Source organism: Mycotypha africana (genome assembly GCF_025528875.1).
Source record: "Mycotypha africana strain NRRL 2978 chromosome Unknown BDF20scaffold_2, whole genome shotgun sequence".
In the NCBI taxonomy this organism is placed as follows: Eukaryota; Fungi; Mucoromycota; class Mucoromycetes; order Mucorales; family Mycotyphaceae; genus Mycotypha; species Mycotypha africana.
The window spans coordinates 1,830,106-2,805,370 of record NW_026515726.1 but is presented as its reverse complement, the minus strand read 5'-3'; the positions used below and the strand labels follow the sequence as shown (position 1 = coordinate 2,805,370).

General features: G+C 38.3%; 366 protein-coding genes and 1 non-coding gene across 367 annotated transcripts; 170 read left to right on the top strand and 197 right to left on the bottom strand.

The window, feature by feature from the left end:
• Positions 1–2,450: 2,450 nt before the first annotated feature.
• BDF20DRAFT_833164 (uncharacterized protein) lies at positions 2,451–4,751 on the top strand (the record flags this gene model as incomplete). The annotated part of the gene is made up of 8 exons (XM_053078613.1): positions 2,451–2,517; positions 2,668–2,753; positions 2,843–2,925; positions 3,005–3,224; positions 3,286–3,476; positions 3,560–4,474; positions 4,540–4,631; positions 4,699–4,751. The coding sequence occupies 8 exons, from the start codon at positions 2,451–2,453 to the stop codon at positions 4,749–4,751; spliced, it is 1,707 nt and encodes a 568-aa protein (XP_052939666.1).
• A 580-nt stretch (positions 4,752–5,331) lies between these two features.
• Positions 5,332–7,535, top strand: BDF20DRAFT_319821 (Metallo-dependent phosphatase-like protein). Its single transcript, XM_053075197.1, has 5 exons — positions 5,332–5,853; positions 6,048–6,284; positions 6,393–6,619; positions 6,678–7,028; positions 7,119–7,535. Exons 1-5 carry the CDS (start codon positions 5,734–5,736, stop codon positions 7,471–7,473), a joined length of 1,290 nt encoding a protein of 429 aa, XP_052939665.1. The 5' UTR covers positions 5,332–5,733; the 3' UTR covers positions 7,474–7,535.
• A 1-nt stretch (position 7,536) lies between these two features.
• BDF20DRAFT_318466 (uncharacterized protein) lies at positions 7,537–8,265 on the top strand. Its single transcript, XM_053075195.1, has 4 exons — positions 7,537–7,811; positions 7,886–7,940; positions 8,026–8,106; positions 8,190–8,265. The coding sequence occupies exons 1-3, from the start codon at positions 7,638–7,640 to the stop codon at positions 8,055–8,057; spliced, it is 261 nt and encodes an 86-aa protein (XP_052939664.1). The 5' UTR covers positions 7,537–7,637; the 3' UTR covers positions 8,058–8,106; positions 8,190–8,265.
• Positions 8,266–9,217: 952 nt separating this feature from the next.
• Positions 9,218–11,404, top strand: BDF20DRAFT_814455 (rab-GTPase-TBC domain-containing protein; the record flags this gene model as incomplete). The annotated part of the gene is made up of 7 exons (XM_053076977.1): positions 9,218–9,431; positions 9,498–9,994; positions 10,062–10,188; positions 10,381–10,512; positions 10,584–10,897; positions 10,984–11,120; positions 11,254–11,404. The coding sequence occupies 7 exons, from the start codon at positions 9,218–9,220 to the stop codon at positions 11,402–11,404; spliced, it is 1,572 nt and encodes a 523-aa protein (XP_052939663.1).
• Positions 11,197–13,137, bottom strand: BDF20DRAFT_854978 (SYF2 splicing factor-domain-containing protein). The gene is made up of 4 exons (XM_053080213.1): positions 12,649–13,137; positions 12,018–12,571; positions 11,804–11,952; positions 11,197–11,721 (listed from the first exon to the last, which is right to left on the bottom strand). Exons 1-4 carry the CDS (start codon positions 12,943–12,945, stop codon positions 11,669–11,671), a joined length of 1,053 nt encoding a protein of 350 aa, XP_052939662.1. The 5' UTR covers positions 12,946–13,137; the 3' UTR covers positions 11,197–11,668.
• A 4,202-nt stretch (positions 13,138–17,339) lies between these two features.
• On the bottom strand, positions 17,340–17,777 carry BDF20DRAFT_813961 (uncharacterized protein; the record flags this gene model as incomplete). The annotated part of the gene is made up of 1 exon (XM_053076930.1): positions 17,340–17,777. A coding segment is annotated over one exon (438 nt), but the record flags the coding sequence as incomplete, so codon positions are not given.
• An 815-nt stretch (positions 17,778–18,592) lies between these two features.
• BDF20DRAFT_833159 (uncharacterized protein) lies at positions 18,593–19,033 on the bottom strand (the record flags this gene model as incomplete). The annotated part of the gene is made up of 2 exons (XM_053078612.1): positions 18,593–18,776; positions 18,852–19,033. 2 exons carry the CDS (start codon positions 19,031–19,033, stop codon positions 18,593–18,595), a joined length of 366 nt encoding a protein of 121 aa, XP_052939660.1.
• Positions 19,034–19,894: 861 nt separating this feature from the next.
• Positions 19,895–22,236, top strand: BDF20DRAFT_814086 (peptidase family M41-domain-containing protein; the record flags this gene model as incomplete). Its single annotated transcript, XM_053076942.1, has 4 exons — positions 19,895–20,023; positions 20,145–20,952; positions 21,032–21,672; positions 21,823–22,236. 4 exons carry the CDS (start codon positions 19,895–19,897, stop codon positions 22,234–22,236), a joined length of 1,992 nt encoding a protein of 663 aa, XP_052939659.1.
• A 421-nt stretch (positions 22,237–22,657) lies between these two features.
• On the top strand, positions 22,658–24,456 carry BDF20DRAFT_317660 (uncharacterized protein). The gene is made up of 6 exons (XM_053075194.1): positions 22,658–22,806; positions 22,879–23,130; positions 23,204–23,287; positions 23,369–23,454; positions 23,532–23,554; positions 23,636–24,456. Exons 2-6 carry the CDS (start codon positions 22,879–22,881, stop codon positions 24,178–24,180), a joined length of 990 nt encoding a protein of 329 aa, XP_052939658.1. The 5' UTR covers positions 22,658–22,806; the 3' UTR covers positions 24,181–24,456.
• On the bottom strand, positions 23,855–24,805 carry BDF20DRAFT_854950 (uncharacterized protein). The gene has a single exon (XM_053080212.1). It carries the CDS (start codon positions 24,358–24,360, stop codon positions 24,187–24,189), a length of 174 nt encoding a protein of 57 aa, XP_052939657.1. The 5' UTR covers positions 24,361–24,805; the 3' UTR covers positions 23,855–24,186.
• BDF20DRAFT_854948 (60S ribosomal protein L38) lies at positions 24,806–25,622 on the top strand. Its single transcript, XM_053080211.1, has 4 exons — positions 24,806–24,831; positions 25,116–25,176; positions 25,255–25,377; positions 25,457–25,622. The coding sequence occupies exons 1-4, from the start codon at positions 24,829–24,831 to the stop codon at positions 25,477–25,479; spliced, it is 210 nt and encodes a 69-aa protein (XP_052939656.1). The 5' UTR covers positions 24,806–24,828; the 3' UTR covers positions 25,480–25,622.
• Positions 25,623–25,825: 203 nt separating this feature from the next.
• On the bottom strand, positions 25,826–26,971 carry BDF20DRAFT_854944 (CTLH/CRA C-terminal to lish motif domain-containing protein). The gene is made up of 5 exons (XM_053080210.1): positions 26,805–26,971; positions 26,693–26,725; positions 26,578–26,610; positions 26,111–26,491; positions 25,826–26,049 (listed from the first exon to the last, which is right to left on the bottom strand). The coding sequence occupies exons 1-5, from the start codon at positions 26,935–26,937 to the stop codon at positions 25,925–25,927; spliced, it is 705 nt and encodes a 234-aa protein (XP_052939655.1). The 5' UTR covers positions 26,938–26,971; the 3' UTR covers positions 25,826–25,924.
• Positions 26,972–27,916: 945 nt separating this feature from the next.
• On the top strand, positions 27,917–29,883 carry BDF20DRAFT_854940 (delta-6-fatty acid desaturase). Its single transcript, XM_053080209.1, has 5 exons — positions 27,917–28,087; positions 28,154–28,321; positions 28,416–28,860; positions 28,950–29,532; positions 29,604–29,883. The coding sequence occupies exons 1-5, from the start codon at positions 28,075–28,077 to the stop codon at positions 29,781–29,783; spliced, it is 1,389 nt and encodes a 462-aa protein (XP_052939654.1). The 5' UTR covers positions 27,917–28,074; the 3' UTR covers positions 29,784–29,883.
• A 237-nt stretch (positions 29,884–30,120) lies between these two features.
• On the top strand, positions 30,121–30,963 carry BDF20DRAFT_854938 (uncharacterized protein). Its single transcript, XM_053080208.1, has one exon. The coding sequence runs from the start codon at positions 30,355–30,357 to the stop codon at positions 30,868–30,870; it is 516 nt and encodes a 171-aa protein (XP_052939653.1). The 5' UTR covers positions 30,121–30,354; the 3' UTR covers positions 30,871–30,963.
• A 2,195-nt stretch (positions 30,964–33,158) lies between these two features.
• On the top strand, positions 33,159–33,947 carry BDF20DRAFT_317540 (uncharacterized protein). Its single transcript, XM_053075193.1, has 2 exons — positions 33,159–33,320; positions 33,410–33,947. Exon 2 carries the CDS (start codon positions 33,436–33,438, stop codon positions 33,862–33,864), a length of 429 nt encoding a protein of 142 aa, XP_052939652.1. The 5' UTR covers positions 33,159–33,320; positions 33,410–33,435; the 3' UTR covers positions 33,865–33,947.
• A 1-nt stretch (position 33,948) lies between these two features.
• Positions 33,949–37,016, top strand: BDF20DRAFT_317481 (uncharacterized protein). The gene is made up of 11 exons (XM_053075192.1): positions 33,949–34,200; positions 34,280–34,406; positions 34,487–34,601; positions 34,667–34,791; positions 34,859–34,920; positions 34,982–35,128; positions 35,208–35,377; positions 35,497–35,751; positions 35,832–36,072; positions 36,144–36,424; positions 36,554–37,016. Exons 1-11 carry the CDS (start codon positions 34,047–34,049, stop codon positions 36,959–36,961), a joined length of 2,085 nt encoding a protein of 694 aa, XP_052939651.1. The 5' UTR covers positions 33,949–34,046; the 3' UTR covers positions 36,962–37,016.
• A 52-nt stretch (positions 37,017–37,068) lies between these two features.
• On the bottom strand, positions 37,069–38,597 carry BDF20DRAFT_854920 (PLC-like phosphodiesterase). Its single transcript, XM_053080207.1, has 4 exons — positions 38,472–38,597; positions 38,284–38,391; positions 37,960–38,192; positions 37,069–37,822 (listed from the first exon to the last, which is right to left on the bottom strand). Exons 1-4 carry the CDS (start codon positions 38,509–38,511, stop codon positions 37,277–37,279), a joined length of 927 nt encoding a protein of 308 aa, XP_052939650.1. The 5' UTR covers positions 38,512–38,597; the 3' UTR covers positions 37,069–37,276.
• Positions 38,598–39,605: 1,008 nt separating this feature from the next.
• On the bottom strand, positions 39,606–41,191 carry BDF20DRAFT_833150 (uncharacterized protein; the record flags this gene model as incomplete). The annotated part of the gene is made up of 3 exons (XM_053078611.1): positions 39,606–40,481; positions 40,556–40,861; positions 41,033–41,191. The coding sequence occupies 3 exons, from the start codon at positions 41,189–41,191 to the stop codon at positions 39,606–39,608; spliced, it is 1,341 nt and encodes a 446-aa protein (XP_052939649.1).
• Positions 41,192–43,200: 2,009 nt separating this feature from the next.
• Positions 43,201–43,517, bottom strand: BDF20DRAFT_854911 (uncharacterized protein). The gene has a single exon (XM_053080206.1). It carries the CDS (start codon positions 43,436–43,438, stop codon positions 43,250–43,252), a length of 189 nt encoding a protein of 62 aa, XP_052939648.1. The 5' UTR covers positions 43,439–43,517; the 3' UTR covers positions 43,201–43,249.
• A 1,366-nt stretch (positions 43,518–44,883) lies between these two features.
• BDF20DRAFT_833149 (peroxisomal biogenesis factor 11-domain-containing protein) lies at positions 44,884–45,864 on the top strand (the record flags this gene model as incomplete). Its single annotated transcript, XM_053078610.1, has 2 exons — positions 44,884–45,673; positions 45,758–45,864. 2 exons carry the CDS (start codon positions 44,884–44,886, stop codon positions 45,862–45,864), a joined length of 897 nt encoding a protein of 298 aa, XP_052939647.1.
• A 287-nt stretch (positions 45,865–46,151) lies between these two features.
• On the bottom strand, positions 46,152–46,748 carry BDF20DRAFT_814866 (uncharacterized protein; the record flags this gene model as incomplete). The annotated part of the gene is made up of 3 exons (XM_053077024.1): positions 46,152–46,375; positions 46,528–46,616; positions 46,675–46,748. 3 exons carry the CDS (start codon positions 46,746–46,748, stop codon positions 46,152–46,154), a joined length of 387 nt encoding a protein of 128 aa, XP_052939646.1.
• Positions 46,749–47,143: 395 nt separating this feature from the next.
• BDF20DRAFT_833147 (uncharacterized protein) lies at positions 47,144–48,162 on the bottom strand (the record flags this gene model as incomplete). Its single annotated transcript, XM_053078609.1, has 3 exons — positions 47,144–47,361; positions 47,561–47,781; positions 48,074–48,162. The coding sequence occupies 3 exons, from the start codon at positions 48,160–48,162 to the stop codon at positions 47,144–47,146; spliced, it is 528 nt and encodes a 175-aa protein (XP_052939645.1).
• Positions 48,163–49,259: 1,097 nt separating this feature from the next.
• On the bottom strand, positions 49,260–50,024 carry BDF20DRAFT_814054 (HSF-type DNA-binding-domain-containing protein; the record flags this gene model as incomplete). The annotated part of the gene is made up of 3 exons (XM_053076939.1): positions 49,260–49,635; positions 49,717–49,869; positions 49,945–50,024. Coding segments are annotated over 3 exons (609 nt in total), but the record flags the coding sequence as incomplete, so codon positions are not given.
• Positions 50,025–51,580: 1,556 nt separating this feature from the next.
• On the top strand, positions 51,581–53,197 carry BDF20DRAFT_813659 (nucleophile aminohydrolase; the record flags this gene model as incomplete). The annotated part of the gene is made up of 7 exons (XM_053076898.1): positions 51,581–51,631; positions 51,719–51,800; positions 51,899–52,136; positions 52,213–52,363; positions 52,458–52,565; positions 52,632–52,818; positions 52,917–53,197. The coding sequence occupies 7 exons, from the start codon at positions 51,581–51,583 to the stop codon at positions 53,195–53,197; spliced, it is 1,098 nt and encodes a 365-aa protein (XP_052939643.1).
• Positions 53,198–53,221: 24 nt separating this feature from the next.
• On the top strand, positions 53,222–55,096 carry BDF20DRAFT_316869 (Anp1-domain-containing protein). Its single transcript, XM_053075191.1, has 2 exons — positions 53,222–54,617; positions 54,700–55,096. The coding sequence occupies exons 1-2, from the start codon at positions 53,501–53,503 to the stop codon at positions 54,741–54,743; spliced, it is 1,161 nt and encodes a 386-aa protein (XP_052939642.1). The 5' UTR covers positions 53,222–53,500; the 3' UTR covers positions 54,744–55,096.
• Positions 55,097–55,550: 454 nt separating this feature from the next.
• BDF20DRAFT_904952 (glycerol-3-phosphate dehydrogenase [NAD+]) lies at positions 55,551–56,588 on the bottom strand (the record flags this gene model as incomplete). The annotated part of the gene is made up of 1 exon (XM_053083100.1): positions 55,551–56,588. One exon carries the CDS (start codon positions 56,586–56,588, stop codon positions 55,551–55,553), a length of 1,038 nt encoding a protein of 345 aa, XP_052939641.1.
• Positions 56,589–58,914: 2,326 nt separating this feature from the next.
• BDF20DRAFT_910792 (uncharacterized protein) lies at positions 58,915–59,289 on the top strand (the record flags this gene model as incomplete). The annotated part of the gene is made up of 1 exon (XM_053083748.1): positions 58,915–59,289. The coding sequence occupies one exon, from the start codon at positions 58,915–58,917 to the stop codon at positions 59,287–59,289; it is 375 nt and encodes a 124-aa protein (XP_052939640.1).
• A 931-nt stretch (positions 59,290–60,220) lies between these two features.
• Positions 60,221–60,679, top strand: BDF20DRAFT_813409 (uncharacterized protein; the record flags this gene model as incomplete). Its single annotated transcript, XM_053076873.1, has 1 exon — positions 60,221–60,679. A coding segment is annotated over one exon (459 nt), but the record flags the coding sequence as incomplete, so codon positions are not given.
• A 197-nt stretch (positions 60,680–60,876) lies between these two features.
• On the top strand, positions 60,877–61,482 carry BDF20DRAFT_854791 (uncharacterized protein). The gene has a single exon (XM_053080205.1). The coding sequence runs from the start codon at positions 60,935–60,937 to the stop codon at positions 61,100–61,102; it is 168 nt and encodes a 55-aa protein (XP_052939638.1). The 5' UTR covers positions 60,877–60,934; the 3' UTR covers positions 61,103–61,482.
• A 209-nt stretch (positions 61,483–61,691) lies between these two features.
• On the bottom strand, positions 61,692–63,512 carry BDF20DRAFT_854780 (uncharacterized protein). Its single transcript, XM_053080204.1, has 7 exons — positions 63,326–63,512; positions 63,168–63,221; positions 63,072–63,077; positions 62,847–62,981; positions 62,422–62,745; positions 62,159–62,347; positions 61,692–62,082 (listed from the first exon to the last, which is right to left on the bottom strand). Exons 1-7 carry the CDS (start codon positions 63,354–63,356, stop codon positions 61,898–61,900), a joined length of 924 nt encoding a protein of 307 aa, XP_052939637.1. The 5' UTR covers positions 63,357–63,512; the 3' UTR covers positions 61,692–61,897.
• Positions 63,513–64,145: 633 nt separating this feature from the next.
• On the top strand, positions 64,146–70,460 carry BDF20DRAFT_910789 (nucleoporin subcomplex protein binding to Pom34-domain-containing protein; the record flags this gene model as incomplete). The annotated part of the gene is made up of 3 exons (XM_053083747.1): positions 64,146–64,180; positions 64,254–69,128; positions 69,200–70,460. 3 exons carry the CDS (start codon positions 64,146–64,148, stop codon positions 70,458–70,460), a joined length of 6,171 nt encoding a protein of 2,056 aa, XP_052939636.1.
• A 1,818-nt stretch (positions 70,461–72,278) lies between these two features.
• Positions 72,279–73,472, bottom strand: BDF20DRAFT_814698 (mitochondrial carrier domain-containing protein; the record flags this gene model as incomplete). The annotated part of the gene is made up of 3 exons (XM_053077008.1): positions 72,279–72,766; positions 72,849–73,170; positions 73,395–73,472. The coding sequence occupies 3 exons, from the start codon at positions 73,470–73,472 to the stop codon at positions 72,279–72,281; spliced, it is 888 nt and encodes a 295-aa protein (XP_052939635.1).
• A 1,077-nt stretch (positions 73,473–74,549) lies between these two features.
• BDF20DRAFT_815473 (Di-sulfide bridge nucleocytoplasmic transport domain-containing protein) lies at positions 74,550–74,971 on the bottom strand (the record flags this gene model as incomplete). Its single annotated transcript, XM_053077083.1, has 2 exons — positions 74,550–74,689; positions 74,770–74,971. 2 exons carry the CDS (start codon positions 74,969–74,971, stop codon positions 74,550–74,552), a joined length of 342 nt encoding a protein of 113 aa, XP_052939634.1.
• Positions 74,972–76,300: 1,329 nt separating this feature from the next.
• On the top strand, positions 76,301–76,621 carry BDF20DRAFT_904948 (uncharacterized protein; the record flags this gene model as incomplete). Its single annotated transcript, XM_053083099.1, has 1 exon — positions 76,301–76,621. The coding sequence occupies one exon, from the start codon at positions 76,301–76,303 to the stop codon at positions 76,619–76,621; it is 321 nt and encodes a 106-aa protein (XP_052939633.1).
• Positions 76,622–76,864: 243 nt separating this feature from the next.
• BDF20DRAFT_910785 (uncharacterized protein) lies at positions 76,865–77,293 on the bottom strand (the record flags this gene model as incomplete). Its single annotated transcript, XM_053083746.1, has 2 exons — positions 76,865–76,939; positions 77,009–77,293. The coding sequence occupies 2 exons, from the start codon at positions 77,291–77,293 to the stop codon at positions 76,865–76,867; spliced, it is 360 nt and encodes a 119-aa protein (XP_052939632.1).
• Positions 77,294–78,081: 788 nt separating this feature from the next.
• Positions 78,082–79,894, bottom strand: BDF20DRAFT_854742 (armadillo-type protein). The gene is made up of 4 exons (XM_053080203.1): positions 79,653–79,894; positions 79,529–79,565; positions 79,297–79,449; positions 78,082–79,208 (listed from the first exon to the last, which is right to left on the bottom strand). Exons 1-4 carry the CDS (start codon positions 79,725–79,727, stop codon positions 78,199–78,201), a joined length of 1,275 nt encoding a protein of 424 aa, XP_052939631.1. The 5' UTR covers positions 79,728–79,894; the 3' UTR covers positions 78,082–78,198.
• Positions 79,880–82,845, top strand: BDF20DRAFT_316113 (FANCI solenoid 2-domain-containing protein). The gene is made up of 12 exons (XM_053075190.1): positions 79,880–80,152; positions 80,231–80,318; positions 80,391–80,466; positions 80,536–80,611; positions 80,681–80,958; positions 81,036–81,176; positions 81,242–81,654; positions 81,739–81,977; positions 82,055–82,197; positions 82,275–82,405; positions 82,461–82,575; positions 82,661–82,845. Exons 1-12 carry the CDS (start codon positions 80,069–80,071, stop codon positions 82,686–82,688), a joined length of 1,812 nt encoding a protein of 603 aa, XP_052939630.1. The 5' UTR covers positions 79,880–80,068; the 3' UTR covers positions 82,689–82,845.
• On the top strand, positions 82,685–85,147 carry BDF20DRAFT_815348 (FANCI solenoid 4-domain-containing protein; the record flags this gene model as incomplete). The annotated part of the gene is made up of 6 exons (XM_053077076.1): positions 82,685–83,008; positions 83,075–83,386; positions 83,453–83,727; positions 83,782–84,272; positions 84,353–84,534; positions 84,605–85,147. 6 exons carry the CDS (start codon positions 82,685–82,687, stop codon positions 85,145–85,147), a joined length of 2,127 nt encoding a protein of 708 aa, XP_052939629.1.
• Positions 85,148–85,961: 814 nt separating this feature from the next.
• On the top strand, positions 85,962–89,324 carry BDF20DRAFT_854728 (uncharacterized protein). Its single transcript, XM_053080202.1, has 4 exons — positions 85,962–86,415; positions 86,503–87,992; positions 88,058–88,320; positions 88,391–89,324. Exons 1-4 carry the CDS (start codon positions 86,134–86,136, stop codon positions 89,131–89,133), a joined length of 2,778 nt encoding a protein of 925 aa, XP_052939628.1. The 5' UTR covers positions 85,962–86,133; the 3' UTR covers positions 89,134–89,324.
• Positions 89,325–93,829: 4,505 nt separating this feature from the next.
• BDF20DRAFT_854722 (uncharacterized protein) lies at positions 93,830–95,287 on the top strand. The gene is made up of 4 exons (XM_053080201.1): positions 93,830–94,230; positions 94,303–94,425; positions 94,501–94,754; positions 94,855–95,287. Exons 1-4 carry the CDS (start codon positions 94,228–94,230, stop codon positions 95,090–95,092), a joined length of 618 nt encoding a protein of 205 aa, XP_052939627.1. The 5' UTR covers positions 93,830–94,227; the 3' UTR covers positions 95,093–95,287.
• Position 95,288: 1 nt separating this feature from the next.
• On the bottom strand, positions 95,289–97,519 carry BDF20DRAFT_854717 (dehydrogenase E1 component-domain-containing protein). The gene is made up of 4 exons (XM_053080200.1): positions 97,392–97,519; positions 96,993–97,226; positions 96,486–96,704; positions 95,289–96,381 (listed from the first exon to the last, which is right to left on the bottom strand). Exons 1-4 carry the CDS (start codon positions 97,452–97,454, stop codon positions 95,719–95,721), a joined length of 1,179 nt encoding a protein of 392 aa, XP_052939626.1. The 5' UTR covers positions 97,455–97,519; the 3' UTR covers positions 95,289–95,718.
• Positions 97,520–97,765: 246 nt separating this feature from the next.
• On the bottom strand, positions 97,766–99,688 carry BDF20DRAFT_815607 (uncharacterized protein; the record flags this gene model as incomplete). Its single annotated transcript, XM_053077095.1, has 2 exons — positions 97,766–99,165; positions 99,247–99,688. 2 exons carry the CDS (start codon positions 99,686–99,688, stop codon positions 97,766–97,768), a joined length of 1,842 nt encoding a protein of 613 aa, XP_052939625.1.
• Positions 99,689–102,457: 2,769 nt separating this feature from the next.
• Positions 102,458–103,931, bottom strand: BDF20DRAFT_315001 (PQ loop repeat-domain-containing protein). Its single transcript, XM_053075188.1, has 2 exons — positions 103,800–103,931; positions 102,458–103,716 (listed from the first exon to the last, which is right to left on the bottom strand). The coding sequence occupies exons 1-2, from the start codon at positions 103,826–103,828 to the stop codon at positions 102,660–102,662; spliced, it is 1,086 nt and encodes a 361-aa protein (XP_052939624.1). The 5' UTR covers positions 103,829–103,931; the 3' UTR covers positions 102,458–102,659.
• Positions 103,932–104,650: 719 nt separating this feature from the next.
• On the bottom strand, positions 104,651–105,269 carry BDF20DRAFT_854708 (nucleoside diphosphate kinase). The gene has a single exon (XM_053080199.1). The coding sequence runs from the start codon at positions 105,117–105,119 to the stop codon at positions 104,709–104,711; it is 411 nt and encodes a 136-aa protein (XP_052939623.1). The 5' UTR covers positions 105,120–105,269; the 3' UTR covers positions 104,651–104,708.
• Positions 105,270–106,570: 1,301 nt separating this feature from the next.
• Positions 106,571–107,676, bottom strand: BDF20DRAFT_854703 (uncharacterized protein). The gene has a single exon (XM_053080198.1). The coding sequence runs from the start codon at positions 107,514–107,516 to the stop codon at positions 107,064–107,066; it is 453 nt and encodes a 150-aa protein (XP_052939621.1). The 5' UTR covers positions 107,517–107,676; the 3' UTR covers positions 106,571–107,063.
• Positions 106,770–107,078, top strand: BDF20DRAFT_815336 (uncharacterized protein; the record flags this gene model as incomplete). The annotated part of the gene is made up of 1 exon (XM_053077073.1): positions 106,770–107,078. A coding segment is annotated over one exon (309 nt), but the record flags the coding sequence as incomplete, so codon positions are not given.
• Positions 107,677–112,108: 4,432 nt separating the features above from the next.
• On the top strand, positions 112,109–112,476 carry BDF20DRAFT_814254 (potentiating neddylation domain-containing protein; the record flags this gene model as incomplete). The annotated part of the gene is made up of 2 exons (XM_053076954.1): positions 112,109–112,168; positions 112,258–112,476. The coding sequence occupies 2 exons, from the start codon at positions 112,109–112,111 to the stop codon at positions 112,474–112,476; spliced, it is 279 nt and encodes a 92-aa protein (XP_052939620.1).
• Positions 112,477–113,477: 1,001 nt separating this feature from the next.
• BDF20DRAFT_854691 (glycogen synthase) lies at positions 113,478–116,292 on the bottom strand. Its single transcript, XM_053080197.1, has 5 exons — positions 116,079–116,292; positions 115,616–116,001; positions 115,079–115,403; positions 114,761–114,979; positions 113,478–114,636 (listed from the first exon to the last, which is right to left on the bottom strand). Exons 1-5 carry the CDS (start codon positions 116,143–116,145, stop codon positions 113,573–113,575), a joined length of 2,061 nt encoding a protein of 686 aa, XP_052939619.1. The 5' UTR covers positions 116,146–116,292; the 3' UTR covers positions 113,478–113,572.
• A 1,102-nt stretch (positions 116,293–117,394) lies between these two features.
• BDF20DRAFT_854689 (Sec61beta family-domain-containing protein) lies at positions 117,395–118,244 on the bottom strand. The gene is made up of 4 exons (XM_053080196.1): positions 118,092–118,244; positions 117,998–118,029; positions 117,650–117,763; positions 117,395–117,560 (listed from the first exon to the last, which is right to left on the bottom strand). The coding sequence occupies exons 1-4, from the start codon at positions 118,092–118,094 to the stop codon at positions 117,476–117,478; spliced, it is 234 nt and encodes a 77-aa protein (XP_052939618.1). The 5' UTR covers positions 118,095–118,244; the 3' UTR covers positions 117,395–117,475.
• A 150-nt stretch (positions 118,245–118,394) lies between these two features.
• On the top strand, positions 118,395–118,477 carry BDF20DRAFT_t33. The gene has a single exon. It is a non-coding gene; the product is annotated as a tRNA-Tyr (tRNA).
• A 1,071-nt stretch (positions 118,478–119,548) lies between these two features.
• BDF20DRAFT_314776 (uncharacterized protein) lies at positions 119,549–121,228 on the bottom strand. The gene is made up of 3 exons (XM_053075187.1): positions 120,629–121,228; positions 120,327–120,573; positions 119,549–120,261 (listed from the first exon to the last, which is right to left on the bottom strand). Exons 1-3 carry the CDS (start codon positions 120,734–120,736, stop codon positions 119,813–119,815), a joined length of 804 nt encoding a protein of 267 aa, XP_052939617.1. The 5' UTR covers positions 120,737–121,228; the 3' UTR covers positions 119,549–119,812.
• Positions 121,229–121,608: 380 nt separating this feature from the next.
• On the top strand, positions 121,609–122,598 carry BDF20DRAFT_833119 (uncharacterized protein; the record flags this gene model as incomplete). Its single annotated transcript, XM_053078608.1, has 1 exon — positions 121,609–122,598. One exon carries the CDS (start codon positions 121,609–121,611, stop codon positions 122,596–122,598), a length of 990 nt encoding a protein of 329 aa, XP_052939616.1.
• A 5,042-nt stretch (positions 122,599–127,640) lies between these two features.
• BDF20DRAFT_904940 (L-serine ammonia-lyase) lies at positions 127,641–129,814 on the bottom strand (the record flags this gene model as incomplete). The annotated part of the gene is made up of 4 exons (XM_053083098.1): positions 127,641–128,005; positions 128,088–129,161; positions 129,472–129,647; positions 129,705–129,814. 4 exons carry the CDS (start codon positions 129,812–129,814, stop codon positions 127,641–127,643), a joined length of 1,725 nt encoding a protein of 574 aa, XP_052939615.1.
• A 722-nt stretch (positions 129,815–130,536) lies between these two features.
• BDF20DRAFT_854650 (HIT-like domain-containing protein) lies at positions 130,537–131,479 on the bottom strand. The gene is made up of 7 exons (XM_053080195.1): positions 131,387–131,479; positions 131,284–131,325; positions 131,163–131,205; positions 131,072–131,087; positions 130,892–131,007; positions 130,789–130,812; positions 130,537–130,706 (listed from the first exon to the last, which is right to left on the bottom strand). Exons 1-7 carry the CDS (start codon positions 131,434–131,436, stop codon positions 130,575–130,577), a joined length of 423 nt encoding a protein of 140 aa, XP_052939614.1. The 5' UTR covers positions 131,437–131,479; the 3' UTR covers positions 130,537–130,574.
• An 854-nt stretch (positions 131,480–132,333) lies between these two features.
• On the top strand, positions 132,334–145,144 carry BDF20DRAFT_910766 (uncharacterized protein; the record flags this gene model as incomplete). Its single annotated transcript, XM_053083745.1, has 11 exons — positions 132,334–132,382; positions 132,458–132,615; positions 132,696–132,977; positions 133,045–133,233; positions 133,302–133,693; positions 133,766–143,324; positions 143,402–143,710; positions 143,800–144,225; positions 144,297–144,389; positions 144,459–144,636; positions 144,708–145,144. The coding sequence occupies 11 exons, from the start codon at positions 132,334–132,336 to the stop codon at positions 145,142–145,144; spliced, it is 12,072 nt and encodes a 4,023-aa protein (XP_052939613.1).
• A 299-nt stretch (positions 145,145–145,443) lies between these two features.
• On the bottom strand, positions 145,444–145,800 carry BDF20DRAFT_910765 (uncharacterized protein; the record flags this gene model as incomplete). Its single annotated transcript, XM_053083744.1, has 2 exons — positions 145,444–145,524; positions 145,636–145,800. The coding sequence occupies 2 exons, from the start codon at positions 145,798–145,800 to the stop codon at positions 145,444–145,446; spliced, it is 246 nt and encodes an 81-aa protein (XP_052939612.1).
• A 2,223-nt stretch (positions 145,801–148,023) lies between these two features.
• Positions 148,024–150,120, top strand: BDF20DRAFT_854644 (acyl-CoA dehydrogenase/oxidase). The gene is made up of 6 exons (XM_053080194.1): positions 148,024–148,163; positions 148,264–148,911; positions 149,092–149,188; positions 149,266–149,359; positions 149,514–149,595; positions 149,671–150,120. The coding sequence occupies exons 1-6, from the start codon at positions 148,125–148,127 to the stop codon at positions 149,983–149,985; spliced, it is 1,275 nt and encodes a 424-aa protein (XP_052939611.1). The 5' UTR covers positions 148,024–148,124; the 3' UTR covers positions 149,986–150,120.
• Positions 150,121–153,640: 3,520 nt separating this feature from the next.
• BDF20DRAFT_314461 (uncharacterized protein) lies at positions 153,641–155,752 on the top strand. Its single transcript, XM_053075186.1, has 2 exons — positions 153,641–154,600; positions 154,682–155,752. The coding sequence occupies exons 1-2, from the start codon at positions 153,784–153,786 to the stop codon at positions 155,524–155,526; spliced, it is 1,662 nt and encodes a 553-aa protein (XP_052939610.1). The 5' UTR covers positions 153,641–153,783; the 3' UTR covers positions 155,527–155,752.
• A 2,155-nt stretch (positions 155,753–157,907) lies between these two features.
• Positions 157,908–160,504, top strand: BDF20DRAFT_854635 (uncharacterized protein). Its single transcript, XM_053080193.1, has 7 exons — positions 157,908–158,271; positions 158,348–158,580; positions 158,653–159,116; positions 159,181–159,297; positions 159,368–159,552; positions 159,619–160,052; positions 160,119–160,504. The coding sequence occupies exons 1-7, from the start codon at positions 158,010–158,012 to the stop codon at positions 160,323–160,325; spliced, it is 1,902 nt and encodes a 633-aa protein (XP_052939609.1). The 5' UTR covers positions 157,908–158,009; the 3' UTR covers positions 160,326–160,504.
• A 704-nt stretch (positions 160,505–161,208) lies between these two features.
• On the top strand, positions 161,209–164,679 carry BDF20DRAFT_814566 (armadillo-type protein; the record flags this gene model as incomplete). The annotated part of the gene is made up of 11 exons (XM_053076991.1): positions 161,209–161,295; positions 161,390–161,721; positions 161,857–161,899; positions 161,968–162,412; positions 162,449–162,492; positions 162,574–162,757; positions 162,815–162,880; positions 162,946–163,225; positions 163,388–164,072; positions 164,152–164,408; positions 164,502–164,679. The coding sequence occupies 11 exons, from the start codon at positions 161,209–161,211 to the stop codon at positions 164,677–164,679; spliced, it is 2,601 nt and encodes an 866-aa protein (XP_052939608.1).
• A 1,354-nt stretch (positions 164,680–166,033) lies between these two features.
• On the bottom strand, positions 166,034–167,208 carry BDF20DRAFT_815161 (uncharacterized protein; the record flags this gene model as incomplete). Its single annotated transcript, XM_053077051.1, has 2 exons — positions 166,034–166,951; positions 167,110–167,208. Coding segments are annotated over 2 exons (1,017 nt in total), but the record flags the coding sequence as incomplete, so codon positions are not given.
• A 602-nt stretch (positions 167,209–167,810) lies between these two features.
• On the top strand, positions 167,811–169,289 carry BDF20DRAFT_910759 (uncharacterized protein; the record flags this gene model as incomplete). Its single annotated transcript, XM_053083743.1, has 1 exon — positions 167,811–169,289. The coding sequence occupies one exon, from the start codon at positions 167,811–167,813 to the stop codon at positions 169,287–169,289; it is 1,479 nt and encodes a 492-aa protein (XP_052939606.1).
• Positions 169,290–170,007: 718 nt separating this feature from the next.
• BDF20DRAFT_813891 (uncharacterized protein) lies at positions 170,008–175,973 on the top strand (the record flags this gene model as incomplete). The annotated part of the gene is made up of 10 exons (XM_053076924.1): positions 170,008–170,062; positions 170,232–170,470; positions 170,572–170,766; positions 170,838–171,306; positions 171,380–171,665; positions 171,730–172,673; positions 172,743–174,793; positions 174,863–174,986; positions 175,071–175,237; positions 175,335–175,973. 10 exons carry the CDS (start codon positions 170,008–170,010, stop codon positions 175,971–175,973), a joined length of 5,169 nt encoding a protein of 1,722 aa, XP_052939605.1.
• Positions 175,974–176,557: 584 nt separating this feature from the next.
• Positions 176,558–176,807, bottom strand: BDF20DRAFT_813758 (small subunit of serine palmitoyltransferase-like protein; the record flags this gene model as incomplete). The annotated part of the gene is made up of 2 exons (XM_053076909.1): positions 176,558–176,640; positions 176,702–176,807. The coding sequence occupies 2 exons, from the start codon at positions 176,805–176,807 to the stop codon at positions 176,558–176,560; spliced, it is 189 nt and encodes a 62-aa protein (XP_052939604.1).
• Positions 176,808–177,190: 383 nt separating this feature from the next.
• Positions 177,191–178,255, bottom strand: BDF20DRAFT_313830 (uncharacterized protein). Its single transcript, XM_053075185.1, has 3 exons — positions 178,095–178,255; positions 177,788–178,031; positions 177,191–177,693 (listed from the first exon to the last, which is right to left on the bottom strand). Exons 1-3 carry the CDS (start codon positions 178,095–178,097, stop codon positions 177,575–177,577), a joined length of 366 nt encoding a protein of 121 aa, XP_052939603.1. The 5' UTR covers positions 178,098–178,255; the 3' UTR covers positions 177,191–177,574.
• On the bottom strand, positions 178,238–180,388 carry BDF20DRAFT_854605 (squalene epoxidase-domain-containing protein). The gene is made up of 8 exons (XM_053080192.1): positions 180,129–180,388; positions 179,862–180,039; positions 179,665–179,779; positions 179,496–179,593; positions 179,209–179,416; positions 178,998–179,133; positions 178,744–178,935; positions 178,238–178,661 (listed from the first exon to the last, which is right to left on the bottom strand). The coding sequence occupies exons 1-8, from the start codon at positions 180,325–180,327 to the stop codon at positions 178,390–178,392; spliced, it is 1,398 nt and encodes a 465-aa protein (XP_052939602.1). The 5' UTR covers positions 180,328–180,388; the 3' UTR covers positions 178,238–178,389.
• Positions 180,389–183,056, bottom strand: BDF20DRAFT_854601 (transmembrane amino acid transporter protein-domain-containing protein). Its single transcript, XM_053080191.1, has 6 exons — positions 182,478–183,056; positions 181,942–182,397; positions 181,595–181,832; positions 181,262–181,486; positions 180,920–181,189; positions 180,389–180,839 (listed from the first exon to the last, which is right to left on the bottom strand). The coding sequence occupies exons 1-6, from the start codon at positions 182,837–182,839 to the stop codon at positions 180,651–180,653; spliced, it is 1,740 nt and encodes a 579-aa protein (XP_052939601.1). The 5' UTR covers positions 182,840–183,056; the 3' UTR covers positions 180,389–180,650.
• A 2,551-nt stretch (positions 183,057–185,607) lies between these two features.
• BDF20DRAFT_854589 (uncharacterized protein) lies at positions 185,608–187,678 on the top strand. The gene is made up of 4 exons (XM_053080190.1): positions 185,608–185,889; positions 186,031–186,066; positions 186,133–186,996; positions 187,061–187,678. Exons 2-4 carry the CDS (start codon positions 186,042–186,044, stop codon positions 187,618–187,620), a joined length of 1,449 nt encoding a protein of 482 aa, XP_052939600.1. The 5' UTR covers positions 185,608–185,889; positions 186,031–186,041; the 3' UTR covers positions 187,621–187,678.
• A 119-nt stretch (positions 187,679–187,797) lies between these two features.
• Positions 187,798–188,882, bottom strand: BDF20DRAFT_953130 (PHD finger-like domain-containing protein 5A). Its single transcript, XM_053084892.1, has 2 exons — positions 188,281–188,882; positions 187,798–188,214 (listed from the first exon to the last, which is right to left on the bottom strand). Exons 1-2 carry the CDS (start codon positions 188,432–188,434, stop codon positions 188,036–188,038), a joined length of 333 nt encoding a protein of 110 aa, XP_052939599.1. The 5' UTR covers positions 188,435–188,882; the 3' UTR covers positions 187,798–188,035.
• Positions 188,623–189,203, bottom strand: BDF20DRAFT_813529 (uncharacterized protein; the record flags this gene model as incomplete). The annotated part of the gene is made up of 3 exons (XM_053076885.1): positions 188,623–188,882; positions 189,001–189,063; positions 189,134–189,203. Coding segments are annotated over 3 exons (393 nt in total), but the record flags the coding sequence as incomplete, so codon positions are not given.
• An 835-nt stretch (positions 189,204–190,038) lies between these two features.
• BDF20DRAFT_953128 (uncharacterized protein) lies at positions 190,039–191,045 on the top strand. Its single transcript, XM_053084891.1, has 2 exons — positions 190,039–190,666; positions 190,737–191,045. Exons 1-2 carry the CDS (start codon positions 190,445–190,447, stop codon positions 190,824–190,826), a joined length of 312 nt encoding a protein of 103 aa, XP_052939597.1. The 5' UTR covers positions 190,039–190,444; the 3' UTR covers positions 190,827–191,045.
• A 1,960-nt stretch (positions 191,046–193,005) lies between these two features.
• Positions 193,006–194,350, top strand: BDF20DRAFT_813222 (ATPase; the record flags this gene model as incomplete). The annotated part of the gene is made up of 2 exons (XM_053076865.1): positions 193,006–193,182; positions 193,265–194,350. 2 exons carry the CDS (start codon positions 193,006–193,008, stop codon positions 194,348–194,350), a joined length of 1,263 nt encoding a protein of 420 aa, XP_052939596.1.
• A 1,073-nt stretch (positions 194,351–195,423) lies between these two features.
• On the bottom strand, positions 195,424–196,710 carry BDF20DRAFT_808349 (uncharacterized protein; the record flags this gene model as incomplete). The annotated part of the gene is made up of 4 exons (XM_053076566.1): positions 195,424–195,557; positions 196,014–196,274; positions 196,329–196,448; positions 196,518–196,710. Coding segments are annotated over 4 exons (708 nt in total), but the record flags the coding sequence as incomplete, so codon positions are not given.
• Positions 196,711–198,657: 1,947 nt separating this feature from the next.
• BDF20DRAFT_854572 (uncharacterized protein) lies at positions 198,658–199,706 on the top strand. The gene is made up of 4 exons (XM_053080189.1): positions 198,658–198,703; positions 198,768–198,867; positions 198,940–199,162; positions 199,229–199,706. The coding sequence occupies exons 1-4, from the start codon at positions 198,681–198,683 to the stop codon at positions 199,663–199,665; spliced, it is 783 nt and encodes a 260-aa protein (XP_052939594.1). The 5' UTR covers positions 198,658–198,680; the 3' UTR covers positions 199,666–199,706.
• Positions 199,707–200,176: 470 nt separating this feature from the next.
• BDF20DRAFT_814364 (tubulin domain-containing protein) lies at positions 200,177–201,556 on the top strand (the record flags this gene model as incomplete). The annotated part of the gene is made up of 3 exons (XM_053076968.1): positions 200,177–200,554; positions 200,637–201,041; positions 201,107–201,556. The coding sequence occupies 3 exons, from the start codon at positions 200,177–200,179 to the stop codon at positions 201,554–201,556; spliced, it is 1,233 nt and encodes a 410-aa protein (XP_052939593.1).
• Positions 201,557–201,564: 8 nt separating this feature from the next.
• Positions 201,565–202,551, bottom strand: BDF20DRAFT_910748 (uncharacterized protein; the record flags this gene model as incomplete). Its single annotated transcript, XM_053083742.1, has 2 exons — positions 201,565–202,332; positions 202,405–202,551. The coding sequence occupies 2 exons, from the start codon at positions 202,549–202,551 to the stop codon at positions 201,565–201,567; spliced, it is 915 nt and encodes a 304-aa protein (XP_052939592.1).
• A 1,517-nt stretch (positions 202,552–204,068) lies between these two features.
• Positions 204,069–206,269, top strand: BDF20DRAFT_833099 (uncharacterized protein; the record flags this gene model as incomplete). The annotated part of the gene is made up of 7 exons (XM_053078607.1): positions 204,069–204,298; positions 204,384–204,465; positions 204,578–204,701; positions 204,760–204,869; positions 204,940–205,596; positions 205,668–206,074; positions 206,182–206,269. 7 exons carry the CDS (start codon positions 204,069–204,071, stop codon positions 206,267–206,269), a joined length of 1,698 nt encoding a protein of 565 aa, XP_052939591.1.
• Positions 206,270–207,218: 949 nt separating this feature from the next.
• Positions 207,219–209,510, top strand: BDF20DRAFT_813883 (uncharacterized protein; the record flags this gene model as incomplete). Its single annotated transcript, XM_053076923.1, has 2 exons — positions 207,219–207,816; positions 207,961–209,510. The coding sequence occupies 2 exons, from the start codon at positions 207,219–207,221 to the stop codon at positions 209,508–209,510; spliced, it is 2,148 nt and encodes a 715-aa protein (XP_052939590.1).
• A 187-nt stretch (positions 209,511–209,697) lies between these two features.
• BDF20DRAFT_312958 (chitin synthase-domain-containing protein) lies at positions 209,698–215,046 on the bottom strand. The gene is made up of 3 exons (XM_053075184.1): positions 214,692–215,046; positions 214,063–214,587; positions 209,698–213,954 (listed from the first exon to the last, which is right to left on the bottom strand). The coding sequence occupies exons 1-3, from the start codon at positions 214,834–214,836 to the stop codon at positions 209,885–209,887; spliced, it is 4,740 nt and encodes a 1,579-aa protein (XP_052939589.1). The 5' UTR covers positions 214,837–215,046; the 3' UTR covers positions 209,698–209,884.
• Positions 215,047–216,860: 1,814 nt separating this feature from the next.
• BDF20DRAFT_953119 (uncharacterized protein) lies at positions 216,861–218,709 on the bottom strand. The gene is made up of 2 exons (XM_053084890.1): positions 218,182–218,709; positions 216,861–218,103 (listed from the first exon to the last, which is right to left on the bottom strand). The coding sequence occupies exons 1-2, from the start codon at positions 218,321–218,323 to the stop codon at positions 217,070–217,072; spliced, it is 1,176 nt and encodes a 391-aa protein (XP_052939588.1). The 5' UTR covers positions 218,324–218,709; the 3' UTR covers positions 216,861–217,069.
• Positions 218,710–220,117: 1,408 nt separating this feature from the next.
• Positions 220,118–221,878, bottom strand: BDF20DRAFT_833095 (uncharacterized protein; the record flags this gene model as incomplete). Its single annotated transcript, XM_053078606.1, has 6 exons — positions 220,118–220,352; positions 220,421–220,655; positions 220,752–220,871; positions 220,957–221,130; positions 221,258–221,626; positions 221,836–221,878. 6 exons carry the CDS (start codon positions 221,876–221,878, stop codon positions 220,118–220,120), a joined length of 1,176 nt encoding a protein of 391 aa, XP_052939587.1.
• A 1,441-nt stretch (positions 221,879–223,319) lies between these two features.
• Positions 223,320–225,501, top strand: BDF20DRAFT_815696 (uncharacterized protein; the record flags this gene model as incomplete). The annotated part of the gene is made up of 6 exons (XM_053077108.1): positions 223,320–223,368; positions 223,459–223,712; positions 223,896–224,080; positions 224,167–224,549; positions 224,768–225,040; positions 225,116–225,501. Coding segments are annotated over 6 exons (1,530 nt in total), but the record flags the coding sequence as incomplete, so codon positions are not given.
• Positions 225,502–226,142: 641 nt separating this feature from the next.
• BDF20DRAFT_854519 (uncharacterized protein) lies at positions 226,143–227,702 on the bottom strand. Its single transcript, XM_053080188.1, has 5 exons — positions 227,398–227,702; positions 227,185–227,287; positions 226,886–227,110; positions 226,624–226,778; positions 226,143–226,543 (listed from the first exon to the last, which is right to left on the bottom strand). Exons 1-5 carry the CDS (start codon positions 227,546–227,548, stop codon positions 226,176–226,178), a joined length of 1,002 nt encoding a protein of 333 aa, XP_052939585.1. The 5' UTR covers positions 227,549–227,702; the 3' UTR covers positions 226,143–226,175.
• Positions 227,703–228,211: 509 nt separating this feature from the next.
• On the bottom strand, positions 228,212–229,029 carry BDF20DRAFT_910740 (ribosomal protein S27a-domain-containing protein; the record flags this gene model as incomplete). Its single annotated transcript, XM_053083741.1, has 3 exons — positions 228,212–228,226; positions 228,314–228,666; positions 228,927–229,029. 3 exons carry the CDS (start codon positions 229,027–229,029, stop codon positions 228,212–228,214), a joined length of 471 nt encoding a protein of 156 aa, XP_052939584.1.
• Positions 229,030–230,728: 1,699 nt separating this feature from the next.
• BDF20DRAFT_854512 (ergosterol biosynthesis ERG4/ERG24) lies at positions 230,729–233,048 on the bottom strand. Its single transcript, XM_053080187.1, has 6 exons — positions 232,490–233,048; positions 232,201–232,415; positions 231,893–232,133; positions 231,591–231,806; positions 231,238–231,510; positions 230,729–231,175 (listed from the first exon to the last, which is right to left on the bottom strand). Exons 1-6 carry the CDS (start codon positions 232,929–232,931, stop codon positions 231,165–231,167), a joined length of 1,398 nt encoding a protein of 465 aa, XP_052939583.1. The 5' UTR covers positions 232,932–233,048; the 3' UTR covers positions 230,729–231,164.
• Positions 233,049–235,185, bottom strand: BDF20DRAFT_854507 (uncharacterized protein). The gene is made up of 6 exons (XM_053080186.1): positions 234,777–235,185; positions 234,541–234,672; positions 233,814–234,461; positions 233,420–233,751; positions 233,223–233,329; positions 233,049–233,146 (listed from the first exon to the last, which is right to left on the bottom strand). The coding sequence occupies exons 1-6, from the start codon at positions 234,957–234,959 to the stop codon at positions 233,106–233,108; spliced, it is 1,443 nt and encodes a 480-aa protein (XP_052939582.1). The 5' UTR covers positions 234,960–235,185; the 3' UTR covers positions 233,049–233,105.
• A 388-nt stretch (positions 235,186–235,573) lies between these two features.
• On the top strand, positions 235,574–237,671 carry BDF20DRAFT_854506 (aldehyde dehydrogenase domain-containing protein). Its single transcript, XM_053080185.1, has 4 exons — positions 235,574–235,738; positions 235,815–235,916; positions 235,992–237,176; positions 237,251–237,671. Exons 1-4 carry the CDS (start codon positions 235,687–235,689, stop codon positions 237,394–237,396), a joined length of 1,485 nt encoding a protein of 494 aa, XP_052939581.1. The 5' UTR covers positions 235,574–235,686; the 3' UTR covers positions 237,397–237,671.
• A 440-nt stretch (positions 237,672–238,111) lies between these two features.
• BDF20DRAFT_311967 (uncharacterized protein) lies at positions 238,112–241,946 on the top strand. The gene is made up of 5 exons (XM_053075183.1): positions 238,112–238,447; positions 238,513–238,807; positions 238,897–239,033; positions 239,252–239,902; positions 239,989–241,946. The coding sequence occupies exons 1-5, from the start codon at positions 238,313–238,315 to the stop codon at positions 241,513–241,515; spliced, it is 2,745 nt and encodes a 914-aa protein (XP_052939580.1). The 5' UTR covers positions 238,112–238,312; the 3' UTR covers positions 241,516–241,946.
• A 174-nt stretch (positions 241,947–242,120) lies between these two features.
• BDF20DRAFT_910735 (uncharacterized protein) lies at positions 242,121–244,091 on the top strand (the record flags this gene model as incomplete). Its single annotated transcript, XM_053083740.1, has 6 exons — positions 242,121–242,177; positions 242,252–242,268; positions 242,355–242,474; positions 242,553–242,634; positions 242,701–243,376; positions 243,454–244,091. The coding sequence occupies 6 exons, from the start codon at positions 242,121–242,123 to the stop codon at positions 244,089–244,091; spliced, it is 1,590 nt and encodes a 529-aa protein (XP_052939579.1).
• Positions 244,092–244,543: 452 nt separating this feature from the next.
• On the bottom strand, positions 244,544–245,581 carry BDF20DRAFT_833085 (uncharacterized protein; the record flags this gene model as incomplete). Its single annotated transcript, XM_053078605.1, has 3 exons — positions 244,544–244,680; positions 244,963–245,186; positions 245,418–245,581. 3 exons carry the CDS (start codon positions 245,579–245,581, stop codon positions 244,544–244,546), a joined length of 525 nt encoding a protein of 174 aa, XP_052939578.1.
• A 998-nt stretch (positions 245,582–246,579) lies between these two features.
• Positions 246,580–247,209, bottom strand: BDF20DRAFT_910734 (uncharacterized protein; the record flags this gene model as incomplete). The annotated part of the gene is made up of 1 exon (XM_053083739.1): positions 246,580–247,209. The coding sequence occupies one exon, from the start codon at positions 247,207–247,209 to the stop codon at positions 246,580–246,582; it is 630 nt and encodes a 209-aa protein (XP_052939577.1).
• A 523-nt stretch (positions 247,210–247,732) lies between these two features.
• BDF20DRAFT_910733 (cytidine deaminase) lies at positions 247,733–248,550 on the top strand (the record flags this gene model as incomplete). The annotated part of the gene is made up of 6 exons (XM_053083738.1): positions 247,733–247,778; positions 247,869–247,949; positions 248,016–248,042; positions 248,124–248,167; positions 248,244–248,323; positions 248,403–248,550. The coding sequence occupies 6 exons, from the start codon at positions 247,733–247,735 to the stop codon at positions 248,548–248,550; spliced, it is 426 nt and encodes a 141-aa protein (XP_052939576.1).
• Positions 248,551–248,950: 400 nt separating this feature from the next.
• BDF20DRAFT_815117 (DnaJ domain-containing protein) lies at positions 248,951–249,586 on the bottom strand (the record flags this gene model as incomplete). The annotated part of the gene is made up of 3 exons (XM_053077049.1): positions 248,951–249,051; positions 249,154–249,423; positions 249,514–249,586. 3 exons carry the CDS (start codon positions 249,584–249,586, stop codon positions 248,951–248,953), a joined length of 444 nt encoding a protein of 147 aa, XP_052939575.1.
• A 1,870-nt stretch (positions 249,587–251,456) lies between these two features.
• On the top strand, positions 251,457–253,521 carry BDF20DRAFT_854456 (UDP-N-acetylglucosamine diphosphorylase). The gene is made up of 2 exons (XM_053080184.1): positions 251,457–252,205; positions 252,450–253,521. The coding sequence occupies exons 1-2, from the start codon at positions 251,573–251,575 to the stop codon at positions 253,254–253,256; spliced, it is 1,440 nt and encodes a 479-aa protein (XP_052939574.1). The 5' UTR covers positions 251,457–251,572; the 3' UTR covers positions 253,257–253,521.
• Positions 253,522–253,709: 188 nt separating this feature from the next.
• Positions 253,710–256,040, bottom strand: BDF20DRAFT_904920 (ketopantoate hydroxymethyltransferase-domain-containing protein; the record flags this gene model as incomplete). Its single annotated transcript, XM_053083097.1, has 5 exons — positions 253,710–253,753; positions 254,745–255,261; positions 255,353–255,496; positions 255,597–255,787; positions 255,908–256,040. 5 exons carry the CDS (start codon positions 256,038–256,040, stop codon positions 253,710–253,712), a joined length of 1,029 nt encoding a protein of 342 aa, XP_052939573.1.
• A 669-nt stretch (positions 256,041–256,709) lies between these two features.
• Positions 256,710–257,893, bottom strand: BDF20DRAFT_814044 (cytokine-induced anti-apoptosis inhibitor 1, Fe-S biogenesis-domain-containing protein; the record flags this gene model as incomplete). Its single annotated transcript, XM_053076938.1, has 3 exons — positions 256,710–257,011; positions 257,087–257,659; positions 257,737–257,893. 3 exons carry the CDS (start codon positions 257,891–257,893, stop codon positions 256,710–256,712), a joined length of 1,032 nt encoding a protein of 343 aa, XP_052939572.1.
• Positions 257,894–258,886: 993 nt separating this feature from the next.
• Positions 258,887–260,352, bottom strand: BDF20DRAFT_814075 (diacylglycerol acyltransferase type 2B; the record flags this gene model as incomplete). The annotated part of the gene is made up of 4 exons (XM_053076941.1): positions 258,887–259,059; positions 259,160–259,204; positions 259,313–259,841; positions 259,963–260,352. The coding sequence occupies 4 exons, from the start codon at positions 260,350–260,352 to the stop codon at positions 258,887–258,889; spliced, it is 1,137 nt and encodes a 378-aa protein (XP_052939571.1).
• Positions 260,353–261,013: 661 nt separating this feature from the next.
• BDF20DRAFT_910726 (protein pelota) lies at positions 261,014–262,602 on the top strand (the record flags this gene model as incomplete). The annotated part of the gene is made up of 7 exons (XM_053083737.1): positions 261,014–261,019; positions 261,071–261,198; positions 261,266–261,416; positions 261,491–261,745; positions 261,816–261,953; positions 262,025–262,409; positions 262,529–262,602. The coding sequence occupies 7 exons, from the start codon at positions 261,014–261,016 to the stop codon at positions 262,600–262,602; spliced, it is 1,137 nt and encodes a 378-aa protein (XP_052939570.1).
• Positions 262,603–262,836: 234 nt separating this feature from the next.
• On the bottom strand, positions 262,837–264,006 carry BDF20DRAFT_854424 (uncharacterized protein). The gene is made up of 2 exons (XM_053080183.1): positions 263,519–264,006; positions 262,837–263,365 (listed from the first exon to the last, which is right to left on the bottom strand). The coding sequence occupies exons 1-2, from the start codon at positions 263,904–263,906 to the stop codon at positions 263,019–263,021; spliced, it is 735 nt and encodes a 244-aa protein (XP_052939569.1). The 5' UTR covers positions 263,907–264,006; the 3' UTR covers positions 262,837–263,018.
• A 2,028-nt stretch (positions 264,007–266,034) lies between these two features.
• On the top strand, positions 266,035–268,110 carry BDF20DRAFT_833075 (uncharacterized protein; the record flags this gene model as incomplete). The annotated part of the gene is made up of 3 exons (XM_053078604.1): positions 266,035–266,372; positions 266,442–267,887; positions 267,975–268,110. 3 exons carry the CDS (start codon positions 266,035–266,037, stop codon positions 268,108–268,110), a joined length of 1,920 nt encoding a protein of 639 aa, XP_052939568.1.
• An 84-nt stretch (positions 268,111–268,194) lies between these two features.
• Positions 268,195–269,250, bottom strand: BDF20DRAFT_910723 (Fructosamine/Ketosamine-3-kinase; the record flags this gene model as incomplete). Its single annotated transcript, XM_053083736.1, has 2 exons — positions 268,195–268,995; positions 269,110–269,250. The coding sequence occupies 2 exons, from the start codon at positions 269,248–269,250 to the stop codon at positions 268,195–268,197; spliced, it is 942 nt and encodes a 313-aa protein (XP_052939567.1).
• Positions 269,251–269,993: 743 nt separating this feature from the next.
• On the top strand, positions 269,994–271,980 carry BDF20DRAFT_910722 (uncharacterized protein; the record flags this gene model as incomplete). The annotated part of the gene is made up of 2 exons (XM_053083735.1): positions 269,994–270,173; positions 270,289–271,980. The coding sequence occupies 2 exons, from the start codon at positions 269,994–269,996 to the stop codon at positions 271,978–271,980; spliced, it is 1,872 nt and encodes a 623-aa protein (XP_052939566.1).
• A 376-nt stretch (positions 271,981–272,356) lies between these two features.
• On the top strand, positions 272,357–274,433 carry BDF20DRAFT_904914 (kinase-like domain-containing protein; the record flags this gene model as incomplete). The annotated part of the gene is made up of 4 exons (XM_053083096.1): positions 272,357–272,408; positions 272,564–272,699; positions 272,763–273,158; positions 273,245–274,433. 4 exons carry the CDS (start codon positions 272,357–272,359, stop codon positions 274,431–274,433), a joined length of 1,773 nt encoding a protein of 590 aa, XP_052939565.1.
• A 192-nt stretch (positions 274,434–274,625) lies between these two features.
• BDF20DRAFT_311207 (peroxisomal membrane protein 4) lies at positions 274,626–276,052 on the bottom strand. Its single transcript, XM_053075182.1, has 4 exons — positions 275,514–276,052; positions 275,220–275,421; positions 275,008–275,133; positions 274,626–274,937 (listed from the first exon to the last, which is right to left on the bottom strand). Exons 1-4 carry the CDS (start codon positions 275,657–275,659, stop codon positions 274,818–274,820), a joined length of 594 nt encoding a protein of 197 aa, XP_052939564.1. The 5' UTR covers positions 275,660–276,052; the 3' UTR covers positions 274,626–274,817.
• Positions 276,053–278,219, bottom strand: BDF20DRAFT_311206 (P-loop containing nucleoside triphosphate hydrolase protein). Its single transcript, XM_053075181.1, has 6 exons — positions 278,050–278,219; positions 277,829–277,954; positions 277,610–277,714; positions 277,142–277,525; positions 276,634–277,066; positions 276,053–276,559 (listed from the first exon to the last, which is right to left on the bottom strand). Exons 1-6 carry the CDS (start codon positions 278,176–278,178, stop codon positions 276,447–276,449), a joined length of 1,290 nt encoding a protein of 429 aa, XP_052939563.1. The 5' UTR covers positions 278,179–278,219; the 3' UTR covers positions 276,053–276,446.
• A 74-nt stretch (positions 278,220–278,293) lies between these two features.
• On the bottom strand, positions 278,294–280,777 carry BDF20DRAFT_970323 (methylenetetrahydrofolate reductase-domain-containing protein). Its single transcript, XM_053085014.1, has 4 exons — positions 280,530–280,777; positions 280,240–280,443; positions 280,003–280,165; positions 278,294–279,927 (listed from the first exon to the last, which is right to left on the bottom strand). The coding sequence occupies exons 1-4, from the start codon at positions 280,614–280,616 to the stop codon at positions 278,582–278,584; spliced, it is 1,800 nt and encodes a 599-aa protein (XP_052939562.1). The 5' UTR covers positions 280,617–280,777; the 3' UTR covers positions 278,294–278,581.
• Positions 280,778–281,422: 645 nt separating this feature from the next.
• Positions 281,423–283,948, bottom strand: BDF20DRAFT_310633 (uncharacterized protein). Its single transcript, XM_053075178.1, has 6 exons — positions 282,980–283,948; positions 282,702–282,884; positions 282,237–282,557; positions 281,882–282,150; positions 281,748–281,810; positions 281,423–281,677 (listed from the first exon to the last, which is right to left on the bottom strand). The coding sequence occupies exons 1-6, from the start codon at positions 283,485–283,487 to the stop codon at positions 281,654–281,656; spliced, it is 1,368 nt and encodes a 455-aa protein (XP_052939561.1). The 5' UTR covers positions 283,488–283,948; the 3' UTR covers positions 281,423–281,653.
• A 271-nt stretch (positions 283,949–284,219) lies between these two features.
• On the top strand, positions 284,220–284,987 carry BDF20DRAFT_904908 (Isochorismatase-like protein; the record flags this gene model as incomplete). The annotated part of the gene is made up of 5 exons (XM_053083095.1): positions 284,220–284,222; positions 284,299–284,356; positions 284,420–284,562; positions 284,625–284,741; positions 284,817–284,987. 5 exons carry the CDS (start codon positions 284,220–284,222, stop codon positions 284,985–284,987), a joined length of 492 nt encoding a protein of 163 aa, XP_052939560.1.
• On the bottom strand, positions 284,861–285,352 carry BDF20DRAFT_854401 (uncharacterized protein). Its single transcript, XM_053080182.1, has 2 exons — positions 284,962–285,352; positions 284,861–284,883 (listed from the first exon to the last, which is right to left on the bottom strand). The coding sequence occupies exon 1, from the start codon at positions 285,315–285,317 to the stop codon at positions 285,120–285,122; it is 198 nt and encodes a 65-aa protein (XP_052939559.1). The 5' UTR covers positions 285,318–285,352; the 3' UTR covers positions 284,861–284,883; positions 284,962–285,119.
• Positions 285,353–285,486: 134 nt separating this feature from the next.
• Positions 285,487–286,072, bottom strand: BDF20DRAFT_310804 (uncharacterized protein). The gene is made up of 3 exons (XM_053075179.1): positions 285,937–286,072; positions 285,801–285,864; positions 285,487–285,729 (listed from the first exon to the last, which is right to left on the bottom strand). Exons 1-3 carry the CDS (start codon positions 285,961–285,963, stop codon positions 285,584–285,586), a joined length of 237 nt encoding a protein of 78 aa, XP_052939558.1. The 5' UTR covers positions 285,964–286,072; the 3' UTR covers positions 285,487–285,583.
• A 176-nt stretch (positions 286,073–286,248) lies between these two features.
• BDF20DRAFT_854381 (phosphoadenosine phosphosulfate reductase) lies at positions 286,249–287,454 on the bottom strand. The gene has a single exon (XM_053080181.1). The coding sequence runs from the start codon at positions 287,272–287,274 to the stop codon at positions 286,438–286,440; it is 837 nt and encodes a 278-aa protein (XP_052939557.1). The 5' UTR covers positions 287,275–287,454; the 3' UTR covers positions 286,249–286,437.
• Positions 287,455–289,409: 1,955 nt separating this feature from the next.
• On the bottom strand, positions 289,410–291,005 carry BDF20DRAFT_910713 (uncharacterized protein; the record flags this gene model as incomplete). The annotated part of the gene is made up of 6 exons (XM_053083734.1): positions 289,410–289,935; positions 290,000–290,253; positions 290,333–290,465; positions 290,533–290,645; positions 290,724–290,801; positions 290,880–291,005. The coding sequence occupies 6 exons, from the start codon at positions 291,003–291,005 to the stop codon at positions 289,410–289,412; spliced, it is 1,230 nt and encodes a 409-aa protein (XP_052939556.1).
• A 335-nt stretch (positions 291,006–291,340) lies between these two features.
• Positions 291,341–293,405, bottom strand: BDF20DRAFT_310852 (uncharacterized protein). Its single transcript, XM_053075180.1, has 3 exons — positions 293,276–293,405; positions 292,989–293,207; positions 291,341–292,919 (listed from the first exon to the last, which is right to left on the bottom strand). Exons 2-3 carry the CDS (start codon positions 293,204–293,206, stop codon positions 291,731–291,733), a joined length of 1,407 nt encoding a protein of 468 aa, XP_052939555.1. The 5' UTR covers position 293,207; positions 293,276–293,405; the 3' UTR covers positions 291,341–291,730.
• Positions 293,406–295,757: 2,352 nt separating this feature from the next.
• BDF20DRAFT_833062 (uncharacterized protein) lies at positions 295,758–304,487 on the bottom strand (the record flags this gene model as incomplete). Its single annotated transcript, XM_053078603.1, has 7 exons — positions 295,758–302,155; positions 302,220–302,709; positions 302,788–303,069; positions 303,822–303,903; positions 304,021–304,199; positions 304,290–304,381; positions 304,466–304,487. 7 exons carry the CDS (start codon positions 304,485–304,487, stop codon positions 295,758–295,760), a joined length of 7,545 nt encoding a protein of 2,514 aa, XP_052939554.1.
• A 346-nt stretch (positions 304,488–304,833) lies between these two features.
• BDF20DRAFT_904903 (uncharacterized protein) lies at positions 304,834–307,185 on the top strand (the record flags this gene model as incomplete). The annotated part of the gene is made up of 6 exons (XM_053083094.1): positions 304,834–305,100; positions 305,191–305,440; positions 305,541–305,955; positions 306,442–306,697; positions 306,830–306,960; positions 307,041–307,185. 6 exons carry the CDS (start codon positions 304,834–304,836, stop codon positions 307,183–307,185), a joined length of 1,464 nt encoding a protein of 487 aa, XP_052939553.1.
• Positions 307,186–309,652: 2,467 nt separating this feature from the next.
• Positions 309,653–310,666, bottom strand: BDF20DRAFT_970304 (acyl-CoA N-acyltransferase; the record flags this gene model as incomplete). Its single annotated transcript, XM_053085013.1, has 2 exons — positions 310,104–310,666; positions 309,653–310,022 (listed from the first exon to the last, which is right to left on the bottom strand). Exons 1-2 carry the CDS (start codon positions 310,277–310,279, stop codon positions 309,653–309,655), a joined length of 546 nt encoding a protein of 181 aa, XP_052939552.1. The 5' UTR covers positions 310,280–310,666.
• On the top strand, positions 310,621–311,152 carry BDF20DRAFT_854338 (uncharacterized protein; the record flags this gene model as incomplete). The annotated part of the gene is made up of 3 exons (XM_053080180.1): positions 310,621–310,798; positions 310,897–310,957; positions 311,026–311,152. Coding segments are annotated over exons 1-3 (175 nt in total), but the record flags the coding sequence as incomplete, so codon positions are not given.
• BDF20DRAFT_310622 (uncharacterized protein) lies at positions 310,995–312,424 on the top strand. The gene is made up of 2 exons (XM_053075177.1): positions 310,995–311,087; positions 311,190–312,424. The coding sequence occupies exon 2, from the start codon at positions 311,362–311,364 to the stop codon at positions 312,340–312,342; it is 981 nt and encodes a 326-aa protein (XP_052939550.1). The 5' UTR covers positions 310,995–311,087; positions 311,190–311,361; the 3' UTR covers positions 312,343–312,424.
• BDF20DRAFT_854334 (transcription factor IIA, alpha/beta subunit) lies at positions 312,418–313,655 on the bottom strand. Its single transcript, XM_053080179.1, has one exon. It carries the CDS (start codon positions 313,464–313,466, stop codon positions 312,507–312,509), a length of 960 nt encoding a protein of 319 aa, XP_052939549.1. The 5' UTR covers positions 313,467–313,655; the 3' UTR covers positions 312,418–312,506.
• A 781-nt stretch (positions 313,656–314,436) lies between these two features.
• On the bottom strand, positions 314,437–315,711 carry BDF20DRAFT_854332 (uncharacterized protein). The gene is made up of 5 exons (XM_053080178.1): positions 315,527–315,711; positions 315,331–315,425; positions 315,125–315,234; positions 314,986–315,039; positions 314,437–314,903 (listed from the first exon to the last, which is right to left on the bottom strand). The coding sequence occupies exons 1-5, from the start codon at positions 315,651–315,653 to the stop codon at positions 314,822–314,824; spliced, it is 468 nt and encodes a 155-aa protein (XP_052939548.1). The 5' UTR covers positions 315,654–315,711; the 3' UTR covers positions 314,437–314,821.
• A 154-nt stretch (positions 315,712–315,865) lies between these two features.
• On the top strand, positions 315,866–316,444 carry BDF20DRAFT_931730 (nuclear transcription factor Y subunit B-3; the record flags this gene model as incomplete). Its single annotated transcript, XM_053084739.1, has 3 exons — positions 315,866–316,003; positions 316,105–316,217; positions 316,293–316,444. The coding sequence occupies exons 1-3, from the start codon at positions 315,942–315,944 to the stop codon at positions 316,442–316,444; spliced, it is 327 nt and encodes a 108-aa protein (XP_052939547.1). The 5' UTR covers positions 315,866–315,941.
• Positions 316,445–316,764: 320 nt separating this feature from the next.
• On the bottom strand, positions 316,765–318,063 carry BDF20DRAFT_833054 (uncharacterized protein; the record flags this gene model as incomplete). The annotated part of the gene is made up of 3 exons (XM_053078602.1): positions 316,765–316,818; positions 316,898–316,966; positions 317,035–318,063. 3 exons carry the CDS (start codon positions 318,061–318,063, stop codon positions 316,765–316,767), a joined length of 1,152 nt encoding a protein of 383 aa, XP_052939546.1.
• Positions 318,064–321,467: 3,404 nt separating this feature from the next.
• BDF20DRAFT_814460 (uncharacterized protein) lies at positions 321,468–322,520 on the bottom strand (the record flags this gene model as incomplete). The annotated part of the gene is made up of 2 exons (XM_053076979.1): positions 321,468–322,166; positions 322,362–322,520. 2 exons carry the CDS (start codon positions 322,518–322,520, stop codon positions 321,468–321,470), a joined length of 858 nt encoding a protein of 285 aa, XP_052939545.1.
• A 1,353-nt stretch (positions 322,521–323,873) lies between these two features.
• BDF20DRAFT_815479 (FAD-linked sulfhydryl oxidase ALR-like protein) lies at positions 323,874–324,525 on the bottom strand (the record flags this gene model as incomplete). Its single annotated transcript, XM_053077084.1, has 2 exons — positions 323,874–324,056; positions 324,184–324,525. 2 exons carry the CDS (start codon positions 324,523–324,525, stop codon positions 323,874–323,876), a joined length of 525 nt encoding a protein of 174 aa, XP_052939544.1.
• Positions 324,526–324,847: 322 nt separating this feature from the next.
• BDF20DRAFT_833051 (uncharacterized protein) lies at positions 324,848–327,472 on the top strand (the record flags this gene model as incomplete). The annotated part of the gene is made up of 3 exons (XM_053078601.1): positions 324,848–324,896; positions 324,967–325,015; positions 325,105–327,472. The coding sequence occupies 3 exons, from the start codon at positions 324,848–324,850 to the stop codon at positions 327,470–327,472; spliced, it is 2,466 nt and encodes an 821-aa protein (XP_052939543.1).
• Positions 327,473–328,596: 1,124 nt separating this feature from the next.
• Positions 328,597–331,507, bottom strand: BDF20DRAFT_970287 (P-loop containing nucleoside triphosphate hydrolase protein). Its single transcript, XM_053085012.1, has 4 exons — positions 331,412–331,507; positions 330,572–331,344; positions 329,049–330,489; positions 328,597–328,960 (listed from the first exon to the last, which is right to left on the bottom strand). Exons 2-4 carry the CDS (start codon positions 331,076–331,078, stop codon positions 328,830–328,832), a joined length of 2,079 nt encoding a protein of 692 aa, XP_052939542.1. The 5' UTR covers positions 331,079–331,344; positions 331,412–331,507; the 3' UTR covers positions 328,597–328,829.
• Positions 331,508–331,728: 221 nt separating this feature from the next.
• BDF20DRAFT_814232 (tRNA synthetases class II core domain (F)-domain-containing protein) lies at positions 331,729–333,657 on the top strand (the record flags this gene model as incomplete). The annotated part of the gene is made up of 6 exons (XM_053076953.1): positions 331,729–331,878; positions 331,952–332,095; positions 332,166–332,371; positions 332,437–332,529; positions 332,627–332,871; positions 332,942–333,657. 6 exons carry the CDS (start codon positions 331,729–331,731, stop codon positions 333,655–333,657), a joined length of 1,554 nt encoding a protein of 517 aa, XP_052939541.1.
• A 325-nt stretch (positions 333,658–333,982) lies between these two features.
• Positions 333,983–334,635, top strand: BDF20DRAFT_814559 (uncharacterized protein; the record flags this gene model as incomplete). The annotated part of the gene is made up of 3 exons (XM_053076990.1): positions 333,983–334,051; positions 334,254–334,480; positions 334,566–334,635. The coding sequence occupies 3 exons, from the start codon at positions 333,983–333,985 to the stop codon at positions 334,633–334,635; spliced, it is 366 nt and encodes a 121-aa protein (XP_052939540.1).
• Positions 334,636–335,518: 883 nt separating this feature from the next.
• BDF20DRAFT_904894 (leucyl-tRNA synthetase) lies at positions 335,519–338,958 on the bottom strand (the record flags this gene model as incomplete). The annotated part of the gene is made up of 3 exons (XM_053083093.1): positions 335,519–338,416; positions 338,563–338,859; positions 338,938–338,958. The coding sequence occupies 3 exons, from the start codon at positions 338,956–338,958 to the stop codon at positions 335,519–335,521; spliced, it is 3,216 nt and encodes a 1,071-aa protein (XP_052939539.1).
• A 1,464-nt stretch (positions 338,959–340,422) lies between these two features.
• Positions 340,423–342,366, top strand: BDF20DRAFT_309979 (uncharacterized protein). The gene is made up of 3 exons (XM_053075174.1): positions 340,423–340,791; positions 340,860–341,913; positions 342,019–342,366. The coding sequence occupies exons 1-3, from the start codon at positions 340,731–340,733 to the stop codon at positions 342,272–342,274; spliced, it is 1,371 nt and encodes a 456-aa protein (XP_052939538.1). The 5' UTR covers positions 340,423–340,730; the 3' UTR covers positions 342,275–342,366.
• Positions 342,367–342,457: 91 nt separating this feature from the next.
• On the bottom strand, positions 342,458–344,279 carry BDF20DRAFT_814875 (uncharacterized protein; the record flags this gene model as incomplete). The annotated part of the gene is made up of 3 exons (XM_053077028.1): positions 342,458–342,897; positions 342,943–343,953; positions 344,033–344,279. 3 exons carry the CDS (start codon positions 344,277–344,279, stop codon positions 342,458–342,460), a joined length of 1,698 nt encoding a protein of 565 aa, XP_052939537.1.
• Positions 344,280–345,726: 1,447 nt separating this feature from the next.
• Positions 345,727–346,776, top strand: BDF20DRAFT_910694 (uncharacterized protein; the record flags this gene model as incomplete). Its single annotated transcript, XM_053083733.1, has 3 exons — positions 345,727–345,950; positions 346,018–346,642; positions 346,711–346,776. 3 exons carry the CDS (start codon positions 345,727–345,729, stop codon positions 346,774–346,776), a joined length of 915 nt encoding a protein of 304 aa, XP_052939536.1.
• A 1,861-nt stretch (positions 346,777–348,637) lies between these two features.
• On the top strand, positions 348,638–350,624 carry BDF20DRAFT_813429 (major facilitator superfamily domain-containing protein; the record flags this gene model as incomplete). Its single annotated transcript, XM_053076876.1, has 6 exons — positions 348,638–348,824; positions 349,224–349,498; positions 349,573–349,712; positions 349,788–350,093; positions 350,161–350,321; positions 350,461–350,624. Coding segments are annotated over 6 exons (1,233 nt in total), but the record flags the coding sequence as incomplete, so codon positions are not given.
• A 1,288-nt stretch (positions 350,625–351,912) lies between these two features.
• BDF20DRAFT_910692 (armadillo-type protein) lies at positions 351,913–356,696 on the bottom strand (the record flags this gene model as incomplete). Its single annotated transcript, XM_053083732.1, has 20 exons — positions 351,913–351,960; positions 352,040–352,117; positions 352,184–352,330; positions 352,405–352,930; positions 353,018–353,226; positions 353,292–353,571; positions 353,630–353,699; positions 353,758–354,037; positions 354,112–354,245; positions 354,308–354,371; positions 354,428–354,620; positions 354,689–354,843; positions 354,902–355,050; positions 355,124–355,218; positions 355,303–355,574; positions 355,642–355,722; positions 355,815–355,941; positions 356,027–356,211; positions 356,290–356,484; positions 356,559–356,696. 20 exons carry the CDS (start codon positions 356,694–356,696, stop codon positions 351,913–351,915), a joined length of 3,426 nt encoding a protein of 1,141 aa, XP_052939534.1.
• Positions 356,697–356,965: 269 nt separating this feature from the next.
• BDF20DRAFT_814284 (uncharacterized protein) lies at positions 356,966–358,225 on the top strand (the record flags this gene model as incomplete). The annotated part of the gene is made up of 2 exons (XM_053076958.1): positions 356,966–357,689; positions 357,750–358,225. The coding sequence occupies 2 exons, from the start codon at positions 356,966–356,968 to the stop codon at positions 358,223–358,225; spliced, it is 1,200 nt and encodes a 399-aa protein (XP_052939533.1).
• Positions 358,226–358,459: 234 nt separating this feature from the next.
• Positions 358,460–362,494, bottom strand: BDF20DRAFT_833040 (uncharacterized protein; the record flags this gene model as incomplete). Its single annotated transcript, XM_053078600.1, has 12 exons — positions 358,460–358,534; positions 358,610–359,928; positions 360,010–360,274; positions 360,351–360,448; positions 360,546–360,758; positions 360,867–361,167; positions 361,298–361,437; positions 361,506–361,701; positions 361,796–362,101; positions 362,178–362,284; positions 362,346–362,394; positions 362,477–362,494. The coding sequence occupies 12 exons, from the start codon at positions 362,492–362,494 to the stop codon at positions 358,460–358,462; spliced, it is 3,087 nt and encodes a 1,028-aa protein (XP_052939532.1).
• Positions 362,495–364,347: 1,853 nt separating this feature from the next.
• BDF20DRAFT_910689 (uncharacterized protein) lies at positions 364,348–366,118 on the bottom strand (the record flags this gene model as incomplete). The annotated part of the gene is made up of 5 exons (XM_053083731.1): positions 364,348–364,571; positions 364,700–364,900; positions 365,058–365,347; positions 365,758–365,900; positions 365,993–366,118. 5 exons carry the CDS (start codon positions 366,116–366,118, stop codon positions 364,348–364,350), a joined length of 984 nt encoding a protein of 327 aa, XP_052939531.1.
• A 1,434-nt stretch (positions 366,119–367,552) lies between these two features.
• Positions 367,553–368,143, bottom strand: BDF20DRAFT_854224 (uncharacterized protein). Its single transcript, XM_053080177.1, has one exon. It carries the CDS (start codon positions 367,809–367,811, stop codon positions 367,626–367,628), a length of 186 nt encoding a protein of 61 aa, XP_052939530.1. The 5' UTR covers positions 367,812–368,143; the 3' UTR covers positions 367,553–367,625.
• Positions 367,553–369,705, bottom strand: BDF20DRAFT_854223 (uncharacterized protein). Its single transcript, XM_053080176.1, has 4 exons — positions 369,333–369,705; positions 369,110–369,250; positions 368,121–369,027; positions 367,553–368,037 (listed from the first exon to the last, which is right to left on the bottom strand). The coding sequence occupies exons 1-4, from the start codon at positions 369,582–369,584 to the stop codon at positions 367,841–367,843; spliced, it is 1,497 nt and encodes a 498-aa protein (XP_052939529.1). The 5' UTR covers positions 369,585–369,705; the 3' UTR covers positions 367,553–367,840.
• Positions 369,706–370,237: 532 nt separating this feature from the next.
• On the bottom strand, positions 370,238–370,882 carry BDF20DRAFT_854214 (uncharacterized protein; the record flags this gene model as incomplete). Its single annotated transcript, XM_053080175.1, has 4 exons — positions 370,855–370,882; positions 370,627–370,772; positions 370,423–370,599; positions 370,238–370,382 (listed from the first exon to the last, which is right to left on the bottom strand). Coding segments are annotated over exons 2-4 (356 nt in total), but the record flags the coding sequence as incomplete, so codon positions are not given.
• Positions 370,883–371,204: 322 nt separating this feature from the next.
• On the bottom strand, positions 371,205–371,888 carry BDF20DRAFT_854207 (uncharacterized protein). Its single transcript, XM_053080174.1, has 2 exons — positions 371,510–371,888; positions 371,205–371,407 (listed from the first exon to the last, which is right to left on the bottom strand). The coding sequence occupies exon 1, from the start codon at positions 371,868–371,870 to the stop codon at positions 371,535–371,537; it is 336 nt and encodes a 111-aa protein (XP_052939527.1). The 5' UTR covers positions 371,871–371,888; the 3' UTR covers positions 371,205–371,407; positions 371,510–371,534.
• Positions 371,889–372,462: 574 nt separating this feature from the next.
• Positions 372,463–375,229, bottom strand: BDF20DRAFT_854187 (uncharacterized protein). The gene is made up of 8 exons (XM_053080173.1): positions 375,047–375,229; positions 374,913–374,979; positions 374,791–374,833; positions 374,663–374,725; positions 374,514–374,594; positions 374,067–374,446; positions 373,434–373,992; positions 372,463–373,364 (listed from the first exon to the last, which is right to left on the bottom strand). The coding sequence occupies exons 1-8, from the start codon at positions 375,087–375,089 to the stop codon at positions 372,510–372,512; spliced, it is 2,091 nt and encodes a 696-aa protein (XP_052939526.1). The 5' UTR covers positions 375,090–375,229; the 3' UTR covers positions 372,463–372,509.
• Positions 375,230–376,661: 1,432 nt separating this feature from the next.
• Positions 376,662–378,141, top strand: BDF20DRAFT_904890 (farnesyl pyrophosphate synthase; the record flags this gene model as incomplete). Its single annotated transcript, XM_053083092.1, has 6 exons — positions 376,662–376,796; positions 376,870–376,894; positions 376,973–377,085; positions 377,186–377,389; positions 377,478–377,566; positions 377,649–378,141. 6 exons carry the CDS (start codon positions 376,662–376,664, stop codon positions 378,139–378,141), a joined length of 1,059 nt encoding a protein of 352 aa, XP_052939525.1.
• A 2,324-nt stretch (positions 378,142–380,465) lies between these two features.
• Positions 380,466–381,743, top strand: BDF20DRAFT_854176 (OSCP/delta subunit of ATPase). The gene is made up of 5 exons (XM_053080172.1): positions 380,466–380,591; positions 380,704–380,745; positions 380,862–381,221; positions 381,338–381,530; positions 381,607–381,743. Exons 1-5 carry the CDS (start codon positions 380,550–380,552, stop codon positions 381,615–381,617), a joined length of 648 nt encoding a protein of 215 aa, XP_052939524.1. The 5' UTR covers positions 380,466–380,549; the 3' UTR covers positions 381,618–381,743.
• Positions 381,744–382,689: 946 nt separating this feature from the next.
• On the top strand, positions 382,690–384,123 carry BDF20DRAFT_854174 (uncharacterized protein). The gene has a single exon (XM_053080171.1). It carries the CDS (start codon positions 382,869–382,871, stop codon positions 384,066–384,068), a length of 1,200 nt encoding a protein of 399 aa, XP_052939523.1. The 5' UTR covers positions 382,690–382,868; the 3' UTR covers positions 384,069–384,123.
• Positions 384,124–384,231: 108 nt separating this feature from the next.
• Positions 384,232–386,225, top strand: BDF20DRAFT_854172 (uncharacterized protein). The gene has a single exon (XM_053080170.1). The coding sequence runs from the start codon at positions 384,295–384,297 to the stop codon at positions 386,155–386,157; it is 1,863 nt and encodes a 620-aa protein (XP_052939522.1). The 5' UTR covers positions 384,232–384,294; the 3' UTR covers positions 386,158–386,225.
• Positions 386,226–386,849: 624 nt separating this feature from the next.
• BDF20DRAFT_854168 (uncharacterized protein) lies at positions 386,850–388,529 on the top strand. The gene is made up of 3 exons (XM_053080169.1): positions 386,850–387,242; positions 387,330–387,695; positions 387,893–388,529. Exons 1-3 carry the CDS (start codon positions 386,961–386,963, stop codon positions 388,043–388,045), a joined length of 801 nt encoding a protein of 266 aa, XP_052939521.1. The 5' UTR covers positions 386,850–386,960; the 3' UTR covers positions 388,046–388,529.
• A 365-nt stretch (positions 388,530–388,894) lies between these two features.
• BDF20DRAFT_308909 (chitin synthase-domain-containing protein) lies at positions 388,895–394,625 on the bottom strand. The gene is made up of 3 exons (XM_053075173.1): positions 392,686–394,625; positions 389,932–392,610; positions 388,895–389,858 (listed from the first exon to the last, which is right to left on the bottom strand). Exons 1-3 carry the CDS (start codon positions 394,138–394,140, stop codon positions 388,968–388,970), a joined length of 5,025 nt encoding a protein of 1,674 aa, XP_052939520.1. The 5' UTR covers positions 394,141–394,625; the 3' UTR covers positions 388,895–388,967.
• Positions 394,626–396,357: 1,732 nt separating this feature from the next.
• Positions 396,358–398,191, bottom strand: BDF20DRAFT_854157 (cysteine desulfurase). The gene is made up of 5 exons (XM_053080168.1): positions 398,003–398,191; positions 397,715–397,917; positions 397,504–397,641; positions 396,956–397,441; positions 396,358–396,880 (listed from the first exon to the last, which is right to left on the bottom strand). Exons 1-5 carry the CDS (start codon positions 398,139–398,141, stop codon positions 396,455–396,457), a joined length of 1,392 nt encoding a protein of 463 aa, XP_052939519.1. The 5' UTR covers positions 398,142–398,191; the 3' UTR covers positions 396,358–396,454.
• Positions 398,192–398,314: 123 nt separating this feature from the next.
• BDF20DRAFT_814481 (SART-1 protein) lies at positions 398,315–400,524 on the bottom strand (the record flags this gene model as incomplete). Its single annotated transcript, XM_053076983.1, has 3 exons — positions 398,315–400,172; positions 400,247–400,405; positions 400,493–400,524. The coding sequence occupies 3 exons, from the start codon at positions 400,522–400,524 to the stop codon at positions 398,315–398,317; spliced, it is 2,049 nt and encodes a 682-aa protein (XP_052939518.1).
• A 142-nt stretch (positions 400,525–400,666) lies between these two features.
• Positions 400,667–403,187, top strand: BDF20DRAFT_854149 (small-subunit processome). The gene has a single exon (XM_053080167.1). The coding sequence runs from the start codon at positions 400,747–400,749 to the stop codon at positions 403,144–403,146; it is 2,400 nt and encodes a 799-aa protein (XP_052939517.1). The 5' UTR covers positions 400,667–400,746; the 3' UTR covers positions 403,147–403,187.
• Positions 403,188–403,893: 706 nt separating this feature from the next.
• Positions 403,894–408,754, bottom strand: BDF20DRAFT_307593 (mono-functional DNA-alkylating methyl methanesulfonate N-term-domain-containing protein). Its single transcript, XM_053075170.1, has 7 exons — positions 408,521–408,754; positions 408,327–408,435; positions 407,847–408,217; positions 407,298–407,763; positions 405,339–407,204; positions 404,657–405,243; positions 403,894–404,570 (listed from the first exon to the last, which is right to left on the bottom strand). Exons 1-7 carry the CDS (start codon positions 408,622–408,624, stop codon positions 404,372–404,374), a joined length of 3,702 nt encoding a protein of 1,233 aa, XP_052939516.1. The 5' UTR covers positions 408,625–408,754; the 3' UTR covers positions 403,894–404,371.
• A 1,462-nt stretch (positions 408,755–410,216) lies between these two features.
• Positions 410,217–410,537, top strand: BDF20DRAFT_809822 (SWIB/MDM2 domain-containing protein; the record flags this gene model as incomplete). The annotated part of the gene is made up of 2 exons (XM_053076589.1): positions 410,217–410,300; positions 410,367–410,537. Coding segments are annotated over 2 exons (255 nt in total), but the record flags the coding sequence as incomplete, so codon positions are not given.
• A 556-nt stretch (positions 410,538–411,093) lies between these two features.
• On the bottom strand, positions 411,094–411,297 carry BDF20DRAFT_808257 (uncharacterized protein; the record flags this gene model as incomplete). Its single annotated transcript, XM_053076562.1, has 1 exon — positions 411,094–411,297. A coding segment is annotated over one exon (204 nt), but the record flags the coding sequence as incomplete, so codon positions are not given.
• A 293-nt stretch (positions 411,298–411,590) lies between these two features.
• BDF20DRAFT_308337 (uncharacterized protein) lies at positions 411,591–413,727 on the top strand. The gene is made up of 4 exons (XM_053075172.1): positions 411,591–411,822; positions 411,916–412,502; positions 412,577–413,540; positions 413,625–413,727. Exons 1-3 carry the CDS (start codon positions 411,750–411,752, stop codon positions 413,291–413,293), a joined length of 1,377 nt encoding a protein of 458 aa, XP_052939513.1. The 5' UTR covers positions 411,591–411,749; the 3' UTR covers positions 413,294–413,540; positions 413,625–413,727.
• Positions 413,728–414,833: 1,106 nt separating this feature from the next.
• Positions 414,834–416,865, top strand: BDF20DRAFT_815316 (major facilitator superfamily domain-containing protein; the record flags this gene model as incomplete). The annotated part of the gene is made up of 7 exons (XM_053077071.1): positions 414,834–415,016; positions 415,104–415,164; positions 415,259–415,549; positions 415,849–416,051; positions 416,115–416,200; positions 416,294–416,723; positions 416,818–416,865. 7 exons carry the CDS (start codon positions 414,834–414,836, stop codon positions 416,863–416,865), a joined length of 1,302 nt encoding a protein of 433 aa, XP_052939512.1.
• A 1,012-nt stretch (positions 416,866–417,877) lies between these two features.
• On the top strand, positions 417,878–418,798 carry BDF20DRAFT_307836 (uncharacterized protein). Its single transcript, XM_053075171.1, has 3 exons — positions 417,878–418,045; positions 418,172–418,582; positions 418,703–418,798. Exons 1-3 carry the CDS (start codon positions 417,988–417,990, stop codon positions 418,756–418,758), a joined length of 525 nt encoding a protein of 174 aa, XP_052939511.1. The 5' UTR covers positions 417,878–417,987; the 3' UTR covers positions 418,759–418,798.
• Positions 418,799–421,425: 2,627 nt separating this feature from the next.
• On the bottom strand, positions 421,426–423,367 carry BDF20DRAFT_970239 (WD40-repeat-containing domain protein; the record flags this gene model as incomplete). Its single annotated transcript, XM_053085011.1, has 5 exons — positions 423,231–423,367; positions 423,016–423,168; positions 422,719–422,935; positions 422,489–422,629; positions 421,426–422,413 (listed from the first exon to the last, which is right to left on the bottom strand). The coding sequence occupies exons 1-5, from the start codon at positions 423,241–423,243 to the stop codon at positions 421,426–421,428; spliced, it is 1,512 nt and encodes a 503-aa protein (XP_052939510.1). The 5' UTR covers positions 423,244–423,367.
• Positions 423,368–424,627: 1,260 nt separating this feature from the next.
• BDF20DRAFT_815669 (uncharacterized protein) lies at positions 424,628–425,458 on the bottom strand (the record flags this gene model as incomplete). The annotated part of the gene is made up of 3 exons (XM_053077103.1): positions 424,628–424,905; positions 424,982–425,164; positions 425,263–425,458. The coding sequence occupies 3 exons, from the start codon at positions 425,456–425,458 to the stop codon at positions 424,628–424,630; spliced, it is 657 nt and encodes a 218-aa protein (XP_052939509.1).
• A 2,004-nt stretch (positions 425,459–427,462) lies between these two features.
• BDF20DRAFT_307138 (uncharacterized protein) lies at positions 427,463–429,876 on the bottom strand. The gene is made up of 5 exons (XM_053075169.1): positions 429,708–429,876; positions 428,826–429,455; positions 428,706–428,753; positions 428,456–428,529; positions 427,463–428,381 (listed from the first exon to the last, which is right to left on the bottom strand). Exons 1-5 carry the CDS (start codon positions 429,799–429,801, stop codon positions 427,593–427,595), a joined length of 1,635 nt encoding a protein of 544 aa, XP_052939508.1. The 5' UTR covers positions 429,802–429,876; the 3' UTR covers positions 427,463–427,592.
• A 1,369-nt stretch (positions 429,877–431,245) lies between these two features.
• On the bottom strand, positions 431,246–431,505 carry BDF20DRAFT_854000 (uncharacterized protein; the record flags this gene model as incomplete). The annotated part of the gene is made up of 2 exons (XM_053080166.1): positions 431,446–431,505; positions 431,246–431,379 (listed from the first exon to the last, which is right to left on the bottom strand). Coding segments are annotated over exons 1-2 (157 nt in total), but the record flags the coding sequence as incomplete, so codon positions are not given.
• A 1,091-nt stretch (positions 431,506–432,596) lies between these two features.
• BDF20DRAFT_833015 (acyl-CoA N-acyltransferase) lies at positions 432,597–434,530 on the top strand (the record flags this gene model as incomplete). Its single annotated transcript, XM_053078599.1, has 7 exons — positions 432,597–432,882; positions 432,968–433,092; positions 433,166–433,257; positions 433,336–433,452; positions 433,530–433,700; positions 433,787–434,282; positions 434,372–434,530. 7 exons carry the CDS (start codon positions 432,597–432,599, stop codon positions 434,528–434,530), a joined length of 1,446 nt encoding a protein of 481 aa, XP_052939506.1.
• Positions 434,531–434,725: 195 nt separating this feature from the next.
• Positions 434,726–435,213, top strand: BDF20DRAFT_833014 (uncharacterized protein; the record flags this gene model as incomplete). Its single annotated transcript, XM_053078598.1, has 2 exons — positions 434,726–434,860; positions 434,941–435,213. The coding sequence occupies 2 exons, from the start codon at positions 434,726–434,728 to the stop codon at positions 435,211–435,213; spliced, it is 408 nt and encodes a 135-aa protein (XP_052939505.1).
• A 575-nt stretch (positions 435,214–435,788) lies between these two features.
• On the bottom strand, positions 435,789–436,007 carry BDF20DRAFT_790357 (uncharacterized protein; the record flags this gene model as incomplete). The annotated part of the gene is made up of 1 exon (XM_053076181.1): positions 435,789–436,007. A coding segment is annotated over one exon (219 nt), but the record flags the coding sequence as incomplete, so codon positions are not given.
• Positions 436,008–437,635: 1,628 nt separating this feature from the next.
• BDF20DRAFT_306910 (uncharacterized protein) lies at positions 437,636–437,975 on the top strand. Its single transcript, XM_053075168.1, has one exon. It carries the CDS (start codon positions 437,686–437,688, stop codon positions 437,854–437,856), a length of 171 nt encoding a protein of 56 aa, XP_052939503.1. The 5' UTR covers positions 437,636–437,685; the 3' UTR covers positions 437,857–437,975.
• On the bottom strand, positions 437,757–438,948 carry BDF20DRAFT_853977 (uncharacterized protein). Its single transcript, XM_053080165.1, has 2 exons — positions 438,580–438,948; positions 437,757–438,499 (listed from the first exon to the last, which is right to left on the bottom strand). Exons 1-2 carry the CDS (start codon positions 438,829–438,831, stop codon positions 438,095–438,097), a joined length of 657 nt encoding a protein of 218 aa, XP_052939502.1. The 5' UTR covers positions 438,832–438,948; the 3' UTR covers positions 437,757–438,094.
• Position 438,949: 1 nt separating this feature from the next.
• BDF20DRAFT_853975 (uncharacterized protein) lies at positions 438,950–440,086 on the bottom strand. Its single transcript, XM_053080164.1, has 2 exons — positions 439,106–440,086; positions 438,950–438,998 (listed from the first exon to the last, which is right to left on the bottom strand). The coding sequence occupies exon 1, from the start codon at positions 440,026–440,028 to the stop codon at positions 439,318–439,320; it is 711 nt and encodes a 236-aa protein (XP_052939501.1). The 5' UTR covers positions 440,029–440,086; the 3' UTR covers positions 438,950–438,998; positions 439,106–439,317.
• Positions 440,087–441,878: 1,792 nt separating this feature from the next.
• BDF20DRAFT_853968 (uncharacterized protein) lies at positions 441,879–442,967 on the bottom strand. Its single transcript, XM_053080163.1, has 3 exons — positions 442,814–442,967; positions 442,582–442,697; positions 441,879–442,485 (listed from the first exon to the last, which is right to left on the bottom strand). The coding sequence occupies exons 1-3, from the start codon at positions 442,882–442,884 to the stop codon at positions 442,370–442,372; spliced, it is 303 nt and encodes a 100-aa protein (XP_052939500.1). The 5' UTR covers positions 442,885–442,967; the 3' UTR covers positions 441,879–442,369.
• A 209-nt stretch (positions 442,968–443,176) lies between these two features.
• On the bottom strand, positions 443,177–445,096 carry BDF20DRAFT_306886 (uncharacterized protein). Its single transcript, XM_053075167.1, has 3 exons — positions 444,870–445,096; positions 444,523–444,787; positions 443,177–444,444 (listed from the first exon to the last, which is right to left on the bottom strand). Exons 2-3 carry the CDS (start codon positions 444,625–444,627, stop codon positions 443,266–443,268), a joined length of 1,284 nt encoding a protein of 427 aa, XP_052939499.1. The 5' UTR covers positions 444,628–444,787; positions 444,870–445,096; the 3' UTR covers positions 443,177–443,265.
• An 851-nt stretch (positions 445,097–445,947) lies between these two features.
• BDF20DRAFT_910662 (Cut8 six-helix bundle-domain-containing protein) lies at positions 445,948–447,187 on the top strand (the record flags this gene model as incomplete). Its single annotated transcript, XM_053083730.1, has 4 exons — positions 445,948–445,954; positions 446,017–446,178; positions 446,271–446,503; positions 446,564–447,187. 4 exons carry the CDS (start codon positions 445,948–445,950, stop codon positions 447,185–447,187), a joined length of 1,026 nt encoding a protein of 341 aa, XP_052939498.1.
• An 812-nt stretch (positions 447,188–447,999) lies between these two features.
• On the top strand, positions 448,000–449,817 carry BDF20DRAFT_815444 (kinase-like domain-containing protein; the record flags this gene model as incomplete). Its single annotated transcript, XM_053077082.1, has 5 exons — positions 448,000–448,477; positions 448,577–448,696; positions 448,781–449,090; positions 449,173–449,272; positions 449,344–449,817. The coding sequence occupies 5 exons, from the start codon at positions 448,000–448,002 to the stop codon at positions 449,815–449,817; spliced, it is 1,482 nt and encodes a 493-aa protein (XP_052939497.1).
• Positions 449,818–450,279: 462 nt separating this feature from the next.
• On the top strand, positions 450,280–453,122 carry BDF20DRAFT_813955 (FAS1 domain-containing protein; the record flags this gene model as incomplete). Its single annotated transcript, XM_053076929.1, has 5 exons — positions 450,280–450,590; positions 450,648–450,813; positions 450,859–450,958; positions 451,042–451,684; positions 451,721–453,122. The coding sequence occupies 5 exons, from the start codon at positions 450,280–450,282 to the stop codon at positions 453,120–453,122; spliced, it is 2,622 nt and encodes an 873-aa protein (XP_052939496.1).
• Positions 453,123–453,881: 759 nt separating this feature from the next.
• BDF20DRAFT_833003 (uncharacterized protein) lies at positions 453,882–454,900 on the top strand (the record flags this gene model as incomplete). Its single annotated transcript, XM_053078597.1, has 6 exons — positions 453,882–453,934; positions 454,038–454,157; positions 454,228–454,299; positions 454,385–454,496; positions 454,670–454,732; positions 454,793–454,900. The coding sequence occupies 6 exons, from the start codon at positions 453,882–453,884 to the stop codon at positions 454,898–454,900; spliced, it is 528 nt and encodes a 175-aa protein (XP_052939495.1).
• A 295-nt stretch (positions 454,901–455,195) lies between these two features.
• Positions 455,196–456,185, top strand: BDF20DRAFT_813483 (glutathione S-transferase; the record flags this gene model as incomplete). Its single annotated transcript, XM_053076882.1, has 4 exons — positions 455,196–455,329; positions 455,410–455,449; positions 455,533–455,968; positions 456,055–456,185. The coding sequence occupies 4 exons, from the start codon at positions 455,196–455,198 to the stop codon at positions 456,183–456,185; spliced, it is 741 nt and encodes a 246-aa protein (XP_052939494.1).
• A 400-nt stretch (positions 456,186–456,585) lies between these two features.
• On the bottom strand, positions 456,586–457,880 carry BDF20DRAFT_306553 (uncharacterized protein). The gene is made up of 3 exons (XM_053075166.1): positions 457,370–457,880; positions 457,045–457,235; positions 456,586–456,859 (listed from the first exon to the last, which is right to left on the bottom strand). Exons 1-3 carry the CDS (start codon positions 457,385–457,387, stop codon positions 456,697–456,699), a joined length of 372 nt encoding a protein of 123 aa, XP_052939493.1. The 5' UTR covers positions 457,388–457,880; the 3' UTR covers positions 456,586–456,696.
• Positions 457,881–458,445: 565 nt separating this feature from the next.
• BDF20DRAFT_815251 (UAA transporter) lies at positions 458,446–459,657 on the top strand (the record flags this gene model as incomplete). Its single annotated transcript, XM_053077064.1, has 2 exons — positions 458,446–459,376; positions 459,497–459,657. The coding sequence occupies 2 exons, from the start codon at positions 458,446–458,448 to the stop codon at positions 459,655–459,657; spliced, it is 1,092 nt and encodes a 363-aa protein (XP_052939492.1).
• Positions 459,658–461,588: 1,931 nt separating this feature from the next.
• Positions 461,589–462,843, bottom strand: BDF20DRAFT_853948 (uncharacterized protein). Its single transcript, XM_053080162.1, has 2 exons — positions 462,446–462,843; positions 461,589–462,367 (listed from the first exon to the last, which is right to left on the bottom strand). The coding sequence occupies exons 1-2, from the start codon at positions 462,752–462,754 to the stop codon at positions 461,828–461,830; spliced, it is 849 nt and encodes a 282-aa protein (XP_052939491.1). The 5' UTR covers positions 462,755–462,843; the 3' UTR covers positions 461,589–461,827.
• A 2,187-nt stretch (positions 462,844–465,030) lies between these two features.
• BDF20DRAFT_853942 (NMDA receptor-regulated protein 1-domain-containing protein) lies at positions 465,031–468,097 on the bottom strand. Its single transcript, XM_053080161.1, has 7 exons — positions 467,993–468,097; positions 467,810–467,888; positions 467,626–467,730; positions 467,348–467,505; positions 467,133–467,273; positions 466,770–467,037; positions 465,031–466,691 (listed from the first exon to the last, which is right to left on the bottom strand). The coding sequence occupies exons 1-7, from the start codon at positions 468,053–468,055 to the stop codon at positions 465,292–465,294; spliced, it is 2,214 nt and encodes a 737-aa protein (XP_052939490.1). The 5' UTR covers positions 468,056–468,097; the 3' UTR covers positions 465,031–465,291.
• A 270-nt stretch (positions 468,098–468,367) lies between these two features.
• Positions 468,368–472,887, top strand: BDF20DRAFT_970210 (uncharacterized protein). The gene is made up of 11 exons (XM_053085010.1): positions 468,368–468,717; positions 468,833–468,909; positions 469,001–469,118; positions 469,233–469,435; positions 469,516–470,835; positions 470,925–470,995; positions 471,068–471,450; positions 471,548–471,804; positions 471,887–472,143; positions 472,229–472,295; positions 472,367–472,887. The coding sequence occupies exons 1-11, from the start codon at positions 468,528–468,530 to the stop codon at positions 472,685–472,687; spliced, it is 3,264 nt and encodes a 1,087-aa protein (XP_052939489.1). The 5' UTR covers positions 468,368–468,527; the 3' UTR covers positions 472,688–472,887.
• A 1-nt stretch (position 472,888) lies between these two features.
• On the bottom strand, positions 472,889–473,655 carry BDF20DRAFT_853926 (uncharacterized protein). Its single transcript, XM_053080160.1, has 2 exons — positions 473,356–473,655; positions 472,889–473,270 (listed from the first exon to the last, which is right to left on the bottom strand). The coding sequence occupies exons 1-2, from the start codon at positions 473,462–473,464 to the stop codon at positions 472,900–472,902; spliced, it is 480 nt and encodes a 159-aa protein (XP_052939488.1). The 5' UTR covers positions 473,465–473,655; the 3' UTR covers positions 472,889–472,899.
• Positions 473,656–477,235: 3,580 nt separating this feature from the next.
• On the top strand, positions 477,236–478,217 carry BDF20DRAFT_807786 (uncharacterized protein; the record flags this gene model as incomplete). The annotated part of the gene is made up of 3 exons (XM_053076554.1): positions 477,236–477,434; positions 477,672–477,896; positions 477,988–478,217. Coding segments are annotated over 3 exons (654 nt in total), but the record flags the coding sequence as incomplete, so codon positions are not given.
• Positions 478,218–479,762: 1,545 nt separating this feature from the next.
• Positions 479,763–481,339, top strand: BDF20DRAFT_832993 (uncharacterized protein; the record flags this gene model as incomplete). The annotated part of the gene is made up of 3 exons (XM_053078596.1): positions 479,763–479,852; positions 480,347–480,671; positions 481,023–481,339. 3 exons carry the CDS (start codon positions 479,763–479,765, stop codon positions 481,337–481,339), a joined length of 732 nt encoding a protein of 243 aa, XP_052939486.1.
• A 395-nt stretch (positions 481,340–481,734) lies between these two features.
• On the bottom strand, positions 481,735–484,654 carry BDF20DRAFT_832992 (uncharacterized protein; the record flags this gene model as incomplete). The annotated part of the gene is made up of 8 exons (XM_053078595.1): positions 481,735–481,814; positions 481,880–482,924; positions 482,988–483,201; positions 483,273–483,325; positions 483,399–483,487; positions 483,565–483,909; positions 484,033–484,462; positions 484,523–484,654. 8 exons carry the CDS (start codon positions 484,652–484,654, stop codon positions 481,735–481,737), a joined length of 2,388 nt encoding a protein of 795 aa, XP_052939485.1.
• Positions 484,655–486,851: 2,197 nt separating this feature from the next.
• Positions 486,852–489,696, top strand: BDF20DRAFT_910651 (SPX domain-containing protein; the record flags this gene model as incomplete). The annotated part of the gene is made up of 4 exons (XM_053083729.1): positions 486,852–486,913; positions 486,999–488,139; positions 488,322–489,386; positions 489,493–489,696. 4 exons carry the CDS (start codon positions 486,852–486,854, stop codon positions 489,694–489,696), a joined length of 2,472 nt encoding a protein of 823 aa, XP_052939484.1.
• A 139-nt stretch (positions 489,697–489,835) lies between these two features.
• BDF20DRAFT_853918 (uncharacterized protein) lies at positions 489,836–490,518 on the bottom strand. Its single transcript, XM_053080159.1, has 3 exons — positions 490,330–490,518; positions 490,151–490,248; positions 489,836–490,042 (listed from the first exon to the last, which is right to left on the bottom strand). Exons 1-3 carry the CDS (start codon positions 490,466–490,468, stop codon positions 490,034–490,036), a joined length of 246 nt encoding a protein of 81 aa, XP_052939483.1. The 5' UTR covers positions 490,469–490,518; the 3' UTR covers positions 489,836–490,033.
• A 2,523-nt stretch (positions 490,519–493,041) lies between these two features.
• Positions 493,042–493,358, bottom strand: BDF20DRAFT_815575 (copper fist DNA binding domain-containing protein; the record flags this gene model as incomplete). The annotated part of the gene is made up of 2 exons (XM_053077091.1): positions 493,042–493,209; positions 493,314–493,358. The coding sequence occupies 2 exons, from the start codon at positions 493,356–493,358 to the stop codon at positions 493,042–493,044; spliced, it is 213 nt and encodes a 70-aa protein (XP_052939482.1).
• Positions 493,359–493,483: 125 nt separating this feature from the next.
• Positions 493,484–494,033, top strand: BDF20DRAFT_853910 (uncharacterized protein). The gene has a single exon (XM_053080158.1). It carries the CDS (start codon positions 493,595–493,597, stop codon positions 493,925–493,927), a length of 333 nt encoding a protein of 110 aa, XP_052939481.1. The 5' UTR covers positions 493,484–493,594; the 3' UTR covers positions 493,928–494,033.
• Positions 494,034–495,054: 1,021 nt separating this feature from the next.
• BDF20DRAFT_998625 (uncharacterized protein) lies at positions 495,055–497,713 on the top strand. Its single transcript, XM_053085470.1, has 4 exons — positions 495,055–495,679; positions 495,764–496,219; positions 496,305–496,361; positions 496,475–497,713. The coding sequence occupies exons 1-4, from the start codon at positions 495,224–495,226 to the stop codon at positions 497,630–497,632; spliced, it is 2,127 nt and encodes a 708-aa protein (XP_052939480.1). The 5' UTR covers positions 495,055–495,223; the 3' UTR covers positions 497,633–497,713.
• Positions 497,714–499,594: 1,881 nt separating this feature from the next.
• On the bottom strand, positions 499,595–502,635 carry BDF20DRAFT_853878 (uncharacterized protein). Its single transcript, XM_053080157.1, has 10 exons — positions 502,247–502,635; positions 501,987–502,175; positions 501,742–501,897; positions 501,452–501,653; positions 501,280–501,367; positions 501,048–501,192; positions 500,475–500,972; positions 500,221–500,336; positions 499,976–500,141; positions 499,595–499,902 (listed from the first exon to the last, which is right to left on the bottom strand). Exons 1-10 carry the CDS (start codon positions 502,595–502,597, stop codon positions 499,741–499,743), a joined length of 2,073 nt encoding a protein of 690 aa, XP_052939479.1. The 5' UTR covers positions 502,598–502,635; the 3' UTR covers positions 499,595–499,740.
• A 1,963-nt stretch (positions 502,636–504,598) lies between these two features.
• BDF20DRAFT_998623 (uncharacterized protein) lies at positions 504,599–505,675 on the top strand. Its single transcript, XM_053085469.1, has one exon. The coding sequence runs from the start codon at positions 504,621–504,623 to the stop codon at positions 505,449–505,451; it is 831 nt and encodes a 276-aa protein (XP_052939478.1). The 5' UTR covers positions 504,599–504,620; the 3' UTR covers positions 505,452–505,675.
• A 1,811-nt stretch (positions 505,676–507,486) lies between these two features.
• BDF20DRAFT_853855 (amino acid/polyamine transporter I) lies at positions 507,487–508,914 on the bottom strand. Its single transcript, XM_053080156.1, has one exon. It carries the CDS (start codon positions 508,609–508,611, stop codon positions 507,796–507,798), a length of 816 nt encoding a protein of 271 aa, XP_052939477.1. The 5' UTR covers positions 508,612–508,914; the 3' UTR covers positions 507,487–507,795.
• Positions 508,619–509,693, bottom strand: BDF20DRAFT_306059 (uncharacterized protein). Its single transcript, XM_053075164.1, has 2 exons — positions 509,664–509,693; positions 508,619–509,565 (listed from the first exon to the last, which is right to left on the bottom strand). Exon 2 carries the CDS (start codon positions 509,214–509,216, stop codon positions 508,659–508,661), a length of 558 nt encoding a protein of 185 aa, XP_052939476.1. The 5' UTR covers positions 509,217–509,565; positions 509,664–509,693; the 3' UTR covers positions 508,619–508,658.
• On the bottom strand, positions 508,842–509,921 carry BDF20DRAFT_306089 (uncharacterized protein). The gene is made up of 3 exons (XM_053075165.1): positions 509,664–509,921; positions 508,982–509,565; positions 508,842–508,881 (listed from the first exon to the last, which is right to left on the bottom strand). Exons 1-2 carry the CDS (start codon positions 509,769–509,771, stop codon positions 509,206–509,208), a joined length of 468 nt encoding a protein of 155 aa, XP_052939475.1. The 5' UTR covers positions 509,772–509,921; the 3' UTR covers positions 508,842–508,881; positions 508,982–509,205.
• Positions 509,922–511,628: 1,707 nt separating this feature from the next.
• BDF20DRAFT_853847 (peptidase S8/S53 domain-containing protein) lies at positions 511,629–513,346 on the bottom strand. Its single transcript, XM_053080155.1, has 2 exons — positions 512,640–513,346; positions 511,629–512,538 (listed from the first exon to the last, which is right to left on the bottom strand). The coding sequence occupies exons 1-2, from the start codon at positions 512,975–512,977 to the stop codon at positions 511,710–511,712; spliced, it is 1,167 nt and encodes a 388-aa protein (XP_052939474.1). The 5' UTR covers positions 512,978–513,346; the 3' UTR covers positions 511,629–511,709.
• A 71-nt stretch (positions 513,347–513,417) lies between these two features.
• On the top strand, positions 513,418–515,213 carry BDF20DRAFT_998620 (uncharacterized protein). The gene is made up of 2 exons (XM_053085468.1): positions 513,418–513,702; positions 513,802–515,213. Exon 2 carries the CDS (start codon positions 513,861–513,863, stop codon positions 514,743–514,745), a length of 885 nt encoding a protein of 294 aa, XP_052939473.1. The 5' UTR covers positions 513,418–513,702; positions 513,802–513,860; the 3' UTR covers positions 514,746–515,213.
• Positions 515,214–515,633: 420 nt separating this feature from the next.
• BDF20DRAFT_998619 (uncharacterized protein) lies at positions 515,634–517,164 on the top strand. The gene is made up of 5 exons (XM_053085467.1): positions 515,634–515,789; positions 515,877–515,943; positions 516,050–516,428; positions 516,524–516,772; positions 516,864–517,164. The coding sequence occupies exons 1-5, from the start codon at positions 515,758–515,760 to the stop codon at positions 516,914–516,916; spliced, it is 780 nt and encodes a 259-aa protein (XP_052939472.1). The 5' UTR covers positions 515,634–515,757; the 3' UTR covers positions 516,917–517,164.
• A 155-nt stretch (positions 517,165–517,319) lies between these two features.
• BDF20DRAFT_306005 (Spb1 C-terminal domain-containing protein) lies at positions 517,320–520,738 on the bottom strand. The gene is made up of 4 exons (XM_053075163.1): positions 520,376–520,738; positions 520,147–520,291; positions 519,890–520,054; positions 517,320–519,809 (listed from the first exon to the last, which is right to left on the bottom strand). Exons 1-4 carry the CDS (start codon positions 520,407–520,409, stop codon positions 517,457–517,459), a joined length of 2,697 nt encoding a protein of 898 aa, XP_052939471.1. The 5' UTR covers positions 520,410–520,738; the 3' UTR covers positions 517,320–517,456.
• A 1,876-nt stretch (positions 520,739–522,614) lies between these two features.
• Positions 522,615–523,923, bottom strand: BDF20DRAFT_813462 (uncharacterized protein; the record flags this gene model as incomplete). The annotated part of the gene is made up of 3 exons (XM_053076879.1): positions 522,615–523,404; positions 523,561–523,715; positions 523,795–523,923. Coding segments are annotated over 3 exons (1,074 nt in total), but the record flags the coding sequence as incomplete, so codon positions are not given.
• Positions 523,924–524,236: 313 nt separating this feature from the next.
• On the bottom strand, positions 524,237–526,306 carry BDF20DRAFT_832981 (uncharacterized protein; the record flags this gene model as incomplete). Its single annotated transcript, XM_053078594.1, has 4 exons — positions 524,237–524,775; positions 524,860–525,047; positions 525,115–525,271; positions 525,352–526,306. 4 exons carry the CDS (start codon positions 526,304–526,306, stop codon positions 524,237–524,239), a joined length of 1,839 nt encoding a protein of 612 aa, XP_052939469.1.
• A 530-nt stretch (positions 526,307–526,836) lies between these two features.
• Positions 526,837–527,566, top strand: BDF20DRAFT_985459 (uncharacterized protein; the record flags this gene model as incomplete). Its single annotated transcript, XM_053085190.1, has 3 exons — positions 526,837–527,275; positions 527,364–527,406; positions 527,512–527,566. A coding segment is annotated over one exon (234 nt), but the record flags the coding sequence as incomplete, so codon positions are not given.
• A 472-nt stretch (positions 527,567–528,038) lies between these two features.
• On the top strand, positions 528,039–530,624 carry BDF20DRAFT_904866 (P-loop containing nucleoside triphosphate hydrolase protein; the record flags this gene model as incomplete). The annotated part of the gene is made up of 1 exon (XM_053083091.1): positions 528,039–530,624. One exon carries the CDS (start codon positions 528,039–528,041, stop codon positions 530,622–530,624), a length of 2,586 nt encoding a protein of 861 aa, XP_052939467.1.
• Positions 530,625–531,051: 427 nt separating this feature from the next.
• Positions 531,052–532,411, bottom strand: BDF20DRAFT_910639 (uncharacterized protein; the record flags this gene model as incomplete). The annotated part of the gene is made up of 3 exons (XM_053083728.1): positions 531,052–531,806; positions 531,894–531,954; positions 532,025–532,411. 3 exons carry the CDS (start codon positions 532,409–532,411, stop codon positions 531,052–531,054), a joined length of 1,203 nt encoding a protein of 400 aa, XP_052939466.1.
• A 1,051-nt stretch (positions 532,412–533,462) lies between these two features.
• On the top strand, positions 533,463–534,978 carry BDF20DRAFT_814441 (integrator complex subunit 2-domain-containing protein; the record flags this gene model as incomplete). Its single annotated transcript, XM_053076975.1, has 6 exons — positions 533,463–533,675; positions 533,793–533,887; positions 534,060–534,154; positions 534,237–534,501; positions 534,568–534,752; positions 534,818–534,978. Coding segments are annotated over 6 exons (1,014 nt in total), but the record flags the coding sequence as incomplete, so codon positions are not given.
• A 788-nt stretch (positions 534,979–535,766) lies between these two features.
• BDF20DRAFT_970173 (Fibrillarin-domain-containing protein) lies at positions 535,767–537,045 on the bottom strand (the record flags this gene model as incomplete). Its single annotated transcript, XM_053085009.1, has 2 exons — positions 536,673–537,045; positions 535,767–536,554 (listed from the first exon to the last, which is right to left on the bottom strand). The coding sequence occupies exons 1-2, from the start codon at positions 536,851–536,853 to the stop codon at positions 535,767–535,769; spliced, it is 969 nt and encodes a 322-aa protein (XP_052939464.1). The 5' UTR covers positions 536,854–537,045.
• A 212-nt stretch (positions 537,046–537,257) lies between these two features.
• On the top strand, positions 537,258–537,688 carry BDF20DRAFT_910636 (uncharacterized protein; the record flags this gene model as incomplete). Its single annotated transcript, XM_053083727.1, has 3 exons — positions 537,258–537,339; positions 537,407–537,462; positions 537,554–537,688. The coding sequence occupies 3 exons, from the start codon at positions 537,258–537,260 to the stop codon at positions 537,686–537,688; spliced, it is 273 nt and encodes a 90-aa protein (XP_052939463.1).
• A 417-nt stretch (positions 537,689–538,105) lies between these two features.
• BDF20DRAFT_832975 (uncharacterized protein) lies at positions 538,106–543,112 on the bottom strand (the record flags this gene model as incomplete). The annotated part of the gene is made up of 5 exons (XM_053078593.1): positions 538,106–538,441; positions 538,529–540,811; positions 540,877–540,930; positions 540,996–542,159; positions 542,240–543,112. The coding sequence occupies 5 exons, from the start codon at positions 543,110–543,112 to the stop codon at positions 538,106–538,108; spliced, it is 4,710 nt and encodes a 1,569-aa protein (XP_052939462.1).
• Positions 543,113–543,374: 262 nt separating this feature from the next.
• On the top strand, positions 543,375–544,914 carry BDF20DRAFT_305550 (uncharacterized protein). The gene is made up of 7 exons (XM_053075162.1): positions 543,375–543,517; positions 543,595–543,659; positions 543,727–543,825; positions 543,925–543,995; positions 544,064–544,582; positions 544,654–544,736; positions 544,838–544,914. Exons 1-7 carry the CDS (start codon positions 543,499–543,501, stop codon positions 544,852–544,854), a joined length of 873 nt encoding a protein of 290 aa, XP_052939461.1. The 5' UTR covers positions 543,375–543,498; the 3' UTR covers positions 544,855–544,914.
• Positions 544,915–546,715: 1,801 nt separating this feature from the next.
• Positions 546,716–548,244, bottom strand: BDF20DRAFT_853792 (chorismate mutase). Its single transcript, XM_053080154.1, has 5 exons — positions 548,028–548,244; positions 547,796–547,924; positions 547,695–547,716; positions 547,378–547,613; positions 546,716–547,292 (listed from the first exon to the last, which is right to left on the bottom strand). Exons 1-5 carry the CDS (start codon positions 548,092–548,094, stop codon positions 546,946–546,948), a joined length of 801 nt encoding a protein of 266 aa, XP_052939460.1. The 5' UTR covers positions 548,095–548,244; the 3' UTR covers positions 546,716–546,945.
• Positions 548,245–548,261: 17 nt separating this feature from the next.
• BDF20DRAFT_952912 (uncharacterized protein) lies at positions 548,262–550,563 on the top strand. The gene is made up of 2 exons (XM_053084889.1): positions 548,262–548,507; positions 550,188–550,563. Exons 1-2 carry the CDS (start codon positions 548,370–548,372, stop codon positions 550,374–550,376), a joined length of 327 nt encoding a protein of 108 aa, XP_052939459.1. The 5' UTR covers positions 548,262–548,369; the 3' UTR covers positions 550,377–550,563.
• A 567-nt stretch (positions 550,564–551,130) lies between these two features.
• On the top strand, positions 551,131–552,924 carry BDF20DRAFT_853777 (Alpha/Beta hydrolase protein). The gene is made up of 5 exons (XM_053080153.1): positions 551,131–551,274; positions 551,343–551,606; positions 551,683–551,901; positions 551,970–552,494; positions 552,568–552,924. Exons 1-5 carry the CDS (start codon positions 551,190–551,192, stop codon positions 552,576–552,578), a joined length of 1,104 nt encoding a protein of 367 aa, XP_052939458.1. The 5' UTR covers positions 551,131–551,189; the 3' UTR covers positions 552,579–552,924.
• An 8,364-nt stretch (positions 552,925–561,288) lies between these two features.
• BDF20DRAFT_814871 (vacuolar protein sorting-associated protein 35) lies at positions 561,289–564,771 on the top strand (the record flags this gene model as incomplete). Its single annotated transcript, XM_053077025.1, has 8 exons — positions 561,289–561,381; positions 561,479–561,575; positions 561,690–561,996; positions 562,087–562,294; positions 562,386–563,003; positions 563,093–563,662; positions 563,728–564,429; positions 564,520–564,771. 8 exons carry the CDS (start codon positions 561,289–561,291, stop codon positions 564,769–564,771), a joined length of 2,847 nt encoding a protein of 948 aa, XP_052939457.1.
• Positions 564,772–565,117: 346 nt separating this feature from the next.
• On the bottom strand, positions 565,118–567,756 carry BDF20DRAFT_305288 (major facilitator superfamily domain-containing protein). Its single transcript, XM_053075160.1, has 10 exons — positions 567,508–567,756; positions 567,361–567,423; positions 567,122–567,295; positions 566,952–567,043; positions 566,709–566,877; positions 566,476–566,609; positions 566,161–566,406; positions 565,910–566,090; positions 565,743–565,831; positions 565,118–565,672 (listed from the first exon to the last, which is right to left on the bottom strand). The coding sequence occupies exons 1-10, from the start codon at positions 567,675–567,677 to the stop codon at positions 565,464–565,466; spliced, it is 1,527 nt and encodes a 508-aa protein (XP_052939456.1). The 5' UTR covers positions 567,678–567,756; the 3' UTR covers positions 565,118–565,463.
• Positions 567,757–569,228: 1,472 nt separating this feature from the next.
• BDF20DRAFT_305244 (uncharacterized protein) lies at positions 569,229–570,266 on the bottom strand. Its single transcript, XM_053075159.1, has 4 exons — positions 570,057–570,266; positions 569,897–569,986; positions 569,504–569,828; positions 569,229–569,335 (listed from the first exon to the last, which is right to left on the bottom strand). The coding sequence occupies exons 1-3, from the start codon at positions 570,124–570,126 to the stop codon at positions 569,548–569,550; spliced, it is 441 nt and encodes a 146-aa protein (XP_052939455.1). The 5' UTR covers positions 570,127–570,266; the 3' UTR covers positions 569,229–569,335; positions 569,504–569,547.
• Positions 570,124–570,332, bottom strand: BDF20DRAFT_853725 (uncharacterized protein; the record flags this gene model as incomplete). Its single annotated transcript, XM_053080152.1, has 1 exon — positions 570,124–570,332. A coding segment is annotated over one exon (155 nt), but the record flags the coding sequence as incomplete, so codon positions are not given.
• Positions 570,333–570,846: 514 nt separating this feature from the next.
• BDF20DRAFT_993340 (Acireductone dioxygenase ARD family) lies at positions 570,847–572,008 on the top strand (the record flags this gene model as incomplete). The annotated part of the gene is made up of 5 exons (XM_053085385.1): positions 570,847–571,062; positions 571,105–571,169; positions 571,252–571,372; positions 571,448–571,544; positions 571,622–572,008. 5 exons carry the CDS (start codon positions 570,847–570,849, stop codon positions 571,690–571,692), a joined length of 570 nt encoding a protein of 189 aa, XP_052939453.1. The 3' UTR covers positions 571,693–572,008.
• On the bottom strand, positions 571,805–572,889 carry BDF20DRAFT_853716 (calmodulin). The gene is made up of 6 exons (XM_053080151.1): positions 572,828–572,889; positions 572,700–572,749; positions 572,519–572,621; positions 572,257–572,324; positions 571,986–572,199; positions 571,805–571,885 (listed from the first exon to the last, which is right to left on the bottom strand). Exons 1-6 carry the CDS (start codon positions 572,828–572,830, stop codon positions 571,874–571,876), a joined length of 450 nt encoding a protein of 149 aa, XP_052939452.1. The 5' UTR covers positions 572,831–572,889; the 3' UTR covers positions 571,805–571,873.
• BDF20DRAFT_853709 (glutathione synthase) lies at positions 572,890–574,947 on the bottom strand. The gene is made up of 5 exons (XM_053080150.1): positions 574,627–574,947; positions 574,443–574,518; positions 573,982–574,343; positions 573,819–573,902; positions 572,890–573,729 (listed from the first exon to the last, which is right to left on the bottom strand). Exons 1-5 carry the CDS (start codon positions 574,914–574,916, stop codon positions 573,072–573,074), a joined length of 1,470 nt encoding a protein of 489 aa, XP_052939451.1. The 5' UTR covers positions 574,917–574,947; the 3' UTR covers positions 572,890–573,071.
• Positions 574,948–575,352: 405 nt separating this feature from the next.
• BDF20DRAFT_853707 (uncharacterized protein) lies at positions 575,353–575,864 on the bottom strand. The gene is made up of 2 exons (XM_053080149.1): positions 575,587–575,864; positions 575,353–575,485 (listed from the first exon to the last, which is right to left on the bottom strand). Exons 1-2 carry the CDS (start codon positions 575,748–575,750, stop codon positions 575,407–575,409), a joined length of 243 nt encoding a protein of 80 aa, XP_052939450.1. The 5' UTR covers positions 575,751–575,864; the 3' UTR covers positions 575,353–575,406.
• A 246-nt stretch (positions 575,865–576,110) lies between these two features.
• On the top strand, positions 576,111–576,985 carry BDF20DRAFT_799593 (uncharacterized protein; the record flags this gene model as incomplete). The annotated part of the gene is made up of 3 exons (XM_053076342.1): positions 576,111–576,232; positions 576,341–576,665; positions 576,740–576,985. Coding segments are annotated over 3 exons (693 nt in total), but the record flags the coding sequence as incomplete, so codon positions are not given.
• A 393-nt stretch (positions 576,986–577,378) lies between these two features.
• Positions 577,379–577,693, top strand: BDF20DRAFT_853702 (uncharacterized protein; the record flags this gene model as incomplete). Its single annotated transcript, XM_053080148.1, has 1 exon — positions 577,379–577,693. A coding segment is annotated over one exon (288 nt), but the record flags the coding sequence as incomplete, so codon positions are not given.
• A 146-nt stretch (positions 577,694–577,839) lies between these two features.
• Positions 577,840–578,635, bottom strand: BDF20DRAFT_305015 (uncharacterized protein). The gene is made up of 2 exons (XM_053075158.1): positions 578,607–578,635; positions 577,840–578,523 (listed from the first exon to the last, which is right to left on the bottom strand). Exon 2 carries the CDS (start codon positions 578,420–578,422, stop codon positions 578,060–578,062), a length of 363 nt encoding a protein of 120 aa, XP_052939447.1. The 5' UTR covers positions 578,423–578,523; positions 578,607–578,635; the 3' UTR covers positions 577,840–578,059.
• Positions 578,636–580,242: 1,607 nt separating this feature from the next.
• BDF20DRAFT_853692 (S-adenosyl-L-methionine-dependent methyltransferase) lies at positions 580,243–582,469 on the bottom strand. Its single transcript, XM_053080147.1, has 5 exons — positions 581,716–582,469; positions 581,551–581,638; positions 581,010–581,459; positions 580,744–580,932; positions 580,243–580,650 (listed from the first exon to the last, which is right to left on the bottom strand). The coding sequence occupies exons 1-5, from the start codon at positions 582,322–582,324 to the stop codon at positions 580,439–580,441; spliced, it is 1,548 nt and encodes a 515-aa protein (XP_052939446.1). The 5' UTR covers positions 582,325–582,469; the 3' UTR covers positions 580,243–580,438.
• A 1,067-nt stretch (positions 582,470–583,536) lies between these two features.
• BDF20DRAFT_910618 (uncharacterized protein) lies at positions 583,537–584,463 on the top strand (the record flags this gene model as incomplete). Its single annotated transcript, XM_053083726.1, has 2 exons — positions 583,537–584,203; positions 584,300–584,463. 2 exons carry the CDS (start codon positions 583,537–583,539, stop codon positions 584,461–584,463), a joined length of 831 nt encoding a protein of 276 aa, XP_052939445.1.
• A 316-nt stretch (positions 584,464–584,779) lies between these two features.
• BDF20DRAFT_904858 (50S ribosomal protein L36e) lies at positions 584,780–585,531 on the bottom strand (the record flags this gene model as incomplete). Its single annotated transcript, XM_053083090.1, has 3 exons — positions 584,780–584,854; positions 584,936–585,070; positions 585,442–585,531. The coding sequence occupies 3 exons, from the start codon at positions 585,529–585,531 to the stop codon at positions 584,780–584,782; spliced, it is 300 nt and encodes a 99-aa protein (XP_052939444.1).
• A 164-nt stretch (positions 585,532–585,695) lies between these two features.
• On the bottom strand, positions 585,696–588,005 carry BDF20DRAFT_304770 (uncharacterized protein). Its single transcript, XM_053075157.1, has 3 exons — positions 587,364–588,005; positions 586,971–587,285; positions 585,696–586,826 (listed from the first exon to the last, which is right to left on the bottom strand). The coding sequence occupies exons 1-3, from the start codon at positions 587,725–587,727 to the stop codon at positions 585,823–585,825; spliced, it is 1,683 nt and encodes a 560-aa protein (XP_052939443.1). The 5' UTR covers positions 587,728–588,005; the 3' UTR covers positions 585,696–585,822.
• A 1,330-nt stretch (positions 588,006–589,335) lies between these two features.
• On the bottom strand, positions 589,336–590,511 carry BDF20DRAFT_832957 (uncharacterized protein; the record flags this gene model as incomplete). The annotated part of the gene is made up of 5 exons (XM_053078592.1): positions 589,336–589,413; positions 589,568–589,652; positions 589,731–589,807; positions 589,947–590,055; positions 590,375–590,511. 5 exons carry the CDS (start codon positions 590,509–590,511, stop codon positions 589,336–589,338), a joined length of 486 nt encoding a protein of 161 aa, XP_052939442.1.
• Positions 590,512–590,711: 200 nt separating this feature from the next.
• Positions 590,712–591,361, top strand: BDF20DRAFT_304726 (Spt4/RpoE2 zinc finger-domain-containing protein). Its single transcript, XM_053075156.1, has 2 exons — positions 590,712–590,835; positions 590,945–591,361. The coding sequence occupies exons 1-2, from the start codon at positions 590,770–590,772 to the stop codon at positions 591,227–591,229; spliced, it is 351 nt and encodes a 116-aa protein (XP_052939441.1). The 5' UTR covers positions 590,712–590,769; the 3' UTR covers positions 591,230–591,361.
• Positions 591,362–591,610: 249 nt separating this feature from the next.
• BDF20DRAFT_853673 (uncharacterized protein) lies at positions 591,611–593,180 on the bottom strand. Its single transcript, XM_053080146.1, has one exon. It carries the CDS (start codon positions 593,141–593,143, stop codon positions 591,752–591,754), a length of 1,392 nt encoding a protein of 463 aa, XP_052939440.1. The 5' UTR covers positions 593,144–593,180; the 3' UTR covers positions 591,611–591,751.
• Positions 593,181–595,180: 2,000 nt separating this feature from the next.
• BDF20DRAFT_970128 (uncharacterized protein) lies at positions 595,181–596,130 on the bottom strand (the record flags this gene model as incomplete). Its single annotated transcript, XM_053085008.1, has 2 exons — positions 596,056–596,130; positions 595,181–595,991 (listed from the first exon to the last, which is right to left on the bottom strand). Exon 2 carries the CDS (start codon positions 595,802–595,804, stop codon positions 595,181–595,183), a length of 624 nt encoding a protein of 207 aa, XP_052939439.1. The 5' UTR covers positions 595,805–595,991; positions 596,056–596,130.
• A 2,508-nt stretch (positions 596,131–598,638) lies between these two features.
• BDF20DRAFT_853664 (TLC domain-containing protein) lies at positions 598,639–600,338 on the bottom strand. The gene is made up of 7 exons (XM_053080145.1): positions 600,077–600,338; positions 599,856–600,013; positions 599,638–599,743; positions 599,489–599,569; positions 599,302–599,416; positions 599,180–599,218; positions 598,639–599,085 (listed from the first exon to the last, which is right to left on the bottom strand). The coding sequence occupies exons 1-7, from the start codon at positions 600,236–600,238 to the stop codon at positions 598,937–598,939; spliced, it is 810 nt and encodes a 269-aa protein (XP_052939438.1). The 5' UTR covers positions 600,239–600,338; the 3' UTR covers positions 598,639–598,936.
• Positions 600,339–601,488: 1,150 nt separating this feature from the next.
• BDF20DRAFT_904856 (ribonuclease HII) lies at positions 601,489–602,605 on the top strand (the record flags this gene model as incomplete). Its single annotated transcript, XM_053083089.1, has 4 exons — positions 601,489–601,555; positions 601,643–601,857; positions 601,927–602,257; positions 602,520–602,605. 4 exons carry the CDS (start codon positions 601,489–601,491, stop codon positions 602,603–602,605), a joined length of 699 nt encoding a protein of 232 aa, XP_052939437.1.
• Positions 602,606–602,975: 370 nt separating this feature from the next.
• On the top strand, positions 602,976–604,142 carry BDF20DRAFT_832951 (spermidine synthase; the record flags this gene model as incomplete). The annotated part of the gene is made up of 4 exons (XM_053078591.1): positions 602,976–603,054; positions 603,149–603,287; positions 603,376–603,430; positions 603,528–604,142. The coding sequence occupies 4 exons, from the start codon at positions 602,976–602,978 to the stop codon at positions 604,140–604,142; spliced, it is 888 nt and encodes a 295-aa protein (XP_052939436.1).
• A 140-nt stretch (positions 604,143–604,282) lies between these two features.
• BDF20DRAFT_304185 (uncharacterized protein) lies at positions 604,283–606,486 on the bottom strand. Its single transcript, XM_053075154.1, has 3 exons — positions 605,791–606,486; positions 605,460–605,558; positions 604,283–605,337 (listed from the first exon to the last, which is right to left on the bottom strand). The coding sequence occupies exons 1-3, from the start codon at positions 606,288–606,290 to the stop codon at positions 604,644–604,646; spliced, it is 1,293 nt and encodes a 430-aa protein (XP_052939435.1). The 5' UTR covers positions 606,291–606,486; the 3' UTR covers positions 604,283–604,643.
• Positions 606,487–606,509: 23 nt separating this feature from the next.
• On the bottom strand, positions 606,510–607,745 carry BDF20DRAFT_910608 (uncharacterized protein; the record flags this gene model as incomplete). The annotated part of the gene is made up of 4 exons (XM_053083725.1): positions 606,510–606,710; positions 606,771–607,192; positions 607,265–607,366; positions 607,439–607,745. 4 exons carry the CDS (start codon positions 607,743–607,745, stop codon positions 606,510–606,512), a joined length of 1,032 nt encoding a protein of 343 aa, XP_052939434.1.
• Positions 607,746–607,863: 118 nt separating this feature from the next.
• On the top strand, positions 607,864–609,087 carry BDF20DRAFT_853643 (methyltransferase TYW3-domain-containing protein). Its single transcript, XM_053080144.1, has 2 exons — positions 607,864–608,389; positions 608,468–609,087. The coding sequence occupies exons 1-2, from the start codon at positions 607,961–607,963 to the stop codon at positions 608,936–608,938; spliced, it is 900 nt and encodes a 299-aa protein (XP_052939433.1). The 5' UTR covers positions 607,864–607,960; the 3' UTR covers positions 608,939–609,087.
• A 147-nt stretch (positions 609,088–609,234) lies between these two features.
• BDF20DRAFT_904850 (GTP-binding nuclear protein GSP1/CNR1) lies at positions 609,235–610,381 on the top strand (the record flags this gene model as incomplete). Its single annotated transcript, XM_053083088.1, has 5 exons — positions 609,235–609,283; positions 609,361–609,435; positions 609,594–609,711; positions 609,805–609,946; positions 610,112–610,381. The coding sequence occupies 5 exons, from the start codon at positions 609,235–609,237 to the stop codon at positions 610,379–610,381; spliced, it is 654 nt and encodes a 217-aa protein (XP_052939432.1).
• Positions 610,382–611,058: 677 nt separating this feature from the next.
• On the bottom strand, positions 611,059–611,641 carry BDF20DRAFT_813442 (ubiquitin-60S ribosomal protein L40; the record flags this gene model as incomplete). Its single annotated transcript, XM_053076877.1, has 3 exons — positions 611,059–611,342; positions 611,437–611,483; positions 611,586–611,641. 3 exons carry the CDS (start codon positions 611,639–611,641, stop codon positions 611,059–611,061), a joined length of 387 nt encoding a protein of 128 aa, XP_052939431.1.
• A 260-nt stretch (positions 611,642–611,901) lies between these two features.
• BDF20DRAFT_853637 (origin recognition complex subunit 5 C-terminus-domain-containing protein) lies at positions 611,902–613,732 on the top strand. Its single transcript, XM_053080143.1, has 3 exons — positions 611,902–612,078; positions 612,156–612,440; positions 612,533–613,732. Exons 1-3 carry the CDS (start codon positions 612,004–612,006, stop codon positions 613,691–613,693), a joined length of 1,521 nt encoding a protein of 506 aa, XP_052939430.1. The 5' UTR covers positions 611,902–612,003; the 3' UTR covers positions 613,694–613,732.
• A 100-nt stretch (positions 613,733–613,832) lies between these two features.
• BDF20DRAFT_998584 (uncharacterized protein) lies at positions 613,833–614,510 on the bottom strand (the record flags this gene model as incomplete). The annotated part of the gene is made up of 4 exons (XM_053085466.1): positions 614,285–614,510; positions 614,127–614,204; positions 613,960–614,046; positions 613,833–613,894 (listed from the first exon to the last, which is right to left on the bottom strand). Exons 1-4 carry the CDS (start codon positions 614,466–614,468, stop codon positions 613,833–613,835), a joined length of 411 nt encoding a protein of 136 aa, XP_052939429.1. The 5' UTR covers positions 614,469–614,510.
• Positions 614,511–616,437: 1,927 nt separating this feature from the next.
• Positions 616,438–616,964, bottom strand: BDF20DRAFT_832944 (uncharacterized protein; the record flags this gene model as incomplete). The annotated part of the gene is made up of 3 exons (XM_053078590.1): positions 616,438–616,574; positions 616,724–616,904; positions 616,962–616,964. 3 exons carry the CDS (start codon positions 616,962–616,964, stop codon positions 616,438–616,440), a joined length of 321 nt encoding a protein of 106 aa, XP_052939428.1.
• Positions 616,965–617,413: 449 nt separating this feature from the next.
• BDF20DRAFT_832943 (lactate permease) lies at positions 617,414–619,831 on the bottom strand (the record flags this gene model as incomplete). Its single annotated transcript, XM_053078589.1, has 8 exons — positions 617,414–618,095; positions 618,190–618,611; positions 618,699–618,769; positions 618,853–619,049; positions 619,135–619,192; positions 619,264–619,394; positions 619,460–619,573; positions 619,641–619,831. The coding sequence occupies 8 exons, from the start codon at positions 619,829–619,831 to the stop codon at positions 617,414–617,416; spliced, it is 1,866 nt and encodes a 621-aa protein (XP_052939427.1).
• Positions 619,832–621,353: 1,522 nt separating this feature from the next.
• BDF20DRAFT_910601 (uncharacterized protein) lies at positions 621,354–623,508 on the bottom strand (the record flags this gene model as incomplete). The annotated part of the gene is made up of 3 exons (XM_053083724.1): positions 621,354–621,427; positions 621,494–622,042; positions 622,131–623,508. The coding sequence occupies 3 exons, from the start codon at positions 623,506–623,508 to the stop codon at positions 621,354–621,356; spliced, it is 2,001 nt and encodes a 666-aa protein (XP_052939426.1).
• Positions 623,509–624,398: 890 nt separating this feature from the next.
• On the top strand, positions 624,399–625,500 carry BDF20DRAFT_303890 (uncharacterized protein). The gene is made up of 4 exons (XM_053075152.1): positions 624,399–624,626; positions 624,714–624,789; positions 624,855–625,021; positions 625,095–625,500. The coding sequence occupies exons 1-4, from the start codon at positions 624,512–624,514 to the stop codon at positions 625,205–625,207; spliced, it is 471 nt and encodes a 156-aa protein (XP_052939425.1). The 5' UTR covers positions 624,399–624,511; the 3' UTR covers positions 625,208–625,500.
• A 24-nt stretch (positions 625,501–625,524) lies between these two features.
• BDF20DRAFT_303911 (uncharacterized protein) lies at positions 625,525–627,784 on the top strand. Its single transcript, XM_053075153.1, has 3 exons — positions 625,525–626,850; positions 626,933–627,417; positions 627,500–627,784. Exons 1-3 carry the CDS (start codon positions 625,794–625,796, stop codon positions 627,512–627,514), a joined length of 1,557 nt encoding a protein of 518 aa, XP_052939424.1. The 5' UTR covers positions 625,525–625,793; the 3' UTR covers positions 627,515–627,784.
• Positions 627,785–628,062: 278 nt separating this feature from the next.
• On the bottom strand, positions 628,063–628,996 carry BDF20DRAFT_799547 (uncharacterized protein; the record flags this gene model as incomplete). Its single annotated transcript, XM_053076341.1, has 2 exons — positions 628,063–628,508; positions 628,582–628,996. Coding segments are annotated over 2 exons (861 nt in total), but the record flags the coding sequence as incomplete, so codon positions are not given.
• An 893-nt stretch (positions 628,997–629,889) lies between these two features.
• Positions 629,890–630,527, bottom strand: BDF20DRAFT_853603 (ribosomal L28e/Mak16). Its single transcript, XM_053080142.1, has 3 exons — positions 630,410–630,527; positions 630,121–630,297; positions 629,890–630,033 (listed from the first exon to the last, which is right to left on the bottom strand). Exons 1-3 carry the CDS (start codon positions 630,452–630,454, stop codon positions 629,935–629,937), a joined length of 321 nt encoding a protein of 106 aa, XP_052939422.1. The 5' UTR covers positions 630,455–630,527; the 3' UTR covers positions 629,890–629,934.
• A 455-nt stretch (positions 630,528–630,982) lies between these two features.
• On the top strand, positions 630,983–632,417 carry BDF20DRAFT_832937 (uncharacterized protein; the record flags this gene model as incomplete). The annotated part of the gene is made up of 4 exons (XM_053078588.1): positions 630,983–631,141; positions 631,355–631,419; positions 631,547–631,691; positions 632,292–632,417. The coding sequence occupies 4 exons, from the start codon at positions 630,983–630,985 to the stop codon at positions 632,415–632,417; spliced, it is 495 nt and encodes a 164-aa protein (XP_052939421.1).
• A 118-nt stretch (positions 632,418–632,535) lies between these two features.
• BDF20DRAFT_853599 (uncharacterized protein) lies at positions 632,536–633,637 on the top strand. Its single transcript, XM_053080141.1, has 4 exons — positions 632,536–632,867; positions 632,944–633,080; positions 633,162–633,355; positions 633,449–633,637. The coding sequence occupies exons 1-4, from the start codon at positions 632,585–632,587 to the stop codon at positions 633,594–633,596; spliced, it is 762 nt and encodes a 253-aa protein (XP_052939420.1). The 5' UTR covers positions 632,536–632,584; the 3' UTR covers positions 633,597–633,637.
• Positions 633,638–633,658: 21 nt separating this feature from the next.
• BDF20DRAFT_853589 (uncharacterized protein) lies at positions 633,659–636,501 on the bottom strand. Its single transcript, XM_053080140.1, has 9 exons — positions 636,261–636,501; positions 636,055–636,164; positions 635,907–635,983; positions 635,739–635,836; positions 635,514–635,668; positions 635,296–635,434; positions 635,081–635,233; positions 634,898–635,014; positions 633,659–634,825 (listed from the first exon to the last, which is right to left on the bottom strand). The coding sequence occupies exons 1-9, from the start codon at positions 636,394–636,396 to the stop codon at positions 633,993–633,995; spliced, it is 1,818 nt and encodes a 605-aa protein (XP_052939419.1). The 5' UTR covers positions 636,397–636,501; the 3' UTR covers positions 633,659–633,992.
• Positions 636,502–637,100: 599 nt separating this feature from the next.
• On the bottom strand, positions 637,101–639,114 carry BDF20DRAFT_832934 (DHS-like NAD/FAD-binding domain-containing protein; the record flags this gene model as incomplete). Its single annotated transcript, XM_053078587.1, has 4 exons — positions 637,101–637,236; positions 637,303–638,465; positions 638,551–638,693; positions 638,760–639,114. 4 exons carry the CDS (start codon positions 639,112–639,114, stop codon positions 637,101–637,103), a joined length of 1,797 nt encoding a protein of 598 aa, XP_052939418.1.
• Positions 639,115–641,424: 2,310 nt separating this feature from the next.
• Positions 641,425–642,619, bottom strand: BDF20DRAFT_814826 (kinase-like domain-containing protein; the record flags this gene model as incomplete). Its single annotated transcript, XM_053077019.1, has 2 exons — positions 641,425–642,153; positions 642,239–642,619. Coding segments are annotated over 2 exons (1,110 nt in total), but the record flags the coding sequence as incomplete, so codon positions are not given.
• Positions 642,620–649,665: 7,046 nt separating this feature from the next.
• Positions 649,666–650,992, top strand: BDF20DRAFT_813677 (kinase-like domain-containing protein; the record flags this gene model as incomplete). Its single annotated transcript, XM_053076901.1, has 2 exons — positions 649,666–650,058; positions 650,132–650,992. The coding sequence occupies 2 exons, from the start codon at positions 649,666–649,668 to the stop codon at positions 650,990–650,992; spliced, it is 1,254 nt and encodes a 417-aa protein (XP_052939416.1).
• Positions 650,993–652,580: 1,588 nt separating this feature from the next.
• On the bottom strand, positions 652,581–655,868 carry BDF20DRAFT_815681 (chitin synthase-domain-containing protein; the record flags this gene model as incomplete). Its single annotated transcript, XM_053077104.1, has 6 exons — positions 652,581–653,195; positions 653,290–653,573; positions 653,635–653,773; positions 653,861–654,708; positions 654,754–655,241; positions 655,330–655,868. The coding sequence occupies 6 exons, from the start codon at positions 655,866–655,868 to the stop codon at positions 652,581–652,583; spliced, it is 2,913 nt and encodes a 970-aa protein (XP_052939415.1).
• Positions 655,869–656,577: 709 nt separating this feature from the next.
• BDF20DRAFT_303086 (glycosyltransferase family 20-domain-containing protein) lies at positions 656,578–659,887 on the bottom strand. Its single transcript, XM_053075150.1, has 7 exons — positions 659,290–659,887; positions 659,066–659,206; positions 658,836–658,961; positions 658,703–658,755; positions 657,881–658,603; positions 657,612–657,794; positions 656,578–657,541 (listed from the first exon to the last, which is right to left on the bottom strand). Exons 1-7 carry the CDS (start codon positions 659,753–659,755, stop codon positions 656,789–656,791), a joined length of 2,445 nt encoding a protein of 814 aa, XP_052939414.1. The 5' UTR covers positions 659,756–659,887; the 3' UTR covers positions 656,578–656,788.
• An 11-nt stretch (positions 659,888–659,898) lies between these two features.
• On the bottom strand, positions 659,899–662,080 carry BDF20DRAFT_303146 (uncharacterized protein). The gene is made up of 5 exons (XM_053075151.1): positions 661,791–662,080; positions 661,300–661,712; positions 660,346–661,181; positions 660,103–660,251; positions 659,899–660,038 (listed from the first exon to the last, which is right to left on the bottom strand). Exons 1-5 carry the CDS (start codon positions 662,001–662,003, stop codon positions 660,021–660,023), a joined length of 1,629 nt encoding a protein of 542 aa, XP_052939413.1. The 5' UTR covers positions 662,004–662,080; the 3' UTR covers positions 659,899–660,020.
• Positions 662,081–663,710: 1,630 nt separating this feature from the next.
• On the bottom strand, positions 663,711–664,297 carry BDF20DRAFT_832929 (uncharacterized protein; the record flags this gene model as incomplete). The annotated part of the gene is made up of 2 exons (XM_053078586.1): positions 663,711–664,116; positions 664,194–664,297. The coding sequence occupies 2 exons, from the start codon at positions 664,295–664,297 to the stop codon at positions 663,711–663,713; spliced, it is 510 nt and encodes a 169-aa protein (XP_052939412.1).
• Positions 664,298–667,039: 2,742 nt separating this feature from the next.
• On the top strand, positions 667,040–667,495 carry BDF20DRAFT_804306 (uncharacterized protein; the record flags this gene model as incomplete). Its single annotated transcript, XM_053076463.1, has 1 exon — positions 667,040–667,495. A coding segment is annotated over one exon (456 nt), but the record flags the coding sequence as incomplete, so codon positions are not given.
• A 246-nt stretch (positions 667,496–667,741) lies between these two features.
• Positions 667,742–668,035, top strand: BDF20DRAFT_815206 (uncharacterized protein; the record flags this gene model as incomplete). Its single annotated transcript, XM_053077056.1, has 1 exon — positions 667,742–668,035. One exon carries the CDS (start codon positions 667,742–667,744, stop codon positions 668,033–668,035), a length of 294 nt encoding a protein of 97 aa, XP_052939410.1.
• A 2,773-nt stretch (positions 668,036–670,808) lies between these two features.
• BDF20DRAFT_970080 (uncharacterized protein) lies at positions 670,809–672,451 on the top strand. The gene is made up of 3 exons (XM_053085007.1): positions 670,809–671,484; positions 671,577–672,064; positions 672,156–672,451. The coding sequence occupies exons 1-3, from the start codon at positions 670,906–670,908 to the stop codon at positions 672,229–672,231; spliced, it is 1,143 nt and encodes a 380-aa protein (XP_052939409.1). The 5' UTR covers positions 670,809–670,905; the 3' UTR covers positions 672,232–672,451.
• A 399-nt stretch (positions 672,452–672,850) lies between these two features.
• BDF20DRAFT_853493 (ribonucleoside-diphosphate reductase small chain) lies at positions 672,851–674,326 on the bottom strand. Its single transcript, XM_053080139.1, has 2 exons — positions 674,037–674,326; positions 672,851–673,943 (listed from the first exon to the last, which is right to left on the bottom strand). Exons 1-2 carry the CDS (start codon positions 674,196–674,198, stop codon positions 673,035–673,037), a joined length of 1,071 nt encoding a protein of 356 aa, XP_052939408.1. The 5' UTR covers positions 674,199–674,326; the 3' UTR covers positions 672,851–673,034.
• A 1,476-nt stretch (positions 674,327–675,802) lies between these two features.
• Positions 675,803–676,733, bottom strand: BDF20DRAFT_985412 (uncharacterized protein; the record flags this gene model as incomplete). The annotated part of the gene is made up of 4 exons (XM_053085189.1): positions 675,803–675,829; positions 676,025–676,420; positions 676,542–676,611; positions 676,724–676,733. 3 exons carry the CDS (start codon positions 676,731–676,733, stop codon positions 676,129–676,131), a joined length of 372 nt encoding a protein of 123 aa, XP_052939407.1. The 3' UTR covers positions 675,803–675,829; positions 676,025–676,128.
• Positions 676,734–677,549: 816 nt separating this feature from the next.
• BDF20DRAFT_904842 (CRAL-TRIO domain-containing protein) lies at positions 677,550–678,696 on the top strand (the record flags this gene model as incomplete). Its single annotated transcript, XM_053083087.1, has 5 exons — positions 677,550–677,791; positions 677,881–678,096; positions 678,196–678,417; positions 678,489–678,557; positions 678,621–678,696. The coding sequence occupies 5 exons, from the start codon at positions 677,550–677,552 to the stop codon at positions 678,694–678,696; spliced, it is 825 nt and encodes a 274-aa protein (XP_052939406.1).
• A 174-nt stretch (positions 678,697–678,870) lies between these two features.
• BDF20DRAFT_814575 (nucleotide-diphospho-sugar transferase) lies at positions 678,871–680,109 on the bottom strand (the record flags this gene model as incomplete). The annotated part of the gene is made up of 3 exons (XM_053076992.1): positions 678,871–678,956; positions 679,028–679,551; positions 679,619–680,109. 3 exons carry the CDS (start codon positions 680,107–680,109, stop codon positions 678,871–678,873), a joined length of 1,101 nt encoding a protein of 366 aa, XP_052939405.1.
• Positions 680,110–683,704: 3,595 nt separating this feature from the next.
• On the bottom strand, positions 683,705–684,821 carry BDF20DRAFT_998565 (uncharacterized protein; the record flags this gene model as incomplete). The annotated part of the gene is made up of 3 exons (XM_053085465.1): positions 683,705–684,003; positions 684,105–684,631; positions 684,743–684,821. The coding sequence occupies 3 exons, from the start codon at positions 684,819–684,821 to the stop codon at positions 683,974–683,976; spliced, it is 636 nt and encodes a 211-aa protein (XP_052939404.1). The 3' UTR covers positions 683,705–683,973.
• Positions 684,822–686,437: 1,616 nt separating this feature from the next.
• BDF20DRAFT_799896 (snare associated Golgi protein-domain-containing protein) lies at positions 686,438–687,157 on the top strand (the record flags this gene model as incomplete). Its single annotated transcript, XM_053076349.1, has 2 exons — positions 686,438–686,695; positions 686,771–687,157. Coding segments are annotated over 2 exons (645 nt in total), but the record flags the coding sequence as incomplete, so codon positions are not given.
• A 296-nt stretch (positions 687,158–687,453) lies between these two features.
• Positions 687,454–688,741, top strand: BDF20DRAFT_302893 (exosome component 4). Its single transcript, XM_053075149.1, has 5 exons — positions 687,454–687,580; positions 687,653–687,820; positions 687,891–687,997; positions 688,057–688,375; positions 688,452–688,741. Exons 1-5 carry the CDS (start codon positions 687,578–687,580, stop codon positions 688,587–688,589), a joined length of 735 nt encoding a protein of 244 aa, XP_052939402.1. The 5' UTR covers positions 687,454–687,577; the 3' UTR covers positions 688,590–688,741.
• A 4-nt stretch (positions 688,742–688,745) lies between these two features.
• BDF20DRAFT_814954 (cortical protein marker for cell polarity-domain-containing protein) lies at positions 688,746–694,834 on the bottom strand (the record flags this gene model as incomplete). The annotated part of the gene is made up of 6 exons (XM_053077033.1): positions 688,746–688,816; positions 688,902–689,514; positions 690,166–693,224; positions 693,297–693,526; positions 693,735–693,937; positions 694,127–694,834. The coding sequence occupies 6 exons, from the start codon at positions 694,832–694,834 to the stop codon at positions 688,746–688,748; spliced, it is 4,884 nt and encodes a 1,627-aa protein (XP_052939401.1).
• Positions 694,835–696,331: 1,497 nt separating this feature from the next.
• Positions 696,332–697,719, bottom strand: BDF20DRAFT_853435 (uncharacterized protein). The gene is made up of 2 exons (XM_053080138.1): positions 696,987–697,719; positions 696,332–696,888 (listed from the first exon to the last, which is right to left on the bottom strand). The coding sequence occupies exons 1-2, from the start codon at positions 697,651–697,653 to the stop codon at positions 696,602–696,604; spliced, it is 954 nt and encodes a 317-aa protein (XP_052939400.1). The 5' UTR covers positions 697,654–697,719; the 3' UTR covers positions 696,332–696,601.
• A 486-nt stretch (positions 697,720–698,205) lies between these two features.
• On the top strand, positions 698,206–700,873 carry BDF20DRAFT_813593 (uncharacterized protein; the record flags this gene model as incomplete). Its single annotated transcript, XM_053076893.1, has 7 exons — positions 698,206–698,265; positions 698,348–698,710; positions 698,777–698,893; positions 698,961–699,181; positions 699,265–699,472; positions 699,532–699,815; positions 699,925–700,873. The coding sequence occupies 7 exons, from the start codon at positions 698,206–698,208 to the stop codon at positions 700,871–700,873; spliced, it is 2,202 nt and encodes a 733-aa protein (XP_052939399.1).
• A 1,056-nt stretch (positions 700,874–701,929) lies between these two features.
• Positions 701,930–702,638, bottom strand: BDF20DRAFT_952800 (uncharacterized protein). The gene has a single exon (XM_053084888.1). The coding sequence runs from the start codon at positions 702,575–702,577 to the stop codon at positions 702,308–702,310; it is 270 nt and encodes an 89-aa protein (XP_052939397.1). The 5' UTR covers positions 702,578–702,638; the 3' UTR covers positions 701,930–702,307.
• On the bottom strand, positions 702,125–702,307 carry BDF20DRAFT_805619 (uncharacterized protein; the record flags this gene model as incomplete). Its single annotated transcript, XM_053076500.1, has 1 exon — positions 702,125–702,307. A coding segment is annotated over one exon (183 nt), but the record flags the coding sequence as incomplete, so codon positions are not given.
• Positions 702,639–703,399: 761 nt separating the features above from the next.
• BDF20DRAFT_910577 (uncharacterized protein) lies at positions 703,400–705,343 on the bottom strand (the record flags this gene model as incomplete). The annotated part of the gene is made up of 7 exons (XM_053083723.1): positions 703,400–703,615; positions 703,893–704,298; positions 704,355–704,467; positions 704,542–704,702; positions 704,829–704,877; positions 704,950–705,180; positions 705,233–705,343. 7 exons carry the CDS (start codon positions 705,341–705,343, stop codon positions 703,400–703,402), a joined length of 1,287 nt encoding a protein of 428 aa, XP_052939396.1.
• A 2,175-nt stretch (positions 705,344–707,518) lies between these two features.
• On the top strand, positions 707,519–709,055 carry BDF20DRAFT_910576 (3',5'-bisphosphate nucleotidase; the record flags this gene model as incomplete). Its single annotated transcript, XM_053083722.1, has 6 exons — positions 707,519–707,624; positions 707,697–707,822; positions 707,960–708,144; positions 708,224–708,472; positions 708,552–708,806; positions 708,876–709,055. 6 exons carry the CDS (start codon positions 707,519–707,521, stop codon positions 709,053–709,055), a joined length of 1,101 nt encoding a protein of 366 aa, XP_052939395.1.
• A 654-nt stretch (positions 709,056–709,709) lies between these two features.
• On the top strand, positions 709,710–710,717 carry BDF20DRAFT_904835 (chaperonin 10-like protein; the record flags this gene model as incomplete). Its single annotated transcript, XM_053083086.1, has 4 exons — positions 709,710–709,863; positions 709,976–710,024; positions 710,166–710,464; positions 710,533–710,717. The coding sequence occupies 4 exons, from the start codon at positions 709,710–709,712 to the stop codon at positions 710,715–710,717; spliced, it is 687 nt and encodes a 228-aa protein (XP_052939394.1).
• Positions 710,718–711,884: 1,167 nt separating this feature from the next.
• BDF20DRAFT_797302 (kinase-like domain-containing protein) lies at positions 711,885–712,958 on the top strand (the record flags this gene model as incomplete). Its single annotated transcript, XM_053076290.1, has 2 exons — positions 711,885–712,137; positions 712,342–712,958. Coding segments are annotated over 2 exons (870 nt in total), but the record flags the coding sequence as incomplete, so codon positions are not given.
• A 482-nt stretch (positions 712,959–713,440) lies between these two features.
• Positions 713,441–715,569, bottom strand: BDF20DRAFT_302002 (kinase-like domain-containing protein). The gene is made up of 5 exons (XM_053075148.1): positions 715,273–715,569; positions 715,035–715,163; positions 714,833–714,935; positions 714,643–714,747; positions 713,441–714,545 (listed from the first exon to the last, which is right to left on the bottom strand). Exons 2-5 carry the CDS (start codon positions 715,160–715,162, stop codon positions 713,709–713,711), a joined length of 1,173 nt encoding a protein of 390 aa, XP_052939392.1. The 5' UTR covers position 715,163; positions 715,273–715,569; the 3' UTR covers positions 713,441–713,708.
• Positions 715,570–716,011: 442 nt separating this feature from the next.
• BDF20DRAFT_904833 (VTC domain-containing protein) lies at positions 716,012–721,656 on the top strand (the record flags this gene model as incomplete). The annotated part of the gene is made up of 10 exons (XM_053083085.1): positions 716,012–716,466; positions 716,561–717,476; positions 717,501–717,656; positions 717,734–718,138; positions 719,015–719,069; positions 719,197–719,525; positions 719,764–719,963; positions 720,030–721,063; positions 721,091–721,528; positions 721,616–721,656. The coding sequence occupies 10 exons, from the start codon at positions 716,012–716,014 to the stop codon at positions 721,654–721,656; spliced, it is 4,029 nt and encodes a 1,342-aa protein (XP_052939391.1).
• Positions 721,657–722,462: 806 nt separating this feature from the next.
• On the bottom strand, positions 722,463–730,899 carry BDF20DRAFT_998552 (uncharacterized protein). The gene is made up of 2 exons (XM_053085464.1): positions 730,696–730,899; positions 722,463–730,625 (listed from the first exon to the last, which is right to left on the bottom strand). Exon 2 carries the CDS (start codon positions 730,607–730,609, stop codon positions 722,627–722,629), a length of 7,983 nt encoding a protein of 2,660 aa, XP_052939390.1. The 5' UTR covers positions 730,610–730,625; positions 730,696–730,899; the 3' UTR covers positions 722,463–722,626.
• Positions 730,900–732,856: 1,957 nt separating this feature from the next.
• BDF20DRAFT_853376 (Alpha/Beta hydrolase protein) lies at positions 732,857–735,453 on the top strand. Its single transcript, XM_053080137.1, has 9 exons — positions 732,857–733,146; positions 733,244–733,398; positions 733,496–733,583; positions 733,667–734,496; positions 734,564–734,656; positions 734,752–734,914; positions 734,974–735,130; positions 735,246–735,319; positions 735,400–735,453. Exons 1-7 carry the CDS (start codon positions 732,934–732,936, stop codon positions 735,040–735,042), a joined length of 1,611 nt encoding a protein of 536 aa, XP_052939389.1. The 5' UTR covers positions 732,857–732,933; the 3' UTR covers positions 735,043–735,130; positions 735,246–735,319; positions 735,400–735,453.
• Positions 735,454–735,536: 83 nt separating this feature from the next.
• BDF20DRAFT_904831 (cysteinyl-tRNA synthetase) lies at positions 735,537–738,268 on the top strand (the record flags this gene model as incomplete). Its single annotated transcript, XM_053083084.1, has 5 exons — positions 735,537–735,650; positions 735,769–736,209; positions 736,310–736,435; positions 736,538–737,686; positions 737,762–738,268. The coding sequence occupies 5 exons, from the start codon at positions 735,537–735,539 to the stop codon at positions 738,266–738,268; spliced, it is 2,337 nt and encodes a 778-aa protein (XP_052939388.1).
• A 392-nt stretch (positions 738,269–738,660) lies between these two features.
• BDF20DRAFT_813763 (ribonucleoside-diphosphate reductase small chain) lies at positions 738,661–739,740 on the bottom strand (the record flags this gene model as incomplete). Its single annotated transcript, XM_053076911.1, has 2 exons — positions 738,661–739,566; positions 739,660–739,740. 2 exons carry the CDS (start codon positions 739,738–739,740, stop codon positions 738,661–738,663), a joined length of 987 nt encoding a protein of 328 aa, XP_052939387.1.
• A 1,891-nt stretch (positions 739,741–741,631) lies between these two features.
• Positions 741,632–742,767, bottom strand: BDF20DRAFT_853372 (uncharacterized protein). The gene is made up of 4 exons (XM_053080136.1): positions 742,572–742,767; positions 742,213–742,513; positions 742,057–742,153; positions 741,632–741,996 (listed from the first exon to the last, which is right to left on the bottom strand). The coding sequence occupies exons 2-4, from the start codon at positions 742,388–742,390 to the stop codon at positions 741,867–741,869; spliced, it is 405 nt and encodes a 134-aa protein (XP_052939386.1). The 5' UTR covers positions 742,391–742,513; positions 742,572–742,767; the 3' UTR covers positions 741,632–741,866.
• A 2,910-nt stretch (positions 742,768–745,677) lies between these two features.
• Positions 745,678–747,150, top strand: BDF20DRAFT_813331 (aspartic peptidase domain-containing protein; the record flags this gene model as incomplete). The annotated part of the gene is made up of 3 exons (XM_053076867.1): positions 745,678–746,200; positions 746,246–746,620; positions 746,660–747,150. The coding sequence occupies 3 exons, from the start codon at positions 745,678–745,680 to the stop codon at positions 747,148–747,150; spliced, it is 1,389 nt and encodes a 462-aa protein (XP_052939385.1).
• A 1,494-nt stretch (positions 747,151–748,644) lies between these two features.
• BDF20DRAFT_910565 (uncharacterized protein) lies at positions 748,645–751,525 on the top strand (the record flags this gene model as incomplete). The annotated part of the gene is made up of 3 exons (XM_053083721.1): positions 748,645–749,215; positions 749,327–749,479; positions 749,622–751,525. 3 exons carry the CDS (start codon positions 748,645–748,647, stop codon positions 751,523–751,525), a joined length of 2,628 nt encoding a protein of 875 aa, XP_052939384.1.
• A 3,119-nt stretch (positions 751,526–754,644) lies between these two features.
• On the top strand, positions 754,645–755,280 carry BDF20DRAFT_853353 (uncharacterized protein; the record flags this gene model as incomplete). The annotated part of the gene is made up of 1 exon (XM_053080135.1): positions 754,645–755,280. A coding segment is annotated over exon 1 (434 nt), but the record flags the coding sequence as incomplete, so codon positions are not given.
• A 776-nt stretch (positions 755,281–756,056) lies between these two features.
• On the top strand, positions 756,057–757,215 carry BDF20DRAFT_853347 (uncharacterized protein). The gene is made up of 4 exons (XM_053080134.1): positions 756,057–756,351; positions 756,409–756,705; positions 756,773–756,872; positions 756,940–757,215. The coding sequence occupies exons 1-4, from the start codon at positions 756,258–756,260 to the stop codon at positions 757,085–757,087; spliced, it is 639 nt and encodes a 212-aa protein (XP_052939382.1). The 5' UTR covers positions 756,057–756,257; the 3' UTR covers positions 757,088–757,215.
• A 3,259-nt stretch (positions 757,216–760,474) lies between these two features.
• On the bottom strand, positions 760,475–762,324 carry BDF20DRAFT_832899 (kinase-like domain-containing protein; the record flags this gene model as incomplete). The annotated part of the gene is made up of 3 exons (XM_053078585.1): positions 760,475–761,799; positions 761,871–761,969; positions 762,090–762,324. The coding sequence occupies 3 exons, from the start codon at positions 762,322–762,324 to the stop codon at positions 760,475–760,477; spliced, it is 1,659 nt and encodes a 552-aa protein (XP_052939381.1).
• A 2,416-nt stretch (positions 762,325–764,740) lies between these two features.
• On the top strand, positions 764,741–765,444 carry BDF20DRAFT_853332 (uncharacterized protein). The gene has a single exon (XM_053080133.1). The coding sequence runs from the start codon at positions 764,947–764,949 to the stop codon at positions 765,262–765,264; it is 318 nt and encodes a 105-aa protein (XP_052939380.1). The 5' UTR covers positions 764,741–764,946; the 3' UTR covers positions 765,265–765,444.
• Positions 765,445–765,546: 102 nt separating this feature from the next.
• On the bottom strand, positions 765,547–768,540 carry BDF20DRAFT_853331 (Sodium/hydrogen exchanger family-domain-containing protein). The gene is made up of 4 exons (XM_053080132.1): positions 768,334–768,540; positions 767,445–768,189; positions 766,844–767,310; positions 765,547–766,713 (listed from the first exon to the last, which is right to left on the bottom strand). Exons 1-4 carry the CDS (start codon positions 768,451–768,453, stop codon positions 765,841–765,843), a joined length of 2,205 nt encoding a protein of 734 aa, XP_052939379.1. The 5' UTR covers positions 768,454–768,540; the 3' UTR covers positions 765,547–765,840.
• Positions 768,541–769,214: 674 nt separating this feature from the next.
• On the top strand, positions 769,215–770,198 carry BDF20DRAFT_813871 (kinase-like domain-containing protein; the record flags this gene model as incomplete). Its single annotated transcript, XM_053076918.1, has 1 exon — positions 769,215–770,198. A coding segment is annotated over one exon (984 nt), but the record flags the coding sequence as incomplete, so codon positions are not given.
• Positions 770,199–772,728: 2,530 nt separating this feature from the next.
• BDF20DRAFT_853323 (glucosyltransferase) lies at positions 772,729–776,354 on the top strand. The gene is made up of 11 exons (XM_053080131.1): positions 772,729–773,270; positions 773,359–773,437; positions 773,517–773,710; positions 773,795–773,948; positions 774,090–774,222; positions 774,329–774,544; positions 774,792–774,931; positions 775,041–775,177; positions 775,252–775,349; positions 775,500–775,575; positions 775,717–776,354. The coding sequence occupies exons 1-11, from the start codon at positions 773,200–773,202 to the stop codon at positions 775,916–775,918; spliced, it is 1,500 nt and encodes a 499-aa protein (XP_052939377.1). The 5' UTR covers positions 772,729–773,199; the 3' UTR covers positions 775,919–776,354.
• Positions 776,355–776,412: 58 nt separating this feature from the next.
• BDF20DRAFT_815573 (major facilitator superfamily domain-containing protein) lies at positions 776,413–777,990 on the top strand (the record flags this gene model as incomplete). Its single annotated transcript, XM_053077090.1, has 2 exons — positions 776,413–776,576; positions 776,664–777,990. The coding sequence occupies 2 exons, from the start codon at positions 776,413–776,415 to the stop codon at positions 777,988–777,990; spliced, it is 1,491 nt and encodes a 496-aa protein (XP_052939376.1).
• Positions 777,991–778,252: 262 nt separating this feature from the next.
• Positions 778,253–780,275, top strand: BDF20DRAFT_300807 (uncharacterized protein). The gene is made up of 5 exons (XM_053075145.1): positions 778,253–778,721; positions 778,906–779,562; positions 779,656–779,803; positions 779,873–780,030; positions 780,165–780,275. Exons 1-4 carry the CDS (start codon positions 778,515–778,517, stop codon positions 779,998–780,000), a joined length of 1,140 nt encoding a protein of 379 aa, XP_052939375.1. The 5' UTR covers positions 778,253–778,514; the 3' UTR covers positions 780,001–780,030; positions 780,165–780,275.
• BDF20DRAFT_970008 (histone H3) lies at positions 780,140–780,758 on the bottom strand (the record flags this gene model as incomplete). The annotated part of the gene is made up of 2 exons (XM_053085006.1): positions 780,140–780,369; positions 780,440–780,758. 2 exons carry the CDS (start codon positions 780,756–780,758, stop codon positions 780,278–780,280), a joined length of 411 nt encoding a protein of 136 aa, XP_052939374.1. The 3' UTR covers positions 780,140–780,277.
• A 330-nt stretch (positions 780,759–781,088) lies between these two features.
• BDF20DRAFT_910555 (histone-fold-containing protein) lies at positions 781,089–781,664 on the top strand (the record flags this gene model as incomplete). Its single annotated transcript, XM_053083720.1, has 3 exons — positions 781,089–781,125; positions 781,213–781,224; positions 781,354–781,664. 3 exons carry the CDS (start codon positions 781,089–781,091, stop codon positions 781,662–781,664), a joined length of 360 nt encoding a protein of 119 aa, XP_052939373.1.
• Positions 781,665–781,845: 181 nt separating this feature from the next.
• BDF20DRAFT_300810 (uncharacterized protein) lies at positions 781,846–783,977 on the bottom strand. Its single transcript, XM_053075146.1, has 7 exons — positions 783,760–783,977; positions 783,455–783,609; positions 783,279–783,372; positions 783,106–783,200; positions 782,816–783,032; positions 782,238–782,729; positions 781,846–782,152 (listed from the first exon to the last, which is right to left on the bottom strand). The coding sequence occupies exons 1-7, from the start codon at positions 783,886–783,888 to the stop codon at positions 781,952–781,954; spliced, it is 1,383 nt and encodes a 460-aa protein (XP_052939372.1). The 5' UTR covers positions 783,889–783,977; the 3' UTR covers positions 781,846–781,951.
• Positions 783,978–785,019: 1,042 nt separating this feature from the next.
• BDF20DRAFT_853300 (Sec23-binding domain of Sec16-domain-containing protein) lies at positions 785,020–788,327 on the bottom strand. Its single transcript, XM_053080130.1, has 5 exons — positions 786,712–788,327; positions 786,146–786,597; positions 785,848–786,058; positions 785,388–785,756; positions 785,020–785,318 (listed from the first exon to the last, which is right to left on the bottom strand). Exons 1-5 carry the CDS (start codon positions 788,169–788,171, stop codon positions 785,153–785,155), a joined length of 2,658 nt encoding a protein of 885 aa, XP_052939371.1. The 5' UTR covers positions 788,172–788,327; the 3' UTR covers positions 785,020–785,152.
• A 722-nt stretch (positions 788,328–789,049) lies between these two features.
• BDF20DRAFT_910552 (adaptin N terminal region-domain-containing protein) lies at positions 789,050–792,096 on the bottom strand (the record flags this gene model as incomplete). The annotated part of the gene is made up of 8 exons (XM_053083719.1): positions 789,050–789,874; positions 789,958–790,178; positions 790,264–790,396; positions 790,467–790,601; positions 790,685–791,035; positions 791,116–791,365; positions 791,446–791,777; positions 791,863–792,096. The coding sequence occupies 8 exons, from the start codon at positions 792,094–792,096 to the stop codon at positions 789,050–789,052; spliced, it is 2,481 nt and encodes an 826-aa protein (XP_052939370.1).
• Positions 792,097–793,297: 1,201 nt separating this feature from the next.
• BDF20DRAFT_832886 (uncharacterized protein) lies at positions 793,298–794,227 on the top strand (the record flags this gene model as incomplete). The annotated part of the gene is made up of 1 exon (XM_053078584.1): positions 793,298–794,227. The coding sequence occupies one exon, from the start codon at positions 793,298–793,300 to the stop codon at positions 794,225–794,227; it is 930 nt and encodes a 309-aa protein (XP_052939369.1).
• A 262-nt stretch (positions 794,228–794,489) lies between these two features.
• Positions 794,490–796,830, bottom strand: BDF20DRAFT_832885 (ribonucleoside-diphosphate reductase large chain; the record flags this gene model as incomplete). The annotated part of the gene is made up of 2 exons (XM_053078583.1): positions 794,490–796,730; positions 796,795–796,830. The coding sequence occupies 2 exons, from the start codon at positions 796,828–796,830 to the stop codon at positions 794,490–794,492; spliced, it is 2,277 nt and encodes a 758-aa protein (XP_052939368.1).
• A 1,933-nt stretch (positions 796,831–798,763) lies between these two features.
• On the bottom strand, positions 798,764–799,915 carry BDF20DRAFT_910549 (uncharacterized protein; the record flags this gene model as incomplete). Its single annotated transcript, XM_053083718.1, has 1 exon — positions 798,764–799,915. One exon carries the CDS (start codon positions 799,913–799,915, stop codon positions 798,764–798,766), a length of 1,152 nt encoding a protein of 383 aa, XP_052939367.1.
• A 573-nt stretch (positions 799,916–800,488) lies between these two features.
• On the top strand, positions 800,489–807,994 carry BDF20DRAFT_910548 (uncharacterized protein; the record flags this gene model as incomplete). The annotated part of the gene is made up of 7 exons (XM_053083717.1): positions 800,489–801,513; positions 801,591–802,488; positions 802,582–802,960; positions 803,036–803,519; positions 803,604–804,162; positions 804,252–804,938; positions 805,016–807,994. The coding sequence occupies 7 exons, from the start codon at positions 800,489–800,491 to the stop codon at positions 807,992–807,994; spliced, it is 7,011 nt and encodes a 2,336-aa protein (XP_052939366.1).
• A 416-nt stretch (positions 807,995–808,410) lies between these two features.
• BDF20DRAFT_853284 (nucleoporin Nup85-like protein) lies at positions 808,411–810,849 on the top strand. The gene is made up of 7 exons (XM_053080129.1): positions 808,411–808,500; positions 808,571–808,611; positions 808,688–808,971; positions 809,067–809,836; positions 809,907–810,014; positions 810,090–810,426; positions 810,514–810,849. Exons 3-7 carry the CDS (start codon positions 808,845–808,847, stop codon positions 810,744–810,746), a joined length of 1,575 nt encoding a protein of 524 aa, XP_052939365.1. The 5' UTR covers positions 808,411–808,500; positions 808,571–808,611; positions 808,688–808,844; the 3' UTR covers positions 810,747–810,849.
• A 215-nt stretch (positions 810,850–811,064) lies between these two features.
• BDF20DRAFT_998531 (uncharacterized protein) lies at positions 811,065–814,849 on the bottom strand (the record flags this gene model as incomplete). The annotated part of the gene is made up of 4 exons (XM_053085463.1): positions 811,065–814,086; positions 814,222–814,249; positions 814,395–814,638; positions 814,707–814,849. 4 exons carry the CDS (start codon positions 814,847–814,849, stop codon positions 811,127–811,129), a joined length of 3,375 nt encoding a protein of 1,124 aa, XP_052939364.1. The 3' UTR covers positions 811,065–811,126.
• A 301-nt stretch (positions 814,850–815,150) lies between these two features.
• On the bottom strand, positions 815,151–816,884 carry BDF20DRAFT_853280 (Translin). The gene is made up of 6 exons (XM_053080128.1): positions 816,646–816,884; positions 816,487–816,577; positions 816,216–816,413; positions 816,044–816,132; positions 815,831–815,958; positions 815,151–815,732 (listed from the first exon to the last, which is right to left on the bottom strand). Exons 1-6 carry the CDS (start codon positions 816,712–816,714, stop codon positions 815,582–815,584), a joined length of 726 nt encoding a protein of 241 aa, XP_052939363.1. The 5' UTR covers positions 816,715–816,884; the 3' UTR covers positions 815,151–815,581.
• A 2,147-nt stretch (positions 816,885–819,031) lies between these two features.
• On the top strand, positions 819,032–819,511 carry BDF20DRAFT_814219 (fork head domain-containing protein; the record flags this gene model as incomplete). The annotated part of the gene is made up of 2 exons (XM_053076952.1): positions 819,032–819,301; positions 819,380–819,511. Coding segments are annotated over 2 exons (402 nt in total), but the record flags the coding sequence as incomplete, so codon positions are not given.
• A 155-nt stretch (positions 819,512–819,666) lies between these two features.
• On the top strand, positions 819,667–820,955 carry BDF20DRAFT_853277 (uncharacterized protein). The gene has a single exon (XM_053080127.1). The coding sequence runs from the start codon at positions 819,719–819,721 to the stop codon at positions 820,907–820,909; it is 1,191 nt and encodes a 396-aa protein (XP_052939361.1). The 5' UTR covers positions 819,667–819,718; the 3' UTR covers positions 820,910–820,955.
• A 60-nt stretch (positions 820,956–821,015) lies between these two features.
• Positions 821,016–822,395, bottom strand: BDF20DRAFT_853276 (uncharacterized protein). Its single transcript, XM_053080126.1, has one exon. It carries the CDS (start codon positions 822,225–822,227, stop codon positions 821,058–821,060), a length of 1,170 nt encoding a protein of 389 aa, XP_052939360.1. The 5' UTR covers positions 822,228–822,395; the 3' UTR covers positions 821,016–821,057.
• A 1,441-nt stretch (positions 822,396–823,836) lies between these two features.
• BDF20DRAFT_993302 (uncharacterized protein) lies at positions 823,837–824,988 on the bottom strand. The gene is made up of 3 exons (XM_053085384.1): positions 824,859–824,988; positions 824,461–824,763; positions 823,837–824,393 (listed from the first exon to the last, which is right to left on the bottom strand). Exons 1-3 carry the CDS (start codon positions 824,968–824,970, stop codon positions 823,984–823,986), a joined length of 825 nt encoding a protein of 274 aa, XP_052939359.1. The 5' UTR covers positions 824,971–824,988; the 3' UTR covers positions 823,837–823,983.
• A 30-nt stretch (positions 824,989–825,018) lies between these two features.
• On the top strand, positions 825,019–827,420 carry BDF20DRAFT_853270 (uncharacterized protein). The gene is made up of 4 exons (XM_053080125.1): positions 825,019–825,475; positions 825,589–825,613; positions 825,722–826,237; positions 826,334–827,420. The coding sequence occupies exons 1-4, from the start codon at positions 825,266–825,268 to the stop codon at positions 827,335–827,337; spliced, it is 1,755 nt and encodes a 584-aa protein (XP_052939358.1). The 5' UTR covers positions 825,019–825,265; the 3' UTR covers positions 827,338–827,420.
• Positions 827,421–827,626: 206 nt separating this feature from the next.
• On the bottom strand, positions 827,627–829,647 carry BDF20DRAFT_853264 (UDP-glucose/GDP-mannose dehydrogenase family, NAD binding domain-containing protein). Its single transcript, XM_053080124.1, has 4 exons — positions 829,470–829,647; positions 829,105–829,378; positions 828,628–828,970; positions 827,627–828,416 (listed from the first exon to the last, which is right to left on the bottom strand). Exons 1-4 carry the CDS (start codon positions 829,525–829,527, stop codon positions 827,670–827,672), a joined length of 1,422 nt encoding a protein of 473 aa, XP_052939357.1. The 5' UTR covers positions 829,528–829,647; the 3' UTR covers positions 827,627–827,669.
• Positions 829,648–830,761: 1,114 nt separating this feature from the next.
• On the bottom strand, positions 830,762–832,060 carry BDF20DRAFT_832874 (uncharacterized protein; the record flags this gene model as incomplete). The annotated part of the gene is made up of 2 exons (XM_053078582.1): positions 830,762–830,880; positions 830,980–832,060. 2 exons carry the CDS (start codon positions 832,058–832,060, stop codon positions 830,762–830,764), a joined length of 1,200 nt encoding a protein of 399 aa, XP_052939356.1.
• Positions 832,061–833,664: 1,604 nt separating this feature from the next.
• Positions 833,665–835,277, bottom strand: BDF20DRAFT_904818 (Alpha/Beta hydrolase protein; the record flags this gene model as incomplete). The annotated part of the gene is made up of 5 exons (XM_053083083.1): positions 833,665–833,709; positions 833,766–834,098; positions 834,228–834,629; positions 834,697–835,162; positions 835,264–835,277. The coding sequence occupies 5 exons, from the start codon at positions 835,275–835,277 to the stop codon at positions 833,665–833,667; spliced, it is 1,260 nt and encodes a 419-aa protein (XP_052939355.1).
• Positions 835,278–836,416: 1,139 nt separating this feature from the next.
• Positions 836,417–837,673, bottom strand: BDF20DRAFT_813877 (B-cell receptor-associated protein 31-like-domain-containing protein; the record flags this gene model as incomplete). The annotated part of the gene is made up of 8 exons (XM_053076920.1): positions 836,417–836,653; positions 836,728–836,803; positions 836,912–837,062; positions 837,136–837,158; positions 837,258–837,295; positions 837,382–837,441; positions 837,529–837,552; positions 837,629–837,673. The coding sequence occupies 8 exons, from the start codon at positions 837,671–837,673 to the stop codon at positions 836,417–836,419; spliced, it is 654 nt and encodes a 217-aa protein (XP_052939354.1).
• Positions 837,674–838,890: 1,217 nt separating this feature from the next.
• Positions 838,891–843,731, top strand: BDF20DRAFT_814307 (glycosyl hydrolases family 15-domain-containing protein; the record flags this gene model as incomplete). The annotated part of the gene is made up of 9 exons (XM_053076961.1): positions 838,891–839,019; positions 839,101–839,132; positions 839,217–839,296; positions 839,407–839,742; positions 839,790–839,947; positions 840,036–840,442; positions 840,542–841,195; positions 841,241–842,520; positions 842,641–843,731. 9 exons carry the CDS (start codon positions 838,891–838,893, stop codon positions 843,729–843,731), a joined length of 4,167 nt encoding a protein of 1,388 aa, XP_052939353.1.
• An 87-nt stretch (positions 843,732–843,818) lies between these two features.
• Positions 843,819–844,752, bottom strand: BDF20DRAFT_299385 (uncharacterized protein). The gene is made up of 3 exons (XM_053075140.1): positions 844,699–844,752; positions 844,570–844,621; positions 843,819–844,500 (listed from the first exon to the last, which is right to left on the bottom strand). The coding sequence occupies exon 3, from the start codon at positions 844,446–844,448 to the stop codon at positions 843,906–843,908; it is 543 nt and encodes a 180-aa protein (XP_052939352.1). The 5' UTR covers positions 844,449–844,500; positions 844,570–844,621; positions 844,699–844,752; the 3' UTR covers positions 843,819–843,905.
• A 264-nt stretch (positions 844,753–845,016) lies between these two features.
• On the top strand, positions 845,017–847,656 carry BDF20DRAFT_853208 (TRAPP trafficking subunit Trs65-domain-containing protein). The gene is made up of 6 exons (XM_053080123.1): positions 845,017–845,199; positions 845,286–845,669; positions 845,749–845,922; positions 845,994–847,160; positions 847,248–847,323; positions 847,386–847,656. Exons 1-6 carry the CDS (start codon positions 845,061–845,063, stop codon positions 847,537–847,539), a joined length of 2,094 nt encoding a protein of 697 aa, XP_052939351.1. The 5' UTR covers positions 845,017–845,060; the 3' UTR covers positions 847,540–847,656.
• Positions 847,620–848,274, top strand: BDF20DRAFT_299928 (uncharacterized protein). The gene is made up of 3 exons (XM_053075141.1): positions 847,620–847,790; positions 847,871–847,952; positions 848,019–848,274. Exons 1-3 carry the CDS (start codon positions 847,700–847,702, stop codon positions 848,179–848,181), a joined length of 336 nt encoding a protein of 111 aa, XP_052939350.1. The 5' UTR covers positions 847,620–847,699; the 3' UTR covers positions 848,182–848,274.
• Positions 848,275–850,374, top strand: BDF20DRAFT_299929 (WD40-repeat-containing domain protein). Its single transcript, XM_053075142.1, has 12 exons — positions 848,275–848,349; positions 848,430–848,571; positions 848,645–848,792; positions 848,875–849,117; positions 849,194–849,259; positions 849,332–849,386; positions 849,456–849,641; positions 849,713–849,797; positions 849,869–849,916; positions 849,976–850,010; positions 850,074–850,137; positions 850,210–850,374. The coding sequence occupies exons 2-12, from the start codon at positions 848,447–848,449 to the stop codon at positions 850,319–850,321; spliced, it is 1,167 nt and encodes a 388-aa protein (XP_052939349.1). The 5' UTR covers positions 848,275–848,349; positions 848,430–848,446; the 3' UTR covers positions 850,322–850,374.
• BDF20DRAFT_299980 (nucleolar protein 12-domain-containing protein) lies at positions 850,091–851,441 on the bottom strand. The gene is made up of 3 exons (XM_053075143.1): positions 851,213–851,441; positions 850,850–851,085; positions 850,091–850,761 (listed from the first exon to the last, which is right to left on the bottom strand). The coding sequence occupies exons 2-3, from the start codon at positions 850,978–850,980 to the stop codon at positions 850,428–850,430; spliced, it is 465 nt and encodes a 154-aa protein (XP_052939348.1). The 5' UTR covers positions 850,981–851,085; positions 851,213–851,441; the 3' UTR covers positions 850,091–850,427.
• BDF20DRAFT_853147 (uncharacterized protein) lies at positions 851,155–852,287 on the top strand. The gene is made up of 4 exons (XM_053080122.1): positions 851,155–851,220; positions 851,312–851,359; positions 851,434–851,473; positions 851,655–852,287. The coding sequence occupies exons 1-4, from the start codon at positions 851,196–851,198 to the stop codon at positions 852,178–852,180; spliced, it is 639 nt and encodes a 212-aa protein (XP_052939347.1). The 5' UTR covers positions 851,155–851,195; the 3' UTR covers positions 852,181–852,287.
• A 1,527-nt stretch (positions 852,288–853,814) lies between these two features.
• BDF20DRAFT_814167 (Per1-like protein) lies at positions 853,815–854,804 on the top strand (the record flags this gene model as incomplete). The annotated part of the gene is made up of 1 exon (XM_053076949.1): positions 853,815–854,804. One exon carries the CDS (start codon positions 853,815–853,817, stop codon positions 854,802–854,804), a length of 990 nt encoding a protein of 329 aa, XP_052939346.1.
• A 2,021-nt stretch (positions 854,805–856,825) lies between these two features.
• Positions 856,826–860,567, top strand: BDF20DRAFT_832865 (uncharacterized protein; the record flags this gene model as incomplete). The annotated part of the gene is made up of 7 exons (XM_053078581.1): positions 856,826–857,680; positions 857,778–858,012; positions 858,102–858,117; positions 858,222–859,542; positions 859,604–859,689; positions 859,769–859,866; positions 860,026–860,567. The coding sequence occupies 7 exons, from the start codon at positions 856,826–856,828 to the stop codon at positions 860,565–860,567; spliced, it is 3,153 nt and encodes a 1,050-aa protein (XP_052939345.1).
• Positions 860,568–863,020: 2,453 nt separating this feature from the next.
• BDF20DRAFT_853130 (uncharacterized protein) lies at positions 863,021–864,724 on the top strand. Its single transcript, XM_053080121.1, has 3 exons — positions 863,021–863,865; positions 863,980–864,035; positions 864,134–864,724. The coding sequence occupies exons 1-3, from the start codon at positions 863,219–863,221 to the stop codon at positions 864,379–864,381; spliced, it is 951 nt and encodes a 316-aa protein (XP_052939344.1). The 5' UTR covers positions 863,021–863,218; the 3' UTR covers positions 864,382–864,724.
• A 738-nt stretch (positions 864,725–865,462) lies between these two features.
• Positions 865,463–866,521, bottom strand: BDF20DRAFT_815225 (uncharacterized protein; the record flags this gene model as incomplete). Its single annotated transcript, XM_053077060.1, has 1 exon — positions 865,463–866,521. One exon carries the CDS (start codon positions 866,519–866,521, stop codon positions 865,463–865,465), a length of 1,059 nt encoding a protein of 352 aa, XP_052939343.1.
• A 300-nt stretch (positions 866,522–866,821) lies between these two features.
• Positions 866,822–868,746, bottom strand: BDF20DRAFT_832861 (uncharacterized protein; the record flags this gene model as incomplete). The annotated part of the gene is made up of 3 exons (XM_053078580.1): positions 866,822–867,231; positions 867,300–867,715; positions 867,794–868,746. 3 exons carry the CDS (start codon positions 868,744–868,746, stop codon positions 866,822–866,824), a joined length of 1,779 nt encoding a protein of 592 aa, XP_052939342.1.
• Positions 868,747–868,968: 222 nt separating this feature from the next.
• On the bottom strand, positions 868,969–869,861 carry BDF20DRAFT_298468 (uncharacterized protein). The gene is made up of 2 exons (XM_053075139.1): positions 869,587–869,861; positions 868,969–869,499 (listed from the first exon to the last, which is right to left on the bottom strand). Exons 1-2 carry the CDS (start codon positions 869,705–869,707, stop codon positions 869,117–869,119), a joined length of 504 nt encoding a protein of 167 aa, XP_052939341.1. The 5' UTR covers positions 869,708–869,861; the 3' UTR covers positions 868,969–869,116.
• A 151-nt stretch (positions 869,862–870,012) lies between these two features.
• BDF20DRAFT_815097 (uncharacterized protein) lies at positions 870,013–870,622 on the bottom strand (the record flags this gene model as incomplete). The annotated part of the gene is made up of 2 exons (XM_053077045.1): positions 870,013–870,354; positions 870,440–870,622. The coding sequence occupies 2 exons, from the start codon at positions 870,620–870,622 to the stop codon at positions 870,013–870,015; spliced, it is 525 nt and encodes a 174-aa protein (XP_052939340.1).
• A 497-nt stretch (positions 870,623–871,119) lies between these two features.
• On the top strand, positions 871,120–873,560 carry BDF20DRAFT_815241 (PPPDE putative peptidase domain-containing protein; the record flags this gene model as incomplete). Its single annotated transcript, XM_053077063.1, has 8 exons — positions 871,120–871,207; positions 871,294–871,477; positions 871,556–871,678; positions 871,755–872,281; positions 872,377–872,607; positions 872,691–872,836; positions 872,891–873,278; positions 873,361–873,560. The coding sequence occupies 8 exons, from the start codon at positions 871,120–871,122 to the stop codon at positions 873,558–873,560; spliced, it is 1,887 nt and encodes a 628-aa protein (XP_052939339.1).
• Positions 873,561–874,228: 668 nt separating this feature from the next.
• Positions 874,229–874,969, bottom strand: BDF20DRAFT_910525 (uncharacterized protein; the record flags this gene model as incomplete). Its single annotated transcript, XM_053083716.1, has 3 exons — positions 874,229–874,640; positions 874,708–874,880; positions 874,940–874,969. 3 exons carry the CDS (start codon positions 874,967–874,969, stop codon positions 874,229–874,231), a joined length of 615 nt encoding a protein of 204 aa, XP_052939338.1.
• Positions 874,970–875,016: 47 nt separating this feature from the next.
• Positions 875,017–876,584, bottom strand: BDF20DRAFT_853066 (S-adenosyl-L-methionine-dependent methyltransferase). Its single transcript, XM_053080120.1, has one exon. The coding sequence runs from the start codon at positions 876,366–876,368 to the stop codon at positions 875,271–875,273; it is 1,098 nt and encodes a 365-aa protein (XP_052939337.1). The 5' UTR covers positions 876,369–876,584; the 3' UTR covers positions 875,017–875,270.
• On the bottom strand, positions 876,585–878,249 carry BDF20DRAFT_853064 (inorganic diphosphatase). Its single transcript, XM_053080119.1, has 6 exons — positions 877,845–878,249; positions 877,655–877,773; positions 877,469–877,588; positions 877,162–877,375; positions 876,954–877,081; positions 876,585–876,881 (listed from the first exon to the last, which is right to left on the bottom strand). The coding sequence occupies exons 1-6, from the start codon at positions 877,969–877,971 to the stop codon at positions 876,648–876,650; spliced, it is 942 nt and encodes a 313-aa protein (XP_052939336.1). The 5' UTR covers positions 877,972–878,249; the 3' UTR covers positions 876,585–876,647.
• Positions 878,250–878,397: 148 nt separating this feature from the next.
• Positions 878,398–880,172, top strand: BDF20DRAFT_853063 (uncharacterized protein). The gene has a single exon (XM_053080118.1). The coding sequence runs from the start codon at positions 878,433–878,435 to the stop codon at positions 880,080–880,082; it is 1,650 nt and encodes a 549-aa protein (XP_052939335.1). The 5' UTR covers positions 878,398–878,432; the 3' UTR covers positions 880,083–880,172.
• A 5-nt stretch (positions 880,173–880,177) lies between these two features.
• Positions 880,178–882,113, bottom strand: BDF20DRAFT_298199 (tubulin beta-1 chain). Its single transcript, XM_053075138.1, has 4 exons — positions 881,996–882,113; positions 881,858–881,874; positions 881,600–881,739; positions 880,178–881,475 (listed from the first exon to the last, which is right to left on the bottom strand). The coding sequence occupies exons 1-4, from the start codon at positions 882,021–882,023 to the stop codon at positions 880,299–880,301; spliced, it is 1,362 nt and encodes a 453-aa protein (XP_052939334.1). The 5' UTR covers positions 882,024–882,113; the 3' UTR covers positions 880,178–880,298.
• A 900-nt stretch (positions 882,114–883,013) lies between these two features.
• On the top strand, positions 883,014–884,207 carry BDF20DRAFT_832853 (uncharacterized protein; the record flags this gene model as incomplete). Its single annotated transcript, XM_053078579.1, has 2 exons — positions 883,014–883,568; positions 883,665–884,207. 2 exons carry the CDS (start codon positions 883,014–883,016, stop codon positions 884,205–884,207), a joined length of 1,098 nt encoding a protein of 365 aa, XP_052939333.1.
• A 1,083-nt stretch (positions 884,208–885,290) lies between these two features.
• BDF20DRAFT_853056 (uncharacterized protein) lies at positions 885,291–886,345 on the bottom strand. The gene has a single exon (XM_053080117.1). The coding sequence runs from the start codon at positions 886,316–886,318 to the stop codon at positions 885,587–885,589; it is 732 nt and encodes a 243-aa protein (XP_052939332.1). The 5' UTR covers positions 886,319–886,345; the 3' UTR covers positions 885,291–885,586.
• Positions 886,346–886,448: 103 nt separating this feature from the next.
• On the top strand, positions 886,449–887,514 carry BDF20DRAFT_832851 (acyl-CoA-binding protein; the record flags this gene model as incomplete). Its single annotated transcript, XM_053078578.1, has 5 exons — positions 886,449–886,556; positions 886,665–886,883; positions 886,959–887,011; positions 887,090–887,310; positions 887,378–887,514. 5 exons carry the CDS (start codon positions 886,449–886,451, stop codon positions 887,512–887,514), a joined length of 738 nt encoding a protein of 245 aa, XP_052939331.1.
• Positions 887,505–890,394, bottom strand: BDF20DRAFT_298094 (WD40-repeat-containing domain protein). Its single transcript, XM_053075137.1, has 5 exons — positions 889,860–890,394; positions 889,461–889,783; positions 888,697–889,393; positions 888,229–888,597; positions 887,505–888,150 (listed from the first exon to the last, which is right to left on the bottom strand). Exons 1-5 carry the CDS (start codon positions 890,217–890,219, stop codon positions 887,611–887,613), a joined length of 2,289 nt encoding a protein of 762 aa, XP_052939330.1. The 5' UTR covers positions 890,220–890,394; the 3' UTR covers positions 887,505–887,610.
• A 1,288-nt stretch (positions 890,395–891,682) lies between these two features.
• BDF20DRAFT_815028 (6-O-methylguanine DNA methyltransferase) lies at positions 891,683–892,054 on the top strand (the record flags this gene model as incomplete). Its single annotated transcript, XM_053077038.1, has 1 exon — positions 891,683–892,054. The coding sequence occupies one exon, from the start codon at positions 891,683–891,685 to the stop codon at positions 892,052–892,054; it is 372 nt and encodes a 123-aa protein (XP_052939329.1).
• A 268-nt stretch (positions 892,055–892,322) lies between these two features.
• Positions 892,323–895,480, bottom strand: BDF20DRAFT_910515 (WD40-repeat-containing domain protein; the record flags this gene model as incomplete). Its single annotated transcript, XM_053083715.1, has 10 exons — positions 892,323–892,831; positions 892,933–893,160; positions 893,233–893,408; positions 893,506–893,619; positions 893,699–893,778; positions 893,908–894,072; positions 894,207–894,762; positions 894,879–894,933; positions 895,049–895,253; positions 895,361–895,480. The coding sequence occupies 10 exons, from the start codon at positions 895,478–895,480 to the stop codon at positions 892,323–892,325; spliced, it is 2,208 nt and encodes a 735-aa protein (XP_052939328.1).
• A 1,371-nt stretch (positions 895,481–896,851) lies between these two features.
• BDF20DRAFT_853024 (inorganic phosphate transporter Pho88) lies at positions 896,852–897,996 on the top strand. The gene is made up of 2 exons (XM_053080116.1): positions 896,852–897,118; positions 897,335–897,996. Exons 1-2 carry the CDS (start codon positions 896,926–896,928, stop codon positions 897,751–897,753), a joined length of 612 nt encoding a protein of 203 aa, XP_052939327.1. The 5' UTR covers positions 896,852–896,925; the 3' UTR covers positions 897,754–897,996.
• BDF20DRAFT_853020 (AMP-dependent synthetase/ligase) lies at positions 897,979–900,923 on the bottom strand. The gene is made up of 10 exons (XM_053080115.1): positions 900,334–900,923; positions 900,242–900,251; positions 900,029–900,163; positions 899,610–899,951; positions 899,486–899,532; positions 899,352–899,384; positions 899,254–899,272; positions 899,104–899,178; positions 898,676–899,026; positions 897,979–898,543 (listed from the first exon to the last, which is right to left on the bottom strand). Exons 1-10 carry the CDS (start codon positions 900,667–900,669, stop codon positions 898,152–898,154), a joined length of 1,740 nt encoding a protein of 579 aa, XP_052939326.1. The 5' UTR covers positions 900,670–900,923; the 3' UTR covers positions 897,979–898,151.
• Positions 900,924–902,442, top strand: BDF20DRAFT_853013 (Anp1-domain-containing protein). The gene is made up of 2 exons (XM_053080114.1): positions 900,924–901,922; positions 902,012–902,442. Exons 1-2 carry the CDS (start codon positions 900,977–900,979, stop codon positions 902,275–902,277), a joined length of 1,212 nt encoding a protein of 403 aa, XP_052939325.1. The 5' UTR covers positions 900,924–900,976; the 3' UTR covers positions 902,278–902,442.
• Positions 902,443–903,652: 1,210 nt separating this feature from the next.
• On the bottom strand, positions 903,653–904,528 carry BDF20DRAFT_853009 (uncharacterized protein). The gene is made up of 2 exons (XM_053080113.1): positions 904,224–904,528; positions 903,653–904,162 (listed from the first exon to the last, which is right to left on the bottom strand). Exons 1-2 carry the CDS (start codon positions 904,450–904,452, stop codon positions 903,861–903,863), a joined length of 531 nt encoding a protein of 176 aa, XP_052939324.1. The 5' UTR covers positions 904,453–904,528; the 3' UTR covers positions 903,653–903,860.
• A 1,761-nt stretch (positions 904,529–906,289) lies between these two features.
• On the top strand, positions 906,290–907,828 carry BDF20DRAFT_814316 (uncharacterized protein; the record flags this gene model as incomplete). Its single annotated transcript, XM_053076962.1, has 4 exons — positions 906,290–906,709; positions 906,884–907,192; positions 907,286–907,646; positions 907,677–907,828. Coding segments are annotated over 4 exons (1,242 nt in total), but the record flags the coding sequence as incomplete, so codon positions are not given.
• A 1,498-nt stretch (positions 907,829–909,326) lies between these two features.
• BDF20DRAFT_297121 (uncharacterized protein) lies at positions 909,327–911,361 on the top strand. The gene is made up of 4 exons (XM_053075136.1): positions 909,327–909,489; positions 909,580–910,573; positions 910,669–910,904; positions 910,990–911,361. The coding sequence occupies exons 1-4, from the start codon at positions 909,364–909,366 to the stop codon at positions 911,179–911,181; spliced, it is 1,548 nt and encodes a 515-aa protein (XP_052939322.1). The 5' UTR covers positions 909,327–909,363; the 3' UTR covers positions 911,182–911,361.
• Positions 911,362–912,213: 852 nt separating this feature from the next.
• On the top strand, positions 912,214–912,833 carry BDF20DRAFT_814095 (MSF1-domain-containing protein; the record flags this gene model as incomplete). The annotated part of the gene is made up of 2 exons (XM_053076943.1): positions 912,214–912,417; positions 912,483–912,833. The coding sequence occupies 2 exons, from the start codon at positions 912,214–912,216 to the stop codon at positions 912,831–912,833; spliced, it is 555 nt and encodes a 184-aa protein (XP_052939321.1).
• A 443-nt stretch (positions 912,834–913,276) lies between these two features.
• BDF20DRAFT_904799 (peroxisome membrane protein) lies at positions 913,277–914,813 on the top strand (the record flags this gene model as incomplete). The annotated part of the gene is made up of 5 exons (XM_053083082.1): positions 913,277–913,376; positions 913,463–913,498; positions 913,604–913,889; positions 913,997–914,403; positions 914,479–914,813. The coding sequence occupies 5 exons, from the start codon at positions 913,277–913,279 to the stop codon at positions 914,811–914,813; spliced, it is 1,164 nt and encodes a 387-aa protein (XP_052939320.1).
• A 242-nt stretch (positions 914,814–915,055) lies between these two features.
• BDF20DRAFT_910508 (glycoside hydrolase) lies at positions 915,056–917,284 on the bottom strand (the record flags this gene model as incomplete). Its single annotated transcript, XM_053083714.1, has 7 exons — positions 915,056–915,351; positions 915,446–915,635; positions 915,736–915,857; positions 915,938–916,036; positions 916,117–916,225; positions 916,314–916,419; positions 916,497–917,284. The coding sequence occupies 7 exons, from the start codon at positions 917,282–917,284 to the stop codon at positions 915,056–915,058; spliced, it is 1,710 nt and encodes a 569-aa protein (XP_052939319.1).
• A 2,127-nt stretch (positions 917,285–919,411) lies between these two features.
• On the top strand, positions 919,412–919,686 carry BDF20DRAFT_910507 (uncharacterized protein; the record flags this gene model as incomplete). Its single annotated transcript, XM_053083713.1, has 2 exons — positions 919,412–919,572; positions 919,644–919,686. 2 exons carry the CDS (start codon positions 919,412–919,414, stop codon positions 919,684–919,686), a joined length of 204 nt encoding a protein of 67 aa, XP_052939318.1.
• A 1,421-nt stretch (positions 919,687–921,107) lies between these two features.
• On the top strand, positions 921,108–922,663 carry BDF20DRAFT_985331 (uncharacterized protein). The gene has a single exon (XM_053085188.1). It carries the CDS (start codon positions 921,294–921,296, stop codon positions 922,320–922,322), a length of 1,029 nt encoding a protein of 342 aa, XP_052939317.1. The 5' UTR covers positions 921,108–921,293; the 3' UTR covers positions 922,323–922,663.
• A 413-nt stretch (positions 922,664–923,076) lies between these two features.
• On the top strand, positions 923,077–924,073 carry BDF20DRAFT_815693 (uncharacterized protein; the record flags this gene model as incomplete). The annotated part of the gene is made up of 2 exons (XM_053077106.1): positions 923,077–923,416; positions 923,514–924,073. The coding sequence occupies 2 exons, from the start codon at positions 923,077–923,079 to the stop codon at positions 924,071–924,073; spliced, it is 900 nt and encodes a 299-aa protein (XP_052939316.1).
• A 296-nt stretch (positions 924,074–924,369) lies between these two features.
• On the bottom strand, positions 924,370–924,842 carry BDF20DRAFT_904796 (GRIM-19; the record flags this gene model as incomplete). The annotated part of the gene is made up of 2 exons (XM_053083081.1): positions 924,370–924,595; positions 924,685–924,842. The coding sequence occupies 2 exons, from the start codon at positions 924,840–924,842 to the stop codon at positions 924,370–924,372; spliced, it is 384 nt and encodes a 127-aa protein (XP_052939315.1).
• A 580-nt stretch (positions 924,843–925,422) lies between these two features.
• BDF20DRAFT_814732 (uncharacterized protein) lies at positions 925,423–927,449 on the top strand (the record flags this gene model as incomplete). Its single annotated transcript, XM_053077009.1, has 8 exons — positions 925,423–925,469; positions 925,537–925,578; positions 925,655–925,856; positions 925,935–926,008; positions 926,094–926,159; positions 926,225–926,976; positions 927,022–927,168; positions 927,295–927,449. The coding sequence occupies 8 exons, from the start codon at positions 925,423–925,425 to the stop codon at positions 927,447–927,449; spliced, it is 1,485 nt and encodes a 494-aa protein (XP_052939314.1).
• Positions 927,450–927,719: 270 nt separating this feature from the next.
• BDF20DRAFT_910502 (uncharacterized protein) lies at positions 927,720–928,422 on the top strand (the record flags this gene model as incomplete). Its single annotated transcript, XM_053083712.1, has 4 exons — positions 927,720–927,949; positions 928,031–928,118; positions 928,197–928,298; positions 928,366–928,422. 4 exons carry the CDS (start codon positions 927,720–927,722, stop codon positions 928,420–928,422), a joined length of 477 nt encoding a protein of 158 aa, XP_052939313.1.
• A 198-nt stretch (positions 928,423–928,620) lies between these two features.
• BDF20DRAFT_832832 (uncharacterized protein) lies at positions 928,621–929,903 on the bottom strand (the record flags this gene model as incomplete). The annotated part of the gene is made up of 3 exons (XM_053078577.1): positions 928,621–929,054; positions 929,148–929,773; positions 929,842–929,903. 3 exons carry the CDS (start codon positions 929,901–929,903, stop codon positions 928,621–928,623), a joined length of 1,122 nt encoding a protein of 373 aa, XP_052939312.1.
• Positions 929,904–930,212: 309 nt separating this feature from the next.
• Positions 930,213–931,652, top strand: BDF20DRAFT_852960 (uncharacterized protein). The gene is made up of 3 exons (XM_053080112.1): positions 930,213–930,367; positions 930,444–930,734; positions 930,826–931,652. Exons 1-3 carry the CDS (start codon positions 930,365–930,367, stop codon positions 931,285–931,287), a joined length of 756 nt encoding a protein of 251 aa, XP_052939311.1. The 5' UTR covers positions 930,213–930,364; the 3' UTR covers positions 931,288–931,652.
• Positions 931,653–932,117: 465 nt separating this feature from the next.
• On the bottom strand, positions 932,118–935,235 carry BDF20DRAFT_998486 (uncharacterized protein). Its single transcript, XM_053085462.1, has 8 exons — positions 934,874–935,235; positions 934,646–934,810; positions 934,466–934,575; positions 934,063–934,391; positions 933,921–933,995; positions 933,712–933,854; positions 932,739–933,644; positions 932,118–932,675 (listed from the first exon to the last, which is right to left on the bottom strand). Exons 1-8 carry the CDS (start codon positions 935,013–935,015, stop codon positions 932,197–932,199), a joined length of 2,349 nt encoding a protein of 782 aa, XP_052939310.1. The 5' UTR covers positions 935,016–935,235; the 3' UTR covers positions 932,118–932,196.
• Positions 935,236–935,759: 524 nt separating this feature from the next.
• Positions 935,760–938,445, top strand: BDF20DRAFT_296503 (major facilitator superfamily domain-containing protein). Its single transcript, XM_053075134.1, has 6 exons — positions 935,760–936,425; positions 936,497–936,580; positions 936,646–936,710; positions 936,788–937,026; positions 937,103–938,101; positions 938,187–938,445. The coding sequence occupies exons 1-6, from the start codon at positions 936,178–936,180 to the stop codon at positions 938,376–938,378; spliced, it is 1,827 nt and encodes a 608-aa protein (XP_052939309.1). The 5' UTR covers positions 935,760–936,177; the 3' UTR covers positions 938,379–938,445.
• Positions 938,353–940,824, bottom strand: BDF20DRAFT_296419 (Carboxylesterase). The gene is made up of 3 exons (XM_053075133.1): positions 939,902–940,824; positions 939,744–939,827; positions 938,353–939,608 (listed from the first exon to the last, which is right to left on the bottom strand). Exons 1-3 carry the CDS (start codon positions 940,584–940,586, stop codon positions 938,512–938,514), a joined length of 1,866 nt encoding a protein of 621 aa, XP_052939308.1. The 5' UTR covers positions 940,587–940,824; the 3' UTR covers positions 938,353–938,511.
• Positions 940,825–940,828: 4 nt separating this feature from the next.
• On the bottom strand, positions 940,829–944,579 carry BDF20DRAFT_852945 (uncharacterized protein). The gene has a single exon (XM_053080111.1). It carries the CDS (start codon positions 944,552–944,554, stop codon positions 940,841–940,843), a length of 3,714 nt encoding a protein of 1,237 aa, XP_052939307.1. The 5' UTR covers positions 944,555–944,579; the 3' UTR covers positions 940,829–940,840.
• BDF20DRAFT_852939 (P-loop containing nucleoside triphosphate hydrolase protein) lies at positions 944,580–950,540 on the bottom strand. Its single transcript, XM_053080110.1, has 12 exons — positions 950,317–950,540; positions 950,044–950,176; positions 949,729–949,966; positions 949,532–949,656; positions 949,360–949,442; positions 949,169–949,285; positions 948,043–949,083; positions 947,698–947,969; positions 945,367–947,606; positions 945,070–945,293; positions 944,834–944,992; positions 944,580–944,772 (listed from the first exon to the last, which is right to left on the bottom strand). The coding sequence occupies exons 1-12, from the start codon at positions 950,485–950,487 to the stop codon at positions 944,680–944,682; spliced, it is 4,896 nt and encodes a 1,631-aa protein (XP_052939306.1). The 5' UTR covers positions 950,488–950,540; the 3' UTR covers positions 944,580–944,679.
• Positions 950,541–951,899: 1,359 nt separating this feature from the next.
• On the bottom strand, positions 951,900–952,826 carry BDF20DRAFT_832826 (uncharacterized protein; the record flags this gene model as incomplete). The annotated part of the gene is made up of 1 exon (XM_053078576.1): positions 951,900–952,826. The coding sequence occupies one exon, from the start codon at positions 952,824–952,826 to the stop codon at positions 951,900–951,902; it is 927 nt and encodes a 308-aa protein (XP_052939305.1).
• Positions 952,827–953,758: 932 nt separating this feature from the next.
• On the bottom strand, positions 953,759–954,618 carry BDF20DRAFT_904789 (Pre-mRNA-splicing factor of RES complex-domain-containing protein; the record flags this gene model as incomplete). Its single annotated transcript, XM_053083080.1, has 3 exons — positions 953,759–953,968; positions 954,066–954,144; positions 954,299–954,618. The coding sequence occupies 3 exons, from the start codon at positions 954,616–954,618 to the stop codon at positions 953,759–953,761; spliced, it is 609 nt and encodes a 202-aa protein (XP_052939304.1).
• A 748-nt stretch (positions 954,619–955,366) lies between these two features.
• BDF20DRAFT_910492 (Sas10 C-terminal domain-containing protein) lies at positions 955,367–957,466 on the top strand (the record flags this gene model as incomplete). The annotated part of the gene is made up of 5 exons (XM_053083711.1): positions 955,367–955,496; positions 955,578–955,727; positions 955,802–956,039; positions 956,115–956,865; positions 956,936–957,466. 5 exons carry the CDS (start codon positions 955,367–955,369, stop codon positions 957,464–957,466), a joined length of 1,800 nt encoding a protein of 599 aa, XP_052939303.1.
• Positions 957,467–957,879: 413 nt separating this feature from the next.
• On the bottom strand, positions 957,880–959,020 carry BDF20DRAFT_852936 (uncharacterized protein). The gene is made up of 2 exons (XM_053080109.1): positions 958,180–959,020; positions 957,880–958,097 (listed from the first exon to the last, which is right to left on the bottom strand). Exons 1-2 carry the CDS (start codon positions 958,539–958,541, stop codon positions 958,070–958,072), a joined length of 390 nt encoding a protein of 129 aa, XP_052939302.1. The 5' UTR covers positions 958,542–959,020; the 3' UTR covers positions 957,880–958,069.
• Positions 959,021–959,172: 152 nt separating this feature from the next.
• Positions 959,173–960,093, bottom strand: BDF20DRAFT_998478 (uncharacterized protein). Its single transcript, XM_053085461.1, has one exon. It carries the CDS (start codon positions 959,979–959,981, stop codon positions 959,439–959,441), a length of 543 nt encoding a protein of 180 aa, XP_052939301.1. The 5' UTR covers positions 959,982–960,093; the 3' UTR covers positions 959,173–959,438.
• Between the last annotated feature and the right edge of the window lie 15,172 nt (positions 960,094–975,265).

Here is a 975,265-nt window from a genome sequence, read left to right as displayed (position 1 = left end):
AGGATTACTGGCCTGAACCAGCTTTATTCAGAGATAAAATTGCTCTGAAAGAGCACAACAGCTTCATTGTGAAGAAGATGAACGGTGGTTGGACTCTAGTCCAATTTGACAGTCGATGTTCGTGGGTACGTGTTTTGCCGGCTTATCAAAATTCAACTGGCGGTTACAAAACAAGGAATTGTTGGTTATGTTGTTGATTGAAATCGATCTTCGCTTTAAGCGAAACATCCAAATGCAAAAACACTATGTTTATATACTTGATTGTCAGTAAGTTATCATAGCAAATGACAGAAAAGGATCTGATATTGAGCTAACGCTCTCCATTAAATAGTGCTTTTTTGCTGACATTCTATATTTGATTATATCTCGGTACGCCATTAATGGCTTACAAAACATCGATCAATTTCCTTGCCGCTCTTCTAGTACATAGACTTAGTTTTTTTTTTTTTTGTTTTGTCTTTTTCCTCTGTGGCAATAAACATGACAGTACAAAGAACGAGAAACGTTTACCTTACCCGATTTGAGAATCTTGTACTTATAGTAATGCCAGTTTAATTCCATTTGTTCATGCAAAAAGCGTGCTAGTGTGCGTAGTTCACTCTAAGCGTTGGTTCGTTGCTTGACTAATGATGTCGTCACAGCGTTTAAATAAAGGTGGAAAAATCAGCGCATTCAGAGGCGCTTGATCGCTTTCGCTTGCCTACTAGCATTTTCTGTTGTACATTTAATATGCTTAACAAATTCTTTGCTGTGAACGCTGGTTTAAACCGGCCAGATCTATGAAAATTTATTATTCTTTCTAACGTACGCATGCGTCGCTTATGCAGTTGTTTATTCCCATGGACCGCAATACTGAGTGTGCTTTCGTTGCTTTGGCAAGATCCAAAGTGTCTAAATGAGTAGCATTGCACTTCTATGAAGATTTCCTTGCCTTTGTTTCCTTCAAGGAGTTGTTAACAGCATCTTTCAATCTAAATCCGACGACGATAGAATTTGTACGCCTACAACCTTTCTAAATGCACTCAGTTGGCTTACAATGCTTCTAGCCAGAATGAGCACCTCCAATACGTAGTGGATTGGCTGAACCGTAGAATACTTGTTATTCCATGCTGAATTTGCATTGAACCGTTCAGATTGATGAAATCGAAGGTGCCTTAATGAGCTATTAATGTTCAATAAGTTCAATTAACTCTTTTGATGGCAATACACACGCATATAATGTGCAAAAAGAACCTCAAAGCATCTTACTTCGCACAATACAAAGCTAGTTTTTTCTACCATTCAAATGTGAAGTTTACCAAGCTTGCTTCTGTAACCATAGTGCACATGTGAAGCTTCCTGATGTCTCAGATTGATTAAAATCCAAGAAAATGAGTTTGAAAGTTCAAGACCTCATCAATCGAAAATGCTTGACAGATGGGACGAAAAAAGAAAAAAAGCAGCAGTTAAGTCCTTTGAATTGGTAATCAATTGATCTGAATAGCTACACTGCCGTTGTTTTCTAAAAATTAAATGAGCTTGACACTTTGACAATGGAAACTTGGTTACATCAGAAGAGCCAGTATTGTCGGGAAAATGAAAGCAGAAAAAAGCTTTGCGTCGATTCCAGCTAGTCAGCGACTTTTAAAAGTAGCATCCAACCGCTTATTTGTTACAGCACAGTTACAAGCAAAGGAAAGTAAATATCAATATTCCATTTGCAAAGGCAGATCTCCACGACAGCTGTAGCCGAAAAAATAAATAAGAAAAGCTTACTGGCAGTTGTTGTGATTGACGAGGTTTCAAAGTTAAAGTTATTCCCTTCTGATAACTTTGGCATATTCATAGTTGTTTTTGAAAGCTGATACGTAATTATTTAGGCTAAAATCAATTGCGAGACCATAGACATGAATAAATTTTCATATCCAAATGGATCCTTTGTTCACGGGACCAAAACTTGCATCTGTGGTAAACTGTAGCAAAGGGGACGTCGATGATTTAAATGCTTGATACTCCTGTGCGGAGAGCAAACGGCTACCAAAAAAACACGGTAAGATTCGTAGAATAGTTTCGGCTAAACTGAACAACTGATCCAAACTTTCGCCTTTTATTTATATCAACATCATAATAAATTGTTTATCAGCTCGACCTGAGTTATTACAGTTGTGCTTCTCATTTGGAATAGACTAAGCAAATGACTTTTGTCAAGAATAGATGCACTTACTCACTGTTTAAACATGCAACAGCGCAATTAAGAAGTCTGAATTGCTATTGATGAGAAATCTTCTGAGGCTGTACCTGATTTAACTTTCACCTTAACCGCGTTAAGTCACACAACACACACCAAAAATTTAGCAGGGCGTGAAAGAAGCGCGTTTTATTGTCTGTCGGCAACCAGAAAAAGAGAAAGTCCCCACTACTGAGAGCAAGTTTTTCCCTCCATTTTTTCTGTCTACTACATATTTAAGCTCATGGTTCGTGCAAAGAAACAAGCTTCACCAGAAGTAGAGAAACTGGTCTCCAAGTTTTTCAAGGAAGGTAGGCTAAAAGAAGACGTTAAATGACACGTCCTCCCTATGTTGAACGAAAAGAACTATCCAAACACATCATGTTCTGATCGTGAAATGAGCAAACAACATCGATTGTTTAATGGCGGATTAACTCATCTCGTCTCATTGCTTTGAAAAGTAGATGACCACAAGAAGAAAAAAGCCGTAAGGAAACCTTTGAAAGACATTTCTATTCCTGTGTGTGTCGAGATTCGTCCCTTGCTGGTAACGATTTGAACAAACTGCAAAATACCCTTATCGAAAGCAACTGCTGAAAGCTTGTTTACCTTTTTTAAACAATTCTTGTAACATAGCAAAAGCTCCGGGAGGTAAAGCAAGTATTCGATGAATATATTGAAGAAGAATATAATGATTACAAGATCGATCTTGCTGAAAAGTACACTATTTATTTGAAGCACTCATTGTCTACAACAAAATAAGAGCAAGCTCTAACTTAATTTTTGTTCATGGTATAGCGAGAAAATTGAAACTGTCCGCAAAGAAAACGTCTTCAGTGAAGAGGTTACGGAGTCTGAAATGGACATTATCCAAAAGCGTGTCGCTTTGCAACAACGCCAATTCAAAGAGTTTGAAAAAAGAGAAAGAGCAAGGAAGACAAGGAAAATCAGAGCTGTATATGATTATTTGACAGATGAAGAAATTGTAGAAATGCTGGAAGACTGTAAGAATGATGAGGTAAAGGACAATTAAAACAAATAGTAAGAATGTTAACAGCTGATCATTTTTCTGGTATTAGGAAGAGGTTATTGTGCGTCTTACTCAGCCTGGATACCTTTACGATATTCGTAAAACAATTGCCACAAAACATGCACCTGAAGTAGAAACAACGGCCAATACAATGAGTGAAGAGCAACAGGCGGCTTATAAGCAACTCTTGAAGAAACGTTCAGAGACTTTGAAAAAAACGACAAATGATTCTGCTAAAAAGTAAGTAGATATGGAAAAAAACTCTCTCCTATAGGAGCTTGTCACTATACTTGAGGTTAACGACTATGACATTTTACAAATAGACAATATCGTATGGGTGGTCGTTTAGGATTGGATGAAGCTCTGGCACAAATACAGGAAAATCGTGTTGATCCCGAAAAAGCATTCGAAGGCTGGTCTCAAGCTCGTATTCGTGCTTATCAAATGATTGATGTTAATCCCAACAGCTACTATTACCGATTTAACGCGCCTGGCGAAGTGCAAAGAAGAGGACAATGGTCTGACGAAGAACGTAAACTATTTTTCAAACGACTTGAGGAAGTGGGGGCTAATGGTCAATGGGGCATTTTTGCTATGAAGATTCCTGGTCGCGTAGGCTACCAATGCTCCAATTTCTATCGTCTCCTGGTAGAGAATAATGAAATTCAAGATCCCAACTATGTATTAGATGAAAAGGGCAAGGCTCATTATCTATTTGAGAAAAAGACAGCTGATGGCTCAACCAAAAAGACTTTCCGTACGCATAGCAAGCATGGAACTGGACGCGGTTCAGGGATTCCTTCTTCTACTGCGCTAGCAGCGGGAAGCAGTGTCGGTAGCAGTAATTCCATCAATAGCATTGGCGGATCTAAAAGAAAGGCGCGAGTAACGTCAGCAGCAGCAGATAAGAAGAGCAAAAAGAAGAGAAGAAGAACAAGAGGATGGGGAAGTAGTGATGATGACGACGATGAAGACGACTTTGAAGACTATAATGATGACTCTGGTACCTTTACGATGAGTTTACGCACAACTCGTAGAACCCGCGCTCTTGCAGAGAATAATAGGAAAAATAGCAATGATACCTCCTCTAATACTGTTAACTATAACGAAGATGACGAAATGGAAGATGAAAGCGAAGAAGAACTAAATTTGGATAATCCCTTACCAGGTTTTATTGATCCAATTACATTAGATGAAGTGGTGAAACCAGCTATTTCAAAATACGGTCATGTTATGGGGTAAGTGGGGCTCCTTTTAACACGTGCTAAATCTTTTAACTCTTACTGACCATATATTTTCACAGATATGATAGCTGGGTACGCTGCTTAACTAATTGGGAAGGGAAGAAGAATATTTGTCCACTAACAAAGAAGCCTTTAACGAAACGTGATTTAGGTTAGTCGATCTTTCATCTGCTTATCAATTGACCGAGGTTTCTCAACTTATCAATCTATTTTTATAGTGATTTTGACGCATGATAACATTGAGGAATACAGAGATAAAATTATTCAATGATTACTTTTAGCTTATATCCAGGTTTGTAAAACCTTCCCGCATACATTTTCTTATTTATCCATGGCAATAAAATTCAACGCATACTGTCTACCGCCATACACGCCTCCGTCTCCTAACTTTAACGCAGATGTACTAACCTAGCAATTGCTCTAATCTAATTAAGGTACACGATAATTTTATTTTTTTCAGTCAGAGATAAAGCTACTTTCCATAATTAAAAAACCACTAACCTGGATATTGACGCTGCCACTTTGAAAAAAGAAACAAAAAAATTTATGTGCATGAATTTGTCAAGGCTAATTGACAGCCTTCCAACAGTAAATAGAAGATGAATTAGTTACAAAATGACTGATTATATGACATTTACATCTGTGAGATACGAATGCAGCCTTATTCCAGAATTTTACTTCTTCTCTATAATTCCCACTCACCTCCTTTAGTCTTTAAGTAGTACTGGTTGACTAACTCTGAATTTTTTCAAATATCACTATCTGCAAGATATTCGATCCTTTTTTCAGGAGAAATCACTGTCTTGCAATTCTAATACTATCCTAAACTTCACAGATATTTCTACTGTTATTGCCTCATTGCTTAACAGACTTTAGATCAAATTAAACTTAGAATGTGGAATGGAATTGAGTAACCGATATGGGATTTAGCTTCTTAATAATCTCCATTTTTTAAAGCAACACAGATTGCTTTTCGGAGACATGTTTTTCTACTACCCATTCTCATCGACGTGTACCACTGCCGAAACTGCATTTATTGCTATAAATTTGCTTAAAATCTCAATTCTAAAGCATTCTAGCTTCAATGTTCGGTTTCAAAATGAAAAGATTGTTCACACTTGCATTATTGCCTTTATCTGCTACATTGTTCAATGCAGTATCATTTTGTAATGCTGAATTTATCATCAATAACAAAACAGTCGTCTCTTTAGGAGGGCCAGGCATTAGAACGGTGCAAGATAGGTATAACCAAGATGGTGATTGGAACAGAACGTACAGTCCATTTGAGCCACAACAAGTTCACGCTTCATGGCTTTCAGATGGTAAAGCTTTCCGAGTCCAATTCTCAACCATGGCGCCAGTTAAAAAGGCAAGTTTAAAGTACTGGATCAATAGCGGACTCTCGCATAAGGAAGAAAAAGAGCAAAAACATAAAAAAAAGAAGCCAACAGGACATATTGAAGATGCGGAACAGGATGCTTACATTGTAGACCAAAGTCATGTAAATCTAGTCTGACAAAGAAAATAGCTATTACGTGTCATAAATATTAAATAGTATATCGTGTAGAGCTGGACATTTGTTGATGGAGGCGAAGCGCAACATACTCAATATATGCACACACTTAGCACTGAAACATTGAAGCCCGCAACAATTTATAGCTATAGAATCATAACTATCGGTGATGACGGTGAGTCGTCCGAAGGAACAGACAACTCTTTCGAATCGAAAGTGTTTGAACTGCATACACCTGCGAAATCTTCCAAAGGCTCATCCTCTTTCAAATTTATTGCAACTGGTGATATTGTAAAGTATTACCTACAATATATGATATAACCTTGGAACCAGGAATTAGCAACTTACAGCCTCTACGTTTTGCGCGGGTTCTTTTTTTTTTTTTGCCTGTTTCCATAGGGTGTCAATAATGCCGTTTCAATGCCACTTTTCAAGCAGTTTGTAACCAGCCATGAGTACGATTTTGTTGCTTTTGTAGGTGATCAGGGTTACAATTTAGACGATTTTAATGGTACCAAAGGTGACGAGTACATGAAGTTTGCAGAGGAACTCTATGCCAACCTTCCTATATTGACGACTACGGGTAACCATGAACAGGCTTACAATTTCTCACATTATAAGAATAGGTATGACAGTCGAGGATTTCATGGGAAAATATACCTCTTTAACATTCCTTCGAAATAGGTTTGACTTGATGCCCTATCGCGAATCTGGTTTTGATAATGCCTTGCAATACTCTATCAATTACAAGAATCTACATCTGGTTTCCTTCGACACGGAAGTATTTTTCGAAGGGTCGGAGGAAGAAGTGCTTACTGCTCTACATTGGTTAGAGGAAGATTTAATTGAAGCAAATAAGCGTCGCTCGAAAGTCCCTTGGATTATTGTATTTGGCCATCGTCCTTTGTATTGTTCCGTAATGTCGAGTAGTGATTGTGTCGAAAAAGCTGAGAAGTTACGATTCGGCGAGCCAGTGGATAAAAACTATGGATTGGAGACTCTTTTATCAAGATACAAAGTTGATCTATATCTTTGGTAAGTCAAAAGAAATACTTTACTTTATAAGGATGTTATGGTGTATTATAAGTCGTTTTACTTATGGTTCTCGTCTATACTGGTCCAAAGCGGTCATAAGCATAATTATGAAAGATCTTACCCTGTCCTTAACAATACACTCGTAACGACTTCGTATCATAACCCACCCTCTTTCTTTCAAGTCATAACTGGCAACGGAGGGAATTATGAGGGCTGTGACAAATTTGATGATATGACAAATACAGCAGCGATACCTAAATGGCTGGGCAACCATTATGAAGGATATGGATTCACGACGGTCGAAGTCTCGCGTAATCGTTTAGATTTACATCACTATGAGGTGCAGGAAGATGGTACTTTAGGCGACTTGCGCGATCAGGTTCGCGTACATAAGACGAAAGGACACGTGAAAAAGCAAGCAAAGCTTGCTGCTGAAGCTGCCTAAAGGACAAGGAAAAGCTCAATTGTATTTTTAATCAGACATACAACGGAAGTTGAAATAAAATTGTAAATCTTCCAAACGCTGTTTTTAGTCCCACTCTTTATCAAAGGCAATTTCGTTTTATCTGCCTATACTGTCTTCTTTTACACTCACGTTGTACTTTTAAAATGGCATTGTTCAACAATGCCCCTGAATTACGACGACATAGTTCAGATAGAACCATTAAGCTTGCTTCCGTCAACTTTGTCGCGTCGTCAAGAGTTACTGAAGCTTTAGCTGTTTCAGGTCACCTGGCTCTATCTGCTCCTTCTCAGATTGTGGGTCAATTTCAGTTCTTGAAGGTATTGCATGCATCTGAGTCATTTTGTCAAAACGTAAAACATTTTCTACACAAGCATACTTATGCTTGCTATAGACCCTTTCTCATCCCAACCTATGTCAATATGTTGAAATTCATCGAGGAAAACACGGTAAAAATCTCAGAGATGCATAAATTGTCAATTCAGCCTTATTGGACAAAACAACTTGTACCAATTCTTCTTCTACTTCAGATAGAATTTTTGTCGTTTCAGAATACCTCGACATAACAATGCAAAAAGCAAGAAATTTAGATTCGAAAACTCCACCGCCTGTGAGGTTAGCAAATATGAAAGACTTATGAAAGATATATGCTGAAAGCTGACATTCCCGAATCACCTCGGTAACTGTAACGTCTTTAGTTTATCAATATTGAAACAGTGGGCATTTGAAATTTGTTCAGCTTTGCAATATTTGAAAGAGAACGGTATAATTCATGCATCTCTGTCACCAAAGAATATAATGCTGGATAAAGAGGTAAGGAGAAATATTCATCAGTTTTTACCACATTACTCCTACAAACTATATAGTAACAGTACACGCAATATAGAATCATATCAAATTGTTCGGATACGGACTATACTATATGACTTGCGAAGGAAAATACGTTGACTTTCCTATAGGCTACCCAACCTATCTGGCACCCGAATGCTTAGAGGAAGACTTCACATATTCAATAATTAATATGAATGATTTGAAGATTGATGAGGAACGCTATAATGGAAGCAGATTTAAAAGCAATGATAAACGAGATATTTGGGCGCTAGGCGTCGTCTTGGTTGAACAGTACACACGAAACTCTTTTTGGACAACGAGTGATGTGGGTTTGATTTTTGATACGTTAATGACGTTGAGAGAATGGAGCGAAGAAGATTCTGAGCAAACTAATATTTGGTGCCATGAGGGTATTGAGACTTTGGATATCAACAAGGCGATCCTAAAATTTTTGCAAACGGAAGAAGATGGAGATAAGACAGAGGAAACAACTGCAACAATAAATCAAAAAGAAGACGAAATTAAAATTGATCAATTACGGTTGAAGAAACAGTTTAGAGAATTTGTATTGAATTGCTTGAAAGTGGTACCCGAAGAAAGACTGAGTATCACAGACGCGCTCAATTCAGACTTTTTTGAAGAGGGCATTACATCATTAGACGCTACAGCATGGGTGGAGGGCCCTATTTTAGCTTCAGATGTGGTAGATCCTGAGACAATCGACTCTGTCAATAGTCAAAGTCAAGAAGATGCACAAGAAGTATTAAAAGGGTTACCCGCATCCCAAATTTACCACTTGTGGAAATTAGCGGGAGGCGACGTCGAATTGGATTTAGTGAAAAGAGGAGTGTTTTTGTCCACACCTGTTATCCATAGATTGCCGAGAGTTTGTTTGATGCCTGATGGGATAGAAATAGGCGAAAAGATTACAGACACAGCACAATTATACTTGGATGCAATCTATGTCCTGAGCTTTAAAGAATTATACCAGCGATTAGAAGAAAGGAACAGCAAAAATGGAGAAACATTTGAGTGGGATACAGATTATTTCAATTTAGTCGAAGAGAACGATGTGAATTTTCTGTTAGAAGACGACGAGAATGAGGGAAGTACATTCATGAATGAGGACAATCATGCCAGTGAAAATGAAGAAGGCTTCAATGACAGAAATGAAGTTGAAGATATTGTCGACGATTTCATGTTTTCAACCTCACCTAACTCTAATTTCAATAACCCTTCACCCACGGCCAATGAAAGTATGTCCTCAGCAACGGCAACAGGTCCTACTATTAGTAAAGTAAATTCGACTTCACGCCTTTCGATTAATGGTAATAAAAACAATTCGATTGTGGGCAGATCGCGATCTACCTCTTCACTTTCAATGAATAGCATTGCCTCAATAAACACCGTTAACGGAGTCAGCGCAACAAATAAATTACCATTATTCTTGAGGGAGCAGGATATTGATTATCAAAATTATCGACAGGCTTTGTTTTCAGAATTACTTAGACAGTACCCAGCCTCCAGACAAGAGATTATACATCATGCCAAAGTGGATATTCCACCAATACTAAGAGGGAAAATATGGGCAGCTATTCTGGGAGTGAGCGGCGATCTACAGTATGAATACGATCAAATCAATAAATACGTAGATATGGGTGCTGATCGACAGGTGATTTTATGTTTCCTCACTAGTTATATTTTTAAAATATAGTTGCTAATTAATAGCCTACGTGTAGATTGAAGTCGATGTACCTCGTTGCCATCAATATAACCAACTGTTAGCTTCTTCAGTCGGGCATGAAAAACTTAGACGGCTTCTGAAGGCTTGGGTGTGTGCTAACAAGAACTTAGTATACTGGCAAGGTAAACTTTTTAAAGTTAAATATTTATAAACTTTGAGAGAAGCAGGATTAAATTTGTTCTTAATAGGTCTTGACTCACTATGTGCGCCATTCTTGACACTTAACTTCAATGATGAGGCGATTGCTTTTGCTTGCTTACAAAAATTTATTCCTCGATTTTTGAACAATTTTTTTTTATCCGACAATGCGCCAGTTCTACAAGAATATTTGGCTATATTCAGACATTTATTAAGTTTCCATGATCCTGAACTCTCCACCCATTTGGATGCGATAGGTTTTATGCCTGACTTGTATGCTATACCATGGTTTTTGACATTATTTACACGTAAAGTATCCTTGAACTCATTATTTTGCAGATGTGATGTAGAATTTGAGAGCACTGACTTTTCTTTTTAGATGTATTCCCGCTTGACAAGATATACCATTTATGGGACAAGTTTTTAGTTGGACCTTCATCCTTACCATTATTCGCAGGGATCGCTATCTTACGCCAGATTCGAGATACTTTACTCTCGTACGAATTCAATGATTGCATCGTCCTCTTTTCAGATAGTTTTCCTAGAGTTGATATTGAAAAGTGCGTGCAAAGTGCATTAAGTATGTGCAAAGTTACCCCGCTCAGCATAGTAGCAAGAATGCATGGACCATCTTCATTAGAAAGTATTGGTAAATCAACACATGATGACGGGGAAGAGAAAAACTCAAAAATAGTAAAGTCTGTTCTGGTAGAGTTATTTATGCACTTACTTGTATCAAACACTGATCAATGACTTCCTTTGATTTGAACTAGAATGAGCCTTCTACGCAACTATGGTGGGAAAAGCCAATTTCCATAGAAATGAAAAAGGTAGAATTAGCACCACGGTTATTTGTTACAGACCTGCTTAAAATTCTAGCGTATTCTTTAATTCTTGATATACGGCCGGAAACAGAGTAAGTAAGACATTCGGCAACTCATCATGAACAAAGATAAAGCAGCATCTCTAATAAATATTTATTTCTGATACAGATTTGTCAGAGGCCATGTACCCTCTTCAATGAACGTACTGACTGAGCAGTTACCTAGTTATGCTAACATTATAAAGAAAGTGAATAGAAAGTACCATATAGTAGTTGCTTCTAGAAGCCAAGAAGGGCCTGAGGTATGTCATCTGATAGCTAAGATGTCTACGAAGTTCAATGTAGTGGATCAATTGAATGTGTTCCTTACCTATTAATACATATAGTATGCCGCTGAATTGGTTAGAAGAAATTTCTCTCGCGTGGCTTTACTTCAAGGTGGAATAGATGCAGCTTCCAGTTCGTTACAGATTTGCAAATGTAGACCACAGAAGCAGACTACCGCCGGATTCAAAGGGAAGGGATCAGAACCGCCATTTGTTATGTGGCGCTGTAAAGCAACACCTCCGACAATAAAAAGTTAGGTGGCTAAACAAATGCATTTATAACTTTTAAGGCACTCATTTTCGTGTCATCAACGTTTAAGATAGCATACATAATGGGTTTGCAGACAGTTGGGTTTCTTTATTGAAAGCTATACAGTTTCATTGAAGTGCGTTAAAAAAAGAAAGTGACTTAAATAATTGATGATAAGCAAGAACACTATAGAGCAGTACCTCTTTCGAGGTTTTCACGAATTTCCTTGGTGTATTTATCATAAAACCTTGCAATTTTTTGGTTGAAGACACGATTCTTTTCGTTGATCCACGAAATATCATCTGTCTTTTCTTTGCGATCACGGGATCGAGTCTCACGCTTCTCAATTCTATTTTGAAAAAAGAGCTACACTTAGTATAAATTTTAATCTGTGGTAATATACATATAACTTACTGTTTCTTAGTTTCCAAAGCTAGCCTGTCAATAGCGTCTTGGGAAGGTTTATCATCGATACTGGCATAATCTATTGAGTTTGCCACCACTGTAACATCTGAGGGATCTTCGCCGTTCCTAATAGCACGCTCAATGCTTCCAAGAATCTTTTGATTATACGTTCTCATATCGGGCTTGAAATCAGACATGAGTCGAACATATTTTTTGTGTGCAGCCTGTGTATGATCTAGAAAGGCATAGACTCTGTATGAGCAACAAAACCAAGTATTTTTATTTTTTTGATTTAATGAGGATTGCTCACCTGAGAAGCCTGTATTTGCCAAACGCTGCTTCTTGGCCATCTTTTTCTCCCAAGCTTCAGCAGATTCGGCAGAGTATTTCCAAAACTGTTTGCGCTCATAATCCTCTCCTTTATCTTCTGCCTCCTGTTTCTCTAATAGTTTCAGTGCTTCTGCTCGTTTTCTTTCATCCCTAATTGCTGCTTTAGGGTTTTCTTTACTACGTTGAAACTCTAAGTTACGATCACGGCGATTTCCTTGTTCCACTTCAGTTGCCTAAATATCACATAATAGCCACGATTAAGAGTTAATAAGGTAGTTAATTCTGAAGATTTGCCAGGAGGAATACTTACTCTTCGTCGTTTTAGTTCTTTTAGTCTAGCTAATCTATCAGAAAAGTTACTGCCGACTGCCGGTGCCGATTCCTTGTTTTCGTCTGTTTTTGTACTGGCTGCGGAAGCATCGTTGTCAGTAACATTTTCATCGGTTGATTCACGTTTACGTTTTGCTGATTGTGTCTCTTCTGCAGCTGTCGATTCTATGGAATCATCGACATTAGCTTCTTTTACTACGTCTTTCTCTATTGTTTTTCCTGATTTATAGCTCTTCTGGGTAGCTTTTCTGCCTGTTGCTTTTCTCTTTGGTGGCATTATAAAAATATATGTTATATTAAGGGAATTATTCAAATGTTGAAAGATAAAAAGAACGGCCAAAAAAAAAGCTCGAGCTCATTTTCTTATCCAAAATTGGCCAATGAATACCAGCGTACAATTTTAATGCGAAAAGGCGAGTCGTCCTGCCATATAAAATCCCTAGGCCCATACGAATAAAAAAAAAAAAAAAATTGGGAATAGTTTTCTCTTGTATTTGATAAACGTATATGAATTTGCAATATCTCCACTGTGAATTTTTCTGCTAAAGAATGCGTCTTGATACAGAGAGATCTCGTTTTTTAATGTTATCATACCTTAACTCTAGCAGCTCAACAATTAGCATAATTTCAAGTACTGTGCTCTGACAAGGAAGAACCTATATCGAAAGTCAAGATAATAGTTAGCATGTATTCAAGTATACTAATGTGGTGACCCAGAAATATCTCATGTAAGTAATTGATTTAAATATGCATCACATAACTTTTTGTTTTCGTAAATACGTTGAGACCTTAGGCTAAAGTTGTAGCATCGTAACCGCTAAGATAATCATCACTCCTAAAGTTTCGGAATTATCGTCCATCGTTAAGTAAGAGTCAGGAAAAAAAAATAGCTATCTGTGTCTGTCATTTGAGGGTAGATATGTACAAATATTAAAGATTATAATTCGCTTTATGAAGGATAAAGATGGATTATATAATATTGCAAACCAGAAATAATTATAAACTACATAAACTCTAATATATGAGTACTGTGGATTAAAGTGTTGTGTTTAGTTGACAGCATCACATGAGATGTGGAGAACTCGTATGTAAATTATACAAGATCCTCACACCTCATTATTGCTGAAATAATATAAAGTAGAATAAGAAACGAATATAGAATAAGTGAAGATTCTTATACGAGATTAGCTACCTCGTATATGGCTGAACAGGTTGTCATTTAGGATATATAGTTTACTTATTTTACTGTAAGACGCTACTATATGACATAGGATATATAGTAGAATGAATATATGGACATGCAGGGTATATTGATTCAACACCAAGGTATAATAGGTTTTAAAGTACTACTCTCTGCCTTCAGCATAAAGAATGATTGCAAGATAATAGGCTGTGATCATCCTTTACAATAACTGTTCGCTCAATTCAAACACCACGCACGAATACCATTTTCCTAATTAATACGATTTTCCTGCAAGCAGTGGTACATAATGGTTAGCACGGGAAAATACGTTAGTTGCTTGATCACTAGATCAAGCCATGGATACGTTTACAAGTCCACCCGCTCCGGGTAGATGCGTAATCTCCTCAAGGGAGAATTCTATTCTTTTACGGTTCAGAAGACGTACGTCTTCTTTGAGTAGAACAACTCAGCAGTAGATATTTTTCTTCTCTCTGAACTTAACTTGATTCAAAATAAAGACCTACTAGTTTGATCTCGTTAAGTTTTTTACTGTTTTTAACTAAGTGATATTTAACTCTACAAGTCGTCAAATACCACAATTTTTTTTGTAATCTCTCATGGTTTTCACTAAAATTAAGAGACGGTATTGTTGAAGTCAGGGTCAGAAAGAGCTGCTTATAACAAACGAGGAAGGCTGTTGTCTTGAACACCAGACAGGACAGGATGTTTCCAAAGCTATATTGTTGGTTGTTTGTAAAAACTGGCTTTTGAAAACACTTACTTTCCCTACTTTCTTTTTCTTTTAACACTAATTTCGAGTTAACATCTTCAAATTTTGGCGGCATACATAAGGTCAAATCTTATAATGCATTAGTGTTAGGAAACACTCTATCCCTCAATTTACTGAAGTAAAAAAGCTCCTGGAATAAAATGCCTTCCTGTTAAAGCCTTGAATAGGTTGCTGACAACTTCGTATGTCAGGGGTTAGCTATTCTCTGCTTCCATTTCTTAATTGGCAGTAACAGCAGCAGTAAAGTCGGTTACAGTCAGTTGTTTTAAACCGAAAAATACAAACCTTTTTTTTTTCTTTTTCTGTAGTACACATTGAACCGTCTCACATTAAAATAGACATCGTTGGAAACAAGCAAGATGGCCCGAAAACTTAAAAAAAAGCGTATCGTGAACGTATCGTATCATAGCATAATACGTATCATAATACGTATCGTAAATAAGTAATTTTTTTTTGCACTATGCTATTTTGCCCCAAACTCTGCCAATTTTACACTATTTACACCAATTGAAAAAATAAACGGGCCACTGACAGAAAATAATTTGGCCCGTGGATAATTTATTGTATGGGACAAAAATGTAAGTGAGCTAAATGTCCCAAATGTCTAGAGGGGTTGGTGCTCCAACACATCAGGAAGCTTTTGGACGGAATACCTGCAGAAACCCTTCATATCAGTTAGAAGAATACTGTTACAGGCATCGCGAACACGTAGTGTCAATGTTTCTTCTTCGAAAAGTGCTTCGCGCTTGAGTTTGATTTTACAAACTGACCAAAACTGTTCTATGGGGTTCAATTCAGGAGAATAAGCTGGGAGATAAACGCATCCATAGCCACGACCTTGTATATAGTTTCTTATGTCGTCATGTGTATGTATAGGTGCATTATTCATTACAAGATAATGACCTTTGAACTCTTTATGCTTGCCCATAATACCTAACGTACTGGCAATGAAATTGAAGTAGTGTCCCATACAGGTACCACCTTGGCCTTTCTCTGTAGCAACTGCTGCTATGCCACCACTACTTGCTACTTTTCTTTTTTTAGATGCTGCCATCACCTTTGCAGCCCTAACTTTGTTACTCACAATTCCATACGTTAACATAGCGCAGATCGTCGTCATCATTGATTTGGTTTTGGGAGTCTTGACAACTGCATGAGTTCCCTTCTGCGACCAAGCAAAGGATCGCTTTAGACTGATATGAAAGCCTGCTTCATCCATAAATACGCAAGTGCTTTCATAGTTCAAATTAGTATTTTCTATCCATCGCTTAACCATCGATATCTTTCTTCAATTTTATCATGGCTATTCCTCTCAATAGAGTGAAAATGGGCTTTTTTAAAGCTGATGCGACACTTTTGCGTCGCGAAATTGTAGAGGGCCGTTTTAGATATACTTAGATCCTTGAATTGATCAGCCTAGCTCTCCATCATTTGATCTAAACGAAGAGCACTGTTATCATCAATGAGATCGACCAGATACTGATGATGGCTCTCAGTCAGAGGTGATGGTCTGCCAACTGGCCGGCCACTACCAGCCTTTCTCATATCGACATACTCATCTGCCGCCTCAAGACACTTTTTATGCCAGCCATATACTGTGCTTTTTGGAATTTTGAGCGCGCTCGCTGCACCGTGAATCGACATTCCTTTTTCAGTAACTAAATAGAAAAATGTTTCCATATCTTTTTTTTTATATTTTCTATAGGTTGTTCTCGACATCTCTTCATTTTTAATCAGCTTTTTATTATTGATTCTTTTTTGATCTCCTTCTTTTCAGATCTTTCAGGAGGTTTGAAGTCATTATACATATCAAAGTCAATAACAGCACCCAAAGGGAAAAAAAAAAGATAAAAGATAACGACTTCACTTCCAAATCCTATCTTTGGATTAAACGTATTTGTTGTAATATAACTTCACGCTAACTCACATTTTATATATAAGCTGATGGTATGATTACTTGTGAACAAAACTAATGGCTCGATTGTTTTGCAAGCTTTGGGGAAAATATTGTGCAATGGGCGGGCTCCCTTAGCGGAAAGGAATGGATATACCTTATTGAAATGGGAAGAATTGTTCACAATTATGAATGGAAACAATTCTTCATTTGACAGGAAATTCATGAGCGTCTAATCTCAGGCAGAATTGTATCTTCCTTTCTTCAACTCGTTTATCAGCAGTCACAGTCAACGAGCATAAAAGTAACTTCTTTTAGGATTGGTTAAGATACGCATTTGTGAACTGCTAAATTGCGTAAAACAAACATTTGATAATGCTACTCAAACATTGGTGCAGTGAGTCAATATGTTGATCTTACAGTTTGAAAAGACGTATTTTTAAGAAGCTACTCGTTTTAACTAAGAAAAGATGAAACTAACATAATCAAAGTAGAGAAGTTCAACCTTGAAAATTCTGGTGCTAACTTTGTTTCATGATACACCCAATAATAGCTTACGTCGGCGAGTTATAAGTTCAATTATTGAAATGCGAGTTAGACTGTGATACTATACTTCATTTTTCATAACAAAAAGCGGGCACGAAACATACAATAACGACTTGCTTTCGATTATTCTTCACAAACCAAGGTTTTATTGATTAAAGATATTATAGTATGTACAATGAAAGGGATATTAACAGGGTCGTTATACATTTGAAATTAGTCAGATTGTGATATTAACTCATCATATGTATTAATGGGGCTTTATTTTTCTTTGATTGTTTGGCCAGCTTCGATAACTTTATCGCCTGCTTTCTGCTGAAGTTCCTGGCCTTTTTGAGATGCCTCCTTCTTGGCATCCTCCGCTTTCGAGGATGCTACAGCCTTTCCCTCTTCGTATTTCTGTTTGACTTCACCAGCCTTCTCATCCACGGCTTGCTTAGCATTATCCTTATTTGCTTCATACTTTTCCTTGGCTTCTCCCTTATATTGGTCATACTTTTCCTTGGCTTCACCCTTATAGTGGTCATATTTTTCCTTGGCTTCACCCTTATATTGGTCATACTTATCTTGGGCGATATCTTTAGCATAATCTTTGTACTGTTCATACTTGCCCTGTGCCTCATCAGCCTTTTCGTTCACGTAGTCTTTTGCATGGTCCTTGCCCTTTTCGTATTGAGCCTTGGCTTCATCTATCTTGTCTTCAGTGGCTCCCTTAGCAGCACGCTTGGTTTCTTCATAGTTTTCAACAGCTTCATCCGCTTTTCCACCAATGGCGTTTTTGATATTGTCCTTGCCGTGTTCATATTTGGCTTTAGCATCATCAAGAGTATGATCAACAGTTTGCTTGACGTCGACCTTGGTCTGTTCATATTTAGCTTTGGCTTCTTGAGCTTTAGCGGCTAGTTGGTCTTTGGTTTGCTCATATTTGGCGTCAACAGCCTTTACTTGATCATTAATGGTTTCACCTACATATAGGCCAAAAGAAATCAATTATATTGCTCGTAACATAATAGTCTGCGTATCGTTGACTTCATTTGTTAGAGCTAAGCAGGGAATAACTTTACCTTTTGACTTATTATACAAGTAATAGCCGACGGCACCTAGACCTATAGCTCCAATCACTAATCCAGAATTACCATTCTTTTGTTGAGCAGGAGTCGAGTAGAAACGCTTGTTTGTAGCAGCAGCAACGTTGCGACGGATGAAAGAGGTTCTTAGAATTCCAGACATTGGTTTAATAGACTTGAGAGTAAGAAAAAATTACGTGTGAACAAAAGAGTAGTAATACAAAATATGTTTCAATAAAACAGAAAAGAAGGGTAAAACGACCTTTGGAAGCTGTATTTATAGTAGGCAGAGAGAAAGAAGATGAGATCATTCTATCAAATATTGTTAGCCCCACCTGGCAAACTCTGATTTTATTACGGTGAGCATCTGTAAATGATAGTGTGAAGTGACGTAAATCTTACACTTGATGTTCTATACGTGTTTTTTCATCTTCCACACAACATCCATCATGTCGTAACTTCATACCAACTCCTACTTTTAATAAATTCGAGTTCAGAAGAAGGTAATACAACGATCACTTTGCATTGTTCATCGACAATCCTTGCCTTTACAAAGATATAATCACCATTGAGCTTGCTCACCTCAATATCTGAGTTGAAATAACGAATAAGAAAAATAGAAGTTTCTCCACTGTGGGGAAAAGAACGAAACAGCAGGAAGTATAATACCTCCGGAGATTCAACAAATCTTTAAACTTGTAGTTACTACAGATAATCAACCATAGAAGGTATAATTCCTTTCGGAAATGATGGCCCCTCACTATGGAGCTTATGGGGTTTAAAGGCATTCCAGTATGGCATCATGGGGAAGATCTCAAGCATCTCCAGTCCTAGTAGGACAAGAGGATGAGTCAAACTAAACGGAGCAAGCATTACAAATACTGGCATTTGATCTGTTCACGTACAAATTGAATTTTGTACAAAGGTTCTATGTTCGATGTTCTATGTCGTTATCAAACGATGAATGATAGGCAGTGGATATTTCTATACAACAATGTTTGGGAGAAAAGGCGCAAAAAAAAAAAAGGGTCATCGCCATTAGTCTTTAATGTAGCCTATCAAATTGCACTTTTTCATTTTTCAGCAACGGAAGTACAGCCCCCATTACTCCTTTTCCTTTTTCATTCATTCATACTTATTGTTACTATTTATTGCGCTTACGCATAACAGGCCTTTTCTTCCTTTTCAATTTTTCCCACTGTTCAAATCTTAATCCATGGCCACTAATGGAGGTTTATCCTTTTCACAAAAGGTATTATAATGGAACATTGCACAACTTAATCATATAGAGTCAAAATGCATCTTTTTCTGTTGTGCCTTTCTCGACTTATATATATTTCACTTTCGATTTCTGTATTCGTATTAAAGCTTGCTACTGTGACTTCAGAAGCGACACGACTTTTCCAGCAATGCAATATTCGCTCGAATGCTACAAGATTTAATAGACATACCCTCTGTAAAGATTACCACCAATGGATTTGTTTGAATAGAAATGCAGTATGGATATTTTCTAGTGAATTCGCGATGGTCACCATACTAAGCATCGCCGGCTAAATCCCTTCTCTTTTTTTCTGACCTTGACAGTTACCGCCATCGATAAAGGGTGCGAATTTCACGCAACTTACTAGAGCAGTACAAAATGCCACTCAAATTTTACGGTCGGATCCAAGCCTTGTCTCTAAATTAGCACGCAGTATGCCGAAAGAATCTGTAAGAAGCATGGAAAACCATTTGATACCCCTAAAAACAATGCAAAGACGTACCTTTTTTTCCGGTGGGAACAGTAGTCGTTTCGCAAATTATCGTCGATTAAATAAGCTGGAACAAGAAGCTAATGCGTCACCAACGGATGCCAGAAAACAGGCTATCATTTATAAGGTATCTTCAAAAAAAAAAAAAAAAGAAAATATGCATAACGATACATCATACATTCTTTCTGACGTACAGCTCGCTACGCTGCTCTTTTGTCTTTTGTAAAATAATGAATTGACAACAACAGGAATGGTTAAAGTCAAATAATCCTCAGTCAGTCATCAATAGATTTGAGCGGGGTAATTTTACGCATAATGAAGAATGTTGGCAGTACTATATTGCAGCCTTAGCACAAACCGGCAAAGCAGAATCCATTTTGCCAAGGATTATACAAAAGATAGAAACCTCAGGAGTCAACGAGGCACTTCTATCAAAAGTAAAAGGGGGCAGCAACGGAAAACTGTATAGTAATGCATTGGCAAACGAGATTATAAAAGAAGTAGCAGCCAAAAATGCAGTATCAGCATCTATACGAAATGGAAGTGCGTTAACAGCAGGAGAACTAGAGGCAGCAATAGCAGGAGGTTCAGGAAACAAAGCCAATCCTATTTATGTTGTTGTGGAAGAAGCGCGTAGAAATCTTGTCTGGAAAGTACTCAAATTCGTGGGTGGTGCTGTAATTTGGAGCTTTTGCATACTGACGGTTCTCTCTATCTTTTTGGAGAGCTCCAATATACTGAAATCTACGAATTCACAATTTGACTATGAACCTGTCACATCTTCTACTGTTAAGTTTGAGGATGTTCAGGGAGTAGATGAAGCTAAGCAAGAGTTGGAAGAAATTGTAGAATTTTTAAAGAACCCTCATCGATTTACGGAACTAGGTGGTAAATTACCCAAAGGTGTGCTGCTAACTGGCCCCCCAGGAACGGGTAAAACGATGCTAGCCAGGGCGGTGGCCGGCGAGGCTGGAGTCCCTTTCTTCTTTATGAGCGGCAGTGAATTTGATGAAATGTACGTTGGCGTAGGTGCAAGAAGAGTTCGTGAATTGTTTGGTAACTGTTTTGTCCAACTCTACATATTCATATAATGTGAAACGTCTACTCTAACCATATAACTTGGACGTTATTCTAGCCGCTGCCAGGGCAAAAGCGCCAAGTATTGTCTTTATTGATGAAATTGACGCTATCGGATCAAGAAGAAATCCTCGAGATCAGTCATACATGAAACAAACACTAAACCAACTACTCGTAGATTTGGATGGATTTTCACAAACGGAAGGTGTTATATTTATTGCAGCCACCAACTTTCCTGAATTGTTGGATAAAGCACTCGTACGCCCGGGAAGATTCGATAGGACTGTCAATGTACCTTTACCAGATGTGCGAGGCAGAATAGCCATCTTAAAGCATCATATGAAAAAGATTCATATTGCTAAGGAGGTGGATGTCAGCGTAGTAGCAAGAGGTACTCCAGGATTTAGTGGAGCCGATCTGGCCAATTTAGTCAACCAAGCTGCTATACAAGCGAGCCGTGAAAACTCAAAAGAAGTGACTATTCGTCATCTTGAATATTCAAAGGATAAAATATTGATGGGTGCAGAACGTAAATCAGCTGTCATCACTGAAGAAAACAAAAGACTTACAGCTTACCATGAAGGTGGTCATGCTCTCGTTGCTTATTATACACCGGGTGCTTTACCTCTGCATAAAGCTACTATCATGCCTAGAGGTAGAGCGTTGGGTATGGTCGTTCAATTACCCGAAATGGATAAGGTAAAGCACAAAATAATATGAAACGAGCGATACAATTTTAAAATGCCAAAAAAAAAAAAGTTTGAATAGCTGTCCTTTCTAGTTCATATCTAAAATATCTCTTATCTAACACCGTATATCCCTCTTTTATACCTTATCTTCTAAATGTAGGATTCTTATACTAAGCAGGAATTCCTTGCAATGATTGATGTAAGTATGGGTGGTAGAGCTGCTGAAGAACTCATTTTTGGTTCAAATAATGTAACTAGCGGTGCTAGCAGTGATATATCTAAAGCAACTGATGTGGCTAAGCGTATGGTTCGCTATTACGGAATGAGTGACAAGGTGGGGCCTGTTACTCATGATGACGACGATATGAAGCTCTTGAGCACGCAAACAAAAGAGTTGATTGAGAGCGAAATATTTCACTTGGTGCAAGAATCAGAGAAAAGGGCAAAGAAGATATTGAATGAACATAGAGAAGAATTAGATAGATTAGCAAATGCTTTGGTTGAGTATGAAACATTAGATTATCAAGAGATCATGGATGTCTTAGCTGGTAAAGCTATCAACAGGCCGAAATAATAAAAACATGTATCCTCATCTCGATTAATGCAAGAAAAGAAAGGAAGGGCGACATTTGCATTCTATTTTTCTTTGTTTAGAACAGAATATTCTGTTACTTATCCAGATTTTGTCTTGTGGATCCCTTTTTTGGGCGGTAAATGAAATACAGGAATCGATTGCATATCATAAACGAACAAAAGAAAAAACGGAAAAAAACCAACAAAAAATGAAACTTTTTCATTTTGTTTGCATGATTGTCATTTCTTAACATTACTTCGTAAATGGACATCTCTCAGTTATGTTCTGATTCGCCGAATCAAACCCCATTGTCCTCCTCTAAGTAAAGAATTTACAACTTTACAAAATATCGTTGTTAGCAATCGCTAAATATCAACTTTTCTGTCTGTGTGCATCCCCATCAGTAAAAATGATTCTTCCTCAGAAGATCAACGAATACAAGCTGTATCCGTAAAACAATCCTGCAGAACTAATATTACGAATAGTCCTGGTATAAATTTCTTACTGTCAGCAACTGAAGAGGACGCGTTAGACAACAAGGAGGAGAATGTTAACGATCCCTCATCCGATGTAAAGCCTTTTTTCTATTTGTCAGTTTACAATGACTGCTGAGTGTCCTTAACCCTACACTTAATTATGTAGATGCTTTCATATTGTAAACAGATATGTGATCAGATTCAACATCTCAAATGTTATAATGCTATTTTATCATTAGAAGATAGAGATATTTTAGTAAACAAACTATCAGATTCGGCCAATAGACTATTTCATGCTTTGCAAACAGTGGATATCAGACATAGAACAAATAAAATTGAGCTGAATAATAATAAACAAGAGTACGAAACTGAAGATGAATGCGAGCATCCTTCCGGAAGTAGCAGTGTATCTACCAATGTAAGCTTTTTTAGAAGGCAGAAGAACAGAGCAAATTGTTGTAGCCTAAACGCCATTTCTTTGTAATGTTTAGAAGGAGCATGCTGAATATGAACTTATCAGACAGGCAAGAAATCTACAAAACACACAGTCAACACCAAAATATAGAAAAAGAAATGTAATTGAGGTTTTCCAGGTGCATGCAAATCGTGTAAATTATGTATGCTAATCGGCATACTCTTTTGTCATTTTTACACAGAGACGCAATATGGTCGGTCAAAAATGTCATTCATGTAATACAACGGAAACACCTGAATGGCGTCGAGGGCCTGATGGCGCTAGAACGTAAGATAAAGTTTATTTGATGTAATAAAATTTATGGAGAAAACTCTAACTTTTTTACGTGTCCCTATCGGTTACAGATTATGCAATGCTTGTGGTTTACGTAAGTTTTAGCAATAGTCAATACCGTGATAGATGCCATTGAACTTCTGACAGTCCTGTTTTCTTGTTCTTATATCAACAGACTATTCAAAGTTATTGAAAAAGGGATCTATTGGCGTGCAAACGCATAACTATCTAAGGAGTTATAACTCTCCAAACCTGCAACCCATTCCTGCATCGGCGTCAAATAGTGGTACTCTTTCGCTACAAAATCAAAATAATATTCATCAACAACAACAGGTTTTCAAAACTAGACCCGATGATACAAACATACAACCAAAATTGAATTTTCCCTTCGTTTTAATAAATCCTAAATATGGTGTTGACAAGTTACCTGAACATGACCAGCCTCTACTGTTCAACAGTTTCCAGCAGCAGCAGCAGCAGCAGCATCAATATTCGCCCTTGAACAATCAACCTCGGACTCATGGTCCTAGTCAGTATTCACCAGCATCAGATCACACATCATATACCCCTCAATTACCTCCAGTATCACCAGCAGCTTTATCTCAAGCAATTTCAAGAACTACTGAAAATCATGATTCTACCTCTTTTACTGAATCGCGGCACCCTGTAAATAATAATAACAGCAATAATAATAATAATAATAATAGACAGACCAAATAGTAATAATCAATATTGACAATAACAATGACATTGATGCATCTTCTCTTGCTCTTTATTCTTTACCTTAATATTGTTAAAACGCTCTTGACTATGATTCAATTCTACGAATTTACAAAAGCAAAGATAGGATACTTTAGCACAATTTTCTTTATTTATCAATAGTATGATAGTTACAATCATTTAACTACAGATACCTCTTGATAATACGGCGTTCAATACATTGCCCCAGCTTTGCACACAGATATGTATATGTCAAGCTATAAACTTGCCAATATTCCTACATTTTAATTTTGTTAGAAATCTTGCTGTGAAGAACCTACAATTGAATACATGTATCACTTAATAATTGATATATGAAGCCTTCTTTAGTATTGTGCTTTGAAGGAAACGGCCGTTCAGATCTGCACAGAGTAATCTGCTTTCTTCCATAAGGCTACTGATGGTTCTCACTGTATGTGCGGAGAATGTACGGTACTTCCCCGACGAATTTTTGGAATATCAATGACCGTCCGGTAAAAAGTTGAGTCGTCGGAAATCGTGAAGGTACACACTATGGGAGCTGGAAAGGGAAACGGGCCAGGAAGTAAAGGCTTGGTAAGAAGGTGGCAAGTGGTCGAATCTTCCTCTTTCATAATATATCGTAGCGAGATGGTAAGCTTAATCTTTCTCAAAAGAAGCCTGACAATATTTTTTATAATGGATGCATGCAAGTGAAGGATGGATAAATAGATAGATTTGCAGTTGCACGTTTCAGCTGTTTGATAAGTTTAGTACATCAGTGAAATTCCGATTTTATTCATCACTCAAACATTCTTGTTACACCTACAATCAAACGATTCAGCTTAATTTCAATTTGTGGAAGATCCATTTCTCACTGTGTGCATCTGATTATGTTAATCACAGTGAATTAATCAAAAATGTATGTTTTCTGATAGCCTCAACAAATTAAGGATATCAAGCAATTCCTCGAAATTGCCCGTAGAAAGGATGCCAAGTGTAAGTATTATTGAAAGATGTACAACGTTTCTATTGCTATGTTTGTATACTTACTTTTCTGCTTTGGTTTTTAATCAGCCGCTCGCATCAAGAAGAACGCTGACTCTGTCAAGTTCAAGGTTAGATGCTCTCGCTACCTTTACACTCTCGTCGTTAAGGACAAGTCCAAGGCTAGCAAGCTTAAGCAATCTCTTCCTCCTTGTAAGCATAATTTTAGATGTATGACTTATTGTAGGCTACTTTTCTCACTATTTATTTTCAATTTTCTCTGTCTCAATAGCTCTCGTTGTCAATGAGATCTAAATTGCATAAACGGACAACAATTTTTCATTGTTACAACTTCGTATTTACTGTACTTCAGTCGGTTCTTTGCAACCGAAGATAGTATTTCACAATATGTTTACGCAAAAAAAAATGTAATAAAGCAACACCCTTTATCAAAGCGATATCAAAAGGAAAGAATATGGTGACGTTGTGTTTAAAAGGAAAAAAAAAAAAACCACACGATTCGGCAGCCCCTTTGTCAGTCAAATCAACCTACGAAGTAGGCATTAAATGCTGGACAAAATATTCTAGATTTATGTGGGCTAATTGATTGAGAACAACTATAAGATAGAAAAGAACGCCTCTTATTACGAGGAATTCATTGTTTTGTATTTTTTTTTTTTTTTTTTTTTTTTTTTTTTTTGTTTTGTCTGTGCGTGTCGGATCTAATGCAGTTTCGATTGCTCAATATTCTGGATGTTGTTTATATTGACATCTTTTCTCTGATATCGATTGATGACTCGTCTTCTTTTGCCAACTCTTCTTCTACCAACAACATTTGTCTGCTCAACCTTTCAATAGAGGTTTGAATAGGAAGATTACAGTGTGCTAGAAGAGCAGGGGAATTGCATAAGATATTGTAAGAGAGCTTCTCTTTTGTATAACATACCTAAAAGAATATGATTCACTTCTGTAGCTAATTGACTCCGTCTATCTTGTGCTAATAAGTGACCCACTTGAGACTGATATGGATCGGTATAAGCGATCAGAGTGGTGACCTCCTCTACTAGTTTTGTTGTGGTTGCGTTTGTCGGTCGAAGATTAACCTGAGCGTAACGAAGTGCTTGCTGAACTGTAGAAGTACGGATAATCTCAATGAATTGTTGGCATTTTAGTTGAAATAGAATATTGTGTATTTTGATGGCTTCATTATCATTGGGTGGAGGGACTCCGTTAGGGATCAGATTATGCACGGCAATAGTTGGAAAAGATTTCTTGATCAAAGCAAAGGCCAGGTTTATATCGCCAGTTTCAATAGCTGCGATAATACCTAATAGGAAAAAGATATTTTTCGATCAACAATGGCTGTATATCATGCGTTAAGTGTTCGTATAAGAAATGCTCTTTTTGACTTGCTTTTTCTTGCATCTAACAAGGTCCATGTATGATCTGAAAGTGAGGTATGTTGAAGTTATGTCAATGGTCATCAATTGAAGTATTTCTGTATTGCTTTGTAGAAGCTGAATATTACCATCATCAATTTCTGTTTTAGCCATAAATTGTACTAAATAACGTATTTGTTGGTTTGGAAATCTGGCAGTTAATATTTCCTCGTTAACTAAACATGCTAATTAGATGCATACTTTTGTTAACATATGACGTTCTAACATGGAAGTTCTCAAGTTCATTTTTTTCTTTGAGCAATGCTCTTGCTGTATTCTTATAGCAGTTATGGATGAGATATTCAAATACCAAAGAATGATATACAGTATCCATCAATGCTGCTGAATCAAAATTTCAAGAAAAGAAGGGAAAGAAAAAGAGGAGTATTTATGGAATAATGTTGTGCGCGATATATCATTGACAGGTTCAAATATTACATCATGTGATTAAATAAGCTCGTTGAATGCAACTAAACGAATGACGAGGAAGTAGAATGTTTCAATGAGCTGCAATAATCAATAATGTCTGAACACTTCACGTTCCAACAGATCATTGTTTGTAACGAGGGCGTACACATTTAAAATGATCGTGTCTGTTTGCTTTAACTTCACTTTCTAGCTCACAGGATGCATGTCATTTAACAACGTTCAAGCTTACACAATTATCAAACATGTTTCGTAAACTTAACCTACTTTTGACATGTTCACATAAAAGCATTTTCTGTATTATTTTGGAGTTTGCATTTTATGATTCGCAACTGTTATATTTTATAGTTTGTAATTCAACAAAAAGATGTACATTGCTTGTACGAGTCATGTATGATAAATCAAAGTTTCAATATGAGTGCTATTCCAGACGAAAAAGGTGTAATTGGCATTTGAAAGGATCAATCAAATTGAGAGTATCTCAATGCTTTTTGTGCGCTAGTATCACAATTCAGTCCATTACTCTAAAACACCCCTTTTGATATAGATACCACCAATTGCCCTAGTTGTTTAGTCAAAAACTCCGATACAACATTTATTTGGTGTTTTTGTCTTTTTTTTTCTTTAAATAAGCGGCTATCAGATGTACGAATGCATTATCAGTTGACAATTGTACAAGATAAGCCTCCTTCATCGAATAGTTGAAGCTGAGAAGCTAAATAAACAGCTATCTCTTTGATTGGTTAAAAATCTATGTATAACGCGAAAAGGTACCTGAACGGCCAAATGAAAAAGCTCTGTCAACCCCGCATTTTCTTATGATGAATCAGAAAAAAAAATTTGTTTTTTTTTTTTTTTTTTTTTTTTTGATCTTTTATATTCCTATTCTACGAGACATCACCTTTCCTCCTTTTTTCTTTCAAAATTTGTTGATTGAAGTTATCTCTCTTTGACTTTCACTACATTTTTTCGTACTGACTTTGCACCTTTTTGTTGCATCCGTTCCCTACTAAAATACTACGAAAGATAGTTTTATTCCCTACAAATGACTACAAAAGGTAACCTATAAAAGTGCAGGCAATGTATTTAAATAATTTTCACAAACTGAATTAAACTCTCTAAAGTCACTAGAAAAGCCATCGAAAAGATGAATCAACGTGTAAAGGACGGTGATCCCGAAGCAAAGAAGTATATTATCATAGACAACAAATTGTACGATGTGACAGAGTTTTTGGTGGATCACCCCGGTGGACAGGATGTTCTACTAACGCACATTGGCAAAGACGCATCAGGTAAATAACAGGAGGATAACCAGGAGTAAACAGCCACTGTAATATTATGATAGTAAACTGATATGTAAACTTTATGCAATATCTGCATCTATAGATGTATTCCATGCTATGCACCCGAATTCAGCCTACGAAACTTTGGCTAATTGCTATGTTGGCGATGTAGAGGAGACGGAGAAGCAAAATGATGAGATGGAAAACGACACTAAAGCAAAAAATTCAGCTAGCTTTGCGGCTGAGATGCGTGAATTGCGAGATAAGCTTCAAAGCGAAGGTTATTTCAAATCCAGCAAAGTGTATTACGCCTACAAAGTCTTATCCACTCTTGCTATTTGTGCTGCTGGCTTGACGCTGTTATATTTGTATGGTCGCACTTCAACGCTGGCAGTGATAGGCTCAGCATTTATCATTGGTATCTTCTGGCAACAATGTGGATGGTTAGCCCATGATTTTGGCCACCATCAATGTTGTGAAGACAGATCAATTAACGATATCATTTTGATTTTCCTCGGAAACTTTTGTCAAGGATTTTCATTATCCTGGTGAGTGTAGAAAATCTACGGCATAGCTAAATCTCGAACAAAATACTTACCAATTTGTATTACCTTTTCAAACATGTTACTATCGAAAGGTGGAAAAACAAACACAACACCCATCATGCCAGCACGAATATTCATGGACAAGATCCAGATATAGACACGGCGCCTGTGCTGTTATGGGATGAATTTGCTTCAGCCGCTTATTACGGATCGTTGGACAGTGAGCCCAATTTTTTGTCGCGTTTTATAGCAGAGAGCGTATTACCATATCAAACACGTTATTATTTCTTCGTGCTTGGATTTGCCCGTCTATCATGGGCTATCCAATCTCTGATTTACTCATTCAACCAAGGTGCACTCAATAAGTCAACCAAATTAAATATGTACGAACGATTCTGCCTAGTCTCTCATTGGATTTTATTCACATATTGCACATATGCATGGATCGGCGGTTTTCACAATATGATCCTATTCTTTTTGATTAGCCAAGCTACAACAGGTTACACCTTAGCGTTGGTTTTTGCCCTTAATCACAATGGCATGCCTGTTATCACAGAGGAGAAGGCAGAAAAGATGGAATTTTTTGAAATCCAAGTTGTAACCGGTCGGGACGTGTCGATGAATACCCTTGGAGATTGGTTTATGGGCGGTTTAAATTACCAGATTGAACACCACGTAAGTCAGCTACTTTTTTCCTTTTTTATGCTCATTGTTTACAGCTACTTACTTTTGCCTTATCTTATTAGCTCTTTCCTGATATGCCACGCCATAATCTCCCTAAGGTCAAGCCGATCGTTAAATCTTTATGTAAGAAGTATGATATTTATTATCATGATACCAGCTTCATAAGAGGAACATTGGAGGTTTTGAAAGCATTAGATATTACAGCAAACTTATCATTACAACTGAGTAAAAAGGCATTTTAGAACCCATACAATGATTATCAATATAGATACTTTTTTTTTCATATCAGCAGTATGCTGGTTCTGTTTTTTGTATAATAAAATAATCATCTCTTCGTTGACGTGATTTTTTTTTTTTTCGAGAAGTGAACCATACTTCTTTTACTAAAAATATGTTAATATCGAATCAGATTCGGAATGAATGAATCCGAGAAACTGATTGTCTTAAAAAGGAGAAGAAGCAATGGATCAGATTTCGTCGACCGACATTCTCGCATCTAGATCCAGCAACAACGCCATATGACCTCACATCAGCACCTGTCAAGTTGCCTGTTATGTAAAAATATATACAAAAAGTCCAAAATATATATAAATACAATAGAAAAATGGAATTCATACTCTTCTCTCGAGGATCAAGCCAACGCAACAATCAATTGTAATTATAGACAGAACCCTTCAACAATAGTCCTTTCCCTTTCATTTTCGCTTCAGAGCTCCACTCCATTCCTTTCTCCACTCCCTTATCTTTCCTTATCTTTCCTTTAATTAAACAACTACAAATATTCTGAAAAGCAACTTGCTCAATACCAACATTATGCTCTTCCAAACACCTCTCATTCGCCAATTCCTGAATAGCTTCGTTTCCAAATTACAGTCTTCCGTCGAGCCACCTGCAGTTGTGCTGGATAGTAATGATTCTATATCTTATTATGAAGATAGTATTTTGAGCACAAGCAGCAGCGAAGAAGAAGAAGAAGAAGAATTTAACTTTTACAGATACGCGCCTTCTTCCATTTATTCCAACGAATCTTTCACTTCATATGACCTCGACTGCTATGAATATCAAATCTATGAAGACAAAAAGAAGAAAAACTCGTCCTTATTTGAAAAGACTTATGTGTCTTTCCCCCAGATTGACTCATTTTCCACGCCCACCTCAAATATTGCTAAGCGAGAGTTTTTTACTATGCCTGAAGTAGTTACTGCGACTGCCACTCCAATTTTTTATACTGAACCTCTTCCTACCAGCCACAATAACAACGAATCTATCTGGAATAGCAGCGTTGTATTCAATAATATACTGACAAATCTATACCATCTTACTTGTTGACTCTCAGCACTTTAAGGTTACTCGCTATAATGCCTTTAACTTTGTAAATATGAATAAATTTATAAATACCTTTTGATAAGGTTCGAAAAAGTCTTCAGAATGGTATACAATCCAGTTCATTCATTGATTTTTCTATGGTTGAATATACATTGAATGGAATGCTGCAAATGAGTGCTGTCTTTACCTGCTAAAGTACGACCTCGTCGATTTTTTTTAAATGAAATAAGCATTACTAAAGAGTAACTATCAATGCTTGTATAATAGCTGGGAACAATATAAACAAGCCTATTGCTACTATGCATCAATGAGCATCATTAACAATCACTCCTAAAATCAGTTTATTTATTTCTAAGTTCGACTCATTATAGACGGCCTCACAAGTTTTGTCTATCTTAGATTGATCAGTAACAATTTATCGAATAGATGATCAGCATATTGTATCAAACTTACGCAGACGCGATGATAGCGCCTCTTCGTTGTAATCTATAAAACCATCTACAATTTTAGCGTTTTTCCCCAATTGCTGTAAGCTGTCATGATTGTAGGTTTTTCTCGGCACCAAAGTTGCAGATGGATTTACCCGTAACAATTCTCTCTTCAGAATTAAAAAACTATAAGCCGAAGGACGGTAGCTCTCCTACTACCTAAAACAATGATGCATGATTAAAGAACCAGTACTAATATTAGGTATGCAACGATGTGAGTATTCGACAGCTTTAGGCTTCTGCTTTGAAATCGACTTGCATGTTAAAAAAGGAACATTTGCTGCTAAAAGGGTCCATGGCTTTTTCTGCAACTGTTCCAGTTAACACTTTTCTCATAGTTTGGTAATAGAAACTGTAAAAAGAAAAAACTTACTGCGAATTTATGTTCATGAACTGTTGATGATAGGAATAACATTATAGATGCCAATAGATGGTAAATCATTCACCCACCAAACTCCATTAAAGTGTTGAAGAGCGCATGTCCAGCAGACGCTATTGTCCATCCGAGCTGATGAAGAAATATTTAATATGTAACTATTATAGAGATTACCTTATACAGCATCAAAGTACTGGTAATACCCATGCTAACAAGCTTATTTTTGATAGAAATAGATTTTTCGCCATGCTCTGCATAAAAAGCATTTCATTTAAACAGAGTCAATTCTGTATCGATGTTGATTTTAGAAAGCGAAAGAGGTGAACTATGAAGGTAACGAAAGTAGGTATGTACACATATTCCAATAAAAAAAATACGGAATCTATCAGTAAAGTTAGGAGTGGTTGCAGCACAGGCCTCAAAATTGCCATCTCAATTACCTTGACTCTGAAAGTACTGTCTACTACCTTGAAACGTATACAATAAAATGAACATTGTTTATCAAACGCTGAAGAAGAACTACACCAGTGGACAATGCAATTCTTGTTCATCCTTGAACAGAAGGTCATTTTCTATATCTGCTGTTCTCATTGTTAATTCACAGGTAACGGGACGGCCTTGGAACTGTAGATCTCAATCTGTCAACGTTGCTAAAGAATATTAATTGATAGTTTGGGAAATAAGGAATGAATTATAGCTAATTTGCGTTCGAATTCTATCGCTGAATAGTTTGTTTTTCTTTTTCTTGTTTTTTGTTGAAAAATCACTTTTTTTAGGCGAATGGTTTTAATATGAGTCTGTTCAGTCATCTAACCAGAAATATTATCTTTTTGTAAATGACCGATCTGCAAACGTGAACAAGCCTATATCTTGGCGAAAAGCCTAAATGGGGTGTAATACCGTAAAGCTTCATCCATTGAAATCGAGCTGTGGTTTTTTTTTTCTGCTTCGACCCGAATAGTAAGGGTGCGTGCTTAGCTTGCGTCGATAAGCTTCATTTCAAACCTTGATTCTACATGTTATCGAGCTTGTCATCGCGTATCAACGCTGTTCTGTATCAAGGACGGTACCTGATACCATGTCGATGCTATATTTTTCAAAGTTTGTTGTGATTTCACCGTGATATAATAATTGATTGAATAACTTGAAACTGATGTAGTACTTGAACCTTTCATAAGCCGGCTGTATAAATTACATCGGCAACAGTTGGAAAGGAGAAGCTGACTAGTGCACGTCATTCAGGCCAAAATAGTGTGGTTTACTCTACTCTTCACACAGTTATTAGTTATGTAATTTTTTCGTTTCCTTCGGTCTGTGCATTTATGTTTTCTGTATACTGTATTGAAACGTTTGTTACAACTAATAACAACATAATTGATCTGGTTTATTTCAAGGCAGATCAATAACCTCATCGAAAAGAACGCTTGGCATATTCATTTATTTATAGACAGTACCATACTGGCGCATCAATAAATGGGGTGGTGTCAATAAGTAATTCAGATAATTCATGAAACTTATTGTCAATGACCTGTTAAAGAGACATCCATGTAAAAAAGCTGGATAAAGATTAAGAGAAAACATTTAGAGAAGTATATAAAGAATACGCCTGTTCAAAAATTCTCCCGTTATTACTCATACTAGGATACTTTCATAATACGTTCTACCCTTCTCTCTAAAGAAATTTCTAACGTCTCCTTTTTAAAGATGAAACTTTCATTTGTTGCCACTACTCTGCTTTCAGCAATTGCCTTGGCCCAAGCTGCTTCCATTAATGCCAAACGTGATGATGGTCTTGTTTTTGGTAAGGGTGGCAGTGCTGTTTTAGGCAAGGATGACTATGTAAAAGGTGATAAAGATGTCGTTGTCAAATACGACGATGGTGTCGTTGTAGGCAAGGATGGCAAGGACGGTAAAAATGGTTCTGCAAAGGATGGCAAGGATGGCAAGGATTGTGAGGATGGTTCTGTGAAGGATGGCAAGGATGGTAAAGATGGTTCTGTAAAGGATGGCAAGGACGGTAAAAATGGTTCTGCAAAGGATGGCAAGGATGGCAAGGATGGTTCTCTAAAGGATGGCAAGGATGGTTCTCTAAAGGATGGCAAGGACGGTTCTGACAAGGATGGTTCAGTATAGACCCTCCAAATGAAATGATTAAGAATTTTTCTCAACCATATTTTAATAAACTGTACAAGCAAAGTGCTGGTCTTCATGTTCCTTTCTTAAGCGAGCGGCATTTTTTCATCCAATTATTAGTTAAGGAACGGCTACATTGATTGTTGATTATCATTATTTTCTCTGTAGCTATAATAATTTAAATGGATGCTATACCGTCGCAGCTTTTCGCTCTATTCATTGAGCAAGGGATAGAAAAAGGACTATTGAAAAAAGTCACTAAAACACTCAATGAGCAACAATATTTGCATTACGAGTACATCGATGACACAATCCTCAAGTTAATAGATTCAGCTGGTAAAACAAGCTGTTCCTACGCCCGAAACATTCGATTGAGCTATGCAGTAATTAGCTCACGAACATCACTTTTCAATAGGAAAAATTACGGTTGAAGAGTTAGCAGAATCTTTACGTTTGGAACACGCAGATGTAGCCGCGTCAATCAAAAGAGCTTCGCCAGATTTGCAACAATGGACTATAATTGAAGATCTCGTGTTCACAAAGTAAATGCTGGACTTTTTTTTTTAAAAAAAAAAGTAAGGCAACTGTTAACACTGCAGCCTAAAACTTTGACCATACTTAGAAAGTATATTGAAAAAATCAAGGAGACAATTATGAAGCAAATTGCTCAGAAAGGATATGTCTCTGTTATAACTCAAGCACAAGAAAATAAGCTTCCATATGCACTGATTAAATCTGTAATTTCAAATTCTCCAGCAGCTAAACTCAACAATCACAGCTACATTGACTGATATTGTTATAGTTAATAGACTCTTTGAATAATGAAAAATACATTCGGTATTCTCAATTGAAAGATATTATGTTTACAAAAGAATTTATTCGATCAATCAAATCGGCCATGATTAATTCTTTGAAGTTGATAGACGAGTAAGTCCAATTTTAAAAACATGTAGTGCGAGGAATAGCCTTCCAACCATTGACTTTTACGAACCAGACCGACACCTGTCAGCCGACTTCAGAAACAGCATCAGACAGCCCCTGAAGATCTCTTTTACTGTAAACATCAAAGATTATTGATTATCTATATTCTGTATTTATTAACAATTGGTATTTGTAGTAATTTTAGAGCAGATTGTTAAAGAGGATGAACCTTCCTTGGGACTATTAAGAGGAAAGAGAAACAGAGCAATATTTGAGCCAGAAGAATACAAAGAAAGGCAGGTGCTGCTCATAAAATCAGTCTTTGATTCGAACGAATGTATCAGTAAGTATTTTAGCATCTGGAAGACAAGTAGAATGAACAATGGGCATCAACCGTATAAAATATTCCTCTCCCTTTGCAGGTTACAAGAGTATTGAGGAACTTTATCCCTTTACTGACCCTATTGATTTCATGAAAGAAAACTACAATGAGAAAGCTTGTATGTTTTTAAACTCATGTGTCGTCAAAACAGAAGTTAAAGACAGAGCCAAAGCTACCATTGAGATTACCGACTCATTCTATGCTGTCAATGTAAATAATGCGAAAACTCATAATGCTGTTTCCTTTTTCTTTTTTTTTCTTTTTTTTTTTACTTAACGATGAACCAAGTTTGCTAAATTTTTTTTTTTTTTTTTTGGGTAATTATGTAGGAGTTGTTTCCTACCGATTTCACCGTAGACGATACCAATAAAATGATCGATATCATAATGGACGAAATAAGAACGAATGATAGTAAAGAAAAGCCATCTGAACTACTGGTTTTGGATAATGGCTATGTTGTAGCTGCAGAGTATGTCGAGAAGCTTGTATCTGAAAGCCGGTCATATTTGCGTGATTTATCGCGTAGTGTTAGGCAAAGGACTCACAAACAACAGAAAGAAGATTCCCGCCTAAAGAATACAGATGTAAATTTTTACTGATCAGAAAGAAAATTGTTAAGAACATTTCAGAAGCTCACGACTTCTTTTTTTACCTTCCCCTTTAGATCGTGAAAGCTTTTGAGAATGCAGGATGCCCGAACTCAGTTGCTAAGGGCTTGATACCTCATACGCAGAAACAAATGGTTAGTTACTATAACGAACTTTTGAAGACACCATACTTCGAAACGAAGGAGATATTATCCAACGACGAGTGGATCAATACTCACAAACGACTCCTAATAAAAAAACTTACCAATATTCGTCAATGCATCTATTATAACTACAAAGCATTATCGTTATTCACAGGTAAAGTGTATTTTAATTTACTCTGATTCATATCGAACTAACAGAGTAATTTTCTCCCGTTGTTATTCCAGACGATGGTTCAGCTCACAAAAGTTTAGAAAAGTATCTCTTGAAAAACCAATGTACCGATTTTCTTTTCCATTTTGTGATTTATTCAGTTGTGTCACAGTCATTTAGCAAAGACGAAGTAGCTGGATCATCTTCACTTTGCATACAGCCAGAAAATATCGAAAACGAAGACATTGTAGATACAAAACAGCAAAAGAATGTTATTTCTCATTTTCTTGAAGCGGACGATCATAAATATGATAAGTCAATGGTTACTGAAATTGAAGGTTTACTAAAAAAGAAAGTAAGTATTTTTTCAGTATGAAACATTATAGAAAGCTTGATAACTTGAAGCTTTTCTCTTTTTCTCCTTTATCTGTTTAAATATTCAAATTGAGCCTACAACTAATATTGACATGTTTGCATACTATAGGATTTAAGCCAGTTTATAACAATTATAATAGGACGAGATGGGCAGCAACTATTCGAAAATAATGATATTTTGGGCTCAGAAGAAGACAAGGCAGGGGCTAATGAGATGATACAAAGTCAGTTACAAAACCAATTGCAGCAAGTATCTACAATATCCCCAAGTACAGCGCCCCAATTGCTACACTTAGTATCTTTAATCATTTTCCAGTATCTGTTCAAAATGCCTCTGTACGTTTCAGGAAAATTTGTACCTGCCATTCTGAAAGTTATAATGGAAAAGAGTTCTCTATCCAACGAAGAGGATGGCCGGTTACTTAACGCAGCTCATACATCAATTATGAATAATGATGTAGCAAATCATATTGAATGCTTTCAAAGATTGAAACAACGTGCAATAACCTATAGGTGATAGTTCGTATTGTATTTTGTTAATTTACAAAATAAACTTTTGTATAACTGCCGGCATATTAATTATCTTGTTAATGATGACCTATTCATGTTGTAATAGTCTGCTAGTTTTTGAGAGCTAGTGCTTTTTATACATTGTTTATTCGTTCGGAAAAGACAACAATAAATGGTGGGAAAGCGGGTATTGATATGGATAATATAAATATGGTTAACAAACGATAAAATATAAATAATGATTATGTTGCAAAAGAGCATAGGTTCAGATAGAGAAACTTCTATCAACGTGAATGAATCCTGACCATCCTGGCATCTTTTTTCAAATACCAATTCTTCTCCAACTTAAAAGACGCATAATTCGTGCCACAATATAGTAGTACAACCGTGTTCGAATGGATAGTAGAAACACATCTGACTTTTTATATTCTTCGTATTCTTGTACAGAAGTAAGCGATTTGGGCTGATTTTGTACAAATTCGAGCAACGTGTTCACGTTATCACCAATCACACCGTCCACACCCCATAGAACGCAAGTTCTCATTTGTAAAGGGTCGTTGATCGTCCAAGTGAAGATACTCTTGCGACGTTCATGAACCTCTTTGATGAAAGTTTGGCCATCTTGATTAGCTAGTGCAGCAAATGGCAAACTGACAAAATCCACATGGTCTATAAAGTGGGAGCGCGCAGCAGCTATTGAGAGACCGATAAAGCATAACCTGAATTTAGGAAAGAGCTCTTTGGCTCTCTTCAAGAAATCAACATTCCATATGCCAATGATCAGTTGATGATATAATTTGGGGTAGTTTTCAATGTAAGGGTCAAGTAAATCATGCAGTACGCTTAGGATTTTGATTGGATTGTCGAACTATATGTTAAGTTATAAACATATACAAATTGTGTAATACAAAACAGTAAAGTTTTTAGTGTCCATTTCTTGACGACTACTATATTCGGCAATTATAATGATAGCTCTTATTGAAATTTTGTGTACATTTTTCTTACCTTAATGTCGATGATCATGTAAAGACCGTCCATTAAGCTGATATCAGGCTTGACCAAGTAATCAAGAACATCCTTAAATCGAGTAATGGGCTGGGCAGGCTCTTTTCTGCTTTTCAAGTGCTCAATATAGCCATACCAATTACAATCATTGACTAATCCTGTGCCAGTAGTGACTCTATCCAATGTTGTATCATGCATCATGATTATTTCGTTATCTTTACTGAGTCGTATATCTAGAAGAGAAAGCAAATTGAAGTGCATATATGCATGTTTATTCTCTGAATAAGTTCGTATAGATTGTTGGCCCGTGTTTTGATTCTTTACCTCCTTCCAAAGCGGTTGTGCCAGCTTTGACAGCATTTTGGTAAGATATAAGTGTGTTTTCAGGATTTTCAGCAGAGAACCCTCTGTGCGCTATCACATCAGGGGGACCTATCAAAGTGGATCAATGCAGAGAGTACAGTGAGCTTCCTGCGGTGGATCCCGCGCAACAGATCAGATAGGATTCGTACGAATACTAAGATGAGTTTCCTTCTCTCTAAATTCTGGCATGTCCTATGATAAGCGTTATATTACTCTGTATGATGTTATATGGAGTAGAAAGGGAAAGCAGAAGAAGAGGCCAACTTAATTTATATGCTGTTGGAAAAAGGGGGAACATTGTTAAAACTCAGCTTTGCGCTATTATGTTTTTTCCGATCCCGAAAGCCGAAACATCCTTTGTCGTCATGTTTATGCTAAAAGTTTAAAAGGCAGAGAGTAGTTTGCAAAAAGAAAAGAAAAGTATGAGATCATTAAAAAATGAATAACTACTATATCAAAGAAACATCTCTTCAGGAAAAGGAAAAAAAGGGAACTTGTTTGATACAAAATTATCCTTTTCTTGCAAGGATCTGCTAAGATTACCAAACGTACTTCGTTACACCCTAATGTTTTTTATTTTAAGGACGTAAGAGAACAAACAAAGCCTGGATCTTTTTTTTCTCTGAAACAAAGAAAGAGACTGGCTCAGCAATTAGTAAGAAATATACCGTTCAAAGTTTATTACAATAGTAAAAAACACGCTTTATGTTTTTGCGGGCATAGAACTCCGCCTTCGCTTTTCTGACCGTTGGTGCTAATGCTGGCCTAGCACAGTAGTAACAGTATCATATTGAAATCAGCAGCAAACTGATCTTTCCGTTTCTGTCAAAAGAAAACCTGTTCTTTAGCAAGGGCAGTAACCTGATCAAAAGGTTTACATGATCAAATCATGGATCACGAATCATAGATCATGTCTCCGGCATGCTTTAGTAGCTTAGAGCGTGATTTTTCTTTACTTTTGTTAGTACAGACAAAACTTAGTCTCTTCCGAATTGCGTACAGCACTTTCAAATGCTTCAAATTATGTTGGGGTTGGGTGAAGGTTACATCCACATTATCTTCCTTACATGCGAAAATTTGCATTGTTACAATACATGAAAATGCAGTAACAATACGGGACAGTAATTTCCGTAATAATGCCAAAATGCATTATTATTCTCATCAAATATAAATGCATTCATTTTGAGATATAGGAGAACGCTTTGCCTGCTATGTAAAACATTATTTATTTTGAAGGTATTCTTCGTATCTTTCTCTATTTTTATTGGCACGGAAGAACAGGTTTAAGGGCGATGATACGATGGTTGGTTATTACTGTACATTGGACTCGTAGTAGTAGTAGGATATTGTTGTTGTGCTATGTAATAAGTTTGAGAAGGGCAGCTATATGTAGAAGGTGGTGGAGACATATACGAGTTGATAGATGGTGGAACCATGTGTTGGTAGGGTGAGTTAACGTTCATATTGCTAGAACCACTGCCCGTTGTTGGTGGATATTGCATAGGTGGTGCTGAAGGTACAATTCCAGAAACACAAGCATCATACAATTGTGAGGAAGGCGGAGGCGGTGGTTGTATGAAAGGAGCGTAGTGTTGTGATATGGCCGGAGGAGGAGGGCTGGATATCATGGCCTGGGTTCCTGGAGGTAAGTAAGGTGCAGAAATAGTTGATAAAGCAGGTGTATCACTAGCGGAATAGGGATGCTGATAATGGAGAGGTGGGAGAGGAGGTGATGTCAAACAAAGAGACGTATCTTGATGCATGTATGGTGAAGCCAAGGATGGTGTATAACTGCGTGCCTGATTGCTGCTGTGAGGCGTCCCATGAGCCGATAAAGATGGTGATGGAAGAGTAGTTGTAATATTATTAGGAATCGGCGTGTTTACATGGTCACCAAGAGGGGAAGAAAATTGATAACTGATGATGGATTCTTTATCCTTTTCCCGAATATCTGTATCGACGATAGTAGGTGCATCTTCATTGTAGCTACTGCTGCTATTCCGTTTTTCATCTATTGCGTCCACCTCACGAGCCGGTTTTGGCTCCGCATGGATCAATTTCTTTTCATGCCACATTAGAACACCGCTGATAACCACAGGTACAGTCGAAATGAAAAATGAAAGCCAGGAGAATGCAGCGGAAGCTCTAGCACAACGACACTGGCAGTAGAGAGGAATCAATGGGCCGTTGAACAAGATAAGAAGAGAATGACAATAATAGTTTCTTTTCATACCTGATTATTCCATGTATCTTCGTAGCTATCGTCCTTCTCTAAAAGATTGGAATCCAAGGCGCAATTCGAGCGCTTTGTGGTATGAGCTGTCATGACAATCATGGCAATAAACCAACAAATAGCCATATAAATACTGAAGATAAGCCTTGAGCGTGGTCGTAAAAAGAATCTTCGTATGGTGGCATAACAGCCTACTTCCACTTTTTTGTTGATTTTTGAAAATGGAAAATAAGTTAAAGCAGCAGCAATCAATATAGTCTGCGCAGTTACGAACAGTGTGAAATTGGGATTGCCTTGGCTGGTGTTCTAAAGTAAACAAATAGAAAAATCAAATGATCAGAATAAGCATAGATGCTAAAGACATCAATTGATGTCATCATTCGCGCGTATTGCTGAATATGCGATATTATTATTTTTTATGGAGCAGAACAGCTAAAAACATAGTGATCAAATGCTTTAGCTAGATAGATGTCTTACGTAGAATTTTCTCTCTGCTACAATAATGGGAACTGTAACGCACAATGTCAAAAATGCAAAGATTATCTGTAATAAATGAGAAATGACTTTATAGATGCCCAAGTTGGGTGCGCTTGGAGGCAAGTCAAAGTCAATTTCGAAACGATCAGCCAGGACCATAAGTATTTTTGATGAAAACAAATATGCAAAAATATGTAATAAAACAAAAAAAGAAAGGAAAGAAAAGGATAGAATTGGAAAAATGATGGCTTAAAAGATCTGCACATTGCTTTCTTCTTTCTGAATGCGTGAGTGTGCGTAATGGCTGAAGAATTTGTAAGGCGCGACAGTTACTAGTACATGTGTGTTTACGCTTATCGACAATGTTTTGATTCAAAAGAGGCAAGTATCCAAATTTGGTAATTGAAATGTTTTGCTTCAGGTCGCTCGGGCCACCTTTTTTCTGGCAGGATCTTACCTGAAGTTCAATTCATATGCTTTGTTCTACTCAATAGAGTGGTATATTCTACGAAGGCTTATAAGTTGATCCTGTGGAAGAAAACTTCAGTAACAAATCAGTGAGACGTAGCATCGTGAAAATTCTCAATCATTTTTATTCTTGAATGAATATAACATTGTATTTCCAATATCCATATTTTTTTGACGAGGGAGGTTTAATCGCTCAGGGAGATTCTCCTCCTTAATTCTGAACATGTGAGGAATCCTATTCGCAATGAAACCTTGCCAGTAGCAAACATGTGTGTGAACCAACAAATGACCCAAAGAGAAGTAATTCTCAGACAAGTGGCTGACGCTATGTTCGCTTTTTATACAACTTTGGCCACGCAGTTTTAGGCGGAGAAGTATAGCCTTTCGGTCAGCCTGAACCGATTGTGGCTGTTTTCGGCGAGCGAATTTGAGCATTCAATGGATAAGCATAAAATATTTTTGTGGAGAAGGCTAACCTTCCCTAAGATGCGGTTTCCCCCCCCCCCTTTCATAAGTTATAAAAGTAATCAGAGAACGACGGATCTTCCTTCTTGATTTTCAACGGCGTTTTGTGAGTGTCCTGTTTTTTTGCCGAGTACTCGTCAATAGGATTGAATATTGGAGTAAAACGAGGCAGTTGAGCATCATCAGGAACTGCTTGGAAGCTTCCGGAACCTACAACTGATACTGCTTTGTAATCTTTTTATATCTTCTGTTGGTACCAGTGAAGAATACTAAAGAAGAATTTGGATTTGGTAAGTTTTTCCTTTTAAAAATATACTTAGTGAAGCGTCCGTTGAAGCAAACATACAGGATCCAGTAAGCGAAAATGCCCGTAGGCTTATAAACCTGCCCATCCCCTAGTAGCCGACCTACCTTGCATCGTTGTATTTGTGAATGGACCCGTAGGCCTAAAAACCTGCCCATCTCCGAGTAACAGATATAGCAATATCTCTCTGCGCAAAATGTCCTTTGCTAATTTTTTTTCTTTTTCTTTTAAAGGATATAGGTTTTGACGCGTTTAATAGTATAACTGTGAATAATTGGCCTTATCAATGTTAGACTAAACGTATTCCTTTATAGAGTATCCCCCTTTCATGTGTATATCCTTTCATTCCATTCCATAAAATAGTAACTTTTGAATTTTTTGCCTTAGAAATCTAATCTATATGAATAAAGCAAAAATAAAGTGAAAACTAATGGTTCGCAGTGTTTAAGGATTTAAAACGAACTCAATCTTTGCTTCGCATTAGCTCATATTTAAGTCTTGCATAATCTTTGAAGTTGTTAAACTGTTCTGCTATCTGAATGCTACTTTATTGTCATAATTGTATGTCAAATATGTGCTTATCTGAACATACTTCACTCTCGAAGTCTAATTCTGTTATCCTATGTAACTGTTTATTAGTCACAGCTAAACAAGGCTTTCTTCACGAACAAAGCACATGGGCTTTGCCCGCTTGTAATTGATTGAAAAACAGATTATATTTAAAAGAATGAATCTACAGGCGTAATTCTGTCTTTTTCGTCTTCGCCCTGCTTTGTCATTGAAGCTGTGCTATGAAAACCTGGCTCTTTTAACAACTTTCTATTAGCAAGCGACGCTCAATTCGGGCCAATACTTCTCCAATACAACTAACATTTATAATAGCATTTAGAACAGCTAGTAACTTTTTTTTGGGGAAGATAAGCATAGTATAGTCAAGATAAGCATTTTTATTGATAGTAGGGACGTAAAGCGAAGAGGGTTTAATATCGAACATGCTGATGATGGTTCTTACGTTTTCGGTTAGCTGTCTCCGTCGTTATTGCTCGCAAAATTGGAGACTTTAATGTTGGTCTAAAGACCTCAGCTTGTTCAAATTGTACAAAGCAATGATATACTGAATATTCGACAATATCCATCAATTTGTCCATAATGCCGAATATCATCGTCATTTCGTGAACTGATGCGGGAAATCGAATATGTTCTATTTGGAACTGTTGTGTTTGTTTATTTAAAATTGGTAACAGTTGTAAGTCGATGACTATGAACTTGAGTGTCTTTATTGTTCTTCAGATGAAGTAGAAGGATTATTTACTCTGTGAGGTTTAATGGGAATTATATTATTTGAGGACGCGTATGCTAATCACTAATTTCAGGTCCAGATGTATTGGAAACAACTGTTCCTATTTCTGTTGCTGATGATGTAGTAGCCTTCAATATGGGGACATTATTGATCCTATCTGTTACGGATTTTTGTATGTTCCATTCTATCCAAAACTTCTTAACTTCATCTACATTTCGTTTCCATTCCTCAAAGCTTTCTTGAAGCGTCTTTTTTTTTTTTTTGATTTGTCTACAATCCACTCGCTTACAATGACATTGTAGCGTCGGACCAACTGTCGCGGAGTAAAATACAGGTTGTGATATGTGGAGCTGTTATTTCTTCTAATGAACGCGACTTGACGTAAACAGAAGGTGATATGGATCACCTTTAGTCTTTATATTATACACTGGAAATGAGAGAGGGGAGCATTCATAGCTAACTGGATGTTTGTATTGACAACAAAAGAAAGAAGGAAAAGAACAGAAACACACATAAAAAAAAAAGGAATTAGTTAAATATTCGTTCTTAACCAGTAGGAATGCAGCATTCTGTATGAGTATGATTTCTCTGTACAGGTATTATGATGCTATGATCATAATAACGTGTCTAGTATTTGAATGTGTGTCTAATTCGTGTTTATATATTATAGGAGGTATGGAAATACCATACAATGGACGCTTCACTAAGTAAATTTCTCAAAAGAAAAAAAAACAAACTTTCCGAGATACGAATTGCTGGTATATTTCTCATTAATCCATCAGATATAAGTAAATATAATACTTTCCACTGGAAAAAAAGACAGCAGGAACTGTAAAAATCAAAGAGAGAGAAGCAAGAAAATCAAAGATATAAAGAAAAACGTAGGTTTTCCTACGTAGCGACATATTTTCCTCAGAAAGCGACTTTGTCAATTAGAGAATTAGAGTCAAATAATTTTTGATTGGCTGTTCAACCATTTGAATTCTATTTCAATTTCACAAAACACCATACAAAGCAAGACGACCTTCATCCTTTGGACATACAAAGCAAAATCTATTTTTAACTGAAGAATAAAGTGAGCTTGAATTTGTCAACTTCATTTTTTGAGTAGTGCTGCACGATTAAACACGAACGAAAAAGACCGCGGAAAGTGTAACTTGATCCGCGGAATATCCCCACATTTTAAAGAACAATAAATACACTAATCAATAACTAATCCACGTACTCTCTTTAACCATCCAACCCCTCTTTTTTCTTCTTTTCTATTTTCATTGTTTATCACAAACTTCATATTATATTTGATTCCAATAAGCTATGACCAACTCAATAGTAGAAAAAATAAATGGACAACAGCAGCAAAATATTGTGATACCATGTTACGCACTGTCAACACCTTCACCGCCACCTGAGCCAGAGCAACTGAAGCCTCAAAAGTTTTACTACACAGACAATCGGCCTCCTACGCCAGAGCCTACTCCACCAATACCACTTAGCTCTAATAAACTCACTACGTTTAGCACTTCACAATTAATTTCACGAATACGAAATACCAAAGGCTACATCACACTATTACAAAAGCTATTAAAAGATCTCGATGGTCGAGATAAACTTATGAAGATTATCCAATATTTCATAAAAATTCTCCTTCATTACCAACTGATTCGAACCGGTAAAAAGGAATGGCCTAGCACATTAGCCAGCCATTTTTCGCTTGTACGTAAAATCCTTCGCTTGGGCACAGGCATTGGGCCACTGAAACAACTTTTAACAGCAGATATCACTAGCGCTATGATAAACAAGAAAACGTCAGCAGTCAATATTGCTATTCACATAAACGAGTTGGTTAACAATGTATCAGATGATATTTATTGCCTTTACAAAATGGGAATTGTAGGCTCTTATTTAGGGGCTAAAACAGAAGTTGTTTCGGCTTATTGCTGGTTTATGGGCATCTTGATCGATTTAAGGGAGAATATAACGAACTTCATCCAATTGAGACAAAAGATACTCGTGAAACAAGACAATTCAACAGAAAATGATTATAAAAAACTATATTTACTACAGGTATCTATTGTCAAATTATTGATGGATGGTATATTTTGTGGTAAAGTACATCGTTTTGCATATGGGTGAGTTGAGTGAAATGTAAAAGTACAAAATTTTTAATACCACACACTCTGTGTTATAGGTTGTGATATCTGGAAGCCAAAATATTCAGCAGGAATGCAAGTCTGGGCAGGCTTCTTTAGTGGTGCTTTATCCGGTTATAAGTTGTGTATCAAATTTTCAGCATAGAAAGGCCATATACCTCAGTCTACATATATATACATATACACTTCATGTTAGCAATCCCATTCTAATATCTTCATGATCCTCATTTTCTGTCATTCTCTTCTCCATGTATATCTCATGAATATATATACCTTTTCACTTTTGTATGGTATGTCTAATTATAATAATGTATTCTGTTCGTCTACTCTTCTACTGGAGAAACTTTTTTGTTCTGTGGAGGTTTTTCTACCATTGACATTCGTAATCTTGCAGCATTATCTAGGTTCTGTAAAGTAAGATGTTGTATTTAATTAACGCGTGTCTCTCAATCGACAAAGGCAACAACAACAACATAATAAAAACTTTACTTGATTGTTGTCATCCTGTTTAGTAGGTGGTCGTTCTAGATCCAAACCTTCTGCGGAATATTCTTTCCAATTCTGCCAATTCTCGTTCGCATGCCTTGGAGTAGGTGCACCTGGAACGAAAGATAGTATAAAGTATATGACTCCGAATGAGAGATTCAAAATGCCTGCTGCAAGCAGGAAAGGATGCTGTATAGAAGAGCCGAGTGTAATACAACCAAGTCTTTCCAATGATTTATCAAAGGAGAGGAAAATTTTAGCTAAGGCAATCAAGTGCTAATTTGTACTATCAATCTAACTTACAATATGAGTAGTAAGCTACGACCTCGATAGAGTGTGAAGATTCTAAAGTAATATATAGGTATATCCATTGATTTGGTTTCCATTGCGATAAGCCACGCCGCTAACAAGCTATGATATCATCATTGTAAGAATTAATTAGCAAATATTGAGGGCAAACAAGACTTACAATGCATAAATACAGGTCAAAATTTGTGACACACTTTGGTGTTCAACGATAGCTTTCATCATGGATGCTGCCATTGATAAGGTGTACAGCATGATGTTGACTAAATTAAAACCAATCCCAAAGATATTTTCTGCTTTTGTTCTGGAAACCATCCTTGCAAAACTATCTATATTGAAACGTGAGGTTATGTGAAAGAAGCTATTTTTGTCGTATCTGTCAATTACAGTGCAAAAAAAAAAAAAAGGAAAAAGAGAGAGAATTGTTGGTAGAATGAGAAAGATTTTCTGTGTCATTCAGAAATGTGGTGGTATGAAATCAAGTTACCAAACTGTATATTTATTTCTCAGCTCAGTTCTTTCAACAACTCAGCCTTTGTTTTCATTTTGCTATTTTTTTACTTTGATCAACAAATCCACCCGCCTCACTTCTTTCTTCCTTCTTTGCATTTGCTATGGCTGAAAAGAGGTATCTAGCATGGATCTCGTAATACTTTCGCTCCTTCAACAAAATAAAGAACAGCAAATAGGTCGAAAGTCAAAAACGGAAGGCAGTGTAAATGATTGGTTTGAGACCGAAATTCAATCTCTAAGCTGTTACGTTTCCGTTCGTTAGAGAGGGAAGAAGCCCTTATATCAAGGCATTCTTCGTCGAATATATGCCTCAGTTGCAGAAATGAGGCCTTTACAGCTTTGTATAGATTTTGACCCAGAGCGATCAAGAAAGCACAGTAAAAGTAGCCAGCAGTATTTGTTGAACAGTACATGATTTATATGATAGATAGAGGCGTTGAAAGCTTTGAAAGCATGTAAAGGCTATTGATTTCATAATGCCATCACTCAAACTGGCTTAGAAAGCAAAAGCTGTTTCAGTATTCACGAAAACATACTTTGAATCGCAGACTTGCATTCATTATAGTTATAACCACATCGATTAGCATCAAAGGTTCCAGGCGGTTTGCTGTACAATATCACGAAAAGGGTTAAAAATATGCATTCTTCTTCTAAGCATATGTTCGACAATCGCGACCTCAATCTGAGATAATCGGAGCTAACCAGAACCGTACAACACAAGACATGAAGAAGTGTCTTTGTGCGTTCAATAAGCAGACTTTATAATGCATGTATTTGACATACAATCATGTATAATCAAGTCTTCCTCGAATGAAATTATGGTAAAGCATTAGATGTAAGCTTCTGCAGATGTTAGTGTAGTTAAAACTGGCACAGAATAAGGGCGTTTAGGCTTCCAGAGACGCCAAGATATGCCTTTCATTGTGGGTAACCAACCAATGCGATTGATTAAGTGCAACGATTTCTTCTCCTTTTTCTTTCCGCTTTATATAATCCCCGCCGAAAATTATGCTTCTTTCTTCCGTAATCATGTGCTTTGTCATTCCTACCTTGCCCTGCTCATCACCAAAATGGCACACACACTTCTAACTGTGACTACGGGAACGATAATTCTGAAAAGAGCACGTTGACACCACATAGCGATCAAAAATAGTTGTCAAAAAGCAGTACTTTTTTTTTTGGCAAATATACCGTACCCCCTATTGTTTAATTAAATTATGCGAGAGGCCGTTTTCCGTTTTGCCTGTTATTATTGTACAATGCTTATAGTTTAAAATGATAAGATTCGTTCTTTTCTGGATTTATTGTGTTATGTTCTTCTTATTGATCCTATCAAGATCTTTTTCAGGCTAAACAAGGAACGTGATTTTAGGACCATTAAAAAAAACACGCAAGATGATTCGCTACTTGATTTACTTAACAAGTGCCAATTAGGAATTTTTAGTCGGATCATAATCAGCAATGTGGCTCTGCCAGTTAGTATGTTTGAATTTATCGTTTGAAATTATGAGCACTGTGCATATTCCTATTTCTGATAAGGTCGTTTCCTATCAAAATTCTCGTTCTGGTGTTGTACACTAGTGAATAAAAGTGACAAGGGAGAAAACAACCGAAATTGAGATTCGGTATTATACAAAGCAGCGCAGATAATAAAAACGGAAAGATCAAGTTTAATGGCAGGGCTAGTTTTTTAGAATGATTTACGAATACAAACTAATGGGATAACGGACTCATTGTAGACATAAAGGAATTACTGTTGTGGTTATGGTTGTCGTTGTTGTTGTTGTTGTTGCTGTTCATAGGATCAGAATGAACAGAAGAACTTGTATGAAGGTGCCTTGGTGTATGTGGCGAGTTAGGAGAATAAAGTGAACTTGAGTTGTCGATATCATCGTCAGATAATAGCATACTAGGGCTGGGACTGGGCGGTAGTTGGTGAGAAGAGTTATTTTGGAAATACGGGCCTAACGGCGACAAGCTTTGAACATTGATGGTATTACTGTTGCTGCTCGTATTACGAGTTGCTGCATCAAAAATATCATCTATAGAAATGTGAGGAGACTGTTGACTCAAACGATGGATGTGCTGCGGTTGCGGTGAATTGGGCTGAAAATGGTTATTGCCGCCATGAGCTGGATCATGGGAAGTTATAAATATAGATGGAGGCTGCTTCTCTGCAGTTAGTAAGGATTTTGTATTATTCAACGAGTCGTATGTATGCCGCAATTCGTTTGGTATCTGTCCATTATTTTGCTGGAGGATATAGTTCATCAATGATCTCATCATTTCAAAGTGGTTCTCTTGTTTTTGTTTGGTGGATTCTAATTCCTTCAGCACGTCTTTGAAATTGTTATATAAATGCTGGATTTGCTGTATCATTTCAGCTTGTGCATTCTGTAAGATTGATAAATGATTCTGCAGCTCTAGTTGATTTTGACTGCTGTTGGTGTCTCGTCGGTTCAGATCAGAGGTTTCCATTGTTTTACGTTTGATTTCGTCTAACAGATCTGGTTTGTTTCTGATGAACTTTGCATGACTGAATTCCCATATCTGATTTTCTGCTAATGTTCGATGACCTCTTGGTGACTTATTCACCTTATGAAAACCATACCTGCAAACAGAGAATGAGCTTAATAGGAGAAATCATTTTTTAAGAGGTAAACGATGTATTAACAAGAGTAGGCAGTCTTACATATTCAATTGACGAACAAAACTACTAAAATTGTTATGCTTGAAATGCTTTGGTAAGACATCACGGGAAAATTCCATTATATTACATACAATGAAAGATGTGCCTGCATAAGCCCATGCAATTAAGTGTTGATAATGGCTGTCAATTACCATGCTATCAATGTACAACGGCTTGGTCAATAAGAATCGTCACGCACAATGTTACAGCAGAATGACAAACTACGCTTACTTGTATAGTTTATGTACAAAGGTATTGGTATGCGTTGGCTTCTGAGTGGTGGCAGGAGGTGGGGGTGGCAAATGAGTCATGCTAAGGCATGGTGAACGAAGAGGCTGCTCTTGGGCCGATAAGTTAATATCGCTAGTGGTAATTCTGACATTATCAAATTGTGCAGTAGTATTATATTGCATTCAAAAATAGAAAATAAAAAGGTTAAAGTAAGTTATGAGAGCGCACAAGTTAAGGAAGGAAAGAAAAAAGAAGTAAGAAAATAGAAAGGAAAAGTTTGATCTAGCACTTAAAAACCAGCTCAGATATGTTTATAACCTCACGCTCACTTATTGACGCAGTACACACAGCACGCATACACTCACACAGGCAGACATTACACTAATGACACAGCTCCAAAAGTTAACAGAGTTATTTCAAAATCAGATAAGAATAGAATTTCAGGAAAAGTTACCTTCGTACGATCATTATCTCTTTCTCCAAAGAAAAGCATCAAAGCGGCCCCGCTATCTCTACCACTTCTTCCCTTAGGTTTCAGATCCAATAAGAAAACAAGATGACGGCAATAAGGTCTCGTTTTTTCATCGGAACGAAATAGCCGATTATTTTCTTCTCATTTCGCTGCATAAGAACGCCCTTCGTTTAGGAGCAGATATAGACCTCCAACAAGTGACACTGATATGAACAGAATATGTTTTCATTTTTAGAAACTCGCTTCAAAGCTTGACAATCTAATAACAGAGAAATCATATAAACTGCAAATTTGCGATTTTCATAAAAGACTCTGAGTAACAAAGAGCAAAGAAACTTGACAAAAACAAAAAAATAATAATAATAACTAACTGGGCTATATATTCACCTACAATGGTTTAGACGTTAAAGTCACGAGAGATAATTCCAGCCAGTTTTGTGGTAGACGAATCACTGAATCTGTTAAGCTGCAAAACTGAAATTCCCTGTTCCAGCCGCTAGAAATTGTTTTGTTCTAGAATTCCAATTAGACCGCGAAACAAGTATACCAGCTCCCTATCCATGTTCTCATTAAAAAACATGGAGTTTTGTTCGAAGAAATTGACCAAGTCTACATAAGTCTACAGGATTACCCTGGCGGTTGGTTATTAAGGGTCTGCTTTTTCGCTTAACGTAAGCCGTTAGCCATTTACATATAGCTGAATAGCTTGCAGCAGAATGTTCTGGTAAGTATGTCTTAGCTATTTTTTAAAGTTAAGGAAGAGCCCCATAGGAGGCATTTCGCTGATAAGCTCTGCAAAATCAACTTAATATGCAAACTGAATAATATTGACAAAGAACCACTTGAGGCTGCATGTGTGTGGAACAACTTACAGTGAGCGGAAAGGGAGTCGTTTCTCATTTTTTGAGGCGTGTCATCTGCATTTCTCCTTATTGTTTTGCAAGCTTCTTACAGTCACTATGTCGCCTTCAAGAGTGCAGATATCGTCAAGGTCATAGCCTCGGCGTCAGGAACCCCGAAAAAAGCTTTATTTCTCAAACCAATCAAAAGCTGTAGTTGTCAAATCTATTGTTATCTTTATGCTTTCCATAAGCAATGCGAGTCTATTTGTGTGCTTTTCCCCCTACTTTGCGATTCCAAAGCTGAAACACTTGTAACGATTCCATGTGTCGATTTCTCTTATATAAAGGAAAACAACCTATATTACTTGCTCATGTAATTATTCAACAGTGTTTGCTCAAGCGGAATGCGTCCATTTTGAGGAACTAAGAATTCTTTATTGACCGATTCAAACCATCGTAGCTGATTACCCGACCGAAACACTCTATAGTCAATCAGGCATTTGATTCTCGATTGCGAATAGACTTAAGAAGACCGTTAAACGGTAATGAATAATTATTTTGCTTTGCATTTGCTTTGAAGTATTCAACGGGACTGAATGCGTTTAATGGGTAACTCATTCTGGACGTTCTATACCAAAAGGCGATGGTTTTGGGGTAGGCTGGTATGATAATTGTAGTAGTAACTGCAACAAAGACAAGCCCAATATAATTGACGGCGAAGATACAATTACACCCTGTATTTTCACTTCAGTAACACCAGCATGGAATAATATCAATTTGACGCGGTTAGCAGAAAAGATAAGAAGTCCCTTAGTGTTTGCACACGTTAGGGCAAGTACATCAGGGGCAGTTTCCGAAACAAACTGTCATCCATGGTCGTAAGAGATCGTCAATATGAGAGCAAGGATACCTTATTTCAATAGTTCCATTAACAGATAATTTTGTATATGTCAGGTACGGTCGTTTGATGTGGATGCATAATGGAGGCATTGCTCAATTCGATAGAATTAAAAGGAAGTTGCAAAGCTCCTTACCAGAACACCTATTTCTGTTTGTACAAGGAAATACCGATTCAGAATGGGCATTCGCGTTATTTTTAAGCTTTGTAAGTGAACTATTCATTTTTCTTGTGAGGAATTACCATTTAGAGAAGTTGGGGACATGAACGGTATAATTAATATCGCAATATATCTTTGCAGCTTGCAAATCCAAATGCAAACTTCTTTGAACACCAAGAATTGAAAGATGCTATGCTCAAGACGATTGCACAATTGAACGTTTGGGCGGAAGAATTTAACATCACAGAGGTAGAAACTGGAATCAAACATGAACTTTTCCAAGTTATCTAATGTCTTTAATTTTTCCTTTTACAGCCATCACTATTGAATTTTGCAGTAACAGATGGAGAATCCGTCGTTTGTGTCAGATATATTAGCAGCAAAACACAAGAAGCTGCTTCACTTTACTTTTCTTCAGGTACACGCTTTGAGTGTTATCGACCCGGTCATTACCGCATGGTAAAAGCGGATAGACGAGAGGACATTGTTGTAGTCGCTAGTGGTAAATTCACAAAAAAAAAAAAAAAAAAAAAATTTTTTTCGACAACCATATGATTTAAATTTCTTACGGATAATTGACACTCTGACATTGTCATATAGAGCCTTTAACATTTGAGAAGGCTGATTGGCTTACGATTCCTACGAACAATATTCTTGTAGTAACCCCGAAAATGAATGTGTTGATACAACCCATCAAAGATAAATTCTATTCCATACCGGCAGAAAGGACAGGAGGCATCATGATTATAGGCGATGAGGAAGCTACTACTACCAGCGATTCAAATACGGCGGCAGCTTTTATACCAGAGCCAAAAGCTCAATTATTTAAGGCTCAAGCTGAAGAGCAAATGCAACAAGATTCACCAGTATTGGTGGGTTGATGAAAATCCTTTCTTCTGCTACAATAAACATTTTCATTACACGTCAAATCACATACAATCGCCTTGAAAATTTTGTTCAAATGGGCAAGACAACAGGGCTTTGTTTCAGATTTTTTTTTTCCTCAGAGCAAAAAGATAAGCACTCAACTCCTTTCTCCTTGGCATCTCCTTTTTTTGTTTCTCTTTCCGTCTTTCCAGTCCTTTCCTTTCATCTTTTCTTGACCTCAGCCCATTACACTCTTTAACATCCTATATCAACTCTGCGCTCCTTCAGAGACTTCAGCCTACTAATAACTCCAATAAATGGAAAAATTCTCCTCAACCTCATCGTCAGTCAGTAGCTTCTCCACTATGCTGAGTTATTTCGCAAAATATAACAATAAACGAACGATGATGGTGGTACTCTGTATTTTCACATTTTTCTCATTGGGACTAATTACATTATCTGGGACACAGCAGCAAGTCTTATGTCGGAGCGGCACCCTTTCTTCATCTTACAGCGACTCTACAACATCAAGTCAAGACAGCTCCATGGCCGCTGGCCGTGTCAAATTTATTGATTTGAATCAATTGGAAGCAACGTCTACTGCCAAAGAGAGAGGAGAGAAAGTATTGATTCTCACTCCTCTGAAAAATGCAGCCAAATACTTGGATCGTTATTTTGAATTGATCGATAAACTGACTTATCCAAAGCACCTCATCAGTATTGCATTTCTGGTGTCTGACACAACAGATGATACTGTGGACATTATACGACGAAAAGCCGATGATATGCTAAATCGATCCGTGAAGAGCAACGAAAATAACGAACGAAATGATAATAGATACACGGAACGCTACGATTCAGTCACTATATTTGAAAAAGATTTTGATTTTGATTTACCGGAAGACAAGCGACATACTTTTGAACTGCAACCTTTAAGACGCTCGTTCATGGCTAGATCACGTAATTATCTACTTTCAGCTGCCTTACGCGATGATCACGCTTGGGTGCTTTGGTTAGATGTGGACCTGGTATATTATCCCGACACAATCATCGAAGATTTACAAAGTGTGGATGTTGATGTCGTTGTGCCAAATTGTTTGAGAGAGACCGACGACGGGTCTTTTTGGGGTTACGACAAGAACAATTGGCAAGAAACAGACAAATCTCTAGCCATTCAATCCAAATTGGATCCAGATCACGTTTTGTTGGAGGGTTATTATGAATTTTTGACTGAAAGGTATCTGATGGTTGATATGCCCACTCATGGAGATCCGTTACGAAAAGTTCCCTTGGATGGCGTCGGTGCGACTTTCACACTGGTTAAATCACACGTGCACAGAGAAGGTGCCAATTTCCCTCCTTATGTGTACAAGCATCAAGTGGAAACAGAAGGCTTTGCAAAGATGGCAAAAGCTATGGGTTTTGGAGTTTATGGTTTGCCAGCTTACAAAATTTGGCACATCCAGAATTCTTAATCGATTTTTTTTTTTTTTTTTTTTTTTTTTGTAAATTATAGTCATCATCCTACTATTTCCTATTACTTTGATTTGCATTTTTTAAACTCATATTATCTTTTCATATCGTAAATGGTTTTACCGTTTTTTGCGTTTTTACTTTGTTTGACAGATACAATAACTTATTCTAGCTTTTTGAACTTCCTTTAATGTAATTATATTTTTCAAAATCATTCCCATCCTCCTGCCCCTCCCCCTTAAATATCTTTTTATGACACGTTATTAGCATAGACTGTATATTAAATATAGACTTTTTCCTATATCAACTTTAGCTTTGCTACAGGAGCCAAACTTTCAATAATATTTTTCTTATTTCTAATCTTGCCATTTGGTATCTGAATTCAACAACCCTCCCAAAATTTCAGCCGCTATTATTGCGCGAAATGCTCGCCGCGTTAAAGTTTGATAGAATTCAGATCAAGGAAAAACAGAACGCAAATCCTTCCAAATGCGAAAAGCTCCGCCATAAAGTATCAGTATCTTCCTTTACAATTGCCTTTTGTGTGTCCGTTTCAAGTAGCAGAAACTGACTTGCAAGAAAAGTATAATATTACATTTATAGCAATACTAGGTCGTTTAGACTATTGATTTCGGGAAAGAGTTCCCATATCATGAAAGCTTCAGTAAACACCACTTTTGCATTTTGATGTGTGAAAACTGTTATGCTCAAAAAATGTAAAATAAACTTTTATAAGAGTTACAGCCAAGTTAGAATGTATTTAAATGGATCTATAGTGAATGCAAATTGTTTCTTGATAAACCCCAAAAAAAGAAAGAAATATTGCAGCAGCAGCATGATAATGGGGGCAGAAAAACGTCTATCTAGTTAAAAGTTCAATGAGTAGCAAGCAGCTCAAATGTCTATAATAATATTTTCAGGTGATAACCCTTCATACGCAATACGATAAACGGTACTAAATAAGGGAAATTCATGTTGCATGTTCCTTGCTGATAAAAATTGATGCACCTCCCGAGCTGTCAATGTACCTTGAAGCTTTTGCCCATTTAATAATTCCTCTTCCAATTGTTCAATAGGTTTCTTAGTCAAGACAAATGCTTCGGCAACCTTACGGTTTCGTCCTCCGTTACAAGTTGTAATTAGATCAGCAGCACCACAAGATTCAAAAAAGGTTTCCGTTTGTACAGCGTCACCAAAGAAAGTTTGACCAAACTTACGCATCTCGAGCAATCCTAATCGAATGATTGCTGCTTTGGTGTTGCTTCCATAACCTAAACCATCCGAAAATCCAGCACCTACAGCCACGACATTCTTCAGAGCACCACATAACTGTACACCGACATGGTCCTGAATGACATTCACCCGAAAGTAAGCAGTATTAAATAAGTTTTTAAAAATGTGACCATCGACTTCAATATCTTGACATCCAATGGTTGATTCGCTAAATTGTTCCAAAGCGACTTCATTCGCAATATTGGCTCCACTGAGAGCAGCACAAGGAATATTCAGAATATGAGAAATCTCCTCTGAGAATAGTCGTGTGCCTTCAGCTGTAATTTCAAGACCCTTAATGAGTGAAATGGCACGGGCTTGCGGCCGTAAATAGCCTTTCATTTTTTCGCAAACACCGTGAATGAATTGATGCGGCAAAACAAAGACGAGCAGCGAAGCGTCCTTACAGGCTTCAACAAGGTCAGACACGGCCACGACATTATGAGGCAACTTCACACCCTTCAAATATTTGATATTCTCGTGTTGCTCATTGATTATATCAGTCAACTTTTTATTGTCCAAAATTTCTTCATAGACCCATTGACGAACTGTGGGCTCAAACAGATCCGTGTGACAAGCTGTGTTTGTACCAACAATCTTGGCAATGGCGGATCCCCAGTTACCAGATCCGATAATAGTAACTTTTTCAAGAGGGTGCATAATGTTACTGTGTAAATAGATTGCTTGAAAAGTAGAAAAAGAGAAGCTTAAGGTGGAAGAAGAGATGCATCTCCTCATCTTTATATGTCTGGTTTTTTTTTTTTTGTCTTCCTTTTTGGTAAGGACAAGATAAGGCTGCGTTGTTATCACTCCGGCCAGTCAGTTCAGTGAAAGCTAGCTTTTCATAAAAGGCGCTAGTGCGTTTTCACGAATACTTTGTACTGAAACTCAGTTTCAACCGATTGATGGCTATAAAATGTGGAGAAATAGGGTCTATAAGTACTTGTACATACATCCAACGAATGCATTAAAACCATTATTCCTTCCCCCCCCCCAAAAAAAAAGTGTAGATCCTTGAATCATTTCTAAATGCACAGTTGCCTCCATATATACCTGACACCTTTAACGTATATTATCATGGGTTTGTCCGTTCGCTATATTTGTTCACTTGTACCACATCACATCATCTGTTGCGGCAGATGAAAATTGTAGTGGTATCCTTTGCTCTTGTTGCAGAGTAGAGCCGTGGAAAGAGAAAAAAGTTTAATAAACTTATTGACATCATAGATACGACCTTATTTGCTATATTAATCTGTTGGTGAATGATTCAACAATAGTGCAGAATTACCTCTATGAATCACAACGTTCGATACTTTTCCAGTCAGCGTTGATGAATGATATAACTGCTATGGTCGATTGAAGCCTAAAAAGCACACTTCTTTCTTTTAAATAATTCACAACATTTCTTTTTACAATAAAATCACGGTTTTCAACCACATCATTGAAAGAATGATGATGCTTATATAACACGACTCAACAAAAGGATGCCCTATTTTAGTCAAAACAATTTCCTGGCCCTAATCTTTAGAGTTGTTCGTGTCACTCAACCTGTCTAGTACGCTAAATGACAGCTATGTATAATGGCAACCATTCTTTTTCTGAACTAAAAGTGTGCACTAGTTTATCTAGTGCAAACTACAGTATTTTCGGTTTTTGATTTAGACGTTTTTCTATCAAAATTGGATTTTTCAATAACCTAATTCAGACAATCCAAGTAATTATTTTCGATGACTTTTTCCAAAATTCGGATACTTTCAGTATATCCACCACCCATTCCTACCTTCGTCTGAACAGTCTCGATTTTTCACCGTCTGCTTTAATATCCATTGGGAAATATGGACATCGTTTTCTCGAATGATATTGTATGCCATTCCGTTTGACACCCCCCGCCAATCCATCCTTAGTAAAGTTCACAATGTTATTTCATTGAGCCTGTCTTCTTCACAGCTCTTGCTGGAAGCGGGTGCCTTAGATTAATTTTCCACCACAGAAATTGTCTTTTTCTTCTCCATGTCTCATCCCTCGGTAATGTGTGAATTTATTATCTTTGAATAAAGAATAATCTACCAAAAAAAAAAAAAAAAAAAAAAAAAAAAAACAAAAAAAAAAACTACTTTCAGTAAACTATCTTAGGCCCTCTTCTTTCTACACGCATCTTCCCTTCAGCATGCCTGATCCAACCCCTAAAATCCTCAAGAATAAACGTTTTTCACGCTTCTACGATATGTGGTGTAAGAGCTTATTGCTGTCTAATGGTGTGCCTTTGGTGTTATATTTATCCTTAGCCTAGCGCTTAACAACTGGTAAATAAAATAGATGAAAAAGCGGGCCAATATCTGCTTTTGATGATGGCATATTTAATAAGTGAGATATGGTCATGGTATCCGTTTCTATCTGTTTTGCTACCATTATAAATTCTTTAAATGTTGGAGACCATACATTGTCAGGAAACTCCTTATTCATAAGCTTCTGAACGATAACGTACTATTGGATTGATATAAGAACAGGCTGTGTCGTCCTACTATGTATCTGATTCAAAACAGACTGTCTTTTCTTTTAAGTAATCATAGTGTGAGCGTCTGGAAATAATTATATATATTTTTTCTAATTGCCATGACAACTAGACGACCAGTTGTGTTCTATGTAAATAACTCATATTTTGGCTTCTCATTGACTATTCGGCATCTCTGTTCATCTAGAACTTTATCACTTTTTTTCCGTTTTCTACAAGAGAAAATTTTCCCATTCTAATATTGTTGACCTCTTTTAAAAGCTTATGTGATTGTGCCTTCTCGAGAAGCTAAGAGATATCTCAAGCGAAAATTAGAAAGAAAGAAAAGAGAAATTTGCTGAAAGTATGTCCCTGCAATCTTATGTCCAGTTACAGAATTCTACAATTTAATACTCCTTACGAATGTAGGAATTTGTAAGAACTGTGGAGAGATTGGTCATATCAACAAAAAAAGTTACAAATGGCAGCTTTACGATGCATGTAAGCCGTGTTATCATTTTCCGATTCGAAGGTAAACAGATCTCTTACCATACCCGTTTTATAGCCAAAAAAAGAAAAGCAGGAGCGAAGGATGATTACGAGACTAAGGCTGCAAAGGCTAGAGGAAAAAAGAAGAAGTTGGAAGACAGCAAGAAACGAGCAGAACAAGACGTTGTTTGTTCCTCTTGCGGTAAAGCAGGCCATAGTAGATCATCTTCACCACTATGCTTGAACTACAAGCCCCCAAAGGATGTCTTGCTCCGCCAGCTGTTCGAAGATGGTCATGAAGTCTACAGCATGAAACTGCTTCTAACCACACTGATAAGACCAGCGTTTGCTCAAGTCGCTACAGAAAACATCATCAAATGAGCAGAATTTACCCGTCAAGTGGTGTATAGAGCCCAACTATTTGTGAACTACTGCATTACTGATAACTACGAAACAACGACTGGTCACCCATACCTTTATGAGCAGAACTTCTGGTACAGCATCTGCAAGCTTATATTAGGGAAGCGGGTCAGAAATCGACAATACATGGACATGTCGGTCACGCTTGCCTTTAATGACTTTAAAAGCAAATTTCCTATAATCGTTTACAGTCTGAAGACACAACCCATGAGAGGATATAGCAATTCTTTGGCAGCGGCCTGCGTGACACTGACCACTACTTATTCAAACATTATAGTGGAGAATTTTGAAGATAGGCTCAAGCACTACGCTCGAACATGTTTGAAGCATCTGTTCCCTGTAAGTCATGATCGCATTCATAACAACTGTAGTAGCAGAGTGTCTCACGAAGTTCTGTTTATTTTATGTTTTAGGAGCATAAGAAGAGAGAAATCGACAGAATTGTCAACGAATACTGCTTCAAAAAGATAATGAAGGGAGACTACCAATGGCCAAACGGGGTGACCGGTTTGGAGCGGTTAGAGGAGGCTAATGCCATATGCAAAGCTGTTGAAGACACACTGCTCAGGGTCCTGAACACAGAAAATCTTACTTCCAACAGGTCAATGTTCCTGCCAGCATTAGGCTTGATGCTGCAGAAAGTGTTATTTATTTCCGAAGCTACTACAGACGACCAAAAAAAGCCACGACTTTTCTATTTATTTCCAACGCCCTCTTTGAAATGGCGCCATATCCATATCAACCACAAAACGCTGTCTATTATAACGAGCCAAAAGTCTGGAAACACCTACAGAGAACAGGTTGAGGTTTTTCATCGCGTTTTTGACTTGTCTACATTTGGATACAGTTCCGTCGATGATATTGTCAACGACTGTGACAAAAGCTAAACTGCACTGCTCAAAGCGACGGACATGCTATCGCACTACAGTTTGTCAGACGAAAGGCTACTTCCGGTGATACAAGAGCACTACTACAACTAGATGACTTCAATCTCGCGGAAATAGGTGAGTATTTCCACCCAATTACTGTTGATCCTGGACGCAATGAAGTATTTACAGCTGCGGTTGGCTTCAGCAATGTTAATCATGATATACGCAGTTGCAGCAAAGGTGAAAGAGCCAACTTTGCCTTTGCGGGCTATACAAGGAGAAGCACTTATTTGAAGAAATCAAAAGAAAGAAAAGGAATAACGTCCATTGAGTCATCGCTGCCTTCACCGAAGATTATGTCCAAAGAGGCCTATATTGTGTACTTGAAATACACATTGCAACATCTGCAGACACTATTTGACTTCTACAGCTTCAAATCGGCCCAGTTAAACTTCACTTTTCATTCCAAAATAATTTCTTGAATTGGTCTGAATTTTAATTGTAAGATAGTCTCAATTTGATAGCCATTTTTCGTGCGAAAATCAAGGCGAAAAAACAGTAAAGACGGGCTCTTCTGGAACCGGCTCCCATCAACCCATGATCCTCGCTCCTTAAACAGAGCTATTCGTGTCTACCGTCAAGAGAATCTCAATAAACTGCGGAATGCGACACAGCATTCAAAACTACTACTGCTCTGCCGCCCCGTTATATCGCTCGACCCCATTCTCTGGCTCCCAATGACCTTTGTTGAACGTGATCGATGTCTACGATGGCGCCTTGGCTGGCTACCCAATAACTACTCAACCAGTTGCCTCTACCATACAACGCGTACACTTACAAAAGCCCACGTCATTGACAGCCTTAAGATACACAAACCGCTTACAGCTTCCCCACACCATATCTGACCCCATCTCTTTTTTTGCTGAATTTGTTACCCACCAGTCCTTCAGGGCAGCACAAAATACGGTGCCACGCTTGGACACTTCGATGGCCCACTCTGCAGCTAATACTATCTGAAGTTGACTACCTCCAACATAATAAAGAGCCTCCAACACCGCCAGAAAACCCAGGACAGCTACTCTTGGATTGGATGTATGCGCCCGCGTTAATTACACCTTGATCGTTCCGTTATTCCTTAGTTTGCCTCTGATCATCTTCCCTTTTTCCTTTGTCCCGTTAAAGGTTTTTTAATTCCCTCACACTTTCCTTGAACCTCCCCGGGCAATTTTGATAGGTATTTATCTGTGTGCTCATTGGGTAAAATTTCATTGTAATAAAATATCTCTTTAAACGTAAAGACGGGCTCAATTTTTGCGTATGGCATTCTCGGTCCCGTAAATATCCTTTCCAATAGTGTGGTTTGAAAGCAGATGATTGTACAGATTCTTAGTGTTTGAACAATATGAGGGAGTGCTGGAGTGCAAATTTGTTTCGTTATTCCTGGCTGATTAATAGTAACTAGGTGGCTGTTATGGCATCCTCTTCCGTATACTTTTTTTTTTTTTTCATGAAATTACTTATTTTATTCTAATACAAGAGTACAATGATGAAAATATAACAAATGATTCGGCTTTTTTGTTTTTGTTTGATTTTTCCGTGAAATCTTTGAGATGCGGCTAATATATCTTCTACAATAATAAAATCTCAAGTCGCTGTGCGAATGACAAGAATTACAGTTCGTTTTGTGCGCTTGATACAGATTAATGTTCACCCTTATCGGCTTCTAACTTTTCTTCAACTTTTTTTAAGACTTTGTCAGTATCCACTGGTCTAGCACCACCGAAAGGATCAGGTTTGGAAGATTTCTGAGCAGTAGTTCCACTTGAGGCAGCATTGTCAACAGTACGAGGCTTCAAATTGAGACGAGGGCGTTCAGCAGGACGATCTATGAGTCAATAGCAAGATATATTAGTATCATTTCTGAGACTTTTAGCATGGCCGTAATATATGAGAGCTCTAACCTCTACTGGCGAAACCACCACGACCACTGCCCCATGAGCTATCGTTACGACGGCCACCAAATCCGCTACGTTCACCACCAAAACCACCAAAACCACCACGACGAGGTGATTCGGGCAGTTCAACAGGGCCTGAACGACGCCATGTATCGACATCTGTACGATCAACTCTACGAGGACGATCTTCACGAGCTAAAGTAACATGTATTCATTAATTTTGATCCTTAAGCACTTTCCCTTTTTAATATTGAACCATTTGTACTTACGAGGCTCAGCAACCATAACACGAATGTTTCTACCCTGAACATTTTCTCCTGATAATTCTAAAGCACTCTTAAGGGAATCAAGGTCTTCAAATTCAACATAACCGAAACCCTTGGGTCTTTCGTCACGATCACGAACGAGTCGAATGTTGGAAACCTTCAGATTGCTGAATAAATTACTCAGATCATCTTCAGACGAATCAAAGGATAAATTGGCAACACGAGCGGTGAAAGGTGCTTCAGTTGGAAGCTCGACAGGAGAACGGGGTGTATAAGGACGCTCGCCACGAGATTCGAACCCACCACGTCCACGTCCACGTCCACGCTCTACACAAAAAGTGAACGTACGAAAAATAACAGCTCTTTAGTACCCTTCTTCTTACTCCCCTAATCTAATCATCATCCCAACAAATCCAAATGACCGTTACCATATCGATCGCTGCCTCTACGGTCGCCACCGAACCCACGATCGTTACTATAACGACGTTCTTCTCCATAGCCACGGTCGTTGCGTTCATCATCAAATCCGCGGGAACTATATCCCTCGGATCTATCTTCTCTAGCTACAGAAAACGAATACCAACAGGTCGTCAAATTTAGTTTTGTAAAACCTTTCAGTTGACGAAAAATCTAATCAAAATTTCAATTATTACCAGCAGCTATATTGGTATAAAAAAAGATGATTAATCCTATATTGTCTCACGAAAACATTATCATTGAAGATGAACAGCAACTTAGTGATAACTTACGTGCAGTAGGAAGGTCAACAACATCATCAGCCCAAGAAGACGATCCGCCAGAGGCTTTAGATTGATTAAAAATATTAGCAAAATTACAAAACCTTTCCTCCCAAAAAGAAAAAAGCTCACTTCTTTTCTGCTCATTCTACGATCTTATAAACACTTACGACCGTCAGCTAAAAAGTCAGACAATGACATCTTCTGTGCTTTCTTTTTTCCAGCTAATTTAAAAAGATAAACCTCGTTTTAGAAAAAAAATACGAAATACCGAGTTCCTGTGAATTAAGTATACTGTACACATGTTGAGCCGATTATAATTTTTAGTCAAGGAATAGAGGAAAAAAAAAACTTGCTGAAAAAAAGATTGAAAGAAGTTTAACTTTTTTTTTTACACTTGTTACCTTATCTCAGTCACAAAATTTTACAGCTTCTGTACTCTGTGAGCATTCACAAGAATAGCAGTGGAAAGTTCCTTACTTCAACCTAATGCAACGCAAAGCACAAAGTTTCAAGATTTTCAATAACTAAAATATAAAGCTAATAAATAGCTTTGTTTTTTCTAACTCTGTGTTAAGAATATAAATTCTCTGCTCTACAAATAGGCTGGTGAGATCTTTTATTTGTGTCCTTATTTCATGTATAAATATGGTTTTGAAGAAAAAAGTAACTACTCTGTTAGATATACGTGAAGGTTTATTGCTTTTGTCTTGTTACCTGTGCATTATAGAATTAGAATATCAATCTTCATCGCGTATACACCGTGGTTTTTAAAACCGCTCAGTACTGGGTGTTCAAGCTGCACACAGCTTTATTCCTTGAGAAGAGTCACAAAGTGACGTTCAGGCAAAACTCCATTTGAACGCGTTTAAATTGAGAGAAACTGAAGTTTTCACATTGCACATATTCCAATAAACTTTTCTACTTCAGACCATTCTGTACTTTGTGATCTCTTCACTAGGAATAGTTTTTGATATTCCTCTCTAAAAAATGGTTCAAACTGATCAAAAAGAGAAGTTTGCTAGGTAAAGCAACAGATGTTTGATTTTCTCTGGGTACATCAAGCAATTAACTTGGTATCTCTTTGCCAATTTCCAGAACATATCGTGAATTGTTCGACACAATTGAAAGAGGGGCGGACCAGTGCTCAACAGACAGACTACAAACCCTTCTGGAAGAAAGACAAGAGCAGTTAAAATCTGGTTTAGACGCTTTTGGCTCAACTTCAGCTCAATCTCGTTCGAAGGTCAATTCTGGTACGAATGTCACAGTTGACGGAAAGACAATCAAACTCGACCAAAGCGAAAAAGAATTCGTACTGAAACTGTCAGAATTAATTGACCTGAATGAGCTTCAGTGCGCTTCATTATGGGATAACTACAGGACCTTCAATAAAGAGGTTATCGCTCGCCTCACCCATGCTGATGATGATCAGAAAACTGTAGCGTTGCATGAAAATATTCAACTACTTCTGAACGTTATTAATCTGCATTATGAAGACCGTATTGCGCTTCTGGAATGCATAGCATCATTAAAGCGTATTGCGATGAACGGCGGTCACCTTTATACCACTATTGCGGATAATTTCATCACAAAGCTTTATACTAACCAGACAACAGGTGCATTTATTGAACGTCTATTTGCGCAATATGTTAAACTTGTCCGTACAAATGTTCCTCATCAAATGTATAGCTATCCTGGATGGGCACTTGTGTGGGCAAAGCAAAACTTGAGAGAGCAAAAGGCTTTATTGGAAATCATCTTTTTATTTACAGTGGTAGAACCAGTGTCGCCAGATTTCACTTTCACGGTGATTCAAGAATTTGAAGCAGATTCCTTTGCATCCCATCAAGCATTTGGTTATATACTCGATGACGAAGGCATAGCCCTACGTGACAAAGTGATGAATTTATGTATATTGTTATCTATCAGCACAGTCATTAGCCCAACCCTAACAACCGAGATTCAACTGGATTCTGCAAAAGCTGGTCAAACATTGATCGACTCCCCAGGCATCATTTCAAAGATAAACCAAATTGCTGTATATCTAGGTGATAAAACAGAGCATTCTGTTTTCTTATTAGCTTGGTCTTTTCTGCTCACTTGTGTGAATGCTGTCAAAGACGCAGAATCAACCTTGCCAGCTGACTACAAAGAAGTCGAAGATATTCTGGCAGGCAAACAAGCAATTACAACAAATTATTTACTCGATAGACCCCCAGTTTCTCGATCCGATGTGGAACGTACCAAGAGAGTCATCTCAATCCAGCAGCTCAGTAATATGGATCGTATTTATATTGGACGCTCTTTAAAACTTGGTGTATTCAATGTCATTTCACAGATTTTATCCAGCGAGACTTGCAGTGAAGAGGATGTGAACAATTTTGGTTACAGAACTGTTATTCAGAGATTGCTCAAATCCTTCTTGTCATTCATGCGTCCTCATTTCATACCGACTGAAAGCTATGAAGATTTAATCAGTTCCTATTGCCTTCTCTATAAGAATCAGCCAGCGCTGTGCAACACATTCTGGAACGAGTACTTTGATGAAAGCAATCCTTTTTCGTTGTTAGCAACGGCTCGTGGAAGGTTTCCAGTACTTTTTGCTGATTTTATACGACTTTTATCTGCTTTATCAGGTGCGCCGGATGAGGAATTGACACAATTTAGTGATATATCAGCACGACGCGTTTTCAACTATGTATGCAACATCCCAACACTTACAGTTCAATTAAAATCTTCTACTAATTTGAGAGAGAACACTGATGATGCCGAAAATACTATTTATTCCAACCAGCCAATCCGGGTTACTTACGAGTCTGACTTGATTGGTGGTTTGGTTATCCCTCAAAATTGCGCTGGAAAGCTTCTCAACAATTCTGACGATGAGCCTATTGTGCAATTTATATACTCTTACTCGGGATGGCATCTTTTGACATCAGTTTTATCAGCTTTTGTAACAGAATACAAACACAACGTTATCGATATTGAAGATGATAACAATTTCATGAGTGGGAAGGATATAGATGTCATTAATAGTATCTTGAGTTTGATCTACAACGTGCTACTGAGTGATTCCTCTTTAGTTTCTGAATTAACACAACATATCGATAAAGTCACTGGCAATACAAACAATGCAACACCCACACTCATCTCCATTTTATGTAATACTCTTACCTTCTGCAGCGGTTTTGACAAATGCCCAATTACGACGATGACTCTGACCTTAAAGTGCTTGACTTTACTGGTACCCTCTTATTCAGATTTTATTTGGGCATATTTGAAATTTGCACCATTATTACCAACCACCAACATCAGCTATCCTGTACAGTACATAACAGCTAATGCAACTACATCAGCACAGATTCAGGGAATTGTTTCTAGATACGAATGTACTATCGGACGTTATTCCCTGTTACTGTCATTCTTGGATTTTGTTCAGAAATTAGTTACTGATATTCAACATAAATGGTGGATCAGTGAAAACATGCAAAACAATTTAGCTAGCAACTCGCAATATAAAGTCGAGATTTTGTATATTTGTCTCCATTACTTAATGTCTGATGTATTCCCATCATACGCTCATTGGCGCTATCAGAAGATTTCAGAGCGTTTCCTCATCGGCACCAAAATATTATCAATCTTCACAGACATTGCAACAAACTTTAAGGATACAACAACAACTGATTCCAAATTATCATTGAGCAGCATCCGTGAAAATATCTTCAACAATTTCTTATACGAAGGAGGAGTATATCATGTTTCGCCCTTAATTGATACCATCTCTGATGGCGCCAAAACCGCTAATACATTATATAAATCGGACCATCCTAAAGAAGCTCAGCGAATTGAAAAGTTGACAGAAATAACTTTCAACTTTGTCAAGATTTTACTGCAATATCGACTCGAACAAATACAATCCGGACAAACGATTGCGGAAAGTACATTAGAAAGATTATTGTTAGAACGCACTTCTGGCAAATCCAGCTCAGATTTCTTGTTGAGAGTTGCTCGTCATATCCATTATAGACACAACATATCATTACCAATTCAAGCTACAAATGTGTTATCCATTCTTTGTCGTACCACAGCCACATGGAAAACATCGCCAAATTTTGTTCAGTATTTAGGAAGTACCGAACAAGTACATTCGATTATACGTACTTATTTGGAAATCGCCAAAGATCCTTCACAAAACAGTGTTTTGTTAGCTTCTATCTGGCAGCTATTAACTGTCTTGCTTGAAACACAACCTAGCCTTGCTATCCTCTTTTTGGATTGTGGTGATTTAATTATGCCAAGTCCTAAATCAGCTGTAAAGCTCCTGTCAGGAGATGTCCAGTCTTCTGCAGCACCCAGCAATGCTACAACAGATTCAGCCATTCGCGCAGCCGTTGATATTTTAAGTCATTGGGAACTTCTTTCGGTTGAGAAACCTGCAGTAATGTCAAACGCACTTCGATTCTTGGCAACTTTCTGGAAAACTGCTTTCGATCATTATGTCTTGGTTGAACGTAATCGTGCTGATAATGCTCTTTGGGACGCCCTGGGTAAAATTCTGCTGAGCCCTACTAGTGATATTGATATAACAGGCAAGCATATCGCTTCGCAAGATTTACTTCAAAAGGATAATGCTGACCGCTTTGATCTGGATATACGTCGCCTTTGCTGTCTCAATTTGAGCAGAGCTTATGCTATGAGAATCATGGCATATGAAATTCACCTTACCGCAAGTAATATACATCGAAGCCCCAATGCCATTGGTGAAAGACTTCCCGCTGGATTAAAAAGCATACTCACCAAAATATGCGACCCTGCCAAGCTTGGCTCAATACGTGACAATTTTGTGAGGAATGATTTCCAGCCTTCTACTGTTCGTGCTTCAGAAACATCAGCAGAGGTCTTACTGCAAACGCTAGGTGTAATTAATCCTTCTGTCTTACTGCGCAAAATACCACGAATTGGTGAAGGTGATGACGTTAGTGCAGGAGAAGCCCGTGAATACGGTGACACATTCTTGTACGATTTCAGATTGGCGACAAACCGTGTTCATTCGCTGATGGAAGACATTGATACAAAGTACGACTTTGACTTGCAGAATGTTATTATTACTCCTGAAGTTCAAGCTGTTCTGGACATCAAACAGTATGCTAACCAGTTCTTGAAGAACGTACTTCTGGTCAATCACAACAGCTCAATCGTTGATTCTCAGGTGATTTTGATGCGCTCATTCAAAACTTTCGTGGAAACGGCCTCTTACCATACTCCCGCTCTAATGTGGCCTGCCAAATCAATGACACCCAGCTCCGATGCTTTGTATACCTTTTTAAAAGATTTATTAGAGAAAGCCCAACAAGAGACTCGTGACGATGGAGTTACCCTAACTTCTTACCATATCTTGATTGAATTCATAAGGAACCTTACCGAAAAATGGATCAGTATCAATGGAAGTGTTGTTGCCGGTGAGGTATCCGCTCAGCAAAAGGATTACAAGCATAAAACGTTTGAGATTTTATTCACTTTGAGTGGTTTACTGGAGCGTGAAAACTATGCATTGTTCAATAGTATTTGTGATCATACTGCTGTACGTTTCCACCAGCCCCTTTTAGAGTCGGTCATGCTTTGTCTTCGAACATTGTCTGGTATCAACAACGCAGCACCTCTTTCAGATGATCGAATGCGATTTGAAACTTGCTTAACAACAATTTTATCAGTAATTTGTTCAAGCTTCCATGTACTCGTTATTAAGGCTAATTCCTTCAGTGCTGAAGGTTCTCCCGTGAGCGAAGCAGTTGTAGAGAATGTGGTGGAGGATATTACGGTTGTAGTATCGCTTTTGCAAGAGTTGATCAGTCCCAAATACAAGCTTGCACAAGATATTTGGATTGAGGTTTTTGAGAAGTCGAATACTGTTCCCTCTTTGATATCATTGTTTGCTGGTGGGATCCAAGTCCTTGTGAAGGAAATCGATAGGTGAGTATAGTCCTATAATTTAAAATTAGGCATGCAACGCTAATACTGACATTTGCTGTCCTCTACTTTAGGCAATATTCTGGTGCGGCAAATGGATTAAATAATATTAAGATAACACCATACGCAGAAACAGCACTATACTTATTACTTTCACTTTCAAATATACCAAAAGCGGCAGATAAACTTATTAAACACAATATCTTTGCAGTGCTTTGCAACAACAGCCTTTCACCTCGTTTACAGCAAGGACAGTTAGATCTATTTATTCGATTCGGAGAACGCAACAAAAATGGACCAGCACACGTTGAACGTAATCCTGCACATGTTTGTTGGGGCCAAATATTAGGTGTGGTGAATAACTTGATGCGTACAATCGGAAATTCAGAAACTGTTTTAAGGGATACTGTCAACTTCTTACAGATGTATGGTCCACAAATTGCTACAGCTTTCAACAACGCCAACGGAGCTAATGATTCTATCTTTGGCCTAACAGCTTCTGAATCACTCTCATCCTGTTTACTGGAAGAAGTCGAACGTATAAATATGATCTTCTTCAACCTGTCAAAATATTCAGAACGTCTCCCAAATATTGCAAATAACCTTTTTATAGCTTTCAAAGACTGTTCTTTATTCTTATTGCAGCGATATCATTATTTCTTCACGCATCCTTCACATATGCAAGCTCAGCTTCATCCTGTAGATAATTTGGAACGCCAACAATTACAAACGTTTGTAGCACCCGATACCAATAGCGAGGACTCATCATCTGCTGCAAAGTCTTCAAGTCCAACTATGATTGACACAAAACCACAAATAAGTCAACTCATGATAAAGATCTTACGGTTAACCATGAACATAACACACTATATGCTTAGTACATTGATTGTCCTGACCAATACAGATGTTATATTGACAATGAAAAATGTGGAATGGCCCTTTGGTAATACAATTATTTCTCCCGGTCTGCGCGTAACAGTTGGTGAATCAGCATCGTTTGGAACCTTAATGGAATGCATGAATATTTGTACTACCATAGTCAATCAATGGCAAGGCATTGCAGAATTCCCTGCACAAATGATGCTCAATGTTGTTCAGGACTGTGCTATTCTGTTGACTACACAGGCAGCACTCTGGGTGGCTAAACCAGGTATTCCGCATGAAAGCAGATTAGCGCTTGCTCAAGAAAATGTGCCCGATATTGCTGAGACTCTTAACAAAACTATGACAGCATTGAATAAGTTGGATGGAGATAAAATTGAAAATGTAGTGTCCAAACTGAAACTGATGCGACTTCTGCAGCAATATATAAGTCAACGCTATTTTGAACATTAAAAAGAAAAAAAAAACCTAAACTATTAAAACTCGATATATCCTACTTTATTGGTATCACCTACAAAAAGGAAAATTCCTTTCCGCTGTTGTGCATGTATTTTAAAAGTAGTATAGTAGTGATCTCATTAATAAAACAAAACGCTTCTCATTTAGATAACTTTAAAGCAACTTTAGACGACACGGCAGCCAGCCGCAGCAATATGGTGCTTTGTGACTCAACAGCAACTGAGCTGGTCTCTAAGCACCAGCTCACGCTTGTTGAACAATATCAAACATATCTTTTGCCATCATAACATTAAACGCTACAAGTTTTACAATAAAAGGACTTTATAAATTCGTTGCCTTGATCAGTATAAGAATTAATTAACTTCTCAAATTGATAAGAGTTGCTAATCTAAATATTACCAAATTTAGTTGATTTGGGTATTTACTTTTGAAAATATAGTCTCAAAATTGCCAATGGTACGCCAGATCTTTTTTTGGAAGCAAGACTATCGATACATATTAGAAAGCAAAGCTCGCTGCTAAACAACAAGCACAGGATAATCAGGAAGAGCGCGATGAATACCGAATCGAAGAAAGTACCTTGGGTAGCAGTTCAATAGTAGCAGCAGGAAAAGGGGGATGGGTGGAAAGTGAGGAATTCCTGATCCACTAGAGAGGCAAATTAACAGAGGATGCTTACTCTACGTATATTAAGCAGGAACGGAAGAAATGTTGATATCGTGTTCAAATTGCATATTTTCAAGGGATCGCTCACTACATTTTAATTCATGATTTGCTTTCATTTTGTTAAAAGGAGATAGAAAAAAGTACTGAGGAGTTACATAATCGAAAGAGGGGATTAAATCCTCAGGAATCATTGATAACAGATAAAGGTTTCATTGAATTGCTAGAGAATCAAGTAACGAGAATAATTTAGATCTAATATACAACTGCCTTCATGCCTATTACTTTTAAGATGAAACACCTGTCTTTGATGATTAAAAAGGCTACTGCGGTAAGATTCAAAAGCAAACACAATGCAAACGTAGGCATGACTGGCTCTACCTAGACCATGCATACGCCTAGGAAATCTCAATAAGACAAAATTACAAGAATTAGTTAGACGAGCGAAGGCTATATTGCTTTACATATAGAACTACTATAAATTCGTAACGAAAAAACTGACGACGCGGATTCATAATTGGAAGTAATCATCTCTATTTTAACATTCAGTTCGAACCTATACAACATGCGAGGTTTTGAACTTAAACTATGTCGCTATATCTATCATTTCTCAACTCTAGTTGCAATAGAATGTTGATCAAAGCAGAAGTTGGAAGAAAACAAATCATAGCGACAACTAAGCATGTTCAATCTGTGTTTTTAGATTGATATACTAGGCATTAGTTATTAAGGCGCAACCGTTAACATATATGAAGAGAAAGAAGGCGTTCATTAGTAAACAGTGTTTCGCAGTAAAACATTAAGAAACATATAAAAACTATATTACATCAGTCTCAATTTATGATTTTTAAGCTGGAATTTCTTCCAAATTCAAAGTAAAATACTGTACGTAAATCGGTAAAAACCAACAGTATTAATATTCTAAATTGTACATAAATTGCTAAAAAGTATATACACACAACATTGAGATTGACAGCTATGGGGTGGTGCATTCTCAAATTTTGTTCGCTATCTATCCACAGTATATCTTTTCCAGCTTGGAATTCATAACTGCCCTGGAATTAAGTTGTAAGTGGGTTGGTTTCCTGCTGATTGTGTCTCAGTTATAATATGAAGTCATATATACAATAAGAAAGTATTGAGATATGGTCATTTGCTTGCTAGAAACCATTTGAAATATTCGTATACACTCCAACTGATGGCTGTACTAGGCATGTTGGTCAGCACACGTGGCTTAAATCCTCTAAAGAATCCTTTCACTCCATGTCTGCTGTAAATAATTGAAACTGCCTCTTTAAACCCGCTGGTGTTTTTGATTTGAGCGTCATTCGAAGACCCTTTTGTTTGTAACAGTGTTTTGACCACATCTAATGGCGTTGTTACTGACGACGCCACCGCGCCTGCAATAGCACCTGCTAACATATGTGCTTTCGGGTTGTATGTTCCTTCTGGATCTAGCAATGTCCTACAATATTCATAGGTAGCAAATTGAACAGATTGAAATGGTATTGACATTGATACTGTTGTTGGGAAACTAATATAGAATGCTTTCAATCCTTCGGTGCGATATACTGTTTTTGCGCACTCGCGCACAGATCGGTATACTGAATCGCGCATTTGCATCCTTTGCTTTATAACTGAAAACCGCAGAACGGGTCAGCAAAGTAGTGAGTGATGGTGATGGTACGGTTTTAGAGTAGTTAACTTTCAGTCTCTTACCATCAAAGGGCGTCATGAGACCATCATGGGCAAAAGTAGCAATAGCGCCTGCAGTTCCTGAAGCCAGCAGTTGTGGAGATATCACAATTGATTTATTGTTGTCACTGGGGCTTTTCAAATTAAGTTGTTGATCGAAAAATCGATTGAACTTTTCTTTACAGAATTCGTAAGTTGCAAAGTGTATCGCATGAGCAGGGCCAGCCCCTACCACCACAGAATATACCCCTTTCCATAAATGACGTTGTTGTCCACGTAAATATTGTTTAGACGCGTTCTTAACCGCAGTATTTAACTCTGCAGCAGAGAGTACTTGCATTCTTGTCTATAAATAAAGAAACCATCTGTCTGTAAGTTTACACAGCTTTGAATTGGATGGAAAAATGCATAAATGTTTGCCGGCGGTAGAATCAAAAAGTGTATATTTCACTTAGCACCTTTAGAAAGTTTGCACCTACATGCAACGTCTCACTACGTTCCAAGCGAACCATACTAGCTCCAAGTTGTAACGACTACCAAAAACCGTTCAAAAAAGGTATACAAACTTACACGTATACTGTCGACAGGATACATGATACAATGCTCACCGATTCCTGCCATCGCTCCAGCGATTGCATTTTGTGTCATAGTCGAGTTGGCTCCCAAAGATTCGTAGTCGTGTTCCTCATTTTCGCTCATCACAGATATATGCGTTTTACCAGTGTTATTTTTGATCAACTATGGTCTTTTTGTTGTTTCACAAAGAATTGAAAGGTTCTGTTGGATAAAGATTAGACAGTTAAAATATTAGTAACTTTGGAAAGAAAGCCTTTTATTGAAATCGAAATAAAGTTAAAAGAGATATGCACAATGCCTCTATAAATACGTTGGTATATGGTATCTATTTCAAGGGTACGTATATAATAATTTTTGACTCCTCAAAGAAGTGCATATAAGAAAGAAGTGAGGTTTCTTTTCCCAATCTTTGTCAAAATGATGTAAGAGGCTTAGTCGTGGTATGAAAGGCTCAACGTCTATTCGGAGGCTTCTATTCTGAGTCCTTTTGCATTCTAGAAAAGGAAAATGCATTCCTCTACAAAAGGCGGAGTAAACTTAAAATGAAAGACCAAGCAACATAAATTCAAAGCTACAATGCTTCATTATTATTTGTTAAAGGTTTTGTTTGATTATTTTTCTTTTTTCCTTTTGTCAATGCAAGTAGCATTTCTAGGCGGTATATTGAATAAACTATATTGAAGCGTTTACAGTGTAAGATCAGAGAAATAAGGAGCAGGGCAAATAATGCAGATTCAGGGTCAGGCACATAGACTCTCCAAGCATATCGTCTCATTGGCTGAAGATTGCTATGTACAAATTGTCTTCTTTATAATTCTATCCACTCAATGTTCTAGAGCGGCTTGAACTGCAGCTGGTTTATGACTTTTTTTAAACACATTAAATGCCATATTTGAAAATGCAATCGCTCCAATGGTGATTATTAGAAAGAATGCCTAAATTATTATCGTGGTTAGAAAAGAAGATCAACTGATAGCACATATCAACTATCTATTACCATTGTTTTAAATGAAATTGGTTCCACAAAACTGTTTAATATCTCAGCAATAACTTCAGCAGATATTTTTGCTCTATCAAATGGACGGAAAGCAACGTCTTCAATTAGTCATGTTGCGAAGAAAGAATGATACAAGAGTAATGATTCTTCGCTTACTGAGCAACAGCAGTATCTCGGTTCATACACGATGCCCACTGATTACACAGATTTTCAATGGCTGGTACTCTATCACTGTCTGCACAGCGATTAGCTATGAAGCTGTTTGTACAGCTCATTCTTTCTTCATGTAATGCTGCACAAATGAGGGAGCAACAATAAGTGATCGTGGGTGGCGAAAGTAGAAAACAGTCATAGAAGCTATCAATTATTTACCATGTATATGTTCTTCGGTTTTTAGTTTGAAATCCTGCTTGATTGATAAAATTATGTTGACAAAGATGTAAAAGATGCAAAATGAGCATATGATATTGAACAGTGTCTGTATGTAAAGGACGATTGTGTATGTGATATCCTGGTGTTTTAGGAATCGAGATTCGTATATCGCTGTTGGTTTTTTTCCGTTATTGCTTGACATTGAAGAAGCTTTCAGCGTCAGAATTTTAGATGTCTTTTGGTTCTCTTCAACGAACTGTTTCGATCGTTGCTGAAAACGCTGTGTTAAAATATTGGAGCTCAACAATCGCGTATCGCTTTTGGTCTCGATATTCACATCAAATAGTTTCTGATCTGGTTTAATCGTTGGTATAAAATTGAAGTTGTGATTTTTAGGCAAAGTTTCCCTCACATCATCAACAGTATTCTGATCATCTAAAAGTGAATGGATCGAGCTAAATTAAGAGAGCATAGAAAAAATCGAACATGTAAACATACCTGCTTCTGCTCGGTTCCTTTTACTCCCAAACATGTAGTTGCCTGAAGAGCTTTGTAAGTGAACAAAAAAATCTCAAGTCAGAAAATGAAAGGTTGCATTTCAATCCAAATTATGCAAGCTGGGGTTTTCCAACATTTGCCGTGACTCTGCAATTGTTATAGTAAAAAGTAGAGTAACTAACCTCGTAGATTTAATCAAAAGGTCATAGATGTTGACACAAGCTACATATACATGGAGGTCGATAGGTTTAGAGTCGTAGTAGGCTCAATATTCAGACTTCTTTTCAAGCAAATCACCATATTTGTTCGGCTTTAACCGGGAAAACAATTGAGCGAATTGATTGCTGAAGTCATACACGTTTTTTGCGCTCGAGAACAATTCAAACGTATGGCCACATAAGTATTATTAAATCATTCAACCTATTCCGATAAGTTCTCCAGCTATTGATTGTGGCTAATGTCATATAGGGTTTGAAACATCACTTATGTTTGTTTTGTGGCAGATATATGCATTAAATAGTTAATGTTCCAAAAGCTGATCGGAATGAGACTTTTATTGGCTACATACTGCCTGCTTTCATAAATATTGAAATGTGCGAAATTATTGGATAGAAATGTAGAACCCACAGACCATCTTACTCAAGTACAAAACTTTCGAAGCAATTATACTCAAGTAGTTGGATTTTCTTATGGTCTATTCCCAGGAAAAAAGAGTGTTCAGAATTTTAACCGCATGACCTTTGCCTAAAAATGAATTTTGCGGCACAAACTTTAGCAAGATGGGAATCATAGCAAAATGGGATATTGTAGGAAATAGGAATCTGGAATTGCAAGTACAAAGGATCTACACAATAAAGTCAGCAAATGAGTGGAAGCATTGTTTTTCCGCCTTCCCGAGCATCAAGACAACTTCTTTGAATAAAAAGAGTTGGGGTCTAACAACGTCTAATCTTCTCATCTCTTTTTCTCCTGTAACTTGCACTCGGTAGTACTTTTCAACAGCACACTTTATATTTAAAGGTTTTCGAGAATAATGGGTTTGATTGATAGGATCAAGAACAGTTACGATTATCACAAAGTTGACAAATATACCAAAAGACGGGTATCCCAATCACAGTTTGGAAGCTATGACCGTCGTTACTATGAGCAAGTTTACAGAAATGGGGATTATCTGCGTCCCGAGGAGATACATTCTACAAATTCGTCATCTCGATCGAGCTCTTCCAACCATTTGTCCTATAAACAATCTCGATGGTCCATTCCAGACTTCTTGAAGAAATCGCACAGAAAGTCACTTACTGTCGCTGCTGCTCAATTGAAAACCTCTGAAACTTATACCTTAGATCGTGTTTAAGTGTGTTTTTTTTTTCTTTTTTGATCGTATTTTTCGTTTCATGTATATAGATTTCATTTTTTTTCTTTCTGTACAGTTAAACTTGTCATATCTCTCGTTCATTTCATTCACAATATAATTTTTTTATAAGTGTAGCTCTAGCTTATCCCGTTTAAGCGATTACTTTATTTTGAAAATAAAATGGCAAATGCTATTTTAATTCTCTGTTTACATGGAGGTTGAAGCTACGGCTGAGCCACCCGCTCAATAGACTGTTGCCACTGTATTTCGCATTTTACGGAGCCTTTCTCTCATTTCTTCTGAACCAAAATTTTCAACCTAAATTTCTTGTTTAACAATTGCACAATTTATGCAAAACTCCCTATTACCTAATAATGAAGTACTTACTCGACGTAGAATAGCAGGATAAAGGTCCCAGGAGAACTGTTCCTGATTTGATCGTCTCTTAACAGAAGATTCATCACTTAGAGACTCTGGTAAATAAAAGCTGTGCTGCTTCTTTTTGCTGCGTGCCAGGGCAATGCATGGAGGTTCTCGTTCGAAGCCGTTAATTAACTGTCGGGCTACAGCTGGATATAAATCGCAATGAGGTGGAAGGGCTGCATACTCGGTGTAGTATGCCACGGGAGTAGCTTCAGATGTCCCAAGTTGAATTGTTTGATGTACAGTCATTCTGGGTGTTGAACCAAGAATTTGATTAAGTGTCTAAAGCTTTGTTCAGTATCAACATAGAAAGAGAGCAAGAAAATATCTACTTTCTGTATTTATATAAGAGCTAAAGGGCAATGTGATCAGAAAAAAAGGCCTTAACTTTAAAGTCCTATTTTGACATTACTCGGCTTTTAAGTCTGACTAACAGGACAGGTGATATCATTCAAAAGTAGCAAAATGCTGATGCACACAGATCTTGATAATAGCACTTTCGGCTTCGTCGTCCAACATAAGATTACTACTATCAACTACGCGAGTTTGATCCAATGGCACTTTTCAGTGTTCCTTCCCAATAAGCCCGATCCCACTCTAATCAGAAATACTCATCAACGAAGGGGTAGACCCTTATCTTTATAGTATTTGATTGTCATTCTATTGCTTGAACCATAAAATTGCAGAATTGTGAATCTTATCATGAGATTTCATCATGTGGATCTCTCACTTTTTCACGTCTAAGCTACAAAAATCCAGCTATCTCAGAATACAACGCGAGCGAAAAAGCAACTGATACCCATGATCTGATAAGCAAACAACACGACTGCATTTACGGCCATTGACGCCCTGCTGAAAAAATTGGGTCTAGCCAAAATAGACAAAAAGATAAACTCAAATAAGGAAGACGAAGTTTGATAGGTTTTTTGACTCCTCCAACCTTCTTCAACTTCGTCATTTGCACGGGATTAGACTGTGAGCATGGTAGATAGATTTGAAATAAAGCCATGCCTATTGCAGCAACAGTAACAAACGAACAGTGCTTTAACCGAATGAACGGATGTAGAAAAGTACACATCATCAGTTTATTTTATGATAAAAGGTGTAATACGATAAGTATAAAATTGTTGAACTAAGTGATAAATGGGTCCTCACTAATCGGAATCCTCGTCACTATCACCATTTTCTCTCAACCAAGTAGCGAAAGGCTCTAATTGTTTCAAGAATACAGATTTGCCTTGGGGCAAGTGAGCCTTATCATTCCAATAAAGAATGGCATTGTCGGACAAGACATCATTCTTGTAAAGTTCTTGAACAATGCGGCGGAAAGATTTGGTAAGCTTGACTTCTTCATAGCAAGTCGTTTGGACTTTTTGAAGCAAAAGAATTTCGGTCTTGGGTGATTTACAGAAATCTGCCAAAATCTGTGTCCATTGATTGACTGCGCGCAAAGCTTGTCCCTCAATTTGATCTGCACGGTTCATAGTATCGATGGTGTTGGCGAGTGATTGCCAAATGATAGGGATGACATCAGCTTCGGTAAGAGCAGCCTCTTTCATATTTGCTCTGATAAACTGAATCACTTCTTTGTCCGAGGATTCTTCACCTTGTACGAGCTCGGACAACTCATTCAAAAGGGTGGTTTTAACGGAATTCTTCTTGGATTTGCGATAATAATCCACTAAACTCTTCATATTTTCAGCTTCAAAATGACGGATAAGGCTATCTTCATCACGCTTGTTGGGAGGGAAAAAATCAACAATGCGCGCATTCAAACCTTCGCTGGTTAGCATACGGCCTAACTGGTCAACATTTTGCTCGGTTATGACAGTTCTGAAAACGCTGGTAACAAAGTTCAACGCCAAAGCTTCTTTGATCAGATAGTCTTGGAAAAGTACCTTTAAGACAGAGATGGGGACGATTTGTTGGCAAACGAAAAAACCGGTTGCTTTAGCCAACTTTGAGTTTTCCTCGGAAGACCATTTGTTACTGAATTGCAGAATGTTCTGAAGAGTCTCTCCAAAAATTCTTTGCAAATATTTATAACGACGGATAAGCTTATTGAACGTATCAACGTACTTTTTAATCACGGAGGCATCATCTTGTGCTGCAAAAATGCAGAAAGGGCTTTGCTCAACATCATTTTTAATGATTCCTCCAGGTTCTTTGAAGTCGATAGAAAAATTTTGTTAGTTTCTTATTACTCTCGAAGCTTGCCATCTCTCTTTTCCTTCATTGGCTACTCTTGTTACCTAAGATGCCACCAGTTATAAGAATTTCGAATAGAGAATCTCCGTATTTGCGATAATCAAGAGTGTTACCGAGATTGTCAAGTTTAGCAGAAACAGCTTCAAAATCACTTTCTTTGATGGGTTTAAGATGGTTGAGAATTTGATCTCTGAAAACTAAAAATTAAAGAATCCGACTTAATGTCAGCCTTCTGAGGAATTCAATAATTTAATCGACACCGCTCATGTTACTTACCTTCTGGTTCGTGTTTAGCGTTTGCTTTTTGGACACCCTGAAAAGCGCAGCAAAAAAAAAATAAAAAATATTAAATTACTGTCTTTTTTTTTTTCAAGGTCTTACTGCGGAATATTGTACTTACTTTTCTTTGTTTAATTTTTACACCATGCAAGACAGGTTTAGGATTATTAGTTGCCTGGGGTTGGGTTGTATTCATGTAAAAGCGTAAGAATGCGATCTTTTTCTATTCTTCTGATTGCCTGGGAGACTTGTAGAGATTTGTACGGTGAACCCTAAAGAATAATGAGCGAGGAAAAGAAGAAAGGAAAATAAGAAAAAAAATCATCTCAAAACTTTTATTTCACGAAATGGGTCAACTGACGGTATGTGATGCTTTTAACTGGTTTAGAAGGATTTTGTCGTTTTTTCTCTAGTCACTTTTTTTGGACTCCACATGGCGGGTATCTGAATGCCAAAAATAAGGGGGGGGGGCAATTAAGAGATCCGCAGGTTCTATTGAATCGCGTTTTTGTACGCGCATTCGGATTTTTATGAACTATGGATATAGACCTCCTCAAGCTTAGCAAGCAAACTAATAAAGAAGCACTCACTGTTTATTTGAATGAACAAACTTTTGATGATGTAACTTTAATAACTCGGGCTTCATAGCTTCTATTAATTGAGAGACGAGTTATAAACTCATTGTATATAATCAACCAGATCCAGGATTTGGTTAGATCTAAACTGAATAATTACCATTCTTCTGATGAAGTCGGCCCCATTTTACTCTTACGTGCAATTATACAAGGTAGAGAACTTTTGTGTCTTAGACATTTTAACAAATTCAATCTAAATGTTTGCTGTCATAATCGTCAAAAAGGTTCACCTGTCGAAGGTGGTGGGAACGGTCAGTGTCTGCATAGACGATTTTTAATATTACAAAATGTCATTGAATGGTAATAATCTCGGCTCTCAAGAAGTTAAACGACATACGTGTGTTCTGAGATTTCTCTTCAACTTCGTAGGCTAGGCAATGAAGAGAACGACACTTCACAAAAAACAAAGCAAGCATCTTCTATTGTCAATCTTCTCTTACCAGAAGTAAAACGACTGTTTTTGCAATTCATCATTTTGTCTTACTTTTTATTCAAAAGCGTTACCTTTTTTTAGATAGAGTTGCTTTCGCCAAGCTACCTAGGAAAAGCTGCTAACATGATCGTCGACATCGTTAAAGCAAACAGACCTATTCAATTGAGGCTGTTGGATATATTTACAAAGATCTGGAATGTACTCTCTACTATCGATGAAGTTAGCACTTTAAATAATATATTCGACGATCTTCTAGAAGCTAAATGGTATCGGCAGTTAGCCGTAGGAATGGCGTCGGCACTAAACGATATGGAGCTCTCCGATAACCAGTTACAATTAGTTGTAAAATATATGATAAGGTATATTATTGGCACTTGTTCTGTTTCAACTGTGGGTTATATCCCTACAATTTGTCCTTCTAATATCCTCGGTTCAGAAAATTGTCAGAGGTGGATTTGGAAGAAGTTCCTCCGTTTATATGGCAGCTGCTGCTTATATCCCGAAAGGGCTATAAATCGTTAGTCTTGAATGGCATTTTAGACTTTTTTAATGTAGTTACGAAAGATAAAGATACAAGGTATGTCTCATAAACAAACCGGATTTTTTCATACACAATACTGATCTTTCTTTCAATTCAAAAAGCCGTGTTGAGGGCACAGTGATGTTGCATATCTCCTTTGCCCTGAAGCAGGATCAGGAACTTGGAAACGAACTTATTAAACTAATGAAAAATGATAAATCTAAACAGCTACAAGTCTTTAATGTTGCTTGTTTGTTGACAGCCGCTAGAATACACCGTCTGCAAGATGCCGTTTTTGACCTCCTCAAATCGTCTATTATTTCAGCATACAAAGATAATGACAAGCTTCACAAGAACCACTGGATCGCAAAATACACCAAAATGGAAGAAGACGCTTTTTGCAAAGTGTTATTAGACGTAACTGATAAATCAGCATCGGCTGGTTGGGATCAAATCATACAGAGCTTGACACAGCTGGCCATCCTACTAATAGATACAGCAACTAGTTTTGGTAGTTTCCTTGCTAGTAAAAATAGTAATGTATCATCTTCAAAAACTATACATAAATATGTTTCAAAGATTACTTATACGCCACTGTTCTTCTTTCTTTAAAATACAGCCGTCATAAAATCAAGAAGCAGCCACACGAAAGAAGATGGCCCCATGGAAAGACTCTCCAAATTTGGTGTCGAGGTTCTTCTACGACTTTTCAAATACCATGATATTGTCAGGGGCGAAATATTTGAGCAAATTACTTCACGGATAATGTCCAAATCGAGCAGTACAATGGAGTTCTTATCTTTGTTAGGGACCATAATGAGAGAATATCCTGACACAGTTGAGAGTCATCTCAATAACGTAGGCTTCCGATCACCTTTATTAATCAAGAGTATAAGTTCTTTGTTCTTTCTCACCATCTTTTACCCTTTTTTCAGATTAAGGATATTCTGGATGTTCTGTCATTTTTGCCACTAAATATAGCAGATAAGTTGCTGCAGGTCGTTCAACCTCTTTCTAAAACGAGTGATCAATTCAGGAATAGCTTGATTCTAGTATTACGAAAAAGTTTGTTCTCAAAGTAAGTGTTCTGTTAAACGACCAGTATTGATTTAAAAGGGCTACGCTTACTAAATACCTTTGGTTTAAATCTTGTAGAGATCTGGATGGACGGTTATTGGCTGTTCGAGGTTTTCTCAGTATATTGGACGAACAAATGTTGGAGGCATCCCAAAACACAGAATCTGATCGAAATTCCAGTTCTCAAGCAGTTGTTTTGGAAATCCTAGGTAATACATTCAGCGTTTTATACATCAATTGTGTCTAATTTGCCTCAATTCAAAGGTCTGCTAAGGCGTTGTTTAAGTCAACAAGCTGAAGTAAGATCGACTGTCTATAGCAGTCTCGGATCCCTGAGTCAAGAATATCCCATTTTTGCTGGTGACATATTTGAATTATTGTATGCTCAGGTACAGTATCTATTCGATAAGTGATAGACCTATTGATATACGCTAACTATTTTGAACGTATCATTGTCTTTGTAGTTCGCAAAAGTACTGGAGAAGGATATGAATATACCCAACGTTATCAAGATCGACGCTTGCATTGAGAATGCAAGTAATGGTGCTTACCCAAGAAAAGTTGAAGATGTCCCCAATTTGATTATCAATCTTGTAAAATCATTAAGGTCAACTTCAGTCCAAGACACAATACCTGCGGTAACAGCAGAAACAATAACTCGATACAAAAGTGATCTCAACACTTTTATTGAAAAGTTAACAAAGGCTGAACTGGAGGATTTTGAACTGGACAAAACATGCAATCTTGATATGGCAACACATCTCGGTTTACGAAATAATATACTGGCGACGTTGTTGATTGATATCTACGAGGTACTATTTGTAAAAGTAAAATCCCTCCTATTGACACCAACTAAATGCTTAATGTCTTATTATTAGGTCTCATTGGAATGTGTATTTCTGACGCACGGTATTACTGTGCAGTCTAGTGAAACGCTATTAACTCTTTTCAAAAAAAGAAGTTCATTGATTACTCGCTTGAAGGATTCTGCTACGAATGAAAAGGGCAAAAAGATTACCAACGTTGCCGAACAAACACATGTCAGCCTAGAATTTACGTCAAATATAATCCAATCCATGTTCATTCCTAGCCAGATAAAAGCGGAATATACCCATTGTATCCGTGATCTCAAAGCAAATATCGATTTTACTCACTTTCTAATTACCAGTACTTCTAATAGCTTAAGAGCTGTAATGATCGCCCTCTATAGAGTATGACTGATTTCGTGAACTAACTTCTGTCTTTTAAAACACTAGGCGATCAATGACCTTTATTGTCAAAGAGATGAACAGCATTTTGAGTATTGTATTATCATTTGCAAAATATATCTGAAGATCCTAACCAATGAAGATTCAGACAGTACCTACGCTAATCAGCTGTCCACGAAAAAGGCTCCGTCTGTTTTGGGTTCCATTGCCAGCTCTCTCTTAACTATTATTGAAATAGTAAGACATGTGTGGCCTGAACAACTGGCTATGCTCCTTAAATCGATCGTGGAGCTTAATGATGATGAAGACGCGCAACAAAATGAGTTAGAAAATTTGTCCGATAATGCCAGTAGTCGCCCTGCCACATATGTGTACAGAACGAAAAATCGTGTCATTATTGACTTTATCATGAATATCAAGGAGATTATTTTCAAATATCTCTCTGGTCGCACACCTATCTACAAGGAAGCCTCTCAAGTTATGCAGCTTGCTTCATTTTTATGTGACAACTTGGAAAAAAAGGATCCCGACTACGTCATTCGATCACGCCATGTCGTCTCATGGCTAGATAACTTGGCCAAGGAACGTCCATTGGAAGAAGTGAGTTTGGCCAGAGACATCATTACTTTACTGATCCAATTGTGCGCCAACATTGGAGAATTTGATGTGATACAAAGTCTTTGTGAAGATATTCATATTTATATGGGTGATATCGAGGTAGTTACAGAAGACACTGATGATATGCAGCAGACAACTAAATATGCGATCATCAATCCAAAAACCTTGCCTGTCATCCTTATGAAAATATTCGAGTTCTTGGACCATTCATTGGACGATCTAACGTGGTGTATAGGCAAACTCAGGCTTTGTGGTGAGATTGCTTTACTCTTTTTATTTGATACAAGGCTTAATGTTCTTATTCATTTTTCCTGCACTTGCAAAAATTAGCCTCAGAATTAAATAATGAAGACACTACCAGATTGTTTGAGAAGGAGCTATGCAAAAGGCTTGTAGCCCTCATAATGATTCTGAGCCAACTGGTGAAGTCTGTCTTAACAGATGTACATGCTGAGAGTTTATTCAAGACGTTAGCAAAAGCTTACAAAACATTCCATACACTTGTAAAATACGTAAGTAGCTTCTATTCTCAGATTGATTGATCGGATTGTTGCCCTTATATTTACGCCTTATATCTTACAGAAATTGGGCAATGTACAAGAAATTTCTCAAGATTTTATCAGCGTTATTAGCAAATCAGGTTCTGAAATAACGACAAGAATGTATAAATTTTTAACAGTTTACGGGCAAACACAAAGCTTTGATCCATCCTTTGTTGATGCTGGCGGTTATAAGAAGAAAGGCAAAGGTAAAAGTAAAGAGGTGAATCTTAAGCGTAGGGCCAAGATCCAGCGGGAGTCAAAAATGATACCCAATTTGATTTTTGCTGTGGAACAGTTTGAACGCCATTTGATTCAATTGAGCAGGAAATCGAAGATCGATTTCATGCAATATATGAAGCGTAGCACTTCCCGTGATTTCAAGATTCAAATAGACTTGGTTATGCAGCAAAACGGCGAATCTAGTGCTGAAGAAGATCAGCTTGACAAGGATGAGAATAATGAAGAAGACGATCCTATTAGTCTTTTTAAAAAGAAAAGGGTCAATAACGAAGAAGAAGAGGATAGTGGTAACGATTATGGAACCGAGGGATCTGCATCGAACAAAAGAGCCAGGATATCATAGTTACCCACCATTACATGCTTGACGAATATTGATCCTAATAAACAGTATAAAAGAATTCGTATTTCCACAGATAGATCTGATTACTTCTGATTTGCTATTTTTTTAGTCATTTTGTAATAATCTTAAACCATATACTTAATATCTGTTGAAGAACCTCTTGACGATTTTAGAAAACTAATACACATTTTCCTGTATCAACAGAGCAATGCGCGTTTTGACGGAGAGCAACGTTAAACCTCACCGGGGACGATATAATAACGTTTTAGAATCTGTTTATGTCAACGATCTATGGTCAAACAACGTCCTTCTATTTTCATTACTACAAAATTACGAAGATTGATCCGACCATCAACTACATAATATGCTACAAACAGTTTATGAGATGATTGGGAATCAAATCAATAGTAGAGGAGGTATATTAGCCAGAGCTCACGAATTGGCATTACTAGGTATTTTTATTTACTATCAACTGTGAAATAACCATCTTATTTTATCTTATTCTTGCTTATACCTTCCTTGACCGCTCTGTCAACTCTTAGAGATTTCTAAAAGCCACCAGTGAATTGATTAATGCTATTTCTTCTAGCCGTTCCCATCACTTCAACTTTACATGGTAAATGTGTCCGAAAGCGTCATGGATCAGCCTATTGTTTAAAGTCAGAGAGCCGTGACAAACAGCGATTAAGGTACGAATTTTAAGCCACTTGAAATTTGTCTTTATTTTGTGATTCAACTGCCAAAAAGAAGCTCTTCTTTTTTCTGTCTTCAGTAACTATACATCTTTTTTATTCCTACATTTACTCTTTTTATATATAGAAACGGAATTAGTTTTTCATTCCGTTCATTCATCGCACGTTTGTAATCATTCCTCAGCTATTCTCAAGAAAAGTGACAACCATAAAGTGACATTGTAATGACGAGGTTGCGTGATACTATCGACCGTACACCAGAATATGTCAACTTTATGAGCGAGTTAAAACAATTCCATGCTGAAAAAGGGTATGTTCATGCATACTATAAGCGATATAAAAATACATATTAGCTATACTCAACTTCACTTTGTATACAGTACAACCCTTCAAGCAGAACCTGTATTAGGAGGAAAGAGATTAGATTTGTACAAGATATACCAGTCTGTAGTTAATGCTGGGGGCTTCGAAGAAGTGACGAAAAATAGAGGTTGGAAGCAGATTGGTGATATATTCAAATTTCCGTCCACTTGTACAAACAGCGCCTATATATTGAAAGGCGTCTACATTCGTAATTTAGTACGTTGGGAATTTCGATCCATAGTCTTTCTAATCTATGATATCAATACTAAATGCATATTGCCCTTTTATTTTATTCTAATATAGCTGGGTTGGGAAGAAGAAAAGCTATGGAAAAGAAAATGGGAACCTCCAAAGGAGTTGCTAGGTCCTAACGCTCACAAACCTTCTAATCTAGCCGGAAAAGCATTCAGATCGGCCATAAAAAAAACAACACCGGCCATAACGAATAATAAACCGACTGCATCAAAATCGAAAACCAAAGCGCAAAAGTCTCTAACTAACGTTAGTGTGGCAGCAGCAGCAGCAACAGCAGCTTTACTTAATCCTCTCAAATCTCTTCAACAAACACTCGACAATCCATTATTATGGAATTTGACAATAAATGATACGATCACTACAGACATTACGTCCGATACTACGACTACATTATTACCACAACAGCAACAGCAGCCAGCACAACTGACACCACTACAGATTGTAGAACAACAGTTGAACAATTTGGTCCCAGACAAGGACCGCATCGTGTTCACCTTGCAATTTGGTCAAAAAAGTGATATTGATGCTGCTTTGAATCAATTAGTAGCAATGTCATTCGATAGTCCAGAGAAACTTGATCTCAACGTCTCGCCACTTCTTTTACAGTCATTAGTATCACTCGCTCAGCCTTGTCTGCTAAACATTGCTGTTACAAATGCTTTACCTACTACTGCACGAGATACTTTGAATAATATGCTGCTAAGTGACAATATGGATGTACATTTAAATAGTCCTGTAACTGCACCCAGTACGGACAATAACGATATATTGTCGTCATCAGCTACCGTCCCAGGCATATTACAATCCGAAAATCTGGGTTCTATCAACATGGCTATTCGTATACTCCATATTTTACGCAATTTCTCTCTTGTTTCCTCTTATGCATTAACACTCGCACAATTCAAACCTGCTGTTGAACTTCTTGTACAAGCTCTTCAAACGGCTATGAGCACGGGCCAAGTAGAATTAGGTAGACATTCGATTGATGCATTAGAAAACATGGCAGCTTATATTGAATTCAGTTCTCCAACTGACCCATGCTTGCAGTGTGTCTATACACTCATTGCCGCTCATGATCGCTATTTGGTAATCGGTGCCATTCGTACTTTAACTTGGTTTACTATGAATAAGAAAAATGCAGCTTTCTTAGCATCAAATTTTAGTCCCGTGATAGCGCGGATTGAACAAATGTTGTTATCAAATGATGAGGAACTTGTAGGCACTTCGTTAGAATATATTTATCAGTATACCAAACTCTCAACGCATTGTCGACTTCAATTCCTCAGCACACCTTATGCAGCTGCCTATATTGGCTTATTTGTGTCTTTATTACTGACGAAGTCAAAATATTTCAACACTCGGTTTATTGAAGAGAATCATCCATCTTCTACAACTACCATCGATACATGTGTATCAGTAACGCATACGGCGCAACAGCAGCAGCAGCAACATAAACAAACTCAACAGGTTGCTGCTTTCCAGATACCTGATCTAACTGTGTACCACAATTTAGACGAACCTTACCGTTGCTTGGGATGGTAACTTATCTATGTAATTGTATATTTGTCAAGAGGCATTTGCTTAACATTTTTATGTTCAATAGGTTGAAGGACAAGTTTGAGTTTGGGGATAAACATAGCGTACTGTCCCTGGATGACATGTATCTACTATACGAAGCTCGATTTGGACTGGAAAAAGCTTTAAAAATGAGAGATTTTTATACAGTAATGAAGATTGCGTTTCCAAAATCATCGTCTGCTGCTGCTGCAGTTAGTCCTTTATTAGGCCCCTCTCGTAGTTCTGTACCGGTGGTAGAAGGATTGAATATCTATGGCCTTCAAATTAAGACGAATATCCTTCAAGATCGTAAGACATTAATATAGCTTAAAAATGTTAAGTAAACAGACACTAATAGGTATTCGCTTCGCTCTTACAGGGCCTCAAGTTGCTTGTAAATGGGCTCAATGCTCTCTACTATTTGACGATACATTCACTCTACAACGACATGTATTACATGATCATATGGTACCCATCGAAATCGATATTATCACCAATAATAATGACAATAAAGATGAGAACAACAAATCAGCAAGCACCACGAAGAAAAACTGCTATGTTTGTAGTTGGTCACATTGTCATTTAACAGAACAACATATTTATTACGAAAGCAAAAACGACTTTATCTCGCATCTGCGTACTCATTTTTACAATCAAGTGGGAGAGAGTTGTTGTAACAGTCCCATACAGAGTCCTGTGCCATCACTCGCTTCATCACCTTCGTCACCCACATCCAATGTATCCTCATCCTCAAGTAATACTACACCAAATGTGTCAGAAAGTAATAGCAGTATTAAGTCCAACAGTATAGAGGCTGATTACTCTGAAATTCAAGGCATTGCACTCGCTGCGGCTCATTTATTGCAATGGCTTTCTGAAGAAACACAAAAGTCGCATTATTTTATTCCCTTTGAAAAGACCTTAAAAGATATTGCTGAGCAAAGGCCCAAGCTGGCTTCTCGTATTCAGGTGATTTGCTCAAATTACAAAAGTACTTCTTCGAAACCTGCAGCAACATCAACAACATCAACTATCGTAGATTGTAACACTAGTAATTTTATCACAGAAGCACCCATACATCATATAAATACTCCCTGTAATAACAATATAAACTCCTCATAACCCGAGACAAAGTCTCTACTTTGCAAATTGTAGATAGTATAGCACAACATCACACTAAATACTTCATTAGTTCATCGTTAATAAATGAAACAGAATCATGTACTTCCTGTTCTTCGAATTGAACCCTTGGGCTGCTACTGTTATTATTCTTATTCAGTCAACTGTACTGTATTTTCTGTCAGTCTTGGCAGGTGTTTCTTTTTTTAAAAGAAAAAATTAACGAAGACCCTACAATTGTATCAATAGACATAATATTATACGACAGAGTTTAAACAGGTAAATGGAGGGTTCCACATTCTTCTTTTAAAAGTCTTCTATTGGTAATCTATCTGACCTGCCTTCGTATACTCATTTTCATTTTATAACAAGATGTAAACTGGACGAATACTATCTTTCAGCTTTTTTCCTCGATGAATTTAGGTTTTGAAAAATCATTAAGAAGGATATAATGAAACTTCTGTATAAGATTTTGGTTGAATTGTAGCACATCGATAACATTTTCATGAAATAAAACTTCCAATTATCTGGCTCTTTAAGTATTCTCTGGCTTAATACACATGATGATACCAATAAACTACAATTATTTCTCTCATCCTGTACGACATTATGTAATTTACTCACTTTTCAAAGTGCTATCTGGAATAATGAATTGATGAAATTATTGCTACAATCTTCAGAACAAGACCGTCGCCGAAAGAGGCATTGTGTTAAAGTACAACGCCCTTACTACAGTACAACCTTATCGCTCTGTTGAGATTATATTCGTTATTGTACAGAAGGCTACACTTGAACAGTAACTATAAATTATTGAAAAGATAGGTGGCTTGCTCTGAAGTACATTGTCAAGCAACTATGTGTTTTCTCATCTGTTCTAGAGGTTGCAGAACCATTCAAGAAAAATCACAATTAAAAATAGGTTGTGTTCAACTTACAAGACTCTACTAACAATAGTTAAACTCTTTGCATTTTTCTTTGATGAAAAATGAATTAGCGATTTTAAGAGATGATTTGACAAAGGACTTGGAGAAGGAATCGTCAATGAGTTCTATCCTTACTTGACACTAAGCCCTACACAAAAGGCTATTTATAACTGAATAGCAAGCGTATATTTGAATTCTCAGTGTCCAGCAAGAATTATCACAAAATTATTTTATTATAACGTGTGTCGATCCAAAGATATACAGAGTGCAAAACTACTTTAAAAAGAGAATTTTATTCTTTTTAAACAATGGAACACGAATGAACTTAAAGGAATAGAGATATAAAGACAGTACGAAAAAGTGGATATGTTAAGTTAAATTTCTACAAGAATGATTGTGCAATCATCATAATCTTGTAGAGTTGAAGCAAAGAATCCATGTGCGCCTTCTCTGTTTGCAAAATATCTTGCAGAATAGACAAGCGTACGCTCCTTTACTTTACGTACTTTAGCCTCTTCTTCTGTAAGAGCACGGTGTAATAATGGTATCCGAGGTAATTCCTCTTCGCTCCTCTCATCTTCAACTTCTTTCTGCTTATCTTCCTCAGTTTTGTTTTTTAACGATGCATCTTCCATATTTGCATCATTGTCCTTCGTATTTGGAGTCTGCTCATTTTGTTCGGGTGTCGACTCGTGGTTATTTTTATGTTCGGTCTCATCTTTCTTTTGATCAGCTTGTTCGTTTTCATTTTCTGCCCTAATCTCTGGTTTCGTAACCTCATTTTTGTTCAATTGTGACTCAACCTTTTTATCCGGCTGTTTTGACGTATTTGAGTTGGTAGGCTCATCAACATCCATGGGGGATTCATTGGTCTCTTTTTCTTCCGTTTTAATGTCATGTTGTGTACCTTGATTCTCAGATTTTGTTTCTTCCTTTGCATTTTGATCATCTCCAGTTTTGAGTTCTGTAGTACCGTCAACGTCCATCGCGTCCTCCTTCCCTTCGTCTTTTCCATGCTCAATTGTTTGACCTTGAATACGCTCTTCTTCTTCCAATAAGTATTGTCCAATTTTTTCACCATCTTCAATCATCGGGCCAATCACCTTAGCAATAGCTCTATTCTGTCTTTCTGCTGTCTCCTCGTACATATAATCAAATGTCCCATCGGTACTCATAAATAAGAAATGGCGACGCTTCTCTCTGTGAGGGCCGTTCAATAATACAGTATGGTCGACATAGGGTTGATCAGAAATTCGTATAAAAGTAATATCAGGTTCGCATGAAATAATTTTACGTTCGGGATCCATTTTGAAATCGAGATCACCACAGGAGCGCGCCACGTTCAGGGACGGGATACGGTCTTCTTTTATACGATGTTTCATTAGAGGCGGCGCTGCTGTTGACTGAGAAGGCGCTAGAGATGATTGCGGCGTATCACTCATATCTTCATCCTTATCTATAACTGTTGTACGAACTGCACTTTGAGCAGCCCAGTTGACAGCAGGTGTAGGTGTATTTGTAGTGGTAGTTGTAGTATTAGCGTTGGTATTAGAGGCGGAATGCATTGCTGATGATGATGACCTATCAAGTCCAGCCTGATAATCCTTAGGTCTGATTCTTGCATTTTTTAAGGCAACACGTTTTGTCTGTCGGTTACCATCTTCTTTCAGTTTATCGAGTTCTACTTTGATGACACGGTTTTGAACAGAGTCTACGAATTCACCTCCATTTTCTAGAATGTGTCGCGCTAAATGCTCCAGGTAGGGTTTATGATCTTGTGAAGCAAATACGACATCCATTTTATAATCGTTGTCCACACTATATGTATTAGCATTTTCAATAGAGGTTGGCGGCGCAGAGGTAGGTTCAGGTGCAGATATCAATACACTTCGTGAATCGCCCACATTGACATTAATTAGCCATTCTCCCAAAAAGATGTTGAGGATAAGTGTACAACCGTCATTGTCTACCTGATCTTCTTCCGATTTCTTCTCGGCAATTTGTTGACGTTTTATGCTCAAATAGTCATCATCCAGCTGCTGTATAACCAATTTAATGTCGCTTTCAAGTTTCTTTTGTATAGTGACATCATTCAATTCTGTTACGACGTATTTTTCACATATTTTTTGAATAGCTAAAGGCGTATTCCTCACAAAGTATTCTGAACAGCCGGGACCACCATGTCCGTCGGCTAAGATAAATAAACGGCCTACTACCTGGTTATCTTTGGATATGTCAGTAACTCTAAATTTGTCCTCGCAGTGGACTTTAGGTATTTTGATCTTTTCGTGAGATCTGAAACGTGGATAAGAATATCCTTTTTGTTGAACAATGGCAAAGTAACTGGCTATAGGGTACTCTGTGAAATTTATAGGATCAATATAGTCGATATCAGTGGTTGGTGGAGTATACAATAGCGAATAGTTTGCAATTGTATCTTCTTCAACGACTTCAGGTTGTGGGGTTTCTTCCTCATTACTTGCTGTATGGAAACTGTTCAAGAAATGGGGAAAATAAGGTGAATTACTGTACGAGCTTTTCAATTTAAGCTTTTTAACATTTACTCAAAATCTTCTTCTGAATCGATCTCAACGTCTGAATTGGAGCCTTCAATCGCATTTTCCTTCTTTTTCGATTTTTGCACTTTTGATCTCTTTCTTTGTTTGGACTTTGCGGTGGCAGGTGTGTACAAAGACGGCGGTCGACGTTGACGTTTACCGTAAACCGAACTATAACTGCTTCCTCCTCCGCTACCGTGATGGACAGGCCGTAATATTATAGGCTCATCAGGGATCTCTTTAATTTCAGGGACTTGAACACCGTTGATGACCTCATCAGCTATGGCATACTTTGCTTGTCGTCCTGTGCCATCCTTATCAATACGAAAGGGGTCAGGCAGCTTCATGTCTCTAGCAATTTTTCTCGATGTCGAAATGATGCCTTGAATGGTACTTTTAGGAGTTTCACCTCTGTGATTGAAAGAAAAAAAGTTGCAAAATGTGTTATGATCAGCTTGTAATTACCAATCTGTGTACTTCTTCCACGAAATAAGGGAATTTAAGTAGTAGCAAAAGATACCTTAGAGGCAACAGTTCTAATGTTCTAACTGCAATTACAAGTTGTGCTGCGTTCATGGCTTGATTACCGTAATGGAATAGCGTTGCCATGACTTTCATAAAAGAAGAATTGGCCCTGAGAGGTCCAGCAATGTTTAAATGAGCCAGTTCAGTATCAACCACAGGCTGTTCAACATCACTTTTGGTATTATTCTCTGCCGCTGGTGAGGGTGGTGATTCCATAATGTATAAGTTGATGGTTATTCCAGAATTGAAATCTCGGCTTTTTTTTAACAGTTTGCCTTCAAACCACTCCTCATGAAAAGACCCAAAGGTTTTTTTTGTCGGAGTCTGTGCTTGCTTACAGTAACCTCAAAGCAGGAGGAGAAGAAGCGGCAGCAACGGCGACAGCGGCGCATTTTGTCTGCGCTATACCACTGCTGTGTGCATAAAGCAACTCTTACTTACAATTGCTTAGCACGTTGATGTTTCGTGTACAATCTATATTTTTGTTTTAATATGTGTAAAATAGAATAAGAAATAAATAATGCTTAAACCTATATTGCGGGTACGGCTTGAACTTTCATGCAGGGAAGTAAAATATGACTGAAGTTCCTTGACGAATTCTAGCGTACTCACCCGTAAGCCCATACTATGAATGGCTCAAGTTTCGTCATGGTTAGATTTTATATTCTTCTAGTGTATGAAATCAATAGAGCTCTGCAGAACAAAGCGCTTGTCTGAAGGATTTACCTTGAGCTTTTTTGCAGTGATGACAACAACTTCTAATTCAACATCCGCCAGCAAGCTCTGCTCTGCTGTTGTTGTACATATTCATTGAGCAGTGTCAATGCCTCCTTCTCGTTCTTCGCACACACAACCGTTGTATCTGTGAAAAGATGAATGACAGCATATCTATCTTGGTAGCAGTTTTTCTTATTCTGATAGTTCTTCGTTGGTTATTCGGTAGTTGTTGTTATTTTTCTTCATTATCATTACTTTTGTTACAGTAATTAACTAATCCTGACTTAGGTGGAAGCCAACGCAATCAGCCACAACAGCAGCAACAACCACAGAGACGTACAGTAGGAAGAAGAGTTCATCGAGTTACGCCTCAAATGGTAAAGAGTTGATATCTCTATTATTTCAATAGCCTGAGCGTTTAGAAGTGATTCTGATTGCTTTACCTACAGATTGAGACCGTGCGTGCCATGTTCCCTGACATATCTGTGGCCGCTATTCAAGCTGATTTACAAAGAACTGGTTCAGTTGAAACGACAGTAGATAATGCACTTCGAAATGGGACTCTTTCATTGGTAACGTGAAGTCCTTTAAGCACTACGTAGAATATACTCCCTCTGTAGATTGTTAATTGCTTACTTTAACAATAGCCACCTTCAGCTAGACCTTCTCCTTCTTTAAGTCGCAATAGCACACCTAATCTGAACGGCAGTCATGCAAGTGGAAGCAGTATCTCCACTGGTCGTAATTCACCTAATCATAGCAACTTGATACAACGATACAAGATCGATGTACAGAATCAAGATGATGCAGTTGAGCCACCAAAGGTGTGGGAAGCGAGTCCAGATAAAAGACAAGAGATATTAAAGAAACGTAAAGAATTTATGGTTCTTCAAGCCAGAAAGTAAGTGACAATCTACCTTGCAGCCAACTGATAATGTGTCTTTTCATTGACGTATCATGTATATCTCTCTCTCTCTTTTATTCATCATCCTCTTTAAAAGGAAATTGATGGAGCAACAGATGAAGAAAAAAGCAGACTTAGAAGAAGCAAGTGCGTCAACTTCCACTGCTACACCAGCTTCAAGTACGGAAACATCAAGCCAGAATGAAAACATGGCGCAGGAAGACTGCACAAACTTTGATAGCATGTCAGTGGAAGAGTTGAACTCACTCACACCGGAGCAAAGAAGGGATCAAATGTTACAAGCTTTACAAAAAAGAACAAATGCCACCGTTTGAAAGTTGTTTCTGAGTGGATTTGCCTTTGTTTAGTTTGTACAGATATACAATTTATTAGAGCGTCTTATAGATATGATAAAGATATTACCTTATTTGCATTGATTACGCTTTTACAGATGATTGAAAAGGATCTGATATTGGGTTGGCTGTAAATTTCAGGAAATGGAAGGTATTGTTGCGTTAGTTAGAAGTGGGTTTAGATTTTCCGTTTTTAAAGCTGAAAGAAATTCAATTTCTGAAAAAAAAAAGTATAATTTGTATAATACATATAAACATATACATGTATACATATTTATTTTCAAGAGAGCAAATAACTATAAAAATAGGAAAGAAAAGAAAAGAGAATACAATAAAGGTAGATTGTAAAAGAGAGGGATTAGATTGAACTTCTCCATGATAGGCGAAAAGAGATATATGCGGCTTTCTTTTTTTTTTTTTTTTTCTTTGCTTTCCTTTTTTTAAAGACTCTATACTATATTATGTAACTGAAGAAAAAAAGAAGACAGATAAGGAGAGGGAGAGGATAGAGAGAGACTAACTCTTGCGGGGATTGGAGAAGTTCGTATATTTAAAATAAAAAGAAACCACGATTGAAGGGCGTATATCAATTGGTACTGAAGGGGAATCTAGTTGTGAATGTAGAATTCATTGGGTTCACGACCACGGACACGAGGAGGTTGGGAGCCTTCAACATAGATATGAGTATAGAAGTTCTTAACATCGGGTTCAGAAGCAGCCTCAGCTCTCTTGGCGGCTTCTTCGACGCTCTTACGGACATCCTTGTCGATATTCTTGAGATCAGCTTCAGAAGCAACACCATTTTCAATCAAGATTTGCTTTAAGCCGGTGATAGGATCTGAAGTAGAACGCATGTGTTGAATTTCTTCACGAGTACGGTAAGTGGTACCGGGATCAGACATGGAGTGACCACCATAACGGTAAGTAGCCATTTCCATGACAAGAGGACCCTTTCCAGAAGTAGTCCATTCCTTAGCGAATTGACAAGCCTTGAAAACAGACAAGACATCCATACCATTGACCTTAAGACCAGGAATATAATCACCACGCTTGAAGTATTCAGTGTTGGCAGCAGCACGAGCAGCAGAGGTACCCATACCGTATTTGTTATTTTCACAGACAAAGACACAAGGAAGATCCCAAAGCTTAGCCATGTTGAAAGCTTCAAAGACTTGACCTTGGTTAGCAGCACCATCACCGTAGAGAGCAAAGGTGACGGAAGGGTTTTCGAGGTACTTTTGAGCAAAGGCGACACCAGCACCAAGAGGAACCTGTTTTGAACATGTACATAGATTGTTTCCATGAGTTCTATGGCTGACTCCTTATAACAGCAGCTTATCAATGATGAAAAATAAACATTGTACATCTACTTTACCTGAGCACCAACAATACCGTTACCACCGTAGAAGGATTCGGCATACATGTGCATGGAACCACCCTTACCCTTGGAGACACCAGTACTCTTACCCATCAATTCAGCCAAGATAGCTTCGACGGATTGACCACGAAGATAGGTGAAACCGTGACATCTGTAAGCAGTAATGATATGATCATTTTTGGTGATAGCAGCTTCCATACCAACCGAGACAGCTTCCTATAGGGTGTAGTCGTTTTGATTTTGATTTTGGATTTCATTAGTATTCATTGTTTGAAGTAAAATTAATTTTCATTCCCCTTCCGCGCCCATATTGAACCAGTGGAAATAAAAAAAATCTGTGACATCAAACGCGGGGTTTTTACCCAGCATCCCCCGCGTTTGCCCGTTGCAACCCATTAAAATTTTACTTATATCGGCTACCCCTCAAAAAAAAGAAAATACATGAAAATAAAAAATAAAAAAAAAACCCTCCCTGTATGCGTTGTATTGGCATAAGTACTTTACCTGGCCGTTACATAAATGACAAAAACCACGAATCTTTTTGGCCTTATAAAGACCATCAGCAGTCATTTCCATACGTCTCATGGTGGTCATCTTAGTGTACATATCCAATAATTCATCTTTGGAAATTTCTAATTCTAAACTGGGCTTTTCCAAGTTGTAAGTCTCGAAAGATGTATCAGGCAATGTGATTGATAATTTTTCTGAGAAGCGAGGTGCACTGGTGGATAAGGCACGCTAATGAGATAGTGGAGAGTTTATTATTCGAGTTAGCTGTCCATGCTTCTTATGATTGCTCTCCAGGATACCCCGCCTTTTTTTAAAAATATAATAACACTTTTTTATAGCCCTTCTTCTGTTCTTATGGTTGCTTTCTTCCTTTCTTTTTATCGATGACGTTACCATAGATGCGAATGCAGTAACATTCTTTGCGCTGAATAAACGAGTAGCAGCTGTTCTAAGCATATTGTTCAAAGAAAAATAAAGAGAAAAGAAAAGAAAGGAAATTGAAAGTAAAAAGGAAAAACAAATAAAAAATTGGAGGTATATTTCTTGCTTTAGCCAGCTTTTTTTTTTTTTTTTTTTTTTTTTTGCTTTTTCCTCAAGTCCCGGGGCGATTTTTTGGGGTATTGGAATTTTTATTGGGCAAAAAAATCAGTAAGGTATTTGATAGTCTAACAGCGAGCATGTCCTTCTTTTGTTTCTATATGTTAATACGCCAAAGGAGAGAGCACGTGAGCAAAATGCCTGCTGTTTCAAGTTGAGCGTTAAAAGGGTTATGCTAGTTTCATTAGTAGATCATCGTCTTCCTCTTCGTCCTCTTCAAAAATCGTTCTCTCATCTACCAAAAATTCAAGCTTTTCAGGATACAGCTTCAAATATAAGCGATGGAGCGTATCCAGATCATGCTCTAAGTCCAGTCGCTCATCATCTTTGTTTGAAACACGTTCGTCTACATTGGGTAGCTGAGCCACGTCGATGGGCTTTGGACCATATTCCAGCGATTCATCTTGGTCTTTTTCCTCTTCTTCTTCTGTATATTCAGTGATATAATTATATTGGATGGGTTGAACAGCCTCTTTCACGAGCACGGGTGGTTTAGGCTTCTTGGGAGAGGAAGGGAATTCTTGAGGTGGATCAGGAGGTCCGTCGACAACACAGAAGAATTCTCGAGGGTCAAAGGTACCAAAGGTTCTTTGACAGGTGGATATGTGTTGATGATACTGACTACCCACTTGTTCCAAGCTATCCATTGTTTGTAATTTGCCCCACAAATCAAGCACAGGCAACTCATCAAAAGAAGGTAAACGTTGCGCTGGTAGTTGCGATAATATCGTATCGCGTTGCATGAGAGGAACCATAAAAGTGCCAATGACAGATTGTCTCTTTTCGGACTTGACATGAGTACCAAACTCAACATGGTTGGTAGAGAACGCTTCAAATCCTTCAAAATTGGGGTAGAGCATGACATAACCGCGTAGATAGACCAACTCAATAAAGTATTTCTTCCATGACTTTTTCCATTTATCAGAACGACTGTTGGGCACACTGATCAGACGTACTTGATGGTCTTTTGGTAAATTGAGATCCTCTAGCCGTCTTACTAGATAGCTATGGAACTCTCGCCAATGTTCCGGAAAATAGACACCACCCCAACTACAGGGCACTTGGCTAGCATAAGGCATATGTTCTGGATGGCCAGCTGGTAGCAACACAGAATTGGGATCAAAAGTAACACGACCCGCTGGAATCAATTCCAAATTACGAGGCGCATATAAGCTAACACCATACATCAGTCGGTGGGCTTCGCGATGACCACTGTATCGATATTTGAGAATAGCGTATTTTGACCAGACGTAGAATAAGGGAGAGACTTCGATGTCGTCTTCGAGTAAAACAGCATATTCATTGTCATGACTTGGATACCAAGACTCTACAATAGCAGGCATGAGTCCGCCTTTACGAATTCGATGGCGAAGAATTTTCTGGCCATACTGCCATTGAAAACTGTTGACAAGCATTCGCGTCACACGATCGGCTGACTGTTCCATATGGATCATCAAGTCCACCGTGTCTCCCAAGTAAATGGATTTAGCGGATGATTGCAATAAGCGCGATAAGGAATGTGGCCTTCTATCCGTTATAACAACCATCTTGATCTCTATTCTATTCCAGTCTAATAAAAAGTTGGCAAATATAGTGTTTTCCGTTAGTCATAGAACACATGGCTTCTTCGTTTTTCATTGAAATACTCTACTTTTTAACGCTTCCAACGAGAGATCGGGTATCCACAATGCGTTTACTATTTCTTTTTCAGGCAGTTTAATGTCTGTTATTCTGTGTGCTTCTGCCATCGTTTGAAGTGCATGGTACATTGGCAACAACACGGAGTTACTACTTGTCGTCGATGGTTTTATCTGAATCATGATACTTGGTTGAATGATTTTGACTAAATACCCTACATGAGTATCTTCATGATGCTCCTTCATATGTGTAAAATCATGCACACGAATATTTGGTAGCGCTGGACAGTCAGAGGATGCTAATGTGTGTTTGACGGCTTCGCCGTCGATATCGTCACCTATAACTACGAGATGCACAGGATAATCGTCCTTGCTGAACCTACAGAGAAGAGGGTGAAGCGAGATGAACTGCCTTGATCCATGAGCGACAAGTAAAACACCTGGCTTTGATGGCATAAAACGATACTGCAGTGCGGTAGGATATCGATTTTTCTTGACGAGGCTTCGCCATCCGTCATTATGTGTCCACATCGTGAGAGCATGATGACATAATTGTTTGTTTTCTGTTGTTGGTGATTGTTGTTGCGGTATATAAATGGTAGGGATGTTCAATTGTTGCTTTAACGTTCGACTGATATAATATCCCAAAGGAAGATGAAGCATTTCTGCTGATGTGTCTATAGTTCGTCTGAGGGAGGGTAGCCATTCTTTACGTAATAGCCATGCGCCTAATAACATGTCTGTCGGCTGAGAGACAGTGACGGGTAGTTTTGTGTTAATGGGTAAGCAAAAGTTATCCACAACAGAATCGTCCTGCTCTACGTCGCCAGGCTGTTTGCTCTCGGAGGGAGGGAATAAGGTATACGCCCTTGTGCCGATAAGGGCATCTTTATAAACGGTTTGCGGAATGCCGTCGCTGCTATCGACAATTTTTTGTTTAGCTTCGAGTAAATAAGGCAGCTCATGTAAAGTGTTTTGCGACAGAGATGTAAATTCGTCTAGAATATATACATAATCCGTGTCGATATCATTGTAATGCTGTATCAATGCTTGAAGCCAAACAGAAGATCCTGCTGTACCTCGTGCGAAGGTTCCTGTTGCACCTGTTGCAGTATTCGCGGTTGTTGAACGATCAATTATTGTTATTTTAATATGCTTATTCTTCTCCTCGTTCTCTGCATCAAGGTTTAATTTATCGTGCAGTAGTGAGAAATATTGACTTGAACAAATGATATGTACTTTTAAATGGACGTTATCTAAAGACCAGCTTTTGATGGTATCTATTTTCGGTAAAGATTCTTTTGTGTAGATAGGTAGAATGACAGTCGTGTTTTGGCTGTGATTTGACGTTGTTGTTGCTGTTGATGGTGATGATAACATAGTCATGATTTGGTCTGCAGAGTGACCCTCTGTGGTATAGGAAGACAGTCGTTCTAAGAAATGAGAAGACGACTTGTAAATGGAATCTTCTATCACCCATGGGTTATTTCCTTTGATATAAAGAAAAAAGCAAATGAATATTTCAATATGATAAGACAGCCCCGTTCTCGCTTTTTTCTTTTACCATTATCCCACGTTGTATTTAAGAAGCTTGATTGTCCAAGCCTATTACGACTGTTTGTATCATCCGTTTCTAACTTGAACTGCCGTTTATTCTCTAAAACTTTGTCAATCTGTACAAGCGAATTATAAGAATTCGGTAATAAAATAAATAATACAAGGCTGATAAAGAATATAATGCCTATGAACTTGAAAAATTTCTTTGGAGTGCTTAATCGAGACATCAATAAACAAAAGCGAAAAAAAAAAAGAAGAAGAAAAAAAAGAATCAAAAGAAAGGAAGAAGCAAGGGGTTAGCATCAAATGTATAAGCTCAATAAGGCTTATCAAATCACCTTTTTCAAGTGTTGTCGCACAAGCAAATTACACAAAATTAAGGAAAAAAAAAGGTACACTTTTCCTTCCAAAAAGACGTTTCCGCTCTTTATAAAGAAGAATGACGCGCTTCAACATCTAATTTGTCGCAAATTCAGTGAACATGCTAGAAAACCCCTTTTTTTTGTGCTTTCTATAATGTTCAAAGGGAAGGCAAAGACACTTTCAAAGTGGTTGTACTGATGCTCACATCTGCCAACCAGATGCTCCATCTTTTGAAATGCATACAAATAATAGAAGCAATTGCAAGAAAACGTACCGGCATGCTGCAAGAAGGGAGCTGTCATTTGCAAGCCTTTCTCCTTTTTTGTTTGGATAATACAGATTGGCAAACAGAATCGCACACTAAAAGGATAAAGTTTTTCTGATCACAACATGAGAAGTGCTATTGTCAGCATCACTTCACTTGTATGACGAAGGTGGCTGTAAGAGATCTATGAGTTGTGTGAGAAGCGAAATTTCTATGTCCCTTTTTCTAAAGTACTTTTTGAGGCTCACATTGACTCGGCTGCGACGATGCTATCAATAAATACAGGCCCATATCATTACTTCTTAGGCTCTGCACAAGAATAGCAATAAGACTTTCAGGAGGGCGGACGGTAGCTCCATGAAGAAAATTCCTTGAGAGAATTTTAACAGAATTTTAGTGACGGTATAAAATGGAACGAAGCCATCAGATTCAGTAGCCATGTAGGCAGATATTATTTAAGGAAGCTTCTGGGATGGCTGGTGGCTTTTTCCAACGTTCTGCTACACAATGAGAAATTGATAATAATAAGGCTTTTGGATTCTGCTGCTTTTTTTAGGACTCGCGACTGTAGGGCTCTATGGATCAAACTTCTACCTGCAACAACTTTCAGAACAATCAATTGCATAAACATAGCATGCGGTTAAAGTCCTTGTTTGTAGTAATGAACGCTGCTAACGTCTTTGTGTGTGTGACAGATTTGCTTGATTCTTCAAGCTGCTACATAGAGGATGTAAGAAACATGGGGGTGCGGATAATCTGGACTTTAGCAAAGATTAGTTGTCCCGCTTTGAGTACATTGATGTTCAAATACAGTGGTTATAAGATAGCCATTATGTAATAAAGAGCACTGTCCAAATATTGCAAAGCTAAAGGATCCCAAGTTCAATTTTTCTCCAACATTAAATTCACTGTTTCTGTTTAGATGCTGATGTCTTGAGCCGTGTTGACTTGATGCGAATCGCCAGTTTTCAAAACCCTATTTCTAGTACATATAGAACCTTGAATTATCTATCCGCTGCATTTGTTAACATTGCCCTTGATTGTTTATTTAGACTATAAAATCTGAATAAAATCAATGAACCCCTATGATATATCCCTTTGTCTAGATCAAAATCATACAAGTCTAATATTAGAAAACTTTATTATTTCAGAGTCAAAGCAGGGAAGAAGTAAGGACCAAGGTTTTTCCGCAAAGAATGAGGTGTCGTGTTGGAACATAATAGAGTAAAAAAAGCATAGATTCTAAACAGCATTTTCATTGATTTGTTTATTTCTAAGTCTATGACTTTCTCTCTTTTTCTTTTGTAGGATATACCATATAAATTGGCAAAAGATGGAGAGATCAAATATAAGTGTACCAACACTACCAATCAGAAAAGGTAGAGCTTCTAATAAGATAGCTGTGGTTTGTTGAGGATGTAATAGAATACTGGAGGCATACGTTAGGTTGCCTAAAGCTGCGAAAATAAATAGAGAAATAGACAGACCTTCGACGGATTGTCTGTAGTAATTTTTCAACAGTTGGGGTATTCGGGACGTCAGGTACAAGCAAGTGCAAGTCCAGGCAATCACCCGACCGATCCAAAGTATGGTGTCTTGATCTACTGCTGATGTAATAGATAGACTATGACTGCTGCTGCTGCTAATAACAGTATCGGTGGTTGTTGTAATGATATTTGACTGGGGAATAAAATAGAATGATGAAAAGAACAATATGGATAGCAATTTGGTAGCATTAGAGTGGTTATGAACAGTAGCCGTTGTTTTGATACTGTTATTCGTGCTGTCAAGATCGCTATCCTTCGTATCCTCTTTGGTGATATTGGCTGGTGTGATCGATAATGTATACCACTTGGAGGGTGAAGCGGAAGATGAAAAGGGGGTTGATTCTGTGGCCGTATAGTTCACAGTGCTTGCTGTATTATTGGGAGAGGGAACATAATGGTAATGGTGAACGGGTATATTCCTATATGCTGGGTGCTGTAATGATAATAATGAGCTGCGGTTGTTGAAGCTATCGGTATAACTGTAATAATCATCTACTGCTACCACTGTAGTTGATGTGGATGAGGGTATAATGACATACTCGTCTTGTTTGTTCTTGTTTTTATAATACATCCATTGTGCCAATAAACATAGATCGATAAACACAAAGTAAGTTCCAAGATATATTTGAAAGGGTAGTTGGTGTGTTAAAAGAGAGCCAACCAGATTAGTAGAGTCGCCTGCTAGCCATATCGCTAAGAAATTCAGGCTTAAGCCTTCGGTTGAACCCGCTTTGTAATTTGTAATGACTTGCCTAAAAAAAATTCAAATAGACCAAATCAATAACGGTTACAGTGAACGTTGACGATAGCAAAAAAAAAGGGGGGGGGAACTTACGGTAACTGGGCATTCAACCAGAATAACATAGAAGCGTAACCCAGTAAGGTACTTATTGCGTCTTGGGACCCGTATACACAATCGCCAAATATGTACTGTTCATAATTTACAATAGATTTGTTGTTGTTAGTTAGGCGCCCGTCAATTGGCAGCAGTAGCCTGAGCTATACAATACTGAAATTTACATTGATCCATTCAATATAAGGTACGCCATCTTGTGTAGGCACGCAAACTGTCATAATATACTGTTTAGGTTGTCGTTGTTATTAAGAAAAGAAAAGAAGGTATTGTGCAGTCTGGTATATTGCTTGAGCAGAAGGGGGTGGAGGGTGGATGGATAATTAGAAGAGGAATACGGGCAAAGAGCGTGAGTCGGTGAAGAAAAGTAAAGAAAAAGAAAAGGCATAGTTTTATTTTCTGATCTGCTTTTGCTTATCACTTTTTTCGTAGATAGAAAACGAATTTAAAAAAAAGGTTTAGGTGAGGGGCTAATGCAATGACTAACAATAAGGAATTTTTAGCTTCAAATTCAGGAACAATCTGATGATAAAGAATTTTTTGTTTACTTATCGTTCTTTTTTGTTCCGATGACCGTCCACTTTGATTATCACAAATTAGGCATTGTCTCCTTAAACCTCATATTAGTCTCATTAATGTAACATTGGCTCAGAAAACGCTATATCTGACACTAATGCTAATGCATACAACATATGTGCAAGTACATAAAACGAGCATTTCTTTTTCAGTTTTTGGATGACTCACGACACGTATTTTAGTACGGGCATTCTCAACTATAACTCCGCTACCCCCTTCCCCGCACACATACACACACACACATGTATTATTCGAAAGCATTTTCAAAAATTGACAGAATTGAGAATGACAAATTTTCTTTTTATTACTTCATTGCTAAGCTAAACGCCTTGTGTTCGATGGACCGCTGGTGGCTACGTCATTACCGAAAAAAACATTGAACTCTCCTTCAGCTGATACCTCAGAGTCACTTGCATGAATTGCATTTTCCTGCATATTCGTACCGTATAACGCTCTGATGGTGGTTGGGAATTTCTCGCGTGCCAAATCTGGATTCGTCGGTCCGATCAATTGACGTAGATAGGGAATCGCACGAATTCTTGATAATTGCAACACGCGTATAGGACTCCTTGTCAAATAGTTCATGAGAGATGGATAGTAGGGCGCTTCAAGTTTATCAAAATACCATTCTGACACTTGCTCTGCTGTCAACTGAAGAGTTTTATCCTGCTTTATCACAAATCCTTTCTTTAAAAGTATGTTCACAATCTCATTTTCGTGAGACATACCGTCAGGTTTAATGACAGCTAGTGTGGTACCGGGGGGTTCACAATGAAAAATTGTCTCTGCTAGTAGGTACTGATGGTGGGGGAAATGGCGTTGCAAACGTATACAGATCTCATCGTGAATATTCTCTTTGGTTAAATGAGCGAAATATGAATTATTGGGTACAAGCAAAAGAAATAGAAAGGGTATGTAAAGTAATAGGAGAGTGATCGATATTTTGAAATACTCAGGCATTCGATTTGAATGGAGAAATCTACCTTTTAACGCAAAGGGTTGGGAGATGAGCAACAACTGCTGACCATCACACTTTTTTGTTTTTGTGTGCGGGAAAAAAAAAAAAAAAAAAAAAAAAAAAAAAAAGTCATTGTTCTGTGGTTGATGCATTCTGGCGTTTTGTGCAATAACAGATCATTTCGCTATTCGCAAAGATCGCACAGTGGCTTCATATGACCAACTTTACTTTAAAACGTGAGTAGAACCATGTGAGCGCTTCTCCCCACCCTTAGGCACTTCACCTATCCACTTGATGTCTGTTTATTTGACATGGTCGAACTTGACTGTAAAAGACCAAGGCCTTGGTATATAATAACGGTCGCTTGCTTCGGTTAAGCTATTGACACAAAAGATGATGCCTGGTGTCAAATATACTATTTCTTTTGGCTATGATTAGGCAGCGATGTATATTAGCTGCTCGATTTATTTGTGTTTAGCAAAGACTGAACAAAAGATGTTTTGTCAATAACTTGACAAACCCCTCAGTATCACAGTTGTCAGCCTAACATAGGAATAAAAGGCAATACAAGAAAAAAACTGCCCACCCTTTAAAGATATAAAACTTGTAAATACCCAAAAGGAGCGTGGTTATGGAACAGTTAGAAAAATGAGTAAATCAATTTGATTTGTACTTTTAGAATACTAGCAAATCTCCAGCTTATACGGTGCACTAGATGGGCTCATAGCAAGACAACATGCATCCAGCCGTTGCTTCTCAATACAGTCAACAATAGGATAACGAAGAAATAAACGAAAGCACAAGCTCGGTTTTTTCTTTTTTTGTAGGTCTTCAATTTGATGTATATTTTATAGTATGGAGGATCAATCAGAACACGTGCTATTCCCGCATTGCCAACATATTACTCTGTTTCTTGGTAAATCATTGATACTAACTTATGCTAGGCAGTTTTATAAAGAAGGGTCATTTTGAGGCTTTCATCAACCTTGCCTGTGGATGCAATATTCATGTCAAACCTACATAATGAAAACTCTCAATGTTTGCCGTCTAGATGGTCTAACTGTAAATGACCAGAAGCAACCATACACTTTTACCATATTGTACTCCTTTTGCCAAAACGATGTCGCAAGAAAAGAAATTAAAGTGTCGCACTTTTACAAAAATCAGAACAGAGTTCAAAGAAATAGTGTAGTGCTTTCAAAAAAAAAAAAAAGAAAAAGGGGATATGTCAGCTATATTGTTTTCTGTGACCAGATCATTTGAGCATACAAAATACTTTATTGAGCCTTTTGATGAAAATCCTTGCCTTGTACTACATGAAGCAAGAATCAAATTAATCGAAAGACATCCAGAAATTGAGAAGATTGCTCTATCGAGCTTATATACGCGCATTAGAGAAAAATGCCGCCTTTCTCTGCAAAAAAGCCAGCAAGTACACTGCGGAAAGGGATGCTCCCAGGACATTAGAGCTTCGCGCGAGCATAATTAAAAAATGGCGAGCGGCTGATGTAAATTTCATGACGAATTGTGTTTTCGTGGACGAAGCCGTGTTTAATTCCCAAATGGTTAGATGTCGAGCGTGGTCGGAAGTAAATGAGCCTGCAAGTGTCAAAATGAAAACACAGCGAGGGATAAATGTCAACATTATCTGTCGTATATGGCCAGAGGGATACATAAATTTCACAAAGGTCAACCCTTTGAAGGCAGACGACCTAGAAATTCTCTAGAAGCAGTAGTATTCTGTTGAACCTAAAACGAAGAAAAGAAAGGCTGCTCAAGTTGTAACTGCTACCCAACCTGTCCCCAAGGGTACATAAGATATATTCGGCTAATGATCTATCTCGTAAGTTGTGAATCATTCTTTCTAAAAGTCTTGTCCTCTTATCTTCGTCTTTCTCACATAGTGACTTTCTAATATAGCCAACTATTTTTACTCCTGATTTCTTTTGCTCCTTCAAGTATCCTTGATACTTCTCATTGTATTGAAGTATGTCTTGAAGTACATTTGCTACAAACAAAAAGTCAATAAGGAAGTCAATAAGGAAGTCAATACAAAACACCTTCACTTTACCATGGTATCTTTCTTTGAGAACATAAAGATGCCATTGTCTTGAATAAGAGCCGGCTACATGTTTTGATCTCTTTTGCGAAGACCCTCCTTCCATGAACTTCACTTTGTTTTTTCCGCAAAATGAACTGAAACTGTTTAGTGTTTTGTTATTGAAATAGTTTGAGCATTGTAGGATATTTGCAAATATTTCAGAGAGAGATACTATTAAAATCAGAGAGGGAAGCGTTCATAGTGAACTGAATGTTTGTATTGACAACAAAAGAAAGAAGGAAAGGAAAGAGTTACAAATAAAAAGGAGCTAAATACTCGTTCTTAACCAGTAGGAATGCAGCATTATGTATGCGTATGTCTTTAGAGTACACGATGACGTGTGCAAGTTATTATGATTCTATGATCATAATAACGAGTCAAATGCTTGAAAGTGTGTCTAATTCGTCTTTATATATTATAGGAGGTATGGAAATACCACAAACACCATGGTTTTCAGCGTAGTTCTACTGTGGCCATACCGTGGCCATACCGTGGTGATACCGTGGTCAACACCATGGTTTTCAGCGTAATTCTACTATGGTCATACCGTGGTCAACACCATCTACGGGAACAGGGTTCATGCCAGTGGTTTTCGAACGACCTCCTAGCCCAACTCTCAAGCCCACCAGGAGGAAAAATCTAATGTTGAGGGGGTGGTGAAATCCGATGTTGGTGACCCGTTACCAGAGTAGTTTCATCACCCGTTGAATTATCCTTCCATGCATAGTGGCACAAGGGAATGGCAGCCAGTGAATTTTCTAAAAGCAGAACCAGAAAACAAAACCCAGAAACTTATTACCCGCTTAAAGTTATACTAGTCTGTTCCCTGCCGAGATACTGTCCGCGTTTACGTTTATCATGACAAGCTATTGGCAGTTCCTTACCATGGACTGGCCAGTGTTGGCAAAGACAAAGTACCATCGCACGGTGGTAAAAGAGATTAAAGACATACAGCATGTCAAGTCATACGTGCTGGAGCACTTGGGTTATATTCCCGTTTTCTTTTTCTTGGTGGTGTTGTTTGCGAACGATGAGTACCCAGGTCCCTACCGGGGGAGTAGAGAAAGGGTTACTGGTACTCTACCAGTTGCTGACGGGAGCATCGATTGCTCACATGGCGAGATTCATCCCTGCCAGTAGTTACCATAGTATCTACCATCGGTTCTACGTTAAGCATGGGAAGAAGCGAGGAAAGATGTTGGACCAGTGTTTGGCAACCATGTTCTCTTTGGCCAAATTTCGTATTATGTGTGCTATGCATTTCAACCCTGAAGACTTTAAGCATGTTACCTTCATGGTGGACGGCCATGATACCAAAGCTACTTACATAAAGCCACCAACCATGCCATCTACTATTCCTATAAGCTCAAGAAATCTGGTTTTCGTACCCAGGTGTGTACCGATATCAACGGTATGGTCTTGTTCGTATCTGACTCTGCACCCTTGTGCTAGTTGCAACGATGGGTCTATGCTGGCAAAGATGAAGCTTAAGGGCAAAGTTAGTAAGTACGATTGTATCGTTCTGGATGGGTGGATATACTCTATTCGTTGATCGTATCTTAGCTAACAACTCTTACCTCGGCAAAGAAAACTTTGTCCTTCCTATTTGTAAGCAACGTAGCAAAGAACTTACCCCCGAAGAAGCAAAGTACAATTCTATTCTTGGTAGTTTCCGTTCTTCGATCGAAGCAACCTTTGGAGCACTGGTTACTCTATTCCAGAAGTTGAACGGCAAGTCCCGTCTTCCGAGTTACCGACATGGAATCGTTTACCCTGCAGTTTAAACTTGCTTGTGTTCTCCATACATAACATGAAAAAGTTTGTAGCCTTGGGTAGTGACGTGTTTGGTGAGATACTAACTACAATACTCGAGTACGTACGACCAGGTAGAGAATACATTCCACCACGGTCTATCTATAGTACGTCCAATATAGGGTTATGTACAAGTTTATAACAAGATGGAGGATTAAAGTATAAGCAATGACACGTGAAGCATCTGAACCTGAAGTGAATGAATAGCAATTCCAGCCAGCTATTCATCTTTCTTCTAGAATAATAAAGACACTTAAATTCATAGCCATCGACTTATAACAGCTATCAATTCTAACTAAGCAAATACCTCACACCCTCTTCTCTTTATAAAATAATCATGGTTTTTACAAGTCGAAACCGAGCACTCTGCATCTTTTACCAATTACAGTTCAATGAAGAAAACAGCGTTCAAGCTTGAAGGAGTTTCCAGCATTGGGCGATAAATGCGAAGTGTGCTATTTGAGTGATCCGGCAGTTCCCGTACGTGTGTTAAGAACAAGATTATACGCCTTGCAAACGCTCTGAGAGTGGAATGACTGTATTTTACAATGTTGAAACTATTTCAACAACAAGACACTAAACAGTTTCAGTTCGTTTTGCGGGAGAAACAAATTAAACTTCATGGAAGGAGGGCTTATCGCAAAAGAGATGAAAGTCCTCCTTCCATGAAGCTGGCTCTTATTCAAGACGATGAAATTTTTATGTTCTCAAAAAACGACCAAGGTAAAGTCAAGTATTTTGTATAGACTTTGTTATCGACTTCCTTATTGATTTTTTATTTGTAGTAAATGTATTTTAAATCATACTTCAATACAATGAGAGATATCAAGGATATTTGAAGGAGTAGACATAGTTGGCTAGCTACCCGTGCCCGCCCGCTGAAAAAACGCATCTCTGCTGCCCGGCCCTTCAGGTCTGCCGAGGCTCAAGGCCCCAAGGGTTTTGACAAAGACCGTTATAAAATTTTCTATCTCCATCTGTAATACATCATCCTTATAGGCAAGCTGTATATAGCATCGTTGTTGATTTGCCGCCTATATAACCACACATTGTCTTTCTTCTTTTCCTCCTATTACTATGATTAGCAAAAGATATTTATTTCCACTGGCCAAGAATGGTGTTCGTCTTTATTTCACTTGAAAATGACCTTCAGGTAACGGATTTTTGTAAAAGTGCGACACTTTCCACTTCTTTTCCTGCGACATCGTTTTGGCAAAAGGGTGTACTATCTTTCTTATTCTAGAATAGGAGGGATGCCTAAAATAACAATCATGCGTTGATTTGACCAGGAAAGATGGAATACTGCAAAATAATTGTCCAAAATTAAAAAAGAACATTGTCTACATAGATGAAAAATGCGTTGAAAATGATAGTTATTCATGTTCAAAAAAAAAGGAGACAATCTGAAATAATCGTTATCCTTCTATAGTTTGCTTTCACTTCACTTGCATTCTCCCTCATTTTTTTGTGAATAGGAGTCAATGAAGGGTTTTTCTATTTGCCCTGGTCAGTGTTGATAGGTGGTCTCTTGGGTATTGAAAAAACACCACCCTTTCATGGATACATCTTTTTGTGAATCAGGAACTTCAATTCAATTTAAACCCCGAACGTGCCTATTGGGTCCTTTTTGTGAATGTCTTCCATTGATTTGTTTTGACACCATCTTTTCAACGAGTACACCACTCAACTACTTGAGGATAAAAGGACTTTTTGTTGCTAGGTCGTCAACGTCATTTGCTGCGTAATCCATTATAGTCAGTAGCAATAAAGACATAGAGTTTTACAGTGGATATCCTGTATTGACCACACAACACTCTACCTATCTATAGACGATATACTTACAAACACCATCTCACCCTCATCTCCACATTGTGTAAAGTCATCAAAGAAGCACAGCCAATCGAACATGGGCGCGAAACAAAGCTCTACAGCAGCTGTACACAATCAGCCTAAGCGAAAAAGAGCGAATACCCAGACGTCTATGCATAACCATGCTCGCGTAGATAATACTGTTAAACGAGATAATCAAGCACTTACTCGCATGAAGACGTCGCCAGCGGCACCCACTATTGTTGTGTAAGCAATTGTCTATTTTATATCATGGCTTTCAAAAAAAAAAAAAAAAAAAAAGTTTGGCCTGGGGAGAATAGATTCGATAATGCTTTCTATTTTTCATACTTTCCCACTGTGATAGACCTAAAGTAAAATTTGCCAGGGGCAGATATGTCATTCCAGCGTTTTGAAAAAGAAGGCGTCTATCTCATTTCAGCCCACTCTTTTTTCTTTTTTTTCTTTGATGGATAGTTTAATGAAGTGGAATGCTTACAATTGTTTCAACGGTATGCCGATGCAGATACACCGGATCTCATATCACCCAGAGGGACGCAACAATTTTTTGAAGACTTGGGGTTGTCTATTGAAGATGTAATGATAAAGAAAAGAGCTCTCAAGGACAAAAAGAAAGCAGAATTAACAGAGAAAATGCTTTTGTAGGTTCTGATATTTGCCATTGCATGGAAAATGCGCAATTCAACGATGGGTAAAAGCAACAACCAGTAGAAGAGTGCAGTGGGGGGGGTCTCTCGCAAGTATCGTTTGCTGATTGATATTGTTACTAGGATATATAACAAAGGATGAATGGATGATTGGCATGAAAGACCTACAGTAAGCATACAGGAGTTTCAAAAACCACCCCGCCCCCTCCTCCTCCTCCTCCAGAAAGCGGAAAGTAGTAGGCTCATGTCTCTGGGTTTTTTTTTACATAGAACGGATTCAGTAGAGAAACTAAGGGAAAAGCGTCCTGAATTCGAAAAAGTATTAAAGGATCCACATCAATTCAAAGAGATGTACAAATACACGTTTAACTATGCAAAGAACCGAGACCAAAAATGCATGGATATCGAAGTAAGCTCATTCCGCTCTGCATGGACTGTCCAGAGAAAGTGCTAGTGACTTAAGAAAAAAAAAAAAAAATGATACCCTCCTTCTATTAGATCGCTTCCGTTTTATGGACCATGCTGCTAGGCTCCAAATACCCTATTGTAGATCCATTTGTACAATTTCTAAAGGAAAGGAAACCGGTCAAAGTGATTAACCGAGATCAATGGCTAAGCTTTTTGGATTTTGTACAGTATGATCTATCCAACTATGATGAAAGTTCAGCATGTAAAGAAAGCCCAGTCAAGATCCTCTTTACAGAGAGCTTTATTTGACTAAATATATCTATTTTTCGTTAGGGCCGGTTTTATTTGATGAGTTTGTCGAATGGAGAAAAGGTCAACATCAGGCTTGTTAGTAAGAAAACAGGAACGAAACAGAAGAAGTATCTTTTTTAAATCAGGGTTTGGCTGAGTTTAGTGATGGCATAAAAAAACGTCGTATTTCGTGTAAAATAAAACAAAAAAATGTTTTGAAAATCCCCTTTGCCAAAAAAAAAAAAAACAATGGTCAAAAGGCGGGAAAAGTCAAACTTTTTCTTGCTGATCATTCTATCATGCTTTCAACTTGAAAATCATATGGTATGATGTTTTCTGATGGCTATTGGTTTTTTTTATGACATGACGAGACATTTGTAATGAGAATATTACTTTGTAACAGCGTATGTCTGTGATGGGTAGGATTAGTTTTCCAATAACGCGTGATGCACAACAGCCATCCATTGGCAAGCCAAACAGCTTCGTTTATTTTCTCTCTAAGCCAATGGAAAATCACTTGCCAAAGTTGGAAACAGCGACTTCCAGGAACAGTGTACCCAAGGGCAGTTCTATCGTATGACTTGGGGAAAAAGAAAAATGGGGAGCTTCTTGTGAGCTTTTTTTTTATATAGACTATTTTTCTTGTATGATCCTTACTAGGATCTCTACGGCAACTTTCGTCTTTTTGTTGGTTTTTTTTTTTAAAATATTTTCAGGGGGGTTGTTCGGTAAAAATGCCTTATTCAGTATACGATGGATTCTATCTTTCGATAGAAATGACATGGATTGAGATGCATCATCCATTATTAAGCTTTTCTTGACTCGTTTCTTTGGAAGCGTCTTCACAGAGAGAAAATAGAGTGATGCTGTAAAATGGAATGGACTTTTATTATCGTTTTAGTATTAGGTTAAAAGAAAATGCATAGGTAAAAATAACAATAGATAGAGGATCAAATAATGAAAGAGCAGGATCATTTAAAAAAAGGAGACGTTTTTTCTTTTGTACACAGTCGATATAGAAACAAAAAAGAAAAAAAAAAAAAAGGGCGAACGTAGTGGAGGAATAGAGAAGCAGAAAGGCATATTGCTCTCATAACAAAAAAACAAAAAGTTTCTACTTGTTTTCAAGCGTTAGCTTATTGAATGCTTCAATATCACCTTCACTTAAAAGCTCTTGTTCTCTTGATTGAACTTGGTTTTTCTTTCGAAGCGCTGGGAATAAAAAGTTCTCTTCTTCTTCGTCATTATCATCAAAAAGGTTGTTTACTTCCATTTTGATACGAGGAGAGGCAGGTGCTGAGAGGGGCTTAGGTATCTTTACAGGAACATCTTGTGAAAAGTCGTCTTCATCGTCCAAAAAGCTATCCGGATAAGCGCGACGGAGAGCCAATGTACGAGCTTTGATGTATTCAAGACCCATGCGCTTCCAGTCAAGGAGATCAGAAAGACGCTCTGTTCTGTTACGTTGGTTGATACGTTGACGACGCGTCTTTTGCACGAATTGATACATTTGATCACACAATTGTTGAAGCGAATCCTCTACTGACTTCATACGACGATCTGTAATGTAGATACCATAATCCTCACAGTTCTCAATATTTTCTTCCATGAAACAGCCGAAACCAGACAGGTTGGTGGTGACGGAAGGAACGCCCATGACAGTACATTCAGCAGGTGTATAGCCCCAAGGTTCATAGTAGGAAGGGAAGACACCCAAATGACAGCCTCGGACAAATTCTTCATAGTCCATACCAAAGAGAGGGTTGTTGGCATTGAGGAATTCAGGATGGAAGACAATTTTGACGCGATCATCTGCATTGTTAAACATGTGAAGACGACGAAGCTGGTTCAAGACAGGGTCTTTACCGTCATCGACAATGTTGTGGGTGACAATAGGAGGAAGGTTCATGCGCTTGAGGGCGAACACGCGGCGTTTCAAAAGCACTTTGTCAGCATCCGAAAGGAAGTTGGCCGGGTTGATGTCCTCCAATCGCAAAGCATTCTCGTAAATAGCTTTTCCTACACGATCCTGAATCTCACTGACAGTTGAGCGAAGTTGACGCGTCACTGCTTGACCCTTCAAGGCTTCCACATTGAATGAATGGGTGGCTGTCGGCATAATAATGAAGGCTACTACTGTCATATTTGAACCGGAGGACTTGAGACGGGCATTTAAACCTAAATATAGTAGATAAAAAAGAAACAGATGTTAAAAAAAAAAAAAAAATTCAAATGGAGATAGGACTTTTCCCCCACCCCTGTGTTGATTCAACATCCTATGTATTTAGCATGAGAAACTTACGTGCGAGGGACTCTACAAACATATCCACGCCTTTATTGCGATATTCATAACGACCCGCTGTGAAAATATAGATGGTGTTATCGAGGTCGAAATCATAGTGACCGTAAAAGTGACCACGGACAAAGTCATGGATCTTTTCCTTGGATAAAGCGTGAAGATTCTGGAATTCATGCATAGCGGAGAATTTCACCACATTCAAACCGTTCGGCAAGACACCATCTAAAATGAAAGTGAGAAAGGAAAAAAAAAAAAAAAAAAAAAATGGCATGAGTAAACGCATCCCACTCGGTAAAATCAAGATGAGAAAAGGACGCTTACCAGGCTTTCGTTTGAGGAGATGTTCTGATTCATAGGCAGTGATATGAGAGACAGTGGTAAAGACATCGGCACAATGAGCAGCACTACGCTCAATACAGTATCTGTGATAAATACCACGCTTGCCTGCCTCTGCATCGACATCAAAGTTGGCGAGATTGTTATAAAAGTCGACAGAACCTGCACAGAGATAACGACCCAAAAGAGTGGCGTGAGTGGTAAAGATGGTGCAAACGTCAAGATGACGCTTCTTGATCAAGGGAACAGCTACACCAGCTAACCATTCATGGAAGTGGCAGATGATCGCAGGATCATTCGGTTGGTTATACTAAAGATGGTTCAAAGTTAAAAAAGTTTTCAGAGTTAGCATCGAACGAACAGTTCTGGGTTTGCCACTCTTTTCTGAAAGAGTGGAAAGAGGTGGGTGTCCCCTCTCTCTCCCCATAGAAAATCAAACTCCACACACACACACACACACACACACACACATAGTGTCTCTTAAAATAAGCATGTTGTTAACCCACTTGGGTTTAAGTTTACCTTGGGTGTCAATTCACCGATGAACCATGTCACCAAGTAGCCGAAAAGGATAGCATCGTTTGTTTCCGTGTCGTTGGGTGGTGAAGGAATACCAGCAGAACGCCAGAGATCACCTTTCCATTCATTGAGTTTGCCTGCTTGACTACCTGTATCGAACAACAAGACATAAGGAGAACCTTCTACCAACCAGCGACCGTAGAGATATTTGACACCATCTGCAGCCATTTTGTCAAGGACTTCCTTCATCTTTTCATTGGCAGGTTCACAAGCTTCCACTTCCATAGGAGCTGTCTTGTAAGAGAGAGGACCGATTAAGGTATAACGGTCTCCGAATTCACGAACGGTAACAGGAACCTTTGTTCTAATGACAGTGTAGATACCACCCACTGTCAAGCAGCAAAAAAAAAAGCAATGAGCATCCTCTGCCTGCCTGTACTTGAGTTTCCTTTCCTGATGAACTTACCTTTGTTGGCGACTTCCCAAGCAATTTCAAAGAGAAGAGGATTGTAAACGTCCCTTTGAACAGTCATTTTTTTATGTTACTTGTTACTTTATTGAAATGATAAAGATGAATGGGAGATGTTATTATGGAAGATGTTTCCTTAGAAGTAAGTTTGTTAGGAAAACGAGGACGTTTAACAGAGAATGACAAGAGATAAAGGAAAAGAAAAGAAAAGAAGAGAAGAGAAAAAAAAAAAAAAAAAAAAAAAAGAGAAATAAAAAACAATGCAACAAGTGAATGCTCTCTATATATACGGGTTTTTTCTTTTTGGTTTTTTTCCTCTCTACAAAAAAAAAAAGCACAGATTATCGTGGCGTGATGGGAAACTTTTCGTCGGTATATCTGTAGAAAGGCTTGTTTTACTGTCTACAACACCCACTTTTCGCATTGTTTCTAGCAAAGTGTGCACTTTTTTTTTTACATTTTTGACCGGCGATTGTTCGTCATTATGCTAGAATGGGACATTATTATTTTAGATAGACTGTGTAATACACTATTTGGCTTTCTTCCCAGATGACAAGCTTTGATCCCCACTTAACTCTTACTAAAACTGAATAGTCTGTTTAGATTTTGGGCCTTCGTGTTACTCTACTTTGCCTTTTTTATAAGCATAAAACGGGAAAAGTGCTAGACCTCTTTTCCTTATGTAAGTTTGTGGGTCTTGTCTTATGCATGAAATCATTTGTTGGTTATTAGACTTTTTAAGTAACATCCATTGCCCAAAACGCAAGGGCCATTCCTCCATTGAGAAATGCTTCCTTTCTTTTCCTTCTTTTTGTGCAGATGAAGAAGGTTTTCCACTCTTCCCTTCTTGACTTTACCTTTCTTTCAAAAAAAAAAAAAAAAAAAAAAAAAAAAAAAAACGGGAAACGACAAGATGTTTCATCGACAGCCCTGAAAAAAGCATATCAAGGGTAACGCATAATAGAGAAAAAAAAAAAAAAATGAATGATTGACTTTCCGAAATCCAGGAGAAATTTTTAAACCCTTATTTTCTGTAAAGAAAAAAAAAAAAAAAAAAAAAAGACACTGTCTGAAACCGGAAGTAAGGCGGAAGAGACCCTCTCTCTTCATGGTGGAGTAAAGCTGTCGTGTTTCTTTTTTTTTTTTTTTAGGCTTTTAGCTTAAACCAAAAAAGGCTTGTCTTAAAGGAATTTATTACAAAAGTATGTACAATAAGTTTATTTGGCGGTTGTTTTTCTCAAAAACAAATATTTATCCTAAAAGAGGTTCCAAATAGGCAATAGATGTATATTCCATGTTTATCCATTCGCGTCAAAGAAAAGAGGGAAAAAAAAAAAAAAAAAAATAAAGAGAGTTGACGTCCCAATAAGATGACCCCATCCTTTTCAAGCTGTTTAAGCTAAAAACTTGCCGACAATATGTAAACCGAAAACAGAGGCAATGAAAGTCAAAGAAAGAACCAACACAACAACAGGATCACTATAAAGGAAGGAATAGATAAAAGTCCACACATGTTGTGAGAAAGTCTGTACTTTTCTGTCTTCTCATGGAGGAGGTGGTAAACTTACACACGGAGACCGGGGGAATCATCAGAGTAAATACGCATCATGCTTGAAGTGCTTCCACCAGGAATGCCGCCACGAGCTCCACTATTAGCATTGCTACGAGAAGTTACACGCTTTCTATAAAATTGAAAAAAAATTCAAACATATTTTTTCGTCAACAACTGTCCAACATTGTCATGGGTCGACCATCTATTCCAATCTTTAAAAGTATTCTTCGACCAGTCTATACACACGGCTGAGGAATGCTCTGTAGGCTGTTGGGTGCGAATGCCAACCCCATGATGACCCCCATATGGATGAAGAAGTCTCACAAAAAGCCAATGAATTGAAAAAAAAAAAAGTTCACTTTACCTAATGGTGCCCTTGGGAGTAGACGAATCAGCCTAAAAAGACAATATCAAGAGAGTCAGTAACCAGCTTCAACTCTATGATGAATAAGAATTACCATTCTAAAGAAATTCTATTGATGGAAATGGGGAAGTGGTAAAAGAAAAGAGATGCTTGGGAGTAAAGTAAAACGTATACTGTGAAAAAACTGTTGGAGGCTTTTCATTGGATGTCAAATACCACACATTTTTATTAAAAATATTTTCGTCATTTTCCTACTTGTATTTTACTCATACGTCCAGATTAGTCCGTGCCCTTATACAAAATACCGCAAATCAGTGCATGTCTGGACCGGAGCGTCATGTGCGTCGTTCTTATTTTTGCTCCTGATATTTTATTTTACAATTCAACAAATGTATCACCGGCCTTAGCTCAGTTGGTAGAGCGGAAGACTGTAGTTTAACCGTCATCTTTAGGTCTCTGGTTCGAATCCGGAAGGCCGGAATAACTTTTTTATTTATCTCTTGTGTGGTGTGTGTAGAAATAGGCAATTTTTTCTTGTAGCAGGATCAACTAACGCTGATTAGGAACGCACGTCGTAAAGTATCAATCTGGTCTTTGGTATTTTTTATGTTAGTCAAAGGTCGAATGGCTACACTATCTTCTCTCCACCGTTCATTAGTGCTATTACTATCTTTCTTGCTCGAAAGTTTGATATATTTTAACGAGTGTAGTAATTTCTAAAGGCGACAATCAACAATAGAAAAGATAGGCATTACAACATTGACACATGTATCGCACCAATGATGAGATTTACCAAGTTGACTAAAAGACTTTTGCTCGAGTTGGCGTTAGAAATACTCTGAACAGATAAGTTACAAAAGATTCATTATAACAGCAATACAAGGTAGAGTTATATAAGAACAGATAAAAGCACTGGTAAACAGGATAGTTCACTTTAGACCGATATTAGACGCGGTTGGCTTGAAGCGTAACCACCGAGATAGATGGTCATGACACGCATTGATGCGTGTGTTTTACGCTCAAGGAATAATACGTTAGCCGAAATTTTCGATGAGCTTGCGGTTGGGCCTTTGTATTTTTGTGAGAGGGAAATATAAGTTTGTACTGATGCAGACGACGAGTGCTGGTCTTTTTGTTTTCTCAATTGTTTTCTTAATTGTTTAGCCAATTTACATTTATCGTCGTCGCTACATCGGGCCCAGACTTGTATTGGTGACAACGTAGTAAAGCTCCGGTTATTATGTTGCATAACTTTCAGTAAAGAAGTTTGCTTTGGCTTAAATGGCATCAAGTTAAAAAGTCAACTATTTTTTTTGCCAGGACGCGGTTTTTTTGATGGAAAAAAAATAAGAACTGTGTATCTTGACAGGAGATCTTGCTGGATGAAAAGGATGGTCAGGTTTTCAGGGAATATACCCTACATGGTAGCGTTTTGTTTGGCTATTCATTGGCGTGATAGTTCCTCGCCGCTTTTATTTTATCTTGGAGAATTTCATAATTGCAGATGATTGATTTTCTTGCAATGAAAAAGTTTATTGGATATATTTAATCACATGTTTGAGATCAAAGTTGTGTAAAGTATATTAAGGTCGAGGAATGGTTCATTGTACAGTTTTTCGACGCCTCCAAGTATTTGCGTGAAAAGGTCCCACTTTGTGGCCTTCTAGAGCGATGTTTTGCTATCTTTTTTACCATACTTTAATTTTCTGGAAGGGCCAGATTGGAAAAGTGAACTTGACCGAGTGGGTCGTTAGCAGCGAATTTGTACAATTTCCAAGCTATGCAATGGCGGTAAAATTGGACTGTTCATTTGGTCTATTGTTTCAACACTTTTCGTAAGTTAGCTAATGTAAAGTTATATAAGCTAAATCTTCGATCAAGTATTGCTTCATTGTAAAGTTTATCAATGCCACCAATGTAAGTGGCAATGATGTCGACTTTTTTTCCTTCTGTGTTAATTTTTGAACATTTGTCTTGCATTTTCTTATTGTTTGGGAACTGTTGTCTGTACAGTTCTGCGTCTGAGTATTCGTATGTTTCTGTTTTTTTGTAAAATTGGTATGCCATGTAATAGCGGCTGAAATGCATACGAAGTTCATTTTTGGCAAATGTATCGTATGCGTCCAGAATTTCCCTCATGGTCATGTTGTTTATTGTTGATTCATTCGGTTTTATTGTTAAGGTGATAGGTGAGGGAGGGCGGTAGGTAAGTTGAGGGGTGGTTTCTTTTAGTTCGTTTAGTTTCCTGACAAATGTCGTAATATCTATTTTGAAGGTTAATTTCAGTGTGTAAGTTGATGCGTTTTTTATGTATGTATTAAAGTATTACCTTGTTGTCTATAAGTTGTTTTGTTTTTTTTCTGTTTTTTTGGAGGTGTGGGTGATGCGTAGGGTGATGCTAGGGTTCGATTTAATCGAAGGGTGCGGTTTTGTCGTGTAGGTGATGGTGGTAATGATTGTTCTTGCGGCGGAGGTGATGGCAGTAATGGTTGTTGCTGTTGGGGAGATAATGGTGGTAATGGTTGTTGTTGTGGTGGACGTGATGATGTTGGTGTGTGGTGGTTGTTTATAGGAAGCTACAAAAAGAGTTTTTATTAGTTCAAGTAAGTGAGAGGTAAGGTGTTTACATACAAAGTCAAAGCACTGGTTGGATTGCATCAAAATTGATTGTTCTCCTGAAATTGTTAGTTCAAAGTTGGTTTCTTGAAGATGTTCTTTGAACGCAATAATCAATTCCATGGCTATTGAAAAGTTGGATTTATTTTTCTTTAAGGTTCAAGACAATGTTGGAATTTGATTAAATTACTGTACGTTTGTCTGCCATAAGAGTTTTAATGTGTTCTTTGAGAATGTTAACATTTGTTTTGGAGTATTGGGTGGACATGGTTGATTAATTTCAAGTGATAGTATGATGAGGAAAATGACTTTTTTTTTTTTTTTTTATTAATTCTAGGGGAAAAGGAGTTTAAAAAATTTGTTTAATTGTCAGAAGATTGCTTTTGCAGATCTTAGTCTTCTATAACTTTCTTCAACTTGTACTGAAGCGTTGACTGTACCCGTTTTAAATGGTTGCTTTCAATGGTCCGACTGCAGATAATGCCAACTATACATACCTATCTATCAATTGAAAAGTTTCATAGGCAGCATCTAATTGATATAAACTATATGTATCAATTAAGGTGAATGTAATAATTTGTCTAAATGGAGGAACTCACTCAATAAATCATGATAGGTGCAAGCTTTATCAGCTAGTCATTCATTATTTGTCATTACGTATTTGATTCTTCATAATTGTTCCTCAAGGAATGAATCGTAGGGCAAAAGTAATCGCTTGAATGTAAAAATCAGAAAGTAATTTTATGAGTATCTCCTGCAAAGGATTATACACCTACAGAGCGCCCTATACTTACACTTTGGTTTTGCCGACTATCCAGCAATGAATCAAAATTACCTCTAATACTCATCTATCACTATATGAGAGATAAGGTACACCATTAATCAAAATCCAAAAAGCATGTGAAGAATACATTGGCCTTAGTTCTTTAAGGTATTGCCACAATTTCCCTTTTTCTTCTCTTACGTGTCCTTAATGCTCTTTGGTGCCATTAAACATGGAACGCAACAACTCACCTTCGAATTTGAAGCAATTACTGCCGTCGCTGCCGAACGAACTATTGGAAAAGATACTTCAGCATGTAGACACTGACAATTTGAAACCTTTCTTATTTCTCAACAAGTTTTCCTTCCGTTTGGTTCAAAAGCAAGTTCATAAAAAGGTGATATTTCCTTCCAAACAAGGCATAACCGAGTCTGACGTTATCGGCTTTTTCGAGAGATATGGAGAATCTGTTCGAACAATAGTGTTCCCAGATGAATTACCTGTCGGAGCAGCGATATACGCGGCCATTGCCCAATATTGTCCTAAGGTTTCTTTTCTCTATTCAACGAACAATGAATCAATAGGTACTCTAAAAAACCTCTGCCATTCGTTCAAAAATGTTAGTTTCATGACGCCATTACAGGATGATGAGCGGGACTATTATTTTCCAAACTTTCGCAAAACGCTCAACTTTTATCAACTATCAGATGGGCGTCACATGGTTTTCTATCGCGCCTTGAAAGAAAAGGTAGTGGTGTTTTCACGTAAAAAACGCTTTTATGCAGGCGCTAATCAACCTTCAAGCGCTCGGATCTCCATCTTGCAACTATTTGAGGGTATCTCTTCGGAATTTAACCATAGAAACACCTTCGATAGTATATTTCTATCAAGAATACAAGTTCTTCACATAAGATGGCCTAAAAATCAAGCTCCTTTGAACTCATCGCAAGCCCAATTACTTAGTCGCTATTGTGCTAATGTAAGGGTTTTGGCGGCTTCTGCAATAAATAAGGGGGCATTACGCTTGATACTGAATGAGTGGCACAGCCTAGCGTCAATAATCATCAGCAGTTTTCTTTCTGATGATATACCACAAAAAATCCATTCAGTCAACAGAGTTGCTATTAATACAATTCGAAACCATAAAAGGGTATGGTATTTGGATGAATCATCATTTAATTACATGCCATATTACTTTATAGGTCTCTATACAAATGTATAAAGTAATACATTATACTTGCTATTCCGATAATATCACTTTCATCACTGGTTGACGTGAATATGAATAATCGAAATTCATCAATACTGCAGTAAAAGAAGTTTGTTTGCAATAAATTTTCACAACAGTTAAAAGCTCTTCAAAAAAATATAAAAAAGGGAATAATTACTGCAAAATATTGATAGACAACATAGCTCCCTTTCCTTTCTTATCTGCTATATAATCGCCTTACTCTACTACAGATATATAAATGCATCTCTCTTTGAGACGCTCAGTTTTCTTTTCATCTATTTTTTTTTTTTTTTTTTTTTTTTTTGTTTTTTTATGTATACTTATTATTGTTAGGCAGTGTTGTGGAATATAACATAGATGTGCTTATTGATAATGCTCGAGGAGCAGCAATGTTTCTGGTACGATCTTGTTGAACAGGTTCGCATACGCAAAGGAAGCTTGTATGCGATCTTGCCTTTATTGAATATAAATTGAGAATATTTTTAATAAGAATGAGATGCAAAAGCATCAATCAGCTTCCATTACTATATATCAATGAATAATTAATTATTCAAACCGTAAATGCTTCAATAGGGAAGTTCGTAGACCGCTCAACTACTCGAGGTAATCATGATCTCCTTCAAATACTTCAACGGGGGAGCGTGCTTTGAGCCAGTGCACTGGCGAGAAAAGTCATAGTTTCATCTCAGTGCTTGAAATGAAAAAGCTCATATTTTTGGCGAAGCACGGTTCGAAAAGTACTTGACCTGTTTAGACAGAAGAGCTTATAGCTTGTATAAAGAGTACTTTTCAGTACTTTTCAACGGATTCCGTATCTTGCTCAAATGCCACTAGCAGCTCTGGATTATAAGCTTTAATAGTGATGCCTTAAAAGCGTCTATTATATATCTGTTAGTCATAAATTGACGCATAAAACTGACAGTGAAGTTATAGGAGGATAACATGTTGTTACGACTGCATTTGCCCTTAATTCCGCTTCAATGATTTAGATGACTTTAACCTCCAGTTGTTAAGCAGAGTAGGTTAAACTGACTTTAACCTCCAGTTAAGCAGAGCAGGTTAAGCTGACTTAAAACCTTCAGTTGTTAAGCAGAGCAGGTTAAACTGACTTTAACCTTCAGTTAAGCAGAGCAGGTTAAACTGACTTTAACCTTCAGTTAAGCAGAGCAGGTTAAACTGACTTTAACCTTCAGTTAAGCAGAGCAGGTTAAACTGACTTTAACCTTCAGTTGTTAAGCAGAGCAGGTTAAACTGACTTTAACCTTCAGTTAAGCAGAGCAGGTTAAACTGACTTTAACCTCCAGTTGTTAAGCAGAGCAGGTTAAACTGACTTTAACCTTTAGTGCGCACTTTGCGCATAAGATATTTAAGCAGATATCACTTTTAAACAAGGATTTTTATTACTGACATTTTTTAAGCCCAATGGACACGAGATATTTAGCTTATCTAAATTGCCCGGGGCAGCTCCAAAGGCTGAAAAGAATCTAAAAACTGTTGTGTGCGTGTAAAGTATAATAATAGAAAGAATAGAAAAACAAAGAGAAAGTCTGTGAAAACTTGTGGTAGGTTTATTAAGAGTCAATTACGACAAAGATAAGACAAAGACTTCTACACTTCAACTTGGGATCATATTTATACTTTCCAGGAACTTTGATCTGAGAATGAGATATGCCTTGCGGAGTTTGCTTGCTTGGAAATTTCTAGGAAATCAGAACAGTAACATGAGACATGTTTAATCATTCGTATCATTGATATCAGTTGATATGACTATGTGGAAGAATACAATTGGATCTTCATAGGCGGATATATATATGTTAAGAGAATATGGAAATTGCTGGAATAGACATGATCTTTCTGGATAATGTCTGGGTCTAACTGATACAAGTGGCGTTGCTGAGCCAGAGATCTTTTATCCGACCTTCAGGTCTCTGCTGCGCCATTCATATCATGAATACCTCAGTCTATTATGTCCATTGGATCTATCTTATTATTATCTGGCTTAGGATAAAATATGTATGGAACATGCTCTAGCATTGGACTCTATTATAGTAATATTATCTCATAATGCACAGACAATAAAGAATATGTAATTTATCCATATGTAATCTCAACAGTGAATGATTAAGTACCAGAAGAGACCAATGTTATATTATGGGATAGTCACATAGCAAGTATTGCAGGATTTATTTGTCTCTGTCAATATCTATATACAGACTTATGCCTCAATATACAACAGCCTTAAACCGTTTGGAGACTTAGTCGACGTAGGCATCGTTACTGAACCTACCACCGGCCTGTTCATGAAATCAGGTTACGCTGTACTGAGCACAAACCCCACCGACTCCACGATAGTTCCATTGGCACACACTGTTATGTGGCAAAACACGGATGAAGTCTTCCATTGTACTTGGAACAACATGCCCACGTGGTGCCGCTATTGTCATGAAACCAGTCACACCAACTTTGAATGTGAAAAATCCAAAGCAAGAATCCGGTGTTACAACTGCCACCAACTCGGCCATCGGGCTTTTGAATACCCTCGTGAGACGATTAATCCGCAAGCTAAGAACAGAAAAGACTACTCCCGTTCCCATAATCGCCGAATCTATTCATGCAGCCAGTACGGAAACCGAATCATCTAGTAAACCAATTGAAGCTGAGAGCCTTCAGGATGAATCAGATACCGATATCGTCAGTGACGCCGACGAAGATATTGATGACATGGAAGTTGAACAATTAGTCGCAGAGAAGGATATACCTCTTAATGAATCGCATATAAACGGAAATTGTTTGACGAAGCTCAACTTGAACATCAAATGGAGAACAACGGGTTAGCCGTGGAAGACTTATCAGCCGAAGATGCAAATGCACTGCGCAGGCTTCATGATGATCTAACTGTTTTAGTAAAGGAAATTAATAGACGTTAGGATGATGCCTCTGCCGAAGAGGCTCATCAATAATACATCACCCTAAACAATATGTATATAATGACAAAACATATCTCTTGTCACTACGCTTCACTGAATGCCAACGGCTTGGTGAAGACCATCACATCCTCAACTTCAACCTCAACCCATAACTATCTACGATATTCTAAACTTCAAAAATTTGACATCCTTTGTCTACAAGAAACGCATACCTCCTCCTCAAACATAATCGATCGCTTATAATTCCAATTACAACCTACCCAAGCCTTTTGGACGGATTATGTAGGCATTATCTCTTTCTCACTAAATTATTAATTGACTTTACTAGATACTTCAGCATAGTATTCATCCCATAAATTTATAGGACACTAATGATGATTATATTGGATTTTATATATAAATGTCCAAAACTTTAAGTTTTGAATCGATTCCAGCTTTGTAAAGTTACCCATCCTCAACAGTTTTTTACACCTTTTTATATACTGAATCTCTATGCACCCGCTTCATCCCCACCGACTCGACGTTCTTTCTTTTCCGACTTGACTAAATTACTACACAGTTTGAATACAACCATCCAATTAGACAGATTGATTATTTCAGGAGACTTTAACTATTCGCATCTCCGTGGAAATGACTTAACCTCTGCCACATCTAACATTTGGGAAGCACTGCTTACCGAATCCTTTTTCAATAGTATGATACTTAACAATATGGACAGCGTACCCATTTTTCAACGGCAACACGGACCGACATCGGTCGTCACATCCGTCATTGATTATATCTATCTGGCGAAAGCCTTAGACACGGTCTTTACGACAACGCTAATATAAGAATTGACCCTCGATGGTCTGACCATTCGATTTTGTCCATCCAGTTACGGGTAGGCAAATCCAAACTAGGTCTTGGATTGCTTCGGGCGAACCCATTCTTATTGAGACAAGATAAATTCGAACAACATCTCACGCATCGATTAGAGCGTCTTGTGGAATCCTTTGACTCACGAATTACGCCTCAAGACCAGTGGGAACAAATAAGGCAAATTACAGAAGAAACAGCCAGAACGTATGGAAGGAAAATCTCTTGTTGGCGACAAAAAACTCTAACTCAACTTGAAAAACAACGCAACCGCCTGTTACGGCCCAAACCACCTGCGTCCGTTCTTGCAGAAAAATTACCTTCGCTGATGGGCAAAATTTATAAACTACAACAGGGGCTCACAGATATAGCAGCTTTAAAATCCGGCGTTCGATGGAGGGAAGAGGGCGAGAAATCAGCCTCATACCTGAAAAGATTACATCAAAAACGAAGTACACAACAATACATGACCGGCATCCGCTGAGAAACAACCATTGAAGCCAATGACGTGATCACAGATCAACAGGTTATAAAGAATACCAAATGATATTGAAAAATTTATAAACCTTTCGTTTCCAGGAGCCAGTAATTCATTCAGCATTTTTGTATTTTTGTAGTTAAGAGCAGAAGAGAATACAGCATAAAGCCGATTGTTATATACGAAAGGGGATTTATCGTATACGCCATAAAATACTGTCTGCCTGAATTTCTAGGAAGAAAAACTACAACAAATTTCAAAGCATAAACTCGGTAAAATATGTTTATTTCATAGTTTACATTATTTGTAATCATTGATTGACTATAACATCTCGAACTCAAAGTTGGGTCTAACAGAGGGGAACTCTGGTCCAAAACCCCTCAAGTAGGGGACCATTTGGCCCAGAGACTTTATAAAGGTTGTAGAGTGAAAGGCCGTAATCATTTGCTGTAGATAATCGCTTAGCATTCAACGATATCAAAGATGGCTGATAGTTAAATGTACTGCAAGAAAATTATACACCCCACTTCTCTCAATCGACTTGTTTTCATAGTTAATCAGCACAAAGTCTTTCCTGAAAAAAAAAATTCTATTAAATAAAACAAACGGAAAAATGAATGGGAAAAGGACAGTTTGATAGTATAAAAATATTATAAAATATGCGGTAATGTATATGATCGTTAATATTAATGCTGTAACATGAGTAGAACATTTGTAATTATTGTTCTGCAGTAACCACAAGGAACAATGACGATAAATCAAATTCTGACAGGTTAGCATAGAGGAACGTTGACAGCTAAACCGCCTTGACTGGTTTCCTTGTATTTAGACATCATATCAGCACCAGTTTGGCGCATAGTCTCAATAACTTGATCTAATGAGACCCGGTGATCACCTTCACCGTTAAGAGCTAATTGAGCAGCTGCGATGGCCTTCACTGCTGCTAAGGCATTACGTTCAATACATGGCACTTGCACAAGGCCAGCAATAGGATCGCAAGTCAAGCCCAAGTTGTGCTCCATACCTATTTCAGCAGCGTTTTCCACTTGCTCGACGGTGCCACCCATAACGGCAGTAAAGCCGGCTGCAGCCATGGAACAGGCAACACCAACTTCACCTTGGCAGCCCACCTCAGCAGCTATAAAATGGATAGAAAACAGTTAGTTTGGTTTAAAAAGAAGAGAAAAGGAAAAAAGAAGTATGTCCGATATCCTCCTTACCTGATATACTAGCACCTCTCTTGAATAGCATACCAATAGCAGAAGTGGTGAGTAAAAATTCCATTACATCTCTTTCAGGGTTATCCGAAATGAATTCAAGATAGTACTTGAGAACTGATGGGATGGTACCAGCAGCACCGTTGGTAGGCGCAGTAACGACACGACCACCGCAAGCATTTTCTTCATTTACAGCAATTGCATACACAGAGAGATAATCAAGGGCAGGCAAGACAAACTTCTTTCTTGGTTTCTTGGGTAGAAAAGAGACGGAAAGGGGATAGTGGGTATTGATTGCTTCGGTAGAGGAAGATTTGGCTTGTATTTGCTCTTCATTGTTGTTGGAGGGTATCTGTGAAAGATTGTACATGCCAGTTTGATTCAAAGGACCACCATAGAGACCCTTTAAAAGCTTGCTGTATAATCGAGGTGCACGACGCTTTACTCGCAAGCTGCCGGGTAAATAATCGTCAGCAGAAGCCAATACACCATTGCGGATGCTTTCATCCATGGTGTTCCAAATTCTTAATAATTTGCTTTTAATTTCTTCGGGTGTGCTCCATCGTAATTCATTTTCAAACACTACTTGAGCAATTGTCATATTTTCACGCTTACAGACTGCAATCAATTCTTCTGAATTGCGGAACGGTAAAGAAACAACTGCAACATCTTGCTCACGACGGTCAGCAACTACAGCTTCGTTTTCATTGTCTTGTTTGTAATACACATTTTCACCGTGATCCAATTGTGTTGCTTCGTTAACAACGAAGCCACCGCCAATACTGAAATATTCGTTGGTAGCAATCATGTTCATGTCTTTGTCGTATGCGCAAAATCGCAGGCCATTGGGATGTTGAGGTAAAGTCTTGAAATAGTTGAAGACCATGTCCTTTTCATAGTCGAATTTGATACGATGTGTTCCGTTCAAATGAATCGAGCTGTTTGTTTGGATATCTTGAACACGAGATTTGATGGTTGTAGTCTCTACTTTGTCAGGACTTTCACCTTCGATACCCATCAGAACAGCTTCAGGAGTACCATGTCCGACACCTGTCAAAGCCAAAGAACCAAACAAATCTGTATTTCAATTAAAGGTAAAAAAAAGGGGGGAGGGAGGGTAAGTTAGTCACCTAATGGCATAGAATTTTGCATGCTCGTAACCAAAACGATCCGTCATCAACAAGCCCCCCTTCCTCACTATATACTGCTCATCCGAAGTAATAAATGCAGCTTCCGCGGGATGAAAGCAACTTTTCTTAACAAACATTATAATTTTCTATATTTAGAAATGTGAAACTGATATACGAAAGAATGGACAGGAATACAGCATGGACTCGGAAAAATAACAAAAATAGACAATAACCCAACAGAATAGATGCTACATTACCTACTCGTAGTTTCGATACTTTATCCAAAACATTATGTTCTGCCAAATCTGATATGAAAATTTTGGCTGCGCGCATCGGGCCTACTGTATGTGAAGAAGAAGGACCAACGCCGATGGAGAATAGATCAAAAGTTGAGACAACAGCATGATGGTCGTTGGTATTCTCTACTGGCTCACTGTTATTGTTAATTTCTTGTGCACTGGCAGATGTTGAATTGAGGCGCTTTATTAACTGAAATTGTGGGACAATTGCTGCTGCACGGCCACGATATAAAGCCTGCTTCAATTGTCGACGAACAATGGGTCGAGTAACAGTAGTAGTAAAGCTCTTCAAAGCAAACATTTGTTGAAAATAGTTTAACTTTGTTAATGAATGGAAAAAAGAAAGAAGAAAGAGTGGGGTAGTTTTCCTTTTTTTTTTTTCCTTGTTAATGTAAGAAAAAAATAGATACAAGCAAATATAGACGAAGAAACAAAACGGAATTCGTTAAGCTTTCCCGTTTTTATACATGATTCAACTCTGATCTGGTATAAAATTCCAATTTTTTTTTTTGTTAAGAGTTGGAACAGTCACTTTACCCACGCTTTTAGCCAATGACAGCCTCTCATTCAAGTAAAAAGTACACGGTGATTCCATTTTCTGTCGAAGTATGGCAATTTCTATGGACTCGGTGAACACTCTTTAAGGTAAATCGTAAAAGTTTCAAACTTTGAGACCTTTTTTTGTATCCTAAAACTACTTTTAGTACACCAATTCTTCAAGTCATCTCAAGATAGCCTTTCTTCCAAGGTCATATAGTCATTTACATCTTCCATACATCAAAATAAAGAAATCATTCATTGCACAACCATTTTGACCATCCCCATATTCGGTCTAGACTTGTACTGCTTATTATTCTCGCTCTAACTCAGCAAGTAGCTGAACTAGTAGCAGGCTTCATCTGAGCAAGCTTACCCCGCTTAAAATGGCTATTCAACAAAACTTGGTGTTCTACTAACTTTGCACCATCTGTATCATGCAACTTCACTTGTCTTATTATCGATCACAGAATGTGAATTCAATACTTTATTCAGTATGCCCATATGAAATCAGCTGTCAATTTTTAATCAATTTTGATGCGGTTGTAAGTCTTTTCAAGGTCTTCCTTAGATACCTTCATCTGAGGCCATCCTATCTTGAGACCCTTTTCGGTATCAGGCTTAGGGATAATATGGAAATGGACATGGAAAACCTCCTACAGATAAAACCAGACATAACAATGCATAAGGTTAATTTTAAGTGTTTCCTCATTGGTTGTTACTCTTTTCAGATAGTACCTGATGTGCCATACGTCCATTATTCTAATATAAAGAATGAACGCAGAGATGAGAATGTGTAGCTCAATAATCAAAGTCAATTCTATGAATAATATTCTCTTACTTGTAGTAAATTATACTGATTGCCTTCTAAACCGATTGCGAGAGCAACCTTCTTGGCAAGAGGAAGCATATCAGCGAGAACATCATCAGGTACTTGATGGAAATACTCTGCATGGTCTAGAAAAACGTGAATTAGCTGTAGGATACTTCACGTTGACGTCTACTTTCTGTTATTGCTCACATTTAGGAATAATAAGCTGAAATAAATTATAGCAACAGTGTAAGTCTAGCGGTCATATTATATTGCACCTTTTAGAAATTAAAAAACTTACAGCGTGACCTTCACTCAAAGGGTTGATATCAAGAAAGGCATAACTATTTTGTTACCATCTTAGTATATATTCTTATTTTCTCTTGAAAGAAAATGACATTTGTTTCACTGCGGGCATGTACCTTTTGTCAGTTTCGGTGATTTTGAATGAAGGAATCTCACCACTAAGAGAAAACGAACGTTAACGAAGTAGTCCAGTAAAGCAAACTTGATAATAGACATTACCGAATAATTTTACAAAAGATACAATCCGCTTGCAAGTGCTCGTGAGACATGCTTAAAGGTCCAAGATTTGAAGTCCAAGAAAGAAATACAAAGAGGGGCGAAAAACGATACAGTCTAGTCGACCTTCCTCTTCTCGAAAAAAATTGTGTTCCGATCACAAACGGAAATACAAACTCCAAAAGAGCATGCGTCAATCAATAGGATTTGCAGAAGGTTCGCGTATTTACTGACTTCCAAGCATACTGTCGTTAGTTTTAGGCCTCTGATAAGACTTGCTTCCGTTTATCATTGAATAATGCCTTGATAGTAACTGTAAAAGCCCTGTTTGGATTGATCTGCAAGCAATTCCTGATGAAAGCGCGTTAAACGATGAAAAGGCATCAAGTCGTTGAAATGACTACACAACTTACATAAAAAGCGTCCTATTCTGTCAATTACGACAGTTGGGACTGAGCATGTAATAGATACACTATGCAACGGTGTTTAATTTCAAAAGTTCAGGTAGGTACAATTGCTAAAATTTCTCGATCCAATTTGGTTCGGATTATGCCCAATGGCAATATATGATGAGGCTTACATAAGAGCGAAGCATTGCTGACGCGTTTCCCTCGGTTATCATTTATGAATACTCATCAATAAAGAGCTAGACCCTCATGGTCAATCTATAAGCATAAAAAATCAAATTATCATAGGCACACTTTTTGACGTGACGGCCGGCGGTATTTACTTTCTCAAATCTGACTTTTCCTTGAACCGCTTTTTTGGATCTTTTTCCTGCTTCTTTGTAAATAACCTATTTATTCCCTTGTCCAACACCATTTCACTATATCGATATACTCTGGCTCAGCACTATATGAATTAGCCAAGATCCTGTCAAACTGCACGACGTTATAATATAAGCTGCTCGACCCACGAAAATAAATTTCACGAAAACAAGGAGATTCAAAATGACAACTTTACAGGTTTATGCTCATAGACTAAGCGATCCCAACTTAGGTATTGAATCAAGGTTATGCTTCTATAATAACACTTGGAATTTCATTACTAAAAAATTAATTTGCTATCTTACAGCTATAAATTTGAAAGTTACAATTGCCAATGAGCTCAGAGATCAAGTTGAAGTATTTCAGACAGCAGAGTATCCAAAGTTCCTCTCAACCCTTATACCAGTCTTTCTCAGTATTCTCCAGAATGAACCACCCGTTTTTTTAAGTAATGCTCCTGAGCAGGTAGCGTTTTCAGCGATAGAGATTGAATGTTTGTTCAGAATGCCTTAATTATTAATCACTTTGTCTATTTGTTAAATTAGAAACTGAGAAACATCATATTAGAATTAATATATCGATTGCCTCAGACAGAAGCTTTGAAAGAATATGCACCAGAATTAATGAAGGCCCTGATGAGCACCTTACGTGTTGAGAATGAAGAGAATGCAGTAGTTTGCGTCAAAATCATTATTGATTTGCATAGATCTTTCAGACAAATTTTAGAAGATCAAGTGCAACCATTTATGGACATTGTTCAGGAATTATTTCGAAATATGGAACAAACTGTCAAAGATTCATTCGACAATGTGGATCAAACAACTACTGTAGGATAGCCATACATATATCATTAAATTGTCTTATCATTAATTAATTTTGTTTTTCATATTTTAGCCTTTTGCAGCAGCTTCTCCAATGTCACCAGCAGCAGAGACACCAGAGGTTCCAACCAAAACATTACAGAAAAGCATGTATAGCTTTAAAGTGCTAACAGAATGCCCAATCATTGTCGTCTTGCTGTTCCAATCTTACAGACGATCTGCTTCTGAAAATATCATGAAGTTTATCCCACTCATATTTCAGGTACAAGAAAATAAACAAAGAGAAACCGAGTAAAAATCGATCGCTCATTTGATTGATTTCTTGTACAGATGTTAAGCTTACAGGCAAAGCCTCAAATGGAGGCAGCTCACGCTGCTTTCGCTCGTGGCGAAGTATTTATTGGTGTCAGTCCCTTGATTAAACAGAGAAGCCTGTATAATGAATTTATTGTTGCTCAAGTCAAAACGATGTCATTCCTGGCATATATTCTGAGAAGCTACACAACACTTTTGCGGCCCTATCAGCATCAAATTCCTGACGTTGTTATTCGATTATTACGCGAGTGTCCAGCTGAATCCTCTTCCACCAGAAAAGAATTACTAGTTGCAACTCGCCATATTTTATCAACAGATTTTCGCGTCTCGTTTGTGCCAAAGATCGATTTATTACTGAACGAGAAAGTATTAATTGGAACAGGCGTAACCGCTTATGACTCATTGAGGTAACCTGAAGAAATGGAGTTTTGTACAAAACGTAATTGTATGTTAACCTACCAGTTTCTACATGGTGATAGACCATTAGCTTATAGTATGCTTGCGGACCTTATACACCACATTCGAGCCGAACTGAACCCATTGCAGCTCTCCCAAACAGTATACATATATTCACGTAATTTACACGACCCAGCACTAGCACCGAGTATTCAGACAATGTGCGGAAAGCTACTCTTAAATCTAATCGACTGTATCATGAAAATTACCGATAAAGCACAAGGAAGAGCATTGCTGATGAGGATATTAGAAGCATTTGCTAGTAAATTTGAAGCTTTAAACATACAATTCCGTTCATGTGTAAAGCAGTATAAGAAAAGAAAACAGACGGCGGAAGAATGTAAAGCTAAACCGACAGATAAAACAGATGATAGTATTGAGTTCGATAGTTTCGATTTTGACAAAGCACGCTCAATACACACAGCTTCATGTATACCAGAACCCACACAGGATGGAATCAAGGATGCAAGATTCCTTTTCAAAAATCTAGCGATCGGTTTAAAACCCTTATTTATTGGGTTGCGACACTGCAACCCACCGCCCCATTCAACACTGCCAGGTGAAGAAATTAATCTGCAACTATACGCTCAATTTGCTCGTGGATTCACACAAGATGATATACATTTGTTCATCAAACTATTCAGAGAAGGATTGAAATGCTTCGAATACTATAACGTTGATAATTACGGACCAGATGGTTCTTTACCAGACTATTCTCCATCGAAAGAAGAACTATCAAAAGATAACTGGACAATAGGCTCAACAGAAACTTGTTTAAAACTCAATATTCAACAAAATGGCGAGAGAGAAGTGCTAGAAACATTTCCTATCGTATTTACTTTACTGGATCCAGCAATATTCCAAGAGATATTTGCTTCAGAAATGGGCTTTCTATATTCACGTATGCTTATCAATACGTCACTTCTCCATCTGTCACAGTACTTCCTCGTTAACGAAGTTACAACACAAGGGTTTGTTGGTATTTTGCTCAAGTTCTTGGTTGGCCGTATAGAGCAGTTGGGTGATGGAAATCTACATAGCTCAGCCATTATGCTTCACCTATTCCGTTTGGCTTTCATGGCAGTGAACCTCTTCCCTGATACGAATGAAGTTCTACTCCAACCATACCTAGCAAATTTGGTCATGTCGTGTTTTAAATTAGCAGCCAAAGCAAAAGAACCAGCCAATTACTTTTTGTTATTAAGAGCTCTTTTCAAAAGTATTGGTGGTGGTCGATTCGAACTCTTATACAAGGAAGTGTCGCCTTTGCTGCAAGTCATACTCGAAAATTTGAATTCCCTTTTGTCGCTTGCTCATAAGCCAGATATGCGCAATCTATTCGTAGAATTATGCCTCGCTGTACCTGTTCGCTTAAGTACGCTCTTACCCTATTTGCCTTATTTAATGCGTCCCCTCGTGATCGCTCTTCAAGCAGATCAGGATCTTGTTTCGCAAGGCTTACGTACTATGGAACTATGTAATGACAATTTAAATCCGGAATTTTTGGATCATATTATGGCACCTGTTATGACTGAATTGATGGATGCATTATGGAAACATTTGAAACCACTACCATATAACCAGCAGCATAGCCATGCTGCCATGCGGATTCTAGGAAAACTTGGCGGCCGCAACCGGCGTATGCTGAAGAGCCCTCCTAAGCTTGGTTTTAATGCACGCATCGAATGCGGGACTGCTGTGGAGGTGATTTTCGAATCAAATTCTGCTCCTCAAACTCTACCACTGGATGAATGCCTTGAAATCGCTGCACATGCAATTAAAACACCAGATACCCACATAGAATATAAAAGACATGCTTATAATTTCCTTAAGTCACAGCTAGCATTGATGCTGGAGGTCGAGGACGGACCTGAAAATTTAGCAGAAACGATATATAGACGAGTCAAAGAGCAAATTGTAAACCGCTCAGCGGATGATAGCATACCTGGAATAGCTGCTGGAGTGGGTACACAAAATGGCGGGCGAAGTAATAAAGATGAAGACAGTTCGGTGGTGGGAAATACATTACATGAGACCGGAATGAAACCGAAGAGGCTCCCAGGAAATGGTTATGCAAAGTATTCTTCTAAACGGGTCGCTCAAGAAGAGGCTCTTCGGACTGTGCTAGAATCTCTGATGGCAGCATCCATCATTGAAGAACTGAAAGAGGATGCTTGGCAATTCTTCCTGAATGTATGCCGTCATTTTACTCTACTTCACATCGGTGAAGCTATAGAAGCCAAAGAGAACGGACGTAAATGTCTGGCAAACATAATGGATGAACGGTTAACTGTTCAGCACTTGAATACAACAATATTAGTTGATGCAATTGTTGAAGCTATGTGTTCGTCACAAATTGAATTACGAAAACGAGCAGAAGAAGCCTTAATTTCGTGCTATAATGTTGCAGTATCTATAGTTGGTTCCAAGGAGCATGTTGATCAACTGCCTATATTCCGCGTCTTTGCATCACAATTTTGCTCTTGTTGCTATAAACCCGAGTGGTTCAAGAAGAGAGGTGGTTGTCTTGGTATCTCTATCATGAGTTCACAGTTAGACATGGGAACTAAATGGATGCGCGAACATGAGCTCGACTTTATTCGCTCTTTATTGTTTGTTCTTAAAGATGCCGCCCCTGAAATGGCTAATGTCAACACTGAAGAAGCGACCCAAACTTTATCTCATGTACTCAAAGTTTGCAATGGACCAGAGGACGGTGAATCACCAGAAGCTCAGCAGAAGTTCCAAAACTTGATTACATTATTGCTTAGTGAACTGTCAAACTCTAACAGTGTTGTTCGTGAAACAATACAGTCATCTTTCCAATTGCTGGCGGACTTGACAGGAAATGAGGTTACAGAACTGCTGGCTCCGGTGCGTGAAAGATTAGTGGCTCCTATTTTCGCGAAACCTTTACGTGCTCTACCTTTTGCAATGCAAATCGGACATATTGACGCTATTACCTATTGTCTGACTTTGCGACCGCCGTTCTTAGAGTTTAATGACGAATTAACTCGACTTCTTCATGAAGCTCTAGCTTTAGCAGATGCGGAAGATCAAGCCTTAGTAAGCCGCAGTTCTCAATACAAGAATACTACTTCTTTAATGAATCTGCGCATTGTGTGTATCAAGCTTTTATCGGCTGCTCTTGCATGTTCTGATTTTTCCAGTCAACGACAGATTCATACTCGTGCGCGAATTATTCAAGTCTTTTTCAAGTCGCTTTACTCTAAATCTGTTGAAGTAGTGGAAGCTGCTCACCGTGGTTTAAAGCAGGTTTTAGCACAGCAAAATACCAAAATGCCCAAGGAATTACTACAACAAGGCCTTCGACCTATCCTTACTACGCTTTCGAATCATAAAACACTAAGTGTTGCGGGTTTAGAAGGATTGGCACGGCTGTTAGAATTGTTAACAAACTATTTCAAGGTCGAAATTGGTAAAAAGCTACTGGACCACTTAAAACTTTGGGCTGAGCCGAAAGTCCTCCAAGATATTGCAGGAAAATCACTCAATGAGAATCATGAAATCAAGATTATTGTGGCCATTTTGAACATTTTTCATTTGTTGCCAGCAGCTGCTCATATCTTTTTGGATGAATTGGTTACAGTTGTAATAGAAATGGAAAGCCATCTGCGGCGATCAGTGTCAAGCCCCTTCAGGCCAAACCTTCTCAAATATCTCAATCGCTATCCCACAGAAACAATAGAGTACTTCTATGAAAGACTCAACGATCCGCAATGTTGCCAGTTGTTCATTGATTTATTGAATATGGAAGATGCAACACAATTACGCGAAGAGGTTTCAAATACATCTTCTCGATTGCTGAACAAGGTCTTCAGCGATATAATGACTAATGTAGAAGCCAACGAACAGACATCTATCCCTTTCAACGTTATTCATTATCGAGGTGCCATGATTATACATACCCTTTTCACATACAACAATGATTATTTGAACACCCACAGAGAAGTTCTAGAATGTTTATTGAATCTGTGGCGTAAGAGGCAAGGAGATAGTCAAGCACAAATCGAGCAGGGATCACAACATTTGTTGCCTACGCGTGAACTAGTTTTGCTAGCGAGGATATTCGTGTCTTATCTGCAAAAGAATCCTGACGAAATTGAATTGATATTTGAACTTGCCGCTCTATTTGTTCACGAATCTGTCGTAGAGCTAACATTCCTGCAGCGCTTTTTATTGGAAGACGTAGCCTTGAAAGTATCTGCCAAGCTAAAAAGACAAATCCTAGAGAAATTTCTGGATATGTTCACCGATAATTCTGTATCAACCTATCGAAAGATGATGACATTACGGCAACTCGTCAATCCCTGCTTGCTTGTAGCCTTTGTCAATGATAAAGAGTACATCAATGAGATATTTGATGCAAGCATGATTGAGCGGTTGCATGAAAGGGTTTGGGCGAATCTACTAATAGAGACCCTGGAAGAAAACCATTACATCAAGGATTCCCTTCTTATAGAGCTTTTACAAATGACAGCAATGATTGTACAATACGCGCCCCAACTTTTGGCTGATCGTCGTAAAGAAGTGATTAAATTCGGCTGGAACTATTTACGTTCAGAGGATGCCACCAGTAAGCAAGCAGCTTATGTGTTGATCGCCCACTTCATTGCTGCTTATGATACCCCTAGTAAAATTGCAATACAAATCTATGCTGCTCTACTTCGTGCACATTCATCCGAAGCTCGCAACTTGGTAAAGCAAGGTCTAGACATCATTGCACCTGTAGTACCCATCCGTATTACATCTCAAAACAACGATCGTATTCCAACCTGGGTTAGATTAACACGCAAAGTCGTTGTTGAAGACACACATAGTATTTCTCAAATAGTCAATGTGTATCAAATGCTCGTTAGACATGGCGACCTTTTCTATGAATACCGTGAACATTTCTTACCCCAAATAGTCAATACACTTCCGAAACTTGGCTTATTACAAAATGCTACACAAGAACATAAGCTGTTAACGGTCGAGCTAGCTGATTTGATCATGAAATGGGAGACGAGGTGTATAGTCGCTCAAAAGCAATCAGAAGTTGGAAGTACCGAAGAAAATTTACCTAATTCAGAAGCTCCGCTATCACCTTCAAAACGGAAAATGGAAATTGATACGGATCCTATTGAAATGCAAGGCAGTAGTGGTGGAAGCCCTAGCAAAAAAGCACAAGTTGAAACATCCTCTGGTGACGTTAGAGCTGTACCTACATCTTCAATGGATATAGACAGCGACAAAGCTACAGATGCAAAAGATTACGCTCCGAACCTAACTCTAAGGGAGAACCTTGTGGGGTACTTGGTTCGTCTTTGTTGTGCTCTTTATAATCCAATGGATACTGTCCAAAAGCGTCTGGTTCAACGAACCATAGAGTTGATAAAATCTTTCTTGAAGCCTGATTTCTGGCCTGATGTCCATATCAGATTCAACCATTTGGAACGCCCACTAATTTTTAGAGAAGCCAACGAGATGATTGTTACTAGCGTCTGTAGTGCTTTGGACTTATTGAATGCTGAGATCTCTCACCGCGATGATGAATCGATAATAGCCAATATGGGTCAATTATATCGTTTACTTGAAGCTAGTATCAAGTCAGAAAGTTCTCGTATTCAAACAGCACTCTACCCAGTTTTGATCCGAATTTTTAAAGCAATAGATAAAGATAAAAAAGAACTATCTAGCATAGAAGCTACACCTAAAGCGCCAACTATGGGAGGGTCACCGAATGCTACCGCTCCTTCTGCGTCTGGAGCGCAAACTAAAGTGTCTGATGTCACTTCTCCTATAGTCAAAACTTCAGCAACTTCGTCACTGAATGCCGCAGGTTCTTCTAATGCTGAGTCACTACACGAAGTAAACGAAAACAGTATTACACCCAGCAACCAGGTTTTGACTGAATCTGTACAACCAGCGCAAACACCTGAAGTAATTATTTTCTTGAAGTTAATCGACTCAACAATAAGGGAAGGTTTGGAAAGTATGACGAACATTTACAGTGTCTTAAAATTGCTTCATGCAGCATGCAGCAGCCGTCCTGAATATCTGGACCCATATGTTAGTGGCATAGTGAAGATGCTTCAATTACTCACTAAAGAGCACACCGTGCCTTCTGATTCGCCACCAAGCATGCCATATGAATCACAAATCAGTTTGCTCAGTTTGGGGCTCTCCCTTTTAAAGATACGAATTACTCATTTGGGTGATCAAAGACGCTGGTTCTTAACGTGTTTGATTCAACTAATTGAGAAGTCTCCGGATGCGCATCTCTTACGTAATATTCTGGAAATGCTTAGTGAATGGATTCTTGGCAAAGTCGAGCCTATTCCAACGATAAAGGAAAAGGCTGGCTTGTTAGGGAAAATGATGACGATTGAGTCCAGGCAAAATACTCAGCTAACTAATGATTTCCTAACCTTGGTGTTGAACATTTATAATGAGCCTACTTTTGCTCGTTCTGAGCTCACGGTTCGCTTAGAGAATGCTTTCTTACTAGGAGCACGTAATGACAATCCTGAAATTCGGTCACAGTTCATGAAACTTTTCGATGACAGCATCGACAAATCACTTCCTACCCGCCTAAACTATATTTTGGGCGTGCAGAATTGGGAGCCTTTGTCAACTTCGTTCTGGATACATCAAGCACTTGATTTATTGTTCGGCTGTATGCAGATCGATACGAGCGTTTCAACGCCATACACTCTAAAGGTTAAATCAATCAACATATTTGTCAACGATTCAAGCAATGAAAAAATGGATATCGATGTTTCTGAGGATGTAAGAATGCTAGTGGAATCCCACCAAAGTTTCTTGAAAGAAATGCAAAAGACCGATGTTCAACAAATGATAAATGATATACGTCAGTTACAATACCTTGATGATACTACTGCATTTAAACTCTGGGTGAACTTGTTTCCTTTATGTTGGGTATCATTGACAGCTGTTGCACGCCATGATATTACCAAAGTAATGATAGTTCTGCTTTCAAAGGATTACCACACTAAACAAGCGGAACTTAGACCCAATGTCATTCAAACTTTGCTGACGGGTATTTCAAACACAACACCGGCTATATCATTACCGCCTCAATTGATTAAATATTTAGGAAAAACGCACAATTGCTGGCATACAGCGATTGAGATTCTGCAAAGAAATGCGGTGACTGGACGACTTACCGATATTTCGAAGGAAGAACAGCTGGAACAACAACGATTGCTCGATTCACTTGCTGAACTGTACACCAGCTTGAAAGAAGAAGACCTATTCTATGGCTTATGGCGTCGACGTAGCGTGTTTGCTGAAACCAATATCACAGTATCTTATGAGCAAGCAGGAATGTGGCAACAAGCACAACAAATGTACGAAGCTGCTCAGATTAAAGCTAGAGGAAATCCATTGCCTTACACCGATTCTGAAAGCATATTGTGGGAAGATCATTGGATTTTGTGTACGCAGAAACTACAGCAGTGGGATATACTTTCTGATCTTGCAAAGACCGAAGGCAACACAAGTTTGCTGCTAGAATGTGCATGGCGTTTATCAGACTGGACAGCTGAGCGGGAGAATTTGGAACAATCACTTCAGCAAGTGGTAGACTTTGAGATTCCTCGTCAAAAAGTATTTGAAGGTTTCTTGGCCTTGATTAAATCGCAAACCAATCAAGAGCATTTGCCAGAGTTCACTAACATTTGTGAAGAGGGTGTCCAACTTGCACTACAAAAATGGCACGCACTTCCAGCCATAGTTACTCAAAGCCACCTGCCATTGTTGCAAACTTTCCAACAATTTTTGGAGCTTTCTGAAGCAAGCCAAATCTTTTCCAGTTTGTCTAATACAAATGCTCAAAACTTAGATCAACGCTCTGCAGAGCTTCGAAGTATTTTAGGAACCTGGCGTGAGCGTCTGCCTAATACTTGGGATGATATAAACATTTGGAGTGATTTAGTCGCTTGGCGTCAACATATATTCAGTGCTATTAATCGTACTTATTTACCTCTCATCCCGTTGTTACAACCTATCCAAGGGCAAAGTAACAATAGCAGCGGGCATTCATACGCATACCGTGGTTACCATGAGACTGCTTGGATTATCAATCGATTTGCGCATGTGGCTCGTAAGCATCAACTGTATGATGTGTGTAATAGCTACTTGACAAAGATTTACACCCTGCCCAATATCGAAATTCAGGAAGCTTTCCTGAAGCTTCGTGAGCAAGCCAAGTGCTACTACCAAAACTCCAATGAATTGACAGCAGGTCTCGACGTCATTAACAATACGAATTTAATGTACTTTACCCATCAGCAAAAAGCCGAATTTTTTACACTGAAGGGTATGTTTTTGGCTAAACTTCACCATTACAACGAAGCAAACGAAGCTTATGTCAACGCCGTGCAGATTGATATGAATTTACCTCGGGCTTGGGCTGAATGGGGCCGATACAATGACCGACGATTCAAGGAAAATACAAAAGACTTATCGTGGGCCAACAGTGCTGTCAGCTGTTATTTACAAGCGGCTGGCCTCTATAAGAATGCTAAATCACGTAAATATCTACTGCGCATTTTATGGCTTTTGAGCCTTGATGATCAGAATGGTACCGTATCTCGTGCTGTTGAGAATTATAAGGGTGAATGGCCTATTTGGTATTGGATTACGTTTATTCCTCAACTCTTGACTGCGCTTCAATATCGTGAAGGAAGACATGCCCGTTCTATTCTTGTGAGAATTGCAAAGCAGTTCCCCCAGGCACTCCACTTCCAGTTAAGAACAGCGAAAGAAGATGTAATAAAACGTGCCAATGTATATCAAGCAACGCTTGCCGCTGAAGCTGCACAACAACAGCAGAAGCAGCAACAGCAACAAGCATCTTTGGAAAACCAGCGAACTGCCAATGGTAATACTAGCAGTACCGCTGACAATAAACCAGAAACAGCAGATGATTCAGCGTCTTCTAACGAAAACACCGCTAATGGTTCAGCTCAAAAGAAGAAAGATGATGACGCGATGGATATTGATAGTAATGAAACAAGCGCAAAGGCTGAAGACAAGGAAGAGCATATGACTGAAAACTCTAATAGTACAAAAGAAAAAGAGAGTGGCAGTGGAGAAAATAGCAACAAGATAACTGATGCAGTGATAAAAACTGAGCCTATCGACGATGATGATTCAACAGAACAAGCGAAAACATCATCAACTACACCAGGGCAATTAGCATCAAACGGCAACAATGCGAAGGAAAATGCATCTCCAGCTGTGTCTAAAGAGACTGTGGCAACCAATGCCAATAATAATAGTATTGCAACAATTGGTGCCAATTCCTCCCAATTTTCAAGCAGCAACGCTGGCGTTAATAACGGCGTCCGACCTACAGCTTTGCCATCGCAAATCAACCCAACACCAGCAGCAGCAGGTCCTTTAGATGAGGTGATGTCCATGTTAAAGACAGGCTATCCACTTTTAGCATTATCTATGGAGACAATGGTTGATCAAATCCAACTCAAGTTCAAACCCCAAGCAGATGAAGATATGTACCGATTGGTTGTCGCTTTATACAATGAGGCAGCTCAAGTAAGTAATCGCTCCGAATAATGGATACATACATCTATACAAAGCTTACTCATGCTCATTTATTTTCCTTTCAATAGCAATTGCTGACGCGTTTACCTAATCCAAGCGATCCTCTTCATGTATTGCAACCTACCATTGCTAATCTGCATCGGTTTGCCGACAGTCTTTACCCTGGATATATGAAGACTGCTTTTGTGAATGATTTCGTAAAGCCAAAGATGAACCAAGAAGAATATATTGCCAAGTTACGTTTGTGGCGAGATAAATTTGAGGCCATGCTAGATGCAAGACCTCGTAAACTCAAATTAGAAGCTGCCAGTCATTATTTAGTCGAATTCCAACACCAAAAGTTCGATGATGTTGAAATTCCTGGACAATACCTTATGGTAAAACATTCATAAAAACCTATTCTACATTTGAAAAAGAATTTTTCTAATCAAAACTCTTCTTTTCCGTCTTTTTCTTTATGTTATAGCTCAAAGATAATGCCAACGACTTCTTACGTATTGATAGGTTTTTACCTGATGTGGAGATTGTTCGTAGTTACGGAAACTGTTATCGTCGCTTGCGTATTCGCGGTCATGATGGTTCAATACATCCATTCTTGATTCAAAACCCTGTCGCTCGTCAATTCCGTCGCGAAGAAAGATTAATGCAACTCTTCCGTATGCTAAACTATATTTTGGAGCGTCGTAAGGAGAGTCGTTTACGTAATTTAGCGTTCCACTTGCCTGCTATTGTACCACTTGCACCAAATGTTAGAATGATTGAAGATGACCCGTCGTACACTTCTTTGTACGACATTTACGAAGATCATTGTGATAATGTGCAAATGCATAAGGATGATCCACTCGTCTATTTTGTAGAAAAATTCAAGCAGAACATAAGTAACCAGAAGGATGTAAGTTGCAAGCAAAACAGAAGTGATACAAAGTTCTGTCTTCTAAAAATAGAGTTATTGTATTTTACTAGATTGTTCATCAAAAGACAGAAATGATAAATCTTCGTATGGAGATCAATCATTATATATCATCTAATATGGTGCCGTCTGATATCCTAAGCAAGGTAGGCTATTCTTGCGATGCATTAAAAGAATGCTGTTACTCGATATTAATCATCACTGTTGAATTATAGTACTTATTTAAGACCATGCAGTCTTACACCGATTTCTGGATGCTCCGAAAGCAATTTACAGCACAATATGCTACAGCTACGTTTATGACTTACATATTCAGTGTAGGACATCGTATGCCTCACAAAATCATGATTTCGAAGAGTACAGGCAATGTTTGGATGGTAGAATTATTACCTGGTAAGTTTTTCGATTTTCTGCAGAAATGTCATTCATAAAGACCTATGTACTCAACGTTTCTCAATATCTAGTGTGGAATAATTCTGCTTCTCCCATCTTTAACAATTGTGAATCTGTTCCTTTCCGTTTCACACCCAACATACAAGAATTCATTACACCCATCGGTGTCGAAGGTTTATTCACCAGCTGCTTAATGGCCACTGCTCGTTGTTTGACTGAACCTGACTTTGATTTGGACCAATATTTGTGTCTCTTCGTGCGTGATGAGTTGGCCACTTGGCATTCTAATAATCAGCGTTCATCAAATGACGTACAATTCAGAGAAAGAATTAATACTAATGTACTGCAAGTGCAAACGAAAGCCCAATTCTTATCTTGTAAGACAGACCGTGAAAAGACTTTGGCTGCGGGTAAGCCGAACAATCAGAACGTTATTGATCTTATATCACAAGCCAGTAATCCTCAAAAAATGGCTCTAATGGAATGCACTTGGATGCCATGGCTGTAGTAGAAAAGTTATTACGTACAAGTTGCTTTTCTTTATATTATTATTTATGTATATTCTTAAATACACACATTACTACTATGCACTTCTTATTACAACAAAAATAAAATGTAAATTTATTCTTAAGATTTCGAACAATAATATCAAAAAAAAACCAATTTGCTAATTAATACAGGTCAGAGAATAATGAAAGAAATGGGAATTGAATCATGAGAGAGTCAATCGAGGCGAGGAACGGGTGTGAAAAGACTGTTGTTTTTTTTTAAAGAAAAAAGCGTATAATAATCGGTTGTGGAATGCACTTAGTCAATGTGGGCATTTTGGTTAACGTAGTTGTTGTTTGTAGTGGAAGATAAGATGCCACCACCAAGAAGACCAGTGAGCTATTATTATTTGTACGAATGAAAAAGCGTGTTAGTTTACTAAACTCTTCTTATTTCCCCGCGCTTTTCCTATTTCTCTGGATTTTTTGATAATCAGGAACTGCAACTTACAAGGCCACCTTTGGCACCGGAGCTACCACCAACGTTGCCAATGACTTGAGTAATATCTTTCTTACTGTTGTTATCACCTTTATGTTGATGATCCTTATCTTTGCAGGGAGCAGCAGTAACCATGAGGACGGCAGAGAGAACAGCGAGGAGAGTAAAGCACTTCATTTTTGTTGTAGTAGTATTAGTATTTATGGTTTTTGTTGTGTGGAAATCTGTTAGTTAATTAGATTTGAGAATGATAAAAAGAAGGATAGGATGATTTTGACACTTGTATTTATACATAATTTTCTTCCATCATCCCTCCCCTTTTAACCTCACTTCAAGGAGGCGATAAGTTTTCTATATCTTAATTACGGATCAGGAAGCAATATAAAATTAAACTAGAGGCACACACACACACACAGTTATACACAAGCAACAACCCCTTCAAACCATGACCACGAAATTCTTTACATTTCTTATTTTGGAAAGTCAAACTGAAGCTCAAAAGACTACATTTGACTCTTAAAAAAAGGAGACAACAGAAAACGCAAATGAGGGGCCGTTGTATTGTGTAAGTGTCACGAAAGATACGATTTTGGGAATTTTGCTGTAGAAATCATAGATGAAAATGGCAGGGAGTTTACGTCCGTTTATATGGGATTATTTTGCGTATAATATGAGCAATATACTCAGATCGCTACCAAATTCCTAAAAGCAGCAAACTTACATTCATGGTAAATTGGTAGACTCTTTGTTACAAGATGTTGGAAAAAGAAAACTACTGGTTAACCTAGCCAAAAGCATTCACGTTTTGTAACAGCAAAGCAAAACAACAATACAAAGCACTTTCTTAACCACAGCAACATCTTCAATGGCAAGGAAAAACTCTTCATTTGTTAAAGATTGCTTTGCTTGCATTTGCAGCGATTGAAAGTTTGTCAAACCAGCGAACCTCTCCTTGATACTATTTTAAAGTCGCAGACGTAAAAGACTGTTTGCATCACTCCGTAGGATATTGTGATAAACTCTTTGAGAAATAGAATAGCTTTCTAAGACTGGTAGTGTTTATCGCGTATCATTATAGAACAAGAGATAAATATGTATACAACCACAGAATCACACTTGATACCTAGCCGAAGAGCCTCAGAGGATACAACCACGGAACTTCCAGAGTCTCTCCTTTCTTTCAGCGGCCAGGCAATTGTGTTATTGTGAGACAACACTTCTAACACCGCTAGTTCTTCCTAAGCATCTCGAATGTTAAGTCGCCGGAAATGGTACAACCATTGACTAAACCTTGATTTAACGTAATGAACAAGAGGAGTATGACAGAGTCTCAACATGAGTATTTCAATCGGGCTCCTACTGCTGCTCATTTATTATAAATCACTCACCCTTGAATGCAGTGGAAAGGATGCTTCGGTTATTATGAATGTGCCTAATTATCTTTGATTGCAGAATATGTGGCGACAGGGAGCATTTCAATTGCATGACAAAGTTGTAGGTTATTTCAAGAGTTTACTATCAGAAATCTGCGGTTCATTTATTTTTAGAAAGGTAGATGACCTTGTAAAACATGTTTGAAGAGCGATATGAACGTCGACAGCAACAATATACAGCGAAGACGACGAGGATAATAATAGAAGCCAAAAATTAGCGAAACAGGGAGGTCAACATCTGATAATCAGAAAAGAGAAACAACGACATTGAGAAAGCAAAGAATAATGAAAATTGCAAGTAGTACGGTTCCTAAATCGATGATAATCACTACACACGTGTATCAATGTACATCAATAATACTATCATTGTCGCTGCAATTGTTGATTGACAGAAAAAGAAAACCAGTAGGCAGCGACTCATCTTTACCAACGCTGTCAATGATGCTTATTTAACCAAAGCAATCATGCTTGAAGTATTGAAAAACCATTTCAAACGTACCGAGGCATTTGCAAGGCTTCATCATCCTGACTATGGTCTAGGCTGTGGACCATTTATCAAAGATACAGGAGAAAGCAATAGCGTATAGCTAATCAAATTAGAACTGGAAATGTTCGGATCAATACTTACAATTGAATGCCTCCTTTTTTTACATTTGTGCTTTGAAGGTAGAGGGATATGGGGCGTTAAGCTCTGGGATAAGAGCTCTCATCTGAAAAAAAAAATATTTTTTTTGCTAATGTATAGTTATTCAAAAGATTATGAGAGAAGTCTACAAGCATTCCTATTTTTTACAATCATAATTGTGTTTTGATTCTCGCGTAGTTGAAACCTATTTTCTGTTCTTGGAAAGGTCTCACGTTAAACACATTTCTGGAATGGTTCCTAGAAAGATATCACGGTTTTGAACGTGGGAACTTTGATCAAAGGTCTATTTTTCATTGAGAAAGACAGCAGCGTCATTTTTCTCACGATTTTAACTCTTCTCTGAATTAAACGAAATGCCCTTCTTTCTCTTCTCTTTTGCACCTACGTAATTCCATATCACTCCAGTAAAATTGACACGGATAATGTTGGCTAGACTCTCAAGAACTACTGCTGCAATCAAAGTAAGTGCATAAAGAGAAAACCTATTTTGACAGTCGTAATCCTGTGTCTCCTTATACTTAAGTGTGTTAAACGAAACATCTCCTTAACTTCCACGAATAGAATTTACCTTTTTACAGGAACAATAACATCTATAATAATGTAATCCGATCATCTTCAATTAAATCATTCACCACTTATAATTCAGCTATTGCCAATTTGTCACCTCAACAAGAAGAACTGCGTGCAGCTGTCCATGATTGGGTCAATGTAGAAATCGCCCCTCGCGCTGCTTCCATCGATAAAACGAACGAATTTCCTATGGACATGTGGCGTAAGTTAGGCGATATGGGTTTACTGGGCATCACAGCGCCTCAAGAATATGGTGGTTTGGGTTTGGGTTATTTTGAGCATACGCTTGTCATGGAGGAAATTTCGCGCGGAAGCGGGTCAATCGCACTCAGTTATGGTGCACACTCAAATTTGTGCGTCAATCAAATCACACGTAATGGTAACGCTGCTCAAAAGGCTAAATACCTGCCCAAGCTCATTTCAGGTGAACATGTGGGTGCGTTGGCTATGTCAGAGCCGACAGCTGGATCAGATGTGGTGAGCATGAAGCTACGGGCTGATAAGAAAGAAGGAAGATACGTATTGAACGGGAACAAGTTTTGGATAACCAATGGTCCTGATGCTGATGTGTTAGTGGTCTACGCCAAGACAGATCCTGAAGCAGGAGCAAAAGGTATCACTGCCTTCCTAGTGGAAAAGGTAAGCTTCATTTAAGGAGATTGAGAGCACATTAGTTGAGTTGAATGAGGGTTTCCCGTGTATATGCATGTACGAAGTCTCCCTAAGAAACGAAAAAAAAAAAGGAATGGTCTCGATCACTCAAGGGAGGGGTGAGCTATTCAAAGATTGGATATTGAATCAGAGTATCGTTCTGATTAGGGATTCAAAGGGTTCTCAACAAGCCCAAAATTCGACAAGTTGGGTATGCGTGGATCAAATACATGCGAATTGATCTTTGAGGATTGCGAAGTACCTGGTAAGTTATCGTTAGAGCAGTGACTGAACATAGAACGGAAAAAGGACCTTTCGATTGAGTGCTCTGTCATTCTATAGAGGAAAATGTACTGGGAAGCGTTGGCAAAGGCGTATATGTCTTGATGAGTGGTCTCGATCTTGAAAGACTGGTTCTCTCCGGTGGCCCGTTAGGGTAAAGTATTTAAATTATACGAGAATAAGGAATCGAGCAGAGAAAAAATGGAGAAAAAGGAGACCATACAAATTCAGTAGCAGTGTTAATTGAAGTAGAATGTCCATAAAAGAGTATTAACAGCACCATTACATAATTTCCTTATTTCAAATAGTTTGATGCAAGCGGCTTTCGATGTCGCAGTTCAATATGTCCATGAGCGTCGCCAGTTCGGTGTTCCCATTGGTGAATTTCAGGTAACAACAATAACAACATCCCGCAAACCTAACGACCGCTCACAGACATCTTTTTCTGTATTTGAATTACATAAGCTCATGCAAGGAAAGCTTGCAGATATGTATACCAAATTAAACGCAGCACGTTCCTATGTTTATGCAGTGGGCAAAGCATGTGATCTTGGAAATATCAGTAACAAAGATTGTGCAGGTGCCATTCTTTATTCTGCAGAAAGAGCTACGGAAGTAGCACTGGATGCTATTCAGTGCTTGGGTGGCAATGGCTATACTAATGAATACCCTACAGGAAGAATACTACGTGATGCTAAATTATATGAAATTGGTGCTGGTACTAGTGAGATTAGAAGAATGCTGATTGGTCGTGAGTTCAACAAAGAATTCAAACAGTAAAATAGAAAGAAAAAGGACTAGTGTAGATATACCTGTACCTCTAAAGGTCAACATTTTGATTTCTAATTGCTAAAATTCATAAAAGTTAGCAAGTTGTCTCAAACATTGTAGATGGATATCTCATTTATCGTTAAGAATGCGAACCTTAAGTTTGTCTGTATTTTATCTTTTGATAATGCTTTTCTTCATCCTGTCATTACATAGTAGGTAAAGGGACAATTTTAACCGTCTATACTTCAGTTTTAGTCGTTATTCTGGCAAAGGGAGCCTAACATCAATCTATTGAAAACAGTGGCAAGGGCTTGAATTAGGTCCTTTTGAAGTTTTTTGTACGTAATCCGTAGTTTAAGTAGAAGAGACTTCTAATTGTTCGCTAAATGTTTTCATTGACGTACAATCGTTGTAATAGCAACGTGATGTACGATACAGAACAATGGTCAAACAAAGGGTAGCCAAGAGATGTCATACATGGGACAACAGCATTATTTGCCTACGTACTCAAACGGTTCAAAATAGAAACTGTATGCTTAAAGATTATTACAGCTACTATGCCTGTTAGACCATTCACGAACATTATTACAATATTACATCATTACCGTGTTTTATGTGTTTTAAAATAGTCGCAAATCGAATAAAAAAAAAAAAAAATCTTCGTTTGTATAATAAAGCGATCAGAAAGGGTTACCAAGTGCTTAAATTCTTCGTTTAGTCATACTGTGAAAAAAGCCTATGACGTCTGTATAATGTAGGAAAGGTAAAACAGAAATAGACGGGTAGTGGCAAACAAACATTATACTTGTGCTGATAGTGCTAATAGCAGTTTACAACTGAAGGAGTGGAGCTTTACACAGCCATATCCGACTTCAATCTTTCCTCTTCTCAACTATTTCAGGGCTATAGTGCGATTTGTATTGATGATTTAATGCTGCGAAAGACTAACGATCAAGGCAGGAGAGCGTCTCATTGATCAATGATATTAGTCAGACACTCTTCCAACAGATTTTCCTCACTCGCCCTTTAAGAGAGTTGTATAGCACTAGTCAACAAAATTGTGCAGGTTCGAATCATCCCATTCAGACTAGACAAAACGGAGAAAGAGTACCTGTCTCAGAAAAAAAATAAAAAACCCTAGTTTTGTTTAATTTGGCTGATAAATACTGATAATACTTTTCAACTGTAATAGAGTAGGTATCTATATAAGTTGCACACTTCCCAAAATTGGATTCATGCAGAAGACATAGATTTTCGCGTTTTCAGTTTCTGAATTCCGCTGACGAGCACTTTATTACAGTTGCAACACAAAGTTTTCAGTAGCAGCCAAAAGTATTACTTTCTTGGGAAATAGGCTTCCAAATTTATGCACAGTATCTTTTTTGATTGGCCAATATTTGAATTCGTCTAATGCGATTCTCTGCCTTAATCAATCGATCTCGGCTTGCTTGGATGCGTCTGTCTTTAAAAGACAACTTTTTTGGAACACTTAAACCTCCATCCTTTGGCTTTTACGATCAAAAAATTTTGTGTTTGGACATCAAATTTTTTGGTAAACCAGAGTAAAATTTGGTACAGACCAATGAAAAAGCGTCTATGTCAACACGCACTACTTCCGTGAGCTTCAAATCAATCCACGCCATCTAATGACTTTCCTACATTGCCTTCACGATTCATTATCGCTTAAAGCTCATTGTTATCATCTTCTTGCTCTTTTCTGTGCTGAAATCATTGCTCGGCATTAGTCCTTTGATAACGACATCGATCAATAGATCTCAAACTTAATAATCATCAAGTGATGAAATTAAAAGTTTCCCTCATGAGTAATATGCACTTGACACGCTTCAAACATCATCTTAGAGAATGCTCACCTATTTTCATTACTTTTTAAGGAGTGAAAACAATAAGCCCATCTAATTAAATCATCATCAGCACTCTAAACAAAAGTATATGCCTCCTCAACAGTATTTTCAGTCACTAAATTGAATGGTATCTTACTAATATGTTTTCAATGCCGCATTAAACCATTGGTATCCACACCTTGAAGTTATTCTTCAAAGCATCTTGTACAGATACCTATACTCCACAAACGATACGGGTAAGCCTCAACATGAAAAAGCATAATCTCAATTTATTGCGATGCTTATGTCAATATCGTTATTGCAGCTTCATATTCTTGCAGCTTTGAAGTAATGTATATCGTAAAAAAGAATCAAAGTATCGCACGTACTACCAAACGCACTATATTCCGCAGGGGCCATATTGATGTATGATTGAGGCTTACCTTTTCAAGTACTAGCATAATTTCTAAATTCAGTGTCTAGCAGGATGATTTCCAAAGCCTTTCATCAGCAATACCTTTGCTCTTTAGCTTTATATGCCCATATACTTTGATAAATAAAAAAAAACCAGGACGTGCGTTTTATGTTGCCCATCGAAATCGAAAAGGCTCGTGATTATACACCTTTTCGATAACGTTGTCACACGTAGATACCTTTTGCAAAAGGAATTTGCTGCTTTTCCAAAAGATATGTGAATATATTGAAAGTTCGTTAGGAATAGTGCAATCGATGAAAATGGGTTTACTGTAAAACGTAAATCATATAATATAGTTTTACAGCAAGCAAAATGTTTGAGAATAAAAAATAATTTGAAAAACATATCTGTTTCTCGATTTCCAAGACGCTAAGTATGTCTTTATTACATTACTGTAGGAGCGGAAGATTAACGTGTACGACTATAATAAGAGTCATGATGGCACGTCGTAGAACAAAGGTATCGCTGGAGTCGTTTTTATTTAAAGAACTTCCTCGAGACTGCTGGCTAGCCTTGAAAATGACAGCCTAAGCTACCCAAAAAAATTATATAATCAAGATCTGTCAGTATTTACGTGATAAACCAGTGGCAGTCTTCAAATAGTAAATCTTGAAGGGATTGATCTATCTTGTAGCTGCTTTGATGTCCCTAGAAAATCAATGGAATTGCTGGAAGCAGGTTTTCGCTTAACGCGATATATATCCTATTGCTAGTGACTCACCTATTCGTTTTGTTGTTAGCGACTCGATTCTGTAAGTATTAGGATTTTTTTGTTTGATCTTACTACGACTTTCAATATACATGTTTGATTGCCAATTCTTTTTTCGATTACTGTTCTGCTAGCGCCTCTTTTCGTATTGTTCCGTGAAACTGGGGATGATATTCGCTTTTTAATACGCGAAAGCTATTGACTCGCATTAACGATCCTAACGTATTGTGCCATCCCCACAGCGAACCTAGAATGCTGTGTCAATTATCAAAAGTATTTCCAAACTCAATCACTATGAACTGCAAAAATCAGTTTTTTACTTTCCAAAATTGAAGAGATTTTATCAAAAATCCAAACCAAAAAAAAAAAAAGAGAATTTCAAACATTGCAAATAGGGTGGTCGTGGACCTGATTAGCGATTTTTGTACGGTTAAAATATCCGCGAAACGCCATTTTATGATGGCTTGTTCCTTTGCCATCGGTCAACAATGTTGATTTCAAATCAACATATAATGCGTAGCAACTCTTTAGTTTTCTGGCACCTTCCTTCTGTATTTCATTTGCACACAGAAATCAAGCGACTTTTTTCCTCATGTGACTGAGATAAAATACGAAACTTTTTCCTTCTCCTCTTTATCTCCTCTCTCCACCCTCCTCCCCCCCCCCCTTTAAACGGAATACCCTTTTTCAAACGCCCTTTCTCTTTTTTTCTCTTTTTCTTCTTTTCCATTCTATTTTTCTGTGTTTGAATCTAAACAAATAAAGAAATCTTGACAAATATCATGTTGAATCTAGAAGACTTTGTAGATATGGAATGGGTAGAGGATAATAATAACAGTGCTGCTTCTGAAGAAAGCAATACTAGCGATAACAGCAGTACGGACATGATGTTCAGTAATGATTACTTCCTGCTTTCACAACAGCAACAACAGGCTTTGACTTCCACAACAATGAATATGACCGGTGTTGAACAACACCATCCGGATCTGATGAAATTGGAGGCTCTCCCTTCCACCGAGCAAATCAAACAATTGATTGAGATAGCCAAGCAACAACTAGCTTTACGTGAACAGCTTCAACAGCTACAACAACAGCAACAGCAGCAAGACCTTTTTCAAAACATTTCGGCTACAGCAGCATTAAAGACTGAGGAGGAATCCCAAACTGCTGCGCCTTCCACTATTTTTGCACCACCGCCACCTGCTACTGATAGTAACACTACCACAACGGCTAGTATACTACCGCCTCCTTTATCACCTAGCTCTGTCACATCAACAGATATGGTTTTACCGGCGCCTGCAGTAGCACACTATGAGGGAAATGAAATACTAATGAAAACAGAGGACTCAGCTTCTTCTTCAATAAATCAAGACAGTTTGATGAGTGAAAGTAACACTCATAACAACGACAGCTGCAGCACAAGTAGTTGTAGTAGCGGCAATAGACAGAAGGGTTCGCTTTCACATTTCCCCGAAGAGCCCTTGTCCTTAGAAGCCTATGCTGAAGCTGATGGCATCGATTTAAAGAAATTAACACCTAAAGAACGTCGTCAATTACGCAACAAAATTTCAGCTCGAAATTTCAGGGTTAGAAGAAAGGGTAAGCATATATTATAGTTTTGTATATACATGACAGAATACGTCTATATTAAATCTAATCTTTTCTGCTACAACAAATTAGAATACATCTCCACTTTGGAAGGTCAAGTAAATGATCATAAAATGGCTGCAGAAGCACTGAAAGAAAAATTGAGACAAGTTGAAGATGAGAACAAGAAACTACGTTTAGAAATGGATTCATTAAAGAAACAAAATCAACAACTTTTACAGCAACAGCAGCAACAGCAGCAACAGCAACAACAACAGACACAAACACAAACACAATCAAAGCAAAGCCCTGCTATTTCATCACCGCGCATTACCTCCCCTTTACCCAAGCCCAATTTGAACAAAGATATCAGCATCCTTGGAACAAAAGCGACAGATTCTTATCGCCAACAAGAACATTGTATCCTTGTTTCTAATGCTGTTATGCCCAACTGGGATTACAGTACTATTTTGCATCAAAAGGTTACTGCTGTTCGATCAGACGAGCAAAAAGAGCCTCAGATATCAGAACATATGAAGAAGATCATCGGTCAGTTTTTATTATCCTTTGTGCAACTTGCAAACACAATGCCGACAACCATCACTGCTGCTGCTTCCACCACCAACACCACTACCACTATTACTTGTGGAACCAATAAAAAACAACAGGATAATAATGATGTTATAACTGATAATAACAAACCCCTGATGCCAGATGATCGTGATTTTACATCTTCCACAACAATGAACAAAGAAAATAAGCAGCAACAACAACTACAGACACAACATCAAAAGAAAGGGTCCTCCGCATATATAGAATATCTTTATGATATCTTGATACAATCTTCGCTTATCAACAGCTCAAATAATGACCAAAAATCGTTCTGGTGGTGGGATAACAATACGAGTAACAATCACCGAAATCCACGAGCTGCTTAATCACTTTTACCTGTTTTGCCCCAAATTTCATCATATTACCCCTACCCCTTTCTTCTTTTTTGCACACACATACACACACACACACACACACACACACATATTACCCCCTACTCCACACATAAACACACACTATCTCTACTACTGCTTTGCTTCAACACATTATCATACATGGTTCATTCTATCTATATCGTCCCTTTTCTGTTTTATCTAATTGATTTGATTTTCTTTTTACTTCAATATTTTTGGGCTATCCAAATATAAAATTATCGCTCTTTCAAACAAACTTTATACACTGTTTTTCTCTAAAGAAACCTCGAGTTTCAAATCTTAACCATCATTTGACCATTTTACCCATGAATAAAGCATGTTTCTGTATCCAAAATGTATAGACTAATACCAATCGAAGCTTTTAATTTGGATCGAGAACTAGTACGAAGTGCATATCTCATTATTACAGAAAAGGAAGATGAGAACAATAAAGCTCGTTTTCATTTTTATACACCCTTTTTCGGAAAATGATCCGGGCTTTTGCTAAAGGAATGATATGGACAAAGATGGTAATAAATAGTACTTTCCCTCTCTCTACGCTTAAAGTATTTTAGCTCGTGGTTTAGACGAAACTGCAATATTACTGCTGTGAATCAAAGTATCATAATGAGATTTTTTTCTTTTGAAATTTAGACGTTTTCACAGTTCACGATAATGATGTTTGTGTTAAAAATAAATAAAAATAAGCCTGCTTCGCTCTACTATAGATAGTTATCATGCTATCAGCTATATCGACGTTCTTTTTAAAGTTATGTGTAAGTTATGCATACAAGAATACTCTAACCCGTTACACTTTCTAATGCTTTTAAGCTCTCTCGTTTATAAGTGATGTATATTTATGTATAAATAAAGTGAGGCGTCCATCAATAGTAATAACTGGAGAGTTACTCTAATTAAAAACGCCTTAACAGCAACCTGAAAGACTTTAATTTAGGCAACAGTATCAATCAGTTTGACATCGTTTGGATTTGATATGTTTGAGTGTATATACATCATCTTGAGAAAATTTCAAAGCTAGAGAAAGCATATGAATGAATACACATTCTGGATTCTTACCCCATCTTGTGGTTCGGGCAGTTTTTTTATGCCTGCCTGAATAGCCTAAGAAGGCTTACAAATCTATGCTGTTGAAGAAGATTGAACTTTTTAAGAGTTTTTTTGTGAGAATATGCGCAATGTTACTTGAAGCATATTGGCTTCAGGGAGATGTACTCCTATTGAAGGATACCTTCCGACTAAGTGCATAAATGTTATCAATAGTTGTATTTAGTTGACGGCACTTTCGCTTACAGAAATATCGTGAGCTAGGTTCTTTAAAAAGAGATAAAGGGTGTGGCAAGGTTCGAACCGCAGATACGTGCAAAACTGACATTTCCAATAGAGATTATTTCACGATTCTGTACTATATCATCTTTCCTTTGTCTAACCTTGTTATTTGATGATTTTCCTGGTTTCCATTTGTTAAGAAAACAATATGAGCACTTTACCGAATAAAAAATTTTGCAGCAGCGACACAATAGCGTTAGCCGGTTTAACCATAGTATAATAAGAGCTGCAGATAGCAACCGTAGAGACAGATTGCGAGAAGTTGTTACTATGAAGTATAGGCGTTTAAGCGCCTGCTTAGGGAACGTTGCAGGAGGTTAGCATGTTACATGGTCAAAAACATATCTTGATTATGAAGCACAGTGGTAGACAATCCTTAAAAGTGTCATATTTTATATCTATTTCAGTGATATTAATAGCAACATACAAGTAATGTTACGTGTTAGACGACACACCCTATCCATTCAATCTTTATAACTATTCCTTTTTTTAGTAAATTTTTCAGGAATATAACAACGCAAAGACTTTGACATAGTGCTTGATCATGGGCTCAATTGATTGATGTGAAAAGCTCTTTCGCTCGTTGACGGTATTACGGAACAGATGGGAGTCCAATAAATTTTCGGTGTGGAAAGTTGTTTGAGCTGCCTTTGCATAACATTAGAGAATAGAAGCAAAGTTGAAGAAAGAGAAGAGATCGGAAAGGCGTCTCGAACTGAATTGCTTTTACTTTGCTCTTCGGTATGCGCGTATCTTAAACTTTGACGGTTTAAGAAGAGAAATTAAGAGAATGAATAGTAAATGAAAAGGACAAGGGACAAAAAGTTAATTATTCATTATGGCTGCTTTCATTCTTCAGGCCCTTCGTTTCACCTCTCACATCCTACCACAACAGCGGATATTACAAAAGAAGACGCGAAAACTGAAAGGCAGGACCAAGAAGGCTTGTATTCCCCGCTCTCAACTTAGCGAAATTTACGTTTTTTTTTTTTTTGCGCCTCAAAGAAAAAGAAAACGCGTTCTCCATCTTTGAATTCCCATAAAGTCTATTAAAGAAAAAATAATACTATTAAGAAATTGTATCATCTTTGTGTATACAAAATAAAGTAATGCCACCAAAGAAAAACAAAGGAATGGAAGATATAACACCCATTTCTAAGGATAAAGAAGAGGAAATGAGCTCAGCCCTCATTGCTCAGCTTTTGGCAGAAGACGCAATGGCAGGCAACGATCACTATTATGCTGAATATAGTAACGATTCCAGAGCGTATGATCCCTATCAATCAAGAGAGGAATTTGACGACAGTTACGAAGATAACTCAGAGGACGAGTTTAATCCGAAAAAGAAGTACACGCCCAAATACCCAAAAGGTAGCAAATAATTCATGGTTGTATGTTGCTTGCCCAGGTTATGAATCACCACTTATCGCGAATTCCAAATTGATAGCCAAAAGGGGCCGTAAAAGAAAATCAACAGTTAGGAAAGATGAAGAGGCACAGGAAGCCCCTACATCTGACAAGGACCTAACAACTTCTGAAGTGGCACCTGTCCCGGAGAAGAAAGTTAACAAAAAACCTAGAAAGCCCGTGCCTGAAGGATACAACACAGGCATATACACAGATTTGGAGGAGCAGAAATTTATCGAAGCACTGGAATTATTCGGTAGAGACTGGACAAAGGTATTGAAATAAGCTTTTATATTGTCTCGTGGGAAGGTGCACCAAATTAGTGGACTAACAATCCTTGGTCAGGTTCAAACACACGTTGGCACGAGAGATGCCAATTCTATTCGTAGTCATGCTCAGAAGCACTTCATAAAACTGTACAGAGATCAGATACCTTTACCAGAAAAGGTAAGAGAATCTGGAGAAGGGTATACACTATCCGGTAATCCCCTGGATCCAAACTCTTCAGCAGCCCAAGCCTATTTGAAACGTGGTGCACCAAAAACCAACACAACGAAAAAGCCACCACCTGCAGTTGAAAAGATCGAAGACAAAAAAATCGTTGAGCCAATGGAAGCAATGGAAATAACAGAAAACAAAACAGAAGATAAAGTGATACCTGCTTCTGATGAAACGAAAGTAACCGATGACAAAACAGCTGTTGCTGTTAACAAAGGCATCACGGAAGGAGTTGAAAAGCAGACAGAAGCACTTAAGATCAGCGAGAAAAAGGAGAAAGCCCATACAAAATCATCGACTAGTTCATCATTGTAAACTATTATTTCTTCTAGATGAATGATCTTCAATTAGTGCTTACCAGTTTTTGATGTATAGGACGACAAACAAGTCTGATGTGTACGACTCATCCGGGAGAACAACGTACGCGAGTACCCGCCTGAGAAAACAACGAGACGCGTCCTCTTTGAACTACGGACAGATTACCAAAAACGAGTAATTATCAGCTCCTTTGCCATTCTTGCTGTTGAAAAAACTGATCTTTTCCTGTTTTACATTTGTTTAGAGATCCATTGACAATGATAAAGTGTGAGCCATTCATCGGAAAGCCCGGATCGAATGTAAGCGGATGCCAACCGTTCGAAATATCAGTCGACTCGAACGTACTATTAGCGATGGATTTCCATGCCCATCTTATGGAAACAGAAATTATCGGCTTCCTGGCTGGCGAATGGAACAATGAAACCAAACGTAATATCATCCTTTCTGCCATTGCTCTCGATTGATAAGTTGTTGACTGTGATCTCAAATTTATAGGGATGCATATTAGAGAAGCGTATCCTTGCAAATCAATTGAAACTGGTCAAAATGATGTTAACGTGGAAATGGATCCAACAAGTGCTATTGAGACTAGACAGATAATTGAAGAACGTGATATGAAAGTTGTTGGCTGGTACCACTCACATCCTAGATTTATACCCGACCCCAGTCTCGTCGATATTGAGAATCAGCGCAACTATCAAACATTATGTCGAGAGGAGCATAAAGAAGGTGAAATAGCGGAAGCATACGAACCATTTGTGGGCGCTATCGTGGGGCCCTATGATCCAGCGCTGCCTGGTTCCGCTAGCGTCATCAATTGGTTTCATGTCTCCACGTCTGGCAGCGGAGATAATAAAAATGTGCCTAAGAGACTAATATATGATCTGAAAGAGAATGAAAACATTTCTCAACTGGAAACTGAAAGATTGGTGAGCTATCAAGTACATCTATAGAGAAATGATTGAGCGTGGTTATACTAATAAGATTTTGGTTAGTTTGATCTACTCGAATTATACAAAGACTCTCCAGAAAGGGTGGCATTTGCTGAGCATTGGAGACAGGATGCGTCAGAGACCAAACTACAGAAGCTGATTAAAAGTTTAGGAACGCGAATGCCATGGGTTCAAAAGCGAATCAAGGATAATATGGCAGTGAAAGATATGTTTTTAGAACAAGTTCAAGCCAAATTGAAGGATTGGTAATGATTGTGAAGCTTCTCTGTTCAGAGGAGCGTTATTTGACGTGTAGATATCCTACTCTTAATAAAAATCACTGTGGTTCCCGAAATATAGCGAATTACATCTTAAGAAATTTCTTAACATTGGATGGACCATAGTTTGCAGTTGTAATCAGAAGTTCAACTTCAAAACATAGTATTGCCATATAGTAACGCGCTTCCCTTATTTACTAACGAGCATTGTACTCTGCTAATCTATCAGTATCACTCCCTTCACTTTTGGCAGCAATGCTGATAGGAATCTTTCATCATTCTTTTCTTTAGTGTCTTTTACACTAATATTACCGCTCATTTCAATGCAATGATAGTTTGATTCTTAGCTAGGAGCCAAGGTATGAAGTCATCTTCTAACTTTTTGACTCCTTGATAGAGTTCAGGAGGAACTTAAACTTAACTCAAATTAACACTGGAATTACTTTCACTGAAAACTACCTGACTGGAGTGGGGCATACTCGATATAAGTATTATGAAACAGAGCTTAATTCAAGAATTCTACAGATATCACCAATCACGATATATAGTAATAGGACGTAGTGTCATTGGGTTTCTTCAGTTGCCAATTTCAAGTATGTTCCTCGTTCTTCGCGATAACCTGACTTTAAATTCTACTGAATTGATGAAGAGAAAAGAGATGGAAGATTCCGAACTCAATTCTGAACTGTTTATTTCGCTTCAGTATTTAGGAAAGACGAGCAATTTGATATTTTGTACATAATATTGCAGCCAGAAACAGATACCAAACTTGTGATATCTTCAACTTCCTTTCTTCTTTTCTCCTTTTTGTTTTTATTTTACCTCTTCAGTGTTAAGAATTTAAAAGAAAGTGTAGAAGAAACTCATAACAACTGATGTTGCCACGCCAACCTTCATTGTCACCTAACGGTCAAAAGGCTGATTTACTTCAACCTAAAGCAAAAAATCAACCACAAGGCCAGGTCAGTGCATAGTGTCATCTATTTGCAAAACTAACCTCGAGATGTCAGCCAGGGGATAGCAATAATTGACGTGTCTTTCTCTCCTTCAAAATAGCTTGCTGCACTTTTGTACGGCAAATTAGATTATGATGACTTATTCGTAGGGTCATCGCCCTCCTCTTCATCTACTGCTATTTCTTCAGCGGCAGCAGTAACAGCAGCATTAACGGGTTCTTCTTCTTATTTATTCGATGAAGATCATCGTTCAAATAGCGCACCGCCTACTCAACAATTGCTGAATTCTCGTCGCTTTAATGATAGCATGAGAGATCTTTCTCAGCAACAGCAATGGCCACTATGGCAGACTAATAGTGAAGCTATTACTCCTTACAATGGTAGTAATGAAGATGGTGAGTTGAAAAAAAGAAAACTTAGGATTCTTTGCGTGTGCACATAATATAATTCCTATTACGCGCAAAAACTCGGCTTACTCATAATACTTTGCACAATGATGATAGTAGTTTTCCACACAAGAAATAATACATATAATAGAAGACAAACATCTGCAAACAATAGTAATAGTCGCCGTCAAAGGAATTTGGTAGACTTGATACAGCAGGTAAAAGTAAACTCGACTTTTTTGTTTTTTATATGCTCATATTGATATCTAATTGTTTTACACGGCCCTTGAAGGACTTTCCCCGTACACCTTCTCCACTTTACTCTCTACAACTCCAACAGCAGCAACAGCAGCAGCAACAGCAGCAGCAAGGACGATATCGTAGCGAAGATAATGCGGGTTTGAATGGGAGCAATAGTGGGCTTATTTTTGATAATCCAAGCTTAGGTGATTTAGATGCTATTCAGAAGCAATATCAAGATCAATTAAACGCTCTGGAATATGAAGAAACTTTAATGAACAGAAACCGTCAAATGTCGACTCCCAACAGTGCACTCATGTCACACCTTCACGGTCGTCAATACCAGCAGCAAAATGAAGGTGATATGTCCAGTAGTAATTCCTTCGATATGTTTTCACCTCCTTTAAGAAACAAATTAGTCAGTACAACTCCTCCTGCTCGTCCAAACTCCACACCTCCTGGACGAAAGTTGATGCAAAATAATGATAGCAGTAACAGTGTGAATAACAAGTTATTGGACCGCCAAGCAGCAGCCTTAGTAATGAAGAATTTTGCTGCCTTAGATTTGAATGATTCTGTATGAAAAAACTTACAAGTTCTTTATATTGTTGAACACTTACTGATCTCTTCCCCTTAAATCTTTCTTCAATGCATGCAGAGCAATTATGGAATGCCATCCGACAATCAGTATTTGCAACAAGTCCAGCAGCAACAGCAGCAACCTAATGCTAATTACTCTGACGCTTATTTTGGCAGTCCTTATCATAACTACAGCCAGACTTATGTGAACGGCCTATCAGTAACAGGAATTTCTAATGTGGACCTCCATCCGACAACCATGAGTGACGTCGGTACGCCCAATAATATGCTGAATAATGAATCTATGTACGCTGGTGCAGACCAGTGGAATGAAAGAGAGATTGCTTCACGAAGACAGCAACAACAAAGTAAGAATAATAGCTTTAGTAAAGATTTCTTCGACTTTTGTACATTTAACATGGTTTCTTCCTCTCTCTGAATTTACGAAAAGTTATAGCTAATATGACTGGTCCCTTGACGGCACCTGCTGGTTTGGATACAATTGATTTTCCTGAAGATGCCCTTTCTAGTGCAACCGACAAGAAGCTACGCGCTCTGCAAATGCAACAGCAGCAACTATTAATCCAGCAGCAGCAGCAACAATTAATAGCTGCCAGACAACAGCTCTTTTTGCAACAACAAATGCAACAGCAGCATCATAATGGTCACATAACACGACATTATAATAATAATAGTCATAATAGCCATCACAACAACCATCACAATAACAGGTCGAGGAACAATAATTATCATCAAAACCATCATCAAAATGGTGCTAATAACAACAATAGCAGTAATAGATCTCACCACAATAACCACAATAACAACAACCAACATCATTATAACTCGCACTCCAATAATAACAATAGTAGCAGTAATAATGGTCATTCTAGAATGCAACATCAACATCATCACCATCACCATCACCACCATCAGCAACAGTCTTCTTCTTCTAACACTGCCTCTACTTCTACACATGACCTCGCCATGAACATTCGCAGCCCATTGCTTGAAGAATTTAGAAATGCCAAGAATAAAAAGTACGAACTTAAAGATATTGCAAACCACATCGTTGAGTTTAGTGGTGATCAACACGGATCACGTTATATTCAACAAAAATTGGAGACCGCCAACAGTGATGAAAAGCAAATGGTTTTTGAAGAGGTCCTCCCTAACGCGTTACAGCTCATGACGGACGTATTTGGTAATTACGTTTTACAAAAGTTTTTTGAACATGGTAATCAGATGCAAAAGACTATCTTGGCGAAGCAAATGGAGGGTCATGTCCTTTCGTTGTCGTTGCAAATGTACGGTTGTCGTGTGGTACAAAAAGCGCTTGAACATGTTTTGACAGAGCAACAGGCGACATTAGTCAAGGAGTTAGACGGTTGTGTGTTAAAATGCATAAAGGATCAGAATGGAAATCATGTCATTCAGAAAGCCATTGAAAGAGTCCCGGCTCAACATATCCAATTTATTATTGACGCGTTCCATGGACAAGTGTACAACCTGGCCACACATCCTTATGGCTGCCGAGTCATTCAACGTATGTTTGAACACTGTACTGAAGATCAAACTGTAAGTATTGAAAGGTTTTTTGTATGCTTACCAATCTTTTGTTAATTTTCACTTGTTTAACATTTTGCTTGAATTGAAGGGTCCTCTGCTGGAAGAGTTGCATAAGTGTACCCATCAACTGGTCCAAGATCAATACGGGAACTATGTAATCCAACATATTTTGGAGCGCGGACGTTTAGTCGATAAATCACTCGTTATCGATAAAATCCGTGGCCAGGTCCTTACGCTGAGTAAACACAAATTTGCCAGCAATGTGGTTGAAAAGTGTGTTGATTACGGATCTAAGCGTGATCGTCAATTATTGATAGAAGAAGTTCTTCAGCCAAGATCTGATGGGTAAGGTGTTAACTAGTATAAGAAAATACATAAAGTGAGAGATCTCTTCTGCTAATTCTAGTATTCGTAATACGCTTTTTTTTCCCGGCTTAGCACTTTGCCTTTAGTTTCAATGATGAAGGACCAATATGCTAATTATGTCATTCAAAAAATGCTGGATGTTGTGGATGATGATCAACGCGACTTACTTGTGAATAAAATTAAACCTCATCTACAGTCTTTGAAAAAGTATACCTACGGAAAGCACTTAATACAGAGTAAGTTTGCTTAATAGTATTATTCGAGCATCATATGTAGCACAAAAGGATTAAATGCCTCGTTATTGCAGAAGTAGAAAAGATTTTACCTCTTTTGGACCTTAACCTGGACGACAGCGATGTAGATGATGAAACAGAGAGTGACAAAAAACAGACAGAGAAGGAACAAGACAAAAATTCTCACACTGTTAAGCAGCTTACCGAAGAACAAGTCATACCTAGAGCAACACCAGCAGTAGAGCAAATTGAAGAAGAAGATCTTTAGATGATGGCATAACAAAAAGAACGTCTGTGCATTGACATTTTATAGCTATCCAAAGAAGTTATGGCTGTCCTTAAACCTTCCTAATATCCCTTTCGAATACGACTTCCTTGTTTACAAATCTTTCTTTTCACCTCTGTTAGATACAACAACCGTTTTTTTTTTTTTTACTTTCGATAATCAACAGCCTCCTACAAACACTTATTATCTTCCCTAATACCACTACTATTCTTCAATTTACTGTCACTTCCTTATACTTCCTGTACATCAATTAACTACTAGGACTTCTGTATATGTTTTTCCTTCATTATTATATGATATTTGCTTAAATTTCAACACACATAGTTCATCTATGATCTATACATAAAATACCTGAAATACCTTAAAGAGATTATAAACGCAGTAGTGCACGTATAAAATACTCATCAAAATTGCTGGGATAGTCTGTATAAGCAGAAGTAATTAGGAAATATTAGCCATCAAAGCTATAGAAAAAGAGTTGAGTTAATTCTTCTATCATAAATTCTTTCATATTGATTCTTCGCGTCTTCCAGGTCAATAATTGTTTGTTCGATTCCTGTTTTTGCCACTGATGTTTTCGGCTTAACCCCCCTCCGTCTCTATGCTTCTTAGGCTTTTAATGCCTCTGTCCTTGGTTCTCGGTTGGCTTTAGTGCTCAAACCAGTAATGAATAACCGGTGTCCGCCCAAGCTCAAATAAGCATGACACTCACTGTCCTGCAAGTTTTAGCCAACCAGTTATAATGATTAGTTTGACCTCACTCATCCTCCCCTCCCCCCAATTAAGATAGTAGGCTTTTTCACCCACTTCCTGCATCTCGACCTGTATTAAAAATCGCTTCCATACAATTAAGAGAACTGACTCGGGCAATTTTAGATTAATTTATCCCATGCACATATTGGGTAAATTATGAAGATTATTTGTCAATAAATTCTCTTTCATACGAGTATTACATTTATCCTCAAAGAGACAATCTTGTTTCCAAATCAAATTAACAAAACGAAGTTCTTCCCAAAGTATAAGCGAATCTACAACCTCTTTCCTTTAATTGCGTTATTGAAGTAGATACATGTACAGACCAAGACTTAACATAAATTCGCTGGTGGTTCCACCTCGGGTATCTTGCCAAATAAAAATTGTGGCGCGGAAAACGCTTCAATATCTGATTGCTTCATCTCATTATTACAGTCATTACTACTACTCATAGATGTTGCTGCTGACTGTGTAGATGATCCAAATGCCGATGGTGCACCAAATGCTGATGGTTGGCCAAAAGCAGGAGTGCCTGTCATTGTCGATGATGGTGCTGCTGCTGTTTGTCCAAACGTTGAAGGTTTTCCAAACGCTGATGTGGTAGTATTATTACTTGCTAATGCACCAAAAGCGCTCGTTCCTGTATTACTATTAGTATTTCCTCCTAAAGATCCAAACGCACTAGGTTGTCCAAAAGCTGATCCATTGTTTGTCACGCTACTACCAAACGCACTAGGCTGACCAAATGCTGACGATGTATTGGATACAAGTGAGCTTGTACCAAAGGCCGATGGCTGTCCAAAAGCTGTAGTAGTTCCTGATGTTGCTGCTACGCCAAACGCTGAAGGTTGTCCAAAAGCTGTTGATGCTGTTCCACCAAAAGCCGAAGGGTTACTGAAGGCTGATGTCGTTTGTTGTTGCTGACCAAAAGCTGAAGATTGCCCGAAAGCGGAGGGTTTCCCGAATCCTGATGGCTGCCCAAAAGCCGAGGACTGCTGTTGGCCAAAGGCAGGTGCTTGCTGACCAAAAGCACTACTACCTGCCGCGCCGAATGCACTACCACCTGTAAAAGGCGTAAATGGTTTAGTGAAAATCATTGTTGCTGTTGGATTACCGAAAGGCCCTGTGGATGCTAAAGACGCCTGACTAGCTTTTTCTTTTTCATAATGTTGAATGGCACCTTGAGGGTTATTGACGATAGCGTTGTACTGAGATTCTACCTGTTTGAGAGACTGATCATAATTTGCTAACTAATGTATTAAATGCAATTTAGCGAAGTAAAACACAGTGTTAGCTTGTGGAGGATATAATTTATTATGAAAATGATACTAACGTATTGCATATTATTTCCTGTCGTTTTCATACTAGTATAGTAAAGAAGCCGATCCTCTTCCGGACTTCGATCGACACCAACAAGAAGGTTTGGCTCCTCTTTAGCTGGACCATATACACTCAATTTCCACTGTGGTCGTTGGTCAGTCAAATCTAACTTTATAGATGCCTCACTGTTTTGTTGTTAAAATTGAGCACGAATGTTAGCTCGAATTCTGATCTGAGAGAAATGGAGTCATAATTAAATAAACTTTACTGGTATTTACTAGTTGCGGCTTGTCCTGTAGAAGTACCCCATTTATTTTGATTAGGTAAGACATGCTCAAAGTTACATCTATTGCCAAATTTACAAGAGCCACTGGCAAAATATTTACAGAGAACCATCGTTAACGTATTATAAAAGATTCACAATGAGAAGCGCATTCGCATTACTTATTTGCGCTGAGAATTGCAACGTGACGGTGTGTCAAAATGCAAAAGGGCTATCGTTCCGCAAATCTTTTCTTTTCCAGCTGTGCGAAATCTGGGAGTTCGAAAATGTGCGTGCATTCCTTTCCAGGTACAACGCGGATCACAATAAAGTTTTCTCTTAATCTTTTTCAATGTTACACTAGTGTCTTTTTTTTCTTTTTCTAATTGATCCTGAAGGAAGAAGCGGATGGGAAACAAGTAGATCTTTATTTTGTCTTTCTTTCAGTTCTCTTCTTTGACTTTTCCTTTATACGACGATACTTTTTGATTTTGTCCTTCTTCAGTCCATTCCTACACAGAAGTACCATGTCTGTTTCCACCTCATCAGCGACTATACCTAAAACAATAACTGATAGCCCCAGTGTAAACGGAAATGATGCAACTGTAAAACCTCTCGCTACTACTCTAGATTCGAGTGATAATCCGACAAACAATGCTAAGGCTTCTGATGCTACCAGCAATGACTCGACAGTAATGAGTGGAGATGTAGCTGATAATCACAATGAAGCTACAACAGGAGTACCAGCGGACACAAATCCCACTACCGCAGGAGTACCAGCGGACACAGATCCTACTACACCTGAACCAAAAGATACAACACAAGCACCCCCCACGGCAACAAAAGATCAACAGCCTCAAACTACATCACATCCTCCTCCAAAGACGACAGTGACTCATGAACCGGTCGTGAAACCTCCTCCTACCATAGCTACACCTTCTGTTCCTGGTTTAACGACTCCAGCTGCTGCTGCGGTGACGACTATATCGACCGCTGCTGCAGGGGCAACGACATCGATCGCTGCGACAGTGACAACATCACCGGCCGTTACTGCTAACACAGCACAGAGCGTAACTACTGTTTCTGAATCCACCATTGCATCCATGACTGATTCCTTACTCAGCGTCAGCAGTAGTACGAGCACGTTATCATCAACCACCAGTAGCAGAATTTTACCAACTCCAACATCCATCAAAAAAGATAACAACAGTAACAGTAATATTGGTTTAATTGCCGGTATCGTTGGAGGCGTGGCTGGTCTTGTTATTGTAGGAGCTATTGCATTCATAATCATCCGTCGAAGCCAACGTAGAAGAGCAAGAAGAGATTCAACCCGCGCTAGTCGTACGATGGAAGATTTATTTTCTCCTACTGGAGGAGCATCAGTCGAAGGTGGAAACAGAGGAGTACTAGCAGCTGACAGCACAGCAGTAATGACAGAAAACCATGATACGTATAGAAATGATACGTTAGTGTCAAGTGGAGGTGTTATGGCTACTGGAGAACAATCCTACTTTCAGCAGCACCAACAATACAGTGGTATGACAAGTCCTTCTGTGGCTTATGTGCAATCACCAGCATTACCACAACAGCATCAAGATCCTCTAACTGCTGCTGGTCAGTATTATGAAGATCATCAGATGTTATCTCCTCAAACACAGCATCAAGAAGCAGCCTACTATAATCATCAAATGGTATCTCCTCAAATACAGCATCAAGAAGCAGCATACTATGATCAGCAGCAGCTTTCCCATCAACAGCAACTGGTGCAAGATGTGTATTATGATCCCTATCAGCAACAAACACAAGGGCACGAAGTGTATTACGATCAACATGGCCAGCCTTATTATCCAGACTATCATAATAATGGCTATTTTAATGAAAATGGCACAGCAGAATACTATCATCAACAAGAACAACACCACCACCGCGCAAATGAATATAATCATTCACCAGAACCAGGCAACAATACACAAGTACATCAGCAGCAAGTGCCTCATCAATAATTACTGTAAGCAGGTTTTTACTATAAACATATCCTTTAATATCACATATCGAAAGTTAGCTAAATTATTTATTTGTAATGCTATGCTTGCCTCTCTTATTTCTTAATTATTATTGCTTGCACAATACTACTCCCCCCCTTCACAATATATTTATGACAACTAGACCAATCAAACACAAAATATAACCACGTTATCAGATTACTTGTAAATTGTAAAACAATTGAAAAACTGCGATGCAGTAAAGCTATTTTACGTAATCTTCTAAATTTTCTTATTATAATTTCAAAGGTGCATATTCGATGTGTTAATTTTGATCTATGAGTTGATTATAATATCTGCCAAAACAATTGCATAATCGTGCCAATTGTTTATAGCGTACTTGGCCAATTCATAAACATTTTATACCATTCTTGAGTTGATCTATCAACGGATGGATATGGTTTAATTAATAATAGAATGCAATACATAAATTGCGCAAAAGTACTACAATTGAAATCTTTGGGTTATGCTTAAAGGCTATTATGATGTAGTAGAAATGTCAGTCTACATGCAACCCTACTCTGAGATTGTACTCTGCAAAAAAAAAAAAAAAAAAGCTTATTGCTGCGGGCGTTGGTTTTATTCTTTCCTTTTTTTGGTTTTTTTTTTTTTTTTTTTTTTTTTTTTTTTTTTTTTTTTCAGTCTTGAAAGTCCATTGAGCACTCTAAAGCACTGGGAAATGGGTAAACCTACTAATAAACCTAGAGTCAAAGGCAACTTGAAGCCTGCAAGTAGTAGGTAATTTGAACTCTTGCCTTTATCTGAGCCTTTATGCTATTTGTTTCCTTATATTGACCTTCAGTAACTTTTCCACACCTTTTTTTGGCAGCCGTGCCGCTGAACTTACAGGAGGTAGTCATTCATTAAGCTTTGACAATCTTGGCGGGTTTGCGCAGTTCGCAGGCGCCATACCTGCCACGACAGCAGGAATCGTTAGCAGTTCTCGACCTTCGACACCCTCTTCTTTTGATGGGCACGATAGTCCCAGCTCGTTGACAGCAGCTGATTTAGATCCGGAACTCGTCTTCATTTTGAAAAAATTGTCAAAGCGCGATGTTGTTACAAAGTTGAAAGCATTAGAAGACTTACAAGCTTATTTACAAAATAATGAAAAAGCGATTGACGCTATTCTCCACAGTTGGGTAAAATAACGAAAAAGGAAGATACTAGTATAGATTTTTGACAGTTGCATCAGATCACTCACAACCTATGCCCTCACTTGCAAATTATTGTGCTAAAACAGATAGGTATATACAATAAAATGACCTTAGAAGTAGATCGACGTGTTCGTCTAGTTGCGAACGAAATTCATGGTTTGATGACAGTGCATGCAAAGAAGAAATTGGCACCTGTATTGAAAGACTTGATTGGGCCTTGGTTATTATCCATGTTTGATCAAAGTAAAGACATAATGCAAGTTGCAAGATCCGCTTTTGAGGTAGGTTGGACGTTTAGACAAATCTAGCAAAGAAGATATAGAATGTCATATTTTTTTATTTTTTTTAATAGACTGTGTTTATTCCTGAGAAAAGATTGCCAGCCATTTCATTTTGCCAGAAGAAGATTTTGCAATATAACAGCGATATGTTGTTGTACAAGACAGCAGATACTCTCAGCGATCCGAGATATGTTTCAAAAGAAGATATGATGGCTAAATACGCGCGTATAGTGTCTTCCAGTTTTCAGGTTTTAGCTTATTTGATTACATCGCTGTCAGTCGAGGAAAGAGACAAATGTCAGTCAGATTACACGATCATTTTGGATGATACAACTATGTGGAAAAAGTTTAGCACACATGAGAATGGACTTATTCGTAAAGCTTTATACGGATTTATAAAGACTCTATTGCTATCATGGCCAGATATGATTGAAAGGAGGATGAATTTGATTTGTCCGTCACTTTTCGGTAGTGTATTCAAGGAGAAAGATTCTGCAACCCATTCAAACATGTGGGATGCTGTTCTGTTAATGACGAAGAGTATGTAAGAATTTTAAGGAAGAAGATTGAGTAGCGAGCAAATAAAGAAATTGACTGAATGAATATTTCTTAGAGTTTCCTTCATCGTGGATTATTATTGGAGAGAAGAAGCCGGCATTACCCAAACTATACAATTTCCTTCGATGCGGACTCCATGGATCACCCAATATTGCTTATCCTAGCCTTCTAGCATTACTTGCCAATTTGCCTCCTGAATTGAAGTCAACACCAAACTTTTACAAAGATATCTTTGAGAATTTTTGGAAGGGCTTGTCAACTGAATACGTTGACCGCTCCAATTCTCACATCTTTTTAAATGCATACGCTGAATGTATCGTGTACTTCGTCATGACCCTTAGGTAAAAAATTCACATTTACCGTTACTTACTCAAAGATTTCTAAAACCATTCTTCATTTATATAGCAAGTCAAATGAAGAATCTGCAGCGGGAATAGCCAACTATTTGATACTAAACACATTTTGGGATATGGTCAAAATTTACTTTTTAAATTCAAGCGATAAAGTAATTAACGACAAATTGGACCCCAACACCGGATATGCCATCATTGCGAAACATTTCGCAGTTCTTGCTTCTGTCGATAACAGTATTGTAGAAGATTGTTTGTCGACTTTGTATTTCAATTTTGATGAGCTTTTCGTGCAAACAATTGTAGATTGTGATTCTTCCACTACACGCGCACCCTTGGATATGGACATATTCTGTCAAAAGATCAGCAATTTCTTAACAGCTATTTCACATGAACTCACTAATATTATCATCAAGCATAATGGCGGAAAAGGAAAATCACTTGCGCAGTTTGTTGAAGGTTCAGTACAGCGGTTACTAGTAGCATCCGTTGAATCCAGCATTGTACATGGAGGACATTCAACAAGCTTATTAAAAATGGCGAATCAACTAATTCATGCTGACAATATGGTTTTTCCCGAAGAAAGCTTGAATAAGTTGCTCCAGGCAAACAAACAACTTCTAGATTCATTAGTTGGCAATGTTTTTGAAAAGTCACTCGCCTACTCCACAACATACTATATCGCCTTTATTGCTCGGCTGAAGAAGGACAATAATAAAACAGCTGAAGCGAACGATCTTTGGCTCAACTTGGTTGCCAAATTGAATAATATGTATCAAAATAATGATGATTCTATAGTCATGAAAGGAGCCTTTATTTTGGGGGTAGTATGGAAGCAAATCATGGCGGAAAAACTTGCACTTAGCGAAGAGGATTGTAGTGAAGCTTTGGAAAATATCATCAGAATCTCATTATACAAACTTAATGATGGCAATATCAATGATAGCTTACGCCAGGTCTTAGAAAGCACCTTATCATCAACTCTTGGTTATTATTCATGTAAGATCAATGCTATTACATCGATATACTTTACAAATACTGATTTACTTATAACTTTTTTGTGAGTAGCATCTCATTTCCCCTCAATTACCACAGCAAGCATGACTATCGAAACCATTAAGGCTAAACTAAACACTTTCAACCAACATCATTATGTTGACAAAAAATCATCTGCTATAACTAAACCAACTGTTGCTGTACTTTATAGTACTTTGTCAGCTCTCAAAATTCTAAGCGGTGCAATTGAAGTCACTGTGAACGATAAGAAGGAAACATTACAGTTATTGCTCAAATGTGACACATCGAATGAACTTTGTGCCGAAATATTCGATGCTATATCCACTGCTTCTAATTTCAAAGCATCAGTGCTAGTAGAAGAAGATGAAATGAAGGAAGAGGTAGAACTTCTTGCCAATATTTTCGATCAAGCCTCTTCTATATGGCATAGTATCATTGAAGTAGGCCTTTTACAAGAAGCACAACAACAGCAGTTGAAGCCTTTGCTTGACCGTGTAAGAAAATCCATATCAAATGTTTATTACGCTGCTAGCCCTTCCGACTCTGTTCAGCGCATCAAAAACTTGGTAACAGCTGCAACAATTGACACCAGTACTTGGACGGCTTTGCTAGGCACTGAAAAGGAATGGATACAATTAGCATCACGTACCTTTAATCAGCAATATACTGCAGACTACTTGCAATTGGGAATTCGCAACTCTTACTCCATTGCATCATCTGAGATTTTAGTCGACAATGCCGATGAATTAATACCGATTAAATACGATATTTACGGATTGTCAGCATTCGGTCGTTTGGTATTAACCTGGGCCGAATACTTCGCTACCGCTGCCGCTGAAGATGTGAATTCAATCATGAATAACATGAATTATGATTGGGTCATACGTCAGCTTATGTTAGCCAGCATTTCTTGTGAACAAGGCCTAACCGTTTCAGATATTAGCCGTACAATATTTAGCTCAAAAGCTACCAAAGGCATTCGCAACTTCGTTGAAAATATAAGTCAGCAAGTGTTTTCTGAATGGTTGATGAGCGTATCATCTAGCATTGTAGATATCAACGCTTGGAACGACCAACTGTTGCAATCAGTGACAGCGAAACAAATTGACATCTCTAATGACCGTCTCATATCCTTCATCGCTCACTTAATTTCTCAAAAACAAGCAGACGCTAAGAACAATAGTAGGTTTATGGTTGTAGAATCAGCCATTCTCTTACAATGGATATTACAAAAGCTTGTCATTTTAGGTGATTGGCCAGTGGAACAAATGGAAAGGTGGTTGCCGCTCATTAGAGCTGAATCAGATGAATTGGATTTATTGGTCAAGCTTGCTATATTAAATGCTTTAAAAAATCGAATGAATCAAAGCAATGCCTATCAACACTATCAGAGTGACTTAGCCAGTAAATTGTCCGGTATTACTCAAGGTCTTGATCAATTTGATTTCTGTATTGAAGAATATGATTCTAGAAAGAAGCTCAATTGGAATTTATTATGCTTATTAAATGCATCTGCCTCAAAGACAAGCGGTTTTGATATACCTAGACAAAGATTGATGTTTTTGGTTCAAACTCTACGTCCACTTTTAGCAAGCGATTCATCAAATCAAGGAGAAGAATTTAGCAATGAATTGCAAAAGGCAAAGATTCTAACTCAAATGGCACAATTATTAAAGCATATGACTATATCTATCGCGGATGTACAGGGTAGTCATTGGGATTGGTTCCTACAATGCTGCTTCGAATGGACTGCTTTTAAGGATACAGCGGCCCAGCCAGAGGAACTACTTCTTGTGTACCATGCACTTGATTTATATCACACCTTATATGATATGTCTATGATCGGACAAGAGGAATATACTATTGTGCAAAATGAAGAACTGCATGATACTGCCAAGGAGCATTTGAGGGCAATGAGTAAGTCCTTGTTGCAACTTATGGCTATGGAGCAAGAATACATGAAAAAGCTTAAGAACAATGATATCGAAACTCATATTGCCCTAAACAACAAGAAGGCCAGAATAACGTATCAAGCATTACTTTCTGGATTGTTGGAACATATTCCTGAGAATGTTTTATTCGATGATGAGTACTTTTCAAGCGTAAGTTGGTTTTCTGTAGTTCAGCTAATAGCCCAAGGTATATTCATTAACCAAGTCTTCTCTCGATAGTTCAATGCTTTGATTCGTATACCCAATGAAGTACTCCAAAAGCGTGCCTATTCTCTGTTAAAGAAGTACATTTCTTTTAAAACACAAGAGTTATCTGTGCAACTTGAGTTCACTGAAACTAGTGGTGAGATGTCTTATTCCTTACTTCTGTAATGACTTTGTGTCTAATCTGTACAATTGCTTGTTTTTTATGGACTGCCATTCTTAGAGGAGGAAACACAAGTGAATATTCATGATGATATTCTTTCAATATTGTTAAATCCTCCTGAAATCGCCAGTGAAGGTATTTTAGAGATTGAAGGCCCCGAATATTCGAACAATGTCCTTGCATATCTTTTGACTTGGATGTTAATGCTAGATCATTTTACAGATATTGTAAGCTTGAACAAACATTGTTGTCTTTTTTTTTTTTTTTTTCTTTTGTGGTAAATGTAGTTGATGACAGTTAACACTTTTATTTTTGATGCATTAGACGTTCAAATTGAAACAAGAGTATACAAACCAATTGAAGGAAAAGGAGGCTGTTTCTCATCTTATGCCATTACTGTGTAAGATCCTCAATGTAGGTATCAATAGCAGTAACACTAAAAAGGCATTTGATTTATCACTGTGGTCTGTGAGTGAATATGATGTGGAAGGTTTCGATGCATCCATTGAAACAAGCTTCTTTGTGTTGGCTGGCCACCTTTATTATCGAACGCTCGTACATATTCCCTCACTGGTGAGACAATGGTGGATCGATTGCAAGAACCGTCAAATCACCATTGCCGTTGAAAATTATACTGAAAAGTACTTTAGTCAACAGCTGATTCAACGTGAGCTCGAATTGGTCAACCATCCCGATATTAAAAACCAATTAGAGGAGAATGAAGAGAATGAGTTCAGCATCAAAACTTTGAAAGGCGCAAACGAAGTTACCGCAACTTACAAGGTGGACGAACAAAATATGCAGATTGCTATTAAGCTTCCCAGTAATTTCCCTCTGAGACACATTGATGTAGAAAGTATTCAGAAAGTAGGTGTCAACGATAAACAATGGAGAGGCTGGATGTTTGCAGTAGCTTCTGTTATTAGCTCTCAGGTAAGGACGACGTTTTCATTTGTGTTGTAGAGCATTGTAAAACTAAACGGCTCGTCCTATGTCCTTGCAGAATGGAAATATCGTAGATGCTTTGACGGTATTCAAGCGCAATGTTAATTTACATTTCAGCGGTGTGGAGGACTGTACCATTTGTTACTCTATTATCAGTATCCAGGATAGGTCCATACCGACCAAGCAATGCAGGACTTGTAAGAATAAGTTCCATTCAAGTTGTTTGTATAAGGTAACTTTTTTATTTTTGATTGCCCTGAAATTAGAGTTTGAAAGGGCGATTCTAATTGATTTTTGCGAAAAATTCTGTTTTCATAGTGGTTCCGTTCATCCAATTCAGCTAGCTGTCCCTTATGTAGAACAGTTTTCTAAACTTTTTGTAATTATCAAAACTCACATTGTCGTCACCATCTTTTGTAAGAATATTCCTCCATTACGTTGTTTTTTTTTTCAGTTGATTAATATAGAATAAGCCTCTTTATTGAGAGTAGCATAATTAAGTCTTATAGATGGTTATTAAATGGTGAAACGTTCATTTGGATACAATTAAGATTATAGGAAGATGGATATAGATAGTATAAGGCCGGGTTTGTCATTTGCGTTTATGACGTGCTGCTAAATATTGTAGGTGTAAAATGATAGATGGTTGCAATTGACAAGCTTAACAGACAAAGCGCAAGTGAATCTACGACAATTGTGTGTTAGAGAACAGTAAATAGACGCCGAGCCCTCTATCTCACACTTACTGAAAAGGAACTTTTCCCAAGGCTCCAACATGTAAAGAGCTGTTTGTAACTCATATTGGTATACTTTTCTTGAGATATATTTATTGATATTCTTGATAGCTGTCATTTTTATTTGAAATTTATTGCAGCAAAGGAGCCAAAAAAACCAAAAGAAAAGAAGCACCAACGATAAAAAAAAACCTGGCTTTGGCAGTGGCACGATCGCACAAAAGAGTTCGCACTTTGAATTGAATTAGATAAAAAATAATAGATTCTGCCTAATACATGCTTTTGACAACGATAAAGCTAGTATGTTGATGTCAATATGGTATGAATTTAAAGGTATTATTTAAAAAACGCACTCTATGTATAAGCCTTCTAGGGCAAGAGGAGCCATCTGAAACAACATATTCTTACAAATAAGGAACACAGAAAGGACCCATTCCATTGATTTTCGATAACAGCAAAGCTCTAAGCCGGCGGCCTTTGAACTATTTCAGTAACCATTTTCGACATTCACAGGCACATCATGCATGCCTAAGGCTCCACAGGATTATTAACATTGAAACTGTGTTTGATCAAGTCTGCTGGCGTGTATTTCATTCTATCTTTTTAATGCTTTCTCCTCACTACTTCTCCTGTAAATGACAGCACTGCAACAAATGCAAAACGAGCAAGAGTAAAAATCTCATTCTCCATTCTACGTCGACAACGAAAATAAACAGCATATGCTTAATATTTAAAAGTATGATAGTAAGAGGAAAGGCTCAATCCATACTAATACTGCTAGGGAAAGGTTTATCTGGAATTTAAGCGTGTAAAGTGATGGTGGGATGAAACTAAAGAATAATATACTATATACAAAGAATCCGTTTCTCATTGAGTTATGAAGGGTTATGTAGCTTTGCCCTTTCCCTTATCCTTCTTTGGCACTGGTGGTGGTGATTGCAACACTTCTTCTTCATCGTCCGCATCTAACTCAGGAATTGAATAGTGAACATCTTCCCATTGACCTACATTTTTTCCACATTTGTCGAGAGCAGGTTAATTGATTTCAAATATGTGTATAACTTTTAAAAACATTGCTTTTGAAAGCTCTTGCAATACCTTGATCACGGTCATAATAAACAAAATAAACAATATCGGCATTCTCTAGAGCCTTTGCCGATTCTAACAATTTATACTCCCCTTTCGTATTGCCCTCCACAAGTAGCCGTACTTCATCGCTTGTTTTACCGTTGTTCAATGCTTTACATAAACTTTGCTTGATTTGGTCGATTGAATCTTTTTTGTCGATGCATAAATATAAAATTGTCTTTTCTCTTTTGGCTCGAATGTACGTTATGTCGGGCTAACAGTGAAAATGAATGGTTAGGGAAGTTTATTTGGTAGTTTCGAGCTAGGCGACATTTACCATGGTACAATGTAAGTGTTATCAATGTTGGAAATCGCGAAAAATAGAAAAAAGAAATCAAGGAGAAACGATGTAATAAGAACAAATCAGCAGGTAAGACTTGCAAATTCTTCTAACGTGACAATGAAAGATAAGTTTACATAATTCTTTTTTTTTTTTTTTTTTTTTTTTTTTTTTTTCTTGCAAGTTGGGGATTTAAATTAGTAATAGGTTCACAGTAAGAGTAATATTAAGAATAACAGTAATAATAGTAATGAGGTAATAAGTACGATTGTGCGTATGATAGTAGTGGGGTCTAATATTTTACTTCAGTCCAAAGATAAGGTAAAATGGTGACGCATGCAGTATAAATGACTGTACAGAACATGAGGAGACTCTGAGGAGCACCTGTCCAGCTGTTCTTTTTTGCTTCAAGGTATACTGAGTAGAACGCGACTGCAAAGAAGTGATATATAAGTACAGACGGACGTTGTAGTAAACCTGCCAAAAGACCTACGGGTTCAACGGCATAATCTCCCAATTTGAAATAAGCGAAGCAGCCTCTTTGTAGGATGGCCAAATTAGGATCTAAGAGTAAAAAGAAGTTTTAAGCTTTGCTTGATAGACGGATGGGTAGAATGTAAAATGCTTTAAATAAACTAATTCCTACCATTCCCTGCCGCAAACAAGGTATACAATGCCATGGCCAAAACATTTATAGCTGTACAGTATTTTTTCCTTTTCCAGTGGAAAGATCTCAACTGCTGTAAAACAAGTTCGGTATCTGTAAATGAAGGTATATTTTCTTGTGATAAGAGCTCTTTTAAAAGTACAACGTCATTGAATGCAACGGTCATCCCACCTAATGGAAGCAAAACGGTTTAATGTACATCTTTGCGAACCATATGTCTTTCTATTTCTTACCTCCTGTGAGTGGATGTCTCATGTTCATTGCGTCACCCAATACTATCATACCTTCGCATTGATTGATGGAAGGCGGTAAGAAGCCATTTGGCATAGACCGAATCCTTTCTTTCTCCAAAGATTCCAAAAATTTAGGCTATTTAGAGGGGAGAAAAACAGCGTTAGTATACTATACGATAATCACTGCTACAGAGCCATCAAACAACTTTACGCGTATGGTGTCAGGTAGCTGAGGTGCGATAGTCTCTCTTAGATATTGTTTCAAGTCTCCATTGGACAAAGAAGGCAATTTACCGGGTATATCGATTAAAACTCGTGTATCGTGTGTACTGATTTGATACATTAGAATAGGTGAAGGATTTGCTAGTATAACGTGTCCATGATGCGGGTAAGGTAACTTGACGTCTTTCATGATGAAGCTAATCAAAAGCACAACAAATCTGTGAATAACGCGGCCTTAAGAAAGTTGACACTTGTAAATCTTTGATTTTTTCTTACCCCACAAAGTTTGACCTTACATCTGGTGTTTTAATAGTAAACTCTTTGCGGAACCTGGAAAATAAACCATCACATACAATTGTAAGTGGGGCATAGAACTGTATTTAAAAGCAAAGGTTAAGTTATGACTGCAGGTCTTTCTTAATTTCAAACATCAATTCTATTTTACTCTAAACTCTTCATCTGTTTTCGATTGAGTAACAACGCCAATGACCTTTCCCTTCTCTCCTTGTCCATTCTCTTCTTTCAACAGTGTATTTACTGTCAGTTCTTTCACTGTAACACTATGGAAAGGGGATGCACATTAATGGATAAATGTCATCAAAGTGACACAGAGATATTCAGAACAAGCTTTAAAAACCTTACTTCTCGGTAGTCGTAGCAGCTTGTCTTAAATTTTGGATAAAACGGCCATGATGGAAAGATCTTCCAACTGCTTGCTTCTCCGTGAGAGTGTCGATAGGATATGAAAGCTGTACATAGTCATCATTACGTAGAATACCATAGCCGTAACAAGGTATACTATCAATTCCTTCCACACAGTCTAGATATAATTTCAAATTGACCAAGAGGTATATCTGTAAGAATCACTTCTTTGCTCTCTGTTGTTTGATGGTAAGCATGTCTTTTTACCTTCTAACCTTAACGATTTTAATGCATTTATGCCTCCTGGTTGTAGTAATTCGCCTACAATTCTATCTGGCTCTGATAAATCGCGCTCTAGTAATAGAACCCTTCTGCCGTCCGAACCGAAAGCTTTAGCGGCTGCACAACCCAATATACCGGCACCAACTATAATAATATCATATTCTTGGCTAATGTCGGTGGGCATTGGAGAGATGACAAGTTTATTGTAAATGGAGTGGGGGAAAAAAAGCAAAAAGTGGAGAGAGAATTTTTTATTTTTTTATTTTTCTGGTTTGAAACTGTGGAGCAAAATATATAAAAGTCCGTCCCCGCTAGGGAATGCTATGATTGGTAGATCCATGTGTACCTGAAGAATCACATGAAAGTGCAATACTATGCACAACAGCAGCAGTGGGCAACCTTGTTGAAAAATGTCGAACGATGTTTTTCCTTTCGGGCTTTGTTTTTTTTCCCTGCTCTCAATAAATCATGACACAAAGTACCAAAAGGCATTATTAAAATACTTGTTTATTTAGTAGGTGAAGTGAAGAATAGACTCCATAAAGTACCAGCAATGGCCATGAAAAGAGAAATGGTGAAAATAGTCCAATTCAGCATTTTTTCAACTGTAGATAGCTTACTGTTGAAAAGTTTCAAGTGACAAACAATGGGAAACAGAATAGAGATGCCGAAGCTGAACAATGCACCCAATAAGGACTAATGTTTAACACAGAGTAACATTTGATGATTAGACTGTTTACATAATCTTTTTTTCTTATTTTGAGGGTCTTTCTTACCATAACTCTATCAAATGCTGGTAAAAGATAGGAGATATAAACCAAAATGGCAGTGATAGTAATTCGATTAAAGATTTTGAAAATCATACTATTGTTTGTCTTCAACTGATAATAGCTAGCCAGCTTATGAGATAACCAAAGTTCACAAGTCAAATTGAGTGGCTGTGTCATCAAGCCGTATTTTGAAACAGGCGTCATCACCAGTAACCAAATGGCAAACTTATTGAGTAATTGACTGTATTCAGGTATCTGGGTCAGATTTTGAGTAATCTACATGAAGGAAAAGGATATAGGATCAATTTACGAGTATATAATGATCCTATGCAAAGCACATTATTTTACCTCTTCCATTGCGTCTTTCCCAAACATCAGATAACCAATAACTGCCATCGTCACATAAATACCGGCAGTAACAATATATGTTAAATTGACCATGCGATTATAAGCTTTTGGATCTTCCATGTCTCTATAGATAGATGGGAACACGGCATGACCTGCAAAACCAGACATGATCAAACCGAAACTGAGCGGCACATAGGAGATGTCAGTAGGAATAAATTCTGTTTCCTAAATGTCGGATAGGTCATTCAATTGAACTGTATCTTAAATTTGATAAATGTATGTGTGCGTGTGTGTGCGCTTGTACTACAACAATTTGCTCAATGAGGTACTTACCATGGGCTCTAATAAACTTCCCGGTTTGTCCTTTTTTGATATGCCGTCGTAAAAGACAATCAATAACAGCGAGAAACACGCAATAATGCCTGTTAGACTTGTATAGGCTAACTTCCTTATAGGTAGGAATACAGTTGGTAAAAGTATAATAAACGACAGGCATCTCGTTTCGACGAGGGTCAAGTCACGCGTGAATAACGTTTGAAGAACATCACTAAACAGTACAATCATGGCCACACTATGATATACATCGCAAATGGACGAGAGGTAAGAGAAAAAATAAAAAAAAAAGCCTACGGCATCTCGCTTTCATACTACTTTGAGTCTTCTCCTCTCCACCTTCTTACCCTATTGTGACTAGCTCCACTAGAAAGACAATGCTGATCCATCGTCTGCCATTCTTGCCAAAAGCAATTTGACCCATATCACCGTAGGTTTGATTCAGCCCATCGTTAGAAGCGTTCACTTTCAAACACTTGATGATAAGTTTGGCTGTGTAGTTTGTCCCAAAGCAGCAAAACATAAAAATCAAAGAGCCGCCAATCCAGCCAGCGTATTTTAGAGAGAGGGGGAGCGCTAAGATACCAATGCCTACCAGAACATTGATGGCATTGAATATAGATTGTACAAAATTGCTTTTCTTCCCTTCAACGGAGATATCTGCATCACCATCATCATCTTTGAGTATTTCAGAGGCTATGGTTGAATGACGTGAAATGGGTGGCCCAAAAAGCATATGTGTCTTGGCCTCTTCTTTAGAATTGAACGTTTGATAATCTTGACTTTGATCTCTCTTAGAATCACTAAGTATCATTTGAGGATATGGATGACGCCTGTTATGGAACAGCCTTTTTTTAATACTGCTACAGTTATATGTACTTACATTGATTTGACTCTAGAGAGTAAAGATTCCAAATCATCCTCTTCATAAGCATGGCTGTGCTGGTCAACAGAAATAGAATCTGTCATATAAAGTAATGAAGTACGCGAATAAGATCCCGCAAAATCTTGCAGCGTTGCCTTAATGATGGACTGCGGGCGCGAGATTGGTGTTCCCTGGGCTGAATAGAAGGTGTCTTCCTCATCTTCTTTTGCCGCTACTGCTGCTTTCGATTTCGTATCCTGAAACTGTTGATGCTGAAGCTCGTTCACCTCTGCTGGCCCTTGTTCGTAGTTTCTAAAACTGGGATGTATGTTACTTGGGGCACGAGAGAAATTTACACTGTTCGTATTGCTCGAAGACATGAATTGTGTTTTAGAAACTCTCAAAAAGTTCTACTCTTTTGTTGAATGAAAAGACAGAGTGAACTGTGAAAAATGGGAAATTATTGCTTAATAGATAATTTATTTATACTATAAGCTACCAATCAAGAAGAAAAAAGAAGTCTAAAATCTGTTTAGAACTAGTATGTATTTGTATATTTTCAAACGAAGATGATGATGAAACAGAGATGATGCGCTGTCAAACAGCCAAACAATAATAGTTCCCTTCCGTTTAATATATAGTTCATTAAAGCTCTAGTGTAACCAAAACACAATAGTAGAGTCAAACCCAAAAAAAAAGAAGAAGAATCTGCTCACAGATCTCGATATGCAGATAACTTGATAGGCAGACTATGTGAGAAATGTAGGATTTGTTTTCTTGAATGCACAGACAAAATGACACATTGTCCATTCAATACTTATTTTGTCGAGTTGTTGTTTTTCCACTCATTTACTAAAACTTGGTAAACCTATAAGTGGTATATATGTCAAATAAGAAAGGAGCCAGAGATACTGCTCAGAAATGGTAAACTCTTTTATTCTTTTTAAGAAATACTTTTTGTTATATAAACACAAAAGCCATGATTGATGTGTGCTTGCTATTAACTCTCCATGCAGGGCTTGTATAACAATGTGAGGTAATTTATTTAACTGCGATCGTTCAATAATGTCTAATTAAGCTAAAAAAAAAGCAAAATAGTTTCAGGATTGATATAAATCGGCATTCATTATCACCATTAGTCAATATGGTTTTTAACTTTTATTTTATTTTTTTTTCTGAAATGAAACGGTGAGTGAAATTAGATCATTTGAGCACATTAAGGTGATTAATAAATGCCTCATAGAAAAAAAAAAACCTCGTTTATAACATTCTTTGAGATGATGTATTGGGCATAGAAATAGCTGAATGGGTTGTGTCTCAGGGTAAAGCTTTTGAAGCCGGTATTACAATTTAAGGTTGAGGTAGATCCCTTTCCCATGATATGACGCCTCTAGCTGAGCATTATCCGCCTCAGATGGTATAGGCGATAAAGCTAATTGACCTGTTTATGGTATTCTTTTGGATGTCTTGAACTGTTGAAGAGAAAAACTGTTTGAAGGACCTGCTCTGTTCTACTAAGTAGTATTTATTGTTTTGGAGATATACAGCTAAAGTAATAACTACCAAAGTAGATAATGCAAAAACCAAGTCAGTGTCTAACATTATATCCGTCATAGTTTGTTATGATCTGATAAGGATTATGATATCGTAATCCATAATGTTAACGACATAACAGAGCAATAACTATTCAATCATGTTCTTGCTCAACCGAGAATTGTACAGCTACGGTTATATTTATTCACATTATTGTACGTTATGAAATTTTCAAAGTTAAAGTAATGAATAGCATTTTGATGAGGCTCTCCAGTGCATAGGCCGAGTTATTATTATTATTCAAATAGATGGTTTCTTCCGGCTTTCGAACGGGAATTCTGATAATGATTGTAATAAGCTATTTATAAAAGTTAGCACTCGGTCAAAACACTGGGAAGCGCCAAGAATTTACAACAAATAATTTTGTCATGCCGATGGCATCATCATTCAGGTCCCAATTTCCACGCGACATGAAAGAAAACACTAAATGATAGATCAAGATTTGGAGCGCAGTTAAATGTGAAACAATTACGACGATCTAACTTTTAATTTTGGAGGGTTGTTCATACACTCATCAACATCATTGGAGACCGTGACGCACAGCTACACATTGTAGTAGTAGTCTTACCAAAGAGTCAATAGAGATAATGTATTTCCCTCTCATGCTTAAGAAGCAACTCGAAACCCAAAAAGTGTTTTTCAAAGGATAAGCCAGGAGAGGGATCTTTTATTATAGTTGAAGCCTTTGCACCAATTTAACTTCTATTATAACATACCATTAGTTCTCTCCGTGCGTTCTCTACTTAGCGGAAGAGTCGTGTTCTATCCGATGCCAACTTTGCCCGCTCATTGTTCTTCCTTCCAAATCTGTCATCCTGCCCAATGGTCGGACTGTCAAATTCAGAATAGTAGGGTATTTACAGAATCTCATTGATAGCAATTGGATGAATCGACTTTCATCTATTTAAATATACGATAGCTTTCTTCTTTCCAAACAACAGACATTGCCACCCTAACGTATGGCGATAGAGAGTTTCAATGGCAACAGCGCCAAAGATAACTCACAATCTCGGCTTCAACTGGCCGGAAGACACATTGGTGCAACATAACAAAAGAATAGCCGCTATGAGAAAAAGGAGTCAGAAAAAAGGTCAGGCGTAAGGATACCCGCTCACCCCCGCCATTGTAACTTTTTTTAGCGTGCTCGCAAATCAGAACCAAGCTCGATGATCTTTAGATTCAGATCTATGTACTTTTCCTAATTCTTCAGTCAGGGTCCAGTACATGCAGTTTCTTACATTGGACCGCTTCTGAGCTGATAAGATTTGTAATTGTTACAGAAAGCAAGAAAAATGATACCATTATGGCCTTATTATCTTTACCAAGGAACGGGGGGATGGGTGTGCAAAAAATTGGATCTGTCATTCAAATAAGATGAAAATCATTGAACTTTCCAGAACGCTTTTTATTGGTCAACACAGTGGACCTGCGATCTTTTTCATGTTAGAATCATGGCAATCCCAAATAAAGTGAAAATGACGTAATGGTTACAGCTGCCTATTTCTTGAACAGCCGAAGTTGAATTATTTTATCTTTTTTTTTTTTTTTTTTTTTTTTTTTTTTCTTCTTCTATTACTTCTTTTTTTCTAACTGTTTCTTGCTCAGAAAGAACAACCTCTATTGCACCGGAACAGGTTCCATAACATTCTTTTCTTTCCTCTACAGCTTAATTTGATTACAGTTTGTTTTCTCTATTTCTTATCACTTCTTTTTATTCGAAACATTTCTTTTACATTCTTACAAATAACCTAGCTTTCTATTCAAAAAAACAAAAGAAAAGACTGTATTCATATCGTTTAAATCAAATTACAATTCAAAAGAGGAAAGACTTTTCAAGGTAAAATACATTCAAAAAAAGGCCCATTTCACTTCTTGATGCTAACCTTTATGTTTTTCGTTTGTGACCTATCCATCGTTCATATCTGATTAAAAAAAAAACAAAAAAAAACATAACCAACCTGTTTTATGAGTAATAAAGACAAAGACATTATGGAATCAAACCCAATGGTTCAAGGTATGTTGCATTTCTTTTATAAAAAGCTTTTTCTTTGACTGATAGATTGCTTTCGGAATAAAATAGATGAAGCTCCCATGGCAGTATTGCCTTTAAATCCTAGCGCCAAGTTAGATCAAGAACCTAATCCTTTTGAGAAAAGTTTCTCAGGAGCATCCGTCGAAGAAACGTCAAAAGATAAACTCAAGCTGCCCCCTGTTGCTGCTATTACTAGTCCTTCGCAGGCTTTAATAGTCAACAATAACGATCATAACAACAGCAATAGTCAACCACAACCACAGACCAACGTTATTGGTGGAGGTGTGTTACCAAAAGAAATTTCAAATCAGTTCACTTGGGAAACACTTCGTACAGGACCATTATCCCCTTCCATGTTACAAGGTCCTGCAAATCCTGATGAATACTATTCTACTGCTACTACGACAAACGGGCAATTAGCACCACCTAATATTTATTCTAGTCGATCTTCATTCACCTCTACTGCCAATCCTATTAAAATGGAGGCACCTCAGCCAATTTATATGAATACTACGCAATACCATCAATATCAGCCGAATCCATACCCACATGCACACTTGCAACAACAACAACAACAATTGCAAGAGCAATCCATACCGCGCATGAGACAGTCTTCTACAAATAGTCAAATGAGTACTAATACAACCACATCCAATAGTAGAAAACGGTCATTTTCTCATCAGGAAGATGATGGTCACTCAATAGACAGTAACGAATCGAATAATCAACCACAGAATAAATCAAGAAGAAGATCTTCTGCAGTAACCAACAACTCTGAAGAAGATCAGGATAAGAATAGCAACAGTAGTAGTAATGGCGGTGGTGGTGGCGGTAGAAAGAAATCAAAGTCGACTGGTAAATCAACTGAAGACGATGAAAAGCGAAGAAACTTTTTAGAAAGAAACAGAATAGGTGAGCGAAAACAATCCTAAAGGTTTCTATAAGAAAAGCTTATACTCACCTTCGTTTATTTTAGCCGCTCTAAAGTGCCGTCAGAGGAAGAAGCAATGGTTGAATAATCTTCAAGCAAAGGTCGAGTTTCTTACAAGTGATAACGAAAGACTTCAAATACAATCAGAATCCTTGAAAGAAGAGATCGTCAACTTAAAAACGTTACTGTTAGCTCATAAGGACTGCCCTATTGCACAGGCCAACGGTTTCCATCCTAATTCTATACAAAAAGCCATGCCTTCTATGTTATCAACGCAACAAATGATGCGACAAGGTATACCTCCTCCTCCTATGCCTCCTTCTTCTACTGCACCCAATAGCAGCACATTGGGAATGATCCCTGCTCCACCTACTTCTTTTCTGAATAACCGTACATCCACCACTAACACCGCAACCACAGCAAATACTTCTGCATCTGCCCCACCGCCGCCGCCTGTTTCAACCACCACATCCAATATCCCGAATTCTATTCCTCAATATCAGCGAGCAACGACGACTATGGGAATCCCTGTTCCACCGCAGCAAACAAGTCATCAACAACAAAGCATGGTTGCTGGCGGTTCATCAAATGTGTTAAGATTTTAAATGATCTACCCTCAACGTCCATTCTATTCCTTATTTTTGCCCTTCCCCCCCCCCCCCCTCTATATACTTTGAGGCATTAAAAAAAAAAGGGAAAACAACTACCATTTTGTTACTGATAATGATACTTATTCTACTTTTTATTTTATATCTTTTTTTTTTTTTTTTTTTTATCTTTTTAAAACGTGCAGCTGTACATTAACACTTCCCATTTCTTTTTTCTTTTTCGCTTATAGAAAAATATGAAGGGAAAAAACTATACTTTTATCTTATACACATTTACTAAGTTAAAATCTTTTGCTTTTTACCAATTTTTATTGCTTTTTAATTAAAAACATATATCTCTTTGCAAAAAAATGACGTGAACATACTGAATAAATGAGCGAGTGATTGCAATGGCAGTTGATAAAGGCTGCTGCTACCTTTTTTTGAACCCGAATTTTTTCCGTTCGTAAAACAAATCTGTCTTGGAAGACCCAAGGTTGATGATCTTTGGACAACCTTCACGATCTTTTTCTAATCGAGTACATTCTACACAATAATAAGCATCGGCTACTCCTGGACCACCACAAACGACACATCGACCTTGAAATGAACCTACAGGAGAAGGTAAGTTTACTGGACAAAAGTAGCTGCAAACAGAAGAAAAACAAAAACACTCACCAAAATTGCATTCATCGCAAATACGCACTAATGTAGCAGGACGAACGTATGAATCGCAAATGACGCAACGACCATCACAACGTTCACATAGACGTCCAATGGCAATTCCTGGCTGTTTTCGACAGAAAATGAGATCGGGATGATGCTTTGCCATTTGTTCCTTTTTCTTAAAGCAAAAGTTGACAGTTGAAAGAATTTAAAAAACAAAAAGGAATCCCTTTCTGAAATTTAAAGCAGCCCGTTGGTTGTGGACTGCGCAAATTCCCGCCCATCCTTTTTGTGGGGCAAAGGAAGAGATGATGTTGACTTTATTTACACGTGATCTCGAAAGATAAAAAGAGATCAAAACACAGTTTGAGTTTCTTCTAGTTTCATCATTGTAAAAATGGCAACGAACAGAGATACTATACAAAAGGACACCCAAGTAATGATACCTTGATTCGCAGGAAAGTTACCGTGTTGTAATGCCCACTGAGCATTAAAATAGCGCACACAAGCAAAATACAAAAATAGCATGCTTGTCACCACAAACACAAGGCCTAAACATTTGCCGAGTTTCTGGCGCTTTGTTACTGCCGACAAGTCATCTACCTGAACGATACCTTTTATAACAATATGAAATCAGCATAGAGAAACACACACGCACACACACACACACCCTCTCTCTCTCTCTCTCTTTTCCCCCCCCCCTCTTTTTGTAGCCCTTTCATTGCCTTTTACCAATGCTTAGAGCTACAATTGAAAGCGATGTTCTGAACCATGCGAGAAAAGTTCGTTCATTGGCTACATATAATATTGAGTAATAAAGATCAATATATAACAAATACTTTGATTCATAGTATGAACGATGAACCTAGATGGTCTCTGGCTATATTGCCCTTGTTTTCCAATTTGACCGCAATTGAATATTTATTAAAAAATTCGTAGAATGAGTTCAATAGACTTGCGAAAACAAGAATTGAGGTGCGAGCTTTTTTACCAGCCGTTCATTGATCGCCCTCATCATGAAAAGTATGTGTTTTTTTCTCCTCATGAATGATAGTTGTAGTATCACTGTGTAGCTGAAAGATCGCTGTTGATCTGCTCTTTGATGAAGAATGGCTATTCAGATCTTTCTTTACCGTAGTAGTTGAAGATGTGTTCAAGACCTTTCGAGAATCATAAGCGGGCCTATCGTTGCTCTTGGTGCGTTGATGATGGAGCTGTTGTGTAAGATGATGGCGGCGATCATTATTATAATCCATATTTGACAAATTGGTACGCTAGAAGAGATAAACCAAAAGAAGACGAAAAACAAATGTCTATGAATTGCACATGCATCTTGTCAGTAATAGCTTTGTTAAGAACAGGAATAGATAAACTTGCTTTTTCTTGAAATAGTTCTACGCAAAATCGGCATACTCCTCCCCGCTTCTCCTATCTTGCAGGATTCTTTTCATACTTTCAGTAATGAATCTGCTGTATAAAGCGCCCTTTATCTTTTTTAAATCCACACTTTTTGCATGGCCTGGATTACATAAGAATGGGATATTGATGGAACATTTCGTTACCAGAAAAGTAAAAGGCTTCCACTGCGGGTTTAAAAAAGGTGATCTGCATAAATTAAACTTATCAATAGTTCAAACTAGATGATTTAAAACAATAGGATGAAAAAACTAGCCTATCTTGATAAGAAAGCCGTAGCAAAGAAGGTCTAGAATGCACTGTTGTCTAAACGACTCCTATCGAAGGTATCATAGAAAATAAAATGTAAATAATCCTGCTCATTCTGCGTAGGATAGAGATCTGAATTTTCTGTTTTCTGGAAAATGCAACGCTATGGTTTCAGTTTTTCAAATGCAACATTACATCACTGATGTATGTATATTTTAATGAAACCTGGAGAATCGTCCTTTTTGCTGGTACAAAATGAACTGCTAAAGTGAGTTGTGGCATATATAATCTTTAAGCTCAATTTTGTATCAACGAACCCAACACGAGAAATTTTTTTTCTCTGGATTGTTGCATGCATTTTTTATTGTCTGCAAACTTGCATAATAGAAATTAGATGAAAACGGGAACAGTTCTCTCTCCCTTTCTCTCTTCATTTTGCTCTTCTTTTATATATCATATCTATATTATATCTTGAGACTTTTTTTGAAAATACAAAAAAAAAAGGAAACTTATGTCCAGTCCACAAAACTATCAACCTGACGTGGAAACATCATCTTTTGAAGAACGGTTAAAGAATAAAAACATTCGCTCTATGCCTGTAGGCAACGAGCGGCTTGCTGCTTTACGTGACTTGGGAGCAACATTTGATGAAGGACGACATAAAACTACAAAGATAGCCACTCCTTCCGGTACACCCAAGATTCCAGCTTTTGTAGATGCTGGTCAAATTGAGGTATGGGTTACTCAATATTGACTATGATCACCATTGCAAAATAACTGACTTGTACGTTATGAATATGTAGCGTCTGTTACAACAAAAGTCAACTGCCCGAAATCCATTTTCAGCATCAATATCATCCAGCAGGGGAGACTTTACAATGTCCGGTGAATAGCTTAATTACGAAAAATGGCGGATACAAAGCACCTTTGCTGCTTTCTATGCATCTTTGTACGCCAACCGTTTTCTCTTCGCCCCCATCATATAAAGTGAGAGCGGTACATATTGTCACAATGCAACAAATTTGAATGTTCTTTACTAGAAAACAAACTTCAATCTGCACAAAGCTAAATGGCACTAAACTGAAAATAATTGTCCTTGAATAAAATCAAGCTGTCTATACACGTCAAAAAGATTGTCTTTTGATGGAGAGGAACTGTCATTAATTCTACCAGAAAATAATGTAAAACTTCTCCTTCTTCAAGGCTTCGAAAATGTTTAATGGTATCACGAAGAATACGACTAATTCAAAATGAATGACGTAGAAGTTTAGCGGCAATTTACTCATATCTCGATACCCCACCTTATTTCATCGTCTTGCTTCTAATATTTTAATTGATACCACTTCATATGATCATGTGATCTTGTAATTTTTTGACATCTAAGGTGCAAGGTTTTTTTGAAATGCTCTAATCGTAGCTAGTAAATCAGTGAAATCAGTATTACTTACCTTATGCGGATACGAATTAGAAGGTAGTTCATCTAACTGTAATTTATAGTCCGTAGCTGTATTGTAACAACACAATTGTAAGTATTACATGTTAGCATCTGCTTATGCTTAAAAAGAAGGTCTCTACGGAGTCTCTGTTAGAGGTATATGAATTTAATGCACAGTTACAGCATTCTCCTCTGTCCTAGCACAATAATCTAATGACTTGCACTAGTATTTTATGCTTGTGGTAACCTATTTAGGAACTTTGCAGATAGCAACTCCTGTCTACTTATCCTTTAACTTAGAACTCTTTGCCAATATCGACAATAGCTATTCATCATTCCGTACTGAAGGGTGGTTTATTGGATTGAATATTTTTTATTACCCATTTGAAAAGTCAGCTTTCCTGATTTCAATTTGTTCACTACGATACACAGAAACACCTTCTGAACACCGTCTTTCTAGTATCATAATGTTGCATATGTAAAACATCCATAACTCTATCACATCATATTGATGAACTTGTCTCATAAACAAATAATTCACTTATCTTGGAAAGTACAATAGTGACCTAGCATTTAGAATATTCACTTCTACCCTAGAAATCTTGGTAAACGACTAGACAATATTACTTTATTTTAAACGATTTTATTTTATGTAGTTTGTACGTCACCAATGTAGTCCTTGAAGTAGTTGTTATCATGCGTTATTTGGACTATCATTAAGTAAAGTGAAGAGAGTGTCATTGCGTACAACGGACGACTTTATTTAATACGTATTGTTTTGCAAACAGTATTTATAACGCTGTTAAAAAGAGCAAAAGCTCTTTTACTCAAATTATTTGTATTTCATCGGATTTGTTTTGCTAGCAAAAGCAAAGGTGTGATGAAATGCCGGCCAATAATGAGAGTTAATGAGTTTTTTTAGTAGCTATTTCGAATAGAGCACTCGAATTGAGTCAGAAAAAAAAGAACAAAAAACCCTTCAGTCATTCCGTACATCGCCGTCAACAGGATAGGGTCGCAAGACCTTCCATGGGTAGCCGTTAAAAAAAGGGGTCCGTACGTTACATTTTTCTCACAACGGTGCAAAATTGAGTGATATCATGCCTGACTGTGACAAATTCATTTCCTTATAAAGTAGGTCATGGTTGGACAAATTAGAAATCTTCATATGATGGAATAAATAATAGCCGTTCAATTTCTTATCCAAATGCGGGGCGAAACTAGATAAGATTACTTTCCATTAGAAGTAGGAGAAAAGATCTTCTCTCTCTTCTTCTTTATTTACCATTAAAAGACTGCATAGAAAATCGCACACCCCATTTAGACATAATACTACTCTACATTAATATGTTACGGCGAAGACTATTGTCCCACATAATAAAGCCAACTTTCAGCCAATATCATAGAGCAACTATTGTTCGGTTACCGATAATTTATTCTGCCAAACGTCTTCATTCGACATTGACCATTGACAATGACCATGCGTTTTACTACCCACAACCAGAAGTAAACAATAATAATAAAAAGCTCAAACCAGCGTCAAAAAATAAGTCAGAATCTATGATTGGTATGACTGAATGAAGAACACCTCATCCTTACCTTCATAAAATGTGTTCGACTCTAACCTATTTCCTAAAATGTTATTGATAAACTACTTAGTCTCTCCTCTTCAACGTTATGATGAGCTCACTGCTACAAGCACTGTTCGAATGGATCTTGACCAAAGAGCCGTCATCGAAAAATTAGACCATTTGTGGTACGACTTGAAACACTATGTACCAAAACCACATACAGCAGAAAGAAAATCAGGCTTAGTAAGTGCTTGTTTGAATTTAAAGTTTTTTATTATTTTTCCGTCTTGTTTTTCTCATATAAATTGTTCATTATTTTGTATAGTGGAGTAGATTATTCGGCGCCAAAAGTATGGGTGAGCATCATTATGCTCAGCTCGATGCCAATATTCCTAAATCACTCTATGTATACGGTGATGTCGGTACCGGTAAAACAATGGTCATGGATCTCTTCTTTGATACGTTGCCCATCGCTCGTAAACGCCGTGTGCATTTCCATGCATTCATGCTCGATGTTCATCGACGCATTCACCAGATAAAAACGCAATACCCAGGTCTCGCCAATCCTATCGCACCTATTGCTGAAGATCTTGTGAGAGATGCTTATGTACTCTGTTTTGACGAATTCCAAGTAACGGATATAGCCGATGCCATGATTCTACGTAATTTGTTCGTTGAACTCTTCCACCGTGGAGTTGTGTTGGTCACTACCTCTAACAGGCATCCTACTGAATTATATAAAAATGGCATTCAACGTGCTTCCTTCTTACCCTGCATTGATCTCTTGATGAACCGTTGTGATGTGCTATGCTTAGACTCCGGTACTGATTATCGAAAAATGCAACGGGCCCAATCGCATGTTTATTTCTATCCTCTGAACGGAGAAACAGAGAAACAGGTCGATAACATCACCAATATACTGACCCATGGTAAAAAGATGGAGCCGAAGCATCTTCACTTCTTATCACGTACCCTGACGATTCCTCAGCAAGTGGACGGTGTGGCTAAAATGCGCTTTGCAGATGTCTGCGCCCAACCTTTAAGCGCGGCTGACTATCTTGAAATTGTAAAGAATTTCCATACGGTCATATTGACTGATATTCCTCGGATGACAATGAAGCATAGAGCAGAGGCTCGTCGCTTTATCACTTTTATTGACGCCATGTACGAATCTCATGTTACTTTGGTGGCGAGTGGAGATAGCAACATTATGGAGATATTTAATGCGGAAGAAGGCAAAGAACATTTAGAGAATGAAATGAGTGCTATGCGTGATGCCTTGAACGTTTCCGACGTCTCCTCTCCTTTGTTTAATGGGCAAGAAGAAGCATTTGCCTTCCAAAGAGCGTTGTCTAGACTGATTCAAATGCAAAGCAAAGATTGGGTCTGTTCAGAATTGAAGAACCAGTAATGGACGTTTCATCTCAATGCACTATACACTTTATTCCTACACTTTTGCATTTCTATACATAACTTTCCTTCATTATCAGCATCATTCATTACTTTATTACACTTAATCTTAAGTCATACCTCTTTTACCATGCATACAATTAACATCAACTAAAATTATCACTACCCACGGATCTTTTTGGGGTTCTTGTTCAATAAAAAAACCGAAACAATACGAAGAATGTACCTTTGTTAACTTTTTGTTGCCATTGCTTGCACATTTTTGTATTCTCTAGGTGAAAGGAGACGACTCCGCAGCGACCTTTTGAAGACTACATGCTTTAAAGTAATTTATTCCTTTTTGGCAATATAATAAAAGTTAATACATATGAAGCTGCAATATTCTGACGATGTTATTGATAGTTTAATTGCATAAAATATTGTATTATAAAGCGCCTAAGATTCCTTTGTCCAACATAATGACCTCAGAACCCAATGTTAAAATATGTATCTATTTTCTTTAAAAAATTGGTTGTTATGCTAAGGAGTAGTACAAATGATAATATATTCCTTCCGATGAAAGAAGAGTAGGTTTCAAAAGAGCTGATATAGCAATCAATGGTTACTGTTGTTGCTCTTTGGAACATCGTGAATCATATGGAAAGTATGCTTATTGTATGGAAGAGGTGTACTCGGTCTTGTGGACCTGGTATCGCCACTATGACTGCTTTCACTACTAACTGCAGTATTTGAATTTATACAATGGGTTGCGGTCATAAAAGAGTCAAAGGTAGCAGCTGAGTCTGTTCGTTCGTGTTGTAGTTCGTTGTTAGTAGTAGTAGGACTGCTCGATACATAGCCTGATGGTTGTTGTGGCTGTTGCCAGGTTGGAGGAGTATTTTCTAACACTTTACTGTCATAACTATGCATGTTATCAACAGCTACGGTGTGACATGGATTGTACAAGCCTGTAGTGCCTGTATGATCTCGATGTTGCTGCTGCTGTTGCTGCTGCTGCTGCTGTTGTTGCTGCTGTTGATGTTGATTATAGTTATTAAGCATACTCTGAAATTTAAGAGGCGAGCGATTGTGATACCGATGATAGGCATCGCAATCATTGGCGCTTTGGGATCGACCATGAAAGTTACTGAACGCAGCCATAGCATGTTGAGAATGCGACGGGGACATCATCTGCTGTGAGTGATGTGGCTGAGGAGAATATGGAAAGCCTGATGGTGAAAAGCCGGCGTTATCGCTTTGGGTTGGGCTCTGACTGGTGATTGTAGGAGGAGCAGCATAGACATATTGTGGCGGTGGTAAAGTGACAAAAGATTGAAGAGATTGGTGTGGTGAGGAAGATGAAGAAGCCGTCATCGTCAACTGAGTCGTTGTCGTTGTTGTCGTTGTCGTTGTTGTCGTTGCTACTGCCGCTGCCAATGTGTTACTATTATATGTATTGATAGACGAAGAGGATGGCGAGGCAGCAGTAGCAGCATGGTACGTGGTGGCATCAACGGTTGGATGCGAATTGTTGTCAAGTACAAATGTTACATTATTATAGTCATTATTCACTATGAGACTTCCCTCTTTCATCTTCTTGTTACTGTTGCTGTTGTTCACATATTTATCATTTGCTGCAGCGTTATTACTATTCTTCTCACTTGCGTTTTTTCTCTTTCTTTGACGTATAGGCTGTTGCTGCTGCTGTTGCTGTTGTTTCTGTTTGTCTTCAGCACTGTAATGGCCTGGGCTTCTTCCTCTAACAATAACTGGTAGTGAATAACATTCGGAAACGACATGTCGCGACCCGTCGGATAACTCTACAAGAAGCTCTACTCGTAATCGGAAATATTGTTGCGTCGCTTTACGTTTTCCATTATTTGCTGTAGCTGTTTTGAATTGAAGACGGTCAAAAGTACACACCTTATTTTGTTCCTTTACATCAACTATATTGCCACTGAAATCACTGCTACCAGCTGACCCTAACATACTACTGGAACTAGGAATGATGGCCAATAGAGGCGGCTCTCGTTGTGGTCCCTTGTCACGTTTAGCTGTCATTTGTGTTAAAGCAACAGGTTTGATCATATTATGAGTTTCCAAAAAAACAGAAGAGCTTTCTTTGAGATGCGTATTGAAGCTATCACTATTGGATGTTGAAGAGACTGATGCAGTGGAAGTAAAAGCACCTAGTCGCAAGTAAAACTGTTGAACAGGTAGCAGCGGTTTATCTTCGCTTAGTTGCAGTCCATAAAGTATACCGTCTGTATGCCCTTCTATACTACAACTAGCTGTTATTTGGAAATAATTGCGACGGTAGCAGGTCCATTGTTCTGCATCATCAATGAAAAACCCTTTATCCATCTTACAAGTCAAATGGACAGGTATTCTAATAGCATTGGTTCATTTAGTCATTTGAGGTCAGTGTCCGGTAGTAAAAATCATCCTTTTTTTTGATTTCCCCCCTTCCCATCTTATCTTATGGTTTCTCAATATACATACTTCATTAACTTCTTATTGTAATCACATAAATTGAGTATATTTTTTGAAGTGTAAAAGAACTTTTTTGCCTCTCTTTCGTAACATCCTTGCGGTGCTTGCATTACTGACACCGTAGCTGGTACGATTGGAAAGGATGTGTTCAGAGGTTTAAGTGCAGGCAGAGGAAAGCCCGATTCCTCATTTTTAATGTATGAATGTTGGTTAGTTGCTATTATAGTCGAATCATTCTGTGTAGTCAATGGAGAGGGTTTGCTACAGAAGGGTTTGCGTGCCCTTACAGTTAGTAAGCTTACAACGTATATTGTATGCATCTATCTACTGTTTTAAGAGTTCTTCTTCCTACCTTCTAAAATCAAACATTCTAGGGTAGCCAATTGGTACAGCAGTTACCGAACCGCCATCCTTATATTGAACACCATTCTCACTATGAACACATTATTCATTTACTGTGTTAATTTAGGCTTTTATTTGAATTCTTGTAGTGTGGAGAAAAAAGAAGTGTCCTATTGTTGATAGATTACACGTACTTTAAATAGCCATGACCGACAGGTACAGAATGTGATCTCTGGTGATAAAATGGTATAATATCGTTTCCTGACATTTTAAGGTGAAATCCGTTCTGACTTGGATGTACAACAATTAAAGAAGAAAAAAAAAAAAAAAATGGAAAGGAAAGAAGTATAAAAAGTTTAAATCAAAGGAAGAAAGGAGAACAAAGCACGATATAAACAAAGTAAAAAATAGCTTTTTCGAACAAAACCTGTTAAGGAAACGGTTCTTTGGGGTTTTTTTTTCTTTCTCTTTGCTTGTTTTAAGGAGTAGTTGACGCCAGTAGTATATAGTATTTTTCTAAAAAGTCGTCATTCATCGCCACCGTTCAAGGTTTTTACTTTCTATTTTATATCTTAACAGGGAGCATTGTTATACGTTCATATCACTGTTTTTGGTATGGCTGTTATGTATAATGCAGCTTTCAACTGCAAACAAGATGCACAGAGAGGTCAACTCTCTTTTTTGATATTGCAGAAATATACAAGTAAAATTAGGGAGACAATTTGCAAGTGAAGCAGTAGACATGGGCACTAACTTTAAATAGATACGAGCTGTTAATAAAATTGTCAATTAATGTTGATTTACTTCATGCGTGTATAGTACATATGTGCTCGGAAATAGAAGTGATCTCTCGCCGAGCAGCAGAAAAAGTAAAGATTCATCAGTAAATTGTAGAACAACCAGTAGCTCCTTATCACTTTGACACTTATCGACTAACTAGAACATCCACCCTATCATAAGTGAGCCTTACAGCAATTATCAATGACTTTGGCTTGAACTCGATTAACGTCAATATATAAGTTCGAAGGGCTTCTCGTACCAGATGATGGAAGCCGCATCTGCTGCTATGTACATATGCACGCTTAAGAAACGTACAAGCATAGAAAAGAAAGAGCTATATAAAATGACAGCGATCATAAATAGGTGTAACATCTCTAATTCTTTGCGTGGAAAAGAAAATGGTCGATAATAAATCGATTACCTGCTATATATGGACATTGCATTCTTAAACTATACTCTACACTTTTTTTTTTTTTTTTTTTTTTGGATGGTAGAGCAGATGTCGGACTATATCGAGCGCTTGTAACTTTCAATCAGAACTTGAACAGATTATGTTGGCTTCTATAGCAGCAGCTGACAATTATATCAGCTGGAGAAAGGTTAGCCAAACCGTTTTAGTAGTGGAAAGATGTCTCGAAAGGTTTAAAGAACCTGACCCTCTGCGGAATAAAATTGCATGAACTTGTTAAGCTGGAATTTATAGGTCGCTTTTTCCTTTCATTTCTCAATTTACAGAAATGAATATTCTTCCTCATAAAAGGTATCATTTATCTACAGCATCAAAAAGCAGTATACACAGCAACTAATTTTCTTTTGTGGTACAGTTGGCACGTTTATAACAAGGCTAATGTAGAACGAGTCCGTAAAGATGAAGCAAAAGCAGCAGAAGAAGCAAAGAAAAAGAAAGATCGTGCTGATCTAGCTGTAAGTGGGAATGGTACGAAGAACAGATGAAATCGTCAAACAGCCAAATAACGTTAAATATTCATACAATAGGAAAGTGAAGCTAGACTCAACCTTCTGAGACAACGAGCCAATACCCGTTTACCGCCCGAAGATCAGCTTTTGAGAGAACCTCAACCTATTGAACACATCAATTTGTTTCATGATTTCGAACAAAAGCTTGAAAGGAATGAAGAAGCTGAAGCTGAGAGAAAGGTTGAAGAAGAGAAGTTTGATAAACGCTTCACTATGTACCTTGACAAAGGCACAGAAAAAGGTAAGGACTGTGTTCATTGATGAGGCCTGTCAAGAAGGTTGCTGATCTGCTTCAATGTTATTCTAGCTGATGAGCCTTGGTACGTAAAGACAGACAGGAAGGAGGAGAAATACATTGATCCCTATAAATTCAAATCAAAGCAGGAGCAAAAACGGAAGGTGAAAGATACTAGTAACAAGGACGACGATCCTTTGCACTTCATAAAAAAGAAGCTGCAACAAAAGAATAGTAACGACAGGCGAGACAAAAAGAAAAGTCATCGCGAACGTCATGAAAATGATAAGAGCAACAACAACTGTTCAAATTCTTCTCCGACCATGGAAGAATTAAGGGCAAAACGATATGCTCGAGAAAGAAAAGAGAAAGCAAGATTACAAAATTTATACCTAGATCATAAAGAAGATCAGGAAGACGTCATCGACGAAAGAAAACGAGGCTATAACTCACAGTTTAATAGAGAAGAGACAGAATTGGCAAACAGTAAACGGCGAAGGCGACAATAAAGACCGGGATTGTTTAAATTTTATTCCTTGCTTTTTTCCACTCAATTATTCTCTATAATATATTTTGACGTTATGCGTGAGATCGTTACACTTCAGTTGGGATCGTTGGCGAATTACGTTGGCACCCACTATTGGAATGCTCAGGTAGACATAAATTACTTTATATGCAAAACCTTATGGTTGATCTAGCAGCTGATGAGCGAAGTTTGGCTAGGAAGAGTATTTCAGTTTTATAAATCAAACGAACACTAAAAACGAATTGGACCACCAAGTATTGTATAGACAGGGCGAGACGTCCTCAGGTATTGCAACCTATTCACCTCGAACATTGATATATGACCTAAAAAACGGCTTTGGATCGATGCAAAAGTACAATAAGTTATTTGCAGCAGACGATAATGATGATAATTTGATACCTTGGGATCAAGGAATACAAAAGATTGGTCGGCCAAACAGCAAAAGTAGATATCAACAAGAGTTGGATCGTATGGAAATTGATAACGAATATCATATGGACCTGGACGTTATCAATCAGTTGGATCAATCCGTGAGCAACTGGTCCGACTATAACAGGATATATTACCACCCACGATCCATCAACCCTATTGTAACGCATGAAATCGATAATGATATAACGCCCTTTGATAACTTCAACATTGGAAGACAGGCATACCGAGACAATGAGAAGGAGCTTGAGCTGTTCGATGAAAATTTCCGGTTTTTTGTTGAAGAATGTGATAATCTCCAAGGTTTTCAGATGATGGTCGATGTTGATGACGGTTTTGGAGGATTTTCAGAAAGTTTACTTCACGATATCAGAGATGAATTCGCGAAAGCACCTATTTTTCTATATGGTTTAAGTGATTCACGAGCAGTTTACCGAAATGAGGTATTGTTGCAAAGGTTTTTTCCCTGTAAGGACGCTAGCTTTTATACTAATTGTATGTCGATTTCATTTCATGGTTAAACAGCGTCAAAAGCAGAAAATTATGTTAAATAGAGCACTAAGTTTAACACGTCTTTCACAACTAGCCTCGGTATATATACCCATATATACGCCAACAAACGCAATGGCTGACAAATGTGGGTTATCATCCTACCTTCAATTTAATGACAACTCAAAATACCATACCAGTGCCATTGTTGCTGCTGCAATCGACAATAACTCTATACCTTATCGATTAACACGACCTCAGCTATCAATGGGAGATGTGATGACTAAGATTGTGCAAGCGAACAATTCGAGGCTCGCCTCGTTATCTGTCTCCATACCGTTACCTATTTTGGCTAAAGGTTATAGAGAAACTATGGAAACTTTCAAATTCGATGACCAGTTAAAGCCTCTATTACCATTGTTGCAAAGTTATTCAAAACAGGTAATGAAATCTTCTCAATTATTGGGCAATGATAAATTTTTATTAAAAGATCTTATAAACGATAGTCGACGGATGTATATAGTGAAATTGTTGTAACTAGAGGATTACCTGTAAATTATCCAAAAGATAGGACTATGTATATTGAGCGTTTATTGTCGACGTTCAAAGACACCAACGACCTTTTGCACACAAATGTGGATATTGAAGCTGCATTACCATTGCCCGAGTCATTCCCTCATATATTTAAGGCTTGCTTTGATTCGAATGGGTATATTAGTCACGGGCAGAGTAATCATGATTCGCTGCAGTCCATCCCGATACTTACCCATTTCGAATCAGGATCCAGATTAAAGCATTATGTGGATCGCCATATAGAAAACGTGGATACAATTGATTTCAAGGATTTCCATGAATATGCAGAGGGAGAAATCCCGATCACTCGTGAAGATTTCTTGCAAATGAAAGAAGAGCTAATAACGCTGTCTGACACGTATAACACTGACGAGGATTTTTGAGCTACTGTTTAAAACTGTAGATAGCTTGCCCATATCCAATTTGCAGGCGCCGATGGATTCACAAATGTAGGAGGCACTTTACGTAGCCTGTCTTCATATACATTTGCTTCCCCTATATCAGACAAAATATATTGATCCCACATTTTACGAGTTACGATTAAACTACTCAAAGATTGTTCTGCTTCACACCAATATTTGTAAGCATTTTCGTCTATAGGCATTGAATTCCATTTGTCTTCCGGGTGTATATATAATTTCTTTTCTGTCTTTTCTTGAACATTGACATCGGTATTTCTCTCCCTTTCATCCTCCACGCATGTTTGGTGAGTTTGCCGGTGTTGCTGCTCAGCTTTTTCCCTTTCATGCCATTCTTTCACTTGGTTATAAAACTGGCTACCTTCGTCAGCAAAGAAATGACCCTGTGCTTCCAGCCGTTTTCTCCGTAAAGATAGTAACTTTGTCAATTTTGAAAGCACTTTCGACAAATGCTTGATCTTTCCTTTCGCATCCTCCTTGTTGGAAGATTTCAAGTTCTTGGTCTGTTGTTGTTGTTGTTGCGATAGATTTTGAGCTATGACGGATGGTGTACTTGTAACTTTCCAAACAATATCTTTCTTCCACTGTTCGTTCTTTCTCAATGTTTCTTGTTTCTGACGACGCATGCGTTCATTATGCCTCTTTCGCCATTCACGATGGCGTGCTAGTTTCTTCTGTTTGCGCTTGATCACTTGTATGCGATGCTGGTCTAATTGTTGTGTTAACCGGATCAGCTTCGCCTTAATATTGTAAACGTTGTCAATATTGCACCAAATTTATCGTAATTGTTTCCTTGACATTAGAATCCTTACTGTTTCTAATCCCAGTTTCTGTAAATGATCTCGCCATTGATCTTGAGAAAATTCTCTCAACCCTATTTCACCGTCAATAGCTGAGTTAAGTTGCTCATACAGTTCTATTGACTCTCCCAGTTGCAGTTTGGTTTCTGTAATGGACATGAAAAATAATCTAAAATGAAAGAAACCGTTTGAAATATTTAAGCTCTCTATATACCATAAAAGGCAATTAAGTCTTTTTTCCTTTCAACCAACTCTATACGAACAAAGCAAGCGTCATATTCCCCTCAAAGATGTATAGCCTAATCTATTGTTCAGAAGACAGACCTTAACATAAAAGCTGACAGCTTGATATGAAAATAATGTATTTCTATTAGGTTCATTATGTACACAGGACAATTGTCTGTTTATTACAAACTACTGCTTTTGAGCTCCCAGCTTCAAAAAGAACCAACATACCCGAGATAGTGTATCGAGGCGGCCTCAAACTGTGTATTTCGAAGTTTACTGATATTTGACTTTCAAGCTTTTTCTAGACATTGTCTGACATCCGAACCTATAGTTAGTGAAACCAAGCTAGCAAAGTCAACAGAATAATAGGTTAATACTTCCACTGTTTGCTGGCGAAAAATGCGTTAGCCTAATGCCACAGTAACCAAGCTCGTATCGCTGTTTCTGACCTCTTGTCAGCGATGCTTGACTTTTGAGAATTTAGTATTATCTGAATTAGCAAGCGACTAGAATTCTCTGTATTTGCATATTGTTCTATATGCTGCTACTGAAAGAACAAAGGAGCACTGTCTATTACAGATTTCTATCAGGTGTATAGGTACACATAGCTTTAGCGTTTATTTGGCTCTTCAGAGGTGAGCTCTACAAAGGAAGCCTTTTTTCTGAATTCTTAAAGACTTTGGATTGCAAAGCTTTTTCATCTACAAAGGAAGCGCTGAAAAGCCCGTTAAAAAGAATCATCAGTGTACCATCCCGTCAATTGTTGATGTTTTGCTTTACACAAATGTGCATTCGAACTGAACAAGTAATTCCGCATATTTCTGATTTGGCACGCCAAATTACAATACCTGGAATCAAGGGACACTATAATGCATGCCTACAGGCATTATGTGTTTATACTTCATCTTCATCCCGCTTTTCTCTTTTGTTTTCTTTCTTGAATCCCCTTTTTATAAGCTGACCCTCTTCTTCTGATACAGATCACTCATCTTTGAATTGATTACATTCAAACGAAAGTCATAACGTTTTCTTCCAGTAACAATTGATGTTGCCAATACCTTCAATGCTTCAATATAAATACCGCGCCGGCTGACCATCTGATTATCATCTCTTCTTTTCTCGTAGGGACTTGAACAACGCCAAAAATTCATTATCCTTACCATTTTTGCACAAACCTTAATCTTCAACCTTACTTGTGCGTGATTTTGAACTTTCGATCATAATAATAACTGATAAGCCTTCCCCAAGCCATCATTCAGACAATAGTAGGGTCATACATTTAAACTCAAAGTAAGCTCTCCATATTACAAACAACTATTGTTTTGAGAACCGGTCTCTTGCATTCCTAATACACCTTCTTTTTCCCTTCATTAAACCCTCTAGATTGTAACTGTCTCTCAACTATCTACACAACCATATCTATATTACAGTAAATCCATAATCTCTATATGCCTGTAGTAACGTGCTTTTGGTCCCTATTATCGCTCGATAATCTCGAATTCCTATATATACCAACCGTCGTCGGCAGGAGAAAAATTCTCAATACCAACCAAACCTTAGAAGATATTCTTCTGCATCACTCTTTATATGAATTCATGCATCCGACAGAAATCGAACTTGCAAAATCTGATTTATCGAACTTTTTGAACCTAAAGATCTTGGCAGGATCAGTTACCAGGTATATTTGCGAATTTATCTGATTAGATGGGTATAGCAGCATTTTGTCCCAACTCTGCTTGCATTATTCAAACAAAAAATTTTAGATGTCGTTTGCTTTCACTTGAGAACATAGCTTGCAGAGCTGCCGGTATGGAACCGCCATCTGCTTCACAAACAAATCAAGGAGTAAGTAAGATTAAAGTTCAATAGATTGTCGATTACATACATATACACAACCAAAATATAATCGATCAAACGTTTGTTTTGAAAGGTGGTTGCACTAACATTTTTTATATAGGCGATAGTTTCAAAGCCATACAATGATCATACGACTGATAATGTAGACAATATGTGGACTGTTGTAGACATTGTTATCTACTCAGCAACACACGAGTTAGTCTTGGCATTCTTCCATAATATAGGTAAATGCAAGCGACCATGTTGTAGAACTATTAAGGACAACAATCTTCTTGAAACAAGCAACGTCAGACTTAAAATCTCTGTTTGCATCAGATTTTGGGCCATTGTGCATGAATGAAAAGATAGCTCGTGGAGATGATGAATATTCCCATAGCAACTTTGCAAACCAGGTAAATATTTTATACAAACAAAACTTACTGCAACAAATACCAAAATAATTGCATATCAATCTGATCGTAGGATACACTGAACATGATTCAAGCAGTCGAAATGGTCAAGAGGATGGCAAGAAGTGATCTGAGCCGTAGGAATAACGACTTAAAGCTACCAAAAAGATTTTTTCAAATTACAGATCAACTTGCACAAAATGTAGCCCTCTCTTGGCTGGATACTAACTCTTCCAACCCAGATGATTCATTACTCGATATGATCAAATTGATATCAAAGGATATTGCTGTTGAGGAATTCAGAAGCTCATCTTACAATAGCAATTGCAAGCTGATTACAGCACCATTCGAAAGTTCAACATATACCAAAAACAAAGACATTTCATGTACTCGCCATTTTTATGCAAGTGTCAATGTTGAGCTATTCAATAAGATGTATAACTTTCATAAAATTTTGATACCTTATGGAAGCATCATATTCGAAACAATCCAAATTACTCCACTCGATAAATCCGCCTCAGAAAGAAGAATAAGTTCATCACATGCACAACTACATTTAATACGGCAACCAAACCAAATATCTTTACCACCATTGAATGGTCTGTCTCGCGAAAACGGACGTGCCGATAAAAGTTCTAAAGCAAACAAAGAACATCAATTATTACCTATTTCTACCCACATTCTATTAAGTAATCCACTTACCAAAGCAAGCACCGATTATAATATCAATGTAACATTTTTTCATTAAAAAAAATATATGATGAATCGGCCTAGTACTAATTCATGCACAATCAATATTAGGATAAAGTGAATGCTGCAATCTACCGCAGTGTTGGAAATAGAACTCGTGAAGATGATAATCTTGTAAGCCGATCCACAGGTCAAAAGTCCATTCAGCTTCCTCACTTGCACCAAAACGACAATGCTTATAGTTCATTAAATCAAGACGAAGAGGCAACATCTTCCTCCTCTGTTGATTCATATCACCGTCAAACTCACCATCACCAGCAACACCAGCAGCACTGTTTACCACGAATGGAGGTGTGCGATCAGTTGTTTCCTAACTTCTCAGCTGAACGAAGGAAACTCTACGGAAACAAACGACAGGCGTTCAATAACAGAATGAGCGGAGAGCCTGTTAAAGTTTGCACTAGATGTTTGACGAGCCAAAGTCCTGAATGGCGACGTGGGCCGGATGGACATAAAACGTAAGCTATGTTGGTTTCTTTTATTTTCTTTCCTTTCCTCCTCTTAATCTCTGTCCTCTACTATTATCGAGTATTCACTAATTTTTCTTTCTAACCTATCCATGCAGTCTGTGTAATGCTTGTGGTTTGAGATATTCGCGTTTGAGATCAAAACAATGGCGCGCTGCTTTAGCTGCAAGAGATGCAACCAACTAGCAAGAAATGTGTTGTTTCTGCTTCCACTCCTTCTGATATGTCTCCCATTATCTCTAGTTATTAGACCCTTAGTTCATTTCAATCTTTACTATTTAACCAGTGAATATGAAGGAAAGTACGAAAAGCAAAGAAAAATTATGTTCGTAACTGTATTCTTAAGAAGAATACATAAAAGTACGTTAAATAATATATGACCTTTAATACTACATATTCTTACAACGGTAACAGCAGCCTTTTTTTTACCAATTATGTAAATTGAAACTATCTCTATGTACTCCACTCAACAAGTTTTTTTTCATATAGTAATCATTTTGATCGCCCTTTTTTTAATAGTTCGAGATCGTATTGTTGCTCTTTTAATACAAAAAAAAAAGCCATTCTATACATAAAATGCTCTAAGAGCGACCTATATTTAGTTGGTTATTATTTTGCCACTTTATCTACTGTATGCTGACAGCAACTGTTTCTCGATTCGCCATTTTACATACATTCGTTTACCACAAAGTATTGTATAAAAAATATGCACTTGCAAAAAATAGAGGCATTCATCAAAAATGTTTAAAGAATGGTGCCTTTCCAGTAAAGCTGAGTGTATATTGACCAATCATTCATTTTAATGCTAACTGTTCTTCAATAGTAATAATAGCAGACTCGTTCAAATACGAAGGAGGCTTGATATTAACTCATCAAAGCAACACACTGCGTTGATAAGTCTTAAAGTCATTATTTTTGCGACTGGAATCATGATCCATCAATAAAAGGTACCATCAGGATTGCTCTTTTTTCCCAGATCAACCCGATCTTTGACAGGTCCAAAGCAATTTAATCTCCGCACAGAAAAAAAAAAAATCAATTTTTTTTTTTTTTGAAATATACCTTTTGAGGTGATGGAAAAATAAACCCCTTTTTTTTTGGTTTACGAAAAAAGCCTTTTTATCGACGAGAAGCAATGGCAACTTCATCTCAAGCAGTGTTAGAGCGACTTGCTCAACTTCAAATAAGTCCCAAGGTTGTTTCTCATGATTCTGTCAATGATAACAAAGCCTGGGCTGAAGCTCTTAAGGACACCAACGATGTCGCATTCGAAATCACTAAAACCTTGATTCTTAAGCCTAAAACCGCCAAAACTGCTACTCCTACGCCAGTTGTTGTTGTTGCTTTGGATTCTACCGAGGTGAATGCCACTGCTCTTGGTAAGAAGTTGTCTTTGAAGGACTGTCGTTTTGCCAATGAAGATTTGCTTAAGGAAACATTCAGCATCACCAAAGAGGCCGTTTCTCCTTTCGTTTTGAGCAATGTCAAAGAACTTGATTTGGTTCATCTTGTTGTTGACAGCGCACTTTTGGCGCTTCCTAACGAAAAGAAGTTGGCTTTCCACCCTTCGACATCGGATAAATCCATCTTTGTTACCGTGGATGAACTGAAGAAGTATTTTGAATCATTGAACAAAGAACCTGTTGAAATTGATTTTAAGGCTTTGGCTGCTGCTAAGCCTCCCGCCAATGATGGTGCTAAGAAGCCTGTTAAGGCTGCTGCTAAGAAGGAAGGTAAAATAGGATGGAGAGAGAGCTTTACTCACCATATAGTATGGCGTTAAAAAATTAGTAGATGAGTTAATCTTTTTTTTTTTTCTTCCCCTATTTTCATACTCTATCTGTGCTCTTTAGCTGCTTCTTCTGCTGCCACTGAAGAATTCAATCAGATGGGTCTTGGTTGTACCAAAGATGGTGATTTCCCTAAATGGTATCAACAAGTCTTGACCAAGAGTGAGATGTTGGAATACTATGATGTATCTGGCTGTTATATTCTTCGTCCTTTAGCCTACAACATTTGGAAGGAAATCACCAATTTCTTTGATGAAGCTATCACTGAAATGGGTGTTGAAGACACTTACTTTCCTATGTTTGTCTCCAACCGTGTTTTACAACGCGAAAAGGATCATATTGAAGGTTTCGCCCCTGAAGTTGCCTGGGTTACCAAGGCTGGTAGCAGTGATCTTGAAGAACCTATTGCTATTCGTCCTACCTCTGAAACCGTCATGTACCCTTATTTTGCCAAATGGATCCGTTCTCACCGTGATTTGCCTTTCCGTATCAACCAATGGTGTTCTGTTGTCCGTTGGGAATTCAAGAATCCTCAACCTTTCCTCCGTACTCGTGAATTCCTTTGGCAAGAAGGTCACACTGCTCACTTGACCTTAGAAGATGCTGATAAGGAAGTGAAGCAAATTTTGGATCTCTATGCTCAAGTGTACAACGATTTGTTGGCTTTGCCTGTTGTTAAGGGTGTTAAGTCTGAGAAAGAAAAATTTGCTGGTGGCTATTATACCACAACTGTAGAAGGCTATATTCCTGCTACGGGTCGTGCTATTCAAGGTGGTACTTCTCACTGTCTCGGTCAAAACTTCTCCAAGATGTTCAATATCACTGTTGAAGATCCTAATGCCCCTGCTACTGCTAATGAAGAAGCCAAGAAGATTCACGTCTGGCAGAATTCTTGGGGTCTTTCTACCCGTACCATTGGTGTCTTGGTCATGACACACGGTGATGATAAGGGTTTGGTCCTTCCTCCTCGTGTGGCACTCATTCAAACTGTCATTGTTCCTTGTGGTCTGACTGTCAAGACGACCAAAGAAGAATCTGATAAGATTTTCGATGCCTGTCAAGAAGTTGCCTCTCGTCTTAAGAAGGCTGGTATTAAGAGCAAGGCTGACTTGCGTGAAAACTATACCCCTGGTTTCAAATTTAATCACTGGGAAATGCGTGGTGTTCCTCTTCGTCTTGAATTGGGTCCTAAAGATCTTCAAAAACAACAAGCTACTTTGGTTCGCCGTGATACTGGTGTTCGTTTCTCTGTTCCTCTTGATAACTTGGAGCAAAGTGTCAAGGAAACTTTGGATACCATTCAACGTGATATGCTCGAAAGAGCTACCAAGAAGATGCAAGAAAATATTGTTCGTGTTGAGAAGTGGGAAGATTTCTGTCCCAATTTGAACAAGAAGAAGTTGCTCTTGGTCCCTTGGTGTGATCGTACTGAGTGTGAAGATGACATTAAGGAGCGTTCTGCTAAGGTCGCTACTGAAGGTGAAGAAGAAGACGAACGCGCTCCTTCCATGGGTGCCAAGTCTCTTTGTAAACCATTCGAACAACCTACTGAGAATCCTATTGTTCCTGGTGTGACTAAGTGTGTTGCTTGTGATCATGATGCTAAACATTTCATGTTGTTCGGTAGAAGTTACTAGATTAAAAAAAATTTGTACCTTTCATGTCTTTCGTCTTTTGTCATAATAATAATTCTAAAGCATTGTATATAATAGCACTCAAATAAAATATTTGACTGAACTTTTTTTTTTCGTCGTTAAAAAGACAGTAGTATTTAACTTTGTTCTAGAAAGTGAATGCGTCTATGGAGCTTTAATCAATTAATTCTAAGCATTGAATGAAAACTGTGCGAAATTATATACATGATGAATGAAGACTAAAATGGGCAAAGTTATACAAAGCACAAGAAAAAAAAAAGTAATTAAAAACAAAAGCAGAAATATACATCAAATAAACAGCCAAAACTATCCAAAGGAAAGCTGAAGGAAGAAAGGAATATGATATAAATGGGTTATCATTGTTTAGAAAGGATTCTAGAATGTACAGGTGCACTTCTTCCTTCAGATTCATCTTCATCATTGTCCATAGTAGTCATAACAGTATGAGCAGCACCTGCAGCATTATGCATAAAGTGATGATGACGAGGTGGCGACATAGCCATTCGTGTATCCTCATGGGTACTAGCGCTATCGGTTGCATCGTTTCGCTCCAAGCTTATAATGGAGAAACTTGATAAGGAGTGGTTCATTGAAAGGATGGAATCATTATCGTCCATGCTTTCTCGTTGCTGTTGCTGTTGTTGTATCTTTTGTTGTACAGTTTCTGATACAATAGTGGGTGATCTTTCGGAGATATGATGATGATGATGATGAAGATGGTACAAAGTAGATGATGTGGATGCTGAAAATGTTGGGTATGCAAGGGGAGGTTGACGTATTGTCGAAGAATGTATGGAAGGGGAAGATGATGAACAAGATCTGATGCGATGCTTGATGGGCTGCTGTTGCTGATATAAAGAATAAGGCTGTGATTGAGAGGTTTGCACAGAAGACGAGGATATAGGTACAGGCGGTGCTGATGCTGGTAGCGGGGGTGGTGTAGGCGTGTTTGAGGTTAAATTTGAAGCTGACACTTGTATAGAAGGAGGAGGATAATGTTCCGTTTGCTGTTGTTCTGGTACAAACAAATCATGAGTGTAATATGGATAATCTGTCATTGAGGTGCGGCTATAATAGGAAGATTGGGATTGGGTAGGTCTGTGCTGACGTGAGTAAATGTTCGAAACACCATAGGCATCATCAAAAGGGTCATCCAAATTAGAGGCGAAGGGGTTTGAAAGTGTTTCCAAAGATACAATAGATGATTTCTGTTGGTGTTTGCTACCAAGGCCGCTGCCACTGCTATTATTGGTGCCACTATTATTCGGTTGCTGCAAAATGTAGCGGTTGGCATCATCGTCTGAAGCAAGACGAGAATGCCCATCTCCACCTGTCTTTTTCAATTTACCCGCATCACGGATTTGAACCAAAGGCGGCGTAGATACGAACGAAGCAGGTGAATCTAACCTTAAAGAGGAAGACCAAGAGGGTCGACTTGTGTGCCCATTGTTGTTTGCTGCTGCTGCTGCGCTACTAACATAGCCTGTAAAACCACTGAACTTAGCATCTAACAATTCTTGCTGCTCCTTTTCCTTCTGTGCAGTTTTTGCAGCTTCAAGGACTTCAAAATCAGCTAAACGCATACGCATAATATTCTCTTCCGCTTCTAATTCTTCCTCTTCTATATATGCATCGTCTCTATCTATAAAGTCATCCATCAAAATACCATGAAGCCGACCGCGTTGTGTATGACGATGATTTCGTTTTCTACCTGTTGAGAGTGCAGTAGTATTAACAGTGCTAGTGGTGTCAGTAGTGCTAGTAGTAGTGGTGGTGGTGTCGGTTGGCCAAACATCATACCAACGGTTTGCATAGTCAGTGCACCATACTGCTAGCAATGGAAAATAGACGTTAAAGATAGGCACGGAAAACAACCCATAAAGAATGAACCACAATACATATTTAAACTGACGTCGAATCAAAAAGTAGAAAATATGCAAGGCCACCAAACACGTGAATGAACCAGCAATAATGGCGTAAGCCAAGTCTTTGGAGTGGAAATATCGAATGTAGATGGTGTATAGATAGACAATGAACGGCATTGAAAATATCATGTCGAGAATCTTGGTAATAGACACGAGCCAATACATAAAGCCAAGATGTTTAGAGATATGGTGGAATTCAATTTGTGTATGGAAAGTAACGCGAATATTACGAAGTTGCAAAGCTTGGAGAGCGAAAAAGTTGGATGGAATAGTGGCATAGGCAATCGCTTCAGGTTCGAATGCGATACGATGACCTGGATGTGAGCGTAGAAGAACGAGCCCGAAATACTGTTCCTCACCTAATAGCAAGATATTTTCCATGTGCATGGTGTTGGGACGTGGTGCAGCAAAGCCGCGAAGAACAGTGGGTTTAATACAGCAGGGTATAATGTTTCTGTTGGGTTTTAATGAGGAAAATGTTGTCGAGGTGGCGTCCTCTGATTGTTTTATCTGGCCATGATGATGGTGAGATGCATTGATGTTTCGGCTACTATTGTTACGTTTACGCCGACGGTAAATAGATTTATGGTGGAATGTGGTTGCTGTGGTATTCATGGTGGTTGTTGTGTCGTTATCGTCACAACTTGTGTTATCGTCGTCATCTCCTTCTTCAATATCACGATCATTGTCCGAATTAAGACTCCTGGGAGTAATTATTTCATCACTTACTTTGGGCTTTCTATTCGAATTACTAATATCAGGTTGTAAATGTAGGTGCTGTTCATCTCTAAATGGTTGCTGTAATTCCACATTTCTTAGCTTGATATCCCCTTCGAATTCCGTGTCTTGAGTACTCGATGCATCACTTAATAGGCTGTTATTTGGCCTTTGATGGTGATAAAGGGCAGTCACAGTATCAGTTGTCGCTTTATAGACTTCTCCTTTCGAATTTGAAGCGCTGGAAGATGCTTCAGACCAAATACGATACATCACAAATCCTCCATTGATACTGGTCACACAACCTAAACAAGCCTCGTAGGCTAAACCTGCAAAAAATGTCATGTACAAAGGAACAATTTGTAGCATAGTGACAAGATTTTCTTCAGGATTGGCGGGACGAATATGTCCATTGATGGCTAAAATTTTCCTATCTGCCTCTAAACGTGAGACCAATTTGAACACCACGTCATCTTGGACTTGAATATCAGCATCTGTCACCAGCATATACTTGATATCTCTGGGATCGATACTAAGAACGTTGTAACATAAATTGAACAATTCAAATTCCAACGGTGTAATGCGGTTATAGGCTAAATTCAGGCAGCGTTCTAAAAAGCCCAAAAGGAGAACCATAGAATCGCGTTTACCCCTGTTACCGGGGATCCGAGTTGTGGATAATGCCTCGCTCGGTGAGCCTACTTTGACAACCATCATGAAGGGTACTCGGTTACGACCTGATTCGTAGAATCCGGCATAGACTTTTGCGTAATTGATTTTGCGAGTGCCTTGGCCTAACGAGACATAAGCACGTGGATCGGGGTCTTCAGTGGAACTGTAACCTAAGCTGTCTAAAATGCAGAGATATGTTTCTTTGGAATCGGTATCGCTTTTAGCAGTACCGTCGCAGACGAAAAAAAGCAGTTTGCAAGCGTCGGGATAGCTGGTACGAGCGAGTGAGTCAAACGTTTGTTTGATTGCCTCGGATGATTCGGCAAAACAAGGTATAAATAGGAGTGTTAAAGGGTATAAAAATCGCGTAGTAGAAATGATACTGTTACTACTGCTATTGCTGTTGCTTTTAGTGTCCATCCTACTCATGTGACTATGACTATGATCTGTACAGGGTGTTGTCGATGCCGTCACAGTAGCAGGAGTGGTAGGTATAGATGCAAACGTTGCTATGGACGAAGACATGAACTTGCCGTCTTCCAACTTGGTTCGCCTTTTTCTAAGCTGTTGTTTTTGCGAGGATATCTTCTCATCGTGTCCATGGCTATTGCTATCGTCTATAAGGATCGGTTGATTCGTCGGTACTGATTTATGTAGAATATGCCGTAACCATTTCAGTCTGGAGAGATTCGCCAAATTCATTTTAAGCAGAAAATAGATCAGAAAACAGCCCATAGTAATCCACAATCCCATATTGATCCTTGCACATCCAACGTCCTCTCCTCCTTCAATCACACCGTGCTGAAATAAGGTGATTAAGCATTCTTTGTAGCTATCTGCATTCTCTATGCTGGCGTAAAACTTATCACTGATATCTTCTCCCAAATGTACGAATAATAGAATGGTGAGATCGAGAGGTAAGAATAAGCGGTCGAGAGCGAAAGAGCGTGAATAGACACCTTTAGCAACACGAACGATGTTAGTGGCTGAATCCAGGTAGTCGGTGACGTCCAACACTTGTCCATCCAATATCACAAATCCTTTGCCTGGTTTGCCGTTGTGAGGTAAAGATGAAAAGTTGGCATAGATGGCGTCTACATCAAATTTAAGGGCTATGAAGTAAAAGGAATAGTTTATAGTAAGTTAGCTATCTGCTCTGCCTAAAACAAAGCCCTCCACCCCCTTTGTGGTCTCTTAACAATTATCGCTATTTCCTTTACCTCCTTTCTTAGGTCGCCTAGCGTACTCATGTTGTGCAATCAATGAATAGAAACAAGGTGAGCCTGTCAAATTTCTTTGATAAGGAAATGGACAACTGACCAACTTGTCATGCTCAAACACATATCCTGGATCAGTTGCCAACTTGTGTTTTAACCAATTATCAGCTTCTGTTCTACGATTATTTCCATTGATGCATTCATCGACGATTCTGTTGTTGTAAAAGAGTTGATCTTCAGGTCGCTGTAGAACCATAAACTGAGGAAACATGGCTGATAAATCATAGTGCGGATACAAGTTCACTTGTTCTGTCATCTCTGTTTTGTTTCCCAATTTCCGCCAATCCACGACGTCGCCGTTGATAGAAGAATAGTGTGAATGATTGTTGTAGATATCTTTGTAGTTGAATGTAGGTGGGACATCGCAAAAGAAGACAGTAATGACTTCTAGCCAAAGGCAAAATGCTGTACCTATAAGTAGATAGGACAAGAACAAAGCTATTTTCTCTCTCCATGCTTCACGTCTTGCTATAGGGATTTGACAAGTATGAACGTAAGTGTTCAAATCCAAAGTGTGCATGTGTGTACAATGTACGACAATGGTGCATGTTTGTGCTCAACAGATAATTTACCTTTAGTTGCAAGGCGTCCATTTGATAGGTATATTAATAGTTTATCAGGTATAAATAATGTACAAAGTTTAGCATAAACGACCCAAACGATACGTCTCCAAGATGTTGTTCGATGACGTACATTTTGTGAGCCAAATTTTGCCATATTTCAGAAATGATTAGTTAAATAGAAAAAGATCAATCAGTTGATGCTGACATATAGGAATTGGAAAGAAAAGGAAAGATAGGAAAAGAATGCAAATATACAGATAGAATAGAGTTGATGAAAGAATGCTTTGACAAAAAAGAAATAAAAATGTGCAGAAAAGAGAATTATGGAGAAAAAGGAGTTGAAGGGTTGCTTTGTTGTGTACTTTAAAAAATTCAGAAAAACAAAAAAATAATCCGACCTTATTGACCCGCCAATCAGATGACAGCTCAGCACGTACTAGATTTTTCAGCAAGCCAATTCAAGCAGTTCAAGAAAAAAGCTCTTTTCAGTACAGTCAACAGTTCCTTTTGTTTTTGTTACTGAATTGTTTTTCAAGGTATAATTGGCGTATCTGATATGGTAGACAATTGTTGGAATGCAGCTTCGAAATCTTAGCAGAAACTTCTTCTCAATTTTGAATGTTAATCATTTGCTAAGAGTTTTGAATGGCGGTACCATTCTGCGTGCCACAAACAAGCAAAAAAAAAAGGGAATTGACTTTAACCTATCTTCAGATGCAAACAGTTTACCCGTGACAGAAAATCTGAGTCGTCTAGTTTACTTCAGTTCATGGGAGACTTGATCAACCGCTCCTTCGCACCACAGTCGTTTTTGCCAATCAACTTTAAATGGACGTCGGCAACAGTTAATTTTTCTTTTCGGGATTAAATGAACTTACTACCTCCTCGCGGTTGGTCCTGTTCATCTTTATAAGTTTATACTTATTTTGAGAACTGAAAGAAGTTTCAACTCTTTGCATCTGTATGAATCAATCAATAAATGAAATGTTTTGTAAATTAGTATCTTGAAGTATTAGTTTATTTAAAATGGTTTTCTTTCAATGCTTGCTCTCTGACTTTGTAGCAGATGCAGTGGTTTTGATAGTACTTGCGAATATAGTGCTGGTTTATTTATCAGGCTTGATATTTGAAGTAGAGCTTGTTGTTAATAAAAAAAAACCCCAGCTTGTGTTAGAAACTTCCTGTAAGATGGATGTAACCTTTTTCTTTCGAAAACACGTCGCGCAACAGCAAGAAATGATTCAATTAAAATCGCCGACCGTAGCATGGTTTAAGAGTGGAGTAAAACAGATTGAAATCGACGCTTTTTCTCGATGAAAATTGGGTTTTGATACATGAGACAGTCTAAAAGGGCAAACTGGCTATCGTAACATATCCGGTAGCAGAGCAACATCTACAGTCGTAAGTGCTATTTCAGCAAAGTATGTCGAGTCAATGAAGCTTAGAACCTCGCAAAAGTGTTCTTCATAAGGATAACCGTAAAACGGGGGGAAAAAAAGGACCTATAGGCACTGACACAAGTTATTGTTTACTTTCACCAGAAAACGATGGATGAAATGGGTTGCGTTTCTGAAATAAAAAGATATAATATGGTAATGGACAACTCACCCATCCATACTATCGATGCAATAGACGCTATGATTACAGCAAGAGAGTATAAATATGTTTATCTCCTGCTTGATACTCCTGAGCTTAATCCTAATGAGCAATTTTGGTTCAAAAACCAAAAGGTATATAGTCTGAATGACAGTGAATATTTTGATCAATGCAAATTGGCTAACACAAATAATAAACGATCAGTCGCTATTCATTGTCTTTTTCTCTCAATAATAAACATCATTGACTGACTCATTCTATTCGAGACTTGATATGCTTGAGTATGCAATCTGATTCATGTTTTGTTGTGCTTTATGCTTAATGATTCGCCTATCCATAACAAAACCCGTCAAATGCTGTAAAGTCAACCAATTTCTGACTTTGCTTTTTGCGTATTTGAATGAAGTCAATGTTTTTCAGCTACTGCTACGATGGTAAGCTCTTTTGATGAGCAAAATTATGCACTCATGAACATGTTCGTCTTACGAAAACAATATGTTGATTTTTTCAATTCAGTTTTCATTTTTTTCTTTTCCATTTGAAATCATAAATCCTTTGTACAGTTACACTATAGAAGGAAACATGGGCGAAAAAAAAAGGACATATAAATAGATGTGGTATATTTTGTATATATAAATAATAGAATAATTTTCATAAGCTAAAAGATAAAAGGCCGAATTTGGATAAATATAGATAAATATATAGAGTGTGCTTACATTTATAAGAAAAAAGAAAAAAGAGGTATCTAAAGGAGAGTATTGTGTATAAAATGGAGATTGAATGGGTTATGATTACATAAGATCTCTTTTCATTATAGTTTGTTGTCTAACATGACTGATAATGTTGTAACCGGTGGCCAAAGAATTTTCGCAAAAAATATTGGCACTGTATTTTCTTTTTTTGCCAGTTGAATAAATATCATTGCTGATTGGAGAAGGCGTCTGCATAGGAGTTGAATCACTGGAGCTTGGTAAAGATGGGACGTTACTAAAATTGCTGCAATCATTATTCGTCTTTCTTTTCTTTCTTTGATGAGTTTGGTGAGGACATACATAGTGTGGCTGTTGGCGCTGTTGCTGATAATATTGAGGCAGTAAAAAAATAGAAGGTGAAGGCAAAACTATGTTGTTTTTAGTAGATGCTGATAACGAGGGTAAAGGTAATGTAGGTGGAGGTGTATGTGGAGGTGTGATAGTAGTGGCAAATGAAGTGCTGTTAAAAGTGACTTGTTGTAATGTTGAGGACGTGAGCAAGTGAGATGGTAAGGGCATTGTCGTAGGCGTTGTTAATGTTGTCAGAGAACTATTCAAAATCTCTGTGATGGATGTTGGATGCTGCAGCATGGTTTTGGCTTCCACATGCTTGTGTAATGACTGATACCATTGCTCAAATGTAGGTTGAGCGATGTACAAGTTGTAATCGATAAGCTTTAAAAAGATTCTTTCCGATACATTTACTTCCATGACAGGTAAGCCAGCAATCTTGGCCCACGCAGAGTTACGATAAGTTTTGTCTTGGACAAACTTGGAAGCAGTAATTAGACTCGCCAGGAACATCCGTCTTCCACAACTAATATAGGCGTCCTCGGTGGCTAAAACACTGGATCCATTCTGATGAATTCTTGTTAAATTCAATCTGATTTCTTGTCGAGAGCGAAAGATATAATACAAAGCTGTTTGCAAGGTTGAGTAAGTTGTTCGTGATCTTTTCAAGACTTCTTGAATAAATGTTCGTAGAGGCACCACCATGTTGTTACTGAAGTTGCTGGATGGCTTTTGGGAGTAAACGATATCCCAAATGGATTCAATGACTTGGGCATTTGCATCTAAAATATAAATTCTATGATAAGTATGAAGCGATATACAGCGGACGAGTGTAGTCTTATTCGTGCCTTGCTACCAACCTATGAGCGCATCAACGTAAGCCATCCTGTTATTACTTAATGAAGGTATCTTTTCTTTATATGGTTGAAAAGTAGTAGTAGTAGTAGTGTTGGTGGTGGTAGTAGTAGGCTGTTGGCGATATTGATATTGAATGGACGACATTGGAGGCTGACGATGAAAGAAAGAATAGAGGAAAAAAGAAGCTTTATAGTTGTAGAGAAGAGATGGTTCGAATATTCCTTAAAAAAGAGGAGAGAAGGAAAGAAGAAAAAGAGAAAGAACCAGATAGAGTGTGAAGATGCGAGGAAAGAGGAGAGGAAGAGGAGAGACAAGAGAAAAGATAGGTCTTTGGATGCTTTATGACTACTTTTTTTTTTATTGTTGTAATATGATGACAGACGACTACCGTTTTTTTTTTCTTTCTCTACTCGTTCAAATGATTGACTTTTACAGCCAATTTATAAAAGAAAAAATCGTTTTAAATGTGTTAAGAACAAAGAAAAAGAAGATCAAAAAAGAAAGTAGTTAAAAAGGGGATCTCGAAAAGTAAAAAAAAAAAAAAAAGAAGGGAAGGGGAGGGGGTGGGGGGCGTGGATGAAATTTATCGTGAACAAGTGCTTGTTGGATACACACACACACACACACACACACACACACACGCACACAATCATTCACACAACATTTCAAATGTCGTTTTTAACTCGTTCAGCCTATTATCACAGTAGGGGAAGCTTAACTTTATATGTACAAAAAAAAAAAAAAAAGATATTTTTCAGAAACACCTGACTTCACCAATCAAACAATGAAATTTCGCTCCTAATTTGAAACTTTTTTTTTTTTCGTAGCTTGATAAGTCGTAGTCTAGCTATAATACATGCTTCTCTGTAGAGAAGAGTAAAATGTAAAGAATCAAAAATAATAAGTAGAAGCCACGTTTCTTTTCCCTTAAGCATGGCACTACACATAGGGGTAGAAAAAGTAGGCTTTCTTGAACAGAGAAAGGGGGTCTCTAACTACTGCTTTCTCTCCTTTAACTTTATCCAAAATCTCGTGGTTCGCGCGCGCGACAATGGCAATAGTGGGTGTGGCAAACCAATAGATGAGCGTCCCCGAAATAGTATTATTGCATATGTAGTGATGATTGCAATTTGTAACCAATCAGTTGTTATTTTAAATGTTTCTTATATGGCCATCTTGTAGTCTATTGCCAAAAACATTTTCAACAGGGCTGTTTGATAAGAATCGGATCAAGTTAATTCGGCATACAAAATAGTAGGTATCAGGGGTGTCAATCATCTGTAGAGAACAGAATTAATTTAAATCATATGCTTAGATGTTTATTTGTAAGAAAAATTATTAGGTATGTACTAACTGCTGCACATTATCTAATTCTATTATTTTACCAATTTGCATAGTATAAAATGTCAGGAAGAAAAAGGGTCTTCGGATGAATTATGCGTTTCTTTTATTTGGGGCTTTTTTTTTAAAAAAATTTTGGCCAGTACATCATGTATACACATAACTGTTACATAGTGTTACAGACTAGCAATGCAATCTTTCGTGTTGTACTCGATTTACACACAACATGTAATTATACCAGTAGAGTTTCTTTATTAGCTGCAGTCTTGGCAAGCTCTACAAAATTATTTTGTAAAACAGATAAAATCAACGGCACACGCGTTTTTCTTTTTTCTACCACTCCTTTCTGTAATATGCACAATATATTTGCATATAAAAATGTAATATGTATGTGCTATAAAAGAGCGTAAGATCCTATCCTGTGGATTCGAAACAGAGATCGTAAAACAAATACAAGTCATTTACTTGCAGTCATATATTTTATTACACGAAAATCATTATATCATAGCTCGTTTCATCTCCCTTTTCAAATAACATCAGAGGAGAAAACTTGGTCAAAATGTTCTTTATTAAGTACTCCTAATAAAGTAATGTAAATTAATAAGGTCGCTCTCGTCTGTCATATCTGTTCGCGTCTCTTCCATAATTGCTGGAGTGAGTTCTTCCACCTCCTCTACGATCGTCATTATATCGACCACCGCCACCAGCGCCGTCGCGGTAACCGCCTCTTTCTCTCGTGGGTCCACCAGAAGATGATGCGGATGAAGATGGTCCTTTCTTGGTGCGACATTTGAAGCATTCTTCCCTTCTTGAGAAATTATTTACCCCACAGCTATTTTTGACAAAAAAAAAAAGTGTAAGTGATGTGCAGCATTCACAATATTATAGGAAATCTCTAACCTAGAACAAATCCAATCGCCCTCTCGACCACCACCATTACCACCACCTCTATCACCACCGTATCGGCTTCCACCCCCTCGTCCTCCAATGGAAGAGCTGTCATTGTTAAAGTCTCTTTCGTTGTTGTCTCCTCTACCACCGCTATATCTATCGCTGTCGTTGCGACTGGGGTAATCGCGATATCCGCCTCTTCCACCACCACGGCCACCGCCTCTACCACCGCGACGATCGTTAACTATAAAGGTATATACAAAAAGAGACTCAGCATCGAATATCTATTCATCTAGAAAGGGGACAAAAAAATAAAAAATAAAAGAATAATTTGACTTACATGAAGTATTCATCTTTCTTTCAGCTTTAGAGACTTGAATAATATTGCCCATAAACTCTTTTCCGCCAAACCATTCAATAGCGGCATCAGCTGTAGGTGGGTCATCGTATGTCAATGTAGCTAAAACAAAACAGACCACTTTTGTGAGTTGACCTTGCTCTTTAACTTGTCACTGTTCCAAGTCACTGATTTCCGCGAGTATTACCATCACCCTTGGGAAGACTAGTCGCTTTGTCATAATAAATCCAAATCTTGGGTTTTCTCAACTTTTTGTCTGTCTTAATAATACCAATCGTACCAAAATGTTCTGCTAGTTTCTCTTCGGTGACGTCTTGTGGAAGATTAGTGATATAGATGGTATCATCCATAGTATGCATACCTATAATTTTAAAGTCAAAGTTCAGTTTTTTCCTTTTCTTTATTCACATATATTTTTTTTTTCTTTTTTTTTTTTTTTTTTCTTTTTTTTTGGTTGCTAACAAACGAGAAAGTAGTAAATTGTTTACCATTTTCATTAATTCTTGGTCCTCGACTACCGCTGCCACCACCTCCGCCATATCTTGAAGGACCTCTGCTATCATAACCACTGCTACTACGATCTTGTCTATCGTACCCACCGCGATCTTGCCTGTCATAACCTCCCCGATCTTGTCTATCGTAAGTTCGATCGTAGGCCGATGAAGAAGACGGTTGCTGCTGCTGTTGTTGTTGGTCATAATTGTAGCCTTGCCCATAGTAGTTGTAGTAATTTTGGTAATCGTAATTATAGCCTGCAGAAGTCGCTGCGTTGACATCAGTAGCGCCTGATGTTGCTGCTGTCCCCTCTGCTGGGTTAGCTCCGGCAGCTGGATTATTGTAATATTGTTGCTCATCATCTTTTTATGAATAAAAAAATGTCAGGAAATCCAGAACCAGAATATATATACATATATAATGAAAGAACAATAGATAGATAATCCATCCTTCTGCGGACAGATATCATCTTACTGCCTTCAATATATCGTCGCATATATTGCAATATATCGCAAATATGCAAATGAAATAAAACCCTCTTATTTTTAATCCGAATTATGTCTAGATTTACATTGTTGATATGAAGGAGCTTGTTTGTTTCCTGAATCTGCCATTTTTGCTTTCGTTGTTCAGAAAAAAAAAAAAGAGCCAAAGGAAAAAAAAGAAAACCAAATGGAGAATAAGTTGAAGAAAAAGAGAATTTAGTCTAGGAAGGAGCAGCCTGTCAAAAGAAGTGACGCGCAATTTTTTTTTTTTTATTGCACACATTCATACAAAAAGCACGCAGAATTATGCAGAAGGTTAGAAGAGGCCTTTTCTGTAGATCTTGAGCAACGATCAAGTAGTTCTTTAGACTGCTCTCTCTTCAAAATCATGACTCTGATCCATTGTTCTGAGCAAGAACTTATAAAGCTAACCAATGCCATTGTGTCTTGTAAACTTACCACTGAGATAAATGCAGACGGAAAACCTCTTATTCTTAGTATTCGCAAATTAAAGTGTTATATGTCAACTGATGGCGAAAGATTGATGACTGTATGGGAGGACGGCAAAAACAAAAAACAAAAAAAAAAAAGCAGAAAGAGATCACTATCAGTATTGCGATATTTACTTATTAGTCTTTTGTTTTCTTCCTTTAACGGTGATGATGCTTTCCTCTTGGTCCACAGTGGATTTATAACACATTAAAAGCCAGGAAAGCCACAGCTTTACGTAAATAATAATATAATGATAACTGCTTGTTACCTTTTGTATCATATAAGTAACAGGTTGTTTTTCTCTTCAACTTTCTCTTTTACCTTTCTTGCGCCACTTTTTCAATAGAAATGACAGATCCTGTGAATCAGGCATTGATAAATTTGATGAAGGATATAGTAGTATTTGAAGAAGCTGTTAACAAATCAAGGTATAGTTTTCGAACTGAGCGGTTTTCCGTTAAAATATACTTTTAACTAATTAATTCGCTAAAAGCTCACTTGATACTTTGTTCAATGTAAGCTTCAGCGTTCGTCAATCAAATTACCGACTGTGCAGCTCGTATCCACCATAGTTTTCTTTTTTTAATTCGCCCTTCATGTCTCTGTATAGCTCATCAAAAATGAAGTTCTGAGTATGGTTTGGCTGTTATGTTTGATAGGTGAAAAATTGCCAGAGATAGTAGTCCGTCGCATCCATGAATACTTGATTTTAGGTTTCGCCTCCTACGGCAACCAATACCTGAGTACAAGGTAATCGGTTACGATCTATACTATCATCGCTTTTTATTCTTTCGTATCGGCCATTAACAATACCTCTGATTTTAGCATAACGAACAATGATCAAAGAAATATTGTTTATACCAGCAATCAACTATTTACCCATATGATGAATCATCAAGATCCGATGCTTAAGCGAGTACTACAAAACTCTATTGTTAACGTAGTTGATCAATATCTATCTGTGGTGAACCAGAATAAACCATTGTCAACAGGTTAGCTTGAAGATGTTTCTTGAATTATTTTGTTTAAACAATCCTAATAACATACCTTCTCAATAATAGAAATAGAAAAATACACCTTAGGCTATATATTAACCCTATCAAAATCATCCCCATTACTTATGGAAGGTTAGAGCCATTTGAAAATTCATTATAACGTAATCTTAAGTCTTCAATGCTGCTCCTAATCTTTGCTTTTGTTTCTTTTACTCTACGCAGAGTCTTGGCCATTGCTATTCAGACAATTGATAAAGGAGGATACAGCGGGTACCATTTTTCTATATGAAAAAGTTAACAGATACTCACTCGTACGCACTTCAAGCGACAAAGCAGAAACGGTAGCTGATCTCTTTCCTACATGGCTATCTAAGATTGCTTTTGATCCCCATGGCCTTATTATGAAGCATGCTGTAGATGTGGCTGTCATGTTGGACACTTTAGCTCACGACCCTCGATTAGATTTAACGCACCTGGTGCCCACTGGTGATAGATCCATCATAGATACTCTAAAGCCTTCGTTCGAACAACTGGATTTGAAGCAGCCATCTATTGATTTGATTCAATGGGCTCTATCGCTACTTTGCTCAAAAGAGAATCAAAAAAAAACGACGAGAAATGGACAACAGCAAACATTACGAGGTGTAGACGATTTAAAGATTCCCTTATTTTTGTTGCAGTTGGTCATTTTAAAGGATGAAGTTGTAAAAGATACGGCGATCGATATGTTTGCTCAATTGATTACTCAATTGGATAGATCAGAAAGCAAATCGTTTATGGGAGCAAGATATCTGATTTTGGAGCTCTTAACCTCGACAGAGGCTAAATGGCCAGGCATTTTCCAGTAAGTTCAGTAGGTGATGTAACTAAACAGTGCTTTACGTATTGCAATGATTTATTCCTTGAATGCCTTTTTTATTCTCTCGACAGAATTGTTCTCGATAACATATTTTCCAGGGCAATTGCAATGCACATAGCTGATAGCGAAGGGGCTGTGAATGTCGAAAAGATTCTGGGGAACTTGGCTTTATTATTTGAGCATGATTCTACCGCACCCAATGAACCAACAGCAGGCTTTCAAGCTTTTCATTCATATATGACGACTCATTGGCGCCAAGTGACTCTACTCTTCTTGAATCATCCGTCCATGGAATGTCGTGCCGTGGGATATCGTGTTTTGACAAATTCCAAATTTTGGCTGCCTATTACCAATAAGGATGATTTGCAAACTATTGCAAAACTCTTTGTTGATGCTTGGTTTAGAAATTTGAAAGGTCGATATGTCCAATGTGGACAGCCACAGGAAGAAAAGGGTGAGCTTTATGTGCTTGAAGAACAGCAACGATTAAGTAAAATCAATGATACGAAATCTTTTTGTAAAAAATTTCAAATGGACTTATCATTTTCTCTTTTTCTTACTATTCTTCATCAGTTACACATTGCGCTGAAAACATAGAGCTGGTTAAGAGCATTTTAACTGTTGCTATCGACAGCATATTGGATGGCGCGCTGGAAGTGTTTCCTAAATCAGATATCAACGCGATACAACAGGAAAAAATAAGTTTATTGAATAGAATGCAAGCAACTGGAGCACAAGTTGATGCATATAAACAACAAACTCGACAACCAAACTCATTCATCATGACGAAGCCGCCTCAATTTGTCACAAGCATTAACTGTCTCAGCCAAGAAGAAGTAGAAAATCAAGGTTTTTTGACTATCAGAGATAAGATTTATGTGGATAATATTGAGAGGACAGCCAGTCTTTTCTATTTCTCAAAATATTTGCCAACTACAACTTGTGGTAAGCTCATTTTCATTACAACTTCAAGCCAGTTTAACGTATGCTCATGCTAACTAATTATATCGCGTAATTAAGATGGCTTTATGCAAGTAGTTGTTCACATTTTGTCTTACTTATGCCGAAAATGGGAACCGAATTCGATACCTTTGGACACGTATGACGACGTGTTACCTCACAATATACCTTACCAATGCGATATAACAATTGGAAGTGCTTTCAAAGATCATCCTGTTTTGTTTCTCATTTTCGAAAAATATACAAATGCAATACGCGAATCGGCAAACGAACAGCTTCTACATCAGTTTCCTACCAATGAAATCGTACGCAGCATATTGATCTATCTCATCGTTTTTTGGTATATGAGAGAAGTTGTTACCATTCCCACAACACTTCGATTTGCTACTCAACTTGAAGAAACAACACGGCTCTTATTGCTATTGGAACCTGTAAGTACTATTTGAATGGTCTTGCTCATATATGCGTATTATATGTGTTCACTAACAAATACGATATGGATTGTTCAGGTTTTACCTGAATCGCTAGTCAAGATAAATCAAGTATTCCCATTTGTATCTGCAAAGGATCTTGGTGATATACTTCATCAAGTGGTGTGGTATTATCTTCGTTGGCACCCTGCGACAAGGAATGTAACAAGTATACCTGGTTTAAAAACGATGACAAAAACAGCAGCTAGCTCATCTACAATGTATGGGAATGAGGATGAAAAGGAGTTAGCAGAAAAGTGTATGAAAAAGTTGAAAGAAATTTGTGAAAAGCGACTTGCGGTTTTGGAGCAAGCGCCTTCATGGCACCGAGCACTCAAAGAGGTGTTGGATGGGTTATCGTAAAACTGCTATACATAGAACGGTATGCCCAGTTTTGCAATCTGTAACTATTACTGTTACTCCAACTCACTCATTAGTATGCCATCATTAAATCCCTAAGAATGTGATTTTGTAAGCACAATATCCAAATTTCGCCTTCATATATTTTAATACATTAAAAGTGAATAAAAGAAAAGAAAATTACAGAGGTAAAATGAAAAAGATATAACTTGAATAATTTTTATATGTCAAAATACAAAAAAAAAAAAAAAAGAAAAGTGTTATATTGTTTCTTATATAGCACTAAACCTTTAGGCCATACGAATGATACCGGCATTCATCAATTTACGGATGTTATTAGCTACTTGAGGGTTCTTTAGGTGTTCTTGGGCAGCTGCGGGATCAGCTTGCATTTGTTGAAGAATTTGTTGCATGACAGGATCAGCAAGAATACGTTGAACTTCAGGATCTTGTGCTGCTCTCTTTAATGTTTCCTCAGCTGATTCATTAGCGTTACCCATAGGGTTCATAGCAGTATAAGCCTTCATCATTTGTTGTTGAATCTCACGACTAGCTTTTCCTTCCTTGTCATGCTCTTGAGCAAGCTTGAGTGTATCGATGGATTCTTGATATTCTCTCTTGATGAGTTGAACAGCAGCCTTACGAATATAACCACGGACTAAAATATGTATAATCAGTTTGAATTGTTCTCTTTCTCCTCCGAATATCTATTTTAATGCTTTAACCAAAAATACTTACCGAAGGTAGGGTCGAGTTCAATACACTTGTCAGCATCCTTTTCAGCTTCATGAACAGCCATTAGCTTCAAGTAACAGGCAGCACGGTTGGAATAAGGTCGCACATCCTTATCGTTACGTTTGATTGATTCAGTATATCTTTCGACAGCTTCAGGCCTAAAAAGAAACAGATTCAAAGACGAGAAACAATATTAAGTAACTTCCTTCAAAAACGCAACTTATCTGTTTCTGAACTCAACACCAATTGTATATCGTATACTTACCATTTGCCTTCCTTAAAGAGAGCATTACCCTCTTCACGAGCTTTATCAGCAAGTTCAGGGTTGTAATAAGCAGCTTTCTCCTTTTCTTTCTTTAACTTTTCGGTGTCACGTAGTTTTTGAAGAGTTTCAGGTGTACGATGTTCGGTCAAAGATTTACCATAATATTTGATGGCATCATCCAAGTTATCCAATTTAACATAAGCGTTACCAATACGCTGAAGAGCTCTATTGAAATCATTCAATTAGAGAAGGTTTAGAAAAATTATCATATCTCAGGCTCAAAGGTGCATGTCACTTACCTTGCAATTAACTTAAAGTCACATCTCAATTCGCGACCGCGTTCAATGGCATCTTCACAGACCTTGATACAGTCTTCGAACTTTTCTTGTTCGAAAAGAACAGCTACATATTTATATACAATGTTTACGTGAGTCAACGGTTTGCGTATGAATAAATCCCCACACAACATTAAGCTATGCAACGATGTAATTGCCCGTTTCTGAAAAGCATACCTGCTTTATTGGTTAAAAAGGTGATATTTGTGTTATCCAATTCATACGCCTTATCATAATGGCTAAGGGCAGTTTCGAAGTCGCGCTTCTTATAAGCTTGGTTACCGAGTTCTTTTTCGTTCAAAGCTAATTGCTTATTATCGTCAGACATGCTGTATTTTTTATAGCGGTTGAAAAGAGAGACAAAAAAGTATGTTCGAAGTATCGGATATTGCAGGTAGGTCGCTTATATAAAGAAAATCCATCACGAAATTTCTCGAATTCTCGATGACGGGTGACCGGAGAACGGCTGATCAATTTCAATTTCAGAACAGATACGCAGTGCTAAAGCTGTGTAGTTCAAACGGGAAGTTCTATTGTGGTGACTTACCCTTTGTCATTACTAACCCTAAAGACTTTTAGAATTGTCAAAGAACAGAGAACAATGTATATAGGAGTACCTATGTGATTGTATTTATTCTGTGGTACGCCTTGATGCAAGACTCCATATAATAGGCGATTACATGCCCCGAAACTACACCACAACGAATTAAAGAGCTATGGAGCAACAATGCGGTGATTGCTCCGTAAAAAACTTGTTCAAAAACGAGACCTCTCAATTACCCTTTTTCAATTATCTTTGATAGCCATGCAATTGAGCATATAATCGATGCTTATACATACATACGTAATTATCAACTTTCAACAAGAAAGAGTTTAATAAATCTAATGGATAAATTCAAATATTGTTCAAGAATTTATTGTTTTCTGAATGACAACTAAATAAAGTACAAGACAAAATGCAAAATGCTTAACCTATCATTCTACATCAGACTTAGGCTTGTTGTTCCTATTTCAATGAGGGCAATAAATGTTAGAAACACTCTAAAAGACCTCTCAAAAAGGCAATTTATACATCAGTTTCTTATATCCTTACCTTTTGGAAAACGTAAGTCAAGTGACACTTGCCACAGTATTGACGGTCTTGATGCTTGGCCATGAAGACACCAGCACCACAGGTGGCATTAGGACATTCACGACGGAGACGAGTGATCTTACCGGATTCATCAACCTTGTAGTACTTAAGGATAGCCAACTTGACCTTGGTACGCTTGTGCTTGATCTTCTTGGGGGTAGTGTAGGTCTTCTTCTTTCTCTTCTTACCACCACCGAGGAGTTCGATGTTAAGGTTAAGAGTGGAGTTGTCTTGGACACCGTAGAGGGCAAGAGCTTCAGAGTTTTGGAGAGACTTACCAGCGAAGGAGAGACATTGAGCATCAGCATCAATACCTAATCAAAGAAGAGCAATAAAAAGGGCCAAAGAAATTCTAGTCAGCTATGACCATAAACATATAATGTGCTAGCGCGCTCAAACTGACAAAACAATCATGCTCTCGACAAAGCTACACAGAAAGGTTGTATGTATGGCTTTTTTCGAACTTTAAAAATTGTTCGTTGAAATGATGCTGACTTCAGTTACACTGACAGGATAGCATCGTCGAGAACAGATAGCTTTCTTCACGCAATTATCTATCAGACTGATAAGTTACCTTCACGAGCAGCAATCATAGCCTTAACATTTTCAACGGAGGTGGTAGGGGCAACCTCGAAGGCGAGAGTGTTACCGGCAAGAGACTTAACGAAGAGTTGCATGTCGAATGGGGAAAGAGGGGGAGCAATAACTTTGCCTGTGGCTTCGTGATTCTTAATATTGTTTCCCTTCAAAAAATTTTCTGTATTTAAATGTGATTGGCTTTCAAAAGTTTAGTGGCTTGGAAAATGAAGTGCCAAATAAATGTACATAGCAGACTTATAACAAAGTCGAGGAACGGTTATAGTCCAACGATCAGCAATTGATACATGATGTCAACGGGATGTAGAAACGATGGATCGCCTTTCGGAAATTCCAAAAGAACTGCGCCGTGAGTTTTCTTAATGAGCTGCTTATGCTGCTCGCATAGTCATCATCCTTCTCTATCGATCTTTTTCAGAATGAGCGAAGGTTCAAAAAACGTACAGGATCCTTTATTTTTAGCAAGAAACTAGTACTACATGCTCTTCTGCATGGTAACAATTTTTAATACTGTTTGAGAACGGGGGAGAAAATGAACAGTTTATTTAGACGTAAACATTAAGTAAGATATTGCAATTTCAACAAAATCTACCCTCCTGTAAGGAAGTGGAAGAATTGATGAGAAAGGCACACTATATTGAAATAAGTTGATATGAAGATTTAGCATAATATCCAGAACAATCTATGGTTTTTTCATTTGCGTTCATTATAATGATAAAGAGTATAAAAAAAAGTGTAAGTTATCAGACTTGTAGCTCCTTCCTTGCCATGTCTCTGGAATAGAAGACAGGCGAGATCATCAACTGACAAAAGCCACTCAGAGAGCCGGCAATTGCCACACTTCACTCAAAAGAAGGTCTACTAACAATCATCGACTAACTTTGGTATTGTATCTAGTTTAGAAAACGTAGAATTGAAACGTACTGAATACAGATCCTGTAGAGTACGGTCACTAAAGAAACACATCCCTTTGTCTACTTTTGATGCCTTTTTATACCTTTTTTCAGCGAAAAAAATTTTGCAACTGAGTTGGAAACGTACAATGCACGGTCACATATCACAATGAGTTTGAATATTTTTGGTTCCGTTTGGCTGATAGATTGAAACAAGCCGACGATATGTATCAAATCGAAAAACTGTACTAAATTCTCTAGGGGGCTCAGCCCCCGGTGGAGTGGTTAACGCCTTGGCTTCCAAAACCAACGATTGTTGGTCGATTCCTGTACGCCGCTGATATATTTCAGCTTTGATCCCTTTCTCTCTGCTTCCTAGGGTTTTTTAATGCCGCTATCAAGGTGGTTCCCGGTCGGTGTTGGTGTTTAAACAAGTTATGAATAATTGCGGTGCCCGCCCAGGCTTAATTAAGCAAGATCCCGAACCGCGCCCAAAGTCTTAGCCTACCAATTATAATGATTAGTTTAGCCCCTTCCCCCTTCCCCCCATTTAGATAGTATGCTTTTTCGCCCACCACGGCACCCTGACCGACTCTATGCATCGCTCTATTCTCGAGCTGCCCCGGGCAATTTCTGATATGTAGTTTATCTATGTGCCCATTGGGTTTAAAAATTGTATAATAAAAAAATCCTTGTTTAAACGTACTAAATTCTCTAGGAACGCTCTAATAGGAAGCATTCTACAACAGAAAATCCCTCTTCGTTGCTGACTTGAAATCCTAATTTGATAACTGAATTGAGAGCAAAAATTCTGGGTCCGAACGCATTTACGATGACTTAATTGGCAAAAATACTTCAGAGGTACGGCAAACTTTACACTCTTAATCATTAAGATTCCTATGATTTGTAGCCATTTTGCTATTAATTGCTTTGCATCTTTGATCTTTTCAATCAGTTTGATATCTTTTTTCTCAATCGCCATCATGAGGTTGAGAAAGCCTAGTTTGAGGTAAAAGCTCTAGATCAAATACTCAGATCTACTCACTGTTCAGCATCCGTCTAGCTTAGTCAGAATTTGGGTTGACTACGGATTAAAATTATAGACGTAAAACATTCTGATAATGGTTATATATTAACGGCTGCATTAATAGTTTGAGTTATCCACTCAATGGCGGATTAGCTACCAAAAAGTTGGAGGGAATAGTTTAAGCTTGTAGTATAGAGAGGACAATCAATTTAGTATCACTTTTACAGAATTAAAAATAGCATATATAAGTTTGTTTAAGGTACTTTCAGCATCTGACTCATATGAGTTCAGTATATTAGTAGATACCTATTATGAAAATTTGGGTCAGTAAATTGATTGAAACGCAATCGTTCTTTAGTGAACTTTACCAGGAATGATCTTATATTTCACAATCCTACAATATTTTTCCCAATCTTCACCATACTTAGTTCTACATTTATGATCGTCTCTTTTTTCACGGTGGATTAAAAGAACTGCAAAATAGACAGGATAAAAGTATGGAATAGGTGAGCCAAATCCACATGGTAGACTCCAGGATAGAGACATGAGCCAATCGCCAAGGTAGTTGATATGGCGAGCAACGCCCCACCATCCTGAAGTGATTAATTTGCTGCCTCTCTTAGTTTGAATGTATTTGAGTTCTAAACAAATAATACAGAATTTATATGTTACTTGAATTGCGCCTTAGCAAAGGTCACGAGAGGTCTTTGTTGGAACTTACTTTTGGATTGGGGACTATTGGGATTGGAACGGAACTCATTCTTTTGTGAATTAGCACTTCTGAAGATATAATATCCTAGGAAATTCAAGGCAAGGATACCGCAAAATTCAGCCCAGCTAATGCTTCGAGGGAAATCGACTAGATAGCGTGCTTGAAGGGTGTAGGTAAAAGGTACCCAAGTATACAAACCGAATGCGAGCATAAAACCAAAACCATCTGAAGGGTGGGAATTCGGAATAATTAGTAAAGTTCTGATAAGATGTACAGAGAATTTTTAGCTTTAAGGGCAATCCTGTTCATACCTGTAGTGATATCCATTGTAGTCAAAACAGCTTCTTCATTCCAGAGTGAGTCGATAACATACCAAGATTGAAAGAATTGAACGAGAACCATACTATTAGAAAGATATCCGAGGTCGCGATATTGTTTAGCAGCTAAACAATAGTTGAGCACAAGCCAACCGATCAATCCAGGACGAAGCTCCGTGAAAAACTTGATGTCGAAACTGCCAACACGAGGGTTTAATTCTCTACCAATCATAAACTACAACACGATTATTATTTTACACCGTCATTGACTTATCGCTTCATATTTATAATGATGCACTTACATCGTAAATGGGATTACCCGAGTTACCTCCAAGGGCTAGTAACTTGTCTCGGCCGAAACTTCCAAGATAAACGGCCAATGAGATAGCATAACTGAAAACAATAGATGCGAAAGCCAATCCAATATAATGATCATAGGCATATTCAAGAGGCTTGAGACCTGTACTCTTCAAGAAATAGATTGCAGCAAAAATGAACGTATGGAACGATCTAAAACCTATGGACCGTTTGTCATCATATAATTAGAGTCTAACACAGAGGCGGCTTTCAATCGATGATTCAATTTCTTACCATTCATTCGATATTTGAGTCTTTTACCGTTTCTCAACTCTGTACCGGGCACTAAATCACCAGGCAAAACAGCATAAAAAAGAGCCAAAATAGCTACAAATGCCGTATAAACGAGAAAAGCCGAAGGATCGATCATGGAATAGAGATAGTATAAAGTCATTTTTGATAAAATGGTGCCCTTAGGATCTTCCATAAATGCTTTGGAAGGGTAGCCGGTGGAATCACAACAGGTGGAAAAAAACAAAACAAGAAGTGGCAAGAAAGTTATCATGCCTAATGCGCCAATGGGACCACCGAATTCATAATGAGTAGTCTTGGGATTCAATTCAGTGATTTCGTTAGTAGCATCGGAAGAGTTGGAAGAAGATGCTGCTGCTGTTTGTTGTTGTTGCCTCTTTGAGGCTGGCGTCTGTTGCTTTTTTCTTTGAACAGGCTTTGCCATATATGAGTTGTAATTAACAGAGGCTTTCGATAGTCTCTGTGAACGCTGGCAGATTTGATAGAAGAAGTAAGAAAAAGAGGAACAATGACAATTGTAACAATAGCAATCAAAAAATATTATGCTCTTCTTTATTCAAAAAATGGTACGAGTCTGTATTGACATCCGACAGATTATTTATTCGCGTCCAGTTCTATCATAATTTTTACGCTTCTTGACTATTCAAGCCGGGAAAAAGGAAGCAAACTATTAGTTCAAGGTAACAATGGACAGGCAGGTAATGAATTATATTACCATCTCTTAAAACACTGTAAGCAGCTGATATTTCTTGAAATTTGACTTTTGCTTGCTTTTTTTCTTCATCTGACGTGAATCTATCTGGATGATATTTCATTGCCAAACTAAGGGTTCATAGGGCAATAAATAAGTAATTTAAGTGTTAGTTGGGAGTCTGTCACTAGGCTTTGTAACATCTTTGATTCTAGACTTACCCTCTGAAGGCACTTTGAATATCTGCTTGCGTTGCCGAAGGTGATACACCGAGAACTCTATAATATCCTTTGGAATCACCTCCGCCAGTATTATAGCTACTATTGTTTTCATACCACGAGGAGTGATTAGTTCTCTCTTCACGCCAACTACGGCGTCTCTCTTGATCTTCAAAGGCAGCATATGCTCTGACCCAATCCTCATCCCATATCTTCTGATCTTGAGCAATTGATTTAATCTCTCTTTCTCTAAGAATATCTCTGACATAAAGCGAGAGGATTGGGTAATACATTGCTAAGAAGGATGTTGCTATTGTGGGTAAAACAATTCCCAACTGCAGATTTGAATGCTTCAGTACGACGGTTGATCTTTGCATTTAAAAAATGTTTGACATACCCAAAAAGAGCCACTGATTCCTCCCCAACCTATGCCACCAGTGATTGCCATGGTTGTTGCCATACCAATAGCTGAAACGCCTGCTACCCTTTCCCAGTTGTATGTCTTAATACCACCCACGGATAAATCGTGTCCATTGATAAATGTCCGCAATCTTCTTCCCAGGTATTCCACAGTAAATATAAATGTAGCGTAGTAAACTGGTGACACTTTTACATTCTCCAATTGAATATTCAATTTGACAAGTCTGGTTTCGTCCATGCTGTAAAAATCTCTCAAAAATTTGTCGGCCAAGCTGTATTCCGTATCTTGTATGTATGTTTTGGCAAATCTTAACGCAGTAGCTGGATATATTGAAAACGGATCCACTTTACGCGTTGCACTGCTGTCGTTATCTAGGGTTGGCGTTTTATCAAGAAGGGAGGGTGTAAACGGTACAGCATTTTCAAGCGCTGGACCTGTCGTTATATGGCTGACAAGTCCTCGTCGATATCGATGTGAAGCATAGATTTGCAATCCTGAGTGACCTAGTGGATTATAATCGCGTGTAAAGCTGTGCTTTTGCGGTACCCATGCCCATTCTGTTTCCCATCTTGTTTCGTTCTGCTTTGTAGCAGGATTGTAGCGTGTTTTTAGTACTCTTCTGCCCTACATTGATAAAGTATAGTCGTACAAATTTTTATTATAAGCATGGAAGACCTTCCCATTGCAGAACTATTAAGCTTACCACTTGAGCTTGTTCTATAGCTGAATGCACTGTGGCTGAAACTACCCAAAAAGGCAGAAATACCTCTTCTGGAAGTTTTGTTTTTGGTATACGTGCAGAAAAGAAGCCTTTACCATGATAATCTTGAAATGTCTAACAACGACGTACATGAGAGTAAAGAAAAGAGTGACTTTCAGATTTGGTTCATGGTTTATAATAGTTTGACATTGAATGTGCGTTTTGAGATGCTTGATTACCTGTTCTGCAGCTTTGACATGCTGTGCAAAAGGAATCGCTTTCAACTTATCGGCGGAAGGGCCCCCATCCTTTTTATTGTTATGGCTGCTTGAATAGCGAATGATACGTTTCAGCAGACATGTTGTTCTGCTACTTTTATGTTTGACAGTTGAAAGGCGGAAGGTTGAACTAATAAACAGCATAGCTTGTGTCTGTGTTTACATTCCTTTTACTAAATCTGTAATCATTTGGGCTCTCAACTATTGTCCGACAATGACTGACCCCGCAGTTTTGTGTGTGCACAAACTGTAAAAAGGGCGGGGTTTCATCATTCGTTTGACACCAAACAATAAAGACCTTTCCAATCAGTCCCAACCCCACAAATTTAACCGCGTTCCTTTCTTTATTGGAAGCTTACAGAACTCTAATGCCAATATAAACCTAGACTTTCAGGTCCGTTGCACCAGTGAAATTGTACGCATAGTATGCTGAATAAGCCTTTCTTTTCCTTTGGCACTACCTATACTAAGTCTTATAATGATATCATTCACCTTATTGTTCTCACTTTTCAGGATCAATGGCAGACAGGAAAAGCTAATCTAAAAAAAAAAAAACGAGATGAACTTAGTGCTAAATAGGGTTTAGTAAGGTAATGCCCACTATTCATAAGAGGACGAGAAAAAAAAAAAAGCTTAAACTACAGTACAACCATCAATGAGAATTTTTTGAATAATTTTCAAACAATACTTTCCCGCGCGTACATGAATGTAACATTATTAAAAATGCATAAGCAAGTAACATACAAAAAAAAAAAAAGATATAAAAGAGCTGTCTATTTCTCTTGTAGCTCCTTTTTTTTATTATTTATTCAATTTTTATACTGTTATTGAATAAGTTCCTTTCGATCAAACGTATACTCTGTTATAAAATATGTCTCAATTCATCGTAGAAACTGCCACTCCTAAGGGTTATCAATTAAAGCGTAAGCTTATCGTTTTGTTTCATTTCATGCATGAGTAATCGAATTCATATACGCTCTCATTTCTTATGTATAATAGTTCAAACCGGTTTGTTCATCAACAATGAATTTGTTGCTGGTTCCGATACGATTGATACCGTCAACCCTGCCAATGGCAAGGTAATTGCTTCTGTTCAAGCTGGTAAAGTATTATTTTTTTTAATTCACTTGTTTGGTATTCACAAACTAATTAATCTTCATTTTATGTTTCGAACAGCTGATAAAAAGGAAGTGGACGCCGCTGTTGATGCCGCTTCGAAGGCTTTCCATGGACCTTGGGGCAAAATGACACCTAGCAAACGTGCCGAACTCATGCTAAAGCTCGCTGATCTTATTGACCGTGACAACGAAGTTCTTTCTCAAATTGAAAGTCTCGATAATGGTAAAGGTATTACGTTCTCTCGTTTATTCGATGTGAAGCAGATTGCAATTACACTCCGTTACTTTGCTGGCTATGCTGATAAGATTCACGGTAAAGTTATCGACATTGAGGGTGCTTTATGTTATACTCGTCACGAGCCTATCGGTGTTTGTGGTGCTATTATTCCTTGGAATTTCCCTTTGATGATGTTAGGCTGGAAGCTTGGTCCTGCCCTCTGTACCGGTAATACCGTGGTCGTCAAGACTTCCGAAATGACACCTCTCTCTGCGCTTAAGGTTGCGGAACTTATTGTCGAAGCTGGTTTCCCACCCGGCGTTATCAACATTATCACCGGCTACGGTGCTATTGCTGGTGATGCTTTGGCCCGTCACATGAAGGTCTCTAAAATCGCTTTCACTGGAAGCACGGCTGTAGGTCGTCATATCATGAAAGCTGCTTCTGAGAGCAATTTGAAAAAGGTCACCTTAGAGTTAGGCGGTAAATCTCCCAATATTATTTTTGACGATGCTGATTTGGATCTTGCTGTTCGTTGGGCCCATAAGGGTATCTTCTTCAATCATGGTCAATGTTGTTGTGCCGGCAGCCGTGTCTATGTTCAAGCATCTATTTATGACAAATTCCTTGAGAAATTCAAGGAATACACTAAACAAACCAAATTGGGCCATCCACATGATGATGATACATTCCAAGGCCCGCAAATTTCGAAAACACAATTTGACCGTATTATGACTTATATTGAAAAGGGTAAGGAAGAAGGCGCCACTTGTTATATGGGCGGTAACCGTTGGGGTAACGAAGGTTACTACATCGAGCCTACTATCTTCACTGATGTAAAGCAAGATATGACCATCGTACGTGAAGAAATCTTTGGTCCCGTTGTTACCGTTTCCAAATTCGAAGATGTGGATGATGTGGTTCATATGGCTCTTGATACGGATTATGGCCTTGCTGCCGCTGTCTTTACTAAGGATACTGCCCGTGCCATTGATGTTTCTAACCGTTTGCAAGCTGGCACAGTTTGTAAGTGTTGCAACAAGCTTCATGTTATTATATCTGGTTTGTTTATACTGAGTGCTTATCTGTTTTATAAATAGGGGTCAACTGTTATAATGAATTAGATTATAACACGCCTTTCGGTGGCTTCCGTCAAAGCGGTATTGGCCGTGAAAATGGTGAATACGCTTTGGACAACTATCTTCAGGTCAAGACTGTCAAGATCAACGTCAGTCGTCAACCTTAAATAACCTTCATCTTCACATTCTTCATTTCAAACAAATCATTATTTTTATATCTTATAACATTTTATACTATGTTCTTCTATGACACTACTATTGTAAATTCAATATGATTGCATGAGAAAGAGTTATTTCATAATTGCACTATTACCCTTTATGTCACATTGTACGTTCCAATCCAGTAAATATCAATAAACCTGTGGTTAACATTTCTTCTGAACATCTTCATTGCAAAATACATACACTTTTGCAGTTCTAAGCACGGTTCAAATAGGACGGCACGGGATGTGTATTTAAGTTTTATTTTGCAAAGGTGCGGCTTTAATTGTGAAAATCCGAGGTAATAGTCAGCAATTGCTAATGGAACGCACAGTGTAGAGGAATGCTAGATTACCTATTGCTCCTTTGAAGTTGACTAAATCATAATGCAATTGTGCGGAACATTGGATTTGTATTGCTTTGTGGAACTAACAGAATGAAGCAATGATCCAATTATGAAATTTTCAGAAAGACACAGTTACAGTAATATATCCTCCTACATGTGCTGTTACACAGTGCTGACAAGTTCTCATTCATTGAGTGAATTGTTACAACTAGATGTACTATTGTAAAACAAAGCCTACTGCTTTCAGAAAATCTCTCCGCCTGTTATAATCTTCAATATGGCACACAAATAGTAATGATTTCGTAGACATCTTCTCCTCTCCTTCTCCTTTCATTCTCTTCCTTCTTTCTTTTTCAATTTAACTGTCTTTTTATCACCCCTTGTCAAATTTTAACCGAACACTCATTTTTTCTATTTGTCTTTCTTTTATCTATTTGTCCTCTTTTTATCTCCTATTAGAAACAACGTTTTTTGTGTATTTTTGAGCGATCACTTAGACCACTTTTTAACAATACTTATTTATTAGAGTACAACTTATGACAATTCCAGCAACAGTAGTTTATGCAATACATAATTTTGAAGCAGAAAATGAGGATGAAATCAACTTTCTCGTTGGCGAACCAATTACTGTCTTGGAAAAGGACGAAAAATACATGGATGGATGGTGGCAGGTAATGACGGACAACGAAAGAATAAAAAAAGGAACAAGTAGGTAACGATATCTTTGGTTTGTTAGGGAAGAAATGTACATGGAGAGACTGGTCTCTTTCCGATGAATTATACATCACCAGAAAAGCCTAGAATCAGGCCCACACAATTGCAACAGCAACAGCAGCAGTATATGCCTAGCCCCCTTTTATCTTCGCGTTCGTCCGGATCCACAGTAGAAGAAGAAATTGAACATACAATATCTCAATTAGAAATTAGTTCAAACAATACCAGCAGTAGTAGTGTCGAAGTTTGGGATGTAAATCAAGTTGCCAGTTGGCTTAGAATGGTTGGATTTGAATCTGTAGCAAGCAATTTCATTGGTAATAGAGAAGCGAAACTATGTTAGCTGTTATAATGCTGCTAGACTGAAATTTATTTGATGATTGACGGATTTCAATGGAAACAATAGATCAAGAAATTACTGGCGATATCCTATTGGATCTAAATATTGACACCTTAAAAGAATTAGGCGTTTCTACATTTGGAAAACGTTATAAGATTATGCAGGCCATAAATACGTTGAAGGACGGCTCATGTCAAATGGAGGTAATTATACATATATATTCAAGTGTGTGTGTGGGGGCGGGGGGGGGCGGGTGGAGAGACGTAGAATAATGATTGCTCGTGCAAAAATTACTTTAAAAAAGAATTGAGAAGGGGGAGAAGTTTAAAATAAGCATTCGATCCATCGTAGAACAAAGGCAATGAAACCTAACCCTATTTCTCAAATTAAAAAAAAACTAAAAAAAAAACCCAACTCCTAGAGCACAAAGCCTACTCCTAATTCCTCTGTCTCCACCAGTGCTATTTCCTCGAGCCGCCGCTCCAATACAGGCCATTATCTTCATCAAAATAAGAAATCAAACAGCATAAGAAGATCTAGCTCGCAGACAGAGCGAATGTCAACTGCTGGTGAATCCTTCATTTCAACGGATAACAGCAGTATGATATTTCAATTTCCTCGAAAAGCTCCATTGCCGCCCTCTATCCAGCATCAACTGAACAACAACAATGAAAACAGCGACCAGGGCGTTTTTCCACAACATAGTCTATCGAACAGTCTATTGAGGCCCTTGTCGCCGCAAAGTCTATCAGCAGCTTCCTCTTCAACTATTAGTAGATCAAATACTTATAATACAATGTCATCTTCTGGCAGCGGCTCTTTAAGAAGTCAAGACACGAAACCAGCAAATTCAGTATCAACGCCAACAGGATTTCGTAGTCCTCGAAGAATGCTATCACAAAAAAGCCAGCAAAATGTGGAGAGTAATGATTTCAATTTGAATTTGATGACGAATCAATCACAACTATCCTCAACAGTATCTCCTTCTGTCACTCCCAGCAGCACAACAGCAAATCATCACCAACAGCATCACCAGCCATTGGCCAACAGGAACGATTGGTCAACGAATGATGTAAGTCTACAAAGTGATGTAGAAAAGGAAAGGAAGGCAAAAGACGATTACGTAACTTTTTATTAATGCGGACTGGCTCTGAATAGATAAGCAACTATTCTCCTGCGAATCATTCAATGGGTATACATCCTTTGAATGCACCTACAACATCTTTGTCGACACCACGACAGCCAACACAGATAGCCAATACACATAAATTATCCGTTTCTTCATTTGATGAACATACTTCAAGAACATCAACTTCATCAGAAGCATTCCAAGCGCCAGAACACGAAGGATGGTTGCATAAACAAAGCGACAAATACAAAACATGGAACAAACGATGGTTTGTATTAAAAGGAACCAACCTTTTCTATTTCAAAAGCCCAAAAGATGTTCGCATGAAGGGCATCATCAATCTGCGTGGGTATAAAATTATTGTTGATGAGACAATACATGCTGGAAAATATTGTTTCAAAGCACAACATGAAAGAGAAAGAACCTTCTTATTCTATACGGATACGGAAAAGTCGATGCGTGTATGGCTGAAAATGCTGATGAAAACGACGATTGCCCGAGATTTTAGAGCACCTGTCATGTCATCTAATCATATTGCAACTGTCTCTTTGGACGTAGCACGCCGCATGAGACCTAGACCGCCCTCTGTTATCATGTATAAGAACCAAAAGCAACTGAAAATGAGCACTAATAGCTCTAACGATCCTAGCAAAATGATGGCGATGTTGGAAGAAGAAGAACTAGAGTTTATACCCTCGCCGCCCATCATCGAAGAGCAACAAAAAGAGAGTGTTCATAAGAATAGACAAACATGCGAATCTGGCATAACGGTGCCACATCCAGCAAATAACTCAGTGGAAGAAGAATATACACTGTTTTCAGACAACCATAATCCTTATCATTCTCAGCATCTGCATCCTTATGATGTGGGAATAGTAGATCAAAACCAAGCGGCTTTGAATAGGCAAAAAAATCGACATGAAGAGCAGCGCATACTATTGAACGATGAAGAAGAAGATTTGATTGATCCTCAACATCGCAGCCTTCCTTCAAGTCAGTCTTATGCTAGTTCATCATCTTCCAGTCATAGCCTAATTGTAGACAGTAGCGAAATACAACAAGAGGGCGAAGATGAAAAAGATAATTGGAGTCCTCAGCAATATTTAAATTGGGTGAACGCTTATTTACCGCCTGGGAAGAAAGTATTTGATTTAAGCAACGGGTTTAGAAACGGAGAAGTGTTGATTCAACTCTTAGAAGCCATTAGTCAAAAGGAAGTTAGAAGATCACGCACACCAAAAGGAGGATCTATGAGTGTGATCATGTTGGATAATATTGTCGCCGCCTTCAAATTTATGGGGCGTGAGGGTGTTGAGGTAGATGGCCGATATACAATCAAGGATGTATTTGGAGGTAATGAGCCAAAGATTATTACCATGTTGGAAGCCATCAAGTCTTGGGCAGATGAGAGGTATCCCGTCAAGACTTCCATAAGCCAATCTTCACCATCGATGAAAAAATCAGAAACGTCGGTTCTAATTGATAAGAAAAGTGGCTGGAGAGGGTCTGCAATGATGGACAATCGTATTAGCCTCTCCGATGATGATATGAGATAAAAGTTTCTCTACACGCCAGCCTGCCTTTCTTTCGTTAGCTTTGAATGGTATTTCTCTCAATAACAGACACACTTTGCTAACGCTGCTGCTGCACTTTTTCCATGTGGTGTTTCGTTTTACTCTCCTTTAACTCTCCTTTCCGAACATTATTTATCTCAGTCATTCTTATTTATTAGTTAATATCCATTGTTATTAATACCTATCTATTGAAACTTTTCTATCATTATCGTTATATTTTAGTCGTGCTTTTCCCTGTTAAGCCCTTTACTGTTAGCAGTATATATCTTACCAAAAAAAAAAGTTATTCTTTATACAGCCATAACCTATCCGGCTTTTGAGATATCCTACCCTCCTCTACCACTTTGATTCGCATTTATAAGAAAATTACCAAAATACTGGATGTTATGAACAAATCACAGCAATGATGGTTGATGCTATAAGTTTAAGTGCAGCACCCAACAGTTTCGGTCATTGTTCGACGGGCCTGCCATTTTGATTTGTGCCAACAATTCATTGTATATTTTTTCCCCGATTTTACTTTTTTTATTGTTTCGTCGTATTCACTTTAATTTATCACCATAGTATTATACTCAATAAAGTAGAAAATGAACTCATTTGCTGCTAATCTGAATCTACCAATACCTGATTTGTGGGAAGTCAGGGTAAGTTTTTAACTTTATATGAACTCTTACGAAGCTGTTCAACAAACAACTTGCTGATTGTTTTCATTTGTTAGGATGTCATCAATAAAGTGTAAAGTTCAACTTTTATGGCTTAGTTTGGCTCAAATAGTAAAAAAGAGATGTGTATTATCTGTATTAATACTTCCAATGTTATAGTAAAAGTGTCGTTCTCAATTACACGGAAATGGAAGCCAAGGTACACGAGGCTACAAATAACGAAGCTTGGGGAGCTTCAAGCACACTTATGCAAGAAATTGCACAGGGCACCTTCAACTAGTAAGTAGCCGCTAAGCAGTATTACAAAATGAACTATGTATTTTTGGATACATTGCTTAGGATTCACTTCCATCATAGTGAACAGTTTTCTGAAATTATGCCCACCATTTACAAACGTTTTACAGAAAAAGAAGCTAAACAATGGAGACAGATCTACAAGGTATCTTTCTAGAGACAAACAGTATATTAGTAAAAGCAAAAATCTTAGTCATTCTTTTGTTTAAAGTCGCTTGTACTCTTAGAATACCTTGTAAAAAATGGCTCTGAAAGAGTAGTGGATGATGCCAGATCTCATGTATCCATGATAAAAATGATGAAAAACTTTCATTACATAGATGATAAAGGAAAAGATCAGGGAATCAACGTTCGTAACCGCGCCAAACAATTAGCAGAACTATTGGGAGATATAGAATTGATTAAAGTTGAACGCAAGAAAGCCAAAAAGAACCGTAATAAGTATACAGGTGTTGGATCCGATGGAGGAATGGCGTACCAATCATCTAGTATGAGCTCTTCGAGATTTGAAGGGTTCGGTAATACTTCCTTTAGTAGTAGTGGAACTGGTATGCAAGGTTTTGGTAGCGACGATTTATATGATGATGTCGATGATATGGGAACCAGTGGAAAATACGATGATGATAGCCATTTTCCTTCTGGATCCTATGAGTCTAGAAGAAGGAGATCTTCTGCCAACAGTAAAAAGTCAGCAACGGCAGCGGCAGCAGCAACATCATCATCAACAGCATCAACAACAACAAACAAGCCCAAGACTGCAAAAGAAATGAACTTGTTCGATTTTGATGATGAACCTGTTCAAACTACAAGTAAAGCGGGTAATGTTGCCAAGAATTATGATGATTGGGGAGACTTTGCAACAGGCGGTGTTGGTGGTGATGATGACGGTAAGAGACCAATGACAGGTAATAAAGTTAGAATGCTAGGTTGTGTATGCTAATTATGATCCCATTGTCTCTGGCAGACTTTGACGATTTTCAAAGCGCTCCAACAACGACAGCAGCTCCGGCTAAGCCTGCGCATTCTACTATTACTTCGACACAAGCAAAGAAAACAAATGATATTTTCGACTTGTTGGGAGAAGATAATGTGAATACGTCGACGACATCAGCTCCACCAGTATCTAATTTGATGTTAGCGCAAGGCATTTCTGTTGATTCACTCGTTACCGGCCATAGCCCACAGCCATTAAATAGTCACGCAACGCCTACAGCACCTGCAGCCTCAGCAATCCAGCCCACCAATACAATGAAAACGCCTACATTGGCGACCCAGAATAGCTCGAATGACAACAACAAGCCTACTACTAGTAGTACTCAATCACCAGCATCCTCTTCTGCAGCTTCCATTGGGGGTATCTGGTCTCAAGGTTCAAAATTAATTAATCTGGATAGCTTAACCTCACCACAAGCACCCAAAAAGCAAGAGCAAGGGCCTACCATCAACTCGCTAAAGACGAGTAGTATAAACGCTAGCTGGAATAGTTGGGGTACCTCCAATTCTTCCTCATCAGCAGCTACCCCCTCTCAACAGTCAACGCAACCACCTCAGCAACAGCAACAAAATAAACAGCAGTCTTTGTTTGATGACTTGTTAATGTAGTAGCTAGCTTGTTTTCTTTTTCTTTTTCATTAGAAGGCACGGTGTATATTCCCCCCCCCCAAAAAAGTTTCTCTTAAATAAAATACCTTCCGTGCAAGGGATCAAAATGAACTTTCATATCGCTGATATCGAAGGAGACAGTACAGCCTTGTGACCTGTTACGAAAATGTAAAATATAAGCAAAAGGATGTGGACAACGCATAAGATAGTGCATAGAAAAGGTGCTACATATATAATAAATATATAAGCTAAAAGGGAATAACGAGCTCAAGGGACTTTAGAAGCTGTTGCTGTTGAGTGGAGAGATCTCACGCCTTTAAGACAGGCAAGGTGATTACCACTGTAAGGGATGTCTGGTTCTGGTGCTAGAGGGAACCAACTTTTTTGAATTCTACCATATTTGCATTTTTGTCCTCTTTTACGCCATCCTCCTATGGGAAACTATAGATTGTTCATTCTGCTACCCTTCGAGCAATAGACATTTCAAAAGTCGGTGATTTAGGAATTTTGCCCAAATGAAATACATTCGAAGGAGACTTTGAAAGTTCAGGGAGCTCCACAAGTGTTTGAGCTTCTTTGCATCCAAGCACTAAAGAAGGAGGTCGCAAGGAAACGATTTTTCTAACAAGCTTACAGACCACCGTCTATCGATGGATGGTTTCTTCAGCGCCAATGTCTTTTTTAAGACTCTTTCTCAGAAAGCTCGTGGATAAAAGTGATCGGTAAAGAACTTTTCCTCCTGTAACAGCCTCCTGTAGTCGTTCTAAATTGCTTTGCCTAGCGTGATTAGCCGCAAATTGAGCATTGAGGAGGTCAATCCTACTTTGTCTCTTAATTTCACGCAGATTCTGCAACCTACCTTATCACCCACCCCTCTTCACTCTTCCTTTTGTAGGTTCTTCTTCTTCGACAGAATCTTTTTTGAAGCAAAAGCAATGGTGAGTACTTGGTCTACCGTTTTGTAAAACAGGCATGATCCTCATCAAAGACGGGCCTGCAATATCCGGTCCTCGTGTTTTAGAAAATAGAATTTGTCTTTGTGGACGTCTTGGTTCCAAAAGCACAGGATGGTGCTGCTGTGATCTCATTGAAATGCTAATAGTTTGCCAGCAAATATATTCTTGCAATAAGGTATAGATTCTCTCCTATTTATGATTGGCATCTTCTCTTCGTTTATTCTTTTCTTCTGCAAACATCTGTGAGAGCTTGTTTGAAGCTCTTTATGTCAGGACAGAATTCATCCTACAACCCGACAAAGAAAAACCCATTGTTTTCTTGTTGAAAACAATGATGCTTTGGCGGGCTTCCTATAAGAGTTTTTTCTACCTATAAATAGATGTCCATAATATACTCAATGGACAGCAACCGCGTCCTCTTTCGTGTTGTACAGATACGCGCGCGTTCAATCGGTCAGTAAGCCAATGAACAGTCCGTTCTATAGCTAGAGTGACCCGGTCTCTATACCCAAGGTCCGAGTCATAATGGCACATTGTGATGAAAGATGGACATTCTATTTACCACAAGATATGCTTTGGCATCTCGTGTGTATACTATGCAACTCTTTCATGCGCAGCGCACTCCATTTTGGTCAATGACATTCAGTAAATAATAGTAGCTCATGATTGCTTTCTTTTGGACAACTTGGGCAAAACGTTTCTTGATTTAATATCAACATTATATTCGATTTTACGCAATTTATTCCTACAGTGAAAGAGCGGAGGGTGGCCAATGTTCCTTTAACGGTAGGTCTGAGACGATGCCAGGCCCATCTTTTATTAAACAGTATTGTATCTAAATAAGATTCCCAAAGTGACAATGACGGATCAGCTTTCCTAAAGATTCAGCACTTTTCAAAAGTGAAGCATAATTGAAAAAAGTAGATTTTACTGTCGACAAATAGGTCACTACCATGGGATTCTATTACTGAAAAACGGGAAGAGAGCGGTGTACAGAAACCTCAAACTGAAATAAAAGAGGACACGATGAACAGTAAGTTATTTGTCGTGCGTATCAAGGGATTGTCGAAACGAACAAGTGCGTTTCTTTTTAAAAGCAATATGAAAAAGCAAGAGCAAATGAAACGTAGAAAGACAGAAACAGGCGGATGAGATTGTCTTGTGCTTATGTTATGGCTGTTTTGCCTCACGGCGACTCGACCCGTTGTTCGTTATTGGATAAATGGACGTCAGTTTTGAGTAACCATGTTCATAGATACACTCAAGTTGTGTTTGCATACAGTGTTTTTTTATTGATGAATAATAACTGGAATGACCCAAAAATAAAGTTGTAAGATCTAATTTAGTACAGTTTTTTTTTTTCTAGAAAAAAAAAAAAAAAAAAAGGGCAAACGGAAGCCTATTTTCTGTCTGAGTAGATCCGTATTAAATCAGCTCATTTGTCACGGTGTGCAAGCGTTGCTTCCGTTAGAGGGTTCTCTTCCCCTCTTTCTCTCTATGGATGAGGTTCTAGGAGTGAACATGTCGACGAATTAATGATAAGCAGGTGGAGAGAGTGCTGGTGAAGGTGCGTGGGTATGCGTACTACTATGGATGGCCTCAAAGTAGGAAGGTAATCCACTATCTTCTGTTGATAACCGTAAAGATTCGTTGGGTGTGAGGCTGGAGGCGATAGCGTTCGTCGCCATTTTCAGATAATCCCTCAAAGCGTCTCTCCTTTTGACTGCATCTTCTTTGTTGATAAACTTGATGTCCACTCTGATGTCGTCGCCGTGGTGCAGAGTCTTGATGTCGAACCGTAGCCGTTTCTTTCGGACGAGTGTTGTCTTTAACGAACGAAATTCAGATAGACGAAATTCACAGGTGTCAAATCGATGCTGATCCCGAGGCGGTGCTATGCTTGTGGATTGTGCTAGAAAGATAAGACGTTTGTTGGTCAAGTGAACGGAGGCCATGTCTGCTTCTTGAACGTTGAGGGTGGTGCGTGATCCTAGAGCGATTTTTTGGTAGACAATGACCTGAACTGCTTCTTGATTAAAGTAAAACTTTTCATTCACCAGTGGCACAGGAACACGATAAATGGACATCATTTGATCCTTATTATTCATCGTGCGACGCTTTCGAGTGTTCAAGTAAACTTTTGTGGTATTGAAAGAAGCCATTGTCGTATAAAATTGAAGAGAATGGATTTCTGAGTATATAGGGAAAGAAAGAGAAGGTTGCCTCAAATGACACTCAGTTATTCGATTACAACTAGGGTTTCACTTTTTGAAGAAAATGAGGGGCAAGTGTCTCACTAATTGAGCCGTTGACAGGTCGGCGAAGAAAACAGTGCGTTTTTTTATATGTTCAATCGATGGCCAATGATCAGAAAAAGATAGGTCAGATTGATGTAAGCCAAAAGGATTCGTGCATTTCAGAGTAATATGTTTCTGTTCGGTAGAATAGATTAGGAAGGGGTGCGCATAGCATCAACCTCATCTTTTGTAAACGTCTCCCTCCGTTTGAATAAAAATAGACCTTGAAATCCCAACTTTAAAACGATGCGTGCTGTGAAAAATCATAAAGTACACAAGTGCGCATAGATGTGATTACCTTTTTTTTTTTTTAACTTTTCTTTCCCATCTTCTATTGTTTCAACCTAATAGAAGAAAAAACAAAAAAAGAAGGTCAACCAATAATAGGATGGATGCTCAAGATCAGAAGAAATTATTCCGTTTGGCGATGGAAGGTAAAGAGAAAAGGGCTTATCATGGACAGATAAGATGATGACGACATTATAAACTCATTGTTTTGGGTTTTTTTCTTCACTCTTTGGTAGCCAAAGAGACTTCATACTCTCCTTATTCAAAGTTTAGAGTAGGAGCAGCGTTATTGACCAAAGACGGCACCTTTTTCAAAGGTAAAAATTGAAATAAGACTACCATCAATTGGTTATGAAACTCATCAAGCCATGACCAATGTGTAGGTTGCAATGTTGAAAACTCATCGTATGGTAAAGTGTGTGAATGTGTTGGATTGTTCAATGCGACGCTACCTACTGATGACTTTAGATACACACTTTGATTCCCATTAGGCGGTGCTATATGTGCTGAACGAACGGCCTATGTGAAAGCAGTGGTAAGTCCAATAGTCAAATCGCTCTCTGCCTGAAAAAGATGATGTAAATTCCCTTTTGCTTGTTTCGCACGGATAGAGTGAGGGACACAGGCAATTCCGCGCACTGGCTGTGTCAACTGATCAAGAAGACTTTGTGTCACCTTGCGGCATCTGCAGGTACATAGTTTTTATGCGATGGGAACAGTAGGTGTACATAACAGAGTCAAAACTGAAAAGAAAAAAAAAAATCTTGTAGACAATTTATTTCCGAGTTTTCAAATGCGGAGATGCCGATTTACTTCTTGAATAACAAAGGTGAACACAGAGAATTTACAATGGGTCAATTACTACCTTTGGCGTTTAATTTGGAGAACCACATAGAACGTAATCATGAAAAGTCGTAATTAGGAAGGCATGTCTGGGTTTTGGCTGAACATAGGATAATGACGTAAATGTAGTGGAATGGCTGAGGATTTAAATAGTTAGTGGGTTATTTCATCATGCCAGCTGGACCGCCAGTGACAAATTTGGCTAATAAACTAGTCAAGATATCTCTCTTTTGATCATAACTTAATTTTTGGAATGCTGCGTATACAGAAGTGCCTAATGAAGAAGCATACAAACAAAAAGCTATAAATACAGGAATGATGTGCGTTCTAGGTTGTGGATGACTACTTACCCTTGTTATCACGAATACCACCTAACGTCTTACCGGCCACAGCACCCTATCCATCATACATATTAAACATCCCCATTCTCATGTCTTTTTTTTAAAAAAATCATTAAAATGATCTCTGTATCTGATCAACTTACAGCTAGAGCACCTGGGACATTAGCAAGAATGAACCCAATCACTAAACCAGCACCTGAACCAAGAATCTTCCAAAGATGCCCAGGTCTTTCCACTGATGGTGGTGGGAGGAGGAGAGAGAGAGAGAGAGAGGAGATGATGAGCTTTCAGCATTAAGTATCTATTATAGATAAATAGTGAGAGTTTATCCCATTACCTTCGACCTTTAACAACTCTTCAAAAACACTTCCAAACATTTGATTTGCTTGATTTGGTGATGCATTAGGCTTTGCAGACGAGAATGGAGTGAAGCCTGTCTTGTTTTTACTTTTTGATTTATCATACGATTCACGTCTGGTACGATCACCCAGAATAAAGTAAGCATCAGCTATTAATTGAAACTTTCTTGTGGCTTCTTCACGTTCCTGAGGGGTAGCAGTAGGAGGAAGACGATCAGGGTGGCTGATAAGTGCCTGCTTCTTGTAAGCTAATGTTCAAATGTGTTTGTTATATAAGTGAAACCAAGAAAATGGATTCAGCAATAAGACATGGACTATTTTGATGCGACGAAACTCACCTTCACGGATTTCGTCTAATGTGGCTGAAGGTTGAACACCGAGAATGGCATAGTAATCAGGAACGTTGGTCATTGCTTTTTTCTTTTTCGTTTTTCTGCCAAAACAGAATTTATATCAACTTTAGAAAGAGATAAAAAGAAGAAAGAAAAATGTACAATCCCAAAAAATTGACATTTACACTTTAATAAAATGAAACAAAAAACATGGGACAAAAAGTCAGTTCTGTCCAAAAGTGGGAAAAGCTGAGGAGCTCCAGTGACATGACAGTTCCATCAATAATACTACAGCCCTTCTATGAGCCATAGGGTTGGCGTCATGGCGCAGTAGCTTGGGTCTTTAACAAGGTCAACCGACATCTTGAGTCATCTAGGATGGATGAACGATGTGGTACAACTCACAAAAATGAAAAGGCATGAAATTTGGCGGAGCAGGATTGGTTTTCTTTTAATGCAGACTGTGATAAAGAAAAAAAAAAAAAAAAAAAAGCTTCAAATTGGGTTTTTATAACCCTCCCCCCAACCTGCTGATCTTTTCAGACACAACATCATTGGAGGCTCCACTCACGTGGGTAGGCTCAAGTGACTTGTAAAAAGGCTTGAAAGAAAAAAGTCTACTTCAATGTACTAATAAGCTTTGTACAAAATCTGTATACACAACATCATCCTACTCATCTACACGTCAAACGTGTTGCACAAGTAAATACTACCTTCTCTACTTGTATCCACTTTTTTACTTTTGGTTACAGATAAAGTCTTACTCAACCATCCAACATACGTTGCAGCTTAACAACCATCTACGACTGGAGTGAATAAAGATCGATCAAGTAAGGCTTATTTATCCTTGTTGGATGTAAACCGAATTGAAAGAGGGTGGCACATAATGTGTTTTCATTGGCTGTTTTTCCTTTGCACACTTTCTCTCTGTGCATGCGATCACTTTTTACAAATAGATCAAATGAAAAAAATTGAACAACAGAATTTGTAACAAAAAGTAGATTTGTTGTTCTTGTTTCGGATCGACTCTCAAAAGGTGCGAAGGCCAACAAAACGATAAACGATTTTGGAACGGATCTTGAATAACTAAGATCAAAATACTGAGGAAATCGTCCTTGATGAAAAAGGAAAAGTATATACCGAGAACAGTATGTTGGAGAGCAGCATTGACACTGACAGGGCTATGACACGGTTATCAGCCACACTTGTTTCTTTTTTTCCATTCATGTCTGCTGTATCCAGACAAGCTGCTGAGGACTTTCTTCGATGACCATCCCAACAAAAAATCAAGGAAAAACATGTTTTATCCCAATGTTTGAAAATAATACATTCTCATCAACAACGAATGCTTAAAGAACAGCGATAATGATTAGTGTACAATTTCTGAAACTGACCATTTTTCTCAATCAAACTTTTTTTTTAATTTAGAGGCGTAATTAAGAATTTCCCTGTTACCGTGACAACCTTAAATTCAATCGAGCGGAAGTCATATAGAAAAAAAAAAAATATAAATAAAAAAAAAAATACTGCCTAGTTACAAAAGTAATTAAACACTTTTATCAACAATGATATAATAGACTCCTTACATGTGTTTTTTTTTTTTTTTTTTTTTTTTTTTTTTGTGGAGCACAAATCAATCTTCAAGATAGAACTCTGAATATGATAAATTACCAACGTGTTTTTTGGTTTTTTTTAGTTGTATTTTTTTTATTTTTTGGAGTTTCCAGTATTGGGGGTTAAAAATAGTAACGTGAAACCCCGATCTTCTTTTTTATCACGTACAACCACCCTTTTTTTTTTCAAAAACCGATGTTGAAAAAAACGCCTTTGTTTCTATTTTAAACAAAAATAAAATAAAGAAAAAAAAAAAAAAAAACTAGTTTTTCTGTATCGTCTCCTTTTTTGATTTTATATATAGACTTCTCTCTGTCTTCTCTTTGTCGCCTTTTTTTTTTTTTTTTGTTTCCTTTTATTTCTCTTCTTTTCTTTTTTTCTTTTCAATTTATTGCTTCTGCAACTCCCCCATTTTTCATCAACAACACTTCTTCTATTTCGCTCGTAAAAAATGACTGTGGATTATCAAGGACTCCGAGACACGTTTGAAGCCGCTGGTCAAGGTCATATTTTCGCCTTTTTCGAACAATTAACTGCTGCTGAACAAGAAGAATTCTTGAGTCAATTAGCACAAATTGACGTGGAAGAAGCCACGAAAACGGCCAAGAAGGCATTGGAGAAGCATGGTCAACCAGAAGAGGCGTGTGCTTTTGAACCTATTCCTGAAGATGTGATTGTGGACGTAGAAAATAACCGTAACCGTGACGCTTGGTTCGCAATGGGTATGGATTTGATTAGAAAGAACCAGGTCGCCGTCATTTTGATGGCAGGTGGTCAGGGTACTCGTTTGGGTTCTCCTGATCCTAAGGGTTGTTACAATATTGGCCTTCCCTCAGGCAAATCCTTGTTTCAGTTACAAGCCGAACGTATTCGTCGTCTCCAAACTTTAGCTGCTACCGATGGTCAAGATGCCGTCATTCCATGGTACATCATGACTTCAGGACCCACCGACAAACCCACTCGCGATTTCTTTACCAAGAACAACTACTTTGGATTGAATCCTGAAAACATTATTTTCTTCCAACAAGGCGTGATGCCTTGTTTCACTCATGACGCCAAATTTATGCTTGAAGGAAAGGGAAAGGTAAAGTAGTCGTATTCTAGTTTGGGCTTGAAACTTTATTATTCAAACTTTTTTTCCGATATGTGTATGTGTATGTACATGTACATGTACATGTGTGTGTGTGTGTGTGTGTGTGTGTACCTTTACATGAACTTTCTTTTTTTTCTTCTGTGTTTGAGGAGGGGTGTGCTTTGCATGATGTTTATAGATGTGTTTATTGACCCTTTTTTTTTTTTGGCTTTGTTTATCGCCCCTCAACCAATAGCTTGCTGTGGCTCCTGATGGTAATGGTGGTATTTATGGCGCTCTTCACAAAGAAGGTGTCATTAAATCATTAAAGGAAAGAGGCATCCGTTATTCCCACTGTTACTGCGTTGACAACTGTTTGGCTCGTGTCGCTGACCCCGCTTTCATTGGTTATTGTGCTTCTCGTAACACCGATTGTGGTATTAAGGTCGTACCAAAGAGTCACCCTGAAGAGCCTGTCGGTGTCGTCGCTCGTCGTAACGGTAAATACGGTGTCGTTGAGTATTCCGAAATCAGTGCTGAACTTGCCCACATGCGTCAAGAAAACGGTCAACTTGCCTTTGGTGCTGCCAACATTGTCAACCACTTCTTCTCCACCGAATTCTTGGAACGTGTTCCTTCTTTTGCTCATGAGTTGCAATACCACGTCGCTAACAAAAAGATTCCTCATATCGATACCACCACCGGTGAATTTGTCAAACCAACAAAACCCAACGGTATCAAATTAGAACGTTTTGTTTTCGATGTCTTTGGTCATAGCAACGCCTTTAGCGTACTTCAGGTCAGCCGTGATGACGAATTCTCTCCTTTGAAGAACGCGCCCGGTGCTGGTGTCGATTGTCCAGAAACATCCAGAGCGGCTATTTTGGATCAATCCAGACGTTTCATTCAAAAAGCAGGCGGCCACTTTAAGGATGACACCATTGAAATTGAAGTCTCACCTTTACTTTCTTACGCCGGTGAAAACTTGGAAGCCGTTTCAGGCAACACCATCCAACGATCAGGTATTCTGACCAACTTGGAAGATATTGCTTTAGCACTCTAAAAAAAAAAAGAAAAAAAAAGCAATGAATATCATCATATCCCCCCACCCCACCCCCACCCAAGTTTACTTTTTTTTTTATCCCTTCGTTTTCTACCTGTTTAGATCTTACAAACTAATGCATCCAATCATCTCTCTTTTTGCTCCGTTCCTTTTTTCTTTTTTTACAAATTGTAATATTCCTCTCTCTCTCTCTCTCTCTCTCTCTCAAAGTCACTTTGCTCTTTGTATATTCCCAAGTTAAAACCCCCCCTCCTTTTTTTCGTTTCCCTAATAAAGTTAAAAAGTTGAAACACAACTCTCTTTTGTTCTTTATCCTTTTTTCTTCTCAAATTCAATCTCCGCTTTAGGACACCTACAGGGGGATCTATGGACGGAAAGTCAAGAATCCTTTCTTTTACAAGTGAAAACCCACAATGATGTATACCACAATGAAACGCTTACTACAAAAGCCCTTCATGACAAAATGCCTCTACTCTCCATGCCGGCACAAGAGCAGTCTTGAGCCTCAATCGATCGTTGACATTCTAAGACTGAATCTACCCAAGCCAGCCATAGCCCGTCCTTTAAAACCATCCTCACTTCCTCACAATTACAATAGACCATCCTCATTACTACTGCAAAAACAAAAACAACAACAACAACAACCACCACCATCACAGATAGACTCAAAACAACCCACTAAACCCAACATGGACCGTCCACCGCGCGATGAAGAAATTACAGCCAGGTTTATTACGCTGGTGGACGAAAAAGGCGACCTGCACCAAAAATGCAGACCCACCGACGTTCTTTACACCATGGATCGTACCCAATACTTTTTGGTAGAGGTCGATCCCCACGCCAAACCGTTTCCTGTGTGTAAACTTTTTGATAAAAAGACGCTGTTCGATAAAGAAAAAAGCAAGAAAAAGAAAAAGAGCGCATCACCCGCCAGCGTGCTGAAAGAAGTCGCCTTGGGATGGAATGTGACAGATCATGATATGGAGCATAAACTGGGAAAAGCCTTTGAATTGCTAGACAAAGGCCATAAAGTCAAAGTGAACATTGCACATAAAAAGAACCAAAAGTGGGTCGATGAGCAGACGCAGCATCAGCTTGTGGCAAAAATTGAAGCTATGCTGAAAGACTATAAAGTGACCAAAAAGAAGTTTTCAAAGAATTACTGCTCCCTACAATTTGAAAAGACGAATGCTTGAAAACATGCGAGACATAAGAAAGGGGCGTGGGCCCGGGGGCCGGGGGCGCGCGCGCGCACACACATACATCACTTGTCAATAGACAACCTACAATTCATACATAGCGCATCTACATAAAAACAGGATGATTTCTATTTATAATAAATGAGGGATGACGCTTGTTGTCATCTGGGGACTATTTACAACATGGTCGCATGCACTGTTCTATTCTCCTCTTCTTCGTTGGCTTGTTGCTGCTGTTGTTGCTGCTGTTGCTGCTGCTGCTGTTGCTGCTGCTGCTGCGTATGGAAACCTGTTTTTTCTCTTTCCATCGCATAGAATTTTTCCAGCTGTTGTACGTCTATCGGATACGTGTTTTGCGGTGTAGGAAATTGCCTTGTTTTCACTTCTTCATGATATTGCCGTAAAGCGGTCGTGATGATCTGATTCAAGTTGCAATATTGTTTGGTAAATTTCGGCACAAATCGATCGAAATAGCCTAGCGCGTCATTTTGCACGAGCACTTGGCCAGCGCATTCTCTACCCGCGCCAATACCAATGGTAGGTATCTTTAATTTGCTCGTGATATACGCTGCAATTTCAGCAGGCATCGCTTCCAACACCACGCCAAACGCACCCGCTTCTTGCACCGCATAGGCATCCTCCACTAAAGCAGCCGCTTGTTTGGCTGTCTTGCCCTGGACTCTGAAACCCCCCAGAGCAGACTGTCTCTGTGGAGTTAACCCAATATGAGCAAGCACAGGAATGCCCACGGTGGTGATGCGACGAATCGTCTCGGCCATTTCAACACCGCCTTCTAATTTGACAGCCTAATTTATTTTTTCTGTTGAATCTCTCTTTTACTCCGCAGCAAAAAAACAAACACACAAACAACAAAAAAAAAAAAAAAAGGAAACTCACATCGACATGGCCCTCCTTTAAAAACCGGAGAGAAACCTTGACAGCATCCTCAGGACTTGCTTCATAGCTTCCATACGGTAAATCACCCACCACAAAGGGTGCTTTGCATCCTCTCACCACGGCTCTACAATGATGTAACATTTCCTATAGAATAAAAAAAAAAACCACAAGTTTAAAATGGCTTTTTCTTATTTTGGGGAGGGCGCGCACGCAAAGGGGGAGGGGGGATTTTTTGACAGTTTACATCCACTGTAAGCGGGTTGGTTGAATCATAACCCAGGCTCACCATGGCGAGAGAATCTCCCACCAGGCAAAGATCAATGCCAGCTTGCTCCACCATCAAACCAGAAGGATAATCTTGGGCTGTCATCATGGAAATAGGTTCATTGCGTCTGTACATATGCTGAATCGACTGTAGGGTCACTTTAGGTCTCCCTATACATCGGTTACACAAATTCAGCGCAAAGCGCAAAAAGAAACAGCATCGATCCTTTCTCTCTCTCTTACTTTGAGGCCTATTGGCACTTTCTGCTGGTCTGCTCGAATACGGCCTACCTGCTGACTTGTTCAATGGCTGATAGGTAATAAAAGGGACAGCTGCCGCTCGGCGAGCTACTGCTAGATGCCCCAGGAGAGGTCGCTTTAATACTGTCACTGCCCTTGTCACTGTTGCGGATAACATAGACATGAAAGAAACTCTAAAAGACTAAATGAACAGGAGGGGGGAAAATTTGTATAAAGAAATAAATTCATGATAAACACAAAAAAAAAAAAAAAAACTTTGTAAGCAAATGAGAGAAATCAAAGTTCTGGAAGCTGTGATTGGAATTCCGCTGAGCTTATCAGTAGGGCTTTATTTTTTCTTTTTTTAAATTCTAAGCTTTTTTTTTTTTCAGCTGATTCAAAAATGGGCATCCGCCTTTCTCAGTTTTTAGCCCGTTTATTCGAAAACAACCATACTACATTGTCCCCATGTATTCTAATTTGAAAGAGAAACGGACCTATTCCATCAGCAGTAGCAGGATCTTGCACGCCAAAGTTAACTTCAAGCCATATACAGCAAACTCACTCTGTTGAATGCTTGTAAGTATTCCTTTTCTTCATCACTCACGTTCTATTGACATTGTGAATATCGCATGGTATTTTTATTCGTTTGACAATAGAGTAATCGTGTTAATGTAAGAAAAACAATTGTTTATATATATATATATGTATATGTAAAAAAAAAAAATCAAAAAAAAAAAAAAAAATCAGGCAAGATAACTCTAGATAGTCCTCTTCATTTTAACAATGTGGAATGAAAGAGCAAAAATAGAGGGGTATTGATCTGTATATAATTAAATGTAAATGAATAAAACTAAAACTCAATGTCGTCTTGAGCAAACATGCCACCTAAAGCCACTTTATCACCCGTATTGAAAGCTGGCATGCCCAAATAAGGACACGTTGAGCATCTAAAAGCGTCTCCCAGAGCACAACTACCACATCCACCGGTTTTCTTGGGTGTGGGATCTACTTCTACAATTTCATCTTCATAATCATCCATCATATCCAATGACACAACTCTAATCTGTTCCTCTAACTCTTCTTCTGCTCTACCACAAGTACAGTTTTTACATGCTTTTCTCTTTCCTTCTGTCCATTCACAATCATCAGGTCCTAAAAAAGAAAGGAACACAATAAGTAAAGCGTTTTCCCTTTGCCAATAGCGAACGATTGAAACCAGTCACTTACTTGTCAAGGAAGCTTTACTAGGTTTTACTTTGTCCTCTTCATCCAATAAGGCATCCTCATCTTCCAAGTCATCCGTGGTAGCCATCAACCACATTTTGTGTTTGTCAGTCGCGTCACCAGCCTTCTCTGTGCTCTTGGGTTCGTTCTTCTTCTTTTTGTTTCTGCCAAACGATAGCGATACTTTCTGTCCGACTTCATACGTGGGCTTGCGAGCTTCTATATGAGCAATTCCAAACTTTCCCGAAAGTCGACTCACGCCTTGCTCTATTTTTGTCGTACCCCAGAGACGAAACAGATCGGCAAGCATGGCATCAGAGACAGGTGTGACCTCCGTAACTACGACATCAACATAACCCGCTAATTTCAACATCGATTCCAGATCAGCTGATTGACGAGTGATGGGACAGACAGTATTGGACAATGCCTTCAAGAGAACCACTTCCTCTAACACTAAGCGTCCACCAGAAGAGAGAGTACTCAAAAAACGTGCTAGCATGTTGGGTGTATGCAATGAGACTGACGGCGAAAATAGGTTGGAATACACAGCGTCATAGAATGAAGTCTTTAAAGGAGCTGAATTGACGGGAGCCCAAGAGCAAAAGTCAGTAAAACCTTTTATGCTGCAAAAACCAAACAAACAAACTCTTTACCTTCTGCCACTCTATCCATGACTTCAAAGGCTGTTTGGCCTTCAGACCCTAACTGATCTTGCATCGAGGATCGAGTTTGCAAAAAAGCTGACTGATCGACAGTAGCAGGTGCAACCAATAATATCTTTTCTCCTTTGGATACTGAACCGAAAGACATAGTTGAACTATTTCTTCTTTTTTTTTTTTGTCAAGTGAGCTGTTGTTGTTTAATGTAAGAAAGAGTGGATTTGACCTTTTTTTTTTCTTTTTTTTTCTATCACAGAAAGAAAAGAGAAAAGAGGAAAAAAAAATGCCCTGATTTGTCCGATTGAATTTGTAAAGAAAAAAAAAAAAAATGATAGAAATTGAATGTACGAACACGAAAAAGTATCATTGGGCAACAACTTTCCATCTCCTTTTGTTCCAGCCCCCACACTTTTCGTTTTCCTCTCGCACAGCTTGAGTTTGATTGGTGGAAAAGTCCTAAATACAAGTAGGCAAGCTCGGGCAAGAAACACTCAGTCCCGGGACATCACATAATAGAAGCATCCTATCGCTAACCGGCCGTTCTTATCAATGAATAAAAGGCTGCTTCGCCCAAAGAGCTCACATCCTACATCGTGTATCAAAAACTTTAAATTCATTACCCATGTTTTTGACTGGAGAGCATCCTTTCTCTGTCAGTGGCGCCATTTTATCTTGTCAGGATGACAAATCGTCGTGAAATCAAAAAAGTCTCTCGTACTACCTCTGCAAAGAGTGATACGCATCCAACGGAGCCTTTTTGCCAATGAATAACATTCGAGTAGCTCTCCTATCAATGCGTATCTCTCTTTCCATGGTGAAAAAAAAAAGAGCAAGACAAAAAGCTGTGATACAAGATGAAAGCACGGTATTCGATCAGCTTGGGAAGGGTTTTTTTTTTTTTTGGTGTACAGAAAGTCCTTCTCATGATCTGATCAGTTATAATGTATGCCAAACAGTGCAAATTACTAATACAGAGATGGTGAAACGTCACAGATCTTCCTTGATCATGCATTTTGTTGCTCTCCAGCAAGTTCTTTATTTTAGTCGTTGTAGCGTGGATGCTTGAACCCAAACATTCTACAGAGGGTCGTTGAAGGCGCGAGGGACGAGGAAAGAGAAAAGTACTCCCTCTTGCTATCGAAGATTAACCAATAATTCGAAGTTCATGCTTACGATCTTTTGCATAAATATCCTTATACTTGTCATAAATGGATTGAAGCTCTGCTATATATCGACTCTGAATTTCCAGCAATTGCTCGGTAGTAGGCTCGAATAGGTCAGCACCCTCTATTTCAGGAGCAGAGATAGGTTTACCAACTTTTAAAAAGAAGCAACGGTGAGCGTCATCGATTCTATTCGCGTTCTCAAGATGTTCTGCACTTGGAAGGGTTTTTTTACAATTCACTCGTTTCCTTACCAACAGTGACAATAGGGTGTCGAAAAGGTATCAATCCAACATCATCTAAGAAAGCAAAGAAAAAAACGTCAGCTTCTTTTTCTTCATCCAGATGTGAGCATCCGTGTGTGAATAGCCAACAACCCCGGCTACCTATAAATTTTTTTACTTTACAATTAAAAATGCCTCGAGCATGAAACAAAGGCAATGTAAAGCCAAAGACAGACTTTATCCATTCCTGAAATTTGTAAAGTCTACTACCTACTGAGTTCTCCATTTGATTGTAAATGTCATTCTCTCCAAAAGAGAACACAGGAACAAGATCTGCTTTGTGTTTGATAGCCAGTCGTATAAACCCTAATCTTTTTCGTAGGACCAAATCAACTACACCAGGCCGTGCATTCAATGATTCTGCTGCTCCTCCCACCACAATGGCAATCGATCCAGCCCCTGGTTCTTTCGACGACAAGATCGTCTCACAAGACTTTTTGGAAACGGACGCTAGACCTAAACTGAGGATCAAATCACGATAGAAGGGAATGCGGAAATTTGAAGTGAGAGTGAGTAGCCTTGTCTGAATGCCTGGAAATAACTGGCTGTAATGGGTGGCTTCTGTTCCAAAAGTAATCCATGCGCCTACAGAGATGATGCCGTGAGGATGATAGCCAAAGATGTATTTTTTGGTTGGATCCAAGTCCTGCTCCTAAGTGAAAGTGATCAGTGAATAGCTCACACTCACACTCCTACTCATACTCCAGAGAGATACAGAAAGAGAAGGGAGAGAGAGAGAGTCAGAAAACTGTTTTGTCCCCGTTCAACCTTACTTTGATAAGTTTTGCTGGAAAGTAGTCTGCGAAATATTTCCAGAGTTTCCAATGCCTGCAACTATCGACACGTCTGCCACCCGCTTCGGGTGCTTTGTCCATATAAATAAAGATGGTGTAGGCAACCAACAGGGGCCACAGAAACCTGTGGGCAAGAAAGAGGTAGGTGTAAAATAAAAAGGAGGCAGCCATCAGTAGAAACCAAATACAGACAGCCATCATCTGCAGGCGTCTTTCCAAAGGGATATCAAACACTGGAGCCCAACGAATCGATAAAGCTGGTTTTTCTCGTTGCTGCTCCTGTTGTAATTGTTGTTGGTTCACTGTTTGTTCCTCTGGTTCCGCTGCATTCGAAACGCTTAACTCTTCAACGTTATCTTTTATAGTCATGAAAAGGGCCACTTGATTGAAGGGCTTGGGATAGTTCAAAATGGCTATGAAGAAAAAGAAAGAATACACCCTTACTCCTCCTCCGCTAAAGAAATAGCAGTTTGTCCTACTTTCGATAGATTACACAACTGATATCCATACTCTAGCTTTCAATTATCTAAACATGCTTTGTATACTTCATGAATTCATCCTTTGTTCATCAAGTACTTGCATAGATGCATTGAGAATATAAACATGAGCTTTTAAGCGAAATTTGATGATTGTGTATTCCAAAACTATATCTAGAAAATAAAAGCCGAATAGAATGGGGTGGAGCATATCAAATTTGAAATGGTCATTTGCTAGTGAAACGAATCATGCCTATTTACGAAGAAAGCAGCAAGCAAAAAGGGATTCCACCTTCAATGTGAAACCTGAATGTTCAGACAGGTATGAAATGGTGCGACAGACGACTATCGAAACTTTGCTATTAGCCGTAGTGTGCATTGGTAGGATGTGGCTCGATGGTTCTCTTACAGTAGGCTTTGGCCAATTCTCTTTCAATCACAGACAATGTGTTGGCTGAGCTTTCTGTCAATTCAAAAAGGAAAGCATTTTGTCAATGCAAATACGGAACCTTCTATTTTTTTATTTTTTTTGGAAAGATTATTTTGAGCCTACAATGAAGGTAAGACAAATCTCTTTCATCAGTCGACTTCTTACACTAATGTCGCTGTAGCTGATTAATAAAGTTTTAGAAAAAGATTCCTCAGGCTACATTACACTTCTTCCAGAAGAACTGGAGGATATGTGGCATATCTACAATTTAGTATCAAAGGATGATATGATTAAAGCAACAACTATTCGGTAAGATCAATACTGATTTGCTATTGTCAATGACATAATTAGGACTTACAGTACTCTTTTTGGGTAGTCGGGTGCAGTCTGAAAGTACTACTGGAACAGTAACAAGTCAGCGTGTTCGCATGGTTTTGACAATCACGGTAGAAAGTGTTGATTTCGATCCTATCGTTGGTCATCTTCGTATCAACGGCAAGGTCTCGAGCGAAAACCCACATGTTAAGGTAAATCTATTCGATTTTGCATTTATAAATGATATTGTACGACATGTAAACTGAACAGCAAATGCTCTGCTTAGATGGGAAGTTATCACACAATTGACTTGGAAATGAATAGAAACTTTACTTTGTTTAAACCTGAATGGGATATCATTGCATTAGAAAGAATTGAAGACGCTTGTGATATTACAAAGCAAGCTGAAGTGACAGCCATTGTTTGTCAAGAGGGTCTAGCGAATATCTGTTTTTTGACTCCCAACATGACCATTGTTCGTCAGCGTATTGAAAGTCCTATACCACGAAAAAGAAGAGGTTCTTCAACAAAGCATGACAAGGTAAGTTGCCTAGTAATAACAATAAACGTTTTCGCTTTCCTCTGACGGACAACGGGTCTCTCTTTTATAGAGCTTGCTGCGTTTTTATGAACAAATTTACCAGGGTATCAACCGACTTATACACTTTGATGTTGTAAAGGCTGTGATCATTGCCAGTCCTGGATTTGTAAGAGACCAAGTGTATGATTATATTTTTGATCAAGCCGTGGTAAGTCATTTACTGGCATAGACATATTCATTATGAAAGATAGATAGAATAACAGACTTGTCTGACGTTAGAAAACGGAAAACAAAGTACTATTGGAAAACAAATCCAAATTCTTGCTTATCCACAGCTCAAGTGGACATAAGCATGCATTAACAGAAGTTTTAAAAGATCCTGCGATACAAGCAAAATTAGCAGACACCAAGGCGGCACGTGAAGTTCAAGCACTGGACGCCTTTTACGAAATGATGGAGATGGATCCCGATAGAGCGTTTTACGGTTATCAGGATGTATCTAAAGCAAACGAGAGAGGAGCTATCAATACATTATTGGTTACAGACGAATTGTTTAGATCAGCCGATATTGCTACACGTAAAAAATATGTAGTGCTAGTAGAGCAGGTGAGAGAACAACATGGAACTGTTCATGTTTTCTCTAGTCTTCATCCTTCAGGAGAACGTAAGTGATGAAAGGAAAAAAAAAAAAAAAAAAAAAAAAGTCAAACGAATCGGTTGATTGCCTTTTTCTTTTTTTTTTTGTTACTGACTTAATTTTGTATGGGTATCTTTTTTATATAGAACTCAATCAGCTTACTGGTGTAGCTGCCATCCTGAATTTCCCTTTGCCGGATCTTGATGAATTGGAAGAGTGACAGAATAAGACATACTGCCTATCAGGCGCTCAGAAACAGAAGGACTGTATAATAACCGTAATATAGATATTCTATTTTTAATAAAAAATGCATAATTGATGGTACTCCCAGGACAAACCGCTATCAATTATTTCGAGTTGAAAAAAAAAGGTTAAGATTCAGCGGTATTCCTCCTTGGGGGGTCGTCCCCGCTGGCGGTCCATGTTGTTTTTTTTTGCATTTCAAGATTACAAAGGCACAGCTATTGCTTTATTCATTATTTTACAAGTACTTGAATTCCATGAGTAATAATAATAGATAGATAGATAAAATTTTAGTTTGATATAAAAGTGTATTTACAAATGCTGCTTGCTTCTAATCGATGGTAAAGATTATTGCTAGCGATCTAATTTTTCAAAAGGCTTTCTAATCCTATTTTACATATTGACATCATCTCCAAATAATGCTGCTGCTGCTTGCGCCACCACTGCTTGAGCAGCCGCCTGGGCAGCAGCATAATTCATTGCTAAGATACCGTCTATAGCAGAGAGGATGTCAGCTTCCCACCATCCCATCTCATAATCAACGAGGCCGTAACGCTCCAACTTATCTGCCCAAGCGACGACCATTTCTCTGAGATTATACAAATGTTGGTCAGTAAGTCTTTCTGCATCACAACTTGGTTCTTGTCTTTGAGCAAGTGCATATAACCAACAATTATTAAGTCCAGCCCAAAATTGTTCACGGTCAATGGCATTATACGGATGGTCATCAGAGGTTAGACCTATGTAACAAGTGAAAAGTTTAGAAGACGAGGGGGGGAAAAAGGGACGAATTATGAATCAAGCACTTCGCACCCACACATTAAGGCATACACTCATTGTATCAATGCGTATAATTTTCTTAAAAAAAAAGTATCTTTTCTTAAAACAGTTACCTAAATGTTCACAGCTATCAACAACTGCACCTGTTGCTTTACTCAGTGTTTGAAATCCGCTTACCATATTTCGCTGTTCGATATGGTCTAGTGTAGCTTTTAATTGTTTTTGGATTTCTTCAAATGTTGTAGCAGGTTGCGGTGGTGGAGCAGTTATAACAGACGTAGAAGGGTTGAAAAGCATTGCTTGTGCAGTTGTTACTGCATTCGCTGGTATAAATGATGAAGCTGCTGCTGTCGCTGCTGCTACCGTTGTTACAGGTACTTCTGCTTTTGACATAGCCGTTGCGGTTGTCTGTGATAATGGTTGTTGTGCTGTTTGTAGCTCGGTTGTTGTCTGCTGAACTGATGTTTGTGCCATTGGTTCCGATGTGAATGGTTGTGGCATTGATTGTTTCGTTATAGCTGGCTGCAGAGATGTTTCATCTGGTAAAGGCTGTACCACTGTTGATGTGTCGCTCAATAGTTGCTGCTGCTGCTGCTGTTGTGTAGCTGTTGAGCCCGACGCTACTGATTCCATATTCTGATTCAATGCTGCTTGAGTAACCGCCGATGGCTCGTTTGTGCTTGATATTTCTACTTGCGCTGCCGTACTTGGTTGCAACAATGACTTTGTTTTTGGCGTTTGTATGACTGACTGCTTCCCTACATCTTGCTGTGCCTGGATCAGCTGTGTTGACCCTGGGGCCGTATTTTGTTCTCGGTTATCTGTTGATGAAACAGTCTCCGATGCGGATACACTTTGCGCTGTTCCTGATGGCTCAGAGACCAATGTGGGGATTGGATGGACTGTAGAAACTGTTGTACTTTCAAGGCTTACAGGGTTCGCTGTAGTGTCGTTTGAAGTAAGGTATACATCGCTAGAAGCATTGGCAGACGCTTCGGGTTCAGCTACAGCAAGCGCTTGCACCGGTTGCTCAGTTGATTGCTGGACCGCTGATAATTCCTGATATATGGGTTGAATCGATGATACTTTGGTTTCTTCTGCTGAATCAGTGTTGCTTAACTTCTCTTGACTCTTTTTGACCAAGGGCGTTTGCTCACTAGAATTGCCCGAATTGTCCACCGATGTTTTCTGTTGGTTCACAGCAGGGCTCGATGTCCTTACGGCTGTATTCACCGGGGTAGACTCAGCCTCTACTTTTACTTCTGGCATTATGGGCTCTTGCTTAACTTCTTCTACATCACAATCTTTATCGTTAGTCTGCGTTGTTGACGGTTCAGATGAATTGATAGTAGTATCTTCCAAATTTTTTGCAGTCGCCTCAGCGGCTGGTCTATCGGGGGTCTCTTCAATTTTTATGGGCTGGCTTGTCGAACGATCTTGATCATCATTAGCTGAATCGAGATTTGACAGTGGATCGTCTTTGAGTATTGAATTCGCAGAAAAGGTCATTGATAGCAATTATTTATTATCAAAAGTTGAATAAGTTATGGTAGTTCGCAACTCGAACACACGGGGAAGGAATTAGGAAAGAGGTGGTAATTGATATGGGGTAGGTAAAATTTCTTCCAATAGCTCTATTTGTTTTGAGCTTTTCTCAGGTGCTATAGATCGGGCTTTTGTTCTTTATTCTGGCAGTAGTATTCGAAGTGAAAGTCAGGATGGATACTGTCTACTGTCTGCAAGCAGAAAGCGAAAGAGTTGAATGATGCTAGGGTTGAAGCTGTACCAGGCATATTTAGGAACGCAGTAAGCGGCATTTGAATATTTCAGGTAACACCACCTTTCAAAGTTTTTGCTTGAATGGACTTTGCAAGACTTAGCGAACACTAGAAAGTCACTTTAATAGTATTTAAACAAGAGTAGTCTCTCCATTTACAAAAATATTCATAGCCCAAATCCAAACATAAAACATTTGTCTACGAACTTTACAAACAATATTGATACATGAAGGCAGCATCAAAGGACGACCAATAACAAACATTCTCTCTGTCGCAGATTGGCTGTTCTGGAAGATTAGCCTGAATTATCAGATAACAGATTGACTCTCCGTCTTCTTTCCACGTATTCGTATATTTTCTGCTGAACCACGTTGAATGAAAACAGTTCGACATAGCTCGCACAATATACAGCAATGAATAATATGACACATAATTTATTCAGCTCTGCAACTGTAAAGAATTGCTCGCGAGAATATTGACCGTTTTGACTTTCGTACAACTAGAATGCATTACTAATTTCAGATTGTAAAACTAACTGTTCAGTACCTACTTATGGGTGCACATACAACGGAAAGAGTCCCGTCAAGGATGGTAATGCTGCCTGATACGAATTGCAAGAAAAGAAGAAAAAGAAAAAAGTATAAAAGAAAGCAAAAGCCCGTTGGCGTAAGATCTACAATTCCTTTACTTGATTAAAAGGCTTTTGGCCTGAGAAATTTACAACTCAGGTTGAAAACTGAATGACAGTCCACAATGACTGCTTTAAAGATTCTTATTAGGAAAAAGGGAAGCTTTTTCATTTTGAACGATCTATTAACAGGTTCATTGATCCATAGAATTGCAGAATCCCCATGTCTCAAAGCAAAGGGCTCTTCGCCATGTTTGGCGCTGTTGCAGCACCGCCAAAAACAATAAAAAAAGCTGAAGACATCAAAACTAAAGAAGAGTTAGCTAGAGAAGCAGCATTTGATGCAAAGAATAAAAACGGCCATTCTACGTTAAAGGACCTCAGTAGTGGAGGAACCGGCGGTGGAGCTTGGAAAACAGTTTCCAAACGAAGAGGTTTGGCTCTAAAAGCCAAGACGCTTGGAAAAACCGTTACCGTTTCAGAGAACAAGCACCATATCCCTGACGACGTAGAAGATGTTACTATGGGCGGTACTGGTAACAAGAAGAAGAAAAAGAGATTGTAAGATATTGCACTATGAAAAGAGAATGAGCTGTTTACTGACCTTTTTTTTTCCAAAAAAAAAATTAGCTCGCCTTATGGTGTAAGTCGTCCTCATAACAAAATGGCAGCTACTCAACGACCGGGAGTTGACAAACGAGTTGATATATTAGTCGCAGGCTTCGAGCCTGGTACTGAAGCTGGTGTCGTTCCCTTTTTAATTCTAAAGTCCAAAAAAAAATGGGAACCTGTCGATGTTAAAGTCGATGGACAGCAAATGCTACTGACTGTTAATGATCCAGTCATAGCTCGAATTTTAGTTCGTTTGGACGGCTATATTTATGGAACACAACAACTTCGCGTTCAGTTATGGCAAAACTCAGCATTACCCATGACACCCATGGTTGAACAAACCAAAACCAAAAAGTTAACTACGATCGATCAGCTTCGTAACTTCTTATTGAGTCGTTGGAACGCAGACGCAAAGTATTTGAATTTGGATAGAATGGCATCGGATCCAATTTTGAAAAAAGCGGGTATTAAGCCTCCAGGAACAGCAGGCGCAACTGCAGTTGTCGGCCCAACCATGATGAAATTAGCGGGAGAAATGTTTGAGGAGGTGGTCACTATATCGTTTGCTGGCAACCAACTGAAAAACGTTCAACAAATCTCTACCTTGGCTCAGTATTTGCCCAACATTCAGAATCTTTCATTCCAAGACAATTTCATTAAAGAGTTTGAAGGTTTAGATGCATTGAGTGGCACAGGCAAACTGAAGTGTCTCAGAGAATTACTACTGGCTGGCAATCCTGTTCGCGACCATGAGATCAAAATGAGAGGCAATGACAGAGGATATGTCAAGAATATTGTCAAACGTTTCCCTACACTTGTTTTATTAGATGGTATTCCAGTCCAATTGAGTGAGACGGAAGCAGCGGCTGTCCACAAAACTGGACGCGTCTTGCCTTTAGACAATAAACCCAACTTCTTCGATAATGAGATAAGTCAAAATGCCACGATAGATTTTCTGTCAAAGTTCTTTCAGAAATTCGATTCGGATCGGTCTTCATTGGCAGTTTTATACGATACCAATGCCGTTTTTTCTGTCAACTCGAATGTCAAGTTACGTGCACAACAAAAAATAAGGAGAAAGGAAAGAAAGAAAATGATGGATGATGAGGAAAGATTAACATGGAACAGCATAAGTCGAAATTTGAAAGGCAAAAGCAAAAGTAAGCGAAAGGCAATCAGTTTACTCGCTGACCTTGTAGTTCTTACCGGTTTCTTTTTTCTGTTGTTGATAGGACAAGAAGGCAAATGTCTCTTCATCGGACCCGAAATCATTGGTAGTACATTATGCAGATTACCTCCAACTATTCATGATCTGCAGAAAGTAGATGATTTCGTGGTGGATGCCCACCAGACACCTGTAGGGCTGTCGATCAGTTTGCATGGCGAGTTTATAGAAGAAGAAAATACGCCACCCTTCTCTTACAGTCGTACATTTCTGCTTCGTCCTGCTACGCCAGATAGTCCGTAAGTATCTATCATTATCTATGCTTTTAGGGCTCACATGACTCATTTTCTTTTTTTTTTTTTATTTTCTTTTGTTGCTGTGCTTAGTACATTGGCTGCTGGATGGCCATATATCATCATGAGCGACATGCTTATCGTACGTGACTATATTGGTAATCAAGGCTTCAAACCTCAAGTAGCTGTGCCTACTAGCATTTTTACCTCATACCCAACAAATCTCTAAGTTTGTCATATTTATAAACAATTGCTTTTATGTACTCAATTCAACTCGATTCATTCTTAAAAAGAAAATATATCTGTAGTCAACTCATAATAACTTATCTATTAAATTGATAAAACCGTCACCGTAACTGCCTCCAAACATCGCATAATGATTCAGATGATGATACGCTTCGTATATTATCAAACGCTCCTTTTTACCCTCACTTGTTGTTGGTAACAGTGCTGTATTCAATAAGGCGTCTTCATATGCATCGAAACACGTCTGCGTAAATCCACCAAACATTTTCATGATGCCAAATTCAAATTCGTAATGGCCATAATAGCAGGCAGGATCAAAAATAATAGGCTGTTCATTGTTCGAACCGCGTGCACCCCAGTTCCCATTCCACAAATCACCATGAAGTAGTGAAGGTTTGACCTCACCAATCACGTCCGCACCGAGCCAATGCTCCAAACGTGAACAAAGGGAAGCACCTAAAGTATCAATATCTTTATCCAGCCCTTTCACTTGCTTCAATAATGGCTGTAAACGCTGCGTTTTGTAAAATTGGCACCAGTCAGTGGACCACGAGTTCTCTAATTTGGTGGTACCGCACCAGGAAGTGACATCAAAGCCGAATTTATCAGCAGTTGAAGCATGTAAACGTGCCAATTTCCTGCCGAGTTCGCGTTGCAGCGTTTGATGACTACTACTGGCTCGACCTAATGGAACATATTCTGTGACAATGTAAGCAGGTTTTGCTGATGCTGTATTGTTCTTGCTGCTTTCGGTAGCGTATGAGTAGTGAAGTGGCATCGGGACGAATCCGTGAACTGCGTCATTCATTCGCTCAAGTGCCAATGATTCTGCTTCAAACCATCGACCTGCTTCAGGATCAGCATTTGTCTAAAATTTTGTATTTGATCAGTTTCCATACAAGAAAAATGCTACCCCTTGGCGTTATTATGGTCCTTACAGCCTTCCACGCATTGTTTTACTTTTTAAAGGCGCTACTATTACCTTCACAAAATAATCTCCTTTATCTGTTGAAAAACATGCAGCTTGACTTATAGATCCTCCTCCCAATCTTTTAATTTTTTGAACAGTCGTACAAAAAGAATGCTTCTGAAGCTCAGATGATATATATTCTTGAATGTTCATACTGTTAAAACAATGATGCTATACGTCGACTTTAAGTTTCAACTTTATATGCAAGTTATCAAATCATGAGCAAGAAAGAAAATGTAAATTCTATTCAGAAGATCAGATAAGCTATCGCAAAGAAAATCAAACTTCCTGACGTCATTGACATGAATACTTGACTTCGTGCTTTCCGTACTTATACTGACTTGTTTAAGCCTTCTTTGAATCCACCAAATCTTAAATTCTTTCATTAGATAAAAGTTTACTAATGGTGACCCACTGAAACTTCGCTAAAGAAGCTTAAATGCTTTTAGGTTCGTCCCTTATTTCTGGTAACATGTAGGTATATTGGTCGACTACAATGCTTGCACTGATGAGAACGGACTCGAACAAAATAACTGCTCAAAGACAAAGAAATAAACTGCTATAATGTTTCTAGCTTTCGCATAGACGTCATGATAAATGGATAGAATAATTGACGTAGGATACGACTTACATCTCAAAATGCTATAGTATCTATTATATTTGTGAATTTATTACAGGCAAATCATTTTCAAGTTACAATATGGGATAGCAATTAGCAAAGGATTCCCATACGTATTTGAATGTGTAAGCTCGTCCTTTTGCACAGAACGCGGATCAACAAATTTTCATCTTTTGACCTTTGTGACTTTCTGTACCTTAAATTTTCATTTTATAACAATAACACGTAAAAGTGCATTTGTTCTTATATTATACTCGAGAAAGGGTATAATTTCCTCATGGCCCTATCTGAAGAAGAGGCTAACGCCAAACTTGAACGCTTGCAGCAGCAAGTGACGCTAAACTTACAAGCCATTGATAAGAATTTTGCAGAGTGCAATCAGGTGCTCACTTCAAGAACAATACCGGAAATAGAAAGATATTCAGAAGCAACTCATCAAATATGGAATCATTGCAAAGTAAAGAAAAAAAAAAAAAGCACAAAAACGAATAATCAAAAGCATTACCAAATTGCCATTTTTCAAAAGCAACTAATTACCAATAGTAAATTAGATTTGGCTATATTTTTTCAAGTCAATGGATCGTGAAGAGAATCAGTATCCATTTTCGGTGTTGAGTGGTGAAGATGGTACAAACCGCCCAGCCCACGATGCAATATCGGATCGCTTCAGTAGAATGAGTCATGATGTAACAATGAGAGATATAACTGAAGTGTCTGCGCATAATCGTTTACGAAAGAACTTACGTAGAGCACAGTCTAATACGACAACCTCACAAGCACGTAAAGATACCCTCAACCCTGATATACTAGATTCAGAATCATCAACCTACTCCAGTAGGCAGAGTACGACGAGATCACCGCCACGCATCATACCATACGCTATGGCTCCAGACGTGCTACAACGGACACCTGTGCGAGAGGCAGCAGATTTATTTACAAAGGACCAATTTCGAAATGCTGGGGCATCTACTTCTAGCGACGACGACTCAAATCAATATCGATTTAGCGGCGAAAGTGATGGAGGAGGTATCGATGATAGCAAATCGAAGGACAAAGGTAAAGGAAAAATGACAGCAGATGGTTTTGCGACGCCAGGTCTAGGTCCACGACATTGGGGCCAGTTGAACGTAATGGAAGATGATGTTAGCAATCGACGAATTTTCGAGAATTTTATGTTTGATCGAAAGAGAAATCAAGATAAAATTGAGAGTAGAATTACATATAACAGTGGGAATGCGGGCATGCACTCACCTAGCGACCGTAATTATCAATTCAAGAAACCACCAGAGTCCATACGCTTAACAAACACACGGGAGAGTTTCGTGCCAGAACCATTCACATTCACGCCGAGTGATGCTGGTAGTCGAACGCAAACACCAATAAAATACTCCAATCTTACAAGTAAAAGTCAGCAAAACCAGAAATATCCGAGTTATTACCCAAGTCCTTTCGGCAATATACCCCATTCCCAGAATGATAGACAACAAACACCCGTTAGAACACCCAGTATCCGCGGCGATGATCATGCATCAGAACAGAAACAGACACCATCATCGATTCGTGGAAAACTGCTAGACACTTTTAACGATATGTCGAGTATAGAGAGTTTTGGTATGGAAGGCAGTGGACTTCGCTTGGATCACTCGCAAACTATTCACTCACCGACGCCTACAGGATTCGATTTTGCACAGAGAATGAGTACACTCAAAAGTCAAAATACGCCTTCTCAGCAAAGCCAGTCGGGATCCAAAGCGAATTTAGCTGCTGTTGATAAGCAACAAGAGAATATCAATATAGAAGAGGAATTTACCGATCCGTTGAGAAATGTTTTAACTGATAATGAAATGAGCCATCAGTTAGATGATGGTAATGATACGCCAAAAAGCACAGCCACTGACAGATACGCGCGATACAAAGTGAGAAATAGTGACAGCCTTAAAAGTGCGGATCTGACATCCAGATCAAGTACAACAGCAAATATGACCATGATATCGGGGTTGACTGGCCAAATACCAGCTCGATTCGATCTGAAATACTTTCCAGATCAATTTAAACAACCTCCGGCCTCTACTCAATTAACTCGAATTTATAATTATTTTGCGGACAGGCCAGCTCAAATGCTAACAGCGGAGGACTATTTAAAGCATGTGAATAACGAATACGATAAAGAAACTGTTCATGTTCTCATCAACTTGTTAGCGCGGAAGAAGTTCTTGAAAAGAGTTGGTGATAGAGAACGAGGCGCTTGGACGATTCGAAGGTAAAAAAAGCAGCAAGACATCAGAGGCAGCTATGATATCATGCTTTCCTTAAATGGAGAAAAAGACAAAAATTGTGGAACGACGTCATGCCAGCGTCAAAGGCAACCTTTTTCTTTTCCAACCGTTTTTCACTGTTCTTCTTTTTTTTTTCCATTCTGTTTAAATTCAGTATAAATATTCAATTCTTATATCTTAGCTTGTCCTAGCGAGAAAGATAGAATCTTTATTTTATTCTTTTCTATACTTACTCTTTAGCTTTGTTAATTTGAAAAAAAGAAACAACAACAAAAAGTAAACAAGTCAGATTTGTTTGATTCTGTTACCGTCTTTAATTAAAAGATATACTTGCTGGAAACAGTTCCTGATCGAAAAAAAAACCATGTTTGACCAAATTAAAGGATTATTCAAGCAGAAAAAAACCCATCCAAAAGGTGTGTGTTTGTTGTGTATAAAATTTCGGATTAAGGCCTTTCTGGTCCCTTTTCTTTATTTCAACGTCTTTTTTCTTTTTTTACTTTTGTTTCGTTTACTTACCTTCCGTTCTTGTTCTTGCAATTTCATTATAAAAAATTGATGATGAATATAGAAGCCGTTACAGCAGACGAAAAGCAGAAAAACAAGGATGTCGCAACTCGTATTGTTCAAGAAGAGAAGCAACGCAAAAACGTTCTTCCTCAATACCCAGGTTTGGAACGGTTTGAGATGATTGAAAAGATTGGAGAGTAAGTTCAATTTTATCAATAAGTCATCAGGTTACAATTTTTAATAAGCAACTTTTTTCTTAGGGGCGCATTCTCTTTTGTTTTTAAGGCAAGAGATAAATTGACCGGTAAAGAAGTGGCCGTGAAAGTGGTTCGTAGGCGAGACTTGGACGCATCTGATGCTGGCAAGAACCATCTCCATCCCAACATGAAAAAGAAAACAAAGGCAACCGAAAGAGAAAACATTTTGAAAGAAGTTCAGATTATGCGCAATATCAATCACAATAATATTGTTCGTCTCATACAGTTCTCCGAATCTGATGACTACTACTTTTTAGTTTTGGAACTATGTCATGGTGGTGAGTTATTTCACCGCATCGTGAAGCTGACATATTTCAGCGAAGATCTTGCTCGACATGTCATTGTTCAAGTTGCTGAAGGTATTCGCTACCTTCATGAAGAATGTGGTGTCGTGCATCGGTAAAATCTCATTAAAAGCGGTGTTGCATCAATTTGTCGGATGGGACTCTAACCCCGCATATTCTAATTTTTTATTGTACCTTTAGTGATATTAAACCCGAAAATATCCTTTTTGAGCCTATTCCCATTATAAAACGTGACCATGTTGTAAATCCTTTTAATGACGAGGATAAGGAAGATGAAGGCGAATTTATTGAAGGCGTTGGTGGTGGTGGTATTGGCATCGTTAAAATTGCTGATTTCGGCTTATCAAAGGTGATCTGGGATAACTCCACGTTAACACCTTGTGGTACTGTTGGCTACACAGCTCCTGAAATTGTACGAGATCAAAAATACTCAAAATCAGTTGACATGTGGGCCATTGGTTGTGTACTCTACACAATTCTATGTGGCTTTCCTCCGTTTTATGACGAATCTATTCGTGCGCTTACTCATAAAGTTGCTCGCGGCGAGTATACTTTCTTGAGTCCTTGGTGGGATCCTATTTCACCCGCGGCAAAAGACTTAATTAGCAATCTTTTAACTGTAGATCCTGAAAAGCGTTATACCATTGATCAATTTTTCCAACATCCTTGGATTACCAAATCACAATTCCCTCCTCCTGCTCGCAGCTCCACAAACACATTGCCATCTAAACCTTTAGTAGAAAAGAAGTTCAAGGCCAATGACCCCCGTGCCCAAGCGATGCAAAATGCTGCGTCCAAGGCGGCTGCTGCTCAAGCAGAACAAAAGAGACAAGATCAGGCTTACAATGCTATGATGGCTGGTCAACAACCCGCGGCAGCCAATGTTAATACTATTCCAACCAACAACGACAGTAAACCTGCAAAACGAAATGATATATTTACTCCTGGCATCAATTCTATCAAGGAAATCCTAGATGTTACGTATGCTGTCCAACGTATGGGTGAAGAAAAGAAGATGCGCACTGGAAATACTCCTGCCATCCATACCGCAAACCGACAAAACGGTTTTATTCCTGATTATGATTCCATATCCGAGGAAGATGAAGAAGATGAAGACGATGATACCAGTTCCAGTAGTTCAAGTGAAAGGGCCAGCCATGGTATACAGAAGGATGTTATTGCTTTGGCTGAACAACTAGTTCATGATGGTAAAGGTATTGCGCCTGGTGCTTATTCACTAAAACCTAAGCAGACATCAAAAATACATGATACAGACGTTTCCATGCCCGTATCGAGAAAGAAACGAAATGCATTTGATCTTGATTTATCCAAGGCTACCTTGTTGAGAAATAGACGTGTCGTAGCCTAAAAAATGCTGCAGTATCGCAACACGGTTTTCTACATTAATTATATTCTTTTATATGCTACTTCTATGTTCAGTAATTAGCTCTTCTTCCTTTCCATTGTTCCGTAATTCATGTTTTGTTCATTTTTTTTTTCCCTTTTCTTCTGTTTCTATTTTAATGCGATATACCCAATCATTTCTTATTTCAGAAAACGTGAACGAGACGGGAAACGAAGCTCCTTTTTGTATAGAACATATCTTTGTTTAATTTTGTAAATGTAGTAATAGTATAAATTGCTTTATAGTGGTATCAAGAACAACATTTGTGATGTCTTTGAAAGTATCTAAATAGTAAATAAATAAATGGTCCATCTTATCAAACGTAAAAAGCACCACTTCTGTCAGTCGTTATTTGTTATGCCATATTAACGTTTTAAGTGAGTTCCATGAGTCTGAATCGCGATAGATGTATTGCATTGAGGCTCTTAGAGAAGGTTGAACTGTATCTGTCTCGTGTCTGAATAGCCACTATGTAGCAAGATAATGTATTTTAACTTTGAATTCTACTAAAGTATGTTCCATGGCATGAGCGGCTTACCATAACTAATCCCCACACGACAGCCGCAAATACGGGGTATGTGTTTTTGGGTGCCTCAATTATCTGTTTCCTTACCGGCACCTTCACTAGAGCTAGGACCACTCTCGAAAAGAGATATAAGATGATCTACAGTATGACTTCATCAGTATCTCATGTACCTATCAGGTTTCATTTTCACACTCAAAAACGCTATGAAGCAATCCTATCTATACCTGTTGATTGATACTGTTATTTTCTCCAAATACATAATATCCTCCAACGATACCGGCGAGAAAGGGATGAATACTGGCTTCTTTTCCGCCATTAAGCTTCTTTTGAACAAGCATTAAAGTTTTGTAAATCGTCGCAAATTTACCCAGGTTTAGCGCATGTTGCTTTGTTGCTTTAAGAATTCCTTTTGCCTTACTTTGCACACTACATATATTTTGGAGCAAACGTTTTAATAATTTTTTTTCTGCAGTGTTCCCCGCTCCCAAATTCGTCGATTTGAAACTCTGCTACTTTACGATCCCGTTTTGAACAAAATGGTCATAACAAGTGCGTGAGGGAACCTGACTTTTGCGCCGTAAACAACGCCATTACGAAAACCTTTAAGAATGGTCAGGACGTCATGATATTTTGGGTTGGTAGCCAATGCATTCAAATAGTCCATGTTAATCTTGATTGCAGATGCAGAAAGGACAGAAGAATGAGCAATGAGAAATAAAGTATTATGTAAAATAAAAGGCAAAAAAAGGGAAAGAAGAACAGTAAAACTCACAAAGATGAAAAGAGCAATGAAATAACAAGTATTAGCGTGAGACTGTAAACTTAGTCGGCTTTCACATGCTTTTTAAGGTCATAATGCCTAATCAGTTGCTGATGGTACAAATAACTGCTGCTGCACAGAGCTTCTGTTCCGCATCACCCTAGTATTTCAGGGACACAATCTTTAGTGAGGCTTCACAAAATAGATAGGAGACATACGTCGCATTAACCATTGACGATCGGTCCTTCACATTCCCTCTCAATATTTTATAGAATGCTAACTCCATTCACAACTTCTAATTCAAAATTCAGGGCATCTAAAGATTGGACACTAAAACCAATAAGAAGCTATCATTGGTTACAGTTAGTAGAAACGAAAATTATAGCCTAATAAAAATATAGTATTAACAGAGGGTTATGCAAACAAAGTGGCAAGCTGGTTACACAATTAGAACAGGGAGATCTTGACATATTTATGGTCTCAAAAAGAGTACTAAGGCCAATATAGTTTCGTTAGGGGATCCTTTTGGATATACTGACTTCCAAATAATATATTTGTCTTCAGATAGTCTGCTGTTCAATGATCAAAGAATTTGATTTGGGAGTCTCCACATTTACAAAGAACGTATGCAACTGATCGTATTACATTATATCTGATTTTTTACAAAGGTATTTATTGTAGTGAATAATATTTAAGCGTAGTATTGCAATGTCATCTTCTTCTTTGCCTGTACTTCTTGGATAGCTTCCATGAAGTCTTCGTGTGTAATTTCAACAGCTCCTCTTCTTAAGGCTAGCATACCACCTAAAGAATAATCATAACGTGTTAAATAGGCATCTTTTCCGCGTAAGAATCCAGACAAAAGATTAAACACTTACTCTCAACACAGACAGCTTTACATTGAGCACCATTGAATTCGTCACAGCATCTAGCTAATTCTTCAAAATTGACATCTTTACTGACATTCATTTTTCTTGAATGAATTTGTATAATACGAGCTCTAGCTTCTTCATTAGGTAGAGGGAATTCAATTTTACGATCTAAACGACCAGATCTCAGTAAAGCAGGATCCAAAATATCAATACGATTTGTTGCAGCAATAACTTTGATACGATCATCGGAAGAGAAACCATCTAACTGGTTCAATAATTCCAACATAGTACGCTGTACTTCACGATCACCCGATTTTTCAGAATCGAAACGCTTTGTACCAATAGCATCCAATTCATCAATGAAGATGATAGCTGGTGACTTTTCTTTTGCCAATTCAAATGCATCCCTTACTAATTTTGCACCATCGCCGATGAACATCTATAGGAATATAATATCGTGAGCTGAGCTGAACACATACTTACGGTATCACACATTCTGCTAGTATTACTCTACCTGGACGAGCTGAGGACCAGCTAATTTCAAATATGCGGAATTTGTTTGCGCAGCGCAAGCTCTGGCTAATAGAGTCTTACCAGTACCAGGAGGTCCGTACATCAAAACACCTTTTGGTGGTTTAATACCAAGGTTTTTAAATCTTTCAGCATGTGTCATGGGCAATACAATAGCTTCCACCAGTTCTTCGATCTGTTTATCCAAACCACCAATATCATTATAATCTTCAGTTGGCTTTTCATCAACTTCCATAGCTTTGACTCTAGAGTCATATTCTGCTGGTAATTTATCCAAAATTAAGAAACTGTCTTTATTGACACCGATAAGATCGCCCGGCTTCAACTCGTCAGCATCGACAAGACCGATTAAGGGTAAAAATATGGTCTAGAAATTGATCATAAGTTTTTTCAAAATTTAAGTCTTGTCTCTACGTGACAAAAAACGACGCGTATGAAAGCAGTAATTTACCTGTCTAGTTGAAGTTTTAATAACTGCACATTTTCCCTTTCTCTGACTGGTTAAATCGACATTAGCGCCTTCGTCTTCATTTTCATCTGGATCAACATCGAGCAACTATGGTAAAAAAGTACAATAAAATAGGTTTAGCCGCGCTATATTACTCAATACTGTATGATGGATATGATTGCGTTTTATGCTTTTGCTCGAATGGCAGACCGATGACTTTACCTCAACAACGTTACCGACGAGATATGGAAGTTGCTTATTTAACTTTATCTTTTCTTTATTATCTTTAATGCGCTCTTTCATAGCAGCTTGTTCATGTTGAAGACGAACAACTTCAGATTTCATAACCTGCCAAAGTGTGTCCGCAATACAAGAAATTGCAAAATGGTTAGATCTGGCTACTTTTCGAACCATTTCCGACTGTCAAGCATCTAATTCCTAACCTTAATGTCATTTTCCAAAAGTCTTGTTCTGTTATTGATTTCTTCAGGACTAAGGCGAAGAATTTCTTGCCCAATGTCGTCGTCTTGTTCTTGGTTTTCCCAAAGTGATTTGTCTTCCAAAGTTGCCATTTTAAATGTTTATCTGAAAAAAGTTATGAATAGGAAAAGAGCCAAAATAAATATGAAGGTTCAAAGGGTGGACACGTAATTTTGTTTCATACTCCGCGCACACTTTCTTCTAGCGCGTCAATAGCTCACAGGTTCGGCTTTATTTGGCTTTTAAAAAATGGCAGGAAGATATAGAGAAGAGGTAGAGGGAATAGAATGGATATCAAAAATATCATTATTAGGAGGTAGTTGAATACAACTGAAAGAGTTAAGATCATGTGTATGTAGGAATAAGTCAGAATAGCAATAATGTATAACTATGAATGAGGAAGAGTAATAAATAGCATGTTGAATACAGATGTAGTGTAATGGAATAACGTAGCCCACATCATTCCGTATGAAGTGTACTTTTGTTATAAACAATTTAGCGAGATATTCCGTTTGACTGCATCAATTTTCGAGAGATTTCACCATCGATTTCTAAATCAAAGAGTCGCCAAATACCGTTTTCGTCTTGGAAGTCATTATGAACAATATTGATGAGATACCAGTTGCTGCATACATCCAAAATGAGTCGAGCAGAATCACTTTCACGGTCGTAGATACGAGCCCAGCGGTTCCAGAGCTCAAACGCTTCATCTTTCCAAGCCATAAAGGCTACTCCTTCCACAATAGTAGGCTGAGCAATTTCTTTACCGGGAAACACACCCCAAGTTACAGCATTAGGTTCATCATTTTGAGTGTTTGTGCGGAAGTCACCTCGTTTGTTGACAGCATAGTAAGTCACTTGAGGGTTTCCACTGATCTTATCAATTAGTTCATTGAGCTTATCGGGGGAGACAAAAAATTCAAGGTATGCCTTCTGGAAGACATAGCCGTTTCTAGGTCCCCATCCGTAGATCTTGTCTGAGCTCCTGACACCATTAACGGCAGGCTGTGAATTGATAGTAAGATATCCGAGCAAGTTGATTGCTGCTAAGCGTTGGCGAATAATATCAGTCTCAGGGTCCAGTTGTTGTGCACTCCAAGGAATTCCAGCAATTTGACCCTTGCAGTAGCGAGCAAATGTTTGAGCAATATCATCTATGCAAGTAGGATAGCCCCACATCTTGATACATTGATCTACAGGGTATTTCAAATTAATGCCCCAACCATCTAATTCACCAAAGGCAGGAGAGCGTGAATCTCCCCAGCGACCATTGGGAAATTCATCCCAGGTTTCTGTACGTTGGAGATAACTCTTTGTGCGATTCTTCCAGAAAATAGGTCGAACATTTTCCTTGGCACGTTTGCTGGTAAGACATTGGTTCCAGGGTAAAGGCTTTACTGCTTCTAATGGAGCAACCAGGTTAAGGCGTTCTAAAATAATTCGGGAGGATCGTTCGAGATTGAAAGTGTACAAATGGAAGCCATTGATCCCAATTTCGCGAAATTTCTTGATAAATTCGACAGCGAGGTTGATACCGTACTCCTTTACGGCAGTATCATCATCCTTGATAACTTCAAGCTCGTCCCAGATTTTCTGAGGAACAAAGTTATCATTAAAGGATATCACGCGTTTAAGGCCAGTGTAATTTTGAATAGGAAAGACACCCGGCAAAATTGGAACGTTAATGCCGATGGCACGAGCCTTCTTATAAAAGGCTGTAAACATGTCGATATCGAAGAAAAGCTGAGTAACGACTAAGTCAGCACCAGCATCTACTTTATCTTTGAGATATTGCAAGTCTGCATCTTTATCTGGATTATCGATATGACCTTCGGGATGACCTATAAATCAATATTGAACTATGTAATTAGTAACAACGTTTGCTGAAAACGTGTGATTGTATAGTATGTTCCCACCTGCAACTGCAATACAGAAGTAGTCACCGTACTTCTTACGAATATATCTCACCAAATCGATAGCATGCTCAAATCCTTCTTTGCATGACTCCCATGTTTCTTGTCCTTTAGGGGGATCTCCACGTAAAGCCAAAATGTTTTGGCATCCACAATTTTTGGCTTTCTAAAACAGCATATCAACTGAATAAGACCACTAACTCAAAGGCATTCATACTTTTATCTGATTCTGATACTTACTTCCAATGCATCATCAATTTCCTGGACAGGCATGTTAGTACACGTCAAGTGCATCATTGTTTCTAATCCATATACTGATTGGGCTGTTGCCACAATCTCCGTTGTTAGTTCCGCTGATGATCCGCCAGCTCCCCAAGTGACATCAATAAATTCTGGCCCATAACGTTGCATTCTTTCCATACGATCATAGAGATTTTGCACACCCTAAGTGGAAATTAACAGAATATTTTTGTTTGTAAATTATGTTGTTGCCTGTGACTTATGACTTGCTTATAGCTCGCTTTATTTACCTGTGCTGTCTTTGGAGGGAAATATTCGAAGGACCAGAAAGGACGTCCTTCTTGTTCAGCTTTATGAATCTTATCAATGACTTTCATGGTTTAATTTTGCTTGTTGCTGATGTTACAAGTGCCGATTCTAAGATCAAATGTTTTAAAAGCTTCAAAATAAAAAAAAAGGATTGTAAAAGGGTGTGAAGTAGCCATTATATATGCGAATGTGGGATTGGTTTAGTCGTACAGATCCTTGGCTATTCTCTTCCCTTCTCGTTCGCTCCTTTCAACCATTAAACTTTTTGTGACTGGAAATCTAATTGATTGATCATCTTGATCTTTCCAAACCGAAGTTCCAAGTACATAATTCTGTATGCAAAGGGCAAATGAAGGCTATGCCGGATTGTTCTTCTCATACTTACGGAGTAGATAATCTTTGTTATACAACTATGATAACTGAACTTTCGGCATTTCTAGTGACAGGATACCTTCAGATTTCAATATCAATGTTTTAGAGGCGTGCATTGGCTTTTTAAGTGTACAATTTTCATTACTGATGATTGGCTGACCCGAAAATTTTGATCTTAAGTTAATGCTGTACCTGATGTATTGAGGAGCCGAGCGAATCATTTCTGTCCGTCAGCGATGTTAAAATGTGTCAAATGCTAACTTGAAGTTTCTTTGTGTGTTCCCACCCCTTTGTGTAGCCATCATACAACAGCAATTTGGCAAAAATACAAAAATGATAGACGGTTGACTATGCACTGACCGAAATTTTCAATCAGAGATTCCTGGAAAACAGATAACTGGAAGCAATAACCAGTGCTAAAAATTCTTTTTAGTAATATGTTCAGGTGATGCGTCTGATACTGAGGAATAACAATGATGATTGTTGTCTTAACAGCGACATTGTAAACTTTAACTATCTTAAATACAACTTTGAATAGCTAATGTCTCACTGTAATGGCATTGCGGAACACTGTCAATAATTTATTAAATACGATCGTCAAGCGTAGTATATATATGATGACGGTATTGAGAGGCATAGCAGGTTTAAATATCGGAACGTACAATAATCGAATCATTGTCGTAAGAAAAGTTAACGCACCATATCTTGCACCATATCCTGAATGGTTCAATTTCTATTGTATAAGGACTCCGTCACACTATCATTGAGAATATACTCATGTGTTAACATCATTACGTAGCAGACGATATTATTAATTGCGATGGTACCTTTATTATAATAGGTGGCTCCTGTGTATTCGGTCTGGAAATCTCAGCTAACTCCTTACCAGCCTAAGTGTAAACAGTATACGTATTAATATGAAGATGCTTGATCAATTACGATATTCTCTTTCCCAACTTACACTGGTAGTGCCTCCCTCCATCAATTGAGATAACGTTAACGACCGTCGATTCAGATTCATCACGGAGCGAACACGTTCAGCTACCAGATCCAAATAAGCAATTGTTAGAGCGCGCCATTCGGTAATAACAGGATCAGATATATCAAACATAGGCGTTATTTCCATCTTAGGCTGCCCTTGCAAAAGTGAGTTTTCCTTATGATTCTTTATTCCCCTATCAAAATCAGATGCTTTAAGGGTTATGAATCCTGTATCAATAAGCAATCCGCCTAACGCAATAGAATAAAAAATTGAAAGAATTAGTCGTTTTAAAGAAGGGAGGTTGCCATAGTGTGCCTGAAAACGATATGCATACCATTAGCATAATCAGGAAGGGGTGTCAATTGTTCGGTTCCTTCGATCATTGCACCCAACATCTTCTCCATAGGCTCAATCAAAGAATACAACATCCATTGAGAGAATTTATGGAATGGCACCATTTGGTCAGCGCATGAGATAATAGGACAGGACCAAACATCACCCAGTGTCAAGGTTGCACCATCACTATTGGATTCTGGATCAGTTTGGGGGACGGACCAAAGCTCACCTATTTCTAAAATGATCGGCCAAATTGTTTCTAGAAGTATTAGGGGGCCTTTTTTTGTTGTGATTGTTGTAGGATGGTTTAATATATAGTCTATATGAACATAAACGTAGGCATTTGCACCAAAAAAAAAAAAAAATAAAAAATAAAAAATTATTAACCCTTAATATTTTCTTCTCCCAAGCTCCCCTTTTGACGTTGAATCTGTAAAAAAGTTTTCATTCCCTTCAATGTTACCTAACATATTTCCAGGACGGAAAGCTTGATCTTCGTTGTTCCTGAAATAATCAGAGCAATGTTGTAGCTTATGGCCAAGGTGTTTCAAAAGCTTAAATCTTTCCTCTAAATCGTTCAACGTTTCAGAGGTTCCTTTAAAGCCGGCTAATAGATCAGTTATTTGCAATGCCATGATCGCGTTCGCTATAAAAAAAAAAAAAAAGTTGCATTGGTAGGTAAAAATTAAAAAGGAGTCTTTGTATAACAAATATCACCAATTTTGTAAAATGCTCACGTACAGTCAACTCGATGCGGCTGATCAGGATTTGCAGAAAATAGGCCTTTCATATACATCTCTAGGATAGCAATAGCTATGCCTTCTTTCTTCTTATACAATCGACCGGAAGATGCTTCCTGATACGAATAATTGTGAGAAGGATTCAGATCGAGTATGACAGCCACTACCATTAAGTCCAGAACTCGTCTGGTCTGTTCAGTTTTGTCGATTCCGAGGCTTGCCCAGGAGTTGATCAATGTTTGAACACGAGGATAGCCATCTGCATCAAAATGTCTCCAACGTCCATGTGTAGGGATTTTAGAAGGATCGTCGAAATCCCTTTTTATAATAGATATAACGAATTGAACAATGTCTTGTAATTTGGAAGTATCAATGTCAAAGTGCTGGAGCTTGTTCCTGACAGCTGCCTCTTGCACTTTGAAGCATCTTTCACGTACTGCGCGTAAGCTTAAAAGATACTCCTCGTTGACGTTCATATTATTGCTATTCGTGAGTGATTGTGTTGTCATATTTTTCTACGTGAATTACAGTGTAAGTTGGGATTGTTTAAGTGCGTTTTCAATGTAGTGTTGTGAATGATTAGAAAGAACGTAGTACTGGATAATAGACTCGTATAGATAGAAGGGGGGAAAGTATCAATCTGTAAGGAAGGAAAATGCGAAAGGAATGAAATTATACGACTTAAGGTAGCAGTTTTTTCTATTTAAATAACTGAAGATAAGGAGAAAAGAAATAACTTTTTTTCTGGGCTTGTAAATTATAGGAGAAAGCCTTCGATCTCTAAACGAGGTGCAAACGCTCATCATCAATAGACCGTAGACATCGATTGAAACAAGCACTATTGAAGTGAGTGTCGAACAAGACAAATTAACTATAGACGAATTAGGTTAGAATCAAAACAATTTGTAAGTCCTTTGTGTGCTGAAAATAGGAGCACCGGCACTAAAGGTATAATTTTTTAAGGTTTTGAAAGGTCGAGTTTTCGTGTTGCTTCAAGCAAATAAACAAGCAGAAAGTTAAAAGCGATAATTTCCCACCAAATAAGCAATGTCAGCGTTCATTTGGTTCATTTGGTTCATTTGGTTCCTTTTACCACGTTTTTCATAACATTCAACACTATGTCTATCAGAAAGTTTGCAAAATTAGCTCCTCAAACAACAGCTTTGTTTGTCTGCGATATCCAGGAACGTTTTAAAGGCCTCATATGGCAGTACCCTTCAGTCATCTCAGTTGCTGGTAAAATGGTAAAGAAAAGGCAATGCTGCGCATAATAGATTTGAATGCCAAACATCTTATGAACTCAATCTGATCTTTCAAAAGATTAAGGCAAGCGCGATCTTGAATATGCCAGTGGTTGTCACTGAACAATACCCCAAAGGTAAAATTTGAGAAGACTTTCTGTGATATTTGCACTATGTAACTCACAGACACATGAAAACAGCATTTGGCCCTACTGTATCTGAATTGGATATTTCGGATGCAGCCGTGCGTCTTGAAAAGACTAAGTTCAGTATGTATTTGCCTGAGGTTGTTGAGGTTTTAAAGAAACAGAAAACCAAATCTGTCCTATTACTCGGTATTGAGGTGAGTGCGCTAACGAACACTTGCATTGCTGTTTATAACAGATTACTCATCGATAACTGTAGTCTCATGTGTGTGTACTTCAAACTGCACTTGAACTTCTTGAAAATGATTACGATGTTCATGTTATTGCCGACGGTGTTTCGTCCCAAAATTATCCTGAAATTGACATTGCCATTGCAGTAAGTCCTTATTTTGTTAACAAAAGACTTGGGTGAATCTATTGAATACACAATTGAGCATTAATTTAAAACTAGCGTATGAAAGCAGCCGGCGCTATCATTACCACTTCAGAATCAGCACTCTTCCAATTATGTGAAGACGCTAAACATGAGAAATTCAAGCAGATTAGTGGTTTGGTAAAAGAGTATATGGAATCTAGCAAAGTAAACAAGCTTTTACAACGAGCAGCAGGTGCTAGCTTATAAATCAAAAAGAGAAATTTAACTGTTCCCAGCAAATGGATGATGTACCACTACATTAGTTGTAAGAATTTTATTGTGTTACTGCTCAGTCTACCATATCAATAAATAAATGCTGACACATGTACCGAGATAAGTTTATGATTCAAAGCTCTTTTCCCAAAAGCCTTGGCTTGCGTTCAAATTGGTTGAGCACGTTGTTCTCTTTCTCAAAGAACGGAACGCTGCTTTAAATCCGGGGTACAACTGCTGAAAGTTCATTCTCCACCAGGTTCGGTTGTATTCCATGTGTCTATCATAAGCTTCGTTTAAAAAGTTCTTGTAAAAGATTGACATAGCCTCTGCTGTAATCTCCTCCCCATTTGCTCTCACTTATTTTAGAAATGAGACATAAGTATACAATATCTGTATCTGAACAAATATTATCCTTTTTTATAAGCTTACATTGGTCTTCATAATCAGCTTTAGCTTGTGCAAACAGAGTATTGTTATTATGCCAAAATTCTTCATTGTAAGCATCCAATTTTTGGCACGATTCTCTCCATTGTTTATCCTAACGTCAACAATCGCTTTAACATTCCAATAAGTAAGATTCTATAGCTTCATTGTAGTCTTACTTCTTGTGTCTCATTTGGTGGTATATAGTATTTTACGGGTCTAAGATTGGATATCGGATCAGGTGTACCGATCATATCTGCTGCAACTGGTGCTGACAGCTCGTCGGACCACTTTTTCTTTGAAGTTTTGTCTAATTTTGAATCATAGATGTTATCAGCATTTGTATCTTTTTGTATAAATGTTTCAAAATAAAGTTTCTACATTTCGTGGTGGACGATGTAAATGTTCGTGTGCATTCGTGTGTTGAGATTCGTTTTATAGATCGCTAATTTACGCCAGGGGTAAAGTTTAACTTAGCGTTGGAGTATTTTTTTTCTTGTCACAATAATTTACGTACGTTGAGAATCATTGCATACACCGCCATTGATACTGAAAATTAATATAAGAAGTTAGGTAGGTAGCTACGGAAGGAGTGATTAAAAAGGTACAATAGCTTTTTTAAATTCGAAACAATTGAAATACACAGCTGCATTATTTTGTGGAGGGCAGGGCTACTGAGCCAATAACAAAGTAGTTTCTGAGTTCCAAGGAACGGCAAAGGGCAAAACATCAACCCTAAACAACGCTCTCAATAGAATACTTTCCGAATGTCTACGTTTAAATCGATACAATTCGTCTAAGTGACTTTATTCCTAAAGAAAAGATAGTATGTACAGCGATAGAAAAAAAATAAGAAAAAACTATTGAATGGTAAATTATAAAAAGAATATGTCAAAGAAGCATGCTAATTAAAGAAAATGATAATAAATAAAGTTATGGTAATGGAGGAGTCGGCCAAGGAGGTATAATGCTTTAGTAGGAAAGAAGCGTATAGAAGAACTGAATTTACATAGAGAATTTAGGCAGCAACAATATTTTGTTGAAATTGTTGAGCCTCTTTCTTTTTCTTGGCAGCCATGAACGCAGCACGCATCTTGAAATAGTCTTTGTGTAGGCCGCATTCAGTCTTCTGCTTACCAACCCAGCGGCCTGAACGTTCATCGTCGCCATTTACAGGAGCCTTGGTCGAATGCCAGTCGCCAATTGAACGATAACCTTGATCAACCAAGGCATTGTAGGGAACCTCGTTGGCACGAATGTATGACCAGACTTGTTGGAAATCCCAGTAGGCCAAAGGATTTAACTTGATTAAACCAGTATCATCGACTTCTAAGATGGGTATAGCTTCACGAGCACCTTTTTGACTGCGACGACGACCAGTAATGACGGATCTTACGTTTAACTCTTCATAAGCACGGCGTGCTGGTTCAACCTTGACAAGATAATCATAAGAATCCTCATCAGTCTCCCACAATTTATGGCCATATTCAGCTTCAAATGCATCGACAGTGTCTGTATTGAAAGGTTTATAGACTTTGAGTGGAACATTATAGGTTGATACGCAACGCTGTGCTAAGTCTAATGTTTCCTTGAAATGGTAAAGCGTGTCTAAGAATATCAAAGGAACAAGATGGGGCTGGGCTCGGTCAAGACTGATTTTGTTGATCATGTCAAGAGTAACTAAACCGGTCAAGCCGAAAGCAGTGGTTTGGTACAAGTTTGGAAGACAATTAATAGCCCATTCGAGTATATCTTTTGGTTCAAGAGTCGCTAAGTATTCGTTGAGATGCTTCAATGTCTCGGGAGTTAGATCAGTGCTGCTTTCAATCTTAATGTTTTTGGTACTGGCAGGCATATTCTTTCTTTGTTCCGATTATTCAAGTAATGATTGATGAGGAAAGGCTATAATATGTAGGCGTCCAAGGTAGTTTTTATAGCTTGACTCAAAGTACTATGAAAGTATTCTTGGACAAATTTGGAAGGCGAAGTACGTTAACAGATTATTCTTTAGCCAATAATATCCATTTCGAATGGCGAAATAAAGCGAATACTCTCGTCAACTATTCAACCTCATTCTTATTACAGATCTGAGTCGCAAACGTTGATGGTGGTGTGAAACAGCATATAAAAGCCCTCACTCGATTAATAATACTGTCAATGATACAGAACGTTTACCTACAATTTGATGAATAATGTTAGAATCTGCGGATGTACATGCATAACTATCTGCTTACACGATTGAGGAATATGGACAGCTCTAGCTTCCAAACCAGTCATTCTCGCTCTACATGCCAACCCTCAATAATTGATCAGCTTTTATTCATAATCGTGTCATGAGCTCTACTTGGTCGTGAGTATATAGAGCTTTAGATTATCAAAAGATGATAACTGATATATCAGGTAAATGTGACTTGTCCTACCCACTTTTTACCACTTGAAGGATCATATAAACGTCGATACTAACACGCTACACTCTGCCTCAATCTTGAGCTTCATCAGTTATCGCTATTAATAATCAATGAGAAAAGCAATACATCATACTTAATTGATGCATAATAATAGAGTTCAGCTTCGACTCAACTTTCAAATCCGAATTGATTTTTATTTTCAAAAGGAAGGCTTCCTATCTCATTTTAACATTTGCTGCAATAACAACGCAAAGAAAGACAGTATGCTAGTAGTTAACTCTATCTCCTTAGTAGAAAGCAGCATCATAGCTATGAAATTACCTGTCGAAGCATTGTGATGCTGTCCTTAAAGTTTGACATACTTCGGTCATTATTTTTACATTAAAAATATCGTCAAAGAAAGATATGGCCATACAATTATTTTAAAATAACATTGTAAATACAGCCATAATAACAATAACAATAGCAAAAGAAGGAAGCTTAACCCACCGCTTTAGCAGAAACAGGTTAATAATCGCACATACTTTTAGCGAGCTCGCATTCTATATTCTAAAAATGAACACTACCGAAATGTCTTAAAGTATAAGCTATCACAGCAATTTGAATTTCTTTTTTCGTGAACGTGCGATGAAAAGTTTCAACAGACCTCAAGTAAAAACTATTTCATAATATTTAGAAGGGCCCGAAAAATTACAAATGTTTTTGCAATATTTTTCTTCACAGAACAAGCAGGAAACAGTCAAGCGTAGCCGTATATATTAGATTCTATGCTAAACTTAACCTTCAGCTTTCCAAAACATTTACTGCCATTTTTTCGATCGAAGAAAGCTTATGCGTAAATAATGAATCTGTAATGATTGGAACGCTTATTCCGTGCTTAATTTATTGTAGACTTCAAATTGTTATAGTCGAGTGCTCTATGCACAAAATCAATCAGTGCGGGTATATGGGTAACGATAAATGTCGTATTAGATATCTTGTAATTCGCTGGTTCTAGCCGTATATCATGTAAATAGTCCAAGAATATATATAGCATTCCTAGATCACTAAAATGCTGTATATTGGTCTTATTGCAAAGCAAAGGATATACACACATATATGTATAGAAATATTCTTACCTTTGAGTGGCCTGTTGATTATCTGTACAATTGAAAACTTCTTTAACCTAAGGAAAATAAAAATGGTTTAATACTCGGTGTCAAGGGTCGCATGTCAAGCAAGGACTATTCTGTATATTTACAAACGCGATTTTTTCATCGAGCGAGTTTGAATTCATCGTAAGTAAGATACATAGCACAAAACAAGCAGCAACTATACCATTGTTATTGAATAACTTTCGCCACAATAGAGGCAGATACCTCAGCAATCCGTCAGTACCTAATTGTTTCAAATGAGACTGCTGTAATTCAGACATTAAAAATATACAAAGCATTATCACCTTGACATGATTGTATCCAGCTTCTAACTTCCGCTAAAGACTGTGCCTCCCTATAATCCATACTAGGATATATTAACCAATTGACATACCGAAGCACATTTTCCAACTGATGAATAGCAGGAATTAGTAGGGTGCAATCGTCATCTAAATGATTTTGACTTCCAAAGATAGAAATACCTTTGTAGACCACGGACTAGAAGTTTCGCACCACTGCACAAGTTCTTTAATATTATGCCACGTAAAACATGGGGAAGACATGGCCAAGCACCATGCTATCTGCCGTTTGGTTGCTATATCTGCATTATGTCCAGCATAAACAAAATCAACTATTTTGCATTGTATATTGTGCTGAAGGATTTCCATATCACCGCATTTGAAGCTTATAATACGCTGAAACACTTCGGGTAGTTTCTCGACGAAGTAAAGAGCTATACATTGCATCATCCGTAAAATTCTCCAGTCGTTAAATAATAATGCATATGCTGCAACTTTTTGTATGAAAAGATTGACTAGACGTGTTGAAGTGCGTATTGAGTGTATTAACCTCTGCTCTTTGATATACTTGTACAGTGTTTTGATTGATGTATAGCTATCCTGCTGCTGCTGTAGGAATTCTTCTATAAATTGAAGCATTTCAGTTTCAAAGAAGAGATTATGGCATGCAAATAGTCTACGACCGTAAGTTAAAAGAGATCAAAGCTATTGTCCATGAACTTCGTCCTTTGATTACATACTTCATCCTTAAATCATAATCTGTCTTATAAAACCATTCGCGATATATGTTGCTGTCCACGCCGTTCAATAACTTTAAAAAGTGCTCCATAAACTGCATGGGAATTACTGCTCTTGGCACATCAAAATGTATCTCGTCTGCTTCTGTATCAAAATTCTTTAGCGCTAATCCAAGCAGCTTTTCGATCAACGCGAAAGCATGTTTCTCACTGAGTAGCCCAACGCACATCTCAAGTAACCTGTTGATCGTGCTATCCTAAGAGTTATACAATACAAACGTTATTCACGAGGCCGGATCATATCTTACTTTCTTTACTGGTGACTGTATGCTTTACGTTCAGATCATTCTGTTTCTGCTCAATAGCCATTGATATGTTCTTTATTAGCGTCGGACAATCACTTCGCTTTTTAGTGGCTTCTTCAAAACTAGTGAAGCGCCGTAAACGAACAATCGGCCATACAATTGTTCTAGTGAAAAGCTGTAAGATCAATCATTTGTTTTGAAATTAACTCGCTTGTTCGTGTGTGTACTCACTTGTCAAGGTTTGGATTGTAAGTTGAGGGATCTAAATCAAGTTTGCTATATTCCAGTATGCAATCGATGATAAGCCGTCCCAATAAAGTATTACAGGCTATGAATCGATGAGTCTTCCCAAAAGAAAAATGAAAAAGCTGTTAACTGCATTATTCTCTTAAACACACAGGCGCGAATTGGTTGAAAGTTACTGCAGCTAAAGTCAATAACGAGGCCTCGTCTGGATACTGTTCTGCGTTCTCTTTTGGTGTTTTGGTCGTTCGTAATTTCTATTGTCAATGACACACAAGCTATTTTAGTCGAGTTGCTTGATTCGAGCTTTGTCTTTGTGCGATTTGCATAATTACATTCAGTAAATCTCGAAAATACTCTTCTAGTCGACCAGCATTCTGTGTCGTGTGCACTAACTGTTCATGGTCGTTTTCGCCTTTGAATGTCAAAATCTGCTGAATATGCTCTCTTCGGAGAGCCATAATCGAAGAAAGGAGAGAAAGAAATTCAAACTGTTGAAGCACCTCTCCTTCTCGTTTCATTAGATACCTGTCTTTTTTCTAACGGAGAAGCGGGGCATGAGTTCAGTCACGCGAGATCAAAACATTTGTCGTGAATAAACGCTATGTAATGTTCATTTGCCTCCGTGAAACTGGTACACTATGGTATTACACAAGCCTCTGATTGACGTTGTATTTGTAACGTGGATATGTCAATTGAAGTAGATCCATTGACCCTCTTTGTTGTAACTATCGCGAAACTCTAAGTATCATTTTCTGCATGTAACAATGTGTCCATTCCACAAGGAAAAAAAAAAGTCGCACTATAAATGACAGCCCAAAGCACTAGTTTAAAAACGTAAAAAGTACACATTTATTGAATACAAATTAAAAGGATATAAAATAGCAATAAGTTGAATTAAATTAATGAAAGAGATATATAAATACTATAAAGAGGGGACGCTAAAGCTTCGAGTGAATAACATGAGACGAAGGATAAGCATAAGAATCAAGGGCTGTATATATGATTAGGAAAGGAAAATGCATGGAATATTAGCAACCATCAGGGCATTAAAATGGAACTGCAAATTCAGTCATATATAGATATATAAACAGACGATATAAGGAAGAGTATATTAATAACAGATACAGGGTGAAAAAGAAATCAAGTAAGTACTGTCAGGTTTTTATGAATGAGATTCGTTTACTTATGTCGCTGCGGGAGTTGTTGTATTACTACCGTTGGTATAGGTAGGTTGAGGATGAGGATTTGCCACGGACGAAGAGAAATAAGATGGAGCATGATGTGGTACGGGGGATTGCTGCTCATAAACTACAGGTGAGGGATGATTGTCTGTTGGTGTGTTGTTCATGCGGTTGTTAGGATTCCAATTGTGCAGTGGCTGTTGCTGGTATGTATAGGCTAGTTTTCGATCATTATGTATTCCGTTATTCCCATGATGGTGAGCAAAAGCGCCGTTCTTATAGAGATCAGGCGAGGATGTTTCCGAAGAGGAGGCTTCGGATGACATGTTGGGCATCAAGTATGGGTGACTCTGAGGGTGAGGGGCTACTGGATGATGAGAATGCTGCTGAGGATGAACTGCTGGTGTAGGTGGAAGTCCATTTGTGGGGGTCGGAGGCATCATACCATGTTGTATGGGTGTGGCTGGCATAGTGTTGAAATGGGGATAAGCTGGATATGGCTGGTAGGTATATGGAGAACTGTAGTCTGCAGGGCCCATCATGCCTGGAGGCGTGATAGGCGTTCGAGGAAAAGCACCATTGAATCGATCGTCATGTGGAGGAGGTGGAGGAGGAGCTGTGAAGCTATTTTCGTAACGAACGTGGTTATCAGAGTAGTGGCCAGGACTTCGACCACGGACAACAAGAGGAGCAGATTGGCAGGAAGCAACTTTGACGCGTTGGTTGCCTTCAATTTCTGCATAAAGATCGACTATACAAACATAATATTGCTGTGCAGCTCTTCTTTTACCATTATTTGCAGTAGCAGTCTTGAATTGTATTCTCTCGAATGTAACAATGGTTTGACTGGCGCCAACTGAGCTCATACTCAAATTTCCACCCGGAACGACTAATTTTGGCATTGGTGTGGTCTGCGGGCCCTTATCTCTTTTGGGTGTATGTTGAACTAGTTCAATTTTCTTGTCACTGTTGGAAACACGTGCTGAAATATTCATCGAAAAATGATGCACTGGATAAAATATATTATCCACTTGAACCAGACAGTGGGGTTCTTGTTCGACATAGTATTGATTGAGGCCATGAATAGAGAAAGCCCCACTCACTTGGAAGTAATTTCGGCGATAACAGGTCCAATCATTATCAGCCAAGAAAAAACCTCGATCCATTTTAGCCTGAATGCGAACGTTCAGCCTAAATAGAACAACTAGTGATGAGCGACAAAGTAACGTTAACGAGATGTCAAAAAAAAAAGATACGTACAACGTAGATCTGTCCGAAGCATATAGATTGTCTGCAGGTTTAGTGGAGCTGAAGAACGGGCCAAGTTCATTTGAAAAGAGATCACTTCTACCTCTTTTACTACGGATGATTGCAGGAGCAGTGTATGGTGTACCGTGGAAGTAGCTTGTAGGCTCTTTATTAGAGGTAGGAGATGTCTGATTTGGAAGTGGTGTTCCAGGTTGCGACTGAGCCATCATACTATAAAATGCAAAGATTAACGAATGCTTTAAAAAAAAAGCTTGAACAGTGCTTATATAAAAATATACCTTGGTAATTGAGAAGTAGTATTTGGTTTTCCAGAAGGTAAAAAATTGCTTGTGGGTGGAAGCTGATGACTGTACGATTTGAAAGAAAAGTTATTAGCAATTATTCTTTTCTTATTTGAGACATATCTTTACTGATATTGCAAAGAAAAGCAAGTTGAGTTTTGACAGGCAACAAATCAAAGAGCGTTTACTTACATAGGTGAATGCATCTGAGGTGTTTGATGAAACTGCTGGTTAAACTGGTGAGCCATAGGAGGAATGGGGGGATAATGCTGAATTTGAGGAGACCGAGAAACTGAACTTTCGGGCATACAATGAGCTTGTAGGGTGTTCGACGACATATGCCAATCTTTGGTATCGTGAGCAGGATTCATAGGAAGCAAAATAACTTAAAACTTTAGAGTGGGCCTTATACTATTATGTTCAGTATTTTATTGGATAGACAGAAACTCTTAGTATAAGAGAGAGCGAGAGAGCAAAAAGAAGAATAAGAACCCACAAGCTCGTCCAGATCTTGATTAGTACTTTTTATATAGAAGGAAAAGAGATTGCGGAAAGTAAATTGAAAGGCAATAAAGTTGAGGGGCAGAATTAGAGAGTTGAATGAAGAGCGGGTATTTTTTGCAAGGTTTGCTTATAGACCTAAAATAAGTTTCTCTCTAACCGATTTAAGTTTGTCGTTATAGCAGCCGTATTTTGAGGAAGCTATAAGTGGATATTCAAGTATGAAGGAGTGGTAACCAGTATCTGATCCTTAAAACGAGTCCAAATCATGCTAATGACAACTTGTATTATGCTTAGTATACACGAACCTGATCTGCATAATGGAACAACAGTGATACTTGTATTATCAAATTTTGACTTTTTTTTTTTTTATATTTTACTACAACTCAATCGAAAGTAAGAAGTGTTGGAGGACGTGCATTGATGTAAAGGAACAAATAAGATGTGTACATTAATACTAGAATAGGATTTGTCACACTTAAAGCTGTATTCTGATAAGTCACTAACGATGTGGTACGCAGAACTTTCTTTTTGGTCGGGCGTATAGCTTAACGTACTTGGTATATATAAGCTTGCTGATAGACTACTACTGCATGTTCCTTTTGTAAATGAATCATTGCTACGTTGCTGAATTGATGCTGATACTATAATCTATCGTAATAGAAGGGCCATGCTGGCACAGATCAAGTAGTATATGGGGGGTGGGTCTTAAATACTTTTTTTTTTCATCCAAAAATATCCAAAATCGATTTGATAACATAAGGCTTTTTCCCAGTAGTCACGAAGTCCTTAATTTCCTTCTTGAACCATCCGAAGTTGAAGATGTGTACTACGTCAAGTAAGCCAAAGAGAAAAGAGATTGGTTAGTGGCTTTATGGATCACGTTCAATAGCAATGCCCTGCTATAAAAAGGAATAACCACCTAAACTGGACAATTATATATCAGCTTATTTTGTCATCTATTGGACACACTTAATTAACAAACAAGAATTAGTTTATCGGTACTGACCGCACACAACGCCATTCAACCTCATTATCCGAAGGTCGCTATAAATAGATCCTTTGATACTTGATCATAGACAGCTCAATGAACGTAAACTGTTAACTCATAGTGGGGCTCAACGAAAGCGGAGAACTTTTCGTACTGACAAAAGAGAAGGCAAAAAAGAAAAAAAAAAGCTTATTTGCGCGGTCATTCAGTCATTTGCTTCCGAACAGTAGAGAATGAACGCCGACTATTTTTATATAGTAACAATGATACGGTGGTAGGGAGGCTTTATCTTATCCCACACAGATATACATTTACCTCGTTCCTCTTCTCCTCGAGCGATCACCATAGCAGCCACAAGAATTCGATGCAAAATCACGTTTCTAATAGACTGATGTAGCGTGATCACGTGGCTATAGCACAGCTTTCTTACAGTAATACCTATTTCGTCATTCACATTGAGAAGATTACTATAGTGTCGAACAATAAATCAAGGCTACCTTTGATTGAAAACCCTTTCTGATTCTACATTCCAGGAAGCAGCACTCTTTATTAGTTGATTCTATTTTTAGCAAGCGGAAATGTTCCTTTATATTTGATTCGACATCGTAAAGAGCTTATTAAGCTGTTGTTGAACACTGCATTTCTTGTGGATTTTCAATGTAATATTTTCTTAGGCCCTGGGTCCCTTCCTCTCCGCTTCAAATTATCTTTTTCTGATCTGCAGGCACCAAAGGTTTTTCTTTTTAGACTCTAATAATAGAAATAACCAATCGTTGGTGCGTGCCTTATTTATTGTCGATGATCGGGGGAAAATGAGAGTGTTTTGGCAATTTTAAATATTTACAGTGAGGCAAAAGAAAGTTTATCCTATATTCTAGAATAGATAAAGAAATAAAAATAACGTCCAGAAGGAAGACTATTTACAATAATAGAGAAATGAATGGTAAGAAACATATAATGAATGAATAATACAAGGGACGGTTAAAATTAAAGCTTGAACGGGGTAACAAATTTGGTATCTTTATTCTTGGCTTTAGTCATCTTGACTTCGACACGGTTACCTTCACCGTCTACTGTGATAAGAAATTTGTTTCCTGATTTGATACCATGACCATAGGGTCCTGGAGAGACTCCGCGGCGATGAAGATATGGTTGTTGTTGATGATACGGTGTAGATTGCGATTCTCTCAAAATATCTTCTGAGCTTTGTTGTTTACTGACACGTCTGACATTTCCTGCAGCTGCTGTTCCTCCTCCTCCCCCTCGAATAGCAATGACACCACGCTTATCATGTTGAGCGTTATCGCTTCTATAACGGGCGCCCGTCGTTGTATTCAAATAACCATCGCGAACAGCACCGGAAGGTAAAGGAGGTAGTGAGGCTCTTTTATGATTTGTCGACGAGATAAATTGCCCACCTTCCAATAAAGCATGATCTCTTAAGAATTGTGACAGTTCCACCCAACCTCCGCCCACACGCACCATCACCATACGGCTTCTTAGAATGCGACAGTAAGCTAATTTTGGATTGACATCACCAAACCAATATTTACCTACTTCTCCCGGAACCATTTTCACTTGTATTTTATAAGGTGAATCATTGATGATATCTCCCAAGGCGACGTCTAGATCATTCTTAGGATCAGATACATACGTTTCGGATACTGTCGAGGCAGCCTTTTTCGTAGCCGCGTTAGGGGCTGTTGTGGTGGTGGCTACTTTATCGCGATGTTTTTGTGCGGCAAGTTGACGAGCGGCTACTCTTCGCGTTGTCTGATCTTGCTTTGTTGATATGGTCGTTGTACTCTGTGAAGGGAGTGCTGCCATGGCTGACATTCGTTTTCTAGCATCAGCACGAGCAGCAGTAGCGGAAAGTGCAAAAGGAACAGGTGTTGTTGTTGTTGCTGTTCCTGTTTGTGTGCGTCGACGAGTATAACCTGTCATGCCTCTTGGTACGGTGGATTGTATCACTTTCGGCCGAGGAGGTTCTTTTAACGGTAAGGGTGTTCCGTTGCCTTTGTTGTTCATCAGTAATTTAGAAGCCCTGTCTTGCAGTATACTATGATTACCGCCAGCAGTAGCAGTTGTAGTAGCAGATGTTCTTCCACTTGTGCTCGTGACTGATCTCGACTCCAAAGGAGAGGCTGGTTTTCTACCAATTGAACCCATCCTATTGTTTGCATTGATTAATGCAAAGAGCTGCGCTTTTTTGCTCATGGCGTCTTTTTTCAAAAGAGACCATTTATCTGAAAGTTGTTGAACACATGCTTTGACGCGCTCGTCCTTTATTAAATCGTGCTTCTGCATGACGCCATTGGCTTCAGTGAATAAATCATCTATTTTAGGTTCATAGTACCGGTACCGTGTGTCGAAATCAATCAACAGTGCTTGAATATCGACGGGACGGTAAAAGTAGTCACTCTCAAAACGCGCTTCAAACAGTTGCGAAACGGCATTGCTGCTACGTTTTTGTTCTTGCTGCTGTTGAAGATGCTGAGGAGTGGCTCGTACAATGACTTCTGCTAATGCTGATAGCAACACCTCAATCTCTTCTATGACTGTAAAAAATCCGCTCATCTTCTCGGCTGCTGCTATACCATGCTGTTTGGCCTCTACAGTTTGAGAAACAGCATTCAACATGGTCGATAGAGCTTCCTTCTGCTGATGAAAGGTCGTGGCTGCTGAAAATTTTTCGTCTAATTCTTGAATAGCTGGATGCAGTTGCATTTGAATGATTTGATGTATCATACCTAGCTTTAGCTTTGCTGAATTCAAACGGTGCTCGGTTGACATCCAGATGGAAGGGTACTTTAAGACAGCAGTGACAATGTCATTGTCTGCTTCTGCTGCTGCTGCTGCTGATTGTATTTGAGAGGAGCTGGTATATTTAATCAGGTGTGTCGTACTGACTTGATGTTGTAGTTCGCTTATTTGATGTTGAATCATTTTTGCTTTTTTATTGAAATCAAAAGATCGCTTTGATAGCTCAACAGCCTGGCATGCTTGTGAATGTTGTGCTTTCAAATGGACCCACTGATATTTTGTAGCTGCTTGTCGTTCATCGACGTCCGCGCGGATTTTGGCAAGATCTATTCCTAGAGGACTATTCTCAACCGTCATGGTTTCATCAAAAATGCGCAAAGGCATCTCCTCGAAAGCTTGTACTGTTGGCTTGAGTTCATTTATCTTTTGCTCAATGTTGCTTAACTCTGAAAGTAAGTCCTGTTCTTCATACACAGCAACATCGGTAGGTAGTTGCTCGATGGCTTCCAAGCACGAAGCCATCCATTGCTGAAGATCGTGAGCTGCCTTTGTATGGATATACATTTTGCGAATCAAGGCGGCTTGCTTCTTTTGCGTATCAGTACAACTGACGAGCTGAGCGTATGTTTCGAGTAAAAGGTGCAAGGATTTCGTCAGGCAATCTTTAGCGGAAAATGAGCTGAGGGCGATGTTGTCTGCTTTGCTGGTGATGGCGTTAAGGTTGTCTTTCCACTGTTTGACTTCTTGTTCCGCTTGATCGTTTGCTGTTTGTATATCATCGGCGACAGTCTTCAACTCTTCCAAAGACAAGTTTGCAAAATGAGGGTTCACGTTCTTGAGCCGCTGTGTGATGTCATGTGTCTTTTCTTTTAGCTGTTGGCATAGGTTGTCAATGTCTACCAAAACGTCCGTCAGCATACGTGCTTGATTTGTATCTGATTGAAGGATAAGCAGCCGTTGATTGGCACTTTGCACTTGCTTCATTAATTCTGAACATCGATCACGAGCACAAGCATAGTTTGCAATCTGCAATGGATCGGATTTCGTTTGATCTTGATGAACAGCCAACACAATTTCTTGTTCGATCGCTTCTAAAAGTACGGTAGCCTTCTGAATTCTGCCTTCTAATGTTGCGGTTTGAGGTTGTAGCGGTGTGTTATTGCTGTTGTGTCCTACACGTTCTTCCGTTAGATGCTGAAGATCATCATTCAAGTCTTTTAGATACTCAAGCTCAATACTGCTCAGTCTACGTTGACGCTCAAACCATGCTTCCACTGATGCTGTGAAGAGTTGAAAGTTCTTTATAGCGTTACTTATTTCTGTCCATTGTTTGCTCAGATCCATTTGAATGGCACTTGTATCCTCTGGTGCATCCGACGACGACACGGTTGTTTTGTTGGAAGTGTGGACAGGTGTACCGCAGAGGATGTTATAGAGCATGGTTTGCGTTTGGTGTTGGTCTTGTAAACCTCTGAGTGAGGTCTGTAAGTTGTTCAATCTGCTGCGGTCATGCTCTTCTGACTCGCCGGTCATCAAACCATGCAACTGCTTGCATGCAGGGATAGCCAGTCTGGTTTTTTGTAGATAGGTTATCAGAGACTGTACTTGCTCCCTGAAATGATGGCCATCATGTAGGATCTGGCGCCATTGGTCCAGGGCTGTTTGCTGTTCTTCTAATAATTTCTGTAGACGGTCAAATCTTTCTTCCAATTGACGCGAGATGTGTCGAAGACGATGATGATCAATCATACTATTTTCAGCGGTCAACGTTGGATTCAGTTGCAGAGATAATTTTTGCAAGCTGGCCGCTTCTTCCAAGATTTGATGGATACACGTCAGTAATTCCACCACTTCATCTTCCTTGCCCCCTGCTCCTGCTTCTCCATGAGCACCGTTGCTAAGCAATTGAGCCAGTATTTGACTGCGGTCTTGTTCCAGTTTGTGTATGTTTTCTGCAGTCCAAACGACGCCTTCGATGTCCTGATGGGATTGCGGTCGATGCTGTTGCTGATATGTTTTCATTTCTTGCATACTTTTCAAAACAATGTCTATCTGTTCCTCTGCCCATTGACATAGGTGGTTTGCGTTCTGTAAGTAATGCTGCGTACGTGCTTGTAATTGCAACATGTGTTGATACGTCTGCAGAAGCTTGTCTACTTCTTCGCTGAGGGTGATCAACTGGTTTTTATTTTGTGTGACAACGTGATGTACTTTTTCATTCGCTCTCTTGGCTTCTTCTTTGTCTTTTTTGACCCACTCTTCTTGCGCAGATGCGGAAGAACCCCATTTTTTGCCGCTGAGGTGAGTGTGGATGGGTACAGGATAGGGTACTTTGGCAGCGGATACGGTCACAATGTGCAATATTCTTTCATGAATATCTTGCACACGTGATGAAAGCAACATGACCGTTTGATGCTGAGAATGTTTTTGATGCGGTTGTGGATGCGAGTCATCCTGAGGATGAGGATGAGGATGAGGATACATGGCGTCAAAAAGATCCTTTTGCAACGCTTTGGCATCTTTTTTGAGATCCTCTGTCTGATGACAAAAGTCCAGCATCATGAGACGCTGTTCTACGACTTGCCTTGCATAGGACAAGCGTTTCATCAAGTTTTCAAAGAATTGTTCACAGCCTTCTTGTCGTGTTTCCAAGTGAGTGGGCAAGTCAATATTGGCCATCGTGTCTAATTCTTGATACAGGTTGACTGTCTTTGTAAATTGACCTTGATCGAACTCGGCTACTTTATGTTCCAACGACAAAAGGTGTTGAATCACCATGGCCTTTTGTTGATGATTTTGCTGTTGATCCGTTTCATGGACGGAAGCGAGGGAAGAAGAAGACGAAGGAGAAAGGTCTAATTGCCAACGTGCTTCTGTAGTTAGAAATTCATTGACGGATCGATCCGTTTCTTCTAACCATTGCATTGTCTTGTGCCATTCTTTTTCCCAAGCTACACGTTGAGTCAACACGCGTAACGTATGGCTTCGTTGACCCAAAACGTGAAGCAATTGATCCAAGGTCATGAGCGTCGTCAGCGTAATCTCAATCGTTGTGGTATCAGCGGGAGTCAAGTCTTTTTTTCTACCCTCCTCGGTACCACCCGCTGTGGTGGTGGTGGTGGTGGTGGTGGTGGTAAGGGATTTGACATGAGAACGTAAACGTGCCATGTCTTGATTGTCAAATTGCTCGATTTCTTTCTCTAACAGACCATGAGATTCATTCAGTAAGAGCAAGTTGTATTGAAGAGCCGACAATCGATGATCGTCATGATCCTCGTTTTCGTCATCCTTTTGGATTATTTTTTCTGCAAGCGGATCATCAGGGAGTAAAGTGGTATAAGCTGTACCATTCAGCTGTTCGAGACGTTTCTCGATCCATTGTCGGATACGCTCAGCTTCTGTGAACCAAATACGAACTTCTTCCACCCACGAGCAAACCAAGATGTTTTTGTTCTCGATCAATTCCAACTGAGAATGATAGGAAGAGAATGTAGAGGTAGGAGTTGTTCTCAGTTCTTTGTTTTTATCGATACTCTCTTGTCTTGTGCTGGTGATGGCATTGGGTGCTTCTATTGACTGCTCTGTTGCAGCAGCGAAAGATAGCGGTGGGATGGCTAACAAATCGTGATAATCTGATTTCAAAGCTTTGATGGTCAGGGTTGTATTCTCTATTTTTGCTTCCAACTCTTGGATGTCTTGGTAGGTTGTGATGGATTTCACCATTTTCTGCTGTACAAGATCGAGTTCTTGTCTGATTGACTGACATAATTGAGAGAAAGAGAAGGCACGTTTAAAGTGAGCTAATACGATTTCAGATCGTTGAAAGGCTTGTGCTAGCTGTGCTTGTAGATCAATGAGCTGGTTTTTTCGCCAAAGTAGTTTCGGATGTTCGCTCAAATGAGGGAGCGAGGTACTCGCTATCAGTTGTTTGGGTAAATAAATATGTAATAATTCGTGAAGGTCATGATCACAAAGTAATTGAAATTCAGATTGTAATTGTTTAAAACTCTTTTCATAAGGGATGTTTTTCTCTTCTGTCGTGAGCGAGGGTAATGAGGAAGACGATGTGTTTGTTAGCAAAGGCGGTACGAGCAATAGGTGTGGTTGTGGTTGTGGTTGTTGTTGTTGCTGGAGCTGGAGCTGGTGGAGCTGCTGCTGTGGGTCATCTAGCAATGCATTCTCATCCATGCTACAGCGCGTACTTGATGCACCACTCATGGAAGTGACAGCAGTGGCTCCACTCGTAGCGCTATAGTGAGAAAAAAAGTCTGTCTGGTTTGTATCAAAAGACACAATAGTTGCAGATGATGGTGAGTAGCAAGCGGAGTCGGTGGTCGAGGTGGCAGTAGTAGTAGTAGTAGTAGTAGTAGTAGTAGTAGTAGTAGTAGTGGGTATAATGAATGACAATTGATATTGTAATTGGTTCATTTTTTCTATTAATTGAGATGCTCTCGTCTCAAATTCTTCGAGATCATGTGGCACTTCGGTACCATCACTGTATCTGTACACAGTGGTTTTTGTGAGCTTTACTTGCTGACTTGTAAAAGTAGCTGTCGTCGTTGTTGTCGTCGTCGTAGTTTCTGTGATGCCACTGTGCTTATTGGTTTCGTCTTCAGCTATCCCTAGATTAGAAACAAGTCTAAATAAAGCATGATAACTTGAATTGTTATTGGTTATCTGGTTTACCTGTTTGTTGTTGTTGTTGTTGTTCATCTTCTTGATCATCCTCGTTGTGGCGTAAATGTAACGTTGAGTTGACTTTGAAACGCTCTAAATCCTGATGTCGTTTCATATGAATTTCGTTTGAAAAAGGATAGGGCAGATGGGTGATCAAGTCCAACAGGAGTTGAAGTTGTATGTCTTTTTCCTCCTCCTCTGCTTCTTCACTTGGTAGCGGTGATAGTAAGGATATATTGTAGGTTTCTTGCAGTAAGTCAAGGACAGTCTCTTTCGTATCCTCTAGACAAAGAAAGTCGGCCACGAGATGGGGCTGATGATAATGTAAAATGCATAAAATGTGCTTCCATGAGAATAAGAGAGAACGAGACGATGAGAGCGACACAACTGAGGCTGTGATATAATCTGATAATATAAAGGAAGTCCATGAAGTCAAGATGGAATGAATATCCTTCCTGCTGTGGAGTGTAAAGGATGAATAAGGATAATAATGATGTACCTAATGACAATGAGATGACAATAAATTATTTAGTTTAGGCTGTGCAATTTGAATTGTCTAAACACGTTGTTTTTTTACATAGTGAGTAAATGATAATGTCTGGTCTCTGAGTACAGTATAAAGAATATGGTAAATATAATATTGCTCTTGTACATAGTGTATCAGGTCTACGTCATTATTATAATTGCCGCTACTGCTGTTGTGGTTTGCAAATATCTCTGGTATACTCGTATGGATAGCATCGAATATCTGTGGAATATCTTTTGCGGTTGTTGTTGTTGTTATGGATATATGAAATAAACTGCTTAAAAATAAGACAAATGTATCCATCTGTGTCGTCAACTCTGTTAATGTTGTCAACTTATCATAATGCGGAAAATGCAATTTACACCAATGAAATAGTATAAGAGACTTTTTTATATTACAATGGCTGTTCATCGTTTTTTGTTGTGTATCAAACTCTTTTTGCTTTTTGTTGTTTCTTTAATGTTACGCTTTTCACATGAATTCTCTATTTTGTTGTCAATGCATGTAGTTTATTAAGAGGGAAAGAAAAAATGATAGATAATCTCTTAAAGTAAAGAAAATAAAAAAAAAATAATATATGAATTTAATGAAAAAAAAAAAAAAGAAACGAATAAACTTTTTTTCTCTCAAAAAAATGTATCAGAAAAAAAAAAAGGGGTAAAAAAAGGGGGAAAATGAGGGGAACAAAAAAAAAAGGCAAAAAAGGGAAATGAAAGTCAGAATACATTTGTATTTGTGCTGCATATGAGGTTTATCAAAGGGGGGGGGAGACTGAATGCGTTGTTTTTTCTTTTTAATAAAACCCCGAGCGAGCGAACAATAGATGTGTGTCCTGTTTTGTTTATGTTTGAAATCAGGTCACATGACTGTATCCTTCGTGGTGGAACGCTATTTTATTTGTTTCTTCTATAGAGTTGATATTAGGTTGTGAATGAAATAGGTATGTGTGCTGTGTAGCAGAAAGAGAAAAAGTATTGTTATTTACACGCGAGTACGAGTGTCTCTAGGTATAAACTGGAGAGATTTGCTTACGGGTCAGTGAAACGAAAGCAGGATAATAAACATAGATGCTTTTTACTACTTACTCTGGAAATGGCTGTTTGAGTCAAGAGGGGACCAATAATAGGTAATCTCTTCAAGAAGCCAAAAATGACAGGGAAAAAGTCACTAGAGGAGAAAAGAGGGAAAAGAGTCAGCCTATGTCCATTTCACGGCGCGCGCACGCGTCTATGTGTATAATATCTATTGTATATGCATTATGCAGGGAAATTCCTAATTTTTTACCCAAACAGGTTTAAAATGCCAAAGATTTCTATGCAAAATCCAATCAAAGGATATTTGACCAACACTAATGCTATGCCTCCCAAAAAGCAAATAGTTCCTCTTAATTTCTCTTTTCGACTGAAAAAGACAAATGTATTTTTTGCTCCAATAATAGCCGTGATGCCACTCAAGAACATGATCTACATGTTGAAAAATAAAATCTGCATCAACATTAGCTTGTCACAGAAAAAACATATGGATGCTCTCGTTTTCTTTTTCTTTTTTTTTACGTTGCCAATGGCCATCAAGCCTCCATCAAAAAACATCAGGACTCCCATCAACATGAAAAAGAGACCAAAAGCTGTTAACCCAACTCCAATTTCTAAAAGAAAGGAAATATGGGTTTATTTTTCCTTTTGAACAGAGAAACGCTTGCATCTTGTTTCTTTTTTTTTTTTTTTTTTACTTTGTCCGTCGCTTAACCACATTGTGCACTAGAAAGCTCGTTTTGTTTCAGTGTATAGCCAGATGTGCTAAATAGTTGTTTTGTTGATCGGTTATAGTTGCAGCTGCTGAGGTTAGATGAGCACAACCAACAAGAAAATTAAAAAATTAAATAAAGAAAAAAGAGGAAAGCGGGAAGGCAAAAATCCAAAGACTTTTCTTTTGACGTAAATTCCAAACATTTTCGCTTTTTTATAAACCCAGATCTTTACTGCCTTTTTGCTCAGAAAGAAATGAGATCATAATTTGATCTTATTTTTTATCTTTGCTGATTCTTTCTTCTTTTCTAATGCGCTTCTTTACAACGATTTATACTTGTTTTATTCTATCATGGTGGATGCAGCAAATGCAACGTTAACTGCTTATTCTTATGTAGCTATTGTTATCTTTGTATTGACAATAGCACTGGTGATCCGACCCGTCAAGATTCGAGTCCATCCTCACATCAAAATCTATCTTACAATTGCTACGGTGCCTCCTCTCAGTGTGTTGATCTTGCTTATTATACGTGCTATCGATTTCGATGTGGTCGGTCGAGGATTTTTAGGAACGATGGGTGTACAACCATGGGCCATTTTAATTCTATTCTATTCGCTGGTAAAAAAAAAAAAGGGAAAAAAACTGTGATCTATAAGTCAACAGAAAAATTTGGATCTACGACCTAGCTGACCTCTACTTATTTGGTAGGCGTATATCTGTATATCGTTGGATATGACAGGTGTTTTTCAATTCTGTGCTTTTTGGGTATCGAAAAAAGCGGGCAATCGAGGCATGCTGGCCTTTACTTTATTTTTTATCCTCACGAGTGTCATGAGTGGATTGACAAGCAATGATGTGGTCATCTTGACAGGCACCGTTTTTTTATCCTATTTTACCAAAGTCTCGGATATTATACCCACCGCCTTTTTGATGAGTGAATTTACTACGGCCAATATAGGTAACGAGAGGGATACTACATTATGGATAAAGGAAAAAAAAGCAAAAAAAAAACAAAAACTTACGCCTGTCTACATCTATCTATCTATCTATGTCTATAGCTTCTATGGCTCTCTATATCGGCAATCCTACCAATGTGGTTGTATCGGAAGCCTATGGCATCAGTTTCATCACTTATTCTGCATGGATGCTCCTCCCTACCGTTGTTGTCCTCCTACTTGCCTACATTATTTTACGTCTCGTCTTTCACAGTGAACACTATTTACCGCGTCATATCAATCCACCCGATGCTGATCCCAGATCTGTCTTGATCGACCCACACGGAGCCGTTTTCGGCCTCGTGTTACTCGCTTGTTGTTTATTGACCCTTGTGGGTACTTCTTTTGCTCACGTTCCCGTATGGATGGTCACTCTACCGTTTGCCTGTGTGATGTTGATTCGAGATATCCAACACGATTTAGGCCTTTCTTTTCACCGTCTCTTTCAGAGAATCCGCCACCGACGAAAACATCAAACGTATTCTCAGCAGCCCGTTCTGTTGTCGATGATGTCGAGAGGAGCAACCGTCACGTCCACAGCATCGGCACCCGCTACTACTACTACTACTACTACTACAACAACAACAGCAACAGCAGCAGCGATAGCGAGGAGGGACAAGAGAGAAGAGAAAGGAACACGCGACGCGATCACCTCCTCATCCTCGTCCTCGTCCTCGTCCTCGTCTACCGCAAGCAAACAACACGAGCAAGAGATGAAATTAGATAGGCTCAATACGAACCCTACAATAACGATGACACCTCATCTTTTGAGCGATGATCAATTGGATATGGGCACCTTGTACCTGCCATTGTCGAAAAGTAAAAGTGCAGGCAGTATGGGCATTGTCCGACGGGAAGATACCACGAGCACGATGGCTTGGAAAAGGAAAAACTCTCAAGATCCACCAGAAGAGGCAGACGAGACAGCGATCGGAACGACTCAACGACGCTCTTGGTTCAAAAGCTATTTCCATCCCTTGTATCGTGCTTGGAAATGGTACCGCCATCACTTGCCGACTCTCTACGCAGTGACCCTACGTATGCCTTGGCCTATTTTACCCTTTAGCTTGGGTATGTTTATCTTGATTGAGGCGCTTTCTGACTTGGGTTGGGTAGGCATCTTTGCTACGGCCATGGCAGTCTTTGCCAAAAACTATGCTACAGCGGTGCTAGGTACTGTCTTTGTGTCCATTTTAGCTTGTCAATTATTAAACAATCTGGTAAGCGCACACTGTTCATAGTACTATTGAGAGAAAAAAAAAAAAAAAAAAAAAAAAAAAAAAACGAAACTGACACACACACGATGGGCTGCTGCTGCTATTGAACAGCCAATGACTATTTTGTTTACCCAGATCATTCAACATCCAAACTTTACTCAGCACGTGCAATCCGATGCTACGATGCAAGGGTTTTTGTTAGGACTCATTGTAGGCAGTAATCTTGGCGCGTGCTTGACTTTGGTAGGAAGTCTTGCCGGTATTATGTAAGTCGTCGTCATGGACCCTTATCTATCGAGGTAGAACTTCAACTTACTCGCTTTGCCTTTTTATTGCTGTATTTTAGGTTTGATCATATCTTAAAAACCAAAGGCATCTACACACTGGGCTATTTCCAGTTTTTGAAATGGAATCTTGTCATTTTGCCTGTGCTGGCTCTGGGAGCGTCTGCTATCTTGATAGCAGAAATCTGGTTTATGTATTTACGTTAAGGAGTTGCTTTTATTTCTATTCTATCTATATTCTTCCATTTATACCCAACGTCGATCCCGTGAAACGATCTTTTTGGCGAAAAAAAGAAAAAAAAGCTGTTCAAAGGAATAACCTATTTCCTGCTTTGTTATCATTCAAATCGCTTTTTTTGGTTGTATCTCATTTTATGTAATAGAAAGCAAAAGAGAAACCTTATCTAATGAGAATGATAAACCCTCTTTCCAATCACTTTATCACCACAAAAACTACTTTTCGTTTGTCTCCATAATGGAGAGATATCACTGATAAGCAACAGTCGTGGATGCACCCCCTCAGTAAGTTTGTATAACAATGCTTTGTTTGTTTTAATTATGTAAGCAATCTTCCAAAATTAAACAGATTGAATTGGTAAACGGAACAATCCCAGCTTACTGGGTTTACCCCATTCACAAAATGAGAGTCTAAAAAAATTCAAATTATTTTTTTTTTCAGTCGCTGGCTCTCTCTCTCTCTCTTTTGGGGAACAGATAGAATTTTTCTTTTTCAAAACGTTATTATCACTGGCAAGAAAACCGTCTCTATGACAACAGCACGTATCATCTGTATCGTTCTTTTGTTTCCAAACAAAAAAAGAATAGATAGAACAGATAGCCAATTTTTGTAAAATTTCGTTCTAATTTGTATCATTAACTGATCTCAAAAATAATAGAGTCTAGAAGGTCTCTTTTTTTTATATCTCTGCTTATCGGATAAGAAAAAGCACGTTCCATTTATTGCTCGATACATACTCGCCTTTTTTTTTATTATTTTTTTTACGCTTTTTTGTCGGGCGTTTTAGGTGTTAAATTAGATATCAAGTAAAGCTTATATAATCTTAAACTTCACTAATGAATGAAAGACAGGGAAACAATGGAATAACAGCTTTAAGGTACTGATAACTTCGAAACAGAAGAAAAAAATAAAATGAAATAAACAAATTTAAACTAAGCCAATCTACAAACTGTATCCTGACCACCCACCCCTTCTCCTCCCCCAAGTAAGAGAGACTATGTGTGGCACGCACAATTACATAACTACCGATTATCGATAAAGAGGGCGGGCAATTTTGGGGTAAAAAAAAAAAAAAAAAAATATAAAAGCCCAATAGCGTATTTCTTACTTTTTTTTTTTTTTTTTTGAATATCGCCATCTCTCTTATTGATTTGATCCCTCTTGTCTACTACTGCACAACACCATACATCTAATTTGTAAAATGACAAGTTTTGTAACGACTGACGATACAGCATTTCTGGTTCAAAAGAATGATACAAAGTTCTTTTTGCCGTTGGAAGAGGAAGTGGAGGAGGACGAAGCAGTAACAACAGCAGCAGACGATTATTACTACTGGTCTTCATCTACTTCCACAACGTCTGATGATAATGAAGATAGCTGGTCTGTAGGCCCCAAAGAAGAAGAGGAGGAGGATGGTGAACGGGAATTGATATTTGAGAAAAAGCTGAATCATTGTCATCAACCGACTCGAGGTACTTCATTACTATCATGCTTGTTACAGCAGCAGCAAAAGCAATCATCCCCTTCACAACAAGGCATCCATTCTACTACATATACCCCATCTCCATTGTCTTCATTAAAGCGCTGTCAATCCCGATATCAACATTTAAACGAATGGTTCACCAATACATTAGCATCTTCTTAAAAAAAAAAAAAAAAAACGATATACACCTCTTATCTTATAATATACCCCTCCTCGTCTCCCCTCCCCCTATAACAATAATTATTTATTTAACGATATATACTAGGAAACCTATATATCTTTTTTTTTTTTTTAATACTGGTTTCCCTTAGTGCCATTTTTGTCTCTTTTTTTTCAATAAACGTATACATGCCTTGTAAAACAACAATACAAACCCTATCTTGAATGTGGGTTGGGGTGATCAGAAAAAAGACTCTCTATTTTTTTTATAATAGACCTATATTTTGCCCCTGCGTACGTGTCGGTGCACACACCCACACAAAAATTGGGTAGAAATGTCGAGCATTCGGGTACTACCCAGAGCTTCACATCAAATTTGAGTAACTAGGCTTTTTTAGGCAATCTGATGAAAAGCGAAAAAAAAAACGATGCAGACAAAAACAATGAAACGATGGTGAGAACCTCCCAGTGCAGAAAACGGAAAAGTTTAAGGGTCCAGCATTTTATAAGAGCTTGCTCATGTAAGCTCTCTTTTTGATCAAATGATTTTTTCTTTTTTTTTTTTTTTTTTTTTTTTTTTTTTTTTTCTTCTCCAGAAAATAAGCAAAAAAGCGTCCAACAGACAGCTCTCTGAGGCCAATTCCTTTGATAGAGACAGTCTGATCTAATAACGACCCGTCTTTTATTTAGTCTAAAGGGAGGGGAGTATTCTAATGTTATTGTCTAGTAGCGCAAAAAAACGATGCGTCCTTATCAGCACCTGCTGTCACGAGCGAGGATGGATACACACCAGATCAGGCCTGGATGTTGCGCATATACATTCGAATATGAGGTGTTCCATCTTCATCAAAAATCTCTTCTCCTTCTTCAATCACAAAACCCAACTTTTCATAAAACCCACGACGAGGATATTGAGCATGCAATACAATCGTATGATATCCATGCTTCTTGCAATAAGCAATAAACTCCTTCACAAGGGTTTGACCGATGTAAAGCCCACGCGCGGCTGCAAGCACCGCAAGTCGACCTAGTTTAGCTACACCATTAGGCTTTGGAATCAAACGAACTGTACCAACAGGCACATGCGATGCCACCATCTGGCTGTGATTTTCTTGATCAACAAGATCACAATAAGCAGCCCAATGAAATGAACCTTCATCTAATCTGTGGGGATCCAAAAAATGAACGGTAGGGAAAATGGTTATATAAAAATTCGATCGAGATATCCGTTTTTCTTTTTATTACCCATCATATTCAGTTTCTAAAGGATATTTTTGTTCGTCTACGAACACAGCTATTCTAACTTCCATAGCATCTTTTCTTTGTTCAGGTGTAGTAAGTTGTTCTATCGAGAGATTGGTATATTTTACGGATGAACCTTGTTGAGCAGCATCGTCAGCAGCAGCAACAGCAGGCAACATAGAATGGATTTTTCGTAACAGTGATCAAGGTGGAGGGCAGCAGTAAGCATTTCTTTATTTTATGTTATTTCTTGGGTTGCATGGTCTCCGCCAGAATTGCGCCAACGAAATTCAACAGCTTAATTGGCTTCTCGCCCCCCATGGGGAAGTGAGTTTTGTCATTTTTTACTGATGCATTCCCCCATCGCAGGCAGTCTGGTTCAAAAGGACAGTGTCATACCGACATAGACTCTGAGCTCTACCCTACAACGCAAGGGGATACCTCTCCTTATCCAATATAAATGCACCTTGGTCTCATCAATAAAAGCTGTATGAACTGTTACAACAGAATCATTCATTTCTTTTTTCTTTTTTTTTTTTTTGGCGTGTAACATTTGATATTTTTTTCTCCACTTTGGATAAGCTTTTTCTTTTGTTTTTTTATTTTTTTTCTCTCTTCTTTCTCTCATTCAATGATAAGTTCAGTATGATGGCCAAGAATTCCTTAGCAGCCAAGAAGCAAGAAGAAAGAAACTTAGAGTAAGCATGAACAGTTTTCTGAGTCATGGAAACAAACCCATCCACGTTCTGAATGGACTTCTATGGATATACATCCACCTTTACAAACCATCCTATAGAAAAATAAAAGATTTGTTACGATTGCCCGAGAATAAGAAATGCTTTGATTGTCCTACCAGAGTAAGTTGAAAGAGTTGGACGACTGTGTTGTTATCAAGTAGCGTTTATAAACTCATCAACATCTGCAGAGTCCTTTCTTTGTCAACCTTAGTATTCAGACCTTTATCTGCGCTCGTTGCTCAGGTTTAGTGTAAATGGTGACATTTTAACCAAGAGAGGAAATAGAACGACGAAAAAAGACTTAAAAAGTGTGGGTCTTTATTTTTCTTTTTTTTTTTTTTTTTTTGTATAGCCGCGAAGTTGGACATAGGATCAAATCCATCTCGACAAGTAAATTCTCAGATGCAGAAGTGATTGCGTTACAATGCACGGGCAATCAGGTGGCACGTACTATCTGGTTAAGTAAACTGCTCTTTCATCAGGACACTGAAGAACCTGAAACGGATGGCGATGTACGCCTTTTCATGAGGCAAAAATACTATGAACAGAAATGGTTGGACCGCGAAAAAGCAGTCTCTCATGTCAACTATATAAAAAAGGTGCTGAACGACCAGTTGGAGAATAAAAGCAGTAAGCGCACGAGTACGCTGTTGACGACACCACAAGCGACGACCGCCACCACTCCCCCTCGTGCAGACACTAGGCCTACCAAAGTGAGTATCAACACAGAGAGAACGGCACCCCTTCCTGCCCAGGCGGAACAAAACGCATCACCGCTATCACCCAACCGCTTGTTAAGTTTAATCGATTGCGACGATCATTGTATGAGCCCTACGAGTCGTCATAGCCTTCCTCCGAAGAGCAGCACCATGATCACTCGACCCAGCTTTCAGCCCACGCCATCGTGGATAGATGAGCATGTTCCCGTTGGATTAATACCCACGTTAAGGAACAACGACAGCAAGAACGAACATTTACTTCCTATCCATAGGACGAGCACCTCGTTGAATGCCATCTTTACCTCGAGCGATAACAACAAAAATAGCGGCAGCAGTTGCAGCCATGTCACTGCTGCCCCATTACCCTCATCGCCTACCGTCAGCGGCAACAACCCTATATTTAAGGATCTAGCCCAGTTGAACTCGATGGATCAAAAAACATCCTCCTCGTCCTCCGGAGGCAGTACCGGTGTTCTAAAACCGACGAGTACCTCCTACCACCACCATCGACATCATAGCAGCAACAGTCCATCTCCTACTATCTCGTCTTCCTTCTCTTCCATTACAAGCATGCCATCTACTCCGTATCAACAACAACAGCAGCAGCAGCAGCAGACATTTTATTATTGCAACCCAGCACAGCTCACTCATTCTGATCCTTATGCAGCTTTACGCACTGTCACATCATCCTCTCCGCCAAACGTAAATAAACATGCAGCGCCTGGGAAAATAGACAACGCTCACCTCTTTCGTGATCTAGATCCTTTATTTCATAAAAATGTATAGAATCTAGCAAAGTCGATTGAAATTCTAAGGAACTTGAAACATGAACAGTCATGGTTTATTTCTTGAAAATTGAACAAAAAAAAAAAAAAAAAAAAAAAAAAAAAATAATTTGTTTATTTGTTTCATGACGTGGTTAAAATATAATCCTTATGATTTTCTTCTGACTACCATTCAAAATCACCATTGGCACGGTGAAATAGATAGTCTCTGCCGTTCACCAACATGATACCATCTTTTAATATACACTTCCACTTATTTTTTGTTCTTGTGACTTTATCGTATAAACATAAAATAATATGCTCAATCTCTTCATTTCCTTCTGCATCATCATCATCTTCATCCGTATCGTCCAAATCGGAACCAAGATCATAGTCATCTTTTTCATCCGCTTTTGTCCCTCCTGCTGCTGATGGTGTGGTAGAAGCAGTCGTAGTGATAGCTATAGACGGGTTGTCGTCTGTTGCTGCCGTCGTGGATGTGTTAATTTCATCTTCATTCACTATAGGCTTGTGATCTTCTTCTTCTGTTCCTTCACCGTCTAATTGAGGAATTCTCTTTAATTCTCTCTTTTTCAGAGCCCCTGCTTTGAAAGCCCTTTCTTTTGCATCTTTCATCAATTGCTTCACATGGTCAGGTAAGCTCTCCAAAGAAAGGGACCGACCTGACGAAAATGCTGTGAATGTAATGTCTTCCTCTTGATCTGTTACTGTGCTTGATTGTATAATGTCTGCAATGTGCTTATCAATTTTTTCAGTGCTTGCAAATTCTATATCGTTTGCACCATCATTTTGTGGAATATTATTATTGTTATTATTATTATTATTCATGTTCCTTTGTAAACCTGGTAATTGTAAATTGAGTTGTTGAGAAGGATGTTGTTGTAGTGGCTGAGATAGGGGTCTTGGTGGTTGCATCATTGACTGTTGATATGGCTGTGATTGTTGCTGTTGTTGTTGTTGTGGTGGTAGAGGTGGTTGTTGTTGTTGTGTAAGAGGAAGAGGAGGAGGTAAAACGTAGGGTTGAGGCTGCGGTCTATTGAAGCCCATACCCGTAACATTATTGCTGGCATTCAAAGCCAAGTTGGCTAGACTTGCAGCTTGCGGTACATTATTCGTTGTATTCATCGTATTCGTAGTAGGGTAGTTTTGTGTATATTGAGCGTATTGCTGTGGTAATTGTGCTTGAGGCGGCTGTTGTGGATGTGCTTGCGATAGTTGTGTTTGAGGTTGCTGTTGCTGTTGCTGTTGCTGTTGGTAGTTATTATAATTGGTAGCACTGTTAACATCATTATTGTTCGCCTGGTTCAAATCGCCGTTGTCATTGGCGTCTTCGTCATAATAATTTTCATCTTTAAATCCAAAATTGGCTACGCGAGAACGAGCAACTTTTGATTCCCAAGACTAAAACAGAACAAAAAAGAAAAAAAAAAGAAAGAAAAAACCCTACTATTAGCATACATCCTAAACGTCTCATTGCTCATACGTCATTGAGCCATCAAGCATACCCGTTGAAGTTCTTGCAATACTGAATCATCAATACCCATATCTTCGAAATCACCGCGAACTTGACTAATCACATCGTCAATGACATAACGATAGACGTTGGACTACATAAAATAAGTAATAATATCAGAGAAATGCCCCTATTTTACTATTCACTATAGGGAGAAACACGCTATGTTACCACAATAGCGTTTGACATGATTGCAATCTAAAGGTGAACGTAAAGGAAAAAAGCAAAAACACAGTTATCGAGAATATGGAAACAAACGCAACGACAGGCCAAAGGAATTCAACAAATTAGAAAGAGGAATCAGTAAATGTGGCTTTATTCAAATCTCTCTTCTTGGTACCTTGATTTTCAGTTAATTCGTGTACCTGTGTAAGTAACCAAAACGAGGGAAAAGGATAGGCAGACAGTAAAAGATGGAAAGAGCAGTCAACTGAACAAAAAGAAGAAGAAAGGGAAAAAGTATAAACAATGTATTTTTTTATTTTTTTCCCTTGAGTTTCAGCAAATGAGTCGTCTATTCGTAAAAATAAAGAACAAAGAAAAATTGCGAAAGGAAAAAAAGTAGAAATCTGAAAAAAAATCTTTTTATACCACTTTTTTTTGATTGTATGACGACATTATTCCGAGCCGGACTTGTCCTCTATAGATTAAAACCTTACAAATCAAAATGCAAACCAATCAAATGCGGTAGATGTATTTGCTTTTCTGAAAACTAAAAATGCTCCCCCTCCCCACATTTGTTTGTAAATCATGATCTGCTGGTTAAACTGCAGTAATTTGATCGCGAACGACGCTTTCTGTAGTCTTTTACCATCTGTTTACTATGTTTCCTATTCACTTGTCTGCTTTTTCACCCTCCTGTTATGATCAATTGCTATGACTGCCCAAACAATCTAACAATTTTATTTTTACATGCACAGAAAAGAAAAATAGCACGTATGGTAATAGAATAAGTCAAGTACACCAACTAATCAGATCTAATCTTGAGATCAGATAAATCACATTGAGTTCCCATAGTATAACCGCGAGAACTATGACGTTCAAAAAGTCTATTGACGTAGAAGGGAAAAAAGACAAATCCATTCATTAATTCCTACCGATACCATCCTGATGTTGAACAATAACCCTTACTCTGTGTTTCTCATGCGGTAAATAGGTCTACGATCTGAGCTTTGTACGAGTAATCTGAAGGGGACAAAAAAAGTGATGTGTTTAATGCATTTCATCCTGATGGAAAGCTACCGGGGTAACTGTTTTTTGAAATATTTACTTGTACTCGGCTGCTGCCTTTGCTGCTTCTATTTTAGCATGACTATATTGATCGTTTTCTTCTGCAGTTGACATATGGTATTCAATCCATTTGGTAAAAGGGTGCTTTTCCTACAGTTGTATAGATTAACAGATCAAAAGGTTAGGTTATTCTGATACCTCACTCGTTTTCTTTTTTGCAATAAAATCATTGTATTTATGACTTACATCGCCAGAGTGAGTGATGTGTTGATCGACTCTGTACCAAATAAAACCTGCAACAACCGCAATCAAGCCATTTCTCCAGGCATTTCCGCCGAAAGCTAAACGACAAAATTGATTGACAAAAAAACAAAGAGAAGGGTTGTGTATGTAACGTAAGACGTCTGTATCTATGAAAATAGCAAAGAAACAAAACATCTACTCTCTGCAGGAAATTGCTCAGTGGCTGTTGTAGCTGCCGCTTTTGTCTCGGTAGCATATAGACGAACTGTTCGGGCACAAACTGCCTTATTTAATAAAGACGTCCTTGTGATGAGGCGAGATGACATGTCGAGAATTCAATTATTTTATCAAGGAACGAAAAAAAAATAGTAAAAATCAAAATGTGGAGAAAAAAAAAAAAAAAAAAAAAAAAGGCCATTTGAACCCCAGGTGTCTTACACTGGCCTTTGATTAACGTCATCAGTAGTAAGTCTGATAGCGGAGAAGGAATAAATAAAAAGCAAAAGTAGGTTTTTTTTTTCTTCTTTGAAATTGCCCAGTCTCACCTTTCCTTTTCCTTCCAACGCCTAACTTTTTTCGTTCTCAAAAGCCAATAATATTTATCCAAAAGCAAAATGTCTAGTGACGAACTCGATATCGATATTAAAGAACAAGATCGCTTCCTTCCAATCGCAAAGTAAGTAATGATGATGGCTACAGCAATAGTGGCGATCGAACAATAGCGTTTATTCAAAATTTTAGATTCGAGAGCTAATCATTAACCTCCTTGGCATGTAGTGTTGCACGTATAATGAAGAAGGCTTTACCAGAGAATGCAAAGATCGCTAAAGAAGCAAAAGAATGCGTGCAAGAATGCGTTTCAGAATTCATCTCTTTTATCACCAGTGAAGGTAAAATGGGCCATACATGAAACGTATGGAGGAGGCTTTTCATTAAGCTAATCAATGAACTGCATTTCACGATAGCAAGTGATCGCTGTCAGCAGGAAAAGAGAAAAACCATCAATGGCGAAGATATTTTGTGGGCTATGCAATCACTCGGCTTTGAAAATTATACTGAGGCATTAAAGATTTATCTTGCAAAATACCGTGAAGTAAGTCACTCTGGCGTCATATAATGGAAAGAAGTTGGAAACATATTGCTCATCAACCATCTTTTATCAAACTAATATCTTAGACTACAAAAATTGAAAGAACCACAACAACAGGTGGAAGTAAGGATAAAGAAGAGAACCCAACACAGCAATTAAATGCGGCAACAGCACAACAACAAGCAGCAGCATTATCAGCAGCAGCAGCAGCAGCCAATGTTCAACAACCATTATACGGCGATCAATCTCAGCAAATGACAGGCTACTTTAATCAGAATATGTAATAAAAAAAAAAAAAAAGGGAGAATACCCTTTCTAGTTTCCTTTAATCAAACTATAAACGATATCTACGAACTCTTGATTTCATTCTTATAGAAGCTATTTCGTTTACTGTTATGCAACTAAAAGCAAAATTAGTCAGTCTATCGTCAGTCTTTCTTTATTTCTGCAAATGATGGCTATTCAATCGCTTATACTTACCGGTAGAAGGTCTTTTTCATTTTTGCTCCATGAAGCTGTGCTTGCAGAAAGATCCAGGATGCTTTGTGGCTATCCAAATTCATTCGTGAGACGTTAGTACTTGAAATAGAACCTGATATTTAAAAGAAAGAAATTACCTTCTTTTTTAAGCTGGACTTGTAAACAATCATTAAAATACACAAAACGAACAAGAAATGCCAGAATGTGAAGGATTTGTCAGTGCTTGATGTGCTTTTATGATTGGTATACTGGTCCTTTTTAAAGTTGTTATCTTGGTAAAAATTGGAGTTGCCTGCCACTATAGCAGGGCGTTGCCACGGTATATGGTTCGTTTCGTGCATACTGTTACTGTTGCTATCATCTTGATCCGTTTGCCTGTTTTGTGCAAGTGAAGCATCTCCATGAACTGTCCTGGCATCTGAGTTTGCTGTATCATTTTCCCGTAGGCTATTGCTTCGCTCTTTTGATTTTTCTGTGACTCCTGGATCAGTTTCTTTATTATTATTATTCGTACTTTCTATTAGTTCCTCCTCGTTCTCATCTTCTTCATCTTCAATTTCTTCCGTTTGTATATCATTCTGTTCTTCATTTTCTTCGTCTTCAGCTGTTTTATCGTCTCTCCCGTCTTCTTGGTCATCTTCGTCTTCTGCTTGTGGAAGGTGTTCAAAAAATTCAGCTGTATCTTCATTTTGAAATTCAGGGAACTCTGGCGATAAATCGTCCTCTTCTTCATCTGTATTTATTGATTCCATATCAACGTCTTCGTCTTGTTCTTCATCTTCATTTTCAACCATGTCATCTGTGAGTTCGATTTGGTCAATAAGCTCGTCTTCTTCTCTATTTTCTTTATCTGTGTTTTCGACAATAACAATTTCGTCATCATCTTCTTCATTATCATCTATATCAGCGGCTGAAAGACTTTGTAAATGATGTAGTAATTGATCTTCTTCTTCTTCTTCATCTATTGATGTTTTGTCTATCCTTCGGAATAAGGATACGTCATTATCTTCTTTATTCAACTGTATTCGATTTTGATTTGATTCTATGGGCGAAGGTGCAAATAATCCTTCTTTATCTTGTTGAGTTGTAGCAATAGCAGCAAATGTTAGAATGGCTAACAAGGAAGTTAGAAATAAAATAGAAAGGCTCTCTGATATTGATTTCATTACTGCTGGTGATATTATCAGGGAATAATCGCAGCTACGGGATAAGGAAAGAGAGATAATTTGAAAAAGAGAAAGGAAAGAAGCTAAAGAAAAAGCCCGGAGTTATTGCACTTTCTTTGTGCGATTTGTCAAATGCCTTATTGCTTAAGAAGGTTCAACGATCCACAGCACAAGAGTTTTCACAAGCCATAGTGTTGGAATAAGTAAGAACGATCATGAAGAGCTCTTTTTGTTACAAATTATATGTCGTGTGTAACAATAAATCAAGGGACCAATAACTGGGCATTTGCATAAACGGGAAATTTGAGGCACTTGATAAAATAGCTCTTAATGAAAGAAAAAAGGTGACTCTACCAAAAATAACTTTTTTTTTTCTCGAACATTAAGTGCCAATAACCATGCATATCAATTTACGTAATACAAAATGGAAACAGAGTAGTGTAAGGAATAACAACTGCTTTGGTCCTTATGGATCTGATGATTTCAAGTGATATTTCTTATTATTAAGTGTATTGGTCTCGTTCTTCTTATGTTTGATCATGACATTATATACGATGCAGGAGCGGTAAATACCGTACAAACTACTTACTGTTTATGTTTTGATATATTGTACGTACTACATCTCTGCCTAAATGAAAGGGATGCTATTATGTTGTTTTTCCCTTTTTTCTTTTGGGTTTCCTATTCTTGGCATCCACCTCCTTTTGCCGTATCACTGTTGCGTATATACAACAGCCTACTGTTTCATTCAGTTTACAGCAAATCTTTGTTAATCACTATGAACTTGTACTATTGACATTATTTGGACTCCTTTTGGTTAAAGAATTGTATTAGCTGCTAAGCAACAGGATGATATTCTTACAATTTACGGCATACTATAAATATTCTCGTACTCAAAATAAAAACAACGCTTCTTTTCAACTTATCAAAGGTTCATCTTGTACCAAAATTGTCAGAAAATAACTTTTGGTAGTTCAATAAAGTCTTATTATGAGAAGAAGACAAGAAATCATCAGAGTTTTATAGGAATACGACTGTAGAGACAGAAGCTCAATTTATACGGTAATACGCTGAAGCAGCACGATGACTACTTTTATTGTTGTGGGGGCAGCAATTAGAGAAAGAGTAATTATTAAACAATTTAAATATGGCTCAAACGGCGGGGGGAAAGGCGTTACTTGATTTTCAACGGTGATATATGCTTCCATCAATGGCTCCAAACCAGCAATTCACCTTATCATTAACCATACTAGTTGGTGTTTTGAACAGTAAACATAATATCTACCAAAATAGGCCCAAATATTGACTCAAGAAAGACGCTCTTTTTTTTTTATCGAGAAAACACAAAACGGACAAAGGCACTATCATCTACACCAACAGTATCAGCATGCTGTTTTTACATTTGAGGACTATGAAAATACCGAGCTAAGACCATAGAGGAAACAGTAGTGAAAGTAAAAAATAAAAATAAAAGCAATATTAGCAGGAAAAAAAAAGGAAGGGTAACTATGTAAAAATGTTGAAGTATGAGACCAATAAGCTATTGTAATTATGGTTATTGACTTGAATGAACAAAATAAGTTTTACATGTGTAAATAGAAGAAGGGCTTATATAGAGCTTATGGAAAGTACGTAGCGTTTTACTAGCTTACTTGTATGGTTATTTATATAGCTGACATACAAAGGAAATCAATACTGTTTTGATATGTATAGCGTAATATCCAATTTGTGGAGAGAGCAGTATACAGCCTCCTTTCAGGGTTCGATAACAGGTGGTCGTCTTTTGTTTCAAATTGAATGCTGATAACAGCTACGAGTAATAATTGGATTGTTACCTAGCTTACACGATTAGTCAGTGTATATGACTTTTTAGTATTCTCTTTGAACCTTGAAGTAAACAAATGTTTATACAGGGCTATAATTGGTAATAGCAACAACACTTCTTATGTTGAATAATCTCAGAAACGGGGGATGAATGAATTGATTATCGCAAGGAAGAAAAATAAGCACAATTGCTGTAACGCTTCCTCAGGCAATTTGTATGCTGATATGAAAGTGTGGTCAGTTACTCAACAGAGCCATAGTCAAGTATATTGTAATAAGATCTGCTTCTAATCACTCCATTGAACCATACAAGTAGACATACCAATAATACAATAACATAGCAAGTAGAAAAAGATTTAAGGCGTTGAATACATAAGTTATGGCAAGCAGGTTCCTATTCTCCTAATTAAGGAAGCAGATTATGAGTTTACGAGAATAAGTCACTAGGAACAAGAAATACATTCATCATCTGCTTAAAACCGCGTTGGTTAATGTAAATACACTAACTGGTACCAATATCAATAAGAAATCAGAACTGCTTGGTTTAATCGTCCGAGAATTGTTGGATGTACCAGACGAACGTATTGAAGAACTACTTTTGCCGGTGAAAGTAGATATCACTGTCTACTTTTCGACTAATTGAAGAAATGTATAAATGCAAAATTATAGCTGTCCAAGTGAACAATCAGGGTAATTAGCCATAAACTCTTAATTTGATGTCATATATCCCAATAATTTCAAAAACCTGCTCATTATTTATCATCCACAAAGCTGCTCTCCAGTCGAGGTTAGTTACTGCTAAATGAGCATGTAATGCCCCGCCCGCTTCAATTTAGGAGCCATTTCCTCAAACAAAAATATTTAGTAAAGTGTTTTAATAATGGTACTACAAGTTAGAAGTGTTTTATGTATACAATTACAAATGCTAATGCTAATGCTAAATAGTTCTTAACAAGAACAAACCGTAACGATTATTCCCTATTACCGACTCTTTATTTCCGCCTTTTTACTCCTGTTTCGAGCCAGCTCATTTAGAGGCAATGGTAAGAAATTTAGTTGCAAGTACATCAATGCCGTAGTGCTCGATTTCTCTACAACTCTCCGTAGAAAGCTTACCTTTATTTCTCGCTTTCCAATAAACAGTCTTCCACAGGGATTTTAAAAGCTGACATCAGTACCATTTCGTTGCACGTGAACAAATGATCAGTTTTTATAAATACACAAAGAAATAGAATATGTCATATGCTCAGAAGGCACATAAGTAGTAGGAGAGTACGACAGTCTGAAATACAGCTTTGCTTAAGCGACAGGGATTAGCCTAAATTTTGTTTTGAAAGATCTGATAAGAAGGACATTGAATTTGCGCCATTTTTGGCAAGGAAAAAAGTTTCATTAAAATTCATCTGATAAAGAAATTAGTAAGTATTTTAGCGAATATGAAATTAGGAAAGAGCTGGAGCCAGGGTGTGGAGGAAAGCATAACAAAAAGAATTAATCTTCTTCTTCAAAAAAAAGGATGGGGGGAGGGGGAGGAATAACAACGATAGACGCATATGTTAGACAATTATTAAACCTGAGCATTATGCGACACTACATAACAGCAATTTGCGTAGAAGCACAGGTTTTTTATGTCGCCATTCTTCTTCAGAGTCTTGTATGCGACGAATCACATCCTCTTCGCATAATAGACTGCCATTTCCAACCACAAATGACTTTGCGAACGAGTATTTCCAAATAACTTGCGAATCAACACCGGCTCCTTCTAGCATATGCTGTAGTCTTGACAAACGAGTATGACATTCGTGAGTATGCGAATGACAGTAATTGATTAAACTGCGTGGCAATGTTGCGGAATACTGCTCGTCTTTGTTTCGCTTTTGTTCAGCGACAATGTATTTCAAGATAGGTTCCGAAAGTGGATTATATTTGAAACACCCTTCCTTTGCCAATAATTCATTCAGTTTTACAAAACTGTTTTCATAGATCTGTTGCTGATTACCATTCAACACCCAGTCTAATGTGACGCGTAGCCATTTGATTTGTAACTTTGGTGCTGTCAACATGGATGAGTTTGATGTCGAATAATAGCTCGTATGTGTAATTGAGGATTGCTGTAGTAAGGTTGCATGCTGCTGTTTTGGTCGTAAATACGATAAGGATAAAATCAAACCAGTATCGCCAAGATACCGTGTGGTGTCACTATTTCCAGGTTGTTTCAATGTGTTTTCCGTTGAATTCCAAGAAGGTAATTCGTAAAGCTTTTCTAAGGCTGAATTGTACTGGTAGTGGTATAAGAATACAGCTTGGTCTTGCGGTGACAGCTTTTCAAAGGGTATATTTGTCGATTGTTGATGATACAGCTTTTCGTTCTTCTTCTTGAAATGTTGCTTCAAAAGCCATTCAGAGAAATGTATCTTAATAAGCCGGTGATATACGCTGCTCAACTGATTAGATGAATTGGCCAGAGAAATTACATCCTCGTTTTCCGCAGGTCTAAACTCGATGACCTTGTTCTTCAGGTCATAACTAGTAAGATGAAGCTTTATGTACCTTTTATTATCATTACCGTCCAGCTTGATCAGAATGGACTGCTTTAGAGCCTTGATTTGCTGGCAGATATGATATTCTCCCATCACGTGGAACCTTCGACATACACCTCGAAGGATGTAAACTTCTTGATATGACATGTACGAAAATATTTTGTAGATGACCTCTGGAGCCATTGTATCCAACCGAATCTTTGCAGCAATAGTTTCTGTCGTCATTCTTATCTTCATATATGCTTGTGGAAGTATTAGTCGAAGTTGATTCTATTGAGTATATGCTTATGACTAAGGATAATATATCATTTATTTTAAATGAAGAAAGAGCACTTTTTTTTTAAAACAGAATGCAGGATTGATTGTGGGAAAGTCCGCCGTTTAAAATGGAATGCATTCAAGCAAGTGACCGATCTTAAAAAAGGAATGTTACACTTTTAGCAAGAAGTTTTTCATTATACATTTCTTAAAACTGCTTCTCCTATAACTCATAACAGCTCTTCTGTAATATAAGGCTGTCCTACATAAGCACGGCTTTATCTAGCAATATACAACTTTTATCGGTCATATAGTATTTGGGAGACATACATCCAGGAACAAGTATATTTTTGCAGCAGACGGGTATTGAAAGAATATGTATAATTAGAACAATTGCACCCTTCTCCTGAACCTAATTTGAGAATAAAAATAAAAACTTCTGCCCGTGGAACAAGGGAGCCCTACTTTAAACATTTTTCCTCCGCCTGATCGACATACAACAATAATGAGCAGTTGCTGTTATATAACTTGTGTACTTTCCATATTATGAGTCGCTTCTATCGTGCATATCAGATCAAAAAAAAAAAAAACTCTTTTGAATGAATTCATGACATGTTCATCTCCTTCAGAAAATGTTTGCACACTTAAGGCAAGATCATCGTATACTAAGGTGTACATTTCTTACAATAAAATTAGAAAATCTGATAAAAGAGAGCCGCGGGAATATTAAGGTTTTTCTCCAGCTTGATTGCAATTCCTAAGCAAACTTGCTTTAATTGACAAATTAGGCTATAACAAAGATAATCTTTTCCTCTTAATATATTCGAAGGTGAGCCATAACTCCTTCATTAACATTTAGAAATTGTAGATAAGAAGCTTGGATAACTGTACTAATATAGCCGAGTGTCTTTCTCATATTAAGCAGCAGACGAAGGGACGGGATTTGAGATCCAGCAGCAAGTCGTTTATTGTAGTTACTCGTTAACTTCCATGAAAATGTAGGTTGCTATTAAACTGCTTATTGTGCGCTCTATAAACTTTTTTTAGTAGAGCTTCATCTATTTCTATTAACTTTGAAGATTGATATGAAATTTACGTAAATATTTGATATGTACAATTATGATATATAAGGGAATCGGTTCTGTGAGATTCTCTAAATTCAGCGCATCAGGATGAAAAAAAAAGTGTCTATTTATCACAGCTACCATCAGCTGGACCCGTCAACCAGCGTTCAAACACTTTACTGCAATCAAATTGCTTCTTTCCCAGCTTTTCGTTGATTTTGTTATGCCTTTTGCAAAGCCATTCACTTAACGCGTCTCTGCTTGTCACATCAATAGGATTTTCAGCCATTTCTTTTTTGAAGTCTTTCTACAAATTGTTCAAAAGGTTCGAAATTAAGAAAGAAACCACGTTAGTAACATATTAAGCTCTTTGCTACCATAATAAACCGAATTAAAGCTATGGCATGCAAACTTTATGAAAAACTTATCTTTACCTTGCAGAACCAGCATGGATAATGTTCGGTAAATGTTTCGAAAAATGTCTTCATACTTTGCTGTTGTTCATTATCAGGTTTTTCAGGGTAATAAGCAGCCATTGTATGTAATAAAGTCCAAGTATGTCTGCCTAACGTTTTCACATCTGCAGGGCAATTCTGTCTCTTCCACTCATCCGTTCCTACTATCTCTGCTGCTGGTACGGTCGGTTTAGCATTTGACTTTGCTGCTGTTTGTGTCTCTGCTGCGCTATTGTTTTCTTTTGAACTGTCCTTTCGCTTGCCTAACCTTGCCCAAGTTTTGAAATCAACACAAACTCGACAAGGTTTGCCATCTTTCATTGGTATTTGTTCCCCAGTCTGAGGGTCAACATAAACTTTTTCTTCTGCCATTATTTCGTGCGATTGTCAAACTGAAATGAAAGAGAAAGCAAAATTTAAAGAAATGCTTATAAATGTATCAGATAACAACCCTAGAAAAGCGGGAATCTGCTGCGTGCGGAGGGGCGGCGGAAAATCGCCACCATTCGCTGTCAGTTTGCATTTTTCGGAGCTGATTCTTATGGAATTTTGATTCAAATAAGGGAGCGAAAAAAAAAAAGTTGTGGTTCTTTACAGTTCTTGAATAATCAGCTTTAATAATAGTTCGAAATAACTGTTAACAATGAAGAAGTCGTCTACGTTACCGAAAAAGAAAAAAATACCTTGCGAAGGTAAGCAGAAATAAACCTTGAGCTTGATATCAGTTAAATACTGAAAACGTTGTTTGACCTATTATGTTAGAATGTCGAGATCAAAAGCGCAAATGCAATGGCGAGAAACCTTGCGAAAGGTAACATTACGCTACAAGCTTTTATTTGCCAGTCAATTCAATCCCATTATATTGCTATATGATATATTTATGATTAATTTGATCATTAGATGCCATAAATTCAACTTATGCTGCGTTTATACTTCAACAAGGTCTCCCAGAGACGAAGAGTTTATTGAATTAGCACGAAAGCAAGCCCTACTTGCACAGATAGAAACCATGAACGATCAAATGAAAGAAATGGAGTCTTTGATGTGGGAAATGAAACACTCCAACAACAGCTTTAAGAGCAATAATAGTGCAACTAGCGCAACATTCGCTAACAGTTTACCCTCCCTGACAGATGATAGTGACAAGAGTGTGTCTAGTCAGGAAGATGATAACTCAGCTATTTGCAATGCTTCGGTTGATACTTATTCATACTCTTACCCCAATAAACGCACGAAGCTTCTTTGTTCGTCCGACAAGAATGATATATCAGCTTACGTTACTAGCAATACAGAAGTTACAGCCATCAAAACCCCATATAAACCATTAAACTCACCAATTTTCACAACAGCCTCATTGGATGCATCTATATCGCAGCAACAGCAACAGCGAGAGCAACAACAACAGCAGAAGCAGCAAGATAAGCCTTGGTTATTGACGTTCAAACGAGGCAATTTATGTATTGAGACCAATGTAAAAACACATTCTGAATTATTAGACAATTTACGTCGAATGATGCAGACGACCCATCTTTCCACTGAAATTCCGCCTATGCTAGCTTTTTCTGTCAAGCACAACACTCTGATTGGTGTACTTAACGACCTTGTACGTAAAAGGTACGGCAAAACCCATTGCAAAAACGTCGCCCGGTCCGTACAAATCTTTGTTATACCTGATATCTCCAATGTCGATACATTGACGGTTTCCCGCGCTCCTGACAGTATTCAAGTAACTGCTCTGAAACTCATACGTGCTTATTTACGATGCCAACATTTACAGCAACTTGCCATTCACGCCCGTACTTTCATTCGACTATTTATGGATAGTGGTTCAACCATCGATCAATCCCCAGCTGCCATGGCTCTATGTGCTGCTATTTGCACTATGCGCTGCAAACATATTGCTGAATGCTTACCTTCTATATCCTTGGTTGAATATGGCAAATTTTATTTTGAAAGGGCGAGGGATCTGTTATCAGATCGTTTCGACCAATTTGATTTGGAGACTCTTACATGTTACACATTCATGACAATTTATAAAATGACAATGTTACACACAGAGGAGGCATCATTATATGCTGATATGGCGGAGCGCATCGCTTGCATTTTGGACCCATTCTATTCCAACATTTTAACACAGAAACAACAAAAAAAGCTGCAATACCATCCAGACACTCCTGAAGGCAAAAACTTCTCTTTAAAGATCGGTGAAGCAGTTCATTTTATTCGTACCCGCAATCATCTACACCGCATACAAACCTATGATCAAATCTCACATGCTACAGATCCCAACAAGAACATCAATTTTATTGAACAAGATTTACCTTATTGTACCTTAATTCACATGAGTGAAGGCCGGTGGGAGATTGCTGATGACGATTCTATTCAAGAAAAATGGTTTGCGCAGATGCACAAGTATATACTACAATTACAACGAGCAGAGCACGCTGCCAGTCGAACTGCTCAATCCTATGATTTACATCACTTAATTGGTCTAGTTAGCCACCAAGTGGAAATGGCTATGCGACATTGGTATTACAAAGTTCTTCCTCCAGAATTTAAATTGTCCCTGCCATTGTTCGACTCAACAGTGAGCTGTCAAGAATTCTTTACAACTTTGGAGAGGGAGACTGCTCATAGTGCAATACCAGTGTTAACAACATTGACGTTATACGAGGAATGGCTTGTATTGGCACAAAGCTACCTACCTAAGCAAACTCCTTTACCTGAAAATGACTGGCGACTGTTAACTGAAGTATGGCCTTCGGGTTCCTCAGTAGTAAACATTACTAATCGAAAATGGAAACGCCGAGTACAGAAATTGATTGATTTGCGAAAGATCATTGATTTCGAAGGAACTGATCAAGAATACCTAGATACCATTAATAGACTGCTTTGCCCAAGGGAAGAGAAAATCAATAGTACAGTGATACTTTATGCTATTCATGCTGCACTTAATACAGTACGTTTAATCAAATACCTACGGTCCAGATCAGGTGATTGCTATTTTGACATTCGTACCCTGATCAGCGCTTGGCAGATGTTACTGACGGTTTCCAAACTACAACAAATGATGCCTTCGGAAGTACTAGAATTTATTCCGCGTATCCATAAGAATTTAAATGTTTGCATGGCAATTGTTAAAGAAGAGCTGCAATTCCAGCCCTATCAAGGTAAAGTAGGTGATTATGTCGCTGAAATGGAAAGAGAATTGAAGAGTCAAGTGGTCAATAATGATGCATGTGATTGTATTGCCTGTCCTGGCTTGTAAACCGCATTTGTTCATTATGTATTATTTATTATTTTATATACCTGCATTGTAAATTACTTTCGCTATATTTCTTCAAATCTGTCTGTAACTTTTGTATCTTTACTTGTTTTACACTATCCATTTCAAACCCATCGATACTATTCAACTTCTTATTTTGTATATAGTAATATATAGACTACATATATTAGATGTTATAGTGTAATTTGCATTAGATAAACAAAGTATTTATCAATGTGATTTTTAAGTGTCGGGCCACCATCTGTGCGTTTGGATTGTGAAATTGGCTCACGATGACCACAAATATACGAATGAAGGTATAAAGTGAACTGATTAACGAGACCAATTGCAAGACGAATTCAAAAGATACAGCTTTTCTGAAACCGGCACGTATCCTTAATTCTAGACAGTTTACTAATAATATAATGTAAAGCAGTCATTGAAAGAAAAGAAACATCCGAAGATTCACATGCTTTATAAAGTAGCATATATGAGCTTCATATTCAAAAGCCAACGTTATGAGTATAATTCTGTTATCGACAAAAAAGAGGTTCTGTGAAGGAGATTATTACAGCCCTATCACAGCATCAAATTCAACAATTATCCTGTTGTTCAGCAGATTCATGGTCCATCAATAGGTAACACGCGTTTTCAAATGAAGTAGATGCGAATAAGCTATTCCTCAAAATATACATGGTCAAATACTATAAATGCTTCCTTTCCTGTTTTCTTTTTCTTGTATAAAAACGCTTTTCATATCTTTCGTGTAAAATGTTAAAGCCGGAAGCATGCTGCACTACGTACCAAGGTTTATTCAGTTCTGGCTCTTTTACAATTGTACAGAAACCGAAGTGGACAGATCGTCAACAATCTGAACATTTTAATAAAAGAAGTAAGAAGCACTAACTTTTCAGCCCTTTCGTCAGCCAGAGTATCCAACTCTTAGCACAGACAATATTATAAAGATGATTGAACAGGTACGGCATACAATGTCAAAGTTCTTAAGTTTTTGTGGCTACTACATCTGGTTAGCAACAGTGATGAAATCCGTAGTATCAGCAGCAAATATAATAGTAACAGCGCCAATATTATAAATTGCATCAAAACAAGTATTTGAAATTTACGTTGCAATAATCTGAAAAGTTTAGTTTCATTTTTGAGCGAAACAGATGTAGATAGAGAAGAATCATAAAATATAGTTCCGTCAGAGGGACAGCAGTAGTTTCTAAAAACTACTATATTTCGTATCTCACACCCACTACGTTGCCTATACTGCGTCCATAGATTATTTATGAAATGTATGACATAATGACGTAAAAAGTAAGAATAAATACTAGTAATATTAGTTAAAGGGTAGTTTTTAGTTCTGCTTGGCTCGAGGCACTTTGCAGGAATTAACAGTTGTTGCAAACCGTAATGAAAACAAAGTTTCTTTAAGGTGGCGTTTTTCTTGAGATATATTGACAAACATGAGAGTTTTACAGTTGCCTCCTGTTATTAACAAAACGGAATTTGGATCAGGATAAGGGCATTGCTTTTCATTATTCATGCATTTCATAAAATATACATAGTTTCTTACCAAATGAATCCTTCAAAAGATATGTTAATTTTGAATCACGGTACGGAACATGGGATGACTTCTTTGCTAGGGCTTGAATGACGTTTCCAAGATAACTGAGACTCTTGTTGATGTTAGAAGCCTCACGAAATCTTTCTCCTTCAGAACCTGATTTGCTGACAGATTCAGAACCAGCCAAATCAACCAAGTTCAATACACCTAGTCTTGTCTCTTTCGTTTCCGTATTCTCACCAGTGATACGTAAAGTAAAAACGCAATGGCTACGCGAAGACGCATGATTCAGTTTAGTCGCGGCAGTGGAGCGATTTTTCATGGCCTTCGTCAACATAGTTTGCACTTGTTCGGGCGAGTGCAGATCGACCGATGTCAATTTGGAAACGGCAATCTTTTCGTTACTATCTAGCATAATGTCGTGTTTGATCTTGCCATATTCAGAAGGCTCGCCTAATAAATCATGGATTGTTTCATTATATATTTCTAGGAATTCTCCAGTAATTGTGTAATCCCAATTGAACTTTTTCATCTTCTTGGCAACGTCATATATTTGATGTACAGCTCTTGGGATCATACCGGCATCCCTGTGTAAGATATTATTGCTATTATTTTGAGAAGTTGAGGAAGCAGCGTTGAACCTTGGTGGCCCTTGCATAGTATATGTTTTACCACTGCCTGTTTGACCATAAGCAAAAATGGACACATTATAGCCATCCAAGGCGGATTGAACAAGCTGTGATATCTCTTCAAAACAATCCTCTTGTGATTCTTCAGGCTGAAATACACGATCGTAAGTAAATATATGCTTTTTTGTCTGTCCAAATTTTGTAATTTCGTCAAATTCGAGTCCTTCGTTATCATCACCGAAGAATTTAAATGCAATGTAATTCTCATTTTCATCAGCCGCTGACGTATTAGCTACCTTTTTTCCTTCAGCGATTGTCGATTTGCCATTAATACTATCAGTTACAGTATTTAATCGTGGTTTAACACGGCAAAAAACGCGAATATTTCCTTTTAACTCTTGGACTCTATCATGAGCCTTTCTTCTGCTCTCTTCATTTGTAAGTAAAGTGCCTTCCGCTCGATCAACATTATTATCTATCTGTTGCAATTTTCTGGAGATAGTGAGAAGGGAATCTTCTGCTTTGGAGATGGCAGATTTTTGCTGATCAATTCTCTGTTTCTTTTGGGCTAAATACTCATCTGCGTTTGCATACGATTTTTCGTATTCTCTCTTTTTAGCTAATAAAGCTGTATATTCTTTCGTTTCCTCTTCATATATTTGAAGTGCTTCGCTGATAACTGCTTTCTTCTCTTCAACAACCAACTCGTATTGATTGTATGCATCTTTTGTAGCTTTATAACGATGTAGTAATTCATTGTTTTCTCGCTGAAATTTATTATGCAGTCTTCTGATGCCGTCCTTGTACGCTTCACTTTTAGTCTACTCTCCATCATAAGGGATCAGTTAAGTATATTTTTTAAAATTTGAGCTTCTTTTTAAAAAGAAAAAACAACTATTTTACCTTCATTTCTTGCTGTAGTTGTTCAATTTTTGCACGTGCCTCATTGAGATGGTTATTCTTAAGAAACAGTTCTTGTTCAATGTCGTTTTTCATTTCCTGGTAATGAGTGACCTCAGCGTGCACCATATTCAGATTCTTCTGATGATGGTTTAGGTCTTGTGCCACATTGCTGGTTTCGTTGAAAGTGTTTTTCTTCAACGACGCACTTGTTACTTCTTGCAAAGGTTTGCTTAGCTCTTCGAACCTGGATATATTTGATGGTGGCTTGGTAAGTAGCGGCATCTTCAAGGAGGATAAGTTATTTGTCATTGCTTTCTTGGGCAGTAACCGTTTTCCGGGTGCTGCTTTTTTAATAACTGTAGACAATGACTTTCTATTTTTCGAAATATCGAAGTTGTTAGACAATGTGCTACTGGACCTAATGGGAATTTTCGAGTCTGAAGGTAAACGACTGGAGTTCGACTTGCTCTTCTGGGATAACACACTTTTAGGAATTTGATTTGTCATGGCTACCGTTGATGTACTGTTTTCAGGTGTTCGTATTGATTGAATTTGCTCTATTCAAACAGGCGAAAGCGGCTTATAAAGTGGTTGTAGATAATCGTAGGTTTATTTGTTGTAATACAGAAGCAAGAATAATTGATTTTATGAAATATTGAATCCGTCGTCCGTTATACTTGGAACGTATAAGGGCGTTAACTTAAGCTGTATTGGAAAACTGAGCTAATGACAAGAAAGGTCGAAATGTTTGACGAATGTGATCGAAGTCGTATCTATACATGTAGATAAGTGTTAAATTGGGAATAATAAAATATACAAATTATTCCTTTCGTTACGTACATTACGGAGAGACTTATCGGAAGTGTGCTACAGGTTTTCGCTTTGATGAGCGAAGGACATGGAACAAAAACAAAAAATAAGAATTAAAAGGGAAATTCAGCATTTATGGACAATCCTTAGAACGCGTTTGAAAATTAAGGTACCTGTAGTGCAAAATTCAGCAGCCAGCAATTGAAATTCCGCATCTCTTTGGTGGCTGAGCTTTCTTCCGTCTTTGGTGAATCATCACTAGAAATTCAAACTTGTCCGAGCGATAATTCCATCAAACACCAGTTTGATATTCACTTTTCCTTTTTACCAACACTAGTTAGTTGAATATGCCCACAACCGAGGAATTGCAGACTTTCGTACTATCGACACTTGACAAGTGTAACACTATTGAGGACTCCAAAGATCTCAAATACGACAATGAACCCGTAGAACAACTTGCTCTCCTCGGTGCTTTGAACAGTTTAAAGTCAAAGGAGGTAATAGAATTCAACGCTTTGCACCTAGCATTTAAATAGCACAACGCTGAATGGTCGTCTTTGAACACTGTAGATGATCGATTTCACTCCTTTAGACCGTATTTTCTGGGTTTTGACAGAAGAAGGTCAGCAATTAGCTAAGGATGGCAGCCATGAAGCTCGTGTCTTCGAAGCCATTCCTGCTGGTGAAGAAGGCCTTCCTATTGCTGAACTTCAGGTAACGTTATGCTTTTTTCTGTCAACTGTGTTATATAAGATGACTTGTAAACTCAGTAGTTGTTGTGTAGGCTAAAGTTGGTGCTTCAGCTAAACCTGGTCAAGGTAAAGCCTTCAAAAATAAGTGGATATCCAAGAAGGGCGCCAATTTGGTTCGTCTGGTCGATTTCATTGTTGACGAGACTCAGAATGATTTGATTGAAATTGGTAAAACTGGTACTCACAGCAATGCCAAACTTTTGGCGGAACTGAAGAAGAGAACTTTGATTGACAAGCAGTAAGTGAACAGTTTAGCTTCATTATATCTGAACTATTAAACTTTACTAATTGAACGCACATTAGAAAATCAACTTCATATAAAATCCAAAAAGGCCCTGAATTTGCTTTGGAAGTTAAGAAAGAAGCCACTGATATCACCTTTGAGATGCTTCAATCGTGAGTATCATAAACAGCAATTTATTGAATATGTGGTTATAATTGATGAAGGAAGGAGGAGGGAATAAGTTCTCACTAAAACATTACAAATTTATAGTGGTGAGTGGAAAAATGCTTCTTTCAAGAAATATAATTTTGACGCTGCTGGCGTTCCTCCTGCTGGTGGTCATCTTCATCCTTTGATGAAAGTACGTCAAGAATTCCGTGAAATTTTCTTTGAAATGGGTTTCCAGGAAATGCCTACCAATTGTTTTGCTGAATCTAGTTTCTGGAATTTTGATGCTCTTTTCCAACCTCAACAACATCCTGCCAGAGATGCACACGATACTTTCTTTTTGAAGGGTTAGTATTACCAAATGCAATAGTGTGTAAGTAAAGGAAAATTGATGACTGATGGCTCCCATTCTTATAGACCCTGCTACATCTGATCGTTATCCTCGTGATTTGATGGAGAAGATCAAGAAGACACACGAAAATGGTGGTGATACCGGTTCTATCGGTTATAATTACACATGGAAAGAGGAAGAAGCACAAAAACTTATTTTACGTACTCACACCACAGCTGTCAGTTCCTACATGCTGTATAAACTTTCAGAAGAAACCAAGAAACTAGGCGAATTCCATCCTGCTAAATATTTCTCTATTGATCGTGTTTTCCGTAACGAATCTGTAGATGCTACCCATCTGGCCGAATTTCATCAAATCGAAGGTGTTATTGCTGACAAGAATTTGACTTTGGGTGATCTGATTGGCTTTATGGATGTCTTCTTTAAGAAGATGGGCATGGACAAGATCCGTTTCAAGCCTACATACAATCCTTATACCGAACCTTCTATGGAAATTTTCTCTTACCATGAAGGATTGAAAACATGGGTTGAAATTGGTAATTCAGGTATGTTCCGTCCTGAAATGTTGTTGCCTCTTGGTTTACCTCCTGATGTACGTGTTATCGCTTGGGGTCTTGGTCTTGAGCGTCCCACTATGGTGAAATATGGTATTTCAAATATTCGCGATTTGCTGGGTCATAAAGTAAACATCAGTATGATCAAGGATTACCCTATCTGCCGTTTGGATAAGAAAATGGGTAAGGAGTTAATCGGTTTGAGTGAAGAGCAAGAGACTGCATAAAGTAGAAGACGTTCAGCCTTGTATATTTTTATTTGCCCTGTAATAAAGTAAGAAAGCATTTTTAGATAAAGTTGTAAGCGCTATCGCGATACGTGTAAATATGTCCATTTGCTTGTTTGCTTTTTTGTACCTTTTTGAGTTGCATAACACTTTACTTTTATTGGACAAATATGTCAAACTGTCATTTAAAAATACGTGACGTAGAAAAGAGCAACTTGAGGGCAAGATAAGCAGCACAGTAAAATGTAACCCTGTTTGAAGAACTCAGAAAATCGAAGGCCCATCCAACTTTTTTCTACCAACTAATCTCCAAATATTCGCAACCATGGGAGTTTCACAATCAAGAAATACAGAGCCCATCATATTCTATAATCAAAACACTAGTCCACTCTACGTAATTTGAGCACAAAACGGCAATCGTATACCGATCGACTTGAAACTAAGTTTTATCCCATAGTTTCCCCAAAACCCAGCAGATTCTGTCTTGGACAACAAATCTACACAGATCAAGGTACTTAAATGTGCCTGTACATAAGTCATCAGACTATTTGACCTATCATATTACTGATCCTCAAATCAATTACACACCCCAATAGGGACAACAACAGCCTGCGGCTACAACTTCTGTCAGTTCCGATGATAACGAGAAAATCGAGAAAATCGTCCGCCAGCGTGTGATGGAAGAATTGAGACGCGAAAAAGATCAACGAGAGCAAAACCACAGTCAAAAATATGAAGAACTGGCGAAAAAGAACATTGAAAACGATTTAAATTCAGTGGCTATAGCTGAAGATATTGAAAATATGATTGAAAAATTGAAGAGGTAAATAAAAAGGAACCGTTGATTTGATGGGCTAGATGCGGGGTAAGAAGAGCTCAATTGCTGAATTCTGAAAATACGAAATCAGATCTGTTCCTGCTGATATACCTACAAAAGTTGCTCAGAGCCAGGAAGCTCTCATTGTTTGTTACAAGTAAGTTGATTTACAACGAGCAAATTCAAAAACATAATTGGATCACAGAAATTAAACAAAGTACTCTCTTTATAGAAATAATCAAACACGTCCCTTAGATTGCTGGGCAGAGGTTGAAGCATTCAAAGAGGCTGTAGCTGAAGAGCAAAAGAAGTTTGTAGCTTCACATAAATGATGACACACAGGAAGAACACCTAACTAGTAGAATATCAATTGATGTCATCATCTAAACGATAAACGCACTTTTTATCTTTTACATTCCCGTCAATAAATAAGGCGCATAAAAGAGAAAGGGAAGCAATGTGATTAGACCGGAATTTGCTTATCTGAAGTGGGCGACGCTATTATCGTCAGTAATTTAACCTTACCAGCTATTTACAATCAACATTGTACATAAACGAAATGTGTATTTTTTTTTTATTACTAAAAGGGAGAGAGTTCAATGAATATCAAGCTCATGCCAAATGATGCAATATAACAATATTAAGCGGTACATCTCATAAGAACAATAGCGGTTCATCATCAAAGGCAGACTATAGTATGTTCTTGATGACTAAAAACCTCAGAAGGACCCATTTTCACGACGTAGACTTATATAGTGGGTCAAAAAGAACCAACAAGCTCCAAAAACTGATCTATTTACCTTTTTTTATTCACGTTCAATTACTGTCTACAGTAAAGCTCGAACCATAACCTTTAGACAAAAATTAAAAAGGTATACCCATACAGTTTCTCAAAAGAATAATTCTTGTCTAAAAATGTATAATCAAACCAGTTTTATAAATTACAAGTGATATTAAGTTAATTGATAAAGAAAAAATTTGAAGGCACATAATGAGGAGAAGAATAGAGGAAGTTATAAAGTAACATACCACTTTCAGGTATTATTATAAATTTTTGAAATTATAAGAGGGCACTCCGGGAACAGCATTTTCAGCTGCTTTTTTATCCTCATCGGTCCATTGATCATGACCTAAAATAGTAACCGTTTGGAACCCAAGTGCACGCTTGATTTCGTCAATGGCATTATTAAGAGCATCAATTTCGTTAAATGTTAAAGCACGGTTAAAAGCTTCTGGACCTTCCTTAGTAATCAATTTCTTTTGTTCCTGAACAAAAGGCATAACCTTCTTATCCTTAAGCATTCCCTTAGAACCGAGCTCTTGACGAATCTTGACATCATCGAAAACACCGTTGTTGTAGTTGGTCTTCATAATTTCTAAGCAAGTTTCTTGCCACTCAGGGAATTTAGTAGCAACGTAAATCTTAAGTGCCTTGGGTTGCTTGGGATCGTAAATAATCTCATTGGCCTTTGGCTTTTTCTTCTTCTTCAACATAGCCAGTTCAGTATCACGAATTGATTTGATAGTCTTACGGATGTAACGAGTAGCAGCATAAAGAGCATCATCAACAGGAGCAGACACCTTAGGGAAAGAAGCGTTAATAGCCAAACCATCCTTCTTAAGGAGTTGGCCATATACATATTCCGACCAATGAGGAGTGATAGGACAGATCAACAAAGCTTGAAGTTCAATATAACGCATAACAAGATCCTTGTGCATACCAGTATCAACACAAGCTAATTGGTAGGCATCCTTAGCAGCTTGGAATTCGAAACAGCCGTGTTTCAAGACCTCACGATAAAAAGTAGCTTCATAAGCTGCTTCAGTGAGACTAAGAAGCTTGTTCATTTCGTTATCAAAAATCTTATCGAAATAATTGAACTCGCCAGTACGAAGATTACCGGACTGAGCAAGCTGCTCTTCAATCCATTCCAAGAGAGTATGAAGACGCAAAATAGCAGCATTAGCAGTGGTGTCTTCGAAGTTAGCATCTTCAACAGAATCACCAGCATCAGCGAGGGCAAAACGGGTAGCATCAGCACCGTATTTGGCAACAGCATCGCTCATAGTCATGAAATTACCAGTAGATTTGGACATCTTCTTAGAGTCGAGCATCAAGTGACCGTTGGAACGGACACCACGAGGCCACATTTCTTCAGGGAACATAGCAGTATGGTTATACATGAAGAAGGTCAAGTGGTTGGGAATCAAATCTTTACCAGAGGCACGTAAGTCTAAAGGATAGAAGTATTCGTATTCACGTCTTAAGCGATCAAGGGTGGATTGGGGAATTCCACAATCGGCGGGGTAATCACCAAGTTTGAAAATATAGTCCCAAACACTGTCCTTGAGCTGTTCAGGCTTAATACCAGCGGGGCCAGGTGTAGCACCGTTCAATGAACCTCCATGTAAAAGATTGGCAACAGTGTAGTAAGCCATATAGATAGTAGAATCCGAGAGAGATTCAACCAAGAATTGCTCATCCCAAGGCAATTTAGTGCCAAGACCAAAACTACGGGCGCAAGCCCATTGATTCAACCAATCCAGGACGGCTTCGAATTGATTTCTGGTTTCTTGAGTGAAAGTATTCATCTGAGACAAACACTTTTTAGTCTTCTTTAACCATTCTTCTTCACCATAGTCTAAGTACCATTGATCTAAAAGAGCAACAACACATTCGTCACCTGAGCGAGACATGATAAGGCTCTCAGGTTCGTTGTAAACGAAAGCTTGACCGGACTTGATCAAATCTTCTCTAACCTTAGGCTTAGCTTCTTGAACTTTCATACCCTTATAATCACCAACACACATAACACCTTGATAGAAACCTTCCTTATAGGCAATTTCTTTGGCTTCTGCAAGTTGTACACGATCCTTTTGAGAGTTGATCTTTTTCATTTCACAGAGTTTAGGAGCAATGAGGTTACCGTAATTGGGAGTATCAATAATAGGAACAGGTTCGAAACCATTCACCCATTCGGGCTCAATCTTGTAGTAATCAGGTTTCTTCTTGAGATCACTAATAGTTGCGAAGTCGTCGGGAGAGTCAGAGGGGACAGAAGTAACGACACCAGTACCCTTGGTAGCCAATACAGTTTCCATAGGAAGGACGTAGACATGAGGATATACGCTGAAGGGAGCATTGATCTTGGTACCAACGATGTTGGCACCCTTGATATCAGCCAACTTTTCAATAGTAGTACGACCATTAGCAAAGATCTTTTGCATGGACATATTGCGAGCAGCACGTTCAGTACAAACATATGCATCGGTATCATTAATGTTGTAGATACCATAATCCAAATCAGGACCGACATAACAGTTAGTCTGGCCATACATGGTTTCAGGACGGAGGGTAGCAGCAACTAAATAAACATTCTTGCCTTTTAAAGCATCGGCATAAGTAGAAAGAGCCTCCTCAGCTAACTTAGACCATTCAAGGACCTTCATCTTGATACCGGTATATTCTTGTGGACCGACAGCTTCGCCAGAAGCACGGTCGTGATCCATACAAGGTTGATTATCGAGAATTGAATAAATTGTATATCGCTCACCGAACTTAATCTTATTCATAGCCTTTAATTTTCTCATTTGCCAGCGAACAAATGAATCATAGTAAGGATTGGCGTCAGTGGTAATGAAAGAACGACGCCAATCAACCTTTGCACCGAAAGCGGTCAAATCTGAAATGGTTTGAGGTGGAAAATATTCAGTCCAATAATAAGGATCAGCAAATTTGTGAATCTCTTCTTTCGGAATGCCCAGTGAAAGCATGATTTGGAATTGATAGGTGACATTGCCGGTCTTAGCGGCTACTTTGCTCTTTACATTCTTATTAACGTCGACTTTCTTTTCAAGGTCGTTGGCTAAAGAAACCTCCTCGAATTTTTCGAAGTTTTTGCCAAACATTTTCATTTCACGGGCGATTTTATCAGCGCTAGCCTAATATCATTTGAAGTTGACAAATTATAAAGTTAGGCTAATTCTTCAATTAAATTGACAGAATAAATCAAGACTACATCTATTCTGCTCGCTCGTCATATCCTTCCCACCCCCCCCCGCTATTTATATATTATTTACTGACGTACCTTAATGGGCATACCGGTGCAATGAAAGCCTTGAGGTAACAGAGCTCTCTTTCCTTTCATACGCTGATAGCCAGTACCAAATTCAACCTTAGAGAAGGTGAAAGCATGGCCTAAGTGAAGACGACCGTTCATATAAGGAAAAGGCATACATGACATATATTTGGGATATATTTCATGAAGATCTGCAGAGTTAGCGTGCTCATCAATTGTAGGTGCATCAATTTCGAAGGCTTTGGCATCGTCCCACAGGCTACGCGCCTTGCCTTCAAGTGCACGAAGAGTATCACGCTTAGCGGTCTATAAAAGTGTGAACAGGTTTGTATACAATAGAATTGGATTATATAAATGGTTATTTATAGTATGTGTTATTCCTACCTTAGGTGCTTCAGCAGCCATGATTATATAACCTGCTACAGGAACAATTGAGGAAGAAGAGAAAAAGTGTAGAAAAATTCGTCTGTATTTTAAAAGTGTGGTTGTCTTGAAAGTCAGTGGCTTATGGTGGTGTAGGTTAAGTTCTGATTGGATGAGCACTTGACTCATCATAGCAAATGAGACCTTTCAAAAAGAGAAGAGAGCTAAGCTATGGAATGATAGCTGTAGGAATCTTTGAATGTTAAATGAATATTCAGCCTGCTTGAACTCCTAATATATACATATCACTCACTGTTGAATTAAGCACCTATTCTAATGTCAATTAAGGTGGATAAAGGCTAGATTCACTGTCGCTGGATGATATGTACCATATTCTCACGAGGTACACAATGCAGCGCGTTTAGCGGCCCATTGCATAAAATCGAAAGCTAAAGAGAGGGCTCAGCGCTTTTGTTGTTTATTTGAGTTTTTGTCATTCAGTGTATACCTAGCACATATAATTCCTGAATTTTAAGGTTGCTTCGATACGCACAGCGCACATTCACTCCTTTCTGTATAGCAAACATGTACAAATGACTCCTTCTTCAACTTTTTGTGGGATTATTCTTTTTCATCTGTTTCTTCTTATTTCCTTATCTTTCCGCACCTTTAATGAAGTACACCTTACTTTAACTTTTTTTATAGCCTTAATATAAGAGTCAGCTATAATGGTAAATGCCACAATATTTGCTTCATCCTTATACTTTCTATTTCGCCAGCTATTATTATTATTATTATTATTATTACTACCATCTATATGTGCGATCGATCCTGGCGTTGTTCCTGTGCCTGGAAAACCTGTCTACATTGAAAAGTCGAACACTTTATGGATTTTTTCGTTTTCAAGAAACTCGCAGGCCGATAATAAACTTTATTTAATCGACCTTAATCGAAGCTTCAATACTTTATCCCCACCAGTGTAAGAAAAATCTAAGAACAATGAAAATGGACGAACAAAAACAAAACAAATGTTTACTGTACCACTCTTGCATTAGCCATCTAACTTGTATTAATCCTTCTCCGTGATTTTCCTATCCACTTGTACCCATATAGAATAGACTTATCATACTCACTAAAGAATACACAATGTCCTGTGATGCATTTTGCTCAAGCACTGCTAGACGCAGATGGTATTAGTATTAACATATTTGGGGCTGGAAGCAACACAAACGGTGTCTACAGCTCGACTATGACTATTTGTCAGTTCAACACCGAAGCACGAACATGGAGGCAAATTAACAATCCTATCAATTCACCATTTGCAAGACGCAATGCAGCTTTTGAAGTAACGCGTTCAAATCTCACATTTGTATTCGGTGGGTTCAGCACCAATAAATACCACGACTAGAATTTTGAAAATGGAAACGCTTTTCTTTACTGATTTGTAGAATAAACCTTTTTTTTTTCGATGGTATATGCTCTTAGGTGGTAGTTCTGAACCTATTACAGGTTTAAGTGTAAGTTCGTCTTACTATCCAAACTACTGGCATCAAGATGTCGCTATATATGATAGCAAAAATCAGCAATGGTTGAATACTGGTCTGTCGTATACAGCAGGTCCAACGAGAGCAAATGCAACAATAACACAAATCAGGTTAAGCTTCCTCCATCAAATTTATTCCTAATCACGCTACCCATTGCCCTTAACAAGCAACTTACCATAGATCTTGTATTACCTTATTACCTTCAGCGATACGAATGGTCAACTCTTGATCATAGGAGGTTCAGTTATAAACAACATCTCCTCTCCAGATATGGTTACTAACTTCCCATTAGCCAACATGTCAGATATTATAGCATTAGATCCTCGAACTTGTAAGTACTTATACGCATATATGATTCATATCAAGCGTCATGCAGCTTCTAATCCACTATTTTCTTAGCATCTTGGAGCAATATAGAAGTAGGAGGATTCAATATACCAATCGGACGGAAGCACCATACAACAACATTACATTCTGATGGTCGAACTCTCATAGTAATCGGTGGGGAGTACTTTAACAATTCTGGTTCTTACTTGTTGAATGACGTTTGGACATTAGATACCAGAAACACCAATAATTATACATGGAGCCAACCTCCTGTTAAAGGAACTGGCTTTTATCGCTCAAACCACACTTCTATTTTAATTAATGATCAGATATGGGTTATTGCTGGAACCAATTTATCATTAAAGGCTGTAGATATACAGTTATTGAATATAACAGATTGGAGCTGGTCGAGTTCATATATACCTGCACACGTAGTAACACTACCTGTGGCAGAAAGCTTCTCCAATATCGGCGGTATAAAGGGGCTTATAATCATTATCGTTGCTACCGTAGGAGGAACACTCATCGCTTCCTTATGTGTCTTATGTTGGTTCCGAAAAAGACAAGCAAAGCCTTCAAATACAGCAAAAGGGGATCATGATGCAGCAGTACTCAATACGATGGAGTTACATACTAACTATAACGATGTCCAGAACGAAGATCTTCTAAAGCTACATGAAGAGGATCAGCCACATTTATCAGCAGACAACAATACTTCGACCACAAAGGCAAATTCAAAGTTAGCCTCGCTCCCTTCCATGTCAACAAACGCGTCAAACTCACAAAACACGAATACTTATCAACATCGAATGAGCACTAACGATTGGCTTAAGCAGCCATTGCAAACGACCAGTTACTCAATGAATAACATCAGCTCTCATCCACAGCTGCAGATTGATTATACTCCTTACCAAACTACAAGTTCACCTGCTGATACAGAGACTAATGCTTTAGAATCACATCCAAATGAACAATATGAAAGTGGCAACCATTACTTTTCAGACCGTTATAATAGTGCAACTTATCACCAACACATGTCAAGTTTGCCTCCCATGTTAAGTTTCCATGACCAAAGTAACAACAACTATAATAGACGATCATTTGGTTTTTGGGATGCACCAGCACTGTAAATTTCAGCTCTATAGTAAAATTGCGAACAACCAGATGTATATTTCTGCTAATCATTTTCTTTTTTTTTTTTTTTTTTTTTTTTTTTTTTTTGCATTTGTAGACAATCGGCTAACTTTGGAAGAGAGTCAAATATTATGTTATCTCCTGTCCATAGGATGGAAGACTCAGTAGGGCCTTCTTATTCCTTAGATATGATTCATCCACATTTATCATTACAACAACAACACCAACTTCAAAAACCGAATCAAGTAGATGCCAATATTTCAGCTGCGCCAGTACCTTCACCGGCAGGTTCAATCACAGCATGTGCATCAACATCATCTATCTTAGATGAGAGCCGTCCATCATATGCGTAGCTTTATTCGATTTAATCTTATACTTGAAGACTGCAATATATATATACCAACTGAAAGCTCTTATCTTCAATAAGCGTTATACTTAATACCATATATATTCATTGCCCGAATTCTTGTTTAAATCATGTATTTTCTTATTATTATATGCTACTTATTTATATAAAAGACTTCCAAGAACCAACATTATTTATTATGATCCTGTTGCTGCAGTTGCTGTTGGTGATCGTCTTTAGGAGTTCGTAAAGCTTCAATTGAATTTGCTATTTGGCTCTGTTGCTTTTCTAATTCTTGTGCTTCATTTAAGAGTGAGGTTTCCAATTCTTCGTATTGGCCTACTTTTAAAGACAACTTATCGACCATTGTTTTGACTGCTAAACGTGTCCAGTGCTGAATTTCTTGATGCTCGTAGTCTGCCAGCTTTCCTGCTTTTTGGACTGCACAATTCAAGGCACCCATTGTAGCTCTTCTTATAGTTTCCTTTGAAAATACACCTTTATTGGCATTATTTGCTTTAATATCATCTATTTTACTTTCCTCATAGACATCATCTTCGTCCGTCTTTATGTTATCCATTTTCTCCTTTGTCGCGTCCTCCGTTGAATTGACATCCATTGAATCATTCGCTCCATCTTCTACTTTTAACTGTTCTTTGTTCTTATTATCATGACTTTCATCCGATTCAATAAGGATTTTCAACGCAGCTTTAGATGCTGCTGCTGCGATGCCTGGGTTGATATGGGCAGCCAAGAATGAAATCATCATCATTACTGGATTTGTGGTGTCATCGAACGGAGTCTCTACTAACTCTTCTTCAGAAAGTGTTGCCGTCAAAAATTCATCATTAATAGGTAACTGTAGGAATTGAGTGATGCATTGTTCTTTGGAGCGGCTTCCAACATGTTCTGATATCATTAACCAATCATCATCGTATCGATCAACACCTTCGAGCAAACGTAAAATTTCCTGATCTGACCATGGTTGCTGTTCATCCATTTCCAACTCTGCTGATCCACCCGTACCCTCAACACGCAAGAAATCAGCACTTGAATAGACAGCAGAATATCGGCCTTCTAGAAAGCAATCGATGCAAACCTGATAGTCTTTTGCTTTTAATGACTGATAACGTACTGCGCTACAATCTGTTCTGCAGGTACAACAAATAAAGATTCTGCGTCTATCAGAATTTTTTGGATCTTCCACGGACAGTTTCCAATGAGAATGTCCTGACGAATCATGTTTGTAAATAAGGTCGCGTAGATATTGCATATCAGCTTTATCGATATCTGCAAAGTTTCGCTGTGATTTAGGTTTCAGTTCCGCGTTAGGGTCAGTGTCAATATAGGGGTCATAAATCCTCCGTCTTGGATCAACGTGAGAATTGATGAGCCCATACATTTCCAAGAAACTATGTATACGAACAAGTATGGGTAAATCTGTCTCTAACTTGGATGTGCATGTCGATATTGTTAAATAGTATGCTGGGCTGGCTCTGTAGGCATCGATCATATAATTTCTAATAGCAATGTAATCGTCAGGTGTCAAGCTGCAATCCTCATCATTTATTTCGGGAATGGAAAGAGCCTCTAATCTATGAATCGATGATCTATCGAACCATTCAGGCATAAATAGGTCGTCGTAGTCGTAAGGAGTTTTCTGAATTAGTGAAGGGACGTCTAAGGCTGTAAAGAAATGATATCAATATATCTGCCACCATTTGCATTCAAGAAATTATTTGCTTTTGCCTACCTTTATTATCACTGTCAGCTTTTTCAATTTTTTGTATCTTGGTAGGACGTTTAGCGTATTCAACATTTGTAGCTGTGTACTGTGAAATGTTCGCTATATCACCGTGTAAATATGGCTCAAATTCGTTTTTTCTTGGTCGAGTATTAGCTTGTGGTTTCTCGCTTTCAATATCTCTCACTCGCACCTCGGGATGAGAGCCAGGTCGAAGTAGTGGTACCAAAGGTACCTCTGAACCTTCTTCTTCCTCTGTAATTTCCATGGGCGTTGATATTGTAGGCATGGATATCTCCGGTTGGTCTGTATCTCTTGTATTTGGGATGTTATCGTTGCTCGCGTCAACGCTTTGACTTGCTTTTCTTTTACGAGGTGTTTGAGAGTTAATCGTTTCGTCTACTGTTTCTTGTCTTTTTTCTTCATCCTCCTCCTCTTCATCCTCTTCGTCTTCCTCTTCTTCAAGATCTTCGTAATCCTCCTCATTCATAAATTCGTTAAATCGTTCTGTATCCTGAAGCCATCGTACGGAGATTTTCCATGGACCAGTATGTTCCGGTGGTTCTTCAGGGTCTGCAAATTGCTCTGTTTGTGGAAGCCAACTATCAAATGAGTCAGGGTAATACCACCAATGTACTAAAACTAGCGGCCCATCTTTTTCGAGTGTCCTAAACCAATCCTCTTCTGGACCTTGTTTGTTGTATTCATGTAGTTTTCCATGCAAAATATGTGTTGCTTCCTCTTTATCTTCGACAAAAATCGCTGTATACATATAAAATATTGTAGAATTAACATAGAATGTCAGCAGACGTAATGAAAGAATGAAACAAAATTTGTAAAGAAAAAAAAACCATAGAACGTAAGTTTATACCTCCTACTCTTTTTATCATATTAAGGATTGTTTTTTTGTAGGCATCATTGATCACTTCTGCAATAGCGATCTTTGGTATACTTATAAGATCTTTTTTAATCAACGCTTTTCTGACACTTTGCATTAGGTCGGCATTCTTCTGTTTTCGTGCAGGGTTATTGAAATCCCACTTTTTCCAATTATGTTTTATACGGTATGTATATGCACTGAGGAGGATGGTGTAAATAGGTAAATCCACTGTTAACCTCGTATTTTTACTCACTTTGAGTAACTTTGCAGGAATCCTCACAGGTGCATGATTGGGTCTGTTAAAAGCGCCTAAGCAATCTTGCTGAAATCGCTGTATTTGACCGATCAATAATGAGAGATCACGAGATGTTAAGGATATATCTAATTGTAGATGTTGCAATTCCTTATTCAGAGGTTCTGTTATATCGTTAAAACATGCAACAACTTCGTCAGATTCGAAATAACTTTCTTCTAAAGCGGCTCCTTTGAGTTTTCTACCACTCATACTAACAAAATTCTTTGAGGCTGGTGGAGCAATAAAAATAACCAGATCGTTTCTGGCAGCCGAAACCAAACTTTAAATGGGCATTTGCTGCTAAAGCTTGGCTGAGATCGAATATAAGTAACTATTGCTAGAGATAAGCAAACAAATGAGTTGTGCATAAAAAAGTACTAATGAATACATCGATCTCTAAAACATCTTCCAAATTTGAATGGCTCTGTACAAAAAGCTGACTGAAGCACTCAAACGTTATGAGTTGTAAGTACAGGAGCTTTTACAATAATTACTGTTTCCACTGACCATTTTTCTAGTGTTGAGTTAGGGCTTATTCCAATGGCAGCGGATACGAATGAGTTACCTTTAGAAAGCAGGCAATATCACCCCTTAGTAGTTGTGGAAAGGAAGCTTGGAATAGACTTTTCATCTTTGACAATAATACTTAAAGAAGCTCATGAGTGCTTTATCAAATTGAACAAAACGCAACAAAGGGAACTTGAAGAGGTTACACGCGTAATGGTCTTACTGAAGCCTGATAATTACACAGCGATGAATCGAAGGTGAAACCACCGTTTTTGCTCGTCCACTTTTTGAATAGTGAGATATTCATCATAAACTTGTTGCTAGGAAAGACATGATGTTGAAAGGCTACATCAATCCAAAAGCAGAATTGGCTTTGATCGAACTAATATTCACTGTACCTAGACACTCTAAGAGCTCTGTAGCATGGTATCATCGTCAGTGGATACATTCACAATTTCGGGATAATTTACGGATTAATGTCGAAAAAGAAATGGAGTTATGCAAGATTACAGCTGAAGCAAATCCTCGAAACTATTATTCCTGGACTTATCGCATATGGATATTATCAACATATGGCATTTCAGATCGACTAATAGACAAAGAATATAATGACGTGTGTCAGTGGCTCACACTTAATATCAGCGATTATTCTGCATTTCAATACCTACACAACGTTATTATTGCACATAAAAATTTTAATAGAAACAAACATACTGATTGGATAAACCAGCTTATCATCAAATACCCCTTTCATGAATCTCTGTGGTATCATAAAAGGTTCTGCTCAAGCTTGTTTATAAGTGCAGAGGATTACTGTGCCCAACAGAAGCAGTTCGTTGGTGAAGTACTGGATGATAAATATAGTAATCGATCATTAATTAACTCTGATCTTGAATTAACCAAACAAAAGATATACGCTGCACGCTTTAATAAGTGGCTATCATTCGTGGTAAGAAATTGAAAACTTTCGAAAAATATATTCGGTACTGATCAGCCTGTTGTAATTCGCATTCCTAGGAGAATCGGCATCATGGTGTATCCGATACTACTTTACGAAAACCTGACACGCTAACCGGCATTTGATTCTTTGTAAGAGATAAAATGAGAAGGATAAAAAATCGTAAACTGGTGATCATGAATGATCTTTATCACCTATGCGGAAAGACCTTCAATATAATTGAATTTAAGGATGACTAATGTTGTTCGTGATAAAAATGTATATACGTGCTGTTATTGTTGTTATTGTTGATGTTGCTTTCGTGAAAAGACTGGTCAAAGCTGATTTTGGCATCTTTGCTGTCAGTTTGGGATCGACAGGGGATTTTAAAAGGGACATATAGTGGCATCCTTTACAGTATTTCGCAATGATTTTGAGGATATGTGATAAACCTTAAAAGAAGTATTCAAGGAGCTTTGCTTTCTTGAGATATTTCCCTCCTGTTTATAGTCTGAAAAAATGTGTATGCATGTTTATTGAATTGCTCAGGGATGCGAATAGTCCTTTAAGCTATGACTGTAGACAAATAAAAGGTCAATGGATACAAGTAACATTACCGAAGAAACCAAGCTTGACGACACCATAAAGGGGTAGAACAACTCTTTATTCCTCTTTTATCTTTTTTTTTTTTTGGGTTTCTGCAAAAGAGAATTTGCAGTGGGGCGAGCGCAGATCATTTCTGTTACCATATTTGTCACAGTTGCTCTTTTAGCGAAACTCCTTAGTGAACATCATAGTTTTTTATTCCCATTTTCTGCAATATCCACATGAAAGAGGAAAAACAGAAAATACCATACATAGTCAGTTATGCCTGCGTAATTTTTAAACCGTCGTCAACATTTATATGTGATAATAGACTGCAAATGCATTCGCAGGAACATACGTCAAACGAGACACGGAGAAATTAACCTGAAAATTTAAGTGTATTGTAAAACTATCTATTGTAACTTATAAGTTATATCAAAAATGAGAGTTTATGATGCGATGTTATGAATTTTATTATGTATCGGTACATCTTAATTTTGAAGCCTTGAGTACGTAATTGCTTTCTTTTTACCGGATTTCAGTTTCAAAAGTTTAGCCTACTATTGCTGCTGTTGCTGTACATAGATCACTTTTATTTTAGTGCAAAAAGTTTATACAATATACTGCCAGATCAACTTTCCCCTGCTTAACTTACAACTGACAATCAAAAAGCTGACTTGATTATGCGTAGAGTGCTTTGTTGCAGCATTTGTAGCTTGGCAATCTGTATAAATAAGCAAGTGCCCGTTAGGAATAGGAGCACTTTTCGTCTAAATTCAATAGTCACCATAATCATATTTTAATTAGACAGTAAATTAGTAACAGCAGCCGTAAAAGGCAGAATCCGTAATATTGTCATAAAACAGATCTTAGAAGTAGGTAAGACTATCTTCCATTTCTTCTATACCTATTAACATATATTGCATTAAACTTTCATGATCTCGTAAAAGTCTTTAATCCCTTCTCTTAGAATGATCAGTTTAACTTTCAATCTTTTGCACTTTAACATTTCTGTAACTATTTTTTGACACCTCCTTCTTCTTCTTGTTATTTTTTTCTGCCCTTAGAAGCCTTTAACTAGAATTCTGCATTATAACTTTTTTTTTCGTTTTTTATCTTTCTCTTTCCCTCTCACTCTTTGAGATTCATGAATTATTTACATACATATTGTTATAGATTATAATGAATGAGAACTTGACAAGCACCACACACAAGCTTTCTAAAATTGCGTTTGAAGATGACGACCACGCTTCAACCAATCAATCATATGATAGACATATTATCTTTTATGGCAGTCAAATAACAGATGCAAGCACTATTTTTACTCAAAAATCAAATCAACAGCGTAAATTATCCAATGCACTTTTCCAAATCAAGTATTGGTTGATTCTAATCAGCCCGTGATGTATTTATATAGTTGACAGAGCGCTAAGTTTGTCAGACTCCGGTTACTCTTCAGAAAAAAGAAGAGGCGACAAAGGCTACGGAACGGATGAGGAATGCACTTTATACGACAGTGATGATTTCGTAGAAGAAGAGTGTCGATACCGATGGGTTATATTGTTAGGAGGATTTCTTGCTCAAGCAATTAGTATGTGTACCTTATCAAGTTGGTAAGATGTGAAGTGATTAACGCCATATTTTTTAAGCTATTATCTGCTTTTATTAACAAGCATTCTTTTTCATTGCTTATATGCCAATATTACCTGTATTGGACATATCCTCTATTCTTCTTCATCATCATAAATAGGGGTAAGTAGTAAAAAAAAAAAAAAAAAAAAAAAAAGATAAGAGGGTCCTAGAGGCAAGGATAAATGTTCTTCCGATACACATGCATACCATCATCAGCATTCGGCAGTCAATCAAATCATATCTGTTTGAACTGCTGAGTAGCAGTACACATTTGATCTATGTGGTGTATATACGGACTGTTTTTTCTCTCTGTGTGGATCTTTACAGATTTCTGTAGAATCACGCACTGACGCTAAATTCCTATTTTGATTGCTAGGAGTCATGCAAGACTATTACGATCGACAAGTTTTTGGAGGGTCAGTTGATGCAGCTGAATTGAGTTTTGTAGGAACGATAGGTTTTGCATTTTGTGGCCTCATGGGGCCAGTGACGCCAATTTTTATGTCATTGATTGGAGCTCGATGGGTCTTATTTATTGGTACTATTTTGATCTCTGTCGGCCTCATCTTAGCAAGCTTCTCCACTAAGGTTTGGCAACTGTATATAACTCAGAGCGTCATGCACGGCATTGGCGCAGCACTTCTGTATATTGTGAGTTACATACTTTGATAGACCAGCTGCCGAAGCAAAATATTAATTAAAAAAGAAAAACAAAAAAAAACTAGGTTTCTATGTCTATATCACCACAATGGTTTGTTAAAAGAAGAGGATTTGCTATGGGTGTAATGGTGAGTGGATCTGGTATCGGTGGCCTCATAATGCCTTTCATTATGACAAATTTGAATGAATCGCTAGGAGGAGCCTGGTGAGTAATATAGGAACGGTAGCAACCACGTTAATTTTGTTGCACATTGCTAATTATATCTTGACTAAACTCTAGGTGCTATCGAGTTTTGAGTATTATCTCCCTTGCTGTTAGTTTAATTGCTACAATTTTACTACGTGAAAAGCCCAATATTAGCAAACTGAAGAAGCCCAAGTTGAGAGATATGATCGATTTTAGTCTATGTAAAGATTTGAAATTTATCATATGGTGCATCGTTGGCAACTTGAGCATGCTATCATATTTTATTCCGGCATTTTACTTACCTTCACATGCCACAAAAATTGGGTTGTCACCGTCCCAAGGGTCCACATTAGTTGCTGTGTTCTCCGCCGTAAATGTCGTTGGCCGAATTCTCTCCGGGTAGGTGCTAAATGCTGTCCGTTTTTGTAACTATATACTGTTCAAACTGATAACTTTGATATTGTAGTTTTCTTGGTGACAATATTGGTGTAATGAACGTTAATATTATTTTTCTATTTACATGTGGTCTAAGTGCGTTGTTTCTGTGGACATTCGCTACATCGTTTGCCACCTTACTACTATTTATCATCATTTATGGCTGCATGAGCGGAGCAGTTTTCTCATTATGTAAGTTAAGAACCTACTGTATTGAGAAGAAAAACAAACATTGATACATTATGAATAATAGTGGCACCTATTACTGCAAATATAACAGGAATGGAAAAATACCCTTCAGGTGTCTGCTTGTATTTATTCTTCATGACAGCTTCTCGGTTTGGGCCTACAATAGCAGGCGCTATACAGACAGCAGCTAATAAGAACTCCTTCTTCGCGTACCAAATGTTTACAGGTATTGCATTCATACTCGCTGCCGTCGTGAATATGTACTTGAAATATCAAATAAAACCTAAATTGCTGGCAAAAGTGTAACACTACTCGACGATATCTGCTTGTTCCTTATATTAGATCACCCCTCCCTTTTTGATTAATATCTCATAACATCTTCATTTCTTTTCGTTCCTCGCATTACATAGACTCATTGGAGAGGCGTATCCGCTTTCCTTGTAAAACATTTGTTTAAACTGAATAATACAAAGTACCATAATTTATATTTATATTGCCAAACAAACATTCGTTACTACACATGTAAACGCTTAACTATCGTACACGATATATGCCAACGAGTCGGACACTGTGACTATTATATTCTTTTATCGTTTTATCAATTTTAGATGTCTACGAAAGATTCTTATTAAAATTATTGAACGGTCTTCATGGTTATTATATATAATTTCATATAGGGGAATGTAGCATTGAGAGCGATAGAAAGCATTAACGCAGTGATCTCCCGCCAAATTCTGCTTTCATTAGTGCTACAGATATGCAACAGCAGAAATAAGAAAATTCGAAGATCAAGATGTGATTTATGTTATAAGGGTAAATCAGTAAGAGTTTTTTCATTTTACGAACTGTTCCTCAAAATAAACATATATTTCTACTGCAGAAGCGACAAAGATATGTCGTATCCCTCTGTCGGTAAGTTTATTCGTATGATCTCGACAAACACACACATATATTTAGATGCAAAAGGTTATCCGCTTTTGATTTCTTTGGGAAAAGAGGCCCAACGGTTAATTTTTCAACCATGAAAAATGTACGTACATATAAGGAAATGGAGAGAGAGAGAGAAAGAGAAGCAACACTGGCCCTACAGATGAGGTCATCACCTTAATTTGCCCTGGTTGACATAGGCTAGTCAACAAAAATTACATTTTGGTACCTGACTCACTATCTTCTGCTCCTGTTCTTTTTTGTTGTACCTCCTGAATAGTTACTAAGTGGAGTATATCTGGACTTAAAGTAGGGCTAGGATGGAAACCGCATATTTATGAATTAGAGGGTGATTATAATTTATATGTACTCTGACGCGATTGAAACTTTGAGAGTGGAGAAGAGGGAAAGAAAAGAGAAGACATGTATTGTGTGCAAAAAACTTAGTGTGTGCTTTAAAAAGGAAGACTAGAGGCTTAGATTGCCTCATTAGCTACTTACCATTACCTGTACAGTTGGCGAACAAAATAAATCAAGACGTTCCTCATCTAATAGACACATAATGATTTTCTGTAGCGCAACCCAATTAAATATTTAGTTTGTTTTTTGTTGAAAAGAAAATCGTTATCTGAATATTATGCTTTTATGAGTAATTGAAACAGTCAGGTCAAACCTTGACCTTCTTATTAGATGCAATAAAATTGAACCTAGATCGCTATGAAAATAAGAGAATAGCAGCGTTAGCAAACATTGCAAGCATTTCACTGCAACTTCTCGAACCATTTAGCGCGTACCTTCTCTCCAGTTTTTTGTTTCTGTTCTTCATTGAATATTTCCAAATACTCCTTAGGTAAGTAGGTTTTCTTAATGGTCTTTTGATGGAAGTATATTAGTTATAATTTCTCCTGTGTTTGTACAATGATTACCGTTGCATTTACCTCATTCTGAACTGGGCCAGTAGGCAAGGGGCTATACAACCTAGAATGTAATGATATATGTCCTTCATATGCATTTAAGGGCCACGAAGACTCCTTACATTTAGTCTTAACTATTAAGCCGGCAAGATCGCTTAAAACATAAGAGTTCTATCATATAAATGACAGTAATGAGTGTGACAAACTTTATAAATGGTGCGCTTCCGCCTTCATATTGTACAAACCTTGCTAAGTTCTTCAGCAACCATATCTTTTGACAATTTGATCTTTTGCAGGACATGGTATAAAAATGACACATTATCTGCTGTTGCAACACAGTTAAAGTAGAACTTGAAATACTGTGCAAATACTTGTAAATCCTCGATGGCCTCCGTAAAATCAGGATGATGTGCTAGGAGATGCACCAAGCGGACAAGAGAAGCATCCAGCTTAAAGGTGTTTTCTTGTGTAGCTTTTAATGCTGCCATATTTTTTTGAATAAAACTTTTCACTTGTTTCAGCAACGCTACTTCTGGTTCGTGAGCACAAATAAAAAGTACCGCATAATAGCGTGAATGGAGCTGGCGCGTTTGTAAACCTTTCATGATGGTTTCGGCGAATTCCTGTCGCACATAATAACAAGGATCTTGCAAAGTTATCGCCAGTCTCTCAAAGTTTGAGACAGTTAGTTGGTTTATGTATTTGCTGTAATGGGTTAGCTTGACTATGGCCTGACTAGCACCTAAACGCATATGAGAAGTTTCGGCAGCACTGAAATATGTTCAACACGTAGAAGAAAGGTGAAAGATATAAGTTAGTATAATTGTTATTAAATGAAGTCGAATGTAATCGTTTTACTTCAAATTATCGGCAACGGCAGCTTCGCAAGTCCTATCTGTCAGGTCCCAAAGGACACTGAATATTTGCTGCACTACTATGTCCTGTAAATGGACATCATCTTTGCAAGCAGTTAAGTAATTCACTAAGATGCGAATACCAAGTAATTTTTGTTGACTTAGTTTGGGCAATTCGTCAAATGATCGCCATTCAGGATTTTCTTCGACAAACTATAGAAAATCATCCAATAAACATTTAGTCCACAGTAAACAGGTACAAAGAGTGATGTATTTACCGTTGTAGTTTTTGCAGTTAAGAGGTCTTTTTCGACAAAACGGATTATTGAATCGATCACTGGTGAAATAAGGCTAGGTGAATACAATGCAAACTGGGCCAATGAAGTAAGTTTTTGTGATAAATTATGAGAGTCGAGCAATAGTCCATCACTGATGTCAGACACAAGGTCAGCAAATACAACTTCGGCATCATACATATTAGCGAGAGCAACTGAAGCATTTTCGGCTTGTTGCTCATCACCTTCAAGCGCCACAGCCGTTAAACGTTCAATCATGTTACTATGTCGAAATCTGTCAGAAAGGACTGATTTTAACAATTATCTAAAAACTGACTTACTCTTGATATTGCACTTTTTCTTTTGTTGAAGACTTGCAAAATTCTGCAAATTGTTCAAGTCCTACATTGGCTGTTGACATTCAATGTAAGTTATATTAGCTCTCGGAATATCGTTGATTTTTACTTACATATATTATCGTTATCACTCATTATCTCTTCCATAATAGTTTTTACAGAGTTCATCATCAATGATGGATAGGAGACAGAAATCTCTTTTAGAATCTCTTGAGCAACTACTGCTCTGGCAGTTGATACACTATGGCGTCTTCCTGTTGTCTCTCTGCTGATTGTCAATAAGTGAGCAGTGATACTCTTGTTGATAATCAATGGACATGCTTTGTTGAGAATGGCTTGGAATACTTCGACGATAGCTAATTGATCTTCGTCTAAATGATCTAGTAACTTAGCCTGCAATTTTATTTTGGATAAAAATGACTTTAACAACAGAATGATACCATACACAAACCACAAATAAACCATACCTTTGCTGTCAATATTTGTTTATAGGTTCGATTGATGTCAACTGCTTCTCCTAGGAGTTTCAAAGCATTTTTATCTTTTCTTTCTAGAAAGGAGCGCAAAGCATTAAAAGTTCTAGCTTTATCGCTAAAATAATCTATTGTTGGAGAGTAGAGTTAGATTAATGATCTCTGTATCAATTGATGATAATCTATTTACCAGCTAAATATTTCATAAACTGCACCAATTTTCCCCTGCTGTATTCACTATCATTGTCATTTAACTGACAAGTTTTATATTAGCTTTGTGCAAGTCATGCATTATCAATAAAGAACTTACATAGTCTCTACACATCTCGACGTAATTTTGTAGCTGTGTATTGAAGTGCTTTTGTTTGCGAATAAGTGCTGTAAAAGCTGTCTTTTGTCTAGGCTGGAATGAACTAGCTACAGTAACCAATCTAATGGCTCGTTCCTGGTCATTTTCGTTTTCGGATAATATGTATTGGTTCAAAGTTTGTTCCAAATTCATCCTGCGGCAAGATGGCATTAGTCTCTTGTCAAGGAGCCTTCCTTTTGTACAATGACTACAAAAACTTACATAATCGACGGATCACTGTTATAAAGAGTACTCAACATATAATCCGGGATCCAACCAACTTTATCAATGACAGTTTTATCGTTGGCTTGGATGCGAGTATAATAAGCGTCGTATATAAATCCCAATGTGTTCATTGCTTCTATACGAACAGAATTCTATAAGGCCATATGAGTATCAACAATTGAATAGCATCGACATATATTTTCATTTTACCTTTTTATCTTTGGCTCTTGTAGAAATAGCCTCTAATAGCGATTTATCCAATATTCTTACATTTGTTTCCATGCCTACATGTTTCAAGATCTTACAAACTTCAGCACGAATTTTGTCATCCGGATCAGCTAATTTTTCTTTAAAGCATCCTATGATATAGTTATAATCGCATTGGTATCTCAGTTGTATTCGTTGAGTGTAAGCACTTTCAGCTGTCGTTACCATTCAATTCTAAAATTGTCTCTGGGTGATTTTTGTATATATCGATACACAATTCTAACCAACGAATTCTCAATTTAATATCTTTATCGTTACGCCTACAAATGAAAACGCAGCAAAAGTAAATTGTTAATAAAGAGTTCACTTGATGCACGGGGGGGTGACATAAGGATATATTTCACCTTCCGAGCCAAGTTTTCCACGTTGTAGTGTATTTTTCTCTCAAATTGGAGGATGGGTCTGCAAACATTGTACCCACTGTATCTGTCGCTAAATGACGAACAACAGAATGATCTACCGCCATTTCTTCTTGTAGCAATGGTAATACATTGAGTAAGAGATCAGGGTTGATAATATTGATTTTACGAATGAGCACATGGATCTTTCTAGCTTCCTCAAAATCTTCTGAATCTTCTGTGGCATTGCTAACTCTCAGCAATACGTCAGAAAAATACTAATTTCAAAGAAACATGTGTTATATGATGTAAAGTGTAGTGGGAATGGCTCTCAAGGAGGCTTACTTGGCAGACTTTTCTTTGCATAGCATGGGGACAAGCATGACATATATCTGATGCCATTACAAATGCTGGGTTTGTGGAGCCCTATTTATGTTTGCATAACGTATAACCATTAAATTGTGTTATATTAATGCCTCGATTTCTTTAATGTTGAATTTTCTTCTAGCATACTGTACCTTTTCGTATTTATCAAATTGTTCCAATATCAACTCTGTCAATTCTGGTGCAGAGATATTGACGTCTTCTATCATTTGTATAATTATGTCTGTCATGCAAAATTCTACGTTTCGTGGCAAAACGGCCCTATAAAAAGATAGTCTGGTCAGTGATGCCCGAGAGACTATTTGCTCTGATAATAGTGAAGCTTCTCTAGATTGTTGACAGTTACCTTTCTGCAACCTTGAAGAAATCTTCTATCATAGGAAGAACAATTTCGTCTGTATCATTCATTTCGGTAAGGAGTAGAAATGTTTTTACTGACTGCAAGTTTTCCAACAGGTAGAAGTGGTATGAAAAGTTTGATGTTTCTTGTCCAAATTGTCTTAGTTCATTAACAAACAATATGAAAACATTCTAATAAAGAAAGAAATCCGATTAAATACTGATGATTCATTGCTCAACCAAAAAGGTTTCTTTGAATAAAATAGCTACCCTAAGCAAGTCAAAAGTATAGGGGCTTTTGGGTGCATGCAAACGAATAACATCTGCAAGACAACATGCAACCAAAGCGCTTATTGTTCCGTTCTTCGTCTTCATGAATTTGTTATCCACAAGTTCACGGGTTATTCGTTCAAGTGATGTTTTGTCAACATTTTGGTCCAATTCTTTAAGCTGCTTATGCAAGATCTATAATTTATTCTACGCGCGTAAGTCATGATGCATTCAAAATGTCAAACAGCTGAGGGTCGAATCGTATGTACCTGTAATAGTAGTATCTGTTCTTGTATTCTTAAACCTTTCGTTACTAAAGATTCAGGAAACACCAATACTGGGATTTCATCCTCTATTTGCGTATCCAAGATGGAGACTTGGGAATCCATGGGTACGTCAATGTCCATTTTTACAAAGATTATTTAGTTTTAGGAAAAAAGAAAATTGATCCTTTATCTTAGTTTTCAGTGACAACAGAAGGGAAGAAAGTAGATTTTAAACTCACGCGTCCAAAAGCTCTAACGCGCTTTAAAGTCACAAGTAAATTCAGGGCTGCTTTTTAAAAAGGCACCACAGCAGGAGCAAGCGATTGTTGGTGAAACATGTCAAAATGGGTTTTCACCCCACATTTTGTATGCCTGTCTTCCTGGGGTTCAACATGCTGAGAATTAAGACAATGTCAACGACGAAGATCGTGGCTGCTGCAATTAGAATCAATACTCAATTCTCAAAGAAACCTGGTATATCTGCTCAATATTTATTCAGTAGAAATATCAGTTCCACGATAAAAGCAAGGTGTAACACCAACTTCGTTCAAAAAGCGAATATAAGTCGAGCAGCAACAGTAGAAGCACCATACCCTAAAAACTATACAATCAATCCATACACTGAGGCTAAATCTAGTATCAAAGCACAAGCCAAACTGGTAGGGAAAATAGTAGGCTATACAGCTCTTTCTGTAAGTGCAGCACTAGCACTTATCTGGCAAATGACACATTGGTATATTGAGTATTTTGTGGAATCCACACCAGCAGAGCTAGGCTATCAAGGTCGTAACTTATTACATGGCGCCTTTATTCGAGAAAACCTGGCTATCGACTACCAGGTTGCTACAGTTTATTTGAGAGAAGCATTGCATATTGCGTTAAATGAAAAACAATTAGACGAAAGCTCGAAAACCATAATTGATCTCAGACTTCGGTTGGCGAACGACGAAGCACATGCTGGTAACCTTTTAGATTCCATTACCGAATATACCCGTGCTTGGAAATTATTGATAGACAAGCAAGAGATATCAATAACAACTATTGCAACGGCACAGCATATTGGGGAGCTTTATTTGCGAATTGGCGATTACGAGCGTGCTGAAGAATTTCTCGTTTGGGCTCTACATCACTCGAGTGTCTCTTCCCCGACAAACGCGGCAGCCGCATCAACCATAACAACCACTACCAATTCAGCCATTAATAGTAATAGTAGCGACGAAGACTCTGATATAAATACATTAAAATCAAAAATCACACTCGTACTCGGCAGTTTATACGCACTACAAAAGAATTATGATCTGGCGCTACCGCTCTTGACTCAAACGCTTCAATCAGTGCCAGAGGAATCAATATGTTTAAAGGCCATTGTGCAAAACCAACTGTCAGAAGTTCTATTCGGATTGGGAAAAGTAGAGGACGCAATGGGATGGGCACAATCAGCCTTAGCATTAAGCGCCACTAATATAGAAAAGCAAGATTGCATTGAATGTGGTGGCGTAGCGGCTAATAACCTGGGATCAATATTAGAATTGAGAGGTGAATTTAAACAAGCAATAGAGTATTATAGCCAAGCCGTTCAATATGGAGCCGCGATACATGACAACGCAAGTCAATTAAGATACACTGTGAATATGGAAAGAGCCAAAGAAAAATTGAAGAACGATGAGTAAAAGTAATTCACATTGAGTCAATAAAAATAAGTAATGGTGAAGGACATGAAACAGAGGCATAAAAATGATGTGGGTATGTAAATATTTGCGATCAAGTAGAAATGAAAAATGGGAATAAAATTGAAGGAATGGATACGTAAGATATACGTATATGAAAAAAGGATGTCAGTTATTAGTACTCAATCTAATGAAATGCGAGAGTAACAAATTTTTTCAAATTTGACGAGTTGATGTTTAATGGTTTTCATTGCGTTGTTGGTTATCATGAGGTAGACCGTCCATAAACTGATCGAGTTTAGAAACAATATGCTATAATGCAATAATGAAATAACTCGATTCAGTATTGATCACTTCATGTACTATAATCATCAAAAATATACTTACACTTCTCAGTCCACGAACATTCTCATAAGTGCTATTGTAATAATTGCTCATATCGTCTATTTTAAGTTGTTGTTGAGATTGTATCAAGTCATCAATCAAGTTATTCACATCCGTCTTTAATTGGACAAGGTCTGGTGGTATACTGTTTTTTCTGTGAGAGATTCTACTGCTATAGGATTGGAATGGTGTCGATACTGATCCTTGAGGATGAAACTGTAAGGGAGGAGGAGTAGTAGTAGAATGATTTTGAGCTGGAGGCTGTGTGTAAAACTCAGGATGGAGAGGAGGTCTTCTCATCCCTCCGTGACTAAACCTACGAGGACTGTCAATAGGTCTCATTTGCTGTTGCTGCTGTCTATCAATAAACTGCATACTTTCAAGGCTGCTTGTAGAGCCATATCTATCAGTTGAAGGTGAAGGGAGAAACTCTCTACTACTATACTTATCGTCGAAGTAGCTTCTATAAGTACTACTATTCAAACTACTCAGAGAATTGTATGGATAGCTGCTAATGGAAGAGTCATTCAAAGATGTTGAGGAGCGAGAGAAATAAGCGGAATAATCCGCGGAACTGCTCATGTCGCTTGTTGAAGCAGATGAGCTAGTATTGCTGCCTCCGCTTGATGGCCGAGGCGGTAAGCATGGTTCTGTTGGATGGTAGGACGGCAGATAGTCGAGGTTTTTGTTCTGAGTGTTAAAGTGGCTAGAATCACGACGATATAAGTAAGGTCGCTTATCAGATGTATCATGATGAATCTGGTTGATTTCGTAGCCTTCATAGCCATCGTGTGGATGTACGCGCACTGTATTTCCTTCTTTGGCTGGGTACATATAGTCACACTCTCCTCTGAGATCCTTGTTCACAGACATTCTATTTGAAGCCTCGGTTGAAGAGTGATGTTGCGTATAAATATTTGGCGGCTTTGAAGAACGACGATGTTTTAGGTAGCTATCTGATGTACTATTGACGGGTTGTATTTGAGTGATTGAAGAAGGGCTCGCTCGGTGTCGTGCATTAAGGGTAACAGAAGTACTATCAGGTATATCTTTGTGAACTGTAGCCACTTTAAATATAGCATCTTGAACTTGTTGTGCCATGATAGCTTGATCAAGTACATCATCATCGTAGCGTTCACTAGGAAAACTTCTTGATAGGGACGACGATCTCGAGCGGGAAAATAGCTTGCCAATACTCATATTACTGGCTACACGAGTAAGTGATTTAGATCTCGATCGTGATCGTGCTCTTACACGTAATAAGTCATCACTGATAAGTGAAAAGGCTTCTGTTGCTCGCAGTCTTCGTTCATAAAAAAATACTACCGTAATAACATTTTGATGATATGGTTAGTATGATTATAAGAGAAGGAGATGATCAAGCAAATTTAATTTAAATTTACAGTTATTCCACAGTGTATCAATGAAGTCTAATGGCTGATTGTTATTCTTCAATGTTTGATGATGAACGATGGTTTCGAATTCAATTTCCCGACTAATATCTCGAATGGGAATCAGATTTGTTTTGGCACGAATGGTTGCTTTGTATCCCATGGCTTGCTGATGATTTAGCAAGATAATGATCCAGACATCATCCGATACAAGTTGATTTAATTGTATTTTATGTTTTGGACAGTTGTCATCGACATAAACCATCAAGATATGATTCTAAGCAAAGTTTAAATAGAGTTAGTTAGAAAGAAGTTACTGAATGTGGAAGTCCTTGTCTCCTTCAGTTGCTTACTTTAAAGGTAGCTAAGTTGTAAGAGTTTTCATCGTACATATGTGTGTAGGCAGGATATTTAAGTTTATCTTCTTCGATATATAGATCATGATCCACGTCTGTTTCAACAATAGAATGACATAAGGATGACCGAGGATTAAAATAGCAGAATGAGTGACCATAAATTGAGCAAAAGGGGTTTTCTTCTATATTTACCTTTTAGCTTTGCCACGGCACACTGCTTCTGACCTAGTTTTATCAACTCTTGTTTCTTTTCCAAGTAGATAGAAAGACTTCTGAATTTGTTGGTATTGGGAATAATGGAATAAAGTCGGTCACTTCTGCGAAAGTAGTCCTCGCATTCTTTTTCAGTGGCATTGGGCGGCAGCTCTGGAAGACAGCTTCTGATAAAGAATGTATCAGGGCGGTCTAAAGAGAACAGTTATCATAGTGTTAGTAAGTAAGGGAGGATTGAATAGGACTGATTTCGGACCGATAGCACATCAGTGTAACTCTCCAACAAAATAGTAATGTTACCTTTTAAACCATTGAAAAACTCGATGGCACGGATATCTGCCCAGCCTTTGAATTCAAAAGGCAGGCCATTGTAAACTTCTTTAGCCTTTTGTAGCATGCTACTGGATGCAGTATTTTTGACCTTCTCCTCGATCTTGTCCAAATAGTCTTTGCCTTGCAAGTTGTAGTTTTTTCTTTTTACGACCATAATTTTGTCACTGAAAATAAGAATGGTAACAGGCCGAGTAGATTTTCCTGAGAGTAAGGAAAGTTCTGTTGCATCATAATAACCAAGCAGCTGACGTGATTGGATCAGAGAAGCCTAGAGCAGTACAGAATGTAAATGGGAAATAAGGATTGGTGGTTCGTGCACTTACTCATGCATACAACAAAAATGCGGGGTGAAGGAAAAAGCAAAAAAAAAAAAAAAAAAACTTAATTACAATACTTACCGGTGCATCGCGAATGAAGTGGTACAAATTGAGAAGTGAAGAATCACCATATTGCATATCATTGATTTTAGAAACCTTAGAATTGGCCTCCCTGAGATTGATGATATCGGGGTCATTGACATCCATAGCGTTCATAATTACTAACAAATGTCTTATTAACTTCATGACCGCCAAACTTTCAGACAGTCATTAGTAGTTATTTCCCTACCTTGTAACAATAAGTTGTACCGTGTCATGCGTTGAATAGGTTGGATAAGAACATCACTCATACCAAGATTACCCTTAAACTCCTTATTAATCAGAAATTTCGAGTAGTTTTTATTCTGTTTGATGTTTTGCGTATGGCAAGCAAGAGAATTGGATTTCCCTAGGAAGAAGATTCTGTAGCAATCGAATTTGTTCATCTATAATAAGGATAATTGTGAATTGTTAGCTTTTTCTGGTGAGGAAAAATGTATACAAATTGCTAAACTAGCAGTAGAGCATATGCTTACTTACATGTTCAACAAGAATCTGACCAAATGTCTTTATTGAATCCCCATTTTCGTACTTTTTCAATGACGTTAAAAATGCCTTGTTTACAGTGAGAATATCTTCCATATTAATAAAAATTCTGTTCAATGAATATTGATCCAGTATTGGTGTTTTGTCAGGATCAACAATAGATTCTCTGATAGGCCTCATGATCTTATATACAATTTCTTCTAGTAAGTTGACATATGACTGTTCTGTGTGGATGAATTCTTTGATGGGTTTTGTAACAGACGACTCAAAAACACACGCATTTTTTGTATCATGTGTTGTCTAAAAAAAAAAAGTAAAAATAACGGTGACGTTCAATACACCCTCTTTTTTGTCAAAAATTGCAACTTGAAATTACATTTGGTGTAGAGAGTCTTTCAATATTTTTTGTTGTTCGTGATTCATGTAGTTGCGTTGGTGTATATTTCTTGCCAAAAAGATTTTTGAATAGTTCTAATTGTTTCGCTGCAATTTTAAATGCATTAGAAAGTCAATATTAAAGATCAAACCAGGCTCCTTAGCTTACGTTCAGCAATTTGAGTTGATTTTGGTATCAATACATCGACATGTTGGCTCTGAGCATTGAAAAGGACAATGATGAGTATGATTTTGAATTTCAGACTGAAACAAAAAAAAAACCCTCAAAAGTTAGGTTACCAGCGGGTTCTTTGTCATGTTCAGAATATGCCTTCCAATTTCTTTACATTGATCGGAAACGTTATAATCCTTAACGATCGGTATGTCATTTTCTTTATATATATTACACGGATGTTGAAAAACTGTATGCTCCAAAATATCCTATGAATCAGTACTGCACGTTAATTGTCTGACTGTACTTAAAAGAGTGAAATTAGAAGCTATCAACCTTTGCTGATTTCGTTTCCATGGTTAGACGTCTAATAAAATATGTAAGTTGAAATGTGATATGAGAATGTAGAATGCGCTTGTAAGTATGCTTAACAAAATAAAAAATAAAACAACAAAAAAAAAAAGAAAAAAAAGGGATAACGTATATTATAGAAAAGGAAATGTGTTAAATGAAATGGAAAGAAGGAGAAAAAAAGCCAGTAAAGTCTGGATAGGTGAGTCCGTTCCGAAGTGTTGTTTATATATCATTTCTCAAAGTGTAAGAATGCAGCAAAAAAGGAGTGCCCTTTGTTTTCCCTGTTATGTATCACAATAATATTTCGGAAAGGAATCCATCATTTACTATTCTGTCAAGTATTTCATAATTGCAACCTATGCGTGCATCTTCAGTAAAAAGACTTATGCTCTCCCCCCTAAACTGCAACTGTTCATTAATGATGAGCTGTCAAACTAACTTGTATAGTCCAAGTTCCAACTGTACCTTTTCAGATATCCCCGCTCCTCCTTGATTCGCCATTCTCGCGTAACATTGTAGTTGTAAGACGTTTATGAAGGATCAAAGGCAATTTATATTTTTGCCTCGAATGACGAGCAAAGCCTTCTTTTTTGTTTGTTTTTATTGTACAGCCATTTGTTACATTCCTTTTGGAGTAGAGAACTTTTGACGCTTCACTTAGAGTGTTGTCAAGAGAAAGCGTTGCAAACATCATGTAATTCCGCCGTAAATATGATTTGAATGCAGATCATTCTAACTAATAACAATTTACGTGGTTTGTCAGTTGGAGGGAAGAGCAGCAAAAAGATGAATGATTACGGAAAACAAAGACAAAAAGGGGGCCGAAAAAATAAGGATGGAAGCAAAAGTGCTACACAACAACTAGAAAAGTCGATGATGTGCAAACTTCACCAGCCAGCCTCCCTCACCCTTATCGATACAAAAAGCGAGGAGGCTAGTGATACAACCCATGTTGTACAAGAACTCTATCTTTAATCGTCTGTTGCCAACCCTTAGTTTTCGGTTTAGACAAACCCTAATTAAAAGAAAAGTTTTCTTTTCTCCAGGCTTGCTCAGACAACGTATTGATGAATACATACTTCAACCTTATTATTTCTGGGTAATACTGAGCAACTCCTGTAGGTGTGGTTTTGATCAGAGCAGTAATAAGCCCATCGATTGAGTTTTAAGGGCACAACTGCTGCATACGCACTTAGAACCATACACAGACGTCATATAAAGTGATAAATGACAGCAAAAAATGACGTCAAGCTTGAATAACTGAACGATAAACTGCCTATGCTGATTTAGCAAACCATGTACCTTTCATTGATTCGGAAGACGCAAAAGATTCTAGTTTTCTTCCATGGCAAGCGTTTCATGCATTTTAGAGATGAAATCAGTTCCCGAGCTTGACGGAATCAATTCCGTCTATCGAATACAAATCACATGTCGACATGATACTACAATAACAATGCAAAACGCGTAACTCTGGGTAAGTAATTGCGCGGAGAATAGTACAGCTCGAATACATGGAGAAAATTATTAGATAAGGGAAGAAACGAATTTATGTCTGAAGGCTTAAAATAAGTTACGGTATCCAAACTATGTTGTGTTATAGAAAATACAATGATTAACATTTAGTCTTTTCAATATGTCTATAGATTTAATATTGTTCTGCTCGCTGAAGATCAAAATAGTTCAAACTTCTAAGAGAGAATTGGGAGGCTAATTCCGCAGACCGAAGTTGCTTTAAATTCGGAGACAGCGCTTGTGAAGCTTTGAAGTGGTCATTGTTGAATGATAGTGACACTTCTTCATGGCGGCAACTTATTCCTTCCACTTTAAGGGGTAATTCGTACGATATCTGATCTTGCATTGTGTTTGAGACTATATCAAAACCAGAGAGGTTCGTATTTGAAATTCGTAAAGGTAAAGTCTGATTTGTGATTGTAGATAAAGAATGATGAGTTTCATAAGGCGTTAGAGTGTATTTTTTGTTTTGTTTGAAAATGTACAATGTTGATAAGTGCTTCGGGAATCTATCGATGCATTTGCGTTCAAAACATTCGTAGAGCCATATCGTGGGTATAGTTTGTAGTATTCAAGAGGTAAATCTTTTGATCGTGGTTTTTTACCAACGATTTTAGAGGCAGCAATCGACTTTGTTTCATTCTGCACAAGCTTGAGGAACTCTTGTCCATCAAAATACTTGAACGCTGCCCAAGTGGGGTTTAGGGGAAAAAAAAGCCTTCTTTAAATTGTATAAAGGCTCTTTGTATTATATTTAATATTTTATGTTACTATATCATGTTATAATTGGTAAAAGCTTGAAAATAAGAGCATGGCTTTTTGCAAATTTGTTAATCTACTTACGACAGCAAGTTTTCCCTAGTGCTTCATCGCCATGCAATGGTTCTAGAGGGGCCAGTAAGGTTCCTTTCGTGCCTTGTTTCAACGGTAACTTGCCTTTTTCAAGTCTGCAAATATTTCGCGTTATGCACGCACCAGCTAAAGTAGCGGCATAACCTGTCTTCTCTTCAACTATGTCAGTAATGTCGCCGCCGGCAAAAATGTGTGGAAATTTTGGGTGATTTAATTGCAAAGTGGATTTGACTCGAATACGTCCTTGACCGTCTAAACAAGACTGAAAGCCATCTTCCGTACTATTTTACATAATAGTACTACAAGGAATAAAACCAGTTGCTACGAACACTTTATCATAGTTTGAGTAAACAGTGCCACTGGAACCCAAATAACAATTGCCATCAGAAGAGTTGAAGTCAACAATCCTTTCATTCAAAATCACCTCAACGCCCAGTCTTTGGAGATATTCCAAGGTATTTCGTTGTTTTTTTAGGAGAACTTCGTTGCACAAGATTGGCATGTGAGTCGATCAGTATAATTTTCTTTTTCTTGTCATACGGCGAAGGATAACAATGCGTGGCAATCTCGTTTGCAAGTTCACAGCCAACAAGTCCCCCTCCTGAGCATATGATCAAATCGACATGTGTACAAAATGGTCATTGTTTGCAATAAGGAAAAGGTAATACAAGGAATTGCATGAATTTCTTACCTATAATAAGCACAGACTTCGCCTCTTTCAATTGTTTGTTCAGCAGACAGTTCCGAGAGACGATAAACTGAAGAGGTATCAAAGGATTTCAATCTCGAATGGTATGTACTTCCTGTAGCAAGAACCAAATAGTCAAATGGAACCTAGTAACGCCAACATTCTGTCTTATTCTTTTTGTTTCTTCTCTTTACAACAACACGAGAAACCTAGCATTACATACTAACTCATTGTTTACTCGAACGACTTTTACGTCATCTTGCCAACACACTGTTTTAGTCTTGTTGATAATTTGATCGGCATAACCAATGATAACACGCACATTCTTAACGTACGCACCATGCCTCACTCGCAAAGAAGACATTTTCTCCGGCCGGACAAGCAGCTACACGTAAAATGATATGTTGTTCGTTAGCTGTAAATTTTCTATAGTGGTGTGCAAAGCGTTAAGAATGCGGCTAAAACAATCAACAACCTTGATTATCCCGGGATTGTATTCACATGAATCTAAAATCGTAGCATAGGAGCTTTGGTATCAGTCTTGACAGTAAATTGAGCTGTGTTAGCGTTGACAGTCGAAACCTGTACCTTTGGTGTCGATTAAAGTTACTTGAAAACGTGGCATCGGGTCTAAAATTGATGCTACCATGAAACCCTATGTTCTCGGTTGAGACAAATTTTGTTCTAGTTAACGAACACAAGGTCGCAGTACATTCTGCTTTAAAACATCATGTTCCATGGTATGTTTAACCTACAGTAAACCCGCCTAACACGACTTTTTTTGAAATTTGTTATATTCCAAATCATATGGCTTACTGTAGAATCAGATAGAATTATGGCGGAAATTTTGGTTAGAAACGGAAAGCTGCGATTTATTATGATGTCAGAATGAAGTAGTAACTGTACACATCAAAAGTACGTTTTGACTGGTCTATAAATATTATCGAATTCAACGATCTTCTCGTTCTAAGGAATAAATGGTGTTTTACGGCCTTAATATCTCTCAATATATACCACATTTCCATTTCTACACGAAAAGGGCGACCTTTTTATTCTACCAGTAAAATTCTAACTTCTGTCTCTATCTCCTTCAAAAGCTCAAGTGCTGCTTTTTTTGTTATAGAGTTTATCCTATCCTGATCATCTAATGCTTGGCTTATTTTTGTTTTATCCTGAACATTAATCTCTAAAAGAGCATTGGGTGTAAGGAAAGTCTTATATATTCTAATAGTGACAGGTATCGCAAAAAATTAAGCATGCATGTTCAGCAAAAAAGTTACAAAAACCCGTGTTGCTCAGATGAACATAATATTTCATGCAAGCGTGCGTATTCATCGCGTTCAAAAGCTGTATTATCGCACGAAAAATTTCTGACTGTCGCTACTGGTTGCATTTGAATATTATCTAATATATATCAATCAGTATGATTCAGTTGCTTAATACGTTATTTTTGTGAAGCCAGTATATTTTATAATAGAATACCACTTGTAACATACTCTTAGGCTATAGAAGGGCTGCTGTATAGCATACAACTTCGAAATTGTATAATATAATTGCGTACAAGAAAGGATCAATAAAGAAAAACGAAATGAAATGGCATCAACAAGATCAGACCAAGAATTAATTACCTGTGGGGAGAAAGAGGGGCAGCTTTTCTGATTCAAACCATTATTGGACTTGAAAAGATTATTTATAACATTTGTTTCGGTCGGTATTAGCTCATTGGTGCATTCACGCATCCGTTTCCTAGTCTACAAAGGCCACAACAAATCACAAACCTTACTCCAATAATTCTACATATGTTCTGAACGCTAATGGTTATTTGGAAATGTTATCCGTAACACTATTTACCGTCACTACACAGTTCAACTTCAGAAGTCATAAACGTAAAAGATAAAGAACAACACAACTGTGTATCTAACGGGCAAAAATTCAGAGCGATGGGTTTTGATACAGTATATTAAGGAGTGTAATGATTGCGGATGTTGAGATAAGCGAAAAAATTGATAAACATAAAATATACATTGGTTTAGTGTTATTAATCTCAAAAAAATCATATCCCTTGTAAAACTATAGCAAGGCTGCTTTATGGTTTGGGATACAGAGAGAATGCACCATCTCCAAAATACTTTTCTTTCTTCTTCTCCTTAGCCTGCTCTAAAGCGGCTGTTGGATCGATCAACTCCATACTCTGTGCAGGCGTAAATGCTAAAGAAGACGCCAAACCAGAGGTTGCTGTGCCCGAAACACGATTGCTGAAACTCTTGAGTTTAGGACCTTTGACTGAAAACGAAATAGTGTTAAAGTAAACGTTTAGTAAACCAGCTAAATTGATTCTTGAAGGTGGAAAAGTGTAACCAACTTACTTTTATTACGCTGATCTGCCACCGAAGCTCTGATTTTACCATACTGTTTTGTGGCCATACCCAAACCTTCTGTCTCATCACCATATCCTACCTCTTCTTCAGCTTCCCCGAATGCGATTCTATTTCTGGCCGCACGTAATTCCGTCATTGCATAAGCCTCTTTCTGTCTTCTTACACGTTTACCAGCTCTTCTCTTCTTGGGTCCTTCATCAGGAACAGGTAATGCTTTGACAACCTTTAAAGACGGTGCTTCTTGTAACTTTTCAATCTTAGCATCGATTTCATCTCTCATTTTCCGACCAGCCGAGCCATCAGGTGATTGATGACTTGCATCAATACGCGCTGCTAATGCTGCTTTGGCAGAAACAATCTTTACTAATTTCTTCCTCAAATCCGAGGGTGCTGTTAATACTGGCTCTGAATATAGCACGTATCCAGCATGTCTATCCACCTGTGCCGAGGAAAACCCTGTGTTTGTTTTTTTATTGTTACCAATAACTTGGACATTACATGAAGGTATCTTACAAAACGCAGTAAGACCACCTGCTGCTGTCAACAGACGAGCGGCTGTAGCTGTCCCAACAACTTTAGATAAATTGGGAGCAATGACTGTCATACGAGATTCGACATAGGTCATAATCTTTTTACGAGCTGCTTCAAGGTCGAGTATCATATCGCATGCCTCCTCTGTTAACTTCCATTCTTCTTCAGGCAATTCTTTACCGGCAGTTGTTGTACCTGTAACGGTCACTACCATTACTGTTGCAGAGGGCAAAATCGAACGAAGATCTACTTTGGTTATGTCAGTTTCGTTGCCGATTGCTTTTACCGTAAGCGCGTATTCTATAGGGTTGTACACAAGTGTCTCGAGTTCAGGGAATTTCGCAGCATAGTGATCACGAACGAACTATTGCACGAAAAGTATAATTTTCATCGATAAGTCAAAAATGTTTTATGTTAAGAAGAGAAAGCCTCCAGAATTAGCTTACTTTATGCACAATTTGAACTTCTCCATCGATCTCAGCCGTCATACTGTTTGATAGAACTACTAATTTGTATTCCTCATCTTCTTCACTGGGACCGACCACGTCTGAAGCTGTTCGATTTTGTTCAGTGTATTTATCAATTTTCTACCACCGAGATAGAAATGAAAAAGTGAATAATACAGTTGCGGTTACAACAGAACTGATTCCGAGCAGAAAGCAAAATTACCTGAAGTGTATCTTGCATTTGTTTACTATACAAAAGTTTAGCAACTTTTTTAACACTATTTGGATTATCTTCTGAAAGCTTTTTATTTACGCTACTGTGCTCTTCCTCCATCTCCATAGTATCATTGGCCTGCTTGTTCTCATTTAGATCGTCTAGTGCTTGTTGTTCCTCATCAATATCGGACGCTTGTTGTTCTTCTTCATCGGAAAGCAGATCAAGATCAGCGGCAAGTTCATCAGCTAAGGTAGCCATTTCTGAATTCTTTTATAATAGATCACGAAATAACGAGCAACTGTAGGAAGAGGTCTAAAGGGGGAAAAAAATATGCAGTTTTTTAACTATGATTCGGACTTTCATACTGTTTGCTTCAGAATGAACAGAATAAAGGATTTGAGAAATATCATAAACACTTTTTAGATTTTAGCAATTTACTTTGAGATAAATGTTTTAGAATTTGAACTCAGGGCACTATAAAACGGAGGGTTGACGAGGAAACAAGAGCAATAACCAGCGCGCTTAACTACCCTGTGGAATATGTTAAGCATACTATAACGTCAAAAAACTAGTTGAGGAGCGAGATACGCCACTGTCTGTATATAGCAATGATTTTTCAGAACTTTGATGCATGTTGGTAAGAGCCGTCACTTATTGAGTCAGTTGATCCGTGATGTTGTCAAAAAAAAAAAAGGAACGCGATATACAATAGAACACACAGTGTTCTTTTCCTTTTTGCTTTCTTTCTTTTAGACAAAAGTGGAAAGACAAACAACGCCTCCCAGCTCAGAACGGCCCATATAAAGGCCCAAGCTGCACATAGGTAAGCTATCTTATTTACGACTCTCTATGAAGAAATCATCTACGTTGCTCCAGTTATCCACACACTAATACCAATGGCATTGGCATACAATGATTCTTCGAGTGCTTCTTCGTTCAAGCCAGTGTAGTCAAAAAAGGTTAAAAAAAAAGAAGCTCTCCAAGAAGTCAAAGCTGATAATAAAACAACGAAAATGGTTACGTGCCCATCCTGTAAGCAAGCCACACATGCATTGCCTACAAGCAATCTGTGTCCGAACAAAGAAGGCAAAAGTACCTATTGATGATGAAGATGAAAAGGTGAAAATCTGCTTCATCAATGAATATATTACTAGCTGTAATAAATGCAAGCATTCGACTTTTAGATAATGTAACGTCAGCAACAGCAAAGCGAAGAGTACATGCTGTATTGCAGTATAAAACTGTGATACAATTTGGAATCGCGACGTCCATGCTGCCAAAAACATCTTTCAAACGAGACCTACATGTGTGATTGATATCACTCCTTCACACATCCCTACAGTGTAAGTTGCAATATATTCATAAAGTATAACCAAAGGCCGAATGCTTACTGTTTCGACCTTATTTACTCAGCTCACAATTCGATAACAATTTGGGTAATTTCTGGTAAGTACGTCTGAAATTATAACAAAATTTATCTAAAATATGTAAATACGTTTTATCATAAAGATACTCCATATTTCCAAAGTTGTCTAGTAGTATTTCCGATTTTAATCGAAAAAAACTGTATGCAGAACGGTAAAAAATGGATTAATTATCAACTCTTCGCCTTGCAGGGCGCCAAAAAAGAAAAGCACAACAAGAACGCTCATTTATTAGAAGCCGTTTCGTTTGTGAGGACCACGATAATGCGAGCAAATAGGTGTACAATACGAATGATCAAAAACTATATATCTATAGTATTTAAGAAATGCGTGCTGTCCAACCAACTGCACATTTTTTGTACTTATCATAAGATCCTCGCGTAATAATAATTAAGCCAGAATATGTTTTATTCAAAAGGGGTAGTAAGTATAAAAAAAGGTATCATAGGTTTAATCGATTGTCTGTAGCTTGTACAATTGTATAAATAGAATATAGCGTTATTAATGAAGGCTATTATTATGTAGATGACCAATATTGTTAATGTTATTATTGTGTTTTCTAGCTTGCATTGGCTGCGGCGGAGGCTGACTTCTAGATTGCTCTTCCACAGTTTGTTGAAGTGATGTGATGAACTCCGTCATAGTATCAATCTGTAGGTAAGCTATCTTATTTACGACTCTCTATGAAGAAATCATCTACGTTGCTCCAGTTATCCACACACTAATACCAATGGCATTGGCATACAATGATTCTTCGAGTGCTTCTTCGTTCAAGCCAGTGTAGTCAAAAAAGGTTAAAAAAAAAGAAGCTCTCCAAGAAGTCAAAGCTGATAATAAAACAACGAAAATGGTTACGTGCCCATCCTGTAAGCAAGCCACACATGCATTGCCTACAAGCAATCTGTGTCCGAACAAAGAAGGCAAAAGTACCTATTGATGATGAAGATGAAAAGGTGAAAATCTGCTTCATCAATGAATATATTACTAGCTGTAATAAATGCAAGCATTCGACTTTTAGATAATGTAACGTCAGCAACAGCAAAGCGAAGAGTACATGCTGTATTGCAGTATAAAACTGTGATACAATTTGGAATCGCGACGTCCATGCTGCCAAAAACATCTTTCAAACGAGACCTACATGTGTGATTGATATCACTCCTTCACACATCCCTACAGTGTAAGTTGCAATATATTCATAAAGTATAACCAAAGGCCGAATGCTTACTGTTTCGACCTTATTTACTCAGCTCACAATTCGATAACAATTTGGGTAATTTCTGGTAAGTACGTCTGAAATTATAACAAAATTTATCTAAAATATGTAAATACGTTTTATCATAAAGATACTCCATATTTCCAAAGTTGTCTAGTAGTATTTCCGATTTTAATCGAAAAAAACTGTATGCAGAACGGTAAAAAATGGATTAATTATCAACTCTTCGCCTTGCAGGGCGCCAAAAAAGAAAAGCACAACAAGAACGCTCATTTATTAGAAGCCGTTTCGTTTGTGAGGACCACGATAATGCGAGCAAATAGGTGTACAATACGAATGATCAAAAACTATATATCTATAGTATTTAAGAAATGCGTGCTGTCCAACCAACTGCACATTTTTTGTACTTATCATAAGATCCTCGCGTAATAATAATTAAGCCAGAATATGTTTTATTCAAAAGGGGTAGTAAGTATAAAAAAAGGTATCATAGGTTTAATCGATTGTCTGTAGCTTGTACAATTGTATAAATAGAATATAGCGTTATTAATGAAGGCTATTATTATGTAGATGACCAATATTGTTAATGTTATTATTGTGTTTTCTAGCTTGCATTGGCTGCGGCGGAGGCTGACTTCTAGATTGCTCTTCCACAGTTTGTTGAAGTGATGTGATGAACTCCGTCATAGTATCAATCTGTGTTTGATAATTGGATTCTGTTGTTGATAGTAGATCTTGTACCTTCTTCACTTCTTTGTTCAGTCTTTCAATTTCTGAGACCATCATACATTTTTCCTCTTCATCCTTGAAGAGTCTTTCCTTCAAACTCCTATACATAGCCGCGAAACGTACCGCTTTACCGTCGGTCATTTGTATCTTATCTGTCAACGTCTTGACCTTTTGTTCGTAAAATGATTTTAATTTTTCCTCGCGCTTCAGCATATCCTCTTCGGTGTATATTTTTCTAGGTTCACTGCCATCGGCTTCCTCTAAATTGTTATCAGCCTTTACATTCTCAACATCGCTAGCACTTTCAGTGCTTCTAGACTCTAAAGGTTCCTGGGTATCTTCCTGCTGCAAAGGAGCATCCATTCCACGATATATAAAGACTTCCTCTTCTTCTTCAGTTATCATGTCTTCTTTCTCTGGGGCATTCAACTTGTTCTCTGAATCACACTGTGTCTTCGCTGAGGGTGTTGGATATACAAACACATCGCTGTTGTTGTCCTCATCCTCATCCTTCCTGCTACTGCTCTCTTGATCCATTTTAACTTCATAATCTTTACTTTCTTGCACAGTATGGTCAGTACTGACTTGAACTTCTCTGTCGACTGGCTCTTTTGATGTGCTTTTATCCTTAAATTTTTGCAACTCATGTCTTGCTTTTTCTACTACAGATTTCTAATCGTGGACAAACAACCAATAACTATTTAAGCTATAGTCACTTAATATTACTGTCATTATATGTACCTGTTCTTCAAGCTCAATCTTTAAAAGCGAATTGCTGTTCTCCAGTTCTACTATCGATTTTTGCAGAACAGTAATAGATGCTTCGTGGTTTATTTGATCAGTCTCAATCTTTTGCAATAGGTTCGTTATTTTTTCGCTCTGTTGCTGGGCTTTTTTTTCCAGGTCCTTTTCTTTGATCTGATAACCTTCCTTTTCTTCCTTTAACTTCATCAACTCTGCTTGAACTTTGTCAAGTTGTTGAGATAGATTATTTATTTCTGTGTAAAATGTATCTGAAGAAAGCTTGAGTTTGTCGGCAATTTCAGAAGGCAGATTTGGTGCATCTGTATCAGCATTAGGATTGTTCTTAATAGAGTTGAAGTAAGCTGTAGCCTCTTCTTCTATATTCTTTAATGCTGTATTGGATTCTGAAATTCGATCATACAATGGTTTATCATCATTACCATGTAAATTACCCACTTTTGCCAGCAAAATAGCACGTAAACTTTGAATTTCTGATGATATCTCAATATGATTGTTCCCTATGGTTAATTCTTTATCGTCTAGTAACTTTGTTTTCCTACAAAAGACAAATAGATTTCAGTCTATTGTAAGAGTAAATATATAGGCGGCGAGGGCGTTTTGTATATTTACTGATTGAGCTCATTTTTCAGTGCTTCAATTTCTTTTTGAAACTTTTCGTAATCGTCCTTTCGGTTCTCCTCCTCTTTTTTTCTTTTTTCGCCGTCGCTCACATTGTTTACGAATGCTGCTCTGCTTAGCTTTTCTTGTTGCAGGTTTGCATTTTCATCCTGCAATTCTTGCATCTTTTTTTCTAAATTTTGGATTTGCTGTAATAATCCATTGATGCTTTGCGTAAACTCGAACTGCCGTTCATTTAACTCCTCATGTAACTTTTCATTTTCTTTAATCTTTCTTTCTAAGTCCATTTTTGTCTCTTCCAAAGCTTGTGTGTTTTTTTCTAACTCCTTTTTCAAAGATCCGCCTAATAAAGAGAAGTGTGATCCTTTATGCTATATATTATATGATTCAATTTTAGTTCTGTTATATGTATTATAATTGCACAGACGATCCACTTACTTGATCACTATCCTGTACTGCTTCTATACGCTTTGTTAATCTTTCATTATGAAAAGCTAGTAAATCCAACTGCTCTTGTAACTATATTTTATACAAGATACATATGAGATACACTCCTGTGTCTAAAAAGGCATGGATTAATTCCTTACCTTTCTAAGTTCTTTTTCTTTCTCCTTCACATTGCCTTGAAGAGCTACATTGGACGTTTGCTCCTAACGTAGAGATGTGAAAGTTCGAGTCAGTCATTTGCACAATCAGCCTGAGAACTTACTGTTACCTTGATGACGGCCTTTTTTAGAACGGTATGTTGAGCTTTTAAGCTATTGAGAATGATTGATATAGTGTAAGAATATAACTGAATGCTAGGTCTTAAGACATAGACTACGGGCGATTTTTTACCGAGAATACTGTTGAAAAAGTTTAACGTATCGTTGAGAAAGTTCCTCTGCAGTTGCCGGGACAACGCCTAGATAAAGACGTTTCTTTATTTTGCTAAGCTAAGGCTCACATAGTATAAATATAACCCACTCTACCTGCATTAAAGGCAGCATGCCTAGAAAACAAGCTGTCGCTCATGTTTTAACTTGCAAAGACAGAGAATCAAATAAACGGGGAAAAAGAAGTTAAAGCTCTACCATACACACGCACCCGACCAAAATGCCGCTTTTAAATCGGAATTTAAATGCTCGACAAGACAGCTAAAGATAAGCAATGTGATAAAAAATGATATCCCTTCATACATTTAGAAATATGGTTATACTTCTGTAATGTAAAATCAACAGTTTTTCTTGTCATTATAGGTAACGTATGGTTTGAGTATGTAGTAGTTTTAAAAACTTCACAAATACTCGTTTATATCATTTTATGTACTGGAATCACGACTATAACATTCAATACTAAAGCGTGCAGAAAGCAGCTGAACGAGGTTAGTCTTCAACAATCTTTCAGAAGTGCTAAGAGAATTTTTGCTTCTATTGATAAACAGTCGCATGCCATTCCACGATTTTTAATAATCAGGATTGCACTGGAACACTCACTCTTGCTACGCGCTCATGGCATAGCTGTATAATACAACATGAAATAGCACCTTTCTTTTTGGCTTTCTGCTTAAATAATTATTGCGAAGTCATCAAAAGAGCCTCTTCAACACTAAAAGCATTATAATATATTTTGATGAATCGCGACTAAACCAAGAAGAATTGGGTATTTTTTCGCTTGATTTCTAGGGATAGAAATTGAGACCGACAGTAACGATCCGCAAAAGACCTAACGAGTCTATCAGCTTTAACAACTGTACACGTAACTGAAATACTCTGCGAGAATTGTTAAATATTGTACAATTCGCAAACAAAAAAAAAAAAAAAATGAAAAAGACGCATATACTCTGAAACCATTATAGAATAACTTTGGATAGTATTTACATGAGTAATACAACTCAGAAGTTAGAAATGAAGAAACAATATCGCAGAACACAATGGAGTATGAACTTTTTGCTTCTATTGTTGTTGCTATCCAATGAAACACTATAAATAGAGACGCGCTGCAGCGACTGCTCATCCTCGTTTAGGAACTTCGCAGACAAATGGTTTTGTAATTTAGTCTACAGCTACCATGGTTTAGCGATCATGCTAAGGATAAGCTCAACAGCACAATTAAAAAAAGGCTCTATATGTTGTTTCTCTTAGCATTGTTATTTCGTTATTACTGATGAGCAACAGAAATATGAAAGTAATGAAATACACCAGATGTCCCTCAGCAAGTTGAGTAACAAAACAATCTTCCAAGTGTAACAGGCAAATCCAACTGCAACAGATATTCGAACTGAAATAACTCATAGTCAGACACAGTGCGTATGAATTAATCTTTTTGCCACTCTGTTATATTTGCAGTTGTTTTGTCAGGAGTCTGCTTATTCCCAGAGTAATTTAGGATAAGCTTAAGTCAAAACAATGAAAACCGCAAAGCTTTGACTGATGAGGGTGTTCTGTTTGAAACGTTGTTCGCCCCTCAAAAAAAAAAAAAAAAGTTTCTGTGCACTCAAATAAGCTTACTACCGGTAGTTTAAACTCGCGTCTCGAAAGAAAGTTTAATTGCACTTTCTTCTCACTCCTTTTCATTATCTTTTTATTTGGAGAAAATAAGCTCAAAATGGTTGCTATCAAGTTACAAAAAGAAGAAAACAGACAAGCCTTTTTGAAGATCTTTCCTCAACTAGCTGATGAAGTTCTTGCTGAACTTCGCAAGTACAACATGCCTGAAGATGCTTACGAATGGACAAAAAAGGTAAGCAATTGTCGATGGTACCTCATCTCCGTGTGCTTACAAAACGAACACGTATATTTTGTTACTCGTTTAGATGTTATATCATAATGTCCCTGGTGGTAAAGTTTATATTAAAAATTTGCGAAAAATATGATATAAAATTGTAAAGAGTTCTAATATATCGACCCTGAAATTAGGTAAATTGAATCGTGGTATCTCTGTTGTTGATACTATCCGTATCTTGAAGGGAGATACTGCCACTGAAGATGATATCTTCAAGGCAACTGTATTGGGCTGGTTAGTTGAATTTGTAAGTAGCAAAATGAAAGAGAAGTAAAAGAGACTGTGGCTTTTATTTGGTGGTATACTAACTAATTCATTAAAAAAAATGAACAATTTATCTGGCATAGCTCCAAGCTTTCTTCTTGATTGCTGATGATATTATGGACGGTTCCATCACTCGTCGTGGTCAACCCTGTTGGTATAAGGTTGATGGCGTCAACATGGTCGCCATTAACGATTCATTCATCCTCGAGTCTTGTATTTACATCTTTTTGAAGAAGTATTTCAAAAACACTGAATACTACGTTGATCTCCTTGAACTATTCCATGAGGTAGTTTCAAGCAAAATGGAGGGGCTGTGACAATAGGGAAGAAAAAAAATTAAATATGTTGTGTTATTTGCTCTTTTAATTTTAATAGGTCACTTTCCAAACAGAACTTGGCCAACTCTGTGATCTTATTACTGCCCCCGAAGATCACGTTGATCTGAACAAGTTCTCTGTTGAAAAGTAAATTGAGAGAAAATTACAAAAAAACATAAAGAGGAGCGACTGTAGTGACAGGCTGACATCTAATTTCCCTTATATTTAGACACAAGTTCATTGTTATTTACAAAACCGCCTATTACTCATTCTACCTTCCTGTTGCTCTTGCTATGCACATGGCTGGAATCAAAAATGAAGGAGCTTACAAGCAAGCTCAGAATATTTTGATCCCTCTTGGCGAATATTTCCAAGTTCAGGATGATTATCTTGATTGTTACGGTGCTCCAGAAGTTATCGGAAAGATTGGTACTGATATTCAAGATAATAAGTGCTCTTGGTTAATCAATCAAGCTCTTGCTTTGGCCTCGCCTGCTCAACGCAAAGTTCTTGATGAAAACTATGGCCGTAAAGATGCTGAGGCGGAAGCCAAGGTAAAAGAAATCTTCAAGGACTTGAAATTGGAAGATGTATACAAGGCATATGAGGAAAAATCATTCAAGGAATTAAGTGCTCTTGTCGAACAGCTGGATGAATCCACTGGTCTTAAAAAGATGGTTTTCACTGAATTCATGGATAAAATTTACAAGCGTACCAAATAAAAAAGCCAATAGTTCGTAATCGATCATTGTCGTATTAGATGTACTCCAAACCAGCATATAAACACAGATACATATACACATTGAAAATATTTATTGTACGAAAATAAAAGAAAAATGGCGATTTTGTTCTGCAACTACAGAGATCGACTATTAAACTTACAAGATGATGCTATACCACTACAAGTTTTTTATTTGAAGCATCACTGAGGCAGCCGTCGAAAAGTAGCACAACATTTGTAGTTATGATGGGCTTCTACGGTTATTCCAGTCAGCCTTACGATGTGAGAATGTGCTTGCTTTGTTAGTATTCGCATACAGCCGTTTCCTAACTATTCATGATTCGCACCTACGTTAAAATCACAGATATTTATCATTCGATGGTTTTTGAATTGTATTTACAGGATGCAAAGACGCCCCGCGAACCGATTGGCTATCAAGAACGTATTTAAGTCCTACCTTCTATTAGAACTGACAGAATAGTTCAGCTCTCCGGAGTCCAGCCTAAAGCTTTCCGGAAATACTCAGTGAGTATAAAACACATGCTAGCAGCAGCATGGGTATCTCTACCATCGGCAAATGAAAGAATAGTGAGAAGTCCTGAATACCAGGATATTTTATGCAAGGAAAACATGTCTGACAATTACTAATGGGGTGCCATCATCTTTTCACTGGTCTCTGGGGTACAGTCAAAATAACCAAACTTCTTAATATTACATTATAAGACCGAGAAAGAGAAGGATGAGAGTCTGCAGTAACTTGACCTTCAAAATATAATTATCTGCTTATGTATCCACGCATCTTGCTCTGTTCAGGATGATGGCATTCCCGTCGAAACACTTCGACGTTGCTCGCCTTTCACCCAACTTTTTTATACGACAACTGAAATTACCGTAAATTAGATGATTAGCACTCAAATATTGATAAGTAGAAAAAGAAAAAGACTATCCCACTTGTGCTTGCACTTCAAAAACTTTTCGTTCTATTGAACATCCAAAGATCAATAAAAGTACGAAATTCATCAACCGTATTACAAAATGGCTTCTTAACTATTGCTCGTTGAATACTTTGACAGGTACTAATGTATACTTTTATGATCACTTCTGAAGATAGATTAATGTGGGAACGAAGAAAATTTGGAACAAGTTCAGTATTCTTAGAATGTTTCTATATATGTAATCAGAAAGTATCTTGACAATGGTACTTTTATTCGATGATCTACTGCTTCCCGCCCACAAGTATTCAACAACATAGAATCAAGAAAATTAAACATTAGAAATACATAACTTTTAGAGACATGTGCAAGAGACAATAACAATCTAGAAAGCTGGTACAACAAGTTAAAAAACTTGTACATACACAAGAAAAAGAAACAGACTTGTCGTCGTTTGCATTGCTTTTGTTGTTGATGACAGTTTGCAGGCTTAACAATATCAACAGTATTTCCACGTCGGTATTATGACTCTAGAGGAAGGAAGACGCAAATCAGGCGAGATAAATGCAGAGGTCGTTTACAAAGCCATAGCATATACTCTTGTTTCTGCATTTTCAATTCTTAAGTGATGGTCGTACTTAAAAATTTAAGGATATATTCTTTCAGAGATGACGCTTTTAGTTTATAAGATTGTCCTTGAAGAGTAATTGAAGCCATGCACTCGTGGAAATTTTCTTTTCAGAAATTGCATCTAAGCATATGTACCTTTTGACGAGTACATGGAAATATCCCGTTTATTTCGAAAGTAAATATCCTTTAATAACATGACATATTCACGCTTTTAATAAGGAGGTAATCACGGCTGTAAATGTCAGACATCAGCTCTATTGCTTGGCTTCAGGTACGTTTACTACCACTTAATCGCAAGCAACTCAACCTAGCGGCAGTGTTAGTTTCTTTGATTAGTAGTCTTTTATCAATATTTTTCAAGGAAGCTCTCATGTCTTGACTACAGAGGTTAGCTTCTCTTGAACAGTGGATACATAAAATCAAGAACATCTTATAATATCTTATAAAGCATCGTAATAATCTCATATAAATTTGCGAACGTAACGTAAATGTGTAACAATTGTAAGAAAGAAGAAATGATAGACAGTATTATACAAAAAAAAAAGGCACCATAAACAAAAGAATAAATCTGATCTACCTGACGTACGTCATTCGACTACGAGTCAAAAGTTCGCTTGAACGTATGAGATGTGTAAAACGCTTTATCCACTGTACGTCATCAGAAGTCCAATTTTTGGAAATCAAAGACAGCTGGCCCTGATTTTCGGCTTACCCTAAATTGTGTGGGGAGGGGTGCTGCTTTAAGAAGATTCCTCAGTAACCAGTAATAGCTCGTCGATGCAAAAACCACAGATTCTCCTCTTCTTTTACCTCGTATTGTTTCTTATTAGACTACCTTAATTCAATAATGGCATCTAGATTTACACGCTTGGCTATTGCTGCCCCCAAGGTAAATGAGTATACCACGCTGTTCGTAATACATAAATACACTTAGTGAATGACAATATCGTGATCAACACAAAAACTACGATTCTATTTTTGACACTTTTACATATTACTAGTGGACCCGTGCTTATGCTGCTGCTAATGCTGCCCCCATTAAGGTAAGCCATAGATCTACCAAAAGAAAAGCATAATAGATAATATAAAAGCCATAAAGCACGACAAAGAAAGCCGAAACTTATTTATATGCACATTGTTATTATATTTTTATTAATAGGCGCCTATCACTCTCTTTGGTATCGGCGGTCGTTATGCTACATCTCTTTACACTGCCGCTGTTCGTCAAAATGTTTTAGAATCAGTCGAAAAGGACTTGAACACTCTTGCTCAGGCTGTCGAAAAAGATGCTACTTTGAAAGCATTTTTAGAAAACCCCACCATCAATCGTAACCAAAAGATGGATGGCATTTTATCTGTCTTGAAAAAGTCCGGCAAGCCTAATCAAATCACTCAGAACTTCTTTGAAGCTTTAGCTGAGAACGGTCGTTTGGATCACACTTCTAAGGTGACTGAAGCCTTTGCTCAATTGATGAGTGCTCATCGTAATGAATTGCCTCTTGTTATCACTTCCGCCAAGGTAAGAAGAGATTGGTCAAAAACTTTGTCAAAAATGAATGAACAAATATATTTGGATTGAATGTCTTCCTGCGACACAACTTAAATGCTAATGTTGACGCATCTTTCTTTTCAAAGGCTTTGGATAAGGCTAACTTGAACAAGGTTGTTGAATCGCTTCAAAAATCTAACCTTGCTCAAGGTAAGAAACTCATTGTTTCTAATAAGGTCAAGCCTGATATTCTTGGTGGAATTATGGTTGAAATTGGTGATAAAAGCATTGATTTGACTGTATCTTCCAAGCTCGCCAAGTTGAGCAAGCTGGTCACTGGTATGTTCAAATGCTATAGGAAAAACAGAGACCACATGAATCTCAAAACTAACACTATTCTTTCGTAATGTGATAGATTCCGTTTAAGATGAATTTCAAATGTATAAAAAAGATATTTGGATACGTATAACCTCTCACTTCCTCTATATTTAAGTTTCTTTTTATAATAAATGTGTTGACAAAGAAGAAAATAGATGAACTGTCCAAGGGCCATGTTTTGGGCATATGTGATTCAGTTGTCGAAAAATATATGAACGGATTACAGACTGTTGAGTCGCACTACACGCAAAAAGCGGACAGAAGTTGAATGTTTGATATTGTCTGGCTAACAAATATCGTGCACTTCCGCGGTTACAGTCATATTAACTCTTAAAGGATGCTTGCCTTTCAATTGACGAAACGATCAGTCGGCAATCAGAGTAGTAAGTTACCATAGATTTAAGCAGGGTGACGTACAGTCACCTTCTTTTGCCTTGAATATTGCCCCCAAACGTCTGCAACAATATTTTTTGACCATTTATTACAGCATGTCAGTTTGCTTTAATTGACATTCAATGAACCGGACAATATGAATAGCAGAATTTATAGTTCAAGTGTAGAAATGGCATTAAAAGTTCCTGTATAGGGGGACGTTAAATAAAAAGATTTATATATAATCAAAGCCATGTGGAATACATTGCTTGCATGATACATTTAAAACACATAGAAATTAAGCTATCGATCTATACTATTATGGTAGCTGTCGAAAGCTGGCTTTAGAGTTGCGTTGAAGGGTGCTTCAATCAGTGATATCGTACTACCAATTTCATAACGAGCCAAGATCTGCTCTCCTCTGTTTCTATCCTTTGTTAAAAAGCTTTGGTAGAGTTGATACTAAACAAATATTGCATCTGTGCATCGAAGGAGCAAAGGAAGATAGCTCGTAAAATTCATGGTTAGTACGCTGTTAAGGTCGAGTATATCCATAAATGCTTACATTGAGCTACACTTTGCCATCTTTCTTCGTTTCTGTTTCATCCGGTCTTGGTATCAAGGTCTTACTCAGATTATCTTATTTTTGAAGAGAAAAACCTAAAGAAAATTCCACTATAATTAGGCTGGCCAAGTCGTCGTTTATCAACCTGCACATGATTGCAGAAACTCAATTTATTTTGCACAAAAACTAGCGGAGATGAGGTTTAAAGCAGCCAAAAAAGAAAAAAAAAAAGCTGAATTGGTGCATGTGTCTTTTTTGATGCGTTTCTCAAACTTTTTTTCTCTCTTGTACTTACATTTCTCGTTATAACAGCACCATATACTTGATACCTTGATGTATATTCTTAAAAATTAGTATATAGTATGTCAGCATCTGTATTTATACCATTTTCAACTTCAAATATCTCAAATAATGCAACATCTGAGGATAGTATCAAGAGCTTTATTAGGCCGCCACTGCCTACGCTCATATCAGAAAATTACCCTCCTGCACCTTCCATTATACCTTCAACCTTCACCTCCATAAATTCAGCTACAATGGGAATAAATGACACTCCTTCAATGCATGTATCAGTAGAAAATATAAAAGATGGCAACGATGGTACTATTTACATTATACGAAACAACTCAACAAGTGATGTTTTATACCATTTCAAAAGACCGCCGCTGATAGATACGAAGGAAGCGAGCAAAAATAATAATATACAGGATGAATTTGACATACTCCTGGATAAAGATAAGCGACCACTGTGGAAATTCAAAGGGCAAAATTTGCATGGCATCATATTGGCATCATCAACCATTGATTCACACAATAATGAACTAATACAATTAACGACTACACCGCCTTACTTCAAGTTTACAATACAAGATAGTGTATATTTCTGGCAAATACAGCAACAAAATGGTTCTTCGGTAGCCTATACCTTGAAGTGTTTTGAAAGTACAAATGCCAAATTCATGTTAGCCGAGCTTAATTCCAACAATACCAATATCATTTCTCTATATACCGAAAACTTTTGTAAAATCACCAACCCATTTACCTTAACAGCTACAACGTCCGAACTTTCATCATTAATCATTTTATCATGTATTTTATTACGGAATCATATCCAACACTTACTATTGTCATTAGGAAGCGATACAGAAGCACTTCAATTTATATTGAATCCATATCATCACCAACAGTACATGTTAGACGCAGAGGGAGAAGCAGAAGACGGAGACGATAACGACGACGATGACTATTATATTGATGACTATACTAAATATTATCCAGGACATCAAAGCTTGGTACTTGAAGCAAGCCAAGTCAGGCAGAAAAATAATCTAAACAATAGCAATACAAGTCACCGTGTTTCAACCACGGATAATTCATTCAAGAGCCTTGAATTAGATCCTGGGTGCTGGCATTGTTGGTGGGGCTACAAATTTTGGTGGTCTTGGTTTCCTTATTGCATGCCCGGAGGCTATTGTGATCGATATTTCATAAAATTAAGAGGCCACCGATCTTCATCTCGGATTATCAATAAAACGCAAGGTTATAAGCAACAGTATTATTAAGACTATATTAGATTCATATATGTAACATAGCATTGTAATAAAGAAGGATTCCTCGTAGCTTGTACGAGAACGTTTTTTAGTTTTGTTGCGAATTTTAATTTTCTTCTTGATCTTATGTAAGCTGTTCGTTCTCGCTTTAATTCTTTGATTTTTTTTGGTTTCTTTTTCCCGATTTTTGTTAAAGCAGACAACGTCAACATAAATACATAACAAATTTCAAAAGACTATGACAATAACACATCGCCAAAAACCTTCTGGTAGCGCTTTAGGCGCAGCACTAACAACAGAAGGCGCTAGCTCTTCTGGAGTTGACGATAAAGAGCCACCTAAATATCATTGCGATGCTTGTTCCAACGATGTCACGAACACTGTCCGCATCCGTTGTGCCGATAAAGACTGCCCAGATTTTGACCTTTGCGTAAGCTGCTTTTGTGGCGGGGCCGAGCCCGTTAAACACAAAACGTGGCACGATTATCGTATAGTTAAACCGCACAACTTCCCCATTTTCAGTGAAGATTGGGATGCCGATGAAGAATTACTACTCATCGAAGCAGCCGAAAAGAACGGTATTGGTAACTGGCAAGCCATTGCTGAATATGTCGGTACTAAGGGAAAAGCCGAATGTGAGCAACATTATTTGGATGTCTACGTTTCCAGCCCTTATTGGCCTTTACCCCGTATGGATTTGACCTTTGAAACAAGCGAAATAGAGTGTCGAGAAAGGAAGCGGCAACGATTACAACAGTCCCGTGGAATTACTCGGAAGCCTCACTCTAGTCAACCTAACCAGCCTAAACCGATTACGAGTGGACCAGCCTTCCATGAAATTCAAGGATATATGCCTTGTCGGTTCGAATTTGAAACAGAACATGAGAATGATGCAGAACAGTTCGTCAAAGATATGGTGTTCAATGATGATGATACCCCAGAAGAAATTGAATTGAAGATTATGGTTTTGGATATATACAATTCACGCTTAGATAGACGAATGGAGCGCAAAAAGCTCATATTCGAGAGAAAATGGTTGGATTTCAAACGTATGCAAGCAATGGAGAAGAAGCGAAATAAAGAGGAAAAAGAAATATATAATAAAACACGTGTGTTCTGTCGATTACAAACAGCCGATGACTATGAAACATTTGTAAGAGGATTAATCAAAGAGCAACAATTGAGTGATAGAATTGCTACACTGCAAGAATGGAGACAAGCAGGATTGACCACCATCAAGCAAGGGGAGCAGTATGAACGGGAAAAGCAAAATAGATTGGCACAATTGAAGACTTATTTATCACTAGCAAGTGACAAATTAGGAGCAAATGCTTCCGGTCAAAAAAGTCAGTTTCGTTCTCAAATGGCAGCATTGCAACCTTCCAGTGGCGCTAATTATTATAGGGATAGATCTAACAATGCAAACGCATCAGCAGTAGCATCAGCGGCCTCATCTATTACAACAGCTGCAGCCACCGGTGGTCGAAAACCTGCCAATCCGCTCAATATTTCGGAAGCAGATGGTGTTCATTTGCTTACGGAAGAGGAACAAATTCTATGCTCCACATTACGTATTATGCCAAGGCCATATTTGGTTATCAAAGATACTATATTGAAAGAGTATGCCAAGCAGGGCTATTTAAAACGTAGACAAGCTCGTGCACTAATCAAAATTGACGTGAATAAGACGAGTCGAATATATGATTTCTTTGTTGAGAGCGGATGGATCAAAGCTTTTAAAGATCCTGTTACAATACCAACACCTGCAGCCGCAACGACCGTGACCCCTGCGGCTGCTGCTTCAATTACTCCTGCTACAACAGCCACACCTGCGGCTGCAACAACTGCAACTCCTGCTGCTGCCGGTTCGGCAACTCCGGTTCCCGTTACACCATCGCAACAACAACAAGTTACTCTTAATGCTGATGATAATGCCTCAACAACGAGTGGAAATGTTAGCACTAAAGACGAAATAGCAAATACGCCTACTGCTTCAGCTGATATTACTTTAAATAATACTACCATTACTCCCAATACCAATAGTTTGGCCGGTTCTAACGATAACGCCACCAGCATGGAGCCAGAAAAAGATGAATCATAAAATACCCCAGTTTGTTCTTCATATCATAACATTATAAGCATCCTCGAATAAATTAATGTAACTTGGACTTGTTGATGAGTCTTCCTATGTCCGTAAGTCTTAAAAGCTGTGAAAATGCACTCGTTAAAAAGTCGATATGGTCATTAGCGCTATACCACAAACGATGGGTTATGTAATGTTTAAATGGTTGAATGTACGTTTTACTTGATAATGATGTATTCTGATGACATCGTTAGAGAAGTCTCGATTGACTTTGTATTGTTAAAGTTTCGCGGTAGTGGTGTCACACAAAACATCCAAAGGAATCGTTAGAATGTGTTTACAGAATCATGTGGAACGAAGTTTTATTCCTCACAATTACTTAATACTATTATGCTATGCTTATGAACAATCTTATTATGGCCTTGAGGTGCGAAAATATGTTCCTACCTATCGTCAATTTGTATTGTCTTATTTCAATAAATCTTCGATTTGAAACTGGTTTCTATCCTTTTATACATGATATCTCAAGTCTAAACAGCTCAACGATATGGCCATATAGTTACAATTCGTAATTCTATACAAATTATATTATTGAAGAGTTAAGGGCTACACAGAGGCATCATGCAAAAAAAGAAAAAAAAAAAAAAAAAAAAAAACCATACTCTCACAGATTTTTATGACCTTCTATTTCTTTTTTCCATACGTTATTCCTATTTTTTCCTGTCTTACTTGAATATTAGGTTATCTGTGCGTATCTGTATTTAATTGTAGATTTAAGCTTCTCGTTTTAATCGAGAAAAGAGGTACACATTACCACCAAGATGCAATCATCTCATAGTGATTATCAGCAAGCAAACCTATTATCCTGGCAACAGCAGCAAAACCTGCCACAGCTGACAGCCATGCAACTGTCCGATAGAGATCCGTCTGTAACGATTGATGACTTGACTATGTCTGGTCGGATGGAAGACGAGGATCCAGAGAACTTCAGTGGACATCCTAATAAGAAGTCTGGCAGGAGAAAAATCAAAATAGAGTACATTACCGATAAATCAAGACGACATATTACATTTTCGAAAAGAAAAGCAGGAATTATGAAAAAGGTAGAGATAAGTCTTCATGATATCTTTTTGTACATCTAGCTAGCGCTCAGCCAATTCTTTATATCCTTAAACAACTTTACATTATAGGCTTATGAACTTAGTACATTGACAGGTACACAGCTTTTACTGTTAGTTGTTTCTGAGACAGGCCTCGTATACACCTTCACTACACCAAAATTACAGCCATTGGTAACCAAGCCGGAGGGCAAAAACTTGATTCAGTCCTGCTTAAATGCACCAGACCCACTAATGAATGAGGCATCACCATCCTCCGCTACTGCTACTATTGCAGCGATTAATAAGATGACGACGCCTTTAGAGACGTCCACAGATTTAAAAGAATACCAGTCATCACTCGATAATAATTTTAACCCAAACCAAATGCAACAGTCTCAGTCCATGCTGTCAAATAGTAGTAATCCAGATATATTGACTTCCCCAATCCCCAGCAATGTAAGTGCTACAGTTTTTTAAGGTTTTTGATAGCTGTAAGGGTAATTTGGTGGATCAGGAAATATACATATGCCTAAGAGAAACGTTACACCTTGTGAGCCTCTTCATTGGGAGTTTCGCTACTCAAATCCATTATGCTTATGCTCTGTAGTCTAACATTGAGCGAAGTGGTCGTTAATCCATTATTCTTAACCTAGGGAAGTATATTAAATCCAAATTTCCGTGGGTCAGACCAAGCTGTGGCCTCGATTTATGATTCAAACAACAAGGTATACCATCAGTGCAAATTAAAGTATTGCTTTGATGTTTCTTCGAATAAACTATTGAAGTACACTACACATGGCAATTAAATTGCTCCAACATAGGTATTTCATAGCAATCTGTTTTCTACCTCTGCAGCAAACCCCTCTTTTATGTTTCTGAATAAAATTGGGACTACCTACGTGCAGATGCCTCCCGATTATACTTCTATGGATCACACGCCAATAGGATATGGTACTTCTGCAAAGCAGGCAAGCAATTCTTCATCATACTCTTACGATGTTCTTGGAGAAACCGAAGGCAATAATAAGCAATACATATGCAATGCTGCAATTAGATACCCACAATTTCAAGACCATTAAGGTTGGCTGTCAAACAAAAAGCAAAGCGCGAACAGAGTATGTCACTCGTATAATGCTTTCTGTACATTATTATCATTATACCACGCGTTAAATTATTCCTGTGTAGTATCGCATTCCTTTCATTAATATACTCATTGCTGTCATTTAATTGCAAGTATACGAAATATAGTAAACTTATCAAAACTACATGATGTATTATTCCTAATTCACCTAAAAGAGAATAGTATTACTATGTTCGAATCTTGGAATCGATCATTTTTAGTCTTACGGATCGCAATTTCAACATACAGGCTTTACGATGAGTACTAGAAAACACCCTCTATATTCAGTATGAAGCATTTCGTTCGTTTTGCGAGATATTGGAGAATTGAATATATTCTATTGTGATTATAGCAATCGTCTGCGTTCAATTTTTTTTTTTTTTTTTTTTTTTTTTTTTGTTTAAACACGTTGCTCAATGATTAGGTATGGAAAGTCATCTTATAAAAGTGAACTCACACATCAAAAGTTATATTTTACAAATCGATCATTATTCAGAATAATCATTTTATGAAAACAAACAATGATTTTTATTAAGCTTTCTCTATATAAAGTTTGTTACAAGGAAGGGCATCAATAATGGAAGTCAAAATATCTTATAGTAATACGATCAAAAATTCAATGCTTCTTCAATACAATAATTGATGTAATCCTTTTTATGGGCCATATTGACACCGAAGTATCGACTTAGCTGTTCACGTACTTGCTTTTTGGTTACTGTCATTAAATCTGCAGTTGCTGTTATACGCTGAACTTCCTGGCGAATTTCTTCGTCTGAAGGAAAGTTACCGTTGCTATCGGGCAATATTATTCTTCCAGAAACATTGCCACTACTGTTGTTATAATTGCTTGGCACAAAATAACCGCCATTATTAGCTAAAGCAATACTACTGCTATGCACACTACCACCACCTTCACTATAAATCGAAGGGGTTGACGGTCTTGGTAGGTGAGAATTCCTAGTCTGTGTTAAATTTGGTTGAGAAAACCTAAAGCTACCACTAGCATTATCCCGTAGAACTGGGCCACCTAAGCCACTACCGTTCATTATGCTCCCAGGAGCAGAAGAAGTAGGTATCATAGGTAAGGGTATTTGGTTCAGGCTGATCGCAGTATTATTCATTAATGGTGTCATGTTATATGGTGAATAGTTCATTACAGGCGTAGGAGGGATGGGTGGCGGAGGAGGCAGCATGGACGATGTGAGTCCATTAGCTGTTCGGCGTATTGTGGAAGAAGTGATGGTTGTTCCTTTGGTTTCTGCTGACCCGGTTTCCCAAAGTTCATTCTCATGGTCACTCCATTTTTTCAAAGGTATCGATTTAGGGTCAAAATTACCTTCGTCTGTAGGTAGAACCTTTTTTGAACCGTCGTCGCCAAGGACAACACGTGTATTGCCCCAAGAAAAATCGTCAAAGTGCCAAAAGGCATACATAGGTATGAAGAATGAAAATAGTGGAATGGCTAGAATATAAACTATCATCCATCCTATATGTTCCCACTATGTTTAGACGTATATATTGAAAAAATTAATGCATGTTTCTTATAAGTAATGTAGTGGTAGGAATACGTACCTTTCGGCGAATGATAAATATAATAGCTTGTAAACCATAGACACCACAAAGAGTGATAATTGAAATGAACGGTACTTGATCAGCGTTTACGATCAGACGATAAATAAGGAAACCAAGATAGCAAACGACTGCTGGCATAACAAGCGTACTGAGCAGATCTAGGATAACAACAAAACGCATGGAAAAGCAGCAGAAACCGCAAAGCTGAGGTAAGAATACTAACTCTCCAAGATTATGGATAGTGGAATTGATCCAACGCCGACGCTGCGAAAGCAACACGCTCCATCTATCCGGTGCATTCGTTAAACATCCTGCGTCTGCAGTAAATTTTGTTTTGTACGTTGGAAAATACTTCAGAATGAGAGTGGTCAAATAGCGATCTTCACCAAGGTGAAGCAGGTTCTTCTGGTGGAGAGTGTTGACTTTATTTTCAGCGTAATCTTCAATAACTTGGTTACTGACGAGTAAGGGTTGGTTTTTACCTGGAGATCGCACACGATACATGCAAAAGCAACCAGGCAAACAGGTCACAGAGCCAAATAGAGATTCGAACGCCTTAGATAAAAAGTGAGAAATATAGTATTCATAAACCTGTACCATAGTGACCCAACTATCTTTTTCATTCGCCAGCTTTGTTTCGCCACATAGGCCCACTATTTTCGAATCATGTACGAAACAAGATACCATACGATTGAGGGAATCAGGTAAGACTTCAGTATCCGCATCAACCATGAGTACAAACTCATAAAAGCTTGGATTGACGCCGATTACATTTTTGATTTGATGGTATATTTCTAGTTCCATGGGCGTCATAGGGGATTCAAAATGTACCTTATTCAGGAATCTCATTAGAACCATTTGAGAATCACGCTTGCCTCTGTTGCCAGGTTTTTGACGCTCGTTAGGTGCACCCACTTTGACTACGACGAGATATGGAACAACATGACCGGCACATTCATACAGACCAGAATAAATCTTTGCCATATTGTGCTGCTTAATACCCTCGCCCAGTGATAAGAAAGATAAAGGCTCGGGATCAACTGTAGACTCGACCCCTAAGATATCAAGTACTATGCGAGGAGTTGGTCTATCGTTACCGCTACCAACAATCATACCATCACAAACTAGGAATAGTAACTTTCTCTTGTCATCATAGCGTAGCACAGCGATAGAGTCAATGGTCTTCTTCAATGATTCTTCACTTTCAGTGTAACAAGGGACTTGACAAATTATAAACTTGTCATAATTCTCAGGCTCACGATTCGTACCTAATTGTAGGGCAGCCAGGAATTTGAATAAGATTACAGCACACAGGAAGCCAGTGACGATCAATAAAAAGTATTCCGAAAAAAGACATTGAATAGATCGTCTAGTATCAACTTTGCCCACAAAAAATAAGTTACGCAGACATACTAACTGACGTGTCCTTAGATCCTCAGATATAGGCAAAGCATCAAAGTGTTTTGAGATATCTGTACCAGCCAATTGCCTAAATAACTGCACGATGCTATTGTCCATAAAGTTGATATCCAGATTAGAAGGCGGTGACATCCCTTCAGGTGCGCGAGGGGCTCTGCCACCCAGAAGGTAGTTTGTCAAATCATACACATCGCCATGAAGGATTGCCCAGCTTCTATGTGTACTGACGTCGCCTACATTCACTACATTTGTTGCCTGTCGTAGAATGTCTGATGGCTCATAACCCATAAAACCCAATCGATAGTTCTTACGAAGATAAACCATTTGTTCAAAATACCAATCCGGCCTATAATCGTTCGTAAAGAATCTAAAATCATGGTACGCAGCATTACGATCAGTCAAGTTGACTTGGTAATCTAGTACTAGTTCTTCAGGAATCCTCCCAGTGGTGCCATCGCAAAGGGCTGAGACTTGAACAGGGAATAAGTTAGTGGCATCTTTACCGGCATAGTCAAAAATAGCACTATCAGGAATGACTTCGGATGCCCAGTGATGTGGGGCAAACTTTGTTAAGTCAAATACTTCACCACGTATAGCCACGTATGCATTATCTTTCTCAGAGCGACCTTGCAATTCAGAAAATGAAAAGACATCTTGATGGGGACAGATAAGTGGGCCGAAAAATACAATGAAGACGACCATACAGGCAGAAAGGAAGAAAATGAGCAAACATAAAGCTACCTTTTCTCTCCAAGCGAGGCGTACATCCCGCCTTTTCATGCCACCACAGTGATTGAGCGCAGGAGAAGGGACCCACCAAGTCAAAAACCATACAAAAATTAACCATCGACGGCGAACAGAGCTCATAGGTGGCTCAAGCTCTTTTTCCGCCTGTTCGCTTGATTTCCTGCCATCTGCTTTATCAACTCGTTCAGCATCGCGATTTTGTTTTTCTTGGAAGCTACTATGCTGATGTCCACCGTGAAGTAGTAACGAGCTGCTTTTTTTACCGTCGAGTGTTGCTTGCGAAAATACTTCCGAATTATTGTACTCGTGTAAGCATGCCTCGCTTATGAAATCATCGTCAGAAGCTGCAGAAGACATTATATCTTCATTAAAAGAATACGCATCGTAGAATTTCTGGCCAGCGAGAGGATTACTATGCACTGATGAGGAAATTTTCGACTTTTTTGATTCTGATTTTTCCAAGCTTCGTAGGTCATCTTCAAGGATTCTGAATGCGTAATTCGATAAATAAACCTATAAGAAACAAAATCCTATTGCGTTATTACCAAGACATCAAGGATTTCTGTTAGACAGCTGTTTAATATTCACCTTTGTTTCGCCAACGACCATCCAACTTTCATCCCAGCTCATAGTTTGAGCAATAAATATACATTTGTCTTTGATTGATAGATTGGCATCTGGCACTGTATTTATTGTCAAAGGTATGGATATATGGTACCTATCCCAGAAATCTTCAATAGTAAAGCTTGCCGTATAGTTAACCGCCTTTATGTGTCTCAAAATATTGAGTATTTCAAATGAGGAGTTTTGGCCTGCAATCTTCTTGACATCACATGAATTCGGTAAGGATAAGTCATTCGGTCTGAAGCAGAATACAAACCAAGCTTGTGTCAAAGATAGTGCATGCGTTAAATCGCTAATACCCGAAGCTACCAGGTCTGCTATAGACGGAACATGCGAGTTTAGTGACTCTGCTGCTGTTGAAATGGCATCGTCAGCTTTTTGGTCCGTTTGAATATTTGCTTGCTGTCCTGATGTCATGACTGTGGGCGCTCTTAGCGGCCGAATTCCCTGTTGCTGTGATATTACGCGGTTTCGCGTGCCATCATCGGAGCCCAGTAACTTTTCATCGAATATATGAGCCACCAATGCATTTGTAGTGGAGGGATTATATGCATTCCCATGAAATAAAGCTATAAAATCGTTGCATAAATAGTCTTGATTTCGTTCAGAGAATTGTTGAGGGTTGTAGCTGACAGATCCCCAAAAATGCTGTATGCCGAACATCCTCGCACCTGTATCACTTTTCACAAAACTTAAAATTTGGTCATTAATAGCTGTTTTATTGGCACTGGTATAGTTGTCCATCAATGCTTCATCCTCATTACTTAGTTGCTGCTGATAATACTGGCGAGATGCTTGAGAGTTCATGATGGAGTATAAACCGCGTGAGGGATGAGTAAATAGAGAGATAGTAGATGCATTGGACGGCCATACTGCTGTACTGACAGACGCAGGTGTTATCCCTTCATTTGCATATTCTTGTCGATCGCGCTCAAATATACTGTTCAGCATAAATTGATGAAGTTTTTCTTGGATAAAGTGAAAGGCAAACTGATCAAAATTATGACCAGCTGGTTTGGAATATAGCCAGCCAGAAGAATCTACCAAACCTATAAAGCTGTGAGCATTCTTCGGCGCTAAACGATCATTGATTTGTTCAACCAGCCATGTAAACAATAGACTATAAAGTGATTGTGCAAGTTCATCCCTTTGTTTACTTGCTTGGGCAGGATCAAGAAATAAGGTTGTGATATCTCTTTTGATCATTTTGCTTTTGAATGTCAAGGTACTCAAAAGAGAATTGGCATCGACACCGAGCAGATCAGCAGCTAGAGCAAGCGTGTCCAAATTTTTAACTATTGCAGCATCTTGAGAATTGTTTGGATCTTCAGCAAATTGGATATTTCCTAAGTGCAAGATAGCCGCAATGAGTTGATAAACTTGTCCTACCCACTGTCGACGAGGCAATATTGATTTCATGGCTGTACGTAGTTCATTATCTGCTACACCATCATCCAAATATGTTATTCTTGCTGTGTTTGTCTTCAAAAGATATTGAAAGCTAGACCAGTCACTGAGTGACAAATGTGCCTTTTCTTCTTGCGTTGCACCAGATAGTAAATTGTAGAATATATGAAAGTTGCGTTCATCTTGACCAGCTGCGGTTATTCTCGATTTCTCGAGAGCATAAGGTAAGAATCTTGCGCCGGTAAGACGACCTCTTTCAGTAAAATGCAACTCAGTATAAAGTGTACATCTGGAGACGTTGTCATGACTTGTTGATTTTGCGTGACTAAATGCACGAATAATGGTTTGAGCATGATTAATGTTTGCTTGAGTGCGCGTTGATTTTTTATTTGTGCTAAGTAAGGTTAAGTAGTCAATGGCTTGTCTGAATTGTTCTGTTTTGCCGCTTCCACTTTCACCACTATTGATGAATCAAAGAAATTGAAAGAATAAGTTTGTTACGAACAAAAAAGAGGGAGAAAGAACCAAGGGGCTTTCTTTTCCTTTTTTTTTTTTTTTTTTGTTTTTGATGCCATGCCTAGATTTAAGTAAATTAATTAAAGAGAACATTACCTGAATAAGATAGATTGACTACAGTGGGTTCGTCTCATGTGGAAATACGCATGATTCAAGAGTTGGTACAGATGAGGCTCTTTCCATTGGTCCATCTTCGCACTTTTAGTGTCTTTATATTCTGCTAGGTATTTGGCCTTTAAATTGGTTTGACTGTCCTTATTAACGTCTCTGAAAGGATTTAGACTAAGCAGAACAGTAGGACCGATGCTTGTATACAATAAATCATGTAAGTATCGTTGACGTAACGTTTCTGTAAGCTCGCTTAAAGATACTTCATGTTGTAGAAGAGTTAGGTCGTTTATAAAACTTGATTGTGCTGGAGTTTGTGACATTGCTTATATCAGTATTAATATTCAGATATTCAGATATTACAAGGCGCTTATTATTGTATCAATTATAAGTTGTTGGATATGTGCTCTTTTGAGCAATTGCAGGTATATAATGGTATTTTTTGAAAATATCTCTTTTACAGCTTTACTATGGTATATTAAAAAAAAAAAAAAAGAATATAACAATTGGTATAAATATTGAAACTTCAGAAGGTAAATAAAAGAAAAGCAAACAAGAAAAAAGCACCATAACAATAAAAGACTCGAGAAGTTATTCTCCTTTTCTATCAGAATTCAACCCCTTCGAACTGATGCTCTTTGAACTTTCATATATGCTACTTGGTCTTCCACAAGCAGCCCCTTGAAGTAAGGTTGCCTAAATTAGGAACATTGATCGACTTAATGGTATCTGACAAGAGAGTATATAATATCAAACAGTAGCATCTTCTTTCCAAAAAAGAAGCTACAATATATGTTGCTACAGGAACTTCATAACAGAGAATAATTACACGCGTTGTGTGTATTAAGCAAAATTAATGACTCAGGGTATCACTGCTCCAAAATTTGTAAAAAGAGATTAGTAACTGATTGTGATAAATCGAGCATAATTATCCAAGCATTGATTCATGTATTTATGGAATAACGAAAGAATATATATACGTATAGTTAGTGCAACGATTCTCCCTTCTAAAGGACGTGCACTGTTTCAGATTTTCCTTTCTGGCTTGATTATTTCGCTGAAACCACTCGGTATACATAAAGGATATAGGCTTGTATAGTAAAGCTTGTCAGTATCTCTTAAGTCTGCAAATTTGGTTAGTGAACTTTTCTGTAGTATGCAATATTCTCTCTTATATATAGTTAACTTACTGCAGAGATATCTATAAACCCTGGGCGACACTTGTAGGTGGCGTATTTAGGCCGAAGATAGGGTAAGATTTACTCTGGCTCATCGAAAAATATGGCCCTTCTAACAATTACCATGGTTCCTAAATATTCCCTTACATCTTCCCGCCAAACTTCCAATAGCAAATATATGCATAGCTGGTATTATTTGATATCTTTGATCAGACATGCTCTATATTACTGCACAATTTTCATAAGCAAGCAATAGCAATTAAATCAGCGAGACAAATTTTCATTTTCAGCAATCAGGTTCCTGAAAATACACAAATGCGACCCCTTTAGAAATACATTTGTTCTTTGCCATTTTGTGATCCTTAATAAACCTATCGACAGTTTCCATAGACTAGTATTCATTTTTGTTCTATTTACTACTTTTATCCTTCATACACGACACCACCCAACATACAAGGATTTCATTACACGAGTTTTATTTAATTAATAAATAACAATAAATATAGAGAGGCGGTCAATGGTGATTAATGTTGTGTCCATTGTATAGATTTCAAATCGATGCCTTCTTGAACCATTTCCCATAGAGGAGACATATCTCTTAATCGTTGTACATGTTCCACGACCTTTTGAATCACGAAATCAACCTCAGCCTCTGTAGTAAATCTACCAATACCAAATCGAATGGAGCTGTGAGCTTGCTCATCATCCGATCCCAAAGCACGGAGAACATAAGAAGGTTCTAGCGAGGCAGACGTACAAGCTGAACCTGAAGATAATGCAATATCTTTCAGTGCCATCAATAAACTTTCACCTTCAATATATGAAAATGAAAGGTTGACGCAGCCTGGATAACAACTGTCAGGAGCACCGTTTCTATTGACATGTTCTACTTGCGACTGAATACCATCTATCAGTTTTTTCGCTAAATAAGAAATTCTTCGATGGTCATACTACATATAAATCACTCATTTCAATAATCATATTCTATACTTAAATTGGAAAGCAATTATAACCAATCGACTTACTTCCATTTCTTTGGAAGCTATATGACAAGCTTCGCCTAGACCAACGCAAAGATTAGTAGGCAATGTACCACTTCTTAAGCCCCTTTCTTGACCGCCACCGCTTTGGATAGCTTCAAGGCGCACGCGAGGGCGGCGACGAACGTATAAAGCACCGATGCCTTTTGGACCGTAGATTTTATGACCGGATATACTCATCAAATCAATGTTCATGTCATTTACGTTTAACGGAATCTTGCCGACAGCTTGTGCAGCATCTGTGTGGAAAAAGACTTTCTTGGCTCGACAAATCTTACCGATTTCTGCAACTGGCTGAATAACACCAATCTCATTGTTAACAGTCATAATTGATACAATGGCTGTGTCTGGACGAATACTTTTCTCTAGTAATTCTAAGTCAACAAGCCCATTAGATTGCACAGGAAGATATGTAACATCAAAACCTTCCTCTTGGATGACACGGCATGAGTCTAAAACACATTTATGCTCCTAATTTAAAGGTTAATGAACCTTTCTGCATTCACCGACTCTCCCTATATTTGGAAGCTTACCGTTTGAGTGGTGATTATGTGTCTTTTCTTATTCTTATAGAATCTTGCTACTCCTTTTAAACTGATGTTATTTGATTCAGTTGCACCCGAAGTGAAAACGATTTCTTTTGGGTCAGCTCCAATTAGATGAGCTACTTGCTATACAGATCAAGAACAAACTCAGCTATCTTGAGTTTTCTACCCCAATGTATTTCTTCGTAATATATTTTACCTCTCTAGCGGCATCAACTGCCTTTTCTGACTCCCAGCCATAGGTATGGGTTCTTGAGTGTGGATTTCCATATATTTCGGTCATGTATGGCAGCATTTTATCCAACACCCGAGGGTCCAATGGGCTTGTTGCTTGCATATCAAGATAAATAGGTCGACTCGTTTTATTATCTTTGACATTATTTGCTGAATGTAAATCATTCACTTTGACATAGCGTAATAAATGTCAGCGATTATCCTTTTTTTTTTGCTTTCAAGTTTAATGAATGCGTAGTATTTGATGATTTACCTGCTGGAGTGCCCACAGTACTATTATGTCTCGAAAGACCGATAAGAAAACTGCGTACGGGCAAGACACGGAGTTGTTTTCTCACAGATGGCTCAAATGCTCTTAAGAGTACCGATTGTTGTAGTGATCTAAAAAGCATGATTTTAAGAGGTACCTGATTACAGTTATAAAAACTGGAAAGTGCGAATGTATTGCCTATGAAAAATAAACTTCAATTTACTCCACATTTTATAATTTTAAAATCAGAAAAAAAATGTGACTTTATTCGACGGGTAAATTCAAACTGATATTGGTGGTAATAACTCTATTGATTTACTTTTTAGAAGACTTCGAGCTGCTGCCTGAAGGAGGAGCTAACGGTGTAGAAGTAGGCACTACACCACGATTACCAACGCTAAGAACGACATGAGCAGCACCTGTACGTTTCTGTCTCTCCAATAATGCGCCAGCCAAGTTATGAGGTGTATCAGTACTGCTCATCATATTAAGTTTCCGCTCTTCTTCTATCTTCTTCATTTTCTTTTCAGTCTTTGTCTTTCCTGAGGTCTTGCCATGGAACTTATGGGACATATATTTGAAAGCTTCTACAGTCTTCATGACACGACCAGTATCATCTGTGTATTCCAGATTAACTTCAGGTTTATAGTTCTCCATTGCCAATTCAAATTCTTTCAATCTTCTACGTTCTTCTCTTTCTCTTTCTCTCTCTCTCTCACGTTCGAGTTCCCGCATACGATCAGAATTTTCCCTGCCTCCTCTTCCTCTACGACGTTCTTTTTCAATTTGGTCATCAAGCTGACGAAGTCTTTCTTTCTTTCTCATTTCGTTCTGCCATCTAATTTGTTCAGCTGCTATTCTATCACGCTTGAGCTGTTCCTCAGTCGGCTTTGCGATCACACCTTTTTGCTCCAAAAGGTTGAGCGTAGCAGCGAGACCTCGGCTCACAAGTGGTTCTTCAACTATCACTTCGGCTTTGAATTCTTTTTTCACAGCAGGTGCTTCTTCAGCCTCGTGAGTTGCTTGTTGAGCTTCTGCCTCTGTCATTTCGCTATCTTCGTTTGCTTCTGTCATTTGTGTAGCTTCTTGATCACCTTCTGTAGTTTCATTGATTTCATATTCCTCCACAGGTTCCGTCTTTATTACGGGTTCAGTAGCCTCTTTCTTTACATCTCTGGGATTGAAGAGAGCAAAATTGCTACCAATCGAGTTGACAAATTCAGATGTTTCAGATAAGACAAGACCTCCATTATCATCGTCTTCCACTTTGATTTCAGTTGCTTCCTGTTTAAGCTGCTTAGCAATCTCTTCGGGAGTCATTCTCTTGAATTGTTTATTCTTCTGCTTGTTTGCAATTCTTCTGGCGCGAGCTAAAGCTTCTTGTAAATCATCGTCGTCTACAAAATTAGCATCAGGATCCAGTGTATGAGGTTTTGGTACTGAACTAGGCTGAGTTGAGGTTTCTTCTGTTAAATTGGAATTTGTAGTGGAAATATTTAAATCATCTTCATCTTTATTCTTGCTTCTCATTTTCTTCTTCTTCTTTGATTTTGGTTTCTTGAAACTGACGGCCACTTCTTCTTGCGTATAATAATCTTTAATTTGCTGCATCTTGTCGTATGTTAATGATTGTTCTTTTAATTTCTCAGCAACGGATTTCTCGTCTGCCTCTTGCTGAACAGGCTTGACAACACCTGACTGTCCAATCACGAACCCTTTCTCTTCTTCGTTCTCCTCATATTGAGGTAGAATGCTGGGCTTCTTTCCGCTGAATTGATCATCGTCATATGGGTTATAGCCCGGTTTTTGCTTTTTTGCTTCCAAGTTTTTCTTTAAACGTTGACGGTCCTCCAGTTCGACATTACTGAGCTCAACCATTTCTTCGTCGTTTTCTTCAAGAATGCCACGATCTTTTAACGTTAAAATGGTTTCACCTCCTTCTTCAAATTCGGAAAGAGCATGACTAACCTTAAGCCCAGCAAGTTGATTTGCGTCGTATTTTTGATAAGTGTTATCCATGTCTTCTAATTCTTTAGCTCGACGTGCTGCCAGGTCCTTTTCTATTTTTCTGCTTTTTCTAATCCAATTGAGAGCGCTGTCGTCTTCTTCATCATCTGCTTCCCCCAAACCTTTACCTTGAAGCTTAGCTAAGTTACGTTTTCTGTTTTTCGCCCTACACAAAGTTTAAAACGCTTGGGTTAATTGAGATGCCTACAATCATAATTCTCAACTTGGAATGAAGTTTACTTTTCAATATTCTTTTTTATCTCTTCTTCCTTTGCTGCTTTTTCTTTTTCTTCTTTCAACTTTTGATAGTTTTCGTAGGCAACTTGATCGGGATCAGCGACTTCGTCAGCATCATCATCAGCCGCTAAAGGAGGAAGTCCCAATTTTTCGCGCAAAGCACTGTAATAAAGCAGGCCAGTAATAATAATATAGACATAAATTAATGCCTTGTACAAAAAATTATACAGTCTAATCATAACAACTTACTTTGTTTCTTCAATTGATAGGGATTCAGCCATCGTTAGGTTTTTACAACGGAAGAGGCAAAAAGGAAAACCAGACAAAAGGCGAACTCCATTAAGGCAGCCCTTCGGGAATTTAATTTTATTCATTCTGAATTATCAACCAATTACATTCCTTGTTTAAACTCTTGGACTGCTTTTCACCGCTTAAAAAGTTAAGAAAGACATCCAACCTATTCGAAGTTTTGTTGATCTACTTTTAAAACGCTTGTAGTGGCCATGGCTCGTTCACAGAAAAAAGGCAATACAAAAGCTTCTAAGGTACAGCAAAATACCATTACAAGTAGCAACGGCAGCAGCAGCAAAAAGCACAACAAAAAGTATAATGTTCAAGACAAATTGTTGAAGAAATCTTTAGCTCATGATGTATTTGAAGCAGAGGAGGAAGACGATCATCGTAAAGCCAACGATTTGGATGATGTTGAGAACTTAGAATATGAAGCGGGTGAAATCGCGGAGGAAGACGATTCTGAAATTGATTCCGATGAAGCTTTCGACGAGTCTGATGAGGAACGGTTTGGCGAGTACAACTTTCTGAATAAATCTGAGGATGATATGTCTGCATCCGATTTTGAGGATGAAGAAGGAGAGGATTATGTTGATCTTGCCGAAATGATTAGTAATCTCGATTCCAAAAAGCGTAGACGCCCTAACGAAGACGAAAGCGGCAATAAAAAACGTCAATTGAAAGAAAGGAACGAAGCATATAATGAAAGCGAATATAATTTAGGCACCCGACAAACAGATGATGATTCTAAGAAGCTTAGCCTTGCTGATTTGATGGAAACTGTGGAAGATGAGTCCAGTCTGAGTGCTTTGAAGACAAGTTTGGAAACTTTAGCTGGCAAAGGCAAAAATGTTACCCGTAAAGCCGTTGATGCACCAGTGGCTAAGCGTGTACAAGAGCGTATGGATCGTCAAGCTGCTCTTGCTACGGCTAATGAGGAAGTTTCTAAATGGCAGCCCACTGTCAACATGCTTCGTGAAGCTGAACATTTACAATTTCCTCTTCAAGATAATACAGCAAAGCCTACTCGCAGCAGTGCTGCCATGGCCGATAAGTTCAAGGCAGAGACTCAATTAGAACAGCAGATTAATGAAGCACTTGCTGAAGCCGGCATGAAGGATAAAGAATTAGAAGAATTTGAAGCCCTTAAGCTCAATAAACTATCGATTGAAGAAGTAGAAGCAAGACGCAAAGAGCTTCGTATGATGCGTGAATTAATGTTCCGTCATGAAATCAAAGCAAAACGTCTAAAGAAGATCAAGAGTAAAAGTTACAGAAAGTTGAAGCGAAAAGAGAAGGATAGAGTGGTTCATCAAATGGATGAGATTGATCATGATATGGAAGGGGATGAAGATGTCGCTTTACAAAGGGCAAAAGAACGCATGACACTTAAACATAAAAACACCAGTAAGTGGGCTAAGCGTGCTTTAGCCCGTGGTGTGAAGGACGAGGGTACTAGAGAGGCTATTATGGAGCAGCTCCGTCGCGGTGATGAACTTCGCCGCAGAATGGAGGGCGAAAATTCTGGTGACGAAAGTGATGGAGAAGACGAATACAATGGGGAAAATGCTTCTGATAGTGATGACGAAAAAGTCGAAGAAAATGAAGATGATCATTATACCGTTGTAGCTAATAATCCAGGTCGTATGGCTTTCGGCGCGAAGGCGAAGCAAATTAAGAATGAATCAGCAGGTACAAAGAATAGAGATTCTTTTGAGGAAGAATGGCTTCCTGTTAATAGTGATGACGAAGAAACAGAAGATAAAGTTGAGGAACACTATACTGTGGTAGCAAATAATCCCGGCCGTATAGCCTTCGATGGTAAAGCGAAACAAACCAAAGCAGAATCGAATGCCGATGATTCTGCAAATCCTTGGCTTCAAGCTGATACGTCTCGTCTCAATAAGAAGGCTTCGAAGAATAAAACTCTCTCTGGACAGAATGAAAGTCGTGTTGAGCACAGCATCGCCAAACTGAACAAGAAAAAGGAAGCCAGTGCAGCCGCTAGGGACGCAACTGAAGATGTTGAGCTGGATTTAACAAACGTGGCAACCATTTCGTCATCAAGAACGATCAGTACAGCGAAAACAGCTAAAGGTGATTCAGATGATGAATCTCTTGATGAAGATGATACCCCCACTGATAAGAATACCGTTGCCTTCAGTCAGCGAGAGCTTGTGGCAAGAGCATTTGCAAATGACGACGTTGTCACTGAATTTGAAGAAGAAAAAAGAGCGGAAATTGAAGAAGATGAAGATAAAGTTGAAGATTTGACATTGCCTGGTTGGGGAAGTTGGGGAGGTGCTGGCGTGAGGGAGAACAAGAAGAAGAAAAAGATTATCAAAGTGACAAAAGGCATCGATGCTGATAAGAGAAAAGATGCCAAGCTTGCACATGTCATTATTAATGAAAAGCTGAATAAGAAGGCAGAAAAATACTCATCAACAAATGTACCCTTTCCTTTCAAGACAATGGAACAATATGAACGATCTATTAGCCAACCTGTTGGCAGTGAATGGAATACTCGTCAAACTTTCATGAAGCTTACTAAGCCCAGAGTTATCACTAAGCTTGGTAAAGTTATTGATCCCGTCAAAGCACCTTTCTCATAGAGTAATAAAAAAGTTTACCACCTTGAAAAAATACAGTTCAATTCTGGTTTTAGCTTTAATGAGAGCACACTTGCTACATATTGCCAATTGCCGGTCTTACTATAATTTGATAAAATAATAGTATTTCAACTTAGATCGATCTGTAACTGATTGAATACAATCGACCGTAAATGAAAAGGTTCTCAGTGTTTGATGCTCCTTGAAACAGTTTTGCCACAGATAGAAGTGCTTATTATCTCTCTTGTACACACATCCTTGGGTTTGAGACATGAATGAGCTACAACATGGAGTATTGTGATTTCACTGCTGGCTTGAATAAGTTTACATTGAGAAGGCTAAGGCACCATATGCATTCTTGTTTTGAAGTGGCTGAATTTGAAAGACAATTACTGTGTCTATAACGTATACTTTATTCACCTGTGACAGAACGAGGTGAGCTTGACATGATCGTTTATTTTTAGTATCTTGGCACGTCTTCATCTGGTTGGCCCATTTTACTGAGTCTGGTTCAACTAGTTTTACAAGACTATTGATTGGTAACGCCCTCTAAATCCTCTACAGAATATGAGTTTTCTTCTGAAATAGAGAGAAATAAATGAAGTTGTAGGACGTCAATTGATATGCATAAAAGTGCCATTTGGAAATTTCAGTTACACCAATCGAATCATGACAAAACGCAAAAATGAGTATCCAAATACCACTATTTCGAGAACCGGAAGCGTCCGTAAGCAATGTAAGCGAGTAGACCTTCAATAAAAGACCTGAAAATTATAATTTTCGAAACTAGCGAAGGCAAAGAATCATTTGGAAACCTTTTATATTCGACAATGACTCTGAACTACCTTAAGTCAAAAGTAAGATAAATGTAATTGGAGGTTGTACATTGGCCGATGATTCACATAAAAGAAGAACGAACCTTGAGCGGTCATCTTCAAGGAAATTCATTTTACGAACATTGGGACTACGGACACTGCGGTATGCATGACCATTTGACATAAAAAAAATTAAAAGGCCTGTGTGTAACCACGATCATATATGATTAAAATAGCAGTAAATATACATATAGCTTCCATGAGTATGTACGATGCAGCTACCTTCCTTTGAGCAAACCTTAAAGCATTCTAGACCTGTCACGGATAATCATGTTTTATATGTATTAACAAATATTAGAGTACTATTTACAGTTATATTATATTAGGAAAGACAGCAAGTACATATCAATGTCTTAGGGATGAGAGTTCATTAGTTCCTCAACGACTTTACAGATATCTTCTACTGACTTGTCGAGTTTTCTCCCGCCGTATAGGCCGTCCACTACATTTTGCATCTGCTGAGGCGTCAAATCCAAAAAGCTTTCAATAAGGTCACCATCTATAAAGTTAACTGCATCATCTTTTCTATCCATTATGCATACACTTCTCCAGCTATGAACGACAAAGAAAGCAGTTAGCTACGCTTATATTTATTATGCATAACTGTATATGTCAATGAGCGATGTAGGGCGACTTACTCTGTGTGCGATAATCCGCCTACACTTTTTACCACTTTCGACATATTATACTGCATCTGATCTAACAGTTTAAATTTATCATGCGGCACATCTGTAATCAAGCCTATAGCACCACTGGATGTGGCAAATATCAGACTAGATGCCGTCATTTCTGTTGGTTTACGGTCTGGATCATTCTCATCGTTCATTCCAAAGGAGCCAAACCGAATTCTTCTCACTGTATCCCCCAGATGCCACACACTAACTGTTTCTAATAAAGGTTCGTCCGTCGCAATAGCGTCATTGTTTTCTTCACTGCATTTTTCCACTACAAACAAGTGCCCTTCTCTTTCCGCTGCTACATACAAGTTTTCGTCCGTCGCCTCAATAGCCAGTATTTCCTTTAATCGTTCGTGTGCAGCGACTTCTATTAAGCTTTCGGTTCGAGAATCGTAACGCATGACTACGATAGAATAAGCCATATCACCAGTGATAATGTAGTCGTTGAAAGTAGAAATGGCTTCAGTAACCGATGGCAATGGTTTGGAACAAACCGATTTTAGCCGTCCTTTACTACCCGATGTTTTTTCCCATTTATATACATGTAGCTACATTATTTTTGGTGTATTAGAGAAAAATCATTCGAAATCATATACTGTGAGAAGGAATCAGAAGAAAGATATCTTCTTCTTTTTTTCTTTACCTTGCCACTCATGCTAGCTATTAGTTTGCCTTGGAAAGCCTTTAAACAGTCAACAATGCCGTCTGTTTTAATTTGATCTACCACTCTTAGTTTTCTTTCGTTTGTGGATGTGCTTATCACTTGAAGAACAAAGATTCTACCCACACATTTCTGTTCGTATTGATCCGTATCTATGCCAGTAGCCAGCACATAATATTCTCCCTGTTGTTGTCGTTGTTGCTGCTGCCCATGTCGAGAATGCTCTTCTTGATGTGGTTGTTGGTTATGAGTGTGGCGTTGCTGGCTCTGATTACCACTACGATCATTATTGTCAGTATTACTATTGTTACTACTATCGCTTGTCATACTATTGCCTTCATGAGTACTATTGATGTCTATATCATTGTCATAGAAACTTATAGAGAGAGCTGCTAAAGGTCGTTCAAACTGTTTGAAGTATACTCTATCTAACACTTGCATTGTCTGATCGTCTAATAGCTCAAAACCGCCAGTCGTAGTTTGCATGGTATAAGCATTTTGCTGTTGATTGGAAGGGGAAGAAGATGGTAATCTTTCAGTGACAACACCGAATGTGCGTGTTGACTCCTGATAGCTGATACGTCTAGGTGTATCTATGGTGGGTATCTTTGTAATATGTAATTTCTGGATTTCTTCCATTTGTCCAATGATCAGTCCATTCTTCGTGGTAAGTGCAACTGTGTCGGGGAATAAACGACTGTTGAATGAAGTTACATAGCGCACTTCTTTCATATTGACATTGGAGTAGATAAGCTTCTTGTTACGACTGTGTATTATACTGGGCTTATCAGAGGCAGCAAAGACGTGTGTCGTACCGTTGGATTTAAAAGAGCTGAGATAAATAGGAAACTTACCCAAGAACGACCGCTTTTTGTCGGAAAGTTGCAACGTTGCAGTATCTAGTTTAAAGTTGTAGAATTGTCCATCGCCTAAGGCTACTAATAGGTAGCAGATGTTTTCAAACCTTTCCATGAGGATGGAGCGTGGCATGACAGAACCTGCAAGTAATTCCTCAGCAATTATATTTAGGTGAGGCAAGGATAGTAAACAGACACCCACTTGCTCCCATAGTCCGACAGCTACGACATCTGATTGTAGAGGCTTATCTACATGAATAGGGTTGATATTCAAGCACGAAATTTCATAAGGTAACTGTATGCTATTTATGATGTGAAGTTTTTTGTTGATGAGTTGAAAGGCAATGAGCCGACCAAAACCAGTAGAAATGACGCATTGTGAAGGATTGACGGCAGCTACAGTAATAGTCGATTGCTGATCTGGTAAATATTCGTCTAGTAACATGCCTTCATTTCTATCAGCTTCCATTAATCTGACACTTTTATCTGTTATTTGTATGATCATATTGTCGATCACATTTGCGGCAACCAACGTCCTCGAATGCAAGTCTATGCTCGCATAGAAGTCTAACTGAGTCATAGCGTTATCACGTATCTCTAGTAGAGTTGTTCGATCAAAAAATGATATGACTAGTAAATCGTCGTAGGTATCTTCTAATGATGGGCGTAACGTCCATATACCTTTCACGCCGCTGATTTCTATTGTAGCTAATTCATTTAACCCAACACCATTTCGAATGATACGTAAGGTGCTATTTTTAGCGACACCCGAACAGGTGATCAATTGGGTTTGTCCTTGTTTGTCTAAATCAGCTACAATAAAGTCGGTAATTGGTCCAATATTAGGAAACTCTTCCAGTACGTCTACTATTTCTCCTTTATTTGCGCCAGTAGAGAATTTGTTGATATGAACAAGTTGTGAGTCGCCCACTTGGGACCCAATAAAGACAACATCATTAGCGAGATAAGTAATACAGGAAGGTATAGAAATCTAATAATGTGGGAAAAAAAAAGCCATCCCGTAAGTCATTGGAACTTCCCTCATAAAAGCTGTATTTGTTAAATGTGCTCATTCCGCTCATACCAAACCCAATCTGATAAAATTTAAAGCATTGACTTGCTGATGGTATTGGCCGTCGAGGCTCAACGTCAAAAGATGCAGCTCTCCTTTTAGATCTCCCAATAATATACGTGTTCCGTCCAAGTTCATAATGGCATAGCTATTGATGTTGGAAGGTTTAATACCAATGGCTACTGGTGGTAGATTTGGCTTCAAGTATCTTATGAATTTTTGGGCGATTACTATTACGCCGCCAAGTGTAGGCGGTAAGGGGATAAGTAATTTAGCGTCTGGTTCAAAATGGTCCATGACAATGTCGCCTGGTGTTAATTCGCGCTCTTTAATATTCAGCGTAAATGACTGCAAATAGCGGTGATCAAGTGCGTCGTCATACAAAACGAGTAAAGTGGATGATTCTTGTTCTTCATTTATTGTTTTCGTGTCGTCGTTCTGTAAAAATGTTAAAGAAATGACCTTTTTATCAAACATACTAAAAATGGTTCATTGGATGAAGATTTAATCAAAACGGAGCGAAAAACTGCAAACGTTCTTTTGAGTATGTCCTTCTTTTACCTTATATTCATGAAATCATTAGGTAGATGTATGATATCATGTGCATGTCGTCTTCTACTGCCGAATGTACTATCCTTACTCCTTAGAGATATCTTTCTGACTGTCTGTGGCGTGTTCAATTCCTTCGGTTTCGTGAAATCGGGTATAATGAAGGTGATGGTGGACTCGTAAAGGTTGGCTGCAAAGAATCGACAAGAAGGATCGACGACGAGATGAACATTAAGTGGAATAATTTCATTACGTGGTTGCTGACCTGGAAAGCCAATCTCGCCATTGGAGTCGGTATTTATTTGTTGTGTAGTGGAATCAAAAGACAAAACACAATATTTATGTCGAGTTGTTAACAAAAATAATGAATCTTTATCTCGTCCCTATTGAAAAGATCGATCGTAAGATTAACTCAAGCATGAACAAAATGTTTCAAAGTTTCGCCCAGTTTTTCTTTTTTTGTTCTTCTTTTTCTTGTTTCTCTCAGCTTACGGGTGGGGTATATAATTTCATGGCGAGAATGGTTCCGTAAACACTGAATTCAACAATGGACTTTAAGCCTTCGGCTGTTATCGTATAAACTTCGATCCGATTTCCTTTGCTTTTTAACCATAGAAGTTAGGAAAGAAAGGTAAGCAGCTGACAAATCAATGGTAAGAAAGTAACCAAAATGGTTTTCTAAGTACCCCAGTATCAAGTTAGTTTCATAAGGCGATGTAAACGATCCTCTTATAGCGGAATGGACAGCTGTTGGTTTTTGCGCTGTAACAACATATTTTTTATGGGACATGGATTTGACAGTAAAATGTGGTCGTACGAACAATAGTGCGTTTAGGTAGAAAAAATAATGTTATATTGGCGCGAAACTAGAGGATGATACTGTATATTGTTAAACGCGAAAGTACTGATAGAAAGAAAACGTGAGTCGAGCCAAAATTTCAAAGTAAAAAAAAAAAGCCCTTTAATCTTTTTTTTTTTTTCAGTGTCCCTTGAAAATTGATTGGCTGAATCAGGACTTTGGTTGAAAGAAAACGGAATAGACACGGATGTGCAAGTCGTGTGATGGATGAAGGCCCTGTGTCTAACACACTCATTATTGACTACAGAATTGCATTCACACAACAGAATGGCAGTCCTCTACACTAGCAATTGATATATGACTACAAAGGACTATGTCTATTTTTAGGTGAATATGTTCACAGAGAGATCAAATACCTTAACCGTTTACGCATGAATAAAAATGCGATTGAACAGATTTGTGATACGGTTTCCGCATAAAAAGGGAGCCTTATTGAAAGCCTGACCAAAAAGCGGCAGAGTCACACGTATTGACGTCCTTACTTAATGGTATGCAGGCATCGTGCAGAGACCAAAAAAAGGGTTCTTTTTTTGTGCCTTTTGAGATTCCCTTTCCCTTTTTCTTCGCCTTTTCCTTCTTTTCTCCTCATTCCATCTCCCTTATTTCATTTCCTTTTTGACAAGAGACTTACAATGGACGACTCACAAGCAAATAACATCAATATGTTATTTTCAGGTAATGATTTGATGCTATTCACAAAATGATGTATCATGAAGCTGAAGAGTGTATGCTTAGATGAGAGCCTATTTTGGAGGAATGCGACGAATGATGGCATGGATAAGAGAACTATCAATCATAGTCTTATGCAAAATGCTAATAGCAATATCACTGATGGCGATTATGCAATTGCGCCTCCTGCCACTATGGTTCCGGCTACAACTGCTGCTGCTACTTGCTCTGCAACAGCTAATATTAACGATATATTCTTATTTGGACAGCAGCAGCAGCAGCAGCAGCAACAGCAGTCTATAGTCAATAACCACCTGCATTCTACTCTTACTGCCCAATCTTCCTTAATGACAACCACATCAAACTCTTATTTGCCGCAAATGTCTGACAACAGCTTAAATGACTTTGACTTTTTAGACCTACTCTCACAACAACAAAAACAGCAATCATACCCATCAAGTTCAATAACCCACTTCCCATCAGTAGCAACAAGCAAAAATCAATATATGTTTCCTCCAAAGGACGCTAACACTGCTATCAATTCTGCAGAATTGTCGTTACACCATTTACAGTCACGATATGCATTGATCGGTAACAGTATCGATCAACAATGTCTCACAGGAACGAACATACCGATGCCGCCAACTGCGACTCAACAACAATATGCGACATATAATACCAAACGTAAGGGTACAAGTATCGCTGATACGATACAGAGCACAAATGATATTGTTCATAAAGTCAAGCCGAAAAAAAGAAAAAGAAAGAAGGCTATAAACACTACAGGCACTACTCGTAACGTCATCGACGAGAATGGTGTTATAACAGTGGATAATAGTGTTCAGAGCACAGCTCCCAAGACCAAGAAAAACACGGGTCTCAATAAGCCCCTGTTATTAAGCCCTTTATTAAGCACTTTAATGGGTGGTGAAAAGCAGGTAGTGCACATGTGATATGGCATAGACGGAACTTGTAATGATATGTACTAACTTTTATGCTTACAGTTACCAAGACCAGAAATTGTCAAAAGGCTGTGGAATTACATAAAGACAAACCAACTACAAGATCCGGCAGATCGTCGCTTTATCCTATGTGATGAAAAATTGAAACAGTTGTTTCAAAAGGATAGAGTAAATAGCTTCGGAATGAACAAAGATTTGACTGTCCATTTGACTAGCATTGAAAGTAAAAGCAATAAAGAGGTTACTATGATTACGCCTTCAGATATACTTATGAGGAATACCACAAGCACAAATAACAACGTTGACACCACCATCGCTACATCGCCAGTACAGACGGCCGATAACACACCTGACATTATGACGCCAAAAGACACTGAGTACACATACAAATGGAACTACTGAATTATTTGTTAAAGACTACTATAACTTATATGATTATGATAAATTGAATTTATGCTTTTTTCTTTTTTTTTTTTAAAAAAAAAAGGAAGAAAGTTTATTTATTCAATGCGAAACAACTGGATTGAAAAACTTCCGTAACTGTAAATACATTCATTACTTTAATAATAAGAATGCTACCCTATGCCAATAATAACCAACGATAGATTGAATTTGTGTATTCTGCCACATTTATCAAGGAACAATTTCGGAAAGAGGTTATTGTCAACTAATATGGGAAACAGGTAGTCAAGAGGGGCTGATGAGTAGACAAGCTAAGGTCAGAGATTTCTTCTTTTTCAACGTCCTTTGGTATGATTAATGGAGCTGTTAGGCTCAGAAATTCAGATTGCTTCAGTTGTCGCTTTTTCCAAATCAAATCAGCTACTGTAGGATGCGTATCTACATAAGCATAGATCATTGTCTCAGCACTGTCATGAGTAGAATAGTTTTCCTCGTTTTTGTAGTCTCGCTCTTCTTCCGTAAGATAACATGTCAAATTCAGAAACCTAAGTTCATGTTTGTTTGCTTGTAATAGATCAATGTTCATAGTTTTACTTGTAAACGGATGATAAATTTCGATGGGAAGCAAGCAAAAAGAAGAAGATGCAGAAGTTAGTGTTTAAGCTTAAATAAGAATAAGAAATAAAGACTGTTGTAACAAACTTTCCTTCTATCCATTTGAAACACACATGTGATCTTTCATTATCATCAAAACATCTCGATTGGTAGTTGCAATTACAGCCGGTGCTTATTCTAGTTGTTGTTAGGTATAGGAAATAGCAATGAATTAAATTTCAATACCAACAAACCAACTTTGCCTACGGACTATTTTCTATTCGACAGTAAAAAAAAAAGGAAGGAAACAAATATGATTGAAAATTCTTATATATAAGAGTCCTTTATCTTTCCACCAGCAAAGAAGATGAAACTTGATTTTTCTTAAACACTCAAAACAATAGCTGAAAACTTACGTAGAAATTAACAATGGTCAAACTCTCTTTAACTTCTATCGCGTTGGCTTCCTTGTTGGCAATGGGCGTAGCTGCCAAAAAGAAATGTAATGTCATTTAATGATGTGCTTTAGCGTCATAGAATGAATGCAATGCGTGACTAATATAACGTTCATCTATATTTCATTCCTGTATTTTAGCCAAAGATCAACCTACACCATCTTCCTCAACAGCGGTTGCTCCTACTGGTACAGTTAAAGAAGCGACTTGTGAGCGCAATCTCAAGGTGACGAACCAGTCCGATTTAGATGCTATCAGCAACTGTGCAACATTCAAGGGTAACATTGAAATCAACGGACTATCTGCTGTTCCCAATTTGCACCTCAACGGCGTAGAGCATATCATTGGCGATCTTGTTCTTACGAATAACAACGATTTGGTCAGCTTTGAAGCTGCTGCTTTGACGAAAGTAGAGGGGGCTTTACGAATCGAGAACCATATCCTTTTGAATCAAGTACAACTTCCTCACTTGAAAGCTGCCAGACTTGTCTCATTCTCTGTGTTGCCAGCTTTGGATGTGATTGCTTTCCCTTCCGGTTTGACTCATGTCGAGCAAATGAAAGTGGAAGATACAAGAGCCCCTACTGTCCATGGCTTCCTGGCAGACCGGGTCGGAACATTTATGTTATTGAACAATAATTACATGAAGTCATTTGATTTCAACAGTGTCAAGGATGTAACAGGTGAAATGTTGATTATGGGTAACAACCATGCTCTCACTTTCCAGGTAACAATTTTATCTCTAAACATATTATTTTAATTCATCATAACTCTTTCTCAATCCAATGTACTTTTTGATAGGCCAATCAATTAGCCAAAATACAAAAGGCCACTTTTTTCAATCTGTATCAGCTTGACATGCCTGCCCTAACTGAAGTTCAGAATGACATTTCTTTCCACGAAAACGACTTCCTGAGTCTCAACATGGATTCTGTTGAAAACATCGGTGGTACCATGACTATTGCTAACAATAATAAACTCAAAGAAACTTCCTTCAAGAAGCTCCACTTGATTAATGGCGCCCTTTCTATTGGTAACAACACACAACTCACAGCCATTGATGGTTTCCCTGCGCTCAAAGCCGTCCATGGCACTATCGATTTAGCTGGTGGTTTCAGTAAATATCATATTCCATCTCTTCAAGATGTTCGTGGAGGTATGCGTCTTCAAACTACATCAAGTCAATTTGGTTGTGCCGATATCGAACGTAAATTGCGAGGTGAAAATGTTGTAAAGGGAACAACTTGGAGCTGTACAGCCAGTATGCAAGAAACAAATTTGGTGCCCACGATGGGTCAATCTCCTAACAGTGGTAATAATAACAACAAACAGCCAGCTTTAGCTACCGGTAACAATAACAATAAGGGAAGTGGCAATACCCCCACAACTGGCAACACTAATATGGGTAATGCTATCGGACAATTATCAAGCAGTGCCGCGTCTTCTTTCAACGTGATGGCCACTAGCGGTTCTTTGATGGCTGGTGTGGCTATAGGTTTTGTCTATAATTTAATTTAAATCTTTTAAGATCACTGTCTTTATTAATTACTTGCTTACTTTCTAACTCGAGCTATTCTTTGTCTGCTGTCTTTTCTCTAATTAATAACTGATTTTTCCCCAGCCAACCGTGGGGTCTTTGCCTGTCTGATTACCGCTTTTTGAAATAAAAATCTCCTCCTTTTAACGTTTGATTTCGCTTCATTGACAAGCAGTTTGCGTATGTAACAATTCCTATGAATGGCAATATATACTAGAGCATACACTAGTAAAATGTTAAATTCCTTCTATTCATGTATGGTATTCGAGTTTTCAAATATCACTCAAAAGGCTCATGTTTAAATCTTCCAAGTCCGTAAAAAGATACATAGTTGACAGTTTCAAAGTGCCATTGTTCGATCTGTTAAGCACACCATAGGCTTCCGCCTCGCTAGCATTAATTGTTTGATAGTCGTTGCCTAGTATAAGCACTTGCCATATTCAAAATTCTGATCCTTGTTTTCATTGAAAGCGTAGCAAAACTGTCCAGGTCAGAAAAGTTCCGGTTTTATTAGACGCATACATCGACATTATGCCTTTGAGAACAATTTAAATGGTATCCGTATTGTTTACTAGTTTAGCTTTATCCTGTGTTATGTCAAAACAGCTATTATTCTCTATTACAGTAGCTATCCCAAAGCTAACTATACGAATTGTAAGGTAATACTCAGAAGGCTATTCTCCGTCTCAATAGATCAAGTAAGGTAGCTTCATTGAGTAACATAAAATAAAATATAGTATCCTAAAGCTATTTCAAATGGCTGTTTATTCGTTTTTGACTGAAAATACCTGAATTACTGCGAGACAGTTATTGAAATCAGGGAGGGAGATGGGGAGAGATATTACAAGGAAGGAAAAATCTGGCGCAGTAACCAATAAGCTTTTAATCACCGTGTTCAAATAAACGTAAATTAGGTAACAAGGAGCAGACACCATGATATGTGCATCCTCTATCAGCACAACGTCACCCAATACAAATCGAATCGTCTTTTCTAGTTTAAGAAAGATAAGATGGCCGGAATGACAGCTGGTGATTTGATTACAATCTGCACAGAATATAATACATGCAAAGCTATATGCACATACCTGAACATTCTTCTATGCACTGTTTGAATAATATGCAAGCAAGGCAATGAATTACTGATATTCACTGGTGGCAAGTGACTTACATTAAATCTGTTGTATGTACAATTCATTCATGGATCTTTTGATACTTCTTATTCACCTTTTTTCTTTATTATCATTTTTTTCTCCCTTTTGCTTCAGCAGTGGATTAAGTCCTTACACTCGTCGATAGTTTACCTTTACTTTGCACAGAGGAGCATTTCTATCGGTCAGAAAAAGTAACCAATCAATGAAAGAAATAAAGAATTCGTCCAAGGAAGGACCGGATGAACCGATAATTGGGACCGAAGCTATTAATAGCATCAAAAGTGTTACGAAGGATACTAGCTCTTCAAACTATGACTCTTTCCTTGAAATAGACGATGATGGGGAAAGAGATTTTTATGGTTCTATCGATATGGAAGAAGAAGAAGAAGCTAGAACAATTAGTACTTCCAAATTTAAGGATGATGGAGAAGAACAAGAAGTAGAGAAGGAAAAGATAACACCACTTCCAAAACTTCAGCTATTCATTATCTCAATAGTGTTGGTCTGTGAGCCACTAACATTTGCTGTACTGCTTCCCTTTATTTATTTTATGGTATGAAAATCATAGCTATATGGCGGCGGAAAATAATAAGAAAAGATCTCCTCCTGATCTGTATTAACATTTTCTACGTACATATAGCTGAAAGACTTTCATCTATCAGATGATGAGAAACAGATAGGCTCTTATGCAGGATGGATCAGTAAAGTATTTAAAATATTACTCATACTGCTCAACTTATTAAGCTCTATAGTTGCGTACGTATACATTTTTCGTTAACCATAATGGATTTTTAGCTTCCATGTTCTTTGTAGCTCAGTTCTGTACAGCCATCATTTGGGGAAAGATATCTGATAGGTATGGACGGCGAACGGTACTCTTGACCGGCCTCTTAGGTAATGCCATCTCGTCTTGTCTGTTTGGAATGAGTAAGAGTTTGTCATGGGCAATAGCGTCACGTACATTATGTGGTATAATGAATGGTAATGCAGGCGCTGCTCGTAGTATGGTTAATGAGATTACAGATAAAACAAACAAAGCCAAGGCATTTTCTTTATTTGGATTTTGCTGGGGCTTAGGTATGATAGGTAAGCATGAAAAAGAACAAAAATCAACGCGTATGGTGTTTGACTGAGAGTGTCTTCCCGTTCTTTTATTGAATTGTTACTATGCATAGCCGGTAAGTCCATTCATCAGTGTATAGCTGTTCATACAAAAACAAAAACGTATTAGTTCATGATATTCGACTTTAATTAACATTTAACTGATGAAATCACAACAGGTCCTGTGTTAGGTATGTTTATTTTATAGAGACTGGTAGAACAAAAAAAAAAAAAAGAAAACAATGAGAAACCTTTTAGACATAGTTAACATCTCTACATATTAGGTGGTTACCTCGTTAAACCAGCAGAACACTTTCCAATAATTTTTGGAAACAGTGAGTTCTTCAAAGCCTACCCTTATTCTTTACCATGCTTTGCAGCTTCCACTGCCTCGATATTTGGATTCAGCATAGGGTATTTTTTCCTTAAGGAGTCTAACCCTATAGTTATTGCTAAGAACCATAGTATTGAACGACAACAAAATTTAGTGGCAGATGAAGCAACATCACTTCTAGCCAAGAAACCACAAGCAAGTACCGTTACAGCCAAGAATCCTGATAAGTCTACTACTACGGAAAAGGCTGGTTCTCTTCGTGATGTCCCAAGCACATCCATTATTGTCATTAGTGGTTATTTGTATGTACATGTACCAAGAAAGCAGTAAAAAACAGCTGGTAAAGCAATAGCAACTATAAAAGTGCGATTAATTTATAATTTTTGTTTTAATAGTGTTTATGCCATACATTCCATGGTTTTCGATGAAGTTTTGCCACTCTACTTCACTGCTCCAAAATACGCAGGTGGACTAGGAATTAGCACGCAAGAATTTGCAGAGATCCTGTCATTTTTTGGTCTTGTGCAAATAGTGTCTCAGGTAGTCATATATCCTCGACTTACTCGTCACTTTGATATATTGTCGGTGACAAGATGGGCCTTCGTACTGATTGTGCCTGTCTATGTGCTTTTCCCTGAATTGACGTCGATACAAAATTGGTCTTTGAAAATCATCTCCCCATTCCTCAATTTTGGTAGTGCTATTAGTCGTGGTGTTGCTGAAAATTCTGGAGGCAACACCTTGACATTGGCCATTGGTTATGTGATTTTGCTGTCCATACGTTGCGTAACCACGGCATCTACTTTTACAGGATTCAATTTAATGGTAACTTGATTGCACGAGACTGCATAAGGAAAGGGATTGATAACATCTTCCATTAACATAACCCTCTCCCTCAATAAATTATCCATTTTCCTAGGTTAATATGTCGGCTCCATCTGAAATACTTGGTATTGTCAATGGGTGAGTCGGTTGAGGCTACGTCAATGTTAATGCAGCTGATAGATCCTTTAATAATGGCAAAATCTTTTCAATTAGGGTAAACATGGCAGTGACAGCACTGGCAAGAGCTTTTGGTAAGGTTTGATCCATAAATGCTTTAAGAATCAGAACCCAGTATTATTTACAATTTGCATTATACTTCGTTTTGAATTTTGAATGTATTTTTTCAGGTCCTACGTTTGGAGGTACAATTTGGTCTTATTCTCTGCAAGAAGGAAACAAATACCCTTTTGATCATCATTTGATATACTACCTGATTGCTTCTTTGGCAATAATCAATCTTGCGCATAGCTTTTTTATACCTCCTTCGGTGGCGTTAGGTGGCAAAAAGAGCAAACACGCTTAAATATGTCCGAAAAGAATTGATATTTTTACCTTTTTTTTACAAAAGAATCTCCTGACTACAATGTTCTCAACAATGTATTATATAACCGCATTATTTGAAAAAGAAGATACAGTTGGATTTTCTTCCAGGCAAATACCACAAAATAGAGTATAAATTGGACTTAAGAGGCAACTATTAGATTTGAGAGTTTATTTGTTTTGTTTCGTTCCTGATTTCTATTGATTTCTGCAATTTCAACTTTAAATGTAAATTTCTTATTTTTCGCCCTGTTTTAGTAGTTGAACGGAAGAGATTCAAGTACATAGACATCGAGTACTATCTCAACACGCGATAAATGCCCCGCCTAGGTGTTCATGATGCTTGATCTCCAGTCTTATGAGACTCTACACTTCAGGTAAGTTTTTACTATCTGTAAATTCTGTTTGGAATTCTGCATTGATGATAAGTTTGAGAAAAAAAGTTCGATTTGTCTTCTAGTTTGTCCTCTGTTCTTCGGGAATATTTTATTTTCTTTTTCAGAGCCTGTATTATAGCAAAGCATATCTAAAATCAGACTGGGTTTGAACGCCTCCGATCATTTTACCTATAAAAGGACAATTTTCTGTCTATTCTTTCTTTTTCTTTCTCTTAACTCTGTATCCTAAATTTTTCTGTGTCAAGCTGATTTTTTCTCTGTTTACATTTATTCACATATCTACGCCTTCTATAAATTACTCAATAAATAAACCAACAAATTAAACAATGTCAAGCTTCAATACTAAATATATCTTCTCCGGATCTCCTACAAGCCCCTCATTAGGTAAGCTATTGAACTATATATTTATGATGTATGCAACGTGATAGAATATATAATTTGTTACCTTGAATAGTATATAGTGGTACGTCTATTAACTTCGATTCATTTACTCTTCTACTTGAATATCAGGAGGTCGTTCTGCGGCTGCTCGACAGCGTTTGTCAAGCAAAATATCCGCCCCACGTCCGATGAACTTACCAAGCTTAAAAAGCGAAATTGGTTCCGGTACTGGGAAAACTTCCACATCTCCTGCAACTACGTATACATGGGGCATGTCCAAAGACACGAGCAAAGAAAATAACACTGATAAAAAGCCCTTAAATACTACCAGTAAAGCAGCACCTACCTCACCTGCAAATTCACCTACAGCATCAACCACGACAGCATCTCTTAAACAGACTGAGCCAGCCATTGCTACACCAGTAGCTACATCACCACCTCGTGCTTGGGGAACTGTACCTAAGGTGTCGACAGCCAAAGTACAAACATCATCATTAGACTTTCCAACAGCACAAGAAGCAGCTGCTTTTGAAAAATCCAGTAAGTCGTTTTATCATGCTAGATTTTTTTTGTACATTTATGCTGATTTTTGCTTTTCTTTCGCTCTTTTTTTTTTTTTGCTTTATATCATATCAATTTCTGTCGCATTCGTACTATTAGAAAAGAATACTTTGATGGTAAGTTTTTTATTGATAAGTTGTGTTTCGATAAAGTAAATTTAATACACGGATATTTTAACTACTCATTGATTGAATAGGATAACAAAAGTTATATCGAACTTATGGCATCCAGTCCTACCAAACTTCGTTGGGACGAGGTAAAATTTCGATTACAATTTAGACACTTGATACCGAACTCGGGTTCAATGCTATACTCAAATTCATAGTCTTTTGATCAATTGCATTAGATGGCTGATGATGAAGATAATTTCTCTGTTGACACTATTGTATTCGAGGATGGTACTGAATTCCATATTGACAACACTGACGCTGCGGATGCTGTTGATGATGAAAGTAGACTAAATGTTAATGAGCCCCCCACTCATTCAACACTCAAACCTTCTCCAACATCAGCACCGCCATCACCAATTGATCAAGAACCTGTATCTCCGAATGAACGTTTCGCTAATGATTACGATAGAAGCTATCCGCCACAATGGAAGCATTCGCCTGGTGATACTCATATTCAACGTACAAATCGATATAGTAATAACAGTAATGGAAGTGGCTTCAATGATAAACGCCGTAATAGTCAATACAATCGCAACAGCACTTACCGTGATAGTAGCAACGCATATCACTATAATAATAACAATCGACGATCCAGTTATAACAACATCCGCCGGCAGAGCAACGACAATTATTATAATCGTGCCCCATTATACCAACCAACAGCTGTTCTGAAGAGACCGTCACCGCCTGAAGCCAGGCGCCCATCCGCTTCAAGTAATAAATCTGATGATGGAATGGCGAATGCAATTGAACGGGCTAGGAAACGTAAAGAAATGCAGGAAGCAGAGTATATTGCCGCAGCAGAGCGTGCACGTCAGAAGGCCGCCGCTTTGGCTGCAGCTTTGGCTGCGAAGCAAAATGAAGAACATCCACAACAAGAGAGTTCAAACGATGAGCACTCGCAACGAAATCATATTGAAGAGGAGCGTTTGCAACAGGAGAGTTCACAGCCAGAACGTTTAGAAGAGGAGCGTTCGCAGCAGGAAAGTTTACCACCGGAGCGTTTAGAAGAGGACCGTCCGCAACAGGGAAGTTTACAGCCAGAATGTTTAGAAAAGGAGTGCTTACAAAAGGAGAGTATACAAGAGCCATGTCTGGAAGAAGAGCATTCACAAGGAAAGAATTTAAGCAAAGAGGAAGAAGCTAAAAGCGACACATTGGAAAAGAACGCTGAAGTGCTTAAAACAGATGCAGAAAAATGGGAGCAATATGTTCAGAATGTTAGAAATAACACTGCTGATATAACTAATACTGTAACATCCAATGATTGGAGCACTTTCGCAACACGATTAGAGAAGAAGACATTAGAAGAGAAGGCAGCAGTTGCTGAACAGCGACGTGAGAAAAGGCAGCGGGAGCTTTTAGAGGAAGAAAGTAGAGCACAACATCATAAGGGAAATCACGGACAAGCACAGCCTGAGGTTGAGGAATCAGCCGGCAGTCAATTGTTCGAGAAAGCTGAAAATCAAGAACCTATGAAAGAATCAATTAGTAAAAAACAGCATACGCTCAAAAATCCGACGGACAGTGATTTAGTATGCGTTACTACTAAAGATGACGCAATAAAACGACCTACACAACATAATTTTAAGAAAAACAAGGAATTAGCCAATGTTACCCAAGTTCTATCTAGACGATCATATATCACTGCTCTACTTCACGAAGCAAACGCCCCGATATTTCCTGAAGCTTTCGAGAAACTTGCTAAGAAACCTGCCAGTCTTTCGTTCATGGTGTCCCCGATGGAGGAAGATGATATTGAGCAATTTGCAGATACCAGTAAAAAGGTTGCCACAAATCCCTTTTTCCCAAAACTCATCTATCGACCCAGTGGTAAGTACTAGAAACACCCTTTTTTGGCTGAACAATAAAAACCGTTACTGAGTGTATCTTGTCCTGATTACTTTATTACTAGACGCTGATTCTCCGTTTTTGGGTATTTATCTTACGCCGATCACGCCAGTTCCTAATTGTAAAAAAGCTTTGGTTCCTTTGGCAAAAGATCAATATTTTAATATTCCATTATTCTTCTGATTTCTCGCCCCTTTATATTACGTAATTCCTTTACCTTTGAAATAGCCCATTTCCGTATTCCACTATTTTCAGTTCTGAAAACGTATATCTCTCACTTGCTTTGAAGTGCTTTTTCATGCTATTTATTAAACAGTTAGCTTCAAATACATATTGTATCAAATTATTGTTGCAGAAAGGAGAAGCACAATACAGGACGTGAATACTATCCCCGCTGCTCTTCGAGGATAAGAAAAAGTGCTGGTCTATACTATCGGTGATTACATCGAAAGCATATGCATACTGGTATGTATAGCTACACCCTGCAAGTTTTAGCCGGGTAGTGTACTTTGGATGGGCGGCACAACTTTCTTAGAACAAAAAAATTATACTTCTTTTAATGTATGCATCAAATCATTCATTTGCAAACTAATCGCATCGGAAAATAGTATGTTCATTGTTCGTCCAGATTTTGTTTAGTAACTTTTGACTTCCGCATTGATGTGCATTGAGTTTATTATTCTTCATTACACGCTTCGCTCAATTATAACAAAAAGCAGATCTTTATTTTAAAGTGACATTGCGTATATATCATATTATATAAATGCATAGACATGCTTAACCTAGTTAACTTTTTTCAATTCAATTTGATGCGCTATAATAGCGGACTGTACGATCTAAACTTGAAGTCATCAAACCTTGCGCAAGAGGTGACCAATGTAAGCCAGTAATATCTGCAGTATTATCCTGGAAAGCTGTGATAGCTGAGCCATCCTTAGCTTTGAACACACGAACATCATTACCACCTACAGCCAAATACTGACCATAGTCATCGAAGGCAAGTTTCGTAATCTTATAATTTTCGTCTAAAGTGAAAGTCTTTGTATTTGCTAATTTGCGAAGATCCCAAATCTTTACTAAATTATCCTCTGAGGCTGTGGCTAAGATATAACCATTTTCGGAGAAAGCAAGAGCTTTGATTTGACCAGTGTGATCACCAAAATTGGCTGCAACTGTTTGGGATTTGGCATCCCAAATCTGTACGACCGAGTTTGATGTACCAACACCAAGAAGCAAACCATCAGGATGAAATGAAATACAGGTGTAACTGCTGTCGCTGTCTTTACTGTAGGTTTCCACGATAGGTTTGGCATTTTCAAAGTCATAGAAAGACCATTTGCTATCTGTACCTGCGCTTACGAAATAGTCTCTGCTAGGATGTACATCAATGCCGACTACTTCACCTTGATGTGCTGTGATATTGTGTCCAAGTTTATACGTCTTCTTTTCATCCGGAATCCATACACGAACATGTTTATCAGCACTTGAACTCAAAAATATATCATTTGCTGCTTGTTGACCTCTGAATTTCACAGCTGTAATCTTCTTTGTATGACCACCAAGGTTGACCAAGACTTTCTCTTCTACCTTATCGTATATCTGAATATGTTTGTCATTACCGCCCGTCAGAATTAAGTTGCCAGTTACATTGACATCCAAAGCTGTAATTCCCGCTGGACGCGATGCATGAAGCGAAGGAATGGATAGAGATTGTTTATATTCTTTGACACTGTCAACTGTTGCGAATTCAACTGGAGGTTTCTTTTTATTACGACGCTGTCCGGAAAGCCTACAAGAAATGAATATTGGTTAGTTATAATCTCGGCCCTTAAGACACTGACTGAACTATTAAAGGAAGCTTTACTCTTGGCTTGTCTTGTTCATTTTTTCAACTACTTCTTCAGGTAGACCGCCAGCATCTACATCCATCGCTTCGGCAGAGGCAGGTTCTGCAGGGGCTGCAGGGGCTGAAGTACCCAAATGAGCCTGGATATTAGCCAATGCTCTACAAAATTCGAAAAAAAAAGACAATAAATAATTGGTAAAGAGCAACATCAAGGAGCCTTCTAATGGCAAACAAACTCCCAAACTTACTCTCTAGCGGCGTCACGTTCTTTTTTCAAGCGTGCAATTACTCTTGTTGCTGCGTCATTTTGGTATAAAGCATGAGAAAGTTCCTGACGAACTTGTTGATATTGTTGCTTTAGTGTAAAAGATTCAAGCATGACACTATCCCACTCATCTTGAAGAGCTGATAGAATGGAAGGAACTGAAGAAAACTTTGGCGGACGTGGTTTAACAGTCTCAGGAGCTAATGGGAGAAATGACGAACGCGTTATAAAAATATTTGGAAGAACAAGTTTCTTGATCGATCTGCATATCAAACTTTACTTGTTTTGATCTCAATTAGATCATCAGTTGTCATTTCTTCATTGTTGGTGGGATCTCTGCCATTGTCAGCAATATACTTTTCGATCAAATTTCGTTCGAAAATACATCCTGATTTTGTAGAAACAACTGGTTGTTTGGGTGCCTCACCGGAAACTGATGATTAAACAAGACGAATAAGTATTGAATAGGCAGCTGCATGATTTAACGAAACTTACTAGCACAAAACATGGTTAGTAATTATTTAGCTCCTAGGAAAATTGAAAGAAAAGAGGAAGCTACTATAGTCAAAAAACTTTCAGACTTCTTTTTGTGTGGCAACCGAACAAAAAGAGACAGCCAGAAAAAATGGATGACGTACGGAAAAACACGTGACTTTTCAAACTCGCCATAATGTCAGCAAGAAGTCACTTAATACTGTTTAAACATAGATTTTATTACATAATATTAATTTTTTAAAGCCCAATGGACACGAGATATTAAGCTTATCTAAATTGCCCGGGGCAGCTCCAAAGGCTGAAAAGAATCTAAAAGCCCCTTAGGGACTCAAGGGTAAAAAGGATTATGTACTAAAGGATTGTGGGAGGGGAAGAGAGTAACCAGTCGAGCAATAGGTGCCCTAACCGAGGAGTTGTGGCGGCTCTTGAGAGTGGTGTAAGTAGTCGAGTTCAAACAAAATGTGACAAAGTGCTGGCCATAGAAAATGCCAGTTTTGTATTTGGGATGGGTTGTTGATCGGATGTGTAGGAAGACGGTTGAGGACATAGGATATGGGATCACGGACTGACGTGGGGAGTCGTAGGCGGTGGTGCATGTTTAAACAGGAGATAGCGTGGGACTTTGTAAGTAATGACGAAGGATGTTTAAGGCAATAGGTTTTGATAGCCTCCAGGAAGCCAACCCAAACGCCATCGGATACATCGGCTGCGTTCATTAGTTAACATTGGACCATAAAGGATCGGGTCGATCATTAATCGAGAACGGCCTTGAGAGATCAGTTTGGAGTTGGGGCTGTTCGATTGTTGGATGTGAAGGAGGCTAGTACGGAAGTTAGCAATACAGCGTCGCAGAGCAGCTGATTAGATCTGAGCGGAGAAGAAGTGTAATCTTGCCAGGTCGGAGAACGAGCAAGCTTGCAATATAACGATTTACTCTGTTGCTGGCCTATATATGGGAGTAGTATCGAGATTAAAGTATCAGTAGGCAGTGAGGTAGAACGTAATAGGAACTTAGCTTGTAGGACGAAGGAGCTTTCTTTCATGGTGGACAGATTGGCAAGGTGGAGCATAAGTCGGGCAGACGATCTACTGGATCCACCAAAGATTCATCGAATACACTTGTTCTGGGAATTTTCGAACTGTTTATATTGCTTCGCGGTTAGGGGGCATAAATTTGTACGGTATCTCTACTTAAAATTCAGACGATGTTAGTTTTTTTTTTTGGATAAGTAGTTCTTGGTAATTTTTCAATAGATGTACATACAACGTAGCACGTGTCTTTTATTTTGGTATGATATGCGAGAATAGATCAAATTAGATTTACATAAATTAGCAAACGCACACAAATAGTAGCTGTCAAAAATGAGAGATTAAAGTAATATATAACGTAAATAAATCTAATTAGTAGAATCTTGTTTAACCACTTTAGACTCTTGCTTTGGTTGATCAGGCAGAGCAAGGATGGCAGACAATTGCGCGTCAGGGACATCTTTAGTTTTTTGGTTCTTGTCATCACCGACATAAATGGAAAGGCCCGCTGATGCCATCAACACTGCGATTGTCACTGCTTGTGCATACATACGCGCTTGTACAATCTTCTGTTGAGTTGTTAAGTATCTATTGGAGAAACTGTAACCCAGTGCACCAGCCATTGAAACAGCCCATGATAAACCTACTCATCATCATTACATTATAATTCCAATTGAATTTAACCCCCCGCTTATTTCCCCAGTTTGAGTCAAACTGCTTACCAATGAATGACCAACGATTATCGTTCAAATAACGCAAAGAACGATCAATTGTCGATAAATTTTCATCAGGTGTCCTTCGTCGTTCCAATTGCTCTACAAGTAGTTCGTCTGTATAACCAAGTACATTGTTCTCGTATGCAGTGACAGCTCTGTCGGATGCGAAGAGAAAGCCAGCGGTCGTTGCTATTCATTTAAATCATAGCGTGAGGTGATATTAACATCTCAACTTGCGTCAAAAGTTCATAATTGAAGCGTGTTCTCATTTGCATCAAGAAACTTACTCGAGGCTGCCATAATAGATTGCATAGGTCTACTTAAAGCTCTAAATTCGGCTGATTTACGAACAACGAGAGCAGTAGCTGCTGCACCAATACCTAAACCTATTAATGCGCCTTTGATACCGCTTTGATAGAAAATGCTATCTCTCGTCTTTTGTTGTTCTGGTGTCAATCCAACCTTGACCACTTTATTAGACATGATATTTATGTAAAGTATCCGAAAAAGAGGGATCGAAGCAGCAGGAAAAATCAACAATAGACGCAATTTATTTCTCCAAACCCCAGAAAATTTGTGTTCCCGTTTACGTCCGAGTCGGATTGAATTAGCCTCTGCATTCTATTTATGGATATGGTGGATAAAAGATTAAGGCATTCAATTTTCGTCTTGCAAGTACTGACATAGCTAATCCTTAATCTTATTATTCTGGAGATTACCGAAACAACAAGCTTAAGAAAGTAATGGTACAATTAGGGGTTCAGTTGCTCTACCATTCATCTCTGTCGCTGATTCTTATATGTGGAGAATTCCTGCATTTATACTTCTATAGCAGTTGTACATGCCATACTAAGTGGTACAAAAGTCAAAAAAGGATTCCTTTTTGCTCAATTACATTTTGTTTGGCCGTTGAAGCTTCTTGATTCTGTCATGTTTAATGCATAAAAGTACCAAAATGACCATTCTATGTACAGCCTTAAGCACCTAAAACTACATTTTGTCGCGTTCGCAGCTGACTTGAAAGCTCACAAACATATATTCAGATGAGTTACGACAATACAACATCTGTTAAGCATCACTGGTATCAATGGTAATTTCAAAGAGGCGATCGAAAACTTAAATTGGTAAATTTTATTTTGAGCTGACTATCGGCACATCACAATGGCGCACCATAATGATATCAGTTTGAACAACCACACGATGGTTGTCAACTTTATAGCATACTCTTTTGGATTGAATTCAATCAGCCTTTACGGAAAATAAATTGTCAAAACAGTATATTCTCAGCATGTATTGTTTCTATCGCTAATTCTTGCAGCCAACTGTTTGATTGAACACATCTTTAGCAAGAAGCAGGGTGAATTAGAGGTTGCATAAAATTCCTGCAATCGATTTTCCGTTTTGAAGAGCTGTCCATCAATGAGTGGTTTAATTACGTTTGCTTGAGTTGAAATATGCTGCTAAGGCTTTGTACTCAAGAAATAATTCCCTATGACCCAAAGTTCAATTGGTTTTTGTTGCTTGAGGCATATCGAAATAAAGTAAAAGCTGTAGCCTAGGATTTGAATTAGATGAAAAGTTAGCTGTAGGCGCTTTAAAAACCTTCGTAGCTACTTGTAACTTTTCAGAAAAATTACGATGTTTCATATTCAATTCCTGGTATATGCCAAATATGCTTTGTTGTTCTCTAAAAGGCCACCATCTAAATAAACTTTCGCATTTCACTCGAGCAATTTCAAACGTACACATAAGAGATTCGGAATGAATCTTAATAACGTTTCGAACCCATAAGCCCGTTGTAGTAGTTATAGCATTATGTTCAATATTTGTCGAGTCTCAGTTTGATTTAACTTCTGATTTGATTCTGCTGCCTGGTATGGATTCTCGGAACGTCATTTTGAGACAGCTGTTGGTATAAGAAATTATCCATTTTAATATCAGCAAAAATGCTCAACTCTAGCAGCCTGTTCATTCCCTGCATTTTCAAACCGACAGCAACTGTATATAGCTTAGCAATACTGAAGTTGTAGTCAAGAAACTGATTCCAATAGTACGCTAGAATCTCTAGGTTTGCACCTTTGTTTACGATACTGATTATCAACGGCAGTATAAGTTCGATTTTACAGAACAAAAGTACTATTTCAATATTAAGTACCTTGGCTACTTTTTTGAGTCAATAAAATATCCTGTATGTCAGATGGACGGAATATGAAGATGTAATACTAGAGTAAGTATTTAATAATGTGAAACAAGTAAGCTCGAATGATTGTTCATTGAATATATATTGTCAGGAAGTAGAAGCACTATGTTTAATGCATTTATACGGAAAAGTGTATTCGATCATTAAGCTTAAGTAGGATAGGTCTACAAACCAACGCATGCAAATACTTTTAATGCTCTACTCTTATTATAAGTAAAGAAACAGAAACTCATTGTATCATTCATAATGCAAAAGAATCTACGGAGAACACTGCATATAGGACTCGTGTATCTAAGAAGCAATTTATCAATCGCCAATTTTCAACAAATGATAGTATTGTACATTAGAACATCACCCACTAATTTATTCATTGCTGCCTCCAGATGAAGCAAATTGAAATAACCATATTTTTAAGCTTTAACCAAGAAGTTTCCGTTGTACTTCTTGTTGCTTCTCGATTTCAAGGCATTTTTCACATATGTGATGGCAGGTGCGAACAGGAAGATAACCAGATTTGAAATTCAGCTTTTTCCAATCCGAACCAGGATTGACGGGCTGACGGATAGGTTTGTAAATCGCATCCGAAGGGACAGCAGGTAAGCTTGCAGTTACACTATTGACGCTGCCAAATGAATATGAACGACTATATCCTTGGTATTGGTTATAACTGTTCATCTCATTTTCAGGGTTATTATACTGTGTGATGTCAGTTCTCACAAATGAATGATCAGGTATAATCGTTGAGTTTTCGCCTATCTCTCTGAGCATTTCAGGAGTGTATCTGATGGTCTTCTTACAAGTCTTGGCCTTTGCAACTTTATCAAGGGGTTGAAAGGGTACTTGAGGTTCGTCAGCAGCTTCATTAACGGGAGTAATAGCCACATCATTAGAGTCCCTAATAGAACTTTTTTCGAATATAGCAGCTCTATGGCTAACATCGTCATTTAAGATTATTTCTTCATTATCAGAAGTGGCATTCCAAGAAGGCCGATTGCAAGAAAGGAGTGTATTGTCAATTGTAGAAGCTCCATTAGCGGTTTCGGAGACATCCACAGATGTAGGCTTATTATTATTAACTGAGACTAAAAATTCTTCCTCTGTTGCGGTGGAAATGTGGACGTCTTCGGAATCACTGTTTACTTCTTCTTCGTTTTCCTCACCATCTGAGGAAAATAGTTTCAAATAATCTACCCAGCTAGCAGTAGCCTATAGTTATTATGTTGCAATAATGTAAACTCATGAATATTTGCAAGCATATACATGGACTTTTTCTTTCTGACCTTTTCTTGCACCGGTACTTCACAAGTTGAAAAACTCTTCCAGGACGTGATTGCAGTAGTTTCTCCACCTGGCTCTTTGGTAGTGTAATAAGTAGAAGAAATTGGATCAGTAGTAGCAAAAGAAAGCTCTGATACGAATTGATTAGGAGAGGAGACTACATCTACACAATAAAGTTATGATTTGCTTAATAAGTGGAGAACTGACTTTGGAATATTAACTCATAGTAAGCCTTAGTATAAGGTTATACACTACTGTTATGGGCCATTTGTGCTTGTTGTTGTCTAACAGGGCTACATGCTGGTTTTTCAGCTTTCCATTCTTCAGTATTATCATAAAGAGTATCAACATTTTTCCACTCTTCAGTATTACCTTGGGGAATATCAACTTCTTTAATTATGCAATCATTGACGGTTTGATTAACACTTTTCATTTGTTGGTTTTTTTGATGTTCATAAGAAGCACTTTTCAGATCCTGATTCTGCTGCGAGACCATCCCCATTGGGTATTTTTTATTCAACGTGTATAAATCGTAAGTTTTGGCTTGAGCCTTTGAAGGACCCAACTCTACAGATTGAGTGAGTTGGTCATCGCCAGATTTGTTTTGTTGCTGTTCATACTCTGTAATAGATACGGTAGCTTCACTACGGCAGCCAGCATTGAAAGGTCCAGTATGACATGATGCAGATGGTGATAAAGTACTAGAATTACGGTTATCGGAATAGTTGACAACATTAGGTGTAGCACCATTATTAGAGGACATGCCGTTATTAGACGGCAATTTCCGTTTCATGTCAAAAGTTGTGCTATGCCGTCTATCAATCTGCTTGTCTTTATTCTGTCCATAGCTTCCACGATTGTTATCATGTTCAACTCCCTCAACTGCGTATTTACTAGTGCTATGGAACTTTTGCTTTAACAACGCGAATAAATTGGTGGATTCGTCATCAGTTGTAGGTTGGTTTGTTATTGCAGTGGCATCGGTTGGGATAGGAAATATTGCTGCTCGGTCCGAGGGTTGATCATCAGAAAATGAAGTAAGTACAGTTTTGTGAGGCGGTTGCGTTACTAGAGACTCACTATCTTGCAAAGATTCGGCGAGACGTAGAGTAACTGTAGGTACTTTGGGCTCTTTTAAACAATGGCATCGAGAGAAGGTAGAATAGGTTTGAAAAGCGCAGTTATTTCAGTCATTTAAGTCCAATCTTAAGTATAGAGGCTCAAGGTTAACTTTTAAGGCAGTATATACTTTACCGTCTTTTACACCAGGTTGATTATGATCATTCATCAAAAGAATGTTGCTATCATTGTTGGACTTATCTGAGATCAAGCCTACATTAGAGAACATATTCAGAAGAAATAGAGTTGATAAAGTAGTAAAAGAAGAAAGAAAGTTGTTCAAAAAAGAAAAGAATAATTTTTTATGTAGCGGTTGATGTTAGTTCGTGTACCTTCACTTTTGTTATCATTATTATTGAGCGCGATGAAGGAGAGCGGATTTCTAACTGCCTCAGCTATTAAAAATGTAATGTTAGAAGTTGTGCCGTTTCGAACATTTAATCCTACACGACGGTGTGCTAAATACTAACTTGAACGTTGCTTGTGCTGTCCAAGAGCACGGAGACGTATCCAACAGGAGTCTTCCTTCAATCCATAGACTTTTATTCCGAAAAATCGTAGTTATAGGAGAACAAAGCGTATCATAGCAAATAAGATTAACGTAGTAGATATGATGCTTTGAATCACGATATTATACCTATTAATCTTGACGATGATGACGCTTCTGCTTCATTATGAATGCTGATATTCTCTGTCAGCAAGAAGTCGAAATTTATTCATGTCAATTTTCGTCGAAATAGAACGCCTCAAAGCAACTTACGTTTAACATATAATCAATATATCATTTCAGTTTCATACTAAGTCAGTATGCCTATCACGAAATGCAGTTAAACAACATTTTGGCGTCTTGAATGAGCTCTATACTAACCACTAATACCTTTATATAGTTTTTGATTGACTAATAGTAGGTTTACTGGACATGATATTTGTGAACGATATGAAGGAGAAAGAAGGAAAAAAGCCATGCATACAACTTGTAAGTTTTCCAATAGCATAGTGACCGCTGCCTAGTAGTATATCACTTCTTTATTGCTGCTGTAAAGCTGATATATCATTGATCAACATGTCGCTGTTTCTTAGTAATTCGATAGATTCTAAACATCATGATGCACATAGAAGCCCAAAGAATTCAAATTAAAAAAACAAAACAATATACTCTTTATCCAAGACCTTAATGGGATTCTACGCATTTTGTAAAAGTTTATTTGAAAGCTATCTCAAGTGACGATGAAATCACACAGTCTATATTGCCACAATTTGTGCCACTTGACGATAAGCGATTACTGTCTTCAAATCTTTTTTTGAAAGGAGTTTAAAAAACCATGCTGCTACGGTACTTAAACTAATATTTTAGATAAAATACATTTTTTTTTGGACAACTAATATTTTTATTTTAGACAAGTTGCAATTGTGTTGTCGACGAAAATATAAACCGTTCAAACAATGATTCAAATTCAAAAACTTGTCAGTAGTGCGGAAAAAAAACGGTACTATTCCTCACCTGTAATGATCTAAATCCTTAAAATATAAGGAAAACCGTGTTTATTACGGCGATACATTCTTCTTCTTCGCTGGCTTGAAAACGTCGGGTCTTCCCGCTCCAGACCAAACTGTTCGAGATATAGTCATCCTATTGATAGCGGCGTTAACGTCTCTCTGCCATAGCTTTAGACATTGCTTGCAATGAAGAACGCCGGTACCCTTGAATCCAGGAGTATCAACAATTTGCATATCATCATAGAAACAGAGGCTGCATGTTTTAGAGGTTTTGAATTCATCGATTGTGACAACAATCAATTGATCTGACCTTCAGCTTCACGTTTCTTCAGAGCTGCAAAAAGTTTACCGACAACACCTCTTCTTTGCCCTTTACTTGACTACATCTTTTCCAAACATTCCAGCACCAAACACAATCAGTGGTATCCTTCTAGGGGATTCCGAGTACTTATCAGCCTTCCACTTCTGAACGCATCGATTTATGTCCTGGTTGCTTGCATTTGGTACAACATGCATTGTCTTTATCTGGTTCCTTATTCTTCTCTTTCCTTGCTTTTTTTTTCTTTCTTGATTTCAAAGTTCTGTTTGCGTTTTCTGCCTTTCGAACCAACTATAGGTACATTAAAGTCTCTTATTATCGATAAATTTACCAACTTCAAAGCCACATGAGCTCCTTACCTTGATCTGCAGTTTCTGTCTTATACAATTCACATTTAAAGTATTGTTGGGTGTAATGATCCCCTTCACCGCAATCAATGCATGTTGCATCTAACAGTATACGATGATTAATCTATATGTATATATGATCAGGTGTATAGGCATTCAAAAGGCAAGTTACCATGAACAGCACTTGATGTTTTCTTTTCAAAAATTTGCTTTTTCTTTTCATAAATTATTGTTTTGAACATGGGTCATAGTATGTATCATAAAACGTGAAATAAAAGCGAAAGAGACAACCTTTGACTATAAAAGAGCAATATATTTTATAATGCTTATCTTTGAAAGTCACCCATGAACGCACACAAAAACATTGACAACAGATAATATAACCATCCTGTTCCGCTATGGTATCTGTTATACTATGGCTCTCAGCCCTCTATCAATGGTTTGATGTCAATCAATTTAAAGTTGACCTTTTTTGGAACTCTTGTCCAAAAAGGCACTAACGAATATCTGGTTGGTCTCGGAATACATCGTCATTGAATAAAAAAGTTGTCAATCCTATTGCAAGATAACGTCAATAAAACCATTTTTGGCGACTTTTTTACTGATAGAGACTCATTTCTTGGGCTCGATTGTTTGTCATCCTTAATGCTGCTTGGATGTCACTGAATAATTCAGTATCCAAATTGATATTCAAAATACTACGAGCTTTATTCAAAAATGTTCTTTAACAAATCTAAATTTAAATGTCTAATGTCTATTAAAAATTGTAAATCGTCTAAAATGTAAGCTAAAATACTGTATTGACGGTAACTTTTATTTTTGATCACTCTGCTCGACTTTTTGGCCTTCTATCAGCAAAGAATGAGTAACGGCAGAGAACCAACAGAGAAAGAAATTCAAGATCTTGCCAAGAAAGTTGACAAGCTTGTTTCCAGTAAAAAAGTCAAGCAACTCTTAAAGGACCCTCAATCGGTGGCAGCAAGCAGCAGCAGCGGCAATAAACCCAATGAAGTTGCTAAACTTGCACAATTGAAGCAAATGATGGAAAACCTTGCCCTTTTAGAGCAAGCAGGTAGAATTAAAACCACTGGCAGGAAAGATATTGGCGATCATCAATTTTGGAAGACGCAACCTGTTCCTAGACACGGTAAGTTTTAGAAACAAACCTTGCGAAAACTTCCAGCAGCAATCTGTTCGTCTGAACTGAGATCGCGTTATTTCTCCTTATAAAGATGAGGAAATAGTTGAAACTGGGGCAATCGAGCCTGACACACCAGAGGATCAAATCAGAAAAGAGCCTCTCCCTTTACCTAAAGAGTTTGAATGGTGTGAAATTGATATGCAAAATGAAGCAGAGGTAGAAAGGGCATTTGTTTGTTAGGCTTCGTACAATAGCAAAGCATGGAATTAACAAATTCTTTTTCTTATAGGTCAAAGATTTGTATGAATTATTGAATCTAAATTATGTTGAAGACGATGACGCCCAATTTCGGTTTGATTATCCTGCAGAGTTCTTGAAGTGGTAGGCTAATACAGCATCTTCAATGTAATGCCAGTAATTATGTTCAGAACGACTCACTTTCTTTATTCTTCATCTAAGGGCTTTATTACCTCCCCATTGGAGAAAATCATGGTTGGTGGGTGTCCGCGTTGCAGCCAATAAGAAGCTTGTTGCGTTTATCAGCGGTGTTCCTGTTACAATGAGAACATATGATGCGTACGTGTTTAAACCAAACTTAACCTTGTTATATTAAATTTACTCTCTAACTGTATACTTTCATTTAATATATGCAGCGTAAAGAAAATGACAGAGATCAACTTTTTATGCGTTCATAAAAAGCTCAGATCGAAAAGATTAGCACCTGTTCTTATCAAGGAAATTACTCGTAGAAGTCATATAGAGGGTATCTTCCAGGCTGTTTATACTGCTGGCGTCGTTCTTCCAAAGCCTGTTTCCACTTGCCGGTAAGTTATCACAATTGTAGAAAGCGGCTAAGTCAGGCGCTTAATCCTCACCCGCAACTCTTTCTTTCTTTTTATACGCTCCGTAGTTACTACCACAGATCCTTAAACCCCAAGAAATTGGTTGAATGCAATTTCTCTCGTGTTCCGCCAAGATCCACCTTATCTCGTATGATCAAGAATTATAAGTTACCTGAAAATACGAGCACAGCTGGTTTAAGAGAAATGCGTGAAGAGGATGTGCCTTGCGTTAGAGATTTGTTGAACAAATATTTGAAACGATTCGATATTGCACCTGTTTTTGAAACAGATGAAGACGTGAAGCATTGGATCTTGCCTCATGAAAAAGTCGTTTGGAGTTATGTAGTAGAGAATCCTGATACGAAGAAGATCACAGATATGTTCTCTTTCTATTCACTTCCTAGTACAGTGATTGGTAACCCGAAGCATTCAACTTTGAACGCTGCTTATATGTTCTACTATGCTATGGATTTAGACGATAATCTTGATGAAGAAGCAAAGAATAAATTCATTAAGAAGAGATTGAACGATTTAATTAATGATGCTTTGATTTTGGCCAAGAAAGTAAGTATACATATTGCTCTTGGGAACAATCCTTGATATACAGATAGAGCTAACAATATTTGCATCCTGTTAACTGCTTTTTTATGAAGGCGGATTTCGATGTAGTCAACACTCTCGATTTAATGGATAATGCCAAGTTTGTCGAGGAACAGAAATTCGGTAATGGCGATGGTTATCTAAACTACTATCTGTATAATTGGAAATGTCCCGACGTCACTAGAAACAAGGTTGGATTAGTGATGTTGTAGTGTAAATGTACACACCCGTATAATACTGTATAACAAGCAAATAAACAACTTTTCATAGAAATTAGGGTAATCTTTTCTTTCTATTTTTCTTTAAAAAGTCTACGTTACGTTTGTTTCTTTCTTGTCGTTTTTACTTGGCTTATTCTTTGTTTGTAGACTTTTTCAAACTGATTTACTTGATACCATTAAAACTGAATGCTTCTTACGCAATCATTTCAACCTGTCAAAGATCAACAAAAACCGAAGGTTACAGTTTCGAAATGTTGTCTTGTTAAAAGAGCAAAGCGATTCCTGGCCGACTTAAAATCAAGACGACGAGAAAGTGGAATGGTAACAATACCACAACAAATACAATATGAATATACAGCTTCATTTAACTTGCCATCAAAAATGAACTCTCATTATCCCAGCCTTGTACCCCCACAAACAATGGTATCGCACTTTCCGCACTATTATTATTCAACTGTTCCCATGCAACACACCATTACTGCTATGGTGAACTATCCGGTTTGTATACATATCTGTCGTTGCTCTTTACATGGTCATTTTTCCCCCGTATCCTTTTCACATTATTATTTCTGCAGCTGATTTATCGGATTGTCAACATCATAAATCATGAAGTCAATAGGGGTAAAGCCAGTGAGAGACAAGAACAACAGCAGCACTTATCGTATGATAGATGACTATTACGATCGACTCTGCACAGTTGTCATCCATCCATGTCAGACTTGGTTAAGGAAGGAAATGTCGATTGTTACGTCCTCACACGAAGCGTCAACTACTGCAATAATACTTAAGGAGCCATTGACTAGTAATTGTTCGGTATCTGCTCAAAATAGTTCCTGTGATTTGCTATTTGATAATGCGAAAAAAATTAAAATAGTTTGAGTACTTCTATGTGTATTTTACATATGTGTAACATTGAGGAACCTTACCCAAGTCAGTTTACTCAGTGTTCGTCCATCTGATGGTTTCTAAAAAAATCTTCACAAAATTCGCACAGCGAAAAAATACATATCAACATGTGATCATAAAAACGAACTAGAAGGCAAAACTTTGTAAGATTATGAATACAATGCAAGGATGTAAAAAGTGTTAATTGTTTATTGAGCAGAGATGAAGGTAGTATTGAAAGCGTATGATGGATGTACGGTATTTATAGACGTATACAAGTAAATATGAACGGGATATGGAGAAACCTTACAAAAAATGACAGGCTTAATTCAATTCAGTTCTGATAGTTATGCTTTTGCACATTATGTCTCGCTAAAGCATCTTTTCTACTGAAGGTAGATGAGCATTCAGCGCAAGCAAAAGCGCGTTCACCATTGTGAACTGTTGAAATGTGTCTGGACAAATCATGTTTACGGTCGAAAGTCTTATCACAAAGATGACAGGAAAAGCTCTTTGCCCTGTTTTTATTGTGCGTTTTAACGTGAGTACCAAGATTGTAACGACGGCTGAACATAGCACCACAAAGATGGCACTGAAAACGTCGTTCATTTTGATTGACCTTGTTTGCTTTTTTGCTAACGTTGAGAGTCTTTGTATTCAGCTTGATGCGTTTAAAAGGATTCTCAGCAGTTGCCTTAGTAGTTGTTTCATCTACTAATTTGCGCTTATTGTTAGCGGCGACAATATTGTCGACTTGTTGTTGATGTTCATTTTGAAAGTTGAAAATATCATTGTTTTCAAAAAAGAGACTATCAAAACAGTTATCAAACAAGTTACTGGCATCAAGCATAGGGTCTTGCTGCTGTTGCTGCTGTTGCAAGCTATGAATGGCATCATCCATAAGACCATGGAAATTTTGTTGATTGTTTTCGTCGGAAACCAAAGGAGGGAACAGGAAATCAGTAGATGCTGTCAAAGATCCTTGTAAAAGGTTTGAGAGTGTATTATCGGTCGTTGTGATTGGATCATTGTTTACTGTTGGTGTAGATGAAGGGTCTAACATCAGTTGAGCAGCAGGGCCATCTTGAATATTTCCAAATGTGCCAAAAAGATCAGAGGTAGCAGTTGAGAAGCTAGGCGTAGACGGCAGTTGACCAAACAAGTCGAGGGCACTAGCCGAAGTAGAGGATTCAGCAATGGAGTCCGTGGCAGGAGTAGCATGCCAGGACACATCATTTTTTAGATATTTGGCAACTTGAATATCGCTTTGAGTATCCATCTCAGGCCGTTGCAGCTGAAGGTCAGAAGATACAACTGCTATCTGCGGTGAGTAGTAAGGTGAAAGCTGCTGGAGCTGTTGTTGACTCGGCGTGAATAATGCTGGGGTAAATGGCGTATTCGTACACGAATCATCAAGAAGAGGGGTATCCATCACCAAAGGAGATTCTTCGTTATTGGCCATAACAACAGCGGCTGCTGCTGAAGTGATATCACCGAGCAAGTCAGATAGACTGGTAGAATTAGAAGATGTCTGCTTGATGGTTGAAGAAGATGAAGAATCTTGAACGGTTGAAGGAACTAAAAGATTTTGCATTAGGATAAGTTTGCATGCTTCAACAAACTCTGATGCATACGGGTATACAATATACTCACCATGAATGTTTTGCCATAATCCATTGAAATCAAATTCTTTAACGGGATGAGAAGATGAATTAGCAACGGAGGGATCAAACAAGAAATCTTGGAATTGCTGTAGGTTCAAGTTGGACTCAGAAGACATGGTTGGAACTGTAGCTATGGTAGTTTGAATCGTAGAAACTGTTTCTGACAAAATGTTCGAGACTTCTTCTCTAGGGTTGAATGGGTGATATAAAGAACTAGCGGATAGAACCTCCTCTGTGAGCAAAAATGCGTTAGATAATGAGGATAAGGGTTAGAAGGGTATAAAGGTGATTTGAAGTGTGAAATAAAAATGAAAGAGGGAAAGAATAGCTTTGCAAATCAGGGTTAGGTTTTAAAATGTGCGCGCAATTGCCGCAGCAAGTTTCTTTTTGCCTGTTTTGATAGAAGATGAAAATTTTTATGTAATGATTGTGAAACATGTACTAGACGGGCAATAAATAACAGATGGCTCTATGGGTTGCTCTCTTCTACAAAAGGCTTTTCTCTGTAAAAAAGTAGCACCAATTTTAGGATATAGAGTCTAACTCAGTTTTTGCACACATATTAATAATGAAAAGCTGTTAGAAGAATAGTCAAAGATGGCCCAAAGAGCAAACACATACTGCAAATTTAAAGCTCTCTATTCTAAGCTTTCTATCGTACAAATAAGGCAACTTGTGCGTTTGAAGAAGCTTTGCTTCCCAAAATTACTTTTTGGGGTTCTGAAAATCGGGCATACCCAATTTGCTACTACGAACCTTTCTTTTTAAGGCGGCAGATCAAAAGGAAAATACACATATTGGATCTGCAAAGATTTTGAAGAACCCTCCATAAGAAAACCCATCCAGCTTTAAGATATTTAAATGATTTAATATTATGACATATATATTTGATTTGACGATAGTAAGAGTTACATAAGAATTTATATATAATCCTTTCTATTATTTTACTACGATAGCAGGATCGATGGCTATTTACAATGACAAAAGAACATTGATTTTTACTGCGTTAATGCTTGGTTTTAACAGTATTTAAACGAGCTCGTATCGAATCGACTGGTATCTTATTCTTTATATCATTGCCTAACTGTGTCCATGTAATTTCGCCAGGAGCTGTAGATGTAGCCTTATTTGTGCTGGTTGAAGTCGATTGTGCTGCTCCTGAATTTACTCTGGTCAGGTATTCTGGTGACTGAACATAATCTTCGAGCACCTGATAATTGTAAGCATTTGCCTTATAGAACATATGGAAAAATCCGCCGGCAAAAGGAATCAAGCTGAATAAGAAGTCGATAGCAATATTAAGTAGCATATACATGAACAACCACAATGGAATGCCAAATGTTGTTGATAAGTAAATTTGATAGAATGAACACAAAGCGCCCATAGGTCCTCCTACAACTGGAATAAAGCCCTACCAGATTAAATAATTCGTGTCGCGAAGAATGAGTAAAGTTGCAGACAAGTATAAGCGTTATATACTTTTGTACATACTAGAAGGGAGTCAAGACCCAAAGGAATAGGAGAATGAGGGACTGCGTTATCTAACCACATAGAAAGTTTTTTGATCTTTTTCAAAAGCTTGGCTCTTTGACGATCGGTCATTGTCGTGGAAGGTAATGTTTGGTGCATATAAGGATAACGTTGGCTGTACTTTGAGAATTGGCTCGCGCTTTGAGATCGAACAGTGTCGGCAATCTCTGGCACGCGCATTTTTTGCGCTATTTTCGACTTTACGTAATTCATTTGGGTAGTGTATAAGTGCTCAAAAATAGAATGTCTTTATTTGAATGCTTTGGAAGAAAGACGAAGGTGGAAAACAAATAGATGGCTTGCATGATTTGCAATATATATGTACAAAATTGAACGAACGCCATTTTCCAATGTTTCGTTTGACATCACGATTATATACGGTAACTGTTCGAGATGATGTCATAGTGGCGTTACTTTCATTATTTTTGTATGTGTAATTGCAAAAAAGCTAATTCAGCAAAAGGGTCTGTTAACTACTATACCATAGAAAACTGCATTTTTTGTTCGATCCGAGCAGTAAATCTGCCACTGTCACACGTCACTTTCAAGTAAACGAAATTATATGAAAAGACGAAATTTTTTTTAATTTTACAATAAATTTACAAATGACAATGGATGCCTATAAAGGTTAGATATGAAAAGAATAAAAGAAGCCAGACATGTACGTATATAAACTTGACTTAGCGCTGTAAAAATAAACTAGAGTACCGCCCATTTCTTGACTGCGGAGGTGACATAGTTTTTAATTGTACATTTCTTCTCTACCGCATTCACTCTGTCAGGTATTATATCCTGTAATTCTTGATAAGCAGTAAATTGCAAAACAAAGAAATCCAATTGACAGCCATCAAAACTCCAGCCTTCATCGTCCACGCGAACGCAGCCATTGTGAATTTTACCATCAGGTAGCTTCAAGCCATCTAATTCTTTCACATATAGAGTGGTGCCTTTTTTAATATCATTCGCCGCGACACTCACCCAAGGTTGCAAACCATTGCCGTTAGAGCCTAAGCCATAAGGTGTTTTTGATCGGTCCAATTCCATGAACTTATCATTTCCACTGTCTAAGTTCACCAGTTTTCCAGACTTGAGTAAACCAGTACCTTCCATCTGGAATTTCTCATATGTAATTTTGGCTACTTTCTCAATAGTACGGCCTTTTTTATCCTTGAGACTTTTAGTTTTAGAGCCGGTGAGCGTAACACTTTTGCCATCATTGGTCATGTCTTTGTCGCCTTCTTTAGGTATCCAATATTGTGTTATTCTCGCCTTTTTGTAACAGCTGGAGATACCACGCTTGTCGAGAGGAGCAGCTGATACTGTTATAGAGCTTACTACTAGCAGTAGCAATAATAAGAGCGATAAAAACCTGATCATGCCGAAAGAAGAGATTTGCTTCATTGTATGCATATATGTAGATGATTTGTGTGTAAGATGTCGTGCAAATGTTGTGTATGTAACAGTTTTGTTATGGGTATGCTAATGATGAATATAGAGCCTGCTATGGTTGCTAAGTTGGGATGGTGCGATCAACGCTTTTCTTGATTTAGAATGAGTGCAAAAAAAAAAAAAGACAAAGATCGAAAGAAGTGTCCTTTTTTGTCTTTTGCAATGGAAGACTATTCTTGTGAAGGAAAGGAATTGACAACTTTCATTCTACATCTATTTATATGTGTTTTGGAACTGTCAGTAACGAGATCTCGGATAAAGGAGCTTGGTGAGAGACGAACTGCAATTGTAAAAGAGCTTCGATTCAGTGTAATACAAACGAGGCCCATTAATTGCAAATGGTGTGGATAAAGCTATCTGCATACATAAATTACAAACAGATCATCAGAAAATTTCCTGTTCTTTTTTATCTCCATGACCCTTTAATTAAGGTGTTAAGTAGCACGTAGCACAGTTCCTTTTGCAAATAATTTTATTGTTGAGCTAAAAATTGCTGCTTTTCATGCTGCCGTCCGTTTGCACTAATGAATGTGTCTCTTGCAATGGACAGGTTTTCGATTATCTATAAGCTATTCTCAGATACGTAATTGCAAGTTTCTTTAAAAGGAGCTATATAAAGACATTCTTTGTCAATTTTCACGGAATTTTCAGTTTCGAAGAGCTCGATTTCCATGAACAAGCAAATAGTGTTCCTCGAATTCTGCATACAACTGTTGAAAAGACGTGCTCGAATCATGTTAATGACCTTAATTACCTTCAGTTTACGATTTACAATTTATGATTTCTTTGTTACATTTTTTTTTTCCCTGTTCAGCTTAGAGTCAAATTGCAAGAAAGGGAACACACAGATCAGTCAGAGTGTCGAAATTTAAGTTTGCCAAATCGCGTGTAACAGGGCAACGCAGTAATCAAATAAACGTCCTGCGTAAGAATCCTCTCTATCCGTCATAGTAATCACTCTAGAAAAAATTCATATGCCACGCCGCCTGATGTTGCGCTTATCATAATAGTTGTCATTTTACATCTTCCATTTGATGTGTCATATGAACTGAAAACAATAGCATGCACGAAACATTGTTCAAGATCATTGCAGTTAATTCAGGGGTTCGATATGATTGGCTTATCCAAGCTGTCATTTTTCGCCGAAGTAGGCAGCTGTTGATAAGAGTGAAAAGCTCAAAAGGTCGTACATAGACCGGGGATTCATCATGATACACTCCTTTTCGCTCAAATGAGCTTTTTTTTTCGTATATTCCACTTTTTTCTGCAATCGAAACAATGACCGTTTCCAAAGGAACATGATTTCCTCACAACTGTTATGATTAAAGTTATGATTGCAATTGCCTTTTCACTTCCCTTCAAAGCCCCTAAGTCCTACAGTCTACGAAATGAACCTATTGGTAGCGACTTTGTGAGACAGTTGTGCTTCTCCCACGTGACGGTATTAGCAATGAAGAGCACAAATTAACATGGCTTTTTCCTTGTCATATACTTTTGTAAAAGGGGATATAAAATGAAACTATCACAGCATTAGCTACAATAGGCAATTTCCGAAGAAACATAGAGCGGTTTATTGACGGATTTTTGACATTGCCTAACCAACTGTTCAAACGTTGAATTGAAAAAAGAAACGGGAGAGTTGAAAGCAATAACATAGAATGACTGCCCACATATGAAGGGTGATTACATTTCACGTTTTGTGTAAAAGATTGTTTTATATACACATCAATTCGAAAGAATGTTTTGACTCATGGTACCCTGATTCACCACCAGAATTTCTCGAGTTACGGTTACATGCAATCATTGTAATGCGCTAAAGCAGTATGCATAATGCTATCTTTGACACGCTTCTGCAATGCATGTGTTGTTACACCTTGTTTTTCTGCACTTTATCGCTGACAGGTTATCGATTGCATGTTTGCAATTCAATCAAAGTATAATAATCAGTTCAACAGCTGATGTCATAGTTGAACTTCTTTGAGTATGGCATAAGAAAAAGAGATCATGATTCTATGGTAGCAATATCAATATACAAAAATGACCGTTTTTCACCATGCCGTCATTTTTTCAGGTGGAGAACCATCCATATCCAACAATACACATGAGATATACAGGCCGACATCATTCATACAATAAGTACTGTCGAAGCACGCGTAAGATTAAAGTTGTCGACGCAGTATATTCAGCAAACAATTTATGTACAAACAATTTCTCATATTTTTCTATTTCTTGATGTTTCTCATTCATTATAAGTATGGTATAATGTGTATACATATATGTATATATCTAATGGATCAGTCCACTACCAATTATTGGCTTGTTCGATATCTTCCAACTTCTTAGCATGCTTATTTACAATTTGCAAAATATTGTTGATTGTAAGGTTATCCGGTTCTAAAGCCACTTTCTGCCCATCGCCTATACGTCGGTAATATATTGAAGCCAGATGACAACTTTAAGTCATATACAACAATAATATGTTGGTTTTAGCATATCAAGCTTTTATCAACTTACGGTAAGTCACTTTAAGTTGAGATGGTGCTTTAGGATCTGCTAATACATCGGTCGCAATCTTCAATGTTGGGTTTATTTTACGAGTATTATTTGTATGCACGTGAGTCAAGAACAGCCTACATATGTCGAACAAGAAGATCATTTGTTAGGTTTACCTTCCTTTGAACATCCCCACACTCTGCAAAAAATCCGATTCCTCTATTAACTATGTTTCACCCTAAAGTCTGTATACCTTGTTGACTTAGAAGCAGCGTTGAAAGGTGATAAAGCTACTTTAATCTCTGTGATTTGTTTCATAAACATCTTGTAAATGTTGCCAATGGTTGGACCAAATATGAATGTCAATAAAATGTATGCTTATAATGAAATTATAAATTCAAAAATGGCCCTGGCTGTCAAAGCGGGAAGGGGAGGGCTTTTTGAAATTCAGCTGATACAGCGCTCACAACCAGCATAATTCTATTTCTCAAAACAAATCACGCACACACACACTGGCAATAGGTATGTGAGACGCTCTACTAACCCACAAACTCAATTAAATCAAAAGTAATAATCTTTTGATACAATGAATAACCATATTTTTTTTTTTTTTTAGGTCATTTATTATAGTGTTTCATCATGGCCATTGCCGTTCTAAGTGTTTTTATATCCTTAATGACCTCGTTTTCTTCTGCTGTAATTGGACTACACTGTGTCTTGCTGCATTTCTTCTTCTGTTCGTTGTTCTTGTTCATCATTATTTATTCGATCAGAATTAGCTAGGTAATCCTCCGAAGCAGTGTGTTCCTGTTCTTCATGATGATCCCGTTCCTCTTCTTTATTATCGTCGTCCTCTACTTCTTCTTCCTCAAGACCGTTCAGTTCCTTCACACCTTCTTCATTTACATAAAATTTGGTTGCACTGGTGATCCCAATATCGATTAACCATGAAGGCATTTCAGGGCCTAGATGACCTTTTCTGATCATGTTCCTGATACCGTGGGGTATATTCTCACCTTTCAATCCGACGTGAAAATGAATGAGTGGTTTATGTTTGAGTCGACCATTGGCGTTTGAGGTGCTAGTGGTATTCGAGGTATCAGGGTCATGGGAGTGATCCTTTTCATTGTCAGCTTCGTCTATGTCCATTGACATAGTATCTGAATCTGGTGTTTGCGGTGGTCGCTGTGGTGCCGCTTCATCATCGTCATAGTCAAACGGTAGTTCTACATCAATATCCAACTCTGTCGACCCATAAAACTGCCCGAATCCAAAGTTTTGCAGCACTTGGCGAATACGCTCTTTTCCTTCTTTTTCATCGGTAAGGTGTTTGATACGCTTCCTTCGTTCGCTCGATAACCGTTTTTCCCGATCTATACCGCTTTCAATGTCCCATTCATTGTGAAGTAGTGATAACGCAGGATCTTGTCTTTGTCGAATATCCAGTGGATTAGAGGATAGACTGTTGTATGATATTTTCAGGCCGTCTTTAGCTCCCTCGCTCCCGTTATCCATTTCTTCTTCTTCATCGTCATACTGCGCTTGTAATTGTTGTTGCTGCTGTTGAATCAATAAATGAGCAAATTGCTCTTTTGATCGCTTGTCATAAACCACATGTTGCAAGTACTGCACAGCATCACTTTTAAGAGTTTGAATTTGCAACCTGTCGCCATGAAATGTTTCCAAAACAGCTTCTTTAAGACTCGTTTGGTCGCTGGTATAAAATGGACCGGTATACATTACATATTCTGATTGAGGATAATAGACCATGTAGCCTACGGTTTGAGTACGAGCTTTGGCAGAGACTTGAATATCGTCAAGCTGAGAAAGTTGAATTCGTGTCCAATAAAGCTTTGTCTTTTTATCAAACATAGTGTACAGATACTAACAATAAGAAGAAGCACGTTCACATATGAGTAAAAGGAAAGATAATGTGTGTATGATTTTTATAAAAGAACATACACAGTTATAAAATTGTGACAAGAAATCTTCCATTGATTCCTGAATTTTGGACGCTTCTCGGTTAAGCCTTAGCTTACCATTATTTTCTTTTGCCAGCATAAACATTAGATATTAAGTCGTTAGTTGCGCATATTTTTCATTTCTCTTAAACACGTTTCACCTTACTTTTTAAAACTTTGATAACAGTCCATCTTCTTATTCTTTTGTTTAAAATAGCACCTTTCGTATCCAAATAAGCAATCTGCACAGCGCGCAAACCTTGAGGCTACATAGTAATCCGTCACAACCTTGTGAGCAGGGATTTTGAAAGATTTCAACAATTGATCCAATGGTCGTGCACTACTTACCCAATCTTTATTGAGTATTAACTCTACTATGTCTGATTTTGTGATTTTGTCTGCAGTGTAAGCCTCAAACGTAGAACGTCTATTGGTAGGTGCTAGGTCAGGTGTATCGAACCACTGTGCCACTATACTCTGCAGTTGTGGAAGAGTCAATCGGCGAAATAATTTGTATGTGTTTTCATCATGCTTCACGATGGTAAGATCTTTTTCTGAAAACATTAAAATCAAAGGTCAAATAGGGACAAGCTCGAGACATATTGCTGCTTTAGAAAAATTGGGTTTAAAATTAGGAAAAGGAAAAAAAAAAAAAAAAAAAAAAAAATGAAACCAGGAAATGGATTGACTCCATCAACGCGTTATTGACATTAAATTCGTTATAGGGTCGGCTTATATCTTTTCTTTTCTCTGAAGAGCATTCGCGCATTGGGCACGAACAGTGATCACCAGCTTCATCTAAACATTTAGTAACAGTAAAAAACAAGTGAATAAAAGCGATGAGATGCATTGCGAACCTGCGTGTATGTATCAAGCGATTTCCACCTGCTACCACGCCTATGAAAGAACAACACTGATATTCTATCTCTTAAGAACTCAAGATGATACTATTTGAATCATGAATTGGAATTTTGGCTCTCGCATTGAAAGAAATACCCAGCGTATTGTTCTATTTTCTTATTTCTGACCCTTCAGTGTGCCTCAAGTAAATAGCCTTACTTGAAAAAGATCTTCGTGCTTAGGGTCACGAGGAAATTGCGTTTCATTTGAACCAATGAGAAAGCTTAATTACTACAGTTACATGGTTGCTGATCCCGCCAATCAGGAGAGTGACTTACCAGAGGAGAAACTTCTTTTCGGAGAGGCTCTTTTTTGTATGCGCAGCCATTGTCTGAAATGTATTGGTTCGATTCTGGTAGAAAAAAAGTCAATTTAAAGAAGCTACAAAAATTTCTTTTTCGTCCTTTGTGTGTATACCTTACTCTCCTTTTTCCTTTTCTTTATTGTATAAGAAATAAACTTCCGAATGCTCAAGTACCACTCAACACATGCTTGCCCTTCAGCTGCAGAACACCAACAAGAAATGATGAGAGGTAATGAATGACTGTCCATTGACTTACACAACTGCAATAGTGCATCTCTAACACTCTCTTAGGTCGTAAACGTAGGAATTCCGAAGATGAAGAAATGGCAGATGTTCCTAGTACATCTACTTCACCACTACGAAATCTGAGCTATAAGTCAAGGATTTTGGATATCAAACGGCAAAAAACCAATACAAGTTTTCAAAAAAGAGCCACGAGAAGCATATTACTAGGTAACATTGTCGTCGAACTCTCCCGCCTCCCTATATATATTTTTTTTTTTGGTAGATGACGTGTCCTAATACAATATTTATCTGTTTTATAGATACCTTACAGAAAAATGATTTGCTCAGTATTCTAAATTCAATGTTGAAGAAGCAGCCTGATTTAAAGCAAGATTTGCTCAATTATATACCATTGCCTACCATCTTATCTTCAATGAACGTTTTAATGGATATGGAAAAGAAATTCTTGAATAGCTTTCCGTTCAACAAAAACGGGCCTGGTAGAGATGACTATACCTTTTCTAGAGTGAGAGAGAATTTAATGGATTATATTGTAAGTTTTCACTTTAGTTCAAAAAAGTAGAACTTTGACCAACCATCTATCAATGTATAGGACACTATTATACAATATGCAAACCACTTCACCTCTGTCATGGTTTTTCCAACCACTTGCTTTACTTTCCTGGATCATGCAACACACATGGCCCATCGTTTACCAACATGGAATAATCAGGAAAATAACCAGTATAAAGCAGAACTTTATCAGCATTTAAATGATTTCTGGAAGTTAGCCATACAAAATACAAATGATTTCCTTACGAGTACAGATCAGCAGCGACAGCAAGAAACACATAGCACATTCAGTCCACAGACAGTCAGTATTTGGGCCAAAAATTTAGCACAGCATAATAGTTACACCCATGGATTGTATTTCACAGAAGCTGTTCATGAGTTCACCGATAAATTAGGTTATTTGATTGGTTTATTGCCAAATACAAACTCTATGATTGATCACCATAATTATAGTGGTCTGTTATCGATGGGAGGACCTTTGGCAAGTACTCATGCTGTTGCAGCTGGTACATCTTCCGCACCAAATTTAATCACATCAACGAATTCTGCAGGATCAGTAACGCCTGGAACAGCAGGCCCACCTTTATGTCATTCTTTATATCCCTCATTATTAGAAACCACACCCACGCTCACTTCTGCTTCAGTTGTTGGCGACAGAAGATAAGCACTACTTAGCGCTCCTTTGGTTTGTTCTTCTATTATATCATCTTATGGCTATTGAGCCTCCTTCCTCCCCCCCCCCTCTTCAAATCCAGCTTAATAACTTTCTATTTTACTTTTGACGTTTGCAACTTTTATAGGATCTCTTATAGTTTGTCTGTCGCCCTTTTCCTTCATTGTACATCATTCCTTTTCCCTTTCCAAAATCAAATCCTCTTTTGCACCCCCCCCCAAGTTTTTATGCTATCCATTAATTAATTCTATTGATGCTGCTTATATTATAAAACTACTTAGTATGCAGAGTAACAAATGAGAAAATTGTGTCATGTTTGTTGCGAGAGTGATCTATTTCGTCTTTGGGCTTAGACTTTTTGTCACATTGGTACACCTATCGGATTTGGTAGATGCCCCTTAGATTTCAAAGACCTTCTCTCTTTTTTTTTAATTTTCCATTTATCCATTACAAATTTGGTTTACAAACAAAAAAAAAATAATCGGAAGAGTTAAAAAGAAAAGGCCGCTTTTAGATCCTTTTCTTTTCTTACTCAACAACTTTTTACCATGTCGAACGATTCAACACCTACAACTTTGTCACCAGAAACAGCATTACGAGAAGTTAGCAAAGAGAATACGCCTACTGTTACTATTACCACCACGGCGTCATCAAGTCCTCTTCCTACTCCCACCTCTTCGTTGACTTCAACAGCGACCCATCCTGAGCTGCCCCAACAACACCCTACGCTCAGCGATTCGAACACTTCTTCTGTACCCACAACGACCACCGCCACCTTAACGGCAACGACCACCACAACAACAATGGCAAAAAAGCCGAAAAAATCTCGTCGAGCACGTCCTGTGCCTGCTGTTCGAGAGACGTTGGGCGCTAAAACACTCGAAACAGCGGAAGGATTACGTAAAATCAACCAGTATGTTTTGAAAAAAGAAATTGGACGAGGCGCCTTTGGCACGGTACACTTGGGCCTCGATGAAACGACCGGTACAGAATATGCCATCAAAGAGTTTAGCAAATCACGTTTAAGAAAGAAGGAACAGATGGATTTGTTCCGTCGGGGTGCAGGCGGGCTAAGAGGGAGAGGAGGCATTCGAGGACGTCGTATGTTTGGTATAGGAGGCGTGAACAGACAAGGCACTGCTGTAGGTGCAAATGCCACACCAGAGAACCCATTAGATTTAGTGAGAGGAGAAGTGGCTGTATTAAAAAAATTGAGCCATCCGAATATTGTAAGATTGTATGAAGTTTTGGACGATCCTTCGAATGATTCACTCTATATGGGTAAGAAGAAGGGGGGGGGGTGTTGATGGTTTTCTTGGAGAGTGAAAAGCAGGAAGGATACTGATAAATCCATTTTGAATTCTATGTGTGGGAGAACAGTATTCGAATTGATGGAAAATGGTGTTGTGATGTCTATAGAAATGGATGCAGTAGCAAAACCCTATTCTGCTGAGGATGCCCGACGTTATTTTAAAGAGATGATGCTTGGTATAGAATATTGTAAGATTGTATTTCATGGAGGGCAGCGCCAATCACTGTATGCATGAAAATCTAAAGAAAAAAAGCTATTTTATGATCCCATAGTACATGCCAACGACATTGTGCATAGAGATATCAAGCCTGATAATTTGCTGCTTTCAAAAGACAATGTGTTGAAAATTGTTGATTTCGGTGTATCAGAAATGTTTGTGAAAGGCAATGATAAATTGAAGAAATCAGCAGGAAGTCCTGCTTTTATGGCTCCTGAATTATGCATTGCCAAGCATGGGGAAGTGTCAGGTAAAGCAACCGATATATGGTCTATGGGCATTACTTTGTATTGTATGATCTACGGTCAACTACCGTTTAAAAGTGCCAATGTATTGGAATTGTACGACATGATCAAAGAAGCACCGTAAGTTTTCAAGAAAGGATGGATGGAAGAAGGAGTAGAAAAAATAGACTGATCAGACAAATGCATCTCTTTCCTTCCTTAGAATTGACTATCACGAGGTTACAGACACCGATTTACTTGACTTGTTCGAAAGGATATTGGATAGAAACCCAGAAACACGTATTACGATGAAGGAACTTCGTGTAAGTATATGTGTAGGAGTGGGCTGGCTTTTCCTCTTTTTCATCTCATCATGTTTTTTCATCACAAAAAGGAACATCCTTGGATTACCAATCGTGGTACTGAAATCATGATACCGGAAGCAGAAAACTGTGATATCGTGTCTGAAGTAACAGAGGAAGAAATGAAGAATGCCATTAAAAGTATTGGCAGTATATTTGCGGTCATGACGGCTGTATCTAAATTCAAGCGTCGTTCACGTCGTAAATCCAAAAGAAATAAGGAAAAGCTAACCGCAACCATCACCAAAACTGAAGACGGTGATGATAATTCAGTGTTGGTCACAACATCTACTGCTCTACCAACAGAGAAAACGGATACAGAATCAGATGCAGAGACATGTACAAGTTACTCTTCAGATTCCTGTACATCATCATGCTTTTCAGAGAATCATGGTTGTCATCATAGCAGTAGTAGTAGTAGTAGTACTAGTAGTAGTGATGGTGAAGACGATGGAGGAGAAGTGAAAGAGAAAAAGGTGGAAATCAGAGTTGTGAAGAATGAGTAAGCAGCGACGTAGTATATTCCATTTATTGTAAAATAAAAAACCAGATATCCATTTCAAGCAACTAAAAGGATGAAAGCTACGTAAATATGATTGTCCTTGTCTAAGAATAACCTTTTCCGAATCTTTTAAGGATATCTGATACAGCTAGACTATTCTCCATTGATTCTCTCAGCTTTCAACTAATTTGCTTTGATAATTTCACACCATTTTCTATTCCAGAATAAAGCATGTTCTAGTCAATAAGATGGTTTTTTGAAAGTGACGTTTTCATGATGGTTTCACGCTATCGAAAAGCCTGCGGGGGGCTGCATAAATGTTAAAGATCCAATTTTGAATAAAAGATAATTGATATATTACTGCGCGTATATATCTTTGTGTTTTTTTAATACTATTATTTGCAAGTTTTTCTTTTCTTTTTTTTCGTTGCTTTTACATAACAACAATTTCATATAAGAAACGAATATGCTTTATAAAAAGATACCAATATTGCTGTTTCTGTTTCTATTCACCAACTTCTGTTTATTAAGATCTGTCACAGCCGACAGCCTTTCATCTTTGTTGACGTCCAACAAAGGTGGTCATGGTGGAGGCGACGGCGACAATCATGATGGCAAGAGAACTATGTGGAACGTGCTTACAAGAGATGGTCGCTTCTCTATACTTCTCAGACATATTGAGGACAATAATCTCACCGATATCTTTAAGCAAGAAACACATCCCAAGACGCTCTTTGCACCCACCGACAAAGCGTTTGGTGCCCTAGGTGGAGCTGCGTTGGATGATGTGGATGGTGGTGATGACAACCTTTTCTCTTTTATTTACCGACAAAGAAAAATGACTGCTGACCAGATCCTATATCACCTTATACCTATGACTGCTGTGAAGTCGAATGAGTTATGGAACGGTCGTTTACTGAACACTACAGCTCAACTGTATAACGTTCAACAAAAAGTAAAAGTAAGAAAGTCCAATACCGATATTTACGTGGGCGTTGGCGTTCACCCACCACAGGAAAGTGATACTGACGACAGCATCGCTGAGCTCGATGGTTTGGAAGCTCGAATTACAGAAGCGGACTTGGAATTGTCGGATGGCGTTATTCATGCAATCGATCATGTGTTATCTTTACCTGCATTTTTAGGTAATGGGGTTAGAAGAAAGCCCAATGCTCTCTCCCACAGCATCTCTGGATTATTAACTGTCGCTTCTTTGTTTCCACTTTAGATGAAACTTTATCTTTGGATGAAGACACCAGAGGCTTTTATGATCTTAGTGTCAAGGCTCATATGAAGCGTGATCTGAAACAAGCTGCTGGTAATACACTTTTCGTTACGCAGCATGATCAATTCGGTGATGCCTTGACCGACATTGAAAAGAATTACCTCCAAGACCGTTCGGGAGCCAAAGACTTGACTCGTTTCTTGGGCTATCATATTGCCAAGGGCATCCATTTCAGTGATGAACTTATTGAGGGTGAAACGACGATTCCTACTCTGGCTGGCTCTCAGTTAACCGTTGTCGTGAAAAAGGAGAAGGATATACCCAAGATCACTGTGAACGGCATCCCAGTGATTCGCAGTGATGTGATTTCGGCGAACGGTGCTGTTCATATTCTCGAGAGCCCGCTTGTACCGGGGGATAAGAACAAGTTCTTTGACTTTAACGCGAGAAAGATGCTTGTGGGAATGAATGCAAGTCGCTTTGTTGAATTGTTTGATGAAAACGGTTTAGGTGCCTACCTGGATGCTGATAATTTGAACAATGCGCCTATTACTATCTTGGCTCCCCCTAATGAAGCACTTCAGGATGATGATGATGATGACGATGGCGATGGCGAGGACGATGCGGATAGGGAGGGCGATGGGTTGTTTATGCTTGAACGATTTGAACGAGGTCAAAAGAGAAGAAAAGCTATTCAATCATGGCTCAAATACCATCTCGTTCATGGTCGCTGGGAACCCAATGAGCTGGTGGACCATCAATTGCTTCAAACGGAGTCCAATGATCACCTCAATAAAGGAGATTATCAACGTTTGACGGTTCACATCAACAACCAAAATGGCAATAAGGATATGTTCCAAAAGAGAACGATTCTCTTTGGCCAATCCGGGGCAATGAATGACCCTGTGGCTGTCGGTGACAATATGCTTATCTACACTATCTCACGTCCACTTGCTTTGCCGCGTGAGCCTCTCAGCCGCCTTCCTGTCAATTTAGAACTCTCTACTTTTGTGGCGAGCATTTATGCGTCGGGTGCACAAGACACGTTGGAAAAGGCACATAGTATCACTTTATTCGCACCTACCAATGCCGCTTTCAGTCGTTTAGGTCTTGTGGCGAAATACCTTCTCCAGCCCGAAGGAAAAGACAAATTGAAAGAGGTGGTGACGTATCATGCTGTGCGCGGTTTGTTCTATACCAACTCTACTACGGCGGGAGAGCACCGTGAGCCTACGCTCTCTTCTGGCGGTACAGAAATAGTATTGAACAAGACGCAAGAGGGCCAGCTTTTCCTTCGTGGTAGTGGTGCTGTGGATGGCCAGGACCGTTCCATTATTGGGCAAGTCAGAGAGGAAGCGAAGGATACGTTGACAGCCAACGGTGTGATTCATACCATTGATCGCGTTCAAATTCCTTATACCGTCGAGATTACGCACCGTGATCTCTTGTCGATGGAAAACGCCAATGGCTTATTAGACGTTTTGCATCGTACAGGATTGGACAAAGAAGTGTTGGGCGGCGAGGGAAAGAACAAGACGTATACGTTTTTGGCGCCCACGGATCGTGCTTTTGGAAAGTTAAATTACACGGAATGGATGCAAGAGCCTGAAAAATTGCTGAAACTTGCCAAGTTGCACATCTTGCCCGTCTCACTACCTTCCTTTGACGTGGACCATTTATACAATACGATGACTTTTCAGAAAACGGAGAACACACCCGAGGATCCCCCTGTGACGGGCCGAGACTTTCCTACTCTTTTGGATGACACGCAAGTCGTCATTACGAAAAATGTCGCTGGTGGCTACACCGTACGTGTGAAGAGTAGTACACAAGAAGGCGCTGACATTGTGAATATTGGACGCGTGTCATCCGTCAATGCTGAGGGCTACGGTGGTGTGATTGAAATTGATCGTGTCTTGATACCCAAAGAAGAAGTCAGTTTGCGAGGCATGGCTTGGTGGGCTATTGCCTTGATCGTCTTGGGTGTCATTCTAGGTCTGGCTCTCTTGGCGTTGGTTGCCTATTATGGTTGGCAATGGTATCAATCTCGCAGAGGACGTATCGCTTTACCTGGGTCGGAGTAAAGGCCGATGTGTTTATGTACTCTTTCATCCGTTAAAAAAGCAAAATTATGTTTATCGCTTACATGCTCGTTCGTTTATCGTAGGGGGACAATGTAACGCAATCGTTTATATTTTTAGCGCAGTATTTTATCAATCAATAAATGTGTTTATGCCCTATTTCTTTCACTTGTTGCATTGATACGGAAGCCATAAAAGATATGCACGGAACTCTCTTTCCACGCTCGAAATAGGTTCTAATGATCGCAGACAGATATATTCAAAGTGATCATTCAACCTTTGGAGAATCATGTATAAATGGGACCGGCTTTCCCTTTCTTTTTTTTTCTTTATCCCCAAAAAAATAAATTTATACTGTATCTGGGAGTGAAAGAGCCGATCAAATCAATAAAACACCTTTCCCTTAGAGCCCGTTATCCAGATAGATATCAACTTTTAGAAGCATAAGAAAAACAATCTGTTTTTAAAATACAACACATCACATGGAGAATACTCTATTCTACAGACTCGTCCGTTGACTGGAAACAGCAGCTCGGGAGCGAGATACAGACAAAAATTGTTGGTAGCTTCCAACCCAAAAAAAAAAACCAACCAAATAGATCTATCACTGTATTTTAAATACAGAACATATTTGATATGCTGCAGTATTATAAAGTGCGTATTTTACCTTTCCATGAATTTCCTTTTCTTTTTATCAAGTTTATTATTTTCTGAAGCTTCAGACGTCGCGTTAGATCAAAAATTTCAAATCGACCAAAAAGGATGGGCTTCTTGGACGAATTGAAATCAAGAAATTTCAGTGTCTATGGTCAATGGTAATTCCAACCCGTTTTTGACACGAGCCAGATCAGTGATTTGATAGAGTTTGCATTTGCTTTTTATAGGTTCGGTATCATTTCACTTATTTGTAAGTTGTAGCAAGCATTTTGATATTGCACAGCAAGCTTATTTTGTTCATGATTCAAATGCATGTTTAGTATTAATTGTGTTGGGCGGCTTGAACTTTGTCCATAACGTCATTTTCAGTATTGTTGGATGGTGAGGGCAACAAAATGGCATCTTGTTAAAAAAAAAAAATAGGAAATATGCTAACTTAGTGATTCAACAGGGTGATCGCCTTTATATTGTTATTTGTAGAAATTCCACTCCTAACACATTGCTGCCCAACTAGCCCAAGATTGTAAGTGTCTGTGACCAAATAGTAGACTGATGATGAGATTGCTTATTTTTCTATATGCAGTGACAATTTCATCTCCTACTTCAAGAATGTCTGGCTCCGTGCTATTCTTTATCTTATGTAAGACTACAAAACACCGAGAAAATTCCGATTCAAGCACAACCTTTTTTGACTTTTACATTTCTGCACCTTTGCCTATCGTAAGTTTTGCTGTCATCATGTTTCTATCTACCATGATCAACCATTCAAGCTTGATCGCATCTGGTGTTATTCTCTTATTTGCATCCATTTGTTATTGTGAGTAGCACCTTTCCATCCAATCCAGGTAGTTGTTCTAAGCTAATCGCCTTATTACTTTTATTGTGCAACATAGTCGTTGCTGCTTTTATGGGCCAACCGTTTGCCAGTTCAAAGTAAGATAAGGGATCACTCACTGGTATGTGTATGTTTTTGCAGCCTTGTTACTTAGTATTCCTTCTTTTTTTTGTCTTTCTAGGGTTTTGGGAGGAGGTGGAGTAGACACGATGGTTTAAAGCAGCTCAACTATGAAACATTTTCGTTCTTTATAAAGCAGAAAATGATGGGCGAATTTAAGGTTGGCTGATTAATCCATACTCAGCATGCGCCCCCCGCCCGCTTCCACAGATTTGTAAAAAGAAAAATTCATGCTGACTGAAATACTTTGTCAGCATTACGAGGTCGAATCCCCCATTAAATAAATAAAAAAAAGTGCATTTTTTATCCCATTATTTTTCCCTTTTTTTTTTTTTTTACGTTGAATGTTATTCAATCCTTCTAGGACTACGACTACTTTTCACTTGCTCAAACCATTGCTTTTTAACCGTGCCAAACAACAATTCTCAACCAGCAGCTCCTATTTATACATACAGAAGCCAACTATGTCTACTGAAGCAAACAAAGATCAATCTAAAATTCTTCAATGGGCCTCTAAAGACGGTGAATTCAGACGCCAACAGTCTACATTTCGCGATTTTATAGAGGATCAAGAGAATGCTAAATTTGCTGCCGAGCCGTAATGTTCCTCCTGCACAAAGCAGCAGACCCAATGCTTTCATTTCAGGAGACTCACTGATACATTTCATTTACTGTTAGTGATCGTTATCATCTATATATCTCATGGGCTTGTCCTTGGGTAAGTTTGTCTCTTTTTTATTTTTTTTTCTGTGGAATGTTATGCGTGCGCATGGAAGGTGCTCATACTTTTTTATATGATAGGCTCATCGTACTGCCATTGTTCGAGCCTTGAAGGGATTGGACAAATGGATTGGTCTCTCTGTCGTCGACTATTTAATGTTGGATAAGGGATGGAAGTTTTCCAGTTCAGAAGAATGCCCAGGTGCTATTCCCGATAACATCAACAACGCCCAGCACATACGCGATCTTTATTTCAAGGCGAATCCCAACTATGAGGGCCGCTTCACTGTCCCTGTGTTGTGGGACAAGAAATTGAACACGATTGTGAATAATGAAAGCTCGGAAATCATCCGCATGTTCAACACGGCTTTTAACAAGTATCTAAGCAAGGAACAAGCAGAGTTGAATTACTATCCCGAGCATCTTCAAAAGGAGATTGATCAAGTCAATGAATGGGTCTATGATACCATCAATAACGGCGTGTACAAGTCTGGCTTTGCCACCACGCAAGCTGCCTGTAAGTTGTTGTACTCTTTATAAAAGAAAAAAAAAAAAAGAGTTGGTAAAAGAGACTCATCAAGGAGGGATGGTATTCCTATTTAGATGAAAAGAACGTGTATCCTCTTTTTGAATCGTTGGATCGCGTTGAAAAGATGCTCGAAGGCAAGAAATATCTTGTTCAGGATACTTTTACTGAAGCGGATATTCGTTTGTTCACCACAATTGTCAGGTAAAACATCGGGCGATCGTTTTTTTTTTGTTTTTTTTTTCTTTATCCATCTCATGTCCTATTATTTCAAATAGGTTTGACCCTGTTTATCATGGCCATTTCAAGTGCAACCTCAAATCGATCGAACATGACTATCCCAACATCTTGACATGGGCTCGTCGTATCTATCAAAAGCCTGGCGTCAAGGAAACGGTCAACATGGACCATATCAAGGGACACTATTACAAGTCCCATAGACAAATCAATCCTACTCAAGTGGTCCCTGTAGGCACAGGGCCCGATCTTGATGTACATGTTGATCCTTAATCAGCACAAAAAAAATAAAAAGATCTTTACAGTAAAGTAGGCGGTGTATGTAAAGATTGGACGAGTAGTATTTATATCACTTTTTCATTGCTTCCAATAAAAACTTTATCTATTGCATTGAACGGCTGGGCTTATTACATTATATGTATCTGTTGCTGTGGTTGGGAGAAAATGGAGGGTTCATGAAAGGAGGGGACACTCTGTTTTACTTAGACACCTTCCATTTGGCTTTCCAATTCATCCATTTCATCTTTGGCAGCCTTCAATTTGGTTTCCAAATCACTGTTCTTCTTGTCCCAAGTTTTGATTTCCTGTTCAAGTTTGACAGCCTTCTTATTGAGTTGTTCAGCTTTTAAATCAGCTTCACGGAAACTATATGTTTCAGTCATTGAAAACAATGTGTTTATCGATCAGCTTTGGGAGGTTTTTGGGTCTCTCTGATCATTCATATCAAGTAGTAGCTTCTTGTCTCTCTTCTCTACACACGCCTCCTCCCCCAGCCCAGCCCATGATTTCCCCTGAGCAAAACACGGATGCATCTGTCTCAAGGATCTTACTTGGTAGTAGCCGCTTTCAAGTCTTCTTCAGCTGCCTCAAGGCTCTCCTCCAATTCCTTGGCACGATTTTGCAAGTTAAGGAGTTGTTCGTCCTTGTCTTCTTGATCTTGCTCCAATTCTCGAACTTTTTGTTCTAGGTCGGCGGCCTTTTTGTTGGCCACTTCAACCTCATTGCGAAGACTTGTGAGTTTCTATGGATTAAGTAGAGTAGTGATTTTAGATAGGGATTTGATACGTCGCTTTCTTGGCCCAAACACGCATCCTTCTGACGAAAAATTCTTTTCTTTTTACAAGAGGATGCGGGAGGGTCGGGTTCTACTCTTACCTCTTTGATTTTTTCCATAATGTATTCAAGATAAAAAAGAAAAGGAAGAGGAGGAAAAAAGAAAGGGAAGGTTACAAAAAAGAAAGAAAAAAAAGACGAATAAAAAAAACCTTGTCATCCAAAGGGAGTCGGGGCTTCGTAAGACAGACAGCGTCTATTAGGGTATCTGCGTGTATACAGTCCATTGGAATAGCCCAAGAGGAGTCACTCTTTTCTTCTAAACTCTTGAGGGCATTTCAAATGTGTGCAAAAAAAAAAGGGGGGGGAGTAGAACCGAATAAAGGAGGATCAAGAATAAGCTGTAGTAGTCCTAACTAACCAATGCAGTCTTTGATTCTTTGATCCGCTCTCTTCTTACTTCAGGAACAGGGTTTTCAAGTGATGTAATAGGTAGAAACGTGGGGTAAGAAAGTTAAAAAAGTAAGTGCAGATGCAACCTTTGTATTCAACAAACCACTATAGCAGCGAGGGACGCCGTCATCCTTGTTGGGCTTTATTTACCTTTTTCCACAAAGGAGGCTTCATGGTGTGAAGGTTGTTTTGCATGAAATAGAAAGGGGGTTCAAACCCGACTCACAGCAACGAACGATGAGAGGTTGCGTTTTTCAATCTACTGTAGTCTTCCAACCCGTTGTCTTGGGGCTATAGAGTTCGATTTTGCCCTCGTCACTCGTTTTTCCTATCCATTATGACCCATCATGGAGCCTTTTATTTCAGGAGAGCGACTTGAAGTGGAAGAAGGATGCATGCCCTTTCTTCATGGTGTACGAAGCCTTAGCGCACCAACAAAAACTTGAGATAATTCTCCTTCGTTAGATAGATGGGGGGGAGGGGGTTGGTTGGTATGTTGTAAAAGATGGATAGGCCAAGAAAGAGACTATTATCATCATCGGCTTGTTTGATTATTTTTTATGGCAGGAAGAAAAAATAAAAGGGCATTGTTATTCTGACCAATCGCATGGCTACACCTTTTCTTTTCCAAAAAAAAATTCGAAATTTAGACATAGAATGAAGCCGCTTCTTTTACTTTACCTACTTACTATTCAAGCGCCGTTGTGTCTTCTAACAAACGCAGCATGCTTCGCTTTGCCCTTTGTGTAATTGGCATTTACACATGTTTTTTAACCTGGGGCGTCGTTCAAGAAAGGGTCACGACAACAGCGTACGGAGGCGATGCGAACACACCACCCAAAAAATTCAAATATTTCATCGTACTTAACTTGATTCAGTCTCTAATTGCGGCTTTCGTCGCCTTCATCTATCTCAAGGCATGTGGACGACAGCTTCATTTGAAGACAACACCGCGCGAGCTGTACCTTAAATATGGACAAGTGGCCCTTTTCAACTGCATGGGCTCGCCTTTTGGTTATGCAGCTCTCAAACACATTGATTACCCGACGATGATCTTGGGCAAGTCCTGTAAGCTTGTGCCTGTGCTCGTCATGAACGTGTTGGTGTATCGTCGTCGATTTCCTCTGCACAAATACGTCTGTGTTCTTTTGGTCACCCTCGGTGTGTCGCTCTTTATGTTGTGCCAGCCTGTCAGTGCACACAAGGCAAATAAAGGGCCCAGTACGAGTTCATTATGGGGCCTCTTTTTACTCTCCATGAATCTCATGATTGACGGTCTCACAAACGCTACGCAAGATCAGATTTTTGTCTCTCGCTTCCGTACGCTTGTCAGCGGACAGCACATGATGTTTTTTATGAACGCTATTGGATCTGTCTATTCAGCCTGCTATTTATTCTTTTTCAACCGAAATGAACTGCTGGATGCTCTCCGGTTCTTTGAAGCGCATCCGGTGGTGATACGTGATGTCTTTTTATTTGGCTTTTGTGGCGCGGTGGGCCAGTGTTTTATTTTTTATACCCTTCAACATTATGGTAGTCTTCGCTTGGTGACAGTGACAGTGACACGAAAGCTATTTACAATGCTTTTGAGTGTATTTTGGTTCAATCATCAGTTGGTGATGGGTCAATGGACCGGTGTCGTCCTCGTTTTTACAGGTAAAAAAAAAAAAAAAAAAAAAAAAATACACTGTGGTTTTGATGAAAGATGCAAAAAAAAAAAAAGAAAAAAGACGAGTTGAGAGAGTAATCCCTTCTCTTATGTTTCCTTTTCTACAGCTATTGGCATTGAAGCGTATGTTGGAAAGAAGCAAAAGAAAGCCAAAAAGCTGGATCATGCCAATGATCCGAGCATTGTCAATGAAAAACTGAATACAAATGACAACAACGACATGCATAAAATGAACGATCGTCAGCCACCTAAAGCCAAAGTAGCTTGAGCAAGCTTTTACTCTATGCTTGTTTTTGGGTAATTCATTCCCTTCCCATTTATATCATAGACATCTTTTTTCTTTCTTTTTGTCATTCGTTCCATCTTTATATTATAATGTTTACTTTGTAAATGAATAAAAAGTCTCTTCTTTTTGAAAGAATGGCGGCACTTTTTGGCATAAAAGTAAGCGATGTTGAGTACATTCATGGATGTATTTTGAAACGTCTCACACGCGGATGAAGCTCGAGATTGGAGGATGGGGGAATCAATGAAAAGGCGTAGAGAAAAGAGGCTCTTTTTTTACTGTAAAGCAGCAAAAAGGGCAACCACCTGCCAACAATTCCAGTTCTATTTTTGTCTATTTATTTATGCAGCAGAATGAAACGTCATTGTATCATGACGCATAAAAATCGTTGTTCTTGTTGTTGTTGTTATGACAACAGGGATCATTTCTATTTTTATTCTGAAAAAAATAGGAAAAGCAGAGAGTTTTATTGGCTTACAAAAATAAATGTTGATGGTAGGCTGCGTTGACAACAAGCATCTCGACAGACGCGGCTCGCTTCAAAGTCTTTGTTGTGCTTGTTGCAGTGCAGGTTTTACACCCTTTCTTTTTATAGATCAACATGAGCGATTTGAAAATAAAAATAACTTTTTTTTTCTTGTTGTTGACAACACTCAAAATTAAAAAAAAATAAAAAAAAATGAAATGCCGTAGAAGGTCTGTGAGTAACAAAAAATGCGATTTTCATGCATTGAATGAGAAATCCAATCACTAAAGAAATCATACAAAATTCAGGAGCCCGTTATTTTCTACTAACCTAGAAATAAGGGCTTTTGGTTGTTGACACCTCTATTTGTTCATTTGGTATACAATGTCATCTTTCAGACAAAGTAATACGCCCTCTTCCCCCTTCTTTTTTTGCATCATCAGAAAAAAAGTCCGCAGTTACAGCAAAAAAAAAAGCCACGAGCCCCAGTATTCAGTTTAGTCAACGGTAAAAGGTAGGATACATAAACAAGTCCCCATGCGCGTAAAAGGAAGTAAACGCGCAGACGGGAATGTAGGTGGGTCTTTCGTTATGAGTCAACCACAGGATGTTGGTTGGAAAAAAACCGAGAGCCTTAAAGATTGGATTGGGAATAAAAAAACCTCTTTTTCACTGTAGAATGTTTAACCGACTCATTCATTCATCATCACTCGTCATCCTCTTTTTCATTCGTTTCATGAAGAAGGCTTTATCCTATGGGCGAATGTCTTTATCTTTTTCATCATTTGATAGCACCCTCTTTCATATAGAGAGGTTTAAACAGAGTGCTCATTGGGCAAAAAAAAAAAAGAAAAACCATCTATCTACGCATGAGACTTTGACAACGGGTGTCCATGTCCTCCCACGTTTTCTGATGTTGCTACTGCGCTGTTACTGCTGACCCACACCGTACACTGGAATAAGTCATCTTTTTTTCACCAAAAACAGTTCATGGTGGAAGGTCGGACATTGGTTTTTTTGTTTCTTCAAAACGTTTTTTTAGTGTTGTTTCGAGTTTCTTCTTTATATAAACAATAGCGTGCGCCATTATTGGTGTAGGAGGGACCTACGTAATGTCAAGTGGGTCTTCTCTTGCGTCTTACATGAGACTGAGTCATCCATAGTATCTACTTTCTTTTCAGCATGACACGTCCGACCCAGGAGGAGCGTCACTTGATTTGCCTTTCTGAGTACCTCTTTTGAATGGTTTGGTCTGAAAGAACCTAGAAATTTACAACAGTTTCCATCCTACCTTTTTCCATAATAAGAACACAAAGCTTATTTTTTTTAGAAAAAAAAAAAAAAAAAAAAAAAAAGCCGAGATTCAGATTCTTCTGGTATCGTTTTGGTTATTCCTTTCGCTTTTGACAGTTTTTCCCTTTTTCGGGTTTTTCAAAAACAGCGTCAAGAAATGGTTTCGTCTTGGAGGAAAAAAAAAAAAAAAGACAGTGGATGTGTCATCAAGATTTATTCACAATGAATAAAAGTCATAGAGAAGTGGAGGTGATGAAAAGAAAATGGGTATCATTCTTTTTTTTGTTGTTGTCATCAATACAGAATAATAATTAAATGGTAAGAAATGAAAGAGTAAAATAACAAGAAGAACGTGTTCCTTTTTTCTTCTTGCTGTTGTTTGTCATGGTTTCGTTAGATGGTATCGTAAAATGGAAGGGTGTGGGGTGACATGGTTGATTTCACCTGAGTGTATGGACAGATAGAGGGTAAATGTAGATGAACGTCCATCGTAGGCTTTTGAGGCAGAGGAGGATAGGGTAACGGTAAAACTGAGTCAGCAGTCGCAGCAGGAGGAGTGAGAGGGTAAAAGTGGGATCGGTAGGCTGTAGTGGTAGGCGTAGTAGGAGAACAAGAAGAGAAAAACGAGGAGGAGGAGGAGGAGCAGCTTGTCGTTGTAGAACCAAGATCATCAAAGTCAGAATAGACACTGACAGGAGATGAGGAGGCAAGAGACACTGGACTCTGCTGTGGCACTGAGTAAGGAGAGTGTTGATGTGGCGAGCTTATGTTCATTGGGCTTGTCAAAGAAGAAGAAGCAAGATCTTGCTTTCGATGTGTATGTTCTTGATGTCTCGACAGTGTTGTTTTTCTTGTAAAGGATTTACCGCACTCGAAACATGTATAAGGACGATTGCCAGTATGTGTTCTTCGATGTCTAGCTAAAGAAGATGACTATAGGTGTGCGCATCCCATGGGTGTATGAATAGACATGTTCCTATCAAAGAAAACTGAAGAAAGAGCGCTACTTACATCTCCAAAGGACTTTCTACAGTCTTTGTATTCACAAACATGGGGTCTTTCTCCAGTGTGCGTTCTGAGATGCACAGTTAAAGCAGATCGTTGGATGAATTGCTTGTCACAACCATGCCAATGACAATGGTAAGGTCTTTCGCCTGTATGGATTCGCTTATGTCTGGCAAGATCAGATCGTCTGGTAAAGCTTTTCGTACAACCATTCCAGTTACACGAATAGGGCCGTGATTTGGTGGCGGAGGGTGCTTTGGTAACTGATGTAACGATATTGACAGGTTGAGAGTTTAACAAGTGGCTGATGTCCATAATTAAGAAAAAATGGATGAAAAATGGGATCAGAAATTAAATACAGTCGTATGGAGGACAAAAGAAAAGAAAAAAAAAAAAACAACGCCTGTATTTATACAAGTGGAGCCGTGGGGTTGAGATTTATATAAATATAACTAAACCACATATAAATATAATCCCTTTTTTCTCTTCAACAAACTGACTTTTAAAAATCAGCCTATTCGGTAAAAGACGATTTGTGATGGTAAATCCTAAATTTGTCATTAAGCGGAGAAAATTTTCCCTGCTTTATGGTAAAGAAAGCACGAGCCATTTTGACAAGAGAAAAATACTAATTCACCCTCAATTTGTCTCCCCACTGTATTCTAAGGGAGATTTTTTACAGTGTAAGGTGCAATTCAATCGGTTTCATTCTATTTTTTTTTATTTTTTTTCTATACAATACGCGGCCCCTACGCTATCTCATCCACTATAAAACACGTTGCAACAAAAGACTACAATGATGGTAACATTGCACAGAACCATGTTGAAGCACAGTGTTTTCAAAAAAGAAAAGGAAATAAAAGCAAATACAACGTTCCTCAATCACAATGTTTCCAGATGTCACGTTTTTTCTGGGCATTTTTTTTTTTTTTTTTTTTTTTTTTTAGCTTTTTGCTTTTGAATTCATGACTCAACGGCTTCATCAAGAGACAAATATATTATCATGAAATGAGCTTGTTGATCTTTATTTTTTTTATTTTTTTTTTCCTTTCATTTATTGATAATTGAGTGGTAAATTTATACACTCATTTTAATGTCGGTCAATGTGTATCTGGGCCTTAATTTCACTGACCTCTGCGCTCTATAGAATACAAGCATTGCATAATATATACTGTACTTTATTTTCACTTATTCTTTATATACCCATCTTGCACATGTTTCTATTACAAATATCGCTAGAAGGATTAGAATATCCGATCCGCGCTTAGGAAAAAAAAAGGAAGGTTTCATTTGTGCAGTGTTGTAACCTTAAACCAAGATTTTTTTTTCATATTCACGACAATGTCCAATGGCATTGTTTCTTTTCTTTGCCTTGGAGAATCTAGAATAATATGGATGCCTGAGCGTTGTTACTTACTTTGTACAATCTGTCTACAGTTATTTTGAACCCAGGGCATAAGAAGAAGAAAAAAACGCGTTTGAAAAATGTAAACAGAATGACAAGACCATCCAATAAACGTCCAGATATAAAAGATAAATTATATAAAGAATTTAAATGGCTTTATTAAATGAGGGGTGTGTGAAAATAACAGCTATGTTTCTAATAGAGAATGACACTTACTGTAAGCTTCGTTGTTTATTGGAGTAAATGATGCCATCCAATGCTTACCTGATTATTTTTATCTGCAAATTGAATTGAAAAAAAAAGGGGCTGGTGTATAAAAATGGACACCTTTTTTTGGGGAGTGTGTGGTTAGAAAAGAGTGTGTCCTTTCTTGCTGTAAACTTTAAACAAACGAAGAAATAAGGCTTATTTTACGCGTTTATTTTAAAGTTATCTATCATCTGACGTAGCTGTTTATATATGTAAAAAAAGGTTTTCTTTTTCAACATCAAGAAAGTGTCCACGTCAACTTTTTTGAATGGCTTTTTTTCTCTTCTTTTTTTTCTTTAATTTCTGTAAAATAACAATTTGGTTCACGTCAGCCCATTGTGAATCAATTTTTACAAATACTGAAATGGTGGAAAAATAATCCGCCGTTAACAAATATTCTCTCATCAGGGACCAAAACAAAAAAATATAAAATCCGACGCTGTGATCTTCCACTTTTTTTAATCAAAGCTTGACCAATCGGATCTCGTTTTGAAAAGCCCACCCTTTTTTTTTTCTTACATAAACCCTTCATGGAAATACAAAAAAAAATAAATAAAATACATACGGTTAGTGTGAGATAGGTCATGGAAAAAGAGGCTGACGTATTTGATAGTTTTTCAATAAAGAAAAGAAACAAGTCGTTGCTTTATTTCATAATATCACACGGTCCCATTTTCAATATAGGTTCAAGGCGTTTAAGAACAGAACGAAGCTAGTTGCTTATACGATGCTTATCAATCTTTTTTGGGTGTTTTTCTAAAACCTAAAGGGGAACAACATGCACGTCTCCCGTTCTTTCTGACTGTGTGTTCTAACGTCTCATTCCTCATGTCATTTCATATGATTGAAAGTGCTGAACATATGAACAGCCAATGATATGAAACGTTCATCTTTCTTGTTCATATATTTCTTCATTTCTCTACAATTTTAAAAAACGATAAAAAAAACTAAAGATGGCCATGTCCATATGTCTTTTGGATTCAAGCTTTTTTTAAAGCTTTATTTTGGCGTTGATAAGTATACAATTCATGTGTACATTGTGTAAAAACAAAGTAAGATACATGGGACAGGGAAACCGTGTCTTTATCTATGGTTATTTACTAATGAAAACAGATTCAATTCTATTGAATGAGGGCTTTCTTCCTTTTCTTGGACGATTTTTCACATAGTCTATTTGTTGAGCAGGATCCAAATCTCTCTACTGTCGCTTCAATTCAACAAGCTGTACATCAATGGCTTGTTTCATCCTAGAATCCAAACTAGGCTGCTTCTTGAGAGCTTCTTCAAATTGGCCCAATCGCAATTTAAAGTCCTGGCTCTCTTTATTGATCTGTGATATCTTCACCAAAGACTTTAGGGCGAGCAAATATTTCTGTTGACAAAGATAGATATCAAACGCAAGTGTGCCCACATCGAGGTTATCGGGCGCTAACAAGGTCAATGGTTGTACGAATTGAAGTGCGTCCTCCAATGGCTTTTCCGTATGGAGATAGGCCTCTCCATCAGGGTCTGTATCGACATTCTTTTTGTCTTTTGCACTGCTGCTATTCTTGGCTGTTTCCTCCTTCTTTTTGGCTTCTTTTTCCTGTTGCGCCTTCAGAGCTGCTTTACGTGCTTTATTTCTAGCCTTCTTCTTTTCTGCCTCAGACATGTTGGCCTCATCCATCCCGTCTTGGTTTTCCTTTTCGTTGGTATGATCCGCTTTACTGTCTGCAAGTGCCAAGTAAGCCGCTACAGCACCTTTCGCTGCCTTGAGATAGAAGGGATGCTTTTTCACGCTATCTTCCCAACGCAAGCCCTCCACATACGCACGAAGTGTCAGCTTGCGGAGACAGTAGCTGTGGAAATCGAACTGATCATCAAAATAAATCTCATAAAACTTGTTCAACGCATGGAAACGCTTCAACGCTTTTCCGTACTCTTTCTTGCGCAAATAAGCATAGCCTTCCTCGACCATGAACCATTGGCATTGCATGTCCGTCAAGTCTTGCAGAGCCGTGACATCCTTACGTGTAAACAGACCCAAAATACGTTCCGCTTCTTCAATATGTCCGGCACGTAACATGTATTTCGCACACTTGGAATTGATAAAACGATCCTGCAAATCCAACTCACGCGCCTCATTCATCACTTTCCAAGCTTCCTCCAACTGTCCCATGTGCTTTAAAATTCGCCCCTTCGTCATGTAAAGCTCTACCACTGTGGGTGTATGCGCAATGGCTTTTTCAATCCATTCAAGTGCTTTCTCGCTTTCCTGACGGAAATCAGATTGCTTGGCAAGATAGTATAAAGTCCATAAAAGTGCTGTTGGAGGCTCCTTGACATTGTCGCCATTGCCAAACGTGCCGTCCTTCTGTAACGATTCGTAATAACCCGCTACAAGCTCTTCAATAGCCTTCTTTTTGTCTGGTTGAGCATAGTACTTCTTCATCGAAGCGAATAAAGAGGGAATCCCCTTTCTTAATCCATTCTGAAGAGAAGCCGCTACCTTGACTCTGAAAGAGTCGCCTTCAGCATGTTGAAGAATCAAATGCTCAATGGCTTTTGATCGAGGATATTGAGTAAAGAGATCTGCAAGCACCTTGTTGGCTTCACCTTCTGATGAAATTCAAAACGAGCATGGTTAAACACTCTGCCATCCTTCCATCGTCCTCCTACTTTTTTTTTTTTCCTCACCTTCAGTCTCCATCGACAAAAGAGCAGTGACGTAGCCACTATGGTGAGGATTTTCACTGATCAAATCTCTATAAGCCTTTTCTGCTTCTTCCTTCCTATCCAATTTGAGCAGATAAAGTGCATGCTTCTCTTTCCACGATCTCTTATCGGTGACCTTTGATTCTATACTGATCAAATGATCCATAGCTGCCTGATAATCGCCACCTTCTTCTAATAACATATTTTCATACATGTGCAACTCTGATCTTTCAAAATCATTAGCAGCTGCCTACATATTTTATAAAATGAATTGTAAAAAAGATAAATGCCCATGTCTACTCTTTTCATCCTGCTTCTTCCTTTTTTTTTTTTTTTTCCACCTACAGAAATGACTTCCGAGTCAGTATAGGCTCTTAGGACTTTCACACCCTCCAAAGGCTTCTTGGCCAATTGATAAGCAATGGCCAAGCCAAGCCAGAAAGGAGGATTGGAAGGCTTCGATTCCAAAAGTTTAGTACGTGTTTCCTATCAGGGTGCCAGAAGAATGAATACTCAAAGCGCCACCTTTCTCTGAATAACCTCCCTCCTCTGTCACTTACCACCAAAGCGTCGTATTGACGAAGTTGCGTCTGAAGTACGGCGTAATCACGAAGAATGTTAATGTCGTTTTTGTTGAATTTCAAAGCATTCGCATAACATTTGGCGGCTTCTTCGTAGTTTTTATCCGCACGGTACAAAAGACCATAGACATGCCAGCCTACCAACCCCGTCATGAATGGAGAGTAATGGGCGAAACAAAGAGAAAAAGAATTTTCTGTGAGTACGAAAAGCAGACAAGACGATAGACTGTCGTGTACCCTAAAGTGTGAGCTCTTACAGATATGCGATGTCAAATTTTTCAAGAGCCCCTTTTTCACATATTCATATCCTTCTTCTTTCTTTTCGAGATTGTTCAAAAATAAACCCTTCATAGCCAACGTTTCTAATAGAAAGAAAGTTTAATTCATCAAGTTTGCTTCTCACCATCATCACAATGAGGGCATGCCCACGTCACAACATACCACCATGATCAGGATACTTTTTAAGAATCCCTTCCGCTAATTTGAGGCCCTTTTTATATTGACGAAGTTCATAGTTTTTCTACAATAGATCATCCCAACACATGAGCACGCGTAGGGCATCGTTTTTAGTTTCGTCACTTTTCAAAGGGAGCAGTGTTGACCGTCTATCTATCATATCTTTACCAGGATATTTCTGAAAACTTGAGCTTCTTTGAGGGGAAGCTCTTGCTTATTTGCGACAGCCATTCTCTTTCAATACAAGCTTAAAGCTAAAGTTATCCACACAAAAAAAAAAAAAAAAAAAAAAAAAAGAACCTGACAGAAAAAAAAAATTCTAAAAGTCCAACTCGTCGGTCATTTAACCCATAATTTTTGAAAAAGCCTTTGGAAAAACAGTGTATAGCTGTCTACGTAGATAGACATCATCTATACAAGGAAAGGAACAAATGTAGTGTCTGTAGCGTCTATTCAACCGTATCATTCTATTCTTACAGCATATTTTGAAATTTTTATCATTGATAAATGGCCCGTTTTACTTTTTACAGTGGAAAAATGAAAGGGACTGAAGGAAAAAGGGAAACAGAAATAAAAAAAAATCGGATAATTTTCATCGCATTATTCTGACCTGGAAATCTCGCCTTTACCCTTTATTTTTTTGTACAATCATTTTCTCGAAAAAAATACAAAGGAAAAGCGTTTGTGCAGCAGTTAAAAGTAGATGCCTTACACGCCTTACACCTTGCAGACGATTGTAAAGGCTTCTCAAGTACAAGAACAAGCATCTACCTCACCTACATCGACAACACTTTTGCCAAAAAGAACAGATCCAAATGGCAATGCACCCACATCGCCTACCATCAGCCAGGCTCAACCAATAGACAACCATATTACAGCCGTAAGCGCTTGGGGTACTAGACACATATAACATATTGCATTCCTACAAAAAAAAAATGAATTCTACCGAAATTTGAAAATCCTAAAATTCTCCACGTATCTGTCTCCATTTTGATCCCTTGAACATAGAAACGGATATATACTGTGGAACATCCAAAGGGACTGTCCTACATTATGTTGTTGAGGACACTGCATCGCTCTATAAAGTAATAAAGCATCGATCATTTGAAGATGATCATTTTTTAAATACACACACACACACACACAAACACGTAGTATGGTTCTAACAGCTATCAGGCATTACAATCGTCGTCTCCGACTCGCTTAGAAAACAGAATCCACTTGAATTTGGGAAAGAAAAGTGTAGAAAAGATTTTGCTGCTACCTCAAGTCTCCAGAGCTGTCGTACTCTGTGGTAAGTTTTCACCCTTTTTTTTTTTTTTTTTTTTTTTTTTTGGCCAAACCCCCCAAGCGCAAAAATATGGAAATTGAACCATCTTTCTCTCTCTCTTTTATCGTCCCGAAAAAGATGCAACACTCTTATTTTTTTCATTACCCTTCTTTGAACCCATCCCAGCATCCTTCATACAACCCATCAAAGGCGTATTCTGCTTTTCGCATGACGTCGGTGAAGAGGGTAGGATTGGAGAAGATGGGACAGTGGAACTGGTGGTAGTGAAAAGACGAACGATGCAAATTTACAAAATAGGAGAGACAGTGCATTTGAAAAAGGTAATGCAGGCAAAAAAAGCTATTTTTTCAAAAGCAGAACAGACTTTATTAAAAAAAAAATCAATGGGATAAATTCATAGGAAATGCCTCTCTCCGATAATGCCATTACGGTGACAAGATATGGCCGCATGGTCTGTCTAGCCGATCACCAGGAATACAAACTCATCCACTTGAAACAAGCGACAGTAACGCCTTTGACACCCATTCCGCGCGTGCCCGCAACATCCACTTTATCGGGAGGAGCATCGAACAGCTCGCTCGTACCTTGTCCAAAAGTAGCCGTTGTGAAAAAAGATGAATTCGTCATTGTGAACGGCAGTGCCGACAACCAAGCCATTGGCATTTTTGTCAACGCCAACGGCGATGCTATACGAGGCACTCTACAATGGTCCAGCTATCCTCAAGCCTTATGCATCGAATTCCCCTACACTGCCGCCTTATTATCCAACCAGACGATCGAGGTGCACAATATCCTCGATCAAACGCTTGTACAGACACTACCCTTGGATCCCGATGTCCAAGCCAAGGGAATGACGTTTGTTCACGGCATCACTGTATGGATGAATGACATAGCAGAAAAGTTAAAGCAACGGCCATGGCCCCACGAGAGGATACACCTGCAGGACGCAGAATTGGACAATCGGTTACGACGGGACACGGCTCGTTATTCAAGCGCCTCAGCACGTATTCTTCTTTATGGGAAAGAAACCGTCATGGCCCAAACAACGACCCCCTTCGTCGTACAAGCGGACGCATTGCTCGATAAAGGTTCGCTGGAAGAAGCGCTGCAGTTGGCAGAACACACAAAGAACACCCTGTCCACGGATAGCACCGTACACACGGAAAAGCTACGAGCAGAGTTGAATTACACATTTCAAAAGGCCGGCCTTTTACTGCTAAAGCAGACGCTTTACGAGGATGCCTTTTCATTGCTGTCGAACGGAAACATCGATCCACGCGTGGTAGTGCATATGTTTGAAGGGCTATCGCAAGGAAAATGGCTAGAAGAGTATCCTCCCGTACTCCTTTACGATGGCGTGCGACACGTACTCGAAGCAATAGGAACAATAAAGGATATCGTGAACGACAACTTGAAAGAGTCAGCTTCTGAACCCGGAGGACCTACAAACGATGAATCCCAGCTTGCCAAAGACGTATCAAAGATGCGGCGTGTATTGTTAATGAACGCCAGAGATGCTTTGCTTGACTATTTAAAGAAAGAACGCGATAAATGGAGAGCATCCTTATCAGACGATAACGAAATCATTCGCACCGTCATTGATACCTCTTTGCTAAAGATATATTTGTCGCAAAAAGATGATTCCTCCATTCTTGAATTGTTACAACAATCCAATCATTGCAGTATCGAGGATTGTGCAAAGGCATTGACGAAAGCAAAGGTAACCACCCTACAAATGATCTATCTGTATTCGGCTCCCTCCCACCCCCCCCACCCCTCGATATCGTATACTTACCCTCTATTTGTTAGAGATTCTATGCTTTATCTGTAATGTATAAATCGAAGCATATGTATGAAAAGGTGCTCGATTTATGGGCAAAGTAAGAGCAAAGATGTTTCAATCTCTTTGAATTTAAAAAACTGTTGTTGATCGTGAGCTTTCATTTTAATAGGTTCTATACAGGGGAAATGGTCGATGCAAACTTTAAAAATGGATTAGAAAGCATGAAAGAGCTTTTATTACAAGATACTCCTTCAAAAGAGTTATCTTTATCAGTGATCATGCAGTATGCATGGTGGATCACTAGCAAAAATGCGAAAGAGGGTGTTGAAATCTTTATGAATTCACCCAGATCCAAGGAAATGGATCCCGACGAGATATTAGAGAAGCTAGAGGATGACAGCTCTGAAGGCGCAAAAATATACCTCGAACACCTAGTTTTGACAAAGAAGAGCGAGAGACCTGACTACCATACAAAATTAGCGCTCAACTACTTAAAAGACATACATGACTATTGTTTACAATCAGATAGCCGCAGTGACACAGAAGCTTTAGGTAGGCCTTTCCCTTTTCCTCATTTCTCTGTCTTTTTTGCATAATTATACTCTCCTGTAATGTTCCGTTCTTATATTGTGTCATCTCTTTTTTATAGTTGAACGCTTCAAAGAAATACAGAAAACATCCTCTTCAGAGGATGGCAGTGAAGCCCTTGAAGCAGAGGATCAAACACAACAATGTACATTTGTGAGCTATCTTGCCTCACAGCAACATCAAACAGATGTAATCAAACTTCATCTAAAATTAATTGATTTACTCCAGACGTCTGGTGTATATTCGCCTGCAGTGCTGTTCGAAAGAATGAAGCAACCGGGGTTGTTGAGCATTGAGGAAGCTATTGTTCGTGGAAGAGTAAGTTTGACAACAGAAACAGGCGTAGCCTTGGAAGGCTGCTATGAGTCTAATCGATCTGCTGCCTTTTTTGTGTCTTTAGCTCGGCGACCACAAAGAAGCCTTGACAATTTTAGTGCGGGATTTACAAGACTTTGCTGGTGCAGAAATATATTGCCTCACGAACGGTCAAAGTGTTGGATTGATACCTCATACTCCAACAGCAGAAAGCGGATCTTTTAAAGATAAGCCTTTGCTACCCTTGCAATGCGACGATACCCAACACTCAAAAGAGAACTTTACTGAAAGACAAGCCTTGTTTTCTATGTTGTTGCAGTCTTACATAGCTGCACCGGACAGGTACGAGCGAAAAAGAACATATATACAGAAAAGTAGCAGTTTGATTATTATTTAATTGACACGTTGCTCCCATTACTTTTGCCAGTGATGTAACGATGGCTCGCAGTGCTCATCTACTCAACACTCAAGGAATGTATTTTGATACCCTTAACGTGAGTAGTTATGCTTATGAAATCACACGAGATGAACTTCTTTTCACGAGCATTAATACTGTCTATTCCAGGTTCTTGAACTTATACCCGACCATTGGCCTGTGCAACTCTTTCAAGATTTCATAATACGATCATTAAGAAGGTCTACGAATAGCCTCGATGATAATAAGATAGAATTAGGTTTGAGTAGAGGTCAAAACATTCTGGTGAGCAGTGACCTATTCAAACTCTATGGAGTCATCGGGCCCATTGAGGTGGATAACCAAACAGTTTGTGTGAAATGTCACCGCTACATTGGAACGAATATTTTTGTGAGAGAAAGCCAGTACGGACAGCTGCTCCACCTTCATTGTGCCAAATTACTTGGCTACGTGGATGATGCTGGTGAATGACCAGTAGAAATTGACTGAAATTATTGCACTGTTCATTTTGTATATTTAAAATAGTATTCCCGTGTATGTGCAATATGCATTTATTAGTTAATAAAAACAAGTATTTAGTAGTATGTAATAAATAGAACGTTAATGACTATAATGATAATCAAAAAAGGTAAAATAGTAGTTCTAATGAGAGAATAAAAGGTATGCCTTCCAAACCATTAGCTCTATTGTAGAAAATATACAGCAATAATAACAGCAAAGCCGACGACGACCTTCGAGATATGGTAATTGTTAGCGGAGCTATTACTAGGTGCAGGAAGATTGCTTGAAGTTGGAGTATGGCTCGGCGTTCCAGATGGGCTAGAGGGTCCTGGCTGGCTGGCAGAAGCAGTAGGGGCGGGACCGATCAAGATGGAAGAGGTTGAAGTATTTTGCTTGTTATCCTTGTTGTTGCTGTCACTCTCGTTGGATGGCTTTGAAGGTGAAATTACATCCTCTTGCGATTTGGAATCACCGCCAGGCCAATGGTCTTTGATACAACGAGTATAACACGAATTTGATTGACAGTCCGTAATACATTTGTTTGCCTTAGTGACTACATAGTAAGTTACGTTAGATGAATGTTGTTACTCTTTAGTTTGAAAAGTATGCTCATTAGCTCAAGCCTTTTTTCTACTTACCACAGTCAGCCAGACAGTCTGTGTCTGCGGGATCACAAGAGCATTTTGCGTTAACCAACGTCACAGTGAATGTGAGTAGAGTGGCGATAAAGAAAATCGTAAACTTCATTTGAAAGTGATGTATAATGAAATGGTAGAATAACTAAACGGTTTGGAAAAATTGGACTCTAGCTGAACAATTTTTTTGGCAGCCCTATTTATATACGGCTCGAATTATTAACTTATCCATCGAAATCAGTTCGCAATCATAAGTATAGATGAATTCTATTCAAGGCTATCTTAGTTGTAAGTTTAATAGAGTATATGAAACTTTTTTGTTTCAATAAAACTCATATATGTCGTTTTCTTAACTGCTGTTTTCTCCTGGAAGTTGATAAAGTAACTGGTTTCTGCGTTTCATTATCCCTGTGTTTCTTACATGAAAACGTTACAAATTGTAACGTAAGTGAGGGACCTATCCTTCTCTTTTAATGTTACCCCTTATCCGTCGTATGCTGTACATAAAATGTTGTATGTTGGTCATATTATCTGTATGAACCCATCTCCTCATTTATTCTTTTCGGCTTCTCAAAAGGGGTATGTGCTGTATGTTTTTAGTCCCTTTGGCAGATATTCCAAAATATATGATGCCCTTCTCAAATGTGCTATATAAATGCATGATTTTTTTTTTTTTTTTTTTTTTTTTTGTATTGACTGACGTCTTTGGTATTAAGTTTATCCTTTCTTGCTATTTCACATATCGTGTATTAAAAGATGTAGGAAAGTAACTGACGATAACAATAATGTCAATTGGTTAAGCAGAAAAGGAGAGCCAATTACATGAAATATATGATTGTTATTGGCGCAGTTAGTCCTTTGCTTGATAGACATAAAACAGCATATATTAACTATTTATCATTATATAGCTTATATCGCTGTGTTCAATTGGCCTATGCCGTAAAGATTTCCGTCGAGACTTCCTGATTCTTTTAGCATACGGTCCGATTTAACATAGACCTGATACTGTCTTTCTCTTGTAATGAAAGCACTTTGATCTTTTATAGGCCTAATGAAAGTGAACCTGAGGCTTTGATTAGAGATCTAAATTACTAGAGTCAGCAAATTTTTCAAACAACACTATACAATCATATCTCTTTTATTTGTACTGGTAGTATTGCCCAAAAGAAAAATGATTTGTGTGCAAGCAGCAAATATTTAATGTTATCGACAGTAATGCAATGATTCAAACAATAGCTGACCATTACGAACAGAGAGTTAAAATGAGTAGCCTCGTTTAGGCCACGTCAAGTGACTTCAAATCATTTGATACATATATATATTAAGGCCATCTTTAGCATGGTCTTTCCTTATTTATTTCTCAGCGACGGCTATATGCCGATATTCACTTTGTCAGGTCTGAATAGGAATCATATTTTTGACAGGAATCGTATGCTATTCAGTAAATTTGAGGTTCAAATGCTTCATGTGTGATTATTTACTGAGGTCTCTATCTTGTTATATTGTACATAAACTTATATCAGATTCAATACAAATAGACCGTGTGTCTGGTTGTACGTGCATGAGTATTACAGTCTTTGTTTTATAGAACTCGTCATTTCCCAACAACCACAGGGCATTAATTATGGCAAATGGAATTCAATTAGATTCAGTTGAAGAGAAGTACGGCACCAAGGAGCACCTAATGCCATTGAATGAGAGTAACAATTATGGTAGCTATTATCAATGTTTTACAAGCCAGATAGTTGGTAGTAAGCAGCGGATACCAAGTTGATATCGTTGTGTTTGCAGCCAAAACTCTTCAAGTTCACTAAGGACGGTTGATAATACGGCCGTCATGTAAACCAACTTTGCACTCGGTCTATTAACTCATGGGTGTTTGGCCTCTTTGATAATCCGAATAACGGCTGTTATATACGTTTGAGTCAACGTTGGAAGATAAATCTATGAGTGGTTTAAACAGTTCATCTGATCTCTGTATCACGAAATCCAGTGGCGTGAAGTGGGTGGTCGATGTAGGATACGGAGCAGCAAGTCTGCTGCGCGAGATCAAGACAATCACTTGATATGTAGAATTTGCTGTAAGTGGTCGTGTTAGGCAAAGAAGCACTGGACATGCATTTAATGAAAGGCATACTGGGTATACACATAATAGGCCGAGTGATTTTTTTTTCGCGGGATTGATTAAATTGGCTGTAATCCCAGCTCCTGACTCTCTGCAATGCTTATCCGCATTCATTCTGGGATCACTAAAAATGATCAAAGCTACTTAATTCCTTTGATCGAATTTGCGTCCTAATTAGTAATGCTGAGCCTACCAAGAGTCGTCGTACACCAACCTTATCTATGTCAATATTTGATCTGCTCTTCACGACATCAAAGATCGAAAGAAGCTATGCCAGTTGAAACTTCATATATTTGATTTTATCATTTTATTCCATTCTCATTTGAAGCGACACCATTGATATCGTTATTCTTCAATTCATATTCACGCGAAGAGTTTTGTTTTTATTTTATTTTTATTTTTTTTGGGGGGGATGGTTAAGCCCAATAATCATTTATATATCTTTTGTATGTTTGTTTGCAAGTACATGTCTTTGGTCTTTCGCGGGCATACCGTATACGTTTATTTGTAGTTGTTGCGATAATTGCAGTAGCTGCAGTCGTCGCGGCAGTTTTTTCTTTTTATTTTCTAATTATGCTGCGATAGTCGCAAATACTTTTTTTTTTCACTTTATAATCATTACATGGGCATTTTTTTTAACGAGAGGGTACATTAACTTTTCAAGAAGTTATTGACTGTGCTGCGTCAGTTAAAAAAGAATAAGGATATACCACTGATAATACGGACCATTGGAGATAATATTTGTTAAAAATATTCATAGAAGTATTGAAGGAGTAATTATATAGAATTATTCACAACATCACACCGCGAACTTGACAATGGAATGATCATGAAATTGCTTCAGTAACTGCTCAATCACTTCAACAACAGTAGCAGAGGGATCAGCATCAATGTAGCAAATAACTGTTGTTTCATGCTCTTCATTTAAGATTCACGGACGACCTCTTGTCTACAGCGGTCAAAAATACTGTAAGGACACGCATTATACTGGCTAAACCATCTATAAGCTGTTCGAGCGTGGATGTCCAACTGCTGCGCAGCAGCTGATGCAGCCATACACTTTGTATCTTCAGAACGAAAAACCTAACGCTAACTTGGCACATATTTTCGTTTTGGTTTTTGTCTCCTTTAATTTCGGCTGACCAATTATTTTACTTGTGGAAGCACTGCAGTTCCCGCAATTTCCCATGAGCTAAGTACTTTATCAGTTTTTAGACCTTCTAGCCGATCTCTTCCAATCTTTTCGATCTGTTGTACCAAGAAGATTGATCCATGTCTGCAGTCAGTAATGCTAGATCATCCGAAAACAAATTGAAGAATCGATTCTCGTTTCAATATTTTGATTGTGAATCGGACTTCGGCATTGAAAATGAACAAGGTGAAAGAGTACGTAAAAGGAAAAAGCCTGGACGCAAACCAAATCCGCCTTCTATTCAAGAGAGACGTGCGCAAAATAGGGCAGCCCAAAAGGCATTCAGAGAAAGAGAGCAACAGAAAAGAGAGGAGAGAGAAAAACAATGGAAATTTTACAGTGAAGAAGTAAAGAAACTTCGGAAACAGTTAGCTATCACACAATATGAAGCCAAATACTTGAAGGCTTGCGTTCTGCATTTAACGCTTGCTTTCTTAGTGCTTAGAGGCTCTGTCCCTCAAATTTGGTCTGAATCTCGCATTATCCCTAGTAATAGTCATGGGGAATATAAAAAGCCTTTTTGTAAACCTTACGGTCGAGAGATTGTCAATGAGGCCTATCAAACACCAGCACTGTTAGACATGATGTTGGAAAAACAACATATAATGGAGTTCAATAAAGCGGCTCAACTTAGTGTTGAGCATACACCATTTATACAGTGTAGAAAAAGGAAGATAGACGATGCCGATCATATCATTTCGGCTTATCAGGCCTATATTGAGGATGAGATCATTACTTTAAATAAAGCGACACAGGATCCAAATCGTACCTTTCCTCGTGCAAAAAGACTAAAGTCGAACAGCACAAACTATGATAATATCTCTCCCTCAACAATAATCCCTACGTCGACTCTAACAACGTCTCCATCGGATCTACCTCCATTATCATTTGATACTCCATATACGCCCCAAGGACACGAGTCGTCGACTTCGATAATTTCCTCATCGGAAGAATCTGCATACATCCAACGATTTGAGGATAATACTTACCAGCGACAGACAGCAGATACTCCTTCCACTTTTCAAAGTAATAATATGTTTAATAGTAATTCGCAAGCATTAACTATACATCAAAAGCCGGTCGTTGATATTTGTTTGGAATCACCACCGTTCAGAAACCCAGAAGACTTGATGGCCATGCCGGCAATTCAAGCGTTGCACGTTGTTCGACTTCAATTGAAATTGAGTAGTATTTTGGGCGGTATAACACCAGTCTTTTTATTACCCAGTAAGTTACTGCTATAGCAGAAGGAATTTGAGTTGAGCAAACAAAAAGGGTACATTGTTTAATGTAACTCTCTTCAACCTATCACCACTAGCTGCTTTACAAAGAGTAATACCTCATGATATTCGAATCGATTATGTTCCCGCGGGTTCCGTTCGCGACCGACTCATTTTGTTTCAGGATTATTACGATATGGATGAATGTTTTCAGTACTTAACACAAACGATTGTCTTCACAGGAGGCGATGTACGGAATCCAAAAAATTGGACCTTAGATCCATCTTTTAATGTAAAATTCTGGTTCCTGTCCCATCAAATGTACGACTATGCCTTTGCTGAGTATTTACCCAGAGACCAGTTGTTCAATATTTCTGAAACGTTATTGAGAACCCCAACTGAAGATGAGGGAAGTAGTAGCAATACCACCAGTTACAGTGCTGAAGGCACAAGAATATCCGCCAACAGCAAATCAAAGGAAGCAAATAAAACAAAGCAAAATAAACAGAACAATGAGAGTAATGCATGGAAAAACCGGACAGCTTGCAATACAACAATTTCATAAGTGAAAACGCTGTTGAAGCTGAATCTATCCACTTATCACATTTTTATGCCAATAAACAATAAAAAGAAATTCTACACTTATTTACTCAATTCTGGGGCACTACTTTTCGTTTTATTTTTGTTTCATAAAAGTTTTTTTTTTGAAAATATAAATGTAGAGAGGTTACTATCAAACGCCTTTCATTGCCCGGAGGCTAATGGTGTTAGCGAATCAACTCATTTTCGTCTTTGGCTTACAGACTGGCGGTCTATTCAAAAATTGAAAATTTTGGATAAACCGAATAAGCAGCCTATGAACCATTGCCGATGGAGTTTTATCGGCGACTAGCTGGAAAATTACATGAGTTTCAGAAATACCGCATCTCAACTTGTGGGGAGGACAATAGATTGAAATACGTCGGAAAGATTCATCGTTATACGTATAAAGAGCTTGGATTGACAGATACTTCTTTTTAATTAATGGGCACCACAATAGCTATCTGCCAAAAATATTTTGGGGCAGTTCTAAAGGTGTAAAAGGGATAAAAATTCCTTACTGTGGACGAAGCGGAAAAAAAGAAAGGGTGCCATGAATGCGTGCGTGCTACAGGATAACGGCACTGTCACTTGTAAACTGTTGAAGGCGCGTACAACCATTCCAACAGTGGTTAGCCAAGATTGTCTGTGAGCAATGTTGGCTATTTCTTATGTTGGATGTAACCGATTGTCTAGTTCATGAGTCGTTATGGTACCAATGCTTTGGCTGGAAGGAACTTCAATAGAAAAGAAAATGGTTCAAAACTGGAGTCCGTACTTCGGTGCATGTGCAGAGATTTAGTGGCGTGCGCTTTTGTGAGTGTATTCGATGGATATCAGCGGCATTTGGTTGAAAAGTACCAGGGAGCCAACCGGTTTTTAACGGAAACATTGGTCACGTTCTACAAAGACATTGATGGTCAAAGGAATAGTTCAAGGGAAATCGTTGTACGGCATAGAGATATCAGTTTGGAATTATGCGATTCATAGAAACTTCTATCCGCAGCCTTAAATTATGTGTGTCTGTAATGTCTTGTAGATCGTAATAAATCACAATATTTTTTTAGGGTATGAACTGATTCATTTATAGTAAAGGGAGTGATAGGCAATCATGACACAATAAACTTGCAATTCTCTTTGGATGGTTTTAAAGAAAACTCCAGATTTACGAGCAATATCTTCAGTTATGACCTGCATCACTTGACTCATTAGAAAACTGAGCTCTATACTGGTTGAAAAAGTCGTTATAAAATGTCGCTAAATATGTTTATTTATAGCTGTATTCTAATCACAGATGAATAAGAAAGATATATCATCATATGAGTTTGGGGTTGTATCAATGAATCAACCGATGTCAACAATCCTCAGCTTCACATGTATGAACGTAATCTAAAATCTGCTTATCACACTTCTAACCTCTCTATTAGGAAGCAGTTATGTTGTCGTCACTGAATGGAAAATCCTATCATTTCCTCATCTCTATAGAAAACATACAGGGTGTTCTAGTTGACCAGCTGACGCGTTTGGTGAGATAACAACTACAATACTCGTTTACGTACAACCAGGTAGAGAATACATTCCACCACAGTCTATCTATATTGCATCTAATATAGGTTATGTACAACATATGATGAAATACAGGCCTAAGTATAATAATCACATCGAGCGTCTGAACCTAAAATTAGTGATTAGCATACGCGGCCTCAAATAATATAATTCCCATTAAACCTCACAGAGTAAATAATCTTTCTATTTCATCTGGAGAACAATAAAAACACTTAAGTTCATAGTCATCGACTTATAACAGTTATCAATTCCAACTAAGCAAATACCACAGTAGCCGATTGGGCAGTGGGCGCTTCCTGTAACGACTAAAAGTGCAAAGAGGAAAGCACAGCTATAGATAGAAATCAGTTGCTCCAACATTTCAGCTCAACCAGCCCCTTCTACAAATGCATATTGAGTCATGAATATACAGAACTTTTAAAGTCAATATGTGAAAGTATCAACATAGACTGGCTAATTTTCCCACAATACAGATATGCCATTTCCCAACTTTTTTCAGGGGCTATTTTAGTAGAACAGTCCTCTGCTATTCTGCGAAACTGTGTTGAGCCTTACGGCCGTCTAAAGAGTACCGATGCACATCACGAACGAAGAATTGCAACAGCAATCCATTTCTTTTCTTATCCGGAAAAAGAAAGTAAATATGGCTAGATCACTCTGATTTAAGTACAAGAAGACAATACCACGAAACTGAAAGTTGAAACTACAGCATTCAATTTACTAGCAACTTATAGTTTATGATTGGACAAAGGCTCAAGTCTAAGCATTCAAATAGGTTCTAACACAAGCCATTTTACTCCTCCACAAAACACATCGATTTATATTGATGTTGCTTTAATAAAACTTGGCAAATTTGTTGATAGAAAATGAATTAGCCACATCCATAAACCAAGAAACATATCTGTATCAAAGACAGGCCAGGTCTAAATTTCACTGCTTATCAACATATAGTCAGTGTCGATTTTTTAGCTCAATTGCTGCAATATAGCGTTTCGCCCATACAATTTCTGGACATTATATGAGTATGACACTCCACAAAACACCAATTCAGAAGCAAAACTGCTATCCAACATTTTCCAAAGTATTGCATACTCTGTAATCAGAAACGGACCGTCTGCTCGTGTAAATGTTAATTGCTTTAAAAATGTGAAAAATCAGTTGAAGGGCAATGTGATAAAAAGCATCCTTGCTCAAATACTAGAGTTAGAAGATGAGTTTATTATGATAATCAACAATTTCGAACTCAGTAGTTTGCTCCAACCTTTAGCTGATTCTATGAGCACTTCAATTAAGGTGCCAATCTGAATGCTGCAAAGCTATTAGAAAAGTCTTTAAAAGCTTAAAACATATCATGTTTAGTGCATGTCTTTTGTTTAAGAAAAAAATAATAAGTCATTAAAAAAGTAGCTGTAGAGAAAGTTTCAAATTGAAGCAGTAGTTTCACTTCAAGTTTGTCAGTACAGCTTACAAGATGATGTTCATGCATATAGGTATATATCTATTAAGCACAAGAAAGACACATAATACTTAAACTGGGTCTCATGGGGAAAAGCAATCAGCAGCTCTGCCCCAAATTAACTACAATTGCTGTAGCTATAACAGTATGGAAAGAATCGTTTATGTAAGGTATTCTTGACAACCAGGAAACAAGTTGGTTTATTAAGGATTATAATAATGTTGGATTTTGCGTTCGGGCGCTTTTAATCTTGCAGGCTTGTAGACCAGTTTAATATAGACTTCAATAGCAGCATAATCTTGTCTTCCTTACCACTGTATATGTCTAAAGATAGAAAGCATTATTAGTGTGATAATAGATCATTCTTTTTAGTGTCATCAGAAGCTTACCTTTAATGGTAAACTGATCGTCTAACTCAATTCCCTCCATTGTCATAAAATTAAAAGCGTCTACGATACCGTCTGGCATCAACATACTGATTGTACCCTTAACTATGGGAGAGGCACATTTCTTCACTTGTTTGCCGCTTATATGTTGGAGAATCTCTTTCAAAACGTCGCCTTGGCGTATTTCTTTCAGACTACAGATCTTTGATTTGGTACAAATTGTATTTACCCAGGTTATATATTCCTTAGCTGACCAGAATGATGCATCAATGAAGGTTTTCTGGTCTATACTAAGTATGTCATCATAGCTTTGGTTACAAGTCTCTTCTCTAGTTTGATAAAGCAATCGACTATTTTCTTCGTCTGTAATACTATGGCTTTGGTTCAAAACTTCCAATAATGTTAATGTCTTGCTATCATCACTGTCTTCTTCTTCTACTAGAAACTGATCGCATTCATCGTCATTTCCAATAGAGCTGCTCGTACCATGCTCAGTATCTTTGAATGAATCGCATGAATCTTCCTCTTCTTCTTTTTCTGTTATCCGTAAAGATGTTGTGGTGGTCATTGTGTGAGGTGTCGAGTTTGAGCCTGTAAGAGCTGTTAGGATAGATGTTGAACTTGCATCAGGAGAGGTACGGGGGTTTAGATAACCAGCACTACCACTACTATTAATGAGGCCGCTGGTGCCTTTAATTGATTTGCGAGCTTTAGACGATGAAGAATTAACTGGGGATGATTTCGAAACTGCCCCTCCTTTTCGATGCAGTAAAACGGAAGGAGGTCTAGGTCGCATACGGCGAGCTACTTCAAGCGAGACGGTTGGTATAATGCTTGAACTCAAAACAGGAACCGCAAAATCTCTTGAGATCGTTGCTTTAATCAAGCTAGAAATCCAGGCTTTCATCTCTTGTTCTATATGGGTATAGAAGAAAAAGGTGCGCTCTTGTTCATGCTGTGCTTTGAATGAAAATGTACCAGGTTGAATTGTCTCATCCACCACAATTTTGTAGCCTCTCAGGTTGATGATACCTTTCATACGGACATCCTAACAAAAAGAATCGTTAGCTAAAGATAGACTTTTTACGCATGCTTCCCATATAAAATATACCTTTGGGCTTTTGAAATAAAACAAATTGGGACCTTTCAAGACAAACCATCGCTTATTCCATTTTTTATATTTGCAACTTTGCTTATAGAGCCAGCCTTCCATATCAGGTGAGACATTTTCTGTTTCTTCATAACAGTACATGTCTAAAGAGCTTCGACTGTTCGCTGAATTTATTCTTTGGTTATATTGTGTCTGTTGGATCGTATACATATTACTGTAATAGTTCGTAATTTTGATATTAGTTCTATAAGCAGCTATCATAGAACATGAACTGAGAGTCTATACCTGTTTTCTGCAGACAGGAATGTTTCTTCATCTCCATTCAAATGCTCGAAATACTATCAATTCGATTATTGATAGAAATAATGATAAGAAAAGACTGAAGCTTTTATTTAATGATAATTGACTTACGCCCTGCTTCATATCTGCTATATCAACAGTTGATGTTGGAGTTAAAGGAGAAGAGCCAGAATATGAACTCGGAGATAATTGATATGTATCTAAACATTTACAAAGAGAAGACTTCAATTAATAATCTTGATTGACTATGTCTTTTCGAGAGAAGATATGTTCTTACCATCATCGTGAAAGTTGTCTTTTTCATTGCTACTGTAAACGCTTTTACGATGCTTATGGCATTTATTTTCTGTCATGAAGATTGTATTTTCTGTAATTGAATGTTTAGTGTGAGACGATATAGAGTACTCAGGTGAATGAGAGCTTTTTTCGTTGGTAAGATAATCGTCAAAGCAAGTGGGAGAACAGACAGATACACGTTTCGGTTGATTTTTAAGTCCACATTCGTTTCGAAGAATTTGAATGGCTGTATGAATTTTATATCTTTTACCAAATGTAGGCACGTCTAGCTCTTTCAGAGACCCCATATTTAACTCTAACAAAATATCCCCTGTAATTTCCTGACCTAGAATTGGACGAAATGAATGTTCATAAAGAGTGTATGAGAGTTCGATCAATTCTTTTGGTCGTTAGGGGTCACTTTTAATGCATCTTATTCTTGGATAAGTATAAAAGTATATGTTCTTACATTTGAAATTCGTAGCTACGCTTTGAAAGTCCATAGCATTCAACCAGATTTCTACTTGATTAACATTCCATGTTTCAGGTGGCGTTGAGCGCAAAGCAGGTAAAAACAAAGCTTTGATAACCAATCTACGGATAGCAACGTTGTTAAAACCACCAAGATGGTTCGACAATGCTGCTGTAGCTGCTGCTGTTGTAGGACCTGTTGGACAGGTGAATGAGTAGGATGACTGCTCCATTAAAGATCTTGTTTCGTTATTACTGCCGTTAAAGAAGCTTGTTGTTAAGTTGATAGGGGCTGCACCCTTTTTTGTCATTACGACATCCGAGTTAGACGGTGTAGGAAGTTGTGCGATTTGTTGACAGTTAAGTGGTTCTTTGTAGGTAGTGTAAGACATCGGAAAGAGGCCTATATCACCACGTGTGTTCTCGCCCTAAAAAGATCCGCCCCATAAGTCTTATGGTAAAAGCACCTAAAAAAATTGGATTATTACCTTCCACCAGCCATCATTATAACCATCATCTTTCTGTAGGATACTGATAGGCTCGCCGATTTGAAATGTTAACTCATCTTCATTTTCTGCTTCAAAGTTTTGGATTGCATATACTGTTTCTAATACTGTCATAGTTACTTATGCTGGGTTTATTGTAAGGGCTAATATAAAGAAGGATTATTGGAACTTGTTAAGGAATGTCAAGTATTAATGATAAGTTGAACTAAATGAGTGAGGTAGATTATAGTCAAAAGTATCAAATGAATGTAAACTAGAAGGATGGAATAGAAGAAACTTTGTATAAAGTGGTATCAATAATGAAGAGGGAAAGGATCTTTGTAGTTGGAAAGAAGTTCAAGTGACGATGACAAAAATAGTGAAAGGAGGAGTTAATCGGGCTGTCAAAGGAGAGCAAAAGAAGTTCTTCTTTCCGCAAAGGTATGCTGTGTACTCATGCATAGTAATTTGTCCTAACCAACAAAAAAGAAAGAGATTAAGCTCAGTTCATGTAAACATCTGAATTCACAAAGTCATATGAAAGGCTGAAGAGGAAGACTAAACGGAGAGAGAAAAGAATATGAACTTGGGCATTTACAGATCCTGTTTGCATAGATCTCTAAGCTTTATATTAGAGTCCTAAGCGAACCGAATACATAAAGCTAATCGTACTGTATGCAAAAATTAGACTTTACGACAAGCTTCATTAAAGCGCTTCTGTTCAAGCATTCTTATGAGGTACAGATCGATTTTGGCAACTCAGAAGAAAGCATTGGATAGGGACTTGTTATATAGAAAGACAGTAACACGAAAACGAATCTCCTTCTATGCTAGTCAATATGACTAGCCATGCCTGGTAAACATTTCTAATTTTGACGATATTTTAGCATAAAAAGGTAACTCTTCAATACTACTGTATTGGCTTTTATAGACATATTACAAACACCTTTTCTTTTTTTTTTCTTTTTTGTTGACGATGATCCGAAAGTATTTCCTTAAACGTCTATTATGAACATTTTCATTATATTTTTCTACTTGGCTACGAAAAAGCTGAATATATCTTCATTAAAATCCTCTTTGTATATAGCATCTGGACAACACGATAAATAAGCAGGAGTAACGTAAGATCAATCGAACTTGGCTTATTATTTCGCTTTCAGGAGAAAAATATGAAAATCGTTTCTTTTATGTGTCGTCAGCTTATGCAAGTTAGCGAGCCAGAATTGGCATATATCCACCGAAAAGCCGAAGCCTAAGAGAGAACTTGAGTTATTCAGAAGCTGCTACAAAGTTATATATTAATAAAAATTTGGTCCTAAAAATAAAAAGAATTATGAGAGATGAACTGACAAAAAAGTGCTGTCATCCCCTTCTAAGCAACTTGACGATCGAGCTGCACCTCCTACATTATTTCTTTCTAGTTTAAGGCATATTTGAACAATTCTCCCATTATTGACACTGTAAAAATTTCATATAAAAGCTGCTTTAGCAGTAATGTTTGTCCATTAATTTTAATTGAGAAGAAGAAATAGGGTCCTCTCGATAAGATAACGGAGCTTCGCGAAGTCCCGTTGCTCATATGTCATTCTGTCATATCAGTTTCCTCTATTACCTATGCTGCTTTGTTTGGATCATAACATTCCTAGTCATATATTTAATGATAAAAGAGTACAGCTTTTTTTTTTGCGCTTTATCTTTTTTTACCTACTGACTTGATGCTCTCGATCAGCGTTGGAGACCGTTATTAAAATCCCATAGCGCTAACATACTTAGTCGTGATATTGGTTTAAATGGGAAACAACAGGAAAAATAATTCAGATATAGAAGCGTGCAAAAACTATACTGTAAAGGAGAGTACTACAGTAAGGCGATGGAGGTGCTCGTCCGGCTTGAAGTTGATAGTATTGTTTATGGTTGCTGGAGTCATTCTATTATGCATACTTTTGCCCAAGTACTTCCAGAATAAAGGGTCAGCGTCTGATAGCTTGACAGATCCAACTCATGCAAACCTTCCAACTACAGATTAATGCGATACCACTACATACCTTTTTTTGATAAGACATCAATTCACATTAATTCTTTTTTTCTCCCCTCGCTTTTCCGTAATGCAAAAATTATTATTGGCTGTAAAGAGAAGATCTTCCCCGACTGGTTAACACAGGCAAAAGCTAATTTTCGGACTCCGTAATTCTTGATGAGGGTGATGCCTTAAAAGAATACCACCCCTTTCTCTTCTCCCTTTACTGTCTCTCCTTTTTATTACTCTTAATACCCAGATAAACATATTCAAGCTACGAATAAATCTCATTTATTATATTTATATTAGAAGAGAATGAAGTTCTCGCATCAACTACAATTCAATGCAGTTCCAGATTGGGCAGATTATTATTTGCCGTACGTAGTATAGCAGTAAACAGTTGGGATTACATTAAAGCATTAAAAAAGCACCATCTTATTAATAAACCTTTACCTTAAACAGCTATTCAAATCTTAAAAAATTAGTCTACTTAATTGAAAAAGACAGAGTTGGAAACAAAGGGCATCAATTATCTACCGACCTCGAAAATGGAGGACTATTGCCTAGTGAACATACAGCACTCATCAGTAATGATAATCCTATAGAAAGGCAAAACGCACAATTCATCGACGCATTGAATAAATCTCTGGACAGGATATCAAAATTCTATGCAAAAAAGGAAACCGAGCTTTACGATGAAATGGACCAGCTTGTCACCGAGTTGGAATCGCTAAAGCACTATGAAGATATTACTGATGATGCTGCTCCACAGTGGCACCGTCGCAGCACCGACAATAACATATCCATGCAACAACAACAACAACAACAGCAGCAACAGCAGTCACCATCTGCGGATACTGGGACAACAAAAAGAGTGAGAAGCAATACTTATCAACTACCACGTCGAGAATCCAATGTCGAAGGAGATTCGTTTTTACCAGCCAATATCATTTCGAAAAATGTGACAGACATGAACCCTGCTATTACGGAGACTATGCAAAGGAAATGGTCTAGAGAGGCTCTTCATGATGTTGTTGAGCTAAAGAAGCGAACGATTGATCTATTTGTTCTACTATCAGAACTGAAATCTTTTGTGGCACTCAATCTGACTGCATTTGCGAAAATCTTGAAGAAATACGATAAAATTACCAATAGTCAGTTGAAGCGCTATTATACAGGAACATATGTCTCGAGTGCATATCCTTTTCAATCCAATACCAAATCTCGATTGAATGAACGTATTCAACAGACAGAGAGAGCTTACGCACTTTTGGCTGCAGGAAATGACTTAGATATAGCAATAGAAGAGTTGAAGGCGCATTTGAGAGAACATATTGTTTGGGAGAGAAACACTGTGTGGAGAGATATGATAGGGCAAGAGAGACGAACCCAGACTGTTGGCTTGAGTGAATCAAAGGCGTCGGTACTACGGACGCCCTTTGGTGCTTTACAGGTTACGCGTGATCAAATTTTGAATGTCTTATATTCGATCGCTTGTATTGCAATCTTTGTCATTTTGTTACGATCGGAATTATTTGATACAGTGGAGCAGAATAGATGCTTAGCTATACTTGTGTTTGCAAGTATGTTGTGGGCAGGTGAGGTATGTTAAAGAAAGGAATGGGGTCGTGGGGTGATGGTACAAAAAAAAAAGCTCTTGGCGCACATAAACAAAGAAGAGGGGTCATGTAGGGGGTTAGAGCAAAAATAAAGGGAAAAAAAAAAGAAATCAAGATAGACCATGTATATCACTTACATCCACTATATATACATACGTGCATGTAGGTTATGCCCTTATTCGTTACAGCACTTCTGGTGCCATTTCTTGTCATTACGTTACGCGTGATGCGGTCTGATGATGGTTACTATACTCGGCTGGGTGCTCAAGAGGCTACAAAACGTGTATTTGCTGCTATGTTCTCTCCAGTGATTATGCTATTATTAGGTGGCTTTGCCATCGCGGGAGCTCTTAGTAAATTTGGTATTGCTAAATCCATGGCGACCGTCGTCTTGTCGAAAGCAGGTACAAGACCGAACCGTGTACTCTTTGTTAATATGATGGTGGCTACAATAGCTAGTATGTGGATAAGTAATGTAGCTGCACCTGTGCTATGTTTTTCGCTTATTCAGCCCATTCTCCGTACTCTTCCTGAGGATTCCTCTTTTGGTCCTTGTCTTATTATCGGCATAGCACTCGCATCCAACTTGGGCGGCATGGCCTCTCCTATCTCTTCACCGCAAAATGTGATTGCTATCCAAAATATGCAACCTGCACCCTCGTGGGGTGAATGGTTTATCATTTCGATACCCCTTTGCATCATTGGCAACCTCATTATCTGGCTGTGGTTAGTCTACAACTACAACCCAGAAAAACAAACACCCCAGATACACACCATCCGCGCCAGTACGGATCCTATTACGGGCACCCAGATATACGTCATTGGCGTCACAATTGTTACCATTGTTCTTTGGTGTTTAGCACATTCTTACGATCATATCTTTGGTGATATGGGCGTCATTGCTATTCTTCCATTGATTGCCTTTTTCGGTCCAGGATTGCTGACCAAGGACGACTTTAACAACTTTTTATGGAACGTCATCATGTTGGCTATGGGTGGTATCGCCCTTGGAAAAGCGGTAGAAAGTTCTGGTTTATTGAAGACCATCGCTTCTCAAATTGAGGTGATGGTTCAAGGTCTCTCTGCCTTTGAGGTGCTGTTTGTTTTTAGTTGTCTGGTCTTGTGTATCGCAACCTTTATTAGTCATACAGTGGCAGCATTGATTGTCCTTCCTATTGTGGCAGAAGTAGGATCTCAATTAGCGAATCCTCAACCGAGATTGCTTGTCATGGTAATTATAGTTTTATATATTGAGAAAGATGAAGGGGGAAAGCGAGAGAGAAAGGGTTAGTCTTTACTGACTTTAATTTTTTTGGTATACTTTTTTTAAATGAAAGGGTACTGTTTTAGTATGTTCTGCTGCGATGGGGTTGCCCGTATCAGGCTTCCCCAATATGAATGCTATTTCTCAAGAAAACGAATTAGGAAAGCCTTATCTAAGTACTAAGGATTTCCTAAAGAATGGCGTTCCTTCTAGTATCTTTTCGACATTATGTATAGCCACTATTGGATATGGATTAATGGAATTGATTGGGTTTTAGATAAAGCTGCTAGTCATTGCTTTTGAAGAGAAAAATTAGATTAAACTGAAAGAAAGGACTGTTAACAGTAGCATTGCTTTTCATGAACATCTGAACATCGAATAAATTTATGATTACTTTTAGAAGGTTACTATTGCCCTTGAAACAGGGTCTTCACAAAAAACTTGAAAAGTTCAAGGGTTTATTCGATTTGTGCCTGATGTTTGAATAGGAATATCGGTGTATCGTGCTTATAGCAATGATAGCAATGCTCCCAATCATAGATTGATACGCGTTCTTCGCTGTAAGTATGAAAAAGTAAAATAATTAAAAAAAGAAAAAAAAAGAAAAGTGCCTGTTATTTTGCCTATATTCGAGACAACAAAGAATAGTATCAAGTCAACATAGGAACTACCGATGCCTTATCCACAACGACAACATATCTAGTTTCTTTCTTCCGTCATGTTAAACTTACAAGCATCTTTACAAATTCCTCATAGTTGATTTGTCCATCACCATCTACATCAGCTTCGCGTAACATGGCGTCCAGCTCATTTTGAGATAGTTTCTCACCTATAATATTGGTGAACCTCACTTGGAAGTTAAATCGCAAAGACTCCTTTTCTTTCTTTTTTTTGTAAGTATGTACTTTACCCACTGAAGCCATGATATGTCGCAGTTCTGTTTCTGATATGTATCCATTACCATCGTTATCAAATACGCGGAATGTTTCTTTGATTTCTTCTTGTATTTCGGATGCTCTACGTTTTCTGATAAACATTGGATTGAACATGCAGATGCTCGAAATAGCCCACGACGGTACTTTTTTTTTTTTTTTGTTTTACGACTACTCACCTGGAAAGCATGGCGACAAACTCTTCATATTCGATTTTTCCATTGCCATTCTTGTCCACTTCGTTTATCATATCGGCTAACTCTGTTTCTGTTGGATACATGTTTAACGATCGCATGACAGCACCAAGCTCTGAAGCTTCGATGGTGCCATTATTATCCTTGTCAAAGATCAGAAAAGCCTCCTTGGATTCTTCAAGTGTTGCTGTATAGGTTGGAATGGTCTGCAAAAATATAGGCGTACATATTAGAGGCTCTCTAGCTATTATCGGTTTACTCTGGGCAGAGTCTTTTGAGATTTACCATTCTCTTCAGGACTGAGGGTGGTATGGATGGTGAGTATGAAGGCAAGGGAGACGAATAGGGGAGAGAAGAATTAACAAAAAGGAAAACGACAACAACAACTTTAAACAACTTTGAGAAAAAATAAAGTACCTCGCTTTTTTGTTTCGACTTTCTTTTTTTATAAATATTAAAGTTTTTCATTATTTACAATACAACACATGATAGAACAACAAAAAAGAAGAAAAACGATAGTCAATTTTTTAATTCTTGTCTAATTTTTTATCTTCTTCAGAGCAACAGGATGAATCTGTCGTTGTGGTTGAGGAGCAATTGTTGTAGATAAACTGTTGGTGCGGATGAACGAGACAGCCTGGGCACATACATTGACTACCGCAATAACAAGTGACAATACGCGTTGTAGTAGTTGATTGGCTAGGATGATCAGACAAAGGTGTAATCGTGATGACTACTGACTCTCCAGGATGAGCGGAAGTAGCGAGAACAGCATTGTTGCTCAAAGCCTGTAGAGTACAACTACTATGGGGAATAAAACTTCCGCATGGAGAAGGCTGAATGATAGTACTAGTGGTTGCGGAAGGGTTCGTAGTCGATGTGGTCGCTGTCATAGTGGCAGCAGGAGAAGTATCCAGGAACATTGCATTGTTAACTTTAACACTGTTCAAATCCAAATCATCCATTGTGGTGTCTTCGTCTAATGCAGTGTCAGTTGCAGTCGACATAGGGGCACCAGCAGCAGCAGCAGTAGTAGTTGTCGTAGTACTTGTAGTAGTACAAAGCATGGAATTTAAAAGTTCGTCTTGAAGCCCCGTATTAAAGATGTCGGTGACTACAGCTGATGAGGAGGAAGCAGGGAAACTATTATTACAACAGTTATTGTTGTAATTATTATTGGAAAGAATTTCTAATTGCTCGGTAAGATAGTCGAATTGCATGTCTACAAGATTAACAGAAGACGACAACGTATCACGAAATACATAATTGCTATTCGCTGTATTGGTGGCAGTAAGCGAAGTAGAGGGAAGTGGTGAAGCAATGGAGGGTGGAGGCGTTGACAAGCTGTTATCATCTGATACTGTTCTTATGGTGGAAGAGTAAAAAGTGTCCATACTTAAACCGTTACGGCTACTGTTCACATTGGGCACGATGACTGCAGCAGACGCTGAATGATTGTAATCTACAGCGTCAGTAGCTGTCGTAGCCGTAGTTGTAATCGTAGTCGTACTCTGTGGCTGTTGCTTAGAAGTCGGGATGGCTTGAGGGTTATTCGTGTTGTTGTTCGAGCCTGGAGATGAGTTGGAAATATTGATTGAAGAAGAACAACCACGCTTTGTGGCCGATTTCTTTCGGTGTATACTGTTACAACCTCCATTACTTGTGCGAATACGTGGTTGGCCGTCTAGAAACCTTTGTGATGTATTGCTGCCACTCAGGGGTTTGTGGAAATGAGGATGTGGCTGGAGGGTGTGGTAATGTTGAAATGGCTTGATTGATGCTGAATGTGGGTCATGTTTATCCACTTTCTTGTGGTTACTAAGACTGTTTCCTCCTGAGGATGCTAGATTGATATCGTTCACCGCAGAGGGCAAGCTGTCAAGCAAGCAAGTGTAATCGGAAGTGATGGAGGAAGATGAAGAAGGTAACAATTCTTCCGAGATGTTTCCCTCTGATGCGCAATTACTGTTGCACGAGGCTGCGGATGTTCTAGTAGTAGTAGTAGTAGTAATAGTCGTCGTCGTCGTCGTCGTCGTCGTCGTAGGTTCAGCTGTAGTTGTAGAAGTAGTAGTCGCTGTAGGACAAAGTGGCGCGGATGACAAAGATGTGGCAGTCAACGCATCTTGTGTTACTTTTAATTTCTGAGAATAAGTTTGTTCTGAAGGAGTGAGGCGGTCGTTACTTACAACTGATGAAGGCACAGAAATAAATGGTATGATTTGCTTAGTGGTTGTACTAAGTAATTTTGATAAGCAGGCACACTGTCCATTTGTAGTGATTACTATTTCGTCAGTAGAGGCTGTACAGTTACCAGAATGCTCGGTAGGTGTTTGAACTTGTTGCGTTTGTGTTTGTGTTTGTGAATGTAGTGGCGATGTAATCTGATGTGGGTGCCTCAAAGAGTTGTTTTCTTGATTATTTATTATTTCGAAGAGAGAGGACAAGAGAGCAAGAAGAAATGAACAATTAGCGTTGAGCTAAGCTTTATCACCATTTTTATACAAATTTACCTCTTTTATCATGACCATTACATACACATTTGATATGTACTTGATGTTTTTTGCGTAGATCTCTACAAAAACTGCATTGTGTAATTGGCCTTCCTTTTTTACGTATCTCAATTAAGGGCCTATCAGCATGATTACATTGAGAAGACCGATGACCCTGTATTTAATTTGAATGATGATAATAGAATAAACATTTTGTTCTGTTTTAGTCCAGTTTTTCGTTCACTCTATCGTTTAGGTGAAGACAAAGCAAAATCGTACCTTGATACAACTTGAACAAGCATACTTTGAACCGTTGATATACATAATGAGGGATCCAAGTCTCTTGCGTTGTTGTTGCTGTTGTGTCTTTAATGTTAGCAAAGCGGTGGATATGGAGATAAGGCAAGTTTGTAATAAGAAACAAAAAAAAAAAAAAAAAAAAAAAAAAAGGAAAGTATCAAAGCGCTACTCCAATAACTATGAATAAGTAACTGGACACGCAAAAAAATTCATAACAATTCTCTAACTAAAACAAATTCTATTCGAACTGGAAGAAATCAATGGGAGAAAGGGAGAAGCACACGCACAAACACACACAGAGAGAGAAAGAGAAAGAGACAGACGTTACGTTGATAAATAGACGGGAAGGAAGAAAAAGCGGGTTTTATGCGCTTTGTTCTTTTATAACCGGAACACACACTAGTACTGTCTGCAAGCTGCTGTGTGCCTTTTTTCTTCTTGTTGGTCTACGATTCGTAATTTCAATAGCAAACTTTAGGGCAAAAATCAAAAAAGTAAAGAAGAGAAAAAGAAAGAGAGAGAGAGAAGGAAAAAGTAAAGGAAGGCAAGCAGAAGAAAGAAAAGAGCAGCAAACAAGGAGAAACGATCCATAAAAAAGGGACCCTATCCCTCCCCTCTTCGTTCCCTCCAAAAAATAAATAAAAAAAAGCATCCAATCCCCCAAGCATCTGCTTAGCTGTTCATCACCCTCAATAAATAAAGAGGCATCAAAGATCAAAAGCATGATAAGAAAAAGAAAAGTTCATTCATCTGTCTTGTGAAGTGCTTGCGTTCAATTACAGCAGCAGCGGTAGTAGCGAATAGTAACAAGCAGCAATTAGCAGAAGCAATAGAAAATTGAAACCCAAATAACTGGGGATGCAGGACGTTCTTTCTCAACTTATCATTGTATAAGAGTCACGAACAAATCACAGCAGAGAAGTTTATCTTTTTCATTGAAAGGTATACAACCAAGCCAAATGAAATAACGCTTTTTGTATTTCAAGACGGAGAATGAGTGGCACTGTAACTACAGTCAATTATTGAAGAAAGGAGAAGAGTTTTCCTAGGAGGTGATGTTAGTAAGGACAATAGAATTCTTTATTCTATCCGGAAACGATCGATGGCAAATTCGGCCAACATTACGGGTATAGTTACATAATGAAATAGGTGCATTCACATCATGTACATAAATTCTCTTTCAACGCTGTAGCCAACAAGATAAATACATACTGTATGACATAGAATACTGTTGTTTGAGTTTTTCTGCAAATAAATATATTAGCAATGCATACTCGGGATGGTTTATTCAGTTAAGAAATCACATGTAGGTTTCTACTTATTCTATTAGCAGAAAAAGACATGTCTGGTTACTTGATTCGGTTCAAACTCCTGACGAAGAAAAGTAACTTTAGGCTAGTAATTATCACAGTAGCCTATGCCCTTCATGCGTCTAGTGTTGTATTTTGCATTCAAAAAACCATAGATAAAATGATTTCTATCAGTGTTTCAAGTGATACAGATCAAAAAAAGAAGGCTCTTTTGCCTCGCACACAACACAAACAAAAAGCGAATCTCGGACGTCTAATTGCAAACATAAAGGACGGCGGGTTAAACTGACCAATGACCCATTTCCCCCTTTTCCCATTCTTTTTTATTGTTTTATTGAAGCGGAGTTTTATTTTTATCCTTATTGTCCCAAAAATCATCAGATTTTTCCCTTTTTTCGCCAAATGCACATAAATGATTGATCCATTCACCACATAAAAAAAAAAAAAAAAAAAGTTACAGTTTGCTTTTTTCTTTGTACATATCAGCTATTGACCTTTTTGTTTCATTTATCTTTTTTTTTGTGCGTGTCTGTGTGTCTTTTGAATAGCAATACCAACCGTCTTTTTAAAAAAAAACAAATGTTGCTTTACACAACCAATATCACCGATCTTTTGCAGACAGTAGCTTTCTCGATCGGCCTACTATTGATCACTATACCCACTATTCATTGGTTACTCATCCGCTTACAAAATGAACAAGATCCATCACCGTCAAAAACTTTTATGCGTAGTTTATCTCGTCTATATCGTTTTTTACGATATATCACACCCATCGGCTCCTCTATTGAAGCAGAGAATGTTGCTGCCATAGTCGATCAGTTTCAGCTTCGATCAACCACCAGCAGTAATGCTGCCAATCCATCCGTTACGGGGAAGAATGAAACACTCGTGACTACGGAGCTTATTGATGAAGTATGCTTATTACCCGGTATCGAGAAAGAAGTTACTAAAAAAGACACAGAACATTCTACAGCGACGATGGTAGCTGGATTGGCGAATACGGGCAATTCATGCTTTCTGAACTCAGTCTTACAGGTAGAGAAAAAAACAAAAACAAAGTTTGTTACTAATGGATTCTTAAAGCTTATCATAATATATCCGGTTATGCATTTCATATAGTCATTGTCTTCTCTGCCAACATTGCAAGCTTATTTACATCAGTTCAGTCGATCCACTGCGGCAACCGCCTCTATTCCAATCACAAGATCACTACTGATAACACTGTTAACATTAACAAAACCATCACCGAGAAACAAGTTTTTTCGACCGAAGGAGATGGTGACAGCACTTTCGATAAATAATGATATCATTAATAGAGAACAACAAGATGCACAGGAACTGTATCAGTTATTGATGAATGAATTGGACACAGAAATCAGCAGTGTGAGGAAAGGTCAGCAACCTTGGAAAAGAGGCTTTAAAGATATCCTGAACGTGATGGCACATCATCCATCCTCCTCTCAGAAGGCCAAACTAAAGAAGCAGCAGCAGCAACAAGATGATTTCATACATTTAGAGAATCCACTTCATGGTTTATTAGCTTATAAAATGACCTGTACACAATGTGGTTCCATGGTAAATTAGCAAATAAGCATGTCAGCAGGATGAAGCAATGGTTATGAAGACTAACAGCCGACGTTTGTACCTTTTTATTTCTTAGTCAGGAATCCCACTCCAATTATTCAATAATGTTCAATTGGCTCTTCCTAACAATAAGGTAGAAAAAATACTCGTCATAGGGAGACTGGCATGCTTTCATTTTGGGGGGGAGGGGGTTTTGAAGAGGAAAGCTAAACTTTTTTTTTTTTTTTTTTTTTTTTCCTCTATTAGGATCACACAAGCTTAAATGATTGTCTGGAACAATTAACAAGCGTTGAATACCTGCAAGATGTTGAATGTGAACAATGCACTTTGCAATCTTTACGACGAAAACAACATGGAAAAAATACATCTCTTGACACTGCAGATACGACTGCTACTACCTTAACACCAACCACCACCACCACCACAGCACCTACCGCAACAATCAAAACTGAAAAATCCAAACAAGCCATGTTTGTTAAACCGCCGAAAATTCTTTGTCTTCACTTTGTTCGATCTATGTATGTATCCACAGGCGAGATATTGAAAAACACCTGCAAAGTAGATTTTCCTGAAGTGTTGGATCTTACTCGCTATTGTAATACTACCTCCCACCCCAATGACACGATCAGCAATGCTATCACTGTGGCTGCAGTTACTGATAGCAAGACGCCTACTCACACGACAATGAAATTACCACTGACGCCGCCGCCTACACCCCCTATCGCCAGAAATTACACGTATCGCTTGATGAGTATGATTGTGCATTATGGAGATCATTCTTCGGGCCACTATATTGCTTATAAACGACGTATTGTAGCCAACACGTGCAGTTGTAAGATATGCCGCCAAGAAAAACTAACATTGAAGCCATCGACAGGGTCGGAATGGTACAAAATGTCGGATGACAATGTTCGAGCGTGTCCAATAGACGAGGTCCTGAGCGAAAACCCATTCATGCTGATGTATGAACTTGTCGAACAACCTGAAAAAGAAGAAAATAGTGAGAATGAAACAACCGTATGTGGAAAGTCTCTGTCTTCTACAACAGCATTGGATACTACATTATTGCATCAGCAGCAACAGCAGCAGCAGCAGCCAGCAGCGGAAGAAGTAGCAGACCTTCTGACGCATGACAGCGCTTCCAGTAGCAGTAGTTCTGATGATGAAGATGAAGATGATGATTTTTATCATTTCACTCTACCTGCAGCACCTCCATCTTCGCCCCTGCTAAGACCTATCATGAAACAGCCCAACCCTTTGTTACAACAGTCTACACCCGCTCATCATCATCTAACAACGACTGTCAATAAATGTGACGTTGTACACAGGAAAAAGCGAGTTAGCATTAATAGTAATACCAACATCTCGCTCACTGAATGTCGTTCCATACCCATCGTAATATAATAATAAACATCCAGGCATTTACTGTAATATACATAGGCATATCAAATATTTTAAATTTTTTTTTTGCCTGCCAAAAAAAAAAAAAAAAAACTCGTCTATTACGCTATGCGCACTACTGTCGTACCACAAAATTACGGTATATAAAACTTTAGTAAATGTAACAGTAATAATCCTATAAGAATACGAATGTTGCAAAAGAAATAAACGGCATCCTTTCTTTCCCTTTTAAAAAGTATTATTGAATTGTATAAAACTTGCACTAATTGACGGGGCTATCATTTCAAGCACGACACTACCACTAGAAAATCAAATAAAAAGAGGGAGTCCTTATATGTAGTGGCAGCCTACCCAATTAGTTCTCAGACGTGCTATCTCACAGCCGTGCCAGTGCTCTGGGTTTTCCCTGCTGTATTGCTACCCTCGGGCGGTACCCCAGTATTGAACAACCTCCGTGCCCCGGCCTACGCCAGGACTCGAATATTGACACCGGACTCTAACTAAGACACTGTCTTCGACGAACTAATGAATAGACCGTTAAGCCCACCAACACATAAATTCATCTCCTTATAGACTGCAACTCTGCTTACAGAAAGCCGCTACACTTTCCAGTCAATTTTGGATGGGAGTGCAAATGCAGTTTATAAACATTTAAATTCAGACTCTGTGTCAAATTGTGGTCTCAACCGCGAGTTTATGGTTGTGGGAGAAGGAGAGAGATGGAGTGCCCATTCTCGTCGCTTTCCATCGTAACACTCGACATCTTTTATTTTGCATTCGTTGACTGGCTTCTCCTTTGTCAAGTGTCATACGGGTACATTGTATTTTCGATAGGAACCTAGAGTTTTATCTTGATTTTTTTTTTTTTTTCTGGGATGACCAAGGCTAATTTTTACGAATTTAATCCAAGACTTGAAAGATACAGGAGCCTTGGCTTTGTCAGAGTAGTCAATAGAGCCATAGCAAAGTGATGAACAAGCTCTCGCGAAATAAAAAATCAGCAAGTTCTCATATTGGCTGAAGCCAGAGATTGAACTGAGGATAGTTTCCTAATGATTGTTTGCTCTTGTTGAGCTCATTTAATATGGGGCTTCTTGTCATCTGTAAAGTTCAGTATCTAAATGGATAAAGATAGAAACTGCTAATGCTGACTTTGGAACATCTTCCAACAAGGCTTTGAATATGAAGCTACAAGCTGCTGCTGTTACAGTAAATGGATAGAAACACAAACATTCTACATGTACAGTACGGGTGACATGGTATACAGGTGATTTGTACCGTGTTGCCAAAAGTTGGTCTCTCCTTCATTTACTACTCAACCACGACTGTTGTGTGGATACTTGGACATGGACAGGTAAATAAGTATACTTATTCCCTGCACTTGATTTTTCTTGTAAGTTGGGGTCAGGAAGGGGGGAGTTCCTTTTCTCCAAAAAAAGATATCCATGGTATTTCAAAAACAAACTTACTTGGTCCAGAATAGAAGTTGACATTGTTCAAATTCAAGAAAGAAAATGTACTGATCACAAAAAAAAAAAAAAAAAAAAAAAACTTTTGCAAATAGGCTTTTCTTTGGAAGGAGGGGGGTGGTGCACTGCAGGAATGCATATATTTGTATCCGTCTGACATAAGAATCGTTACAGGATTCATGCTTCCATCAAAAAAAGACAGGCTCATTTGTCTAACAAATGTTGGGTGTACATGGACGGTTTGTTTGAAAAATGATTCTGTTATTTGAGTGTCGAGTAAGAATGGAAAAAGAAAAAGATACCGTCTGTTGGTAATTGTAAAAAAAAAAAAAAAAAAAAAAAAAAAAAAGGTCATCGTATGAATTTACTTTTGGTTAACTTTCCGTAGCATTCTCCTCATTCAGCTGCCATTTCCCGAAATACCTCTCATTTTGAAACGCTTTACCAAGATATAAAGTCCAGTCAATCCGTCAGGAAAAAAAAAAATTAAAAAAAATAGCTGGTATGGTAACCTTATTTAAAGTTCAAGATCGATCATTTACATATTGTATAATCCTATATAACGTTTCCGAGACCATGTATTTGGGTGATAAATAAAGAAATAGAGTTCTCAAATGATGAGGAACAGGTATATAAATAATCTTAAAAATCGTCTTCTTCATCTTCTATATTATCCCAATCATGAAAAAGAGCTTCACTTTCTTCCTTCATTTTCTGTAGACCTGTTACTTGCTCCAAATAAAGAGAATCTTGTAAAACCTTCTTCATGAAATTCAGGGGATCTTTTTCATAGGCTGACAAAACCTACAGACAATGATTTATATTTAATCTTTTGATTTGCAAAAAACTAAAAAATTGTCCGTCCTCCCAAATATACCTTTTCTGAACATGCCGTGCAATTTTCATATGCCTGTCCTACGATTAACAGGTTTCTGAATTGGCCCAAAAAGCCTCTTATCTGATGAGGCAAAAGACCGAGTAAACTGCTTTGTTGATTCGCAGGAGAGGAAGCATTGTTCAGAGTGTCTGCTTTGGCATCCATACTGTCAATAGAAAGAAAGAATGAGCCATCTTTGTTTTTGAGGGGTAATGACTATATTTTTTTTTTTTTTTTTTGGTTACCCATCTGGATGCTGAAGTACAGAGACCATCAATTCAACCGCCAAGCCAGCTGCTATGGCTGATAAACCAGGTCTTGTGACAGTACATTGTTGATCTAAAGTACGGTCTGTCAAAGACTGTGTTTGTTGTTGTTGTTATTGTTATTAGAAATAGGGGGTGGGGGGGGTTAAAAGACAAGATAGAAATATACGTGTCAGCTATTTTTCTTTTTCTTTTATAGAAACCCCATCGCTTGGTATAACATCACACTTTACATCTGTAGGTGCCACCACATCGTTACAAAAGTAACAGCCTAGATTCTGTTGTTGCGGTTGTTCCAAAGAGGAAGGTGTTTGATGGTGTCGTCGACGAGAACCATGTCTCATCACGAGATACGTGTCAAAGCCTAGGGCACTATTGATCGTCAGCTTATTCAACATGGACGCGACCAACGTCGGATACCATCGACTTTCACGACTATCTGTTAAAAGAAAGATAACGTCATGCTCTTCGATTAACTGTGTGATGCGATGGATGTCTTTTAACAGTTGTTCATCGTCGTCTTTCATTGCATGACCGGGCATAGGTATATCAAGACAATAGCCGGAAGAGACCACGGTAGGATGGATGTCCTTCAAGTTGGCAGCGGCTGTCTCTGCTTTCGTATGCTTGCCATCGATGGCATCTTGGAAGGAATACAAGGGTTGACGTACAGGATTCGACAAAGATACTTTTCCATTATCGACAAAGGTGATATGACGCACACCCCAGGCCTATCCTTTCCGAAAAGAGATAGAATTCATTTAGCTTTGGCCCTTGGAGACAAATAAAAAGAGGATGCATCTTACAATAAGACTACGAGCCACATAGCATCCTAAAGTACCCGCACCGAACAACAAACATTTTGTTTGTTTAATTTTTTCTAAATCAAGGTCAGGCAGCAAACGCCACCGCATCAATTTTAAATTGAGGTCACCGTATTGTTCAGAAAGTCTAGATTTGAAAATTGAAGGAAATTAACTTTTTTTTTTTTCATTTCATATTTGGCCATTCTGTCAGTTTTTGGGTTGCTTTTTTTACCTTATAGGATCCATCAGTGGCCCTAAATCAGCCAATCGGGGGCCGAGTTTGCCTTGCACGTTTCTTTCCCATCCCACAGATGGAATATCTATGACCCCCCCAAAAGAGTGTTTTAGTGGGGACTGAAGTAGAAGGAGGGAGGGTAGAAAAAAGCATCAAAATAGGAAAATACCGTTTCTGTAAAAAGATGTATTTGGTAACTCGATATCAATGACAAAAGAAGATGTTTGTTGTTGTTGTTGTTGTTGCTGCCGATAACACAAAACCTTTAATCTTTTCAAATGCCAAGTGGTTTGTACTAGATACAACACATTTCTTAAGGGCCAGCCAGGGGATTCATTGGCTGTCGACGGATCAAAAAATCCTAAAACGCACTTATCAAAAAAAAAAAAAAAAGAAATGAATGCGCGCGGGTCTATGGGTTGTTCAAAATTAGAACTTTTTATCTAGCCAAAAGCTTACATCATTTTGATGATTTTCGTAAAAGCGATCATAATCGCATAATGGTGCAACCTGTAATTCCCCGGTTTCTTGCTTTATCCAAAAATAAGGAGATGGTCTCGATGACAAAGAGGCGTTTCGAGATAAAGCTTGATAAGCCTCATCGATGTCATCCAACTGATAAGGGGCGCGTGTGAGGAAAAAAAAATAAAATAAAAAAAAGGGTGCTACATTTCACTGGTGGAGTGAAAAAAAGAAAAACTTACTTGCTTCTGTGTGAAATAATGCTTATCTTGAGATAAGAGTCGCCAAGGTTCGGGTTGAGGCATCATGGCGGGAAAGGCAAACCAGTAATAAAACTTGTGATGTTTCAAATCTGCAAACATGAGCATCAAGAATGAATTGAGAAGACTATTGTCTTTCAAAGCATCTCCCGATTCTACTGCATTCTTAATCTTGAACAACAACAACAACAACATTAGTTTGGAAAAAGAATAGTTTCCGTTTCTTAGTCAGTGTATTCTACCTTGTCAGCCACTTGTTGAAATAGTTGATTCTTGTCAATGAGACGAAACTCTTCCATCGTATTTGTATTCACAAGTGTTCCTTTCGATGGAAACTGTCCTGTCGTTGTTGTTTCTAATGTCTCCATCTCCAATCCATACGAAGGTATCTGGAAACGGCTTGGCAAAGGTACGACTTTACCATGCTCATCAAGTGCTTTTGGATGGAGTTGAGTGAAATAGCCTTGAATGTCGAGAGGCTCACTGGAAAGTTTCAAGTCGTTTAATTTTTTAGAAACAAAGGATTGCCAAAATGCAGCATCGACAGCTGAATGGAGCTGTGTGAATTTCAAAATGTCAGGAGTGGAAGCCATACTGTTCGTCTGGTCTTTCTATGTGCGTTCTCAATCTCAGAAAAAAAAAAAAAAAAAAGACTATTCAAAAGGGAAGGCTTTCAAAAAGCCCGTATAATGCAAAAGAATGTTGTTGCATCAAGTGTTGTTATTGTTTGTTATCAGGGCGGACGTCATTCATGCAGACGAGCAAGCTTGTGACTCGTGTTCCTTTTTTTTTTTTTTTTTTTTTTGTTCTTTTTCTTTCTTGTATTTCACAGAATTCCTACCGCCTTTGTGAATGTATTGGAGGAGGGGGGGGGGAAACATCATCCGTTGAAGTTACAGTTCACAGTCCTCAGACGATTGGATGTAGGATGTCATTTTGAATCATTCAAAACGTGCTGAAAGCTTATATGAAAACCAGGACAACTCTCACGGTAATTAAAAATGCGCTACTCTGTGCTGAGAATTTGAGTGAACGAGAGAATGGGTGTTTCTACATATTCCCATCATGTGGTGTGTCTCTCGTTTTTATGACATAACGCAGAACGAATAACCAGAATAACGTGTGTGTGTGTGTGTGTGTATGTGTGCGTATGTATGAATAATCCAACAGACTTAAACTTTTAGACGAATTACAAATAAAGGATTTACAAGCTTATGCAATCCTGTGTAGCCCAACTCACCCTCTTTCTTTCATTATTTCGTAGAAAATCATAAATGAAAGCGTACTTTTGCTCATTGTAAAAAAAAAAAACGGGTAGGAAATAGTTTTACAAGCAATTAGAAACGTTTTTTTCGCACGTGAATGGATACTTTTCGATTTGAAATATTCTTTTTTTGGTTATTGCACAACCTTCCACATCCTTTTTTTTTTTTTTTTTTTTTTTTTTTTTTTTGTGTGTCAAGTTATACATTTTCAAAAACACACATGCACACGCAAATGAGAAAAAACGTCAATTATTTTCTTGATTTCGTGACATGGTTATTTTAAGGTTTTCCCCCGCATTTTTTTTTCTTGGGTTTGCTTATCAACTCATCTGATTGGACTTTTTTCTTTTCTAAAGAATGAAGCACAGACATAACAATGTATTGACAAAGTAGAAAAAAAACTGATACATCCTTTTCTTTTTCCTTTTTCATCACTGATGAGATGATAAGGAGAGGGTTTCCTAATGAAAACGAAAAAGAAAAAAAAAAATAAAAAAAAAGAAAAAGAAAAAATTAAAATAAAAAAAAAGTAACACTTAAATGGTGTGATTTCTTATTATTGGAACAAGAAAAAATGTACATTTGGCTGTATTGCGTGATCTTTTATATGAATTTTCAAAAAAGGGATTTTTCGATAAACGAAGCTATATTACGTGAGATATTCATTTGGGGTAAAAAAAAAAAAAAAGACATGTATAAGAAATCCAGAACCATTTTCACCCCCTCAAAAAGATAAGCAGTAGATTTTTTTTTTTCATCTGTTTGATATCATAGCAACGACAAGGAATTCAATTCATGCTTTTCGTTTCATTTGTTCATTTCTCTGTTAAAGTAATATCAAAAAAACTCCCCGACGCTTGAAAATAAGTTGGTTTATTTTTTAATATATAAAATAGTTCAAAGATCGTGTGAAATAAGAATGATAGAAATTCAGGGATTTCCTTATCCGGTTATCAATGCTTCATCTTTCGGGAAAGGAAAAAGAAAAAAAAATTGCGTGTGGAGAAATTAAAAAAAACCAGTTTGATTTCCCCCCTCCCCCCCCACTTTGAATCAAAACCATCATCATCCTACACCCGGTGCCCCGCAACGCTCCCTCCCCCCTTTTTCTTTTTTACACCTCCCCACCTTTCCCCCCCTCCCCCCAATAAATAGAAAAAAACCCTTATCTCAGCCATCAGTGAGTTCCATAAAAACCTTAATTGCCAAATTTGTAAATTGAAGAGAAAAGCAGTATATAAACCCTGTCCTAAACTTTTTTTTTTTCTCACTCTTTTTTCTTTATTTCCCCCCTCATTTCTACCCTTTTTTTTTTTTTTTTTTTTTTTTATCAACTCGATTTTTTCTTTACATGTCTATTCCTCTTACTTCTACACAGCCTTACTATTTCAACCATCTCATTCGACCTACGACACCCAAAAGGCCTGTACCGCCATTGGATAAGGCGAGCATACCGAGACCGTATAAATGTCCCGTGTGTCCTAAATCATTTTACAGACTTGAACATCAAACACGTCATATTCGCACACACACAGGCGAAAAGCCTCATCACTGCACGTTTCCTGGTTGTGCAAAAAAGTTCTCAAGGTCAGATGAACTGACTCGTCACGTCCGCATCCATACTTCGCCTAATAAAAGACGTGCCCGTAAGAGCCATCCAAAGTCTTTAACAACAGCTGGCTCTCTTCTTCAACCACAACAGCAGCAGCAACAGCAGCAACAGCAACAGCAACAGCAGCAACAAAAGCCTATTCAGCTTTACAATCAACCCATTGTTGCAAAACCACTGCTTCATCATCCCTCTCCTCCTGCTCTTTCTCCTTCTGCACCTTTATCACCTGCACTCTCCACTACCAGCTCCACTTTCTCTATGAATCATCATCCACTCTTAACTCCCGATCAATCCCCCATTTTGACACCGGTAGGCTCTCCTCGCCTCATGTCTTTACCAACGCCTACCTCTTCTATGTTTGCCAAGATTGCACCTTTGGAATGCAATCATCTTGATCCCGTCTGTAACCGATTACCCGCCACGCCTGGCAGTCTGTTGGAAATCTTAAAGAGACCACCTCAAGCTCGCGTGCTACCTCCTGTCACTACGACGACGACGACTTGCGCTACTACGAATGTCAATGGAACAGCCAATACATTGCCTCCCATTCATTCCATTGTTCCATTTTAAAGCTTTGTGATTCCCCCCTCTGTTTTATTTTTGTACATAGATTCATATTCGTCCCCCATACCTGGTATAACCCACCCCTCTCTCTCTTCTCTCTTTTTTTATATACTTTTAATGTAGATGCTTTATCCTCTTTTGATATATAATTCTAATTTTACATTTTTTTTATTTTTTTTTTCATTGCTGCTTTGGTTTTTTATTACAGTGTACATACATACATATCCCCCTTTTCCTTTTTTTTTTTTTGTTTCCTCATCATCATTCAATAAAAATAGGTAGCACATCATCCACTGGTCCACGCTTTTTTTTTTTTTTTTTTTTTCCTCAATTTTTTGTGCATGTGTCTCTGCAATCAAAGACCAGAATCTTCCCGTGCGTCTATCTGATTAGCTAAGAACACTTTTCATTGGGTCCGTTTGTTTCAGGGTCGTAAGCAACTTGATGATTGGAGGATACAACAAGGGTGGGGGGTGGGGGCGGGGAATAAGCAGAAAGTTGGTAAAGGAAAAACACGGGGAATCAAAAAAAAAATTTTTTTTTGCGGGGAGGAAAAGAGCTTTTTTCTTTTTCCCTCTAGAAAAGAGAAAAAGGAAAGATCCAATGGAAAGAAAGCATGGGGGGTGGAGGGAGGGCGGGGGCGGTTGTTCTATCATAAAAAATGGTAAGCGCGTGTTTCTCACTCTCTAAAATGGGGTTTCTCTCGTTTCAAGCCCTTTCTAAACTCAAGGAAACGTGGACGCATTCTTTAGGTGTAGCCATCTACAACGATCTTTCGTTTGAATCCTATCGAATGAGTTTTTAGGAAAGGGCCGGTTGGCCCTGAGTTATGTAATCATTGGCTTTTGCGTTACACGAGTGTATATTTTTAATTTTTATGGAACCCAAATGAGAAGAGCATCCTGTTGAGACAACATGCTGACATATTTAGCTTTTTTTTGCATCTTGTCATTTTAAACAACATGGGTCGCCTCATTTAAGAATAATTCCAAATAAAAAGCTCCCAAAAAAAAAACCTTGGCCAATAAGAACGAGTGACAGTTCAAGAATGAGATCCCTTTCATTCTAACCATTTTAATTTACAGTGCATAGACATACATCCTCCATTGCATTGAATTTTTCGTTGAACAAGGGCATAAGAGCTCTGTTGAAACAAAAGCCCTGTCATACCATCTTTCTGTTGCTTCTTTTCTTGTTGCGCATCGTATTCACTGTACAGACACAACCTCTTCTTATCTTCTTTCAATGGTGTCATACAACTTTTCCTTTTCATCTCAAAATGGGACATGCCATTGTCTCAAGTGAACCCTGTATAAAAAACTTGAAAGTTTGGTTTATTGACTACCTAACCCCACTCAATAATGAGCCAATGAAAAGAATTCAAATTCTTCCCGTTTTTTTTTTTTTTTCGGACACCCGGTTCAAAAAAAAAAAAGCGACCCACGCGACTCTAGAGTACTGTAACATCCCACTCCGCCCACTCCCCTGGACGGATAAAAAGTGATATGGCTGCAGACAACATGGGCCGCCTACCGTCCATCCTATCGGATGTGCCTTTTATCAACGGGTTGCACAGACATAGACACGCGCGCATGTTGAAAAGGGACTGTTTACATCGACTGATTTTCTGGTAAAATTTAGTCAACATCCCAAGAAAATCGAATGATTCACTTTAGCCTTTTTAACAAACTTTAAAATCAAAAGGATAAACGTAAAAAAAAAGCAAACACACTCTATGCACAGACAATGAAAATGATACGTTCATAAAATACTCACTGCCCAAGGGTGGACCCTCCTCCCCCCTCCCCTCTCCTCCCTTCCCTCCCCTAATGGCTCCACCTATGCCCATGTAAAATCATACTGAACAAAAAAAAAAAAAAAAAAAAAAAATCCAGAAAAAAAAAACAAGGCATTTTGACTTTTCTTCTATTGCGTCATGTCTGTTATCGGAGGGTAGCACAAATGGTTATCTTGAACTTTATCCACGTTTTATTCCGGTACCTTGTTCCTTGGAACCACTCTCTCTTTTTTTTTTTTTTTTCTCTCTTTCATTCAACGAGGGATAGCGGTTCATGCAAACCCTCTTTCATCCTCACCCCATCTCCACGCCGTTTTTCCATTGGAGGGGAGATCCAAAGGGGGGGTGTGGATGCCCATCGATGAAGCCATGTCATGCTTAAAGAAACTGTCCCATCCATCCAAAGATGGATTCGAGAGCCCTTTATTCGATTGAATGGAATTGTGTTATCGTATGTACAGAAGAATAAATAAATCAAATCCCTCTGTTAAGCATCACAAAGGATGCAGAGAGAGAGGGGGGGTGGCGGGGGGATCTTTGGACGACGCGTCTTTAGGTTCGCCCACCGTGGACAGAGGGAACAGAAGCAGGGTCATCGTCCAGTATGACGTGTTGACCATCAATGACACGCACAGGCCCTGTGAACCATTTACGGCCCCAAAAGTAAAAGTACGTCATGGAGCAAATCATGATGGCGGCAAAAGGCACGATGGCATAATTCATACTATCGGCTGTGATGGGCGCTTCGGTAGGACAGATAAAAAGGGCACACGTAAACACCAGCCAGCACGAGGAGAGGATACCGCAGGGGAGACTGAAGCGCCCGAGATGGAAAGGTCCAGGCTCAAACGTGTGACGCGACGTGGTGATACGCAGCAAAATGGGCACCAGGTAGGACATCTGAGAGCCGATCGTGTTGACCGACACAATCGCTTCGTAGGCGGTGCTGTTGACCATGTAGAGGACGCCCACGACACCCGCGACCAGCACGTTGAACCAGACGGCAATGACAGGGCTCTTGGTGCGCGGGTGGAGCGAATGGAGCTGCTTGGAAAAGGGCATCGCCCCATCGCGCGCAAACGCATACACCATGCGCGAGCTGCCCAAGAGCAAGGACGAGCCGCAGAAAAAGATGCTCACCATGACAAACATCAAAAACACCAACGTCCACGCCGGCCCCACGCCGTCGTAGAACACCTGCACCATCTGCGGCTGGATCGCGTCGTCGCTCACGATTTGCCCGCTAAAGTCTTTGACCATAAAGCTGATCGCGAGCAGGAACACAAGACCGGAAAGGGCATTCGCCGCGACGGAAAACAGAATGCCCGACGGTGAGCCGTGTTGCGAGTTTTTCGTTTCTTCCGCCATGTGCGCAGCACTGTCGTATCCTGAAAGCGTGTATTGAGATTGAAGAATCACGAGCAAAAACGCAAAACCATCACTGCTGAAACCAGAGCCATTATAAAATTGCGCAAACTAAATGGAGAGGGGGGAAGCACAATCAGTCCATCATGGGAAAGAGAAAGGGGACGCTTTTCTTTTGCGTCCAACGTACCACGAAATCGCCACTGGCTAGCGGTTTGGTTAATGCTAGACCCACAATGACGATCAATAAAATACCCAACATATTGGCAAAGACTAGGGACGCAAAAAAAAAAAAAAAAAAAAAAAAAAAGAAAATTCGTTCTTCTTAGACATCCTTCATCCATGACCACAAAAAAAAAAACCACAAGCTTACATGCTCCTTGGTTCATGATACCGTTCCAACTGACCGCAACAGAGTTAAGGATGCCGTGAATAATAAGAATAGCGACAAAGATACCATATTGAGCATACACTGAGAGTTCCACCTCTGGATTAAAGACGGAAATGACACCCGCAATAAACTGAGAAAGACCTAAATCAACAGAAGAGATACCAACTAACCACACATGGAAAAAAGAAGCAAAGGGTGAGTGGTCATCATCGTCCATCGACTACTACGGGAGAGGGAAAACCACACACACACACACACTTACAGCATAGACCGATCCAGTTACACCAACCTGTCACCCAACAGGCTAAAGGCATCCATTCGGAGGTAGCCAAGCGCGATACCCAAAAATAGAGACCCCCCGTGGTAGGATAAGCACTGCAAATTTCAGCCAATGATAAAGCCACGACCATGGTGAACGAGCCTGTGATGACCCAACCCCAAATAACGCCTAATGAACCTGCGTCCATCATGGAGTCTCCCCACATGGGCGTTAAGCCTGAAAGTACCGAACAACATGAAAATGCAATAGCAAAATTTGAAAAAGCAGAAATGGAACGGTTCAAGTCCTAACATTGTTGGTAAGAAAAAAAAAGAAAAGAGTCATTCTAGGCTTATCCTTGGAATTTGCCTCATTGCTTTTTTTCTTGCCACTTTTTTAGTTTACCTGCTTATAACCCAGCTTTTGTAGTAAAAGTTCATCAGCATTCAATGCTTGAGTAGCTTCGCCATGCTCCACTTGTTGTACCGAGATCTTTTCAATTTCGTCAGACATCAATCGATAGTGTTGTTGGATCTACTCTTTTGTTTGAATGATCGTGAAAAAAATGAGATCCAAATATAAATGCCCCCGCTTTTTTGTCGGCCGTTTTCTTTTCAAAAATAAAAAAATGTGTGTGTATTAATCTATGGTTCGATCCTAAAAGGACAATGAACAGAGGAAAGAGTGTTTGAGGATAGGAAACGAAAAAAGTAAGAAACGAACGAACGAAAACAAAAACGATATGTCATTTATATAGATTGGGGATTTCCCATGAGAGAGCCCTTTGACAGGTTTTACTGCATTGTTACTTGATTCATATTATATACCGTATATAGATTGAAAAAATGCGTGCTATGTATACCGTGCGTGTGTACAAAATAAATAAGATATCTCTTATCTCTCCCACGACACAATAGGTTGGAAATTCAGCGATAGTAATAGGTTCGCTCGATAGATAAGGGAGGGTTTTTAGAGCTGTGGAGACTGTGATCCCCCACTTTGGGTCAAAAAAAGAAAAAAGGGCATTGTACAAAACAGGAGGGATGGAGTAGCGAATCATAAAGGGGGGCTGGGGGAGGATGAGAGTGTGAGTATGAATACGTATTTGTCATCAGACATGTCTCATTGGCCAGTCATTGTTCTTTATCTTGACTTTTAAGGATAACTTTTCAATTGTTTGGTAACCTAGGCATTTCTTTGGCACATGACCCTCCCAATTTTTTTTTAATACAGAAATAGTAATTCCAGAAAACGCGATCAACAGCCAAGAGTCCATGATTCATGTTGCATAGGTAGACTACAAGCATAGATGGCTAGCCAAAGGTATTAGCTTACTGTTGCTGACAGTACCTACATTCTCACCCAGCAGTTCAATGGATGATGAACATGCGGGGGGGGGAATGCGACTTTTTTTTTTTTCTCATTGTCCTATGACTCCAATTTACGTCAGAGAAGGCTGATGGCTTCCGAAGGAAGGTTCCAAAACCTTGTACGTCTTACTGGTTGTTTAGTAAAGGCTGGCATGGTTTGTATTTGTGTTATTCATGCTTCAGGACAACGAGAATACTGCCCTCCCGCCAGGTAGTTTGAAAGATAAAAGAGTCTACAAAACTAGCCATGACCGCCACCTTCTCTTCTGATGTCAATGATCTCAGCATGTGACCATGTGTCCCTAATAGGTAATTTTGTGGGGGGGGCCTACTTTATTTTTGCTAAAAAAGGAAAATTTTTATAAACCATCTTTTTTCATTGTTGACAATCGGGATGAATAGAAACCATTCGATTCGATTCGATCAAACAAACATAGCAAAAAAAGCGCGATACCAAGTGTTGCAACGCTTCATCCCACTTGTGTTGGTTACATATATTACACCCATAGGCCTGCTAGAAACGAAACTGTCACAAATGAGTTTGTTTCCTTTTCGAACGGTGGGGATAACCCAAGTTTATTGCCGTATTCTCAAAAATAACAAGACTGACAAAAGACACACTTCCCTGATCGTGAGTCTCTTTTTCTATGATGTCCCCTGTTGCGATAAGAAACATGGCACGATGCTGAAAACACGAGGGCGACTCTAAAGATTCTCCGAAGGATAACCTTTGATCTGAGACAAAAACATCATTTTCGATGAAAGAGACGTTTTCCGGTGTCGTCATCCAAGTACACTCACTTTGATGACAAAAGGGGTGGAAACTAGCAGGAAAGAAAAACTTGACGATGCCAAGTAGGATGTTTTCAAGATGAGACGAAAAAAAAAAGCAAAAAAGCAGTATGGATAGGTTGAAAGGAAAGAAAGAAAAGATGGACCAGCATCTTTTCTTTATAGATACAGAATTTATTGAAAAAAAAAAAAAAAAAATAAAATAAAAGGAGTAGAGCCATGCGGTGCGATAGGATGATACACAATCTATTTTGTCATCCCGTTCCAGCCCACTTTTTTCTTTTTCAAGTTATTCCTCATCCTCATCGTCCTCTTCCTCGTAAGCGGCTGCTCTGGCGGCGGCTGACGCTGCTTCGACTTTATCAAAGTAAGCCAGCAGGTTACGGTTGGGACTGGAGCTTTTGTAGGTGTCAAATTGCAGTACGCCACGTGTTGCCATCTGTCGGATGGTATCGTAGACCTCTTGTGCTGACTTGAACTCTCTTTGGCTCATCAAATTGGCTGCGATGCCTGCTACGTGAGGGCTGGCCATGCTGGTACCGTCCATCGCCTTGGCAGCATCCGGAGCGCCGACATAAGCACTCACAATGTTGGCACCGGGAGCGTAGATCGAAACACAATCGCCGACATTAGAAAAGCGGGGTACCGCGTCATGGATGTCGACCGCCCCCACGGCAAACACATGAGGATTGGACGACGGTGAGAAAAAGCAAGCGTCTGTACCTGCATTACCGGCCGACACAAACACAGGAATATGATGCTCCGTCACGAGCGTCGTCAAGGCTTGGTCAAGCAGTCGGGAACGAGGCCCGCTAAGGGATAAGTTGACGATACTTTTACCAGGAGTGGCGACTTCCATAACATGCTCAATCCCCTTCAAAAGACCCGAAGTGGATCCATCGCCGTTTTTGTTGAGGATCTTGACCGATTTCACGACCGCCCCTTTGGCCACGCCATACGCTTCACCGATAATTTTGGCGGCTACATGCGTGCCATGACCCCCCCTATCCGTGTCCTCTTCGCTGCGAACGTAGGATTTGGAATGTTCAGCACGTCCATTGAAATCGACATGTTCTGCAAATACGCCCGTGTCCAGCACATAGACTTCTATTCCTTGGCTAAAGGAGGGGGATAGACATAGATAGATAAAATGAGTGGATGCACGCCCCCTTCTCACCTCTTCTTCAAAAAAGCACTGTTTTTCTATAGAATACGTTACCCTCCATTAGGATCAAACTCATACTCGTTCAAGTTTCCGTTTTCATGGCGTTGAATACGTGCCAAGCCCCAACTCGCCGGTTTGACTCTTCTCACGGCGGATTCGTTCATTTGACGTTTTTTGACAGACAAGGTACTGTTTTGAGGGTAGAGGACGGTCTCTGAAAACTGTCTCGGCACAATATGCGTTGTTTTGTAGACTTGATTTTTCTCTACGTAATCGATGGAGGCGATACCGCTGAGATAATCCAAAAACTTGTCGTCAGAAAAGATCCCCGACACCGCCGTAAAACCGGCGCCGAGATCAAAGTGATCCAGCGATAAATTGTGCTCGTTCATCGGGGAATGAGCGGCAGCAAAATCCTTTTCCCGCGCAGAGGATAAAAACTGTTGATGATGGCTTAATAATTCAGTTGCAGCTAATGAAGTTAAAGTAACAAAAATGAGAAATTCCTTTTGTCGTTGTTGGGTGTTGGACAATTAAGAAAAAAAAAAAAGGGCCCCATTATTTTTTACCAGTAAGATAGTCTAGGCCTGCTGTCGGTTTAAACTTGATGATATGTGTGGGCTCTTCCGCACCTTCCCATTGGCAGTTGACAAGGGCTAGCAAAGACAGTAAAGATATGGCTGCAGTTGATAATGTTGTCATCTGTGGCATTTTTCTATTTTTCGGTTTTTGACGTGGTTTTTTTTTTTTTTTTTTTTCTTTCCCTCAAAATTAAGCTAAAATGCTTTTAATGGAAAAATAGAAAATAAAAAAAAAAAAAAAAAAAAATCAAAGAAATCAAAAAAAGTTGCTTTAGCCTTTTTACTGCCCTTTTTATAAATGTCTCTTTTAGTGAGCTGAATCAGGTTTTATCCCAAATAGCCCGAGTTCATTTAGTTACATGGCCCTTCCCTCGCCATCTTAGACAGTAGCAAAGAGAACAAAATGAAATCGATGGGATGACGATTTGCATATTTGTTGATTGTTCTTCCGAGGAGAATGCCAAGCTGTGTCTAAAAAAAAAAAATCTTGATTTTTTTGATTATTTTTTTTTCTTTCCGGGTTCAAGCTCTTCATTGTAAGACTCTTTTTTTGGATTGCATGAATTAGCCTAAAGTAATAAACCAATCAAAGGGCTTAACCGAATTTGTAATTGTTGACTTTCAAAATCGAATAGTAATTGGCGATAAATTGAAAAACAGAAGAAATGGAACAAAACATATCATTCATTTATGAATGCGTGCACTTAAAGGGTTGCTCGTCTTTGGTTTTTTTTCTTTTTGCTTTCTTTTTTTCTTAAGCTTCCTTTTTCTCACCAAGAAGTCTTACCGCTATTCCATCCCGTCTATTATAGAAATCACATATAAACCACCCATTTTTTTGACGATGAGCATTCTTTATCACCATTTTGCAATGCATTCTCCAACCACTACTTCCACTACAGCAACTCAAAATAACGAACTGATTGATGAACGGTTTGATCTGTTCATTGACAGTCATCCTCGAGATGGCAACATCACTCTAAAAGACAGAAGGGCCATGACATCCTCTGTGGCCAATGCTACGACAAATAGCAGCAGTTTTGTAGCTTACAACAATCACAACGAGATCAAAAATACCTACAACAACAACAACAACAACAACAATTTTTATCCATTGGTGGTGGACAAAGAAAAAATAGGAGGTGGAGCTGACACCGCATGCTTTAAAGAAGATCTGGGCGACTATTTCCCCGCCATAAGGATACAACCTGCCACTCCTCTTCCTACGACTGTTCCTCACGATTCAACAACACCAAAAGAAGAATCAGACAATGACTATTTTAATAATGCTACAGACAACAATAACTCTATTGATGAAGTGATTCAAATTGAATCCGTCACTGTCTCTGCTTCGAAAAAGGAATCTACAAGCACTGCTAGCAGGAGTTGGGACGACATTTATACTCATGGCTGTGCTCCACCAAGGAATTTAGAAGAATATCATTCAGGACTTGTGGAACATTATCTGGACAGGTTGCTCAGCATCACGTCTGCCACAGACACTGTCGATAGTATTCATGCAACGCTACCACAGGTGTATAAAGACTATCTGGAGTCGATCCATCAATATTGTATGTAAATAGAGTATTTTTTATAATGCAGCAGCTGAGGGAGAACACAAACACGACGAGATTGAAATGGGTCACCATGACGTCCCTCGTCTTGTACGTCAGCCAAAGCATTGTAAAGTGCGACCGTTTAGCAAGCAGCATTGGGAGCTCTTCTGACACACACCCGGTCGACACTAAGATACGACGACGATTGCTGCTGTTACTTTCTATTGAAGGTGTGCGGCGATTCGCTTCATATACCCCCCCCCTCCCGTCCATCTCTATTTTTTTTTTGGATTTTTTGCGGCAAAACATCATTTGTATTCTAATTGCTACTATATATGTATATCTTGTAAACCATCGTGGTCGCTTATGTAAATTTCTTTTTTCTTTTTTGTCTATCACCTTCAAAGAAATAATAAACTCTTTGCTTTACCCGTCCTTTGTTCCTTATCCATTTACCTTGCCCCTTTTTGGCTGAAATTGTTATTCCGCTGATTTAAATTTTGAAAGACTGTGATAAAAATCAACGTCACATGAATTCTGTAATTCTGTGTGATTCTACAACACAAGTTACCCATGACCAAGTGACATTCTGTTGTAAATTTTTCTATTCTTCTTTGGTTCATCCCGTACTTTTAAAATGCTAAACGTTCGGATGGACCTTGAAGCTATTCACTATTACTCACTACGAGAATAACTCCTCGGGAATTTTAAACTAGATTTAACCGATCATTACAACAATTTATAATCAGTTACTATTTTGATGGGTTACAAAACTCAGTTACTTCATCCTCTTACTATAATCTCGTGCGTTACCCTGAACTTAGTTTCATTAGTTCCCCTAAATCCGGGTAAGAGAAGACAAAAAAAAAAAAAAAAAAAAAAAAAAAAATAATCCAGGGGCGCGCAATTGCGGACATTATTATCTGTTAATAATGCAAAAAGCGCACACGCACACACACACACACCCCGAAACTTTGACGCGTGTGAGGGAATATCTTACTTTTCCCAATTACTGTGAGATTTGTAACTGATAATATGGGTAGACTTCAAGGAAAGACCGTTTTTATGTAAAGTCTGAGTTATTTCAAAATGCCCCCATTCTTGCTGCACACACCGTTAGAATGTTAGAGTTAACCAACACATATTTTTTAAAGTACAGGTGCTTCTGCAGGTATCGGCGAAGCCAGTGCACGTCAGTTTGCTGAGGAAGGTTGCAACTTGGTAAGTATGCAATAGATACACGAGTGCAAGAAAGAGAGAAGTCAACTTTTTTTTCTTTTTTTTTTTTTTTTTTTTTTTTTTTTTTTTGTTCTTTCGCTGATGCTAGATCATCACTGCGCGTCGTCTCGAGAAATTGGAAGGTTTAAAGAAAAAACTTCAAGAAGGTCATCCCAACATTTACATTCACGCTGTTCAACTCGATGTTCAAAAAGTGGACCAAATTAACAAGGTTGTTGCTGAACTACCCGACGCTGTCAAGGACGTAGACGTCCTTTTGAATAATGCTGGCATGGTGATCGGTGTTGATCATTTAGTAGACGTCGAAGAAGCGGTGGTTGACCAAATGCTCAGTACCAACATCAAAGGTCTTGTTTTCTTGACCAAAGCACTTGTTCCTCGTATGAAAGAACGTGGTACTGGTCATATCATCAATATTGGTTCTGTCGCCGGCAAACAAGCTTATGCTGGAGGCAGTATTTATTGCGGTAAAGTATTATCAAAAAAAAAACAAGCAACTTTATGAATCACCCTATTTAGCTCTTTCTCCTTTCTCTTTCGCCTTGCCATGGCTGCCATTTAGCTACAAAATTTGCCGTCGATGCCATCACCAAGGCTTTGGCTATTGAACTTGTCGATACACCTATTCGTGTCAGTCAAATTTGTCCCGGCTTGGTCAACACTGAATTCTCCACGGTTCGTTTCCGTGGTGATAAGGAAAAGGCCGATAACGTCTATAAAGGTATTCAACCTCTTGTCGCCGACGATATTGCTGAATTAATTGTCTTTACTGCTGGTCGTCCTGCCCACGTCAATATTGCTGATATGTTAGGTAAGCATGATTTGAAGCGTCGCTCTTACTTTCCTTCAACCTTGAGTACTCTAATGAACATTGGCTTTTGTTGATTTTTATTTTTCGTCAGTTTTCCCTGTTAACCAGGCTGACTCAAAGACAGTTTACCGTCGTTCTGAATAGATTGTTCTAGTGCTTGTCAAACATTTTGATCGATAAGGAAAGCAACAAATCAAAATTTTAAAATAAAACGGACAGAAAGGGAGTTGCTTCAATACATTTGGATCGTATCCATCGCGTTGGCTACGATTTATCTTATTCTTCAAGTCTCAGCTCAACTTAATTGAGGAAAATACAGTCTTTTGAAAAACATCATTTGAAATATTGATAGCATGTCGGCATAGTCGGTTGCATGGCTATTGCTCTTTACGGCTTTTTTTTTTAAAAATAGACCGTCCTGTGGTTTTTCATGTTGACGAGAATAGTTAAACGGATAATCCTGTTCTCTGTTTTTTGTTGAATATATTTTTTTGACTTTGTCTGAAACATGGATCGGTTTCGTAAAACCACACATAAGACTCAAAGAGGTATTAAAAGCAGAATCGAGTGTTTATTAGTTTACAGTTGAGTTATGTACGTAAAAAAAAAGCAAAATAGAACAAACAGAGAATGTTTATTACTGTGGTATTATTTACATATGTATAGTATCTAATAGTGAGCTACTTAATGACGTTTACCCTTCTTCATCTTCTTTTCTCTTCTCTTCTGCGCTCTTCTTTCATTCTTCATCACACCATCTACCATCTTATAGCGGCCCTTGACACCCTTGGGACGGCCCTTAATACCGCGATTAGCACCTTTCGCCACAACCACTTTCACTTCTTTCTTTGGCTTAGACTTGGATGCTCTGGCAATCAGTTTTGTAATATTCTTTGCCTTTTCTTTTTCTGTCATATCTGGGTTCTCAGCAATATCAGTAGCCTTCTTTTGCGCTTTAGCAAGTCTTTGCGCAGCCTTGAATTTCTTACGTGCCTTGGCTTCTTGTACTTTCTTGATCGGACGAGCATTAAGAGCCTTCAGTTTCGCACGTAATTGATCCATCGCTTCTTTCGTCACCGGTAAATTGGGTTTATTGTGATGTTTCTCATCATCCAAAAACCAACTAGGAAGTCCGTCCTTATCTCTAAATGCTTCCTTTGTAAAACCTTCATCGATCAAATCTTGCACTGTCTTCTCTTTGTTGGCTAATTGTCGAGCTAGCGTCATCGCTTCCGGTGTCGTCAGGCCCTTTTCTATTGCCTCCTTCATCGCTTTCGAGTTCTCATCTGCTTTACCGTCCCAACGTTCTTCGTCCAATGGAGCATCCTCCTCCATTTGTTCAATTTCAAAATCACTGTCGGCTTCCTCTTCCTCTTCTTCGTTGCTACTACCTTCATCCTCTTGTTGTCTCTTTCTCTTTCTTGACTGTTCTCTAATGAATTCCTCATCGTCACTCGAGTCTTCTGCTTCTTCTTTATCAACAATATCATCCAACTCAGCGTCATGGAAGATATCTTGATCGAAGAACATAGCAGCGGCTGTTGTGAGCCCGCTGGATGTCTTTTTTGATAACGCCGCCTTCTCCCCTAAATCATTCATGAGCGAGTTGCCAGACTTCTTGCTCTTTGTCACCGTGGTGCCTGTCTTCATCGATTTAGCTACAGCTGTTTGAATCGTCTTTTCTAATGTCTCGTTCTCACTGTCGCTGTCATCGTCAGACGAAGAATCAGAAGCTGTGTCATGATCGCTTTCATCAGAAGACGATGCATCTGAGTCAGAGTTGAACCGAGAATCTTTGGTTTCCACATCTTTCTCTTTCCCGTCGTCAAAGCCCGTCCATTCGTCTTGCTCTTCGCGCACTTGCTTCGCTCTGAATTTGGCATCCTTTTCAGCCCTTCTTTGCTTGTAGCGAGCATACTCTTCGTCCATTTGAGCTTCGAGATCACGCTCATATTCTTCGTCACTGTCCACTGCCTCGTCATTATCAATGTCATAGTCCATTTCTCTAATACGTCCTTTGAGCTTGGCATTATCTACTTGAATATCATCTTCACCCTCTTCCTCCTCGTCTTCTAATGCATCGGCAAAAGACATGTCCCCCTCTTGCAGTTTAGCAAGTGACTCGTCTTGTTTGATCTTTTTGATATTGAAAATCTCATCTTGTCCAACATGATTCTCGTCCAAAGCAATATCCGTCGGTACAATCATATTCAATTGCATACGTTGAATCAGCTTCATTTTCTTCTCGTTGGCCTTTCTTTTTTCTCTCTTCTTTTTGGCTGCTTCTTCCTTTGTCAAATGGGCTAGTTCAGCTTCTAGCATTTCGTCCTCATCCATCGATTCCGCTTCTACCATAGCTTCCTCCATTTTACTTTCTTCTTCTTCTTTCTTATCCATCTTGTATTCTTCACGGAGCGCACTTCTCCATCTCAACAATGTCTTGAAGTCACTCTTGCCCAAAACCTTCAAATCTTCACAATTCACCTTGACATCCTCTGTTGTAATATCACGCTTGAGCAGTTCTTTCGCTTCGTCTGAATCCCATGTAAATTGATTGTAGGAACCTAGCGTATGAATAGGATCTTGCGATCTGATAAATTCCATGACATCGATCTTTTTGTGCAAGGTATAATCGCCCTCCTCGTAACCTTCTCTTTGACGATGCTTCTTTTCAGGCTTGAAAATATCCGTCATTTTTTTGGGCTCTTCAGCACCCACGTCTGAGAAAACAGCCTTAGGATCCAACATACGAGGATCAATTCTTTTAGGCGCAATATAATCTCGACACACAACGAAAATTTCTGCAGACACATTACGGGAAGAGGGGGGTTTCGTTGCTTCTACTTTACGAAACAATTGTTGAAATACCCAGAGCAATTTGTTGTAATCTTTTGATCTAAACACTTTGGTGACGAAAATACCACCCTTTGACAAGAACTCAGTAGCTAATTTGAGTGAAACAAGTACAAGCTCTGATTGAGAGAAGGCATCGTGAATCCATGCTTTACCGACATTAGGAGCACCATCATGAAGCACACTATCAAGTCATATTCATTGATATGGACGGAATGTTAGTCCTGTTCTACTGCTCATCTCAACTGCAAATAGAATAGTTACACATCGGCTTTCCAAGTCTTCATTTCTTGTCTTAGATTTTGTCTACATCTTTCCGTTGTAATATCATCTTGGAAAGTAATCACACCAGGAATCGGCTTAATGGGCGCAAGATCGACACCAATAATTAAACTCTGCTGAGGCATATATTTTGTAGCAACTTGTAACCTAGTAACATTGAGATTATCAGAAATAGACTGTGAGCGATCTGCATGGACAGTAGATGGAAGCAAAAAAAGAAAGCGAAAAAGGCAACTTACCAACCACCAGGAGCAGCACACAGATCAATAAGAACTCGAGACTTTTCCAAAAAGTTGAATTTTTTATTCAATTGAATCAACTTGAAAGCCGAACGAGCACGATAACCTTGCTCTTTGGCCAAGTGATAGTACTTATCCAAACGACCTGTTCAGCAATGACAAGCATATGAGTTACTCTTGCCAACAAATATAAATTACTTCTTCTCTCTGTTTGTCTGACGTTATTTACCTTTGGAGTTCTTTTTCTCTCTTGCTTTACCCATGATCTACAGATTGGTATTAGTTACGAAAATAGATCAGTTACAACTATTTTTTTGAGCTTCTAAAATTATATTAGAGGTCAGAAATAAGGCAGATCCATCAGAAAGCGAAAAGCCGTCGGTGGCTTATTTCTTCTCCTGATGCGGGGCGGAAAAAATCGACAGGATATGAATGCTTCAATGCAAGAGCTGCGCAGAGGCGAATTTCCTCTTTCAGCAAGCTTAAGATGGCAAGCAATAATTATTTTAACATTAAACGGAATATGTTTCTTTATTCAAATGATTAGAAAAGGCTCTCAATGATGTCGAGTTTTTTTTTTGGCTACGTAAAGCCATCAAGTTGAATTACTGCAAGCACAAAAGAAATATTTTTCCTTTAAAAAGTGCTATAAGCTCTCAAAAATTAAAGTCCAAAAAAAAACCACAAGTTGATAAAAATTTAAAAATTAAAGGTTTATATATAATTTTCTGCAGCCGACAGAAATTGTCAAGTCTTCGGACCTCTGACACTTATTAAAATTGGAACGATACAGAGAAGATTAGCATGGCCCCTGCACAAGGATGACACTAAATCTCTGAGACGGACGCTCTACGGAGCAAATTTTTTTTTGTATATTTGCTATCAAATACTATTGCTTTTGCCGTGTACAAATCTACGATAAACACCAAGTAATGGATATAACTGAAGGAATGGAAAGTAATACTGTCGTCTATTCTCTTTGAGAAACTTTTCAATTTATATTCTTTGAATTTACATCTATTACTAATTAATAATAACACGACACTTTTACAAGCTGATTGTCTGTTTTCACATACTGAAGTTAGCGGTATATAACCCTTATTTAAACATGACCCTACTCTGTCATATTTTTGTGTCATAACGAAATTAAAATTCGAGAATCAGCAATAAAACCCTTATGCTATTATGGAGCTACTCCGTAGCCAGTAGATAGTTTAGTGGATGAGGGAAACATACATAAAAATAGTACTAAAGGACAGATAAAAAGACAGAATGTACAGTTTTCACTAATGTTGAAAGTATAAACGAGACATCCTTGACAACACAGTGATTGATATTCCTTAACTCAAGAAATAAGACAAAGCATCAGAACTCACTTCAATCTATTTTATACAGTTTACTGCTCCATCTACAGCTTTTGTCAGTCGAATCAGATAGCCATCATGAACTCTCATTACATTCATTGATGATTTTGATGTATTACTCATTCTTTCTTGGTTCGTTGCTGTATATATTATTCGAGTTTTGTATCTTATATGAAACAACGCGTTGTCAACTATAGATTAATAACCTACACTTAAAAAATTTGTTAATACTCTCCAACCTTCTTTTTCTAACCCTCGATTCAAAACTCGCAACATCTGCTTAACGGAAAACCTGTAGAGAATGCAATCATTTCTATAATTGATTAATCATTCTACAAGTGTAAAATGTCTTGCTGCTATTTTACGTTGCAAAAGGTTAAACACAGAAAGCAATTTTTGGCACTATCAATGCTTATTCAATTAGCGTAGTATAAGAAATAAGAAATATAGGCAGACTGTACAATGTGACGAATATAGCGTCTCTCACGAATCGTACATTCGTTATCGTAGGGTATTTCGAAAACAACGTAAATGAAAACGTAACATCCATTTAATTTTCAAGCACAACTTCTTTTTCGCTTCTCCTTTATCTAGGAATAACTACTGATTGTTTTGAGTTGGTTGTATTGATCAATTAATTTGGGAGCACACTATACCACTTATTAGGATATACTTTCCTTAAGCTATCAGGACTTAATATTGCTATTCTATTTTAGTTTATATTCTCTTAGAGCCTTATCTTTATTCTATATACAAGTTGAAGAACACTGTAAACTTAAACACCCAACTATACTTTCATGGGTATAAAACCACTCTTTATACGCTTATGTTCTGCAGCAATGAATAATAGCAACAATGTGGCAAGTCATTTTACAAATAAGTTTACAACCGTAAAATAAAGAAGCTATCAAAAAAAAAAAAAAAATTATTCAAAAGCTAATTTGATACGGGTACTTTCTTCTTCTGTTCTGCGGGAGCTTCCTTTGGCGCATGATCGTTGGTCACAGTATCCCTACTTCGTAGCACATTTTTTTGTCTCTCAGGATACCTACAAAAAAAAAAAAAAGTGTTGGGTTAATATAACCGCTCTATATGACAGCAAGTTCAAAGGAAAATTTCAAAAAAATGTAATAACCTTCTATTTGCTTGAGGTGGGTTCGCGCTTTTGTCTTCAGTTGACGTCTCTTTTTTAACATGCTTGTTTAAAGCATAATCACGAATCACTTTTTTCCGTTCTTTCAAAGAATTCTGACAGCTGGATACCCTTTCGCGAACTTGATTCTCTAATAATAACCTCGCTCCTAACTGACTCTTATGAAACGCTTTCGAGGATATCATTACAGCAGCTCCTCCTAATGCTAAAACGGCGCCACCTGTCATTGCCGCTGCACTACCCAAGGCAAATCCGCCGACCGCTGATAATCCTCCGATGGCTCCACATCCCCAGCCTGCCGCTTCCATTTTTTTATTTGCTCGTGGATCGAGCCGTGTCAAGTACTCAATAATCTGCTTAATTTGTACTACATCATTTCGTATTCTATCTGAAACAGGATCTCCCAACTTCTCATGCTCCTCGATCCAAATTTCAGTGCTTTGTACAATGGACTGTATTTGGTTGATCAATATTTCTAATTGGTTGTGGAACGAAACTTCACTGAATTTTAAGCTGGCTTGGTAAGTTGAGTACAAGGACAAAGACAGTACACTGGCTGCTGCTGCAGATTTTGCAATAGTGGATGTTGTAGAAGATGTTGCTACTTGCTGCTGCTGTTGTTGTTGCGTCTTTGCCCTCTTTTCTCTTTGTGTTCCATAGCTGTCTTCTTTATCTCTTTGCCTTCTACGCCTCTCTTTTTTCAACATCTCTTCTAGTTCCTCCTCTTCTTCACTGCTGTCGCTGCTGCTGACTGGAATCTCTGTATTAGTATTGAAATTGAACCATCCTCCCCCTCTGTGTCTTCTGGCTTCAGCTTCTCGTCTTCTACGTTCTCGCTTTTTATCTTTTCGGTATTCCTTCTCAAATCGTTCGAACTCTGCCTTCTCGTTCGATGACTTGAGATATTCCGTACCGCATCGAATCACAAATTCTGCCAATGCCTTTGATCTCTCGGATGCCGCAATCGATTTTATATAACTCTTCCAGCCGGATGATGCTTTGTTGGAGTGGGTATAAAAATCTTCGTCTTCAGACTTTATCGGTTTTTGATCCTGACAAGTATACATTATAGTATCGGGTTTTGTTAAAGGAAGCACTATCCTTGTTACAAATAAAACGAGCAATAAGTACCTTTGTGTCCTTAGGCAGCTGTTGCAAAATGTGTGGTGTAAAGTCCAATAGTGTACGGATAGGTGTTGTGAAGTCACCTGTATCTTTATTGTATAGTTCTTGCGGAAAGTGATAATCTTCAAAAAAAAGCTATCATAATTTTGTAATCCATGTGAGTTCGTAGCTTTACAAGTTTATCTCCATTTGGTTAACATTTAAATGAACTGAAGCTTACAGACGCCATGAAAGAGATGCCTATAGAATACTAAAGTAAAAAGAAAATGGAAAATAGAAGTAGCTTCGATTGTTCTTTTTCTTTTTTTTATGTCTTAACATTATGCTCATGAATAAATTATGTAACAACCGACCAATGAAAAATGGACAGAATTCAAGATTTCCCAAATTACTGGACCGTATCATTTTATTTACAAAAGGTATAAAACTACTGCGTTGAGAACACATGCTATTCAAAAGATAAGTAGACCTTAGACGGATCTGCCAGACTTGATTTAGAATCTGCCATGATTTTTTTATCTACTCTTCTTAACCTATATGCGATTCCGCTGTCATGCTCATCACAAGCTAATATGTAGTTTGCCAGACTGATAAGATCTAGATAAATTTTCGGTGAAGGCCTTTCTAAACTTTCATTCTTCGTATAAAACATCTCGCCAATTTGAATTCTGCTTCCATCTTTAGAAGCAGTAGACACAGGTTCTTCCATCTCTCCTGTGACGTTTGAAGCTCGTTCTTTAGTATTGACAACCGTACGCTCAGCGAGTCCGGTTTCAGGTTCCTCAACTATGGTTTTATGAGTATAAGTCTCCAAAATACTTCCAATGTCGAAGGCGTCATTATAATCTGGTAGTCGGCCTTTGCTTCTTGAGGTAGACTCTGTTTTCATCAAAACGTCATATTTGTTACGAATTAAAATACTCGCTTGTCTATTTCGAAGCACATTCTTAGCTTCTGAATCTTGTCTGAAAACATTCAACGGTAAAACTAGGGGTCGTAGTGAAAATGAAGGTATATAGCGTTAGGTATAAAAATTCACAAAATCATATAAAGTTTACGAACGACAATTACATTGCTTATCACTTTGATGTGCCATAATTTTATGCTTGACAAAACCTTGTTGAAGTAAACGAATGATATTTTCTAAGCTATGTACATCTTTGTCTATTTGCTTCCATCGATTCAAATTGGCACGTATCTTGGACAGCCACTCCCCTTTGGTTACTCCGGGATTATATTCAGACACAAGTTTACAATGGCTGTAAAAACAAATATTATAGAGTTAGGGTTCAATCATTGAGCATATCTATTGAAGTTAACGATTACCTTTGATTATCTACGACACCGTAAAATAGTTTAGCCGTTGCTAACACACAAGCCATCAAGACAGTGGAGGCATGTTGATGCCTTGCTTTGCTAAAATCATGCTCATGCTTCAGGTTACTTCTTCGATATAAATGGTAAGCATAATAATATCCTGCCACTATATGAATTGGAAGTCACGAATCAATTTAGTATCTAAAAAAATAACTGTAACCCGCTGCTTTTTTTGCCTTTTGTTACCTGGAAGGTGAAACTGATCACAGAATCGATTTAAAAGTAAATGTATGTTCACTGGAGGAAAAATAACTTTACATAACCGTATGAAACAGAATGCATAACGACGCGTTCTTTTTAACAGATAGTCTGAATTAGGCAGCACAGTCATACGATGCGCTCGCTCGCCAGCATGAGATAGAATATCTTCGGGGATATGCTCTTGCATTTGCAAGAAGGGAAGTTGCTCTGTCTTACACCATCGTACAAAATCACCAACTATAATTGGATAATGCAGATAGATGCAGGCTAAGTACAGAAAAGCTAGCGTATCAACGTAGGTAAGCGACGGCCATGATCGACCTGCCTTCCACCGTTGCCGCTGCTTTTTCTGATCCATGCTCTCAAGTGGGCCTACTTTTATATTGCTCTCTTGACCTTTGTTTGGTTCGTTGGTTTTCTCCTCCTCTTTATCAATATCGGAATCGCTCTCTGTATCAGATTCTTCTAACAGAGCTTCCGCATTATGAGCATCGTCTGCATCTTCATTTCCAAATAGATCACTTTCTTTGAGTCGCCTTAAGCGTTCTTCGTCCTCCGCTGTATTGCTGCTGTCCACATCGAATGCATACGCATCCGCCAGTTCAATTTTGGCATGACTTAGATACAACATCCATAATTTTCTGACAGTTATCTCCAATTCACGAGAAAACCCTAGTTCCTGGACCATACAACGAGTCATGACTTTCAATGCATAGTGGCACATCTTGATCCAATTACTTCTTTGTTCCAGTGGAGTATAACCGGAATCAGAGATGCTTTTGATGTTCCTCGCCCGCTTACGCTCTCTGCCAGAGCCCATACCGTCTTCTCCTTCTTCAACAACGTAATCAAGTATTTGGTGACCATATTTACAGACGAGTGTGCTTTTGGATTTTTTAAATTTCGTGGTTTGACATACAGGACATACACGTTGAACCATCGTATAAATAGAAGGCGTTTTTCTGTTATCTGTTGTTTGTAGGCTTGTAGGATCAATATTATTCTATTGATGCTAAGAAGGAATAGACTATATTGTTGCTGCTATTATTGTTGTCAGTTGGGTTGATTGTAGATAATAGTAATGGATAACAATCAATCAGATACGATTTGCCGAAAGGATGATACAAATATGTTTTTTTGTTTGCCAATTAAAGGAGTTACTATTCTATGTGTAAATGTTCTTCTTGAGCAGCCTAATTAGACAATTAAGTGTCGTTTGATCTTTTAACCTCGATCCTTTCTTTTCCGATCAATTAAGTACAATATGCTATATCGTGATATTTTCCCACTACAACACAGCAGAAGTAATTTTCAAATAAAGAACCGATGTGAAGACGAAGAAAGACAAAGTGGGATTGGGCGAATGCAAATGGGTGGAAGGGAAGCTCATGTATGTGTTTGTTTAAACAAAGCCAGAATTTACCAAACCAAAAAGTTTTTTTTTTTTTTTGATTCCTCTGGGTTAGAATTCGGAAACAAATAGATTCGGGAGCTGTGGGGATATTCATCACACACACACTATTAAAAAGATTATGGCGAGCCTTCATATTCAAAGCATTCTACTTTTACATACTATATGAAGAATGTAATAGCTGTGCCTTTTTTGTCATAATTGTTAAAGATAACTTACTAATTAAAAACGATCGTAATTCAATATATAAAGTATCTAGAGACGACAATTGTGTGCATTTGAACTGGAAATAAAACGAGACTTCGTTGCGTCTTTCTCTTTCACACATTGACGGAATGACATTAGCGAATCCTTACTGCAAGCACTAACCATAGCTAAGCATAGAATCTATACAGCTGAAAGTATTGTGCAAATATAAAGTCTACATTATCGTAAATTTAGTCTGCATTTACAGCTGCATAATCTGCAGAAGTATCAATCGCAAAAAAGCTTAATTCTGTAAGGTTAATAGCGATCAAAGTTGCTGTGGTACCATTTGTATGAAACACACTGCTGCTGCATAAACTCATTCTTATTCTTAAGATAGCATTTGGGTCAACTTGCCTCGTTTGGAAAAGGTAAAAGCCGAGGTAAGACATTATTCGCTTTTCACTTGCTTATCGATCGTAACTAGGTTACAGTATCACAGGGTTCTATCAAAGCAAACTTGCAAACATTAAATTGAACTGCATTAGTGTCTGCTATGTGTTAGTTCATTGGCAAGTTTTGATGAGTACATTAGATGTCCCCTTTTTTGCAGTCCCTGAAAGTCAATTACTCCTCTTGATATCAATGATTGCCATCATACAAACATACATCCTTGTAAATAGGCTCCGATTTCCATGGTGAAATGCACCTTTTAGTTCGGTAATTTCTGGCATTTACTATAACATTCGCGGAGCTTCCTTGGTAGAAAAAATTCGAGCTGGTTCTATCAATTTCCAGAAAAGGCAAATGAAACACCACCAGCTAAAAAATATAAAAGAAAGTTAGAAAGATGGAGCGACTTTTGCATCAATTTTCTTTTTTCCTGTTAAACATTTCTATAAATACCAGCTTTTACTTTACGATTATTTATTAATACTTACTTACTGCAAATTTACTCTATACAAACACACACACATATTAATACAACATGAGTGGAATGAACTTTACTGAAAAGGTCGAAAAGGCTTTAGCTTCTGCACAAAATTTAGCTCGCGAATTTGGCAACTCACAACTTATGCCTCCGCATGTTGCTTGTGCGCTATTTGATGAAACCGATAACACGCCCCTCTTCAAATCTATTATTGAAAAGACAGGTGCTGATCCTGTCACAGTCGAACGTGGTTATAAAAAGATGATGGTTCAACTACCTTCTCAAGATCCCGCTCCTGCAGAAATATCTATCAGTCCACAAACCGCTAAACTCTTACGTCATGCTGAGAAACATATGAAAGATCAAAAAGATTCATACATATCTGTTGATCATATCATTTTGGGCCTTGCAGATGAAGATAGTACATTCAAGCCAATGAAGGAAGCAGGAATCACGAAGAAGGCCTTGGAAAACGCAGTCTCTCAAGTTCGTGGTAATCGTCGCGTTGACTCAAAAAATGCTGAAGAAGTCTATGAAGCTTTATCCAAATATGCCATCGATTTAACACAGATGGCTCAAACTGGTAAATTGGATCCTGTCATTGGTCGTGACGATGAAATTCGTCGCGTTATCCGTGTCCTTGCACGACGTACCAAGAACAATCCAGTTTTAATTGGTGAGCCTGGTGTAGGTAAGACAGCTATTGTAGAAGGATTAGCTCGTCGTATCATCGAGCGTGATGTGCCCCAAACACTACAATGTAAATTATTTTCGTTGGATATGGGTGCCTTGATCGCTGGTGCCAAATACCGTGGTGAATTCGAAGAGCGTCTGAAGGCCGTGTTGAAGGAAGTTAAAGAATCCGAAGAAGGCGTTATTCTGTTCATTGATGAGATTCACACTGTTCTTGGTGCTGGTAAAGGTGAAGGTTCTATGGATGCTGCTAATTTGTTGAAACCCATGTTGGCTCGTGGTGAATTGCGTTGTATTGGTGCTACTACCTTAACAGAATATCGTGAGATTGAAAAGGACCCTGCATTCGAAAGACGTTTCCAAAAGGTCGATGTTGGAGAACCCTCTGTTCCTGCTACGATCTCTATCCTTCGTGGTCTCAAGGAACGTTATGAAAATTATCATGGTGTTAAAATTGTCGACTCTGCTTTAGTTGCTGCTGCACAGCTCTCCGATCGTTATATCACTACTCGTTTCTTGCCCGATAAAGCCATTGATTTGATTGATGAAGCTGCTGCCAATACACGTGTTCAATTGGATTCTAAACCTGAAGAAATTGATGTCCTCGAGCGTAAGCGTTTCCAACTTGAAATCGAAGCCAAGGCTTTGGGTAAAGAAAAGAGCAATAAGGAATCTTCGGAACGTTTGCAAGAAGTCAAGGAGGAAATGGCCAGATTGGATGAAGAACTCAAACCTCTCAAGCTCAAGTATGAACTCACGAAGGGTCGTTTAGACGAAATCCGTGATTTGAAGCAAAAGCTGGATGATCTCAAGTCCAAGGCAATTGAAGCAAGGAATCGTTATGATTTGGATACAGCTGCTGATATTGAATATTATGCTATTCCCGACGTTGAACAACGCATTGCTCAACTTCAAGCCGAAAAACAACGTAGAGTGAGTGAAGCTTTAGCTAACGATAGCAATGATGCTCTATTGACGGAAGTGGTTCGCCCTGAACAAATTATGGAAGTCGTCTCTCGTTGGACTGGTATCCCTGTCCAACAATTGGCCAAGAGTGAACGTCAAAAACTATTGACTATGGAGCAAGAAATTTCCAAGAAGGTGGTTGGTCAAGATGCTGCAATTAAGGCTATCTGTAATGCCATTCGTTTGTCCAAGGCTGGTCTTCAAGATCCTCATCGTCCTTTGGCCTCCTTCATGTTCCTGGGTCCTACTGGTGTTGGTAAAACCCTGCTGTGTAAGACGTTGGCTGAATTCTTATTTAACGATGAACGTGCTATGATTCGAATTGATATGAGTGAATTGATGGAACAGCACAGTGTTGCCAAGTTGATTGGTGCTCCTCCTGGGTATGTTGGTCATGAAGAAGGTGGTCTTTTTGAAGCAGTTCGTCGCAAGCCTTATGCTGTAGTTCTCTTGGACGAATTGGAAAAGGCTCACAAAGATGTTGCAAATGTTCTCTTACAAGTTTTGGACGAAGGTTTCATTCATGATTCTAAAGGTCGCAAGATTGATTTCCGAAATACTATTATTGTTATGACCTCCAATTTGGGTGCTGGCCTCTTAGCAGATCAGTACAAGGGTGACATGCTTATTTTGAAGGAAAAGATTATGGAAGTTGTTCGTAATCACTTCAGTCCTGAATTCACAAACCGTATCGATGAGTTGGTCATTTTCAACCGTCTTACTCAAAAGAATATTACCAATATTGTTGATGTTCGTCTAAAGGAAGTTGAAGAACGTTTGGCCGACCGTCATATTATCTTGGATGTCTCTGATGAAGCTAAGCAGTGGTTAGGTGAACATGGTTATGAACCCATATTTGGTGCCCGTCCTCTAAACCGTCTTATCCAACAACGTGTCTTGAATCCTTTGGCAAGAATGATAATTGATGGCGGTATCAAGAACAACGAAACAGCCAAAGTTATCCTTAACGATAATAACCATCTCGAAATTGTTAGAAATCATGAAGGCACGATTGGTGGATACTTTGAAGATGAACCAATGGACGAAGATGAAGACCTCGATATGGACTAATTACTATTAATTGCTTAGAAAAAGCCTATTCCTATTCAAGTATATATTCTCTAATCACATCATCCGTTTTGTACATATTATCATTTATTTCTTTTTGTAATATAAAGTTTCTTTTTTAAATAAATTTCAAAGTTTCTTAATTCATCGCAAATCAGTGTCATATTTTGACTTTGAATACGGAGAGCCTTCAAACATTAGCCATTTCTTTTTATTTAAAGGTTTCTATTTAGAAAGAGTTTCTATAGAAATATGTGAGTACAAGTAAATAAATTCATTAATGCTATGTTAAAAACGAAACTTAATTATTTTTGAGCCATTAAAAAGAAATCTATAGCAACGTGTAACACTGGTAATCCTGGCTTCGCTACAACACGGTGGTGCTTATATATTTACAGAAATTGGAAATGACGACATTTGCAACAAGGTCTTAACCTCTTATTTTAGGTGCGAGCCTTCTCAACTCTTCACAGTGCTTCAACTGCATTTTCTCTGCTTGTCGGTATGCTTTTTCATTTCGACCCACTCCGAATATGATGCCGTCTGCTTGTGCCATTAAATTCGCTCTCTGTCTTTGCTCTTGTTGACATGCCAACCTTAACTCATCTACCCAAGCTGATTCGATCTGCCGTTCTGTTCTCTGAAATTTCCATGCATTCTGGTTTACATATTGGGCAAACGATTTTGGATTCACATAATATTTGATATTATTAGCTTGTGTAGATCTTAATTGTACGTTGCTTCCTTGGGGACGGAAGGTATAAAGGGGCTCGCTTTCGAAGGAGAAAATCAGAGAGAAGATGGCAAGTAAAAAGAGTAAAATAATAGGTAAAAATTGAGAAAGCATTCCGATAGAAAAGGTACTCTCCTGCTGATGCTGGTGATTGTTATATTGCTGTTGCCTACGCTGTTGCCTATTATTATAAAACGGATGGCGTTGCCTGAATTGCTGTTGTTGGTATCTATATCCTGCACCAGGTCCAAAATTAGATGTTCTGACTCCACCACCGAAAAACATATTAAATAAGTCTTCAGGTGATATATCTTGTCCATACGATGAATTGTATGCGTGGTATTGCTGATATGATGATGATCTACCGCGACTACTGTTGTCTAGATCACCGCCTTCATCATGTATAGCTCTTTTTTGTGGATCTGACAAGATATCATAGGCCTTTGCAACCACTAATAGTATAATAAAAAATCATAATACTTGTCTTAATAATCAACATCTTCTATTGCTTGGACAGTAACGATGTTCAAAATACATACGTTTGAAGGCTTCGTCTGCTCCAGGCGCACTATTTTTATCTGGGTGGAATAGTAGAGCTTTCTAATATAAATTATATCAAATCATTAATAAAATCAAAAGGAATTATTAGTAACTTCCAAGCTTGACGAACCTTTCTATAAGCTTTTTTCAGCTGTGCATCGGTGGCTGTCTTTTCTACGGAGAGTACTTTATAGTAATCTTTACTATAAGCCAGTACTTCTTTCACTGCTTTCACCTGCTCAGCAGTATAATTTCTTTGATCCGATGATGTATCAGTTGATCCAAGTGTGCTCGTTGATGCTTTATGGTTCTTTGTCGACGATGCTGCTGCTGATCTAGACGAAGCAGTCGCATATCTTCCATTTTTTAAATTCGTCAGCAGTTGTTCCGCCTCAGGAGTTGGGTATAAACGGATCGATTTTTCAACAAAACGTTGTGCTTTCTCCAAATTGGCTAACTCAATAGATTTCCTTGCAATAGATAGACATTTTATTGCGTCTTCCTTATTGCTCTCCATATGTTTTGATAAAATAGTAACAGAAAGGGCAGAAAAAAAAATAAAAAAAGTAAAGAATATGCATTTATGGTTATCAAAAAATTTGTTCGTAACTCATTGGTTTAGAGTATTGATTCAAACTCCTTGTTGTGCGCGCTTTGCTGGTAAATGCTTACTTTCTTTCCTATCCTAGATCTATGAATTGCAGAACGACATTTGATCTTGACTCTTTCTATGAGGTTATACGAAGCCGCGTTCCATTAAATCTTAATTATGAAACACAATTGACAAATTGTATTATCAATGCTACTCTACCTATTCATTGTAAATTCGGTGCGGTCATAAATGAGTTCGTTTTAAGGTACAGCATGTCTCTTCTTCTCACCAGTTGCATATTGAGGTTATAATCTAATAATACCAATATTCAATGTATAAAGCACCTTTCTTACAGAACAGTGTCATAAGCTACCAAATGAAACAGTTCTGTCTTTCTTTCAAAATTCAACCAACATTAACTCAGTTACACCTAGTCAAGTGCTGATCTTATTATACGTTTTGGCATTTAACGACTGCATAATCGCATTTCGAACTGATCCAAAACTGATAGCTTTAAGTAGCAATGCAAAAGAGCAAGCAGGTATAATATACCGTTCAAACAATATTCTCTTGTTAGAATGAAAAGTCTAACCTATTGTCTTTTGCGCTTGTATTCTTTGTCTTAAGAATATCCCACAGAAGTACTTGACCAAATTCCTATCAAAAATATATTGAATCATGTCGAAAAGAACAAAAGCGCATCAGCGTATCGATCAATTTATTCGGATTTGCTTGCGTTAACAGCAAACCTATACCCAGAATTTTTCGATGTTCAAAGCTTTTTGACGAAGGAAGGAAATGAATTGGATTCAGAAGAAATATGGTTAATGAAGCCAATATGTAATTGGAAGTCTTACTTAAGCTTATCAGAATTTGAAAAAGTGTTATTACAATACGCATCAAATCCGGTTCTCGTGACCGAGGGTATGTGCCAACGGTTATCGCAGCAATGTCAAGGATATATAATACTTGAAAGGAAGAGTCAGCTAATTTTTTTTTTGTTACTAAAGTCCTAGGCGCTCTGGAATCAATGGCAGCGCTAGAGTTAAAAGAACATCTATCACTGATGCTAAAGAACTTGATACCAGCGGCTCTAGAAGGTCAATTAGATATGAAGTTAGCACAGTCATTTCGGTCGACGTGGGAAGCATTTAATCGAGTTCTACCACATTCCTTATGGGAAATGACAGTAAACGTTCTATCCAAACAGTAAAGTACAACATTTATGTCCAAAAATCAAAGTTTTAGTGAATTTACAAACTCTTTCTGTGGCTGCAGGGTTTACAATTTGGATGATTTGATACAGGATCCACTCATATTATTTAAATGTGACTCCCGTGTATTTCGTTCGGACGAGCTGCTACCAATATGGCTCCACATTTTGTCGTCCTTGAGAACTACGTCAAAGCATCGTATTTGGAAGCGGTACCATACTGTGTTTCCGCGACCCAATGTGAGTGAATAATCCCTCCCAGTAAAAAAAAAAAGAATAATCAAGAGTTATTTGACTGTCTAGTATTGACTGAATGTTTCTGCTATAAAAATAGCAACAACAACAAGATTTGAACTTAAGAAATATAGTAGCACTGACAAATGCTCAAGATACAGCAATGCTTCAATTATTATTGGAACTCTGTCTAAGGAGACATGAAGACAAAGAAAACGAAGGTATATAATGCAAATTGTGTGTAACATTATTCACATTCATAATATCCTTATTGTTATTTATTTGCTATATGTAATGTGTCAGATGCTTTACAAAAGTCAAGGAAACTTATCTGCGACTTTATTCATACTATATTTATTGATGGCGATCGTGACATGTTACTCGCTAAAATCCTACATTTTCAGACGTATTCTACAGAACTAATTCCGGTGGTCGTTGAAATGATACCCTCCATATACATAGTAATGAGCTTCATCCCTGAACTAACTCGACAACCTCAAATCGAGAAGCAAGTATTTGGTATTTTAATGGGATGTTACCTTTGCGAGAAGTACCCTCTCGAAACTTAGTAAGTCTTCCGATCAATACTTCATGAAGATAAATATAACTGAAGAACTAATCCTGTTCGCTCTAGTCTCCTAACTGCTGAAAAGCATATCTTACCACGATTATTGCGTATCGCTTTTCCAGTATCTCGGGATGGCCAAGTGTCACCAAGCTGTGTGCCTTCTGAGCATCTTGTCAAAGCTATACCCGGATTCGTGCATCTTGCTCGAGCATTTCCTCACTTCGGCCCTCAAATATTAAGTGCATTTGATGGTAAGGAGCAATTCATATAGTTTACTAAACACTGACCCGAGTACCAATACCGTTTTTTTGCATAGAAATTGAGAAAGGGTTACCGAAACCAAAGGATTTTATTGGCCAAGAAGGAAATAGTAAGATTATTTTACTGCTTCAATTACATAAGGTTTTGAAAGACTCGCGCGACCTTGTACAGATTGAAGTAGGAAGAATGGATGATGTTAATAAAATAACTATGTAAAACAAAAATAAAGATTTATTGCCGTCCGTTTAAAAGAGCCTCTTCTCTAGATAGACGGTGGAACGATTATTTCGGATATTGACTGCATCAATGACAGTTGTACGTAAGCGATGAATTTGATTCGAATAGAGTCGCAGGTATCCTTCGACTGTTCCTGTGTGCGCCTTGGAAATTTTATAAATCCCATCCTTTTCGAGTGCTATTCAATTGTTAGCCATAGAATACAAAGCAACAGGCACTTTTTTCTTGCATACCTAGAGATGTGCTCAAAATTAAGCAACCTGATTCATCACCGATCAAGTATTCATTCACACTAATTAGATTACCAGCTATTGATCGGCAGAAATTAGAGATCACTTGAAAAGCGACAAAGTACGCTATTTAGTAAATAATTATTACAATCGTCATGCGTTGCTTTTAAGCTAGCTATTAACTCTACAACTTTTATTGTAAGCTCGATGCGATAATTATTAGGTTTTAGACTGTCAATATTACTTATCATTGAATGAAAATAGTAAGAAATTGTGTCAAAGCAAATTTTTTATTTTATAGTTGTATAAATTTAGTCAGGAAACATAAATTCTAAGCTTGAAGAAATGTGAAAGAAATATTCTGGAGGTGATAATAATTAAGAATGATTTTCTTTTAGAAATGGTTAATAAATGTTCAATATTATTTACAGGTGGTTGAAAGCTACTACATTTTTTGAATGATTATCGTTGTTGTATTCGTGAGAGTAAAGGGTGATTTATAAAATACATTCACAAAATTCCTTTCGACTGTCTTCTCTACTTGAAACGAACATATTTACCAACGACAACAGCGTGATCTCTTTCATAAGGTTCAAGAGTCAATTGTTCTTGAGGCTTAATTCTTTCTTCCTGAAGTTTCTTAACTTCACGGGCAAAGACGGTAGCAGCGTCCACTGTAGAATCGATACAAGAAGCCTTGATGGAGATGACAATGTGTCCTTCATTCTTAAGGAAATGGTGAGCATTCAAAGCAATAATACGGGCCTGATCAGGTTGAGCAACATCAGCAAAGATGACATCAACCATAGGAACAAGCATACGATACTTCTGAGGATGACGAGCATCTTCAATAATAGGCACAACATTAGTACGCTTCTTAGCCATATTGATCAAATCACGACCAGGGCGATGAGAGAATTCGACAGCATAGACAGCACCTTCAGGGCCAACAACATCAGCAACGTGAGAAACGGAAGTACCAGAAGCAGCACCCAAATAGAGAACCTTCTTTCCAGGTGCGATATGAACATGATCAATACCACCCAGAACAGCAGCAGCTAACTTGGAACGGAAAGGATTCCACACACGGTATTCAATCTTGGTACCTTCGGGACCATCAACAGAAATACGTTTCTCACCGTAAACGGCTTCACCAGGAACCAAATTCTTAGTGACCAACAAATCTTCCTTACCACGAGCGACAAAAATACCAGCATGACGATGGGGTTCGATAATGACCTTAGCACCTCCCTTGGCACCTCCTCTGGCGCCTCCTCTACCGCCACGAGCAGCACCACGACCACCTCTGGCGCCACCACGTCCGCCTAATTTTGATAAAATAAACATCGTAATGTTAATTTACTCAATTTTGAAAAGTATTGCTAAAATGCTTCAATTGAAGCTAATATGTATATTAGAGATAGAAAAATACTTTACCACCACGGCCACCGCCGCCGAAACCACCACGACCGCCACCACGGCCACCGCCGCCGAAACCACCACGACCGCCGCCACGGCCACCACCGAAACCACCACGGCCTCCACCACGGCCACCGCCGCCGAAACCACCGCGACCACCTCTAGCAGCACCACGGCCACCTCCACGTCCACCTTCAAATGCCATTGTTATTATATATGTTGTGTAGTGTCGAGTTGTAAACTAAAAAGGTTAAGAGTTGTTGAACGAATAACTTGTTACTGTTGTTTAAATTATTCTAGTTTGTTGCTGCTATCCTTTGATTGTAACAATAAACTAAATGTCCTGTAGATTCAACAGTTGATTCAAGTTTACGAAAGATAAAGAGAAAGAGAAAAATATTTTTATCAGCTTTTCACGGAGAGTTTGTTGGTATTTCAGAAGCAGCCAGAGCAAATTATTCTATTTGACAGGTGGCTTACTCAAAAAAATAAGACTGCTTTTCAGCTGTGAATTATGCAGCAGGTGGCTGAGTTCCTGACAATCGGACGAGGAAAAGACATAATTATTGAAAACTCATTTTATTGACGTTCAAGTTATACATAGTTGATATGGCACAAGGAAGCTTGAAGAAGATCGCCAAACCAAAGCAAAAAGGTGGCAGAGAAAAGAAGGGCATCACAAAAAAAGGAGGTAAGAAGCTGCTTAAACTCATAGCTTGTAAAATTTTTAGCGATACTTAGTGTTTGCTCTCAAATAGCCAGAAAAGTTGCACCAAAGAAGGCTTCAGTGATAAAGCAACGCTCTTTAGATAAAGTAAGCATAACAATTGCATACACGATGTATATGTCATCTGCGCTAACCCTAGTGCTAAAATATTAACCATTATTTTTTCGGCGTGAATTAGAAATTAACAGCAGAGATCAATAGGAAGATTGAAAAGCAAATGTCAGTAAAAGCCAACGCTGTTGGTAAATTGACCATCATGAAAAAGTTAGCCGAAGATACCTCTGCAGAAGAAAAGAAAAAGAAAAAGAAATAAGCAAACTTCTATATTTATTGAACAAACTTCACTTTATCCATGCATATAAAGAATACCACAACATGAGTCTTCGTCAGCTTCATGTTCGATTTATCGATGAACATGCCTTTTGAAACCAGTAACTCATGTTATTCGGTACAACCGACAATACGTTGCAATTTAAAACATCTACTACTTCGTAAACGTTATGATACACGTAATCCATCAAGGGTATGTATACATATGCATAGTTTCATTCTTAAGAAAAATTACAAGTTATGTATCATTACCTTCATTCAGTTCATCAATTATTCAATAAACTATTTTTATGTTAATAAATGCGCTTTTCAAGTATTTCGATGGATGATAATAAGGGAATTGGTATCTATGCAGTGATGGTAAATGGTGATATGTGCGGTCTCTAAACAATCGTAAATTTCAAACACGTTTTTGCTTTTTCTTCTTTAATTTCTGCTTGTTATTGAAAATAGCCTCTAAAATAGATTCTGTATCTGTTAAGCCTAAAATTTGCCCTGCACATCGATAGCCATTCTTTGCCTCTTGAATTCTCTTTGGATTTTTCGTCTGAAGAGCTTCTGCTAATTTCTTCTTGTCAATCTCTGGATTCTCCCCCAATTCACAGATGGTTCGTCGACCCACCCAACCAAATCGATGCGACTCCGGAACTTCTAAAAATTCAACAAGAATATCACCGTTAAATCGTCGATTAGCAACTAATTTATCACCAGCTTCTTCGTCCGTGTAATTGAGAAACTATCAATTATAAGCGAAAAAATGTCAGAGGAGAACACTTTATATAGGTATGAGCGAATGAAAGGTTAACCGTTATGTGTCCTTTACCTTCGCAGGATGAGAAGGAAAGCCATTCACTTTGGCCCAAATAATCTCTCCTCGTTTGAAGTTCGGTATAGGTATCTCATTTCTGCCCCCGCGAGTTCGCTTTTTCTGTTGCTGCTTCGCTAATTTCGTTTGATCATCCTCTGCAATATCTTGCTCATCATCAGATACTCTATCAACATCTATATATTCGTTATGGCCTCTGTCGCCTTCCGTTTCTTCTGCCATTCTTTTGTTATTTCTTTTACTTAAACTTCCTATATTCATATCTGTGTTATTGCGATTTTTAGCACTTATATCCATTTCACTATTATCTTCATCTTCATCCTCATCTTCGCTTTTCAGGTAGACCCAACCTAAAGGAGCGTGTATTTTGCGGTTTTCTTTGTATGTTTTTTTACTCTTCTCAATGGACTCTTCAATGTTAGAAACACCATTGTAAGAGGCAACTAATGCTTGAGCTTCATGTGATATTTTCGCTCGTTTTCGCAATTCTTCGATACTCGCTTGCAGGCCTATACTACGCGTGACACGGCGTATAGATTTTTTGCCCTTAAAAGTGCTGTTAGTGTGTTGTGATGATGAAAATAATATTGTAGTATTGTTAGCAGGCGATGATATTGTCGAGGAAGGGTTTGATGAAGATGTTGTATGAGAGTCATCTTCGCTGCGTTGCCGTTTCCGACCACCACTGCTGCTTTCAGCTTTAGCATATCCGTTATTCGTAACCATCGTTGCTGGGCCAGCAGAAGCAGAAGTATTCTTTGAGGCATCAAAAATTGGAAACGTAGTACTTGGTACAATAGCATTCGGAATGTCGAGAGCTGGGATATCTCGCAGCGACGATTGCTCCTCTAAATTGTTTGTTGATATGAATGCTGGAGAAGGTAATGCCTTCGGTAATGTCATGTGTGTTGGTGTCTCTCCTTCTTGACTTTTGTGCGTATGATCTGCTGAAGGAGACGGCATATGCTCGATAGATGAGGATAAATTCTCAAGCGGCTGCTGTACTTGTCTCGTTTCTACTTGCGCATTAAGGGTATTCATCTCGGAAGGAGTCACTCGAAGGTTTCCTAAGATAGGGCTGTGCGATACCGCATGTGGAATATCCATTTTGTTTTCCATATGTTGTTGATGTGAAGCTGACTTTAAAGATTCACTTTCGGGTGCTTCGAGTACATTGCCTATTGGCTGTTGTATCAATACCGTTGGAGATGGAGGCTGAAATGATGAATGTTTATGTGCTCCTGTATCAGTTGTACATCGAGCGTTATTCGTAATAGTGATAGTAGTGTTGGTATTTTGTTCGTTTTGTTTGGAAGTAGCATTAATAGCTCTCGTCGGTGGAGATTGTTGTACTTCTAAATTCTGAACTTCTTGATGCATTGGAGGAGAATGGTGAACCGAAGATGCTTGATTTTGTGTGTCGTTGGGTTTCGCACTTTGAATATATTCAAACAGTTTGGTTTGTCGAGATCTAAGCTTTCGCGGTTGTATTTTTGATGAAGGGTATCCTGCAGTTGTAATAGATGCGAGTTCTCCTGTAAGGTTACTGGATGTATCCTTAAGGCCATCATATTGCTGCTTAGAGTGGTTAGTTTCCAATTGTTGCTGCCGTTGTTGCTGCCGCAATAACTTAGCCCTCTTCCGTCCCTCTGTTCTTGCTTGGACGTGACGGCGATGCTCCTCGGCTTTCTCTATTTTCCGCATTTTTATTGCTTCTTTCTTCTCTTCGGGCCGTCTATCCTTTTTCTCCTTCAGGAATTGGTAATCAAACACGCTTTGATCTATTGCTTCATTCCAAATTTTATTTTCTTCTCCATTGATTATATCAACATATTGCAACTTCTCATCTGCTGTTTGAAATAGTTTTACGGAGGCGCTTTTTAATTTCATAGCCAACTTATGATAGCTTGAATTCTTCGAATTGTATTTCATACAATTTTCCCAAATGAGTGACATATCTTTCTTAAATTCATCTAAACATGTGTAAAGATGATTCTCGACCTTTTCCTCAATATCGTAGAATGACATAGGTTGCTGAATCACAGTATGATAATCAGGTGCTTCTTTCTCTGTGACCGGGTACCAAAAGGCTTTCTTTTTTTGATCAAGGTTTTTGAATTTCGTCAAGATGGGCTGTATGACATAGTAAAGGGGGTCCAATATCATAGTCAGATAGGTCTGTTGATGCTGAGTTCTCTCAAGTTTGAGTTGCTCTCTATATTGCACTTGTTCAGCCAAATATCTGACATCATCGAGATCATCTCGTAACTGTGTAAGAAGCTTAATTATCGGGTATGAGAAAACACAGAACAAAATTCATGCAAAAAACCAAAAAATTGAATTACCGAATGGCGGATCAAAATGTCTTCTGGCGTAAATCGTGGAACTGTACTCCATGGCTACAAACACGAGTAATTTAGAATGAAACAAATGCTAAACACTGAATAAACTTTCTATAATATACCTCTACTTGTAGTCGCTTCAGCAATGGTGCGCCTTTTCTTGTTTCCCTTTTCAAAGACCAATAGTGCGCGATATCGGTTACTACCTGAGGTCTTCTTCTTATACCTGAACTTCGTACACATTCTAAATTATTAATCTTGTCCAAGATAAAATCTGGAGCAACAGGTACGCCCCTTGAATAATGCTGTTGAAACGCACGTATCAGCTTATTATGAGTAATCTCTGTTGTATCTCTCTCAATAGAGGTCTGCTGTTCCAATTGCTTCCTGTTGTTACTACGATCGTACGCAGTAACTTTTTGGTTACTCCCTCTCCCAGTTCCATTTCTTCTTCCAAAAGCATAAGTAGTAGTTGGTTTATGAATCATTCGCTGTTGATTATTATCTTGCAAGCCAGAATATCCCGTCTTTTCGACGATCTCGTCTTCTGTCTCATGTAGTATTTGATCCTCACATCCCGCTTCTTGATCTCCATCCTCTCGGTTTGATAATAGATAATCCTTCGGTGTGTGTTTTTCACAGTATGCTTTTAGTAGCACACCTTCTGTTTGGTTTGCATGTGTATGAATTCTCATACATAACTTGGCTGACTTTGCGCATGTCACGTGAAATGCCGTAAAGCAATGTCTATTATCGCACTGAATACAAGCGCCTTGTTTGATACGGCAAATCGAGCACGTCAGCTTCCAACGACTTTTTGGAATTTTATCAACATCATCAATCGGTTCCATATAGATAGGGTTTTGAACGTTGACCTCCGGTATCCATATGGCGCATAATACATGTCCCCAGTCGCCTGAAGTGGTTTGTTTGAAGGCTCCTCCCTTATTCGGACAAAATATACATGAAACATCTGCTTCAGGTGATAGCACACTGCATTTCTTACATAGCCATTGACCTTCCGGTATATAAGGGATACCATAACAGTCTTGATGAACAGCAACGTTACATCCATCGCAAAAAACAATAGCATTACTGTTTTCAACCTCGGTATCATCACATACGGCGCAAGCAGAATCCTCTTCACTGGACATGGATCCTTTATCATCATCAGCTGTCTGATTTTTCTGATGGCTATGCTGTAGAGAAGAGTCTTGATACCGCATTGAATTCGTGAGATGATGACATTGGTTATATGCCACAAGCCGAGACGGTATATCTTTGATCTAAAAAGATAAATCGTAGTAAGTAAACTGCTTGTACATGATGCACATACGCCTATTTATTTGCGGAAAGCCCTACTTACAAGATTGAACCATTCTTTCTCCAACTTGTCCATAATAGCCTCAAACAATAAAGGTGAGAGATCCCCCAGCTTCTCTTTTCTTCTTACTTCTTTATTGTACGTCTGTAGCCAGTAAAAATCTTGTTCATCCATATCATATTCTATCAAGTTGTATAATTCCGTGTCCGATGGCGGTCGGTGATGAATATAATGTCGCTTCGGTTTCTCGAACAATAATTCGTTTGTTTTCTTCTTTCTGTATAAGTAATTGTAGAAGTCATAATCATTTTGTTGTTGCTGCTGCTGTTGCAGTTGCATAGTTGCTAATAACTGTTCTTCTTGCGCCTGTTGCTGTTGTAAATGAACTGCTTCATTTCCATCTCTCTCGGTATCATCTTTTAGTAATAACGAACGCGTTGCATCTTCATTTTTGATTATTTCGTAGTGTACCTTGGGTAATCTGAGCTTTGCTGTGGGTATCATCGTGTTGGTGGTATCTGTATCAAATTTGATATGTTGTTCTAGAGCAAAAGAAGCTTCATCGGAGTTCATCTGTCCGTGCTGCTGCTGTGGTGTCAGGCTACTATTGCTGCTTTCAGTAGCTTCCTGTATAATGTTATCGCTAAGAATATCATCACTGCGGTTTTTGCCGTTTGTTACTGTACTTGTTTCAATAATATTTAGCGGCTCGAAACGATTAATGTGATAAATTTGTTCACTATTACTGGTAACATCAGTTACTTGATGTTCTTGCTGATCTCGACTGTTATGCGTAAAACTAATCTGTTCTTCATGAGCGACCATAAAATTTGAGTTGGAAACTGTATTACTGCTATTATTCTTCCGTGGCCGTCCAGGTCTACCCCTCTTTTTCGTTGTTGTTGGTTCCGTCATTGAAGCAGTGAATGACCTTTTCTATCTTTCTCAGCGCTAGTTTTTACAGTAAGGACAGCGTTTATACAAGGATAGATATGAAAGTTATTAGTAAGCTATTTGTATTCACAAAAAATATGAGAGAAAAACAGAAAGAGTGGTTTTTCTTTGGTTCCTTTTGACATTGAAGTTACTGTACTCAATTTATCGCCCCTCATTTTTTTTTTTTTTTTTTTTTTTTTTTACAGCTTGCAGCTTGCCACTCTTCAGAAGAATAGAATATGTATACTGAGTTTCAACCCAATACAGCCTTTCCTGTTGATTATCTTTAATATTTCAAGTGGAGAGAATTTCTCTTTTTCCTTCACAATAGTAGATCTAGATCTAGATTTTCCTAACCTACAATAATGCCGTCTCAACTTTGGAGTAAGCAAATTGTAAAACTTGTTAATTAAGTTTATAATTTTATATTCTGACTATTTCTTCTTTTCTTGTTTTTTAAGCGCTATGCTTCAAGCCTGGCGATAGATATACAATAGAAGTTGATGGCATTCTATACCTAAAACAAGTAAAATTACTTATTGTGAAGTACCTCTTATATTTATGTGAAGCGTCATGCTAACAAGTAGGGCTAGGCATCATTAATAGGGGATAAGTTAAAAAATGGAAAGACGACACTTAAAGTGAAGACAAAGAAGTTCACTTTCACGTTATGCACGCTATCAACCAAAACCGTAAAGTTTTCATTTGCATTGAAAGTGCACAAAATAAGAAGAACACGAAAGCTAAATATTTAGTTTTTTTATGCTGGATGTTATGCTTATATGCTGTAGGTGGAACACCAGGCACTATCCCATCAATTTATTTTTGAGGATCAAGCGACGTTAATAGTGCAGGGAACAAAGTAAAATTACAGTATGCTCACTCATTCATATGTATACAAAACAGCACAACTAACATTATGCCTTTCAGCTGCGTACAGTTGACAGGAATGATAGCGGATGTAGATCCTTTATCTGATGACGAAAATGGTAGCGACTCATCGGACGAAGAAGAGCAGGCACAAAGACTGATAAAAGCATTGAACGCAAAATCCGCGAAAAAAGCTAAACACCGTGTCAATTTTGTTGATGCTGAAAGCACCGATGATGACGACGAAAGTGATGCAGATTATGCGGACGAAGATGACCTGGAATTAGAAGATCGTGAAACAATAACTGGCCAACCTCGTTATGCTAATTACTTGAGTGATTTACTTGGTCCGGATCTACCTGATGACGACGATGAGGAAGACGACGATGACGACGAGGACTATATGTTCATGGACGAAGATAGCGATGAGTTTGGCACTCTAGCATTCAGAGACCCTACTGATAATGAGTTTTTGGGCGGGTTTGAATTACGCCATTTCAACTTGGCACCTGACGTACCCGGCTTCAAAAAGGTGGATTTGAGATCTCAGGAAGACTCCATTCAAGACACACAGTTGAAGTAAGTGAACGACTCAATGTCATTATTTTGAAGAAGAGTTAAGATACTGACTAATAACGATTTTCATATAGCGATAATATTGCAAGGGGATTAGTGAACGCATTATTAAACAGTGGCGATGCTTTTCAAGTGAAGGAAGGGAAACGAATATTACGTAAATTGAAGAAACAGATGAAGCGCAGGAAATCAAAGGCTTCAGCTGGAAAACCCACATAATAACGATTTTTAATTTAACGGCACTTGTGCATACGGTAGAAAAAGAAGGTAGCTAAGTGATTGAAAACACATTATTAAATCAATAAAATAATAGTGGTTACCCTGCGACGTCCTGTAACTGCTATTGATGTTATATTTTATACTAATAAACCTGTTAGAATAATAAAGATAACCTTCTATATACCTTTATATGATCCAGGGCTGTTTTCCACAAAAAAATGCGCATATGGATGAGTCAATAAGTTGATGAATGCTTGAATACTGTTGAGAGTTATCGGGTTATTGATACTTTGCATGCGCAAAAGCACGAGCACCAGTGAAACCGAAAAGTCCAACATATTGCAAGTTGAAGCTACAATTTATTGTTTCCATGACAGAAGTGTCTTCAGTTAGGAACTTGAGCAAAATATAACGACCTGATCTTTCTTCTATATCAACGACACAATTCCTAGTTCCATTGTCTTGAGCATCATTGGAAGTGTCTTTTGTAGCTTGACAGCAATCGAACCAGCCTACAGGTTCATAATCGTGTACGCGATATAGACATCTGCTCTTTGTTACCGTATAGCGATCGTATTTCTCTTTTTTGAACCAATCGAAAGCCTGTGTACCTGGTGTATTTTGTAGCAAGTGCTAATATAGGTTAACTGAGTACATACGCTGCAGCATGGCGGATGTTACTTACGTTGAATATCTATTGGCTTGTGCGATACGAAAATCATGCCTTGTTTGAAGCGTGGACCAAAACTACAATAAGAAATGATTTATAGGGTTATCCTATCACGTTTGTTAGAGCCTTACAGCTTCAATAAGATCAATAATTACTCGGCCGTTTTATCCGTTTTCAGAACAATTTTAGAAATAGTACAATAAGGAATATTGTAGGGCCTGTTGTCATTATAACTTCCACCACAGTATTCCAGGAGGATGTTCACGACATTCGCTTTCTGTATACTAGTTGTTTATAAACTTATTTCAGTGTGTCACAGTATATAGCTATTGAACTTTGCATCCACTTACGTGTAGACATAGGAATCGTCTATCAAGATTGAATCCCACCAATGATCAAGAGTGGCATTAGACAGTGAAGTTCCACAACGAATAGATCTAACTGTAAAACACAAAGGAACAAGATTCATATTGCTTGGCATCCTCCCTATAGGGCTCTGGCAAATCAACGAATATTTTTCCAACCAACGATCATAGTCTTCATTTGCGTTACAAAAGGGTCGAGACATTGAAGACAAAGAATTGATCGAAGACTGATGCAGTGTTGTAGTGCTTTCTGAGGGAGTAGTTTGGTGGTAACTATCAATATTACTCCTTGTAAGATGAATGGAATTGGACGTAGGCAGTCGTTGGGAACTAGTAGTAGACTGTAAAGAAGCGTGAGCAGCTTGAGCTGTTGCTAAAAAGACTTCGTCTCTGGACTGTGTGTCAATAGGGCGCTGGATACGTCCGGGATAACGAAGCACATCTCTATTACTGTTATTGTGCTCGATGCGGCTGTAAGTTATATTACTTCGATTATAATTAAATGCTGGGACTGGGATCCTACTTCTACTGTTAACACTGCTATTGTTAGTATAGTTATTGTTGCGAGCGACATTCGAAGGCTGCCTACTGTTTAGCCTTTCTGAAGCAAACCGTCGCTGGTTTAAAGAAAATGCTGCAGAAGTTGAATGTTGTCCTTGTTGTTGTTGTTGCTGTTGAAGCTGTTCTTGTAAACTCCCATGGTCGTCGATAAAGTGGCTTCCTTCGTAAGCATCAGCTAATGGGAACCTACTATGATAAGACTGATGTTGATGGTCTAAAGTCAAATGTCCACTTTCTTCTGTAAAAAAAGCAGACTCAATAGTATTTGTAGAGATGTCCATATTATGATAGATATTTCGAAGGATAACATAAAGTATAAGGCTTAAAAGCGGAAAAAAAAGATGGTTTTCTAGAGTCTTTATCACTTGAGAAGAAAATAAAATAAGATATGCAACTACCACCTAAGACATATAGAAAAGGCTCATTTTATTGTTCATAGATACAAGGGATATAATTCTGTTTGAAACGAAACATACTACAGGTGAATCAACCTCGGAAAATTTGATCTATCCATGGCTACTGCTTTTTTCTCTCATTACGTGATATAGGAGCTATTCATCTTTGAACCCTTCAGTTTGTTGATCATTGTTAGCAGCAAATTGCTGGCCCCGTTGTATCAAATATTCTATCTCGACTTCTTTGGTCAATGGTATTACCCACTGTTTGTAGAGATCAACTACCAATTCGACAGGAATTCTCAGATGAATATTTTTGCCTTCTTGTTCTTCGTCTAACGTTTGCCCGTATACCAGTGCTTTCCTACGTAGTCTTTCTAATACTTTTCTTTCTACTGCTTTGTTCGTCAACAATTCATCAATTTTCTCTCTATCTTCTATCAATGCAAGTTGTGTATATTCTTTAGGATTTGACCTGAATTTTGATTCTGCAATAAATTTGCCTATTTTCGACAAGTTGAATGGAATTAGAAATCTGCTGGCTTACAGGTTCGTATTCACATAGTTATTCTCAGAGCGGATACACACCATAATGAATACGCTTGCTTAATGCCTGCAAAGCTTCAATATCGCGTGTCACGGAGCTGCCATAATTTCTATCATCGCCTTCTTGCTGAGAACAAATATGAGGGACAAGTTCTTTCAGGTAAATATCCATAATTTTATGGTTAACATTGATATCATTTGGTGCAAGAAACTTGTCAAACTCTAAGGGCGGAAGAATGGGGTCTGGTAAAGGGGATGTGAAGGCATACTCATCAGGACTGCAGTTGAATTGAAGCAACAACCTTGTATAAGTTTCATATTGTTTTTATTTTTGTGAATTTGGGAACGTAAATCTTTACCTTGTATATCTACGAACTTTTGCTGTTATGTGTTTATTCATAGATTGATTTTGAGGTCAGTAATGCAAGCTCCTTCTGTTAATTGCTATTTTAAGCCTTACCATGTACTTTTTCTGTTTCCCATAAAAAATATTCTAGAAAACTTAATTCGCCTGTAGCTCCTTTGAATTCTAACGCCCCTTTTTGATATATAGAGGCATTATAGGCAAACTGTGCTCTTTCGATAAGCGCTGGAGTGGTAGAAGTATCTAGTGTCAGAATTGGGTGATTTTTCTGGTTCCTGAATTTTGTATGCCGTTTCGGGCCTACCGCCATTTCATTTTTGTTTCCTACCGAAAATAATGGTATCTTCAAGACGAATAAGGGTACTCCTCAATTTATCAAGTGTATATTTGGCCATGTAGTCAGGGATGAGGTTGAATCGCGCAATGAGGTAGTTGATTTAGGATGCAATATCGCGCGGAAGAGAGAAGATAGATAATTTTTGCCATAGAAAAAAACCAAAGTTTCGGATGCTTAACCATATCATTTTTACACTGGCAATTCACAGTGAGTCATTTTTTTTTAAGGTTTTTTATTTTATTTTTTTTTGGGTGTCGGCAAGATGTGTTAGCCAATGAAAAGCCGCCTTAAAACTCAAAGGTTTGTTGTTAATCTTGTAATTGCCATACGTGAATGCAGGAGGCAACTTATGAACAAAGCAACCAAGAACGAAGTCAAAGCCATTTTCTTTCAAGTTGCCATGCTATCCGTGGCAATTCAGTGTTTTATTCTGAGCAAAGAACCAATCTCTTTCTGAAAAAACAGATTCCAGTAACTGATATTCCTGAACTGCTGCCGTTTGCTTTTCGAAATCTTGGTGTTGATGTCGACCTTCTTGAGTTGGAGAATCTGTTTCTGGACTTGGCGGCATCTTTCCGTCCACCAAGTGGCAGTGGTGTTACTGGTTTGTGGTGTGAGCCACATGAATTACTTTCTTTGTTTCTGCAGCCTGTTAGCAATGGCAAGTTTTCTGGTCCTGGCTTCCGCTTTGACAACTTTTGTCATTTCCGCGGTATTGGTGGTTACCAGTACAAAAAAACAGGTGGTGAATTGGTGTCGGTCCAAGCATATGGTACGTGGAAACATGCTTTTTTCAGCAGGGTTTCCACATCCGATCGTCAGGGATCGGATTTGTCAGCTATGGATGTCTTCAATCAAGCAAAGACATACAAGAACTGGATCGTAAGTCATATTTCTGTCAGCGCTAGTAGTTACCATAACATTGGGCTAATTTGGTGGGTATTTTCTATCCATAGGAGCATATGGAAAGGGATCTTGAGCGGATAGTTAGCCGCACATACGCTGCTCGTTTGGAGTTTAGGGTAAAGTCGACCATTGACTTTACTCGGTCTATTGCTGATTTCATGTAAGTAGCCTTTTACTTGTTTTGCTTGATGTTTGTAATTGGGTTAACTAACATTGACTTGAACTATGTGTATTTTTGACCTTTAGCCCAACGGGTATATCGTTTGGGTTAAAACCCAAGATCTCTTTGACTTTGTTCGTTTCCGTCTCCTTGCTGTTGACCATATTGCTCGTTCTTCTTTGGTGGCTAACCAAAAGTTCACTTACAAGGCCTTGACCACGTCGATGTTGCTTTCCTTCTTTTTGAATTCTTTAGTTCATCATGAACAGGAGGGCGGTCGTACTAGTGATATCATCAAGCTTTTCCACAAATATCAACTTGAAGATTCTGTTTTTCCGTTTGTGCCGTCTTTGTTTGATAACCGTCAAAGTCATTTTACGATTACAGAAGAGTTGAACAGTGGACAACTTGTTCGTATTTTTGGTGAAAGTTTGGTTTGTTCTTGCCAATCGTTAGTTTCAAGAGTACCACCACCACAATCATCATCATCAACAGTACCACCATCATCGTCATCACCATCCATCCAACCAACAGAAGATAACAATATATGCATATCAAAGCATATATCCACTTTGTTGAATCTTGACGTAACACCAGCATTACCCGGATATCTTCATTTTCACACAATCGACATTCATCCATTGATCCAAACCACTATCAAATTTGACCATAGTACACAGCATTTACAATGGTGTATAGCACAGAATCTCTCTATCAAATATGATATAGCATCAACAGAAATTCATCAGCTATTCTGTCAATTATTATTGAATGAAGTAAGTAGTAAAATATCGACATGGGACAAAGTTGGAACAGATTTAATGGATTCAGTTGATAAAGCCAATCATTATGGTTATAAAATGTTCTTTTCAACATCATTGGCAACCTATGTAACTCAATATCATACAACAGGTCTTCCAATAGTCAAATTTAAGCAACATTTAGATCGATTACTACCACCTATATCATCGATTTTGAACGATTTTTCAGAAACATACATACAAGGCAAGAATTCGAAGTTTAAATTACTTCAGTTGCGTGCATTTTACATTAATGCAGTTCATCAACTTGGAGTGCATATGGAGAAAACATCCTTGGATCCAATTGTCGCTTTTGGCTCGTTCTTCAATGAGCAGAAGCAATCCTTGGCCGATCATGTTCATCCTCGCGATCCCTTCATTCAGCATTTATACTCCAGCGCAAAGCACATTTTTCAACATCAGATTAAGGTAGATGAATCATTGGCAAGTTGCCTTTTACGTGTCGTTATATGAGCTACACAACCGGTGGCCAATAGATATTGGATTATAGATGTAGCTGCATGATCACCGTGGATTTGCCAGGATAGCACATTACACATCAATCCACTCTGGGATGGACGAGCAATTATCCATCTAAAGGGAAGACCTATTTTTTTTTTACGGAAACCTCTGATTCACTGAGTATTATCTGGCCATAATACGTTAATGTCAACTATGGATCCTGATACCACTCATTTCGTAGACAGCAAACACTATAAGTCTTTATTAATAGCGGTAATCTTAGTTTTCTTTTCTTTTTCTTTAGTTTGTTTTTGAAAGAAAAATAAAGACGTTGGTTTGATATCGTCAAGCTTTCGTGTTTTATTGTCTTTTGTGTTATTCTTTATCTTTTATCTATTGGTAAAACTAGCGAATACTGCAGAATCATATATTGCCTCGATTTGAAATCGGTGATTCAATTTAGCCGACTCTGGCCCATTTTCACCAGCAGTGATCCAATTTTTCTGCAACCGCTGTAGAACTGGCATGGAATTAAATTAGTATAATCGGTTAGAATCTCTGCTTAATTTTAATCCTTACAAGTTGAATGTTATATCGCTGCACACATGTACCCATCTACACATATGCACAGAGAAAATACTGACAAAAAGGGTCAATAAAATCTGACACAAGTTCAGTTGAGAAAGTTGTACAATATGTGTAACCCACAAAAAACTATCAATAAGAAAGAATATATGATCTCTTTTTCCTGATAATTTGCTTTCATCCTGTCTTTTCCTTCAGTCATCTTTTCTCAAGCAGTATCTCGTAAAAACTATAGAGAAAATGGAATCATTCCACCCTGGTACAAAAAGCAGCATTTTTGCTCTGTTAGTAGCTTTTCTGTCGACAAAGAAAGGAAGAAATCTGGGTAGATATACCACAATCAGCAGCACATTCAGCTGAACTCTGTAATAATCTACTGTTTAATATCCACAGGCGCAAAGATAATTCATGAATACGTAAAAAAAACAATTTTATTTTGGATACCCTTGAAATACCGGTGTAAAATGGTCGAAAGGATTATGTCTATGCCAATTGCTCAAGGACAAAAAGTCATGAATAAGACGACGAAACCTTACGGATACCAATGGGACTACATCCATCCATTGAAAAAGAAAAACTGGATGGGCCACTGGATTACCAGTCCCGATGATGACTTAGATCTGGATAAAGCAGATATGATAATTTATTATATTCATGGTAAGGTTGAAAAGTAGCTGCGTGGATACGGAAGCGGCGTCTATAGCAATCACAACATGTTTTATAATGCAAATAGGTGGAGGATTCCGTTTTGGACATTCTTTAATGTACATGGAATCGTTTATTCATATCATTGAACATCTCAAAAAGCAAAAAAAACTCAAAACACGTATTTTTTCCATTGAATATTCGCTTATGCCCAAGGTTACGTATGACCGTACTAAACAAGATTGCATGGAAGGATACCGTTATTTGATTGAGGATTTGAAGCTAGACTCTAAAAAGATTGTCATTGGTAAGAAATATATGTATGCAAATGAGAAGGGAAGCATTCTCAATGATAGTCGAACAAACATTCTTTAGCTGGTGATAGTGCAGGTGGTAATCTTGTGGCCAACTGTATGTTTTCGATACTGAATAGTGATGACTTACCTTTACCTGCTGCGAATGTACAAATCTCACCATGGTGTACGATTGAAAACAGCCAATCTCACCGACCCAATATAGTTTACCAGGATTGTATTACATATGAAATGCTCAGTGTAGACCACGGAAACTATTTTTACAAGAACACAGAAAATGGTACAGTCAGTGATGATGACAAGATACAGCTTTTACGAGATCCTCGCATTTCACCTCTATATGCACCTTCTTTCGCTGGTTTTAGCCCTACCTTAATTACATATGGAGGCACAGAAATCTTCCAACATGATATTGAGCTACTGATTGAAAAAATGAAGACGGAACAAGTAAAAGTAGATGTGATGACGCGCTCAAATGCACCCCATATATGGATCATCTCTTCTATTTTATCACCTACTCATGCCATATGGAAACAGGATTGCTCAAAACTCGCCGAATGGTGCGCTAAGCAAGTGGCTAATGCTGCTAACGAATACAGTATTATTGATGCTCCCCTAGCCGCTAAGTGATCTAAGATTTCTGAAATAGTACTACTTACGGTTATTCTAATCAAAAATATCAAAGCACTGAAAGGTGCATATATTGAAGTATTTCTGGGCTCATTAAATTATTATCTTTGCGTAAAACATGATAAAAAAGAGACAAACAAGTATAGTAAATCAGCCCTATTACAGCAAATTTTAGCCTTCAGTGTAGCATGGACCATTTCATCTGAAACATAGTAACCACATAAATTGGAAAGCCTTTCGTTTACGTTTTAAAAGTATCCATGGCATTGGAGAATTAAGCTATAAGACAAATAATCAATAAGCAAATCTGTGAAAACCAGAAAGGATACAATTCATTTTCAAGAATAAATTGAAGCTTAGAGATTAAAAAATTCATTCAAAGATACATAATCGAGAACACAACTTGAACTGTCTTCCTATTAGCTCCTTCCGTTTCTACCCCAAGCCCAAACCTGGTATTACAGGTGGCCGGCTGTTTGCCACATTTTTTTTTTTTTTTTGAACTTGACTATCTCTATCATCAGCAACAGCCTCCCTTCCCTCCCACTAGTAGGTCTGTCACTTTTTGACTGGTTAGCCTCCTTTCCCTCCGATCCGCCATAGCTCACATTCTTTTTTATCCTTGAGCCCACAGATTTTTTGAATAACTACAATGCATTTGGATCTGCACTGGACAATTTGGATAAGTTTCATGTCTAGTGTCCACTGGGCTGTAAGAGTATTTGTAATCGAGAGTTTGTTCGATTGTAACCATAGATCTATCTTTCTTTTTTGTCATTAAGTTTTTTTTTTTTTTTTTTTTTTTTTTTTTTTTGTTTCATCTCAAAATTATGATTATCATGCCCCAAATTTTAGACACTAGAATTTTTTCCAATAAGGAATAGCTTAAGAACAATCAGCTCTCTTCCGTGTATTTTGTTTTTCAACTAAATCCACCAATCAAATCGCGACATACCCCTCCTAACCCGTAACCACTTTTGCCAACACCATCTCAACCCATTTGACAATGAGTGTTGCATCCTCATCTTCTGAGGCTACCTGGGCAACTGTAACTGCTCGGAAAAGCGCCAGCCGTATCCCGGCGCCATTAAAAAAGGTTCATGATGGCCAACGTGAACGTTTCGTTGCTAAGCTGCTTTACGAGGCACCTGACGTGGCTGCTTATTTGCGTTCACAACAAATCACGTCGATCGTCCACTCAACTCTTACGAGTGGGTCGGTTATCTTCAAGTTTCCTTCTAAAATTTTTGATCATTATACCGACGCGTATAGATTGATCACTGATCAGCTTGGCCCTGTCCTTGGGGGATTTAATCCTATCTCTTTACGTAGTACACGTCCCCTTTCCGATTTAATTATTGCAACAAAGTTCAAGTCCGATGATGCCAACACCAAAGCCATTTCGCATGGCGTAACTGTTGAGCATGTCACTACAAAGCCAGCCGCTTCGTAGATAAGGTTGATACCACTTTCACGCGTGTCAACCTCACCCTCTTTCAATTTGAGGATGAAGCAACCTTGATAAGTAAGCTTAAGAAATCTATGGCCATTTATGGCAAGGTGTGCCAGATCAAGATGCTTACCAATCGAGGTTTCTTTGAGGGCGAACTTTCCATCTTGCTTGACACCAGCGGTAGAGATGACGATGACCCTTCCCCCGTACAACCATTGGACCGTAAACTGTTCTTGTCTGAATGGGATACGTTAGCCCCTGCCAGCTGGAAAGGCGCACCTCCTGTCTGCTACTACTGTCGCCAAGCCGGGCACGTTCGTAAAGACTGTCCTGCTTTGCAAAATTTGACCTGCTATAAATGTCATCGCAAGGGTCATATTCGCCGAAATTGCCGCATGGCAGACGTCCCCGTTCCTGTTTTAAACGTTAATGAGCAAAGTGATACTGACGCCATTGCCGAATATGAAGTCCTGAGTGAACTCACCCATAAAGAACGCCCCACCGATAGCCCTACACATTCCTCTACCATCAATGATGAGTCTGGCCTTATCATCCCGAAAAAGGCAAAACGATATGCTACCCGATCAACGACCGCTAAGGCTTCTGTAGATCATACTTTGTCTCCATTCAATACACCCACTGGTACTGCCGGCTCAAAATATGCCAGTATCACTGTTGCTGCCAGTATGGCTCTGGACGAGCCTGCAACACCTGCGCCTTCCGATGCCAACACTAGTTCGGCAACTACACCCCTTCATAGTCGTTTAACTCCTGCTCACACCGATGATATGGATCTGATAATAGATGCGGATACCACTCCTCCCAATATAGTCATGACCGCCCAGGAGGGCAATGAATAATCGACCAATACGCGTCGCATCCTTAAATGCTCGCAGCATTTTCAAGGATGCTAACAAATATACCCAGAAACAATATATATCCCATTTACGTTCCCCTGCTTTGTCTGTTGACATTTTATGTCTCCAAGAAGTATCCGCATATCATTCACAAGACCACCTCACAATCGATCAAATCAAATATTTCCATTCCTTCCTCTTTCCCCAGTGTGCAATCCTACTCTCTAAGTATTGTGCCATTATCTGTTTAAACCCGACGTTATTGTTAACAGATGAAATTGTCACTTTCGATGAACGCTGTTTACAAGCGACCATCATCGATACAGTTACCCGTAATTTTATATGCTCTATAACTAATATTTACGTTCCAGCAACTACCCATGATAGAATGCCTTTCCTCGCCTCCTTGATGTCACAACCGTTTTTTACAAAGGAGGCTCCAGATGTCAGCTTTATTGTTGGCGATTTTAATATGTCGCTAGCTTCTCTATCAACCACTTCAACCAATCCTAGTTTTCATGAATGGTATCGTCACCTCACTCATTATTATGATAACTGCTTCTCTGCAAGCATTCCTACTTTCCAGCGTGGTGTCACTCGCAGTACCATCGATTATTTCTTCTGTCACCGAAGTATTACCCCACGAGTCCTTAACAGAACTCAACGGTACCTACCTAGCGCTTGGACAGACCATGTCCTCATGATGGCTGACCTGTCACCCGATCGTTTGGACGTAGGACCCGGGGTATGGCGCTTCAACCCTTTGCTGCTGTCTAACGATATATTTGTGGATTTATTAAAGACTGCCCTCATTGAGTTCTTTGAAGTCCGTAATAATATCACCTCCAACCCACAAAGTACCTGGGAGGCTCTAAAACAATTATTAAAACACATTGCAGACCTATTCTCCCATGGATCTACTGCTAAAAGGCAGACAACCATTGCCGAACTTCAACACCAACGGGAAGCCCTGCTTTCCTTAAATAAGCCAGCATTCAATATAACCAACAGACAAGTGTCGCTTATTGAACAGAAACTAGACAAATTACAGGAAGAATCCGCGCAGCAACATCTTTTACGGTCAGCCACTCGATGGCATGAGAAAGGAGAGCGCAATAATAGATACTTTTACAGGGTTATCAAAGAAAGACAAGCACAACGAACGATTCACTCTTTAAAAAGTGGTCAAGATGGCCCTGTCTTAACTAGTACTAATGTTATCCTTGAGGAAGCTCATATGTTCTATAGCAACCTTTATCGCCCTGATCCTATCGACCTGTCGGCAGTTCAAACGTTACTCGATAATGTTCCGCAGGCGATTGGTCTTACAAACGCTCAACAGAATGATCTTACAGCACCGCCCACGTCAGAAGAACTTATTTCTATAGTTAACCACTTGCCCTCACAAAAAAGTCCTGGGTTAGATGGCATACCGTATGAGGTTTACCGCCATCTGCTTTCCTGGAACATTCCGAGCTTTAAGCAACTCTTCCTTCAAGTGTATGCTGACGCCTTTGAAAATATTTTCCCAGCCACCTGGAAACAAACTCGGATGGTCTTACTGTACAAAAAGGGAGATCCTGAACTCTTACAGAACTGGCGGCCTCTATCGATGATCAACACTGATGCGAAGATTTTCACAAAACTATTAGCTAATAGGTTCAATGTCGTTTTACCACAGCTGATTAATCGCTATCAGACTGGCTTTTTACCGCACCGACTAATCTCGGATAATGGGTGGGTTAACCAAATACTAATGTCACATTATAGCCATTGTGGTATGTCTTACCCTGCTGTTGCTGTCCTCCTTGATCAAGAAAAAGCATATGACCGAGTACATCCTACCTACCTTCAGATGGTTATGAAGCATTTCGGCTTTCCTGCTTCCCTCGTATCTTGTTTATCTAGCCTATTTTTTGACACAGAAATATCCCTTCACATCAATGGATGGTTAAGTGCTCCCGTTCGCCAACAACGTGGCCTTCGGCAGGGAGACTCCTTATCACCACTGTTGTTCAATTTAGCTTTCGAACCCTTACTACGTACCATTTTGTCGAGCTCTGACATCAAAGGCGTTTCACTGCTCTCAACCTCCGCCTCCTCTAGTCGATATGGACAACTTCTAGCTCGCAGTCTGAGTGTCCGTTTTGAACCACAGCCTTTGTTTGACTGGCAAGACACCCCTCGTTTCAAATTATTGAGCTATGCGGATGATTTAGAGGTTTTCTTGACCACACCTACGGAATGGCGTGTCTTGAAAGACCTCCTTACAGTTTATGGTAACGCTAGTAATGCCCGTGTCAATTTGACAAAAACAGAAATTGTTTCCCTCTCTGGTCATCCGCATACGGCATGGCTCCATATTGCTAATCAGGAATCTGTAACCTTTCATACAGCTGAAAGTCCATCTGCTGCCAAATATCTTGGCTATCCTCTTTTCTCAACCAATGCTCAACTAAAACACTATCTAGCTTCCCTTGAACTGAAAATAGTCCGTCACTGTAACCTCCTGAAACAACGGGGATTGTCTGTCCGAGGTGCCTCACTAGTTGCTAATTCCTTGATACTTAGTAAGTTATGGCATCTCCTGCGTGTTGTAGTTGTTCCGGTGGACTGGCTTGATAAGCTTCGTAGCATTGTCCGGTCTTTTGTGGTTCCTTTCTGGCCTGCTCCATCGTGGGAGCGCTTGTGCTCACCTAAACGTTTTGGTGGTCTAGGCTTAGTGGATCTGCACCGACAACAATTAGCTCTTCATCTTGTGTATGTTCAGCGCCTTCTACAGCCCCCTTCATCAACCGATTTTGTCTCCCCATTACTGGCACATTGTATCCAAGTGTACACCGGTCAGTTGTCCTTACTACCATGGATTTTATCGACTGCCACTTATCGTTCATCATTTCGCTTCCTTCCGAATATGCTCCACCTATGTTCTCTGCTGATGAAACTTCCTTCATCATCTCTTTCCTCCTCATGGCATGGCCGCTGGATTGCTGATTTGCCCCTTCGTAGTGCCTTACAGCGTTCCCCTTCGTTTGTAGGCCCCTTACCCGTGGATCTCAATAGCCTCCCACGGCATTTAATCGTCTCTACTGTTCTCCTTTGGTCTTCGATAACTAACTGCTTCTACACGCTAGGGTATACGTATTTTCAGGACTATCCGAAACTGAAAAGGATACCTAGTTTGCTTTCCCAAGGTGTAATACAATGGCTTCCTTTTATTCAAAACCGATTGATTGATGTCCGGGCCCCTCCTACGGCTGCTGCTCCTACGCCCACTTCACGATGGCCTAATGTATCTTACAGCACCTTATGGTTGCCTGATATGTCCCAGTGGCGTGTACCTTCTGGTTCTCAGAACAATACCACCATTTTAAAGCTTTCGCTTGGTATGCTACGGCTATACTGGCATCCTGATTATTCCGTTTTTAGTGACCCTCCTCGGATTCCTCAAGTGTTTCCTTTATGGTATCGGCCTCCGGCTCAATGGAAACGGTTCTGGTCACTCTCAATCCCTCATGCAGTGCTAACTCCATGGTGGCGTTTATGGCATAATTGCATTGGGTACAGAGCTTGGCTGTTTTCCATCAATCCTGTCATAGCTGACTCCCCTCTTTGCCGCCATTGCAGAGACTCCCCTGAGGATGGTTTTCATTTTTTCGTTGGTTGTCCACCTAAATGGCAATTTTGGATCACGGCACTGGAGGAAAATAGAATTATCTCTTTTCCTGCCACACCTACTGGCATTTGGCATATATTGTTAACACTTTGTTCCCCGTTAGATAATTCTCCTCTGCCTGACCACACAATCGTTCAGGTTAGTTTGATACTTTTAAGTATCTGGAAATATCATTGGCGCTGCCATTTTGATTGCATCTCTTGGTCCCTAGCAGGAGTTCGTACCGTCTACCAAGACGAGGTTCGATTCAGAACACTCAATACGAGCTCGTAGTATATTTAATAGTTTCTTTGTCGTAGTTTTTATGTATGCCTTTTCTTCACTTCTTTTATTGCCACTTATCAAAATATAATTTATTGTCCGTATAGTCGCTTTTAATAAAGTACGTGAATTAAATACAAAAAAAAAAAAAGCTTAAGAACAATCAACATTCGAAAATATGATCTTCATGAAGTTCTTTCTTTGGTAATTCGGTATTTAATTGTAACCTATCCCAAAAATGAAGTATAGAGGGGTCGAATCAGCATGTTATTACCTAACCAGAGCTTGTAATCGAAATGATAAAACAAAAAAAACGCGATCAAGCACGCAGCAATGAGTCTATCTATCGTTCAAGTGCAAGACCAATCCATTGCTTAATGATTATTATTGTGGACAGTTTTACTGTTGCTTCTCGATTAGCTACGCATATTACTACTATTATTGGGATAAACCTAGTATATTGCTTATGAGCACTGAAAGATTTTTTAAAAAAAATATACAAATACATTGAATAGAGTAAATTATAAGCCAACTGAAGCAGGGGAATGTAATTGGGCAATCCTTGATTTTTTTGTTTGAAATCAATCTCATTGTTTCTCTTCCTTTTTAGCTTTTTTTCCACTTCCTTTTCGTCTTTATGTCTAACATTCCATATCATTAAGAATTACAAGTTAAAAAGACCCTCGCTTCCGGATAACATAGATACATTAATGGACTTCGATGACCTTAAAAGAATGTAACACGTATCAGAATGGAGGTGAACAAAACGAACCAGCTCAATTAATAAACCAAGAGACACAACAGCACCAACGGCGAGAACAAGACATGCAAGCAAAAAGGGCTAAAGAAGCAAGACAATTGCTTGAAAAAATATTGTCTATAGCTAAAGAAGAAATCGATCAAGATGAACAGGGCCATTTATTACTGCAAGGCGACGACAGTGATGATGCTTACTGGAGCGAGGACGAGTTAGCGATGTTGAGAGCCTATTGTGATTTGGAGTCCGATTTTGAAGAAGAGAATGAAGAACAAGAAAGATCACTAGAGAATTATGTCACTAAAATATTACAAGGACAGCAACAGCAACAGCAATAGCACCCAACAACAGCGGGATAGAATGTAACTAAAAAATGGCTACTATTATAGTCGAGTGCCATATCCATTAGCATTTGCAAATATAGCTACTCCCACCAATAACCAGCGGTTATCGAAAGAAAGCCTTCTTTATTGGGTTTGCTCCCCTTGTTTTCAGAAACTCTCAGTTCTTTTAATTGATTAATAAAGTAGCTGAATGTTGAATTATAGTTATTTTCTGTTATTCTGTAAAGCCTTTAGCATTTTGAGAGCCTTTGATGCTGGTGAAAACGGTTTAGCTTGTTCCCAGCGACTTAGTCAATAGTAGCTCACCAAAATGTTGAAGGGAAAGATATATGACACAAAGTAGGTGTCAATCTATTTGTGATATGTGTTTTGGTCTATATAAGCCCCACTAAAAGGACTAAAGCCTTGAAGCCATTCGTACTTGAAGTAGTCAAATTATCAGGCAATGATTTGTTTATTTCACGTCTAACTGAGCATTAGGAACCAGCAATTTATCTTTAAAGCGAAAATGATCGGTTGTAGATATCTGTTGTCCATCCATTCGAGACCGATTTTACTGCTGTACTTGGAAAACTGTGCCATGTGAGTTGATCGATTAGTGAGTTTGGTTTATAATGCTAAATAGTAATAATCCTTTAATAGCAATAATGAAGACTATTAGCTCTCCAATTCTATTGGTGTTATCATCAAAGTGCAATGTTCTTCTGCAAACACCATCATTTTGAAAAAGAAACGTTCTATCCATCACAGTGGTAATCCAAACAATCTTGCACAAGTGAAGCCTCTCATATTATTTGCTCTCCGAGTAGTGGGCAAACACAGATAGTTACCTACTCTTTCAATACTCTTAATTCGGTACCAGCTGTTTCTTAAACTAGTTGGTCAATGAGCCGAGGACACTCTTCGCTATCGCGATTAATATATGTACGCATTAAATTTGAAGCTCTTCTGGATGTTTTTTAAGCACTGCTTGCGCTTGATTGAAAAGCAGTTGAAAGATCAGAGCGGCAAAGTGCTTTTTTATTTGGTCTGGAATAACTTTTCTTTTTTGGTGGCAAACTCATGCTAGCTTTAGTTTGAACTCATATAATGACTCTGTTCAATTAAGCACATAACAGGGATAGAAAACCATTTAAGCATAGCAGTTCTGCTTGGTATTGCACTCATATTGGGCTTCATTCTTTAAAGCTGTACACTGATTTTTTCAATGTTGGATATTTTTCAAATTGGTGTACGTTGGTAAACATCTAGCAACTAGCGAGGAGGATGTTACAAATTGAGTTGCATTCATAGTCCGCCTTTTGCTTTAGCTTTAAAATGCTCTCCAACAAACTTTACAACTCCATTGTTCCTATATTTGTCACATTTTAGCCTATAAACAATCATGAGTAGTAGTTCCTTAATGAGCCCTGCTCCGTCAGAGGACCAGGCAAAACTTCTAGATGAAGTTCTAAACGTTGTGAAGGTTCAAGCTCATCTAATGAAGAAATGTTTGGTAAAAAATAGCGCTTGACTTATTGTTAACATAAACGCAGAGAAGAGGACAATCTTCATTAAACCCTTGACAATGTCAACGTTTTATGAACTTGTAGGAGAATAACAAGCTTATGGATGGGTTGAAGCATTGCTCTAACATGCTTGCCGAATTGAGAACTTCCGCTTTGACTCCCAAGAACTACTATGAACTCTGTAAGTTAGGGCGGAAAGGTGTTTTCTGTTTTATGCATAAAGTGGAGGCATCAGCTATACACATAGTCGAGAATGTATTCGACCGAATACGATACTAACTCCATAGTTTTATAGACATGTCAATATTTGACGCCATGAGGCACTTAACAGCTTTCTTAACAGAAGCTCACACTTCTGGGCGCCATCACCTTGCTGATTTATACGAACTTGTGCAGTATGCTGGTAATATCGTTCCTCGTCTCTATTTAATGATAACTGTCGGCTCAGCTTACATGAGTATGCCTGATGCTCCTATTCGTGAAATTATGCGCGATATGATGGAAATGACCAGAGGAGTTCAGCATCCCGTCCGTGGTTTATTTTTGAGATATTACTTGAGTAGTATGACCCGTGATTATCTTCCTATTGGCGAGAATTCTGGGTAAGTTCAAACTGAATAGCCTGAAACTTCCTTCTTTTGTTTGAAACTATATTTCAAGAAGGGCCCTTACTAATCTATTGTTTTTGATAGTCCTGAGGGCAATCTTAGCGAGTCAATCAACTTTATTTTGATCAATTTTACCGAAATGAATAAGCTTTGGGTTCGTTTGCAGCACCAAGGCCATTCAAGAGACAGAGAGAAGCGCGAAGCAGAACGTAAAGAATTACGAATTCTTGTAGGAACTAATCTTGTTAGATTAAGTCAGTTAGAAGGTGTTGACCTGCAGACATATCAAAAGGTACAGATAGAAATGGGGCGAATGAGTGACAGAGTCAAAGTCCTAGTATTTTGTACAAAGTGGAAATAACATCAAGTCAACAAATGAATAGGATATTTTGCCAGGAATCTTGGATCAGGTTGTCAGCTGTCGTGATGTTATAGCTCAGGAATATCTTATGGAAGTTATTACTCAAGTCTTCCCCGACGAATTCCATCTACGTACACTCCAACCTTTCCTTTCTGCTACTGCCCAATTGCATCCTAAAGTAAATGTGAAGCAGATAATCATCTCTTTAATTGATCGCTTAGCTGCCTTTGCAAACCGTGAAAATGAAAACGAGGAGAGCAGTGAATTTTTAAAACAAAGAGAGGCGAATATTCGACGAATTGCCAATGCTAGAAAAAGAAGTCTACAAGGCCTGGAGCCTGAAGAGACTGAGGTAAATAGCGATGTTGCGCCAGAAACAGCTCAGTTAGATGAAAACGACACCGAAGAAAAAACTGATGAAGAGGGCAACGATGAAAATAAAGGTGAAGGAAAGGAGGAAGCCACGGAACTCAACGAAAATGAGGAAAAAGCTGAAGAAGTACCCTCAGAGAAAGATGAGAGCAACTTGCCTGCTGGTAATAATATCCAAAAGGAAGATGATTTGAAGAAAAATCGCGGTATCCCTGATGATGTTGAACTTTTTGTCGTCTTTTGGGGTCAGATTGTTGAACTGGTGAAGGTATTTGTCAAAGTTTTTGGAAGGAGGGGTGGGGGTGTATAGACAGGCGACAATTGTAAGATAACTGATAACTTGCGTTTATGATCCAGGCTCGTCCAGATCTCACAATTCAAGATTTAACTGCCTTGTTGGTTTCGTTGATCAATCTTTCATTATCTTGTTACCCTGAGAAGTTGGACTATGTCGATCAAATCCTTGCGTATGCTAAGGATAAAGTCCTCGAATTCAACGATTCACCTGACCTTCATTCCAAACCTACTGAACAGAATTTATTATCTTTACTGTTAGCACCAATTCAGTATTACAGCTCAGCATTATATTTATTGGCTTTAGCCAACTATCAACCTCTACTGGTCCTGCAACCTTATTTCACCCGCCAATCAGTAGCTTACGCTATTGTGAATCACGTTTTGAAAAATAGCACCGTCATTGACATACCCGAAGATGTCCATGGTGTTTTAGATCTATGTGATGTACTATTACGCGATCAAAAAGATGCGCCATCAGCAGCATTGATGGTACCACAGGCTAATTATGGCACCATGCGTCACAAGGCTAATGATTTGAGCTTTGAGCAAGAAGAATATATTGAAAAACAAGGCCTACTCGCGAGAATGGTCCATTTGTTTAAATCAAGCAGTGAGGATACACAGTTTTTGGTAGGCATTTAGCAAACCTCTTCAAGTATGTCAATCACTGATTTCTCGTTTATCTTATCTTTTAGCTTTTGTCGGCTGCTAGAAAGCAATTTGGTGACGGTGGTGACAGAATCCGATATACCTTCCCCCCACTGGTCATAACCGCTGTAAAACTTGCGAGACGGTATAAATTCCAAGAAGAACAAGACGAAGTTTGGGAAAAGAAAACCGCAGCACTTTTCCGTTTCATACACCAGGTTATTTCAACACTGTACAACAAATGTGAATATGCTGATACATGTCTCAATTTGTTTCTTCTTGCTGGACAAAGTGCTGATGAATGTGGCTTCGAAGAAATCGCCTACGAATTCTTTGTTGAGGCATTCACTATTTATGAAGAATCTATATCTGATTCAAAAGCACAATACCAAGCCATCACTTGCATAGTGGGCGCATTACAACAGACACGTGTCTTCTCTGCCAATAACTACGACACTTTGATAACTAAAGCTGCTCTACATAGTGGTAAGCTTTTGAAGAAACCTGATCAATGTCGTGGTGTTTATTTGTCCTCTCATCTTTGGTGGGCTACTGACCGTGCTATCAGTGACGCCGATATATCCGATAATGAAAAATCAGGTCTGTTTAGAGATGGTAAACGTGCTCTTGAATGTCTGCAGAAGGCATTAAAGATAGCAGATAGTTGCATGGACCCTGTTACAAATGTCGAATTGTTTGTTGAAATTTTGAACCGTTACATTTATTACTTTGAAAAGAACAATGAAGCTGTAAGTGAGAACAGAGTGATATTCTTACTTGTTAATAAAGCGTGCACACTAAAAATATTCCATTCTTTTTCTAAAACTACCAACAACTAGGTAACCGTTAAATATCTGAATGGTTTGATTGATTTGATCAATTCAAATCTCAGTAATATGGATAATCCTGATCAACATCCTCCTACTGCCAATTCTTCCTCACTCGTAGAACATGATGGACCGGCTTCTGAATATGTTCGCCGTCATTTCCGTGCTACACTTTTGCATTTGCAAAATCGTAAAGAGCAATCATTACGTACGGAATCTCAACATGGTCCAAAATATGATGAACTAGAGCTTGTTGATATTTAGGCATGAAAGTAAGAGACCATATCACATTATAATCTTCGTAAAAATTGTAATAGTATAAATAAATCTATGATAAAAAGATGAAAATTGCAATGGATTGGCGAACAAATCGTAGCAGGCTGTTCCTTTCGTGTTATTGATGATGGCTATATGACCCAACAGAGTATCCGACGTTTGCGATTTGTTTACGGCCACAAATGTGGTCTTGAAGTACAAAACATTGGTTCAGCATTGATCCATGCTTTCTTCTAGATTTTTTGACCAACCATAGCTTTTTTCGAAGCTTTTATGCTAAGATTGAACAAAGTGACGAGTGTTCATCTTTTTCTGCACTTGAACATAAAAAATGACATGAGTTTACGAAAACTTCAATAACGGGGCAAACAATGCTACTGATAATTAACATGCATACTCCAGCCTCTGCTCAAGGAGTATTTTCAATAAATCAACTATCCATATTGTTTTGAACGAAACTGTTAAAGACTAAAGCAAACAAAACGAAAAAAAGTCGATTAAGATTTCGCAATGTTTTTATCTTACTTCTACAAGGACAGACGACTCATAACGCATCGAAACTCAAATAAATAGATTATACGGATAAATATACATTATACAAATATAAGCATAAAAGAGCAATTGGACTTCCTTTAAATGCGTTTTGTGTTGTGGGCATAAAAAAAAAGACGAAAACGCTGTTATAAAATGTATCTAAATGACCAATGACGATCACCGACCAGATCAACACCACCATATTTATGAATCTGTAGCTCTTTTTGCTCCTCTGAAAAGTTGTCCCTCCTTTTGTTCTCTCTAGCGAGTAATAGCCGTAATATGATGACTATTACAGTTTGCGCAGCCATACAAGAAAGTGCGATCGTGTTACCCGCTACATAATGTGGAGGATCTTTGAAAAAGAGGCAATGTTTAGGAACGCTTTCAAAATAGGTGTTTGCATACGTTTAGTTTTTCTTTACCGTAATAGATTTGCCCTCCTATAGCACCGCCAATTGTACCAAAACTAACAATTGCTGCAGAAGCAACGGCGCGTCGAGTGAGCCCACCACTAAAAAGGCAAAAGATTCAGAAATTTAGTTTATCCAATTTAGCAGGAATACTGTTGTGTCAAGCCATGATACTGTACTAGTTGTTATTGAACCATGCGACCTTCACAGCAACATTCGCATACACAGAGATGACTACCAGACAGGCTGCACAGTATAAACCTGATACACGGCTTACCGGAAGGAGTATTAAAAGCAGCAAACCTATGAGACCCACTACATTTATAGCAATCATATGGTATGCTCTTTCAATGTATCGATCTGAACAAGAATATTAGACTCACTAGCGATAGCACAATTTCTTTAATTTTCCACATAATTATTGTCCTACCAGAACTCCAGCTTATAGCGACAGTAGCAATGAAGGCAAAAAAATAAGGGGGTACAGTCAATGCTTGAGCTACAGCTTTATTCCACGTACCCATATTGGCTACAATGGAAGGTAGAAAGAGTGTAACACCTTGGAGTGAAATAGTCCCTAGAATGTAAATAAGCATATAAAGATAGGTCTTCCAATCATAAAAAACTGATGCCACTTGCGCCCAAGCCCAAGAATGATCATTAGAACCTCCAGCATCTATTGTGTGCAGCTAAAATTCAGTAGATGATAACGATTATGAACAAAAAGTATTATCAACCAACATACCAGCAGCCAATCGGCTGACTGCAAGACGACGCTCGTCTTCTGTTAAGAATTTTGCAGTTTCAGGTTTATTAGGTAGGTACCAACTAGCAAAAATAGCCAAGACAACAGAAGGGACACCTTCAATAATAAAGAGCCTTTGAGTAAAAACGAAAACAATTTAATTGCTTATCTGAGTATAATATCAACGTAAAGTAATATGATGATGTATACTTAGTGTCTTGTTACACACTTACCATTGCCATGTAGCCAATCTATCATCTTTAATCTGCCCTATGCCAAAGGCAATTAAACCACCAAAAGCACCTGCTAAACTGCTAAATGACCAGAAAAATCCAACACGCCGACCATACTCTTTTCTCGTATACCATAATGACATGAAATAAATAACTCCAGGGAAGAAACCTGTGGGTGAAATACTTGCTTATGAGAACTATCCCATCCTTTAGTTCTGCCACTACTCCCTTCCATCAACTCACCAGCTTCGAATAGACCCAAAAGAAATCGACAAATAGCAATACCTGCAAAGCTAGTGCTTGCCGCCATAGCAGTAGCAACAGTTCCCCAAGCACTGAGGATGAGTGAGGTAAAGAAAATTCGACATTAAGATGAAGAAGAAATGTCATTTAAAAATTGTTTCGATACTTACAACATAAGAATACCTAACCAGTAAGACGGCCGCCATCTTCTCATGATGATGTTAGAAGGCAATTCAAAGAGAACGTACGAAAAGTAAAAGATTGAAAGAGACCACTGATATTCCGAAAAAGACATATGCAAATCCTCCTCTAAACCGCCAAGTTTTGCATTGCCGATGTTTGATCTATTCAATTATGTTGAGATGTGAATGCATCACTTGGAAAAGTAACCAAAGTCAGATTGCTTTACCTGTCAATGTAACTTAAAAGGTATAATACACATAGGGTAGGAAGTAATCGTCTGTCAAGTTTTCTAAGTGTATGCAAGTTAGAGTTAAGTTAACGAGAACAATGTTAATACTACCTCGCGGGCGTTGGGAATTAGTTTTACACCTGCCTTGTGAGCACATGCGTCAATTTTATATTGTTCTGTAATATCTCTTCATCCGAAAAGGCCTCCAAGGTCTTTTTCTGTATGTCTTCTATAGTTACTTCATTGATAGAGTCTAGTTTAACATCTGTGTGTACTACATCAGCCGTAGTGGATGCTGTTTTCTCTGCTAACATGGTTCGGATTTCTAGTTTCCGTCTGCAAAGTGACAAAAGAATGAAAAAGGAATAAGAAAAACTATTTTTCACTATTTATTTGTTGCTTAAGCTTGCAAAATCGGAAAGCTCCATTCGTATGTATACTGATTATTTGCATCTCCATCGGCGAACCTTCTTTAACCTCTCAACTTTTTTTTTCGTTCGAATTGATGACAGATCAAACGAATTAACGTTTTGTACGAGGGAACAAAACATTGACAAAGTGACCCCACTAAATCGTAGAAAACATAAAAACGAAATATGCAAAAATTAGATATGTGTAGTTATCATGCTTAATTGGTATAAGAGAGTAGATGACTAAATAATGAACAACTCTAAATGTGTTACAAAAAGATGTGATTCGACACACCAACATGCCACATTACCTGTACACAGCTGGTAAAAGGGTAAATTCGCCAAAATTGGTCATAAACAAAAAGAGAATACAAGTCTAATGTGGTTAGGTTATTTTATCATCATTTGATCTTTACTAGCAGAGTTTGTTTATTTAAAATTTAGGAAAAACTACGAGTGGATCAAGTGTTACCTCCATTATGAATTTCCCGTATTTAAATTTCCATCAATAACTTCGGGCTGGTCCCTTTCAATAATAGTGTTACAGCTCAGCCTGATATAATAAATGTATAGAATTAAATCAGTCAAATTATTTTTATAGTGCTGTGATATTTGCATGTTAGCAAACTAGATCGGTCATGGATAATAATTTAGGAATTGTCATAAACTTTAGCAATTTGCGACGCTCATGTTATCATGTACTCTGTTATCGTGGGGACATGATGATATAGTTACTACTGCTTCAGGATACCCAACAGTATATGCACACATGGCTCATGCTTTTGCTATGACGCGCTGGATAGGTTAACATCCTCAAGAATTTAGGGTTAACTGTAATACTGTTTTCTGCGAAGTTGTGATACGAAGAAGTGGAATTCATTATGCATAGGAATCTTTCTTGTCCGATGTATTGAGCATTTCATGCAAAGCATACTGATCATTGCAATGCATCTTAACTTTTTTTTTTCCAACAAAGTTCAAACAATTATATATCTACTAAGCTGTGCTCATTGCTTTCTTTGAACTCGCCACTAATGCATATTCCTACTTGCTGAATTCTTTAGTCCTTGAAGAGTAAGCATCATCCTTTCCATCATAAGAGGAGCAATAATGCGCGTAAAATAGTCCTCAACGCCAACTAGCACAATATGAATAGACTGTGAACAAATTTCAAAAAAATAGTCGTGTTACTATCTATGAGACAGTAACATCTTACGCACCATATTATAGAATAATTGTGTCACTTTATAAATGTTGATAATGGAGAGCATTTCTGAGGAGTCGACAATAAGCACGCATAGACCAATATATCTAGAACTCAACTTCACTAAATAAACGGCTGTTGAAGCAATTTAATAACCTTTTTTTATCAAGTGCGCGTGCTGCATTTTATTTTTGGATATAGAGTAGTTATTGTCTCATTTCAGTTATAGAAACTGAGGTCGACTGTGAAAGGCCGCCTTTGGTTTTTGATCCGAACTAAAATTCAAGGGGTAACAATTTTAACCAATGATCTTCCTTGAAACAACGAATTTGCGGGGTTGCTCCCTACAGTATTTTAGCTAATATTTTAGATAAAATACAATTTTTTTGAACGATCAATATTTTTATTTAGACGAATTGCAATTGTGTTGTATACGAAAATGTAAATCGTTCAAACAATGATTCAAATTCAAAAACTTGTCAGTAGTGGGAAAAAAAATCCAAAAGAAAAAGGTACTATTCCTCACCTGTAATGATCTAAATCCTCAAAATGTGAGGAAAACCGTGATTATTACGGCAATACTTTCTTCTTCACTTTTGATTGGAAAGTGTTGCTATAGTCACCAAAAACACAATTATCAAGAGGCAACCTTATTGTAAACGCATTATAATTACACCCCAAATGATGTTGAACCTCTGCCTTGGATAATACATGTTGAGGACACAGAGGAGAACGCACCGATTTATGTCCTGGTTGCTTGCATTTGGTACAACACGCATTGTCTTCCTCTGGGTCTTCATTCTCCTCTTTGATCTCAAGGTTCTGTTTGCGTTTTCTACCTTTCGAACCAACTATAGGTACATTAATGTATCTTATTATCGATAAATTTACCAACTTCAAAGCCACATGAGCTCCTTACCTTGATCTGCAGTTTCTGTCTTATACAATTCACATTTAAAGTATTGTTGGGTGTAATGATCCCCTTCACCGCAATCAATGCATGTTGCATCTAACAGTACACGATGATTAATCTATATGTATATATGATCAGGTGTATAGGCATTCAAAAGGCAAGTTACCATGAACAGCACTTGATTTTTTCTTTTCAAAAATTTGCTTTTTCTTTTCATAAATTATTGTTTTGAACATGGGTCATAGTATGTATCATAAAACGTGAAATAAAAGCGAAAGAGACAACATTTGAGTATAAGAAAGCAATATATTTTATAGTGCTTATCTTTGAAAGTCACCCATGAACGCACACAAAAACATTGACAACAGATAATATAACCAGTCCATTCCGCTATGGGGTCTGTTAAACTATGACCCTCAGCCCTCTATCAATGGTTTGATGTCAATCAACTCGAAGATGACCATTTTTGGAACTCTGTCTAAAAAAGGCATCGATGAGTATCTTGGTGGTCTTGGAACATATCGTCCTTTAATAAAAAAGTTGTCAAGCTTTTTATAGTTTCAGCGTATTGCAAGGTAATGTCAACTAGACCATTATTGGCGATCTCTTCAGAGACTCAATTCTAGGGTTCGATTGTATGTCATCCTTAATGCTGCTTGTATGTCACGAATAATTGAGTATCCAAATTGATATCTAAAATACTATGAGCTTTATTCAAAAAATTTTTAAAATTAAATATATATTGTCCATTTACGATTGTAAATGGTCTAAAATATAAGCTTAAATACTCTATTTTGTTAAGCTTGTGTGGATTTTTGATGCAACCAGGAGGAGTCTTGGCTCCAGAATAGACACCAAAAGAACAATAAAACTGCATTTACTTCTATTTGATACATTTTGCTATTATTTTTACTGATATCATTGTCGAAATAGTACATTGTATTCCAAAAAACAAAATGAGAGCATACATTTACGACACACAAGATCCTGCCGATCAAAGAGCACCTCATGACTTGGGAATTGCAAAGACACTTGACGATCTCAAAAAAATTGGTGTTCTATATTGGCAAATAGAAGATGGACCAAATGCTATTGAAAAAATTGATGAAATTGCTAAAGAACGAAATTACAAGAACCGCGACACTGTAAAGAAGTTTCTTGGGTACAGAAGGGTACACACATATCATACTAATAATGTTGCTTTTGTATCTTAGATTGTAGTGTCGCCTGATGCAATGGGGCCCATTTACGAAGAAAAAGTGAAATCTTTTTTTGCCGAGTAATTTTTTTTCCCTAATATGAACGTCCACTATTGACAGGACTCTGAAGAAACTGACAAACAAATGTATTGATTATTGTAGACATCTTCATGAGGATGAGGAAATCCGTTATATTCTAGATGGTTCAGGTTACTTTGACGTACGTGATGAACAAGATATTTGGATTCGTATTTATATGGAGAAAGGCGACATGATTATTTTAGTAAAGTTTGTGAATGTGTAAAAAGCCAGTGAAGGCTCAGCGGATCATATTAACAGTACCTTTTTACAAAAATAGCCACCAGGAATATACCATAGATTTACTACAGACGAGAAGAACTATATAAAAGCGATGCGACTGTTTAAAGAAGATCCATTGTGGACCCCTCTTAACCGTATGTATTTTATGACAAGTAAAAGCGTAGAGAAGACAATAAGTACGTATGCTTAACATTCTTTCTTACTCTCGTAGGCCCTGTTGCTGAAAATAACGAATATCGCGCGGAGTATGTAAGGAATTATAACATTACCACCGTAAACTAGTTGACTGTACAATAGGTATCATGTAATTGAAGCTGAAAAAGCCAACTACTAGCATTTGTACCCTTCAATAATAACAATACTTTATTGTTTAATGAGAAAACTTGGTAAACCATGCATCTTTACTGTTTTCGCGTATATGTAGAGAGTTAAAAGATGCCTTATCAATTCTTTGACTTCAATTTTATTTGGACATCTACAGTAATATAAATGCAGTTAGCGCTTTCTGTATTGTACTGAACATAAAATAGTTCCCAGCATAGCTTTTTCTTTTTTTTTTTGTTTTTTTCATTTACCATCATCTTGACAAACTCTTGGTAGTTAATTTGCCCGTCGCCGTCGACGTCAGCTTCGCGAATCATTTCATCAACTTCATCTTCACTTAATCGTTCTCCAAGGGAAGTCATGACATGGCGTAACTCGGCTGCCGAAATATAACCATTGCCGTCTTTATCGAAAACTTTGAAGGCCTCTTCGATTTCCTCTTGAGAATCAGTTTCCTTTAATTTTCTATATTAAGTTTGTCAGAAGTGTAAGCTTTAATGTACAGATTACATACAATTTTACCTAGCTAACATGGATAAGAATTCGCTAAAGTCGATAAGGCCGTTCTTGTCACTATCTACCTCGTTGATCTATTTAAACAAAAATGATCATAAAATGAAATATTCAATCAGTATGAAAATGGACTCTTCTACCATATGCAGTCATGCCAAATACTGTGATATTTTTTATTTTTATTTTTCGCACACATGCACAGGTGTTTTTTTCTTCCACTTTTGCGAATAACTAACGGTTCAAAACAAATAAAACTTATTTTATTTCTTACCATGTCTTGAAGTTCAGCTTCTGTGGGGTTCAAATTCAAGGAACGCATAACAGTTCCTAATTCCTTAGTTGTAATGGAACCATCTCCATCCTTATCGAAAAGACTATGTGTTAAGTTCAGCCAGTTTAAATAGTTAGAAATTGTATTCTGTTAGTATTGATTGCTTAAAAAAGTCATATACTTGAAAGCTTCACGGAATTCGTTGATTTGTTCTTCGGTCAGTTGATCAGCCTAATTCGGTTTGCATAAAGACAAGCGAATCACTGAGAAATAGTTATAGTATCAACAAGTAAATAACCAGCACTTTACCATGATTGAAAGCAAAATACTTTTATATAAGCAAAGTGTTTAGCAGAAAAAAGAGCGAAATAATGAAAAGAAAATATTTGTTTGTATTGTATACCAAAACGCGTGACTGAAAGCTGCCACCTCTGTCATAAACAAATCCACAAATTGACCGTAACACAAATTGAAGACATAGGCACATATTCTCCTTTAATGAAAACTATACACATGTACTAAAACAGAGAGCATGAAACTTATAGTAAAAATTCTATTCCAAAATAGGACTATCAATGACAGCGAAACCAGCTGCAACACCTCCTTCACGCGTAGTCGTTGCTTTTGTACGTAAAAGGTGTCCACCAGTATGATTTAGAATTTCTTCATCCCCATCTGCAAGATAAGCCCCATAGACACCTAATTCACTCACAACATCACCATGGATTGTCTCGCCCTCCCTGATCATAATATTATTCAATGGTGGAGATCGGATAATATCCATTAGAATATAGGCGCTTCTTTCTTCAGCAGTCAATTTCTGGAGGGTATCTAAAATATCTTGACCATAGACATTATGCCCACCTCCTTCTCGTTGCGGTTTCATCACATAACCTTCAGGGTCTGCCAAGGCCAATTCATATGCTCGGAGACCTTCAGGAGTTTGATCTAAGGGATATAGTCCTGCAAAAGTTGAGCGAATCTCATCTGCTAAATCAGAGTCATCCTCGCTGATATAGCGCTCTAAACGATTTGCTTCAGATAAAACTTGCTGCACCTTCTTTGATCCAATTAGTTGATAAGCAACAGTAGGGCATTTGATGGACAAGGAGCGTTCAATGAGCAATCGAGCATCCCAAGCCTTTTGATCAGGATAATCTTCGGGTCCGTAACCAGCACGGAAATATGTTACTGCCACTTCCTTTCCATCACTGTTAAAAAAAGGACCCGGTTAGATTCAGACGATATTGATACGAATAGCGTATACTTGAAGGTTCCTGATAATAGATAACCGACTTACATCAGTAATGCTTTACTATTAGGATCCAAGGTGGCTTTATTTGCTATGTCCTCGAATGAGTATCGTATCAATGGTATACCATAACTATGTGATTACGAATAAAAGAAGTAAGTTTCCTCATTGATCGCTGTTCGGTAAAAATTGATAAAATTTCTCAACCTACCTTTCAAACAATTGATACTCAATCCAACGTTGATCAAAAACGTTACGTTCATTTGGTTGAGTAATCATAACAACAACAGCATCATTCTTTCCATAATGTTTCCAAGCAGCGGCTAAACCTTCGACATATGTTTTTATGGACTTGTTCTCAGGCAATCGTTCCAAGTCCATGGGTTTCGTTCCTCCGTAATTTTTGATAGATGTGGCTAGTGATCTGTGTAAATCGGTAACCTTCTGACTCAAACTACAGAAACTGGCAGATACTGTATTGAATTCTACTTGTTTAATAACAGCTGTCTTAGCATCTGCACCAGGGTTAGCATGTAATAAATAGTCGTTGCGATGAATGCCTAAACTTGCTGTCTACGTGTAAAATATTCAAGATTGTATATTTTAGTACTGCCATGCCAACTTCAATTTGATTTAGTTACGTAGCATAATCAATACATATATGGCACGTACCTGAGCAATACCCTCTTCTCTCACTTTTAAATAAATTTGATACAAGCCGTTCACAAATGGATCTAAAGTAGATAAACTAAAATATCAACGCAAAGACAGCAAACTTGAACGTATCAGTGTCATATTTAAGGTAATAAATAAAATATCCTTTATGGAGTGGTAGGTGTACGCAAATGAGCCTTACGTTTGCATGGTTTCAGTAATAAGATCATGATCTTGACTCATACGATGGACGAGTGTATTCCATGGCTTTTGCAATTTGATAGCTTTCTCGTATTCATGGCGAGGAAAGCGGGTCGGATAAAGTGCAAAGGGAGCATGAACAACTGACGCATTCTTCTTTCTCATGGACGTTTTATCAGGAGCGGGTCGTACAATCAAACCATGAGAAAGAGCATAGTCTATGGCTGTGTTGACTAATACTTCTAATTCCTCAGCGGGTAGTTTGGGTGGGTAAGGTACGTCTTTGTCCATGTTTTAAAGAAACCGTGAAACAAAAAAAAAAAAAAAAAAAAAAAAAGAGAGAAGTCCAAAAATAAAGGATTTTTATGGAATCTTAGTCTTGCTGAATAATACAATTCTTTTAAACACAGAGTGACAATTCTGGCAATAATTTAAATGGGATTTCTGAGAGAGAAAAACGAAGAGATATTGTTACAGTGTTTTAGCTTCAACTTTACACTTTATACAAATTTTATTGGACAATATATATATTTAATTTAGATAATTTTAAATTATTTTAGGATTAAATGGTATAATATTCTTGGACGATTTATTGAATAAATAATTGTAGACATTATTTTGAAGGTCAGTGGACATTTTTCAATTGATAGTGGCATTACTTTAAAGTACTACGAGACGTAATGAGTATTTTAGTGTAAAACAGGTCTTATCAGCAATAGATACATGGTTGTGGTTTACGAGACTTTATTTATGGATCATATGAATTGATCTACGCGTTAAACTAATCCCAGACACGTTCTTCCGCCGCGTAGATAACGGTCGTTGTTGTCAATCCTAATAAAAAATAAGATGTTGTCAAACTAGCATTTACAGAAAATAAGTTTGACATCTTTCCTTTGATTTCCATCTTCTTCTTCTTATTCTTCTTTCATCTTTCTTTCCTCATCCTGATAGCTACTACTCAGCATGTACAAAGCCAAAATCTTGCAAAAAATCAAATCGGTGGCAGAAGCCCATAAGAATAAAGTCAAAGATGAGTCCTTCCGTAAGTAACACATGAGCGCGCTGCCACAAATAAGTTATAGTAGTAATCTTCAGATTATGTTTTGTATGACTAGTAAACATCGAGTGCAAGGATTGCAAAACACTCGGACATTTCAACAAGGCATACCATGAATGCAAGTTTTACAAAGCAGTTTCTGCGGCTGATGGTAAGTATCATGCTCTCACTGCAAGGCAAGTTTATGTTTGCTTAACGGAAATTTAGTTGGAAGTAGCGGTAAGAAACGTAAGCAATCAGCTACAATCAAGGAAGAAAAGAAGCAAGCAAAGAGAAAGAAGAAGCAAACAACTGGAGATATCAAGTGTATCAGTTGTGGCTTAAAGGGTCATTCTACTTCTCGTTCTCTCTAATACCCCAATCACATTGCTTCAAAGGAAGAAGTTATCACCTCGACGCTTGGAGAAGGCTCCACTGTATTCACGAGGAAGCTCCCTCTTACGTCTGCTGTAAAGCCAGCGTTTCGCGAACAATTCCAAGAAAAAGTCATCTCTTGCTGCTCTGACATAAGGAGAATAGTATTCTCTAGTCAATTATTCGTTAACTCGTACCTCATTCATTATCAGGAGAATAGAAGGAATGCTAACAAAGGCGACAAGAAAGACACTGATAAAAACAGCAACAAAGGCAGTAAAGAAGCCAACAAAGAAGACAGCAAGAAAGACAGTAAAGAAGCCAACAAAGACAGGTCTATTCCTGATGTATTCTGCCAGCAATTCTGGTATTCAGTAGGTCAGCTTATAACGGGCAAGCAAGTTACTCACAAAACGGCATTATCCGAGGACATAAAACAGTATTATACAGACTTCAAGGCAAAGTTCCCTACTATCGAAGTAAAACACAAGCTGACCGTGGGATATAGTCATTGCCTTACAGAGGCAGCAAAGGAATTGAGCGTCTCTTACACGAACTCCATTGTAGAGCGCTTCGAGCAGCGCTTAACAAAGTTCCTTACTTACAAGTTGAGAACTATGCTCCCGGTAAGGCTGTAACCGAGTACCTTCTTAATGCTCTGCTGTTTTATTCATTTTATTTCTCTTTATACACATTCTAGAATATCAAACGCACTGATGTACAAAGAATTGTACAGCTGTATTGTTACCAATCTGTCTGTCATGGTCATCCTCATTGGCCAGAAAACCTCGAGCTGGCGGCTGTTGACAAAAACCGAATTGAATTACTCTGCAAACAATTTGAAGAGTTCATTCCAGGAGAAGTAACCCTCGTTTTTCTTTCTGCTGCTCCTGCAAAGTTTGTTAATGCGTTATGGAACATACAGTTTACGTACGAGCAAGAACATATACAGCATAAACCGTACGATGTCCGTGTCCTACCACTTCCTCAGCGTTTCTTTCTCTTTCCTACTCCATCGCTGAAATGGCGTTTCATCGCGATAAGTTTAAATGCTCTTACACCCTTCATGTTTCCCGGAAAAGTTGCCAAGGGTTATACAGCCCAACTCGAACAATTCTGTAAAGTCTTCGACTTCAAAAAGTTTGGCTTTAAGAGGTAAAACTATAGAAGAACTTCTTCAGCAAAATTATGCCTAATAGTAAACACACCCCTATTTTTGCTTCTGTCATAGTCTAACCGCTTTGAAGGAAAGTTCTGATGTAATGTTTCGAAACATGGTTAGGTCGGACGGCTTTACTGTAGACTTTTTGTTCAGCCGCAAAAAGAAAACAAAAGAAGACATGACCATTCATAATCATACCTTGACTTTGGAAGATTTTTCTTATGACGAAGTACAAGACAATTACAGACCCGCTTTCCTTGATCCAGGGCGAAGATCTGTCTTCACAGCGGCAATCGGACTAGATCATAACAAACATCAAGTACGCAGCTGCTCTACCAAAGAATATTATCATATGACCGGAAGTACCAGATACGCTGCAAAGCTGGAAAAGAAGAAAGCAGGCACACTTAAAATGATCGAAAGTGGCATACCAACCGCCAAAACTTCTATCATTGAACAACTTGACCGTCATGTACAATATATGTTGCAGCACTTTGAAGCCTTGTTTTCTTTTTACGGCGAGAGAACTGCTGAAGACAGATTTCGTTTATACCAGGGTCAGGAGCGTGCTGCCAACAACATGGTCAATTTGCTTATTAATGGAACCACAAAGTACAATAAGCAATTGAGGTTGAAGAAGAAGAAAGATCGAAGCAAGTGGCCAAAGAAGATTATCGACAGAATGGCCTTTTGTAAACGTAAAAAGAAGAAGAAGAAGAAGCAAAAGGTTCCAGAAGAGAAGGAAGAAGCAGATGCGAGAGAAGTAAGCGATGTTCTCGCTAAGAAAGATAGGTAAGGTTTTTAAATGATAAGCAATTCATTCACTATTCGCAGAAATATTGATAGAACTCATGCTTTCTACAGTAATCCCCTGAAGAACAAGTGGAAGCCTGAACCCTTTAGTGCAGGCGACACTAAAAAGATCCCTTTGATTGTAGTTGGTGATGGCATGTTCGGGAAGAGTGCAGTGCCCATCAAAGGCCATAAGACTGGTGTCGTTGGTGTTCTGTGGCGTGCATTGAAGCGAAGAGAGGCTGCTGGTGATCTCCTTGCCGTTACAATTGATGAATACTTGACATCACGCATATGCAATTGTTGTCGCTCAGACACATTGAAAGCATTAGACACCGTGCGTGGCTGTAGTATCCTTGTTTGCAAAACCTGTAAGATACTATGGAACCGCGATGTCAATGCAGCAAAAAACATGATGGCCATCAGCATTTCGGTATGGAAGTCAACGGGAAGACCTGCGGAGTTTTCTAGAAAACCAAAATCACCCGCATCAACCACTTGAACACCATCCTCTAATCGCCAGCACGAAGCTGGTTTGATTTTTACAGGTAAGCATCTCAATTTTTGTGTAGTTCAATCTTGAAATTATAACTTGAAGGTCTCAAAAATTTACTTTTTTCGTCTAGTTATATTGCGGCTTCGTCTAAACCCAAAGCTAAAAAACTGTATAAGGTATTCTAGTAAGCTAGCCAGCTTGGCTCACATTTAACGATAAATTAGATGTATAAAGTAGCACCAGATCACATATGTTGAGCAAAACAAGCATATTTTTTGTCATTATAAGATTACAATCCTAGAAAATGCTACCATTTTCGCGGTAAGGTATTTTTTGAAATGAAGTGGGGGGGGGTGCAGGTTTACGCGTTGGTCAGTACTATACTTGCCTTGGAATACCTAGTTAATAATATATATACATTGAACAAAAATCTCTCAGTCACTGATGCGCGCTAAATATGTGTTGAAACTGTAATATACTAGCTTTGAATGTGTGGAATTCTTCGTATATAATATCTGCACTCAATGCGTTGTTTTCCGTTCGGTTTCAAATGTCTGTAGACCTGGTTGACGCATAGTATTGACAGCTTCCAGGTCAAAACTATGTCTTATTGTCCAAGCCTTGTTGGAAAATATATGTGTTATCTTTGTTTGTTCGTTTAATTTGAATGTGCTTTCGCGGTCGCGACCAAAATATGAAGAAGTAAGTTTAATAACTAATACTAGATAGGTTTATTTAAACATGGTATTGAGGTTTGCATAAGGTATGTTGGCTGCTAAAACTGAGTAAGCTACGTTATTTTATTCTCTTAAATGATTTTTCTCTGGTATGAGCCTACTTGCTTTTCAACGGTAATGTATCTTTTGCCTCCATTCAATTGAATCTTCAAGGCTATTACTAGAGCCGCCTCTCCTCTTGATTACCTTTTACCTTTGAGCTTTTTCTCTAGTATTTATAAACTTAAAGAAGAAACTACCTCTATGTTAGTGTGCATATATATTGTATGTTCACAAAACTAACGAACAGACGACAACCTCGATGACGGAATGATTGATTCTTACTATGTAGTGTCTTCAATTGCTCTTCATCTGCTACCGTATGGAGGGTTATTAACCGATGTAATTACTTCGTTGACAAAGCCTCAACATCTCTTTTCCAAGGTTCAATGTACATGGGTGGAAATACATTTGTACTTTTTGTTTGTTTATAAATATTACTTTGGATAGGAAGGTCAGTTGTCTATCAAAATGGAACAAAGTAAAGTTAAAGCAGTAAAAGTATCTGATATGTGTCTTGCTTTCTTTATGCCATGCTTGGTCTCGAGAAGGAGACGAATATTAGAGATGGCGTTTCACAAAAGATAAGCACGAAAAATACGCTGCAATAGTAGCGAAGGCTTTCTTTAATTACACAATGATAGTTAAACTCTGATATGCTTGAATAAAGCGCTGTAAAGTAAATCTGAGCAATGGTATGGTTGCATGAGGCTTCATCACCTGTGGCATTATAACAAATCGTTCCTCAGACATCTTCAGCAACTTATGGTCGAACAAGCAACCATAAACGTATCTCTTTAATTGAACATACACTGATGTTCAATCGATTAATGAGCAAGTACACAAATTAGATAAGTGTGAACTATTAGATAACGTAGCCTAACTAATTCAGTCTCCTCATCTTCTATTATGACGGTCTTGACCTTACGCATTTTTATCATCCCTGTTACGACCAAGTTTTCCACAAAAAAAAAAACCCTGAATGTTATCACATCGCTGGGTACACATAAAATTACTGATAGACTAAAAAAAGCATTATTAGGAATGCTACTCGTACTGGAGTGACAAAACAACTAGTTGCAGTACAGGAAATAGATAAGAATTTGTAATACACCAAAAGGCAAGAATTTGCTACATAGGTAGCTGATATGAAAGGATATTTTCCCAAGGTTTTTATTTTGTTTCGATTTCTTCCAAAGGCTTCTTTGCGGTGAAAATTTTCCAACGAGCCTCACAGTGATATTGTTCAAACTCTTCCAAGGCTTCCGCACAAACACGATCGTATTCTTCCGGAGATACGTGAATCTTTGTGCACCACCACTTTTTCATTGACTTGAATAACGCTTTCATTTGTTCTTTATACAGATAGCCATGTTGCTTCTCCACTACAAGTCATCCAAACAAAAAAAAAAAAAAGGTCAGTTCCCACCCTCTTACATATACATATATATACTTTTTTTTTTTTTTTTTTTTTTTACATAATGAAGATGGCCATTCACCAATAGGTATATCAAACACCATGGTTCGAACATCTGTAAAATTAGCCTCTCGTAAATATTCGGACAAATGATTAGAATATTCGGGGTTAACGCCTATGCTCTCTGCTGCTTCACGGTACCACTCATTGACTTGTGTCAATAGCGGTCCTGGGCTTCTAAATAATAAATCTTTCATTTTTGAAACAGTCAGTCTTTTAAAATTGGAAAGGTTATTCCGTTTTCATTGAACATAAATTCCTACGAACCATATTCTACTAATTGTATCTGGCCTCCAGGTTTCAAAATCCTGTAAAAGTCAGCAATGAGTCGTGGCCAAGAGTTGAATGGGAGTACTGTAGCCACATCCCTTTGATATACAAAATCAAAATAATCTTTGGCAAAAGGTAAGTTCTGCTGAAGGATATCGCCGTACTGATAGGTGACGTTTGTATCTTTCATGGCTGTTGCGGTAGCTATTGTGGTAGCTGTTGCGGTATTCATTGTGACGGTAGTTGATGATGTCTTTTTCTGTCCTGCAGAAGATGGATTGTTATAGCTGAAGCTCCCTGCTGCTGCTGCTGCTGATGCTGCTGGTGCTACGGCGGATGGGGCAAGGGATGGTAAATGCCAGCCACCTTTTTCTGAAGGGGGTACGACATCAATACCTATCACTTGGCATTGAGGATATGCTTGAGCCACTTCTAATGACCACAGACCTTTGTGCGGAAACGGTTTGAGTTCTGTGTGTACAGACAATGCAATCTCTATTCATATTCGTGGGATAACTGGAATTATTTTATACTTTACCTACCCCGCATGCACTCTCGAGTATTTTTTTAGGCTGATTCAACTCTACATGAATATTGCTACCAAATACTTGCTTTAACACATAATGCTATACGGAGATTTGAGTGTGTAAATAGGCGTGTGATATAGGAAAGCAATATCATTTTGCAGTGTAGATCATTTTACTTGTCTTGTCTGTCTATCTCTTTCCTTTTCGGCGCCGTACTCGTAAACCCAATGATCTTCCCTACTATCCGCCTTCTCCTCGATGGGATCGTTGCAATTACTATTGATGCTGTCTTGCGGTGGATATTTCTCGCTCTTCTGATGCGTGCGCTTTTCCTTTTGTTTGGGTGACATCCATGCAATTGGTTTATACGTATTGATGACCAATTCATTCAGACACAATTCAATATCTGCCTCTTCATCTGTCTCTTTATACTGGCCCTTCTGCATCGATGGAGGCGGCTTTTTCTTTTTGTTGCTCTGATGACTACTCGCTGTACTATAATTACTTTTATTGGAACCTCTTCGAGAATGTGGGGAGTGCTGTTGTCCAAGTCGGCTGCCCGTATTTGTTGTTGTAGTGACTGAATTCAAAGAGATTAATGGAGACTTCTGATCTGTCAACACCAACTGATGCTTGACAGGGCTAACCACAGTCTTGTTTTTGTTATTGATTTGATTATTGGTATATTTGTGGTAATAGGCTGCTGTATTCAGTGGTCGAACACGGCGTTGATTGTTATGACTATTATTCAGATTGTAGTTATCTTTACTTGGCTGATTTCCCATTACCGTAGTCGAGCTAATCGTATCGCTTGAGGTGCCAGTCAGCGTTGAGGAAATGAAAGAGAAAAAAAGAAAGAAAAAGAAGAAGAAGAAGAAGAAGGAGGAGGGTAGTCCTCGCTCACATTTCAAAGAATAGCACAGTAATACAAGTGAGTGCTAACTTTCAGCTTGGAAAAAGGGCACAGAAGAAAGCTAAAAAAGTACAAGATTCAAGCGGCGTTCATGAGGAAAGGGAAAGGGCTCAGTCTTAAAGCATGAATCACAATTTACGACTGTATTTTTTTTTTTTTTTTTAATGTAACAGTGTAAAATGCATTCAAATAAGGAATGCTTCAGTACAAGTGATGCAGTATGTACAATGTATTTTTTTTTTTAATCAAACCAACACCATCATGTAGTAATTCTTAAATAACCTTTCCTGCGTCTTTGTTTCAATAAAAAACAAAGATCAAGTCCATTTGTATTAAACAAACAAATTAATATATTTGTTGCTTCTTAATAAGACAAAGGATGGGAATCACTTTTTTACACGAAACAGAGTTTATAGCCTTGGGGTGTGTGTGAGCGCCAGCTTGACAGTTGAGGGATCAATCATATAAAAAGTCCCTGAAACGTAAATGATGGAGTGCTATTGGCTGAAGTAGTGCATAACATTATCTCCGACTTTCTTGAATCAGCTTTAATGCTTTTTACCCAATAAAAATCGGTCCTTCAGGGGCATGCTTTCGAGCAGTATCCGTGAAAAAAAAAATTGGTGTTGCTTTTTGTTCAATATGGAACATGTTCAATAGGGGCACGCCCATCGAACGCTTTCTTTTTTTTCATGTTCAAAACGTACCTTTTCAATTAAAGAGTATTGACTCTTAATCGGCGATAAAATAGTGTAGTTGTTGCGTCGTACTGTGCTACAAAGTATTTATTCCCTACCACAAATACAGAGCGAAAAAGTTTTTCCTTCATGTTGGCAAGAAGCAGCAGCAGCAGCAGGAAGTAAGCGCTTGTTTCTTCTCTTTTCCATTGAGTACCTAAACTGACTTTTACTGTTTGGTTTTTATCGACCGAAAACAACTCCTCCATAATCTCAGTTTCTTACATCGACGGCTTCTTATCAATACTACGACTAGTAGAAGTAGTGCAAGCTTTATTCAACCGTCCGCTCTTTCGCTCCAATCTAGTAAAATGCACATCCCATTGCACTTTGTAAAAGGTGCCATTATGACCACTCTCATTTTGATCGATTTTGATGAAACCATGACAATTGAAGATACGATTGCGCCGTTAGGATCTTTTGCTGTCAACGCTACGAACAACTCTCATCCTTGGTCCTGGTATTCAGATGAATATATGAAGGACTATTATGCACACCAAGCAACTCTCACCAACCAACCCAAAAATTTTGGCGATTTTGTTAAGCAGCTGGATAGTTATCATGATGTGGAACAAGCCTCTTTAGACCGGGTTGGAACAAACCATGTCTTCAAGGGTCTCTCACATAAAGACCTGTATGAAGCGGGCGTTCAATATGCTTCAAAAAAAAAGATCGTTCAGCCTTATCTGTTCGAAGCCCTCGAACCTTACTTGCCTCAGATGCGCATCATCTCTTTGAATTGGTCAAAGGATTGGTTATTGGGCATATTGAAAGGTTTAGATGTTCAGAAGAAGGATATCTATAGTAATGATTTGGTGTTTAAAAAGAAGAGACACAATAAAAAGTCACATCATGGCTGTAAAGAAGAAGACAAGGAGGACGAGGAAGTGGCAACAGGTATTATCACACCCGAAATCTTGACGACGGGTGATAAGCAACATATCATCAAAAAGATAAAGCACAATAAAAGAGTCATTTATATTGGTGATTCCACAGGGGATATTGAAGCATTAGGTAAGAAAAAAACGCCACTGTCGTTGAGGAGCATGTGTTTTCGCATCACTTTCAAAGCTGTACTAACACTGAGTTTCTTTACTGGTTTGACTTTAGTCGAAGCTGACATTGGTATTGTCATTGGTAACAATACCTCCCTACTCAAGCAATTGCAGCGATTCCATTATTCCCTCGAGGAAGATATAACGAAACCCAGCTCTTTATACCGTGTTGACAATTGGAAGCAAATCAAGACGATTCTTGATAACAATATTCAATAGAAGCCAAATACGACCATCTGTGCAACTCCCCCCAACATGGATTTTTTATAATCTTATATAACTTTTTATACTTGACCCTGTAGACACCTCCCTGTTTTTTAACAATAGAATGTATCAATAAAAAAAAAAAAATAACAATCTGCAAATAGCTATCGTCCTTTTGATGTAGCGGTTTCGTATTTTTATTTGCTGCTTTTACCCGCATTAAGAGTGGAAAGAATAAGAATCCTTCAGACTGTGGTGTTGAGCAACATTCAAATAAAAAAAAAATGTTGTTTATGTGATATTTTCAAATATACATTTTGTGAAAAAAACTCTAATGACGACGAGAAGCGGCAATAACACCTTGAAGTTCTTCGATCTTCTTCTTAGCACGGAGGAAAGAACCGAGCTACAGAATGAAAGAAAGATGTGGATCAGTTTTAGTCCCTGGTTGTAGTGGACAAGTACAATTCATCTTTATTTAATTTACCTTCTTCTTGCAGAGCTTTCTAGCACGCTTATCCTTGGAGTTCTTGATCAATTCCATAAGACGACGTTCATAAGGAGCATAACCGGAAACTTCACGGATGACGCTCTTAACAAAGACAGTACGCTTGGAAGCGGCCTATTCGTTTATAAAAAGACGAGAAAAAAAAGAAATTTGAAAGTTAACAACGAATTCAGAAACACCTCAGTCATTTGAACGTGGACGGATGAATAGTGGGATTGACAAAATATTGCGCTCATTGTCTATCGTCAAAATCTTTCTAAATGATTTCCGTTATTGATCGTGGAGATGTTGAGGGCTTAATATAAGAATCGTGTTGCTGACTATCACTCGTCCAAAAGGGCATCTTTTTGATTATTTTTAATTTTAGCTGTGCAAATACAATGGTCGACATTAAGATTTAATTTTTTTTTCGCGCAACTTGTGCATTTTTTCATCCTTTCTATTCATCCATCCTGCTCTTTGTTATGCATCCATTGAATACATACACCAATCTTGTTGGAAGGCTTGGCCTTGAGTTCACGACGAGTAGTGATATGACCCTTGTTAATGCCAACGGCGATTCCTGAAGCAGCCATTTTTCGCTATGAAGTTAGAAAGGGAGAAGGGAAACGGAAAAGTTAGGCTGGAGAACAGTAATCCTTTTCGGGTGGGGCTCGGCCTACAAACCACCCAGCTCATCCACAATGAAAACAATTTCCCGCCGGCCCAGCGCGCATAGTACCCTTTATTGAACGAGAAACGATAGGTTCGAGGAAAATTAAAAAGCCGCAATTTTTATATCTTTATTAAACATATGAAAACATTAAAAAAATAGGATGAAGAGGGGGGTATCAAAAGCTTAATATATAAATAGGTGGGTGATGAAATTATTCGGAATGAATGTTATCATCCGTAGTAACAGTATTAATATGAGTAGGTTGATCGGTGGAATGTTTTTTACAGGATAAATAGTGTCGATTCATATCATGTTTACGTGCAAAAGGTCTTTGACATAATTTACAAAGGTGAGGTTTAGGACGATTTGGGTTATGTATTTGAATATGCTCTTTCATGTTATTTGCTCGATTACTGGTGTGCTGACAAAATGGGCATCGATGAATTCTGCCCAACTTCTTTCGACCTTTCTTTGACACTATTGATTTAGCAATCTTTGTTGTTTTTCTTGCTTGTAGTGACGATGGTGACTGCGTCCTCTTCGAAACAGGTTGTTCTGCCTTTGCAACAGAAGCGCTGCTTTGACTGGTAGGGCTATTCTCGATGTGTTCATCGTCTTTGTTATTTTGCGTAGTATGGCTGCTGGCAGCATGAGTAATGGGTGTGGTAGTCATCATGGTATTGGTTCGTTCTGGGGTATTCTCTTTCTTATGGGAAGCCGTGGTATTGTGATTGTCGAATGATTCATGGATAAAATGTAGCTCTTCGATTTGTTTGTTGTCTGTGAATGAAGGCGTCACTGTCGTTGTTGCTGTGCTGATGCTGTTGATTTTGTCTGTGTCCAAGAATTGCGAAATTGTAACAGAATCATTGACAGCAGCAAAGGAGGCTTGCTGTTGCTGTTGCTGTTGTCCTTGGTCTGATTGAGAAACAAAAGAAGCCATGTCTAAAAATGCTGCGGCAGCATTAAAGTCAGCAGGAGGAAAAAGATACTTTGTTTCAATAGGAGAGCCAGGACCACTTGTAAAGTACAGTCCTGTATCTGCCAAAGGTGAGGCTGAATTACTGACAGTAGCGTGGTTGGCGGCGGCATCGCCGACACCATGATAAGGAGATGTGTTTTGTTGAGGGCTGGCGCCAAGAACGCCAGGTGGAAGAAAAAAGTAATTGTTGTTACTATCTATGGGTTGGTGTGCGGTCGAAGCTGGACTATTTACTACTGATAAATAATGGTGGTTGGTGTTTGTGTCGTTCAAATTGTAATTAGGGCTACTTAAAGGAGAGACAACAGGACTTCCCAAGGGCAAGTAACTGGGGCTGTTACTGCCGCTTAAAAAGCCTAGTAAAGGACTAGCATTACTTCCAAGAACATTGGCATTATTATCGTTGACGTGTAATTGCGAGGCTGGGCTTCCAACAGATAGATATTGACTTGGTTGGCTGTACGCAGAATTGAAACTGCCCACCATCAGGGGCTGAGCAAAGTCATTTTCTGCCAAGAAAAATTGATCTGTTACTTGCGAGTTTGGCGAGGCAAGTAATTGAGGACTGTAATAAGAACCATTAGGTGAGGCAACAGCTAATGCATCAAATTGAAGAGCTAGATCATCCTTGGCACTGTTTGTAGGATTCAGTAAATCCAAACCGTACTGTTGTGGAGGAGTTACTAAAAAGCCTATGTTAGAGAGAGAGAGCAATGATTAATTTTTTTTGATGCCTATTTATTTTTATACATGTGAACAAAATTGCATACCATCATTTGGAACACTAAGCTGCTGATGTGGCTGTTGTGGCTGATCAGAATTTAAACTACTGCTTAATGGGTAAGTTGATGATGGGGCGGCAGGCACTTTAACCGAAGCGTGTGCGTTATGCTTGGGCAAAGTTGATTGATTCAGTTCAGTTTCTGTGCCAGTTTCTTCAGATGCTAGAGTAAGTTGAAGTGTAACGGGTTCAGGATGAAATGACTTCTCTTGCTGCTGCTTTGCTACATTAGCATTGTTGACACTGCTTTGAGATGCTTTATTGTTTAAAAATGAAGGTGTAACTGTAGCTATATGATCTTGTATTGCGTTGAAAAATCTGACAGGAGATGTATTGAGTAATGCGTGTGCCATGCTATTATGAAAGATTGATCAAGAAGTACGCCTTTCCTTGTCGAGTGTTAGCAGAGAGAAAGATCCAAAATGTTGAGAAAGAAGTAAGATAGAAAAGAACAAAGTTTCTCTCGATATTTATCTTTTTTTTTTTTTTTTTTTTTTTTAATCTTTTCTTGGAATTTGCCTGTTTTGGAACCGAAATGTAATCATAGAAATCTCTAAAAAATCTATTAAAAATATGGGCTTATAATTTCACACACAACGCAAACAACGGGTACTTCTCTTTTTCCTCTCCTAACAAAAGACAGGCGGCGCATGTAGATGACCAGTCTTTCCTTTTAAGGATATTTGCCTAGAAAGCAGCCCTTCCGTTACAATTTTTTACTAGCAATCTCCGCTTATAAATCAACCATGGAAATGAGTAATTGCTTCCAAAATGTGTTCGCAAACAAGATAATCAGATAGGAGCAAAGATATCTTTCTCTGTAGAAAATCGCAGTATCTCAAAAAGGCTATTAACAAACTTTTACATGTCTTAATGGCACGGACCGAAGCATAGCAATTTTTAAAATGCTTCAGAAGCTAATTTCCGTTTTGGGGCACTTTCGAAAAAGGCGGGTAGTGTAAAGATGTTTTGCGGAATAAAGTAATCCCTTCCATTTAAACGCATCAGTCGTCCAAAAGAATCTCTGGAGAAGCATAAGCATATTTAGTGCAGATTTTGTGGTACATAAAGGCAAAAAGAACGCAATTCTTCTAAATAGAAAAAGCATGCTTCCCGTACTACCAGTGCATTCAAAAATGACGAAGCAAACCCTTTTGTTGGTACTTTGTCTGATTAGTACTATAGCACAAGAGCGCCCCAATGCTAGTTTTTCTTTAACGAAACAGCTTCCATAATGACAAACGATATTGGAAAGTAAATAGTAGCATTGTTAACAGCTGCTATCTGTGAACGCCCTGCTTTGTTCTAAGTGACTGTAGTTCTTAGATCAGTTCGAGTCATTTTGTTTTTATCTTGTCTTTTCTTCCACGTGGAACCGCGCCAAGCCAAAAAAGATTTAAAGACATTTACACAAAAAAAAAAACCAGTTTTTGATCGGGAAAAGGAAATTTCCAGCCACAAACAAAATAGTCTGGGGTTAAAAAATAAGAAGGTTCAATTCTTATATGTATAACCTTTCCCTCTTCTTTTTAGGTTTCATATTGAAGAACTAAAACAATCAGTCCTGGCAAATCAGAAGATGCCATTTGTTTCAACCATTTTTCCAGCCTCCTTGCCCAACTGATGCTTAAATATCCCCTCATCATATCATCACAGATCCCGTACTCGCCGCGCAGGTTACTAAAAATGGTTAGAATGGCTTGATGTGGCTAGTGTAACTGGCTTTTTTAGGAATCCTTGGAAAATTCTATAGATTCCTTCTGTTAGATCGAGCTTTCGTAACAATTTTTACCCTTTCATTTTATTTTTAACAATGACACAAATTTCTCCAGTCAATACTCTATTTGCTGCTTTTCAAGATGAATAAGCAGCTCACATATTTCCTTTCTGACGTGGCAATGTGTAATCGAATCGCTCTTCCAGAATCAAAGTGTTATAAAAAGTTACATGCTGCACTGTGATCAACCAACTTGGAGATACAAGACAGTCAAGGATGCCTCATTATTGCGAGAAGACTGCTGACTTGCCATACCAATCACCTGTAACAACCCCACAATTTTTTTTTACACGTGACATCTTCACGGCTCAGTGTAGCGCATCATAGGGCATAGAGTAGATTTGTTAAATCCGTGAATTTCATCAACCAAACATTGGCATATATTTTTTATTTATAGCCAGCTAATCATAGTTTACTACAATTGCTACAGACTTGTGCTTGATGTGTGTAGTTCGACCTTTCTGCTGTATTAAATTATGAAAAGCGGCTGATCTTGCACGTCTAAATGGAGAAAAAAAAAAAAAAAAAGAAGAACATGGTATATTTAGCTAGTACTGGTCAGAAAGAGATTACTGTTACAATGTCCCCTTGAGTTCTTGTGAGCGCAAGGAGACATAATCAGCCTTACTTTCTTTACCATATAAATGCTCAAGGGTCTAAATTTGCGTATACCATGTTGTCCTCACCTAAATGTTGGCGTTGCTTTTATTGATCAAGCTGTCAACGAAAACTATAATAGGTGTTTTGTCTTTATCAACACCGCTCTCAGATTTGCCTCTGTTCCCTTTCCTTTACAATATCAGCCCGTTTTTTAGATTGTAACGCGATTGCAATTCGCCCATTATAGTGGTTAGGAAACAAGTCGACAATATTTCCATGATCTTCGAATCTAGAGAACTTGCGCCTTTACGAAATTGATACCAATTAACATTTTCAATGATCTTTACTCTATAATCTATACTGCTACTTTGTACCCAAAAAGTGTAATATCCAGCTATTGAGATGTCGTGGAACCTGATGTTCATTTCAATATGTTACAGAACGTATCAATCCTTCCAAGATCTACTAGGAAACATCGAACGTAATTTTGTTGCCTCATCGTCAGAGATTTGATATAAACCAGCATTACTTCATTTGATCGCTCTTTACTCTTGCAGGTTGACTGATTAGTGTGTATAGATAAGAGCCTATCACGCCACGACTGCCCGCAGATGCTTCCTTACTTTTTCCATAAAGCGACATTTATCACAGCATTCAGATGCCTTACAGTGACATGAGATTGATGATTCATTAAAGTTTCAGGAGGTTGTTCGACAATGATATCCTCTGATTTAAACTTCGAATTAAGTCGATGAAGCATCTAACACTGTATTAATTGCATTATATATCCACGGGATAACTTTATATCACTGGCATCACAGCGGTTACTATTTGTTGACATTATCCCAACAAAATGCATAATTGTCTCCAAATTAAGTGCGATTTATTCTAGATTTGCTTCTCCCTGCGCAAACTGAAAGTTACCAGTAAGAGTATTTAATGACCGCTCCTTTTTTTTTGAAGCGTTCAATGGGCACCTCCCACAGGTCCTTTTATTCTAAACTATACCAACCAAGCAATGTCACAGATCTTACCACTTGACAAGAAGCAACTACGTGCATGTTTACTATGCTCACTTATAAAGGTAATAAGCAGTAGACATCACTGCTGACGATCTTTTGTTTTTGTATTTTTCTTTGTTCAAGATCGTTCTTATTGATTGAAATTTCTTGTTTGGAAATGGATCTCTTTAGAATGCTTCACAATTCCGAGCCAATGGATGTGAAAACTGTGACGACATTTTACAAATGAGAGGTAGCATGGATCGTGTCTTAGAATGTACTAGCCCAAAGTTTGAAGGTTGCATTACGTCCATGCAGCCCGAACACAGTTGGGTAGCTAAATGGCAGCGTATCAACAAGTTTCACGAGGGTATCTATGCCATTGTTGTTTACGGAAGGATACCAGATGATGTGGAAGATGAATTGGACCGACGTGGAATAACTTTCAAACCAAGAGACGGCAGTGTGAAAGAATAAGTCGTTAGATGAAAAGACTTACCTCTCAATCTCAACTTCTCCTTCTATCACACCCTTTCCAATTTTTATTGCTCTATATTATAGATGAACTTCAGCATACAATTTCAGTTGTTTTTAGTACCTATGTCGCCCCCCACCTCCATCTCCCTTCCCCTTCCCCTCAAAACTAACTGATTGCCTCACTTTCGAACATTTATCATTTTTACTTTTGTCATTCAAGTGTTTTATAGACAAAATGGATCGAAGTAAAACTCTTATTTTATTCATGTTTCAGGCCAAAACTTTTCTATATAACTGTAAATAGCGTATTGTTTACCCAACGTATGTTTGAATGAGTAAGAAGATGAAAAAAATAAAGCAAATAAATAAGTAAACAGTAAGAAAAAAAAAAAAAAAAGAAAGAAACGAATGCATGGTCAATCTGTCTAAATGTAGCATTAATTGATGTCTTTAATTTTTGCATAAAAGACATACTGATGTTGCTGTAAGTGTGGTGTTTTTGTGTTTACTGTAGCTGTTGGTTTATTGCCAATGATTCTGTTGTGTAACAATATCATTTTCAACACGATGGGGTTCCTTAGTGTCATGAGCAGATGGGGAGGTACTCGTAGAAGCCACGGTATCTGGATAGCGGTAAAGACGGAATTCTTGATTGACGGGGCATTGTGGATGACCATGGTCCAAGCTGCTACTACGGCTACTACTACTGTGGCTGTGACTCATACTGTTGCTACTGCTAACATGGCTATCGGAAGCCTCCCCATCCATTGTCATTCCTCCTTTTTCTCTTCTTCTTTCATGTACCTTTTTATGCTGAGTCAAGTTATCTGATCGACTGAACGCCTTTGAGCAGCCGGGATAATGGCATTTGAATGGCTGCTCATGCGTATGGATGCGCATATGTCTTTTCAGGTGTTCTAGACGTCTGAACATTTTACCACAGTTGAGGTGAGCACAAGCATGAGGCTTTTTCTGCGCATCCTCTTCTTTTGGCGTTAGTCTCATGGCATCCGTGTCCGGGGCAGCATTACTAGCGATATATCCACGTGGATGATACGTAGTGTGGTAAAAAAATGCCTTTGTTGAATCTTTTACTTTGATGATAGTAGTCGCTTTATCTGGAACACTACTATCGCTCCTGTTTCTTTCGGAGGGTGTTTGTCCGATCTCTGTCAATTGTTGTCGCTTGATCGCTTTTCGTTCGTGGGTGCGATAATGAGCGTGGAAATTATCCGATCGACTAAATCGTTTACCGCAGCCAGGGTATGTGCAAACATGAGGTCTTTCGCCTGTATGGACCAACATATGCCTTTTTAAATGTTCAAACCTTTTAAAGCTCCATGTACAATCGCGGAATGCACACATGTGCTTGTTATTCCCAGCATGATTCGTACGGGTGCCCTTTGATGTCGCCATGGTCATCTTGTTATAATGCTGCTGTTGCTGTTTTTTGCCCTTCGTGTTCAGAGAAGCCGTCGACCGGCCATTATGATTACTGTTAAAAGAAATGGTCATCGCTACTGTCGGCGTAGTCGGTGATACGTCATCAAAAGTAGCACTAGAGGTTATAGACGGATTCGTAGCGCCTGTGATAGTAGTTGTAGTCATGATGGTCTGATGGTTATATTCAGTTTTCACAGGTGTTGAATTTAATGCTTGTTGTTGAGTGGATGTTTTGTCCAATGGCTGACCTGCTACTGCCGTTGCTGGCAGAATTCTTTGGTGATATTGATGTTGAGGGTGAATTATATGTAGTCTGTGATGCTGCTGATAATACGGTGAATGAGAGTGAGGTTGTAGACCTAAATGTTGTTGTGATTGTTGCGAAGGATAATGATAACCAGCAGTAACAGAATTTGCTTGAGGCTGCTGCTGTTGTTGTTGTTGTTGTTGTTGTTGTTGCTGCTGCTGCATCCACAGCTGGTAATGTTGCTGAAAGCTGTAAGCATGCTGCTGTTGCTGTTGCTGTTGCTGTTGCTGATGATGGTTGGCTAGTGGATACATCGATACCGAGGGCTGTTGCTGCTCACTATCTCGATTGGTGGTGTTACCAGTATATGTCTGATGGTAATGGTTAGCTGTATTACTGGCTGTATTGGCCATGTCAAATGAACGTATCCTTTTGTCCAAAGGATGTTGTTGTTGAGCAAGAGCAGGTGTTAATGGTGGCGATAAAACAGTGGCCTTGTTGCTGCTACTTTCGGGAGTAGTATTTTCTGTTCGTGGATGTGGTTGATCCATACAATAAGTGGCTGAGCTAGTGTTAATAGCACTGGAGGACATGATAAACATGTATATGTATATCTATTTGAATTAGTTGTTGAAATAAAACTTGAAAATAGATGGAAAAAAGAAATATGATTGTAGTATTAAAGTACGCTATGTAGAACCTTAAGGAATGAATGCAATCGTTTAATATGTAAGAAAAAAAAAAAAAAAAGAAAAAGAAAAACCAACTTGAAGATTTCCTTATTTTTTTCTTTGAAAAAAAAATGAAAGCTCTTGTCATGCATTTGAATCTTCTTTTTCTTTTTTCATGTATGTAAGATTACAATCTATTTTACATAGCTACTGATCTACGGATTGTGGGTCTAAGTCATTTCCAAAATTGGTTAAATTTATTTTAGATACCCAGCAGCAACTTTACATGTATGCATATTGGGATGAATTCTAAACAATCTGGAACACAGATAACAAACATTGGAGTCAAGCATGGATTAGTACTATATACGTCCTGACTTATTATTTGCAGGCCCAGTTTACAATGTATCTCTGTAGACGATGTAAGGAATTTGGATGATGTTTGTAATTAGTTATAAGTTGTAAGTAATGTTCTTCATGTAAGAGAAAAGATTAAGGTTTGCTTGTGCAGACGGCTCTTTGAAGTATAGAGTTGGAGGTAAAATTGACTCCTTCTTTAAACTAATGATAAAGAATGCTTATGCCATCAGCGAAAGGCAAATCTGTACGAAATGAATGCTTTTAGCATCTTCTTTATGGACCCCAAAACTGAGAAAGTGGATATAAAGTTTTCTATAAAGCCGAAGAATTGTTAAGTAAGTGTAATATAAATTTGTAAAAACAACAGTACTCATGCATTCTCAAAAATCTTTAGAGCAAAATATCGACTGCTTAGAAAACCATAGGTCTAGTTTCTATTTCAAATTGAAGGCGTCTCAAAGCTATGCAGAACATGATGAATGGATATTTATTGCATTTTTTTAATACTAATTTGAATGACAGAAGGCAGGTCCAATACGCAAGATGTATGAGCTGTTTTCAAAGCGAAACGAAGAATTGCTGGTCTTTATGGATCTTCTTTCTTCGATCCTCTCCTCCTTTATCGAAATCTTGCTTTTTTCTTTTGTCTCCTGACGATCAAAAATAAGTTGAATTTCAGTTGAATCCGATTCTACTGTTTTTTTCGCTTGACTTTCGCACGAAATGGCTATTAAATTGAGATTATCTTACAATTAAATTCAGACTAATTTAAAAAATTATTTAGATAAAATGTATAGTTTTTCAGATCATACCTTTTCTGTCCAAATGCTCAATGCCAAATTCGACGGAACTGTATCCAAACGTATACAAGTTAAAAACGTAATGAAAAACCTCAACCTGTTCTCTGTAGGTGTTTCCAGGATACTTTTGGCTCGTTATAATAGACAGCGTTTTGTGGTTGATATGGATATGGCGCCATTTCAAAGAGGGCATTGGAAACAAAGAGAAAAGTCCTGGCTTTTTTTTGCTCGTCTGTAGTAGCTTCGGAAATAGACAACACCTTCTGCAGCATCAAGCCTAACGCTGGTAGGAACATAGACCCGTTGGCAGTAAGATTTTCTATGTTCGGGATCGCGGGCAGTACGTCTTCAACAGCTTTGCATATGGCATTAGCCTCCTCTAACCGCTCCAAACCGGCCACCCCGTTTGGCCATTCGTAGTCCCCCTTCATTATCTTTTTGAAGCAGTATTCGTTGACGATTCTGTCGATTTCTCTTTTCTTATGCTCCTAGAACATAAAATAAACAGAACTTCGTGAGACACTCTGCTACTACAGTTGTTATGGATGCGATCATGACTTACAGGGAACAGATGCTTCAAACATGTTCGAGCGTAGTGCTTGAGCCTATTTTCAAAATTCTCTAGTATAAAGTTTGAATAAGTAGTGGCCAGTGTCACGCAGGCCGCTGCCAGCGAATCGCTGTATCCTTTCATGGGATGTGTCTTCAGACTGTAAACGATTGTAGGAAATTTGCTTTTAAAGTCATCAAAGGCAAGCGTGACCGACATGTCCATGTATTGTCGATTTCTGACCCGCTTCCCTAATATAAGCTTGCAGATGCTGTACCAGAAGTTCTGCTCATAAAGGTATGGGTGACCAGTCGTTGTTTCGTAGTTATCAGTAATGTAGTAGTTCACAAATAGTTGGGCTCTATACACCACTTGACGGGTAAATTCTGCTAATTTGATGATGTTTTCTGTAGCGACTTGAGCAAACGCTGGTCTCATCAGTGTGGTTAGAAGCAGCTTCCTGCTGTAGACTTCATGACTCGAACAGCTGGCGGAGCAAGACATCCTTTGGAGGCTTGTAGTTCAAGCATAGTGGTGAAGATGATCTACTATGGCCTGCTTTACCGCAAGAGGAACAAACAACGTCTTGTTACTGCTCGTTTCTTGCTGCCTTCCAGCTTCTTCTTTTTTCCTCTAGCCTTTGCAGCCTTAGTCTCGTAATCATCCTTCGCTCCTGCTTTTCTTTTTTTGGCTTTAAAACGGGTAGGGTAAGAGATCTGTTTACCTTTCATTCAGAAAGTGATAACACGGCTTTCATGCATCGTAAAGCTGGCATTTGTAACTTTTTTTTGTTGATATGACCAACTTCTCCACAGTCCTTACAAATTCCTACATTCGTAAGGAGTATTGAATTGTAAAACTCTGTAACTGAACTAGTTACAGACGATCACACTATGACTGTTTGAGAGAAAAGGCAGCCTGTTTTGAACCAGATACGGAGTAGTACGACACAGCCTGTGCTTATATCAATCGAATAGTACGTTATCGTTCAGAAGCTTATGAATAAGAAGTTTCCTGACAATGTATGGTCTCCAACATTTAAAGAATTTATAATGGTAGAAAAACAGATAGAAACGGATACCATGACCATACCTCACTTATTAAATATGCCATCAACAAAAGCAGATATAGGCCGCTTTTTCATCCATCTTATTTACCAGTTGTTGATCCTAGAAGTAAGCGCTTGGCTAAGGATAAAAATAACACCAAAGGCACACCATTAGACAGCAATAAGCTCTTACACCACGTATTGTGCAAGCCTGCAAAACGTTTATTCCTGAGGATTGTAGGGTTTAGATCAGGCATGCTGAAGGGAAAGATACGTACAGAAAGAAGAGGGCCTAAGATAGTTTATTGAAAGTTTTTTTTTTTTTTTTTTTTTTTTTGTAGATTATTTTATTCAAAAATAAATAAATTCGTCAAACATCTCTGAGGGATGGGGCATGGAGAAGAAAAAGACACTTTCTGTGGTGGGTAATTAATCTAAGGCAGCCGCTTCCAGCAAGAGCTGTGAAGAAGACAGGCTCAATGAATTAACATTGTGAACTTTACTAAGGATGGATTGGCGGAGGGTGTCAAACGGAATGGCATACAATATCATTCGAAAAAATGATGTCCATATTTCCCAATGGATATTAAAGCAGACGGTGAAAAATCGAGACTGTTCAGACGAAGGTAGGGATGGGTGGTGGATATACTGAAAGTGTCCGAATTTTGGAAATAAGTTATCGAAAAATAATTACTTGGATTGTCTGAATTAGATTATTGAAAAAATCCAAGTTTGATAGAAGAACGTCTAAATCAAAACCGAAAATACTGTAGTTATCCTTTTGACCTCCTTGAAAGCTGTTATAGCGGCTATCCCACCTTGATTGTTGATTGCAAGAACAAATACTTACTAAATTGATCGCACAATTCCTTGAAATGCAAGTCAATGAATTAAAACGAAATATGCGATTAGAGTCGCTGTGCATTGACGTGGTATTTTCTTAATGAAATGTAAGGCATCTATCTAATTTTAAAGCCGCCCATTTTGTAAAAATTTACGGGTTTAGTATAGAAATACCGTTATAAAGAGATTTAAGGCACATCTTCAGAGTAGAGAAAGAGAAATGTTGACACCATGAAGCATGTGCATAAAGGAATATCTAAAGAAACTGGACCGATTGTAGCAAGAGAATTTATATACCATTTTCATTAGAAAGGAATGTATAACATTCATAGACTAGTCAAAGCTTTCACTTGATAATATGGCTATATTCATCAAAAATGGCCAAGTGGTGCTAACTTGCAACTTTCGTATCTCGGTTTTCCTGAATGGATCTATACGCGACAAACCAATAGACAATCTTGTCCTTCTCATCCAATAGAAAACATTCATCAAGTAGGAAGAAGCACAACTCGACAATGTATCTCAAAATCAAATTAAATGATTCAACTTTTTTCGTGTGTGTATGTGATTGGATTGAGTTTTTCTGTCAGGTTTTTGTTTCTCTGTTGTTGCTGTTGGTCATCTTTCCACCTATATATTCAAACAAAAGCAAAGAGACACAAAATAGCTAAATGTATATAAAGCGGCAGCCTCCAGGAAATGTCAACTGTAGCCCTCATACGAAAAGAGAGCCATTCCGTAACTTTCTTCTAAAAATTGGTCGACAGACAATCAATCTTATCCAACAAACTAGCAAGCAATTTTGATCATTATCAAAGCTGATTGTACATCGCATACTCTTAACTTTAATATTTGCATCAATTGTAACGTCAGACTTATATGCCTTAAGATGAAAGTAACCAGAAAAGAGCCCCACAGGAAAAAGAAACACAATCCATCTACTGCCAGAAGATACTAGCTCTCTCTATTGTACTCAAATGGTGATTGGTGTATGGACCTTAACGTCTTATATTTACCCACTTTATCGTTGAAACGATTTCCGAAGGATATGTTTCTCCAGAGCAATGTCCTTCATTTCGTAAGCCTACGAAAACCAAAAGCATTGCTTACAGTTTCTTTTTCTTATTTATATGGATATAGAAGAGCTTAAAAACTTCTGAAATTCAATGTTGAGTCGCGAAAAGCACTATTGCAAAGATTATTTCATTATGCCCTCTAATTAAGTCAACATTCTCTGCGTTTTTTAATACTCTTGTCAATGGGGCCTTTTTCGGCTCTACAGACTATAGGAGAAGCAGCAACCCATTGCGTAATGTTTACGCTTCCACACTATGCTGCAATTATGCCAGTTTTTAATGGTATGCTTGCAGACTTCTATGACCTTATTTAGCGTAGACAGCAGATTTAGGCTTACTAGCCAACAACACCAAATCAATCTTTAAATGGGAGCGTTTCATAACTGCCAATCTCCACCACTAAGCATAGGTACAAAGAGGCTTTCAACTTCAAGTATTTGATACATGTCATATAGAACACCAGGTTTGATAAAATGAGAAAAGGACCAAGTAAAGAAAAAGTTTATTCTTGAAATGCTCATTATATGTTTGGAAGAAGGGATTCTATAGTACAGGCTGCTTTCAATTATGAATTTCACATTCATTGCTTCCATTTTGTACTTCTCCACAACATCTGTTGATATTTTTCAGGGGGGGGGTATCATCATCGACTGGTCGCTTTCGGCTTTCTTACAGTTGCTTGGCAGCGACTTCTGCTTTCTTATTGACAGCCGCATTCTTTGATGGAAAACGTTTACGTAACATGGCAATCATTTGGCTAAACCACCAGAAATTTAAGCAGGTTGTCACAAAATTGCCACCACCGTAAACAATCCAATCTAAATAGTAACAAAAATGCGTTTATGTGAATGGTAAGTATATGACTTTCTACATCCCGTTGCAAATCCAATTCTCTCCTGCTTATAAACTCACATCTCAAAGGAACACTTTCTTTTACTACATATATATCTCCTAGGAGTGCGGGACAAAGCAATGGGTTCAGATGTGTTAGTAAGAAAAATTGCCGACTTTGCGATGTATGCAAAAATACTCACTCCACATTTTATAGGACATTATTGTTCCAAACACAATACGTGCGCTGAAAAATGTCATGAGCAAAATAACTCCGTTTACGAGCTGGATTTTTGATCCCGTCCAGCCTAACTTATCCTATACAAACATATTGTTTCTGTTTAGATCCTCTTTGAACAGTATTCTACTTGTAACCTATGTCCCAATTACCATAAACCAATGAAAGTTGAGAAAGATCGTGCTGAGTTCATACATAAGGAAGATAGCTCCATAATAATTGACAAAAGGACGCTGAAATTATAGCAAAAGCACGTTAGTACGTCATAAAGTAGAACATAGCAACTCATCAAAGAACTTACAAAAGAGAATATAAAAACAGAAAATGAGGCAATGCCATGAAAAACCATGCTGATACCCTGATACTTGAGGAAATAGATAGCTACAATAGTATCCCACAAGAAGTAGCTAAAAGATATTAAAAGTTAGCCAACTGACTTTTCTCGCTTTTTGTTGCTTTTTGGCAATCCCTTCCCGTATCATTGTGCCCAAGAGAGGCATGTATCAAAAATTACTTTACCCACAAGAAATTGAATATATATCAGCGGCCCATTTGACATAACCAAATACTCTGTCTTGATGTAATGTGTTATCCATGAAGATGAAAAACGATCCCAGCACAACCACTAAGCAATGAACCGTGGATACAACGTGAATATGCCAATTAGGAGCATTATACTAGTAAGAGAATCAAAAAGGTTAAGCTAAATTCATAAGGCATTCATCTTATAAGTACTTTACGCCTTTAAAAAACTGAAATGTCTTTGGGAATAGCACCGGTGAAAAGACTCTAGATATTTCATAGGTGATCTGAAATATCACTGCAGAAGTCAATACGGCTTGCCAATGATATTTTAACGTGGACAACGAGAGTTGATCTAAAATTTGACCAAAAGTTTCCATTTTATAAGGGATTCAAAAGAAAGGAATAAGTTGGGAAAGAAGAGCAAATCTTTTATAATATACAAATTCATTCTGCATGTTTTAGAACAAAATATTCCAGAATTACCTTTTTTAAACAGCTCTTTTCTCTCATATGTTGTGTAAATTGAATCCCAGCCGTCCAGCTTGTACCTGTCTTTCCTACACGGAGACCAATACAGAGAGCCAAAAAAGTTCAACAGTTTTTGGGTTGAAAGTCGTAATTTAGGTATCATCACATGAGGAAACAGCAAAGATTTACAAGATATAAAGACGAGACGTTACATGCATTTGATCTCTTTACTGCTGGTTTCTTCACGCTGGAAACTGACTTTCTCTCATTTCTGCTACCCAAATGGAAGATGCCTGACCCATTGTATCATCCCCAATTTAAGATACACTACCCTTATCCTTCTTTTCGCGGGAAAATGCCATTTATAGAAGCCATACATTCATTTCTTCCCATCTTTGTAATTAGGAACAAGTAAGAGTAATTCACTGTAAGAGCCAAGTTGTAGCATTACATCAGTAAAATAGGTAAACTTGTTCATTTGACAGGAATGACATACGAAATACGATATGCCAAGCAAAAAGGGATACTAGTCCACATTTTTCATAGACTGGCGGAACAGTACGAAAAAAAACCCCCTAAAATAGAATGCGGGTAGGGCAAAAAAAAGGAGTTAACCTGGAAAAGAAAATAGCTTTTTTTTTATATGTATATCTATCTCATTCGACTTATTCAGAAAACTGGTTCAATATGAGTGAACTAAACGCTTGCAGCAATGGAGTTATCATTGGGGTCTCCACTCACAACTGTACAACTGTTACCCAGACCCTTCTGACTGTTCCTTTTCATGATTTGCTTACATGATCCATTCGAGCTGAACGTCACGAAGACACGCTTTTTCTGTGAAAGAAAAAAAAATAAACGTGAATTTTTCAGGAAAACCCAATCTTTTTTCTTGCGTGTTCTAACTCAAAAAACCAAGAAAACCCAGTCTTTCATCGATCTACCATTCACCTCTACAATGTCATCATCTATAGCTGAAATCACCAAAGAAGAAGACAATGTATCCTTTTTACTACCTTCTGTCAAGGTACCACTGACCAAGTCTCATATGTACACAAATCCAGCACCATCACTGGCAGCAAAGGATACGTTAGCTGAGAATAAAGAGCCTTGGGTTCTTGGTGTAGATGAAGCCGGCAGAGGCCCTTGTTTGGGCCCAATGGTGTATGCCATCAGTTTCTGTCCTTTATCTAAACATAAACAATTCAAAGAACATGGTTTTGACGGTAAAATCAATTGAGCAAAGTCCGTAGCAACAATTGTATCATTTTTTAAGGAGGACTACAGATCCTAATTGACTTTTTCTGCTATAGACTCAAAAAAACTGACAGAAGAAAAACGTACTGAATTAGCGAAAATGATACAAAAAAATAAGGATTGGATTGGATGGGCAGTCTATGTTTTGTCACCACAGGATATTTCTGCGAATATGTTCAAAAGACCTGTTTATAACTTGAACGAAATGGCCCATGATGCCACCATCAAATTGATACAACACGTAGTTGGACTGGGGATAGATATACAAACGGTACATATTGATATAAAAATGGATTAGCCCATACAGGATCTCATATTAAACCACGGATGAAATGAATAGATTTATGTCGATCCAGTGGGCCCAAGCAATACCTACAGAAAGAAACTTGAATCTTACTTTCCCAATGTTGAAATTATCGTCGAACCTAAAGCAGATGCTCTTTACCCAATTGTTAGTGCTGCCAGTATCTGTGCGAAAGTGACGCGAGATCAATACATGCAGCACTGGCAATGGACAGAGCCCGGTCTCATCGACTTGTCTAAAAAGTTTGGATCTGGCTACCCATCCGATCCAGCAACAAAGGAGTGGTTGAAGACGAATCAAGATGCCTTCTTTGGATTCCCTAGCATTACTCGATTCAGCTGGAGTACCATCATCAAGCTTATGGAGGGTAGAACGAGGACAATATGGGATGATGAAGTGGATGAGGAAGGCGAACAGGAGCCTACTACAAAAAAAGCAAAGAAATTATATGAAGAGAAACTGGCCAAGAAGGAAAGAAAACGACAGAAAGAAGCTAAATATAACCATCATAAGAAAAGCAGAATCATCCGTCAATTAGGCTTGGAAACTTCTGATTTGTTGTTGTAACGAAGAACAGTTGCCAATATAAAGATCCTGCACTTCTTGCTTCCATATCTTTATCTTCAAAGTGAGAGAGCCTTTTCCCATGTCATGTCTCTTGAAATACGAACATGCGGCTCTCCGATGGCTGAGAAAAAGTACTTCAAAGCCTTAAAAAAGCCTACTACAACGTATGTATCACGAAGCTTCCTTCATTGGTTACGATAAGAGCGGGCTCCATTATTGACTAAGAGCATGTATATTAAAAAATCTTTAAGCGGTGAACTTGCTCTGAAATCCTCGAGATGATGCACAACCTCTTCCAAAGAGGAAGCTCATTGGAGCATAATTAACAAAAGGCAATATATCCAAATTGTCTAACAGTAAGCAGAGTACCCATTTTGAAAAAAATGTGCTCGCTCTGGAAGTCTATGAAGACATGAATTTAAAAAAAATAGTCACAGCAGGAAGAAAAAATATTTTAAGAAGGGTTTCTCTCTTTCTCTTCTCTTCCACTTATACTTAGTTTCACACGCGAGGTTATAATGTCCAACGCACCCATTACTCATCCTTGTATTGAAAATGGCTGGTTCATGGAAAAGAACGACCAATGGCCTGGTCAAGGTAATTATAGAAGCGGCAGAGTTTCAAGTAAAGAATCTTTTAGTATCCTGTTCAACTTATAACGAACCTCTGTTCCGAAATGTCAAAAATATAGCCATGTCCTTGAAGGTCGAAGAAGTTCTTCACCATGAAAAATCCAAATATCAGGATGTTTTGGTCTTCCAATCTTCCAACTACGGCAACGTTTTAGTTCTTGACAATGTTATTCAAGCTACTGAACGTGATGAATTCTCGTAAGTTCAGAAGGATTTCTTTGTGCGGGAGAATGGGATAGAAGGCTGACGTCCTTTCTATGCACTGTCATATTGCTTTACAAACTAGTTACCAAGAAATGATTACTCATCTCGCCATGAACTCTCACCCTAACCCTAAGAAGGTAAGTAAACACGCTGTTATTATGCATGTTTTCAATGGGAGTAGAACCTTTAGAAATGAGAAAATGCACTAACATGCTAGTATGACTTTTTGTGTAGGTTCTCGTTATCGGTGGTGGTGATGGTGGTGTTCTTCGTGAAGTTGTCAAGCACGAAAGTGTTGAAGAAGCCGTCCTTGTTGACATTGACGAAGCTGTTCCTCGTGTGTCGAAGAAATACCTTCCTAACATGGCCATCGGTTTTGAACACCCCAAGGTCAAGGTTCACATCGGTGATGGTTTTGAATTCTTGAAGGACAAGACCAACCAATACGATGTCATTATTACCGATTCCTCTGATCCTGATGGTCCTGCTGAATCTCTCTTTGGTGCTGAATTCTTCCAACTTCTCAAGAACGCTTTGACTGAGAAGGGTGTCTTCTCCACCCAAGGTGAATGTATGTGGCTTCATCTTCCTCTCATCAAGAAGGTCATGAACTTCTGTAAAGATCTTTACCCTCGTGTTGAATATGCCTACACTTGCATCCCTACTTATCCTTCCGGTCAAATCGGTCACATCATCTGTTCAAAGGATCCCAATGCTAAGTTGAGAGAACCTCTTCGTTCATTCACTCGTGAACAAGAAGAGAAGCTTTTGCGTTATTACAATGCTGATATCCACAAGGCTGCTTTCGTCTTACCTCAATTTGCTAAGAAAGTTTTGTATGAACAATAAAAATGTTCAAATGAAGTAGTATATTATGGTATTACGTGTAAATAGGTAGTAAGTACCGGTAGTTTTTTTTTTTTTTGTATAAATAAAATTGTATTGTAGCTTAATGAAACAAACATCACACTATAACTGTTCTATTTTGGTTGTAGTCATGTATTCTAAGCGATAACACTCATTTAACAGTAAAGCTCATTTTCAATTGGGATGAATTTATTAAAGGTAGTAAAGATATCATTCTTGGACCTATCATGGGCATTCTGTATAGAAATGGTAAAGAATATGTCAAAAATGTGTATGTAAATTAACGTAGGTTCAGATGCGTATAAGATTGTGTAAGATTGTTTAGGAGAGTGTATCAATTGAAGAGATAGATATATATATATATATATATATATACACTTTGTCTTTTCTTGGGTTTTTGGTTGTATTCAGTTTCCATACATTGCAAATCATTTTTGTAATGTATTGTCATGAATTATAAAAATCCCTGCTGAGAAAGCTATTTTACGCAGTCTCTTCTTTCTTTTCGGTGGTGGCCTCTGCCATAGCTCCCTCTTCCTTTGCTGCTGCTGTTGACTTTTTCAATTCTTGTAATTTTTTACATTGTTGCTTGTGAGAGACTTTGTAATCGGCGACTTGGCATTCACGGGAACAATACCAAATGCTTCTGCAAGCACCACAAGCCATCAAAGGAGCGGAGTTTTCCTTACCCTTGGCATGAGTGGCAGCACAATGGGAACAACGCTTAGGGTTGGGAGGGAAGGATGTGTTTAAAATACCAGATTCAATCAATTGTTTCATCTTATCATCGTACTGTCTCTTGGGTGCATAAACGGCAATCAATCGTTCAGCTTCCTCGGGTGTTTCGTGAGCCAAAATAGCTTCACGTTTTACTTTGCTCAAACCAGTGTGGGCACCAAATAACTCGAAGAATCGTTCTTCAGTCTTCTTGGCACGCTTATAGTATTCCTCAGCTTCAGCTTTACGCTTCTTATGATTCACTAAAGTAGAAAGAGCGTAGAGAGCGTGGATGGTATCATTGGAATCAGGACACCCCTTTTCAAGGTAGGTCTTGTAGTTCTTGATAGCATTTTCACGTTGGTTATCCATGGATAGATAGACAGAGCCAAGAACAAAATAAGCCAAAGAGAAGCTAGGGTCTTTCTCAAGAGCCTTTTCTAAATCCTTAATACCTTGTCTATAAGAGAAAAATAATAAAAGTAACTTGTTAGTACGATCACTGTGTAGCACATAGCCTTTCAAGTACATAGTCTGTGTAACTTCTGCATTACACATATAAAAGTTTGTTAGAAAACGTACCTTATTTTGCCTAAGGAAAGGTAACATGAGGCACGCATGTAGTTGACACGGGAAGGAAGGTCAGGGTAAGTGTCGATAGCCAAAGTTAAAGTAGTGATACTAAATGATGTAAAGGTGTAAACAAAGGGGTCGAAATATTTGTCAGGTTAAGGAAAACACGTAATGAGCAAACAACAAATATAATTTTCACACACAAATGCACGAACAGGATAATGCTGCAAAAACACAAGCAACGCATGCTTCTACCGTTTTCCTGTCACCCTCCTTGCACACACACTACACACACGCACACACATATACACGCGACTCCTCGCTAAAAAAGTGTACTTACCAGTGTTTGAATTGTTTGCCAACCAACAGAATCCAAGCAGAGAACAAAAGACTGTCCTTCACGAAAAATCCTTCCTTTTGTTCTTCCGGCAAGTCTTTCAAAAGCACTTTTTCATATTGTTGACCCAAGATAAGTATACGTTCAGACATAGGAGCTGCTCTATCATCCATTAACCAAGCCGCAACCATAGTTTCAGAAGCTTGCTTGATATCGTCTTCATGCTTTGCCAAAATGTCATCATCCAAAGTGCGAGGAATACTCATACAGAGTTCATAACCTTCACGGAACTTTTCCTTGGCAGCTTTGTAGTTAGTGGCATCAGGGTCATTAATTTTATCAGCGTTACCGCGGGCTTCTAATAAATCGTAAGGGACGATACGGGCAGAGCTCTCAATGAAACGATCTTGATAAGGTTGTTGTTCATTGGCATCTGTGGTGGCAACAGTAGTGTTGTCGTTGTTAGCAGCGGCAGGAGCAGGAGTAGTAGCAGCTTGAGTCATTTGATATCAATAAATTAATAATTTAAAAGAGAGAAAGGAAAAGGAAAAAGAATGCGAAGAGCACGAAAACTAAATGCTTTTGAGCTATTGACTAACGAAAAAGTGCCCTGTAACACCCCAAAGAAAAAGCCAGACGGTCCCAATTTTAGCCAATCAGCACTTGACGTGGCACTTCTTATTTTTAGAAGGCGTGCGCCTGATTTTTTTTTTCTGTTTTATTCAAATGAATTGATTTTTTGCCACGAGCAGTTTTAATTGAATCAATAAAACTTGGTTCCGTTTGTAAAATTCAATTTTGTTGACGGTATCATCTTCCACAACCACCTGGTAGTTCTTCAATGAGATAGTGTATGCACTTTTCTTATTGATAGTAAGGATGATTTCAGTCGTTGTTAAGTCTACTGTCCAGTTATGAGCATTCTAATGCAGGGTTAGTAAAAAATAGAAAATTTTCAACTTAAGGGGAAAAATTCGCCTTACTTTGTCAGGCATCGGGAGGATGATACATAGGATATTTTCCTCAGGTTTCACTTTAAATTCAGGTCGGCAAGTCCAATTTTTAGATGAAAGAGTACTCATAGTCGATGTAGTAGATACTCCAGAACGTAAAGTAGCATTGGCAGTCGTAGCATCCTTGGCGGTGGGATGACTTGTACCCTTATTAGAATCTAATTCTGTTTGAATAGCTGTCATTAAAGACGGTTTTGGTAGCTTTAAAAAGCGACTGGGTATCGCGCCAACGGAAGGCAATGCTGGCATGGTAAATTCTCTGCTTAATTCAACTTGTTCCATATCTTCCACGTATTCCATACTCAATTCTAATATGTATAACCGGTAATCGAGATCTTTTTCACTTCGTAAATAAGGCTGCGTATTGATGCAGGCATCCATAATTAAGGCATCTACAAAAGTTACCATTTCGGATCAGAAGACCGCTCAAAGGAGGATAAGCTTTATACGATAATTATATTCACCTGTATCATTGGATGTAGGTTGACGTCTCAGCATACTTAAGGGTACGCGATAAGTGGCGTCCGGTTCTGCATTTAATGCTTTCTGTATATCCCTTTCATTTGCTATCGGGGGAGACGGGATAGCTGATGCATGGCAGATATTAATGTACACTGTCTTCCCAGTTTTATGCTTACTGCTATTCCCGCCCAATGTTCTGACAATCTTTGTTTTACATACATAGCCCGGTTGGGGTTGTACTTTTATGGCCTGGAAATCTTGCTTCGACGCTTGCTGTAAAAACTCATTAGCAAGCTTGTCGAATAGCTTTGGATCGTTCGCCACTTGTGATGCAATGTGATCAAGTAGAGCATTTTGCTCCTCTTTTGTAAGATTATCAAAAGTTTTTGGCTGGCATTGTTGCTGTTGGTTGTTATTGTTGTCACTTTCTAAAAGAAAAGGGCTGTTAGCCTCACTGTCATCGATGAGTTCCAGTATTGCCATTCAGAAGTGCAGGTATATTTCAAAAGGACAAAAAGAAACTCTCAAGACGTTCTCTATTTTTTTTATTTTATTTTATTTTATTCTTTTTTTTTTTTTTTTTTTTTTTTTTGCCTTGATTGAAAAATTTAAACAATTTTTTTCTTATATCAAGTTTGTCGTTCTTTTCGGCTTCAACTCCACAACGAAGGACGTCAACAGACATACAAACTGTCAACATGTCAACAAACAAAGAGTTTAACGTACGCAAAGAACAAGTTATCAGCTCACTCGTAGAGTATTTGGATCCTGAAAAGCGGGACAAATCGCCAAAAGGGTTCATCGATGAACCGATTTTGGATTTAATGCATGTCATTAACCAACATCCCGACTACTATACCACCAGCAGTTGCTCCGGTCGAGTAGCTATTTATTGTGACGGTACGCAGCAAGATCCTGAAAATGAGCAAAGGAAGAAACGAACGACGAAAGGTGGTACATGGCTTTACGTGAGTCACGATCCTATCCAGTTACCAGCAGCTATGGACAAAGATTGGGTACTGAATACGATATTCAAAAACAAAAAAGTAATTTTGACAACGCAAACAGCTGTAGAAAATGTTGATTTGGAAAAGCAAAGATTTGTATATTTTAAATTCGAGCCTTTGGTAAGCTCTCATTTATTCATTTCACTCTATTCTAAACCGTCATGAAAGCGACAACCCACATCTAACGATCTACTTTAGATTCTACATATTGAAGCCTCAAGCCATAAAACAGCAATGCAACTATTAAATATCGCTAACCAAGTGGGCTATCAAAACTCGGGTATTACTCCTTCTTCGCATCGACATATGCTGTCTATCAAAAGCACATTGAAAATCGACACACCTATTGCTTATGTCGACGAAGAGGGAGAAGATGAAGAAGACGTGTTTTACTGCTTTGTCTCACCAGAATATCTATGGTTATTGTTGATGATGTCAAATCAAAAGTTTGAGCAGAATATACAGCGCATGAAAGTATTTGAAGAACGCATGAAGGCAGAGTTGGAGAAAAAGAACGATGAGTTCATTGAGACGGAAACAAAGGAGGAGCGTAAACAAAGAAAGAAGAAAGAAGGCCTTTTACTACAAAAACAGCAACGAGAACAAAAGACACAAAACATAGAGACAGAAGATGTGATAGATACACTAGACTCCTTATCCTTGCAATAATAAAAATACAACTTTGGATTTTTTTCCTTACTGAGCAATCGTAAATAGCCCAATTTTAAGCCCGGCTTGTGGAGCTTTAATTTTACGGCGGGCTTGTTTCGTCTTCTGCTCCCTTTCCTCAGTGCGAATCCTTCCTTTTTTCTCTTTAAAGTTATAATTAATATTATAAATAAGGTAAAGAAAGCAATCCAGCGTCATATCACTTTGTAGATAGATTGTCGATGGCAATATTTTGAAGATGGATGGATGGTTTAAGCAACAGCTGAATTAATACGCGTTTGACTCGTTTATTCTAGATGGCGGAACAACAGCAACAGCAACAACCTACATTTAAGCTCGTTCTCGGTAATTACTAAATGTTAATTCTCAGCCATCATGCCCTATTGTACTCATTCAATTCAATTCACTTTGATTGTTTATAGTCGGTGATGGTGGTACTGGTAAAACCACTTTCGTCAAGCGTCACTTGACTGGTGAATTTGAAAAGAGATATGTTGGTAAGTTTTTATCTAATTTATGCCTTTTACATTTCTTCAATTGGTGATTACGCGTCACCCTTTCAAGCCTACCCCCAACAATTGAAAACACATCATCATCTGGTACTAAAATGAATTTCGTGCGCTCACACAATACTTTCTGTTGCGTTTACTCTTAGCCACTCTCGGTGTCGAAGTTCATCCTCTTACTTTCCACACCAACTTTGGTGCTATCGTCTTCAATACTTGGGATACCGCCGGTCAAGAAAAGTTCGGTGGTCTCCGTGATGGTTACTAGTAAGTTTCATCTGGCTGCAAAAGTCTATGACAAGTTGAATGATGACTGAAAGAATGGGAAACTGATCAATTATACTTATTCTCGTAAAATAGTATTGGTGGCCAATGTGCTATTATCATGTTTGACGTCACTTCCAGAATTACTTATAAGAATGTTCCCAACTGGCATCGTGACCTCGTCCGTGTCTGTGAAAACATTCCTATTGTTCTTTGTGGTAACAAGGTTGATATCAAGGTAAGAAAAATTCCAATATTTTCAATCCAATACACACTATTTCGAGAGAGACAGTAGAGCAAGGGCACGGATGTTGAGATAGGGAGGGGGTTGCATATGACGTATATCCACGATAAGTTGACTTACCCCAACAATGTTACCTATCATTTCGTCGAAATCATATAGGAACGTAAAGTCAAGGCTAAGACCATCACTTTCCACAGAAAGAAGAACTTACAATACTACGATATTTCCGCCAAATCCAACTATAACTTCGAAAAGCCTTTCCTTTGGTTAGCTCGTAAGTTAATTGGCAACCCTAACTTGGAATTCGTTGCTGCTCCTGCTCTCGCTCCTCCTGAAGTTCAAGTCGACGCTCAATTGATGCAACAATACAACAACGAAATGGAAGAAGCTGCTGCTCAACCTCTTCCTGAAGAAGATGATGACTTGTAAAGAGAAAATCAAAAGAACCGAGAAAGAAAGTTGATATCTTTATTCATCATTAAATTTTTTCTCTACATCTTTTCAAACGACTTTTTTTTTCCTTTTTTTTTTATTTTCTTTATACAACATTATTAATACATTCGAAAGAGATTACTGCGCTTCGGAGCAACGCAAACCGAATTTTACCTGCAAGACCCATATCACTCTCACTCACAACTTTCCCTTCCATTCAGTTTCCCCCATTTTCTTACATATAAACGGTATCCAAAATAGTTTAAAAGTTTTGCTTTTCCCATGTTTATTTGTAAATATTTCAGTGTTTGTCTTCTACCCAGTTACAATGAAACGGTCGGATGTAGCTGTGCATTCTTTTTTTCGCTTAAATGTTCAAGCGCATAAACGCATCGGAAAGTATCTCTTTTTACAAAAATTCAGATGATGATTCTTATACACATGTATCTGCAAAATTGAGTGATTTTTACCGATATTTTCGGGTCATCATCAATTGTGCACTCAATCGACACCCGTGCATGCAAAAAAAAAAAAAGGAACAAGTAAATGTTTGAACATAAGCAAAATCAATTTATTAATAGAATTGCTTTAAGCAGAAAGACGGAAAAAAAAGCAAGTTCTTCTTTGACATAACTGAAAGAAAAACAAAGAGTTGACGATAACAAGCGGTTTGCTTATTTGAGCTTCTTCTTGGGACGGAGTTGGTTGGTATGACCACACTTTCTCTTACGGCAGTTAGTGGCACGAGGAGGAAGACGAGCATAACACTTACGACAGATCATCTTGTCGCAGTTGTACTTGGAAGCCAAAGCCTTGAGAGAGGGTTCGATGATACCACCACGAAGACGGAGGACCAAGTGAAGAGTGGATTCCTTTTGAATGTTGTAGTCACTCAAAGAGCGGCCATCTTCCAATTGCTTACCAGCGAAAATGAGACGTTGTTGATCGGGAGGAATACCTAAATTATATACACAAAACCGACTGGTTCAGTTTTTTTTTTCTTTTGGCTTTCTCATCAAAATGCCGTCTTTGATTGACGTCGATGAATTTACCTTCCTTATCTTGAATCTTTTGCTTGACATTGTCAATGGTGTCGGAACTATATACAGAAAACAACAAGTTGTTTGTCGTCAATGTCCCAAACTCAATGTTGATGTGAGGCAGCTGCCCATTGCTGGCTGAACAGTATTGAATAGTTTACCTTTCGACCTCCAAAGTGATGGTCTTACCAGTCAAAGTCTTTACGAAGATCTGCATGTTTCGATGTAAAAACTAAATAAATGGATAGATGGATGGTGTATCGATAAGTATCATTGTTGCATGTAATCTATTCATTGGTGATGGCATAAATCGTACCTTTACGAATAGAGGAGGAGAACTTTGGGCGTAATTGCACTAGTTTATTTTTCTTTGTTGAGCTGAAGCACTGTCCGTCACCCTGCTGGTTTACTCCCGGGCACAATTTTTGTCGGGCCGCATTTTATTTGCTTAAAATGTGACAGAGTTCGCTCTGCCTAAAGAAAAAAAAAAAAAAAAAAAAATTTTATGATTTCCTCATTTATTCAAAAGGTTCCCTTCTTTTACACATACCGTATTGTCTATTGGAAAGAAAGACTCGCATGGAGCAGTTAAAAACTCTGTTCCCTGGGAGAGAAAAGGAAATTGACTTGCTAGAAAGTGTTACGTCCTTTCATGTATGTGTCCCTTTCAAGGAACCTTTCCCAATGATCCAAACCACGTCAGTTAACTTATTCCTCTTTAAACTACGCAGTCTGACTACAACAGTTATTCATCCCAAAGTATCTTTGTATATGGCCCACCGTCCACAGGCAAAACATCGGTTGTCTCAAATTTTTTTGGTCAACAAGGAGCCTATGTCAATTGTATAGAATGCTTCACGCCCAGACTTTTATTTGAACACGCTTTCAACCAAATTTCAAGCTATAAGCCAACACATGCCAATGGTTATACATGCAGTAGAAGACTTGATAATATACAGCAGTTCGTGAGAGCAATCAAAGAAATTGTGCCTCTTGACTCAGCTACGAAATATCTGGTACGAACAGTGCAAAACTGAACTTTCGTGAAAAGAAAAAAAAAAAAAAGTGTAGTAACTTACCATGCATATGTGATATTTGACGTTATCAGATATTGGACAAAGCAGAGCGACTACGTGATATGCCTCCCACAATTTTACCCAGTTTACTCCGATTATCAGAGATTACAGAGCGAAATATATCCGTTGTACTCATCAGCAACCTCGTATTTGAAAAGTTCAGATTGAAGGGAGGTGTCGTCGAACCATTTATTATACGATTTTCTGAATATACAGAAGAGAATGCGATTCGCATACTAGAAATGGATTTTAGAGAATCGACATCGTTCTTAGCAGATACGCCAAAGCCTTCTGTAGATACTTCTTCAAGTACAACCACTTCATCAACCACATCCTCGTCGACCACATCAGATTCTTCTGAAGCAGCATCTGATATGGACGATACACCTTCCTCACCTCGCATAGACCAAACTTTTTACAGATTTTATATACAGAATCTGTACGCTGCACTGTATCAGAACTGTAAAGATTTGAACGAATTGCGTTACTTTGCGTCTCTTTTATTCCCTATTTATATTCAGCCCATCAAAGACAACGTGGTTAAATTGGATGATCCCAACAAGCATTTCACACTACTTAAACTCGCTCAAAAATACTTTAACGAAGTGACTGAGAAATTATATCTACGAGAACTATCCAGCGCAGAATGGCTGATGACTTCGAGAGCTGCACAGATGACCCACAGCGGTGTGAATAGTCCTGCATCTACAAGAACAGATATCAAATTAAAATACGGTGGGGTTTTAGAATTGCCTTATTATACCAAATTCCTGCTTATCGCCTCTTATTTGGCTTCGTACAACCCACCTCGATTCGATGTTCGTTACTTTGCAAAGTCTACCCACGAGAAGGTGACAAAGAAAAAAGGCGGGGGAACACGAAAGACACCCACCGTCGTTGCTCGGAAGAAAAAAGACAATATCCGTCAACAGCTATTAGGCCCGAAAGCCTTTCCGGTAGAGCGTATGTTGGCGATCTTTTATAGCATCCTTGACGATGATACTCTAGAAGATACAGTGGATGTTCAGTTACAATTAACAAGTTTGACTACCTTGCGCTTGCTTGTGAGAACTACCTCCATGGAGCGTTTGGATAACGTCAAATATAAATGTAATGTAGGTTTCGAATTGGTAAAGGAAGTGGCTAGATCAGTGAAATTTGAAGTGGAAAAATACCTCTACGACTTTTCATAGGAATTGTTTAAATGAAATAAAGGATAGTGCAATAACTTATTTTTTTTTTTTTTATTGGGTGAAGGAGGTATTAATAATGATTGAACAGTGATGGTAGGTATGGAATTTATCAAGTGGTAACGCTATATAATAGCATTGCTTATAAATCTACGCCGCCAACAATCTTTTCCAATCCTTGAACTACGACAGGAAGTTCATCATCTAAAGGTTACGTTTAAGTCAATAATTGAGCGGGGAAAGAGCAATTGTTCGTAACAATGAATTACCTTTGATTACTTCTTTTTCATCATCTTCTTCGTAATCAGTCTCTTTGTCGTCCGGACTAGAGGAATCTGTAAGATCGTCATCCTCGCCTATAGAATTATATTAGTCATATTGAAACTAGCGATAGCATGTTGAGAACCTCATGTGTCAATAATAAATGTAAACCTACCTTTGCTTGTTGTTTGTTTTTCTTTGGCTTCTGCAAGGGTCTTTCTTAATTCTTGAGCAAACGCTTGCACGCTGTCATCTGATGCAGGTAATAATATTCATTTTGTCAATATAAAAAGAAAATGGTAAGACGGCATCCATATATTCCGTTAGCTTTACCTCCACCCATATCAGTAGCAGGGTCCACAACATCTTCCAATGGATTAAACTGCAGCAGGTTTTTATGAGCAGCAAATGATGGCTGTCGTTTAGTGGCGCGAATTGGAAGTGCAGCAAGACAATGCATGAAGCAGAAAAAAGTGAACGATAGTAGGATCCAGTTAGCTTGTTTTTTAATGAACATTTTGGGAAAATCAATGAAATTGTATAGTATAGCTTTTTAAACAATGCAATTCAAATTAAAGTCTTTCAATCCAAAGTTAGATCTTTTTATATGTTTGATTTGCTGAACAGCCCACTTCTATGTTGTGCCATATGAAATCTTGGTTTCAAGTACTTTGACATCTATTGTAACAAATTGCTCTTTCTAAAGTTTGGTTCCTTCAGTTATGATGTTATTGCTAAGCTTGACTGGCTTCATTTCCTTCATCAATATTATATGCAGACTAGTTTTGTTCCTAATGCGCATAAATGATGTAGAACCAAGAATATTTACATTGCAAACGACTCTTTCAGGCTAACTGCAAGTCTTAATTGTTTTTTCTTTGCTTCACCTTCTCGGCAACTCGTTTGCATCCTTCTTCGAATTTTTGTTCGTTAGACTATATAAAATGAAATGAACACCTTTCTGTCCGTCGATTTTTGTTATCTTAATACCAAGGCATCCATGCTACAGTGCAAATCATTAAAGTCAGCGTTTAAGTCAGAGACAATACTCAGGCATGATTCGAAGGAAGATCTACGCAATCATGTCGATTCAAAACTATGTCAATTTCTGCACACGATATTTGAGTACTGGCCCAAACTTTTAACTCTGTATGCTCTTTGCATCTTTCTAAATCGCTTATGATTGGCTCCCTCAAATTTCCTGTAAGCTTTTCGCAAAGTAATTAACCCTATTTGGTCTCTGTCTTGATTGTGATACTTTTGAAAAAAATAAAAGAAAAAAAAACTGAGGAAGAGGATGAAGAAGGAAGAATGGATAATGTTATATTACATCACAGGAACAAAAAAGTCATAATAATCGGTGATACAGAAGCGGAAGACGGTCGAAACGCGGTGCTCAACAGTGGATAGTTTGATCAAAATAAGCGATAATCTTCAATGACACGAGGAGGAGGAGGAGGGGGACAATAAAGATATCAAAACAAATAGGCCAGAATTGCTGAATCGGATTCAAATCGGGAAAGTAAGGAGACAAGTACAGCATGTTATAGCTATGTTCTATAATAATTCCACCAATTTTTTCAGCTGTACAGTATGTATGGTAGCATTATCCATAATGAGCCAGAAACCCTTCATCTCCGAATACTTATCCATTTCATCCAAATTATCAATTATAGAATTCATACAATGGTTGGTGTACTGTTGACCATTGTTGAATTTTTCTCTTCTTACTAGGTGGCATAGGTTGTGTTACACACCTTCAAATACTAAACGCGTTTTTATGAACATAGAATCATATTAACAGTTGTACACGTCACTTTGTACCTCAAAGACAAACGTATACATAATGCTGCATTCTTACTGGTTGATAATATCAGGAACGAGTATTTAACTCTTTTTTTTTTTGTTTCGCCATGAACGCTTCCCTCTCTGATTTTCAGTATACAATAAAAGGACTAAAGGACGTTCACTGAACCAAATAACAACTACAAATATCACACCTGGCACTGATTTCATATCAAGCTTTCTATTACAAGATCAACGCGTGATGGACATTATTGTTAAAGCGATAATTGGCAACATATCTGCAGCTCCCTATATAGTTTAGGGAGCTGTGAATAGCCCAACAAATCCGTATCGAATGCTTTATACATACCGGAGCAGAAAATCTGGCACCAATTTTAATAGAGGTGCAAAAGTGAATGAAGAATTCATTTCAAGAGCAATTACGTATTGCTTATCTCTAAAAAAGAATATGGACAATCAGCAACCTTACTGATTATTGCAATCAAAGCTGTTACGAATAACGGCAAATCAAATTTCGTAAATCATGATGAAGATTATTTGAACGTTCCTGAGTGTGGATTCTGGGCAAAAAAATGCTTTATCATCACTGCCGCCTCAATCCAGGCTCATTTGAATCATACCCCGTTGAAAGGGTTAATGGCTTTGGGTTCTTCATACAACAGAAAGGGTCCATACTCTCCCTAGCAAAAAATATGACCCAACAATATAACTTCTGCACAAAATTGCCAAGGATAAGTTTGAAGATGTATGTCCTGCTGAAGCCGTAATTCTAGCTTTATGTTTTCAAAGCAGGCGTCAATTTTCGTAAAATCATTGGCTGCATAGAAAAGAACGAACCAAAAGAAAAAGTGATGCACTATACGTTAAATGGTGCATACTTTTTCTGTTGGTTCGTACAAGGAAATTTGATGATAAGCAAAAGGAGGTAACGCCGACAGAAGACACTCCAGATATAACAAACCTTACCGCGACGCCGTATCACGACAGACGGTTGACAGTAAATGATGACGATTTTGTTGGCAATTTCATTGCCAACAAAACCGGAAACATGAGTTGGAAGCGGTGCTATGAGGAGGGGAAAGTAAAAGGCTTCTTTTCGAACTACACATGTTGGCAGTCGTTGAAATCGGCTCAAACCAGAAAAAGCCTATCAAAAGACAAAGAATAGGAATAGAAAGTAATGTATAACAAAAAAAAAATTTACCATATTTATTGTTACTGTTCTACATGATTAAGTAAGATTTTATACTTGAATCATTGCTATGTAAAATGTTATTCTGTATATCGATTATACAACGAGTCAACGCGATAAATACTTGCAAACGGTATTCATGAATTTAACGATGTTGTCATGATTGACAGGTCAGAGAGCACGCGCTGACGATTTTTCTTCCTCAGGATAAATAGCTTTGTTTGTTTTTATTTTTCATACACGAGAAAATGGAAGCAACAAATGTTGGATAACAGAACAGACAGTGCTCAATTGGAAGGGTGTCCATCTCTGTCTGTTTTTTCTTAGACAAATGTATATTACGGTTCTTTTTGTATTATAGGGCATTTGATATGATTGATTCAGCTATTGCCTAGATTATACCTTATATGTACACTGTGATATTATTTTGTATAATTTAAAGGAATATAAATTCTATGTGATAATTAAGGCGGAATAATGCCGGGGATTCCATATTGTTGAACGCAAGCCATAGCGCCCACAATACAAACCAAAAAGATGGAATGTAAAATTGTCTTACGGAGTACTCGGCCTTCTTGTCCTTGTAAACCGATTGTGGATACACCTGTAGTCAAATTCTGAGGGGAGATCATTTTTGAGCAGATGGCGCCACTGGAGTTAGTGCTAGCCATCAAAATTTCTGATAGACCAATTTGTCGAGCTGCCACCACTTGTAGATTACCAAACAGGGAGTTAGCAGATGTATCACTGCCTGATAGAAAGCATGCGAACCAACCCAACCAAGCAGATAAAAAGGGGAAGGCTCTTCCTACTGAAGATAAGGTCAAACCGATTGTATAAGCGATACCCGAGTAATTATATAGATAGGCAAAAGCCATAATGAACGAAACAGTAACGATAGGGAAAAAGACTTGTATCGCGGTTTGACGGAATGCTGCCAAGAACACACGAGGATGTGAACCGTTCCATAAAACAAGACCACAAAAAGGGATAGCTGATATCAAAATTGCTGTACCTGTCGCAAGTGGCTCGAACGTCCATATTGCGTCATAACGCTTTTGATAGAGGGTTAGATAGACCTCTTGATGCAAATGTGGCCATTTGACAGGCGTTCTGCCGTAACTAGGAACTTTGGCAAATGTCCAGCTGTATATATGGCAGAAGTATGTAGTTAGTTGAAACTGTCCAATTCTCTTTTATCAAATTCATTTCTCATTACCAAATGAAAAAGAACACTTACATGATGACGACAACTACAATAAGAACCCAAGGACTCCAAGCCAAAAGCATTTCCCTTATTGTGAGCTTATCTATTAGGAGCTGCTCTGTTGTTCCTTCTATCTCTCTATCATTGTTACTGCCTACTGCTGCATGTGTTCCATCAGGATCCTGTATTTCTGCTACCTCTTCTACTTGCTGCTTTTCTTTCGTATGACTCATATAGGATGCATTACCATCACTCACACTTCTGTTACTACTGCTGCGATGACTGATATTATTCTCTTCATCTGAATGTTTCGTATCGACTGCAACCATACGTGCGTGATATTCCGGTCGATACTTTGGCTTCCAAAATTGTACAAATGCAATAAGGGATACCAAAGAAATAATACCTGCAATGAGATCAGGAAGCTCTGGGCCTACGAGATTAGCGAAAATTCCCTATTGTGGTGAAACCAGTTTTATACAGAATCGATCAATGTTAGGGTACGAATTGTCAAAAAGGTGACAGAAGATTTTAACACACACCTGAATAACTGCAAAGGATAGACCTGCAACAAGGCCTGCTGGCCAACACTCCAGTAATCCAGCCCTTGGACCTATACAATCAAAATTCATAAGTTGGATATCCGGTCTTTTTTTTTCCGCAAAGGTCAGGATTTGCTGAAATGAATTTCTCTACCTGCATAAAACAACAATGCATAGCAAGGGAGAAACAGACTAAGCAAAGGTAATTGCCGACCCATCATTGCAGATAGTTTCATAACGGGCAAGCCTGTAATAGATGCTAACGTAGTCACAGGAATACCTAAAGCACCAAAGGCGACTGGTGTGGTGTCAAAAATTAAGGTGTAAGTCAAGGCATCAATTGGGTCAAAGCTATGGTTCACACGAAGAAAAAAGTGAGCAATTTTCTCGCTGAATCTCACACGATGTAATTATTTTGTATGCAAATTGTACTTACCCTACAGAGACCATCAATGAGGAGCATATTGCTCCAGGCGTACCAAATCCAGCAACACCTACATAAAGTGATGTTTTAAACAATTTATACGATAGCCTTCGTAATCTACACTTTTACAGTCAATACTACCTTCTAAAAGCGCGCCGAAACTATATCCGATGATAAGCAAAATGATTCTTTTGTCTGGTGGAGTGTAAGCTAAAATCCATCGACGAAAATAATCAAAAATGCCTGAATGAACAGCTGTATTATAGATAAACCTATAACAAAAAAAATGTTAGAACATAATTTACAAACATTTGATTATGATGGGAAGTTACTCTACATAGCGTTCACAACGATCCACATAATGGGCCAATTCGCAAAGACAATACCATTGCCGATGGATTCGAAGGCTTGTTGTGCTGGCATATGCCAACCAAAGATTGCAATGAAAATACTATAAAATTCCAGCAACTCAGTTTGTTTTCATTTCTTCACTATTGCAAATCTATTAACCAATTTACCATACAATTAATCCTGCTAATGATGCATAGTGTGCAGGTAATTTAAATATGCCCAAAAGAACCAACACTAATAGTAATGGTATGAGGCCGACAAAAAAGGACCCAACTAAATTGTTGGCGATAGGCGCCAATTGCTGAACGAAGACTCCGTCAGTCTCAGGACCAACAGGTGCAACTGGTATATTCACCATGATGAATGGATTATGTATTTGGAAACAGGTAATGCCTCAATAAATAGCTGAGAAAGCCGGAAAAGGTGAAAGTATAGTAAGGTTAGGGGTAAATGGGAAGTAGAAAGGAGAAGAAAAAGAAGAGCCTTCAAAATATCCATCATCCTCACTCACGCCTCTACATATTTTCGAAGAATTTCATTTTTCATGCATAATTTGTACTTAAGTCGACACTTTCCCCTTGTTGCTGAAGTGTACGATGATCATCAATTTTGCGTCAAATTTCAAGGAAAACCAATTCTTGTGTCCTGTCAGCAATACAAAAAAGTTTAGCTTTGTGATTTCTGGATCACCATCAAAAAAGATTTGAGAAACTTTTTGATTCCGTTTGTAAAGATAATTCATGTGGGGAAATAATATAAAGTAGTACACTGGCAAAGAATTACCATAATCCACTTTTAGATTTAGTATTTCTTGTATAAAGGGCAAGTTGTAATTCAGAAAGTAACCTTATCTTGAGCTTCTTTTTCCTGGGTTACCTTTGACGTTCAGTTGCAAGAGAGGCATGCCAATGCAGTTTTCTATTAATTGAGAAGACTATGCTGGTCTTCTAACAATGACTTTGCGTCATCAGATGCTTTTTATTTGGCTGGTGCTAAAGATATTGGCGTTTGCTTCTTCATCTGTCTGAGAAAGTTTGACATATGAACGGGAGTATCGTTTGAGCATTTGATTCCTATGATGTCTTGACGTAAAATATAAATTGATATCAAACTATGCGCTTCAGTCCGAGCAATTGGCAGTTTAGATAGGAAATGTCTCTTTATGGTAAGTAACAAAACAATCAATTCCAAATTAAATTCATCCTAGTATACAACTGATTGAAGTAATTCGAACTTTTACTTTCTCAAAGATCCTGTTGCCCCAAGTAACATTAGGCAACGTTCTTCCTTATTTTTGGGTTGTGCAACGATTCCGCTATGGAGCCTATGTCCATTTGGGAGTTATTTTCCTTCTACGATAATTCACACACGGAACGAAAAACCAATGATCTGTTCCTTTCATTTATTATAGGTATACAGTACAAACTAATTAGACAAATGGTTGGAAAGGGAACTGTTATCAATAAATTCCGTTTTGGGCAAGAAAATCAAAGCAATAGTGAAGCCTACTCCTAATGGGTGTCTGTCATAGATTATAAGCTCGTCAAGAATGTTATTAACATAGTAGTGTTGGTTAACATTGCACACTACTACAAATTATACTATATGACTCAATTCTTAATTCCTCAGGAAATAGATAATATTTCCGGAAAGATATGTTTTTAGAAAAACAAAAAAAAAGAAAAGCTATTTCGTAGTAGAGTATTTACAAATGTTCTGAAAGGTTGTGTGCCAATAGCTCCAAAAGCACCGTTTAAGATAAAAGTACAGTTACTAAAAACACAAAGATATAACGAAAAGAGTAACCATAGCAATTTGAGGATTAGCATATTAGCTATTATAGAGTAAAAACATATAACTAAAAGAAGTGGCATAAAATGTTACAAGGTAAAGGCGTTGGGAGAGGTTATCCGAGGTATATCTTGCTTATTTAAAGTGTTTATAACCAGCACATCTGGCAAAATGTAAGAATGATTAATTTTTGGTCAGTGTGCTTTTTGGCTATTTTTCTTTTCCTTACCTATCTGCATATTGTTATCAAATAAGTGTTGCTGTTGGTTTGATGGGTCTTGATCTTGCTGATACGTGTAGTTACTGCTATTATCATTATTTTCATCCATTTGAGGTGTTGTTACCGATACTGCTACTTCCTCCTCAGATGAACGATACCTATCATTCATAGTTGTTTGATTGAGATTGTCTCCCAAAGTCATATTTGGTGGTAAAAAGTGATTCGGATAATGATCTCTCTTGATGTACATTTCTTTTCTACGTTTCAGTAGTTTGATCATTTTTTGAGCGTTGAAGACTGCTAATTCCACTGAATTATCAGGTCTTGTGGGTGTTGAATTAGGACATAGGAACCAATATTTTCTCAAAAATCCTGGTGGCACGAACCAACAATCAGGATTACCCAATTCCCCACCGATGAACATAGCAGAATCCAGTAAAAGATTGAATAGCTCGTTGGCGTTGTAGAAATCCTGAAAAATGATCATGTAGTCACGCATGGTAGGACCAGGAATTAAGTCAATTCGTGGATCATGAGGGATCTTACGCTGAAGTTCCGCTGATGGAGGGAATAAAAAAGAAAAAGAGCAAGAAAACATGAACATCATATCTCTCAACAATTTGATAGGATTATAAGCAAGTCTTACTAGGGGTTAATAGATATCGATTATCATTTTGATCGCGCATCGTTCGCATACGAGTCACTGCTTCCAATGGCGGAATTGGGCCGTCTACATAGACTTTGTTCGATGCAGAAGATGTTTTCTTTATATCTATCCAAAAGTCTTCTTCAACGGGAATATCTGAATAGGATTCATCGCTGTTGACATTCTCAGCCGATGTATAGGATGTTTGGTGTTGCTGCGGCTTAAATTGTTGTTCTTGTCTTTGTTCATGTCGTTGCTGTTGAGAATATTGCGGTGGTAAGTCTGGAAGCTGCAGTTGAATAGGCTGTGGATGTGCTATTTGTGACTGTATTGTGAGAGGAGGCTGCATTGTCTGTTCCAATGGATCTGTAAACAATTGTTGTGGGAGCATTGATCTAACTCCCGGCGGGATGAAGGGTGCTATTTCCGGAGGCAACAGAGTCGACCAAAGTTCAGGAGGTGCATCCTTCATTTGACTCATTATATCATTCATAATGTTTGGTTGCAGAATATATTCTATCAAGGTAGGATCCAAATTTGAAGTTAGAGATGGGTTTGCTTGGATATAATTCGCTATGTTATCATCGCTTATTGTATTTGCATCAAACATTGGTATTCGGTTGGTTTCCGCCATGTTCAAAGGTGACAGATGCTGCTGTTGTAATTGAGAAGCCATTTCTGAAAGAACGGACGATGGCTGGTTGAGTTCTGGTGCTGTAACCGAGCTCGAATAAGTTGTTGTAAAGGAATATGTCGGTGACAATGATATAGCAGGATCAAGCTCGGAGGATCTCATTTGAAAATGTTGCTGCTGCTGCTGCTGCTGCGGTTGCTGCTTTTTCGAAAGATTGTCATCGAGTTGTTGAGAGCTTCTTTCTTCTTCTGTGGCAGTGGTGGTGTCGACATTAATAATATTGCCATTGCGATCAAGAAAAAATTCCAACGATTGGGGTATATCTTTAGTTCTGGAATAGGTTGTTATATCTGAACCCATCCTATCCCTGGAACCTGTATCCCAAAATTTTGGTACATTAATACAATGTGCCATACAAGCAATTTTGAGAGTAAGTAATTGCCCCTTCAAGTAGTTATTCTCGTATTTGAGCTCCTCTAATTTTGTTTGTAGATTCTTTATGTCCTTTAGCGCTTGATCACGCATGTGCATTGACTTTTTTATGTTGATTTCTGCTTCTTTCATTTCGCGGCGTTTACGTTCACGAAAGGCTCTTTGCGCAGCTCTATTCTGTGCTTTTCGCTGTGCTGGTGATGGCGGATTAGGTTTCCTACCAGGTTTTCGACGGGGTTTGATAGGTTTGCCATTAAGGTCCAAATTGCCCAGTTCATATTCAGGGTCAAAGTGTTCAAACGATATTGTCATTGTCGGTCAATTGTTACTGTATGCACTTCAACAAGTATTGGTATCTGGTATATAATCAAGAGTGGTAATCAGTGGGATTGTGGAATGTGTAATCAAGTAGAGGCAAGAAAGGAAGATATGGAAATAGACAATTCAAATGAGCAGAGAAAAAGAGAGTATAAGTGGGCGGTATGTGCGTCTGCTTATGTGTGTGAATGGTGAGAAAAGCAGAGCTACAGAAAGAAATAAAGAGCTGCTCCATTTCAATTGCCCAAACAGATTTTGCTTATATCCTGCTATAATGTATTTGTGTTACAGACATTGATTGAAATAAGATCTTATTGTAACCACATGTGAACAGAAGTATACACAATTGTTAAACTTTATAGGCAAAGCAGCGCTAAGAAAAAAAGAGGTCGTGTTGTTTACAAGAGGACAAGAGCTTATAGATGCACTGGAAAACTTGTACTCAGTTCAAGTCTATAATCCGATATGTAAACAAATTCAATTGACAATTCTGACGTTCAACTCAATGCAAATGCGGTAATGTACCCTTATCCCTTGACAAGCTAGAACAAATCCAGGAGAAAAAGTTAATCTTTGCACATGAAAACTTTTCATCATTATCCCTTGCAGAAAAACAGTAGATGATCTTATTGAAGATTTCCCTTTGGCCTTTTTTTTTTTTGCACGGAGCAGACAAGGCTCTGCCCTAGAATCATGCAAATCACAAGCGCACGGTTGGCCAGCATATGCAGACATTTCATGCAAAAATTCAAACAAAATTAACATTAGCATTCATTCCTTCGAGTCACTTTCTACTATGGTCAGGGAGATATTACGAGTTTTCATTAACAGTGACCTGTCAGTATTGGTAATATAAGGGGCCCTTGTCTTTCATGACGAAATTAGCACTTTTTTTGAACAATGAGATATAAAACAATGAACAAAGGTGAGCTTTTCTTATTTTTTTTTGCTATTCTTCTCTTGTCCCTTGAACCACAACTTCTTGTGAGCGAACGGTATGAAATATCTGCCCAATATATTTATCTTTTATGTGTTGGCTAGTTGGCTTTTTGCCGCCTGCCATAGCCATTGTGATTGTGATCGTAATGATAATGAATGCATCACTGATTGTGGTAAGAAATTGTAGTACTATATGCTACACCTGTTTGTATCTTGTATATTGAATAATAGGCTCATGCATTCGATCATATTGAAACTAGTAATTGAGGCAAACGATTGTGTCACCGCTTGCAAAGGAGACGTTCGTTGTTATCAGAATTGTATTGATGATAAATGGTAACTGTTTTAAGAATGAAGCAATGTCCTAGTTAACCCGCGGCTCATTGCGATATTTATAATAGGCCGAATGCAGATGCTTATGGTGAAGGCTACAATAATGACTATAAACAAATCTTGAATCCATCTGTTACTGTTTATATTGCAACAGCAACAGTTACGCAAGGTCAAACTATCACAAATAACGCTGAAAATCAACAGCAAGGTACGTCCTCCGCTGCAGTTATTTCAGGTAAAGGGTCCTAAGCGACTACATCGATGACCCTTGCGTATTTGTACTCAAACCACATTAATTTGAGCAATAGCAACCACAGCAAATTCAACGTCTATATCATCGGCAAGTTCTGTATACACTATATCTATCATTTCTGTATTTGCAGCCTCTCTCGTTGGTGCTTCAATTATAAACACACTTTAAAACAAGAGGTAAAAGAATGGAACACCGAAAATGCTGACTTCGGTTGATATGGTTTTGGATGAAACCGACGGATTTTTCCAATCAACCTTGTAATTCTATTTCGATTGAAGAAATAAAGAAATATAGAGATTTGGTAGCAAATCAGCGTTTTTCAACCCAGAACATCGGAATCAAAAGGTTACTTTCTGTATAAGTGAGTATTCCAATTTGTTGTTGTAACTGGAGGTCTACGGGAAACTCGCTTTGCACTTTGATCACGATTGAAACATGGATTTGCAATGATTTACTGCGTTTGCATTATCCAATCGAATGACAGCCGTCTTACTAAACACCTTATTCGTCAGTAGCCTTCAAGCGAACGGATCAGTCAATTTGAAACTCACCCATTAATCATTTCCTTTACTTCATTTGGGCAAATTATAAAACTTTCTCTTCTTCCATGTTTTACTTCTTACCTGTGTTTTAATCTACTCTTTTCATTTAACCTTTACTCCGTTATTTGTGGGTTATTATTTTCAGAATCTGTTCTAAATAGAGTTATTTTTTTTTTCAAATACAAACACAAAAAAAAAAAAAGAAAAAAAGAATGGACTCTTATTTAGCCAACATTGACGTGTATATGCAAGAAAGACAGCAGCAGATACCTGCGTCTGCTACGTCAACCTGCGAACAGCAGCAAACCACTCAACAAATGTCAGAACAACCTACAACACTGCATGCATCAATTCCTTCCACACAGCATCAGCAACCACAACAGCTTCCTTTTCATGACATATGGCTTAATAGCATACATAATCTATCGCCCAGTCCCGTATACAATGTATATAATGAATACCCTTCATCGACTCCTGTAACAACTTTGTCTGATCAAAACACCTTTAGCACCAATAGTCATCCGCCGTCAGAGCATATTGAAACGCCTATTACTCATACACTGCCTATTAAGCATAAGAAAAAGCCAGGCCGTAAGCCAAATCCAGCATCACCTGCACTTCGTAAGGCTCAAAATCGAGCAGCTCAGCGAGCTTTTCGCGAACGTAAAGAGCGTCATTTGAGAGAACTTGAGACCACTATTCGGAACTTACGAGACCAAAACCGTAAACTAAAATCACAGCTTGATGCATACAAAACTGAAAGTTGGTATCTAAGAGGTATTGTTTTGACGCTTCAATTTGTATGTATGTACTATCAAATCACTATACCTACACATTCACCTTACATGACGGAAGAGGATCTGATAAGATTGATGGAAAAGTCTCCGAGGGATGTGGATATGCGTGCTACGGAAGCTTATCTTGAAGCATGCAGGAGAAATAACAAAGACATCCAATCGATCTATGAGTTTGTGAACGAACAACAACGCAGCAATCATGTAAGTAGTATGAATGGAGCCACTACCAGTAGCATGGATGATATAAGCATGCCTATGGAAAGTACTATGAATCACGGGCGAACAACTATGCAAATGAATGAAGGCAGCTGTAGCAGTGTTTCTGATGCAGAAACAAATGGCAGGGCATCGTCGACAGAATGCGAGCAGCGTACCACTTCTGAACGAGTCCAAGAACAACAGAGCCAAGATATGATGAGGGATAGTTCTACGAGCGAAGAAAATGAACAATCTGTGAATGACAATATTAAAGGTAAACCATCTATCAAGCCATAACAACAATAGAATCTGTTTATCTTTTCTTCTCCACAAACTAATCATTCATCTGGATATAGCTATTCAACAAATACGACTGCAGCTCGGCGTACAAGCTGTTTTGTCAAACGCATCCACGCCAAATCAATCTGCAGTTACAGCTCGACTGAAGCCCACTTTATTGCAACTCTCAGTTCCTCATGATCCTCGTATTGACCTTATACCGACACCGCACACCAGGGACCGGTTTATCATATTCAGAGATCAATTTGTTGTGGGCCAGAAAGAATGTTATGATAAATGCTTCAATATGCTGCTAAACGGTGCTGTATTTCATGGAGGTGATCCTACGTTAAGCGAATGTTGGGAACTACCAGAAGAATATTTTAGTGAATATTGGTTTTTGACAATTAATTACGATGATGTGAAAGGAACAAATAAATGGAGACGTCAAAAAGGTTTGTGTGACGTTTCTCCCGGGCCTGTAGGAAGAACGGCAACCGACAGTCATACAGCTGCAATGACATCAGTAACGTCAGTAACTACTAGAAACCCTATGCCTACTGTAAACCAAATCAATTGCAATCTACAGTTACTGAGCAATAACATTCATCAGCAACAATTATTAAATTCTTCTGCAAATTTAGAGAACGGCGATGTGAATGATAATGCATGTCTGTTATTGGATGACATTACGCGCGATATCCCAGCTCTGGAACAAAGACAGCAGCAACAGCAACAGCATGATGTTTTTCTAAATAATAATACTGCAACCATATTTAGATGATTCTCGATGGTCATAAGTCTAATTTATTTTTTTCTCCCAGTCTTACTCAGAATACTAGCATTTTTGCATCGTTATGCGCCTCTTTATTTGAGATAGCAGCGGCATATTACTATCAACAGTTACAATTGTTACCATGTGTAAAACAATAAAGACTGCGGTTATTGAAACATATATACGGGCTTTGTCAATTTAGTAAATGCGATGAAGTTTATATTCTATCTCTGCGAAAGACGAGTAACAGAATTGTACTATATATAAACAATGCTGCCCTTCGTCAAATCCATCCCACAGAGGAAGACGTTCGAGCATTTCTTAAGGAGCAATTCATTTGTACCTTGATAAATAACAATAAATACCTTTCGCGCACCGATTCCTACAATCCCGTAACAGGTTACTTTATCCACAGAGAAGACTTCAGTCTTCTTTCTGAATCAATGCGAATCCCTTTACAGCGAGGTGGCCACTATCATTCAATATCCAAAGATCATATTTTGTATGCTTGTTGACACGTGTTTGATGGGCATTTACGGATGTTGACGAAGAGTCAGCCTGAGATGAGGCTGACTTTTTACCGCAGACAGTCAATGGTCGGTTGACATATAGTGGTGATAAGCATTTATATTCGAATTCTACTACGCGGTCATTAACTGCTTCGTTCTTTTTCTCTAGAGCTAATTGCTGCTGAAGCTTTGATATCATAAGAGTTCCACTCAAGGGACCGTGAACTAAGCAATCCGGATGGTTTTCCTCTAAGGTAGAATATAGATAGTCATAATGGATCTTGTGTGAATTAAATGTCAGAGCCGAATAACGGAAAAGCATGATTGAACTGGGATTTACAGTGAACTGGAAATCCGATTGCTTTTTATCTATGGTAAATATACTTATTATCAGTCCCTATATTCTTTACTCTACATTCCTGAATTGTTAGGAAAAGCTTACATCTAATGCCCTTCGGTGATTGCGTAGGTTTCTTCGGATAATATACCATACATCTTTGTTCACTCATACACCAACCTTTATCGTTTGACACTTCCTTAGTAAGAAAGAGACGAGCAGTTTCACCTAATCTTCCTGTGCTATTGAATTCGGTTCTGTCTAGACTGGTCGTCATTTTTGCGTGGTTATTTAAACATAGTGGGTTTTCGAGAGAAAATCTAAGCTTAGCTCCCACCCACATACGGTGAGCAAAGAATTCCTTCGGCGGAAAGAAGTCCATCTCATAGCCATCACTGGCTAATTCAGATTCCTTAAGACGCGGGGGAAAATAAGCTAAATGATAGCAAGGAGGAACAGCAGCATCATCAGTAACATTTTCCTGCCTGAATTGATTGTCATCACGTGAATTTCCTACAACTGGGGGAAGAAATCCATCATCAAGCGTATGACTGAGTAAATTCGCTGTAGACCAGCCAATATAATCATATTCCACCTTGCTTCCCTTTTCTTTAATAACACGTTCCCAATTTTGTAGAGCTTCTTCGGCAGTAGATTTCGTATTATTCACACCAATTAAGCCTTGTGGAGCACAAGCACTGCTTGTTGTTGAGTAAGAAGCAGCGAAAATTTTTGCCACTTTCTTTTGTAGGTTCTGCCTTGATAAGGACAATGATTGTTGACTTAAGCCTGAAAATAGCCTTACTAAATGTAATTTATCCATGTGATAAAAAAGGATAAGAGGAAAAAGGAACAGGAAAGGTATGATTTCCGTTTAATGTTTGCATTTCAATAGTTTGGATTTGAAAGACCGGGAAAAGTAACTTTTTCTAAGAAGCTGACGCATCAACTTCCCAGGGACCTCTTTTCCCCGAAAACTACAGAAATCGAGTTATAACATGCTTCTACGGACTCTAGCGAAACCCCTTACACAGCAACAACGATTGCAGTTTTCTGCCTACTCCACAAGTTCAAGAAGCACAACAAGCTTTTATGCTCAATTTGGGCCGCCCATTATAAAATGTACAGTCATTGCTTCAGCAACAACCTTGGCATTTCAATTGTTATGGGAACATTTAGAATATCAAGAATATCGGGATGAAGCTGATGCCACTATACATAGATTAGAGGAAAGACTGAAATCACTGGAACAAGGCCGTTAAGCGAAACAACAAGATACATAGGCCCTTTCTTAATCGCAGAAAATTGACAGATACACATGTATGACTTTTTTTTTTTTTATATCTTTTCCAACATTCAAGGTACCGCCTTTCAATTCATTCTATTTTACAATCATTTTACTGTCTTTTATTCTGCTAAATTTACAAATAAACTAATAAGATGTAAGGTTGAGTATACTTAAGCCTTGGTGGCACGACGACCCTTGGATTCACGCTTAGCATGGACCTTCTTGGGTTGTTGAGAGGAGATAATAGCAGAAGCACGAGCAACGGCAGCCTAGATGCAAGATAGTAGTTGTGATGAGTTATTGATAACTTATTAAACTGTATTTGTGGATTGTGTGATCAATAAAATGCAACTTACAGCGCGAAGATCAGGACGGTAACGGCTCTTGGCAATCAAGTTAGCAACAGACTTGGCAGTAGCGCGACGGGTCTTAGCGATGACAGTAGAGTTGGCAGACTTGGCAGGGTAGGATTGCTTATCCTTCTTTTGAGTGACGACACGAACACCGCGAGCAGCGGAAGTAATAGCAACAGACTAAAGAAATAAATAATTAAAGTATATGTCAACACTCTATCCTGCATCTTCCCATATCTTCAATTTTGATTGATTCCGTAATTATTCAAATTTGCTCCTTCGTATTGTTTACCTTGGGGTTGGCAAGACCGGAGTACTTGAAAGAGTTGACATTCATCAAGTTGGAGGGTTCGGAAGAGAATTGAACACCTTGACGCTTAACAAGGAAAGAGTTGTTATTTCTGATGATAGACCAAACCAAATCAGCACTCATTGTTCTACATGTAGAATGATGATGTTTAACATTTTTGAGTAATTAGTCGCCTTCACAAAATAAATAAGCCACCAGCGTAACCATAGGCTCGTCGTATATACTTACGATAGATATTAAGGGAAGGAAGAGGGAAGGTTTGTAATTCAACCAATTTTTTTGATACTTTTCTCTTTCCTCTAAGCAAGCGAGATCAAGAATTCGATTGGTTAATTTTCTTGTGGCTTATCGTGGGCTTTCTTCTGCAGCGCTAGGAGAAATGCACTTCCCACAGGCATAAAGCTTTATGAGTCTACATTAGGTTACGATATAGCCATGTAAGAGGCTTACTAGAAAACATTAGCAAGGCAAAGTATTTTTATATACGTTCGTCGATGCTTGCCGCTCCAAGTTTTTTTGGAACAAAAGGGCGACAATCGTAGGGAGGGAAGTGAAATGATATTAAAATTTACGTTTCCGAAAATCTGTTATACGATACGCTGTGTATACAACCGTTGTTCAGGCCAATACTGGACGAAAATCTCTGAAGCAGTCAGAAGTCATACCGGAAACACTTATCAATCCTTTAATAAAGTTCTGAGACTCCTAGAGATAGTTATGAATTTATATTATAAAAGCATACATATGTATATCAAATTAAATTGCGGTTCTTTTTGTTTCGCTTATCAAGTCGCAACATATTTTTTTATGGTGCTACTTTTACCATGGCTTTGATTACCGACGCTCTTCAGCAAGAACTTAGGAGGGCCATTTAACCTATTCAAGAGTGTTTTGATAATAGTTCACTGAATATATTTTTGCTTTTAGCTTATGGAATACAAAGGATTCGTTTCCACAGAGGCTTCTACTGTTGATCCTTCAAGCATCCCCTTGTGAGCGCTTTGTAACAATTTTTTTGTCTGTTTTCTAGATAGAGGCAACTTATTTTCATAGAAAAGCTATGTTGATGATTTGATATGAGGAAGGCGGCTATGGAAGGATGTTTATTGCTGCAGATAGATCAATCGCTTTGTATCGCCTTTCTGTTCGAGACCTTGGACCTGTGTGTTTTCTTCCTCCTGTGGTATTTGCTGTTACTGGCATCATACTTACAATGTTACCCATTGTTGTAACTGCACGGGAACGAGTAGTACGAAACGAAATAGTGAGAAAATTGTCCATAAAAATATCTATGTGAGTACATCTGGAAAGGATGAGAATGGCATAATCACCTCAACTTTTTACTGTAACCAAACGTGTTTGTGATATAAGCTATGTAATCCTTCATCTCAGAAATATCACGACGTATGTAGGCTGATACGCTAATCCCCTTGAGATTTACAGAGGATTACACTTGATATATAAGCTCATTAAATTGTCATCATAGAAGCCTCCTGATCTAGCCACTCTGCTTTAACAAATGTTATAGCCTGAAGGCTAGCATAAAAAATTGCTTTTATAAACTCTGTAAGCATCTCAAATTTGTTTATTAAAGTATCTGTAATACAATTCATTTTGCTTTGTAAAAAGCACTCTTATTTGAAGCAAGAAATAAAGTGTTCAAATAAGGCAGTGTAAAGGTCATCGAGTGTTAAACCACATCTATACTGTTGCTAAATTCATATAACCTTGCTAAAATACAATGAGGAATCAAAGAAAGGTCGCTATGCAGTGATGCTGTCATAGACAAGGCTGCTAAAAACTACGTAACGATATAATAGTGATTTGAAAATGTCTATCATAAATAATATCAATAGTTTAAAAGTTTTTGGATGCTTTACAGGTAGCTGCTGTTCACAACATCCTTCGTATCCAAGCCATATCTTTAACGTCCGTCCCTGCTTTGCCTAAAAGATTCTCATCCTTGGCTCTTTTCCATTTAAACGTTTAAAAATTAAAAAGTTCGAACATTCACTTTTTTGAACTAGGTTGACAGGTTGAGAAGCTCCGCGCATAATTGCTGAATTTCGACCCTGTAAAATAAAATTAATGCCCCCACAAAATTAAGGTACTGGTACACTTTTTTAACTGTAGATCTATTTCATCTCAACAATCATAATGTCACTCAATGCCTTACGCCGACCTTTCTCAAGGCTTTTTTTACAACAGCGCTCTTTATACACGACAGAAGCTGTTAGCAAAGTTCAAAATGGGGAGACGACAAATCATGCAGCATTATTAGCCAACAAATTCATAACGCACGCCAAATTCCAACGTCAGCAAGCATACATAGCTACGCCATTTGTTTCTATCCAGCATATTCCACCTACAGCCACTCTAGAAGATATTTATAAATTAGCAAGAGAAGCTTTTCCTGAAGGGGACAAAGCCGTCAAAGAAAGTAAATTTTCAGAAGCACTCTTGAAGAGATTATCATTGTCAGTTGTCCTCATTGATTAAACAACACATTTTTGTAGTTATCTTTTGTCGTAACCAATATTTCAATTTAAATGGGCGTTGTATCGTATCTATGGCTAGTTCTGAAGACGCTACTCGATTTATTCATTATGGTAATAATCGCACGTTAGGAGGTAGCATACTGAAAATGAACTATGTGAGTATGGTTCCCAATCTAATGATGAGAGTTTTGAAGCGTACTCTGCACATATACTAATTTGCAATTACGATTAAACAGACAAAGGACGTGACAAATGATTTTCGTCGCCCAGAACTGACATCTATAACAGACTCAACAAATTTTTCTGGTCGATCAGTAGTTATAACGGGATTTCCGAAAACAGCCTCCGGAGGAACTGTTTTAGGGCATTTGCGTGCGAGAAACTTTTTCCCTATTGAAGGAATAGAAGATAATATAGTCCAGTTGAAGACGTAAATGTTCAAAATTAAGATTGGTTTGAAAAGAGAGACCTGATTCTAACAACTCACTCTCCTTCTTAATTCTCTTTTTTTTATTGTGCTCAGGAACCCTCAATCTATGGTGTCGAAGTTTTTGATCAAATTTGGATCTGAAAGCGAAGCATGGCGTTGTGTACGAACTTTCCATAATACATACTTCTTATTGAGAGATAAGGATTTAAAACTAAAGCTTCATGTCAATGTAGCTTATTAGAATAAATCAAACATTATAGAATAACTTGAACACACAAGAAGACACTATTTATTTTTTTGTTTTGTTCTTATAATGAGTGTTATGATGATGATGATGATGACGATGGTGTTGGTGGTTATTATTTACGTGAGAGTGATAATGCGAATTTCCGGAGGAAGCATTTGTATTTGTTACGCGCGCACTACTGATAGCAGCAGTAGTAGACGTTTCTGCTGTTGGCTCTGTGATTTCAGGAAGCTTTTTGGCAAATACATCATTAAAAGCAGAGGCTATGCATGCTTTCAATTCTTTGTACGATACGATTATTGTCGTTGTTTGATCTTCACGGGAGGTCAAAAGCAACTTCTCATCTACACCAGCATCCAACTAAACGTAGAGAGCATAAATACTAGGGTATCATTTCTTGCTTAATGCAGCCTTTATTACCTTGTTCAAACATGTAATAACATGAGTCATATCTGTCATAGGAGCTCCTACTTCATTCACTTGATGAAAAATATAATCTCTGAAAAGCTTAATCATATGTCTATCGCCTGTTTCTGACCAACGGGGATCCTTTCCATATTCTGGTCGCTCGTTAATGAAATCTAATTTTGATAGCAGCTTGATTAATCGACTATTTTCCAATTCGGCACTCAATTGGGACTCCAGGTTATCAGTGTAATATTGAGTATTATTGAACTCATGTAATAATCGTGGTCCAATAAACGTAAACACTTCATCAATCGATTTTGTTATTGAGGGTTGTCGCAACAGGTAAATTGCAATATTTTTGAGATCAGGCGAATAAAATCTCGCCACATACTCTAAAGACTGCAAAAGATTATTTTGAAGAATAGCAGCGGTTGCTGAGGAAGAGACCAAGCATGCAACAGAGACAACAAGTTTTCCAAGACTGAATAAATCTTCCTGCTGGTGCATGGATATTGTATTGGCGTCACACATATCATATTGCAAAACATCCAAAATGGCTGTATGGTTAATCCGCAGTCTGTTTTTGCTTGTCATCAAGATCTTACTAGGTTCAATGGTTCTTGCTGCTAACCCAGACCGATGAATCACTTTCAAAGCTGACGCTAATTGTGTAATAAAGCTCCATAAGGTGGTTTCCAACATATTATTCACACCGTTTTGAAATGCAGCGTGCATCATTGCTTGAGCCTGCGGTGAGAAATAAGCATCGTATAAGCTGATCGAACAAGGATGGTATTTGTAAACAAACACAATTGCTAAATTAAATGATATATATTCTCAGCATGTTGTTCATTTCATCTGATTACTCGTAATACAACAAAACCTACAGGAATCTCCAAATGCCCTGGTTGTAAATGCTTCGTGTATAGATATAATATTTGCATGTTTAATTTTCTGCCATGACTTAACAATTTGCATTGCTTGTTCATTAACCAATCGAAACCCTATATTGGTGATGCCCGGTAAACCGTAAGGCTTGAATTTTGAAAAAGATATCTAATTCACTTTACCTTCAATCCTTATTAATGTGTACAGTTTACCATCAACTTTACTTGTCGCTCTGTATACCCATGATGCATGACCTAATAATTTACCAGGCTTCTCTTCCAAAGGGCATAATGAATGATATACATGTACTTCCTCTGGCAATTTCAAATTCTTGGCTACATAACTGATGTGCTCAGTCTAATGGTAAATCGGTAAGCTCTATTTTTCCAAGAAATACCTCGCTTGTTATGAAGAGAAATTTCATTTCGTTTCAATAATTGTTCCTTCAAGTTCTCCGGGACGTTGAAAGATTGTAATATACGTTGATGCAAAGAGAGATTGCTGATGTGAGGTAAAGTGGGTGCACATTGATGATACTAACATGGCAGAAGCAGTAGGTACAAAGGCTGTCAGAAAGGAATAGACACTTTTGTTAAAGCAACTGTTTGTATATACCAAGAGCTGATTGTAAGCGATTGCTGAATTGTAATAATAAGAAGGGTCTAACAGCTGTTGTGTTGCCTGTGATGGATAAAATGTGTTTGCTCCTCCATTACTCATAAATGCTGTTTGTTGTTGTGTTGCTGCAGGATTGAGATCATTCATGAGGTCTACACAAAAGAAGAGACTGAATTAGCTTGTATATGATGTCGCATTTTAGTTAAATCAATAAAGATTTACCAGTAGAATAAGGCGCTAAGGTTGCTGTGTTTGATGCAAAGGAAGATGTAGGAATAAATACGGGCGCATTTACAGAAACGCTACTGATTGGCGTAAGACTATTATAAGTCCAAATTCAGTTAAGCAAAAAATGAAGGGTATGTGCAAAGCATTGAAGTCAGGCTTTACTTTTCTATTGAAGCGGGAGCTTGCTGCTGATTTGCTGTTGATATTATTGTTGCTGCTATGGTCGGTTTCACATCATCCTATACAATTTATCGATATATAATGCTTTGAATATATTTAAAGAAAGACATTATCGCGCTTAAACTCTTACTGCTGTTTTGTGGTTGAATTCACACCCTTTATTTTCGTATTTACAAAAGCCATGTATAATGACATTTCGACACAGTCTTTTCGAATTAGCGGACGCCGTTGAATGTATTACTTTTATTTTGTCATAGAAAAAGTTTTGGCAAAAGATAAAGTGTAAGTTTGGTGTCCGTTAGTTATATTGGTATATTAATGTTAATTGACTGATACCTTTGGGTGTTGTAGCAGTTGAGCCTGCTCTTGATGTCGAAGCTGAAGCTGAAGTAACGGTACAAGACGAATTGTTTTCCAGTTCTTGATTATCCAGACTATTTTTGCCGGAGACTGCGTGATTTATGGACGACATAGTAAAATACAGGAATCCTCGTTTTGAATGCGTCTGTTTGCCTCTGTTTTAGCAGGATTCTTAAGAAAAAGAAACTGAAAAGCGTTGAATTTCCTACATCCAGGATTTCGGAATATCAAAAATTGATTGGATAATTTTGACAGAACTTCAGAAAATGTAAGCAAACTCAGCGAGGAACAACTGCGCTGCCACATCAGGTATGGACAACTCTACTATTTGACCTTACTCACAGCTGAAATAATGAGGATGGCTGCGTCTTTGTAAGTCTAATTCTGATTATCAATAAGGGATAGAGGATGAGGGTAGTATAGTTTTTCTCGCTTGGTCGAATGTATTCCTTATATAAGCTCAATAAGAAACCTTACATAATGACACACAAAATTGAGATAAATGGAAAGTATCCCCTGTCAGGAAAAAGGTCAGTAAACGTGCTAATATTATTAAAGCGAAATTTTGTATCTAAAAGTAAATTGTTTCCTGATCAATAAACTACATAAATATTTCTTCAACTTTAAGGGAATTGTTTATCATAATTGTATTACATCAGATATAATTGTGAATTTATAACAACCCTAAGTTGATTAGAGAGTCAACTAAACAACCGTTTTATATAGTAACGGTATAAAACTTGCCTGCTATTTCGTTTATCTTTTTAAATGCAATTTTCTTCACTATTTTATTGATCATCAAAGTATAACATACTCTCATTCCCCATTTCTATCATTAACATTATCAGAATTAGCTACACCCAGCACTTCATTCGCTGTTGCTTCTTCTTCATCAATGCTATTATCAATGCTATTGTCATCTTCTGAACCAAGGCTTCCCCGTTCGTCATATCTGTAAAAGAGTATAAGTTCAAACTTTCACTCAAGATTTTCTACTGCAACATACGGGAGCATTTACCTTTCTTTGCTAATGTACTTCGGATCCAATACTGCACCTGGAAAAGTGTATAATCCATCTTTGATATACTTCCAAATCTTTCTTTCTTTATGCTTTTCATTGAAAGAGTCAGTTACTTCGACTTCATCCCCGTCACCTTCACGACTCAGTTTATAGCTCTCTGTACTTAGAGCACTGCCTCCAGGAAGTTTTGGATGTTTTAGATCCCATTTCAACATACGGCACAGTTCAGGCACGATCACATCGGAATCTCCTAGAAGCTGGATATCAAATGTCATATGGGTGATAGGTGTACGATTTACTAAGATCTGGGGTACGCTATGCGGCATCTGCGACATAATCTCCGAAACAGGCGACACTTTAAGTGAAGATCCCATCACTATTAATAAATCTACTTTTTCTGTATCTATCGCAAGTAAATTATCGAACTCTGCTGGAAGTTGTTCACCAAAGAAGGTGATATCTGGCTTCATGATAGAAACGCCTCTTTTTCTATATGAATGTTCTTTGTCATCATCATCTTCTGAACTATCATTGCCTTTATTTTTATGACTGGTATTATTTGATATGTTGCTTTTTTCTGCTGCCTCAGCACATCGAGGACAAGGTGGTATCTGCTGTTTCATAATATACTCTTCAATTTCTTTACCATCTACTTTATAACCACAAGTAACACAACTCGCTGTAGCAAAACTACCGTGACAATTGACCACGCGCTTTATATTGGCTTTGTGCTCAAGCGTATCGATATTCTGAGTATAATTCCTTAGCAGTTTCCCTTTCTCTTCAATTAATTTGACAAAATGATGACTAGGGCTGGGCTCGTAATTTGAAGGGTATAGCTCTTTAGCAAAAGAATAAAATATTTCTGGTGCTACCCTGAAGTAATCAATATCAAACATTTGTTGAGGATCATCTAGTTCATATTCTTGAAGTCGAGAATAGATTCCTGTTTCGGATCGAAAATCGGGAATACCACAGGAAACAGAAACACCTGCACCAGTGACAATCATGATATTGTTGGCCTTGCTGAGTAAGTTAGCTACGTCTTCCAACGTGTTGACGGTTTGTAATCTACTTCTTTTACGCAGATAACGAGTAACAATGCTTTTCAATATAGGAAGTAATTCTTTGTCTGACGCCAGTATGGCTGCCTGAGGGTGCTATTTTTAAATATGAATAAATAAAGATATAATGATACAGTTAGTCATTCATTTCATATGTCTCTATGACCAACTTTGTTTTTACCATGAAAATATTGAATGCTTCCAATAGTTTTGGAACAGGTGTCTCATTTTGAACAACGTATTTTTCAATAAACTTCATTAGTCCTTTTTCTTTGGCCTCCTCTCTTATGTTTTCCATTTCTTGATCAGTGAATGGCTCCCAAGCTACCAAATTGTAAATTTTTAGTAACGAAAGATTTCTGTATATGTATATATACAGGCAGTACTTACGGAGCTTATACATAGCTTCATCATCATCATTTCCGTCAACATCCACATCATTATCAGCGTCTGCGCCTATTGTTGCTGTTGTATTCAACGGTTGTGGTATTTGAAAAGCACGGTGTTCCAGCAACTCTTCTTCAACACTGTCATGACTATCACTTTCACTGCCTTCGTCGCCTGAAGCCCAATCTTGATCAGATTCTTCGTTGTATTCATCTTCGTTAAACATATCTTCAAGCGTGAGCTTGTCAGAGTTTGCAGTCTTTGTTGTAGTTACGGTACTATTGTCATCACCAACAGTAGGGTTCGTTATTTCTTCGGTCTCAATAGTCCCTTCAGCATTAAAAGCAGTTTCAACCATGAGATTTTAAATCATTTTACAACATTGTTCTGTAGGTTATCTCACCTTCTATTTTCACTTTTTTGACGGAGTGATTGTATAGATTACTATCAAGCGCGTTGTTGGCAATGGATGATGGATCGCTGTCTTCGGACTGTTGTCGTTTTTTCGTCGGAAGCATTTTTGTTCAATGAAGTTTCCTTTATGTCGATTTTTCATTCCTAATATTCATTCATTGATTTAAACTGTTTCCATCGGACTTTTAATAAGCTCGAATGTGGGTGTGGAAGTGACTACCTGCGTAGAAAGCAAGAAGTACTCCCCATAGTTCTCATATTGAGTCAATATAATAAGGCGTTTTATTGAAGCAAACAGAATAATGCTATTAACGTACTATACCATTTCCCTCTACTAGTACTTGTCCGCCTTGCTAATACAGGTACTACTGTTATTATTATTATTGTTATGACATTGTGATAGTATCATTTGTATCCATCCTTTTGCTAACAAAAACACCTTCGCGGAACCTTTCGATTTAACATATCTTAATGCTAATATGTGATCATTCTGACTAGTTGATACACAAGATATATCAATAGTCATGATAGCAAATCCATCAGGGCTATCGAAACTGTTACTTTCATCAGCATTATTATTCTGCAATATCAAAATAGATTCCTCCTGGTCTCTCTTCTTTTTCTTATGCATTGAAGCTTTGGAAAACAGCGATTTTGTATGATACGTTGAATCGCCCAATACCATAGCTGTTGACGCCGAGGTTGAAGTAGTAGTTGTAGTGGCGGATAAAGCAGATGGGTGTTGAGGCTGAGAGATATGATGTTCACTATTCCCACGATCGTTATAGAAAGGATTCGATAATCTGTGCAGCTGCTTACTCCACCATTTTGATAACTGACTATTCCTATTACTTCTAGTGCAGCTGGAATGCTCTTCAACACCGGAAGTCATTGAGTTCATAGTGGCCGTTGTCATCATAGTCAATGTTGTTGTTCGCGACATATTACTAATATTTGAGTATTTCTTGTTATTGAATAGTTTAGATTTCAGTAAAGACGAGGTTGTGAAAGTCGTTGTCATGTTTGATCCGTTAACTTCTTTTTCATCGTCATTATCATTAAGACTGTTATCGTCTTTATCTCCTTTACTTTCAAGAAATCTACTCAGCCTCTTCTTGTAATTCCTCCTCTTTTCCTTGCTTTTCTTGTTGTTGTCCTTAACTTTTTGATGAAGTTCTTTTCTCTGGTCCTGGCTACTTTTCAGTTTACAATTTCGTAATGTCAACAGACAGACCAGCTGTGTTGAAGATGACTGATAATAGGTGATACCCAATATATCACATGCTTGGCGTATTAGTCGCGTCATTGTTTGTATCGCACGTTGCTGCTGTCGTTCCTCGATCTCTTCTTTTTCTTTTATTTCTTCATATGACAATGATTTTTCGGGATCTGAATGATTTGCATGTTGTGGCAAGAATGCCATAGATAAGCGATGTGAAAGACTTTTCCGCTTATTGTTATTGTTGCCGACGGTAGTTGCGATTGCTGGCACGGGTACCGAGCTAAAATTGGAAGATGATATTGAGTATTCAGACGTTGAAATCATGGTTGATGATGCAAGAGAGTCTGTTGCGGTATTGTTGTTGTTGACTGTTGTAGAAGTAGAAGTAGTGAGAGATTGCCGATGGGAGTTGATATTCGACGTAATTTCAGACTTTATAGAGAAATAACTGACGTTATCTTTGATACCTTTCTGATTCAATAAACTTAAGACGGATGCCGCTTTGCGTAATTTGAGTGATGGAGTTTGTTGCTGTTCCTTCAACTTTGATTTTCGAAACACTCTGGATATAGTTGACTTGGAAGTGATCTCTTTTTCATCCATTGATCGCAAATGTACACTTTTCAGGTTTACTAAAAGTTGCTGGTTTAATTCTGTAATAATTTGAGTCTGCTCCTTATCTCCACTTTGGATAGAAGCATCGCTTGAAGTAAAATAAGTAGACGAATGCGTTATATGATATATAACGGTTTTTTTACATGGAAATAATGTTTTTCGATGTTGTTGGGTATCAGGGTACTGTTGCTGAGGTTGACGTCGTTTTTCTTGTTCTTGGAGTAAATCCTGTTTACATTGTCTTTTTGTCTGCTGAGCGCCCATTTGTACTCTGTTTAAATCTTCGGATCTGAATGATTCCGCGTATAATCGCGTCGCTTCCTTGGCATTATAATTTAGTCTGCTATCGTCCGTATTATTTGTGTCTGTAACAGATAGGCCGTTATTGCTTGTATAAAAAAATATGTCCTCATTACTTAGCGTACCGTTGTTCGTAAACCACGGATCTTGCTTCAGTATAGTTTCTAAACTTAACCGGTTTGCCCGATCTGTTGATAAACACTTTTGTATCGTCAATTGCAGGTCCGTACTTAAATGTGACGGAAATCGATACTGTCGGCATAAGATATACTTTTTCAATTCAGCAGGTGTTTTTGCGTGTGCAAAAAGCTCAGTTCCAGCGGTCATACGGAACAAAAGAATGCCCAAACACCATGTATCCACTTCAGGTCCAATATATGATCGAGCTGCAATTATTTCCGGACTATAGTAAAGCATAGATCCACAGACTGTTTTCAGCCTTTGTAATCCATATCGGTTACCCAGTCCAAAATCAGCTATTTTAACTTGGTTTAAGTTTTCGCCTGTGAGAAGGATATTGGGCGTCTTCAAGTCACGATGTACAACCCAACGAGAATGACAATAATCGACTGCTTTGACAATCTGACGAAAGATATGGCGTGCCTTTTCCTCATCCAAATGTGCAAATTTATTTTTGTCGCTGTTATTGTTGGTAGCGATGGACTTTAAGTAATCTTCAAGGTTGAGGCCAGGCACATATTCCATGACTAAATAGAGTGCATCAGCTGTCTCGTAAGTCTCATAGAGCGTGACGATATTAGAGTGTTCATTAAGAACTTCCATTAACTGTATTTCTCGTACAAGTCGGTACATAACTCTATATTGATGTGCTCTTTTATTTATGATCTAGTAGTGTTTAGATGTTGAGTACATGATGTTTTCTTTTCGTTTTTCTTCTTTGGAATTTAAAGTAATCGCCTTTGCTCTTTACCTTGACAGCCACTTTTTCGCCTGTTGAATGATGTTCAGCCAACATAACTTGACTGAATTTTCCATCACCTAGTCGTGACAAAAAGATATAGTCGCCTATGCCATTTAAATGACTATCTGAATTGACGAGGTTGCCATCGGTAAGATTAGGTGCTACTGCTTTTGCTGTTGTTAGAGTAGCATTATCATCGTATTTAGGCTTTTGCTTCGTTCTATATATCGTACTACTATTGGTACTATTGCTACCACTGCTTTTATAAGGGGCTACTGGTGGCGCTGATGATTGTGGCGCCTTACTATTTTCATTGCGAAAATAAGGATTATTGCTGCTACTTTCTTGATGGTAACCGTCATCGTCATCATCATCAAGTTTCAATTGCATAGTAGTAGATCGATGCCGCCATTTCGGTACTGTTGCTGATGATCGACGAAAAGGATTGTTTATGACCACCATAATTTTTAATGGCCCGGTGCGGTATATTCAAACAGATTATATACTATAGAGAGGTAAGATATTTATGTGTACAGTTTCAAATCTGAGGGTATGTTTTACTGGTAAAATATATGTACAATATTAATTTAGGGAATAATAAAAGTACAGGTATCTTCTTGGGTATTATTTATTGTAATTTCGTTATTGCAGAGCAAGTGAGAAAAAAGCAGAAAGTGAGAACAAAAAGGAGGTTATTTGCTGAAATGGCTTTTTTTAATGGTGAAAAGTTAACTGTGAAACCTTTCTACATCTATTTTAGGAACAGAGATCGTCATTCCATCTTTTGTCTTATTGTGTTAGCCCTTCTTTTCGTTGTTTCTTTTTATTCAATACATGTTATTGTCATAAATTTTCCTTTGCGGCTTTATTTCACATCCAAATTTGTACACATTATTTTTATGCAAGTTAAAAAGCACTTGCGCACTGTCCTTGTTGCTGTACCTGAAAATGGTATAATTCTGAATAGACAGAGGCCAATATTGAAAAGCTTGCGATAATAGCAGCGTTCGAAAACTCCTTATATCATATATAGACGATTCTAAAGGCATGGCTGTTGGAAAGACAGGTCACCAGGTCACCAGATACCTTATTATATGAAAAAGTTCAAGTTTGGGAGGATGACAATCAAAGAGAAGAGTTGGAATAAACAAAGTCCTCTTTACCTTGGTTCTCGTTTATAGATACAGCGTATTTTCTTTTCTTTTCTTTTCGTTTTTACAACCACTATCAACCTATAAAGCTTTTTGGGTTCATGGTCTTCACAAAAAATTCTATCAATAAATATATATTAAGCACTTTGTAAAGATATTTTGCAGACCTAACGTCGTAGATTTTTGTAAAGATAGCAGGAATAACAATTTCTCCTTTACCAACTTACATAGAAGAGCAACTTGAAAATGGAGCGCCAGATATTGAAAGTTTCGAGGCAATCTCTTTCTATAGGTATTGAGCAAGTATGACATTTAGGATTGGTAATCATGTGCTATCGAATTTACAATAAGGTACATTGTCGTAGACATAGGATTTGGGAGAAAGAGCATTGCACATCTATTATACTATAGCTAATTGATATAAGGACTTCCATTCAAAAGAATAGTTATAATACAACATACTCGACATTTGAAGCAACTTTTGCGCGAAATACTCTTTAAGTTGCTGCCTTTTGTCGTAACAGTGTCTTTATCAACTACTCGATAACATGCCTGACAATTTGTGAGAAACAAAGCATTGTAATCTGTTTCGCAAAAGAGTTTGTTGCCTTCTACTTCTAACCAGTTGCAACTGAATCTACTGTTTTATTATGATGAGAGCATCATAGGTGTTCAAGGGGAAAAAATTGGTTCAGTATGATTCCGGGTTTTACAAATCCTTTAAAGGTTTTTGGCTAAATAAAATACAAGAAAATTTAAATGCAATAGTCTGCGAGCAAAAGTGGTTGATAATGCCCATCACAATATATACTGCCTTTAAAAACTCTCAAATTATTCTGTCCAAAGCCAAGTCTTAAACACACCTTAAACAACGTTCATGATACAATTTTTACGAACAATTAGCCTTGATAATTTTGAAGAAACGGGAACAGTCATTCAATGCTTATACTGACTTGCGCTACAATAATATCTGCTTCGCTGTGCCGACAATGGGTACATGAACTTTGTCCTATGCAGCTGTTACTATTATTTTGTTGGTTTTTTTTTCTAATTGACGTTTTCGGTTGCTGATTACTCCTGTCAATAACAACAAATGCATTCTGTTGATAACACGATATCTGGGAGAATTTATACTATTGTGCGTTAGAAATAGTAATACGCGTAAATTGAAACATAGAGTCTAACTTATTGGTTTCTGATCTGCATACGTATTATAGGTATGCAGGTCAGTTAAAAGACATATATGGTTCAAGAAGATTTTGAACTGACATGGCCTTCACATTTTATACACTTAATAAGGGTAAAATGTCCTTTGCCATCATCTTGTTAGAAAGTTTGAGGTAAGAAAAAATAAATAAAGAATAAAAGGACTAGACAATGCAAAGGAGAGAAGACTGTTCGTTTATCACATACATATGCGGAAATTCATTTACCAACTAAGTTTTCTGATTTTTCATAAATTAACCTTAATGAAAGAATAAACAAGTGTTAAAACGGTTAATCAACAGAACCTTTTAGTCTAATTACAGATCAATGACCTTACATAGGCAAAAGGATGTTATAATCTAAACATACTATGCCATACAATAGTTATTTAGCCATAGTGGAAATTCAGGAGACTGGCCTCTCATAAACAATAGCCGTTTTAGGCTCATTGTTTCGCATCAAGCAAAAGACCTCTTTAGATGGGAAGTACTGTGAGCGAACTTCTTGTATTTGCAGCTAGCTTTGTGTTATAATCACAGTCTTACACATTCTCGAACATTTTGAAGAGTGCAATATAAGAAGTTTATTTATATTTCTTCCGATGTGTACCCTTAGGGTAACATATAGGGGCACAAAGTAAAAGATGATGGCAGGCTTTCTTGTGTTATGCTAGTACAGCAATGTCTTTCTTATTGATTTTGCGTTGCTAAAATAAGTAATTAACAAAAAACTTCATACAATGGATACAAAACACAGGGGGAAACAAGCTTGCTGTGTTTGTATGTTGGTGTACAGTGGTACAACAGCAAGAGACTTGGTATTTCAGGTTCGTTTGCTTTTGGCTTTATAATGTTCATAATTGTTACATTTATGGACTGAAGAAAATTGGGGACGGTATATGAAAGAGCGTAAAGTTAGAGTCATCGTCTAACACGAAAAACGCGGGGAACAGTATGTCAGGATGATCATTGTTTTTCTTGTTCAAATTGCTACTCCTTTTTCATTTTGCAGAATTTTTGAGTTACAGTTGAGACATTAAATAATCGCAGATTTGAACAGGCAATTTAGAAAATTAGAACTTAATGATTCAGAATAAACCGGTTCACTGTGCCTCTCAGTAAGAGCTTTTTAATCAAAAAATAAGCAGAAAATTGTTCATTCAAGTTATAATAGCATCAAATATATAATTGTCAGAAACAAGACGCTTCCAAGGAGATGAAAAGCGCGTCTAAAATTTGGATGGGTGTCTGAGTTTCACTTAGTGCCGCAAGATATGTATAGACGGATGATTAGGTATTTTAAAAGTCAAAGAAGACATGAATGCTCAAGTGTTTTACTCGCGAGATGAGGCGCATCTATTTGAATACATTTTTAGTTTGTATATTACTTCAAATTTCATATGCCTAAGGATATTTCCAAAGAAAAGGACTAGTTGCTAAGTATCCTACTTGCTGATTATCTTGTATTAAATGATATATGTATATAACTTTCTTCTTTGTTGTTTTTCATTTATGGCTTTGACTAGCAATCCGCTTTTATGTCTAAAAGAAACAGTTCTGTCAAATAAAGCATAGAAACCACTCTCAAAGAAAAACCATGAAATAAGAAAGCAACAAAAATGCCAAACCATACTAAAAACAAATTTAGTACTTTTGGCATTCATGAAGTGTCAAAACTGTACTAAGTATTCTTCTTATGCCTGTAGTACGGGTGAGGAAAGGCTTTGTTTGGGTCAAGGTCTGCAACTTATTGAGAAGAATATGAAAAACATGCAATTCAACAGGAGCACAATATATAATAAGAAAATGAGTAAAAGAAAAGGAAGCATAGTTGTAAGAATCCTATGAACGCGATTATCATTAGAAACTATCAAAAAATACAAAATGCTTGTGTTGTATGTTTAATCTTTTAAATTGCTCTTTTCCAAATAAAAGTGTAAAGAATTCAATGCAGACGATTTGAAAAAGGTTTCTTCGTAGTTTCTGGAGATGGAATGGTCTACAAATCCGTTATCCGATTAAACGTCATGGAACTGGTTTTATCGAAGTATTTATGGCATGAATATAAATAGAAAAGAAGCGTCAATTAGTTCCGTGTCTATCACAAAAGATGAGCACAAGGCGTCAAGCATTTGCAATTGGTGTAGGTCAGACACACTGAAAGCATGAAATATCGTATATGGTTAAAGCATCCGTCTCTGTAAGTCTTTTGAGATATTTTTCGAAACTGAGATGTTAATGCAGTAAAAAGTATGTTCGCAATTGATAACTCGATATGGAATGAGGAACTGCGTTCAAGTGTCCAAAAGTAGAATCAAAATTGTCTAAATGACTTTATGTCGAATACTTCTATTTAATCTCCGTTTAAAACTGAAGCTAAAAATTATAAATGCACTTTTTGCCAGTAGGTTGAATCACACACAAGACAATTATCGAAAGTTAAAATGTAAGCCAGGCACACAAAGTAACGATGGATATCGGTTTACCTGAACGACTTTTTCTCCTATATTTCACGCCTTAAAACCCTAATAACTCTCTTTAATAACTTTAAGGCTTCATTCAAGCCCGCCCACCCTCAACCCCCTTTTTTTTCCATTAGACTTGGTCTTCTTTTTTCTTTTTTTTTTTTTCCTCTTCTCAACTTTTTTTGTTCTTTCATTTTTTTTTTTTGCGGTCATCTCCTAAAAGGTGATCTCTACAGGAAGACAAAAAAAGTAGTAGTTAAGCCAATATTTGCTGCACATATTATCATTTATGTCATCATCGACAATTACAGCGAAACCATATTTAACAGAATCTTGGATTCATCAGCATATGCAGAGACATGATCAATTCAGCAATAGTGAAAAAGAGAATAAATATGCAAGGTCAACAGCTAGTAGTCGGTCTCGGTGTTCAGCTACCAGTAGTATGATTGCAGAAAGTATTGCCGATGGAAGAAGAAGAAGAAGCGCAGCTAACATACTATCAGAACATAGTAGTAAGATACATTCTTCTTCCAACACTGCCACTAATACGACAACAAATTTACCGAAACTGCAACAGCTTCAGTCAAAGAGAAGACAATCACAGTCAGGTGCTTTAAGCGGTAATGATAGTAGTAGTCATAATATAAACAGAGATAATAAACAACCGACAATAACAGCACTGGCAGCGGGAGCAGGATCGGATGATGGAAGCAGAGGGCCAGGATTGATCAAACTAGCAGACACTTTACGTCAAACCTTAGCTTTGGAACGAAAGTTGGCAAAGGAGGAATTAGAAAAGGCTACTAAAAACAAGACAGGCACTGCCTTGACAACCAATAAATATACTAGAAGGCGTACATTATCCACAACCAATGTTGCTCGACTCCCTGGAAATGATAATGGTCAGAACAGTGGTAGTTACTTGAAACCCACTTTAGCAGATCATCAACGTAGAAATTCAATGCGTCTAAGCTCTCCCAGTCATACATCGGCATTGGCAGCAGCGGCAGCACGAAGAAAAAGCGTTGCACATATTTCTAGTAGTACTACTAATAAAAATGCTGAAAATGATAGCGTAAGTTTAGCGTTAAGAAGGAGATCAATTTTAGCTGCCGCTACTGCAAAAGCCCGGCAGCAAAATCTACTATCTCCAACAACATTAGCAGCAAATAATAGTAATGCTGATGATGAATCTTCGTTAGCCAGCAGCGACAATAAAGGTCCCCCACAAAACAAGATAAGCCCCTCACGCCGTACGAGAAAGAAGTCTATCCTGAATGAAGTGAACGCAGGCCGAAGGATGTCCAGAACAGAGAGTTTAAAAGAAGGATTGCCTACGATTAATACTACTACTACTACTACTACTGCTACTGCAAATAGTACTACAACAAATTCGATCTTGAAATCTGCTCGGCTGTCAAGTAGAAAAAGCAGCATTACCTCATCACCCACAAAAAGGAATTCGTCAATAACAACTACCAAGAGCAATAATATTGCCGATGGTATTACAACGATATCAGACATAAAAACAGCTTCGGAACAAAAACAAAGGGGAACGATAACGAACGCAGTTGGTAGCAGAAAGCGTGGCAAGGTAAAACATACCCAATTTGGACACATGGCGTAAAATCTATGCATCCTGTACATCCATATTAATTTGCCCATTCCACTTTATTATGTTTAATCAGACATTACCAGGTAATTTGGCAAAACCTCCACCTGTTCAAGCTTTAAAATTGCCACCTATGAAAGTAGAGCCTATTAAAGTGGATATGCCATTAGTTAAAAAGAGAACATCCGTTGCAATGAAGGCAAAAACCCCTACTGCCGTTTCTCGAATTGCTGTACAGAAGAAACGCATGTCTCTCTCTGAAAGCACAACGCCCGTATCTGTCTGTCCATTGTCGTCTTCGACATCTTCATCTCCTAACACCGCTACTATCACATCAACTTCATCAAAAGCAAAACGCAGGTCGAAAGGCCTTAGTTTAATAGACACCAGACGTGCTTCATTCAAAAGTCTATCCAGTTTGAATTATACTCCTCCTCATACAGCTACAGCTGCACTTATACCAGTCAGTAATGTGAAACCTTCACCGCGTATTAGGCCTACATCAACTACTCGCCGACCAAGTTTAGGTCTGACCATAGAAAACCAGTCGAGAGTCAAGAATGCAGAGAAATCACAACAGAAAGAGCAGTCATACTCACCATCATATTGTAACAACAATAGTACAGCCTTTTATAATAGCATCAGTAGTGGCAGTAGGAAGAATTCGCTTGTAGTAGATGAAGTTGCCATTGCTGAGAATAATAATAATACCAGCAATAAAATACGTCGTTCAACAGCAGCAGCTGTCAGTCTTCGTGAAAAATTAGAAGCTATGGTGGCAGAACATGCTATTCAGGAAGATAACATTGTCACTAACAATCGTAGTAATAAATCACCTTACTCAGCAGCAATAATTGGTATGAAAAAGCAATCGAAAGACTTGAGCAAAATGCTCGATAGTACTAATATGACAAACACTTTGCAATCAGTACGCAATACTAGTAAGATGAACGATTTAATATCAACTGGAATGCTGCCCTCAAGTATCCAAAATCTCCCCATGACACCCTCTATAGCCATTAAATTGTATGGTCACCAACTGTCCCCCTATGAGCAAGCAGAGATCCAAGGTTATCCTGAGATCTACTTTGTAGGGCGCTCTTCTATCGAAAAATATCAAGCGATGCCAGATAGCTATCATCATCAGCAGAATAGCAAACAAAATTATGGTTATGACGATGAAAGAGGAGACTATAAAATCCTTTTACACGATCATTTAGCTTACCGGTATGAGGTTTTGGAAGAATTAGGCCGAGGTTCATTTGGGCAGGTCGTCAAGTGTTTTGATCATAAACTAGGCATTACGGTGGCTATAAAGCTGATACGGAATAAAAAGAGATTCTATGCTCAAGCAAAAACAGAAGTGAGAATTTTGAGTGATTTAACCAGATGGGTAAACGCTTAAATCACCTATAATGTTTTGGATGGAAGCAAGTTGTTTCTCATGTCTCAACTTTTTTTTATAGGACCCTGAGGATAGACATCACAATGTGAAAATGACGGAATATTTCAACTTCAGAAATCATCTGTGTATTGCCTGTGAATGTCTAAGCATGAATTTGTATGAATTCATCAAAATTAACAATTTCCAAGGATTTCAAACGAAGCTGATTAAACGTTTCACGATACAAATACTACGGTCTTTATCTCTACTTAAAAAACACGGCGTTATCCATTGTGATCTGAAGCCAGAAAACATTCTATTGAAGCATCCTACCAAATCGACAATTAAGGTCATTGATTTTGGTAGCAGCTGCTTGACCCATCAGCGCGTATATACCTACATTCAAAGCCGATTCTATCGCTCTCCCGAGATTATTTTAGGATTAGATTACGGTACATCCATTGATATGTGGAGTTTAGGCTGTATCATTGCGGAATTGTATACAGGCGTGCCACTCTTCCCAGGCGAAAATGAACAGGAGCAACTTGCATGTATCATGGAAGTGCTGGGCGTGCCAGACTCCAAATATATCAATATGAGTGAACGTAGAAGTCTATTCTTCGACCGTCATGGTGAACCTCGCGCCTTTTACAATTCGAGAGGCAAAAAGCGAAAAGCTGGCTCAAAATCGCTTCCCCAAGTGTTACGATGTAATGATCCGTTGTTTTTGGACTTTATTCAGCAGTGCCTCGTGTGGGATCCCCTGAAGAGACTCACACCAGACAAAGCATTTCAACATGCATGGATCGTGCAGCAACAACAACAATTACCGCTACCGTCCTCCTCCACTAATAGATATTCACCGTCACACCAAGCAGAAGTGCATGCTGGCAGTGAGCCTACATCTAATGTTGTAACTGAAAAATCATCCATTACAACTTAACCGGAAGCATTCTAAAAACAACTTTAATACCGCAACCCTTTATTGCGGCTCTATCAAACATAAGTCAATCTATTTGTAAAACCTTTAGAACGAACTGTATCAAATTGATATGTAGAATATTTATGGACCAAGTCTCATATATCCTCTTTTTTTTTAAAAAAAAAAAAATTTACATTTTAAGACTTCATATACCATCTTGAATCCATTCTAAGTATAAAATGAATTTGTTCAAGAAATAAAACAGACAGTAACTAATACAAGGTCAATTCTAAGAAAATTGCACTTACCATTCCTAAAATGACAAATTCACTTCTTAGAGAAACTGTGGTAAGAGTGGTAGTAAGGAAAGAAAGCTTATGCTGGTGTCTTTAGCCGATTGAAGACTGTGAGTATGCATGCGTTCGAGGAAGGCTCTAAGCGGCGCTAAAGACGTTTTCTGTTGATTTCGCGTCCCTAGGCTATATAATTGCGCATGCGTCTGGAGAGAATGTGAAATGAAAATTATTGTCGTACGGTTTATTTTTCAGTATGATAATCAAATAATTTTGTATGACTTCAGCTTTCATAAATAACCGCTGAAGGAGGTTTCTGACAACATGTGGTATATAGCATCTACAGTCTCTGCAGTCAACCAAAAAAATCGCTTAAAAACTTTCTATAAACAATTTGTTAGAGAAAAGACTTCCCTTCATCTAAATTTCTGTTGGTCTACTTCAGCAATCTTCCTTTCAAAAACATTATATGAATGATAGAAACAGTAACTGAACTACACATAACAGTACCGTCTAGCTCAGAAATATTTCAACCGTTGCATAAGTACAAGTACCAATAAAGAATTGCTAAGATGGTGACATTGTTTACCTTCTATACAGAAAGTACTAACAAAATTCAGGACAGGTAAGAATGGACATCCTTAATTTTCAATACGCATAATTGCTTCAAGCAGTTTTTCAACTTTTATTGTTATTGTCCAATGAATAAAAATCATATAGCGCATAGTAACTCTATATTTGATTTCGTTAACAAACGTTGACTGCTGATCACTTTATACTTCAAAACGGACTAATACATTTAAACAATCAAGCTGGGGTAACAAATCTATAAAACGGTAGCTACACATGAAGATTGATGCCCATTTTTTGACGTTAATTAATTGTTGGCCATTAACAAAAGGGCATGCACAAATTAACTTGTTACTCAAATAAATGACTATTAATTCGAATAGGTACTATATCAGGGCAGATTTCAAAGAGATCAAGGGACAAGTGAAGCAGCAGCACCGAAAAATTCAGGATTCTGAAGGAAACATAACAAAAGTTATGTTTTTGTTAATTTTCATTTCAGTAGACAGCATTCACTTTCGATCCTCTGTAACATAGTAATGATAATATTGGTTAAAATAGTGATAGCCTACCACCATACTTTCAATAATTTTTACCATTTGTAACATTACTTTAATCTAACTGCTTAATTCTTTTCAGATGATGTTTATGATGATGGTGATGCTTATAAAATGTATAAATATGTTTGGATTACAATTGATAGTAGTAGATAATACGTTTAGAATAAAAATTTTATGCAGAAGGCACTAGCGAGCATAAGAAGGAGCTCTTTGATTGTCAATCATCATGTTTGAAGCTGCCATTCTTGCCTCTATGAGCATTGTGCTCTCAAGCCTGACCCATTCTTCAAATCTATGCATGACGATACCACTGCTATCGAATTCACCTTCGCGACGTCCATGATCTTCTCCTTTGTCCGATTGTCCTTCAACTACACGAGTTTGTCCCCAAGAGAAATCATCAAAATGCCAATAAGCATAAGCGGGTAGAACAAAGTTCCAAATAGGTAGTGAGAGCAAATAAATAAACATCCACATAACGTAGATCATCTTGAAAGTAGTAATGGCAATCAGTACAGCCGGCAAACCCAAAATAACAGCAAGCAGCAGCAATGGGATTAGCGGAATAGGCTTGACAAAAAAGGAAATGATGATCAGGTAGAGAGTGAAAGATATGGCAGCAGGGAGAACGACGGTGCCGACAAGTTCCATGAAAACAACAAATTGCATAGAGAAACAGAATGTACCGCACAAGTCGCGAATCAATACAAGCTCAAGTAAATTGTGAACAGTAGAGTTGATCCAGCGTCTTCTTTGGGATAAAAGAACTTTGAAAGTATCCGGTACAACGGTTTTGCAGACCTAATAGAAAAGGTACGGCAAGTTTCAGTTTCTTTCTCCCATTAATAAAATTATTTCTTAACTCTGTATATGGATATAGATCGTATAATCTTACTGCTTGAGGTACAAACATCATTTTCCTTTTAGGAAACGTCCGTAACATGAGTGTGGTTAAATATCTATCTTCACCCAGCAGTAAAAGATTCTTTTTATGCAGGCTATCCACGACATTTTCACAGTATTTCTCAACAATATCCTGGGCGCAAAAGATAGGAACCTTTTTACCGGCTTTTGGGGCAAGAATGCGATACATACAGAAGCAACCAGGTAAGCAAGTGACACCGCCGAAAATAGATTCAAAGGCTTTGCTCATATGGTGTGAGATGTAATACTCGAACACTATGGAAGAGTATTGATTAGTTTTGAAATTAGCAATTGAGCGCTCTTTCCCTTCTCTTACCTTGAATGGCAGTAATCCATGAATCGCTTTTATTAGCAATCTTCGTTTCACCACACAATCCCATAATTGATGGGTCTCTCGACATGCACGCCACCATTCGAGCTAAAGAGTCTGGATAAACTTTTGTGTCTGCATCAACCTACATTAGATGAAGTAAATGTTTGTCGAATGAGCCCTTTTCCGATAGATCAATATATATATTTATCAGTTTTCAATTAAGTTTTACCATCAAACAAGTCTCGAATTCTGAGGGATGAACGCCACTCAATTTGAAGACTGCTTTACAAAACTGATACTCTAAATCACACATACGCTCGGCATAGTACACTTTCTGCATTGCGTTCATTAGAATAACTTGACTATCTCGTTTACCACGATTGCCTGGTTTTATATCACTACGTTCGGCGTCTGTGCCACACTTGACCACAACAATCATGGGTACCCGTTGCTGTTGATCTTCCGGTATCACTTCAGGCATTTTAGAAGTATCTTCATTATACTTGTAATATCCAGCATAAACTTTAGCCATATTATGCCGCTTACTACCATCAGCAATAGCTACATATGAGGAGGGTTGTACTTGCTCGCGCGGAACTACATCATCCTTCATCATGGAAAGAACAATGTCAGGTGTAGATATACCATTGCCAGAGCCTGTTATAATACCATCGCACACTACTATAAGCATTTTATGAGTAGCTGGATAATCGGTGTTCGCAAGTGAGTCTAAGGTAGTACGTAATCCTTCTTCTCCTTCTGAATAGCAAGTAACAACCATAAAAGTATGAATCAAGTCAAAATTAAATTTATACTGCTCTTTGGCGGCTTGAAGTTTTGCTTGTTGAGCTTGCCGAAAAGAAAGAGAAAGGGCGTGTTGACCATCATCGTAGCGTGTGCGGAATTGAGATATATTGGGTGATCCTCCATCTTCAACCGTCAGACCAAACGAACGAGACGGGCTCTGATATAAAGTTCGAGACGTATTGGGTTGGGTAAACCGCGAAGTGGTAGGGAAGAAACGACGTTTAGGTTTGTTATATTTCTGCTGAGGTGATGCGGTTGTTGTTCCATTTTCTTCCCGGTTATGAGTGCTTACAATTTCAGATGGTATCAAGGGACTCGAATTTGCTGGTTTTGTTTGGTTGAAAACAGCACTAGAAGCAGCTGGTGGTACTATGGAGATATTGCTTTGATCGCGATAATGCATTTGTTCAACATTATTCATTTCCCATTCCAACACTTTTTCTCGTCGTCTTCGTCGATCTTCATCGGTCTCTTCACGTATACTACCAAGCTTCCCAGAAACAAACCAACCAAAGATAAGTGCCAAGAAGAAACGGATAAAGACAACGCCGAGAATGACGGCTAATGAAATCCATAGAACAATATCGGAAATAATACAACCTGTGGATCTTGTATCGACAACGCCTACTTTAAGGATATCAGTAAGACATTTACCAATCTGTAACCTATCAGATGTTGTGCTGAGCCAATAGGTGGCATCACGGCCAATGAAAGCACTTCCAGGGCCAACAATTTGAGCTACCTGCGCAGGAAGAGGGATATTGGGTGTCAAATAACGTAGTCTTGATAAATCCAATACATTACTATATCAGACGTAGTTGCAAACAGTCAATAAATGTTTACTTATTTTCATTTGATTTCAAAAAGCCTGTCCAATTCAACAATAGTTACCCATTGAAAGCTACTAAACTTGTTCCTGGTTTCTGAATATCTGTCCAATTATAGTATACATCCCCTACTACGTCCAATCGACGGATGGCTAATCTTGCTTTCTTACTGATATGACATCCTTGGCGCCCTGGGTTATCGGTCGCATTCAAATCGGGATTGTATCGATTCAACGCTACACATGGAAAGTAGTTCACTACGTTACCGTGCTCATCATCTGGCTGTATAGGGTTGAATATTCCTTTGCAGTTATAATTAACTGTCTGGAACATGAATGACAAATCATGACCACCTACACCTAGTTCCTGAAGATCACCACTGGCAGGAATATCAGGAAATGGTGTTGGATGCCGAAATGTATTGAGATCAAATGCTCGGCCATGGATAATCACATGATGCTCTTCAACGCCAGTTGGACGTATGCGGTTTGGCTGAATACCACAGACAGTAGCATTGAAACCAAAAGTTAAAAAACCTACAGCGGCACACAGCAATATTATGATTTGCACAAGTGTAACCTTTTCACGCCAAGCTTGCTGCATATATTTATCACGAATGCCTGCGTTCCAAAAAGCGCCATAATGGATAAGTCTAAGTGTACCTCTTTCAAGCTTCTCAATGTTGATATTTGTTTTGACATCAAGGAAAATTCATGAATACATTACCTATGGATCGTAACATAAACGATGGTGCCCACCACGTCATTGCTCTACTGACCATTGTCCAGCAATCGATCGGCTTCTGGGAATTGCCTTTTCCAAAATTACTCTTTTCGTCTCCATATGGATATGCTTCAAGTGAAGTGGGTGAATGGGATGGATTGTTCAAAAAGGTCGCTCTTCGTATTTCCTCCAATTGCTCAGGTCTTCTATTGCTGAATTGGGTATTGCTTGGTAGTTTGCCTAATTTATTCCCATCTATGGGCGAGGATGGTGACTGTACCGGATTTGTACGTGTCAGCACTTCCTCTACCACATCTTTATTATTCTCAGATAGCGACTGTACCTGTACATGAGAGATAGGGGATCTCGCTTGATCTGTGTCACCACTTGTGCCACTTTGATTGTGTTGAGGCAACGGTGGCGGGTGTGGCGTTGCAGCAGAATTCGTTGTCGAACGTCCTTGCTTATTGAGGTTGTCCGAATTCATCCTGTATTGTTGTACACTATGAATCGAAACAATACCAAAGGATTGTAAAAGATGTGTCGCTACCGTTAAGATTTCAAAGTCTCAAAAAGAGAAAGTAAAAATGGAAATCGCATATAATTTGTCAAGAAAGGAGAACACATTCTTTTATATCAGGTTGTATTTGGAATTTTTTATTCATGAATGTTTGTTAGAAGAAGAATCGGAAAAATTCCTCACATTGAAAATTCTAACCTTATGTTATTGTGTATGCTGTTATGTACAAAATGAGAGCAGGTAACTTCTTCCTCTTCTTTTCCAATTGTTCAACAAATTGTTAATGCTTGTTGCTGTGGCTTGTTAAGGCATTGAATGTCTCTAAGACATCCTGTACAGTTGGAAGTCTCCACGTTGCCATTGTCTTTTTATCTTCTATACCGACTACTACCGTATATACTACCGGTACAGGCGTTGTCGTTGTTGCTGTTGTGGTAATTTTCTTCAGTACTCTAAACATATCCTCATCTGTCTTATCATCACCACAACACATCACAAAGTCAATGTTCTCGTCATTGCCTGATAGAAGTCGCTTTATGATTTCACCCTTATTCGTAGCCGTAGGACGCACTTCCAAATTCTTCTTTCCAACCAGCACCTCTATTGGCATCTTTGACAGAATAGCATTCTCTAAATGGTTCTGACATTCTTTCGACTGAAAAGCACCATAATCAGGATCAGCAAGACGGTAATGCCATGTGACAGAGCATCGTTTATGTTCAATAAAACTGCTTGTTGTACGTTCAGCGTAATAGGTAAATATTTCAACGATATCGTGCTTCCAACTCATATCGATATGTTCTAATAAATTGATCCATTTATGCGTGCCAGGATATTTTAGAAAGCAACCATGTTCAGCACTGAGACCAAGGCCTTTGACTTGACCAAGCCATTTGTCAAGTGTAGCTTCGTCTCTACCAGAAATTACCCACACAACATTTTGAGGATCGTCACAGAGGGCTTGCAATGCGTTTAGCATCTCAGGTGTAGGAGCTCGAGATCCGGGTATTTGACGAATAGCTGATAAGGTGCCCTATATGGTGATATGAAAAGAGTGAACAATGACATCGTTAATGCTTAATGAGCGAGAATGTATACATTACATCATAATCAAAACACAGTAGCCTCTTCTTTTTTGAGCCGTTGTAATCCTTTAAAAGATCGTTGATATCTAGAATAGGGGTATAACTTGACTGCTCTGAAGCAGCAATGGATTCTTCCAAAACATTAAGAAAGGACTTTGCCCAAAAAGAAGATGTATGCGTCTCTACATAATCCAACATTTGCTGAGGTGAGCAAGAAAAAAAAAAAAAAAAAATTATTGAACGGTTCAGAACTTCAACTTTACATTCTGATATCGCATCATCTTTACCAGGTGCCTTGATTTTTTTTCTTCTTCAGACATGCATAACGCTTCGTTGATAGCCTTGGCTACACCAGCATAATCCCAGGGATTAATCATCATAGCCGAACTTAAAGTTCCTGCCGTCCCCGTCAATTCTGATAAAATTAAAGGACCATGTTGTTGACCTTGTTGCTGACACACAACATACTCCAGACTGGTTGTATTCATACCATCTCGATTCGCCGTGATAACACCGACATCTGCTGTAGATAATAAGGCATAATACTCATCCACTTGAATCTGATGATGGAAATGATACACAGGTGAAAATTCTAGATTTCCAAACTTATTATTGATCTGAGCGACAGTCTCTGATATCTTCCTATGCTCCCATGTGTCATTGTTTGTGCCATCAGTAAGTTGAATCATTACGACTCGATCCTTCCATTCTGGATAATCAGTTAGGAACTTTTCAAAGGCAGCGAGTTTTTGCAAAGCGCCTTTGACAAGGTCAATCTTGTCTCTGCCGACGAGAATCTTTTTACCAGCGTACATTTCGCGAATCGCTTTTATCTTGGATTGAACAGTTGGGTCACGACAACGGGCTTCTATTTCAGAAGGGTTAATACCAATAGGAAAAGTGCCTACGTGGCAGAAGTGGCCATCCAAACAACGAACACCTTCTGGTGATGATTCGTATCCTAAGACACGAGTACACGTAGAAATGAAATGGCGAGCATAAGCGTAAGTCTAAACTTTAGTTAAGGGGAGAGATTAGAATTTATGCAATCAATTTCATAGTACGTTTTTCAATTCTGCCTAGCAAATAAGCATTCTTCTTTTGCGTACCTGAAACCCTATCAGATTAGCGCCAATCATTCCCTTCAATATTTCTTGTCTCTCTACATGGTTTTTAAAGGACAAGGCGGTAAGATACACCTGCTTGGAGCAATTTTCTTGCTTTAAATGCTTTAAAACTTACTGGGCAAGCATCTAAAGATTTCCGATGTCGGAAAAGGTGAATGTACAAACAACCCTATCCTAGCTTTTGGATGTTTTGCTCTGACCATGGAAGGCACCAACAATAGATGATAGTCATGTACCCAAACTAGATTGGGTTTTTCATGCATCGAAGAAAAAAAGAAGAAGATAATGAATCAATAGGTCCGTTCGCTTTGCTTTGCCAAAAAATCAATATTGATACTGACTTACTTATATCACCATCTTGATATAGGTCAGATACAAAATCAGCGTAAATTTGATTCACTGCGGCATATGCTTCCCATTGTTTCCTTTCCAATCTACCATCGGTGGCGTCATTCCATATCATGTAATGTAACAAAGGCCATAGCACTATTGATACAATAATTGTGGAATCAATATAATGACTGATCCAATAAAAGCAAAAACTGAGGCATTATCAATAAACACTTTACTTGTTTTACAATATCCATCATAATGGCCAGCTACACTTTCCCCATCAATGAATAAAGGTATACACTGGTACTTTTCTTTTAAGGTACTGTATAATTCTAACTTTTCTGTATCTGTCAGGTCCCTATCTATCAATTCTTTCGCCGTGTTTGTGGTTATGGATGCTGCTGTTGGTGGGTTTTTATTCATATCAGTAGTAGTGGTAGTAGTTGTAGTAGTATTAGCTGTCGTGGATACATTGGTAGTAGACGAAGCATGACAAATACTTGTAGAAGTACTGATGGTCAGCTGCCCTGTCCACCCAATATATATTATATTCCATTCATTCCTGAGCGAGTGTACACCATCGTACATGGCACCATGGCCTCTTCTAGGTGCAAACTGCCATTGTTGACTTTTCTGACAAAAAGAGATCTCATATGGGATCTGATGAGTGACATTGATGATTCGACCTTTTTTCTGGGTCATATTATTCGTATAATGGTTTGAACTGCTTTTAGTATTATTGGCTTTGAAATGTGAAAGTGTAATGAAAAGTAGAAATTTGGTAAAGACAAGCGAAGAATGTTACACCTTTTGTTGAAATAATATGCAGACATTAAAAAATGGACTGCTAAATATTTTGTGTGAGGAAATCAGCTTTAATTGCCAAAAGAAAAAAATTGACACTGATTTAAATTCATTTTTTTTTTGGTTAGCAAAATCCAAAAGAAATGCAAGGTGTGGGTTTTCTTTAATGTGAGGGCAAATACTACAATACAGAAGAGGAATAATGAGCCATAAGCGATGCAGGAATACTTTCTGCTTATTCTTACCTTGTAAGGGTTCATGATGCCATTTGGATCAAGCATATTCTTTATCGTTTTCATCAACTGTATCATCACTGGCGATTTAGAGTACCCCAAGAATTCATTCTTTGCCACTCCCAAGCCATGCTCTGCACTGATAGAGCCTTGGTGATTGGCTAGAATACAAATACACGTAAACATAATCAGAATTGTACATTCAGCGCTTTCTCTTGATTCGATGACCATTTAATTTTTCATCCTTCAACTTACCAACCCATTCGAATAAATAAGGCTCTATCAACTGAGAAACTCTACTTTCCAGACAGCTTGCTGCAATGTTCAAGTGAAGATTACCATCACCCACGTGACCATAAGCTACGACGTCTGTAACAGGAGAGTCTGGCTGTCCAAACACACCTCCTTCTCTCAAATGCTGACGCATATCCTCCACGCATGCATAAAGTCTATCCACAGGCATAGAGATATCATATTTATATACAGCAGGTTCTTTACCCAAAGCTTCTGTGAATCCCTCACGTAAGCTCCAAAGGCTACGAATCTGTGTTTCATCTTGAGCCACTACACCATCTTCCGCAACTCCTTCTACCATCATATTCTCTAAATAGTTGGTCAATTTTTCATCGTCGTGGTCTTTATTTGAGCCGCTTGTTTCGATCAGCACGTAAAACGGATATTCCTTCTCCATGACTGATTTGGGCGTAGCGTGCTTCTTAAACATTTGTAGAGCGTTACTGTCCCAGAACTCAAAAGCTGACAAAATTTCCGATAATTCGATACGTGATTGTTTGAATGCTTTTTGTACATCATCAAACGAATTTAACCCGAGTAGAGCTACATTGACTGCTTTTGAGCGATGAGGTGTAAGGATAGAAATACCGGTAATCACGCCAATGGTGCCTTCAGAGCCGATGAACAATTGCTTGATATCATAACCTGTGTTATCCTTTCTTAAAGTGGACATATTATCCAAAATAGTTCCATCAGGCAAAACAACCTCCAAACCCAAAACAGTACCATGAAGTGATCCATAACGTAATAATCGTAAACCGCCTGCATTGGTCGCGATGTTTCCACCGATATGACAGCTAATCGATTTGGCATACACAACAATGAACAATAGGGAAGCAAAAGTAAGTTCTCTAACAATAAAGAATTCCATCGTGCATTCTCCCACACTTCCTTTTTATTTTTTCTTACTTTTACCTTCCTTTTGCACCCAAATCCAGAGGCATCATATATCCTTTCTCTCCTAACCAGTTATCAAGTACTTCTAAAACACAACCTGCGTCTGCTGTAAGTATGCCTGATACACTGTCAAAACCTCTTATTTTATTCATTCCTTGCAAGCTCAACACAATTTCATCAAATACAGGTACAGATCCACCAACAAGACCAGTGTTGCCGCCTTGAGGTACAACTGCTAATTTCTGCTCGTTGCAATATTTCAGAATATCAGATACTTGCTGTGTGGTTTTCGGTTTTAGGACAAGTTGTGATTGCCCACGAAACTTGTGCATCCAATCGGTATTGAATGGGAACAAGTCATCTGGGTTATTGTAGATTAAACTATTGGCGCCCACTATGGTCTTAAAGTATTCGACGTCCTGTTCTGTGAGCTATTAGAAAATATGCTTCCTATGAGTTGTCTGTGCTATGTTTTATCTTTGTCGATACAGATGAAAGAGTGCTCAAACCTTTTTGAAATGATCATTTCGGACATAGCCTGGAAATTTATCGACTGTGTAAGAAACATTTTTGGTTGCATAATTTTGCTGCTGTTGTCTATTAATGATAAACGGTACAGTGACGGATTTAAAAGCCGTATTATGCTTGAATAAAGTTGATTTTATGAGAGACTTTGATATGAATCGAGTCGAAATAGTTCTAATTCTAGCTGGCGAAAGCATAAGGTGCTCTATAGTAACGTTTGATATGGGAAAAGATGAATAAAGCTTAATAATGAAAAGAAGAACAAAGGGGGCAAGTAAAGTGGGGTAATCTTTGAATGATAATTTTAGCTGAGGATGAAAAGACGGGAGAGTGAGTTCGTTAAAAAACAATCGCGGAGATCTCTGGCAGCTACTAGCAGTTGTTCGTTTTTTACCCTGCAGAAAAGATCACTGTTTTGTTGGTTTCAAAAAACTTAAAAGTATGATCAAAGCATAGAAGAAGAGATCCTTACAATCGCAATTCTGCCAACAAACGGGTCGTTCTATGCAATTTGTTTGCATTTACGACGCATTCTTTTAATCAGCGCTTACGGAGAGGATGCACACTTGGTCAAAAATTTGAAAAATCATTTGGTCATATTGAAGTGAATGTGTTGACTTCCAAGTTCATTAATTATACTATCTGTTGGTACCAGTAATCTTGACAATGACGAGTCTCAACCTCGTTGAATTTGTCTTTTCATTCACGGTTGAACGTGTTTCTCTCTAAAATTACTTGAGACCATTGGTTCCTCAGAAGGGCAAGGTATTGTGCCCACCCACCCTTTTATGATCCTTTCATTATCCCATACATGTATTATCTCTTTGCTCAAGAAGATCAAAGAGATTTTATTTACTATGTATACTACCGAATTGACCAATAAAAGCCCTTTTGAGGAGCCGAAGGTCTAAGGCATAATGTCAGGTTAATTGAGGATTAGTGTCAACAATAAGGGATAAAGCAGAATTGATCAATTATTCTGAACTGTCGCTTCGCTCAACTATTTGTCATCGTATACTACCAATTACATTGACTGCAAATTTGCTATCACCTAAATCGTTGATTTAATTCTTTGTGTAGGTCTATGTTTTCTTTTTACATGGCTTCACCCCATCTGTCAAGTAAAACATGCCCTTCACAACAAGAGTGAACATCTCACTCCAGTTCTTCAATATTCCTCTATTAAAATTTTCATGTTTTGAAGTTGTTGAAGGTGCAATGACGGTGTTTTGAAGGTGTCGAATGTGGTATTTTCATAACTCCTATAATATATGAACACGAATTAGACACACCTTCAAATACTAGCGACGTTATTATGATCATAGAATCATAATAACACTTGAACACGTCATCTTGTATTTCTAAATATGTACATACCGTAACTACAGTCGTTCCAACGCCAAAGGGCGGTTTTGATTCATCCAATGAGCGGTTTTTGTCACAAAAAATAAACCCACATTTTTCACTTTTTCTCTGTATTCTGCAAATGTAGCGTACAAATTGGAAAATGAAGTCAATGAGGCTTCTGAATAAGTCAATACTTATGAATGGTGAATAATTTATTTATTAAATATACATAATGAGAGTGAGAGTGAGAGTGAGACGTAACTATGTGTATAAATGTTGGGATAATAATTTAGCAGCTGTTTGATTTGCATTGTTTATAGAAGTTGCCAATGAATATGCCAAAGTCTGAAGCAAATTACTCAATAACTTTATCCTCATCATCTTCCAGTAATTTTTGTCCCAGTTTCAACTAAGCTAAACTAAGGTAGATTCGGGCGTCCGGTAGTGGTATAAAGTTACTGGTATTCGGGCCCATTTCAATTGTCTTGTTTGCTATGGTTTATTTGTCAAGACGTACACTTAACGTTACCATTAATTGCAATTGGTAGCTCCAATTTTCAGCTTCGTTGTATTGTCATCATGAGTGAGGCAATTTCTATCTGTCCATATTTTGATTTTGATTTCGGAAATGAAGATTGGTGAATAGAAGAACTAGTTCGACGTTCATGGTGAGCATCAACTGACTTTAATCGGCCATATGGTTCGACACAATTAACCATTAAAGCTGTTGAACCGCTCAACAAAATATACCCTGCGAACATCTGCGACGTAGCAAACCGCAGTTGGGGAAAAAATGCCCAATCTTTATTTATTTCTTGGACAATTTGTTCGCTGAGTTCGCCAAATTGTTCATCGGCTATGTGTCTGTAGATGGGACTTGTGCTAGCAATATGTTTGAATAAATCGCCTGCATTTGTTGAAGTTGATGAGCCTTCTGTAACTGAATTATCTAATGTAGGAAGACTCCAGGTTCCAGTTGGTTCATCAGATAATATATCAATTATAATGTTTGAAGCTGTGAGAAAAGGGTAAATTTTTACCACTTGAGGACGTTAACAAAATGGCTTTTAGTTGTCCAATTTTTGCGGTTAAGATACAGTTTTCTTGAATGCGGGGAGAGTGTAATGAGTGAATTGCCTTTCATTAGAGAGGTTTCATATTGAGAACAAAAGAAGATTTGATACAAGGAGCAGACGTATGTACTATTTTCTATGCCATGAAAACTATATGAGTATCATAAGTCAATATGGTTTACTAACAAGTGCATTTAATATGTATTAGAGTTTTATTATGTTGGGTGTACCTGAAATCATAAGTAACTTGCCAACTTTTAGCGGCCCTTTCTACCTTTTGATGGATGAAATGCACCTAATCTGTCGTGGCATTGGTCAACTGGTCTTCAGTCTTCTCTTCAATAAGTTCAATAGCAAGTTCAAGTTTTTACCAGCGGACGATGATGCTGAAATGGTAGAATATACTTTTGCTTTCAAGGATGGCTATACCAGCAAGAATGTCCTGTCAACTTTCAACGCTCAATTGAAAAGAACTCGCGATCTGATTCCTGAGATTTTTGAAGGATCTTAGGATGAGGTGAACGGTTTTTATCGTGCGGTGAATTGGCTTAACTTCTTGTTATACCAAACCCCTACACTACTGCTTCTTTACATCAAAAGCGATCAAGCATGCAAGGCTTTGATGTGTCTCGTTAATGGTTGTTCTCTTGCTTTACAATGATCAATCAATGATATCGAGCTATCAAGAATGGATGCGTAAGTCTCTTTCTTTATTACACCTTGGTTAATTAAAATTGATAAACATATAAATATGGCCTGCCTCTCAATCCATAATATTCTGCAGTATTTTTATCTGCTCTCTGTTCTTCTTGAATATTACATTTTACTCTTGTGCTAAATAAACAGTATTCTTATTATTCTTTGTTGTAATTTCTGCTCAGAGTTGCAAGTAACACCAACCTCCGTCGCGTTATCTTGAGTGATCCTTCTTTCATCTAGTAGATCGCTGCTCCTTACAGAGAGCTTGAGAGTGAATCACAGGCAAGTAGAACAGCGGAGTCATCATCACATTGGGTGCTTATTAGAAATGTAACTGGGTTGTCAGTGCTTAAAATCAATCTCTCTTTCATTGGGCGTATGGTGCTTCATAAGAACTGAGGATGTGTTATTGTCTTCGTCTGTTTCCAAGCTGCGCTTTTTTTCTGCTTTAGATAAGGTTGAACAGGCTCCTTGATTTTCCTTTTCAGATGATTGTTAAACGACCTAGAGGTAGAAAGTTTGCTTTGGCACTCAGGACAATTAAATTCACCGTCTACACTTTCAACTACACTTGTTCTAGAAGAAAGTGAGCACAACGACTTTTTAAATTGTCTGTTCCTACTTTTGTTTATAGACACTTGTAGCGTATTCACATGAACATCATAATTATGGTCATACAATTTTGCTGATGACTGAAATTTAGTTTTAAAAACGTCGCAAAGGTGAACCATTGTCTTCTTTCAATGAGAGACATGTAAAGGGGAAAAAAAAAGTGGGAGAGAAAAATGGCAAAACCGCCTTTTGACCGCCTTTTGGGAAAATTTGTTAGCCGCACTTTTTTGGAACGATAAGCTTAAAATAACAAATCTAACATTTGGTTTAAAAACGATGAACATACACCTTCATTACACCTTCATTACACCTTCAAAACACCTTCATTATTGGTCATTTCCAGCATAAGAATTGACGATTACAAAATAGCACCAGAAGTAGGGCCATCAACGTATAATTTCACTCAGACGTGTTCAGTGAGATAACAACTACAATACTCGAGTACGTACAACCAGGTAGAAAATACATTCTACCATGGTCTATCTATATTGCATCTAATATAGGTCAGGTACAACATAGAACAAGATACAGGCCTAAATATAATAATCACCCAATTAGCATCTGAACCTGAAATTAGTGACTAGCATACGCGTCCTCAAATAATATAATTCCCATTAAACCTCACAAAGTAAATAATCCTTCTACTTCATCTGAAGAATAATAAAGACACCTAAGTTCATAGTCATCGACTTACAACTGTTATCAATTTTTTAAATAAGCAAATACAACAGCTACAATTCACAATGTAGCATATAAGAGTGGACTTCATAGACAATTGCCTGAGTAAGCACCTCTTTGATGCGTGAATCTGCCAAGCGACTAACTATTTTCTTGCCATCATTAGCAACGTTGTTCTCGTTGACCGCTCCAACATAAGTGAGGTAGGCTAAGTTTCTTTGTTTCATTGAAACACATTTAATGAATATTTATTAATCGTTTAATTTTACAGAATCTCCAATATACAACTGAGTTTGCATGTCCTGGATGTTATGAGCTTTTCGAGGATCTAGATACTTTAGATTCACACAATTGAACATGGTATTTCAAAGTTTTCTTTTGCTGCATAATCATTATTTTTCTTCTTTTTGACCAATTTTTTTTTCTGTAGGCCAAGATGAAAAAACCACATTCACTCAAGACGAAACATTCACTAATATTTCCAAAGTCTTAAAGTTATCAACCGAACCAGTGCCAACAGACACGGAAGCGATAGCAACTGTCTCATTACATGATGCAATAAAATCGCTATATCCTGAACATGGTGTTACAGAAAATCAGATGATTAGAAATGTTATTACCTCTTTGAACTTGGCACCCTTTATCATAATTCTGATTGCACAGATAATAGTAAGCTTGAAGTTACTGCTCTTACTACGTCATCACAACATAAACGTATTTTAGATATTGAGACCAGAGGAATCAAGCGTATAAAATTGGACACTCTTGTTGAGAAGGCTGTTACTCAGTCTACTGACTGTATACATTTGAGTAATATATCCAACGACATAAGCTTTAATGATATTATAAGAAAAAGCCCATATCGCCAAATTTTAGCATTTGAAGAATACAGACATATTACTGAGGAGCATCTTGATTTATTGAACAGCCACTGGAGGAAACGCTCTTATATGTTCATGATTACGTCACAATTGCTGGCCGGTGCTATATTGGTTGATGGTAGTCAAGCACTTCTTTTGAACGGTGTGAAGTCATATAGTAGATACCCTTCCATCGACGCTCATTTTGAAAATGTATCAAGTACACAAGAATTATCTATACCGCAATTATCCTCACAATATTCAAATAAGCTCAAAATAACAAAGATCAACATGGACAATTCGGAGAAGTTAATACTTGGTTCAAAAACGATGAACATATTGGTCATTTCCAGCATAAGAATTGACGATTCAAAAATAGCACCAGAAGTAGGGCCATCAACGTTTAATTTCACTCCGTCGAAAAAGACGCGAATATTTGTATCAACGTCGTCAATTCAACTGGCAGCCAGGATATTAAAAGATCCTAATAGGCTGACGCTTTCTGATCCATTAGTGCATCTCAGACAGCTACGATCCAAATTCCACCAGCAAAGTACGTACTCTCTCGCTAGGAGCTACAGTGTCTTCACGGCAGATATTACAGTTCAACCATATACTATTTACACATTTGTAAATAGTATATCAAATAACGACACTTGCTGCATGATGGGTTCTAAAGTAATGGAGCTTATTGCGAATTCTATTTGCGAAGGAAATGGCATGCTGAAAAAAGAGGACATTGAACACCTACTGCCCAAAGAAACCGCAAAGAAAAGTCAAGTTGTAACAGATACTCTTAAAATAATAGATTTATTTGAAAAGTATAGCGAACTTGAAATCATTGCGAATACTTCTGTAGCTGCTTCTCTTCGTTCTATTGCCATTTGCACGACAAATGGTTTAAAAAATGCAAATACAATTATTGTGAGAAACATCTGGAATAAGTTTCTTCGAGGTTAAATAAACTTATTTATTATAACTTCAAATTACTGTTGGGCTTATGACAAATTTAGGATACTGAAAAGTTGAATAAGTGAAGGTGTAAATTTGCTGACAAAACGAGAGAACTGCGATAATCAATTTATAAGTGCTAAGTTGAGAGGGGTCGTACTGGGTTAAGGGGGGAAGAAAAACTCAGTAAGGTCAGATTGTTAATTGTCGAGAGCCGGTACACGACAATAAGGGTTTTACAAACAGAAGAGGCTCTATAACACATACTCGATATTCAGTTTTGATATTGATTAGGCTATAAACGTGCGCCTGCCAGACACTCATTTCAAGGTCAGATGCATCTCATGTTACCCTTAGTGCATTGGCTTGTACATATTCTGTCAAATAGGTTGTACGTAAACTATCTTAGATGCAATACAGATAGACTATAGTAGAATATATTCTCTATTTGGTTGTATGTTTACGACATGAGCCTTGATCGGTAGCCTATATTGTGTAAATCTGTTTTGATCTTGCATACTCTCAAATAATTCACGTTTGTTTAAACTCGTCATGTGTCTGTTCCATGTATCTGATCACACTAAATTGACTCTTCCCTTTCAAATATTGTAGTAAGCAAATATTTCTGTCCAATGAAACTAAAAACTGTGAAATACCATAAGAGAGTACTACAGAGATCTGTTTGACTTGGCTTGTCTGAAATTTTGGAACAACATAAGCATAAATAGCCTCTTCATCGTGGTTGCCTTCCTAAATTCTATTTCGTATATGTGTATAGTCTTTTGCTATATCTAATTGAAATTAATGTCTTTTTATTGATTCTTCATTTGAGGTTTTTGTATTGTTCTTATATTTTATTATTAATGCAGGAGCTGAGTGCGTGTAGTAAACATGGTTGAGACTATTTGCGATCCTCAAATCCTTAGAAAATAATGATTTTGTGTAGATGCATTCAAGTATGTCTATTATGGTATATTGATCTTCTTGTATAGGTGTTTGGATTTGATTATAAAAGTTCTAACAAGTATGCAGAACCAGCTTAAAGTCTTTTATAATTGCTTCAGTACGCTTGACTTGCAAATCGAAAAAAGCAATGAGAAATAAGTATTGGCAGGATAGTTTCATAACACAAAATCCTACCGTTCGCCTATTCTTTATTTTTTCGTTGGGCCACATATACCCGCAATATTCGGAAAATGCATCATGGATGTTTTTATGCCCCTTATATCTGAAGAAATACAAATCAACAAAGAAAAAGGAAACTTAAAAAGGATTTTATGTACTGAGGCCAGCGTGTTTCTTAAAATGAAGCAATGAATGTTCTGAAGAAGGGCCCTTGATGCGAGATAAGGAATGATGCTTATGGCGTGAATTAAGAATGAATGCTTATTTCAACTGGAAAAAAAATATGTAGGGTAATACACTCAAGTATTGCAACATTGCTATTGTCAAAGCAAAACCGGCTAATACGGCCTTTGCCAGCAAGCCGGTTTCTCCGCGTTTGAGTGTGCCAGCGTACAATTGGATCAATTACATACGCTGTTTTGCAAAAAAAGTCATTGAGAACTCAAAAGCACATGTGTTATCTTGTTTATTTCTCTGAGAAGTTGGTAGTGACGTTGATATTTGTCTTACTACGTAAAAGCGCCCACGTTTTCAAAGAACTTCAACCAGCAAAAAGAAAAAAAAATATACCGGAGTTGCAAAGAAGAGCCTATGTCATTAGATAGAGATTTGTCTGTGTCGCCACGTGAAACATCCCACATGCCAACGTGCAAGAATGCGAAAACCGGTAGATTTATAAGCACGTCCCCATGTTTACTTTTCGTGGATAAAATGCAAAATTAACTTTAATTACATCAATATAAAAGTTGGCCTAAGCATTTATACATTTTTCCCTTTTTTAGCGCAATTTGTGTTGTTAAAAATAACCGTATTTAATGGTAGTTGGTAACATGGCATTGCAGAATTCACTTTATCTTATAATGACTACTGCCGGCCAGATTTTATTTCAATTCTCTGCAGTCGCAGTTGAGGCAAACACGCAGATAAAGTGTTTTTGGCACACTAGGAAACGCTGCACATTAGTGAAAGAACCGAAAACAATTGACAATCGATCGAGTAGAAGTAAACTCTTTCCCATAGTTTGGAACGCGTTTTCTTCCTTCAATTAATTGTGCATGCTTGTACTATGAAATGTTCCCCTATGATGCTTAGTCTGAGTAGCTATTCCAATGTGAAATTTTGATTTCCTGGCAGCATAATGGTTTAGGCAGAGTAAATATTGTTTATCAGGCTTTCGTATCAATGGAATACTTTGCGCTAGTGTTTCTTGAAAAATGGAATAAACATACGGGCGTAAATCTGCATAGATCGTTCTATTGCATAAAAACCGACCTTTCTCAGCTGACAATAAGAACGTACTGTTAATATTAGAGAACCTGCATCTTGCATAGCTGTGCTGGTCGTATCAAGTTGTCATTGTAACAACTTGATGCATCGTAGTTATCGTAAAATGTAACCACAGCCAAAAGGTTGTGGATCAAATTTTTTTACAATTCAAAAAGGGACATTCGCGAAAAAGGAAGCTTGCCATTTTTGTAAAGTCCTTTCTGTTCACAAACGGGCAATGAAACTCCGCCCGTACCTAATAATGTTTATTATAGTGTATTTAAACATATGCCAGTAGAACATGAACATGAGCTAGCAGGAAATCGAAAAGAAATTGGGTATATAAAAGTGAGCCGTAAATCGTACCAATCCTATTGACTTTTGAAATCAACAGCTTCTTTCTGCTATTGAAGACTTAAAACCATTTTCTTTTTATTTTTATCAATTCTGTATTTGTTCTTGACTTTTTCTTGGAATCAAATCAAAACATGAAGTTCCTTACACTTGGTGCTGTCGTACTTGCTTCCAGCAAATATCTGGCTTTTGCTGCTCCCACAAAAACTTCAACAAGTTATATTCCTCAATTTTCACCGGTCTTTCCCGAAATGGGGTCCGCCAGCAATGTTATAAATGCGTACAACTACGGCCCTTACAATAGAAGCGCTACTCTCCCACTGGACCAATTGTCAGGCTATCCTGATCCTTGGGATACTCCCGATCCTACCAGTGACGAAGTACGAGCTGTCATTGATCAAATTAACTGGAATCTGGTACCTGACGCTCCTGTTCGTGTACAAAAGGATAATGGAGACTTCAAGACGCCTAAAGATGAAAATGAAGATCCTTACTGTTGGTGGTCTGATACTAACTGTTTGACACCCAAGATTGAAATTCCTGGAGACCTCCATAGTTGTCCAAACGCTGGTGAATGGGGTTTGAGTTTCGATGATGGGCCATTTAACCTTTTGGAGGCTGATAAAAAACATGCCGATACAGAAAATCCCTTCGCTGAACCTGCTCTTTACAACTATATGCTTAATACCAACAACCAAAAGGCAGCGCTTTTCGTAAGTAGACAAGGCACACAGATAGCTGCCTAAAATCGCATGTTGCAAAGTACTGACAGTTTTACTCACGTTTTCACGCGATACTTTTGTAGTATATTGGTAGCAATGTTGCTAAGTATCCTGCTGCTGCTAAGAAAGCACTTGACGATGGTCATGTTCTCTGTATTCACACATGGTCGCATCCTGCTATGACGACGAAGAGCAATGCGGAAGCAGTATCCGAACTTTACTGGTCTTTGAAGGCTGTAAAAGAAGCTACTGGTGTTACTCCTAAATGCTGGCGTCCCCCTCAAGGTGATGTGGATGACCGTATCCGATCCATTGCATGGCAAATGGGCTTAACTACTGTTATGTGGGACTGGGACACAAATGATTGGGACATGCCTGCTCCCAACGGTGGCAATCTTCCTCCTGAAACCGTGGATGGCTACTTTAAAAAGTGGATCAAATCTCAAAAGAAAGGCAAGGAGAAAACGGGACATATCGTTCTCCAACACGAACTGAATAGCGCTACCGTTTCTATGGCTGAAAAATGGCTGCCTGTTATCCAAAACACCTTCAACGTTCTTCCTGCTACATCGTAAGTGTCGATTCAAATCGCCTTTCCATTTGAAAGATTGTTTCACGGTATGAATTCCAGCTCACGCATTTTTTTTTCTCCCATTTTATAGCTGTAATGGCATTGAAAAGCCTTATTGGGAAGAAAACTTTGTATATCCTCTTCGTAACGTTGCTGAGCAACGTTAGAGCTTTTCAATTTTGTTATTTCCTATTTTATCATCTACCCTTTTTTGTAATTGTAAATTCACGCTTTAGATAGTTAACTGCTGTTTGTCAATAATATCCCGTTCATAATTTCTCTTTACCCTGCTAAAAACCCGACATTATATGCTTAGTAATTCACTTCCTAACACTATTCAATGACTTTGACGGCACACTTTCCAAATTTCTGTATATAAATAAACTGTCTAATGTCTTTGATGACAAGTCAATTTTCCGTATGTGAATTTTTTTTTTCTTTTTTTTTTTTGTTTTGGATGTGACCATAAACTTAAAGCGGTACGCTAGCCATTTTCTAGTAACGTCTTATTGTGTTCTTCGTTAGGCTATTCTTCCCTTGCCACGATGAAAGGAGAATGAATGATCAAGTAAAATGTGATTTTGAAATTGGTAACAAAAACCGTCTTCAATATCTGTAAAAGCCCATTTTTCTTATTCATGGTATACATAAGAATAATCCATTGACAGTATTTTGGTAGTATTGCATAAAGTCAGGCTAATAATCCAAAATCAACAGTAACTTGTTGAAGCAACATTATCTCACAATTTGAAGAGTTCGAGAGAGAGAAAGACATCTAATGTTTATGCTGTTGTATAAAAATGGTACAAGGCAAAGTTTATTTGATAAAAGTACATAGATAACAAATGTTTATAGACATTTATAAAAAGGATAAATGGGATAGAATAGTTAAGAATGTGTGTGAGAGATGAGTGGGGGAAGGGGAGGGATGAATGCTAAAAGAGATGCGATGTATTACTGATTTACTTGCTTAGAAATCAGCATCCAAGGAGAAGTTACGTTCTTCGGCATTGGCCATGACACCGGAACGTTGGTAATCAGAGACACGCTTCTCGAAGAAGTTAGTCTTACCTTGGAGGGAGATTAATTCCATGAAATCGAAGGGGTTGGGGTCATTGTAGTGCTTGGGGCAACCAAGAGAAACCAAAAGACGATCGGCAACGAAACGGACATATTGGCACATCAACTTATCATTCATACCGATCAAACGAACAGGAAGAGAGTCAGTGAAGAAGGATTGTTCGATTTCGACAGCTTCAGTAATGATTTCGAGGATGGTTTCTTGAGGAGGAGGGTTGAGCAAATGGTGAACAAGGAGACAACCGAAATCGGCATGGAGACCTTCATCACGAGTAATGTATTCGTTGGAAAGAGTCAAACCAGGCATCAAACCACGCTTCTTCAACCAATAGATGGAAGCGAAAGAACCAGAGAAAAAGATACCTTCAATAGCAGCAAAGGCAACAAGACGGACACCGAAGGGTTGGTCGGATTCGTTGGAGATCCACTTCAAAGCCCACTTGGCCTTTTCCTTAATGACGGGAATAGTTTCAATGGCGTTGAAGAGGTATTCTTTTTCGACGGGATCCTTGATATAGGTATCAATCAATTGAGAGTACATTTCGGAGTGAATGTTTTCAATCATGATTTGGAAACCGTAGAAACACTTAGCCTCAGGAATCTTCACTTCGTCACAGAAGTTTTGGACCAAGTTCTCGTTAACGATACCATCGGCAGAAGCGAAGAAAGCAAGAACACGAGAAACGAAGAAACGTTCATCATCATTAAGCTTTTCTTCCCAATCAATCAAATCCTTTGACAAATCAACTTCTTCGACGGTCCAGAAAGAAGCTTCGTGCTTCTTGTACATTTCCCACATCTATACATGAACAACACCCATTGTCAACAATCCATTGCTATTCCGTAACCCACAAACGCTGTCAATTGCAGCCAACAAAATAGAATACTTTACCTCGTGGAACTTGAGAGGGAAAAGACAGAAACGTCTGGTGTTATCCTTCAAGATGAGTTCTTCTCCAGGTTCCAAATCGGTGGTTAACTCGGCCAAACGAGCCATGATAGACTTACGCAAGTTGACACCAGTAAGTTCGGATTGAGAATCAAAGACAGTCATTTTGGTCTATTAGATTTTTGTTAAAATGGATAAGATTGAAAGGAAAAAAAGATTGCTTATGAATGAAAACGAAAAAAAGAAGATGAAGACGATTTCAATCGATCCTTTATATATGCATTCAAAAAAATTTTGTAGCCATAGGATTACACACCGAGAATCCGCAAATTTGAGTAGGAGTAGAAAAAAGTGGAAGTTTTGAAAAAAAAACCAGCCGAATAGGCCTGGCCATTTGCTGAACGACTGCAATAAAAACTGATCTTTTGGTTCGTTTTGATTGGATGGTCCATCTTTTGGGCTTTGTTTCTGCTCAAATTAAATCTGATTAGTTTGCCTTTTATGCTGCTAAAACTTCAATCTTCGCTCGCCCGTTGCCATGGAAACCACGCTATACGTGTTTCCGTCGCGTGCAAAAAAATATACACGCTCAGAGCTCACTACTCACAAAAATAGGCATTTCCGAAAAAAAAAAAATCTGATAAGAAATGAGCACTGATGCTGTAGCACTGAAATAGACAAACGCATTGACGTTTGTGATACTTGAGAAAAGTCTGTGTTCATGTCATGCACTGGCAAAGATTCGACAAGTAAGAGGCACCTTAGGGGTCTGTCATTGGTGTACAACAATCGGCTGATTACGCTTTATTTGGCCCTGAATCTTGATTTTCCCGATCATCAACGGCATTATTTGAGATTGCAGTGAAACTTGTCCCAACCAAGATAATCAAACAAAGTACACTTATGAATTTTTTTGAAAAAAAAGTGGTGCGATTTCCTTTAGCACAATTATTAATCTAGGGAAGAACGCGTCTAACGCAACAAATCGCGAAACGTGAGTAAAAATTAAACACGTAAAATGCATCATCGTCGTCGCTTTGAAGCTTAAGATCTATCTTTGCATCCGCCCCTTTTTCTCAATATTCATCTTATCAAAGCGTTGAAAATGGACAATAACAAACAAAAAATAGATAATTTTTATCATTCAGCGATTTTATTTTGTATTGCAATTACAACTGTAAATGAATATAACAATTCTAACTGATACGCTCATACGGATAGCATTTACCGGTTGATTAATAAACATGCTCATGTTTGATTTAGTTGAAAGGAGTACATTTTTGTACAGCCATTTATCGCCGGATCTTCGCTGTGACGTTGTAGTTAATATGCGGTTAAGTGGTTGGTAAATTGCACTCCAGTATTTCAAACGGAAGTAACTTAAGCTTAATATGGCTGCAGACCATTTTAGGTTAAACAGGCACAAAGAATTTTACGCCGATAGAACCCGCTTTCTTCCTTTTTTTAAGGGTATCTTTGCTTTTTTGTGAAATTTCTTAAGTACTATAACGTTTTTCTTCTATGCATTCGTCTACTGAAGCGAAGTGCTGATCATGACCTTCTAGTTAAACGATGAGGAACGCGTGGCTTGGTCATATCAGTCTTTTATTATGCAAAAGTGCTACTTTTAACTTAATTTCAGTTTATTAACAAAAACAAAAGGAGTGAGTATCCATAGGTGCGAAAGAAAGACGTCACGAGCGTCATTGTCCAATAATGGAGTCGACCTCAAATTAATGAAGAATGTCAAGCAGAATACGCCTTAGTACAGTTTTATTCGATTAAAATCGGAAATACTACTAGGCAACTTTGGAAAATGGAGTATATTTATGAGAAGAAATTTACATATTGTTTAGATAAATTTTATTATAAATTCAGACGTACTTAACAAAAATTACCCAAATTGTTATCGAATTGTGAGTTGAGTAAATAAGGTCGAAACAGTAAGCATTCGGCCTTTGGTTATACTTTATGAATATATTACAACTTACACTGTAGGGATATCTGAAGGAGTGATATCAATCACACATGTAGGTCTCGTTTGAAAGATGTTCTTGGCAGCATTGACGTCGCGATTCCAAGTTGTATTACAGTTTTATACTGCAATACAGCATGTACTCTTCGCTTTGACGTCGCTGTCGTTATATTCTCCAAAAGTCGAACGCTTGCATTTATTACAGCTAGTCATATATACATTGATGAAGCAGATTTCCACCTTTTCATCTTCACCATCAATAGGTGCTTTTGCCTTCTTGTTCGGACACAGATTGCTTGTAGGCCATGCATGTGTGGCTTGCTTACAGGATGGACACGTAACCATTTTCGTTGTTTTATTATCAACTTTGAATTCTTGGAGAGCTTCTTTTTTTACACCTTTTTTGACAACACTGGCTTAGACGAAGAAGCACTCGAAGAATCATTGTATGTCAATGCCATTGGTATTAGTGTGTGGATAACTGAGGGCACGTAGATGATTTCTTGATAGAGTCGTAAATAAGATAGTCTTACCTATGTGCAGCTTGGGCCTTTATAAGGGCCGTTCTGAGCTGGGAGGCGTTGTTTGTCTTTCCACTTTTGTCTAAAAGAAAGAAAGCAAAAAGGAAAAGAACATTGTGTGTTCTATTGTATATCGCGTTCCTTTTTTTTTGACAACATCACGATCAACTGACTCAATAAGTGACGGCTCTTACCAACATGCATCAAAGTTCTGAAAAATCATTGCTATATACAGACAGTGGCGTATCTCGCTCCTCAACTAGTTTTTTGACGTTATAGTATGATTAACATATTCCACAGGGTAGTTAAGCGCGCTGGTTATTGCTCTTGTTTCCTCGTCACCCCTCCGTTTTTATAGTGCCCTGAGTTCAAATTCTAAAAAATTCATCTCAAACTGAAATTATTAAAATCTAAAAAGTTTTTATGGTATTTCTTAAATCCATTATTCTGTTCGTCTGAAGCAAACAGTATGAAAGTCCGAATCATAAGTTAAAAAACTGTAATTCATTATTTTCCCCCAGAAACTCCCACTCTTGGTAATAAGTTAGTCCAGTGGCTCACTCAGGACTAATCTAGTCCTGGATTTACCTTCTTTTCCTCTTCCCTTCTCTACTGCCTTTTTCCTTTATTGACTATCAAAAAGGTTTTTTAGCACCCTTCTTCCCTTATATTTGTTCTGACCCGGGCAATTCAATCTCAGTACCATCAGGAATAAAAAATGCAAAAAATCCTAGATTATGTGCTCATGCGGGGTTAAAATTATTTGCCAATAAAAATCTTGTTTAATCGTAATTCATTATTTTTTAACTGAAGGAATCCTTGGATATGCGACATTTGGAGCAATTAAGAGTGATTCGTATGTTTGTCGCTTCTAGAACGTTATATACACACCCAACTCGATATCCAAGATTTCGGGACCTCAAAATATTTTTAGATATTACTCACAGTCTTCTTTCTGTCAGTACCTTCCTTTGTTTCTTTCCTTTTGTATTACAGAAAGCTATTATACAAGTAGAAGAGATGGCAGCTATAGAAACACCAGTAACAATAACAGAACCTATAGTAACAGAGAAAAATAAATTTGCTGAGGAATTTTCCGTTACAGAAGCTGTTGCGGTCAAACAGTTAAAGGATGCTTTACCAGAGATACTAAAAGAGGCCTTGGGCACTGAAGATGCTTATATCCTTTGGGGTGTTCCCTTAGACAAGAGCTCAGATGATGCACGCATAGATGTTATACTGATAAAGTTTTTAAGGGCTAGGTAATATGAAAGACCGATGTCGTGGTCTACGTAGGGTGTTAATGAGCTTACGGTTTAGTGAAGAAAGATGTGCTCATACGTTATTGTAGAAATATGGAAATCCCTGCCGCTAAAGAAATGCTTATCAACACTTTAAAATGGAGAAAAGAGTATAAAACAGATGGAATTTTGGATGAAGAGTTCGATACAAATGTATTTAGTGATAATGTGGGATTTATTCACGGCAAAGATAAGGAAGGAAGACCCGTCACTTACAACTTTTATGGTGGAATTGACCAAGATATAGTATTTGGGGATATCGATAAGTAAGACGTTTGCAGCAATAGATTGTTCCAGTACATAATGGAGGATGCTGTTGACTTTCAAACTGATAATAAATTGATCCATCTTTGACATGCATATAGATTTATTCGTTGGAGAGTTCAATTAATGGAAAGAGGCGTGCAAGCCATTGATTTTGTCCATACAGATGCCATGATACAAGTACATGACTACAAAGGTGCTTCTGTATTTGGACGCACCCAAAATACAAAAGAAGCTACGAATCGTCTTATCAAGTTAATGCAAGACAATTATCCAGAATTTCTTGCCAGTAAATTATTTGTGAACGTACCAAGATGGGGAAGGTAGGGAAAGGCAAGATAGCTAAAAAGACAGTCAATTTACAAACGTATCACTAAACAAAATTTAATCTCAGCATGATCTTCAAGTTATTGACCCCTCTACTTTCTCCCGCAACATTGAGCAAATTCAACGTTTCTTCAAGGTAAGAATAAACTTAGTATAGCAACTTGCATCATGATTACTGAGAACTTGTCTTGAATGTTAGCTCTGAAGTAAAGCAAACGCTGCTGACTTTTATAGACCAAGACCAGCTACCACCCATTTATGCAAAAGATCTGTGAACCGTATGACGGAAATATCGTAGCACAGAGCTTGCAGAAAATAGAAATTTTCAGTAGAATTTGCACATTTACACTTCTGTTAAGACAATAAGTATAGACGGCCACTACAATCTACATTTCATACTATTTTATAATTTATTTTTTTTTGGATGTCTTTACAATAGTACACTTCATTTAATTTCTTGTTGTAATGACAAAATCACTGGTCTTTTTGCCAGCGATGTCTAAAAATTTTTGAGTACAACTCCACCAATGTTTTTCTATCAAAATATACCAAGTTAGCCTCCACTTTAAAAATTCTACTTTGATGTAATTATATGCTATACTTTACCCATACTCTCTGTTGGATCACAACTACATTTTTCGGCGGGTAACCAGCTCGGCTCGCTTGGACAGTTGAAGAAAGGATTATGGAAATAACCCATGTCATAGAAATAATGCACTTCTGATTTTTTCAACATCAATGCAGCGGCAATACTATGCACAGGCGCATCACCCCATCTTTCATAAAAGAAGCCACCGGCTTTGTCCAGATAATTGAAATAATCTAAATAAGCTTGTGATCTCAAAAATGCCAAGGATGCAATTTCAAAATTGCTCCAGAAGTGACACAAGTTGTACGTCTCACCACCGTCATCGCTGATCCATTTCATTAAACTGTCAGAGCTGTTAGCAGGAATGATATGTTGGGGATATTCTTTCATGAAATTCTTCGTGGTCTGCCATAACGTAGGAATGGTTGTTTCGTACTCGTGCAGGGAAATTGTAAACCCGTACTTCAAATCCCTTTCTCTCATTAATCTGAATGGATCATAATCTACGTCGCATGTAAATTTGATATCAGGTTCAACTCTCCTGATAAATTATTGCGTTAATTCTGAAATGTATCAGCAAAATACAAAAACTATTGTGATCAACCTACCAATAGTAATCAAACTGATCCATTAAAGGATGTCGAAAGAACCAGCCACTTTGGAATCGACACATATGTCTATAGGATTCGGAACCACCGTAAATTACTTTATCAGCTGCCATTTTCTCTCTCGCTTGTTTAGCCTTGTCTTGATCAATCCAATCGGGATATCCCCACATATCATGGGTTAATTCGCCATAATACGTCTTTCCCGAAGCCAGCCCAGTTGTCCATTCTTTGAACTTTTCATCGAAGGGTACGTCATTAAGAAATACCCAAGGGTAATTGTATTTTCTATTGAAACGATCTTCGACCATTTGCATCGATGAACGCAAACCGTTCAAATCGCTGTTACGGGCTAGAACTACAAAAGCAGCATTCTCTCTTTTATATTGTCCGTCTTGCTGCTCTTTCGATGTAGGTAATCCCTTGCCCTTGACTCTATTGTTATTAACGGTTGCATTGTTGTAATTATTGGGATTATAGGCATAGTATATCATTAGCATAATGCAAATAGGCAGCAACAATAACAAGCCCACTCTTCCATATCTTGCTGATATCATTTTATATAGCTATTTTTCTAAATGATGACACAACCGTGAAGGGAGGAGCACGGTAAGTAAACAATCTCTGAATAGATTATGTTAAAAAAAAAAAAAAACCCCCAAAAAACGAAAAGGTATATGTGGAAGAGAAAAAAGATGATGCCTTTGTTTTTCATTCCCTTTCTAAACTTAATTTTAAAACGGAGATAATGCATTCCTTGGTTTGAGACGCGTCTAGGCTGCAGAATTGATTATACAGTTTGACATACAGCCTTTTCTGTTCAACAAAGAAAAATTAATCATTTAAAAAAGTTTTATGCGGATAGAAGATCGAACCCTTCTCTTTGGAGACAGTACAATAAAAATAGAGAAAAAAAGAATAAAAGTAGAAAGGCTCAATAATCAAAATGAACTACGTCATTATATAAACGCAAAGACGGAATGTAGAAAATATTTATAACTATAAGATGAAGCTCAATGTTACTTGGCAAGAGGTGAAAGAAAGTGTGGGGAAAGCTCTAAATTCATTATTTGAGAAGCATAGGCGCCTTCAGTTGATAATGTTTGAAAGTTACTTTGTCTAATGTTTATAAAACAATATAAAAATCATGTCGTTTATATGAAATGAAATTATTTTGTTATTTTAAAATTTGAATTTAAAATTCTACACCATGGTGAAATCATATCATGAAAGCAGAGAACGACCTGTCCTGTCAAACGCGCTTTTTTATTGATGTTGTCGATTGTAGTCAAAGTTAGCTGTTGTTTGATGATTATATTCATGTTCGGCATACATAATGAACCATTGCAGGCTTACACTGTTTCCAGTCTTTAAATGAAGTTACATTCAACATCACCAAGCTTAAACCAGCCTTTGAAAGATTTGGCAGATGCTTTTCAGTAATACACTTGGTATACATACATTGTACCTTTCAAGTACGATCCTCCTACTTCAATTGATGGAGAAACTGCCTCTTTTTCACAATTGTCAAAAGTACAGCGAACAATCGAGCACAAATAAAAGACTCCGCACACCACACCACAGCCCCCACCCTGCTCCTCAGGACACAATGGTTTCTCACGCAAAAATATTATAGCGATCAGTAATGTTAACTTTGGTGCTTTGATAAAGAGGGGAATTGTCTCTGTCAAACTGATAAAAAAAGAGATCCGTAAGCTCTGCAGATATGCTTCTTTGACGATTATCTCATCAGTCAAATTTGCAATAGCTATAAGAACTGACGGCTACAAAGTGTTACTACTGCTAAATCAAAGGTACAATTTGTATTGCAGTATCAAAGCAAACATTATAATACAGTTAGTAACAGTAATCTCAACATGTTTTTAAAAGCTTCATGGAACGAAAATGAAAGATATAGTATGTTCCAAAGAAATAGAATCTTTTTCTTTTTTTTTTTTTGAGTAATTAATGTAGCTCTATTATATATTTTGACAGTGTAATTTGGATATCTCTTGTTTATCTGACAGCGTAGTGGAAGCTCACTGCTAATACTTAACATAGAACTCCTTTCAGCATGAACTTCTCCATACGATTATGGTAAGACCCGCTAAATTGACACACTTTTCAGCTTTGTAATTCCTTTTTTTGTCTCAAATGTAGTTTCACAATGTTTGAAAGAGTTGGTTAAGCAGTCTGATCTGACTTTTAACAAGGTTGAATGGGAAAACATACCAATTAAACTTGAAACTCATTTCAAAGGTTAAATTATTTTGAAAAGAAGACGAGATGTTGTAAAACGTACAAGGTACGATCATAAGCTGGTAAATATGGACCAACCGTCTTAGCCGCTCGTCATTTAAAAGCAGTAAGCCTGGATTTACAATACCATCGGAACGACACTAGATCCTTCCCTCCTTAGCAAACTCACAAATTGGACAGGCACTGTACACAACGGTTTGCACCGATTGTTTAAACATTGCAGATACATGCTTTTATAACTCCTACCATGTGAAGCATCCCTTGAACAAATTGGCATGTAATACTTATTGTTAGAATTTCTGCTGATTCAACTTCCGTAGTTATTGTTGAATCAGGTCTGAAATTCATCTACGTGCAGAATGTAATGGATTTATCAATAAAGTTCAAGATATATCTGCCAGCACGGAAATGAGTAGACAATGCACGTTCATGCAGGGCAATTCCAAAGATAGCAGTAGGTTCTGAGGTTGCTTTTATTGAACGTAAACGCAAATTCTATTGGCAAAAACAGCCTGATAACAAAACGTTATTCAAAAGTCATCTGTTGCTATTGCTGCCACCATTCTGTTACGATGATCTCATGGTTTAAGCCGTCTAAACAAACCAACAAACAGCCATTCAGATTTTTGAGTTCTTTTAACTTTACAGCGTCGAGAAAGGAAAGGCGAGAAAGAACAAGTCACTTTTATAGAAGCACTTAGCTTACGAGAACGACCTGCCCTGTCCCTTTTTCTTATTAAAACCATCAAGAGTATTGAAATTAAGCCACATTGTTAAGTAACTATATAGCTCATTCATTCTACATTATACCCACTAGGTTACAATAAGTTACAACCACTCGCGCCTGGATCCTCGTTAACGGTTGACATCTGTGCTAGTACTGATAAGTAAAGGGCAACAGGATCCACTCTATTCACGCGTTTGAGTAGCATGAAATTAATGCGAGAACTGCCTCAGTAATATTTAGCCTCTTTCCGTTTGTATTTCAATACTTCTAAGCGCATGATTTTCCATTGAAAAAGTGGCTACTGTCTACCTTTGTATATGATCTTGAAAGGGGCTCTTCATGATGTGCGCGGGCATTCAATTAATAAAAACACAGGCTTTCCGTTTATCTTCAGCTGTACACGGGAAAAGGCACCATTGAGGCGTAATGATGCTACATGATAAATCATATTAGTTGAGGAAATTGGCTTGCCCATATCAATTACATCCAAAGGCGTAGAACAAAATTATTTTATTTATCTCTAAACTGCTAGCTATAATACTGTAGTAATATTGCATGTACTCAAGATACAAATTACAACGCCCTCAATTCAGTGCTTGCTTCCCGCTGAAAACGGTTGTGCGTTTATAGCAATCATCGGTAGAACGTTGACAGCCATAGTTCTATACTTGACTTTTGTTTAAAAGCTACAATGACGATTTCTCCAAAAAAGTGGACCGGAAAAAAAAATCTTGTAATTTGCTGCGAACAGTATCAAAAAGCTTCTTGACAATTGTATTGGGAAAATATAGAATGGGCAAATATACAGTGTTTTTACTCGTCGTGGAAACGGGTCAAAATATCGCTACAGACAAAGTAAAATTGATGTTTAGAATTCCGCAAATTTACGAGCCGCCATTACAATCATCTAGACTTGGGTCTACCTGTAAAAATCGAGCCAGTTTCTTTCTGGCGATGAGAGGATGCTGTTAAGCGGTTGATGCGGGTGACTTCCTTGGTTTTCTACAAAACTCAGTAGGTCTTCCCGCTAGCTTCCATATCGACACGCTAATTACCAACCTGTTTTTTGCAGCGTTGACGTCCCGGTTCCAAAGTATCGAACAGGTTTTACAGGCATTGATACTTTGGCCTGGAACAGTCTTCAATGCCTCAACAGTGTTGGAACGGCAATTGTTACATATTCGAGAAGTTAGGTATTCACCAATTGTTATCACTAGTAAATCACCAGCAGCCTCTCTTTGCTTCAAGGCACGCCAAAGAACTCACACGACACCAGTTTTATGGCCTTTGATGGGCACTGCACTCTTCCCGAACATGCCATTACCAACTACAATCAAAAGGGATCTTTTTAGTGTCGCCTACACTAAAGGGTTCAGGCTTCCAGTTGTTCTTCAGGGAATTGCTGTAGAAAGCATGAGTTCTATCAATTTTTCTGCGAATAGTGGATGAATTGCTTATCATTTAAAAACTTTACCTATCTTTCTTAGCGAGAACATTACTTACTTCTCTCGCATCTGATACTTCCCTCTCTTCTGGAACCTTTTGCTTCTTCTTCTTCTTCTTTTTACGTTTACAAAAGGCCATTCTGTCGATAATCTTCTTTGGCCACTTGCTTCGATCTTTCTTCTTCTTCAACCTCAATTGCTTATTGTACTTTGTGGTTCCATTAATAAGCAAATTGACCATGTTGTTGGCAGCACGCTCCTGACCCTGGTATAAACGAAATCTGTCTTCAGCAGTTCTCTCGCCGTAAAAAGAAAACAAGGCTTCAAAGTGCTGCAACATATATTGTACATGACGGTCAAGTTGTTCAATGATAGAAGTTTTGGCGGTTGGTATGCCACTTTCGATCATTTTAAGTGTGCCTGCTTTCTTCTTTTCCAGCTTTGCAGCGTATCTGGTACTTCCGGTCATATGATAATATTCTTTGGTAGAGCAGCTGCGTACTTGATGATTGTTACGGTCTAGTCCGATTGCCGCTGTGAAGACAGATCTTCGCCCTGGATCAAGGAATGCGGGTCTGAAATTGTCTTATATTTCGTCGTGAGAAAAATCTTCCAACGTCAAGGCGTCATTACGAAACATGATTTGAGGATTACCACTATAACCTATTTGTGGCAGCGCGATCATGTGTTACTTACGGAAGGACTCGTTTTTGACTTTATTCTTATGGGCTTCTGCCACCGATTTGATTTTTTGCAAGGTTTTAGCTTTGTACATGGTGAGTAGTAGCTATAAGGATGAGGAAAGAAAGTATAGAAGAAGAAAAAGATGGAAATCAAAGGAAAGATGCCAAACTTATTTTCTGTAAATGCTTTGAGTTACCAACATCTATTTTTTTATTACGATTGACAACAACAGCCGTTATCTACATATGCGGCGGAAGAACGCGTAGATCAAATTTGTTTGATCCATAAATAACGTCTCGTAAACCACAACCCAGTGTCTAATTACTAATAAGATCTGTGTCGTGCTGCTAATTCAGTACATCTCGTAGTACTTTAGGCGTAGTGCCGCTATCAACCGAAAGTATCTAATAACATTTAAAGTAATTTCTCCAATACAAGTGTAAAGATCTTACAGGTATTTCAATTCGTATCCTGTTTTACCTAGAAACGTCTCCAAACAAAACTCAGATTGTCCACTAAATAATTCGACCCGCAGCTGATGTATCCGATGGCGTTTGGGTTGGCTTCCTGGAGGCCACTGAACCTATTGCCTTAAACATCCCTCGTCATTACTTACAAAGTCCCACGCTATCTCCTGTTTAAACATGCACCACCGCCTGCGATTCCCTAGTCTGTGATCCCATATTCTCAACCGTCTTCCTACACATCCGATTCCCAAATACAAAACTGGCATTTCCTATGGCCAGTACTTTGTCACATTTTGTTTGAACTCGACTACTTACGTCACTCTCAAGAGCCGCCTACAACTTCTCGGTTAGGGCATCTATTGCTCGACTGGTTACCCTCTTCTCCCTCCCCCACACCCATTAGAACATAATCCTTTTTACCCTTGAGCCCTAAGGGGTTTTTAGATACTACTCAGCCTTTGGAGCTGCCCCGGGCAATTTAGATAAGTTTCATCTCGTGTCCATTGGGCTTTAAAAATTTAAATATAATTCTAGCCAGATGAAGTTTAAACTGCGAAGGACAATGAATACTCTGGCTTTTGCTCTAACAATAGGTCGGTGAAATCATCTCCGCACGCAATCGAAGATCCGGAGATTGTGAAAAAAAAACTTTTTTGAATTGCATTAATAGGGAAAAAATCCAGGGACTTTTTTTTTCATTTCTTTCATCATGCTGTAAATCACAACTTCTTTCCTTTTCCTTCTCTTATGATCAACATCCCTCTTATTTGTTCTTTTAACTCCAATAATACATGTTATTATGTCAAATATTAGTCATACCAAGCCATTATTTGACGTAGACGGGGATCCAATTGATGTGATAATGCCCTCATCAGCATCAGCTTCCATTGCAAAAAATCAGCACTACAACAACGACGATACAACAGCCATTCTCTCCGTTCAACCTAATGGCTATGAAGAGCTGATTTTCGCAGAGCAGCAGCAAAGTTCGAGGAGGCAACATTTATCTTCCCTTCGGCATAAAATCAAAAACTTTGTGCTCAACTGGAAATGGCCGTTAATGCTATTTTCCATATGGTTAACTGTTGGAATTATTGTGCTTGTATATAGAAAACAGTTTTTACAGCTATTAGAAACGTTGAGTCATAAGTTGGCTGACATAGGAACGAGGTAATCTTCAAATTGGTTCCAGAATAAGCTGTATCGTTTTAACTCAAAGTAATGCTGATATGATACTAGTGGATACTTGTTAATGGCATCCTTAATTTTTGCAAGCGCGTTCCCGCCTATGATAGGCTATGGGTTGTATCAAACTTTATCCGGATACACGTTTGGTTTTTTGATCGGCTTTCCTGTATCGTACTTCAGTGCTCTTTTCGGTGCCATTGCATGCTTTTTGTTATCAAGAACATTTTTTAAACATAGAGTGACACGTACACTATCTCAGTATCCCAATCTTGAAGCTGCTGTAAAGGCGGCAGAGAAGAAAGGATTCAAGGTAAAGAGCACTCTCAATTAGGAAAGAAGGCGCCAAACTTACACCCTTTTCTAACGTTACTTTGGTTTCGAAAAGCTCTTTCTACTTATCCGTTTATCGCCTTATCCATTCAATTTGCTGAATGTGTTATTCGCAGCAACACATTTACCACTGAGTTACTTTGCAGCAGGAACGGCTATTTCATTATTGAAGATCGCCCTCCATGTGTATGTTGGTGCTACCTTGACCTCCTTTGTCAAACATGTGTTGGGAAACGATGAAGATGCGAGGACAGAAGGTGAAATACGAGCAGAAAAAATCAAATACATATTTGTGGGCCTTTCGGCGTTGTTAGGAATGGGAGTGATGATCTACTTGTATCAAGTAGTAAAAGTAGCTGTGGCAGAAACAGTGAAACTGGACTCAGCAGCCAGCAACGAAGAGGAGTTATCCTTTTTACATGACGATGATACAACAGAAGAGGATGATTATGATGAGGAAACACATATTGGGCTAGCATCGATAAAGCAAGACATGATGAAACACATTGATGGGTCTCCTAGGCATTCGATCGATACTTGGGCTGATTGGGGAGAGGAGAACGACAGCAATCAAACGAAGAGCGTTGAGATACCTATGAAAAAAAGAGATTAAACTTAATGTATAGTGTCGATACTATCCCAACAATTTTTGTATATTTTTTTTCGTTTATTTATTGTCATAAGAGACATACATGCTCAATAAAACAGATAATAGCTTAAAAATGATGCTTTCATGCGGCAAGTCAACCTTTCGTTTTGCTGTTGTACTCAGCCAGTGCAAAAAAAGAAGCTGGTGACTCTGATTGAGTTTTGCATTTTTGGTTTTTTTCTTTTTTCCCTTTAATAAAGTAGATCTATAACAATGGTAAATACACGATCCCAGTATGCCTTATGAGTTAGATCAGAAAGACTTCTAACGGTTTATTTTTGCTGATAGTCTCGCTTGGAGCTCCTAACACCAGAAGGCTTGCGTGTGGATGGTCGACGTGCCAATGAATTAAGAAAGATTACAGCAAAGACATCAGTCTTTAGCCAATCGGATGGTTCGGCTTATATAGAACAAGGTAATACCAAGTGCCTTGCTGCTGTTTATGGTCCAAGAGAGGTAAAAAGAAAATAAACAGAAAAGTGGTTATCATTCAATGACACTAATCCGATTCTTGCGTATGGTATAGCTTCGTTTCCGTCAGCAAGGTGCAGCCGATCGTGCGATTATCAACGTTGAATTCAACATTGCTCCTTTTAGTTCAACTGAACGTAAAAAGCGTTCAAAAAACGACAAGTAAGGATGGCTTTACGATGGAACAGAAAGGAGGATTATAACCGATCCATTTTTTTTAGACGTTCGTTAGAAGTTGCAGCCTTTATCCGTCAAACATTCGAACCTATCATCTTTACTTCCCAAATGCCTAAAACACAAATCAGCATTTACCTTCAGATATTTCAGAACGATGGTGGCTTATTACAGGCTTGTATTAATGCAGCGTCTTTGGCATTGATCGATGCTGGTATTCCCATGATGGATTTTGCATGTGCTTGCTCAGCAGGCTGTATCGATAAAGAACCTGTTTTGGATTTGAATCATTTGGAAGAATCAGCAGATACCCCAGAGTTGACATTAGCGATACTACCAAGATCAGGAAAAGTGACTTTATTAGAGGTAAGACCAAGATAGTGAGAGAACGGTATGCATTATTGTGATATTTACATGTGTGTGTGTGTGTTATTGTATTTAGATGGAATCAAGGCTTCATATAAGTAAATTAGAAGGTGTGACGGAATTAGCTATGGAAGGCTGTCAGAAAATCCATAGCTATTTGGATCAAGTTGTTAGGGAAAACACAGAACATCTCATGTCGAAATTGAAAGCCTAATAAAACAAATGATTTTCGATACGTTGGAAATAAAGAAATATTTTTGTAAATAGTTGTAGTGACAATAATGTTAAGAAGAGCAGGTCGAAATTAATGTTTATATATAGGAATACGAGTAGTTTTAGGGAACAATGAATTTTCATTTTAATTTGGATGCTAGCGGATATTTGTTGCTTTCTCGACGTAGTTGCTTGGAAAGACTCCTTGCACACAAGAGCCATCAGTTTCTATTAGTCGCATGCAATTAGAACAACAAAGAATGAATATCTACACTTATGTTTCCAAAATAAAAAGAAGGCAAAAATCACTTACTGTCAGCTTTGTACCCCATCCACCAAATATCGTCACTCGAATCTGTGACAATGATAGGGTCCGACTTCTTAAAACCTAGTTCACCTTCTTCACGTGCTTTGAAATCAAACTTGGCATAATACAAATGAGGATGATCCTCTGTTGCAGTAGTTGTCTGGGTATTATTGATTAGGGCTGAATCCATCATTGCTTTAAAATCACTTTTGTGTTTATCGCGTTTGCTATCTGATGAAGCAGTGGTAGCTTTGATAGGACGTTTTGAGAAATACTCTTCTACCATACGTTTAGAAGCAGCTCGGCCATCCAAGGCGTTAGTACCCATGGCTGCAGCGGGTGTTGTCAATGCTGTTTCACCAGCATTATCCCTGTTGGTTGGTAATGAAGTCGAAACAATAGTATCTTTCTCTGTTGATGCAATGGTAGTGTTGGGTATAGGAGTAACAGTGTCATTATTGTTTTTATCTCGATTTATAGTTTTCTCGTTATTATCCAAGGTCATGGATCGAGATGTGACAAATGCTGACGCAGGTTCTACTAGTCTTTCGGGAACATAAGCTGTTTCAATGGGTGATCCTACATTAGTCGTTTTCCAACGAATATCGCTCCCTTGCTGCTGTTGGCTGTAGTCCTCAGTAATGTTATTACTGTTATTGTGTTGTGGTGTTTGTACAAAGTTGAAAGTGTTACTTGTAACGATAGGCGCAGATGTTATAACATCATCAGAGCCAGATAGCCTGAACGCATTGCTATTCATCACTTCATGATGATCACTACTGCTTTTATCTCCGGGCATATGATCGAGTCCAGAAATAGTACTTTGAATAGTAGCTCTTCCTACATTAGCACTTTGACTACTGAGGTGTGTCCATTGAACAGTATTCGATGCGGGCGGTTGTTCTGGTGGTAGAAATGAAGGTATAGGAGTTACTCTATCACTATTTTTTGAACGCTGCTGCTGATGTGTTACTGTTGTTGTTGATGCAGCTATAAGAGAGGGTGTCGTTGTAATCACTGCTGTAGCAAAAGCATCTTTGGAACTCGGTGCTGTTGTCCATTTTACTTTTTCTGGTTGTTCAGACGCAGTGTCATTAGTAGTGATAGCTTTACCAATCTCATTTTCTGTATTTGCTTGGAACTGTTGTTGTTGTTGTTGTTGTTGTTGGTAATGATGGGTAGTTGCTGTACTGATTAAAGATACAGGTTTAATAACAGCAGTACCAACATCTGCAGCTGGCGCAGTAGTCCATCTCACATTGTTTTCTACTGGAGCTGGCTGGAGAGAAGGATCATTACTATCGTTATCATTATTGTTGGTTGCTGCAATCGCTGCACCCGTAGAATCAAAAGCTAAATTTCTAAAAGGATTGAAGGGACTGTGTCGCTTGGGCATTTCAGACATTTTCTTTATGCCAGCTACTGCATCCATTGCTGTATTGTTGTTACTATCGGACTGTAACGCTTCATGACCATTAGCTTGCTCATCGTTAAGTAACATTGTGTTTTTTTCCTGAATTCCTTGTTTATAATGCGTTGATGGATACTCATTGCTCTTCTTGGCTACTGCTGAAGCTGCTACGGTCGTCGTTGTAGCCACTGCTTTCGTTGATGAATTATTCAAGAACTCCCTACTGATTGTCCTGGATAGATGATACAGGTTCTCATTCTCTCTGAAAGGATTGCTGCCTTGTTTTTCTGCTGTACCAAAGTAATAGCCATTATTTCTGTCTCCATTTTCATTAAAATTGATATTCTCGTGTATCACATCGTTTTGCTTCAAGGTGGCTAATAATGAATCAGGAGACATGGGCGGCTTGTTATAGTAGGTAGCAGGGTTCATTTGAGGATTCACTTTAGCATCGCGTTTTCGTTTGAAGAATAGAATCAGCATGGCTAATAAAACAATCAGAAAGACTATACCCAATGAGATGGCAATGGCAACAAGAATGACGAGCGGCTTGGGTAAATAACCCTTGTTTTCATTGAGAATAACAGGTAGAGGCATATGGAAGAGGCTGCTTAGAGAACCATCAATAGATCCATCTGCATTGGAGGTGACCAAATATGGAACCCATGCTGTACCATTGTAAAAGGCAGCACTGACATATCCAAACGAACCTAAATTGAGGTAGCCGGAAGCCAACAAAATACCCTTACTATTGTTACCGTTATCATCGTTACTATTACTACTACTGCTGATATCAGATGTGTTTACTAGAGGTAAAATTGATAAGGAGTTGATCACACTCTGCGGTCCCAGTTCTTGTTCGGGTTTGATGAATTGATGACCATTCCATGTACGAAAATAAGTAGCGCCAGTCTTATCTTCTTTCCCTGTAATATATAAGCTTTGGGTTACATTGTCGAACGCCAAAAGACGAGATGGGCCTGGTAGGTCGGCCGTACTGAATGGTCCCCAAGTATTTTTTTGAAAATCGTACTCAGCAATCAACAATGGAGAAGTATTGAGCGTCAAATTACCACTCGCCACCAATTTATTGTTAACAAATTGAACATCATTCACTTCACCCGATAGACCCGATCCTAGTGAACTCCACTGAAGCTTCTTGGTATCGAAAGAACAAATGGATGCACACGAAATCGAACCAATTGAGCTGAAATTACCTCCTACGACAATGAGGTTTTGAATAGGGTCATGACGGATAATATTAACAGTCGCAGGCGAATGATCGCTTGCGATAACCTCCGGCGATAGTGAAAGCGTGCCTGTGGGTAATTGGAATATGGCAAGGTTGCTGGCTTTTGATCCAGAGAATCGTCCGCCCACATACAGATAATCGCCACTGACAACTGAACTGTGAATAGCACCTTCCCAATCATCCGCTCCATCAACACCGCTCCAGATACCATTGTCGTATATAGCCACATTTTTTATGTTGTTGTCGGGCAGAGTAAATTTTCCTGCAAGAACAGCCATTGTTCGACTCGTTGCAGTTGAATTACGGTAGATGGCACCGCAAGAAACTGTTGCAATGCCATTATCAGTGGGATTAAAATTGAGTAATGTAGGTAGTTGTAGAGCAGTAGCAGAATTGGTCTCTTCCTCTTCTTGAGGTGAGGTAATGAAAGAAATGCCGTGAGAAGAGTATCTCTGCGCAGCTTTGATATTGCCAATGAAATAACTGCTGCCTTTATAATTAAACGAACCATAGGTAATACCCGATAAGTATGGCATATCAGTAGCATTCCAGTTTTGATTTTGCATGTCCCAAAAAGCATGCCCGTTGGATCGACTGGAATATTTCTCTTCATTTGTCTTTAATATTTCAGAGAACTCCCCAGAAATGAGAAGCCGTTGATTGAGGCCATTGTTAATTAAGCTCAAAGATTTAACAGGGCCATTGACACCAGCACGTAATGGGCTCCAGGAACTCGTATGAGTATCATATTTTGCCATATTCGCGAAATAGTTAGTAGCAGTTGAAGGATTCTGTCTCTTTGAAAAAGTTTGAGCACTTAATGAAAGAGCTGAGAAAGCGCCTCCAACGTAAACATCATTTCCTGCGCCAATGATGGTTTCCACCATTCCATTTACACCACCTTGTGGTAACGCCTTTACCAAATTAGTGGATAAATCATATCGCAAAATGTTGGAATAGGATCCATTTATAGTATCAGTTCCACTAAAATTGCCGCCAATGTAAATGTTATTATTCACTAACGCCATTGCTTTTACTGTAGCATGATAAGGAACGTTATCTTTTAATGGGCCCCATGGAACAGCTGTCGATGTGATGTTTGTGACGGAGCTGTTATATTCCAAGATATTAGCTAAAGCTGGTGCAGTTGCATATTTAATGAATTGAACAGCGTAAGCAACGAGATTTTTGGAAGGTGACGATGATGTAAAGCTAGCATTATGTGCTAATGTAAGTTTCACATTGGGCCGAAAGGCAGTACTTGTATTATCAGTTGTTGTTGCTGAATCAACATCAAAGTAGCCGGTGTAGACTGAAGCGCCACCTGTTATTTTTTGACTGAGTGAGCTGTTTACCGTTTGAGTCTGCGAAGTCGATATAATAACATCAACATCTGTACGATCTGAGCAGCCGGCGGTTGAACATGATGGATTGTAAACCAGAACTTCGTAGATGCCTGACTCTTGAAGGTTGGGATAAAATGTAACAGATGGAGAAGATGATAAAGCAGATGCATCCACTTTAGCACTTAAATAGGGAATGCCATCGGTGACAGCGTCCCATCTCCCTCCATGGAGCGTGACTTTAGGAAGCGTCATATTATTATTGCTACTATTTGCTACACATGTATTGCCCTTTTGAGGATCAACAGCATATGTAAAGATCTCTATTATTGATTCAAAAAATTAATCTCTATTCTTCTTTCCATAAAAAAAAAAGGAAAATAATCGTTCCTTACCCGATTGAAAGACTTTAACAGAAGCCAAACCGCCACTAACACCATACCATGACTTTACGTCTATGGCAATGCCGCTCGTCATTGAAAGATTGGTGATAACAAAATCCTGATAGTCCACAGTAGGATTTGCTGAAAGTATACAATTTGTCGAGCATTTTTTTACTAAATTGGTGTCTGGATCAAGATACGTGAATTCATAGATCACGGAAGAATCCGTCAATGAACGAACACTATATGAATTGGAAAAAGTACAATTAAACATGTCGGTTTCATGGCATTACAACAACCTCCTATTCCTCCTCGATAAAGTCTCTCCTCTTTCCATTTTGTTTTATCGTCAACCCAGGTTTTGCTATTACTCCTCCTTAAAGCAATCTTGAGAAGTAATAAATGGAGGAGTACGAGGAGAAATAATACGGGATTTTTTAGATAACTTACGAGAACTCTTTCGTCTTGTGATTATCCAGCTTTGAGTTTGCGATTCTTATCAGTGAAGGGTTGACGTTGTATTCGACGAATGTGATTTCCATTGTACCCCTTGTTCCATCAGCCAAAATCCAAGGCTTTTTGTTAAAAGCATCTGCACAAACGATGGTTCCAGGGACTGCTGAATTACTCGCTGTGCTGTTGGCTGTAACATACTATCATAAACAAATCGTCAAATTAGTCTCACCATATAAATTATATGATAATCTAGGGGCCGAGAATGAAACATTTGGACTCATAATTATCAAAAAGGAAGTGTTTACATAGTAAAAGAAGTATAAAGTAGATGGAATAATGAACAGGTAACTGAAAGAAAGGATGGAAAAAGGGTCCGTTAAACTTACGTCTGCAGATAAAGCGATGGGATGACTTGCAGGTGCATGATACATCTGTCCATCTGTCGTGATATCAAACTTCCCTCCGAAAAGTATGGAGTCAGTGCTTTTCTTCAAAATGGAATAGACAGGTCCATTCATTCCTTTCCAAGGCAACGCATTCCATTCATTATTTTTCCAAACCGCAATGCTGCCTCCATATTTGGCTAATGAATCTGTATAATGAACCATTGAACTACTGATGGGTGCTCTGAAAGAACCACCTGCATACACTGCCTGATGATCCGAATCACAATAAAGACTGTAAACAGGTCCGTCCAAACCGTATTGCAAGGATTTTATGTTATAGTTAGATAAGTCGATAGATGCAATGTTGTTGACGGTATGCCCGCTAATTGTTGAGAATTTGCCTGCGATATACAGCGTTGAATCAGATAAAACACAGGTGTCAAAAATTTCGCCATTGATATTGGAGGAGGCAATCAGCTTTAATGTATCATTTGCTGTTAAAGAAATGACAGATGAGGTCGACTTTTCAATTTGCGTGAGCTGCTCTGTATCTTTGTATAAAGATATGCCACTGTAAGAGCCCGCAATGCCCAATGCTTTGATAGGGTTGAAGTTGATTTCAGGATGTGTAACATATGTTGCACGACTGAAGTTTATCGCTGTTGTTAAGAGTAATAATACAAGTCTGACATGTAAGACCTTCAACATTGAAAATAGAGTAGATGAAGTTTTTGTGCCAATTCAAGGAAAGGAGAGATTGTTCTGTATAGAGTGATTAATGATGCAGTTATCGTCTTTAATTGCTGAGAATGAGTGGGGGTGGTATAATGTCTTTCGTTATTTTTCTGCAATGAAAATAAACAACCAAATTTATAAAAATTTTGGCTTTTCCGATGGCTTGGGCTATGCTATCCACGCTGGTTTTTTTCTTCTTGTCTTTAGTTTACACTCCAGTTTTCTAGCAATGAACCTCGTTAAAATTGCTAGTGTAGCAAAAGTTGAGCAGGTTGGAAAGGAAAGGAATTGGGGTTAAACAAGTTGAAAAGAGAGGTTAGGTCGAAAAGAAATGGAAAAGGAATAAACTTAACAATCAAATGAAAAAAAAAAAAGAAATTCAAGGGAGATTATAACAACTTCAAAAAAGGAAAGAAAAGAAGGGGAGAATCGCTGCTAAATGATGGACAGCAGCACCTGCTCGTTGCCTTGCTTCTATTATTAAAATGAGAATGTGATATTAAACAACAAGACACATTTAAAGCAGAACGAGCTTCATTAGGTTGTTGTGGTTGTGCAATAGCTTATCTCCGCCGTGCTTAAATATAGGCGGTAAGCACGTTCCATTGCCTTTTCGGGGTATGCGAAATCTTGTACCTTTCTTTAAAGTAGAGAGCTAAAAAAATATACACTTCGTGATTTATCTTATTGTCCTTCAACCGAAAACAATTTTTACGACAACGCGTAACAATATAATCGCTGATACGCCTGAATGAATCAGAAAGTATCCTGACATTGATATGCAAGGGTTACACTACCTGTTTCTTTTATTCGAGCAATTTACGTTTGTTGGCAATGATTTGTGCGATAATTCTACATTGTTCGGTATTGGAAACATGCCTTTCAAAAAAGCTTACACTCAATGGAAAATGCAATGGTATTCATTAACAAGGATATTTTTGTTGTAAAAGAAAGTATTTCAAAAGTGTTTGATATATGATAAGTCAGTCATTAAATATTATCTCGGATCATGGGTAGTTTAACTGTTATTCGTATGCGTGATATATATTATGAGTTCTGCTCTTACTAGAAGTAATGAACATTTGCGGAATCACATCAGAAGGTTGCCAGTCTTGCAAAAATATAGTGCGCGAATGTAAACAGCGCGTCACCAATCTGCAAACAGATACATAAACAAACGAAGGGGCCCTTTCAAAGGCAAATGTTCTCTCATGACAAGTCTACCTTTGATCCTTTTCGAATAATGCGAAACTGACAAATGGAGTCTTTTTAATCCACTTGCGGAAGGCCGAAGTCCTTTACCAGACTTTGATATTATAGATGTCTGTATATTCGCAAAAGGACCTATCAACTCATCAGTAAGTTTAAACGGCAATCTTTGATTGAACTCTTGTCCATAGCTGGTGAAAACTTTCAATAAATTAAATTTTCAGTGTTATCAACATAATTTCAGTAAGCTATAATAAGATTGTTGACATAAATCGTCTATATCAGCCCTCATCTATGCATCCAAGCCGAGCCGGTTTTTCGTGCCTTCATTTTCAAGACTTGATTGTCAAAATTATTCAACAAAGCAAAAATTGAATAGCCTTTTTATTACGATTATTTCAAGAGTCAATAAGACACTATATTTATATACACGGGTAAACATCAGAAGCTGAACTGAGGACGTCGTGCAATGTCTCAAATAACGGAAAGGAATACATATATAAATGCAGTTGCTCTAAGAAAGCTGGGCGTTTACTTTCTGGCAAATGTAACCTTCATTTGCTGGTCAGGTCCAAATGAATGGTTATGCAATTCTGCTTTCGCAACAGCTGACTGCAGTTCATTGTCATATTCTACAAATGCAATAGATTTTTTGGCAGGAATAGTACGCACTTCTTTGAAGCCAGGAAATTTGTGGAATAGCTCGATGAGTTGCTCCTGAGTGATGGTTTCTGGTAAGTTTTGCAAGAAAAGAATCTTGTTAGGTGGTAAGTATTCATCTGGAATGTTTGCTGTAGGATTCATAGGAACCGCACCAGCTGAAAGCGAAGAAATAAGAATTTCATAGTTAATAACAAAGCATATGCTAACACACTAAATCTTTTTCTTTTTGAAAAAATGAAAAAAAAAAACTTACGTGGCAAACGGCCAGGTTTGAATGTAGGCTTATGAGCTCCAGGCAAAGGCAGCTTAGATACTTCTTCTTTTCTTTTCTTACGTGACTCAAAATGTGTATCCCAATCTCCATCCTGCTTCGCATGCACATCGGATTTGTTGTGAGCAAACTGCACAACCATAGGCTTATCATATAATATGAAATGCTGTAATTCTTTAATGGCCTTTTCCGCACTTTCGACGTCGGGATAAGCAATATAAGCCTGTCCACGCGCTCTAATATTGCGGTGAGCTACAACATCCAATACTTCGCCGAACTGTTTAAACAATGTACGTAGAGAATTTTTCAACACATCGATCTTCACTTTTTCATTCAGATTGCTGACATAAACCGTACGGCAAGGTGTTGTATTTAAAATTTTTTTGTTGGGAGGTATGTTCAAAGGGGGTGCTCCTGCTGTGTGAGGCGGTAAAGAAGGCATTCCTGCTGTATTGGGTGGGAAACCCGCTGGACCATTAGGAAGAAATCCAGGTGGTGGCATTCCTCCTGGTGGGAAATTGAAACCGGGTGGTGGCATACCGCCTGGTGGAGGAGGTCTTCCTGCAGCTCCTGGTGAAGGAAATGGTGGTCTAGGCATGTTGCCTGGTGGAAAAGCACCTGGTGGCGGCATTGGTGGGGGTTGTGACATTATTGATTTGATCGTGTACTGAAGACTGCAACTAAACAACACGAAGAGAGAAAAGGAAAAATAGGAAAAAATAAAATTGTCGTTGCTATTGAAGGAACTCTGATCAAGTCACGCAGCTAAAAGCATTAATCAGTTTTGATAATTCATAAGACATTCATGCACAGTTTTCTGCCCCTACTTTTTGCTATTTTCTGTTCGACTTGTCACATCAGTCTGCAGATTACCATTTGGAAGTCTTAGCAACCACACACTTACTCAACAATCTCGACAGGACTTTCAGATTTGTACACTAAATGATGTAAAGTGGATTAACAGTTTATATGTTGCGAGGATAACCACATGTATTATTAATGCTTGGAATTTGTGTAGTTTCAACATTGACGATCTCGTTGTTCACTTTCCTTATGAAAAAATATACCCTGAACAGTATCAGTATATGTGCGATCTAAAAAGATCGCTTGACGCACAAGTAAAAAATCAAATACAAAATGATGAAGAGGCGCTTTCCAACTGATGCTCAATAACTTTAAAAAGGGACATTGCGTCCTAGAAATGCCTTCTGGCACAGGCAAAACTGTATCTTTGCTTTCACTGATTATAGCTTATCAAATGGTAATACAAAATTAAGATATCTTTATCAGCTTGAAATATCAACGAAAGATGTTATTCATTCTGATATTCCGGTTTTCTGTAGCAATATCCAGAACAAAATAGAAAATTGATATATTGCTCTCGTACTGTACCAGAAATCGATAAAGCATTAGCCGAATTGAAACATTTAATGGCCTATCGGGCTGAACAAGGTCTTGAGGAGAACTTCTTCGGCATTGGGCTAACATCGCGTAAAAACTTGTGCTTAAACCCTATAGTCAACAAAGAAAGAAAGGGACGATTGGTCGATGCAAAGTGTAGAAATTTGACAGCTAGTTGGGTTCGCGCGAGAGCAGGAGTTACGATGAATAAGATGCAACATCAAGACGCAGAATCTGAGGATAATAATAACAATGCGGATGCTATGGAAGTTGACCCCCAAGTAGAATTATGCAATTTTTATGAGGTATTGTTGCTTTGAGATGAGTTGCTTTATCCAGAGGATGTATTAAATTTATGTTTAATACTGTAGAATCTAGAAGCGGCAAATTCACCCAATCCTATACCAAATGGTATCTACACATTCGAAGATCTCAAGGAATACGGTAAAAAAATGCAATATTGTCCCTACTACCTTGTGCGACGAGCAGTAAGTTCTTATGCATAAGAATTTCTTAATTCTCATTAATGATTAATTACTTACTATTTCAATTTAGATACCTTTCGCCAATGTTGTAGTTTACTCCTATCACTATATGCTCGATCCGAAAGTGGCTGAACTCGTATCCAGAGAACTATCTCGAGACTGTATTGTCGTGTTCGATGAGGCACACAACATCGATAATGTGTGCATTGAATCACTGAGTATTGATATTACCCGGCCTATGCTTGATGCCAGTGCCAGAAGTGTTGGTCTTTTAGCTGACAAAATTAACGAGTAAGTTTTTCTAAAGATCTGAACAGAGACAACGAAGTAGCATAAAACTCTGGACGTTCAAGTAGTTAATCCGTCGTTGTTAGAATCAAACAAACAGATGCTCAGAGATTAAAAGATGAATATTCAAAGTTAGTGGAAGGATTACGTGATGCAAGTACCGCAAGAGACGAAGATACATTTATGGCGAATCCTGTATTACCGGACGATCTACTCAAAGAAGCAGTACCTGGCAATATTAGACGTGCTGAGCATTTTGTTGCCTTCCTTAGAAGATTCATTGAATACTTGAAAGTAAAGCACAATATACCTTTGGAATCAAACAGTAAATATGACTGACTTTTCATTCACAGACTAGGTTACGTGTAATGCATGTAGTTGCAGAGACACCAGCGTCTTTTCTACAGCATTTAAAAGATGTCACGTACATCGAAAGAAAACCCCTGAGATTTTGCGCGGAACGTTTAACCAGCTTGGTCCGTACGTTGGAATTGACAGATCTCGAGCATTATCATAGTTTACAGAGAGTTGCTGCATTTGCTACTTTGACCTCAACCTATGATAAAGGGTTCTTGCTTATTCTTGAACCATTTGAATCGGAAACTGCTACAGTTCCCAACCCTGTTTTACATTTCACGTATGCATTTTTTTATTTCAATCTGAAAGTTTTGGTGATATCGATACCATGTCCTAACATCTTCCACCTCTTCGTTTTTCTCATTTTCATGGAAAAAAATCGCTTTTAGTTGCCTAGATGCATCTATAGCCATTAAGCCTGTGTTTGACAGATTCAGTACTGTTGTTATAACCTCTGGTACTTTATCACCTCTGGATATGTATCCCAAGATGTTAAACTTTCAAGCCGTCGTTCAGGAAAGCTATTCAATGACTCTAACCAGAACCTGCTTTTTGCCGATGATCATCACTCGTGGATCAGATCAAGTCGCTATCAGTTCCAAATTCGAGGTGCGTAATGATCCAGCTGTAGTCCGTAATTTCGGGCAAATTATGGTGGAAATGGCCAAGGTCGTTCCTGACGGCATGGTTTGTTTTTTTCCAAGTTACTTGTATATGGAGTCAATTGTTTCCATGTGGAACGATATGGGCATCTTAAACGAGGCATGGAAATATAAGCTTATCTTTGTAGAAACGCCAGATGCAGCTGAGACAAGTTTAGCTTTGCAAAATTACCGAATAGCGTGTGATAACGGTCGAGGCGCCATCTTACTGTCTGTAGCAAGAGGCAAAGTATCTGAAGGAATTGATTTTGATCATAACTATGGCCGAGCGGTCATCATGTTTGGTATACCCTATCAATATACAGAATCCAGAATTCTGAAAGCGCGTTTGGAATATCTTCGTGATAATTTGCATATCCGTGAAAATGATTTCTTGACTTTCGACGCCATGCGCCACGCTGCACAATGTGTGGGTAGAGTTTTAAGAGGTAAAACAGATTATGGTCTTATGGTGTTTGCTGATAAACGATTTGCAAGAGCGGATAAACGAGCCAAGTTACCAAAGTGGATTAACCAACATGTCACAGATTCGTCGACGAATCTGTCGACGGATATGTCAGTGGTTCTTGCGAAGAAGTTTTTGAGAGGAATGGCTCAGCCCTTTGAAACAAATCAAACGGGCGTATCTTTATGGACAGTTGAAGATATCGAGAAGCACACTTCTAAAAAACAGTAAAATAACATAATCCATTGTTTCATATTAAAGTATCCCTAAAACGGTCAAACAACAGTTTGGCTCTACTTGTAAATAAACCCTATTGTTTGATATTTTTGAAAGTTTTTTGTTTGATCTTTCAGGCACGTACACCTTTTTCCAAATGGTGTCGTTAAACATAAGATTTTGAATGTTCCTAAAAGGAGATTATAATCTTTAATATTTGTATAACATCTCTCCTCAAATACGACAAATATTTCGGGTCTACCGTTCCCATTCAAAATCATGTACATATTGACATCATGTTCCTACAGTTATTGATGTCCCCGTTCCATAGTTAGTCGCAGCTTTTACAGGGTAATATACTATGGCCGAACGTCATCCAAACCATGTAATTCCTCGCTGAGGCAGTGGCAGCAGATGTTCGACGTCTTGAATTCGTCAATCATCAGCACTAACAGATCACCGGCTGCTTCCTTTCTTTTCAACGCACGGAAACAAGACATCAACAACGCCACAACGGAGACCCTTCAACTTCACGTTATCTTTGCCAAACATGCCATCTCCAAAGACAACAAGAGGAACTTTTTTCTTGTCGTCTACTTCAAAGGCTTTCGGCTTCCATTTGTCTCTATACGGACTGTAAGTCAGTCTTGTTTGAACCTCTAATATGACAGTCATTTACAGTTAATTGACTTACCCCTTTCCCGTGCCTTTAACCTTTTTGTCTTGTTCTTTCTGTCCTTCATCTTTATCAGACTCTGCTATGCTCTAAAAAGTGTACAATAAGGTTACTAATGTCTCAAACTACACACTGTATAGTGATATGCCATTACCGTTACCGGACGGATTTTCCTTCTTGGTATGATTTTCTTTCACTGAATTGATTTTATCTATAATAAGTGTCTTGTACATGTGTGTAGAAATAACGTTGGTTTGAAGGTAATGAAGTGAAAGAAAAGAAGAAGAGAAGAAAATAATTGAAAAAGGTGAAAGATAAGAATGATCACTAAATTTTGGCAACATAACATTTCGTTTAACAACATTTATAATAACAGTATGATTTACGCGTTTAATGTCACAATTAAAAATACGCAGATATTGAAAAATTTGATCCGATACAGTAATTTAGCGTTGGATTTAAACAAAGCTGCCATATGAATGGACAGTACAAACCAGATTTTTGAGACGTCTACTCAAACCTTCAAATTTGGCATAGAGCTCCTGTCTTGCAGCTTCAATTGTTATCAAAGGTCTCGCATCAAATAATGCTATAAGAAACTCAGTATGTTCTGCAAAAAGCTTCTTTGGTCGAGAGATGCCGGTTCTTGGCTTGCTACCAGGAAGGACTGTACCATCACTAGCATTCCACTGATCTAAAAACTTATAAGCGGTGGACCTCGGAATGCCACACTCAACCGCAGCTTTGGGAACTGTAAGCCCAGCCTCTTGGATTCAGTGAATCAACCGTCTAATGCTGTGCTCACTATATTGCTTGCGCTTCTTGGACTTATCCGTTAATGCGACAGTGCTGAATTCTGTTGTTAATTCTTCAACAGTTTCTTCCATTTTCGCATCATCGACTACAGGGCGCCGCTGCATTTCATCATAGTCGACGATCTTCTCAATTTGCCCGAAAGTAACAGCAATTTCATCCAAGTCCATAGCAAAAGTATTTTCGGAAAGCATAGGCTCACTTGCAGGATTATAATTTATGTAATCCATGTTGCAGGGATGTGTTTATTTTAAAGCAAAAGAAATCTACTCAAAATATTTCGTCTACCATAAAAGCCCAATTCGTCTAAAATCAAAAAAATCTATAATCCACTAAAAAAAAGAAACGTCCCAACTAAGTTTTCGACTTCGTCCACAAAATTTTCGAAATCGTCTCTTATGAAACCTAAAATACACTAATTTATGTCTGAGTTTAAAAGTTTGTATTGACGTACTTTGATACCTTCTGGTACTATTTTTACATCTTTTTCTTACCTTTCATGACCAATGACTAGGGGAAGCATCATTTGCTTTTTGACAACCCGGTAAGCCTATCGAGAAACTTTGGAAGATAGAAACTCCCTCGTCTGCTTAGTCTTCGTAGCTTGGGGTCTTTTCAGGCTCGACAGTAGCTCCTCAGTTAAACTGATCAGTGGCTAGTTGACTAATATTGTCTACTTGTGCAATCTTGAAAAAAAATGGAGCCCTAAGTATCATTATATTGTTGTGGATTATTGTTTATTATCTCCTTCGCTTTCCTGCGTTTTCTCAGTGACTTTTTACTTTTCGTAGTGAAAATCTCTTGTGGCCATTTGTTTCATTCGGCTTATTCATTTGCAGGTAAACTCTGAAAACTTAAGTAAAAGATGCAATGTATAATAATTGTTTTAAATAGATGGATTTGGAACAATTGCGTTAGTAACTGTTGGGCTTTGATTGTATGTAAACCCACGTTTGTGGGCATCATGTTAATTAGATTTACTATGGCGATTGTGCTATTGATTCAGAAGATAAAAGTTATACATTTGTTATTCTATTCATAAAGACTGACGATTAATTATCAGGCCTATTAGGTGAACTATTCATGTTAAGCCTACTTGTCTTTTGGATATAAACATTAGGAAGCTTAATGATAGTATTTTTTTTGAAATTATTCTGGATCTCACTAATGTCTTCATAACCAGGTGCTTTTCTAGTCTTTATCTTCATGTTGATGATATGGGAACTTTCTAAAGCGTCTATTGCTTCATAAGTTTCTATAATCATTTTCTAATAAAAAGACTTGGTGATTAGCATGACATCAAAGCGTTCTATGATAAAAAATAAATACATATCCTCATGAACCAAAGTAAATTGACTAATTTTCTTAAACTTTCTTCGCTGTTTCTCGCTGTTGTTGGTAGTTCCACCGAGCCTATACAATTTTTAATTTACAACTTGCTGTATGACATCGATAATCGCCAAATTCTTAACTTGGTGGCTATAAAACGGATATTAAGAAGTTGGTTACACACAAGACGAAAATTTGAAGATACATACGTGTTACTTGAACAAAGAATACACCAATTCTTTTAAAGATGTCAAAGTCTCCATAAGAAAACTTTCGGCCAATGTAATGAAGCATTGATATTAATCCATAGCCAGCCTTAATGTAATCATGTGTCTCCTTTGGGTTGTTTGAAAGGTGAAAGGGACCTGTAGTTTCAACAATGGCAATTTCTATACTATGTTTGTCGTTGATAATGACACCATCAGCATTGTAGTAAGAACTACTACCTTTGTGTACCAACTTCAATTCATCACACACGGCCTGCAATCTAACTTCTCCAGGCTGAAATCTGGTGGTTTCAATTGATTTTGATAAATGGTCGATTATCGGCCATATGATTCGATAATTATAGCATGTTTCAAGCTTGTAAATATCACTATCTTCGATGAACATTCCAGAAACACTATGACAAAAGTAAGCTATACGGACGTGATAAGTTTCAACTATTAATTCAAATACTCACAATGATGAACAACAACATGAAAGAATTTCATGAAAGGCTCATTTGATTTAAAAACTGAGAAATATACTTCCGCTAGTAACTCATTCGAAGATTGTTCTTTGGCAAGTGTCTTTAATTAAAGTAATATAATATTAAAGATCCATATAAAAACGAATTTGTTCCATATAATTACAGTATACTTACTATTGTATCGAAAATTCTGTTATAAAAATCTTGGTCTTTCACAAAGGAGTCAGGGATTTCTTTGGTAATCATTTCTGTCTTGTCAATCAAGTTCTTCGGATAATATTTCCTTGTTAGCTCGGAGCCGATATTTCTTCCGATTTGTACAACATTCAATTTCTCTAAGCTATAACAAAATATCAATTTACTGAATGACAACACCAGGCAAAGTTTCTGTATACCTGTAATTGTCTATATCGCCTGTGATTGCATATTGTCCAATACTTTCTTCCAAAGCTCCCAAATACCTAACTTTACATCTTCTTCCACAACTATTTCTATTTCTTCCTCACTTTCCTATTGGCAATTATAAAATAGGAATTCTATTGTTTTGTCTTTTCTTTCTTCGGGTAGACTGTTAGTACTTACAAATTCGTCGTAAAAATATGCAAAGGTTTTTTCTGTTGGCGCCAAATCTGCTGGTGATGTTTGTAAAGGTGAAGATGCCAAAGATGTTGAAGACAAAGGCGAAGCAGATTCTTCAAATATTTTTCTTTTCTTGTTACTGTGATTACCCACCACTTGAGTTCCGTAGTTGACAGTAGCAATATTGACGTTGCTACAGTTACTGAGAGTGAGGCCAGATTGCTCTTCGAACGACTATTTTGGGCATTAATATCTTTGACAACAACAAAATTTCAGTCTTTTTTACCTTGTTACCAACATCTTCCAGCAAGCTTGCAATGTATAGTTTGACGTCGTCTTTTACTGCACCGCTTATGTCAACAAGGCACTGCTTGTACTGATTGATTATTACATTCATTTTTGGTTTAATGCGTGCATTGTTTAACTTGTGTTCCTTGAAGCAACTGAACGTCCATTCAGATAAATTGTTGTTCCTGAAAAAGTCATATTCTTTGTTTTTTTGGTAGCGAGATTTTATCATTCAAGTTAAGCATTTGTTAAAGAAAAGGCAAAAAAAAAAAAAAAAAAAAAAAAAAAAAAAAAAAAAAAAGATTATCATTTTTGGAAAGGAGTAGTAACTATCCGTCATAGGTTTTGATTTGTGACAGAGGATAATGGTACTGGTTATCATTTCCATGCTGCCTATAAATAATCCATAGTGGATGTAAGGTAGAAAGTATTGCATGGCTCTGGGAATGCCAGGGGAAACTTCCAGATGCATTACTGACTGTGTATGCCTTCAAAAGTAAGGTTAGCGGCAGGAGAATACTGCTTTGATGCTTTTTCCAAAATTTCCCATTTAATTTAGCATTCAACCAGAAAATAACGTCCACTATCTGTACCTTTGCCACACAATGAACAATCGGAGGAAGTGACTATACCATAGCGAAGGAGAATCTTCTTAGTAGGTATACAGTTTAAGAGGTATCGAAAATATAGTGTACGAACGTTTGAATACATCGAACATGACTAGAGGCCCTTAACTACCGATGAGGAGTATCTTAGAGTAATAGGAGAGGAGGATTGGATAATCTTTGCAAGTATCGAGAGTTATAATACTTACATGCAGTGGAACTACTTACATGAATAATCTTGGAATGGTCAGACCAATCAACTGGAGAGGCAATTCTTCAAGAATATACTGCCAAACATTAGATTGTAGTTTAACAATACGAGTCTAAAGAATATCGCTATATAAATATTGGCACAAGCGAGGATATCGAGTGTATTCACTGGTGATCCGGAGACGGAGGCATTTAGAACAATAACTGACCACTGAGAAAGGTTATATGTATGAGTGTCCAATAATAGCTATCAAGTGGTATAATGAGCTTGTGGAGAGGTACGATTCATAAAGTGTCTAGCGAAAGCTATAGGAATTTATTTAGAATCAGTATGGATAGCGTCAAATGCGTCAATGATAGCATGCCATATAGGGAGGTTGTCGTCACGCATGCGGCTCTTACAGTATTCAGGGAAGTAGAAGGGAACAAATGGACAAAGTGAAGAATTGAGAAAGAAAGACAGATGGTTCAGAGCAAGGTGACGTACAAAAGATTGATAGTGACTCGAGTCAAAGATATGATTCAAGTATCGTTGTTGGAGAAAATAATGCTGTATAGTTATATTACACTTTTAAACCACCAAGACACCATTAGAGATAAAGCACTTCTTTTTTGAGGAGCGGATGCTTTTTTTGCCAAATGAATTGATATATCACAGACCGAAGATGCTGTAAAAACCGCTTAGTTGGCATAAATAGCCTTAAAGAATACCATAAGTATATTTATAATAGTTACCAGTCCTAAAATGATACCTGGTGATGCTAACACAGTCATCTTTTGAAGGATCAGCGCGTATTCCACTAGACATTTAGATGGCTGCTTTACAGGTCATCTTATTTAAGAAACAATTATATATGCGATCTCTTTCTTTTAAAAGGCACGACACTCTTTTCTGAAAATATATGGCACTCCTTCTTTTAAGAGTGCGACACTTTAATCTTATATTTTGCGCCATCATTTTAGCAAAAGGTGTATATATACTGATAGAGTATATGAACTATGAGACCCAATTTCAAGACAGACCAATGAAATATGACGAATATATATGCTATTAGTACGTGAAGAGGCACAAACAAAAAAAATAAAATAAAGAAATGCTGTAATACTTGTAGTGTCAGAAGTTAGGGTTGAGCAGAATGACATATTTGACAGAAAAAGTGGTGTTACTGAGTGCTTTTGGCAGTCTCGTTTATTTCTTTATACCTCTTACCCAAAAGGAGACAAAGGAATTATACTATAACCAATCAAGCTCAAGTTTTAGTCATGACTTGGCTTCCTTTGTTTATCACCCAAAAAGCAGAATGGACAATTATGCAAGTAAGAATACAAAAAGTGTTAAAAGAGTCAGATTGATCAGCTCACCTCTCAGACGGGAGTATTTCATTGGACGATTTCAGAAAAATTAGGATACTGGAATCAAAGATCTTCGGACTCTTAAATATGGTCTGTTTTCCCCATTCACTGATAAGATGATCAGAATTGTACCATCAAGTCATATCCATTTAAGAGGTACAAGACTATTATCTCGTCATTTTCAGGTGTTGCTAAAAACAAGAGTTTCTCCAACCATGACAGGTAATCTGCAACTTTTTAAAGCTGTAGTTGCTCCTTAACTGATGGACTGATTGCACATCCATACTACTATAGATTATTCAAAAGAGAGAAAGGTTGCCATTGAAGCTGTTTTGTCTGCTAGCAAAGTTTGTCAATCTGTTTTCCAACATTTAGTTGCTAATGAGACTTTGACCAAGAACGATAAATCACCAGTTACAGGTATATAATATAAATGCATGCATAAAAAAAAAAAAGAAAGGAACAAATAAGAGAAACGATAGAATAGCAAGAAGGCTTCAACAAGGTTGCGCACATGCTTACTTACGTTCAAAAATGCTGGTACAACATTTCTCTAGTTGCCGACTTTTCAGCACAAGCCATCGTCAATACGAAGTTAAAGCAGCACTTCCCTAACGATCCCATTGTGGGTGAGGAGGATTCTAAAGACTTGAAAGGAGAAACTGGCACACCGTTGAGAGAAAAGGTTGTTTCTTTAACCAATGGTATTTTGGCCGATAACGAAAAGCTTTCAGAGCAACAAGTAAGAGAGATGCAGCAAGTGATAACTAACTGACAGTCAGAGTTACTGTTGTCTTACACATGTATTCTTGTTGACATAGATTTTGGATGCCATTGATAGAGGTAATTATAGTGGAGGAGCTAAAGGACGTCATTGGACGTTGGATCCTATTGATGGTACCAAAGGATTTTTGCGTGGCGGACAATACGCTGTTTGTCTAGCTTTGATTGTCGACGGTATTGTACAATTGGGTGTGATTGGTTGCCCTAATTTACCTATTGATCATAAGAATCCTGATGGTGAACGCGGGTCCTTGTTTATAGCTGTTCGAGAACAAGGAGCTTTTCAAGTAAGTACCGCAGCAATTGATTTTTCAGGGAGCTTATCTATAAAGAAGTCATTGAAGCTGATGCTGTCTCCTTTATCAGCGTCCTTTTGATAAAGATACAGAAACACCTATTCAGTTCGCTGATATCTCATCAACAGAAGAGGCTACTTTTTGCGAATCTGTTGAAGCAGCCCATTCTTCACACTCTGATGCTTCCAAGATCGCCAAAGAGCTAGGTATTACTCGCGAGCCTGTTCGTATGGATAGTCAGGCCAAATATTGCTCTTTGGCTCGTGGAGATGCTGATATTTACTTGCGTTTGCCTGCCAACATGGCTTACGTAGAGAAGATTTGGGTAAACTGATTTTTTCAATCATTTTTGAACGGAACTTGCTTTTAGTATAAAACTAAAACGTTACTGTAGGATCACGCATCTGGTAATGTTCTTATAACTGAAGCTGGAGGTGAAGTAACTGACATTTACGGGCAGCCACTTGATTTCTCTATTGGACGTACGTTGGAGAAGAACAAAGGTGTCATCGCATCGAAGAAAAATATCCATGCTCGAGTGTTACAAGCAGTGCAAAAGGTGTTGAGCATCTAAATGAACTCTTGATAATAGAATCCGCCGCCCCTTTTTTGTGTATTTATTGCTGCCTAACTGTATATACATTTGCTGAAATTATACTGTGATCTTCATGAATTTTTAAGCTTACTAAATTATATACCGACAAAACAAATTTATGTTGATAGCGGTCTTCCATCTGAGCTGTCCTTAATGGGGTTCTTAATAAGTTGTTCATTGAAGACTTGGGACTGTGTTGTAATGGTTTTCTTTTTGTGCATCACCTAAAACATTCCTTATCCCAAACAGCGAAAGCCTGGCATTGTATTTCCCATGGAGGTTAGCAGCATCCAAACTGCTATTCTACTTTTTGCCAGAACACAAAGATATGGAACGAGTATGAACTGATTTGAACCTTTCTGCTTTCTTCGAAGACAGAAAAATTGCGCACAGAAATAACATCAGATGTTTGACCAGTAATAAGGAATGCACATGATCGTTACCAAATGAAGAATTTATACAGGGAATACCTAACTTTAAATATTGATTTATTTCCCCATTCGCTAAGCATGCATACTATGGCATAAGAGAGATTAGGTTGCAATTAGCTTAACCCGCTGGTCATATAAAAACGTGCCTTTTTTTTTGACATTGCTCTACCGCCTTTCTTTTTGTCCATAACATCTATCAGTAATGTCTATTGCTTCTGCTGACGAGTTTATCATCCCTACTAAAGACAATGTCAACCAAGGCAACCTTTTGAAGAAAAAAGATGATCTTTCAATGGTAGAAATCCCTGTGCCAGAGCCGACTGCAGGCCATGTTCCAGTACAAGTAAAATGTACCGGTATTTGTGGCTCGGATATTCATTTATGAAAGCATGGAGAGATTGGTATTTTTCCTATGACTTACACCGCAACTTCTCGGTCATGAAAGTGCTGGTATTGTTACTGCTGTAGGTGAGGGTGTGACGCGACTTCAAGTAGGTGACAGAGTGGCTATCGAAACGTAAGTATAGGAAACTGGTGAATGTAAGACCATTGAGGAAAGAATTTGAGTAACAATATAATGACCGGTGGATCGCTCTATTCATTGACTTAGTCTTCCTAAATAGTGGTATTCTTGTTCTCTCTGTGATCAATGTATGAGTGGTCGATATCACCTATGTCCTGACGTTATTTTTAAATTCACTCCACCGCACGATGGCCAACTTGCTAAATACATCACACATCCTGCTCGGTGGCTGCATAGAATTCCCGCTTGTATTAGTTACGGCGAAGGTGCCTTGTTAGAGCCTTTGTCTGTAGCCATTGCTGCTATTGATCGTGTAGGTGTAAAGTTCGGAAAATCCTTATTAATTACTGGCAGTGGTCCTATTGGTCTTGTTGTGATTGCAGTAGCCAAAGCGGCAGGCGTATATCCTATTGGTATCACAGATGTGAATGAAAGTCAGTTGGAATAAGCAAAGAAAATGGGCGCTACATTTACATATAAAGTGGACCCCTCCAAACCAGAGGCGAACACTGTAATGAAGTACGCGCATTATTTGGCGGCGAAGGAGTTGAATATTCTCTAGAGTACACCGGTATTGAAAGCTCATTTAGAACAGCTATCATGGCCACCCGAGATGCAGGTACCTGCTGTCTTGTGGGCATGGGAAAGAATGATCAAATTATCCCAGTGAATAACTTTGCTACGTGAGAGGTTGACATTCGTGGTCTATTCAGGTAAAGCAGTACCTAAAGTAGCGGAGGGATCATAAGGTTTCAAAGTACAGGCACTAATACTTGATGAATACTATCTTTTTATATCCATACATAGATATCACCATACATACCCACGTGTCATTTCTCTCTTGCAGGGTAAAATGTTAGACATCAAACACTTAATTACTCATACGTTTGATTTTGCTGATGCCCTGAAGGCATTTGAAACAGTAGCAGATCGTGATTCAAGAGCTTTGAAGGCTCAAATTACAAATTAAATCTCTAGAATGGTCTCTCGCGCCCAAAAAATATAAAATTGTATAAGCATAGGCTTCAATGTATCATTAGAGTAAATATATTATACTTATGGGTGCATTAATAGAGGATATTTCTTTGTGTTCCTCAAGCAAAACTCTATTCAGTAATCACTACGTGTGATGCGGTTTCATAATTACTGAAAAAAATACAAAAGATCAATATGGATTGTGCAGCCTGATTTGATCTCGTCCTGATTGCATTACTATGTTACACCACCATAGAATAGTGCCTTGGCAGTTCAGATATGAAATAAAGGAGCACGGGCCAATTTAAAGTAACTAGTTGTATGCTGTCGAGAGATAAGACTTGCCTCTTTACAAAATATCATAATTAGCTCAGCATTTGTACTACATTATTGTCAAACTCACAGTTATGTAATAAATACTTAATAGATACCATATGATCTGATGTTCTGGGCTGTCAAAAAAAGAAGAAAAAAAAACCTGAAATTTTCCATGCAGTTTTTTTCTTAGAAAAACGGCTGGTGTTTCAAACCAAGTAAAAATGACGGCCTTTTCTTTCTGTTCCTTTATTTTCTATAAAAGACCTGAAAGGATAGATACGTAAGAGATAAACGATGCTTATATCCATCAACGAAAATCAGCAAGGTAAAGCATAATATGACCAAGCATCTCCCTTTTTTAATCTGATTTTTGCTTATATTGTTAAAGCAATTGTAAGATTCTCCGAAAATTATATCAAGAGAAACCCGAAAGAATTTTTGAACCCTAAGAAAGATACAGCATTCAAGGATAAGAACGCTTGTATAATTGTAAAGATTGAATACATGTGTATATGTCTTATTCATACTTACAATATGATTCTTATTTAGTACAAGTCAATTGAAGACTATTGGAAGAATGTGCTCACCTTGAGTAAATCAACATTTATGAAAGGTTGGATGCCTGCAATAATCTCACCAAAAAGGCCAGATTTGTATACGCAACTGCTTTATCATTATTTCGACTATCCGTTGGAAATTAAAAAGGCCTTATCCAGATCTAAAAGGCAACTTCAATGGTTTCCACCGCAGTGGTTTCAGCAGTGCCAACCACTGTCACCTTCTGGTCGAATGGGTCAGGTATACACTTCTCAATGTAGGATACCTGGCTCTTCAAAGCCAAAGCACTGCATTCTGAGGGAGGTGAATTTATGTATGTTATCACAGGTAAATAAACTCTCTGGTATTATATTATGTGGTTCCCTTACATTAACAAAAATTCAGGGAGATATAGAGAGTATGATACCTGACTATATCGATGGAATAACAGCTACACTTCATCATCATGAGCGAAAATTAGCCTTTGTATCGATAAGATCGAATGACACAATCACATTAGAGCAACTGATACCCCAAGTAGATCAATGGTCTTTGCAAAAGCTATATCGTGTTGCACTATCACTATGCTCTACTGTTCGTAACTTTCACGCACAAAACAAAGTTCATCCAAATTTACAGCCCAAAAATATCCTTATTTGTAGCAATACCATCAACAATACCAATTCAGATTCTCAGCAACTCAAGCATACATTGAGCGAAAGCAGGAGAAGGTCGTCAACATTGGTGTCATCTGACAACGATTCTATCGAACTGATTGACTACTGGACTTCTCTGCCTTTGTGCTCCCACTATGGACGGTATCCGTATATAGCACCTGAACTATATATCGATGTGAGCAATACAAGCATGACCCAAAAATCAAACATATATTCGCTGGGTATAATTTTATGGCAACTCGCTTGCGGTGTCATTTTCCCTACGTCTATTCACATTAGTTCGGCCCTTTATCAATTAACAGCATGTCGACACTGCTTACCACCAGAGTATGGAGATTTGATAGCAAGATGCTTGAATCCTAACCCCTCAAAACGTCCGTCAGCAGAGCAATTATGTGAATGTTTGCTTAGACTGTTGATGACCGAATTGGTAGTCTGCCCTACACCACGTCAATTACAAGAAGAGCGCGTAAATTGCATTAGGGAATGTCAACTTGGAATTGCTAAATATCTAGTAAAGAACGGTGCCAGTAAGCATGATATCGAAAATTTGCTTTCTCAAGCGTCCATTACAAAACGTATGGCGTTGCATATTGTTGTATCTTTGGAAAAGCACAATTTATATTGGCACCCTAAAACAAAGACAGACGATGCTGGCATAGAAAAAAGAAGAAGCAGCAGCACCAACAGCAATAGCAACAGTGATGGCAGTTATTGTTATTACACACACGATAGCAGTACTCCGTCAGATCTGGCGGATTATAAAACGTATCATTGTCGTGCTGACAAGTCCTCATCAGCAGAGGTTGATGTAGTCATCAATACACCTCATGATTGCTGTACAGCTGCCACTACAAAAGCAGTACCCACCACGACAACTACTAAAACAACTGTTCTAGCTGCAAGTAACACTCCTGCAAAAAAAAGATTCAGGTGTAACAATAACAAAACAACTCGGAAAACGTATGGTATATCTAATAACTCTATATATTATACTTCGACTGAGTGCAGCATTTATGGTGCAGATTTACCTTCGTTGATGCAAATGGGTTTTGTTTAAAAACTCAACGAATCTATGAGTGACCAGTCCTTGTGATTTTATATTATATATATATATATAGGTTAGGAAGCCACATTTGAGCTTCCCACTTTTATTAAACCTCTCCTTTCATCACGCGTTTCGCGCTTTTTTTGCGTTCCTTTGATTTGAGTGATCCACTTTTTGCTGGGTGGGTAAAACAGCCTTCGTAGGTGCTTTAATATCATTATCCTCCTTTGTGATTCGTCGAAGAGGGTATTCAATGCCTTGTTGTGCTAAAACGTTGGGAATGGGTTTCGGGTCTTCTTGGAAGTAAGGGTGATTCAATGCTTTTTCAGCTGTGATTCGTTTTGCAGGATCGTATTCTAATAGTTGTGACAATAAATTAAATGCCGACTCACTCTTAGAGCATACCATCATTTGGTACACTTGCTTCAAATTATTCTGACATGGAGGAAATGAACTGAGTTGTGGATAATCAGGCAGTTGATCTATGGTTGGCCATCGTTCTTTCGTCGGCGTACCCATTATTTCAAATATTTTTGTCAACTGACTGCGCTGAAACGGCATGTTTTTTTTGCCGTCCATTTTAACTTCTTCGCCTTTGAAGATGGGTTTAAGCGCAAGCATTTCGCCAAAAATGCATCCTACCGCCCACATATCCACTGCTTTGGTATAATGCCTCGAACCAAGAAGTAATTCTGGTGCACGATACCAAATAGTAACAACAACTTTATCGCCGTTGAATAAGGGCTGAAGTGGTTTGTAGAAAAGTCTGGCAAGACCCAAATCGCCAGTTTTTACCACACCGTCACTGGTGAGTAGCACGTTTGCGGGTTTGAGATCTCTATGTAGAACCCAATTTGCATGTAGATAAGCGACACCGTTGATGAGTTGCCATAATAACGATTTGATGACCACTTCAGGTAGTGGCTTCCGTTCTGTATGCAAATGATAATGGATGATTTGCTGATATATTATCGCAATGGATGCCAAAATAATTGATTAGTTGAACAGAACTGCAAAGGAAGCAATTTGTTGTAGTTGGCTTGATTTGATCCTTTACCAAGAAATCATGTTCTGCATATTCGAAAACCATAAAAATAGCCTTATCCTCGAGTAGTACTTCTTCTAAAGCCACTATATTTTCATGCCGTAGCTCTCTACATAGCTTAAATGTCGTAAAATTAGCTTTCCAATTATCCCCATTGCAAAGTGTCCCGTACGGTACAGTGGCAATATTATATTTGTCTTACAGCGATCTCTCTACAAGCTGATTGTGAAATGCCTACATAATGATGTGAATCTCCTTCACGATCAGGCTTGAATTTTTTTATTGCAAATAGACGATGGTCATCTCTATATTGAAATATCATTTGAATGAATAATCGTTCACCAAAGCTTCCTGTGTCTCATTTTATACCGAGAAATTTGATCGATATGTTGTGGTTTCTTTACTTGTTTTTAGATTTGGCTTTATATACACGACCATATGTTCCCGAACTGATAAAGCCTATAATATCATACTTGTCCAAGACTTTCACACGTTGCGCATCTCTCTTTCTTTTATACTCTGTCATAGACATTCTGTTATATGTTATAATATGTTAAAATTAGTGCAGGAGAAGAAAATAAAAAGTATTTAGAAATGGAAGATATGCATTTTAGTGTGAACATTTGCACTTTTTGTTCGAACCACTTTGTTTTTTCGCTAATTGAAAAAGCTCTAACCATTCTCCTTTCATCTTTTGTCCCTTCAAAAACGAAAAAAAAGCAAGCTTTGCCTGAGTCGAACTCTGTGCGCTTCATAGAATTTTCATGCATAAGTTAATCTTACCGATAATTCCATAGTATAGTTACAAAATGGAGTACACATCCAAAGGAACTATCTAATCTGTCATATCCAGGCATTTATCATGTGTGTGTCACCTGAAAGAAAAAGAAAAAGAAATTTCCATTCTTGGAAGTCTCCACATAAAAGTGTGCAGATGGTGCCTTGCTCTTAAAATTAATTCAAGCTTCCTTCTTACCAATAATCAATTTACATGCTTTTCAAAAGAGCCTTTAGATATGTCAAGCCAGTATCTATAAATACAGTTAGAGTACATATACCCAAATCAAAATATGCTCATCGAGCCAACATCATAAACGCGAGATCTTATTCAACCGACATTCCTGCAGTCATGCCAGACAAAAATGTTTCCAGCGGCATTGGGACGATTAAGCAACGAATGTCACTGTCTGCCCATACCAGTACCGATCGACTATGCGGAAGATACAAACCAGTAAGATGATGTAGGTTTTTTCTTCATAGAGAAAGTAGCTGAAGAGTTACATATATGTCATTCGTGGGTTTGTATCATTAGACGTTTTCAAAGTTATTGGTAGCCAACCGGGGGGAAATCGCTTGTCGTATCATCAAAACTGCCAAAAAAATGGGAATTCGAACTGTCGCTGTCTATTCTGATTTAGATGCACAATCCCTTCATGTTCGTTTGGCTGATGAAGCTGTTTGTATTGGCAAGCGATCAAACACACATGAAGAATCCGTTTATTTGTCTATACCCCGTATCATGGATGCCATCCGCCAAACTGGTGCAGAAGCTGTTCATCCTGGCTATGGCTTTTTAAGCGAAAACGCTAGTTTTGTGCAGCAGCTAGAAGAGAAAGGGATCATCTTTGTAGGGCCGAAAGCATCGGCCATTGCAGCCATGGGTGATAAAATACAAAGCAAATTGATTGCCAAAAAGAGTGGGGTGTATTGTATACCTGGATTTGACAGGGAAGTCAAGACAGTGGAAGAAGCAATTTCGATGGCACATGAAATTGGCTATCCAGTGATGATCAAGGCGAGTGCGGGTGGTGGCGGCAAAGGAATGAGAATTGCATGGTAGATATACAGTAGGACTAAATCACTACGCAGTGGAGAAATGTTTTAATGACAGATATTCAAACAAACAATTATATTTCTGCTAACCATGTAGGAATGATGAAGAAATGAAAGATGGATTTAAACTTGCTAAGCAAGAATCCAGATCAAGCTTCGGTGACGATCGTATGCTTATTGAAAAATACATTGATAATCCTCGCCATATTGAAATTCAAATACTAGGTGATAATCATGGGAACGTTATCTACTTGCCAGAACGCGAATGTTCCATACAACGCAGAAATCAAAAGGTGATTGAAGAATCACCAAGCGTACACATGACTGAAACGATACGGCGACGGATGGGCGAACAAGCTGTTGCATTAGCGAAGGGGGTGGGTTACAATTCAGCCGGTACAGTTGAATTTCTGGTGGATTCGCAGCGTAGATTTTATTTCTTAGAGATGAACACACGTTTACAAGTGGAGCATCCAGTAACAGAATATGTTACTGGGTTAGATTTAGTAGAGCACATGCTTTACTCTGCTGCTGATTACCCGTTGAATATCCAGCAAGACAGCATCACTATAAATGGCTGGGCCATGGAAGCAAGAGTCTATGCTGAGGATTCTGTCAATTATTTGCCATCAGTTGGTAGACTACGCACTTATCGAGAACCATCAGTACATCCGGAACAGACGCAGGAGAAAATAACAAACGCTAAAGGAATAAGATGTGATTCAGGGTTCATAGAAGGTTCAGAAATACATGTTGATTATGATCCTTTGATTTGCAAGCTGACGACACATGGTAATACGCGTTCAGAAGCACTACAGTTGATGCTACAAGCATTAGATCAGTATGTGATCAAGGGGGTGACCCATAATATTCCATTGTTACGAGCAGTCTTTGCGCATCCGCGGTTTCAAGATGGAGAGCGCATTACCACTCATTTTCTAGCGGAAGAATATCCTAATGGTTTTAAAACAGAAAATTTGAGTCAACAGACACTGGGAGATCTGGCCAGTGTCGTAAGTGCCTTATGGCTGCAAAAGCAGAACATATTTCAACAGCAATATACGCCAGCGCCGATAGTCAACAATATAAATAAGGAAGTCAAAAAGTTATGGATTCAAGTGATAGATGAGCAAGACAAATCTATGCAAGAGACGAGTGTTGACATAAAATCGTTGGGCAATTCACGATTTAAGGTATTCATCAATATGTCAGTATCATTTTCCATATACTTTTTCTCTCATTATCTCTTTAAACTTTAAATTATCAAAAGGCCATTACTTCAGGGGCTGAACTAACACTCAGCACGCAATGGCCGATAGACAGTGTTTTAGCACGTGCAAAAATCTTCATAGACAGGCTAGACAACAGTAGTAGAAGCCTGGTGCTGCAATATTTAGATCCGTCAAAATTGGGTTTCCGAATACAATTTCATGGAAACAAATACCAGATCAACGTCTTAACGGACGAGCAACATGACTTGAAAAAGTATATGAGGGAGGAATCAAAAGTAGAACAAAGTAAATTGGTGACTAGCCCTATGCCAGGTCGGATTGTAAGTTTGGCTGTTGAAGAAGGAGACAAGGTTTTACAAGGCAGTGAATTAATTGTGGTAGAAGCAATGAAGATGCAGAATATTCTACGTGCATCGCAAAGTGGAGTAATTAAAAAAATTCATGTAAACCCAGGATGTAATGTTAAGTCAGGACAGGTTTTGATTGAATTTGACCAACAACAAGAGCACACTTGATTTATAACCACTTATCATCAGCTATATTAAGTACTTGGACTGATGGAGCAAGACAGGAGCAGCATAAATCCTAATGATTACAAAACAATTTGACATATATCAAGGCAGCGTGTTTCATAAGTTAATAAGGACTTTATTCAATATGTTTTCCTGGGGTACTTCGTTTAAGCATCAATGGCTTTGCTCTAATAAAGGTGGCTTTCTCAAGACTTGAAACCCAAATCGGTAACTTTCCCGGTAGTTCTTTCTGTGTATGCACAGAGTCAAAGATACAAAAATAAATGTCATCAGATATAGCAAAGTTTACATGCATATTCTCGTTTTGTAATATTAAACCTGTGCTATGAATTCTTCTTGTTTAAGTGAAGTTGCTTTTAGGGAAGGCGCTATGATGTACTCTCCAAAATATATTCTAAGTTAAAATCATAAGATAGAAACTACTAGGTATGATTTTTATCCGTGAATCGCAATTCATCCTTCAGCATTTGACACAATTGATGATAGGCAAACAACCCCAAAACTTCCCGTAATATAAAGTGTCTGGAAGTGCTACATACTTCTTGCAACATGTTCCTTGAAACTCTGTACAACATTCCACTTGGAAGACGCACAATCGTAAAAAAAAAAAAAAAAAAAAAAAGAAAAAACTTAAAATTTTTTATCAATGGCTTGACCTTTTAAACGCATTGATCTTTGGCGCATGCTTGTTAGCTTCCTTTCTATCCTCCATTGTTTTTATTAAGTTCAAAACAATTTGTCACAGCAAAGGAATATAACTTAATCAAGAAGATAACAATAATGAAGTTTGGTTATACACTTAGAACATCTTTAAATCCTGAATGGACTTGTTATTACGTTGGTAAAGACGAACGACTTGAAACATGAATTCTTTCTTTTTATCTTTATATATTCTTGTTGCAAATATACTAGAGATAAAAACCACGTTCTCATTTTTACAATATTTAAAATTGCTTACATGCTACTAGCTTATGATGAGTTGAAGATTATTCTAAAAAAGATCACCACTCATGGCGGTATTTGGTCAGAAGAAAGCGAGTCTTTGTTCATTGAACGTCTGGAAGCTGAATTGGATAAAGTATATACGTTTCAGCGTGCCAAATTGGACGAAATAAAGCATCGTATTGAACAAGAAGCGCTTGAAGTGGGGAGACTCTGCCAATCTGATTTTCCTGATGAAGACGACTTTACTGCGTCCGAAATTGAACTGGGACATATCATTGCTGATGTCCATGATTTGGCAAAATTCGTTAAGCTGAATTATACAGGATTTTTGAAGATAATCAAAAAACATGATGTAAGTATACCAAATTTTCTTTTGTTCTTTAAACTGTGCTGTTTGTGCTTTCTTGAGCATAGTACAATATTAGCTGGAAAAAGTAAATTATGCTAGGTTTAACCAATCACTTACCACACGTGCTGTCAGATGGGTTACAACGCGCGGAAAAACTTCCCTTTTTCAAAATGTCATCAACTTTATCATTGTGTCTAATTCTTTTGATTTCTAATTATGATTGATTAATAAATGTTTATAGAAAGTTACCGGATGGCCATTGAAGCCTATGTTTGGTGTACGTCTCAATGCAAAGCCTTTTCATAAAGAAAACTATGATGCTCTGATTATAAGGATCTCTGATTTATATGATCGTGTACGAACTCGCGGACAAGAAAGATGTGGTGATTCAGGCGCTGGCGGCAAGCAATCAGCTTTTGTTAGAAACACAACAAAATATTGGTAACTTTCATTCTATTTCCGAAAGAAAGCACAAATATATGTAGACTTTTACTGAAATCGCAGTAGGGTCCACCCAGATAATATCACTGAATTAAAATTAGCAATCTTAAAGCACTTGCCTGTCCTTGTTTTCAACCCTAACAAAGAGTTTGAAACGCAAGATTCGGCCATCAGCAGTGTCTACTTTGATAATGACGATTTTGATCTTTACATGGGCAGATTAGAAAAGAGTGAGGGTGCTCAAGCCATTCGAATGCGTTGGTATGGAGGCATGGGCTCCAACACTATTTTCGTGGAGCGGAAAACACATCATGAAGACTGGACAGGAGAAAAGTCCGTCAAAGCACGTTTTCCAATCAAAGAAAAATATTTGAACAGCTTTCTGGCAGGTACTTATACAACAGACGAGCTGTTTGCCAAAATGAAAGAGCAAGGAAAGAAATTGGAAAAGGAGATTCAGGAACTAGAGCAACTAGCTCAAGAAGTACAATATACTGTACTTACAAAACGTTTACATCCAATGATGCGAACATTTTACAATCGTACTGCATTTCAATTACCTGGTGATGCTCGAGTACGCATCAGTTTGGATACAGAGCTTAGTTTGATTCGCGAAGACAATATGGATCATTGCATACGGTCTGGTGGAAACTGGAGACGAATGGATATCGGTATTGACTATCCTTTCAAGCAGCTACCAGACAGCGATATTTGCCGTTTCCCTTATGCTATTCTTGAGGTCAAACTACAGACCCATGTCGGCCAAGAGCCACCGCAATGGGTTTTGGAATTGGTGAACTCTCATCTTGTTGAATCTGTGCCAAAATTTTCGAAATTTATTCATGGTTGTGCTACGTTAATGGAAGACAAGATAGATACTTTACCATTTTGGTTGCCTCAAATGGGTATCGATATTCGAAAACCGCGAAGCACATTCTTTGGTATCTACAGACCCAATGCACCTTCCAATAGCTCGGTATCCGGTAGCAGCGGTAGCGTTTACGACGCCAGTAAATTAAGCGCTGAAGATCAACATAACAAAATTACGATACGTGATGCAACGGAAACGACGCCTTTATTGATTATCCATAATAACAACAGTACGAACTGTCAGCAACACAAAAAAGAAGAAGGGTTTATCGAGCAATTGATGACATCGGCTGGAATGACAAATTTGTTTAAACGAAAGTATAACGAAAGAGCTTGTATAATCAAAGTTAATGGACAGACTATGGTTAAATCACGTACAGCTCGACCGATTCTTTTAAAGCCGCCACCAGCAAAGACATATTTCGCCAATGAACGCACCTTCTTACATTGGTTGAAGTTCACTTTATTACTAGGTGGTTTAGCGATTGGCCTACTCAATTTTTCAGATAAAATCGGTCGACTGTCTGCATCTATATTCACTGCGCTGTCCATGTCTGTTATGATTTATGCCTTATATCACTATCATAACCGTGTTAGTCGTGTTAATAAGAATGAATTGGGAGATTTCTCAGACAAATATGGTCCAGCAGTATTGACCTTATTAGTTATCTTTGCAATTAGCATTAATGTATATTGTAAGTCTTACACATGTAGACTTATGACTATATCTTTAACCAAAAACATTCTTTACTAACATTACTTATTCTTTTTGATCCAAACAGTGAGAATAACCATGGATTTCAAAAAGGAATGGAAAATTTAATAAAGTACTGGTCGCATATTTCCTTGAGAAACATCGTGAATACTTACTTGCATTGGAGCTGTTCATCTGCAGCCGTTCGAAAGGAGATATTTATCATAAACTTCTTTAATGAAAGTAAACATAGTTGTTTAGAAGGATTGATCATTTATAAACTCAAGAAGGTACAATCTGAATGTAAACGGGGGAATGAAACAATATACGGCATGATCTTAACGCAGCAATTATGAGTTTGTGTTAAATTTGTAAACCATTAAGTTACGCTTACGTTAGATGCAGTAGAACATATTGATCTATTAACAGTAGTCGTAACAATGTCTATATTGTATTCGCCGTTACAATCCTTACACAGAAGCGTTATGCAGTTTGTGTAACAACTCTAAAAGGAAATCGCAATGTAGCTATGTCACAGCAATTGTAATAGTTACATTGGTTAAAAGCAGACAACCATAGATATGGGCATGCTATCAATCTCTCCTTCATCGTAGACACAGATGAAACTTAGGATGGCGAAATTGACAGTAGGCTGGACAAAATGGCGGATACTCTCTCCCGGCTGTAACTGATATGTTACCTTTTTTCATACTCACTCATGTCTACAATCTTTGAATTTGTTTTACGGTTCTATATCAATGTACGCCTTCGCATAACAGCGAGAAAAATATCTGATGACGTTAAGTAGCATGAAACATCGTTTCATGGCAAAATTGACTTTTTGTTGGAAGCGACCCATCAAACCCTATCAGAACACGACATCAATGAAAACTAGCTCAACTGAAATGATAGATTCTCTCATACAATGTATTCATAGTAGGTAACATGGAGCATTGGTTTATTTTCAAGCAATGATTCATAGAAATCAACTATTTACAGGTTGCTTAGATTATTAGATTGACGTATAAGCTGGTAATTTTAATGTGTGTACAATGGTATATTATTACGCCTTTAATAAGACTATCTTCGTGTTTACTGATTACAAATCCCAAACAATTTCCGTAACATACATTAAAATTGTCTGTCTGGATTCTCCAACTGCATCTAAATCATCAATGTGGATTTTCAATTGACCTGGCATAATTTCTTGAGGGTTTGATATGCCAACCGATAATGTATACGTCCCACCTGGCTCGACAACTGCAGTTCCATCTCCGTCCAATCCAGAAATAAGCACAATTTCATGTGCAGGGAATTCAGCTGGGCCTTCTACTGTCACCTTGAAACGTAATGGTACCTTGACTGCTTGATTTATTACTGTCAACGGTAGACTGTCCGGCATACAAGCTGACTGAGGTTGTACTATTCTGGAAGTATTAGTGTTACTACCGTTATCAATATTGTCATTCTCTTGATAATAAGTGACTAGCTTGAAATCCAATCTGTACTCGCTTAAAGAGAATGTAGCAGCCTCGCGCAAAGCACATCGAATAGGAATCATTTCACGTATGCGGGACTTATATTCACTTTCATCTTCTTCTACAACTGTGCCAGCTGGCCAAGTAGTTACCCATAGTTTTGCAACTACCATACCTGCAGTATCTGTTAATTCAGGGTGGTTACGTGGCAAACGAGATGCTTCGTTAGGCAAAGCTCTTACACGAACTTCAATACTGCCTTGTGGTCCAATTGCAATATCACCATTTAACGGAGAGTTGGTATAACGTGATAGTACATCCAGGTGTATATAGGGTTTGAGTTCAGTTTCAATATCAGCACCAATTTCAAAACGTAAATCATCATCTGTCTTATTGTGGATCACAAACCAACCATCACAGGGAGCATTTTGGAGAGCAATAGGATGATATAAAGTGGGTAGAATCAATTCACCATTGTCGGAAAGACGTTCAAACTCTAACTCGAACACCGTCATTAATGCTTTCAATTGAAGGTGCATAGAGTTGCTATTATTCCGTAAATTAACAATTTGTACATCGAAGTGATGAATTCCGGACGTCTTATCTGGCATTTCTTTCGGTAAGAGTAATCCTTCAACACGTTGGGATTTGCGTGAAGGTATATAGAAAGATTTCTGCTTTACAGCAGCACCATGGCGATCCAAAGGAGTAAATTGAATAAAATTGGGACCATGAATTTCATATGTAGCAGGAACATCAGCCATATTGTGTATTTGGAATTCGAATCGAGCAGGTTTGTAAGAAGTACTATGGCCGATTTTACCCAGATTAATTTGATCTGTTACCAATTCAGTATGAGACATACAGAAAAGAGCTTCAAGCTCAATAGCAAGCACTTCAAGTTCCTGGCGAGCATCGTACAAAAGAAGCATGCCTTTCAAAGAGCCATTTTTACCTTGGAGGGCCAATTGACGGGCTTCTTCATCCAGTTTATTAGTTGAGGGATTGTGAATACGCATACGAACCCGCTGTCCAGGCTGCAAACATAACTGCCCACTACGTTGGAGAAACGTAGTGTTTTTATATAGAACCTCTGTGCTGATTAGTTTATTCTTATCTACTACGAAGGAAGCGGTCATATCAACGTCACTCATAGCCACCAAATGCATAGGCTGACCCGATGTGTTAGCGATGTCAATCTCTCGCGTATATAGGCGGGCTTCCTCTTTATCCGGTAATTTCATGACTTCCAATTTGTTATCAGTTGTATCATCAACAGTTGAACAGATGTATATACTTTCCCATTTGACTAAAGGTAGTGGGTCAGCTTCCAGATGGTCAGTTTGATCATTTTCATCAGTAATGTGTTGACGGTGAGACGGTACAGGACTTCGTAATAGCATCTTTGACGGTAAATGCCATGCATCAATCTTGTTACAATCAACAAATAGACGTACATCAATGACGAATACTTCTTGGCTGTTCCTTTTATTAGTAACTGTGAGTTGCTCATTTAATAAGCCATGTCGGTAAGCATAAATGCGGAATGTGATTTGGGTTGAAGAACACATGGTTGCTAGAGATGGGGCTGTATACGAATTCTTGCGAGTGGCAATGATAGTGTTTTCCTCATTTCCATCAGTGCTTAGTGCAGATAAACTGTCTCTGCGAGCGTGGTGTTCATCGCCACTGAGGTATCCCAAATCAGCATCTCTTCTACGCTTATTACCGCGCCATCCAGGTAGGGTACCACCTCTTCGATCTAATTCAATATTCCCACTGAGACATTCTACCTCGTAATCGAGCGGCAATTCACCAGATTTATTCTTTATCGTAAATGCGCCATAGAAATCTTTGTTGAGTACATCGGTGTACCCTAGGTTGATGACTCGTTCAGAAACTTCCAAATGTGATTGTCCGATAATGGAGGTAAACTTAACCGTTTGCGTCAGCATCAAGAGTATATCTTCATCTTCTTTTCTTAAAGCAGAAGTATCATGCTCATAAATGGAAAACTTCAGACCCCCAACAAGCTCACGGCATTCATCCGTACAATTACTCAAATAACCGGTGAGGAGATTTGGTTGTATAGCCACCCATATAGTCGTCATAGCACCACCTTTCAAAGGCATCATTTCAACTAGGCCTCGTTCACCTGCTTCGTCTTTAAAAATCAACACCTGATGGGATAAATTACTCTGACAAGTGATTAATATATCCTGTTCAGATATATTAGCCACCAATAAAGGCGTCACTTGCGAGTATTTGCTACCTGGATCAACATACGAAAAACCTAAGTCCAAAACACCATTGTCTTCGTCCGCTATTGACGGGAAGTCAAGATAAATGTGTCTATGAACTAGACACTGAGTGGTAAATGGTTGCAAAGAGCCATTATGCTTATTTCGAACATAGAAAGTGTAAGTTTGTCGACCGAGTTGATTGGGTCTTAAACCATACCGGACCTTTCTGATTTCTCCAGGAAGCAGCTCTTGAGACTCGGTGTTACTGAAATCAAACACTGATGCATTTTCTTCTGCAAACAAATCGAAAGTGACAGGACTGTCGGATACATTCTTAACTTTGACGTAAAATACAACTTCTTGATGAATTCCAACACGTTCACCATCGAAAAAGTTCCTTTCTAATTCAATAGGTTCTATGCTGGAATCTACAGCCGTATCTCCATCAGTTACCGTGATATGACCCATCTCATCAGCTCCAATGCTGTTGGTGTCCTTATCTGAAACTGAATTTGTAGTGCTAGTCGCTAATGTTTGGTACAATAGAGCTTTATTGTCTTCGACCTTATCCTCATCCTGCAAACCTTCTCTCATAGTCGTCTCATCAGGGTGAATCTCTGCTGTATATGTTATACTTCTACAAACATCCGTGTTCTTATACTCATGTACTAGAATTCGACCTTTGACAGCGAGTACTTCATCAACTTTGGTAAATGAGTGCATTTCATTCTCTCTTATAGGCCTTAGCATAGCCTTAAAAATGACAGAAATCGTCTTGGTAGCATGAGCATCTATCGAGAATACAACACTTTCTGGTGTCTTCTTGAATATTACACTGTTCTCTTTAATGGATGCTCCGGAAACAGCTGCACTTGTTGAATTGTCGTTTGACGTCTTCGAGATTGTTGATGTTTTCTCCGGATTGACATCGGAATTGACTGAAGCTTCCTCTTTAAGCACACTGGATCCATCATCTCCAGCGGATTCTAATTCGTTTTCATCCAAATTCTTTAATTTGGCCAGTTTACGCAAATACTTTTTCACTTTATCTGGTTGTGCTTTACGCTTGGCGATTTTCAACTTTTGCTCAAGATTTTCAATCTCTTCTTCTGCTTCTTGAGAAATTGTATTCAAATCCTCTTCCTTAACGCCAAAATCAAATTCTGCATAATATTGTCCAAATGTAACTTCGTTGGGATCAACACGAATCTCGAACATACGCGATTGCTTGTTAGTATTTGTTAAAACTATGCTTTCTATCTTTTTACCCGGCTGGTCAATCAAGCAGCAGCCAAAATTGAGTTCCTCTGCAGAATTTATCAAGAATGTTGATGGTTTTCGAACTTGAGCCTTTAGCAACAGCACTTGATCATTTGTACGATCACAAATGTTTTCAACGACTAATTTTTCCATAAAAGGTCCTGATAATGTAGGCTCGAACACAAATTCTACCTCACGTTTACCATACGAACGCACTACACCGTAGCGACCGATATCCAAATCTATATCGCCTGAAGCAATGGACCCTGACTTACGAATAGCATATAACAACGGTGTTTCACTACGATTATGAAGGACGATCGTTTTGGTATGACGCTCGTTACGCTCTACTAGCCCAAAGTTGATATTCCTTTGTCCCAAATCCATTACAGATCGACATAGCTGAGACCGCAAGATTATTTCTCGTACAGGGATTCCTTCCCGACCTAAATCCAGCAGATTCTCAAATTCGGTTTGTTCAATATTTTGATCAAACTGTAACAGTTTCAAAAAGATCCGTGCATCTTGTTTCTTAGGTGCTGACTGTACATGCTGCTTGTTTGCTCCGTTGGGAGTAATGACAATAACAACTTCTTCCTCACCTTTAGGTGCCACATTCAATACAGAAGTGCGTACTAAAATTTTTTTTTCAATCAGACGATCCAACTCTCGTCGCCAAGCTAGTTGATATCGTACATACTGCTCTTCAGCAGCTTGTTTTGGAAATAACGGTGGAGACGACTTGGAACCATGTTCAAGTACAGAGATCAAATCTTCAAAAGGAACGCGAGACTTCCCAGCTATATCGGACCAGTCCAAATTCTTTCTTGATTTGTATCGAGCAGCTGTAATACCCAACGATCGTTTTGTTTTGGCGTTTCGTAAACCATAATTGCTATGCTCCCCATGACTATCCACGCTTTCTTTATTCATCTTGATCGGTACATTTGCTGATTTAGTAGACCTTTCAATGTCATCAGAATGGTTAGCAGTTTCTTGCGAGTTGGCTCGTCTCAAATGAATCTGGCTGCTACCATCTATCTTACGATGCATAAATTGGTTGTTTTCTTTTTCGTTCCCTTGTGCTTGCTGGTAATAGGATGATTTACGTAAAAGCGTGTCATTCTTTCGATATATATCCTTCGTATCGGCGCGTGCGATTTTCTCTTCGGAAGTGAGTGGTAGTTTTTGCTGATTCTTCAGCAGTTGTGTGTGAGATACTTCAACCAATTTTCGTCTGTATGATTTGAGCGAATGCAAAGGCGGTAGGGCTAAATCTAAATAAGCCGTTGTAGAGCAAGTTTGTTCCCTTTTCAACTGATTAACAGAATTACGGAAACGACGAGCCATAAGCAAATCTCTTTTGGCGTCAGCTGTACGTTTTGAACTATTCATATTGTATTCATTAGCTGATGACGGTATATCTAATTGTAGTTTTGCAGCATGCCGATTGTTTATTGAATCCAACAGTAATTTTGATCGCTTACGATTGCTGTTACTGATACTTGATGTGGTAATTGCAGTTGTTGCAGGTATGTCGGCCACCTTATCACCTTTTTCTAATGCTTCGGCTGTTACCGAATTTGAGAGTTTCGATGCTGTCGTCGTTTTTGTCGAAGAAGTGGCCGTAGATGCTGCTGACAAAATAGCAGAAGATGCAACAGTACTACTGGAAGCTGATCCTACGGGATTTTCAGAACTCATCGTCTTATTTCTCGTATAAATAGCAATATCATGAGGTAAAGATGTCGTAAGCTCTAATTGTAACGGTTTATCACGTATATTTTCTACCGTAAATGTTCGCAACGAAGGTGAATTCAAAGTAATAGATCCAAAGTCGAGAAAATTAGCACCAGTTGCTGTGAGGATACGATAGAATAAGGAATGAAAGGTTACTCTGTTCTTATCAATGTTGGTGCTGTGTACTTCAATAATCTGATCGTTATCTCTGTTCAAGTAATTAACAAGAGTAATCTGCTTTCTATAATCAGGATTGACTTTTCGAGGGTATAAATCCAGCTTCAATTCTACGTAGCTCCTAGGCTGAATAGCAATCTCTCCTCGAAGACAGTTTAACACTTTTGATGTGAACTGTAATTCGACACGAGCGACAATATCCGACCGGTTAAAAATATTTATAGGCAATGATTTAAGTGTACCAACATCTGTATCACCAAAGTTGATTAGTTTTGGGATGGTTTCAACAAATGATGTACATGTCCTTGCTCTACACTGAATGATCTTTTTTTCCTTCGGTTCTTCTGCTCTAAAAGTACCATATTCTAAGGATATTCTGAAGTTTCTGCGAATAAGCTGTCCAGCATTAAAATCATTAATCGACACATCTTTCTGTGGGCGGTAGGAAACCTGCACTATGCGTTCTGTACCAGGCTTTATGATTAAGTCTTCAATACGAGTATAGCTTTCTACTGTATTCTTTGCTGTTGTAGGTAGAGTACCGGAAGAAAAGGTCCCGTTTTTCAAAGGGAGCGTCTCCAGAACGCTTCCGTTATCTAAACTGACTGAACCAACGCCTGTCTCCGAATCAGAATCCTCTGGAATTGTTGCAAATTGAAGGGCATAAGGATTACTTGAGTCGACTGACATTGGTGAAGATAAACCATCACTGATATCTGCTGGTCGAAGAAGTGTGGGTGAGGATGATCTTGAACTGAACTCACTGTTTGCAACTGACATTTCACTTGGAGCTGTATGCACTGTTGCAGGCGTAGTATAGCCACCTGATCTCGCCCCATTGCTATGTGTGCTCGCTTTTCTTCTCCCAGAGATAACTCTAGGGTCTAATTGCTCGCCATAGTTGATATTTTCGTGATTTTCCGTCACATTCGCATCTTGCTTTATATCAAACACCATTTCGGCGCCTTCAGGATGGAAGTGAACTTCTACTGGTGCTTCACTAATATTGCTCAAAACTAGTTGCTGTACCGCCCATTCACCTGAAATGCAATCGCCAAAGTCTATAACATTACCACTGCTGACTATCATAGTTTCTTTCCGTAAAACTGAACGCACCGTAGCATGCATTTTTACTTGTACAACATTTCGCGAATCATTTGCGTTTTCGAATTGAAGATCGTACACAAATTCTCCAACTTCTTTTGGCATGAAAATTATGCGTATTTGCTTATTCGAAAAGCTCTCTATCGGCGAGAATGTATCGAGGATGTTTTCTGTTTCGACATCAATGAACTGTATCCAATCTGCATAAGATAAATCTTTAGTGTTTAATGTCCAATAAAGGTCGATTTCAGACCTATTTTGAATCGTAAACTCTTTGTAATATGTCTCTCCTATGACACAGTCATCAAAGCTCAAACCAGTTTCAGCAACATCTATCCATAATGCTGATTGACATACACTGGCCCTGAATTTGACAGAGAGTTGGTAATCCGCTAGAGTGGAAGTTGACAGGAAGTCTTTGGTTGAATTTTCATCCATGCTGTTATTCGCCATTCCTGCAGATGTTGACAAGCTCTGTTCGTTCGAATTGCTGTTCTTGTAATAACCGAAGAAAAAGAGACTGCCTGTCACATTGAACATGTTGAACGTTGTGTTCTCATCAGTGACAACCGACATGTCATAATCGTCTTCATTCAAGGCCGCTACTTCTCCTCGATTAGTGCTGTTGTTATTATCATCTGAGGAGTGGATTTGATCTGGTAAAAATGCTAGAATTAGATTGCAACTTTGTCCGCCGTCCAGTTCAATCTGGTCAATATGATTGATATAATTAAATAGCTGGTTGAATGGGTATCTTTCAGCTTCACGAGACCAGCTCACAGTGTTTGTTGTGATAGTATCAGTTTGCTGTTGTGGTATTTTCTCATTCAAAAAGTTTAGAATATTTTCATTTTCAAGTTGAAATGCAATTTGATTTCGCAAGTTCGATCTCATTTTAACAAGAATGGGTTGATCAGATAGGTTGCGGATTTCAAGTTTCCGCAGTGAATGGAGACCATTCAAGTATACTTCATCGAGCGTCAATCTACCATGTACATTGACTAACTCAAACATAGGGCTACTGACAGTAGAGAATTCGTTGTTTGCTGCTAATGATGCATTGTATCGGGTATTGTTCATGATTTCGAGTGAAGAACTAAGGGATATTTGGATCTATTAGCGCTTATTTGTTTGCGTCTTATTTTTGTACTTTTTAAAAGTCTTACAGAATATTGACTATATACACAAGATTACAGATAAGAAAGTGTTACTGTAAAAACTATGTAGCTACGAAAGCGGCTGAACTTTTATAGCCTCTTTTGATTTGACTTCACACTTTGAATCCCTACAAAAAGAATAAGATGATAAATGTGTTGTAAAATGTTCGAAAAAGGGCTTGATGCGAAACAATTTTAGGAAATATGACAAGGTAAAGGGCTTTTTTTTTTATTTCTGCAATCCGGCGTTTTCTCTTTAAAGTATCCGGTGTTGTCGGAAGTTATGCCTGTCATCTTTTACTACACCGCTCGTAATTGGACGATCGCCACTGATACAGTGTAATTAAGCAGATATATTAAAAGTATTTACCATAAACTGGGCATGCCTTTTACCATATTTTCATCGAATAGTTTACTTGCGTCATATCAGACTCTGAAACAAGCGTCTATGACTTTAAGAGATAACGCTTTTCCTTCTGATGAAATTACGCTCCTTGTTGCACTTTATTTTTGACCAGCGTTCCTTACGGAATTTTTAAAAAACGAACATGGCAGAATCAATAGAGGTTACAATTACATTTATATATGCATCCACAACAAACTTATTGTAAAGAATCCTACAATCGCCCATGACTATAAAATACGCCTTCATATCACGCTAAACTATAGTATCCATAACAGCTTTGATAAACCTGACAATATGTTAAACAGTAGTACCCTTCATGATTTTTGAAGCCTTTGCCTTATACATTGTCCTCATTATGCTCTAACTGTAGAAACTTAATACTTATGGACTTTTTTCCAAATGTATATCTCTTTTGGATATGTTCCTGACGCGCAACCCAACCGCGGTTTTTCATTAAGTGTGTATCAAAACCAGCCTCATCAATAAATACGTAATTATTCCGAAGATCGGCCACACCCGCTGACCCGCTGGGACCCTCTGTCTATCACTCCAATGACGCTGTTTGGTACTAGATGGACGTTAGTATTTCCTTACAATTGCAGAAGTAATTTTTCAGATCCTTGATGACCATATGTGCAATAAGTTGTACTTGTTGACAGGTACACATTTCGTCTGAATTAACATTTAGTCCCTGCTTTTATCTACAACTGCATTAGCACTGAATGCCTTGACTTGTTGTTCATAATATTTTGTCATTATCCTTCAATTCTTGATTCGAGGAACCATTCTGCTAATAATTAGCTTACTTTCTTGTTAGTCGGTCATATGACCTTAATTGTTTTCATCTATAACATCGGGGCTACTGGTATATGAGTAGAAAAATTGAAGCAAGAGCGACAAGAGTAGTTTAATGCGACTTGCTGATTTTTAAAAGCTGGGTTTAATTGAGTGATTTGATACGGAGAAAGGATCATGTAAAAACTCCTGTGTATGGTGCAGGCATTGTATAAGGTAATTTAGTCATCGTATAGTCATTAATTCTCATTCTAGTCAGCAGAGTCGAAAAGAAAAAAAATTTCGATCTTTTCTTAGACTTCTGTGTTTTTTCAAACTATAGAGACAGACAAAGGAGAAAGGAAATATAAACAAGACCAAATATTCATCATGCTGGAACTTTGTCAATTATGCTTTTCATTTTGATGAAACTGTATGAGACGCGGTTTTCCTATAGTATTGGTAAAAATTAAACGAAATGATGACACAATAATAGGAAATACTTTGCATGTAGAAATCTATAACCTATCACTGGTTTGTAGATAGGAACCTTTATAATAAACATTGATATTATATCATCTTTTATTGTTGCTCTGCTTTTCATATTGGTGGCTAGTAGATACAATTTTTATGGAATTAGCCATGCCCAGAAAATATTGTTGATTATTCACAAATCTGTATTTTGAGACACAAAACACGGTTTTCAATTAAAGGAGTAAAACCAACCTGGCAGCATCCTAAAATAATATGTCTGTGCATGAGTGCCACATGAGAATTATTGGCAACAGAATTGAATAATCTTTATTTATTGCAAGCTGTGAAAGGGAAAACAGAGCTCTGATATGTATAAGGCCAACTTGTTTACAAAGTTCGTTTTTCGGTGTGGAACGTGCAATAAATCCGTTGACCGATATTTCCCACACGACCTCGGTTCATCATTACACCATCTCTTTCACTTCTATTCAGTTTTCTAATTATTGCGCGCTTTTTTTTTTTTGCTATAAAAAACGGAGCAGTTCCAATTTATTCATATCCTTTATCTTATCTTCCGTTATTGGTTAACAACGATGATTTTATCGAAACTAGATGTCCTTTTCATGACTATTCTAGGCTTACTTTTGCACTTTGTCAGTGGTACGCTTGCTCTGACCGCCGCTGAAATAGTAGCGCAACATGTTGAGTATAAAACACAAGGCTATCTGGTTTTGGAAAGTCGGCAATTCAGTGGCTATTCCATCCGAATGAAGGAACCTAAATTGTGTGAAGCAGGAGGAGCACAGGTATGCAGCAACATTTCATTATGCGGGATTCTTGTATATTGCAATCAACCTTCCTTTCATCTTTCTATTTTCTATCACAAATTTATTATACATGTAGTACTCAGGATATATTGATAAGCACGATACCAATGACCATTTTTACTTTTATTTTGTTGAATCAAAAAATAATCCTGTAAAAGATCCAACAGTATTGTGGTTGAATGGTGGGCCTGGATGCTCGTCTATGATGATAGGAAATTGGATTAATATAGGGTATATGTGAATGATATGGATAGATAGTCAAAATGCAATTTTGAATGTCTACTCACGCTTTCATCTTTATATGGTTACCCAATATCGATGTATGAAGGCCTTGTAAAGTAAATGCTTTCGGAAATGACATTGTACCAAATCCATACAGTTGGAACAATGCTGCAAACCTTATCTTTTTAGATCAGGTATTAAACGAGCAATACAAGCCAAGATCGTCACATGTAACAATTTCTATATTTATAATTGTATAATTTCCCTATATATGTAGCCTGTTGAAACTGGATACAGTTACGGTGACACTAAAATCAGAACAACGGAAGAAGCTGCTCAAGATGCCTATGCCTTTTTGCAGATCTTTTTCTTCCATTTTAAGAAGTATGCAATGGGGCCCTTCCACATAAGTACTTTCTCTTATGGAGGCCATTTTGGGCCAAGTCTTTCTGCTGAAATTATTCGACACAATAGAAAAATCAAAGAGCATGATCGAGGAAAGAAGGATGGTGACCATCATGAGAGCTATTTTCACTCACACAATAGCAAGCACAGCAACGACACTTCAAGCCACAATTACATCACCACAAACAATGCAGAAGAACTCATCCATATCAATTTCGAGTCCCTTATGCTTAGTAATGGCTGGACAAACGCTGCGGTCCAGTTTAAAGAATTCTCTACCTTCGCGTGCACTGCTGATCCGCTTGCCAAAAAAGAAAATATTGGTCTCTATCGACCTTTTGCTAATGCAACCACCTGTGACAGTATGAAGCAATCGTATAAGCAATGCAAAACGCTATTAGATACTTGTTCTAAGAATGCTAAAGCAGCTGTGAATACAACAAATGCGGCTTGCGTATCAGCCATGTCGTATTGTCAAAGTACCTTAGGGAATGTGGTGAAAGTTACCGGAATGAATGCCTACGATTTACGTAAAAAATGTGTAGGAGACCCCAATTATTGCTATGAAGAGTATACGAACAGTGAGACATACGGTAATCTACCACACGTAAAAGCCGACCTGGGCGTTGACAAAGAGGCAGTAGATCGATTCAGTATTTGCAGTGATACTATTGAGACCAACTTTTATCTTTCTGGAGATTAGTGAGTAACAAAGAAAAATTATATCGTGCTGACAGGATTGTTTGTCTCAAGATATATCATTCTACAGTGCATTTGAGCATAGCACCGATATTGCATTTGCTTTAAATTCGGGTATACGTGTTTTAGTTTATGTCGGTGATATGGATTGGGTCGGTAATTGGTAAGTTTCTATATATAAGAGCAGTCCTCTCACTCAGGCTCAGTTGAAGGTGAAAAGCTACATGTAAGTCAATGCATCTAACTGCATTACCGTAGGGTTGCGAATCTAGCCTACTTGACTGAAATGGATTGGTTTGGAAAAGAGGAATTTGATGCAGCCCCTTTCATAAAATGGTATACAGCAGGGAAAACGGAGGCTGGTAGAATGAAAAAAGCAAAAAACCTGACCTTTTTGAAGGTATACGATGCTGGACATATGGTAAGAGAGTGGCCGATGCAAAGTACAATTATACCTAAACTAAACTTGCTATCGAATAGGTCCCCTTCGACCATCCAAAGAATTCATTGGATTTATTTACCAAATGGATAACCAACAAACGATTATAAATAGCAGCTACCTTTTACTTTGCGGGTATGGCCTAGTATTTCTGTATTTTTACAAAACCAATAGTGGATGAAATAGATATTCTGCACAGTAAATTAAATACAAAGAGACCCATCTGCAAAAATCTCATTGTTAGTTTTTTAACTTTTATATATAATCTTCAATCAAAACTATCGATAATCAAACCTATGCAATTGGTTCTCAGTAGACCATTGAGTGATCGACGCTAGGTAAAAAGTGCTGCCAGAGTATAACTTAGAGCACTGATCAGCTGTGACTGTAAAATCAACCCTCTGTTTCAGGTTCTTTAAAGACAATAGGGACAAAAGTGACAAAAATTGACAAATTTTTTTTCCAAGCTTGAATGCGCTTTGTTTCTTTTGCAGCATTCGTTTCGAGTAAATCAACAAAGGCACCGTTACTAAGAACAGTACTTACGAGAGGGCGGCCAACTTTATTTTCGACAGAACGAAATCATACAATATACCGTACTATCATGTCTAGTGCTGAAGCTACATCCACAAAAACAAGACAACAGCCTAAATGGCATGTTCCTTCTCGCAGTGAAGTTCCTGTCTTGAAATTTCAAAATTCCTTGACTAAAACAAAGGTATTTTGCTCTATTTGATTTACTTTGCAGCTGTAATTTTTCTTTCCCAAGCTTTGATTGTTTACCTAGGTCCTCACCAAACGTTTTTCTTTTTTTTTTGTTTGCGTTGGGCTTTTAGACCGAATTTATTCCCAAGTGTGGTAGACGTGTTACTTGGTACAACTGTGGACCTACCGTTTACGATGCCTCTCATATGGGACATGCTCGAACTTATTTGAGTATGGATATTATTCGTCGTGTTCTTGAAGATTATTTCAAATACGATGTTTTGTTTGTTCAAAACATTACTGATATCGACGATAAAATCATCTTACGTGCTCGTCAGCAATATCTTTTTGAAAATATGAAGAAAGAGACTAACGAATTGAACGAACAATTGATCAAACAATTGGAAGAAGCTTGGCTAGAATTTGCCAATGCTAAGTTGAAGAAGCTGGATTCTGCACACGTTGCGTTGGCTACTAGTAACTGGACAGAATTTTCACAGAAAATGACACCTGAAGAAATCGCTAAGGCAGTTGTTTTGGATGAAAAGTTCAAGATGATCTTTACTGCTTTGGTAATTTGATGCTCAGAAAAGCAAAAGATAGCATTGATTCCCTATATGTACGGACAGACAGTTGATAGCATACAATCAATTTATCTGTTGTTTTTTATAGAATACTTCTTATCTTGCCATTCAAAATGCCAAGTCCAACTTGCAAAAGGGCACGAAGAGTAAGGAAGCTGCCGAAGAATTATTAGATGCATCACAGGATATTGTTTCAGCTTGGTTAGATGCCAGAGTAAAGTATACAATTTTGAAAACGTAGAGGGAAAAAGCATCGTTAGTCAATGGGAATTTCTGATAGCATGGAATTTTTTGCTCTTTTTTTTTTGGTAATTAGAAAGGACATGAGGTCAATGATCCCAGAATTTTCCGTGACCTTCCTGCTTATTGGGAAGACCAATACTTCAAAGACATGCAAGCTCTCAATGTTCGTGCACCTGATGTACAAACTCGCGTCAGTGAATACGTACCTGAAATTGTAGAATATGTACAGAAGATTATTGACAATGGCTATGCCTATGAAGCTAATGGATCTGTGTACTTTGATACATCCCGTTACGACGGCCATCAAGGCCATCATTACGCCAAGCTTGAACCCTGGTCGAAGGGTGATACTGCTTTGATAGAAGATGGTGAAGGTTCTTTGGGCAGTAAGCTTCAAGGTAAGAGAAGCCCTAACGATTTCGCGTTATGGAAGGCTTCGAAGCCTGGAGAGCCTACATGGGATTCACCTTGGTCCAAAGGTCGCCCTGGTTGGCATATTGAATGTTCCGTCATGGCCAGTGCGGTTCTTGGCGACAATATTGATATTCACTCTGGTGGTGTCGATCTAGCCTTCCCTCATCACGACAATGAATTAGCTCAAGCGGAAGCTTACTACGACTGTCAGCAATGGATCAATTATTTCTTACACGCTGGACATCTTCATGTGGAGGGTCAGAAAATGAGTAAGAGTTTGAAGAACTTCATCACGATCAACGAAGCTCTTAAAACATACACCGCTCGTCAGTTGCGTATTTTCTTCTTGCTGCATCAGTGGGATGCAAAGATGGATTTCAAAAAGTCCAGTATGCAAGAAACCATTCAAATTGAACAAACGATGAAGAACTTCTTTGATAATGTGAAGGCTATTATCCACAAAGTGCAAAAAGATGGTTCGCGCGGGGCCACTGAATTGGCGGACGGTCTTGTCACGCATCGATTCAGGAAAGCAGAGAGTGATCTTTTAAGCTTATTACAGACCAAACAAGATGCTGTTCATGCAGCTCTTTGTGACTCTATCAATACACCTATGGCAATGGATGAAATTATGAGTTTGATTGGTTCTACCAATATCTACATGAATACTGCCGGTGCCAAGGGTGTGAATACTCACCTATTAAACAAAATTGCTAAATACGTGACTTCAATGTTGAAGGTCTTTGGTGTCGCTGATAACGGAGCCGATATTGGTTTAGGTAATGTTGCCGGACAGGCCTCTGGAAACGTAAGTAGGAAAATGTTATTGTAAATATGTGTGTATGTCCTTGGTTTATTTATCGCATTTTTCTCTTCGTTATAGGTTGAAGAAATTTTAATGCCGTATCTTGAAGCGCTTTCTACCTTCAGAGACCAAGTTCGCATTGGTGCTCGTAATAAGGTAGATCACAAGGACTTTTTGAAATTGTGTGACTCTCTTCGTGATGAACAAATGGTGGAATTGGGTGTTTCTTTGGATGACCAAGAAGATGGCACAGCTCTTGTCAAGTTGGTACCTCGCGAAGAACTCATTCAAGCCAGAGAAAAGAAGTTGGCTATTGCCCGAGAAAAAGAAGCCAAGAAAGCGGCGGCGGCTGCCGAGCGTGAAAAGAAGCGCTTAGAACGACTTGAAAAGGGCAAGGTCCCTCCTCAAGAACTCTTTAAGAATCTAGAGGAATTCTCCAAGTTTGATGAGAATGGTTTCCCCACACACACTAAGGACGGCGAAGAGGTGACGAAGAGTAGAAAGAAGAAGCTTCAGAAGGAATACGATATGCAAAAGAAACTGCATGAAGAATATCTAAAGGAAATGAGCAAACAACAAAATTAAGAGAACTATCTTGACTTTTTCCATCGCATGCATATAATCATAAAAAGCTCCTCAACGGGAAGCTCGACGGGCATTCGATAGGCCTAGTATATCAATTGTTCATCCATTACCTGTAATAACAATAAATAGAAACCATCAATCGAATAGATTATGAATGAAAAGTGCATCTACTGTTTATTTTTGTTGAGGATAATAATAAAAAAAAAATTATGGAGTGCATTTGTGATGGCGATGATCAAAGAATAACATTACTGTTTCCTTTGGAGAATAAAACTATAAATATATACAAGGCGTAAAGATGTAAACAATAATTAAAAGAGTATGGAGTAAATGTTAGAAACGAGGAAGAGAAGAATGGTTGGCGTAAAACAAAATGGTAGAGGGATGTTTCTTTAAAAGTCGGCATCTAGAGTGAAGGTCTTCTCAACGGGTGTCTTATTCATGACACCAGCTCGTTGATAATCCGAGACACGCTTTTCGAAAAAGTTGGTTTTGCCTTGGAGAGAGATCATATCCATGAAATCGAAAGGATTAGTAACGTGATAGATCTTGTTAAAACCAAGAGCCACCATAAGACGGTCAGCAACAAACTCGATGTATTGACACATAAGGTTAGAGTTCATGCCAATCAAATTCACAGGGAGAGCATCTGTCATGAACTCTTGCTCAATGCCCACAGCCTCCGTGAGGATACTCTTGACACGTTCTTCAGAGGGAATCTTCTTCAAGTGGGTGAATAAAAGACAGGCGAAATCCGTATGTAAACCTTCATCACGACAGATGAGTTCGTTGGAAAAGGTCAAACCGGGCATCAAACCACGTTTCTTCAACCAGAAGATAGCACTGAAAGAGCCAGAGAAGAAAATACCTTCAACAGCTGCAAAGGCCACCAAACGCTCAGCAAAGGAATCGTTGCTGGAGATCCATTTGAAGGCCCAGTCAGCTTTTCGTTTGATGCAAGGGATGGTTTCGAGAGCATCAAACAGCATTTCCTTTTCTTGAAGATCCTTGATGTAAGTGTCTATCAGTAAACTGTAGGTTTCCGCATGAATATTTTCAATGGCAATTTGAAAACCGTAAAAGCATTTGGCCTCAGGAATCTTGACTTCGTCACAGAAATTTTGCACCAAATTTTCATTGACCACGCCATCCGCACTGGCAAAAAAGGCAAGTACACGGGAGATAAAGTATCTTTCATTATCGCTCATCTTGTTTTCCCAATCATACTGGTCTTTCGATAAATCGATTTCTTCGGCCGTCCAGAAAGAAGCTTCAGCCTTCTTATAAAATTGCCAGATCTATGGAAAAAAGATGTATTTCTCTCGATAAGAAATGTGATCTGACGAGATTTTTGGAGTATCCCACCGGCTGCTTATCAGATCTAACTTTACCTCATGATACTTAATAGGAAACAAACAGAAACGCCTTGTGTTTTCCTTGAGGATATCTTCGACTTCGTCCTCCGTATTCATGTTGATCTTCTTTGGTTCGTTGAGAGATAGCTTGGCCATTTGGTTGGTGGTGGTTTCTTTTTGCTCAGCAGACAACATGCTCTTGATTTATTCTTTGTTGGCCAAAAAGATTTAAAAGAAATGAAGCAGAATAGGTATTAATTGGGAAGGGAAAGAGCGTTTTATCTCCACATTTTTATAACTTTTTTCGCTTTTCTAAGTGACTGGGGAATGGTAAGGTTAGGCAAATTTTAATTCGCGTTTTTTCGTACTTTTTTATTTTATTAACATGTAGACAAGAATGGGTATCAACAAATTTTTTTACGCGTTTTTTCTTCTTTTTAATAGAACACGTCGCATTTGTGTAACTATTCGTATAACTGTAGGGAGCAATTTCAATGCTCTTGAGAGATGAAGTCAGGGGGTCGTCGAAATGACGACCAATTGCAGTAACTCCGTTCAACTGCGACAGTATTCTAGGCTGAAATTGAGACATAATGGAGTTATTTTAAACAAAGTCAATACCTAAAACGAGATATTATTATTAAAAGTTGATAAAATTGAATATGGACGATACTAGCTCAAAATGTGGACGTTTATTTTTTGGGGAGGTCAATACGATAGGTAGACATGGTTAATCATACGTAATCTATAAATCAACCAAGCCTAACTTCTTTCTGTATACATCTATCCCAAAAGCTCTCTGTATGTTTAACCCACCCGAGACAGTCTTAGTGAGGGAAGTGGGGGGGGGGGGTTAACCGTTTGCTTCAGTTTTACGAGGAGAGAGCCCGTTACCTTTTTGAAGAGGGTTTCTTCTGATGCTTGCTTTCATTTTTTCCCAGCATTCTTCTATAGGGCTGAGAAAGGGAGAGTATGGAGGCATAACCATTGGTTTATAACCGCGTTTGTTAATTGTATCAATGACAAACTGAGCATGGTGGAGTCGATAAGTACCCATCACGATGAAATAACCTTTCACTTCCAATCTTTCCAGCGTATCCATTATAACTTCCATAAACAACAGAGTAAATCGTTCTATTACAAGCTTATTCGTTCTCCAAATCGGCAAGAATACACTTTTTCTTCACTCAACTAACGATCCGAATCAGCTGCTCTACGACGCTGTATCACTAACTTCCGTACTAGCTTCCTTCACATTCAGCAATCAAACTACCCCAATTCAAAACTGATTTCCCAATGTCGTTCTCAATTAATGATCGATCCGATCCTTTATGTACCAATGTCACCTTACGAACGAAGCTGATGTATCCGATGGCGTTTGGGTTGGCTTCCTAGAGGCCACTAAACCTACTGCTTTGGACATCCCTCGTCTTTACTTACAAAGCCCACACTATCTCCAGCCGCACGTGCACCGCCGCCTGCGACTCCCTCCATCTGTCTGTGACCCATTCTCACACGTTCTCAACCGTCTTCCTGCCCATCCGCTCGAAACTCAAGCTCGAGCACAAGCCTGGCATTTTCGATGGCCCATATCTGTGACATCTTATTTGAACTCGACTATTTACACTGCTCTCAAGAGCCACCTTCACTCCTCTGTTAGGACATCTATTCCTCGACTGACTGCCCTCTTCTCCCTCTTCTCCCCCTCCTCCCAATAGACCGTAGTCCTTTTTATCGTTGAGCCCGAAGGGGTTTTTAGATCCTATATAACCATTGGATCTGCCTCGTACAATATAGATAAGTTAAATATCTCGTGTCCATTGGGCTTTACAAATTGAAAGTTTTAAATAAAATCCTTGCTTAAACGTATCTTGTCCATTTTATAAAGTAAGGTTATCGTGTCCTCTATCTTGCCCCTTCCTTTAAAGTCTCTTGATTTTTTATAACGCTTGATTTCATTTATTTATAATTTGTGTTGACTATTTGAAACTTTATACAGTTTTTTTATCAACAATGAAATAGTTTGATTATAAACTTTATTTAATGTAAGGATTATAATGGACTAAGTTAAGTAGCGAGACTATAAAAAGATATCGATTTCGAGTTAACATCAGGGTCTCTGTTATATCGTTGAAATGAATAATTTGTTCAGAGAAATTGCATGTCTGAGAACTTATGAGTAATATGAGAAAAATAGGAAATATACGTAATGTGATTTAGGTAAATTATTGCGTATATTTGGCCTAGGTGATGATTAAAGGCATCACATTGGTTTTTTCAGAATCGTTCAGAAGCTCTTGCGAGTCGTAGACATTACAAACGTTAGATTCAGCTAATTTGTCTATTATCAATTTCTTGACATTTGGGTTGTTTCTATTATGATAGGTCATGAGGAGTTACTTCAACTTTTGCTTTCATAAAAAAACGACTTACTTTAAAAAAACCTTCAAATCTTCACAATTTGTGGTCAGTCCTGCAAAATCAATTGCAACAATGCAAACTTGCTTTTTCGATATGAAGACTAGCATGTCTAATAAGCAAACTAGAATTTAGTTATAATCATGATAGCATAATAAATCCTTTTCTCACCTTGCATATCGCCATCTGCAAGTGTTTGAGATAGAATCTCTTGTTGCTTGATCGCATCATGTTCTACCAACGGCTGGTCTGCATTACAGTTAACAGACGCAAAAACCTTACTAACCAAGGATCTATCTCTTAAGTTGTGGCACATTTGATTCAGCAGGCCTACGGCGTGTACCAACATCTCTTTCGCACGGAGACTTTCTCACGTAATCTATCTTGTGCATGTGACAGGTTAAGTGTTTGAAGCTCTGAATATATGCTTGATAGCGAGGTAAATGAATGGCAATGCTCTCTATCAAATTGTCTAAACGCTAGATTAATTATGAGCTATTAGATTTATGAACGATTACTGTATGTCTTACCAACATATTCGTCCTTTAAGACGTATAACGAGCGGACTGAAACTTTCTGCTGTAAAGCATTATTCTTCCTTTTGGTGCTTATTTGCGTTGAGTACAGCTTTAGTGGATCATCTTTGTGATATTTGTGGTTGTTTTATGCTTAGTGAACGCGACTCAATAATTGCAAAAGACTGAAGGTGGACCCATCCCACCTTCAGTCCTTTTATTGTACACTGAAAATCAGAGAGGGGAGCGTTCATGGCGAAACTGAATGATTTGTATTTGACAACAAAAGAAAGAAGGAAGAGAGAAAAAAAAAATAAAAACAAAAAAAAGGAGTTAAATACTCGTTCCTGAAATTCTCAACCAGTAGGAATGCAGCATTATGTATACGTATGTCTCTAGAGTACAAGATGACGTGTACTAAGTGTTATTATAATTCTTTGATCATAATAACGTGTCTAATATTTCAAAGTGTGTCTAATTCGACTTTATATGTTAGAGAAGGTATGGAAATACCGCATACAACATATAAGCTCTTAAAAAGATGAACGCCAGTGACGGCACCATTCTTTTCTGGCCCCAAGCCAAAAAATGGCAACGCTAAACCAAAAAAGCTCTTAGCTGCACATACATACTTCTTCATAGCATTGTTTGATGCAAAACCCTTAATTACTATAGCCGCTGTAAGACAAGGACTTTGCGTTTATTCGAAGGATTAAGCCTTTCCATTCCCAATCTTGGGAACATATGACTACTACGTGCTCATTCTCCGTGAAAAGAGCAAGTAAGTATACCGCTTAAAGAGATGCAGCGAGAACCATTGTGCTTTGTTTCAATATCGTAAGCCAATGAAAATCTGCAGGTGTTGACTTTGGCAGAACTGCGTATTTGTAGACGAGGCCGGCTTCAATACACAACTTATGACAAGTCGTTTATGGTCAATGCCGTTAAAGTCATGACTCAGAAAGGCGCCAATCCAAGTCTAATTGGTTGCATTTGTGCTTGAGGCATCATCGACTCTTCTAAGGTAAATCATTAAGTATAAGCGAAGCGTTAAAGCTCGAACAACAATATCAGCAACAGCCCTATACAAAGCAGAGGAAAGCTGATAGTCAAGATCTCCCAAAAAGCCGATCAGTGGCATTACTGTTTACCATAATGTGAGGTTAATGAAAGTTATAATGGATACTCTGGAAAGATTGGACGTGAAAGGTTATTTCATCGTGATGGGTACTTATCGACTCCACCATGCTCAGTTTGTCATTGATACAATTAACAAACGCGGTTATAAACCAATGGTTATGCCTCCATACTCTCCCTTTCTCAGCCCTATAGAAGAATGCTGGGAAAAAATGAAAGCAAGCATCAGAAGAAACCCTCTTCAAAAAGGTAACGGGCTCTCTCCTCGTAAAACTGAAGCAAACGGTTAACCCCCCCCCCGCTTCCCTCACTAAGACTGTCTCGGGTGGGTTAAACATACAGAGAGCTTTTGGGATAGATGTATACAGAAAGAAGTTAGGCTTGGTTGATTTATAGATTACGTATGATTAACCATGTCTACCTATCGTATTGACCTCCCCAAAAAATAAACGTCCACATTTTGAGCTAGTATCGTCCATATTCAATTTTATCAACTTTTAATAATAATATCTCGTTTTAGGTATTGACTTTGTTTAAAATAATTTCAAAAACGTCTCATTTTGATATACAATACTGTATCATCTATGTGTTAATGTCAGGGACCCGACATGCTGCGCTAGTTGAAAGTAAATGAACTAATGGTGTATAATGGGTCGCTTCAATATGATGGACACTATCTTAAGCGCGCCATCAGCACGTTCTTTTCTGACTAAATGCTCCCCAGGCGTTCTCAATTTCTGTTTTAGTAGGAAAGGAAAAACAAAAGTCCGAAAAAATCATTCATACTACGCACCATCGCCTGCAAGAAAAGAAAGGATAAATTAAACTCTGATAAGCAGTCAAACTGAGATGATATGTTATGGTCCGGTAGCTTGACACTGCAGTGTCTCTTTCCCTGAATAAGGGAGTCGTTCGCTAATCCTTTTGGAAAGAGCGTTGTGTTTCACATCATGATTGTTTTTGGAGACTCTTTGTTCTTGATCTGAAACAATGAAAGCAGAGGAAATCAAGGGGCAAAAAATTCATAAACGATATAAAGCAGACCCAAGCCCGCTTCATGTGGAACAAGCACACTCCTACGATCAGCTCTGAATTTGAAGACTTATATTCGTTTATAAGAAAAAGCCATGTGTAATTTATTCGTGTAAGAGTAGGCAACCATTATTTGAAAGGAGAGAGCAATTAGTCACCTAAGCGCAAAGTAATCCATCAAGTCTTGATTATTAATCAAAAATGCTGACATATCACTGTCCGTTGCATAGTAGTCATCATTGCTGACCCTGCTTGAATGTTGCGTTGAAGGCATATGTTAAATACAAACATTATTCGGATGTGTCAAGCTGCTCAGCTTCAGAGGTCTTTCAAGGACAAGACTGATAAGCATTAGATTTTCTTTTTGAGGTTTGCTTATTTCTGTTATGAAAAGATCATTCCAACTAAAGAGATTTTTCTGACAGTTCTATACTATTCACATACTTTGTCAAGTCTGCGCACGCTTTTTCTTCAAAAATAACATAAGAAAATTGTGTGCGTTCATTATAGTAGTCATTGTTGTGCGACCCTGTAAAGCGAGAACTTGGTGATGTCTAATTTGTCTATCATATATACCGACTTTTTAAAAACGAACAAATTCAAATGTAAGGCGTTTTGTGCAATAGGATCTTACTTACTGAGAGGCAAAAGTTATATCGATAGTAGAGGCTTGTATATCGAAAACGAAATAAAGCCTTTTTCAAAATGACGAGCACAAATTGACTCCTCTCATTAAAATTGGATTGTAAGCTAAACTTTTTTTAGCTTCTTTCATTGTGAATTGTATTAAAGGAGTGAATCTAAAATTGGTTCTATTCATATTCCTATTTTCATTACTTTTCTTTCCTTTGAGCAAGGCATCCCACAAGCAGGCATTTGCTTTTTGTTCATCACTGCTACTATTTGACCTGTCTCATTTAGCGAAAGCTAACACTTGTATTTGTATTCGATCATGTTGTTTCAAACAGCCCTTCAGCTTGTGTCTATAACTTCCCTGCTTACACAAATTCAGACAACGTCTGCTGCTGTGAGGGCTAAACGTAGCGATAACCCACTTGACGCGCATTCGACGACGGCTACAACCGCACCTATACATGTATCCCTTGTCGAAAAAAGAGCAACATCTAGCATAGGCAAACGTTCAACGGCATCAGAGATTCCACTGATGGACGATATAAACTCTAGTCAGTTTGGTATTGAAGTGCAAATAGGCACCCCACCACAGAATTTCGTACTTATGTTGGATACAGGCAGCACAGATACCTGGGTCTCTTCCTCCGAATGCACAGTGAAAGATGGCTGTCCTGACTTTATGCAGCACTTTCTTCCACAAAATTCCAGCACTTACAGATCCGTTTTAAATGATGATCGTGAAAACGAACACAATCATGAAATGCCAATAGATATTGTATATGGTATAGGTCATGCAGAAGGCCGTTATTTTGAAGATGTGCTCACTCTAACAACCAAAAGTAGTGAGGACGATCATGTTGAAGAGAAGGAAACCCGTGCTACTTCAGTGTTGAAAAATGACTTTCAGCGGTTAGTGTTGGTCCATAAAACGGAGGGTCCACTTTCGCATCAGCAGCATAAAAGTGAGAAAGACGAAGCAGACATCACTTTAGACGGTGTCTTTGCTGCAGGGTTGACGACGACCACCACAAGGGCAACTTTAAGTAGCAATACTACTACTGAAGAAGAAAGACAACGCTTACATTCAACATCCTCCACGACTGACCCAATGACTAACCACCCCTTCTTTATCTCACTTTATAACTCCAACAGCATTCCGGAGCCCATGTTTTCGGTCGCTTTGGCTGAAGGAAGCCTTATTTTAGGAGCCAAGCATTCATCCAATCATAGTTACGTCTATACAGATGTAGCCTCTGTTGAAAGTCAAAAAAACCAAGATTCTCATCACGTATTGACAACAGCAAGGTGGGATGCGAATGTCTACAAATTCCAATTTGAAAATGCTTCTCGTGCTGTCAACTTCAATTTCAACGAACCCACTCCCGTTGGAGTGGATACGGGTTCCAACTTTTTGTATCTTCCAGAAGTGTTGGCTTATGATCTCGCAGCGGCTGTATCGCACAATACGTACAAAAAACCGACCGATGAAAGACCTTACTTTTTGATTGACTGTGAATACCAATCAAGTCATCAGTTTGTCAACATCTATTTCCTGCCCTCTTCTTCTGCCTCATTTACTGGACGGCAAAGGATCGACAATGAAGTGGGGATGAAAATTTCAGTGAAACATTTGATTGCGCAACGAGAAAGTGATGGGCAGTGTCTGCTATTGTTTGTTCCTTCCAAAGATAAGTTTATCATTGGAAATATGATTTTGCGCCATTTTTATACAGTGTTTGATTTCGGTGAAGTACCCAAAATTGGATTTGCACCCTATTACCGAACCGAATAAATAAAGGCTCTATTTATTTTCGTCTTTTTACTTCTATGTATTGTTTCGCGGATTTGCTCCTTTTGCTCTATGAAATTGTAGGTGAAAAACAACAACCAAAATTATTGGATCACTTTTTCCTCAAGGCAAAAGAGGCATCGAATCAACTTTCAAAAGTCCAAAATTGCAATGAAAACCTTTTAGCAAGTGCTGCAGCACATACATATAAGCATCTTTCAATTATCGTTTCATGCTAGATGTTCACCATGTCCATCCTTGCTGGATACTGAATTTGAGTTATTAAATGCATATTGTGACGAATTGAAGTTGTACAAGCTTAGTAAAGCATCATGGCGGCAGGAAGGGAACCCCAATAAATTAAAAAAAAAAAAAAAGAAGGGTTTGTTTGCCTTATCAAGCTATTTTTGATACGCGATAGATGGGTCGTGCATTTCTTGCATTCTAACCGTTACATCAATATTACATTAGTACGCAGTTTTACGGTGTCTTTGTTTATACTCGCGGATTTCTATCGTGCTAGAGACACTGATTACGAAATTCTACTTTTTTCCTTCGGGCAAAAGTTGAATGCTTTTGAAGCTACGAATTGACTGTACAAAAGAAGCTTTGAAAATAATGCAAGTTTAAATGGTCCGATTTTAACCGTAACTCATAAATGCCGTAATGAGTGAATAGGATGTAAAAAGCGCCTCCATCAAGAATACCTGCCTCATAATTGAATTCTCTTCTTTTTATCAACCACATATCAGACAAAGCCAATGAATTGATACAGTTTCAAAAAGAAGGGGAAGGCGGTCGTTGCAGTCAGAAAGTTGACATAGGAACGAGACGTTTCTATCTTTCCTCAACCTGGGTTCCTTCATAAAGCAATACATTACATATGAACAGAGGTTACTGTTATCGACACACACACAAAAAAAGGAAAAAAAAAAAAAAGTTTGAAACAATTGCCTTTGAATTACCAGCGAATCATGTGTTCTAAAGTCCTAAAGAAACAGTAGTTCAAAATAGCGTTCCAGCCTATTTTCAGCTGATATGTCTTTGTCGTTGGCGCGGGCTTTTGATTATTCCAAGCGGCGGTGAGCTGGACCCTAGAACAATATAATAAAAAAGGTAGAACAAATATTTTTACACATGTTTCTCTTTTTTATAAACCATTCCAAACCATTTTTTTTATTTTTTTTGGTGCTGTTCTCACTTTTTGATACGAAAAATCAGTAACAGTTTCAGGTAAAAGGGATCACTAAAACCATCAACCTGTTTTTTTTTGTTCCTGAAAAAAATAGCCATGACGGTGTTCATGCAAAGTGATCATGCTACTAACGACTATGTCTTTCTTTTTACTTCATTTGATTGTTTGCGCAACAGTTTTTTTGGTTTTTTTGATAGAAAAGAAATGAATTTGTCCAACCGTAAAGTCATCTATTTTATAAAAAGGAAAATTTTTTTCTGTCGCACAGTCGAAAAATATTCTGACATTTTCTTTTTTTGGCAATGATAGTGCCCGCTGTACGTCTTGCTTCAGGCGTTGAACCGCAACAGAAATGGCCTGCTATGTCTGATAATGATGCCCCGTCATCTGCTAAAGCCAACACAAATGAAGGAATCAAATTAATTGAGTTGAATCCAACACATGGCAATGAAGGCACAATAGTTACCGTGGTGGTCCAAGCTTTACCGCCCCATATCCCCGCTAAATTGGCTTTCAATAGTTTAATGGTTGACACAAAACAATTGCAAGCTCAAGGCATCACATCTCTTGTAGCCACTGTACCTTCCTTCCAGCAAACACATTCCCCATCGCCTAATGTCCCCATCAGCATCTGTTTTCTTGATAAAGACATGGTGACAGAAACATGGATTGTTGCTGACTTTGTTTACGATTTGCAACCACCTCAACCTCAACATGACGAAAGCAACAAGTTCAACAAGGATTCGTCTGCTGCTTCGACGACGACACATACGACGATCACTCCTTCTTATCATCAGCCTCTCCATTATGATAAGCATCATGCTGCCGCACCTTCTACAGCTTCGACAGCCGCTGATTCTTTTCAATCGAAAGGTATGTCCTCTTTTTGCCATACTTCTCTGATGTTTCCTCAATCCCCTCCTACCCCTCCACTCACCTATCCCTCTCTCCATTTGATTAATTATTTTTCGTTTCCCCTTCCAGGCAATAACGATTTTCTCAACTCATCAGCAGCTGCCTATCAAAATTTTTATTCATCTCCCGCTGTCAACTCACCCTACGGCTTTGGAACTCAGATCCCGAACTACCAACAATATGCTTATCAGCAGCAGTCTCCAAGAGATGTCTTTGTTGACAGTAAGTAGGGCTGAAATGACGGCCAGATTTTATCTTTTTAAGTTTTTTATAGTTTGCCAGATTGACAAAAGAGACGGGGTGGAGAAGAACAAAAAAGTAAAACTAATTACTCTTCTCTTTTTGTTTCCTTGCACCCCTGTAGAATATGCCCAACAAGGACGTCCCCAACAACAACATCAGCAGCAGCAGCAGCAACATCAAGCTCCTCCTCCTCCTCCACCGACACAGTACAGCGGATATAATAACTCAGCTCTCCATTTATTTCCCTCCGCCGGTGCGGGCGGTTTTACAAGCATGCTAGCAGGTGGGTTAGATCAGCAAACAGCCGCCGCAGCGGCTCATAATGCAGCTGCTGCCAACGCACCTACCACAGCCGCTGCTGGTCACACAAACATGATACCTCCCATGACGTCTACTTATGTTCATCACCACCATCATCCACAACAGCAGCAAGCCCCACCACCCTCTTCTTTGCCGTCCGTATCTCAATCTCACCACCAGCAACAGCATCAGCAGCAGCAGTATCCACCTCAGCCTCAGCATCAGCACCAACCACCTCCTCCCACCCCTGCTACACCGTCTCTCCATCTCTCACAGCATCAGCATCCGTCCTCTTCTAGTAGCTCAACTGCAGCGACGGCTCATCCCACCACCAGCAGCCGTCGCCATAACAATGCCAGTGGAGCCGGAGGGGGAGGAGGCGGTGGCGCTATTTTCGGCTTCAAGTCAACGACGCATACGCCTACTACTTCTGTCGCCAACTATCAGCCTTATCCCGGCCTTGTCAGCCGTGCCAACTTGGATATTATGGGCGATTTAGACAGCATGACCAAAAGCTGGACCAACGAAGAATGGGATCATCGTCGTCGTCTTGTTCAATTTTGGCGCGAGCAACATGGGAATAAAATCACGACTCATTTCCAGCCTGTACCTCAAGGTGAGCGTGCTTCCAACAGCGGTAACATAGTCGTTTCTTGCATTTATTGGATGGAACGAAACGACTTTTTCATCACTTCTGTTGATTGTATCTATTTGCTGGAATGTTTGATGGACATTCGTTTCAGCGTAGAAGAAAAGAATCGTATCCGAAGAAACCTGGAAGGCTTCCGTCCTATGACCGTGAGCAAATGCAAAGTCGACAGTGCCGATTTCTTCAAACTGATCATGAGCTTCCCCAATCCTAAACCTCGGAACATTGAAAAGGATGTCAAGGTCTTTCCATGGAAGACATTGCCTTACGCTTTGAAAAAGATTGTTACCAAATATACTGCCTCTTCCTATAACAGCGTTCCTCCTCCTTTGATTCCCACAGCTTTTCAACAACAACAACAACAACAGCAACAACATGTCAGTAGTAGCAATGGCATAAAAACTTCGGTCGTCAGTACGCCGACTACGTTACTTCCGCCTACGACACCTACCACAGCCACGCCGTCCACCATGACGACATCTACACGTCATCCTACCATGAATGCTGTCACAGCAGCAGAACATCCATCCACCAGCACGACGATGCCTGCGGTTGCTGCTGTCACTGCTGCTACGACAACAACGACAAGTATGCCCTCAGCGATGACGGCGCAAAGCAGTAGTACGGATCCTTTCTATCCTCAACAACATCATAACACGTATCAAGCACAACCTTATTCTCAAGAACTTTATGGCACATCTTACTATAACCAACAGCAACAGGAACACCCACCCACAAATAATGCTGCTCCTCCTCCTCCTCCTACTACTACTACTACGACTAATACGACGACGGCTACTACCGATACGACGACGAAAACAACAATAGAGAGCAGCAACAGTGACGATCATACTACTGCAACTACTAATAACCCAAATACCATGCACAGCAACACATCTATTCATCCTACGGCTGCGGATGAATCATCCGCTCACGTAGAGGCAACCAACATGCATCCCTCTTCCGACCATGATTTGCCTTCCTTGAAAACTGAACTCAATTTAGCACCTTTAATGACCCATCATGAATCGCATACACCCTATTCATCTCATCCTAATAACGAACCAACGAATTAACACGAAAGAAAAAAAAAGTTTTTGCATTGTCAAAGTGACTTTTTATTTACTTTAAAAAAGCACTCTATCTCTCTTTTTATACGTTATCCCAGTTTTTTTGTTTTATAAATATTTCTTTTTTTGTCATGAAATTAAATTGCGGGTGTAATGCTAGGTAAAGCGAAGACAATTCTTTATAATTAGATGAGTTCTTTGTTTCTACACTTTTCGAATTAAGTAAAAGAGTATTGTATAAAAGCTCGTACATGTTACGAAAAGATGTAAAGAGCTCAAAGGATTTAATGAAACAAAACCTGGAGTAACTGGGGATATCAAGGCGAGCCCGAGTACACCAGTCAATAAACTGCAACTGATATTTACGATAATTTTTGAAAGAAAGAGACGAGGTGTCATACTTGGACATGAGGGATTGAATAGCAGAATCGGAAAGACCCTGGTTTCGAAACTTAGACCGGATACTCTCTAAACGGATAGTTTCCAGTGCTGATTCCTGTGGAGAGGGTGGGTACTGTGTACCGTTGTCGATTGAACCTGACAACGGTGGAGGAATAAAGGTGGTGCTTTGGCCATGGAGCAAAGGAGGGGAAACCACAGCGCACTTGTCCAAAACGGGACTACTATGACCGCTGAGAGGTCTCGAAGTAGCTTGGTAAGGACCCGAGGTATCAGATTCCACGGGGGATTGATAAATGGATTGTCCACGATCCGCCAATTGAGGGTACGTCGACATGCCATGCCCTCGGATCCGGAAGCCATGACAAGTATCTTGGTAGGAGGAAGGTCGTTCGATCCGCACAAAGATCTGCGTCGAATGGACCCCAAATTTGGTTTATCCATGTAAACACCGAGGGAAGAATTTGCCACTGGTTCTTCTGGAATTGACGACGAGATTCAAAGTCGGCAATCGTATTCTGAATGCCTTGAATGTGTTGAGCCTGAATGATGATGTTGCGTTGGAGGCACCAGCTCCAAATGTCGATTGCTAAATTTAGCAGAGGCAAAGAACGCGTTCCCCCTTGCTTGTTGATGTAAGCTAGACTGGTTCAATTGTCTGTACGAATCAGAATCGTGGTGTCCTTCAGTGTCGAAAAAGACTGCATTGCTAACCAAGCTGCCTTGAGCTCTCGCCAATTGATTGATTGGGCTGCTTCGTTGGGCGTCCAATATCCATGCGTTGTCTGGTTGTTCCATGTACAGCCCCAGCCCGAGTTGCTTGCATCCACAAAGATTGTCTCTTGAGGGGAGGTTGGAATAAATGACCGACCATTCCATTTCTCTAGATTGTCGTGCCACCAAGTTAGTTCCTGAATTGATGCCTCGTCGAGAGGCTATGGCAAGTCCCAAGTCCCAGTCCGAGGGTGACTTCACTGTTAGATTCTTGAAATAGAGCAGCTGTCTGGTGTATAGACGAGCTGGTAGGATCGCAAATAGCGCGGATTGCAGTCGCATGGCTGTGGATCAATCGTGGAGTCTGCTTCGAGGGATGTTTCAGAATTTGTGCAATTGACTTCTTCAAGTCTCGATCTTTCTTCTTCGGTAGTTCTGCTTTCATTGTTGTTGTATCCAGGATAAACCCGAGATGTTCCAAGCGCTGAGTAGGGACCAGAACTGATTTGGTTTCGTTGATCAACCAGCCAATTGCCGTAATTTGTTGAGGACAAGTTGTGTCTGTTGCAATGCGATTTTCTTCGAGGGCGCTATCAGTATCCAGTCGTCCAAGTATGCCGACAATTTGATTTGTTGTGACCGGGCGCAATCGAGAATAGGACGACAAACTTTGGTGAAGACATATGGTATGGAGAAAAGGCCAAATGGAGTGGTACACCATTGATAGATCTTGGACTTCCAACAAAACCGAAGGTACTTGCGTGAATCTGGATGGATGCCTAAATGAAGCAAATGCATCTGTTAAGTCGATCGACACTAAATAGTCTTTATGTGCCATAAGATGTGCGACTTCTCTGATCGTTTCCATCTTGAAATGACACGGCTCCATGTATTCGTTGAGCTTGCGTAAGTTGAAAACTGGGCGTATACCGCCGTTCTTCTTCGGAATGACAAAAAGGGAGCTGTAGAAGCCTGGTACTTGAGTTTTTCGGTTAGGGAAATTTCTTCTATTGCATTCTTTTGAAGTAAATTTTGAATAGCTTGATCTAGCTGTAGTGTCTGGTCTGCAGAGAACGGGATGACCGATTTGGGTGTTGTTGTGGTAGGTGGTGTCTGAGAAAAGGGATGCGATAACCTTGAGCGACTATGGAGTTGACGACTTTGCTGTTGGAAATCTGGCGCCACTCGGAAGCGAACCATTGCAAACAACCCCCTACCTTGATAGTACTCAGTGTTGGGGTTGGGTTTGAGGTTGAGCTCGAAAGGGATTGTTTGATCGCTTGTTGGGGTTTGGGAATTGTGTAAGGCTGTTGTTGTTGTTGGGATTGAAGCGATATCGTTGGAGTTGAAGAAACCGCCCTGCTAGGAGGACGGACCTGATCGAAAAAACGGATTGCCAATGTCAGGCGAGAAAGCAGAGGAAGGACATGTAGTGCGTTTACGATAGTTCGAAGTAGCGTCTCGAAGGGCCTTACGTTCCGCTTGCTCATTAAGGGCCGTTTGAAAATCAGAAAGAGGGAGAGTATAAGAACCATCATCACGTTTGATGGAATAAGACGGGTTAAAGGCGCGTATTGCGACGTTATTACGCGCGTGATTCAATGTAGAGGATACATGTAAAAGGAGTTCGCGAATGTCTTTAATCATTATCATATATTTCTCAAGATGTTGGTTGTCAGACTCATTACTAGCTATCTCATGGGCTAATACATCTAATGGACGGAGTACAGCCGAAACTAAGTACTGATACTGTTTTAGTGCCTGATCTTCTTTTTTTTTGGCCCTTGTTCATACGTCGCTGGGCTGAGGGAACCGTGGCAGGCGCGTGATAATTTATATAGCTAATGGGCGGATACGCCTCAATAATAGCCTTGCGTTCATTATCAGATAAAGGAGGAGATGTGTGGATAGGTTAATCCAGGTTAAGGTAATCTGTCAGGAACTTAAAAGGTTCCCAGTCGTATCGAGGACGCGTGCCAAAGGAATGTAGTTGAGCAGTGTTATTACCATCAGACTGCATGCGTTCAGGGGCATTCTCCCCTATTTGTTTTTCCGATTGTTGAAGCTGTTGCTGTGCAACTGTGAAAGTGTGGCCGTGAGTTCTATTTGTTGGTCAACGAAAAGAGTTCATTTATTTGGCTTTATCTTTGTACCTGAAACTTTTTTAAAAAAAATGGCAATAACTAGAGAACAAGCAATATATTTGTTATTTTGTGAAGAAATAAATAAAGAGAACATATCCAGACTTACAGAACGAATCAACTCATTGAAAGACATTGAGATCTGCTACGAAAAGGATCCTCACCAGCCGATTCTTTTGCCAATCGTTAGGATAAACGCGAATCAGTTTACTTATCATAGATATCTTAGCAACGCTCTAAAGTTGGAGAAAAAATCAATAAATGAAAACATAAAGCTTACTAAGTATAATGAAATAATTGTTTTACGCAAACGTATTCGAGAGAAAAGCAATCTAAACTTCACTTTAAAAATAATAGCCTCTGATACTCAGATCATTCGGTTTTTAAATCAGTTGTATTTACCCTTTGATCCATATAATGAAGAAATATATGAGCAGAGAGATGTTACTGTCGTATTTGAGGGTAGATGATATACAAATATTAAAGACATAATTCACTTTATGAAGGATAAAGATGAATTATACAATATTGCAAACCAGAAATAATTAGAAACTACATAAACTCTAATATATGAGTACCGTGAATTAAGTGTTGTGTTTAGTTGACAGCATCATATGAGATGTGGAGAACTCGTATACAAATTATACAAGATCCTCACACCTCATTACTGCTGAAATAATATAAAGTAGAGTAGGAAACGAATATAGAATAAGTGATGATTCTTATACGAGATTAGCTACCTCGTATAAGGTTGAACAGGTTGTCATTTAGGATATATAGTTTACTTATTTTGCTATAATACGTTACTATATGACATAGGATATATAGTAGAATTAATATATGGACATGCAGAATATATTGATTCAACACCAAGGTATAATAGGTTATAAGTACTATTCTCTGCCTTCGGCATAAAGAATGATTACAAGATAATAGGTTGTGATCATCCTTTACAATAACTGTTCACTCAACTCAAACACCACGCACGAATACTATTTTCCTAATTAATTCTATTTTCCTGCAAGCAGTGCTACATAATGGTTAGCACGGGAAAACAGGTTAGTTGCATGATCACTAGATCAAGCCATGGATACGTTTACAAGTCCACCCGCTCCGGGTAGATGCGTAATCTCCTCAAGGGAGAATTCTATTCTTTTACGGTTCAGAAGACGTACGTCTTCTTTGAGTAGAATAACTCAGCTGCCAGTTTCTAGGCTCCGCAATATGAAAAGATATTTAAATTTTTGCAGTAGATATTTTTCTTCTCTTTGAACTTAAATTGATTCAAAATAAAAAAACCTACTAGTTTGATCTCGTTAACTTTTTACTGTTTTAATTAAGTGATATTTAACTCTACAAGTCGTCAAATACCACAGTTACAATGAAGGATATTTTCTCTCTATTGTTGAAATATACCGCGATAAATTTGCGATAAAACAATTAGCTCATTCACGTCATGGTGTTCAAAGAATAAATTTCCATTTATGCAAGTAGAGGCCTCCAGAAAGTCGTTAAAAAACAATGATAAGGAGAGAATCCGATATCGCGGGCTATTTGTGGCTAAAGATATATTCATAAGTAAGTCAGAACTTCTAGGATTATTCTAAGATTCCAATCACTCAAAGTTATTTTTAGATGATATTGCAAAAGGAATCAAGGAAGACATACCTAAAATCCAACAATACATTGGTAACCTCAAATCAGATGGATTCGAAGTCATTGGCTATGTAAGAAAGTCGTATGGAAATGAAGACAGAAACACGAGAATTAGATTGCTTCAATCTATGATAGACAAAATGCTTGAAAGATTGTCAGTTGATAAAATCTATGTTTCACCAATGTCACAGGCAGGCGAGCCATTTTCATCAAGAGACGTGAACCATGATAGCCCTATATTAAGGGAGCTAAATAAGGTTGAAGGTACTACCCAAGGTAATGCGTTAATAGCCAAAGAAAAAAATCTTATATCTACAATTAAACTGAAATAACCATTCTTTAGATCTTATCTCATATTTCAGTACTGCAAAAAAAATTTGCTTAATCAGAGTAGACTTTGCAGGTATCACGACCAATTGCGCTAATCTGAGAAATCTTTTGAGGTATAGTGGTATACGTGAAAGATAAATATTGCTTTATGTTGAAATTTTTTTTTATTTTTTTTTGTAGTCAACATGAAAGTTTGAAAAAAATTATAATTGATCGTAGTCCTTTTGGGAAACCAATCAATATTTATGATCGAGATAAGTTGCTGGATGGCACCCAAGATATAAGCGAATTTGATTGTCGAAAAGGACTTTTTCAACGATCCAAATAACTACATTTTAAGTCAACTAGCGAAGCTTTATTTGTCTTTGATTGTATAATAAAAGTAAAAAACATATGCCAAGAACATAATTTATGATTAAATTGAATCATTATCAATGATCACCGCTAATAGTTTTAGCGATGTAGTCTTTCGAACTGATTGTATATTTCCGATGAGCGTGTAAAAGTATCAGGGGATTAATCTAGGTTGTTGTAGATCCTTTTCGTAGCAGATCTCACTGTCTTTCAATGAGTTGATTCGTTCTGTAAGTCTGGATATGTTCTCTTTATTTATTTCTTCACAAAATAACAAACATATTGCTTGTTCTCTAGTTATTGCCATTTTTTTAAAAAAGTTTCAGGTACAAAGATAAAGCCAAATAAATGAACTCTTTTCGTTGACCAACAAATAGAACTCACGGCCACACTTTCACAGTTGCACAGCAACAGCTTCAACAATCGGAAAAACAAATAGGGGAGAATGCCCCTGAACGCATGCAGTCTGATGGTAATAACACTGCTCAACTACATTCCTTTGGCACGCGTCCTCGATACGACTGGGAACCTTTTAAGTTCCTGACAGATTACCTTAACCTGGATTAACCTATCCACACATCTCCTCCTTTATCTGATAATGAACGCAAGGCTATTATTGAGGCGTATCCGCCCATTAGCTATATAAATTATCACGCGCCTGCCACCTTGACCACCTTGACCACCTTGACCACCTTGACCACCTTGACCACCTTGACCACCTTGACCACCTTGACCACCTTGACCACCTTGACCACCTTCTTGTTTTGGCTCTTGTTCATACATATCTGGGCCGAGGGTACCGTGGACAAGGTCCAACAAATAGAGTCATTTTATTGGCTAATAAAAAGGTAGTGGGCATGGTGGACAAGGACAAGGTGGACAAGGAAACAGGTTGTCATCTGATTGGTAAACAATATGATCCTCCAGAACAATGCCAAGTCAGAACCTTTCAGCCCTACTATTGGTGTCCTTAAAGGATCCATACTATCTCCTATACTCCATTCATAGTATATTAACGAACTACCCATACTGCTCCGTCCAAGCCCTCTGGATTTTTCCTTACCTGTTCCGGAATTGATTGTAAATGTTAACTGTTTACTATATGCCGACAATGTCGTCTTGATTACTGATAAAGATCATCTTCAGACCCTATTGCAACAATGTGAAGCTCATAGTCTTCGTCTAGGTTATCGCTGGCATCCGGATAAATGTGTTATCCTAGACAGATCAATGCACCCTATATATTACCGGCTTTATGGAGTTCCTCTACAACGTCAGCTCACTTTTCCGTATCTGGGGATACCTTTTCAACCAGGTGGTAGTATAAATATAAATGAACTAACACGTACTAATACGTACTAACACATTTAAGGCCCTTACTACGATGAATCAATTAGCAGCAATCGGTGTCAATCCTGGTGGATTCGAAAAACGGCTCTTACTACGGTTATATGTCCAATTGGTCCGAGTAAAGATGGAATACGGACTGGCCATTAGCCTCCTAACTGCGAAGCAATATAAACAGAACAAGTGTATTCGAAGAATCTTTGGCTGATCCAGTAGATCGTCTGCCCGCCTTACGCTCCACCTTGCCAATCTGCCCACAATGAAAGAACGCTCCTTCGTCTTACAAGCTGTGTTCCTATTACGTTCTACGTCACTGCCTACTGATACTTTAAGCTCTATACTACTCGCATATATAGGCCGGCAACAGAGTAAATCGTTACATTGCAAGCTTGCTCGTTCTCTGATCGGGCAAGATTACACTTTTTCTCCGCTCAATCAACGATCCGAATCAGCTGCTTTGCGTCGCTGTATTGCTAACTTCCGTACTAGCCTCCTTCACATCCAACAATCGAACAGCCCCAACTCCAAACTGATCTCTCAATGCTGTTCTCGATTAATGATCGACCCGATCCTTTATGTTCCAATGTCAACTAATGAACGCAGCCGATGTATCCGATGGCGTTTGGGTTGGCTTCGTGGAGGCACCGAACCTATTGCCTTAAACATCCCTCGTCATTACTTACAAAGTCCCACGCTATCTCCTGTTTAAACATGCACCACCGCCTACGACTCCCCGTCATCAGTCTGTAACCCCATATCTTATGTCCTCAGTCGTCTTCCTACACATCCGATCAAAAATCCATCCCAAATACAAAACTGGCATTTTCTATGGCCAGTACTTTGTCACATTTTGTTTGAACTCGACTACTTACACCACTCTCGAGAGCCGCCTACAAGTCCTCGGTTAGGGCACCTATTGCTCGACTGGCCCTCCTCCAACCCTTTAGAACATAATCCTTTTTTACCCTTGTTCCCAAAGGGATTTCAACAATATATAGTCTATACTATAGAAACTTAAGTATCTGTCCCGGGCAATTTTTGGTGCTCATTGGGTTTTTAAACGTAACGATTGCTTCATAGTCAAATAGAGTGGTATTCCGTGTTTCTATCCCGCGGCTTTCCTGCCGTATTCTTTCCAAACGTAGAAGTCATTTGTTACCGAACTATCAAGGGGAAAAAAAACTCTCAGATGAAAAACATGAAAAGTATACCTACTAGAATAGAGAAACATGCGTATATATACGTCGTAGGAGATGATGAATTCCAAGTGGTATAATTCTATTGGTGACTCTCGAAGGAGTCTTATACTATTCGCAACGGTTGAAGCAGCATTAGAAAGCATGACAAAAGCTCAGAGAAATCAGGCCCATTGAAAAACTGTTACAACATGTAGTACATTGCTATACTCCTCTTATCATTTGATGTCATCTGAGCTGAATATCTGTGGGTATTATGGAGAAGAATTTGCCACACGTTGTCAAAAAAAACCTGAACTAGGGCGGCGAGTAAGGAAGATACTGGAATGAACAATTACAACAAATGGATGAATGAAACACCAAAATGCTTTTTAAACTGAAACAGAGGATGCAGATCTCTTTCTTTTGTAATATTCCAAACTGAATACTGCGACGAAACCTTATTTAAATTATCTACTTTAATTCTACTCGTCAAACGGTAGCTTCCATGGTTTCAGGCGTCCTCGTTTAGGAAGAAAATGATCAGTGGCATATCGATGACTCTTCTTTTAGCTCTCTCACGCTTGAATGAAATGTTGGCTTTTTTGCATCGTAAGACACGGTGCTAAGAAGCATTTTTTAGTAGAAAATGGAATGGGACGGGGAGTGCGGGAAGGCAAATGTTCTCAAGGTACTGCATCATTGTAATTGTTACATGTCCAAGGATAATCATAGACTTCAATGACATTGAAAAAAAACAAAACAAAGAGGTTGATAGTTGTACTGTCATGTTAACCATGTCATTTGATTTCTAATCTCTTTTATTTTCATGAATGGCATCAAAAATCTGGAAACTGATCATGATAAGGATCCTCCTGCTGAATGCCATACATGTAGACTTCTTCTGGATATTTATCAAAGTTACTGGGATCACCTTCGCTTTTCAAATGGGGAATATGAGGAGGTTTGATTTTACGTTGGATCAAAGCTTCGAAATCCAGAGAGGCAAACCACTTATGTTCACAAATATCGAGATAGCCTCGTTTCAAATTGCCATAACGCTGTGTCAAGTCTTGAGTGAGAAGGTGTTTCAAGAGGTCTTGTGCCGTCGCGTCAATGGAGGCTGGATATTTCGGCTGTGTTGTTAGGATCTTTTCATATAATTTGAATTGGTTGTCATCGTAGTAGGGAGGGTGTCCCGCCAGCATTTCAAATAAGAGAACACCAAAGGCCCAGTAATCGGCTGCTTTACCGTAGCCTTTGGTCTGGATGATTTCCGGTGCCAAATAGTCGGGTGTGCCACACAATGTCCATGTGATGTCCGGCACCAGTTTGGCAAACCCAAAATCGGTGATACGAACATGTCCGTGGGCATCTAGCAGTATGTTTTCAGGTTTCAAATCACGATAAATGATATTTTTGCTGTGGAGATAAGCGAGTGCTAGTAATACTTCGCCTGCATAAAATCGAGCGACGTCGTTGGAGAATTTTTTGGACTTTCGGAGGATGGAAAATAGCTCGCCGCCGGGCACAAAGTCCATGACCATGTAGAGATTGGCACAGTCTTGAAAACTGCCCCAAAGGTTGACAATGAAAGGATGCTGAACACGAATGAGAATAGCTCTTTCGTTGTTTGTATGCTCTACTTGCTTCAATTTGACAATTTCTGACTTTTTGAGTACTTTAAGTGCGTAGTATCGCTTGTTGAGTTTGGATTGCACTAGATGAACGCGGCCAAACGAACCCGTGCCAAGTGTACGTTGTAAGTTGAAGTTGGCGAGCTTAAGCTGACAATGAGGACGTGTGACATCGGAATCATCCACTTGCAAACGGGTATTATGAGTTGAATTCGTAGCAACGCTGTTCTCCGTCGTCGTGTGGATGCTTTGTCTGTCATCTGTTGTGTTATCCGTGGATGTCGTCGTTGTAGATTTGCTTTCGTTGACTTGTTCATCTATTTCCTCTTCTTCCTCTTCTTCTCGCGGCGGTGATGCCGGCACAGTTGCTACCATTTTCGCAGAGTCCTCTTTCTCGTCGTTTTGATCCGCCATTGTTGCTTTCTGTTGCTGCTGTGGTGTTGTGGTCATGGTATTATTACTTACAAAAACGGAGCCGCCTGGTGTTGTCGGCGGTGTATGAGGATACTCATCCGGGTAGAGAGGTACTAATGTTGATGTGCAAAGTCAATGAACAACTCTAATCTCTACGACATTGTGTTGGGAGTATTATTTTTACCTTTGCTCACTGAACTTGGTGAGGATGGTGTTGAGTGTGTAGGGGTATGGACAAATGCAGGATGATTTTCTTTGATAGGTTCGGTTTGAGTAGGTGGAACTATATATGAAGAATAATGAAATACAATGGGTGGTGAGCTTCAAATTCTTGTTATTTTTTTTATTTTATTTTTTTGTTTGTTTGCATAGTGAACAATGGTTTTTTTTTTTTATATTTTACTTGGTGGTGGCTCAACGTAGCTGTCTTTGGTATTGTCTTTATAGCCAAATGTATGAGATGATAATGATGCTGTCGGTAGACTGGTACTTAATCTAAACTTATGATGCTGTTTCTCTTCATGTGCACTATTCTTGCTGTTAGTACTATCTGTACTACCGCTTTTAGGATGCTGATGATGGTTGAATGAAAATCGAGGTTTTGCCTTATCAATAAATTTGCTTAAAATCGTTGGCATTATGGTTAATTATATAATCAATAGAAAAAATTTTGATAAAAGGTTATTAAAATACAAAAATAAAATGGAATAAAGTGTAAAAAAAAAAGGAAAAACAGAAAACAAAACTTTACATGAACGGTGAAAAGATGCCTGAATATTGAAGCTTGAGAAACTGTTGAAAAAAAAAGGATATCTGACTGGCTTTTCGTCACTTTTTTTTTTTTTTTTTTTTTTTTTTTTGTTTCATGATCCTGCTATCATTCAAAACTATTTTGTTGGTCCAAATACATTAATTCAGATATTGAAAATGGCATGATCCTTCCTATCTTATGGCTTGTTGCTATTAAAAAGTCACAATCAATGTAACCTGAATTCAATGGGTAAAGCATCGAATTACAGCTGAGCGCATTCTTTTGTTATTTTTTCAACTTAAAAAGCTAGTAAAACATTCAATGAGAAAAAAAAAAGGAACCGAGATTATGAAATAATGACAATGAAAGATAGATAGAGGGATTAAGCCGATATCGGAAAAGAAGTCATTTTAACCTTTTACAGTAGGGTCTAATAAGGTTTTTATTCTTATGGTATATGTACTACTTTAGGGACCCTTTACACAAATATCCCAATCAGCCAAGGAAGGTGTGACGGGAGCAGGCGGGAAAGTGAGAGAGCAGGGTTAATCAAAAATCCGAATATTAGGAATCCAACAAAAGGGCGCATTTTTTTTTGTCTTTTTATTAAGAAAAAAAAAACCAAACAACAAATGCTAACCTCATTACACACGTATCATACTGACTTGTATTGCCAAGTAACCCTTAGAGTGAAGACTACAATCATGAAGCGTTATTTTTAGCAGTTCATAGCGTGTGCGGTTTATTTTTGAGGCCTTATTGTTTAAAATTAGAAGTTACCACTGGTTTTTTTTTTTTTGTGTTTGTCTAAATGCGGAGCATGGAGAGGCTGATTTACGGACCCTACTGATACTTAAAAAAGAGCATGGACAAAGGATCAGTATTGGCATGGATGCCCACAACACGATCCTAACATTGAAGCATGCTTTATGGCATGTCCTAAACATAGGTCATGAGAACAACAGGCGTAATAAACATAAACAAATATCCATCCACTCCAGTCGATCTTTTTTTTTCTGCTGGGTAGCCAGTTGGATAGGACCGCCACGTATCTACTCGTTGCTTTTTGCACCCTTTTTCTCGTGTCAGCAGCTACTGTTTGGCTATACGAGTGCCGTGCGTCCCTGTGAGCATTTATATAGTCTACAGCTTTTTTATTCTGTCTGGTATAATACAAATACGGTGTATGTAGAACGTGCTCTATATATTCTGTACCCATATTAAGGTGCTGCTGCGAGATTATTTGTACCACCTTCAATCACCATCGTCCTCGCTTAAAAATGACAACTTTGACAAGATATAATGTGCATTGAGCATGTATAAAGAAATAGGTTGAAATGCCCAATTTCTCTTCTTTCTCTCTTTGTGTGTTGCTGCAGCAACATAGATTACATGCTCATCTATGCACTATACATGCAGAAACCTGTTTGGACGAAAGAATGCCCCAGATGAGGTTACTCCTAAACACTTTTTTTGCACTTCTCCTGGTCCTTCTCGGTGTTAATTCTTTTCTTTCTTGAATCTTCTCCATTCTTTGTTTTCTTGTTTGCACTTCCATGCTTTCTACTATTGACTTTGTTTCTATAGATCAACATTAGCTCCACTTTTTTTACTCGATAATAATACCACAACCATGGAAACACTGAAATCCTCGTTTTCGAATTCTAAATTTAACACGAAAAGATTCTCGCTATCTTATTTTCAAACAAGCACAAAGGCAGCAACAACATCCTCACCCACACAGGAGAAGGGGCGTCAAGAGCATATCACTACTCAGAGACTGAGTACAGCGAGCAGCCTTGATGAGACAATCACAAATGGAAATGACCACAACAATCCTAAGCATTCTTCGGATAAGAATCGAAGAGCACACAAGTCGAAAAGTTTATACGTAACATCCTTACAGAAATTAACTGCTGCCGCCAGTCAACAACGATCTGCTCAAAATAAGGAGAAAAAACGACAAGACAAACCCAAGGAACAGAAACAGCAACAACAACATCATCATCAACAACAACAACAACAGGATGATGACGTAGAAGAATCATTTCATCCTAAACACATACGCAATTCCATCAAAAGATCACTTTCAGCTATTTTATACACTACACCACATCATGCTTATTCCACAAGTAAATCCGACCCTCACAAACGAGATGATGAAAAAGCAACCATTCCTGATAGCGGACATCATCGTCTTGTACCTATCTTGGTTACGCCAGAATTATCAGAGACTCTGGGAGATGGTATTTTGATTGACCACCATTATCAACAAATGCAAAGAAAAGCTAACTATGATGATGGGGTCCGCCATCATCGTACTAGTACTAGTTGTAGCAGTAGGAGAAACAGCAGTAGCAGCAGTAGCAGCAGCAGCAGTAGCAGCGGTGGCAGTAGTCATACGACGAGTGAGGGTAGGAATGATCCCACCTCGTTAAAAAAGAAGAAACCCGTAGCAGAATACGACAATACCCTAGTCATTGATCATGACAGAAACGAGAATGAATGGATGATTGTTTGGCAAGGCTATGCTTTTCAGTGGAAGGAACAACAGCATGATAATACGATAACCCCAGCTTATATGAAATTGCATTATGAAAAAGACGTTTGGGAGCTGTATAAAGGTCTCATCCATCCACTACACATTTTCCATGATGAATTGTGGACAAATCACCCTCACGGTAAACAGGATGAGCAAGTAGAAGTAGCATCGGATATCTGGAGCCAACTTACTGTAAAAGAACTAAGGCAATATTTTAATAATTATGGATCTCTCTTGCTCAAATTACATGAATCGAGGCTTCAGCAGCAACTGGAAAACGTATAATATCTTGAAGAAGAGAAGGGCGGAATGGTGTTTCGTGTCTTAAAAATGCAGAATCTTCAACATAGAATTTGTTATCCTATTCAAACTAATACTCAAAAACACATGCTAAACTAATACATGATACAAACATGATGTCAATGAATTCAGGGTTTCTATTTTGTATCTTTTTTTTTTTTTTTTCGCCACACATGACATATAACAAAAGCCAATCCATTTATCATTTGCTCTATCCTTTCCCCCCCCCTCGTTTCAACTCCTGAACACTTGATTGAAAGTGAGATGTAGTTACACTAATAAATATGATACGATCTCGATGAGAACACCAACAAAAGACTTATGTTACAGTACAACCTTCTTTTTTATTTTTCTACCTTCTGAATGAATAAGAATGAAGGGAGACAGAGAGAGAGAAGGAGAATGCAAAATGGTGACTAAAATTGTAATTCATTATGATTGTTCTATTGAGAAAAAGATAATTGCAAAGTACGCTAGATTGGATATAATGGTATGATAAAAATGGTTCGAGTATAGAGTGGTTGTTTCGATGACGGTATGATGAGTTCTTTTTTTTTTTTTCTAAGCTAATTTTTCTGCATCTTGAAGACCTGTGATAACCTCATTTTCGTGCTCTGGATAAGAGCTGGTATAGTTACTACTGACCATGGTGGTGCCCATAAACTGATTTGTATTACTACCTCCGTTTCCAGTACTACTACCACTTCCTCCTCCGCCTCCTACTCCTGTGCTGCCCTTGTCTAGACCGAGTCTTTTATTGTTGATCAGCGTCAATGCTGTCAAAATCAACGGCGTTGCAATCAACGTGATAGCCGTCACTGCCAGCAAGATATAATAGACTTCACGTGAGATGATGGATAATTGCTTACCACGTGACGCCAAAACGAAGCCAAATTCTGAGATTTGTGCCAACGCGATGGCCATCGTGGAGGACTTTTGCAGATCAAATTTGAAGACGACGAGCGTGAGACAAGTAGAGATGTATTTGAAGAGGATAACGCCAACCGCCAAAGTAAATAGTAAAAAGGCTTCTTTGGCCAAGAAGGTTGGATAGACATGAAGACCCATGGACGCAAAGAACAAGCAAGCAAACGTATCACGGACAGGTTCTATCACCTTGAGGGAGGTTTCATAGAGACCTTTGCGAGAGCGAAGAATTACACCCGCTGCAAAACAACCAATTTCCATACCAAGCCCCAAGCGTTCTGAAACGATGAGCATCGTCATGCAAATAGCAATGGTACCAAGGAGCATCAGCTCGTGGTTTTTGGTGATGGCATGAATAGGTACCACGCGACGAAGGAGACGAGGGATGAGTGGCATAAAGCGCAAAATAGCGTAACAGACAAGCCCAAAGATGGTGAAAGAGAGCGAGATATTTAAGAAAGCGATCAGTACATCAATGCCTGATTTCGATAAGGCAGGAATAATGGCCTACGTAAAAAAAAAAAAAAAAAAAAAAAAAAAAAAAGAAAAGAAAAGAGGCTTTCTGTATTAACATCCATGGATATTCACTTTTCAGTGCCTTCCCCCCCCCGCCTCACAAAGAAGAACAGAATATTACCAGCATAAAACCCAAGATCACATCTTGCATCACTAATAAGCCATACAAGTGTTCTAAATGATCCAATTTGATGCATTTGACGACGACAGCCGTGGAACTCAAACTGATGCATGCTCCTACAAACACTGCTTCTTTGATGTCTGCGCCAATGATGGATGCCATGATGACAAAGCAAAACACAGTAACAAGCAGGATGGTGACAGCTCCTCCTAAAGCTAATCTCCACATTCGCTTTAATTTGTCCAATGAAAATTCCAGACCAAGGACAAAGATGATGAGTACGACACCTAATTGCGCTAACGTCTTTACTTGAATGACTTCATGAATTCTATTGTAGCCGGAAGGGCCAAGCATAATACCAGCGAGGATGTAACCAAAAAAGGCAGGTAAACCAATCCAAGTGAACATCCATCCCAGTACAAATGATACAATCAGGATCAGAATAATATCATGTATTAACTTTATATCTAGTGGAAAAGGAGATGGAGGCGCGGGGCAAAGGGGAAGGGGAAAAAAAAAAGTCATTAGAATGCATGATTATTTAGACTTGCGGGTGCCTTGAGTCCATATGGACTGTGGTATATAGACATGTCCTATTTACCTTCCGTAATAACAGTAGTATCCGAGGGTTTCATCATGACATACTCGTTATTATCTTGATCTATCAAGGTCACCATCGAATCGCCTTGACCATTGCCTTGATCATTGGTCAATTTTAATACTGTTTCTACTCTTCCATCCTCCGTTGATAACAACATTAAATTGTTTTGCATTTCATCTTCTAATTGATCCGCATGTTGGCTCACTTCATGTAACATGCCATTGACCACGTCTTCCATTCCCCAAGTGGTCGTATCGATCGATGCCATATCCTCTTCCATTTCCGCTGCTTTACCTACTGCTTCTGCCTCGTGATCTGGTAGCGATGCTTCTGCTGCTTCTGCTGCTCCTGCTGCTCTTGCTGCTGCTGCTGCTGCTGCTGCCGATAATGAACCGGTGGCTGTTTTTAACCTTTGATGGGACAACTTGACAGCTCGTTGAAACTCAAATGTTAGTTTAAGAGCAGGACTTCGGAAATCATTTGTAAATTTGAAAGGATCTTTTCGAACCGTGGTATCATAAACTTGTAAGATGCCCAACACAAAATCTTCAAAAGCTTTAAAGTCCTCTAATTGAACACCAGCTAATGTGTACAGTTCATCTTGTTGATGTTGATTATTGGAGGAGACTTTGTGTCGTCGAATGCTTTCGTAAAGTCGTTGTTTCTTATCCATCAATTTTTTTTCATATGCTTCTCCCCGCTGTAATAGATCAAGTATATTTTCCGCATTCTTTGGTGATAAAGACTATTTTTAGCATATCATAGAGGAGAATGTAAAGCAGAAGCACAGAAAAAAATTAAAATAAAAAGGTGAGTGGATGATGATCTGCCATTCAGTTGTATGTAAGCTTAAAAATCTGTGCGTTCTATGGTTATGATATGATTTTACCGGTATATTAGACGGTTCTGCATCTATAAATGGACTAAGAATGAGGAGTGATAACAGTATCCATAGTACTATAAATGTTCGAATATGTAGGTTTCGAGAGAGTGAGCAAAATAGGCGCATAATGTGGTAATTATGTAATTAAATGGGTGTGGCGAAACTGGACAGATTAGAGTTACAAAACAGGATATGCAGGCAAAAAAAAAAAACAAAAAAAAAAAAACGTCTCGCAGAAAACTAAAGGAAAGGAGAGGCGAGGAGAGGTATATTGGATGTATATTTAGCAATGAAAAGAAAGAAGGAAGAGGAAAGGGAGTGTGTCATATTTTAGCTTAGTGAGACGAAAAAGGTCCATTTTTTTTTGCCAACAAAAAATAGAATGGGGCTAAACCGTTTGCTTAAGGGGCGGCCGAAGAAAATGAAGAGCACCCAAAAAAAAATGGTACCTTGAACGGTTCTCAATTTTGATTGGTCAATAGAATGAAGCAGCTCAAAAACCAAAATTCTTATGAAAAAAGGTTCTTTGCAAAAAGTCAACAAATGACGAAAAAAAATGCGTTGTAGGACAAGAACGAAAGAACTGCTATTTTTGGAAATTTCCTTTTTTTCTAAAATCATACACACCAGCTTTCTCCAGATTTCTTTTTGCCTACCCTTTATTACTGCTTTGATTACTCCTTTTCTGAAAAGCACGTTTTTTTACGCCCACAGATTTCAATAAAATTAGCTTTTTTTTTTTTTTCTATATAAAGAGGCCACATAAGATGTGCTTCTTTCTTGTTTTTTTCTATTTTTTGTAACTCATTTCATTCAAAAACTATAAACATAACGAGAAACCATTTGTCGCATTTTTCCATCTTACTAAACTCAATTGACATATATATATGACGGCTTCAAATACCAGAAATGAACAATCTCAACAGGCTATCTTTACTGTTGGATCCATGGTGGAAGATTTAGAGATTGTGAAAGCACTCAATATTGGAACTTATGGACAAGTGTATATGGCGAGACATAGACATACCTTTGAACGTTATGCAGTAAAGTCACTACCTCACACTCAACTCATCAAGAACGGTCTCGAAACTCCACAGCGTCAATTATCTGCCTTCCAACGAAATGAAATCACGCTGCATTCTCGTCTTTCCGGCCATCCGCATATCATCCGACTTGAAAAAGTATTACAGACAGCCGAATGGACGCATGTCATTATGGAATATGGATCTGAAGGAGATTTGTTCTCAGCGATCACAGAAAAAAATCTGTATTACGGTAACCATGATTTGATCCGCCATGTCTTTCTCCAAATTCTCGAAGCCGTTCGGCATTGTCACAGCAACCATATCTATCACCGTGATCTAAAGCCCGAAAACATTCTGGTCTTTGACGGTGGACGCACCGTCAAGTTGGCTGATTTTGGCTTGGCGACGACCGATGCCATCAGTCATGATTTTGGTTGCGGATCTACCTTTTATTACTCACCAGAGTGTCAAGGTACCAAGAGCGGGATTCGATTAGCAGGCATCAAGAACCGTCATTATCGACATGCATCCTCCACAGGTGGGTACGCAACGGCACCTAACGATGTCTGGGCCTTGGGCATGTGCTTGATTAATTTGGCCACCTCTCGAAACAGTTGGAAAGTGGCCTCTTTAGATGACGATACTTTCCGCGCTTATTTGTACAATGACTCAAATTTACTTTTAAAGATTTTACCGATATCGATGGAACTCAATAAGATTCTAAAACGAATTTTTGTTCTGGATCCGAACAAGAGAATGACTCTGGATGAATTGTCCATGCGCATTCAACACTGTCGCTATTTCACTCGTACGCAAGAAGTCATTCACTATGAAGCAGCCATGATGGCTTCCCACCGTTCAGCAGCAGCTCTTCTTTCTCCTTCTATTACTCCACCCACGACAGCGCTGACGGTCACTCAAGCGACCGGCAGCACCATTGCCTCACCCACCAGCACCTTGGACACCACTGCCCACCCTCACCATTATGCTGATGCTCAACAAAAGAAAAAGAAGAAACATCCTAACCTTAAACGACTCCAAGTTCCACTCCAGTTCCATACCCACCCTAACTATGCTCATTACGATGTATTGCCACCCACACCCCCGTTCACGCCTACCTCGTTTGTCAAACAGCCAATGTTATCTCCAGCAGATAGTGTCAGCAGTAGCGGGAGTATCAGCAGCAGTAACAGTAGTACCTCTACCACAATGAATCACCATTCCCCTTTATCAGCATCTTTTATTCTCACTTCTTTTCATCATTACAACCATCATCATCATCATCATCACCATCACCATCAGCCATATGGAGATATGCCAAAAAAAGAAAGGAGCCAACAACATCTGCAGCAACATATCAGCATCATCACCAACAACCCAATTGAAAGCAGTTTTTAAATTTGGGGGTCTAGAACATCTGGCTTTTTTTTTTATCTGTAAAAATAGAGATGTCTTCTATGCAACATCTACACATACATACATATACACATTACACATCATACAGCATCAGTGAAATCAACTTCTTTTACGCCATCTGGGCTAGATGCTTCTTTTATACTCATGCTACGAAAAAACTCGTCGATAACAAACAACAATCCACCCTCTTTTATTTACACAAAAAAGAAGGTCTCTACATACACATATATACAAGACATTTTTACATATAACACATCTTTTTTTTTTTTTCTATGCTTATTTTCTCCTTCATTTTCTATTTTTCGCTGCTGACTTAAAACAAACTCCCTTTTTTCTTTTCCATTCGTTCATTCATTATACTATGTATTTTTTGGCTGCCTATTTTTATATCATACTATCTCCCTCTTTTTTGGCCTTCACTTTCTATCCTATGTAAATCTATTTTTTTTTGGCTTTCTATATACCAAGTTTACGCTTTCATTTTAGCATGCCCTTTTTGTAATATACATATACCTATCTTATTTGCTGTAGAAGAGAAATTATAATTATTTTTTTCCATTTGATACATATAAATAAAAGAATTTCTAAAAAAAAAAAAATGATTTATGCAAGCTTATCTTATGAGGTTTCTATAAAGAGTAATAATGTCAGGTAAAAATACAGACTTTCCATGAGTGTAGAGGGTTATGAAGCGAGTCATTTTTAAACAGCCCACATGTTTTTTGTCTTGCTGAAACGTTCGGTAAGTCTCCGTTAACTTGGCTTGAAAATACTCGTTTCCAATGCTTTCTTTCTTTATTCGTAAAGGAAGAACCACACTCATTGGCTCCTATGCTTCGACACATTGGATGAGAAATAAAGAAGAAGCGATTTCTATCATGCGCATTACTTATTTTGACGCAAGAACATTTGAGCGACGAAGCATGAAGAATCTCGTGTAATACAGGGGAACGATTTTCTGCTCGTCGTTGTCAATGCAAAGTGCGAGATGCCAAGGGCAGGACTTGATAATATTGCCGACGTTTTCCAGTAGGCAATACGAGTACCATCCATGTGGATTTTGGGTTCCTTGTGAGACATTGCCTTCCATTGCTCGGTCGAGGGCATGCTTAACATACTCCATGTCCATCTCCTCAAGAAGGGTAATCATGCTGTCTTACCACTCCTCCCCTTTCTCAGCCCTTCAATGTACTATCTCTGTACCACATGCAAAGTCCATTCATGAACTGGACAATACAAGTACATAAGGATGAGATAGAATCCAGTGTATGAATGAAGAGTCATTCTAGGAGTTCAAGTGATCATTTGTACTTTTATTACGAGCGTGCCTTTCCCTCTATTATATTCTCTTCATTTTCTTGTTTTAGGATGAACGCTTCTCAAAAGGATAGGATGGCAAGGGAAGTAAGTAGATTCTCCCGCGAATGGCATGTAAAATAAATAAAAAGATTATCTATGAGTACATGCACATGGTTTGTCAAGAAGGAGCAACTCCCCCCCCCTTTTCGGTCTACAACGTCCCACTGGCAAACTCTTTCCTATGATTTTCTCTGAGAGGCGGGTGATTATCATTTCTTTGCTCATTCATATACAACAACTTTCATCATGAAAAGAGTTTTCGTGCCGTAGTGAGCTGCTTTTTGTTTGTTTTTCTTTGGGAAAAAGGAAAGCAAAAAGTATGCTCGAGTCTAAAGTTTTTCCTTGTGCTTATTGAGGCTTTTTGGTAAAGTCTTTTTGCAATGCACCTAGTGATGGATACGTTCACTTTTTCGTTTCATCCAAAACGCACTAGGTTTATTTGCCTACGGAAAGATCATCATTCTTGATCCCATTGATACCTATGCCATTTTGCATAGCCACTGTAAGCAATTTTCTATAAGAGCAGCTATTTTGCGGTTTCTCTTTTTTAAAAAAAAAATCAAAAAAGCGGTGATGTCCAGTTCATAAGGTAGTTATTACACAGCTAAGCATTCGGTACAAAATAAACGAAACAGAGTAATGTGGTGTTTTCGTCTCCCGTTGCTTATAGATCAAGTTGGGTAACTATAGTACTTTTGCAAACGAGTAAGAATCGGGATCACATGAAAATGTTTCTCACTATGAAACCCGTCATTTGCAAGTATTATTTCATGTAGTTTGAATAAGCTATATATAATTTGAAGTCGCTCATCTTGGGTGTCATTTTCAACTAGAGGACGGTTAAGGCGTCGCCCAGAAAACACACACTTAAAAGTCCGAAAGCAGCCATTTGCTTATGTCAGGTAACTTTTTTACTCCGGGCGCTGTTTTGAACTTGGCACTCTACTTGCAAAAGGGGGCAATAGAAGGTAACCTTACGTTTCAGCTAGTTGTTCTATCGCGTTCTCAGGGCCAAGTCACCTCCGCCAGCTAGTATCACATTTAAATTTCTTCTTTATTGGCAGAGTCAGAGATGGGAAATGACAACATGCGGAATCTGTTTTTGGCCAGCACGTTCATAAAATTACTGCTGATTCCATCATAGTACGTTTTTGCATTGCCTATGCTTCAGTACCAAACAAAAGTCTAATAAAGGCTTCTCTTCTACCATTCACCTCAATGTGAACAACAGTCGATCGACAGATTTTGAAGTGCATAGAAATTGGCTGGCCATTACATACAGCTTACCCATTAATAAGTGGTATATTGAAGTAAAGCCTGTTCCTCTAAAGAATGATTCTTCAAGCGTGCTACAGCAATCGCTAAGCAAATTATTATCTATTCTACTAGAATACGTCAGAATGGACGTTGGACTATCCACCGTTCTTTGCATGGTTTGAAAAGTTTCTCAGTCTTTTTGCCAACATGGTGGATCCAGAAATGGTCAAAATAGACAACTTGAATTATGCCAGCACAGAGACGATTCTATTTCAGCGATTGACAGTGATTGTGAGTGAGTTGATATTCTATTGGGCTTTACTCAGGTACAACACGAAACATCAACACGAAACGTCGCAAAACATCAAAAAATAAAGCGTTGCTTCTAACAAAAAGACGGAAACCTATAGATACGTCAAGTATTTTGGGAACCAATATGTCCATTGGATCATAGCGGGTGCACTGTTCCTTCACCCAGGACTTATTATAGTGGATCATATCCATTTTCAATACAATGGATTGCTTTATGGCCTATTGACTTTATCCATTGTCGAAGCCAAGAGAGTAAGTAGAACAGCCAATTTTTTGTTCGAAATATAAGCGAGCCAAATGAGAGTATCGCTCATTGAAAGCTTACATAACAACCGGACTTTTCTTTTTTTTTTTTTTTTTTTTTTTTTTTTTTTGCAAAAACGCCAAAACTAGAACCATTTACTGTGTTCTGGAATCCTATTCGCCATTTTACTTAATTTCAAACACATTTACTTATACGTGGCTCCAGCTTATTTCGTCTACTTACTCAAGGCTTATTGCTTTGTTAAAGATGCAAAAGATCCAAGTACAAGAAAAGCCTAAAGAAAATGAAAAAAAACCAAGAGGATGATGCCTTTACTAACTTGCTCCATTTTTTATTTCCTTTTTTGTTTACTGTATTTCCCGTTTAGATGGTAAACAAAGAAAATTTTCTGTCAAAAGATTCTTCATGCTGGGAGGATCGGTTATCGCCGTGTTTGTTCTATCCTTCGGACCGTTCCTGTACTATAGACAGTTGCCCGCCGTTTTTCAGCGCCTCTTTCCATTTACCCGTGGACTTTGTCACGCATTTTGGGCGCCCAATTTCTGGTCAGTTTATGCCGGAATAGACAGGATGTTAATTATAGGTAAAAATACAGAGGGGGGAGGGATGTTTAAGGGGGGGGGGGCTGGGTGGAACGAAGGTACGAATGGAAAGGTTACAGAAAGAAAAAAGGATGGAGGTGTGGCGGAAACAGATGGGAGATTTTTGTACCTGAATTTTTTCATGTTCCATGATAACAGAGTCTATGTTGTGATTCTATACATACAAATAGATAGACATACGCTCAACTCATCTACTTTACCTCACCCACTCTCATTTACTTTATATAGTTGCTAAACGGTTCGGATGGAGTTTGAATGAGGATGCTGTTACTTCCATGACCAGAGGCTACGTCGGTGATACTCAATTCGCGGTTCTGCCCGCAATTGAAGCGATTCACACTATGATCCTCACGCTCATTGTACAAATGGTGAGTCGATAATGTATCAGATAAAGCCGAAAAAAAAAAGCCGGATTATCATGCGAAACGTCTTATTTTTGAAGCTGACATGTTTGCTTTTCTGGTTGATGATTAATAGATGGTCTTGCAAAAGTTATGGAGAAAGCCGACATTTGATAATTTTCTCTCTTCATTGACATTGTGTACTTTTGCATCCTATCTGCTGGGCTGGCATGTGCATGAAAAAGCCATTATGATTGTATTGATACCATATGGGTAATAGCAACTTATTCATATACATAACATTAACCTTTATCCGATGCGAACTCACTCGAACCGCGTTTCTCTAGTTTAATGGCTGCTAATTGTAAAACCAATTTACGTATCTTGATCATTTTGAGCGCCGCTGGAATTGTCTCGCTCTTTCCTTTATTGATTCATCCGGCCGGTAAATCAAAAAAAAAAAAAAAATTCAGGGTCAAAAAAAAGGGGCTTGATTATTTCCTATTCGAAGGCATAAAATTATAACCGATACTTTTTTTTTTTTTTTTTTGGCCTGATGATGTCTGATGGATGATGGTGCATTCATGGATTATAGAAACTCCTATCAAGGTCACAATAACGTTATTATGGTTTTGTGCTGTCATCCCAGGCTTGGCTCACAGTGTTCAAATGTAAGTGATGCGTGCAAAAGATCAGAAAATTTGAAAAAGTCAATGAAGCCCATGTTGACGTTTTGTCTCAATTTTTTTTTTTTTTTTTTTTTTTTTTTTTTTGATGCTCGCTCTCCTCACATCATGATAACGGTAAATTAGACCTTTGAAAAATCTTTTATCCACAATGGAACAACAGTATTTGATAGGCTTGGTGCTTCTACAATTCTATACAGGGTTCATCCATGACATTGTCTTTGGGGAAAGGCTTCCCTTCTTGCCTTTAATGTTGACTAGTTTGTACTGTGCCATAGGTATTCTCTATGGATGGGCCCTATTTATGTATGACTATCTTTTTACATAGATATCCGGAAAAAATAAAGAAATAAATAAATGATTTCTGCCCATGGCTAACGAAAAATATCTGATCTGAGCGTTTTTTTGATGTGACAAAAACTGGATCCTGAATTAGAGTTATCCTCTCCTTCAGGGTTCTCTTGGTTTCATCTTCCGGACAAATTACCTCACCCACATCGGTTTCCCAAAAGAGAAAGTCAGCCAAAGAGGGTGAGACCTGGGAAATTCTGGGAAAGATAAAAAAGAGCCTTTTCTGATCCAGTATATAAATGTAGCGAGCAAGAGACTATAAGAGAGATAAAGGAGAGCGACATTATTGATTTACTTCATAGCCCTACAGATACAGCCATCTTTTGGTTTTTTTTTTCCCACATAGATCAATAGTTTGGAACTCTTTTCTCTGTTGTTATAGTCTCCATATTCACATACACAATTACACACACACACAAAAAAAAAAAAAAATAGAATATGGATTCGTTAGATCTTAAATTCAACAAGTACATGGTGTACTGTGTACTTATCGCTTGTTTAGAACCCTTTGCAAACGGTTGGGTCTCAGGTTCATCCAACGTACCTGGTACAGTCACTCACGTTTGTGAGCACGGTATGGCTCATGTTGCTTCAAAAGGTCTTCCTGATTGTTTGCCCATGACCACCGCCCTTTGGTAAGTCAATGACTTGGCAAGTACTTAGTAAACGAGACATGCGCTTCCTAACCGTTGAAAAAAAATTTTTTTCTTTTCTTTCTCTAGGGGTTTTGCTGTCTCCTCTTTCTGTGTAGGTGGTCTGATTTCTGCTCTTTTCGGTGGTAATCTCCAAGAGAAACTGGGTCGTCGTTTAACCATTATCGTCAATAACTTTGGCTTCATCATTGGTTCCTTGCTTTGCTGTGTGGCTGTCCATCAAGCCATGTTTATCATCGGTCGTATCCTCTGTGGTATCTCCTGTGGTCTCGGTTCTCTTGTGGTGCCTACTTACATTGGTGAAGTGTCTACTATCAAGGGCCGTGGTACGATGGGTACATGCAATCAATTCTTGATTGTCATTGGTCTTCTTTTGGCGTCTGCTATCGGTCTCCCTCTTGCCAAGGTCCCTCTCTGGCGTATCAATTATGCTATCACTGCTTTCCCTGCTATCGCTCAAGTCTTCTTGATGGCTACGTGTGCTGAGTCTCCTCGTTGGTTAGTCAGCAAGAGCCGTTTTGAAGAAGCTCGTGCTACTCTTCAAAAGCTCCGTGGCAACTGTAACATTGAACAAGAATTCTACGATATGGTCGAAGGTATCCATGGCGCTGAAGTCGCTGGCACTGTCTCCAATGGCCACTCTCGTCGCGAAGGCATGGACATGATCGACTCCAAGGAGGGCGCTGAAATCAACGACACCACCGATGTGGAACTCAAGGCTGCCGGTGAGGACGTTGCTGACAAAGAAAACATGAGCATGTTGCAAGTGATGAAGGACCCTGTCATGCGTCGTATTGGTTTCACTGTCTTTGTCCATCACATTATCCAACAATTGTCGGGTATGAACGCTGTCATGTACTACTCTACCAATATTTTCTTGCTCGCTTTCAATAACTCTCAATCCATGGCTCAGCTGATGGCTATCATCACCACCATTGTTAACTTTGTCGCTACAATCGTCACTGTCATCGTCATTGATCGTTTCGGTCGTCGTCCTTTGTTGCTCATTGCCGAAGCCGGTACTTGTATCTTCTCTGTCCTTTTGGTCATCGGTTACAAAGTCAACTCTCCGGGTCTTTTGATCGCCTCTGTCTTTTTGTACGTCGCTTCTTTCGCCCTTGGTATTGGTCCTATTCCTTGGATGATTACCTCTGAAATGACACCCACCCACGCTGCCTCCGCCGTCGGTGCTGCTTCTACCTGTATCAATTGGTGTATGAATTTCGTCATTGGTCAAATCTTCCCTGTCATCTTTGCTGCCATCGAAGGCTGGTCCTTTTTGATTTTCGCCGTCATTTGTCTTTTATCCTTCTTGTTTACCTTTTTCTTCCTCCCTGAAACCAAGGGTCGCTCCATTGAAAGCATTGCTAGAGGCTACGAAAAGTATAGAAAATAAAAGAGAGGATGCCACTCTCTTTTTTTTTTTTTTGCTTCTTTTTTGCTTTTTTTTAAGAAAAAACTACAAAACTTATCCTCCTCTATGTGTACATCATTTTCCCTCTTATTCATTACTTTATATACTCTATAATCACACCCCTCCTTTGTATATTTATTTCCTGATTTCTTGCTTTCTACCCAATGTATTATTACCCTTTTTATTCACTTTTATTGTTGTATTTGTTGTTTAAATAATAAAAAAAAAAAACAGACGATACGTTTTCATGTTCTTTTTCATGGTGACGTTCCAGGTGTATCTCTCTGTTTCGCGCTGTTGTGAAAAATTGCCATGCGCTATGCTTCTGAGGGTCTCATTGAAACGAATAGATCTTGGGATACCGCAGAAAGAGCGTAGAGCGAATCCGTCTTTTTTGATTGGTTGACCCACTCTTTTTTCTATTTTTTGGAGGATGCCACACCTTTCTCTGTTCCTTCTTTCCCTTTCCAAACACATAGTTGACCACACAACCCCCTCTTTCAACGATGGATCTCGATTCTTCACTTGACGATATTATAAAAAAGAAAAAACAAGGACAGAAAAAGCCTACAAACAATAAACTGAAAAAGTCGTCATCACCTGGTCATGTTGCAAAACTGCGTGCTCAGAGCCATCATCGACCTGCTGCTATTCAAGTGTCGAAAGCAAAGGTGACAAAGCCTTTACCACGAAAAAATATCAATGCACGATTGGTAATGTGTTCCATCATGATGTTTCAACATGGCATGGGAGTGATGAGGAAAAAAGAAAGAAGCGGGTATCCGCTCCACACACACCCACCCACCCACGGACAGAGAGAGAGAGCGAGAGAGAGAGAGAGAGTAGAGTCCCTCGGTTGTCATTGCCTAACCCATGGCTTTATTGCACCCTTTTTAGTCTACTGGCTCTGGCCCCCTTTTTACCGCGCATATCAAACAACAACAACAACAACAACAACCATCGGTAAGAGTCGATCCTTCTCAGATTATCATTACAAAAGCCATTTCCAAAACCGAGACTCCAGCGAGGACGAGAAACGAGAGTACACTTGAGCTCGCAAGACCTGCGCTTAGTAGTGGATTAGCCGGTCGCTTAGGTCTGCAGCAAAACAGAACGCGGGGGCAAGCTCAGCGAGGAGCCACCACGACCACAGCTCCCATCTCCTTTCTCCATCACCGCCCAACACCACCACAACGACCGCAAATACAATCCATGATCAGTCGACCTACGATTTCATCTTCTTCTTCTTCCTCCTATAGACGCTCCTCATCAGACATGTCCTCTGCACCGCCCGCCTTCACAGGATCGATCGTAGGAAGAGCAGCAAGGAGAGAATACAACACCCGTGGTCCTATAGAGGAGGATCGTCGTCATGCTCCTTCTACTCGAGCAGTGTCTAGTAGCGTAGGGACAGGGAGTGGATTGTCTATTCGTGGAAGATCCAGCGCAAATCAGTCCAGAGAGAGAGCAGATATCTCCATCAAGGGAGAATCAGGACCCACCACCGTTTTAGTCACTGGTTTAGACCCGGAAGCCAATTCAGAGGATGTTTATGTAAATGGGAGGGTTTTTATGTTTATACAGGAGAAGCAAAAAGAAAGCAAGTGTATTCACGTTATTTCGATGGCAATTTTTCTTTCCTACTAGATCACCATGGAGCCTTTTGGTCATATCCTACGTTGTGAAGTGATGAGAGATCGCTTCGGCCGTTCCTACGGTGAAGCAGAAGTGGAATTCAGTAAAAAGCATTTCGCTTTAGACGCGATTGCTATGCTCGACAACAAGATGTGTGACGGTAAATATTATTGTGTGTATGGCTCTGGTTTTCGTTTTGTGCTAATCAATGGCTTGTCTGATGGATTAGGTCAAATTCTACGTGTGATTCTGAGAGACAAACCAAAGTCCCAATCGGTCGAACATTTTGTACAAAAACAAATTCGATCCATCATTTCACCTTCTTCTTCTGGTAAAATGTATTCAGATCGTTTATAAATGAACAGCCACTCAAATACCTTCTCATTGGTAACCACTGGGGCTCCATACTACCCATTGTTTACTTTTTTTTTTTTTTTTTAAATAAAAAAGACGCACCCGGGATCTTCTCTTTTATTCATTTTTTTTTTTTTTTTTTGGCATGTTTCGGAGCGACCCTATAGGAATATAATCTGTTTGTAGGTGGGTGTCTCAAGTGCATAGGTTATATCGTAGGAAAAGCCATGCTATAGTACTATTATCCAACGCTATCCTGTGTCATTTTGTATCAAATAATCTAAGAACGTTCACCACGGAGACGACGGGCCAATTGAATATCCTTGGGTTGAATAGTGACACGCTTGGCGTGAATAGCGGCCAAATTAGTATCTATTTACAAAAAAAAAAAGAAATAAGAATGTTGTCTCTGAAAAATCATGTCACAAGAACAAAAACGTACCTTCAAAGAGAGAAACCAAATAAGCTTCAGAGGCTTCTTGAAGAGCACCAATGGCAGAAGATTGGAAACGCAAATCAGTCTTGAAATCTTGAGCGATTTCACGGACAAGACGTTGGAAGGGCAATTTACGGATCAACAATTCAGTGGACTTTTGGTAACGACGGATTTCACGAAGAGCGACAGTACCAGGTCTGTAACGATGAGGCTTCTTGACACCACCAGTAGAGGGAGCAGACTTACGAGCGGCCTTGGTAGCCAATTGCTTACGAGGGGCCTTACCACCAGTGGACTTACGAGCTGTTTGCTTGGTACGAGCCATTTTTTATTTTATTTTTTAAATAAATTGAGAGAAAAAGAAGAAATGTAAAAAGGGGGAAAAAAATAAAAAAAAATAAAAAAACTTTTTTTTTTTTTTTTTTTTAATACAAGAAAAGGGAGGAAAGGATGGGCGCACGTCATTCAAAATACCATGTTTGAGTGGGAGAGGGCGACGAGGCAAGCGATTTAAGGGGGGAAAAAATGTAGTCGGCTCATACCGTTTTTGGTATAGAAACGCGTTCAAGGAACCGGAGTGTTGCCTTACATGAACGTGTAAAACGCGGTAGAATAGACGCGTTTTTGGTCTTATTAAAGTATCGACAAAGTTGAGATGATGACGACGTACGAAAAAGATGAACAAGCAGTCGGTAGCTTGAAAAAAAAAAATTATTTATTAAATTGCAAGTTTTATTTCCCATTTTGCTTTCTCCTTTTTCTTTCTTTATTTTATTCAGATTATTTAGAAAGTAAGTTGAACCTTTCAACACGTCTTTTTTTTCAATCCAGCATTTCTTCTTTTTTTTTTTTTTTTGCAAATGACGAAATCAGCATCTGAAAAAGAAAGACTCACACTCCTCAACCCAACCTTTGAATAGTGACTGGTCGTGGTAAAGGTGGTAAAGGTCTCGGAAAGGGAGGTGCTAAGCGTCACAGAAAGATTCTTCGTGATAACATTCAAGGTATTACCAAGCCTGCTATTCGTCGTCTCGCTCGTCGTGGTGGTGTCAAGCGTATCTCTGGCTTGATCTACGAAGAAACCCGTGGTGTCCTCAAGGTCTTCCTTGAAAACGTTATCCGTGATGCCGTTACTTACACTGAACATGCCAAGAGAAAGACTGTTACTTCTTTGGATGTCGTCTATGCTTTGAAGAGACAAGGCCGTACCCTTTACGGTTTTGGCGGTTAAACACTATAAAATGTTGTTATCCGTTTGTTTTTTGTTTTTTTTTTGTTTCTCAAAAAAAAAAAAAACCAGAGATTATTTCGATACGCAGCAACTTCTCTTTGGAAACCCAAAATAATCCTTACTCACTTGAACGTAATAATAAAAATCGATCAATTATGATTTCAACAAACGATCACACTTTTTATGTGAGCTTTTGTTATTTTATTTTTTTTTGTGCGTTTAGTTGTAGTTTAGACGCACAATCAGCAAAAAAAAATGAGGAAAAAGAAAAGGATCATCCCTTTTTTCTATTGTTGACAAGTACCGTTGCTGATGATTTCTTGTATTTCAGGAGGCATTGCAGGTTGTGCGTTTGTCATGTGTTCTTCCATCAATGTTTCATTGTACCTTTCCACATGCAAATGGACGCTTGAAATGGCAGGAAAAGCGTTGACTTTGCTCAGCACAATACGATGTCTTTGGTGTTGTAAATAGCCACGTATGTACCCCTAGTATCGACAAGGATGAAGGAGAGAGGCAGTTAAGTAACAAGGAGACACGTGGATGGTTGGATAGTTAACAACACGATCCTACCTGACTGATTAACGATACAAAGATACCTTCCACATCATTCAAATCGAATACTTGCTTTGGTTGTTCTTGTTGTTGTTGTTGTGGGTTATAAGAACGGTCGTCATAAGATGTATACAAAGCTGTCAAGTATAAATCAAAGTCAATCGCCGGTTTGGTATTGCCTAAAATCTGCTGTTGCCGGTACAGATTCTTGATCAAACAACGCCAAATCAGTACTACACCTCTTTCTTTCAACAACAGGTATGTAAAGTGACGGTAAAAATAGGCAAAATAAGCCTCTAGATGGTGTAAGAATCCCGCCATATGACCGGATCGGATGCATCGCATCAGAGGCGCGAAATATTCTTCAAGTTGGTACTTTCTTAATAGCATAAGGGAAGGAAAATAGCCCAAAATGATACGCGTCGGTATGAGGTAATGGAGGATAAGCCTTTTGTTGTTCCAGTAATCGATATGGCATTTGTTAAAGGCGAAAAGCAAGTATTCCTCAGCCTATTCATTGATCCCGCAGCCCGAACACAATGGATGAGTGAGAGCCACATAATTGAAATAGCATCGATGGCTTGGTTCCCTATTACCTGTTTTAATCGTCCGTGATACAGTGCATATCTCCCTGTATAGTATTTGTATGTCACTTGCTCACTGATAGGAAATTGTTCCAACTCAACACCTCCTGTCCGTATATTCGACATGAATGTTTGACACATACGGATATTGTTCAATTTGAAATACACTTTAAAAGCCAAATTGGTAACATGGAAAATGCCTTGTCGTTTCGACGTTTCCATCGGTGACCTACATATATTTTTCAGCAAAAATAGGATGATCAACCATCTCATTCAAAAACTGCCCTTTTTCCTCTTCCTACCTGTCAGCTAACATGATATTAAACATTTTCGACAATAATCGGGCTGCTGTATTGGCTTTTCGTGCTTTGCCTTTGAGCCCCCTTGTTTTATCAACCTATGAAAAGCAACACAATTTTCTGTCGAGTGAGAACCATGCTGTCGCTTTCCAGTCAGATTGAAATCGCTAACCTACATCGAAGGCTAATTGTACAAATGCTGTTGATAATGTTTTCACCACTGGCAGTTGAAAAAAGGAATCAGATCCATTAAATAAGGGTATCAAAGAGCTATATGTTTTTGTAGTCTGTCGTGTCAATAGGGGGTTTTTTGCTGAAAGTCTTTTCATTTTAAACCATAATAAATCATCACCTATACAATGTTGTAAACGTCTCAAAAACAACTGTTCTATCGGGATCTGACAAACAGCGTAACCATTTGAGGTAGTTGTGTGTGGCTTCAGCTAACGCATAAGATATATCTTCCAACTGGCTGTTGACAATATTCTCCACTTGATCTTCTCTAGTCTACAAACGTATTTTGTAAAGTTGTTGGTTTTTTATTGAAGAGGCATAAAAAGAAAAACAGTTCGAAAGAATCATTAGGATCTGGCATCGTCAGAGCTATTGTTAAACTTTTATGCTCGCTTAATGTGCAAGTAAAATCTCGACAAGTACATTCATTAAAGCATCTGAAAGGACGGTTGGAGTAGCAATATTGATATTGAAGAGACTGCTGAAAAGTTGTTCATCCTGATGGATATAGGCATTTTGAACCTGATTAACATAATCGTATAAAGGTGACATTGAACTGTAGACAAATGCAATGGGATGAAATTTTCAGAGCAAAAAAGTAAGTGTCAAAATGAACAGTTTTCCCAATTTAAAATCTCCGCTTTAACTAAAACGTACCTTTGGCCAAGTGATGTTCTGAAGCGAACTGCTACCTAGATTGCTCAGTAGCTATCGAGAACAGCATGGATGGATGGCATTGCTATCATCCAGGATGAGGTATATGAATCAGCTTATCTTCTCAGTGGTGCTGCCTTACTTAAATTACCATTACTTATGGAATAATTGGTTTATCTCTTATTCCTAATTTCATTGAATCAGGCACAGGAAAGTTGACCTTCACCCCCAATGATAATGATAGAAGGACGTTTCCTTTCCATTTTTCTATACGGCTTGCTGGTTATAAATACTTTTCTCAATCGCTGAAGGGAGAGTGAATGTATTTGATGTACAATTTTTTGAAAGAACAGACAGTTCTGGCAGTGCATATAGGTTCACATCGGTCTCCCTTCATCGTATATGCCATGTATTATTTAAATTACAGGATGAAAGCCTATGATAAATAGACAGTAATAAAATCTGTTTCTAAATGGATGCTATACGGTATGAAAAGGCACGATCACTCCTCTATCTATTATAATTATCCCACCGGGTATCGAAGCCACTTATCTATACTCTCACAATGGTCCACGAGCCCTTTCCCACCTTTACTGATAAAAGTACGACATAGTATCGATTTTAAAAGTTGATGCCGCGTTTTGGGCAATTTATTCTGGAAGGTGGCTTCATTTCCTTCAACGTATGCATAGTGGTTATTGCTATTGTGTATAGACAAAATATCACTCAATGGATTGGATACGAAACTGACCAATTATGCACTCAAGCTGACTGGAGCTATTGTTAACATATTATAAATTCGCATCATCCAGACGATCTTTTTGCTGAACCATGAATGGGCTATTCGTTATTCTTTCAAGTACTTAGGTATAAGCATATAGCATGCTGACACATCAGTTTAGCTGTAAAGTCACTCAGAAGGAAGAGGATGTTGACCCTCATTGGCGACGTAGTTATGAACATAAATTTAAATATACATTTTATAGTATCATTTAAGAGCTAATAAAATAAAAAAAAAAAAAAAAGATTGCTACTATTTAAATTACAGGTATAAATTTACGGAAAACGATCAATCATTGGTAGTGGTGGGAGTAAAAAGTAAGAAAATATTGTACGAAGTAGGTGAAAACTATGTAGAATTACATTAAACAGAAAGAGAAAATTACTGGAAGCGACCCATGATTTCACTTGATTTTCTAGCGGGTGGTTCTTGACTCGGTGATTCCTCACCGCTGACAAATTTGGTCAAGCTTCCTTCCAGGCTGCCCCAGATGGAGGAGAGTGTCTTCTTTTGTAATTTAGGCTTAAACCAAGACGCAGGATCCACTCTACGAATATCAAAAGCGATGGTCGTAAGTCAACAAGAACGGTGTATCAAACCAAAGTTTTTTACTTACCCATTCTTTCTCCCGCAATTATTACTGATGTAAGAGCCGAATACGTTGACCTGTTCCACGAGGGATGAATGTAAGTAAGGGCTTCCTTTCGTGAATGATTTCAAGCATTGATCTATGGATTCATAGTATCTCTTTGCCAAATCGACACAACCATAATCTGCCAGTATCCATGCATGTTTCAGTTTATAGCCTTGTAAGAACGGTAAGCATGTACTAGCATTGTTACTGGTATTCCATGAATTGGCATACTCAAAGATTTCTGACAGGCACAGTGCTTCTGCAGTAGGTTGATCGCTACCGACAAGCGTTAAACGTACTTGAGCGGTGTCATCACCTGAGTGAATCGACGTTTGCGGAGACAGTAAATAGCTGATAACAGCGAAACAAACATATTAGTAAGCTTTTCGTCTGATTCCTTCCGAACCCAATAACGAATATATGAAAGGGGCTGGTTTCTTACCATATATGAGCGGCCTCCGTCCAACCCTGTGTCTTTAAAATATCACCCAAAGCCGTTAAAGCCTCCAAATCCCTAGAGGTTCTATTGGCCAAAATTATAGCGAGGGTGCTTCTCCAACCAGCCAATTGCGATATTTCCACTTTAGGCGTAACTGTTTGTAATCCGTAGGGTGTATTCACATGTTGAATATCGTTGACAATGAATTGATTCACTAGGAATACACAAAATGACAAAAATAGAGTCAGTAAGACAATCCCTTTCTCTTTTTCCCCCCGAAAAATGAAAGAGCCAGACTCACTTGAAGCAGCGCCCACACCAGAAAATAAAGAGTAAATGACGCGCAATGCCTGGTTATTGCCCGCAATAATGTTAAAATTCCTATTCTGACTTGTCTCTGGAATGCTATTCATTTCACGATCCACAAAGTTTTTAATGACTCTTTGCCAGCACTCTCTATCCACACAACTGCTGATAATCAGCGCATGAGCCCATAAATCTTCTTGTATAGCAAAATTAACGGCTCCTAAACGATCACCATTTAGTAAATACCGCTCAATTTTTCCAAGCATCTCGTTGGACGAATCAAAGGTTGATGTATTGCTCTCACTCGAAACCCTTGTAGCTGTCGTAATAGAGGGTGTGTCCATGCCTGTTGCTGCAGTCGTTGGATAATTAAATTGTGAATAGTCTTCCTCCGTGCTGGGCATTAGCGGACGGATTGCAGCTAAAATCGCCTGATCCTTCTTATCTCTATTCAGTAAGGGAAAACCCGAGCCATGAAGTAAAACCAGTTTAGTTTGAGCCTGTTTCGATCATTGTAAAACTTCCCGTCCATGATCATGGATCATCCTACGCTTTACTTACTTGTCATTTAATTTTCCGTCACATTCAATCATCACTTTGATCACTTTCCACAATAAAATCTTGGCTTCTAAACGGTGATAATCTTCTGAATCATAAACTGTAAATGTGCTTTTCTCCTTTTCAAGAGCTTCCAGCATCTGTGACATATATTGAATAATATCTCTCTTCTTTTGCTTATTGCCCACTTTACTATCAAACATAACAGGGCCAGGAAAGACAATATTCTTTGGGAATACAGGCTCTATGCTATCTTTCGTCGTCGTAGTAACATCCTTCAGTTGCTTAATTTGAATGGGTCCAGGTTGAGCATTGGAAGTTGAGGAATAATAATCTGGCACAGTGCGCGGAAATGTCATGACCATCTTGCCGCCAAATCCGAAAACAACTATGGGGCAACCTCTACTCCTACCTAATGGATCAACAGAAGGTTGATGCAATTGGGACTGATGCTGCTGTTGTGAATAGGCTGCTGAAGATGGATAATTACTATTATTGATAGCGTTAGAAGTAGTCGGGGTAGTTGTTAGCGGAGTATGTGCATATCGATTTTGATCGTAAGCGCGCAGATCGTACATGGACGGATGGTGCGCCCCAGATTGTATGGATGACAGATGAGTTGAGGGTGATGCAGCAGAAGCTATGCTTGGCTGTACTGTGTTTTTTACAGAAGGAGGATGGTAAAGAGGTACGGTCGTATCTAGTGAACTTCTTCCGATCGGTATGTTGGTCGTAGTAGAATAAACAGGAGCAGTAGGTGGTCTATGAATGGTTGGATGATGAGGCGCATAGTAAGGATTTTGCGCTTTTTGCGTAAGCTGATGTTGGTAACGTTGCTGTTGAAGTTTGTATTGTGAGTTATCAGAGATATAATTATTAGACATAGACCTCGTCAACGAAGTCGTTGCTAAGCCTGTAACAGCAGCCACAGAGCTACTACCGGTATTATTAGTAGCAACGGGTGTACCTGTCCTTGAGATGGGCCCCAAAGCAATACCGCACTCTTCACAGAACTTGGATGTAGGCTTGTTTTCACCAGTACAATTAGGATCGGGACAAGGCAACAATGGCACTTCAGGAGACGGTTGCCTCGACGAAACAATGTCTGCCTGACTTACTGACGACTGTTGTGATGGCTGTTGAAAAGTTGGCTGTTGTTGTAATGAATCTGGGGTATATAACTGTTGTGGAGTTTGACTGTTGTTATGTTGAGTATAGTAACTATTCGGTTGGTATTCACTCGATGTTCTCGGGCTTGCATAATACGCATTGGCAGCAGTGGCATCTCGAAGTTGCTGCTGTGGTTGCTGCTCTTGCTGTTGATATTCAGGCTGATAGTTCACGTCCAAGTTGGTGTTTGGATCGTAATAATGAAGCTGACCTTGTTCATCGTAATAGTAATGGACATTGGGATCAAATTGATACCATTCTCCTTGCGTCGATCCTACGTGTGGTGTTGACATTCAAACAAAAAGGGAGAAAGAGAAAAGATATTGTAATACACTAGGGTAAATTGAAAACAGGAATGGAAAAAGTTAAGCAAAGAAGGTAAAGATGACGCACAGAAAAAAGACGTAGACATTCGCTTGAGTGTCCTTACTTTTTTGCTTAACATACAGACTCTCTTCTTTAGAATCCGAAACAAAAAAGGATTCGGTATTTAAGACTCCTCTCGTTGCTCCCTTTTTGGGAAAGTTACACATAAGCAAAGGGTCATTTTACACGAAAATTGAAGAGTTTCTGAATCGATAAGATAATTGTATTATGACATAGTAGCTATAGTATTCTATAACATTTTAGGAGAATCGTGTGGTAAAGATTAATGAAGCTTTATTTTTCTATTTTTTTTTTTTTTTTTTCGTTTTTTTGCCCAGTTTTTCCAATGCCCATTATTTAATAGGACCCCCCAAAATTTTGCAAAAAGTCAAACAATGAATTGCTTTATTCATTATTCTTTTATGACGAAAGTTCCTATTAAAGTCTTTCGTTAAGAATTGATTTAGCTTAAATCTCGAACAACTAAAAAGAAGAAGGCTATACATGAGCAATTTCGAAAATTTTTGATCTTGAACATATCGGTCTTCATTAATTAAATGAAAACGTCAAGAAACGGAAAGCCTAGCAGAATTTTTGTAGAGAGTGAATTGGTCAGAATCGCGTCAATCACGCAAAGAAAACTATCGGCAAACGAAATACTAATATATCAAAAAAAAAAGTAAGGGATCTAGAATGATTCTTTCATTCCAGACAAATTACAGGGTCCAATGATGATTACTGCGATTATTCAAATTGTGCACTATATACAGTACTGTTGATTTTATTGTACAAAGATTATAACTTTTTACTTCCTTTTAGACACTGAATAGCGTTGTGAACCATCTGATTCAGATGACTCTTCTTCATCACTGTTACTGGTATATTCTTCTTCGCTGCTCCCCTCTTCCTCCTCCTCCTCTTCTTCTTCAGACACGTCTTCGTCTGTCGTTGTTTCATCTTCGTCACTTTCTTCCTCAGTTGATGCTACTTCCTCGGCATCCTCATCGCTACTTTCGTCGTAGAATGCATCCAGATCATAATCATTATTCTTGCCCTTTTTATACATCGAAGGCGAATAAAGAGACGAACTTCCCATTGCTTCTACACCGGATAAGGCAGTGGATGGATAACGGCCTCTGCTATCACGATAATTATCACTGCCGAATCCCGATTCCACCACTGTTGTTCTACTACCACTCCAGCCCTCTAATTCTTCCACATCACGTACAGTGGAATCAGGCTGTTCGCCCTCGGGGAAATCGGGTATCGGTTCATAACCAGGCAAGGGTTGGTTAGCTAATAACGAAAGGGATCCAATGGTGTATTCTGAGGCTGCTGCAGCGTCAAATAAGGGTGTAGCTTCAGTGCTGACAGTTGTCTTATAAGGCGAGAGTAGAATCTTTTTTAGATTTTGCCGGATTTGTAAAAGCCCATCAGACAACTGATTATTGCTGTTTTCGGGTATCGTCAAAGCACGTAAGAATCGAGCTCGATCTCTAACATCGTAATCCGTATCGTATCTCGCTAAATTAAGTAAATATTGGTTGATGCGGTTGAGAATAGTGTGGGTGGGATTTAAGCAAACCAATTTTACTGATAGAGTTAGAATTTGTAATTTGGTAACATTTTCCTATAGAGTTTATACGACGAAAAAAGTTCAATTTCAAAAAATCATACACTTTTGCTAATTTCTCCCCGTTTTCTTCTTTTTACCTCTTGGACAAAGTTTTTAGCAGCTTGACGTATAACATCAGGTCCAACCTTGGGTAGCATTTCAGCATATTGTCCCATTAACCAATATATATTTGCCCTTGCCTTCGGCGCTTTCACCGTGTCCAACAATTTCATAAGTGCAATGACCGGTTTCTGTCGCGATTCTAAAGGAGTGTGCAACAATCTTGTCAGAACTAAAACTGATTCTGCAACGACAAGTTCTATCATAAAGACAGTAAGGAAAGAGTTATTATTCCATATGATATCGAAACTATCAATCTTTGTGTTGTCTTCATTAGCTTTTACCATTCTTGCTATGTAGCAATTTCAAAAGTAAACGGAGACATTGATCTGCGGCAGTAGGTACCGTAGAAGCGCACCGCCCAATGGCCTGAATAGTTGCAGCTACAAAATCTTTGTTGGGACTCTTGATATATTGCTAATAATGAAAGGATTCCGTTACAATGAATGACCCCTCGTCCATCAGCACTAATATGATATTCTCTCACCTGTAGTTCTTGCAGTAATGTGTGTATATTATCTTTTGTTGCAATTGTAGTCAAAATATCCAATTTGGTATCACGAATAAACACAGGTTCATTTGATTGAGTAAAAAAGTGTTGAAGTGAGGATTCGAACAAATACTATATAGGTCATGGTAAATGATTTTCTCGTAAGCGTAACAGCAAGCAAAATGTAAAAGTGAACACACAAATAATGCCCTTACTGGTCTCTTCAATGCCATTGTTGCAATATTTGTCAAAACTACATAGGCTAATTCACGATGTGTTCTTAACAATCTCACAAGTGGTTTTTCTATCTTTAGAGCATCGATTGCAGGTGCTAAATAATAGAATAGTTTTGCTACTGCAAGCACAACTCCACTGTTTCGGCTTTGTAGCAAGGGTGTGCAACTTTTCAACAGTAATTCATGGTCTGGGTCCAAATCGATTATATCGTCTACCTTTTGTCCATCTTCATCATCCTCTTCTGATGAACTACTCGAATAAAATGATTTGTAATTATTACTGCTGTTGGTTGTTTTTTGCTTCGGCGCAGAACGAGATACATCCTCACCCTAATTGTATGGAAGTGTCAGTGGACCATGAAGAAATCCAATAAAGTTTTTGTCAATGAAACCTCTCTTATAGTACTTACATTAGGGTTGGGGTTTAAAAATTGACTTCGGCCATATCGTAACAAAACACCCAAAATTGACATTTGCCCCCATTCATCACAATCACCTAACATAGAGCATAATTTTCGATAACAAGGATGGATCAAATCAAAACGGTTTGGACAAACTTCATTGAACGCCATAATTGTACTGCCTATTACAATACTGGATCTATCCTTCAACAATGTAGCAATAACCTCAATCAAAGCCTCTTTCTGACTGTCATCAAGACTATATCATACAGATACAAACAACGGTCATTTCTATATTAAAATGCTGGATTATATAAGCTATACACGAGAGGAATTTACCTGTAACATTTGGGAATAGCGTGAGCAGCTGTTTTTCGTACATAAGGACTTGGATCTGTCACGCACTTCTTGATGCCAAGTAGAACAATAGGGCTGATAACAGGAACACGAATACCACTCATGACTCGTAAAGCCATAGCACGAATAATTTGATTCTTGTCACTGAGGTCTTTCTGAAAAGAGTTGATAGATAGCAATGCTAGATCCGGTTCCTGTTCTGCATATCGTAATAAGAAGATATATACTAGTTTACGGATTTCGATATTCTGCGATACTACATTCTTAACCACGTCAGGGAAGAATTCAGATACATCCCTTCCTTTCGAAATCATCTATAAAGTCCAAAGATGGGGAGGATTAATATGGCAATTGCTTTTCTACGAAACAAAGCAAAGTTCTTGGTCGTCGTCTTCTTACAGCGATGAGTCTTTTCAGGCCATCTAACTTTTCTCGATCGTTTTTGGAATCTAACTGCCTCTTAATGTTACGCAACTTTTCTTCTGACGTATCAAAATATTGAGCACTCGAGTCGCCACCAGGAAACCCAAACTCTTTCGCGTTCTCTACTAATCCCATGGACACTTTTTGTGAAAGTTTGGCTGCTTTTTCAGCAAACGTTTTAGCACTGGAGATGTAATCTGACACTTCCATCGTATGTGTTTGTGTATGCTTTGAATCTAAGCAGCAGCTGTATGTATTAAACCGTTACTGGTGTAATTAGGTATAAGTGTATATGACAGTACGATAAGATGAAGCGTTTGCGAAGAAATGCAAACTGTTTCAAAGAAAGAAGAAGGAACAACAGCCCTCATAAAATCATTATTGGTACACAGTCGGGATTTAATCTCGGGCTTTGCTTTCTCGAAAAAACGACTTTGTTTAATGCGATGCCCATCTTATCAAAAATTAGGTACACTTCAATAATGCTTCTGAAGGCTGTAGCAACAATTTCGTCCTCGCTACCAAAATTGAATTCTGTAAAATCAATGCTTTATGATGAGTCGACTATTAATTTTTTAAAAGTTGGATCTTAACACCATCAGTGTTTGCTGTGATCGTTTGTCTCAAAACGCCTCAACGTCAATAGGTGCCAAAAGTTGAGCAAATAGCAAAAATAGGAAAGCGAAAAAAAAAGACCAATCTTTGTTTTAAAAAGTTATATGTTCCTGCATCATCGGCTTTCTTTATCCCTTAAATTTGATACATTTGCGATATATGATCTTCAACGTGAAAGCAAACTTTAATTCTGGCGTGTAAGCTATTCAACCTATTGTAGCGCAATCCTGATCAGTAACAATATGGAATAGCGTTAAGGGTCGGAAGAAAGTAATGTCACCATCAATAAGCAACCGCAGTTCAACAGGTTCATGATGCTTGAAAATTATGTGCTAGAAATATAATTGCCAATTTGACATTATGATAATACGTATTACCAACTCCTCTGGAGTGTTTGGGCGGCATTATTGGAAGTAAGCAGTAGAGTTTACTAAGCTTAGTGATCAGCGCTTTGATTGAGCAGAGAATTGTTTTCACGTGAGCATATCTGTAATGTTGTTATTTACAAAGCAAGAACAGTGGCCAGCATTCATGATGCTTAAGTATTCAATGATTAGCCATATTAGCGAAAATATCAATTTGATCTCATCCATAAACTATCCCAACAGCAGCTTACCTTCCACTATACGATTAACGTAAATAGATAACTGAAAGTCCTAGTTGTTTGAGGACAGTTTTAGACCGTAAATATTGTCATGCAACCATTATCTTTCATTACCGAAAAACTCAGCATAGGCTAAAAATCAAATTGAAATCCATTTTCAATGAACTTTTTCTCTTTTCCCCTCGAAAATACATGCCTTCACCATCAAAGTTTCACCTAAAGCAGTATAAAAACATCAATGAATTCCTAGCAGAAACACAGTCTTCTTTACATGAGGAGGAGATCAAAAATGCATTACTCTTGACAATGTCTTACCAAATACGTGACAATCACAGCAATAAACCCTATTATTGCGGTGCTGTTTGGAGCAACAGCAATGAAACTAAGGAACAGCAATTGATATTTGCCTTATTAGCCAAAGATCAAGATTGCCTCTATGCATCGAACGTTTGTGATGAAACCAAACTTGACGCCATCAACTTGCTTATAGAACATTTACTCAACACCAGTGATATCTCAATTCAAGAAATTCATGCATATCAACCTGTACTACAAACAGTCAAACGCGCTATCGAAAAACATAGCGTTCACCGACATATACGCTTCCAACAGAAGCATCCTGTTTGGAGTTACAGAATAACCAGCGACAACATTATTTGGTCCAAGCGTGCAAGAGAACTAGCCATGACCAATGCAACTGAACTAAGACTCGCGACAAAAAGTGATTTAATGCTAATGAAGAGTTGGATCTCGGCATTTCTCTGTGATGCATTTCAAGAAAGCAACACTAAATCTGCTGCGATTAACGATCTATGCACAAGTATGCTAGACTTAAAAGAAGCATATCTGTTATGTATTGAAGGAACGCCTGTCTGTATGGCTCGACGTTTGCGGCCTCTAAAATACAGTTGCTCCTTGGGTTATGTCTACACGCCACCTAAATATAGGCATAAAGGTTATGCCGAGGCTTGCGTTACAATGACAAGCGAGATTCTACTAAAATCGTTTGGCTTTATTACATTGTTTGTAAATAAGGACAAGGATAAAGACGATAATTTGTACACCAGGATTGGATACAAATATTACGGAGAGGCAGGCAGATTCATACTTTTAGATAAATAATCTCGTTCAACATATACCACAAACTTTGATACAGGGTTCTCTTTTAGTTTCCTCAATTGAAATACGCTTATCTATAATTGCGATTGACTTTGTTTTATTGATAAGAAAGGAGGATTATAAATAGATATATACATTGGCTAAACAGCTTGATAAAAATAAAAAACAAATATTCAAAAGATTTCGAATTTGATAATTATATAATGTAGTTTGTTATAGAAAAGGCAAGAAACAGATGCAAAAAAAAAAAGAATTTCGAAAAAATTTAGCCACTGCAACTGACACAAGCATCCTTGTTATCAATGGAGCAAACCATATCGGCTTCATTTTCCTCTGTAGTCTTCTTTTTACGGTATTCACGTAAAGAAAGTTGATCAACAGTGAACTTAATAGCATCCACAGCAGGTCTTGTACGCAGATAATACATACCAGTTTTGAGACCCTTTTGCCAACCGTAGAAATGCATACTTGTCAGCTTGCCAAAATTGGGTTCGGCAATAAAAATGTTCAAACTTTGACTCTGGTCTATGAAAGCACCACGATCTGCTGCCATATCAATTAATGTACGCTGACTTATTTCCCAGACAGTCTTGTAAATACTCCTGAGGTTTTGTGGAATATCAGGAATCCTTTGGATGGAGCCATTATCTTGCATAATCATATTCTTCACATTTTCATTCCATAAACCCATTTCAACCAAATCTTTCAGTAGCCAAGGGTTAACAATTTGGAACTCACCAGCAAGTACGCGACGGGTATATAAATTAGATGTATAGGGCTCAAAACATTCGTTGAAACCTAGGATTTGAGATGTGGAGGCAGTAGGCATTGGGGCAAGCAAAAGAGAGTTGCGAAGACCATACTGAGCAATTTTCTCCTTCAGAGCTGTCCAATCCCAGAGTGAAGAGGGAGTAACATTCCACATGTCATATTGTAAGATTCCTTTTGATGCAGGACTGCCAGGATAAGTTTCGTAATGTCCTAGTTCCTTAGCCAGTTCATTAGAGGCCTCTAGTGCAGCATGATAGATGGTTTCAAATATTTGCGTATTCAATTGTTTAGCTTCAGGTGAGTCAAAGGCGTACTTCATCAACATAAAAGTATCTGCTAAGCCTTGTACACCGAGACCAATGGGACGATGTCTCTTATTTGAGCGTTCAGCTTCAATAACCGGATAATAATTGATATCAATGATTTTGTTCAGGTTTCTAGTGATAACTTTGGTTACGTCGTGAAGTCGTTGAAAATCGTATGTTTCGCGGTTATTAACAAAAGTAGGAAGCGCAATAGAAGCTAAATTACATACAGCAACTTCATCAGGACTCGAATACTCGACAATTTCTGTACAAAGATTGCTACATTTGATGGTGCCGAGATTTTGTTGATTGCTCTTTCTATTACATGCATCCTTATAAAGCATAAAAGGGTTTCCAGTTTCGGTTTGGGCTTCTAAAATAGCGTACCAAAGTTTTTGTGCTTTGATCGTTTCTCTTGCTCTACCTTCACGTTCATATTTTTCATACAGTGCGTTGAACTCTTCGCCCCAAACCTCACAGAGACCAGGAGCTTCATTAGGGCAGAATAAAGACCATTCACCATTATCACGTACACGTTCCATAAATAAATCGGGTATCCAGAGAGCATAAAAAAGATCGCGGGCTCTGATCTCATCTTTACCAACGTTTTTACGCAAGTCCAAAAAGGTGAAAACATCAGCATGCCATGGTTCAAGGTACATAGCAAAGGCACCGGGACGCTTATTGCCTCCTTGGTCTACATAGCGAGCCGTATTATTGAAAACACGCAACATTGGCAATAAGCCGTTGGAGTATCCGTTGGTACCAGCAATATAAGAACCACTTGCGCGAATATTATGGATGTTCAGACCAATACCACCGGCAGTCTTGGAGATTTGAGCGCAAATTTTCAATGTCTCATAAATGCCTTCAATTGAATCTTCTTTCATAGTCAGTAAGAAGCAAGAGGACAATTGAGGACGGGGAGTGCCGGCATTAAAGAGAGTCGGGCTGGCATGTGTAAAATAACGCTCAGACATTAAATTGTAGGTTTCGATTGCAGCATCGATATCTTCCTTGTGTATACCAACAGCCACTCGCATAATCAAATGCTGAGGTCGCTCCGCAACTTTACCATTGATCTTAAGCAAGTAGGAGCGCTCTAAAGTCTTAAAACCAAAGAAGTTATAGTTGAAATCACGATCATAAATGATGGCAGAGTTCAACCGATCGGCATTGGCCAGAACAGTCTTGTAAAAATCCTCCGCTACCATTGGAGAGTGCTTGTTTGTTTTTGGGTTGACATATGTGTATAGGTCTTCAACAACTTGAGAGAAGACTTTTTTAGTTTCCTTATGAAGATTGGAAATGGCAATACGAGCCGCTAAGATAGCATAATCAGGATGAGTTGTGGTCATATAGGCTGCTGTCTCCGCAGCCAAATTATCTAATTCGACGGTAGTGACCCCTGGATAAACACCAGAAATAACCTACAATGCAATTATTAGACCAGACATCACCAAGAAGACTACATTTGATAATTATTCAATTTACTTTTTGAGTGACAGCAACCGGATCTACATAGTTCATGTCAAGACCATAGCACAATTTGTTGATTCTAGCGGTGATCTAAGATTTCGCAGCACATCAGGATTGTGGGGATGAGTATTTGGCACGATGGAACTCGCGAGAAGTTCAAAATCAATTACCTTGTCAAAAGCAACTCTCTCTTTCCTACCATCTAAAAACAGAACGAAATCTATAAGTTCACTGAGATGTATAGCCAGAATTATCAACGCTCAGGTACCTCTCTTATATACAAACATAGGCATTTTCTGATTTGAATGTTTCAGTTGATTTGGATTTCAGAGGGAGAAAGAAGAAGAAGAAAAGGGAAAAATTTGACCAGTTTTATATACAAATTTTCCATCCCCTAATCCTAATAAAAAAACTGCAGGCAATTCGCGAAAACATAGAAGTATTAATTGATACTCAAGCGCGTCTTATACACGTTATCATTTGTCGTGAATAGTTTGTACAACCATGTCAACGTTCAGGATAAGCATTTTTGCTGCAATACTTTCATATTCCGCTACAACGCTTCGCTGATGTAAGGCCTCCACAGTTTAGACTTATTCCCCGTTTTAGTAAGTCAGCATACTCAAATCACAATAGTTGCCGCTGAAAAATTTGGAATGAGCATATCGAACAATCAAGAGAGCTATTTATAGTAGTTGACCAGCGTTCTTAAAGGCAGCTTCTATACTTGTTAGGTTATTCGTAACTTTGTCTGGAATTAGCATAGTTTTACATAGACAGTCGTTCAACGATCTTTTCCGAAGTGTGGGTCTTTACAATGGTATCTGAAATTTTGATTTTTCATTAACTCATGAACCTTCCTAGCCATGAAATCCGAAAAAATAGTTTTACAGAGTTTTCCACCTAGGCAATGTTTTAGTTTAGTACTTAATTTGTTATTCCAAAATTTGCTAATTTCGAAGCTTTTTCAGTCGACTTGAAAATGCGTAAATTATATTGATCTTTCGAAGGGTCTTTTGCTTATTCTAATCCTTGTCTAGGAATGGGACTACATGATTAAAAGGTACATGAAGTCTTCCTCTAACAATTTCGAAGAAGAGAGCTAAATCTTTTTGTAAGCGTATATACTGCATTAAAAAACATGCTATAACCGTCCTTGTTCTCTAAATCTCATATGTATATTAAACTCTTGCTGTCCCTTCAGTATGCTAGCCAATTCTTCTTCAGATTTTGCTCCATATGGTACTACCATAATGGATATTACTATGATGCCTACCGGCGCCGCTACTCTGTATTTGAAATCGCCCACTACCTTATCAGGGAATGGGTATTACGAGGAGACACAGCGAACCAAGAAAATTCTATCTCTCTCTTTTGTGCTATCCTTCTCAATTTCTTGCTTCAACGTAAATGGAACCGCAATGTTGTCGTAATCCCAAACAGCAAGTCCTGATTGCAGATTTAAAACGCGATGATCTCGAAAAAGATATTGAAAAGAGGCTTGAATCATTAGACTTGCCACTTTGTTCATACACTCACTTTAAAAAATCAAGGAACGAGAAGTAAAATGCATGCAATAATTACTGAAAATCGAAATGCACATCGATTCTTTGCGCTTACATAGCTTTTTGATAGCTTTGGTTATTTGCATTTTGATTCAGAAGAAGATGCTAAAATCTTTCAATACATAATGCAGAATAGAAGCGATGATTTAGTATCAATTAAGGCAATCAATATCCTTTCTCTTCCTTCTTCTACCCTAACTGCGAAAGCAACCCTTACAAAAAACGACCATATTGACTTTATTAAATACAAAAGTGATCTACACAAATTATTCTATTCCGTGTATACACAGACTAAACCATCGTTTCATGAACCAGATAAATAACAAATTGAAGCACTATGATAAGATGTGCCTTTTGCATTCTGAATTTATAAGCATAGTATGCTAAGGGATTATAGATATAACATCAATTTAGGTAAACTAGTGTCTTCTATATTGTTGTAATAAGCCTTCCACTTTGGCAGCAAACTTTTGCTTAGCATCTTCAGACATATTCAAATGATGATCCCTTTCAAAGCTATTAACAACTTCCATAGCATTGTCATTTTCATAGACAGCTAATTTAGCTGTAACACCAGGTGTCAATTCGATATTGAAATTTATGCATGGTGTATCCAATCTATGATGAACTGTAACCGGTTGATGTTGTTGCTGAGCTGGAGGCTGTTGGTATTGTTGAGGTTGAAGTGGCTGTTGTAAAGATTGTACGGGGGGACGACGAACTTCTTGAGTGGCCGTAGGAGTAGCCCATTTAGAAGCTGCAGATCCAGCAGATGTTCTAATAAATCCAGTTGAAGTTTGAGGTTGTGGAGCAGGTTGATATTGAGTCTGAAGTTGAGGTTGGTATTGAGGCTGAGCTGGTTGTTGAGGTTGAGCTGGTTGTTGCGGCTGAGCTGGTTGATACTGTCCTTGAGCGGATGTTGTACGAGTATCAAAGGCAGACCATTGATTGTGATTTGCAGTAGGTTGCATAGTAGATACTGGTGCACTGTTTACCGGTGGTGGAGGACTTGCGTATTTGGATGCATAAGTGCCTGTAGAGGCATTTGCGGCAGGAGCTTGCCAGAAAGGTGTTTCCGCTAGTTGACCGGAAGCCCAGGGACCAGAAGCTGGAGGTTGTCTAACACGATATGCAGAGGATGAGGGTGGAACAAGTCTGGGTGATTGCGAAGCCCTTGAAGGGGGTCCTCTAGAAGAAAAGGGCCCAGGAGTAGATCTTGGTGTAGTGTTTGGCGCAGACTTTGATTTGCCTTTTCCCTTCTTCTTCTTCTTCCCTGAGCTACCAGGTACTGGAAGACCCAAACGTCTGTTGATAATTTCTTGCTCGTCAACAGGAATAAAGTTTTTACCTTTGCGGTGAAGCTGACCACTACCAATGCCGCCTGGTTTTATTTTAACAGAAGGATCGATGAGCGATTCCCAACCTTGTGCGCTCACGTTGATGTTGGTTGTGCCATCCTTTGTAACGGTCTGATCACCCCAAGCTGCTAACTCAACTTCATCGTATTCTGAATCATCACTGTATTCATCTTCATCAGAATATTCAGATGCGTTCTGATTCCAGTTCGACATTTAGTTAAAGTACAAACAAACACGTTTGGAAGAATAAGAGAAGTGACCACAGAAAATTTTGGATTAAAAAAAAAAATTGTATGTAAACGACAGACTGAGTTCAACAATTACCTTCTATTCTGTTCTTTTTAACAATCAAAATTACATAACTGTCCAGATTTTATCAAGCCAGCTAAACGAAGTGAACGGATTTTCATCATAGTAGTGTGAACACAGGTTTGCTTCTCATTATTCTCAGCGCTTTCAAAATGATAAATACAGCTACTCATACAGAGTAGCACGTTAGATAAATAAATCATTCGAGGGTTAGACTGAAGTGCTGCCTAAGCTGCAATTATGGTATTTTTTGGTCACATTTCACAAGGCTAAGTTAAACTCTAAACAAACGGACGGATACACGGAAGGCTAAATTCTAAGCAGCCTATTTTCGCATCTAAAGCCGATGCGTCGCAGCAAGTTGTCTTGCTGAGCAATTTATGACATATATAAATAAGGTGCAATTTGAGAGCAAGCTTTTTTTAAAACTCTCTGTTCTTTTTCTTCCTTATCTTTTAATTTAACACTCTTGAATTGATGCCTTTCGTCTCGACTCTTAAGGAGAGCTTTGCAATTGCACCTATCAAGGATAGGGAGCATATTTTAAAGAAAGTAACAACACCTAATACCGATGAAGCTCGATATTATGAAGGGTTGATTCTGCTTCAAAAAATTTATGACGAGGTCATGAAGGAAAGTGTCCCTGAAAGACCACGTATGGCTACTGAAACTGAGGCGGAACTAGCAGCATCAATGAGGGATCTGCTGAAAAAATTCATTACCAAGAACAAACAATTCGGCGAGCTTAATACGCGCTTTCATCTTCTTATTTATCCTTTTGATACGAAGACTTCTACAGATTTCATCAAAAAAGAACTCCAGCTTGATTTATCCACTTTTGAAACAAGTGACAGCATTGAAAGTCAATTAACAGCATGTTCCGACACTTCTACTTCCAATCATCCCTCCAAATTAAATTCATGTATTATTGATGGACTTGAATTGGTCACAAAAAAGTTAAAGCAAGCCAGACCCAACGATTATCTTGATATAGAACCATTCGCTTTTCCACATCTTCGTTCTATTTGGGATACGCTAAATAATGAACAGCAAGTGATTCTGCTAAAGAAAGTGTTTGATTGTTGTCCTACCTCAGAACAAGTATTTGGCACAGACATCATGCATTATTTAACAAAACTATGGAAGCTACAGCATGAAAACACAACCTTAAACAATTGGAAGTTGGAAGAACTACCATTTTACAATTTTAGTCTCCAGCAAATGGATTATCTCATTCATGAAATCTCCCACATTGTTTTTTCGCACAAGCATTTCGTTACGGCCTATCTAAATAAGCTCGCTCCTGCTGAATTTGATGATGTCAGTGTAAACATTAGCTTTTGGGATGATGAAGACAACGTTTTGCGAAACTACTTGGATCGCTTAGACATTTTTGTTGGACAATTACCGTCTGCATATGTTGAACTTAAGCTTGCAGTCAAATTTCACACACTTCGTATGAGCCTTGTGAGAAGAGAATTTAACGAAGAAGCATTGCTAGAGTAAGGATTAAGTAGATAAATAAGATTTTTATTGTTTGTTATTTACTAACGCTTACAAAATCTTAATGAATTTTAAGTTATTTAACTATAACGTCTTCAGCGTCCGCATCTGTGTCACCAGTTCCGTCCCGTAATCTGTTTGGAAATGCATTTGCCAATAACAGTAACAACAATCTCGGAAGCCCCTTCAGTAACACCGCTGAGAACAGTGATCCTATAGTCATTCCACTATTAGGAAGTAGCTCAATACCGGCCAGCGACAGAAAGTCGGTCCTGCGAGAGTATCTTGCTGGTTTGATCGAGCAGGATAAATTGACTATGTCTATAGACACTTTAGGTTCCTTTGGAGATTACCATGATTTCTTGAAGCCTTTGTATGCTGAACTCATGTTGACTACAGCAAAATCAAATATTGGTGTAGAGCAGTATATTAATACTCTAGGCCAGCGTCGCTATGAAGCTTTAGTCAACGAATCTTATATTTCTTTCACTCCATCGACATTATACGCTTCTGTTAAGAGAAAACCTTCAGACAACATTGAGTTAAGACTGAGAAGCAAAAATATTCCCCGTCTATCCATTCGTGTATATCAAATTGAAACTGAAGAATACTGGCGCTTGCACAGCAACGATGATGAGAATGCTGAGCTCGAAGATTCTAAAAAGATCAACCTGGACGGCTTATGTCCAAACTTTGAAAAGGACATTGACCTTTCTGATGAGCCTGCCATCCATGTCAAGTCTTCTTTATTCGAATTTGGACCCAATGGTTTAGCATCTGATGTCTTTAAAGGGCGCGGTATGTGGGTTATTGAATTTGTTGGTGGCCAGCATCAATGTCGAAGTATTGTACAAAAAGGCTATCTTCGTAAAATGGAACAGTCTACTGCTGCAGGCCATTTGTTCAAGCTTATTGATGAAGAGAATAATTGTCTTAAAGAAGCAAAAATTTGGTACAACAATCAGTATTACGAAGTACGTGTAGCAATAAAACACATTGACATTCGTTTTACCGTGCCACTATATACTTACTTTTGTTGAAAACATTTTTTTTTTCTTTTGTTGTAGGCTGATAAGGAAACTGGTGATATACTGATACCATATTTAACAAACGCCGAAAACCCAAAGCGTAGTAAGGTTATTCTGATCTCCTGTGCAGATAACTTCAGTGAACCAGCTTCGATTTACCATCTTACCGAACAGTATGATTTTGATGCCAAGTTTTATCTGAATAATGAAATGGTCTATCCCAACAAAAGCGCGACGGTTGTCACGGTTCCTGATTTGCGTTTGAATGGTGTTATTATTCCACTCAATCTTTTGGAAAAAGAAATAACTCTGACTGTAGATAGCAGCACTATTACTGGTGTAAAAAATAGTATGAAATGCCAGCAGGCTATTACTGATTTCAATTGTATCTCATTTGATTTTGCGGTACCTAACCAATGTATGTCAATATGCATGTTGCTTAAACATTGTTCCCGCTGCTTTATTAACCACTTTTTTGCATCGGTTATTGTAGTGGCTCTTCTTGAGTTTACCTTGAAAGCAAGCATCAAAACGCTGAGCGGGAAAATGCAAGATTTAAAATGCCATCATCAGATTCACTTTGACTCTGCTTCAAAAACCAGTGGACTTGCAGGTAGTTTCAACCTTGAACAGCTTAAGGATAACAAATACATTCTTCGTGTCCTAGGAAAGAATGGCGAGAGTAAGAAAAATCATGAAGTATCTATACGGTTGAAGCATGAATTCGTGAGTGAGCCAATCAACGCCTATCTGAAAACCGATGCTTTTGGAGCCATTTACCTTGGTGAACTCGCACATATACAAACCATAACTTGCACAGATTCGCATAACATATTTAAGGTGTGGGATTTGACGGATAGCTCTAAGCAACAGCTACCTATCGACATATGTGTACCAGCAAACACTGCTTTCAAACTATCTTGCGTGACTTCATACCCTGACTGTTTGTATTCACTGCATGAAACAGGCGCTCAACAGTAAGTAACTCCAGGAACTGACCAATAACTTTTTCACTAGTTTAATACAAACATACGTATACGTTAAATTGTCTTGCATTGTAGGTTTCTAGTGAAGAATATGACGAGCTATATTAAAAAAGGACGTGACTATCTTGAAGTTGATGGGCTTCCTGAAGGAAGCTACATCTTCTACATTCCTTCAACAACAACCGCTGTGAATAGCGTAAAATGTACAGTCATCCAGTCGTCTGTATCTTTCTCTAAGCTTTGGTCGAAATGGCTTTTGAATGAAACCGTTTACGGCCAGTATAGTAGCGCATTGAGAACTCCTTTACATATCCAAGCAACAACCATCAGCGATAACTCAGTTGATATTCAGTTGGATCACTTTTCACCACATACATTTGCCGTTGTTACAGCTACGACGTTTGTACCCCCTACAAACGAAAGCTGGCGTCTTCAGCGAGATAGTAACATGATTCAACCTATGAGCCGTCTTTCAGCAAATGACAACTGTCGCGCCAACATGATATCTACACGAAATATTTGTTTGGATGATAAACGTATCAGTGAAGAATATCAATATATACTCAATCGTTCAAGAGCTGAAAAGTGGGTAGGAAATAATCTCAGTAAGCCTTCTTTGCTAATGTACCCCAAGGTAAAAAAAAATTGCTGCTAAGTAACTAAGAGTTTTGATACATTAAGATGAAGAAATTAATTTTAACGAAATGCCAATTCTACTCTTAGAAAAATGCTGACACAGTTACAAAAGAGCGATACCTCGAAAAGGGAGCGACATTAAAGAATAGAATGACCGCCAGTGCCACACCTGAAGCGGTTCAGATGTCTTACGGTTATGAGCCAAATGCTATGTACCTTTGCGGTGTTGATGGCGGTGATTACAATCGCTTTGATAACAGTCTGAATTTTTTGAGTCATCAGTCTCCCGTTTTGATAGTTCCTGTAGACCGGAATACAGGTAAGATTACTATCGACCGTAGTCTACTGGGCATTGATGCTCGCCTTCTCCGAGTTTTGATCATTTCGGGTCAGCAAAGTCTCTATCAGCTGCAAGTACTTGAAAGCCCTAATACCAGTCTGAAGACCAAGGATCTTCGTCAGCCATCTACCAACAATAAACCTCTTATTCGCTCCAAAACCATCTTCAAACTGATACCGAATGAAAGGTTGCTGCTTCAAACACATGAATATGAAGTAATCGACAGCTTTGAAAAATTATTTGATATCGTGAAGAATATTTCAGATGTAGGCGAACTTTTTATAGATAAGTTCTACTTCTTGCGCAACTGGTCATTATTATCCGTTGACGAAAAGTTATCGCTGCATGAAAAACATGTTTGTCATGAATTCAATCTGTGGCTCAAGAAGAAGGATTACTCGTTCTTTGAAAAATGGGTAAAGCCCGCTTTGAAGGTAATAATATATCCCTAGACCAAACAATTACAAGTGCTTATATAGAGTAGAAGTTGACAAAGCATCTGTTATAATAGAGCAAGGTTCAAAAGTCCTTCATGGATAAATACTTGATCGATGAAGATCTGACTGAATATTGCCAGAACATCCATCAGATCAATCAGCTTAGTATTGCAGAAAAAGCTTTACTAGCTTCTTCGATTGGATCAGAGACGATCTGTACTAGTATTTCAAAGTTCTTCAAGGGTATCATGGACGACAGGCATTTTGAGGAGAGAGCTGATGCTATATTTGACTCCATCCTTGCTCACGGAGGACCCAAGGCGCCTGATGACCTCACGGATGTACAATCCGATTATGAAAATGCTCAAAGCCTTGATGAAGCAACCTTACTCAACACTAACGTGAGTCGAACAAAGAACGTTGTCCACATGTCTCAACCTACTAGTTATGCTTTTGGGTCGGCCTCATTGGCCTTTTCCCAACCGCAGCCTCCTCCTCCTCCAGCCCCAACTGCTCCTGGAGCTAGGGCTTTATTTGGACAATCTCGTTCCGCGAATATTGCTTCTTCTGCTTCCTTCACTTCTCCCTCATCAGAAGCAGTAGTCTTTGAAGCTGAAGATGGAGATGATGAAGAAGAAGTGAAACAAGCAGAGTTATTGTTAAGGGAAAAAGCCAAAGAACAACAGAAAAAGATCTCTTATACGTATATGAAATCCACTACCGAGTACAAGGAAACGGGATTCTACGATGATAACAATAAAGTCACCGCTGTTAAACAATTCTGGATTGATTATTTGGAATATCATGCTCAGAAGAACGTAACAGAACAGAGCAATCTATTTTTGTCAGAGTCTTTCATGTACAGTTTGGACAGTGTCGCTGAAATCCTTTACGTTTTAAGCTTGATGGATCTGCCATTTGCTTCTGAAACTGACTGGAAGGCTGAAATGGTGACGAACAAAGTCGACAAAACTGAAGAGAAGACTACTGTATCAATCTCTACATTCAAACACCCCGTGATTGTTTTCTACAGAAGCTTGAAACAAATGGAGGAAGAGAGCACTGCCGATGGTAATCAAAGTCTGATGATTGGGCAAGAGTTTTTCATTGTAGAAGAAAATGTGCCTATTGACTCAAACGAATGTATCAAGTTGAACCCCTTACAAACAGCTTTTGAACCTCTGCTGGAGTATGGTAACCACTTGATCATTAGCAACGCTTCCTCTAAATCTATCACCTGTCAAGTTACTGTTCAAATACCTTCTGGTTCAATTCCTACGCAGATCGCGGACTATTGCAAATCTAAAACGGTTTCCATTGAAGCTTACTCCACTTGGCATGAAGTGATGAGCACGTTTTACTTCCCTGAAACTGGACACTACCATATTCCACCTGTCACTGTGTCGACTGTTAGCGGAGATGATCTTTTGCGAATGGTACATGGCTTCGATATTGAAGTAAAGTCGCCCCAACGGTCTGAAGAAGTTATAGCAACACCGAACAGTATGTCATGGGCTTCTATCGCTAAATACGGCTCACTGCCGAGCGTTTTGTCATTCTTAGACTCGTATAGTAAATTGGATAAATTGGACCTCGGTTTACTTCAGTGGAGAATGACAGATAAAGAGTCTGCTCGACAAATTATTGACAGTTTACGTAGCCGATATATGTATCGTCGAGATCTTTGGCAATATGGCATCTTGCATCAATTTACTGATGTGCTCCGTGAATTGCTTTTGTTTGAATCGAGCTACTTACTCAATCGAACAGGCTACATCTTCGAGTCACCAATTGTGAGCACTTCAAGCGCTTCTATTTATGAGGAGGAGGACTATCAAAACAAGCTCGGAACTTTGGATTATTATCCCATGCTTCATGCGCGTATTCACCCGTTAAAGCCAACATCACATGAAATCCTCAATCAACAATTTTATGCACAATACAATAGATTCCTTGAATACTTGACACAGAAATCAACTGCCATTTCTGCAGCCGACTCATTGATGTTGACACTTTATCTGTTACTTCAAGATCGAGTAGGTGAGGCGCGCAGTGTATATGCTTGTATTCAGCCTGAAAATGCTGCGGAGGACGTTAAAGTTCAATACGACTACCTCGGTGCTTATTTGAAGACTTGTGTTCCTACAACCATGGACATACAGACGCTCGATCTCAAATCTGTAAAAGATATAGCAAAACAATACATGGGCAACTTTGGTGTACTGCAATGGCGTCAACGTTTTACGGATTTATACAACTTTGTTTGTGAGGTGGAGCAGGGCTATTTAGCTATTTCTTCGCAAGCAAATTTGAACAATGAACGTGTCCGATCTGAAGAACCCATTTTGGAATTAGAGATTGATGAACGTCAGCGCCAATTATTGATCCAATACAATGCTCACGTGAAGTCAGTTCAAATTAAATACTATGAAATGGACATTGAAGTGATGTTTTCCAATAATCCTTTCATGAATCATGGATCTGCCCGCAAGAATGAGAACAACTTCCTATGGATCAAACCTAGTAAATGTACTGTGATTGACATACCTGAAGATCAAGCTGAAGACGAGGAAGATGGTCACGAGGAAGATAGATACGATATGATTGGCGTTGGTCAGATTCATTCCTTACATACGCTTAAAATACCATTCGAAGGCGGTAATAAGAATGTTTTTGTGGAAGTATCCTATGGCTCATTAAAACGTCGTCAAGTGTATTATGCAAACAACATCTACGCACATGTTTCTGAAGCGTTCGGAGTGGTTCGTGTCATCAATAAGGAAACAAAGAGACCGATGATGGGAGCTTATGTTAAGGTATATGCCCGCTTAAAGGAAGGAAAGCAAGTCCATTTCTGGAAAGACGGCTACACCGGTTTGAATGGTGTCTTTGACTATGTTAGCGTTACAGAAGGTAATAATCTTATAGGAAGAAGGAACGACGGTGATTTGAGGACGCTGATGCTGGATAAGATTGATAAGCTCAGTATTCTGGTCCTGACTGCTGAAGCTGGTGCTGTTGTTAAGGAAGTTTATCCACCTCTCAATGGTTGAATCGCCCGGATATGCTTCTATACCATATAATAATTCGCAATACTACATCATCTTCCCGTAAGCTCTTGATAATCAGTATTTGGCTTTTAACGTGGAATTAAATAATATACTTCAATAGCTTTGTCTGCTATCAATAGTGCAAATAAACAAATTTGTCAATAATAAAATACAACAAGTACCGACTTTGTCCTCGCTGATACTTTATTTTTCTTTACCATTCTATGGCTTTTGTTGATTGATTCTCTAATACCTCTTCGCTTTCAGCATAACTTGGTTACTTTTTTTTTTTTGTTCCAAGCTTGCCTTCCAGAGGTTCCTGGTAATAGCTTAACCATCAAGAAATTTAACAGTCCGATCGCCGCATTATTTGCATTTCAAAGGGAATCGTGTTAGACTGTCATTTTGCGAGTTTGACTGTTGTAACGATGAATAAACAGGATTATATACAGGACGTATGTCAAGCTAGCCTTTCAGTAGATGAAAACCTTCGATCATTTCGTTCAACTGTAAGTGGGATTGGTAAATGCCTTTGGGAACTCATAATTTAATACGATCGTCCTGTATTTGTTATTGTAGTTTTATCAGCAGACTTTCAAGACGTTTGAAAATTCAGAAGTGTAAAGCCTAAAATCCATTTGTACTTAAGGAAAGGAAGCGAATGAAATCTAAACGCTTATTACTTCTCCCCTTTAGTTGCCAGACTATTAGTTCGAATGAGGCCGTCCAGCAATTTGAAGAACTACTGCATAATCACATTGAGCTAGTTGAACAAGTAAGACTTTAGAAAAAATGATGAATTACTTTTTGCCGCTTTATCCTTATACAACCGTAGTTCTACCATATTCCTGCCATGCGAAGAGAGCGTGATTCTTTCACACAGCTATTGTCCATATGGACATTTTGCAGAATCCTATATTTTCTAAAAGACAAAGACTTATTTCCTCCACTTATGCGCTGGTTCAACGACTTTAACAAAGGTAAAAAGCTTCACCAGCATTAAGAGACGATAAAATGTTTTCGAGTCATGTCATAGTACTGAAAGCTCCTTCTGTTATGCCAATGATCACGTTAGCTTTATTCTTTGAGTATGACAAATACTCTATCTATCACAATAAGTCAGCGCCGATTTTTCATGAAGATTATTGGAAATATGCCACCCGTATGGCTGTGTTAGGCCAGCACGATCAACTTGTCGATTTACTTGGGCATACTTTAAAGAGAACATCCAGTAACCGACTGACAGCAAGAATAGAAGAGTTATACAAGCTGATAGAAGGAAAAGAGGGTAGACGCTTCGATAAAAACGGCCTTAAAGAGATCAAGGCTAAAACTGAAAAACTTGGGGCAAAAAATGAGACGACACAACTTCAAATCAATAATTTACTGTCACTTATCCACATTTTAATGGGAGATGAGGGCACGATTTGGCGACATACAAAGGATGACCTTCACGCGTTCATTTGCATTTTTTATTATAAAGGCGAAGACAGCATCAACTTTTCTACTGCAGCGTCAGACTTTTACAAGCGATACCCAACAGAAACTAAGACAGTCTATGAACATTTACTAAAAAAACGTTTTGATGAGGCTCTTGAATTGTGTGCAGTGAATGACTGGTGGCTGCTATGTCATATGCCAAATTTATTCAGTGAGATGAAAGGCGCATTTAGTAAAATGATGGCCATTGAAACTAAAAAGAAGGAAGCACCATTTTTAGTCCCATTGAAAAATCACACAAGACTTTATTATGCATCAGCTTTACTCAACACATTTGGATTGTGGAAAGAGGCTTTCACTTATATGCTACAGTGCGAGGATTTGGGAAAAGATGTTATACAAGAGGTCGGTTCATTGAATTTTATTGAAATATATAGTCTGCAGAAGAACTAACACCATCCAAATTCTACTGTAGCATATGAGAACTATAGATATCTCCAAGTTGGATGACGAAAAGATGGATGATTACGTTCAGTTCTGTCAAGATCATTCCATCAGATCCATCGGAGATGAACTTTGCATGGTATGGTTAAGCGGCATTTATTGTGAATGACAGTTTGTCTAAGACTTTATATTTTTTACTGTGTTGAACCATTAGAGAAAGGCGAGCTATCTTTTGTCCATCAGAGACTTTAAAGGAGCCCTAACCTATTATAGCAAAGCAAATGCTTACCAGCAAGTGGACTCTGTATTTGAAGAGATCCTTTCTGATTACGTTAAACAGGGCACAACGATCGATCTACAGGCACTTTCAAATCAATTTTCTGGCTTTCACCACACATTATATTCTCTTTTATGGAGTATGAATCAGTATTTATCGCAGTTGGATATTACTCAAGCAGCAGAGGCGTACAAAAAATTGATTCGCTTGGATCCTATCCCTATGCGCCTGATACCCATTGTACTCTGGGAAGGATTGAGGATTATTGAAGGTTGTAAGGGAATCGTGGCCAAATTTCTCTCATTCAGTTTAACGGAGGATAGACATTTACTTATCTTTAAAATGTTTCTTTTTATATTAGATGTCCATATTGTAAAGCTGAATACGCAAGAGGTGGAAGTTATCAAGAGACTTTGGAGCACTATAAGCAAAAACGATGATCCTGTTACTTATGAACTATTCTATTACTATATCCAAAAAGACAAAGATGGTTTAGTGCAGCCCACAGTGGAGGCGTTGGCGCAATGCGCACGACAATTCCTTGATGCTACCAGTCTCAGGTATTCTGTGGCTTTTTCAAAAGCTGGCTGCTAATTCATTAAAGAAATCGCTGGAACAGACTTTCTCGCTGAACTCGCTCAAAAACATAATGACATATAGAATTATATACCCCTTTCCATTCCATGAATAAAGTTGCTTATTGTTATGATAACTGTTGATCATGAAGAAAAGGAAGAATAGGCTTCTTTTTTTTTCCAGCGAGAATGTTGTAAGCTGAAGTTACAGTTTTAATAGTCATGAAAAGATGAAAGTCAATACATTGAGAATGGGTTTAATAAATGAATATGTAAAATGCATTAATGAAGATCTAATATATACAAACAAACAAACAAAAAAAGAAAAAAAAAAAGAGGAAAAACCAGTGGTATCTATGTGTTGATTTCGAATTATCTCTCATCACGTACAAAAAAGGATTATTGGCTATTATGAATGGTATTTTCTACAACAGAATTGATCCACCAAAATCTATCTTGAGTTGTCAAAACAGTCAAAGAAGGACCATCTGAACGTGAATGGTTTAAAAGAAAGGTAGCAGCCGTTGCAGTGGTAGCTGTAATGACATTATTTGCGCTACTACTGCGGTGGCTATTGCTATAATGACTGTCGCTTGTTGGGTTGTTGTTATTTAACAAAACATTGGCCAGTTTGAACCGATTCTTCTTTGTCATTCGTGGTGGTGGAGGTAAAGAGAAGGCTGGGGCAGGTTCGTCCGATACCTTTGTCAGCAATGTTGAATGGGGTGGGTGCTTCTGATTTTCATCCTCTTTTTTGTCATTCAAGGCAATAGCAGGTAGGGTCGTGGCAGTGGGGTGAGTACTACTGCTGCTGCTTGCGATACTCGTACGATCCCTATCGTTTTTAGGATGAAGGGTATCTAATGGAATAGCCTCCGATGAGGTCATAGCGGTTTGATGATTGTACAATTGTTGTTGCTGTAACAACAGATAAGAGCTCGGTCGAGCGGACAAAGGACGGAGTAGTTTGCTTTTCTGATAGATGGAGGCGGCTTGATCAGTAATATGAGCACAAAGAGGTTTGTAAATAGCTAAGGGAATCGACTTGATTGACTCAGTAAAGGTATGGTTGACAGCGGCTGCAGCGCCTCTGGTGGTAACAAAGGAAGTAAAGCATATCAATTGACATGGGCCCGTGGTGATAGCGAAAGGAGGTAGGTCGAGAATGGAGGAGGAGCAGGAGGAGTGCATCGATAATTTGGACGACTGGAAGAGAGCTTTGCTGTAAGAGGTCGTGTGGATGAGTTTTTCAGCAGCTTGTTCGAGAGCTCGAATAAATTCAGGACGGACACTGGCTAAAGACGACGCTTTCCTTTGTTGTTCATTTGTCTTTTTCATCGTATGGTTGACGTTGTTGCTCTTCGATTCGAGTGAAGCACTGCTGCTATTATTTTCGTCCAAGACAGAACAAGGGTTATAGAAAGAAGCTTCCTCAGCAGCAGCATCTTCCGTCTGTTCCTTCCTGGAAGGGTCGTCCATAGGAATGGCTGTATCTTGGATGGTTTCATGCTTCTCTTCTTGCTTGAGAGATAGCACAGTTTGTGCCAGATCGAGAAAGTCGTACAGAGAACGGCCTTTCAGTCTGTTTAGAAATTCTATTTCATCCGCATCTAATTTCTCAACGATAGTGCCATCTTCCAATGTCAGTTGAATAAGCGGGAATGTATATCGTCTTGCTTTTTCGACCAGAATGTGCATATCTGTTAAATCGCGCGATTCATCCAGCAAAACAAAAGCGCCCATTTGCACAGTAGGTCGCGTCGATGCTCTGAAAACTGTAGGATGGAATGTGGGCTTTTCCTGAGGTCTAGCCTCTGTAGGCGAAGATAAAGGTGACGACAAGGGCCAATGAAGCTGTGTGAGAGCATTGACCGAATCGGCCTGCTGCTGCATGTCTGTAAAGTAATATCGCATGGTATCCGTAGGAATCCGTAATTTTACCGCCATGGTTTTGGCGATGAAGACAGGATCGGCAAAACGATATCCCTGTGCTAAGAGTCGTTGTGCCTGTTGTTCATCGGTTAGTCTACGGACGAGGAATATATGTTTATTCTCGCCGTCTACATCGTCCAAGGAAATGCGACTTTCCTTCTGGTATAGGATATCATCAAGTGAAGCATTGGCAGACGAAGGAAGGAAGGAGTCAGAATTGCTATTGTTAGCTAAAATAGAGGGACGAGACTGTGGACCTTGCGTAGGAGCAACACCAGAGCTGAGGGTATCGTAACTGCTCTCCATGACTGGTTCTTTGTCTTTTGCGACTTTTCTCTTGGGTGGGGCAGTGATATCTGCTGCTGTTGCTGTTGGTATTACCGTTGTCGCCGTACTCGTACGACTCGTATTATGGTATTTTTTCATATGAAATACATGTTTCTTTATTTTATGATGATTGGCCAACACGTCCATTTTCGACGACGAAGTAATGGAAGAGGCCGTTTTGTCAGCTGTTTTCTGATGGAACAACTTGAAACTGCTTGTAGGTGTGGAAGGCGGCAAAGCAATGGTATCGGTGGTGATGACATTATCACTCAAAATACCCAAGTCAGCGAGTGTTTGGAAGCGCAATTCATCTTTTAGTTCTCGCCAGCCCTCCAAAAAACCCTTTTCGATGGTGTCGTATATCTCCATGGTGGTGGTGGTGGAAGACGAAGAGTTTGAAGTAACTGAAAGACGTTTTGCGGATAAAAGCCGGTGGGTGGAAGAAGTAGCAGCGGCGGCTTTATCGATGGATGTTTGCATCAGTCGTGCGAATAAAGGGTGTGATGTGTTGAATTCTTGATGCTGATTTAAATAGGGTTGGTTTAAATGGTGCGGGGGCCTATTGCCACTAGGAGGATTATTCATGGCGTGAAGGTACATCCATTCCAAATGGAAAACGATGGTGGTCATGGGTAGAGTGCCATCTACCTTGACAAGGATGCGACCCGATGGATTAAATAGAACAGTATTCAGAATGAGTCGTTTGCGATAGCTCGTCTTTTTTCTCGTGCTAATGTATTTTGGCAATGTCTTTATACCGGCTTTGATGCTCACGTAAAGTAAGCCAACACAACAGCAAATGATGACGGCTGATATGATACCAATGAGAGCGGGTTCTTGTAATTTGGCAACGGGAGCTTGTTGGCCTTCCGGTGGTATATAGAAATCAGTGCCTACGAGACCCGTGTAGTGCATACCACATACGGCTAATGCCATCAGTAAGGCACAGCCTAAACGCTTGTACCAGTCATTCATCCAACGCTCACGTAATTTAAAAAAGATATACAGAGCAATGGTGACAGCTGCACAAGCGATAATGATAGCACCCATCAAATAAGCAATGCTATACACAAGAACAAAATACTCTATGGCAAATTGTCCTGCATCCATGGAAAAAAAAAAAAAAAGGAACCCAAGGATGGGACGTATTTAAGCGTCATCATTGAAAATCATTCATTCAGTAACTCGTCTCGAACACGTGATGCGTATACGACTTTCTCATGAGGCTACTTTACCCATATAATGCATACATGTAATGCCCAACTGGATATGTCGGATAGTTATTTAGCCATTTAGAATGAAATGCAGCCGCAGCCGTCCCCCCAAAAAAAGGAAAATAAATCACGTCAGCTTATGTATGAAGAAGTTTTTCATTTGTGTTATTATTTTTGTTCATTTGATTTTTTACCCCAGCAAAAATGCCACTTGGTATGATACGAGATAATCTTGCATCTTCTGTGATCCCGACAGAAATGAAGGCAATAAACATGCAGACAACGGCTACGACAAGACTGGCAAAAGTATAACCGGCTCCATAAACAAGTTGATGTGATTCCGAACCGAAACATAGGCGTAAACTGTTGTTACCGATGAAATGCATCGACCATATACTAACAGCGCCCATGACGAAAGAGGCAGCTGTCAATAAAAACCTATGAATGGGACAACGGTCAAAAGGATGGCATTCTTTTATGCACATTGGACGAGAATAATACATTACCAATTATAGAGACCTTTGATATGAGTTCTTCTCGTAAATAACTCAAGTGTTGTTTGACAACCTATGACAGATATCACGTAACTGAGAAAGATGACACCGCCATTAAAATTTTTAACAGCGGCTTCTCCTAGAGTTTTATCCATTCTTCTGCTGGTCTATCTATGATGGAGAAAAGGGGGGCGAGGGGTTTCTTCTTCCCTGAATTTCTGTCAATTTGTTATAGGATGTTCAATTGATGAAATTGCGTGTCACCAATGCTTTAGCATAGAAAAGAGTTTATATAGTCTGGCAGTTAGTTATATGTCTATTGTATTGTAAAAAAGGGTATAGATTCAAATAAGACAGAGAGAGAAAGGGCCAATACAAAAAACAAACCAAAAAAAAAAAAAATAAAAAAAAAAAAAGAAATCAGAGTCATTTTCAAACTGCTCTAAACATAGAAGAATGGATTTCAGATCGAATCAATGTACCTCCATTGCCCCCAAATTCTTATGTAAGACGATATACTTTAAAAGGAAAAATTATTTTCCTTCTAGCGCTTAAGGAAACGTTGCACAAGGACCCTTTTGATAGAGCATCAATGCAGGTTGGACGTCCTATTGAGTCTGAAAGATACAAATGAGGCGCGGAATAAGACTCTATGAAGAAAAGCAAAAATACTTTTGGTTTACAACGAATGGAACTGAATCAAGGATTATTGAGAAAAAGAAGAGATGAAAATGAGAAGAGAAAAGCTTTCTTATAAAAAAGCATTCACAGTATAAATTGGGAATCAATTACATTCTCTGGTTTGGCTTTTTTGATTTCTTACGGTTCAAAATAACTACATTTGATAAAGCAATAGGATATTTATAGAGAACAGATATTGATTTTTACTATTCTTTTTTAGACCTCTTTCCATCTCCAGCATCTTCCTCTGCTTCTGCGTTTACTGATCGTTTCTTTGCATTTGTATGTAAACCGCGCAATGTGATATCGTAGACTACTTCTTCAATTTTCTTTACGTCATATTTGATGCTATCAAATCTGTTATGAACGGGTGAGGAGGCATCGTAAGGTTAGTTTTACCATTGTCTCAACCAAGCGTTGCACTCGTGCAAATGTGTATGCTAGAGACGTCCTACCTTTTACGTAATATATCATTTTTCAAATTCAACAATTGGAAACCTGCACTAAGGTCTTTTACGTGTTTGGATATGATCAACGGCCTCTCGTAATCACCCACCGTGACAGAATTGATACAAAGTCTCGACTAAAATTCAAAAAGATTGTATTGTAGGCAAGTACCCATCAGCCATCTGTCAACAGCAATAACTGTTCTCCTTTGTCTTTCTTACCATTTCATTAATGAGTGAAATGTAAGCATGTAGAATATCTTCAATAGGGATATGAAATCCTTTCAGGTCATGGTGCATATCCACTTTGACTTGACAAATAAAAAAAAAAAAAACCAAAAGAGTGTTAGTGCGGCCCTTTTTTTTTCGTATACATATTGCTTCTCTCAGTTACTGTCCAAGGTTTCTTCTACAATAGGTATAATATTCACAACTTCCTTCTTGTCTAAATAAGTGCTGAACGCAATGACAAATACAATCTGTTGAACTGTTCTTGACCATAAATCATTGTATTTGTAAAATTCATCTTTAGGGATCAAACTGGATAACCTGCTGAGAATTTCCTTTATTTCAGAAAAGTCGATCATGGGCGCTGAAAAAGACGAATAAGGTAAAAAGTGAGATAACAGTCATAAAGATAAAATAGTGTACTTTGTCATTCATACCAGGTTGAGTGGGATTGGCATGGACTTGATTCAAAGTGGCGTTCGCTTTTCGACAAGCGCGATCCAACTCTTTTACAGTCGTTCTAATCTCCTGTAGATGAGATTATCGATACTTTAAAACCTACATTGGGCCTGCAGTTAAGGAATGAGTCCACTTACATCTTTTCTATTGCTTTCTTCTTCAAGTGATGCTTGTAGATCGTTGAAAAAATTTAAATGGTTGTTCATTTGTACGATTTATGCAGACGCTTATACAAAGAAAGGGTCATGGTTGTCGTTTTCGTGTTTGTCGGGAAATCAAATAGAAGCGATAATATTCAAACCCAGGATCCTATAGCAAGCTAAACTAGTCATTTGTCATGGTCAGTCCCTTTTTTTTTTGTTGGGGGGCGGTTTCCTTGGCCGACCCACAAAAAAAGGAGTCACTGTTTTGGCCATCGCCACAATGATGCGGGCTCTTTTTCGGTTACTGCTTTCATACCATTGATCTCCGACTTTGGATAGGCCCGATCGAACCTTAATTTTGGTATTTGGAAAACAGCAACAAGAAAGAGGAAAGCTTTCGTTACGAGAGAATGGACACAAACGACAGAAACAGGAACAATGTTTACATAGACCTGGAACAGTATCCAGGAAATGATATAGAAATTACGTCAAATGGCTTTCAAAAGTAAGAAACGTCTGTAAAGAAAGATGGCAATTAGGCTTTGTTTTGTTAAGCATGGCTCTGTGGTTTGTCATTCTCCGAGAGAGACCAAGCATATACCTATCTTGTCCTACTTTTAAAATACTATGCGCACTGGTTTGACAATAAAAAAAAAAAAAAAAAAAAAATTTGGCAGAGAAGGTGATGCCAGTTTCATTTCCAAATGTTCTTCTTTTGATGACCTTGGTTATACTATCCTTTTTATCGTTGTAACATGTTGTAACATGTTGTCAAACAAACGACAGTCGTTGTATGCAATGGATGAAATGACCAAAATTATACATATCATAATATCAAAAGGACTATTATGCGCTTTGTAATATGTGCGCATGACAGAAAAAAAAATTTTTTTTGACAATATCAGAGAAAAAGCCTTTTAAGTGTAAACAATAACAAAAAGGGGAGTCAGTTTTACGGTTAAACCGTTTTCATTAAAGCAAAAAGAAAAACCAAGAAAAAGAGACGCAAGGCTTGCTACCCTTCTTCTTACGTAATGCTACCAAGGAAACGCATCTTTATCCTACATGTGCACTAGGTAGTACTACCTAATTCACCATGTGATGCAGGGTCCTCTGTGCACGAAAAACAGTGATTTGCTATTTGCCTTTTTGTTCCTTTCCTCTCCAAGTAATAGCTGATGCTGTTGCCTCTCTGAAGAAAAAAAAAAAAAAAATAAATAAAAAAATTGACAGATGAAATTTATCCTTCCCGGATCAAAAAAGGTCTAAATTTCTAGTAAAGGAACAATGTTTATATGCGGTCTTTGATTTTTTCGTGTTTTTTCAGATCCTAAACTTGTTTACGATAAACAGATAGCATAGTGTGTATGGTGTAAAGACAGTTAGTGTTACTTTTACATGTATCTAACATGTGAAGTGGCAGTGAAAAAAAAAAAAAAAAAAAAAATAGAGACAAATTTAATTAGATCAACAATTAATGTGGAGTAACTTGAACCATCCTTTTTTTCCTCCACCTTGACAACGGGTTGTCATGGCAATATGACGACAACAACAACAACAACAATAGAAAGAGATGCAAAAGTGACAACCTAATCTTAGACTGCATAATGTTTTTTTCTAAGAATATCTAAAAGAGAAAAAAAGGGCAAAATGAAAATAAATAAATTACTGAAATAGTAAAAATAAAAACAGGGCTTTTTGATCTCTATCTGTCTGTTTGGATTGTTGTATGCATGCGTACGTGGGTCTGTGTGTTGACAGATCTGTGTCTATTTCACTGCATTTGTTTGACTGGAAAAAGAAGGGTTTTTTTTAAAAAAAAAAGAGGGATCCGTGCGTTGTTTGTTTTGGGCTTTCTTTTTCTCGATGCTATATAAAAGGACCATTTAAAAAAGTAAAAGACAACAAAAAAAAAAAAGAAAAAAAAAGAGAGAAAAAAAACACACACACACACGCACACACACAGCACACAACTTATTGCTTTCTCTCCTCTCTTGCGCTGGTTTTTTTTTTTTGTTTTTTTTGTTTTCTTTTTTTTTTTTTTTCTTGTCTATTTTGTATCTATTTCTTTTCTCTCTGCGTTACTTGCGCGCGTAATTTACGTCCAATGACTTTTTATACTACCTCTGCTGCGGGTGCTGCTACAGCGACATTTATGGAGAATGCAACATTCTCGTTTGTTCATGATAATAATGCCCCCTCCAAATTGATGGGGCAGCAGCCCAATGCCATATCAGGCCTATTGCCAGCAACTCATTCTTATCCACCCTTATTGCAGCCACAGCAACCTTATTCATCGGGAGTAAAGCAAGATCATGACATGGAGCTACAGCCACCACCACTACCACCCCCACCGCCACCACAGCAGCCACCTTCCTCTATGAATACGACTACCAATACAACCAATACAACCACCACCACCACCACCCAAAAGAAAAAACCTTTATCAAAACAGCCACAAGACAAGGATATCCCAATTAAACCTACTTGGAAACCGGTCAAATTAGATGAGAAACCACCGTTCTCTTATGCCACTATTATTGCGCATGCTATCCTTTCCAGTGAAAAGCGGAAACTCACGTTAAGTGAAATATATCAATGGATCTCTGAACAATATCCATGCTATTCCATGAAAGATCATCGCTGGCAGGTAAGCATCCCCTTCTTTTTTATTCCCCCCGCATTTTTTTTCTGTGCAATGCCCCCTTATCAACTATTTTTTTTTTAGAATTCCATCCGTCACAACCTATCACTCCAGAAAGCCTTTGTCAAGTTGGAGCGTGATGCCAGTACGCCTTCAGGGAAAGGCTGTTTTTGGACGATTCTGCCTGGTTATGAACAACAGTTTATTGATAATTTGATGAAGCGTGGTCTCAATGCATCTACCCGTGGTTCCTCCTCTTCTCGCTCGGATGCGTCCTTCTCGTCGTCTTCTGGTGCGGGCGGTGAGGGTCATGGTAAGAATGGCGGTAAAACCATTGGCGCAGCGACGCACAAACAGATCAAGAAATTCATGGACGCGACCAAGCTGAACCAAGCCAATTCCCCCTTGTTTACTATCTTTCGGATGAACCCCACGACAACGACAACGACAACGACAACGACGACGGCGACGGCGACGGCGACGGCATCCACAACAAAGAGCAATGCAAAGGCAGCCACACCCAAGCCAATAGCATCAGCAGCGACAACGACAACAACAGGTTCTATCAAAAGAAAGAAATGCAGTAGCCATAAAAGGCAATCGCTTGTGGTAGAAAAGAGACGTTCAGCCCATGCGACGATGATGGACGCGGAAGACGAAGCGGACGACGACGAGGACGACGAGGACGACGAGGAGGAGGATATCTCTTCCTGTTGTTCGTCCAGCCAAAGTGATGATTCTGATTGTGACAGTGGCGTGGATTTTGACTGTGAAGTATTTCCTCAGAATAAAACGAAAACCAAGAACAAGAGCAACAACAACCACCGACGCCATCGTCACCGTCATCATCGCCATCATCATTGCCGTCGTCATACCCACCGTCGCTCGCAACTGCAAAGAAGACCGATCCCTGTGCTGTATGGTGGTGAGCAGCAGCCCTCTGCCTACTTGTTGCAGCATCAGCTGCCTTATCCACCGCCGCCGCCGCCGCCGCCCTCTCTGCAACCCCCCATGTATCTCTCCTCTCAACAACAACAACAACAACAGTTGGATCAGTTCCTCTTCAACGACAATGCCTTCTTTTTCCCTTCCACTACACCGACACCTACACCGGCGCCTGCGCATGCGCCAGGCAATGCCTCTCATCCTCAGGATTTTTTATTTATGGATCAGCCGCTGATAGCATCCAATCACACGACGGTGCCAGCACCCACCTCCTCCTGCCCCCAAGATTATTTGACTTCTCTACTGGACTTTCAAGCACCCCAAGCACAACCCAATCATAATAATACCCATATACCAACCTCCACCCCTTCTCCCATGATGATCACGCATCCTTTCCCTCATTCAGCACCACCCACAGCATCCACATCTCAAGAGACATCCTCCTTTATCCCTACACCCACCTCCGTGCAAGATTTCCTGTATACTCCTTATTACATGCAGACGTGTCCATCCAACGCGTCTTCCAACTCTACAACGTCCACAAGGACAACCCACAATCCATTACAACCCTCTCCGTTACAACTCCCTCTCGCGGATTATAGTCAACCCATCTATAACCCTACAACGCCTCAACCCACTCATCAAGGAGGTGCTGGCTTTTGTCTTTAGAAAAAAACAAAAGCAAAAAAAAAACCAAAAAAACCATAGAATCTGTTATTTTTTATTTATATGATTAAAATATAAAAATGAACTTTTTTTATTTTATTTTTATTGTCTGGCTGTAAAAATGTAGTATGAAGAGAGAGAAAAACAAAACTTAATATTGTGGACGATGCTGATGATGTTGATAATGACTATTAGGTTGAATGGTATTTTGATGATAAGGAGGATAAGGCTGAGGCGGGTAAGGTGGTTGCTGTAGCATAGTAGGAGTAGGAGTCGTTGTTGTCGTCTGTGTGAAATGGGTGAGGATGGGTGTTACATAGGGTGATTTTTTGGCTTGGACGAGGGAGGCGTGTGGTTCATGGTGATGAGGGTGATGATGATGATAAGGATGAGCGTGATGGGCATAGTGGTGGACTTTTAAATACAAGTGGGTCACATGTTGCATCACCTCTTCAAACTCCTTCAATTGGATCTCCAGATGATAATCCAGTAACTGCAGCAACTGTGTTTCCATCAAATTGATTTCATGGCCTGTAAACAAATGCAAAGCGTACCCTGTCCAGTATTTATTTTTGATCGCTGTGTCGTGGATGTATTTCGCAGCCACCATGAGGGTCGCTAAAAAGATGCGATGATGGGTGTATTCCATTCCCTGCGACGTGGTGTAGAGTTTTTCCCGAAGCCGTTTGGCATAACATAGAGACGCGAGCAACGTACCATTATCCAGCCTTGACCTCCTAATCACGTGTTCGACAAAGTAGCGAAAGGGTATATGGCTTTTGGGTATCGTTGCCTGGTGGCGATGGCCATGGTGGTTGTGATAGGGAGGGGACGGTATGCCTGACGCTGGACGATCGACATGGTGTTGACTGTATTTTCTGTTGTAATGGTGACTGATGAATTTAAAAGGCGCTGGTGGTGGTGGTGATGGTGAGAGCGGTAAAGAGAGCAGGTCATGATCCTGACGAGGTGCGTGGGGTGTGTGGGGTGAGGAGGACGTGGAAGAATAAGGCGAGCAAGGGGTAAAGGGATCAGGACGCGTTCCCATGGTGCTGGCAGACGATGTAGATGAAGATGTGGTTGAAGAAGACGATGAAGAGGCTGACCGAAGCGAGGGACACGAGATAATGGATTCGAATTCTTGCGTGATATAGTCCAAGAGATAGCCTTCCGGCTGCTGTCGAAGCATCTTGTCAATGATCATCAAGCTAAAGGAAGAAGAAGAAGCTGGATAATGATGATTGTTGTACATTAAAAGGGCATTTCTATCACTCGTTTGAAGAGGACGATGGAAATGGCAGCTGTTTGCAAAAGATGTCATCCTTTTGTCAAAGTCGTTTTTTTCTCTATTTTTTTGTCGTAGTCTTTTTATATACAACCCCCCAAATGAACAGCGGAAAAAGGGGAGAAAAATGAACAAAACAAATGAAAAAAAAAGCTGTTGTGTACGTTTCTACAAAAGTGAGAAAATGAGCGTGCAAAAAGAAAGAGAGAAAACGTATTAAAAAAGTCAAAACAAAAAAATAAAATAGATGCATTATATTTATGGACTTTTTAGGAAAGTTGGAAAAGCTGGTCCTACACTTTTTTTTTTTTTTTTTTTGCTTTCCCTTTTTCCAGATTTTTTTTTCGTTTCCTTGCGGGAGAGCACGATGCGTTATATTTTTATATTGAACACATTTTACTCTGACATGCTAGTCGTCGATCCATAAAACCATATCATAAGCTAAAGGATCCAATTTTTAATTTTCGCCTTTGTGTCCTTTTTCATTTTGTTTGCACTTTTAAAGGAGAACAACCCTTTGCATTCTTATGTTCATGGCCAGGACGAAGACAGACCCGTTCTAGATGCTTCTTGAAAAAAAAATTAGTTTGTTCTAGAGCCTTTGTCGTATAAACAAATGAATCGCGACAACAGACAAGTCATTGCATCATTATATAAAAAAGAATCAATCTTCTTTCGTTTTGTTATTTTTCTTTTTTTCAACAGCAGACATTTGGGAATGATTTGCCTTGTTTTATCAATGGGATACCCACGCGCGGCATTTTTTTTTTTTAATTATAGAAAAAGGACAAAAAAGTCAGAATTCCAGAAAACTTTTTTTTCTTTTTTTGCTCTTGTCAAAATATTTCCATATTTGGTTAAAGCAAAAGAAAAGAGTAATTGATAAAAAACGAAAAAGGGGATTCCACAAGACCTTACAATGTAGTTTTGAAAGTGTCTATGTGTATGAAAGAGTGCTACCTACATCACCACAAACATGAACTGCGTTATGAATTCCTTTATGAGATTTCCCGCTACCATCCATATGATTTTTGTAGAGTCATGCGGTGAGCAATGTGAAAGATTTAATTTTAGAATACCTACGCGTATCCGCGTGTAGTGTGTTTTTTGTCACTTTCTATTTTTTTTGCTAAAAACATAGAGAGAGAGGATCGCTTCTTGGGTGTAAACATAGTCGTCTTATGGTTGGTACTTGAGAAACATCAGAATTGTCTAGATTCTTTATCATTCCCAAGTCGAGACTTATCCAACTACGTATCTATGACCAAGCTTAAAAAAAAAATTATTAAAAAAGAACCCCCCCCCTTTCAACTGAACATCTCATCTATTCTACCAACACTTTGCTATGGGCTCATTGGCTAAAATTAGACTCTTTTTATCCGATTTGGTTTTCAAGGTGTAAAAAGGGGGAGATATTCACATGGAGAACCCATGGGCGAAGGGTGGTCATTCGGTCATGCAGAAGCGTTTGTGTTCGTGGGTTAACCTGTTATTGTCTCGTAGACAGGCTGTAGGTACCCTGCCTTTTTACTTACTTTTTTTTTTCCCAAGCCATAAGAATCCCTCCGTTAGGTTTTTCTCAAATAAATCAAGAATGATCTGACGAATACACATTTGGATTGACAACAATATCTTGAAAAAATGTCTTGAATGATGATGTATGTTTTTATTTATTTTAATGCTTGAATTAAAATTTAACAAAAGACTCGTTTTATACACTTTTAACGCGAAATGTGAGTAGGAAGGGAGGATGGGGGGGTATTGAAACAAAGGGATTTTCCCATTGTATTATCTATCGTGGCGGTTGGTTCATCATAGGGTGATTGTTTGTGTTTTGAAAAGGTCTTTGCTGTCTTCCTTGAGTACAACGATTCGCATAATGTCCCATTTGACCGCATTTGAAACAAGTGACGTCTTCTAATCTTCGGAATGGCTGTTGTTGCTGAGAATGCTGCTGTTGCTGCTGCATGTTTCTATTATTATTATTATTATTATTGTAATTCGTTTGCTGTCGGTTAAAGTAGGGATTCTGATGTTGTTGCTGCTGTTGCTGTGAATCGTTTTGATCGCCTAAAGCATTATGCATCACTGGCAGTTCGTACTTTGGATGACCATTAGGACAGTTTAAGCCGTCTGGACAAAAGCCCGTAAGATAATTCTGACACACCAACTTTCTGACATGCTTATTTCGACAATTAGGTCCTATTCGCAACGAAATGAGTAAAAACATTTTCATCTTGAGGCTGCTCATGTCTTTTTCTATGCTTACCATGTTTACAAAATCCTCGCGCATACCAAGGACATTCCTTTTGTTTACTTTCAGGATCAATATGCAGATACATGCACTCATCGCCGTTACAACATTCACCATACTTTGAATAGAACCAACATTCTGGCATTTTTTTCATATTGAACACATGAAGAAATTCGCAGCTGTCGCCCTTTTTACATAACCCACGTAGCCAATGTTTGCATACCACCGACTTGTCTCTGTCATATCCTTTATGTTTGAATTGACAATTGTTGCCTTTTGTACAGGTGCCTTTTAAAAAGTATTTACAAATGGGTTCCTCTAATCAATCACAGCAAGGTAAGGGGGAAAAAAAAACAAGAATCGATGAGAAACAATGTTGGACCCACTTGATGAATGAAAAAAATACGACATACCTTCTTTCTTTGTTTGGTTATCGAGCTTTAATCCGATTTCGTTTCTGATAAACTCTTCAAAATCAAAAGTGATCTTTCCATAATCAATGTTAAAGATGGGTGAAGCGAGCATGTTTGTGGAGAAAGATAGAAAAAAAAAAAAAAAAAAAAAAAAGAAAAAGCAAAAAGAGAGCGTAGTCATTTCAAAAAATCGAATCCCCGCTGCAAGAAAAAGGATTACAAAACAGGCAACGTCACTCACTCATGCATTATCATTGGATGATTGAGTTAGTTTGATCGATTCTGCTTTCAAAACGCCCCTAATTCATCACATTACTTGCAAAAAAGGTATAAGAAGAAGGGGGAGGGGCAAAAAAATAGCTATTTTCTTTTTTTTCTTTTTTTCATAGTTTATACTCGGTTTAGCCATGCCTTCTCCTGCTGCTGCCTCAGAGAAGCAGCTCAATGTTGCAGTGATAGGATCAGGTCTTGCAGGTCTTACAGCAGCTTATTTATTAGAAAAAAACAACCATGAGCATCAACAGATTCATGTACATCTCTTTGAGAAAAGCTCAACGTTGGGCATGGATGCAGCTTCCGTTTCTGTCGGCCATGAAAAGAAAAAGTTTAGAATTGATGTAAGCCAGCCCATCCTTTTCTTCATTTTGGGGTTTGGAGGGCGTACCCTTGGTTTTTTGGTTCAGTTTTGCTCAATGTTTTCCCTGTTTTCATTCATTCACAATGCATGTAGGTCCCCATGCGGTCCTTTATGTCTGGTAAATGGGCTTGATCATTTGTTTGTGTGTTCATCGGAGGCTTGTACCACTTGAGACCAGAAAGGAGAAAAAAAAAATTTCCAAGTTGGCTCATGCTCCCTTTTTTAGGCTATTATTCACATTTATTTAGACTTTACAAGCATTTGGAAATTCCAGCAAAAGAAGCAAAATTTGATTTTGGATGGTATCGTATCAAAAAATACCACGCGTTCAAACAGACATTGGAAGGAGAGACACAGGCAGCAACAGCAACAGATAGAGAAACGAAAAACGAATCCTACCTCGTGTACAGTGGTGCGCGAACAGTCGGCCATTTCGACCTGATCTCCTCCTCCAGGTCTCCCTCCCTCGCGACCCTCCTGCTCGACCTCCTGAAATACATGTGGCGATCGTTTGTCGTCGCTTACTCCTATCTATGGCTGATGTGTATTGCTCTATGGATGCAGTACCGAGGACATTTCAAAAACCCAGAGCATCCCATCTGCAATATGACACTAGGACAATTTTTCATAAAATATCGCATTCATCCTTATTTCTCTCATCAGGTCTTTGTGCCGCTCTTTGCTGCCGTGTGTACCAGTACTTATTCATCCATGCTCAACTATCCAGCTTCTGAGATTCTCGGTAAAGCAGAGAAAAAAAAAAAAAAAAAAAAAAATAGGTGGGCATTGCCGATCATGGACTAACGCCATCCTCCATTTTCCCGTCATGGGTCCATAGAATACATGGCCATGGGATTGAACCAAGCCTCTTATGTGTGTGCAGGCGGTGTGCAACAAGTGGTACGCGCTATGTCAGCGCCGTTAAAGCACGTTCATCTCGCTACAGAAATCACATCCATCCAAGCCAACCCAGATCCCAACCATCGTTTCCTTTTGATAGACCAACACCACAACACCTATCCTATTGATCATATTATTTTTGCAACCCAAGGCAATCAGTCGCTCCGTCTCCTGGAGGGCCTGGTGGACGTCCTCCGTCAGCAGCAACCACCACCACCACCACAACAACAACAAACGGCTACGTCCGTGGCCATAGAACCCGTCCTTGAACAAATCAACATGTTAAAGACGTTTGTTTATAATACCGCTTTGGTCATCAACCATACCGATACACGCGTTTTACCCTCCAACCCTTCTCATTGGAAGGCTTTGAATTTAGCCATGGTCGACAAAACCGTCAAGACGCATACGATGGATAAACGCTTGATCGTGCCTTTTCCTCACGAAACCACCATGGCCACCCATATCCTCAACTATACACATCCAACCCCTCTTTCCTTGCCGGCCGCTCGTCAAGCGCAGGAGGACAAGGAGAGTGAGGGCTTGTTGATGCAAACCACCAATCCTTGTGTTGCTGTAGACCCTTCCAAAGTACTTTCCATCGCGTGGTTCGAAAGAGCTACCGTGACGCTGGAATCGAAAAAGGCATTACAGAAACTCTTCACTTTTGCCCCCTCACCGACAAAGAGAGAAACGTCGAGCGAGGACGACGAGGACGTCCAATTAGCAGCATGTCAAGGAAACCAAGGTCTTTGGTTCGTTGGCTCTTATTGCTGGAGAGGCATACCCCTTCTGGAAGGTTGTGTGGCCAGTGCTGAATATGTGGTGAAAAAGGGTCTCGCCTCATGCGAACAGCTAAATATACATGTACCATGGTCTAAAGACAAACAAGAGGCATTAGAAAAGCATCTCATAGACAGCCTACATAAGAAAAAAGATTAAAAAAAAACTGTAATATAGAACTTGGAAGAAAGCAGGTATCAAGTCTACAAAAAAAAAAAAAAAAAAAAAAAAAAAAAAAAAAAAGTTTCCTTTCTTTTATTTTTTTTTTAAATGAGAAAATGCAATACAAAAAAGAAAAAAAAAAAAAATGAAAGAAAAAGTTGTATAGAATGTATTTCTTTGAAAAACAAAATAAAAAATAAAAAAAAAAAAAACCATCCTTTGTATGGTTTTTCTTTTTTCTTTTTTTTTGTTTTCCTCTCAAACAAGACATCATGTTGTTGTAGGAGAGAGAAAGAGAGAGAGAGAGAGAGAGTCCATGATAAAATAAATTAAGCAGTACCGGCGAGTTCATTCTTACCAATGGTGTGAACCTTGAAACCAATCTTACGAAGTTCTTCAGCGTTCAACATCAAACGACCATCAAACAAGAAAGCAGGCTTGTGCATGTTGTCATAGATTCTTTGGTAATCGAGTGTCTTGAATTCGTCCCATTCAGTCACGATAATGACAGCATCCGCATCCTTGGCAGCTTCATAAGCATCGGCACAGATAGTAAGGTGTTCTTCAACGTTCTTACGGGTATCAGGGAGGTTGTCGGAGAGATCCATGTACATTTGTTCGTGTTCGACCTTGGGATCGTAAACAGCCACGTGGGCGTTTTCTTGGATAAAATCTTTGATCAATGTGATGGCTGCAGATTCACGGGTATCACCGGTATCCTTCTTGAAGGCAAAACCAAGAACGGCAATGCGCTTGTGGGTGATGGTATTGAAGAGGGTAGAGATGATCTTTTTGACGAAACGCTTCTTTTGGTATTCGTTCAAGAGATAGACCTGGTTCCAGTATTCAGCTACTTCGGGCAGGTTGAGTGATTGAGACAGATACACCAAGTTGAGAATGTCCTTTTGGAAACAAGAACCACCGAAACCCACCGAGGCCTTTAAGAATTTAGGACCGATACGGCTATCACGACCGACGGCATAAGCCACTTCATCGACATCAGCACCTGTCGCTTCACAAACAGCAGATAAAGCGTTAATGGAAGAGATACGTTGGGCCAAGAGAGCATTGGCAGCCTAATTTATATACACACACACATACATAGACACACAAGATGCGTTGTTAAAAAACGAGGGTTCATATTGAAGCTCCATTCTCCCCGCTCCCACTCTCACTCCAGAGGAGTAGTCCCCGCTTCGTTCTCCTCCTCCGCCCACACTCACTCACTCACTCTCTCTCTCTCTCTCTCTCTCTCTCTTCATCATAGATATATATATATATACTTACCAACTTGGAGAGTTCGGAAGACCAAAGGTTGGTGGTAATGACACGATCAGCAGGAACCCAGTTCTCATAGACTTCAGCCAAAGCTCTTTGAGCAGCAATGCCTTCAGGTGTTTGGAGAGCACCAATCAAGACACGATCAGGGTGGAAGAGATCGTTAATGGCGGTACCTTCAGCCAAGAATTCGGGGTTGGACAAGATATCGAAGCGGACCTTTTCAGTAGAGTTGGCTTCGAGGATAGTACGCATGCTCTCGGCCGTGCGACAAGGAACAGTGGACTTTTCCACCACAATCTTGGAGCTCTTGGCTACTTCAGCAATACGACGAGTTGCCTTTTCGATATAACTGAGAACAGATGAAAACGAAAGGGTGAGAAGATATGTAAACATACATTTTTGACGCCCCCTTTCTTTTTTCTTTTTTTTTTCTAGAATCAACCGCTGGCCCCCTCAAAATAAAAAGATAGAATGATACTTTACGCAAGATCAGCTGCCTTACCAGCACCCAAACCAGCCTTCTTGGTAGGAGTATTGACAGAGACAAAGATCAAATCAGCTTCGTTGATGGCAGTATCAATATCGGTACTGAAAAACAAATTCTTGCCACGACGATCAAAGACTACTTCTTCTAGACCGGGTTCGTAAATAGGGAGCTTGTCAGAATTCCAAGCATCAATACGAGCTTGGTTTAAATCACAGATAGTAACCTTGATATGATGACACTTGTAAGCGATGACAGCAGCAGTGGGTCCACCTACAAAAAAAATGACACGAAAAAACAAAAGGTTGGCTTCACTGAATCGAATGATAATTGTGTGTGTACTCTCTACAATGAACTACTTTACCGACATAACCGGCACCTACACAACAGATATTTCTAACAGAGACCATTTCAGAGACCATTTTTGAAGGCTTTTCAAAAGGAGAGAATGCAAACAAACAAAGAGTAAAATAAAATAAATAAGCAGAAAAAAGAAGAACAAAAAAAAAAAAAAAAAGGTTTGTAAAAAATAAAGAAAAAAGCTCGAAAAACTTAACAACCACCTTAAATAAAATAATTGAAGGCACTCTCCTTTGATTGGCGTAAAATAGCGGTTTCATTGACTATAACAAAAATTCTCCGTTTCCAACAAGAGCTTTCATAGCCCCACTTTTGTTGACTAGACTGAAGATCTTTTTTTTTTTTTTTTATTTCTATTTTTAATTTTTCCATAGAAACTGAGCAAAAAAATAAAGACAGCCGCTTTTTTGGGCTTTCCTTTTAAAAGAGCGGTTTGGGTGAGTTTTGTGTGGCAAAAAGACTGGTTTGAATCTGGTTTCAATTTAATAAAATTGGGGGATCCATAACGTGTGTGTGTGTGTCTGTGTTGCTGTTTTGTTACTTTTTTTTTTCCATATTTCAATGCAGTGTAAATAGCAATGAGATAAAGCTTGTTTGTTTGTTTGTTTGTTTGTCGTTCTTGTTGCAGTAATTGACAGCCATCAGATGAAAGCATTTTCGTCCACATGGTTTTTTTCGTAGGGTTTTAGAGTCATGGTTTTTCCTTTTTTTTTATGACTATTTGGGAGCTTTTTTGTAAGCTAAAACGTGGTTTAAGACACGAACTGTATTTTTCTTTTTTTGTGTAAATACATTTTTGACGTAGGTACATGTACATTTTTATTTCTCTTTTATTGAGTCCCGCCTTTGTTAAATGAAAAGGAATCATCTTAGATGGCGCTAATAGGCTTCGTGTTGCATTGGATCCAGCTTTGGTATCTTCTTTAAAGTTACCGGGAACGTGTCAACCAGTGTAGGATCGTTGTTCTTAACAAAAGGCAAAAAAAGAGACTGGATCGCCCATTGTAAATTTAATGAATCGTAATATTGTTTGTGTTACACTCTGTGAAGCACACCAAGACAACGACCACAACCCGGGCAGAAATGTGCTACATCTGTCAAAATCTTGTTAGTACACTCGGTGCCCAGAGTGCAGACATCAATGACTGACAGCCCTACAAAACGAACCTTTAAAGTACTTCACATAGAATGGTAACCAAAACAAGACGACTGTACACAGCAACCTAGTAGAATACAAGGTGAAAAAAAAAACCATCAGCAAACGCCAAGAGAAAAGAAGAAAAATTTTATTGTTGCTTACATGATAAATGCCATGAGCCACACCATAACTCCATTTCGATACCGAATCCTTGTTGGCGTATATTTCTCGCAAACCTCACAAAACGCCCTTGTTTCAAAATCAGGGAATTGCTGTTCTTTCATCATGATTTGAATTCGCTTTTGTCTCCATGATTGACCGCTACTAGGTGCACTTTTCACACTATGGCTACTACTACTACTACTACTACTACTACTCATAGGGTTGTTACCGCCGTCACCGTCACATGGCACTATCCTATCCGTTTCGTCATTATAACTATCTGTCGCAAGAACGTTCTTAGGACTACTTGGGTTTCTTTTGCGAAAGAAAAAAGAGGTTGTCCATCTGCTTGACTGAGGGGTGGCCATCGCAAAAAGCGAAGGTTCCTGTGCATGGTTTTTCTTTAAGCTACTCTGTTGCCATCTTTTCTTGCTGTAAAATCGCTGTATTGAAAAATAAGAAGGCTGGTAGGGTAAAGCATCAGAAAGGGGTGGTAGGATGCCTCTCTCAACGTGAGCAGAGGTGGGGGTCGTACTAAAATGGAATGTCGGGTTTCGCTTAGATGATGATGATGAGCAGTAACCACCCTGCGGCGTCAATGCGTCGGACCTCATGAGCTCTGAAGTTTGGGTGTTTCTAGCTGCCACGGTTGCTGCTGCTGCTGCTACTACTGCTGGATATGAATGAGCGGAACAAATAGATCGGCCTTCATCCTTTTCTTCTACCGCCACTGTTGTCGTTATGGCTGATCTTGTGGGAAGATACCGTTGCTGTTCATCATCATCATCATCATCATCATCATCATCAGCCATTCTTTTACTCAAGCTAGGCAAGGAGCTTGCAGATGACGAAGAACTACTTTGAGTAAAGGAACTAGTCAACTGGGTTGAGTTGGAATAAATAATCGGTGTGGATCGAGCTTGAGCAAACCTGCCATCTAGAGGAAAAACAACACTAGCAGCAGCAGTAGCAGCAGCATCATCATCAGTACAAGGAGTAGAAATACATGTATAATTTTTATTCAACTCGGTGACGTTGGTAGTGATGTTTGAGCCGTGGTACAGGCCTTGTTGTTGATCGTGATGATACTGATTCAGTTGATGTCGGTGTTTGATATTTCTACTACTGTTATTGTTATTGTTGTTGTTGTTGTTGCTATCACTCGTCTGATGGAGAGGGTGGTCCGTTCGCAGCATAGTTGGATCTACCACACCAACCACACTTTGGCTATTGGAAGATGAATGCTTTAAAGTTTTTCTAAAAGCAGCTCTCCCAAAATCTGTCATTCTTGCCATTATTCGAAAAGTGATGGAATGTCGACTCTTTTTCTCTTTGCTTCTATCTTTAGAACGGTGCGGTGTGAGAGAAGCTTCCATCGTTTTAGTACAACTGAGAGGCTTTTTGTAAAAGCTTTCCTAGTGATAGATCTAAAACGTCCAATAAAAGACGATACCAAGTAGAAAACAAAGGAAAAGAAAAATAAAAAAGTAAGAGAGTGGGAGAGAAGAGTTTGCGAAAATGGGCACTAGGTTATCCATGGTTTCCGTAGTTTTTGCAATCAGTGCCCAGGACGGTGTGTGTATATGTGAGGGTAAGAATCCAAAACTATGCAAATCTCTTTTCTTGTGCGTTCTATGTGTACGACAATGATGCTCTGCGTTCACATAAAAACACTATGCTTTTTCAGGAACTGATCCAAATCAAGTGGTGGAAGCGTGACTTTCCCCCCGGATGGAATCTGCTGATTGAAAAACGAACCAACCGTTTCAACTAGGTTTTCATGTATTGCTTTTGAGTGCAATGAAAATGGTTTTGAACGAGACAGCAGCATTCAAAACGATGATAGGGTTTGCTTTTCTTTTACTGATATCATTTGATTAAGCTTTTATCAAATAAACACCAATAAATGCATGTATAAAAAAGAAAACGACAGTATTTTACTCTAAAATCAGAAAAATAAAATAAAAAACTGCTCACTGTTTGATTTCACTTTTGGCTAATGCAAAACCACTAAATATCAATTTTTAAGCGCCTTTAAATGGATAACTGGTGATAAGTAGAGTTAAGAGGGAAAAAAAAAGTCAAAAACAGAGGACCCGTCTTTACCATTAGTTTTAGATTGTTTGAAATCAATATACTGTTCATACAATCAAATATAATGCATTTGATTACAAAGATCATTTTATTAAAAAGCTAACGACGTTAAAAAAATAGCAGCAGAATAAGAGTCTGCCTCTTTCCGTTCAAATGGTGGGCTTGACTAATAAGAACCTCATCAAAAAAATTAATAAACCAAACAATCAAGAGAGTCGTTTGTTAGTCCTTCGGTCCTCGGTAGGCGGTGTGCAGAATTAATCGATCATCCCATCACGACCATTGCTGATAGATCTGCATGAAATAGTGTTTTTTTCTATGGCCACAGCTGTCTACGTCGACGTAATTCTTCATTGACTCGTTCTCATCCATTTTTGTAAGCGTTCTTTCTTAATAGAGTAAAATGAGCCTTTCTTTTGATCAGGTAATTAGCACACCCTCATGGACTGCAACTTGGTTAATTAGATCTCTTTTTTTATACAGAGAGAGCTCACTTACTGTCTCGTTTCTCTGAAGGAATCAGCCTCGACACGGGGGGGAATATTTTAGCGTAAGAAGCGAGCCAGCCCCGATAAGAAGCAGAATATTAGTATATATACCTTGAGAAGTAATGGACACATGCATGCGTACAACATCCACGCAAGGAAGTAAGGTAAAAAGAACACATTATCCACTCTTCCTCAACGGAAAACAACAAAAACCCACGTTTGTCCAACCGCCCAGCGCATCCTCTTAATTTATTTGTTTATTGGACGTGGTTATTTCTTCCAACTTTACGTTTTCTGGTATATGAGTGTGATCAAGATCAAAGTACTCTACCAACTCTTTCAATCGCTGTTCCTGCAGTTGCCTCTTTTTAGTGTCATCTGACGTGACTATGCTTTCTTCCCTGTTGTCTTTTTCAACCATGTCGTTCTTCTTTGGGTTGAAATGTTCGAGCAACTTGATAATGTCAGGGTACACTTTTCGTTCCAATCCCTTAGCCCACAAAAAGTCCATATGCTCGTAACCATGCACATTTTTAACATAAACTAAAGGTGGCAAGTCGTTTTGAAGAATGTCGAAATCAACCAGCGTGTCGTTCGATCCGTAAAAGACAGCAATCGGTGTTGTGATCTGTCTCGTAGGGAATCTGGCCGGTAAATGGTCAATGACAGTGTTTACAGTACTGTACGGTAGCAGACTAGGTGTCTCATCGTACATTTGAAAACGTCCAGTACTGATGATTTGAAACCAATGCTTTTTATCACCGCAATCAAAAAAAGGAAAAAAAGACAGTGGCGCATTAGTCAAGTTGACACTACTACTGAGACAGCAACCGCCTCCTCCCTCCCTTTTCCCCTTGGTAGTAGAAATAGCTAAACTTACAACGATGGATTTGACACTGGTTGTGCTAAACAGGTGTTGATAACTAACTAATTTCTGAGCTTCTGTCATATTCTGACAATGCCAACCAAACAAAAAGCTGACTGCTCCATCAATCAATTTAACAAATAAAGGTGGACTGATGATCCTTTGCCAGAAAAGAACTGATTTTAAGAAGATTTTGCGACCTAATAAACCGTAGATAAGAGAAGGCGCGGCTTTGATTAAGCCATCAAGAACAGTCGACGAAAAACCCTTAGGCGTGGCCGCGGGTGCCAACGCAATGAATAAATTGATCTTTTCGTTTAAATCAGGATTAATGGAGAGACCACCAAAAGCTTGAGCTGTGCCTTGAGAAAATCCGATATACGTCAAATGAGGGGCGCCTGTCTTTTTCAAAATACACTACAGTACCAAACGGACTCGACGTTACTTAATGATAAAGATTTTTCTCAAGCTTATCATCACTTACATTCACAGTATCTGGTAGATCAATCATAGCAAATTCATTAATAGAGAATTCCCAGAAGGCTCCGTCCTTGGGATTCTTTGTCAGATGCGATTGACTATATTTATTGCCACGTGCATTGCCCATCCACACATCGTATCCTCTCTCAACCAAATAGAGAGCCAGATTTCTCTGTTCCTCAATATTGGAAATCCAAACCTCTGATGTCAGCGTCAGACCATGCCACAGCAAGACGACCGGCTTGCCTTTGTATCCATGACGACGAGTGTTCTTACGACATTGATGAAGGTTATCTGTAATGCTGGCTCCTTTCTCTTGTATTCTATCTTCAAATGGATGGCTGTCGAAACGCTGATACTGTGGTGGCTGCTGACAATGTCCGCTTTCTAAGCGGCTGTATTTGAGTCGATGTAAGCATAACAAGTAACCGTCTCTCGTTCTTACATAGTGTTCCTCATGGTCATAGTTCCTATTTCGTAAATAGGTAAGATGGATGAGGGAGTTAAGATAATTTTTAAGATCAGTTTTTTTTTTTTTTGGCTTTCTGTAATTATAATCTTTATGTAATACCAATAATTTATCATTTCTTCAAAGCTGGAAGCAAATTCTAGAGGACTCACTCTTGGTTCTTTATACGACTTGTATAATTTTGGAAATAACCTAGAATAGTTGATAAACATTATATCAAACTATGGCGTGGGCATTATTTGAAAATACTGCTTTATTGTTACATTCGAATAACAGAATCGATCCCGACAATGATGAACTTGGGTGTCAAACTGACAATGAATCGTACGATCGACTCAAAACCAAAGAACACCAAAGTGAACACAAAGCTTGGTAGCGATATTAACGGTCGTATAAACATGGGTCTCTAATGGTGGCGATGTGGATTAAATATAAACTAAACGTGGCTACGTTGTTTCGAAAAGGTTATAAGAAAAGAAGAAAGAGAGAGAGAGGGAGAGAGACAGGGAAACAATGATGTGAACAATTAGGTAGAGTTTTAAATTTTCAAATAGTAGCCTTATTTTTTCTTTTATAACCATATTCTGAAGTGGAAATTTGAGACCTCTCTCTACCTCTCACTCCCCGAACAATAGGTTCGCCGACTACGGGTGAACATTGGTTTTGTGCCCGTCACTGATGTGGTGATAGAACGATGACCAAAGCCTTTACAAGTGGAGCTTTTGTAAGTGAGAGGAGGGGAGAAGGAAAGGGGGGGGGGTGTCTGGTCTATCCTAACATACGAGGCATAGTGATGTCTTTCGATAGGATGAAGAGTAAATACAGAGCCCTACCCTGTTGCCGGACATTGACTAAGATACAATGAAGGGCAACTCTGTGCGGCTATGGGCAGCTTCAGGTCAATGAAGGTCATAACCATGTAGCCTGCTTTCATCAAGAGTGAGAATGCGCTTTCATCATTGACGTTCCTTAATAAAGTAGCTTTAGGTGACCGAAATTCCGTCTTTAACTATATGGATACAACAAATATGACCTGAACCAAAGTCAAGCAGCCATGTTATTACTAAATACTAACTAAAAATACTCTAATGCATGGAAGGATCAAACCCACTCTAATCAAGATCCAACTACCAAGATATCAATAAAAATGTATTTTTTTTTTTTTTTTTTTTTTTTTTTTTTATTATTCAGTTAAACTGCTGTGATTATGAGTGATCTGTTTCAATGCTGATTAATTTTGTAAAAATAGAAATCTTCAAATGTCCTTCTTCACTTCATCAATAGTGCCACTCTTCTTCTTCTCTAAAGCATTATGTTCATCAGCTAATCTGTTGTATTCCTTTGATTGTTGGTCAGCTTGCTTTTTTAAAGTATTGTAGTCAAGTTGTTGACGCTTCAATTCCTTGATTTGAACGTTCAAACTATCAATCTTCTTTTTGTAATCGTCTTCCATATCAACAAAATTCCTTTGACTTGTGGTTGCTTCAGCGGACTATCGAAAACACAGGTCAGCAAAACAGTTAGCTTAAATGAAACAGCAGTTCATGTCAACATCTTTCGTCTTACCTTAATTCTAACTTCCTTTAATTCTTGCTTACGTTGAACCAATTCGAAAACAAGAGCGCTTGTTCTATCCAAAATCCTAAAACACCAAAAAAGAAAGGAAAAAAAAAGGGAATGAAAGATATGATTATTAACTTTGTTGCTGCTTATCACTGCTGGCTTCGTGACAGTATCTCGGATCACTTACAAAGACAAGAAAAGTGTGAAACCAGTGAGGTATAGGTTGCGTTGAGCATAAAATCTCTTCGCCTTGAGGTTTGTGTCATAGCTGTAATCATGGTTACGCGCTTTATCACTTTCAATTTCAGCCTCAATACGTTGAAGACGGTTGATGGTATCTATAAGATTTAGGAAATTACATATTAGAAAAAGCTTATTTTGAATCTGCTGCCTCAAAGTGCTTGATTTTACCGATAAAAAGTACGAAAATAAAGCTGCATGTGTCAAAAGACAGCGTAAGCAATAGTATGCAGGTTAATCACACATAATATATTCCTCATTTCAGGAACTTCTTCTGTGCATGATATCCTTACCCGAAAATTATTTTTAATAAATAGAGTGCTTTGCCCATCTGAGAAAGTCATAAATAAAAATGTGTCCGCAGCAATCATTAATCGCTAGCCTACTTCATATATACGAACAAGTAATTTCACTTACAATAAACGATGTGGAGGCGAATTTCAGCATGGTGAATCTCCAACGTGTAGGTAAGGGTAGCTAAAATTTTGATAAATCAAACAATGATATAGGATATGATTGAATGTTTGGATGCAAAACAATAAAAGACAACTGTAGATGACTTACAACTAAGAGGCCAAAGGCGACCATCTGTTCAGATGGAAGCGTGTCATTAGAATTTAATAAAAACATTTCAATCTCGTTCTTCGTTGTGTCCCTGACTCACCTCAACCACCAAGATACCAAAAGTCAACTCGTAATAGATAGCCATATTTTTATCTATCTTTTAACTATATGCGTTGAGGAGAACGAAAAAAAAGAGAAAAAAGAGAGATAGTTTCCTTGGGGCTCTGTTTTTTGATAAATCATTCTGCTTTTTTGAACCTTTTTTGTCTTTTTTGTTGTGCATTTTACTATTGTTGTTTCTTTTGTTGAAACTCAGTAATATGCACTGTGGCTCATTCAACAGGCTATGTGATACTTTTTGAAGACACAGCGAAATTCTTGAAACGCTTGCTATGCATTATTCATTGGGCAGAGTTGATGCAATGCTTGCAACCTGGACATTTAAGATAACAAACAAAGAAACGAGCACTGACCAGATTGGCTACCCAATCACCGGCGACATATGAAAAAAGAAAAAGTAATATTACAGATCATCTTTCAGCTTACAGCCGGACTGCTCCAACTTCCTGAACGAACTTTCTCTAACCTCACAATAATGGCTCTATTCTATTTGAAAAAGTTCATACCGTGTTAACAAACTTAATAACAAGAGGGGTCTCATGCTCCATCCGCTCAGACAACAGTTACTATACGAAACAGTAGCTGTGTTTCTTTCTCATGAGCTGCTCGATCAAACGAACGTCTCATCCTTCTGTGGTTTGAACTTTTGCATTCGTAGTATGATTCAGCGGAATATCCAAAATTCTCTGCCAGAATTGCCATGGAGTTGAATTATTCATAGAATGAAGTACCAGTTATAGCTGAAACGTAGCTTTGTCGTCATTGTTGTTTTTTTTTGTCATGTGTAACTTTTACAATTAGAAAACACATGCCGTGATGGTGGCGAAATAAGGATCAATAATTTGATATAGAGTATGAATTGCATGGGATATGGTCATTCTCTGCTTAAACACCGGTTATTCTTTCCTTCTTTTTTTTTCACAGTAACTATACTGCCGCCAGCCTTAATAACGATTACATATCCGGGAACTTTAAAATGATAAATTAAGTAATGCATTAGAAAGATTCTAGAGTAAAGCCTTAATTTTTTTTGCGCCGCTTAATAAGCCTGAAATAATAACGCAAAACCAAACCTTAAAGATGAGCAGAAGAGGTAAGAGAAACGGCATTGAATACAAAACTAAAAACTTGGAAGGATCTTCCTTTTTTCTATTTTTAAATCTTCTTCCTTTTCGTCACCTGCCCATCTCTTTCTTTTCTTCTTCCATACCGAAATATCTGGCTGTCATATATTTGTTATAGATGAAGGGGACTTACAATAGAAAACATGCCTTGGAGAGATTGGATTACTATTACCAAGTTATCAACACAACCATTTTATCGAAGCAGAATGCAGCAAGTGGTTTGATTCCTGCTTCAGTTGCTATCACGGTAAGCCCTGCTTTTGAATAGAACGTTTCTCTAAAATGTGATCAAGCCGTATAATGACCACTTGGTGTCAATATTATCCAGACACACGGTGACTATACTGATGCTTGGGTGAGGTAGGTTAAACAAAGGGTTCACGGACATTCTCCAAGTTGTAATTTCATACTGACACGTAACATTGTTTGCTTGAACTCCTTTAGAGATAATGTTTATTCTATCTACTGTGTATTTGGTCTTGCGTTGGCTTACAGAAGAATTGACGATACCACAGGAAGAGCATGTAAGTACAATTCAGGCAACAGTGGATGGGTTGCTATTGTTTGCTTCAGGTTGAAGGTGAGTAATAAACTTGGTCTGACTGAATTGCCCCCCATAATTTCATGCTGCTAGTTGAGCTTGAACACGCGGTTGTTAAATTGATGCGGGGCTTGCTGTTCGCTATGATGCGCCAAGCGCCCAAGGTGGAGAAGTTTAAAAAGACACAAAATGTATTGGATGCACTTCATGCTAAATACAAGACGGAAACAGGTGCTACTGTGGTGGGTGATCGTGATTGGGGTCATTTACAAATTGATGCTACTAGCTTCTTTTTAGTAGCTCTGGCAGATATGACCACGAGCGGTTTGAACATTATTTATACGCAAGATGAAGTGGATTTTGTGCAAAACCTGGTATTTTATATTGAACGTAAGTACTACCAAAAAAAGCAGTGCAAAAAAAAAAAAAGTTGTTATGAGGTGGGCGGCTTTTTACATGCCATTTGTCTATAACAGGCGCTTATCGAACACCTGACTTTGGTATTTGGGAACGAGGTAACAAGGTTAATCATGGACAGCCTGAATTGAACTCTTCGTCCATCGGTATGGCATATGCTGCTTTACGAGCCATTAATGGTGTAAATTTATTTGGGGCTCGTGGTAGTGCTTCTTCAGTAAGTATTCATTGTTACAATGCGTTGCTGACTGTAATACAGCTTAACAAGTTAATCATGAAATCAACCACCCTTCTCGCATTCTTAGACAATTTATGTGATGCCCGACGAGATGACACGTAACAAGATTACACTCTTAAGCGTTTTGCCCAGAGAGTCCAATTCGAAAGAGGTGGATGGGTCCGTCTTATCAGTGATAGGTTTCCCAGCCTTTGCCGTTGAGAATCCAGCTTTGTTAGAACATACTCGCACAGATGCCAAAAGTAAATTGGAGGGTCGTTATGGATGGAAGAGATTTTTGCGTGATGGGCACCAAACAGTACTCGAAGACCACACTCGTCTTCATTACAATGAGAGTGAATTAAAAGTTTTCGAAAACATTGAATCTGAATGGCCTCTGTTTTTCACTTATATGGTTTTGGAAGGGTTATTCTCGGGAAACATGGAGCAAGTCGAAGAGTACCGTAAAAAGCTCGAATTCGTAACCATTGACTCGTCCTTGTGGGATCCTGAAAACCCTAGACCTCCCGAAGATTATAAGAATGAAGATCCAGAGCTCCGCCCTCACCCTCCCGCTCTTTGTCGTACAGCTAGTCTCGATTTAACAATTGCACCTGCTGACCTCCATATACCTTTATTGCCGGAATTGTATTATGTGCCTAAAGAGTCCATTGATGCCGAAAAAGCAAACCCTCATTCTCAAAAGAGAATTCCTAACGATAACACGCCCTTGGTGTGGGCTCTTTCGCTCTACTTGTTGGGTAATCTCATGTACGAAAACCTACTCTCACCCTCTGAAGTCGATCCTTTAGGCCGTCGTTTTAATGTGAAGGGTGCTAGCAAAGACAATGTGGTGCAGTTAGTTTTGCTATCTGAGGATGAAGAGTTACAGAAGACACTGTCTACTTATGGTCTTGAAACTCAATCACTTGATCAAATATCTTCAAGCTTCACTGTTTTGCCTCCTCAAGCGCTTGTGGATGTGTACGGTGCATTAGGTCAAAACTCTAAGCTGGGTTTGACAGGTAGACCTAGGCGTCCCATTGGAACTTTAGCCACTTCTCGTCTTTATCGTATTGAAGGACACATTTACGCTTTCACACCTCAGTTTATGGATGTTGATACTTTTTATCTTAACTCAGATCCCGATTATCTCGTCTCCACTATTGAAAATGAACTGAGCTTTACGAACGCTAACTGGCTCTTTGCAGGCCGCCCGACGATAACAATTGTCCTGACCAACGCTATGTTAGGAGATATCAACCGAACAGAAATTGCACCTGCCAATTGCAGTCTATCTTTGACAAATGCTTTATTGTCGGCTGATGCTTCTAAGAAGAACTTGCTCAACTTTTTCATGAATTTACGTTCGGGAGAATGCAATGGTGTTCGCGTTCGTTTATCGCGTCTCGTTGAAACTGTGAATACAAGCAACATTGAATCCCTCGACTTCTTGGTCAACAAACGTGACGTAGATTGGAGTAATATCCTCTCCATGAACAAATCTCATCGCTCCGGCAGATCTTACCGTCGATTGAATTTTGATGAATCCGGTATGAGTTCTCCAGGTGGTGCTCTTACCCCAGGTGGCCCAGGAGCAAGAACACCTCGCCGTCGCAGTGTGTTTGGTGGTAAATTGTTGGGAACTCCTTTGAATAAACTGGACGATAGCGATACTTATTTCCAAGACGTTGCTGCTGCTTTGGAGAGAATTAATAAAAATACTGTGAGCGCATTCAAATTGAAAGATCACGAAATTGTTCCTGCTCACCCAGTGAATAATGCCACACCTCCTGGTCGTGCAGATTCTCCTCCTCCTAATGACGCCACGAGTGATGCCCAAACGAGTAAGAAGCCAGTAAATATCGTGATCGATACTGCTGAGGGTAATGAAAGTGGCGACAACAATGAGGTACTTTTATCTTTGACTCTGGGCGATATTTCACAATACAACGACGCCGTGAAAAGCCTCCAAGATTCTGTTAATTTGTACGATCAAATCGATTTGCTGCAATATCTAGCCTCTGTGAAAAACTTGGACGAATACATTTATGAACTTGATGCCACCCTTCGTGAGCTATTGGAAGAAGTATACGTAAAATCGAAACGACTTCAATATTGGTCTATTACTCGTCAAGCAAGTGGTTTATTGTGCAAGACGATGCCTACTTTGACTTACAACTTAACCGACCTTATCATTAACAATAAGCAAGTTAGTATCGGTTCCGGTACTTCAGAACAATTCATTTCCACTCCTCTCAGCCCCGATGCGCTTACCAAGATGATATCAGAACAATGCGCTGATGATGTTCGTGAAGGACCTGTCGTTCAAGAAATCATCATCTTTTTGGGCAACTTCATTCGTACTAATCCTCGTATGTTTGAAGGTATCTTACGTTTGCGTACACACTTTATTATTATTGCTTTACGTGAAGAAATTAGCCGTACCAACAGATATAATGAAGAGGAAGCTATTGAACATCTGATGCAATTATCACCTTTCGAGTTGCAATCCTTATTGGGTACCGTCATGTCTGGTCCGGGAATGTGTGAGGAGACCACTATCATGGTTCGTGATAAACCAGGAGGATTTTTGATCTTCAACCAAGAATTTGATCCCAATCGACAGCTCAGTACGGAGGTTCCAGCTCTCAGTCTACCTCCTTCTAGGAAACTCTCGCGAGCTTCAGCAGCTGAAGGGAACACAGAGAATATCAGCGACAACCAGAAAAACAGCAATGATGACAAGATTATTATTCGAGCTCAGTCCGGTGGTTATAATGACGGAAACTTTGCTCGCGCTGAAATCAATGGTAGTGTATTAGCTGCCAACACTCGTGGTCTCCATGTCTGGGCAATTGATCGTCTCGAAAACCTAGTCTTGCAACATGCTTCTTTCGATACTCATATATCTACAGAAGAAAGCAATGATCTCGTTCAGTTCATCGTCGGCTTAGTGCCAGGTATTATCGTTGTGTTCGCTTCGAAGGATGATTTTACTGAGCATTTAACTGAAGAGGCCAAGGATGCTCTCAGAAGTCTGGGCGCAGAAAAGATTGATCAAGTCAAATACCGTGATTCTTACGTCTTGATCGCTGAAAAGAACGGTGATCGTACTATCGAAGCTCATCGATCTACGAATGATGGCCCAACTGAACTGGTTGAAATTGAGTTCGCTATGCTTAAAAAGAACGATATCCAGCCTTCCGAGATTAACTATGATAATATCAGTCATTTTTGTCCAACTTCGAATGGTCGTTGGTTACGTCGTCGTAAAAATGATGGTGCTCTTAACCGTGCTCCAAGACATTTCTTCTCTCGAATTTGGAAAGTTTTGGACTCATGTGAAGGTTTTCAAATTGGTTCTCACTACTTACCCCGTGATCCTATTGTATTTGAAAAGACACCTGAGGAATTCAACTTTGCTTTAGCAGTCGAAGGTTTCTTGGGTATATTGAGAGATCCTGCAGAACGTCAAGTTGGAGTCGAGTTATTGTCACAGATTTACGAGATTCAAAAATCCAAGCCCAAGTTTGTCTTCATTGAACAGAATATCGATATCCCTGCTCTTATGAATGCTGCCATTGCTGAATTCTGGAACAAATGGATTGAAAAGAATAAGGCTGCTTTTGAAAAGAGTCCAATGTTCGAAAAAGGGTTTGATTACGAGACTCATAAAGACATGGCACATAATCTTTTCTATGATTTACCACTGGATAATAATGGAGAAGAGTCCACCTCAGCTTATTTACGTAGAAGTATATCCAGCATATTAAATATCTAGGCAACAGTAATTTGAAGTTGTCCATTGGTTATACGTTATTCGTTCCTTTTGGTTCTATTTTAGTTCATTTTTTGATTGTAGTGAATTTCCATAATATTTGTAGATACGTATGCTTTAATAGCAGTAAAATAAATAATAATAAATCTCAAGTCTGTAGTAGTAGTAATAGTAGGTTTAAATTAATCTCTGTTTTTGTCCTTGTTCATTAACAACACGTAAAATGTTGGACATAATCTCCATTTCTCCCATAATATTTCTTTGATCTAACCAAAATTTTTGCTGCTGAACGAGCGGCTTTATGCCCTTGCTTTGTTCCAATTCATGCTGTTTCTTCAATATTTGGTTATTCACTTTCCAGGTTGAAAATGAAGAGTCTAAGGCTGGAACCAAATCTCGCAACCTTAATGTCGATGTTCGACGACGAGTCAATATATCCATTGTTTCAATAGTGATGATTGAATTAGGCGTGATATTATATTTCTCTATGTTGTGGTTTTCATCTTTCTTTGCTGTTGTCGATTGAGGCAAACCATTCTCGAGTAGGTATATTTTATTGATATAAGGGGCTAGAATATATGTGAGAACACCTGTCGAGCAAGCACTTGCAGCAACAGCTGTTAAGACGAGTTGCGTTAACACAAAGCGGATTAGAGATTCTTTTCGATAAAGCAAATTGAGAATGTAAAGTCGTATCTCCCAATAAAGAAGCTCAGACATTATTTGCACTCACCTCCAAGGAACATAGTGCTTGATAAATTAGCAGCTTGCACTGTAGTTTGGAAAAAGAAGACGTTAATACTTCAAAGTTATTCATATGTTGTCAAACTTGAGAGCCTACCTGCAGGTGCATCCCAGTAGCACATTACGGTTGGAGTAGCTAATGCCGATAGCTAAAACAGAGATATTGTCAGCCGATGAAATTGTAACCATGCTTTTGATAGGAAGCTGTCTAAATTGCTAGCCTTACACCCAATGTAGATAGAGAAAATCTTTTGACAAGCTTAACAAGGCCTATATTTGGCGATGCATAAATAAGCTTTTTTTTAGCTTGTGCAAGAGTTTCTGTTGAATAACGTTGAATAATAAATCGACATCGTGGAATTTGAGAAGGTACTTTTTTAAATAAATGACATGTACTAGATCCGGTCAGTAGCATGGCACGTAAGAAGAGAAACAGGGACAGCCTGTCAAGCAATTTCCATTGAAATGATAATGTAGAATAAGGGTCCGCTGCTTAAAACGTTGATTTAACTTTAATTCAATTTTGAGCTACTCGATTTGTGTTCTCAACTTTTCTATAAAACTCCCATTTTTACCTTAATCCTCGAAATGGGCTCTGTATCTACAGAACTGTTTTTCAATGAAGCAGATTTTCGCATCATTATACCCAATCTAACTACAGACGAAAAGGAGCAAATAGAATCTGCGGCCATCTTAGAAGCCCAACCGCGTCAATTTGCCTTCTATGGTAAACTCCAATGCTAAATTATTGAAAGGGGAAGCAAAACCATTAGAACGTACCTAATTACCCTTTCTAAAACTATGCTTTCAAAGACGAGCATTTGCAAGTATATCTATTAGCCTGTCTCTCTCAACAAATCACAGGCACTGGTGATGAAGTCAAGGAAGCCGTTCACTCTTTTTACAGTCAATTAGACGTCACCGTAGATGCCACATTCGTAGATAATGTACCCAACCTTCAATCGACAGGCTTGTATAGATCTAATTCAGTACCTACTCAGTCACCCAACATAGGATCTGCTTCACCAAAGATTAGTGCCAGTCAACCGCACTACCAACATCAACGTAGAAGCGTTTTGAACGATGTATCAACACCTTTTTTCACTCAGGCACACAATAGAAATAGTAAAGATTCCATGATTCTTTTCGAGAACGACAACAACTATTGCTGTCTTTACCGGATGCTTATTCCAATTGGTAAAACTTTTTGGTAAAGAATGATAACCTCATTCTATGCAATTGAAAAATAACTGATTTTTGGGTTTCGACGTATTAGTTTATGCAAAAGCAAAATCCACAAATCCAAGTCTATCTATAAATTATACTCTTCAATATAGACCGCAGTCGACGAAGCGAGCTAGCTGTTTGATGGATAACAAAACGACAGATGATTCAGAATATGATACAAATCTATTCGAAACTATCAATTTATTGAGTGGATTAGAGGATGGTAAAGGAGGCAAAATTAATGATCTTTAAACTAATGTATTTACGCGTACTTTCTGAACTATCAATGAATAGATCCAGTCTTTTCAAATCAAAACTATCCTTTACAGCGCTTTGTTATAGATGGTCAACAACGGCCACTCAGTGCAGACTCGTCATGGGCATCTGTTCAAAATTCTAACCTCAATGCGAATTCTCCTACAGCTACCAATCAATTATCACTTAAACGGAATATTAGAGAGAACTTACCCATTCGTTCAGGTCTCGTCGTTAAAATGCGGACAACCAACGCAGCAGTAACTGATAAAATGGTAATGATGTCTGTCGAGCTGGAAAATCCTGCTGATATAGGTTGCGAATTTTTAATTGATGAAGTAGATGTGCAGATATCTAATGCAGTTGTTACAACAGCCTTCCAACAAACCGAAGAGCAAAGCAAGTTTCCTATCTTCCTAAATAAATCAGATTTGATGGTCTTTGTATATAATATTACACTATTAGAAGATGGTTCGGTTAAGCCACCTACCCAACAACGTATATTTCCATCGCGCCGGTCTTATCAACAGCAACAGCAACAACCACAACAGCTTCCCAATGATGAGAAACCCCGACCTCAAAGAGTCTCTATACAAGTAGTCGCTTGTCCAATTATCGACGGCAAAAAAGCCTTACCAATGCGATCAAAATGGAATACGATGCTAGATGTCTCTGGACGACATTTTCATCAACAGCAAAGGCGTGATCTTGACCCTTTACAGGAAACAAAATCATCTAATTTGACAAGGTCGCAGGATTTGAACAGTGTTAGCAGTACAAGCCCCGCTATTTATTCGCCAGGTGCAAGGTCTATCGTAGGGAGCCCAGTAGGGCTTGGTAACCAACATATGGGTGCATCTTTGGAAACAGTATTCGGCTCAAGAAATCCATTACCAAACCAGCAACCTATAGGAGTTATTCCGGGATCACCAGCGTCTGTCTCTAATAATTCCGATACCCAATTGATGAGGGAAAGGGCGGATGGTATCGTCGTATCATTCACTGTACCGGACTCTATTCGAGTGGGTAAAACCTTCCCTTTACACATATTTATTGTCAATCGATCAAAGCATACTCGACGTTTCCAAATTGTGATACCCAATCGTAAGAGACAACCTGCTAATATACAAGGCCATATTATGAAGTCAACTTTACCGCCATTACCTTTGGAGAAGTTACCCATAGACCCATATATGTCTGAGTCAGGTTAGGAAAGAAAAAAAAAAGAAAAGCCTACAATTTACTTTTTATTCTTGATATTTATCAATTATATTCTTGTATCATTCACTATAGGATTCCTAAAACAGTATTTCGAAAACGAAACACATGAAGCAGATATTATCTGTTTAGAGAATAATGTGAGATTAAGGTATGCCAATTGGAAAAATCGTTGTAAGCTTAGTCTGTCATATTCTAATTCATTCTTATTAGTCCACTTGGTCCTTCTACTTCGCAAAGTGTAGATATACAATTTATTGCTGTCAAAGACAAATTGCACACAATTGACTTGATCCAATTGGTCGATCTAGATACTGGTTTTGTAACCAACCTTCGTCAGGTTTTGGAGGTTTATGTAGAGCCATAAATCAATAATTCAAAGTAGAAACGGGGCACTCAGCTGCATAATTTTTCTACATCATTGAACAATTAGGCACCTGATTTTTGTGGTCGCTTGTGTACCTTTTTTTTTTAACTTTGGTTAGCCGTTTTTGTAGAACACATCGTTGTTCGTGATTAAGTATTAAATGGCAACAATGTCCTTTAGTGATGTATTAATAGAAAGGTTGCAAGCACGGGATAACACTGTTCACAAATTTCATACTATTATCTCTAAGAGTAATGATCCTTCATTGAATAAGAAAATATGTTTTGATTCCGGGTAAACTCATTTCAATATTTTTACGTGGTCTCAATAGATAATCAGCTTTTGAGATCAATCGTTGAATTAGAAAAAGCCGTTGAACTTGCTAAAATTACACAGCACATTCCTGAGGGAAGGTACTTGTAAACCAAAAGCGTCCAACTAAATGCCATCGACAATACTAATGAAGGTTATATTGACAGTCCTTCACAACAGGTAGCCGACTTGGACCGGCGTATCAAAGAATTGAACGAGGAGAGAGCTGAAATGTATAAGACACAAAGCGCCAATGCTCAAAGACTCGTTAATTTGAATGAGCAGTTGCGAATTAAGGAAGAAAAAGATAGTAAACAGACTGAAGAGTAAAGCTAAGTTGCAAAGAAGTCCATTCTTCTCTTTGATGATGTCTTGCCTAAAGATGCTTTTCCCCTAAAAATTTCTAGACTTAACAACTTGTCAATGACTATCAGGAAGTTGACAGCAACTTGTGGTTTGCAGAAGGAGCAGTTGAGAGAAAAGGACGTTGCCATCCAGGTAAAATGAGCAAAAAATTTAATTCCCTTCTGTTATGTCTGAACTTTGCATAACAATGTAGATATTGCATGATGAACTAGCTGCTTTACAACTTGAAATGACCACCATGGAAGATAAGATTAAAAGACTTACTACAGAGAATGAGCAGCTAGTCCAACGATGGATTAACAAAATGAACGAGGAAGCAGAGAAGATGAATGAGGCTACACAATTCTACGAAAGGTAAATATAGAGAAATGTACAGACTCGGCGTTATACAGACATGGCTGTTTTAATACATATATTGATGGTATAGCGCTTTAGAACAAGCAAGGAGTACAATTGATAAGCAAAAATTGTCTAAAAAACAGCTGAAGGATGACCAGAGCTCCGGTAAAACTCCAAACATGCCAAACTACCCACTCACGAGAATTGTGCCACCGGAAAAGGCTAGTAAAAAAGTTGTAAGTATAACAGAAGCAGATAAGTAACCACTCTGATATAGAATCTGAAGCTGACAGCTAAGAGGTCTTTTCATTTCTATAGAATGCACATGATACAGAAATTCACTGCATTGCAGTTTCCTCCACTGGATCCATATTTGCCACAGGGGGTGCGGATAAGAAAGTGCGGTTATTTGATGCCAAAACAGGGCATTCCCTACATTCATTATCGGGCGCCTTGCAAACAATCACATCGATTGCATTTAATATTACCGATGACTTGGTGCTGGGGACCTGCACTGACAATGCAACAAGATTATGGAGCCTATCAACTCATAGACTTAAGGTATGTAATAAAAAGCTCCTTTTTATGTTTTTTGTTATCAAACAATGAATTTGACAGATCCTTATTCGTATTTCAGCAAACTTTGACTGGGCATATCGGTAAAGTCTATGCAGCAAAGTTCACGGCGGATTCAAAAAAAGTAGTAAGTGCTTATTCTTTATCAATTTAAATAGTTAAAGACAGTTATTTTGAGGCATAACTTCTGCCACTTTAGTTATCCGGAAGTCATGACCGTACATTGAAAGTTTGGGACCTCCAAAAAGGATACAGTAAAGTAGATTATTGTAGTTGCCAAGCAGCATAAAAACTGTGTAAGAGCTAATATGTTTGTCGATTAGATATACGTACAATATTCACATTCAGCAGCTGTAATGATTTGTGTCTAATGGACCCCGATGGACAAACAGTAATAAGTGGGCACTTGGATAATACAATAAGGCTTTGGGATACGTGTAGTGGCACTGGCATCAAAGAACTCACGGGTATACACAATGGGCAAATTACCTCTGTTTGCATGTCACCTGGTAAGACTGCATTGATACTAATAGAAACAAATATCAATCCTAACTTCTGTATCTACTCTTTGTTAAATGAGATGGAGTGTCGCTACTATCAAGTTCTAGGGACAATACATTAAAAATTATTGATGTGCGAACCTATGAAGTTTTGAAATCATTTCAGTAAGTTTCTCTATAACTTTGTCAAGCTCTGTTGACGCATTTTGCAATAATTTACGACCATTTTCATATAGGGCTGACAGTTATAAAAATGGTGTAAATTGGGCACGATCGACATTTAGGTAATCAACAAAAATATCAGTTCAAAATGTTGGATTTCATTAACAGATTTTCCACGTAGTCCTGATGGGCGCTATGTTGCGGCAGGTTCAGCAGGTAAAACAACAAATTCTAATAACACTAATAAAAACTGCTTCTATGCTTACGCTTCACTTATAGATGGTGCCGTGTATATTTGGAATACAAGAACCGGAAATCTGGAAAAAACTGTCGCGGATCACAGGTATGCAATGAGCAAATCGAGACTGATTTATTATTCTATGAGAACTGTAAATAACATTTAACAACACTATAGTTCTGTTGTTTGCGGTGTTGCTTGGAATCCTTCAGGTGAACACTTGTACTCAGCAGAGAAAAATAAGATCGTTTGTATTTATGACACATCAAAAGACGCTCGATCAAGATGACAGCAGATGTGGTTTTAGACATTTGAATTTGTGTTAAGAATAAATAATCGATCTTGAAATGTGGAAGTTTGGAGTTAATTTTTGATATAAGCCAAAGACAATCCCTTCATTGTTCCTCCAAATCCAAATCTTCAATAACTGTTACTGTTGTTAACATTGATTTATTCTTGAATTCTTGGACTTTTGGTGCTTTCTTCTTTTTTTCATCACCATTTTCCTCATCATCTTCATCCTCAAAGCCGAGTGTTTCTTCATCATTATCAATATTCGACCGTAATAGTGCTGCCATTTCCTCAACATTTTTATTTGCTAAACGTTTCCTTTCTTCTCTGGCTTCTTTACGGGCCTGTATTTTTTCCTCTTTGGCTAATCGCGCATACTTTTCCTTTGTCCTTGCTTTTCTTTCCAATTTTCGTTTGTGAAAACCTGTTAGAAACTCTCTAAAAAGTGAGAATATAAAGTTAAGTGTCTATTAACAAAGTATGTTCCCCTTAATCAAGATGCTGTTGAACTCGATCAAAGACGTACTTTCGACTTGCTTCGTCAAACTCGACACTTTCAACAATGTCTTTCTTTGCCTTTCTTTTTTTTGCATATATTCTGCTTCCAGCTGATAATATATCAGAGTTCTTTGGTTTCTTATTGTATTTTGCTTTCATGGTAGAACTTTATCGTGATCGACTGTCAAAATTGATTGATCGGTTAAAGGGCAAAAGACAGGAATCTATAAGTTTGTTGTATTTCTCAGCAATTTAAGAGACAGTCTCAGAGAAAAAGGCCAAAAAATAGATGAAAAGAGAATATTTTACCAAAGTGTGAGTATTTTTTTTTTTTTGACATTGTAAACACTCCTCAACTTCTTCTGGCTCAGACAATGGTTTTATACTTTACTAGCGAAAGTGAGTTAATAAGCAGTGATGAGAAGTGTTACCAGAAACGATTTCGACATTCTCAAAATATGATACCTTTGCGATTTTCCTGTTTTGCCAGTTGTCGATCCTCCTGTCACCATTTATATGGGAAAGGACAAGTTTGAAAGTAAAGCGATAATTTCGAAAAGAAGCTCTTTTAGCCACGTTGCACTAAATAAGTTTGCTCTATACTGTGATTAGATAATGATTTAATCAAATATGGCTTTCCTGAAGATGTTTGGTAAGTATTGATTTATGGTTGCGCTTCTTTCAATCTCCTGATATTACTAACAGAATCAAATATTACATATTTAGGGTAACTAAAAAGAACAACCAATTGGAATGATAGAGTTTCATACATTTCTGTTGCTTCAAATATCAACAGCAACCTTTTTGAATACAACATTAATGGACTGTTCATAGTTTCACGTCGATAAACTTTCCAGCGCACACGTATATGTTCGTTTACAACCAGGCCAAACTTGGCTCGATATTCCACCGCAAGTTGTTGATGACTGCGCACAACTCGTCAAAGCGAACAGTATTGAAGGCAATAAAAAGAACGGTATCACCGTCATCTATACTCCATGGGATAATTTGAAACGAACACCAGGCATGCCTACAGGTCAGGTTACCTTCCACAATCACAAAAAAGTTAAACGTGTCTTTGTCGAAAAAAGAGTCAATGAAGTTGTGAATCGTCTCAACAAAACTAAAGTCGAAAGATATCCTGATTTAATGCAAGAGAAGATTAATCGTGAAAAGATTGATCGATTAAAAGCGCGTGAGGAAGAATTTAAGGAAAAGGAAAGGGCAAAGATATTGGCAGAAGAAAAGAGGAAGGCAGAAAAAGAGATTCAAGATCTATTTGATCCTTCGCAGATGAGAAGTAACTGGCGAGAAGAGGAAGTTGAAGATATTAATGCTGCTGAGGAGGATTTTATGTAAAATAATAGTCGTTTGGGTTATAACTGATGCTGTACAATAAAGAGCTTATTTGCGTAGATATACAATCATATCGGAGTGGGCATTATGTTGAAGTCAATTGATTTTGCTGTATAGTATTGTTATAAAACAGGTTAAAAAATTCGAATGTGTATAAATCGCCTTTTTGAGCAGTGACTACTCGAGGAAAGATAGTGGTTCAACCATTTAGATGTAAAAAAGTACTATGGTTCTAGAAGTAGTACTTCACATATTGCATGGTACAAATCTGAAGGTTCCTTTTTTGCATGGATACCAAGGTCAGGATTCTGTTTCTTCTCTAGCATAATCAATACAACGGTGTGATACGAAAGATGGATAGAAGAACAATGTAAACGCTATAAGGCTATATTCATGGTCCGTAAATGACTTTCAAGCCGGTAGAGATTGAAGTATGTCTCTGTTTTACAACAAAACAGGTCGATTTCAATGACATTGATTTCTTGCTTTATGAATTGCAACACTTAGAGTTTGAAATAGATAGACCTCTTCACTTATTAAATCAACTCTATTTGCGGTGTGTGTAATAAAACGGTCGACATCAATTTGGAATCCTTGGCGATTAACATAGTCCTTCCAGCAAGCAAGTTTTTCCTTTTTAAATTGCTTTGACTCAACTATTGATATCTTTGTGATTATTAGGTGCAAGTGCGAACAATATTTTTCTCATAATTTTCAAAACGTCATGAACTGCAGCAGCCTTACTAGCAAAAAACTCTTAAGGCTCCTAAGAGTAAATACACTTTGTAGAATCCCTCCAACTTTTAAGTTATTCGTTGTATTGTTGTTGCTAACTTTTTAAACAGGTTGTGCAAACTCTACAGTAAATGATTCAAGAAGGGTTCTATCGGGCCTACAGCTTTAAAAAATGTACTTCATAGTAAGCGGAGCACTTGAGGTTCATTGATTTTAATGATACGGAAAAAGCGTCCAAGAGCAAAAACTATATTCTTTTCGTTGTTTAAAATACTCCTATCCTATGAATTACTCCTCTTTGCCCTGATGTCGAAGGGTAAAAAACAAGCCATTGATAGAAGTTGTCGTATGAGAGGGCAGGATCAGGAAACTTTTTCGGCTTAATATTTATGATTAGAAGAAATAACTCTACTAACGGAATGACACCTTTCAAGCTTGCCTTGACTATGCTCGTTAGTGTTTCTGTGTTGTTTGCAATGCAAATATAAATGCTACAGTGGTACCTAGGTAATCGAGATTCCTTGGTCCTTTCAACTTAAACATTCAATATTACTCATCTTGAAGACTAGGTTAAGTTTACATTAACAATTTGTAAGGAAATTTGTATATGTTTTCCTACTATTTTGGATAAATGTATTCTATTTTTTTATTTTTTTCTTTCGGCTTCAGTAGGCGAGCATCATTTGCACTGTGTAACTGAGATGGTTTTGAGCAGCTCATCATGGAATATGTACTGAAATTCCAGATTTCTTATTGGCGGAACACTATAGTGCCTATTCAATTTCTTTACAGCATTCTGCCGCGATCAAGATTAATCAATTGTTTTGGCGCGGGTGTACTGTTTTTGAAAAAGCACATTGTTAGTAAAAGATCCTCCAATCTTTCAATTTCAATGCTATAAAATGAATGCACCTTCGCTCAAACTAGTACTGCTGCTGTTGTTCAGTATTGTTACAATTTGTGCCGCGTCTTATGGCGATCAACAATATGTATACAGACACTGTGTTGCCGATTGCGCTTCTCGAACTGACATTTCGGAACTCCCTTTTTATCTACGTCTATTACGCTGGAATGTTCAGCAAAATTGTGGCTACCATTGTATGCATCAAATAACGCAACGAGCTATTCAAGAAAACACAAATATTTACCAGTACCACGGTAAATGGCCTTTCTATCGCCTATATGGTATTCAGGAGCCAGCTTCAGTTCTTTTCTCTATTTTAAACGGACTCATGCATTTGCGTTATTTCCAAATTATTAGACGACAAGTTAATGAGCTTTACCAACCTTTGAAAACTTACTATTTGATTACTTCTATCATCGGCATGAATGCTTGGCTTTGGAGTACTGTGTTCCATACCAGAGATACCCCTTTCACGGAGAAGATGGATTACTTTAGCGCAGGATTGTACATTTTTTATGGGTTGTGTGTTGCTGTCATTCGAATCTTTGGTTTGCAGCGACGAAAAAGAGCAACAATGTTGATATCAGGATGGACAGCTGTTTGTGCGGTTCTCTATATAGCTCACGTTACTTATCTGTCATCGCGATCAAGGTTTGATTATGGGTATAACATGAAGGCCTGTATAGCAGTGGGATCTTTACAAACAACTCTATGGTTGAATTGGTCTATTTTACAATACACGCGATGGGGGAAGAAGGAACAAAGACCATTTGCTTGGATGGCAGGTTTATCTGTCGTACTGGTCAGCTGCGCTATGTGCTTAGAAGTCTTTGATTTTCCACCGTACAAAGGCGTCTTAGACGCACATTCTTTATGGCACGCCTCTACTATCCCGTTAGCACCTTTATTCTATAAATTTTTGTTAAAAGACGCAGAATTGGACTCTTTATCGAAGGTGGACATAAGCAAGAAAAGAAGATTATCTTAACACCTAACTGTTGCTTAATGATGAGTGCAAAGTTATCAATATTAGCGGACAAACCTCGTCATGATGATACCAAAACAACTTATAGAAATCAATAATGTCGATCTCAATCCAACTGTATCTGAACCACCATATTCATTTGTATAAAGTTTACTACCAAGTAAAGGAATTAGATATCTTGCAAATGACAAATTTTGACACTTTAAAACTGCTCTCTTGGCTGTTATATAGCCATTTTGTTGACTCCATGGTACATGGAGTGAATTTTCATAGAATAAAAAATATTGAAGTCAAATTCATACTCAAAAGGTACCTCATCAATCAAACATACGTTACAAAATAGAAACTGATGGTCAAACGTCGCTATCATTCGTATGAGCAGTATGTTAACTATGGGGCTATCATTGTGCTCTTAATCGCTTGATAAGCTATCGTTGTTCAATGAGTCAACAGTCGTTTTCTCAGTATATATTGAAGGATAATTCTTGAGATAAGTGTTAGAGAAGCATCTTTTGTTTTAAAATGGGTATACAATATTGCTCATCATCAGAGACTGACATTTTTTGATTAAGAAACTTCTGCAAATCACAAGTCAACTGACAGAATGGTATGACAGGTATATAGATGAATCTTCGCTCATTTAAGCCATATCAATCATTTATCGCATAATATTAACAGAGAAGTTGTTTTATGCACCATGTAGATAAATATATTCAAAATAAAACATTATTATTCATATAAATATTAATTTATTCACAAGTTAATAAATGACTGGAGAGCCGTAGAATTCGTTCTACTTAATTACAAAAAAAGAGAAATAATAGTAAAAAAATCAAAAGAAAAAAAAAGCTATGAGCCTTAGTAAAATTGTAGTGCCTTACGACAATGTTTTTAGCTGTGGAGCTGCCCTAAATGTTTGGAGTCAACGTTATGGATGTAATTAAGAAGGTTAAAAACTACCTGACTCGTGTTGCATAGAAGCGCTGATGAAATGCGAATGGTCGTTCTTCGTTCGACTCGTTTTTGCTCTGATATGCATTTTTGGTGTTTTAAACATGCTGAACATGAGCATTTAGCTATTTAGAGGTGTGTGGTTCATCATCACGGAATTTTAGCAATTCCCAAATCATTTAAGCTGCGGATTATGATTCTATATACCCGTCATATATATATATAGATATATACCCAGACATACACTCACCATCAGCCTATAGTCTCAGGAGATCAAATTCTAGCTACTAATGACATAATTTACCACACCGCACACAGCAATACCGAGCACAAACAGATGGATACATCGTTCGTAACGAGAGGTGGGAAATCTAAGCATTCATTTTATTGATTCAAAGATACCTAACATTGCATGTCTTAATACAATACTGTAGCACATGTCCAACTCTGCAAAATTATTCGTCAAAGGCGGGATTTTCAGGTTAGCTAAATCGGTTTCAATGGCCGCTGAAAATCAGGGAAAAACCTGGATTTCATAAAAAAATTTTTCTTAGCGTTGCCTTATTAATAACCCGTCGCGAGACGGGCCACCCTTTTTAACTTCTAATCGTTGTTTTTTTTGAGGGGAAAGATTGTCAGAAAGCGTCAAGTGGTACGTTGTAAAAGTGTAACCGATTTAAAAAAAATACTCTATATCCCAGTTGTTTCATCTTTTTCTTTTGCTTCGAATGGGATCCTGTAAACGACACTATCTTACAACTCAATCCCCGAAAAGCGAGCTAAAGTTTTACTATTATTATCCTTATTCAAAACAAGCTTCATAACTTTCTTTTATTTTACTGCAACGGTATTCAATAATTGATGACTACCATATATAAAATAGTCCTTTTCTCATAACTTGTGTATCTCATACGTTACTCGACTTCTCTTTTTCTCTCAGTAATATTCTACCTGTTCTTCTTCACTTGAACCAACATTTAAGCGAATCATCTATCTTTGCAGGAACAAAATTAGCACGAATCAGATAGATAAGGCTATAATAAAGCAATCTCTATAGCAATATTGCATAAATCATGAATCAATCTCAAACAACGAATATCAACAATGAGAATATGAGTACCAGCATAGGCGACATCAACAGCAAAGCACAAAATCAAACTGATCAGAATAGTAGTCAGCCTTCAATAGTGGATGAAAAACGGCTACAGGACGAATATGAGGAAGTAGCGGCAGATCAACTGGAAAAATCAGGAACGAATCAAGCAGAAGCAGTGAAAGAAAAAAGGCCATCCATTCTTCTTAACAATAACGACAATGATAACGATACTCCTAATGACCAACCACTACCACAACATTCTTCAGCCATGTCTATTGCCAGTACTGATGATGAAGACTATCATGAAGACCGTCTCCTCATGGATGACGGTATATTACCGCCCAGTATCCCTCTTGAAGCTCTCGCTGGTCCCGCCCTTATCCTACCTGCCAGTGTTGACATTGACGGTAAAACTTTAACTGAAGAATTTGATTGGGGAGGTCATGATGATGATGATGACGAAGATACCCGCAATAAAAGCAAAGGAGACGAAGATGAAGATGATGAGGGCAATAAAAAGAAAAAGGGTGCTCTCACCAAGTCAGGCGTCCTTATTTGTTTGAATGAAAATTCTTCTTACATTGCGTGGTCATTTATTATCTTTTTCGGATTGGCGATAATTGCTGTAGATGTTGCAATTTACATTACTTACCATAAGAAAGTAGTCAGTGCGGCATCTTATAGTTTACAATTGTGGTTTACATGGTTGGCTTTCTTATGGTGGATTGGTTTACTTTCGCAGATTTTTGTAGAACTGGTTCCTTGGGCAATCAAGAAAGCAGTGGGACTATTTAGATCACAATCTATTGAAGTGCTTCGAATGAGATTATCAGTAAGTCTTTGACAATTCAAAATTTTGTGCGAACTATAAACTGATTCTGTCGTGTAGAATGTTTTACTGATTCTCTCTCCTTTTTCAACATGAAAAGTATTATATGGCATTACGGGTCTACATCAAGTTGTTACTTATAAGTGCCTGGTGTTGGGGCTCATGGGCTGTGATCAAAAGCAACCTCGAGCTTCCTCTCCTCAGATCAACACCTGAGGAAGGTAATGTTTATGAATCTCCACCAGCCTATGTTGCTATTTTTCAAAGCATATGGGAATGTTTGTTCTTTATGGCGTTATTTCTGTTTGTGGAAAAGTTTATTCTGCAACTAATAGGTAATGCACAAATAAAACAAGCTTGCTGCTGCCCAGGAAGATCTTTAAAATGAACATGTTGTACTAATACAAACTTTGTTTCATTGTAGTTACATCCTTCCACAAGTAAAGTTTATTTCGATATAAAAACATCGACTAAAATAGCTTTGCATAGGTCATGAAAAGCCAGGAACTAACCGTATTTTTTTTTTTTCCGTGCTTCACTATAGAAAAGCGTATGGCGACAGAATCAAGGAAAATGATAAAGCGCTTCGCGTTTTGGACAGATTGAAAAAGATGAAAAAAAAAAACCCGCAAGAATTTCTTCTGAAACGTATCCGCCGTAAAAATAAAAACGCCAATAACAATAACAATGGTACCGAATCTAAACCAAGTACGCCTCAACGATCCTACTCTTTGGATGAGAGCAATAACCCCAACAATGGCTATTTTACTGCCAGTCATCACCCGCCATCCTACAAACCTTCCAACAATAATACATCTAACGCTAAGAATGCTAAACCTAGCAGCAAATCCATAATGACACCTTCAGATCAACAATATTTGGATGGTAATGCCACTGTTAAGTTCCCAACGAGAAATATGGATACTTTGATCGCTATTCCACCTTTGGAAGACCGTTTAATCAGCATGAACAATGGGAATTCTGTGCAACAGCAACAGCAACAACGACCACACGAGCAAGATGATGTAATCAATAAAACAGATGCAAGTAATCCGGAACTACCCCACGGAAAAGGAGGCCTAATCAATAAGCTAGCGAAAAAAATGAAACGACGAAGTGGCAGCGGAAGTCAGCCAAGCACACCAGCTTCTCCGGGTACGATTGATGAAGGTTATGCTTCTCCTCCTCCTTTGTCCAGAGATAGCACAGGTTTTCTGTCAAGACAGAGCCAGGATGATCATCCACAAAGGGGCTTTTTAAGTAATGCTGGAGCAGGTCTTAGTAGCACAGCTGCCATTCCAGGCAAACTCTTGAAAGGAGGTTATCAAAAGTTTGTCAATAACGGTTACAATATCAACAATCACATCAACCGAGGTCATACAAGCCCCTCAACTCAACAAGCCAAATACGTTGCTAAACGAATTTATAACAATTTATTGGGCCCTGAAAACACAGCAACACGTGATATCATAGTGGAGGCTGATATGTACCCCTTTTTCCGGACCACAAAAGAAGCTGCCTACGCTTTCGGCTTATTTGATCTTGATGGTAATGGTAATATCACAAAACGCGAATTAAGATCAGGCTGTATAAGAATATATCGTGAGCGTAAAAACCTGACACGGTCTATGCGCGACTTGTCTCAAGCAACGGGTAAATTGGATATTATCTTGATGGTCATCTTTACTGTGGTATGGGTCATCATTGTTTGCGCAGCTTTTGGTGTCAACGTTGGAACAGATTTGATGCCTTTATGGAGTGCATTTGTAGCAGCAAGCTTTATATTTGGTACATCAGCTAAAGATGCTTTCGAAGCTATCATTTTTGTTTTTGTCACTGTAAAATCGATCAAATATGTTGGCACAGTAAATGGAGGCGAAAAACCACTCACTCAATTTACTTTTTTTTTTTTTTCCAAAATTATAGCATCCATTTGATGCTGGTGACAGAGTGTTGATTGGAACTGAAAACTGGATCGTACATAACGTTGGATTATTGGTTACCACGTTCCTGTAAGCATGCAAAAAGCTGAAACATGCAGGAAGTACCACATTGACTAATGCATTACTTGCTTTCATTATGATGTTATAGTAAATGGGACGGTACGATTGTGTATGCTAAAAATTCTGTCTTATCCACTCAATATATTATCAACGTCAGAAGGTCAGGCAGAACAGGAGAAACAATAGGTAATGATTGGCTACAAAATATAGATAATCGATGACGATCCGATGAGATAGTAGCATGATGGATTGATGTATGTACAAAATAGAGCGATTCTTGAACTTACTTACACGGAATCTTTATATTCTTTTCTCTTTTCAATTTGATATTTATATAAATCGTAGAATTACAAATTGGATTTTCGACACCCTCCTGGAAAATACGCAAGATCATTGACCATATGACAGAATGGTGCAATCAATTTCCCAAACATTATACGCCTAATTCAGCATCCTGTAACGTTGTTTCCTTCAAAAATCAGAATTTGATCAACATGTCCTTTTATTTCGAACATACACAAAATTGGCAGGATGCAGGTGGACGTTGGTTACGACATAATAATTTCATGATGGAACTGAAGGAAGAATGTGAGCGTTTGGAAATTAGCTATGTTCTTCCTCCACAACCCTACGTTGAAGAAGGCAATCCTGCGAATGACGCGCCAGCAGATTCCTACAATCAAGGCGAAAAATCAAGCTACGGATTGGATGGTATGATGCAAAGAAGAAGACCCTTCCGTCATCAAGAAGACGACGTGAATAATTCGTTCAAAAACGCTCCCATCGGCGCCAACCCTGGCCATTCTGGTAATGCTCAAAGTGGAGGTAATGACTCAGGAGCAGCAGCAGGAGCAGCTTCTGCTATGATGTTTGCTGCAACCATGTAAAAAAAAAAAAAAAAAAAAAAAAAAAAAAAGAAAAAAAAAAAAAACCATGGCAATACCACTTTTTGAAAAGCAGGTTCACTTCTTGTTTATTCCATGATAATTATCTATTTCTTCAATATGTACCTTTTATTTAACCATTGTGCTTTCTGTGAAAGCCTTTTCTTCCTTTTTTTATGTAATTTATAAGCGTTGATTGTTGTGTATAATAAACCTGCTAGAATCAAGCGACAAGTCCGATTTTAATTCTTCTGTTGGCATCACTGGCACAGATTGCTCTTATTTATTATTGCATCATGAAATACTTGGTTAGCATTGTTGTAATACATATCCCAAGTTGGTTTCAAGCGCACAAAATTCGACAATCTGCAACCACTATTCTCATATCCTGCTTTTTTCCCGCTCATAATCTATTCTTGATTATGAAATAGCTGCAAGCTGACATTCTTAGTGCAATTAACTGTAATGAATTTCAATTTGTCGACGCTAATGCTACTTGATACTTTACATTCTATCACGAAATGAACTTGCCAAAGGTCTAAGAAAATCGTCGAAAAGTAAAATTCTGAAATGTCAAGAACTGATAACAATTCTTTGATGAAGACTTTGAATAGGTCACAAAAAAAGATATTGCCTGTAATCAATTGAATCAGTGTGCTACGTATGTCACATCTGTTTTTGAGGATCGTTCTGCATCGTTGCATTTGGCCTAAGAACATCGTTGTTAGATCAAAGTAACCAACATCTTCCTACACGCAAATACTATTACGTTACAAGGACTATGATAGTTATTTTTACAAGATAAGTACTAACAGGGTTCTATACGAGAGGTGCTATCTTATTGGCTGTGAATTAAAGCTATGAATATATTAGTCCTTTCTCTTTCGAAGAATACTTTTGCCAGGGTGATACTTTTCTTCGCTGTCAAAAGAAGAAATTACTCAATAGAGCATATCAGTGCTTCAATTATAATTGCATGCTTAAGGTATCAGTTTAATTCGCATTATCATCGAGCAATTGATGTTCCTTTGCTTCGGCAAGCCGCTACCTCACGTCCATCACTGCCCGTAACGCAGACTTCGACTCAATTGTTTGAGCTGAACGACACCTCGACCCAATTCTTTGAGCTGAACGAACTTGACTAAGCAGTAAATAGGGCCGCAAAAGTACCAAACGCGTATTGACTATTGATCTCATAGATCCGAGAGGTTGTGATTGAGTACCAGTGATAAATATTATGTTGCTGAAGGGCAAAAAGGCCTACTTACAATTATCACAGTCGGTTTTTTAGTCTTTGAGAAAAGAGGAAAGAATGAATCAACTAGGTATTCAATTGGTTCAATCATAGAGAGACAAGACTGACTCTATTGAGGTTGGTAGTCGTAAACCTCGAATCATTCAAACTTAAGAAAATCATGAACGTCTTGAAATTCTATCTTACTCAGTAGGCCAGTATATGAACAATTTGTTTTCATAACGAGTAGTAATGCTCTATACAAAAAGCGACAGGAAGCCTAAATACACTTGAAACATTTGTGTAGAAGAACACTTTAGAATGATTGAAAAAATTTGTTAAATATTGTGATCACAAGTATTCAAAAACCAACAATTCATAGTTAGACTTAAGATTGATGCAGAAACGAGGGTTACAAAAAATAAAAAAAAGAAGCCTGCTGTAACATTTAACAATGCGATATGTATTTGAGAAACCAAATTACCGATTTATCTGGTTTGATTAGCAAGAGTCCAGATGATTAAAAAGTGTAGCCAATGCTAAGTAACTGCCCGAAAACAATAGTTACTGTCTGAACTCTTGATTTTTGAGATTGTAGAGATTAAACTATATTCCATTTCAACCATCATTCAGAAGAGATATCGCAAAAGTAACAAATTTATATCTGATATTGGATGTATAATTAGAAAAGAGGCAGCTGTAGGAAGTGGACATGCTGGAAATAGCAGCAGTAGTGAATTACAAAGAAAATGCAGAGAAGAAGCCACAACAGCAGCCATGCCTATGCCCAATGTTAGCAAGCAGCTTTAAGGCTTTGTAATGCGACATGCATTCAGTTACATTTTATCTTACATAAAGAATTAATTTATTGGAAAAAAACGGTTTATGCTTTCTAATCAGATTACACTAGCAGCAACCCTACTTTTAATAGCAGTGTTCATGGATAACGTAAAAGATCTTTTAAGCGCGCCTCATGTATATTTCTAAGAGGATATTCAACTTACTAAGCAAAGAACAGTATCGGAAGATCTTTGTTTCCCCCACTATTTTATCGACTAGGACCGACGTATAAATGAATGCATTGTATAAATGAAACAAAGGCTTCTTCCAATTCCTAAATTAAGTAAACACTGCGGCATTTCATGTCAAGCCCTCTTTCAATGATGAAACATCAAAAAGACAAAAAAATCGGTCAAAATTTCAATTTTTAAGGGGTAGATTTGGTGCTTAACGTTAATGTAGTGTCCCATAAATGCATTTTATTTTATTTTTTTATCTTATTTGTAGAAACAGACTCAATATTTAAACTTGTGTTTTCCCGTCCTTTTTTTTTCATCTAATTCTTGTCTTTAGACTTCTTGCATACTTGATCTTTTTTCTTCAAAGCGTAAATACAATCTTACTTCTTGTTATTTGTAGCATGGAAAGTTCAACATTTAATACTGCTACCACCAATACTGCTTTGCCTTTCAATACATTCAACGAACCACAGCATTGTTACTCTCCACCGCCGGAATCGTATCAGGAAGGTTACAGTAACCATTATCCCACTTCATCTGATATATTGGCGTGGGGAAAACATCAGCAACAACAACAACACTTAAACAGGGCCCTAACTACCAACACTACGATGTTTAACGAGTATAATTACTACACACAACCAAGTAACTATACCAGTTTAATGCAACCAAGCCCTTCAACTATTTCCAATAATGATTCAGGTTTTGAGCAACAACAGCCTTCCCCTTTATATAATTATAATGCCTCCCCAGATCAACAGCATTTCTACTATCCTTCATTTAAAAGGGAAGACGTAATATTATCTCCTCAGCAACAGCAACTACAGTATCCAATAACAACGGACTATTATTTTGGGACAACAGCATCCAATGCCCCTACTAATGCCGTAACCATAACAACGACACATAATACAAACTTATATATACCAAATCAACAACCAATTAAAACGGAAGAAGAGGAGGAAGAGCTTTTTGACGAAGAGGACGATAGAAGCAGTAGTAGTCTTAGTGCTAAAAAAGCAGAAAATGATAATAATAGCTCCAGAAGGTAACGCTATAGAGTGCATCAGACTGAAATTTTAAGTTTTCAATATTTCCTTTTGCTCTCAAATAAGGTTCGTAACAAACCAATTCTTCTTTCTATCCTTACGTATCTTATTAGGCAGCAACATAAAGGCCCAGAGAGAAAAAGGCAAAGAAAAGAATCACATAATGCTAGTAAAATACGGCAATAAACATAGTTTGCATTCGCTACAAAGATAATAGGCTGGGTTATTGATTTATGCCTTCTTTATTACCGATAATATCTCATATAGTTGAACGAAGACGGCGTAACAATATTAACGATAATATTAAATATCTCGGTGAACTGTTACCTGAAAATCTATGTCAAGGAAAAATAAGCAAAGGAACCATACTCAAAGGATCTGTTACTTACATACATATGCTTAACAGTCAATTGGCTCAATGTAAAGCTAGACTACAACAATTAGAGTATGAAGTAGCTGCTTTTAATTCGTACAATATCAGCAACAGCAGCAGCAACAACAACAACGACTTATAAATTCACGCTATTCCTATTTCTTCTGTTTAAATTCACGTGTACTATTTACTACTTTCCATCGTCCATTTCTGTGTTATCATATCGTGTATGCATTTATACTCTTCATCATTTCATGCCCCTTCATTTTTCTCATATTTTACCATCTATAATTAAATTAAATAAAGTACGCTTTCGAACCGTATATGGGATTACAATGAAGAGAATGGCTCAGCAGGCAACTAAGCAAACTAGCTGCAGCCAAGAAAAAATGGTTCTTGAAAGAAAATAAAACAGGACCTAAATAAGGAAATATAGTATTCTTTCATCTTGATCGCCCCTGAATTGTCTGTGTGCTCCTTGCCGTTTTTTTTTTTTTTTTTTTTTTTTTTTTTTTTTTTTTTACTGTATTCATCTTGTTGTACCTCAGGTTGACATTTATCACATGAATAAGTCAAGGTTTGTCTTTGATCCGTCAGTGGAAGCCTGGTGATATCTGTTGCTATAAAGTCGTACCAAGTCAAACCGTACTCAACATGTTGTAAATAGTTAAAAAACACGCATACGTTCATCAGGTATCCTATATTAGGAAGGGTAATTCCAAGTTTATCAAAAAATCAAACTCTATCCTTGTAGCCTCTTGAAACGTAATCATCGAGCATCATTTTTCCTCGCTAAAATTGAACCTGACCTCTCGGCGTATGAAGCCTTTGTGCACAATGATTGAGTTCATTTTTAAAAATAGTACCTATACATACGGAGATGAGCATAAAAAAGGCGGGAAAATTGGCAACGCTTACTTCTTCAAGAAGGATAGAATAATTATAGCCTGTTTAGATCAGACGGATACTTCCCGCATGCATCATGCAGAAGTGTAATGGTTTGTGACGCCATTACATTCATGCGAAGGTTCTATTGGTTCCTATCAGATGCCTGTACCATTTTGAGCAAGTCGGTACAATAACAACTTTTGAGGCAACCAGCACGTTACTAAAACGAGTGTCCAGTATAATATGAGCGTAAAGCCAATTCAAAATACAACGCAGCAAGATCAAGCATCCAATCACATCCACCCACACTACAGGGAGGAAAGTATGGTTTTTCTTTATTCTACTTTAATGACAGTTTTGCCCACTTGAGTTTGGGAAGCAGCATGCTTATAGGCAGCGCGAACTTCCTCTTCAGTGAACCCAAACACTTTTTCAACGGGCATATGAATCTTCTTTGCATGTACAAAACGAACAAGCTCTTCTGAAAGCTGTTTGTTACCAACGAGAATACCTCTCACATGTGCACCCTTACCCATGATCATGGGAAGGATATTAGGCACGTTACCATCTGAACTGCTCAAAACACCAATGCAACCAATATGTCCACCAGGCTTCAGACATGTCAAGGATTTGGTAATAGTACCTTTTCCACCTACCTCAACCACAAAATCAACGCCTTCGCCGTGAGTGATCTTTAGCACTTCTTTCTCCCAATTGGGATTTTTACGATAGTTGACCGTATAATCAGCACCGTATTTCTCTTTGACATAGTTTAATTTTTCATCAGACGAGGAGGTAATAATGGTACGAGCCCCTGCTGCATTCGCCAACGCCAATGCGATCGTTGAAACACCACCTGTACCCAACATAAGGACCGTTTGACCTGCAACAAATCGATCCGCAGAACCATAGAGCACGTTCCATGCCGTGACACCGGCACACGTCAAACAAGCAGCTTCTTCGTCCGAAAGAGGAAAATCCTTGGGTAATTTGGTAACGCTATGACTGGGAAGGATTTTGTATTGCATTAATGTACCATCGACACCGCCGCCTAGACAGTAGTCTTGATTCTTCATCACCCCCGAAAGAAGATGCATATCAAAGTTGGTGATAACACGATCGCCTACCGCTATATCAATCACGTCATCTCCAACTTTAAGAACTTCTGCAACGGCATCAGAGCAAGGGACAACATTTTCTTTGCAGGGAAAAGGGTAGCGACCATCAGCAATGACAATATCACGGTAGTTGAGAGAAACCGCTTTGATTTTGATGAGAATTTGACTATCACCGAGTTTTTCGGCCTCTAATGTTTCTTGTGCGGGTATAATAAACTCAAAACCTTCACGCTTCGTGACACGATATACAGTTTGCTCTTTAGGTAAGGTGAGCATGATAAATAGTGGATTGTGAAAAAAGAAGGTTTTACTGCTGTCTGTTTTTTGTGAACTATCAAAATTATCTGAAATTGAAATCTGCTATAATGGATTCGAATTTTCTTCGATTAATTTTGTCGAATAAATTTAGAAAAGCAAAGTTCATAAGAGTTTTTGTTATTTTCCAGGCTTTCATCAAGTTACTTTAACAGCATTGCTAGACACGATAATTAGATAAAAATTCTTTTTGTTTTATCATGTACAATTGCAATCTGCTTGCTATTATTTCTTTTGTTTAGCCATATAGTGTATATGCATTCAGTGAACAGAACTCTTCCGGACATAGACATGATATATATTCATAAACGCTTTTCTTGATTCTAATTCACGAGCCATCGTTTCTATATCTGAATCATAGGGTATCGCATCACTTAAGCTGCTGACACTGCCTTCGTAACTGACGTCTGAGTCTGCGCATTCGTGCATCTTGATATCTAAATATAGATCATTGATCGCGTCACGGAATAATACGCCTAGTTTACCACCCCATTTTCCAATCGGTAAAGACGTGTAATTCATATAGAATCGCTGCTGCTTTTTCTGTAACATTTCCCGTGTATCAATGGGTGACGGTTTTTGATCTTCTCTTTCAAATATATTTTGTACCAAAGAACTCAGTTTTCGCGCTAGCCGTGGATTAATGTTATGGCGTTCCATAATTTGAAACACTAATGATGAAAAAGATCAGAATGCGTGTGCACAAATGAGTTCAAAACGAACATTTCAAAGTTATTACCTTTCCCATTAAGCTTATGTGTACATGGACCGGGTCTGGGGGAGCCATAGATTCTCATGTCCATTTCATGGAATTCGACGTAACCATGTGGTTTACAGATACGTTTACACTCCTGAATCAACGTTTTGTATTCGTCTTCGCTGTAGCTATCTAACAAGAACCGCACATAAATGAAATCGAAGGATTCTGAGGGTATATCATGCATTGTCCTTAATATATCGTAATAGCAGCGTATGTATTTGAAATTCTTTGGTACTTTTCTTTGATCTGGACAAGGGCCACCTGTCACATCATCCATCCCGACGACTAACCAGTTAGGAAATAAGGAGGCTGTATTACTGCACCATAAACCTTTGCCGCAGCCCACATGAAGCACATGCTTTTTGGAATGTATTTGTATAGGACTTAGGAAAAGGCTGTAATAAATTAAATTGAAATAGAGAGAGTGAGTCAATTGATCGGTATTTTACAGCTCAGATTTCTTTTTCTTTTACCCATTCAGAGCAAGTCGTATCAGTTCATTGTTCACAAGTGTTCGTGTAAAAGTTCTATCCACCTTCCACTCGGGCAGCTCACATTCACCTTCTCTGTCCACTTCTTCCTCTCTCAAAAACGTGCTCAATTCATCCCAGTCCACCAGGTCGCCATCTTTCTGTAACTTTTGAAACCCAATTTCTGGGCTGTCCACATATTCCGGCAATGAGAATACAGAGCTCTCTCGGCTGTGCCAAGTTTGATTACTGTCTGCTCTATCACTCAGATCGCCTGTATGCGTACTCGAAGGTCGTCTTGAACCGTTTTGAGCATGATTCGATCGTCGACGTTGCTGTGTCATATTCTCGCCCTCTTCCCCAGAGTAGTCTCTGGATCGGGAGTCTGAAAAAGAGTGACGATGATGAGCCCATTGGTTACCCAAAAGCCCTGATGACGAATGTTGATGATGGGCAACCTTGCTGTTATTTCTGTTGTAACTGCTGTAATTATCGCGTTTCTCATCAGCAGGTGTCATTGTCAATCCGGCGATAGTAGCGGCTGAGCTGGCAGGTACTTTTGAAGAAGCCGAATCATCACTACTATGCCTTCGATGACCGTGCCGCAGATAGCTTTTGATAAAACCATGTGGCATATGGAAAAGATTCAAATGGTCTTTCTTAAGGTGCCTTGAGATCAAAGAGGCTGTTTTACTCCGGATAGAAGACCTGTCGTCTTCTGTGGTAGAATAACCATCGTCGTCGCGTATTCGAATGGTCGGTGGTTTGTCATTAATTTCACTGTGGCTAGTTTGTTGATACGGATGCAACAACTCATTATCAAAATTAAAATTGTTTATATTTGCAGTGGACGTATTTGCTGCTGATTTTGAGGCTGGAGGATTGTCAGTTGATCTGTTGTGGATGGTGTTGGGGTTATGGTCGTTCTGATTTTTTAAACTCTTTATCCAGCTCATCAGAGGATTGTGTTCTTTAGAACTGGGTTCCGCTATGCCGACCCCTCCTCTATCAGTAGACTCTGAATCTTGCATTTATATTCGTTTATACACTTAGTTATATATGTATTAGGATATTGTAATGAAATTGAAAAAAGAAAAAGAAAACAATTGAATTAAAAATAGATTTTCAATAGAAAAAAGACTTCTACAATCTGAAACTACAAGATTAATGCGGAACTGGGAAGAAGGGCTCTATTGCAAATAGTGCCAGGTCTATTTAGCATAAGCTCAGTTAGTTTTTTCGCCAATCATCGCTTTGATCATGGTTTAATTTTTGTTGTATTCCGTTTCCAGGTAAATCACTTTCAATTTGAAGTTATTACCTCATTTATTTTGCCGTTTTTCGCCTTTCTTTTTTAATAGATTCCCAGTCTATCCCAGAGTTTGCTCTTTGTTTTAATCTCATACTAATTGACGAACCTGGGGGCGGTTGATTCTTCTTGCGCTCCATCTCTTCTTTTTGCAGCCTGGCATGCTCTGCTCTTGCTCTCATAGCAGCATTGACTCTGGGTTGTTTTAATAAGACAGAGGACGAGCTTTTGGGTGTCAGCGAGGTCGAAGTGCTTATTGTTGTTGCTGGAGTAATTTTAGAAGAATTCGCAGCGATGGTTTTTTTACTCGTTTCTTGCTTCTCTTTGGCTTGTTGTAGCAGTTTTGATCGTGGGGCAACAGCAATAGTAGGAGCAGTGGTATTATTAAGTATTACGTTAGCTACATGTTGAATAAAGTTCATTGTAATATGTTAGCTAAAAAAAGTAACACTTGTGCTAAGAGCGAAGTACTTCATTATCAATTTACCAGAGCGTCGTTTAAGGTTGGATGTCGTTGATGGCATCATATTTGAGCTTTTCATAGATGACACTTCAACTTTTTCATCATTGATAGGCGTTGGGGAAGTTGAATGCTTCATATCAATCATAGAATGTCTTTTACTTTTGCTTGAAACTGGAGACGATGATTTTGATGATAGTGTTCCCCTGTTGGCTATATTTTGATGTTCTACTGGTTTCGTTGAGTGAGTATCTTCCTCTAGATAGGAACGCAGATTAGGTATGATTTGACTAAGATGCTGTTATTAACTTTTCTTGTGCTTCCTTTTCTCGTTTCCAACCCACAGCCCCTATTTTTAGTTTACCTTCTAGCTCTTTCCCGTCGAACACTGCTAGTTGCTGGATCATCCCCTATAATGTAAAATAGATGTTAATATGTTCATTAATACAAGCATTAGCTTATAGTAGCATTATTGTATGGAGGCTTACAAGAAACCCATCCTAGATCAACGCTTTGTTGTTTTTTGATCTCTCTGCTATGGTTATTGTTAGCTACTTTGATTTCTTTTCTGATTTGCGACGGTAATAATTCCTCTTCATGATGCCCCCACCAGTCGGGAAAAGTGCTCGGTAAACTGGCTGTTTTTTGCTTTCTTTCATCGTTCTGCTGTAAGTCCAACTTTTTTGTTTCCTGGTCAATCTTTACTTTGCCCTCTGCTTCCTCTTCTTCTTCTTCAATAGTTTCATGTGATCGGGCTGATGTCGATTCTAAAACGCTGCCATCAGCTTTTTCAAGCTTCGATCGTAATTTTCACTATTAGTTATTCCTACAATAAAAACATCATTTATGTTTCGTATATTCATGTGCCTGGCTTTTTTACCGTTGTCAATAGCTTTTTTTTCTCGAGAAACTCATTCGTCGCTTCGTTGATTCTTGCACGATCATCGCTGTATAAAACAGCAAAACAAATCAATTCTTTCAATAAATTAAAGACGTCTGTTGGAGGATATTGATTGAGAAATTCATGGACATAGGGCGGCAAGGTGGATAGAAATGCCTCCATGCTGATAGATGTTGCTGAAGTTGTGTTAGATAAGTAAAAAAGGAGTGACTTGAAGAAGAAGAGCTAAACCAATGTTGATATCTTCAGGGTACTACATTCCACTCGTTTTGGGTATATTTGCATATGAGTCTGTAGCACAAGGGAGTTGTGCATATGATGTTTTAGTTACAAATTCAATAAAGAAGTAAAATGATCAATATGAAAGGATCAAAAAAGGGGAGGTTACAATGCCAAATTACCCGTCTTTCTTTTTTGCGTGTCCTTCTTCTAACGGATTAATGCTTTTTGAATATATAAGGCAGCTCTTTGCCTTCCCGGCGTGCATCCACTTGATGTCATTCATGCAACTTGTTGGCCCTGATTTCTATTCTTTTCAAGAATTGAAAGTCAACCTTTTTTTTTTTTTTGATTCCCATCGTTACGTGTTCCTGTCCAACTCTACTGCGTAGCATTTACTGGTTGTCAACAGCCTTTTCTACTCTTAATCACACATCATAATGGCAGAACCTGTCAAACTTTACGTTTATGACCTTTCTCAAGGCATGGCTCGGACCATGTCCCTGCAGCTTACTGGTAAACAAATAGGTAATGAGAAACAAAAGTTATTCGCTCGCTTATGTCAATTGCGTGAACTTGTTCCTGAGAAACTCATACACTTGGACATGATGAAGACGGAATTTGGCATACGTCAGTAGTTGTTTATGGGCAAGAATTTTACTTTGGTCAAGGTATCATGACCTCCATGCCAGGCACTACTATGCATGGACAACCGTTAGAGATCATCGACATTGGCGAGACTTATTTGCCTTTGGAGGTTGTGGTGGAATATATAGACAGTCTCCGATCGATTTATACGTAAGTTACTACATGTTTATGTTAGTCGTCCACGTGCTTACCTGGTTTGCTCTATTTTATTTTTGCTTTTTTTGTTAGAGCCGAGAAATATCACTTATTAGATTTCAATTGCAATACATTCTCAAACGACTTGTGTCAATTTTTATGCGGACAAGTGATTCCAGCTCATATCACAAGCCTACCTTCTGATTTCCTGAATACGTAAGTGAAACGATACTATTTTGCGCTAAGCGCTAGTGTCATGTTGTGTATACGATAAACTGATGGACAAGGATAGGACTTTTGGACAGTCGATATTACCTATGATTGAGAATATATTTGGCCAATCCAAACTGAGATCATCCCTATCCACAACAGCAACAGCACAGCCACCAATAACAGATACAGCCGGCGCTTCCTCCCTTTTACAGGGTATTTCATCTGCAGCCACGTCTGCAGCACCCGTTCAAGCTGATCCTGTTCAAATAGCCAACTCAGCATCTGTTGTGGACGGCTTCATCCAGTCTTATAAAGCGGTCATTGTGTTTTTCACTTCAGCCACTTGTCCTCCATGCAGAATGATTAAACCAGATTTTGAAAAGCTCATACGAGATAAAAATGATCCTCAGCAGCAACAAAAGAAAATCAAGATTCTGGGCGTCATTATGGATCTCTCCATGTCTATAGACGGCGCTAAATATGGTGTGCGAGCAACACCTACCTTTCAGCTATTTTTAAACGGCAACAAATTTTCAGAATTTCGAGGTGCAAATTATGCAGAGTTGAAAAGTCAAGTAGACATGCTATTGTTTGAGGCTTATCCACGTAAGGATCCATTTGAATGATTAGCTGATAGACGGAGAAATGTGTGTGTACGGTAGAAAGATGATGTACTAATTCGCATTCGATTATCCCGAAAGCGCATCCCCACCGAAAAATTTTGTTACGCTCTATTGTGGACCAGCCTAATGTACCCATATTATATACGCAGCCTGGAAAGTTGGACATGATCTACGGCAAATTAAAGGAATTCATCAAGCAGACAGACATACACTTGGACGAAGATCAACAACGGATTCTCGATCAGTCAAAGCAGTTGTTGGAAGGCAAATGTAAAGAGCTGGATTTTAACCAATGGACATCATTTGTTGGTACCGTATCCAATGGAGCTATAGACATACTTGGAAAGGCTTCCTTTGCGCTAATACTTGATTTGATACATTGATTTCATTAGAACATCTATTATGCAATCTCGCTCTGGATAAACTGTTCCCACTTTTAGATATCTATAGATCTGTGCTTGTGAATCGGGCTGTATCAGAACTTTACGTCAAAGAGCGTAAGAACAAAACCCTATTGACAGATATGATTTTACTCCGAGTAGACTCGAATTGATTAATGTCCTTATTTAAAATAGCATCTCAAATTGCAAAGATATTTGAACTAGTGTCTTCAACATCATCCGCAACAACAAAGGAAGGTACATTATCTAAAGCAACGTGGCTAATGATCCTGAGAGTCGCTTGTAATACGTTTGCAAACCCGAAACTATCAACGACACATTTTACATCCAAACTTCCTGCATCACATCGTAATGAGACCACTCAAATGGTAGTGACGAGTCTCTTAGCAGAGGATGCTCAAGTAAGACAAGCAGCTGCGTCTTTAGCGTATAATTGCTCTACTGTCATCGCGTTAGAAAGATTGAAAAAGGAAGAAGGGTCCTTTACTGGTATGGCAGAACAGGAAGATGATGAATGGGAAGTAGAACTCTGCAGTGCAATTATTGATGCTTTGATGAAAGAAAGTGACGAGGAAATTAGTAAGTTTATTCTCATTGTTTTCTTTCTATTCCTATCCTTTGCTCACATTGACCCATTTGTTGTCCTTCAATGCGTACACAGTTCATCGCTTATTAGCTGCCCTTGGAAAATTCCTCTTTTTGGCACCCCAGAATGATTCGTCACTATGTGATTTACTTTCAACTCTAGATATAAAGCGTATCATCGAAGAAAAGAAGACCTCGAAGTTAATTGTATCATCCAAAGTGGTAGCACTGGCAAGGGATTTGTGTGAATTACTGAACCAGCAAAGCAAAAATTAGTTTTTGCGAATCTTGTATATAAACGATATTTATTTGAAAGAAGCACAAAAGATGGCCATTCTTCTATCCTTCTTTCCCTTTAACTTTTTAAAAATAAATGTAACTTCCAGAACAGATAACACTAGGTCATCATTTGGGTCATCTTTCTTGCTTAGTAAGTTTATAGCTATATACAAGGTCTACAACTTGACAATTCATTGAATTATACAAATCATCATCGGCTTCTTCACATAATAACATCCCAATAGTAACAGTGAATAGTATTCTTTTGCCTCTATTCGTCTTTCTAGTCATAACAATAAATATCAGGGAATGTCTAACTGTCTCATTATTTCATGAGAGGATAGTCATTATATCCCTTGCCGTACTTGACTACGCTACAATATCCTCTCTCACGACAATTTCTCAAAAAGCTACAACCTTCAAGTACTTGGTATTCTCTTCAACAGTGAATGTCACTTTGTCAGAGTAGCAAACAGCTGCAATTGCTTACTCATAAAACGATCAGCACTCGATCATGCTGTACCCTATCAATTGCTGTATCTTTTATTCATTCATGGATTAGGTGTAGTAAAGCTGTAAAACACTTTTGTAATATCGTAATATCAATCGGCTTGTATTGTAAATAAGGACGTATAACAAAAATCTATCTTCGTCTGTCATTGTCTTTACGCTGACTTTTCTTCTATCAGATAATTTGGATTTGCTGCTATCTTTCTCGAAAGATTATCGTACCACGTCTGAAAGGCCTTCAAAGAAAGATAACCATTCTCGGTCAACTGACCTATAGGTATTGAGGTAACTGGAATATTCTGCACTGTAAATGATGTAACATAATTGTATAAGTTTTCCAATACACGGCTAGCCATTTGTCCAACTTGAGAAACACTGACACCAGGTTTGACAAGAGCTGACGATGAGGCTGTTGTAGGTTGATTCAAGGTAGCAAGCTGCTGTTGTACAGCGTCAATAGGTTCAATTGAAATACCAAGTGTGGCATTCGTTGACATTTGCGATAAATTGACAACTGATTCTTTCGTTTTTAGCCTGAAAATTGCACTGGGCTTTTCATTCGATAGACTGTTGCAAAAAGTTTCAATAAATATCGTTATTGCAAATTACTTGGCCATAGAATAAGACGACTCACCCTCCTAGCAGTTGCCATTCTTTATTGGGCCAATGTAAATGAACTGTTGCTGCAAAACCAGGTTCGAATGGAATTGTCCCCAGCAAAAACACGACAATGTGATTTATAGATTGAGCATCAGACAATTCGAAAACGTACTTATTGACGTCAACTTGTTGTAAGTTTGTTTGTACCTTAACATGGATGGTTAGCCTCTACTGTAAACCTTTTCTTGTAGTCTATGGATACTTACAAGTCTACCAGCGGCAACGCAACCGAACATTAGTAGTTAACTCGATATAGTAATCAGGAATGACGATGAAATGCAGTAGAACAATAAAACCAAAAGAAAAAAAAAAAATGCATTGCCTATTTTATTTCTGTCAAAAATAAAAGAAAAATTCGACAGTTTTCTGGAGAAAAAGTTCAAATGCAGCAAAAAGAGCCGGATGCAGCTCTATTCAATGCGCGCGATATCCGATTAAAAAAAGAGATTATCAATTAAATAATTAGAAAAAAAAAGGACAACTGTATAGTGCACACCTTCTCTGAAGAAGTCATTAAAAGAAGAGTAACCATTTTTTTTAATCGCTGTCGTCATCATCATCGTCATCACTTTCTCCCTCTTTAGAGACACCTGTTCTTCTAAGCAGAGAAAAATAAAGTGGTCCCCAACCATCTGTCTTGTCTGGCAAGACAATCCAACCATACTTTGTCCTCTCACCAATGGCCCATTTCTTCATTTTGACAGCTTCGACAGGAATCTTGCCCTTTTTAATCATACGCTCTACCACCTTATCGTTTTCTAATGAACTGATAGAACAAGTACCATACAATACCAACCCGTCCACTCGCACAGAATGTAGGGCTGCTTTCAAAATTGACAATTGGCGTTTCGCATTCACTTTGGTGCGTTTCGGTGTCCACATGTCAAACTCTTTGTCATCATGTAATAAATGTCGTTCAGATGAACAAGGTGCGTCTAAGAGCACTTTATCGTACTGCTCTGGTTCACCATAATACCGTGTACCATCCTTGCCCACCACGGTGCTGACTTCAGCGGCAATATCAGCGGGTATATAGGATTCGATCACTTGCCGTAATCTTCTTCTGCGGTCAGATGCAATCTCATTGGATGTTAATCGACCATATTGTTTATCCAAGCGTTGCAGCACGGCTAATGATTTACCTCCAGGAGCTGCACAAATATCGAGCACTTGATCGTCAGGCTGTATGTCTAATGCCTCTGTAGCTAATACAGAACCCGCGTCGAGAATATAGTAGTCAGTGATGCCATTACTGTCTTTGCTTGGAGGCGGGAAACGTGCCAAGCTTTTGGATGCATAACAGGGAATCGAAACAAAATCCAGCATGGTTAGGTCGGATAGATGGTCCTTTAGTTTCGCTTTCAGTTCATCGACATTGGCATATTTATTCAGCATGAGGCAATGACGCACGGGCTTTTTCAAGGCTTCGAAAAGGGAAGGCCATCGTTCAGCTCCCCATTCTTCTTCATAATATTTGCTGAAAGAGGCCATGACGGCATTGCGACGTTCGACTTCTCGTTGGAGCGCCTTTTCTTTCTTTTTAGATAATGCTGGCTTTTTCTTGTCTCCCTTCTTATTTCCACGTTGACCTCTTTTCTTTTCTTCAACTAGCGGTGAGGATTCGACGTCTGACATGGCTGGACTTGTTGTAGGGCTTCCCTTTTCATGGTTTCCCTTTGGACATTTTTTTTTTAAATTGCACTTTTGCTAAAAAGGCAGTCCCACCACACGAGAGGACTGCCTTCCATAAAAATCCCCATTCCTGCTCTTTAACAGCGCGTTTTTAAACAAAAAAGGTACACTGTTGCCCATTGAAGGTTTATACCAACAGCCCAATCACAATATCAATGAGTCGCTTTTATAATCTTTTATTCTCAAGTATCTCAAATTATCTATTAGGAGCATGGTATCTATTTATACAAAGTACCATCTAGAATCATAGTGTTCATTATCCTTTTCTTGCTCAAACTCAAATTTTTCTTCCTTGATTGTATCTGTCACTCTCTGAGGTTCTTCTTTATAAGGTGAATTTTTTACTGAAATATTGGCGAGACCAATCCCTTTTGTGTCCTTTGTCGAAAGTACTTTGTTTTGAATTAATCTTTTCCAGGCTTCATGAGTTTCTTCTATTACTGAATGAGCGTAGTCCTAGTATGGAAAGCGACAAAGAGGCTCAGTTTTTCCAATTCTGCAGAGTCAACACGTCAATAGGGTACTTACTTTATCTTTGCATTCACCGTTGAATGCAAATGCGTTTTCTGGCTTTCCATCTGGCACCTTGTACACTCTGAAAAATTTCCTTGTAGTATCTATTAAACCAGGGAAATGCTCTTGCACGTCCTGGATGTCTGATGCGATGTATGGCCAACAAGAAGTAATTCAGTTATACATCATCGCTTTATCTTGTTTTATTTCCACAACATCTTACTGTTTAGTTTGTCTGCTAATGGATCTCTTGTGTCGATCGAGATAACCTTCCAATCCGTTTCACCTTCATCCAGCAAGGCCATGATACCCAATACCTTCACTTGCTTTACTTCACCTTGTTTAGCGATCGCTTCACCAATATCCAACACATCAATGGGATCATTATCACCTTTCGCAAAGGTGTCGTTATGCACATAAGTAGGATCCTCCCAGGTCTGTCAATAAAAGAAAGGATGCCATGAGCAAACCAAAAAAAAAAAACGCGACGGACGTTGGCGACCCTTGTCGTTTATCTATTACAGTTTTACCTGTGGAAGAGCACCATAATTCCAGCTATATCCTACGCAAGGAAAGCAATTACGAACAAATCTTGGTTTGCCTTTCTTAATATCATGCTTTAAAGGATTGAACTTCTCATCTACTGCAATCTGGGTTCCAATTTTAATTTGGCAAGGTAAAAAAAAAAAGAAGAGATATGCATCTTGTAGAGTTACCTCCACTTTCGAGTTTGTCCATCTTGGAATTTCGACAATCATATTGACAATGTGCTTATTTTTCTCATCACTGTAAAGCGGAACGTCGTGCCATGGTGAAATTATTTGGCCGTCCTTTTCTTTAAGCAATCATTCAAACTTTAGACATTTTCAAATCGATGAGCGCAACACACAAGGTGGGGTTGATTACCATAGTAGACCCTATGACTCGCCGTAAAAGGTTTTCCTACATGGACGGTTTTGAAAGTTGAAGAAAACCTTACAAAGGCTTTATTCATTGAGGTTTTATTCTGCAGCAGAACTGTCAAGAATGGCATAGCTTGTTAGAAAGAAAAAAAGAAATGCGTGTGTCGGGTGTTATCAAGGATCAGGGCATCCCGGGGTACACGAAAGTATTTAATGCTCTCTACCCCCTTATTGACCAATCAAGAAGCAGTTTACGAAAATTCGTTAAAAATGAGTGCTAGTGCGCAGAGCCGTTCCTATTTGAATATTGACAAAGAAATACTCAAATATGTGAAAACCATTGTTTGTAGAAAAAGAAAAGAGTAATACGAGTGTTTTTTGCTTTGTACACCTATAAACATAATGTATTATTTTGCTTTGCCCAAACAAAGGCAATCAATAAAGAAAACAAAAAAAAAATAATAATTACAAATAAAGGTTGCGATTAAAGAAATCAAATGTCACACTTGACGGTAACTTGGTTAAATATGGGCTTCCCCTTTTCTTCTATATTTCACTTTTTTTTTTTTTCTTTTTTAATACTATCACAGAAATGCCTCCAAAAAAAGCTTCCATATTACTAAAGAGACGTTCTACAGCTACAGCAACGGACAAGAGTAGTACGCAAAAGACAGTGAAGAAAAAGAAACAACTCGTAGGATCACCTTCTATAGATGATTTATCAGCTAAAAAATTAGTACAATTAAATACACCACAAAGGAGGAAAAGAGCCGTCGCCATATCCACGAGCAAAATTATTGTTACTCGTCGACAACAACAGCAAACACAAAATTCCGTTTCAGACGATGATAACTGTAGCCTTAGTGGTGTGAGTGATAATGGAAGCAGGAGTCATAGTGAAAGTAGTGATCACAGCATCAGCAGTGGTAGTAATTATAGTAGTAGAGAACCGTCACCATCCAATTCCATCACACTCATCTCTGCTGCAACAGCGCTGACAAGAGCTTCAAAGGCAGCAGCAGCTACTCAGCAGCCGATGAAGCGATCGCTACGAGCGGCTTCCAAGGCCATCGTGCAAAGGGAGAAAGAACGAGAAGAGCGTAAAAGAAAGTCTCCTTCTTCATCACCGCCGCCATCAGCAGCAGCAGCAGCAGCAGCAGCGCCTTCAAGCACGAATTTGTCTTCAGCAATAATCACTGAAGCAGAAGCTGCAAAGTCTAGTGCTCCTCCTAGTACTACTACTACGATAAAGAGGAAAAAGAGGAAAATTAACGCACAGAAAATTGTTCTACCTACCAGTCAATCCACCGATTCGATTGATAATGTTACAGGAGACATCAGTTGGAATACTTATTTAACCATTTCAGATAGCAACGCTGAAATCAGTGCTATATCCATTAATAATACGGCCAAACCCATCATATCGACATCTTATACCCATACTACCAAGAAATCATCCACTATAACTACGAACATACCCGCTACAGAAAAGCAACCAGCGACTGCAGCTTTAACTTCACATACAAGAAAACAGCAACAAGCGAATCAATCTAATATACCATCCTCATCACCAGCACCTACGACACCTATACCTACTTTGGATTTAAGTCATCATTCGATATTACCCAACTCCAGTTATATTGCCCATCTACCTCATCCTTCTTCTTCTGCTGTATCTGCGAAAGAGAGAGCCACGAGCCAGTCTCCCTCTGTTACCTCTTCTGAAGCTGGTGACGATCTTGCTGAGCACCCCAATGTTGTCAGTACTTCAACACAAGCTTCAACTGGGGAAAGTGAAATCGATGAGCTTGCTGGGGAATACTCTAATACAGCGACCCAACCATCGGATGCTTGTCCTTCTCTATCTCATACACAAACGAATCCTATCGATACGACTATACCAGCCATGTTTGATCACGTTCATGTTAAGAAGGAAGAACAGGAAGAGAGCATACCTCTCTATGAAACAACTACTACTACTTCAGTGAATATGGATATAGATGAGGATGCAGAATCAGCTGACGATTTCTTTGATGCAACGAACACTTTTGATGGCGACGTAAAAATGACAAACATGAGTAAAGAAGAGGAAGACGATGAATATTCCACAGCTACGTCAACAGCATCGTCATCATCATTGCCCGTTGTCAAGGATATAAAAGAGAAAAATGAAGCACCCAAGACATCCATTAAATATGGCTTTTGGAACTCGTTGGTGAAATCTTTCACAAGTAGCAAATAACTTGCATTGCTATTGAAGTCCTACTCCTTCAATGTACGTGTATACATACATATATACCTAATTTCTATTCTATTCAAAGCAAAATAGCACTATTCAATAAGAAATAAAAAGCTTCATCTTTTTATTCAAACATAAAATAGAAAACTTTTTTTAATAATGAATAAATGCTATTGATCAACCGGTTTAAAAAGAGTTTCGTGTTTTTGGAGTTTTTTTTTATTCATCGGCTTGCTCTTCTTCAAGCATTTCATCTTCTTCTAAATAGTCATCTTCCATCAAGTCTTCATCGATAGTAGCTTCTTGATATTGTTGATATTCAGAGACAAGGTCATTCATGTTGGATTCGGCTTCCGTGAATTCCATTTCGTCCATACCTTCACCTGTATACCAATGCATGAAAGCCTTTCTTCTAAACATGGCTGTGAACTGCTCATTGACACGCTTAAACAATTCCTGAATAGCCGTACTGTTACCAATGAATGTACCAGACATCTTGAGACCTACAGGAGGAATGTCGCAAAGAGAGGTCTTGACACTATTAGGGATCCATTCCACGAAATAGCTGGAATTCTTTTGTTGGACAGCCAACATTTGGTTCTCCACCTCCTTGGTGGACAAACGACCACGGAAAATAGTTGCTACGGTCAAGTAACGACCGTGGCGCGGATCAGAAGCAGCCATCATATTGCGGGCATCGAACATTTGAGCCGTTAATTCAGGGACACTCAGATTACGGTATTGCTGAGAATTGAATGCAGTAAGAGGAGCAAAGCCGACCATGAAGAAGTGAAGACGAGGGAAAGGCACCATGTTGACGAACGTCTTTCTCAAATCACTGTTGAGCTGACCAGGGAAACGCAAACTGGTAGAGACACCGGACATGACAGCCGATACCAACTGGTTCAAATCACCATAATTAGGATTGGATAGCTTAAGCGTTCTGAAGCAGATATCATAGAGAGCCTCATTATCAATACAGAAAGTGGCATCACAATTTTCCACCAATTGGTGGACGGTCAAGACGGCATTGTAAGGTTCTACAACCGTATCAGATACCTTGGGAGAAGGTACCACAGAGTACGTACACAACATTCGATCGGGATATTCTTCACGAATCTTGGATAACAAAAGGGAGCCAAGACCTGAACCAGTACCGCCGCCCAAAGAATGACAGAGCTGGAAACCTTGCAGACAATCAGTGTGTTCTGCTTCTTTGCGGATGATATCCAAGACGCCTTCAACAAGCTCAGCGCCTTCTGTATAGTAACCCTTGGCCCAAGAATTACCAGCACCGGATTGTCCAAAAATAAAGTTATCTGGACGATAGAGTTTACCGTAGGTACTGCTACGAATAGCATCCATAGTGGCCGGCTCAAGGTCAACCAAAACAGCTCTAAGGGGATGACAAATAAAGAAACACTCCCAGTTATTCTCATGTCCTTTTTTCTTTTTGCTTTTTTCCTACATCAAGGGGAAGGGGTGCTCATTGGGGGGAAAGGAGCAATAGTAATTTTTACCTTGGTACATATTTACCAGCAGAACCTTCATTATAGTAAACATTGATACGTTCTAGCTGTAAATCATTATCACCTGCATAAGCACCAGTAGAATCAATGCCGTGCTCTTGACTGATACTCTCCCAGAACTTTTGACCAATCTATCATACCAAAAAATGTAGAAGTGTTCAATGGATGTCTGTCATGTAACAAATTCATTCTCGTGCTATTTATCTTGCAAAGCTTTTTTCTTTTTTCTTTTTTCTTTTTTGGCTTTACCTGGTTACCACATTGACCTTTTCAAAGCATAAGTGGCATGGTAGAGGAGAAAGTTATTGTTAGAAAACCTTCTAGTCTAGCTACGTGTATCCAAGAATTGTTTATGGTATCTTCTTTACTTGTCCGTTCGGTCTTTACCTGCTTGAACGTGTATAATTTCTCTCATTTTAGAATTAAAAACTGTATGGTATAATTTGGCGTGTTATAGTTGTGTTTGAGATAAGTTGATAGGGTATTTGACTTGATTAATGTTTGGGTATAGAGAAAAAAAAAAAAAAAAAAAGGAAATCAAAGCTGTAAAAAAAAGAAGAAAGGAAAATCAAAGAAGAACAGAAAAAAAAGGGGGGGCAAGAAAGATGTCTTGTTGTTGTTTTAAAAAAATTAGATTTATTTTAGTTGTTCTTTAATCTATTGCTTTTGTTGTGAAAGGGGGACATGAAAAAAAAGGAAAGGGGAAGCAAGCAGCAGCATCATCATCAGCATCAGCATCAGCATCAGCAGCAGTAGCAGCAGTCGTATAATGAAGCAAAGGAGAGGAGTTCAGAATTCACATCGCTATTGGTGCTCATATAGTAGTCTACAAAAAGATATTATAAGATGTTACACATGTCTACTTTGCTAAACAGAATCTGTCAATGTTGGTATTACGACTTCCTTTGCGGGTTTTCAATGAAAAAGCCTATATGATAACCTTACTTCTTTATTTATCGGCAGGAATCCGTTGTTGTCTTTGATGCAACAAAAAGAAACATAACCGTTTTATCGCATTTTCCCTGAAACACATAAAACATATATGTATAAGGGGATTTATCAAGGGATCACTCATTAGCAATGCACAGCATAAAACTTTAAAACTGCTGATGCCCGCTGTCAACAGATCAAGAGGAAATTAGGGTGATACTCAGCTCATTCGAAGAGAAACTCCATCCTTCTTTGAACAGCAATAGGTTCCTTCACGTCGTTTTGTACCGTTTTTTGATGTTTCTTCCATTCTTTATTCCTTTTCATATCATAAGTAAAGCAGCAATAAACCCTTCTGAGCGGCCAACGCGGGCTTTAAAGATTTTAGGTATCAATAAGGAAATCCAAAAAGTTCTTTACCCTCTGAATCAATACGCTCTATTTTCATCTTTTAAAGTATCTCAAACAACAGAGTATGAGACCAGACGAGCATAAAGTCAAAGATTCGCATCGATACCAGCAAAAGAAAAAACTTGCAGGCGACTCCTCTGCTGCCGAAATAGCCTTAGCTCGCCGCAAAAAGAACGCAGCTGCACGCGATCGAGGTATGGGTGTCGCTGCCATTCGCCGACGCAATGGGGAATTTGTAGAAGAAACAGAAGAAGAAAAAGCCGAACGAAGATATCAGCAAGCAAAATATTCAAAGCGTACCATGTTGTCCACCAATGCAGATCGATATACAGAAGTCGACGAATTAGAAGAAATGAAGCGTGATGCTGAGATGGGCATTGATCGAGAAACAACAGACTTGGTGTCCATGTTGCAAGACAGTAGCGCCGCAGAGTTAGAAAATACAAGTTCAACGATGTTCAAGTTTAAAGATGAAAAGCTACTTGACGACAATATGACGCTTTCAAAGCAGAGAAACACAATGTTTGAATTGGATTTCGACACTTTTAATACAGCCCTCAATGATTTTGATGCTGCAGCACTTTTAGGATTGAACCATGATGCATCCGATAATGAATTGGTACAGTGCTATTCGGTAGCCTCAAAAAGGCTGCTGAAATAAATACAAAGAAATTGATCACACTCAAACTGACCATACTTACAATATTGTAAATAGCTCGATAATGCGTTGAACGAGCATCCAATTGTGGTTGATAAACCAATCGTGCCGCCTTTCTCCACAAACGCAAAAGGCTACATCATGTTCAAATCGCAACAATATCAACAACCACCGACGTCAAACTATAGAGTATCTGAAAAGGATGGTATTTATCTACGTAACAATACATCAATGAATATCAGTAATAAGGTGTCTATGGCGAATACTCCAGATACTTCGATACCCAATCAGAAATTAAACCCCAAGGCACAATTTAGCGAAAGGCAGCAACAGCAATCTTTTGACGCGAACAAAGATGATGACGCGTTAGATGATTTACTGGCCTTGGATCAAACAAAAATACCCACAACTACCTTAGCAACTGCTGTACCTAAAAGTAATAGTTTACCGTCTCCCACAATATCTTCTGTAGAAAAGCCGACAAAAAAGACTCTACCAAAACCAGGGCAAATCAAGAAACCACTACAACAAGCGCCATCTGTATCTTCCACCGCAGTTTCTCAAGATGATGAGGCATGGCTGGATGAACTGTTAGGTTAATTCTTCATTAAAGCAATCATTAGCTGCTTTTGTATGAACAATGATATCTATTTGCTGTGTTTTGAATTATAGCGATTTTGCGGCTGGTATTCTTAGTTTTGACATTTCTATCTATTTCATGAATGAGGGCGGCAGCTATTTCGAATGTTTGTACTTCATCATCCTTTTGCATTATGACATTTCTAACTGAAGCTCTTGGGTTTTCTGAAGATATTATAAGCCCCTTCATAAAGGCTTTATAAAGGTTACCATTAGTCATAGCATCATTTTGATGGGTTTTAATCTCCAGCTTAAATCGTAGCTTATAGATTCTACGAGTTAATTTCATATGTGAACCTAGGCCTAGAACTCCTTTCCGCACCACGCGCATTCAATTGCTGAAGCCAATCCTTGCAAAGAGTGTTTTAACCACTGACACACATCCTTTTCGAAGCATATATATTACCGTTGCTCGTTTTTATATAGTTGTCGATACCACATTGCACAACTGTCTAATTTTCGGTAATACTCAATCAAATATATTTCCCAAATCCAACAGCTGGTTTCTACTTCTTTCGTACTCAAATAAGACATAGATGATGATACTGAGGTTGTTCGATAGGTTTTCTGCAAAATAATAAAGGTATTCGGCCAAAATTTGGTATGCATCAAAGTTCGTCCAATTGCTGATTACTACGGAAGTATCAGCTTGCTTTATTCTGTCTTTGTATATTTCCCCATTTTTACACATCGCTTGAAATTAGTTTTGAAAATCTTTTAGGTAAGGAATCAAAAAGCGCAAGTTTCGTTACGTAAACTAGAACAGATATCTTAGAAAGTCAATAATATAGCAACATAAATAAGTTTATCTTTTTGAAGCTAGCAATGACATTCAAGCATCTCGAAGCATAGTTTATTTGCTCTTTATCCATTGACTCTATACAGTAGTATTTCATATATGTTCACTTGTTCAGTTTATATCTTAAATACTTTGCACTTGATATGCGAGCGACTCCAGCTACTTGTGTTTATTACAGTTTTTTTATTAAAGGGTTAGATTTAGAGGTTCAATAGAACTGCGTCTAAAAAGTGCCCTCATTCTACCTGCTCTAGTTGAATATTATGCATATGCGGAGCAATATTCTAGTGCGCATGCACACGCACTTTACATAATCTAAGTATAGGTGATTTGGATGGATTTGTGTTATTCAGAATGGTCATGGATATGAAACTTCTTATGAAAACTTCTTGCAATAAATGCAGTCTCTTCAATCGAAGAGACACCTTATATTCGCTTTTCACTTTATATGAACACTCAACCTATAACTATATAAAGCATAGCAACTTCTAATACGAATAAGAAACTTGATATTCAATGAGAGGTTTTTTTAGAGAGGGTGTCATTCCTTATCATTGACAAGTTCGACTTGATTTATTTTCAGGTAAGCGAAGTCTTCATCGATGTATGTATCACCGTCTATCAACAACTTCTTTCCATTATAAAGCGGGCACTCAGTCACCATAGTATGTAGCTCTCCGTACTCACCGGTAGGACTTAAACTTGCATTGGTATGTGCAGCAATTAAGGTATCCAGGGCCGTACGTGTTAGACATCGGCCCACATCAAAATGCTCTTGAACTTTTTGTAAAACGGCAATGGGTATTTTTTTCAAATTTATACATGTAATAAGTATTTTGAACCCTCTCTTTTCCAACATTTCTGTCAAGAGCTCATTTTGAGGTTGCTCCCATAAGGGTCGAATCAATTGTACACCTGATCCTTCAACGGCACGTTCCATAAAATTACTACATACTGGTAAAATATCACCTGTCACAAGCTCGTCAATGCCATAAGTCCGTTTTAATTGCAATATCTCTCTCCGATAGTCTTCTAAATAGTTAGGTCCTTTAATAATACAAAGAACATGCGGTAAACCCAATGCCTCTGCTTGTTTTTGAATAACGTCGAGTGGATGTGCTTTAAACGAGGACACCTGAGTCAATGGTGGGCTGAACGTTACAAGAACTGCAATCCGAACACCTTGCTCTTTTATACGATGAAGTGCTAACGTACAGTCTTTTCCTCCTGTATAAGATACAGCTGCAACTCTGGCAGTGGAGGAGCGAGTCATTTTTTATTTTATAAACAAGAAAAGTGTGGAGAAAAAAAAAGCAGGGTAAATGAATTTTGAATAAAACGGGCATTTAAAAAGGACAAAGATCCATAATTGTTTCCTCGCTTTTCTTAAAGATAAAAAAAAAATGGCTTCCAACATGGACGATATATGTCAGGATGATCAATGGTTTGAACAGGCCTTTACATATATGAATGAACATGACGTTCCATTATCCAATGATAAAAAGTTACTTGTAAGTGCAAGATCGTCAATAACATCTGGCATCGATCTTTACCATCTATTTGATCAACAAATAACCGACAGCTACCAATCTGTTAAGCTGTATAATTTCTTTTGCTAGTTTTATGGACTTTTCAAACAAGCTACCATTGGAGACGTCAATATTGAGAAACCTGGATTATTTGAATTTGTAGCACGAGCTAAATATGATGCTTGGGAGCAATTTAAAGGTCTCAGCTTACGAGAAGCGAGAAACCGTTACATTGAGGCAGTTGAGAATTTAAAAGTAGGGTGGTCGCGTAAAGGAGAATATGAATATATACCATCACCGGATGATCTGGTAAGAAGACTATGTTGCCAAAAATTTATACTAAAAGTATGAGAAATGGCGTTGTTAATCATATGGTATCGAAAGGAAAAAGAAGGATTCGGCAATTCAGTAAGCTCAATGGCTGAAGAAGAATCAGAGTGAGTATTGACGATAGCAGTCAGTAAAAGTTTATAAATGACAGGATTGTTGAACGTAGTACATCATGCACAATTTAGAGAAACAGATGATATTTTCGGATATGCTAGAACGAATAATTTGGAGGCATTAATCAAAGCAATAGAGGCGAATCCAGGGCTGTTACATTCGAAGGAAGAAGGGCTGAACGCCCTTCATATTGCTGCAGACAGAGGTTACTCAGATATGGTAGCAAAATTAATAGAGCTCGGTGCAGACATTGATATGAAAACGGATGATGGAGATACAGCTTTACATTTAGGTATTGTAATAAATGATGCTCTAGCTCTTTTAAATTATGCGCTAATGATTGAGCATCTATTCAATAGCATGCATTTCAGACAAGGCTGACGTTGCCAAATTGCTGATATCCAAAGGCTGCGATCAAACATTGCTTGACTCAGAGGGATCGACAGCACTTGAACAAGCAGATACATCATTGAGACAACAGCTAGAAACCCTTTGATTATTTCACATCACCGTGTATTCGTAAAAATCTTTATTGTACAGGTTTTACTAATAATAGTAATAAAATAGAATAGGAAAGGTGAAAAAAATCTGTCTATGAAGCTGCAAAATGTGCCTTGTAAAAAGAAGGTGGTAAATTCTCGAGAACACTGAACTTGGGTCTCTCAATCACCGCCATTTGATTTTCTCCAATGAAACCGCAATGTAAGATTTGTTGATACTGGTACGATATAGAAATTGATAAAGAGCCATTTGATGTAGACTTTGCATTCTGTTGTTGCTTTTCAGTAACGTCTGCTTCACTATTGTTGCTCTTGCCTTTTCTTTTACCCAGTTTCTTGGGAACAGGTTTATCTTTAATGTCGACAAGACACATATAAGTGCTACCATATAAAATCATCTTGTCTTGCTCTGCTGGGTTATACATAACTCCACGGATACGATCTCTTTGTTCTAAGAGTCGAGAGCCAGTCATGTCCTGGTGTGTATAAGACCAGTTGGTTAATCGCTTATGCTCGACATCATAAATATAAAATGCGTTTGTTGCCAAGGCAACGCAAAGTTCATTAGGTCTAAAGTCGTTGAAAGATAATGCTGTGTGTGGAACAGAAGACTGGGGAAGCTTCATGTGGTGCTGTTTAAAGAATATAACAGAAAAAAAAAAAAAGGTCAACTTTTTATCCAGCACGTTAGATCGCCATTCTGAGCTCACCTTCAAATTGTCCAAGTTAAATATATGGATACGATTATCATCATCGCCTGTAGCTAACCACTGTCCATCAGAGCTGACATCTACAGATACTACTGTCGCAACTGTGTTATCATCCTCATAAGGATTGCCATCACTATCAAGGCCTCTGTGATGACCAAATTCACGTACAATTTCAAAAATGCCATCTTCCGCTTTACTAATGTCGACAATTAATAGTCTGCATTCAACAGTGACAATAATCAATTTATCTGATCCAGGAGTGAATATAACATGATGTGCGCCGGGTGCTGCATTGTGTGTTGCTAAATAAGTATTCAAGCTGGTCTCAAAGATTCGCTGTTTCTTCACTTCTAACAATGCTGGATCAGCCTATCGTTCGGTTCATACGAGAGAACAGTCGTTAGTTGGGTTGTATTCTGATAAAATCCTTTCTCCTCCTTTTTTTAAATCATCTATGTGGGAACTTACACTCTGGCTTACTCTGAAAAGTCTGACCGATTCAACATCAGAAACAGCAAGCCAATTGGCATCTTGTGATAATGCACTTGAAGTGATATTACAGTCGGGTTTCAATTTAAGCTCTAGAGCAAGTTGATGAGGTTTGATCATTTCTGGTAATGCTGGGTTTTTCGAGGCGGTATCTACGTTCGCGGCAGCGCCCAATCGCCATAGGGATATTGAATTGAAAAAAGTGCCCATCACAATCTTATGTGCTTTCGATAACGAAACAATGTATTTTTGTGAAAAGGGCGGTAATCTGTTTTGTATCAATTTGGGAAATTCAATGGCTGGACAAGAGACCAATTCGACATCCACGCCTCCAGAGACAATAGAATTAATATGAGGTCTTTCATCCAAAGCAAGAGCACGGATATCGTGCCAATGATAACGACGGCTGCCAACATTTATCCACTCATGAACAGTTTTTCCGCTTCCCTTCGATGCTGAATTCTTTTCATTTTTGCTGCTGTCCTTTTTCAACGTACGACGGAAGGCTGTCACTTTACGGTCCACACCAGCTGAGAATACCTGATTTCCGTCCTTAGATGCGGCCACACAGAGCACATCGGCACCGTGAGCTCGAATAGATTGTTTCACTGTACCTAATTTACTGTCCCAGAAAGTGACAGCACCGCGAGAGTCACCAGAAACAATGGTATTACCTCTGATAAGCAAAGGGATCGGTGAGTGACGGTTCATGATGTCCAAACAACAAATCCTTAAAAGTTTACCTCAAAGCAGCTACTGCCCAAACTAATGTTTGCTCTTTACGGTTTTTGGCTACTGTCATACGGTGAATAGTACGACCTGTTTTAGGATCCCAAGTACGGATTGCTGAGTCGGAACCGCCGGAAACGATAAACTCATCTTTGGGTGCCCAAGCGATGGAAAGGACACGACCCTTCTGAGGTTCAAAGGTACGGATATATTCTAAATTATCATCTGCAATATCAAACATACGGATGCAACCGTCTTCACAGCCTGCTGCCAATCGAGTACCTTTACTGTTGACAGCTAAGCACCAAACTGCACCACCGTTGGAATCACAAGATCTCTAAACAACGAAGCATTCAAATGAACCAGTTAGGCTTCAATACTATTTACATTACACTGAATGCAAAGGGTTATACCTTGGCTGTAAGTGTGGTTGTATCCCATTCGATGATATAGGAATTTAAGCCTGAAGAGAAAAGTCGAGGAGGCTTTTGCAATAATAATTCGGTTTCTTTTTTCAAATCCTCGGGATCATCGTCGGGATCAGGATTGACAACTGTATTCTGATGAGCCCAAACAACACTTTCAACTGAAAGATCTTCACCACCAGGGATCGTTTTCTCTAAGCGAAAGTTATGTGTAGGATCCCAAATCTCAATGTTTCCGTTGGCTCGGCCAACAGCTAATCGGGTTCTCTTCACTGTGGAAGGTGTGAAATCGAGCGAGTTTATGGCGGCAGGTTGGTATTCAACAAATCGGCAGCGGTGAACTTCCATAATAATATTCTTTCTCAAGCTTTAGAATTCAATACTGTCTATTGATAATTTAATTAATTCAACTATTGCTCCACAAATACTACTTTCGCTTGTCTATGAAAGAATAGCTTAAAGAAGAGGACCAAAATTTATGTTGCTTTTTTTTTTCTTAGGAAAAAGAGGAGTCACTTTGAGCCGTCCCATGAAGTTCATGCAGCGAACCCTCTTTTCTCTGAAAAATCATCCCTACTCCAATGCACACACCATATAATAAATTAAAAGAATTATATAATTTGCAGATTCCAGTTTGTGGTATATAGAATTCTTTGAAGCGAACCGTTGACAGTGCTGCATACATACATTTAGGGTAAGTGCGTTTGTGACTTTTTTAAATGTTGGCTACACAATTTTCTTTCGTTCGAATGTCATGCATTAGCTACTATCTACCGATCCTTAACTTTTGCTACAGAAACCACTATCAAAGCTGCATGCGAAGAAGATAATTGAGCTCAAAAATTAATCTAGAGAATAGTGAAGTTTATGACAAAATTGATATTAAGACGTTTATTGTGATTTGGGATGTGTAAAGTACCGTTGCTCGCCTACAGAAATTACAGCTACAATATACAAACTAGGCCTTAGTAGTATCGGTGAGTAGTTTAAAGGCTTTGATATTTTCATAAAGGAGAATAAGGCTGTGATCAGGCATGAATCTTATTGCAAAAAATAAAATGCGTAAAGGCCCGTTGCTACCACAGATGTCCTGCCGTAAATTATGAACAAAACTGTATAAACAGCTCTTTAAACTCTAAGATGCTATGGAGTTGGTTCATCTTGCGTTTGGACATCGAAATTTGACACTGTTTACTAATGATTTTGTGATTTAATTGAACAAGAAACTCCACATCACGTTTCGTTTAGAACAGACAGTAGCTGGCATATTTTGATCACTCCAGGAACAACCAACGCGGTTGAAGTCTAGACATGTATTTTAAGTCAGCGGTATGATTTGGTTTTTTTGGTTTTTTTTTTTTCTGGTTTTTTTTCTCATCATTTGCTTTTGCGCAGCATGATAAAAAGCCATCAACTTTTTTTCTTATAACTCTTTCTTTTCCTTATCCATCTACTTGTTCTTAACCGATTCTTACGGACATTCTTTAAATTTCTTGCCGAAAACTGTACATTTTTCGAAGGCAAAAACAACTATGACAACGACAAAAATCAGTGAACCAGTCATAAAACGTCTTCGTAAAACCAAGCGAGCCAAATTACCCGAAAATCTGGTGTCAGCCGCAGCGCTTACGGGTGGCTATTCTTTGAGGAAAAGACAAACCACGGCTACTCCCACAAAAAAGCAGAGGACAACTGCAACATTATCCACGGGAGGCAAGCCGAAGCGTAACCATCTTATTGTACAAACGTTCGTCGCCAAAGATTCAGATATTTACAGCGTCAAGAACTATCCCAAATCACAACAAGAAAGAATGAAATACGTCAACCCCAAATCTTCGAGGAGGGTCACTCCTTTCCAGTACAGAGTCTATGATTTAGTTGCACAAGTTCCTGCTGGTCGAGTCACTTCTTACAAGATACTTAGCGACGTGTTGAAATCATCCCCTCGAGCTGTAGGTCAGGCTCTCAGGGTGAATCCTTTCTGTCCCTTACCTGTTCCTTGTCACCGTGTCATTGCTGCTAATTATTCTATTGGCGGTTTTGCTGGAGGATCTGGAGATCATCAGTTTACTGCAGATAAGAGAGCCAAGCTGCAGGCAGAAGGTTGCGTATTTGGAGAACATTATGATTTTAAGCATGATAAAAATGGATCGACTGAATTTTTTGATAAGTTTGTCTTTTAAAAAGAGAGTGATAAAATAAGGCCTCACTCTACTACTATTCCCTATTCCCCTTTCCCGTTCCTTTCCTTATACATTTTGCATGAACGCGCACAAATACAACGACAATAATTGCTTTAAGAAGTGATAAAAAGGCAATTCATCTATGTGAATAAATCAATAAAACATTATAAAATAAACATGTAATCAAAGAATGAAATGTTGTAGGTGTGTATAAAGTAAAAATATATAAAATCTGATAGTCATTAATAGAACACTACATTTGTCTTGCTTAATGTGCATGATGGTAAATTTTGACGATACCGTCTGCACCACCGCTGATCAACCAAGGATAAGTGGGATGGAACTTGACCGCCAAAACGCCTTCGTCTCCCTTTTTACGATGTGCAGAAAATTCCTGAATGCATGTCTTGGAGGACATATCCCACACACGTATAGACGAGTCATGACCACCGGATACCATAGTGGATCCAGAAGAGTGAATATCCAGGCACGTCACACCATCTAAATGTCCAGAAACAGTTTCTATGCATTGGCCAGCGTTGATATCGAAGAATTTGATGTGTCCATCTTCATGAGCGGAAACAAGTAATGATGAAGTAGGATGAGAAATGATACTATTGATTTGTGTAGTCACTGTATGATCAAACAAGTCATCACTGCCTTTAAGTGTTGATATAACTTTGCCTGTTTCGATGTCAAAGAGTAGAATCTTATTATCAGCAAAGGACACTGCTAACTTGTTACTACGTCGGCAGAAATCCAATGTTGTAGGTGCAACTACATTCCGAGTAGGAAACAAAAAAGAAAAAGCACCATTAAGACATTGAACTCCCCTTTTCTCGAGCTTCATTTTGATCTTGTCCATTTCTCTGTTTTACCTCTATTCGCTGTGGAAAATGTTGATGGACTGTCCGCTGTTACTAGGCCATCTTTTGTCCAAGTACTCTTTAGTACATCCCCGTTATTGTCCATCTTCTCACTCACATCCCACAATTTCACTGTTCCATCAGCTGAAGCTGAAGCTAAAATATTTGCTGGCTCTGACAATTTAGTATCCCAAACAGCATCTGTATGTCCAACCAAAGTAGCTAGATTCAACATAGGGTCTGTATAAAGGATGATTCAGCATTGTCCAATTTATTATTGTTACCGTGGTGTTGTTATTGTCACACACTTACCCACCGGAGGAAAAGGACCTCTTTCTTCGGATGGCAATGCCCATACCCTAATGGTCGAATCCAACGATGCAGAGTATATTTTCTCTTGTAGCTCAGACATTATAACACTTGTGATAATATTTGTGTGTCCTCTGAACGTGATGCTAGGATCGGCCTCTTCCAGTGAAGATGAGCCCCTGTGAAAATGAGCGTTAATGAGGAGGAACTATCCAAGGTATGAATAGCCTTCTTTATTCCACCTCTCTTCCCACTTCATCAATAGCACATACTCACCTTTTGGCTGAGGCTCTTTGCAAGTTCCATATTTTTACTGTTCCATCGTCCGACCCAGAAGCTGCCATCATTCTTTCGGGATGGAAACAAACTGAACGAACCGAATCCAGGTGACTACGGTAAATAGTAGATGAATAACAAGACGGTTTACCCGAGTAGGTCGCCCAACGATCCATTTTAATTTTGATTTTACCCTTTTATAGTGATTCTTGATTTCCAAACTTTGGGTTGCGCTGTTGTTGCATCAAGTTGACTATCTACCATATGTTTTACCTAGTGCATTCATATGCCCGTTGATAACGGTTAGCGACCATGCCATACCTCCTCTTTTGCACCTCCTTTATTTCTTCTTCTCAGTATAAAAAAAGATGGATCGGTGACCGAAATAAAGAAAAGGGTTACCTGATCTGGATCAAAATCACCTGCTAATAGTCGATCTTCATGTTGTTGTTGCAGTTGTCGTTGACGTTGTTTTTGTTGCAGTTTCTTTTCATTTTTAGTTGCATGTTTTAATAGTTTCGCAACTTTATCTTCTGAGAGGTGAAACTTTTCTTGTAGTTGTGCAGACTATCAAATGAATAGTTCAACAAGAGTGTGTGTGTGTGTGTGTATGTGGGGAGGGAGTCGGGGGAAAGAGAGAGCAAGTAATAAAATGAGTTTCCTCTTTCTTTTCCATAGTACTCCTTTATCCTTTTATTTACCAAGGTTGCTTCATTCTCTTGTTGTTGCTGTTCCGTTGATGATGAAGCAGTAGTAGTAGTAGACGAAGAGGGTGATGCTGATGATGACACAGCATCAAGTTGCTTTTTCTCCTTATTGATGTTATTGATCATAGCGACTTCATCCACATTAAGCGGAACTTCCATATCCAATTGCTCTAGTGGCAAAGAGACAGATGTAGAGGATGGTTTTGGTATTTGTTGTTGTTGTTGTTGATAAGTGAACGATGATTTTCGTAAAGATGTCATTGGAGAAGGCATGGATGCTGTATTTGTATGGTTTTGTTGTTGATTGGATGAAGATGCTTTCGTGCTCGTATTTTTATCGTTTTGGCGTTGAGAGTAGCCATGGTAGTTGGGAGTTGGCGATGAGGATATTTCGATGGATAAGTCCGGGTTTAGTTTGAACTTCTGCAGTTGCTGTGGTGAAGGACTCGGTTTCGATTGTGTAGACGGTGAAGTGATCGAATTTATAAATGCGTTTGTCAATGGTAGTTTTGACGGTAATGACGTTAAATAATTGATTTCTTGTAAGCATCTGATGTGTTTTGTTTTGTTTTTTGTTTTTTTGGATAGAGGAAAACAGAAGCTTTGGTTAGTCATTGACTGATTACAAGTAGGGTTCAACTTCACTCACGGAAATATACGACGTACGATTTTAAGAGTTCCCTACTTCTTTGCCTCGTTTTACTATTATCTGTGCTTGAGCCTATTGCACCATAATATAGATTCATGTCAGCCCTTTTTCAATGTATGTGCTCCATCCTCATTTTTAAGTAGCAGATGAAAGAAAAAAAAAAAATCGAGATTGTACTTGCGCGTACTGTTATGATCAGAGTCTGTATTGTCTTTTGCCTTGGTAACGTGATTTGGTAATACTTGGTTTAGTTCGCTTTCTTGATGAAGGTCTGCTGAATGCCGCTTCCTTTCTTCTCTTAATGCATATTCCAGCATTTTCACTCTTTTCAGTAAGGTTAATTTACTGTTTTCAACTCCTCTTCTCTCACCCTCTAATAAGGCAATCCGCGCCTATCATGAGCGTGCAAATGTATGTATGTATGAGCGGATGCTTCATGTACCCATCCTACATATAGGGTACGAGCTTTTTTTTTGGTTGATCGAAAGGTGAGTTTTACCTTTAACTCTGCTCGTTCAATAGTCCATTCATTCCTTTCACGTTCAAACCTTCTCCATTCTGCTTGTAGAAAATGCAGTACTCCTGGTAAACTATATTCAGCCAAGGTTGTCTCTACCATCTATGATTTGCGTTGTTCTGTTCTTTTGTGGTGATATCCAAATTTTGGGTTTTCTCGTTGCTGTTATGCAATATAAAAAGAAATACGAAATTCTTGATGCAAGAATCTTCAAGTTGAGATAATAAGAATAATACTAAAAAAAAAGCAAACTCAAGATGAGCAATACAAATGAACGAAAGCAAAACAATAAAAAAGAATAATTATGAAGAAAAGGAAAAAAGAAGTACGATGTTGATTTTATAACAACGACATTTTATTTATTTAAGGGGGAAAAAAGACACAATTTACTAACCATTTTGTAAGTTAAAAAAGACCATGTGACGTAGTAATGAAAGTGTTTGCAGTGATTTAAACGATATGTTTTTGAAGACAGTTGATCTTTTTTTCATGCATTTTATTTCAAGGCCTTTCAATAACTAGAAAGATGAAAGGAATAGTGAATAGCTAAAGTATCTCTCACACAATGATCATGCCGTGTATGATGAGATTTCAAAAGACGCGTTTACCAAATGAGGGGGCCAAAATATCCCAAAATGCAACGCTGCTTTTTCCCCTTTTTCTAAACTAAGTTTTGTTTAACCGAAAGCGCTTTCACCAATCAACTATGAACAAATATACTCCAGTCAATTGCTTTTCCCTAATTGTGTGGCACATCATTTGTATCTCGGTTTTCAGATCATCACTCTTATCTTTATATTTTTGGACAATTCATTCCAGTTTCAGACGTTATAAAAGAAAAGTTCAGGAATAATTCTTTTCAATACACGAACGGACCCTATCCAGTCAGCGGAACGATTCAGTGCTTGATAGTGCGATCTGAATGCACTGCAAACTAGCTTTGTCAGACAATGTCTTTTCTCTCATCAAGGAATAAAACCGACGTCTATCATAAAATGAATGAAAGAACAGTTCGATAGGAAACTTTGTCTTTTTGATTTTCCTGCGGGTTCCTTTGAGAACTTCCCGCGAACCCAAACCTATAGTCAGTACGGGAAACTAAAATTTTTGCAGCAGATATTTTTCTTCTCCTTCATTTTACCGTAATAATTTCACGTGTTACTTGTTACCTAATGAGTCGTCCATATGTCTGAAAAAAACATGCCCAGTGTTATTTTAATATTGTTTATTTTTTAAAAAAGAAGGTCCATTTCACTGCGAGAAGGATGAAAACAATTTGAACCAGTCCATTTATTGTTCGAAGACATAAATTTTAAAAGTTTTGTCTAAATTGTTTTCTAAAGTTGTCTAAATAAATCAAGATATAGGATCTGAATTATTTCAAGAAAAAAAGTCTGAAAAATCAAGGCCAAATAGACTCATATTCTGGCTCTTTTTTTTTTCGGTTTTTTTTTTTTTTTTTTGCTACAAACTCAAATTGCGCACAATCTTTTTCCTTTCTTTCACCTTTTTCTATTCAACGAATTAGACACTTGTAAACAATCAAGATGGGTTCTCCTAGTATCCTTAAAAGCCCTCTATTTAATATGGGCTTTTTACTTGCTTCTATGCAACTTTCTAAAAAGATCGATTGGAGCGATCCTGATGTTTTGATGTACGCGAGAATCGGCTATTACGCCGCTCAAGTGTTGGTAGTGCTTATGGCTTACGGTTTAATCGCACTGGTGAAGAAGAAGAATGGTAATGTATCAGGATAGTTCAAACAGGAAAAGGAGCAGTTGAGAGAGGGAGGAAGGGTAAGAGAGCTTGATGACGTTCAACGAGCATTCGTCATCGTCATGAGCATCATGATTCGACTTTTTTACTCTGGTGGCTATGGGTGGATTGAGAAAGAACTGGCGTGATGGGGAGTGAATAAAAAGGAAAAAACTAACGTCCCTCGTCCCTACTCTGTAGACAATACTACTTTGGTGTATACACCTCCTGCTGCACCTGGTGCGGCTGCGGGCGCTGTACCTGAAACTGTCACGACGACTGTCAAGGATTACGACGTCAGCCAAGTCAAGCAATTCATACAATCTACTCTCACTTCTGTTGTCATCATCTCTGTCATGCATTGGCAATTCAAGTTTACTCAACCCCTTTTGATGCAATCCATTGTTCCCTTCAAGAACCTATTGACACATAAAATCGCCTTGATTCATTTATGGGGGGATGCACCTGAAGGCGGCTTGGCTAGACCTTTCCAAGTAGAGAACCCTTTGGCTGGTTTCGCTAATATGTTTGGTGGCGGCGCTCCTGTGGACAACACCGCTGCTGCTCCTGCTACTACTACTACTGCCACTACCGACAGTGGTCGTGCTCATCAAGATTAGATAAAAGCAAAGGGAGGTCTGACATCCATCCACTTTCGCTTCCTACACAAGTTGTCGAAAGAGAGAAGAAAAAGAGAAAAGAAAGAGGAAATGGGTGTCATTTTGCAATTGACTTGAAAAATGGTTGGGTCCACTCTCTCTATGTGGATTCATCATCAAGTCACCCAACCTACTACGTACGATAGCATACATGTGTAAAAACGTTGTAAACTTGTAATTAAAATAAAAAAAAAAAAAAAAAAGAGTTATTCTTTGGAATATTTTATTATTTTACACATGATGGTAACACACATTTGAATCGTGTTGCCAAAAGAAAACAAAAAGAAAAAAAAGAGGATGAGATAGGGAATGTTGATGCAACATGTTGATAGTCAGAAACAAAAAAAGAAAAAAAGGGGCTAATGCTTTCTTCCGATCACCTTGACGGTTCCGTTAGGCAACATCTCACCCAAATAACCTGTCATCAACCAACCATCACTGCCCAGCACGTCTGAGGTGACACTACTGTCTATGTCGTTGTAATAAGTCGTCAAGACATTATTTCCACGGACCCAGATTTCACCACGCGGGTTAGGCATGTCCTCAGCGGTCAAGTTCATTTCAGGTACGTCGACCAACTTGATTTCGTTACAAGGTAAAGGAGCCCCTTTGGCTTCAGGATCTGCATTGTAGTCGTAAAACATGGAGGCAACAATGGAAGACGTCGTTTCGGTCATATTGAAGGCTTGTAGAACTTGTGTACAGAGAACGATGCGAAGGAACATGGCCAAGTCTGTATCTGTACTGTCATCTTTATGAACAATGGAGAAGGTGAAGAAGGGTGGATGGGCTTAGTGTGATGGGGTTCCACTTTTTCTAGAATGACATGCGTGCGTGCGTGCGCACATCCCATCTTTTTCTTTTTTTCTTTGTTATCTCTTACCATTGTCGATATAGATCAATCTTAAATTGCCTCCAAATAGCGTCTGTCGGATAGCGCGGAACACGAGCATATCATATTTACAGTCACTGACCAAACGGCCGTCTTCAAGGAATGCTTTTTTTACATTGTATCCTCGTTTAAACAAAAATGATGTACCATAATGAGATTCAATCCATTGCTTTGCTTGTTGTAAGAAAGCAGGACCACTCGCAAGAAGGGTAGGCTTCAGATGAGCAACCATGGACTTTTTATCGCTCGTGAAAACGTCTTCCGCTTCATCGTCACCAAGGAAGGCAATAGAACCTCCCATCACACTTACTGCTGTCGCTAAAACATGTCCAAAGACATTGTCTAAAGCAAACACGTTTTTTTTTTTTTGTTAGAATACATTTCATCCTGCTCGGCGTAGGGATTTGTTGTTGACTCACCTAGTGGCAGGCTGAGCAATAGACGATCCTTTGTCGTAAATCTTTGTTGAGGTGGAATAACCAATAAATAGGAAGCTAATGTTTTTTGGATAGGCTTGTGAGTGGGAGACGATCCAATGGCCCATCGTTGATCCTGTGTTGGATTCTTACCTATGCTGGATAATAGATTCTATGAAATGAAAAGAGGAGAGGGTCAATGATTGGAATACAAAAAAAGTAAGCTTGGGACAAGAAAGTGTTTGATCTACCTTATGTGTCAAAACGACACCGTGTTTTGCATCCTACATTTCCAAACCGTGTATTTTGTTCAGTACAATCCTCTCATCACTGCATTTGATCCCCCTTTTTTTTTGGTTTCTTTTTTTTTTTTAATATCGCAAACCTTTCGAATAGAAGACGTGAAATAGATACTGGCAATATCAGTAGGTGCTATTTTTTTTTTTTTCGGAAAAACCAAAAGTCAATTTTTCCGTGGTCAGATGGGCGGGTATACTCTCAACGCTTACCAATCACTCTTTCGTCCATTTTATCACTGGCGGTAGCAGCAGCAGCAGCAGCAGCAGCAGCCCCGTGCTCTTCAAGTTCATCGAATGTCATGATATCCACTCCGTTCTCTTTTGCCAATTGTTTCTTTTCATTCGTGACAGTGTACGTCTTTGAAGAGGGCAAAACAACTATCTGCTTCAGAGCACCCTTGTTACCCCCATTGATCAAGGCGAGTACTCGGTCTAACAGATCCTCATCTATCAAAAGACATTGAAGCAACGCCTTTTGGAGAACATGAGAGACGTGAGAAGAAGGTGCGTTGTAGGCAATAGGAAGGGTGACTAATCCATGCGAGTGACATGCTACATTTTTTTTTTTTTTTTTTTTTTTTGTTAAAAACAGAGCAAAGCGACGTAGGACATATGGATTTGTTCTTTACCTATTTCTGTGATGGTGGTGTAGTGAGAATGCCTACCGTACAAGCCGACAAAAGAATGGGTATCGTTTCCAGGAACCAATTGAGCTGTGGTTCTAAGACCATGATAAATAGGCTTCAATTTCTTACTGACCGCACCTGTTGTGGAACAAGGAAAGGGTTGAGATTTTATTTTATTTTTTTTCTCAAGAGAAAGGATGTGGTGTCCACACTTACCATAAGACAACTACAGAAACGATCCACGAAGCTATAAGATATACTTGAAATTGAATCATGACGCATGGAAAGGAAAAAAGGGGATCACTTACATAGTCGTTTGTCGTAGCATTGGCCAATAAAAATTCTTCTTCGGCATGTTTATCCAGACCAGCAGCACTACCGCCACCACCGGCCAACTTGTAAAGGTCAGCCAAGGTGCGAATAGAACGGTCAAAGGTAGAGCACAGAGGAGTGCCCATGGGATACATGCGTGAACGATAAACGGCGCTTTCTTCTGGATGACGAAGACGCGAGACGTCTGATTGTGTATTCAGCAACAAAGGATGAATGTCGGGTGATTTTGAATTGCGAATGGAGAGCAAAGCGGCTGCTCCCACAATAGAACTGATGAGAGCATAACTGACAGTGTCTAATTCTAGACTCATGCGGTAGAATGGTTCGAAAGAAGTGCAGTCGATGAATGAAAAGGAAGAAAGAAAAAAAAAAACCAAAAACAGGTACAGCACAGATGATTCATGAAGGATTGCCTCTTTTCAGACTCAGAGCGGTAAAGGGTAACATCCACCCAATCACTCAGCTTGATTTCCCTTTTTGAGTGATAGTTACACAGGATCTTAGCATTTTTTTTTCTTCTTTGCCTTTTTTTCTGTATTTGGGTCTGCAGAGACACTTGTCTTTTTTTTTTCCCTTATTTAACGGATTGAGCAAGACGATTCGAGTGGTAGTCGTAACATGCTAATAAAATCAAGGCTACAATTCATTATAGCAGCCGCCTTAGGCTATTTTACGCTTTATTGGCTGTTCAAAAGTTCGCTTTTGTCACTACCGCTGTCTTCCTTCAAAATACAGCAGTGTCGATCCCATCCTCTGTGGTCGTCCATTGCGTCGACGCATTTCAAAAAGGATGATCCGAATGCCGTCGCTTATACCTATATCAACATGAATGATAAAGACGGCAGTCATAACAGTAGTCGTTACAGTGAGGATTGGACAGAGAAGCAGAAGAATAACAGTAGCAGCCAACAGAGTACCCACCAGCAGCAGCACCACCTTGTACATAACGACGGTAATGACTTTGGTCATGTACTCATCTTGACACCGTTCAAACAGTCTGTCCAATTTATCGATCGGTACTTTGATAATGTCAAGCGACTTACTTATCCTCATCACCTCATCTCTTTGGGATTTTTGGTATCTGACTCTACGGATGGGACTATCGAGAAACTCCGAGAGAGGGCACAATTGGAAATGGACACAAGACAGCAGGCGCCGTCGTTGTCGTCGTCTGGTGAGGAGAGTGTCTCGAGCTGGAACAGTTTTGACAGTATATCGATCTTTCAGAAGGATTATCAATACGATTTACCGGCGAACGAAGATAGACATGCGTTCAACGTACAGATCACTCGACGGAATATCATGGCCAAGAGCCGCAATACGCTCTTATCAGCGGCTTTGACCGAGAAGCACGATTGGGTGCTGTGGTTGGACGGTGATGTGATTGAATACCCCGAAACACTGTTGGAAGAGTTGATGGCGATGGATAAGGATATGATTGTACCGAATTGTTACTGGCATTCTTACAATGAAGAAGGAGGCTATGATAAGAACAATTGGCAAGAAACAGAGGAAAGTTTGGCGTTTCAAAAAACGCTACCTGAAGATCAAGTGTTAGTCGAGGGTAGGGTTATCGAGATGCGATGTTCAGTTTTTGATAGGCATGACCGGTAGGAGTTAACGTCCTTCCTCTTTTATATATCATACCAATAGGTTATCCAGAATTGATCACTCATAGAAAGCTCATGATTGACATGCGATTTGAGAACAACCAAACGGATTTGTTTTATGCAGTTCCTTTGGATGCGGTAGGAGGTACCTGCACATTAGTCAAAGCAAAGGTGCATCGAAATGGCGCTATTTTCCCACCGTTCCCGTACCAGCATCAAGTGGAAACGGAAGGTTTAGCCAAGATGGCCAAAGCTTTAGGTTACGAGGTGTGGGGACTACCCAACTATTTAGTTTATCATTATATTTAATCTTATTTATTATATGCCCCCTCCCCTCCCCCATCATATAATAACAACCCTACTTTTTATTTATTTATATACAAACTCCTTCCATTTTTTTTTAGTTGGACCGTCCTATGTTTCTCGTTTCGTTATGCACATGTCAATAAATGCATCGTCTCCCCTCCCCCTCCCCCCTTGATAGACTTACGCTTCATTACTGTAGTTAGTGTCATGTCATGATACGTCTGTAAGTGACATTTTATTCATTGCTCTAGAAGGGAAGGTAAAAAGCTTTCTCTTCTATGATGATCCAGATGCCAAAAACATAATAATAGAGTATGCTCGTGTTTCATGGAGGAGAGCCGTTGTGGCTCTTCCCAACAAAATCCTTTTCTGCAACTGCATCGGTCAGAGAGGGGTGTGTCGTCTCTTTTCGAGAGAGGTATCTCAGAGTGTCTCACATTTGTCTCTCGTTTTAGGCCTAGTGCTGCGATTCAAATGCATTGTTTACAAATAGCTCGTCTCGATAGTTTAGTAAAACCCTGAAAGGCAGGTATGGAACCGTATCGATTCAGCAAATATACAGGCCAAACCTGAGCATGTCTTAACCTCAGGAAATCTGCGCCCATCTGTTCGAAATTGAATAGGCGCTATTGTGTCCAAAAAAAACCCCAAAAATCCTTTCGATGAAAGACCGGATAACTTTAGAGTGGGTGATTTGTCTTGACGCTCATCTATGGAACAAATAGATAGGGACATGTTGGATTGAATGACAAAAATAGTAAATAGTACTTTATTTTTGTGGGGGCTTTTTGAGGTTTGTTATTGTACATAGCATCATGATCAACCGAGAGAACTGCTTTTGTTTTCAATCAATCATCCCAAACGGCTTGCTTTTGGTAAAGGTAACAAAACACACAATGGCATACCACAGTAACAGAAACGAGTCAAATCATACTTTAACGTTTTATAGATAAAGCCTTGATCGGATATCCTCTTTATTTGGTGATAAAGTTTTAAAATGAAGAGAGGGCCAATACACGCAGAACTTTTTTGTCTTGTTTTATTCTGTGATTCAACTTTCAATCCTAATCCGTTGCATCGTGTTGCTACTTTGAAGAGGGCCTTCTTTGTAGCCAGATTGAAAGAAAACAGAAACTGGGTTATTGCCATTGTGATTCTTTGAAAGTCTATGCGTATTCATACAACAATGCCCAATACATTCCATCTATTTCCCGTTTTATCATTCAGGCGCATCCTTCCTCATTTGAAGGAGTTTCAAAAAAAGGGGGCGGTCGTGTCGTCGGTCGCTGTGTTGCAAACATTCCAAGAAAAAAAGGACCGACGGCACGCTCATGCGGACGTGAAGATCTTTTTTTTTTTTTTTTTTCTTTTTCAACACAAGTTCCCAATGTCTCAAAACAGTTAAAGTCAGCAAAAAGAGGGGAGCAGAGAATAGAAATATAGCTATTATACGCACAATAAATGTTTAATACTGTACTAAACGTTTTTCCCGTTGACAGAATTGAAAAAAAAAAAGCTGTACGCGACCCCATCATCAAATAAGATAGATCGTCTGTGCAATTGCTATTGGCATCCATAGGATTCATTCAAGCTTTTCTGACGTATTCATGCCACCACTCGATGCTTTCCATCAGAGAAAGAGAAGCTATAAAAAAAAAGGTGAGCGTGTTGCTCAGGTCACTCATGCGTTTTCTTCCTAGCTCTTCCTGGACTCTTCTGATTGGCTGAGTGGGTCTTTTTTTGCTTACGTAAAAATCATGCACTTGGGTCGCCTCTCTTTCAAAAACGGTTTTTGTAGGGTCAAGGAAATCCATGCACCTTCTCTGCCAATAGTGGAAAAAGAAGCGACTCGCTTTCGGAAGAGGGTTCCGTGCTTTACGCTCATTTTCTTTTCTTTCCATCAGTTTTGATTTAATAAGATATGAAAAAAAAAAAAAAAGAAATCACACGATGCAAAGATAACCGTCGGGAGAACAAACCTATTTTGACAGGTTTTTGATTTAAGAATTCCAAATGATGCACACGGAAGGAAGGCTGTCTATTCTTGATCTGTTGGGTATAACAGCCGTCCGTCATTTCCTCGATGGCGATCCATAGACAAGAAGGTGGACGACAGAGCAGCAGAGAGAGGCATGTCTGGAGCATGTCTTGAGATGCGTTACGAGAAAAGCAGTGCATAACCAAAAACGACAAAAGATTGAAATAGCACGTGTTTGTACTGCACTTATTTATTTACAACTCTAAAAAATATAGCCTTTTTATGCAGTTTTGAAAGAAAAGTCCAGAAGCACATGAAGAAATAAAAAAAAAAAAAAAAAAGAAAAGAAATCCGTAGAGGATGATCCCACTTACAGACCCATTATTCAGCTTCATTGACGTGTCTGACTGATTCAGCTGCACTTTATTGCTTATTGAATCTTTCCTTTTAATGACATGACTATTATATATATCATTTCGCTTCTTTTATGACTTGACAGTCCTATTGAGTTTTTCGACACAGAATTCAAGGTTAAACCCATTTCCTCGGTAACGACTACAGTTTTTATTTTTCTTTTTGTCCGCTTTTTTTTTAAGAAAAAGAGGGGTATTGAGATACAAAAAACCATCTGAAAGAAAAGTCTTGAAACATAAACGACTAAAAAATCCATTTTTTTTTTTCTGCTCCCCCCTTTCTTTTTTTCCATTTAAAGAATCCAGGTTCAAGTGTGTTTTATTTTAACCACCGCTATCCAATCAAGCACCCGCAAGAGTAAAAAACGGATGATTGAAACTCTATTCTCTCTTACTGGTGTACCTAAATGCTTTTGTATTGGATACCTTTTTTTTCTTAGTTTATTTTGTGTAACAAAACAGAACGTTTGTTAGGTAAAAAAGAAAAAAAGACAAAAAACTATCTACTATGCGTCATTTACGTTTTTTTTTTTAAAGTTTTGTTCAAGTATTTTATTCAAATGTATACACCCAAAAAACACACACTCACACGCACACGCATACTCACCCTTATTTTCTAACGCAGTGAAGTGGAGATTCAAAAATGTCAAAAATGATGGAAAAAAAAAATTGACATATCTGGGGTTTTTTCTACAAAAAGAAAAAAGAAAAAATTTTCATTTCTCCAACAAAGGACTTTTTGTCATCAAGCGGGGTATGAAAATCTATTTGACATGAATAAAAAAAAAAAAAAAAAGAAAAAAGCTAGAATGAGAGGAACACAGACAAAAGCGCGTAAAGAAACAAGACTAAGCTTTTTTTTTTTTTTTTTTTTTTTTTCTTCGAATCCCCTTTCCTTCATATAAATTGTATAAACTTATTTTTTTATTCTCTTTCTCTTCTTTTTTTTTTATTATTATATTCTGCTGCTTATTTTTGTTCTCTTTGATTGTTTTTTTTTTTTCATTTCTTTTTTGATTTATTGAGCGCGTCTTCTACGAATCATACCATCTCTTTTTTTTTCTTTTTTTTTTTTTTTCTTACATTAAAAAAACTTACATAAAGCATTTGCATTCAATAATGTCAGAAACTACCAACGCACATCTACAGCTTTGTGTGAATGATTTACTTCATCCAACGGAAAAGTCAGAGTCTTTGTTGGAAGCTCTGACACCTTCACAACTTGAAGAGATCGAAAAGACATTGGTCAAAATCAAGTCTCGAAAGTTCTCTCTTACAGAACCTAGGGTGAACAAGCAACAGCAACAACGACAACAGCAACAACAACAGCCACATTGTGAATTGGGTAAAATAAACGGCTGCCCCGCTTTATTTTTTATTTTTCCAGTTTTTTCCCCCTCCTCCTGACTCATAAAAAAAATTGGTTTCTTGTTTTTTTTTTTTTTTTGTCTGGGTTGGTTTCAAAACATTAGATACTACGACGACTCCACAAACTGCGACAACACATCCTTCCAAGCTGCATCATGACTGGACACTTGTTGCTGCACAAGTCGCTAAAGCGTTGGCTGATACTATCACCACGCCCAACGACAACAACAGCCATAGTACGTCCAAAACAGCCTCCATGGATAAGCCACCCATTCCACCTCCTTCCGTTACCATCACAACCCCTCCTCCATCCAACGATAAAACCGCATCCTCACTCACCGATACGGCTTCTATAAATACCACGTCTCATACGACAACGACTCATACTACTTTCAAATCCACTACTCCTACTCCTACTCCTACTCCTACTCCTACTCCTACTCCTACTCCTACTCATACTACTACTACTACTACCACTACTACTACTACCAACAACGACGCTCATCCACAAACCGTCGTACCTAATCATGAACCCCATACTGAAATACGCGACGGTATTGAATGGGTGAGCTTTGTCTATTCTCATCATCGTGTCCTTCGTCGGTATTCCATTCGTACAGATATTGATCAAGTCGATATTAGTCTATTAGATGAAAAATTTAAGAGTGAAAATTGCGTAAGTATGAAAAACAAGAGAACAAAAAAAAAAAAAAAAAAAAAAAGAAAAAAAAATTTTTTTTCCTTACTCCTTTTGGACATGACCTCATGTTACCCGCTTCCCGCTTCCCCTCCCCCCCCCCCCACATAACCCACAATCAAAGTATTCAACTGACCTTATTCTCTTCATTAGGTCTATCCTCGTGCTAATCTTTCTCGTGAAGAATATCAAGGCAATCGTTGGGCTTATGAAACAGAATGCAATACCTTGGGTTGGAAATTGGCCTATCTCAACTCGTCTGAAATTGCTGGTAAAAGAGGTCTGATCCAACGTGCGGTGGATTCTTATCGCAATCGTTATCCTAGTATGCGCTCTCGTCGTGTGGCTCGTCAAGAAAAGTTGCTCAAAGGTACCTTACGTAAAAGAAAGCAACGCGATCCTACTGCCACTGCTGCTGCGGCTACTGCTGCTGCTACTGCCACTACCACTCCTACGTGTACTGTTCATACGACGACGACACCCACGATGGAGACCGAATGGGAGGAATCCCATCCTACGACCAAGAAATTGAAAACCGAAGGGGTGGATGCCAAGACTCCCTCTTTACCAAAGACAGTGACCATCGACGATGGTCATGGTCAAGGAGGCAAATATCGTATCCGTATCAATGTGGATTCTGTCTCTTTGGATTCCATCGATATGGCTTTTCGTAAAGCCAATTGTGTCTATCCTCGTGCCATGGACATCAATACGTTGTCTCCTTTTGCCTCTCAACGTCAATTGGAAGAAGCTCGCTGCAATGAATTGGGCTGGAAATTAGCCTGGTTGAATCCCAAACAACTGGCCAACCGTAAAAACTTGCTCCAACGTGTCTTGGATGTGTATCGTACGAAATTCATGCCTGCCTTGAATCCTCGCAAGAACTCTCTCCGTATTCCTATGAACCCGCCCAATCGTTTGTCCATTGATACCGATATGTTGACAGCCAAACCCAATGACATGGTGACGCCCACGCCCCTCACCGCCGCTGCTTTGGCCGCTCAACAACAACACCAAGAGCAACAACAACCGTTACAAGAGAGTGATTCTTTGTACAGTGGTACTACAGACTCTCTTGATTTCCATGATTGTTTCTCTTCACGTTCTTCCTCTCCCGTGATCCATGACCCTCCTTCCTCTTTGCCTCATCTCTCTACTACCACGACGACGGCCACGTCTACCCATCCTCGACTTCACACACCTCCTGCTTCCTCCTCCTCGTCTCCTGCTTTATCCACTCAAGACATCCTTTCTTCTCCTCAGGCGAATGAACTCATGTTGTGCTCTTCTTCGGCTACGGCTTCCACGGGCGTACCTTCTCATGCGAACGAAGAGGGCCTTTGGAACTTTCAATTCATGCATCACTTGCATCCTCTTTTCAACGAAAACAGTCGTCTCAGTATCAGTAGCACCACGAGTACCAGTAGCACGGTGAGCAGTCATAGCACTCAAAGCGAGCACCCTGAAACGCAAGCCAACGTGGCGGCGGCGGCGTCGTCGGCGTCGTCGTCTCCTTTCATTCTCAAATCAGAAGATGCTTATCTCGGCATCGATGATCCTATGCAAATCGATCGTACGCTGCATCCCGAGTCTCAGTTGTTCAAGGATACACATCTCTTTGAATTTTTTACAGAACACATGCTGCCTCCTTTTTCCGCCATGATGTTGGCCTCCTCCTCGTCGTTGTCGTCGCCATCCTCCCCTTCTTCTCCTCCCTCCACACAAGATGTCGTGGAAGGACTTGTTGTTGATCAACATGCTTTAATGAATCAATTATTCCAACTCTGAGAGGGGAAAAAAAAAAAAAAAAAAAAAAAAAGTCGGCTCGTTTCTTTGTACATATTATTTTATTTTTTTCTGTTATATATATTTTTCAAGATACCTTTTTTTTGTGCTCTTTTGTCAAAAAAAACATTTACTATTTCTGTGTATTATTATTATAGACTCTTTTTTCTTTTTTTTTGTTGCAAGTCGTTTAAAAAATAAATGTCTCTTTTTTTTGTTTCTATTTAAATAAAAAAAAAAAAAAAAAAAAAAAAAGAGAGAGAGATGTGAAAGCAAAGAGAAGGGGTGGGGCACTTTATTGTTTTTGTTTCATTTCAAGCATGGAAAATCTCAGGGGGAAATAAAAAAAAACACAAAAAACAGCCACCTCCACTCACTCTCATGACTATTCACTTTTTTTTTTTTTTTTTTTTTTTTTTTTTTTGCATGATGGACTTTATGACACACCCACACCCAGTTGGATCCACGATGCTTACTCGATATCTTGTCAGTAACGTCATCAAATTGTTTTTTTATTCAAACTTGATCTGAATGGCGATGGCGGGTTACCACCACGCGTTGGTTCCTAGGGCTGTCCCTCCCCTCTCCTCCAGAATAACGTCCATAGAGAGGACACGATCTTTTTCATTTTCATCAAGAAACAGTGAGAGAGAGAGTGGATCGTACAGGCCACCGCGTCCCCTTTTTCGCCTTTTATTGGCTGGGTGGAACGGGTGGGTGAAGGGTCCTGTGTGACAGACAGAAATCAAGAAATGTTTGACTTTTTTCTTTTATTTTTTTTTTTTTTTTTACCTTAAGGAGAGAGATCTCTTTTTTTTTTCTCTTTCTTTTTTTTTTTTTTTCATGACATGGATTTGTATCGTCAAAGAAGACAACGGACACGATGTCAACCTATTTTAACCAAAAGACAGATTCGAGAATTAGGGCACATGGTGAACCTGACCTCATTTCGGCAATCAGCAGAATTTTTCATGGTATAAAAAATTTTCCATAAGAAAACGACCTCCCAAAAGCGGGTAGAAATGAAATTAACAAGTCACCCCCCCCCCACCACCACCATGAAGGACCCTTTTCATTATTTTACACAGAGTAAAACCAACATGGCCAAGATCCACCGCTATTTATTAAGCGAGGGACTGACCACGATCCCATGTCCCACCACCCATATTCGTCAGGGGGATCACGCTCGTTTACTGATCTCTATCCTCTTTCCTGGCTATCCCATCGTGAAAGCCAGTGAAGCCTACTATCGTTCGCAGAGAGAGAACCGTGGCCCCCAAGTCAAACTCCATGATCTCGCCTATGACCGACTCCCGACCACCGACCGCTATGAACGTCTCGAAGAACTGTTTCGCGCCGACCTCGGTGCGGGTGGCTGGACGTGCCATCCGAGTGACGACGACACAGACAAGAAGGACGGTACAAAGAAGAAAACCGGCCCTCGTCATGTGGACTATACACTCGCGATCCCCTTGAAGAAACTGAACCGATCGATCGTCCTCGAAGGCCACGCCGACTCTACCTTGAACGTTCGATTATTCATGTATTTATGGAGTTCTGAACGTATGGCTTGGACACCCCATCCCGAACAGCTGGAACTCTTGGTGGACAATGCCGAGAAGGAAAACAACAACAACAACACCACGTCAGCCGTCCATGCGGCCGGGTTCAAGCATATCGATATGACAGACACATCGGCGCTGATCCTCAAAGCCAACCGAAGAAGTACACAAACCCTCCAATTCAGGTTCCGTTTCAAACACGCTCCCCACCTTCCTGATCTGCCACGACGGCCCGACCGTATTCGACATGTGTCTGTCTGTGCCGTCATTGAAAAGACACCCGAAGAACTAGCGAGTCAGTTGTATTTACAAACGGCCGCCTTGTACATGGGAAGAGCTTTGGAAAGACACAGTCGACAGCCTGAGGTCGCCGATGCCCTACAGAAAAAGGCAACCCACCTGTTGAACCAGTATGATATGAATGATCGATGGACGCTGTCAAAAATGAAAACCTTGTTCTTGTCGTCTGCAGAGACCTTTCTCCATGAATGGAACGGTAAAACGGATTACACATAGTAATAAAAAAATAGTGTCATTTTTTTGCTCTACCCCTTCTTGACTCACACTTTCCCTCTCTCTCTCTCTTTCAAGACACAGAGAAAGAGGAAAAAGACAACAACGAGGCTGACAATGACGGTGAGATCATGGCCAAGGAAGAAGTCGTCTCTGTCTTGGATCCCATTCATCTCGGTCGCATTGAGCACCCAGCACGTTGTATCTTTTGTACGCATAGCACAACGTTTGATGCCATCCAATTTTTTCGATTCGAAATCAAGTCGACTCACTGGCGTTGTCCCATTTGTTTCGTACAAATTCGTGGCCTAGAAGTAAGCGTCCATGGGCTGTTTTGGCCTTGGTTTGAGATCAAAGGATTCACCGTTTCCCCCCTTTTTTTTTTTTTCTCCTCCGTAGGACTTGTATATGGATTACCCTACAAAATTAGCCCTTGACAAATACCCCGATGAACAAAGGTTCTTTAAAGATGCTAATGATCACTATACATCCATTAAAATAAACAAGGCATCCGACTCTCAAGAGGTAGAAGAAAGATTAGGAAGCAAAAGAAAGTATGATGTCATATCACTCGATGAGGATGAAGTGTAAAAAACCCTCTCGTTCCGTCTACTGATGGTAGATAGCTCCAAAATAGCCTGGAGGATGTAAATAGAAAAACAACTTTAGATAATGCTATAGAAAAAAATCAAAACATCATCTACTTGTAAATAGAATATAGATTGAAAAAATTCTACCCTTTCACATGTCTTTTTTTTCCTAGATGTGTTGGGTGACACGAGGATTCATCTCCATGTTCTACCTCCACAGAATGCCAGCACGACGTCATTCATGAGGCGTATCCATGGAGCAAAAAAGTAAAATAGACAGTGTCTACTGTGAAGCTTTCTCTCTCTCGTCGTTCGTCGTCATACGATAGCTGTTTGTTCATTCAAGCCTGTTGAATTGGGATGTTGAAGGATTACCCAATCACCACCGGCTTGCCACCTTTTGTGTATTTTACCCTTCATTTCCGGGTTTCGCAATCATTAAAAAAATATCCATGTTACACGATGTGGTTAGGGCAGAACTTTAATCATTGGATCTCTTTCAATTTCTACCGATGAATTGAACCCAAGAAAGAAAGATCCACTGTTTGTATACGCTCAGTCGTCATTTTTGGCAGCACATCTTGACCCGTTTCTATAGCCACTCTCGGGTGTCTTTTTCTGGTGTCGAGAAACAGAGTGGGCTGAGCGGGAATCCAATTCTAAAATGAAATAGCCTAGATGGTACCTTGATTTTTGATTGGCTGAGATGGAAACAATAAACTTGAATTTTCCGTTCTTGCACTTCAACACCCCCTAGAATGATGCGGGGAGGGGGGATGTAGAATAAAATAAAAAAATGATAAAAAAAAAACCCTTTTTCCGGCTTTCTCCACCTTTTCTTTTTCATTTCATTTCATTTTTTTTTTTGGTAAAACATCCATTCATAGAGCAGCCTTATCTATCGCTTAGAAAAAAACACAACACTCGCCTATTTTTTTTCTTGTACATCCTTTCCCCCGGGCATTATTGCATTTCATTAGAGGAAGAAAAAAAAAAAAAAAAAAAAAAAAAAAAAGAAAAGTTTCATAGAGACATGAAATTGTTTAAAACAACACATACCTACAATTATGAATGGAGTCTCGTATCAGCAGCTCAATGGCAAAAATACCCGAATGAAAATTGTCCTCATGTGTCGCATGTGGATGTTCTGAAGCGCACAGTGGATCCAAAGACGGGTGTGTTGACGACAGAAAGATTAATTACCGTAAACCAAAAGATACCCACCATTATCAAAAAAGTAGGGAGAAAAAAAAAAATTTTGTTATTTTCGGTCCAATAACTCACTTTATTCGAAAACGATAGATATTAGGCTCCAGCTCAATTCAATATGTGAGAGAAGTATCCATCATTGATCCCAACACAAAAACCCTTACTATGCATTCTATCAACCTCACCATGTCCAATCTATTAACGTGTCACGAGACCATCGTCTACAAAGAAAATCCAGAGGATACCACTACCACCCAATTCTCGCAACAAGCCACTATCTCAGCCGGCAAGAGCTTAGTCTCTGGTTGGTCCAACGTACTGGAAGAATTCTCTGTTAGACGTTTTCAGCAAAATGCAGATGTGGGGAAGATTGGCTTTACAAAAGTGTTGGAAAGACTAGCCAACAACACCACTAGTCCTGCTGCCCAAACCACCACGGCTTAAAGAAAAAGCGTGTTCTCTATTCCCCTTTCTTTTCTATCTCTCTCTTATTTATTCTATTTAATCTACAGATGCAACCCACCAGAAAACAATGTCCATGGATATTGTGTAGATCATCATCATCAACAACAACAAAAATTGTGTGGAATAAAACAAAAGAAAAAAAAAAGAGCTATTTTCACCCCTCCCCCCATGATCATGACTTTATCGATTTAATACAAAATAGTTCTCTACTTTGGCAAACTGTGGCACTTTATCTTTGGGAAAAAAAAAGTGTACATTGGGACATAAAAAAAAAAGAGTGGACTCCCCACATTGGGCTCTAAATGAGCTGACATAAAAAATAGAGATTTCATTTTCACACTCCCAAAAAAGATCTGTTACTTGTCTTTTTCCTTTCTTTTTCTTTTTCCCTTTTCCCTTTTCTTTTTTTTTATCCAAAAGAAATGGATTATTTGAAATCATATGAAAACTTTTTACTAAAGAATGCATCACAAATAACGAGCATCGAATCTTCTCTGCGATCCCTCACCTATTTTTTACCTGGTAAAAAAAAAAAAAAAAAAAATAGAAAGTAATCGTCCATTTATCTTTAGTGCACGACGAGCTGACAACCCATGATCCCTTTACAGGTCGCTTTCATGACGCAGAACTCGCCTCTCAAGCACGTAATGTGATATAGACATTATATAAAGTGTGCCTCATGACAAACTCCTTTTTTTTTTTTTGTCTAAAAACGTATATACCCCCCCCCACACCATTGGAAAAAATAGTCTATGCTGCTATCAATTTAATAGGACTCTATCATAATTCAATTTTAAGAAGAGCTGCTCAAGCCTATGCCAAAGAAGAAGGTCAGACAGGCGATGGCTTTCTATTAGAAGAATCCAACTTTAATAAATACATTCATTTTTGGTCCAACAAGTCAAAACTCAATGCCACAGCTTCCACCGCCCTGTCCGTTCTATCTTATACTCAAGTTTTGTTGGAAATGGCAGTAATGAAGAAGTTTGGAAAAAAGAAACAATGGGAACTCATCGCCACTTTAGAGATGATCAAGTAAAGTGCAAAAAAAAAAAAAGGAGTGACATGAAAGAAAAAGGGAATTCTTCCTTTAAACACTCCCTCTCACCCTTTTCACACTATTTTTTTTTTTCTGTGGGTAGAGTTGTGTTAAGATTGACTTTATACCAAACAACAGGTCAAAGAATGACTTTGCAACCAACCCATTCAGAAAGAGAAATCGATCCCACCAGCCTCCAACAACAACAGGAACAATCATCACAGCAGCAGCAGCAGTACCAGAAAAGTCATTACGTCGGACAGAGAACAGGCATATGTATACCTTCTTTATCAGATACCATCGAATTGAATCAAAATCACTTCATGTCTTCCGGACGCAAACATCATCCATCGACCCACTCAACAGCAGCCTACACAGATGTAACAGACTATCTCTTGTCCAAAGTATTGACACCAGAAAAATTACGTAAACCAGATCAAATGGTACAAATACAAAAGAATTTATCCAAGTGGGCCGAAGTACTCTACATTTTCAGGCCTTTGATCTATGGTAAAAAAACACAATGTTTTCTTTCTTTTAAAAAAAAGAAAAACGACTCATACCATCCGCCCCTTTTTCAAATAGTATTATGTATTTTACGTTACGGCAAGAGATCATGGAAACCTTGGTTCATTTCTTTCATAGCTGAAATAGCCTCCCAAATCGCTTTGAAAAAGGGTTATGATCATGCAAATCAACGTATGATGCCCTTAGAACGTCACGAATATATGCGAAGAGGTCAACAATTGTTACTGTTGAATGTGATGCGGGGTGCATTTTATATGAAATGGACGAGACCTCGATTAGAACGTCTCTGTAATCGCCTGGAATCAAAGCCTTTACTGTCTATCGCATCCAATGTGTTGCGTGATTATCTACCTCTATGGGAGCAGATTTATTTCTATACTTCAGCTTCTTAAAAAAAAACAGAATAAAATAAATAAAGAGGCCCTCCTCTTTTTTAAACGAATTTTCTGTAAAAAGGATGGGCTTCTGTATTGAAAATGAAATGATCTAATGAAATCACTTCAGGTGGACTAAAGATCAGATAAAGGTATTTGAAAGTTTCTGCCAATAAAAACCTATGAATTTTTTTAAGGTTTGCATTAGTTTTTTTGCCTACGTTGGGGAAACCACAAAAAACTTTCGGGGGGGGGGGCACCTACGTCTCCATACTGTCAATTTGATTGAACGCCGATTTCTTGTTCTTGTTCAACGACAATACGTTTTTCAATGCTGCATAAGCATGAGGCGTTTTACAATAGGTCTCGATCGCTTGATATATTTCCCATGCATATTCCTGATATTTACGGTCACCCGTGGTTCGATACAGAATAAACAAGCTTTCTACCGTTTCGGGCCGTAACAAGTAACGAGGATCCGTGATAAAGATGCCGTCCGGCCTTTGTACTTTCATGTCCTGAAGAGATGCGCTCGTCGCTACCCATGCTTCCTCCACTATGTACAAACGTGCGATCAATAGACGCTTTCAATCCGCAAAAAAAAAAAAAAAAAAAAAAAAAAAAAAAGAAAAAGACAGGGTTTTCTTTACCATCGTAGCTCAAAGCATCATACTGTTCAAACTTTCTTTGATCAAAAGTCCATAGCTCGGGTGACAAATTTGTTTCTGAACTGCGATACATCACTACACAAGACTCCAAGATGCCTTTGGCTACTTTCATGTCTTCCGGTCTATTGAAAATCTTGGCCCCCATGGCTAGCATACCAGGTGCAAAGCAAGCCTTTTTTACATTAAACCATGAATTCAGATGACAAAATGTCCCCGCGTCAAATCAAGTTTTTTTCTTCCTCTCTCTAGGCCAACTTTTCTTTTTGTCTTACCAGATGATCCATTTTATAAGTAAATGTTCCTCTCCTCACATCATAAGGCGGAAGATACAAATAGTGAGTTTCTTTTGTACGAAGCAACATGTATTTCTTCATCTTGTCGATAGCCGTTTTATCTAACGAGATTTAGAAAACAGTTCATTCTTCCAGTCCATTTTTCTTTCCTTTTTTTCCTCAAGGGGATGCTACAACTCACATAATCTACCGTATTGTGGTAATTTGCCTTCTGATAATATGTACATTTTGAGGAAATATTCATAAGCGCTGTCGCCCATGGCTCCAAAACTGATATGAGCTACCAACAATTCCCATGTGAGACAGTCTCTCTTTTTCTTTCAACGAGACGAATGCATCATAGAATGGTAGCTTACTTACTGGGTCTTAATTCTCCTGTTTGAACGTTAATATCATTAGGGAATAAACCAGAAATCATGCTTTCGCTTGAAAATGTGTAGTCATCAAGATGATCAATAATCGCTTGAGCCTGTCGAGATGGACGGGGGGAGGGGGGTTGATATGAGGGATCCATGTATTTTTCCCCAAGGTCAACCCGGTGTGTGTGTGTATATTACCTTTTGTGCAAAAATAGGATTGCCAGTGTAATGTGATAATGTAAAAAATTCCAACTGCAAGGTTCCTGCATCTGCCAAAAAGGTCGTGTTGGAAGTAGACGACTCTCTGTTTCTGTGTCAGTTTTTATTCTTTCCTGCCCCCGCCCCCGCCCCCCCCCCTCTTTTTTTGTTGACATACTTTACTTGACAGGATTGAATAAATAATAAGGTATACCAGAGAGTGTATCAAAAGCGGGTAATAAGGCCAATCCAATCTCTTCTGCTTTTTTCAACAGATATTCTTGCTCTTGTGCTAATCCAACGTTGGAGCCTGCGGATGACCTGCTCCTTGTAGCAGCAAGCGCTAATTCATAAGCACTCAAAAGCCCTCCCATGCACCGGATGGTCGTTTCAAACACACTTAGATTCTCATCCACAAAGAAATTGACGTTTTTGATCAGCGGTAGCACCTCTTCAAACTCCTCGTTTAACTCCATCACCAACATGGTGCTCAGACTATCTAACAACGTCGCTCCTACCCCTCCAAAGGGGTTCTTCTTTTGGATCGAAATCGGCTGCAATTCGTCGGCACCGAGCGCATACGTCTTGTATCCGTTCCATGCATGTAAAAAGGATTGTTTGACAGCTTCTCGACGAAAATTGCGAGTCAGCATATCATCAATGCTTTCCTTTGCAAACTCATACTGGATGGTCGGTAGCTGAGAATAAGAAGCTCTAAAAAACCGATGAGATGAAAAGTGAGAAGAAGAAGAAGACTTCGATGCCGTTGTTGTGCTGGATCCATAGAGGCCATGGAGTGGATTCTTTTCTATTTGTCTCAGTCGTTGTTGAATAAAGTCGCTGTCGTTGTACAAAAACTCGAGCCTTTTATCCCGGCTCCCACCTGGAGTCCTTCTGGACGTTGTTGACACAAACACATACACACAGAATGCAAGGCCTACGAGGAGAGCCATCCGCCAACGATGAGGCATTTTCTTTATAAGGTGGTATAACATTCCCCCTTCTTTCAAATAAATTCCTAAATATCAAGAAAATGAAAAAGGGAAGAGAGAAAGAGGGGGAACAGGAGAATGAAAAGGAGGGCCCAAATAAGGTGGGGGCGCTGCTAAAGTATGCTTTTTTTGGATGGAAAATGATTAGAAACACTCCGAAAGTTGAAAAACGTGTTGTTGGCAAGAATCAGAAAATCGGATCTCGTTTTGTACTTCTCTCAAACGTAGCCTAACGACATATTCGCTGATGGCCCCCCTCTATTGGCTTCACTAGTAAAACGGATCAAGACTCAAGAGTCATATTGAGTACAAATAGCATGGCTACTGGATAACGGATGAAGGGTGAAACGCTTTATGCCTCCTGCACGCCTACGTAATATTCTGATGGAACTGTGTGTCAAAAACTGTCATGGCTGCTCCAGATGTGCGAAAACATAGATCACCCACTCTATCCAAACTGTATCACTTTCACTCTAAGCTCCTTTCAAAAACCTATAATCAATGCCAACATCTTTTAACCATCTGAACTTTTCTTCGTACGATTCCCTCCTCTACTATGTACGCTTATGTATCACCCCAAATCTCTCTATTTTTAACCTATCTTGATCAATATGTTTTATTCAAGTTTTTCCTTAATAGGCTATCAGATACAGATGATCCTACATTTAGACTTGACCTCTCCATCGACACGTATGTGCGACGATAAAACATTTGAATCATGAAATAAAACGGAACGGATCTCACAAAAAAATGCAAAAAAAATACGGTAACTTTAATGTAGGAAAGGACGAGCTGCCTCCACATATAGAAATATTGGATAGTGCCCGCTAATATTTTCCAGATTAATCCAAGTCGTGAGCTTGTCATATACTTCAATGCCAGAAGGCGAGCTGATCTCCCAATACACGATCTTGAACGGAGAACGTCCCTTTCTTATTGTTGATGAGTGATATCGATGCTAAAGGGTAATGAATGGAAGGTAATCATCCCAGGCCTGTGGCTGATTTTCACAGTAGTTAAATAAGCAGGTCTTGATAAAACGATTCATTCTTTCTGCTAAACCATCGGTTGGTGGGCTATCGGCCGCAGTCAGTATCCTCTTCATGCCGAGATTCTAGGTAAAAGTTAGCATCTACGTAAAGTTATATTCAACAACAATACAAATTGATAAAAAGCGGCTTCATGTCCAGAATCATACATCACGGAAGGAAGGGAAAATCGTCGTCGCAAAAAAAAAAAAAAAAAAAAAAAAAAAAAAAAACGTATTGCCTTATAGAGTAGTTCACTCTTGTGTAAACGACATAACTTGCAGTTATACTTTGAACTGCGGAACAACTTTTCTATGTACGCGTTCATAATAATGTCATTCATAGCCGTACGTGAAAAAGAAAGAAAATCAAAGGTCTCCTTACTTCTTTACTCCCTTGAACCTTTTACCTTGATATAAACTATGTTAATTCTAATTTTTTATTCCATACTATTCGTGTGCTGTGATCCTATGCCCTAGTATGTGTGCGCTTTGCAATGGATAGATATCCGCCGAGCATGTTTCGTTATAAATGTGTGGGGTCATAAAATCCTTTGAATTTGTCTAATGTCACGGTAATCCAGTGAAACATTTAGATTTTGTTCATGAACCTGTCGATTTTTTGATCCAAATCAACGAGTATGAAAAGATAAGAAGTGGAATGATATCATAAAAAGGGCTTACCTCACTTTACTTATAGTACCATCCTTCTCGAAACAGTGACTGATATAAACCTCGCTCGATTTCTTTGCATACCAAAAAAAGAAAAGAAAAACTGATGCTCTTTTCACCTTTGTCATAATGCAGCAGAAACTATATTTTTAGACCTATTAAAAAATGAGTTGCATTCATCAGCCTTCTAGGCAATAGCTGGGGTTTTAAAATTGTTTTAACATAAACAGTGCTGATAACGTCCTAAACTTTTCGAACAAAGTCCGAAAGCCAAGTTATTTGATGATAGAAAACTGCTGGGTCTTTTTTTTTCTTTTTTTTCTTCTTCTTCTCTGTTCTTTTGCACTTATCAAAAAATGCATAAATTGTTATCTTTTAGTATCTTACTCATCGCTCTTATCGTTCATATGGTCAGCGCTATCCCTATTCTCAAGGGAGTTGAACCTCGTTACAGAAGATCCGCTAATCCAGAAGAAATGATCGGAGAATATGGCAGTTCTGATAACACAAAAATGAACATTGATAAGAATATGTTTATCAGAAATAATTTTGTCAGAATAACTGAAATGTAAGCAATAACAGAAGAAGAATGAATGCTTATTCCTTGAAACTTTTTAACCAAGTCTTCTATCTTGATAGCGCTGATGTGGATAACACGGACGAGTTTATTCTTCTTGAATAAACCAACGTTTGCTCATCCTTATGCTTTGCTTCTCTTATTTAATTACGCTTGAGTGTTGAAAGAATACGATTTTTTGTTAATCACATTAGCTGTTCAGCTAGTGGATAGTAACTTTACTATCTTCACGCTGTTGTAACATTGTTCCATCATTATTTATTAAAAAAATTCTGTAAATAAAAGATATCAGACAGGCCTTTATTGTGCTGTATGCAATGACTGTATTAGTCCAACCACACACATTTGATAATAATATGCAGTGACAGACTAATTGATGAGATATACAATGGACTATCTTTTATGGCTTTATTGACCAGCGAGGAAACAGAACAAGGATAGTATCTATCTTTCCAAGTAAATTTATTTTGTGATAATTTCATTGAAGTTATACTTATAAATTACACCATGATCTACTTTTAAAAGTTGTAACTGCTCAGTTTGACATTTAGGCAAGAAAACAAATACTGCTGGTAATGGATAGATGCCCTCAATACTCCTGCTTAAAGTGTACTTAAGTTTGGTCCCTTTTCGATGTTTCTATCAACGTGGCATTTGCCCAAACGTCCTCATATGTGGCATGGTTTTCATATGTTATCTATATTGCTGCGCTCACGCCATGTACAAATTATGTGTCAAAAAAAAAAAAAAAAAAAAAAGTAAAAGTGTGCACTCAATAATAGCCAATTATGTGCTTTTCATCGTGTGCAAAACAAAGCGTCCGTATGTAAAATTCTGATTTAAATTTTTCTAAAAAGTTAATGGATGCCGGAAAGCCTAAAACACTCCAACAATTGAGATAATAAAAAATGGTTAGCTCATATAAAAAAAGGGCGCCTGGAGCATGTTTAGCTGTTTATAAGCGATAGTAGACAAAAGTAAATTGATTTCACTATTGAAGCAAAGCGAACCTTAGCCAGTTCTGTCTTATGTTGATAGATGCCTACCAAACTGTCTTTACAGTGTAAGACGTTTAGCTGTTACAGAAAGACATCTGGAAAAAAAGCTGTCCTTGAGTATTCGCTACAAAAACAAAGCATCTTTAGCAGATACAGTGATGGTATATGGTTGCATTTGTAATGTGATTCGCTCATCCCTTTCTCTACTTTGTAGTTATGACGAAATTCAAAGGTGGATCTCGAATACTTAAATAACAGACTATATCCCTCAGGTGAGTTGTAAGCAATAAATCTTTTGTTGTTTGTATGCTGGAAACATTAAGGGCTTGATCAAGAAGTCATTGGGTGGCATACTCTGCATGTACGGTTCTGCGGAGAGCTTCTGCTGTAGTGCTAGGTTAGAGCAACAGCTGCCACATGACCCACGGCTACGAAAATGGATCCAAAACAATTTTAAGTTTTTTTTTTATGCTAGAGATCGAGGAGTAAAAGAGGACTTGCTTCAACGCTCATTTTACAACATTTAAAACCTTTCTTTAAATAAGAATAATAATAGTGATTTCTCTGCAAACGAAAAGGAAAAGGCGGCATAATTGTCTTCATGATTTCCAACATATAAATAAAGCCCCGGAGATAGGCTATTCATGGAGAGTCGATTTTTCATTGATAATGTATTTTCCTCTCAGATTGAAGTAAAATAGCTGTTTGGAAAAAATGTCTACGTTGCTCAATACTGTATCGACTGCTATGTCCAAAAACCATTGTCAACCGAAACCTATGGCTATATCGTCCATCACGACCTCTGCTACAGCTACCACGGCTGCGGATATTATTATAAACTCACCCCTACCTACTACTGGCACATCTTTACCTTCTACATCCACTGACACTGCGCCTTTTTATTATCCTACTGCTCATTCACATGGTTATCATCACCAGCACCAACACCAGCATCATGGCGTCGGTGGCGATACAACGTCTAGCTCTCCACGTCATTATCAAAGTACATCAACCTTATCAAACAAAAGCCCTACTTTTCAAGCAACCAAAACCACACCCATTTATTATCAGTACGATCATAGTCGCGAGCAGCAACAGCATTATTTCCTTCAACATCAAACGGATGCTGCTCCACTTTCTTCACCTTCGTCTGCTTCCACTGCCTCTTCAGCTTCAGCTTCTACTTCTTCGTCAACATCCTCTCAACATCAGCAACGTAATTCACCGCTATCGTCACCATTACTTTCTTTGCATGAACGAAGGCAAAGAAACAAAGCAGCATCGGCGAAATACCGTGCCAAAAAGAACCAGCAATATGGTGAGATGAGAAGCATGATAGCGACCATCACTAAAGAAAACGAGTTATTGCAACGGCAATTGGAACAAGTACGAAGAGAAAACCATCAGTTAAAGCTGACTTGCGATAAACTTCGAGGCAAGATGCTGGCTGAGAAATTGCTTCAAAAGATGCTCATGAGGCAGCAACAGCAACAGAAACAGCAACAACACTTACACCTGCCCAATGAACAAACCGCAAACTTCAAACAAAGTAACGATGATACGAGTGCCAGTAGTGATGATGAAGATTTTATGGTGGAAGAAGATACACAAATGCTCCTGTCTGTATTGAATAATAATGATAGTAAAGAAGAACGACAAAAGAACTTCAATTCAAGGCCTATGCCTTTAGGAGACAAAGAAATAGGCATTATCAGACATTCTACTATTGCAGACGATGACTAAGTGATTATATAACCACACACTCCTTTCTTATGTATTTACTCTATGGATTCAAACATCATTATGGCATCTGGAGCGTATAAGTTTTCAAATTCATCTCGTGCACATGCAAGTCTCTATGCGAAGTTGCTCTTAAATATATTTTTGGTATTATGCTTCTATTTCAAAATTCTTATATGAAACTGTTTTGCCCCTTTCTCTCATAACATAACCCAATAAAAATTCAATCCCTTAACAAAAAATCGCTACTGCGCTGTATCAGCCAATAATGCGTTCTTTTTTAAGGCACAATTATTTATTTTTTTTTTGTCACCCAACATTCCCCAAGTTGGAACTCACCCAACTTTTTGCTGTCAAGAATTGTACATGTTTTACCTTTTGTTCTGCTTCTCCTGCTGACCCCTTCTCCTCTAGCAGACTGCGAAAAATACCATACCACTGCTGTTCTACCAGTAGTTCTCTATTCACTCTATCTTTATTGCTACAGATCAGCCTATTGTTCTTCCTCTTCCGTTGTACAACAATAAAGCCGACGGACTAATATTACCAAATATATTACCAACAAAATAATTCCATCCACCCGCTTGTGTATAAATAGGGAAGTAAAATAATGAAGATAGACTTCTCGACCATCTCCTCCTTTTTCTATATGCTATTGTTTGCTGGCATTACTGTATATGCCTTTATATCCATTTTTTTCGTTAAAGCCGACCCTGCTATTGACAGAGCAACATTACTACAAACCTGGACCTTGCCGATGCCAGCAAGACCCAATGTCGATTCACACGCAGCCGATTACATTGTCACCAACTGGTACACCAAAAACAAAAACTATTACGGCAAAGCGGACGTGACGTTTGTCCGTGATCCTCTCGATAGTCAGAACTATACCTACACCGTGTTGAAAGTTGGTTATCCTAAGGGATCCTATGCACCCATTGGGACGAAAAAGACCAGTGCTGTGGAAGGTGGTGTTGAATTCTACTCGGTACCTTATGCCGGCTATTCTTTCAATACAGCTTATTTAAGTTATGATCTTATGTTTGATGAAAATTTTGATTGGGTGAAGGGAGGCAAGCTTCCTGGTATTTATGGAGGTAAAGGACTAAATATATTACTCTCATTTAATTTTTTTTTCCTTGCGAACGAGCCCCCTGCTGATAACATGACCAATTTTTCGGGTTTATTATACAGGCCCTCCTGGTGAAGGATGCTCTGGTGGTGAGAAGGCTACTGGAGAGAATTGTTTTTCAGTTCGTTTAATGTGGAGAAACTCAGGTCATGGCGAGGCATACGCATATATACCCACTTCAGATAATTTATGTAAAACAAAACACGTTATATGTAATGACGATTACGGCACATCGTTTTCTCGTGGTGTTATCAAATTTGAAAAGAAAAAATGGACACACATTGATCTTTACGTGAGACTCAATTCTGGTAATAACGAAAACGGTATCTTGAAAGTATGGCAAGACGGTTCCCTGGTGATAAACCAGCAACAACTCAAGTTTCGATCGAAAGACAGCGTGGGTGTGTCCGCTCTCATGTTTAGTACTTTTTTCGGAGGCGGTTCACAAAGTTATGCAACACCTGTTGATACAGCCACATACTACAAGAATATTCAATTCAGTACCAATGACACAATTGATCCTTCAACTGTTTCTTTTGCGCCAAGCTCATTAACAATATCAGTATGGACAAGTCTATATTGTACATTAGCGACACTGTTATTATCCGTCCTATTCTCTTGATTTTGAGCAAACCTCATTCTGTTTATATATTATTTAATTTTTGAATCTCTCTCTCATCCATAGACGCATAATCATTACCACTACTATTACTTATATTGACACAAGCTCCTTTCTTTTTTGTTGCGATATCTTTCGTTGTATTATAGCTTTTCCTTTGCACATTCTTTACAAAATTGATATAATTTCTTATGTAGAAACGCAGCGATTGTTTCAATGAAGGTGTTTGATTCAAACGTTGATATATTTATATTTTAGCGTTGCGGGAAAGAATTGAGAGTATGGTCATAAATAAGTATCTAATTCTGCTGGTGCTGTTCGGGCAAATAGATATATTTTGGTGGAGTAAAATATTTGGTGTTGTTGTAAACTGATTCACCGACTTTCCAGCCGTCGACGTCTTTCATAACCTCTGCTTCACGGGCCTTAGCAGCCTCCAAACGACGGTAGTTATCCCTATCTGATTCAGCCGTCAATAGTGGGACTAAATGAATACGTGACCATAAATTTTCACGCTTTAACTCTCTATAAAGATTTAACAAAAAAATTCGATTTTAGTTGATTCCTCTTTTCCCAACGTTTTGACATCACTAATGTTAGGGTATACAACTGACCTTCTTTCAAGATTGCCTTGGAAAAGTCTATAGAAACCGAAACCTGATATAGCAGTAACACCTAAAAGTAAAACTAATCCAGAAGGACCACGTTTTGGTAAGTAACGACGATATCTGATTTCAGGAAATCCTTGCTGAGGGGGGAGCTCTTGTGGCATGTCAAATGAGAATTAGACTTAAGAGTGGGGAGTAGGTTATGCTTAAAAAAAACGAAAACCGTCAACAGCAAAGTGGGGAAAATTTGGGAATTAACACTTTTGTTTGTATCCCAGCCCCTTTTCTCCACAATAATTTGGCGGGGTCGTGACGTCAACGTAAAAAAACCTACGGAAGACTATTCACTTTACTCGCTTATTCCATACAACAGTCCAGTCTATTTTTATCGATTCTTTTTGCTTGTATGTATAAGCTATTACAATATTATATTTGACAGATGATAATAACTTTCCTGATAGAAACGATTTGAAAAATTAGAAGAACACTGCCCCCTGAATCGGAACAACATTATTCGAAAACCAAGTCAAAGTATCAAACTATGGGACATTTATTAAATCTGGCTGGTAGTCGATGGAGCAACTGCAATTTCACTTATTACAGACGCCTATTTTAAGCCTCATTTTATGTTACACTGAATTTGTTGTATAAGCAATAGCAGTGTTTTTTAATTAGCTCCTCTTCCCTTCTGTTCCTTTTTTCTTTCTTATTCAGGGCACTACTGTCTGCTTCTCGAAATACATTATGTCAGAACACTGCCCGACTTTGGGCGGTTTAAGTGAAGATGGATTGTAATGAAGCTGTTCATGGAATGATATAAGTTAACAACGTATTGACACCTACTGCATTCTAATATAGTAATCCAGAATTTGATCTAAAGCAGCTTGTATTGAATCCGTCGTAAAGTAATATGAAGTAATATGGGTCCTTATTATAGTGATAATACGTTGATTAAAAAATTACTTTTCGTTCCTAGTTCTTCCATGCACATTTGGGGCTGGTTAGCTTCTGGTTTACTCGTTTTAATTACTGTCACTATAGCTTCACACACTATCAATGAGCACCTTCATCATTATTTTACACCAGAAATTCAGCGACACAAAGTCAGAGTAGTAGCTTATCCAGCTGCTTATTCTATTTTGGCTTGGTTATCATACCTCAAATATGACTACGAAACAGTCATTTTGTTTTTTGCTCGATTGTTTGAGTCCTTCGCGGTCTATAACTTATACATGTGTTTACAATCTTATTTGCAGCCCTTTCGCATCCAAAATGAGGGTATGAAGGAATCTGTCACAACAAAGATATTTGGTTTCTACAAATTCAAACTGTAAGTGAGTTCTTTCAGCTTTCATTTGCTAATCATATACATCTATTTCCACGATCCCTTCAACAGTTTTCTTCGTTTGTTATAGGAAATCGAAATGGGGTTTGCATTTTCGTGTGATAACAGACATACTTGTCCTTCAATTTCCTATATGGTATGGTTGTCTTCATGTTTGCTCATTAAGTTTAAAGACACGTCTGACAAAAGGTCATTTCTCAGGAATATTATAGCTGCCTTTATCTCAATCTTTACACAGATAAAAGGTGTGTACTGCGATGGTCAATTTGATTTTCACGGTGCCTATATTTATTTAGCTACCATTCAATTCATTTCCCTCTCCATCATCCTCATGGCCTTATTCACTTACTTGGCTGTGTTTGATCCGGAATGGAAGCAAGGTCATATACGGGCTCATGGCATGTTTTGGTGCGTCAAAGCACCTATTATGATCATCTTTTATTGTGGCGACATTCTGCTTATGATATTGAGCTATTTTAAAGTTATCCAGGACAAGCCTGCTACTACTCCTGGTGGCACTTATTGGACAGCAGCAGCCATTAAAAACGGATATTATGTCCTCATTATCTGTGTTTGCATGGCTGTTGTAGCCGTTCTTATGCAAATTTATTTTGGATTAGATGAAGAAGAACAGACGGATGAAGAGGATCCTGACTGTGGTTATTGGGAAGCCCTTGTAGATGGATTTTTGGCGTATATACCGCAGTTTATGAGAAACGTGTTTTCATGTGGTGGTGATACGGTTGTATTAGCAAAAAAGCGACGAGGCTTGAAGAAGAACAAGAATAGTGACAAACGTCGATTAAGTGAAGACGAATTGAATTTATTGGCTGCAGATGAAGATAATCATCATCTATCCCTCCATGATACAAATACTTCGCTTTATGAATATTTGACACAGCCTTTACCTGCATTATATAACAAAAGAATGGATGATATGGAAAACGGAGATGGTAGCAACAAGTATTTCATTTCATCTCCAGCAGCAATAGCAGCAGCACGACAGCAGTCGTATAATTACAATGCTTTACCGCTACAGCCTCTCTCTAATGGCATGTATGCAAGCGAAAAGAATGAAGGAAGCAACGATGATTATATGCCAGCTGAAATGAAACGAGAGGAAGGGGATTTCCCCCCAAAGAACAGTACTGCTGCCACTTCGACAACAACAACAACAACAACAATAAGAACCTCATCTCTGCCAAATGCCAGTACTTCTCATAATAATAAAAATAAGACTAGTGTTGCTGTGAATGACAATGCAGACACAGAAAGAGAAACGATGCGGCAGGAAGAAGAATACCCCATGATTACGATGCCTCCTGCTCCACTACAATCAAGAGTTCTAAACCATAACGACGAAATCACTTCTGCCGCACAACAACATACCACTCACTTTACTCCGCATGATCTAGAGCGCAAGTAGAATTCAATCCCATTGTAGTCAAAATGCTTTCTATTTATATTGTATATATGTACACGACGCTGTTTCAATGAATTGCTGATGAAGTATTGTATTCTTCCCGTGTGTTTCTAACCTGTATATTACGTAATTCTCGCCGAACGAAACTTCTCCGTTTCAAATCTCCATTTTTAGTACTTAGAAATACAAAACCCTTTATCTTCTCTAACCTTCAGTTTTCTTCCCATTTCTTTCCATTTGACTGTTGCTAAATACGTATAGCTTTATAAAAAAATGGCTTCGGATAAGGAACTTGTTGCCTCCATTCTTGCTCAAGAAGAAAAATGTCAATTTACAAAATTTACTTCTGAAGACGCGCTCAAATTAGGCTTGTTATTATTGGAGAACGTTAAGCCTTACAAAAAATCAGTCGTCATTGATATCGCTATGAATGGACATCAATTATTTCATTATGCTATGGATGGTACATCCAAAGATAACGATGAATGGGTTCGTCGTAAAAAGTAAATATTACTCTTCTCCAGCCGTTTACATTGTGTGAGGAAACCCTTCAATGGATCGTATTAATCTCCTCTATATCATAGTAATACTGTCAACCGTTTTGGTCATGCCAGTTACTATGTTGGTCGCTACATTGCTAGCCAAGGAAAGACCTTTGAAGAGAAGTATTATGTAAGTGAACTACAAATGAGCAAACCGCAACATACGGGACAAACACACTAAGTCGAGTATTGATAATTTACCTTTTAGGCCAGTGAAAAGGAATATGCTACTCATGGTGGTGCATTCCCGTTGATCATTAAGAATGTCGGCGTTGTCGGTACTGTAACTGTATCTGGTCTCGCACAACAGGTAAATCAAAAATGAGTATGGAAGAATTTCGTCACAGGGCTAAAATGATATGGAATATTTGATATAGGACGATCACAATGTTGTCGCGAACACTATCGAGCAATATATTTCCAAATCAAATTAAGAAAGAAAAGCTGTTTTGCTCATGTATAAACTTCAATAAACAGCATTGGATGGTAGAAAGGACCAGCCCTGCATTTATATAATAAATACAAATAGCTTATGAATAATACATTGTAAGCAGAAAATTGTTCTTCAATTTTGTTCTATCGTCGATGAAAGTAGCAACGAAGTGAAATCAAACAAAAGGGTATCAAGGGTATTATGTTACATTTCTACTGTGTGGTTGTCTATTTCTCTTTTGTACTGGACATTTTTCTTTGACCGATATATTTTCTAATCCGTCACCGGTTACTCTGAGAAAAATGACGCCTTCAGCATTACCCACAAGCGCAATAATAAATGTAGGGCCGCTCATGCCCAATTTCGTATTCTTTAGGTGTGGTAAATAGTTTCCGTTGCTTATGGCGTGTCCTATTTGAGAGAACAATTGATTTTGTACAGATAGTGTAGGCAAAGGGTCGTGCATATTTTGGACTTTAATTCTAAAATCTGGTTGACCCGGATCTCTCTTTTTCCAAGTCGGTCTTGGCTTATAAACATCCCAATCAAATTCTACTCGCTTGGTTTGAGATTCTTGAAAGGGTCTGTACCACGGTGTAGATGGAATTACTTGCAAAGTAGAGTAGGCAGTTTCTATATTCATGTATAGACGATAGAACGATAAAGGTGAGTTAAGAAGTATTATAAACTTGTGTTGACAAAAAAAAAATTATCAATGACAGTTACTGTAATGCGTCACTTTATAATCGTACAGAATTGGACTTCCTGCTCTTTTCCTACAATCATCAATCCATGAACTAATCGTAGCACGAAAGGTTTGCCAAATTATAGTGGTAGTATAAGAACAACCTCTGCGCATGTTGCTGTTGTTCGTTTCACAGTTATTGTTGTCTTTCATGTATGTGGATGATGATCGCATAACAATAAATCCAAGTCTTTTGAGGTACGCATAGACCTGGTATTTATCATATGTAATCCAGCCATCCTTTTCATTGCACATGATATCACAGTATGTCTCGTAATCACAAAGCGCACCATCTGTAGTTTTTGTCACTAAAAGCGCGTTTCTTGAAATCAAAAAGGCTGCTTCTTCAGGATATAAATGTATGGCACCTTGACGACTCAAGCCCATAGTGTGCAAGTGTGTACCTTTCGACTTGGTGATGACTGTCCAAAAAGGATGGCACTTATTTAGGCGTCCCTCACTTAATTGTTTAATGTTGATCTGTTGAGATTCTTGATATGACAGACATTCAAAAAGGGCTTGTCGTGCGACTTCCAGCTGCTGTTCGTCAATACATTGGTTTGTATTTTGTTTTCCTCCGCGTGTTAAATTTTTCTTGGTTTTTCCACTATGGAAAAGGGATGAGCTTGCTTGGCTTAACTTTCACGCAAAATGTATCTATATACTGCTTCCTACCTTTTTTTATGAAGTAATTGTGCATAGTTGATAATTCCCTCATCTTCCTCAGAATCACTCATGACTGTTTAAGAATCATTGATCAGTGGAACGATCCTCATTTTTTCCATTATTTAATATTGCTGGACTTGAAAAAAAACCACAACTAGAGACATCTATATATCATTCATACCCGAAAATGTCCAGGTATAGAGTTTCAAGTTGTATGGTTGTCAGTCAGAGAGAAACATACCTATTCATTTACAGTCGATTTAAGATATTTTTGCTGTAAAATTTAGGCTTACTCTTCGATAATATCCTATGTAGGTAAGAGCTAACATAGCAACACTGAATGAAGACAAAAAAAAAGGAAAAATTTGATCATCCGCGTTTCGAACACTTTTTCTTTTTCGTATAAAAAGAGCTTTTCCTTTTTTCTCTTTTTCAATAGAAAAAACTTTTTTCCAGTTATCGCGAAAAGGTTAGTAGAAGAAAAGATAGAAGAGAATGGTTTATATGAGAAGGAGCTGTTATAAGTGTGGAAATGGTAAGTGATACTCGTGAATAGCATGCACAATCACATTGGCTAGTGTCAGGGATCAGCACTTACGAAACATAAATAGTTGGTCATTTCGCAAGTGATTGTCCCGAAACAGACAGACTTTGTTATAACTGCAAGCAGCCTGGCCATCTATCCAGTGAATGTACCGAGGAGAAGGTTATTGAACCTAAGCAATGCTTCAACTGTGGTGAAGGTAAACTTCCTAAAAGACTCAATAATTCGTCGAATTTATGACATGGGGGTATTCAATATTATGCTTATAGTTGGTCACATTGTTGCGCAATGTCCTGTTGCCCGCTCAACACGTCCTATAAATAGAGATAGCAAGCAATGCTTCAACTGTCAACAGTTCGTAAGTATCACGTTTTTCGCTGGTTGTATACATCAGAGTTAGTTAAGGATTTAAACGTTTCTTCTCTTATGTTCTATTACGTTAAATGTAGGGTCATATTGCTAAAAATTGCACTAATGAACCTCAGTCTCGTGAAGGCAACTTGAACGAAGAAGACGGACAAAGAATGCCTAGGAGACCTCAATTCCGATTCAAGCCTGTGTTATGTAATAAATGTGGAGGTCCCAATCATTTTGCTAAGGATTGTAAAGCAAGCAATATTCTTTGCTATAATTGTCAAAAGCGTGGTCATATCGCTCGTGATTGTCCTTTAGCAGCTGGTGGTGCTGCCCCTGCTGCTATGTTGAACGGTCAACAACAACAAAGACGTAACTTCAATAAGAAATGTCACATCTGTGGAAAGCGCAACCATTTAGCTCGTGACTGTTACTTTGCAAAGAGAAGAGAATCTGAAGAAGCTGAATCTGGCGAAGACGTTGAAGAGGATGAGGAAGAAGCCACTGATTCTGAGGAGGGTTCTGGTGAAGAAGGTTCTGAATCTGACAGTGCATAAAATGATTGCTCATACTATGATTTTTCTTTGTAACTTAATAAAAAATCAAATGAGCAAAAAGTCTTGATGTATTACTATCATTCTATGAAAGCGCCTTTGAGCAAACACTTGCAACTTTACTGATAGAAGTCATCTTTGAATCTAGGAACCTGTGTATCAATTTCCTTTCAGTGTTTCGTTTTTCACACTTGTTAGGAAGCGGCTCAATGTCTAATTGGAGTTATTGTAAAATGTACGGTCTTCGAGCCTTACCTTTCTCTCAATTTCTTATAACAAAAGCGCTCAATTAATACAACAATAAGCACAGATACTCATGCGTTATTAACTCTTGAACATTACATAATGGAGTGTTTCTTCTTTTGGCCATATTTGATACTGTTGCTTTCAAAGACAACATAAAAAGTCAACTAATAACTAATGCTTGCTAATTGCTAGTAGAGCTACTTATTTCTTCATCGCTATCATAACTTATTCATGCAAACCAATAATTCATGGGTAGAGAAGGTGCGATTACGGCAGACGTGTCAAAGAAAGAAATGAGATGTAACGTCGAAAGTCACCGATTCCTTATTAGCTTTCTGTGTATTCTCTTATTTCTTAACCAAAGGGTATTTTCAATCCGATGTGTTTCAAAAGATTCACCTTGCAATTAATTACCGTGAGTCATTATCAAAAAGGACATCGTTCCTGTCGTTCACTTATTTCTTTTTTTATGAGCAGTAATAAAACCTTCGATGACAGCATTTCACTGAATCAACATTAATGCAGATAGGAAAGACAGATATGTTCAATCTAGAATCTATTTAGATACTACCAATCAGTTAGGACTCGTTGAAGAATACCTGCAGCAATCAAAGTTTCTGGTAGCAAAAACATTACAAGCACTCCATAGAGGAAAGAAAGAATTTATTATTGAACAATACACTGACAATAAACAGGTGAGGGGCCCATTCCAGGGTTGCTCAAATCATTATCACCGAAGTCATCCATGCAATTAGGGTATCTATCATTAGTTCTATTCATATTAATAGTAGTAGTAGTAGTAGTAGTGTCGGGTATATGAGACATAGGTGACACAGTTGCAGGCATTTCAGGTAATTTTCGGTAATCTTTATCAGCTACTGTAGTAAAAATTTTCGTTGTGGCTGCTTCAGAGTGTTGGTTCACCGTGGTAGTAGGTGTCCTGCTCCTTTCACTGTTTATACTAGAGGTAGTGATAGTGCTAGCATCAGCTCGGTTTCTTTGGTTACTATCATAACTACAATCGTCTTCTGTTTGAACTTGTTGCGGGATTGTTATAGGTTGTATTTCCTGTCCATTGTTCCTTATTTTCCTTTCTTCCCAAACGGAGATATTCTCATTAATGTGCTCAACAGTGAACGAAAGCTCTAATAAATTAGAACGTAAGTTTTAAATACTTCAGAAATTGGTCGCATCTAGTTATACATTACCCCTAATAAAGCGACTGACAGTTTCAAATAGTCCCAAGGCGACAAAACGTATAAATCCCAGTTGAGCATCTTCGAGAACCATCACCGAGCGATCCATCATAGTCGGTAAGGACAAATTCATTCCAACCGCCTTTTCTAAATCACCTTGTGTTGCAAATTCTTCCATGAGTATTTCAGCCCATTTACAAGCCGTGGCAAACGGTCGAGCGACATTGCTGATATCAGCACACTTCATTAAAGTACAACAGAAGAGTAGGCGGCCCTTCTCAGTTATATCTTGGTGCTGTTCCTGTATCAAAAGTGAATCATCTCGTTCTTTAGTACGCGGCATTAGTGAATGAAAAAGAGGCGAAGTATTGATTTTTTCCAAATAGTCGTGGTGCAATGCCATGTCAGTTGCCAAAATAGTAGTGATGATCACATTTCGAAATTCTTTATAACAGTCATACTTTTTGTTGTTGTGGCTATTATGACTATCCTTGAGGTCCATCGTTGTCAGTATCCGCTGAAAACCGTGCTTTAATAAGAGTTGCGATAGAGTCATGGCATGAAAGTGCTCTAATACGGATTGATCATTGTACAAGTAAGAAAGAGGTGCTGATGTATCTATCAAAAATCCATTATTGACACCAGGATGTGAGCTGTCATGTCCGAGGGCTGCAACCAATAATGCAAAAATGTCCAAAGGGCGGAGAAGGGTAGAGTAGTCGAATTGTGATGACACAGGAGACGAAGAATGTTGTTGAGCTATATTGGCGTTGCGTGATGACAATGAAGCGGTAAGGTCGAGTTGTTGAAGAAAGAAATACATACATTGTAATACATCTACTGCATGCGCGAAATTATGGTACGAGTTTTCGTCATGGTAACTCATGGATAATTCTATGACAAAATTATAAAGTTGCTCTAGAAATATCGTCGTTTTTAGCTATTATACTACACGGTGATGCATATGTATCTGTCAAATTTATACCTTCCGAAAAATATCTTTGGGAAATTTTAGGTACGCCATTTCTTAACATAAGAACAGCACAGTGAACGAGTTCTTCTAGCGTCAACTGAAATGGATCAAAATTCCAACTGGAAAGTAGCGATTGTAATTTGATTCTATGTTGTCTTTTTTTAACATATTGTTCAATTAGAAGCTCGAATATGTAATAGGTTACGTTTCGGAAACCCTACATTTTTAATGGCTCATACGTTGGCAAGCTCAAATTAGGTGGTATAAACTGGTCGATCAACGACGTGGAAAATGTACTATTGTCAAATGTTATTTTACTCTATTAGAAGGGATTGTACTGAATTATTATTGCTCACCCCTTACTTGATAGCTTCCAACTTATGATGGATAGAATTCGACTGGTCTTCTTTTGCTGATTTTTTCAAATTTCGGTCATTTCCAATGACGGGTACAGAGAATCTATTGGTGATAACCGAAAATGAATGTTGATGTGATTGCTGCGCGATAGTACATGATGTCGGAGGATGGTGGACAGACGCGGGAAAGGTGGTCGGTGTTAAAGGGGAAATAACAGCCGGATCTTCATCCTCTTCTACTGTGCTAATAGTGCTGGAAGAGACTAAATGCTGGTTATCTTGATATAGAGTAGCATTAGAAGGGGGTTGCCGGTACTTTTGATTCTGATACAGTGTCTGAGAGTGTAAAATTTATCGTTAGAGCTACTGTGGCCATTATATACTACTTTAATAAAGGTGCTATGCTTTACTAGAAATAAAGTTTTTGCGATATCTGGTGTTAAAGGTTTTATGATATAATGGATTGCACCTGCTTGGATACAATCAAACATGAATGATGGATCATCATTGTTCGCATACACTATACGAAGAATTAGTTGTCTTTTTTGACTAGCACAAAGGCCTAATTTAACATGAGATTTGCCTCTTACCGATGACAGGTACAAAAGGACACTTGCCGGCTATGGCCGAAATGTATGTAGTCTGTTCTTTTGTAGAAGTTTCGTTGCCATCAAGTTCAACTAATAATAATAATGCTGTTGTTGGCTGTTGATGTATATAATTAACGCAAAGATCAAGGTTTGTGGTTGTATAGACTAGAGCAGAAAGGAAGACTTAATGACAAAGGAATCAAATCTTTCAATTTGTTCTTCCATTACTTTTGCCAAATATGCTTTTCAAGAATGAGAGCTCCGGTTTATCAGCGTCGTCATAGTTATCTGCATCATCATCACCGTCATAAACACTATAAGGAACTGTTTGCTTTAACACAAATAGAGTACACGTTTGTGGATCCACCATTTCTTTGTTTCCAGATATTATTGGAGTAATAACAGCATATACAAAAACTTCAAACTCTTCCTTAAATCTGAGTAAAATTTGACACCATTCAATTCTTACAAAATCCGTTTGAGATACAAAGAGAAAGAAGAAAGATTGGAAAAGCAGCAAAACTTGGAAAAAAGGGAGGAGTGTTCAAGAAAAGGGAGAAGAGTAGAAGCAGATTCTTTTTTTTTTTTTTGATTTGAATATTGACACACATACGACTCGTCTCACTAAATCTCACTGACGAATTAAGTTACCATGCCTTTTAATCTCAGCTGTCTCCACGAATTTAAATTAAATTGCGTTGTGGTCTTCCTACAATGATTTTCAATAAGGATATCTTACATAGAAGGTACATACAATTACATTTTCATCACAATAAAAAGTAATGTGTACATGTAAAAAAAATATTTTTTTCGTCACGGCTCCATTCATTTGAACGATCTCAAAACTTGTGATTAGAAGGTTTATCACTGCAGTGTGGCAGATTTTGTCGTATTAACGTGAAAATTGTCAATGTTCACAAAGGGACGTGCTACTTCTAGCATTTAGTTCCATACTTACTATATCTCTGATCAATTCTACCTATTGTTCTTTACCAATTATTAAGGTATTAGAGTACAAACAAGCGGATGCCGAAAAAAAAAAGTATAGTTTTGTGGGGAAATGTTTCGCCTCTATAACGCAAAGCAAACATGAAGCAGGCAAAAAAATGTATAAGGAGGTAACAGTCTATTTATTATTGTCGTTTATGCTTGAAAGAATAAGTAGAGAAGTTTGGGTGGGAAAATAGATTATCAATTTGAATAGAGTCAAGTTGAATTTTTCTGTACCGCACTTTTTTAACATTGTGGACTCTATTAGGAAGTGGATTCCATGCACTTAGTAGTCAACCACGCTCGGGAGCGCTCGTCTTGATAGTAGTACTTTCTCATCTTAAATAGCAAACTACTGTATATTAATTATACTCAATTTAGGCTTCGAGCGATCGAATCAACATTGACTATGATGGTGTACAACATCAGAAAAAAAAACCCATCAAAATAAGCATTTTCATTGTTCCTGGAAAAGAGTTGTTCCCTTTCTTTTCTTTTCGAAATTTTGTTCTGCAGCCTTTTATAGTACTCATATATATACCATGACACGGCCACAGGCAAAGGCTGGAGTGACAGAGGCATCACCTTTACTGCAGGCTGACGAACACAAGCCCTCATATAACGCTGATACTGTTCCAATAATAGAAGAAAGTTCTGATGGATGCATTATTGAAGTAGTCACATCTTCATCAACCACTACAATTGAAAATGCTTCGGCAAAGACACTTACAGATGAAGAAATTGTATCGAAACGGTTGAATGGCGCATCTGCATCCGTTGTCATGGTTGGGTACATAGACAATACAGCATGGATTGTAGACTTGAATTGAAAAATTAATATGTCACCATTGGTCTGGATAGGCTTTGGATTGGTGTAGGTTTGGCGGCATTGGATGGCTCTATTGTTGCAGCCATTTATCCTCAAATCGGTACAGAGTTTAAAAGGTAAGCATTCAAAAAATTCGCTCTATATCAATGTATAATATATCACTAATTCGCGTTTCCTGAAGGTCAAATGAAATTGTTTGGATTGCAACAATGTACTTACTAAGTTACACTGCTCTTCAGCCATTATGTAAGGGTCAAGTTTCGAGTTCTGTGATGGCGAAATTTGATGGGCTAATACATTCATGTTTGTTAATAAAAAAAAAGACGGCCGGATTTCAGATGTCTTTGGCAGAAGAACAGCCTTACTATTTGCTTCTATTGTATTTTTCATTGGGTCCGCCATGTGCGGTGCATCCAATGACTTACTGACTCTTATCGTCTCAAGAACAATTGCTGGTATTGGTGGTGGAGGTTTGAATACAATGTCAGCTGTTATTATGAGCGATCTGGTATCTATTCGTGAAAGGGGAAAATATCAAGGTTACGCTAATGTAGCCTATAGTGTAGGTTTAGACTGTATTTCTACAATTAACATACTTTGCACAAATCAAATTTACATACTGTTTTGGCTGATAATAGGCCGGTTCTGTGATCGGTGCTCCGTTGGGCGGCATCATTACTGATAGTATAGGATGGCGATACTGTTTTTACATCAACCTTCCTCTTTTACTTCTTTCTCTTTACGTTGCTATTTGTGTTTTGACGGACTATAACCTAACAGAAAATCGGAACACTGGCTCTTTTTTCGAACGACTAAAAAAGATTGACTACTTGGGATCCTTAGCTGTTGTCGTTACTGTCATTTGCTTCTTACTGGCCACTTCCATGGGCGGCAACTCTCGTCCTTGGAGCGACCCGCTTGTATACGGCCTCTTAATCTTCTCGTTCTTTTCCGGTGCTGTATTTTGTTATATTGAAGCTAAGATTGCTGAAAAGCCCTTGATGCCTTGGAAAATTATTACCTCACGTACACCATTTGCATGTGCTATGACCAATTTCTTTAGTGTTATGGGATCTATGTCAGTAACCTTTACTACGCCCATTTTCTTTCAAGGCGTTCTGGGCTACACTACTTCCCAAGCAAGTTTGTTTTTCCTGCCTAAAGTGGTTGCTTTAACTTGTGGCTCGCTATCTGCTGGGTATTGGATGGCAAGAAAAGGCGAATATCAAAAGTACATCACCTTCTCAACATCGATGGGAATGATAGCAATGTTCTTGACTAGTTTCTGGACAACAGATACATCTTTTAGCTTTATCATTCTCTGTCTTGTGTTAGATGGGTTTTCTTCGGGATCAAATATTACGACTACCTTGGTGGCGATGCTTTCGTGTGTTGAACATAGCGGTAAAATGGCTAGCTTTTTTTTTGAATTTTACAAACTGTATACTTTCGTAAAGCATATTAAAGAAACTTTTTTTTTTTGGGAAAATATAACAGAAATGGCGACAACAACTTCTGTATCGTATTTATTCCGTTCTACGGGTGGTGTAGTAGGTATTTCAGTCATTTCGACTGTATTTCAAGGTACAGTTAAGAAACTTTTGACTGAACGAATTACAGGACCCAATGCAAAAGAGGTAAATTACAACGAAAAGACACCTCTAGTAAACAGCAAAACAAAGAATGCAAAGCTGACAATCATTTTTGGAATTAAATGCATAGATTATTGAAATTGCACGTAAATCTATCAATGAAGTCCGTACATTGCTCCCACCTGATGCGTTGGCCATTGTCTTGGATACTTATGAAACTGCGATACGTTATTCCTTTTATTTGTGTGTTTTCATGTCTGTCCTGTGCTTTTTATCTGCCTTATTCATTCAGCAATTTACATTAGCAAGTAAAATAAAGTAATAAAGAAGTATTGAAATTTGTTTGTATAGAACGCAACATGCATTGGTGTCAGTATTAGTCAGAGAGAACAATCCTACGTTTTTTAGGAGTGGCTGCATCGGCATCTTTGCTCGAAGTCAACATTAATGAGCTTTCAATGGTATTTTTTTGCGGTGGAAGGGTGATTAGAAGCAGTTACAGGGAATAATGGTGTCCTTACAAAATCTTTTAAAACTGTCTTCCATAAATGTAATCCAGTTGCATATATATTCTCAGCCAAAAAAACCTCACGCTCAAAGACTAAAGATCGTCTTGCTTCTCGACTAGCAGTTGCTGAGTTATCCTTAAGTTTTGAATAGACTGGCCAGTCTGGTATTTTATCGTGATTCGGATTGCCTGTTTTTGCAAACTGAGTAATAGCTCCCGATATCTGCTTAGCCACCCGATCCCTTTCTATGTCGTCTCCCGAGCCTAGGAAGGGATTGTTAGCCCAATAAGCAAGATTGTCCCAACTGAATACAGTATCCACCATGTGAGCAGCTTTAATAACATTTTGTACATCATTAGATTCATAGTTCCACTCATACACATAAACCTTATGTCCCCAACGTGTCAGATTTTCTGCCGTGAGCAGCGTTGCCACTCGGCTCATGACATCAGAGCACATATACCGACTCACCTCAGAAGGCGGCGACATTGGTGGCACAATCTGTTGTTGATATATATCATACGCTTGTTGAGCATACTTACGTCCAAACACGTGAGTAAAATACGTCCGTACGAACAACGTTTCATCCATATCTTGAAAATTCGGTAAGAATGGAAAGAAGAAATTGAATTCATCTCGCGTGTAACCGATCATGATTTCCAAATTTTCATAGCCGCGAGGCAGTGGGTAATGGAAAAAGTGCTGAACAATGGTATGAGAAGGAATTACGTGGCCATCGACGCTGGGTCCAATGGGAGCGAGGCCTTCTAAGAAATTAGGCCAGGTTGTCATGAAGGTTTGGGAATCAAGGAATGTACCTACTTCTACAGACTGTAATTCTGTTAGCAAAGAACTACTTTCACTTTCTGCCACACAGTTGCTTCCTGGCAATACATCCATTCCGATTGAACGAGCAAAAATGGTGCCTTTGAACTCTGCCCAATTTTTGGGAGAGACCATAAACATCGGGGGAGATTGCAGTACAACACGTTGAAATAATCCTGCAGTGTCGGGTGACAAAATAATCGACATGATACAGCTGGCTGGACATAATTAAGCGCGTATAACATAAGTAAAATTGTTAAAGTTACGTCTGTCAGACAGATAAGTGAAAAGTCATAGCCGAAAAAAAAAGCACGTCTAAATGCTATCGAAAGGTATGTGCTTATAGATTTTACCTCCTGCAGAAGATCCGAAAGCGGTTACATTGTTAGGATCGCCTCCGAAGTGTTCGATATTATCTTGGACCCATCGGAACGCAACTATATTTTGGAGTTGAAAAGCTGGTTAGGACGAGTATTTGAATTGCAAGACTCCGTATATCCATAAAGCTTACCTATCTGATCCAATAAGCCTAAATTAGCCGTCCCTTCCAATTCAGGTGAAAGGTGATCCATGGACATCCAACCCAGCGAACCCAGTCGATAATTGAAGCTCACAATGATTGTGTTATTTCTCGCTGCCAAATTGGTTCCGTCCCAAAAAGGCTGGCTCGAACTTCCACTCATACAAGCACCGGGATGAACCCAAACAATGACGGATAAAGGCTTCTTCTCATCTTTGCTTACTTGTTCATCTGTTTTATCAGCCATTGCACCATTTCCACTAACTGAAGCGATAGCTGTAGGCACCCATATGTTTAAATATAAACAATCTTCTGATTGATAATCAATTTGAACCGACATTAGCGTATCAAATGGCATGGCTGTTTGTGGTGCAGCAGGTGCATGTTTAATACATTGACGCTGAATATGAGCTGCCTTCAAAGGTATGGGCTTCTTGTATCTAAGAGCTCCTACAGGCGGCTCAGCGTACGGAATACCCAAGAAAACTTGCACTTCACTAGCAGCATCGATAAAACCTTGGATTTTTCCTGAGGTGGTTGGAACAGAATCTGTAAGTAAAAGTTCGAAAGGGGTTGGATCTTGGTCATTGTGGGGTGAAGAAGATGTTCTCAATGAGGAGGAGATCGTCGGTGGAGTGGGTGACGCTGACGCAGTATTATCACATGAACCAAGCATATACAGTACAATTTGAATATGTTTGATTGTGCGCTTAAAAGGTACTAAAATATATTATTGGTAAGGGAAGGAAGAAAGGGACGGAATAGGATCCTTGAAAAGGCTACGGATAAAGTGATGACATTTAGAAAAGCGATAGATTATGCATTCATTCGACGAAAATCGATTGACGCAAAACGGTTAAATGTCAAATCATTCCATAGAAAGAAACGGACAAAAGTTCCCATTGTAGGGAAAGAAAAAAGGGTCTTTTATTAAATTTGACTTTTAAGAAAGCCTAATACCAGTGGTACCATAGAATTTTGTACAACCAATTTGACAATTTCATGACCCCTTTTCGTGACAACGTTGGCAGTTGTCGTAGAAGATGCCGTTGGCGTAACCGTACTAGTATTGGTAGCGCTGGCAGTAGCGTTATTGCGGTTTTCTTGCTGTTGCTGTTGTGTCATATGAGTCCTTTGTACAGAAGGTAGAAGTAACTCCATCGTTTGACTATACTTCTGGTATACATCATTTCTGCTGTTACTATTACTGGTATCATTGCTTGCTGTAGTTGCATTGAGGGTATTATTAGTTGCTGTTGTCCTTTTTGTTAGTTGTTCATTTTCAGCCAACAAAATCTCTTTCAGAACCTGTAAAGCTACTCTAGCTTCAGATGTCATATTTATGTATTGCCTGATCGTCTCTTCGTTCCTAATATGATTTACATGACCACTGAGTTTTTTCAAGGCATCAATCCATTGAAAACGCTCTTCAGCTGTTTCAACACTGAAGGTATACTTGCGGTTAACGATCTGGTGTCTTCGTCCAGACTCTTCAGGAGCATCATCATCCTTTTCGTCATCTTCTACAACCGTACTGTTGTTTTCTTCAAGGTTATCACTTCGCATGGAAGGTAGCAGTGACCTTTCATCGTTAGAACGAATTCCTGGTGATGACTTTTCTTTTCTGGGGCTAGGACAAGGGTTTGACGGCAGCTGCTGTTGCTGTTTAAAACCAATTTGGAATGTGTACCGCATGAAGGGTCTTTCTACCACTACACTCTTTGTCCTGGGTAAAGTAGGGCTGACATAGTTGCCGGCATTTTCGCCCATTTTGATGAACATCAGTGACGTTCTTCCTAGCGTGTTACCTGTAATTGTGAATGTTTGTGTGCACTTTTCTGAAAAGTCTAACACGTTGGACGGCTTGAATGTCAAATCCTGTCCTCTCAACTTGATCTGTAGACCCTTGTCCGGATTCGGAATAGCAATGGTAATTGGATGGGATGGCATGCCTTTGGTAAGACGAGAAGGTAATCGATAAGGCGTCACGGTTATGACAACGTCTTGTGAACCTTGCTGAATAGATGGCGAAACAATTTTGGGTCGAGTAACGCCATTTCCTGCATTACTGTCTGATAGCAATTGCTCCTGTTGCGCGGCTTTACTGCTATTCTTATCAATACTTCTTCTGCCCGTTTTGTTATCCCAGCCTGTCTCTAGTCTTTCTTCTGTAATTGATTTATACATCTCTTCCATAAATTCTTCAGGTACCAAATGATATTGATCATAATAACTCCATCGTTCAAGAAACTCCTGCAAACTAGGCTTATTGTAATCCTGATTTTCTCGAGCTCGTTTAGACATGATATAATGTAAAGGTTCAATAGCTACATTTTGCTTGCTATTGGTACTGTTGATATTGTTACTACTTCCAGCACCTGTTATCTCCATTGCAATTCCCATCGAATTATTGTCGTCGTTATCGTTGCCATCGTCTTCTTGGATTATTGTTTTGTTTAGAGGATGAAGTGACATTGTATGATTATTGATTACCATCATACTCATCTTTCTTTTTGCATGTCTGTCCTGTCTTTCTTTCAACTCTCTTGCATACCAGAACACATCTCTTTCTGACGCAGCGTCATACCAATACTCGGCATTCAAGAATAAGGTAGCCACTACTACTTTCACCACCATATCCTCGTGGAATTTGATCACATTCTGATTCGCATCATGCCATTTTTTTGAAAACTTTTCCACCAAATATTCTAACGACTCCCAGTTACTCGGCAGTCGGAATGTTGTTAATAGGATTCTTAATGCCTCATCCAATTTAAGTCCACTCAGTCGGAAGCACTCCAAAAATGCATCGTATATATCTTCGTGTTGTGGATCCGAAAGATAGTACCCCAACTGCCGTCGATTTAAGTCAGGAGTTTTGAACAGGAAATTGGCAATACTGAGCGAATCTTGCGTTAGCACCTTTTTATTGATCAAATAGGCAATACCAGAAGAGGCATTATTCTCAAATTTGCGAAGAGCAGACGCTAATATAGGGTGGATTTTAAGGCGCGGTTGCGGAGGTGGGAGTTGGGAAGAAACAGATAGGCTATTATGGCCTACTTCAGCTTTTGTTTTTGATTTATCGGCCGCCGTTTCTTTCTTGCTGTTTTGATATTGTTGTTGTAGATTGTAATAATCATCTTTCGTGATATACAATGTTAAATTAGACAATTGCACAATATTCTTCACTTGGAATAAAGAGTTTTCATTGGGCCTAAATCTATACCGACTACTATTGATTACAATATTGCCGTTCCTTGGACTGTGATTACCACCGCCGGCTCCAATATTTACCTTTCCACTATTTATATGTAGCATATTACTACGATTATTCAGTTCCGTAGACGAGATATTAGTGGTCGTAATGATATTTTCATCCATAATAGGCTTGCATATGAGTAGTAAATCGTTAAATAAGAATAAATATCGATCCTTGACAGTGTTTGCATTCACAACTTGAAATACAGGTGTTTGCAGTAAAAATCTTCGCGGTGGGCTCGGTAAAGATGCCGTAGGCTCTTTAATTAAATTAGATGATGACAATGACAGATCAAGATTAGCAGGCGCGGTTGGTTTTTGTTGTTGTTGCTGTGGCAAGACAGCTGGTTTTGTAAACAACAATCGTTTGACGCGCTCGACGGTAGGTGATATTGTGAAGTGCTTATCTTCATTTTCAGTTTCTACGTTTTTTTCTGCAGCTTCCTCAAGTGGCATTTCTTCATGGGTTGATGCAGTTGATTTTGTTCGTTTTCTCCATTTCAAAGGTAAAATTGGATGAGGCTGTTGATGCTGCAAGCCTCCATCATCTTCTGAAAGCTCAATATCACTATCTTGCTGTTTACCGGTGTTGGTTATCTTTGCATTGAACGCTGAATTTTGCACCTGTCCATCAATCTCCTCTGGATCTTCTTCGTCTTCCTCGTTTACTTGATCAATTTCTCTGTAAGTGTTATTACTACCACCCTCTATAAGTTGTTGTTGTTGTTTTTGCTTTCGCTCTTTTTCATATCGCTGTCTTAATGATCTGAAAAAAGTGTTATTGCTATTATTGTTGCTATTATTAGGGATGCTACTGCCTCCACTATGGCTTGTAGTCCCTTCTGAACCCGGTAGTAGTAGATCACTTGCTGTTAAGGAAGGTGTTATAAAGGGCGAAATGCCATAACTTTGCTCAATATCATAAAAAAATCCATTACTACTATTACTGTTGTTAGTAGCGGTAGCAGTTGAAAAATTGTTGCTATTAAGATGAGCACTACTGCTACTATCACTACTGCTACTACCGTTGTTATGGTGGATATTTATTGCACCCGGAGAGACTGAAGACAAGCTGGCTGAAATGCCATCATCCTGATTGTTGTTATTGTTGCTACGATTGTTGCTACTACTGGTATAACAAGATGACCTATTTTTTATTCCATCCCAATTTATAAATGAGGAAGGCACAGCTACGCCTCTTTCAATCAGTCGCTGCGTGAAAGAGTTGCTGCTCTTCGGATTAGAAGCAACATGAGCAGTTTTGGTAGCTTGTTCGTCTAGGTTTTTCTTATTCAGAGTTGATGATACGGTGTCTGCTGTATCATTATTATCAAGTTTGCTAGTATATTCATTGCTTTCAGCGTTGTTATCAGTTCTGTGCATTTATAGTGTGTAAGAATGAAAATAAAGGAGTGCATAAAAAAACTTTATTATTGTGCTGTGTTCCTGTTATAAACGAGACAGCGAAAAAATATATACATGAATTGAACACGCGAAAGATAATTAAACTACAAAGAATCCATGCGATTGCTTTTAGGGGTCTTAAAATTTTCGGCCTGATTAACCAGAGCTAGTAACTTTGGGACATGCTTGAGCTTTAACTAAAGATAGATATACGTTAGTTGCGGCATACTTGCATTAGCCCATTTGACATAAACTTACATAAGTAGGAATATAAGAACTGGATATAACATTGTGCGGCTCGGGTTGATCGTAGTCACTATCTTCTATTGATACGTTATCTAATAGCAGTATGTCCCCACTGTCACTATTACTGACTCGAGAAGCAACAGCTCGCAAAATTTCGTTGCTTATGGGGTCCTATATTTCAAAGAATTTGAAGGGTTGACTGTCAGTTAATCCAAAACGTCTGCAATAAACATAATTTCTTTTCGTACCTCATAATCGGCTACACAATAGTTCTGAATCAGCTTTTGAATTTGAGTAGGTGCTAAAAACCAACACACGTCAAAAATAATCTTGATGTCGTCTAGTGTTGCCTTCTTCAACTGTAATAACTTAGTTGCTTGCATCAAATGTTCTAGTTGATTGGTTGCTTCAGGCACTTCGTGTGTCTTGCACCATTCTTCCAAGCGTGTAATATTATATTGGATCTGCATAGCTAATATGAAGATATTCGCAGAAATAAGTGATTGGTCATTAACCCACTATGTTAGTAAAGAATAGGCTTTTACCTCTCTTCCACGAGTTAAAGTTTCTTCTCATAACCAAATCATTGAATGTTGTAACACCAATTAGCCTCAAAAGCTCAGTTAAAACCTGTTCCACCACGTATGCCTCAACGTAATAAGCCTTCATTGTAAGATAGATACGGTTCAAAAAGTTTAGTAAATCGTCCATTGAATAAGCAGGTTTAGGGGCAGCGCCACTATTCCTGTTGCCATTACCACCGCCCAACATTCGGCCAAAGAAACGGTTGGTATCGTTAGCAATGAAGCCCGGCAGAGATTGATTTTCAATGATAGCTGGTATGGCCATCTTACTCAGTTTCTTCTTCAATTCGCATAGCCAATGATGATATATATTGTCTTCCAAGCACTGCAATTCGAATTTCATGGTGGAAACGAGTTTTTCAAAATCATGCCAGCCCACGACACCGTTACGTCTACGACCATGTATAGAGTTATAATGCATTTCCCTTTCTAAATCTTGTTCAACGGAATAAACAAGGGACAGAAGTTCATGCGTGTTCGACAACCAAAAGGAGCAAGGCAACAGTGTGTCTTCATTGCTATAAGATAAGCATTCTTTTTGAATGGTGTCCATTACACGGAACAGCAAACGTTCAGATTCGACCAGATAACCGAAACGCCACATTTGCGTCACGGTTTTACCAAGCAAATGAACGGGGAAGACGACATCTTCGCGGTTGATTGTATCATTCACTGATGTGTGTGTTTGTACCATTTGAAGTGAATGCTGGATGAGCTGGTCAATAATTTCTTCTTCAATAGCATCATATTCTTGTTGTAAAAGCTGAGTGATGGCTTCTTCTGAATTCTCTCTATCAATATTCAACAACATTTTATTGTTATTATTACTATACCCAGTCATTGTAGGTACCGTTTGATCTGGCTCAGCGTAAACAACTTTAGTTGTAGTAGGGCTATGAGTGTCAATCATCAGTCCACCATTGTGTTGATTGATACTGGCGCGTCTAATCGCCAAGGCACTAGGCGAATGAGGCACCTGCGGCCTAGCACTTGGAGAGCGACCACGCTGTTGTCCAACACTACTTTGAGGCGATAAACCACGCATAGATGCTTGTCGCTTGGGTGACTGATGTGATTTTAATGATTGCGATAATTGTGCTTTCAAAGCCATGATTTGATTCTTCAATTCATTCACTTCACCATCATCTACACCTGCTCCTCCAATCGGTGAGGTGGAACTCAATGTTTTCAATTGAGGAGGCCTCTGTTTGATTTTCAGAATTTCGTCCTTCTGTTTGTTTAAATCTTCTGTTAGTTTAATAATCTCCATGTCTTGCTTCTTGATGCGTTCCAACGATTGCCTGTATTCGTGCTGTAAACCTTCGCGTTCCTTTTCTAATTGATCAATTTGTTGCTCTAATTGAGTTGTAACAGCTAAAGAAGCCTCCAGTTGTTTGGCTCGTTCATCCAAAGTACGGTATTTGGTAGTCCATTGTTTTAATTGATCTTCCAACTGGGCTGCCTTGGATCGTAATTGGTCTTTTTCTTCCTTATGTTGCGTCATACTCTGAGTTAATTCCACGACTTTACTCTCTAGTCGATATGACACTTCTTTAAAGTGATTAGCTGATTTTGCCTCTTGTTTCAAACTCATCAGTTGTTGATGTGCCTGGCGAGAACGGATCACCGTCTGCAGATCAATAATAAATCTGCGCTTTGATTGGTATTCCTTACGTACACGCCATCCTCTAAATACGCTTTGAATTTTGAGCGCAGCAAAATGTTGACGAATGTGCGCAAATTGTTTGTGTGTGATGTGAGCGCGACATGCAGCTTGCAGTTGAATAATAAATCGGCATTGTCGTAAGTATTTTCGACGTTGTGAATAGCAACGCCATTGAGTTTGAATTTTGATGGCTGCCTTTTCTTGTCGTAAAAAATTCAACTGATACACTCCATACTTTTGACGTGCCAAACGCTGCAGGCGAGAGATTAATTCCAGCTTCCTTAGGTAGTTGATACGGACAATGAAACGACGCATGTTCTTTTGAAGAAGAATGGTGCATTCTTCCCAACGCTCTTTACGGCATTTCTCAAGATATGCAAGTTGGCCGGCACGGAAAAAGAGCTTGGTAAGGCCAATTTGGTATTTATCTGTATCTTTAATGTACGTGTCCAAAATTACACGACAAAGTTGATGTATATCGACAGGTGAGTTGAGATTAGGATCCCAGTATTTTGAGCTAACAAGCGCGTAGAATCTATTGAACAGAACAACGGCGAATGCGTGATTATTTGCTCCTTCTGTCTTATTCAAAAAGGGGGGAACGAAAAGTTGTATGATCAATATACCTATCTGCAAAATCTTCAAACGTCCATCTTGAAGGATAACCCGCACAACTAATACGGATTGTTTCTAAAACACCACAAGCACGTAACTGCGACAAAACCATATTCGGTTCGAAGCCCCAAGCTACTTTTGCCTCATTAGGTTTAATACAACGAATATAATGCACATTGGTCTGACTGATGGTATCCATTAAACTGATCAAGGATTGTTTGAAAATAGAACCCAGAGTAGGTTTCTTCGTGATGCCCATTCCTACTTTCTTTCCAATAGTTGGCTAAGAGGACGATAAGCTAATGACCAACCTGGAACAGTTATATAGTAATACATTCATTTATAGACCAACTTACTTTAGCTTCCTGGGTAGCAGCTGAAGCTGCAGCTGTAGCAGTTTGTAGCATTTCTACCAAAAACGTCGAATCTGCATTTTGCAATAATGCCAAAATTTCATCTGGTACAGTGTCTTTATTCTTATCTAAAAATCCCTCTGCGTCGTATTCAACCTCATGAGCATAATGGCAAACAGTGAATGCACTATTAGAGAATCTTGGTTTCTTGAAATACTTGTCTTTAAACTTGGGATCTGCACCAAGGCTGTTGTACAATTTGTTACAAAAACCTTGATCTGTGCCTGATGGCATCCGAGATTCCTCATCCAATAAGGACAAAATACCCAGCTTAGACTCGATTACTTCTATACAACCTTGATTATCGCTAAAATCGATGAATTGCCAGTTGATTTTTTCCTTGACATATTCCTCTTGCTCCAACTTGAATACGTGCTGGTTGAATTGCTGTTGTAGTTTTTCGTTAGCATAATTAATGCAAAACTGCTCAAATGAGTTCTTTTTGAAATGTTCAAAGCCATAAATATCCAAGACGCCGATGAAGTTATTGGCCAGATCGGGTTGTTGACAAGACAAGCTGTCATTGATAACTTTTACAAGCCAATCAAATAGGCTCGCGTAAATATATTTTGCAACGGAATCTCTTACAACTATTGCTTGAGTTGGATTAAGATTCTTCACTATCTTATCGTTTCGTGTGATGATTTGCTTTTTTGTTAGCCACTTTTTGAATTCAGTTTGTTGAATGCCTAACAGTTGAGTGGCAATAGAAAGTCCACCGCTTTCTGAGACACTAGATGTATCGCCACGCCCACCAATTTCAATATTACCGATGTGTAACAGAGCAGCCAACAGTTTGAATATTTGCCACTGTGTTTCCACTGAAATGCCCACCAAAGAAAGCGATTTTTGTGTCAGTTCAAACTCGGCTGCGTCGTCAACACCTGGAATGGATCCCGTCCCACTTTGATTCAAGTAGTGAAACTTCTCCCAATCTCCCAATTCTAAATTTTTCCGTTCATTGCTGGGTGCGCCTGCGCATAGCTAATTGATTGTTAAGTAAGGATCATTGCTGCGACTCTATGGCGTGCCTTGTCACAAAGTGCAACTGCATTCAGAATTTCCGTACCTGATAAAATACGTGGTAATTTCTTTCTGTTTCAGGTTGAAAAATAAGCCTTGATCTCTCTAATAAATATGTCCTGATTTTGGCACCGACAATATTGCTCTTCTTATCAAATTGGATCTATATGTGAGGAGCATCCATATTGTTTAGAGAACAGGCTCACAAGGCTTGTATTTTCAATGTAAGTCCCATACCTCAATATATTTGCCGAATCTCGAAGAATTGTTATTTCTCGTCGTTTTAGCGTTACCAAACGCTTCCATAATTGGATTGGTGGCTATGCGAAGATTCAGCGTGTAGTAAACAATAACTTCCTTTTTAGTACTCAAGCTATAACCACATTTATACTGAGCTTTGATACGCTACCCATGATCTGTTCCTCTACCTCCGTCATGCCTTGTGAAATGTCTTTTATTTTTCCTGATTCTTGATCATCAGCAGTAGCAAAATATCTCATGATATGTGTAGCAGACACTGTTTTACCAGCACCACTTATGAAGAGGATCAAATTGTCAGGGTCCATCGTTAGATGAAAACTTTCTGTTTGTTCTTCGATAGCTTACCTTTCACCAGATACAACCACGGTTTGGTTTGTTTTCTCTCTTATCATGCAACGATAAGCATCCTCTGCAATAGCAAACAAATGAGGTTCTAATTCGCCACGTTTTCTGCCCGAATATTGCTGGATAATATCAGGATCATATAAAGGCACACTGGAGAATGGGTTGACAGCAATTAGTACGATACCGGAATAAGTATAAATATTACGTTGAAAATAACGTGTACGAATTGTATTTAAGACTGCATTATTAAAAGATAGTTTTTTTAATGTTTAATGCTTAAAAATTGTTTCAGAATAATTAAGTGAATGCAGTTACCTGAAGGTTCATTCAAATAACTCAAATTGGTCAAGTCCTCTGTATTCTCTAAACGCGGCGGGTTCCTTAACGGCGGAAGATTGCTACCTTTCGTTTTTTCGAGCTGAGTATATGTACTTTCAAATACATGCTCCTAGAATTTGATGGATGAGAAATATGATTAGGTTCTCGTATTTTTTGTTTTTCGATTTTATGCTATGTCCTCTGTTTACAAATAAGAAAGGGAAGGAAAAGAAGGAGAGAGTACTAAAAATTTGCGATTGTGGCATTTACTTGTGATTCATCTTTGTCGTCTAGGAAAGTAATTTTGATGCCTGTTCCTGACTCTTCTACTGATAAAACAGAAGTTGAAACCCAAGCTTCATCCTCGTCTACGAACCAAGCCTTCGTTCCTTTGGTGTAAACTTGGATTGCCTGAGATACGCCTGAGGACAACTTTTCCATTCAGCCTAGATACAGAAGAATAGAACACTGAAGAAAGGAAAAGACAAAGGTGCTGTACTTTTTGAAGAAACAATAAATGGGCAGTTTTTATTTTGAAGTGGATAGAAACAAAGCTCAGAGTCTGAGTTTAAAACTGCTACAATTACAGTTTAATAATTTCAGATTTGGACAATTTACACATATTTTTAGAAAACAAATAGGTTATATTTAAACGCATAAAAGTTAATAGTAGACCGTTAAGAGTAAATGTTAGACTTTTGCACAACAGTGAAAAGCATAGGATTTTCTTTATTCAACCTGCATAAAGAGTGCTGTTATAAAAACGAACTGCAGCCAAACGATATGATGTTTAGTGATAGAAGTCAATTGATATTGAACCGTTTAGAGGCAATCCACAACAAGTGGAAGGTAAGAAAAGGTATAGTCTCTCAAACACTCAAGCAGATGACATTTATTTGTTCTCTTCTCTTTATGGTGGTGAATAAATACAGCTGCTGCTATTTAGCCAAACAGGTCTATTTTTCTCAACAGGTTATATATTATCTTTTTATAATGTAAGTGTGTGTAGCTTTTCCTTTCATTAATGTTAATTGGTTTTTTTTTTTGTTTGTTTCGAAATATACTCCCACCCCTTCTAAGCTGTGCCCTACTTATTTATTTATTTCTTCTTTTTTTGTCTGTATATGTGTGTATATGTGTGTGTTGAAGAGTCTTTTCCATACTACCAACCTTTTGAAAAGTAAAACGCATATATGTCCTGTAGTTGGGGGACGATTTAAACTGTATGAAATACTAACTCTTTTCATACCTTTATCGCAGTGTTCAAATTACTGCAATTGCTGTCCGGCTCTACTTAACGTATTTGCTCACTATAATATTCAGAAGAAATGATTACTATCTTACTGTAGTTTTATATTCTTCCCATAATTTTTGCTACGCGTATAAAAGTCAAGGTTCTTGTACTCAAAAAAAGAAGCGTATCATCAATGATGGATCAGTATTATCAATTTTTATGTATTTTATTTGTCATGATAGGACGGTAAATGTGAAAGGGTACTTTTCGAAAAGCAAATGCAGAGGAAAGGAAGAGTGTGGCAACATAGTAATTTAAGCTATTGTAAATTGAAACATCTTAGAGCATATACATAGAGTAAGAAGAAAAAGGGTAAATACTTTGATTTAAAGATGTAATGAGTCAGAGGCAAATAAGTAAGAGGCTTTTCATATAAAAGTTAAACATTTAAATAGAAATAGAGAAAGGAAGAATGTGTCAACTTGAAAGCTATTTTGTATTTTCACTTTTGCGTAGAATTGCTGCTGCTTTCTAAATAATCATCGTGGTTATTTCGAAGTTGGGGGGTATGCTGGTAATATTAGTTGTGCTTAAGTTGAGAAAAAGTGAATTCCATAATTCACGGAAAAGATAGAAAGTCAATAGATGAATTAAATGTAGGATGAGATGAGCATGAGTTAGGCGAAGAAGGGAATCGTTGTTCTGCTGTTGACAAAGGCATGTTTAAAGGGGGCAAAGAATATTTTGGTGTTCTATGTTGTTCGCTAAGAGAAGTGGGTGATCGAGGCGGTGACAGAAGTGGCGGAAGGTTGCAGTAGGCTTTGTCATTATTTTCTTCGTCCTGTGCTACTGCTTTTACAAACGGACGATATTTGCGGTAGCAGCGAGGATTAGGATGATAGTTATGGTTTCCGGCAGTGGTAAGCACGCCAGGCATTTGGAACTGTGAATGTCGTTGCTGTTGTTGTCTACCACGAGCACGAAGCGCTTGGCGTTTATTTTGGAACCAAATTTGAACAGTGCGAGGGCTCATGCCTAGTTTTTTACCAAGCTCAATACGAATCTCAGTGGAAGGAAAGTAAGTTTGGCTGAAAATACTATTTAGGACCATTAACTGGTTGGCCGAAGCTCTCTTTCTTTTGGCTTTAAGGTAAATATACTTATTATCCGACTCATCGCTATGAAAATGGTGGTGCTGTTGATGGTGCGAAAAATATGACGAGTAACAAGAATTTTTATTTTGTTGTTCGTTGGTATAACAATCTGGAAGAGGAGTTATTGCTGCTACAGTCACTGTCTGTTTGAAGACAGGAGTGTTAATGTTGTTATAATGTTCGGTATCAATAGAGCTTGTCGATGCTATGGTACTGACCGGTGACGAGGGTGTATGAACCAAGGAAGGCGAATCAGTTAACAGATTGGCAATATCAAGTACTGAAGTTGAACGACTACGCTGATTATGTTCCTTGTTGCTGTTAGCTATAAGGATATCAGCAATGGGTGGTAAAGTACAGTTCGTTGCAATAGTAGGTGTAATAGTAGACATTTTTTCTATTATTGACCAAAATGTGGGTTTTTTTTTTTGCAGACGTAAGAAATAGTGACAAAAAGACTGAAAGTGATAGACACCTGTGATCGATCCTGGTATATTTATATAGGTTATTAAATGAAATGTCAAAAGATATTAAAGTTAGTTCTTGCAACAAAAAGAACGTTCAATTTCTATAAAAGTATCAAATGAAGGTGATAGCGTATACTACGAATAAGGGATGTAGATCATATATTGACAAAAGAAAGACGTTCGCATGAACAGCCCTAAGCAGATGGAAGACAATGGGTCTGAGAGCGCTTGTGTATCTTTTTTGAAGCTCATGGGGGGGGGTGGTCGTTTAGGTCCAAAGAGCGATATCCTTTTTGCCTCCTACAATTTAGGGTACACACCTCTTCTATTTCAGAGGGCTCCCTCACATCTTTCATCTTTTTATCAAAGAAACAAAACTCATGAAGAAAAAAAAAAAAAAAAAAAAAAAAAAAAAAAGAGAAAAAAAAACAAAGGAGCTGACCAAGAAAATAAAGGAGTCCATCCGGAAAGGCTCATGTCCAGTGCTTGATAGTTTTGTTTTTTTTATTACTGATTGCATGAATAGAACAAGAATTGAAACCAACATCTTACCAATGCGATTACAGAACAGCTTTTGTATCTGTATATAAAAGTGATAGAAACAATAAAAGATCACATAGACTGTATCAGTTACTCTAAGCATCGAATATTTTGTACGTGAACCGTGCAGAATAGAAGCCTTTATATGCTAAGTGACGCATCTTTGCATTTTAAAGAGGTTTAGGCTTATTATAGTGGTATTAGATCAAGTAATAGATTATTCCTTTTTTTGAGTGAAAAAGGAGATTTTGATAAAGTTGAACAAGACAAAGTGGTATAGGATCCTCAATTTAAACCTTAACGACAATAATTCAGTTTTACATGTCTTCAGTAGACCAGGCAAAGGCTTCGGCGGCCCTTGACTTTGACTGATTTTGCTGTAATAAGAATTTATCCTCATAACCATTAGATCTATCAACACCATCCCACCTATAACCCGGCGGTATCATAAAACGGTTAGGTTTCCAGGGGCCATTGTAAGTTGGTTTTACAAAACGCTTTCCATCTTTACTAACACTAGCGTTATTCTAAGAGAGAGATAAAATGGGGAGTATACCTTGTCAGCTCCTATTTTGAATTGTATCTGTCATTTCCTTCTTTTCTGTATTTGTTAATGTAACTTACTGTCAAGAACCCCGCAGCCGGGTCGTTCCATCGTGCTTGTTGTCTTAATTCTTCATTAAAATCTTGGTCATCAACATACCTACAGTTGTTTTGAATGGCGAGAACGAATACAGTTTGAAATCAGAACACTTTGTTTCTATATCCATCTTCCATGGTCTTGTTTTAAGTTGTTTTTTTTTCATTCGGGCTCTTTTTTCGCCCTCCCTCTGACGCTATCGATCCTTAGTAATTACCTTGCTAAAGGCTTATGCTTTTCTTCTTCTAATCGCTTTTTTTGCTCTTCAGCTTCTCTTCTTTGAACTAGCCCCTTTCCCCATTCCATTCTTTCGGCTTCTCGTTCAATTTTCTCTCGTCTACGTCTCATCTCCTCTGCCTTTTTTTGTTTCGGGTCAATTTTTCTACCAGACACATCTCGATAAACTGTATTTTCAGTATCTCCTTGTTGTTCTAACTTGATCCTTTTGACAGCTTCTTTTTCCAATTGACGTGCTCTTTCCGCTTCCTTTTTTATTTCTTCCTTTGTCAATATACCCGCCTTTTGACCGTTTGACATAGTAGGAGTTGCTGTACTTGTCGCATGTTGACTATGCCTTGGTAACGACTCTACATCTTCATCCATTACAACAGTTGGTTGTTCCTCTTCCGCTGAACCTTCTTCGTAACTGTTCATAATGGAAGCGTCTCCTTCTCGTATTGTTTCCCAATTCTGTGTTGTGGAACGAAATGATGTAGTTTCTTCAGCGTTCTCTAATAACTCTGAATCATCGGCTTCATTCTCCACTGTTTCCTTGCTCCAAATAGTGTCATCGTCCTCATCAATGATATTAAAATTTCCTACTCTCTTTGCTGACGTCGACAACCTTTTTTTCTTTTTCTTTTTTTTCTTTTCCTCTATCGATAAGCTTGTATTTTCACCCCCACCAAGGTATTTGTTGGCAATATATGCTTTAGTTGCTTCATCTCCAGCTCCACGGGCTAGGTATTTTTTTCTAGAGATTTCCTCGTGCGTCAGCTGTTCCATAAATATGCGTACGCTTGCTCAAGCACAAGTAATTTTGGTAAAAGTTTGACCGACGCCAACAGTGTAAGGTAAAAAGGTTGCAATGAAGGCAATAAAGTGTAGAATGCTGCGGGCCGTGTGGACGGCCTTGGAAAAAGGTGAAATTCATGCAATCGCAACCGTCACTTTAACGAAAAAGTCGGCATTAGGTCTGGTTTAAGCCACTAATTCATGAACATCAAAAAATCGGAAGCTGCTTTTTTCTTTTTTAATTTGCACATCTCTCAGTCAAACGTACAGTATGGGAAAGAAAAAGGCACCTATTTTTCGCAACGGGGCTAACAAAAGTAATTCCGAAACCTCTGGAGATAATGACAAGATAGCTGCTATTCGAACATGGAATGATGTAGAGCACGATTCAGAAGACGAATGTAACTTGTTCATTTTCTAATCAGTGCTGTTAACCTGAGATAAAACTGATTTTAATATTGTATTCATTTTTGAATTCTTAGTTTTTGAAGATAGGGAAAAAGTATTATTGAACGATGCTGATGATAACGATGAAGACGAAAGCGATCGTGAAGTATATGGGTTAGAAGGTATCGGATCAGAAAGTGAAGAGGGTTCAGACGATGAAGACAAAGCCGAATTCGAAACAGAAGGTATACTCTTGATTTTAAAGAATTCCATTGTTGAAACCTTTTTGTTTGCAATTCTGACATATATGTTTCTCTAGATAAAACTTGGGGAACCTCAAAACAGGCTTATTATGATGCTGATGAAGGAGAGGATTTGGATGAAATGCGCGAGGAGGAAGAAGAAGCTTTAAGAATTCAAAAAGAACATCTAGCCCAGATGGAAGAAGCTGATTTCATGGATGACTGGGGCGCTGGTGCAGCTGCCGGAGATGACGAACAAGATGAAAAAAAACTAGTGGAAGACGTCAGTAAAGAATTGGACGATATATCATTCGAGTGAGTTACTTTTCATTGTGTAATTGCTTATAAGGCTTATACTAAAGTATAAATTGTGTTTCGTGTACCTCATAGTAAAGCGAAGATTGAAAAACGTCGCAAAAATTTACCCGTAACAGAGAAGCTCAAAATCATCCAAAATGAATCACCTGAACTTATTGATCTTTTAGATGAATTCAAAGAGAACACTCGTAGCATTAATTCGTTAAGGCCTATTGTCGAAAAAATACAAGAGAACAGTGAAAAACGGGAGAAAAAAGCAGCACAGTTTCTATTATTCAAGTACGAAATGTTGCTGAACTACATGACAAACATTTCCTTTTATTTTGCTTTGAAAGCTTCAGTGCAATCAGCTAATGAAGTACAATATCACCCGGTAATTCAAGCCTTATATCAGTTTAGACAGACTCATGAAAAATTAGTTGAAATCGAAGACAAGATGCAGGAGGAAATAGAAGATTTCATTAACAATATTGATAAAGAGGAAAGTTATGGAGATAGTGAAGAACCACACAGCAAAGAGGAGATGAAGCTACCTCAAAAGCAACATCTTGATCAAGCTTACAGTGATAAAGAATCCGCACAAGATTTATCTGGTTCAGATGAAGAGTCCGAGGATGAACAGAAGATTCTAAGTGACATACGGGATATTGAAGAAGAGTTCAAGAGCTTAAAGAAATCTTTGGCAAGTAAAAAACGAAAGAGAACAGCTTTAGCGACTGAGTACAATGACTTTGAGGAAATGGATAGCATAAATGATGTTGATTTAGAAGACAAACTGGCCAAGAAAAGATCACTTAGATTTTACACTGCCAAAATTGATGCTGTAAGTTCAATCATTATATTCAGATATCCTCAAAAAAACGAAGGCTTACTCGAAACTCTGTATTGCTTAGAAACAATACAAGAACGTCAATAAGTACCAAGGTGATATTGATATACCTTATAAAGAGAGAAATAACAAAAATCAACAGAAAGGTGTTGCACAGCCGGAAGATGCTTCAGCCGATTTGGATGATGCTGAATATGACGAAGAGGATATTGCTGCAGCCGATGAAGTTCGTAATGGTGTTCAAGATTCAGATGATGAGTTTTATGAAAGCATCGTTGCCGATAAACAAGCGACGAAACGTGCCAAACGTGAGCAGTATGAAGCAGAAAGACCTGAAATTGAAAGTCGCGATATTGAAGTGGATGACGGACAGAAACGACTGGCCTCTTATAAGATCCTGAAGAATAAGGGTTTGACGCCTCACCGTAAGAAAGAAAATAGAAATGCTCGTGTTAAGCATAGAAACAAATATGCCAAGAAACTCAAGAAGTTGTCATCTACAAGGGCTGTTCATAAGATGCCAACAGCAACTTACGGTGGTGAAATGAGTGGTGTTAAGACGAACGTCATCAAATCTGTCAAGTTATCGCAATGATTTGATTCTGTTACAATTATTTAATCCTCTAATACATATTTAGAATTTGCTATTTGCATTACAAAAATCAATGACGATACCGAAATAAATTCTGTTTTCTTGTGTATACATACATCTTTATTCATTTTAAACGAATCGCAAGTAAATATGATATGTGACCGTTTGAGATAGCAAATAGTGCGTAGAATTAATACCAAAAAGTTTTGAAAAGCTCAAATAAATGCAAAAATTTAAACATCTTTTTGATATTGCGTAACATGGAAATGGCAGCTGTCGATTCATTGAAGACGTGCCTTTTCGCAACCGTAGGATATAGGATTTTCGCCTCTAAAGTCTGCACATCTACATGGAGCAATTTTAACTTGTGAAGCTATAGATGGCTTCTTCTAGTGTTCATGTACTTAACTTGATTTCCTTTATCGACTATTATGCAGTAATGCTTGATACGTTAGGGGAAATTACATTCAAGTAAAAGTGGTTCCATGAGTCACTGCACTACTGCTAGCAGTAGCAAGCGAAACAGGCCCTGCTGATGCTTTATTAAGTGTAATGTCATATGTGCGAACAAATCTTATGTCTATACAGCTAAATGAAGAACCAGTATCAAGCAGTACCTGTGTGTTGATTCCTCCTATAGTGATAGGTATAAGAATAGATGGTTAGTACCAGTGATACCGTCATTCTGTGTATTGTTCATATAACGATGCTTATACTTGTAGTCAGGTGGATAAGTGTTTTCGTTTATATTAAATTCCGTTTGATCGTTGTGAATGTTGCTCTGTGGCGACTTGTTAGATGCGTTTTTTGATTGCATCTGTGTTGAATCGTTGATAAATTTTGCAGAGCGTATTGCACGTGTGGAATGTTGATACGAGAGAACTTGTTTGTTGATCATGCGATGTTGCTGTTGCTTATCACGAGTGCATTTAGTTGCGTGTTCTAGAGACCAGGGAACGTTGGCGGAACAGTTGAAGCATATATTTTTACTTCGGAAGGTGCTACTGGGGTTTGGTGGTTCTGTGGCAGCAGTGGAGATATCCGTAAAATCTGGTTGTTTTTGACATTGTTGTGTCATTATTTCTTTGTAATTCTTACACTGGTCGGTTGAGTGGTTTCCCCAACGGTGTATAGCGCATTCGTATCTGTTCTTTGTGTTACCAGAAGAATTCTTGTTGATCCCCAAAGAAGGTTTGGCATGACGATCACGGTTGAAACTGGGATGGCGTCGTGTAAATGGGATTGCGCTGGTACCATTATTGCTGGTTTGGGCATTGGATGTGTTGTTATCATCCTTAATAGTTGTGGTTGGTATGTGTCAACTATGTTTGACGATATTACCATTATTGCCTTGCTAGCAACCTTGTTAACGGTATCTTGTTCATTACGGGGGTACATAAAGAGTGACCTGGCAACTTTGGAGCGCAATTTTGGTAATAGTGATCGTTTGAAGAGTGTCTGATATATCCAATTACTTTAAAAGACTTACAAAAAATAAAATAAGACAGTAAAATGACCAGACACAACAAAGATACTCTTTCTTCAAGTTTGTTGAGAATGATACTTTTATATGAGAAACGGGATTATTAACGGGTATTCAACTATTAATACAACTGAACTAAAACTATCATGAGAATGATAAAACCTTAGCCGCAAGCGGGTGTCAAAGTAGATGTGTATCAGATTGTCAAGCAGGTACTGAAGTCGTTCTGTATTTTAAGACGTATAGTATCTTGGATACAACAGTGTTGCTTTTGTACGATTGTTCTCTCATTTGGCAGCTCTACGTAATCGTTCAAACCTGTCTGTAAATGCATCAATGGACTCTCGTGATGCCATATGTAGGTTTTGCAGTTAATCCATGCTGTCGATCTCCTAGGCAATATCTTCGGTAGCATACGTTTTTATCACTATGGCTTTGAGTTCCTCCCTAAGCTCCCTAAGATAAGTTGCATCCCTTCAGGGTGGTGTTGAATCATGAACGCTGATCTCTATTCATGCGTAAAGGCATGAGGCGTTGCCAGTGTATATCGAGGTTGAGGCTTGCTGCATTGACTTGCATCTCGAATATTTCTAGTACATCTTCGATTGTTTCGTACATGATTGATTCTGGGTGCCATTTATTACCAAGACCATTCCATTGCCAATAAGGAAGATCCATAGGAATACGGGAGTCATTGGTAGCGTCACTTTGGTGGTGTTGGTGTGCCAAAAGAGGAGCTGGAGAGTGAAGTCTCTGCACTTCTTCCATATACCTGATGCAGCGGACAAGACGTTCTGATTCTGCTTCCAAGGTTTCCATAGCTTCCGGAGCGAAATTGTAGAGTATACCATGTGCAATACCATTACTTACTTGCTTTAAGCGGAATCGTAGAGTATCAATGCTAACATCTTCTAAGGTTACATCATCGATATCAATGGCTACGTGAGCTTGTGGTTTATGTTTGGAGCCACCACAAAGGACGGTAGTGAGACTCAGCAGTTTGTTGATGTTAAATGTGCTTCTGGTATTAGCCATATTGTTTATGAACGTTTATATGAATTAAGGTTAAGGAAAGATGCAGAATTCGTTGACAAAACATTTAAATCTCATTCAATTTAAGGATTATAAGTTAAGTAGTGAAACTGTAATAAGAGTGGTTGCTTTTATTTCGAGCTAATGTTTGGATCTCTTTTATATCCTTTGGAATGAATAATCTAGGATGATTATTAAACGAACTCTTACATCATTATGTAAATATATTGTTTTAGAATTACTATCTTACATTTTATAGTTGATTTCTTTAGAACCATATTTAATGTCTCTATTACTATTATCGAACGTATCTTCCTCATCATCATTAATAAATAACCCTTTATTATTATTCAATTATTATATGCTTCAAATTTGTAAACTTTCTGTTTTACTTAAAGTTAACTTAATTTTATTTTCTTTCAATTTTCTACAATTACAGTGACTCACAAAAGTGTTACAATGTTTTACAAAATCAAACAAATTTCCAATTCAAATCACTTTGCACCTGATATGATTAATAAACCCCCCTCCAAACTAATATCATTAGAAAGTATATATTGTTGGGTTTCTAATGATATAACTTTCAAACATATTAGCGTTCTTTGGAATTACTTAAACTATAGAGCTTAATTTGCATATGCGTAAAATTTTCATTTTTGTGATAGTCAGATTTATTTAAACGTGCAGTTAGTACTTTGTTTGACCACCTTTGGCTTTTATAACAGCTTCAATTCTTTTTGGCATGCTTTCGATATGTTTTAGGCATAAATCGGCTGTAACTTTATTGTACCATACGTCTCCTACTCTTTGCCAGAGTTCGTCCATATTCTTGGGTAGGGTGTCATAAGCAGCTAGCTTGCACTTCAGGTGAAACCATAAGTTTTCGATTGGGTTCAAGTCTGGTGAATAAGAAGGCCAATCTAGAACATTTATCTTGTGCTTTTTAAAGAATTTTTTGGTATATTGGGACGTATGTTTAGGATCATTATCCTGTTGAAGGATAACGTCCTTCAATTTCAGGCCATAATCCTTTAGTGTATCCATGAAGTCGCCTTTCAGAATCTCGCAATATAATTGCGAGTCCATTCCCCCCTGTATCTTGGCAATGAAGCCAGGACCATGTTGAGTGAAGCAGCTCCACAATATGAGGCTGCCACCTCCGCCTTTATACTTGTAGTTGACGTTGTGCTCCTTGAGGGGTTCTCCCTTCTTTACCCAAGTCCACTGTTTCCCATCCGATCCAAGACGATTGATTTTGGTCTCGTCGCTAAAAACGACTTTCTTCCAATCATCAACCGTCCAGTGTTTGTGGGCTTTCGCCCATTTCAACCGATCCTTTCTTCGATCATTCGTTAATGGCAATGCTGATTTTCTAATCCTTGAATCGAAATCGGATCTTTTCAGGACCCTACGTATGGTCTGTGGAGAAATATCTACTCCTTGACCCCGCAGGTTCCTGGCAGCATCAACTGCTGTTATGAACTGCCCTAAGTAGAACGATCTTGCGATCATTCTCTCGAGACGATCCGAGATTAACCTAGGACGGCCGGTCTTTTCGTTGCATGCAATGTCATTAGCTTTAGCGATTCTACCAACAGTGACGTTGGATACCTTTAAACTTTTGGCGATACTTCTATGAGACTCTCCTGTACGCAGTCTAGCTAAAATATCATTTTTTTTATCGTAAGGTACGGGACGCATGTTGAGATTTGTCTAATGTTGCGGTTTTTGTGAATGGGTAAAGTAATGTAGCTAATCGAAAAGCAAAAAGGTACAAGTTTGACAAAACATGATACTCAACATTAAATTGACCCCTGATAGATTGCTGAAACTCAATAAATTCGAAAAATCCTGGGGAAAGAAGGCTCTGTAAACATTCATCATTTCAACCATCTGAATTTCTACAGATTGCGAATGTCGAGATGAGCGATTAGAATGTCGAATGTGCTCAAGCAAATGTATATGAATCCTAACACAAGCTATATCACTGAATAGCTTAGAACTACTACTTTCCATATCGCAAAAAAAAATCAGTGCTTAAGTATGTGCTCAAGGGGAAGAATGCATGAAAAAGTCGAAAAATTAAAATTTTTAAAAACATTGTAACACTTTTGTGAGTCACTGTATGCTTCTTTTAGTATTTATGAAGATTTATATATATGTAATCCCATTCGTACTATTATATCCCAATTCTTAGTAAAACCATTATGAATTAAATGAAGATCAGTTTATGATATGATCAGGTCATCATAATCAGCATGATGAATTTGAAAAACACATTTCATTTTTAATTCATCCTTCCTTTCATTTATTCGATTTTTTAAAATACCAAAATTTATTTTTCTTTTTTTTTTAACGAACTTCTTTCTACATTTACTATAGCCCATGCTCCATCAACTTTACGGCTTTTAAATGTATTCTAAATACTTTATTATAAGATGAAACAGTAATCTCTGATATGTTCAACTCTAACGGTTGTGTTAACTTATAAAATATTGTACCTTTTAAAGGTGAAATAGCTTTACTATATTTATAAAAATCGACAAACGTATAATTTTTGTTTAAATTTAATTTCATATCTTAGTTACATTTTAAACATTTCTCATGGTAGTTAACATAATCAATTTTAGTTAGATACGATAGGGTTTCCTTTTCATCATCATCTAAACTCTTATGTTTTTTTTTAACATAATTTTCCTTTATAATTCTCGTATGTCATTTTTGTTAATGTACAAAATTCGAATTTGTGAGCCGAGTCATTTACTACAGCCTTTGAAACAATATTACAAAGTCATGATTGTGATCTTAAAGCATGCTGGCGTAAGCATTTAATATCTTCATTCTTGGTTAGTAAAAACTGCATTTACAGCCGTTGGTATGAAACCAATATCAACCCTAGGCCTGCAAAGACGAACTGGTCAAGCATTAAAGAAGCCATCATTGAGCGCTTTGGGTACCTTTCAACACCCAGTAACAAAATAGAAAATTTTGTCACGATGCGCCAATCGAAAACTGAGCTTCTGCGCGACTATGTGGATCGCTATAGACAAGCCATTCACCGTCTTCCTGACGTCCCTCTCCCCAACTCTGTTGTTGCTGTTGCTTTGTTCGTCGAGTCTCTTTTGCCTATGACGAAAAAAGAGGTTAAAAAATCGTTGAAGAAACACAACGATAAGGGCCCCAAAGCGACTTATTACCCTGAAACGCTAGAGGATGTATATAAGCATATTGAAGTTTATTACGGTCCTATCCAGGAAGCCCTCTACCATGCTTTGGCTACCGACGTTTCGCCAAAAAAGAAAGCTGAGACGAGCCTTAGTGGCCTTAAATGAAAACAAACCGGTTCTGAAAATGATTTTCAGAAGAAGCAACGTTCCACTCCCGCTACTGCTAAAAACCTTTGCAACCATTGCAAAAAGGAAGCATTTTCCTCTGACCACTTGAAATGTTGCATCAATTACTTGCACAGTGATAAATACAAGCGGTATTTGATCAAGCGAATTGATCGCCGTAGTAATAAGGTACAGTTACATGCAGAAGGACAATGAAAACTTTAACCTTAATGAAAATGGAACTGATAAGATAAATCTCTTCTATAGTAATCTCGAAAATGAAATTGCTGAAGACTTTACAGGTGAAATTGTCACTTATAAGAAGTTTAATCCTATCATATATCACTCCAAATCAAATCTTTGCTATCAGATGATGACATTAAAAATAAAAATAATCTGTTTGCTAGGACAAAAACCAAAACATCATCTGCTTTCATGCTGCTGGCTTAACAAAAAAATAAGTCAGAACATGTCACCTTATTCTCCTGCGATTACCATAAACATTGAACAATTGATTGGTATGCTCGATACAGGTGCTCAAAAATCAATAATCAATGAAAAATTCGATTTTGCAGATAAATCTATATTTGACAATTTAATTCCTACAAAGGGTAAGATCACATACGTGGGCCAAAACGTTTCGTCTGAACGTAAAGGAGAAACGCAACCACTTGAAGTCAAAAATAGTGGTAAACCGGATTTCCCCATTCCTTTGAGGTTGTGGAAATGCCTGAAAACATGAGAAAATTACCAGTATTGTTGGGAAGAGATATAATTCTAAACTCTGGTATTAGAATAGAAAAATATTGCTTTTTCTTTTGAAGACAGAGAAGAACTTTTTCTCGAAGATTCTGTTAACCACGAGGATTATATTCGAAATGTTACCAAAGCATGTTCTGAACAAGAGTATGAAGATCTCATAAAGGTACTTCAGCCGTATATTAAGGCGAATGAAGATATCAAATGCAATCTTCGCAATTTATGTACCAATTCCTGAGGCAATTGTACATATGAAAACAGCTCTTAATGCAGTGGCTTATACTAGACAGTAACCTGTAACCTACGCTCTTCAACCTGATGTAAGATTACAAATTAACAAGTGTGCAGATGATAGAACTATTGAGCCTGTTAAGCCATCCGGTTTTAATAGTCGTTTGACCATCGCACCTAAGTGTTCTCCCGGCCCTTGAAGCAAACAAAAGTGGAGAATATGTTTGAACACAAGACGTGTCAAAAACCTCTTGGAAGACCTATCAAACGTCAACACAACTCTCATTGATGACATTTATAATGAGGTACGCGAGTCAAAGATCTACAGTTTCTTAGGTATTTCCGGTACTTTCCACAGATTGGAAATTGCTAAAGAAGATCGCCGTAACTCAATATTTACTTTTGAAGGCAAAAGCTGGCAACTGAGAGGTGCTTGCTTTGGCTAGAAATCCCGTTCTGGTATATTTAAGAATGTTATGGAAACGATGTTCCAGGATATGAAACAATTTGTATGTATATATACATTGATGATTTGGTTGTACTTTCAAAGAATTTACCATCTCATTTGGAACACTGTAAATGTGTCATTGAGGTATCGACAAAAAACAATATGCCTACCAATGTTGAAATGTCTGACATCAGGATTCATGCATATGGTGATGTCGACTCAAGAACAGAAAATGAATACAGTGACTCACAAAAATGGCTCAATGTTTCTGCATTTTGCGGTTTTTTCACTGTAGCTAGACAATGAGTATTTTTAGCTTAATTTTAGCTATACGACAGTAAAGAGCAATACCACAAGTACTATTGGTATAAGTTTCGTTGACATCGCACCACTTCATCTGCAATTAGGAACATGTTGCAATGTCGACAATCGGGCATTTTGCATAAATTCACGAATCACTAATGAACTTCCAAAAAACACAAAAAAAATGTATTTTAAGGGCCAGACAGTTTCGCATATTGTATTTCGCATAATTAAGCAGCTCTATGTTTCATTTTTTCCCCTAAAATTCCCATTACAACCTTCATTAGATTCCATCGACTACGATTACCCCACATTTCAACTACACTAACACTAATTGCAACATGAGACCTATTCCTTACGACAAGAAAATGGATATTATTTCCAGACTGAATGGAAACGATTCCCACAGAAATATTGCAAAGTCTCTGGGCGTTTCGCGTGCAACAGTTGACAGAATTGCTACCGATCTTGCATGTGCATCTAATGGCAAGAAGGGCAGACCTGCAAAGATCAGCGCATTGCTCGGTCGAAAGATCGTTAGATCTTTCTATACTGGGCAATTTATTACTGCAGTTGAGGCTGCCCGGAACCTTCGAGGACAAGGATATGAAATATCTGCACAAACGATACGCAGATTCCTCAAATCAGCTGATTTCGTTTCGAAGATGAAAAAGTCGGCATTGCCATTGACTAATGAACGTCGCAAGAATCGGTTGAAATGGGCAAAGGCTCACAAAAATTGGACGGTTGAAGACTGGAAGAAGGTCGTTTTCAGCGACGAAACCAAAATAAATCGTCTAGGATCAGATGGCAAGACGTGGACGTGGGTCAAAAAGGGAGAACCTCTCCAAGCCCACAATGTCAACTACGCTTATAAAGGAGGTGGAGGAAGCTTGATGTTGTGGAGTTGCTTCACCCAATATGGACCTGGTTTTATTGCCAAGATAGAGGGCGGGATGGACGCGCAGTTATACTGCGAAATTCTGAAGGGGGACTTCTTGGAGACCCTAAAAGATTATGGCCTACAGAAGAAGGACATCATCCTTCAGCAGGATAATGATCCCAAGCATTGTTGATCTTCAAAGAATTAAGGTTAATTAAAAAGAGTTAGAATTCTGTGAGAACTTGTTATACTCTTTATTCAGTGAAAATCGTACAAAAGAAAAACATATTTAGATTATGAAAAATTTTCTATCTTTTATAGGATGATGTGTTGGGCTGAACAGAGCGGGTTTAGCCGGTGTCATATAGACTGTTTCATCAAAGACACGGGTACCTTCACCATGGTTGAGCGCGGGTACTTACTCATTGAGAGGTTAGAGGATCGGACTGTAAGCAATTGGCGACGAATATATAAATAGAATGATAAGACCACTAACCAATGTCCGCTTTCTGACAGATCATTATGAAAGAGTGAATTATTATTGAAGTACTATGTACTATGGATCTGTTAACCTCATATGTAGCATTTGAAGATCAACATTTTTTTCTGTGAACTACTCGCTTATACGATAATCGATTTTGACAAGAATGACTTTACAAGACGCGAACTCAAGAACTGGTTCCATTGTGGATAATGGATCTACTGGTAGCGCTAGTCTCGTGAATGAGATTGACATTGGTCTGGCTTTGGGTGGTACAGTGACTCACAAAAGTGTGGCAATGTTTTGTGGTTTTTTGATTTTCTAGTTTTCCTTCCATAATCAATTACAAAACACACTCTTTTTCTTATTTATATTTGCAGTAGACTCTATTCGCTACAGTTTGGTGTGCTTTTCATTGCATTCGCTTCAGATTTACTGATTGTAACAGTTGTCATTGCTAAATGGCGAAATCTCGCCATTCACAGCATGATGATCATCATAACTTTTTGTGAAGTGAAAGAAAGAGTTTCAAAGTCAGCCAATCGAAACCACGTTCCTAGTTTTATATTCATGCGAAACGCTTATTTTGAAGCGTTTCTCTTCTTAACATTAAGTTAAATTCGAGATCAATCTGCCATTAGCCTCCATTAGCAAGCATCATCCTAATTAGTGAAATGAGAAGCATTCCTTACGACAAAAAGATGGATATTATAGCTCAACTCAATGCTAAAAAGTCATATAGAGCTATTTCGGCCGCTACTGGCGTCTCTACTAGGACCATTGGTCGAATCGCCAAAGAGATTCAAGTCGAGCCTAATGCGAAGATGGGGAGACCAAAGAAGATCAGCGATTTGCATGCTAGGCTGATCGCGAGATCGTTCTACACCGGTCAATATATAACCGCAGTGGATGCCTCCAGAAGCCTTCGTGCTCAAGGGCACGATATTTCTGCTCAAACGATTCGTAGGGTGCTCAAGTCATCTGATTTCGATTCCAAGATCAAGAAATCAGCATTGCCATTGACTAATGAACGCCGACGCAATCGTTTGAGATGGGCAAGAGCTCATAGCAAGTGGACTGTTGATGGCTGGAAAAAGGTTGTCTTTAGTGACGAAACCAAAATTAACCGTTTGGGGTCGGATGGTAAGACTTGGACTTGGGTAAAGAAAGGGGAGCCCCTAAAGCCTCACAACGTTAATTTCATGTACAAAGGAGGTGGCGGTAGCCTAATGCTATGGAGTTGTTTCACCCAACATGGGCCTGGGTTCATTGCTAAGATTGAGGGCGGGATGGACTCGAAGTTATATTGTGAAATCTTGAAAGGTGACTTTATGGAGACCCTCAAAGATTATGGTCTCAAAAAGAAGGATGTGATCTTGCAGCAAGATAACGATCCTAAGCATACTGCTAAATATACTAAAGAATGGTTCAGAAAAAACAAGGTCAATGTTCTTGACTGGCCATCCTACTCTCCTGACTTGAATCCGATCGAAAATCTTTGGTTTTATCTAAAGTGCAAGCTAGCTGCGTACGATGTACCTCCCAAGAACATGGGAGGGCTATGGAATCGTGTTGCCGACGTTTGGTACAACAAAGTTACAGCAGAAATGTGTATGAAACACATCGAGAGTATGCCTAGACGTATACAAGCCGTTATACAGGCAAAAGGTGGACCTACGAAGTATTAAATCTTCAATAAAAGTAGTTTACCCCTGAACCTTGATCGCAAATTTGCATGAAATTCATATATGTCATTTTAAAACTCAATTTTTACTATGTTAGTCTTATCGAGACAGTACAAAAGTTATATCGTATGAAAGAGAAAGCTTTTATCTTCTTGTTCATAAAAAATACTCTTGCTGTTATGTATATAATTGTATGATGAAAAGAGCAGAAAGAGCAAGAAGTAGTTAAAAGACCGAATTATTGCCACACTTTTGTGAGTCACTGTACATTGTCATTTTTTGTTGGTGTCTTGAAGGTTTTTTTTTCTTACATGGTATATTTCTGATATCCTGAGGGTAATTCTCTGGTACTGAACATACAGTACTGTATGTAGTTTACAGTATCTGTCTTGTGCTCATACTGTAAGGTTTAAACTTATTTATAGATAGAAGACTTGCTTCATGGTACTGAGAAAAGATCTGATCTATTCCAAAGCAAAGATATTGACAATCGATTCGATCGATGACGAAAAATCATTCGAAGCAAAAGATAGATGGTAGCGTATATTGCAATCGGAGAGTTAGCCTCAAGCGGAGAAAAAAAGTTTACATAGGTTATGTACAAGATTTCGATTTTACCTATGCCTATTACCAATCTATGCCACTAAATGTACATTTAGACATATAAACAATATGTACAAATACATCTTTAAAATTTAAAATTGCATAAACTTTTAAAAGTATTACTAACAAAATAATTTTTTTTGAATTACATTTTTCATTTGAAAGTTTTTGTTTAAAAATTGCGCATAGTCTGGTTTTCTACATGTTTAGAACCTGCCGCATCACTGAGTGCAAGTGTTTTTTTTTGTGGAAATAACACTGAGTTTTATTGGTTGTTTTAATTTAAAAGTCCAATGTCAGAGAAGGATGGACCAAGGAAGAGTATAAGGGGAGTCTAGGAGTATCGAACGAGTAGCAAAAGGAATAAAATGGCGAGAATATATACAGTGGGTGAAAAAACTGTTCACGTAAATTGCAAAATGCGATATATTCCCTTCTAGCTCACGCTAATCAACATCTACGACGATGAAACTAATACTGGCAGATAGCCCAAGAAAATCTCTATAAAACAAATGCAATTCGGAGTTTCAATCAAGCTATTTTATTAAGAGGAAAATTCCGTCGAAGATTTCTAAACACGTGAACAGTTTTTTCCAATGTTAACTAGTATCTAGTATGGCCACCATTCGCTTCCAAAACTGCTTGTATACGAGCTGGCATACTTTCAATATACCTCCTACACTCCTCCTCCGTAATTTTGTTCCACTCAGCGTCGAATCTTTCCCATAATTGATGGACCCCAGCTGCCCTTCTCTCATACATACTTAAACGAACCTTACACTGGTGCCAGAGGTGCTCGATTGGATTCAAGTCGGGACTTTGAGGAGGCCAATCGTCGATTACGTTCACCTTGTGCTCCTTAAACCACTTTTTAGTGCTATTGGATGTGTGTTTGGGGTCATTATCGTGCTGGAAATACGATTCTTGCCAGTCTAATCCATAGTACTCCATGGTATCCCTAAGTGTTGTGTCCAGAATATGCTGGTAATCCTCGGATTTCATGGTCCCATCGTATATCTGGCATGCGTAACCAGGTCCATAGTAGGTCATACAACCCCAAACCATGATATGGCCGCCCCCATGCTTGACAGTAATATCAAGATGGTGAGGTTTAAGTGGGTCACCTGGTCTAGTCCAATAGTATTTGCAACCATCAGACCCCCAAACGTTGATTTTCGTCTCATCTGAGAACACAACACGCTTCCAATCGTCGACTGTCCAATACTGGTGGTTTTTGGCCCATCGCAAACGCTTCTTTCTATTCTTCTCGCTGATGAAAGGCTTCTTTTGTTTGATACCAGAATGAAAACCCATAGATTTGAGAGCGTTTATGGACGTTTTGTAAGTCAAATCGTAACCCAAATCAAGAAAGGCTTTATGGGCCTCTTGGGCAGTATTTATAGACCCTGTTAATAGCTTGCGACGAACCACAGCTTTACTTTTCTCCGCTACAATAACCGGTCTACCACCTGCTTGACGTTGTCTGTTAGGGAACCACTTATTGCTATACTTGGAAATCACCCCTTTTGATATTCCAAGTTTCTTCTGGATGCTTGCAATAGATGTTTCTTTCGCAAGTAATGCCTTAAGTTCTATTTGAACGGCAGTAGAGAGTGTACGAGTCATAATTATAGGTAGGTATCAGTTGTAATGAAAATGGGAAAGAAAAGTGTAAAAAAGTTGTGAATTTTTGGTACCTTTATAATCTTTCAGGCACCCCTGCCCTCATTTAACACCCCGCTAAAATTATTTTAATTCTACCCTGTTCAGTCTCCGCAAAAAGTCTGATGCAAGGTTTCTACAGTAATTTGGAAAAAACTGTTCACGTGAGGTCTCCTAGTAAATTCAATCGAATTTAAACTTAGCGCCAATGAAATTGCTCGATAATAGAGGTACTTGTAAAGCAGAGTTTAAGCTTTTGAATGATACCAGTTTGACCTGGATATCGCTTATTTTCGTCTCAACAGAGCTCAAAATGTCTGAAATCAGCAATTACGTGAACAGTTTTTTCACCCACTGTACGGTTGGCGAGGAAGAAACATAACCAAGCAATATGTAGGCCGGAAGCGAGATAAGGGTCGACTTTAGCCGCAGGTTTTTGAACAGTGGCACAGCGTATGAATGTCGGCGAGGATGCATGATTCAATCCGGACGGTTGGAAAGGAAGGAGGGACCAGAAAGTCTTCCAAATGTGATATTGCGTGGTAGAGAGGATTGTTGTATTTGCTTAGTATTTTAAAAATTGATAACTGTTGTATGTAATGACTATGAGCTGTGACAGAGATGATGAGGACCAATTAACAGAACAAGACTGGGTGGTTGGTGTTATTAACGTCTCTGAAGATAGGTTACAACGACAGATAGATAGTACTTAATAAAATAACGTTTATTAAACAGATATAAAAATAATGTGGGGACAAGAAAGAACAGGATAAAAACACTGAAGATCTTTAACTACAGTGGTGAGCTATATTTATAACTTAAAGAGGTGAACCTCTCGAATGATTGTATTCGCCTAGAAGGCGTCATAACATTACCTCCCCCTCAAGGAGCGTAACGAACGGGGAGCAGGCTTCTCAGGATGGGTTGAATGGAAGGTAGCGACTGGTTCTGGAGCGTTCTTCAGGTTTTCAGCGTCTTCCCATGTGTCTTCCGAGGGATCCGGATAACTCTTCCATTTCACTTTGTATTGTAGTCTGTTGCGATAAAGTCTGCTGTCGACTACTTCTTCAACTTCGTTTTCCTCCTGACCATCAATTATTACAGGAGGGTTTCCTTTGATAGGTCTTCCATCAATGTCGGGTAGTCCTTCTTTGTTGGCAGGGATTAATAGCGAAACGTGGAAGACTTGGTGTATCTTCATTGAGCGGGGAAGAGCTAATTTAAAGGCTCGATTTCCAACTTTCTCCAGCACAGTAAATGGGCCTAATTGTTTGTAATCAAGCTTGTCTGATGGTCGGTTTGTTCTTATATTTTTTGTGGAGATCTACTTGTTCACCAACTTTTGATGTCATCCTGGACTCTCCTTTTGTCGTTATAATACCTTTCTTGATCCTCTTGAGTAAGGTTAATTTCTTCTTTTAGGATTTTCTGTATGTCTCTTAGATTCTGGATGAATTCTTCAGAAGCTGGTACCATTTCCGTATTAGGATGATTCACTAGGTTGACATGATGCTTGGGATGGAAACCATAATTAGCGTAGAAAGGTGACATTTTCGTTGTACTCTGTTGCGCATTGTTATAACTGAATTCAGCACAAGGAAGTAAGTCAACCCAATTATCTTGCTGATAATTAACGTATATCCTCAGATATTGTTCCAAAGTTGAGTTTGTACGTTCGGTTTGACCATCTGTTTGCGGGTGAGATGCGGTAGACATGCTGGCGGTAATGCCTAACCCATCCAAGAGATGTTTCTAGAATTTCGAAGTGAACAAAACATCGCGGAGCAATGGCATTATAGGGACACCGCTCTGATATGAAATATATAAAAATTCTAAGCTCAACGATACTAGTCTCGCGTCACAGAGCCAATCTATGTTGGAGAAACAGTCGTTCAAAAATTGACCAAAATATGGTATACGTAGTTTGAGTTTCCAATTTCTTATGATGAACATCTTTAGTGTAGTGGTTAAGAACACTGCCAGCGTAGCTGGCGACCGGTGTTCGAGTTTCGCATAATTCTTTTATTTTTATTATTTTGCGTGAGACGTTTCTAGAGTATCCTTTTGTATTATTGTTTATACTAATGATATATGACCTCCAGCTGATCCAAAGCCTTTAAACGAGTATCTAATGACTTACTGATCATAAAATGTTTCATAATTATCGCAAATTATTGCAGCTAGCAAAGGAATATGATACAGTATAAAGATAAGGATCTTGTCAAATATATGGCCACCGCCTGAAAATGCGTTTTCTCGAGGAGTTGAAACCTTCCTAAAAAGGAAGGTGTCGGAGTTTGGAGTTCAAAATGTTTGTGTAACCATGAATTTTTAGCAACTAGAATACTGTAGGACTGGATCGTTGAAGGTCTGGTGTTGGTTAAGAATTTTTTCGTGGAGTTACAGCGGTAAATGTGTGTAGCCATCGATGGAAGGCACAAATATGTACCGTTGGCTTTTTTAACGTTTTTTCGGAGACAGATTGGCTTAAAATTCTGCGAATTTATCGGTTTATATAGTTGACAAGTTATGACTCATAATGAGTTAATCGAATTTTATTGGTTTAGGTAGTTGACAAGTTATGACTCATAATGAGTTAATCGAATTTTATTGGTTTAGGCAAGTTATGACTCATTATGACTTGGAAGCTGCTGGAAAAAAGTATAAAAGGAGGGCTTTTTTCGGGATATTCTCAAAATTATCTCTACTTTATCATCTTTTCTTAGTCATGTCTTATTTACCACGTTGGCGAATCCCTAACTACTCTGCAAGCGGCCGTCCTTCCACTCAAACTAGTAATGTTAATGCTCAGGGCGTTGGTGCTGGATCTTTTCAGGGTAGCTCTACTGAATCTCTTCGGTCAAATGCTTCAGTGATAAACTTGTTATCTTCCGATGACTCTTCATTTGGTAATTCGCAGGCAGATGTGTCTATGATGTCAGCGCGGCGTTCTTCAATTGGGCCATTTAGTTCAAACATTGCAATGGACGAGACATTCTTCTTCGAATCGGACAGGCGTTCCCATATTGATAGTATCCCACCATCAGCATCATCATCATCGTCATCATCATCATTCTTACCTCAACAAGATCGACCTCGTACAGCTAGTGGAGTTGAATTGCCTGTTCCAATACCTTTGACTGACTTACCAACGATCGAACTATGGTCCAGAAGGGTCAATAAAAAGATGATATCAATTTTTGAGCTGTCAGAGTTGGTTGGAACCGTAGACAAGGCCGTTAGGTAGGTTTAAGAGAATTGACGCCGTAATTATAGTCTTTATTTACTGAAAATTGCGGTTTCTTTACTGTATTTTAGGTTTTTACTCGAACAGCGAATCTTGTATGATTATGATCCAATCACCAGAAACAGAGCAAATATTGTTTGCGTGAATGGTTATCCAATGACGTTCACTTATAACCAAGGCCGTGGTTACGTATGGCGTTGCCACAAGTATGACTGTTGCAACAAAAGTCGGTGTTCTGCTCTTGTCCATTCTTTTTTTGCTGAACGCAAGTTACCTCTTCATCATCAACTAATAATTCTTTATCTTTGGTTAAACGGTGCACCGCGCAAGACTATTTGTGATATAACAGATACCAGCAGGCCAACTGTTAAAGGTATACTAGATGGTTTCTGTCAGGTTATGCAACACGATTTTCTAAATAGTCAGCATGAAGAACTGGATGAGAATGAAGAAGATGACAGCATCATCGACATGGAAACTATTGCGCCCGAAGAACGTCATACGTATAACAATGAGAATAAGATTGGTAACGTATTTCAGAGTTTAGTTACATAAAAGTTGTTGCTACGTTGGTGGACGCGTTATCTCACCTAAATTTTTATGTTCTCGGTATACTGTATGACAGGTGGCTATACTCCTGATGGCGAGTCCATTATTGTTGAAATAGACGAGAGTAAGTTTGGCAAGAGGAAGTACAATAATGGCCATCGTGTGGAAGGCGTCTGGGTTATCGGTGGTGTAGAACGTACAAATAAACGGAAGCTATTTTTGGTTACAGTGCCCAATCGTAATAGTGAGACTATCGCTAGGGTTATTCGACGTTATGTGAATCGTGGGTCCACCATTTATACCGACTTTTGGCGTGGCTATCTATGCATTTCTGATTTGGGTCGTAATTTCACGCATCAACGCGTTAACCATGAAGAGGGTTATGTATCAATGGATGGCACCTGTACGAATACCATCGAGGGTAATTTCGAATTAGCAATAGATTTGTAACAGTATAGTAGCATAGTAATTTATATTACCTTCTTGATAGGCACCTGGAATGGAATCAAGATCCGTTGTTTTCCTCGTCAGCGTACAAAGCGGAATATGCCCTGGGTATTGCTTCAATTCATCTGGCGTAGAAAATATCATGGTGATTTGTTTAGTGGACTGTTGAAGACCTTGCGTGATGTTGAGTATGATCGTCGTACTGTTCAGGGTGCATTCATTACCCAAGTTGTTTTCGAAGGAGAGGATAATCTTCGTGGTCCTTCTTCCACTGACTCGGATACAAGTGATAGCAGCAGTAGTGATAGCAGTAGCAGCGAAAGCGAAAGTGATTTTGAAGAAGACCTTAATTATGATAATGGAAGCAGAATCAACATAGAAGGAGATAATAGAGTAGCACCACGAAGTCAACCATTTCAATTTCTCCGTAGAAGCCGTCGTATAGCTAATCGTTCTTCCTCATCATAACTTGTTATTAATAAAGCTCCTTTTTCTGAATCGTCGTCTCACTTTTTACTAGACTGTTTAGGAAATTAAACATTTTATTCACATCTCTAAAGTATTACGTGTTTTGAAGAACATCGTGCGATTCTATACCTCTATTTCTATGCTTTTTCAATATAAAAATAATTATCTTTTGACAAACCCTTCATTTTC

Bases quoted from the DNA above. Each gene is read 5' to 3' on its own strand.
- BDF20DRAFT_314776 (XM_053075187.1), bottom strand. From the start codon at position 120,736: ATGGAATTGATTATTGCGTTCAAAGAACATCTTCAAGAAACCAACTTT. The intron at 120,574-120,628 runs GTATGTAAACAC...CTCTTTTTGTAG, and splicing joins CCAACCAGTGCTTTGACTTT to CTTCCTATAAACAACCACCA. The intron at 120,262-120,326 runs GTAATACTTTAA...CCTTCAAAATAG, and splicing joins AACAACTTATAGACAACAAG to ATATTACGACATTTGTCAGG.
- BDF20DRAFT_853372 (XM_053080136.1), bottom strand. From the start codon at position 742,390: ATGTTGGTACACGCCGTAGGCCTGCTGAATCAAATGTGCCACAACTTA. The intron at 742,154-742,212 runs GTGAGAAAAGGA...TTTGCTTATTAG, and splicing joins TGCAGATGGCGATATGCAAG to ACATGCTAGTCTTCATATCG. The intron at 741,997-742,056 runs GTAAGTCGTTTT...CTATCATAATAG, and splicing joins GATTTGAAGGTTTTTTTAAA to AAACAACCCAAATGTCAAGA.
- BDF20DRAFT_998625 (XM_053085470.1), top strand. From the start codon at position 495,224: ATGTTGCTTTACACAACCAATATCACCGATCTTTTGCAGACAGTAGCT. The intron at 495,680-495,763 runs GTAGAGAAAAAA...CATTTCATATAG, and splicing joins TTCTGAACTCAGTCTTACAG to TCATTGTCTTCTCTGCCAAC. The intron at 496,220-496,304 runs GTAAATTAGCAA...TTTATTTCTTAG, and splicing joins GTACACAATGTGGTTCCATG to TCAGGAATCCCACTCCAATT.
- BDF20DRAFT_854381 (XM_053080181.1), bottom strand. From the start codon at position 287,274: ATGCCTGCCAGTACCAAAAACATTAAGATTGAAAGCAGCACTGATCTA.
- BDF20DRAFT_854950 (XM_053080212.1), bottom strand. From the start codon at position 24,360: ATGATTGTAACTATCATACTATTGATAAATAAAGAAAATTGTGCTAAA.
- BDF20DRAFT_854605 (XM_053080192.1), bottom strand. From the start codon at position 180,327: ATGCCCACCGACATTAGCCAAGAATATGATATTATTATAGTTGGTGCC. The intron at 180,040-180,128 runs GTAAAAAGACAT...AATTATATCTAG, and splicing joins AAAATCGTTAAGGTTAGAAG to ACTGTGTGGAAGGAATTGAT. The intron at 179,780-179,861 runs GTAAGGTTTTTA...CCCTTTCCATAG, and splicing joins GCTGCTACGACTACCGAGAA to TGTTACAGTGAAAGAACTGA.
- BDF20DRAFT_854978 (XM_053080213.1), bottom strand. From the start codon at position 12,945: ATGCCACCAAAGAGAAAAGCAACAGGCAGAAAAGCTACCCAGAAGAGC. The intron at 12,572-12,648 runs GTAAGTATTCCT...TGTGATATTTAG, and splicing joins AAGAACTAAAACGACGAAGA to GCAACTGAAGTGGAACAAGG. The intron at 11,722-11,803 runs GTACTGCTCTAT...GAAACTGTATAG, and splicing joins TCGTGAAAACCTCGAAAGAG to CTTTCAATAAAGAAACCCAA.
- BDF20DRAFT_854187 (XM_053080173.1), bottom strand. From the start codon at position 375,089: ATGAGCGACAGCTTGTTTTCTAGGCATGCTGCCTTTAATGCAG. The intron at 374,980-375,046 runs GTAGAGTGGGTT...GTCTTTATCTAG, and splicing joins GCATGCTGCCTTTAATGCAG to GCGTTGTCCCGGCAACTGCA. The intron at 374,447-374,513 runs GTAAGTGGATCG...TATAATATATAG, and splicing joins CAGTACAGGATAGTGATCAA to CATAAAGGATCACACTTCTC.
- BDF20DRAFT_852939 (XM_053080110.1), bottom strand. From the start codon at position 950,487: ATGGAAAAGTTGTCCTCAGGCGTATCTCAGGCAATCCAAGTTTACACC. The intron at 949,657-949,728 runs GTAAGCTATCGA...CCTCTTCATAAG, and splicing joins GTGGTTGTATCTGGTGAAAG to TGGTGCTGGTAAAACAGTGT. The intron at 949,443-949,531 runs GTAGCGTATCAA...ATCTTCGCATAG, and splicing joins GGTAGAGGAACAGATCATGG to CCACCAATCCAATTATGGAA.
- BDF20DRAFT_998623 (XM_053085469.1), top strand. From the start codon at position 504,621: ATGTCTATTCCTCTTACTTCTACACAGCCTTACTATTTCAACCATCTC.
- BDF20DRAFT_853975 (XM_053080164.1), bottom strand. From the start codon at position 440,028: ATGCATACAATGAAGCAAATCTCTTCTTTCGGCATGATCAGGTTTTTA.
- BDF20DRAFT_998620 (XM_053085468.1), top strand. From the start codon at position 513,861: ATGCGTGCACTTAAAGGGTTGCTCGTCTTTGGTTTTTTTTCTTTTTGC.
- BDF20DRAFT_853276 (XM_053080126.1), bottom strand. From the start codon at position 822,227: ATGACATCTTTTGCAAACAGCTGCCATTTCCATCGTCCTCTTCAAACG.
- BDF20DRAFT_854512 (XM_053080187.1), bottom strand. From the start codon at position 232,931: ATGGCAAAGCCTGTTCAAAGAAAAAAGCAACAGACGCCAGCCTCAAAG. The intron at 232,416-232,489 runs GTAAGAAATTGA...AACGGTCCATAG, and splicing joins ACTCAAATATCGAATGAATG to GTTTTAGATCGTTCCATACG. The intron at 232,134-232,200 runs GTAAGTGCATCA...ATCGTGTTGTAG, and splicing joins CGGGTAATCCCATTTACGAT to TTTATGATTGGTAGAGAATT.
- BDF20DRAFT_306005 (XM_053075163.1), bottom strand. From the start codon at position 520,409: ATGGGTAAAGCAAGAGAGAAAAAGAACTCCAAAG. The intron at 520,292-520,375 runs GTAAATAACGTC...ATTGCTGAACAG, and splicing joins AGAGAAAAAGAACTCCAAAG to GTCGTTTGGATAAGTACTAT. The intron at 519,810-519,889 runs GTAACTATTCTA...ATGACTTGATAG, and splicing joins AAGACTTGGAAAGCCGATGT to TGTGCTTCATGATGGTGCTC.
- BDF20DRAFT_314461 (XM_053075186.1), top strand. From the start codon at position 153,784: ATGTTGAATCTAGAAGACTTTGTAGATATGGAATGGGTAGAGGATAAT. The intron at 154,601-154,681 runs GTAAGCATATAT...ACAACAAATTAG, and splicing joins TTTCAGGGTTAGAAGAAAGG to AATACATCTCCACTTTGGAA.
- BDF20DRAFT_854332 (XM_053080178.1), bottom strand. From the start codon at position 315,653: ATGTCATCTCGCCTCATCACAAGGACGTCTTTATTAAATAAGGCAGTT. The intron at 315,426-315,526 runs GTAGATGTTTTG...TTTGTCGTTTAG, and splicing joins TGAGCAATTTCCTGCAGAGA to CTTTCGGCGGAAATGCCTGG. The intron at 315,040-315,124 runs GTAAATATTTCA...TGTCCCCTTCAG, and splicing joins AAGGCAGCAGCCGAGTACAA to ATTACTCGTACAAAGCTCAG.
- BDF20DRAFT_854938 (XM_053080208.1), top strand. From the start codon at position 30,355: ATGCTCTTCCAAACACCTCTCATTCGCCAATTCCTGAATAGCTTCGTT.
- BDF20DRAFT_302002 (XM_053075148.1), bottom strand. From the start codon at position 715,162: ATGTCTATGACAGAGTATAAAAGAAAGAGAGATGCGCAACGTGTGAAA. The intron at 714,936-715,034 runs GTAAAGAAACCA...ATTTCAATATAG, and splicing joins AAAGCCAAATCTAAAAACAA to AGATGACCATCGTCTATTTG. The intron at 714,748-714,832 runs GTAAGACAAATA...ACGACATTTAAG, and splicing joins CAGCTTGTAGAGAGATCGCT to CTATGTAGAGAGCTACGGCA.
- BDF20DRAFT_853323 (XM_053080131.1), top strand. From the start codon at position 773,200: ATGGGAAATGACAACATGCGGAATCTGTTTTTGGCCAGCACGTTCATA. The intron at 773,271-773,358 runs GTACGTTTTTGC...TGTGAACAACAG, and splicing joins TTACTGCTGATTCCATCATA to TCGATCGACAGATTTTGAAG. The intron at 773,711-773,794 runs GTACAACACGAA...GGAAACCTATAG, and splicing joins TTCTATTGGGCTTTACTCAG to ATACGTCAAGTATTTTGGGA.
- BDF20DRAFT_853707 (XM_053080149.1), bottom strand. From the start codon at position 575,750: ATGTTTACTAGTCATACAAAACATAATCTGAAGATTACTACTATAACT. The intron at 575,486-575,586 runs GTAGTAGCTATC...TGTAAATGCTAG, and splicing joins TTTGGCTTTGTACATGCTGA to TTTGACAACATCTTATTTTT.
- BDF20DRAFT_310633 (XM_053075178.1), bottom strand. From the start codon at position 283,487: ATGACAACACAATCACTCACGAATAGCAATAATATGAACGTCAACGAG. The intron at 282,558-282,701 runs GTAACATTGAAG...ATGTTCATATAG, and splicing joins CCGTCCTGGAAATATGTTAG to ACTATATATTAAACCATCCT. The intron at 281,678-281,747 runs GTACCATCGCAA...TCTCAATGATAG, and splicing joins AGCCACCTATTATAATAAAG to TGTGACGGAGTCCTTATACA.
- BDF20DRAFT_854644 (XM_053080194.1), top strand. From the start codon at position 148,125: ATGTTGGCTAGACTCTCAAGAACTACTGCTGCAATCAAA. The intron at 149,360-149,513 runs GTAAAGTATTTA...TATTTCAAATAG, and splicing joins CTCTCCGGTGGCCCGTTAGG to TTTGATGCAAGCGGCTTTCG. The intron at 149,596-149,670 runs GTAACAACAATA...GAATTACATAAG, and splicing joins TTCCCATTGGTGAATTTCAG to CTCATGCAAGGAAAGCTTGC.
- BDF20DRAFT_852945 (XM_053080111.1), bottom strand. From the start codon at position 944,554: ATGCACAGAACTGATAACAACGCTGAAAGCAATGAATATACTAGCAAA.
- BDF20DRAFT_970080 (XM_053085007.1), top strand. From the start codon at position 670,906: ATGAAGTTCCTTACACTTGGTGCTGTCGTACTTGCTTCCAGCAAATAT. The intron at 671,485-671,576 runs GTAAGTAGACAA...ATACTTTTGTAG, and splicing joins ACCAAAAGGCAGCGCTTTTC to TATATTGGTAGCAATGTTGC. The intron at 672,065-672,155 runs GTAAGTGTCGAT...CCCATTTTATAG, and splicing joins AACGTTCTTCCTGCTACATC to CTGTAATGGCATTGAAAAGC.
- BDF20DRAFT_312958 (XM_053075184.1), bottom strand. From the start codon at position 214,836: ATGGCAAAATTTGGCTCACAAAATGTACGTCATCGAACAACATCTTGG. The intron at 214,588-214,691 runs GTAAATTATCTG...AAATCCCTATAG, and splicing joins TGGACGCCTTGCAACTAAAG to CAAGACGTGAAGCATGGAGA. The intron at 213,955-214,062 runs GTAAAGGAAATA...TTTACTTCATAG, and splicing joins TAGGCGACCTAAGAAAGGAG to CCCTTAAATTTGATGTAGAC.
- BDF20DRAFT_852960 (XM_053080112.1), top strand. The intron at 930,735-930,825 runs GTAAGTATCACG...CGTTAAATGTAG, and splicing joins GCTTCAACTGTCAACAGTTC to GGTCATATTGCTAAAAATTG.
- BDF20DRAFT_853493 (XM_053080139.1), bottom strand. From the start codon at position 674,198: ATGACTGTCTTTGATTCTCAATCCGAACTTACTGGTGTCAACTTGCGT. The intron at 673,944-674,036 runs GTAAAGTATTCT...GTTCATGTATAG, and splicing joins TCCCTCTCAAGTTCCACGAG to ATGTGGGAAATGTACAAGAA.
- BDF20DRAFT_311206 (XM_053075181.1), bottom strand. From the start codon at position 278,178: ATGGCAACTTTGGAAGACAAATCACTTTGGGAAAACCAAGAACAAGAC. The intron at 277,715-277,828 runs GTAAAGTCATCG...TTTTTACCATAG, and splicing joins TCGTCGGTAACGTTGTTGAG to TTGCTCGATGTTGATCCAGA. The intron at 277,526-277,609 runs GTAAATTACTGC...ATCAATTTCTAG, and splicing joins TTAAAACTTCAACTAGACAG to ACCATATTTTTACCCTTAAT.
- BDF20DRAFT_953119 (XM_053084890.1), bottom strand. From the start codon at position 218,323: ATGTCGTCCATTCAATATCAATATCGCCAACAGCCTACTACTACCACC. The intron at 218,104-218,181 runs GTTGGTAGCAAG...TTTATATTTTAG, and splicing joins TTACGTTGATGCGCTCATAG to ATGCAAATGCCCAAGTCATT.
- BDF20DRAFT_853063 (XM_053080118.1), top strand. From the start codon at position 878,433: ATGCCTCCAAAAAAAGCTTCCATATTACTAAAGAGACGTTCTACAGCT.
- BDF20DRAFT_854791 (XM_053080205.1), top strand. From the start codon at position 60,935: ATGACCTTTGTTGAACGTGATCGATGTCTACGATGGCGCCTTGGCTGG.
- BDF20DRAFT_308337 (XM_053075172.1), top strand. From the start codon at position 411,750: ATGGTCAAACTCTCTTTAACTTCTATCGCGTTGGCTTCCTTGTTGGCA. The intron at 411,823-411,915 runs GTAATGTCATTT...CCTGTATTTTAG, and splicing joins CGTAGCTGCCAAAAAGAAAT to CCAAAGATCAACCTACACCA. The intron at 412,503-412,576 runs GTAACAATTTTA...ACTTTTTGATAG, and splicing joins ACCATGCTCTCACTTTCCAG to GCCAATCAATTAGCCAAAAT.
- BDF20DRAFT_998619 (XM_053085467.1), top strand. From the start codon at position 515,758: ATGGGTAGACTTCAAGGAAAGACCGTTTTTAT. The intron at 515,790-515,876 runs GTAAAGTCTGAG...TATTTTTTAAAG, and splicing joins CAAGGAAAGACCGTTTTTAT to TACAGGTGCTTCTGCAGGTA. The intron at 515,944-516,049 runs GTAAGTATGCAA...CGCTGATGCTAG, and splicing joins CTGAGGAAGGTTGCAACTTG to ATCATCACTGCGCGTCGTCT.
- BDF20DRAFT_970210 (XM_053085010.1), top strand. From the start codon at position 468,528: ATGCCTTACACGCCTTACACCTTGCAGACGATTGTAAAGGCTTCTCAA. The intron at 471,451-471,547 runs GTAGGCCTTTCC...TCTTTTTTATAG, and splicing joins CAGTGACACAGAAGCTTTAG to TTGAACGCTTCAAAGAAATA. The intron at 471,805-471,886 runs GTAAGTTTGACA...TTGTGTCTTTAG, and splicing joins AAGCTATTGTTCGTGGAAGA to CTCGGCGACCACAAAGAAGC.
- BDF20DRAFT_853910 (XM_053080158.1), top strand. From the start codon at position 493,595: ATGGGAGAAAGGGAGAAGCACACGCACAAACACACACAGAGAGAGAAA.
- BDF20DRAFT_304770 (XM_053075157.1), bottom strand. From the start codon at position 587,727: ATGGCACACGCATTACTCAATACATCTCCTGTCAGATTTTTCAACGCA. The intron at 587,286-587,363 runs GTATGCAATTTT...TCTCTAACATAG, and splicing joins GCTTAGTGTTCCAAATGATG to GCTTTTTAGTAACTCCTCCA. The intron at 586,827-586,970 runs GTAATGCTAGTC...ATTTATCAGTAG, and splicing joins TAATGCCAATGTTCTTGGAA to TAAATAGTCCAGCTTCGACC.
- BDF20DRAFT_854728 (XM_053080202.1), top strand. From the start codon at position 86,134: ATGCTGAAAAAGGGTATGTTCATGCATACTATAAGCGATATAAAAATA. The intron at 86,416-86,502 runs GTACGTTGGGAA...ATTCTAATATAG, and splicing joins GCGTCTACATTCGTAATTTA to CTGGGTTGGGAAGAAGAAAA. The intron at 88,321-88,390 runs GTAAGACATTAA...TCGCTCTTACAG, and splicing joins GACGAATATCCTTCAAGATC to GGCCTCAAGTTGCTTGTAAA.
- BDF20DRAFT_853643 (XM_053080144.1), top strand. From the start codon at position 607,961: ATGTCAACAAACAAAGAGTTTAACGTACGCAAAGAACAAGTTATCAGC. The intron at 608,390-608,467 runs GTAAGCTCTCAT...GATCTACTTTAG, and splicing joins ATTTTAAATTCGAGCCTTTG to ATTCTACATATTGAAGCCTC.
- BDF20DRAFT_307138 (XM_053075169.1), bottom strand. From the start codon at position 429,801: ATGTTCTCTAATGTAGGCTTGATCTCAGATAAGTCCAACAATGATAGC. The intron at 429,456-429,707 runs GTAAAGTATATA...CGGACCGAGCAG, and splicing joins TCAACCTGGTGTAAAAGACG to CAATATTTCCTATCCCAACC. The intron at 428,754-428,825 runs GTAATACTGAAG...CTGAAAAACCAG, and splicing joins AGAAGTTGATATTCCCCAAG to CATGTAGCCCTGTTAGACAA.
- BDF20DRAFT_319821 (XM_053075197.1), top strand. From the start codon at position 5,734: ATGGTGATTGGAACAGAACGTACAGTCCATTTGAGCCACAACAAGTTC. The intron at 5,854-6,047 runs GTTTAAAGTACT...TATATCGTGTAG, and splicing joins GGCGCCAGTTAAAAAGGCAA to AGCTGGACATTTGTTGATGG. The intron at 6,620-6,677 runs GTATGACAGTCG...CCTTCGAAATAG, and splicing joins TTCTCACATTATAAGAATAG to GTTTGACTTGATGCCCTATC.
- BDF20DRAFT_854911 (XM_053080206.1), bottom strand. From the start codon at position 43,438: ATGACGATGATATTCGGCATTATGGACAAATTGATGGATATTGTCGAA.
- BDF20DRAFT_306910 (XM_053075168.1), top strand. From the start codon at position 437,686: ATGGCCCAAAGAGCAAACACATACTGCAAATTTAAAGCTCTCTATTCT.
- BDF20DRAFT_854691 (XM_053080197.1), bottom strand. From the start codon at position 116,145: ATGACTGTTCAAAGGGACGTTTACAATCCTCTTCTCTTTGAAATTGCT. The intron at 115,404-115,615 runs GTAAACTTAAAC...AACCATCTTTAG, and splicing joins TCGGTGAATTGACACCCAAG to TATAACCAACCGAATGATCC. The intron at 114,980-115,078 runs GTAAGCGTCCTT...CTTTCATTTTAG, and splicing joins TCTCCTCAAACGAAAGCCTG to ATGGTGTCTTGCCGAACGGT.
- BDF20DRAFT_854920 (XM_053080207.1), bottom strand. From the start codon at position 38,511: ATGCCAGAATTTAGAGAGAAGGAAACTCATCTTAGTATTC. The intron at 38,392-38,471 runs GTACGAATCCTA...CCACTTTGATAG, and splicing joins GGAAACTCATCTTAGTATTC to GTCCCCCTGATGTGATAGCG. The intron at 38,193-38,283 runs GTAAAGAATCAA...TTTCTCTTCTAG, and splicing joins CACAACCGCTTTGGAAGGAG to ATATACGACTCAGTAAAGAT.
- BDF20DRAFT_853147 (XM_053080122.1), top strand. From the start codon at position 851,196: ATGGTTTTATACTTTACTAGCGAAA. The intron at 851,221-851,311 runs GTGAGTTAATAA...CTGTTTTGCCAG, and splicing joins TTTATACTTTACTAGCGAAA to TTGTCGATCCTCCTGTCACC. The intron at 851,474-851,654 runs GTAAGTATTGAT...GGACTGTTCATA, and splicing joins GGCTTTCCTGAAGATGTTTG to GTTTCACGTCGATAAACTTT.
- BDF20DRAFT_854635 (XM_053080193.1), top strand. From the start codon at position 158,010: ATGCCACCAAAGAAAAACAAAGGAATGGAAGATATAACACCCATTTCT. The intron at 158,272-158,347 runs GTAGCAAATAAT...CCAAATTGATAG, and splicing joins CACGCCCAAATACCCAAAAG to CCAAAAGGGGCCGTAAAAGA. The intron at 159,298-159,367 runs GTAATTATCAGC...ACATTTGTTTAG, and splicing joins GGACAGATTACCAAAAACGA to AGATCCATTGACAATGATAA.
- BDF20DRAFT_998552 (XM_053085464.1), bottom strand. From the start codon at position 730,609: ATGAACAATACCCGATACAATGCATCATTAGCAGCAAACAACGAATTC.
- BDF20DRAFT_853376 (XM_053080137.1), top strand. From the start codon at position 732,934: ATGATTTTATCGAAACTAGATGTCCTTTTCATGACTATTCTAGGCTTA. The intron at 733,399-733,495 runs GTATATGTGAAT...CGATGTATGAAG, and splicing joins GGAAATTGGATTAATATAGG to GCCTTGTAAAGTAAATGCTT. The intron at 734,915-734,973 runs GTAAGAGAGTGG...GCTATCGAATAG, and splicing joins TATACGATGCTGGACATATG to GTCCCCTTCGACCATCCAAA.
- BDF20DRAFT_299980 (XM_053075143.1), bottom strand. From the start codon at position 850,980: ATGAAAGCAAAATACAATAAGAAACCAAAGAACTCTGATATATTATCA. The intron at 850,762-850,849 runs GTACGTCTTTGA...CTCACTTTTTAG, and splicing joins TTTGACGAAGCAAGTCGAAA to AGAGTTTCTAACAGGTTTTC.
- BDF20DRAFT_854703 (XM_053080198.1), bottom strand. From the start codon at position 107,516: ATGGAAGGAGGGTCTTCGCAAAAGAGATCAAAACATGTAGCCGGCTCT.
- BDF20DRAFT_854944 (XM_053080210.1), bottom strand. From the start codon at position 26,937: ATGGATACTGTATATCATTCTTTGGTATTTGAATATCTCATCCATAAC. The intron at 26,726-26,804 runs GTATGCATCTAA...TACGTTATTTAG, and splicing joins AACGTCATATGTTAACAAAA to TACAATTTATGGCTAAAACA. The intron at 26,611-26,692 runs GTAATATTCAGC...CCTCACTTTCAG, and splicing joins TAAAACAGAAATTGATGATG to ATCATACATGGACCTTGTTA.
- BDF20DRAFT_854174 (XM_053080171.1), top strand. From the start codon at position 382,869: ATGTCAGCATCTGTATTTATACCATTTTCAACTTCAAATATCTCAAAT.
- BDF20DRAFT_303890 (XM_053075152.1), top strand. From the start codon at position 624,512: ATGAAATATCTGCCCAATATATTTATCTTTTATGTGTTGGCTAGTTGG. The intron at 624,627-624,713 runs GTAAGAAATTGT...TATTGAAACTAG, and splicing joins TGAATGCATCACTGATTGTG to TAATTGAGGCAAACGATTGT. The intron at 625,022-625,094 runs GTAAAGGGTCCT...TTTGAGCAATAG, and splicing joins CTCCGCTGCAGTTATTTCAG to CAACCACAGCAAATTCAACG.
- BDF20DRAFT_853013 (XM_053080114.1), top strand. From the start codon at position 900,977: ATGCTAATAAAATCAAGGCTACAATTCATTATAGCAGCCGCCTTAGGC. The intron at 901,923-902,011 runs GTAGGGTTATCG...TCATACCAATAG, and splicing joins AGATCAAGTGTTAGTCGAGG to GTTATCCAGAATTGATCACT.
- BDF20DRAFT_853589 (XM_053080140.1), bottom strand. From the start codon at position 636,396: ATGTCGTCCATAAATCACGCAGTCTCCGGCAAAAATAGTCTGGATAAT. The intron at 635,837-635,906 runs GTAAAGCCTGAC...GACTTATAATAG, and splicing joins GCTCCCGCTTCAATAGAAAA to TCTTACGCCAATCAGTAGCG. The intron at 635,669-635,738 runs GTAAATCTTTAT...TCTTTTGTGTAG, and splicing joins CTTAGCGCCTTATTCTACTG to ACCTCATGAATGATCTCAAT.
- BDF20DRAFT_854507 (XM_053080186.1), bottom strand. From the start codon at position 234,959: ATGCTGTTTATTAGTTCAACCTTCCGCCTTTCAACTGTCAAACATAAA. The intron at 234,462-234,540 runs GTAAGCTTAATA...TTATCAATGTAG, and splicing joins CTATAGAACAAGCTCAAGTG to GGCAGAAGAGTACTAAAAAC. The intron at 233,330-233,419 runs GTAAGTCTAGAA...ATGAACCCTTAG, and splicing joins ATTCAAAGTGCCTTCAGAGG to TTTGGCAATGAAATATCATC.
- BDF20DRAFT_854940 (XM_053080209.1), top strand. The intron at 28,322-28,415 runs GTAAATAACAGG...CTGCATCTATAG, and splicing joins CATTGGCAAAGACGCATCAG to ATGTATTCCATGCTATGCAC. The intron at 29,533-29,603 runs GTAAGTCAGCTA...TTATCTTATTAG, and splicing joins ATTACCAGATTGAACACCAC to CTCTTTCCTGATATGCCACG.
- BDF20DRAFT_854176 (XM_053080172.1), top strand. From the start codon at position 380,550: ATGGCATCTAGATTTACACGCTTGGCTATTGCTGCCCCCAAG. The intron at 380,746-380,861 runs GTAAGCCATAGA...TTTTATTAATAG, and splicing joins CTAATGCTGCCCCCATTAAG to GCGCCTATCACTCTCTTTGG. The intron at 381,222-381,337 runs GTAAGAAGAGAT...TTCTTTTCAAAG, and splicing joins TTGTTATCACTTCCGCCAAG to GCTTTGGATAAGGCTAACTT.
- BDF20DRAFT_306886 (XM_053075167.1), bottom strand. From the start codon at position 444,627: ATGTTTATGCTGGCAAAAGAAAATAATGGTAAGCTAAGGCTTAACCGA. The intron at 444,445-444,522 runs GTATGTTCTTTT...TCTTATTGTTAG, and splicing joins TGTCACAATTTTATAACTGT to TATCTGTACACTATGTTTGA.
- BDF20DRAFT_311207 (XM_053075182.1), bottom strand. From the start codon at position 275,659: ATGGACTATTTGAATGCATTGGCTACCAACCCAAAATATCATGACGTC. The intron at 275,422-275,513 runs GTAAAGTAGCAG...AAATATATGTAG, and splicing joins ATTTTGTTCAAAACGGGATC to TGTGCAAAGTAAGGCAAAAG. The intron at 274,938-275,007 runs GTAAGCCGCTCA...CTTGCTACATAG, and splicing joins TCGTGTGGGGATTAGTTATG to TGGCTATTCAGACACGAGAC.
- BDF20DRAFT_309979 (XM_053075174.1), top strand. From the start codon at position 340,731: ATGGTTACTAACTTCCCATTAGCCAACATGTCAGATATTATAGCATTA. The intron at 340,792-340,859 runs GTAAGTACTTAT...CTATTTTCTTAG, and splicing joins AGCATTAGATCCTCGAACTT to CATCTTGGAGCAATATAGAA. The intron at 341,914-342,018 runs GTAAATTTCAGC...TTGCATTTGTAG, and splicing joins TTTTGGGATGCACCAGCACT to ACAATCGGCTAACTTTGGAA.
- BDF20DRAFT_304726 (XM_053075156.1), top strand. From the start codon at position 590,770: ATGTCACAGATCTTACCACTTGACAAGAAGCAACTACGTGCATGTTTA. The intron at 590,836-590,944 runs GTAATAAGCAGT...GGATCTCTTTAG, and splicing joins TACTATGCTCACTTATAAAG to AATGCTTCACAATTCCGAGC.
- BDF20DRAFT_853332 (XM_053080133.1), top strand. From the start codon at position 764,947: ATGATTGTTTGGCAAGGCTATGCTTTTCAGTGGAAGGAACAACAGCAT.
- BDF20DRAFT_854601 (XM_053080191.1), bottom strand. From the start codon at position 182,839: ATGTCTTCGAGCAATACGAACAGTGTAAATTTCTCTCGTGCCCCAAGT. The intron at 181,833-181,941 runs GTAAGAAGGTGG...TGTATATCATAG, and splicing joins GTGGAGCTAGTCACAATAGG to TGTGGCCATGATTGTACTGT. The intron at 180,840-180,919 runs GTAAGAAAGACC...GTTAAACATTAG, and splicing joins CAGCATTTGATAGAGTTATG to TCCTTATTGGGTGCATTGTT.
- BDF20DRAFT_853692 (XM_053080147.1), bottom strand. From the start codon at position 582,324: ATGGGAAATCAGCCAAGTAAAGATAACTACAATCTGAATAATAGTCAT. The intron at 581,460-581,550 runs GTAAAGTATAAA...TTCCGCACAAAG, and splicing joins CGAGAGTGCATGCGGGGTAG to GTCTGTGGTCATTAGAAGTG. The intron at 580,933-581,009 runs GTTCGTAGGAAT...CAAAAATGAAAG, and splicing joins GATACAATTAGTAGAATATG to ATTTATTATTTAGAAGCCCA.
- BDF20DRAFT_952800 (XM_053084888.1), bottom strand. From the start codon at position 702,577: ATGGATTACATAAATTATAATCCTGCAAGTGAGCCTATGCTTTCCGAA.
- BDF20DRAFT_854223 (XM_053080176.1), bottom strand. From the start codon at position 369,584: ATGGCTACCTTAGCTGATGAACTTGCCGCTGATCTTGATCTGCTTTCC. The intron at 369,251-369,332 runs GTAATTTTGCTT...TCTCGGTGGTAG, and splicing joins AAATGCAAGATACACTTCAG to AAAATTGATAAATACACTGA. The intron at 368,038-368,120 runs GTAAGTTGGTTA...TTTCGTTTTCAG, and splicing joins GGCAGATCAGCGTAATAAAA to TCAAAGGTCCTAAACTCAAG.
- BDF20DRAFT_315001 (XM_053075188.1), bottom strand. From the start codon at position 103,828: ATGTTATTCTGGTTGAATGCCCAGTTACC. The intron at 103,717-103,799 runs GTAAGTTCCCCC...AATTTTTTTTAG, and splicing joins TGGTTGAATGCCCAGTTACC to GCAAGTCATTACAAATTACA.
- BDF20DRAFT_853847 (XM_053080155.1), bottom strand. From the start codon at position 512,977: ATGAACGAGCACAATTTATCGCTGGATCACTTTGATCTCGGCGCCGGT. The intron at 512,539-512,639 runs GTAACGTATTCT...CCCCTCCTTTAG, and splicing joins GAGTTTGATCCTAATGGAGG to CCAAGGAATAGAAGTCTATG.
- BDF20DRAFT_298468 (XM_053075139.1), bottom strand. From the start codon at position 869,707: ATGATTGATATGAAGCATTCAACTTCCCCAACGCCTATCAATGATGAA. The intron at 869,500-869,586 runs GTAAATTGATAA...TTCAACATGTAG, and splicing joins CAACCTTAAACGACGCTCTG to CTAACGTAATACTTAATAAT.
- BDF20DRAFT_853673 (XM_053080146.1), bottom strand. From the start codon at position 593,143: ATGCAGCAGCAGCAACAACAACAACAACAACAACAACAACAGCAGCAG.
- BDF20DRAFT_317481 (XM_053075192.1), top strand. From the start codon at position 34,047: ATGGATGCTATACCGTCGCAGCTTTTCGCTCTATTCATTGAGCAAGGG. The intron at 34,602-34,666 runs GTAATTTCAAAT...ATATTGTTATAG, and splicing joins CATATGCACTGATTAAATCT to TTAATAGACTCTTTGAATAA. The intron at 34,792-34,858 runs GTAAGTCCAATT...TTTACGAACCAG, and splicing joins TCTTTGAAGTTGATAGACGA to ACCGACACCTGTCAGCCGAC.
- BDF20DRAFT_854157 (XM_053080168.1), bottom strand. From the start codon at position 398,141: ATGCTTTTTAGATCACTACAACAATCGGTACTCTTAAGAGCATTTGAG. The intron at 397,918-398,002 runs GTAAATCATCAA...GCTATGTCAAAG, and splicing joins TACTGTGGGCACTCCAGCAG to TGAATGATTTACATTCAGCA. The intron at 397,442-397,503 runs GTAAGCTTCCAA...CCTTTAAATTAG, and splicing joins ACATAATCACCACTCAAACG to GAGCATAAATGTGTTTTAGA.
- BDF20DRAFT_311967 (XM_053075183.1), top strand. From the start codon at position 238,313: ATGACAATTCCAGCAACAGTAGTTTATGCAATACATAATTTTGAAGCA. The intron at 238,448-238,512 runs GTAATGACGGAC...TTGGTTTGTTAG, and splicing joins ACATGGATGGATGGTGGCAG to GGAAGAAATGTACATGGAGA. The intron at 239,903-239,988 runs GTAAGTCTACAA...GGCTCTGAATAG, and splicing joins ACGATTGGTCAACGAATGAT to ATAAGCAACTATTCTCCTGC.
- BDF20DRAFT_854207 (XM_053080174.1), bottom strand. From the start codon at position 371,870: ATGTTTTTGGCAGCATGGACGTCGCGATTCCAAATTGTATCACAGTTT.
- BDF20DRAFT_853264 (XM_053080124.1), bottom strand. From the start codon at position 829,527: ATGGTCTCTGAAATGGTCTCTGTTAGAAATATCTGTTGTGTAGGTGCC. The intron at 828,971-829,104 runs GTAAAGTATCAT...ATCTGTTCTCAG, and splicing joins GGTAAGGCAGCTGATCTTGC to TTATATCGAAAAGGCAACTC. The intron at 828,417-828,627 runs GTAAGTATATAT...TATATAAATTAG, and splicing joins CTTCCGAACTCTCCAAGTTG to GCTGCCAATGCTCTCTTGGC.
- BDF20DRAFT_953130 (XM_053084892.1), bottom strand. From the start codon at position 188,434: ATGGCAAAGCATCATCCCGATCTCATTTTCTGTCGAAAACAGCCAGGA. The intron at 188,215-188,280 runs GTGAGTGTTTTT...CTTCTCCTGTAG, and splicing joins TTGCGATGAATGCAATTTTG to GTTCATTTCAAGGTCGATGT.
- BDF20DRAFT_306059 (XM_053075164.1), bottom strand. From the start codon at position 509,216: ATGGACGATGATGACCACTCACCCTTTGCTTCTTTTTTCCATGTGTGG.
- BDF20DRAFT_296419 (XM_053075133.1), bottom strand. From the start codon at position 940,586: ATGCTTGGTTCATGTGATAATACTGCGTCAGCGTCACCCACTCCACCG. The intron at 939,828-939,901 runs GTAAGCTTTATG...TCCAAAATATAG, and splicing joins AGGCTTATTGGATCAGATAG to TTGCGTTCCGATGGGTCCAA. The intron at 939,609-939,743 runs GTAAAATCTATA...AATTATGTCCAG, and splicing joins TTTCGGATCTTCTGCAGGAG to CCAGCTGTATCATGTCGATT.
- BDF20DRAFT_952912 (XM_053084889.1), top strand. From the start codon at position 548,370: ATGCAGGAGGCAACTTATGAACAAAGCAACCAAGAACGAAGTCAAAGC. The intron at 548,508-550,187 runs GTAACTGATATT...GTGCATATGGAG, and splicing joins TTCTGAAAAAACAGATTCCA to AAAACATCCTTGGATCCAAT.
- BDF20DRAFT_854722 (XM_053080201.1), top strand. The intron at 94,426-94,500 runs GTAACGTGAAGT...CTTTAACAATAG, and splicing joins GAAATGGGACTCTTTCATTG to CCACCTTCAGCTAGACCTTC. The intron at 94,755-94,854 runs GTAAGTGACAAT...CCTCTTTAAAAG, and splicing joins ATGGTTCTTCAAGCCAGAAA to GAAATTGATGGAGCAACAGA.
- BDF20DRAFT_310804 (XM_053075179.1), bottom strand. From the start codon at position 285,963: ATGGCGGTGTATGCAATGATTCTCAAC. The intron at 285,865-285,936 runs GTACGTAAATTA...GGCGTAAATTAG, and splicing joins TGTATGCAATGATTCTCAAC to CGATCTATAAAACGAATCTC. The intron at 285,730-285,800 runs GTAGAAACTTTA...ATTCAAAATTAG, and splicing joins TACATCGTCCACCACGAAAT to ACAAAACTTCAAAGAAAAAG.
- BDF20DRAFT_853300 (XM_053080130.1), bottom strand. From the start codon at position 788,171: ATGTCAACACCACACGTAGGATCGACGCAAGGAGAATGGTATCAATTT. The intron at 786,598-786,711 runs GTAAGTAAAGCG...CTTACTGAATAG, and splicing joins GACGGAAAATTAAATGACAA to AGATAAGAAGGATCAGGCGA. The intron at 785,319-785,387 runs GTAAGTAAAAAA...TGATATTCGTAG, and splicing joins AATTGCGGGAGAAAGAATGG to AGTGGATCCTGCGTCTTGGT.
- BDF20DRAFT_299929 (XM_053075142.1), top strand. From the start codon at position 848,447: ATGACCACCATGGAAGATAAGATTAAAAGACTTACTACAGAGAATGAG. The intron at 849,798-849,868 runs GTAAGTTTCTCT...ATTTTCATATAG, and splicing joins GAAGTTTTGAAATCATTTCA to GGCTGACAGTTATAAAAATG. The intron at 850,138-850,209 runs GTATGCAATGAG...ACAACACTATAG, and splicing joins AAAACTGTCGCGGATCACAG to TTCTGTTGTTTGCGGTGTTG.
- BDF20DRAFT_305288 (XM_053075160.1), bottom strand. From the start codon at position 567,677: ATGTTAGCAGAGAAAACAGCATCCACTACGGCTGATGTAGTACACACA. The intron at 567,044-567,121 runs GTAAGTATCGAA...ACTCATCCTCAG, and splicing joins TGGTTAGGTATTCTTATGTT to TGCTTGGGGAACTGTTGCTA. The intron at 565,832-565,909 runs GTACAGTATCAT...TTGCCTTTTTAG, and splicing joins GCATGGTTCAATAACAACTA to TGGTGGGCTCACTCGACGCG.
- BDF20DRAFT_853664 (XM_053080145.1), bottom strand. From the start codon at position 600,238: ATGGAAACTTTTGGTCAAATTTTAGATCAACTCTCGTTGTCCACGTTA. The intron at 599,570-599,637 runs GTAAGTTCTTTG...CTATAATTTCAG, and splicing joins CTGTTTTTATATTCTCTTTT to CGTCCTTTTGTCAATTATTA. The intron at 599,219-599,301 runs GTGAGTATTTTT...CCGCACTCCTAG, and splicing joins AATGTCCTATAAAATGTGGA to GAGATATATATGTAGTAAAA.
- BDF20DRAFT_854424 (XM_053080183.1), bottom strand. From the start codon at position 263,906: ATGCCACAACCATTCACATCGGAACCAATGGCACAAACATCAGTTCAG. The intron at 263,366-263,518 runs GTAACTGTTTTA...CTTGTTACATAG, and splicing joins TGATAGCTGTGAACATTTAG to GTCTAACCTCTGATGACCAT.
- BDF20DRAFT_985331 (XM_053085188.1), top strand. From the start codon at position 921,294: ATGTCTACGTTGCTCAATACTGTATCGACTGCTATGTCCAAAAACCAT.
- BDF20DRAFT_853716 (XM_053080151.1), bottom strand. The intron at 572,622-572,699 runs GTATATGACTTT...CTTAACACATAG, and splicing joins GAATTCCGTGAAGCTTTCAA to TCTTTTCGATAAGGATGGAG. The intron at 572,325-572,518 runs GTAAGAAATAAA...TTGTTTAAATAG, and splicing joins AAGCTGAACTTCAAGACATG to ATCAACGAGGTAGATAGTGA.
- BDF20DRAFT_853918 (XM_053080159.1), bottom strand. From the start codon at position 490,468: ATGTTCAATCCAATGTTTATCAGAAAACGTAGAGCATCCGAAATACAA. The intron at 490,249-490,329 runs GTAAAGTACATA...CCAATATTATAG, and splicing joins ACATATCATGGCTTCAGTGG to GTGAGAAACTATCTCAAAAT.
- BDF20DRAFT_953128 (XM_053084891.1), top strand. From the start codon at position 190,445: ATGTCCAGTCCACAAAACTATCAACCTGACGTGGAAACATCATCTTTT. The intron at 190,667-190,736 runs GTATGGGTTACT...ATGAATATGTAG, and splicing joins TAGATGCTGGTCAAATTGAG to CGTCTGTTACAACAAAAGTC.
- BDF20DRAFT_853599 (XM_053080141.1), top strand. From the start codon at position 632,585: ATGTCACTCAATGCCTTACGCCGACCTTTCTCAAGGCTTTTTTTACAA. The intron at 633,081-633,161 runs GTGAGTATGGTT...ACGATTAAACAG, and splicing joins GCATACTGAAAATGAACTAT to ACAAAGGACGTGACAAATGA. The intron at 633,356-633,448 runs GTAAATGTTCAA...TATTGTGCTCAG, and splicing joins AATATAGTCCAGTTGAAGAC to GAACCCTCAATCTATGGTGT.
- BDF20DRAFT_853977 (XM_053080165.1), bottom strand. From the start codon at position 438,831: ATGAATTACGTAAAGTCGAAAATAGCGCAAAAAATGCGCGTGCCAGAG. The intron at 438,500-438,579 runs GTATGTACAAAA...TTAATCTGGTAG, and splicing joins TGGGTCTTGACTCCCTTCTA to GGCTTTATTCCAGTTGTAGG.
- BDF20DRAFT_297121 (XM_053075136.1), top strand. From the start codon at position 909,364: ATGGATTTGTATCGTCAAAGAAGACAACGGACACGATGTCAACCTATT. The intron at 909,490-909,579 runs GTATAAAAAATT...ACCACCATGAAG, and splicing joins AATCAGCAGAATTTTTCATG to GACCCTTTTCATTATTTTAC. The intron at 910,905-910,989 runs GTAAGCGTCCAT...TCTCCTCCGTAG, and splicing joins TACAAATTCGTGGCCTAGAA to GACTTGTATATGGATTACCC.
- BDF20DRAFT_853435 (XM_053080138.1), bottom strand. From the start codon at position 697,653: ATGTCACAACCCCCACCAATGCCGCCACCAGGTGCTTTTCCACCAGGC. The intron at 696,889-696,986 runs GTAAGTTTTTTT...CTTCGCTTTCAG, and splicing joins CAAACCTGGCCGTTTGCCAC to CTGGTGCGGTTCCTATGAAT.
- BDF20DRAFT_853280 (XM_053080128.1), bottom strand. From the start codon at position 816,714: ATGAACAACCATTTAAATTTTTTCAACGATCTACAAGCATCACTTGAA. The intron at 816,414-816,486 runs GTATGAATGACA...CGTCTTTTTCAG, and splicing joins TGCCAATCCCACTCAACCTG to CGCCCATGATCGACTTTTCT. The intron at 816,133-816,215 runs GTAACTGAGAGA...TTATTTGTCAAG, and splicing joins TGTAGAAGAAACCTTGGACA to TCAAAGTGGATATGCACCAT.
- BDF20DRAFT_853709 (XM_053080150.1), bottom strand. From the start codon at position 574,916: ATGGACAAAGACGTACCTTACCCACCCAAACTACCCGCTGAGGAATTA. The intron at 574,519-574,626 runs GTAAGGCTCATT...TTGATATTTTAG, and splicing joins ATTACTGAAACCATGCAAAC to TTTATCTACTTTAGATCCAT. The intron at 573,730-573,818 runs GTAAGTCGGTTA...TTTTTTTAACAG, and splicing joins AATAGTAAAGCATTACTGAT to TGATGGAAAGGAAGTGGCAG.
- BDF20DRAFT_854948 (XM_053080211.1), top strand. The intron at 25,177-25,254 runs GTAAGTATTATT...GTTTTTAATCAG, and splicing joins CCGTAGAAAGGATGCCAAGT to CCGCTCGCATCAAGAAGAAC. The intron at 25,378-25,456 runs GTAAGCATAATT...CTGTCTCAATAG, and splicing joins TAAGCAATCTCTTCCTCCTT to CTCTCGTTGTCAATGAGATC.
- BDF20DRAFT_307593 (XM_053075170.1), bottom strand. From the start codon at position 408,624: ATGTCCCATAAAAAATATGTTGTTACAGCGCAAAAACCAACAGCTGTC. The intron at 407,764-407,846 runs GTAAAAGAAGGA...AACCATTTTTAG, and splicing joins AATGATTTCATGAATATAAG to TATGTTTGATAAAAAGGTCA. The intron at 404,571-404,656 runs GTAAGTCGCCCT...TGTCGTTCATAG, and splicing joins GGCGGATTATCGCACACAGA to CTGGAGAAGTGTATGCATAA.
- BDF20DRAFT_853968 (XM_053080163.1), bottom strand. From the start codon at position 442,884: ATGTTTATGAAACAAATCACAGAGATTAAAGTAGCTTTATCACCTTTC. The intron at 442,698-442,813 runs GTATACAGACTT...CGACATATGTAG, and splicing joins GCTGCTTCTAAGTCAACAAG to GCTGTTCTTGACTCACGTGC. The intron at 442,486-442,581 runs GTAAGTTGATAA...ACCGACGTATAG, and splicing joins TCAACTTAAAGTGACTTACC to GCGATGGGCAGAAAGTGGCT.
- BDF20DRAFT_318466 (XM_053075195.1), top strand. From the start codon at position 7,638: ATGGCATTGTTCAACAATGCCCCTGAATTACGACGACATAGTTCAGAT. The intron at 7,812-7,885 runs GTATTGCATGCA...TGCTTGCTATAG, and splicing joins GTCAATTTCAGTTCTTGAAG to ACCCTTTCTCATCCCAACCT. The intron at 7,941-8,025 runs GTAAAAATCTCA...TACTTCAGATAG, and splicing joins AATTCATCGAGGAAAACACG to AATTTTTGTCGTTTCAGAAT.
- BDF20DRAFT_317540 (XM_053075193.1), top strand. From the start codon at position 33,436: ATGAAACTTTCATTTGTTGCCACTACTCTGCTTTCAGCAATTGCCTTG.
- BDF20DRAFT_296503 (XM_053075134.1), top strand. From the start codon at position 936,178: ATGACACGGCCACAGGCAAAGGCTGGAGTGACAGAGGCATCACCTTTA. The intron at 937,027-937,102 runs GTAGGTTTAGAC...GGCTGATAATAG, and splicing joins ACGCTAATGTAGCCTATAGT to GCCGGTTCTGTGATCGGTGC. The intron at 938,102-938,186 runs GTAAATTACAAC...TTAAATGCATAG, and splicing joins CAGGACCCAATGCAAAAGAG to ATTATTGAAATTGCACGTAA.
- BDF20DRAFT_854456 (XM_053080184.1), top strand. From the start codon at position 251,573: ATGACTGTGGATTATCAAGGACTCCGAGACACGTTTGAAGCCGCTGGT. The intron at 252,206-252,449 runs GTAAAGTAGTCG...CTCAACCAATAG, and splicing joins TGCTTGAAGGAAAGGGAAAG to CTTGCTGTGGCTCCTGATGG.
- BDF20DRAFT_304185 (XM_053075154.1), bottom strand. From the start codon at position 606,290: ATGACTCAAGCTGCTACTACTCCTGCTCCTGCCGCTGCTAACAACGAC. The intron at 605,559-605,790 runs GTAAGTACACTT...TACATCATTTAG, and splicing joins GGCAAACAATTCAAACACTG to TATCACTACTTTAACTTTGG. The intron at 605,338-605,459 runs GTACGTTTTCTA...TTTCTCTTATAG, and splicing joins CTTTCCTTAGGCAAAATAAG to ACAAGGTATTAAGGATTTAG.
- BDF20DRAFT_853270 (XM_053080125.1), top strand. From the start codon at position 825,266: ATGCCTTCTCCTGCTGCTGCCTCAGAGAAGCAGCTCAATGTTGCAGTG. The intron at 825,614-825,721 runs GTAAATGGGCTT...TCCCTTTTTTAG, and splicing joins CATGCGGTCCTTTATGTCTG to GCTATTATTCACATTTATTT. The intron at 826,238-826,333 runs GTAAAGCAGAGA...ATGGGTCCATAG, and splicing joins TCCAGCTTCTGAGATTCTCG to AATACATGGCCATGGGATTG.
- BDF20DRAFT_853284 (XM_053080129.1), top strand. From the start codon at position 808,845: ATGCGAAGAGAGCGTGATTCTTTCACACAGCTATTGTCCATATGGACA. The intron at 810,015-810,089 runs GTATGGTTAAGC...TTGAACCATTAG, and splicing joins TCGGAGATGAACTTTGCATG to AGAAAGGCGAGCTATCTTTT. The intron at 810,427-810,513 runs GTAAGGGAATCG...TTTTTATATTAG, and splicing joins ATTGAGGATTATTGAAGGTT to ATGTCCATATTGTAAAGCTG.
- BDF20DRAFT_993302 (XM_053085384.1), bottom strand. From the start codon at position 824,970: ATGCTCGCTTCACCCATCTTTAACATTGATTATGGAAAGATCACTTTT. The intron at 824,764-824,858 runs GTATGTCGTATT...GTGATTGATTAG, and splicing joins TAACCAAACAAAGAAAGAAG to AGGAACCCATTTGTAAATAC. The intron at 824,394-824,460 runs GTAAGCATAGAA...CGTTGCGAATAG, and splicing joins GCGAGGATTTTGTAAACATG to GACCTAATTGTCGAAATAAG.
- BDF20DRAFT_998478 (XM_053085461.1), bottom strand. From the start codon at position 959,981: ATGGCTAATACCAGAAGCACATTTAACATCAACAAACTGCTGAGTCTC.
- BDF20DRAFT_853603 (XM_053080142.1), bottom strand. From the start codon at position 630,454: ATGAATGTCAACTCTTTCAAGTACTCCGGTCTTGCCAACCCCAAG. The intron at 630,298-630,409 runs GTAAACAATACG...TTATTTCTTTAG, and splicing joins CCGGTCTTGCCAACCCCAAG to TCTGTTGCTATTACTTCCGC. The intron at 630,034-630,120 runs GTAAGTTGCATT...TCTTGCATCTAG, and splicing joins ACCGTCCTGATCTTCGCGCT to GCTGCCGTTGCTCGTGCTTC.
- BDF20DRAFT_306089 (XM_053075165.1), bottom strand. From the start codon at position 509,771: ATGTCTGACGAAATTGAAAAGATCTCGGTACAACAAGTGGAGCATGGC. The intron at 509,566-509,663 runs GTAAACTAAAAA...CAACAATGTTAG, and splicing joins AAAAGCTGGGTTATAAGCAG to GACTTGAACCGTTCCATTTC.
- BDF20DRAFT_300810 (XM_053075146.1), bottom strand. From the start codon at position 783,888: ATGTCACCTTTATACGATTATGTTAATCAGGTTCAAAATGCCTATATC. The intron at 783,373-783,454 runs GTGATGATTTAT...AAAAACATATAG, and splicing joins ACGTTTACAACATTGTATAG to CTCTTTGATACCCTTATTTA. The intron at 783,033-783,105 runs GTAGGAAGAGGA...AAATATATGTAG, and splicing joins AATATCATGTTAGCTGACAG to GTCACCGATGGAAACGTCGA.
- BDF20DRAFT_317660 (XM_053075194.1), top strand. From the start codon at position 22,879: ATGCTTTCATATTGTAAACAGATATGTGATCAGATTCAACATCTCAAA. The intron at 23,131-23,203 runs GTAAGCTTTTTT...TGTAATGTTTAG, and splicing joins GTAGCAGTGTATCTACCAAT to AAGGAGCATGCTGAATATGA. The intron at 23,288-23,368 runs GTAATTGAGGTT...ATTTTTACACAG, and splicing joins CAAAATATAGAAAAAGAAAT to AGACGCAATATGGTCGGTCA.
- BDF20DRAFT_854519 (XM_053080188.1), bottom strand. From the start codon at position 227,548: ATGTCTGACGATAATAAGCAATTAGCTTTGAACGAAAAAGAACTCGGT. The intron at 227,288-227,397 runs GTATGCTTTTCA...ATAAATATGTAG, and splicing joins CTTTTTAACCAATAAAGCAG to CTGTTCTTTTCGAACAAGAA. The intron at 226,779-226,885 runs GTAAGTATACGA...GTTTCTTTTTAG, and splicing joins CTCTTTAAGGAAGGCAAATG to GCCTGAAGCTGTCGAAAGAT.
- BDF20DRAFT_853056 (XM_053080117.1), bottom strand. From the start codon at position 886,318: ATGACTCGCTCCTCCACTGCCAGAGTTGCAGCTGTATCTTATACAGGA.
- BDF20DRAFT_854689 (XM_053080196.1), bottom strand. The intron at 117,764-117,997 runs GTAAAGTGAACT...TCAATTTTATAG, and splicing joins ACTCCCAAGGGCACCATTAG to AAAGCGTGTAACTTCTCGTA. The intron at 117,561-117,649 runs GTAAGTTTACCA...CTTCCTTTATAG, and splicing joins GATTCCCCCGGTCTCCGTGT to TGATCCTGTTGTTGTGTTGG.
- BDF20DRAFT_313830 (XM_053075185.1), bottom strand. The intron at 177,694-177,787 runs GTATTGCAAGAG...GAAAAAATGTAG, and splicing joins TTATTATGACCGTGATCAAG to GTCAATGGGAAGATGTTCAC.
- BDF20DRAFT_853130 (XM_053080121.1), top strand. From the start codon at position 863,219: ATGGAAAGTTCAACATTTAATACTGCTACCACCAATACTGCTTTGCCT. The intron at 863,866-863,979 runs GTAACGCTATAG...GTATCTTATTAG, and splicing joins GATAATAATAGCTCCAGAAG to GCAGCAACATAAAGGCCCAG. The intron at 864,036-864,133 runs GTAAAATACGGC...TATCTCATATAG, and splicing joins AAAAGAATCACATAATGCTA to TTGAACGAAGACGGCGTAAC.
- BDF20DRAFT_853064 (XM_053080119.1), bottom strand. From the start codon at position 877,971: ATGCCATTCTTGACAGTTCTGCTGCAGAATAAAACCTCAATGAATAAA. The intron at 877,774-877,844 runs GTAATCAACCCC...GATTGCTTAAAG, and splicing joins GAGTCATAGGGTCTACTATG to AAAAGGACGGCCAAATAATT. The intron at 877,376-877,468 runs GTAAAACTGTAA...TTTTATTGACAG, and splicing joins ATTATGGTGCTCTTCCACAG to ACCTGGGAGGATCCTACTTA.
- BDF20DRAFT_853066 (XM_053080120.1), bottom strand. From the start codon at position 876,368: ATGTCAGACGTCGAATCCTCACCGCTAGTTGAAGAAAAGAAAAGAGGT.
- BDF20DRAFT_853331 (XM_053080132.1), bottom strand. From the start codon at position 768,453: ATGCGCCTATTTTGCTCACTCTCTCGAAACCTACATATTCGAACATTT. The intron at 767,311-767,444 runs GTAAATAGGACA...CTTTTCCACTAG, and splicing joins TACTACTGTTATTACGGAAG to ATATAAAGTTAATACATGAT. The intron at 766,714-766,843 runs GTAATATTCTGT...TTTTTTACGTAG, and splicing joins TGATCTTGGGTTTTATGCTG to GCCATTATTCCTGCCTTATC.
- BDF20DRAFT_303146 (XM_053075151.1), bottom strand. From the start codon at position 662,003: ATGCTTTCGCCAGCTAGAATTAGAACTATTTCGACTCGATTCATATCA. The intron at 661,713-661,790 runs GTTTGAGCACTC...ATTTTCTAATAG, and splicing joins GAAATGATCATTTCAAAAAG to CTCACAGAACAGGACGTCGA. The intron at 660,252-660,345 runs GTAAGTTGAAGG...TTTGTATTCTAG, and splicing joins TTATTTATTCGAATGGGTTG to CCAATCACCAAGGCTCTATC.
- BDF20DRAFT_853347 (XM_053080134.1), top strand. From the start codon at position 756,258: ATGCAAGTAGAGGCCTCCAGAAAGTCGTTAAAAAACAATGATAAGGAG. The intron at 756,706-756,772 runs GTAATGCGTTAA...ACCATTCTTTAG, and splicing joins GGTTGAAGGTACTACCCAAG to ATCTTATCTCATATTTCAGT. The intron at 756,873-756,939 runs GTATAGTGGTAT...TTTTTTTTGTAG, and splicing joins AATCTGAGAAATCTTTTGAG to TCAACATGAAAGTTTGAAAA.
- BDF20DRAFT_303086 (XM_053075150.1), bottom strand. From the start codon at position 659,755: ATGACCCAGAAAAAAGGTCGAATCATCAATGTCACTCATCAGATCCCA. The intron at 658,962-659,065 runs GTAAGTCAGTAT...AACCCAATCTAG, and splicing joins ATATCAAGATGGTGATATAA to TTTGGGTACATGACTATCAT. The intron at 657,542-657,611 runs GTAATGTATACA...ATCACCATATAG, and splicing joins TACTGTGTTTTGATTATGAT to GGCACCTTATCAGCTATTCG.
- BDF20DRAFT_854708 (XM_053080199.1), bottom strand. From the start codon at position 105,119: ATGTCTCACGAAAATGAGATTGTGAACATACTTTTAAAGAAAGGATTT.
- BDF20DRAFT_853878 (XM_053080157.1), bottom strand. From the start codon at position 502,597: ATGGCTTCCACTCCTGACATTTTGAAATTCACACAGCTCCATTCAGCT. The intron at 501,898-501,986 runs GTAAGTTTTTCT...GCCCCTTATCAG, and splicing joins ATTATTTCACACAGAAGCAA to TTGGATGACATCGATGAGGC. The intron at 499,903-499,975 runs GTATATTTGGGA...CATTGTCTGTAG, and splicing joins GCACGGCATGTTCAGAAAAG to GTTTTGTCAGCCTATGAAAA.
- BDF20DRAFT_853277 (XM_053080127.1), top strand. From the start codon at position 819,719: ATGAACCCCACGACAACGACAACGACAACGACAACGACGACGGCGACG.
- BDF20DRAFT_298199 (XM_053075138.1), bottom strand. From the start codon at position 882,023: ATGAGAGAAATTATACACGTTCAAGCAG. The intron at 881,476-881,599 runs GTAAAAATTACT...TCATCCCCTTAG, and splicing joins GCTGGTAAATATGTACCAAG to AGCTGTTTTGGTTGACCTTG.
- BDF20DRAFT_299385 (XM_053075140.1), bottom strand. From the start codon at position 844,448: ATGTCTGAGCTTCTTTATTGGGAGATACGACTTTACATTCTCAATTTG.
- BDF20DRAFT_854168 (XM_053080169.1), top strand. From the start codon at position 386,961: ATGCAATCATCTCATAGTGATTATCAGCAAGCAAACCTATTATCCTGG. The intron at 387,243-387,329 runs GTAGAGATAAGT...TTTACATTATAG, and splicing joins AAGCAGGAATTATGAAAAAG to GCTTATGAACTTAGTACATT. The intron at 387,696-387,892 runs GTAAGTGCTACA...TTCTTAACCTAG, and splicing joins CTTCCCCAATCCCCAGCAAT to GGAAGTATATTAAATCCAAA.
- BDF20DRAFT_854780 (XM_053080204.1), bottom strand. From the start codon at position 63,356: ATGTCATTGTCTGACTTTTTAGCTGACGGTC. The intron at 63,222-63,325 runs GTAAGTGTTTAT...ATCAATCTAAAG, and splicing joins TGACTTTTTAGCTGACGGTC to CCTCTGGCGGATCGTCTTCT. The intron at 62,083-62,158 runs GTTAGAGCTCTC...ATTGACTCATAG, and splicing joins TGGTGGTTTCGCCAGTAGAG to ATCGTCCTGCTGAACGCCCT.
- BDF20DRAFT_853208 (XM_053080123.1), top strand. From the start codon at position 845,061: ATGGGCTCTGTATCTACAGAACTGTTTTTCAATGAAGCAGATTTTCGC. The intron at 845,200-845,285 runs GTAAACTCCAAT...ATGCTTTCAAAG, and splicing joins GCGTCAATTTGCCTTCTATG to ACGAGCATTTGCAAGTATAT. The intron at 847,324-847,385 runs GTATGCCAATTG...CATTCTTATTAG, and splicing joins GAGAATAATGTGAGATTAAG to TCCACTTGGTCCTTCTACTT.
- BDF20DRAFT_853942 (XM_053080161.1), bottom strand. From the start codon at position 468,055: ATGGCTGTCGCAAATAAGCAAGAGCTTCCCCTCAAAGAAGCTCAAGTT. The intron at 467,731-467,809 runs GTATGTTGTGAC...TCTTTCTATTAG, and splicing joins AAAGTATCCTGATCATGGTG to AAACGTTGGCTATGAAGGGT. The intron at 466,692-466,769 runs GTGAGGAAAAAA...GAATTTCATCAG, and splicing joins TTTGTCGATGGAGACTGAAG to AAGGTGAAGCCAACAAGGTG.
- BDF20DRAFT_307836 (XM_053075171.1), top strand. From the start codon at position 417,988: ATGTCAAGCTTCAATACTAAATATATCTTCTCCGGATCTCCTACAAGC. The intron at 418,046-418,171 runs GTAAGCTATTGA...CTTGAATATCAG, and splicing joins TCCTACAAGCCCCTCATTAG to GAGGTCGTTCTGCGGCTGCT. The intron at 418,583-418,702 runs GTAAGTCGTTTT...TCGTACTATTAG, and splicing joins AGCTGCTTTTGAAAAATCCA to AAAAGAATACTTTGATGGTA.
- BDF20DRAFT_853024 (XM_053080116.1), top strand. From the start codon at position 896,926: ATGGGTTCTCCTAGTATCCTTAAAAGCCCTCTATTTAATATGGGCTTT. The intron at 897,119-897,334 runs GTAATGTATCAG...CCTACTCTGTAG, and splicing joins ACTGGTGAAGAAGAAGAATG to ACAATACTACTTTGGTGTAT.
- BDF20DRAFT_853792 (XM_053080154.1), bottom strand. From the start codon at position 548,094: ATGGCCAAATATACACTTGATAAATTGAGGAGTACCCTTATTCGTCTT. The intron at 547,614-547,694 runs GTAAAGATTTAC...ATTCAACTGCAG, and splicing joins AAAGTTCGTAGATATACAAG to TCCTGATGAGTATGCCTTCA. The intron at 547,293-547,377 runs GTGTGTATCCGC...TGTCGAAAATAG, and splicing joins AAGCAAGCGTATTCATTATG to GCAAATTTATTGCAGAATCA.
- BDF20DRAFT_854650 (XM_053080195.1), bottom strand. From the start codon at position 131,436: ATGTCTCACGAGCACTTGCAAGCGGATTGTATCTTTTGTAAAATTATT. The intron at 131,206-131,283 runs GTACATGCCCGC...GTAACAAAATAG, and splicing joins ATCACCGAAACTGACAAAAG to TTATGCCTTTCTTGATATCA. The intron at 130,707-130,788 runs GTACTATCTGAA...TTTTATCTGTAG, and splicing joins ATGGACGTATGGCACATCAG to GAGGTTTTCCATGTCCATTT.
- BDF20DRAFT_302893 (XM_053075149.1), top strand. The intron at 687,821-687,890 runs GTAAAAAGAAAA...CGTATGGTATAG, and splicing joins CTGTTTATGGTCCAAGAGAG to CTTCGTTTCCGTCAGCAAGG. The intron at 688,376-688,451 runs GTAAGACCAAGA...TATTGTATTTAG, and splicing joins GAAAAGTGACTTTATTAGAG to ATGGAATCAAGGCTTCATAT.
- BDF20DRAFT_305550 (XM_053075162.1), top strand. The intron at 543,660-543,726 runs GTAAAATTACTT...AAGTAGGGCTAG, and splicing joins GCATTCTATACCTAAAACAA to GCATCATTAATAGGGGATAA. The intron at 543,996-544,063 runs GTAAAATTACAG...TATGCCTTTCAG, and splicing joins TTAATAGTGCAGGGAACAAA to CTGCGTACAGTTGACAGGAA.
- BDF20DRAFT_853926 (XM_053080160.1), bottom strand. From the start codon at position 473,464: ATGAAGTTTACGATTTTCTTTATCGCCACTCTACTCACATTCACTGTG. The intron at 473,271-473,355 runs GTAAGTAGAAAA...CTTACTATGTAG, and splicing joins AGACTGTCTGGCTGACTGTG to TCACTAAGGCAAACAAATGT.
- BDF20DRAFT_298094 (XM_053075137.1), bottom strand. From the start codon at position 890,219: ATGGAAGTTCACCGCTGCCGATTTGTTGAATACCAACCTGCCGCCATA. The intron at 889,784-889,859 runs GTATAACCCTTT...TTCGTTGTTTAG, and splicing joins CAACCACACTTACAGCCAAG to AGATCTTGTGATTCCAACGG. The intron at 888,151-888,228 runs GTGAGCTCAGAA...TTCTTTAAACAG, and splicing joins TTAACTTGGACAATTTGAAG to CACCACATGAAGCTTCCCCA.
- BDF20DRAFT_853948 (XM_053080162.1), bottom strand. From the start codon at position 462,754: ATGGACATCAGCCACTTGTTAAACTCTCAACCTGTCAATATCGTTACA. The intron at 462,368-462,445 runs GTAAGTAGCGCT...GCACACCTATAG, and splicing joins GTAGAAAGTCCTTTGGAGAT to TCATCTTCTTTAGCTAGACA.
- BDF20DRAFT_310852 (XM_053075180.1), bottom strand. From the start codon at position 293,206: ATGATGGCTCAGTCGCAACCTGGAACACCACTTCCAAATCAGACATCT. The intron at 292,920-292,988 runs GTACGTATCTTT...TGTTCTATTTAG, and splicing joins GCTTCGGACAGATCTACGTT to GCTGAACGTTCGCATTCAGG.
- BDF20DRAFT_854572 (XM_053080189.1), top strand. From the start codon at position 198,681: ATGAATATTCTTCCTCATAAAAG. The intron at 198,868-198,939 runs GTAAGTGGGAAT...TTCATACAATAG, and splicing joins AAGATCGTGCTGATCTAGCT to GAAAGTGAAGCTAGACTCAA. The intron at 199,163-199,228 runs GTAAGGACTGTG...ATGTTATTCTAG, and splicing joins TGACAAAGGCACAGAAAAAG to CTGATGAGCCTTGGTACGTA.
- BDF20DRAFT_854589 (XM_053080190.1), top strand. From the start codon at position 186,042: ATGGAATCAAACCCAATGGTTCAAG. The intron at 186,067-186,132 runs GTATGTTGCATT...GGAATAAAATAG, and splicing joins ATCAAACCCAATGGTTCAAG to ATGAAGCTCCCATGGCAGTA. The intron at 186,997-187,060 runs GTGAGCGAAAAC...CGTTTATTTTAG, and splicing joins TTTAGAAAGAAACAGAATAG to CCGCTCTAAAGTGCCGTCAG.
- BDF20DRAFT_854717 (XM_053080200.1), bottom strand. From the start codon at position 97,454: ATGCTTAGAACAGCTGCTACTCGTTTATTCAGCGCAAAGAATGTTACT. The intron at 97,227-97,391 runs GTAACGTCATCG...CTATCTCATTAG, and splicing joins TTACTGCATTCGCATCTATG to CGTGCCTTATCCACCAGTGC. The intron at 96,382-96,485 runs GTAAAGTAGATG...TGTTCAAAACAG, and splicing joins ACGGTATTGTTGGTGCTCAG to GTTCCTCTTGGTGCTGGTGT.
- BDF20DRAFT_316869 (XM_053075191.1), top strand. From the start codon at position 53,501: ATGGAAAAATTCTCCTCAACCTCATCGTCAGTCAGTAGCTTCTCCACT. The intron at 54,618-54,699 runs GTTTGCCAGCTT...TGTAAATTATAG, and splicing joins TATGGGTTTTGGAGTTTATG to TCATCATCCTACTATTTCCT.
- BDF20DRAFT_853009 (XM_053080113.1), bottom strand. From the start codon at position 904,452: ATGCACTGCTTTTCTCGTAACGCATCTCAAGACATGCTCCAGACATGC. The intron at 904,163-904,223 runs GTGTGATTTCTT...TGGAAAGAAAAG, and splicing joins CCGACGGTTATCTTTGCATC to AAAATGAGCGTAAAGCACGG.
- BDF20DRAFT_854401 (XM_053080182.1), bottom strand. From the start codon at position 285,317: ATGTCAATCTTTTACAAGAACTTTTTAAACGAAGCTTATGATAGACAC.
- BDF20DRAFT_854334 (XM_053080179.1), bottom strand. From the start codon at position 313,466: ATGAATACAACGAATAATGTACCGCAAGCTGCAAGTCTAGCCAACTTG.
- BDF20DRAFT_970287 (XM_053085012.1), bottom strand. From the start codon at position 331,078: ATGACAAATCAAATTCCTAAAAGTGTGTTATCCCAGAAGAGCAAGTCG. The intron at 330,490-330,571 runs GTAAAATAGTTG...GATGGAGAGTAG, and splicing joins AACTACAGCAAGAAATGAAG to ACTAAAAGTGAAGCGTACAA. The intron at 328,961-329,048 runs GTAAGAAACTAT...TGTTAATAACAG, and splicing joins TCTTTTGAAGGATTCATTTG to GAGGCAACTGTAAAACTCTC.
- BDF20DRAFT_305244 (XM_053075159.1), bottom strand. From the start codon at position 570,126: ATGTTCAAAACAATAATTTATGAAAAGAAAAAGCAAATTTTTGAAAAG. The intron at 569,987-570,056 runs GTAACTTGCCTT...GTGTACTGTTAG, and splicing joins AAAATCAAGTGCTGTTCATG to ATGCAACATGCATTGATTGC. The intron at 569,829-569,896 runs GTAAGGAGCTCA...ATGTACCTATAG, and splicing joins GACAGAAACTGCAGATCAAG to TTGGTTCGAAAGGTAGAAAA.
- BDF20DRAFT_854506 (XM_053080185.1), top strand. From the start codon at position 235,687: ATGTCTCAATTCATCGTAGAAACTGCCACTCCTAAGGGTTATCAATTA. The intron at 235,917-235,991 runs GTAAAGTATTAT...TGTTTCGAACAG, and splicing joins AATTGCTTCTGTTCAAGCTG to CTGATAAAAAGGAAGTGGAC. The intron at 237,177-237,250 runs GTAAGTGTTGCA...TTTTATAAATAG, and splicing joins TTTGCAAGCTGGCACAGTTT to GGGTCAACTGTTATAATGAA.
- BDF20DRAFT_998486 (XM_053085462.1), bottom strand. From the start codon at position 935,015: ATGGTGGATCCACAAACGTGTACTCTATTTGTGTTAAAGCAAACAGTT. The intron at 933,996-934,062 runs GTAAGGGGTGAG...ATTTGACAATAG, and splicing joins CATAAGTTGGAAGCTATCAA to TACATTTTCCACGTCGTTGA. The intron at 932,676-932,738 runs GTAATGTATAAC...CTAATTTATTAG, and splicing joins TGTCAGTCGCTTTATTAGGG to AGCTTTCGTTCACTGTTGAG.
- BDF20DRAFT_305015 (XM_053075158.1), bottom strand. From the start codon at position 578,422: ATGCTGATGGCCATCATGTTTTTTGCTGCATTGACATCGCGGTTCCAT.
- BDF20DRAFT_970323 (XM_053085014.1), bottom strand. From the start codon at position 280,616: ATGAAAGTCATTGATAAGATTCATAAAGCTGAACAAGAAGGACGTCCT. The intron at 280,444-280,529 runs GTAAATAAAGCG...ATTTCCACTTAG, and splicing joins TCCCTCCAAAGACAGCACAG to GGTGTGCAAAATCTCTATGA. The intron at 280,166-280,239 runs GTAAGTATCAGA...ATGCTGTTTTAG, and splicing joins AAATTGATGATGCATTGGAA to AAAGCCAAAAATTGTGGATG.
- BDF20DRAFT_310622 (XM_053075177.1), top strand. From the start codon at position 311,362: ATGAGGCAAAAATACTATGAACAGAAATGGTTGGACCGCGAAAAAGCA.
- BDF20DRAFT_299928 (XM_053075141.1), top strand. From the start codon at position 847,700: ATGGCAACAATGTCCTTTAGTGATGTATTAATAGAAAGGTTGCAAGCA. The intron at 847,791-847,870 runs GTAATGATCCTT...TGGTCTCAATAG, and splicing joins TCATACTATTATCTCTAAGA to ATAATCAGCTTTTGAGATCA. The intron at 847,953-848,018 runs GTACTTGTAAAC...TTATATTGACAG, and splicing joins CAGCACATTCCTGAGGGAAG to TCCTTCACAACAGGTAGCCG.
- BDF20DRAFT_854742 (XM_053080203.1), bottom strand. From the start codon at position 79,727: ATGAATACAACCCAACCCCAGGCAACTAATAATCCTAAACCTGTCTTG. The intron at 79,450-79,528 runs GTAAGTAACATG...TTTAATTTTTAG, and splicing joins CGCTAAACACGAACCAGAAG to TTTTCAGAGATCAAATTCTC. The intron at 79,209-79,296 runs GTAACAAGAGTA...TCGACTTCAAAG, and splicing joins TATAACTGGTGGCATCTTAG to AACCTGGAGGAATCATTAAA.
- BDF20DRAFT_852936 (XM_053080109.1), bottom strand. From the start codon at position 958,541: ATGACACAACAATGTCAAAAACAACCAGATTTTACGGATATCTCCACT. The intron at 958,098-958,179 runs GTATAAGCATCG...CTATCACTATAG, and splicing joins ACTTATCCACCTGACTACAA to GAGGAATCAACACACAGGTA.
- BDF20DRAFT_308909 (XM_053075173.1), bottom strand. From the start codon at position 394,140: ATGAAATCAATATTGCCTCGTCGACAGTGGGTAGGACAAGTTTATCAA. The intron at 392,611-392,685 runs GTGAATATTAAA...TGTTTCTTATAG, and splicing joins TGGTCGTTGGCGAAACAAAG to GTTTATTTATCGAATTACGC. The intron at 389,859-389,931 runs GTACGTATTCCT...GTCTAAACATAG, and splicing joins TATTTATCATTCGCCGAAAG to TGGGAACATATAGGATGGAT.
- BDF20DRAFT_306553 (XM_053075166.1), bottom strand. The intron at 456,860-457,044 runs GTAAGATCCTTG...TGAAACATATAG, and splicing joins TTGAAAGCGGCTACTACCAA to TTTCCGTGAAGCTGATTTAA.
- BDF20DRAFT_853637 (XM_053080143.1), top strand. From the start codon at position 612,004: ATGGAGCAGTTAAAAACTCTGTTCCCTGGGAGAGAAAAGGAAATTGAC. The intron at 612,079-612,155 runs GTATGTGTCCCT...TAAACTACGCAG, and splicing joins AAAGTGTTACGTCCTTTCAT to TCTGACTACAACAGTTATTC. The intron at 612,441-612,532 runs GTACGAACAGTG...TGACGTTATCAG, and splicing joins ACTCAGCTACGAAATATCTG to ATATTGGACAAAGCAGAGCG.
- BDF20DRAFT_854149 (XM_053080167.1), top strand. From the start codon at position 400,747: ATGGCTCGTTCACAGAAAAAAGGCAATACAAAAGCTTCTAAGGTACAG.
- BDF20DRAFT_854172 (XM_053080170.1), top strand. From the start codon at position 384,295: ATGACAATAACACATCGCCAAAAACCTTCTGGTAGCGCTTTAGGCGCA.
- BDF20DRAFT_316113 (XM_053075190.1), top strand. From the start codon at position 80,069: ATGGATATAGACCTCCTCAAGCTTAGCAAGCAAACTAATAAAGAAGCA. The intron at 81,655-81,738 runs GTAATGTATCAT...TTTAAAATACAG, and splicing joins TTTCCTTGCTAGTAAAAATA to CCGTCATAAAATCAAGAAGC. The intron at 82,406-82,460 runs GTAATACATTCA...CTCAATTCAAAG, and splicing joins AGTTGTTTTGGAAATCCTAG to GTCTGCTAAGGCGTTGTTTA.
- BDF20DRAFT_853020 (XM_053080115.1), bottom strand. From the start codon at position 900,669: ATGAGTCTAGAATTAGACACTGTCAGTTATGCTCTCATCAGTTCTATT. The intron at 899,533-899,609 runs GTAAGCGTTGAG...AAAAAAAAATAG, and splicing joins AATGGACGAAAGAGTGATTG to CACCTACTGATATTGCCAGT. The intron at 899,385-899,485 runs GTTTGCGATATT...TTGGAAATGTAG, and splicing joins TCACGTCTTCTATTCGAAAG to GATGCAAAACACGGTGTCGT.
- BDF20DRAFT_853855 (XM_053080156.1), bottom strand. From the start codon at position 508,611: ATGGCGGAAGAAACGAAAAACTCGCAACACGGCTCACCGTCGGGCATT.
- BDF20DRAFT_853777 (XM_053080153.1), top strand. From the start codon at position 551,190: ATGGAATCATTCCACCCTGGTACAAAAAGCAGCATTTTTGCTCTGTTA. The intron at 551,607-551,682 runs GTAAGGTTGAAA...TAATGCAAATAG, and splicing joins GATAATTTATTATATTCATG to GTGGAGGATTCCGTTTTGGA. The intron at 551,902-551,969 runs GTAAGAAATATA...AACATTCTTTAG, and splicing joins CTCTAAAAAGATTGTCATTG to CTGGTGATAGTGCAGGTGGT.
- BDF20DRAFT_303911 (XM_053075153.1), top strand. From the start codon at position 625,794: ATGGACTCTTATTTAGCCAACATTGACGTGTATATGCAAGAAAGACAG. The intron at 626,851-626,932 runs GTAAACCATCTA...ATCTGGATATAG, and splicing joins TGTGAATGACAATATTAAAG to CTATTCAACAAATACGACTG.
- BDF20DRAFT_854224 (XM_053080177.1), bottom strand. From the start codon at position 367,811: ATGATTTTTTTGAGATTAATAACACTAAACCAATGTATATTTTATGTT.
- BDF20DRAFT_300807 (XM_053075145.1), top strand. From the start codon at position 778,515: ATGGATCTCGATTCTTCACTTGACGATATTATAAAAAAGAAAAAACAA. The intron at 778,722-778,905 runs GTAATGTGTTCC...CACCCTTTTTAG, and splicing joins AAAATATCAATGCACGATTG to TCTACTGGCTCTGGCCCCCT. The intron at 779,804-779,872 runs GTAAATATTATT...CTGATGGATTAG, and splicing joins CGACAACAAGATGTGTGACG to GTCAAATTCTACGTGTGATT.